Raw genomic sequence first — 949345 nt, forward strand, 5'->3', positions numbered from 1 at the left:
CTACAGCTCTGGTTGAAACCCTGACTTAAAATGCTTGCCAAAACAACACAGAACTGCCAGGTGTTACAACAGTCCATTGCTATCAAGGACTACATGCTGCAAGTCTCCCCAGGCTTTAACTCTTCGAGATCCTTGTTAATTCCTTGTCTAAGATCCTGTCTTCCTTACAGAAGCAGCTGTGTCACAAACCCAGTTGTACTGCAGTGGTGACCCAGCATAATGAAAATACCACACTTACTTTTTTTTTGCACTAAAGAACATCATACCATCCTGGTAGATCCTCATCCAAGCAGAAATAGACTGCAGGCCTGGTACCACTGAGCCTCAGATGGAACCAGGATGGGTCACAGTCAGGTAATGGGATTCTGCCCATTCTGTTTTCGCTCACCTGAACTAGCTCCATGGCACAGATCCTCCCACCTGCGCCAGGGAGCAAGGTATCTCCTTCTCTTGCTCCCTTCCTTTGAGGTCAGCTCTGAACAGTGCCAGGCACACTCAGAAGGCACAAGCTTTGGGTTTTCTGCCACGACAAAGACTCTAGCTCTGAACCACTTGCCAAGCCTTTCTGAGCTCTATCACCAGGATGTTTTGGTGATATACGTTCACCTCACCCACCTCCAAATCATCAATGCCCTCGTCAGAATTCTCACGCTGCCCTGTATTTCATACCAAACACCCCAACTACCAAAACTTGCTTGTCCTCAGCTCTCCCCATGCACAGCAGCCCAGCACAGCCCAAGTGGCTCTGCACAGCCCTATTTGTAGGAATGGAGCTGTCAGCCTGCCCACGGAGCGGCCCTTCAGCACAGCCAACCAGGCTGACAGCAGGACTGCTGATTTCTCAACAGCTGCAAACACCAGGGGTCAGGCTGTTCCGAAGCCCAGCACCACCCATCTGATCACATCTGAAAGAGCCTTGAGAGCAAAGCTGCGTCAGAGGGGGGCACAGCTGCCAAAAATGCTGTTTGACTTCCTAGGATTATTTGCTTGTCATTGGATTTTTTTTTCTCATTCAAGCTTTTTTCTTTACACAAATAGCAAATATGGATATCAGAGAGAATGAATAGCCTGCCTTCCAGCTAGGAATGAGGGACTACTGGAATTATGGTTGTAATGATGAGACAGTCTGAACACAAGGGAATTTGATAGAGAAGAGATTTATCTTGGAACCAGGCCCTGGGCAGCCTAACCCAGCTGATGTCAGCTTTGCACAAAGGCTTGGGATCAGACCCAGGATGGCAGAACTCTTTCTGTGACCATCCAGCAACACAGCAACAGCCATGAGCTGCCGGTTACCATCGATGAAACGTTCCCTTTCCCATTTTTCCCCACCAGTATTTTGACAGGTGTTTGCAGGAACTGCAGTTTGAAACTCTCTAACTCCCATCGTGCAAGGAGAGAGCTTTGTGAAGGCACGCTATTTTGCTTAACCAGAGTACAGTGCCACTTAAAGAGGAGGCGATCTCCGGGAGGGGTACTGCAAGAGAGAGAAGATAATTTAGCTGCAGGGCTAAATGGGATTGGCCGAAGCTGCTGTGCTAATGGCACACTGTGCTTGGCTGAGATGCCAGGGAGAAGGTGGTGCTGTGCAGGTTGCCCCGCTGCTATTTCAGCAGCAATCCCTTGTATCCATCCAGACTGCTGCACTGACATCAGAACCACCTGCTATGCCTAAGTGGCCCAGGAAATTGCCTCCTTTCCTATCCCAAACTGTGATGCTCTAAGTTCAAGTGCTCTGAAAGATGATGAGAGAGGGCACAATGGGAGGCTTTGGTCCAGCAATCTCAGAGATGCTTGTCACAAGGAATTACGTGGGCTCTGCAAACAGATGAAGAAAACCAGAAAGAGCAAACGCTGGTCTGCACAACCTTGACACTGCAATCAGTGCTGTCGTTCACCAGCAGGAGCAAGCAAACAGCCCCAGCATTGCACTGCAGAGCAAACATTGCAGCTTTATCTGAATGACAGGCAGCAATTTGTGGTAAAGGGTAAGCCTTTCTGCTCACTCAGGCCTCACATACGGAGGTCTTGCTAAATTCCCTGATCTCAGTGGGATTATGCATGATTATAAGGTTAAGTACGTGCGTGCCTGTAGGATCACCACCTTCATTTAATGTTGTGTGACCCAGCAGACCCATATTTAATCCCTAACATGTTCAAGTGACAGATCTCACTTGGTACTGTCATCCACACAGAGATGAGGGACGTGCACATTCAGGCTGGGATTCAGTCAGGGATTTTCCAGCCACTGGAGCAGTGAGGTTTTATGGCAGCTTCATGGCAGCATAAACAAGTCAGGCAGTTTGTGTGATACCAGCACCTCCTCACAGAGCTGCCCCGTGCTGGAATGGGAACCTTCCCTTCTACATGACCAACATTTTATGCTGTAATCATTGAAGCTGTTCAGAGGCCGATCAGATCTGGGAGAACACCGCCGACTTCATCCCAGACACTTCGCAAAAGTGATGTATGGGCAAACCCAACTTTAAATTTGCTCTTCCTCCTCTGCATCGCCAGGTTTCAGACAAGCCCCACATACACCTCCGCACACAGGCTGAGTGCTGCCGGCATCAGACAGGAGAGGGTCACTGGGAGCAGTTTCCAAGTCGTGGGTACTGAATCTTCATATCTAGTTGCTTTGTTAGCAAACAGGACCGTACTCATTTTGAATGGATCACACAGACAGCACAGCAAGCTGTGTTGGGGAATGTTTTAAAGGGAATGTTTTAAATAAGTTTAATGGAGTTTAATATTCATTCACCAACAGTACAAAATGAGAGTTCAGCTATACAAGGGCCAGAAGCAGGTCAAACATAAACGTGGGGTGATGTTGCTCAGGAACTGTTATGCTGAACATCAAACCTGAGTAAGTGGGACACAACCAATAACTCATCTCAGGAGAGAAAAGGTTAATGTTTTCCCAGCTAGCCCAGACCCTGCAAAAATACACATAAACATCTCATTTAATCCTATTTCTTTAAAAGCTGCGTTTGCAAAAGTGCCTCCAGACAGATCCCAGTGCATGTCCATCCTGCTTTTTTTAATTCAATCATTTTCTACTTAAAATGTAGCAGCCCACGTGCCAGATCGGTATGATGTGCAGGAAAAGATGCATTTTCTTTACTGATTTAATTATAAGGAATTGATGAACCAGCTCTTCCCTCCATCCTCTTCCTGGACAGCTGAAGTGCCAGCTGCCGTGCTGCCAGCGCACCTGCATCCAATTTTGCCCCCTGGTGGAACCCCAGAATTTTTGCATCCCAGCAGAGACGCCAGGAAAGCCCGGCAAGTGCAGGGAGCACACCTCTCAACAGCTCAATTGCTATGCCCTGGGGGTGAACCCGGTGTCGGTGCAAACATCCTCGAGTGCCTACAAGGTGACCCTGCTGGGCTCAAGGCTGCTCCTCGTGGCTGAAGGACCCTGGAGAGAAGGGAAAATAAAGGGAACACTGACAGCAGAGTCACGGACTCAGCGACCTTTATAAAGAGTTACCTCCTAAAAATGGGTAGCTGTGACAAATAAGCAGGAAAAAAACAGAAGAGGGGAAGACAGGGGATAACTGCCCTGTAGTGGTGCGTGTGCTGAACCATGCCCACTCAGAGCCTTGGGACCTCTGCTTCCGAGGCAGACCTGGACTTCCTCCTGCTGCTCAGGCTGCCCAGCACTGACTCCTCGCTGAAGGCCCCTTCGAAGGTCGACAGAATGGACTGGCGAAACTTCTCCTTGAAATCCGGCCCCACAAAGACATACAGGATGGGGTTTATGCAGCTGTTGAAGAAAGCCAGGCTGGAAACCAAGGGGATTCCTATGTAAAGGGCCATTTTCATCTCATGACTGGAAGGGTTTTGAGATATTTCTAGCAAAGAGAAGACATGATAGGGGAAATAACAGAGGAAAAATGAGACTGTGACAGCAATGATAATTCTGTACGGCTTTGCAGAGCTGGCGAGCTGCCTTCTTTTCAGCTTGACAGCAACAATGCTGTAACAGATGAGAATCACCGTGAAGGGGATGAGGAACCCACATAAGAACCGTGTTATGATCATCGCTTTGTGCCGCATCCTCCACAGCCTCCGTGCCTCCTCGGCCGTGTAGTCGTCGGACAGCGCGAAGTTGTTATAGCAGCTGGTGATGTTACGGGAGCTGACCGCGGTGTCACGAAAAATGAGGTACGGGGAGCTGAGCAGCACAGCCATGCCCCACGTCCCCAGTGCGACCCTGGCTGCCAGCTCCGGGCTCCTGCGGTTGTGAGACCACACGGGGAAGGCCACGGCCACGCAGCGGTCCACGCTGATGACCATCAGGAGGAAGACGCTGGCGAACATGTTGAGGAAGGCGATGGTGCTGTTGAGCTTGCACAGCAGCTTCCCGAAGGGCCAATGGAAGTCCAGAGCCGTGTAGGCGATGCTGAGGGGCAGGAAAAAGGTGAAGATGAAGTCAGCGATGGCCAGGTTGAGGAACCACACTGAGTTTACCGTCTTCTTCATCTTGAAGCCTGCAATCCAGATGACGAGGCCGTTCCCCGTCACCCCCAGCACGCAGGCAATGCTGTACACCACCATGGAGAGGATGTGCAGGCTCTTCTGGAGGCCAAAGTAGTGGTCGTGGGCTGTGGCATTCCCAGAGGGCATGGATGGGGAGCTGTCAGGGAAGGGTGATGGGGAAGAAGAGACGCTCTCCATTGCCAGCAAACTGTGGTCCTGAAACTGTAACAGCACACACTGCTACTATCTGCAGCTCTCGTGGCTCTGAGGAGAATCCTTGATTGCAACTGTACACAAAATGGATATACAAATAGGAAATATCCACTTAGAATGACTTAATAATGACCATACTTCCCTGTAGAATATCTGAGGTTTCCGAATGGCAGATAAACACTTGCGAAGTGAAGGAATTTAAGCCATTTGAGCAAGATCCCAATGAACTGACACAGAATGGGGCAGATTGACTGAACATCTTGGGGTGATCTGACCCCGTCATGAAGGAATGATGCCAGCAGGAAGGGGAGATATTTGAGCAGAGGATCGTCCACTACAATGACAACCCAGTGCTGCGAGCAATAAGGCAGGGACCCACCAAGACTAAAACAATTACTCATCTCTTGGGAAGTCCCTGGGTGCCCACACCCACACTGCCAGCCCACTGCCACTGAGAGGCAGAAAATAAATGATATCAAAGATCTTTCTGCTTGCACATCTTTCCACACCAGAAGACCCACATCCATCCTGAACCTCCCCAGGCGCAACTTAATGCCCACACCTCTCATCCTATCACCGCTACCTGGGAGAAAAACACCTAAGGACATGCACACTGCAGGCAGAGAGGTATCCAAGGCGAGTTTTGGTGCAACAGCCACCCCCGTACCCACACACCCACCTGTGCCCAGCACCCCTCGTGGTCAGGATCCGGCCGCCCGCACCGCAGCGCTGCTCTGCCTGCAGCCCCAGCCTCACTGCGCCGAGATGCTGCTCCCCACTGCTGTGACTCACAGTGCGCACTCTGCTTTTCCATCACTTGGGATCACAAGGAATTTACTGGGACCGCTTATTCCTCAACTCTGTTCCTCAATTTACAGCACTCTGATTTAACCCCTGAAGCTGTCTTGGGTCAGGTTGGCCAAACCCAAGTGCTCACTTGTGTTTGAAGCACAGACACAGCCCTGCTCCTGCCTGCACGCCTCATCCTTCTGGTGTGAACCATTCCTCCAGGGCACCAGGACACCCCACGGTGCGCCGGGGCCGCCTCGGAGGAGGGAACAGCGCAGGCTCTGCTCGGCCAGGCCGTGCTCCCAGCCCGCACCGCGGCCGAGTACCACGCACGGCGGTGCCGCAGGGCCCTGCGCATCGCCCCGGCCAGCAGCCCCGCCACGAGGGCGGCTGGAAACCCCCCGCGGGATCGCGATGCGGGGCAGCGGGAGCACCTCTAGTGCTGGCACGGACCGCGGCTGGCGGGGAGCCGCGGGGCTGGGAAGGGGGCGGCTCCCGCGTGCGCAGGGCCCGGCGCAGCCCCGGCCCGGCCAAGGTCAACCCGCGCGCCGGCAGCGATGCCGGCCCCGCCCGAGCGCGGGCCATAGGGAGCGGGGACGAGGCGGAGCGCGCCGCGGATTGGACGAGGAGTTTTCGGACAGTTGATCGCTCGGGCGCTCATTGGTCGGGAGCTGGAGGGGTGTGACCCGGCGGCCTATGCTAGGAGCGCGGGCTGCCGCGGGGCGGCTGAGCGGGCCGGGATCGGGTTGGATCAGGATCGGTGCGGTGCAGTGTGGGGCCGGGCCGGGCTGCGGGGATCGGGCGGGCAGGGACCGTGCGAGGCGGGAGCGGGGTGGGCGGTGGTGCTGCAGGAGGGATGTCAGGGCGGGTACCGGAGCCGGGATACGGGATGTGATGGAGCCACGTGGGATGGGGCAGGCGAAAAGCCACGGCCATGCCCGCGTCCCACCAGGAGGGTGACAGCGGGGCTCTCCCTGGTGAGGTCGGTGCAGCTTTGTCCTCCCTGCAGTCCTCTGCCAGCAGCGTGCATTCGCACAGCACCCTGCACAATGCCCCTTCATTTCGGCCCGCTTTGAGCCTCCGAGCCCAGCGGGGGCCGTGCTGCTGAACAGAGCGGTTTGCTTAACAACCAGCTCACGGCCCCTCTGTGGCCTTGCGGGGTTAATGGATAAAAGACACTTTGTGCGCAGCCAGGACTGGAGCTGGGCTGCCATGCATGCCCTGGAGTTTGTGCACTGCTTCGTAACGCTCACTGCTGGAGGGCTGCTGCTGCCTTAGGATTAAAGCAAGTTCAGGTCTAAAGCCTGAGCAAAATGAAATGGTACCGCTGGAGTTTATCACGTTTGCTCATGGTCTCCCCACGTCCCCGAGTGCCAGGACAAGGTAGGGGTAGTGGGAAGCCCCACACGTCGGTTGTGCAATATCTATGTGGGGGGAGGACAGAAGGGTACTGGAAATGGTCACATAATAAACACCCTCCCTTGCCTTTTGCAGGTGCCATCAGAGGCAGTAGACAGATGGCGAACTTGGCACCGGGTGCTGGGAGCCTGCCCAGCGCAGAGCTCTGGGCCTCCCACAACAAGATGCTGCTGGAGCCACTCGACAGCAATGACCCTGAGGTGAGAGCCATTGGGACACCAACATCCTTGAGCCAGGGGCACAGTGCAAGGCCAAACTGCTGGGACCAGGCCAGCCCCTGTGCCTTGCTACCCACAGAGAGGGCATCCTGCAGGTGCATGTACATACTTACGGCTGTAATCTCTCAGCCGTTGCTCAAAACTCTCTACCTGGAGCTCAGATGCCTGCACCAGGCCCAGCACTCTACAGCCACCCAGCAGTGTGGTTATTACCCTTGGCTCCAGCCCAAGCAAGAGCTGAATGGCTTTGTGGTAGATAGAAACCCAGAATGTGGTGGGACACGTGATCAGCTGTACCAAGAAGGGTCCTCATCTCCCTTCTTCAGTGGCTTTCAGGCTGCTCTCCATTGTTCTGACCCCTCTGAGGGTGCATCCCATGCCAGGCACCACCCACACCTCCATGCAGAGCTGGCACAGGTGAAGCTTTCTCTCCTTCCCCAAGGTGTACAACATCATCAAGAAGGAGAAGCAGCGGCAGAGGCTGGGGCTGGAGCTGATTGCATCAGAGAACTTTGCAAGCTGCGCAGTCTTGGAGGCACTGGGATCCTGCTTGAACAATAAATACTCTGAGGGCTATCCTGGACAGAGGTATGGGGCAGGGAGAGCCTGAGCCACCCAAACCATTGTGGGGAGGGAACAGGGACCATCTGCACTGCCCTGTTCACCTCAAGACCTCATCTCTGGGAAGGAAGCCACATCCTGGTGCTGGGAGCCAAGCTCCTGCAGGGCAGGATCTGACCCTCTCAGCTTCTGCCCTTGGCCATGCACTAGGTAACTGTAGCAGGGTTGTGTCTGCTGTTTGCAAACACAGCAGCATCCTGCTCTCACAGTTGGCACTGCCCTGGGCACACATTTCTGAGTGAATGGATTAGTTTTAACCTTGAGGTTTGTCCTCAGCAGACACCGACCACAGCACAACTTTCTCTATCCTTTACTGGCAGGTACTACGGTGGGACTGAGTTTGTAGATGAGCTGGAAAGGCTGTGCCAGAAGCGAGCCCTGCAGGCATTCCGGCTCGACCCCCAGAAGTGGGGTGTCAACGTCCAGCCCTACTCAGGTAACAGTGTCCCCAGGGGAGCCAGCACAGGCTGTGGTGGCCTCTGTGCGTCCCAGCGCCTACGAACCGCCTTGTGTGCTCCTGTCACAGGGTCACCTGCTAACTTTGCGGTGTACACGGCCCTGGTGGAGCCCCACGGCAGAATCATGGGGCTGGATCTGCCTGATGGGGGCCATCTAACCCACGGGTTCATGACGGACAAAAAGAAGATCTCCGCCACATCTGTCTTCTTTGAATCCATGCCCTACAAGGTATGGAAAGCTGCTCCAGTAAGAGCCAGGTCGTGGCCTTCATAAGTGGAAACACTTCTTGACAGCAGCTGATCTTCACCCCCGCCGAGGTGGCTGAACCCTCCTCTTCCTCTCCCAGGTGAATCCCAAGACTGGTTACATTGACTATGACCGACTGGAGGAGAACGCCCGCCTGTTCCACCCCAAGCTGATTATAGCAGGTAAGGAGCAACCCTTACACACCAACTGGGGGGCGTCCTGAAGCCAGCGGGCAATTGGTCAGATGCTGCAGAATTATAGAATAGAATCACTGAACAACCCAAGCTGGAGGGGACCCACAAGAATCACAGAATCATTAAGGTTGGAAAAGTCCTCTATCATCAAGTCCTACCTTCAACCCATCCCCACCAAACCATGGCCCTCAGTGCCAAATCTCCACTGTTCTTGAACACCTCCAGGGACAGTGACCCCGCCACCCCCGGCGCAGCAGTTCCAGTGCCTGACCACTCTTTCAGGGAAAGAATTGTTCCTAATACCCGACCTGAACCTCCCCTGGCGCAGCTTGAGGCCGTTCCCTCTTGTCCTATTGCAGGTGTCAGTTGCTACTCACGCAACTTGGACTATGCCCGCATGCGTCAGATTGCTGATGCCAACAGCGCCTATCTCATGGCCGACATGGCCCACATCAGCGGGCTGGTGGCTGCTGGCGTTGTGCCCTCACCATTTGAGCACTGCGACGTCGTCTCCACCACCACCCACAAGACCTTGCGGGGCTGCAGGGCCGGCATGATCTTCTATCGCAAAGGTGCCTGACCTGAGCTGGGAGAAACACTCCACCCGGGCCAGGGGAACTGCAGGTTAAAGCTCCTTCCTGCTCCATCTGGGAAAGAGGAAGGACAGAAAGATCTGGGGCATTCCGAAGGCTTAAATTTGAAGACGAACAAGCACAATTTCCTTCCTGAGCTGCCTTATTGTGTGACCCTGCTCTCCCCTCCCACAGGCACCCGCAGCACAGACCCCAAGACAGGAAAGGAAACACTCTACAACCTGGAGAGCCTCATCAACCAAGCTGTCTTCCCCGGGCTGCAGGGAGGGCCACACAACCATGCCATCGCCGGTACGCATCCGCGCTGGGATGGGATGGTGAGGAGGGGACTGAGATATCCTGGTGAGCTCCAGTATCAGTACAGAGAGCTCCAGCTGAGAGGTATAGCAGCAAAGAGCAGCCAGCCTGATGCAGCTGAGAGAGAAAGCAGGCTGTTTCTATCCTGTGTGGTTAGGGGAAGGAAATATCCACGAGCTTTCTTGGCTTCCAGGATGACTTTTGTCGGTGCCCAAAAGCTCACTGCTATTCCTCATCCCCAGGGATCGCTGTGGCTCTGCGGCAGGCCATGACTCCCGAGTTCAAGGCTTACCAGCAGCAGGTGGTGGCCAACTGCAAGACGCTGGCAGCAGCACTGATGGAGCTGGGCTACGACATTGTCACAGGTAAGGAGCAGCCGAGGCTGCCTGGGATGGGGCCAGCTCTGTGTCCCAGCTCTGAGCCAACAACTGGGGCATGGTGGGCAGGGCTTTGCTGGAATAGTTCCTCAGAACTTCTGAAAAACTATTTCTTAACAACTGTGCCCTCAAACCTTTTCTGTTTTTCTGAAGACTCAAGCATTCACCTCAGCTCCTCTCTCTGCAGGGGGCTCTGACAACCACCTCATTCTCCTGGACCTGCGCAGCAGAGGCACTGACGGTGGCCGGGCCGAGCGGGTGCTGGAACTGTGCTCCATCGCCTGCAACAAGAACACGTGCCCTGGTAGGCATCCCACGAGCTCCACCACATCCTGCCCCACGTGCTTGGGTGTCTCTCACGCCCTGTGCTCCCCAGGGCCGTGCAGAGCTTCTCACAGAACTCTCAGCCACGGGGGGCCGGGCCAGGTCCCCATGCACAGCAGTCCTGGAACACGGCTCGTCACACACCTCTCGTTCTGGTGCAGGTGACATCAGCGCCCTTCGTCCCAGCGGTCTGCGTTTTGGGACACCAGCCCTCACCTCCCGTGGCTTTCGGCAGGACGATTTCCGCACGGTGGCTCGGTACATCCACAAAGGTGAGGGTCCCATTTCCTCAGGCAGGTGGTGGTGGCACAGGGCAGCAAGTCCCTGGCAGCCCAGCTCCTCCTCTGCCTCGTGTCCTGGGGAGTAGCACCGGCCCTACCAGCCACGGCAGGTCTGAGAAGTGATACCTGCCCGCTGCTGGGGCTGAGCCACACATCTCCCACCCCCGCAGGCATTGAGCTGACACTGCGTGTGCAGAATGACATGAGCCCCAAGGCCACACTGAAGGAATTCAAGGAGAAACTGGAGGAGGAGAAATACCGGGGAGAGCTAAAGGCACTGAAGGAAGAGGTGGAGGCATTCGCAGCAACCTTCCCGCTCCCAGGACTGCCAGTCCTGTAATGGGAGGCACTCTGCCCACTCTCAGAGCCAAGGGAGTACCAGGGACCATGGACGTGGCACACTCACACCCCCGGCATAATCCCATCACCCTGGTGCCTTCCCCCTGCACCGCCCTGCTGGCACTGGCCCCATGCAGCAGCTCCTCATCTGGCTCTTCCTCACCTCTCCCATTTCCAACACTGGAGCCCCTCCGAGCACTGACCCTTTTGCCACTAGATGTTACAAAAGGGACTGAGCAGAGGAAACCCCTGGCCTCGAGGCAAGGCTTGGGATTGATCTGCTGTGGGAGCAGTAGATGAGATTACACAGACCTCCTGTCTGCCTTCACAGCCAGGAGGGACAGCCGGGAGCCAGCACTCAGGGTAAGACAAGCCTAAGTTGCCTTCCAACACACACACGCACCAGCTCTCCTTCTGGGGCTCCATGTAATTCGCCAGGGCCTCATCCCAGACCCAGAGAACAGCCCTGCTGGGGCCACAGCACGAGCCAGCACCTCCAGGGGTTTCTCAGATCTCTGAGGACATAGCTTAGGTAGAACCATTTTTTAATAAGCACGGTAAAATTAAGAATTTAACCACAATGTATGACAAGAATTATAAGCTTTAAAAAATACAACCAATTTTTGTATTTCAAAAATATCTGAACCCAAATAAATAATTTTTTTTAAAGTACATTTCTCAGACTAGTCATTTGGTGTTAACATCTGTTAAATTCTTGTGCAGTAACACTTACAGCACGACACTGAGACATGCTTCTTGGATTTCTCCTGTCACACTCGCTCTAACTACTGACACAAGCATTCGGTACACACAGGCACACACACAGAACTCAACATGCAGTAATAGGATACAGTGCTTTAAAATAAGATGAGAATTCACCACAGCGTCCTCGCAGCCCCCAGAGGCAGCTCCTACCCCAGCCCCATCCCCACGTGTGCTCGCCCTGCACCAGGGTGAGCAGCAGGGCTGGGTACCCTGTGTCTACGCCTTCCAGTTATGTCTCACGACCAGTGAGCCACAGCTCTGCAGCCTCCCCAGCTCTGGCAGTGCGAGGCTCCCTCACATAGCAAGGTACAGTCCTGCTCAGCCTAACAATGTGCTTCTGGGGCACAGCACAGAGCTGGCACTCTCCTTCAGCCCACACAGCTCGCTGAATTGCCAGTCACACTGAAGTGCTGAAGGAAAACCACAGGGTGGGCCTGGGGCAGGGAGACATCAGCTCGCGCTCCTCAAGCGCTCCTCCCAGCCCTTACAAAACGGTTAATATTGCTAGAGTATAGGCAGTGCTTCCCTATCAAGGCAAGACAGCTTCGGAGCTGCTTAGAAGTGATTGCTACTGGATGAAAGGAAATCCAAGCACTATCCTCTGAGAAGTGAAACCTGCGTAGGGTTGGTATTGCCTACTCCTATGGCTGACCATCCTCGAGGTGGGATCCCAAAGGGGCCGGCAGCGCAGCTCAGAGCACGAGCAAGCAGACGTCTCCCAGCGCAGGGAACAAGAGGAGCACCAACACTGAGGCCTGCCCTCCCAGCCAGGCAGCCACGGGAGGCCTTTCCCCCGATGAATTCTCCAACAGGCCTTAAAAGCCTTCACCTCACATCAGCTGGCAGAGAGGACGGAGCTGCAGGCAGCATGCAGGAGCGCGGGGCGAGCAGCAGCTCTTGCAGGAGCAGATCGGGCCGTGCACAACACTGCTGGCGTTGGCATGGAGGGCTGCAGGAGGGCCGGGACCGCGGCACGGTACGAACCAGCTAACACACACCAGCATTCCTCACAGGAGCTGTCAGAAAGACCTGAACTCGTTGCAAGTCTGATAATATGGGAAACCAGTGAGGTAACACAGTGAAGATGAGGAAAAGGTCTTAAAGTGCCGATATAGGGATCTTTACTGTGCAGTCAGATCAGACAGATAAATGACTGAGCAAAGAGGAATTCAGCTCCTGAACCACCAGCTGCACCAACTGTCCTCGACTGCAACCTAAGCCAGGTGCTGCCTGGCACCCCTCACTGCCCTGCACAGGAAGCAGTGCTCGGGGCTGCCCGGCTGTAGTCCTTAGGACAAGTGCTCCCAGGCACGTTTCCATACAGCTCCCACACAATGGCCCGAGTGCAGATAACACAGGTCACAGTCCCAGTGGAGCCCCCTGGGCATCCTCCAAAATTCAGCACGGCGTTTTGGTGGAGAGATAAAGCAGGTCAGACGGGTGGAAGGTGCAAGTATTGCTCAGCACAGCCTTGAATATCAGTACTTCAGGTTTGGTAGAGGAGAGGTGATGTATCTGACAGCTGAACATTCCTGATAAAGACCATTGTGACTAGGAAATCAGCCAGCACTGATCATCGATCCTGCCCTGCTGCTCTGAGCTGTCAGCCTGCAGGAAGAGACACGTGAGTCAGCAGGCAAGGAGTTCTTCCCTCCTCAGACCCACACACTGCAGGTAGTTTTCCAGCACAGAAATGAGCCGCTGTGACCAAAGCTTTTCCAGAGCTGTGAGTCAGGCAGAGTGCAGGGAGCTTCAGACTGCCTGGTGCCTTCCTCGTCCCAGGGAATCTCACCTGGAGGCCGTCCAGATGCACAAAGATCCACAAGGAGACGCCTCGAGTCACTTCAGGAAGTACGTTTTCTATGGACATGGAAATCTTTCAGCAGCAGACCCAGTTACACATGCGACAACAGTGTACAGGAGGACACAGAATCAGAGAAGGAAAAGGTCTTTGAACGTGCTGTGAGGGTGTGCAGCCCCACGTGCAGGCACAATGCTCCCCTTCAGCAAACACAAAGCCACACTGCTTCCCCACTGCACTCCAAAGAGACCATCACAAGCACCCCCTGCCCTTGAAACCCCTCTGGACAGTATCACGAGCTCAAGTGTCCCAGCTGCCTCACTGTAAGCCACAAGTGATGCAACTACTTGAAACAGACTCTTTGCTTCGTTGCTTAATACCTCCTGAACTACTCCAAGAGCCCCCTGCAGGCAGGGGAGCAGGAGGTTGGTTGTGAAGATGCTGGTGGTTGGATGACAGCATCCCAAAGGAAGCTCCCTGTCTTTGGGGACGGGATTCTGAGCAGCACAGTTATCACAGCATGCTTCAAGAGGGTCTAGGCTCATGCTGACAAACCCCAGTATCCATCCACACAGAAACTTCTCCAGGCATGGAAGGATCACATTCCATTTCAGCATTGTCTTACATGATCATGGTAAAAAAACAAGCAAATAAAAATTAAAAAACAAACAAAACTTCAGCTAATCTTGTACAATCTTAGTTGTTCTCATCCCATAATTAGAAAAGTGCTAAAAAGAAATAAAACCAGGCTACCTTTCCTAGTGAGACTTCTTTCTCTTGCTCAGAAGTACCACGGGGGCTTCTGCTGCCACTCAGCATGGGACAGAGCAGGCTGCAGCCAACAAGATGCACCTCCTGCCAGACTCCAGAGGGAAGCACTGTGTCTGGCACAAAGCTCCCAGCACCAAAGGGAATGATCTTCCAGAGGTATCACTGTGCTGGTTGCACTGCCCTTCTGGCACTGACAGCAGCGTGGAAGCTTCCAAAGGAAAGTGCTTGTGCCTGGGCTCAGAGATCTGCAGCTCTGCCCTGTCCTGAACCACCCAGAGCACAGTGTGAGAGGTAGTCGAGACACAGCAAAGGCTTGGTAATAAAATAAATTAAACTGGCACAGCCAGAAGCAGCATGCAGTGACACTGACCTGGCTTTGCCACAAAGCACAAAAGTCAATTCCCCAACAACAACAAAAATAGAAACTATACAGATAAAACGTGGAATCCACTCCATTCCTCCTAGCCCTCTCCTGAGCACTAGTACCCCACTGGCCGGGCAGCCTGCTGCAGAGCCTTGCTGTCTCACAGCACAGCTTCAGATGAGTTGCACTGTTCATCTCCCATCACGAAAAGCACCTTAGAGCCCATTCACTTCAGACTCCATCTCTCCTTAGCAGGTCACACTCAGCTTTATAAGCTTTTAGGATTCCTGGTCTCCCTCCCACCGTTCTCAGAGGTCACACAGCAAACAGGACGTGACAAATTAACAAGGCACAGCACTCTACATTCACAGCAGCAGAGCCTCGGTGCTAGCCTACTTAGGGAGTTCACCTCCATTCCACATTTTAACTGAGCTCAGAAACTGGCAAACGCTTTCTGGAGGGAAGTCCACGTGCCTCTGCTGCCATCCCACAGACCCAGGGACAAGCAATTCTGGGAAACTCAGAAAGCATGGAAAAGAACACCACCAGCTGCTGCTTCACACAGGTAAATGCACACTGCTATCCTGCCATCCCACGTGTACGCTGCTACACCCCATGCTCCCATGAGACACTACTGAGTTAAAAACTCCATGTGGCCTTCATATTTCCCTGCTGGTCTCTGCCCCAGCTCCATGGAAAGGAGCAACAAACACTCGGGGCTCCGGCAGAAGTGCAGAGTCGTGCATGTTTTGGGAGCTGCACAACACTGAGCACTGCTCTGCAGCACAGCCCATCTTCCCCTCCACGCCATAATCCCCCCTGGGATGCTACCATGGTGTATTTTAAAAGTTAATACGTCCCTTCTAACATTTAAAAACAGAGTGCCCAGTGTTTTATGTGATGGAACACCTACATTCTCAGCAACAGGGAACCACACTGTAATTCAGACCCTCACACAGATTTCTACGAAGCAGAAATGCTTGCAAATACAATGGCTTCTTTGCCCCTTCCTGATGTATGACAGCTACTGCGGACAGCATCAATGCCAAGCACGGATGATCTTTATCAGAATCCAAGTGTGCAGGCAGACAGCCTACGTGCTGCTAGATTTTGTACAAAAAGCTGGGGACATAGTCAAATCTGAGCAGAGGATTCGCCCCCTGACCGGGTTCCTGAATGTACTGCAGCTTCAGCAGCTCAGCTAAATACTGTACAATTTTGACGTCTTCGTTGGCAAGGCCCAGATGAAGCTTCAGAAAGTTCATCCTGCGGTTCGCAACGGATTCCTCCGGTTCCCTTTCGTTGATGGGAAGGTGCAAATGGTGGCAGAAGGTGAAGAGGAAGGCTTTTGAACACAGCTGGGTGAGGACGCCCTGGACGTGCATGTAGTAGGTGCTGCCCCGCTTGATCTGCGTGCGGTGGTCCGCCAGCCGGGCCACCACCGTGCCCCTGTAGAGCGGGCAGCGCAGCGTCTTACTGTCCGCGTCCAGGATGCTGACGTAGCGGCCGTACCGGCTCAGGGCGTGCAGCACGCCCGCTCCAGCTGGTGACACAGTCCTGAAAAAGCAAGAGAGGTTTAGCTGGAGGAAGCTACGAAGCGGCCAGTCCGTGCTGCTGTATCGCAGCCCATTTGCCTCCAGCTTTTGATGCACTGAGGGTAAATAAAGGCTGGCACAGAAGAGGACGGCCAAACTGCCTCTCCAGTGGGACAGACCCCGAGGGAACTGCCACCTCCCGGGTACCCACATACACTGATCTATGCTGTGTGTGTGCTGCCTCACCAACACAGCCCTGTGGGCAGCTTCCTCCCTCACAGACACAGAAAGGAGGACAGGGAGGGAGGGAAGCAACATTTCTGGTAACAGAAACAGATCTTGTAGCAGCTGCTAACTTCCTTCTGGACGTGACAATAAGGGAACAGAAATCCCCTTGCCACGAGCTCCACCTTCCTCTTGTCTGCTAGCGTTGGGAAGGAGCTGCCCCGAGGAGCTCAAAGGGGAACAAAACCTTCCTTCAAAGAGGGAGCCATCCTTCGACCAGAACATTCCCTGGCTGAGCCTAGGCATTCTTCACCCAGATGCAAATCTGCAGCAAGCTCACAATGTGCAATTATTCACCAAGCCTAAATTAATGCTATTTAAATGCAAATTACAAGCCTACGCAAAACGCCACCTTCTGCTCTGCAGTTCTGCCTGGTTCAAATTGCTCTGGTGAGAAGTAGCTCCCAGCCCCAAACCAGAAGCACCAACTGCTGGTGCAAGAGCTGTCCCTGTGCCAGGCAGCGTGCAGCTTTGTGAGAGCAGCACCCCTACAGCTGCGCTGCCATAATTAACGCAGCCTCCAAGTTCCCTTCCATGGCCCTCGTACAAATGGTTTGCTGAGAGCGTCCATGTTAAACTCAACGACTAATTAACATTCCACAGAGAAGAGCCTAAATGACTGACACACGTCACAAGCAGTTTTGTTCTGTTTTTTTATGCAGTGACTTTTCATCATAGAAACTTCATGTAACCACAAGCATTAATCAACCAGCAAACACTCAGGGCTTGTTAAGACCTCACCGACAGCAGAGAAGTTTCGAAGGAGCTTCTGGTGGACCTGGCAGCCTGCCCCACCTGCACCAAAATCAGGGTGAGCTCGCAGCTCAGGACAATTCAGTCATCCACAACCACCAGAGACGCAATACTCAGCTGCTTGGGAAGCAGATTTCTGCATTTCAGCTTTCAGGATGCTCAGACACACTCCCTCGAGCCATTCCAGCCTTGTTCTGAGCAATGGGCACTACTCTAATTCATGCTTTCCACCTAAGTGACAGCAAAGAGCATTCCCTGTGTCATACCTGCACCCAAAGTGCTGCAACACATCCTGGTAACACAGACAGAATCCTTTTCGTAACAACAATAAAGGCCAAAAGCTTAAGAGCATTATTGTTCTCCAGCTGGAACTACAAAGCCACGTTTTAGGACTGGGTGCTGGGGAGGGATGTCTGCCTGAGTGATGTCCTTTGCCTGGAATAGGTCTCCTCTGCACCTGAGCTGCAGTTCCAACTCTGCGGCCTGACGAGCTCTTCGGGCATTGTTTTTTCCTGCACTAAAGCATGTTCTAAACACTCTCTTTACCCGTTCCCCTTGCAAGAGGATTCAGCACAACTGCAGGCTCTGCACCTCTGTCCTTCACCAGAAATGCAGGCATCACAGGGCACTCACCAACACCAGCAGCAACACTCCTGCCAACACAAACCGAAGTGCTTGCATACCCAAGCACTCACTTCAGAAACAATTAAAGCTAGAAACGTTGAGAATTTTGGAAGGAGGCAATAGAAGGGACAGCAAAGCACAGGGGCCCTTCAAGAGGGCTTCATTATCAAACCAGGCAGGAAATCATTGGGACTTGTGTCTGCTCCCTTGTTTTGCGAGACTAAGATCTAAAACATCAGGAAACCTCCTAGCTAAAAAGCAGTAAGTGCCCAGCAGACGTTTTAGATTAACTCTTAAGCGAGGATGAATGTAAAGAAGCAGGCAAATACATCACCCTCCTACAAATACATCCCAGAAGCAGAAATCTGTGGCAGCTGTGTAGGCGATTACATAAAGAGAACGCCTCTGCACATCAAATCCCCTCCAAAATTCACACTCAGTTTTTATCATATAGCTGGACCCCAAGAAGCAGAGAACCCCCTGCCCCACACACACACACAGTTTACCTCTGGAGTCCGATCAGCTTCCACTTCTGGAAATCCACCACGTGCAGAGGGGAAGTGACCCAGTGCTTCACAGGTTTGGCATAAACACCACAGTTCGGCACAAAGATGGAGAGCGCGGTCACGAGCTTCTTGACTATTGCTTCATCTTCCCCCAGCACCACCAGGGTCCTTCCACTGAGCAGGGAGTATATCGCGGGGTGTGCGAAGGGATACTGCCTGATGAAGCGCAGCGCGTTCTGCCCGGCCTTCTTCTTGTGCCGCTCGTTCGTGAGGCACACGGGGTGAGGAGACGGCGTTCGGTCGGAGCAGGTGGAGGCAGCGCTGCTGATGTAGCTCGTGGAGTCTGAGCACTCGTCCAGGCTGGTCCTGCTCACCTCCCTGCCTGCTGTGGGGTAGCGTGAGTCGAGCTCGTGGGGAAGGAGCCCCCCCGAAGCGCCGTCACAGGGCAGCTGTGTAGCCTGCCGGTATGGCTGAGGGGGAATCCTGACCACACCGTCCTCATCGCACTGCTTCTGGCCCAGGCCGGGAAGAGGCTCGAGGAAGCTGGGGCTCTCCTTCCCAATACAGCAGGCAGAATCAATCTGTGCCAAGTTTTCCTGGTTTGAGACGTCCTCCTGCTCGTCAGCGTTGTCTGGGTTTAACCTGGGGGTGAAGCGAAGGCCTCCCTCTTCATCATCCACATAAGGTTCCTCATTAATTGCACTTGGGTAGCTCGCTTTGAAATCCTCTGGGATAAGAGATTCGGAGGGGCAGGTACTGAGGACCTCAATGCTGTCCTCGCTGACGGTCCTCCGGCTGCCCACCTTGCTCCTGCCCACCTGGGGGCTCGGGCTGATGGGCAAGCTGGCCTGGCTCTCCGATTTCATCAGCCCAGACGCAGACTTCTCCGTTCCAAGAACTTCAATGCTCTCACCACTACTGATACTCCCTTTAAGATCTGCATCGAGATAGTCCAGGTTCTCCTGGTGTTCAAAAGTTATGGATTCTGTCACTGAGGGTTCTTGAGGGTCGCCCATGTCCTGCTCCATCTTGATCGGGACGCACTCCACACTAGACTTGTAGGATCCCAGGCTGATAACCACTTTAGGAGCAGGGGACTCTTCTGAACACTTTCTGTCAGCAGCATCTTGACTGAGTCCCTGGCAGCCTCTGTACTGGTTTCCAGGTGCTTTTTCTTCTAGAAAAGATACATCTTCAAACAGAAAGTTAGTTACGCTTTGTTGCTTCAGAAGTGCCCTACTGATCTGGTTTGTCAGGAGGTAGCACACATCACCTCTGAAAGTCCTCTCAATGTGATGCAACTGATCCAGGGTTTGGGTGAAAAAATAAACATCGCAGAGTTCCTCCAGCGTTTTCAGCTTCTTGTCAAAGCATTTGGCAGGCTTTGCTTTGATGAGTTTGGGAGTGTAGGAGGGCAGGCGGGAGTAGAGGTGCATTTCACCTGGCTCAGCAGGGTCTGAGGTAGCCAGGTCCTGCTCGCTGCTCACGCCAGCCTGATCCAGGGTACCTTCAGGCTCGTAGGTGTGGAAGTCAGACTCCTTCAGCTTCCTATAGGGGTATGACCTAATTTGCTTTAGCAGGTCTTGATGTTCAATAATAGACTTTTCCACGCTGGCCAGCTCGTTGGCCTTTTCAATAGCTTGGGTTGTGTAATACCCCTTGTCGTTGGCTTTCTTCTGTATCTCAGTTTCGTTGTGCAGCACAGTCCTGGTGTAGTCGAGATCCTTCAGCTTCTTCTCAAGCTCACTAGCAAACGCCTTCCTGTTCCCTGTCTTCAGGCATTCAGAGGCTTTGGAGAACTCGGCAGAGAGTTCCTGAAACTGCTGCATGATTTTGTGTTCGTCAGCAGAAATGTAGGCCATGCAGAAGGGCCTCACAAAGCCCCTGGCTTCCAGGTCGTACAGCGTCAGGTGGTGCACGTAGGCAAAGGCCCCTTCCTTCGAGTCTCCAAGCACCACTTTGGAGTCCTCCACAAAGTTCAGCTTGGGGTAGGCGCAGCCGGGAGGGTGTCCCACGAAAGAAGCCTGGTAATCCACCGACATGATCCGCAGGGAGAAGTAATTGAGATCGAAGCTGCCTGGCACCTTGGCGTCATCGGGGATGGTCAGCAGGGGCTGTGGCCCCACCTGCTCCGAGAACTCGGAGATGAGGATGAAGTCCCGGCTGAACTTAGAGCTGGAGACCTTGGCCCACGGGTTGGCCCCGTGCCCGGCGAAGGGGAACAGAGGAACGGAGTACTCCTCAGGCAGCGGCGGCTCCCGGTACAGCTCGTCCCCCAGCTCCTCCTCCCGGGTGAAGGCCACCACGTCGGGGGCGCTGATCATTATTCCCGCAGGGGGGGCCCCGACATGGAGCTCCGAGGCCGCCCCGGCCCCTCCCCCCCCCCGACCCCGTCTCGGCCGGGCAGCCCCGGCCCCGCTCCCCTCACGGGCGCCGCGGCACCGCCGCCATCTTGGGCTCACATGACGCCGCGACCTCTAACCCCGCCGCGCGGAAGCGGAGCCGCCGCCTCCGCCGCCGCCTCCGCGGCCTCTCCCCCTCGCTCGGGCGCTGCCGTGGTTCCCAGAGTTAATCAGCGTTGCGTTTTGCTTGAAGCCATTCTGGTCCTGGAAGAGAGGGAGGAGAACGAGAGGGAGCACTGACGCGGGAACAGCAGCGTGCTGGGGAAGGCGGCGCCGCGGGGCATCACGGGAGCTGTAGTTCTTCGCGCTGCCGCGCTTTACGGCACGTCGTAGCGGAGAGGGAAAGCGCGCCGCCTTTTGCGTCAGAAATAGCGCGGGAGCGGCGGCTGTGGGGATTCTGGAGGGCGGGTTAGCCCGCGCTGCGCAGCTCTGAGCAGGTTGGATGGCACTGGGGTGGGATGGCGAGGTCCGCTGGGCCGTACTCATTGAGAGGGTTAAAAACTGCCGGGTAGGATGTGGGGGCTGTGAGGTGGGGAGGGGAGAACGCGACTGGAGCGCTGCGCTAAGCTTTGGGCCCACAGCGCAGGTTGGGGGGGGAGGTCTGCTGGAGCGGGTCCGGAGGGTGCGCGCAGGGTTGGAGTGCCTCTGAGCGGAGACAGGCTGAAAGCTGCGGGTGGTGAGCCTGGGGAGACCTCGGTGCGGCCTTTCAGCACCTGCAGGAAAGCTGGGAGGAACACTTCTGTCAGAGAATGTGGAGTTAGGGGAAAGGGAAATGGTTTAAACTGAAAGAGGGATGCGCTCAGAGCAGCGGGTGCCCCATCCCTGGAGGTGCCCGAGGCCATGGGTGGGTCCTGATCTGGGTGGACAGCCAACCCAGCTGGTTGGGACTGGACGATCTCTAAGGTACCTTCCAACCTAACCATTCTGTGGCTGTTTAGATTCTGTGGCATTCAGGCATTGCTCGCAGTCCTAAAGCAGGCTGTCTTCTGAACAGGGACCATCCCTGGAGGGAGGACACAGCACTATGCATTCGTGCTGTGGGAGCTGTCACAATTACCTGTGATGAACTTTCAAGCCAGGCTTCTTGCTAGCTGTGGGGTCAGGATGCTGCCTCAGCCCTGGCGCAGCTTCTCACGAGCTGCAGATGGTCCAACACCACAGAGGATCCGGAAGGTCCTGTGTGTGGCTGAGAAGAATGATGCTGCCCGAGGAATTGCAGATCTGCTCTCCAACAGCAGAATGCGGCGGGTAGGAATACACTTCTCCTCGCTCCCTCATGTGCCTACAGATCTACCTTAGCTGGATGGAGATGGTCAGGTCCCCAGAGCCTATGTTCAGTTGTCAAGCAGTTCAGTCCCAGTCTGCTATATGTCTTGTGCAGAGCTTAATACACAGTTTCTGTCCCTTTCTGACCGCATGAGGGTACAAGAACAGCTTTCATATGTGAAATGGACAAACACCATTTGCCCAGATATAGCTGGGAGTGCTGGACCCATTTTCTTTTTGCCTCAAGTCCTGCTGGGATTCAGTTCCCCAGCTGTGCTGTCTTGCCGGACCACCTTCATCAAGCACTGAGCTCAGCAGTGGGGGTTCCCTTTGTTGTTCCTAGCTTTGCAGTACATGTAAAAGCCTTTAGTTGCTGAAACCATCTGTTGGCGTGTGTTTCCCAGTCAGAAAGCACCGCCTCTGCAGCGTCAGCAAGTATCAGGGGTGCACTGAAGTTCACATAATAAAGCAGAGATGGTCTGTGGTTTGGAGAGGAAGAGTTCAAAGATCTCTTCTCTGCTGCTGCTTTGCTTTGTGACCTTTCACCTTTTGAATAATTCCTTGGTATTTCCAAGCTAAAGGAACTAGACAGTGTTTCTACACTGGAATTACATTTGAATGTACAGTATTACCAAGAACCTGAGTACTGACACTCTCAATCATGTAAGATATTGTCCTGCTTTTGTAGAAAACTATGCAAATGTCCCATGTAGGAAGTTCCATAAATCTCAGCTGAAAGGGTCCCAGAACTGGTGCACCAATTGTTGTTTGGAGCAGGACAGCTGTTTATCAGGAGTGGGGACCATAACTGGTAGCCCTGATAAACAGACCTGTCTGTCCTCACCACGCATAGTGTGGCAGTCCTGTTGCCCCTTCAGGTGTATTTTAAAATACTATTTAATTGGAAAACAGCATCTCATTGTTTCTAAAAATAGTACAGGTAATTTCTGTTCAACTGTCCTTTGCCTTTCTGTTTTAGCTAGTAGCCAGTTTTCACTTGCCCTGTATTTCTGTGCCCTGCCATTAACAGTCCATATAAAGTGAGACAGAACGTGTTTCGCTTCTGGTAGGAGACAGAAACTTTGCAACTTTCTTTTTCCTTCCAGAGAGAAGGCTTTTCCAAGTTCAACAAGATCTACGAGTATGACTACCAGATATTTGGCCAGGTAGAGTTTTCTTTCATTCCACTGACAGATCAGAGAAGTGTAGAATACTAATTATTAAAAAACAAATAAAAATTTGTTAGAAGTTATGAAATGCATATCCAGTTTTGTCCAAAGACAAGTTAAAAACGGGACTTTCTCTTCCTGGCTTTTCTTTCAACTTTGGTCTGAGTTCCCACTTGTCAAAAACGTTTCTTAGAATCGAAAGCTTCTTACAAAAAATCAGGATAAAGATGTAGGTTTAGCTGCCTATAGGGAAAGGAGTCTGTTAAAATAAGCAGGAGGGAGGTATCACTAGTTGTCTGAATTGAGAACTGTGTCAAGATTTTAGGGCTCCAGGCAGCCTATGGCAAAAAATGGACACTAATTACCTTCCCCTCTCTCTCGCAGAAGGTTACTATGGTGATGACATCCGTGTCAGGACACTTGCTGGCTCATGATTTCAAGCTGCCATTCCGCAAATGGTGTGTACTGCATCCTCACAAGTCTGAAGCTTGTCTTCTGCTTCTGATCCCAAGCTGAGCAGGGCTGCCATAGTCATACGTGCCACACTTTCGGAGGGATCATCTCCTGGAAGTGTAGGTGGTGTTGCCCCTCAGGCTGTGCCTTACCAGCTGGGAGAGCCAGCACTCAGCTCCAGTAGCAGACATCCGCAGGGAGGGGCAGTGGCACAGTGTGCTTCACAGTGTGCTTTGAGCAGCTGCACTGAGCAGCATGATAAATAGCAAATTATTTACAGGATAGCTAATATTATCTCAAATCACTGTATTCATAGTGCTAAAAACAAACAAGAAAACCCAGCAAGTTTCAATACTGGTTAAATTGGCCAATCCAAGGGAATAAATTGATTTTAAAACTCGAGTTTTTGTGTTCTTTGTTTAACTAAGCATTATCCTGGTAAGTGAGGTGTTTTGTTTCTTTGTGTATGAAACATGAGAAGCTGCTCATTTAGGGCTGCCTTCCAGATTTTGTTTTCTGTTTGCATTTCAGTTCTGTTGTTTTTGAGTAAACACAGCTCAGTGTTTCACACAAATCTTAAGTTAAAGCTATATGTAGTATTACTAATTCCAGTACTGAACAGCAGCAGTTATTGCCTGACACTGGTTTTGTTTGTTATGCATGCTGTTTGTCCTCTGTTTACCAGGCACAGCTGTAACCCTCTAGCTCTTTTTGATGCTGAAATCGAGAAATATTGTCCTGAGAATTATGTGGATATTAAGGTATGTTGTTTTAAAGAGTTTTCTTGAAAGATAGAGTTCAGAGGTTAATTCTACAAATATTATTTCAGACAGAGGGAGGATTTTACCTTTGTCCTTACTTAAGTTTCTAGAGTTTAGAAAATTCCTCCTGGACTTTCTAGCAGTACTATCTTGTTCTTCTGTCAAGTTGAAGTCTCCTGCTAGTGTAAAATTAGAATGTTAAAGGAACAGCTGCATTGTTAAAAGCAGAAATGCCATTTCCAACAAGCTGCAATGGGTAATTGCATCTCAGTTTTACAAAAAACGCCATTTTCAAAAAGCAGACTGTAGTACAACCCAATCCAAGCAGTGCTTTTTAACAAAGAGTAAATAAATGATTCATTCCTTTTGAAAGCTGCCTGATCTCCTGAGAGTTACCATTGCAAAATGTTATTGCAACAATCCATCTCTATGGATACATGTTGCATTTCATGTTCAGTTAGTGAGTCATTCTAAAATTGAATGTCAAACCAAGCAGCCTGAGTAGGTCTCGTTCAGTGTATTTTTTCTCTCCTCTCAGAGAACCCTTGAACGAGAAGTCCAGCAGTGCCAAGCTCTGGTCATCTGGACTGACTGTGATCGAGAAGGAGAGAACATCGGTTTTGAGATCATTCATGTTTGCAAAGCTGGTGTGTAGACATCTGTTGCATCAATCTGCTTTCCATTAAAATGATGACTTAGCAGGTATCACTGCTCAGATGTAGTAACAGATGTCACTCTTGCTCAGTTGTCATTCTTAATCATCTCCAGGTCAGATCCATTAACTGTAGTTCTGATAGATGCATGGCTCTGTTACACCAGAAATATGTGAATAGATTGGAAAGGTGTGGAATCAGTTGACAGCACACAGTTCTAAAGTCAGCAGGAGTGTGTTAGTTCATGCTTTCCATTGCTGTTTGAGTCACTTTGCTTTTTTTTTTCCCCTGATAGTAAAGCCAACCCTCCAGGTATTCCGAGCACGTTTTTCTGAGATTACACTTCATGCTGTCAGAAGGGCCTGTGAGAATCTCACCCAACCAGATCAAAAAACTAGCGACGCTGTTGAAGTCAGGCAGGAGCTGGACCTCAGGATAGGTAAGTAAACATACTTTGGAGATGAGAGCTGGCTGCTAGGCTTGAGCTGCTGCATATACCCTTGAAAGCAAGTGAGCAAGAGCGTGGTAAGTAGGCAGGGGACAGACAGCTCACATTCTGTCATCAACATATAGCTTATTTTCTGTAAATTCTTGAACTCTTAGATTACTTTAAAAACTAGATAACTAGCTTTAAGACTTTCATTTCTCAGCCAAACTCACATTGCTAAAACTCAGCAAGAGCTCCTTAAAAATCATCTGGTACCGTGTCTCCAATACAGTGCCCCCTGTAGTGTTCCAAATCTGATTTTTAGATCAGAATCAACTAAAGCACATCTCCTGTTTCACTGTAAACAACATATTCTTTGAAACAAACAATAGGTTAATAGCTCTGAAAGGCTTCTGTGAATTTTAATATCAAAAGAGTAAAATTAGTACTCAGGGTATAAAAAAAACCCTCTGCAGTTTTGTGATTACCTTTCATTGCTGAAGTATTCAATTCTAGCATCCATTTTGTTTTCTCAGGTGCTGCTTTCACCAGATTCCAGACCCTGAGGCTCCAGAAGATCTTCCCTGATGTTTTGGCAGATCAGCTGATCAGCTATGGCAGTTGCCAGTTCCCAACTCTGGGGTTCGTAGTTGAGCGCTTTAAAGCCATCCAGGCCTTTGTCCCTGAAACCTTCTATAAAATCAAAGGTATGCAGGAGGAGAGCACAATCAATTTTAAAGGGTTTAATGTATTTGGAGGGGAAAAACTTCAGGGCAACTAACAAACAATGCTGCAGACCTGATTTCCTTTGCTGTTATCATTAAGCAGAACTGGAAATGTTTCCTAGTAGTGTGGTCCCATTGCCTTTGCTGGTTTTCAACTATATTATGACTCTATAACTCTGATCTTCTTTTTAACACAGTGACACACGATCATGAAGATGGCAATGTGGTCTTCAACTGGAAGAGGAACCGACTCTTTAATCACACAGCATGCCTGGTCCTTTACCACATGTGTATGGAGGTAGGAAAACTTGTAAATAGACATGTGATGGAGTATTGGCCAAACATTTCCTGCATCCTTCTTGTTGAAGATGTTTAAAGAACAGTCTGTGTGAACTCTACAAGGAGATTTCTGCATTTTGCTTACTCTGCGTTTAGGATCCCGTTGCCACTGTTGTTGAGGTTGGAAGCAAGCCAAAGAGCAAATGGAGGCCCCTGCCCCTGGACACCGTGGTATGTTTGAACTATGCTGAAAAGACTGAAAGAAGCTTTAAACAGATATTTTACTCAGAATAAAGCAGAAATAATTTTTTTTTCTGGCTCCTCACAACGTAGGAACTTGAAAAGTTGGCTTCCCGCAAACTGAAAATAAATGCAAAGGAAACCATGAGAATAGCAGAAAAACTCTATACTCAAGGGTAAGAAAGTAAGAATTGTCGTGGTAAACTTAGTTATTTCAAAACTATATGACTGTGAGTCCAAAATGGGAATCATCCTTGATCCTTTCTTGAAGTGCTCTTCTGTCTTTCTTAAGGTTTATTAGCTACCCCCGAACAGAGACCAACATTTTCCCCAAGGAGCTGAACCTCTCTGCCTTAGTACAACACCAAACACAGGACCCCAGCTGGGGAGCATTTGCACAGAGGATCTTGGATCAGGGTGGGCCGACCCCTCGGAGCGGAACCAAATCAGATCAGGCTCACCCTCCCATTCATCCCACAAAATACACTGCTAACCTACAGGTGAGTTTAGTATTGCTTGATAAAATAAAGATAGGAATCTTAATAATATAATTGTTAGCACAGTATCTTCACCTGAGATCACTCATATTTCTTAACATCTTGCTAATACTAGATTAACTCTCCTACTGTTTGATAACAGGGCAATGAACAGAGGCTCTACGAATTCATTGTGCGCCATTTTTTGGCTTGCTGCTCTCAAGATGCCAAGGGACAGGAAACAACTGTGGAGATTGACATCGCTAGCGAGCGATTTGTTGCTCAAGGACTTATGATCCTGGCCCGAAATTATCTGGAAGTTTATCCTTATGAGAAGTGGAGTGACAAGGTAACATGCTTGAACTACATAGATGGGACAGGCTGAAATGCCTGGAGTTTGAGAGTGTAGATGGATTGTACTAATGGGAAAGCTTCCCTGCCACTTTCAGGCCCAACTACTGAATGTTCTTTGACAATTCTTAGCCCACTGGCTGTTTTACTTAGCGCTATCTCTGCTGAAGACCTGTGCCACTTTATTCAGCTTTGGATAGATTCTTCCAGTCCTTCCCCTTCTGACCCTACAGGGGGGATACTTACCAAGAGGAGCTGCAATTGCTGTTCGTAGTGTCTCTGTCAGGTCTTTACTGACTAATCCTGAACATCCCAAGACCAGATCCCCTCCAGAACAGAGTGCTGCTATAATTACTTCACCAACTTGCTGTTAGCATGACATTTGTCTTCAGTGGATGGTTCAGAAGGCAGTTTCAAAGAGATTCTCCTTCCCTTCAGGTTATCCCACTGTATCAGAAAGGGTCTCGCTTTCAGCCCACTACAGTGGAGATGGTGGATGGGGAAACCAGCCCTCCATTGCTCCTCACAGAAGCGGATCTCATTGCACTCATGGAGAAACATGGCATTGGTCAGTATTGGTAGCGTGGCCTTTCATTCTTGAGAGAGCTTCATTCATAAGCATCTCCTCAAATTCTGTAGTACTAGTTCTTTCCTGCCCCCAGAGTAGGGGATTCTCTAAATATCACTTCAGATAAGAGGTCACTTAAATATACAAAACAGAGAGTAGAAACCTGTGGGCAGTGTCCAGAGAGCCTAATAAGATTGTAGTGTCTCTCCAGTACCCAAGGGGATGTGAAGTTCAGGGTCCAGGACATACCTGCATGCACTTTCTTGGCCACAGCACCAATGGGATCCAAGGCCAGTGCTACTCCTGGCTATAATTGTGTCTCCTTATCCCTTTAGCATCTTACGCTGCAATAGGCACAAGGGGAATCTCTTCTTGGCACCTGATTTGACTCGGAACATATCTGCTTGCAGGGACTGATGCCACTCACGCTGAGCACATTGAGACAATTAAGACACGGATGTATGTGGGCCTTACAGCAGATCAGAGGTTCCTCCCAGGCCACCTGGGTATGGGGCTGGTTGAAGGTAAGGGCAGCACTTGATAGGAAGAGAGTAGGTTCCTTACTTGCTTGTTCCTTTCATTTACCATGTGGTATGCTCCTCCAGGCTATGATTCCATGGGCTATGAGATGTCCAAGCCTGACCTTCGAGCTGAGCTGGAGGCTGATCTGAAGCTGATCTGCGAGGGGAAGAAAGACAAATCCATAGTGTTGCAACAGCAAGTCCAAAAGTATAAACAAGTCTTCATTGAGGCTGTGGCCAGAGCCAACAAGTGAGTCTTGTCTTTGCCTTCTTCTGCTTGCTTGGCCATTCTTGGACATGCTAGTTTGTCACCTGGCCTGGGATCCTGTCACATCGCCTTCCTGGAGCTCTGCTCAGTACGTGCAGGTGTTCACGTGGGAAGGGCTGACTTGCAGTATGGCTTGACATCATGAGTCGGTGCCAGTTAACTCATAATTGTGGTTTAAACTCTTTGAATTCAATTCAGAGGTGTCTGCAGGACATGAGCAAGTGCTGTGGTCACTTTCATGTTGCTCCCACATCTAGCCTGTTCCAGAGGCATGGTGTGGAATTGACATGCTTATGGAGAAGCTGAGAGGGGCCGTGCAGAGGGCAGCAGACATCAATTCCCTGCTTGATTGCTTTTTGCAGACAAGACAGATGGCACGCTCTGCTTGTTTCTTTATAGGCTGGACCAGGCCCTGGCTCAGTATTTCGGAGAAGCCACAGAAATTGCAGAACAAGAGGAAGTCTACCCAGCAATGCCTGTTTCCATTCGAAAGTGTCCACAGTGCAACAATGACATGGTCCTAAAGACCAAAAAGAATGGCGGGTTGGTGATCTTCCTTGTCTTAGAACACAACTTTCTGTATCTTGTTAAGTCTTGTTCTTTTACCTCCTCCCTGCAGCACTGCATGAAAATTTGGGCTGCAGCTAACAGACCGCACCAGCTGTTAAAGCTGTGTGGACTCTGAACCTCTTTTTCAAGTACTCTTAAAAAAAGCTTTGCTGTGATAACTTCTGACAGCTGAGAAGAGAGCAGAACAGGTGACTGACTGTTTTGGTTTTGCCTCTTCCTCATTTGGTGCCTTCTTCCCTCGGCAGGTTCTATCTCAGCTGCATGGGATATCCAGCTTGTAAGACTGCAGTCTGGTTTCCTGATTTTGTGCTGGATGTGGCCAAGGATGAGAGCATCTGTGCTGTGTGTGAACCACATCCAGTTCACAGGTAGGTCATACCACTTATCCCTTAGGGAAATGCAACCCCTTAAACATATGTTAGCCATCAGGGCCAGAGACTTCCAGGGACTAGGCTGGGCAACAGTTTTCTGCTCCAATCTTGAAAAGCTGGAGCAGGACTCTCATGGCTTGGGGATGGAAAGAAGGTGGAGGGAAGGAAGGTAAACACAACTGGTAGACTTATATTCTTCCTTTCCTTTTAGGCTGAAGTTTAAGTTAAAGAGAGGCAGCGTTCCACCCATGATGCCCCTGGAGTTTGTTGGCTGCATTGGAGGCTGCGATCAGATGCTGAAAGAGCTCTTGGACCTGAAGTACTCAAACAGATCATCCCAACCTGGACAGTCAGCCAGCCAGCAAGCCAACCAGTTGAGAGAGAACAACTCCTTTAACAGAGCAAGCAGTGGAAACAGGCATGTGGGGGGGGCCACAAACATGGCATCAGGACATCTGCTTTCCTTGAGTTCAACAAGAACACCCAGGACTCCTTCAGCTGCTCCAGATGATGGGAATAATGCAGTGGTGTGCAACTGTGGGAACGAAGCCATGCTGTTAACTGTGCGCAAAGAAGGGCCCAATCAAGGCAGACAGTTTTACAAATGCAGTGCCAATAGCTGCAACTTTTTCCTCTGGTCTGACCAACAGTCAGAGGACAAAAGCAATGCAGCTCCATGGGGCTCTGCACCACCCCAGGCCTTTGGGGCAAGGGGCCCTGCAAATTCTCAAAGACCAGGAGGAAAGAGAGGCCCAGAACACTTTGGAAGCAGCGACAACACCAGTTCAGGAGGCAGCACAGTCTGCAGGTGTGAGCAGCCAGCTGTCACACGCACGGTCCAAAAAGATGGTCCTAACAAAGGGCGGCAGTTCCACACGTGCTCAAAACCCAGGGAGCAGCAGTGCGGCTTCTTCCAGTGGGCTGATGAAAACGTGGCTCCAGGTAAGCCTGGGCTTGGGGTAAAATGCAAGGGTTGGAGGCTGTTCTTAGAGCTAAACTGAGTAGACACTCCTCATACATGCATAATGCTGTCACAGCACAACTCTTAGATTTGACAGACTTCAGGTTTGTCTTTAGAAAGCGTCAGAAGCAACAACTGAATCTGGCTTACATTTCTGCAGGATACATTCTTGTAACACAGATCCAGTGAGCCCTAAGTAGCGACAGAATGCTTTGCTTCTACACACACTAAACTTGTGCTTCCATGAGTTGCTAGACAAAACCCAGCATGCTTTCCAACAGTCTGCTTGAGACAGAATTTGTACTCCCAAATTCTAGTGTTCTATTTTGAGAGAGCTGTTACTGACCTGAACAGTGCTGAAGCATCAACACCTCTTTGGAGATCTTAAACCCCATTCTGTAAGGACAAGGAAGCTGTGGTGCTCCCTTGTATCCTAGTTTAGAAATGCAGTGAAGGGCCAGGCCCTGCTGAAGCTTTGATCACAGCTGAGAAACTAGTGTGGCTGTAGCAAAAAGGTGCTGAAAGCAAACACCCATAAAAAAATATCAGATGCAAAAGAAAAGGGCACTGACACAAAAAAGAAGGACCGTAAGCAAAACACAGATGCAAAGATGTAGTCTGAGAGAGCCCTTTAGCACCAACTTCCTTCATAAACATTTAGCCCTAAAGGGGCAGAACCATTTTCAGACCTACTTTAAGAAGTTCTCTGCCATGTTTTGTTGCTTCTGCTTTTGGCTGTAGCCTGGAGCACACAACCAGAAAGATCAGTTTTCCCTGTTGTGTTCATACATTTCTGTAATGCTGCAAGAGAGATGGATAACATTTAAATGTTCAAACAAATCTGAAACAAATGTAGTTTCAGAAATAACTTGATTGGCTGTGATAGCAGAGTCCTTGATCTGCCATTTTGAACCCATCATCTGTCCTCACCTCTGTATATTTTCAAAGGCATTTAAATCCAAGGTATTTCCTTCTAGGAGCTTCTGGGGATTTCTCTTTTAACCACTTTGGAAGCAGTGGACGCTCAAGGGAGTTGGGAAGTAAAGCTAAGAGACCAAACAATCTCTCCCAAGGAGCATCTGCCAAGAAACCACGGACCTGTAGCATTTGCCACCAGCCTGGCCACACCAAGAAGACTTGCCCTCTAGATCACTGAGCCTGGGTGGACATCTCTAACTGAAAGGTCCAAGGTTCCAAGCTGCTTCAGGAGCAGCTACTGCTGAAAGGAACTGGAACCCAGAAAGGAATCTGTGTGAGTGCTTTCAGGAAGGGCTGGTTGCAGGCTGCTCCTGCCAAAGGGTACCTTCCTCACTCACATATTGTGAGCATGGGCAGCGAGGGTTCAACCAGCTTTGAAAGCTGGCTCCACTACTGCCGTCAGCCTTTCAGAAGGTTTTCAACTGCTCTTCTGCTGAGCAAATCAGAATACTCTGAACATTTCAAGGAAGCAGTTGGAAACTCTGGATCTGCAGTGAAAACCAATGGATTTAGTCCACCTGCAGCTCCCACTGCAGTAGCAATTGTACACAGCATTTCTGTGTGAGGAAGAGCTGGACTGTAGGCACTGGGACAGACCCTAGGGCTGCTCATCTCTTTTGTCTCTCTGGTTTTCCACAGTGTGGAATTTTAAGTTGCCCTTCTAGGTGGAAGTTAACACAGCAACATTCCCCTTTCTTTTTTGTCACTTACCTTGGTTGTCCTTGTCTGTGGTGGAGCCTGGTGCAGAGAAGATGGAGCTTGCCTTGGAAGGGAAGCTGAGCTGCAGTGCTCGGGAAAAGCCTTCATTTCAGACCGTTCCTGAATTTGAAACAGCATTCTTCCCCAGACTTGAGACGTGCCTGTGTGATGCTGCTAGTTAATGGAAGTTATTTTTGTTCAAGTAATAAGCTTCGTATTAAAAGGTTATTTAATTTTTAAATTTGATGCAGTGACATCTTAACTGTCTGATTATTTCTTCCTACTTAAAATAGTTGAGCTATCACTAAAACCATCCACACAAATCCTCTTCCCATTCAGTCGTTGGAACAATACAGAAGCTTTCCCACAGCTCTGCTTTGAGCCGTGGGGGTGCGGGTAAAACAGTTTTATCTCTCCAACTGCATTTGGTGTAGTGCTGTTGTCCAAGGAAAGACAATCGGCTGAACCTGAAGGGAGTTTCTTGTTTCCTGTGCCTAGTTCAGACTGAGCTCCCTGAGAAAAAGCCAACATACCTCCTCCCTCTCAGGGCTTTCTCTACATCAAAGCAAGTAGCTCCACAAAACTCCACTGTCCTCTTCTGGCAGAGGACAGTGCTCAGCTGCTCCCCCAGGGCCTCCAGCATTGCTCAGGATGCTGCTTCTAAGAAGCAGAAAGCCATTCCCATGGGTCAGTACTAAGGTGATGCATGAAGCAAACCGGAGTGGGCAGGAGGCTGAAGCACTGCCTAGTGGATAGCTCAAAGCAGGGCAGAGAACAGGAGCACAGGTTCATGTTCAGCTCTGCACAAGAAAGAAGAGCTTTCAAGTCTACAGAAGTCCATTGCTGTCAGGCCTAGACCTACAGAGTACAGTCAGGAGAACCTATGTTGCATTTGTCTGTACCTGTCACTACTCCCACTGTTAACAGCTGTAACCTAAAAATACAGAAGTACTGTTTAAAATAACAGGATTGGAAGGCTTCGTAATGCAATCAGTGAGCAGGCTAAGGCACAGCTAGAGCTGGGCAGCAGCTTCCAAACAGCAGCAGTAAGCAGTGCATAGCACACAGGTTTAGCATTGCTGATGGCGTGTGCCCTTAGCAGCTTTACTGCTCTCACCCTGGTTAGCATTCAGGCAGCTGAGCAGTTAGGGCTGCTGGTTAAAGAGCAAGAGCTCAGCATCCAGACAGCACTGGATGCTTCTGCAAGCAGCAGGAGCACAGGGTGCTTTACGTGGTGGTCTGGAAGAGAAAAACTGTGCACCATGGGGCCCAAGTGCTGCCAAGCTCTGTACAGGGTACACCCCAGGAACTCTGCCACAGCAGGAGCACAGCTTCAGCCCTCACCACAGGACAGACACGAAACATCTGAGAACGAGAGAACCAGTGCACACAGCAAGGATTTATTCTCATCACTAACACCTGGGAAGTTGCTCAAAGGAACAAACCAAGTAGTCTTCAGACTGGGAGGAAAGGCACAGTGCTTTTTTTTCCCTCCCACGAACAAGATAGCTGCAAAGAAAACTAAACCACAACAGATGCTCACACTGAAGTCCACAGGATTTCACCATCCCTACCAGTGTGCAAAAACAACATAACTCTTCCCATTAAATACAAGAACATATTCCTTCATGCTTGGATTACAGTCAGAAACAAAACCTACCAGCTACTCAAAGGAAAAAGAAAAAAAAACAACAAAAAATACTCAAACAAAACAAACCATGAAAAGCACAAACCACCACTTGAGTTCTTGCAAGCACTCTGCTCTGTGCATCAATCCTGTCCTTTCCTGCCCCACACCACAAGGCTTCAGGGCAACAGGACATTACGACAGCAGCAATACATACATGAGAAGGTCACTTGACAGGCTGGGAGGGGACACCATGGCCTGTTAGATGGCACTGGCATCCACTGGCTGCCAGCCCATGCTGCAGCACAGCAGCTCTGAGAATGGGCCACGGAGACCCCTCCTTGGGGCAGAGCTGATGCTGGCAGAACAGCCAGGCAGGGCTGAGCTTGGGCTGCTATTTGGCACCTGAAAGGATTTCCAAAGAGTAACCCTGCTATGGCATTACCTTACAGTACCCAGGCAGCCACACAGCCATTGCTCAGGTTTTATTTCAGGTTGGCAACATCCCAGTGCAGCCCTGGCAAGGAACAAAGTTCCAACCTCACCCTATGGCACTGTGTGATTGAGCTCGGTGCTCACAGGAGGACCCACACAGCACCCAGGATGCCACAAGCCACGAGGTCTGTAACAGCATCAAGGCTGCCCCAAGGGACAGGGGAAGCTCCAAACCACTCAGGTCTCTGCTTGGAGCACAGAGGGAGCCTGGAGGTTGGGATGGCAGGCTGGGATGGAGCAGCTTGCTGGGATCCTGCAGCCAAACTTTTTACCAGCAGATGGGATTTAGCTTTAGGGGCTGCATTCAGTGGGGGTAAGGCAGAGCCTCACAGCAGATGGCTTCTTACACCATCCCCCATTTCTCTCAGGCACGTTTTATTCAGAAAGGAAATACTTCTGTTCATAAAGTGCAAGAACTTGGCCTCTTACCGACTAGTCAACTAGAAGCATTGCAACCCGGACAGCTGAGGAACGCCCCAGGACCAGGAGCTCCCACTGCACCAGTCACTTCTGTGTCAGCAGGAGTCCTGGCTCAGACACGGCCCTATAGAGCAAGAAGCCCATCTCCTCTATTTCCTCTTCCAACAGCTCACAGAAAAGGTTGACTTTGGGGTTGAAGTAGCAAGGCAGGACCCCATTCTCCAGGTAGCCCACCAGCTCCTCGAGCACTTGCTGGAACCTGGTGGCAAGGCTTTCCTCTGCCCAGTCCAACTCAGTGGTACTCAGGTGAAGGATGACGTGTGCCAAGGGGCTGCCACTCAGCTTGTGCAGGGCAGGATGGCTCCTGCAGACACCATTCAGGATGCAGAGGCAGTGCTGCCGAGCCCCAGCATCACCAGCATCCAGCTCCTTCACCTTCAAGACCTCCGCCCTGCCAAAGCTCTCAAGCCAGAGGTTTTCCACCAGTCCTTCAGGAGGAGCAGCCAGAAGAACCTTGCCCTCCATTTCCACCACTGGGAAGATGGCAATGCTCAGCTCAACCTGATGGTGTTTGACATCCAGCCTCAGCTCCCGGGAGGCCACGAGCGGGTGGATGACTGTCCCCAGCAGGCTGCCAATGGCTGGCCAGTTGATGGAGGCCACCAGCATCTTGTGGAGGGTCTCGTTGAGCACATTGGAGGAGAGGTACTGGCCCACAAGAAACTTGTCCCAGGGGCTGTGCCCACGAGGGAAATACTCCAGGTCAGTCCTTTTGATCAGCCAGTACTGGGGGTTTCTCACGACGGTGTCCTCTCCTGGGATGAGGCTCCAGAGGGTGGCGTCGAGGACTACTGGCAGCATGAAGTGGATGTGGTCAGCAGCAAGAGCCCCGAGGCCATCGAGCAGGGGACCACTGAGGAAGAGGCCGCCAAAGGGCAACTCTGGGCACTTGCTCCGCATGAAGCTCTGAAGCTCAGCGCAGATGCTGCAGGCCAGCTGCTGGGCGACTGCCACTTGCTCCTCAGGCATGGGGAGGTGGGTGCTGGAGTGTGAGAGCAGCTTCTCCTGCAGCGTGAGGCAGCGGGGAGGGCTGGAGTCGACCTGAGGAGGCTCCGGGGTCACGGGGCAGGCCCTGAGTTCTGCAAAAAGGGGATGGGGCAAAGGCAAGGAAGAAGTCATGGCTTTGGGCACATCAGCCATAGAGAAAGCATGTGCTGAAGTCCCAGCTCTCAGCCTTTGGCCACAAGAGGCACAGAGTGCTCTGACAGCACTTTTCAGACAACACAGGGCTCAATCCAAACCCAAAACCCAACAGCACCTGGTGTTACACCCCAGCTAGAGGTGGGAAAGCCTGGCTAAGCAGCAGCAGCCAGACGAAGCACAAATTACCAGGGTCCCTCACAAATCTCAGCCCCACTGCTCACCCCTGCCCTGCCACCCCCCAACCTCTGAGCCCTCAATCAACCCCGCTCAGTGCAGCGCTGGCCCAGCACCAGGATGGGCTGCTTTCCTACTCAGAAAACTCTGCCTTTGCAGCCAGCCGGGCAAGCCAGCCCTTGCCTGCAGCAGTTCACAGGCATGTCTTCCTCCCCGGACAGAGCTGCCCCAAAATCCAAGCACCCTTCAGCAGGAAACAAAGGCAGGGCAGCCACAGTCAGCTGGCTGAGACAGCTGGGAGTTATCAGAGGCGCTGACACTGAGGCAATGCCGAAAAAGGGGCCGCAGCTTGGGAGCTTCCCGAGGGGGCAGACACAATCAGGTCAGCTTTCCAGCCATTGAGCTAAAAATAAAGCCCAGCTCCCAGGCACAGGCACGGCCAGCCGAGGCGAGCTTCACCCACATGTGCTCACCAGAAGCATCACCTGGTGCCGGCGGTGCAGCCGGAGAGAGCAGGGGCTCACTGAGGTCTTCCCTTCTCTGCTTCTTAGGAGGTTTTTGGCTTGCCTTGATCAAGGCCAAGTCCTTCCAGCTCTCCTCCAGGGTCTTCTGCTCAGCTTTGGGATCACCTTCCTCACGAGGGCTCGTGGCTCGATCTATCAGCTGGTGGGACAGACGTGGAAAGGATGTATGAGTGGTCCACAAAACCCACATCCCACCCACAGGGCACGGAGTGGGGGCTCCCCCATCCCGACCGCGCTGAGTGTGGGGGGCTGCAGTCCCCAAACAGCCTCACTCTACACTATTCTAGACACAGCTGCTCACGCAGACACAGGGACACATGACAGATATGAGGGTGGAAAGCCCCACAATCAGCAGCCCCGCTGCCAGAAGAGCAAAGAGATCTCCCCCCCGCCCCCAGTCTCACCCTTTTGACGGCCAGCGTGGCGATGGCGAGCACGGCCGCGCCGCTGACGCCCAGCACCAGCCTGGCGTTGGCCAGCAGCAGGTCCAGGACGCTGCCCAGCCCGCTGTCGTCCCTCCTCTTGCCACGCTGCTGCGCGAACTCAGCCATGGTCACCTGCGGGAGGGAAGAGGCACGGTGCGGTGCGAGCCGGCACCGCAAGGACACCCGGAGCGCGGCGCAGGGGCCGGCACGACGCGAGCTCCTGGGGCAGCCGGCCCCCGCTGACCTTCAGGCCCAAGGCTCCCGCTGCCGCCGGGCCGGACCGAGGGTCACGTCGATAAGGATCCAGCCCCCTCGCCCCGCGTTACACCAACGCTCCCCGCCGACACGCGGGGCGGCACCGGCACCGGCACGGAAAGAGGGGACCGCACCGGTACTCGGAAGGGGCCGGCAGACACACACTCCCCTTCAGCGAGCTGCCAAGGGCAGCAAAGCTAGGACAGCGAACACCACAGGGGAACGGGGACTACCGAAGGCTACCTCCTCCTCCTCCTCCCCAAACCCTACCGGTACCCCCCAACCCCGGCCCGTCCCCTCCCCTCCCCTCCCCTCCCCTCCCCTCCCCTCCCCCACCCGCTTACCCGCTGCCCCCAGCGGGGCGGACAAGCTGCGCGTGCCGGCGCGCCCGCGATTCGCGGCTCAGCCAATCAGAATGCGGCATTCCTCGGCCCCGCCTCCAAAGAGCGTCAGCGCGGGGCGGCGCCGCGCCCCGCCGGGTTTCCCGCAGCCATGGCGGCCACCGGGGTACTGCCCTTCGTCCGAGGAGTCGACCTCAGCGGTAACGACTTCAAGGTGCGGGGGGAGCGCCGGGGGCGGTACCCGGCTTAGGGGCGGGCGGAGTGGGGAGAGAGCCGGGGGGCAGTGCCACGGCGCTGGGTGGGGAGCGCAGGCCTGGCCGCGCCCTGCCAGGCCCGGAGATCCCCGGTAGGGCCGGGCAGTCCCAGCCCTGGTCGTGGTCCTGACCCCAGGGGGGGCTGGCAGTTCCTGCTATGGGAGAGACTTCGGGACATCCACACCTAGCGCCCTGGAAATCTGGGAGGTGGCAGCTCCCCAGTCTGTGTCCTATAGGACCAGGTGATGTCAACCCTAAATCCCAGTCCTGTAGGGTTGGGTGATCTCAGTCCTTGGGTCCCAGTCCCATAGAGTTGGCATGTCAGTCCTGAGGTCCTAGTCCCATAGGGCTGGGTGATCTCAGTATGCAGATCCCATTTCCAAAAAAAAACCTGGGTGACCTCAGTCCCCAGATCCCCATCCCATAGGACTGGATGATCCCGTCCTTAAATCCCATTCTCATGGGGCTGGGTGATCCCAGTCCCCAGTGCCACAGTGCTGGGTGATCTGTCCCTCAGATGCCTCACAGCACCAGCCCTATCTCTCCATTGTTGCCCCACAGCTCGTGCAGTTCTCTCACCCTCATGCCTTTGCAGGGTGGCTACTTCCCAGAGCATGTGAAGGCGATGACCAGCCTGCGCTGGCTGAAGCTGAACCACACAGGGCTCTGCTACCTGCCCGAGGAGCTCGCTGCCCTGCAGAAGCTGGTGAGCAGGAGGGGATGGGGCACTTGGGGGGGGCTGCGGAGTCAGGAACCTGCTGTCTGCCCACCTCATGTGCCAGTGTCTAATAATAGGACTGAGCGAGGAAGTGTGGTTGAAATTGGATGCAGGAGCTGTTAGGAAAGGGGCTGAGTCAGGGGTGGGCTGGGTTTCACCTTGTTTTCTTACCAAACCAGATCAGGAACCACGCTTTCTTCCTCTGCCTGTTAATAGAAGAGAAGGGTGAAAGTTTATGGGGAGAATTAAGGGGGTTGAGCTCTTCTAGCAAAGGCAGAAAAAAAAAAAAAAAAAAAAAGCAGTAGCCAGCAGCTGGCTGGCATTGCTCCCTGGCAGCTTGAGTTCAGTGCCTAGCCCTTGGTGGAGCCCGTGGTTGAGCTTTGCTCTGGTGGTGCCCTCAGCACATTATGGACATGCTGGGACACCCCAGCCAGTTTGGGACCCCAGCAGCCCTATGCAGGTCAGGGCTGAGCTCTGCTCCCCTCACTGCTCACTGGAGCTTTTGTCCTGCTTCCCTGCAGGAGCACCTGTCTGTCAGCCACAACAGCCTTACCACGCTCCATGGCGAGCTCTCCGGCCTGCCCTGCCTCCGGGTGAGTGTCTCATTGTGCATCCCATGCAGTGGGGACACTGTCCCTGAGCAATTCTTGGCCACACAAGGGTGGCCCCTGGTCCTCCCGAGGGGCTCAGCAGGTGCTGGAGCCAGGTGGTGGCTGCAGTCATTCCTCTCTGTCCACTTTGAAGGCAATCGTGGCACGTGCAAACAGCCTGAAGAACTCGGGAGTCCCTGATGACATCTTCCAGCTGGAGGACCTCTCAGTGCTGGTAAGTGCTGAGTCTCTGTGCTGCCTTTCCCCACAGCAAGAGCTTCAGCCTGGGCTCCTGGTCCTGCTTCTTTGTGCCCTTCAAGAACACATGTGGGACTGAAGAGCATCTGGAGCGTGGTCTCAAAGGCCCCCTGTGGTCCTTGGGGGATGCCTAGTATCTGTGGGATGGGGGACCCACCCAAGGACCAAGGATGATGCCTGCTTTCATCCTCCAGGACCTGAGCCACAATCAGCTGACCGAGTGTCCCCGGGAGCTGGAGAATGCCAAGAACATGCTGGTGCTCAACCTCGGCCACAACAGGTGGGGCTCCTGGCAAGCACAGCTCCCCCCTGGCCGTGACCACCTCCACCACTCACCTCCACTCCCCATTTCACTCTGGGTCCCCCGCTCTGGGTTGGATGCAGTGCACACCCAGGGCCACCCTGAAGGTCCCCATGTCCCTGCAGCATCGAGACCATCCCCAACCAGCTTTTCATCAACCTCACGGACCTGCTCTACCTCGACCTGAGCAGCAACAAGCTGGACAGCCTCCCACCACAGATGAGACGCCTGGTGCACCTCCAGACCCTCATCCTCAATGACAACCCTCTGCTGCACGCACAGCTCCGGTACGGCTCTGTTTTGAGGTCAGTTCCCAAGATGCTGAGGCCGTGCTGGGCCGTACGCTGATGCCCTCTGTGACCCACAGGCAGCTCCCAGCAATGACAGCTCTGCAGACCCTGCACCTCCGCAACACACAGCGCATGCAGAGCAACCTGCCCACCAGCCTGGAGAGCCTGGTCAACCTGGCAGGTAGGGCTGCATCAGGGCACTGCGCCGGGGCTGTCCTGGTGTGTGTCCTGGTGGCCTCAGCCCCTTTTGTCCCCCAGATGTGGACCTGTCCTGCAACGACCTCAGCCGTGTTCCTGAGTGTCTCTACACGCTGGGCAGCCTGCGGCGCCTCAACCTCAGCAGCAACCAGATCACCGAGCTGTCCCTCTGCATCGACCAGTGGACACAGCTGGAGACCCTCAACCTGTCCCGCAACCAGCTCACCTCCCTGCCTGTGCGTGCCGTCCCTGTCCCTCCGTTGTGTCCCCACCCCTCCATCGTGTCCCGGCTGCGGCTCCAGCCCTCGCCCCACCGCCTCCCCCTTCCTTCCCCAGTCGGCCATCTGCAAGCTGACCAAGCTGAAGAAGATGTACCTCAACTCCAACAAGCTCGACTTCGACGGGATCCCTTCGGGCATCGGCAAGCTTGCCAACCTGGAGGAGTTCATGGCAGCTGACAACAACCTGGAGCTCATCCCTGAGAGCTTGTGCAGGTAGCGGGCAGCCCCCAGCCAGGCTTGTGCTGTCGCCAAGAGCAGACATGTGGAGCTGGGAGGTGACAGGGATGGATGGTCCTGTGGCATCCCTGAAGAATACGACCCTGACCCAGCCCTGGCTCAGCATTCCCTGCCCCACAGGTGCTCCAAGCTACGGAAGTTAGTGCTGAACAAGAACCGCCTGGTGACGCTGCCAGAGGCCATCCACTTCCTGACAGATGTGGAGGTGAGAGCACAGCACCCTGCGTGCCCCGGGGGTCTGAGGGATGGGGGGAGGGCAGGGCACTGCCTGCAGCCTGGGCACGAGGTCCCCCATCACCTCCCCAGAGCTTGCAGAGTGCTGAGCTCTCCCACCCCACCCCACCCCACACCTTCAGTATCTCTGTGCTTCAGAGAACCGAGGTCTCCCATCCCTTTGGCAGGTCCTGGATGTGCGTGAGAACCCCAACCTGGTGATGCCCCCAAAGCCGGCAGAGCGGACGTCAGAGTGGTACAACATCGACTTCTCCCTGCAGAACCAGCTCCGCCTGGCTGGAGCCTCACCAGCCACCGTGGCAGCTGCTGCAGCAGGCAAGTAGACAAGGAGGCACAGCCCCATGCCGTGCCTGAGGGGTCCCGCTGCCTCTCACCCCATCCCAATGTCCCCAGGGGGTGGCACCAAGGACCCGCTGGCCCGCAAGATGCGGCTGCGGCGGCGTAAGGACTCAGCCCAGGATGACCAAGCCAAGCAGGTGCTGAAGGGGATGTCAGATGTGGCCCAGGAGAAGAACAAGAAGATAGAGGTAGGTGTGCATCCAGCCCTGTCCCACCACAGGGGGTCCCACGTGGGTGACCCATCCCTGTCCCCACAGGAGAGCGGGGAAGCGAAGGTCCCAGACCTGAAGGCGCGCCGCTGGGACCAGGGCCTGGAGAAGCCACAGTTGGACTACTCAGAGTTCTTCAGCGAGGACGTGGGGCAGCTGCCCGGCCTCAGCATCTGGCAGATCGAGAACTTCGTGCCCACGCTGGTGGATGATGCTTTCCATGGGAAGTTCTACGAGGCCGACTGCTACATCGTGCTTAAGGTGCACAGGGGGGAGCAGAGACCCTTTATCCCCAGGAATTCTGGCAGCCCTTTTCACATCCTGTTCCTCGCAGACCTTCCTGGATGAGAATGGCTCTCTCAGCTGGGAGATCTATTACTGGATTGGGCAGGAGGCCACTCTGGACAAGAAGGCGTGCTCCGCCATCCACGCCGTCAACCTGCGCAACTACCTGGGGGCCGAGTGCCGCTGCATCCGCGAGGAGATGGGGGATGAGAGCGATGAGTTCCTCCAGGTGAGGCTGTCCCAGTGCCCCCCTCCACCTCCCAGCCTTCTGTTCCCCACCCTCATCCCGTTTTCTTTGCCCCCAGGTTTTTGATAATGACATCTCCTACATCGAGGGCGGCACGGCCAGTGGGTTCTTCACGGTTGAGGACACGCAGTACGTCACCAGGTAGGGCTGGGGGCAGGTGGCTGGGAGGGGGAACACATGGGGCAGGTGGTGCCCCATCTTCAGCCACGACCATCTCTCCCCCCCCAGGCTGTACCGTGTCTACGGGAAGAAGAACGTCAAGCTGGAGCCAGTGGCACTGAAAGGGACATCTCTAGACCCCCGGTGAGCAGGGGAAGAGTGAGGGGACACATGGGCCCCTAAAAGGGGAGAGGGAGGCAGGTCTAAGCCAAGACAGTGTGGCTACAGCTGTAGGGTGAAAATGAGCCACCCTTCTGCCAGACCAGGGGTTCAAACCCCACGTAGCGGCCTCACCTGCTCCACGAAGACCTCAGTGTGGGGAGGACAGTGTTCATACTGCTCCTTTCCTCACCTGCTCTGTCTGTGTCCTCCAGCTTTGTCTTCCTCCTGGACCACGGCCTGGAGCTCTTTGTGTGGCGGGGCAGCCGGGCCACGCTGAGCAGCACCACCAAGGCCAGGTAGGGGCTGGGGACTGTGCTGGGGACCCCAGGGTAGCAGGGAGCCCACCTCACCCAGTGCTCCCACAGGCTTTTTGCTGAGAAGATCAACAAGAATGAGCGCAAGGGCAAAGCAGAGATCACACTGCTCACTGAGGGCCAGGAGAGCCCCGAGTTCTGGGAGGTGCTGGGGGGTCAGCCTGAGGAGATCCAGCCCTGCGTCCCCGATGACTTCCAGCCCCACAAGCCCAAACTGTACAAGGTGAGGAGCTGCCGCCCCCTGTGGGGTCATCAGTATGCCACAGCCACCCTCACCCTGTGTCCCTGTCCCCTCTGCAGGTTGGCTTGGGGCTGGGTTACCTGGAGCTGCCCCAGATCAACTACAAGCTGTCGGTAGAGCACAAGAAGAGGCTGAAGGCCGATCTGATGCCCGAGATGCGCCTGGTAGGACATGGGATGGGGCAGGGAGGCTCTCCCAGTCTGACCCGTGAGATGGGTTCTGCTCTCCCCCTGCCTCCAGCCATGCTCTGGGGCAGGCTCAGCCAGTGGTACCTTGGGTGCAGGATGCTCTGCTCATCCCAGCTGGCTTTGGGGAGTTTTCCAGCCTGGAAAAAGCTCAGGAGGTGCCTGACTCTCTTCCCTTGGTGCCCTAGCTGCAGAGCCTGCTGGACACCAAGAATGTGTACATCCTGGACTGCTGGTCCGACGTCTTCATCTGGATCGGGAGGAAGTCGTCACGGCTGGTGCGGGCAGCAGCACTGAAGCTGAGCCAGGAGCTGTGCGGGATGCTGCACCGCCCCAAGCACGCCATGGTCACACGCAACCTGGAGGGCACCGAGTGCCAGGTGGGGACACACACAGTGCTGAGGGACAGGGATGGCTCCTGCTCCCCCTCCTTACCCCACATCCTCTGTGTTTAGGTGTTCAAATCCAAGTTCAAGAACTGGGATGACGTCCTGCACGTGGACTACACTCGCAATGCTGAGACCGTGCTGCAGGAGGGCGGCCTGGCCGGCAAGGTGCGCAAGGACGCCGAGAAGAAGGACCAGATGAAGGCCGACCTCACCGCGCTCTTCCTGCCCCGGCAGCCCCCCATGCCCCTGAGCGAGGTAGGGCTGGGGACGTCCCCCATGGCAGCAGTGGGCCCGGGGCGCCACGGGCTGACCAAGTGCGTGGGGATCCACAGGCAGAGCAGCTGATGGAGGAGTGGAACGAGGACCTGGATGGGATGGAGGGCTTCGTGCTGGAGGGTAAGAAATTTGCACGGCTGCCCGAGGAGGAGTTCGGACACTTCCACACGCACGACTGCTACGTCTTCCTCTGCAGGTGAGCCCAGCTCATCCCTCCTGGGGCTGCTGAGCCCCTCCATCCCCTATCACCCTGCCCTGATCCCCCCATCAACTCTGTCCCTGCACTCAGATATTGGGTGCCAGTGGAGTATGAGGAGGAGGAAGAGAAGAAAAAGAAGAGTGAAGGCAAAGAGGAAGAGGAGACTGAGGAAGAAGAGGAGGAGAAACAACCTGAAGAAGACTTCCAGTGCATTGTGTACTTCTGGCAGGGCCGTGAGGCCTCCAACATGGGCTGGCTCACCTTCACCTTCAGCCTGCAGAAGAAGTTCGAGAGTCTCTTCCCCGGCAAGCTGGAGGTGAGTCCCTGTGCTGGGATCCCCCATACTGCCCATGGGGAACTGCTCCATAACCCAGCCCAGGAAGCCCCAGCTCCAAGGGCTCCCATGTCCACTCCTGAGGGAGGAATATGGGGTCCTCCTGCTTGGCCTTGCTTCTCCCCTGTCCCCTCTCTCCTGCTGGGCTAAGGGCAGGGGGTGGCAGCAGAGATGAAGCCAGCGGCCACCTGTGCACCTGGAACTTGGGATTGTGTTGGGGTCCCCATGCCCCTGCTGACACCCACCTTGCACAGGTGGTGCGCATGACCCAGCAGCAGGAGAACCCCAAGTTCCTGTCACACTTCAAGAGGAGGTTCGTTATCCACCGGGGCAAGAGGAAGGAGAAGGCCAGCCCGCCCCAGCCCAGCCTCTACCACATCCGCACCAACGGCGGAGCCCTCTGCACCAGGTCAGCCCCCCCTGTCCTGTTAGTTCTGCCCAGGAACACTGGGGGACCACAGCTCCTGCTGAGTGTGCTTTGTGGGATTCTCTTCCAGGTGCATCCAGATCAACACAGATGCTGGGCTGCTCAACTCTGAGTTCTGCTTCATCCTCAAGGTACCACTCAAGGCTGAGCATCCTCCCCCAGCAGCAAGGGGGCTCAGCTACTCATCCCCAGCCCCAATGTTCTGCTCTCCACAGGTCCCCTTTGAGAGCACAGACAACCAGGGCATTGTCTACACGTGGGTGGGTCGAGCTGCTGACCCTGACGAGGCCAAGCTGGCCGAGGACATCATGAACAACATGTTTGATGACTCCTACAGCAAGCAGGTGATGGGGTCGGGGCTGGGAGAGCTCAGCACTACCTTACCTGAGAGCAGTGATGGATGGAAGAACTCAGCCTTGACCCTGCCCTTGTCCTTGCAGGTGATCAACGAGGGAGAGGAGCCTGAAAACTTCTTCTGGGTGGGCATCGGGAGCCAGAAGCCTTATGATGAAGATGCTGAATACATGAAGCACTCCCGGCTCTTCAGGTGGGTTCTGGCCCAGGACATGGTGGTCCCATTCCTCATCCCACAGTGACACATCAGCCTTTACCAGGGGGTTGAGCCTTCGGGTTCCCCACGATGGGCACAGCCCTTCTCCCCGCTGTCTGTCCATCCCTGTGCACCCTGTGTCTCAAATTCTCCATCACTGAGTGCTGATGACCTCGTGCCGCTCCCCTCCGGCTCTCCTGTAGGTGCTCCAACGAGAAAGGCTATTTTGCTGTGTCAGAGAAGTGTTCTGATTTCTGCCAGGACGACCTGGCTGACGACGACATCATGCTGCTGGACAACGGGCAGGAGGTGAGTGGGGGGTGGGGCTGCGTGGTGCCCACCCGGATCCACGGCTGAGCCCATCTGCACATCCTTCCGCAGGTCTACATGTGGGTGGGCACCCAGACCAGCCAGGTGGAGATCAAGCTGAGCCTCAAAGCGTGTCAGGTAAGGCCCTGCGTGCTGAATTTGGGGCACTTTCATCGCCCCTCTCTGCCATCCCTGGTGGGCTCTGATCATGTCCCACGCCCCAGGTCTACATCCAGCACATGCGCTCCAAGGATCCCACGCGGCCCCGCAAGCTGCGCTTGGTGCGGAAAGGCAACGAGCCCTGGCCCTTCACCCGCTGCTTCCACGCCTGGAGTGCGTTCCGCAAGCCCCCAGCGTAAGGGCCTGGGGAAGGGGAAAGCTCCACACTGAACCCCCCCCCCCCCAGCATCCTGCACCACGCATGCCTGTGCCCAACTGCTGGATCCGCTTCTCTCTGAGCTGGGGCCAGTGGGGGGCACACGGGGGTGTCCTTATCCTCCCATCTCCTGGCCCTCCCTCCTCTACTGTGGCACATGGGGCAGCTCAGGGTTCTGCCTTCATCCTGTTTGTGGACACTGCTGCCCCAGAGCTGCGCTGATCTCCCTGCAGCTGGGGAGGGAGGATGCTTTGCTAAAGAGCACTGTATGGGGGGGGGGAGCGAGGGGCTCTCACCCATTTTTGTAGTCCTGGAGAGATGGGACCGCCCCCCTCAACAAGGCTGGCCCATCACTATCATATCAATAAAGGCTGCATTGTCACCACACAACCTCATCAGGCTCTGACTGTGCCCATCTGGCTCCTGTATGGGGGCACAGCAGCACTCCCCACCCTGGGCCCATCCTCAGTGCCTCCAGCCCCAGGCAGCCGAGGTCCCCCAACACCCACGTGCTGGCAGTTGATATTAAATGCTTTATTTTCAATATTAAAAACCAGTATTTTTAATAACTAAACAATGCTAAGTTCATCTTACCAAAAAAAAAAAAAAGGGGGGGGGGGAGGGGGGGGAATTTCTACCAGGGACACTACAGCCCCAGCCAGGACAGGGCCTGGGGCAGCGCTGCCTCTCCCGGCCCCCCCCCCCCCCGGCCCAGACCAGACACGTACCGCAAAAGAGAGTTGAGGGGAGGGGGCCAAAAGGGCCCTGGGGATCCCCAGAATGAGACAGGCGGGCACCAAGGCTGAGCCCTGCAGGGACAGAGCTGCTTCGCCACAGCCCCTGCAGGGATGGGGAGCCCAGCAGGGATTTGGCACAGTGACAGCCCCAGGGAATGGTGGGGGGGGGGGGGGGGGGTTTGCACAGGGCTGAGAGTCGGCATCATCACCACCCCCAGGCATGATCCCATCCCAACCCCACCCGTGGCAGGAATTAAGTGTCAGAGAGGAGCAGCAGGCGGGGAGCCCAGCCTGGAGAATAGCCCTTGGAGAAGCCACTATGAGAAAAAGGCCACCTGTGACCCCCCCTCTCCCCCCTCCATGAGCCCTGCAGCGCCCAACCAGGGAGCAGCAGAGACAGGAGAGTCCCAGGAAGGGGACAGTCCCCATGTGGCAGCCCGGACCCTCGTGGCATGCAGAGGAGGGGCTGTAAACTGCAGGGAGCCGGGCATGTAAACAGAGACATGGGTCTGGGGGGAGAGGGGCTGCTGTGCTGGGGGCTCCCAGACCCCCCCTTTGTTCTGTGCCTCCTCCAGGGACCACGACCAGGAGGCATGTTGGGGGGGGAGGGGGACAAAAGCCATCACGACCCCCCCTCCCACCAGCAGCATCCCCTGGGCTGGGGGCTCTGGAGCAGGGGACAGCTACACCGGACTGTGTAAAGGAAATAAAACAAGAAAATCTTCCCCGGGAAGAGTTTGTGCAACGTGGGGCCCCCCCCGCCAGCTCAGTGCCGGCCTGGGGGGGTCTGGGGCCGGCAGCCAGACATGGAGGTGTGGGGGGAGCGTGGCGGAGCCGGGGCGCGGATGTTAAGAGAGGAGATGAGTCTACATTACGCTGGGAGGGGCGGGGGGGTCCAGTCGAGCCACGCATCCCGGGAATCCGAACGCTGAGATGGGCCGGGGGGGGGCGGGCATCGGCGGTGCCTACGGGAGACACGGTCCTTGAGCTCGGGGACAAGGGGATGTGGGACACCGGGTGCAGGGCCGAAAATGGGATGAAAAGGAGCTCCCACCCCCGAGGACACCGTCCCCCACACACCTCACTTGATGAGGATGCCCGCAGGTCGCACCTCGTCCTCGCTGGCGTTCCTCATGTTCCTCTCCACCTCCTCCGAGGACCTGGGGCAGATGAACCAGATGCAGTTGGGGCTCTGCTGAGCCCCCCCCCCCACCCCAGAGCTGCTCCTCCAACGTACGCCAGGAAATCCTTCACTTCCTCCACCGTGATGTCCCCGGTGGTGTCCAGCGGGTTCTCCATGCTGCTGTTGGGTGAGTCAATGGAGCCGGGCGAGAACGTGGCCTGGCGCTCCTCGGGGGACCCTGGGAGGGGATGGAGATCCCACAGCCTTCACCCCCACGAACCTCATAGAATCACAGCGTGGTTGGGTGGAAGGGACCCCACCAACCCCTGCCGTGGGCCCAGCTCCAGAGTGCGTCCCCACCCCCAGCCCTGCTGCGTCCCCTTCCCACTCACGGTCGCTGTCAGTGGGGGAATGGTTGGCCTCGGGGCTGTGTGGGATGTGCGTGCCGTTGGCTTGCTGCACCTTCGGCGTTACCGTCGAGTTGCTGGAAGGAAACATGGGGAGAGCTGAGTGCTGGTGGCACCATGCAGGGAGGGACGTCACCGAGAGCTTCCAAGGGGGGGTGAGGAGCCCCCGGCCCGACCCACCTGAGGCACGAGGTGTCCTGCAGCCGGGACACCTCCAGGCAGCACAGCGGCTCCGTCACGTTCCGGGCGCTCAGCGAGAAGCGCTCAAACTCAGACGGTGAAATCAAGTAGAAACCTGTGGGGTGTGGGGGGACAGAGAGCATCAGGGACCCCCCCCCAGGGGCTGCAGAGGTGGGGGACACTGAGGTGGCACGGAGCTGAGCCCTCACCCTGCCCGTGCTTGGTGAAGACGCAGGAGGCGATGCCGCTGATGTCCTCTTTGCGGATGCAGCTGTAGTGCACCTGCGGCCGCAGGGCGGGCACGGTGAAGATGTGGATGTCGCCCAGGTTGGTGAGGCAGGCCAGGCAGTTCTCCACGCGCTCCTCGGCGCCGGTGCTGGCCAGGCTGACCAGGGCCACCTTCCTCACCCGGCAGCCCTCGTGCGCCGTCAGCTTGAATTTGGTCTTGGCACTGACTTTGGGCAGCGTGAAGACCTGGGGAGGGCGAGAGGAGTCAGAGCAGCCCCAAAGAGCATGCAGCAAAGGGGTCCCGAGAACCACCCCGTCCCCTCAGGTCACCCCAGCCTGCTTCTGCCAGAGCAGATGGGGACACTCGGAGCAGACATGCTGGGAACGTCCGGCCCCATCCTCGGTGCTTACGCTCACCTTGAACTGCTCCTCCGAGGAGATGAGCATGGAGTGGCTGCCCTGCATGTCGGGAGCCTTGGCCAGGTCCCGTGACACCTCGTAGGGCTCTGGCAGTGGGTTCCCCCGCCCGTCCAGCACGGCGATGGCCACCACGGGCGCGCGGTGCATCAGCTGGATCTCCTTCCCCAGCACCGCCTCCACCGCCCGCTCCGAAAACTTCTCCTGCGACGGCACCTCCAGGGCGTAGGCAAACACGGAGCCCGAGTTGGTCCCTGCCCACATCGTGGGGCCGTGGTGGGCGGCTGCGGGGTGAGACGGGCAGCAAAAGCATGAGAAAGCCCCACCCCATGGCACAGCACCGGAGCCGGGGCTGCCCGCGGGCTCTCACCATCTCGGAGGAAGGTGTCGGCGAAGTAGAGGCACCGCACCACCCCGGAGAGCGAATCGTCGGCCGAGCGGGGCTCGATGCGCCGCTGCACCGGCGTCATCTCCACCTCGGGGGGGCCCACCTGCTCGGCCAGCTGCGCGTTGGCCTCCTGCACCTTGCAAACGGGGGAGGGGAGGGGGTCAGGAGCTGCTCGCACCGCACAGGGAGGGGACTGGAGCCCTGCACTGTGCCCACCTTGCTGGAGGGGCTGCCGGCGTTCAGCCTCTTCTTGCCCGACACTCTGCTCTTGCGGATGCGGCGGAAGGACTGCCGCAGGGACTTCTTGAGGGACTTGACGCGGGACAGGGGCCCCTCCATGGCCAGCGAGTCGTTGGGGTGCAGCGTACACCTGCGGCACCACCGCTCAGCACCCAGACCTCAGCACGGGGTCCCCTGACCCCGACCATCACCGCCTTACCTGGCCAGCACCGGGTTGCGCCGGTGGTAATCAAAGAGGCCGAAGCCGTGGCTGGTGCCAAAAGCCACCAGGTTCCACTCAGAGTGCAGCGTGACGGCGGTGACGGCGGCGGGGGGCACGCACTGCACCAGGACGCTGGGCTGGAAGCCGGGGGCGAAGGCGATGGGGCCGTTCCGGGGTGCCAGGCGGTCGTGGCCCTTCCAGGTGAAGCCCTCACGGTCCTGCAGCAGATCCACCGCAGCCACGCTGACGGCGTGCTCCGACTTGTCGTCGTTCAGCTCCATCACCAGCACCTGGAGGGAGGGGACAAGGGGACGCTGGGGGACATGGAGGGTCCCTGTGCCCTGGCTGCAGGGTGAACCCACGGGTGGGAGCCCTCTGGGAGGGGGGGCTGAAGGGATTGGGGCACCCTGTGTCACTCTTGTCCCCAGGTGCTACCTGCCCGGCCGTGCCGGCCACCACCATCTTGGCTGTGTATTTGCACAGAGCAATCTTCTGGATGCCCAGACGGGGGTCATCGCTGTAGGGATCAAAGCAGCCCACCTGCAGAAGAGGGGACAGGAGTGTCACACACCCACGGGACAGCCAGCAGCACTGAGCACCACGCCCAGGGCAGCTCCATCCCCACGCATCCCCAGCGCCCCAGGGTCCCCCCTCCTAGGCCAGGGCAGACCCATGGGTCAGGGTGTGAAGAACAAATGTCCCTTGTGTCACTGAGGCAGCAGCTGCGCCCTGAGCGAGGGGACACGTCCCCATGGTGCAGCTGGGATGGCTCCCACAAGCACATCCCCCTCAGGAGGCAGGGGGGGTGCTGGGGGCTGTGGCATGGTGTGTGTGCCCTCCCAGGCTCTGGGGATGTCACCTTGCGGAACGGCGGCCACTCCTCCTCTCCCGCCTGGTTGAGGCTGTCGTTGTGCTCACAGTCAGTCTGGAAGATGTTGGCTGTGCCCAGCTTGTAGAGCGGCTTCAGGGACACCCCCGAGGCATCCCAGAACCGCACCGTGCCGTCCTCGTGCCTGGGGAGGGGGTGGAAGGACGGGGTGGGGATGATGCCATTAGCATCTGCTGGGCTAACAAGAGCTGCCTGTGCGCTGGTGGCCGCCGTGCCAGGAGGGGCTGAGCATGGGGACAGCGCACTGCTGACATGCTGCTGCCCAGACACCGAGCTGCACAGCGGGGACTGTCAGCCCAGCAGCATCCCCACGGCTTCAGCTCCCAGTGCAAGAAAAGGTCCACTCTACCACCCCCATCCCACTCCTCCCACCAACACCCCATCCCACCATGGGAGAGGCTGAGGATGTCCCCTTCCCTCCTGGTACTGAGGGTCCCCCCTACATCACAGCTGCCCTGAGGCACTCACCCGGTGAGGAGCAGACCCCTCTGTGCAGGCTCCTGGGCCAGGTTCTTCCCTCCATTGATGGGCCAAGCCTGGAGGAGCGTTACCAAGCATCACACCTCTGTGTGCCCCCACATTCCACATCCACCACCCCAGCACTCACTGCAGAGGAGAGGCGTGGGCTCTGCTGCTCCCCAGCGCTGACAATCCTCTCCCAGAGCTTGAGGGGCACGTTGGAGATGTGGTAGGAGCAGGTGATGGCAGAGGAGTGGAGCGGGGCCAAGTATGGGGCAGGGATGGTGGGCCAGCCCGGCGTCTGCAGGTCGATCACCACCAGCTCCTCCTCCACCAGCACCACCAGGGCACGGGGGTTCTCGAAGCCTTGTTGGGGGTGGGGAAAAAAAAAGAGGGATGAAGGTAATGGAAACCTCAACCTGAGGACTGTGGGGTTGGTGCTGCAGGACGTACCTCCCTCTGGCACCTCGGGGTCCTGCACCGTGAAGAAGTCGATGACGCGGGAGGTGAAGTCCAGCGTGGCCAGGCTCTGTCCCTGCAGCACGCTGACGCAGTGCCGGTCACCATAGCTGGCCCGCGGCATGCCACCACTGAAGATGATGAAGGGGTTGCTGCAGGGGGAAGCAGATGGATCACGGCTCCATGGGGCACTGTCCCCACCCCAAACTCCCTCCAGCACCACGTGTCCCCATCGCCTTCACCTACCCCGACTCACACGTCCGCCACAGGATTTTGCTGATGGCTTTGCAGGGAAACGGACCTGAAACGAAGGTCACACCACTCAAACTCTAACGTGACCCCAAAGCCCGGAGCCCCCAGCTGCCTCTCAGGAGGGGTTTGGGGGCAGGTGCCCACGCACCGTAGGGGACGACGCCCATGACGGGCTGCTGGGTGTGCTGCCCGCTGCTGCCCACTGCCCACACCATGTAGCCACCGTCGCTGTGCGAGCTGACGATGCTCTTCCCGCTGTGCTCCCAGGCCAGGCTCTCCAGCTGCTGCAAGAAGGGGACAGCGGGGGGCTTGGGACCGAGGGAAGGGGCAGGATGAACCCCTCTCTACTGTAAAGGAGCCAGCCCGGCCTGGGTACCTGGTTCCCGAGGAAGAGATGCTGCACGGTGCGCGTGCTCTGGTCCCACAGGGCCACCAGCCCCCGGCTGTAGCCGATCAGCAGCCTCCCAGCATCCTGAGGGTGCTCCTGGATGGACTCCACCGGCCCCAGCGCCTTCCCGCAGCGGTAATCATCGGGCACGCTGCCGGGGCGGGGAAGAACAGAGGGGTCAGGGAGGAGGGGAAGGTCAGGAACTGAGGTTATGGGGGCACGGGGCTGGTGCTCACCTTTGTAGGATCTCATCCTGGAAGAGAGTTTTGTCCTCCAGCAGCACGAGGGCAGGCAGTGCGAGGAAGTACACTGCTCCGCCCTCGGTGCCCAGGCAGGCCACGGCACCCGGGGACATGGGCAGGATCACTGTCACTCGTGTGATGCTGGGGGAGCAGCTGTGGGGGAGTAGGACTGAGTCAGCTGCACAAACCCAACGCCAGGAGGGAGGGGAGCAGCAGGGACACCCCAAAGAGCCCCCTGTCCTGCTCCAGCATCACCCCAATGGGAATGGGGATGGTCACCACTATCAGCCTCAGTTGTGACAGGCAATTACTGAGCCATTAATTACACCCTGAGATCAGGGCTGCATGGAGAACAGAGACCTTCACCAGAGGGGACACACAAATCAAGGGTTCCCCTGAGACACCGCAGGGCCATGTGGCTTTCACTGTGGCCAGACCTGGGGCGGGAGAGGGGGAGAGGGGGAAGATTCGGCCAAGGTTCTCCCATCCCCCCCCAGATCTCCAATCAAGGTCACCTCGGCCGCAGCCACCCGCTCCCCCACACCATTCCCAGTGTGGGGCTGGTGCCCTTATCACTGCCCAGGTGTGCAGAGCCCGGGAGCTCCCTGCCCCAGCGCTCCCACGCCACAGAGCTGCTCCACTCCATCCCCGCTCCACGTTTCCCCCCCTTCCCTCTTTAAGCAAAACAATCAACACAAACCCTGCAGCCAAACCAGGCATCACCCGGCACAGAACCGGGTGTGAACTCTGGCAGACTTCACCCACCACCATCCCAATGTGCCCGGCAAGGAAACGGGCATCACTGCCCACAGTGGGGTCACCCCACAGGGACCAAAGCCGGCAGGGGGTCCCCCAAGCCCCAGCACAGCACAGAGCAGGGGGAGAGGTGTAATGCCTACCCTGGGCGTGCAGGCAGCCCGAAGCTGCGTGTCTCTTCCAGGTGGGAGCAGCCCTCCTTCTGGTAGATCTCCCAGAGGTGCAGCGAGTTGTCATCCAGCAGGGACAGCAGCCAGCCCTGGGCAGGGGGGGGAGAGTGGGAACAGTGGGTGAGCTTCGGGGGCCACCACCAGGGCTCGGTGGGACCCCACAGATCCCCCCCACCTACCTGCCCGGCCAGGAAGTGCAGCTGGGTGACGGTGGCTGTCTCCTTGTGCAAACCCGTCAGCTCCACGCCAGGAGCACCGTACCTGGAGGGGCTGTTAAGGAAAAGCAAAAAAACCCCAAAACCCCCAAAAACAGCACGGCCCTCCCCCGAGCTCCTCTAGGATGCCACCCAACCTGCTGAGCCCAGGTTAACCTCCCATCACAGCCAAGCCCCCCTCCCCCAGCTCCCACCCCACGTCCCTGACACCCCACACACGTCCCCTGATCCCTTGCCGAGGGTCACCAAGCAACGGCCCTCCGGCTCGCGTTGCTGGGAGCAACCCGCTCTGCTGCCAGCCGTGCTCATCCCGCTGCTCCCCCCGCACACTTCCTGCCCCCAGCCCACCCCAGCCCCGCACACAGGGCCCCGAGCCGGAGGGTTTGCAGCTGGGGCCGAGGAAATGAGGTCGGACGGTGCTGAGCCGGAGGCCCCAGCTCTCAGCTCTGGGGTGGGACGCGCCCTGAACTCCCCCCAGCCCAGAGCACGGATGGATCCGAGAGGTTCCCTGTCCCATCTGGCCGCCCCACGGCGCTCTCAGCTCTGGGCCGGGGAGCCCACCCGCGGGGACGGCCCCAATTAACCACGCTCGCTCAGGCACGGACAATGTCCGCAGCGCTGGGAGCTCCCGCGGCCGCCAGCTTTCCCACGGGCTCCACGAGCACGGCGATGCGGCACAACCGCGGCACCGAGCGCTTCGCCGCGCCGTCACCGCACGCCCGGCGCTTCCGACCGCCGCCGCGGGTCAGGATGCGGTTGGCGCGAGGCCAGGAGGGCACACGAGGGCCGGGCCGGATCCTGGCCTCCGCCACCCCCTTCTTTCTCAGCAGGGTGGGGTTTGGTATGCGTCGGCACGGCCGCACTCACCCGACTGGTCCCGGCTCCTCCATCGGCAACGCCGCTCGGCAGGAAGCGCGGCAGGACCGGCGACGATGCTCAGCGCCCATAACCCCCGCGGCACCCCAAACTGCGAGGAGCCTCCCAGCCCCAGCTCACCGACCCCACAGCCCACCCGGCCGGCTGCCTCCGCGATCCCAACCTTCAGCATCGCCTCTCGCACCCCAGAGCTGCACACAGGGTCGGGATGGACGCGTCCCCGCAGTTTCCGCACGCTGCCCTGAGCACGGGGAACCGGCCCGGCGGCCCCGGCAGGTGGGAGCTGTCTGGCAGCGCCGGCGTGGCCAGGCTGGAGCCGCCGCGGCGCTGGGGACGTCCCGGAGGAGCCAGACAGCCGGGTTGGGGCCGCGGGGATCAAGGAGCGGGGCAAAAGCACAGCCCCGGGGCGGCCGCAGACCCACGGGGATGAGGCATGGGGATGGCAGCCAGCCCTGTGGCACAACACCAAAAGGCTCCAAACGCAACCCAGTGCCCGTCCCCAAAACCTGCTGCAGGCACAGAAGCACTGGGGACACGCAGCTGCGTAGTAGTGTGGGGGGACCGAGCGCTGGGATCCCCCGGAGGCTGAGGGGACACAGATCGCTGGGGTCAGAGATGGACCCCGAGCATCCTACCCACACCCAGCATGGCACGGCCGGGATGGCACCAGGACAGGACCAGCACTAAAGCGCCATCTCGCAGCCAGGAAGGCAGCAAGCTGACAGAGGCGAGGAAGGAGAAACAACCCTCCGAAAAGAATAATAATAATAAAATTAGAAAAGAAAAACAGAATCCCACATGGGACGCAGCCCCCCAGCACCCCCCCACCCCCCTCCCCCGCACACATTCCTGCAGCGCGGGGCCCCCGATGCGGCCGTATCCAGCCCTGGCCGCCCGCCAGCGGCACGGCGGCGTCTCCCCGCTCACAACAAAGCACGGCCACAGCATCCCGGGATGGGGCACATCCATCCCGCCCCGCTCCGGGCTTTTGGTTGGGTTCATTTTCCTCCCCCCTAATCACCTCTCCGGGGGCATCGTTCAGGACAAGGCGGCCGTTCTGCTCCAGCCTCCCCCTCCATGCTTCCCTCCCTCCCCCCCCAGCACAGCTGCAGCCCAGCTGGACGGATGGACGGACACCGCCAGGACGTGGCTGGGGGCCGCCTTCCCCCCCCCCCCCCGCATACACACACCTCCCCTCAGTGTTTTTGTTTTTTGGAGAGGGGGGGGTTAGGAAAGGATACAGCTTGACAGCTCCCGCCTTGGTGCCGATGGCCATCACACGCAGCTGGGGATCGTAGGCCAGAGCGCTGGGCTGGCTAGGGAAGCCGTGCTCCACCGTCTGCAGGGACAGAGGGGTCAGAGCTCAGCCCCACAAACCCTAACCCCCCCACCCCCACCCCCCGCTCAGCAGGGAGGCACCGAGGCACCGCAGCCTCGGCCCTGCGACGCACTGAGGATGCCATGGCAGTACCCAGGAAGGATCCACAGCCCCAAAGTGACCTAACCAGCCCAAATAACACCAAAGGACCAGCATGGCCCTAACCTCAGACAGATGAACCTCTCCCAACCAAAGGCACGGGGGATGCCCCCATCCACAGCAGCACCCCGAGGAGCACGCGGGGGTTCCTGGCAGTGCTGTGCAGAACCAGGAGAGCGGGACCAGCCAGGGAGCAGCGGCGGCCGCGCTGAGCCCCCGCGGGCACCTTCCCAAGGAAGTCCGTGACAGCAGCGTGCCCAGGCATGCTGCTCCGGGAGGGGCTGGGCACAGTTTGGGGACGGGGGGGAGCAGTCTGAGGACAAATTTGGGTGCTGGTCCCCATTACCCCCACAGCAACCCAAAGGCTGCACGGGATGCACGCCAGGATCCAGGATGCTGAAGGCCACCGGGGGGGGGGTTGGGGGGTTGGGTTGGGGTGGGCATTGTGGGGACACTTTGAGCACAGTGTTGGGATGGGGACCCATGGGACCACCTGAGCAGAACTGCAAGAAGACCCTCACTGAAGGACAGCCACCCCACCCTCTGCTGCATGGTGCTCCAGCGGCAGCGGTGCTACCAGGGACGATGGCACTGAGGGCTGATGGAGGATCCAAGGATGGTGGCACGGGGGATGCACACGGGACGGTGGCACTGGGGATGGTGGCTGAGGACCTGCACCCCCGCTCACAGCCCCCACTCCTCCCACCAGCAGCGGGGCCGCATCCGGCAGCAGGCTGCTCCGGGAGGCCAAGGAGCACTCTGGGCCAAATTACAGCAAATCTGAGGCAGATTTGGAGCTCGCAAGGAAGGAAAAAAAAACAAAACCCAAGACCTTAATGGGAGGCAGGTGGGCAGGCAGCGTCCCGGGGCGCTCGTGGCTTCCGCCACGCAGCCACCCTGCTTCCCCCCCCCGGGATAACCTCCCCCCCAGGACACGGCCCGGTGGTGAGACCCCAACAGTGGGGTGGGCTGAGGTGGGGGGCCGGGACCCTATTGTGGATTTGAGGCACCCCAAATCCGTGGGGAGCAATGTGGGATGGTGCTGTGTCCCAGGGAGGAGGGCACGGTGTTTTCCTGCCCTCGGAGTTGGGGACATCCCAGCACTGTGGGCGGGAAGGATGGAGGGGCCCCTGCAGCGGGGAGAGGGCACAGAGCCCACCCCGGGGGGGACGGGGGAGGGAAGAAATGACAGCAAGACGGTGGCACAGGGCTGCCCCAGGTAGGGGGTGGTCTCAGAGCCACTGGGCACGTTACGGGGATGCAAAGCAGCCCCAGACCCGGGGGTGTCACTATGCTGCAGGAGGCGGCCATAGAACCCCCCCAGTCCCGCAATACCACGGAAAGCGAAGGGGGGGGGAGAATCACAGTCGGGGACGTTATAGGTGCGAGGGGGGCCCAAATCCTCAGTACTCCCCGCGCTGGCAGCTACCGCCCCGGGTCCGGGGTGCTGCCGCCCGGAGGGGGGGGGGGGGTTGGTGTCTCGATTTGGAGAGGGAGGCACCGATGTGTGACCCCCCCCCGAAACACACACACACACACACACACACGTCCCTCGGCGCCCCAAAGCCCCGGGGTCGCTCCGCTCCCGCCCTCTGGGGGTCCCGCATCCCACACAGCTCCGGGGGAATGTCGGGGGGGGGGGGGGGAGTTGCTCCGGTACCACCTCCTCCTCCCCCCCGCCACCGCCCGGCGGTCCCGCCCCCGCCCGGCCCGCACCTTGCTGAAGGCGAAGAGGTCGTGGCGGAGCCGCTCTCGGTGCGGCTCGGCGCCCTGCCGCCGGAACCGAAACTTCATCATGGTGGGGCCGGCGGGGCTCGGCTCGGTACCGGGAGGCGGCGGGCGGGGCCGGTGATCCGGGACAGACGCTCCCGCTGCCGGCGGTGCCGCTCCCGGTCGCGGTGCCGCTCCGGTGCCGGTCCCGGTGCGGGCGCCCCGCCCCCCCCGCTCCGAGCGCCGAGCTCCGCGCGCCGAGCCCGGGGCAGGCACCGCCGCGGCGGGGCGGGTTGTGGCCCTGAAGGACAGCGCGTCCAGCCAGTCAGAGCGCGTCCGCACGCACGGCGCTTGCGGCGCCCCTCCCGCCAGCGCTGCGCATGCGCCGGCGCGGGGAGTGCTGGGAGTTGTAGTCTGTTGTGGTCCGTCGTCCCGCAGCGCTCTATGGCAGCGGATACGCCGCTCTTTTTTTGTACCCCCCCCTCATTCTTTCGGGTCTTTTTCCTCTCCCCGGGGTTGCCCGGTGCCGGGGCTCACCGCGAGGAGCGACACGGGGGAGGCCTCGCCCGCGGGGACGCAGGGCCCGGTCCGGGCTGAGTCAGGCGGGCACTCCCCGCTGAGTAACAGCGGCCGCCCGCACACACCGCGCTGTGACTTCGAGGCCTCGCTTTCCCCCTGCAGGTTTTTCTCTGCTCTCCGCAGCAGCCGATCCCGGCACCCCCACCTGCGGGCTGGGCTGGTGGGAGGGGATCGCCAACACCAGGACCTACCCCGACCTGTCCCCACCGTGACACCAGACCACGGGGAGCCAGAGCAGAAAACCGGGCAGAGAGCACCCACTGCGGCCCCATCCCGGTTCCTAGGGCAGCACGCGTGTCCTCCCAGAGCTCCCCTTACTTCAAAGCACTCCCCTCGCCCACAGTGACCCCAGCAGGCAGGCACAGCGATGCTTTCTGCTTTTATTCAATTAATGCAGCAATCTATACAAGAAAAATAATAATAATAATAATGAAACCATGAAATTACAAACCCTGACGGTGAAGAACCAAATTCTTCCTAAGAATCAACCAGAATTAAAAGTATCCCCCTGCGTCAGACTGTACATAAAATAATCTCTGCCCCATTTACAGCGTTTCACACAGTACTTCTCGTATCTCAAACTTCAGAACTGTACAACTTTGTTACAAACCACGCTTTTTCCTAGGAAAAGCTTACAGAAAAAAATATTGCCACTTTCTTATTTTTTATTTTTTTATTTGTAACCAAAAAAATTAGAATCTTATAAAACAAAATGAAAGTCAGCCAGAACTTGTTAAGTGTGGGCAGGGGGGGGCAGGAAGGAGCAGAGAGATGCTTCTTGGCTCAGCATTTCTCCTCCTTGCCAGGAAAAGGAAGGCCATTGGCAGACAAAAGACCATTTGCCACTGGATTGGGGGCCAGACCCCATGGCCATACTTCAAGTCCCCCTCCACGCCATTCCCAGCCATGGGTTTGGGTTGGGACAACTCTGGAGCCAGCACGAGCAGCTGGCGGTGTCCCAGCCCTGAGACCTGGGCTAGATGTGGAAAATGGGGCTTCCCCTCTGCCTGCACGCTGCAGAGGTGGAAATCACAGCTGGCAGCCTCTGCCGTGCTGGGAGCCCCTCCCTGGGCCAGCTGCTCACCTCTCACCACTGGCAAACAGCCCTGGGTTCTCTTCCAGAGGATGAGTGGAGCCTACACAACCAATACGAGAGCTTTAGTTGAATCTGTGTCTCCTCCCCACGCAGGTTACGGGCAAAAAAAACCCAAATCCCTCCCCTTGCAGAAAAGCAGGGACAACTCCCATCTACCTCCCCCTTCCTTAGGAAAGATAGTTCTCATGGTCTGGGCTGTGGGTCTGAGTGCTTGTAGGGTCATCACACTGTACATAGCCTTATGCCCAGGGACAGGTGAGCTTGTTACACAGAGGGCACGCTGCAGGTGGATGGAGAGGAGTTGGGACTGCATTGCTCAACTATATGAAGACAAAGAAGCCGACCCAGCCAGGCCTGCACGTGAGCCCATCTCCACACCAGACTCACGCCCTTGGTCTGATTGAAGCCTTCACACAGCCACAACAGAGAACAGGTACGGGCATCAGCAGTGTTTTGAGCCACAGTTTTACCAAACAGGTCACAGTAAGGGATCTAGACATCTGGATCCATGTGAAAAATGTGTCGTCTCATTTCGAATCGAGGTTTTACCCTGGCGTTGTTCAGTGCAAAAGAGTTAAAAAACCATGTATCTACACATATACATCCGTGTGTATATAAAACGTCTGTACAAGTGGGGGAGATGGCCTGCCTGCATGCTGGGGGCTCTCACCCAAGAGATCCTGTGGGTCAGATCGCTTGCATCCCACTCTTGCCAAGGTGTCAAGCAAGCCCCAAGCAGTCAGCTTGAAAACTAAAAGCAAAACGGAGCAGAGGGCAGCAGGAGAGTGGCTCCAGTGATGGCTGCCAGCTCAGACCCACAGCACAGACCTGGGATGGGGAAAAGGAGGGCAGAGCTCCCGGAGGTGGCATGCAGGACCCAATGGGACAAGAAGGATGCCTGCACATGTACAGACTGCACGAGGACTGGGATGAGGTGACGGTACCAGGCCAGGATGTAAGACCTCGGGGTGCTTTGTTCAGCCTTTAGTGGAAATCATCTTGTCTCACGGGGGTCACAGTGCTCCTGCTGCTTCAAGAAGCAGCCCCAGGAAGGCAGGTTGCCTTCACTGAGTTGAGACACCAGAGTACAGTATCCATATTGCAGAGGTAGGCATAAAATTGGGAGAGGGGGAGAGCAGGCTGTGCAGAGACCTCCAGCAAGGGAGCACAGGTGGCTCTGCCCTACCATTGCCAGAAGCAAAGCAGCACAGCCTAATGCCTTTGGAGGGAACGGGGCATGTCCAGAGCTAATCCAGAATTAGGAACAGCCACCCCAGGCATCCCACTAGCAGGTTTCTAGCTTGCCAGAGATGTTTGCAGATGCCAGCCACAAGGAGAAGAGATCGCTGCTCCCTGCATGCTCTTTTGCTGTTAGGGAATGCCAAGCTTTCCAAAACAGGGGGTTTGTAGCCAAGAGATGGCCTCGATTTTCTGCAGCAAGCTAGAAGCAGGAGGAATGCTACTTCAAACGCTGACTGTGGACTGATAATGGCCTTTCAGAAGTCCCAAAAGCATGAACTTCCAGATCTCTGGGCAGACAAGACAGGTAGGTGCCTTTGAAGGCTGGCCATGAGGCTGTTCTCAAAGCTCCACACTGAGCCAACGAGAGCTCTCACCAGGAAAGTGATCAGATCAAGAGAACCTAAGACAGGCAGCAGGAGCCTCACCTACAAAACCTCCTGCAGCTCAGCGCCATGCTGAAGGTGACAGTAATTTCCTTTGCACTAGTGTGACTGCTAGATCCAGCCTCAGCAGTAAGCCCAAGGACAGGTGAGCAGTGGGAGCTGCAGAAGTCAGCAGGGAAGGAAAAGGATGAATCCCAGATGTCAGCAAACATGCTTGATCACTAAGGAACAGCGCCCATTTTGTGACTGGTAGCTCCTCAAGACAGCAGCAAACGGGTTTCAAAATATATTACATCTTTTTTTATTGCCAAGCGTGCAGATCGTGAAGAGTGGGGGACACAACTCTAAGAAAAACTACAATCTGAGGAAAGAAAAAGCAGTAAAAATTTAAAAATAAGACTACTCCTTACAACTGCCAACACTTGGGTTCAAAGAATCAACTGGAGAAAGCTTCTTAAAAGTAGGGTTCTAAATATGGTGCTGGGCCCCATACCTGGAAAACACAGATTTCAGGCAGGGCAAACACAAACCAGTGGGAAAAGACAAGGAGGAAGACAGACTTCTAATGTAACTGCCACAGGGTGAAATGTCTGACTCCTCTCAGCACCTCCTGGGGCAGAGTCCCCACCCCAGAACGTGCACAGAAACAACAGCGCATCGGACAACTGCTGCAGTGGTAGCTGACCAACACCCTGTGGGCCAAGACAGAGCCTTCCCATACCCAGCAGCATCCCAGATCTTCTCAGGAGGTCCCCAAGGCAAGCAGCCCCACCAGCACAGCCTCCCTCCTACTTCTCTTTGCTGTCTCAAGCTCTGGAAAGCAGCACGTACTCAATGCAGCCACTTGCTCTGCAGCTCCTGGGCTCCAGTACAGGTCACTGCTGGACCAGTAGCAGCCAGCCATGGCTCCATCCTCAGCTAAAACACATCACTGGTCATAACAGCACTGTGACACCAGAGCGTAGAGGGCAGCATAAGGATGCAAGGCTGTGAGCCCAAGCTGGCTTGGGAAAAGGGACCAGAAAGGAAATCTACGGCATTTAAAACTGCTACTAAAGTGCAACACAAATGTCCTAAACCCTTTGTAATCAATGCAGCAAAAGGAGTCTGCAAAGCTTCAAACTTCCAGTTACTGCAGGGCACACCCTTAAAACACAACCCAACAACAACTACGTAGAAGCAGACCAAGGAGCCCTTTGGTGAAGCAAGGAATACGAGGCCACCACAGAGAATTTCAGCTCCCAGGGTCTAACAACATCATATTTAGAACATTTGGAAAAGAAGAAAGTTAAAGCAAAACAAAACAAACAAAAAAAAGAAACCAACAAAACAAAAGACAATTCTCGAACCTTGCGCAATGAACAGTTAAACTTTTTGGTGTTTTCAAAGAAATCCCAACAGACAGCCTGGCACAACTTTATCTGCTTCCTATGGTAGAGATGCCCATTTGACCCATGACTCAGGACACCATGTGCACTGGACACGTTCCATCCTTAAATGTGTCTCAGCATTCCTCCATTCATAAAAACAAATCACTAGATCCTTCCTGTTTACTCTTCAGCCTGAAAGGAAAAACCAAAACTGAAGCTAGATGGAAAATAGCCAGAGGGAGGAAAAAGTTTTCACAGACTAGAGGCCAATCTCATCAGCTCCACAAGCCTGGAAAGTGCATTCCTCAGTGTCGCCTCATTTTTACTTTCCTGGCTGGGCTGCCATCCTCCTCCTCCTCATCACAGTCCTCTGTGTACTCGTAAGACCTTCGCCAATAGTTCTCAGAGCTGAAGTTGCTCCGTCTCCTATGTTTTGGTAAGAGGACTGAGCGCCTGTTCTCCTCTTTATCCATTTCTAGAATCCGTGGCCTATGGAGAAAGAGAGAAAGAGGGAGTGAGAACGCATCCACAGCAGGATGTAAGTGCTCCTCGTGTGGATACCATCTGGATTTTTGCATACTTTGAGCACTGTGAGTGACTTTTTCCACACTGCTCTCCCAGTACGAAGAGCCCTGGGCTCTCAACAGAGCAGACGCACTTTGCCAAGTCGCACATCCCATGAAAAAGCTGAGAACTCTGCTTTCACAAGTGCGAGTCCTTAGCCTTCACGTGCTGAACTTTGGTCTTTATCTCCACCAGGGACACTTCCAAATAGCTTGATCAGCCCTCCTGAAGTGCAGCTTGTGCTATCAACAAACATTTCTTGGGCAGAGGGGTCTGCCTCCTACACCCGAGCTCAAAAAGGAGCTCAACTCTGTGCTAAGCTGCTGGGAAACTTACGGTGTAGGATCAAACCACAACTCTGAGCTCCTCTGTCCTCTTGCTAGTTCTCTCGAACGTGATCACAGTGCAATTAATATTCGTGTAAAGCTGCCTCTGTTCTCACCCGCAGTCAGCTCAGTTCACAGCCTGACCATGCTGGCAGGACTCAAGGCTGCACAGATCACTCAAATTTATCCCAGGTGCCAACTACAGAGTTCCTCTGACAGATGTGCTACCTGTGCTATTTACCTGCACTACGTTGAGTCTTTTAGGCCTCTCAGAGCCTTTAGATACCATCCACTGCACAGGCTGAGCTGAGCTCACATCCCAGAAAGGTGCAGCTCTGCCTTCACATCAGCTCTCACGGACCTGCAGACTTTGCCCTGCGTGACCGCTCCTCTAATCACACCGCATGCTCAGAGGTTTTATTTGCAGCCTCACTTCTCTTCGTGATCTATGTGCCCAGTCATCCTGAGTTCTGATGAATGAATGCTGCTCATAAACAAACCATCCCCACCCTTCTCCTTCACCAGGACAGGTTGAAACATGGGCTGGGACTTCACAACAGCCAAGCTACATGACCAACGCAGCTCTTTGGTTTCACATGATGTGCAGAGAATGCTACCTCAATCCTCGGGGAGCTTTGGAATTAGAGAACACCAAAAATCTGCATGATAGCTGGTAGACTGGCTATCATTCACACACAGCAAGGTGGTGTACCTTGCCACAAGTTCAAGCTGTCTGGAGCTTCAGCAAGGAGCTCTCTTGTAGGTCAGGCTTACGCATCCACAGTTTGCTTACACACACGCACACACAAACACATACACACAGCTCAGGAAGCCAGGCAGCCCTGTGGAGCTTCCCAAGGAGACCTTCTCCCTTCCCAGTCCACAAAACCTCAAAGTCTGCTTTCATAATATACTTCAACACACCTGCACAGGTTGCTTGGCAATAGAGGTCAAAAATAATTAGCTGCAGGGAAACTATTGTTCCGAACGACTGCATTATCAAGAGCCAGCCAAATCTATTGCTTCTTCATTATGCCACTCACAGGATAAACAATGTAAGCTGCTTACAGCCAGAGCTTAGTCTCCACAAGCCTAGGAGGAATGTTTAGAGAACCTCACTGATAACACAGATCCATACACCACAGAACACACCTGGGAGGTGCTTCCCAGCTCCTGGCAAAGAGGTACAAACCAGAATGCCATAAGCATGCTGCACAACCTCTCCTGCCAGAGACCAGGAACCTCAGGTGTTCAGTGACCCAGAGATAACACCCAAAACCTCACCCCTAGCAAACACCAACCTACCTGTGAGCAGCATCGGGATCTGCTTTGCGATGGGACCGCTTTGGTTTCAGGATCTGGTCCCTGTTGCTTCCTGACAGGCGGTCAGAGGTGTAACCTGGTGGTAGCACAGAGCTACTCAAAGATTTTGTTTCCAATCGAGGGGCATCTAGTCTTGTTCTGCAAACAGTAAAAACAAAATAGAAAAGATGAGAATTTGCAAGGTATTTCTACTGGCAGGCTGCAATAGGGGTTTGTCCCAGATGCACTGAAGTAGAACCCTCAATCCCAGACACACAGTTCTGAAAGAGGGTCAGGACTGTTATATTCAACAGCAGAACAAGCTGCAGCTTCTTCCTACTTGAAGCTTCAGCTTTTAACCTTCACAGCCTTCTAAAGACAGAGGAAAGCTCAGGGGTCAGCACCAGCACGAGGTGAATGCGGGATGACAGGAAAGGTGCTGGGCTCACTGCCACCACAGGGACAGGATATTGAGTGGAGGTGTTCAAGCACCTCCAACATCCTGTGAAATCACAGTGACTCTTCAATAACTTGCAACTCCAGTTAAGCCACCTGGGAGATGCACTGTGAAATCCATCATCACCTACACTGGTAATAACTGCTTCACACTGGAAACTCCTTACTGTCTGTGAGATCTCATGGGGTCAGGCATTTCTCAGCTTGACTAAGAGGTTTAAGGCAGGAGTCAAATGCGAGTTGGGAGATTTTGTAACCAGCAGCCACACCACAGCCCCTCCAGCAGCACAGCAGGGCCCCGTTCACAGCAGAAAAGAAACACTGGAAAGCAGAGCTGCCACTGCTGCTGGCCTGGGCATGGCTGCAGCCAGCAGCTCCTATGCACATATGGAGGCAATGGCCGTGCAGCACAAACGTACAGCTTGACACAGCAGTGCCTTAGTGTGGTGCTATCACCACCTCCCAGCACAGCACAGCTACCAGGCTCAATTTGAGAAAACTGCTGAGGTCTATTTCAAAACACAAACTGAAGCCTAAGAAGGAGCAAAACACAGTAAAAGGCGGTGCCAGTGCCCCATAGTGCCAATTTCAAGAGGATCCAAGCCACTTCCTGGAAAAAGAAAAGAAAAAAAGGGCATCTGATGTTGTTCCTGCAGCCTGCCTGCCTCCACAAGATCAGGACCGAATACCAGAGGGCTCTGGGTGAAAGAAAAGGAAGAATCACTGCTTGTCCCTCAGTTCTTAACTCAGTTTTTGAAGCAAGATAACTCCAACCTGAACTCCTGTTATGAAGCAAGTTCAACTGCCAAGCTTCCTCTGTGACTCCAGGGAGAGACTCTCCAGTTAATGAGGGCAATGCCAGGATGGCAAAAACGAGGGTGGGTATACCAGAAATGAGGAACACTTCCACAGGCAGCTGGCCAGGCTGCAAAGCCATCGGCCTGAGCTGTTCTCAGCTCCAGGACTGGATCCAGTGCAGCTGGAACAGTAAAGGCATTGCTGGTCCAGTCCTAGATGAGTTAGGTTGTTTAATTACCTCTTAAATACAATGACTACGTGATTGCAATTTAAAAAAAAAATCACAGTAAATACACTGCAAGGGCAAGAGGATCTCAGACACACTCTGTCTCCACAGAGCAACACAGACATGTGCTGCAGGAGTAGATACAAGCAGGAACTATGCTAAAAATGAAAGTAAATTACTTACCAAAGTTCAAGTTAAATAAAATAACCCCCCAGTGTAACGACCTATGAAGAACTGCTCAAATGTGGCTGTGTAAGACGTCAAAAATGACTTTCAAGACCCACCTGAGTAGGTCTCATTTCCACCTCCACCTCCCACATGAGCATCTCTTGAAATCCAGCACACCATTCCTTCCCCCCGTGCTCCAAGCTTCTGAACTTGGCCGGCTCCTGCAGCCCTGTGCTCCACATGCAGGAAGCGCTGTAAATACCGTCACGCAGCAGCTCTGAAGTGCTGCTGACCTACTTGGTAACCACGCTGCTCTCAAGCATCCCGACAAACCCAGCCACTTCTCCAGCTCAGTTTTTGCTGGCAGCATCAGGAGAGCAGTCTCCAGAAGCACATGCCCAGAGAGGAGGCGACACATCCAGATTCCAGCGTCTGGGGCCCAGCAGCTGCTGCCAGCTTATTCACAGCTCCTGCAGGCAGCAAAGCTTACGCTGCTGTGACACAACCACAGGGTGCCTGATTCTTCTGGAAAGCTCCGGGCTCATTCTCACCACGAAAGATGAGGAAGATGAGTTTTTATGAGGTCACAGGCTGCTCTCCAGCCTCGCGTGCACGCAGGCTGCTGGCGGAAGCGGCTGTTTTCCTGGTTGCATAACTTGCTATTTCAGACTGCACCAGTCGCATGATCCTGGATTGGGAATGGCAGCAGGAGATGCTCCAGGGATGCAAGCACAGACAAAGGTCACTGCAGCCCTGCGGTGCACGGAGAGGTCCACCTCTCTCAACGAGAAATCCAGCTGTGGTTGCATTCAGCCTGTCAGTCCAGCCAGACCATGGCTGGCTGCATACAGCTGGGCAGAGACACTCCTGCTCTGATGCTAAGCAGTTCAGGCTCTTCTGGGGAAGACAGAAGGGCATGCTGCTGCAGAAGGACAGCTGAGCCAAAGCAGCCTGCATGGCTCTGCTGGGAACTAACGAGCCTTGTCTGTTCAGCAGCACTGCCCGGGTCAGCCAGGCAGCAGGACACCTTGGCTAGCTAGATGCTTGCCCAGTTGCACTTTGAGGGCAGCCAAGCTAGACTGAAATAACACCATTAGCTTATAGAAGCTGATGAAGGCAAGAATTTGAGATGTTTTAAACAGGTCCATGATACACATGCACTACTTTGCCAGCTTCAGTTTACCTAGCCAGAGCTGTTTTTTCCATGGAGCTGCTCCACAGCCTGAGACAGGCAGAGCACCTAAATTCAGGCCTTTCCTGTTATGGGATCTGGAGATGCCTTTCACTGCGCCTCATGAGCACTCACTGCCTCACTGGCTGCAGAAACCAACCACTTGAACATTAACAGCCTTTTTGCTGTTAGTGCCCACAGTGTGGCGATAACCAGCCATCAGAGGGTTTGGTTCCAGTCCATCTTTCATCCTACTCTGTCACCCGCCACATCTCATCCTGCCTCCCTAGGCCTGTTCTGACTTCACTGTGCTAATGCTTCAGGGCTGCTGTTTTCACTGCTCTTGTTTCATAGGTCTCTATCCAGATGCCCAACACCAATCTGCTGGCTTTGTGTCTTATCTTCACAGCATCACCAGATTCATTTTGGGACCAGCTAGGCTGCCCAGAAGTTCCACAACTCCAAATCTAGACTGCTTTCCTGCTAGCCTCATGCCAGCCTGGGCCACAACTGCAGCCTCGCCACCATACCCATGGTCTTCTCTGGGTTTACATCAGATCAAATGATGAAATATCATCAGCTGACCAAGACAGTGCATCATCTAAAACAGGGAGTGTGACATGCCACTCACAAAGCTTCGCTTCCCAACAACACCCTCAAAGGATGAGCTCTGTAAACTGACTTCTAATTTCACCACATTTGTTCCCTTTCAAAGCCAGCATCTTCCTCCCCCTCCACAGGAAATAAAGGCATGCTACCAAGAAAACAGTCTGCTTTACAGAAGATTCTTCATCATAACCATCAACTTCAAAGGACTGTCCAGGTAACTCATGCACGTGGGTATCATATGATTAGACACCAAAGCAAGAGTCTGAAACTCCAGATGCTTGAAGTAGAAGGCCAATGAAAGCCAAGTGCTTAGACACCAACAGCACTGGCAAACCCAGCTACGACAACAAATTACTGCTGTGCACAGTCAAGAAGTGATTAACTCTGCAGTAACAAATTCCATCTACTTTCACTGACCAAGTGATGGGTATGGCAAGACACAAACGAGCACCAGAGTGAGGATGAGCAAACATTTAAGGTCAATTCAGCAAGCTAACAAGCAAGGCATCTTTTTAAAGTACAGTAAAAAAAAAAATCACACCACTGCATTCAAGGTTGCCTTACTGTCCAGAAGGTTTCAACACTTACTTTCGAAGAATGATGACAGCTCTTCTCTCTTTGATATCCTGTGGTCGAATACAGTGTGTAATTTCGTCGGCTGCATATCCACTGACAACAAAAACAAAGAGCCGTGGTGAGAAAGATGACAGGCAGGACGAGAAAGCGGCTGCCCGCCTCAGCAGCGCGCGCTGGCCAGCTATTTCCCAACTTCCCCCACAAATTCCTCCTCCAAACACCACACCACTCCCCAGGCACACAGGAGCTAGATGTACAGAATGAGCATGGTAACAGTCAGGCCTCTTTTTTTTTTTTTTTTTAATTATTTAATTTTTTTTTAAGCATACGCCAGAGGAAACCTCCACCTGCCACAACGCCACGAAATAAGTCGTGTTGAAAATGAGTTTATGGAGCGTAAATTCAGCCAACTCATTTACAAAAGCTTCGTCAAGAGATGAGTGTGCAACAGAACAAAAAAATATCACCGCAGTGCTTGCAAGCACCTCGCACACATCCTGAGGAAAAGCCATCCCTCATCTCCAAGATGCACGGTGTGCCTGGACACGTGAGTGTAACCAGAGGCACTGAGAAGCAGCTGCTGCTGCTGGAGCATCTTTGAGGGGGCTTGGACACTCACCCACCTCGTCATCATTACAGGTGCTAACGAGGGGTGGGCTGCCCTCTGCCTGCTGCTGCGCACAGCAGCCTGGAGTCCAGCATGGGAAAGGAGAAACGCCTCCTGAAATGGCTGACAAGGACAGGAAGGCCTCGGGGTGAAGGAGGGCTGAATGCCGGCACCACGTGCCCTGGGGGAACCCAACACAGGAACTGCTGTGTCTCTGAGAAATCCCACTGGAGCCACCGCTGCGATTCCCCCAGGGGAATGCCGTGCTCCCACCTCACATGAAGGTTGGAAGCCGTTTCATGTGGGTTTGCACAGCCTGAGCTCTGCGTTCAGCACTTCCTCTTGTGGCCCCTTTCCAGTGAGAGGATGCTGCTGCTCCCCACTGCCAGGCTTCACCCCCCCACGCCCCCCCCCCCCACACACACACACACGGAGCTCCACTCAGGGACAGGAGCAGGTGCCCTTTATCTGGTCAGGCAGCTCACCGACTCATCTAGAAATGCTCACCTCTTGCTCAAAGAGAGATTTACTGCTTTGGGAAAAGAGCTCAGACCTGAGACAGATCCGCCAGAAGAGGGGCTGCTGGCTATCCCCTGCCCTCCCCAACAGGGCACTGCAGTGCAACACAGCATTATGCAGAGGGGCTTCTAATGATGCTCTATTATATTCCAGGAACCTCTGCGTCAAGCTCCAGTGAATCCATTAATATCACCCACGTTAATATTCAGCTCAGCGCATCCTCAGCAAACACCAGGAGGAAGTCTGCTTCGAGACCCATCACACGACGTCAGCTCAGCTTCCCACAGCTCTCCCCATACAGGAACTGGCTCTCAGCTCGCTTCCAGAGCAGAGTTAAGCAGGCCTTGTGGTCCCAAAGCAGCAGCCCTAGTGCTCCAGGCCCTAAGGCGCCTGTCAGTCTGCCCCGATGCCATGCTGGCAGGGGGAGCTCAGCCTGCACCTTGCCAAGAGAGGTTTGCACAAGCACTGAGCAGAGAAACAGAATGAGGTTATTTGGTTGGGTCACAGTTGCCCTGCCACAGGTGCCAGCAGAACCTTCTCAGTCACTCGTGGCCTCACCACATCCCAATGATGGCCAAGAGCACGAGGTGAAGGGACACACGCTGAAACAAAACCCCAGAAGGATATCAAGGGTGTGCCTGGGGATTTCTGCTCGTGCCTGGGGAACAAAACCAAAACACAGGGGAAGGAGTGATCCAGGAAAGAACATCCTAAATTGCTGCCCACAAGAACACTCATGAGAACACCTGAGCATGATGCATGCAGCCCAGAGCACCTTTCAGATGAACAAGGGGAGGTGCAGAGAACACCCCCAGGCCCAACTAACACCCTAACCCCAACTAACCTCTTGGATCTCACGTATCCAGCTCCTCCCTTCATCTCTTTTTCAGTCCAGAAGAGTTAATGTGAAGCCACAACATTACTGATTCATACAGATATAGAAGCAGAGGGTTTCTTTGCATAAACATCAGCAGAAAGCAAGCCCTGAAGCTCTGCACAGTCCCTAGACAGAAATAGTCCCAGGGGCTGGATATAGCCAGGCTGGAACGGTCACTGAGCTCAGGCTTCACCTGTGGTCTGGGAAAGCTGCTTCCACAAAGGACCAATACAGCACCAACCAGCACACACAAGGCTGGAACACATCTCTTTGCCTCATCACCACCAGCACAGGCAGGGCTTGCTCTGAGCAAAGCTGAGGCACCAGGGGCCTTCACTGAGGGCTCAGACTTTTCTGGAAAGATGTCTAATCCAGGCAGTTGTGCAGAGGTTCCTCCGGCTGGGAAGAAAGCAGGTTCATCCCCCAGAGGCCCCGAGCAGTGCTGCCATCAGCCATGCCTCTAGACAACGAGAAACAAACATCATGGCGCTCCCAGCGCTGCGACGAGCAGCAGGGAGCACATCCCCTCTCTGCAAAGAGCATTGCCACCTTCAGAAGGAAGCCTGTCTGCACACAAGCCCAGAGCTCTGGAAACATTACCATCAGCATTTTACTCCTCCAGCTAACTGCAGCTTCACACTTCCAACCACGGCGTGCAGAAATCCAAGAGAAGCCCTCTGGGCACTGAGACGTGCTGTGTGCTGCAGGGCACGGCCTGGCAGGAGCTGCCCACCCCAGTGCCCCCACACCCCCACCCAGCTCCCTCCCTTTCCTCCAAAAGCACACATTTCCCAGCCGGATGTGCAAAGCCTTGCACCTCCTCTGCACTGCTTCTATTGATTGATGCTTATTGAATTCTTTATTCTTTTGTTTTGCTTTTTGTTGTTGTTTGTTTTTAACAGGAAAAGAAGAAGGAAAAAAAACCTCATAAATGTGGTCCAGCATGCAACCACCTTCAGCTAGCTGATGGCAGAGGCACACTGCAGCCTGCTTGGGGCTGTGAGAGCCCTGCAGCAATGCACCACGCACTGCTGCCACTTCCTCCCGGCCCATGCGTGGCAGTGGGACAAACCCTGCACCCACTGCAGGGAGAGCCCACAGAGGGGGTCCTCTCCTGGACCACAGGAGAAAAATCAGCACCCTGAGGAAAAAAAGACCTCGGTGGCAGAGCAGAGAGCTGGGCAGCGGTGGCTCAGCCTTTGTCCTCAGGTAAGGAGCACAGCCACGAGAATCTCCGCTCCACCTCCAAAACTCTTTGTAGGGAGCACTTTTAATCCCTAACACGCTGTGAGGGAATACATTACAGCCTGAAGGAGGTTCGGTATTTGCAAACACCACAGCGTTGTTAGACAAATGCTTTGGTTTACTGTAAAGTTCAACTAGCAACGTGCTGCACACGCAGCACCACGGGGCACCTTACAGGCCGGGCAAAGCCTTACTGGGACAAACCTGAACCTACACCCAGGGAGAGACAAAGCGCATCGGGTGAGGACTTGGAAACCACTTTGCAAAACTGGGACGATCCAGGACATCCACACGGTAGCAAACGATCAGAGCAGCCCCTGACCCAGCAGTGCTGGAAGCAAACATCACAAGCACGCCGTTTCTATCGGCGCTGTTTCCCTATCTCCAGGGCAACTGCCTCCAGCGACTGTTTACTGGGAGGAGAAAAAGACAAGTTTGGAGAGTTGGCTTAAACGTGGCTGCGAGCTGGCTCCACAAGTATGCCCCCGAGGTCCTCCAGCCAGGCTGCACATTTCCCCTCTGCTCCCAGACCTCAGGTCCGAGCAGAGGAGGTTTGGCTGGTCCACCAACTCCTATCTGGCTGGGACAGTACCATCACAGAAGAATCACTTTAGCAGAGTATCTTTTAAGTGAGTGCTAAGTATCTGCTAACTGCTGCACTGAAATCGAAACAACCTCTATTTTAAAGTCTATTATTTGCTGGAAAGCAAAACATCTTACTGCTGGATGAAGCTAACAAAGCCAGCACCAAGCTGCACAGACACCCACTTTCCTCTTCGGGCATTAAAAATACCTTTGCTCGCTCAGTACGACCGCTTCAGCCACTCAAATGAACGGACTGCAGCACCCAGAGCACGAACCCTGCATGTGACACGCACAGGGCCTGGCAGGGAACTCACTCCCATTCCGGGAACCCCGAGCTTCTCTCTCTTCCCAGCAGTTCTGGAGGAGGAATGGAGTAAAGGACGAGAAAACGCCTATTGCCCTGTCCTGGAGCAAACGCTGCTCTTCCAATCCTTCTTCACTCCGAGGGCCACCGGAGGTTTCCCGATGGAAACAGGGGAAGGCAGCGCAGCGGTGCACAGGAAAACGAGGGCAGAAATTCCTCCTCGCGTCTCACACGGACACCAGAGCAGGGGCCATGGAGCACACAGTGCTCTTGCAGTAAAAGGACACTGTCCCATGGCTCCCTCCCAGCGCTGCTTGGCAGAATCGCTGACCTCTGCCCTTCTCCTGCACACTCCCTGCCCCAGCCACATGTACCAACGCGATCGTGCTCAGCCTCGGGAGAGCCCTTCGTGCTGGCGTGTCCTCCCGCTGGCTCACTAATCTGCACGAGTTACCTAACGCAGGGGGTACGGCGAGGATTAGTTAATGTTTGTGCTGCTTTTCCCAGATAAAAGCCATGTGAGCTCTGGGCATTTATTATTGATGCACCGGTCAACAGCGCAACGCCGTACAGACGTGGGGGGGAAAATTCCTTCCCGAACCCTGCGGTGATCGCTTTACAAGCCAAAGTGCAGGATTGGGTTACCACCAGGGAGCCCTGAAAAACCGGCCTGGGTGTTCACCAGCCCACCCCCCTCCCCCAAAAAGGTATCGCTGGTCGCTCCGAGCACTGTTGGCACAGTTTGGGCCATCACACTGCTGGCAGAGAGCACCCTGACCTTCAGGACAGGAGGGACTCGTGCTCAGCAAGGCAGGAAGCCCCAGCGCCAGCTTCCAGCTGCCCTCCATAGCACCAAGGGGCTTCTGGCTTCTGTGGGGCCGCACGTGGCAGCCCATGCTGATGTCCTCCTGCTGCCCGGGGCTCTGCACACCCACGGCCGGACAGCAGGGATTAGGAAGCAGGCGTTCCCCAGAGCCAATCCCAGCTGTACTACTGGCTTGCTGCATGACCTTGGGCAGGTCATTTCACCTCCACTGCGCTTCCCCTGCTTGCAGGAACACCAGTAAAGTCATTTCTTATGCCCGCAAGCTGCACGCGTTGCTGCCGTGCTGCGCTTACACTGTACCTCCAAGGGACAGTCCCACAGGGGTCTGTGCTTGGGTCTTCCCCATTACCATCCTACAGGTGAGGGTCTCTCTGTCCCAGTCCATGGACTGGGATGAAGCCATTCGCACCACCTCTCTACACTTAAGGTCGCATCAGGAAGGCACCAGCCAAGCTAAGAATAGAAGCAGGAGCTCTGCCTCAGCCAGCTCGCGGGCATGGGATCCATTTTGTATCTCGATGCGGATTTCCACTGTTTACGGGAAGAGCAGGGAAGCCCAACCCCACAAGTGACCACGCTCAGACCTGAACCCCTGCAAAAAAAGGGAACAGCCCCTATCTCTCCCACATCATCACTGTCCACCGGGCAGCCAGACCCCCGAGCTGCCATCCGAGTGCGTGCCTGCCTTGCAAGGAGCATTACACAACCACGTCTCAGCACACAGCTACACCGAGGCCTCGGCAGCGCAGTGAGTTTACCTGAGCACCGTGACGCTTCCTCTCTTCACCGGCAGGAACAACACGGGCTCCGACACCCGGATGGGTTTGAACTGGAACTTACACCCGAAGCAGAGCGCCGAATCGCTGAAGAACGACACGGAGACGATGGGCCGCTCGAAGATATGGATGGGGTCCACGTGGGAGACAATGCAGCCCCCGGGCTGATAGTCGTTGATCACGGCACTGTTCACAAAGCCCTCGGGGATCACCCGGTGCTCCACCAGCTTCCTAATCACCAGGTCGTGCACCCACTCGGGGATGGCATCCACCTCCCCACGTGGGTACAGGCGCTCCTGCCCGGGGCCTCTCCTCTGCAGCTGAGACCCATAGGTGTAACCCTCCCCAAAAAAATACTTGTTCCGCAGCGGGGCTCGATCCACCGTGTGCTCTTTGTAGAGCCCTTTCTCAGCCCTGGACACCACGTCGTCAATGCGAGCCTCGATCTTGGCGCACTCCTCGGAGCTGAAGAGGCGAAGCTGACGAATACCACTTTTCACTTTCCGGGCTTCTTCCTCCTCCTTCTGCTCCTCGTAATCGCTGGGCTCCGAGCCGGAGTCCTCGTGGTACCGTCGCTTACGCTCATAGGGGGGCTCGGGGGGCTCCCGCGGCCCCTTGGAGCCGTCCCGGTAAGGCATCATGGACTTGAGCTTCTCCCGCAGGTCCGTGTAACCGCTGCCGGCCATAGTGTGCCCGCTGTCCCCAACCCTTCAGCGCTCTCCGGACCGCCCGCCGCTCCGGGCCGCGGGGCTGCTGCTCATGGCCCTGCTGGGGGAGCACCGGGGTGGGGGGGGGGGGAACGACACAGACAACGTGAGGGGAAGCACCGGTACAGCGGCCGCCCCCACCCCCCCCCACTCCGGCGCCATCCCCATCCCCACGCCGGGCCCCGCCCGCAGCTCACCGCTCCCTCCCCCACCCGCCGCCCCGCTCCCGGTGTGTGGCCGTCCCGTCCCGTCCCGCCCCTCCCCTCGGCCATGCCTCTCCCGGGGCCCAACTCACGGCTCGCCCAGGGGAGCGGTGGCGGCGAAGCAACGGACGAAACGGTGGGAGGGGGGGGGAGGGAGAATTCAAAAAAGCCTCGAGCCAGAGCGGGGCGGGCGGACAAAGGTACGGCTCCCGGGCTGCTCACGCGGCGGCCCGGCCTGGCACATGCCCAGCAGCGGCGGCCCCGGCTCCGCGCCGTGCCCTGCCCGCTGCCGCCGCCACCGCGCCGGTACCCATGGCGGGAGGGGGAGAGCGCGGGGCCGGACCCCGGCTCCGGAGCAGGGAAGGAAACGGCGGAGGGCCCCGGAGCTCCGGCGCAGCCCTTCCCGCGGCGCGAACGGCGCTACGTCACCAGCAGGCGGCCCGACATCCCGAGCCGCCGCCGCGGGGCCGCCCACCGCGCCGGCACAGCTGCCCGCCCCGCCCCGCCCCGCCCCCACAACGCGCAAGCGCGCCCCGCCCCCTCGAGGTGAAGCCCCGCCCCCAAGCCCGCTCTCGCCTCACGTCGCAACGGACGGCGGCGGCGCCGCGCCTCGTGACTCGGCGCTGATTGGCCGCCGGAAGTCAGAACCGGCGGTTGATTGGCGGGGTCCTCGCGACCGCCCCGGATGGGCGTTGTGGTGTCCGGCGTGATGCCTGCGGGGCGCGCGGCTCGGGGACGCTACCGCCCCCTCGCGGACGGGGGGACCCGGGGGCTCTGCGCAGGGGAAACTGAGGCGGAGCTGTGGGGGTTCCGGGGTTGGGGTTCCCGGCTGGGTCACGGCACGCAGCGCACATACAGCCAGGCCCCGCGTCGCGGGCTTGTATAAAATGCTGTGCGGGGTTACAGCGAGAAAGGGGGGAGAGGGGGGTGGGAGGGTCACGTTGGGGACGGGGCCGCGGGCTCAGAGCAGCGTGATCTCGCTGGGCGGCAGCGTCAGCCTCTTCTCCCTCGCCCCCAGCAGCCTCTCCATGTGCGCGGCCACCACGCGGCACAGCTCCAGGCCCTGGCGGAAGGGGACGGGGACACGCCGTGGCGACGGGGACGCGGCAGCGGGGGCCCGCTCGGGGCCGTCCCGTTCCCCCGCCGCCCCCTACCTGCTCCAGCTGCAGCTGGGTGACGCCCTGCGCCTGCAGCTCCCCGGTGCTGATCTCCACGTACGGAGAGCTGGAGCCGGGCGCCGGGCGCTGCGTCCGCGTCGCCTGCAGCTCCTTCAGCGAGAACTTGGCCACGGGCTCCTGGGGGTGGGGATGGGGGGGCTGGGAGGGCGGTCCCGGGGTCCCCACCGCGTCCCCAGGTGTCCCCAGCGCAGCGGAGGGAAGGACCTCCTGCCCCCGCTCTGCGCTCTTTAGGGATTGCAGCCGTGCCAGCCCGGAGCGTGGGGTCCCCCTCATCACACAGCCCACACCTACGTGGGTCTCCTTGCTGAGGAAGTTGAGGCCGTTCTGGTTGACGGCCAGGATGCAGGGTGAGACGATGGCGTGGTTGCTGCAGCTCTGGATGTAGAAGAAGGACGAGCCGAACATGGGACAGGCGCTCAGCAGCCCTGAGGGGGGACAGGGTGGATGGAGGATGAGGTCTCCTGGATCACCCATGGAGAAACTTCCTGACCCCATCCTTGTCCCTGTGCCATAGCCCTCACCCAGGAACTGCGACCGAGCCTGGTGGGCGCTGAGTGCCTGCGCTTGCTGCATGTGCTGGGTCACCATGTGCAGCCAGGATGGGGCAGACAGCAGGCGGAAGAGCTGTGGGGGGACGTAGTCCTGCACCTCTCGCCTGCAGGGACACGACGGTCAGGGATTGTGTTGCCCAATGGGCCCCCAGTCTCTGCAGGACATGGGTCCCGTACATGGTGGGGAGGTGGTGGCCGTCCTTGGCTCGGTGCTGGAGAGCAGCCAGCTTGGCCACTTGCTGGAAGTGCTGCTCTCCTGGCCTGGCGGGCGGCAGGACGGTGAACAGCCCCTTGAGGTAGTCAGGGAGCACCTGGAAGGAGAGAGCACGGTGATACGGCTTGGAGCCAGCACTGGGGATGGAGAGTTGTTGGGAGGGGACGACGGTTGGGAGTGAACACCCTGACCTGGTTGTAGTGCACGGTGACGTAGAGCTCATTATCAAATTTGAGGGGCTGCCCCCACACCACCCGGCGGCACCAGAAGGTGTAGCCAGCATCCAGGCGCTCGCTCTCGGTGGCCACGTCCAAGATGTACTCCCGACGTGTCAGCGGACGCACGCTCTGCCCTGTGCAGCCCCGGCAGCCTCAGCACGGTGGTGGTCCCAACTTGATGCCCAGCTGGAGGCACAGCTGAGCCCACCGGCCCCTCACCTCTGTTGGTGACCACGAAGAGGATGTATTCATCAAAAGCCTCCGGGCGCTGCAGCCCCATCTCACAGCACAGCTCCTCTATCACATCCAGAGCCACCTGGGCACAGAGATGTGGGGCTGGGGTGGTGCCACGTCCCCTGCCACGTTCACGGCCACCACCAGCTCTTGTGCTGGGGTTCACCCTGCGCAGCTCCCCAGGGAAATTATCTCCAGAGACCCCTTTGTCTCAATGTCCCTCAGCTCAGTAATGGTGCAGCTGGGGTGTGCTTGGCCACCTCAATCCCCTGACTCACTGAGCATGTCTTGATCTTGAGGTGCCGCTCGATGCCGCCGGGCAGGATGAAGAGCTGGCGCTTGGCGCTGCGCCCAGCCTGCATGGGGAACACATCAGGCATGGGCTGTGTTTCTCACACCCCAAGAGGACACCCCAAGCCCCCAGGGTGCCTCTGCTATGGTGAGCCATGTTCTGCCCCCCTGGAAGCCTTGGGCATCCCCAAAAGGACTTCCACAATGGGGGGGCTCCCAAGCATGTGGGAGATAGCCCAAACTTTGGGAGGGGATCCCAAGCTGGCATCAGCCCTGCCCTGCGCCCCATAGCCTCACCACCATGGCTTTCAGCTCCATGCTGCTGGGAAAGAGGCTGCGGCCACCAAACTGCAGGGTTTTCTGCAGGTTTTGCTCGCAGGCTTTGGACATGCCTGAGGGAGACAGGGATTGGTGTGAGGATGGCTGCCCTGGGAGCTCTGTGGCACAGGATGGAGCCAGACAGGATAGGGCTTAGCTGGGACTTCACCCTTTCCTGGCTCTCCTAAAGATCCCTGAGGTGTGTTCAGCCCTACCCTGGAAAGGCAGCTCTGGGTGCATGCTGGCATTCCTCAGGAAGGCCAGGAGGAAGGGCCTGAGCACCTCGGAGCACTTGTAGTAGGCGGTGAGGATGTAGAGCAGCCTCCAGCCCTTCTGGCAGCTGTCCCTGGGGGTAGGAGGCTGGGCTGAGCTGAAGGGTGCTCCCAGTAGCACCCACAGCCCCAGGGACCAGCACAGCGCAGTGAGGGATGCAAGGGGACACAGCTGTCCCCAGCACCAGCCTCTAGCATGGAGACAGGGACTCACGGCTTGGAGCTGGTGTTGTCAGTGATCTGATTGATGATCTGGCAGTACACCTCATCTCGTAGCACCTCGTGCTCAGCGCACAGCTGGGGGAGAGGCACTGCTCTGTGCATAGCTGGGGACATCTGCATGGCCACTGCCACCACTCATTGCTCTGCTGCGGGGTTTACCTTGAGGATGGTGCAGACGATGTCCAGCTCTGTTTGCCCTCGCAGAGGGTGGTCACCCATGAACTTCATCACAGCTGAGGGGGACAAAGCCACAGGGTGGTAGAGCTCACCTCATTCCTTCTCCAGGGATGCACTGCCCTCTGTATAGAGACCCTCCCAAATCGCAGCACGTGGGGCAGGGTGGTTGGAGGAGGCACCCCATCTGGCCACCCATGGAGCAGAGGGACAGGGTGGGGGGCTGTGCCCACCTTGGAAAGACTCAGTCGCCAGCTTGCTGACACTGCTGTCTGTGAACTCAATGAGCGACTCCTGGATAGGGATCTGGAGGGGAGAGAGTGAATGTTGGAGGAGCTCATGAGCACATCAGGACCTCAAGGGGACCCACAGATGATGCCACAGTGAGGGACACCTCCAGGCACAGGGTGGCACACCACAACAAACCCCAGCTTTGCATGGCATTGCCATCCACAGTGTGCCCCACTTCCCCACACCTTGGTGAACCTCAGCATCTCCTTCCCGCTGGGCCCATCCTTCTTGCCTTTGCTCCCACAGGACTCCCTAGGAGATAGGGATGAGGGAGCAGGTGGGCACAGTCGTCCCCATGGTGTCCCCATCCCTCCATCGGACACTCACATGGTCCCACGCTGAGCTGCACGGAAATACTGCCTGGCAAAGGCCAGCATGGGGCAGGTCCCTGTGCCATCCCCAAGCAGCTCGCTGCTGTCACCCCCTGGACTCCCTGGGAAGGCAGTGCTGGTCGGAGACCCCTGCAGAAAGGAGCAGTGGGCACAGGGCATGGGTGGCATTGTGCACAGAGCAATAGCTCCAGGGCAACACTTACCTCGGTTTTGCGATCCAGTTCCCGAGCCACAGCAGTGGAAGCCACGGCCATGGCCACGGCCCCTGAGGCTGCCACCCTGCCCTGCCTGTCCCCAGGCTCCTCCTTTCTCCCCGCTGGCAAGTGCACGAAGTCAGGGGCTGCGATGGGCTGGACGTACTCAGCTGGGAAGAGCCCTGACCTGCCGTGGATGGCCCCGAACTTCCACCCTGCACCGGGCAGATGGGTGGGGATGGCCCCAGGTATCACCCCTGTGGCACCCAAAAGCCCTCGCCTTGGGGTCTGGCTGTGGCTTTCAGCTGGAAGCAGCTGCAGCTTGGCATTGCGTGAGGCAAGGGCACAGGGCACACCACTGGATGCAGCAACGTGGAGCTGCACCCAGTGCTGCAGCCACCCAGGATGGGAACCACGGGGGAGCATCCTCTGCTTTGGGTTGGTGTCATAAAGAGCCAAAGCCAGCTTGCTGGGGGGCAATAGAAGTGGGATACAGCCCCAGGGTGGGACAAAGCTCAGGTCAGATGGGTACACCCTGGGGACACACACTGGGACACCACAGAGCCACCCACCAAAATCCTGGGTGCCAGTCTTCAGCTCCTCCAGGTACATCACCTTCTTGCGAACCACGCAGCCGTAGTAGTGATCTGTGGGGACACAGCCATGGATATCACAGGGATGGCCACCCCCAGGCCACCAACATGTCCCCAGAGCTATGCCCCGGCTCATGAAGGGCAAGGGGAGAGGGGGGGAGGTGGCTCACCTCTCTTGGGGTGCTCCAGTGGCTGCAGGTGGATGATGTCCCCTTTGTGGAAGCTGAGCTGAGCCCCATCCTCAGGGCTGTAGTTCCTCACGGCCACCACGTACTGGGAGTCCTGGGGGAGGGGGGGGCTGGCACAGCCCATGCACTCATGCACGTGCACTCATGGAAATGTGTGCACGCCCATGGATATGCATGCACACATGTGGAAAAGCATCCATCCCCATGCACAGGGCCCTCAAGCACTTGTAGAAACACCCCAGGGTGCCAAATCCACCAAACCCCACAAGTCCCAGGCAGGATCCCATGAGCAGGCCGTCCCCTGCTGCCCTTCCCATCCCCAAGATGTGTCCCCCACCTTCCTGAGCTCCGTGATGAAGTGATCCACCATGGCCTTCACCTGAGGAGCTTTTGGGGAGAAGAGGATGAGCTTCTCACTGCTCAGGTTGAACTCCAACATGTTCCTGGACGGGGTGGCCACGAACAGCACATCGGCATAGCTGGGGCAGGGAGAGGGCAGGGTGAAGCACCCACAGCACCCACCCTGAGGGACACATAGGGCAGCCCCTACCTGTACACCCGCAGCACACGCAGCTGCTCCCCAGGCATGTTGGTGCCCTTCACCAACCGCAGCAGTTTGATGCCGGCGTGGGACACAGCCAGGATCTGCACACCCGTCCCCACGCTGCCCTGCACGTCACCACACGTCAGCTGGGCACGGGGACCGTCCCCCGCCGTGTCCCAGCCCACGATGTGCCCTCACCGTGGCAGGGAAGAGGCGTGAGAAATAAACCTCACAGCTGTCCCGGGCGGCCGTCACGATCTCCTTCTTGACACTCTCGGTGGCCACGGGGCTGAAGGAGTCCAGCTTGTTTTCCGCTGCGGGGAAAACAAAGAGGTTCTGGGTGGGGGTTTTGGTGTGAGATGAGGTTGCTCATCCCGCTTCCCAGCCTGAATGGGACAGTGAGACACGTTGCTCTAAAAGCAGCAAGCCTGGCTGAGCCCTAGCACAACTTGTGACTCTATGGAGCACCGGATCACGGCCAGCTCATCTACAGGCAAAACTGATTCAAAGTTAAGGAGAATCGGCTGTGGCTCAGAGGTATCCCAGAGATGGGGACAGTTGTCAGAGCGGGAGGATGGGATCTTCTCCCTCCCTCCTTCCCTCCCTACCAGGAATAGCAGTATTTGGGGTGCAAACGAGCATTACCAAAGAGGGATTTCATGCGGAGCCGCTCCTCGGGGCTGATGCGGATGCAGGTGTCCGAGAGCGTGTCGGTGAAGATCTGGGGCGAGGAGCACAGGGAGCGATGTGTGCCTGATGCCCCCTGCTCTCCCTGCCCTCAGCCAGGCTGTGGGAGGCTCTGTGCAGCTGGAGCTGGGGATGCAGGGCTGGTTCAACTCCTCACCTGCCGGAAGATGAGGTCCAGCAGCAGCGGGTTGTTGAAGCTGTCCTTGGGGTAGAAAACCTGCCAGGAGGGATACCAGCACAGCTCAGCTGGGGGAAATCCCCTTTATCCACGCAGAGACTTGACACCGACCTTGTTCCAGCACAGAGAGGACAGGTACTGTCCCACTGGAGCACGGAGCAGGTGATGCTGCTCACACCACGTCCCCTGCCTTCTCCCCATGCCTCATGGAGCAGGCTGTCCCCAGCCCTGTCCCCAGTCCCGTCCCTGTCCCCAGCCCTGCACCTCCTTGCGGATGTATATTTTCCAGGGCACATTGTGGTATGTGTAGAAGTCCTCACTGCAGCTGCGGTGAAGCTGTGTCTGCACCTGCTGAGCCTCGGATGGGAGCTCCCTTGACACAAAGACTGCAAAGGGATGGAAAGCTCTGCATGTCCCGGGGGAGGGGGACAGCCAACAGCCCCTCTCTGCCAGGGGAAACTGAGGCACAGGAACCACTGTGGGTCAGGGAGGGCACAGCCTTTATTTGATGAGGAAGCTGCAGAGCTGGACCTGCATCCAAACACGCTTCCATGGGGAAAAGATGAGTTGCCCCAATGCCCTGGGACCCCAGTGTGGCTCTGCCCTGCGATACCTGGAGGCCGGGATGCTGCTGGTCGCCCCATCGGTGCTCTCAGCTGGTACCTGCCACTGGGGACTGGTTTCACTGCAGCCACTGCCTCTGTGGGCCCCTATGAGGCAGCGAGCAGGCTGAGGTTGGGGCTGGTGGCTCCTCCAGCCCAGCCCAGGGGGCACAAGGGTGGTCACATCCCTACCACATTCCGCGCTGCTGAGAGCTGCTCCTTCAGGATCTGCAAGGCTTCCTCGTGGGGATCCAGCTTCTTCCCAAAGAGCTTGCTGCAGAGACAGCAGCCTGATGTCACACATACACCAGCATCACCCGCATCCCAGCATCACACACCCTCCAGTATGAGGGCAATGGGGCCAGAGGACATGGTTGTCATCCCCATGGCTCAGTGCAGGGCCCGGGGGTACCTGTGGGGCTGGGGGCCACGCGAGGTGGGCTGGCATTGCCGGATGATGTTACGGATGTTGTGTGTGGGCCGTGGGATGTGCTCCGAGTTGAGCCGGGAGTGCTGCACTGGCTCGCCGTTCCACTGCCAGCCTGCAGGTGCTGTGAGTACAAACCACGGCTCATGGGGACTGTACGGGCACCCAGCCCTCTTGATATCGAGGGCCAGGCACCCCTTACCTGCTTTCTGCGAGTAGGGCCGGGGCTGGGGAGCCCGTGTGGGTGCCCCCTCCACTGCTCTGCCCTGGAAAGGAAATTGCACCGTGAGGATCTATCCCCTGCCCCTATGCTCCCCAGTGCCCCCATGGCTGGAGAGCAGCCTGGACAGGAGTGGGTTCAGCCCCTTCCAGCCCTGCCTCACTGACCAGGGGTCCTGGTGGGCTGGGGTCTGCGCAGCGCTGTGGGGGTGAGGCTGGCTCCACACCTGTGAAGGAGAAGTGGAGAGCTCAGCCAGCCCAGCACTGAGGACTGTGTGGTGCCAGGGTGTCCCCAAGCCGAGGGACCAGGGATCAGGTGGGGAAAATGAGGCACAGAGCCAGCGAGGGACCCAGGAGCTCACCCCTCAGCTGCTGTGTGTCAGTGGGCATGGCAGGTTGTGGCTGCTTGGCACCACCACTGCTGTCCCCCCCTCCTACGCTGCCACCTCCCTTCATCCTCTGCACGATGGCAGCCGGCTTCTCCAGCTCCTGATAACCAGGTGTCCATGGGAAACTGAGGCACAGCCCCACAACGGAGGCTGTGCTACGCTCCGAGTCCCTTGCTCTGCTGACCCTGGGGCAGGGGGACACCACTCACCCCATTGCCATAGGAGAGCACCGGGTCAAAGAGGCTGTCCAGGTACCGATCCAAACCCTTCTGGGTTCTGTGCTCCCCAAAGTCAGTGTCTGGTGGGCAGAGGGCAGGATGAGCCCAGAAGCCCTGCAGTGAGCACAGCCCCACGGGCAGCTGGGGGCTGCCCTACCGTGTGGTGGGTACCCCTCTGCCTCCACCAGCGATGGCAGTGTGGGTGCTCTGACAGCCGGAGGAGGTGGCACTTCATCCAAATCCATGGGATACACCCTGCAGAGAGGGGGAATTGGTCCCAACCCGTGCCCCTAGGGCACCCATCCAGCCCTGTGCCGACTGCAGGGCCGCGTCCCAACCCGGGTACCTACGCCCGGCTGGCATGGTCCCGGCTCCCCGCCCCATCCCAGGCGATGAGGAAGCAGGACTTCTGCTTGGGGAAACCCTGCAGCAGCTCCAGGTCGGAGACAAGGTCCAGGACGTAATCATGGCCGGCCAGCTCAGCCCATTGGGTACCCACCTTCATGGCCACAGACCACCCACGCCAGCCCTCTGCCAGCCCCCTGCTGACAGTGGGATGCTGGGGATAGGCTGACCTGGTTCTGGGGGACACCGTGCCCAAGAGCTGGGCAGTGTGGCTCCCACCCTAGACTGGGGGTCATCCCAGATGGCTTAGGGTGAGCTGCAGGGAGCCAAGCCAGTGGTACCTGTGCTTCAAGACATCTCCTGCCAGGTCCTCGCCAGTACTCCAGGAGTGCACGGGGCAGGAGAATTGGTCCCCTGGGGAGGGAAAGGGGGTGAGTGGGTCCTGAGGTCCTCTCTTGCACTGGGACCCCCCTCCCCCCAGGAGCCCAGCTCTGTGCCACCCCGCACCATTGAAGCAGAAGAGCTGCAATGCCATGCTGGCTTGCTGCCGGTTCGCTGTCCACTCCAGCAGTGAGGGTGGGTAAGCACGGGCACCCAGCTGTGCCCGTGCCATGGCGTGCATCAGCTTGCGTTGGCACACCGGCTTGTAGCCAGCAAAGGCATAGTCAGAGACAAACCTATGGGGAAAGGAAGGCTACTGAGGGATGACCCCATGGCAGTCCCAGACACAGGCTGTAAGGGACCACAGAGGGACCTCAGAGCCCCCCCCCCAGATGGGAGCAGCATCTCTGGGGACATATGTCAGCTTGACCCTGAGAAACCACGGTGGGGACCTCTGATGGGAGCAGCATCCTCAGATACTTGTGCCAGGCTGATCCTAAGTGACCACATGGGGACCTCAGAGCATTCCGGATTATCCCCAGTAAGGACCTGAACCCCACCCCACCCCACCCCCATCCCCAGCTCACTTCAGCAAGTACTTGTCGAAGGCGGCAGATGGGGGGAAGGCGCTGAGGCAGGCGGCCAGCAGCAGCCAGCCCCGCTCCTCGTTGTTGACGTTGGTGTTGCGCCAGACCTGGTTGGCAGCTTGTGCCAGCAGCTCGTCCCGCAGCCCCGGCACCGACAGCCCCTTCTGCACTATGTAGTTGCCAAAAAGGGTCTCCTGCTTGCCACCCAGCCCCGGGTCACCCATGAAGCGCAGGATCTGTAAGGGTAGAGTGGGGCGAGGGCTGCCTGGCTCCTTCCTCCCAGCCCAGCTCCTCTTCCTCACTCTGCGCTCTCCCACCTACCAGCTTGAAGAGGCCGAGTGCCTCGTGGCACAGCTCCTCATCCAGCCGGGTGAGCGGGGCCACCAGTGGGGCTGTCAGCATCCCGAAAGCCGGCTCCTGCGGTGACACCCACACCCGTGGCTGCCTGCCCCCCTGGGGGACCCTGCCCCTGCCACCCGGGGACGCAGTGGGATGCTCTGAGTGTTGAGGATGGATGCTTTGGGACTGAGAAAGGGTTGGGGTGTGGGACGGGGTCAGCACCGCGTGGAGGCTGAGAGAAGGATGAGCTGCTCCTGGGGATCCCGGGGACTAGGAAACACACAGTGTAAACAGAGGAAGAGGAGGAAGAGGAAAGACACAAAGTGCCTGGGCCAAGGAGCAAAGCGACCTGGGTCTCCCGGCCCCGCGTCGGGTGTCCAGGAGGGCTCGGCGGGTCTCTCTCCGAAAACCTCAGCGGGGTCCCCCTGGCCCCTGGAGACAACAGAACCCACAGGGAGGGCGGGCGGACGGAGGGCACCTCCGGCTCCCCGCAGCACCGCAGCCGCCCCGCAGTCGGCCCCACTTGCACCCCATGACACCTCCTCGGGGACCCCAAACCTAACCGCTGCACCACGTCCAGGGCAATGAGAACCCCCGCGAGCCCCGTGCCTGCTGGGGCAGGCGGCCGGTGCCACCCTTACCTGGAAGTGGCCCCGCACGTACTTGGCCATGGAGTAATCGTTGATGTCGAGCGGCAGGGTGAGCTGGGAGTCGGGCTGCAATGCCGGCGGCGGCACCAGGACCACACAGCCGGCGTTCACCTCACGGGCAGCTACAGCACACAGCCGGCAGCTCCGGCACCGCACCCCGGGGTGGGGATGAGGGCGGTGAGGGCTGGGGGCCGTGCCTGACCCACTCACCCGCCGCGGCCTCCAGCAGCCCCATCAGCTCGGCGGGGATCTCCAGGTGTGTCACGTCCACCACCTCCCTCCTCGTCAGCTCCTGCCACGAGCACAGGGATGGGGCCACATTGCTGTTCTGCTCCTTTTCACCCCCGATACCACAGAGTGCTGAGGCACGGTGATGGGTGAGGGCATGAGAGCATCACTCTGTTACCTTCTTCATCCTCTCTTTCTCCTCCTCTGCCCGCCGGCGTGCATCTTCCTTCCTCTGCAAGCAGGGATGCTGCACTGAGCCCCCAGCACCACAGAGACCGAGACGCATGAGACCACCCCACGGTGCCCTTGCCCTGGTGTCCCCTGCCCACGCCACCAAAGAGGTGGTTGTGCTGGGAATGTGAAGGGCTCCAGGATCTGGTGGTGCTCCCGTTGCCCACCTCACCTTGAGGTACCGCCGGCGGTTCACATAGATGTGCACCAGCGACCTGAACTTGATGAGCGTGTGCCTCATGCGGCGGTACCGCTGCCTGCAGGAGGGCACTCCATCATCCCATGTCCCCTGCTGTCCCCCCTCCCCAGTGTCCCCCAGCCCCACCTGGCCAGGTAGCCGCGTGCCCGGCTCTGCAGCAGGACGATTTTGCGGCGCAGGGAGCGGAAACGCTTCTTGATGAAGAAGGTGCGGGCGTAGCGCTGCAGCGTGAGCGCAGCCAGGTGGTGGGCACGGGCACGCTTGCTCTCCAGTGCCTGGTACAGCTGCTCCTTCAGGAAGAGCTGGGGGGAGCACGCCGTGAGCCCCCATCACCTGTACCCGAGCACCTCAAACTCTCCAGCAGCTGGAGATGGTACCTTGGTGACGCCGACGTAGTACATGCTGGGGCTGACAGGGCAGAGGTTCCTCAGCATCTCCACACAGTTGGCCCCATTGGGGACCACGTTGGACCACATGTCAACCAGGCAGCGGTACCTGGGAGAGCCCACAGCACTGTCACCACCACTGCCACCACGTGGGACTTTTGCCACCATGTTGGTAGGGACCCTCCCCATCGCCTGGGATAGCAACTTCTCCTGGTGCTTTGAACCCAAGTGGGCAGCTCTCAGCTCCCTACTGTGGAGTCCCCAGAGCTGGCAGTGCTTCACCCACAGTCACCGCCCTGCACACCCCCAACACCTGTCAATGAAGACAAGGAAAGGGATCCGGATGGGGAAGCCCTCCTTGCGGATGCGGATGGTCTCCAGGATTCCTGAGTAGCGCAGCTGGCTGCTGACCACGTCAGCCTCAAAGAGCCCCGGCTCCTGGGGGGACAAGGAGTGAAGCCTTGATGGCCACGTGGGCAGATCCCCACCAGGGAGGGGCAGGGAGACACAGGGACCCACATGATACCATGCACCCACCACGCTCACCTTCTTGTTGTTGGGTTTGAGGCAGCGCACAAAGAAGGGGTTGCACCTATGTTGGAGAGACAGCATCAAGGGACAGGGGACAAAGCCAGCCTGGACACCAGGGGCTTGGGTCCAGCTGTCCCCCTTCCTCCAGCAGTGCCATGAGGGTCCTGCTTGCCCCAACCTCTCCATCTTCTCCACCAAGTCCAGGAGAGACTGCTGGAACCGTGCGGCCACGGTGGGAGCCTTGTAACGCCGCGTCCTAGTGCTGCTCCTCCTGACCAGGCTCCTCTGCCGGGCCAGCACCTGGGCATGGCCGAAGAACAGGTTGGCAACCACCTTGGAGGGACAGGAAGGGTTATGGAGCAGGAAGATGGCCCTGGTGGCCACCAAGAGCAGTCTGTGTGACATGAAGGCTGGGAAGCCCTACGGGAAAAGGGCATGGGGTGGCACATCTGCTGCTGGTCCCCTTGAGTGGGGAATATAACAAGCAGTATGTATCCATACCTTGGTCTTGCTGCTGATGAACAGGTCCAGCACATCCTGACGGACCTGGTCGTAGTTTTTATCTAAAAACTTGTGAACCTGGCAAAGAGCAAAACCTCACAGTGAGGAGCTCAGCAGGGAGGTGAGGAGCTCCAGGCTGGGACTCTGCAGATGGGGGACTGCTCACAGCCCCCAGTCAGAGCCAGTGGTTGGCCTTGGTGTTCTTTTCCAACCTTTCTGATTCCATGATCAGCCCCACGACCCTCCATGCCAGCTCTATAACTCATCACACACCTGGTAGGTCACCTTCCCTGCATAGTGCTTGATGGTGAACTCAGGCAGTGGCATCTTCGGCTTGGTGTACAGCGGGTTGGTCCCGTGGTGGTAGTGACACTTCTGCAGAAACGTGTGGTCCGTGGCCTGGGGGCAGGCAGCAAGGTGAGGCACAGCTCAGGGAGTTTGGTGACATCATGATGAGGACCCCCATCCAGGTGACAGTGGGTCTCCCAGATGGTCCAGGACAGCTCAGAGGCTGAGCAGCCCTGGTGACACCCAGGCACGGTGACAACCCTTGGTGCCTCAGCTCTGGGCAGCCTCACCTGTGGGAAGCAGCTCTGATCGTCCAGGATGCGGAGGATGCCATAGGGTTTTTGGGAGATGAGGTCGATGCAGGGTTGGTTGTCACTGAAGGGGATTTCCTTCCACTCAATCTGCTCCCGCAGGTACTCCTCCTGCCGTGGCAGCAGCCCACTGAGCCCTGCACCCAGAGCTGGGCACTTGGACACCCCGAAGTCACCAGCTCCACGGTGGCATGGCCAGAGATGGGCAGAGCGTGGCTCCACTTGCACACCCACCTGCTCCTCTTGGAAGATGATCTTGTTGAAGAAGAACTGCAGGTACTCATTGGCGTAGTTGATGCACAGCTGCTCAAAGCTGTTGAAGTTGAGGTCCTGCAAAAAAGAATCACAGGGCGTGAAACTACTCAGAGCTGTTCACAGCAAAAGCAGGGAAATGGAGCACATCTTGAGGTCTGTGCCCACCTCAAAGCCATAGATGTCCAGGATGGCAATGGAGAGGGCGTCCTGCCGCGGGTACACCAGCTTGTTGATGCGGTCGGTGAGCCAGCCAAAGAGCAGGGCGTAGAGGGTCTTGGCAATGGCATCCCTGCAAGGGGTGGGTGAGGAGAGCTCTGACCGAGGCACCGTGCACCTGCAGCACCCAGTACAGCCTGACCAATGCACATCACACGTGGGGCTGCATGTGTGGCCACCAGTTCCAAATCTGCACTGGGGGATTTTCCATGTCCCCTACCAGGATGTTCCCATCCTCTCAGTCCCAGACCCCCTCCCTTTACCTAGCATCCACAGCACTTTCAACAGTCAGGGGGGTAAAAATCTTCTCCCTCAGTGTTTCCTGGTTGGGGACGCACAAAGCATTGGTGTGACCAAGGATTTAGCCACAGTGGTCCCTGACCCATCCCTTGGACTGGAGCGGTGTCCCGCCATGCACTCACCGTCACCTTGAAGGTGATGGCTTTCTGCAGGCCCTCAGGGGAGATCTGCAACAGCTCAGCCACTGTCCGGATCTCTGTGGCACTCACCACCGTTGCAATCTCCTGGCAGTCCGTCTGCAGGATACAGTTTGATGGAACAGGACATTCCCATTGAATGCACCCCAGTCAGGTCAAAAGAGCTCAGCACTGGGTTGGCTCAGATACCTCATATTTCTCAAAGTAGACGTTGCCCAGGTGGAGGACGGAGGAGAGGATGCGGAAGATGCTGTTCTGCTCGTCCACGCTGAAGCCCAGCACCTCCATGGTGTTGAGCAGCCGGCGGAAATCCTCCGCATCGTCCTTGCCGGGGATCTCACAGTTCCCACCCTGCCACAGCCCCCACACATCATCAGCACCCCCAAACTTCAAGGAGCATGGCACGGGGGGACCCCATGATCTCCCTGGAAAGGGTTTGGAGGAGGCAGGGGCTCGCCACCTGGTTCAGGTAGTAGTAGGTCTCGGCTCCCTGCAGGCAGTAGCGCTGCCGCTGCTGGGCAGGCAGCCCCACCAGCATCTCATAGAAGATGTGATAATTGCGCTCGCTTTTGGCCTGTGGGACAGAGGGACGAGCTGTAGGGCAAGGAGAGGTGTGGGGAGAGTTGAAGGGACCCCCCCCAGTACCCACCTGGAAGACCACGCGGGACTTCTCCAGCAGATACTGCGAGGTGATGGCACCGCAGATCAGACCACTGCAGGGATAAGAGTGGGTGCCCAGCTGGGAACCTGGGGGTCTGTGGGATGGCTCCGTACCCCCCTCCATTCTCCTGCTATATGCAGGGGTCATTCCTATCCCCAGGTTCCTCCCAAGTATGCTCCCAAGCATGGCAGGAGCTGCGCACTCCAGGGTGACGTTGGGCAAACCCATGGGCATCCCTATGGGAACGGTGGTGCTGATCAGGAGGGACCATGGGAACCCAAATGCAGTTGGGGTGCACACCCTGGGAGCAGCATCACTGCACCACGGGCAGGGGAGAGCAAGTGCCATGCACCTTTCTGTCTTTGCCTTTCCCCTTTCTGTATTTCAACCCCAAAAGCAGTGCCGTACACACATCCCACCCCAGCTGTGACCAATGGGGGTGGCCCAAGAGTGGGGCAGGGGGCGGGGATGAGGAGGACATGGGGTGAGGGTGGACATGTGAGAACAATCGGTGTTACTTACTCCTCCAGAAAGATTTCCACAAACTTCCCAAACCTGCTGGAGTTGTCATTCCTCACAGTTTTGGCGTTGCCGAAGGATTCCAGCAAGGGGGTCGCCTCCAGGATCTGCCCACAGCCAATGGGGAGAGCCCAGGTGAAGCATCCCAACCCCTCCCAACTGCTCCACCACTGTTGTATTCCCAAACTGGAAGCGTGCAACATCACCAGCCTGCACACGCGTGCACACAGCTCCCACCCGCACTGTCCCCATGCAGGTGGGGCCATGCAGCAGAGATGCCCCCACGTTGCTCAGCCCCATTGAGCCCCACGGGTACCTCTATCTGCCGTGATCCAGGTGGGAGCATGGGGACAAGGAGAGAGCAGTGAAGCCGATGGAGGGCGGCAGGGATGGGGGTGAGGACAGGGTGAGCAGCAGCTCCTACCTGCTGTGCAGTGCTGCGTTTCTGGCTGACAGCTGCCAGGTAGCGCAGGATCAGCTTGGTGGCCTCCGTCTTCCCCGAGCCGCTCTCCCCACTGAAAGGCAGAGCCCACCCCACCCTTAACCCGTGCCCAGAGATAGCCGTGGGGCCGTGCTGGTGCACCCTGAGCAATCAGGGCAGTGCTAATTAAGGGCAGCACGTGGGGACGGCCACCCCTCACCTGATGACGATACACTGGTTGTGTTTGGCATCCATCATTTTGGAGTAGGCGACGTTCGCAATCGCAAAGAGGTGCCTGGAGGCGGGGGGAGGCACATACACATCCCTGCCTCACCCCAACGTGGGGACCTCGGGCTCCGGGGACCTGGGGCTGGGTACTCACGGCGGGTTCTCGCCCAGCGCCCTGCCCTCGTACTGCAGCACCTGCTCCATCCCGTAGATGTTGTACAGGCGGTAGGGATTCACCGACACCAGGATGCTGCCGATGTAGGTCTGTGGGAGAGCAGTGAGAGGCTGCAGGTGCTGGGGGAGCCGTGTATTCCCCCCCCCGGGGACACCCCCAGTGATATACTTACATAGATGAGCTGGCGCTCAAAGCGCGTGCGGATGTTGCTCAGCACCGCGGCTTCCTGCAGATCCCTGGTGCAGGAGGAGACAGTGTGAGAGAGTGTGGGGGGCACAGGACCCACAGCCCCACGGGGATGGAGCCGTCCCTGCGATGGGGCCGTGGCACTCACTCCAGCTGGGTCATGTCCTCCAGCCCGTCCTCCTCCTGCGGCTCCTGGTAGCGCACTATGGGCAGGCTGCACAGCGACTGCATCTGCATGGGGCGACAGCACAGACACCATCATGGCATCGATATATTCCTGCTACATCCCACCTGGGTCACTGCCACTGCCCCAGATTGCCATCTGTGACCCCAGTACCAGTAAGCACAGGGACCTCGAGCAAGCACCCATGGCCCTAAAATGGGTTCCTGTAACAAAAGCATCACATGTCTGCAGAGAACGTGGCTGGAAGTTGGGAGCAGCCCCAGTGAGGCAGCAGCACCTGGGACTATCCCACTGCTGTTCTTGGAGATGCCGGGCAGGAACAGGCAGAGATGGCTGCACACGGGCTGCCCAAGGACGTGGTGGGGTCACCGGCCCCGGAGGTTTGGACGTGTGGCAGTAAGGGATGTGGGTTGGTGGGGATGGATTGAGGTTGGACATGAGTACTTTTCCAAACCTAATGACTCCGTGGCAGTACCAAGCACCACGGCCTGCACGCAGCCCCCGCTGGCTCCCCTCCAGCAGTGGGCAGGAGGAAAGCAGACACCCTCCGGGGTCGTGCTGCTGCCCGCTAACGAAACCTCTCCCTCCCCATCCTGCAGATCGGGTCTCAGCATTTCCATACGTGGGCTGCAGCCAGCCAGAGTCAGGTGTCTGCAGCACGGGGGTGCGGGGGGGCGAGGCGGGGGAAGGGGCATGCAACAACCATCCCCCATCCAGCCCAGCCCCCATGCAGGACCCCACCACCGCTGCTCACCCCCTACCCTGCCAACACAGCCGCCTTACACCCCTCATCTCTCACACCGTGCTCTTCCCCTCCCAACGTGCATAGCAGTGCTGGTGGTCGGGGCCGGACGCGATGCCCACTCGCCCACCATCTCCATCCCATGGCGATCTCCGTGCCAAACCTCCCCGCGCTCGCAGCATCGCCGGCATTACCTTGCTGCGCCAGGGCTGCTTGCTGCCCAGGTACCCTTCCGCCCAGGGGTGCCTGTCCCTCCAGCCGCTCGCTGAGCGCTGGCCCAGGTACCGGCCGATGTCGGCTCCCCGCTGGCTCGCCCGCTGCCGCCCGCGATCGGCGGGGTGCCGGGGGTAGCCCTGCTCGGCCGTCCAGGCGTCGGGCATCTCCCGCACCCGCACGACGTGCTGCTTGGACCAGTGCTGCTTGTACATGCGGGACGTCCTCCGGAAGGAGCCCAACCTCTGGATCTGCGGCGTCACCACCGCGTAGCGCCCGGCGCCGTCCTCCCCGGGCACGGCCTCGCTCTCCGTGGGCTCGGGGGCACGGAGGCTGCGGCGGAGGATGGGGGGCGAACCGGGAGGGCGGCCGCGGGGTGGGGGGCTGCGGCGGCGGGCGCTGGGGGAGGAAGAGAGAAGGGGGCTCCCCACGTTGGGGCTCGGAGAGCTGGGGGTGCCCGCATCTCTCCGGGACGCGCGTCTCGGTGGGGAGGGTGAGCGGGATAGGGGGCGGCGGGCGGGCAGAGGGGACGAAGGAGCTTTGGAGGGGGCCATGCTCCCCACAAGCAGCGACGCTAGGGACTGCCCCACGTGGCGGATCCGTCCCGGGGATGGGCTGCGGCCCCCAGATTCGGCAGGAGACGGCCTCGGCGGTGGCGAGCGCGGGGCCATGCCGGCGAGGGGCTGCCCGATGCGCTGGATGAAGGATTTGGGGGGCCCGGACGCCGGGTTGGGCGGTGGGGGCGTGCCCTGCCAGGACGGCAGCTCCGAGCCGGGGGCTTCATCCCACGAGGGGCTGAGTCGGCGGCTGCCGGGACGCGAGGGCGGTGCGAGGAAGGAGCTCCTCATCAGCGGCTTCACGGCCTTGGTGGGGGGCTCGGGCTGCCGCGGCCAGGCCAGGGGGAGCCGTCCAGGGGGACTCGCCCCGGGAGAGATGCTCCGCCGCGACGGCCTCGGGGTCAGGGGCCTCCCCGACACCCCCAAATGCCGCGACGCCGGGGCCGGCGGTGCTGCGTTTGGGGGTGCCCGCGGCACGGCAGGGGGCTCACGGCGGAAGCTGGCCCCGAACGACACGGAGCGCCGGGGCCGCTCGCCTCGCACGCCGCCGGGCTGATGCCGGGCTGCTGGCGGCGACAAGGAGCTCACGGGGTTTACAAAGGGATTGCGGAGCGAGGATGGCCGCGAAGCTCCCGGTTCACGGGGAGGGGAATCCCGGCTGCCCCCCACCCGCAATGAGCCAGCACTCTCTGTCCCGTACCCAAAGCGCCTGTAGGAGGGCTGGAGGGCACCGCGCTCCCGCGGATTCCTCATGCCCCGCAGAGCGCGGCCGAGGGGCTGGAGCTGCGAGAGGGAGCGCTGCAGGAACTGCCCCAAAGGGCTCCCGCACACCCGCGCTGCGGACACACGGCCCCCCCGCTGTGCTTTGGGGCCGGTGGCCGGCGGCTCGTACTCATCGTAGTCATCCTCATCGCGGTGTGGTGATGGAGGCAGGGAGATGTCCAGGCGGTCCCTGCCGAACAGCTTGACCTGGGGCCTTGGGAAGAGCCTGAATTTCCTGTTGAGGGAGAGCTTGGAGGACAACGTGTCCCGCATGCCTTTCAGTGACGAGGTGCTGAGGATGGAGAAGGGATAATCCCTGTCCTCCTCCTGCCAATCTTCTGGTTCCTCGGCCTCGGCAATCTCATCCAGCCCCAGAGTATAGGGGTTGCAGGAAGACTGGGTACGCGGTGCCCACCCACCCTCGCTGTACTGAATGTGGTGCTCAGGGTACTCATCTCCCATGTACCCCCCGGCTGCGAGGCCAGGGGGCTCCCCAAAGTCCTCGTAGGGGTCCCCTCTGTAGCCAAAGGGTCCCGAGCCCTCCTCGCCATACTCTGGGTCACTGCTGTAAGGGTCATAGAGATGGAGTGGGGACCCATAGTCCTCATCTTCAGGCTCCGAGTAGCCATAGGGATGCTCCAATGGCTCAGTCTCATCCCAAAACCCTCCATCAAATCCATACTCATCCTCTGCCTCATAACCGGGGTAATCAACGTAGCGAGTCGGCACCGTATCCTCAAAACCATACCCCGGCGGGTAAACTGCACTGGGTGAGTGGATGTAATCTTCCTCTTCCTCCTCATAGCCATACTGTGGGCCATAGGATCCTTCCTCCTCCTCACCATAGCCACGCCGGCGTCCATAGGTGCCACCGTCCTCCTTGGCGTAGCCAAACTGGCGGCCATAGGGTCCATCCTCCCCCTTGGTGTAACCAACATGGCGGCCATAGGCCCCACCCGGCGCCTCCTTGGTGTATCCACGACGGATCCCATAGGGCCCTTCCTGCTCCTCCACGCCGTAGCCATGCCGGCGCCCATAGGCCGCATCCCGCTCCTCCTGTGCCGAACCGTAGCGCGGGGCCGACGTCCCCATGGGCCTTCCATGCTGCGACCGCCGCCGTGAGGACGGGCGCCGCGCCATGCTGCCACGCCGCTCCGCACCGGGAGCTGCAGGCCCGCTGCCGGCCGGCAGCCGCCTCATGTTGGCTCGGTGCCTGAGGATCTCGTCTTCCGCGGGGAACGGCAGCTTCTTGGCTCCGATACGGGACAGCCAGGCCGTGTCGGCCGCCCGGCTGCCCCCCGTCAGCCGCCCTCGCCGTGACAGCAGCTTCCTGGCCAGCCAGCCCGTGGCGGCCGCCGCTTTGCTCAGCACCTGTGCCCGAGGCTTAAATTTCCTTTCCGGTCTCCGGCGGAAGAGCGATGCGCCGTCCTCGGCCGCTGCCCGGTGCAGCAGCAGGAAGGCCGGCTTGGGCGGCGGGGCGGCTGCAGCCTCCTCCTTCTTCCTCTTCTTCCCCACGTGCTTGAAGCGCACCATGAGGTTGGAAGTGGACTTGAGGACCGCTTTGTTCTTTTTCTTCTTCTTCTTCTTGGTGCTCTGCTTCTGCAGCCCCCAGAAGAAGCGGGAGGTGTTCTTGAACTGCCCCTTCTTGGGCCGCTTCAGCCCCAGCTTCTTGAAGCCCAGGAAGAGCTTGGAGGTGCTGCGCAGGCTGCGCTTCGCCCGCGCCTTCGGTGCGGCCGCCACCGCCTCCTCCTCCTCCTCGGCAGGCTGGGCCTTGGCCTCCGTGCCCTTGGTTCCTTTCTTCTTCTTGGCGTTGTCGGCCGCCGCTTTGGAGGCGCCTTTGAGGTTCTTCTTGGCCGACGTCGCATCGCTCTCTCCCTCCTCTTCCTCTGGTTCCAGCTGCACCTTTTTCCCCCGGCCTGGCTTTTTGGCCACCACGGCCTTCAGCACCCCTTTCTTCTCCTTCCCCTTCCCTTTCTTGGGCTCCTCCACCACAGCCTCCTCCTCCTCCACCTCCTCCTTCTCCTTCTCCTCCTCCACCACTTCGGGCTCCTTGCTCTCCTCCTTCAGCAGCTCGGTGTCTGACGTCTCCTCCGCCTCGCTGACCACCTCCTTCTTGCCCTTCTTGCCATCCTTCCCTTTCCCTTTGCCCCCCGCCTCCTTTTTGGCCTCCCCCTTCTTGCCGACCATCTCGCCGGTGACAGCCGCTCATGCTCCGGTTCTCACGCCCGCTCCGGCCCCGACGATGCCCCACACAGATGTCACAAGGCGACCCTTATCCCGGGGGTGGTTATTTACCTGTGCCTGGTTTCGGTGGGCCACGTGCCCGTGCGTGGCTCCCCGGGCTGCCCGCGGGGGCTCGCGGCCGGGCATGGCGCGGGGCCGGCGGGAGCTGCCTCCTGCCTCCCACCCAGCCCCACGAGTCCGGCCCGAGGTGCTCGCCGCGGGGCTGCCGGCTGTAACCCAACCTCGGGGCTCGCGGCAGAATGAATAATGCAAGGGACGAGCTGCTCCTGCACGGAGACTTTTCCGAAGGAGCCAAGGAGAGGCAAGAAACACCTCTGCAGGTGGTGTGGGAAGGGTTGCTCCTACAGCGGGCATCGTCCCTGCTGCCCCTGGATTGCAGCGGGATGCTGCAAGGGCTGAAACACAGCACTGCCAGCTCCGTGCCCCAGGAACAACGCCCCAAGCCCCCAAAGCCACCCCCCAACCCAGAGCCACTCATCCTTCAGCAGGTGAACACAAACACCGCCGCTTGCATTCATATCAGCACAAAGCACCATCGCTAACCTAAAATCAGGCTCTGCCACCTCTGCATTGCAACAGGGAGTCATGGAGGAGGACCCCAACCCCAAATCATACCCCATAACTCCACTGGAAGTGAGGGGGGAGGAAGGGAGCCTATGGGGTGCTGCACAGGGTCACCCCGATGTTGCGTGCACCCCGTGCATCCCGCAGCAGTGCCCACATACACACGTGCACAGCCGTGGGGTGACCGCATCAAATGTTAATGGCAGCCCTGGATTCGTGCTGCTGACAGGTTCATGAAACTTTCAGCAGCAGCGGTGTGAATTTGCTGCACAGTGCACGCCGCGCAGGTGAGGTGGCACCGCTCCAGGCCCTCCTCCCCACGCCTGCCCACGCCATGGCTGTGCCACGCATTTAACAGTCCTGCTGGCAGCACGAGTGCCCATCCTGCACCCTACACCATCCACCTGCCTGCATGGCTGCTGCCAGCCCCGCTGTGCCATCCCCACAGCCCTGAGTGCTGAGAATACCTGGAGTGGCAATGGGGTCCAGAGCATCCCCTGACCACATCACCCTTGAAGGCCCCCAGAGCTCTCCCCAGGGACCCTCCAAGCTCTGAGGCACTGCAGGTCTCTCCTTGGCGCTCTCTGAGCCGACTGCTCATTTTCAGCCCTAAAACCAAACCCGGGAGCAGGGGGACCAGCAGCTCCCTGGCAACGTGCACTGCATCCAGACTGGCCAGGAAACCTGCCTGGAGCAAGGCGTGACCTGGAGGAGAGGTTGGAGCAGATGCTGCAGGGGACAGAGAGCAGCTGGGTGCGACACGAACTGAGATTTGTGCTAAAGCAGCTGGCATACACCCCAAAATGCTGGCTCACAGCCCCAGCCACACCACGGCCCCACGGTGTCACCTTGGCCACGGAGCTGATCCCAGCGGGCTCGGCTGCCGGGCAGTGATCCTGGGGCACCACATCCCCAGGATAAACGAAACACAGGGAAGGAGTGGTAGGAAACGTGGGGCAGACCCTTGTGGGGAAGAATGGGGTATTCAGGGCTGGAGGGCAATAGAAACGCTGTGACCACAGGAAGGTGAGGTTCAAAGCCGGGAGTAGAAGTGACACAACGCTGCGCACCACGACCTGGAGCACAGCATCACACAAAGGTCCCTCCCCAGCACCTTGGCCATCACAGTCCCCACAAGATGTGCCACCCACCTGGGGTACCAGTGGCACTCACCTGGGTAGCCCGGCTTGCCTGCATGCCCCAGGCCCAGCGCTGCCTGCACCGCACTCGTGGCCCCGCTCTCCCCCGGGGGCCGTCACCCACAGACACATATTTGCTGCACGGCAGCTGCCGGCTGCTGCTACCCAATGCATATTTGATGACTGCTATTATTCTCATCTCTGCCCATGAGCGGAGGGATGGGAGCTAAGCTTCCCTGTGCAGGGCTGGGGGGAAGCGGGGATGGAGCAGGCGGAGGGGCAGCCAGCCATGGCCCTTGTCCCTTTACCCCACGGTGACACAGCCACACAGCTCCACAGTCCCATCCCCTTGAGGACGGATGTGTCACGAGCCCCAGGTGTCAGCAGAAGGCCCTGGCCCACTCCTCCTCACAGATCAAATCACATTTAGGAAGAGAAATCACAGGGACGTGAGGCCACACACCCGTGAGCTCTCCCGCAGTGGGGACCCAGCAGCCCTGCAGGCACCCCAAGGAGGGAGCATCCTGCACAGAACACCTCTGATCTCCACTGCCTCCACCCGGAGCCACATGCCTGGGCTCCATCCCCTCCCTGCTAACACGTCCCTGCCATAATGCGGTGGGTATTTATTATGCTGATTCCTCAGAAAGCAAAAGGCTTAACTGCAAATTACAATCAATAGCCCCAATCCCCAAGGGGAGGGTTCATCATTTAGCAGGCGCAACCAGAGGAATTCTAAACTATTTGCCAGCCATAAATCCTCCTCTCCACAGCCTCCCCAGCCAGCTTGGCACAATGTGCAATGTCTGCTTGGGGGTGACCCTTGTCAGCATTAGAAACAATTAAGCTGTCACTGCAGATCGTGGCTCTTATATACAGTCCCGAGCAGCGCTTTAAGGTGTCAGTGTGATGGGGTGAAGGAAGCTGGTGGAGGAGAGCCTGCTGCAGTAACCATCTCTCATTGAATTAAATGAATGTATTTGGAGTCAGTCTCTTTTTATTACCTCGCAAACGATTCCTGACTAAATTAAATTATAAAAGGAGTGTTCAGCCAATCAAACCTGCTTGATTGCCTGGAACAAGCATTTTAAACAGAGCACGCCTCGGGCCTTTGCTGTTTCCACGATGAGATGGAGGGTGGCTGATGGACTGTGTCAAAGCTGCTCCACCCCACTTCACACCTGGAGCACTGCTCAGCAGCCCCACACTGCAGGCAAGGGGCAGGGCAGGCCGGGTGCAGCCTGGAGGAGCAGGGCACAGCAGAGCTGGGAGAGCAGAGATGGCAGCAGCTGCAATGCAGAGCAGCAGACCCAACCCAGCCAGGCTGCTGCCTCTTGGTGTCAGCCAGGAGAGCCTCCTCTTGGGCATCAGGACCCTGTCCCTGCACCTGCCTTTCTCCAAACGCACTCAGCAAGGTGTCCCTCAGCACATCTCCCTCTGAGCAAGTGCATAAAGCTCAGAAGGCTCTGGTACAACACAAATGCTGCAGTGATTTCCCACCCACCCCTTGAGGGAGATCTTCAGGCAAACCTGCTGCTGCTGCACTGAACTGCAATGCTTGCAGCTTTTAGCATCAGCACAGAACAATTACAGAAGCTGTCTGAAAGAATGAGCACTGCAATTACAATGCACGCATTTTCAAACACAGCTATGAACCTGCTTGCAAAAACAGCTACTCTTGCTTCAGAGAAGAAATTAGCTTCTTCTGGTTTCACTACTTCCACTCCATCCGCTTTCCCAATTTAATCACCTACCATTCATTCTAAACAGGGTGGAATGCACCATTTCCTAAGTGAGCAGCAAGGCTAATTAGAGGTTTTAACGATCGTCTGCTGGGCCAGTCAGCTTTAAAAGTGAACACAATGAGGTGGGCACTAACTGGGCAGGTAACACTGTGCATTCCAGACTCACAGGAGCATCCACCACTGCCCCAGTTACAGTCAGTACCCACAGCCCAGCCGTGTGCTGGGGGTTGGCACCTCCATGGTTTGGAGTTAAAGAGCCAGAAAGTCAGGGACAAAACGAAACCAAAAGAAGTCTTTGTGTGGGAGGCTCTTTGCCTGTGCAACCTTCACAGGAAATCTAAAGGGCGAGTTAATGTGCTGGAACAGCATCCCCCCCCCCCCGACTCACACAGCAGTGCTTGCTGTCTGCAGCCAGCTCAGGCATGATGCTGTTAATTTGGAGCTCATCCTCCGCTAGCTGCCACCACGGTTGGGATTTGCTCTGCACTCCAGCTGAGAACAAAGCCAGGAACAGGGAAGGGAACTTACAGAGTTCAAAGTCACCTTCTCAGCTTGGGTACTGCGAATAGTATCGTGTTTATCTCCCACGCCACCTCGCAGAGGTCCTCTCCATCCTCAGAGCCCTCTCACTGCTGCCTGACGATCTATTCCACCTCACCACCTCCTGCAGCAGCAACCATCATTCTTCAGGGAGCCAAAGGTAAAAAGAGAGTTAGAGAACACACCAAACTGCCAAACCACGGCAGGCAGACATCCACGGCTCACATGAAATAGCAATCTTTATTTTCTCAAATAAAATATTCCTTCCATTTCTGCTCGATCAGTTTGTGAGGGGTGGGGAGGAACACAGAAGAGGGAAGGAGCCCTGTTCAGACAAGTTTGCTATCAGACCTGTCCTCACAGTCAACAATCCACATCAGACCTAACTCTTTTCCAATGAAAGAAAATAAAAGCTATCGGCAACTCTTGATCCCAGAAGGAAAGAGCTGCTCTCTATCAGGCACTCTGAATCGTTTAGCATCAATATTTAATGAAAAAGCATGATTAGAAAAATCCCAGATTTCTGAGGAAAAATATCCACACAAGAAACACTGGTAAACAGGGCTGGGGTAAAACCCATGGCATGGGATGGTGCCGAGCTCAGGGAGCTGTTATGGGAATTTAGAGGCAGGATTGAGAAAGAAGCACAGCCCCAGCAATGCTCCTGGGGACCAACAGGCAGGAAACGAGTGGAGGAAACTCCCAAAATCACTCTATGGACCATGATAATGCCATAAGTGAACCCTCACTGCAGCCTATGGCTCTCTCTGGTCGTAACCTGCTGCAGTTTGGCCAGGTTAACCATTACTTAACAAGGTTTCAGTTCTCACCTCTCAGTATCAGTTGGGCAAGGATGTCCTACAAACCCCTCTGCAGAGCTACCAGGAAGCACAGAGTGCCACGTTTTAATGTAATTGAGGGACCATCATATATTCACCAGGGCTTGTCTCAGACTGAAGTCTCCATCTATGAAAGCTGTAGAGACAACACATCCAGTGAGCAGAGGAGGAAGAACTTTGTTATCTGTTTCAGATCAACACTTAAATTAAGTGAATAGATAAGCAGCAAAGCACCAGCAATGTTCTCCCAGCTCTGGTTCCTCTGTTCAAAAGCACAGGGCCACATCTGTTCAAACAAACCCATGAACTTTCCACTGGCTGAGCAAGCCTCTGGTAGGTTAACACACAGACACGTGTGCAGATCTTATTGGGGCAGGATGTTGCTGGCTGCACGAACTGTGTCCTAGAAGAACTGGCTCCCTTTTTATTTTATTTTCTTTTTTTGTATTTAAGAACCATTACCTCGCCTGAAATGCTACAAGATGGAAACCCATCTTCCCCACCTGCATGTACAGTAGCCTCATTTTAAGCCTCTCTCCAAGAGAAGGAGCTTCACAGAAGCCTTCTCACTTTCTTGGCTGTGGAACGCATCTCCTCTTTTTTTTTGTTTAGTTTTGCTTTTATGTGGTCAGATCCAATTCTAGTGATTAAAGACAAGGCCAGGCACCAGCAAAGAGCAGCAAAGAGAGCTACTTCTTTACGATCTGAATGACATCTTCATGCTCCATCATATGGGTTAAGCCCACTCTTTGAGGGCTGTATTTTGTGCTTGTCCCCTTTAAAGAAAAACAGAGAGAAGGGTTAGAAGATGACCAGCCAGAGACATACAAGGACAAGGATTTCATCTGCTGTTAAACACTTACCCATACCAAGGCATATTTGAACTGGCTGGCTAATGATCTGTGAATCCGGTGGCACTGCAAGACAGACAGACAGAGAGGCAGCTCAGTGACCCTCTGTAAACAACGTGCTCATTACTCAGGATTTAGAAGCAACTCGCGTCTATGTCAGAAATGACAACAGTGGCTTTAGAAGCCAGTTAGCAGCACTTGAAATGCAGAATAGATGCACAGACTCTATAGTCCACCAGAAGTTCTGCTTCGCTGCTTCCATGTGGTTTTTCACTGCTCTGAATCAAGTAATTAAAATAAATAAATAAATCTTCTATAACAGCAAGGAAAGAAACCAGAGGCAGAATCAGTGAGGGTAACAAAAGGAGAAGCCCAACTGAGCACTGACACATCCCAAAAAGCACAAATAAATCATAGCAGGCTCCAAGCTGCCTTCTACAGATAACCCATTATAAATAACAGAGAAAGTACCACATGCTCCACAGAAGCTCCCTTCCGTAGAATAATGGCATCTGTGAAGTCCGGTCTCTCTATGGAAAAGCAAACAAGGGAAAAGAAAATAATCACTGGTTTTGCACTGAGTGTGTCCTAATAACATGCTGACACTGTGCCACACTGCTTCGTGCTTCCTATGCCCCAGCTCCTTGCCTTGTTACTTGCCAGCAGCCTCCCAGACACAAGAGGCATCCAAGTAGCTGAAAGCACTGAACCTCCTCTGTCCACACTCCAGTACCCATGAGTACAGTTACCATGTCACAGGCAATAGCTTTCTCACAACTCCTCTTCTCCAGCCCAGAACTTGCAAACTTTATTTCTTTATGATAGCATCATGCAAAGCCTTATAAAAATCCAGCTCTTCCAGTGCAGAGAGAACAGGTGGGTCAGATGTAATAGAAAGCACTTCCCAAGAGTGCTTTCTATCCAGCTCCAAGCTGGCTAGGGAGCAGGACATGAGATCTCTGAGAGCCAGGCATCCAAGGCCAGCTGGCAGCCTGTGTTTGGTGAGCAGCAGCCCTTTGTGCCTTCCAGACCTCCTGCTCAGCTAATGGCCACTTACGTCCTCGTTTCTTGGTGTAGATGCAGGTAAGTGCCAGGTATTCCCAGAGCTTCTCCAGCAAGTAGTCCAGGTTCAATTTCATGCCACAGCTGTAAAACACCAGGAAAATCTCCATGTTTATTGCTGTTGTAATTTAGAGATCCAGAAGAACAAGGTGAAACATCTAATTACAGTGCTTGGGTACAAGGGGAGAAGTCTGTAACGATGTCATTACAGGAAAAGCACAAGATGAAATTAACAGGGCTTTCAGAAGGGAAAGTAGCTTTGAAGCAGCAAAGCCCCGATCAGATATATCAGCACTTCCAAGGGAATGAGCCAGTGACTTATTCTGCCCTGCAGATGGTGTGAGGAAGCCAAGCAGCCTGCCTCTCCTGGGGAAGGAAGCCTGGAAAAGCTGTACAATGGCTCTCTGCTTCTCTCTCCAGCAGCTGCAGACAGCCCTCAGAAAAGGCTCCTTCTTGGGAGAAGCTGGAGAAAGAGGTGTGAGATGAACCACCAACCCATTCAGGTCAAGCAATGCACAGGTTCCTACCTGATTACAACACTGTGGGGTCTCCGAGCAAGACGGTCCACTTCCTCCATAGATATCTGGTCAATCTTGTTATAAACCTAAGTCAAATGAGAAACAATCCACACTTTTTAGGATGCCTGTTCAGCAGCACTGCAAGGAAAACAGGGATGTACATGTAGGTGTAACACAGCAGTGACAGCATCTGATACAGAAACATGGATCCCCATCAACCAGAGGGCAGCCAAGGCTTTTAATAAAATGATGTGCTGAAATTCAGGAACCTAAAGATAATTTTAGACCTCAACCTTTTAGCTCTCAATTTGGGATGACTAGCAACGTGTTCTCTAGCATCAGGAGTTTAACTCCAGGCCCAGTCATTATCAAACAGAGCTGTTAAATGACCTCCAGTCCAAGGAAACATTTACAAGAACTCAAATGGAGAGCTGGCAGCAGAAAAGGCTCCACACCACAGCTCACGCTGCTGCACGGCAGCCAACCACTAGAGGGCACAGGGAGAGCACACAGCACAGCTGAGCAGGTATAAATAGCAAGAAAACACCCACCTCCTCATCCCAAAATCGTTACTGCTTTAAGAATAAGGAAGACCCAGAGCTTCCTTCTGAAAAGACATGTTTGGTGCTGCAGAAAGCAGGTTGTTTTTGAGATACTCACGTAAAGGCATGGCATGTAGACCCTGTTGCCTACAATCACATCAATGAACTCATCAGGGGAGCAATCCTCTCTGAAAAGGACCTCAGCGTTGAAGATTTCTGAGGGGAACACTGTCAAGGTCCAAATCCAGCATGCCTAAACACAGCTGTGAGCCAATGGGCTGAGCCTGCCTGGTGCAGCTTGGAAGAAGGGAACAAAGATGGAAAAAAAACAACCCAGCCCTCTTCTTACCCCACCAAGCACAGCAAGGCCGTCCCCCAGCAGGCATCACTTGGCTCGAGAGCTGCTGACTTGAGATTCAAGTCCCTCTCATTTTAGGAAAAGGATACTATACTCATGGAGGATGAGCTGTACCAACTTCTCAGAGCACTGAGTTAGCGTGACAGTTGAGTTGAAGGATATACCTCCACCCTTCTTCGGCTGCAAGACAATAAATCAGCTTAAGAACAGCCTGTAAAATCCACTGCCTGCTTCAGTCTGTCCAACACAAAGGGCAGCACACGGTGGACTTGGCTTTCATTAAGCAGCCTGACACAAGCTGTGGTTGTAACAGCCCAGGAAACCTCACCTTGAAGTAGATATTTGGTTTGCTTTTATTCAGACGGATTCCTACAGATTCCAGTTCTTTCTCCAGCAGGGCCCTGCAGGGACACTGCATGTTAGTACCTGTGAGATTTGAGCTCAGTCAGGTGACAATCACACTCTTCCTTTTTGACTGTCATATTCAAACAGCCTTGTCATGAACTTTCACTGCAGTGTAACACCCACAGCTAATACAGGACAGAGTCTGTGGCAGCAATATAGCTCAGCATCCCCATCTCTGCACAGTCATCCTGGAGGAATGATCTTACAACTGAGAAGCCCAAGCTGAGCTCTGCAGAAAGTTCTGTATAAGCCTCTTTAAATTGCTCTTAAAGGGACTGCATTTCATCATTTTTTCCCTTGTAATGCTCAGAACGTACTGGGACTTAATTAAGTTTGCCAGTCTGATCCATGGAGCTTGGTCTCTGTATGATAAACTAAAAACACTGATGGAAATACCTACCTGGCTTCTGTATACGATGTGGCATTCAGTTCCAGAGGGAGTAACTCCAGATGGGGCTGTTAATTCTATGGAACTTGTGATTTTTAAACAGGCTCCTGGCCTCTCCTTTGAATTCATTATGCATTTTCTCAATGCTCATCCAATGCTCGTAATGATTGTGGTGTCAGTCTCCCTGAATGTACTCTTCATCATTTTACTCAGTATCTGTATTTGTAATATGTTGAGAAAGCCTTCCCCAGAGCCAGAGAATACTGAGTGGCAGGGAGTTTGGAGGGACTTAGGAGAGACTTTAGAGAAATGGGCATCACTGGTGTCATGGAACTTTTCTCCTGAACACCTGCAAGATCCTGAGAACTTAAGCAGGCATTTGAGACAGGGATGTTGTGGCTCAGATGGATCTGAGGAGGCCCAAATTATTTGGGGTCTGGCTTATGCTTACCAGGCCTTATTCAGTACTATTCCAGAGAGGCATAGTTTTTGAAATAGAGCGAGAGTCTCTGAGCCAAAAGGGACAGTCTCCATATCCACAAAGAGAGTCTTTTAGCTGACAATCAGACTCTCCAGTCCAATCTAGACGCCCTCCAGTCTCAACAAGATGCTCTCCAATCCAACATGGATGCTCTCCAGTCTCAGCGAGATGCCCTCCAATCTGAGCAAGACTCTCAAAACTGAGCAAGATGCCTATCAATTTACATTACTCCATCTCCAAAATGAACTACTCCACGTTCAGGCTCAACAAGTCAGGCTCCAAGGTGAACTAAATTTCGTCATAGCTGAGTGAGACAGACTTCGAACCGAGCTAGTGAGAATGATCATTAAAACCAACCAATCTGATCAACCACAGGTGACACCAGAATCGATGTCAGTTGCCTCTGTAAGAGGATGGGAAATGAAAAGAGTCTTGACTCCCTTAGAAGAGAAGAAAGAAGAGGAGCTGAAAGTGGAAGAAGCAGACTCTGAAAGAGAAGAGGAGAAAGTAGAGGAATCAGACACTGTAAGAGGAGAGGAGAGACGAGTGGTTCAAAACTCTAGTTTCCAGTAGTTGGGCTGAGACCCCCAGCAAGAGCACTAGGAGGGCAATGAGTCCTGGTAGAGTAGAAGATGAAAGAGAGATCGTTACCAATGTTACTCAACCTCTGAAAATGAATGAAATTTGAAGTTTGAGAAAAGACTTTACACGCCACACAAATGAACCTACTGTCACCTGGTTACTGCACTGCTGGGACAGTGGGGCCAGCAGTGTGTGGCTAGATGGAAACGAAGCTCACCAGTTGGGTAGCATTGCCAGGGACTCTGCCATTGACAGAGGCATTAGTACATGCCACAACAGACCCTTCACTCTCTGGAAGCAGATGCTGATAGCCGTGAAAGAAAAATATCCCTTCAGAGATGATCTGTTGCCTGAGAAAAAGAAATGGTCTGATATGGAAAAGGGCATAAATTATTTGAGAGAATATGCTGTGATGGAAACGTTACATGACCCTGCATTCATTCATGATGAACCAAACCAAGAGCATGACCCTGAGAGAATCAAGTGTACACCAATTACGTGGCGTATATTCACGAGGACTGCACCAGACAGGGATGGCAGTACATTAGCAGCAATGTATGGCAGAAGACAAAGAAGACCCCTTATAAATGACCTGATTAACAAACTTCAAGACATTGAGTCACATTTAACCCCTCTACAAGCTTATGTTTCAGCCTCTGTAAAGGTAACTGAAAGAATGGACAGACTAGAGAGCAATCAAGAAGATATAATGGACGAACTGACTACGGTGCCAAATTCTGATGAAACGGATGGATCTGATGGGAACCAGGATTCCCAAAAGTGCAACATCTCAGCTATCAAAAGAGGATGTTCTCCTGCTCGAGGCAGCGACAACAGTAAGACTATGTCACGTATTGCCTTGTGACATTACCTACACGACCAGGGGGAAGATATGAAGAAGTGGCATAAAAAACTCACTCCTGCACTTCAGGCACAGGTAAAAGAGATACAAAATAGATCAACCACCAGGGTGAACTTCTCCAAGAAGGTGACTGCTCCAGTGACTGCTGAACACGGCAGTAGCCGTAAAAATAACAGAGGTAACAAATAGAGGGGGGCCCTGCTCCCAGCCAGGGGGGGGGAAGGGATAATAGAGTGTATTGGACTGTGTGGATTTGATGGCCTGCCACATCAGAACCACAGAAATACAAGGCATTGGTGGACACTGGTGCACAGAGCACTCTAATGCCCTCGAGTCACCAAGGGACAGAATTAATCTATATTTCTGGGGTGACTGGGGGTTCCCAAGAGTTGATCACGTTGGAGGCTGAAATATGCCTCACTGGTAAAGACTGGCAAAAACATCCTATTGTGACTGGCCCAGGGGCTCCATGTATACTTGGTATTGATTACCTCAAAAGGGGATATTTTAAGGATCCCAAAGGGTACTGATGGGCCTTTGGAATAGCTGCTGTGAACGCAGACAACATTAAGCAGCTGTCTGCTTTTCCTGGCCTGTCAGAAGATCCGTCTGTTGTGGGGCTGCTACAAGTGGAGGAGCAACAGGTACTGACTGCTATAAAAACAGTGCACAGACAGCAGTACCACACCAACAGGGATTCCTTGCTCCCCATTCATAACTTGATCTGTCAGCTAGAGAGCCAGGGAGTGATCAGCAAAACTCACTCACCTTTTAACAGCCCCATATGGCCAGTGAGTAAAGCCAGTGGAGAATGGAGGCGGATGGTAGATGACTGTGGCCTGAATGAAGTCACACCCCCACTGAGTGCTGCTGTGCCGGACATGCTACAACTCCAGTACGAACTGGAGTCAAAAGCAGCCAAGTTGCTCAGGGTCTACCTGGTGATGCAGAAGAATGGGGATGTTCAATGTGTACCACAAGGGAATCTGATGTTGGGAGTGCGCCCTCAGTAATTCTGTGGATGTTGCATGTGTGTGTGTCACACGTGTCACCCAGCCCCACGCACCCAGAAACACTCACCGCTGCACTTCACCCTTTGTGGCATCCAGCATCATAATGACAACATCTGCTGTCCTGGCCACAGCTATCACCTGCCGACCTCTGCCCTTCCCTGAGGAGAGAGGAGATGGTTGTGTATCAAGAAGAGAAATCAGCTTTGAGTTCTGTGTCATGGCTTACACAGCCAGCACATGTAAAGCTATCTGCACACAGCCGTACATGTTGAAGTGCCACTGCTGCCAGCTGGACAGACATCCCACACCCGTACAGTGGGAGTGGTTCCAGGTGGCAGAGACAGCTTACACAGGGCAGCGATGTGGGCATTTCCTGGGCAAAAGAGAGAGACCTTACTAACCACACCACGCTCCTGTGAGTCCATTAGGAGGTTTTTGTAAATTTTGTTAAGACATCAGTTGGTCACGTCAAAATGAAGTAGAAGGACAACAGCCCAGAATAAAAAGTCATGGGAGGACTTGCAGGAATGCAGGAAATCAGTCAAAAGTCACTGTTCAGTTGTAATTCCCCCCTGCCCCTCCAGCATCTTTCTTTAGATCTCCTCTGCACCAGAAAGCAGATGAGCAAGATAACACTCATGCAAGAAGGTGAGAAGTGACTGACTTGCTTTGGCTCCCACCTCCAGCAAAGCATCTTTCTGCCTCATATAGAATCTTACATGAGCCAGGGATAAGAATCGTGCCTCATATAAGATCAAGAATGCCATTTGGAAAGCCAGCATGGGAACTAGCAGCCTGGGAAAGCTGCTGTTTGATCTGGCCAAGTATGATACTGAGGGCAAGTCCCTCCTTTACATCAACATAGAGATCAGCCAACCTTGCGCCGCTCCTTCGATGATCCCAGGAAGATCCAACAGCTGAATATTGGCTCCTTTGTACTGAAAAAGAAACAGATGGAAAGTTGAAAGCCTTGAAGCTTTGTTCATTGGGTCTGCAGAGGCATTAGCTTTCAAGCTGTTGCTGCAGGAAGTCCTCAGTAAAAGCTTCAGCTGGTGACTGGAGCTTGAGGCTGCACTTGGTTGCGTTACAGTGCTCATGTTTTAACACCAATACATTTGCTTTCATTATTTAAATCTGCTTTCAATTCTGACCCAAGTTTTCTCATTACTCTTGGATACTTTTCAGTTTGGTGCCCTTTACCATTTGCCTTACTGATAAACACTCAGACCACCACTAATAAAATTCCTCAAGGACAGGAGTAGTCGTATTTTCTTTCCAAATTGATCACAGTACAGATTGCCTCTTTTAAAGCTTCATTAAAAACAAATCTGTCAAGGTTTCCAGCCATCTGGTCAATGGTGCCAAGAGCAGTTATAAAAAATTCAGTTGAGAATTCCCATATTGCTCTGGTCAGTCAAACTGTGGCATATGAAACCTCAATCAAGCAGTCAATCTTGAAGAGTTATGCAGCCTAGAGAAGTGCTATATCAGCACCACAGGTTGCAGACTTGATAATACAAGCACTCAAGACTTCGTGAAGTTTAAAGCAGAGGTCAGCAGAGATCTCTGGATACTGCTGCTTCTCAGTGGTAATACAAGTGTAACTGCAGTGAACAGACTCCTTTGCATGTCTGGGCTTCTTTTACCACTATCTTCTGTGAAAGGGAGGAAAAATCCTACTTACTTCTATGACTCCTGGGATACACGTCAGGGTTGTGAACTCATAAGATGCAGCTTCACTGGCTGTTGAGGTCATTAAACTCAAAAACGTGGACTGAAAAAGCAAGAGATTACCACCATGAGAGATTCTCAAATGAAAGCACTGGTACATATTCAGCAAAACATGCAATACCATAAAGTGTTCATCAGCTTTTAAAAGTCAGGTTGCAGACATCCTGGACCCAGGGACCGAAGCAGTAATGGGTCTGCCAGCACTTTTCCAGCATGCAAATAAAACCTATACCCTCACCTATGTTCGCAGCAGCCCTGTGGTTGCACTAGTTAACTTTTTGTTATCCAGTGGCAAGTTGAAATACAAAGAAACAACAGATTCCTGCTTTACAGCCCCTGCCAGTCACAAACCCAGAAACACCACACACTGCAGGGTTAACTCAGATACTCACTGACCTTACCCACAGAAGGAAAACCAATCAGTGCCACTCGGGCATCTCCAGATTTCATCACATCGAAGCCTTCTCCTTTAGCAGCTGAGGATTTGGAAGGTTCTAACAGCTGAGCTCTGTACTTCGCAAGCTTTGCCTTCAGCAGGCCGAGATGGTACTCAGTAGCTGAAATAACAAATGCAGCAACTGGTGAACAGACAGTCCCAAGTAAGCTCAGATTTCAGTCTGTAGCTTAGCACACCCTAGCTGCACTCCATGTGTTCTGTAGTTTTTGAGATCGGCCGCCGAGAACAAAATCTTACAGTAACCTGCGTGCAAGTAAGACTTCAAGGAAATAATTTTCAGGTTGGATATTAGGAAAAGTCCCCTCTTGGAAAGAGCTGTCGGACATTGGCACTGCTGTCCAGGGGGTGGTGGGGTCACCGTCCCTGGATATGCTCCAGAGCCACAGAGACGTGGCACTGAGGGACGTGGTCAGTGTGGATGGGCTGGGGTTGGGATTGGGAGGAGGCAGAGCCTGTGGGGAACCCCTGCCACAAAAATACAAGATGCTCTTCCTCCGCTTTTGCCAATTTTAAAAAATATGCTCAGCTTAGAGCTCGAATACACGAAGAAAACACGTACTGACTTACTCTTAGCAAGGCACTTGAACTTACACCTGACACGGAGAAGAAGGCAGCTCGCTCAGTAGAAGCTTGGAACAAGGGGCAGGAAGGCAGCCCGGAGATCGCAGGATCTATCACCTCTCCTTGCCAGCATTCAGCACAGCCCCCTGCCCGCAGAAGCAGCAAAGCGCAGTGCCACTGCCCTGGCGCACCCCGGCCCTGCCTTGAATCCAGGCATCTCAGCTCCAATCCGGGGCAACCCGGGTGCAGCAGGCCCCGGCTCCCACTGCGGGAACGCGCAGGGCCGCGGACGGGGCACGGAGAGACCCCGGGGGCCCACGAAACGCGCCCAGCGCCCGCACAGCCCCAGCGCCCTTCCACAGCCACCACCCCCCGCCTCCCCCCACCCCTCGCCCCACAGAGCCCACCGCGGCCCCGGCACCTTTGTTCTTCTGGGTGCGGGCGATCTCCTTCTCGATCTCGGAGATCTTCTCCAGGATGCCCATGGCGCGGCCCGACCGCACAGCGCGGCTCCTCACGCCGCCCGCCGGAAGTGCCGCCGGTCCGTCCGTCCGCCTTAATGCTCCGGGCTGCACTCACTTCCGCCGCCTGGCAGGGGGGCGCTGTGCACCCCGCACACCGCTCCGGCCGCGCCCGCCGCCCCGCGCCCTGCGTTCCGCCCGCCTCCGTGATCCCACCCAGCCCCCTCCCAGCTCGCATCCCAAAACTGCTGGGGGGAAGGTTATGTGGCGCAGGGCCGGGGATTGAGCTTCCCCCCCCCCCACTGCAATCCTATGTCCCCTATTAAAGGGGACTGGATTCTTGAACCCTTGGATTCGCAGTTGTTATGCAGCAATTTGGATTCCTGGATGTGTCTTTAGGCAGGGAGGTGAAGCACAGCTGCCCCGAGCTGAGAAGCGCTGTAGTTGACAAACACACACGGATACAGGCCCCTTAAATACATTTCGTTTTTAATTTGGACGTTGATAACTCCGCAAAATACTTCTCCCAGTCCCTTTTCCATAGTACATCCATAAATATACTAATTCTTCAGCCGACATTGTTAAAAAAACAGAAGCCACACCTTTTTCAGAAGCCTCGGATCCCCCATTACTCCCTCTCCCAGCACCTCACCCGTTAGTCACCTTTCACCACAATGTGACATACTGAACAACTCTTTAGCTTATCAAACAACTCAGTGAAAAATCAAAATCAAGGCCTTAGAGAAATCCTGAACACAGGCAGCTCCTTCACATCTCCCCACTGTCCCCTGTCCCTAACACATCTTACTGAGGCCATCTGTGATTTCAACTGAAGCGTTCTGAGTCTGCTGCCACGAGACAGGCAGAGGTGCAGGGAACACTCCTCCCTCCCCATATCAGGTCTCACAGGAAAACTTCAGGGGAAATTCTAGGTTAGATACATTACAGAGTGACCCCAGGAACCTCTCTAATCCAGCTTCTATGGACAGCCACAGAAGCAATTCAACTGAACAGCATTAGAAACCCAAGAGTAACACTGCACTGACAGCACAGAGTGATTAGTGCACTGCCAGTGCTGCACACAGCTCCTGAAAGCAGCTTGCAGGGTAGAGTCTGCACCTGTGCTGCCACCAGCTCACCCCTCCACCTCTCACAGCTGAGCAGCACCGTTGGTTTTAGCCTCAAAAACCAGGACTTCCCCCAGTGCCATGCACGCAGAAATGCCTTTCCTCACCTCCCTGCAGGCCAAGCTTCTCCCAGAGGAGCAGAATAAAAGCAGAATCTGTTTCTAAGCTGCTCTACACACACACCCCCTCCTCCAGCTCCTCCGCAGACTTTGTGCAACACTACAGATCCACCTGCAACAACCAACACAACAGCACACACTTGCTCCACCCTCCCACCTCCGTCTGCAGGTGGGGCTGCTAGTTCTGTGGCCCAGGACCCACCTGCAGAACAGTACTTCAGCACCACATCACCTCCCGACAGCCCCACCGCCTCTCAACGTGCACGATCCCAGCTCTGTGCATACAGAACAAGCTCACTGAGAGCCAAACCCACTCCTGTTAAGGCTTACACTGACAACTCAGCTGCTGCGCAGTACCCGACATGCTGCCAAAAGGAAACTGAAAACAAAGCCCAAGCAACCAGCACAAGGAATGCAGGGGGCTTTGCTTTCCTCCCCTAGGCGAGAAATCCATCCTCAGCACCACTCCTGTCAGCACACAGTGCAGGTCTGCTTCAGGGGGCTGCTTTCAAACAACCTGAAAAACACCAGCCAGACTTGCACAGAACCCTGCAGGTGTGACTGACACATTAAACATATAACTGAGGCCAACTTTTAAAATGTCTTGGAAAAAAAACCCACACACGCATACACACACACTTTGGCACACAAGCCTTAAGTTATATCACTTGAAACATTTCAAAGTCAGAGAGATATTGAGTTTTTTTTGTTGGTTTTTTTTTTTTGCCTTGCATAAAGGTATCAAGCAGTGGTGTTGGTGTAGCATGAGGGTTGAGTACAAATGCTGAACAGTTCAAGCTGTTTCTGTGATGCTGCTCAACACTTGCACTCCAATTACTGCCCCAAAGCAGAAGCTAGCAGAATACATACACGTATATAAAAACTAACATAGACATTCCCAGTTTTCAATGTGAAAACGGTAAAATGTAACTGAGTAATTGTGCATTTGCCATAGGGTCCTTGGGAAAAGGAACCATAAAAATATTCTCTTTTTTTAATAAAAGTTTTCTTTTTTTTTTTCCTTTAAACCCTTAATTTAATTAAAGAGCAAATTATACACCTATAAGCAGAGTTCAGATCCACTTTACTGACAGCCCGGAAGTCCATACATCAAACTAATTCCCAGTGGCGTATCCAGACACTGGAACAGCTCTCAGCTCCAAAGGGCCGGTGTTCCTGAAAGATCTGCAGCTCTGGCTAACCTCATTAGCCAGCAGGAAGCAAAGACTCACTCAATCCTCATCCATCTCAGCCAACACTCCCTTGACAGACCACAGCTGAGCAGCTGCCTGCCAAGCAGAGCCTCACACACGCGGCCGTGCCTGCCTCTGGGAGCATCAGAGCTGGCAATCTGGGTAACAAACCTGAGTCCTGGCGATTGCAACCCATACCAGGCTGGAACAAGGAGAATACAAGCACCAAGCTTACGTTTTCTTATTACTCAGAGAACAGACCGATTCCAGCTACTGAGAAACAGCTTCCAGAGGAGAGCCAGGAGGAATTTCAGTGATAGAGAAACTAGCTGTGCAATAAGAAAGTGCATTTAAAGGTATCTCAAAACCAGATTAAAGATCAAATCGCCACTCGACAGGAGGGAGAATTAAGCTCCAGCAGCCATGCTCCTTGGGCTGGTGGGTTAACATTCAGGCTCTCTCTCACGAGTCCGAGGGGCAGGAGAGAAGCGTGCATTCCCGTGCTCCGACAGGGACACAGTTCTCCTGGCAGGCCATGCTCTCCTGCCCCGTTTGCTTCTGTGCAGCATCAGATCTGGACAGCTGTCATCGGAATTCATAGATAGGAGCACTGTGCTCAGGAACATGAGTTAAATTCAATGACTGATACCTGGGAGAGAGGAAAAAGATGGGTGAGAAGATTACACAGAGCAACAGAACCCGCCCCCACCTTGAACTAAAAGCTCTCATTCAGCTCTGCAGCCAGGTGGGTTCTCCCTTTCCTTTTGGGACAGACTCAGAGGCATTCATGCATCCACTTAACAGTGCTGCTAAAACCCTGGGAGGACTCAGCTTTGTTCCTCATTCCCACTCCCATGTCTTGGAGCTACCTGCAGCCAGACTGAGATCGAGGTGGGCTGACTGGGGGCTTTGGACACCTTTTGAAGTTTGACAACTTTCATGTTCAAACAGTGTTTGCTACAACTGAAAATTAGACTCAAATCTTTCAAAGCTTAGCTTGAGGGGATTCATTTGAAAGCCTCCCAGGCGCCTTCCTTCCCTCTGAGAGCTTCCAGACACCCTACAGATTCACTTGCTGTGCGTGACAAATATTTTTCTTATTTATCCAAAGCTAGGGAAAGGGGCTCTCACAGCTACTTGTCAGATAGCAATAACAAAAAAAAAACCCAAACAAAAACAAGAACAACCAAAACCACAACCAATTAACTTTGACTGCTCCCCACATCTTGCAGCAACACCCCAAGCACTGAGGACTACAAAGCACTGACCTAACAAGACACCTGCCTGAAGGGAGCAGCAGGAGAGCTGTTACACTTGAGAAGGCACCAAAGCTCCCTCTCCTAGGTCCCTCAGATATCTTCTGAAGGGCCAAGGCATGGAGAAGCTGAACTACTTCAGGCTTTTTCAGGCAACCCCATCAAAGGTTTGCAGGCTGGAGCCCAGGCTTCTGGATGGACGCTAATAGTGAGGCACAGCTGGGGTCTGCCTCCCAGCACACCTCAGACACATCAGATCACTGCTTCACAGCATGCTGCCATACAGTGTTTCTCTGCATCGTGCTGCCAGCTCAATTACCATCAGCTGTGCAAAAGACAGCACTTTACACCACGCAGATGGCTGCTCTGGCCAAACACATATGCCCTCCTTCCTCATCAGGGTCCAGCCATCAGGTCAAATCCCCTTCCCACCAAAATAAGTGCTGACTGGGTGCTCCCAAGGCTGTAGATGGGCAGAAGAAGAGTCCCTGCTTTGTCTGAGGAGGCACCCTGCAGTCCCCAAGAGGAGGAAAGCTTCCTTACCATTCTGAACTCCTATGGTAGTAATAGCCTTCTATAGATGCTGCTGACTTCTGGAAGCAGATGTAATAGAAACCAGCAAAGGAAGCACCACTGATGTCTTTGATAGTGTGGTCTGGCACTAGGAACTGCTCCTGCACATAAAACATAGGCTGTATTTAAAAATGTTGGTCAAATACTCCCCTCCCCCACCCAAATTGGCCCTCCCAAGCTGAGCACCAGCATCCATTAACACCAAGCACTCCTGGTTGAGCATTCTCTGCATTCCTACAGCCCAGACCAGGACTTGTGTGTTCTTTCACCACCTAGCACTGTGAGCACCTTACAGGGAAGCAAGAACTGAGAACAGAACCAGTTTTAAAGAGCACACAAAATCAATTTCAGTTCAACACATGCCGCTTCCAGAGGTCAACCTGAGGACCTCTTCCCTTCACAGCTGCACAAAATTCATGTCAAGAGAGGACTCAACCCAGCTGTAGAACCAAGCATGCAGACTGGCCAGCAAACTGCATGAAACCCAGGCCCAGCACAAGGGCTGTAGACACTGATTCTCTCACCCTCTGGAGAATCACCAAGCAAGATTTTCCTGTTGTGTTTTCAGGCATGATTGCAGCCCTTAAGGATGCAACTAATTGACTAGACAGGAGTCACACTGGAATTTGCAAGTATGGCAGGTTAATGAGGTTGGATAGGGCAAGATCTTTCATTAACCCACCAGCAGTAGTTGAAAATGCTTTCAAGTCTCTGTCAGTCACTTGTAAGAAGCTCATCAGAAAAGAAAGCACGCAGTTTACCTTCCATCTCATGAAGACATAGTCCCCGTTTTTCAGATCCTCATAATCAAAGTCATCGGAGTTAAATGTTTTTGCATACTGGTAGAAAGCTTGGAATTTCCCCTAGAACAAAAGGAAAACAAAGTAAACACAAAAACCAGGACACTCGCTTCAGGAAAAGTGCTTACTAGTGCCACCATCCCACTGAAGGGACTGCTCTTCCCTCAGAGCAGTGCTGAGTGCATGCCCCAGGACAACAAGGACTGCAGCCATTCACAACCACATCCAGCCTGGTTGCAGGGGGTGTATATATATATTGACAAAAAAATAATAAACATCAGTCTGGCAAGCAGCAGCAAAGTAATCAGCCAGCTGCTGTGGCCCTGATCCAGGGCACACCCTGTCCTGGTGAGAAGGCTGAGGTTGCTGGTGCCACAAGACACAGGTGCCTGCACCACAGGGGCACCTTGCCCCTTCTCCACTTTGTTTTGTGCTAAGCCTTGAAAACAAAGAGTGTGTTCTCCCAGGAGTGCAAGAGATGGGAATTGCTCCTACTTCCCTTCCAAGCCCAGGGCCAACAACCGAAAAGCAAGACATCCCCTTCCTTCTGAGAGATCTCAGCTCTGCTGAAGAGACCTCCAGATGCAAAGACTCGGGTGGAGGAAGGAGAAGGACACCTTGAAGGAGAGCTCCTTGCATGGGGGCTCTCAGTACCACCTCTACACCAGCTGCTCAGCCAGGAATGCATTAGACCTGCATCTGGCCCCCGATGTATTTACCCAGTGTTTACGATCCACATCTTCATCAGCATCCCACTTGCGTGTTAAGAAAGGGTGCTTTTTACTGATTATTTCCCCTTCAAAGAAAGTAGTGAGGGTTGGGTACTCCTAGGAGAGAAGAGAGAGATCTGTCACCCAGTGACCAGAACTCAGCAAAAGGCAGCAACTCACAGCGAGGGCTCCAGGCTACTTGAGGATCTTGCAGAAGCACAGTAAGAAGTGTCACACTCAGGAAACACCTCTCACTGACTGTCCAGCACAAGAGCAGACCACATTGGAAGCATATGGACAGAAGCATAAAGATCTGACTTGTTTGGGTCATCTTATATTTTCTTCCAGCACACTAGAGGTGTGCCCAAAGCTGACTGCGGGGTCAGGCTGGGTTCTGCTCAGATCCTAAGGGATGTCAGATAAGCTTCCTCCCTTCAGGTCCCCCATCAAGGCTCATCCTATTTGCTCTATATGCCAAGAACAGCAGACTGAAGCCATTAACCTACTTAGTGGTCAATTTTTCTGTATGCTCAATACCTCCACTTCCTACTTCTAGTGGTAGCTTCTCCTACCTCACCAGAAAAAAAGAAAAGCCTTTGAACAGCATCTTCCCATGCTGTTTTGCAATTAGCACTCACCTCTGTAAGGCCTTTTATCTTCAAGTATCCGCAGAGATAGGAGTTTTCCATGTCCACATGCTAGAAAAAAGTGCAAAGTCCTACTATTAGCATGCACAAGAAGGCACTCAATTGATCTAAAGCCATTTCTAACCCCAAGATCGTCCAAGGCTTGGTTCTGTTTCAGCTGGTACCAACAATCCAGCTCACAGCCACCCCTTCCCCAAGGCAGGGGTGGCTCAGGAGGAGGATTTAAAGGCACTCAGCTCTCTTCTTATGGCCCAACTGCTTCCATCTCTTCCCACTCTCAGCCTCATACCCAGACCTGGCACACAAAGCTTGCTCAGAAGGCAGGTGATGCCTTATGCATTTTCAAATAAGCAAATCTAATGCTTTTGTGTCACTCTTCTTCTGAGTTCCTGGGCTGCACTCTTGCCTTTTCTGCTATGCAGAAACGAGACAGGGGGATGCTTCTGCTCTGAGCTCCTTTCAAGCAAGGGGATTTTCCAAGCCTTCCTCTGACATCTCCAGATTGGTTTTCAAAGCAAGAAGCAAATTATTTAGGGAAGTGCAAACATCAGCTGTGAGAAGATGGCTCTTCCCCACCTGTGATCAAAGAAAAGCCACATTTCTCTGTGCTCAGCACAGGGAGAGCAGACAGCCACCTCTTCTCAGCTGACATGCACAGAACAGCATTTTTAGCACAAAGCTAGAGCCAGCCTCTGTGAGAAAGCAGCATGCAGTGAACTCAGCAACCATAGGATGTCTCCATCAGAGCAAACTGTAGCAGGTATACTTGTGCTGCTGACAAGTAGAGGACTGGATGAGAAAACAGAGGGTACAGTTCAAACACTGCCCAAACTGCTGACCGTGGGGCTCTGACTTCCCTCCCCAATGCTGAGCCACGCATCAGGCTGCACTACTGCTGTACACACAGCCTGGGTCCCCCAGACCCATGCCACTAAAGCAAGAACAAGGCTGTGATTCACTACAGGAAAGCATGCATCAAATGCCTGGCTTCCCTAAGCACTAATGACTCCACACCCCCAAAGCAAGTGTGACAGAAGCTCTGACTGAAAAAAAAAAAAAGCATGCAGGGTGACAATGACTCCAGAGAGGGTTTGGAAAGCCCCATTCTCCTGAACTGTCTGGCTGCGTTCCCACTACAGCAGAACTGCTGCACCCCTCCCCTGGCTCCCCACACAGACACCAGCACCACAGGATGAGGAACCCAAACCCCAGCTCCAGTCAGGCACAGGGACTTGCTGAGTTCCAGCCAGGCCTGAAATACAGGCTGCCCTGCTGCTGGGGACTTCCTGGGCACCTCCCAGCGCAGGGCAGGCTCCCACCCTTCCTCCTGGCAGCCCAGAGGCACACAGGCACCCCCAGGCCTGAGAGGAAGGAGGACCTCACGTTAGGTATCTCACCAGCCACAAGGAGAAAATGTGGTAAAAGCGTGAGAGGAAAAGGGGAGGGACCCCAGGTTAGGGATCCTACCAGCCCTAAGGGGGGAAAAAGGAGATGAAGGCATGAGGGGAAAAGAGTACAGAGGAGCACAGGGCCTTGTGGGGCAATGAGAGTCAAGGGAGGGTGGGGGCCCCTAGGAGCCCTGGACCTGCAGAAAGGAGCTCCCAGAGATCTGAGGAATGGGGGAAAGAGGGCTCTGAGAAAAACGGAGAGTGCTGAGGGGCCGTGGAGATCCAAGGAAAGGGGCTCTAAAACAGGGGAAGCTGAAGGAGCCGGGAAAGGGGTTCCCAAGGAGCGAAAGGTACTGAGGAAACGCGGGGAGCGCCCCGCCCGGTGCAGAGAGGGGAAGGCCCGAGGCCGAGCAAGGGGGAACGCGGCCCGAGGAAGGCAGGACGCGGGCCGGGCCCCCTCACCTGCATGACGACCTCCACCTCGTAGGCGTTGCCCTTGCTGCGCTGCTGCCCGCGGAACTTGGCGCCGCTGTACAGCAGCGAGGTGGCCACGCCGGGCTGCGCCGTGTTGATGGGAGGCGGCGGCACCAAGCTGCTGGCGGCCGCCCCAGAGGGAACCGAGGAGGCCGTACCCGTAGCTCCGCCCGCGCGGCACCGTTCGCTGCGCACCGGCATCTCGGGAGGGTCCCCGGGAGCCAGCGTGGCCGGGGCTGAGCGGCCGCCGCCGCCCGCGCTCCGCTCCGCTCCCCTCACGCCCAGGCCGCCGCCGCCTGGCTCGGGGCCTCCTGGCAACGCCTCCGCGCTCTCCCATTGGCCCTCACGGCGCAGCGGGAGGAGGGGAAAAGCGCTGATTGGAGGAGAGCGCTTCCTCCCGGTACGCTTTGCCGCGAGGGCCAATGGGAAATGGAGTTTCTTCCTCCCCGCGCCTCCACGCGACGGGAAGGCCGAGGGGGCAAAACGCGTTCTCCGCGCGGATTGGTCGGTGCGGGAGCAGCATGGCGGCGCCTGGGGCGACGCGCTGAGCGTCGGGCGCCCGCTCCGCTTCCCCTCCTCGTCCCGGTTCGTCCCGGTTCTCCTCGCAGCGATGTGGCGCCGGCGCCGCCTCGTGCAGGCCCTGAGCCGCCTCCCGGCTCTCGCAGCCCGGGGCCACCCGCTGGGGCCGGGTGGGGGTCGCGCTTACGCCCCGCCCGCAGGTGAGGTGGGCCCACCACATCTCCCCCCCCCCGGTGGGCTCCGGATCCCCGTCCGAGAGGAGGAGGATTCGGTGCGGGGGTCCTCAGGGCGTTTTCGTGGGAGACTCCGCTCAAGGTCGCCTGGGGGTCGGGAAAGGTGTTGGGTTCCGGCCTTCAAAATAGGCTGAAGGAAATGGGGAGAGGTAAAACGTGCTCCGAATAAAGTCAGGATTGCCTGACGGCGCGTTCGGGCGCGCTGTGATTTGTGGCTCCGTGCTGTGGTCTCGGGCTGGGCCATGGGGCGTCAGTCTTTGCTGTTGCTTTTCCATTTGGGGGCTTGAAAGTTTTCTTTCAGGGCAGTGAACCTCCCCTCCCCCCCCTCGCAGGCGTGGTTCAGGCACGTGCTGGGCTCTACGGATGTTGCTGGAAACATGTGGATGGAAGGGTGGTAACCAGGGTTTCATTGAAGCATCTGAGGCCATTGGGATTCCTCTCAGGTTCCTGAATCCCCTCAGAGCTGTGCCCCAGCAGTGTGGTGTTTCCTGAGGCCTTAAAACTTGCAGGGGGCTGAGTCTGAGTGGATCCCCTTCCTTCTTCCTGCTGGGCCCATGTTGGCAGGGAGCAGCGCACAGTGATAGACAGCCAGGAGGTAGATTAAAAGGGCTCAGCATTTATGGTTGTAATTGTCAGGGGAATCACACAAGCTCTTCCTGCATTGAGTGAGATGAGTCTTTGCAGCACCACTTCCTGCGTAAGCGAAGCTCTCAGGATTTTGCTGGCACTGTGAGCAGTGCCGATGTAAAAATAGGCTTCTGATAAAGCAAAACAGTGGATCCCTGCACTCAGCGTGCTGGGGAGTGTGTGTGCCCCTGAGCTGCTGGGTGGGATATGTGGGCTGGGTGAACTGAGGGCAGTGGCTCCTCCCTGGTGACTCAGCTGCCATGTGCAGTGTGTCTCTCTGCCACATGGCCCAGCTGCTGCTGTGCACAGTTCCTGGCTCCTCCAGGCTGTCTGCAAGAAACCTGCTCTGTGGATGGTCAGGGTAGCCGTGGCATCACTGCGGGTGTCACATTTCCCAGCTTGAATAAAGCTCTCTGTAATGGAGAAGGGCTAGGGAGTGAATGAATGAGCAGGATTTTGTGGCAGTTCTGTGGGCCTCCGCAGCTCTGAGCACTCCCTGTGTTCTGGCCTCTGATGGGGAGTAGGGGAGGGGATCAGACCTCCTGTCGCAGCCCTTTCAACTGCTCTGTTTTCAATCCCCAGAGAGGAAGAGGTTTTACCAGAACGTGAGCATCTCACAAGGAGAAGGTGAGTGCAGCTGCTGGGACAATTGAGGGCTGGTGCCACGCAGGGGGTTATCACCACAAGGCAGTGGCATGCCTGCAGCCTCTGTTGTGCAGGTGGGCCGTTTCTCACCAGCATGTTTTGTCCTCTACTCATCTATAGCAAAACTATGTGGTGGGAAAGTTTCCAGAATCATTTCAGGAAGAGGAGTGTCAAAATGTTGATGATGGTGGGAAGCTTGCTGATCCTGTGCTCCCTTCAGCTCCAGCTCTGAGCATGCTCCCTCTGTGGGGTTGTCTGTTGTTCCTTAGTGCGTGCTCCTCTTTAATTCCCCAGGATTTCTACTCTGATTCCCCAGGAGGCTTTGAAATCAACTTGGACCACCGGAAGCTGAAAACACCCCAGGCTAAGCTCTTCACTGTCCCCAGTGAGGCCTTGGCAATTGCAGTGGCCACAGAATGGGACTCTCAGAAAGACACCATCAAGTTCTACACTATGCACCTGGTGAGCACAGCAGGTCAAAGTGCTGAAGCACAAAAATGGTCTCCAAAAGCAGAACACAAAGAGAGCAGGCTGTCCTAATGCCAGTGTCACTGGGGAGTGAGAGAAGGGGCCGGAGAGCACTTCTGGGGTTAGTGAGGGGTATGAAGAAGTTGGATACACTCTATTATATGAGCCATGTTCTGGCTCTACATTTCCCTCTAAGTGAGCTCCTTGGTTCTCTCATTCTGCCCCGAATTCTTCTGCTTCTGCTTGGTCTAGTACAGTGGAAGCTGCTGCTTCCTCAAGCTTTGGATTACAGTAATTTCAGTTGCCTTTATCCTGCAGACCACACTGTGCAACACAGCTCTGGACAATCCTACTCAGCGAAATAAAGTGCAGCTGATCCGTGCAGCTGTGAAGTTCCTGGAGACAGACACTCTCTGGTAAGAGACTGTGGTATGCACTGGCACAGAGGCAGGGTTGTCTTGTTGCAGAGTGGTTTTTGGAAGACTGGTTGAGAGAACTGAGGGAAAAATGTGTGCTCTAACCAAGTCATTGGAGGACTCTGGTCTGTTCTGGCTTTGGCCCAAGGGTTTCAATTAGTTTAGGCCAGTCCTGTGTCTGCAAACCTAGTGGAACTCCATGCATTTAAAGGGTAGGAAGCTCAGATTACCTGTACTAGAAGCAGGAATGCCCTTTGCTCCTCAAAGCTCCTGTGGTTTGCAGGATCCAGCCTGCCCAAGTTAGTATCACAGTCCCAGCCTCTGAGGTGTCCACTGGCAGCTGATCTGTTCCTGAAGGGAGAGGGAAACAGGACTCAGCTTGTTCTTTGTTTGTGGCTTTGGTTGTGTTGGGCTGGGCAGGGTGGTGGCTGGCAAGTGCTGAGCTGAGCCATTGGGCATGCAAGGCAGCAGAAGGGGCCCCGTGACATTTGTCCCCTGCTCATCACTTCATCTTGCTGCATTCTGGGGCTGGTTTCAGGTTATCTGCAGAATTTTGTTGGACAGATTGTAGCTCTGTTATATAATTGGATAGAATTGTCCTTTCTTGAACAACAAAAGCTCTAATTTAGGGAAGGGGGGGAGGGGGAATTGTTCTCAGTCAGCTGGTAGGGTGGGCAGGAGGCCTATGTTTGCCATACTGTGGTCTGTGGAAGGCACAGATTTCCTTCCCAGAGGTGCAGTAGTCTGGCTGGGAGCAGTCTGACAGCTTATGAGTAAACACCCACATGGCTTTGTTGTGTAATGTCCCAGCTATCGTGTGGAGGAGCCAGCTGCCTTGGCAGAGCTGCAGAAGAAAGAATGGGATCCCATTGTCACCTGGGCTGAGAAAAGGTAAGAGGTTAAAGCTATTTCTAAACGCCCATAGCTCTAGCACTCATGACTCAGAGCTTCAAGATCCATAAGCTTTTTTAAGGGGCCATGTGATCGTGTCAGGTACAACGTGGCAATTGGATCCTCTACCAGCATCATGGGACCAAACATCCCGGCCAGCACCAGGGACACCTTCGTCAGCCACTTGGCCTCCTACAACATGTGGGCTCTGCAAGGTGAGGGGCTGGGCTGTGGGAGCCCTCTGCGTGGGCTGCACAAGGGCAGGAGAGCTCCTCTCAGTGGGAGAGGGGAGAGACTGTAATGTAATTCTGACATTACAGTCTCTCCCCTCCTGCTGATGTGCCCTGGTGATCAGAGCATTGAGGTCACTGTGGTGATGGTGGTCAGGAGAGCACTATTGTGCTGTTAATTGAACATCTGGCTATTAGGAGCCCAGATGGGAGCAGGGAGGCATCACTGTGATCTGCCTGAGGGAGGACCACAGCCCAGCTGTCTTTTTAGAGCTGCTATAACGCTGTGGAAAACAACCACGAATATTGTTTGTTTTGGATTTTTCCCTTCCAGGTATAGAATATGTAATCACCCAGCTGAAATCTCTGATTCTGTCCATGGGTCTGATTGACAGGCACATTACAGTAGAGAAAGCTGTGCTTCTGTCTCGGCTGGAGGAAGAATACCAGGTAAATTATGTTACAGAGCAACCCCATAATTCAAATAGCAATAATCTCAGCATGACAAGTGCACCCCCTCACCACAAATAACCAGCAGGGGAAGTGCCTGCTATTACAGGAGAGGTTCCACTCCACCAGTCTGGAGCACGCTGCCGTAGAACAACATGATAGATGCAACAGCCCAGGGTGCTCTTGGGGCTGCCAGTTTCGTTTTGCATAACCCAAGTGGCTGCCTTTCTCCCCTTCTAATCTGAAGTGCAAAGCTATGGATGGCTTCTCTTGCTGTGGATTTTCCAGCCTGGAGGCCTTGCTAGACACCAAACTATTATTAAATTGTTTCCTGTGAGAGCACAAACTAGAATCTGGCCTGGTGTGAAGCTCTCCCTGACCCAAAATGGCTGAAGTTGATTAGAGTACTTTCATCCTCCCTTTAAGGGGTTTTGCATGAGAGCACAGTACAGAGGAAACATATCCTTCCACCATATTCATCCAGAGATCTCCCTACCCTAGTAGTGCTCAGTCAGCACGGCTCCTGGAGTGCTGCCTGTGTTTCACAGACAAGAGAAAGGAGGTTGAGTTGCCTAGCAGCTGTGTGTGTAATCCAGTTCTGAACTGATTTGTGTTCCTCCTGTCCCTCAGATTCAGCGGTGGGGCAATGTGGAGTGGGCCCACGACTATGACCTGTGTGAACTGCGCGCTCGTGCGGCAGCTGGGACTCTCTTTGTTCATCTCTGTTCAGAGAGCTCGACTGTAAAACACAAGCTGTTGCAGGACTAAGGCTGTGGGACTGGGTGGAGGAGGAAGATGCCCAGCTGTGAATTGCTGCCGTGACCCAGAGAGGGTGACCACCATCCTGCCACCACAGCTTGTCTGGGATCAGCCCTGTGCTGAGGAACTGCGGCTTTGTGGGCAGCTCCTTGCTGCAGTGCAGCGCCAGCAGTTTTGAGCCCATGAGGAGGAAAGGTCAAGGTGAGCTCCCTCTGCACATTCAAGGCAGCAGCGCTGTCCATTACCAGCGTCTGTAATTCATCAGAGGAGCTCCCTTGAAAGAAACGGCTTCCTGGGCAGGGCACGGCACAGACACACCTAGCATATGCCACATGTCTTCATAGCTGCCAGCTCCTGACACACACTTGTTATGGAAATCTGAAAACAGACTCGGCTGCATCTGTTCTTCATCCCTCAGCGTGCCTGCGTGTAACACCAGGGTCTCTCTGTTTGATTAAAGGCACGCCTCTGCAAGATACTGAAAGCTAATGCTGCTGAGTATTTCTTTGTTTTAATTATCAAACCGTGGTGTAGATTCTGAGCTGCTGGGCTTGAGGCAGGTGTGGGAATGGCTGTAGGCAGAAAAAGTCATGGAGCAGGGCTGAACAGACAGTAGCTATCAGATAGATTAGCTCCCTCTGTGTTTCTGTGTGAGTCTCTCTGCTAGGTGCCCTGTCCTAGAAGCCAAGAAGCAGCAGGGAGCCAATGGTGCAGCGCTGGAGCAAGCAGGGAGCGGGAAACATGGGCTGCAGCCATTTCCAAAAGTACGGGGCACTCAGAGCTAAATCTGTACGTCAGGCAGCTCCAGCTGAAGGGCTTTCGGGAGACCTGGTCTCTCCCCAGAGCTCATATGCAGCCACCCTTTCATTTAACCTTCCCACCTTTCTCCTTGCTGCCTGCCTCTAGCAGTACCGCCCTGGCCAGCATCATTCCTCAGAAGCTGCCCACAAGTGAGTGCAGCAGCTGCTGTCACCGAGCAAGGAGGGGAATTAATGACTCCTCGCTTGGCTGTTGCGAGCAGCAGTGTGTGAGTTCCTGTGGAACCATTGATTTCCCTTTCTGCTAGCTGGGGGCTGCTCTGCTCACGCTGCAGAAAGCTGCTTTTGCAAGAAGCAGTGACGAGACAAGGCTGCTAGGCACGCAGAGCCCCAGCCACAGCCTTGTGCTTGCTGAGCTGGAAACCTGCTGTTATTCTGGGAGTGGTTTGATGGAGAGCGCTCCTCTCCCCGGCTGCTGCCGTGTGCCTGTGGCTCACAGGTTCCTGCCACTGTGCTTGCAGGTACTAAAGCTTTCAGGCGTGATGTGCCATGATGATTTGGTTCAATTAGCTCACAGCTGAGCCATAACCCCTTGTGACCAGGTCTGAGCTCGGAACAGGCTTCATGCCAATGTGATGGAAGAGACAAAGCTTCGTATGCTTTTCCAGAAACAATGAGTACATTTTATTTGCTGACCGTGGCAGGATGGAAGAAGTGTACCTTTGGCCTGAAATGTTCCAGACAGCACAGCCACAGAGGGGCAGCATCCTTGCTGGGTGCTCTGCTGCTGTGTGCATCCAGCTAAGGCAACTGCCCGGCCCATGGCAGACCTAGTCCGGGGGCTCTGGAATCTGTGTTATTCAGCTGCTTCTGGAGATCATCGATGTACTGGAAAATCTCTTTGATACGGCTGCGGTTTCTGTCAATCTCATTTTGGAGAGCCTGAACAGATTGAACTGCAGGCTTGTCGGGGTGCCTGCAGAGGTCTCCAGCAAAGGCTGGGGGGTGACTTTCCTAGCACATCACTGCCACCTGGGGCAGACCCATCTGTGACCCATCCCCATATGAGATGAAGGTCCCTTACCTTCTCTTTCACAGAGGCCTCCCAGTGGTTGGTGTTGAGGAGGATGTCACTTTCTCGCTCACTGATCTTCAGCAGGTGGATGTTATGGGATTTGTTGACCATGTTGACAATGGTGTTTTTGTCCACGAGAAACTAGGAGGTGACATGACTGGATCAGGGGAGGGGCAGGCACACAGCAAAAGCCGCAGCGCTGAGAACTAACAGCACAGTAACTGCAAGGCTTGGGGGAGGAAAAAAAGAACTCTGTTTCAGACTGACAAAGCCCTAGTCAGCGGGATGGCTCCAGTGCTTTTCCCTCTGTGTGGATGTGTCTGGGCGTTGCTATACTGCAGCATTACTTCCATTACAGACTGGGAAACAGATGCAGCACCTTGGGCCTCACCTGCTGGAGCAGGGAGCACCTCACAGTACATGGCTGGCCCCTGCAGCAGCTGCTGGTGGAGCAAGGCTGCATATGCTGCAGCTCGCCTGTCCCAGCAGGTGCAGGAAGTGGAAAATCACATTTGAAAGGGTCTCTCGCACTGGTAGCACTGGCTGTAAATCTTCATCTTGGAGAGCCCCAGCTTCTAATCGAAGCAATGACTTCCCCCATGGCTCTGAATAGAGGGCGGCTGTGCTAACCATAATGAGTCTCCTCCTGCAGCCAAGTGCAGCTATATTGAACAAATGAAGATTGCTTCTCCGTGGAAATGGATGGCAGCGAGGCAAAATGGGTGCACAGCAACGGTGCGTAACTGCAGCCATCTGCACAGCCCATAAAGCAGGGAGCTCCCCTGGGGGGCTGAGAGGTCTGGTCTGTGTCTGTCAGTTCTTGATTACTCAGAGTAATGGAGAGCTGGGATAATCTGGACAGAGCGAAAACACAGCGAATGCAAAACTCAAGTCAATTAACCACTAAGTGAAGGAATAACAGAAGCAAAAAGGTCAGCAGCGTTGCTGGCTGGAGCACTGCAACAATCTCTGTGCTTTCTGAAAGGCTCCTGGGATCCTTCAGTATCAGAGCAGGACTGGGGCTGCAGTGGAAAGCTGCTGCATTTGGAATGTCGTGTCCTTCCTCCAGAACAGCTAATGGGCAGGAGAGCTCCCAGGAGGGCTCCTGAGATCACTGATGCAAACAGCCCCAGCACAAAGAAATCAGAGCAGTGTTTAGGTTTGCCTGTGGGGAGCAGGCAGAATTGGAACAAAACCAGCTGCAAGTGCAGGAGAGAAGCTGCCTGAGTGCCTGCTGGGTTGGGGCTTGAAAATCAGCCAGAGAAGTGAGTTGTGCTGGAGGCAGGAGAGAGATTTGCTCAGCACCTCTCCTGGGCTGCCGCCACCAGTTCTTGCAGAGCACAGGGAAACCTGCAGTGCAGTCATCTCCCACTCAGCAGAGATGCCCAGCAGTGGTGCAGTTCAGCCACGCTCTGGTTAGACACAGCTCCAGCAGCCTGAGCCTCCTGGAAATCCTGTCTGCTGAGCAGAGGCTGCGCCCTGCTCTTCCTGTCTCTCTCACAAAGCAGATTAATTTTCTGGTGTCCTCACCTCACGAACATCATCTGGCAATTCCTCATCAAGCTCATTTTTGAGTGCTTTCTCCATAATGTTGATGGATATCTCTAGCAGCTTCTCATGGTGACTGTTTTCCAGGTTCCGGCACTGTGTCATCGTACAGAAGATGGTTAAGGAAAAGGCTGAGCACACCATTCACTTCTAGAGATAGAACTGGACCTCCCGTAACAGGAGGCTGAGGTCCAGAAAGAGCAACTTGCTAATAAGAGGGCTGCCAGCTCTGGTGCAGGCATGCAGAAAAGCATTCTGGTGTCCCATGTCCTCAGGAAACAGCCAGGGTATCAGGAATTGCACTTTCTGCTCTTAATCACAGCTCACATCAGGTCTCATCCTCACTGCCATGTATTACACAGAACTAAGAGTGCACCTTGGTTTGCAGAGGAAGCTGAGGGAGGCCTCACAGGATGTAAACTGAGCTCTGAATATGCCAATTATTTGCACCAACCCACAGATTTATATATGTAATCTGCCACTGGAGTGCTTTGCTGTTCTTATCTCACATTGTTCCAGAAGACATCAGTAACACAAAAATGAAGGCCATTTAGAGAAGCAAGAATGCATGTGGAAAACACTCTAGCTGGATCTGCCAGGAGTTGTGTCATGCATGCTCAAGAAAATAATCAAAAGATTCCTAGGGGGGAGAATACTATGACAGTCCTAGAGACTTCCCATACGTGAGAACTCAGCCAGAGCCCTTTGTGCTTTCTGTACTTTCCACAGAAAGACTTTGAGCACCTTAAATGGCCATTCCTGCAAAGCTGGGAAAACACCTTTTCTGTTGACAAAAAATCCCCCAATTCTATTCCAATTGCTCAGTTAGAGATTTAGGATTGAAGTACATGCACCTCACTCAGAGATCCACGCCAACAAGCTCTAAAAAGGATATATGCCTTTAACGTTTTCAATGAATGTTGATGCTATGACAGCAATGTTTCTTTCAAATTCCTTTATCAGTTCCTTAATGGAATGAAAAAGAGGAAATGTTACAATGAACGCTTTCATGAACATAAAAGGAATCCAGGAAGAACCTAAAATTGATTATAATTTGGACCCGCTGCTGTTAGCACAGTTAGAAAATGAACTACCTAAAGCATGTAAATGGTTTGAAAGCGCTGAGTTTATTTTCTCATTCAGGGACAGAAAATCAGAATCAGCTTACTGGGGAGAAGATGGCTGAGTGACACTTACCTGGTCTCTGGAGCCATTTCTTTGTACTCTCACTGAATGCACAGAGCGTGCCGTACTCCTGCACGCTGCCATGCTGCATTCCCCTTGTGTGTGTGAAAAGCCTCTTTGTGAGAAGTGTAAGCAATGCCTGGGCTTACTGCAGTTTTTGTTTTAGTCCTCAGAAATGAAAATTGCTGCTTCCTAGCGCCTCTCTCAAAAAAATGGCTGATGGAGAATCTGTTAAGTGTTGCACTTAGTGTCTTGATCTAACAGTTCAAACACAACCACCCAAATCCCACAACTGCAGAAGGGCATGCACAAAGGAATGTCTCTGATCTTTCCGTGAGTAACTGCAGATATATTAGGACCAATTCAGAAAACATTAAAAGGCTCAATCCTGATGCAGTGGGGAATCCATTTTGAGCTCCTGCTTTCTGTCATGCACATTCACAGCAGTAAACTGCTGCATCTGCTTGGATAAGGGCTGCAGACCCTGCCTGCTAGTTTATAACAGATTAGGTTTTGGTTTTGGTTTTAAATGAGGACGCACATTAGGAGCCCTGCCCTAGTTTTCAAGGAAAAGTGGGGAGAAAAAAGGCAGCTATTATGCAAGCAAATGCATTAAGCTGAGCAGGAACATGTGTAATCTTATTCATGGTGAGGATCAGCTTCAAAGAGTTACACTTCCAGAATGCCAAATGCATATCCCATACCATGCAGAGAGTTCTGCACACAGACCTATATAATGACTGAGCGACCTCAAGTCCTTTTCTTTAAAGCTTTGGAAATCAGCTTGGATAGGTGAGAAGAAAATACTGTGCTCTGCTCTGAAAAACAGAAATCTGTTGCAGTGTATCAATGTCTAGGGCCTGATCTCACCCATTTCAGCCCTGAGCAGAGGAAGAATGAGATGGAGATAGAACAGGAGCCTGACTGGGAGAACTGCATGCCCTTCTTCCTGCAATGGGCTATGATGCAGAGGCATGCAGCAACAGCAAAATGAATGCCCCTGCATCCTGGAAGGGAGGCTTTGCAGGTATGAGCCTGAACCTTACCTCCAGCTGGTCCACCATCTGCATTTCCAAGGTCATGAGTGCTTCTGACAGCTGAAGGATGTCCTTGTTGTACTCAGCTCGCATAGACTCAGCAGTGTCATGACTGCTGGCATGATGGATCTCATCCAGCCTCTAAACACAAGGATACATAAATTACTTATAGTTGGTGTTCAGCACTCCATTGCAATTTAATTAACTTGTTACATATGTGAGAAAAGTTCCTGCTGCTGACGAGCTGAAAAGAAACGTGCTGATTCAGTGAGTCTCTGGATTTACATACTGGGAAGTAACAGTGCTGAGGTATGCTGCTATGTAAACGATCCCGTGCAATGTAGTGATACTGGTGAGAAATCTTCTTATCTCCTAGTGCCTGATGACTCTGACCTTTCTACACTTCCTATACTTCCAACTTTGGCTCCCCTTCTGACACATTTCAAGTAAATACACATATATTGGATTCTTGACATTGCTGGCCATGAAGTAGAGATTAACAATTACTCTTAGACCGAAAGGCACATCTAAATCCTGATTCCCTTCCTATCAAGGGGAATCTTGACTGACTTCCACTGGGGCAGGACTCAGTATTCTGAATATGGAATACCTACCATTGACAGATTCCCTCTTAGAGCAAGGATTTATCGCCCTTCAGAATTAAATACTGACGTCAGTTTTGTATCAGACAAGATTTATTATTTCTCAGATCAAAAAGAAATCCTCTTGTGCTCAGCAATGTATTATTTTGAAGTCTGTTCAAAGCAAGTTAACAATCAAGTGTTAATAGGAGGAAAGAAATACACATTTTAATATATCTAATCCAATTCTCTTGAGAGGAAATGTAATGGGCTAAAATAGTGAATTCTGGCCAAAATAACTGTGAAGACTTGTCTGAAAACAGACTACATCGCCCACATTTTGCAGTGGTAAAAGTGGAGAAGGAAGAGCAAGGTATAAGCCAGGAGGCCTTCAAAACCTCCCCAGCCATTCAAGCCACAGCTCTGGAATCAATAACTTCCAAGTTCAAGTCCTTTAATGTTTCTTTCCTTCTCAAGCAACTTCAGAGAACAGTGCTATTTTGCAGGTGTCCAAGCTTGCAGGAAAGGAATTACAGCTAGGAAAACAGACCCTAAGAATGGTTACAGCTTTCAGCCTGCTGGGACCCCTATGATTGTTTAACTTCTCCATCAGCATTAAGTGTTGAACTTCCCAAACAACTTTAAAATGGCTGCTAAAGGATGCTGACTATCCCAATGGTTATGTGCAAGCTGCCACACAAACCACTGTGTCCTGTTCAATCCATTGCAGGTCAATCCATTGCTGAGGCTGTAGCCTACGAGATGAACTGTCAAAGCCATGTATTTTTTACAGAGGTTATACTGAGAATCAAGTAGCTGAGTATAAATATCAGCCTTTATCTGATGCTTTCTGGTGAACCTGCAAGCTCACATCCCAGCTGGAGTTGCCAGAGCTTATTTGCCAGCATGAGTCAGCAAGGTTCAAGGACCTGGGGATGGGGTGACTCAGCATGCTGCCAGCCTGTGACATGGCACCTCCATCAAAGAGACCTGGATTTCAAAGAGCAAACACTCGTGACTCCGTGCAGTGTCAGTTGTCAGGGACTTGCTCTGCTCAGCTGACAGGTTTACCAGGCTTTACCCCCCCTGACTTTTTTTTTCTGTGGAAACAAAATAATGATCCGTCTATTATACACAGTCAGACAGGGATCCAGCTAGAAGCAGTGCCCTTAGCAGCCACAATGGATGACTGTAGTTGAGTAGAATGAAAAAAAAGATGGTTTCTGCTTTAAAAAAAAAAAAGACTAGAAATACATTACAATAGCTTTACCTGATTTTTCTGTTAAAGTTCTTTGAGCTGTTGTTGACAACATGAACTGAATCAGAAAATGACTTGAAAATGAACTGAATAACCTGCAATCTCCTTTTCATTCTTTCTTTCTTTCTTTCTTTCTTTCTTTTTTCCCTGCAGAACCTTGAAGAACTTTACCTTCATGGACAATGAGACAACACTGTGGCATATTAATTTTCTCCTACACTAAATTTCCATGTCAAGTATAGATAAAAGCTGTCAGTGCTAGTTGGCTGTGCTTTGACAAAAGGGCTGAAACTTCAAACCCCAAATCCTTTTCCTATATAGAGCACTAGAATATCATGTTAGTTAATATTCACTGACATCATTTCTTGGTACAGATTAACACAGCAGGGAAACAAAGAAAGATCAGAAACTGAGTGCTGGAACAGGTTACCCAGAGAGGCTGTGGAGTGGCCATTCCTGGAGACACTTACAAGCCATGTGGATGTGGCCCTGGGCAGCCTGCTGCACACAGCCCTGTTCTAACAGAGGAAACCAGGTGTCCCCCAGAGCTCCAGTCCAACCCCAGCTATTCTGTGACTCTGCAATTAGGGATCGTCTCACAGATTCAGTGTAAATCTAAGCTCACTATCCTGATTTTAGTGGAAAGTTAGTGGAATTTTTAGTTCAAAGTGAAATTGAAAGCTGCCGTATGATGTATCAAACTCACAGAAGCATAAAGAAAATTACCGTTTTGTTCTGATTTTCAAAGTCCAGGATTATTTTCCTGCCTTCTTCTTGGTTGGCTGTCAGCACTTCTTGAAGGCCTTCATAGAAATCAGAGACTTCAGCTTCTCGTTTTTCATACTCTTTCAGACCGTAGTTAAACAGCTTCTCACAAACAGAGACAAAATCTCTCCTGTATGTGACACCAGAGTCAAGGTATTTTGTTTGTTCAGTGGAGCAACGCGTTATGTTCCTTCTAGCTCTGCAAATTCAAGCAGGAGTTACAAGCTGCTGTTATGTAAAACTCAGTGGTTCTCGTTGGCAGCAGGCTGCCAAGCACTTTGTCTGAGCAGGACAGGGTCACCCGTTCACATTCTATGCATAGGATTTTGCTGCCTTTAGGTTACAGAGAAAGATGTGTCAGCTTGAGGGGGAAAGGCCTTGAGGACAAAAAGGAAATACGTACGCTTCTCTGACTCTGTTCTGACAAAGCAGCAGAATGAAGCATACAACCCTATCTGTCTTCACAAGTGTGAATACAGTGTCTGTGTAGTTAATAATACAGCTCTGGAGCCTACAGCCAGAGCACAGAATAAACTACTGGCTTGGTAGCATCACAAAAATAACGCCAATTTTTCTTCTGCTATTATCTTGACAATGGAATTGTTTCTAGAGTCTATCGTAGTTAAGCTGTGATGCATTTTTCCCCAACAGTGTAATGCAATTTTAAGGAAGGTCAAGTTACTGGCCTTGACAATGCTCTATTAATCTGAATGAGAAAAGAAAAAAATAAAAGTGTCTGCTTTCTGATGCCCCGTGTAGGAGCAATGATCAGAAAAAAGTGCTGGCCTGAAAACTTCACATTGCCAGCTCTGGCAGGTTGTGAGATATGTGACTCATATCGTTCTGATTAGTCTGTTCCTATCTCCTACCACTTCAATTTCAACATGATTTTAGCAACTGCGCTCTTACAGTGTAACTGACAGAGATTTATCTTATGGCTCATTTTAAACCTTAAGTGGATTCCAGACTTAAAGGCGGTACAAAGCCTTGATTCTTGAAGGGTCAGGAAAGGAAGCTGCTGAAATTATGTTTGATTCAGGCGATGGAAAGGGAATATGGTAATTACAACAGTGAGAATTTGAAATGCTGGAATCTCACGACCTGTTGGTGATAGAAGCAAGTGGTTATACAAATAGGTTGTTTCAAGCTGCTCTGGCCAGCTTGCCCATAATACAAACCATTTGTTTGTAGCCCTCATATTTCATGAGATACCAGGCCTTAAAGCTGTCAGTGGTCTCATGGTCTTGCAGTGTTTTTCTGGCACTGCTCCCAATTTGAACACAGAAAGCCTCAGATCTCAGATCAATGTAAGCTTTCAGACCTGGACAAAAGCAACGGATGAAGAGTCCCTGTGGATGCGCCTCCTTCTTAACTCAAGTCATTAGGTTTTAGCTGTAGGTTTTTTAAACCCAGGAAGGATATGCCTGCAGCAGGTCATCCACTCCGGGGAGGTAAGCCAGTTTGGCAGCTTCTGTATCCTCTGCATACAAACTGTCAAACAGGAATGATCCATTCAGGTACTCAACAAAGGCGGTCTTTGAAGAGAAGCAGAGTGATTTAAGTAAAATGAAGAGTGCCAACCTGCTGCCAGTCCATAGGATGCCTCTCTCCTAGAAGCTCTTTACCAGCAGAGGAACACTGGTGTGCTGTGCAAGTAATGATCTGCACAGACACAATTACACCAACACAATAGGTATACCAGCCAGCTCATGAAAGCACCCTGCAACTGGAGTGAAAACCATCCTGGTTCACATGTGGATTTACTGCTAGAACTCTCTAGCCTAAGGACAGAAAACACCGTTTAATCTTACATAAAGCATTTTCACATACAACCATATGTTACAAGGCTATTCAGCCTCCCAGATAAAGAGTGAGTGGACTTGGGGGAGGGTCAGAGGAAAGAGCTGCAGGTGTTCTTCCTGTCACTTAACCTCCTCCTGCCCTTCAGCCAGTCTGGTCTTCCAGCAGGTGGGAGAACAGTGCCATATAATGGCTGAAATCACAATCCTGTCTGGCCTGGTTTTCAGGCTGCTCACAGAACTATAGCAATCTCAAAGCCCTGAAGAGTTTAACCATAAAACTAATAAAAAGCATCAACTTCGTGTGAAGGAGAAAAGAAGTCACTGCACCATGAAAATGCTAAAAGTCCCCTCAGACGTGTAATTTTCTTAATCCCACATTAGGCTGATAAGATCCTTGGGCATGATTTACTATTTAGCTTCCAAGGGTCTATATCTGCAGCCTGATTGTTCAGCCAAAAGAAATATGTTCCCCCACATCATATGTATTCCACAGCAGTTCCTGTTTTCATTCAAAATAAGAGATTCAAAGATCAGAGACTAATCCTAGCCTTAGTGTTAGCACAGTCAGTGTTAACCTCTCATTAGAGCTTCAAGCAGCTGAAGGAGAAGTCAATATCTGCAGCACTTCTTCCTCCCCAGACAGCTTACAACCAGACAAAGAACAAGCACCTTGTGGTACTCCAGCTCCTTCTGCTGTGCCCGCTCCTCCTCCAGCTGAGCCAGGGCCTGGGCCTCCTCATGTTCCAGCAGGTCAGTGAGGTAGCTGTAATTTGAAATGGCAACTTCTCGCTGAGAAAAGCAAAGAGACATTATTAGATTACCCAGCAGCACCCAACAAATGTAGGTGTAAGCATTCCACCTTTCCAGAAGGTGCACCTGAATGATATCTGCATCTCTGTTTCTTTGTGGTCTTTTGATCAAACTACTTCTGAAGTTTCTAATCCATTCCTCTATTTTTGTTTACATATTACTCTGCCTCTTAGTGTATCTGAGATGACTCAGTCTCAAGCAGCATTTAATCTCCCAGTTTCTTCATCTTTAGAGTTGTTTTTCTGTGTGTTTGTTTTAGCAGGAGACCCTGTTTTGAATTCCTGAATATGAGCTCTGAATGGATCGGAGTTTAACAATTTCTGGGGAGAAGATGGTTCTTCTGAGGCAATGGCAATGTGAAGCAGGGGCAAGAACCTAATTAGCCTGCAACTGAAGCTTGACAAATTTAAGTATGCAATTCAATGATATACTGCCTGTATGAGCAGGGACCAGACTCAGTGACCTGGAAAGCCCTTCCAGTCCTATGGTAAGAGTAATGTATACTCCAAGAGCAGCTCCTGTCCTGTCCCAAGCAAGTTTAAAATGAAACATATTCTTTGATTATTAAGAAAAAATGAGCCTTGAGATCAGAAAACAGTCCCATGGGATACCAGTGCTGATGTATGGTCTTCCTTTCAAAAATCAGGAAAGAGAAGTGCGTTTGGATGGCACTTGCTTGCCTGGTAAATGTGTCAGTCTGCTACTGAAACAAATAGCTCAGTGAGCAGCAGGACCACCAAGCCTGCTTTCCTCTGGATTCATGTCTCAAGACTGATCTCCTCTGAGATTCTCTCTCTGCAATTCTCTGATCTCTAAGTAGTCTTGCACTCACACTGCAGCATCTCGGTGGCAATATTAAGCAGGCTTCTCTCCCACACACAGCTGCTGACTTTCACAAAACCTGTGAAGGCATAATACCTTTGACATCTCTACCTCTGCCAGATTTGAGAATTTGGCATACAGGTTCACAGCTGTTAGGTGGAGATGGAACAAACGCTGTGTGTTTCCATAGGTCTAATTTCTGCAGGGAATCAGCCCACCATGCTACAATATTGTGAGTATATCAACAAAGCCAGTGCTCTGTAAGGAACTCATGCTCAATTTCATGAGAAGGAGATGCAGAAACACTTACAGTGGTGTCACTCACAAGCTTGAAGTCCAAATATACCAAGCCTGGAAGGTGAGCAACAACAAACAGCATATACTGCTCTTCATTGCAGAAAGGGTTCCCACTGAGATTCAGTGTGTTTAAGTTCTTAAACCTCCTGAGATAAACCACCTGTGCAGAGTGGAAAGAGATACTGTGCTTACCAGTGCTGTGAAAACAGTTGGTTTTGAAATTCATTGCTCATATCACAGTTTTGCTGTGGTACATATCGTACTCAGCTGCCAAACATAGGCAAAGTTAAATTATAAGTTTCTAATGCTTTGGAGAAAGAAAATATCTAAATTCATGTCATGACTATGTAAATGATGGGAGTGGAGAGGTGCCCTTTATCTGGGTGGTGGACAAATCAGGGTGTTGGGCTGGTAAACTACCCTCAAAAAGAACCCCAAATATATCCTAGTCCCCGCTCCCTCTTTTCCTCGTGGGTAGCTATTTATTCCACTCATGGGAACTAATATGAATTTTGCCACAGATGACAGCAGTAACAAAACTAAGCCCTCGTGAGTGAATGACCCAAAAGAGAAATAGCTGAAGCAAGCACGTAGCAGCTGGATAGCTTACCTAAACCATAATTTAGGCTTCAGAGGAAATTAAATCCTGGGGAAACATTTCTCCAATAAGGTGGGGTAAACGTGGTCAATGTCAGATCTAGAATATTTGATCTTTTGATTGGGAGCAATTCCAAAGCCACAGAACACTCACATTTTCCAGAGCAGTCAGGTTATTCTTTCCAATGGAGAAAATCTGTAGCTCTTTCAAAGTGTCCATGTGCTCGATTTTAGATATTCTATTGTTGAAGAGGGTTAGGTCCTGCAGTTTGACAAGGGTATCCAGGCCCTCAATTACTTCAATGTTGTTGAAGGACAAATCTAGGGAAGAGTTTAGAAATTGGAAGTTTTATAAGCAAAAGTTAAATTATTTCTAGCAGAACGCCTCTAAATCAAGACTTTAGCCTAAGTCTTGATTTAGAAGTTTATATTCAATATTTTCCTTAGGGGTGTTCAGTGTCCCACAGGAAAGGCTCAGCATGAAATCACCGTTTGCTGGGTCAGGAAACAATGTACACATCTCCTCCTTACAGCTATAACAAGTATAGGAGAGGTAGGGCTGAAGACATTCCCTGCAGAGTCCACATGCACAATCTCAAAATGAGCTCTACCTTAAAGGGAAACACAAACTACAAGAGGTGCCCAGTGAAAAGAGCATTTCTTATCAACTTTGATGTTCTCTGTCTTGTTCCTTGCAGACTCTTGCCTGCTGCTCTAGAGTCTGCCGTCATGGTGACTCCCCCAGGACCAGCACGTATGTCAGCTCCACTCTCACCACCACCCTGTTGTCAGTGAAGATATGCAAAAGCATATACTCACTGTTGCTATGTCACTCGTTAATATTTCTTCATCCCATCCTGCCAAAACATCTAGGCTAACACCTACGGCTATCACGAGCAAGGGCTGTGTTTACCCTCAGTCTGGAGCCGAGTGCTTCAGGATTCCAAAGGCAGCTGATGTGGTTACCAGTTGAGGGCGTCACCCCGCCCCTGGGCAGCTAACACGAGCACGCAGCTGCTGCTGAACACTAGAACCTCAGGGCAAACTGCAGCGCCTGAGTGTGCTTGAAAACACTGCTCACGCAGTGGTGATCTGCTGTGATTCACAAGTGCGTTAGTCATCTGTGCGGCGGAACAGAGCAGACAACAGAGCGGAAGATCTCATTTAGACACTTTGAGATGTGCTTATGAACCACAGCCTCGCATGCTATTTTCAGCAGCAGACGAGGATATATTTACGCTGCCACCCAATAAGGTGGCTGCAGCTACTAGAGGATGCTGTAAGCTATGAATCTGGAGCAGCAGCCACTGATATGCCCAGCATCAGAGCCAGCACCACTGCCTGGTGCTGCTATCAGTATCCTGAGTTTTTATTGAAAGTAGTCCCACGTCCTGGCACAAAAGGAAGATGAGAAGCCCTTAAGCGTGTAGGGGTAAACATACCATTGTCTTTCAGGGGTTCTGGGTTCTAAAATACTTGCATTAGTTTTATGAACAGAATAAAGGTTTCTAAATCACAGAGTTTTATCAGTATTTCTGAAAGTCACCCCTAAATATGAATAAAAAACCTGGAAACAGCCTTGAAATCTCAGCTTCCTGTTCCTGCCACACCAAATTTATTAAAGCCAGGTTTTTAAACATTTGAAGGATTGCTTTGCAGTACTGAAATTCATGCCTTTTGACATTTGACAGTCAAATGAGGAAACACACAGACAGCTGACAGGCCTCCCTGAGAAAGCTTCTATCAGTTGTGTTTGAGAAGGAATATGACATCCTGGCTCTACTGCAGATTGCTTTGCACCTGAGAAGGCATCCAGCCCCATGCGCCTTATCTTACCGAGCCACACAAGGTGAACCAAACTCTCCAGAGCTTCTATCTTCTCAATGATGTTGTTGTCCAGTTGCAGCTTAGTAAGATTCTCAAATTGCCACAGATTATCAATCTGCAGGATATCTAAGAGCACAGGGAAATGAATAAATAAATAAATATGCCTTTCTTCCGAGTCGGAGTTCAGTTTAGCAGAAGGAAAAATATCTAGTCTTTCTTCCAAAATCATTTTTTGGAAATTACACTAAGTGTGATGACTGCCCTAGAGAGTGGAGTGGTTCGCTGACTGAAAGCAGTGTCAGTAAAACAGCCCAGCTAACCTCAGCATCCCATCCCAGCACACTGCTCATCAGTGAAGCCAACAAGTCACTGATGGGGTGCTGGCTGCAGCCAAGAGTGGCTTTATGAATCCACTGCTAAGAGGGCTTGACCTTCATTTTCCCTTCCACTCTGTAAATGAGGTTTGGGATGAAACTCTTGCTTTTCCCTGCATTTGCAGGCTACTAGTGGTCAGTTATTGCTTTTGAAAGTTACTTTCCTGCTCTCAGGATTCTCATCACAGAAGAACAAGTTGAGCTCTACTGTTACTGCAAAGGTTGCAGTTTAGAACTGATCAATATGGCTGCATTTAGCTTCCTCCAAAAATGGAATCACAAGGGCAGGCTGTTAGGTATTACAGCAAAACATTAGGACCAAGGTGACGGAAGACACAGAACACTCTTACACCCAATTCTTTTTTATACTCTAATTGCTTCCCAGAAGATTGTATTCAGTGCTATTGCTGTTTAGTGAGTGCAGTGTAATGCAATGAGCTGCGTGTAATATTGATGCAGTTCTTTGTTTTGTATTTGCAAACAAATACATACAGGATCAGGTAATTGCAAGTGTATCCTAAGGAAATCATCCACGGGATCAACAATGAATTATCTGATTTTGTCCAAAATATTCAAATATTGAACCAAAAGTTCTTCCTTCACATTTTTTTGAACGTGAACTTATAATTAGTTTGGCAGGAAGAGACAAGCTGTGATGATGGACCAGAGGTAGCTACCAAACTGGACTGTAATCACCACATTCTAACAACAGCTCTTGGATAATCAGCACTGATGACCATGCCTGCCCAGAATTTGATTTGTCCATGTACGGAGGGGCCCAATAGGCCTGTGGCCTGTAGGTGTCACCACAATATAAATGTTAAATAAGAATAGCGCTGACAATAATGGCACAAAGCTAAGCAGCTTTAAAGCTATCCATCAGCAATACCACCCAGACTGCTCAGCTGAAACTTCTGCTTACAGGAATGACTAAAAGCAGATGATCATTATTGTTTAATTGCTAGGTAGCCAATTAATGCTTATTTCATTTACCCTCCAATAAATATATATGTTCTGTTACTCACTTCTAAAACTAAGCTGTAGCTCCATCACATCTTCAAAGTTAATACCTTCTGCTTTGGCAAGCTTCCTTATGTCCTCTGGCCATTGCTCTTCAACTGCTTTCTGAAGCATTTCATCGTCAATAACATTTGGCTCAAAGCTGTTGTCTGACTGACTCATTTTTAGAGGATATCAGCCTTAATGGGCAGAAAAGAAAAAGCAATAATAATAAAACTACTGTCTGGCTACTATTTCCAGCATTCATTGAATTGGCACGACAGTACCAGGGGATAAAGAACACAGTTGAGTATTAACATCAAACACCTCATAGCTGATATTGAAAACGTACTCCACTTCCATAGAATCACAGAATGGCTTAGGTTGGAAGGGATCTTGAAGATTACTGAGTTACAGCCCCCTGCCATGTGCTGGGCTGCGAAGCCATTGCTGTGAGTCTAAGCAAAGCCTGCACACCATGTCTGAGAGTTTCCCATGGAGAATGACAGCGTGGCCAGGCCTACAAGCAGCCATGGTGACCCCTAAACTGCTGAGACCCTCCTCGTGAGGGGGCCTGCTCCTTTAGGAGGTAAACATACTGTTATAAGAAGGTTTGATTTACACGGCAGGAGTTTTACATTTACAGCATGCAGAAATTACCAACAGCGCTTCATAAATTTTAAGTATCATTTTTTCATGAAAGTAAAGGTAAGTCTGAGGAACAAGGAACACTTATAAACAGTAACAGCAAAGAAGGCCCTCAATGCAGGCCCACAGTGGAGGCCGCCTAAATCAGCCCATACTTTTACCTAGGGCCATGACTAATTCCCAACTTTCTGTCTTGGCTTTGTCATTAACAAAACCTCAGTGCTGCCCCGGAGCCCGGCCCGCGGTCCCGTTACCGGCCCACCGCCCACCTGCGCCTCAGCCCCCGGCCTATGCAGTTGCTAAGGAAGCCCGAGGGCGTTGCTAGGGGATGTCACGTGATGAGCTCGACCACCAATAGGCTGAGGTGGGGTGGGAAGGCTGGCTGCTAATCAGAACCCGAGAAAATCGTGTCAGCCAATCAGCGCCCAAACCGTGCATTGGGGGCGGGGAAGGTGCGTGTGATCGACGGTATGCTTGCCCAATAATATTGCAGAACTTTTAGACCGTTGCCCAATGAAGCGTGCCACTAACGGTATCTCTACTGTCCATCAATTGGAGGGCGTGGCAAAGGGTGGGACAATCGAGGGGGCGGGGCCGCCGCTTGACAGTGATGGGCACGCTCCTGGACCTATAGCATCACGGAACCTACGAGCGCAGCCCAATGAGATGCAAGGGGGCGGGCCATGGCCGGCAAAGCGAGCGGCGGTTGGTGCGGGCGGCTGCCAGTCAGGGAGGAGGTGGGGAGGAGGGGGAGGGAGAGTCGCCGGGCCGCTGTTTGTTGTCATCCCAAGATGGAGTTTCTGCTGGGGAACCCGTTCAGCACCCCGGTGGGGCAGAGCCTCGGTAAGGCAGCGGGGGGACTTCCTAGGGCCTTGAGGGCCGGCGAGGTCTGCGGAGGGGTGGAGGCCTTCAGGGAGCGGGGTCATTCGGGCTTTGTGGCTGCACGGAGAGGCGCGGAGGGGACGGTGGCGGCCTGCGAGGGGCCTGTGGAGGCCGGGAGGGGCACGGGGTGGGGTCTGAGGGATGGCTGGAAGGTCTGTGTGGTGGGGGGGACACCTCCGGAGGCTGTGGAGGGGTCTGGAGGTGGGGGGATGCGTTGGCTCGGGTGTGGGCCGCAGTGTTTCATGGAGGCATTGGATCGTGAAGGGCCGTGGGCCCGCAGAGGGCCGTGGAGACTTCGGGTGGGCTGTGAGGAAGGCGTGCTTCAGGGTGAGTGATGGCAAAGGGCACGTTGCCTGTACTGCCCCAGCGCCCTGTGTCCCAGCTGCTTCCCCCAGCTGCCTTCGTCCTCGGGCTGGAGCCACCCGGGCCCCGTGCCCGTGTTTGGGGAGCAGTGCAGGTTCGAGATGTGCACACTTGCCTTTCAGCCTGGACTGTGGTTGGGCTCGGTGCTGGATGGGTTGTTGTGAACGTACCCTCCCTGCAGGGCCAGCCAAGTGCTTGCTGGGTTGCTGTGCCTGCGCCGTGCCATGCATTGCCCTTCTCTCCTTTGTGTGTATTCATGTTCAGCTGTGGCAGGTCTGGCTCTGGTCTGGGTTGCCAGGGCCACAGGGGGAGGCCTGAGTTCTGTTACTGCAGGGCTGTGTCACTTGTCTCTGGCTGTCACGGCTTTCCACTTGCTTCTTACAGACCCTGAAGGAGTACGAGGTCTCCCACGTTATGGTGGGAAGGAAGAGCAGACTGGCTTGGTTTCCTGCAGCATGGGGACTGTGGTATATGGTCCCAGGAACCAAGGCAATGCTCAGCTGCTTGCAATTGCATTGGCTTCCCTCTCTGGTGAAACCATGCTCCCAGTTTCCCGTTTGTTTTGTAAACAATAGTAATCCTGATGCCTTACTTAGTGGTTATATGCAGTAGAATATGTATAGGCTATAGCTATTCAACTTTATCTTATGAAATAGCAGAGGACTAGTGTCTTGGGGAATTCAAGTAGAAATGTTCTGCTGAGTAGATGCTTGTGGCCTCAAAACCCAGAAGTTCCTTTCTAGCAGCTCCACACCCACATGTGCAGACAGTCCATGGCAGAGTTCAAGGCCCTTGAGTGACTGAGTCTCACATGTTTTAAAGGTGGCTGGACTCTTGTTTTGTCAGACCATATGGACCATATATCTTGCTGTTTTTCTTTAGCCACCCGAGGTGTTTGTTTATTTTGCTTAGGCAGAGAAGTGCTGAGAGTTTGAGGATTAAAATGAGAACAGGGAAAGTTAACCATGATTTTTAAAGTGAATTTGCGTTGTTGTTCTTGGCCATCCAATGACATCTGCCAGGACAGCTGGCTGCTTTGCTGCTTGGACAAGCATTCTGCATCAAGCATTGTTAACTGAAGGTGGTAATTTCTGATCTATCTATTGTCAGATTCTTTTGGCATCAAGAAGTGGTTTAAAGGGGCTTCCTTAGGACTTAATTATTTTTGAGAGGTTTTAATGGTGCAATATACTTTTGTAGCTTCCTTCCTTTCTAACTATGGAGTACCATGGTTTGCAGAGTTCTTATGTCCCCTTACTCTCTTTGAATGAGCAGTCACTGCCAACATAAAGGCTTTTGACAGTGCTCAGAGGGATCCTGCGCTGGAGGATCAGGTTAGGTCTGCATGGGAAGCTCGCAGTACAGCTTCCATAATGCAAAATCCAGTTATAGTTTAACATTTTTTTTCATCCTTGGGGGGAAGACAGAGCTGCAGATTTTGTTTTGGAAAAGTTTTTTTTTCTGCTTCTTGTATCACTGCCCATTTTCTGAGACAACAGCAAGACAAAAGCACGCCTTGTTCTTGGATGCTGCTATTTACCCAGAGTTTCCACAGTTGTTGTTGTTTTTTTTTTTCAATGAGCTCATAGAATATAATTCTAGCTTATGTTTCTCTTCATTCTTTAAAAGACAGTAATTAATTTAGTATTGCTGTTTAAACATATCGTGTTAAATGCAGTTATGCACTCACTATAAGGAAGAAGCACAGAAGGTGTGTCCATTAGTGCCCCGGGAAGGTGTATCCTCTGCCAAGAAGTAGCAGAAGATCTTGTGAAGGTTTAGTTAGGGCTAGAAAGCACCTTTGTGTAAATGCCAGGTCTGGAAGAGCAAGGATGTCAGAGAAGGTTTGGGGAGAGCTGAGAGAGGTAATACGTGGGATTTTCTCTTTTCCTCCTCCTCTTTATCTGGATAATGTCTGAAGCCAGGCAGGCTTTTTATGTTAACTCTTTTGCTTAATGTGAGAAGGTAATGCTAGGATGAGCTCAGAGGATTTGTAATGGAGATGGATTGAGTCTCTTACATCTGAAGTGCCAGTGTAGATGGGAGCCAGGTTCCGCATCTCTGCGAGCTACCTGGTTTCTGCTGGCTGATAAAACTGCCTGTGTGAAACTCAACCATGACTACCAAGTACAAACCTTTCTTAATTTTTCTCTCTTTGTTTGACCTGTGGAGACCAAGTGGTCTTTTGCCTCCAGCAAGGTCCCTACCAAGATGTTTTGGGAAGGCTGTTAGTAGAAGCAGGCCCCTGATTGCAGTATTCATGATCTTAAGCACCATTCTGCTCTTGCCATATTGCTTTTACCTGTTGGTTGAAACGAAGGGAGGCAATGGCAGTATTTATGCATAAGCTAAAAATCTCATCAGGGATTATTTAGCACAGTCAGTTACTTCTCAAAGGCTTTGTGAGTAGATGGAGAACTTTTTTATGTCCCATCAGATATAGAATTCTCCAGGGTCACCTTGTAGCATTGCTTTAGTGGGAGGTCAGTGCTTTCTGATGGAGCTCCCCATGAAGGTCCCTGCCAGTGAGGAGGAAGAGTGAAGAAAGATGTATAGTTAAATCGTGAAGACAAAATGTGTGATATCTGGAGAGAAGCTGCCTTGCATAGAAAGCCACAAATCACAGTAGTGGGAATTTACCTTGAGATACAACGTTGCACCATAAATTGCATTTTTATCTTCCTTTTTTGATGCAGCCATCTTTAAAGTGTCACCACTCTATTCAAGGTTATCAGAGCAAATATCATTGCTGTAGGTTAGTGAAAACTTCTTAGATGATTTAAACTGAATGAATTACAAGAGTATGCAGTGCTGGTAACTTTCTTTTTTCCCCAATGCTGCTTGTTTGGTATATGCCACATGGCTTATATGTAAGGAAAGGGTAAAGCCTGTTACATTCAGCACATGTTGTAGGTCTGGAGACCTTGGAGACACTTCAGGGGAGTGTTTAGGAGCTTACTCCTCACCTCCCAGCTCCATTGAGTGCATGGGGCCAAGTCCAGCAGCGCTGTGTGCAATGTGCCATGGGTGGATGGACAGACAGATGTGCTGTGTTTGGGGCATGGCTCCTGTGTGACAGGTACGTGGGCTGCTGAAGCTGCCTTCTGGTCGTCTCTCTGCCTCCTGGAACAGACCTGAGTTGCATGGGCACCTGCAAGTTAATCTTTAACAAAGTGTTAGAAATTAACACGTCCTTTGGGGTGAGGGTGTTGTTGATCATGAAATGCTGGCTTACACTCGATTCCTGTTGGGGAAGTGGGGTTTCAGTGAGTGACACTTGTCCAGGTACTTGCCTAGGAGCCTTTTTTTAGGGCAGGCACAGTGCAGTGCCCACAGGATTTCAGCGAAGGACACATAGGCACTTTATTGAAGCAACAGTGAAGCAGTTCAGTTGATTTTTATCAAAGCATTTGCAGTTTCCATTCAAAGTTGTTAGATTGATAATAAATACAGTACTGTCTATTACCAGAACTGCTGCTTTGTTCCCCTCCTTTTTTTTTTAATAAGAAAGGTGTACAGACATTTTTTATTTTCCTTTCTTCATAAAAAAACACTTAAGACACATGAAACCTGAGGAGAGATCTTAAGATCTGTATGAATCTTAGAATAGCAAAGTGATTCCTAACTAAATGAGCTGATAACTGGATGCAGAAATAGATTTATTGCAGGGATCAGCCCATTGTAATGCTGCAGGAATAATTACTCCATGCTTTGTGGCCCACGTACTCCATTTGCCTTAGTTTCTTTCAGAGTAAACTTAGTTTTGCTGTGTCGAACGTAAAAGTTATCTTTTAGGTGAGTGTTTTTGTAAGACCAGGGTGCAGCATTCAGGGAGCACATGGTGATCTCAGGCTCTGGGGCTGGTCACGTTCTGTGTTTGAGGGATGCTGCTGGACACTGAATCATCTCTCTGTTCGTGGATTGCATTATTGCATCCAAAAGGTGATTGCTGGCTTTGCCCACAATGGTGAGGGCACAAGATGTGCTGTCCTAAGGGTTTAAGTCCATTTGCACCAAGTGCTGTGGCTGGTGGTTAACTGCCCAGCCCCTGCTGTCTGTAGGAATTGTGCCTGTCATGCAGAAGAGAGCCTGATAAAATGCTTTTAGTTTTATAAGATTATTTGGATCTGCTTTCACTTCATGATAATGGATTATGTTGTAAGGAAAATCTCCATGAAATACGAAAATGGATATCTTTGCTTTTAAAGGACCAAATAAATACTGAGTCATGAGTCTGGAAACTTGGAGAAACTACACATATGTGTGAAGCTGGATAATTAGTATAATACCATTTAATACTGAGTTCCTAAGGCTGGATTTATTTTATAGCCACAAAAGCAGATTGTAGTTCATGAAGGTATTATAGCATGTATTTTTTGAGTAATGCAGTTTTATCTCCTCCAGCACAGGATGCTTAAATGTCTATTCCATATGCTTCCAATAGAAGTCTGTACGTGAGGGGTTGCAGCATGAGGACAGCTTGCTCCCAGTTTGATTGTGCCCTGTGCACGTACTCGGCACATTTTTGAGCCGTGTATTTGCACCACACGTAACTAAAGACACATGGTCAGAAAAGCCCCACTGACCAGATTTCATCCATTCAGTTTTCTCTAGAAGCAGTGTATTGTAAGTTCTCCTTAGCTGACTGAAGAACACCTTTAAATGAGCCCACCACTCTGGGTTTTGGTTTTCACATCCTCTGATGTGCTGTATCCTCAGTGCTTGTGGCCAGCAGAGGAGCAGTGGCAGATTTGGCAGAAGTGGCTGTGCTGTGACCTTGCACAGGGACAGCCTGGGGGCTGCAGGGCCTGGCAGCCTCTGTCCTTGTCTGGTGTTGGACATTTGTTTCTGGATAAAGCACATCATGCTTTACATTTTGGTCTCAAAATGTGTGCAGCACGTGAGTGATAAAAAGCATATGCATTTGGAGAGAAGTCTGCTAAGAGCCCCACAGTGTTACAGAGTGAACCCGGTGATCCAAGAAATGCAGTTTTTCCCCACATCTGTGGGATGGCTCTGCAGGGTCAGCCCACTGCTATTTGCTCCTTCGCAGCCCCCTGGGGAAATGCCAGCTTTCTGCCTGGAAGAAACTTGTTGCTGAGGTTAAAAAGCCCATCTTGGAGGCCTTGCCTTCTGTGTTTGCTTAGTCATTCTGTGGGCAGTGCTGCCCAGTTGTTTTGCTCGCTCATTCTGGTTACTGTCAGTTGGAAAGGGCCCTTTTGGAGCTGCTGACTCCTGCGTACCTTAGTCTGGGCTCTGAAGGCTCTACCCCACGGAGCAGGCACTTTGCTTGGGGTGAATACGGTTTTATGGAGCTCAAAGAGCCCGATCTTCCAGTTTGGAAGTACTCTTTCCATTGCTCAAGAAGGGGACTTGCAAATACATTCAGTTAATGTGTTGAAAGCACTATCCTTAAATGTAAATGTGGCCTTTCTGTATTTGCCAGGGTGGTAATGGTGCGTCCGGCAACGTAGTAACATCATTACTCATCATAGTAACTCATCTCAAAACCAAGGATTAGGGTGGGAAAACCAGCCCCTGTGTGTGACCCTGTGAGCCTTGGTCTGCCTCTTGGCACAGCTCTGTGTAGGATATTTACCATGTGTCTGCATCTTTCCATTCAGAGCCCCCCTGGCAGCTCTGTGCTTGCGGCTCTGTTTCAGGGAGCATCAGGGAGGATGATGAGCTGATTGGGGCAACCTGTGCTCCCTGGGAGCTCCCAGCTGCTCCTTGGCAGCCTTCTGACTTACGTTTGGGAAGGAATTCAGGTCAAAGATGCCATGTGCAAGGGAGAGGCATGTATTGGTGTTACAAATGGTGCTGGAAGCCTGAGAAGTTTGCAGAGCACCAAGTTCTCCATCTTGAGGCAAGAAAGGTTTTGTTGCAGTAAGGAGTGCTGAGGATTTTGTTAACTTGGACATGTTGTATCCTCTGTATTTTCATGGAATACTTCAGCAAGACATGCTTTGTGTTTGATTCAGGTACCAAAGAATTCACACCTCTTGTGCAGCTGAGTAAATGCAGAAAAAATCTTTAAAAAAAAATCTGGTATTTCCTGACTCTTTCAGAAACTTCAGTTATGCCTTAGTTACAGCTTTCTGCATTTCTTTCCCTTTTGGAAGGAGGAGGACGTTTCCTCCTTGCCTATATGCACAAAGAGCTACCTTGAGCAGATCAAATGAACTGCTAGCTGCAGCAGCCTTGCCAGCAGAATTGGAAAGTCTTTATTCTGTAGCATGCCTATGGGCCAGCAGCAGTTACAGCTCCACACCACTTTGTCTTCTCAGACTTCCAAATACGTCTGTTTGTTTTAACAGAGCCCTTTTACTTAAATTGTGATGGCCAAATACTTACCAAGATATGGAATTTATTTCAGACGTGTGTAAGGCTTTAATTAGTAATCCTGCCCAAAATGTCAAGTGCTAGTCTCAGGAAACACAGTGTTAAGGAACTTAACCAGTTAATGGGTTCCTAATTGAAGATTAGGAGTGGAAAAACAACAAGCAGACTTTACTGGAATATATCCTTTAGAGTGAGCCTTGAAATTGGTCTCTGCATTGTGACTAATTACTGCGTGAATGCTGGCTGATATTTTCCTGATTGCTATAGGGTACAGCTATGAATCGTAATAAAGGGATTGTAGGATAGGAGTTGAGCAAGAACCAGCATATATTTGGTTCTGGGGTACCCTTATCTCGTGTTTAAGACGATGTTATAAATAAGTGATCTTTGAGCTGCCCTTTCTCTACTGATTTTCTCTTCTTCTAATTAGGAGGATATTTTAGTGAAAGGAGTGATCTCAGACCTTTGTGAAATTCTCCACTAGTACAAATAATGGGAAATCTGAAATCACTTATTAGACAAGAAGTTGTTATGGCAACTGTAAGATGGTTGGCTAATCAGCGAGTGAGATCAGTTTTTATTTACAAGCATAATGAGCAATTAAGTTTGAGCAGCTGTCAGACTTGGAAAGTGATTAAAGTTCAACAAACAACTCAAATGGGTCAGCATTGAGTTCTGGTGGTTTTCTGACACTGCAGCTAGATCATGTGTGGGCTTTAGCTGCTGTAATTAAAACTGCCTTTACAACCCGTCTGTGCTAGTCCCTTGCCATAGCCCATGCATGGTGCAGCACCCCCTGGCCAGGCAGGTTCTTTAAAAGGTGCCAGTGGTCTTGCTGCAGCTGGAGAGGTATTTCACACATTGCACTTACTAAAGCATGGCATGTGTGCTGGCATGCAGAGGCATCTCCAGACCTGGTGGTCACCAAGGAGAACCACGTTGTCACCCTTCTGCAGAGCACTCTTTCATAAAAGGCATCCCTGTATGGATGCTGATCAGTGGGGATCAAGCTGCTGTTTGGAGAACCCAAAAGAAGCTGAGGAGGTCTTGCTTGGTGCCAAAGCAGCAGGGACTGGCCAGGAGAGCACAGCTGGCAAGGCTCGCTGTCCCCAGTTGCTGGGTCCCATGGGCATCCCAAGCAGGAGCAGCAGTGCTCGTGAGCTTCCCTGTAGGTGAGGCATTGCCTTTTCTTCCAGCATTGCTGATGAGTGAGCTGTAAGCAGAGCTGGGTCCCTGCAGGTTGCAGGAGATCGTGGCTGTTTGCACTGCAGTGTGACCTTCTGCCCGTAGCCTGTGCTTGTCAGAACACACTGGGTCAGCCTGTTTCGTTTGCTGGGATTTACTTCACTGCTGCATATGATAAATAGGGCATATATACAGACTCTGTGATCTAGTCAGAATTGTAACTGTCCAAAGACCAATATGTTTATTTACCAAAAAGTATGCTGTGATCCTCTGATACATTTACACTGGCTTTAATTTTACACCCCACTATCATTTAATAGCAGCAGTTACAATGCGATGCACTTGATCTGACCACCTGGAATTTACATTTTCTATTAATCAGTCTTTTTCAGGGTTACCTACAGCAGTGACACATAAGAAACAGGGCTGTAGGAATGGACCAAGAAACACACATTTCTCTCCTTGTACAGGACAGAACTGCTTGCGTGCGTTTTGTTGCCTGGTTTGCTCCCAGACTTGCTGAGCGGATCGCTTGGGAGTGTTTAGCTCTCAGCTTTTGCAGGAAGAGGGAGCTTGGCTCGTTGGAAGGGGCAGCTGGCACTGGGGCACTTCCAGTGAGAGCGGCCTTGGCAGAAGCTCCCCCTGCTACCCAGCAGAAAGCAGCCAGCTCCCCCCTCTTCCCGCAGCGAGAACGTTTAGTGGATTCCAGGCACTGAGCTTCAACCCATGGAGTTCTGGGAGAATTTCAGTGGGGTAGGAGCTCGCTGCCTCTTGTGCTGCCCTGCTGTCATCTTGCAGAGCAGTGTGAAGGAGGGCTGCAGAACTGAAAAACAAATGGAAGCGTTTCACACAAGGAAACGTGAGCTGTCAGCCCTCGAAAGCCACGGGTTTCTGGCTGCTGCTTGTGTGCCACATGTGGCATTGATGTCAGGGTGCACAGGACACAGCTCTCGCTTTTGTAGCCAGAGATGCAGAGGAGCACTGGGTGTGGGAATGCATGTGAGATGGCCCCGTGCTACACGTGTTTGGTGCTGTTTGTAACACGTTTTAATTATCTCATGTGAATGTTTGCTTAAAAAGCTGCCTAGTGTGCTGCTGCTAAGGGGTAAACTTGTAACTGCTGTAGAATTGAAAGATTTTTCCTTCTTTATCCCCTCACTAAATGTAATTAGCGTTTTCAGTTCATTTTAAGTATGCGAGAATATGAGCAATTGACTTAGGAGTAACCTGTAAAAAAAAAAGAAAAAGAATACTAAGGTGGGAGCCTGGTGGATTATCTTTGTTGTATAGTTTGTTTGCAGCAAGCAACGTGTTACACGTGAGTGGGTGGGTGGGAGAGTGAAATATATGGGGATGGATCTTTAGAGTTTGCAGCTGCCGTGGATTAAAAATTCTTGGAACATTTCATCCATGAAAGGCAATTAGTTTTGTTTTATGAATATGAAAAGCACGTAGCTTGTAAGTACTGGAGTGAAGTCCCAAGTGAGTTATTAGAACTTGCTTTACTCGTGTAGTACAAAATTAGCCATCAAGAGCTGATAGATTTCAAACAGAGCTCACTGACACACTGATCATCCAGAACTTTGCACAGACTTCTCCCGATCTCACCTGTAATTGCTGGATGCCACTGAATGGTTGTGCTGCTGGGACGTGGCAGTGTGCTGCACTCCCTGGCTTCTGGGCTCAGCCTTCCCCTCGCCGTGCGGTGTTGTACTGCTCAGAGGTGTTTGTCTGCTTCACATGTGGGATTCCATTCTTCTGCACCGTTTGGTGGTAACGTTTCCAAAAGCTGTTTGCAAACTTTGTGAGGAGCTGTAATGCTGCTGTTCCCTGTGATTCTCACAAGCAGCAAATCTGCAGCAGAGCCTTGGGGTGTGCTCGCTAGCAGCGAGGCTGAGAATCACTGCTTCCAGCTGCCCCTTCTCTCAGATGTGCAAGTTTAGGCTGATAAAGTGAATGGGGGCTGTGACTTGGTTTGTTATTTTTTTCCTTTTCAGCAGTTATTTTTTTGTTGTTTGGACAAATTCTTGTATTCACAAATTAGGTATTTTAGAGTTTTTATATGATTTTTTTGTTGCATATATGGATCATCTGCAGTGTGTTGTCTTTCTTGGTGAGAAAAACTCATCAGCTTGTAAGGAATATTTGGAAAGGGACTACTTTCTCAGCACTGTTGGGTAATTTCCCACTTTTCTTCTCGCTTTCAGTGGGGGAGATCCAAAGACTCAGCTATTAATTTTGTACTTTTGGTGTTTGTTCAGAGTGGCACTGTTTTAATAGCTGAGATTCTCAATTAAAGAACTCTCAGAATAGCCTCTGTCAATGATCCAGAATCCTTGGGTACATGAAAACAACAGAAAAATCCTTCATTTAAAATGCAAGTTCAGTCTGTGGATGTGGCTGCATGTCAGTGAGATTGGGATCACAGCACAGTCTGCCAGTGCACTCAGTTGAAGCAGTGCTGTGCTGGTTAAGTTCTCTCAAATGGAGCCATGCTGTAGCAGCCATCTTCTAATTCAGAAGGGCAGATCTGAGGGAGAACATTTAAATCACCTGAAAGGCCTTAAATTATGCTCTTGTACCTCTCATCTAGAGAAGGGCAGCAGTAACGAGACGCCGGGAAGTGCTGCCTGATGGATTGCAATGGCTCAGAGCAGTGTCACTGGGGGACATCCATCAGGAGGTGGGGTGTGCCTGAAAGGAGTGTGGATTTGTTGCTCCCCAGCAGTAAATCACGCACTCAACATCTCCATTCAAACCCACTAAAATCCATTAATGCAGAGCATATTCTTTCAGACTGTTTTGGCATTTCTGATGGAAGGCTTTACCACATCGATTGCTGATGCGAGCCCGTCCTTCCGTGCTGGTTGTGGAGCAGCACTGTGCTCCCAATGCCCTGAGTTTGCAGTCACTCAGGGTATGTCACCATGGTCCCAGCTGGGAGAGGTGAGAAAGCACATCACTGTAGGCTGAGTGTCAGGGAGAAGTATCCCTGAGTGGTGGCCTTGGCTCCTTGAGCTGGAAGCTGCCAGCTGCCCTAGCTCTGGAGGACAAGTATTTATGGTGCATGGGCAGCAAGTTGGCTTTAATGGGCGTGTGTTCATGGGAGGAAGTTCTCGTTGTATTTCTTAAGCCAAGAACGAGGAAGTTGGAAGGATTTCACTTTGTTTTAAAGAAGCAGTAGTCTTTCAGCCATCTGTTTGGAAAGGGAACTACTTATACACGCATCATGCAGTGAAGTGTGCTGTCAGCAGCAACGATTTCTGCTGATGGGGGAACTTCACATAGAAGATTCCTTACAGAAGTCTTTATTGTGTAGAAACATGCTGTTCTGCTCAGGATCCAGTCTCAAATGCCTTTAGGGACTATGACTAAACACTCATCCATGCCTGAGATGAACAACATCTGACTGCAGAAACTGCCTGGGCTAGGCTGCCCGTCTGTGTCCAATACAATTGTTGTAGCTCTGTAAGGTCAGTCTGGTTTTACAAACTACATTTGCATCAAGACCTATGAGATGTGGTAAACTCAGGCTGATGTGCTCTCCTGCCTATCAGGTAATATTTCAAGGATTTCTGTTTTGCTTTTCTTCTCAATCAGGTGATGCTCTGATCCAAGTATAAGGGAAAAATCTCTGTTATACAGCAGTTAATATTTATTTAATAGGATTAATCCATTCACCTTGCTTTGCTTCTGAAATTGCTGCACAGCTGTGCTCAATTAATCAGCTGTAGAGTCCTGTTCCTAAGAGGCTGAATTTCTGGAGGATGTTGAGCAATGTATTCTCTGCAGTGCATCTAAATCACAGGATGTTGTAACGTGGCCATGAATGCCACGGCCCTTAAAAAAGCCCCAGTAATTGCACGTTACATATTCATGTTTGCAGGTATGTGTAATCTGGGTTGAAGAAATTTGGCATGTGGGCAACAGCTTCAAAAAGGAGAAAATCTGAAAGTTAATTGGAGAAATGACAGTTCCCAGTCTCCTGTGCTTTCAGATAGCATTTGAGCTCAGAACTCGTTACGGTTGCACATACGTGTGTCCTCACATTCTCATGTTATTTTAACATAGGCTCTGCAGTCATTACAGGCTATGATTATTCATTTATTCAGCCCCAGAAACTGTGGCAAAGCAATGAGTGGAGGATAGGTGACTTCATCCCAAAGAGTTTCGATGTAAGCATAGCTACAATCAATTGAAAAATCACAACAGTCAAAGCGGATGACCAGTGCTGCAGCAGTACAACCCAAATCACGTTTTCCTGTAATGCTTTGCAGCTCCTATTGAGCCTGTTTGTTCTAGCTGACTGCTTTTTTCTTTGGAAGTGTGAAGCTCAGCATTTTCAGAGCAGTGTGAAATAAGGAATGTAAAAAAAGGACTTGGAGCAGCGAGGTGGCTAATTGAAAAACGTTGTTGGAGCTGAGCTTTCTTACAAAGGAACTGGCAGTTTTTGAGGAGCAAAGCACTTAACAGTTGAGTTTTGATCTAGAATCTCTACTGACTCACATTTATTTTTTAATAGCACTGTTTTGATTAAAAGGAAAAAAAAAACCCAAGACTACCCTCCTGTTGATTGCCATTGTGTCCAAGTGTCTGTGACTCATTTTAAAAGCAAAAGCAGAGAAAGGAAGAATAGACTGGTAGATCCAGGTATGTCATTCTGTTGTGTCACTGTCTTTCAAGTGGGATGTCTTGAACACAGCAGCAGCCACGTGAATGCCCAGGAAGCTGCAGTCCTGTCTTCATGTACCTTGGACAGCTGATGTGTGTCTGTGGTCCTCCCCGTGGGCTCCCTGCTGGTGCCATGTAGGCCATGGGGGAGCTGGTGAATGTGAGAGTGACAAGAGCAGTTATTTGATTCTTTAATGATTCTTTAAGGCTACAAGCTACAGCTCAGAGTAGAGATGTTCTCATCTCATCCAGTAGCTTCCCTTGTGAGCAATGGAGTATTTTGCATCACTTGCAAAACTGGATTTTTTTCTTTGTTTTTTGTCTTGGAGGACCTTTGCCCGTTCTGTGAAAGTGTTCTGCTTTGACCTGAGCTGACAGCCCTTGCTTTTGTGAGAGCTCTGCTGAGCTGCAGACCAGCAGGGTGGCAGTAGGAACCTGTGATACTGTGACCACTTCTGTTTGCTGCCATGTGTTATGCAAAGTGAAATGTGACACATCTGACAGCTTGATTTTCTAATTTCAGTCTTGGAGCACCACTGGTAGGCAGGTGGACTATTAAGAGATAAGTCAAACATTTCAGATCTGCAATCTTCTGAAATTCTGAGACCAAGCAAAAAGGATGCTTCGTGCCACTCGGTGCTGGAAGCCAGCTCTTAGCTGATGGAGGGGAGGAATTTGAAATCAGAACTTCCTTGCTTTCGGGTCTGTGTAATGCGGTGCATTAATGTGCACGTTTCCTGTGTTAACAGGAGCTGCTTTTTCTTGCGTAATTCTTCCCAAATGTTTGAATTGAAAGTCTCTGAAGTAACATCTGGAAAAGTCCCAAGAGAGAAAGCTCCGATTCCTCTGAGCACAAAGATCTGTTCATTCAAGGGACTGTGGTATTCAGACAGAAGCCACCGCGGTTCTCCTGTTTTCACGTAATGTGATTTGCAGCTAGTGCAATGCTGAAGTTTGGCCTTTTCTTCCAAGAACATTATGCAGCGTGGCAATCACTTGCTTTTTGCTGATATGCTTTTTGGAGAGTTTTTACCTGGTTGTGCCAGTGCTTTAATCTGGGAGGTATGCCACTGGTTCCATGCCTGAGCACAAGCCCTTTTCCTCCTCTCATTGAACATTTTTTTACCCTGGAATTCCTTTGGTCATATCTCAGAATCCCTTGCGCCATTGATGCCCCTTTAGTGGGGTTGAGCGTGGGGAGCTGGTGATTCTGGAGCAGTACATGCAGGCTTTGCATGGCATTCCTTCCCAATTCTGCACCAATATCCAAAATGCCATTAATTTTGTCAGTTGTATCTATTTGCTGATTGAGGAAGAGCCTCGGGAAGATGCATGGCTTCTGAAATGTCCAATAAATGCTGCACTGGGTATTGGGTATTTATAATTTACTGTATTGTGGCTCTGCTGGGAGGGATTCTCTAAGGAAGAGTTCTGGGAATTCAGCTTCGTGCAAAGCTGCTTGTATAGCTGCTTTCATTAGACGTGTTTCGTTCTTGCAGTGTACATAAAGCTTTGTTGCTAAAGAACGTGATCTGCCTTCACCTTCACCCAGTCCTTGCTGCTTAGCAGAACATTTTATCTAACATTAAAAGCCCTCTAATATTCAGAGATTTAAAAAAAAAAGCCGCTGCATCTGCTCTGCTGGAGGTGGTCACCCAAGCTGCAAAGGATTTATGAGCACAGTGATGCAGAATGAGAGGTTATGCCTTAAGCAGACCATATTCCTGAATCTGGGCAGTTGATTTGTTTTTTTAATGTAAAAATATATTAAAGAATTTGTGTTCTCTCGACAGCATTTGACAGCAGGCAGTGGCTTAGCAATATTCATAGTCTATGGTTGTGCTATAATCACGTCTTAAAAATGATTGTGGAAAACGCTGATCCTGCACCAAGTAGTGCTTGCAGCCCATTCATTCATTGGTCCTGTAAAACCCGTTTAGCTAAGGTTTATTTTGACAAAATGTGTTTGTGGCATTACTCCATGGCTAAAAATTGCGATGTTGCAGAGACGATAAAGTGAAGTGATGCTGCAGTGCTGGGTGCATAGGAACGCTGGGCTGTGCTCCTCAGTAACCTCATTCCTAATTCTCCCCGGAGTTATGGGAGGGAGAGCAAAATCCCCTTTCTCCAGAAGCATTTGGTTACTGCCTTTTATTTTATTTTATTTTACTTCTGTACTGTAGTGTAAAATATGGGGGCGTCTGTGTGGGTTTAAGACATACACTTGTCTTTTGGAAATGAGCTCTTTTCCCCTTGGTAATGTTTAATTCGAATGGGAGTTGGGAGCTAATTTTAGTCTCTTCTTCAGTACTTGGTGCTGATGTTGTTCATCCTTTGTAGCGTGCCTGACCCAGATTTGCTTCTCGCAGCCCCACAGCGGAGCTGCCTGGCTGCAGGGAAGCCACACGAGTTGGCACACTGGTTCTTTGAGCACTGTTACGTAGAGATGGAGAGCCCCTGCAGAACCAAAACACAGCAGGCTGAGGGCTGAACACTCTCCTTTTCCATCGTGTCATGGAATCACAGAACAAGGGACCTCTAAAGGGTGTCATGTCCCGCTCCCTGCACTGAGCAGGGACGATCACAGTTCCGTCAGAGCTCAGAGCCCCAGCCTGACATTGGATATCTGCAGGTACAGGGCACTGCCACTTCGCTGGGCACCCTGTGCTGGTGCTTCACCACCCTTAGTGTAAAGAATGTCTTCCTTATATCCAGCCTACCCCAGGTCTTTTTTGGCAGGGCTATGCTCTGTCCTTTCCAGCTTGTATTGATAGCAGTTGCTATGACCCAGATGCAGACCTTGCCCTTGAACTTATTGGACCTCATGAGGTTCTCCTGGGCCTGCTGCTCAGCCTGTCTGGGTCTCTCTGGATGGCATCTCATCCTTTGAGTGTGTTGACTGCCCCACGCAGCTCATTGCCATCCACAGACTTGCCGAGAGCACACTCAACCCCACTGTCAGTGTCACTGATGTTGGCGCCTTTTCCCTTCTGGAGATAGATGGCTTCTCACTCTCTGTGTGCATTTTGCACCCTGTTTGGTCTCAGCCCTCTGTCACTGCCTCTGTGGTGGAGCTGCTTTGGTCACTGTGCTGGTGTAGACAAGTCTCTGAAACCTGAATTACCCAGACACATTGTCTTTTTCCAGATAATGGCCCATAATTATGGCCTGCGGGCGTCTCTATCTGCAGTCACTGCGATAAAAATGTTAATGGGAAAGTGCTGTTGGTAAACAGAAAAGGAGAAGTGTGAAGTCCTTGGAGCCCGGCGTTCTAAAACAAAATCTGCCTTGTTCTGGGGAACAGATTGGGATGAGATGTAAAGACAGAAGGATGGCTGGAGAAGATGGTACCTGTGGTTTTGTTTCTGAATTAAAATATTCAGAAGAATTTTTTCTTGATTTATTTTTTATTAGGGAAAGAAAAAGCTTTTCTTTGCTGTATTTGGATGCCCAGCATCTGTAGGGAAAAAAAAATAGACTAGTTGAGGAGGTCCTGTTTGCCATGAAGGTCCCCTTTTTGGATCTCTTTGGCCACAGGTTTCACATTGAACTTTGCAACCTTTCTGGGTGTGGGTAGAGCAACACAGACAGGGTTTGAATGCTGCAAGTGAGAAGTGTGAAAATTTCATGGGGTGTTCTAGGCACTGCTAGACAGAACTATATTGATTTAGAAGGAAATCCCAGGGAGGAAACAGTTCTTGTCAAGTGGTTATTTGAAGTTGTGGTTATGCTGCACTTGCAGTCATCCATGAATTAAACTGCCAGCAGCTGGCATCTGTCATGGGGCCATAGGTTGTTCTTTCTGTAGAACTTCCAGCAAGATGGTCTTGTTAATCTGGGGGAGGTTTTCCTACCTCATACAGTGCAGTATCTGAGCGTTTAAGTTGGAATTAGTTGTTCTCCTACATTCTCAGGAATTCAGGAGTCTGTGGGACAGCTTATTTATGTGGGCTGAAGGTGGTGTGTGTAGGGGATAATTGATTGAGCCTGGAAACCTCTGTGCTCATCCCTAAAATGGGAGAGGAGGTTGGATGCTGCTTAGAGTCAGTGTGGGAAGGTGGGACTTGTTTATTTCTATATTTCTTTTACTGGACAGTTTCAGTTCTGAGTCACTGAAGATGGATTGAAGTACTTAAGTAGAATAATATGGGAAAAAATATATATATTCTATTTTCTTTACAGAAAAGGCCACAGATGGCTCTCTACAGAGTGAAGACTGGACACTTAACATGGAGATCTGTGACATTATCAACGAGACAGAAGAAGGGTATGTTCTGTTTCTACAATCTCTGAAAAGCTAATGAGCAAAGATAAATTCAGTTGCATTCAGTGTGTGAGGAGGTGCAGTGAGTCTGGGGGCAGGTGCTTATAGCTCAAATGCAGTTTACATGCAAGTTGCTTGGTTTTTCCTCTTCTTTCTCCACATTTCAGAGAAGCCCTGTGTAAGATCCAGCATATTCTATGTTATGTGTCTACCTGGGAAGGCTGGCATGAAAAAATCTCTTCTTGGAGAGCGTAGCAAGTTTGTGCTTTGGGGATTCTTGGTTTCAGCAGATGCATCTCAGTACTTCAGAGTAATTAATTTCAGTTGTTTGAATAGAGAAGCTTCTCTGATGCATTTCCTTCAGCATCAGACAAGCTGTGTTTCTTGCAATTTGCAGGGGAGCCCATGGCTGGTGTTACACCCTGGGCCTTTTTCTGAGAGCTTGACAGTCTTTCTTGTTTGATCAACATCTTGCTATTCTGGAGACCTCAGGCGTTGCTCTGACCTCAACATCTGTGGTATCTTGTCTTTTCACATAATTATATGTGACCCTAGTTTAGTTGTAGTCAAGTTATCTAAAGATAATACAGATGCTTATGTCTATCTAGGAATGATAAAGGATTCTTGTGTCTCAGTATGGCATGTGAAAAGCATGTGAGCTGTCTTTTTACAGTGTTATGTTTCTCTTTCAGTCCAAAGGATGCCATTCGAGCACTGAAGAAGAGGTTGAATGGAAACAAAAATTACAGAGAGGTCATGTTGGCTCTGACGGTGAGTGGAGGCAGCCTGGAATGCCTCAAAAGGGCAGATCCCTTTTCTTTTGTCATTCTGTTTTTCCTGGCATTTTCTTGAATGTACACGTTTACCAGAACCCTCATTGCTTTGCCCTCTCTCCAGTTGTCTCTTCATTTCCTTGAGGAGGGGTACTGGAAGCTTTACTTAGCATTTTTCTGACTCAGTTGATTTCTACCTTTGCCTGGGCAATTATCCATCCTAAGTTAAGTACTGACAGAGGAAAGTCAAAGCTCAAAAGAGTCCCTACCCTTTGGGACTTTACTACTCTCATCCTGCTATGTCAGGCTGTTTCTCCACTCCCAACTGTGGGCATATTTGCAAGTGTCAATGATGCACTTGCCATGTTTTCAACTTCCTAAGTAGCTAGTGTACAGTTTCCCTTGTGAATGAATCACTGTAGGAGGCTCATATTAATTTATGCTGATCTAATTTCACTCAATAACGAGAAAATTATGTTCTGTGCATCTGCTAAGGTGTGAGATAATTTGCTAGTGACCTTTCCTACTGGGGAAAGCTGGGGTTTCCTGGATAATGCAGCACTCAAGAAGTGTGGTGCTGGGCAGGCTGTGCGCTGCAGCAGTCTGAGGAATGAGCAGCAATAACAAGATTGAGTTATACTGCTGTGGGTGGGTGATCTGTATGATTCTTTCACAGAGCTCTTGTTGCATCTTCCTGATGAAGCGTGACTGTACTTTCTGTCTTCGTGCCATTTCCTATGCAAGATTGTCATTTTGACAGATTACCAAGGACCAAACCATGAGATTATCCATTGCACAGGAAAGAGCAAAATTCATCAGGAGTGAGTCCGTGTCATCAGAGCTGATGAAAGTGGCTGAAGTAGGAGAGTAATTATAGACTCCTCAGATAGAGAGTTGCAGCAGTTATTAGGCATGGCTGTAAGGAGAAGTGACGTGTTGGATTTATCTCAATGCTAATCATGTTCTTCAGAGAAAAATCAACAGCTGTTCTTCTGTGGCAGTTGAATGGCAAGTGGAAGGTGCCTCTAGCTAGGTTGCAGGGGGAAAATGTGTCAAAGTATAGCCTGCCAGAGCATTCACAGGGGAGTGTTTTGAATGAGTGAAGATCATTCACCTGAATTCCCAACCCAAAAACATGACTTGTAGCTTAGAGCAACCGAGTCCAGCTGTGTCCCAGCTACATAGAAAATGCTGGAGTGGCACAGCATGGTAATATCTCACAGTGACAGGATGTCCTCTGCCTTACCTGCTCTGGATGTGATGCTCTGTATTTAAGCTGTTCAGCTGTACAAGTTGAAAAGTTCTGCTTTAGAGAGGAAGAAACTTAATATAGGGAAAAGTAAATAGCAGAAGTGCCCAATATGTTAATGATAGGCAAGGTACTTCAGAATGTGTGTGCAGGAAGGAAGCTTTTTGACAATACTGGAGGAAAAACAAGAACTGAGAATATAAGAATATAAAATCTCAGAATCTCTTCTACCATCTCTCTCTCTTCCATTTTGTTTAATAAATAAATCAGAAATCAACTGTATGCATGATCAAGCTTTGCTCCCACAATCAATGGGGGCTTTTTCTGTGCATGTAGGTGTTGGAGACCTGTGTGAAGAACTGTGGCCATCGCTTTCATGTCTTAGTGGCAAACCGTGACTTCATCGATGGTGTTCTGGTGAAAATCATCTCTCCCAAGAACAATCCCCCCACCATAGTACAGGATAAAGTACTCGCACTGATTCAGGTACACAGTTTGTCTCTGCTTCCATATGTTGCTGCCTGAAATAAGAACTGTCTGCTGCAGTGCTGCGCATCGCTAAACATGCTGTCATCATTAAAAAACGTGGCAAGTTTTTTATATGTAAAAACAAACAATATATCCAGATTGGCAGGGAAGAGCAGACATGCACATGCAGAGGGATTGTATCCAGGGAGAAATGTCTGGATTCTTGTTGGAGAGATAACACTCTGCTCTGAAACAAGAGGGCTTAAAGATAAGTGGGTTGCTTTGCAATTTAACAGTCAAATTTAGAAGCTGCAGACCTGCTTCTGTGATGGGCTTGTCATTAGAAGCCAGGAAATTTTAGAGCTTTAGCTGCCATTTGAAGAACACTTAACCTTCCTGTGTCTGTTTCCCTGAACAGAGCTATTTCCCTCCTTTACAAAGTAGTCTGCATTCCTTTTGAAAATGGCTATGGAAAAGTTAAGGAAGATAGAGAAGATAAATGGTTTTGGTGTCCCTTCTCTGGTTGTTCTGCAGTGAAAAAGCACTCTGAGTTCAGATATTGTCCTGTCTGCCACTTTTCCTTCTGTGCAGCTTAACAATAAACAGCCGTGTTAATTCCACAAACCATTAGCAACACATGAGGAAACACTGGTGCCTGCCTGGAGGAAATTTTGCAATTATAGGCAGCTTTATCACTAAGCTCCTGCAGGCTACTGCAGATACCAGAGACGAAGAGACACTGCACGTATGAAATGGTATAAACCTGCTGCAGTGTTTCTTGTGGGATGGTATTTACAAACGCGTGGCGTAATTTTCCAAATATACTTCTGATTTCTGTGGCAAAGCATGCAGTTGAATTCCTACTGGTGTATTTGTTGTTTGGATACACAGACAGGACATTGTTAGAGCATGACACTGTAAATAAGTGATTTCCAAAAAGGAAATAGGCTGGGTGGGGAGACAAGGTGGGCATTTCACTGGGGCACATAGGGTCCCTCTGTTTCTGGTCTCTGATCTGAGCCCTGGATGTCTGCTTGGGTGGGAGAGTTGGTACATGTGGTAGGGGGGCAGTAATGTTACACTGACCCATAAAGAGAAATTGTGCCTGTGTTTCCCTGCTACAATGTCTTAAGGGATATTGGTTACTCTGAGTCCTGGATGTATGTGACTTTTAATATAGAAAGCCTAGGATTTATGGATGTTTCCTGTTGGTGGGTTCTGTTAGTTCGCTGTAGCTGGGGCTGGTAGGGTACTCTGTGTTCCAGATTGCCTGATGAGTTCAGGGAAATAAATGCTTTCCTTTCATCTGCCCAATGGAGGTCACACCCAGAGCGTCCTGCGTGTCATGGCCACTTTGCACTGCTCAGACTTTGCTCTTTTGAGCTCCCTGCAGTGCTGGGGTGCTGATCTCAGCTCTGCTCTGCTAATGTTACCTTTATCCCTTTCTGTAGGCTTTTTATGATTTGATATCAGGGAATTAAGAAAAGAAATGAGAAGATTAATTCCAGACTTGGAAGCATAAAAATTAAGCTGTACAAACAGCACACGTCTTCAGCCATATAGCTGTTGTACTCCTGGCCTTCCCACAGCACTAGCAGATAAAGCTGCCATGCAATCCCTTATCTAGAGACTTGACTGTTCTGAGACATTGGGCATCTTGTGTCTCACTTTCTCAACCTGTTTCTCAGTGTACATGAATTAGCATGTATTACCAACTGCTTATCCTTTCTTATCCTGATAAAAGGCCTTGGAACTATTCTTCACACTGAGCACCAAAGGTGAAGCTTAGGAAGACTTCTAATGGTATGGCAAATTGTTTTGAGGGGACGTGTTAAAAAGTGTCATTCTGGAAAAATTGCCTTGTGATGGTCACTGATTTGGGGCCAGATTTGCAATAGTATTTTATTCACCTGTTTGAGCATGGTGTGGTGCCAAGTGGGACTTGCACAGCAGCATCCTGAAACACCTCCTTTGATTGTGTGGCCCAAAGTCTTTGCAAATCTGAATTCAATCTCACCTCTGTCATACGCTTCTTTGGACAATGGACAAGTCTCCTGAGCAATCTGTGTCTCAGGTCTCCTTATCTGTAACTCAGAGCTAATGCTCCTTCTGCCTAGCTGAATGGTAAGCTGTCTAGGGCAGGGATTGTCTAACAGCATGTGCAGACAGCACTTGGGACAACAGTGCCCAGTCCTTCATGTGACCTCTACGAGATGTGCTGCTGCAGATAATGGTCCCAGTGCAGGCAGCTGAAGAGTACAAATGAAAGTGTCTAATTTCTCTAGGGAAGAGCTGCAGAAGAGAGAATGCATAAGAAAGACAGGGTGCAGATAAGTGAGTTTGCTGTCACTATTGCTCCCAAAAAGTCCATAGGAAGCCAGTGGAATAGGGATGCATTAGTCCATGCTCCCAGGCAAACAAGTACTGAGAAACGCTGGGGACTTTTGCTTCTAAGTTACTTCTGAGTGATTATTTAATAGAGCATTCCTTGCTGAACATTTTTCACTCCTACTTGCTCATAGAGTGGAAATGGGAAGCACCATTATGTAGAAACATCATTCAGATGACTTCTTATGTAAATTGAAAATGCAAAGGCAGTGCAAGGGTAGAGTTACTTGTGCAGTAAATGTCTCTGTGATAATCAGGGATGGTTTCGAAGGTCACTTCCAAGGAAGCAGAATGGCTTGTTGCAATTGGAGCTGGTTTCTGTGGCTCAGATAGGACTGCTTGGACTTGCATAGCAGCAGAGCAGAAGATGCAGTTGATTTACTCTAACCAGGAAGCAAACACAGAATTGCTAGCTTGCAAGTGATAATGAATTGTCTCCTGAGTGTATCGTTGGAGATGTATTCCTATTCTGTTCAATTCTAAGAAAGAGCAAGTTAAATATTAATATTATTTCTCATCTTCTTTTTCCACCTTTGATTTCTCTCCTCTCCAATACAAAAAGTGGTTAAAAACAGCTTTTAAAATAAAAATAAGCGAGGCACTAGTGTAAAAGTGATGACTAAATGAATTAAGGTCAGAGCCCACGCACGTCTCGCAGCAGTTCTGGAGCCGGCACGCTGCACTCCGCATCGCATAGATGGAGGCTCGGGGGAATGCTTCATTTCTAAATGAGTCATGATATTGCAATTTTTCCTTCCCCTGAATTGTTAATACGTGGCAAATTTCCAGCGAAAGTGAAAGCAGGGAAAAGTCTTTCAAGGTACTGTTTTCCTAAAGCTTCACGAGGGCAGGAGGCTGGTGAGGAGAAACTCTTCATACTCCCAGTGAAGGAAAAGCTCAAATGTGAATTGAAGCCTTTTTAGACAGCAGAGAATTCAAGCAGGAGAGATATTAGGAGTATTCTGGCTGTGGGAAATTCTCCCTTTAAACTTGTTCTTTCTGACACACTGGGCTGTCTCAGTGCTGGATATGCTCTGTAAGAATACAGGCTTCGTTAGTTCTGCTGCTCGCAGGTCTGCATGTTTCACGATACATGAACCTCAGAAACAACCCTTTATATTTAAGTTTTGTCTAAAAAAAGCTGAAGAAAGCTTGGCAGCTGTGTTTTTTCTTCCTCCATAAAATGAGGATGTTTCACAATGTTAATTACCTCAGATTATTGTGTAACTTCACGAATTCTGCTTAGACTTTTGTGTGTTTTTTATTTTCTGGTCAGTCGTTGGCCTCAGAGCATGAAGAAATGATCAGCCTGCAATCAGAGCTAAGGTTGGAAGGAGACTGGAAGGAGCTTTCATTTGAGTGTACAGACTGATGATGGCAGGGGCCATACAGGCTACTATGCGCTGGGCTGCTATGTTGTACTCATACAAAATGTGTATATGACTGACTTAATAACATTTGCAGGATCTTTTAGACCAGATGTAATGACTACAGCTTCCCTTTGAGGCTGAAATGTACAAAAGCTTTCCTGGTTAGTATCTGAGGTCGTGGTAGAGAAGGAACTTTGGGGATGTCGATGGATAATCCCTCCTGTTTTTCAGGCCTGGGCTGATGCCTTTCGAAGCAGCCCTGATTTAACTGGAGTAGTGCACATTTATGAAGAACTCAAGAGGAAAGGCATAGAGTTTCCCATGGCAGATCTTGATGCTTTATCTCCAATACATACACCACAGAGGGTAAGCTGCCACGTTGCAATTCTGGGAGCATTTTCCACAGTTGGGTGACTATTCTTCTTTATCCTCCTGTTTCTTTGAACTTGGCTTATTTTCTCACTCCTGGAATGACCTTAGAGAAGGGGCATGTAGCAGGAGCACAATGCAGCTGCACTGTGACAGGCTGGTAAGCTAGTGGAATCTCCTCCCTTGAGTCAAGCATCAATCTGAGAGGAGTTTGGAGGTTTGTACACTTGTACCATAAAACCACCGTGTAAATGCTGCTAATTCTCAGAGAGAGATAACTATATGAGGTTGCTTCATTTTCTCAACATTATACTTGTTTCTCTTGGTAATAAGCCTGAACCAAAGCCTGCCATCTTCTAAAGGCATACAAATTCTGAATCTCCCTCTGATCCCATGGTAACATGAAGTCTTTATACCTTTGAAAACTTCTCTGTCTGTGAACTTGACAAAAACTACTGCTAGGAAGGAACTTAATGATCACAGGTGTTCTGATTATTCACTGTGAGAAGTTAATGAGTCTTTGAAGTGGTAAATGCAAATGATCAGAACTGAAGGATTACAATCCTTGTGTCAAGATCAATTAAATCCAGTACCTATTTATCACATCATCTCTTGTAAGCCTGCAGTTTAGTTCCTAGTTTAAAATTTATAATTATTTATCTTTGGCTCTTATTTTTATGTGCCTTTTCACTTCTGGGATAAATTGACTTACGTGCATGTGGCCTGGGTCAGAAAACACGGGTGTGCATTTTGGTTGCAGCTGTATGTTTATGGGCTGGCCTGCCAGTCTGTTCTCATAACTGCACTGACCTTTTCCACAAGGTACAATTATGTTCTATATTTGAGCATATCTGGCCTGAGGTTGCTGACAAAGCAAGTGCTGTCACAGTTTGGTTTTTGAACTACTGTCTTTCTGATGTGGCAGAGTGTTCCTGAAGTTGATCCTGCAGCAAATATGCACAATTCACAGTCTCAGCAAAGGATGAGCACCAGTTCTTATTCTTCACCTTCTCCAACGGCGTATTCTGCTCCTCAGGCTCCAGCTCTGAATGTGACCGGCCCCATCACTGCCAATTCTGAACAGGTATTGGGATGATTATTCTTTCAAGTGAGACTCAGCAGATCAAATTAGAAACCAATTTGTAGAGGAACTTTCATTTTCACTCTTCTCACACTGATCGTCTCCTAGGTCTGGTTCTACTTAGTAATCTTTCCTCCTATTGTACTGCAAAATCTAGGGTTTAGATTTGTATGTGTGGCCTCCTAGTGACAGCAGTTATGAAACCTCACAGTCTGATGCACCAGTCCACTCAGCAGTGGTGCTCTAGGTAAGCAGTTTTTCCACTAGCCACACTCCTTTAGAGGCACAGAACACCTTGCAGATGTAGTAAGTCTTTCTAACAAGGACTTAAGCCTGCATCCCTCAGGATACCCTAATATAATATCTTCCTTTCTCTGTGCTAAAAAAACATAGCTGCCAAAGATCCTGTTCAAAAATTGTGTATCCTTCATTGCTTTTGAGCAAAACACACAAGGCACACTGCAACAAAGATCTGTTTAGCCACCATTTTCAATTTCTTCTATACAAACTTCAGTTTCTTCTATACAAACGTAGCACATCTGTCTTTATTGTGATAGTGACTGTTCTTACAAAGTTTGTTTCTTCTTCTGTTGTTTTCTCTAAATTTTTCTCCTGGGTGAAACTTCACCTTTCTCCCCCACTAGAATATGCTGAGCCTAAGTTATCAAGTCAGAGAGAACCAGAAATACTGCTAAGTCAGTTAAACCCACGAGGTTCTGCAGTACTTTGCTGTCTTTCTGTCCTAACGTAGATCGCCCGGCTGCGCAGTGAACTGGATATTGTTCGTGGGAATACCAAAGTGATGTCTGAAATGCTGACAGAAATGGTACCTGGACAAGAGGATTCTTCAGACCTTGAGTTACTCCAGGTACTGTTTTTCCAGCTAATATGATGCTGATCTTTTCTATGCTTGAGGTTGGTTGTGGGTTGGCTTGTTATTGTTGTTTTTGAGTGGGATGGTTTTTGTTGCTCTCTTCAATGCTGTGGCTTGCTTGGTTTACATAATTAATGTGGGCTGTACTTGATCCTGGTTAGTCTAATCACTTAATGCTTTTCATTTGATAAAGCTTCTCGTGATGAAGGTTTTCTGACTTCTGCTGAAACCCATTCCACTGCTTTCTTTCTACTTCTTTCAAGTCTTCTACAGTCAAGTGTGCAGTAGTAAAACATTCCTGGTACTGCAGGAAAAAAAGGCATTCCAGCTGGGCTAAGAATTGCCAAGGGTCTGTGGGTTCTCTGTCAATTGAAGTAAATGAACTTCTTTCCAGCAGATGTGCTGTAGATTCTCCTGAAGGCAGTGGCTGAGGTGAAGTTTAATGCTGTCCACAGGGCCTGACTGGGTAATCAGAAGAGTTTTACTTCTTCTTTACTTCTACTTGGGAAATCTCAATCCAGAGCTGTGTTTGTTATTTCAAATGAAAAAAGAAAATAAAAAAAATCATGGTTCAAGCATCATAGCTGGTTCTCCAGGCCTTTGGTAGTGAGGTGCCCTTGGCTGAGGAAGTTAATACAGATTAAATGCAACACAGGTGAGGAATACTGTGAGCTAGCATCCAGCCACTGCCTGTACCGTGGTATTTGCCTTTTCATAGTTTCAGAAATAGGTTGCTGTTCTGATCCTCCAGCAGGGAGGATGGGCTCCCACAATAGTATGTTTGGAGGAAGGCAGGGGATTGCTTTCTGAGATACATCAGAGTTTGAAATCAATCCAAGATCTGGTCTCTCCTATGCAGCTGTACTGTGTGTTTGTCTCAGAGCCATCGTGGCAGCTGATGAGAGGCTTTGCAATAAAGAGCCTTTCGTTTACTGCCCATTTGGGTTGGACAGCTCAAAGCACAAGAAGCTTCCAGGAAGCCATGAAAGACCAAAACAGCGTTGCTTACATTCAGAAACAACTACCAACATCTTGACAGTATAACCTTACAGCATAGCTTTAAGGTTAAAGAACTTGATCATAAAATGGAATGACAGCAGTGATTCTTTATTCCAACTGGTTCCCTTCAACTACTGCATCCTAAATCTGAATCACAGAGCTGGTGAGAACCCGTTTTTGATGACAAAGGATGGATGGTCTTTTGAAAGCTGTGAGCCAGGTGCTGCGTGCAAGAACTCCTTGCTTTGAGGTTTATATAGCCATCATCCTTAAATAATTCCTGACATTTTCTCCAACAGTCAAATGTAAACAGCTTGCTAGAGAGCCAGCTCTGAGCAGAATAGATAGGTACTGTCAGCCCTCTCAGAAAAGCAGCAAACAAACCTCTGAAATGTCACAATCTGCTTCTAAAGTGATGGGATCAAAACTGACATTGGAGAACACATTCCTCAAGCTGTTAAGGCAGCTGGATTGCACTAGGTGAAATTTATCCAGAGCTTAGGATGTCAGACCATGCAAGGAAAACAAACACATTTTTGCTTTCATCCCAAAGGTTGTGTACCAACAAGTCATCCTTGTTTAGTGCTGAAGTTTTGCTCTGAAATGGAGCTGGAGGGGGGACAGATGATGGAGGGACATGCTTTAGTTGAAATATCAGAGCTCATTGAAGTAAAACTGTGGGTCCAATCAGTGGCACCATGCCATATGTCACATTTTTTCCTGTAGTTCCTCCTTAGCATACCAGCTTTGACCTTTGGTCTTGAGGTCTTTCAGACCAACAGAGGTGAAAAAATGTATAAATAACTTAAAAAAACAAAAAAACCGCTTGGTGATTGGTGAACAAAGAGATGTCCTGGAAGTGTGAGAATTCCCTTAGACAAACTCAATCCCCTTGCTCTAGATTATTTTTTTCTTAGTGTCCACTGCAGTCTCGTCTCTGGACTGACTCCCCTGATGGGAGCATTTCTGTGTATAGTTCAGTACTGATGGGGGGCAGATGCTCATCTTTTTGTTGTGTATGTTCACCCTCATCCTCTCCACACATGGCAACTGTGTCCCTAGCCCTTGTCTTCCTGCTGCATAGCCCTGATCAACTTTCCCCACTTGTTCCACCACATGCATCTTCTAGTTTTTGTGAGTGATATTGTCAAAAAGAGCAGGTATGGGGTTTTCAGTGAAATCTCTTCTGGAAAGCTCTTGCATTAGCATATTTTGTTCTTAAAGCAGATAACTAAAATACAGATGTTTATTTTCTGAAGTGCTCAGAGTTAAAGAAGAATCAGGATGTTGAATTGTAAATAGGCTCTCAAAGTTCTATGCCATCGTCTCTTGAAGGGCGTGTTTGATTAGATGTGCTTTTGGGTGACATTTAATCATGCAAAGATAGACTTGTCTTAGTGTTTCTCAGCTGTGGGATATGTTTGGCTGTGAACAGAACTCAACAAGACCTGTTTATTGCTGGCTACTTATCAGAATGTGTATGCACAATGCTTTCCTCACAGGAGTTGAACCGAACCTGTAGAGCCATGCAGCAGAGAATCGTGGAGCTTATCTCACGAGTATCCAACGAAGAAGTCACAGAGGAACTGCTGCATGTGAATGATGATTTAAATAATGTCTTCCTCAGATATGAAAGGTGAGACACCTATTCCATCTCGTTCTGGGTTTTCACTTGCAGATCAGTTGATGGAGTTGGCTATCCGGACCAGTGGGCAAGCATAATAAAATTCAGAGAACCTAAGCACGGGAAGCACTTACAAAGTCTTTCTGCTGTCTTTTATGATAACTTTCTTTTTTCAGTTGTTTCTTCTGATACTGTGTTATTTCTTTCTTTGTTTTTCGTCCTCACAATTGAATTTTTTGCAAAAAATATCTACAAAATGCAGGGCAGTGCAACACTCTTTGAACTAGCAGAGACTTGAATCTGTAAGTTCCTACCATGTGTTGCTGTATGAATGTAGGAACCAGGGAATGAGAACAGCACAGCCCCAGCTGCCAGTTCCAATTCCTGACATAGGCTCTGCAGAAATGCCTGTGCTGCTGCCTGGCTTGCGGAGGCTCCCGACAGCTCTGTCTTCTGATCTCTGAGCTTCCTGCTTCCAGTTCTGGTGCGAGGGGAGCTGCCTTCGTGCATGAAGCCTTCATGCATGGAAGAGTTTTGTTTTTAAATAATGCTTAACATCTTGAAAAGGCCTGGCTTGTGCAGAACGGAGGTTTTGAAGAGTCAGCGTGCAGGCCTCATCCCCAGGGGTGGGACGTGGGTCACAGGACTTTCAGCATGTCAGACAAAGGCACTGTCAGCCACATCTGCTGCTGGAGTGACACGTGATACAACAGTCTTGGGAAAGTTTAATCTTCCCCTTAATGACAGGCCTGGGGAGCGAGACACTAAAGAGCACCCTTTGTTCCTTGTTCCTAGCATAGGGCTTTGTTTCTCAAGCCTTTAAAAATAAATTAGACTCTAGATCTGTGAATCTGTGCTGTCACAGCAGAGGCTGGGAAGAAGACTCAGTGGCCTCAATTTTATCTTTGATTTAGCCCTTCAGAGGAGATCAGGGCAAACTTTGAAACAAATGCTGACTTTTTGTGTGAAGTGGTATGTGTTTCATGTGTGAGCATGATCCTACAAGGGGCAGAGAGTAACAATCACTAAGGCTCAATTTGGTCACACAGAATAATTTTTTTTCCTACATTATTCCATCTGCAGCTTTGCTGATTGTAGCTGACGTATTTGTAACTATTATATGCTGCAAGGTGAGCTGAGCAGTGCTGGCAAGCTATTTATGGTAGAATAGCTGCAGTGGTCTGAGTGCTTCAATAAATTCCAATTCTCTGTTGTTCCAAAAGCTCCACATTCATCACGTTGATTTCTCTTATGGGTCTGAAGCTCTTTCAGTGATTCAAGCAGGAGCTCTGGCCGTCACTGTGGAGCTTTGGATGTATAAGAATGTGTGTGGTACATCAGCCTGCTGGTGAGAAATGGGAGGTGGGAGGTGTCCTAGGTTTCCAGCTCAGGGAGATGGATTTCCAGTAACACCAGACACCCACAGTTTCCTAAAATTGAAATCTGGGCCTGAATTTGTTTTTCTTGCCTTTTCGATCTACATTTTCCCCTGTTACTTTATGAAAACATTTTAGTTTGCTTTCAATTCTCCATTGTATTTGGCTGAGAGAAAACCCACGGGATTTTGATTTATTTTTCACTGAATAGAGAGGTGACCTGTTACTAGTTTTGAATGGGGGAAAATTCAGAAAAAATGATGATAAGGAAGGCTGTGAGAGGAGGTAGTTCCCTCTGCTTTTTGAGTTCATGCATGCTGAGTTTGCATTTGGGGTCCCAGGTATACAGCTGGGTGGGGAGGGAGCAGAGAAGGAACCAGGTTTTGGCTGGCTGGACTTCTTCCCCTAAGCAATGTGAGGGTTTTTATCTAACCTCATTCCTGTTTGTTCTTGGATAGCACCAACATATTTGAACATAGATTCTGATGATCTTTGAGCTGACCCAGAATTCGTAAAGGAATGACTTTGTTAAGCGTTGTTTTTTAGGTGCTTGCTGTCTGGGCTGGGCTGTGCTAGTGTGTATATTGCTTCTAATTTACATGTAGTGCAGCAAGAGGGAGCTGTTAAGTGGGAGTAAGAGTCACTGCGGTGCTCAGCTTATTTAGCTGGGAGCATCAATCTTACTGCAGTTGCTTCTGTCCCTTGGCTAACAGAGTAGTCTATCAAGAAGCACTTAATGGAAAAAAAAAAAAAAGACAAAATCCTATCCTGTTTTTCAGGCGTGTGTGCAGCGAGATCAGATTAGGCAACTTAATATCCACATTGCCAACAATGCAACTTCTGTAGCTCTCTCCTCCCTTTGTCCTAGCTTGGAGTTAAATCTTTTAAGGATCTCTCTTGAACCAATGAAATCTACATTCAGTATCCAGCATGTGATTGTTACAAACTTGTGTTTTTCATTGTTTATTGATGGCTTTAATTGTCCCTTTGGATTTATTATTATTTTTTTTAAAACAGATTTGAACGATACCGATCAGGACGCTCCACGCAAAATGCCAGCAACGGAGTGAGTACCTGACTCCATGTATTATGCTAATAGCTACACCATACCGACCATACTGGATCAGATAACAAGTCAGACCAGCCTTGTGTCCTGCCTGTGGTTACAGGGAAAAGAGTATAAAAATGTGGCAGACTTCTAGCTTGGGAAGTCAGTGTTCCATAACATCTTTGTGTTTACAGTCCTTGATGGATTTGCTTTCATCTATTGACTTTTGTGATTACTTTTGTGTCTGTGCAGACTTCTGACATTCACAGTGGTCTGGTGCAAAAAGATGTGGAAGTCACAGATAAATGAGATAAATCTTAAGAGATGTAGGTGACATCCAGGACAGTTCTGTGCTGCCTTGAGTGGTCAGACTGAGGCTTTTTTTTTACTGGCTGACCCTTTCTTTTCTACATTGATCTCTTTACTATCCAAGAGAGTAGTCCATTTGGCAGTACAGAAGAAAGGTCTTTATAGGGAGCAGACAGTTTTTTGGTGTTTAGTGTTGTCCTGCAGGGGGGAAAAAAAAAATCTGTCACTTGTAACTTGCTTTGTCCCAACAGGTTCTGAATGAGGTGACAGAAGATAACTTAATAGATTTGGGTCCTGGATCTCCAGCTGTAGTGAGTCCAATGGTCGGAAACTCAGCACCACCATCATCACTTTCTTCACAACTTGCAGGGCTTGGTGAGTACTCGGCTTAATAAAGCTGATGAACATGAGGCTGTAATTTGTGGGCTTGTTCAAACCTGACTAGTTTGTGGGTCTTGAACAGTATGCAGGAACAGCTAGGCAGATCTCAAGTGTAGGAGCAAGTCTGAGCTATTGCTGAGGTCCCCTGACTGACCTGAACATTTGATAGAAGCTCTTCCTGCAGTGGACTGTTGGGATTTGCAAGGAGACATCTTCCTTTTTCACTCTGCACCCTTTGACTCACCTCTACTTACTGTATAACCATTGAAAGTTTTGGTTATGAGGCTTCCATATTTAGGAAGGCTTTCCCATTCCCCTGCCCTATAGCTGTCTGTAATTAGGAATCAGCCTGGCACAAAAAGGAGGGATTTATTAATGAGGGAAATGAAGACAGATCCAAGTTTTCAGTCCTGATTAAACTTGCACTATTATTCTTGCTAAGGTATAGTACTCTCTGGGGTGAATACAGTGAATATTCTGTACTGTTCTTCTGCAAATAGTATTTGAATTATTAGAATGAATGGTTTTAAGAAACTGATGAATAGTTTACATTAAACCAAACCAAAAATTGCTTGATGTGGTTGCTGAAGGTTCTCTGGCTCTTTCAGCACTGTGCTGATATCAGATCACTTCATCTGAAGCTGTTGGTCTCACAGTCAGTAGGTGAGAGACAACACTGTGAAGAAGAACAGTATATCCACGTCCAAAATTTTGAACTGTGCCACTGAATAATAAATAGCTCAGTGTGAGATTGCCAGCAGGTGTGCACCTATTGCCAGATGCTGGATTCTTGATGAAGAATAGCTGCAGTGTGATGCTTCTAGGAGGAATAAAATGATCTCTGTGTTTGTCCTTTCAGAAATGCATGATGCTCCTTCTGGGCAGCATTGTGCTCAGTGCTACAACTGTTAGCTAGATGATGTTAATAGCTGTGGTGTTAATAACTTTCTCTCTAGCCTGCATAGTCATTGCAGTGTTGCTTGCACGTGGCTTACTATTCCATTGGTCCACTTCTTTTTCAGACTTGGGTACAAACAGCGTCAGTGGCACACTCAGCTCCCTACAGCACTGTAACCCACACGATGATTTCGACATGTTTGCACAGACAAGAGGCAGTTCCTTGGCTGAGCAGCGAAAGAAGTATGTTGGAGTTTATCTTTAGTGTTGTTGGATTCATGGCCTTACTGTTCTCTACGGCATGAATGTGAAACTTCTTTGCTTCATTCCTGTTGAAAATAGTCGTTTTTATATGTTTTTGTGCTTTGAAGCTTATCTTCCTGGCCTTAATTATTAGCAACTGGGGAATTCTTGCTGTTGGCCAGAGAAGACTGGCTGTGTAATGTTACTTTGACTATCTTAGTTAATGAGTTCACTGGAAACTCGGAAATGAACTTGCTTTTATTTTTGCTCCCAAAAAGTCTCGTCACCCTGTCCAACAGGCCAGTGCTTAAGGTAGAAGAGTGTAATGGTCCTTTGTATGAAGGTCATGGATATACTTTGGTTGCTGTAATCAAGGTCTTGAAAACAGGATTAATGTCAGTTAAACTCTCCCTTTGGCCAAACAATGAGACTCTCTTAGGATGCCAAGGCAGTGTAGCTTGACTGACTGCCATGCTATCTCTGATTTGTTTATATTTGTAGGGCTTGCATCTCTAGGGCTGCAAATCTAGCAATTTTGTGGGTATTTAACAGGCCCAATTATTTTAATTTAAAATAAATCTGTGCACTTATTAAGAAATCCTTTGATCCCTGTCAAGTGAGATTTGTTAAAAGCCACTCAGGAAATTTACTTTCATATATTATTTCTCACTGCCTTCTGGTTTCACATTCAAGAGAACATAGTGGCTACCAGCAATCAGAGCAACGCTTTGTCTCAAACTGAGACATGTTGTTAAATAGGTTTGCTGCGGCCTTAGCAGACTTTTCCAGAGCTGATAAGTTTTCAATAATTTCATCTGGCAGGCTTATTAGGATCTTCCATTTGCAGCCATCAGTGCAGCTGTTTGTACTGCTTCAGCTGTAGTGTCAGTGCTGAGATGTGCTCTGCTGTAGAGGCATACGTTACCAGTAGAGATTTCAGACTGAGAGCCCTAATGTGCAGTCAGAAAGGAGATGCATTGCAGAGGAATCTAATGGAGTTCCCTCTGTCTCTTGTGCTAAATGAAGCGTGAAACTAGCTTCCCACACTGCACCTCTATCTCCTTCTGCGAGCTAATAGAACAAGGAGTGCACATCAGTCCGTGATTTCACTGGGAAGAATTGCTCTGTCTTCCTTGGACTGCATTCTGTGTAAGTGGAGCAGCAGTGAGGCAGTGAAGATGTGAGTGTGACATGCCACCATGCCTAAGTGAGAGCATCTGGATGCTGTGCTCAGAGCCCAGGAGAAGCCAGCACTCCTGCACAGCCACAGCTCCTCCCAGGGGCTGGTGCTGTGCTCAGAGAAATGATGCAATTGCCTCTGTCACCTGACTAGTACGTGTCCCTTTTACACAACGTCGTAAGGAGCTTTTTCAAAATCCAGTCTCTGCAAATAGATGGTGATGAGCCAAGTCAGCACCCTTCTTGTGCTTCGCTTTAGTTCTGAGGTGTGTTTCACCTGCCTCTGAATCTCTCTCTGCCTGTTCCCCTCTGTGCATCGAGGACAGGCTTCCAAACATCACATAGAAAGCTTTGTAAATTGTAGTCTGTAATCAGGCCTCTTTTCATAGTCCCCTGTTACCTCTTGGATGTGCTTATGGTGCCTCATAACCTATTTGCCTCCCTTTCATGACATCAGTCTTGCTCTTTTTTTTTTTTTTTCTTCAACAAGCTGTCTGAGAAACTGCTAGCTGGCTTTATACAGAGCATGTCCCTCTTTTTAGGGCACACGCAGTACACTTAAGTCTTGTTAGGAGAAAGAATGTATTTTTGGATTTCAAGGGAAGTTAATCAGAGTAGCATGTGCATTCTCCATGGATGACTGCTGGACTTCCTTCTAGTTCTGTGGTTTGTTCCTTTGTTGCAGTGTGACATATGAGGACCCACAGGCTGTCAAAGGACTGGCGTCTGCTCTGGATGTTCGAAAACAGAACACAGGAGGGGTAGGTCATTGTCTCTGTGCTTTGGTATCTGAAGCTGTGTGTGGAATCCAAGCTGTGGACAGCTCCGCTGATTGAGTCTTCTCATTCTGTATTCTAGTGACATGCTAGTACTGGCTATTTTGAAATTGGTATCTAGGAGCAAGTACTTACTCAGTAATGATTGCTAAAGAGCTGCTACTTAGCACACCAGCCTAAAAGCCTTCAAAATGAGAGTGGAGAAATTGTCCTGTGTGCGTGCAGCTTGCCTGAGGGGTTCGGTTCTTTGACTGGAGTTGTTGCTGAAAAGAATAAGCAGGGAACATCCTGTCGATGCTGGTGTGCCTCTGTTTGCTTTGGTTTTGCTTATGAAAGCTGGTGGAGTCTTAATCTGCTAGACTTTGCTCAAAGTGCATGGATACAAGCAAGCTACAGGAAGAGAAATTATGCATGCTTCTGATGCTGTGCATGCCTTATCACAGCTGCCCTTGCATGCTGTCTGTTCTGCCCCTGGGCAGGAGGGACACACATGCTGCCACCTCTCACACCACTTGATCCTTAAAACTTGTTTGAGAGGATGAGCTTGATCAGCTTTGTGTGTGTGCCTCTGTGAAGGCAGAAGTGGAAGGAGCTTTCAGATCATCCCTCACCTCTTTCCATCACCTCTACTTCTTAAAATTGTCCTGTACACAGATGACAAAGCAAGTGCTGAGTCTTTCCCTGTCCAACTTCAGTCTGTGCTGACCACTAGGGAGCACGGGAGAGCCAGTGTAGCGTGGAGGAGAGGCAGGGCAGCCTGGGCAATTTCTCCCTCCATGGAGAACTGCCTCCCCAAGCCTTGGCTGAACCCTCCCTGCTTCTTTCCTAAGTTGCAATGCGAGTGCTCTGGGCAGCTGGCATGCCTGGCAGCTTCTGCTCTGAGCCAGAGAGAATTTGTGTTCTGTGCCAGCTGGGGTCAGATCACAGCTGCCTGCCTTGGCCATAGTGCAGTGGTTGCAGGGCTTTCAGCATTGGTTTCTTAAGGAGCACCCCCACCCCACAAACCTGTCTGCTTGTTGCTGTCCCCATCCTCCTTCCAAATGGGTAGCGCATAACACATGCCCCAGAAATTCTTGTCAGAGATGTTGAGGGAAGGAGGGGAAGCGTGGGGACACAGGGGCAGAACTATACTGGGGGGAGAGAGGAATTCCTGACATCAGTGCTGCAGTCCAAGCCCCCTGTGTCACTGTACTGTGTTACTGGAAGGATCTGGGAAACAGTCTGAGATTCTGTCCTTTGCTCCTGGCCAACCAAAAGCAAGGGGCCTGAGCTAGCTGCTGGCAAGGGGCTGCATGCCTTGGTGGCCACGGAGTTGCATCCATGTTTATTAACATTTTTGTTCTCAGGCAGTTGTGCTCGAGGCACCGGTGTGACGTGTCATTCACAGCTGCTCTGCCTGATGTGTTATCAGTTCAAATGGCCGTATCTAAGCTAATCTGATGGGTCAAAGTTTTTTGGGGAGAATCGCTTTATGAGTTGTGGAACTTTGGGCTCTGAGATGGTATAGGGACTTTCAGCAGCTTTCAAAGGTCCTGGTGACTGTATCGTGTCATCAGAATAACTTGTTCTCAAATGAACTCTTTCTTTAATCAGTAAACACTGCTTTTTGTCAAGTGTTGTGAGGCTTATGGGTGTCACTTCTTAAAGGAAATGAAAATTAAACTCTCCTAAAGTTACCAGCCCCAGCATGCGTAAGGAAAAACTGGCAGCACATGGTAAATGAAAGCCGTGCATTAATGTGGGTAGGGAGCTAATTTAAGAAGAGCTCTAGGGAGGAGCCTGAGCTTTGCAACACATCCTTCACACATGTTGTCTTCCAGCACAGTTGTCCAGGGGTAAATTTCAGCACATCCAACGTTTCTTATGTAGTCATTCTCAGAAAGACCTGTGGAGAGACGGCCGGTCACGTGGCGTGAGCTGTCTTCTAATATGATTTAGCAGCTGGAAATCAGACAAGCTAAAAATACCCTGTTTTCTTAATATTACTTTTCCATGTTGGGAATTGATTTTTGTTGCTACAGTGTTGTTGCGTGATCACAGCTGGGAGGAGAGGTGTCCAAGAAGCAATTCTCACTGTTGCACAGATAGAGGATAAAGTTGGAGTGATTTTTTTTTTTTTTTGGTGCAGATACTGAGACATAAGGGATTGCAGCTGATGCTCTGCTATGTGGTGTAGTGCGGGCAGGAGGGGTATCCCATGTAGGATGGGTATCTCCACACGAAATCCAAGCAGTGTGCTGAGCCAGCACTCTCTAGGTGAGCCAGAGCCACTGGTGGTCCTTTAACCTCGGAGGTGGGCAATGGGAAAAGCTGCTGCAATGCTCCTCCAGGCTGCCACCACTTTCCTCCTGCCTAATGCCTGCAGTAGAGCTGTCGTGCTGGTAGAGTTTGAGGCAGAGTCTGAGATCAAGGCGGTAAGTAAGATTTGCTCTGACTTACAGCATTATAAACAAGGGGAGCTCCACAGCGTGTTTCCAGTAAAGCCTGATTGATTTTGTTAGGTGGCATAGCCTATGCTTTGTCTTCATCTAAGAAGATGACAAACATCAGCCTCACTTCTAGTCAGTTTTTTGGTTGTTTTTTTTTTTTTTTTTTTAAATAACAGCATGAAGGAAGTGCTAAAATTCAGTGAATTGTCTGTAGGAAGCACAGGGATCGGGGTGAGCTCTGCCCCTCCATGGACACAGATGCAGAGGGGGTGTGTGTGTGTCTGTGTATGCTAAGCTTTCAACTTGCTGCTGTTTATACTACTTTGTCACGGGTGTTGCTGTGGTTTCTCTCTTTATGGACCTTTCTGCTCTCAACACAGAGGAGAGGTAAAGGTGGGAACTCAGACATGGAGCCCATAGACAAGTGGCTAATTACACAAGGAATGGTGAGGACTTCACCAGCAAAGTGACTCCTACTGCCCACCCTAATCCCTTCACCTAGAATAACCATCCTCCATTCACCTCTCACCCTGCCCTACTGAACCACTTGAAATCAGACAGTACAAGGAGTTTGTTTCCCACCTTTGTCATTACCTGGGGCAAAGGGAAAAATTTACACCAGTTTCTGTTTCATGCAGGATAAAGGCCTGTAATCAGCTGAATCATTTGTAGGACCCCACAGCACCTTCAGAGGGGACCTGGGGGTCAGATTGGTTCCTTATACTGTCTCGATTTATTTATGCAGTATCCACTTTTCAAGGGATAAACACAAGTCTCATGCATCTTGTTTGTAAAGAGAGCACTTTCTAGGTGCCTTTGAAACAGACTCTTCTGGAAGTGTTTAACTTCACAGTTTGGTATAAAAATGTAATTTATAGATTGTATTTAATTGAACTTAGTAACATGGGGGTTCTTACGTATGGGAAGAGGAGACTGGGAGAACTACCCAGAATGACATCTTCCATCTCAGGGGAATTACACAGGCAGCAGGATGCAGGCTTCAAAAGGTGCAGTAGTGTTCCTGAATTTTAAGAGTTTAAATCCTATGTCTAGTGGTGCCAATGTTCTAATAACTTCTGGAATCTCAGGATATGTGCACATTTTGACCTTGTTTGAAGCTGTTCTTCCTCAGTGAGCTTGCAGAGAGAGGTCTGAAAGCATGCTTTAAGTTCAGGAGTCAGAGGTAGGTAAAAAATAAAAATAAAAAAAATGCCTCTGCTATGCCTTAAAACTAAGTTCTAAGGCTAGTTTTATATTTTTGGACTATATCATCTGTCATTTTAAGTGATTGAGAATAGTAGCAGTAATGTGACCTAACTGTAGAAAGTCCTAACAGTCCTATTGAGACAGTGCTGGCTGCAGCTGGGTTCAGAAATGCACAGTGCAGAGCACTGTGGGGTTGGTACATGCTCACTGAGCATGGGGCTGAGTGCAGGATACCCATGGAACAAGGATGCCTCGCTCCAGGGAGGGCCTCCAATGGCCCAGACTTGAGCTATCAGTGCTTAAAAAGGGAAACACCCTAGAGAACTAAAGGTGCAGAACAGTCAGAACATGCAGTATCATAGTGAACCAACTCTGAGCAGGTTCACTGTACCCCTGGTTAGGTGTCCATCCATCACAAATAATCTCATGGTTGAGATAGGTCCTCTTCTTTGCCGTTCCACTGTTTACAGAAGCAGGGAAGCATGAAATCAGCAGCCGTGCTGCTCACACCCCTCATGCCACTGCTTTATTGAAAAAACAAACAATATTTGTTATTGGCTTGTGGTTATTCGGTCTGGAAAAAGGATACTGCACTCTTCATGGAGGCATATGGAGCTGGGGAGGGGGAGGGACTGGCTGTGCAGCCGGTTGCTGCTGGGACAAGCCTGTCACCTTGTTTGTTTGCTAAATGTGAGAGAGAAATACCTAAAAGAAACCTACACTAATCATTAACTCCTCTCTTACCTGGCTGTAGTCTTTAGCAGTATGTATTAATACAACTTTGTAGCACTTGCAAAACAGGTGCAATAGCTGGCATCCCTGGCTTCAACCTGACGTGCAGATTCCTCAGTAACTTGTATTTTAGAGATGAGGGAGAAAAGAGGTGTGAGCTGACACTGCCATTAACTGTGCCCATACAGCACTGAGACCGCAAAAAGGACATTGTTCTCTGAGCTCCTTGGAGCGACTTACCCGAGGGGTCATTATATCCTTTTGTTGTGACCTCTCCTTTCCACGCTAGGATACATTTAAGCTTAGGGTTGAGCTCTTCCCACTCCAACTCTGCACATCCCAGCTCAGCTGCACAGAGGGAGGCTCAGTGAGGGCTCCATGTGTACCTCCTGGTGAATTTGGGAGCACTGTTTCTGTTTCAGGTTAATCTGTAGCTCAGTTCTGCTAGCAAGATGTTGGCAGGTCCATGGAGATGCAAACTATGCTTGTTCCCTCAAGCTCTGCCCACAGAGCTAGCCTAGTTCTGTCTTCAGAAAATGTTCTTTTTTCAAACATGCCTTAGTGCTGTCGCTAAGCTTTCCAGTATGGGATCTGCTTGCACTGTGAGGTCTGAGTTTGGCAGGTTGAGCCACGCTTTGGGGGGTCTGCAGCAGCAGCTCTTACCACAGCCTTTAGCAAAAGGCCACCTCATGTTAGTGCAGGTAATTCCAGTTCCCTTTCTCATGAGTTCAGCTGCTATTGAGATTTGCATGAATACATTTGGTTGTTAGAATAATCTGCCCGCCTGCTCCCGTGCCAAGTGGGTATTGGTTGCAAAAGCAAGGAGCGGGTGTTGCTTAAACCACAGTGTCAGGACAGATATTGAGGCAGCAATGAAGGGGGAATGGAAGCAACCCAGAGCTCTCAGCAGCAGGTATGGACAGCCCTCAGCCTCGCAGCCTGACCACCAGCAGCATGCCTGGCCAGACAGGAGCTGTAAAGATATGTGAGTAAACATTAAACAAAATCTTTGCTGAGATGTTAATTAGAAACATAGTGGGATGCTGCTCTGTCTACTTTCAGTGGAGAGATAGGATCTAAGATGTAGTAATGAGTTGGGTAACACAAGATTACTGATGCAAGTCATCTTGGGGGCTAGATTGCTTGAAGATCTCATTCCTTCTGTATGGTTGGACACCTCTCCTTTCTGAAGGCACGACCTCTTGTCCTGAAGAGAACCTGGGCTCCTTTACCTCTCAGGTCATTACATTTCATGGCCAATGCTGACCCCCAGGTGAAAGAAGGCTCTTGCTGCCTGGACATGCCAATCAGAGCCCGCCTGGAGCATTGTTGTACGGGCACAACAGGCTGTGCTGGGAACATACTGCACCTGAGCTCTTGCCTTCCCCATCTATGCAATGTGTAAACATAGTTACAAGTAATCAAGTAGCTAATTAAATCCTTACACGTAAAGTCAAGCGTGTTCTAATATGGAGGCCAGGCAGCTATTTCAAGATCACAACAGCTTGAAATAGATCACTGGGCTGTCGGGCTAAGCTGGAGCAGATTGCTAACGCCTGTCCTAGCGCTCTATCTGTAGGAATAACAGAACTGATACTGCTGCTAACCAAGGGGATGAACAGCAGCCAACCAGGTGTTGGTGTCAGCTTTGTTCAACATCTGGAAAGAAGTGGAATTAACTAAGCTGCTACGAGACAATCATCTAGAAACAATTAGCATGAATCTTGTTAAATACTTTAAGAGCATTAATGAGCTCACCTGGAGACCTGAATTGTCATTTCATCCCTGCTTCTTTTCCAGGGGGGTTATTTTTTAATAGAAATAAAATGTGATAATAATAACCTTAAACTGTCTTTTTAAGGGTAGAATACTGGATTTTATGACTTCTGAGGAAGCACTGGCGATGCTTTGGCTTTGGCTGATGGTGAGAACACCACCACAGTCTAACTTAAATAAGGACAAACTTGAATTCCAGATTCCCATGGGTTCTGAAGGATTGATAGCTCCTTTTTGTTGTCCTCATCCTCCTTCACCTATTCCCTGTCAGGCCTGTGGACATGATCCCATTTGTAGGAATTTTCCAAAGACTAAGTAAAAAAAAAAAATTAAAAATTGAACCATGAGCCCATCTTTTATTTACAGCTAGTGACTTAAAGTACCCAAAAATGTGTTGTGACTTAATTTCCATTTACAGCAAGTGTAAACTTTGAAAAAAGAAATCACAGTATCATTATAAAAACACAGCTCTTACAGCCAACACTGATGATGTGGGGAGCTGTCTGGCCAAGGCTGAGAGCTCCACTGGGCCATGTATGTTTGTGTAATCCACATACGAACAAGACTGTCCCATTCTGGAGCCATTTCCATGCTGTCCGTGGCTGCCACTGCTGTTTGTTTCCATAAAGTGTTGTCTTTTTAGAAGTGTGAGCTAGCTAATTTATTTTCACGTTGTTTCTGTTGTGTTTTGGGGGATTACTTTTAACAAAAGACCACTCCATGTTCAGCAATTTAGGACTTTGGGAAGGGGGAGATGGCAAGTACACAACTGGCAGGAAGTCATGTTCTGCATGGGCAGTCTCAAATGAAACGTGAATGGTATAATGTCTAGTTGAAGCATTTTAAAACTTTCAGTTACTCTTGAAAGTTCCACCCTTGTTTTATTCTTGGACAAATTGAGCCTGATACATTTAACCCATGTTTGATGGGGAAAATGGGGCTCAATCTGAGCATGGCAGGAGCAGTAGGTACAACTCCTGGGTTTTTCTCTACGTGGACTGAAAACCCTGGAAGATCTGGGAAGCTTTATGAAGGGTCGGAGCTGAACAGCAAACATCTGACATGCTGAAATGCTTATCTTACAGCTCTCTGTGCTTCTTGTGTGTGAGCTGTGAGAAATGCTTCTCTTCTGAGGTTCTTATTTGTTACGTAAAAAATAGGGCTGCCTGGAAGTAGATTTCCTATCCTTCCCTTTTTTTCCCCCACCAGACTTATAGAACACAGCAGCACAGACTCTGGCTCCTAGACTGAGCTGTTTCTGGAAGTCTCCTGCAGCCCTGGGGGTCCTGTGACCCTTGGGAGCACATCATTTGCTCAGTCACCCCTTGTATTTTCAGGAGTGCCACTATTTGAATTCCTGTTCCCAACACAGGGACCCCAGCACTGCCCTTTAGAGAACCACACTTGTCTATTTTTCTATAAATAAAATAAAACCTACTCATTTCCTCCTCGCCTTCCTACACATTTTGTAGTGTCATCCTTACAGAAACTTGGGCACCTTTCGGAGCTGCCAACAGCTCCCAGAGCTGCACCTTGTGCAGCATTGCCTGCTGTGTGCACTGTTAGGTAATGCAAGGGAGAGACGGCGGTGAAACTTCCGCTGCAGTTTTTAGGTTGCTGTAGGCTGAATAGATTCATTGCTTCGTGTCTCCGAAGCCAGGTTTTTCCAAAGCTGTTAAATTAACGAGTCAGTGTGGCAAGATGTAGCTTGTCCCTGAGAACGCACATGGTGGAGGATGTCTGGAGGGCTCTGCTCTTATTAATGGCCGCTGCGCCGTGCCAGCATCGGGTGTGCGTGATTCAGCTCTGTTGTAAATTAAGAAGGGGCTGTTACCCTAAATCGTCCCCTTTCCCAGCTGAATCACGGAATCATTAAGGTTGGAAAAGCCCCCCTAAGATCACCACATCCAACCTGACCCCACTGTGCCTGCTGACCGTGTCCCCAAGTGTCACGTCTCCACAGTTTTGGAGCACCTCCAGGGATGGTGACCCCACCACCTCCCTGGGCAGCAGTGCCAGTGCCTGACTGCTCTTTCAAGAAGAAATATTTCTTAATTTCCAACCTTAGAAGGCAAAGTTTTTGCGAAGCACTGTTAAATGGTGCTAAGGAAGCTGCATCTCCCCGTGACCTCACCTGCAAAGCTTCTGCTAGCTCTTCTCCCAGCAGAGCTTCTAGGCAGAGCTCAACCACAGAGCTCTAGGGAAGCTCACAGCCCTGCCAGCCCCATGCCCTGCCACCTGCATGCCCGACATTGCTTTCCAAGTGCTTTGCAGGTTGTCCTTACTAGCTCTATTGTGGTGCTTTCCTGTTTACCTCTTGCTCAGCCTGATGTTGTGTTTAAGCAGAGCAGTTCGTCAGGAAATGGTTTTCCTAACGCACAGTGATTTCCCCTGGCTGAGCCAGCCACTGCCATGGGCTCTGTGCAGTAGCCACCCTGCAGCACATCATCATCGTTTTGTTGAGCTGTCCATGCAGTTCTGCAAGGAGCAGTGAGGCAGGAGCTGAGAGGAGCCGTGCTCTGTGCTCCTGCAGAGCTGCTGCCTCTTCCTCCTCCTGGCCCTCATTTTGGGCACACCATGCTTTGCATAAACATGGTCCTTCTGCCTCTGTTCCGAGTGAGCTGCCCTGGGCTCCAGAGGAACTGTACCAGGTTTGTTTGAGTTTGAACCCTGGGTGCAGTGGGAGGAGGACCAGGAGTGGAACTTCTTGTTTGTCTCGGGCTGCCTCCACCTTCCGAGAAAATTAAATTGTTTTTGTCCAAGCATTGCCAGAAAGCTTTGAGCCTTCTTTTTGCTAACCCTTCATTGTGGCTAATACCCATTAAAAAAAAAAAAAGGAGAAAAAAGTATAAGTTTAACATTTCAAAACCTAACTGATATCCAGTATTCTACCCTGAAAAGCTTTTCACGATCAAGATTAGAATCATCAGCCCATCCTGATGGTTTTAATACGTGGTCGGGACGTGGGCCCATCACGCGCTGCCATCCAGTCACGTCATTCCCCATAATCTTTCTCCTGTTATTTTTTTTTAAGCCTTGCTGTTCATAATTTCCTTTCCGAGTGTTTCTTTATTTGAAATGTCATTTATATTTTGTCACTTTTTTTTTTCCAGCCCATCTTACATCTTTGTTTTTTGTTTTGTTTTCAATCTTATTTCTGGCGTTTTCCATCACTCTGTGGCCGTGGTTGTGGATGTGGTTGGGTTTGCCTGCCTTGCTGCTCTCTCGCTGCACTCCCTAGATCCCTGTTGCACAGTCCTCTGTCATGGATGACATTGAGGAGTGGCTCAGTACCGACGTGGTGAGACTCTTTATATTTTCATTTTTCACATGGGCAATAGCACTTGTACGGATAATTCTCGATGTGTTGCTGAGTTATTGGCATTTCTCATTATGAGAAGGCAGTAAAACTTCCAAATCACATTGCTTCTTTCCTTTTGAGGGGAATACATAAGCAAGTGGAGGTGACGCTGTGTTTGGTAATTCAGAACATTCTTCTGAGTTGCTTTGCTTTCACCTGTCCATACTCACATCGCACGATGGCGTGATTCCAGAAGTCATCTCTGGAGGAAAGCATGTAGACATAGAATCATAGTGTGGTTGGGTTGGAACGGGCCTCACAGATCATCTAGTTCCAACCCCCAAAGACGTGCTGAGATTTACCTGGGCTCTCCACCTACCCTAAAGCACGCAGTTAAGGTTGCATTGGCTTTGGCAGGATCCAGGCACGTGTTTACTTCCAGGCATGCTCCTAAGAGCAGCTGTGTCAGCAGCCAGATTCCTTCCAAATCAATGTGTCTTTGTTCACATCTGCAAGCAGGAAGTCTTGATATGATTCATAATAACAATAACAATAAAACGTATAACAACATCTCTTCAATGTTAATAACTTTCAGTTCTCTAGAGAGACAATAAGCTGGTAATTATTAAGCAAACAAACAAGACAGAACTAAAAGTAGCTCTTTTCTTGGCCTGGAGTTTGTTTTGCTGCACCAGTACCCATTTGGGCCAGGCAGTGGTGCAGCCAGAACACACTAATTCACATTTCTTTTTTGATGTCAGCACCTGCCTCTGATTATCAAAGAGCATTTTGGGGATGGGAGTGGGCTGCAGTTCAGACTGTTATTTTAAATGGGCTGTGAGCAAACCAAAGTGTTTCTTTGTGCTCACCATACGTGTCAGGATCAGCTCCTTCCATTGCTCCTTCCACCTACAGACGATCCCCAGGCAGCTCCCTGCTCCCACAGCCTTTGGTTTGCCTGCAAAGAAATGTGGAATACTTAACATGTCCACTCTGCTTGAACTCTTTCCCAGTTACATCAGTTTATCAGGAGAGAGAATTTTATGGAGAGACATTGAGGGAGCTCTGGGCATTGGCTGTACCTTGGATAGCGAGATGGATTCCCCTCCTCTTCGTTGTTGTTGTTATTGTTGAATATTCATCTCAGTTCTCTGCGTCCAAGTTGAGGGAGCTGCAGATTAGATTGGCTCGTGTTTATTATTTCCTTATTCCTTTTGGGATACATTGGAACAAACAGTACATGTGCACGTGGAGCAGGGGCTGCTGTGTGTCCCTTTGGAAACCTCTGTACTGTAGAAACCTAGCAGGTGCTGGTTGACATTTCATTGTCAGGCATCAGACACTGCTATGAGGTCACTTCTCCTGGTGGAAAGGCCCATACAGGAGCAAACACTTCTCTGTTTCAAAGCAGGTGCAACTTGAGGCATCTGAGCAGTGGTTTAGTCCATTTATGGTATCCTAATAGATTGATGAGGATGTCACCTACTTGGACTCGATTCCTCATTAAAGGACTGTTGGAAATTCACAGCTGGTAGAAATATGTGGACCCCATGGCATTCCAACCTTTGTGTCCCGTGGGCAGATGCAAACTGCCCAGCAGCATCCTTCCTCCAGCCCCCCCAGCCAGGTCTGCACACAGCACGGACACCAGGAAACCTGCTGTGTTTTCGTATGGGATCTGCAATGCACTCCAGCTCCAAACTACTTTGTCAGTTGAAAGTGTGCTTTGTTTGAAGGCACCGTGCAGAGCACAGTCCTTTCACAGGACTGCGTGACAGTGTTGGTCTGACTCACACAGCTCAGGTTTTGCTGGCCAAAGTGGAAGCAGCCCTGGGCTGCCGTTGGTGTCCAGCAGGGAAAGTTTGGCTATCACTTGCTACCAGCAATCTTCTGAAGCATCTCTGGTGCTTCCTCCTGCCCTGCAGGACATCAGTCAGCACCAGCCTGATGTGGGAGCTGTGCAGTTCCCCCAGGTCACCCTGCTCAGATAGTCAGCATGTGGAAGTGAGCTATGTCCAGCTGCATTACATGTGTGGGGGGTGGGAAGAGAGGTGATGCACTGTCGGTGTGCTCACACACCTTTCTGTTCCAATTGCAGAAAGGAGATGAACTGGAAGAAGGAGTGACCAGTGAAGGTAAGCAGAGATGCCTGTGGCTGTGAGCTGTTCCCTGGTTAGCGTGCAGCCTGAATACTCTGCTTTGATCCCCACTTCTGCACTCAAATTGGCAGAAGGAGAGTGTTTCACTGCAGAAAGTTGGTGCTTATTGCATGAGGAGCCCCCCCAGCTGTAAGTGCTTCCCTGCTGTCTTGTTGAGTGCTGTGTTTGTGCCAGGAGGAACGCATACCCGAGCTGCTCAGCCCTTTGGAATGAGGTTTCCCCGCTCCTGTTGTGGTGTGCATTTCAGTTCCCTCCACTGCCAGGGCTGCTGTGCCTCCATGGCTGTCCATACCCATTCCTGTGAACACAGGCACTGGAACTTCAGACCCTGCCCACCTCTGTCCCTGGGGCTAGAAGCACGGCCCTCATTCTTACTTCTCTCTCTTCCTTTTGCCTTGCAGAATTCGACAAGTTTTTAGAAGAGCGAGCCAAAGCGGCGGAGATGGTCCCCAACCTGCCGTCCCCTCCCCTGGAAGCCCCCACCCCTCCGACAAACCCTTCCAACAGGAAAAAGCAGGAGCGCTCGGAGGATGCCCTCTTTGCACTGTGAAGCCCACAGTCCCACCCTGTGCTCTGCAGGAGAACGTTGCTGTACGGCCACCTCGTCCTCCCACAGCACTTGGCTAACAACAACCCTTTCCTCCCCCCAGAGTTTCATAGATTGCTTCTCCTTCTCCCCTCTCTCTCGGCCTCCAACAATCCATCCCCACAAGCCGACTCTTTCTATTTCAGTCCAACACTCTTCCTGCCAGACCGCGATTTTCCAGCGCTCGCTTAATCCCCTCCTTCCTATCCCAGCTGCACAAAACCAACTCTTGATGCTGAAAACCCTTTTCGAATGCATGACTGCATCACACTGTGTTGAAACAAAAGCCCAGAGGGGAGAGAGCAGCCTTGCCCTTCAGTTGGCGTAGGGATCATCCTCTTCTGTAGGCAGGTCCTGCCAAGTCGACTGCTCTGTCGATCAGCGTGTAATTGACTGAGCTGGAATGTGCAGGGGGAGCGTGTCTTTATTTTTAGATAAAATGTTAATGTATTGGCTTTCATGTCGGATTCAACAGCAAGGAACAACCGTTCCCCTTTCAACATGTGCTTCACAAGCTAAAATCCTTTACTCTCCCACTCACACATCTCCCGGTACCATATGGCGGTCGCTTTTCCCCACTTTGTGCAGCGCTTCATATTCTTAATCTCACAGGGTATTTTTTTCCTTGTGTTTTATCTGGGCTTGCTGTAATCTGAAGGCAGTCTGTTGGCCGTGTCCAGTAGCTCTGACAGTTGTCAGCAGTGAGAAACGCTGAGCCAAGTGGACGCTGTGACGTGAGCGCGTGAAGCGTTTTGCTCTTTGGGAGAGCTTTCTCACAGGAGGGTTTTTACTAGCATGTTTGCCTTTTAAAATAGTGAGGTTGTTTTTTCCTTACCTAAGATTCCTTCTTCAGTGACTGTAGAGCTCTGCGTTTGTCTCAGCTGTTGTAAATAGATCTGTGCAGATGGATGGGACTTGGTGAGGGACCTGGCTGCAAACCAAGGTTCCTGGGTTCCCTGATGTAGCTGCTGGTGCTAGCTGTGATGGGAAGGGCAGCAAACCTGCCAGAGGTGTCTGTGAGCATGCCCAGAGTTACCGTGGAGGGGCTGGCTATGCTTGTGCTGGAGGTGAAACCCCTCATTTCTTTCTGGCCCTGACAGTGCTGAGTGACAGTGACCGTGCTGGTAGTGATCCCAAGCGTTTCTGGAGCATCCTTCAAAACCTCTGCCCCTTTCTCTGTTCCAGCTCCTCAGGGACTGCAGTTCCCCCCTGTCTGCATCCTCCTGCATCCCCAGCATGTTCCCTGGGAGGAGCCCAGCAGCACAGGGTGGTGGGATCACTGTGAAAGAGGAATGTGGCAGAGAGCAGCTCGTGGCCTGGCAGGGTGGCAGCTTATCAGATGGACACCCCTCTCCTGAGGGCTTGCTGTGCCCAACCCGCTCCTTCTGACCTGGACACTGGTGTGTGTCAGGCTGCTGTGTGTGGAGCTCTGTCAGGCACTGTTCTAGACAGAGAGGTCGTGCTATAAACAGCTGATGAGAAAGCGACAGAAGCTGTTATGTGGGCATGGTAATTTCAGCTCCTAAGGTGCTCTGCAGAGCACACCACGCTTTGGCAGCTGGTGAGCGCACTGCTGGTGCTCCTTGGGAGCTGTCACATCCATCTGCACAGGGAAATGCTGTTTGGTGCAGGATTTCCAGGCCAGCCCAGGTCAGCTCTCTCTGTTTTGTCCTCTCCGTAGCTATAACACAATGCCAGGACGGAGCAGCGTGCCGTGACACGGGCTGAGCTCAGTGCTCAGGTGCTGCTTGCCAGGCACGTTGCTGCCAGCTCCTGCAGCACGTCAGCTGCAGCCATGGCTCCCAGAAACCCGAGGCACCTTCTGTGGTGATGCTGCTTTGATTTCAGGCAGCGTCTGCTGATGGCCCGAGCGGTCTCGCCAGCACAGAATGCATTGTTGGTATTCCCATCGACACCAAAAGCTCCGTGGCTGCTCGAAGCGTGGATTTTCTCTTCTAAATCCTTGAAACGCGTTGACCCTGTAAATGGCTGCATCAGGTGATTGTAAGCACGTTAATCCAGCTTCCCTGCCAAGCCCCAGGAGATAATCACATTGCTGCAGCACGGGGACGTGGTGGTGTGATGCTGAGCTGCAAGGACAGCACCGGGGCCGTCACTGCAGCCCTGCAGCGTCCCAGCTTCACCCCACAGAGGGGAGCTGCCCACCCTGCTGCTCCTGCTGAGCCCATGCTGGGCCCTCCCCTCTTAGGGAGAATCTTTCTGGAAGAGCTGGCAGAGCTGTTGGTGATGGATAGAAGTGAGAAGGTTGAGGCTGAGGGAGCGTGTGCTGGCACAACTCAAAGCATTCCGTGCCACCAACCGAGCACCGCAAGGTGTGCTCTGCTCCCGTGAGTTCTTTGCTGGGAAGTTGGGGTCCCACCCCGGGGCAGTGCCTTCCTCGGGGGGGGCTGAGCTGGAGGGGCTTTTGGAGGACCCCAGGGGGGCTGTGCTGGGGGGAGGTGTGCAGGAAGCACAGACAGAACAGGTTCCCCAGTGTCCTGTATCAGGATCTCTCATCTTCTCCCTCCTCTTGAGGTCTGCTGAAAACCCGAGTGGTGGAAACGGATTGGGAAAGGGGTGTTCATGTTGGAGGGCGACCTCAGCATTTCTTCTTCCTTTGCTTTCACTGCCAGTGCCCCCTCCTCCTCGGGCAGGGCCGGAGCTGCAGGCAGAGCTGCTTCCATGGGCACACGGGGCCGCAGTGTGATGCTCAGTGACACTACGTTGTGACCGGGGTCCTTCTGAGTTCTAACCTAACCCCGTTCCAGGTTGAGCTATTTATTTTGTCCGTGTTTTTTTCTTCTTCACAGCGTGTTTTTAACCTCTTCATGTGCTGAGATGTAAGAAATGGTTTCTATTTAAGTGCATCCTTTTGGGTTATTTTAATCGTCACTTGTAGATTGCAGCTGCATCTTTGGCAGGTGTGGTAGATAGCAATGTGCTGTACGGACATTTAGGGTGGAGCTCAGAGGAGAGCTGCTCGTAGAAACAGCACGGGGTCTCGTGAAGGGAGCAGCCCCCGGGCTGAGGGTCCTCAGCAGGACCGTGCGAGCTCCTCGTTCTGCACATGTTCCTGTGAGCTGTCATTAACCCTACAAATGTAACCTGTGTAATAGCTTCTCTGTATATTACAGCCGTAGGCTTTCCAGATAAAAGTGGATAATATTTATTTACTGAAGATACTGGATATTTTTTGTTTGTTTGTTTGTTTGGGGATGGGGTAGGGACGTAACTGTACGGAGATGGACGGTGTAAGCGGTGACAAAACCATCAAAAGCAAAAGAAACCCAACACTAAAACGCCGCGGTATTCACGCCGGGATCGTGCAGCTGCATTAATCTGCCGTGGTTTAACCCGTTCCCGAAACCATCCCCACTTCGGTTCCTGCATGTGATACTCCAATAAACACTGCTGCCGTGGAGCGGAGGCTGCGCTGCGTCGCGTTGTGTGGTGCTGTCCGCGCTGGGGGAGCTCCGGGTCCGGCGCGGGGGACCGGAGGAGGAGGAGGAGGAGGAGGAGGAGGCTGCGGGGTCACAGCGGGGATGCGGGGTGCAGCTTTGGGGCTGCCCCACCCGCGGGGCGATGCCCGCAGCCCGCCCGCTTTTTCCTCCCGTCCGTCTCCTCCCGGCGGCGGTTCCCTCCCACCGGCGGCGCGCTGAGCACCACGTGGATCCCCGCAGGACCGCCGTGATGTCACGCAGCCCCGCGCCGTGATGCGCGATCACCCCACTCCGCCCGCAGCGCTCATTGGCTGCGCGGCGCTGGTTCTACGGGCGGGGTCAGCACGGGGGATCCCACCCCGCGTGGCCCCGACCGCCCGAACCCGTCGCCCCGTGGGGGCTGCGCGGTCCTTTCGGTGGAAGCACCGCGCGTGGGTCCCCGTGGGGAGCGGCCTTTTCCGTTTTTGGGAAAACCGAGCCGTGCTGGTGCCGTTCCCCCCACCCCCCCCCCGCGTGGCGTGGGCTGGGTTATTGCCCTCGTCCCCATGCAGCGGTCCGTGCCCCCGCCCCACACCCGGGGTCCCGCAGCCCTCCGCAGCACTGCGGGAAAAGAGAGCGGAGCCCGACTTCTCCCAGCGGTCCTATATTCCGGGGTGGTCCACGGCACGTTGTGGGCCTCGGCGGGTTGGGTTATGGGGTGTCTTCCAGCTGCCCTGTGCCGCAGTGCTGCCCCGTGGAGGGGTTCCCTACCACGCACGGGGTGCACTGCAGCACCGCTGCCGCTGTGGGGTCCGGGGGGAGCGGCTGAGGGCACCCCCATCTCCAGCTGACCCACGGGCAGCCTCGACGGGGCGGCCAAACTTTCAGGGCTGTTTTCCCACTTGATTCCCGGTGTTGAGACAAAAGTTGAGTGAGGACAAAACCCAGAAGGACCCCGTCCAGGATGGGCCCATGGAGCAGCACCCTCAAACTTCATCACCCCAAAACTGCAGCATCCTTAACACAGCGCCCTAAAACTGCAGCACCCTAAAACCTCATTACCCATGACGCGCAGCTCCCTAACTCAGCACCTCAGCCCCGCGGGTGCTCCCCGCAGCTCCGCACCGCGGGGCCGCCGCACTCCGGAGGGGCACAGCTCCCCGCACCCCGCAGCGCTGCGTTCTCCCGCTCCCGTCCGTGCGCGCTCCCGCAGCGGGTCCCGGTGTTACCGGGGGGGGGCGGGGACCCCGGAGGGGGGGCGGGACGAGGGGCGGCCGCTCTCAGGGCCCCCCCCGCCCGGCAGCAGGTTGGGGCACGGTGCGGCCGCGCATCCCCGTCCGTCCGCCGGATCATGCAGCGATCGGCCCCGGTCGGGCGGCCCCCCCGGTCCTAAAGGCTCCGCTCCCCGTGAGAGCCGCCGCGATGAGCGCTCTCAGCTTCGACGATGCCACCCTGGACGGGTTGGCCCTGGAGCTCCGCGCGGCGAGCGACATCGACACGGCGCTGCTCAGCGACATCGACGGTGCGGACGGGACCGGGACCGGGTGGGGAGGGGGAACGGGGCCGGGGCAGCGGGGTCGGTGCGTGCTCGGGGAAATCGTGCGTGCCCGTGGGGGTGCCGGCTCGTTGCGATACCGGCGGTCGGCGCGGTGTAGCGGGGCCGGGTGCGGTTACCGGGCGTCCCGCGCGCGGTCGGGGCAGTGTCCCGGGGCAGCGCGGCACGGTCGGACGGAGCGTATTCGGTGCAGAACCGGTCCGGGGTGGAGGGGGGGTGAGGGGGGGGTCGGGGGGCGCGCTCGGTGTACGTTCGGTAAAACCGCGGCTCGGTGGTGAGAGCTCAGTGCTTGGCTTGGTGCTGGGGGGCGATGCGCTTTTTTTGGGGGGATTGCATGCGTGGGGCGGGGGACGCACGCCCGGTGCCGCCGGGTTCGGTCCCGGGACGGCCCCCTCCCCCCGCTCCCAGCCTTGTGTCGCCGCCAGCCCCGCCCCGCCGTGACGTCACCGCCGGGGTTACTCTCGGTCGTTCCTCCTGGCTTCCCCCGCGCCGCTGGGGTGGGGGTGGGGCGGCACCGGGCGCGGGGCTCTGCGGGGCATCCCCGGCTCCGGAGCCCGCGGTACCCGCCCGCCCCATAGATCCCGGCCACCGTGGGGCTCTCAGGGCCACTCGACGCCATGGCTGCTTCTTGGGGGGCTCTGCGGGATGGGGACGGAGCCAATTGGACACAGCCGTGACTCCAATAGGGACCCGCTCTGCGGTACCAATGGGACCCTCTCGCCTTTGCCAATGGGACCCCATCATGACACGAAAGTGGACTCTTTTTCCGATACCAATGGGACCCAGTTATGCCTCCAAGGCAGACCCGGCCCCCATTGCCAATAGGACCCAATCACGCCACCACTGAGGACCCGATTCCCAGTGCCGATGGGACCCAATCATACCACCGAGGGTGACCCACTCCCTGGTGCCAATGTGACCCACTTCCCGACGCCGTTAGGACCCAATCATGCCACCAACAGAACCCTCTCTGCAGCTCCCAGCCCATCCCAGCACCAGGCGTGAAGCCAGCCTGCACCAGGCAGCACGTGGTGCCGTTCTGCCCGGGCTCGGTGCGCTTCGGGGCCCTGAGGCAGCCCAGCACAGACCGGCAGAGCCGGTGGAGCACGCAGCGGGGCGGGGATGGGGCTGGCAGAGCCCCCGAGCTCCCCGCACAACTCGTGGGTGCTTTGTGGGGTCGGTGCCGGGAGCCCCTTCTCCCTTGGCAGCTGGGGCTGGAGCTGAACCGAACGGCCCCGTGGGGTGAACTTCAACCCGCTGGCACACTAGAGGGGAAGCGGTGCATCCTGCTGTACCCGCTGCACGGGAGGACTTTGTCTGCAGGGTGTTGTGCCCCAGAGCCGTGCTGGCGTCCCCTCTGCCCTCCTTGGCCACAAACCAGGGATGAGCTGTTGCCCTGGGTCACCAGTGGGCAGGGACCATGGTGACCCCTGCACCTTGACCATACACCGTAGGAAGCAGAGGGAGAGGCACATGGGATGTGGGTGCCCCACTGGGGGTGTTTCCCTGACACCACGTACTCCACATGGAGAGGGGCTGGGTGTGCTGCTGCTATTTACTGGGAGGGCTTTTGCTGACAGGCACTTATATATACCCTTCCACACTGAGCACGATCCCAGGGGCTCTGCATGTCCCCATCCCCGTGCCTTTGTGCCCCATGTGTGGGTGTAAGGGGCTCGAGGGGCACTGTGCCCCTCCAGCATGTGCCTCCCTAGCATGGGGGTAGGGAGGTGGGAAACCAAAGGGGTTTTGCACCACATCCATCTATGCCCCATAGTGCCCTGTGGGTTTGCCATCGTCCCTGGATGCCCCCTGGTCCCCATGCCCCCATTGGTCTCATGATCATGTCCCACCAACACCACAGGGAAGGTTCCCACTGTTGTGCTCTGCCCCTGGCGTCCCCCGGAGCAATGGGATGGGGACAAAATCCCAGGGCTGGTGGTGTGCCAGGGATACAAACCCACACCCTGAGGCTGAGGGTGTCCCGAGCCGGGCCCCCCATCCGTTGGCATCTGTGGGCCATCATTACACGCGGCGAAGGAGTTAATGCCACCCAGCCTGGAGTAACCCACGGCTGGGTGCCCGCGAGTGACCCGCTGCGCTCACCTTGGGGCTGCCCGGGGGCGGCCGGAGGTGCTCGGGCAGCGATTGGCGGAGTCACATCACCCCATGGCCGGCCCCGCTCCAGGCCTGGCGCGGGCGGCAGCGGGGAGGGAGCGCAGGGAGGAGGAGAGAAAAATGGTTTGAAAATATCCCCGGTGCCTTCGGCGCACGGCTGAGCCGCCGCCCCCGGGGGATCTCACTGTGCCCACCCCACTGCGGGCACGGGGTGAGTGATGGAAGGTACCCCCTGCTCCTCCTCGTGCTCTCCTCGGTGTGTGGGGCACCCCGGGTTGCTTTGGGGTGTGCACTGAGGGTCTGGGGGCACCCCTGGGTGGCTTTGATGGTGGCATCTCCAGTACTTCGGTGTGTTCAGCTGAGGATGGGACCCCACTGGGGGTCTATGGGGGCTTCTCAGGACACTGTGAGGTGCTGGGCTGTCAGTGGGGATGTCCCCAGTGCCCCGGTGTGCAGGGCAGCTCCCCAGGCTCGGTGCTGCTTAACCCTTTGTGTCCTGCTGCCCTCCTGGGGGTGACACGGCACTGGGGCTTGAGGGGGCTTGGATGTGCCACCTCCCTGTCCCAGTGTGGGACTGGGGACCCTCGTGGCTTCAAGACTCACCTGTGAGGTCTGGGGCTGCTACTGACCAGTTCTGGGGGGGGGGCTGTTTATTTTTCAGACATGCTGCAGCTGATCAACACACCAGACAATGACTTCTCGGGGCTGTTCGATGCGCCGTTCACTGCCCCTGACAGCACCGCATCCCCGGGGCTCCCCCCGACCCCCACCTCTTACCTGGGACCCAGCAAGCCACCTCCCACTGGCAACGTGTTCCCGCCCCCCCCTGTGCTATCAACCTTCACCCCACAGTCCCCCTCCTCGCTCCTGCCAGCCCCTGTCCCCCCAGCAGCACCGGGGGTGAAGGAGGAGCCGGCGGCCGTGCCCAGCAGCCAGCCCCAGCCCGGTGTGATGCTGGCCCCCAGCTTCGTCCCCGCGTCCCCTGGGCAGTTCAGCCCCCAGCCCGTGGTGGGCTTCCAGAACCAGCACAGCTTCCCCGGTGAGGATTTGGGGTGAATTGGGGCTGCTCAAGTTGTGGGTTGGAGGGTTAGTCTGGAGGTCCCGTAACGCTGCCCTCTGCTCCATACTCAGCTGTGCAGCCTGGGGGGGCTGCTCAGAGCCCCCTGCCCACCCCGCAGCCGACCCAGCCCGTGGCACTGCCTGGCTCTGTGCAGAGTGTGGCACCACAGCAGCTCCTGACACCCGGCCCTGCTGCCACCACCCAGCCCGTGTCACCCCAGATCCAGCCGGTGCCGGTAAGCCCAGGAACCAGGGGCTGGTTATAGGGGCCATTTGGTTGCACTGCAGCCCTACAAACACCCCGTTGGCCCTCCAGGTTCTGCTGCAGCCCCACTTCATCAAGGCAGACTCTCTGCTGCTGACAGCCGTCAAGACGGATGCGGGCAGTGCCAAGACCTCCACCATCACCTCCTTGGCCACCAGCAGCACTGCAGCCCCACTGCAGGTGCCGGTAGGTGACCGAGCCACACTCGGCCTGGTGACCCCCCAACCAAATGGGCTCTATGCCGTGACCTCAGGTTGGGGTGGGGACGTTTGGTGACCCCTTCCCATGCCACCTCCATCCCGCAGGCGCTGGTGAGCGGGGGGACCATCCTGGCCACAGTGCCACTGGTGGTGGATGCTGAGAAGCTGCCCATCAACCGGCTGGCGCCCAGCGGGAAGGCAGCGCTGCTGCAGAGCAAAGGGGAGAAGCGGACGGCGCACAACGCCATCGAGAAACGCTACCGCTCATCCATCAACGACAAGATCGTGGAGCTGAAGGACCTGGTGGTGGGCACCGAGGCCAAGGTGGGGGCTGTGCTGGGGGTGGGGAGGGCAGGGAAGGGGCTGTGCGTGGGGCTGAGCCGTCCTTTGCCCCTCTCAGCTCAACAAATCGGCGATCCTGAGGAAGGCCATCGAGTACATCCGCTTCCTGCAGCAGAGCAACCAGAAGCTGAAGCAGGAGAACCTCAGCCTGAAGATGGCCGTGCAGAAGAGCAGTGAGTGCCATGCTGAAGCAGTAAGGGCAGCTTTTGGGGTGGTCTCCTCCTCTCTAAACCCTGCCCCGCTCCGCACAGAGTCTCTCAAGGACCTGGTGGCCTCCTGTGATGCTGGCCCCAAGGCAGAGGTGCCCATGGAGGTGGCAAAGGCGGAGGTGATGGAGATGCTGACCCCACCGCCCTCGGACGTGGGCTCACCATCCCGCGGCAGCCCGCTCTCGCTCAGTGGGGGCAGCAGCAACAGCAGCAGTGACTCTGAGCCCGACAGCCCCCTCTGCAACCACGGCAAGGTATGGGGGTGTTCTGGGGGTCCAATAGCCAAGCATGAGAGAAGGAAACCCCTTAGGTTGTTTCTCACCCAATTCAGGACTGGAGGGAGGGATGCGGGACATTGGAGATGCAGTGTCCTTGCTACCAACCCTTGCAGCCCATGGCTTGCACCCCATGCCTGTGCCTCATCACCGTATCCCATGCTCATATCTTGTTCATACTTGTAACCCAGTGCCCTTATCCAACCCCATTCCCTGTCCATGTGTGTGTGTTCCATATATGTCCTGTAGCCCATGCCCTGTATACTCCGCGTCCTGTCTGTGCTCTGTCCCCTACCCATGTCCTCAGTGCCATGCTCATACTTGCACTATCACTCACGCCCATGCCCTGTATCCCATGTCCACATTCATACCCACGCCCACAACCATGACCTGAATACCATGCATTGTCCATGCTCTGTGCCCTATAGCCATGTGTATACCCTACATTTTGTCCATGTCCTGGAACCCATACCCGTACTCTGTACTCCATGCCCAGTATCTCATGCTTCTACCCCATCACCGTGCTCCATGTCCCTGTTAATACCTGTACTCACTCACGTGACCCCACGTCCGTGCCCTGTGCCCATTGTTCACCCCACAGGTGAAGCAGGAGCAGCCACCACCCTCACCTGGCAGCCAGGGCATGCTGGACCGCTCCCGAATGGCCCTCTGCGCCTTCGTCTTCCTCTGCCTCTCCTTTAACCCCCTGGCCTCCTTGCTCCGTGGCTCCAGTGCCCCGGCACCGTCCGGGAGCCTGGGTACTGCTGGTCCTGGAAGAAGCATCATGGCTGAGTCCGGCACTGCGGGTAAGCACTGGCACGGGGTGGGGTCTTTGGGGTGGAGGTTATCGGGGCGGTGCTGACCCCCTTCCCTGCACGCAGAGGAGCCGTGGGGGTGGTCGCAGTGGCTGTGGCCCACGCTGGTGTTCTGGGGGCTGAACGTGGCGCTGGTGCTGGGAGCGGTGGTGCGGCTCTTCGTTTACGGGGAGCCCGTCACCCCTCCGCACTCCGAATCCTCTGTCCTGTTCTGGCGGCACCGCCGGCAGGCGGACCTCGACCTGGACCGGGTAAGCACTGCCCGCAGCCCACGCTGGGCCCCGGCCTTTTCCCAGACCCCCACCCCTTCCCCTTAGGCTAGCTTTGCCCACCTGACCCTACCCCACTTGGCTCTGATCCCAAAACGGTTGTAGCCCCACCCATCTGACCACGCCCCCACATCACAGGCCACGCCCCCGCACTTAAGCCACGCCCCATCCCCCCGACCTCATTCACATCCCCAAACGCCTCTACACCCAGCCCCGCCCCTCCGATTGACCACGCCCCCTATACATCGCACCGCCCTCTCATTGGTCACGAGTATCCTGGCCACGCCCCCTCCCGCTGACTACACCCGCGCTTGACCACGCCCATATTCCCGCCCCTTTTCCCACGGCTCCTCCCATTGATGACTCTGTGGTCCCAGGGGGACTTCGCGCAGGGGGCTCAGCACCTTCGCACGGCTCTGGGGGCCCTGGGCCGCCCTCTGCCCGCCTCCCACGGGGACCTGGCCTGCAGCCTGCTCTGGAGCCTGCTCCGCCACCTGCTCCAGCGCCTGTGGGTGGGCCGCTGGCTGGCTGCCCGCGCTGGGGGGCTGCGCCCAGACCCCCTGCCCCGCGCCCACGTCCGACAGAGCGCCCGCAATGCCGCCATGGCCTACCACCGCCTGCACCAGCTGCACCTCGCCGGTAGGTCCCGCACCCCGCAGCGTCCGTGGGGGTGGGTGAGGGGCTCCGCTGATGCCTGCGTTGCTCTGCGTCGCCGCAGGGAAGCAGACCGGGGGACACCTGCTGGCCATCAACCTGGCGCTCAGTGCTGTCAACTTGGCTGAGTGCGCCGGTGACGCTGTCTCGGTGGCTGCGCTGGCTGAGATCTACGTGGCGGCCGCGCTGCGCATCAAGGCCAGCCTGCACCGCTGCTTCCACTTCCTGGCTGTGAGTCCGTACCCCACTTCATGTCCCCTCTGTCCCTTTCCCCGTGTCCTCTTCGCAGGACCTGGTGCCCCATCCCCCGTGCCCACCTTGGGGCTCAGTATCATGGCCTCTTGCCCCTCCCTTGGTGACATATTCCTCCCCCCCACAAAGGTCCAACATCCTGCCCCCTCAGCCTCCATGGCGTCAGTGTCCCCTAACCCAAACCCAACACTGTCTGTCCCCTTCTTAGCATCAATCCCCATTTCCACACCAGGATTTGAGGGCCCATCATCTCACCCTTCCATGAGCACAGTGTCCCCATCCCTGTAGCCCAATGCTGCATGTCCCTCCGACCTCCCCAGGCCCTGCTGACCCCCCCCCCTCTCTCCCTGCAGCGTCCCTTCCTCTGCAGTGCCCGCCGTGTGGCTCTGTCCCATGGTGGGGCCGTGCCCCCCGCCATGCAGTGGCTCTGCCACCCTCTGGGCCACCGCTTCTTTGTGGACGGGGACTGGGCCATCAAGGGCGTCCCGAGGGAGACCATCTACAGCTCTGCCGGTGATCCAGGTACCCCCCAGAGCCCCAGCACCCCATTTTGTGGCTGGTGGTGGGGTGGGGGCTGACAGCCACTCTTTGCTGCAGTGGACCCGTTGGCGCAGGTGACCCAACTTTTCCGTGAGCACCTCCTGGAGAAAGCACTGTACTGCGTGGCCATGCCTGAACCCGGCCGTCCTGCTGCCCAGGGAGAGGGGTGAGTGTGGGCTGGGTACCGGGGAGTGCCCCTTCCCTCTGCTCACAGCGGGACCAGCCCCATTCACGTCCCTTCTGCCAAAAGGCGCTTTTCAGATGCGTTGGAGTACCTTCAGCTGCTCAATGGCTGCTCCCATGCCAGCAGCATGTCTGGCCCTGCACCCTCCATCAGCTCCGGCCTGGCGGCAGTGACAGGTGAGACCAACGTCCCACACCACGAGTGTTTCCCCCACGGAACCTGCTGTAGGGATCCATCCCGTTGGCTTGGACGACCTTCAGCAGTCTCTTCCAAACAACCCCTATGGTTCTGTGTTCCCACCCCACAGGCACTGACCCCGTGTCCAAGTGGTGGGCGTCCCTCATCGGCACCGTCATTCACTGGCTGAAGGGTGACGAGGAGGGGGCCGAGCGGCTCTACCCGCTGGTGGAAGCCATGCCCCGGGCACTGCAGAGCTCTGAGTGAGTGCTGGGGCAGTGGGGCCGGGTGGGTGACAGCTCCTCGCATCGGTTCCTTTTTGGAGCTACTTGGCACAACGTGTGTTGATGGGCACCCACTGTCCCCGTGCAGGAAGCTCCTTCCCCGCGCCGCACTGCACTCCTTCAAGGCGGTCCGGGCCATGCTGAGCAAGCAGGACGGCAGCCAGGCCAGCCTGAGCCACTGCGAGAAGGCCAGCAGCTGCCTGCGGGAGAGCCTGGAGCTCTGCAGCCCCCCCAAGTGCACCATCGACAAGGTGAGGCCGGGGAGGGGGCAACAACCCAGCCCAGGGGGAGCGCCCGGCCCTCGCAGGAGGCGTCCCCGGCCCTCGCGGGGGTGCATTGTAGTTGCATTGCATGTGTCAGACTGGGAGTGCAATGCCCCTGCCATGCAGCCCGGCGGGGGTCCCGCGCAGCGCCCGCCTGCCCGCGAGGGCCCTGGGGGTGCGCTCCGTCCTTCCGTCCACCCTCTGCTCACCCACTGCCCCCTGCCTTGCCCCCCCCCCCCCCCAGGCGGTGCAGCTCCTGCTGTGTGACCTGCTCCTGGTCACCCGCACCAACCTGTGGCAGCAGCAGATGAACGCCAGCCAGCAGCTGCGTGGCACCTACCAGGCGTCCGCCCTGGAGCTCCGCGGCTTCCAGCAGGACCTCAGCAGCCTGCGGCGCCTGGCACAGACCCTTCGGCCCGCCATGCGCAGGGTGAGCCCCCCCTCCAACCTCCTGGCTCTGTCCCATGCACTGTGTACCCCATCCCACCCCATCCCATCTCATCCCATCTCTCCTTTTTCAGGTGTTCCTGCACGAAGCCACTGCCCGGCTGATGGCCCGCGCCAGCCCCACACGCACCCACCAGCTGCTGGACCGCAGCCTGCGGAGGAGAGGGGTGCAGGGCAGCAAGGCAGGTGGGTGAGGGGGGGCAGGGACACCCCACCAGCCGCACCCCCATAGGGCTGGGGGGGTGGGAATGCTCAGCACCCATCCCCTCTCTCTGACCCCGCAGCTGATGAGCCGGAGAGCCACCCCACGCCGCGGGAGCATGCCGAAGCACTGCTGCTGGCCTGCTGCTACCTGCCCCCCAGCTTCCTCTCGGCCCCCGGGCAGCGTGTGGGGATGTTGGCTGAGGCTGCCCGCACACTGGAGAAGCTGGGGGACAGGAGGACGCTGCACGACTGCCAGCAGATGATCATCAAGCTGGGCAGCGGCACCACCGTCACCTCGGGCTAGCGGGGGGATGGGCACGTGCCACCTGTCCCCGTCCCCCCCCTGCCCCCGTGCCATACGGGTGGTGGGGACACGTGTGCCTCGGTGTTTCCCCCTCTATGGGATGGTGGCAGGGTGCAGTTTTTAAGGTGGCGGGTGGGAGCGGCAGGGTGATGTCCCGTGTCACCATCCCCCGTGGGTGTTGGGGGGTATATCCCAGCGTGGGGCACCCTGGTGGCTGTGTCCCTGTGCCCAGCGCGGTTGGGTGACGGGACGTGGGGACCTCTAGTGACACTGTCACAGTATTGCATGGCATTGGGGTGCCTCCTCCCAGCGCCCGCCACCCCCCTGCAAAACCCCAGCGCGAGGCTGGGGCCGTCCTCACCCCTGTCTGCCCCTCCCCGTGGGTCCCACTGCACGAGGGGAAGGGGGGGGTGGGGGTGGGGAGGGAGACACACCTCAGCACTGTCTCAATTGGGGGAGGGTAGGAGAGTTTGCCCCGCGGTGGCAGCTAAGATGGCACCATACGGTGCCTGTGGTAGGAAAGAGGGGCCCCCCTGCCCTCCCCCAGCACTGCTCGTTCACCCCAGTAGGAGCTGTGCCCCTCCCTGCAGCCCCAGCCCCAAACGCTCTGGGGGAGAAGGGGTCGGGGGGTGCAGGACTGGTGGGTGCCCCATCCCCTCGCTGTGCCCCTACTTTGTACATAGCTCCTTGCTGTGCCCCACCTCACCCTTCCCCCATCCCCCCCCCTTGCCTTTTTAAACGGTATTTTCATAGTTGCAGAGTTTTGTACAGTGAATTAAAGCTGATTATTTATACTGTGGTGTGCTGGACTGGGGGCACAGGGCCTGACACGTGGAATGGGGGGGGCACAGCCTTGGATCTGCAAGACCCCAAGGGGATCTGCACAGGATGGAGGTGGGGGAGGGGACAAGAGTGGCAGGGATGGGGGCGTGGGCTGCTAGAAGGACCCCAGATGCGCCCTCCATTCACAAGACCTCCCCGTACCCCAACCCCGCAGCTCTGCCCCCCACCCCAAGCTCACGATGGGACCTTCGGTCCAGGTGGCATTTGGGGACAAAGGGACCCTTGGCTGCCTGCCCGCGGGAGGAACACAGGGCACGAGCAGGGCGCAGCGTACTTCCAAAACAATCGTTGTATCTTTATTGACGCTCTGAATGCAATGACCTGTTTTTTACTCTTAAGGAAAATAAACATCTTTTAGAAACAGCTTGTTACACACAATCTTCAGTGTGAAGCAATATACTAATAAGAACACTAGTCTTAACATTTACAGTCTTCATATATATTATATATATGTATATGTATACATATATATACACTATATAATGAGGCAATATATAATACACACGGTTTACCATTTTACAGTCATATGTACAAGATGTCACTAAAAATAGCCAGATTTCAGGCAGCTCTGCCAGGGACAACGGGATTATTATTTCTTATTAATTACTTTTATTATTCTCTTCCTCTCCTGTTCCGTGTGACTTTTCTCTCCCGTGTCCAGAGCGAGCTGCTGAAACAACAGACATTTCTTGGCCAGCAAACCTGGAGGGTGTGATGGTGGGGCACAGGGCTGGGGGTGCAGGGGGGTGGGGTTTGCAGGATGCTTCGCCTCCATTTGTAGGCTGGGTTTTGGGGTTAATGCACCCTGGGCAGCCCCATTGAAGCAGCTGGGAAGAGAGGCAAAGCCGAAGCCAAGCGAACCTGGCCATGCAAGAGAGAAGCAACTCCTGCATCCCTCTGTCCCGGTCTGTCTGTCCCTGTGGGGCTGAACTGCTGTACCCCCCAACACACACCGGTGCTGCCCATCAGGAGGTGCTTCTGGGCTGCTTGCAGCTGCCTGCACCAGGTTGAGATCCTGGATTTGCACCCAGAGCCATGGGGTTTAAAGCACGAGCACAGGGAGCAAAGCCCATCCCCAGCAAGCAGAAGAGCTGAGGAAGTCCCAGAGAGGCAGAGCAGAAGGAGCGGGGGCTTTCAGGGACCTTGAGTCCCCCATGGAGCAGGGGGAGGCAGGTGGCACGGGACGGGGCTGGGGGGAGGAATCAGGGCTGGGGGAGCCTGGTGAGTGCCCACCAGCCCCACTGGGGAATGGCCACTGACACAGCAGCGTCATCCCCGTCACGGGGACACTGTGCATGGCAGGGATGGAAGAACAAAACAGACAAAGCGAAGTGGTGTTTCAAACAGCAGGCCGTTGGTATCGTTGGTTTGGGGTTTTTTTCTTCTTCTTTTTTTTTTTTCTGTTTTTTTTTTCCTTTTTTCTTCTGTTGGGTTTTTTTTTTGTATTTTTTTTTGTATTTTTTTTTTCCTTTTTCTTTTCTCCGTCGCGCACATATATACAGACAGACACCATGAGGTTTGCTGAAGGCAACATCTCAGATCAGATCAGTGTGAGATAACGGAGACCCGGAACCCACGTGGGGATCCGGCGGCCCCAGAGTAAGACAACATCGCAGGGACCCCCTCGTACACGGCCCCCCCCGCCCCCTCCCCACCGCCCCACACCCCCCGCCCCATCCCACCCCTGTGCAGCTCACATAGTCCTGGAGCAGAGTCTCTGTGTTCGCCGTGCGGGTGTCAGCACCGCTGGTGACCCCGTCACGCCGCTCTGGGGGCTCCACGCCCCCGGCCCCGTTCTGCCACCCCAGGGGCTCTGCCCATCCGGAGGGGCTCTGGGGAGAGAGGCAGCGGGGCGGTCAGCAGCGCTGTGCCCATCCCGGGGGCCACACTCCTCTGGTGACCCCCGACGGCTCCGAGATGGGGATGGTGGCACTGCCACCCCCCTGTGGGTCCCTCGCTGGTGGCGGGGGCCACGCACCTCCCGTGCTGCTACACCGGCTGCCTCTGTGGGGACAAAGGTGAGGTGTTAGCAGGGGGCAGGATATATGGCAGGTGAGGGGGGGGGGGAATCCCCCTCTGTCCCCAGCTGATGGGGATGTCCCCGTTTGGATTGAGGGTGTGCTTTCAGCACGGCTTAGATCAACACTCTCCCTGCTCTGTGTTAAGGGGACACAACCCCACAGTCTGTTAAGGGGAGGCACGAGTGCAGCCCCCACTTGTCACAACCTGAAGGGTCACATGGGTGTCCCGGTGTCCCCCAGGAAGTGACAATTCCATGACAACCACTGGGGTTCAACAGTGACAGTGGCTGTGCTGGGGAGTGGGATGTCCTGATGGGCATGGTGACATGGTCTGAAAGCAGATCCCCCTCCCTCAGAGGCTGGAGACATTTTGGAGCACACAAGGGCTTACCTTATGTTTGGGACATCTCAGAGAGAAGCTCTCTTCAGTTAATAAGCAACCTGTGGGGAAAGGAGAAGGCATGTGAGGGGCAGTCCCTGCCACCAGCTGTCTCTGGGCTGCGAGGACACACCATCCTCCCTGCCACCACCCAGAGGAACCACACCACTTGCAGGAAGTTTGGCTGAAATTGGCCAGATCTGGGACACAAACCACATCACCATTTGTGGGGAGCCCCCAGCCCTGCTAGCTGGGTCAGAGGGAGCAGGGGGGGGCCCTGCATCCCAGTCCCCACACCTGAGCTCACCTGTGTCAACGGCACACGCGTAGTGGTAGGTGTGGGAACACCCCTTCTGGCAGCAGCCCACAGTGGCTCCCACTTGCTGGCAGCTCGAGCACTTCTTTTACCACAGCCGGGAATCCAGAGCAGGGTGGGAGAGAGGCAGAGAGATAGAAAGATCCCATCAGAGACTGGTGCAAAGCCAAGAAGCCCCTATGGCCACGTGGGAGGTATGGAGGTTGAAGGGACATGGCTGGGGCCATAGCAGGGAGGGCCACAGCCTTCAGCTAGCACTGCATTTGTGCCTGATGGTCATGGAACAGATGCAGGCAGCTCCAAACGTGGTCAGGGAGGGCTTGCTGCAGGCCCTGCCCAGCCTCCGTCGGTCATAGTGGTCTCCCAGTACCCTCCTCCCTATTTTGCCCTCCTGATGTCCTCACGCTCCTCTGGCTCTGCACAAGGAGCGGGGCAGGGCTGTCCCCTCCCCAGTCCGCAGTCCCCAGCTGCCCATCATCCCATTTCCACCTCCCATCTTGCATCTGTCCCTCTCTGAGCTGCTGCATGGCTGAACAGCACACGAACGCTCCTAAGGCCGAAGGGGGAGATTTCAGGAGCTCTCAGAGAGGCGGCAGTGTGCATCCCATGGGAAGCCAGCCGGGTTTGCACATATGAACACCAGCCCCAGCCTCCCACAGTGACTCCTAATGCCCGGATGTTGTGGACCAACCCTATTCACTTTAACCCCTTATCACCCAGCCACGTCAGCTGGGCAGGAACACTGCTAGCCCTCAACTTGCTACGGGGCTGTGGTGCCAGAGGGGTCGGAGATGGAAAGAGTGATTGCAGAAATGGCTCCAGGCAAATGAGGACGGTGAATGCCGTGGGAGGGGCCGCTCCTGGCTTTGCCTCTGCCTCTGCTATTAGCCAGGGGTGCACCGAGCTCTGCCAAGCTGCCGAGCAGCAGGCCCTGGGGCTTCCTCCCAATGGCAACCCATCCAAGCCCTCGTGGGGAGTGAGAGCACCTGCAGCACCACGCCAGCAGGGCTGAGCCCCACATCACAGCCCACCAGTGACACCATCCACTGCCACCTCGAGCTCAGCCCCGCAGCCGCCCCATCCATCCCCACACATCCCCTCCGCTCCAGGAGGGTCCACCCCATGTGGGGCAGACGGCCGAGCTCTTACCAGGTCGGCGGCCGCCTTGACGGCCTCCTGCAGCCCGTAGAGCTTCCCTGCCACCAGGAACACCCCAGCGGTCCATACGGCACAGGCCTCGTGCAGCCAGTGCTCCTGCGTGTCGCCCGCGGGCTCGGGCTGCGGCGGGGACTCGGCCTTGGTACATTCGTGCCGCCGGGGCTTTTCGGCCGCCTCCTCGCCCTCTGTCCTCTCGTCACAGCAGTAGCAGCTCTGCAGCCTGCGAAACATGCCCCTGGGGCTGGAGCGCAGCACGCTCTGCTTGCCCACCTCGGCAGCCCCCTCCGGCCTGCCCGCCCTGCTGCTGCCCGCCCAGCCGCTCTCTGCCGGCCCTCGGGGCCTCTCCGCCGTGCCGCCCTCCTCGCCCTCCGCCCGCACTTTCTCCTTCAGCCGTGACTTCTTCTTGGGCAGGCAGTCCTCGGGGTAGTAGGGCCCGCACAGGTCGCCCAGGTCCTTGTAGTTGGCGGGGCTGCGGCACAGGCAGCACACCAAGCAGGCCGCGCTCAGCGCCTTGGACACCACGGGCCCCAGGTGCATGGCGGAGGAGGCCGGCAGGGCCGCCCGCGGCCTGGGTGCGGTGCCGGACGGTCCACGCTGCAGCCGGGCCTCGTCACCGGGCGAGTTGATGACAGTGCAGGCGGTGGTGAAGTCTCCGCGCCGCTCCACGTGGACGTAGGGAGCGAAGGGGGGGGCCCGGCTGTCAGCCCGCAGCCGCTTGCAGGAGATGTACTTGAGGCGGATCTCGGGCTCAGCGGGGTCCGGCAGCGGGGCTTGCTGTGCCGGCCGCCGCCGCTTGCCCCGGCTCTTGCAGCGCACCGGCACCGCCTTGGCCTTGCCGTGTGCCAGGCGCTTGCGCTGCCGCTTGGAGTAGCCGTTGTAGTTGGCGTGGTTGGCCCGCGGCTTCGCCCCCCGCACCGGCCCTCCCGCCGCCGGCCCCTCGCCGCCCGCCGCCTCCTTCTCCTCGCTCTTTGGTCTCTTGCCCTCATCCCCTCCGCCCGGCCCGGCGGTGCGCTCACGGGGCGGCAGCGGCGGTGCGGGGCCCAGGGGTGCCTTGGCCATGCCCAGTGCCGCCGCTTTGCCCTTGCGGTTCCTCTTCTTGGGCAGCAGCATCACGTTCTTGGCCGCCACGGCCGAGCCGGGCTGTGCCACCGCAGCCTGCACGCAGCCCTCGCTCTGCACACCATCGGCTGAGAGCTTCTTCCCACCGCCCGGTTTCCCCTTCGGCGCTCGGCCGTGGGGGTTCCTGCAGAGCTGCTCGGCCGACGTTGTGCCGGGCACCTTCTGTGCCGCCGATTTGGGCAACCGCGCGTCGCCCACGGCCGGGGCAGCACCGCCATGCTTCACCGCCCGCTCACGCTCCGTCCCCGCCGCGCTCAGTGAGGTGCCGTAGGTGGCCGCCACCGTGGCTGCTGCCGCCGTTTTGCAGGTGAACTTCTTCAGGTTGGGCGAGGTGATCTTCTGCACGATGGCCTCCAGCTTGAGGCCGCGGCCCTTGCGGGGAGGCAGCACTTTGGTCTTGGTGGCCTCCTGGAAGGCCGCCCGAGAGGTGATCTTGATGCAGACGTCGGGGGCCTCCTTCACTAGGGGGGGTTTGGGGACAGCTTCGCCAGGGCTCTTGGGGGGCAGCTTTGCTTTCACCTTCTTGGCCACGGGCATCTTCTTGAAGAGGCTGTGGGGACCCTCCGGCTTCTCCTCCTTCACGCCGCCGCTGTTGCTGCGCAGGACGAGGTTCCTCTTCTTGGCGGGGATGGGGGAGATGAAGGTGGACTTCCTCTTCAGTGAGTGCAGGGGCCGCTCCGACATCTTGCCGCCCACCCCTGGCCCCGCTTTGGGCAGCTTCATCCTGGTGCCCACCTTGCCCTCCTTGTGGGGGCTGCCCGGGGGGGTCAACTTGAAGGCGGGCGGGAGGTGGTTGTTGGAGATGAGCTTCTTGGGTGCTTTGCAGTTCTTCAGTCGGACATCGGCCGCCCGCTTGCCCCGTCGCCTCTTGGTGTAGAAAACCTCTTGCGTCTTCGTCCGGGAGCGCAGGATCATCGAGCGCTGGTCCCTCTCCCCGGTGTCTGCCACATCCCCATCTGTCGGCCCCGGCCCCACAACCTCTTCCGCCGGCACCAGGCCGGGCACCGTGATGGCAGCGTCCCCGCCAGCGCCCTGGATGACCTTAGGGGCTGGCCGGCCGCTGCGCTTCCTGGCTTTGAAAGCCACCCGCTGCTTCACACCACACGCCGGCTTCTTGCCCAGCTTCTCCTGGTGCATCGGCGCCTTCAGCCCCTCCAGCGGGGCCGGGGCACGGGGCTCGGCGAGGGCGGTGAAGGAGCGGGTGCACATGCGTGCTGGCAAGCCCTCCGCTGCGAACCTGGGTGTCTGGCTGTGCACATTCTTGCTCAGCATCTCCCCCTGTCCGTCCGGCCCCACGCACAGCGCTGGCAGCTCACTGAAGGGGCTGGGCACTGCGTTGCCAGCACTGTCCCGCTCCGGCAGCCGGCAGTGGATCCTCTTGTTGCGGAGGTTCTTGCCCCGTGAGACAGCCTCTGTCTTCACCAACGTGTTTTCAGGTGCTGGTTGCTTCTTCATCCCTAGTGACAAAACAGGTTCAGAGTCCACTGCTTCCGGGTGGGACTTCTCTACTCCACCGCTCTCCTCCTCGGGCTGGATGTGGGGCAGGGAGGATTTGAACCAGCTCTTCACCTTGGTCTCCGTGCCCACCGCTGGGCCCAGCAGGATGATGGACTGCCCAGAGAGGCGTGCCGAGGGCACAGAGCTCTCCTTCTCCACCGTGCTGACAGTCTCCTCGGCAGACATGGGCACCTCGCTGGCAGACAGCACGGCAGGTATCTCTGGGGGCTTGGGAGGCGAGGCAGCATAGGGCATCGATTTCTGCTCTGTGCCCGCCAGCTCGCAGAGCGAGGAGTACTCCTCCGCCTCCAGGTCCGACTCCTTCAGCTCTGGAGATGAGATCATGGGGATCTCACCGAAGTCCCCAGCCGAGCAGCAGTGCCGCGTGTCCTGCAGCCACCTCTCGCTGTCCACCTTCGTGGCCTCATCGTAGGTCAGCGTCTCCTCCTCTTCCTCCTCCATCGCCTGCTGGTCAAAGTCCCGTGCTGGCTCACTCTTGGCTGGCTGCTCACCATCGCACAGATCCAAGCTGCAAGCATTTTTTTTCTCCTTGCAGGGCCCCCCCAGTTTGCTGGGAAAGAGGCCTTTGGGGAGGTCGGAGGCTTGCAGGCCCGAGCCCAGCTCCTTCCACCTGAGGCACGCCTCGCCCAAGTTCTCCTCCGGCCACTCAAAGTGCTCCATAGCGTTTTCAGAGCCCACCGAGTTGGCTGTGGTGTTCGAATAGCAGCTGAAGCCAGAGGCTTCTGCACTGGAAGTAGCGGCCGGGATGCTGGGCTTAGAGTTGAAAGCCAATGGGTCCTCATCCTTAAGAGTGTCCTTGGTCTCAGCAGCTGCAAACTCCACCTGGGGACCCTCGTACACCTCCTCCCCAAAGTCCTTCCCCGCACCACCCCCCGAAGCCTTGTCCAGCTTGAGGGGCTCAGTGAGGGTGCTGGAGTCACCCTGACTGGGCCACGCGCCCTTCACCATGGAGTCCAGGCACGGCCGGTGGTTCTCCAGCTGGAAGGGGGACTTCGTGGCCTCCTTGCTCAACATGGGCGAGTTGGCCCAGGCTTTGTCCTCCTTCTCACTGATGGCATCCTGCAGGACGATGATCTCGGAGGCCAGCTCCTCCTGGGACAGCGCACTGAGCAGCAGCCGGGGACAGTCCCGCTCGTTGGTCACGAACTTGGTGAAGCTCTCCAGGGGCAGGCTGGCGTGGATGCTCTGGAAGGAGTCATCTGACTTGGTGGACATGTCATCCGGGGAGGTGACAGAGCAGGTGGACACCGACTCGGGCTTCGCCTTGGAGTTGCTGTTGACGCGGGCAGGGCTGCGGTTCTGGTTGCAGTACAGGAAGCTCCGCTCCAGCTGGTCCTCCGAGCCGCTCAGGTAGTCGGCGTCCTGCGTCTCGGCGTGGACGGACTGCGGGGTGCTGAGCGGGTCCGACAGCGGGGTCCCCACCTGCTCTGCAGAGTACGTGCTGCTCTCCGGGCTGCAGTGCTGCCCCTTGAGCTGCTCAGGGGTCCTCGCTGGGGTCTTGATGCCCTTTTTCTGGGGCACAGCCGATTTGGAAAGCAGCAGCTGCTGGACGGTGTTGGAGATGTTCTCCACCTGGGAGGTGAGCGCTGTCAGGCTCTGCAGGCTCAGGTCTGACAGAAGGTTTTCAGGCAGCTTCTCCTTCGGCAAATTTTTGCAATTCCCGGATGGAGCATCCGGGCTCGTCCCGTCAGTGGGAGAGGGGTTGAGCAGCGGCATGAAATGGCTGTGGTCAGCGATGCCGGCTGGGAAGGCACCGGCACTGAGCGGCTGCTGGCTGTACTGGAAGTTCTCCAGGTTGGGCATCAGCGGGGACGGCGTGGAGCTGTAGGACGGGGAGCGACCGACGGAGCGTGCCGGCGAGTGGCTGGCACTGGGGCTGAAGGTTTGGTAGTACTGCTCCGGCGTGCGGACGGGCGGTGCCTCACCCTGGCAGTAGGTCTGCCCCGCCTGGTTGTAATGCTGATACTTGGCCAAGTTTTGGTAGTGGAGGCTCTCCGGGGCGTGATGCCTCCCCTGCAAGGGTTGAGGTTGGGGCTGGGGAGGCTGCGGGGGCTGCGGGGGCTGCGGGGGTGGGGGGGGTTGCGGGGGAGGCTGCGGGGGCTGCTCGTAGCCGATGCGGTTGGGCTGGTAGCCGTGCAGGTTGGGCACGCGGGGGCCGGGGGCCAGGCTGGCAGCGCTGCCCAGCGGCCGCTCCAATGGTGGCTGCCCCGAAGGCGCCGTGCAGCTCTTGTAGGAGTGCGCCGGCTGGCTGCCCCCCGGCACCGAGGAGTAGGTGGAGGAGGCGGGGAAGGACTGCGAGTGCTGCCCGAAATGGGGGCTCTGCGAGAAGGGCATGGGCGAGGAGACGTCGTTGGGCAGCTTCTGCCGCTGCAGCTTAGGGTAGGGCAGCGCGGGCGGCTGCTGCGGCTGCTGCTGAGGGAAGTGAGTCCGGAAGGGCAGCGGGGCCGCCGCCGGCTCGTGGTACGGCCGCCCGCCTGCTGCCGGCGACGTCTTCTTCATCAGGCTGTCCTCATACTTGGGCAGCGCCGGCGGCTGCCCGCCCCACGCCTGCAGGCTCTCGTCCCCCGAATAGCGTGCCGGGTAGGGGCTGTTCTCCTGCACAGCGTAATTGGAAAAGGCCGGCCTGCCTTGCAGCTGCTGCCCTGCTAATTGCTTGTTTCCCCGGTGGTATTTCTCCACGGCGCTGTTCTCGTAGCCCGCGTATGGCAGTTGCTGCTGACTGTAGTACTCCTTCGCCACCAGCCTCTGCCGCTCGCAGTTCGGCCCTGCCTGACTTTGATGCCTGTAATTCTCCAGGCGTGATGTATCTTGTGAAGTCGGCTGGTAGCTCTGCTGGTTGCCATGGAAACCACACCTTTCTCGAAAGGACTGCATGGCGCGGGCTTGTTATCTGCGAAGAGAGAGAGGCGAGAATTCAAATGAAGCAGCGCCGCTGCGGAGGGCCGGGGAGCACGGCCGCGTGCAGAGGGGACTGAGCTGCGGGCACCGCGGGCATCGCCTCCGCCGCCAGGGCATCGCCTTGCTGGAACTGCCTCACCTCAAGGCACCCTGACAGCGGCACCTGGCGCTGCATTGCATCGCCTGGCCTCACCTTGCATGGCCCTGCATTGCATTGCATTGCATCACCCTGCATGGCATCGCCTGGCACTGCATCGCTGTACATCACGTTGCATCGTCACCTCGCATTGCAATGGCTCATACTGCTCTGCGCCACACCACCTCGCACTGCATCCCTTTACCTTGCCTTGCATCACTTTGCATTGCATCGCCCTGCATCACATCACCTCGCATTGAATTGCTTTCCACTGTCACCTTGCATCGCATCACTCTGCATCGCATCACCTTGCCTTGCATCGCCCCGCACCGCCCCCCATCTCAGCAGCTGGCCCTGCATCACATCGCATCGCCCTTCATCGCATCACATCGCATCGTCCTGTGGGCTGGGGATGCCCTGGGGTCCTGCTGCCTCCTGTCGCCCTGCAGCGTGCCCCCTCCCCACCTGCCGCAGCTTTGTAGGGTGGACAGCTCCCCCTAACCTGGCCTGCAGGGTGCCGCCACCCCAAAGCTCTGCAGGGCCAACTCATGTTCTCTGTGCTCCACGCACCCGCTGCCCATGGCTCCGCAGATCCCTTAAGGTGTAACCCATCCTGCTGGGGCTGCCGGCATCCTGCGTGCCCCCGCCGACACCCCGCTCGTTGCCACTCCTTGTAATTATTACAATAATTACTGGAGGCAGCAGCCTGCAGGGACAGGAATATGGGGCTCTGCTGCAAAAAAAACCTCATTTCAACTTCCTGGGTCTGCCCGTCTGTGCCTGCAGCCGCCTCCCGCAGCCCCCCGGTCCCCAGCCAATAACCCCAGCTCCGGTGCGATGCCATCTGGAAGCTGTCTGCTCCCGCCAGCAGCCGCCGATTAGCTGAGCGCTCGGCGCAGCCGTCATTAAACGGCCCCATTTCCTCTCCCCGCCCGTGCGAGGTGTGGGGAAGCACCTGGGTCGCCCCGCTTTGAGCTCACAGCGGGGCCCCGTGTGCTCAAGAAGGGATCAGTGTTTGGGGGGATGCATCCTGCCCGACCCCAGCGGGTTGGAGGTGTGGGGTCCCCCCAGGACACAGCTCCTGCAGTGACCCTGCTGCAGCCCACGCTGTTCCCTCTGCAAAGAGCTTAATGCATCACACCCAGCACCTTCCTGGTGCTGAGCTCAGCACCTGCAATGCTGCACCACCCCAGCACCCCAATCCCTCCCCCATATCTCTTCCCCGAGCCCCTTCTCGCTCTCTTTCCACCTCACTGCTCCATATTGCAGCTGCATCTCACGGCCCACACGGGCAGTGCACGTGGTTAGGGCATATATCTCAGGGAACAGACAGCTCCATTAGGATCTGGTAAGCCTGCTGCTAGAGCCCCTAATGGCAAAGGGGCGCGGGAGACTGCCCTGTCCTGCTCTGAGGCTGGGGGGGGGGGGGGGGGAGATAGGGTCTGAGAGAACAAAGGAAGAAAATCAAAGCCAGGCTCTGGGGCAGCCCCGAGCGGCGGTGAGAGAATGAAAGGCAGAAAAGAGCCCCTAATGCTGCACGTGGAAGCGGGTTTGAAAAATGGGATTGGTCAGAGAAAATGCCGGGCTGGTGCTTCCAGGGGAGCCTTCCCCCTCCCTGCTCTTTCATTATTAATTATTATTACTTTTCCAACCAGCTGGGGCAATGCCAGGCTGAGCAAAGCACCCGACGTGAGGGGACGTGTGCAGGGTGAGGACGTGTGGGGGACACGCGTGTGGCATGTATCCATGTGCAGGGTATGCATGCGCACAGGACAGGCAGACAGGCAGGTCTGGCATTCATGCAAAGGCAGGGGTGCAGTGCTGGGCACGATGCATGGAAGCTCCTGGGGCAGCACGGTGTCACAGCTGTGCATGTGTTGGTTCTCCATCCTCTGGGAGCTCCCAGTGAGGTGTGCTGTCTGCAGCCGTGTGCTGCTGGGGGGCCACACTGTGCCAGCAGCACCAGCCCTGTCCGAGGAGCTTGAGGCCACCTCTGCCCTGGGCTGTGCTGCAGCTTTGCAGGAGCAGGGACTGAGCAGATGTTGCTGCCTGATGTAGGCTGTTTCCGAGCAAGCGCTTTAATGGCATCAAATCAAGCTGTTGACAGCAGCAAGGTTAAGTCCCTTTGTAGGAGAGGGAGGAGGAAGTGGCTGCGTCCCCAGGGCTGTGCAGTGCTTCTTGCCACAGCCCCAAGGAAGGTGCCAACCCCCTCCAACACTGCAGAGGGATCCAGACAGGGTTGGGGGGCTGTGATCAGCAGTCCTATAAAGCCACTGTGGCTGCAGATGGGGCTTGTGACACAGTGCCCTAGGGATGACCTCAGCAAGGGCTCTGTCCATCGGAGGAGATGGGGATGGAGGGGACATTACGGTGCCCAGAGCCAGCATCATCCTGTCCCTGCCACGCACAGAGCCACTCTCACATCTGACTATCACCACCCTGAAGCATTTCATCCCCTCTGTCTCCAGAGACAGCTCGTATGGCCCCAGAGCTCCCAGCACAGCCCCGGGGTCACCCTCTGGGGTCACGCAGGACACAGAGCACCCCGCAGTGCTGGTGCAGGACCTGTGGCCGTGCAGTGGTGCACGCAGCTGATGCAGCGCACGGGGCTGACGCTGCAGTGCATGGTGCTGATGCAGTGCGTGCTGCTGATGCTGCAGTGCAAGGAGCTGACACGGTGCACAACACCAGGGCACGACACCATGCTCCCAGGCTGGCACAGACCTTCTGTGCAGACACCCGCCTCACCACGGCTCGCCGCTTGCCTCCTGCTCATGCAAAGCTCTGCGTGGCTGCGTTCGCCTTCATTCTCACCCCCACTTCCCTCCCGCCTTCCCACCCCTCTCCCTGATGGCTGGCAGGCAAAAGGCACACAGCATCACAAGGACCAGATCTGGAGCCCTACAACACAACGCAGGAGATGGGGGAGCACCCTGGACAAGTCCCGTCCCCACAGGGCTGTGCCTGGGGGCTGTTTCCCTGCCCGCCCCCCCCACCCCGAGCCCCTCTGGTTCTCAGGCTCTGGCTTTTCCGATGCGACATCAACAAGGACTTGGAGACTAAAAATAGCAGTGCATGCTCTCAGGGTAATGCTGTGCAATAGAAGCAGCGCTGCCTCCACAGACACCCCACACACACCCTGCTCCCAAATCCCACCCCCCCCCATGCACCACAGCCCCACAGCCTGGGGTGGGGGGGAGGGGTCAGCCCCAGAGCACCGCTGGGGGGTGGTCCCAGTGGATGCTTTCTTGGGGGAGAAAGCGCCTATCAAGGAGTGTCAGCCCCGGATTTGCTTAATTGTGAGCTGGTGGAGTTTAAAGGAACACTTTCTGGCAGGCTGCCACACCGCAAACTGCTTGGTATAATTTTATTATTAAGGGAGGAGAGAAAAAAGGGGAGAGAGGGAGGGGGAAGGAAGGCAGCGGTGGAGCTCCACACAGCGCTGGGAAACGGCCCCGGGGACACGGAGGTACTGCACCCCGCTTCAGTGCACCCCTTAACACCCCTCTTTTCCAACACACCCCTTAATGCAGCCCATTACATACCCTCTATCCAATGGACTCCCCTTCAGTGCACCCCCTCTCCAGTGCATCCCACGTATGCACCCTCTCCCGTGCCCCCCTCCACCGAACCCTCTCCCCACTGCCCCCCTTCATGCCCCTCTTCTCCTCCGCACCCTTTCAACGCACCCTCCATACAGTGCATCCTTTTCCCAACGCTCCCCACCGAAGCACCCCTCCTCTACAGCACCCCACTGACCCCTCTCCCCCAATACCCCCTTCTAATGCCCCCCATCTCCCACACAAGCCCAACGAGGGGGCACTCACAGGGCAGCCTCCATCCCCCCCCGCTCCCCGTGCCCCCCCGGCGCGCAGCCGAGCGCAGCAGCTGTTCCCTGCACACTTCACTTGCCCGCAGATGATGATAAATGGCGCTGGGGCTGCGCCGCCCATCGCGCGGGGGTGGGCGGGTGCGGGCAGCCAGGGGGAGGGATGGGGTGCGCCGAAACCCCCCCCCCCCTCTTCCTCCCCCCCCCAGGACCAGCTGCTCCTCCCATCCGGCTGCTGGGGAATTCCCTGAGCAGGTCCCTCCCTGAACCCCCCCTCCAAGATGGAATTCCCATTGCAATGGGGTGCAGCCTTTCCCATCTGGGGGCACGCAGCCCGTGAACCCCCCCCATCCCTCCCCTCCCCACACCCCCGCCCGTTTTGTTTTGTTTTTTTTTTTTTTTCCCAGCTTTGCTCTGCTCCTCCCCGGTGAGGAATTTTGCTCGGGAAAAACATCGCCTGCGAACCTCACTCATGACTCAACGTTTCTGCTCCACCGCTGCTGCCAGGGGAAGCCCGCGGCCCCCCAGCCTCCCCCCAGCCTGGAAATCCGGCTCAGCCCCCCCGCTTCCTCCAGCCCCTCTTTTTTTCCTCTTGTATTTATTTTTCTTTTTCCCCCGTTGCTTTTTGCTTATCCCAGGGAAAAAGGGCTCTTTGCAGCAAGTCGCCGCGTCTCTCCTTGCCTCTGCACGCTGCCAGCTGGCAAGAAAGGCCTTCACGAAAAGAAAGGGATTAAAAACCAAAATACAAGCAGCCCCGAGACTTGCTGCAAAGCAGACGCTCCACCTGAGCTTCCCTGGGCAATGCCTCCTGCAAAGCAAACACAGCTCTGGAGACAAAATTCGTGGCAGGGCCGAGCGCGCAGGCAGGGCGGCCGCGTGCTTATCGCTTCCCCCACCGACAGGATTGACATCAACCTTGAGGCGCTCACGGGAGAGAGGAAAACAAGTCGATGGCTGCGCAGGAAATATGGCTGAGGTTAAAGAAGGACCCAGCCTGCCCCGAGCTGCAGACAAAAGCAAGGACGGCCAACAGGAGCCGTGCCGGGGGCGTGGGGGGGGGGGGACAGGACACAGACAGATCCTCCCCAGCACCGCAGTGCCCTTCAGCCAACCCTGTGCCAGTCCTTCAGCCTCAAACTTGCAACCCCGACCCTTCAGCCCCAACCAAGTGACCCACATGGAAGGATCCCCGTGTTTGGTTTGCTTCTGTTTTCCTTTTTTATCCATTTCCTATTGGAGGGGTTGGGATCTCTCTTCCTCCCTTCCTTCCTCCCTGCCCGCTATCACGTTGATTCCAGTGATTCATTCATCTCAGCACTTATAGCACTGCTGATATAAAACAACACGCAGCACATCCTTGCCCCCGCACTGAATGGGTTCACTGCTGCCACAGTGCTCCCCCTCTGCCACACCATTGCACACAGGCTCCTTTCACTGACCCCCCTGCCCAAATTTTGGGGAGGGGAGCTCAGCCACGTTCAGCCCTTTGCAAGCCACGAGGTGCTACAACCCAAGAGGAACAACCGCCTCGCCGTGCTGGGGACAGGGAGCCCTGGGTGCATCCTCCACTGCTCCATGCCTCAGTTTCCCCTTGCTGTTGGCACACTACCCCATGCACAGGTGCCATGGAGACAGCCCTACCATAAGAACAATCCATCCCATCCCTGTGGGTGCACAGGAGGATTCACACCCTTGTTCAGAAGTGCACAGTTGCACCCACCCCAACTCCACAAGAGTGTGGACACCCAGCACGCACCGACTGCTCGCTGTTCTGCCGTCCATCTCTGGCCACAAATGGTTCTACCTCTGAGCACCCCCACGTCCCCTCTGTGTCCTTTCTGCCACTGCTTGGCCCCGCTGAGTCTCCTGCCCTAGTATTATGAGGCAACGGGGTTGGTGTATGCAGGGCTCAGCTGCAGCACAGCCCTCACACCGCAGGGTGCTCCCAGTCCCATCCCAATGCCCTCCTGGCACCATCCCAATCCCACCCTGGTCCCATTTAGGATCTAACCTGATCCCACTCTGATCCCACCCCCGCCCTGTCCTTCTCCCATCCCAATCCCATCCTGATCCCATACAGCTCCCAGCCCGACTGCATTCTGCTCCCATCCCAATGCCATCGCAGTCCCATCCCCATCCTACCCCTGCCTCATCCTGGTCCCACTCCCATTGCCACATGCCCATGCCATGTCCACCCACCAGGGCCACCTCCTGCAAGCAGCCAACTCTATAAGGAAGCGCAGCACTCCGAAACTCCCCTGAGTGACAGTGAGCAGCACCCAGCACCGTTCTTCCCGATTTTAGGGATGGGGCAGAAGATGTTTCCATCAGGGGCCCTCCCCAGGCTGCTCACGGTGCAGCCCCACTGCCTCCACGCCTCTTACGGGGAGAAAAATAGAGAAAAGAGAGGGGAAAAGAAATAAATAATAAAAAAAAAAATTGACATTTGATGTCGTATGATAAATTATCTCGGCATTATACGTTTCCCGTCTCCAAATCCCGAAGACAAACACGCGGGCAGGTTCGCCAGGAAAGCAGCTTTCCAAAGGCCGTCCTCCATTCCCCCATTATTGCCTGTGTCAATCATCGCCGCCGCGATCCTAACCTCTCGCACCCTGCAAAATCTGCCTGTTCCTTTTGTTCCTGCTGAAAACAGGGGGGGAGGAAAGGGGGAAGGGAGAGGAATTTGGGGCAGGGAACTTCCAAAAGGGATGATTAAGGAGTTAATCTGCCTGAAATAGATAAGGAGCTTAGAGCTGCTGGTATTTTACTGTCCAAGTTTGGATTCAGTGTGTCTTAAACACTGGCTGGAATGTACTTAGATATGACCAAAGTACATGTCCCCCCGAGGAATTACGAGGTTGCCAATTAGATTTGCTTCCCAGATTCACTCAAACCTTCACAAGCTTCTTCAGAGCAGGGAAATTGCTGCCTGTCCCCGGGGAGCAGGGGGAGGCGCGGAGACGCGCTGCCCTCCTTATGAATGAATAAATCACGGCGGCGCGGAGGCAGCCGGGGGGTTCATGGCAGCGTGGTGCTGCCGGAGGAGGAGAGCCACGGTGGGCACAGGGCACGGCATGGAGGGGCTGCCCCCGGTGGGCGTGGGGTTGGGGGCTGTGGTGGTGGTGCTGGGGGCAGGAGCACGGAGCAGGTGGGACAAAGAGCGGGGAAGGAGCAGTGGTTCTGGGCCTGGTGCTGTGCCATGCCATGGCGACCTGTGCCACACTGTGCCATGCCACTCTGCTGTGCCATGCCGTGCCATGCCACGCTGCTCCATGCTGTGTTATTCCACGCCATGCTGTGCTGCACTGTGCCACGCCACGTCCATGGTCCCACAGTGGACCATGCCCTGTTGGGCCATGACATGTCATTCCATGCTGTGTCACGCCACATCATGCCATGTCGTGATGTACCGTGCCATGTCACACCACACCGTGCCATGCCATGCCATGCCATACACACACATGCACCAGGACAGCCCTGCTGATCACCCCTGCGAGCAGTCCCACAGCACAGCCCAGACAGGGAAGCACCACCGAAAGAGCAAAGCCACCAACAGCAACAAGGCAAAGCAGCAACAAAAAGCACCCAGCTCCCAGCATGAAAACACCCCTCTGCCCACATGTTAACAACAGCACGGTGTGATCTGCAGCACACTGCAACTCTCTGAGCGAAAGCATCACAGTTTGGGGGCAATGCAGCCCCACTGCAGGGGGAGGGACACCCCCAGAGCTGCTGGAGCAAAGTTGCAGGAACATCAGCTCAGGATGAAGAGTCCTGGTAACAGTTGCTATGTGAAACATTCAGAGGTGGAATTTACTGTCACAGTTAATAATAGATGAAGGTTTTAGAATTTTTGATGCTTTACATTTTAAGCTGTTTGATTTATAATGTTTCAGAAAAGGAGGGGATAAAGCCGGGGGGGGGGGGGGGGAGGAGGGAGGGAGGCACGAGGTGAATGGCAGTGTGTGATAAACACACAGGGATGGCTGGAGCTGGGACACGGAAGCACGGAAAAATGGGGCCTGACTGGGACTGATCCCCTCAGCCTCCAGAGTGCATTGCCTTCCTTGTTGTTTTTTTGTTTTCCTTAAATGGATGCATCTCTTCTCATTACTGACTCGCTGGCGCTGCGCTCCCTCGTGCAGGTGTACCTCAAGTGGTCTCCTTAAATAGCAGCACACTGTGCCATTGGGGCGTGCTGACTGGGAACACAGTGCCAAACAAACAGAGGGTCTCGTTCCCACTCTGCACCACTGCTGTGATTGCACGGGGGCACAGTGATGGCCCAGACCCTGCGCATCGGTTTGGGTTGGATGGAGGGATGTTGGGTGGAGGGATGCTGGAGGGGATCTGCTAAATGAGGATGTCCTCAGTGGGCTGATGCTCTCTGTTCTGGAAAGGAGAAGCAAGCCAGGCTCTGTGCATGGATGCAGCATCCCTTGGTGCCATGTGGTGATGCAGCATCAGGATGCTGCAACCCACTGCTCTCCAGCTCCTTGCTCCAACTTCTCCCAAGTCCTGCAGCATCCCAGCCCAGGCTTGAGAAATGAACGCTTTAGTTGGGATTCAATCCCCAGAAGGGAACAGCAAGAGGCAGCAGGCGAGCACCCAGCACTGGGCAGAGAGCTCAGCACAGGCCTGATCCAACTGGGAATGAGCCACGTTTTCCCCCAAACAAGATTTGAAGCAACACAGAAGAGTCCGAGGAGAGCACAGAGTGGGCAGCACATGGGTGCCCTCATCCCAATGTCCATGGGATGTCCCATACCCCAAAAAGCTCTGTGGTTGCCACTCACTCCCTGCATGGACAGGGGTGCTGGCAGGGATGTGTCCCTCGCCGTTCCCTCTGCCCCCACGTCATCCCTGCAGGGTTTGGCATTCCCACGGGTCCCGGGGCTGAGCGGCCCCGTGATGTCTCAATTAGGGATTGTGCACCGCCCGATTTACATATGCACAGCCCATAAGGAGCGGAGCGTCATTTCTTTATAGGGCTCCTTTGACACACGCACACGGGGTAGCTCGCCTTAATGAGGGGGATATTCCACAAAGATCCGTTACTAATGGGCTTGAGGGCGGTGAGCAGACGCCTGCACGGCCGCAGCCAGAGCCCAGCTGGGGTCCCAGTGAGCGCCGGGAGGCTCAGCCCCCCCTCTGCCCCCACTGCGGATGGGTTTTGGGGCATTCCAATGGTTCCTTGGCACTGCAGCACCGTGTCACCTCCAGCCCCCAGCACCGCTCCAGCACCCCCCGGTGCATGCCCGCTCCAAGCACCAAAATACCCACACCCCTGACAACTAGCCGAGGGCAGGCATTGCCAGGACCATATTCCTTCAATCCACAAAACGGCCTTAAAACCCACACCCCCACCAGAGAGCTCCGCGGGGCGGCCGTGCCATCCCTGCCTGCAGAGCCCCGATACATTCAGTGCATAGATGCGCCCCCCCCCCCCCCAACCCCAGACCCCCGTTAGCAGGAGGTGCTCCGTGAGCCCCCCCCCCCCGCCCCCCCATCAAGGACTGCACCGCGTTGGCAGGACGGAGCGGCGCGGAGCATCCCAAGGCACTGTCACAAGGCATTAAGCGGCGGGGCTAAAAATAAGCGGCGGCAAAAAAGAAAGAAAGAAAGAAAGAAAGAAACAAGGAAACGGCGAGGCCCTGCCCACCCCCGGCTGGGGGCTTGGCCGCGTTGGATCCCCTCCCTCCGCCCCCGTATCACCCCGCACACCCCCCTGCTGGGATGTGGAGGTGGTGAGGATGAGGACGCCGTTGGTGCCTGAGGTTGGAGCGGAGCCACGTGCCAGGATGCTGGTTGGGTTTGGGTGCTGGGATGCAATGGGCAGTGCACATCTCACTGCCGTCCCTCGTCCCTGCGGCTCCATGGGGGTGTGAGCACACGGCGTTGGCCTCGCTCAGCCCCACAGCCTGGGGAGTGGGCACTGGGCCCCGTGGGCTGCCTGTCTGCAGCGTGCCCCAACCGTACCCCGTGGGGATGTGGGGAACGGTGTCCCCACGCTCCCGGTGTGCCGTGGACTCCGTGTCCGCAGCCAGAGCCGCGCGCCTGCCCCAGTGCCTGGGCTCCGGCTGGAATGAATGCATGCACATACCTCTGCCTCAGCATGTGTGTTTGCTCTTCTCTTCCGCGGCTGTGATTGATTAAAGGATCAGGGACATCTGAGAATGGAGGCAGCAGCGGCAGCAGCAGCAGCAGCTCCCTTTGGACTTGGAGAGCTTCCTTGCCTGCTGCTTGCTGCTGCCGTTGCCTGTCAGGCAGCTTTTAATCAAGGTTTGCTTATATCTGCAAAGGCCTTTCCCAGAGGGATGAAGGGAGGAAAAGAGGGGGGGAGAGTATATTAACATGCCAGCCACCCTCCCTCTGCCTCTCCTTTGTTTATGGAGAGGGTCAGCGATTGGAAACGTCTGACGGGGACGGGGACGGCGCTTTGGGGGTGCTGGGGGGGCAGGCAGTGTGCTCGGGGATGGGGACAGTGCATGGAGGGAGCAGAACCCAGCAGCTTGGTGGCCCTGAGCGAGTGGCAGGTCCCCGTTGGGGGACACAGGGACCATCCCAGGTGTTTCCAAATGAGGTCTCAGCTCAGCATAGCGCGTTAGCTGAGATCAGCACGGCGCGGGAAACCTAGGCACAGCCATCTGTCCTCACTCTGCAGAGGGACACAGTCACTGTCACCCCCCTGACCCCCAGCAGCCACATCCAGGAGCCCTGGGGTGGCCACGTCCCCATGTCCCACATTCCTTCTGTCCGCAGCAGCAATCCTGGGGCTCCAATGGCACTGAACTCAAAGGGACCTCCCACAAGCACAACAAGGAAAAGGTTTGGCCATGATGCTGAGGTATTGGCACTACCCAACCCCAGCAGCACCCAGGGGTCACCTGCTCCAAGCACACACCGCAGCCTCAAGGTGCACAGCACCCAGCCTGGCGACCTGGTGACCCCCAGCCCCGACCCCTCCGTGGGCACCGTCTGTCCCCACTGCCATTCAAGTGCATCGCACGGGCTCCCTGTGTTACCTTATGGCTCAGCTAATGACCTGCTGCAAGTACGACTTGAAAAACCGCACTCCTCGCCAGCCATTAAACTGGTTAGGACCAGCAGGTCATGCTTTATTGCTTTAATAACTGAGTTTATGAAAGGTCGTCTCATAACTGATAACATGCATAATTTTTGTAACTTAATTAATGCTGCTAATATACTGGAGTCTCCATCAGCTGCTGTTGCAACTGATGTGCAGTTTGCATCCCGAGCGGGTGAGTGCAACCCGGAGCTCACAGTGCATGGAGGTGTGGGGATGCTCTGCAGCACATCCTCACCCCAACCCTGCAGTGCTGCATCTCCGAGCATGGCCTGCAGTGATGCCCCGGCTGCAAGGGGACTGCTGTGAGCACGCAGGAGTGGGGACCCCGGCCCCAAACCTGTCCTGCCCAATGCCTGCAGCAAAGCCATTTCACCCACCTGCCCACGTGCTCCGCTGCAGCACCACCTGGGAGAGTTCTGCCCTAGGAAGGATCAAAGCCTCTGCACCTTCAGCAGTCCCCATCCACACTGAGATGGGAACTGGGAGACGATTTTTGCCTTGAGGAGGAATTTGGGGCTGAGCCACGGCAGTTCCCCCACTGACCCCACTTTTCCCAGTGATGCTGCTGGCGTGGGGCAGCCCCCGAGTGCCACACACCAAACACAGCCCCACCGAGCTGCCCCAGTGCTGCATTTTTAAGGCCAACTTCTTCAACGAGAACGCATTTTTCTCATTAGGGAGTGGAAAAACATAAAGGCAAACAGCTTCTCCCCAGCGCCCGGACGTGCACACACCTGGAGAGCCACAAACAGAGGCACATCCAGGGAGCAGAGCCCTGCAAAAATGCTCCTAAAAGGGAGTGCGGGTGCACACAGCCAGCGGCACATACAGCAGCTGCAGCACACACAGGAGCTGCAAATCCCAGCCCCGCACAATGCACCGTGCCGCCCCGGCTGCCTGCTTAGTTTTGCAAATTCTGGCTGCAAAAAGCCAACATGTCTGCTGCTGCTGCTGCTGCTGCTGCACGGCACAGATTGCTCGGCGCTGCTTATCGCCTGCCAGCACAGCACTGCTGCACCGGGGCAATGCAGGTAGATAGATGATTTCCCAGCGAGTTTTCCGAGGCAGTGGGTGGAATCTGCTTGCGTGTGATTAGACAGCTTGGCTTTTTTGTTTTCCTTTAGAGAGAAAGGATGGGGGGGGGGGGGGAATTAACAAAAAAAAAAAGAAAGAAAAAAAAAAAGGAAAGAGGCATGAAATACACGGCTTCCCATCCCCTCTGCTGCCCTGCAACACAGCCCTGCGTGCATCGCCGCGATGGTCCCTCCGGGACGCGCAGCTTTGCCCACACTCTGAGCAATGATCCCGCGGAATGAGGCTGTGATCTGTCATCAATCACTGCGGGTGCTTTGGCCCTCCCCTGCACGCTGGGAGAGCGCGCTCCCGGCTCCCAAAATCAAAGGGTGCAGTGCGGGAAGGGTGCTGGAGCCCTGCATGGGGATGCGCCGCTGGGAGCACCGTGGTGGGAAAAGGGAAGACCTCAGCAGCACTGGGATCACGCAGAGAGGTGGCATCAGGACGAGCCCCCCACTGTGGCTCTGCCCTCCCAGGGAAGGGAGTGGCTGTGCTGAAAGCTCGTGCTGCCCCTGGGGAGCTCAGCACCCTGTGCCCATCCTGCTCGGCCCCGTCTGCAAATACCAATTACGGTTTGGGAGAATGTATATCTGAGATGTGCAAATACAAAAGGCAGGAAATAAAAGTCATCTCTTACCGAAGAGGAGAGGTAACCATGACTACCTGGGACCTCATTTAAAACTGTGCCGGCCGCAGGCTAAAAGGCACTGCTTCCCATTGTTACACGCGTTTACGGAGCGCTTTGAAACCCCTGAGCCCCCCCAAAACCAGCTGGAAAGTATGGCTGGCAATGAGAAATGGGGCGGGGGATGGGGTGGGGGGGTGATGGGGAAGCTATTTATTTCTGTTTGCAGGTTGGTTCCGCATCCCCTCCGCTACGTGAGAGCTGCAACTTCAAATGAGCATCGTGGACGGAGCAGTGGTGCCGGTGGCATCGTGGCTCTGGCACCACGTGTCCCCATGGCACGGCCACAGCCAGCGGCCAACACTCACAGTGTGAGTGTGGCTACCATGTGCCGAGGGCTTGGTGGCCAGCGGTGCCAGCCCCGCCGCGGCGTCTGCTTCCCTGCTGGGCCAACTGGGGCATTTTCTGCTTTTTTTCTCTCCGAGCAGGGGAACAACAAATGGTGAGGAGTGAGTGATGGATCGCCCGTCTGCGTGCACAAACGCCCTTTGATCGGGGACGTGAATGGGGCATTGAGGCGCGGGGCCGCTCCCAGCCTGGGAAGGACGCGGCATCCCAAAGTGCAGCGGCTGTGCCACGTGGCCCCTCCGCTGCCCCCGGCTCTGAGGCTTTGGGGACCCACTGGGGACATCCCTGCAGGGCCATGGCGCGGCGATCCATCGGGTGAAGGATGGTCCCAGCTCCAACTTTGGCATGTGAGCAGTGGGACGCACGGATTTCCTAACCCATGCTGGATGGTGCCATACAGCACTGCAGTAACAGCCTGAGGGCTCAGCATGGGGCGTGCCCCTGTGCTTGGCTATGGGGAACCCATTGGGACGGCCTTACCCCACTGCCCCTGCACCCTGCAAACCCCTGTCCCATGCAAGCATCACGTTAATGCTTTTCTGGGGTAGGGAATGGTGCTGCTGGGTCTGGGGCCGGGGCAATGGGGGTGATGTCTGGCATGAATGTGAGCTCAGGGTACCACGCATGCCAGGTAAGCAGACACAACCCATGGCCCCACACCTCGGGCCACAGGGCCGGGCTGCAGGAGGGTGCCCAAGGCAGGAATTATGGTCTGTACAAAAGACAATGACAGTGAATCTTGTTACTGGCTTTTCAACAAACGTAATTCCTTTTTATTAGAAAATTAAAGGGTATGAAAAGCTTTCCAAGGCTGAAGAGCTGAAATGTGCTTTCATAAAATATGTGGCATCTGATAAAACGGATTTGCTGTCTGCCTGCCCCGCTGCCTCCCCTCCTGCTGCTGCCAAAGCACTGACCCCGCTCCGGCCTCACATCCCTGCTGGCAGCATGGAGCCCATGGGGACCACGACACAGCCCCCCACCTCCTGTCTGCGTGAGTGCCAGTTTCTCATTTTTAAGCTGAGCAGGGCTCTGAAGGGCAGTTTATCCCCTCCTGGGATGCAGGTTATGGGTGGTGACATTAACCATCCCTCTTAACTCCCCAACCATCACCTGTCCAGACCATGCACCAGTTATGGGAAGGTTACAAGAGGTGATGACGGGCAGTCAGGTCGCTAAGACAACCCAAGGAATGTCATTTCTTCCCTTCTATGTTTCTCTCTCCAGGTCTTCCATTGTCCCCGTGACCCAAACCAACCCACCGGGTTCAGGGGCACGTGGGGTGCAATGGCACAGCCCCCATCCCTGCATCTCACGTGGGCAAAGCACATCTCCACCGAGGGCTTTTGGCTGCGGTGCCGAAACAGAACATGGGGACAGCACCATGACACTGTGGCCACTGTCACCATGTCCTGGCAGAGACGTTTGGAGGCAACACAGCAGAGCCACTAATCCCAGCTCCGTCCCCAGGTGACTCTGTAGAGACACCAGGACGACCCAGGGACGGGGACATGCTGCCTCCAGCCCAGGCATGACACCACGGCACGCCGTGTCCCGGCGTGCCCCCTCCAAGCGTCACCACGCCGTGGCCGTCGTCCCCTCCTCGCGTGGTGCCCGCGTGCCGGCGATTACCGCAGGAAGAGCTGTAACGCTACAGCGAGCCTCGGTGCTCAGCCCTGCTACAAATCAGGGTCAGGCAGCAGTGCTGTTCGACAGAGCCCGCCACGACGTGCTCCTGCTCCTAATGCCTTCCCCGGCGCGGCGGGGACGCGGAGCAGAGCAAGACGGGGCCGAGCGCGGCCCCCGGGGGTGTTTTCTCTTCTGTTTGCTCCGGTTTTACCTTTCTACAGCTGCGAATGCGGTTACAACACGTTTGCTGAGCCTATTTTTAGAGCTGCACGGCGTTTTTTCTCCAGCGTGAGACAGGAAATGCTGACGGGGCCGATGGCTGCGGGGCCACTCGCTCCTCCCCGGATGGTGCCTTCGAGCAGCACCCCACAGCCCCGTAGCACCCAACATGGGGAGAAGCCCCCAGCCCCCCCAGCTCTTCGCTCTCCCCATATAACCAGAAGGGTGCTGCAAGCTAGCTCCGTGCCTCAGTTTCCCCAATCCGACCCTTACGGTAGAGAGACCACGACCCACAGCACGGACACCGTGCACAGGGCTGTGTGCTGCTTTCCCCACACATTCCCCCACTGCCACTCTCCCACAGACCCACACATCCAAAGGAACAACCGAGCACCGTCCGCTGTGCCGCGTGCCACCGCCCGTGCCTGGCTCCGAGCGCGGTGTCGGCAGCCAGCGAGCGCGGCCGCGCGGGTACCCGCTGTTTGAATGTCAACACCTCATTTATACATCTTGATTGGCTCTCATCAGCCATGCTGTGTTACACCTGATTGCTCCGAGCCGGCGCGGGGTGCCAGACTGCAGCGCGTAATTTCGTTTAATTGGTCCTCCATCCCAAGCAAAATAGAGGAAGAAAGAAACAATAAAGCAACCTCCTCTCCTAAGAACCATTAAAACCGATGCATTTTTCGGGTTGTTTTCCCCTGGCAGGTTGGAGGGCTGTGGAAGTCCCCCCAGCGGTGCCGGTCCCCGTGCGCCCTCATTGCGCCCGCTCTCCCACGCATGTCACACTCGCTTGTGCTCCTTCTCCTGCACGTTCTAGCAAACCACTGAGGCTGAAATTTCAATTAAGAAAGAGAAATAATTACCCGCCGCTCCACATTTCCTCTAAAATGGTAGCCAATGCCAGCCAGCCGAGTCATCGCCTCCCGCCGCGGCTTGGCGCGCGCCGGCGGGCTGCCGGCCCAGTGACATTTTCAGGATAACGCCGGTGGCTGAAGCCTGGCCCCGGTCCATGGCTCTGCTTGGGATCCCCCCACCGGGGCTGCAAAGGGTGCAAACCCTGCTTGGAGGACGCCACGGCATCCTACAGGCATCCCTCCTTGTCGGCCGACCCATGATAGTTGGGGAAGCTCCAGGCTCAAGGACCCCATTGTAAGTCCCCATGGTCTATTCCAGCCAGCTCACCCAGAGCTGAGAATGCAGAGCCCACAGATCCGTGCCCAGAAGGGCTCTCCATCGGCGGTGACGCATGCACACGAGGGTCCACACCCAGGACAGTTCTCCACCACGCAAGGAGGGCTCACCACACCGGGTGAGGAAAGCAGAAGCACAGTGCTCCCCGGTGTCAGCACCTTGCAGGGCCGCAGTTCCCTTTTCACGTGCAGTGCCCCTCCTGCTCCATCCTCCGTGCAAGAAAACAGTGGCAAAACGATGCCGGGGGGAGATGGGTGCTCCCTGCCCCCAGACAGATACAAATGTGCCCCTGCCCAGCAACTCCATGGTAATCTGCTTGTGCTATCATGTGCTTCAGGAGCTCTACCTTGAGTGAATAGTAATTATGCTCTGACAGCCCCAGCTGCCCGAGGAGCTCAGCGTGTGCTGCAGGGATTAATGCTGCTGCTGAACAAGGTGGGGTGGGGGGGCTCAGTGTGCCCCAAACCCAACCCACTCACAGAATCCTGCTGCTTTACCCTCTGCCGCCAATGGGGATGGCACCTCATCCTCTCTGGATCTGCACACTCTCCTTCCCCTAAACCCACAGGACCTGGAGAGCAGGGGTACAAAAGCTGGCAGCCCCGTGACCCCCCCCCCAGTGCAGTGATCACAAGAGCAGGAAAGCAGCAACCTCAGGCTGCAGATTAGTCATGAGCTGCACAGAGAGGCAGCAGTGTCCAGGCCCCCACACCCCCCCCAGGGTCAGCATCTCACTGGGGACCACCCAGGCAGCCCCACATCTGCTCCCAACCCCACCCCACAGTACCAGGGGGGCACAGAGCATGGGAAGGGCTCTGCCCAAATTGCAGCGCACTCCCATGGACCCCATTCCCTGCTTTTCATGGATGAGACTCGAGCAGACTGGCTGCCCCTGCTCTGCCCCCACGTCCCTCCCGATGGACACACTCCCAGCACCGCTTCCAGGCCCTCACCCCTCCTGCAATGATGATTTACGCCCTCTGACCGAGCTCCCCCTTTTAAATCAGGCTGATCGATAGCACGATCAGACAATCCTTTTAAGAAACTACCTCATCCGATCCTTGCAGCCAACAATCCCTGCTCTGTGCTGCTCTCAGACATGTCGCACCGGGGCAGCGGGAGCAAGAAAAGCCATGGAGCCAAAGTTGGGTTTCCCTGGTCAATGCAAACCCTCCCGATGTGCACGGTCAGAGATACAGAAATGCCAACTGCTGGATTCCAAAAGCCTTCACACCACAGACCCTCACCGCACTCCCACAGGACCCCTATGAGCTATGGGGATCTGATCTGGTCAGGAAGAAGCAGTGAATTGATCCCACGGAGCTCCAGAAGGGCTCTACCAACTCCAGCTGCATTTCCATCGAACTGCAAAGCACCGGGGTTAACCAGCAGAGAGGGAAACATCAGAGAACGCTTTATGTCTTCAAAGTAAATCAGCTCCTGGAACAGACACGTTTGGTGGCCGAGTGTCCCCTTCTCCTTTGTGTGCACACAGCTTGTGGCATTTATTATGCTGCTGGAGAACGATGTTGTGCCCTCACCTCAGGGCTGTCCCTCACCCCCATGTCCCCATCCCCATGAGGTGCCCAAACGCCATCTCCGTGTCCCTGTCCCCACCCTGGAGGTGACGCTGGAGGCAGGATGGGGGCTCAGCACCCCGCAGCACCTTTGGGACTGGTGGCAGTCATGATGAAGGACATGATCTGATAGGACAGAGAATGCAGCCCGGTGAGAGGAGGTGTTAACGCACACTGCTCTACAGCTCCTACAGCAGTGGGCATGGTGAAGGACACGCTCTAACAGGACTAATGGGGTCGAGCTTACAGCATGATGCTGAAGGACGGCACACAGGGACGACGAGCCAGGGCTGGCCCATCGAGTACCCAACCGTGAATGTTTTTAATGATTCTTCCCTCCTGTGTTTCATTTCCGTGCACACTCACCACCTGGAAGCACAGCTCTGATGGGACCCACGCAGGAGCACTCCTGGCACACAGGACTAAGCTGCTCCTCGGCATGACCACCATCACCACGGGGGAATGGGACACTCCACCCCCATGCCAGCATCCCCCGTGGGAAATGTGGTAGAATCGTTTGAGTTGGAAGGGACCTTTAACTTGAGAACAGGTTGACAGATCTGTGCGTACTGATGGTGTGTTGGCACCAAGGATACAACCAGTGCGGATTTTCACTCCTCTCCAGCACTCGGGTATGGCACAGCCATGGCACACCCATGGGTTTCCATCAAAGCAGGAATCCAGCAGAGCACACACAAGACCCTGAGCCAAACAGATCACCAATGGATCTCCACCAACATCACGGAGTTGTGGCTGACCCATGAGCCATCACCTGCCCATCTCTGAGCACTCCAAACACGGCCACATGACAGCACAGGATTGGGATGCATCCTCCAGGAGACCTCCGGGTACCACGCAGGCCATCCCCATTTTATCTCCTTCATCTGGGATATAATGGGGGTGAGATGGGCTTGGGAGGAAGCAGGAATAGCCTCCTGCCATTCCCAGGCTTTGATAGGCATGTGGGATGCGAGCAGGAATAACTCAATCAAGGCAGTGCAATTTTTAATTAATTTGTGGAGCCCTTCGCCAGCTGATCGCCTTGGAGACAAAAGAGAGGACTCTCCTTTAAGACTGGTGTGTGCCTGGTACTCTGAGCCTCCCCTTTTCACCAGTGCATCTCTGGTCTTGAAAGCTGCACAAAAGGAAGAATTCCTTGATCTTTTGCCTTGTCTATTGCTAAGACGCACGAGGGGGAGCTGAGCTGGATTTTTTTGTTTGTTTGTTTTTTAAGTATTTTTTTTCTTTTTGGGGGGGGGGGGGGCGTGGGGGGAGGAGAACACAAGAAACCTCCTCCCTGAACAAATGCACACAGAGAGAGAACGGGAAAAAGGGGAACATAGAAAAACCAAACAACCTCAAGCCAAAGAGCACAGAGCTCCGCCAACACCTCCTGCCCAGCCCGCTCCATCCCCAAGGGGAGGGAGTTGAAAGGTTCACGCTACATCAAGCGGTGAGTAATGCAGCAGGAGGCTCCTGCGATGCTCAGGGCCGGCCCCTCACCCCCCTCACTGCCCCCAACCCACAGTGGGGGGGCCCTGCAGACCCCCCCACCCTGCCCCCCATCCCCGCTGCCCCTCCAAGTGCAAGTGTGACGCAGGAAGTTCGCAGCGGTGATTGACGCTGCAGTTATCGCTGGTCGGCTGCAGGAGGTTGGCTCTTGGCCTCCAGCCACCAGCAGCTCCTCCAGCCTTGGGAATTGCATGGTGTTGGGATGGAGCAGATGTGAATGCTCTGACAGTGCAGTCTGCCTGCCCCCAAAGGTACCCAGGGCCTTATTGTTTTGTTTTGGGATGGTGAGGGGTGTGCAGGCCAGGTAAGGTTGCTCAGCAGGGGTCGGCAGCTGTGAGCACCAAGTTCCTGGTAAAGTCATAGAATCACAGAATCGCTGGGGTTGGAAAAGACATTTACAAGTCCAACCAGTCCAACTATCAACCCAGCAGCACCATGTCACCAAACCATGTCCCTAAAGAGAATCATTGCGGTTGGAAAAGACCTCCAAGACCACCATGAAGTCCAACCATCAACTCAACACCACACCACCAAACCACGTTCCTTAAAGTCATCGCAGGCAGTGGGAGCTCTGGGACCAGGGCAGAACCAGAGGGTCTCTGTCTAAGGCACCAACACAGGAGTTCCAGGTCCTGCCCTGAACATCTTAGAACCCATGTTTCCCTGTCCCTGCTGTAGGCAACCATCAAATGGGGACAGTGACCCGGGTCTGCAAAGCCTGGTGGCATCTTGTGACCACTGTGAAGCGCTGTGCATACTGTCCTGAGGTCCAAAATCAAAGGACTGTGCCCAACAGTGCCAACACCTGGTGATGGGAGGAGTGATGGGGATGGAGAGCCCACAGTTCCCAAAGCAGCACTGCCAACACAGCCATCACTGGGGTCAGGAGCCCGGGTCACTGCTCAGCCTCCAGTGTGTCTCACCTCTCCATAGTGACAAAGGCCACCCAGTGGGACCCAGGAGTGATGAGACCCCCCCACCTGTCCTATCCTGAATTGCTGAGTGATGGAGAAAGGGGCACCTTGGATGTACAGAGGGTCTGCATGCCTTTGGCACCAGATATCCCCTCCAGACGCCATCCTGGCTATGCAGTATGACTCCCCCTGCAAAAAGCAGGCACACACCCTGCACCTCCCCCCAGTATGGCAGCACCCATCCCGCAGCCTGGGAGTCCCCACTATGGCCTCATCCCACCAGGACCCATCCTGCAGCCTGGAGGTCCCACACGGATGGAGCCCTGCGGGCTGCAGCACGCCGGGGCTGGGATGGGAGGGGGGCAGCCCACCCGTGGGAGCCCAGCATTGGGACCCGGGGGTGTCCTCACCCCGACGGAGGGGCACCATGGCACCCAGCCCCAAACCGTGCAAACGGCGCGCGGCGTGAATAACAAAAGCAGCGATCAGTGACTGCTCTCCCAAGGGGCCGTAAGTTCTTCAATTAGAGCTCTCATTATAGGAACGAGAAACTCCACTCCGTCTTCTGTACGGAGAACACTTTTTTTTTTTCTCCCCCTCATCCCCCTCCCCCCTCCTCTTTTATAGAAAAAAGGGAGGGAGGGAGAGGAAGGCTGCATCTCTAATGCAACAGACAGGTCTGCTGAGATTCACTTTGGCTCTTATTTTGACTTTCATCTCAAAGAGCTGCCCTGGGAATCCATTAAGTCCAATTTAAATCGGCTCTCCGCCCTCACGGCTTCTCCCCGCCTTCCTCCCCCCCCCGGGCTCCCTTCTCCCCCTCAGTGCAAACAAACACAAAGCGAGGGCCAAGGGCAGCCCCCCACAGACCCCCCACTCCACTTCCACACTGATAAACCCAAACCCAGAGAAGCCCTGGCTGATCCCTGATGCCAGTGTGGCGCTACAGGGGTGCTCCCCTTCCCCACGCGCGGTGGCATTTCCATTTTATCTCTTTATTTTGAGGTCCACTTGGGGGTTCTGTCATTTTTTTTTTTTTTTTGGCTCCACGAAAGCCAGCGTGGGGTGGACAGAAACACTGTGGCTTCTGCTTATGGCACCGCTCTCCACAGCGAGCGAGGACAGACCCGATGCTTCCATCCATCCATCCATGCATCCATGCATCCATCCACGCCGCCGTTCCAGCCCCGCTTCTGTCGGATAAGCAGTTTTCCAGCCCTCTCCCCCCGCCCCCTGCAACGCACACGCTCTGCATTGCATCCTATTCAGATGTTTTCAATCATTGCCATTTCGGTATTTAAAACAAAAGCGCGCACAATCCCCCCCCCCCCCCCCGCCCCCAAACCCATCCATCGCCGCCACGCTCCGCTCAGAGCCCTCTCTCCGGGTTTGTTTGTTTATGGATGTCAGCGATGGTCTGGGGATCCATATGGGGGAGAGGGAGCGGGGGGGGGGGGGGGGGGTGCGCGGTGGTCCCGCTGTGGGCTTTGGGAGCGGTGCCAGATGTGCGCATCACCGAGAGCCCACGGATGGGGTTCCCACCACCCAAAAAAAAAAAGCGAAGAAAGGGACGGACGGAGCGGCGCTCCCACGTGCAGACGGCGGCGGGGGCAGCGAAACGCCGCACCGCAACTTTTGCAAGTGGCCGAGTGCAACCAGCCCTCCCCACGGAGCCGCCCCGCAGCCCCCTCGGCCTCACGGTAACTTCCCCTAAAGTAGCTGCGGGACGAGCCGGGCACATCTTCCCCGCTCTGAGATGCAGCACCCCGAGCCCGAGCCGCAGCTTTGTTCTGACCCCCATCCATCTGCCCGGCCGGCCGGCGCAGGTCCGTGGCATTTCGCTTTGGACCGGCTGCAAATTTCTTTACGACTTCCAGCAAAAGCTGAGCACCCCCTCCGCTCTCGGGGGCAAGCGGGACACATGCCCCCGTGCACACACACACACACACACACACACACGTGTGTGTGCAGTACACACATCCACGCACGCACACATGTGTGCACATGCACACGTATGCACACGGGCACATGAATTCGGACCCCCCCTGCAAACTCCGCCGCGCACACACACACGAGTTGCACCAGAATAAAAACAAACCCGGAAAAATCCTCCCCCCTCACCCCCCCGGTTCTGCTACAGCTCCGATAAAAAGACAGCAAAAAGCACAAAGATGTGCAACAATACCTGCGATGCTCCGTGCTCTCTCCTCTCTCTCCCGCTGTCTCTCTCCTCCTCTTCCAGAACACAGTAGCCAGATTAGATCCTTAGGAAAAAAAATGTGAGAAATAGCACAATTCTCCTCTTTTTTTTTTTTTTTTTTTTGCTTCCCTTCTCAGCAGCCCTTCCGAGCTCCTTCACTAACCATTATTCATAGACCACTAGGGGATATAAGGTAATTAGAAACGGCCCTATAGCATCCAGCCTGAAAATGTAATGCCAGCGGTAGGAGTGGTGGAGGGCTCTGGCTGCGGGCGGCTCCAGCAGACAGCAAAGTGCGCGGTGGAGCGATAGGGACGAGGTGAGGAGTGGGGCGGAGGAGAGGGCGAGCGGCGTCCCCGCAGCGCAGCGGGGCGGCTCAGGGCAACGTGTGTTTGGGTTTGGGGTTGGCTCTTTTTTAGGGGGTGGTTTGGTGGTGCTTCGTTGGGTTTGGGTTTTTTTTTTTTTTAATCAATTTTCGGGGAATCTTTTTTTCGGGGCAGGGTCGCCGTGCGCTGGGTCTGTGCGTGTGCGTGTGTGTGTGTGTGTGTGTGCGTGTGTGTTTGTGCCAGGAATAGCAATCAGCAGCGGCAGCACACAGAGCGCAAAAATGCCATCATGCAGGGTCAACAGAAAGCTGCAGACATTTTTTTTCTTCTTCTTCTTTTTTTTTTTTGTAGGCTTAATCCTCCAGAGCGGGGGAGAGCAAAAAGGAGGAGGTTGCCACCTCCTTCCTCATTTCGATTTCTTTTTTTTTTTTCTTATTTTTTATTTATTTAATTTTTAGTATTTTTTTTTCCCCTCTCCCAACCTCACAGCGTCACGTTAAAGCCCGCCAACCCCGCAGCACCGCGACCGGGGGGGGGGGGGGCTCAGCAGGAAGGGGAGGGGAGGGGGGGAGGCAGTGCATAGAAGGAGATGGGGGGGAGGGAGGAGGGGGGGTGGAGGCAAATGAACAAATCACACCTGCACTCCCTGCGCTGCGCAGCCAGCTGCAGCCGGGCGGCAGCAAAAACCCCAACGCCGCACATCTGTGGGATTGGGGTGCGTGGAGATGTGGGGATGGTGGGGGTCGTCTCCGGGCACGATTGCTTTTTGGGGTGTTTCTAGGATAGGGGGAGGGAAAGGGTGAAGGTAGCAAAAAGCAAACCCTGCCTATACAATGCTTTGTAGAAAAGGGGAAAATGAAGCGCGGCACAGCCATGCTCATTGGGGGAAAGGAGGGCAGGGGTGCACCCTGGGTGCATCAGCCAGCCCTTTGCCTTGCAAGCACATAGCGAGCCATGTGATGTGCTTCCAAGGTGCTGCCTCCCCGTTCAACCCCGTGCTCTTGAAGGACGGCTAGCCAGGCCCTCTCTTTTCCCTGCTAATTACTCGTGATACCAGGGATCATGCTGAGAAATAGACCCAAAGCCTCCTAAGGGGATCCACTGCCCGACAGAGCGCACCGCCTGCTCTCATCCCCCCGCTCCCAGCCTGGCTGATGGAGGGCTCATTCCCTCCAGCTCGAGGCCCCTGTTTGGAACAGCAGTTCAAGCGGGGGGCACAGTGCTCATCTCCCAGAGCACTGACCCCAGACCCTTTCACAGCACAGTGCACCTCAGCCACTGGGCACTGTGGGTCCCAGCTGCATCCCAGCGCGGCCAGCCCAGTAAAGCCCACTGAAGCCAAGTGGGGTAGACCCAACAGACCCCCAGCTGCTCCTCTGGGACGGGGACCAGACTAAAGAATTTACAGGTTTGCACTACAATCACCTTAATCCCACGACACGGGATGGAGCTGGACGATCTCTGAGGTCCCCTCCAACCCAACCACGCCACGATTCTATGACAACCCCGTGATGTGGTGCAGTCAAGCCATTTCCCAGCTGTGATTTCAGGGCAATCCCAGCCTCGCCCTTCTGAAACCCTGATGGAAGGTGGAAGCCCCAGGGCCCCCCCTGAGCCCCACATGCAAATCAAATCACGGCTGAGCGCTTCGTGCTCTGCACGCGGTGATTCTGCCGGCAGCTCTGCGACTGCAATTTACGGTTTCCCAAAGGCTGATTTCATGATTTCTCAGCACTTCTGAGGTGACGGTGCCAGCGTGGTGTGACACACTGCATCTGCCCAACCCCGTCACCACCGGGAGCCGCATCCAACCACTGCCTATCAGAGCAATTAATACTTCTTGTTAAATCCTCCGAGCTCCTCCAGGATGCTGCTGTGCGGTTGTGCGGAAGGGAAAGTTTCTTGTTGCAAAATCAGGCACAAATCCTGCATGGTGAGCACCCTGATGCCCCTGGCATCCTCCAGGGAGCAAATCTCAGCCCCAGCACGAGCAGCACACAGGGCAGGGCTCGCCTTGCCAATAGAAGTGAGAGGCTTCCCTGGAAGCAACCCCCCCCCCCCGCCGGGGGCTAAAAAATAATGACTCATTGCAATGTCACTTCTAGAGCTGCTAAAACAAAGGCACTCCAGCTCTGGCAGTGTCTCGCCACCGCGACCTACAAAGATAAGACTTCCTCCTGCTGCTCCCGCTGGGAGACATGAGCCCCAGCCGCAGCCCTGCCGCGCTCCGATGGCCCTGCACCTCCCAGATGCAGTGGGTGCTCTCCAAAAGGATGTTCTGAGCGGATCCGATGGATTCCCATCTCCTAACTTGGCCCTTCGGGCTATTTCTAACGAGCTTGATGGTGTTTTGAAGAAACCCTTCATCTCATAGCTCTGGGGATGACTGCGCCTGAGATGATGCTCCAGCTTCATTGCATCACAGACACCGTATGCAGAGTGCAACGTGCTGTGCTTCTCACACCAGCTCAGCCCTTTCCATTGCAATCAGGCTCCTGGAGCCTTAGAAACACATTTTCCTACTGCATGCACTGCCATGACGTTCATCAGGGTAGAGCAGCACGGCCAGAAGTGTGGAGCCACCAGTGCCCCCTTGACACCCCATCCCTTTTCTGCTTGCATCCCCGTTCCTGATTCCCCCACAATAGTTGTAAACTAAGAGAGGGGAGATGTAGGTTGGATGTGAGGGGAAAATGGTTTGCTCAGAGGGTGGTGAGGTGCTGGCACTGCTGCCCAGAGCAGTGGGTGGAGGTGCCCAAGGTCATGGATGGGCCCTGGGCAGCTTGAACTAGAGAGGGTAACGAGCCCACACCACGGCTGAGGCTGTGGGGCTGTGAGGTCCCTTTCAACCCAACCATTCTGTGATTTTGTCATCTTTAAGGACCCTTCCAACCCAACCATTCTATCACTCTATGGTTCTGTGACTGTTAAGGTCTTTTCCAACCCAATCTAACCCAACCCAGCCCATTCTATCATTTTATGGTTCTACAGTCATTAAGGTCCCTTCCTACCCAACCATTCTATGATGATGTGATTCTGCCCAGCACCAGCTCTGTCCAGCACAGGCTTGTCCCTGCCATCGAGAGGGCAATTTGGAGCCTGATGCCCACTCATCAGGTGTTTAATGAGTTTCTGCACACTAAGTCCCCTCCAACGCCGCTGTGCTCCCTTGACGTGCTGAAACCCCTTGTCTCAAATGCTTTCCGTGGTGGGAGAGCAGCGATTATTTCTCTCAAAAGGTCTCTTATAATGGAAACCATCTCTCCATCCCTGCTCAGTCTCCTCCCGCCGTGACCCAGGCTCCGTGGAGAGGAGCTCTGCTCCGAGGCAGCGCCGTGTTTCCATGGAAAGAGTGAATAGCCGACTCTTCCCAGCGGTTTATTAGAATTCCTTTTACTTCGATGGAGAGTTTTAGAGGAAAGTAAAAAGGCTTTAATGTGGGGCTAATGGAGCCCCTGGGAAGTGCAGGAAGGAAATCTCCCCTGGAGAAGAGGAGGCGTGAGGAGAGGGAGGGCAACTTTCAAGACAAATTCCTGGACAGGTTGAAATTTTTTGCAGAAGCCATCTCAGGCAGCAAGAAATGGAAATGAATGTTTGTTTTATTTTTAACAGATGTTACAAAAGACCTGCCAGTAATTCAGTGAGCGATGCAGATCCTAGATCCCACTCGCTTTTCCCCAGCATGTCTTCCATTCCTTCCTCTCCTGCTTGAGAAGAGCTCTTATCTGCATTTAGCATGTTATATTTTAAATATATATATATATATTAAGCAACAAAATAACAATCTTAAGCCACTTCCCTGCCTGTCTCCCTAAGGCTTTGGTTTCAGTTTAAATCCTTGGTTGTAGCAACTATTAATTGTTTTTAACAAATTTTTCTGTCTCCTCCCATTGCCCGAGCCCATCACCTCTTTGCCTTCCCCCAGGCCCATTTTCTCCTCACCAATCCCCTGCTCCAAGGTATCGACAACTCCTGACTCTGCAAACTGGTCGGAGTACAGTGCCCACTGCTATCTGCCTGGGGATATCCAGAGTGAAGACTTCTCCAGTGGAAAAATCTGGGTTTTGGTTGTGGTGAAGGGGTGTGGTGGGCTCTGGGGCTCCGTGCGTGCCACACATGTGCCCACACATTTGGATTCCTATGGAGAAATACTGAAGGATTTGGCCATCAATGGCTAACTCTGAAGTTGATCTCAACCCAAATGTGACACCAGGGCAGTGGTTGGGGAAATGGGTGAAATACGACATTGCCCATGGACAACAGAGCTGGGAACTGGCATCACAGAATCATAGGATTGTTTGAGTTGGAAGGGACCTTTAAAGGTCATCCAGTCCAACTTCCCTGCAATGAACAGGGACATCTGCAGCTCGATTTGGCACCAGCTGTGGGCAGAGGAGCTGGAGGCACAGCGAGCAACGCCATGCTGCGATTGTGTGCCTCAGATCTCACGGTGCCAAATCTCCTTCAGATCAGCCAGTTCGCCAGCTCCGGGTTTAACCTTTGACAACAAAGCACAGTTTAACCTTTGACGACAAAACACAAGCTGCAACGTGCTCATTTTAATGCCTAACCACAGAAAAACACTCCTATCCTCTTCCCCACACCCAGCTTTCCAAAGAGCACAGTCCTGCAGAATGCTGCTCTCAGGGGCACGTGGGCACGGAGTCTGTTGGTGAACATCCCCCAAGCAAGGTGGGATCCAAGGTGATTTTCTGCCTTATCCCCATGCACGCACACCCTAAGCCTCGAGCACTAAGCTGCATCAAAGCCTTGTTTGTAGGATTCTGAGCGGGGAAGGAGATGAGGTCTGGAGAGCAGCGTCCCCGAGCCCTTCACAAACCCTAAGCCCAAATTTCCAGGCAGAAAATGGCACCGGTATGCAGCTCCAGGTGACGGAGGAAAGCTGGCCACTTTCACTGAGCGTCCTCCTCTCTCCGTTACGATCCTGCACCTGGTTAGCAACCGTCGGAAAGAGGTTAATCACAGCCCTTAAATCAGGAACCTTGTTGCGTTATGCTCGGGATGCACATCTGTGCTCTCCATGGCTCCTCCCCGGCGGCGCTCAGGAGAAGGTGTTACGTCAAAAAACACCCCGTAAATGAACCCAATTCACCCCTGAAGGAGCAACGTGCAACCCGGGGTATGGGATCCTGCCAACTCCTGCCCACGGCTGTGGGTTAATGGGTCCTGGTGGCTGGCACAGTCGGAATGTCAATGAAAACGGGTTGGGTTTCTCTGGCTGGGCAGCTGCGTGATGGAGAGCAGAGGCACTGGCATCCATGGGGAACCATGTGCACCGGCACTTGGAGCGGGGAAAGGCTGCGAGCGGCACGCACCCAGCTTTGCTGATGGCTTTCAGGCATTGCAAACTCGGCTCGGCCCTGCTATTTCTAGACACATCCCTGGGGATCACGCTGCTCTCTCTGTTTTGGGAAAAACGAGCGCTCCCGAGGAGAGCCCGGCTGGAGCTCAGCAGCACTCACCTGCGTGCACTCACACGTGCCCAGCCCGGAAAATGGAGAGGAATTGATCCTAGAGGAGAAATCTCTTTTGTTCCAGCTCCATCCCTGTATGTAACTGGATATCCCCAGGTCTCAGCTCTTTCCATGCCCTCTCCAGGTGCCAGCTTGTCACATTCCCCTGCTGCTGGCAGGGAGGGGATGCATGAGGGCCGACTGCTCATGGCGATGTATTGCTCACGGAATCAAGAGGGGCAGGCTGCAAACGCACAGCATGAGACCAGGTTTCAGGCTGCCCCTTTCTAATGAGCTTCCTCCCATCAACTTGGGTACAGGTGGCACTTGGGGACATGGTTTTGGTGGGCATGGTGGGGACGGGTTGACAGTTGGATTTGATCATAATGCTCTCTTCCAATCTTCACGATTCTGCCTCTGCCCTGTGCTGCCCGTGTGCTCCCAACCTCCCCAGGTGTCTTCACACCAGTGATCAGCATCAATGCCGATTCGCCAAGTTGCTGCAGATTAATCTGTTCTGTGCTTATCCTAGCACCTCTTCCTCAGCAGCTCTCAGAAGCATTAATTCATGGCCCCAGACAGGAGCTCAGTGCTTTTATCTCCATTCTGTACAGGGAGAAAGCAAGGCTGGAGGTTCTACTCAATCTGCCCGACCATGCGGACACCTTGCAGAAGAGCTCAGGTGAAATCTCCAACCTATTCTAAGCCCTCCTGCCGGATCAGCCCCATTCATAGAATCAGAGGATCTTAAAGATCATCTAGCTCCAATCCCCTGCTGGTTGGTCCCCATTGGATCAGGCTGCCCAGGATCCCATTCAGTCTGGCCTTGAGTACCTCCAGAGATAGGGCATCCACAATCCCTCTGTGCAATCCGTTTCATCACCTCACCACCCTCTGAGCAAAAAATGTCTTCCTAACATCTCATCTAAATCTCCCCTCCTTTAGTTTAAAGCCATCCCCCTCTCTCCTATCACTATCAGTCTGTGTAAGTCAGCTCCCTTCTTGCTTGTAAGCTCCCTCCACATACTAGAAGACTGCAATGATGTATCCCTGGAGCCTCCAAGGTAAACAGGCCCAGCATCCCCTCTGCTACTCCCTGGAGCCACACTTCACCCCAAAGCCACCTCCACCTCTGAGAGGGATCCCAGTGGTACTGGGACATCACGGGCCGTGCAGTGTGATGTGCTGCACACCTTCCACCACACCCACACTCCCCGTGCCTCATACATGTGAGCCAGGAGACAATGGGGCATTGGCAGGAGCAACCCTGGGCTCAGAACCAAAATCACCTTTTCCCTTTGCATGGCTGTGTGTAACCCTGCACTCCCCTGGTCCTCCAGCACGGATGACCGCCTGCTCTCAGTGCATCTGAATAGATTTCCACCATGCAAATGGAAAGGCCCCAGTGGGTTTGAATAGGAGCCCTTGAGGTATTATCTCAGCACTGCCTCAAGGCAACCACCTGAATCCTTCCATGATGCCATGGCCTGCTGCAGGAGCCTGAAATGTCCCTAGTGGATGGGGACTATGGGCAGATGGTGCACCCAGCCCTCCAAAACCATGGCACAGTAATGCCGAGATGCCCAGGCAGGAAACTGAGCAGAAGTTTTCACATTAATCATATCAAGCTCTATTCTTTTTCATCTATTTCAAGGCAAGTCAAAAAGAGGTTCACACTCTCCCCTGGCAAACCACAGAGGATGACGTGAGCCTGTCTCTTGCATTGCAAGTAGAGTGTGTCAAGCAATTAGCAAGTAATCAGGAATTCAGATGCGGCGGGCAGGATGCGATCCCTCCAAGAGCTAGCAGGAGCAGAACCCAGCCTGGAGTTCCCAGCGGGTGCAGAAGGCAGCGGAGGGAGCAGGAGCTGCTGGGGAGTGTCCTCATGCAGGCACCACAGACCCCAGCACAGCCCTTCCCCACGCATTTCCAGGTTGCTGTCCCCATGTCTCTGCAGCCCTGGCCACGCTCAGCATCCTCCCATAGCCGGGAGCAGCACTGCAGCAACAAGAAGCAGAGCAAGCCCTTTGCGCTGGGGACCCACAGCCCCACCAGCACCCAGCACAACGTGGGGCAGCGGGTGGTGGGGGACGGCCCCACGCTCCCCTCACCAAGGTGCTGCAGACAATGCCCTCCGCCAGCCCTCCTCCCGCCGCCCCTGTAGCCGGAGAACCCTCCATCTGTCTCCAGATGGGGTGTTTCTACCACTCCAGTCAAGCCGATTCAGAGCGGAACAATGCTGCTTTGTTAACAAAACAATTTTTGTGTGTCAAGCCCTCCTCTTTGCGGTTTCCCCCCACTCCACCCCCACCCCCGGTCCCCAGTGGGTCAGCTTTGTGTGGCGTCCTACATTTTGTTGTTTCTTTCCCGTTTTAAAGGCTCCGTATTTTAGTACAAAAGGTGCCCGCGGAGCGGCTTTTATCTGTGAGGCGAGATGTGACACATACGCGGATCACCGTTGCGACAGGAGGTTGTGATGCGGCGGTTAAGGGTGGTGTCAGGACCTTCAGAGTGATGAAGCATTATTTCCAGTGATTTTTGCCTCCAGGATAAAAACGAGAGCTGCTCCTATCAGCAAGCGGGAATCACCCTGGGGCTGGCGGAGGGAGGACGCAACGCAGCGTGAGCCACACGCAGCCCTGCCTGGACCTGTGGGCTCAGCCCCATTTCTCTCTGCACAATGCAAACCCGACACCGTTGGGATGGCCCACGGAAGGTGCTGAGCCGTGCTGAGTTCTTGGGTTGGGATTCACCCCCGTGCCCGTCAGCAGCGAGAATAACTCTTTTCTCAGTACATCTGCACTGCAAAGGTCTCCACGAGAACCAGCTTTGCTTTCCTTCCTTTTTCCCTTTTCTGAAATCCCTTTTTTTTTGGCCCCTAAGCAACAACATGCACACAAACCACTCTGCACGCAGCAACCAACCAACCAACCAACCAAGCCACGGCTCCAAAGCAAACAGCCCCGTGCTCCTTGCAGCCCAGCGATGCGTAACACAAGCGGGGCTCTTTCCTCCAGCTCCATCCCCTCCTCCTTCCTGTCCTCAGGTAACTGCATCCTCATGGAAACACCAACCTCGCTCTGCGTCACCCTGCTGCCTGCAGCCAGCACCCTGCTGCGTTTGGGAGCAGAGCCATGGGCACAAGCTGTGCCACGGCCCTTCCTTCCAGCTCTGGTTGTGGCTGTCTCCATCTCGCCATGCCCAGCCTGCAGCAGGGGTATGAAACGTGATGGGGGCAATTACCATCAGGGATGCAAAATCCTGTCCATTCCAGGGCTTGGACAGAGTATTGCTTGGGTATGCCCAATGGGGACGACCACAGCTCAAGAAGCACGCTGCTGCCATTGGGAACTTCTTGAGTGCTGGGTGGCACCACGGCCTCCCCCTCCCAGCACCTCCAACTGCGACCCAGCCCCAGAGCTGTCCCTTCACAAGGACTCTGAAGGAACCATGGTGCGGAATTCAGTCTCAGTGCTTTTTATATGTAAAACGCTGATTTTAGCAGCTAATGTCAATTCCCAGAAGAAAAGGATGGTTAGCAGAGGCTGGGATATGTATGAGTACTTCTTCAGCACACACTGGGAGGGAGCAAATCTGTGGGTCCTGCTGGAAAGCTCTCGCTTGGCTGCTGCAAAGTTGCTGCACGGCTTTGGCTTTGGCGTCCCTTCTCTCAGTCCCTCTTCACACACGTGTCACCACAACGTACCCAGGAGGACTGCCAGTGCCTCCATCCTTCCCCAGACACTCCACTGATTTTCTGTCAAACCAATGCAGGGCTGTACCCGCGGGTGAAGCGGTGAAGAAGACGCACACCATTCCCATGCCCGGCATTTCAGGGAGGTTTTTCATTGAGAATGCATTGTTTCCCTCCTAGCAAAGCCAGGGAAGGATTTACAGCCAGATTGCTCTGCTTTCTCTTTCCTGGGACAGAAAATCAGCTTTGAGCCATTGCTATCAGCAAAACATGCGTTCCTGAGCAGCATCCAGGGTGAAAATATTCCCTCTGCAGATCTCCTTTTATGTCCACAACACACTGCCCCGGTGGAGGGCTCTCTTGCTAAGAAAAGCCGTGATAACTCCCAGCCCCATCTCCAAGATCAGGTACGGGAAGCAGCATCCCTCAGTCTAGCTGAGACATCCTGAACTCTTCCACCTCTGGCTTCAGCTGAGTCAAACCAAAGAACAGGTGGAGAACAACCTGCTGAGCATCTTGCCCACCCTTCCTGTCCTCCAGCCTGGAGGTGGAAGGGACATGGGGAGAGAAGGGAAAGCAGGAGGTGAGAGCAGACTCAGCACTCCCCACCTGAGGAGCAATGCCATCCCACACGTGGGCACAGCATGCACGGCACTACAGTTAGGCACCGAGCAGTGGGAGACACCTGGAGAGCAGCTCGTGGCTGCAGAACACAGGCAGTGCCCTAAGTCACGCTGCTCTGCTGGCTGTAAGCTGCTCAGGTGTCTTAACACTGGGATTTGCTATCGCTCGGTGCCTGACTCTGTGACCTTCACCATGTATTTTTTAGTGTTGCTCTCGTGAGCACGTGAGCATATCTCCTTCCACCGCAGCCTCATCCTTTCACCATCCTTCTGGAGTAAACAACACCTGGATGCATTGGTTTCCCTCGCTGCGGTGCCTCTGTCCCCAGGCACAGTGGGTCCCCCTGTTGTAAAATCACCATAGCAAGAAGGGATGGATGGGGAAAGGAGGGTCCTCTGAACGGGAATGTGGCTCCTCTGTGGGAGCACGGGCTCCCATGTGCCCACAGCACTCACGACTGCTGGGCCTGGGGCTGCTGCGAGGCACTGCCAGAACGTGCTGCGAGAGGGAGAAGAAGAAACAGGAACCACCTTAAGGGAGGGGAGCCACAAGCAGAACAGTTCAAAATGACTACATACTTTCCCAATATCACCGTTCCACGTAAGCACTGCTGTCATTGCCCTTGGGACGTTGCACAACTGCGAGAAGGAGGGGCTGGGAAGGGCAGCACCCAGAGATCCTCCTTGCTGCTACCCCAAGGGGCAGCCCAGCATGGCACGGGGATGGCACAGGGACACCAGCAGCACTTCTGGCCCCACTGCTGGAGGTAGCCCTGAAGGCAACGCTGCTCCTCGCGGGAGCCGGAGCGCTTCCCAGGGACTCCCTCCAGGGAGCAAAAGCAAAAAGCAAGGAACAGAGCCCACGGTGCAAAGAGAGAGAAAAAAAAGAGAGAGAGATATAAGGGCTCCATTCAAGTGCTCTCGCTCTCGGGAAGTCTCACGCAGAGCAGCTGGTCTTTAAGACATGACATGCAAGCACCGAGCGGTTACATTTCTGGGTGCTTTTCTTCATGACACGCAGACAGGGACAGCCACTCGACCCCCGCGAGCAGGAGAAGGGCTGACTCATGCTGCCAGCCACGCTCCCGAGCAGGGCACGGTGCTCCGGAGAGCAGCACGGAGCAGGGCACTGAACCCAGGCGCACACATCCACACGCAAACAACAGCACATCTGCAGCGTGCTGGGTGCTTGGGTAGAGCACGCACGGCTTCTGCTTCCAAAAGCAGCCCCGCTGCTGCTGGAGACGGGAGGAAACCTCAGTGAGATGCAGTCCCGAGGTTTAACACAAGCGTGGGCCACCAGCCGCTCAATAGGATGCTATGCTGATTTGCTGCTATCGGGTCTCCTGCCAGGTTCATCGCTGTGCCGGCTGGGTCCCGTCCAGCAATGCATTAAGTGATGTGACTATTTCTGTTCTCATCACATGTTTGCTTCTCATCCTCTCTAGGGTTTGTGAGGGAGGGAGGGAAACGCGCGTTCGTTATGGAGCATCTTATTTTTGGTGAGGTTTTTCCTTTCTCTCTGTACGTGTGCTGTGGGGCTGGCAGAGGAGAAGGGGGATTTTATTTTCCTAATATCCAGTACTCGGGTATTTCTGTGAGAGGAGGCAAAGTCAAAGAAATGCTAATCAAATATCCAGGAGTGCACAGTGCTGACATCTGCACCTCGCTACTATATGGCCTTTCATTAGCATTACCTAAATGTACGACCATACAAAGAGCAGATTTCCTTAGCAACAGGGCTGCCTTCATATTTCCTCCCCACTACCCCCTGCCCTTAGAAGAAAAATGACTTCAGCTCTTTTGCAGAGCGGTGCTCACAGCCACTCTGCGCTGCAGCAGCGCTCCGCGGCGCCGCCAGGCTTTGCTATATGCTGCATCTGGGATACTCCACTCTCTACGCTGGGACCCGTGAGCCATAAAGCAACCTCTTGACTTAGCTCTTCTGCACAGCCACCATAAAACTTCCCTCCTTCCCTAACCGAGCATATGCAAAAGAGCATCCTCTGGATGACTTACGGCTCTGCATGCACGGTGGTGCCGGCACCGGCAGCTGCCCCAAATCTGCTCCCTGCCGCCCCATGCCCAGATCGTGCTTCTATCCATCCCTGCCCTGGGCAGGGAGCTGCCAGCCCCCCCCTCTCCCCGGATCTGGGCCAGCAAGACTGAGCACTCCATCCTCCGCGTGCTCCCCCGGTGCCACCGCCTGGTGAGCTGGTCTATTTTAGGAGATCGTCTGGGAGCCTGGCACACGCAGCGTGCTGCCGGGAACTCCCTGCTTCTGTTTCTGAAAGCTGGAGGCTGGGATCCTGCTGGGGCTCACCCCTGTGATTCCCAAAGGCTGACCCTCCTCTGACCACGAAGGGCTACACCACAGCTTTTCGCTGCTCCCCAGCCTCCCTGTGCCACCGTTCCCTGCCTTTCCCACACGGATACTCGCTCCCTTTTCCTTTATGACGGGGTTTTGATTGCACGATCACAGAACTATAATGAGACAAATATTTATTTTGCAGATATGGGTTAATCAGACCGAAGGTATAGAAATATTTCATGCACTAATCAGAGTACCTTCAGCAATCAGTATAGTAAATAACTCAGGTAAATTAACATAGGAGAGTTCCCTTATCAGGTTTTAGTCTAAGATAGATGTGCATTAAGGACTAATTTGCCCTCCCCGTTCCAATCTGGGCTGGAGCCCAAGACGGGGTTCAGCCCAAGGTCCCTCCCATACGCTTCCATGGGCTCTGCTCCTCGTGGGATCAGGGATGAATATTCAGCAGTGCAATCTCTGCTGCGCCTTTGTTTTCTGTGCTCTGCACCTTTAAATTTCCGAGGGCTCTGCTGTTTGCGGCTCAGACAGCCTTTTTGCATTCAGTTCGTCGCAGGCTGACACAGAAGACACGATGAAGCAGGTTGTGTCTCCTGCTCCGAGCCCTTCACGCCGCTCTGGCAGCATCAGGGGCCATATTAAGAGCCGACAGTAATTAGCGAATCCTCCTGGCGCAGAGGGGCAACGCGGAGGGGCTCGGGGCTCCGCACGTGGGGTGCAGAGGGGCTGAGAGTGGGATGAGCCAAGTGACAACAAGGCACTGCTGCAAATTAGCGGTCCCAGGAGATGCCTTATGTGTAAGGGTAAGAGACGCCTGAGCCCCCGCATGTCCCCTGCTCAGGAATCAGTGCCCCAAAGCACAGCTCCACGCTTTGCCTCCCAGCAGCTCCTACAACTGCATTTCCCTGGGTTTGCTCAGAGAAATAAAAATAAAAAATAAGCGTCTGTAGAAGACCTGGAGCTTCTGCCCTTGCCTCTGTCGTGTTTTGGGATCCCTGGGAACAAAAAAGCACCGGAGGAATGGCAGGCATTATAGTAACGATGGTGACAAATTTAATTAGAGCAGGAAGCTCTGGAGCGGATTTCAAATGGCAACACGGCATTTTGTGTGAAAGCATCGCTCCCCCCGCCCCCACCCCGCGGGATGTGTCCCCCCCCCCATCTCCCCACATGCCATCCCCTGCTCCCCCCAAGGACCGACGCATTCCCGCGGTCTGGAAAACGCAACCATAGAGCAATCCAATAATACAGCAGCCAGATGTGCAACAGTATATCCAACGTGTCATTCAAAGGAGCCCTTCAGCAGCGCCGAGACATGCTATCCCGCAATCTTAACTAATACATCCTGGGGCCCTGGAGGAGTTGATGGATGTATACAATTCCTTTTCCTACAGCTGTGGTCTCTTTTAGAGGGGGCATCCAGACTCAACAATAGCCCCGCTGTTGCTTTCAAGACAGAACTGCTTCAGATGGAGCGGGCTCGATCCCGACCCCGCTGCAATGGGGTCGGTGGGGTTTGGGGGGGCTGGAGGCAGGATCCGTCATCCGCAGCTTCACCTCGTCCTACAGCCTCCAAGAAAGCCTTGGTAACTGGTTGGAATAGAACCACCTTGGGGAAAAGGCAAGCGGAGAGGAGCAGGTAATAAGATTTCTAACTGGTGCTGGTAGAAAGGAGGAAGTAATATAACAGTTTAATTAATCTATGCCTATTAGCGTTATTAAAGAAAACAGGGAGCTATTGGAGATGTACCTCGGAGAATATCATCAAACGGGGACCTTCTGCAGGGAATTTTATGTCTCTGTGCCCAATTTATAACCAGCACGGAGGTGTGGTGTTAGTGACAGCCAGCGCTGAAATGTCACAGTGCTTAGAAGTCATTAGCTGGGGACACAGGGAGAGAGAAAGAGAGGATGGAGGAGGGGACGAGGGAGAAATGGGGAAGGAAGGAAAAGGAATTAATTTAATTAAAAATATCTTTAGAGCCTGTCTCTTGATTTGTGTGGTTTTGGGGCTTGGCAGAGCTGCTGAGAACGGTGTGGAAGGAAAATCAAGGTTGCTGGGGCTTTTTGAAGCTGATAAAAAAAAATAAGCACACTTTTCATGTTCAGGAAGATAAATCCCCATTTTCTCAGTCTCAAGACAATCCAGTTATTTACTGACAGTTTTACTGTGAAATAAAAAGGGCTTTAAGCTTCTTTCTACTTGATGTCTCCATAGCCTGAATATTATTAGATCCCAGCCTGGTGCAGCTGGAGTTTTGGTTAATAAATTTAACGTCATTAGACAGAAAATCCTTCTACTGAATGTTGCAATTCTCTTTTTTTTTTTTTGCTGTTGCAGTCAGACTGTATGTAGGTGGTAAGAATCAAAAGAAAGGAAGTGCGCCTGGCAAACAGGGGAGTGCTAAAAAAAGGCTTTGCTGGGGCTGGGGCTGGGGCTGGGCACCAGGCTGTTGTACCCACGGATGACATGAGCCCTCCCAGCCCCAGCCAATGCCATGGCGGAGGTGCTGGGTTTCTGATATCTCTCTGCAAAATATCACGATGCCTGGATGGGCACAGGGGAGGGGATGGTCGCATGGCGGCCACGTCCAACATGGCGGCCACATCCAACATGGCAGCCACATCCATCACAGTGGCCATGCCCAACATGGCGGCCACATCCAACATGGCGGCAAGGCCTCTTGGGTTGGCGCTGCACCACGACAGGGCCCTCTTGTGTGGTGGCTCAGGGCCACCTCAGTGAGGTCACGATGGGCTGTGCAGAGGGAAAGTGCATCAGGGCCATGGCAAGGCTAAGGGTGACATAAAACATGACCTGGTGGGACAAGATTGGGAATGGAGATGAGGGGTGGACAAGGGAGAGGCATACAGCGAGGCCCTCATCTTCCCCTGTGGGAAGGCAGGCCACCAAGAGCAGGGTTCAGCCCTGCAGGAGGATGCCCTGGTTTGGCCTTCACCCCCCACCAGCAATCCTGAACTGCAGTGGGGTTCAGGGGGATGCTCCATTTTATGGAGAAAGCAACGTGGTTGGAGGAGATTGGGCTGGAGAGAGCTTTGTTATGGGGTGAAAGCCACCCAGCATGGCAGGTTAGATCTCTGATCCTGAAACCCCGCAGGTGTCAGGGACACTGGGGCTTTGGGAGCAGGAGAGGGGACGTGAAGGACATGGATTCGCCTCCCGCCCATGGCCCTGCAGCTGTGGGTTCTCTGCATACAGAAAGAGCCTCTGAATCCAAGATAAGCGCTGCCACAAAATAAACAGTCCGTTGGAAGGGGAGAAGCAAAAGAGGGGTCTGGGGGAGATAGCGAGGGACAGGGCGAGCCGGGGACGGCTGCAGAGCTGGGGGCTGCCAGGAGGGGAAGGAAGTGGTTGTTGTGGGAGTAACGTCAGGAAGAGCCTCCTGAGGGGCCCCGGCGGGCAGGGAGAGATCAGAGACTGCACGGGATGGGGATGGGGAACCGAGGAAGCAGTGGGGCAAGAGAGGCTGAGAAGAAGGGCCCTGCATGGGGGTGGGGAGGGGGACATGCCCTGGGGCCACTGAGAGCAGCAGCACCCCAAAGTGCTGCCAGACTCCGGGGACGTGGTTAGTGGGTATGGCGGGGATGGGCTAACGGTTGGACCTGCTGATCTCAGTGGCCTTTCCCAGCTTTAACGATCCTTTGATTCCTCCGCCCAAACTGATTCCTAAAAGAGAGGTGTTCTTTTTGTTGTTGTTTTTTTTTTTTTTAAGATTTATTTATTGTTTTTAAATCCCCCTCTGGTGCGCAACAGCCAAACAAATAACCGCAAGAAGAGAAGACAGGTAATGAGCAGCAGATGGCTGGCGATGACAGCTATCTCCGTACCTGTGCACCCCTACCTAGCAGCCTTCACTCCCGGAGGTGCTGCCGGACCCGCCGCCCGCGCCGGGCCAACAACTGCACGGATACGGGAGCACAGACAGCAGCGCCAGGAGCTGCTGGAGGGAAATCCAGTTCCGAGCCAAGGCAATGCATGCAGAGTCATTAATCTAGGTCTGGTGCCAATAGGGATGGCTTTGCATTAGCGCCGGGCCCCTTTGTAGTTCAGACAATCGGTCGCATTCAAACAGCGCGAGATAACGCTGCGGAAAGCTGAGACCATCGCAGCTCATTCCTCCTGTAAGGGGTGGGGAGAGAGGATTTGCGGGCAAAATAGCATTGCATTAATGGGACTGCTCAGTATTCTGCACAGACGCTGGCGGATAATGTCTTTGCAAACTAACTGCAATAAATTAATTAAATTAATCTACTATGCCGTGCTTGTCCCCACCCAACATCAAATTCAAGGATGATCAGGGCTTGCCTTATCCTCCATAGCCTACGAAAGAATCTGATCTCACTTGCTCTAGAGTTTCCGAGGCACTGAATTGCAAAGTACCACCTGCCTCACTAAACTAATCACCAGCCTGGTGGTTTAGATCACATCAGTTTTACATGTAATTAAGACTGTCCAGGAGGGCATGCAGCTGCTTACATGGTCGTTCCCTCTTATACAGCAACGTGCCTCCTGCTCAGATAGGTGCAATTAAACAAGCCTGTTCACAGTCATTAAGCATTAATGCACCTCATTAGCATAAGAACTGGAAGAAGCTTTGATGCAGGGAACCCCGCAGGAGAAGGAGATAGAGAGAGATGTACATGCAGACAGGAAGGGAAGGGCTGGGCCACCACCTCCTCGTAGCCCCACCAACCCTTCCAGCTCCATTCCCCAAAGCCAGGAGCCATAAGCCATGCCGTGCCCTCCTCCCCATGAATGGGGCTGGGTTCCCCTCCTCTCCTCCTCTCCCCCTTGTTCTGAACTACGCTGGTGGGGGAAGGAAAAAAGAAAAACCAAAACAAAACCAACAGAACACAACACAAAACTGTTGGGATATTAACCTAGCGAATCCATTAATAAGCTGAACTCTCCGTTGGCTTTGACACAGCGCACTAAAGCTTTAAAGAGACAGGGCCCCAGACGCTGGAGATAGGGGCAGAGACAACAGAGCTAACAAAGAGCCACTGTTGCCACGGCCGTGGCCATCGCGGGTAGGTCCAGCTGTCTTTGGTGTTCTGTTTTCCAGACACAAAGAGCAGACTGAACCGTTTTGGTCTGAATGCCTTTCATTCGATGGTAGAGAAAATGAGAGGGAAGAAAGAACCTAAGCAAAGTGTCCAGGAGGGAAAAAAGAGCGTGGTGCGCTGCAGGTCTTCACAGGGAAAAGCTGCAGCTCCCCAGGGCACAAAATGGGGCTCAGCCAACGGGCATGGCACGGAGCACAGCCCAGCAGCCAGGAACTGTGGGTAAGCAGGATGCGCGCTCCCTGGAGCCAGGCTGCCTTTCCTTCACGTTTCGCACAGCACCGCACAGGGCTCTCGGCATTATCAGCCCTCAGATAAGGAACAGCTTGTCTAACTCGGTTGTAATCTCCAGGGAACAACCTGTGTTTGCACAGCACCTGGCACCACCGGGCTCGGAGCTAGCCCGGACCACTGTGTGCTGCTATGCACTGTCGCTGCGCTGAGAAATGGGTTCGTACAGGGAAACACAATGGATCAGATGGAAACAGCGCATCTCCCAGGCTTCAAGGAACCCACATCCACACCCCAAACCCACACCGTGCCCCGTCGCTCCATCCACGGATGGAGCAAACTCTGAGAAAGCTTTCTGCTGCCGCTGCAGGCTCAAGATGCCGAAGTCATGCCCTTGCATCCCTGCCAGAAGCCAGACCTGCAGCATCCTTGCCTGGAAAATCCAGGTGAAAATTTCCTGTCTGGATCCCTCTGCTCTAAAGCGCAGTGATGGAAATGGAAGCTGAGGTTGTTTGCATGCAGCCCACCCAGCGCCGAGCCCTGGGGCACGTCCCTGCAGCATGCTCTGTCCCTCTGCCTGGTCCAGTTTGCAAGAGATAAAAGCGTCCACGACCGCAGCTCTCATCTGGGAAGCAGAACAAACAACCCCAGCAGATCTCACCACTGGGAAATGGTTTCTAAGGGTCTCCAGAGATACCCTCTTTCCTACGCTTGTTCCATTAGTGCTGTGCATGCTCCATTGTCCCAGTCTCTCCCTCCTTAGTGGTTACATCCTACAAATACAAACAGATTTTGAATCCCCCGTAGCCACTTGGCCCATGTTGATAATAATTTTCCCTCCTTGAGCACCTTTTATCTAGAGATCTGAAAGCATCTCGCCGGCATTAATAGGCATTAGCTCCTCCACCACCACGCAACATTGGGTTAGTGCTGTGGAGGGGAATGTGGGTGCTGGTTCAGCCCTGCCAATGGCACATCCCCTTGTGCCCTATTCAACAGCATGGGGATGGCAGCTCAGTCCGGGACGGACTGGGACCTGAGCAATTTGCCAACGGTGTCAGAGAGAGGAAGAGATCCCAGGTTTGTGGGATCTGTTTTCCCATCTACAGAGAGGAGTCAATGGAGAGTCCCCCACAGACTGTGGTGGGATGCTCATGCTTTCTCCATCTTTTTTTTCCCCCTTTTTTTCTTTTTTGAGGTGAAGAGGCCTTCACCATGCGCTCGACAAACCAAGGAGCCAGGTTTTTACCCAGCAACAGGCTGGGAGAATGACTGATGGAGACCATGACCCCAGTGAACCACAGCCCTGCTCCTCTGGTGCCTTCCCATTTGCCTTTTGTGATTACAATTAGTAGTGGGGGCCGGCAGGTGGGAAAAAAAACATAAGGCAAAGCCCCCCCACCCCCCACCCCGCTCCCAGCCCCTCATTGTCTGCACGAGGCTGCTGAGCTCTGCACACTGCAGCCCTCTGCCCATTGTACTGCTGAGAACACGCGAACAGACGCTCTCGGGCGATGGGTTTTATTGAACGCAACTTCAATGGCGAACGGAGAGAGAGAGAGAGGATGGGGGTGGGGGGTTGGCTGGGGAAAAAAAATAAAAGCCTTGAAAATCCATGCCAAAAAAAAATATATATATAAAAAAAAAAAGAGGTGGGGAGGGTGTTTTGTTTTTTTTTTTTAATGCAATCAATGGCTCCTTCCTATAACTCTGCCTGTTGTGAGAAAATTTCTTTCCAGTAGCAGCCAGCAGCAGTCCCAGGGCTGTGACATTGCTGTAACGCTTGGAGCTCAGCTCTCTATCTCTGGCAGCAGCCCCGTCTTTTTGTCATTATTGGCTGTGATTGCAGGGGGTGCACGCCAGCAATCTGAGCACTGAGATATTGCTGCCTTCCCCTCCCTCTCTCCCTCCGGACAAGCTGCCCTCGGAGAGGAGCTGGGGGTGACATGGGGAGCTGAATTCTCTCGGCCTCCCCGGAGAGAGCTCCAATCCAAACCCACACGGATAGGTAGAGGTCCCCAAGGCCCTTTCGGAAAGCTCATTAGGAAAGTAGTGACAGATGCATTAGCTATTAAAAAAAGGCGGGGGGGGTGGGGGGGTGGGGAGGGGAGAGAAGCTATCATAGAACTTTAACAAAAAAAAAAAAGCCAACAGCACAGCCACCGACAGTTTCACTGCTGTCAGATCCTTTCTTTCCAGTGGGCACGACGCAAAGCATGAGAGGTTTGGGGAAATATCTGACGGCGGCACGTTGCCCCCAGCCCTGGGCTGTCAGCTCTGCCCACGGCCCCTCCACCTCCCGTCCTCCCCAGCACCTCCTGAGAGGGTTTGGGAAGGGGGTCTAAAAAACGGGTGCCAGCTGCTGCCAGCGTCAACTGCAAGCTGCAGCCCCGGGGGACGGCTCCTGGCATGAGATGTTCCCTCCTGATCTGAGCAGGGGCTGCTGAGCTGCTGATAGAGCCCTGCATGCCGGGACCTGCTGTCCCTGCGAGCTCCTGCTTGCTGGAAGGACGGGTACAGGTGACATTGTGCAGCTGCTCGGGGCATGCAGTCCCAGCCCTGGCTCTGCAACGCCGCAGCACCAGGGTGCAACCCACAGCCATGGGAGAACAGGCACGACGCACAAGGGATTGCTTCCCTGAGTCGGGAGCAGCACATCTGGCAGCAGCTGGCAGCGGTGGAGCATCACATGGGAACGCGGGTGGGAAATGAGGGCACTGGGTGCTCCAGGCAGGCGGGCTGCAGAGGGCAGTGAGTGCATGGGGTGGGCTTGGGGTCCCCTGTGCCATGGCCAGGGCTCTGAGCCCTGTGTGAGGAGCAGAGCCCAGGTAGCAGCAGCAGAACAGATGTTGCACCTGCTTCCGAACAAGCTGGAATTCACATCTGAACCTCCACAGTGAAGCTCTTTGCATGCACAGCAATGGGCAGAGGAGGCAAAAGCCATCGCTTGCACAACCCCACTGCCAGCATCAGTGCTGCCTCCATGCAGAGCAAATCCCACGGCCCTGGGGAAGCTCACAGCAGCCCCGAGAGAGACCTCTGCACCTCTCAAGCAGGGGCACAGCTACTGCCAAAACACTGAGGAAGAGCCCGTGCCACCCAACCTCCCCTGCTGCTGCCTTCAGCCCACAGTCAGAAGGCACTGCAGGGCCGTGCCACTGTCCCCCTCGGTAGGGTTTTAAATGGCTCTCAGATCCCTTCAAACAAATCCAAATGCAACGATCCTATTGTGTGCATAAATCTTTGCACCGGGCCTGCACGCCTCCACACTATTGATAAAGAGAAACGAGTCTTAAATATTTAATGAGCGAATAAACCCGTTAAGAGGATATGATTAACTGCGCGCCACAGCTCTGCATTTAAGGGGTCCCTGCTGTACCTTTAGAGGGGTTTTATTCTGCAGGGCAATCGGTGGCAGTAGTTGGAGGGAGCAAGCAGCTGGGTGCTGCCCTGCTCTGCAGGTACCAGTACAGCACGGGGTCCTGCTGGGATGGGGGATAGGTGTGGCATGCCCATAGGATGCTCCTGGGCACCCTGAATGCTGTGGATGGAAGGTTCTATAAACCAAACGCTGTAAATGCCCCCTAGCAGGGCGACCTTTTGTGTTGTCAAATTATTTTCATCATTATTTTTACCTGAGCTGTGAGAATAATACAAAAGAGATCACCGTGAATCACCACTCAACTTCTTAAGAGCATTCTGTTTAGCAGGTGGCACGCCACGATTCTGTTTATGTTCTCCAAGACCACAAGTTACCGTGTGGAATTCTAGCCAGGAAGAGGAAAACAGGAGGAGGCAGAGCACTGCTTTGAAGTAGTGACTGAAGATATTGGGAGAATGTGAATTTCAAATTCTTCATCACGACAATTCCCTCCCCAAACCTGGAATCTAAAAGCGATGCCTGCCCAATTGGGAAGCCCCAACCCTGCACGTGACACGAGATCCCTATTAAAAGGGCTCTAATTCTTGAGCCTGAGTATTCACAAAAGAGCAAAGCCCTCAAATTATTTGCAGAAACTATCTGGAGGACGATTTTGAATAATGAATACAATGGGGGAAATCGCGGTCACTCTGAATGCTTAATGCAACTACAAAAAAAAATTGTGGCCAGTTTGTGAGTGGAAAAGGGGTGAAAAGAGCAGAATAAGGCATTTCTCACTGCCCTTCCACCATCATCACATACGAGCAATGCCCTTCTGAATGCTGCAGGGATCGCTATCACCATAGGTGCACAGACGGGGCCATGCCTGGTGCTGCAGCCAGCAGCCAGGGATGGTGCAGGACCACATGCCCATTACCAGGAGGAATGCTGCTGCTCTGCGATGGAAGCCAGCACCTGCAGGGATGGAGCAGGGAGCTGGAATCCCACCGGGCTGCAACCCACCTTCACCATCCCTTCCTGAGCATGGAGAGGTGATGGCTGCTTCACCCTGAGCCAAACTTCAGCCCTTTGTGAGACCCACAGCAGCAGCACTGAACTCAAGACACCAAACCCTCCCCAGGCTCATTTTTTAGGGTACAGATGGGATTTGATGACATAAAACCCAGCAGGCTCTGCCTGCAGTGCCTGCAAACACTGCTCACGTGGGAGCTGTGGGCCTCTTCCTGCCCCAAATCAGCACGCAGCACAGCACGGCAGTGCTCTGCTAGAGACAGAGCCCTGCACAGCCCGGTCAGCTGATGTTAGTGGGGTAATGAGAGGTTATGGCCGGATCACGAGGCACGCTGACATGGCATCTTCCCGTCCTGCAGAGGAAAGTCAAGCACAGAAGTTGCAGGAGTCCCGTCGGCTTCTGAGTTTTCTTCTTGCTCCAGCTGGGCGTGCGGAGAGGCGGCTCCTCTCGCTTCGCTTTGAAACGAAAGTGGAAGGGAGAAGCAGAAAACGCTCCATTTTGGGAGCAAGATATGAAGTTCTTGAATGTTTTGGCTCAGATATTCCCCAAAGCTTCTGTTGCAGCACTCCGAGCACAGCGAGGCCGGATCTCTCAAACTCAATTCTGGATGCTCCCATCAATCCCAGCCTGGATGGAGGCACCAGGAGAGCAGCTCATGAACTGAGCATTGTTATCTGTCATTAACTCACCTGGAAGCTCCAGCTTCTTCCATGCTATTCTCCTGCAGAGCAAAGCAGCTCCTTAAAAAACAGGAAACAGCCAGCTGTCCACCAGCAGCTATCCTGAGGACTCCAATAGCAACCTGCAACGAAGGCCATCATGGTGGCTTCAAGGTTTTCTTCTTGGGCTGTTTGTTTCATTTATAGTAGATTCCCTATGGGGCACCACTAAGAGCTCCACAGAGATGGTCCTGCTCCCTGCTGCTGCTCCAGGTGCTGGCTGCTGCACTATGGGTGCCTGCTCCATGTGTCCATGGAGAGCAGAGTCCCATCAGAAAGCCGCACCCAGGAGGGAAGCACTGCTGCTGGGGGCAGGAGTTTGGAGGATGGAGGAATTTGAGGAAGATGGAGAACAGCTGGAATCCCACGGGCTCTGATGGTTGTCTGATGGCAATGGTGCTGGCCGTAATTGCTTCTTGGGATGATTTGTCAGGATAATGACTGATGGTGCCCAGTGCGCTTCTGTCCCCTGGTTCTCCTCCAGCACTCTCCTGCTCACTTTGCGCATAGGGAAACTGAGGCACAGAGTTGATGCTGGAGATCCACGAGGCTCCAACAGCAATGCAGCCTCAGCAACCAGTGCCCCAAGCAGCCCACACCCCCAGTGAGACCTTTCCTGCTCCCCCTCCATCACCAGTTCAGCCACCGCAAGCACCCACCGCCGCTCCCTCTCTCAAGCCCCATTTCTGTCTTCATGCCCTACAACCAGCCCTGCCAATCCCCCAGAGCCCCACCACGGCTGCTGACACGGGGAGGACAATGACATTTGCTGCGGGAGCCTGACATTGAACCCAGCCAGTCAGAACGGCGGCTGCGGTGCTGGCAAGGGTAGCAGCTCTGCTCCAACACCGTCAGCGAAGGGACAGGAGAGGGAGGGGAGAGGAAAAAAAGCTGGAGCAGCAGCCAGACAGCTGCCTCTTCCTCCTCCTCCTTTTGTGCAGAAATGTGTTTTTGTTTGTCAGTCAAACAGATTGTTTTCTCCTTCTTTGCTGGCCAATTGTTTCTGCTCCTGCAAGATAAGGGATTGAAAAGGGCTATATTTTTATGGCACTGAATCCAGGCCCTCCGAATTGGAGGGGAGACATCAAGTGGGAGGAGATTCCTGTTCAAACCAGCGCTCCTCTCCCCCCTTCCACTCTCCAATCCTATTTCCACCCCCATTTTCCCTTTCTCTCCTTCCTCCTCCCGCCTGGAGCTGCCTCTCAGCCCTTCACTATTTAATCTCCATGTCTCTGGTGGGCTTGGGAGGTTGACGCAGCTCCGTCCTCTTTGCACCATCTGCTGAAGAAAGCCCTTCTGTCCCCCAGAGCTCTGTCCAGCCTCATCTGAGAAAGGGAGAGCAGAGCTGCTGAGTGTCCAGAGGAGCAAAAACCAGAAGAAGGTTTTCTTATCTACACAGGTTTTGCCCCAAAAGCACCTTGGAGCATTTCCCCAGGCCATATCCTTGGAGCAGGGCCCCAAGCCATGGACCTGGAGCAGGTCCCTGGTCCGTCAGGCTGGAGGTGATGGGGATGCTACATCCCAAAGCTGGACCAGTTATGGGAGTGCTGTCCCAAGCACAACCTCCTTCTCTCGTGACTGATACCAAGGACTGGAGCATGGTTTTGCCGCCCGTCCTGATGGGGTGGGAGCCTGGGAGGGGGCAGCGCAGCTCATACCCAGTTCCTAAGCCTCTCAGAGCTCAGGCTTGAGGACTGAGATCCACTCAATTAATTTTGCTTTGGCAAAAAGTCCATTTTTATTGCTATTTCATGCCTTCAGTATAGATTTTCCCTGCTCGTCTCAAAGGGATAATAAAACCCGACTCGTTCTTTTTATAAAAGTCTCACACTCCCTCTCTCACCAGGCTCTGTGTTCCCCAGCTAGAGATGTAAATTTAAAGGGGAAATGCTGTCATTTAAAACAAAACAAAACCAAAAAAAGCAACTCGGAAAGCCGATCTTTGAGCATATTCCAGCTCTCAAAAAAGAGGCCGTGCAGCCAAAGCCAAACCCGGCGTGAGTCCCACACGATGCTGCATCCCAGCAGCTGCACCAGGGGACCATCCCAAATCGAGCAGCGCTGAACCCATGGGCCTGGAGCACATTTCCAGGTGCACATCATCCCATCCCTCCACCTGCACCCAGGAGGGCTGCATCCAAGAGCATCCCTGTGACCAGTGGTTAAAGGGAACTCTACCTGCCGCAGGGACAGGGCACCAGTGAGTGGCAGCCACTGCTCAGGGACACGGTGGTATCCCCAGCTCCAGTTGTCCCCACAGAACTGCCAGCACCATGGGGATGGCTCAGACATTCTCTCCTGCCCCATCTGAGTGTCTGACGTGGTGATGTGCACCGACTTGCACGTCATATTGACTCTCGTTGCCTTGGCGAATCCAAAAGCGAATCTAACCCGGAGCAAGAGGAGCCCTCCACGTGCCAACATCACATCTTCTTCCCTTCCTTCTCCCTCCACAGTGCTGCCCTGTGCCCACGGCAAGAGGAAAGCCGCAGCTCACCCTACTCCAGCCAACACAGGGGCACAGGGCAACCCACGCTTGGACGGGAAGGAGGGGAAAAAGGAGAGGAAAGGAGAAGGAAAGGAAGCCCCCCCAGGCACAGCACGCCCTGCCCTTGGCTTAGAGCAATGAAACCAAAGCTGCGCTGCTTCCTCCGAGGGCACAGCACACAGCGTCCTTCCCCGACCTGCTACCAAAAATAATTCTGCAGCCCCACAAGGGCCGTTCTGACAGCTCCCACATTGCAGAGGTGCTCAGCTGGAGTCACCCATTCTCCCGCAGAGCCCTCACCAGACCCGGCCCCGCAGGCTGGCAGACCCACGGCGAGCTGTGACAGCCTCTGCAGCTCAGGCAGAGGCGAGAGATGAAGAAGACTGGCTGAAATCCCACAGCACAGGAGAGAGGAACGCCCCGCGGGGGCTGCTCCTGGCACCCCACGTCCCCCCTCACCTTGGCACGGAGCGAGGCCAGGAACCAGGTCACCAGTGCTGGTTTCCAGGCAGCAAAGGTTGGGAAGAGCAGAGGATCATTTAGCAGAGCGACAGCGAAGGTTCAGAGCAGAGCCTTCAAATTACACGCTACAGAGCACTTTTCCTGCCTAAAAGGTCTCTGAAATGACGGCGGCGGCTCTGAAACGAAGCACTCTGTATGCAATCGTTCCCTGGGGCTTGCACAGGAGACAGGGCTGCGGGAGGAGAGGTGGCTGTGCCGGTGTACGCGGCTCCCAGCACGGCCGGGCGCTTCCCTAAATCTCCCCGGTGGTTTCTACCGGTTGTGCTATTTTATTTATTTCTTTTTTTGGTCTTTTTCTTTTTTTTTCCCTTTCATTTCTCACTTCCTGTCTGGAACTTCACGTAGCTCCCAGCCACAGAGCGGGGCCGTGGGTGACCCCGGCACCGCACTCCCCGTGCCAGCAGAGAGCCCCAGGGAACGCTGCACTCTCCATCTCCCTTAGCTCCTTCCCATCCTTCCCCCGCTGTCTCCCAGCAGCTCCAGGTCCATTTTCATCTGGGAGTGACAGACACCAGCAGACATGCTCTCAGCATGCACCTGAGCACGCAGCCCTGGGGCACTGCACGCAGCCAGCCTGCGCCTATGCCACCCATGTCCCCTCCTGAGGGTGACAGCTCTGTGTCCACAAGGCCACTGTGGCACTGCCTGGCCGCCCAGAGCACACACGCTGTGACACCAACAAAGGCAGCTGTACAATGTTATGGGGCAGGAATACTCTGCAGAGAACCCAGCAAAGGGACCATTCCTTGACCCTCCAGGAAACCACTCCCGGCCCTCCAGGAGGCTCTGGTGATGCCAAAGAGCCCTCTGAAGGCGTTGGCATCACCGCTGCCTTCGCTTCGTGTGGTGCCCTGGGAGCTCCACACAGCAGAATCTGCCCCATTCATTTGGGGAGGGCAAAAGCATCGCTTCGGGGAGGTCACCAGAGGACAGCACAGCAAGGGGAGCACGGGGAGGAACCTGCAGCCACCAGAGATGCTGCAAAGCCAAATGCGCTCACGTCTAAGGGACAGCACCATCACACCCCGCAAAAGGTGGGGGGAAAGGAAGGCACACCCCAGCAGCTCCCCGCTCTGACGTCAGTGCAAACCTCCAACAGGTCCACCACGTCAGCCACACCATCACAGCCGGACAGACAGCCCCCAGGATGCCCAGACCCCGACAGGGGCACCACCAGGTCCCCAAATTGGAGAGCACAGAGGGGAGGAGCTGAATGTTTCCAGGGGAGTAATAGGAAAAGGGGGGGCAGGCAGATAACGGCAGCTGGAAAACAGCTCTGGCATAAAAGCCTGGAGGGGGTCATGGGGGTCCCAGCCCACCTTGCACCAGGGGGATTCAAATGCACAAAGCTGCACCCTCCTGGTTGGAGGTGCTGCCAGGGGGCAGCGAGGGGCTGCTCTCCTGTCACTGAGCTCCAGCCAAGCTCGTGCTCAGGGTGGGGGGTCCAGGGTGGGATCGATGTGGTTATGAATAGGAGCACTGCGAGCAGAATGCAACGGGAGCACAGCCTGAATGCAGGGCAGGAGCACGGAGACGGGGATGGAAGGGGAAAGGAAAAGGAGGAGGGAAAGGGAAAGGAAGAGAACGAGGAGGGAAGAGAAAGAAAAGGGAATGGAAGGGAAATGGTAGGAAAGGAAACGGGCAAGGAAAGGAGAGGGGAAGGAAAAGGGAAGGGACCGGCGCTGCCCCCGCGACTCGGGGGGGGGGGGGGGGGGCACGGCCACAGCAGATACCGCCGCCGCCGCCGCCGGCGCGGAGCAAACACAACGCCGCGGCCGCCGCTCAACGCCCGCTCCGCTCCGCTCCGCTCCCCCGCCGCTGTCAGACCTCTCCGCTCCGCTCCTCCCCGGGCCGCGGCTCCCCGGGCCCGCCCCGGTGCTGCTCCCGGAGCGCAGCGGCCTGCCCGGACACCCTCCCTCCCCCCCCCCGGCCCCTATATCCCCTCCCACCCGCGGTGCCGCAGCTCTTACCGGGCGGGCCGTGCCCCGCTGCGTCTCAGCGGCGGCGCTGGGCGGGGGCGGCCCCGGCGGCCATCCCCGGGCGGCCGCTGTCCGCCGCGCCGTGCTCAGCGCCTCGGCGGTGTCAGCGGGCGGGAGCCCCGCGCGGCGCCGGGAGGGAGGGGAGGAAAGTCGGGGGCATGACCGAGCGCCGTCGGAAGTGCACGCGCGCCCGCCGCCCTGCCCGGGACCGCGGCGACACCTGGCGGCGGGGAGAGCTCCGCGCGGCGGGCGGCACTGCGCCGGGCGGGACGGGCACCGCGCGACGCGACGCGGGCACCGGGCATCGCCGTCCGAGCCCCGGGCGCTGGGTACCGCCGAGCGCCGGAGCCTGGCGTCGCCGTCGGTGGTGAGCGCCGGGAGCGATGCGCGCGGTGCCGCGGGGTGTAGCCGGGTACCGCCGGCCCACGGCGGGCACGTGGTAGCGGGCGCCGGGGAGCCGGTGTGCGGCACGATGGGCGCGGGTAGTGGGAAGACGTGTGGGGTCGGGCAGAGGGCACCGCGGTAAGGCCGGGAGCTGTTTGTGGGGAGCAGCGTTTGGCTCCGGGCACGCGGAGCCCGGGGGACGCGCGGGGTCTGCGGGAGAGACACGATGGCACCGCGCCCGCTCGGCCGGCGGAGCACGCACCGGGGAGGAGCCGGGGTCAGGGAGAGCAGGAAACGTATGAAGCGAGGAAAATTGGCTGCAGGCAGCGCCTCTGCCGAGTGCTTACTTGGTATTTTCCTCTCCGTCAGGTGTCTGTTAGAAGCCCTTGCCTCTTAGCAGCTGCAGCTCGTTAACTCTTTGTGTCCTCGTGCCCGCGCTGTGCCAAGCTGGGGGGCCCCCAGGACCCCTCTGTTTGCGACCCCGTTGCTGGCAGCTGGCTTCAGCCGCGGCAGCCCACGCAGGTATTGCGACGGGTGGTTTGTGGGCTCTCTCAGCTCAGCTGCTAATTTATTATCCCTTTTTCCTGTGAAAAATAAAAGCCTCTCTTATTCCCAAACACGAGAGCCAGAGCGAAACTATGAGGAAGTGCCCTGTTTGCAGAACGCGCTGTGAAACGCACAAAGGAAACGAAGGGAAAGCAGCATTTTGCACGTTTTTCAGCCGCATTTCAGCCGGGACTTGGAAGCGCAGAGGGGAAATCTTTCCCAGCAGGATGTACAATGGGGGGGGTGCGTCCCTCTGGAGCGGGGCCACCTGTGTGCTGGGACAGTGACGTCCCTAGGGTGTGGGGTCCCTGTGGGGCTGGCACAGTCAGGTTGGGATGGAGGCCTCTTAACACCGACAGCATTTCTTTCAAAAACAAAACCAAAACAACCAGAGAAAGCCCTGCAGAGCACGCCTGGCATTACAAATCCCACGGAACTCCCCCCCAGTAAATGGGCTTCCCCGGGGGAGCGTGCTCCCATCCCGTCGCAGTGCTCCCACGCAGCTCCCAGCTCTGAGGGCGTTTTTCAGAACCCAGGGACGAGGGGAGGATGTGCTGCTCTCCTCCTGGCCTCGGCGCTCTGCCCTTTCTCAGGAACCGGCCAGATTGTTCCCATTAGGAGAAGCTGAGGCTCCAAGTGTTTAACTGTGGCCAGGAGAAGATTTGCTGATCGTTCTCCGGAACAATGTTAAGCGAGGTGCTTGGCGTGGAGCGATCCTTTTATGGTCAAATTAAGGAGAAACGCTTTGTGGATTTGCATCTGAAGTTGATTGATATGTGGCATTAATGCACACGCAGATAATTTTGTATCGCTGAGCCAGGAAGAATTTTTATTCGGGGTCAAAGATAAGGGCGTTGCGTTGGGATGAAATACATGGGGTTTGGTCTGTGTCACGGGCAGCGTGTTGCTCTGCGCTGGGCAAGGTGATGGCAGACACACGCTGGACATTCCTCTCCTTGCTTTAAGTGCTTTGGGTCCGTGCCTGATGCTGTGAGCAATCCCCTCGCCATCACTTAACGCCAGGACACAGTTCCAACTTTTCCCTTGTACTGCTCAACCTCTGCAGGTTGCTGAACGCAGTGTGGATTTTGAGGAGCGCAGGATGGGGGCTGGCGTGTGCCAGCATCTGTGCCAGGCATCTGTTCCCTCAGCACTGAGGGTGCGGGCTGAGCGGGGTCTCGGTGGTGCTAGTTTGGTGGCTGCCAGGTTGTGGGGATGAGAAGCTGGGGGCTGATTTCCTAAATGCATGTGAGCATGCGGGGTTGAGAGCTGCTGGTGGCCCTTGTGTTTCCCAGCTGCTTTGGTGGAGGTGGGCAGCAGAAGGTGAGGCCATTCCTGGGGCCAAAGGAGCCCTAATGAGAGGGACCTGTGCCGGCGTTCAGCAGTCAGTCACATCCTCAAGTGCAGATAACTCAGCATAAACCATTTGCATGCGCTGAGCTGTGACCCGCTGTGCAATGCTCTGATGTCAGGTCCTGTGGGCTGGGGGCATGGCTGTGACCCTCCTCCTCAGCAATGGGAGGAAGAAAAGAAGGGGAAGGAAGGAGGCAGCAACACCGAGGAGCAAAACACGCTGCATTCCATCCCTGCTGCGTGGCCGAGCAGCTGCCTGCAGGGCTGCAAGGGAAGCCCGGAGGGTGGAAGGGGGCAGGGGCGTGGGGACAGGCGGAGGCCCCATTGGGTTCCGGAGGCTGTGACTCGTTCTGGGGATGAAAGCGGCCCCGGGGCCCCTCCCAGTGCTGCGAGCTGGCTGAAGGCATCGTGCTCGGAGCCTTGCCACTTCCTTCTTGCACCGAAAATGGTATGGAGATTGAAAAGAAGAGAAAAAAAGAAAAAAAAAAAAGCAAAGCCGACAACACAAAACACAGCCCCCCCTGCACACACACACACACACACCCCCACCTCATCTCCACCACCCAACGCCAACCAAGAAAGGCAAGATCTTGCCTAAGCCCGGAAGATGTCACCATAGAAACAGAAATCAGAGCCACTCCAAGGATGCTGCCGCCTGGGAAGGCGATAAAATGTTTTCTATCGATTGCTGTCGGGAAAGTCACTGCTGATAAGGCAGCCGGGGAGAAATGGAGCGGGGCCGCGGGGCCGTGGGAGCTCTCCAAATGAGCTTCCCGATGTTCCCTGGGCTCCCAGTGTGCAGCATTTGGGGCACATGGGTTTCCGGAGGGGTGAGCAGGAGGGCCGGGCAGTGTGATGCCCCAGCCCCACGTCCATCGCAGGATTTAGCCCCTGGTCCTCATTTGTGCAGGGGGACCCCGTGAGCACCCCCAGCATCACCCGCACAGCTCAGAGCATCTTCACGGCCGCAGAGCAGGATCGTCTCTGTGTCTCTTCCCAGGGTGTAGCTCAGCGCCAGGGCTGCCTTGCGTGCCCTTTGAAGAGATGGAAAATCCTATTATCTGCTCATTCTTCTCGCAGCGTGAAATCTCAGAGCATTCAGCAGCAGCTGAGTGTGGTCTGCCGCCCGCAGCCTCCGCTCCCACCCACACAGGGAGGGCTCCAGGTCGTTGCAGATGCATCCCCACTGCATCCCGACCCCTGTGTCCCCACTGCATCCCAACCCCTGTGTCCCCACTGCATCCCAACCCGTGCCATGAGGAGGCAGATCTCCATAAGCTGCCTTTTGCAATGGGTTTCGTTGAGCCTTCAGCAGTGGGGTGCAAAGGATGGGGGTGCAGGAAAGCAGAGTGAGGGCTGAGCCTCCCCTTATAGCCCTTAAGGAGCTGCGGCTGCACAAAACCTCACATCATTAGGGTCGGGAAGGTGGGAACCCAGCTCGCATCCTCCAGCCCCGCGGCAGCTTTCCTGCCAGTAATTGGCAGCAATAAAAGAGGCAGTTAATCCTGGGCAGCGTGGGATGCAGGCACACGGATGCCTGCGGTAAAAGGCACCCTGGCAAGGAGGAGCTGGGGAAGAATCTGCTCCCGGGCACAATTTGCAGCCCTGGAGAGCTGGTTGGGTGCCACGGGGAGCATTTGCTGGGGATTTGGTTAATGATGCAGGCACAGCCCTACAACTTGGCCCTTGCTCAGCCCTGGCTGGCGCGAGCTGGGACTGTTTGGCTTGAGATTAGCCCAGCTGCTTTCCACTGGCTGTGGGTTTCTGCTGTGCAATAGGAACAAAGGAGCCCTTAGATGGGGGATTTCACCTTGGAGTTGATTGGTTTTTTTTTTGGAGGGGGGGAAGGAAGGGTTAAGTGTTGATACCCGGTTATTTTAGGATGGTTATGCTGAACAGTCTGCAAGAGGATTTTTGTGCACATGGGAAGATGGAGTTTAATCGATATTGACAAGAGCTGTTCACCAAAGCACGCTCTGTCACTAATGAAAGCCAGAGCTGGTGGCTCCCCAGGGAAGGACGGCACTGGGAAACGGGGGAAGGAGCACTGGGAAAGTCAGGGCTCCTTCCCTCACACTGCTATGATGAAATCAGGCTGTGTTTGGCTCTCATTGTCCCAGTCTGGAAAGCCTTTGCCTTGTAGGTGTGGGATGCACAGGGCTGGAAATCATGGCTGTGATGCACAGACCCCACATCTGCCCGGGGACATGGCACATGGGGGAGAAACCCAACCTGGGGGCCAGGGGCTGCTCCTGGAGCAGGGGGAGCTGAGTGAGATGCAGTTGGAAAGAAAGAAGGTTTGATCCCCTGCCAAAGCCCACACCATCCATCCAAGTTCACACCGGCAGATAATGAGCTTTAATGAGCAGGGCCACACTAATTAGTAAGCGAGCCCAGAGCTGTCTGTGGCAGAGGTGAAGGAGGAGCAGCAACAGCACAGAGTGAGGTGGTGGTTTGGGGCCGGAGGCTCTGCCTAACTGCATGGGGCTGTGAGCAGGCTGTGCAAGCAGGGTTTGCAGGTGGGATCACAAGCAGGGCTTCCAAGACCACCTGCCCAGCTTTGTGAGCATCACCAGTGTAAGAAGGGTAGGAAAAAGCAGCATGGAAATAGTCCTGCCTCCTGCTCCCAAGCTCTTTAGGAAGACCAAAATGTGACATGAGGAGTTTGGAGGCTTTTGCACAGTGAGAGGATGTCAGTCTGTGCCCGTGGCCCGTGAGCTGGAGCAGGGCAGGGTTGCAGATGTATGGCACTGACAAGGCAGCCCTAATCGGAGATCATTGTAAATTCTCCTCTCAAATGGAGTGGAAAAATGCTATTAAGCTAATATAGCATCATGGGGGAAGGACAGACCACCACCACAGTCTCTGGGGAATCACAGCCATAACAAGGGGAAGGAGCAGGAGGTGAGGGATGGGAGGGCAGAGTGGTGCTGGCTGCTCCCTGCCTCAGTTTCCCCAAAGGGCTGCAGGATGGGGAGCTCTGCCCCAGCAGCTGGCAGCCCCCTGGGCAACGGGCTGGCTGGAATGGGACAGGGTTCGCTGTTGGGTGAAGGTTGGTGTCGGTGTTCCCTGTGAACCTCATGAGCAGCAATTAGTGGGTCTGTTATTAATGGTGATGCTCAGGGCAGGCTGGGTGCTGCCTGGGAACATCACAGCCCCCATGGGGTAATGCAACTCCCCAGGTTCAAGCACTGTGCCTGCAGCACAGGGTGCAGCAGCAGCCGTGCTCCCTTCCCAACACTAAGTGGCAGCCTCTGCCCGGCTTTGGGGCAGCCCCTGGCAGCACCCAGGGCAGAGATGCAGTGTGCTCTGGGGCTGCAGCACAGCATGGGGCCCAGAAATGCAATCTGGCTGTAAGTGCATGGGTGCAGAGCACATCGGGGAGGTGCTGGACGTTATCATCACTGGCATGGCCATGGGTGCCAGGATGAGCCCTGCTTGGGGTCACATCTGGGCAATACTGCTGCTCGGACAGCAATAAGCAATGCACAGGACTGGCAGCTCTCAGTACTGTGCTGAACTGGGGCTCACCATGCACTGGGCAGTGCCTTGGGATGGAAGCATCCTGCTTGCAGCAGGGAAGCAACACCTGCTGCAGGTATTTTTATGACCTGGTGTTCCAGCGTGGTGATTTTGCAGTGCCATAAAGAAGCACAGGGATGCAGATGAGTGCTGGGAGCTGCATCCTGACCATAGTGTGTGCAACGCTGATGGAGGTGCAGTTGGGTTGTGCTGACACGTGGAGAAAATGCTGCTGTTGAATATCTGCAGTACAGGATGGGAGAAAAAAACAATTCCACGGCCAACACGGGGACTTGGTGGAAGCCACCAGCTCAGCAACATAACCCAGGGGCAGCCCCTGCTCCCTCCCAGCATCACTCTTGATGCAACACCAGACTTACCTGTGCCTGCCAGGACAGCCATGTGCAGGGCTCTCTCAGCTCGTAGCACAGCACACATCATCTTCACGGTCACCCAGAGGAGGAAAAGTCACCTGCAGGGCTGCAGGCAGCTTTCCCCAGGCTTGGGCAAGCAGCACCCAAGGACACAGTGGCTCCCACGGGCCCAGCCTTGCTGCTTGTTTGCAGATGTGAGAACTGATATTGGATAGCACACAGCCAACCCTCCCAAATCCTGAAGAAACAGCCTCCAGCAGTGCTGGGAAGCTGGAAGGCAGTGAAGTTCTAAACCCATTCCTCCCCCTCACCCAGCCCCATATGGCTTTGTCTTCCCTCATGCCCTAGCCAGGGCTGCTGGGTTATCCCCATGGCCACCAGACAAAATGTGGCCACGTGGTACTGCTCAGAGGCCAGGACACCGTGATGCCCAGGGATGCTCACAGGAAGGACCAAGCGTCTCTGTGGTGTAACGCAGCACAAGGCAGATGATTCCGGCAGGGCTGATTTACGCAGGAGGACGCTCCGAAGCACCTCCATGATTTAGCTCTCCCATTAGGGCCCTGCCACTTCTGCAGAATAGGAGCAGCACGTCGGTTTGTCTCCTCCTTGTGCAGAAGGAAGCGCAGCACTGAGCGGTGACAGCTGGCTGCAGCCCCCAGCCCCACTCCTGTGTGGCTGTGTCAGGATCAGAGCTCCAGGAACACAGGAACGTAAAACCTCTGCTGTGTTTTACAGCAGGAGCCAGGACCATCTGCTGCCCCAGGCACCTACTGGGTTTTTTTCTTCTTTTTTTTTTTTTTTGTTCAAACCATGAAAGCTGATTGCAAGAAGTGACAGAACTGCTGGAGATGTGTCTTTCGTGGACACACTTTGCACGGAGGTGAAAGCTGTAAGGCAGAGGGAGTGGGATGTGTCTCTTTAAGAACACCCTGGAGAAGAAGAAAATCCAAACCCCACCTCACAGAAGGGAAAGCAATGCCAAAAGCCAAAATGTCACCCAGAGAAAGGAAAAAATCTCCTGTTGGTGCTCCCTCATCCTCATCTCCCTGGGTCCTTCCTCCAGCCTCCATGCACCAAGGGCACGCTGCCCTGTGCTGCTCCACAGCCCATCTCTGGCTGAACGAGCAGAGCAGAGCCATGCAAACAACACAACCCACCCCTCCACCGGGCTAACAAATGGCTAAACAACTGCACAGGCACTTTGCAGCATCATTTTTCCAACAGATTTAGCAGCAGACTGGCTTTTACGGTGCAGCTCTCCCTTCCGTTGCTTTATCCATCCTCCATAATGCACCACCCCCTCAAGAAAAGAGAAAAGCTGTTAAAACCAGCCCATTTCAGAGAAACAGCACTTAACAGCACCCCCCAGCACAAAATGGCTCCTGGAGGGCTGCTGCAGCCCTTCATGCTCTGATTTAAAGGCCAAGCAATTAGCAGCGCAAGCTGGGTATGCTCTCGCAGCAGCAGTGCGCAGGTGGGAGGCTGGCTGCTATTTCAGGGCACTGCTATTTCAAGAGTGGGGCTGAGCAGCCCCATTTCTGCTCCCCATGGCTGGGGGGGGAAGTCTGCAGGGCTTAGTGATGTGTGGGTGCAGGTGGTACCACCACCAGCAACAGCAGCAGCTCCTGGGCTGTGTGCTGTGTGGTTGAAGGAGCACCTGAGTGCAGGATGGCTGTGCCTGACACAGAGAGCACCAACCCAGCTAGCAGGATAGTGTTAAGCTTCCCATGGGCAATGCCTGTCTCTCATGTGGTTCAGCAGGGTTTGCTCATCTCAGTGGTAGTCTCAACACTGAGGGCTTCTCAGTGTGGTTTTTGGGGAGTATTTCTGCTGCATCACCCCAGCAAAGAGCTGGGTCCCACTGAGCACAGTCTCTCCCATCACACTCTGGCAGGCCAGGGCTGAATTATTTTCCTGCGGCACCAGTGCCACAGCATCACACCTTACACACCTTCCCTTGCTCACGGGCTCAGGCTTCCTGTCCTTACCCATGGGGCTGCCCCCTGCCACTGCTCACCTTGCAGCTGAACAAGAGCTGTTTGGGTGCAGCTGATGGGGAAGATGAGGTTTTAACCTAAGACTGACCACAGGGAAAAAGGCTTTTATGTCTGAGTGCTAACTGAGATCGATTACAGCCATGGGGAAATGACTCTCAGTTCCCCACTGCTCATTACTCCAGGTGCATTTTGTTTGAAATCAGTGCTTGAGGTGGGGGCACACATTTGACACTGGGCTTTCCTGGTGTTGTACCCCAGCATGTGCTCCCATTTCCTGAGGATTTTCACCCATTCCCCCCACCTTAATGACTCCATTTGGAAAGAGAGGACCATGACAAGCCTCTCTGCTAATGCACGGTAGTTTGCTTCTGCCCTCTGCATCTCACAGCTTCGGGTTCCCCTTTATCCTTGCTCTCCCATCCCTTTTGCCAGCAGGGATGAGGAATTCCATCCTACAGCACTGCCAGAGCATTGTCTCCCATTCCTCACCTTACCTTTTCCTTCCCTTCCTCCTGCAGGAAAACAGGACTGTTGGCAGCAGTGTGCACATGGAGCTGAGCTGCCATGCAATCACACAGTGCCACAGCCTCAGTCACATCTCACACCCCAGAGATGGAGGTGCTGTTGGGGATTTGGGGTGAAAATAACAGCCTGCTGAGGGCTGGGGCTGCATGCTTCAGCGTAGGGCTGCAGGCACGGTGATGCTGCTTCTCCCTCACCATCTCTGGGATTAGCTTAATAGCACGGGGAAATAACAGGATGAAAAATCTGCTCCCCTCCAAGCACTAAAAGCCAAGTTTCAAGGTTAATTGTCTGCCCTGTAGGAACAGCTTTAGCGCGCTGTGAGGGGCTTAATTAGTGTCATTTTAGCCAAGCAGAGAGAGCACGCCCTAAACCCGTACTGTGTGCCCCCAAGCCCATTTTGTTCTCACCGCGCTGCTCGGAGAGGTGATAGATTGCAGGCTGCTCCCTGCACTGGCACCCAGTGGGTTGGATTTGGGGCCGATCAGGAAACCTCACCCAGGCAGCTGCAGCCTCGTGCCCTGTACCCATGGGTGCTGTACCCCTGGGGTCCGTGCCTGGTGTTTTCTGAGCCATTGTGCTGCGGAGTTATGGAGAGGAGGGAGAGCATCCCGATGTGAGTGCATGGGGAACATTCAGTACGGTGGTGCTGGGAATGTTGGTGTGGGTTTGCAGCAGGTGCAGGTGTGCAGCGGGTGCATGCAGCTGCCTTGCTTCCCATCCCTGTTGCAACAACCCCACTGGTCAAACACCCCAGAAACAGGTTGTGTTGCTGCTCCCCTTGACCTTTGCTGTTTTTTTCTGACAGCTGGGCACCGGCAGCTGCTTTCAGCCCAGATTTGGAAGGCAGGGCAGTGCCAGCAGTTGGGCACTGTCAGATGGCCCTAAGCTGTGATCCTGGGCTTCCCTATGGCAGCACCCCTGGCAGGCAGGCAGCAGGGCCACAATGCCCCAAGCACAGCTTCCCGGCGCCCAGCATCATTCCTCACTGGCTCCATCCCATAGAGACGGCCGTGACCCGCTGTGCAGTCCCAGCCAGGAGGCTGCCCTGGATGCCTGCCTGTCTGCACTGGGGGAGACCTTGGGAAAGAGCAGCTCAATGGGGCTTAAAGTATTCCCTGTGCTGAGGAATTCCCCACAACCTCCACTAAGCCCATCCACCATCACAGCCCCATCGTTCAGTGCCACCGTGCCATGTCTGCCTGGCGTGGGTTGTGCCAGCTCTGTCCCACTGCAGGAAGGCTCCAGCTCTCCTCCTTCACCCTCTGCCCTTTGCACTTCAATGTCTCACTCATATCCAAGTGGAACCCCATGGGGAATAGCGGTTCCTCACCAACATCAACAAACCACAGCAGCAAACGTCTGCCCCGATGGCCAGAGCTGCCTCAAACCAAGGCATCTGCCCTCTTTACAGGGATCTGCCACAAAATTATTTCTAAAAGAAGTGCAGAGGATGGGTGCTGCAGCCCTGCATCCTCCAAAGGGGACTTTGGGATTGGGGTGCTGCCCAGCAGTGTCTGGTTCTCTGGGTATAGGAAGGAGGAGGAGCGTGCAGTGCAGGGAACAGGGACAGCCCAAGGTGCCTCTTGGCTTTAGCAACAAGGAGATTAAACACCTTAAACCTTAAACAAGGTTTTGTTTCAGGCCCTGTTTTCTACAAAACAGATCGCTCTGTGCTTGGTTATTCTTCTCCTTGCCAAGAAGACTGGAAGAGAATCACAAAGTTGGCTCCCACAGTTTCTTTGTGCTGGAACCACCCGAGCTGGCACCTTGCAGCATTCCCAGCCCAGTATGCACACGTGTGGTGGTGACAGGGGGGGTACATGGGGCAGGATTTGGGCAGAGGGGAGCACAGTGCTGGTGCTCAGTGCTCTCCCTGTGCCCCTGCTGCTGGCACTCCGGGCTTCAAGCTCGTGGCAGTGAGGTGATGTATTTTTAATTCATTTAAGGGAATTAAGCTCTTCTGTGTCTGTCTGCTGACAGTTTTTCCACTTTCATTAATTTCTGAGCTGCTCACCTGGTTTTCCTGGGGCTTGGCAGGGCCTTGGCCTTGCAGAGATACCCATTCCCTGCAGACTGAACAATGCAGGCAGTTGGGGAATGGCAGGAGACCCCTACAGCCTTGTTCCCATGAGCAGGGACAGTCTTGGTCACTGCCACGTTGTCTGATAGGGATCAGCTAATTTGGGGATGTCGGAGGGAGCAGTGCTGCGTACCGATCTGTGACCATGGGGGGTTGATGTGCTCCAGCTGAGCAAAGCTTCTGGACTGAGGTTGGAGGGAAGTGGAGTAAAAAGACCCTGGATGCACTAGGGAGAAGGGAGGAATGCTTTGCTGGGCTTCTGCCCCTGGGGCAGCACAAGGCAGAAGTAGGCAGCAGTGCTGCAGAGGTATCTCCCTCTGCAAGGACTAATCCCTTTCCAAGTGTGCCCTTGCTCCTGATGGCCTCTGCAGGCCCTCTGCAATTCGAGTTGTGTAATTGCTGCTAACCACTCTGTCCAGAGGGCTGCTCGCTCCTAATTGCATTTTCTGCGTCTGGCCACCATGAATCCTGCCAGCATTTCCTGAACGTGTGTGGATCGGGGATGGCACCGCGCGAGCTGCAGCCCCCAAAGCACCTTAAAATCAGACACAGCGTGGGATAAACCAGGGCTGGTCTGCAAAAGAGGGGTGAGATTGATGGGATGTAAGACCATGCCAATCCCTGCAGGCTGAGCCATGGGTGCAGGGTTTCAGCTCCAACCTTCCCAGCTCAGCCCCAGAGGGATGCTTCAGGGAGCACACCCATGGACAGAGCTCTCATCCTTTGCTTGGGTGGGGATGGGGCAGGGACCTGGCTGGGGTCCGGCTGTCCTGTGCCCCCAGGCTTCTTCCTGCCCCCCTTCTGAGTTGTTTCTGCAGCGCAGCCTGTAAACAACCGTGAAACGGAGGGGAAAGAAGAGAAGATAAAAATACCAGCAGCCGTAGTGGGTTTGAAGTAAATAACAGCACCACATCAAAGAGGAGGGGGAGCGACGCTCCAAGGAGGTATTTATAGGCAGCTTTGTAGTTCCTGGGGACAAACCTGTGTGCCCCCATGGAAGTCTCAGCCCTTATCCCTTGTGTCCCAGAACTGCACAGTGCTCTTCCCCGGGGGCCTGAGGTGCTCTGAGTCCCACCACATGGCTCTGAGAGATTATTTGGTGAACGTGCTGTCCCCAGCAGGCTCCGAGCTCTCCATGGCACGGAGTGGTGCTGGCTGCTGCTGTGGGGGCCGTCATGCACGGCACGAAGACCCACCACTGATGCTGTCCCCCTGCTGAGCCCTAGAGGAGAATTTTTCCTCTCCACAGCCCCCCTGGGTGCCACATCTGAGAGCAGGGCTGAATGCCCAGGACGAGGAACAGGAGGTGATGCAGGATGTGGTGACTCAGCCCCTCCATCCCTTCTGCTGCGGTGAGCATTTGGTGGCTGCTCTGCTAATGGAGACACCCTAATAAAGCACTGTGTGGGTCTGGAGCAATGCAATGCACTTATAGGATAGCAACACACAGCAAAAAGGTGCTGGAGTGTGTGGAGTAGCATTGTAGCCACGGGGAAAGCTGCCCTACATGGGATGGACCTACAGGGCAACGGGGTGCCTGTGGGGTGGGGTGGGCTTGTGGCAGGGTGAGGTGGTACCAGAGACCTTTGCAGCTGCCTCTTGCTTTGGGAAGCCAACTTCTCTTCAAGCGTTCGCTCCCATGGAAAGGATTTCTGGAGGGATTCAAATGGTTTGGGGGATTTAGGGATTTAGGGCTTTAGGGGAGAGTGGAGCAGCAATAAACCCCACAGCCGGCTCAGTAGGATCAGTGCATTGAGAACAAGAGAGAGCTCAGGGGACTTCCACCCTCCTGGAGCCCTGAAATATCCTCCTCACTCCTGCTGCTGCTCCCTGGGCTGTGGCAGCACGGGCTCTGCATGCTGGTGCTGCTGCTCTCTAATCAGACACGGGATTTGCAATTAAGCGACATGGAGTGCCTTGGGGACACAGCCTGCTGTTTGAGCCGAGCTCAGACGAGTTCAGGGAGGGAGAGACCTGATTTCCCACTTAGCAGACAGGTCACGATCGGTGGATTCATTGATCCCAGAAAGCAAAGCCTCCGCTTCATTAGAGACATGCCAGTGATGAACGCAGCCTCGGGGAGCGGGGAAACTGCTGTGAATTGTTCCCCAAATGCCAGCTCTGACCGCCGTGCAGGGGTAGCTGCTCCATCCTGCTTCACACATCACGCACTTGGTTCTGAGGGGCACAGAAATACTCTGAGCCCGGAGGGGTGCTAATTCCCCTTTACCTGCAGGAAGGACAAATCCTGCTCTGCCCTCTGCTGCCTTTCCAATTTGCTCTGCCCGGCTCAGCTATCCCCGCAGGGAGGTCTCCTCGCTGGCTCCTGCCAAAAGTTCCTGGCAATAACTTCACAGTGCCCTTCAGTGCAGCTGCTCAAGACAGCAGATGGGGCCGTGGGTTGTAGCTGTGCCAGACCGGTTGCTCTGCAAACCTGGTTCGTGATAAGCTGTGCTTATGCAAGCAGCTCCATCTACACCCGATGCTCACAATTCCTCATGTAAGAACCCACCGAGGTACTGGGAGCACAGCAGGAATCAGCTCCAGAGGTGAGTGCTGCCCAGGAGCTGGACCAGGGCCCGTGCTGTCCCCTCTCTGTGTCATAACACGCACCCATGGGGCACCGTGCGTGAGTCAGCATGATAAAAACACCCACAGGTGAAAAGACAGTAACTGAGAGAGGACTGTGAACCCTCAACATGGAGATTTTGCAGGTTTTCCTCCATTCTCTGCACGAGGAGAGCCACACAGGGGATGCTGTTTTTAAGATTCCTGCTCCAGAGAATCATGTGATGCTGCTGGCTCGGGGCAGGGATGTGTCATCCTGCTCCTACAGGCTTTGGGACTTCTTGCTGCTAATTCCTTCTTTCAAGAAAGCATCTCCCGTGGGCAATCAACACTCCATGGCATCGCTGTGCTCCCTCCAGCACGACTGCCCAGCGGTGGCTGTGCTGGCTCCTGCCAGGGAGAAGATGCCTGGCAGGCAGCCCCAACGCCAGCACGAGCATCCTCAGCTTTCAGCATCAACAAGCCCCCGTACTGCGACACATCCCCTTCGCAGCAGCTCTGCTCCCGGGGCCGTTGTTCAACAACTGCTCTAGGGGCAGATCTTGAGCTCCCAAGCACTCGGCTCTGGTTTCTGGCTCAGAGCAGCAGGAAGCACGGCACGCTCAGCCCAGCTCAGCTTTCAGCCTGAGAGCAGCTCAGGCTTCTGGAGGAGCTGGGGCTCTCTTTACATCCCTGGGCATTCAGATGAAAGCATGCAAGGAGGAGAAGGTGCAGCCACCTCTGCAGACTCACAGGGATCAGGATCCATGTGAGTCCCCAGCACTAACTGGGGTGTAAGTGGGAGCAGAGCCTGACTCGCATACCGTATGTTCCCAATCCACCACGTTCAATCAAGCCTAATAAAATTAATAGGGGAGCATTGAAAATCTCGTGATTAATTCTTTATGATCTGTAATAGGGGAGCTGTGTGCCAATTACTCGAGTAAATCATTCATCAGAATATAAATAGAGCTAACCTCCAGCACAAACACTAGAGGATTTCCACTAGGATTGCAGGTCTGGATTGCAGCATTGCACGGCTGGTGACAGCACGTTATCAGATGGAGAACAGAAGAGTATCTGCAATTTCAGTGCTGTCTGAACAGCCCAAGGTTTCAGCTCTGTGCTCCAGTGTAATTTGCTCCTGTTTGCAATGTAGCCCTGTTTGTTAATGGTGTTTTGGTGCTGTCTTTGATCTGTGTAGCTTGCTAGTCCAAACCAATGCAAGGGGTCCAGCTTTATTTCATGAAAGGTTTGAAACTGTGGGCCGTGGCAGTGCCCTTGGGGAAGGGACCCAAAGTATTGGTGAAAAAGGCCCCAGACCCACGTGCCGAAGTTAACCTGTGCTCTTGGATGGAGTTTTCCAGCCACATTTGCAGTGTTCCACTTCCAACAGAACCCCCATGCTCCCCTTCTTCCCTGACAGCACTCCGTGCTCTGCACTGCTGGGAGTCCCTGGTGTCCCCTTGCATTCAGGGACATTAAACTGTTCCTGAGCAAACTGCAACTTGCTGAGCCATGGCATCGTGCTAAATCTGACAGCCAGCATCCTTCGTTGAACTGCTGCATGTGTGCCTGGCTGACCCACGTGCAGCACATGCTCCATCAGCACAGCTCCTCATCCCTCTTACCAATAATGACTTTGTTTAAGTGTTTTCTGCCCTCACAGGCATTTTGTGATTGCATATTCATTGGTGACCCTTCAGGATCATGATGGGATTTAAAAGGCCGCTGGGAGCGTTCAAGCTGAGAAGGGACTTGGGAACACTGAGGGTAATGCTCTCTTCCTTAGCCCAGTGCTTGGAAATAGAGTGTTGAATAAAAGGTGAGCCATGGGGAGAAGGAGAGGGATGGGGACACAAAGAGAGACCCAGCCCTGCAGAAAACCCTCTTTGTCTCCTTCCCAGCTGCCAGGATGTTTCCCAGAAGGAGAACAGAGGTGTATGGAGGGACCCCACCATTGTAAACCCCCCAGCCCAATGTCCCCTCAACAGGAGAATTGTAAGTGGGAGTGACACGGGGGCTTCAGGAATGTTCCCCATGCCGCCCAGCTTGTGAGAGCACACAGTGAGCCAGGAGCTGGTGGGAGCAGTCCCCCTCTGCTGAAATGCATGCCTTTGCAATGTGGCCCCCAATGCAGGGGTGACAGGATGGATATGTTTGTGACATCCCAGCTCTGCTGGCCTTTATCCTCTCAGCCCACCATGATATCCTTGTCCTCTCCCCACTAGCCATGCTGACAGCACAGGATCATGCTCCCCTTGCAGCTCAGCGGATCATTTGGAGACAATATCTCCCTGCTAATTCCCTCCCACGGGGGGCATTTCCTCCTCTCTGAACACTGCCATCATTGCTCTTCCCATTGCATCCCCTTCGCCCTCCCCTCTGCCCCAAGGACCCAGCTGGTGGGACTTGCAAAACAAACATCCTCCCATCTGCTCCTGCTTTCCAGCCTGGGAGATGGCAGAGGCGATAATTACACACTCAGCACAGTAAAATTATCCAGCACAAGGGAGAAGAGGCCGGAAGCAGCTGGAGATAATCCGTTTGGGGAACGCTGCTCCCACCCACAGTGCTTTCATCTCACCCCAAACCAGCCAGCTTCGCAAATTCTACTATGAATGTGTTCAGAGAGCCCAGACAGGATGGGGTCCAGCCTTGTGAAAGCACCCATAGTGCAGAGCTGCTCCTGCAGGTGGGGATATGGGGATGCACGGGTGCAGTGGAGCAGCAGATTCGATGAAACCTGGCTTTCCACTGAGCCGAGAGTCCTCACTGGGTTTCAGAGTACCTTTCAAGTGCAACCTTGAAGGATGCTGTTTTGCTGGTGACATATGCACGTGAGCTGTCACACCTCTTCAGTGCCTGTGGGGGATGTAAGCACAGACATCCCCCCATCCCTTTCCTCATCACTGCTTCTGAGACATCTCTGGGAGGGATGCCTGCAGCTCACTCACAACATTTCCTTCGTATCAAACTCCTTTTTGAAAATGAAGGTCTTTAAAATTAAAAGGTCTGTCTAGAGGTCCTGTGGAGGCATGGAAGATACTATCGGATTGCCCACGCACTCAGGTCCAGAACTGCAGCCCACCACGTGCAATTGGAAACACCCAGAAGAGGAGTGCAGAATAATGGTTTCATAGAAACACGGAGTCACAGAAAAGACTTAAGTTGGAAGGGACCTTAAGGATCACTGAGCTCCAACCCCCCCTGCTATGGGATGGCTGTCCCCCACCAGATCAGTCCCCATCTAACCTGGCCTTGGACACTCTCAGGCAACGGGACAGCCACAACTTCTCTTGGGAACCTGTTCCAGTGACACACTGCCCCTGAGTAAAAATGTATTTCCTAACACCTAATGTAAATTTCCCCTCTTTTAGGTTAAAGCCATTCCTCCTTGTCCTATCACTATCAGACTGTGTAAGAAGTTGATCCCCCTTGTGCTCTTAAGTTCCCTTTAAGTAATGGAGGGGTGCAGTGAGGTCTCCCCAGAGGTTCTCTTCCCCAGGCTGAACACCCCCAGCTCGCAGCCTGCCCCCACTGCAGAGGTGCTCCACTCTCTGACATCCCATATCCCTGTGCTGGAGGCCCCAGTTCCAGGTGTGGCCTCACAAGGGCAGAGCAGAGGGGGACGATCCCTCCTGCCCCGTGCCACCCCTCAGCTGATGTAGCCCAGGATTCTGTTGGCTTCCCAGGCTGCAAGCACAGTGCTGGCTCACATCCCCACTTCTCATCCTCCAGGACCCCCAAATCCTTCCCTACAGAAAATGAAGTGCCGGGGACCTCTCGCCCCCCCAGTCCCACTCTGCAGTGCCACTGATGCCCCGCTGGGGTTCATCTGCACCGGCGCGGCCGGCCCCTTCAAACCCACACTAAGCAGAACCCCCTACGCCCCCCCCAAGCCCTGGGGGCTGCAGGCGGCCCCCGTCCCCCCCCCACCACCTCGGTTGCTTCACTGTCCAGTGGTTCAAAGTCCAACCACCGTCAGCACAGGCCACCCTGCCCGCTGCTGCGGCCACGCACACTCTCGCAGCCCTCAGCGGAACGCGGCGGGGCCCGCACGGATCCAGGTGGGACAATGCCCCGCAGCAGAGCCGCCCTCGGGCCCGGCCTCTCCCAGCTCCGAGCGCGTCGTCCTCTGGGCCGCGTAGTCCCCGCAAAGCGAACGGAGGACTACACTTCCCATCAGCGCTCGCTGGCAGCCGGCCGCGGGAAGGCCGCGGGGTGCCCCGGCCCCGTGCCATGGCGGGGAGGCCCAGGCCGGGAGGAGAGCGGGGGCCGGCGGGAGGCCGGCGGGGAGCGGGGCCGCGGTGGTGGCCGCGGTGGGATTGCTGCTGCGGGCTGGGCGGCCTGGAGTACAGCGAGGTACCGACAGCGGGGCGGGGAAAGGAGAGGGGGGGGGGATGCTGCGGGGTCTGCTCCTGCTCTGCCACGCACCCCGCTGTGCGGTTCTGGGGGGGATTTTCCCGCAGTGTTGGGGTGCTTTGTGTCCGTGCCCTCTCCCGATGTGATGGAGTTTTGGTGCGCTCTGCCAGCGGCACGGAGCGGTTGGCTGCCGTCGTGCTCGGCAGGACTGGGATCGCAGCAGGTGGCGGGAAGGTCACCGCGGCCAGGTCACCGCGGCCAGGTGCTCCGCGTCGTCCCCGTCGCGCTCCCGTTGCACCACGCCAGCTTGTGTGCGGTGCCCAGCGTGCTATGAATGTGAGGCCGAGGGTTGCAGGGCTGCCAAGCCACCTGGGCAGCGAGTCACTGCCCTGTGCTGCCTCTGAACTTGTTTGTTTGGGAGACAGCAGTGAAGCCTCGGGCTGTGTCTGCAGGTGGAGCAGATGCACAGGGATGCTCTGCGTCAGTGCACACAGTGCTTGGGATGCTTCCCATAGCCCTCCCCGGCACTGATTTCTGCTCAGGCTGTGATTGCATGTTCCAGCTACATGGCAACAGCTGTGTTTGCCCCGGACCCAGCACCACCTCAACCAGACCTGGGTGCCCACACAGATCTCATCCACCCTGGTTTTGGGGCTGTGCATCATCCAAGCAAGCAGGATTTGCCACCAGGAGACTCTCAGAGCTCACGGATGTGGTTATTTATCATCTGTCAGGGAGGAAGGGGCAAAGTTGAATGTTCTGTGCTCGTTATGTTGTCGTCTCAGTAACTTGCAGAGACAGCTCATCCTAATGGGTTTGTTCCTTTTTTATCCCTACGAGCACACGCTAGGCACAGGCCAATCTGCTTCTTGCTAGCAGCAGCAAATTTGGTTGTTGAGAAGGGGAAAAAAAGGTGAGTGCAATGTTAATGATGTTGCCAGACAGGAGTTAGTAGGTCAAGAAGCTTTTGTTCAGCCCATGCTGCTGGCAGCGTGCACAGCACTGTACAAAACAAGAGGAAAGAAGTTGTCCTGGTCCTGTGGGTTTGCAATTGAAGTGGGACTGGACAGTTTGGTCCTGGCACCAGTGGTGCACAGGTTATACCTTGGCAGAACTTGATTTAAAGGGATAAGGTCTGGTGGCAAAGGGTTGTTCAGGTGCAACAAGTGAGGCTGGAGAAGGTAGGAATGGGAGCAGAGGGTCAGGACCAGGTCCTGAGGGCTCTCCCCTTTCTTCCTCACTGGCACGGAGGTGCCCCACAGAGCTGGGGTGGTCAGTGGTGGCCTATGGGCAGCAAGCAGACCTCTGTGAGGATTCCCCTGTCTGCCCATACTGATGCAACCTTTGCTCTTACTCTTCATACTGTGGGCGGTCTTCTCGCTGTGAGGGGATGCCAGGTTAAACAGCCCCTCTCCACAGATCCCACCACAGCTCCAGTTCCTTTGAAGAGCTCAGGAGGAGCCAGCAGGAGTTTCTCTCTTGCGCAGGCAAAGCAAAGCCGATGCCTTTTCCAGCCCTTCCTGTCCCCTGGCAATGAAGGACTTGCAAACACAGCTGTGTTTGGGAAGCAAAAACCTTCCACGTCTCAATGTTGTCTTGATTTTGATTCAAGTGAGGGAAGGGCTTGGGCTGGGCTAGTTTGTCATTTGTTTTCATGGTTTTTAGAGAAGGAAAAAAAAAAAAAAAGATGCTGGCTGTTTTTCCTTGAAATACCACTGCAGGAAGAGGGGACAGGGATGGAGAGGGAGCATGGCTTACTGCACATAAAAGTCCTGACAGTGTCTAGCAGCTGTCCTGGGAAAAATGTTTCTTTCTTAAGAAGAAAGAAGGGAGAAAAACAGCAAGCTTTAAGGTTTCCTTTTGCTGCTGTTAAGTAAGACAGGAAAGTTCTTTTGCAACTGCTAACAATGCCAGAACATCCCTGCTCAGTACTGTGGGCTTGCATCAGACTTGCCTTATGGAAGGCAAGCTGGAAGCTGATTGCAGTTCAGTGCTCAGAGTTTCCATGCAGAGCAGCACTCCAGACACAGTCCTCTGTCCCCAGGGTCACTGGGGCACTGAAATGGTGCTTCTTTTCCTGCAGATCAGAAACAGTCTTGGCTTTCCTAGCTGACCTGGAGTTCTGGTGCACATCCTCACATCAGCACGGTCTTTGCAATGCCCATGTCCTTCACCAAACTCCATGAGAGCCCATGGGAGGAGTTGGTCTGAAGGCTCATCAGCTCTTGTAGAGCATTTGGTTTGGGATGAATACCTCATCTTCGGGAACAGCACTCAGTGCTTCTGTAGGAACTCTCAGCCCCAGTAACTGCCTGTTTCCCCCCAGGTGGATGTGGCAGCCATGGCACAGCTCTTCGGCTACGTGGACGTGACTGATTCTGGCTTCGTCGCAGCCGTCTTCTCTATCGCCTTCAACCCATTCTTCTGGAACGTGGTAAGAGCTGCCTGCATGTTTTCTTTGGTCAGCTGACATGGGAATACCCTTTGGGCTGTGCTGAACAACCCCTCACGCCCACCAAGCACCCTAAGAGTGCTCTGCAAGAGCCCTGCAGTCCTCCCCTGGTACAGGTGTTTATTGTTCTGGGAAGTGCTGTAGAGAAGGGACTGCTTCTGGAGAAGTCTGGTGGGGAGAGCTGTGTTTGGTTCACAGGCACTAGAAAAAAGTGAGCAGGGAGTTTCACTGCAGAGAGAGCCCTGGCACTGCAGTTCCTGGGGATGGCAGTGGCTATTACATACGTTGCAGGGGTCAGGAGAAAGGGAGCCAAAGCAGGATGCAGAAGGAATTAGGAGCTAAGCTCAGATGAGAGAGAAGAGCAATCAAATCCATCCTTCAGCTGACTACTGCACCTTGCACCCTGGCATCCAGGCACAGCTTCCTATGCATGGTGAGACATCAGTGGCACAAGTGCTGCTTATACCAAGGCATAACTCCTGCAGGGGGATGCACTAGGCACGCTGTCTGCTGCTTCCCATCAAGAGATGTTGACAGGAGGTTGTATGGAGGCAAGAAACATAAGCAATCAGATAAAAATTATCCTGAAGAAATTTCCCATGCATCATTCAGTTAAGTCTGGTAAAGAGCTGCAGAGGTGGCAGTGAGGCAGCCTCAAGCATGGGTAGGGGTATTTGTGATGGTGCTCACTGTCTGCAAGCACTGTGTTGCCACTGGGTATGGTAGTGCTTTGGGAACTGAGAGTGGAAGAGGTTTTGCTGCCCTTTACCACTGTGCTTTGCAACCTCCCTGCAAGAGCAAACAGGATTCATCTCTGGCCCCGCTGTGTGAGTGCTGCAGAGCCAACGTGCCAGGCGAGGAGCCTGGGCTGGTGAAAGCACAAGGTCCTGCAGCATCCTCAGCAACACAGCTGAGGTTTGGGGACGAAACCTTCTCCCTGCAAGCACTCATGGAAACGGGATGTCATTGCAGCCAAGATTCCTGAAGTCGCTGCCAAACCTCCCCGCAGCGATTCTCACCCCGGGGAAGTCTCCTTATAAAGGCCTTGTTTTTCCAGAGGGGGAGGACTCAGCTCTCTCTGAGCGTGGGGGCTCTTGAGATTGTCTCACGCTGGGCTTTGGAAAAGCGAGGCTCTCCTAGCTGTGATTCACTGTGGAAACCTCTGTTGGAGCTCTTTGTTGCAGCCTCCCTAATTTTTCATGCAATTCGTTATTAAAAAGTCTTACAGTGTCTGAAATGGGAACATTATTTCTACTGTGCAGTCATCATTTAGCATGAAGAATCAATGAACAAGAAGATTCAGGATGTGGTCTCTGGGGGAAGAGATCAGCTCCAGCAAGAAACTGCATAAAAGGGAAAGAAAAAAAATACTTTATTGGTGTCTGCTGCTACGCCTGTGACTCGCTGGTTGCCTGCAGCTTGGGAAATAGCGTTGCTTTTTGGATCAAGACTTCAACTGCTCTTAAAGTACAGGGAAAGCTGATGTAACAGCAGGAAGTTCATTGCTCTGGGTTGTTGCTGTCCCCTTGCAGCATCTGAAAAGCAATGCCGCTGGCGGCAGGTGGCACTGCAAGCAAGTCGTGCAGAGCTCCACCTGGGAGCAGAAGGCATCTGCATGGGTTTGCAGTGAGCAAGCTGATCTGCTGCGTTGATGAGGAGCTCTGGGGAGGTGAGCGTGGCACAAGGTGCTCCTGAGCTGCCAAGGGCCCCGTGCCTCTTGCAGCCCATGTGCCTCTATCCATATGCTTGCACTGCCCAGTCCCCAGGGTTTCCCTCTGATGTATTCTGGCAGTCACAGCTTGAAGGCTATTGCAGAGGTGCTGTGAAATCTTCAGCCCTGAACAAGCCCCCTCTGTTGGTGCATTTCAGCAGCAGTGGCTCCAGGCATGCCTAGATTTTCCCTAACCTGCTTCCTTCAGCTGCTCCAAGTGTGATCAGTGTTCCCTGCCTGCACCAAGCCAGCAGCTCTTCTTTCCTTCTCCATGCCCCCACACAGGCTCGCTTTGTCTTCTGCTCTATGAGTTTCTTCTCAGCAGCTGAGATCATCTCTGCATCTGAATTACTACGTCTGAGCTTGCAAGAGCCTCAGTGCAAAGATGGTTACAGTGCAGTGCCAGGAATCCTCTGCTCTCTGCACTTAATAAGTACACTGGGACCTCGATCAAAACATCTCCTGTGCGTGAAATCCCTGATTTGGACAGAAACTGGGTGGGGATGCATTGATTTCGTTCAGCATCTTAATTCCCCGTTTCTGCTGAACTCCAGCCAGGTCTGCCTCTTGCAAAGTTTGGCGCCGGGTTTGTCCTCCCTGCGTTGAGCCTCTGAATAAATATGTGCTGGGGAAACCCCTGCTCAGTGGGGGCTCAGGCAGTACACATGGTGAGGCCGCGGGGGGAGCGAGCTCTGGCTGCCCCACTCTCAGCAGTTGGGGGGTAAGCAGCTGGCGTGTTTCTTCTGGACAAACACTGCAGTTGTTTGGAGAGATGAAGGCTGGCTTTCAGTGAGAAGTCACTTAAACTGCCCAAGGATGTTCAAAGCATCCAAGAGACCTGAGCCACGGTGGGGCGGTTGGGGGGCACCTGATGAGGAGGAGGTGTGTCACTGGAACCGTGCCGTAAACCTTTAATGAGTTCAAGGAGGCAGAACCTTCAATAAATCCCATCTGTGTTTGGAAAGCTGCAGGATGATGGGAGAAATTTCCCTTCCGTTGGTAACTAAGGAGGATATTAAATAACAGCTCCTCAGAGACAAACATTTCAGAGCCAGGAAAGGCAGATAACCTGCATATTGGAAACTTTAGAGCCTTGGCATATGGGGAGTTTCTAGAAAGCTGGAAGGTTTCTGACAGTCTCAGTAGCAAAAAAGGAAGTGGCATAGCAGCAAGACAGGTAGTGTGACGTCTATCACCACGCAAGCAGGTTGAAGTGGGGAGCACAGCCATCCACCAGCAATCCTTTTCTTGATTCGAGCCTCTTAAAAATTTATGGCTGGCGTCATGGCCTGATTTAGAGATGGCACATCTTTAGCTGCTGTGCGAGAGCGAGCTCTTCCCATCACCTCCTGTGACCCTCTCAAAATACCCATGCATCCTGTAGGAATCTGCAGGGCGAAAGCTTGGGTATCGAGGCTGGGAGTGGGATTAGTGTAATTTAGTGTGATTTATCAAGAAAATAGACCCCATCAGGCAAATGTGATTTTATTCTTCAAGGTTGCAGTTTTTCCTGTGTAGGGTAACAGGATCTCTGTTCTAGACTTCTGTCAAGTGTTTAAACTGCATGAGGTTTTGATTAAAGAAGTGGTTGCACAGGGACCTGAGCTGACAACGCCTGGCTCCTGATGGATGCGTATCTCTTGGTTCATTTATTTTTAATTTCCCTTCCTTTTCTCCTTCTTTGGAGACCAGAGAAACCTGCCAAGTGGATAAGAAGTGCCTGAGTGGGATGGAGGGGGAGTTTGCAGGCGCTGGCAGCACAATTTCATCTCCTTCTGACCACCTCTTGCTAAATTTGGAGGAAGGTGCCTGCCCAAACCTCCCTCCGCTGCTGGGAGCTGTCAGGATTGAGACCTCCAGGAGCCAAACCCAGAAACCTTCTGGGGGCAGGAGAAAAATGCCTTATGCTTTGCGATTTCAGCAGCTTTGGCTGCTCGTCTCACAGAAGGGGAAGATTGAGAGGTGGCTTGATTGTGGTGTGTTAGTACCTGGCTGGGGAAAGGAAATTGCAGGGTAAGAAATAGCTGTCAGCCAGCAGCGAGGCGAGGGCTGGGGCGGGCTGCTGGCAGGGGGGGGCCAGCACAGCTTTGTGCATTCAGCACAGGGCGGGTAGCTGCAGCCTGAAGGATTGGGTAGATGAGCCAGCTGGAGTGGGTGATTTAATGGTCTCTTCTGGCCTTAAAATTCTGCAAATCTGCAAGAGTTTCACGATCTCCCTGAAAGGCCTTTTCCTGAGTGTAGCTGTGGGTAAGAGCAGGAAGGCAGCCCTCGACCATCTTCTGGAAAGTGTTTTGAGATCCCCTTGTAGCAGCCGTGGCACAGTGACAATGATTATCTGCTTATAACAGATGCTAGATCAATAGCGGAGCTTCAAGCTACACTGCAAGGCAATTGAGTGCAGAAAGCAATTCTTTATGGGGTAAAGCTGGCCTTGCAACAAGGCTCAGATTCATTCTTACAACTCCGGTCTTAAAATGTCACCACCAGCTCTGATGCCTTTCATCCTTTGTGCTGGGAGAGAATGCACATTATTCATAATTGGACTCTCTACCAGGCAGGAATAGCTGTTTTCATTTCCTACAATGCCTGAGAAACAGTGAGGATTTGCTTTTTTTTTTTTTTTTCCTTCCCCAAACAGCACTTAGTGGCAGTTTTATTCTGAGTGACTCTGTAACGCTTCCCACTCAGGCGGTGGTGGCTTCGGAGCGATGCTGTAATCATGTTGTGAGCATGAGGCATCGATTCCCCTGGCCACCTCGTAACAGACGCCCCAGGACTGTTGTGAGTCCACCATCCCCAGGCCAGATCTGTAGCACTGCACCTGTTTGGCTGCTAAATTTAGTGTTTCCAGTGTGTCAGCACCGCTGAGAGACACATAACAGGTTCCAAAACCAGGTCACATCCTCCGGCCTGCTGGCTGCAGTGACACAATTAGGAGCACTGTCACTCTGAGGGAGAGACACATCCTGCAGCCCAGCACCGCTGCTGTCTTCCTTGCAGCCTGCCAGACAGGTGCTTTAACCCTACAGGCTACTGGCAGCCAGGATGGAGGAACTCAGAACATGTACAAAAAATGAAGAAATACTTCGAAGCTAAGAGTCTCCGCTCATTGTGCATCAGAGGATTCTGTATAGGCACTGTATGTTCCTCTCTGTCCCGCCCCCATCCCTATCCAGCGTACTGCAGCAAAGCACTCCTGCAGATGAGATGCTGCTCAGCATTGTTAATCTGTGAAACTACAAGTCTGCGTCCACCTCCATCCAACGGGACAAAGCAAAGAATGCAGCAAGGGACAAAGTAGAACGTGGTAATATCTGCCCACACAGGGAGATGTGGAAGGCCTCTGGGGCAGCTCAGGGCTTCAGCAGCATTTCTGCTCAGCCCCAAGGCATGGGGATGGTGGCTGCGGGGTCCTGAGTGGGAATCCCAGCACCTGCCCTGTGATGCTGTGTGTGCTGGGTCTATGCAAGGGCTTCAAGGCAGATTCCTGCCGCAGTCACAGATTGAGCTGAGTGTTTTCCAGCTGTTTAGCAGAAACCTGCCCAGTTCCCAGAAAGGCAGGATCTCCCAAAATACGTTGCTCTGACGAAGAAAGGCAGAGACACGCGGTCTGCTGGGGCATGGGGGTCAGGCTGGATTTAGGCTGCTGGCACTCAGGGATAGCACTGTGGTTAAAGCGTGCCCTTGTTATTTCTGGTTTTCTTGCCCCTTGATGAGCTCAGAGGGGACACATCCCCAGTTGCTCACATGGCTTTAGGAAATGAGCAGTATAGCTCATAGTAAATCGGTGACGCAAAGCCCTCGTTTTGTTTTCCACCCATATTTTATTCCTCATGGCATGGGTAGCTGGAATTGGTTCTTGGCAGAAGAATTCCCCATCCCTGCTCTCGTGAGTGAAACCAGGCAGCTCAGCAGCCTGATCACAGCAGCATGAGCTGGGCACTGGTTATGGGCACTGGTAAATATCAGGAGCCTTGTTTCAGTTTAACAAATACCAGCAACTCCCAGTGCTGCCTGCCTGGGCTCCCTTACTTCCCTCTTTCTAAGGGATCCCCACAAAGCTTTAAACTCGCTATACCCTAACCTGGAAACAGTCAATTTTTGGAAGCTGGTACTTGTGCATGATGTTGCTGGAGGACACTGTGGCTGTGGAGCCTTCCAGCAGTGGTTTGGGCTAGTGCACAGCAGAGGAATGGGAGCAGCACTGTGCCAGCCAGGCTGTCCAGAGCAAGGAGCTTAATTTTGGAGGGTAGCCTTGGAATGGCCCTACGCAGCAAGGTGCTAGGTGATTTTCCTTTTGCCTTTCATGCCATCCTCTGTGCTTACTCTAGTGCAAGGAACCAGGAGCAACTCCCTTTAAAAATTAAGAGCTAGGTTACCAGGAAAGCTGGCAGCCCAGGGCATGCACAGCAGTGTGCATCTTCATTAAACTCACCTCATCTCCCAGCAAATTCTGGGTCAAGAGGGACTGACAGGAGCCCTTGATTTTCCCATGCGACTCTGTAATCACGAACCTCTTCAGTGCATTGCCTGACTGTCCAAATTTGATAATGTCTTGCTTCTTTCCTCCCTTGCAAACCCTTTTTCATTCCCTCTCTTCACTCCTCCAGACTGAGGATAATGCAGCCGTGGGCTCATTCTGCAGGTCAGGACGTGCAGGCAGCACCCTTATCTGTCTGAAGGGCTTTCACTCGCAGGCTGCGTGGGCACGTTCATTTTTGGTGTCATCCTTTTTGTGCTTTTCGGAAGAAAAGTCTGAAGTGGGTGAAATGAAGATGGGTTTTAGCAATTCTCTCTGCACTCAGCTGTTGAAGGAAAGTCTGGCCATCAGGGCTCGTGGAACACCTTCCTCACCTTTGTGCAGTGGGAGGTTTGCTCATTATCTGATTTGTGCTTTGCTTATAAAGGAAATGTAATTGTAGCAGCTCCTTGCCATAAAAGTACAAAGACATTTTCAGGGAAGGAAAAGTTGCATGCAGCTTCTGTGATCCCCTGCAGTACTCTGTCTACTTTTCTCTCCTCCAGCATCAGCTCTGTCCTGCCTGATGTTATCTGTGACCGCCTCTGGCTCGAGCCTCTCCCTTGCTATAGAAATGCCCTTTTAGAAAGACCAAGTTGAGCTTCCTCCTCACCTTCCTGGGTGAAAAGGGGGACCCAAAATCACCTCACATTGCTGTGATGTTTCTATTCCTGCCTCTTCCTCCAGAGCTCTGTTTTCTGCGGTAAGTCCAGCAGTAGATGCTCAAGCTGTAAAATCCCACTGAGGATTTTGCACTGGGAAAAAAAAAAAAAGAAACCTTCAGTTAATGTGTGGTTTGGAGTGAGAGGCTGATATATTTCCAGATCTCTTGTGTTCCAGATTGATCTCGGAGTTCAGATAGCCCTGAGGTGAAGAGCCAAAGTTTTCTACAAGGATTCAAGTGAAATAATAAAAATCTATGTGCTCGCAGTGGTGAGAAGGAAGCTGCAATGTGTGCCAAGCATCAGACATGAAGAAATTGTCTCCTCCACCTCCCATTGCCATGGTGAGCACAGCTGCATATACATGCGTAACAGCACTGGAGTGATCCCAAATCAGATCATCTTGGGGCACGCTTGGCTGTTCATACTAAAACGGAATGACCTCAGATGAGATACAGTATTTTTAACTATGAAGCATTCCTACTAAGTGCCCTTTCCTGTTTATTTTTACCAGGACATTGTTTTAATGACTGTAGAGTTACTCATTTGATTCCCAAGGCTGGAGTGCAGAAATGAATTAGTTTCATTTCAAGACTTAGTCGTGCAGTCATTTTCCAGAGATTGATGTACTCGGAAGCCAAAGTGAATGCATTGCCCAATTGAGGAACATTTCTTTCCTGCCTCAGCCGTCAGCAGAGACAGGCATGAGTGTGGGTTCCTGGTATAGATGCAGCTGGCTTCTAGCATGGTGCAGATGCACTCAGCCTTCCCATCCGTGGCTGTGCATGGCTGTTGGTCCATCCTGTGCTTTGCTACAAATGCATGGAGCGAATGCAACAAGGTTTGGGCGTTGTGCACGGCTTGCACGCACATCTCAGCACTGGGCTTGAGGCTTCGAAACAGAGAAGGAGATCCCTTGGAGTGCAGAGTTGGGGATCACTGACTGTTCACTTAGCTTTGGGGTTATGTTTTGTGCACTGAGCAAAAGCCTAGAGGCATGTGTTTGCATGTGGTGCCTCCCTTAAGCACCCACAGCAACCGCCAGCGAGCGCGAGGGGTTTGGTTATTGTATTTAACCCCTCAGGTTGTTATTAGAAGTGTTCTTTCATTCACACATTGGTCTAATAAGCAGCTCCACGTGCCCAGTGTGACTTGCATCAGTCTGTCTCCTTTGGAGCCCAGACAAAGGTGGAAACACTGTCTACAAAACTGAGATGAGCCCATTCATTGCTACGTCTTCTTCCCAAAGCAGTGAAAAGAGGCTTTCCTGGGATGAGACCCTGCTTGTTGTGCTGGGCTGTGCGAACATCTCATCCCCAAGGACAGGGGAACAGAGCTCGGCTGCCTGCATTACATAAAGATCACATTGTCCCTCTCTATTGTTGGCCACTGGGACGACAGCAGCATCACAAACATACGTGTCCTCGGCGCCGTGGGAAATGTTCCCAGGGGAGGCTTAACACAGAACATAGAACACGATACGCTGAGCACCACAAGGACGGGGCTGGCGGCCGGGAGCTGCACCATGGAGCAGCGAGTACCCATCTTCCAGTGAACTCTCACTCCTTTGTGAAGGGGTATTGGGTTTCCATTGCATTTTGTGCTCCACCAGGTGTATTTATTCTCCCCCCGCCCTCCCATCGCAGCCTCTGGGAGAGCGATGAGTGAGAACACGCTGTCCAGAAGGATGGGTGTGTTGGGAGTCCTTATTAGCAGACTTATTCCAGAGCATTAAGCCCTAATTTCATAAAAGAGCAACAAGAGAGTGGTTACAGCTGTGGGAGAAGCAGACCAGCTTAGTGTGTTGTTGCAAATAGGACAAGAAGTCCTGCTCCCAGACTGCTGGTCCTGCCCATTATGGCATTACGACCAATAATTGTAATGACTCCCTACTTTTTAAGACAAGAATTGCAAAGTAGTTCCCAAGCAGTCAGCCATGTCTCCTTGTGCTGTCACTTGTTCCTTCACTTGTTTTGTTTCTGTGCTTGGGCAGGGCTTTACAATGTTCCCCATCATCTTCCATGTCACCTTTTGGCAACCCTGCTGCACAATGTGCCTCTGCAACGCCCGTCATTGTTTCTCCCTGAATTAATTGTTGTATGTAATTGCGACCTGCTGCAGGACGCTGCCTTGCTCTATTAGGAAGAGTGATGCTAATGAAGAACATTGGGTACCACGTTACAGGAGAGCAAGGCTCAGCTCACTGGGACGTGTACTCGGCGTTCTGTTTTTACCAGCCGGGCAGGAATGGTGTTTCTGTCTCTCGTCAGTCACTGGCTAATGACTGTAATTTTTACTTGCTGAGAAACTCTGGGTATAATGGTCTTTATTAACAGATACGGGAGATGCTACCAGACCTGCATTACAGGGAAAGAGGAAGAAAACAGCCTCTGCGTGGAGGCAATTTCATTATTTATTTGTAGCGATAGAAGTGATCCTGAATTAGTGTCAGATTCAACAGTGTGGCTAATGAGCAGGTTGAGCTGGAATACAAGCAAACCTATTAACAACAGCAAACTGCAAAGATGATGCCTGGGCCTGCAAACCCCCACAGCAAACAGAATCTCGGTCAGCACGTGGGGCAGTGTTTGTGTGCTGATGTGTTTGCATCTTGTTTCTGCTTGTGAATCACATCCAGCCTTTCTGCCATCCCCTTCTCCTTTGCCACTTCCCATTACTCTTGTATGCTGGATGAGCTGGAGCCTCTGATTTAATCTTTAAGACAACAGAGTCTAAGTATCTCCGCTCCTGTGGGCCATGACTGCTCAAAGAATTGCTTGTCTTGAAGTACTGCAGCATCCAGCTCTGTTTTTCAGCCCTGCCTGGCACATCTGGATGTGGCTCTGGGCAGCCTGGTCTAGTGTTTGTCGACCCTGCCCATGGCAGGAGGGTTACAACTAGGTGATCTTCAAGGTCCCTTTCAACCCAGGCCATTCTGTCTGCAGCCTGGGGACATGGTTGGGCATGTGGTGACAGAGCAGGGTGCTGCACTGCGATACAGGTCATGTGGGAGAGCAAAAAGCCATTGCATTAGCTGACATCTCCAGGGCAGCTTTATGGCAGGCTCTTTGCAACTAATCAGAGGCTTCAAGAAATGTCAGAGCCGTTAGCTGACCTCAATCTCCTTTTACCTGGAACCAGGGAAGGCTTGTCTCAGTTCCCTAAGAGGATATTTCTTACACAGGATGCATTTGCTGAAGACTCTCTACTTTTATTCCATCTGGAATAACTGGGTTTAATCCATCTGGCATTATTTGCAGTGGTTACAGCAGTTTAAATGCAGGTTTGCAGCAATGATTGGAAGGCTTCAGAAGGCAGAGCGGATGCTTTGCAACAGAGATAGAAAGCTTCATGCCTCCATCTAAAACCAAACCCAAGGCACTGAAAACTGCAGCGACTTCAGAAAGACTTGACCTCAGCACCGTGGATCAGCTGTGATCCAGGGCCTGATTTGGAAACAGCACAGCAGAGTGGAGGTGCGAAAATAGAAGGGAAGTCTTAAAAAAGAGAGGCATTGGCTGCCTTGTAACGTGGCATTTGTACCAAGTGCTTGCTGACAGTGTGGCACAGCACAGAGCTTCTCTTTACATTTCGATGCCAGATCAAACATCGTCAGTGCTATTGTTGGAGTGCTTTGTTTAAAAATGGGTCTTCTGGGCAGATGGCCGGGTTCAGAGCAGCGTCTGTGTGTGCAGCACTTCAGGCACCTTCCCCTGCTTTGCTTATTTAGTGCTGCAGGAGTATGAGCAGCAGGAAAAAAAAGCAACCAAGCAAGTACAGGACGTGAGATGGGCAGAACAGTCTTGATCACTGAGACACTGACGTGCACTTTCGCTTCCAGTCAGCTTGGGAAGGTGCCTGCTTGACAGAGTGCCTGAGCAAAGTCGGACCTGTTTTTCTCAGGGAAAACGCTCCAAAAAATGTATGAAAATATGAGATGTGCTGTTTTCTGGCTCAGGTTGAGCGTGAGCCAAGACATCTGAGCACGGAAGATGCAAAAAATAAAATGTGCTAAATCCCATCAGGGAAAATGCTTCCTCATCCTGCGTGCATCTGGCACCTGAGCTTCTCCTCCGAGGTGGGTCCCTGTGGGCTCCAGCCCCAGGTACTGGTGCAGGTGCAGCCTTCTCCTGTCCCTGCCCTCGGGAGCTTTATTTTGTTAGGATGCATTTTTGGTGTTGGGCCATCCACCCATCCCGGGCTCAGAATGGAAGGGCCTCCCACAGCCCACGCTGCGCTCTGGGAAAGTCATTATTTCACAACTGCTTTTTCCATGGGCTGTGTTTGCCAGCAGAGCCTGTCGGGGCCATGCAGTGAGATCCCTGCATGGGCTGGGGGACATGCTGGTAAGGGCTCCCGGTGCCCACCGCCAGCATTAATTAACACGGCTGATCCTGGGTTATGCAAAATCACCTGCCTTCAGCTTCCAGCTCCTCAGACATAAATCATGAGCTCCTTGCCTTGAGGAGAAGCTGTACAGATCTTGTGTTGGAAATTGCTAGCAAGTACAGCCCATATTCCATATCGGTTTTGTTTTTATTGAAGAGGAGAGGATATGGCTCATGGAACATTTGCGGACCCAGGCTGCCTTGGTGTTCGTTAAGTAGGGGCTTGTTTTTATTCCAGCCAGCTAATGAGATGGTACTTTGACAAATCACATAAACACTATTAGACAAATGAAATCTATTATCTAACTGTTTATCATGAGTGGATTCAAGGTAAAGACTCGTGCGGAGGTAATCTCAAGGGATGGCTTTGAGGTAAAGCGTACCCAGTCCTTATGAAACCCTTATCTGTTTACCTGCCGACTCATTTTCTTTCCCCAGCTCAAGGCCGTTAGCTGAGGTGACCTGTGCCATTTCAGTCCAATTACTTTCACTGGAGAAGGATGTGGGCTTTATTTCTAGGCTAAACTCATCCATGCTTGAGACGAGCTGGGTTTCTATAGCACTCCTCTTTCCAGCTCTAAATAAACAGTCACTCTTCTCTGCTCCCTGTGTGTCAGAGTCCTCAGACTGGATCCTGTTGACCCCTCATCTGCAGTGTGCTGGCTTCTTTGGGGAAGAGCTGCTACAAGAAGCACTTCAGCACTGATTTCTTCCTCTTAACTCCTTCGTTTTGGCGACAGCTTTGTCACAGTGACACAGATGAGTGCCTCAGCTCTGCTATGCCTACGCTGCCCAAGAGGAGCTGTCCTCAAAGCCACCAATGACCCCATGCCACAGAGGCTGGGTGGGCTTTGGAGGGAAGCCTGACCTGCTTTTAGCTTCTCAGTATTTATCTGCTTTAGCCCCTGAATGTTCTCCTCTTTTTTTGCAACCTTTCCTGCTTTCCACGTGCATTTTTGTCCTCCATGAAGCTGTCACCTGTGCTCCAGCCGTGCCGCTCCAGCTGGCTGTTCCCATGCTGCAGCATCTTCACGCACTCAATCCACATACCACATAGCCTTTCCTAAACCCTACTGTTGTTTCTTTTGGCAATAACAAGCCACAAGTCCCCACACCCAAAGCCCTTGAAAGGCAATGGAAAAGTCTTCTTGGGTCGAACCAACATCTTCCTTTTGAAGCTTTGGCAGGCACGGACCAGCTAAGCCTTTCCTCTTGGCTGCGCCTTGCTGACTGCTGTTATTACCATTGTACAGATGGAGAAAGTGAGAAAGCTGACTGCTGCAGACTCCCAGGGTGGCCCTGGGACTCATGTCAGGGCTCTGGGCACTCAAAACCCTCAGGGTCTACCATGAGCCCACACCTTGCTCCAACTCCATGTATGTGGCACAAGCTGACCCGCTGTCTCCATTGTCTGTTGCTCATTACTCCAGGACTGCAGCACCCTCACTCTGGGAGTCAAGGGAAAACTTCTGACCACATTGGCTTAATTCTTCACCAAACACCCAGGGGCTGGCACAGCACTTCTGCCATTGCTCTCTGCCCAAGCTGCAGCATCCTTTGGGAAGGAGGTGTTGCAAACCCCACTCTACTGCCGTGGGTCTGCACTGGCTCTGGAGGTCCTTTGACACTGATGTTGTGCCTATGTCTCATCTCCTCTTGGTGCATTACCAAAAAAAAAAGGCATTTACAAACCAAGTATTTGGCTTGCATCGCCCTGTAGCTTCCATGAAACTGTTAACACAGTGCCTGTCTCTTCTAATATCTCTGCCATGTTTTAATTGCATGGACTGGAAGCTGCTGCTCCAGCACTAAGTGGGGGAACTTTGCAGGGCTTTAATCATTTGCTAAAAAGCTTTCGGGCTCCATTACCATCTCTCAGCATTCTGTAATTGAGTGCCTGGGAGTAAAGAAGCCTTCAGAGCAGCAGCACAGATCCTGGATCAGACAGTTTGAAGCTGCAGTGGATTCCCTCAGTGCAGGAGGAAGCAGCTAAATGACACTGAGCCCTTTGGGGCCATGGCAGGAGCCAGTGGGGCAGAAAGGGATCTCACAGCTGCTCTCAAGGTTCTCCTCCTGCTTCTGCAGAGCATCCATTTGAGGACAGCTCAGCAAGTGGATGCAGGCAGTGCAGGGTGGTACGTGGCATTGAGTGTGCTGAGCGATGCTGGTGGTGGAGCACAGCTGAGAACTGGTGGCTCATAGCATACAAGAGGTGGACGAAGGATGCGTGGAGGACCAGCCTGCTGATGGCTATGGGAAGGAGGACATCCACTGTTCATCGGTGATGCAGGGACAGCAATCCTTCGTATCACTGCCATGGCTGCACAGGGAACGTGACTGAGGGGAGGTGACTGCTAATTGCCGCAGCGAGTCAAGGGCTGTTTAAGCAGCTAATTAATTCCTCCTAATCAGCCCTTGATCTGTTGAAAACTGCATGGCATTATCTCTTCTGCTGCAACACCTTGATAATTCCTGTCTTGAATGGCCTTCACGGAGAACATATTTAAATAAACTCAATAGAGATTTCAGACAGATAGCAACTATAATTACCAGCTTGTACAAATTAAACCATGGTTTGTTCTGTTCTTTTTCTCCTGCCTTCGCTGCCCAGAGCTCCTGCTAATCATGTTCTTGCTGCTGGTGGCACGCGGGTCCCCGGGGCGTTGCTGCGCGTGCCTTCAGAAAGCCTGAGCTGTGCCCAGCCCTGGGGCGGGCAGATGGGGCTGCACGTGGGCATCCAGCATCTCCACCGTGCTCCTCCTGGGCTGGAATGGTAGGCCTTTGGGAAGGGATACAGCAGCCTGGTGGTGGAAATACCACATGTGGGAGGTGGCATGGTGTTCCCCAGCATCAGCCCTGCCCAGTTTCCCCCCTCCTAATTCTGCTGAGGTTTTAATGTGAGGTTTTCTCCCCTTGGAGCTGCAGGAGCACTCAGATATGTGCCTTGAGGAGCCCAGGTTGGAGCTTGCAGCTTGACCAAGCAGTGCTGCCCTTCCAGCACTCGGCAATAAACCATCTGCACCAAGCGTGTGGTTTGTTAGGAAGGATAAGGTCAGGCCACACTCATTTTCTCTGTGGTCGCTTGGGACAGCCATCGATGCTGCCTACTCTGGCATTTGGCAAAGGTCAGCCAGCCCCAGTGCTGCCAGGCGTGCAGTGCGTGCATTTACATTGAGCCTGCTCACTTATTCCTGCCCTGCCCCATTGCACCCTCCCTGCTCCATGTAACTCCTGTGAGTGCCTTAGACAGAGTTTGGGTGCTCAGGCGTATCTGTTTTCTCCCATTTTTCAGACAAATGCAGTAACTGCAGGCAAGGTCATTTTCTGGCACCCAGTCTGTGTCAGAGAACAGAGAACGTCGTACTGGTTTAATGAGGGAAAATTGATTTTTCATAGCAGGGGAACAGTTCTGTTCCCATGGTCTCTAAAGGTGAAATAGGAGTACTGTCACATTTCCTGCCCACTCCTCACTCTGTGAGCTGACTGGAGCACGTCTCCCACTGTAGGAGATGCTCACGTGGGGCCGCCGACACTCATGGCTGGGATTTCCCCTGCCTCAACAGCAGCACATGGCCCAGCACCCAGGGAGGATGTGCCTGGGGCCGCCCAGGGGAGCTCAGCCTGAAGGGGAATGTTAAAACATTTGCTCAGATCCCTCTTATATGAAGGTTTTTGAGTTTGAGCTGGATTGTCCAGGCATCCAGGGCTCACTGTGCATGCATTTCATCTTGGGAGTGGGATGCACAGATGCTCCAGGGAACTGATTATTCTTCCTCTTGGCTTTTCATGAAACATTTGAGTCCTGGATTCCTCAGTGGATTGTTTCCTAGACCCTACATAATGGAGAATACTGTGAGACAAGGTACAAGGGCAGCATCTCCTGTTCATTGTCATAGAATCAGAGAATGGCTTAGGCTGGAAGGGACCTTAAAGATCATCTAAAAGGACCACTGAGATCATCTTGTCCAACCATGGACCCATCACCGTCATACCCCTAAACCATGTCCCTGAGTGCTACATCTATCACAGAATAATAGAAGCATAGAAGCATTGCATCATAGTCATCTTTTAGCCCAGAATAGTTCACTCTTTCTGTGCCAACAGCTTGGTCAGGGCAGAAGCAGAAGCAGGCAGATGCCTCAGTTTCCCTTTGTGGAAGAGAGCTGCTAATCCTTTCCAGGCACTCCACATGCCTAAATTCACCAGAGCCCACATATTCTGGTGCTATGGCGATGGGGCAGTGTGAGGACATGACCAGCTGATTAGCATTGAGTTGCAGTGCTGAGCCATTGGAGTATCTGGTTTCGTTCCCTACCTCTGGGGCAAGCCAGATATAGAAAGGGAGTCATGCAAAACAGAGTAAAGTCTCTATTTCAAAGCTGGCGTTGAGCAAATTAAAATGTAGCATGTTCAAAAGCTCACTTCCTTGGATGGCAGACAAAAAAAATCAATTTCCTTGAAACAAATACTAAATATTAATGAGAGGATATGGTCTGCCATGCACACAAAGCTGTAAAGAGCATTTCCCGTCGATCAGCTGCAGAGGCGAGCTCCTGAGCTGAAACTGTTTTTCGAGCAGATATTTGTGGCCGGTCTCAAGGCGGCTCTGGAAGGTTTACCCACTCAAAAAAAGAACAGAAAACTCAGAACATTTCCTTCTTCGTATCGGGGCAGGCACTGGGGATGTGTGCCCGTGCTTTCATTTTTGTTTACACATTTGCCCAGGCGGTTGGGGAGATGGCTGGGTTGGCGTGCACAGCGATCAGCACGGTGTTATGTGGGCAGGGAATGATGCCCGGGGAGGATGAAAATGCCAAAAGCAGAGCGTGGGACCCAGCAGCACGGCCGGCTCTGCAGCCATGTCTGCTCGCTGAATTATTTCTGTAATGAGCATTGGGGAAACGTGAAACTATTTCTTACAGCCATCAGCAAGCTTCCTAAAGTGAAAGCACAGGCCTTTGAAGAAAGTCTTGAATAATCTTCTCTTGCTTTGACCCTTGGGGAAGGCAGGAAACTTGGTATTACTCTGTACCCAAACAAGGAGGCTGGAAAACTGAAAACACCCGTACAGCTGGCACGTGGGGCTGCCCATCCTGATGCCAACATCACTTGGGTTGCCCAGGGATGGCTCTGGGAGCGTGGACAGCCAGGCTCAGCCAAGGGAACAGGCATGGCACCCAGAATAGCTGCCTCCATGGAGGATGCCAACATCATCTTGTATCCGTCACGCAGTAAATAAAAACACGTCGGCTCATGATTCTGTAAAACCATAACGCCAGCTGCGGAACCGGGGTTGAACGCGAGCTAATATTAGCCAGCAAATGACTAAAATTAGAAAAGCAGAATCGAGCCAGAACTAATTAGCTGCTCAAGGAACAGAACCAGAACCGGAACAAATTAATTGTTAGGAAGCTGAAATACCAGCACGGGGCCCCTCAGGAAGCACAGGCTCTTGCTCAGTACTGACTCGTGCGTGGGGTGCATGGGGAGGAGTCCCAGCTCTGCCCGAGGGCTGCGTCAACCCACGAGGAGGTGATGGGTTGGTGCACCAGGAGCAGCACCAACGCAGCTGGGACAGCTCCCGAAGGGCTCAGAAACACTGTCCATCCACTGTGCGTTGTAAAGGAGCACTGTGGAGAGAGGAATTAACGAGGCCATCAGTGCTGCCTGCTCCCAGCTCTGCTCCTGCCACTAGCTGAGATGCTCTGCAGCCCTCCCAGCACCAGCCAGGAGCTGCAGCCATGCGAGTGCTGCTGGGGTAATTTCCAGGGAATTAGGGAGCTCACATAGATAACGGGCACGTGGACACATTTCTCGTCCGTGACTCAGTCACCTGTATGGTTACTTCTTCTCCTTTCTGAAGGTAGTAACTCACCCCATATTTCTTTTTCCCATCTCGCAGCATTCAAACAGCAGCTCCCATTTTAGCAGCAGCATGACGCACGGTGTTTTAAATTCAATTTAGAATACAAACTATTTATACCAGCCAGAAAAAGGCAGTGAAGCAGCTCTCTCTGTCATGAGTGGATTTGTAATTTCGGAGCAATCATTGCATAACTAATTGAATCAGCTCTCAGCATGTGAAATCAGTGCCCTGCTTATCGGAGGTTTTCATCTTGCTCCCCTCCTGAAGCCAGCAGTCCCCCTCTACTTTGTGCTTCTGCATCAGCCTGGGAAGAATGCAGCACCTGCAAAGCTGCCCTTCTCTGCTCTCCTCTTAAATGGAGCCAATAGATTACCAAATGCACTCAGAATAGCTGTATTGTGGGTGCCCCCCAGAGCTGCCCAGGCTCCGTGCGAGGGGCTGAAGTGTGTCTGGAGCTAATGAAGAGCCAGCCATGTCTGGGAAGCAAATTGATGTTCATCCGTTGCCCCGACTCCCACCTCTCACTTCATTGTCTGGGTGTGCTTGGATTGGCTTGAATTCAGGCTCTGATCTAAACCATAGAATTGCAGGATTATAGGATGGCTTAGGTTGGAAGAGTGGAAGGACAGCCACAGTACAGGACCTGCAAGTGAAACCTAGAAGAGGCAGTAGATATATTTACAGCATTTTGAGGGATACAGAAAGTTAGTTATGTAAAGACTGTGGTCTGCTTGGGAATGAAGATTCTGGTTGTGGTGACTCGGGTGCAAGGGACACCTCGTTTTGAGTGGGGGTCATCAGCTTCTGCTTCTCTTTAAAACCTGGAGCTCTTCTGAAAGTGGGTTGGGAGGAATTATCCTTTCCAGGTGTGTGTCCCACAGCTGGGTGTAGATCACAGAGCCTGGAAAACCAGACCAGGGTGTCTTCCACCTGCTCTGGGATCTGTTTTCCTTCTTCCTTCCAGGAGAGCAGTGCCAGGTGCCTCTTGGTTACTGTGGTTCTGGGACAGCCTTGGCAGTGCTCTCAGCTACGTTAGGTGCCTGTTACACAAGCCAGGCATCCCCTAAATTTGATGTGAAGGGGACTGTCTGTGAGCTCAGTGCTGCTGGCTTGCATCGTGTTGGCTTGGTTAAAGCTGAACTTTCCTTGCAGGCTCTGTTTAAGCCACATCAAATCAGCGATCCCTGATTGCTTCTCACACAAAGCTATGGAGACAGTGCTCTCTGAGCAGCAGTGGGGCCGTGCACCTCCAACCACCCCTTCTGTTCTCTGTTGTCTCTCCAGGTAGCAAGATGGGAGCACAAAACACGGGCTCTCAGCCGAGGCTTCGGCTCTCCACACACCGCCTGCTACTGCCTGGGCACAGTTATCCTGCTGCTCAACTGCGTGCGCAGCCACTGGTAAGGAGCCCACTCTACTGCTGTATATAAATGCAAGGAAATGCATCTGCAGGGCACAGTGATGAGGGACATCTGCTCTGCAGTGGTCTATCCAGCCTGTCGTTCAGCCTTATGTGCTGTTGGTTGATGCCTTCAGCCAGGTTTATGCCAAGATTTGGAGTTCTGCTGGCAAGCAGAGGGATGAGATGGGGTGACTGTGTTCAAGAGAGCAAACCATCAGCATCAACAGCCATCAGGTGCCACGGGTTTTCTTGTCCCCCTCTCTCTTGGGGTGGCTTCCCCCGCCCTATGTGCAGTCCAGGTGGCAGGAAGGCTGTTGGCACAGCGTGGATCATATGTAACAGCAAAATCTTTTCATTTTCTCATGGAAACTATAAACAAAATTAAACCTGTTTTTAAGAAGCCACAGTTTCCTGTGCAGAAGAGCAGGATTATCTGTGCACTTAGCAAGCAGTCTCTTTAAACTCTTATCTGCGATCTGTTTAAATACTACCTGTGCTAGCTAATAGTGGTGTATGACTGATGCACTGTGCACCATGGGAATACGTCTTTTGACGTTCTAAGTGCAGCAAAGAGGTTTACTGCAGAAGATTTCCTCAGTGCAAGCAATTTATCTGGGATCTGATAGGCTTTATCTTCGATGCTGTTAGAAGAGACAGACTCTACTAAATTTCCAGATTCAATTATGCCAGGGTCAGAGCTAATGGGTTGTTTAGTACTTCAAGTAATTTCCCAGGCACAGAGATCTCAGGTTGGAATTTGCACATGTATTTAAGAGCTTTGCCTTCCTGGAAGTGACACCAAGACCTGCCCTTGCCCGCCTGCATTTGTCACAGCTACTGCCTATTGCAGAAGCCACAAGAAAGCCTGCAATGAATGTGGCCATAATTGAATTCAGAGATTGCAGAGGGCATGTGTGTGCTCTGCTCATGTCTCGGTGACATTGTATGCTTGGATTTTGTTGGAGTAAGTCTCAGCAATCTCTTGCACAGATGACATAGCTGCTTGTTGTCTGGGAAGCAATGCAAAGCTTTGTGCTCAGCCTTTAATTAAAAAACAGGTGAAGGAGGGGCAGCCTTGGCTCCCAGTGGTCCTGCTGAGCTCTGGGGTCACTGTGAGGCACTGACAGCGCATGGCTTGGAGAGACAAAGAGGCTGACCTGTCCCAACACTGTACCTCACGCTATTTAAACAAGGCAAGTCCTTGCCAGTGGAAGCGATGGGATGATTTCAGGACATTGGAGCATTGGAGCTGCAGCTGCTGAAGATGCCCTGAAGTACACCTGGGAAGCTCACTGCCTCCATGCCCAGCTCAGCCAGCCCACTACGCTGAATCCCCCGTGCTCCAACACAGCCTCTGAAACTCCTCTCTGAATGCTTTGAGGGTGTTTTTGGTGGGTAGGGGCTGCAGATTGGCATCCCAGCTGGAAGCCCCATTGTAGGGCCCCATGGCTGCTTTGCCCCATGCTCCATGCAGGGTTCCCCTCCTCAGTCCTGTCCCCACTTTGGCACCATGGCAGTCTCCAGTTTCCCTCCAAATGGATACCTCGGTTGTAAGAATAGGGCTATCCTATGCTCATTAAGCAAGTAGGTGTTTCCCAGTTCTGAACTTCATTATCAGCCTTGGCGTGTTTCTGAGAAATAATCCAGAACGACCTGTGACCAGCGAGGACAAGCTTAGTCAACGGCACAGGACAAGCTTCTTTAATTGCCTTGGTGTGATGATGACTTTCACTACAATCATGTTCTTTCTGCAAGAAGCAAGGGATTTCCATCAGCAAGGCCGTTATCAGCGAAAACACCTCCTGAACTTTTGAACCGTTTATCTGCACTGTTCATTACCCCAACGGTTTATGACTGTTGGCTGTTTGACATAGGTTGTGACAACCTTTATGGTCCTCCAAATTTCCATTCAGTGTCACTCTCTCCTGCACTAGCCACCTTGTTGACACCACACTGACTCTGCAGAAAGCCACTGGTGCTGCCTTGGAGCTGTCCCGTGCTCCCCTCTGAATGGTTTTGCAAGCTCCCTGACACAGAGCAAACACACGTAGGTGGTTTTGTACACTCGCTTCCCATTTTCAGGGTCTTGGGGCATTTGTCTGAGCTATAAGGCAACACTCACTCTCGTGCAGGAGATGTTGCAGATGCAGAGCAGAGGTCTCAGGGAGAGTTGGCATCACCCGGTGTTGTGATGCCTTTGGTCCAAGCAAGCTCCGTGGGGGCTGAGCATGGGCAGTGCCTTTGGCACCGTGCTCTGTGTGCTCGAGAGAAAGAACCCACCCTGGGATGGATCTTTGCCCAGGAAGGGGCTGTATGCAGTTCCCAGTAGTGCTCCTCAGCTTTACACTCAGCACTGCGTACTTCCTGACATATGTGTCAAAATAGAGGTGGTGTAAATGGCATCGACAGAGTGTTTTGTGCAGAAACGACCACGCTCTGATGAGAATTGAGCCTAAAGCAGCCAAAGTCCCTTCTGACATTGTCCAGGAAAAGCCCCAGGTGGCCCAAAGCACCCCCAGGTGCCACTGCCAGGCAGGGGGAGAAGCTGCTGCTCAACAGTGTGACCTAAATAACAGGCAGTAGCGCTGGCAGAAAAGCAAAGTCATTACTGGCAAAAGAAGCTGTGAAGATGATGACCAGGCTGACAATTGCTGGTGCTACCAGCAGGATGATTTCAGCGTTTGTTTCTTTAATGAACAAGGTCTTTTGTTGCACTGTGCATGCGGCACTGTTTGCTGCTGGGCTCCTCTGGATGGTCTCACCCCCATTGCCTGCTATTGCCACAAGGAACAAAGCCTCCAGCATGGGGACGTCCCGCACCTCTGCTGCTTCCCGCTGCCTCCAGCCCCTGGCCCAGTTCTGTCCCAATTGCACTTGCCCAGTTTCCAGCCTGATTTTTGGGATCATTAAAGGGATCATCACGACAGCGACCCAGTTTGCTTGATGAGGTCTGTGCCCTCCTTTATGGGAAAGGGATTACAAAATGTGGTCACTGTGGGCCACGTTTTGAGGAAGGCCTGGAGCTGCTCTCTCCATACAGCACTTCCAGGCTTGCTTCATGCTCCATGTGGCTTTTCAGGATGTATTTTGGCTGCATGGTAAGCTCTCTGGTGTTGCAGTCACCTTTTAACTAAACAAATGCCCGTTCCTACAAACTTGACTGGTGCCTCCAGTACCCACAGCACATTTCTTTCACCCTGGTGCCCAACACACCATGGGTTAAAGCCACTTCCACCTGCGTGATGTGTACGTCCCCGCTCCGCAGGGCCATTTTGTGGGTGTTTTTCCAGTTCATGTGCTTTATTCCCATGAAGCAGCACCGCCTGCGTAGCAACGGATGAGTGTCTGAGCACGCGCCTCTCTGTTTTGGGAAGGGAGGGCCAAACAGTGCCCGTTGCCTTGGCTCCCTGGTGCAAAGCCAGTCAATGTGCGTGGCTGTGGTGGCCACGGGCTGTTTGCAGCCCTCGGGAGTTGGCCAAATCTGCCACTTTGGTGGATTTGGGTTTTACAGCTGTGCCACTTTTACACTGGAAAGCTGGCAGGTACCCATTGGAGGTGATGGAAGAAGCATCATTTCCCCTATTTCCCCTCTTCAAAATTGGGGGGCACTTTCCAGAGGCCCCCCAGTCACGGGCGCCTTTGAACCAGCAGCCAGGGATGTGATTAAAGTAGGTCACAACCCATCCATCTCTGCCCTGTAAGAGGGGAGCTCCTCACCATGGCAATCGCTCCGCTCGGCACACAAAGCATTTCCAGGTACTGGGACAAAGCGTGGCTCTAATTGGGGTCCTCTTGGGCGCCGAGCTGGGACGGTGTAGCCAGAAATAAATGCCGTGGTGAACGTGAGTCGGAGGCACGTGGCAAAGGGAACGGCTGCATGACATGGAAAGAGACAGCCACTGCCTCGTCCTCCTGTGCCAGGAGGGTGAGCCTCAGAGCTGCCGTGCTCCCCTGCCACCGAGGAGCAGTCACAGATGCCAGAATAATTGCCGTCTCTGACAGCTCCATGCTGCTTGTCATGGCCCGGCATCATAAATGCTTAAAAGGTTTATTTACCAATCCTGAAAACTCCAGCGTGCATCATGTTTAATGCAAATAGAGTGTGTGTTTAGGAAGATATAAAGCATCACTCGAGGGAAAGGCAGTCCATTATCTGCATGCAAACACCTCCCTCTCTAGCTGTAAGCTGAACAGCAGGGGACTAAGTGGGACATGCTGATGAGGGCAGCTAGTGCAGCCATACCAACCAAGAAAAGGGGGAATGAGATCATCTGGAGCAGGGGCAATGGCTGTGCCAAAGCAAACCCCCATCACACGTTGTTTGCGAAGCTGATTTGTGGTCATCTCATTCATGCTCATGGAGCCACCTTTGTTCTTGTACTCCAAAGCCAAGCTGTGTCATGAGCAGAGGATAGGGAGGGCTTAAAGATGCGCAGTGGCATGACTCCTGCTCATGCTGAGCCAAAAGCAGCCTCTGAGCAATCACTTTCCACACAAAGCCAGGCTGTGCCAGCAGCAGGGATGCAGGTTTGGGCTTCGTCATGGGGTCACTTGGGTCACTTAGTAATAAATACCAGGGATGTCATGAAAAGGGATGTGAGGCTGCTGCTGCTTTACGCAGGATGGCACGTTTCCATTAGCACTGTTCTTAAGCTGTACCAAACTGAAGCTGGTGAGCAGAGGAAGCTGTTCTGGGCTCTTCAGCAACTATCCCAGGCTCCTTCCTGCTCTCTCCCAAGCACATGATATTTGTTCTGTGTTTTACTGCTTTGCTCCAGTACAAAGGGAAGATGAAGCACCTTACTGTGGGGCCTAAAAGCTTCCAGAGGGCTCCAAGGAAAACAAAAAATATAATCCAAGTCTCTAAAGCATAAGGATGAAAAATCATCCCTGGCTTTGCTCGTTGTGTGTGCCTTCCATCTGCCTTCTGAGCCTTCACAAGGTGTGTTTGCAGCCACATCTCTGGCAGGGCTCTCAGCTTCAATTGAGGCAGCAAAGAAAACTGAGGGATTTGCAAGACTCAGGGAGCTGGGCGTGAGAAAAAAACACATCCCAAATGCTGCAGATAATGTCTGAGCAGTTGGCAGCCCTGCCTGCAGGGTGGAGGAGCAGCCAGGGAAGCTGCTGGGCTCTTTCCACGTGAAGACCCAGGAGCACGAGGAGGAAAAGCTGTGCCCGGCAGGCAGCGATGGCCAGAGGCAGCAGCACTGTTATTCCACTTGAATTTCAGCCTCCAGGGTGCTCATTTAACAAAAAGCTCCAAGTTTCCTACCTCGTGTGTCAGACACATGTGGAGAAACCCTGCATACAGCTCCGTGGGTCTGTTTTCTCGTCTCACTGTTATTAGTGAGCATTTCTTAATCACGGCGTTATCCTGTTTGTGGGCATGCAGTGGTACTGGAGCTATGCGAGGGGCCAAGCCCCACTCCTGGGCTAAGTTCAGGTGGCCCAAGACAGGGATCACAATGATTCCACTCACAAAGGAGTATTGGGAGGGTCAGACCTGAAATGCCTTGATGAGAAGCAATGCTCACTCTCCAAAATCTGTGCATCTCGTATTTTCCTTTCGCTGTTCGAATCCTCCCCCTGCCTGTCAGCCTGCAGCCATGAATCACTCCTGGGCACGCAGCTAACGCAGGAAGGCTGCAAAATATTTCGGTGGAGGAGAGGAATGGGGGTGGGAGCATGAGATAACCCAGCAGGCTGCTCCCAGCCCTCCTGGTCCTGTGCCAAGCTTCTGCAGCCTCCAGCATTTACATGCAAGGGCATCTTTTGATATTGTGGTTCAGTGGGGTTGATATTTCCAGGAGTCGTCAAGGGTTGCAAATAAAAATAACTTCCCCAGGTCAAGTCCCAGCTGCTCACCAGACTTTGTGGCTTCTGCCATTGGGAGCTGGAGTATGTTCGGATGGAAAAAGAGACCCTGAGAAGTGTTCCCCCAGCAGCATCCTCTCCAGCACTCTGCATCTCCCAGAGGGGTGATGTTAGCTATGAGTTGCTGTTATAACAGCCCTTGTTGTCTCTCCGACAGCTTCACAGAAGCCATGAAGAGCCAGCCGAAGCTGGAGGGCTTGGACAGCCACTGGGCCTATTACTCAGGCTTGGCCATCATGGCTGTAGGGACCTTGTTTGTCATCTCCAGCTTCTTAGCACTGGGATTCACCGGGACCTTCCTAGGTAAGCACTAAAAATTCAACAGCTGAACCAGAAAGGTCATTTAATCCTGCCAGGATTGGACTCGATCATCCGTGTGGGTCCCTTCCACATCGGGCTGTTCTCTGATTTTATGGTTTTGGTAGGGCAGAACTCCCTGTGAATTCCTTATTCCTTGCCTTCGTGATGCTGTTAGGTTTGGTCTTGCTTTTGTGATACCAAAGCATGACACAGCAGTGCCATTGCTTTGCACAGAGATGATCGTGCAGTGACTTTCTACAGCAAGTCTAATCACCTTCAGCATCAGGCCTGAAAGTCAGAAACCAGCTAATTATCTCGGAGATCAAACGTCCTACACAGAAGGCAGCCCAAGGGCAGACCTTGTGAGCAGGTCAGCATCGCCACTGCATGGTGGGAAGAGGAGGAAGAAGAGGAGGATAAGAAGTGAGAGCCATCGTGCTGAGCCCACAGCCGTCCGGCACGCGCTCAGGCACAGTCTCATTTGCTCTTCCCCTCTGCAATAAACATGACATTCTTTGACAGGTTCTTTTATCTGACGCTTCATGGCAAAAGGCATTTTCCACTGCTTTCACATTTAGGGTGTAATTCTATTAGCATTGTTGACTTTAGAAACATGCCAGTATGTGTGGAATTCATAAAAATAAAATAGAGACAGGAACAATAAATAGCGGAGGAAAGGGGCAGCTCCCGCTGGCTGGAATAATCACAGCCCTAGCTTTGACACTGCATTTAGGCTGTGCTTTTTGCAAGTGCTTTACAAACCAAATTCAATTAGCTCCTGCCGTGTCTCCAGGAAGAAGAGAGGGAGGGAATAAGCCTTCCTGCTTTCAAGTCGAGTTGCAAAGAAATGTGTTGAGTTGGCCAAGATCCTGCTGCCAGAAACAGATCCCGGTGCTCCTGGACGTGTGCTCTCAGCATCCATGCTCCTGGCCCCGTGTTGCATCCCTGCCCCCCAGCCGTGGGGAGGAACACACCCACAGCACAGGAGTGATGCTGTGCCCACGGAGACAAGTCCGGGAGGCCGGGCACAGCAGCACCCATCAGCTCGAGCTGGTTGAGCGCTCCTGAAGCACAGCCAGCTCTGGGCTTGCTTACGCAAAGCCTGATTCACTGCCCACGAGGACCCACTGGGCCTGAACCTCTGGGGGAAAGCAAACGGGTGAGTCAGGCTCAGCGTAAGCAGGGGCACAGCCCCGTGACCTGGGCAGGGAGGAGTTGGGTGCTGGTGGCCTGGAGTGGCACTTGTCTCATCCCTGCGGGTCTCAGGGGGCTCACGTGGTGCTGTCTGGCTTGGGACTGTGCTCTTGTCACCCTATTGCCTGCACCACCAGGTGCTGGCACTTCTTGCTGTGCATGGCCAAGGGCTGTGCTTCTTCAGCAAGAAGGGGATAATGACATCATCCTCCTTCTTCTCAGTCGATGGAGCTCAAGAGAAGTTTTGAGAGAGCATGAAATTCCCCAGCATTTAATAGACCTACTGGGACAGCATCAGACCTTTCCCTTTTAGTTTTCTTAAAAGCAGTGAGTGCTGAAGCAGGCAGGACAAGCAGACTGCATCAGGGCTGCCCATGAGATCCCAGCGGTGTCAGTCCTGTTCTCTGCTGTGGCTGGATGCAGCCCCTTGCCCTGGCAGCCCCTTCCTCTCCCCTTCTCCCAGCCGTGCACTGGCTGAAATTTATTTTGGAGCCGTTTGCCCTGGTTTCTGACACAGGCAGTAATGAGTGCTTGACTTCCCAAAGGTGGAGGGCTGTGCTGCCTGCCCCAACCCATCCATCTGCACCCAGGCACAGCTTCTTCCAGCACTGACCAAGATTTCAAGCAAATCAAACCTGACTGGACTTTGTCAGTGGGTCACAGTGGGCTCAGCAGCTCCGGGTCGGGCTCAGGGGGCTGTGAAAAGCACCTGCTATACGTCAGTGTAGAAGGTCTGCAGATCCTCTCTGCTGCTTGCATTCGCTTTGTGCAAACCTCCTCGATGCCAGCGCCCTTTGGGGAGCAAAGTGTTCCACCCGAAGGTGAGGGCGGGCAGGGGATAATGAACGTTTTGACACAGAAGAAAGCACAGCAATGGGCTGTGGCTTCGGGGGGGCTTTCTAGCAGAACAATCTCTGAGCCGCATTGCCAAGCGACTGTGAGAACATATCGTGTGAATACCAGGCAATTATCTCACTTAGTGGCCTGCAGTTAAAGTCCAAAAGCATTGTATAATTGGGCAGGCGCTATTTATCCTTGGAAATAAATGTTTTTGCACCACGTGAGGTCAAAGAAATTACACCACGATCCAGGTAATAATAATAACCTTGAATGCTTTGTGGTCCCATAATGCCTTTTATCTGAATTTCCAAGCACTTTCGCACCATCCATTAATCCTCACCCCCACTGCACGACAAGAAAGACTGGTATTGTGATCAGTGCACAATGGCACTGGGAGGGATGGAGGAGATTTGCCCAAGGGCAGGAACGGGCTGGGAACACAACCCATGGCCATGGGCTGCTCGCTGGGTTGTGCTGTGTCTTGTGCCGAGGACACGGAGCAAAATCCTTGCTGGCCTTCGTGGTCTCATTGTAAGCCCAAGAGAAGCCAAAGCTCAGCATCCCAGCCCTATTGCTCCTCCAAAATGCGAGCTGCACGCTGCACACATCTCACTTGTCATGGAAGGATCGCTCTGAGGTTGATAGGAAGCTGGTTGGAAGCTGACAGTTCTGAAAGCTTTCCTCGTTACAGATGAAAATCACCTATTATCATCACCGTGCCAATAATTGAGCACTTTGTAGGCAGAGGTGCTATTTTCTGAAATTCTGAGAAATTCTCTGAACTATGAGATAAGAGTGGCACTGAATGGGGGCATTTGGTGGTGGCAGTCTCAGCTGTGCCACCTCAAAACACCATTAGTGTGCACTGGGCTTATTTCCCCAGGAAATGTGTTTGATCCTGTGCACTTGCTTCCTTGTCAAGTGGTTTCAGAGGGGAGATTTTCGTATGAAAAAGCAGAACCAACCAGTTGGGACCTCGTGTCTGCCTCACCGCAGTGCACAAACGCACAGCCCTTCCTGGTGGGCAGAGTCATTCCTGGAAAAGCTAATGGAGATGGAGTAAACACTCAGCCTGTTTGCTGATGATTTCTCAGCCTGAAACTCAGCAGACAAACCCTTTGTTTGCCATTGCTCTGCCCACGGCAGAGATGCCCCATGGCGTTGCATGCAGGTCCCCCCCACCTTGTGAAGCCTAATGAGAAACCCTTTGTTCACCCTACAGGGGATTACTTTGGCATCCTGATGGAGGCAAAAGTGACCTGCTTCCCCTTCAGCATCCTGGATAACCCCATGTACTGGGGCAGCACGGCCGTCTACCTGGGCTGGTCCCTCATGTGAGTATGTGCTCCTGCTGCTGTACTTGGTGGGGGGGATAAGATGATGGCTTGAATCAGCAGCCACAGAAATGTTTGGTGAGGGCAGAGACACGACTGGGGAATAAAACAGCAGGGGAAGTGCAGCACGCCTTGGCTTCTTGCTTCCCAACTATTTTTGCACACGCAAAACCTTTCTCTGTCATAAAAAGACGTGGGGCATTAATTGTCGGAAAATAAATAATGGCCAAGTGCTGGGGAGAGGAAACATCAGCAAATGCTCTGCAGCCAAATGGGGTCCTTGGCAAGCTCTGCACGTGGAAAAATCAACAGCCAGGGCCAAATTCATGCCGGGTGTCACTCAGCGGGGGCTGCACACTGATACCAGGGATTGGTGTGACCCTATAATTACCTCTGGAAAAAACAAAACAAGCCAGCACTCCTCCCCCCCTCTGCATGGAGACAGCACTTCCGAAACACTCCTCATGTGATACAACACAGTTAATAGCCTGCTTAGGAGGAAATGAATAGGCTGTAATTTAGCAGTAAATGAGCAATATACTCTATTCCGTGTAATAAGTTTTATGTGGTTTTCATTTAATATCACGTTCTATTTATTTGCCTGGGAGTGAAAACCATGGCAGGGTTGTGTCGGGAGCCGGGAGAGTACTGCTGGACTTTATCACTGGGTGTTTTGCACAGGCACTGCCACGTAGGACACCCCCCTTAAATATATGGGAAAACAAAGCACTTGGCCACTTCTCACTTTCCCAGCCGCATGCGCAGCACTGCAGTGCTTTCTGGCCCCTGTTAATGAGTAAAGGTGGTGACTCTGAGCCTTGTGTTCCTTCTGCACTTTGACATCCCCCCTGCAAACGTCAGGGCTCGCTGCACAGCACCCTTTGCCTTCCTCACAGCCCCACGACAGCTGAATTGGGTCCAGGCCCTGGGAAATGGTGCCCAAGAGCTGGCACCAGGGGCTGGGGAGGGGGGACAGGGGGACAGAACTGCACGTGCCACCCCACAAGGAGGCATTTAGACAGAGAGCTTGTCAGGAGGTCTGTATTATTTTACAATTGAGCCATTTCCTGGAACCCCTGCCGAACCAGATGAGCCCTCTCGAGCTGTTTATGTTGCAGAAATTCCTTCCTCACCCCCACGAATGAGCAGTCACGCTGGGTGCACGTCGCTTTGGTCTTCAGCCACGGTCCTGGGCAAAAGAATCTTAAAGTGGCTCGAGACAACGGCATGATTGCCTCTTTTTCTCATTAAAGGGCTGCCACCATAAAGGGCAGCGAGGCGTGAGCAACAATTGCTGTTGACAAATTGCTGGAGCTGTGCAAAGTGGCACCAGGACACAGCCTGGCCCTGGGGAGCTCCACGCAGCCCTGTGTGCTGTGCTGGTGTCTGTCTCTCTTCCCTGGGATCCCTGTGTGAGTTTCTGAGTTGTAACAGGGATTCTAGGGCTCTTCTGAGCTCCCATTGGGGCCATAGGGCTTTGAGATGTGGGTCAGGGCCAGAATTCTGGCAGTGGCAGGGATGTGCAGCTGAGCTGTTGGCACAGGAGGAGCACAACTTCTGGCTGGTTTTGGACAGGCCTGAAATTTAAAGCATATTTCTCCTCCCTCAGTGATGTATTAAACCCCACACTGTGGCATCAGAGCCCAAGGATTTGATTCATTTACATCTGTAAGTGTACATAGGGTGTAACGTAAGCAGGTCTGGCAGCACCCCAGACAGCTTGTGATTAGGTCTCTGGCATTAAGAGCATCACTTGAGGCCCGAGCTGCTATTTTCTCCCTTCCAGGACATTGCACATAGCCCAGATTCAACTAATGGCAGCTTCTTGGACAAAATAAATGCATCTGCTAAGTACACAGCAGGCAGCACTTTGACACCTTCTGTGCAGAGCAGGTGATGGGCACAGGGCACTCAGGGCTCCTCACTGTGCCTGTGGGATGCACGGGGACAGGGTTCCTCTTCCACTTGTCATGAAAGTGGGAGCTCAAGGATAAACGGAATATGGGCAGCAAGCATACAACAGGAGCAAATACCCCATGTTCAACACCCAGGAAGAGCAGTGCTGGAAGGGAAGGACGTGAGCACACAAACACTCGGGAGCTTTTGCAAAACATCCGCAGCAATGTGAAGATGAAGCAAGGGTTGGGGACAGACAAACTCCCTCAAAAAAGCCCCTGGCTGCTGCCAGGACCACAAAACCTACCCGGCTGACTCATCTCTGACCATGCTACAAAATGAGCTGCTACCCAAGAAGTAGGTCGAGCTTGTAAGAGGAGTGAAACACCAAGATGCCTCTCATTGCTCCAGTCCAGCAGCCTCGTTTCTCCCGAAAGACAAATGGAGCATTGGTTGTCTAGAGACAGCCTTGTGTATCTGTGGCAGGGGAAGTGTTTTAACTCATGGCAACAGGCTGTGTAAATCAGAGCAGGCACTGCAGCCAAATGATGCAATTAGAGGTCTTGCTGTCAACAAACAATCATGCAAATTTGTTCTCTCTGATACAAATCAAGGAGGAGACATGACTAAGCATGTAATAGCAGGGGGTTGGGAACGAATAAGTTGTCCCGTGTTTCCTAATGAGAAGAAAAAAAAAACATTTGAAATTGAAACAGTGGAAAAGTGAAGATTTGTGTGCATCTCTCCAGGAACTGATGCAGCCAGGTGCTACCTGATGGCTGCTTTGCGTGGTATGGGGCTCAGGTCGCTTGGTCTCTCTTCTGAAGGCACTTTTTCCCAGCAGGGCAGGTCCCCTTGCACGAGGGCTGCATGATGTTTATCCTCACCAGGGACCAGCTAAGTACATTTTTCTGCTGACAGCCAACTCCGTCCCCCTCAGAGAGCTGAGCTCCAACCAGCAATTAAAGACAAGCAGCAGTGTCCTAATTAAGGGCTACACGTGCAGCCAGAAGCTTGAGGCATAGGATGCAGAAAGGAGGTTTGGGGGTGTAATGCTGAGCAGTGAACTGGACACAGCCACGCTCCTGGCTGGGGAGATGAAGCTGGGACTCTGTGGGGAATTTGCACACCACAGAGTTCTCTTGGTGCATGGTTTGAAGACTGCTGGGATCCCGGGGCCTTCACCAGCTGTTCTTTGCCATCTCTTCCAAAACTTCCCATCCTTTCCCATCCCTTCTATTCCATACCCACCTTCCATCCCTTGAAATCCCTTCCATCCCTTGAAATCCTTTCTATCCTTTCCCATCCCTTCTCATCGCTTCCATCCCTTCCATCCCTTCCATCCCAGTCTGTGATGGCTCAGCACAGTACCTACAGAGCCATACTGTGCTCTGTCTGCCAGGTGCCTCCTGCACCCTGGGTGGCCATATTTCTGTGCACATCAGGCATTTCCCTTATAGCTCTCTGGCTCAGAGCCACGGCCCTACGTAAGCAGCTGCTCAGCTATTAAGCAGCCTTATAATCTCAGGACTTAGCATCAAAGCAGAAACTCTGTGAACAGAGACATGAGGGGACCAGACTTGAAAGAAGCTGCTGAAGAAGGCTGGGGAAGAGTCTCTGCCAAGTAACATCTGTCTAAGACAGTTAACATTAAGCACAAAAAAAAAAAAGGCCACCTTTTGTTCACTTCTGTTTAATGAGCAAGAGAGTGCTCTCATGAAGCCTAACGTCTCATTTCACTTTCTAAAGCAGGTCTTGCATAAGCCCACGTACTCACCTGATCTTTTCCTTCTCTTTCAAAACAGGCATGCAAGCCCAGCTGGCCTTTTGCTGACAGCTGTAGTGGCAATTTCCTACACAATTGCAGTGCTGTATGAGGGGTGAGTAGCTCTGCAAAACTGGAGGGCTTCTAATTATTTCTTCCAGCTTTAACTCCCGAGGTTTCGGGGAACTGCAGAAGCAGAGATGTTTTTTCCGATTCATTCAGTGGGGAATAAGGAAAACAGAGGATTGTTTTCCAATTGTTTTCACAATGGGCAGATTCCTTTCTGAAGCTATGTGCTGAGTTCTAGGAACGTTTGTGGCTTTGTTTATTTTTATCAGAATGAGGATTTTTTTCTCTTTTGGATGCCTGATTCCATCCGTATGACAGCAATGAGGATGGCAGTAAGAGGGCTCATTGTGGCACCAGATGAGATGCAAGGAGAACATTTTGCATTTTGCAGTTTCTCAGAGGGGCTTCTCTGATATTTCAGTTCCAACTGCCCGGCAGCTCTGGGTGAAGCAGCCCAGAATCGTCCCCAGAAGTGCTGGGAAAGGTCTTTAGTGGGAGGTGGGAGCAGAGTTGCCCCAGAGCATGAGGAACTTGTGATTTCATCTTCTCCCCCACTTCTTTTGCCCTTCCCCTGTCCCTCTGCCTCCCCCCTCCCCACATTCCCACCCTCCCATCCACAGGCCTTTCACAGAGGAAATCTACCAGCAGAAACAGAGGGGACCAAAGAGCAATTAGCGACAGGTACGTTTCCAAAATGGCCACGCCACGTGCTCCTGAGAGCAGCCAGGTGCTGCACGAGGTCCTTACCAGACTCTGCTCTTTGCCTCTCACAGTGCAGTGCCTCGGAAACCTCAGTGCAGTGTGCCCTTCTGCTCCCTGTGCTGTCCGATTTGCCCATTTTCCTACTGAGATGTTTCCTAGTAATTAGCCCAGCAACCCCTAATGAGCTGACTGAGCACCCTGCAGTCTTGGAAGCCATCAGATGAGCGGTGTGAGCACGGCACAGGAGCTGGAGAGCCCCGTTCAGCCCCCCAAATCTCCTCCCACATTGACCTCTGAAGATCTGCAGGGACAAAGCAATCCAGCCCCAGCCTGGGGGGCAGAACAGCGATGGGGGCACCGGGGGCCTTTTGGAAGCAAGGTCTCAGTGTTGGGTTCCTTGTGCTTTTCGGACAGCACGTCGGAGCTCGTTGCTTGCTCTGCAGGCTGGCACGTGGAAGTGAGGGCACAGAACCCTGATCCTTCGTAGCAAACAGACACTGCCAAAGAGGCATGCCTTGGTCAGAGTGGTGCCCATGGGGCTCTCACAGGGAGAGGAAGAAGGGCAACCGTTGCAAATCCAACCCCAAACCCCTGTGGAGCAGAGAACTCCTCGTCCATCCCTGTGCTTTCCCACCACTGCAGAGCTCTGTAGCATCTTTTTGCTATTTGCAAAGGCTCCCAGACAGGGGACAGCAGGGCACATAGATGTGAATGTCCTACTTAAACCACTGCCCGAGGGGACAGAGGCATGGCAGCTGTCCCACAGCAAAGCCCCAGCATGGAGAAACCAGGCTGGGAGTGGAGAAGACCAAGGGGAAGGTTCATTCCCCATCAGCAGAGCGAGCAATCCCCTGGTGCCACTGCCCCACTGCCCCATGGCTCTCTGTGCCCCAGGGACAAACCCCATGCAGCCCCTCCAACCCCATGCAGTCCCCCTTTGCCCGTGGCCACACGAGGCTCCCACCCACCGTCCCACCACACAGTGCCTTGCCCCCACCAGCCGGCATGAAACGCAGCCTGGGCTCATCCCTGCTGCTGGATCCGGCCCCAGAAGGAAGGTTGCAGGGCTGACACCACAGCCCCACGCTCAGTGTTTACAGATTCCCAGAGTGATTCAAGAAATAAGCTGTAAATGACCAAAAAAACACCAAAAACTCAAGGGAAGGGAACAGCGATGCTCCCGCAGGGACGTGGGCTGAGTCTGGTCCCGTGGTGACACCGTGCTTTGTCCCAGCATTGCAGTGTCCCCTCTGGAGAAGGTCCTCTCCTCTCCCAGCACCACGGCCCCGTTCCCTCCTGCTCGTGCCCGGCTGCAGCTCACCCTTCCGGCATTGCTCAACGGGAATTAAAAGTGTCGGTTTCTTTCTCTTTTTTTTTCTTTCTTTTCCTGTTTCCTCCAGCAGGGCTCAGGGACGTTGTGTTTCTGTTTCGGAGCCGTTGCACAAGGATTGTTTTTTTTTATTGGTATCTTGACGACCTTCCTCCTAAAGACTTGGGCATAGTATTTTATTTTTAGATAAGTTTCCACATCCCCTCCATGATGAATGTTTATAGACAGAGGCTACAGCAGCCCAGTGCCATAGCAACCAGCAAGGAGAGGATCCGTTGCACTGTGCGGACATTCGTGTCAGAATCGCCAGCCCAGGCTCCGAGTCACTCATGCAAATAAACTGAGATTTGTTGAGAGGTGAAATGGTTATTGACCAGAGAGCCGTGTGCTCCTCAGGAAGGATTGCTCCAAAGAGAACTCTGAGGGCCGTGTTGGTGCCTCCTCGCTCCCAGTGCAGGGACCGCCTGGGATAACCCCCCCAGGATGGTGCCTACCACCATAAACCCACTGATGGGGCCACGCTCCCTTGCAAACTCCCAGCATCCCAAAAGCTCGGGGGTTTGGTGCTGCAGTGGGTGCTTCACACCCAGCCCTTCCCTCTCTCCGCCCTCTCTGCATCGCTCATCTCTGGGGCTGTGCTGAACTTCGCACCTCGGGCGCCGTGCGGGGCGTGCTGTGCTGTTCGGCCTTGGCACAGAGGTTTGTTTGCAGCCTTGGGGAAAGCAGCACGAGGCCGTGTGCAGATGCTGCAGATAACTCCCCGAGCCCGGTGCATTCCTCCAGAGCAAACACCAGGAAACGGGGAGCTGGATAAATGACAACTGCAGGGGGGCAGGGGCAGCCGGGGCAGTGCGGCCACTGTGTGCTGTGCCCCCGGTCACCCTGCGAGGCACAGACCTCAGCAGTGCCCTCGGTCACATGGCAGCAGGGTTCAGCCCCACATTCCCATTCTGTGCCAACCTCGCACGCGCGTGATACCGTGTGCACGTGGTACTGAACGCATCAAACTTCATGGGATGCTTTTTTAGGGGAAACTACCCACAGTTGCCACGGCATTGGGATGCATAGTGCCACTGGGATCCTCTCTGCGGGGTCACACTGAGCTGCATCCTGATCACCGTTCCTTGGAGGCACCAGGGTCAGACGAGCAGCCCCGCACCCCGCAGTGACCACCCATCGCCCCCGTGCTGTGTTTGCTTGCCTCCAGCACTGCACTTCCCTCACCTCGGGGAGAAAAGGCTATCAGCCCTTTACATGGAGCACAAACACGATGGGGCAGTAACAGAAAACAAACACGAGTCGCAATCGAGCGAGCGCTTCTCGCATCAGCGGAGCTGGCAGTGCCTGCAGCCCCACGCCGTTCCCGTGAGGTCCTGGCTGGGGTTTGCTGAGTCGGCAGTTCTGCGGTGTGGGCAGCAAGAGGGGGACGTGGCCCTGGGGCTCTGCAGGTGCTGTGGATCGGTGTGGCCGTGCAGCAGGAGGGGGCACGGGTTGGGCTGGCAGCAGTGGGTGAGATGGAGTTCGGTGCGGAAGGAGGAGCGCGGTCTGAGCACAGCACTGCCTGGTGGGATGTGGGCTCTCAGAAGCGGGTCGAACACTGACTGCTTCATCGGAGCCCCACAGGAGGGGATGTGATGGACTCATCCTCATAGGGGCTGCCCACACCCTCCCCAGCCCCGCTGCAGCCCCACAGCCTGGAGAGCCCATCTCGGATCTCTGCCTCTCGGGCTCTGCTTTCATCCTTTTATTTTTGTCCCATTGCCCTGGCAGCCACTGCCATTTCCATGGGAACCCTCCTGAAATCTGTAGCAACACATCTGCTGGGGTCACCGAGCCTCTCTCTCCCCCATGCCCTATATTCCAGGCCTGGAGCCGCCCAGGTCGGGTTACAGGTGACATTTCTCCCTAATCCCAGGGCAGCTGATGCTCCTCAGAGGTGAGCAGGTGCTGCTGGAGTTGGGTACAGCTCCAGATGCTTCCACTGTCCATGGGCTGTGAAGCTGAGCCCTGCTCAGCACCTCCACACACACGGCACGGCTGCGAGCTGGGTCCCGTCCCAGTCACAATAATGGTCAGCCCAGCAAAAAAAAGTGATGGAAGAAAGGGAGAGGATGCAGAACACCAGGAGAGCAGAGCACAGAGCTGTCCTGAGCACATGTAATGCCACAGCGGGAGCCAGGCTGGTTGGGCTGGGTGATCTTTGGGGTCTTTTCCAACCTTGGTGGTGATCCTATGATTCTGTGCACCCGGGAGTTGGACATTTGAGGCATCTCCAGCTTTCCAGCTCCCTGCTGATCAAACCCCAAGGGTGACAGGGAAACAGGAGACATCAAAAGTGTTGCAAAAAAAAAAAGGGGGGGGGGAGTCGGGTGTGGGAGGGGGAAGAAAGAAGGAAATAAAAGCAGCCCCCCCGTGCCCAGAGACACAGCAGCCCTGCATCTCATCTGGAAAAAAATATACATTGTGAATTACGTGCTTCTTTTGAAAAGCTTTAAAGGGGAGTTCATAAAATGAGACAAGCTAATAATATAGGGAATGAAGAGCAACCCTGGGTCCTGCGTCTTGATTTGATCAGACTTTTTTCTCCGCGGGACACGCGGGAGCTCCAGCAGAGCCCTCCTTCCCCGCCATGCCCTGTGCTCCTCCCTGCTGCCTCCATCCCTGGGAGCAGCACTTGGGGCCCGGGGGGAAATAGCAGGAATTTGAGAGCCGGGAGTGCGGGGCTGGGGGTGTGCACACACACGGAGCTCCCAGTGCTGAGCGGTGGGCAGGTGCTTGGTAGGACCCTTGGCATCTGCTCCTCTCCACGGCCCACGATGGGTCCGGGGGCTGTGTGCTCTGGGACACGTTCCCTTCTCCTCTTTTAACCCCTTGGTCCCATGGGAAGCAGCTCAGCCCTGGGGTGCAGACCCCTCCCGGCTCCAGCAGCGAGCTGAGCCGTGTGCTGATGTTTCCCGAGCATCCCTCCAGGTCTCCTCCTCCGGGCTCGGCTGTGCCATGCACGCTCGGAACTTTCTGGTACATTTTGCATCGTACATTTCCGCAGGCGCCGGTCCTGCTGGTGGCACAGCGTGTCCGGAGGGGACCCCGGGGACACCGAGAGCTGCGCGCTCTGTCCCTCGGTGCCGCTTTCGCGGAATTCCTCTGCGAGGCCGTCGGGTTTCGGGTAAAAACACGGACGGGTGAAAAGAAACAGCAAAAGCAGCGGGGAACGGCCGGCGCTGAGGATGTTGGGTTGCAAGGGGAGCGAAGCACAGAGCTTGCATCCTGCAAAGCCCTCAAAGGCAGCGCCCATCGGGGTGGGTCGGACCGCAGCCGGGGTGGGGGGGTGGGAGACGAGACGCTGCCGTAGCTGCTGCCCCTGCTCCAGTCTCAGGCAATCTGCGGCCGGCTCAGAAATAGGCGGTGGTTTCTTAAGAGCCGTATCCATGGGAAGGCGCTGCCTCGCGGCGCGGTGCGGCCGCGCTCATCCATCAAAGGATGCGGGCGAGCGTGCTCTGCGTGCACCAGCGGAGTGCCGAGGTGCTCCTGAGGGACTGAGGCTTAATGCCTCGTAAAGCTCCCCCGCTCGGGCTCTGCGTGACTCCGCGAGAGCCTCGAGTACAGCGATGGGGCTGAAGGACGGCGGCTGCGGGCTCTGCCGGCCCCGGTCCTGCTCCTCGGAGCCGGGGGTCACAGCCCCCATCGCACCCATCGCACCCCCGCACTGATCCCACGCCGCCGCTGTCACCAAAGAAAGGAAATGGATTTTCCATTTGCTGAAGCCTGCTAACCCGAGAGGAGGCTTCGAGCAGGCTATTTTTACCCGTTCCTGGCACTATTAATAGGGGTACGGTTACCAATAAGATCTAATCAAGGTATTTGATGTGTCTGTCCCCCAGAGGTAGGCACTTCTTATTCCTCCTGCTGCTTTCCGTCAGCTGCTACAATTAAATGATCTTTTCGTTATTTGGGGCTGATACATCTGTGCTCCACGACCAGCCCTCGGAGCTGCTCGCTGTCTCGAGCTCAGATCAATACACGCTCGGTCCCATCCTGTGGTCTCTGCCAGAGCCGCGGCTCCTCCATAAAGCTTTGGAGAGTGTTTAAATAAACCTCCAAGTACTAGAACACCCCCAGAAAGAGACGGTCGGCTCAGCAGCATCCGTTTCCTCAGCAGTGCTGCTGAAATGCCCCGTGCTCCGCAAATTCCAGCTTCCACCCGACCCTGAGTCCCAAGCAGCTCTGCAGGCGGGGCTCCTGCTCGTCGGGATCACGTTTAAGCACGAACTTGTGCAAAGCCGCTGCGTTTGTTTGTTTGTATGTTTCTTTGTACACCCTCAAAGAGGTGCTTTTCATCCCAAGTTTCTCAATCGCACCTATCTCCGGTGAAAGCCAACCGCCGGCAGGAGCATCCCTGCATCCCCGCGAGCATCATCCTTTCCTGCCCCGGGGGCTGCGGGTCCGGGGTGCGGCCGTGTCCCCCCCGAGGGGGTTCTGGGCGGTGGGGGGCGGCTCTGCCCGAGCCGTGGTGGGGCCCTCGGCCGCGCTCTAGCGGGGGCGGGAGGGGCTGCAGGCGACGGAGTGTGGGTTGGGGCTGAGATGGGGTCGGGATGGGGAGAGGGACGGGATGAAGATGGGAATAGAGTCGGGATAAGGTCGGGATGGGCTGAGACTGGTTGAGGATAGAGTCGAGCCGAGGCTGGGCTCGGAATAGGGCTGGGGAAGGAGCTGAGGACGGGCTTGCATCAGCTTGGGGCAGCAGGGGCTGAGGTCGGGCCGGGATTTCAGCAAAAACCAGCGGCACAAAGTCCCCCTCTCCGAGCTGCAGCACCCGACGGGACCCCGACTCTCTCTGTGCCCGTAACTCCCCAGAGAGCGCTATTTCTGCAGCTTTTCCCACGCACGGGACCGTAAGTGCGAAACGGAGCCGGGCTGCGGCTCCCCGACCCTCCGCTCCCCGTCCCGGACCCTCCGCTCCCCGCTTGGGGCGTGCGGAGCTCCGGGACCCGCAGCCGCACCGCCCTCGGGCCGGAACCGCGCTGTGTGCGGGGCGGAGCGGGGCGGCTCTGACTCAGCCCCGGGCCGTGACGCGCCGAGGGGCGGGCGCTGCCACCTCCATATAACGCGGAGACCGCGGGCGTGCAGAGCTCAGAGCGGCCTTCCAGCCTGGGAGCGAGAAGGGCTGAGCTGCCAGGCACACACCACGCCTTCCTCATCCTCTCGGAGCAAGCTGCACTTCGGCCGGCTTCAATGAAACTGGCAGCGATGATCAAGAAGATGTGTCCCAGCGAGGCTGAGCTGAGCATCCCCGCCAAGAACTGCTACCGCATGGTCATCCTGGGCTCCTCCAAGGTGGGCAAGACGGCCATCGTCTCGCGCTTCCTCACCGGACGCTTCGAGGAGCAGTACACTCCCACCATCGAGGACTTCCACCGCAAGTTCTACAGCATCCGTGGCGAGGTGTACCAGCTCGACATCCTGGACACGTCGGGCAACCACCCCTTCCCCGCCATGCGGCGCCTGTCCATCCTCACAGGTACGTGGCTGGGGAGCAATGGGAGGTTCTTCTGGTGGACTTTGGGTTTTCTTGGTCACTTTTGAGATGGTTTTCTGCGCATCTCTTGAGTGGGATTTTGTGAGCGCGTTGGGTGAGAGACTTTGTTGCCCGGTCCTCCCCTCCCTGCTGTGTCTATGGGTCAATGTGTGTGTCCCCATCCCCGCAGCCATCTCACGTCCCTGCTTTGTCCCCAGGCGATGTGTTCATCCTCGTGTTCAGCCTGGACAACCGGGACTCCTTCGAGGAGGTGCAGCGCCTGAAGCAGCAGATCCTGGAGACCAAGTCGTGCCTGAAGAACAAAACCAAGGAGAACATCGAGGTGCCCCTGGTCATCTGTGGCAACAAGGGCGACCGGGACTTTTACCGGGAGGTTCAGCCCCGAGAGATCGAGCAGTTGGTGGGCGCAGACCCCAAGAAATGCGCCTACTTCGAGATCTCAGCCAAGAAGAACAGCAGCCTGGACCAGATGTTCCAGGCACTCTTCGCCATGGCCAAGCTGCCCAGCGAGATGAGCCCCGACCTGCACCGCAAGGTCTCGGTCCAGTACTGCGACATCCTGCACAAGAAGGCTCTGAAAGGCAAAAAGCTGCTGAAGGAGGGCGGCCGGGGCAGCACGGAGGAGGCGTACGGTGTCGTGGCTCCCTTCGCCCGCCGGCCCAGCGTCCACAGCGACCTCATGTACATCCGTGAGAAAGCCATCGGCGGAGGGCACGGCAAGGAGAAGGACCGCTGTGTGATCAGCTAGGAGCACCAGCTCCGGCGAAGGAGGGAAGAAGGGAGGAAGGAAGGAAGGGAAGGGGGAAGGACGCTCGTTTCCAATGGGACTCTGGGCAGGCAGGAGGGCAGGCACGCACCCAGCTGGGCGCAGACTTGCCTCTTTCCCCAGCCTCCATCCTCCCATCAGCTTCCCCACTCCCACCCCCCAGCCCCGGGGCACATGTTGGGAGAGGGGGAGGATTTGGAGGCAGGAGGGGAACAGGGAGATGAGAATGGCAAAGTGCAGATGCTGAGTTGGGAGGATGAGCCGTCCCAGACTGCCCAGCCCTGGGCCAGGGCATTGCTCTCAGGAGGGCAGAGACCTGTGAGAATCCACCTGGGGCTTATGGGTTTCTTTTTGTTTCGTTCTGTTCCTTTTTACTTGAGAAGCTGTGCACGGACTCTGACTCTGTGTCGTGTGTTTGTCTGTGTTCACAAAACACGTGCAGCAGACACTCCTAAGGTGTTGCAAAGACTCCGCAGAGTCAAAGCCCCAATGGACCAAAAACTGACTCTTGTTTACATTTGTCTTGTCTGATCTGCAAGATTTGGGGGGCGGGGGGAGTGGGAAGGGTTTTTTAAATGAGAAAACAATAGGCACTTTACGTAGGTATCGGTTGTCATCGACATGAACAAAGATCTTCACGTGTTTCTACCGTGGGTGAAACTTGATGTTTTATTTTTTCTACAAAATAATAAAACCTTTTTTTTTTTCCAATGACACTTTGTGCCTTTTGCCTCCGTTTCTTCCCCAGTCCCCACAGCAAAACCAAACCCTGTCGACCCCAGGCCCTGACCCCAGCTGCCAGGCTGGATCAACCCTCAGCCCCGTGCCTTTATTACCCCGCTTTCTCTGACTGCCAGTGCAAAGGTTCCCATCTCAGAAAGTGGAGGGCAGTGAGGGGCTGTGCACGCTGTTACTCACGCAGCTCTCCTGGCCGCAGTGCTTTCCCCACTCCGCTGGGCATCGGCATCTCATTCGCCACACAAACTGAGTGAAATGACATCATTTAATTACAAAGAGCTCCTTGTGCTTCATGCCTTTCCCCGATTAAATAAACACTCCTTAATGATGTCAACAGAGAGTGATTCATTTGCGCCCCGTCTGGGATATTGTTTTTATTTTGCAATGTGAGTAAAGGAAATACTTCGCTCGAAAGGTCACCTTTGCATTTGATGTTTTTTTGATCTCTGGGTAATAGCAAGTGCCAGTAACCACTGCTGGAAGTGAAAGGAAAAAGTGAAAGCTCTGCAAAGGACAGCTCAGGTGGAGCAGCCTGCTGTTTCTGATCACACTCAGCAGCCCCATCCCGCCCTCAGAGTCACACAGCAGATCGACACTTAATATGTATTAACAGGGGAAAATTCTCCTGAAGCCGTAGGGTGTGGGTGAGTGAGGCTGCAAACAAAACCACTTCAGTTTGGCCTGAAACTTGGAATCGAGTGAACTCGGTGCTGTGCTAAGTGCCAGACATTTCCTTGGAAACACTTTGCGGCTTCCAGCTCTTCACATGGCCTGGTTCCCCGGGAACAGCAGCTGGCCAGAAGGAGGAACCTACATCCAGGCACGAAACGTAGGAATTTATTGAGCTGGGACCAGGAATGGCTGGCAGGAAAGCCATTTCAGTAATAAAAAAGTGTACATTGTGCTTTGTTTATCTTGGTGCTCTGCTTTGCTCGGAGTTTACACACGGGCAGCTTCCCAAGAAATCACCGTCAGTGGGGACAGAGTGATCTCTGAGCCACAGCTGAGCTGCCACTACCCAGCTCCCAGAGTTACTTGCCTCTTGGCTTTGGGAAGCCAAATCCTACCCAAACAGACCCTGTTCTCATGGTTTGGATGCCACCTGCTCTCAACCGATGCATTTCACTCCGTTTTTCACCTCCCCCTCTCCTGCCCTGCACTCAGAGAACCGTGAGATCTGAGGGTTTGACACGTACCTGTTAGTGGGTGAGATGCTCGCCAGGCTGTCACCCGACACCCAGCAGCTCCCAGCAGGAGAACACAGGACAAGGAGTTCTGGGACCCATCTGAGAGCAATCAACATTCGAGAGCTTTCCACGAGCATCTGGCAAACGTTCAACATGAGCTCAGTGTTTGTGTTTGTGGGAAGCCCCTGGGGCATTAAAGACACAGAACTGATCCATCCTGTGGAGCTTGGCTTGGCTCACTTAGGGAATAACTAAAGCTGCTGTCATTTTGGTTTGATCCTGCTCTTCCTTTTTCTGTTTGAGGAGCAGGATGCCCGGTTGTATTGCTTACCAAGCTGCTGTGGGAGCCCTGCCCATCCAAAGCCTGCTGAAATCTGCTCTGCTTTGCTCTCCCACATCACCACAAAGTGATGTTAAGAGAGAGGAGCAGGGCCTGGGCCATGCACCCCCCCAGCTCAGCCCACGTGCACCCAGTAAATACACAAGGGGCAGTTTTGAGTTTCTAAATCTTTATTTGACTCACCTCGAACACAACTCCCAGTCGGTTAAAAGCAGAGAAAAAAACACAAAAGCAAAAGAAAGCAATTATTCCTCTTCTGACACACTGGCTGCAAAGTAGCCCAGAGACCCTTCCCAGCAAACAGGCTTTCCAGGCCAAACAGCCCGAGCTTCCCCTGCATGCTTCCTTTCAATGTTTGTCAATTCAGAAGTGAAAAAGAAATAAATGCAGAAAATGTCTCCATTTTTTCCTGTTGAACTTAAGCAGCAGGTATTTCAACCTTTTCTTCTAAGAAAACAGAATGTGTTCTGCTTGTTTGAATGAAAAAAGAAACAACCCCACCAACCAACCCCAAGGGAACAGAGCTGCATATGTAAACACCTGGAGTCCTACAGCAGATCAGAGCAAAGGCACTGCTGCAACCATCGTGTGTGAGCAACACACAAAGGGTTCTGGATCAGTGTCACGGGCCTGTGATCCACACAGCCACAGCTTCACAGTGATGTGACAGAACAAACTAAGTAAACCTCTGCCAGTTTTTTCTCTCCTCTCCAGCCAGGGGAGGAGGTATCCCAGTCCCAGCCAGCAGAGCTGCTCCCTTCCTACTCCTTAGGGATTTCAAACATGCAAAGGCTCTTGTACTTCTGCAGCAGTTCGTTCTTGGTCCGGACCTGCTCCCGCAGGTTCTGCAGCTGCTGCTGCTGCTGCTCTGGGCTCACGCCGATGCCAGGCATGGCACTGATCAGCTTCCTCATCTCCTGGAACTTGTTCTTGAGCTCGTTCAGCACCTGGTGAACATCCTGGCTATCCTTGTCCATGCTGCAGAGGGGAGAAAACAGAGTCACGATTCGCACCTCCTGTTGGACAGGCTCCTTCAGCCCGCTGGGGCACTGCCATTCCCAGTGTAATCAGGGCTTACGCTGGAATTCGCTGGGAAACTTTTGCTCCTGGTATCCAACTCACACCCAATTCACCTATCACAACAAAATAACCCGAGACAGATGCGCAGATTGGGCAGACTCTGGGACAAACTGGTTTCCTGGTCATTTTCAGCACGTAATCCAGATACCTTAGGTGCAATCCTACAGGTTAAGACCTGGTCTGCAGCTTTAAAATGCTACCACAAACTCTCACTCCGTTTAAGTTCCCACACGAGGAAGGTAAGATTATGCACACGTTGTGTGCAGGCACCTGGGAAAAAAGATCTCAGTCCCTCCTGTGACCTGTTGCCAAAGTAATACAAAAAAATCAATGCAGTCAAACAGCTTGACAGCAGAAAATAGAAACCGTTCCCCAAAGTATCAGAGAGCATCCAACAGCTGAGAAAATGGTACTTCAGAGTTTTGGAAGGGCTCTCTGGGGATGTCTACCTAATAAAAGAGAAGCGACAGCTTATTTTTTAAGAGCAGCACAACTGCTTCTGCAGCTAGCTCTGTGCTCTTCAAGGATCAGTGTTGTCTGAGGCAGTGTTTGCCCTCAAACCCTCATTAGTATCTCCTCAGCACTGTGAGCAACAGCGAGAAGTTTTACCATTGCAGGCAGAGGTGAGTCTGCTTCCAAGGCAGTGCCAGTAACGAGAGCAGGACGCTAACGGGCTGTGAGATCTGGGAGCATGTTCAACAGCTGGACCCAGAGATAAAACTTGTTGTGACCAGGGCAGAGAGGTGCTTGATTAGAACTTTGGGGAATCGTGACACGACTGAGAGCAAAACTTTTAACCAGATGGTCCCGTTCAATTCAACAGCCTGCTGGAACAAAATATTCATTACTCCCTTCTAAATAAAACTGCAGCTGGTACTATAATGCATCCCCATTATGCAGGCATTTACGGTCAAGTTGACAGTGGAAAAATACAGGCACACACACGTTGCACATCTGGGAAGGATGGGTTGGCACTGCCTTTAATCCACACTCGGTGCATGGTGGCTTCTGAAGGCCAACCAGCTCCCTCCACGTCCAGAGAATGGATGGCTGCCTGTTTGGGTGGGTGATTTGGAGGAGTAATTATTTCAGGTTTGTTGCTGTTCTTGTATTTCTGATGGGAGGTTTTCCTGCCGGATCAAGCAACTCCTTCTCCGAGGGCATGGACAGGCAGGGGTGAGAGGAGGAGTGGGAAGAGATTCAGCCACCTGCAATTACACAGGATGAAACGCAATGTCCAGCCACAGCCTGTGTCGGTGGACAGTGCTTGGGATCTCCCTTAAAGGACTGAGTTCTTCAGACCCCTCCCGAGCTGGCCACCAGCTCTCCTTTACTGATGCAGCTCCTGGCTACACCAGCACAACCCACCATCAGAGCCATGCACTGGGACCTCGCAGGTGATTATACGAGGGTGAAAGTAACAGCAAGCCCTGCTTGGGAGAGCTATCTCAGGACTGGAACAACAGGAAAGAGCACGTGTCCTTGAATGTAAGCACATTTACGTGATACATCACTGCTCCCCAGCACAGTCACCTTGGAGATGTGAAGTGTCTTCGGGGCTGAGTCAGTGTCAGAACAGCAGGGCCGGGCTCTGAGCCTAGCTGCAGCATTAAAGGATAATACATTTGTCATCTGTCAGGGACACAAGGCAACGCATCCCAGCACTCAGCTCTGCTGTCTGAGCCCTCTGCAGCACTGCTGTCCAGGAAATGCTGTGTGCCAGCCTGGGGGAGGGAGCGGGGTAGCAGGAGGCTCAGTGGGACGGGGCACAGGACATCCTGGGGACTGTCACTGTGGGTCACCACGACTTGCTTGGTGACACGGCAGAGGTCGAGAGGTGTCAAGGTATGGCTCTGGCTCACTTTCCCTCAGCTGCCATAGAAGTGTGCAGGGAAAGGGAAGTCAGGCCCACAACAAGGAATGGGGATTTGTGTTTCCCGTGCCCCCTGCCTCACTGTGCAGCGTGCCCAGGTCAGGGGGCTGCTCACAGCAGGGCTGTGCCCCTGCCGGGCACTCAAACATCTCCACGGCGTTACCCTGGCTCAGACACGCTCTGGCTGTGAGGACCCAGGTACTTTTAACCCTCCAGCACTGGTTATGAACCGGAAAGAGCGTGACTCAACCTGCAGAAGCCTTCCTCCTTCTCCCAGCGCCCGCTCCCGTCCTTTCTGAGGCCGTTATCAGCCAAACGGAGCAGCAGTACGGGGCGATAACCCCGCAAAGCGCAGCTCCCCGGGGAGCCCAACCCCTCGGGGCCGCGCGGCCGCTGCCACCCCTCCCATAGAGCCCAGCGGGGAGAAACACGGCTCGGGGCATCAGTGCGGGGCGGCCGGGGCCGGGAGGAGGAGGGGCGGCCCAGCGCCGTGCGGCGTTACCATTTGATGATGTCGTGGACGAGCGGCAGGAAGGAGAAGTCCTCCTGCGCCGGTGCCGGCGGTGCGGGCGGCGGCTTCTGCTCCACGGGCGGCTCGGGCGGCGGCGGCGGATCCTCGACGGCACGGCCGGACGGGACCCCCGACGCCATGGCGGCCCCGGCGCCGAGCAGTGACGGAGACAGGCGGAGCTCGGCCGCTCTGCCCCGCCCCGGAGGCGGCCCGGGCTGAGCCTGAGCCCGGGACGTGGAGCGTGGGGTTGGGGCGTCGAGGCAGGGCGGACGGGTGGGCTGGGGGCCGTGCCGGTGCTGTGCTCTGTGCTCACAAAGCAGTGCCCCTGGGGGCGGCTCGCTGCCCCTCTGTGCCACCCGTGGCATCCTGCGCTGCTTATCGTGGCTGAATCGTGAGGGCAGCTTCTCTGTGGAGAATGCAATGTGATGAATTTGCATGCGCTGTACCTTTAAATATGTATTCGTTTCTCTCTTCGGTGTGCGTGTTTGGTGGAGAGATCCCCCATGCACCCAGCCCTGTAATAAAGGGAATACCTGCTGGACATATTTCATTGGTGTGTCCACTCTGTGGGATTTCTCGGCATCACGGTGATCCTCGTGCTGCAGAGATGCCCACAGGGCTGGAGGACTGCTGCGGGAGTTGGGGTGCTCAGCCTCGAGAGGAGAAGGCTTCCTGGGCTCGAAAAGGAGAAATCTAGAGGAACACAGACAGAAACCCAGTGCCAGGGCTGAGACCGCTGTGAAGCTGCAAGGATGGGGAGAGATGGGGTTCTTGGGTGCCTGCCTATGACTGAAAGAGGTGATGGAGAGAACACCCTGCCTGGAAGCTGGGAGGTGGGCAGTGCTGTCCCTGTGCACCAGCAGGGCTCAGAGTGTGCTTCAGCAAACTGCGGCTGCTGAGTTTAAACTGCTCTGTCAATAAACACGATTGTGGTGCTAATAATGCCAGGCACAATCATGAGATACCCTTCCTGGATTGGCTTAGAGAGAATAGATAATTTCATTTTTTCATTTGAAATAAGCTCCCAAGCTCATCAGTTAGTTATAGGCCAGGGATGATGGGAAAAGTAATTTTCTTTTTTAAAACGATTTCTTTCGAAAAGCAAACTATTTATGTATCCAATGAGAACGCTGGTGACTGTACGCATGTGTTATTGACTGCTCACTCTAAGTATAGCAGATGCAATTGTTCACATTGTTCCTACTGTCAGGAATAGATCCCAGCTTGGTCACCAGTTCTGGAATGTGCTGGGGAGCCCAGGAGCTGCTGAGCAGATCCCTGCAGGAAGGCTGGTGGGATTTATGGTCCTTGACTGAACCAAGCAGGAGGTACAGGATGCTAATTCCTTCGTGTGGGGCTGAGTGGAGAGGTTCATTTCTGCACATTGTTTTATGGGCTGTTTCTAAAGCGAGACTTGATTCAGGCTCCTTGGGGGTCATTTTATTCTGTACTATGCTGTTTTAACTCTCCCCTTGGCTTTATCAAGGAGCGTGGCTAATTGCTAGGCTGCTGGATGCCTGTCTCTGATGGGTGAGTCAGGCAGTCATTAGAGTAGGTGACAACATGCAGATACCATTCAGCCAGAACTACAGCACTGTCAATCAGTATTTCTTTGTACCACTCAGTTCCCATTTTGGTTCATGTGTTCCCACAACAATGGGAACGTACAGCTTTATCTGAGTGCACCTTCCCTTTCTCATGGCTCCTCCATCACTGAAGACACTGGTGAACTGATGGGATGACACTGCACAGTTACTGACTGAATGTCTGCCTGTCACCTGTACCACGACTGGTGTGTTCATAGCCCCAGTGAAGACTGCAGGGAGCTTAAAGACCCAGATGGCAGGTCTGGGAGAGAAGAAGAGGTGTTCTTTGGGCAAGCAGATGACTGCTGACCTGAGCCAAGGAGCACTGCCTTGATCTTCAGCTTCCCTTACAGAGCTCCAAGCTGTGAGGTCTTTATCCATGCGAGATGGTGACCTGGCTTACAACCTCGTGATGCAGTTCCTAATGTAGACAGCATACTCAACATGATCTTTGCATTCCACAGGGTCTCCATATGAGATGAAAGGGCAGGGTCTGTCTGTCTTGCTGTTCTCTCATGGAGCTGGCATTGGTCTGCCGACCTTCCTAACATTCAGTTTTTACCCACTTTCATGCCCTCAGTTGAAGGGTTTGGGTGAGCAACCTTTGAAAACTCAGCTAAAATATAAACAAAGGTGCTTAGTGTTGAAGGAAAAGAATAATTTTTCTCCTCGATTCGGTAATAACCCAAAGTGCAAATGATTGTCCTATTTTTCATTGATGTATTATGGCTTTTTGTGTAGTTCACTTGCTGGTCATCCTGTTCCTGAAATGTTCGGATGTCTCCAGACCATCTGATCTTTCACATCCTAAAGCCATCACACACACTTCCTGCTCTCCCTAACATTTGGTTAGGCCGTTATCCTAAAAAAACAGCTGATCAAATAAGGTGTATCCAATACCTTTTTGTTTTTACTGTTCTTTACAATACCAATCTCATTCTTTCTTTTTTTTTTCCTGTCTTTATATGCAAATCATATCTCACATCTGTTTCTAAAGATAATTTCTGGGGGGTTACCAGCAGTTATCTAATTGAGCACCATGAGACACTGCATGTCACTGACGTTTCCTTACAATGACCTGACATTTTTGTATGGATGGTTTGGCACGTCACCAGGTTCTGCTTCACTCTGCCAGACTATCTGGAGCTGCCTGTGCCATTGCCACCAGCTCTGTTATCATTTTTTATTGCCTGGCTATCATCAGGTTGAATTTTATCTCTTTGTCCTGCCCCGATACCTCATTGTCAGTCTGAATTTTCTATCTTAGGCTTGCTGAGCTGCTGTGCTGGGATAAGTCTGTATTGCTGTATGAGAGGTGTTGTTGGGGTTGTGGCTGCCTGGCATGGGGCGATAGGAACACGAAATAAAATAGGAACACAGCTCCTGCTGGCCTCTGGGCAGGCAGCCTGTGGCTGTGGTCAGCAGCACAGGAACATTGGCCCATTTTCCTCGGTGGTGGCTGTGAGCCTGCAACTGCTGAGATTCCTGGCTAGCATCCCCCTAAATGTGACCAGATGGAAATTTGGCCTCAGGATCCAACCCATCTTGAATTCTGGCCTCGCTGAGGGCCCATTTCAGGGCTCTGGTGTCCCCAGTTCTCTGTGGGGTGCAGATAGCAATAGGGGAGCTGTAAGCTGAGCATCAGCCAAACACATCCAAAGAACTGTGGTGCTTCCCGGAGCTCACCCTGCTTTGTCAGGCTGACCAGCTCCCTGGGACCTGGGAGAAAAGCCATCAGATGATACATCAGGAGATACCGTCCTTGAGGAGAGTGGTCACCCCCCCAGGGAGCCCAGCCTGCGGGGACCAGAGGTGGCACAGACGTGTTGGCAGAGCTCGTGGTGGCTCTGGGCTGGATGTCAGAGCTGCGGGGCATTGGCCTGGCCGTGAAGGCCACTACCTCATTACACTGAGCCTCGTGGGGGGGGAAGGGGGATGATTCAAGGGCACGGGGAGTGTCCAGCGATCTCATGATGTTCGCTGATGCCACCCCATGCTGAGCAAACGCGGGGGCCTGACTGGGCCACAGTCCACCTCGGGGGAGGTTTCCAGGTCAATGTGTGGACAAGGGGAGCACAGAGAGTCAGCTGTGCAGAAACACAGATCCAGGAAACATGCATCTGAATCGGCCACGGCACCCAGCCTGGCCCTTCCCCTGGCACAGGCAGCTCTGAGGCTCATTGCCCCCCCAGCCAGTGCAAAGGGGTGAAATTCACCCACAGAGCTCACAGTGTTTAGTCTAGGGAATGAAACCCACTCCCAGAGAGGGCAGTGTCACTGTTACCCCGGTCAAAATCAGTTCCAGGTCACTTCTGGCAGCGTGTTTGACTCTGCGGTGTCCTTGCCACTATTTGCTAATCATGAGTGAGCCACCAAACACGTGCCACAGAGCATGTGAGGCAGAGGCATTGAGCTCCTGATGTGAGATCAGAGCCTCAAAGCAGTGCTACACGAGCCTGCAGCAGAGCCCAGCACTGCTCCGGGGCCAGGATTTCTGGCCTGATTGCCCTGCTTCATGCCTTGTGCTTTGGGAAGGTGCTGGGGTGGGACAGCACGAATGTGCGCATCCCTGTGTGCAACACTGTGTGCATCCCTGTGCACTTCCCTGTGTATACACCTGCAGGCCCCGGAGCAGTGCTGGGCATGGTGCAGTTGCACTTCTTGCTCTGTTCAGGGGACAGACGTGTCCAGATCCACGCGGCAGGGACTGGCTGACAGGGCTGCATTGTGAACTTCATTGAAGCCCCTGCTCCCTTTCTTGGTTAGAAGAGCCATGACGTGAAGGTGTTTGAGCAGATCCAGATGCTGCTCTTCGGTTACTTCGAGCAGGGGCCAGCATGGCCATGGTGAGAGCAACGTTCTGGGGAAGTTTCCTCCCCCTGCTGCCCAGGACTGGCAGCCTCAGCCCCACTGCTGGCCCCGAGGAGTATCACTCAGCTCTGTTTGCCATGGTTTAATGTTTAGCGACTAATAAACAATGCGTATCAGGCTTTGCTGACTGGATAGCTGAATTTTCCTGGGAAGTTCACTGCTTTTACAGGACAAGCAAGCCCAGGATATGGTGCCACACTTGGTGTGCATTAAGTTTTCAATGGAAAATGGTCAGCATTCCTCCAGCTGCCATTCCCCTGCCCCAGCCACCCCCTGGGCATCAGCCAGGCCCCAGTGTCTGGCCACATCTGTGCTTGCCCTAAAGCTTTCTCTCCATCCCATCTGCACTCTGATTTATTTGGGGTGGGGTTGTTTACCTGCTTGAGATTGGTTTAGATTTTTGCTCCCAATAGCTGTCAGAAAGCAATGCTTATTTCATTCCAACAGCACTGAAAGAAGGTTTTTAAACACTGTCAAGGGGGACAACTTTCCTTCTTCTGACTTGAGAAATTTGAGAAATTGACCTTTTTGTGGCATTTCTCAGCCAGGAGCCCAATTTCTACCCACAAAGGAATGTGCCCTATGTGCATTATGAGGACTGACGCCTGCTGGGCACCCAGGGCTCCATCCAGCCCAGTTCTACCCTGTGCACAGGGCTGAGCCCAGCCCTTCTCCCCCTTTTATGCTGATTGGCAAGGAGGGAAGCAGGAGCATCACCCAGGGCAGCTCAGACTCAAACTCCATGTTCTGTTTCAACATTAATCAGAATGCAAACAAATACCATTAGGGAGTGACATTCAGCTTTCAGACAGACAGTTCCCTGTATTTTGTTCCTGTTTAGCACAGGAATTTCATGCAGAACTGCTGTTCCTGGCATCGCAGGAGGCTCTCCTGGTGCTGCCACTTTGTTTGGGGCAGCTCCGAGCAGGGCTGGATGCAGATCCCTCTTGCACAAGGATTGCACCTGGGAGTTGCCATCCGTCAGCCCATTCCAGCATCTCTCAGCAACTGCACAGATAATTGCAGTCACTGCAATAAGTCTAATTGTTTCTGCTGGATAATGAGCATTTTGCATCGTCATCTCCAGCTGCAGAGAGTATCATCCAAGATGGTGGTTCAAGGGTGGAAATTGGCTGCTCTGGGCTGGGGAAAGATAAATCTTCCTGGCTTCAGCCATCCGGAAAGAGGAGTCAGACAGCATCTATGGATGGCAGCTCTGCCAGCACGGTCTGGGACAAGGCTGGACACTGCTTCCTGCAGGCAGCCTGGACACAAGGCTGTGCAAATGTGAGGTTTCCAATGTGCTGATATAGCACAGCCAGATCCCTGTGGATGTCCCCAGAATGCCCTACTCTCACCTGCACTCAGCACTGTCCCTGCAGGATGCAGAGGGGACATGTGGGCACATGCATGGACGTGCACACATGCAGTCATGCACACAAACACATGTGTGGATGCACATGGAACCGCTCAAAGCCCAGAAATATATGTGCTCCTGTGCTGCTCCAGCACTGCTGAGGGTGAGAAGCTGTGGCATAAAGGCAAAGGCTTTCCTGCCACGTTGTGTCCCTATTGCCACGCACAGCCTCCTGGCAATGTGTTTGCAAAGGATGCTGCTAAAAATGCCTTGGGAAAGAGTGACTCAGGGCAGGAGATAAGACTCTTAAAGTCTGGTTAGGCAAGGAGAGAGAGGAAAAAATGTGTCAGGCCAAGAAAGGGGAGAGATAAGCAGGGCATCGGGTTGGGAGCACCAAGCCACTCGCCTCCCTGGCGCCACGGGGCTGCAAGGTGGCCGGATCTGGCTGTGATACTCTGGGCTGGAGCCAGCCACGTGGCAGAGCTTGCTGCCCACAGGGCTGGGAGGGCTGGAGATGGTGGCACAAATCTTAGAGCTGCAGAGTGCAGAGAGCATCCCTGACTGTCCCATGGATGGGAAGGATGGAGATGGGGGGAGGGGGGGTAGGAGGGGACAGGAGGATGGAATGGGCTCCCACAGCCCCGCACAGCCTGCACCCTGTTCACCAGCAGGGCTGCCATTCTGGGTAATGGGATTTTGTATGTGCCAGGGCCATGCCTGAGAGGAGAAGATGCTCATTTCGCACTATCGACCAGCTCTGTCAGTGGCCGTATTTAATGCCTCAGGGAATTGAAACACGCTGCCTCTCTGTCAGCTCACTCCTGCTCCGAGCTTTCAGGGAAGGGGTACATCTGGTGCCAAAGCTGCTGCCTGGAGATGGGTTCTGGGGGCAGGAGAAAAGCAACTGCATCTCAGATCTGCTAGGGCTGATTTGTGCACATCGCCTCCTATTTGCAGCTCTTGATGCTCTTTCAAAACGAAAAGTGTGATTTAGCTGGAGGATGGGAAACACAGGGAACCAGGGCTGGGCTAAGCCCCCTCCCCTGCAAAGCCAGCTGCTGGCATCTGTCACTGCCCCCATCCTTCGTTCCCTGTGCCACGTTCTCCCTGGCACCAGCAATGCTCCCCACGTTCATTCCACCGCTGCACTCATGCACACACCAAGGGCTGATCCCACATACAGACACGCTTCTCCCACACCAGATCCGCATTTGCAGCCACTGTATATACAGTAGAATCCACCCACGGGGTGTCCAGGCTGTTCTCAGCTGGAAGGACAGAACATCCTTGTGATCTGAAAGGTCAAAACGAATGTCAGTGCGCTGTCGGCTTGAGTCAGCAGGAATGCCAAAGCTGCCGTGGGGACACGGGGTGCTTGCAGGGACGATCGGGGGCCGTCAGGGACGGCGGTCCATGGCAGAACCATCCCGCTCATGTCATGAACTATTTAGCCACTCAGCCCTGCTCCATTTCTGGCTGTTTCAGGCTGAACCCAGCAGCAAAGATAGAGAGGGCACAGGGAGATCGAGCGGGTGTCAGAGATTGATTTCCGAGTGACAGAAGTGCTCACGTCCCTTCAGCTCCCATCCCTGTGCCAAACGATTTTCTCTGCCAATAATCCCTGCAGAGCAGGTGGCAGAACATGGGGACAAGGGGACATTTTGGAGCCGATTGCTGATGGCAGCTCCTGCCATACAGGTCCAATGTGTTTGTCCCTGCCTGCTCCAGCAGGAGGATGTATCAGCCCCACACCAGCAGCACCAGCCTAACTGTGGCCCCAACTAATAGCACTGAATCTCCTGTGGTGGCCACACAGCTCCAGACAGCACCAGGAGGTGATTCTGCCATGGTTAGAGCTAGCTGAGAGGAGCTGCAGGGCTGGGAGGTGCGCTAGGAATCCCCACAGGGCAGCAGGGCTGACCCTGGGAGCTGGTGGCATGCAGAGGATATGTGATGCAGTCACTACAACTCAGAACACCACTCTGCAAAGGGCACTCGTTGCCCTCCTGCCTCAAAGCCATGCAGAGCCAGGCATCACCTCTGCTGCTGGTGCTGGGACTCAGTGCTCTCCTGAAGCACTATCACACAGCATCTGCTCCCAGAAATGTCACCCCGCATTTGTCACCGAGCGCAGGCACACCGGGATGCTGCCATTTCCCACCAGGTCCTGGAAGCTGGCTGCATTCTGGGGGTAAACAAAACACTCCCACATATGTCCTGTCCCTGCAGCACACCTGGGCAGTGCACATACGCAGGTAGCAGCGGCAGCAACACGTCGGTCCCCCCTTGCACCAAGCAGCAGAGCTGGCAGTACTGTGGAGCCTGGCAGGGCCCTGGTGGCCCCGACCTCTCCGGCTCTGAGAACAGGACGGGAACAAGCTGCACTGTTGTTTTCAGCTCAGCAGCAAGAATGAGACCTTCGGGCTGTTCCCGGGACATTGCGGCGTCCCGGCTGCTGCTGAGCGAGGCTGTGCTGCTGTCTCTGTTCCGTCCTTCGTCAGGCTCAGGGCTCCAGATGGGCTCTTCCCTCTCTTTCCCACCACTGGGCAGCCTTTGGAGAAGCACCAGCGGCTCTGGACAGAGAGTTCAGTGAGTTCAGCAGCTCTGCTGCTGGGTGGGAAGTGTGCCTGCTGCCCTCAGTGCCATGAGCACTGAACTGGGACGCAAGCATGCGAGGAATGCACTCCCACCTCATCTCACCCCAAACCTGGCTAGTGCCCATCGAGCAGCCCCTGATCAGCAGGGAGAGGAGAGCACAGAATAGCTGTGATTTCTGCTTGTGGCACTGGGGGAAAATGCAGTTGAACCCCACATCCAAACATCAGCTTGTCCCTTCCTGAGGGCCTTAAAGTCACAGGTCTTAGGGACAATGTGGGCCTGGACCATCAGAATTTGGATAATGTACCTGGTGAGCCTGGCACAGAGCTGGCACAGCTTGCTGCTGGGTACATGGGCTATGAGGCAGGCAGCAGGCAGGGACGAGGGCACTTCTTCCTCTTTTACTAGAGGAAAAAGCAAATCCCCATAGCCAGTGGGGACTGGTCACCTTGCTGTCACCCTCTGCCTTCCCCCACTGTGCCCCAGTTAGCTTGCTGCTTATCAGCCTCCCACACCCATGGGCAAGAAAATAGCCGTCCTCTTTCGTTCGCTTCCCGTATGAGCGATTGTGGAGCGGGCACTGCTCAGAACTCATCTGAGCTGTGCCAGGGCCATGTGCTCAGAAGCCATCGGCCATACCGAGCTCTGACCCCCACTTCCCGGCACCGGGCACAGCCCTGATAACAACCTGGGGCTGCACACTGTGCTCACATGAGCTGAGTTCCCCCTGGCGTGCCAAGAGGTATGCAGGGGCTGCTTAATGTGGTGGAGTGACAAATTCCTCCTGCCCTGTTGCAGGCTTTCTGCAGGCGTCTTGGCAGGGAAACACAGCTTTTCAAAGGAAATCCAGATAGCCAGGTGATCCCGGTAGCAGGGGCTGTAGGAGCTGGGAAAATAAAACCTGTTCTCGACCAGCTGAGCCACAGTGGTGAAGCTGACGTCCCAGATGTCCCCACATCCTTCTGCTGGGAAAGCTCTGTTGGGGTGGGTGGGGACAGGTGCACTGCGGGCTGCTGTGGGGTTTTGGGAGGGGGGGTTGTGGGGCAGGTCCATTCCCTTTATTCTGTGACCATTCCTTTCACACAGCTTGGTGCCTCCCCTAGGTGCCACGAGCCCGGCTCTTGTTTGTGTCTCTGGGTCACATCCTCACCAGCCTCAAAACAAGGTCTCAGTTTTCGCTGCCTGCCAGCTGACCCCTGGCCCTCCCCAGAGATGGGTCCCTGAAGGCTGGCGAGGATTTACTGCTGCTGTAATTTATGCTGGAGGACAGAGCCAGAGCTGCAGCAGCCCAACAGCAGGGCTGTCCTGACGTGCCCTGCCCAGCAAGTGGGGCAGAGCTCTGCAGACAGACAGACATCCCCTGAGGACAGACAGATGTCCTCTGCACAGTGGTAGCATTCATGGGGTGGGCTACGAGGTGCAAATGTTGTCACCCTTCCTCCTTCAGGAAAAGAACAGGCCCAGTGTCTTAAAGAACAAGTATTTGTCACTAGTTTGGTGAGCAGGAGGGAGACTACCCCTCTTCTCCAAGCTGGGGAGGTCACAGTGGGATCTGGCACCGGGTCAGTGGGCAACACAGAGGCAGTGCAGTACTGGGCTTAAAAACACCTGAGCGCTTTAGGAAGCAGAAAGCTGTAAACTGAGCTGCCCTTAGAAATGCCTGGAAGCAATGCAGGAGGGAAATGGGGGTCCAAAAGCTGCCCACATCCCATTGCATCGTCCTGGTTCTCGGCCACCGCTTGCTTCCTCCCTGGCTCCTGCTTATCGGCAGTGGGCTTGGGGCTCAGGCCAAGCAGCCACCCCCGCAGCCGGCTGATGAGCAGCTCCATGTCTTCAGCAGGGTGTTGAAATCCAGCCCTGGTGCCCCTGAGCTGCTCCTCCTCCCCGCTCTCCTGGGTGAGAGGTCTGCCTTGCTTGGCTCTGTTTACCACGCCGTGGATTTTCCCCTCCAGCCGTTTCTGTGTTCTCACTGCAAAGCGATGCAGAACCACCTTGGCCAAACAAGTGAAAGCTCAGCACCAGTTCCAACCAGCAAGGAGCTGGGAGCTCCCACGGCAGGAGGGGGCGCGTGGGGACACCCTGTAAGGGCACTGCTGGGGACCAGGCATCCGGGATGGGGCTGTCCCCCCCCAAACCTAGGGGGAGGCATCCCCCCGCCTCCAGCGTCACCAGCATCCCCCTGGGACAGAGCTGGCCCGCAGCACAATGAGTCTTCAGTGATGAAACCTCTGTGGTGGGACACACGAGCAGCCTGCACCGAGGTCACGCTCTTCTCAATTGGATTTCACCATCCTGCAAGTTACTGCAGGAGGACAGGGGTGGTTCTGCTGTGAATTATCCCTGCTGCAGGGCTGGTGCCTGTCCCCAGAGCTGGCAGGGGAACCCCCATCTCCTTCTGCCCCAGATTTGGGCAAGGTACATCAAGCCTTGCAGCATGTATGGGGGGCTGGGTGAGCCCATCGCCCTGCCCTCACCCTGTGACAATACTCTCTGAGCCCAGTGCTCATTTTCACCCCGATTACACCCGCAGGTAGAAGTCAAAAGGCTATTTCTATGCACTCCAGAACTGCTGATGGAGAGGAAACTTTCCTGCTGAGCAAAACGCTGCGGCGTGAGCCCAGCCCGGCGTTAAGATATCAGAGCTCAGCGCCAAGGCGAAACTTCATGGGAAATCAGGCTGCCCTGGGCTGCATGCTTACGGCAACGCTTGGTTTGTTATGTTCCCAGCTCGAGATACCGGTCGGACAAAAAATGCTCTGTAAGGATGGAATTAAAAAGGATGATGCAAAGCCCACGGGGTGCCTGGCAGAGGAAACGTGAGCGGCCGGCAGCCGGGGGGTGCAGTGTGTTTGGAGAACACGGGGTTCCTGCCGTTAGCCCGCGCATGTGACTCCGTCTACAACCACCAGTTACACACTAGATTTAATCTCGGGTCAGAAGCCACGGATAATTTGAACCATGCAGAAACTTCATCGCACACTTGCTGGGTCATTTTTTTTTGCTACTTTTTGTTTGGCCCAAACAACCTCAGTGAAACTGATGGGCCATGGCTCGTGGTGCCCGTGGGGCAGGGCTGCCGGCGTGCCCCCGCTGCCTTCTATGTTGTGCATTTGTTTAGAGGGGGAAAACGGAGGATGCAAAGCAAAGCCTCCAGTCTGGAGCTCAGCATTAGTCCTCAGCCCCACTGTTCTGCTGGTTTGTTCAGTAGCACAGTGCAGGTGCTGCTTTCCTGCAGCACATTCAGCCCCAGCTCAGCACATCACCTGCTTTAGCTGCTGGTTTTCTCTCTCGAGCGGATCCTTTCCACCCTGAGCAATGAGCTGGCACTGGAAGCCCTCCTGGTAGCAAGGAGATATCAGTGGGAACACTGGCAGCAGTGCTGCCTGGTTGGGCTAACTGAGCAGAGGGATCCAACAGCCCATGGGTAGGCATGGCAATGGCAGCTCCTGCCCTCCCAGGGCACCAACAGCCCCAGCCCTGACCCATGAGCACTTGTTCTTCTTTCCCAGAACTGATACATCTGCATGGAAAAGGGGAAAACCCCTCTGGGATAAGGAAGAGAAAGCACTGCCACAGGAACAAATAGTAATAATACTGTCAATAGCACTTAGCACATTTCCAGATCTTCACAAACATTAATTTGTGCTGGTACACAGTTCGGTGCACGGTTCCCGTTTCACCCATTAGGAAGAGAAGTGGCCATTTTAATTTAACTTAATTCCTCTTTAATTTAACACCGGGGCACTTACAAGTGAAACCTGGCACCCGTTTCAGAGCTCCTGCACAGAAAAGCCATGCTCCAAAGGGTGGCACATGGAACTGTATTCCAGCAGCACCAACAGCACCTTTCCAAGTCATCCCCCATCCCAGCACACAACCTGGGGCCCAAACAGTCCCCCAGCTTCACCAAGGCCCTCCAAGCTCTCCCTGCAGCAGCAGCAGCAGCTTGCCATGCCTTTGCTTTCCTTCCCTTTGCTTTTTGTGCCTTCCCAGACCTGTCTCCACACCAGGTTGCCTCATTAAGTGTCTGAGTTTAATTTCACTCCACCAAGAGCTGGGCCTAAGCAATTACATAATAATGAGCTATTCATCCAGAGGGAGGGCACGGATCTAGGTTAATTGGGCTGACAATTGAACTCAAGCCTTTCCGGTTTTGCCCAGTTTTACCGATTTTTTGTTGTTGTTGTTTCTCTTCTTCTGCACAGACTCTGCAAAGCTCTCAGCCTCGTTAATTAATAAGGTAACTTCCCCCCGGAGGGCTGTTTTGTTCTCCCCTCCCTCCTGCCAACGCTTGGGTAGAAGAAGAAGCAAGAATTAGCTGGCTGGTAATGAAGCAGCCAGCACTGGGCAGGATGGAGCTGGTTTGCTCTGACTGCTGTGCAGGATGCGTGGAGCTGCCACTGCCCTCCTGGGTTCTGGAGAAACAATGCTGCATGTGGGATGCAGGTGCTGTGCCAACACAGGTTGGATGTGGTGGGTGGATGCAGCACAGAGCTGTGTGGTGCAGGAAGCAGCTGAGCTGGGGGGAGCTGGCTCATAGTGGGGGCTGTGAGGATGGGGGCAGAGATGAGGAAGGATTCGTGGCTCCTTGGGAACAGACAACCCTAAATGCTTGGGTGCTTCTGGAGCCCTTTGAGCCACCAGGAACACGGGGTTGACGAGCAGGAGTGCTGCCCAGCAGCCTGTGACAGCAGTGACACTCAGGTGGTCCCCAGCGTTGCCCTACCAAGCTGGGGTGCTGTGGGGAGGGATGGAGGGAGTGGACCAAGCCATCCTGCCACGCACCGGGTGCCAGCACTGTGGGAGCAGGTCCTGCTGCTGCCCTGGCAGACACTTGCTTTCTCTGTTTTACTTCGCAGCATCACACGCGTGAGGTTCACCAGCTCCATCCTGGCTGGTACCCATGCCTGTGCCAGATGGAAACACATCCGTTTCCCCATCATTTTCCTGCAATGGGGATTCATGGAGCTGGATGGGGTGAAAACCTTCTCCTGGCCGCGTTCCTGCTCCAGGACCCTGAGCCCCAGGGAAGAGCCACTTGTGGGATGCTGAGGCAGGGTATGGCAGAGCGGCCTCGTGCCGAGAGAACAGCCGTGAGCCCCGGCCCTGGGGAGGGACAGAGGGGTAGAGGCCCTACACAGCGTGTTCCTTCAGAGTGTTTGTCAGCACAGGCACAAACAAACATTTCGTGGGGCCTTTGGCAGGAGGACAGGGTTAACGTGCACGGAGCCCCGAAGGACGCGGGGAAGGGCTGCAGCCATGGCTGTGGGCTCCCATCCTCCACGCACTGCCGGGGCACGGGGAGCGTTACACCTCCGGGGACTGCGTTACTCAAGTCCCTGTGTACAAACAGGAGCAAAACCCATCAATCCTGGCAGGAGGGAGCACGTGTCCTGGGGCTGAGAAGGGAGAGAACACTCCCTGGTGTCCCCCACCCTCACCACCCACTGTCCTGCCCCCCCAAAATGGGCTCTACTTTGGGATTAGTGGGAAGGATAAATGAAATAAGGAATGTCTGTAGGATCAAAAATCAGACACTGGGATCACAGGGAGAACCAGGGGGAAGCAGGGCCGAGTTAAGCTGAAGGCATGGAGCAGGAGGAAAGAAGAGGATGACAAGGGACCCTCTAGGCTGCCAGGGGCCCACAGCCCACATATTTTCCAGCAATACTTTCCATGTAGACCCCATAGACCCGCAGCTCTTCAGATCCATGTGTTTTTCATTATTTTGCCCTCTCTTTTCCATTCCATTGAGGGGCAGCGGGGGGGAGGGGGGGATGCAGGGACAGGATGCAGGGGTGGCATACAGGGCTGGGATGCAGGGATGAGATGAGCAGGATGCTGTGCAAAGGAACCAGATCTCACTCTGAGGCTGGGCTGGCAGCAGCACAGCTGCTCCCACACATGATCGCACAGTCCCCTCTAGTGGATATTTCTCCTGCATCCCCACTGCTGTCCTGCCCACGGCGTACAGGGCAGCACAGCACTGCAGGCCCTGGCTCTGAGCACCAGGCACAACCCACTCAGCTCTGAGCACCAGACCAAAGCCCCCTGCAGCTGCTGCCCAGGGCTGAGCCATCCCCTGCTCGCTCGCTCCCTGCCTGCGTACTCAGGTGACTCAGCCCCCTGCTCCTTCCCTGGCGTTGGCCCCCACCACCTGCAGGCCTTACATCAGGGCTGGCCCCTGCACGCACCGCACAGCAGCCGCACCCCAGGAGCCCGCTGACCCCACAGAGAGAGGCTGGGGCTGTGGCACAGAGAGGTTTATTGTGCGTCTCCTTCGCGGTGCAGCAGTGGGAACATGCATCTCTTCGTAGCCACTTTCATGCTCAGCAGAGAGGAAAAGCCCCAAATCTAAGCTCTTTGGTTAACTCTGTGAGTGCCAGGGACATGCACAAGGGAACGCACGTCCCAGCCCCAGTGTGAATGCCCCGTTCTTCCCCAAGTATCGGGGGGAGCAGGTCTGACCCGTGCTGCCCACAGGACTCAGAAATGCACATCTCGGCCATGAGCTATACCACATTTTTCCTTGCCATTGCATCTAGGCAGGGTCCAAGCTGTGGCAGGATTGGACCCACCAGTGAACCACAAATGTAACCTCTGAATGGTTGCAACCATCTAACATAGTGGTCTGAACTGGAAGAGAAAAATCAAACTGTCTTTAAAGCTGCACAAGACAGTGAAAACACAGGGAAAAAAAAAACCAAAAACAATTCTCAGCACCAATGCTTGCTTCCTCCATGCCCAGAGGGGAGCCCAGGATGAGCCACCATGCACTGCCTGGAGCATCATCCCAGCACCTGGATGCAAACATCCATCCCGATGCCAAAGGCAGAACCACAGGTGGGAAACTGCAAAACCTGAACTCTGTTTTCGGGAGCCAGATGCCAACAAAATTTGATGTTCCTCAGCAGCCTCTGTTTTATAGATGTGTGCTTGGAAATAAAAGCTCTGCGCAACCCAGCTGAGCACTGAAAGGGACACACTGTGACGGAGAACTGCACCATGGCCCTGAACACACTAAGTGCAATAGGACAGCAACCCATGTGGGGTTTCTGTGCATCCAGGTGGAGCCTCACACAGGAGAAGCTCCAGCTGTTTTCATTTGGTGTGAACCCCCGTGGGCTCTCCAGCATCATACATCCCACCAAGGGGATGCTGGCTTCAGAAAGCCATGTCCCTGGGGTCTGCCCAAGGGCTGGAACTGGGCAACCACAGTAACATGCCTGCTTGTTTCAGCTTGAGGATGGGCTGGCTGAGCACTCCAGCGAGCTCAGGCAGCTCGTGGTATCAATGGGGAAGAAATCAACTCGCATCCCATGCGATGTCATACATGATGCTTAGCAGAGCTGCTAAGGTTGCTGCTGTCTGGGGGTTGGGGCAGGCTCAGGGAGCTGGGAGGTGCCACATCCCAAGCAGGCAGCAGCATGATGGCCTCACCCTGCTCCCTGCGCAGCCCCACGGTGCTCTGCTCCGTTCTCTGTGATTCTGTACCTCCTCCACCACCCCATGTTTTATGTTTTCCCATGTAGCTCTGCATCAGCAGCGTGAGGATCTCAGAGGCTGCTCCTTTCTTCCCACATCAGCACCTTCTGAGTCCTTCTGAGCTGCTGCAGCTCCTCAACAATGGGGTGGATGTGGATCCTTCACAGCAGCAGGAGGACAAATCCATTGTGGTATGACTCCACCGCGAAGGGAAAGAGGGATGGCCTGTGCCATGCCAGAGGGGAAGATGACACTGGGGGTCCAACATGGCACAGAGAGCAGCCTGGCTGGGGTCTGCTCCAAGGTTCCCTTCCTTTCCCACCCCACAGGTGTCTGACTGTCTGTCTGTCTACCTGCCCATGGTGTTGGCCTCCAGGAGGACTCCGTGAGGAGATGAGCGGGCAGCTGGGATGGAGGCCAGGATGGAGGATGGGGTTTAGGCCGTGTGGCCCAGTGGCAGCCGTTTGCTGTCCAGAATGGCTCTCCAGTCATCAGACCAGGACTGCAGCCGGCGCCTGGGTGGCTCCAGCTGCAGATGCTTGTTGTGGCAGGCAGTGAAGAGCACGTGCTCCCAGCTGGGGTTCACCTCAGCACCTGCAAAGCAAAGAGAGGTTGGATCACTGAGTTCTCCCTCTGCAAGGCACACCTCCCAAGTTCCAGCCTGCAGAAACAATCCTCCTGACGAGAACATCATCAGCAGAGCAGGGACCAGCACCCATCACCTCTCAGTCCCACAGCCCCGCAGTGCCCTTACCAGTTATATCAGGCCTGTCATCGATGAGCAGGTCAGCAGAAACCACTGTCTTATCCCGCGTCAGAACGATCTGCTCCAGAAACTCGGGGCCGAAGTGCTTCTCCACCCAGGCATACTACAAGGCAAAGGGAGAGATGAGCATGGATGGCCCTGGCACCTCCCCAGGTGGTTCTGCAGTGGGAAGGATGCTGCTGGAGTGCAAGCTCTTTTACGTGTAGGCAGCTCCCGGCACCATATGAAATGTTAAGGCCAAGTGTGTGCAATTGGCAGAGCACAGCCAGCACTACAAAGGTGCTTGGGAATAACTCTGATGGAGCAAGGAATGCCGTGGCTGCTCTGGAGCTGGGAGTGATGAATTTCAGCCCCACTCACCTTCTCGTAAGGACAATAGCGGTACTTCTTGATAGGGCTTGTGCAGATGAACACGTCAGTGCTGCCAAGAGAGAAAGAGGGATGGTGTCACTGGGTGCCCAGAGCCTGCTCCCCTGAGCAGCCCCTGCATGCCCAACCTGGCATCAAAGCTGTCCCCACATGCACAGATAAGGGGATGCATGCAGCTGATTTGCAGCAAGCCAAAGCCCTCTCCTTCCTCCCATAGCCAGCACTCCCAACACTGACACCGCGCTGAATGCTCCTTCCAGGAGGCAGATCAGCCTGCAAAGCCACTGCTGCTCCCCCACCAACCCCAAACACCATGGAAAGGTTCCTACTCACTCTGCCAAATTTGACATTTGCTTCACAGCTTCCACAGCGCCAGGGAGCGGGTCCAGCTCAATGAAGAAGTTCTTCGACTCCCAGATGCTGATGGCTTTCTCCTGTGAGAGGTAAGAGAGAGCTGTTATTGCTCAGGGCTTCTTGGTGCTCCTCTCTGCATGAGCACGTTTTCCATGGATGGAAGCAGTGAGACAGATGATAGTCATAGAATGGTTTGAGTTGAAAAGGACACTTAAAGGGCACCTAGCCCAAATCCCATCCAATGAACAGGGACATCTACAGCTAGATGAGTAGGGTTGGCATCCGCCCTGTACAATTTAGGTTGGAGGCTTAGTTTTGCCTGTGCAGCCCAACATGTGGGGAGAAAGCTGCTTCAAAGCACAGAACATTCAGCACCAAACTGAACCTCAGGTCTGTGCCTAGAGGAGCAGTGCCATGTGGATCCAGCTGAAGCGGGCTGGTACCTGTGCTGCAGTGTGATGCAGTTCAACTCAAGATGCTCTCTGCCCTATTTATCTCAATTAGATCACTTAAAATAGCAGCCAGGCTGTTTTCACAGGAGGAAATATATGCCAGGATGAATGCATGTAGTCTTCCTCAGAGATGCTCAGGCAAATGAATAACACCAGGCAAGGGTTTGAAACACGTAACATCCAGGTTTGCAGCCATGTTGCACTAGCCTGATGCAAAGGCAGAGCAGAGCAAAGAGAGACCACAAGGAATGAAACCTTGGGACAAAGCTCTGAGTAACAGCATCCAGAGCTCCCTCAAACAGGGAGCAGCCTGACAGCTGCCAAGAAAAGCAATTATTCTGCACAGACGTGGGGTCCTTGTGGATGAGAGTCTGGGAGCATTGCAGCATGGGTGCAGGCACAGGAAGCAGCCATGTGCTGGTGTTGCAATGCAGCTGAGCAGCTGTTGAGAAGATGTGATGGGAGCTCTGCTCTGAAGGATTGGCCTTGATCCTGAGCACCTCTGCTGCTTTATTTGGGGAAATACAGAGAAAAGGAATTTAAAATCCCAATGAAAAGAACAGCCCCCCAGGCATCTCGCCAATGGTCCTGCAGACATTCAGGCTCCAGTTGTTCTGCTCCATATCAGTGGGCAACGTTTTAGTTCTAAGGGACTGAATGTAGCTGCACAAGAGACATCTGGGAGACATGACCTGATGCAGTAAAGCACTTCAAACTGCACTGAAGTGTTTTCTTACAGTGACTTCCGTAGCTCCCACTTATGTCAAAAAGCATTTTGCAATCAAGCTCAATGGGGGAAGAACTGAGCCCATCTTGATGAAAAAACCCATTCAGTTCCTACAGCCAGAGTAGCTCCCTGCAGCACAGCGGTGCAGAAGGAGAAGTTCCCCAGGCTGGAGATCCCACCCTGTGCCAAGCAGCACGGCCCCTTTTGAGAATTTCAACTTCAATTTTCTGCTTCTTCCCTCTCCCCATGAGCAATTCCATCCAGAACTCCCCACCCTTCCGGGCTCTGTGTGCTGCTGTTCTCCATTTGTTTGGGCTCTTTTCCTCCTGTTCTTCAGCCTCCCCTGATGGTGCTCACTGATGAAGAGGGACTGGAACACTCCATGCTCCTGCAGCCACAGAGTAGCTCCTGCTCTCCTTACCCCTGATCTGGGAGCAGTGTGGAAGCAGGGCTGCCCCAGGGCTGTTCTGTAGGAGATCTGCTATTTCAGCCCAAGGTTTGGGGGTGATGTGACCGTGGCATGCACGAGATGAGCTCATTTAATTTAACACATCCAAAGAAGTTAAAATTTAGAAACCTAAAAATGTATTATCATGCACTACCTCTGTCCAACTTTTAGCATCCACCTCAGTGCATGGATGATACCTCATTTCCCTCCCCATCACCTCAACTACAGAACACATATCACCCCCCTCAGCTCTTCAAGCTCCTTAGGATTTTGCCAATGGGAGAGCCTGAACCCCATGTACACTCCCTTGCAGGCATCATACCACTGGAGGCAAGTGCGCCTTGCATGCATCTCCATTCACACATGCAGGGAAAGGAGACATGCATTAAAAGTGCTGGATTTCGGGGATGCAAGGCACTGCTGCATGCAGACATATCCCTAAGTTTGGGTGTTACCCATCACCCTCCCTGCACCCACAAGCAAACCGCAGCCCTGCACAGAGCACAGGGGGATGCACAGACTCACACTCAGCTCAGCTTCCAGGCGCCCGTATTGCTCCGACACCCAGAAGCCCCTCCGGTCCTCCAGGGCAATGTAGGGTTTGTCGGGATACCTGGCCCTGAACTTCTTGAGGAATCCTCCCTCGAAGTCGGCCAGCACCCCGTCCATGTCCACCAGCACACGCAGCGCCCTGCGGGACCCTGCTGTGGGGCCAGACCCCCTGCCCAGCCCTGCCAAGGGGCTGCAGTGCCAGGGCCGCAGGTGTAAGATGCTGCTCAGCAAAATCATGGCAGAGGGGCTTGGGCGGTCCTTTTTTTTTTTGTTGCTTTTTTTGGGGGGGGGGGTAGGGGGTTATTTCAAGTACGCACCCTGCAAGCAGACAGCTCTTGCAAGCAAGTCCCTTTGCAGCTGCAAGAGGGAGAAGCACGGGGAGATGCAATGGGGTGCAAAGGGGGTGCAAAGGGGAAGCAAAAGGGGTGCACAAGGGATGCGGGGATGAAAAGGAGGCGCCGAGGGGATGCGGGAGGGAAGCAACGGGGCGCAGAGGCTCTTCCTCACACCAGCTCCTCCCCACCCCATCCCTCCCTAGCAGCAAGCACCGAGCGGAGGGCTGCGGGCCGGGGCCGCCCGGGAGCCGCGGGCCGGGGGCACTGCGGAGCGCTAGCCCCGACCCGGCAGTGCAAAAACCCAGTTCCTCTTCCCGGTGTCTGAGCGAGCACGGAACGGCGGCACCGCCTTAAAGCGGCATAAGCACCCTGTAAGGCTCGGCTCGGCTGTGCCTCCGAGCCGCTTTAAGCAGGCTGCAGCCGCGCTCCCTCCCCTTCCCCGCGGTGCTCGGGGGCTGCGGGGCTCCGGCTGCGGTCCCCGAGGTCGGCAGGGCTGGCATCAGTGCTGACCCCCGGCTGCCTCCCCTTTTGCCACCGCGTTTTGGGGTGCGGATGTAACACATGCAGCGGTTTCTGCAGCAAAGCCGTAATATGCAATCCATCCCTTTGTGCCAGTTCACGGGAAGGGTTACACTTTGCCCAGAATCTCACTGAACGTGACAGCTCTGTGTGATGCGAAGGTTTAAAAGAAGAGAACCGCACACGGAAGGACTCTTCAAACAGTGCTGCGAAGCATCCGACTGTGCAAAGGAGGGACTCAAAGCGTCAGAATGAGGTGCTGACTGCAAACAGCACGCACGAAGGGCTGCGTATCCTGACACAGGATCGGAGGTCATCGTCACCAAAAGCGCTTGGGGGATTTAAGCCTCTAAAAGGAGCAGGGAGACATCAAGAGTGTGACTAACAGGATTAGGGAACTGCTGAGCTGGGGATAAAAAGATTCTGTCCGACAGCAATGATTCAACTTAGCAGATCCCAAATATTTTGTCTTTCATTTACTGCATACTTTCTAGTGGGGTACATCCTCCTTGCGGCGTAGAAAGGGCTAATGGGGTGTAGGGAGCTAACAGTTGGTGAAGGTCAGCAAGCAAACAGAGGAAATCCTGATAACACGGGAGTGTGTAACTGTAAACATGAAACCGGAGAGGGAAAACATAAAGTTTCAAGTCTGCCTCCACTGCAAGCACGTGTTCCTTATCACAAGGAATGGGGTTTCACTGCTTGCTTCTCTGAGCAGTGAGACAACGGATCTGTCCTCCCATGACAAACAGTAAGCGTTGCCCTGGCTCCCAGAGCAGCTCAGCACTGTGCGCTCCGGCGCCTTTAGGGACGAGGAACACACACACGTGCTCACACAAACAAATGAACATCGCTGCTCCCCGGCACCACAGGAATGAATTCTGCTCGTCACACTGAGCAGTGCTGTATGTACCCGCCAACAGATAACGGCCTGCGCTGAGGCGCCTCACCGCAGCGCTGCTCCGCGGGTTTCTTCACGGCCCGTTCCAACCGAAGCCGCTCTGTGAGAGGCATCGCATCCGCTGTGCCCGCACAGGTCAGGGCCGCGGTGTTAACGCACACCGCGCAGTCGGAGCGTGACGGCGGGACCCGGTGTCACGCGGTGACACGGGAGGGGCGCTGACGCCATCACGACGTCACGGCGCGGCCGGCGGCGCTGCTGAGTCACGACTTCCCGCGCAAAGATGGCCTCCTCCGCCCGGAGCGGGCGCGGGGGCGGCGCTTCCGGCCGGGCGGCGGTTACCCCGGCAACCGCGGCGGGCGGGGGGAGAGGCATCTGCTCTCGCGAGATATCGGAAGTGACGCACGGTGGCGGGCGTCGCGCGACTCCCGCAGCGGCCGCTGATTGGCTGGTGGCGGCGGCGCCCGTGGCAGAGCCTTCTTCCCGCTTCCCTCCGCCGCTCCCGGCCCGCGCCGCCCCTTCCCTCCCTCCCCCCCTCAGCCGCCTGCCCCGCCCCTCCCGTAGCGCGCGCGGCCGCGCCGCCAGCCGCCAAGATGGCGTCGGCGCTGGAGCAGTTCGTTAACAGCGTCCGGCAGCTCTCGGCCCAAGGTGACCGCCGGCTGCGAACCGCGGGCGGGGCTGAGCGCGGAGCGGCGGCCGGTGCGGCCCGCCGGGCTCTGCGCTTCTATGGGGAGCGGGCTGGGCCTTGGGGCCGGGATCTGTCGTGGCTTTAGCTCGGGGGGCGGTTGGGCCCTGTGGTGTGGAGCTCTGTCTGTCCGAGCGTGCCGGCAGCGCTCCGTGTGGCTCCGGTGAGGCCTTCGTTCGCCGTCGGGGGATGCCGGGAGGGTTTCGTGCCCGCGGGGAGCGGCTGGGACGGAATGTGAGCCTTGGGAGGGAGAGGGGACTTGGAAATGGGGAGGGGGGGTTACGTGGAGGTGGTGCAGCACGGCCTGACACTGAGTTGGGGGAGAGGTTAATGGATTTGAGAAGTGCTGGCTCCTGTGGGTGGAAGCTCTGCCTCCCCGGGTTGGGGCTCTGAGGGTCTGTCACTGGTGCTGGGATGTCTGACGTTCCTAGGGAGATAAGGGTAGGGGCCTGGGGCTGCCTCAGAGTTGTTACACAATGCTCAAAAAGCGTTTTAATATATCTGTAAATGTCTCAGTTTTGATGCCAAACTTCTCACTTCTCCACGTGTGGGCATGGTGTTTAATACTTGATGAACTTTCTATGGGGATGCTCCCACGTTTGTTGTTTCAGCAACAAAATGCTGGAACGAGATGCCCAGAGAGTGGTGGAGTCTCCTCCTTCTCTGGAGATATTTAGACTGTTCTGGCCACCTTCCTGTGCAACCTGTTGTAGGGAACCTGCTGTGGGAGGGGTTGAATTGAATCCCCTACAGCTCTGTGGATGCTTACACCCTGTAAGCAATCAGAAGTTCACGTGTTCCTTTACGACCCTTGTGGAAGCTCTCTCACTGGGGATGAGACAGTTAGGTGCTGTCTGTAAAGAGTAAGGGAAGAGTAAGTTCAGGCATCACAGACTGCAGGGGAAGAAGCATGTGTGGCCCCTGTCTGTCAGTGATAACTGCACAGGAGGTGACATAAATAGTCAGGTAGTGAGGCCTTGTGTGGGTCTTCCACTTGCATGCTGTTAATGTTTAGTATGTTATCAGTTTATTTATTGTAGCTTTGGTTCTTGGTTGTTTGTTTTTATGGGGGGAGGATGCTAGATGATGGCTATAGAATGTCTACCAGGGAGGGCACCAGAACTAACGTTTTGCAGTGCTTGAATACCATTACTAAATATAATTTTACAGCCTCTGTTTCTTTCCAGGCTTGTCTTGGGAGTTTTAAATTTGGTTGGAGGGAGATGTTATGGGGGTGGGTGTCTGGGGTTCCTGGTCTGTGGTCCCATGGATGGACCTTTTACTTCACTGTTAACATTTCAGTGGTAAGGCTCCCCAGGTTTCATCTTTCTTTTGTTTTCCAAGGAAAAGGTCAAGAAATTTGAGAATGGTGTTAATCTCTATGAATGGGGGCACTATTCTTCAGTTCATGAAGACTTCTGTAATGGTGGAAGGACCTCTGCTTTTTTTTTTCCTCTAACCAGTGAGAATTGAACACCGAAACAATCTTCTGCTTCAGAAGGATGTAGTTTTAATTCCAGGGGTTTTGAAGGAGATAATAAAGTTTTGCAATCGGTTTGCATAATTAAGAGGGAGGTCCATATTATTTGTTAGAGCTTACTATACCTTCCTAATTCAAAATAGTCACCTGTGTTTGTAGCTCACAATGAATAGAACAATACTGTGGTAATAATTGTGGAGTAAAGTTAAGAACAGATTTTAAAAATCCTGTTATTGGATTTTTTGTTATTTTTTGTTATTTTGATGTTATTGGAGGTATTTAGTTGCAGTGTTTTTAAAATCAACAGTGACCAGACCAGAAAAGGGAGTAAGGCCCATGAGTAGTGCTAAGGAGCAAGCCTAGATATTGAGATGTTTTTGTTATTTTGGAAAGGGGAGGGCACTGTTCTTGGTATGTATATTTTTCATTTTTAATAACCAGAAGGCACAAGTGTAGATAAATTCCATTCACATTAGAGAAAATTTGGCTTCACAGTAAACTTGGAGTCTTGGAGACTTGGCTCAAGTGGAGCTTGGTGTTGCTGTGAGGTCCTGAAGCACTCTCTAGTGAGGCAAATTGATGCTGCTGTCTTCTGTGGGTTTCCTTTGCTGTCTTAAAGGTCAGAAGCTTATCTGTCACCTTAGGGAAAGCATACTGTAGCTGGATTATTTTTTGGGAGCTGGTGCTTAATGTACTGGAGAACAGTAGATTGTCTGGGTGATGCTACCTTTTCCTGATGTTTTCATATAAGGAATCAAGTTGTAATGAAGCGTGGGAGTGCATGTGTGTTTTCTAACTGCAGTCTGACAAGGATGCTTTTTATTTCAGGGCAAATGACCCAGCTTTGTGAACTGATCAATAAAAGTGGAGAACTGCTAGCAAAAAACCTCTCCCATCTGGATACAGTCCTTGGTGCCCTGGATGTGCAGGAACACTCGTTAGGAGTTCTTGCTGTCTTGTAAGTGTGGCTTTCTTTTAATTAAGTATTTTATTATCAAAGCCTCAAGCTACATGCTGAATTGCCAATCAGATGTTTTTCTTTCAGATGTAAATATTTTTAGTCTATTGTAGAATAGTGCTTAGTTTCCTTCGGTGATGTACTTGTTTATTACAAGAAAGTTAAGGCAAATTTGTGCTTTCAATGTAAAAAATCTGGAGCCTGTAAAATGCCAAATGGTGACGTGGGGCTTTGTTTACCTTAAGGCTGTATCTGTTTCTCATGTTGATGTCTGTATGAGTGTATTTACCTACCAGTTCAGCAAAAAAAGTATGGAACTCCTAATTGTCAGGATGTAAATGAGCCAAACTGTAAGCATGAAGCAATGTGCAGAGCACTTAAATAGTGTCACAACTCATAGGAGAAACAGGGTGCCTGTAGGGTGCTGAGGAACCAGCGGAGATGAAGAGAAACTGGAAGCGAAGTAGCTCTTAGTAAGACATACAAGTCTAATCATTTAATAGTTGAGAAGTCTGTGATGCGTTCAAGCAGGTGTCTGAAAAAGTTATATGGTTCAGTATAAAAGTTTGTTAGCTCTTTATTGTAATTGTAGCTGGTAAAGATGTCTTTGTTGGCTGTAGTTAGTTCCAAACTAGTTTCCTACCAGATTCATAGTGGAACTACACATTGAAAGCATACTTTCACTGCTGTGCAGCTCTGTAAGAAATTGTGTGCCATCTGTCATAGTCACTTTGGCACTTCTTGCAAGCAACTATGTTCATCTGCAGAAACTGATGAAGATAATGCTTTTTTTTCCTTTAATTAATCTCTAAATGTTGTGTTAAACTATTTTTTCTGTCTTGTTTTAGGTTTGTGAAGTTTTCTATGCCCAGCATCCCTGACTTTGAGACGTTATTCTCACAGGTGCAGCTCTTCATCAGTACTTGTAATGGGGAGCACATTAGATATGCAACAGACACTTGTAAGTTAAGCTTAATTTGGCATTTTGTAGAAAAAAAATATGTATTTTGGTATGGTTTGGTATTGTTTTTTTTGTTTTGTTTTTTACTAAATTCTGTTGTTTGCTTGTTTTCTGTCTTTAGTTGCTGGCCTGTGCCACCAGTTAACAAATGCCCTTGTGGAGAGAAAACAGGTGAGTGAGTATCATCTTGTACAAATAATGTACCTACAAAGCCAGGCTCTTATGGGGGACATTACTTGTTTCATAAAGATTTGCTGCTAACTTCATGCAAAGTATTCTTGTGTAGCTCCTTATGTATATTAAGTCTGCTGAGCAGTAATGAACTTAAAAGATTTTTAAAACCTCTTTAAGGATAATCTAAGTTAAATTTTTGGGGGGGAGGTTAACTAAAAACATGCTCTCACACACAAACCACGAAATCAGGTGCACCAGGAAAGTTATTCAGTTTGTTTGTGTGTGAGTAGGAGAGAACTGCAAAAATCAATAGCACCAATGAGTCAGTGATATATTTCAGTGTTATTCTCACCAGTCTGCATTGTGTTCTTAATGAAATGCCTTGAAGTGTATGGAACATTTGTTTTTAGGGCTAGGATACTGATAATGCCCTGGAAAAGAAAGTTAAATCTAGCTTGATGTAAAAGAGATCAAATCTGGACTAAGTGAAGTAAAGCAGGAGCATTGCTTTTATTTGCTAGGAATTTAAATGGAATCATGGAGTCAAGAAAATGTTTACTTGGTATAAATTACTATTTTCCTGATGAACTTGTCTTTGTGGAGCAGAATTGGTGACTTTGTGTAGTTTATCAAGAGAAGTTATATACCTTAGGCTAATTTTATTTTCTGAGTGACTGCAGTATCCTACAAAAAGGGAACCACAAGTTAATTATTACTTAATGGAACCTGTCAATTAGTGTTATTTTTCATTTGTAAGTGTCAACATAAGATCCAATGTGCTGCCATCTATGAGAAATTATCTGAAAGAGATGTAATTTCTGACAGCCCCTGCGAGGAATTAGCATTCTCAGACAAGCCATAGACAAGATGCAGATGAACACAAACCAGCTGACCTCAATACACGCAGATCTCTGCCAGGTAAGGGCAACTTAGGGCTTTATTCTGAGAGTGAAAGCTTGCAGAATACCTACAGCTGTTTGAGAAATGCATATTCACGTACTGCAGTGTAAGGAAAGCTTTTAATTGTGGGTTTGGGTTTTGTGATTGTTTTTTTTCTTCTTTTCCAGTAGTCGGTGATACGATATACTGGAATAAAACTCCTTTCTATTTGTATTATATGTTAGGCACATGTCCCCAGATCTTTGGTTTTGTTCATGACTTCTGAAAGTCCTTCTCTCTGGGCTGGAAGTCATGCACAGCTTCTCTTAGGCAGTGTAAGTGTACAGGCCAAATACTGTTTGCTCAAGTTTGACAAAAAGCATGCTTGTCTCCATGTCTTTGGCCTGGATTTGCACTTCTGTCTCATTCTTGGCTCCTGGGACTTAGAGTTGGATGAGAATGTTCAGTGCAATATTAGTGCTGCCAGCACAGTAGTTTGGAAGCCTGGAGTTCCAGGCTGCTTTGTCAGTTAGTCTAATTTCTTTAGGATTCAGATAATTTATAACAGTTCACAGTTGATTTTTTTTCCAAGTACCACAATACAACGTATGATCTGTGTTGTGCTGCTACTGTGACATGTACTGTTTCTTAACTCTAAGTGGAGTGAGGTGTATTAATTACTATTAAATGAACTGTATATCAACATCTTCCTCGTGGATATCTGAAAAGGCTAATTTATAAAAACTTGATTTGTTTTCTTGTAGCTCTGTTTGTTAGCAAAATGCTTTAAACCTGCCCTCCCATATCTAGATGTGGACATGATGGATATTTGTAAAGAGAATGGGGCATATGATGCAAAGCACTTTTTATGTTATTACTACTATGGTGGGATGATATACACTGGGCTAAAGAACTTTGAAAGAGCACTCTACTTCTATGAACAGGTAACTTTAATTAAAAATGATAATCGTGAACTGGAAAAGCAGAAGTGGCATGTATAATACCACTGAGATAACAGTTCATATTTGAGTTGTCATGGAGTATAGAACAGAAAGCTGTGTACGTAGGATAAAGTACAAGCAGTCTAATTATTTTTGTTCTCAACCTTTAGGATACAATTCTATTAATAGATCTGTGCTCCTTTTCATCATTTGCATTGGTTTTGCTTTGTGTGTGCATTATAACTGCTTAAAAACTGATTGGGGTTAGCTTTCATTTATCAGCTGTATTATAAGGAGTAGAGACTAAATGATACTCTTTGGTGTGGAGAGTGAAGTAAGAAACTGAATTTAGAAGTGTTATCTTCTAAGGAAGTCATAGCCAAGCAACTAATGCACCATAAAGCTATGCAACTCAAAGGTTGATGTTAAATTTATCTCGCTATAAATATTTTTCAAGTGCTGCTTATTATTGCTCACACAGAAACAGTCTGGTGCCCAGAACTGTGTGTTTTCAAAGAGCATGGTGGCTTTGCTTCTGACCTTTATTTTTTGGTGGAAGTTGCACTTCATGCCTGTTATAGTAATAACTGCTTTACTTTATTGTATGAAGGAAGAGATAATGACAAAATTCAGAAACCTCAGTAAGGAAAAGTGTTGTTGAATGTGCAAGATGGTGCAGCATTTTTCTGTAAGCAGGGTTGAGCTCTTGAGTAGCAGTATCCGAGTGAACTAAAATCCCTTCTTGTTCTGCAAGCCTCATTCATCATGGTTAAATAAGAGGTTGCACGATATAAATTATGTCTCTATAAAGTTTTTAAGGATCTGTGTAAATTCAGCTTTCACAGGAAACATCCAATCATTCCTTGTAACAAGTGGCCACTGGTGATTTACAGTACAACATTAGCTATGTACCAAAGAAAGAAATTTTGTTTTGATCTTAACAGGCTTTTTTTTAAGGTAGGCATTACTGTAATACCTGACATGTTCAGAGTAGTTCATGTAGAACTTACTTTTTCTTTAGGATGTTTTTAGATAATTACTTTTGACAGAAGTTAAGCTGTAATGCTCAAATGTGAATTTAATGTTATTGCATCCTTTACAGTTTTAAACTGAAACTTTGTTAATGTAGTAGCTGCTGGATTTTACCGATGTGAAGATTAAACTTGTTTCATTTCTTTTTCTCTTGCTTAGGCAATAACTACTCCAGCCATGGCAGTTAGTCATATTATGTTGGAATCATATAAAAAGTATATTCTAGTTTCTTTGATACTACTTGGCAAAGTTCAACAGCTACCAAAATATACTTCCCAGATAGTTGGTAGGTTCATTAAGGTAAGTCTTAGAGAACAGCTAAATCATAGAACAATGCATGTGGATAATAAAAGCATATTGGCAAGAATTTTTCTCCCCTCACTGGATGGTACTGTTTGATGTTGCGTTCTTGTTGTTTTTGTAGTCGACAGTGGCAAAAAGTTATCTGGCAATTTTTTACATCTATTACAAATGGTATTGTTCATATTGGAAATAAAGGGCTTTAAACTTTTTTGTTTAAAAGTAAACAAGTATTTTTGAGTTGAATAGGAGTTAGTGATTACCAATATTCCTCTCACTAATACTGCACATCCCTTGATAGCCTTTTACTTTAGAACTCGAACATGTTGACAGGTTTCACTTGGCTTTCAATATGCAAGTGAACAAGTCTTCCCCATCTGTCCATGCTGTGATTCACTGGGATCAGGGCTGACAGTGTCTTAGAGATTAGAAAAAACATTATGAATAAACTGAATGCTATGGTACTGAACTTAGACTCAACTTTTTTCATCTGGTAGTCAACCAAAGGCTCTTTTCCTGCTTTTTTTTAATTTTATAACTTATTAGGCCTATTAGGTCTTACATTACTTTAATAGATCCTTGTCCAGTCAATCTCTGTTGTTTCCCCGAAGACCTGCATGGGCACTGCCTATATTTTGAGAGGCATTTGAGCTACTTAAATTACCTTTTGTCTGAGTGACTTCTTATGTTGAAGTAGTGACACAGCTTTGTGAGGCTGGTTGAGCACTGTGTTCTTTAAGAAAAGTTCTCCTTTTTCCAATTGCAGCCCCTTAGCAATGCTTACCATGAATTAGCACAAGTTTATTCCACCAATAAACCCTCGGAGCTTCGAAATCTGGTGAACAAACACAGTGAAACATTCACAAGGGATAACAATATGGGGCTGGTTAAGCAATGCTTGTCATCTCTCTACAAAAAGAATATTCAGAGGCTAACCAAGGTAAGATGTGCAGTTTCTTTTGTTTTACTGAGAAATTGAGTGATTTAATTTTCTACACAGAGAGCATCTGAAACTTATTCGCCTAAGAGCAAAATGATAATGTAATTGTGTCACAGTGAATGAAATGGATTCATGTGTGTGAAATACCATTGTGAGACTTTAAAGTCCTTTATGTAGAAAATCATTTCAGTTAACTACTTGAGCATTAGTGAAAAGGTGGTTCAGTAAGCCTCTGTCAGAGGGGCTTGCATACTGCCATGGATGGTGTCCAGGTATATATCTGCTTACCTGCTTTCTTTTTGCACAGAAGCTTCCAAACCTTAAATCGGTGTATTGCCACAGACACTAGGTCAATGGTTTTGCTACTGTGAATGAGAGAGCTTTTAGCCCATGGTCATTTAATACATAATAAAAAAAAGTCATGAGCACTACTACCCCATAATCTCCATCTGTGTTCAAAAATAGGAAACCTGAATTTCATAGGTCACTTGATTAGATGAGAATAAGTAAATAGTATGGATTTTGGAAGTGTCAGGTAAAAGAAAATGCAGAAGCAATGTAGTGATCTGCTCCTTCAGCTGAAGAGATGATTAATCCTTAAAAATGATCAGGGGAAAACTTTTTCTTAAGCTCAAACAATGCTTGCTGCAGTTGAAGTAACTTTGGAAGTAGTGCAGTATATGGGATTCTTGACAGAAATTCAAGGGGTGGACAGTTGCCTTTTTTAGGTTTAAATGTGGTATAAGAGACTGGACACGATCACAACTCTTAAGGGACAGAAAGAGATTGCAGAAAGGAAGTAATGACTCTGTTAGTTTGGCCTTGGAGTAAGAACTGACTGCTATCATGGTGCTTTTGTGCATAACAGCTATGCATTCTACTTTTTTCATCCCATCCAACTTCAAAAACAAGACTGTTAGGCCATGAAGGATTGGCAGGAAAAGTTCTAGTGTGTAATTTCAATGGCTTGATGTTTTCTGAATTTCAGACATTTTTAACATTGTCGTTACAAGACATGGCAAGTCGAGTGCAGTTGTCGGGGCCCCAAGAAGCAGAAAAATATGTCCTCCACATGGTAAGATTTGCAGCTTGACTAAACTGAATTTAAATATTGATCCAGTGTGGGGTTGTCTGCTTGGCAGTGTGTGTTCTGGTTGGCTGTGTTGGTTACGTTTCACATTGAATGGCATTCCACATGGAGTCGTAGATACCTGAAATTCTCTTCTTGGTGATACTTTATTTTAGACTCTCTCTTATTTCAGATAGAAGATGGTGAAATCTTTGCAAGTATTAATCAGAAGGATGGTATGGTCTGTTTCCATGATAATCCTGAGAAGTATAACAATCCAGCTATGCTTCATAACATTGATCAGGAGGTAAATCAAGATTTTTAATGCTTCTGGAATTCCTACCTCATAACCTTAGTCTGTAGTCAGATAACTGCTGGGAGAAGTCAGTGTAGGTAACTTCCATGTAGAGATGGAGGACTATTTCATAGTACCAGAATTTAAAAGCTTTAGATTGATAATAATTAGGTATGACATTCCTGCTTTATCTTCTGTATAGCTTGAGAATGAATGCTTAATGTTGATTGTAGTATCATATTGATGATGTGAAGTTCTTTAAATTGGCTGGATTAGAAGGACTGTTCAAGGATCACTCTGGCTGGTGATAATATGCCTGTAGTTTGAGGTCTTGACCCTGATGGGGCTGTCAATCAGTGGCCTTCAAAAGGATTCTTGGGCATATGGAGTGGTATAACACTTCCATTTGGGAGATGAAGGTGAAGAACACTTTGACATGGAATTGTGGTGGTGAATGTTACTAGTTCTCCATAGCACAGCTGTGAAGTATCTCAAAGGTCTTTTACAAGCTGGACAAAGCAATCAGCTTAGTATGGTTTTTTGTTGTTTAAGATGCTGAAATGTATAGAGCTTGATGAACGACTGAAAGCCATGGATCAAGAGATCACTGTGAACCCTCAGTTTGTGCAGAAGGTAATTGATTTAATGTTTTGTCAGAATATGTAAGAAATTGAGTGCAATGAGAGAATGTGGTACTGACTGTTGGTGTTTAAAGTGTTAATAATTATATATCAGTGTAATGTGCAAGAATGCCACGCTTCATATTAAATAGGAAGTGCATGTTATTTCATATCCACTTAATTTCCATACCTGTTAACTTCAAAGTAGAGTCTGTCTCAAAGGTAATTCTTCAGACCTGTTTTTGAAGAAATAACTCTTTATCTTTCAGAGTATGGGCTCTCAAGAAGATGACTCAGGGACCAAACCATCCAGTTATTCCTGAAATTAATTTGCTCACTACTCCGCTTTCAAGTAAAAGCTTACGAGAATCACGCCTGGAATAGGGCATGGAGGAGTTCATGAAGAGAGCAGAGAGAACTGAGCTTTGCTTTTCACCTGGACATTGAGAAAATAAAAGAACACCCTCTCAGTACTGTATAATTTCAGAAATATTCTCCACAAAGAAAAAGGAAATCTCAAATGAAACTTAAAAGTCTGTTGTGGATTTATTTATCTTCAGATTAACATCGTTAATGCATTAAATAATCTACCTTTTGTTTTAAAGGTTTTGAATGTTGCTGTGTTTCTGTAGCAGTCCTTTTTCCTCCTCTGCAGGAAAAAAAAAAGTGTTATTCAGGGAAGAATGCAAATTAGCATTGGTTCACTTACAAGATAATTACTGGTTCAGTTTGTATTGAAATCTGGCTCAAAGTGCAGATATATGTGTATGGTGAGGGGGAGAGGGGTGGAGCTTAAGTGAAATTCTCTACATCATAATTTGCATATTCTTAGTGTAGTTGGCTGCTGTCTCAAATGATGAAATAAGAACCATGTTCTCTAAAGGTATTAACGAGTCTTGGTTAGGTGACTTTGAAAAGCAGAAGTTGCTTTAGCGAAACCATACATGAGAGCTGTTTTATGATTTTTCAACTTCTGGTACAAAATACAAAATCCTAATAATGTTTGCTCTTGGATCAAATTTACTAGGCCTAAAGAAGGATAATTGGAAGACTTGGGTGTTCTGGAGGATGCTGGATACGAAGTTGTTCACTCTGAAAGAAGTTTAAATTTTTGTTCCTATACAATCAGCATGAAGGTATTCAACACGCTGCTGTTTTTCTGTGGTGAAAGTCAGAAGTGAAGGCCGTGCTGTAGATCCTTTCTTTGTTTCTAAATGATTCTTAATGATGAAATTCTGTACGACTCAGAAAACAATTTTAATTGGAATTAACTTGCTGGAATGGCATCTAGTTATTATTTTAAACAAATTTTTTTTGTTGGATTCTTTAAGGGTTTCACTTCTTACATCAGTGGATTTTTTATTTTTCTGTAGCTCTCATGTATCTGAAGATTCTGAATGTTCAGACATCTTTGAAACGCTTCACATCAGTGCAGATCTCCTATCAGGCATACATAAGCCTGTCATCAAGGCAGGATGTGTGAAGCCCAGCATCTACTGCTTCCTGCTTAAACATCTGAATAGGAGCTGCTTGCTACTGCTAACCTGCCAGCTTTTGTCAGGTGCCAAAGTGGGAGCTAAGTGTTTGTGGCTCTTGCTGTGTTAAACTTGTCTGTATTGAGGTCACCCATGGTTGAAAATAACCTATTTGTGCTTCCAGTGCAGATACAGAACTGTTGGTTTTCATTTAAAACTGGTCTCTTAGTTCTAGCAGAGCCTCTGTGGCAGTGGTACGCTTTCTAGGAAAAGGCATCTGTGCCCAGGGGTGTTCTCCAGGTGGCAAATTAAGTTTCTAAAAGAGTCAGATAGCAATTTAGTAGTGAACACAGCAAAAGTCCATAGTGTTAGTTGTCCACCATTGAGAATTTGTGCTTCCTATCGGTGACTTCCATATTTAAAGGCAAATTTTACACCTAAACTTGCCTTACTAGTCCTGCAATTAAATATTTATGATTTTAATGTATTTTTGTGGGGTTTTTTTTCCCCTACTTAATCCTGCAGTGATTTCAATGCTGAGAATGCTTATGCAACCTTTCTGCTCTGATACTGTGGAAGTGCTAAACACCTGATTAGCTGTGCTGTGGGCTCCAGCACAAAGCTGGGTGGTGGAAATATTTACAATTATGTGCAGTAGAGTACTGCAAGTGACTAACCCCAAATGGCCACACAAGCAGAAATGGTGATGGCTTGCCTTTCATTGCCAAAGGCTTGCCTGCCAAGGGAAGATTGTATCCAGGATGCTTTCCTGAAGCCTGAGAAGAACCAGAAACGTTCTCTCTGCAGTAACTGAGCTGTTTTTATTTTCTTTTGTTTGTTTTTAATCATTGGTACCTATTAGTAAGCATGGACGTTCTGCTGAGAGCTGGCAAATGGCTTTATACCTGTGGAATTACAAGCAAATTAATAGATGCACCTGGCAAACAGCAGCTGTGTGTCCTGTTTCTTTTCCTAACATACATAAAGTCTAACATAACGTAAATCTATACTGCACATCAAAAGGGATGGTAGACAGATCTACGTAGTATTTTCAACTGATGTTACACTATTTTTCTTACTCTGTTTTTTAAGGAGACATGTTCTCAGTTGCTGTTGGAAAATTTGAGGTCTGGTCCCACCCGTAGGATGTATTCACCAAAAGTGCTTTGGGGAAGGGCTGTTAAGTAATGGTTTAAGTGCATAAGGTCTAGCATCTGCATGTCTTGAGATACTGTTGAAATTAAGCCAGATTTCTAATGAAGTAGCTCCTTCAAGTCTTGGAACTAATTGCATGGGCTGTGGTGAGCAGAAATGCTTTGAGAACACTTGAGCTTTCTGGTTTTAATTTGTTTTTATTACAAGGAAGGACTCTTGATCAAATACAAGAACACTATGTGCTATGCTTCTCTGAACTTAAGGCTCACAGAAGGCCTGTGGTTAGTTCTTCCCATTGTGCATGGCCAGAAGATGTGCTCACAACAATCTTGAGTGTGTGCTTTGATATCTAACTCAGTTTCATGCATCATAATTAGCAAAGAGAGAAAATGTAGCTCTGAAGGTAGCACTAGACTTGCAACTACAGCTCTTAGCCACAGGAGGGGGGTCTAGTTCAGTCATGCTTAGCTGATGACAAAATGATGTGGGGTTTTTTTTTGCTTCTTTTTAAAGGAAAAAGGCTGGGATCTGTGTACGAGCACCCCTTCTATTTCTGTGCCATGTGGGAGCCCTAGTTACTGACCTTTGCTAACACCTGTAGTGCTGCCATCGCACCACATGCTTCTGCATAACTCCAGTTGTCTCCTTCTAGGCACTTCCCACCTCTACTTGACAGTACAACTGCAACCCCTTGTGTGTGTTGTCATAGGTGATCTGTGTAACTTACAGGAAATGTTTTCTGCATGGCCACACCAGCTGAGGAGGTTAGTCCCCAGAAGTTGTTTAAATGTACTATTGGAAAATAAAGATAACAAACAAGTCATTCTTATTTTGTCGTAAATGGTTGGCCTGAAAAAAATGAGACAGGAGGTCTTTTGTATTTGGATTTTTCTCTAGGTTTTCTGGGGGGGTCTTTTCTTGTTGGTTCTCAGGACGTGATTGTGGCTGCTAGGTGTCTGTGTCCAGCACTGCCTGTGCTCAGGAGTTGCTCTGGTGGCCTCTCAGAGCTCTCCATGAGCAGAACAGCAGTGGTTTCATGTTGTGCCCAGTCTGCTTGGAAAGTGTTGCTCTGGGCCTTGGGCCAGCACCAGCTTTGGGATTAGATGGGCTTTGGCTCAGATGTCTGCTACGCGTGGGGGCTTTTTATATTCACACCAGTGAGTATGGTTTTCTTCAGCAGAAGGTCAAGTCTTCAGTCCACAGGTGGCGGCTGCTGCCCAGAGGTGTGCTGTATTGTGTGAGTAGCAATGGTGGCTGCTTGTTCTCAGGATTTAATTGCTCTCTGCCATTACTCAAGGGCCTTTAAGACTTGAATCTTCAACTCTGTAGAGATTAACAACCCCAACGTAAAGAGGTTGGCAGAGAAATCCAGTTTATTTTGAGGCTGGAAAGCACAGTGGGTTCCGAGTTGAGGGTCTGCTTTGTCATCTTCCAGACCTTGAACCCCTGGGGCACTGCTGGAGTTGCTGAACAGAGGACCAACGTTGTAGCAAAGTGTTGCTTTCACTTCAGGTGAGGTGCCTGCCCCTTTCCTTGCACCTGGAGCTACCTAGCTGCCGATGAAGGCAGGGGGACGTTACACCTCCACTCACCCAAGCCAGGACCGACACCGCAAGAGGCGCACTGCGCCTGCGCACGGCCGCTCCTTCCTGACCGCCCTCCCTGCGGCCGGAGGTCACGTGATCGCACCGCGGCCCGCCCCATTTGGCGAGGCGGGTTGGGGGGGGTGCAGCCCCGCTGTGCCCGCGGCGGAGCGCAGGCGGCGGTCCGGGCCCTGCCCGCAGCTACAGCGTTATAACGTCTGCTCTGTTCTGCCCGACGGCACTGCGGGGCACGGCGAGGGAAGGAAGGAAGGTCTCCGGGGGTTTCTCGTCTCCCTCCCCCCCACGCTCCGAGCAGTGGCTGTGCCCAGCCCCGTGACAGGGCGGCTGTGGGCCGCGGTTACTGCCGCTCTCGCGAGGGGGGGAGGAGGAGGGCACCGAGATCCCTCAGCGGGCGGCCCCTGCGCTTCGGCCACAGCTGCTTCCTCGCCCCGGTCTCTCTCTCCTCGTCCCGCCTCTCGCCGCTCCTTGGTGGTGGGTGAGCAGCGGGGAGCTGCCCGCCCTCCTTCTCTCCCTTTCTCCACTTTCCCCCGCGGCCCGGTGGGATGGTACGGGCCGGTGGGGCAGCGTGTGTCAGCTGCCCGCAGCCACGGGACGGGCCGGGGCGGGGGAGCCCGGAGCCGCGGTGAGCGGAGGGGGCCCGGAGGTGGGGGGGTAGGCTGGGCCGGAGGTAACGGGGGCGCGGAGCGGGGCCGTGTGGCAGCGGGAGGGATGGGCGTGGGCAAGCAGCGCCTGGCCGGGCCTGTAGGCCTGCACGTTACGGCGAGGAGGAATGTCTTGTAGCTGTAAGAGGGGAGGGTTCACTCAGAGGGCGGTGAGGCGCTGGCACTGCTCCCAGAGCGGTGGGTGCCCCATCCCTGGAGGTGCCCGAGGCCGTGGGTGGGCCCTGGGCAGCCTGAGCTGGGGGGCAGCCAGCCTATGGCTGAGGTGGGGCTGGATGACGTTTGAGGTCCCTTCCAACCCAAGCTCCTCCATCAGTTTGACCAAGCCACGCTTGTGTGGAGATCTTTAAGGTTGGCTGAGCACGGAAGTGTTGGTCCTGCCCAGTCCCATCCCATCATAGTTAGAGATGTCCGGGCACCAGGTGATTGGTTTGCTCTGGGCCTGATTGTAAAGGCCTGAGGTATAATAATACACACTCTGGGGTGGAACTGTACTAGACACTATGGCTGAGCAGCTCTTGGAGGTGCACAGATCAACATTTGCTCCCAGTGGGTCCAGGGGGTGTTCTAATGCCCATTCCTTGTTGCCAGTTTATATTGATGTTAGCATGTTTTTTTACTCATCTGCAGGAGACCCTGACGGATGTGCTGAGCTCTCGCTATGAATGCTATTGTTGCCCTCTGCCATTTCTGTGAGCTCCATGGTCCCCGCACCCTCTTTTGCACTGAGGTTCTACATTCACCACTTCCTCAAGGTGCAGGCAGTGGGGATATCTCTGGGCAGAATGAGCAAGCAGAAGAAGAGGAAGGTGGCATTCAGATGAGCAGCAGGATCCGTTCACACAGCCCAGCTGAAGGTGCCAGTGCTGACTCCAGCAGCCCAGGGCCAAAGAAATCAGACATGTGTGAGGCAAGTGTGAATACCTCCATGCAGACCATTGGTGGTTCTTAGCTTGACGAGAGGGCTCTCGGATTCCCTGGCTCAAATTGCTTTGTTTAGGAGGAAGAAAAAACACGCATGAACTAATCCTGTGCTTTCATGTAACTGACAGTACTAAAGAAGTCCTTCTAAACTGCAGTGGCCCATGACAGAAATTGAGGGGACTGTTATTAAGCAAACAAACTTTGGCAAGATTCTTTGTTGAGGTCTTTTTAAGCCGTGTGTGTGTGATTTTCATGTGTTTGAGGAATGCTTTTCTCAGCCTTCAAGTGTTTCTGCTTCATTAGACCAGGTTCTAACATTGACTAACAGCAATTTTTAGCAGCAGTGCCAAACAGGGAACAGAAACACCTCAAAGCTATTAAAGTGCTAGAGAAAATGTACATTCTCAGTCATTCCTTTGCATGGCTTCTAGTAGCACTTGATCTGAACTGCTTGTTATTTACTTTCCTTTAGGTGACGACCAGTTATTTTGTTGGGCCACTTGGTTTCATAGGTGCTGTTAACTGTATTTACAGCTTGCCCAGCCATCATCACCCAACTCACAATCAAATTTAAGAGTGGAAAACTAGCATAAAATGTATATTGCAGAGTGCAGTTTGAGGAGTTGAGTTCAAGTGCTGATCCTGACTCAGAGTGCTTGCATTCTGAATACTTGAGTTTGTATTTGTGTGTGTAAATAATGCTACCCTCCATTTTGAAGGGAAAATGCAGAGATGGCTGAAAACCTTGGACATCTGCGTGCTCATTTATGCTTGGATTTGCTTTTCTGTCTTCAGGGTTGCCGCTCTCTTGCAGGAGGACATCCTGGGTTTGTCAGCCACGACAAAGAGACTTCAATCAAGTATGTCAGTCACCAGCACCCAAATCATCCCCAGCTGTTCAGCATTGTGCGCCAGGCCTGTGTTCGCAGTCTGAGTTGTGAGGTAACTGCCATGGAGTTCGGGAAGAAAGCCTGTTTGGGGCCTTGCACATTGCTTCAAAACCATGCTGCTTTGCTGATCTTAGCTGCAACGTGCAGTCTGCAAGAAGGAGGGAAAGGAAAGGATGATGTGGAAGTGTGTCTGTCCTAGGATTGGTGGGAATGTTTAAGGATGAGTTGTGATAACCTTGGATGCAAAAATTCACTTGATTTCACTCCTGTGCATTTATTGTTGTTTGCTTGTTTGTGTGTTTTTAAGATAAACTGATAAATGTTTGTGTAAAAATGTTGGGCATCTGTTGCTTTTTACTGAGAAATGATTGGTCTTTGTAGACCACTGCTATTCAGCATCCTCAGAAGGGAGAACCTTGCAGGATAGTGTTTGTGTGCCAGGATCCGCATTTCATTTGTGATTTCTCCACAATATTATAGCTGAATTGAGCAAAATTTGTAAAATAAAGTTAAATTGAAGGCTATGTCATGTTTGTAGAGGTCTGTTTGACAACAGGTTTTGGATAGCAGTCTTAAAAAAGGCTTGTTTTATTCATCAGATGGCTGTTAAACAGCAGCAAGTAGGCTTTAGTCAAACAGATCATTACTCTTCCAGCTGAGCTGCTTTGGTCCATATGTCCCTCCTATTCAGGTCTGCCCAGGACGTGAAGGACCTATCTTTTTTGGAGATGAACAGCATGGTTTTGTGTTCAGCCACACCTTCTTTATCAAGGACAGCCTGGCCCGAGGTTTCCAGCGCTGGTACAGCATCATCACTATCATGATGGACCGGATTTACCTCATCAACTCATGGCCTTTCTTGTTGGGAAAAATCAGAGGCATCATTGATGAGCTTCAGGGCAAAGCACTTAAGGTGGGTCAGTGAGTGAGTCCTTTTCTTTCAGTGTTAGCACAGCATTATGTAGTTCTTTTGCATCTTAATTCAGAAGCTGTTCTGGCTCAGTGCAAGTTTGGTCTTCAAGGCCGATGTTTTTCAGACTCCAAACTGCCACAGGATGGCTCTGTTAGAATTAAAGTACCCAAAGTTATGAAGGTCAGTGTTCTGGGAGCAGATGTGTTACTTAATGGTAATGTTAATCTGATCGAGGTGTTTTTTCCTTCTCTCGTTACTTACAGTTCTGAATGACTGTGTAATGCACCCCGTTCACTACCGGCCGTTCCTCGGTGCTTTTAGTTTTGTGTCAGCATTTTCTCAGGCTGTTACACTGTCCTCCTCCTGTGCTGCAGGTGTTTGAAGCAGAGCAGTACGGGTGCCCTCAGCGTGCCCAGCGCATGAACACGGCGTTCACTCCCTTCCTGCACCAGCGCAACGGCAACGCGGCCCGCTCCTTGACCTCACTGACCAACGATGAGAACCTCTGGGCATGTCTGCACACTTCCTTTGCTTGGTAATGCCACTGTGTTTCTAGCTTCCCCAACGCCTTCACAAAGAAAATAATTGCCATTTTTTGAACGGGTGGAAACGTTTGGGTTGTTGACATAGAAAGCTGGGCTTTGCTGAGTCTCTGAATTAGAAGAAGCTAAGCACAGAGAGCCTCATGAGGGCACTGAGACAAAAACAGTTCTTGCTGCTGTGAATTAAATCTCCTGATGTGACTGCTGATGGAAAAATTAAAGTACGAGGAAAAGCAAGAGAAGACACTCCTACCCCCAGTGGGTTTGTTCATCAGAATTCCCTGGAAAGATGCCACGGAGAGGGCTGCAGTGCTGGCATGTGACTTGGATGGGGGTGTAACGTGTTGCACAAGGTTATTGCAAAATGATACACCTTCCAGTGGCTGAGTGCCTGCAGCTGTGGGATGCACTGGTATTTAGGACTAAGGAATGCAAAGACGTGTCGATAAGAAATGGTTAATGATTGAATATTTGGTTACACCAGATTTCCTTCGAAGTCAGGGTTAATTAATGCTGCTGCCACTTGTTTTTCAATCTCCAGGCTTTTGAAAGCTTGTGGCAGCCGTCTTACAGAGAAACTTCTAGAGGGAGCTCCAACTGAAGACACCCTTGTACAGATGGAAAAACTTGCAGGTGAGGTTAAAGTTTCCAGAGCTGGAAGACCCTCTGAGAGTGCCATGGCTGGTAAAACACCAGAATCTTTTGCCAGCATAGTAAGTGCAGCCTTAATGGACTTCACCTTAATGGTAGCCCCACAGTAGTCAGTGTGCTCTCCCATATGACAGTGACTGCCAGGAACATGAAATCAAGGCCTTTGGCACTGTAGGCTCTCTGCATGCACTTATGTTGTTTATTGTTTGTGTAGGAGCACTGTGTCATGGTCATTATTGTTTTCTGGTTGGACTGCCCTTCCCTCTCTATGGCCAGAAGGATTTGCAGTCAAAACATGGAGCTTTCTTCTTGCACTCTTTCTCTGCAAAATTTCTAAGATAAACAAATCATAAACTCTTCTTCTATGTAATTATTTTATTACTTCGTTTAGGCTGGAATCTTCAAATAAAAGCTGTGGCAGTGACCCTTAAAGCAAGAACAGAGAATGCACAGCTGGTTGATGAATGTGATATTTTGTCCTTGTGACCCTTCAATGGTCATTTTATATCTGAGGTGCAGAATTTAGTCATACTTCAAGACTGTGACACTGGTGTTTTCAGTTAGTGTATTCCAAGCTCTTTTCTGTTTGCATGCAACCAGAAACAGTTATCTGTAGTTTGTGTAGGCACTTCTGAGGCAATCCCCATTCCTAGATAGTAGCAGTTTTAATGAGAACTCAGGTTGGTTTTTTTTTGTCTGTTTGTTTGCTAGACCTCAAAGAAGAGTCAGAAGGCTGGGAGGGGTCTGAGGAAGAAGAGAAGCCTTCTTCCCAGCCAGATATTGCAGAAGGGCAGGAGCTATCTAAATGTTCTCCTGAAACGTCTCTGATGCCAGATTGCAACAGATGGAACGTAGCTCACAGACGATTGTCTGTCTTCCGCTCTCTCAGGCATATGAGACAGGTAAGAGAGAAGCACATTTACTTTGATTCTAAATTCACAGGCTAATAACTTCTCATTCTTCCCATACTGTGTTTTGAAAGGGGTACGGTGTTTTTTTCCAGCAGTTTGCATTTGTTCCCTGTTCCAGGCAGTGCCTACATAGCTAGTAACAGTGCTGACTGCATTTCTGAGACTCTGCTTGTCTCTGAGGTCGTGCTCTGCTTGTGCTGAGCCTCTTCCCATCATCTGTCATGTGGATGGGATCATGTGATTTCTCTCAAGTTCTGCACTTCTGTCCTTCCCAAAAGCAGTGTCATTGAATGCAAAGGTTATGCAGCATGTTCAAAGCTAAGTATTGTTTGCTTACAACAGAAGTGTTGTGGGGAAAAAAGGAAAAAGAGCAAGAGAAGAAATGGTTCAGTCTGTGTGAACTTAGCTTTTCACCAGTGCTTCCAGTTACCCTGAGAGAGAAGGTTCTGTGCACAACACCCACAGTTTCTTTTACACCAGCTTGTTTTCCTGGATGCTCCTGACAAATAGCTCCTGTGTTTCTGATCTCACACTGCTTTATGTCTTTATCTCCTTCTTGTTCTCCTTTCTCCTAATTTGGAATGCTTGAAGCTATTAAACTACATTCTTTAGCCACCTTTGGAAGCTTATCTAAGAGTATTATTACATCTTTCATGTCTGAATCACTGTTGTGACCATAACCCAGATCAGAGAAATGTGTGAAAGTTCCCACCTAATAGAAGTCATTCATCTCCCTTCCCAACAGACCTGCATCCCTCTTGCCAACCTGCTGTAACTCAGCCAAGAAGCAGGCTGATTTGTGTAACTGTGCCAGAGAACTGAAGGATTTGGAAGAATGTAGAAACTGAACTCTTACTGTTCTTAATACTGAATCGGATCATTGGTTAGGCATGTTGGCAGTTTGTTCTTCACTGCTGCTTATTCCTGAAACTGTAAGAGAGGGTGAAAAACCATTTTGCAGAGTCTGACACCTTTAGTGCCTGTCAGAGGAGCACTTAATCTCGGTGCTGGGTTTTGAACTCTTGTCAGTACACACAACTTGCTAAATGTTCATGATCGTTCCTGGTGTTCACTTCTAGACAGTTTCCTATGTGGCATGTTCTTTAGCAGAGCAGATTGGACACCTCCCTGACTTTATTAACAAATGCAGTGTGGTTTCATTTCAGGTTCTTGGAGCATCAGCATTCCGCATGCTGGCTTGGCACGTTCTGATGGGGAACCAGGTCATCTGGAAAGCTCGAGACATGGATCTTGTCCAGTCTGCTTTTGATGTGCTTCGGGTAGAGATTTTTTCCCTTGTTTCCTGACTGCTTGTTTTTATATACGTTGGAGTGGTCCAGCTTCCATAATAACCTGCCTCTAATATGTAATCCTGTGGAAAATGTGTTCTGAATTACATAATTTTGTGGGGAGAAAAAAGTCCAACCTTTGAATTGCTTGGTTGTCCAGAGATAGCAACTGCATAGTCTTTCTTTCAAACTGAGGGAGGTATTTCTGATCGCCCCCTCCCTTCTCATCAGCAGAATCTACATCAGCAGTCTTCCAAGTCTTGGCTGATGTTGAAAGTTGGGGAAGAAACTGTGCTTTGCTGTTTTAAATGCAACGGTTCTCTCAACAAGTTTCCTCCTTTCTTTAGACGATGCTGCCTGTTGGGTGTGTGCGGATCATCCCCTACAGTGACCAGTATGAAGAGGCGTATCGGTGTAACTTCTTGGGGCTTAGCCCACACGTCCAAATCCCACCCCACATCTTGTCATCTGGTGAGAACTTGCTGAAGAACCCTCTCCTTTCCCTGTCATCTTCTCTCAAAGAACAAGATTGTACTTTTTAGTAAAGAATTATCAAGTAGTCTAAAAATGCTGTATGGACTACAATACAGTCTTTACCACTTCTCTTGTTTTCCTCATATTCCTCCAGCCTGATGAGCTGTTGAAAGCGAGTCACCTATTGTAACAACTAATAGCACCATAGCTGACAGTCCTGGTTCCTGCTGGACCAAGTGTTGTGTGCTGACAGTTCTGTTTCTTTGGGTACAGACTGTGTAGCTGTGCTTTAGAATGTGGGCTGTTATAGATGATGATGTTCTGGGCTTCTGTTGCTCTAGAGTTTGCAGTCCTTGTGGAAGTTCGTGCTGCTACCCGGTCCACTCTCTACCCAACTCTGCTTGAAGATGAGCAGTCCCTGAACAAGTACGAGTTTGTTGTCACCAGTGGCAGCCCTGTTGCAGCAGATCGAGGTGGGTGCTTTGGAGACTGAAGAAATTTCTATCACTGAGATGAAAACAAGAATCCTGATCTTTGACCGTTTTTTGTGCTGTTCATATGCTGGCCCTTCAGGAAGTCTGAGTAGAAAGCCAGATCTCTGTACAACAGGGGCTGAGAATTTACAGCTGTTTAGGTTAGGTCTGTCTTAGTCCGTTTACCAGATGGGTGTTTTGCTTATTAATTCTCAGAAATGGGAAACAAATTCTGTGACATGGATTTGGTAGCAATTACAGGAAAATTCTTTTGAAGACTGTGATAAATACATTCTATCCTGAAGTACTTTGTCAGTTTATTTTGAGTTAGTCCAGTTTAACCTGCTAAACATCTAAGAACTGTGACAGTACTCATCATCTCCCATACTCCACTTGATAGACTGGTGTGATTGCTACAGAAGTGGCAGGGGACTGCCTGCTTTGTTTAGGGACTATGAACCTGCTTTGTTCAGGGTCTATGAACACTTGCATGTAGATGTGATTCTTGCCCGATCCATCCATCTCATCTTTCCTGGGAAGTCCAAATTTCGATGCGTTGACCTCACTGTCTATCTCAAAAGACATGACAGGTGGTTAACTCTGTCCACTGCATGTTCAGGTACAGCGTAAAGCAAAGATTCACTCCCTCTGTAGAATTCTTCCTGTGCTGCAGCAGCTGCTGTAGATGCAATGTGTATAATTATAGTTTTCTATTTTCCATCTAACCAATGGCATGCCCAGGAGCTTCTGGACACAAATTGTCCAGGAAAGACTATAGTAGCACAGCATCAGCTTACCAGGCTATAGAGAGCTGAGAAAGTAACCTCCTAGGGAATACTATACATTGACCAGGAAAGGAAAGGTTTGCTTTTTTTTTTTTGAGGTGTATATTTATCTCTCTATATGTATGTGTATCATAAACAGCATGAAGAGTTTTCCTAAAAACTCGTTTTCATAAAAACCATTTCCCTTTCTGATCTTCCAGTTGGTCCCACGATATTGAACAAGATTGAAGCTGCTCTGACCAACCAGAACCTTTCTGTAGATGTTGTGGATCAGTGCCTTGTTTGCCTGAAAGAGGAGTGGATGAAGTGAGTATGGCTCCTGCTGCAATCACAAAAACAGCTTTGGCATGAATCCTGGAATGGTTACACCCAAGTACAGGGCAAACATGTAGTCAGATAACTTCTACTTCAGTCTTGAGAGCAGTCAGCTTTACTACTGGGAAATTAGTGTCAGAATTCTGCTTTGATCCTCTCTTCTTTGGCTTTCAACAGTTCTTAACCTTTACACTTCAGTTCCTGCATCTGGAGGATACCTACGTGACAATACTTGTCGGCCTTATACGCATTGTGAGGATTAAGAATGCAAACTTTTAAGCCTGTCAGCATAGCCTGTATTCCAGTGCAGATAACGTGCCAAACAGATGTCATGGCTGTGCCTGCAGGCAGCACGTTTCAAAGATGCAAGTAGTTAGAAAGGAAGACCAAACAGTCATGTGAAATAATTCACAGAATGTTGTGATTTTGGAGAAATTACCTGAAGGGCACATGGGCACTGGATGTGCCTCCCAGGCAGATTCCCATTTGTCAGAGCTAATTATTTTACTTTTATCAAGAATGAAAAAGAGGAGGATCACATGTATTACTACTGAAAATGACTAATTCCCCTTAATCTCCCTTTTTCTTGTGCTCCCCTTTCTTTCTTTATTTAAAGCTTGAGAACAGTCTCCCTGGAGCACTGTTGGAGACATTCATTAGCTTGTAGTTGCAGTAGGTGCCGAGAGCAGTTACAGCTAGTGCTCCTTCCCTGTTTAATGCATACAGGTCAACTGTAATAGTGACAGGAGTTTCTCTTTTCTGCAGCAAAGTGAAGGTCCTCTTTAAATTCACCAAAGTGGACAGCAGACCCAAGGAAGATACCCAAAAACTGTTGAGCATTCTGGGAGCTGCAGAGGAGGACAACGTCAAGCTTCTGAAGTTCTGGATGACGGGCCTGAGCAAGACATACAAGTCCCACCTGATGTCAACAGTTCGCAGCCCAACATCCTCAGAGTCTCGGAACTAAAGGGTGCCCAACCTCACTTGCTGCCTTCAGATAATTGCAGGGAACCCCACGTTACCACTGCTGAGCCTGCAGCATGTGCATTAGGAGGATAGTGAAACCTCATCGCTATTCTCGTGGTCCTCAAACTAACTTGAAGAGTCACTTGAGTCTTTTCTAATTGCTGTGAGACTGGACTAATAAGTGCTAATAAACACTGCTGCTGTCTGTCCTGAAACTCAACTCTAAATCTAGACCTGCACGCTCAAGACTTAAAATACAGCAACACTCAAAGAAACAGCGTGAAGTAATTGAAATCCCATGCTGTCATGCTAAAGCATTATGGTGCTTAATCAGTTTTAGGTTTCATTGGCAAGACTCAGATACCTGTGACAGCATCCAGAACTCCTGGGAACGGATGTAGCTAACCTCTCTGAATCTCACATAAATCTTCCCAAACGTCTGAGAGACCAAGAACCAAAAATAAGTGATGTCACAGGGTGATGGATCACGTGTAAATTATTTAAAACCACTCAGATTTATGAAGAGACTTTTTTTTTCTGCTGTAGCAAAAGTCAGGAGTATCCTGTTGGAGCCGCAGCGCTCCTCTGTTATTTATTTATATCTTGACTTGAGACAGTTTCAGCATTTGCTTTGGAAATCCTGTCTGGGAGGGAGAAATGGAATACAAGAAGTCTCCAAATGCAGTCTGCTTGCCCCTCCAGAGGGTACAATACCTTGTTTTGCCTGTGTGGCAAAACTTCCAAATAATGAAGATTACCTCTCCAGGGTAAGGTCTCTGGTGTTCTTTATCTTCAGAAATAGTTTTCTAGCTACCTAATTAAGTTAAGCAGATCCAGCCTGTAGGTGCTCCCCTCTTATCTAACTCTATAGTAGCCATTTTGAATGCTTAATAGTTCACGACAACGTTGGTGCGGTTTTTATATGACCTAAACAGACATTCCTTAGCTGCACTGTAAGGAATCACTGTTCCTGTTGTGAAGTCATGGTGTTTTTTGTCCTGGATTGTTCTTGGGAACACTTGACATTTTATGAGCTCCAGGCAGGCTTTACCCAGGTGATCTACTGCACTCATTCAGATAAGAACGGAGCTCAGAGGGGTGTCCCAGCTTGTTACCAGCTCTGTTCTGTATAAAACATGCAGGTTGCTTTTGTCTGGAACATCTGTAAAACGGAGACAGACATTAAATCTCATTAAGAGCTATTTTTGTAAAATGGACAAAGCCTCATTTGGTCTTGATTTTTGTGTGTGTGTGTGTTGGGGGAAGCAGCAGCTGATTCACAGGTTCCTGCATCTTAGCCTAGATCTAACGTGCAGCATTTAACCAGCCTCCTAACTTGGTGTGTATTAGTTTGTTATATGGAAGGAGCAAGAGCTACTGCTATGTTAATTGAAAACACTTGGCTGGACATAACAACAGGATATTCAAACAGCAAAGAAAAAAAAGCACTACTCTGTTAATCAAAAATTAACCACTTATTTAATGTCAGGGTTCTCAGAAAGGCGTTCTCCCACCATCAGTAAGGAAACAGGGGAGAGGAGGTACTGCCCACAGGAAACTGGGTAATAAATGTGATAAAATCGACTGATAGTGAAATAAAAACGGCAGCAGTGAGTAGAAAAGCAAGGACTAGTGAGTCAGGATCTCGAGTACTAGGTGGGTGCTTGTTCTTGTGGCTACTTTATGTGTGACCTAGTGCTTTTCCTGCTTCAGTCCAGAGCTGCATAAAGCAGGCAGGACGTTTGGCCTTTACATGCTCCTGCCTGCTTTGTGAAGCATAGTCCTTCCATAACCCTCAGTTCCTGCCTGCGTTTCTGAGCGGAGCTGTGGATTCTGTAACAGAAGGGTGACCCCAAGGTCGGGCGGGCGCTGAGCTGGGGGTACCGGGATGCGGGCAGTGCTCCCTGCTCCCCCAGCCGAGCCGGGCCCCGCAGCCTCTGTGCACAACGCGTGCGTGGAAACGTCCGCAGCTGCCGGAGCCTGTGAAACCGCAACAGAAGCGCTGCGTCCCCGAGCTCTGACAGCTGCACGCAGTCTGACCGTGCTCCAGGTAAGCTCCCGCAGCGGTCAGCAACAGCCGCCCCCCAACCGCAATTAATTAACACCGCTCCCCAGCGCGCAGCGGCTCGGGTCGGAGGAGCCCCGGGGGCGGGGAGGGGCGCGGAGGCCGCGCGGTGTGCGCATGCGCAGTGCAGTGCCGCGGCCATGCGTGCGGGCCTGGCGCTGGGCCTGGGCCTGGCCCTGCTGCTGTTGGTCGCTGCGCGGCGGCGGCGGCGGCGGCGGCGCGCGGTGCGCGCGGTGCTGTTCTTCCCGTCACGGCCGTGCTGCACCGAGGAGCTGCTGGCTGAGGCGGAGGGCTGCGACGGCCGCCCCTCGCCCTGCCCGTGCCCGCTGCCTCGAGCCGACTGCTCCTTCAGCCGCCTGCTGCGGCTCCTGCTGTCCGCCCGCCGCTCCCTCGAGCTGTGCCTCTTCTCGTTCTCCAGCCCCGAGCTGGGCCGGGCCGTCTCCGCCCTGCACCGCCGCGGTGTCCGCGTCCGCGTGGTGACGGACGCGCAGTACATGGCGGTGAGGGGCTCGCAGATCGGCCTGCTGAGGATGCTCGGTGAGCCGCGGCCGGGCGCTGCTTTGGTGCTGCTTCCTTGGGGTCTGGGGCAGGCCTGGCTGCGGCCCCGTCCCGTTGGGGCACCTCAGCTGGTGTCTCCTGGCTGCTGCCCAGTCCTTTGGCCCATTCCCTGCCACACTGCCTGGAGCCAGGTGCAGCTGGTGGCACTCGTGTGATGGCACCTCCCTCACTGGGCGGCTGTTGTCCACGTCCCGCAATTGCCGAGGGAGGGGAAGGTGTTTTCCCGGCCCGTCACCTCCTTGTTGTGTCGTTGTAGGGATCCAGGTGCGTCACGACCAGGAGAAGGGCTTCATGCACCACAAGTTCGCCATCGTGGACAAGAAGCTGCTCATCACGGGCTCCCTCAACTGGACCGTGGAGGCGATCTGTAACAACCGGGAGAACGTAGTGATCATGGAGGACGCGGAGTACGTGCAGCCTTTCCTGGATGAGTTTGAAAGGATTTGGGAAGAGTACAACCCTGACAACTACACGTTCTTCTCCCAAAGAAAAATGAATGATTAAGCAGCTGGAAGGGTATGGAACAGATGGCGTTTGGGGGGGTTATTGCCATCAGTAGCCATCCCTGTATTACCCATCTGGTTGTCATTTAGTTAAGCTCCTCCTGAGCTGAAGTCCTCTCCATGCTGAGTTGCCACAGGTGCTAAGTGAGCAGGAATGTCCCAGCTGAGGGGTTCTGTGAGGACAGCAGCAGTAGGATGCTGTGGGCTGGCTCACTGCTGTGCCCTGCAGTGGGTGAGGTGATGTTTGCTCTGTGTTCAGGACCTGTGCGGGCAGCTGGGTGTTTTCCAGCTCGTGGTGCTGCAAAAGTTGCGAGGGCTGCAGCAAAGCTGGGGGATGTGCAGGTGGAGCGAGCACTGTAGTTGTCCTTTTGTTGGCATGAATTACTGAGTTTGTGAAAGGAAATCGGGAAAGTAGGAAGTTTTGGTTTGCATATGGGTTTCCTCTGATTTGAAGTTAATAGAGTTCCAGTGTAAATGTGTGAGCAGTGCCAGCTCATCTCCCAGCAAACCAGTGCAGGCAGTCCCTGGAAGGGCTGAGGGAAGCTGCTCTGCAGGAGCAGATGACCTCATCTGAGGAACAGCTACAGCTGCAGTGTATCTTGCACATTTGCCTGCAACTTCATTTTTAGTGCAACCATTTGCTGATCTGCTTAGAGCTTAAACTGCTCTACCAATGCTGCACCTTGCAGTGTTAATGTGCCCTTCTCTCCAAGGAGCTCCACAGCACCTGGAGTTTTTTTCCCTCATGGGTTGTTTGGTTCCAAGATCCAAATCACTACAAGTTCCTGGAGATCCACAGGGTGTTGTTTAGGACGTGGGGTAACGTGGTCAGACTGTGGGTTTGTTCTGTTGCAGAGTTGGTGTGGGTCTGGGAGAAAAAACCCCACTCTGCCATCATCTGTGATGTAGCAGCTGGGGAAGGAGCTGAGACAGTTTATTCTGTAGTAAATCCAGTTCAGCAGGTTTAGATGTGTGCTCCTTTAAATATTTAATTGTTACAGTTATACCTGCTGCATTTTCTTTGTGTAGTTATAAAAGTAAGCAGCTCACCCTGCTCGGGCTCTGCCTTCTGCTTCTTTCTTGGTGCTGTGATGTTGTTGAAGCAAGCAGCTCACTGCACAGCGTGCCAAGGGTGGTGCAAAAATAGTTTATTAGGATATCGTTTACGTAAAGTTAGGTAATTATATTTACAAAATAAAAATGATCAGCTACATCCATGGGAGCCTAGCATGACACACACGGTTGAATAAGGAATAAATACAGTGACAAAAAAAGTGATGTTTCTATTACAGAGAAGAGTTACCAGGAACAGTGATTCTTTGAAAAGCAGTGAGTAAAACTGGAGTGGAAGAGAGGAGGAGGGAAGCAGAGAGGAACTGGTGCACACTGAGAAGCAGGAGCCCCTGGCAGAGGGAATGGAATGGAGTGTGCTGCATCAATTACTGGATGGATCTGATGCAAGAGGGGCCCTTGGGGCTGCATCCAGCCAGGGCTGCAGCACAGCCGTGCTCCCTGGCCTCCTGTGCTGGGCTGCAGCCACAGCTGTGCCAGCAGCAGTGTCCCCAGCCACTCAGGTGCTGTGTGCATGCTGTGGTGCTGCTGCTGCCAAATGCAGGTTAGTGTGGAGGGCTGGCTGCTGCATCTGGGCTCGTGTCCTGTGCTCAGCTCCTGCTCACAGCCCCTCCTCATTGCCAGTAGGAGCACAGCGCGTGGTGTGTGCGTGTTGTCATGCAGGAGTCCCTTTGGCTGTGCTTCCCTTGGTGGCTAAAGCTGTGCACCACAGTGCTGACTGCTGCAAGTGCTGCTGCCACCCAAAGGCTTGCAGCATTCCCTTCTCTCTCCCCAAAACTTTATCCCTTCAAATAAGTGATTCTTTAAGATCTGGAGCCATCCACATCACCAGGTCCCAGGAGCGGGTCAAGGACTATGCACTCCAATCTACTGCCTACCTGCAGTCACCTTTAGCATTTTGCAACATGCTTTGCTCTCTCTAGTTTAGAACAAAGAGTTAGTGTTCTCGTCACATCCTGTGCACTGTCAGTGTGTGAAGAAAGCAGGAAGGATGAGAAAATAATTGTCTGTAATTGCACTAATTACTCTCCAGGTCATGGCCAGCTGGCTGCATTCAGCTGCTACTGACACGAGTGGCTCATCAGGCTCCTGCCAGCACCTCCCACACCCGTGCCTTCTTTTGGTTGTCTCCAAGTGCAGCTGCAGGGTGAGCCTCCCCTCCCTGCCCTGCCCTCACTCACTGCTTTTCTGTGCCTGTGCATTCCTGCAAAGAGCACCAACGCAATGCTGCAGCACACCACAGCACTGCCATCCACTGCAAGGATGGAGAAGAAGTTCACGGGCACAGAAAAGCTACAGTTCTCAAACCAACCTTGCTCAGGTGTCACTGAAACGAAAGGGCATGTCAGCAGCAGAGGTGGGAGAAGCTGTTTGGAGCAGCACAAAGCAGTGGGGTCTGAAAACAAAACCACAGTGCTGTCACAGGACGGAGCCCTCTGCTATTTCTGAGTCACAAATATTTACATTGCCTGCTTGGAATACTATACAGCTTTTAAATTAGTTTTGTTCAAAAGAGAATAACAAAGTATTGTTGCTTGTAAGAGAGTGGGAAAGAGGAAAGGCAACGCAAGCAGCGCTGCGTGGGCAGCACGGGACTGCAGCAGGATGGGGGCTGTGATGGTGCTGACGTGGAGGACGGGATGCAAACGATGAATGTAATTCCTTGCAGCCGCTGTCTGCAGCTGTGTCACTTCAGTGGCAGGAAGAGGGATGAAGCCCAGAGCAGGACAGAAGGATGGGGATAACTGCTGGCTTCGGGGACAGCCGAGGCCTTGCCTGCTCCTGCTGTGCAGCACTCCTGTTTTGTTCCTATTTAAGAGAGGCTTGAGCCCCAGCAGAAGGAGCTACTTGCAGGAAGGTGCAGCACAGACCACCACCCCCTTGCTTTATGCTCTTAGAACTCAGCTAAGATGGCACGTGGGGGTTTCCATCAGCCCTCTGAAGGGCTGCAGAAGCTGTGCATTACGTCAGGCTTCGCCAACAGCACCAGCCCCAGCAAATCCCAGTTCCACCTCTGCTGCAGCACCCTTCAGCCCTTTGTCACCTGTTTTCACAACCCACACGAACGTGTTGACGTGTGCTGAGCCATAAGCTGCGACCAGTCCCAGTGCTGGGTCACATCTGCTGCACCACATCTGCTCTCCTCTTCCCAAAGCCGTTCTCATGTCGAAGGATGGAATCAGTCTTTGGAGCAAAGAAAGCAAATATCCTCCTCAGCCCAACACCAGGCAGGACATGCAGAGCTGGGTATGGCGGTGTGCAGCAGGCAGCATTCCTCCCTGGGGAGTACAGTGGCATCAGTCAGCACCCACCGTGCACCCATGTGCAGGTGTAGTGGGAGAGCAAAGTGTGTCTCTTCTGGTGCTTGTGTTAAAATAATCAAGTCAGCAAAGAAAAGCAAGGCTTTCTCAGGGAACGTAGGAATGGTTGGAGTCCACTTGGCAAGAGGGAGAACAGCATGTTCTGCTCAGGTGGATGGGAAGGACAAAGTCCCACTGTGCTTCTTGAGAGGAGAAAGGCTTCCTCGTGCAGCCTTGGTGAAGATGAGTGGTGACAGTGACAAGGCCGTGTGCCAAACTCGCTCCACGTCCCAGGAGATGGCAGGGCATGAAAGCATCCCACGAGCAGAGCACAGCCCGTGCAAACCAGTGCCACCAGAGCACCCTGCAGTCACAAAGATGCTGGCAGAGGCCCCACGCACACACCTGATCACCAAGTCCCTCCACCAGGCGTGGGCCTCCAAGGCTCCTCCAGTGCTTGGATGATGGAGAACACTCCGCTGAGCTCAGGCTGGGCTGAAGCTGCACAGCAGAACATCTGGGAGGGCACACACCTGGAGAGGGAAGAGCCTTCACATCCGAGCAGCTGAGGATCCCTGCTGCCATCTCCAGGACTCCCACTCAGCCGTGCGTGAAGGTGCAGCGCAGGACAGCGTTTCTGTGTGTCTGGTGGCACTGCTGGAGCTGTCAGTGAGAGCTTCACCCCACTCAGAGCCGGGGGCAGGGCCAGGGTGCTGCAGGTGCACAAAGCACAGGGAGATGCTCCTGCAGCCAGCACTGAGCTCTGCACTCACGTTCAGTATGCGTCCACGTCTCGGCACCGAGCTGTCCGCTCCGCGTACCAAAGCTGCTGTGACTGAAGGGCTGAAGCACAGACTGGTTTTGAGACTTTTATTTCAGGAAAAGATTAACGAATTAAAAGAGGAGCTGCCCTGCTGACAGGAAGAGTCGAGTTCAAGAAGCTGATAAAAAAGGAGCATTATATGCATCGAGCACTGTGCATTTTCAGTCAATATCGGCTCTACTTTCTACTCTACTTTCCTTGGACTAGGAAAAGGGAGTTTCACATGCGCACAGACCCTAGGATACAGGGGACTCAATGAGAGGAAGGGAGTAACAGCAAAAAAACAGAGTGCTGGGCTGGATCTAGGAGAGGCAAGAAGTGACCTCACGGCTCGGCCCCAGGAACGCTTCCCTCCCTCCCGCCGCACACTGGGTACCCATAGCAGCCCTTACCCAACACCGATGCCCACCAGCATCAGCGTGGCTCCTCTGGGCCCCCGGCAGCATCCCAAAGGCTTTCCCCCCTTGTAGGTGCAAGAGATGCAACGGCAAACAAAGCTCCCGGCGTGCTCTGAGCACTGGGGGCTCGTGACAGCAGTAAGAGGGATGGCCCCCGCCCCCCAGCCCTGCACGCATACCAAGGCGCTGGCACGAAGGAGCTAGCTTATTCACAGGCTGCTGAGCCTTAATACTGACACTTAGTGTTAATGGTTTACAGTAAAGGAAGGGTCCTCCTACAAAGCGCCCAAGAGGGAAACAAAACAACAACAACAACCCCCAAAACCCACAGCCCGATCCCTTCCTCTCCCTCTCAGAGTCTCGGAAGCGTCTCACAAGCAGGGACAAAGGGGGTGGAGAGGGGGCTGGGGCCAAACGCCAGCGAGGACGGTGGTGAGCGGCGTGGGACGAACGGTGCTGGTGCTGTGCTGCCTCAAGCCGGGAGGTGCGCGTGGTGAAGCGGAGCGGGGAGAGCTAGTCGTTCTTCAAGTCCCTGGATTCAAAAAGCTTCAGGCGTTCTTGCACGGTCAGGCCTTCCTTCAGGCTCTGGGAGGGAGAAAAGAAATAGATAGAGGTGGGATGGGGCAGGTGGCAGCGAGCACAGGGATGGGGGATGGAGGGGGGGGGGAGGGGGTAGAAGGGGGGAGGCCATCCCGGAGAGATTAGTGGGGCATGCTGGAGGAGACACGCAGCTGTGGGGGGTGGTTACGTTGCCTGGAGAGAGCTGAGAGCACAGGTTAACCGAAGCGGATGAGAGAGGTGAACGCTGCTGAAAATGGGGTTAGGTCCAGGCAGGATGCGATCCCACAGCCTGCAGGGCCCAGGACTCACTGCCATATGTACCTGCAGGGCTGCGGCACGGGGCAGGCTCTGCTCCACATGTGCACTCCGCTCCAGCAGCACCAACTGCGTTTTGTCACCAGCGACAATTCCTCCTCCCAGCCCTAACCTTGCTGCAGGGTGACGCAGGGCTCGCTTTGCCTGGGTGCAGCTGTGATGCAGATTCAGCATCCAGCTGCAGTGCAGCTATCCAGCCAAACCCTGCCTCGCCAGCCTTCAGCAACAGAACTCATGCGATCTGCTGTTGCCCGTGCTTGGGAACGCAGAAGAGCTACGTGAGGGCTGCAGCCCTAGGAGCAAATCAACCTGGCCCTGCTAGGACAGCTTTATTTTAACCTGAAACCACCCCAGGGAGCCACACAGGAGTGCAGACAGCCCTCCCTCCTCCCTTTCCCTGGTGATACAGTGCAGGAATTGCAGCAGCCTTACCACTCACCTTGCAGCCAACCCACTCTGCAGCGTGTGGCAGCTCCAGCAGGCACGGACCTGCATGCAAACCCTTCTGCTAACAGGCAACCACTATGCTCCCTCTTTCTTTATTTCCTCGACCCCACTGCCTGATCACCACGGAGTCCGCACTTTCGGGCCACGTTTTGCTCAGTGTGGGTTTATCAAGGCAGGACACGGTGCTCTGAAGCTGTGCTCATTCCCACAGTTGCTGCTTTTTAAACGTTCCTCCCTCAGGCTCACAAATACAGAACAGCATCAGGGAGCAGCATGGAAATGAAGCACTGTAATGCTCCACATTCACACGGTGCATTCTTTCTTTCCAACCGACAGCAGAGCCTCTTGGGACCCAGGTCTGAGCACGCCCTTCCTGCAGAAAGTCAGCTCTGGGCTGTTTAAATGAGCAGCAACCCATGCATTCCAGTTTGCACATTCAATTTCTAATTATATGGAACCAGACACCAGAAGCCATTAGGCTGTTCTCCCTCACGGTACAAATTCCAGCAAATTCAGCCCTCAGGGATATCATGATCCATCTGAGCTGCTGATGAGGGGAGAGTAATGCAAGGTGAAGGCTGCAATGGGGGATCTTCCACCAGAGCCCCTGCGGCTCTCCAGCTATCTCCCATCACTGTTCCCTAACCTCAGTCTTCACTTTGGGCCAGGAAAATTAACTACTGCTCCAGTTCCTCAGTGTCTGTGCCCTTAGGGTTGCACTCATTTCCCACCCGTTCCCTCCTTTTGCTGGATGGCCCTGGAATCTAATGGGATGTGTGGTGCCAAGTGGTGGTAAGCAGAGGGCAGACATTGGGAAGCAGGAGGAAATCACTGGGCAAGGAAACATCCAAACAACCTACAGCAGCAGCTACAGCCAGACAAAACAGGGGCAGCCTGGAACTCCCCTCTCCAGCTGAGCCCAGGGGCACTACTGCACACTACCAGACCTCGGTGGGAAATGCATCTATAGGCAGCACTGATCCACTCCTCCACCTGGCTAACAGCAAAAAGGTTCTCGTACAGGACCCCAGTGTGGCTGAAGTTTAGTCTGTGGCATGCACAGTCACTCAAGCATGCACACTCAGCATCCCACACTCCCAACACAGCCAACAGGAAAATGTGCCTCACTGCATCCAAATCCTCCCTGTGCAGATCGCTGCGTTGGGGAGGGCAGGAGAAGGAAGGTGAGAAAGCCATATTCCCCAGGTAAGAGCAGAGACTGCTCCTCCCCTCCTCCCGTGCTATCATTAACCACAGATGAACCACTGGGTCGTTAAGAGAAGGGCCCTGGTTTGCCGTGGAGGTGTGAGCAGTGCATGCAACGAGGGCCACTCCAGCTGCGCCGCTCGGTGGGTGCCGGTGTGATTACCTACGTGGCAGGGAACCTGGACTCGGGTTCATTTCAGTTATCCCATGAGACCTGCTCAATAACGGACTGTTGGAGGAGAAAGCAAAATAAAGAAAAACAAAACAGAACAAAAACAAGAAGCTCATAAATCCTAAAGGCATTGGTGTCCGCGCAGCCCAGCCCACCCTGCCCCCCCCACGCAGCGATGCAAGCAGGCGGCGTGCCCCCGGCACAGCCCTCCTTCCCCAGGGGGTCCTGCCAACAGCACATGGGGACACCACAAGATAAGTGCTCTGAGCTGAAGTGGTGACAGGGAACCAACCCTCAGACCTGGGACAGCGAGCTCAGCCTTGCTGAGCTGCATGCTGGCTGTTTCCTGAGCTAGAAGCCCCTGCTTGCTGGCTTCTTGCTCTGCCCCAAGTCCCAACCACTTCCAGCACCAGCATCAGACCCCCACTGCCTGGGGGTGAGACGAAGAGATGTGCCCATGCCAAACATCCTGCTGACCGACCCACGCGTGAGGATGCTTTGTGAGGGCTCTGTGTGCCCTTCCTGCCTCTGTGGTCCCACAGCACCAGGCAGCGTGCAGCTCGGTGCCGTGCTGGCAGCCAGCAGGCCAAGTGGGAGCACATGGCAGAATTACAGCATCTGGGACCAACAGCAATACAGAATGGCCAGAGAAACACAGGGCCATCTGTGCTGCGTTAACACACGAGGAGAGCGTGTGCTTAACATGCCCAGCATCCAGACACTGCTGTTCCATATAAAGATCCACAATCTCACAGCACTGAACGCTGCAAAACCTGGAATGCCACGTGTGTTTCTACCCTTTGATATCACCTAAACTTCCACTGACAATGGGGACCAAATTCTGAGAGTCTGCCTGTGAGAGACCAAAGAACAGATGAACTTCGTCTTTCCCTCGGGCAAGAAGCAGCCCCACCTTTACATCTCAGGAGGGCACTGTGGGGCAGAGGGCCCTGCAGACCACATCCCATCTGCCAGCTCGGTGCTTTCCAGCTGCCATCCAGGTTAGCACTTGTGACTGGGAAATTCTCCATTCTGTTCCCCTTCCCATTTCTTCCCATCTTAAATCCCCACCAGACAGTTAACGCTGCCACCTGCCTCGCGGGGAAGAGCTGTGAGCTCACCTTTGACCTGATATTCCTTAGTTGCCGGCTAACACTGGATCTGTCTTTCTTCAAGAAATCAGGGTTGCTTTTTGATTTCATAATATCTGGGGAGAAGCAAAATGACAGCATTAGTGCAGTGCCCACTACAAGGAGCGGGGGCTTCTCTGCGTCCCAACAAGCCAGGCCTGGGCAGGGGGCTCTCAGCACAAGGCTCTCCTGGGGGGAGGTGGCAGAAGGGCTTTGAGATCCACCAGCTTCCCCTCCTGGGGCCAGAAGGAGGAACAGCCATGGGGGGCAGCACGAGCCTCCACTCCTTGCTGCCCCCTGTGAGGTTTCCACAAGGAGCAGAGGTGGGATGCAACGTGAAATGGCAAAAAAAAAAGCACCACGCAAAGCCCTATGCTCAGAGCACACACTGCACAAGGCCTCGTACACCGGGATGCACGCGCTAAACCAGGAACCCAAAGATGGCTCAGAGCGGCTGGAAGAGCACTGACCATATCCCGATACAGTGGTGTTCACAGGGGATTTCTCTCCCTGAGCTTCTGTGGCTGCTTTCAGCTGCTCTTTCAACCTGCTGATATCACAGTCTGCCTTGGCCTTCACAATGCTCAGCTCTGTGTAGATGTCTTTGTACTTGTCGCTGGCGTATTTCTTATCCTGGCAAAGGAACAAAAACAACCCGAGAGCGTGAAACAGACAGCTGGAGCTGAGGGAACGCGCCGAGGAGCACCCTGCTCACCAGCAGCTGGAGGAGGAGCAGCACCCTGCTCACCCAGCAATGCACTCTATCCCCTGCTCTGCACTTTGGAGCCCTGGGCAGTGACGTCAGCCACACACTCGCAGAGCTGCACTGGGCAGAAATGCAGGACTCGAGATGCACAGAAAGCTCAGAGTCCAGCGAGGAACAGATCCAGTGCTGGGAGGTCTCTAACGCTGAATATTTTTGCCATTTCAGATCTCTGATACGACAGGCATAGGGAAAAAACACTCAGGGAAATGTTTTCCCACAAGAAGGGAGAAGGGGCAAGTCCTGGGCTGACAGAGTTGTGGGAGGCTTTGCTGACAACACCAACATGGGCATTGAGTTTAGTTAAGGGCAAAAATGAAATGCTGTTTCAAATCTGGGGGGAAGCGAGCTGGAATCTCAGCACACACATGGGAGGCAAGCACAGCTCTTAGGGTTTGCAGAAGCAGCTCTGCAGCTGACATTACCCTCAGTGCCGTCTGCAGCTCATCTTTGAGAGAGCTGATCTCCTGCTTCAGGTACTGGATTTCTGACTCTTTGACCCGCAGCAGGACCTGCAGGACAGAAGCAGAGTGATCGCACCCCACAGCACCAAGACCCTGACAGGTAACAAAACCAGAGTGCCCGGTGCGAAATGGGGAAAGCTGGGACCCCATGCCCCCCTGTAACCCAACACACAGTGCTCACCTCCAGCTCGTAGGCATCTTTGCCCTGGGTGAGAGGCGACCCAGCAGCCTCTCCTCCACCCTCCCCTGTCAGCAAGGTCCGCAACCGCGTGATCTCCGCAGCCAGGCGGTTATTCAGCTCCTGGAAGTGGGGAGAGATGTGGTGGGATGAGCCAGGGCTCAGCAGAAGGATGGTGACATCTCCCTGCCCCTGCTCAGCACCTTCTCTGCTGCCTTACAGAGCCATACATGGGCTTTTATCACCCACCTCACATCCTCACCCCAGCTGGACACGAGCACGCCAGCCTGGGGTAGCAAAGACGTGATGCTTTTCTTTTTCTAGACCCACAGAATCATTAACCTCCACAACCACTGTATGCCCAACCAAAGCGTGCCCCTCCCCACCCTCACCCTCCCGCTGTGCCTGCCCTCACCTGGTTGTGGGCGTTGAGCTCCTGGTTCTCCCGCTGGCACTGGCGGAGGGCCTGCCTCTCAGCCTCCAGCGCCTGCGCCAGGTGGGCGTTCTCCAAGCACTTCTGGGAATACTGCTCCGACAGCACCTCCAGCTCCCGCTGCACCGACTGCAGCTCCTCCCTGGCAAAGAGACATCAGCCATTGGCACGCACATTCCTGCCCTTCCTCCGGCGCGTGGACGGGGAGATGTGTGTGCTCCCTTTGGGAAAAACCTCGCGTGCAGAGCGAGCTGACCCTTCCCCTCTCCTGGCACACTGGTGCTCGGCCACCAACCCAGAGCTCTTCTCCCACGAGGTTAAACAAGATTCCAAAACCAGGGCTGAGATCCATCAAGCCTGCACTCAGCAATGGGTTGACCTGCACACCCACACACGTCTAGCCGAGATGCATCAAAGCTGCTTGGCCATTCTGTTTGGCTTCGATGCTTTAGCCCTGCCTGGTCAGATGTGGCCCAGCTGTCCTCAGGTGACAGCAGTGAGAAAAGCAGCCCTGCCTCTGCACATCTGCAGCCTCTGGTGACCAGAACACTGCACTGAGCCCCTGAAACCCCCGAATCAAAGGCAACCTATGGCTGCAGCTGGGTTGTGACTGAGGGAAGAAGTCCCTGCGATGTCTGATTTGACTCGAAACCATCGCCAAAAACCACAGAGGAGCCCGGAGTCTCCCAGACACCGAAGCCCACCACAAAACGCAGCGACAGGCGATGGCAGCAGCCTTACAGGTACTGCCTGCGGAGGGCCTCGATGTCGGCGTTAACGCTGCTGATCTGAGAGCGCTGCGACTTCTCCAGCTCCCGCTCCAGCTCCTCCCGGTGCGCGTTCTTCATGGCTTCAATGGCTGCAGGGATGGCACAGGGTTAGCACGTGGCACCGTGATGCTCAAAGAGCAGAGCTGCTGAGGGCTTCTTTGGTTTGTTTTCTAGAGGAACAAAATAACGGAGCGAGCCCAGCGAGCTACCCCACTGCTCTGCAGCCCTTGCAGTGAGAGGCGTATAAAGCCTGGAAAAGGACCAGGAGATGGACCTCCATCCAAAGCACAGTCTCTTCCCTCTGATCTCCATCCAGCTCTCATCCCACCTCCAGTGCTGCTCCTGGAGCAAACACCCTCCCCCTTCAGCACGCAGCTCTCCCTGTACCTGAAATGGTGGCAGCTGTTTCCTCTGCCAGCAGGCGGTCCTTCTCCTCCCGCAGCTTCTCCAGCTCCCGCTGGTGCTGCCGCTGCAGGTCCTCAATCTTCTTCTGGTGTGTCTCCTCCATGGCTGCAAAGCCCCTCTCACATGTTGCCTGCAAGAGGGACCAGGGATGGGGTTGAGCTGGGAGCTGCGTGCCAGCGGGTGGTGGGCACCTGGCTGCCATCCTGGGGGTCTTCTCCCTCCCCATCCACGCAGCAGCCAGCCGGGGATGGAGATCACAAGGCTGGGGTTTGTCCTCAACCCCTGACAGAGGAAGGGAAGGGCAAGGGTAGGTTTGGGGTCAGATGTGATCAGGGAACACAGACGTGTTAAAACAGCAAAAATGACTGCTGTGCCCCCTCTGCTCTCCTTTGCAATCTGTGCTTCCAGGTGTGGCCACCTCTGGGTGGAAAGCAGACAGCTCGTGACAGCAGTGGGACCTTAATTCACAACTGAGCATCATTTCAAATGTTGCACGGGAAATGATTTCCTAATTCAATGACTAGGACTGAGTTTAGGCCAGGAAACAGGAAGTTGCACTCAGGGGATTTGGGAATCGCCAGTGGTGAAAGCTCAAATCCCATCTGGATTTCCTACACAGATCCTGCTCCTGGCCTCATGGGAGGCAAATCCAACCCCCCAGGGCACTGTGATGGCAGTAGGGCAGCAGAACCCCATGCTGCTGACCCCAAAAGCTCCCCAGGGCAGGCGTCAGAGCCCCGGGGGGTACACAGCCCTATGCGGGCTCCTCTTTCATTTCTGAAGACAGCAGGACAGCCCCCTGGGGAGCCAGAGGGACTCCATGGGAGATTTAAGGGGGACAAATTCACTTCCCAAGTGACAAAAGCGTTAACACCTACTGACCTACACTAATGCACACTCTTAAGCACCACCACTTTGTTATATAACTCTACATAACCTGTGTCACTCTCCTCTCCAGTTTTCAGCCCAGTGCCTTTCCCCTCCTCTTTATGCATTTTTCCCTCAGCACTGTTTTCTGAAACTCACAGCTCAGTGTCAGAACCTGTCTGGACTTGGTTTTCAGGATTCTTCATTACACCTTTAACACTGGAGGAAGAGGTTGGGTGCTCCTCCACAGAGCAGGAGATCCCATATGTAACGTACTGTAAATGCACTGCTCTAAGTCCAGGACATCAGAACACGTACGAAGCAGTACCAGTGTTACTGACACCACATCCTCCACCTGCTTCAGGAGGACCATCCCCACAAGGCTGGCTTCACAGCCCACCCTGACTGCTGCAGCAATCCAAATGAAGGCACTCAGGGCTTTCTGCACCTAAATCTGGGGTTCCAGTAACTGTGCACTGTTTGTCACGTTATGAATTGCTGGCATACACCATACTCCCTGTGCAGGAGATTGCAAGAGAATTTGGCATCCTTCTGCGGGAAGGTACAGCAGGAGAGCATAAGTTTCCACCTCACCTCACATTTCTGAGGGCAGCAGAGACAGACTGGAGATTTGATCAGACTGGGAAGGACAGCGTTCAGGAATGCTTCTAAAGGGAAGACACAAACAAAACGCGTGCCTCGAGCACAAAGAGAAACACTACGGTGCTGGAACTGAAGGAGAGCTGGAGTGCACGGGGCGATTTTGAAACCCTCCTTCCACCTACACGTCCAGCAGCCCTGATGCTGAGCCTCTGTCCTGTAACTTACCATCTCCTCCTCAGCAATGCATTTAGAATACCCCAGCACGGAGGAAAAGAAGCACGGATAGAACACCATGCTCTACAGAGGGCTTCTGTTTCACATTCTGGGGCTTGCTCAGGTGTGATGCCCTTAGGCCAGGCAAACCCTGGTACTGAACGCACCCTCCCAAGTACGCTCAGTGGGAGACACCGTAAAGCACAAAACGTGGTAAAACCTTTAGGTTCTCAAAGTCCTTCTGGTACTTTTCCCTCAGCGTGGATGCGCTGCCCTCCAGGTGCTTGCTCTCCAGCTCATCCCTCATCACGTTCATCTGGGCCTCCAGCTCCTGGATGCGCTCCCTCAGGCCGTGCATGGAGTCCAGGTCCCCGCTGGGTCCCTGCCCGGTGCCACCCGGCTCCCCGGCCCCCCAGCCATCCCCACCGCCCGGTCCCGATGCGGGGACCGCGTCCGGGTGCTGCTGCTGGTACTCATCGAGGGCGTGCTGCAGGTGCTGCAGGTTCTGGCTGTAGTGCTCCTGCAGCGCCTGCAGCTCCTCGCCGTGGATGGCCTGCAGCTCCTTGATCTTGGCCTGGAACTTGTCCTCCAGCATCTGCATCTGCTCCACGTGGTAGCGCTCCATGTCCTGCTTGTCGCGGGCGATGGCATCCAGCTGGTTGAGGCCCTCCGTCCTCTCGGCCTTCAGAGCATCCTCCGTCCTGTTCAGCTGTTCGATGACGCTCCGAATCTCCTCCTCGTACCGGCCCTGCAACTCGCTCAAGGTTTTGTTGTGTTTGTGCTCCTCTTCCTCCAAGAGCCTGCGCTGACCGTCGAGCTGGGACACCTTGGCTTTGAGGTCAGCGTTCTCCCGCTCCAGCACGGCGATCACCTCGCCGTACTCACCCTGCTGCTTCCTCAGCAGCTCTTCGTACTCATCCCGGAGCAGGGAGACCGTCTTCACGCGCTCCTGGCACAGCGCGTCCATGCTCTGCAAGGACTCCTTGTACGACTTCAGCTCTCTCTCGTACTCCAGGCGGACTCTGCAGGCGGCGTAACAAACCTGAGCCTGAACTATTGCATCCTGGACTAACAAAGAGGAGTACCGCTCCAGGCCTCCCATGCACGAGTGATACGAAAGACTCTGAGCCATCTTGAAGAGCTTCTGGCAATCTCTCATGGCCTCCTCAGGAGGCAGAGACAGTAAGGCAACGGAGATTTCCTTAAGAACATTGGATTTGTCCTTTAGCTGTTGGGCAAGATCTTCCTGAATGGAAACAAGAGCTTCACCACCACCGCAGCCCAGTGGGCCACGAGCCTCCTCCATCTTGGCCACTTCGTGGCACGGCCCCATTTGGAGGCAGCTCCCATCCCAGGAGACCTGGGCTCTTTCTGAAGCAACTTTCTGAATTTCAAGTGCTTCAGAGACCTGATGCACAACTCTGTCAAAATCAGGAGTCCTGTATGCTTTGAGGATTTCCTCCAACATGCACTTGTGCTGCTGGAGAGCTGTTTTGGTGTTATGGAGGTCTTCTTCGATCGTTTTTAACCTCTGGTGAAACGATTCCCTCATTTTCTGTGCCACAAACCCAAGTTCTGCCTTGATCAACGTAGCGTCTGCTACAGCACTGAAAAAACATGGAGAAAAGCCCAAACCTGCTGGTTCTGATTTGCTCTCTGCTTCTCCTTCCCTGGTGCTCAAGTGCACTCTCAGCTCCTCCACCTGGCTCCAGAACTCCCCTTCCAGCAGCAGCTTCTTAGATAGGACACCGGCCAAGTCAGCTGCTGTGTGAGAAGCACTTGCTGGCTCTATCAGAGCCACCTCTGCTGCTCCCTGGATCTCCCTGAGAAGCTGTGATATCTCAGAGCCTGCATTTTTCAGAGACTCTGATATCTGGCTGATCAGAGAGGCCTCAAAGGCCACTCTCTCAGACAGCCACCTCAGCTGGCCCGTGTCAAACGTCCCCGCTGGCTGCTCCTCGGAGACGGGCCCCCCTTCACCCAGCACCCCCCCCTCTGACGCAGGGGACCCTGCGATAAGGCCCTGGCTCTGCTGACACTCAGGCAGGACCAGAGCCCCTCTCAAGGCCTGGACTGCACTCGATAGGGTTGTTTCCATGCTGGATAGCGTAACAAGGAACAAATCACCCTCTTTCTCCTTGTCTGACTCAGGCAGAGATCTGAGCTGCTCCCTGCACTTCTCTAAGTAAGCCAGCGCTTCGTCGTTTTTCATCTGGAAACCTCCCAGCTCGCTAACGTGGCTTTCTATGAGCTTGAGCTTCTCCTGCCTCTCGCTCTCCAGCTGCGAGACAAGAGCACTGACTTGGGACAAGCTGCTCTGGAGCTGCTCCCGCAGCTGAGACTCCGTGCTGGCCCACTGGTGGTGCAGGGCGATGAGCGTCTCCTGGTTATGGCCGTGCTGGCTCTCGAGCTTCATGGTTACGTCTTTCAGTTTTTCCTCTGTAATATACAGCTTGGTTTCCAGAGAGTGGATGATGGACAGGTAGGTCTCGGAGTCGCTTGCTGCTGCTGACGGGTAGCCAGGAGCTGGCTCTGAGGACATGCTTTCTTCAGACAACGACCTGTCCTGGCTGGTGTCGGAAGAGGTACTGCTCGTCCAGTTTTTCTCTGATCCATCCGGGTGGATATATTTTTGGCACTGGATGCTCGAGAAACGGATTCTCTGCCTCTTGGCCCCCATGGTTCCTACGTCAGGCTTTGCTAAGGCTTTCTGAGCCAACTCCTGGTCCTGGAGCTCCGCAGCTTTGGAAGGAGAGCCAAATTCCTCTGCTTGCCTCTGGCTGCTCTCAAGAACCTCCTCCTCCTGCTCCTTGAGAGCATAGGTCAGAGCTGGGAGGGCATCGTGAGTCGGCAGAGGCTGCCCCAGCTGAGATGGGTGACTTTCATCAACCTCGAGATGGGGGCCAATGTCTTCTGCCTCCTCAGCACACAGCTCTGTGCCTACGCTAGTGAATTTCCTTAAAGCCTCCTCCTTGGCCTTCAGCTTTACTTTAGTCTCCTCTAAACTGCTATCCAAAGCAACCACTTTAACCAAAGCCTCGCTGAGATCTTGATCTTTCTTCTCCACAATTCTTAAGTGCATTTCCTTAACATGTCTCAGCTCCTCTTCTTTTTCTTTCAGCACTTTCTGCACACCCTGGAACTGATCCGACACCTCCTCGAACGATTGCTCCAGATTGTGGTAGTTGGTCTCTTCCATTTTCAGCTTGGCTTGCAGCTTTGCAACCTCGTTATCCGACTCGGCAACTTGATTCATGAGCTCGTGGAACCGACATCTGATCTGATCTCTTTCCCTCTCGAGCTCCTTGATGTGCTCGCCCAGTTTCTGGATGCTGGCCTCCTTCAGCAGCAGCTGCTCCTCCAGCTGGTGGACAAGCTCGCTGCCCTCGAACTTAGCGCTCAGCTTTTCCTTCTGCAGAATTTCCATTTGCTGCTCGCTGTTTTGCAGCTGATTCTCGTACTCGTTGGCCCTATCCTCCACCTCCTTCAGACTCCGTATTAAAACCTGCTTTTCCCTCTCACAGCTCTCCAGCAACGCCTCGTAATTCTTCTGCAGCTTCTCCTCCATGACGATGCGTGCCTGCTCGCTGGCGTTCAGCTGCCTGCTCAGCTCTGCGATCCTGTCCTGCAGCCGCTGCACCTCTTTCTGGTGGTCCCTCTGCAGAGCCTGCTGCATTTCCAGGTCCCGCAGCTCCTGGGTCTTCTCGAGGAGCAGAGCCTCGGCGTTCTTCAGCTTCTGCTCACTGGCCTTCAGCTGGGAGCTGAGCGCAGCCTCACCGTGCTGCCACTCTTCCAGCTGCTCCTTGGCCTTCTCCTTCTCGCTCCTCAGGTCGCTCCTCAGCTTGGCCAGGGTCTGCTCCTTGATGGAGAGCTCGGCCGCCGCGTTGCTGAGCCTCGCCTGCAGGCTCTGAATCTCGGCTTCGTGCTGCCGGATGATGTCCTTAGCCTCGGCGTAGCTGCGCTTCAGTGACTGGATCTGCTGATTGATCAGCTCTTGACGCTGGCATTGGGCTTCCAGCTCGCTTTGGAGGTCTTGGTTGACTTTGTGCAGCCTCTGCCAGGCACCTGATGGCGAGGCGGCCACCTCGGTCTTAAAAAAATCGATTAAATACTAGATTAGTAACACTCTTGGCTCTCCCTTCTGAGTGTCACACCTCTGGCCAGGCAGGCCACGGAAAAGCTCCTCGCAGCCATTTGGCTGCTACCCACAAACTCCAATTGGGATGATTTGTTCTTGGCACAATTTTATTTTGTCTAAGTTTTTTTTTTTTTTTCCTTTTTTTTTTCTCTAAATGAGCAACAACTGCTTTCCAGTAACAGAAAACATGGACCGTAACATCAAAACAGCTGTACAGTCACAGGCTTAAAGGAGAACAACCAAAAATCAAACGGAACCAAAAACAGAAAACAAGAATAAAAAGAGCAATGAAAAAGGAACACCAGCAGTAAAACAGAGACAGACAGACAAGAGAAAAAACTGGACGGGTGAGAAGGAGGGGAAGGGGACAGGCTGAGAAGGAAGGAACTGCTTTTAGTGTGTTGGTTCGTTTTGCCGTGAAACAAAAAGTGCACAGTTGAGGTACCACAGTCCTACCGAACAAAAGCAACGACAGAAAGTGAGGTGGCAGCAAATGACATCACTTCCCAGCAGAACGCAGCAGACAGGACAGCCGGCGTGGCGATGTCATTTCGGGGACTGCTAGACAGGACTGATTGGCTGCTCAGTGCATTAGAGAGATGCTGTTATGCTAGAGCTTAAGGCTAGGAAGGATCTAAGTTCTCTACCTGTAAAAACAAAACAAAAGAACAAAAAAGGACAAAATAAAAAGCCCAACAAGTGAAGGGGGGGGGAAATGGGGGGGGAGGGGGGGGGAAGGTATGATGAGAATGTAAAACAAAAGAAACCAACCTTTGTGAGATTCAAACCAGAGCGATGTAGCATGCAAAGAGAAAACTCACAGAGAGTCATGCAATAGGCGACAGAAATTATGTATCTTTAAAACAAAATACACAGACAGGAAGAGGCAAGAGAAGCACAGCGTTAAGCCTAGCAATTTGGCCTGCCCTGCTGTACTCTGGTTGCTGGTAAGGAAAGCCCACAGATGTGACACTCAGTTATGTTAAGTTAAATTTCATGCTTTACACCAAAAAAAAAAAAATCCATGCAAGAACATCCGCCCGGGGACGGGTTAGTAAGTGCCCCCTCCCACCCACTGGGACCGCAGCTGAGGAAACCACGGGGCAGTCTGAGCCCCTGCCATGCCCCCCAGTAGGATGCCGTGTCCCGAGGGTGCTGTGAGCGACAGAAGGGTTGTTACAGGAGGGCAGAGAGGCTGCAGTGCACAGCACATGCATCGGGGTGCTCATCTCGGCAGCTGCCTTACAGAACAGTGTCCTTCGTGTCTGCCTGGGGCTGCCACAGGGCTCGGGAGGGACGGGCTGGCAGCGAGCGGGGTCAGCACGGGAACCTCTTGGAAATTAGGGGGTGATGGAGGTATGGGGGAGTGACAAGTTCAGAGCGTGGATCCAAAAAAGGCTGTGATGCTTGCCCGCGGTTTGGAGCTGAAGAAAAGCTCAAACGACAACCTGCTTCCATCTCTTCACCCCAGTAGGGTTTAGTGGGGATACTCCCTTCTGCAGCAGGGCCTTAACCCCTCTGCTCCCACAGAATGCAAGAAAATGAGGGATGAGGAAAAGAGATCCTCAGACCCTTCCAAAAACCCTGCCCAGCTTCTGTGGGGACACTTCTTAGTGCAACAAAGGTTTGCACAGCCCCTCTGCAGACTTTCCCTCCTGTGCTCCCCTGTACCAAATTGCTAGGGCCAGCCTCAGCATGACAGCAGATGGATGCAGCACCCAGCTTTGTCCCTGCAGGAGATCCTCCCTGCACCTCTGACAAACCTCACTTCTCACCCATCCCACCTAACAGCCTTACAGACGCCGAATCTGCGGTGCAGAACAGGATGGGGCTGTCTCCCTAGCCCTGACTTATTTGCTAGCTCTGTGTCATTTTCTTCTCCTTCCTGTCCCCAGAGACTTTCTTCCAACATTGCCAAATGAAAACAGCACTCCTCCCTGCAGGTACTGTAGCTTGAGGGCTCCCAAACAAATGCATTAATAATAACTCCTCCATGGAGATCAACAGTCAGGAAGGCAAGACATCTGGGCTGGCTCCTCTGACTATGCAGTTTCCTCAGGGGAAATTTCTCCTTTGAGAAACTAACACAGATTTCAGGTTTGCTGCCACAGAAGCACAGTGTGCAGCCACACAAGCATCCAGAGTCACTCTGGCCCAACGGGGGCAAGCAGATCAAAACCCCAACCAGCAGAGCCAGGAGTGCCCTGCAAGCTTCATGCCTTCTCTGGAGTGCAAATGCTTTCAGAGAAGGAGGTGGCAAAAGCCCACAGTTTGGAGGTGGGGAGGAAAGGCTTCCCAAGAGATTCTCTAATCTCTTTTGACAAAAATTCCAAAACCCTTCCAGGCCTTCCTGAGGAAAGGCACCTTGCAAGAGAAGAAACCATCCAAGTGCTCCAAGACAGCAGCCAGGCTGTCCCAGGGCGAATCACGCTCAGGAATGCCTCTGCATCTGCTGGGTTTGCCAAGGAACAATCACACTAATAGCCCAGGCCAGGAGAAACACAGGGCCACGAGATGCTCAGAAAGCCTGATGCCTGTCTTAGTGCATGACACCTGGGACTCAGAAAGGGGGATTGGAACTGTTGCAAAGGCAAATGCAGTACAGGCTGAACTCAGAGATAGGATCTCAGCCTATCTACAGTGGCTGTGTTTTGTTTTCTTCTGGGGAAGACAACTGGCAGAGTTATCTCCTGCCTGCTGCAACCCGAACCAGAGGTTTCAGTAAGCAGGCAAACCTTTTTAAATGACAGAATTAGCAACTTTTCCAAGAAGGTCAGATCTCTTGGAGCCTGCTCAGTGCTGCACATCACTGCAAAGCAGGGTGTGCCCGGACCGAAGCGCACTGGGAGGACGGCTTTCCAAATCCTCCCAGCTCTCCTACCTGCAACACGTAGCCCTCACGGGCGCTCTGCTCCCGGCCCAGTGCCACTTTCAGCTGGTCCTGCAGGTGCCGGTTCTGCTCCAGGAGCTCCAGGGCCTCCTTCTGTTTCTGTTCCAGCTGGAGGGACACGAACAGAGACAGCGTCCAGCGAGCGGGCAGGAGCTCAGCCATCAGCACAGGGCTTCCCGCAGCACTGCTCTGTGGCTGGGATTTCATTTTAACAAAGTCCCTCCCCCTGAAAGAACTGCGTTGTGCTCGAGTTTAATTCGTAAAGCTCAACGCTGCAAAGGAGGAATGGCACCAGCTCGTGCCAGGCATGGCCCAGGCAAATCCCACCCCAGTTCAGACTGGCGATGCTCCTGGTTACTCCGTGCCCATACTGCTTTCATTCCGGTTAATACACCTCAATCCCAACTAACAATGATCTTTGTTATCCTACATATGGACCTCTTCCAAGTGAGCTGAGCCTTCTGTTCCTTTCCTAAAATCTTGAGATCGTTTGATGTAGGCTCACAAGAAGGGAACCTTTGTGGCACGCGCTGCAATTCCAGCCCGTTTATGGTTTTGTAGGTATAACTGCAGACACAAATCTCCACGGCTGCAGAGGCACGCAGAATTAAGAGTTTAAATTCAGAGCCTAGTTAATATGCCTCAGTTGTGCTCATCTCACAAACAGCAGAAGCATCCCTGTTGGGTGCGGGCTGGAGGAGGCAACGGGGTGCTACCTGAGAGAGCAGCACTGCGAACAGAGAACGGACACAGACCTACGCCCCAAGGGACCCTGCAGCATACGCCTGCTCACTGTTATCCCAAAGCAGGAACGAATGCAGCTTTTTAAGCCTGGCTCAGGCTTCCTGCTTTACCTCCTTCTCCAGCAGTGTGGTCAGGTGCTGCTTTGCCAGCCCCTCATCCCGGTCCTCGGCATGGGCGAGGTGCAGGGGCGCGATGGGGATCTGCTTCTCCTCCCGCAGCGGGGTGGTCTCCACCTGGTGCCACCGCTGCTCGATCTCCACGTGGACGTTCTGCGGTTTGATGTCCGTGGGGACGGGCAGGATGCGATCCACCTCCATCCTCAGCGTCTCCTCCGCTCCTGCTCCATCCACGGCATCGACCATCTCGAAGCGTTTGCGCCGCTCCTCGCGCCGCCGGGCCCGCTCCCGCTCCAGCTCACCCGGGTCGGTGTCGGCGGTGCCCGTGTCCCTGGGGAAGGTGGCAGTGCCACTCCTGGAGGACTCGGTGGCATTGGCACGCTCCTGAGCCAGGGCTTGCTGGATGGGGCGGAACTCAGCCCAGTCGAAGGTCTTGGATCGCCCTTCTCGCCGGCGCTCCCGTGCACGGCTCCGCTTCTGCTCCGGGTCCAGTTCAGTTTGTTCCGTGTCTGGCTTCTCGCTGGGCTTTGGGCTGGGCTCAAAGGATGAGCTCATTTTGCTCTTCTCCTCCGGGAGGGAGCTGAGGGGTCAGAGAGAGAGAGCAAAAGAAAGCATCACTGGGTGCTCGAGGAGGTCAGGCACTCCCAAGCATGCCTCCAAGAGCTGGGTGGAGAGGGGCTGCCAAAGCCCAAGCCAAAGCCAGGTGCGTGCCCCCTGCCCCTCCACCTCCCGGCACCTCTCAGGCGCAGGAGCCCTTCCCTGGGTCACACCAGTGTGCAAAGCCACAGTGCAAGTGGCCCTGGGGAACGGCCAATCCCAAACACTCCTCCTTAGCAGCCACCCTGGGCTCGAAGTGGCCCCAAATCATCTCCATGGGCTGGGGAGAGGCTTCGAGCGCTCCTCCAGAGTCTGCCCACACTAATCAGTGTGGCCACATCCTGGGCTAGCAAGGACGATGCCACCAGTCCCAGCAAAGTCAGCCTGGTTTCAATGCTGTGGAGAAGCACAGAGCTGCCCCAAATGTCTTTGGTAATTGGGGTCTGGTTTTCCTTGAGCTCAGCAAAGTCGGGCTATGAACGGGGTTAAAAACTTCTCCGTGCCACTATGTGCACTGAAGGCACTGATCTGCCACACATGCCACAGCTGGTGCAGCAAGGAGAGCAAGAGTTACACAACACGCCACGGCCGTCCCCCAAAACGCTGCTTCTCAAGCAAGGAATGGTTTTCAGTGCTGAGTTAAAGGGTTGAGTGGGGAGACATACTCGTCAAGCAGGGAAAGAGAAAAGGGGAGGGCAATACCGCTTCCAACCTATGGGCAGCCCATGATGCAGTTCTAGCTCATTAGGGGCAGACATGCCAGCCTTGGAGCATGCAGATCAAAATTAAAATAAAGAGGATGGCTGTGTGTTAACCTTGCAAAGGAATCCCGTCCCGAGAGGACAGCAGGCGTCTGCCAACCCCTTTGCTACCAGGATCCCCCTCGCAGGATGCCTCCTGCAGCACAGCCCTCCATTCCCACATCCTGCACAACCATGGAGATGAAGCACAGCCTGGCTGAGTTTTCCAGAAGGACACAGGGAGCAGAGCCAGAGGGCAGCTGTCCGGGCCCTCTGCTGCAGGCAGATCAACACACTCCACGAGCACCACTAGTCCCAAAGACAGCAGCACAGAGGGCTTCTCCAGCACATGGAGCAAACCCAGCTCCCCAAAACAAAGACTGGAGCAGAACTGTGTGGATCCAGGGCTAGTATCTTCTGATACACCTCCATCCACGACCAAACAACATTCTCTGTAGAGTTGGGTTTCAAGAAATTCTGGTAGCAACAGGCTGAGACCAGCTTGGAGGTAACTCCTTCCTCAACAAACCCAGAAGGCACCACGATGGAGCCCTGCTCCACACCCACGAGAAGATGCTGCACAACTCCAGAACACACCCCCAGCCAGGCACTCAATGCAGAGTCACTCAGCAACTACAGCTGCATTTTAAAATAAGTAAAACAGAGAGGAGATGGCACCTTAAGATGAAGAAAGATGGACTAGAAAGAAAGGGAGTCCTGGGGCCTCTCAGATGTTGTTGAGCAAAAGAAATGACATTGCTCTGAACACTGTGGGAGAAGCCAGGAATTGGACTCAATGATCCTTATGGGTTTCTTCCAAATAATAATGGGATATTCAAGGACTCTATGAACCTCGATGCCCAGAGGTGCCACTGCTGCCAGCCCGTTCCTCCTGCACAGATCCCAAAGGGCACAGCACCATAAGACCCAACAGACAGCCCCAAAATTTGGCACTTCATCTCCCAGCAGCACTTCAGAGCTGCTGATGCTGCTCATGCATTTCACACCTCCTTCCTTCCAGATAAATTAATTCTGGCAAGGGGAGATTTATAGGTCAAGCAACAGAGAAGATGGTTTCTAACAGGGATGGCTGCAAGTGGAGTGCAAGCTCCAAGGTGAGCGAATGAGGAGCACGAGGAATCACGAGCACAGGGAGTGGGAGCTCAACCAGGGGCTGCAGCAGCCTCCTTGCTCCTTGTGCATGCTTTACATGTGCGGGGCCATCACTGTGTAATTAGCACCTCTGCAGATGGCAGGGCAGGGAGCAGGGCAGTGCCTGCCCAGATATAAACAGTAATTAAGACTTGACTAACAAGGAAGCGTGCACTGGGCTCAGTGGGGACACAGAGGAGGGCGACGGGAGCCGGCAGCCCCATCCCAAGCTGCTCACATGGTGAGGATGCCAACACTGCATCAAAGACACACAACAGGCTGTGCTACGCCGCGCTCACCCCGCAGCCCAAGGGCTCCCCAAAGGGCCCTGGTGCATGCAGAGCTCAGCACTGTGCCTTGAGCCCACGTGCACCGCGCTTGGAAGCAGCCCAGGGAAAAACAAGAGCACCTATAAAGCCCTCATCGTCAGCTCCAGGCTCAAAGTTGCTGTGTGTTTACGCAGCATAACAAGTTACTGCATGACTGGCACCCGGACCTCCTCCGTGGGGTAAAGCTGACCCAAACCATGCCACGTGGGCTCAGAGAAGCAGACAGTGAGCACAGGAGCACCGGGATGCAGTAACCTGCTAGGCTATGCATAGATATGGCTCTTTAAAGGCCGAGAGGTCCCCTCAAATCTCCTTGGTCTTCATCTTCACGTCTAGTCACAACGGAAGGTACCAGTGTGGGGGACTCAAGTGTCAAGACCAGGCTGCTTCTTCCCTTCTTTCTGGCTTTTATCGAAAAGAAAAATAAAGGGGGAAACAAACAAACAAAAAAAGAAAAGAAAAATAAATGAAAACCGCAGAACTCCCCATCCGAGGTGCAGAAAAGGAGGAGCATGCAGTGAATCACAAGATATACAAACCACAACATGTTAATACAGGAGAGAACACAGTTTTCCAACCTGGGCTTCAGCACGGATAGTTTCAAAGAGAAGTTTTTCCTGGGATTGCATGGAAATCAAACACACAGAGGAATGAAGAGCGAGGCGGCTTCCCCGACATCCCGTGAACCCACTGGAGCTTGGGAATGGATGGACGGGTGCCAAGCAGGGTGGGCAGAGGGGCTGAAGCATCCGCAGCCAGAGGTGCCGGTGAGGAGGGCCATGCCACCAAGGCAGACTCCAAACCTGGCAAACCCTACTGGCTGCAGCCACAGTAAGGACGGGAGACAGTGAACGCTGTGGCTGTGATCAGGAAGCCCATAGGAGCGTGGCTGGTGCGGCTGGTTAGCTGTGAGGGGCTCAAATGTCCCTCCCCGCAGCCTCAAGCGCTCATGGTCGGTTCTCAGGGAACCAAGGGGCCCCTTCCTCTGGCACTGGTGGCAGGAGGAGTCAGGGATATTGCTAAAGAGCAAGGGAAGGAGCTGCTGCTAGCTGGAAGATTGAAAGGGAAGGGAGGCAGTTGGTTGGATGGAGTTTAAAGTCTGTCAGAGCCAAAGAGCTTCTCCTCCAGCCCTGTGACCCGCAGCGGGGCCGGGCAGCTCGTGCTGAACAGTAGCCAGAGGAAAGGGGGAACCCAGCACAGCTGAATCCAAGTGGTTTCACAATACCTGGTGGGAATCCAGAGGAGCCTTGATATAGGAACAGTATTTCATATTCCTACGCACAAATTAAAGCCACATTTTCAACCCTCTTTGTAAACCACATCGAGCAACTCAGCATTACCAGCATCCCCACAAAGCGTATCCAAATCAAGCCCAGAGAGAGGGATGTATGGAAGAGCCAGAGCTTCCAGGGGCAGACAGGCTCAGAAGGAGGAAAGCACAGGGACAAGGAAGAGCTACTCCTGCACAGCAAAGCACTGCAGGGGCTGTGACCCCCTTACCTCGTTACGTCGGGTGCGGTGGTGGGGCGGACGTGCTTCATGATGGTCTGAATCCAGTTGCGGCGGATGCCAGACGTCATAGCAGAGAGGGTGAATTCGCCTTCCTTCGTCTGAGGAGAGCAGGGACTGGCTCAGAGCTGTGGGCTGCACCCACCACACACCCCACAGCCACCCCGAGCACCCGGCCCCAAGCACCCCTTCCCCACACCGTCCTTACATGGATCTGGAAGCCATAGTTCCGCTGAACAGGGTACTCAGTGACATCATAGCACGTTGATAGATCAATTTCTCCATCCAGATCTGCTGCCTGGAGAGAGAAGAGAGAGGTAAAAGACGCTGTGACTTATTGCAAATGGAAAGCACTGTGGCTCCGTGCAGGGTAGAGCTTGTTGAGATGTGTTGCAGGGAGACAATGAGCAGGGTTGTGGGAAGCACAGAGCCCCAGGAGCGATGGGTTTCACCCCACAGGATGACACCTACCTCCTCTGCCACCGAATCCCGGTAGTATCTCAGGCTTTGGTCAGTCAGCACAAACCAGTGCTTCTTCCACTAGGAAATAACCAGCACAGGGGAGTTACCAACAGCCTCTCCCCTAACAGCTCCACCAAGCAGCCGTCCCATGGGGTCAGGGAGAGAGGAACGAACAGCAACGTGAAGGATACTGCACTGCTTAAACCCCACAAGAGATGGTGAAACACCATAATTAAAACAAAGCAATATGATATTGTTTTATCCACGACACCTAAAAATTGAGCTGCAGCCCATTCCTGGCACTTTTCTATAGATGTGCACCTTCTGCACACTCCTACTGCCACCTGTGCCCCACGACAGACCACAGCTGGGCTGCAGGAACCCACATGCATGGAGCCTGCCTGGCACAAGGCACCCAGGAGCAGGTGGAAGCTGCCCTGCACTCACCTGTCCGTCCTCGTACTGCTTCGTCAGCCAGCCCTTCTTGAAGTTCAGCAGGTCAGGCTGCAAGGAAGGACACAAGTGGTCAGAGTGGCCATATCCAGCCTGGGAAGAGGCAACAGGGTGATAAAACCCAGCACAGCAACCAAGGGAAAGAGCAGCAGTGAAGCTGGATCACTGTGCTGTGTGGGGGCTAAACGCCTGCTCCAAGGAGGCACAGGGATCCACTGTATGACTTATGTAGGTTGCCTCCTTCCTAGCAGCTGTGATTTCCTACTGTTGCACCAGAATTACAAAGGAAGAAGAAGCAAGGAGTTAGCTAGCAAGACTGCATGCATTTTCATCCCTCTTACCTACTAGGAGGGAAAAAAGACCTGCTATTCCATGCATGGACTCAGCACTAGGCTGAGTTCCCTCCAGTATGTGCCCCTCCATGTGCAGTGGGAAATGGAGGAGGGGAGGAGAGCAGCATGCCTGCAGGATACAGCTACAGTTTTGAAGGCTGTATGGGCAAACCTGTGTTGTGCAGCATTTCAGCCCTCATTCACCACCACCTGCCCACTTCTTCTCTACCCTAGAGCCAGTGGGATCATGCTCAGAGGCCTGGGACCTGCTCAAACCCTTCCCTGTACACCAGCAGACCTGCACAGCGGGTGCACAGCCTAGCAATGGATCAACTCTCCCTCAGCTTTTATCCTGACCTGGACTGAGGCAGCAAACCCAGTGGGCAGGGGAAAGTCTGGCAATCACAGCAGCAGATGTGCTAATTTCTCTTATATGGCTGATTTTACAGCAGGAGTGGCATGATAAGGGTGTACTTAATGTTCCCCACCAACTGCAAGGCTTCCTTGCACACTACATGATGTGGACTGACACTTGATACACACTTCTTGTACCTCTTCATTACCAAGAATTTTAAAATCATTCTTGTCACAGCACAAGTCTATGTGAAAAGCCCCACAGCTGCTGCATTTTTTGAGAAGTCCTTTTGCATACAAGCTGTCCATCCATGAAAAATGTAAATATCACATATTTAGAGAGGCCAAGTAATCTTTCTGGGAGATTAGTGTATTTATTTTGTTCCTACAGAGGGTGGAGAGAGAGAGAGGAGGGTGTTTCATGCTTGCTTTGCACTGTTTGCCTCCAGGTCTGGGGAGCACTTGGAACATGCAAATGGAAGACCTCGTTCCAGTAACACCAACCTGCAACTGCACAAACATCACGGAAGTACTGCTGGAAAACTGGGCCACGCATTAGCTCTCCTTACCAAACCAAATAGGAACTTGGCTTGCTACCCATCACTTGAATATGCATCAGTCATGAAGCACTGCCTGCATTTTAATTTCTGCAGCAGTAGAAGGGAAGAGGCAAAAAGCACAGCTCCAACTCTCAGCATTAGCCACACCTGATTCAAGTTCAAACCCAACCGTCTGCTCCAACACCGACCACAGCGGGTGCCCTGTGTGCTGGATAAGGGGAGAGCTGACGAGGAGACTTCCACTGGAGATGCATGGGAAAGGCTCAGGCATCCACCCACGTGGCAGAGGACACAGCCCCTGTGGCTCACCGTCATGGAGGACTCTGTGGACCTTCTGTCCAGGGACTTGGCCCGGCGGTGCGGGGACAGCGGAGATGCAGACACGTCCAGGATGGAGCCCATGGCCGCTCCTTCGCACGTGAAGTCCTGTGCAGAGAGCACAGCCTGGGTCAGCACAGAACTAGGGCAGCAAGTCCTGCTCCCTGGCTCATGGCACAAAAACCCACATATTTTGGGGGCAGGTCGGGCTCAGAACAAGCGTCACCTCACTGGCAAGATCTTTTTTCAAGCCCCTCAGGGATTAAGCTGCTCCCAATACATCTAAGCACAATCAGGACTCAAGACTGCCTGTTTCAATTGTTACTTCACGCCACGAGGATGTGTCCTGCTGTGCCAGATCTGATATTTCCCTCTTTCTATTCCAGAGGACAGATAACCTGATTTTGTGCCCTGACCTGCAGCGAGCAGCAAACCTACACGGGCAGAGCCAGCAGTGCTGCACTCCACACGATCCCACTGTGCTCAACCCAAACCCAAACCCCACCATGAGGCGTGGTGGTGCTGTGGTTGTATGGAAACCACTGACCCGTTTCCGTGGGAAAACCCTCTTCTCACTCCTGCCCTGCCGCGTCTCGCTGGAAGGGGCAGCTCCCGCCGGCACGCTTGTCTCCATGTGCTCCGCGTTCTCGATGTCTAATGCCTCAAATTTCTCAATTACCTGGGATCGCCTGGAAAACAGAGAAAGGGGAAGGCAGAGCCACTTTAACCACGGGCACAGAGCTGCACGGAGCTCACAGTCCCGATGCATGAGGGCTGCCTGAGGTCACTGCACAACTGCTCGACGCAGCACTCACTCCTCATGCTGCAGCTATTAACACCCCAAGACCACAGAGCACAGAAATCACACCACACTGGGGTGCTGGGCAGCTCCAGGTCACACCACGGGTATCCTGCAAAACCTCAGCCCACGCAGGTAATGCACCAAACTGGAGCATATGCAGCTGCATCAGCTCCAGATCTGGACAGCCCCTGCAGAACCTGTGCCCTCTGCTGAAACCGGCCTGCAAGGCTGCTGGAGGGAGCAGGAGCACACCTGGCCCCCACCTGCAGCTCAGCATCCCCACATTGCAGCACCCAGCTCTCCCAGGAAGGAGAGCTACAATGGAGCAGCACACACCCTAAAGGGGGATGCTCTCAATTGGCAAAAAACAGGCTTCTGCAGCTGGAACTGTAAGTGCCATTTCAGCAGGAAGAGCTGTTTGCTGACCCACAGGAGTGGAAATAAGAGAATTTTCGAAGGACCTGCTGGTCTCAAACTGGCCTGCCCAAGGGTTTGAGTGAGAAGCAGCCTCTGGGCTTTGAGCACAACCTGGGAAGGTGAGGCAGTAACCCACCCCCAGGACACACAGCAGCTGAGCCCCAGATTGAGAGGTTTCAATTCCCATTTGAACCTCCCATAAACGAGAACCCAGAAACAGCATTTGGACACCTAAAAATCAGGAACCTTCAACATGCATGAATATCACAAGGGCAACCACACGAGGGAAAACAGGTCATCCAAAAACATTTTCATTTTAACACTTTTTTTTCACAAAAAGGAACAGCAGGTTAGAACATAAAATAAGTAAATAATGAGATGTTCAGCTTTAATCTGTCATTGCACCAAATCCCATCAGTGAGGCACATTCTGAGCACAGCTCAGCCCGGTGGGCACTGCTGCTCAGAGCCAGGCTGCCAGGAATGAATTGGGCTGGGGGAGTTTTGCTTTTTAAATTCACATCTCTGGTGTTTCTGGGGGACATCTGTTCAGCCTCCCAGTTCGTGGAGTGGGAGCAGTTTCAGCTCTCGTGCAGAGCTCTCCATCTCCCCAGGATGTCGTGCTCAGGTGAGACGTGTGTCACACCACCCATCTCACAGAGCACAAATCCACATCCTCTGCTCATCACCACACAGAGAACTGCTCTGGAGATGACTTTTTTAAATCCAGCAATCCCCTTTTCACCCCGGCCCAAACCTCTGAGACTCAGTTTAGAAGGGAGGAAGAGGTTCATGAATTAATACTGTCTGTGTCCTAACAGATGAAGGTCTGAAGAAAAACAAATCAAGAGAAAAAAAAACCCATAAAAATAAAATCAAAAGCAGGTTGATTTCTCATGAAAGGGGCTGCACCACCAGGTTGTTCTACGGCTTGAGATTGAGATGAGATGGTAGCGAAGCAGGCGAAGTAAAGGCGGACACGTCACACAGCAACACAGCAGGAGAAGGTGGAGAGCAACAAGACCTGGAAGAAAACAAGGCTGGAAAATGAATGAACAGAAGAGGAAATTATACATCTGCATCTACATACAAAACAAAATCAAAACCATTCCAGCAATTCATCATCGAAAAAGGAGGAGGGGAAAATAATAATAATAATAATAAATCACTGCAACCCAATCACAGCCCTGAGGGTTAATATCATTCGGATTACAGGAAAGAATGGAGTTTCCCATCAGATCAGATCAGTGTTTCAGAGAGGTTACTGGGAAGCAGCTCCAAGCTGACAGTGCTGTGCTGCAGGCAGGGAGGGATGGAGAGGTTGGAAAGCTGCGCTGCTGCTCGGTGCTGAGCTACCAAACTCATCCTACAGAGCTCTGCTCCCATGCAGGCTCTGCCAGGCACTGAACCTGAGCTGCAAGGCTCAGCTGTTAGCTGCAGGGGTGTGTGCAGGAGGAAGGAGAGCTCTCGAGGCCAACAAGCTGTCACTGAAGTGGCATTCTCTGATTGGAAGGATGGGTTTATTTGTAGTGGGTTCATTCGTTATTTAGCAGCAAGAGGGACAGTGAGCCTCAGGAAAAGGATGAGGAATTTCCCCCAAAGGTACACAAAAATAAAGAGGATAGTTTTAAAAGGAAAGGAAAGCTCTATTTTGGAGAGCAGGTAGTCCTCTCTTTGCTGCAGCAGCATCCAGAGCAAAGCCTTACATCCCAAGAAGCTCCAAAGAAGGAATCTGAGAAAGAAAAGTAGCTCTGCTGCTTATTGCGGTTAGAAACGTTTCCCAGCCCTAGCTGGGCTCTGGCACTGCAGGCTCCTGCCAGCACGAGCAGGGCATGGGGTCAATCAGAAAAGCTGCAGCACAGAAACGTGCAAGAAAAGCCAAGGGAGTGAGCTCCAGGCACCTGCACCCCAAGGACACTCATCCAACAGCAATGCCCCTCCCAAAACCTCCTGAAGTCCCTGAGACACACTGAGATTTATCCCTGCTCTGCTGAGACACAGGCACCAGCCTCCAAAAACATGGGATTCAGCCTGCAGCTGTCACAGCCCTCTCTGCTGTGCAAAACAGGCTTCAAGATTCAGCTGTGGGGTTTCCAAATCGCTGCCTGGAAACAGTCCCATCCTGCCCAGGGCTGGGATAAAGGAGCAGGGACACAGCTCAATGGGTACAGGCTGCGCAGCCATGGCCCCATCCTGTGCATGCCAGCAGAGGGAACTCGCACTCCACAGGCCCCCACGTGCCAAAATCCTGCAGCTATCTCCTGCTCAGGGCTGCCTCCTGATGCATGCTTCAAAAGCAACCGCAAGCTCAGACGTCTGCGTGGGGCGTGGAGCCAAGTGCTGGGAGTAAATGGACAACGTGGAATACTTCCAGCACAGTCATGGGTATCAGGCACGTCATATCTCTTACTATAGGGAGACAGGGCAAGAGCCTGAAAAACAGCTCTATCTGGAGCTCAAACCACAGGTGTGTCACTCAGGATGGAGCACCGGGTACTAACGCTGTTCTTTTCCATCTGCAGCTCTGACACTGCCATGCTGAATTAGAGTGGGTTAAAAGGAAATGGGAGGAAGGGACAAAAGCAACCTGAGAATCAGAGTGAGCTCATCTGGCTGCACTGAGAGTCCAAAGGCTAAAGCTGAGCAGTGCCCAGTGGTGCCCATGTGGTTCGTGTGTGGGCAAAGGACTCCAGGAAAACACTCACAGATGTGTCAGTGGGTTATTGAGGAGTGTCAGTGGGTTACTGAGGAGGAGGACTAGGAATGGTGTTAAACCTGGCAGGAGAAGCTGCAGCATGCAAGTGAGTTACTGCATTTGCTCAACCTCAAAAAGCACAGCCCAGATTTGGAGGAGGGGGGGGAGGGGAAATAGTAATAATGATAGGAATCTGTGCACTCAGTGAACTCATATTTATAAAGCAGCCAAGCCAAAGGTGAGCAGGGCAGATGGGAGCTCTCTGGTGTGACGCTGAACTGCCTCTCTGTGCCCTGCTGAGCCTACCTGGTGCCAATCCCCCACTGCCCCCAGTCCCTCAGAGCTGCATCCATTACCCCCAGACTCCACATCCTGTGCTCCATGGGCCTGAGATCCCCACTCCTCTCTCTGTGCAGCTCTGAGAAATTGGAGTCATTCTGCCCATTTCAGTGCAGCAATAGATTCATGCTAAAAACCCCAGCAGCCCAGCTGAGCTGCTAGAAACACTTTCCCCAGGAAAAGGCACCTGCCAGCAGGGAGTGAGCAGGGCTGACACTAAAAAAAGCACTCCCTGGCAGCAGTGTGTTCTTGCAGTCCCCACTACCTGCATGCAAACCTCTGCTTTCTCCATCCTGCTGGCCTGCCAGGTCCCAAAACAGCACAGTGCCCATGGGGCTGGAGCGAGCAACCCCACAAGGACACAGTGCCACCCACACCTGGACAACACACTCCAAGTCCAGCTTATCAGCCCCATCCCCAGCTGGGGTGACCAGGGGATCTGCCTGGCATTCTTCCCCTCTGAACTCCCAAGGCAGGGAGAAATCCAACCCCATGCTCTGCTCTGCCCCAACCCCTGCATGCTGCCAGCGCTGGGATGGGTTCAGGAGAGGCAGGATCCTGCTGCCAACCCACAGCACGAGCACAGAGCTCCCACACCTGCTCCCAGCTCTCGGATGCCAGGCTGGAAAACAATCCTTTAGGGGGTGTGAAGAAACAAACCAGCAGCACTGCTGAAATCACGCTAGAGAGAACATGCCCAGAGGAAAATCAAGGCGAGAAAAATCCGACTGGCAGATAGCCCTCTCGCCCAGGGCCTGTCTCCCAGTTCGCTCTGCTGCCCTCGCTGCACTAACACATCCTCCATCCTTCACCTCACCCAATGACTGCTGAGCGTGTCTGCAGATGCCCTCCTCACCTCCTCCACACTAAGCTGGTTTGCAGCCCCGCACCCGACTCTCCCAGATTAATGCCGTGACATTTTGAAACCTCTCTCAGCTCATTAAGCAGTTGCATAACGCACCCAGCTCTAACACCATTTAGAGAGCTAACCTAATTAATGGTGCCAGCTGCCCATGTGTGCCGTGCCAGGGAGGCGATGGGGAGGGTGGGCTTGCTTGCAAATGTGGCATCCAAATGTCACCAGGCTAGAGGACATCCACTGCTAAGGCCACCACACTGCCTGGATGGTGTGGATGGGCAACGTGATTGCCCCAAAATCCACAAGTGCTGCAATGCAAAGGGGCCAAACTAAAAGAGGGGAGATTTAGGTCAGATGTTAGGAGGGAAGGTCTTTTTACTCAGAGAGTGGTGAGGTGCTGGCACTGCTGCCCAGAGCAGTGGGTGCCCCAACCCTGGAGGTGTCCGAGGCCGTGGGTGGGCCCTGGGCAGCCTGAGCTGGGGGTCAGCCAGCCCACAGAATGGGCTTCAAGGTCCCTTCCAACCCAACCCTTTCACGACTCTGATTCACAACACAGCCTGACGATCCCTCCAGCTGGGGCTGCACTGAGGAGGGCAAGCCCAAACCTCACTGATGCTGCGAGCATGCAAGAGGGCGGCAAGCCACTCATCCCTTACCTTCTCTCACTGCCAAAGAGCCGGGCCACTTCTTCTCTCCCAGGGCTACGTGCCCGGGTTCTCCGCTCTAGCCGCTTCCTCTCCACCTGGAAGGCCTCACGATTACTGATCCTAACGGCCTTGGGAACGTCGGCCAGGGTGGTGTACTGCCGGCTGGCTTTAAAAGAAAGGGGACGCCCCGATTTTTCAGCTCCCCTTCCTATATCTCTGCTGCTCGAGTCCTTGTGCATGGGGCAACTGCTCTTCGAGTCCAAGGAGTTCAGAGAAAAGCTGTGAATCACTCGGTCGCCTGATCGGGTACCTGGGGAAGGAAAGGGCTGGGCATGCTCCTGTGAGGGCGATTTGGGATAACTGTACCTGTTGTTTGGGGTGCTGGGGCTGGGCGGGCTCGCTGGTGACGGCAGCTGCTGCTCTTCCAGCTTTGAGTCTTGCTTGGTCTTCTCCAAGGAGAAGTAGCCACTCTCAACACGAGTCTTCCGCCCACAGTCTATCCGGTCCCCATTCATGGAGCTCTCGTCTAAGGGACAAGAAAACCACATTTGGTTTCAAGTCTGAGTTTTGCTTTTAGCAAAAAAAATGCCACAATTCCAAGCAGGAACAGCACAGGCAATGAGAGCAGGGACAGCCTGAGTCCCTGAGTCACAGGCTGTCTCATCCTGACCCCAACCTTTCCAACCTGTGCAGAAGGAGAGATGCTTGCAGGAAGCTGGCAATCCCGGAGGCACAGGATTACAGGATCCCAGTGCAGCTATGGGGTGGCACAGACAGCATCCCCAGGTGGGGACAGCATAAACATTCACACTTTCTCCCACTAGACAGCACAGTAAAGGTGTGAATTCTAGCACTTTCCACTTCTGCTTTTTGTTTCAAAGAAACAGAGTAGGCTTTATATAAGCAGGGAAACTTCTCCTTTGGGAGGGGGGAAAGCTTCGTGTGAATGCCTCCACCCATTCCCATCTCCTCCCCTCCAAGCAGCAACCACAGCTCCAAGGAAACACGACAGAAGCATCACTCTTTGCACTGGGGAGCAGGAAAAAAGCAGCTCCATTGCTCCTGCTCCCATAGTGCAGATAAAGGAAACTTATCCTCAGCCCAGGGCAGGAAAAATCCTCAGCCCCTATTGTTTCAGGCAGAACAATACTGCGGCCCCAGGCGCCTTCCATGGACTAATCAGGGAGACCAAATATAAACAGGGCCCTGCTGCAGGGGCCAGATGAGGAAGCAGCTCTCAGGGCTTAGCAGCTCCCACACCCCATGGGCTGCCCCAGGGCACCACAGAGGTGCTATAAAGGCATTTTTCTCCTTGGATGAAGACAGGCGGCCCGCAGAAGCCCTTTGTCAGTATTTTAACACGTAACCTTAGTCTTACTGAACAAATTTGCATTGACAGGGCACGATTCCCCCATCTCAGATGGGCAGAATCATACAGCTGGTTGGCAGGGATCTCCAGGTCCATCTGGTGCAACCTCTGCTCAAGAAGGGACACCAGGGTAGGGTGCCTAGGGCCACACCCCAGTGGCATCACCTTACCTTCCTTGCTGTCCAACACAGGATCCTTCAGGGAGCTGGCAGCCCCCTGCACTGGGCTCTGTGCGGGGCTGATGCTGCTGCCCACATCTGCTGACTCTTTGCCCCTCATTTCCTCCTGCCATAATGTGGACTTGGTGGCAGGGACCTTCTCAGCACTGGGGATGTTGCTACTGGTCACAGCCATCTTTGCAGGGCCAGGTTCCTAGAGGGAACAGGAGATGGTTGAGAAAGAGGGGCTGTGTGCCTTGGGGAAGCCCTGCCCTTTCCCTCCATGTTTCCAGCTGTAATGCTATAATGCAATGGAAAGCACAGCAATAATAGTGGGGTGCCAAAGTCCTAGGCTGCAGCAAGGGAGGATAAGTCCAAATGCTGCAGCTGTGAACATAGAAACAATGGGGAGGAAAAAACAAACAAAAAGCTGCTTACTCTTGGAAGACCTCAGGTGGGCAGGGACCTCCAAACAGATACCCTTACCTCCACTGCCAACTCTTACATGAGGTCTGGGAAGGGGTGGATCCTGGCTCCAGCCTGCCTGGTCACTCAGGTACATTGCATGCACCTGAGCTCCTCTAGGTTGGCCCTGCCTTCCCACCAGGTGCTCAAGCACTGCTTCAGGCTGTGACTTAGCATTTTGGGGGGTGCAGTGCACCCTCAGTAACTGAAGCAAACAAGGCCCAGCATCCCCCATGTGCCTCTGTCTGCAGGCTTCACAGACACAGAGCAGTGTCAGGTCCATTTGCCAGCAATGAATTTGCTCAGTGTCATAATGTAGGGTCAGGAAAAAAGAAAAACAAAAAAACCAACCCAGAAATCAAGCAAAAGGACATTGGATGTAGGGTAAAATGAATTCCCTGCCACTAGCAGCTGCATTCTTAATTTGTCACAACCAGTTTGTTATGGGCCACTGATACAAAGTAGAAAAACCATCCAGCACCACATCCCTGCCGGGTGCTTCCGCTGTGCAGCAGGATGCTGCTTTAAGAAAGAAGAATGCAGAGCTGCCTTGAGGTTACTTTAAAACAATACCCATCCTGATAAACGCATGGCTTAGCTCCAAGGGGCCCTGCAGGTCACATGGAGATGACACTTTGGTGGCTCCCCATAGCAGCCCGGGTTAGGTGCACAGCAGCTTTCCCAGCTCATGCGGGGTCTGGCTCTGTTTGCCAGCAGATGTTTTGCTCTTGTCGTATCAGCAAATGACCTCAGTTTGGAAAAAAAAATAAAAATCCCCTTGGAAATTTCATCCTAAAGGAATGCAGTGTCGGAGGTAAATGATCCGGAGGGCAGCAGCTCGCTGGAGGTGCTGCTGCTCATGGGGGTCAGAGCAGACACTGCTGTGCTCCTTCCAGCCTCAGCCACGTTCTGTTCACTGATCCAAAAGCCCAAAGCTGATCGTCAGCTTCAGACATGTATCTTTATATACTCCTTACCCACGCCCCCGTATAATTATTTGTAGATATGTATTTAATCAGACACAGAAACGAGGGCCAAAAGGCAGTCTATAAACAAGCAGTGCAATTAACTCTTTGTCTTTCAGAACGAATGGCTCAAAAAAGGAGCGTGCCCCAAAGGCATTAACACCAATCTCTGGTTGTAGGGATGCCACAGCGTGCCATCCTTACACACGTCTGGTGCAAGGGCAGCACCTCCAACCCCAGATTTCAGCCCCAGATCATGTCTCAGCTTCCCAGGAGAGCAGACAGGGCAGCACACTCCTCCTCCTGCACGGCAAACAGTGAAAGAGAAACCTGACCTATTTCTCCTAAGACCTCAAGTTGATTGCAAAGTAAAGGTGAAAACAACTCCAGCATTGCATCTAGCAACCCCTGCCCGAACTGCAGCTGCTGGAGCAATATTCCTAGCTTCACTTGTGTTGCTCCCACCCCAACGTTCTGCAGGGTGAGGGTGCAAAACAATGGGGCCAGCTGAAAATGAGCCTCGTGCCCCAGGAGCACAGCCAAGCCCTGACATAACAGGGAGAAGGAAAACTGCATGGGAGCAAGAACTAGCAGAAATACCCTCAGTATCCTTTTTTTTTATACTGTTTGTTAAATCACAAAGGTGTCCATCACTCCCTTAGCAGCTCTCAGACATGATCCGCCACCGGATTAGCACGCAGCCGTCTTTAGAAAGAGATCAGCCTTTCTCCACCAGCACACGGAGAGAGAGCTGAACAGCAGCCAACTTCAGGGGAAGCCATTTCACAGAGGGGGATTTGGTGCTGGTTTTCTCCCTGGCATTGATTTGCTGCCTGTGTCGGCATGATTTGGGGGATGAAGCAAAGGTGCTTTCGTGTTTTCCTTCTGGCTCTGTGGGTTGCCCATGAGCATCCACAACAGCAAAGCACCCATCCAGCAACAGGTCCCACACGGAGGTTGGATTCATAAAGTGAATTTGAGCTTTTTTTTCCAGTAGCACCACTGCTGTCACAGGGCTGGGAGCAATGGGATGCTCTGAGGGAGAGGGTGTTAAGAGAGCAGCAAGCTGGCTGAGGTCTGGGGGATGGCAACCCATGAGGTTGTGAGATGCCGTGCCTCAACCCCATGTGGGAAAAGTGACACCAGGCTCCATGCTCACCCCGTCCCCAAACACATGGGGAGTCGGGCTGCATGCATGGGGAGTTGCTGTCCTCCCCACAGCCGCTTCCCTTATTTGGTGCTCAGGAGCTCAGATCCTGTATGGTTTCCAAGAAGTTGCCATGGCAATGAAATGCAACCCAGAATGATGTTTTTCTGGCTCCTCGCCCCTTTCTCCTCCTCTCTCTGTCCTCTTTCCTGAACCCAGCCTGGGTTTAGTGCTGGGCTGGGCTACATTCCCTGCTGCACCGGCTCACTGGGTTGCCCCAAAAGCAGCAGGATTGAGGCCAGTCAACTCATAACATGCCACATGCTCCCCTGCAGGATCATTGGAGCCAGCGTGATGACCCCACCCCCTGGCAGGGGGTGCCTCAGTCTTCCAGCACAGTACAGAAAAAGCATCACTTCATCTCATTATTTTTGTTCCTACTGATTAAGGTAACTTTATCTGGTGGAGTGGTGGAAACTTGATTCAAACAGACACCACACACAGCTTTCCATGGAGACATTCCTGCGCTGGAGGCCAGAAAACTGGGGTTCAAGGGAGCTCCAAGGCAATCCTCCCTCCCTGACAACCACAATCCCACAGAGGAGCCCAGCACTCAGTCCCTGAAGAGGTCAGATGGCCGCAGGGCTGCAGTAGTTCTCAGCCCCAGCAAAGGACAAGCACAGCCTTGGGGTCACGTTCCCAATCAGTGGGATTCTCCCCCACTCGGGCCACGTGGGAGCTTGGCAGGAACGAGTGAGTCATGGCCAGCCCCGGTTTTTACCATTTATAGTCAAAGCCAGCACGAAGCCATCGCTGGGTCCCTGGAGAGTGCAGCTCCAGCCCCCGGAGCTCCCAGCCCGGCCCTGGCCTTTACTATTTTTCTTTCATTCCCATTATCTCCGGGGTCATCTCCACCAGGGTAACCAGAGCCTGATGGAATTTCATCCTACTTCTGCAGAAAAGGCCCGTGAGTGGCCAGCACCTCTTCCCGGCCCCCTGGGACCACAAGGCTTTGGGACAGCATGTGTGGGGCTGGTGCCAGGAGACTGAGTGTGCCCTGCCAGTTTGGGGAGGGATCTGCACTGGGCTCCAAGAGGGAGACAAGGGACCGGGATGCTGTGTCCCCCTGGGGTTACCTGAGGAGTTGGGGGCTCTACCTTCCTCTTCTTCTTTTGGTTCTGCTTGTTTGTCCTCGGGTAGACTATCAGCATTTCCAGCCACCTGTGGGGAAAGAAGAGCAGCAGGTGAGGGGCTGTGATCCCATCACCAGGCAGACACAGTCCCATGTGTTTTGGGCCAGGCTGCCCACAAGCCAGCCCTCTGCTTCCTCCAGAAACAGAGCCAGGGAGCAGCACCCCCTGCCCCAAACCCCTGCACCCAAAGGGGCTGTCAGTGTTACCCTGAGCTGGAGCTCAGCATGCAGAGGAACCCAGCCCCACTGAGCTGGGATGAGGTACCACCATACCCAGAAACCATCCCAGACTTGGGAGAAAAACAACTCGCAGAGCAGAGCAGAAGGGGAGGAAGGACAGGGTACAGCTTCCAGGCTGCCTTGGCTCAACACCACTCACTGCAAGAGAGAGGTCATGGCCGGGGGTGGCACAGGGCAGGGGATTCAAGGATCCTGAGAGCTCCGGAGCTACCAGAGGGCCTTCTCCCTCCAGAGCTGCTAATGCCAGCACACTGCACACAAAGCACTTTTGTCTGAGAAAGAGCAGCGTGAACTCGGCACTGTGAAGCTCATCCTGCACATGAGCCCCTCACTCAGGGCACCCTCCCATGCCTTCCCACAGCCGCTCCTGCATCTCAGGGAGCTCAGAGAGGAGGATCTGCAGTGCTGGAAAATGCTTGTGCTTCAGATTTCTGTGCTTTGCCCTCCTGTTCCCCCCACTTCACACGCTGCTGCTGTAAAGCGCTTTGAGATGACCACATCAAGTGGGTTTTGGTTAAGCAATAAATGCCAGAAGCATGCAACAAACGTAAAACAAATTCTCCCCGAGCTGGGGAAATCTTCCTGTCGTGCTGCAACTGCAAATGAAACCCACTTGGCTTGGGCCCAGAGCGGGACTGCTTGGGGATGATTAATGCTTGCAGTCAGGAGCAAATGCGCTGCTTCAAAATCTAACGCCGGGCCAATGAGCAATAAATCAGCCCCACCTTGCTCTGCAATGCTGCTCCCTCACGCTGCTGGCAGGATGGAAACAAAGGCTGAGCTATGAATAGGAGCGTGGGGAGAAGGAGAACGCAGCAGGGCACAAGGGACCATGTTCTGGGGTATAATCATTGCACTTACCCTGCCAGTCTCCCTCTGGTGTCACCCACACTCACTGGTCTCAGTGGAGCAGGGAACTTTTGTCCCACAGCAACACTCAGCTGAGAGAAAGCCCACGTTCTTGCCAAAAAGTGCCTATTTCAACCACTGCTTACTAAAATGGGGGAGTCACAAGTAAGGAAAGTGCTTGTAAATAGTAACTGTTCCAATGGGATGCACCAGTCCTGTTGGTACCAGGCTGGGAAGCGCAGAGGAGGTACCATGCCTCCGGATGGATTGGGAAGAAGACGTCATGGGATGCTCCTAGGTCAGTGTCCAGCACTTGGAGTTGGGAAACCTACCACCCCATATGCTCATTTTAAGTAGCCTAAAGTGACCTAGGAATGGTGGTCTCCAGAAGAAATGAGGGAGCTCTCTGCTCTGAAGCTCCCAGCAGTGGCTGAGCTTCCTCAGTCACTGTCTGTCCAAGGTGTACCTGGTGGATGTTGGAATCCTCGTGGCACAGCAGAAAGGAAGGACTTAAACAATCCACTCAAGCCACTGCTCATGCTCACCCTATGAATCTGGCGGCCCAGGGCTTCTAGCACTCCCGCCCTGCTGCAGATGGAAGGGATCTGCCAGGCCAAGGAGCAAGAAGGGGAAAGAAAAGCCAGCCTTGCCCAAAAGGAGGAGAAGAGAGGAGCTGAGCGCCAGGCAGCAATGACAGCAGCCCTGGGTCTGCCTGCACTCACCCACTGATGATCTCCTTGTTCTCAGCCCGGATGAAGTGCTCTTTCTCTGGTGTTAGGATGCATAAGGAGAATTTCTGCCCTGTGCGGCTCTCCCCGTCCACCACGTCTGTGCACTGGTTCATGTTGATGGTGCCCTGCGGGAGGGTCGTTGGCTGCAAGGGGAAGGAGAAAGGAGACGTGAGGAGATAGAAGCAGATGGGCGCAGAGCCTTAAACCTCTCCTAGGGGACACCAGGATCCCACGCACCCAATGCTTTGTCCACAAGCAGAGCTCTCTGCCCATTGAAGTTAGGGAAACATGGAGGTGGGTAGCATTTCCCCTGGACAGTCACTGGAATGCTCTGCAGGGTCATGGTGTGGAGGGGACCTCACATATCTGATAGGTTCGGAAAGCACGGTGTCACCTCCTGCTCCCCCTGCCCCAAGGGGATGCAGTTAAGCAAGATGAGTGGTGGCCTCCCCAGCCCGAGGGGACACAGAGAGACTTAGATCAGTGTCATCGCTGACAAGAGCTGACAGGTCCATCTGGAGCAGCACCAGCTCATCCGACTTACAGCAGCAATACCACATTCTTGCTGTCCCCGTCCCCAGCCTTCTGTGCCCTGCCAGCCACACATGGTGACAAAGGGGTCTTCCTCATCGTGGCAGCTTTTTGCAAGCCAGCATGAGCCCCAGATGAGTTGGTCAGAGGGACCTCTCTGCGTTGCACACAGCACCAAAGGAGAAGCCCATGTAGCCCACAACCACCTCTGTGCCCCAGCAAAACCTCCTCTCACCCTCCAGATGGCCAGGCCAACAGGGAGATGGGTTTTTGGCAGATGCTGTTAAGATTTTTACCATGGAAACAGGCTCCCCCCCCAGCAAACCACCTCCAAGAGCAGCGTGCAAAGAAGAGGTGACTGGGAGAGCTGTGACAACCCCATCCCACAACACAGGGAATTCAGTCCGTCCCACTGAGACCCCACCCCAGTTTATCCATTTGCAGATATGGGAAATATCCCAGTTTCACCAGGAGAAAGGCCTTCCCCATGGCTGTGCCCTCAAATGGGTCGAGGAGGGAGTGTGAGCACCCCACACAGGGAGCTGTGCTGCTGGTGCCACCGTGATGGCATGCCAATGGGACCAGCATTACATCAGGGACACCAAAACCTCTTCTTTTAGGTTGTTAAAACCAACATCAGCATCCACAAATGCTGCAGGGGGAAGGGGAGGAAAAGCTGAGCACAGCCCAGAACGTCCCCAGCTCAGCCCCCCCTGCTCACTGCCACGGGAAGTCAACTCCTAAGAGGATTTTTTGTCTTAGACAACAAAAATAAAACCCTGCTTTCCGGTAGCTATAAAAACCCTACGGAAAAACTTTCTCCCAGCTCCAAGTGAAGCCTTAGAAACGTTTCTGCCTCCCCTGCCTTCAGCTGTGCCAAGTCCTTCAGGACCATGAACTCTGCACGGCCGCATGGGTCCAACCCCTTCCCCACCCACAACCTTTGTGCACAGGGAACACGGCCAGAACAGGGAGAAAAGGGGCTGGAGATGGCTCTAGGAAAAAGCCCTGCACTTCATAGCTCTGGGCAGGAGATGCAACCTGACAGACAAGCAGCCTGGCTCACTTGGGATTTAAATCCCTTCACATCTATTTATTTCCTTCTTTCCTGCCAATGCAGGCACTTTGAAAACAAGCAAGATGCAAATGCTGCAAGGTGGAAGCACGCACCGAAGCAAATGGCACCAAGAGCATGGTCGGGACACAGCCCCCTGGGCAAAGACAGGGCTCTGCTGCAGCACCTGGCGAGCACCCGAAACCCACACGGTGCTCCCCAGGGCAGGGCTGCACAGCTCTGCTAACTGCAAAGAAATACCCCCCCACCCACGATGCTAGAGCAAAGCCTATGGCACATGTTCCTTGACCCCAAGGGGAAAGGAAGCCCTAAATTCTGTGCTCTGGGGAGCAAACCCAAGGGGCTTTGCACTCTGCTCATGTATCCACTGGAACCAGCGATGCTTGGAGCCAGACCATGCCCAGCCCCAGCACCCCGACATGGCAAATGTGTGTACCAAACACTCCCTACCTCCTTCCCATGGTGTGTGAGCAATGAACATGGAGGGGAACAGAACAGAAAGAAGAGAAAGTGGGAGCAGAAGCTTCTTATGAGCCCTGCAGAAGAGATCCCAGCCTTGGGGCACAGTGCCCATGCCCACACCATGCTCCTGAGCCGTTACACAATGTCAACTTGGTGAAATCTGGAACATAACCTTTAAAGAAAGGCGATGGGGCAGGGGGAGGAGGAAACCAAACAAAAGGGACATTTTACTTTCTGCCAAGAACCAGGAGGGAAAAAAAAAAAAAAAAGAAGAAAAAGAAAAAAAAAACCCTCATTTGTCTATCTTGCATGGCGGGCTCGTTGCCTTGGCACCAGGGTCCGGCTGCCCCAGAGGGAAGATGGGGGCTGACTGCTCCCCCACGGTCCTGCTCCTCTGTGATGGCCCCAGTGAGGCATAGGAAGGGCTCTGTTGTGGGTTTGCCCTGCTCAGGCTCCCAGCACTGCCTCGGATTAGCAGCGAAGAGCAACCAGGCTGCCTCCATAAATGCTTCCTGACAAATGATAATTCTCTGTGCTAAAATATTCATGAGGGTGGCTGCCGAGCAGCGCACTGCTCATCCACAGTGTGCTCTTAAGTGCTTTGCAAAGGGAGCTCCTAAAATCATTGCATGTCCCTGGTGCTCAGCCCCATGCTCAGGGTGGGACATGGTGTGGGCTGAAGCAAGACACAAAGCACTGTAGGCTTCCTGCCACTAGGCACAGAGCTATCACTGTGGCCATGGTGCAAGCAGAGTTCTGCTGCAGGAGGATTTTATTACACTTATAGATCATCCAGCAGGCAGAGAATCTTGGATTTACACCAAGGCAGACGAAAATGACCCCTCCAAGCTCTGCACAGGATGGACGGGAGCAGCCAGCTGTCAAAAGAGAGCAAAGGTTGTGCTCTCTCCCTCCTGCACCTCTGTGCCTGGGAGCACTCCCCATCCTCTGCAGCTCCCAGCCATGCACCACTCCAGCAGGTGGGCAGGTATCTGCTTTCAGCCACCTAAGCACACCTGCAGCCTGCCCACATGGGCACATATCGCTCAGGGAGGCTGCTGAGAAACCTCCAGCATGCTCTGAAGTCACCCCAAAGGAGATGCTCAAGGCTCAGAGGACGAGTGTGAAAGCCCTGTGCACGTTGAGTCCCTGCACACCAGGCCCCTGTACAACACTCCCAAGCCTTCACCAGGAGATAAAACCATTTCAGCTCTTCTTTCACCAGGCGGAAAGAATTTTCTTCCTCTCCCCCCGGAGCAGTTTGGGGAGGGGGCACAGCGCAGGGATCGGGCAGGAGAGTTCAGCCAGGGGCCACTTCTCTGTAGAACCGGTGTTTACGTCCCCCGACAGCGAGTCTAAACACGGAGCGAGGCCACGAGCCGGCTGCGAGCACCCTCGGGCTCCTCTCCCACCCAGTGCCATGCACCGACCCTGCAGGCACCCAGACAGAGTGCTGGGGGCCACACATCCCCATCCCCAGTGGGCGCCCGCCTGGGGAGCGAGTGCTGGAGCGGAGTGGGAGGCTGGAGCTGCCTTGTCTTGGCCTTATAAGGCGATTCTTGCGCTGTGCATGCAGCTCCCAGCTGCTCCCCACCCCAAAGCGGGGTCTGGAGCTGGCAGCCAGCTCCTCGCCTGCCTCCTTCCTGTTAACCTCTTTCCTGCTGAAGAGCCTCCGAAGGGTCGTGCATGGCTGGGATGGCCGCATCCTGTCCCTGCATGCGAGGACACAAGCGTCGGCACGGGGAGGGATGGTCGGTGAACGCCCCTAGCCCACCTGGGATGGTCACCAGGTGGGTACCCATGCATGTCCCTATCTCCAGCCCTGCTGCAGGGGAAGGACAGAAGATGCAGAGAACATCAGCACGTGCTGAAGATAAAACTACGGTCCCAGGTGGGACAAAAAACTATGGGGTAAAACTATGGTCCTAGCATGTCAAATGCAAAATGTCCTCCCCTCCCTTAGGAGAAGGAGAGGGGGGTGGGGGGGCGGGCAGGATACCGATCTGACCCCATCTGTGCGCAGCTGCCAGTATGGCATCTCCCAGCTGCACAGGCACCCTGTCAGAAGGGAAGGAACTATCTGTGGTATTCAATGGGTTGTCACGGCAATCAGCCCAGCAGCAAAAACCCAGCGAGACCGCTCTGCAGGACCCGACTAAGTGGCAGGGGACCAGGAGTTTGGAAGAGAGGAACACAGCTGTTTTGGGGGGTGGGAGGGAAAGGTGGGTTCCATTTGCTCACTTCCACACTGGCCACATCAGCTCCACCACGAAGGGGCAGTGGGCCACTAGGATGGAGCTGCAGGCTGACACGAGAGGGATGCAGGGCCATAAGGGAGCTGCAGGCCGCTTCCAGGAGGGACAGGAGCCTTTGCAAACATTGAGAAGTAGAAAAACTGGGAAGGGATCGTTTCTTTGGCTCAGGATCCCTAAGGAAGGTACAAAAAGGTGCAAAAGACACTTCACTGAGAATGGCTTCACCCCCTGGGAAAGAGCTTAAGAAATGAACCCAGGAGAAGCTTGCTTGGTTTTGGAGCCAGCCTTCTTGACAAGAAAGTCACTGCAGCTGGTGAAGGCTCCTATCTCATTTACAGCAACAAGTACTGCTGGAATGATTCCCAATGTCTTCTTCTAGGGGCACTCCCACCATGGTCTAGAGGCTCCTGAGATGCCACCAGGCAGCACTGGGATGTGCTGCAGGCACAGGCCACAGGGGGGAAAGAACTAGAGGAAGCTCAGACAGGAGATATGGGTTCAGATGTTTGGCCATGCATGGATCCAGTCCCCAGGGCCACATCTCTCCTTGGGACATGGCCACAGGGCTCTGCAGGTGTCTCACGGCAAGGACAGACCTGCAGAAACCTGGCACCAGCCCTACAGACCATCCCACTGCATGTGGCACCAGGACAGGAATGCTGAGCAACTCGGGAAGATCAAGGCTAGGAACCTGGGAGAGAAGTGGCTGCAAAGCAAGGAGCTTTTTGTCTTCTCTGAACCACCAAGGATGGACATGGGTAAGAGCTGCCCAAGGAAAGCAGCAAGGTCAACCCAAGTCCCTAGATGTCCCCAAAGTGAATCCAGTTTCTTTCCAGCCTAGAGGGGGTGAGGGGACAAGTCTCCTGGTTGGCAATTGGCCCACAGCCTCTCCCACAGACACACTGAGCAGAGCAATCAGAGCAAACGGAAGGCAACAGATGGAGCCCAGGTCCTTGCAGTGCCACCCAGACTCTCAGCACCATCACAGCCACACGAAGCCACCTCAGGTCCTTACTGCAAGCTCTGGTCACTTCAAGGCCTTCTATTGCACTGGCTCAGTAATGGCAATAAAGCACACACCAGAACGAAGCAAAAAACGGCGAGTGCTTTCCACAGCAGAAGAGTAAATAAAACAAAAACTTCAGCCCAGTATGTCCAAGGCAGGGCTGTGAGTTTGGGGCTCTTCTGGTGAGCTGTCCTACAGCAGCAACTTCTCTTGGCTGTCAGTAACAGCTCACCAGTGTCCCAGTGTTCTCCCACACCTCACCAGCCACACACGGCACCACTTCCCCTGAAACCTCATCTTCACCAAGGACCACCAGTCTTGCATGAGCATCACCAACTGCAAACAAGGCTAAAACAGCCCCCAGAGATCAACGGCCCCGGATCCACTGCTGAGGCAGCTCCCACAGGCACCGATGCTCCACTGGAAGTTGTCAAATCCTGCCAAATTAGCCTGGAAACCTCATTACTCCCAAGTGCTCTTCTTATGAGCTCTGCAGAACTTCCTGCTGGGCTGGGAATACCACAGGGCTGGGCTCCCAGGGCTCGGGGGTCTCCAGCTGGAGCTGGAGAGTGGGCCAAAGAGCAGAGAAGTGATCCAGTGCTGGTGCAGGGTAAGGGCATGAGCCCAGAGAGGTTTCTCCAATCTCCCTTCCCCACGGCATTATCTCCCTTGCACATGGCATTAACAGGCACGAAAGCAAAACGTCCCCTTCCTGCACACATCTGCTCAGTCCATAATTCTCACCATCCCTCCCCTAATGGGAAAGCAGCCAGAAAAACAAACCAAACCCCTAATTATATCCCAGTAGCTCCCCAGCACCTTTATTGATGGAGTTGCAACAGGGCTGATGAAATGAGGAAGAAAGGGCTGAGATGCTCCAAAATCCCACCCTTTCTCCCCAGCTGCAGCATCACAAAAGGAGGAAATCCTGCACAAGTGGAGGGTGCCTGGGATACAGCCAAAATCCATCTGTGTGCCCGTGTGCCAGGGACTCCACCATCAATGTGGCAAAGGGAACACATGAAGCATCAGCACTTAGGGACCTGGGGGGGGGGGACAGAAGCGACAACAAGTTGCAGTCTATGGCCTCCAGGCAACACACAGCCATGAAATACCCACAGGTGCCCAGCAGAGAGGTGGCAGAGTGCAAGGCATGGGGCTGTAAGTGCAGGCAAAGAACCCGGATCCTGCTGCAAGGTGAGGGGTGACACTGAGGCTGTGCACGTGTTTACCTGCAGTAACTGTACCTGGCAGCTGCTCTGCTGTTCTGCCTGTCTGCAGCCAGACCAGCAATTGCAGGGAAGAGACCCTTCTGCAGCTCTGAAGGGACAGAGCATAACCAAAAGGTCTTGCAGAATATTTAATAGCCAGATACACTCACCCGACTCCCAGGTCTAGCATGTTCAATTAGTGTTTTGTTTGGTTTTTCCTGCCTTACCTATGTTGCAGCCTACAATAACTCAGGTAGCAAGGAGAGTAATACACCCTGCCTGGGAATCCTCAGTTTTCCTCAGAAATGCCTCCAACAGCACTGAGCAGTGGAGGAAGACCTCAGCAAAACCCCTGTGTTGGGTAATGCTGAGCACAGCTGCTTCCAAAACCTCACGGAGACCTCAGCTCGTCTCCACACAAGTTTTAACCTGACCACGTCCCTTTTGCAGACTCTGATGAATAATGCATGGCTAGGGTAAACCAGAAATCTCATATTCACTAATCGTTACCATAACAGAAGAAGCAAGGGCTGCAAATAAGTGATTTATTAACCCCAAACAGTGCTGCAGTTTGAACAGAGCGCATACCTCGACTCCAAAACCACGGAAGGAAAGTTTGCTCCGCAACTACTGCCCATCACTCCTCCCCACCCCCAGGAGCGAGGCTGGGGCCGCCTTCCTCCTCCTCTTCCTCCTCCTTTTCCTCCTTGGGGGCCACCACAAGGATGAGTGGTGGTGGGAAGCCCACAACCCCACGCTCGCCCGCGGCTCTGGCCGCTTTCTCAGGCATTCCAGAATTTGGCTGGAGCCTCTTTTCGCAGCGCTCCCCCCTCCACCCCTATCCCGAACCCACAGCTGGACGTCGGCCTAATTGAGTATTTATTTATTCCTGCCTTTTCCCAGCTCTCTGCACACACTGGCGTGGGGCAGGGGGACGCTGACGCTGGCTCCTAAAGCAACCCCCCCCCCCCCCACACACACACACACACACATACAAAAAATACGGAGGCAGGGGGTGGGCCCCCCATCCCAAAATTCCCCGGAGGATGAGAGGAAGCCAGGAAGGGGGTGGGAGCACCGGGATGGGGGAAGGCAGGAAAGGGGGATGCCGGGGGCACTGCCCACCCCCTCTGCTTTGTGCGCGCGCGCTCGGGGAAATTAAAAATAGCTGTGTCCAAAGAGTGGCTGCGAGCCCCACAAAGAGCGTGTTGAGCAGAGGCAGCTGCAAGCTATTTGCTGCCCCTGGTAATCAGCAGCTCGGCTTGCACAGCCCCCCCGGCCCCTGCCTCCCCTGCCAGAAGCTGCCGCCGCCTCTCTCCAACCCACATATGTCATGTCAACAGGCACTGAGTGCAGGATCTCTTCGGAAAAGAAATACTACTAACAATAACGGAGCTTGCTTTGGTTTTCAGGGCAGCTTTGCCTTGTTGGAGTCACACCACCTCGGAGCCGTGCTCTGCTGCAGGTCAGGGTGCCCCGCAGAGGTGGACACTCACTGGGGACAGGGACGTGCTGGCCACCAGGTGCCACTTCTCCAAGGGACTCCTTTAACACAATGGGAAAGCAGGTGCTCGAACGCCCAGCCACCCAAAGCACAGCCTGGGGCTTCCTGGTGGTCCTTGGGGACCTCAGCTTCAGCTGGCGGCCCTGATGGGGCTGGAGGAATTATGGTAGCCCTGCAGTGCTGCCAGCAGGCCCAGGGCTGTGTCATAGCCAATGCATTCCACAGCACCAAACAGCAGTGGGACAAAAGATGTGCTGCCACCGCTTCCTCAGGTTATGTTTTCCCCCAGTAAGCTGGGATGGCTGCTTCGTTAAAAAACAGGCCAACGGGGCTTTAAATAATAGCTCTGCTTGGGAAGGTGCTGAAACACACCTTCCCAAAGGCTTCCTAGTTTGTCTCCCTGTTGCCACTCAACCAAAAAAAGCATCTGGAGCAATTGTCAGGAGTAAACCCCAGCACTCCCATCTGCTGGCTGTCCCCAGCACGGTGGGAACAGACAAAAGCCAGGTCGGAGGGCAGCGGGCACGTGAGGGTGGGGACACGTGGGGGTAATTGTGTGCTCAGCAATTAGCTGTGTCATTTCACCATCAGCTCTGACATCTTCCCTGCTAAATGCCACCAGAGGCAGGTTTGATTTCTGCACTGACATTTTGCAGCACATCACGACTTGTCTTCCACCCAGCTCCTGCAGTCAGGCTGGAGGCCACGGTGTGAAGCCCTAATTACCACCAGAAGTCACAAAGAAGAAAGCCCAACTATGATAAGTGCCCGTATCACTCCGTCTCCCATAAACTACGCAGAGGGGATTTAAAATCGAGCCCATTTCCCTTGCTGCATGTTTTTTCTAAACGAACTGGTTTGCTAGCTCTCAAGGGACAGAGCAGCAGCACAAAAAGTAAAAAGGACAGAGCCATTTGAAGCTGGGCTTGTTTCTCATCCTCAGAGCCATTCCAGCTCTGCAGCTAGCTCTGCAGAAGACAATAAGTGCTGCATTGTTTCCAGGAAGGAAGCACCTGGGCCAGGTCATCAAAGCTGCAAGCTAATTAGGAGGTCACTGGCTGCATCCTGCTCTCCCAGCTCTGCTAACTCTCCAAACCTCCCACCCTTCAGTTTGGCCCTGGCTTCAGCAGTGTCCTGGGCAATGAGTTCCCAGGGCTCCTCGTAGCTCGCAGGTTTCCCCAAAAAGCAATGCTGAGCATGAAACATGACATTCACCAAAGACCTCTGAGCTCTGCTGGGATCAACACCCATCCCTACACCTCCTGCAGAGCCATCTCAAGAATCGTACAGATCAGGTTGGAAGAGACCTTAAAGATCATGCAGTCCCAACTGTGGGCTGGGTGCCCATACCAGCCAGGCTGCCCAGAGCCCCATCCATGGCCATAGGCACCTCCAGGGATGGGTACTTTGGGCAGCAGTGCCATGTGCTTTGATGAGGCTGCTCTTCATCCCCTCCCTACGGACCTCAACATCACTTTGATACCTCCCTTTCCCAGCAATCCCAGAGGAGAACAGATCGCTCCTCCTCGATCTTCCCAGCACTTGCCCATTTCTAATCCTCTTTCACATAAGCACTCAACATCCCATGCAAATCCTCCCTACACATCACCTTCCCCTCCCCCCCCCCCAACAAACGCATTATTTCCCTTTCTCTTCCCACCACCACGTCCCATCTCGCAGCTGCTCCGCTCCGCTCCCTTTTTGTCTTGGCTTGTTGAAATCCGAAACGCGCTTTGATTCCAGCCAAAAGCTCTTTATGCTGAACAGAAACTGAAAGTCTCCAAGATCTGGCGAGCAGAGGCAGCAGCAAAACCGTGTCTGCAAGGGGGGGGGGGGGGGGGAAGCCGTGTGCGAGGGGAGCACAGCTCACCCAACCCCGTGCTCCTCAGCAGAGGGGGCAGGGAGAGCCTGGAACCGCTTCAATGGCAAAAAACGTGCGGAAAAAAGTAAGGACGGAGGGGCCAGGATGTTGAAGGTTCGTTTTTAATCCCTGCCAATGAATTTCCATTCCGTGCCAAAGACTGAAGTAAAGCGCTTTGATCTGACGAGGAGGAAAAAACACACGCGGGCTCCCGGCTTCTCAGAACAATATCGGCGACAAAGGACCAAAGGACGGAGCGACGACGAAAACGAACAGTGGTTCAGATCTGCTGAGGGTGACATTTTTAAATCCGTCCCTTTCTTCTGAAGAAAGAAAAGCTGGCGTGCGTGCGTGCGTGTGTGTGTGTGTGTGTGTGTGTGTGTGTGTGTATGCGTGTGTGTGGAGGGGTCGATTAGGAAATAATTCTGACACACATCTTTGTATCACCACGTTTGCACATCCCTCCCGTTCGGGTCCCTCTCTGCTGTCAGGCTGTGTTCTTCCACCACCCACATCCCATCCAGGCTGCTGGGGGCACGGAGCTCCAGCTGTGACCCTGTCCCCTCCCAGGCTGGGGATGGGAGCAGGGAACCATGCCCACTGGCTCTCCAGCCCACCCAGGAGATGCTCTCACCTTGGCATTACCCACAGCATCACCCACAGCCTCAGGCAGGGGTAGGACTGAGGCCACTGCCCACCCTGTGCTGCCTTTGCACCACGCCATTCCCATGCAGCAGGGCTCTATTTATAGACCTATAGCTAATTATAGGCAGAGGTCATCACAACAGGAGGAGGCAAATCCTCTGCTACTGGACCACGCTCACTACTGGATGCTGTCCACTCTCTGTCTCCCTGGGATAAAAGTGCTGGGATGGGCTGCTGGGACAGAACCATGGCATGGGTCCCTGCTCCTCCCCTCAAGTACCAGCAGAGCCCCAGGCCACGGCAGGGCTTTAATTCTTGGGAGCTTCTTGGTCCTTTAACTTCAAACTATGGGGAAACAGCTCACGAAGGGGCAACTGGGGAATGCAGCTCATGGGATCACAGTGCAAGCAACCAAGAGGCTGTTCAGTATGGGAATACAACCCTGAGCAAACCTGAGCACCCAGCCTCTGCCTATGGGAGTGAGGAATGTGTGCAGGTTGGAGCAGGCTCAGCTTCCCCAGGGCTCAGCAGAGCTGGGAGCAGCCTGCTGGCATGCTGCTGCATGCCAGGGCCAGGGGGAAGGAGATAGGCACAGCACAGGGACTCCTTCCCCCCGTGGGGTCCTGGTGAGCCTCGTGTGTACTGATGTTGGAGCACAGAGAGTGGGGTACTCAGGGTTGGCTGCTTTTTGTGGGTGCACTGCAACCGTTCCGGTCAGCTGTAAAATCAGCATGTAGCAGCCTGTGGCTGCAGACTGGATAAAGAAGAGAAAAAAGAAAAAAAAAAAATTAAGAAAAAACAGGCAGCCCCAGCCTGGCCAGCAGCTCAGCAGGGGATTGCAGTGCCAAAGCAGACTCCTTCTGAGAGCTCTCTGCTTCCAAACCAGTGCCTTCCCACCATCCCACTGATGGATTCTGGCAGTATTTGGGGCTCCTGATGCATGGAGGAGGTTCTGGGAGCTTGGCCCATCCCAGTGCTTGTGGCATCTGCCCTGTGAGCATCCCTGGACCATCCCCAGCGCTCCCCCCACCCCCAGCAGTGAGCTCTGGATCCTGCATGCTGCCAGCCCAGCCTTCTGACCCACTCCCATTTGCAGGGCAGCAGCTCATTAGCTGCTGACCCCAACTCAGAACCAGATGTGCCCTTTGCTGATGGTTGGGGAGAGGAAGAGGAGGCCAGCACTGCCAATGGGGAGCTCAGCTCCTAGTACCTGCTCCCCCCACCCCCATCCCACACCTTCCTCCCCTCCTCATTTTTAATAAAACAGAAATTGCCAAACCCACACAATTAATGTCTAACAGGTTCAGGCCAAAGCAATTCAATCCATCGCCTGGGAGGTCCCTGCCCAGCTGCCACCCAGCTCCCAGCACACTGCTGTGTGTCCCCCCCCCCAAATGGGACCTCTGGGAGCACAGTGAAGAGAATCATTCCTGCAATGAGATCCCTCCCCATGCAAAACAGCAGCAGCCCTCTGAGAAAAGCCCTGGTACCACTGTGGAGCCACAGGCACAGGTGAGCATCTCGAGGACAAACCAGTGTCCCTCCCAGATTCCAGTCCAAGGTGGGGGGCAGGAATGGAGCTGAGTCCTTGCATCACACATGGGATCTCTGACCCACACACGGCCAGTCCCCATTACTCAGCCAACCCTGCCTGCTGTTGTGGGATTACAGAATCATCAAGGTTGGAAAAGACCTTTAAGATCAGGTTCAACCATTGATCCATCCCCACCATGACTGCAAACCATGTCCCACAGTGCCACATCTCCATGGCTCTGGTACACCTCAAGGGATGATGACTCCACTACCACCACGGGCAGCAGTTCCAATGGCTGCGTGCTCTTTCAAAGACAATTTTCCTAACATCCAACCTGATCCTCTCTTGGGATGGTGGGAGAGGGTCCCAAACCCATCAGAGCCACAACGCTGTCTGACTACACACTGGGAACCACCACAGGGGAACCTGCAGCACACACCAGAGCAAAGCGAACACAGGGAAGTGCCTGAGGAAGCTGATGAGGAAGCAGGAGGTGACACTGCTGTCACACTCTGGGTCTCATCCTAAGGGAATCAGAACCTCCCTGCACAGCTCCAGAGCTGGCAGTGCAGTGCAGTCCTGGCACAGGACGTGGGCACACTGCAGGCAGGGGATGCTCCAGTGCTACAGGCATTAGCAGAGCCAGCATGGGGACATGATCTGCAGAAAGGTCAGGGGGGTATTTTTACACCATGTGTCAGACCCCGGCTCCCCAGGGGAGCATCTCCATCTCCTCCATCTATGGCCATGGTGAAGATGCTCCCTGCCCTCCTCCCGCAGTGCTCCGTGCAAGGAACCTGCAGGGAGAGGTAATGCTCCTCTCACATGTTCTTTTTTCTGTTTTTTCCCCGCTTTTTCACTTCCCATCCAGCTCAAGGGTGCTGCAAGATGCTACCCCAGCCCTCAGCACGCTCTCCAGTGACAGTCTCCTGCAGCATGGAGACACAGAGGCATGGTGAGGGGCTGGGGCACTGCCCAGAGGCTGCAGTGCCATCCCTTCCTGAGGTGCAATACAGCAAAGAAACCCACAAACATCACATTTCCCAACACTCTCCTCGAGGCATTTCTCCACACTGCGCTCTGTTTGTAGGCCACCCAACACCAGCCCAGCACAGGTTGCTGCGACACTACAAACGCATCAAAAGCCTCCGCAGCTCTGAATGGAGGCATTTAAATTATTTACGGGACCTGGAGCAACCCCAAGAAAAAATACAAACAAACAACAGAAGGCACTGCACTGGAGAAACGCCCTGCACTCCTACACCCACCCCACGTGCACGCACGCCCTGCAACCCAGTGCACCCGGCTCCACGAGCCTCTCACCCAGGTGCATCCCAGCACACGGGACTGGGCTGTGCTGTGCCATGCTGTGCCAAACCCTAGGCAACCTGCTGCATGCTCGATTCTGGCAGCCACAGGTGGGCACAGTAGGGCTGACCCCCCCCCCCTGGCTCAGCAGCCCCCCCTTGGCAGCTCGCAGAGGATGGGAGAGCTGCTTTCCTTCCTCCCTCCCTCTTTCTGCTCCTGGAGCAGTGCGGGCGGACGCAGCTCCCGGGAAGGATGAGCAGCACGAAGGCGTTCTGTGTTCTGCCTGACCTACTTTACACCAGCACCACACACAGCCTCCTCCCCAGGCACAGCCACGGCCATCCTCCACCACCAAACCCTCCCTGGCAGCACGGAGCAGGGTGGGATGGAGCAGGGAGGGACCTGGTGATGGGCTGCTTCACACGATAACCCCCTCAACATCCCCCACCAGTGCCAGATCTGTCACCAACACATTCCCACTGCTGGTTTATACCAATGCTGAGCTTCCCCTGGTGCCCTCCAACACGTGGGCTTGGCCGTACAGCTCCATGGGACAGCAGCCTGGTGCCACACTGCGAGCAGCATCACCACTGCAGGTCCCTACCAGCAGCAACGCCGTGGCCTCACAGCACTCACCATCTCGTCGAGGGCGTAGCGCAGCAACCCGTGCTCGTAGAGGATGAAGAACCGGCGCTGCCATTTCTGCAAGAGAAGACAGCACATGGAGTTATGTCCCACTAAGACGGGGCCACATGCTCCCAGCCTAAGCCTCATGGTGGTTTATCCCAGCACTGGGTGCTGGTGGCAAGGTACGATGCAGGATATCCCCCAGCAGAGCTCCAGCACAATGCAGAACCCCCCCAGCCAGGCAATGCACACCAGAACGGAGCCCTGATCTGGCTGGGAAGGGCCTTTCTGTGCGTGACAGGCTGTTTGCAGCCCAGAGCAAAAACTGGTTGAGCAGGCTGAAATTTAAAAAAAATAAAAATAATCAAGTCACAGATTCATAGCCCCAGTGCAGCAATTCTTATCTCGTTTTTCACAGCCCTTCGGGCAAAGTCCAAGGTGCTCAGGGACAGCAAAACCACTGAGGTGTCAGTGAACCACAGTCCCAAGTCCCCACAAGCTGTGACTCCCAGTAATGCCCACATACCATGGGCTGAACCCAGAATCCAGCGTGGGGGAAGAGATTTTTATTGCTGGCAGCAATGGTAACCTCCAGCTGAGGGACAGAGGGGCTACAGAACAGGGATGCAGGGGATGCTCCAACCCTGCTCACATGGTCACAGTGCTGCAAGGCTTGAGCTCTAGCAGCAACCCCATTTGGGCAGCAGAGCATCAAGGCACCAAAACACAACAGCAGCCAGCAATAACATCACACTGCATGAATGGAGCAGGTTCTGCAGCAAACTGCACACCCAGCAGAAAGAGCCCTGCAGCAGGAAACCTCCCTGGCTTCCACACAGGGATGGGTGCAGAGTCACTGCAGGGCCACCCCATCCCATCCCACCCCCCAGCACCCACGGAGCATCCCTTACCCGAGAGCGATGGACAGGATTGTCAAAGTCTGTTCCTTCAGGGGCCAGCAGCAGCCAGCCACCGTAAATGGGTTTGGCCTGAAAGGAAAGAGCAGAGAGGGATCAGCTGGAGCTGCCACATCGGGGAGTAGGGGGCAAAGAGCTCCATATTCCCACCACCTCTTGAAATACTCAGGTTCAGCTTTTTGCTTTCATTCTTCTCCTTTTTGTTATGATTTTTTTCCCTTTAAAACAGTTTCCAATGCATCACCTCCCCGAGATTCCCCTGCCAGCTGCTGTGGTTTTGTAATGCTAAAGAAAAAAACTAAAAAGAAAAAAAAATAAATAATAAGAGAGTTTCCCCTCTGGAAAAATCCCTGCAAACAATAGAAGAAACTGCCTATGCACCAAAAACAAACGTGTGGAGCACCGAGCAAGCAATCTGGGAACAAACTGAAGCAGTCTTTGCTCTTGGTAAAGTGGGAAGAAATAACAAAATCCCTTTAAGCCCACTGCCTCTTTTGGGGTGGCATCACCTGGAGCATCACCTGCACCAAAAGGCCCCAATGGCACTGCCACCCCACGGCAGCCCCTGCCCACGCTGCCCCACAGCACAGCCCCACCCAGCAGTGCTGTGACACCACCCAGCCCTGTGCCCACGCGGGGACTGTGGAGCAGGGAGAGAAGCAAAATTGCAAAATACTGAGTAACTCGGGACAGCTCTGTGCTTGTAGAAATGGGGCACAGGGGCACCGAACTCCCCCCCAAAATCACACACATTGAGTCTGTTGTGGAGGTGCTGCCATGGCCTGGAAGGAGGAACAGGACCGAGGAGGCAGCACACAGTATCCTCAGCACCACCGCCCCAGGACTGAGCCCTCTGCCCCCACATCCCCCCCTGAGACCCTCAGAGCCACCCCACAAGCAACTTTCACTGTACCAGACCCCATCCACAGAGATGAAATAACCCCAAACCACCACCACTGGGGTCAGAATCCCTCCCGATCTCACCCAGCCCCACTGTCTCATTTTGCCATAAATCCCTCTCCAGCACCTGACATACACAACCTTCACACAGCACCATCAGAGGGCCGAACTCATTTGGGCAGAAACGTCCAATTTCAGATACCAAAACCATAGCAGCTGCAAGGTACGAGTTAGCACCCAGCACGTGGGCAGCCCAGCTCTGTCCCCCCGCAGAGAAGCGCTTTTTAAAGCCAAACCCAAACAAACTGCTGCCAAAAGCAGCACCCGGAGAGGCACAAATAGAAGGATGTGAGCACACACTGTGCCCAGAATAAATCCACTGCACCTGCATCGGGTTAAAATAAGGTCCACGGGCACGGCTCAGAGCAAGACTTCTCTATCTCAGTGGATCCAGAGAGCAATGCCAGAGCGATCCCGGTGCTCCTGGGGTGGGCAGAAGATCAGAGCCAGTTCCTCCAGTGATGAAGCCAATGGGCCCACGGGTGCTGATAAAGGCACCTCGCCGTGAAGAGAGGTGTGGGGATGGTGCTGTGCCGGGTGGGAGCCCCACAGCCCCGTGGGACCTGCAGAGCTGACTCAGGCAGCAACGCCCCAGCGTCACCGCACCGCTTCCGGTCGCACCTCTGAGGCACGCCCAGGTACCCATCCCACCTCCAACCTAGCCTGGCCCTGCTTAGCTTCGCAGCCTGGTGGGGCGCCCTGGAGGGGGGCTGCATTATGCCCATCACCTGCTCTTGGGTGCCTGCACACTGTGCCGAGTGTCCCGGTGTAACGTGGGCACAGCTCTGGGACTGGGACCACACAGAACGCTCACACACCCCCAGCAGTGCCAGGTCACCCCTTCTGACAGGCAGCACAGGGCCCTGGAGAGGGGCTGCACACACGTGGCACGGTTTGGAGGCACGCTGGGGAGGGGTCAGCAGTTGGACCTGGTGTTCTCTTCTCCATTAATGACTCTGTGATTCTGTGACAGCACGTGGAGCCAGGTGATGGGGCTGGACACGGGCTGGCACCACGGGGATGCTGCTGCCCCAGGAAGAGCTGTGGGATCAGCCCCAGCCCACAAAGGTGCACACATCTCCCCCAGAACCAAACAGCAGCAACAGCCATCCCAGAGGCAGTGCAACCCCGCGAGCTGGGCACTGCAGCAGCTCTCCCCAGCACTGAGCAGCAGCAGCTCCGAGTGCCGGAGCAGGGCTTTATCACTTCCTCAGGTGCCACAGCCGATAAGGAGCGGTGCCGTGCAGATCAACAGCAGCGTGGAAACATGCAAAGGGGCCAGGGCTGCCCGGTGCAGGAGCACAGTGCTCTGCCCCACTAAACTCCTGCCAGGCAGCTTTGACATTTGCACAGGCTGAGGGTTGGAGCTCACGCAGCCAGCAGTGGGGCACCCAGAGCTGCTGCTTTCCACCCGGCTGTTCGGTGTCCAGAACAGAAGGAAAGCGATAACGCCCAAAGGAGGGCCGTGGAAATATGTGAACTCGCTGCTGGGGACGGCAGTGTCACGGGGCTGGAGGCGGTGGGAAAAAGTGTGAGAGTGCCATGTTCCCATGCTGGGTGGTCCTCGGGGTGCCCATGCCAAAAATAAGGGAAATAAGACATGGAGCTGGGAGGGCGTCCTCGGGTTCCTGCTCTGTGCCAGTCCCATGCCCCCGGGAGAGAACTAAAGCAACGGTGCTACGCTCTGCCCTCCTCCCACCCAGGCCAAGTGTGATGCCGAGGTCAATTCCCGTCGTGGGGCTTTGTTTTCCCCACGAACCGCAGGAGCTGAGGGGGTCTGGGTGCCACCACACCCTGCCAGGAACGTGGGAAACCCCAAAACAGAGGATGGCCGGGAACAGGGCAGCACCACACTGAGACCAGGGCTCCGGCTCACACAGGGGGGAGCACAGCAGCCCCCCACCCCGTGTTTTCCCATGACACCCACAGGGCCGCCCCACATCGCACCGAACCTGCACAAACAACTCGTGAATGGAGCGGGATTTGGGACTTAGTGCCCCGCGGCCCTTTGAAGCCCGATTACCCAGAGCTGCAGCTCATCTGGGGCCAGGGGCTGCCCCTGGGGCACAAACCCCAATCCACCAATGCCACCAAAGGGCTGTCACGCCGGGTGCCCGGAGCCCACAGCACACCAGTGCTCGTGGCAGAGCACAGACCCCAGAGCCCGGCTGGAAGCAGTGGGGCCGCGGCTGCGTGCGAGCATCGCACGCTCTGAGCCTCCATCTTATCGGGGAAGCAGCGGGATCGTTGCGGCCGGGCTGCGGGGGAGAAGCTGAGTGAGATCGCAACGCTTTCCCCAGCAGAGCCCCCACCCCCAACGCCGTGCACACATCTGATCCCCGGGGTGACCCCGATCTCTGGCACCACCCGCACTCTTGAGACCCCGTGGGACAAAGCAAGCAGGCTGGGGGCCTTTCTCCCCCATCCCCTGCACCCTCTGCTGTGGGGGGGGGGGAGCGTGCAGCGCTGTGATCCCCTCCAGCAAGCAATATAATGGCAGCAAAACCACACGCGGGGCAGCGGGAGGGGACAACGAGGCCCTGGGGGGGGGGGGCTCACCCCATTCACCCCTGAGGAAGCTCCTTTGTCTGGGCACGGCCGCCCGCCCCTTCCCGCACACAGCACGGCGTTTTTTCCAGTTACATTTTTTCCATATTAGCCCTCAGATTTCATTATGTGGTCGTCCCGTCCCCCCCCCCCCCCCCCCCCCCACTCCGCCCCCAGCGAGCACAGCAATATGTCTGATCTCATTGCCATAATAGGATCGGGAGCAGAGATGGCAGCCCCCACCCCAGCACAGGACAGTGTCAGATGGGGGGAGCATGGAGCTGCATCTCCCTTTCCCCCCACCCCAAGTGCTCCCCATGGAGCTGGGTGCTGCCCTACGGGGGGGGGGGGGTGCAAAGACTGCGAGGAGGAAGAGGAGGGGAAGAAGGAGGAAGGCCCATTTCTCCCCCCACAACCCCAAAACCTGCAATCAGCTTCTGCTCTCCCCATTGGAAATCTGGGGTGCTATAGGGCAGAGGGTCCCCACAGGTCCCCACCAGATCTCCGGACACACTATAGGAGCAGGGATCAGCCACGGCAGTGCCTGACTGCCCCCATGGGATCCATGGGCCCCAGCATAACCACAGGGTCAGCAGGCGCCTGTGGGACCCATAATGGCCTGTGTTGTTACTGGGACTGTGCTATTCATGGGACCCCCGGAGGGTCCCTCTGCTAACTATGGGGCCAGTACAAAGCCACGGGATCTTATGTTATCCATACGACCCTGAGCTACCTATGGGGCCAGCAAGCATCCATGGGATGTTATGCTATCGGTAGGATCCTGGGCTATCTATGGGGCCACCAGGTATTCATGTGAACCTATGCTATCTATAGGATCTACTGGGCCAGGAAGCTCCTACAGGACTCCATGCTATCCATAGGAGCACGAGCTACATGCAGGAGGCCAACAGGCACCCAGGGAACCCTACACAATCCATAGGACCCTGAGCTACCTATGGGGCCACCAAGCACCTGAGGAACGCTATGCTATCCATAGGATTCTGAACTATCCAGGGGGAGCGTATGGTATCCATCAGATACCTATAGGGCTACCAGTGCTATGGGGACCTCATAGGGTCCTGAGCTACCCATGGGGACACCGAGTACCTACAGGACCCTAAGAACCGTATGGAGAGCGACCCATAGGACCACCAGGCACCTACGTCATCCACAGCACCCTGAGCTACCTACAGGACCCCCAAGCACCCACAGAACCCTACAACATCCCCAGGTCCCACAAACACCCCACGACCCCTCGGGGGTCAGCAAGGTCCGGGGAAGGGGGGAGGGGGGGGGGGGTCCGCTCCCACCTGGTTGAGGTCCTCGTCGTTGAGCAGGTGGGACTCGCGGGGCTTGAAGCAGTTCTGGCACTTGCTCTTGTTGAAGATGTTGGCCTGGAACTTCCTGCACGGGTTGTCCTTGGCGGCCATGGCGCGGCCCCGCGCCGCTCCGCCACCGCTCAGCGCCCAACGGAGCGCCCGCACCGCCCCACGGCCACCGCCGCGCCCATGGCGGACCGAGCGGGAGGGAGAGCGGCGGGGAGGAGAAGGCGGACCCGGATTCAGACGACGAAGGAGGAGGAGGAGGGAGAGAAAGAAAGAGAGAAAGAAAGAAGCCGAAACAAATAAACGAACCGCGAGGAAAAAAACGAAAAAAGAAAAAAAAAAAGGAACGAACGAGCAATAAAAGAAAGAAAGGGGAAAGGAATAAAAAAGAAAAGAAAAAGAAATAAAAATCTCGGGAAGGGGGAAACGGCGCTCAGCGGACGCGCGTGGCCGAGCGGCGCGGGGAAGGAGCGCGCGGGGTGGGGGGGGCGGGGGGGGCGGGGCCGACGCTGCGCTGCCCCCAAAGTTTCCACCTCCGGAGCCAGCGGGAGAAGGGGCGGGGCCGTAGCGATGATGGACGGCGCCTCTCACCAATGGCGGAGGAGACGCGACGGTAACAAAGGGCCGTTGCAGCCAATGAGCCGCGAGGAGAGGGGAGGGAGCGGCGCGCCGCCGGTGGGGGAGGGGCGGTGCTGACAGCTGGGGGCGGGGTTGGGCCTTAATGGGGGGGGGGGGGGGGATGTGGGGCCCTGCGATGTGCGCGGAGCTGCAGCCGCCCCCCCATCCCCCCACCCCACCCCGCCCGGCGTGGCCCAAACAAACAGTGTGCGTGGCTCAGACGTTGCGCGTGCCCCCCCGCCTTGGATTGCCCCCCACCCCTTTGCAATGGGACCACCTTCATGCACTGACTCCACCTCCGCCCCATAAGGATGCCTGTGCCGTGCACCGACCCCTCCCACCCTGCATAACCCCCCCTCACCCCCCAAAACAGCCATGCTGCGTGCACCATTGACAACCTCCACACCCCCCCTGCACCATTCCCGCGGTGCATGGACCCCTCCCATGCACAGCCCGGGACCCCCCCATGGCTGCACATCTCTGCACAGCGCGACGCCCGAGCTTTGCATCCCGACCCCCCCGGGCAGAGGGGTGCGGGGCCATACCCGAAGGGTACCAGTGCCAAAATTCCGTCCCATTCACCCTTAGCACGGGTGGGACACCCCAGTGCGTGTGTGTGTAATGAGGGGGGCGGGAGGGGCTCTGCAATATGTGGCAGTGGGGACAAAGCAGGGGACAAGGGTGCAGCCACCGCCCTGGGGCCCCCGGGAACTGCTCTGTTTGCCCCAGTGGTGATAAGGGGACGGGGAGGGAACGAAGTGGGGACACAGAGGGTCGGTCCCAGCCCGGCGCTGCCCCACTGTTTGATGTGGGACCCGGCCTCGGCCGCCGCGCCGGCTCCGCACCGTCATCCTCCAATAAATACAGAGCGGCGCGATGGCTCGCTGCTTTATTAAGTTTTGGGTTCATCAAAGGCTGCTTTAATCATCGTTCTCCCTCCCGCCGCTGCCACTAGCTCGCAGTGCTCCTGGGGGATGCCATGCAAGGAGGGATGCTCTCTGGGTCTGCATCCTCAGTGCCATCACTGTAGGTCCTCACTGACCACAGTGACCCCTCGGAGCACAGACGGTGCTCCCAAAAGCTCTTCTGCCCCCAAGCGCTCCTTTCATCCCACAGTGGCCCGGGGGACGTGGCACATCCTACACCTGGTGTGCCCCAAATGGAGTGGGGATGAGTGGAGGAGATGCTCCCCGGGGTGGGTAGGGCGCTGTGGGGGGGGGGCTGCTGTGTCCCCAGATGTCACACAGGGGACACTGAGTCCCTGTGGGACTGCATGGGCTGTGGTTCCCCAGACAGCATAGGGTGTGGGGCTGGTTGGCGTCCCCAGCAGTGCTGGCCCGACCCGTGGTGGCTCCGGGCTGTGTGACTTGGCGCCAGGGCCAGCAGCTTGTGGGGACGCAGCGGGTGCTGCTGGTGCTGACTGGTGCTGCTGGTGCTGGGCTGGCTGCAGCTCTCCAAAAATCCCGCAGAACGGGATGGGCCTCTCGGTGAACCTGTCAGGCTGCATTCAGCCTCGGCCGTGCACGGCGAGTGGGGCTGCGCACAAATCATCACTCGTGACTTCCCCTACGTGCCCCCATCATCGCTCTGGCCATGGCACAGAGTGCTCCCACGCGTGCCATGTCCCCACCGTCCCCACCTCAGGACACCCGGCGGGCGCATGGCAGCCCGGAGCTGGTCCGGAGCAGTTTTCCCAAAGTAGAGCAATTAAAGTAATATAGGAAAATGGAAAGTATTCGTCAGGAGCTGCAGTGGCAGGAGGGGAAGGCGCTGCGTGAGTCAGCGAGCCCAAGCGGAGCCCCGGCAGCAGGTAAACAAGGAGCTGTTAGTCAGCCGGTCCTGCTTTGGGATGGGCAGCACAAAGCCCTCCTGCTCCAGAAGGGCCCTCGGTGGCACCGGGATGCCCAGCACAGAGGAGAGCTGCATCACTGCGTGGAGGTGCCAGCAGGAGCATCCACCATGAGGGCATCAGTGGGATGGGGACATGGGACACGTGGCCCCAGGAGCACCCAGAAGAGCTCCGTGCATGACCCGGGGCACCCCTGTCTGCCCACACCTCCAAGCCGGCCGTCATTACATGGAGCCAGACGGACGGATGATGCCCAGGGCAGGGGGGAGGGCTCAGCGTGCAAAGCCCTGCATCTAACACTGGGAAACTGCTGCTTGGAAACGTATGTGGGTGAAAACAGCCTCACGGGTGGAACAAAGTCCCCAGGTGCCTCAGAGCCTGCACCCTGCCTTCCCACTGCGAAAGCCAAAGGAGACCCACGTTAACCTCGGGGAGAAACACAGTGCTCAGCTGCTGCTGCTGCCGCAGCCAAGAGCAGGGCTGGAAGGGTCCCGCACAGCCCCTGCTTTGCAGGATGCACCCATGCACGCACGGTTTAAACCAAGTCCCACCAAGCAAAGATTTCCACTCATCCAGTGAGCGCGAGTTCATACCCTCCTCCTAAAATTGGACCAGTGGTTATCGATGCTCCCAGCCGGGCCATGCGGGACCATATCCCACAGCTGCTTCCTGCCTTCAGTGGGGAAAATACAGCTCTTCTGTTCCCCCCAGATTTTGGCTGGGTTCCCGGGCAGAGCAGATCCCCACCACATCCCCTCCTCGCTCAGCCCACGGCCCTCCCGTCCCCATCGACACCAGGGACGCTCCACGCAGAGGGGGCACCCCCCCCAACCTCGGCCACTCCCCCTCCCCCCCGGGGCCGCTCCGGTGACTCCACGTCGTGCAGCTTTCCCAAAGGAAAGCATCACCTGGCCGTCAATGGGCTGTGCTGCAGACAGTCGTAATGCAGCACGCAATTAGTGCTGCCCGCCAGCCCAGAGCCGTGCCAAACCCGGAGCCGCCTCACTTGACAGGCGCTGCCATCCATGAAACCGAGCTAACGACCTTAATTATATTTTTAGCTTCTAATTTTGGGCTGACACTGTCCCCAATTACCCAGCCCTGGGACCGCCATCAGCTCTACCTGCTCTGTAATTCCAGGGTCGGTCCTTTTATCCCCTTTACCCACTCGGCTCCCGCTGGCCTCCCTCCAGCCCCGTGGAATTTCCCCAGGGTTTTTCAGCATTAAAAATTAACTGCATTAACTCGGCATCCTGCAAGCCTGCTCCTGCAAGAAGCACTGCTCCTCCTGCAACACCCTCAGCCCGGTGCTGGGAACGGCCCTTCCTTGGGGCCGTCGGGATGGGGCCCTCTGCGTGCTGGGATGGGGCGACGGTGGGGATTTGCTCGTGAAAATGCTGCACTCATCATGGTGCTTTGGTCCTGGCACACATCACAGCGCTTCTGTGGCAGCTCCGGGACCGGGCACCCTTCCCCAGCAGGAGCCAGATTTGGGGAGCCAGCCCAATTTTCGGTAACCCTTTGGTTTTGGCGAGGCTCCTTCGCCCTGGGACGGTGCCACGCCGTGGGCACCCAGCACAGCTGCCGCGCGGTCGGACCTCCACGGCACGGGGACACGGGTGGGCTCCGAGCATCCTTAGGGCGATGCCCCCACGCAGGATGAGGCCGCGGTGCAACGCCCACTGCACGTGGGCAGCAGAGCCCTCCACTTCGGTTGGGGCCGCGGAACCGAGCGAAGCGCGGCTGCCACCTCCAGGTACGGAGCGGTGTGTGCAGGGAACCAGCGTGCAAGAAACGAGACCTCCATCTGGGCTCTGCTCAGTTTCGAAAACAAACGTCTCCCCTTCGCCTTCCCCCCCCCGACCACAGCCCTTTTTTTGGATCTCACAGGGTGCACGTGTGCAAGCAAATGCCTTGAGCAAGGTCCAGCCGAGTGCAGGGAACGCAGTGAGTCCTGAGCAAAACAACCCAGGAAAGCTGCTCTGGGCAGCGGTGTTTGGCAGTGCCTGAGAGCCATGTGCCAACCTCAGAGGCCTCCGGAGGGACAGCGATGCTCAGAGGTGCCCGATCAGGGGGCGAGGTCCCAGTCACGGCACGAGCGGAGGGATTTAAAGCTGAGCTCACAGGGCCTTCCTCTCTGCTCAGTGAGGAGGGACAAACCACCCCCAAGTGCTTCTCACTTCCCTCTTGAGGGCACACAGAGTGGAAACTGCAAGTGTCCCACTGCTGCTTGCAGAGGCAGGTTTCTCCTGCAGAGCCCCGAGAGCTGCAGAGATGTGGCTGCAGCTCCAGGTCCAGCTCTACCACGCTCACAATGCTGACATCGTATTTTCCTCTGCTGCCAGCCCTGCAGGTGGGCAACACGTGGGCTCCTGGAGCACCGAGCTCGTGGGCTGAGGCTGCAGCACAGACAACCACCAGCAATGTGCAGCGAAGGGCACGTTTTCCTCCCCAGAATCCTATAGCAGCGTTTCAGCCACACAGCCTCCCTCTCCCAGCTGTGCCTCTGCCCTCCTGGCTCTGCTTCCCTCCTACAGCTCTCACCCTGACCGTAACCCTTCACATCAGCCCCACGTGCAGAGCTGTGACACGTGTGCAGCTTCCCTGCTGCAGCACCGCTGTGGGCTGCTCTGCCCTCCGAGCAGATTCACCTCTGATTTCCCAGGGCTGGAAACGCAGCCCATCGACAGAGATTTTGCTTTGGAGTCAGAGCTGTAGATGCATGGGAGCTCCTGCAGCACGGAGTTCCCCAGGGATGCTCGTCCCGGCAGGGGATGCTCCCAGCAGAGCTGTTCCCTGCACTCTGAGTGATGAGGTCCATCCCACCAGCACCACCCCCAGCAGCTCGCGGCCCCTGCTGGCACGGGGCAGGAGTTTGTGAGCTGAATGGAAAACCCTTGCTGCTGCCCCGCTGGTGCTTATAGAAAGCAGCAGGTATCGCTCCTTCCCCTCCAGCTGCTTCTGCAGAACCGTCCCCCGGGCTGAGCTGTCACCGCCGCGTGCCGCAGTGCTGAGGGAGACGGGGGGAAACTGACAGAAATCAAAAGAAAAAGGGGAAAAGAGCGACCCCGTGGGGGTACCCCCGGGGAGGGGGCATCGCTGCTCCCCACCGGCGCCCTGCACTGTGCCGCCCCTCCGGCTCTCAGCAGAAGAACCGCGGAACCGCAGAGCATCCCGAGTTGGGAGGGACCCGCACGGACCCACACGGCTGCCCCAATGCCCCCTGAGCTCCAGCAGTGTGGGGCTGAGCCCACCGCCCTCTGGCACAGAGCCTCCCCCTACCCACACCCGGCCCTCCCCTGACGCAGCTCTGCGCTGCTCCCTCGGGTGAAGAGCTCCCACGGCGGCGGGCGATGCCGGGGCTGCAGAGCTGTACACCCTATGAGACCTCTCCCCGCTGCAGGGACGGAGCAGGACATCCCCGTCCTGTGCCTGGTGACAGTCCCTCCCTCACGTCCCCGAGCCCCCAGCAGCCCCAGGAGCCAATGCACCGCGCCGTGCGCGTGGCCAATTTGCATCGAAGGGATAAGGGGAAGCCCCAGGAAACGCATGGCCCAGGCATTAATCAAATGTACCTCTAATTATAAACCTGCAGAGCAGCGCACGGGGCCAGGAGCGATGGCAGCAGCCGGGGGACAGTAGGTGCTGTGGGAGAGCTGAAGGTGAGTTACCCCGACATGGGGCTGCCGGGCTGGGGGCTGTTTGCAGGGCTTAGCAGGGGAGCAGAGCATGCCATGGGGCAGCAGGGATGGCCGGTGCTGTGGGGCTGGGGCTGTCACACGAGGCTTTGGATGGAGGTTGGGTATTATGGCCCCGTGGCGGGCGCAGGGGGACGCACGGCCCGGCTTTGCAGGACGGCACTCAGCTCACTCCATCCGTGGGAACCCTCCTGGCCGAGGTACTGCACAGATTTCAGCTCAGTGTCCGTGAGCCTCCATCATTTCAGCTCCCCACATCCAGGGCAGCCGACCCACAGGAAACAGCTGCGGCTCCGCGAACAGCTGCTAAGAGCAAAACCCTCCCCAGCGAGATCGTCCCATGCGTTCTCACTTGTCCCGGGCTTTTCCTCTGCTCAGGGCTCCCAGCAATTCCCACCCATCAGCATTGCACCCCTTTCCTGTCCTCAGCCCCACGCACGGCCACGGAGAGGGGAACGGCAGAAGAGCTCCCACTTTCAGGGCCCCCGTGTGCTGCTGAGAGCTGTCCCGGGGGACACTGCTCTCTGTGCTGCTTAGGAAAATGCGACACATCAGAACCGGGTTTCGGTATGATGCTGCCACACCGAAGTGAGATGGCAGAAATTACTGCAGCCCCGGGCTCACAGAGGAATTCAGAACGTTCTAGATTCACTCAGGCCGACCCAGCAGTCGGTCCCGGTGGTCACTGCCCCTATCTCCCCGCACAGGTCCCAGTGTGGGGTGCGCTGACCCCGCACCCGGATCCCTCACCTCTCCCAGCCATGGATGGGACGTGCGTGGGAAGAGCCGCCGTGAGCAACTGCACCATGCAGCAGTACTGGGACAGCCTCCTCTGCCAGTGCGTGCCCTGCAGCCTCATGTGCGGGCGCTCGGCCGTGCGGAGGTGCACGGTGCTGTGCGGTGAGTGGGGCACCAGGACGCAGCCCCAGAGCACCGGGGAACGCGGCCGTGGGATCTGGGAACAGCTCGGAGCGGTGCAGCGTTGAGCTGTCCGTGTCGTTGTGTGCAGAGAGGAACCCCATGGGGTTCAGTGAGGGCCAGCACAGCACGCTGGTGGTCCAGAAAGTCAATGGGATCCTGGGGTGCATTGCACAGTGAGGCCAGGAGGTGAGGGAGGTGCTCCTCCGCTCCGCTCTGCCCTGGGGAGGCCACATCTGGAGCCCAATGCTGAGCTCCCCAACCCCAGGCAGACAGGGAACTGCTGGAGAGAGCCCCGCGGAGGGCTGCAGAGCTGGGGGGGCTGGAGCACCTCCTGATGGGGAAAGCTGAGAGCCCCGGGGCTGTGTACCTGGGGAAGGCTGAGAGGGATCTGATCAGTGCAGACTGACATCCAGAGGGCAGGAGTTGGGGGAGATAGGGCCCTTCCAGTCCCAATTCTGTGACATCCCTGCACTACTCCTTCCTGCGGACTGATGGAGCCTTCCTGGGGCTGCACTAACACCAATCACCCACGGCTGTCACCTGTGGAAGGGATGCGCCAGTAATGGCTCAAGGAGGAGGTGTGCAGGGCTGCACTGTGAGCTCCGTGTGGCAGGGGATAGGGAGGGGGAGCAGAGCACAACACACCCCTGTGCACAGCCCCATTCCCCCCCCCCCCCAGGGGCCATGGACGTGCTCAGTGAGCTCTGCTCCTCCTCTTCCTGCAGAGTCTGCTGTCTGCAACAGGAGGGCCGGCTTCTACTACGATGAGCTGGTGAAAAAATGCATCAGCTGCAGCATGGTGTGCGGGCAGCACCCCAAGCAATGCGATGCAGCATGTGGAGGTAAGCTGGGGGGAGGAGGGGTGGAAGAGGTGCGAGGTTATGGGATGGAAGCTCAGGAAGAGGCAGCAAGCACAGCTCTTTGGTCTTGGCATGGGGTGTGGTCTTTGAATCATAGGATGACTTGGCTTGGGTTGGAAAGGTGGTGCTTAAAGAGAACAGTTGGGTTGGAAGGGACCTCGCAGCCCCCCAGCCCCACTCCTGCCAGCTCAGGCTGCCCAGGGCCCATCCACAGCCTCAGGGAACCTCCAGGGATGGAGCACTCTGCTCTGTGTCCCACCATGCTCTCTGCTGCCCCGCAGGGTCCCTGCTCACCAGCCACCCCCCTCCAGCTGCCCTGGTCTCAGCATCACCTCCTGCAGCCGCCCTGGAGCAGAAGGTGTGCGTGGAGCAGGAGCCGTGGCTGGTGGTGTACCTGCTGCTGGGGCTCTGCCTCTGTGCCCTCGTCTGCTCCCTGGTGCTGGGCTGGACACACCTGCGGAGGAAGGGGGAGGTGGGCTCCTGCCAGGCCAGCACTGGGACCTGCCACTGCCGGGAGGACCCGGCCAAGGGTGAGTGCTGGGGGCACTGGGAGGGGATGGGCAGCCAGGGAGGGGCTGGCACCTGAAAGCAGAGCCACCCTGTGCACAGGGCTGGGAGGGAACATGCCCAGCAATGGGCTGCACAGCCTGGGAAGGAGCAGGACTTTGAGGATGCCGTGGTGTTCAACCTTCATGTCTGAGAGCAGCTGAGAGATGAAAACCGTATGGTTTTCAATACCCTGAGCTCAACCTTGCTTGGAAGAGCTCAGATAAGAGAGAAGAGCCCTTTGCCAGCCCACGGAGTGCCCAGCAGCCCACATGCCTTGCACAGCACCGCACCACTGCGCAGTGCAAAAGAAGCACTTAATGAAAAGACAGCTCACCCCGAACGCTGCTTTGGCCCCAGACCCACAGCCTTCCTGCCCAAGGCTCTTTCCCATTGACCCCTCCTCTCCCGGGGCAGCAGGCACACACTGGGCGATGCATTTCAAGCACAGCAGCAGTGCATGCAGTTACACCCTGTGCTGCAGCCTCCTGGCAGCGCAGCCCTGCACAGCATTTCCTGGCTCTCTCTGCAGATCACCTGGTGGAAGTGGGCAGCGTCGGCGAGGGATCCACCACCAACAAAGTCTCAGAGCCAGTGGAAACCTGTGGCTTCTGCTTCCCCGGCCACGGCTCCGCTGTGCAGGAGACCAAACCGTGCCACAGCCCCTCCTGCCACGCAGGGGAACGAGCTGCTGCCTCTCACACCGGGATATGCAGCACGGGGGTGATCCCCAACCCCAACGACGGCCACTTCAAAATCATATGTTCCCCTGCACAAGAGAAGATGCCCACGGCGTGACCGTGGGGAGCACGGGGTTGGGAAGGAGGGCTGCTCCCTGTGCCGCTGCACCACAGCTGCTTCTCTGACTCCAGTGCCCACGTCCACCAGGACGGGCGGACAAAGCACAGCCTCTGCACGAGGGCTGCAGACTGTTCTCTTCCACTCACCCAAATTCCCAGTTCGCAGTGACTCCATCCTCCAGCTCTGACCTCTGCAGGCACCTCAACGAGTCCTGGTGGTCGGGGCTGAGATCCCACGGGTGCTGCTCATCCCGGCTCCTCCATCGGCACCGCTTCGCTTCTGCCAAGGGAACTGACGCCGTGATGAGCACCCCATGCCTGGCTGGAGTTGCAGAGTCTGCTGAACGTCACTGCCACGCTCTCAGGAGCATCTTCCACATCTTTAACAGAGCTTTCCTCACGGACAGAGTTGTGCTGGGCACCAGCATCACTGCTGGAATGTAGCTCTGATGTGAAAAGCCATCCTGGGCTGAGCTGTTTCCGAAGTGCTCTGAGTTGTGGTGTGCTGCTGGGGGGGCTGCCTGACAGAGCTGGCAATGCTGGTGCTGGAAAGCTGCTCTGGGAAAGCGTGGCTTCCATGTGTAACTTGAAGTTCTCACTAAAGGAGAGCGCAGGGCTTTTGCTTGGTGAGGAATCACTCCCAAGAGATGATGGCCTCGAGTTTCTCAGACCACAGCTTGAGCCTTGAAAGAATGCCCGTGGCTGCCAGCAGATGCACAAATTGGTGACAGGAAAATAAAGAGCTGGAGAAACCATGAGCAAAACACCTAACAGTGCCCTTCCCCTCCCCACCACGTGCTTCTTTCATGCTAAGGCAGCATGGCACAGCTGGAGCTGTGATGCCCCCACGGCCACGGAGCACACAGGCTGCCAGAAACCCATTGGGACTGGAAGGAGTAAAGTGAGGCTGAAGGCACAGGGACAGCCCCCATCTTTGCCTCGTGCCTGGTAAGCAGGGAAAAGCTTTGAGTCCACCTCCAGGAACCAACGTGGCACTTCACAGTCTTCTTTTTGAGCACGGGCTGAGATTCATGTGGTGCTGCATGGTCCTCCCACCCTGCTGGACGTGGTGCTTCCACAGCCCCACATCCACCTCAGCCTCCCAGCAACCCCTGTACCCTCTGCTCTTAACTATCAATTCTTCCTTGGTCACCCTAACTCCTCCCCCCCCTCCTCAGTCCTTCAGCCTTTTTCTGTTCCAGCTAATGCCTGCCTTGGCCCCCACCCCCTCTGACCTTGCACAGCACTTCTGCCTGTGTTAGCACTCAGCCTCAGCTCCTGCTATGCCCTCCATCCGTCCCCACGTCCTTTTCACTGACCCAAAGCTCCTCAGCCCCCACTGGACACTGCTCAGACTCTGCACCACCTCAACTTCCCTTCTTTCAGCTCGTGCCTGGCCCCCTGCCCTGCCCCCCACGGATGAGGGCAGCAGCCCCTGAGCCATCTGTGCCCCAGGAATTGGGGCACACACACACCCAGGGCCAGATCCGTCCTTCCAGCCCTGATAAGCAGGAGGGGAACATTCCTCGCCATCAGACGTGGCCTCCCCACCTGGGAATATAAATACAGTTATCAGAAAAGGTAACAGTGAGCAAACAACTTGGTCAAACCAGCAGTAAGAATATATGCAGGCTCCTAGATAAGGCAGCTAGATGCTGGAGAACTGGGAGAAATCAGTGGATTACCATTAAATTCACAGGCACTGGCAGCATCCCTCTATGAGCAGGGCACTGTAAGTGGGGCCAGCAGTTAAACCCTGGCATGAATTGGGAATGACAGGCACTGACTTGGAGCCAGAGCATCCCACGGGGGGGTCAGGATCAACCAGCTCACGTCACTTGCTCCAGCTCTCATTAGGTACCACCAGCAAGGAAAGCTGTACCTGTAGCAGCTGAGCAGCAAGAACATATCCCACTGCCAGCCAGGTCACTGCCAGCTTTGTGCTGCACGGAGCCAGGTCCAGCACTGCTGCGTGAGCAGAGAGACACGTCAGCGTTAGCCCACATCACAGCACCCATCTTCTGCTTTCACTCATTTCTTCCACTGCTTGGCTGTAACACAGCGAGCTTTCTATGCTGATACAAAACCACACCGCAGCACAGAGCGCTCAGCCCTGAGCTGGGTTAGCAGTGCTGGGGGGGCACTGCGGGATCAGCCCGGCACCGCCGTGCCACGCAGCCTGCGTCTCCCTAGAGGTGACATTCAGAGCTCTGCAAAGAGAAAGCTCCCTGTCCTGTGGGGAGTAAGCCCTGAGCATGAGCTGCGTGGCTGCTCCAGGGCACGTGAGGCAGGGGCTGAATTTGGGAGAGCCATAAGGAGGGGCTGCGCTGCTCGTACAGCAGCGGATGTTGTTCCATTTTTATCCGGGAGGAAAATGCTGTCTGCTTCTCCAGCAACCTGTGCTGATTGAAGGGTACAACCCAGGCGAGGCCTTGGGGAGAGGGAGCAGCATTTAATACAGAAACCAAAACAGAGCCCTGAAACCTCCGTCGCTCCCCATCTCCCACTGAAAGCCACCTGTGCTGGCACGGAGCTCTCAACAGCTGAGAGGGGCGGGGTGAAAAAGCAAACCAAAACACGAGGCTGGTTCGGATAGCTGGCCTCGTCCCTGCGTAGTCTGCTTCTAAAGGGTGGCTGAAGGGTGCCCGTGAGCGGCACAGCGGAGGCAGCAGCACTGAGGCCCCGCAGCGCCGCGCGGTGGCACTGCTCCTCCAGCAGCAGCGATGCGCCGCAGCCACGGCAGTGACGAGCGGCCGCTCCTCGGCTCCCCCTGCGAGCTTGCTGCGTTATTAAAAGGCATCGGCGCGGACACAGGGAGTGCTCTGCGGCTCGCACCACTCGTCTGCATTTCTCCAGCCATTCTTCATCCGTGACGAGCACGCCCGGGTTACGTCCTGCGCCGAACATCACTGTGAGCACGGTGATGATGGGGAGAGATGGGTTATGAAACAGCACAACCATCGCTGCCTGACCCCTCAGTACAGCTCCTTCCAGGCTCCGTAAGGCGGACAGAGCAATGCCATTTATTTTTCTGCTCTTTTAAGCTCTGTGCTCTGAATGGTTTCTCTCTCATGGGCTGCAATTCAATCCGCAGCCCGGCCTGCTGGGAGCAAGGCAGAGCACACTGCTGCCATCCAGACGAGCTGCTCCAAACGGGGGAGAAAAGGGAACAAAACTGCATTTGTGACAAAGCAAAAGCAAGCTGGTGCACCAGCTGCTGTGAGCTAAGGGCACAGACAGGAAGGCTGCAACGAGAAGAGCAGGCGAGGAGTTAATACACGTGGGAGGATACAAGGAACCAATACCAGCCTAGCACATACCAGCAAAACGTGTTGTTTACTTAAAAACCCAGTGCACTGCAGAAGTGCTCAATAGCAGCAGATCCATCGCTCGCTGCTGCCCCCAGCAGCAGCCATTTCCAACAGATGGTACATTTGTCAATACCGAGGTTCTTTCAAGTATCACACAGATAAACGCCTTTGGAAAGCAACAGGGAGGGGAAAAAAGAAACAACCAAAACCAAAAAAGCATCAACCAAACCCAGCAATAACAGAACAAGCAATTCCGAGCAAGTCAAACACCCACCAAGTGTTGAAAAAAAGAACCAAGAGCACTTACAGTACAAACATGCCAACTCGGTCACTTTTACTGATGGTTGCATTTATGGATTTCATTCTCGTGGAAAAAAAAAAAAAAAAGGGAATAAAAGGAAAAAAATTAAGAAAATAGCTATTTATAGAAAACAAAACAAAAAAAAAGGGCTCAAACAGAAATGAATCTGCGCCGATGCTTTGGATGAGCAGTCTGATGGCATTGGACATTACCTGTATGAGCAGGCATGCCTGGAAACCTGACTGTACTGCAGCTTCAGTTCCACAATTCAGGATTTCTTTTGTCGGTGGAAAAAAAAGAGCCTAATAGTTTCATACTGTATTTATTTAATAACTAAAATTCACAAATAAAAAGATACTTGCAAAGTCCTTTAGTTGTGTCATTCCCTCCTCCTCCACTCCACTGCTTTCAGATCCATATGCATAAAAAATGGGCTTGGATTTTTAATTTTAACTGTTATATGATTGGTCGTCGGAGCTGAAGCACCAATGGAGAAGATGCTTTATGGAGATGAGAGTACACCCCCTCGCCTTCCCACACACGTTTTGGAGGAACATAGGAGATGTACCAGTGCCCGGACTCCTCTGCTCCCATTTCCCCCACCCAGAGCATTCCTTTCATGTGATATTTCCTCTGATAAGTGACTGACTGCAGCCTCCTTTCCCCCTTTCTGTCCTTGCGGGACCGCGTTGGACATTGTTCATTTCTCACTCCGCCAGGCTTGGAGCCAGTGTCAAGTAGGTCCTGTTACAGCTCAGTGCTAGTTGTTTTGTAATGGGTCTTTTTATTTCAGGTAGGTTTGTGTGTCGATTCAGAAGGCTTGCTTATTTTCTTCCTTGTTTGTAGCTGACGAGCTGCTGGGTAAGGCTATTCATACTCCAGGAACTGTTTGTGATAGAACAGCAAATATCTGCAAGAGAGCAGAGGTATAGTTTGAGCTCTGTGCTGGGCACTGTAGCACATCCCCACTTCCATTGATGCGATTGTAAAAAAAATGAGAGCTATTAATGCTGTTATTCTTTGCAATGTGAAGCAATTGCAGGGATATGGCAGCTCCACGCAGCAACCGTGGAGGAGGAGGAGGAGGAGGAGGGAAGCAGCAGCAGTGATTTTACCAGTGACTCAGGAAAGGGAACATCTGCCTGCCAGGCAAAGCCTCGTGCTGTGCACCTGCTTAGAACCTGGAAGCTCTGGAGGATGGGACAGTGGTGATGCCCAGACAGATGCTCATCCACGTAACATGGCACAAAATATTACTGCAGTGCTTTAAGATGCAACTGCTGCTTCAGCCTCCCATAACCAGAGCACCAGACATCAGAATGCCACAAACTGTCTGCCATTTACTCTGGCAAACTGAAAGAACTCACGTGTCCCAACCACACAGGACTTATCTGTGTCTCAATCTGTGCTCAAACCTGGTGTTTCAGCAGCATGGAATTCTTCCTGTCCTTAATTACTCTGTGTGTGCCACCAGGTAACAGAACCAGCCCTCAGGCAGGTGTGCTGGTGGGAAGCACGCCCAGCTCAGGGCTGTCTTTGCACACCAGACACTGACAGGCTCACCACACAGCTCAGCTGAAGTACTTCAAGGCCATTTGTGGACTCTCCCATTAGCACTGCTCTGCATCCAGTGCTTCCCTTGCACAGTGTGGGTGTACTCAGGGCCAGCCCTAATCTGAACCAGGGAAAGCTGATCAGATCAAACCAGTTCTCAATGAGCCAGAAGTGTTGGTGCTGCAGATTCTCTTGTCACTACCTCTGGCAGTTCCTTCTAGTCATACCCCAGCCCAGGAACAAAGCTAGCCCCTCATCATTCAGTAAATACAAACCGTTTTCTCCTGCTGACCTCAAAGCATAAGTCAGCACTAAATGATTTGACCAAAGCAAAATTCAGATATCACAGGAGACATTTCCTTTTTTTCTTTTTCTTTACTCCCAAATTGAAGTTCAGAAAAAGGAAAAAATAGGGAAATCTGCCTAAAAAATTGCAAACTGAACATCTGTGCCTGCAGGAATTAACATAAATGTCATGAATAATTAAAACAAAACCCAAACAGGCTTATCTTTCCTACAGCAAGCCCACGGTTGGAAATGCCAAAATGAAATAAAGTTAACCTTATTCTTGAAATATATCCCAAACCCCAGTGGCTCCCTCAGATCATCAAATCACAGAATATCCCGACTTGGAAGGATTAAGTCCAATTCCATTGGGCTCTCTGACAGTTTCATGTCCTTCTTACACTGTGGCACCACAAACTGCACACAGTTCACTTACCCTTCACTGTCTAGTACATCCTTAATGCTAGCCTTGGTGATAATGGCATCATCACACTTGAACCACTGGTCCTTGTGCTGCCGGATGAAGCTGGTATAGTGCCCGCTCTCCAAGGTTCCCTGGTGATTAACTACTGCAAACAAGGAATACCTGGTACAGAGAAGAGTTAATCAATACATGGACCAGAAGGGCAAAAACAGCCGACATTTTAAATGCATTTAAGGCAAAAGCTTATGTTCATAAATACATACAGAAATAGAAAAGGACCAGATCCACCAATAAAGCACCAGCTTTTAGTGTTGACTGGGCAGAGGCTATCCCTGCCCTGGGAAAGGGCATGTTTTTCTTCCTGCTCCTACTACTGCAGCATTCCCTTCACCTATACTAGCTACCAATGATTTTTCTTCCAAAAAACATCAAAGTTGATGCATTCCCACAGAGGGCTGCTATCTAATCAAACCTTCTGCTTTCCTCTACTGAACTAGCTAACCCAAGTGAACCAGAAGAAACACTTGAGGGGTAGGAGAGGAGGTAATCATAAGTTCAGCCAATCTTAAGATAATTTCAGAGGTAAGAATTGCTGTACTGATTAATTGTCATTAATTTGCAAAGTCTATACCTATTCTGAAGTACTGGATATATTCAGCCTCTACTTCCACCTTTCCAATGTTGCTCTGGATTTGTTTGTTAGCCTGAAAACCAGCAGACACCTCTGTCTGAAAGAAAGCTACTGACACACTGATCAGGCTGCCTTTTAACTTCTTTGTTCTAAGATTTTGCTCCCTGCCATGAATATACTTGTGGCCCTTTCTGGATTGTTCTCCACTCTTCTTTCTATCCTCCAACCTACATACAAACACAGCTTCACAATGGTAAAATAATCTCCCTGTAATCTCCCTTGATATTGTCCTACTTATCTTCAAAATCTACAGAGCTCTTTCTGACAGCAGCTCCTACTCCAGCTGAGTGCCTACAGAGCTGCAGATGTCTACGAGTCATCCTCTTCCGAGCTGAATCCTTCATCTTGTTAGAACAGACAATGCCTTTCAGCCCTACAGGGAGGATTCTAGGATTGCCACAGCAGTTTGCTGGCATGCAGCATGCTAAGCAACTCAAACACCTCTGCTGTTACCTAATCACCTTATCTTCTTCATTAACAACTTCTTCAACCTATGCTGAACGTGCAGTTCTCAACTGTGATCAATCTTGCTTTCATTCAGATCCTCGCTAACAGCATTAAGCACCATGAATCTGGTGAGTCAATCCCTTAGCACACGTGATTGGTATCTGCTTCCGTGACACTGTGATAAGACCTGGTTAGCTGCTGTATTTGTTTTTTAAATTTACTACACGATTCCAGCTTCTTAATGAAACTTTTAGTGCCAAATGAAATGTGAGGAATTCGCTGAAGAACTTAAATACACAACATAGCACGTGGCTGCAGCAACCGAACCTGTAACCTTGTTTAAAAAAAGTCTGTTTTAGTGCCTCTTTTTCCACATAGCTATGTGAATTGGTTTCAATTACTCTCCTCTAAACTCTAGAGCAAGTCCTGTATCAGCCACCTCGTTACTCTGACTAGAATCCATGCCTGATTGCTGGAGTCATCTCATCAGAGCTTACTTTCAACCCCCTGGGATTCCTTTTTGTTACTGCGACAGAAATACACATATTTAAAGGCAATGCTCACCCCTTCGGGTATCAGAACCACAAACTTCTAATTTTGTCCATGGATCAATTGCTGGAGTTACCACAGTCAGATCATTAAATGACCTGCCACAAACCCACAGAAGGGGAATGCAATCAGGACAGACCAAGCTTTATTTTGCAGCGCTTCAGACTTACTGTGCTGTGAAAGGCAGTAACGCACTCTGCTGCAGGATACACAGCAGGCTGTATATCTCCTTCTAGAAGCCAACTACACCCTTCACAGTAGGAGTCATGGAATGTACCACTTACTTATTATCATTGTTTAGACTATCCGTCGGCTGCTGGTACTGCCCGTTCATTCTGCTCTCTTTACTGCAACACACACACACACAGAAATCAGTCACTTAAAGCAGTGGCTTCCCAAAGCGAGGAAATAGTTTTACATGACACAGCCTGTTTGCTCAATCCAGATCCTAATTCGAAAGCACAGTGCTGCTTAGCAGCAGAGAAGAGCTGCTGATTAGGATGCTAAAGATGCTTTATTTGTTCTAGCAGCAGTGCTACATAGGAAGCACCATTTCTCCTGCCAGTCAAGACTTTGGTGCTGCAAATACAGATCTGTCTATGTCGAATGACCTACCCAAAAAGCTTTAAAAAAGGTTAAGAAACAATTTGTATTTAAAACCTGCTAAAATATCTAATTACATCAATCCCTTATCCTCTGATGGGTCAATCCTCCTGGCTCCGACTTGTAAATTCATTTTGTGTTTTGACAGCAGCAATAGGATTACGCTGTTGATTTCATAGGCGATGAAATTCAGATTACTGAGCTATGTCTCCTGATTATCCCCCTCTATATTCCATTATGCTTGACAACTTTCAGCAGCAGAGCCTGTTCCTTCCATAGAGAATTCACCACAGAGGAACAGAAAGGTCTCAAAGTCTCCAGAATATACTGGAACAAACCACGTATTCTTAATATAACAGTATTTAACAGAGCTTCAGGGCTCTCCTTTTTCTCCTCAAAGAAGAATCTATTTTTCTTCAGGGAAAAAGTTTGAAATTACTACAAACATTTCAGTATCAAATAGATATTGTGTTCAGAGATGTCATGTTTTGGGGCTTTCTGCATTGCTTCGGATACAAATTAAATCTGAATATCTTCTTGTATATTTAAAGGGGATATCTGATAAATACTTGTTAGCTGAGCTGATACAGTTTTGTTCAGTATAAACAAGATGTCTCTCCCAAACTAGGGAGGCCTTCCTGTTTGTTTAAATACCAATTAGAAATATCTGTTTCAAACTGAACTACGTGCTTTTCTTGAAGCCCTCTTTAAACAGAAGTTGAAGGTACAAACCAAACAAACAAACAAATCAGGTTTGCCTGTGCACAGAACAGAGAGGAAAGACTTTTATAACCTCAGAAATATTGAGCTGGGCACTGGGCTATGCTGAGTCTGCAGGGCACTAGCTGTGACAGGAGGTGACTACGAGGTGGGCTGTGAGGTCATAGGGACCAGAGTTCAGAACATAAAAGTCTGAAGCAACAATGAATCTGAATCCACAAATTTAATACCCATCCAAAAACATAATGCTTGTTAATTAAAAAAATAAAGGTCAAATTTCAAGTCCTTTCTGACACACAAAACTCAATACTATACAGAAAATTCGTTTAGGAAAGATAAACACTTCAAGAAGAAGCTTATAACAGAAGTGCCATGTACATACTGCTCTGTAACCTCGATTCAAGTCCTGTTTCACAGTGCACGTGCGTGGAACTGGTCATGTTCCACTGAGCTCTTCAGGGGATTTACAGCTTGATACATACCTGGAAGCCATGAATGGTGTCATGTCCAGCTCCAGTGGAAATGAGACATACGTAGTGATCTTTCGCCTCAGTTTGGCTGAGTGTTCAAACCGCTGGGGACAAAGTGGAAAATGTTTTTTCTTTTGAGATAGACAAAGCTCCTCTCATTTATAAACGTCCTAAGCTTAGGTAACACAAAAGGGTATCAGCAATCAGCAGCTAGGGACACCACCAGCTTTTTTTAGACCAACTAGCTGGACTAGGATCCCTAGGTAAATGTTGAAACAAGTTCTACTAGGAAATTAAGTCACAATTTGTGGAAGGAAAATAAAACAATATTTATTAGACTGTCTACCTTAGTGTCTACCCACACAAATTTATTCCCAACTGATTTTAAAAATACATTAAGCAGACAGCAAACGCAGTCTTTAAGCAGAGCAGCATTCAGTTCTACTATGCACTATCTGAATGCATTGCAGCTGCTGCCTACACCAGCACCCAAAACTGGTGACAGTAAAAGCTTGCTATCAGACTCGCACATTCAATCCACCCATCCAATCATCTCAAATGACACAAGTCAAGACTGCACAGGAATATCAATTCAAATTAAGGCAAAAATGGAACATGGTCATAAAAGAGCCTCATCCCTCAGCCAACAGCAGCCTGCAGAATCACCCGCCCTTTCCTCATCTTGTCGATTGAACATTAAATAGAAACGGGAACAAATAACAGAAAGACATGAATGAGTTTCTATTTAAAGGCAGCTTCCCTCTCCATTTCTCAGAAATTCTGCTCTATTTACACTTCTAGTTAATTATTTTCCAATTGTGGTGCCATAACAATTCCCTAGCAACAGATCCCGACGTGAAAAGCAATGACTTCCAGAATTCTTATCTTCTGCGTTTCTCTTTTGCTTTAAAACATGTAATGAAATTTGCATTTTGAATGGAAAGGACAACACAATCACTTTGGAAAAATCAATTATTTTCAAAAACACCTTCAGTCACCCTGCATAATACTGAGGGGTTTAGCATACAGATACTGCCTTGTCCAAAGGGCAGAATCACCTACACATCTTGCCAACTACTCTGCATTAAAGGAAAAAGAAAACAAAGGGGAAAAAAATAAAGAAAAAAGGGAAAAAAACCCAAAACTCTTTCTCAAAAACAAACAGCAACAACAAAAAACAACAAAATAAAAAGCCAAGCAGCCAGCTGAAAACTCTTAAAACCTCAAGCCAGCAGGAGCCTCCTTCAGGAGCAGAAAAACAAAGGAAGACTGACTACTCATTCCACTCCAGGTACTGATTTGGCTTACTGCATTGTGTACTGCCTTGGTTATCGTGGAAGATGTAACTGAGGAAATGCTGGCATTTATGAGGGTGACCACCTGAAGGTATGGTTGTCCCAGGCAGTCTGGAAAAACCATTAAGTTACAGAAGTGTGAACTCTTCCCACCTGCACTACCCTTTCTCTACTGGAAAGCAGAATCAAGTTCTCATGAATGCAGACCTTCCTGTGGCATCCCATGCTTTCATTAACAAGCTTCTGTATGAGCCAGATTTTGAAAATTAGATTCTAAATTGCTGCTACGCTGGACGTGGAGTTGCTGTGTCATTCAGCAGTTCCAAACTACCATCATTTCTTGAATACTATTTGTGGGTTGCACAGTGCGACAGTGACACTGTAGTTACACAGAATATTAGATTTTCCAGCATGAATGTACTGAACCAGCTTAGACACTGCTGGAAAATAAACCTGAAAGAACATCTGCCTGCTACAGCAAAACCCATGATGTACTCTGCCATGACAAGTACAAAATGAAGGCCTATTTCTAAAACTGTTGAAGCAACTCACATGTTTCACCAAAGTTCAACGGCTAAAAATAATCTAAAAATGTATTAGTCAAAAGAAGCATATGGAGAAAAAGTTGTAAAGTGAAGCAGTAAAGCCTTCACTAGTACAAAACACAGAGGCTGAATGTTTCCAGCTGCCACAGCCATGGGTAAAATACTGCTTTCCTTTATGCAGCTTACTTGGTCACTTCATCACCAGATAGGCAGTTGCAAGAGCCGAGGACAGTGACCATCAGTTGCTGCCTAGCAATGATGGGACTCTGCCACTCTGTCCAAGGAGACACTCAAGACCTGAGGCCTGTATCTGAAAAGCTCACACAGATCAAAGATGCAATTACGTGATGGCTCTCCCATAAAGGCCCACGGCATTGCTTTTCAAGGGCCCTTTCCCTTCTGATACAGAATGACAGTCATCCCCTTGTGATAGATGCCTACTCTGCACCACAGTCATGCTCTTTTTATTTAAGACATAAATCATACAGGACTTAACTATCTGAGGGCACCAACTATGACATATTTCCCATCTGACATAATTTGGATTGGAAATGCTGAAGAGTAATCTTGAGTGAATAAGTTGGGAAGATAAAAGAATCCTTCCTCACTGCAACCTCTGCATGCTTTCCCTTCAGCACAGAGCTTTCTCTGAGGGATCCTTTGAGTAGAAGCATAAAAATATTACCACGCAGAATGGATAAGCATTACTGGAGACTGGTTTTTAGGCTGGTTCAGGTGTTGTTTTAGCCTTCCACTTCATTTCTAGATTATTGCTAGGTTCCCAGAGATGTACTGCAAAGCTACATTATAGGTAATATAATGGTATCTTAATAGAACATCTTGCTAGACATGCAACTTGTTCTTCCTATTAATTGATATAATAAAAGAAGAGCCACTGAAAGATAAATTCCTGGACGCACCTTCCATCTCACCCTCTGTAAGAGAAATATACATCCTTGCTCTGTCTGCCCCTGTGAACTTACTTTGAGATGAAAACAGGCCACAATGGGTAATTTCTTCATAGTGAGTTGTTTGGTAGATTCCTGGTAGCTATGGCAACCACTACATTTGATTTTGGCACTGCTTCCTAGATGTTCTGGCCTTGTAAACCTGAAAAATATATTAAAAAGCAAAAGGATGCACGATACGATCAGACTTTTTCACACATGCTGAAATCATTTTTCACTGTTAGTTGTGTCTCCCCAGTACCTCAACAGAAGTCTGTCATGGCTTTTAAGTGACGTTTTGGGAAAAGAATTTAAGGAAACCACACACCATCACTACCGGAGGTTAAGTGCTAAGGTTCAGATACCCAGAAAGGACTTTCCTCATTGCTCTAATTGGGCAGATTGCACTCAAGTGTATCAGTAACTAAGGAAGGAGATAGATGTTCATTTGCCTCCTTCCAAAGGACAGTTAATTTTCAGATGGACAGCAAAGATCTTCTGTTTTCAAAACCAAAAAACAACGAGGTGGAAATTCTGAAGCAAGAAGACAGATTTCTGTGCTCAGCTGCATACTATTCTGGGGGACACTGTGTGCTTGTAGCCCTCCAGGGCTGAAGTCAAAGCTCAGATGACACGGAGACACACGCTACCATTTTCAACCATGTAAAGCCACACAGCCTGCAGCAGGCAGTGTAAGATTTATCTTTTCACACCACATGGCAACTGGATTTGTTAGGCCCTCCATTGCTCTTTTACTCCTTTCTCGCTCTGCCTCATGCAAAACCTGAAATACACATAACATGTTGTTTGGGGATTACGCCATGACAAAACGTCACTTACTCCCATGGTTCACTGCCACCTGTGGAGAAGAGAATGAAGCCAAATGAGTTTCAACCTCTCCAAAATTGTATTTGTCTCAGTTCATACCTTCGCAAGCAGTCTGTGAGAGTGGTGGTGCCTGATACATGGCTTTCCCCATTTACGACACTGCCATCACTCCCCGGACTCAGAGGCCAGAACGGGGTGGAGGAGCCTGGCAAATCCAAACTGATGTCCCAAAATGGGTCTATCGTTGTGGAAACGCCACTATGAAAAAGAAAGCGGTTTAATACATACTTAAAGGAAGTAAAATAAATGGGTTCCCTCACTTGGGAATGCATACCAACCAGATATTTATTCTTAACAACTATGAGATCTACATTGCCCCTAGAGGGCACTCAAAGATGACAAAAAAAATTATACATATGTACATAGTTGCTCCAGAGTGTTTTCCCACAATTCATTACTTTTCCATGTTTTAGGAAATGTATTTTGATGCAAAAGATGCCTATCTGTGAACCAGCTGAGTTACTCAGAATAGTGATTCCGGTCATACTACCAGCTAACATCAGCAGTGCCAGTTACAGGCAGCTCTATTAGTTCAGAAGGCTGCTGCCCTGCTCAAGACATGGAAAGTGGTGCTGAAAAGCACTTAACAAAGAGGACCACATACTTCTGCCATACAGTACGGTACTGTATTAGGCTTTGCAGTTCAAATGACAATCTCTTGTAGCATGTGGAATTTGAGAGGCTGAAGAGTAACTGCATCATGAAGTGTACATTCTCCAACAAGTTTCTGTAGAAGACAGCTGAGGACAAGCCAACAGCTAGACCATGGAGAAAGCTGCTCAAAATTTCACTCTGCACCGATTCAAACCCCTAGCTTGAAGCATTTCCTGATTGCATTCATTATGCTTTGTTGCTGTGACTCTTTGACTAGGAGATCTCACCAAGACTACAATATTCTGCCTCTTTCCCTTCCAAGTTCATTTACACAAAAACTTGTGCATTTTTAAAAGAAAATGTCTTCTGTTAAAACTTCTTCAGCGTTAATATTAAGCCATAACACACCAAGCCTCTTACTACAGGGATTCTGTGGCCCTACCAGGCAAAGAAGCTAAGTTCATACTGCTTCCTTACATCAAGTTTTTGGCAAATCTCTCCAGGAAACTGACAACAAAAACAGATTCAACCAAGCACAGCACAACTGTCCATCTATAGGACACTGCGGATAATTATAAGGAATAGAAGCCAAAAAAAGGTTTATAAATAAAAAATTCTGACTTCTGAACTGCAGTAACACCAAATATCTTGAAAGAGAAGTCAGCTTGCTCCAGTACACAGTAGAACAACAAATACAATTTTTTTTTGCTCTTGTAAGACATTCACTTGCTGCTGCCTGTGATCACCTAACATCAGCCCCTCTGAAACCTCTCCTGATGACACCTGGGGCTCCTACCTGAAGGAAAATACAGTTGCATATCAGAATTTTCTTCAAATGCAGTGACAGTTGCACACTTCTGGAACCAAACTGATGTGGGAAGTGTTTCTCACAAACTTGGAAATCATCCACCTTTTATGAAATAGTAAGAAACGTATATTCCTAAGTCTGTGAAGCTTTCTTTTTCTGGTATGCCTTAATATACGACAGTAAATTTATTGCATTTTGCTGATGTTGCATTTAAACAGTTCTCATCTTGTAAGAATTCTGCTGTTATTTTACTGATGCTCAAAAAAAGAAAAGACTCAGTACACTGCTGCACCAGAGAGCACGCAGCTTCAAACCAGAGCACACAATTGGAATAAAAACACTTACTGGCAGACTTGACAGGTAACATCAGACTGCAGTCCGCCTGTGAAGATTTGGTCTATGATGCAGTTACAGTGGTTGGGGTTGTTGGCCTTCTTCCCATTATCATCACCTGGAGGAATGCAAACACAGACTGAGAAGTCAAAAACCCTCCCAGGGAATAGTGGCTTGTCTTGGACTGTGTCCCCAGCTGCTCTTTATAATGAAAGTTAAACATACTGTAAGTTCAATAGACAATATGGAACTCTGAAAACATTCTGCAAATAAGAATGTGAGACAAGAAGAGAACTATGAAAAATATAAAAGAGAATCAGAAGGTGACCAAATGCAGTTCATTCCTGTAGAGGTGAAGCTGTAACAGTCAGCAAATCCCTTTTCATGCCACAGCTCTGTTTTACTTTGCAGATATTTGCTTTGTGCTATCTGGTGTGAAGATCAGCTCCTAAGACGAAGGAACTGCCAAAATGGTTAATGAAAACGACTCTCTCAAGTTCACTAAGAGGACCACCGTGCAACATTTGCAGCTACCCAAATGGCCAGAGCTTTACCACAAAGCATTAATTTCTGCTTAGGCAGAGTTCTGCTGTTTTCCTAAATGAACACAGAGGAGAAACATCAGCAAATGCTACTTTCTAATTCTACCACCCTCAACTTCTGAGCGCCGTGCAGGGGAGGAGTGCTGCTGCAACCATCAGCCTGCTGCCTGCATCCTGGGCTTTCAACATCAACATTTAGCTGCCTCTCAAGCTTTCAGAAAACAAGAGTAGTCCTTTTAAGAACTGGAATGATTCTTCAAAGACACAGCAACCCCCTCAGTCCCCAAGGGATACGATGGGCACACACCAATCTTCCAAACACCATGGACTGTCACTGCAGGTCTAAGCAGCGCAGCCATTCATGCTTATGAAGAGTGCTGAGATAACACTGATTCAGCATTCTTAGATTAACCAGAGGATGAAGAAAACAGCCAATAACTTCTTGGCAAAGTTCTCAGTTTTGAAGCACGTTCCTTCTACTCTCCATAGGTAAAAATTAAGAGTGGCACTTTCTCCTTTGATTTCTGAAACTTGCTTACATCCATAGGTAGGTTAGTTGCAGTCAGATCTGCTTTGCAAACAGAAATTATTTTATAACAGCGATTAATTATTTTGTGAAGTATATTTTCAGATGCCCTCCAATATCCTGTAACAGAAACTGCTAAGACAACAGAGTTTTGCCAGCTTCCCTCGGATATTTAACTTACTACCAAGTATTTCCATTTCAGAAATCCAATACTACACTGCTGACTCCACAGATCACAGCTATTACTCAAAAGTAATTCATTTTTAGATGAGCGTGTCCAAAACCACCTCAACAAACCACGTAAGGTTTTTTTTGCTGGAGTCTTCTTGCAGCAGACTTAAGAAGGGAGAACCTTTTTTCTGTATGACACTTGAAAAGTTTGCAGAAAGACTTCACCGACTAAGGTCCCACCTGATCCCAAGAATGGAAATAACCACACGGGTGACACCTACCAACAGCAGCTGGCCACCTGAGTCAAGCAGATCCTAAATGCCTCAGCCAAGCTCTCAGCCATCTGCTTTACAACTCTGTTTGAGTTGCCAAGAATCACATATTGTTTCCTTAAAATGGCTCTTGAACAAAACACTCCACAATTACATTCGAGATGTGCGAGCTTCCAGGTGGAGGTGACCTGGACTCAGACACTTTTTGATCCAAATTTCTGCTGAATCTTACTGACCTCAGGATCCTCAGAAGGGCTGAATTATGCTAAGGTAGGGGACAGACTGCACACGCAGACCATACAAGACATTCCTCACCTTTACAAGAAGATGACATATAAGCTTTGAAGACTACATGTGGATTTAAAAAATATATAATCTTACGCTATCTTTGCTTTTCATGTCCCACTAAAAAAATAACAAAATGACCATTACATTCCTGTAATCTCACCATTCAAGATCGATTCCCTCCCTCTGCTGTGAGAGAGAAGAAGCAGAGAATGAGCATCCAGAGAACACCAGCAGACCGCAGGTAAGGTCCCTGCTGGGCACCTGTAATAGGCAGCCATCGCCACCTCCAGGAGAGCAAGAGCTCCCTTTTCAATTACACAAGGCAATTAGCATCTGACAAGAGGGTCTCAAAAGAATATCGCAGCAAAACAGAAGGGCATTACCCACTCAACATTGTTTCCCATGACATTTGGCTGGAGGAGGGGGGGGAAGTCAGATTACCACCTACTTGCACTAGTCAATATGGAGCAGATGCTGAGAGGAGGGATATTATGCAGCTGAGAACTGAAAGCTGCCAGGCTGTTGTTCTCATGTTAAGGTTATCTTCAACATTTCTACCTTACAAAGTTGGTTTTACCTTTCAAAATTTGATTTTTAAAGCTGATCATAATTCTTACTAGGAAAATCAGCAGCTTGCTGTAAAAGATTGGTGAGAATAAGTCTAAAACTGAACTCAAAAATACATCAATATACATAGTAATGTAGTTAAGAGAAGGAAAGAAAAATTAGTTTAAAAGCTTGGATTCAAATTAAGTGAAATTTAAAAAAAACCAAGTTGTTACCATGCCAGTGCAATAACCAAGCACATTAACTTGTGCTCAAACATGTACATGTCTGATATACTACTGAAGTTAAATCATAATTAATAATGGTAAAAAACATAAACATTACTTTTTAACTTGAGTGCGGTTTTGAAATAAAAATAAATTAGTTTCGCTACTGGCTTCCGTATTTTGCAGGAGAAAAAGGAATTAAAAACCAGTAACATTTTAAATGGGGACATTTATCAAAACAAGACAGAAGTGTTGACTGTTCTGCTTTGCTTTGGTCCCCACTGCTCTGAACGCATCCTGGTTGCTCTCCATCATGAAGCGCTGTACACATTAATTTATACGGACTGCAGCAGATGACACGTTTCACAGACATATGCTTTACCAGTTCCTAAGAATATCCTGCAGAACTCACAGTGCAGGCTGCTGCTTTGCTCCCAAATCTCAGCACAGCATTCTTTTTCTGTCATGATCCTCAGCACCAGACTTCAGATTTGCTTTGTAGCAGAGCTTGTTAAAGATGAACGCAAACTGCTTCATGAGAAGCAGATAAATGAGGCACGATCGACTTTAAACCATCACTTTCTGTTCTTGGGGACTGGGTAGCACTGGGTGAATAAAGCTCATGATCAAAATGCAGCATTACTTCAAAATTTTTAATCTTGCTTTTCAAATCTTAGCGCAGAAAGGCACATACCTACTGCTCTTTGATGGTGCTGTAATTAAGAAAAACACAGCCAGTTATTTCTCTGGGCTGGATATTAAATTTTGAATTGCAAAGTTGTTCCATAAAAAATAATAAAAAAAAAAGGATTAAAAAACCCACAACAATTCTGGAGTAAGTTTCTCCAAATTTGAGCAACACAAAGTACTTGGCTGAATGGAACTGTGCCATCACAGGAGTCTGTGGGATTATAAACGTGAGTTTCTTCCACAGCACTGAAGGCTGGCTTGCCTGCCATACCAACTAACAGCTGACCTTATGCTATATGGAGGGCAGATACACCCCTCATGTGACACTGCTCTATCAAATGAGGAAGCCTGGAGCTCCTGGAGGATCCTGCACTAACAGCAGGTGATCCACTGCGTGCTGTTTGCTGAACAGCCTAAGAACGCATGCAGGAAGCAACAGATCAATGCCCGATCACTTCAGCATCTTCTATATTCCAGCACACTCAGATACTGAAAATCAAAGCTGTTGTGAATGTGAAAGATCAAAGTCAGTATGTGCCAAAGTCCAGGTGAATGGTTAGGCGTCAATACAAAGAAGGTGGCAAAGTTTTTCATAGCAACACTATGGCAAAGAGATTAATACACAACTGCAGAGTGAGCTCTGAATCTCACTGAAACTTTTGTGAGGGGCAGGATCACAAATGCCACCATACAATGGCACTGCAGAACTCTCAGTGCTATAAAACCAGAGAGATGGAACTGCAAAAGGTGTGGGCACAACCTGACCAGCACCTTTCAGTAGCAGTGCTGAAAGAATAATTCAGATTGAAAAAATCTCTTTATTTTAACTTGGAGGAGGCTTTTAAAAACAAACCATGTGCACAGTTAGGTTAATGGTAGAGAAAGGAGGAATTAACAACTTAGCCCTTTTTTCCTTACTGAAATACTACTTTTCAGTTAACTCATTTTTTCAGCTGTTGAAACCAAAATGTATGAAGCATAAGCTCTACAGACTCCATTCCTTTTCCTTCAGAAATGTCTGGTGTCACTGCAGCAGCACAGAGCAGCCCTGTTAGTGATCAGAAAATGCCCAGCACAGATGCCACAGCTCAGCACAACTGTGCTAGCACAGGAGAGCTATCACCCCTGAGATGTGGTTGATGAGTTTCACAATTCCACTAAAATTAATTAAAACAAAATATTTACTCAATCGCCACTAAAGAAAAAAAAAAGAATAAAAAGGAAGATTCCTACCAGTTTTAAAGGGTGCACAAACCTTTGCATACAAGTTAGACAGAGATAACGAAATTTGCTCTCTTGCCCTCACATTCTTCTTGAAATGGAAGGGGTGGCCAAGAAAAAGGCAGACAAGGACTCCAGTAAATCCACAGATAAATACAACTTTTCTTGTGACTATTTGGCCCAGCCCATACATGAATTTTAGGGCAGATCATTTTGTGCTTTGTAGGATGCAGCATTACAAAAGTTATCTTTTAATGCACAATGAAACTGTATTTTCCAAATTTAGGTAATGACAAATCAACAATGAGAATTCACAGCATTCTCTGACTTGCATTAGAGCATTTCCTAGAAAGCAAAGTAAAATGAATGGAGAAGTGATGACTGGCATCAGCCAAAGAAACATCACAGGGTATTTATCCTTCTTAACATAAGGAGCACTTTCATTTACTTATGTACCTAAATCCATGGTGATCATGGATGATATCCAGAAGATGGGGCTTCTGAACATAAATTTCCCACGACAATATTCTTGTTTGCTGTGTTCTAATTGCAGAATTTGATTACTACGAAGCAGAAACTTGGAAAGTTTTTTAGTTCTCTAAAACAAATCTTTAATATTGGGAGGGAGAGTGTTACTTGCTTACTGTAGCTTTAAGATGTATTCTTACTAATATGTTTTCATATGTGTATTTTACATGTGTCTGCCTGCATGCCTAAGTATTCAAGTGGGCAAGCAGTCACACTATGCAGCTAATAACCAGCTCATTCTGAATGTGCCTTATCATGACCATACTTGAAATATCAGTTTACATGAACTGGTTTGGTTCCCACACAACTGCTCAACCACTTCTTTTAAATGGCTTTGATGTGGCATAGATTATTTACCACAGTTTAATACAAGTCTCTTGCCAGCTCTTCAGAAGCAGAAGTTCTAAAACCTGTGTGCACAGACGCCAAGGATCTCACGACAACACCTTCCCACTGGTAGTGCTGTAACAATGCACTTATGATGAAAACAGCTCAAACTTGAGGGTTTTATTTAAATAACCAAACTTCAGTCCTTGTATTGAATGCCAGTGGTACCCACAAGCAGCGGAAGCTCAGCACTGAAGATTCAAAAACCCAGTCTGAGCTCACTTAAAGTGCTATGGAACTGTGTGCTGTCAACAAATCTGCCATCTCCAACCACCTGTAGGACGATCCATGCACATGCCCTTCCCAACCAGACTGTCCTACAGCTCATCTTCATAACTTCAGTTTCATTTGGACTGGAGAGGCCAAACAGAACCAAGAGTAATGACACAGCTGAGAAAGCTCTGTTTTGTTGGTATTTCCAGAGATTCTTCATTTAGAACCAAAGCGTGTAGGAAAAAAAGAACTCTTTTCGGGTTATTTCTCAGTTCAGGGACACCTAAGGTTGCAAGTGTCCAGGGATATTGATGGTATCAAGTTTTTTCTTTTCAATTCTAAGAAAATACTACTCCTTCACAAACTGTTTTTGAAGCATGCAACAAATATAAGCATCATTTTGTATCAGAGAAGTTGAAAAAGCTTCAAAATGTGTTAGGCCAATGGTTCAGAAACGTTACAGCAACAAGAAAACACTTCTGTTTGCAGCTGAGTATTCTTTGCTGTTAATACACAGTGAGAGAGAGGTGAGTATTTGGACAGACTCTATTCCTTACAGCACTTCAACACTAGTTAAGCTGACTGAATTCCAGATATTAATGATTTCACAAGGTCTGCTCTATGGACAGCTTTCCTTGGAAGTATTCTGGAGAAGACTCTTTCGGAGGACACCTGTTATGAAGCTGGACAAGCACATCTGCTAGCACGTAAAGCCCTCCCAAAGATAAAAGCAAGTCTTCAAAAGGTTTCAAGGAAGCAGTAGCAGCCTTCTTTCTGATAGTCCTCTGACAAGCCACAAAATTTACTTCTAAGTGATTTTTCTAAGAGCACTAGAGGAAATTTGAGTGCTTTAATGCTTATTTTTAGTGACAAAGGAATTTTTTTTTTGTTAGCATCAATCCTACTATCTTCCCTCAAAAGCATAGTAAAAATGTCTGTGCAAGTAAATGAATCAAACTAGATCAAACATCAACAGACCAAAGGATTCTCAGCTTAAATTTTATCCAATTAACAAATATAAAATACATAATTCCATGCAGTATTACCAATCCTTTGATTTACATCTTCGTTCACTCCTACAAGCAGGTCACTGAGTATTTTTTACTGTATTGTGCAATTATGTATTCTGTATATGTACTAATAAACACAGTATCAAAAACTCTTTCTTATTCACATTTCTGTAAGCAATAGGGCAGCATAATACAGCAGAATAACATTTAAGCAAAACAGCCTCAGCCTCCCCTATGTTCTTTTAATGACACACTGAGTTCCAACTACCTCAAGTATACACAGAATTGAAATGGCCAACTAAGAAGACTGTCTCTCAGCCAGTAAGAGAAGAACACGATGGTGATTCAAACCAACACAAAGACTCGTCAGCTTCTAATTAGGATAGTTTGACAGTGGGAAGAATCCTTTCCTTTAAGTCTCTCAAATGCTTTAAAAGGAACTTGCTAAGTCTGCTTTACTGGAAGATACGCTTTGCTCTACCTCCTTTTGATGCAACATTCCTTGTTGACTGAAGACTTGGCACGAGCCTTACCTTTGCAGTGTCTGTGTAGCACATCTAATGCAGCAATGAGGAACTCGTGTGCATCTTGTTGCTCGTACCCTGCTAAATGCCGTGCATGAGTCCATACCAGGTGCAATAACCTATATGGAATGTGAGGAGATCGGTGCCCAGAGTAAAACTGCTCAAAGCAAAGAAAAGGACATGACTGTTAACAAGTTACACAGCCTTAATGCATTTAATTATTAAAATCTTTATGAGTGCAATTAGTCAAATAACTTTAAATCATTTAACTTTGATGGTCTTAATAATGAACAAGACAGCTTTTAATCACAGACTACTGAAGACAATCTCAGAATTGGGAAGTATCTTTTGTTAATGCTAATCCATAGCTAAATGAAAGGGGGACAAAACACTCAAACAACCTGATACCTTTTACTGAAAGGGAAATTTGTGGGTTTGTTGGGTTTCGGTTCTTTCTGAAAAACCTGCCAGGTTCCAGGTCAACAAACAGATAAATAAAACATAAAAAACCTAAACCAGTAATGGTCTCTGCTTCCCTGGGCTGAAGTTGAGCTCCTTCCTCACCCCTCTCCACTTCACACAAGCGCTACTGCTGCAACTTCTTTCATTTCATCTGAGTCCACCATCACCTTTTCCTCACTTCCAATGCCAACTCTGGCATCCCCAGCCCGAGGCTAAAGCTAGCAGCCCTCCCTGAGCACGATGACTTCTGTTTGTTCAAGGACTCCTGCACCATTTTACTGGTTCCAAAAGCAAGGCAGAGAGCCACTGATGCCTCTGCAGAGCATCAGGAAAAGCCCAGACAAGCTTGTTCAGCTGGGCTTCAGGCTCCATCTGGATTTGGAAACACTGGTCTGCAGCTTGATGAGGACAGAATAGCTGCAAAGGCAAATTTCCCCATGGCAATGTACCAACATGTATTGATCCAACTGGTATTTCACTGAGGAATGTTAACAAAGGAAGTACTCAAGGGTAATATTTTTGACAACTGGAAATTTGTAAGGCCTTTTGCTTTTCCTAACCTTTATAAAGCTATTTGCCAGTGAAGGGTGCCTGCAATACCACAGTTATGTTTTGCCATGATTATACTGAACTTAAGAGACATTTATTTTTAGTTCCTCTTCCCAAAGAAAGAATACAGCAAGCAACAAATGCACACAACAAAAATAAGGTTAAAAAACCCAGCAGTCTATCATTTCTCGCTCTTACTGGAAATGCAGGCTTCCCTTCCCAGACTCAAGTTTTCCCTTGCCCAGCCTGAGTATTTCCCATAGGTGAAAGCACTGGCCTTGTGCTACAAACACAGATGGTCTTCTGAGGGCAAAAGGTACTGGAACTTGCTCATCCAGTCACAGTGCCATGTTATAGTGTATTTCCTTAAAAAAGATCTTTTTTTAATTATTGTGAGATCCACTTTTTCCAAACAAGAAGATGTACCCCTGCAGCCAAACACCACCAAGTGTTTCTATAAATAAAAAGATCAATAGTCAACCAGGATGCCAACAAGAACGACACCGAGGGACCGGAGCGGCGGTGTGCTGATCGAAATCTGCTGACACAGCTGCTGCTCAACATAACTCGGGGAACTGCAGCAATAAAACTTCTCTGTTCTGTCACTCCTTACAATTAGTCCCAGAGCACGCCGGTCATTTTCACCAACAGCACTCTCCGTAATTACTCCACTGCAGACACTAGACCTGCCAGCAGATTTTACATTCTCTAGTGCTTCATTAGGATTAGAAGAACCTAACAGGAAGCTTTATTGCGTTACTGGTTATTAACACACAGAAACTAGAAACACAACTAGGAAAAACTCTGATAACCATACACATATGCAGAAGGAGTAGGGAAAGCCTCCCTATTCTGTATGCCAAAAATGAAACAGAAGAATCTGAGCGTGGTCAACAGCAGTGTTTTAACTGGAATGTATAAAACACCCATCCCAACTCTGCTGTTTCCTCGCTGCTGGAAAGACCCACCTATCAGCACTGATCCAATACATGAAAAAGTTAAAAAAAAAAGTAGAAGGAAAAAAGTCAATTTAAAGCCTTATTTATTCATTATTACACAACTTTTCATTAACTGTGCAAATATAAATAGTTGTCTTCCTAAGTCACTTCTAAAAGACTTCAGTGGCACAATTCTTCCAAGCAGAAAATATTTTTCTGTTTGAAAATGTTTTCAATCCAGCAGTATTAACTGCTTATTTCAAAAAGAATTACTTCAAGCAACTTGCAAACGATTGGTGACACACTATTTAACTGCTGTTCTGGGTTAGAACATGATCCAGTGTCCCCAGTCTCACACACAATTCGAGTAACCCTGTTTTTCTGTCCCACTTAAATACCTGACTTGGAGGATTCTAGGCTTTGTATTTTGCATTACTGCTACCAAAAATATATTCACACTGGTCAGGGTAGGGAAAAAAAAAAATAAAGCTTCTGTACTCATTTCTCCTCCTGCCAAAAACACACCTGAGGATGTTCCCCAATTCTGTGAACAAACAGACGTATCAGATGTATCCTGCATTGATACCAACTTAATACTTCCATGGCTTCGTAATCAAGAATTTACAGGCATAAATCCCGTCCCAGGCTCCAGTCCAATTTGAAAAGTTATAACCTCCTCTGAGAAATTGGTTCTCTAAGGATTTTAAATATACATAATATTTACAATGGATAAAGGGAGTGGGACTTTCAGAACAGAAGAACACCCACAGAGGTTTCCCAGCAAAACGTAGTGCTTCAAGGAACCAGACAAGCAGCTGCGCCTTCAGGCTCTGTGTATTTTCTGTACTTATTTCAGAGATGAGATTTTACTAAACAGGCCCAAAATGTGCATGTTCCCTTACAACATGCAAGGTCTCTGCCTGCAGTAAGGGTCCTAACTACCTTTTCTACTTTGTACTTGTGTTGTAACTTACTTTATATACAAGCTGCTTCAATCCTGTACAACCTTAAGATATCAAAACCAAACACCATCTCATTCTTTCTCCTTTTTGTCCTCACTTCTCAACTTCACAGAGTTGTGCTGGGTACTCTGATAGGCTGGTGGGGATCACAAATGATGGGAACAAAGAAGGCTTTGTTCTTTAGGTTTCGGAGTGGACATGCTGCATTCTGCTGTACTCCCAGGTGTTCTTGCTATCCCGGTCACAGAGTACAAATCCACTCACCCTAACACACTGAGCAGTTTACTCTGCACATGGACTTACCTAAACCATGGGACGTGGACCATCCTGGAATGAATTTTCATTGGCAAAGCAACTAAAACATTAATACCAATTTGTAAAGAGTAGTACACAAACCCTCTCGGCATAAAGGGTTCATGAACGTACTCTGTATGTTCTATTTTCCCTCCACCTAGTTATTCTTAACCCCTTGACATGGGCTGAGAAAAAAAAAAAAAACAAAAACAAAAACAAACCCTGGGATTATGGCTTTGCATATTTGGCAGAAAAGCACAAGGAAAGTCTGGAGAACTATCTGACACTCACCAGCAAACTACTTCAACGTGGAAAAATGTTATAGCTTCCTACTTATCACAGAGAAATCACTGATACTGACATAATCTATATAACTAAATAATCTCTTTTGTTAAAAAAAAAAATAATAAGAGGGGAGAGCAAAATTTGCTTATTTACATATACTAAGTTTCACTTAACATTCAAATGGTCTCCTTCTCCACCAGAATTCTTACTTGCACTGCATACTCCGGATCCCCTGGCATTCCATTTGCCTAAGGTCACACCTTCAGAAAAAGAAAGGGTGGAGGGGAGATGAAATTAACCCTTGCCCCGATCGTCTGTCACGGGGTAAGGCACCCAGGGATAACTGCATCCGTTAATCCTGGTGGGAAAGCTTCATAAAAACAAGATAGAACCTGAACTAAACTTTCCCTGGTAATTCAATTACAAAGGAATTCTTAAGAACCACAGCAGTGAGACCTCCACCAGTTGGCGGTCCTTCATTGAGACTTCATCTCTGCAGAGATTAGTTACAACGAATGCCATCTATTTGGGATGTGAAAGATAACAACCAGACCTGTTTTAATTCTGCACGAGCAGAAATTCAATTGACTGGGAAACAGAAATTTACAGTGAGTACTCAGAGAGCGATAAACACAATGTGGTATTATTACTGCTTCCAAGTGAAAATCAACAAAGTTGGATGTGACACAACAGTTTTGTTTACAGAGTACTTTGAGGAGTTACCTTTTGTTCCCCCCCCACACCACTTAGCTGAAACAGGGGTACAGAATACTCCACTGCTATTCCCACAGTTCAAATTCAGAGGTGGTTCTTTGCTCATCCATATGCATCACACAGAACATCAATTATTAGAACTAATGCAAGTGTAGGCATGAATTTTGATTGGGGAAAATGAAAGCTGAGATTCCCAAAGTTGTGTGTGAAATTAAGCTTGATTACAGTTAAATTTAATGAGAACACTGCACTTAAGCCCCATTACAGTAACTGCCCGTCCTTTCTTACGTGCTTGTACATGGCCTAGCAAAAGGCATCTTAGGCCATCAGCAGGGCTGCACATACAGGGGAGGAAATACAGACCAGTGCTGATCTTTCCTCCAGTCACTCCATCTGTAATGCAATACTCATTTCCTCCTTTCCCAGGGGATTTTTTTTTTTTTTTAATGCATGCGCACAAACAAAATGTGGGAAAATTAATCAGAATTAAGACTTAGAACAACAATCTGATGGAAGATCGTAATAGTTTTTTACCCTGTTTTTAATAAGCAAATACACTTCTGTATTATCAATCTACAGGAACTATTCCTATACTTTTTTTTGGTGCAGTGATATTTCCCAAATTAACTGCACATGTGGTCTGAATAATGTCACTGCTACCTATTACTATGTCTGCCTTTTGTTTTGTTTTTTACCTTCTCTCCAGGCCAGCTTTGGAATTATCGAAAAATCAATCCAGAAATAAGAAGTATAACATGCAGCTAATGACTGATAAGCAGCATGAAAAGTTATTACATGATGTGAGTGCTGAGCACGACTAGAAAGCAGCTTTATATAGGAAAGGCTTAGGGAGACTTTACTTTCCACATACGTTGAACTCACCTGTACTGAGCTGCTGTGCACAGACATCTCCAGCTACTTTAAATGCTTTGTAACAGCACTTACTATGGCCCTGTGTTTTGTTCTGCTTACCAATAAAGCACTGAGGGAAAGGCACAGGATTGGAGTGTGTACGTGCACATTTTTAAAGACATCTTTTGAAACTAATTTCTAGCCATATAACCCTTAAGTAATTAAAATAATAAAGCCTTCCTACTGCCAGCTAAAGACAAGAACGTGCTTATCACACACAGCACAGATCAGACCTAGGGAAAGGCATGTTGCAAAGCTAGCCACCAGAGTGAGAAAGCCAAAGGAACCACTGCTTGTACATGGAAGGTACAAACTGTATCAACACATTCACCTTCCTACATCCTCCCAGCCATCACTGTGTTTCCACATAAGAGATGACAGCAGAGAAGTTTTTCTGTTAGGAAGCCCAGAATCAATGTCAGTAAGGTATTTATACAAGTCTACACGATCCAGTTCCTCAAACCACAAGGCCATGTATTGCTTTATTCTTATTCCCATTATAGCCTGAAGAGCCTGTGCCATATTTTCCAGTTACGACCTGCATATTTAATTAACATACACATTCAGCTTGAAGACAAACAACAACAGGTCAGTCTCAGCGAAGCAGGCAGCACTGTATTACATCCAATACCAGCACTGCCTAAACAACGATGACTTAAGCACAAGTCTTCAAAGGCCAAAGAGTTCTGCTTTCAGCAGTCAGGTATTTTTGACAGTGGGATCTCAGTCACTACTGCTCTGATTTGTGACCTCAAGGGGACGCAGAATTTGCATTCCTTTTACATTTGCAAATAGAACATAATCCCTTTTGGGATACGAAACAGCCAACATCTGCAGAAAGGTGATGCTATTGCAGCAAACAGCACTCACCTCCTGAAAAAGCGTAGACATTTCACAGACCAGACATGAGCTGGGACTTTGCATTTCACATTTGTGCCTGTCGGAGAGGAAGAAATCTCGCAGCAGTGGAGTGTGGGTAAGTGCCTGGACAATACAGTTCATAAAACATGTGTTCCCAAGATTGATTAGCCCTCGTAGACCTATAAAGACAGAAGGGGGAGGGGATGCGTAAGTATTAGTGTATTTAAGAAACAGTACATTTAAATTATTTGCATTTTCATGCCATTTTGACAGCAGTCAACAGATTTACTACACATGCATCGCTCCAAGAGCACAACTTTATGTTTAGGTAGGCTATTGGTCTCGATGCACTTAAGTCACAAGCTGCCACAAGCTTTCTCAACTAAACTATGATTTGTTTTTTTGGGCTTTATTCTTTTTGATTTAAATTCTTAGAGGAATGTAAAACTCAAAGAACAGCAACACCAACAGTGTTATTTTTGCAGAGGCTGTTTTTCCAAACATCGCCAAAACACACTCTGTCCTCCAGCCCGTACCCAAAGGCAATGACAACTGATAAACTGCTACAGCATGATACATTAAATCAGTCAGTTCTCAGATCATTTAAGAGGCTTTCCCCTCATGCAGGTCACAAAGTCAAAATAAAGTTTTTGTACTATTGAAATGCAACAAACATCTTCCTAATACAGGCAGCAAAAAAAACCCAGCCTCAATATAAGCAAAACAAAAAGCCAGGCTGTGACACCCAGCACAGACTTAGTGCTTCCTCCTTTTTGTTCAAAACCTGAGATCTGAACAAAACACCCTTGAAAAGCAACTCTGAACAGCGCTAGTTTCACTCACTCGTCTCAACTACATCAAACATTCATCTACAGCATACATTACAAAAGTCAATTTGGCATAAGAGGATTCATCACACCTTAAGTCAAACGTTCAGTAATGCCCAGAGACGATTTCTTGTGCTTGGAAACCAAGGTGCTTAAAGGAATGCTCTTTTGTTGCACAACAGAAGAGAGGTTAGGAGTGGGGAAAGCTTTCAGTCATTTGCAAAGTCTAAGCGAGAAGAAAAACATGCTCAAGTCCCTGAGTACTCTTCCAAGATGTTAACATACTGCCACCATACAGGAGTGCTAAACAAGATCACCAGGTGGACAAGAATGCTTATTTTCAATCATAAGTTAGCACTGAAACAAGAAAAAAAATGCATGGACATACACACACAATTTTGCTATCAATTTAAAACAAACGTGGTCCTCTCTTGTGATATAAACAGAATTCCTATATAAACCATGAATGAAAAAAAACTGCTTGAGAGAGAACAAAGAATTCCCTCATCATCCTACAGGGAAAAAAAGTATCAGCTGGCAGTGCTGTGCTAATTAAAAGTGGTGCAGTTCCCTTGCAGTACAGCAGACAGTGCTCAAAGGGCTCTTCAGCATCTTTCAGCAGGAGGAGGTGTGGTCCAGTTGCTATGTTACTGGAGAGAAACGACCCTACATCAGCTGGAGCTGCACAGAGCTGCAGGCAAAGGATACAGAGCCCTCTGAAATCTCCTTTTCCATATCTAATGAAACACTGCCCTCTTTCCAACAGCTTCCTGGTGCTTCTGTTTATTCACAAGGCAGGACAAAGTTCCTCATGTACATTGTAGTAACTGCTATTGGCCAGAAAGCTCATTGCAATCATTTGCTTTATTTTCATGCTGGGAGGCAACAAATGCGTACACAACGTTAATGAAGTGTTAAATAGTTAATTTGGTGTAGCAGCCTGAAATATGGTGTGATGCTGCAACTCTGCACATTGTACTACGTCAGTCCCCAATCTGCAAGTCTCTACAAACAATATCAAGCAGAAAGATGTTGATGCTGTGCAAGTGGAAAAATGCTCTGTCAGTATCTCCTGCCTACCTCTCCCCTTTATTATGTTTAAAACTTTCTGTTTTCATTTAAACCAAGCTGCACCAACAGATGCTTGTGAGGCTGTTGAGATACACTGGGGTACTTTGAGCAGAAAACTCTCTCACTATTTCTCCCTGGAAGACTTGATCCCCCCAGTTAGCAGCAGCATTTGAAGTCAGCCTGTGCAGCATAGAAGTGGGAAACCAGCAGGTCCATCTGCAGACTCACCCTATTTATTTTTTTCCTTGATATCTAGTAGAAAAATCACAAGTAAAAGCAAACACATAAAGGCAGCTTTTTGGAATCATTTATTAAACATCATTTATTACATGCCTGTGGCTGGACCTTGTTTCCCTGTGACCACAAGAAGAATCAGTCTTCCTCAAAGCTTCCACCAGACGACTAGTTACAGCTCCACAGGCTCTCCTGCTTGGTCTTCAGAGTCAGTCTTCCACAGGTTAAAAAAAAAGTAAAAATAAAACTGGAATGCTTCTTGTGCTCTGGCATCACTTGAATGAGCCAACACAAAATAACCTGAAAAACAGACAAGGCTGAAATGTGAATACCCCAAAACCCTTATAAAAATAAGGAAATAGTGAATGTAGTAAAAAATGAGAACTTACTTGACAGGAAAGGGAAAAAGATAAAGGAGCATACATGACTCTTATCCTTGAGGGAGCAATGACTGCAGCTGCTATACTGTCTCTAAGACTGACATCTGAAATGGAATGGGCACAATGCACTGAACTACAGCTAAGCTACTGCATAACTAATGGGAGCATCCTAAAAACATCAAATCTTGATGCACACACACTGAAGAGCTGACTGAACTCAGATTAACAAATTACCCTGCATGGGACTCTTATGGAAAAGGAATTTCATTGGAGGGAAGCAGCTAAACACTAAGTACACATAGTATTCTGGTCAATGCAATATTCAAAGTAAATGAGTTGTGTCTGCCACACCCTCTCCATTAATAAAGTCTGGCAATGTTTAACTGGAAAAGACAGCATTGAAACATATGGGTCATAAATTAAGAGAAAAATAAAGCGTCAAAATCTTAGAGCAGCCTACTTTTGCCAGTGTGAACATCAGTAGTCTCCACCCATATCTAATCACTTGACAGTACTTGTCTAAAGGGTGGGCCAATGCCAAGGATTCCCAGCAGCTCTAACTATAGTTACAAGGCTGTGGTATATTGCAGATTTCTGCCATATTTTTTAGTAGTAACTTTACCTCTGATTTTAGTTAACTGTTTTTGGAACAAGCAAGAGCAACCAGTGAGATACCTCAACAATAAACGTAGGTGCATGCTCTTGCAGTAATCCTATTTTGCCAAAAAGTACTACTTTCTTCTTAACTTTAGTGATAAAAACGTATGTTTTGGAAATAAATGCTTATATCATGACAAATTTATCCCGCTTAGTATTAACAAAAGAAAATACTTGGTCATAATCACCAGAGATTGTACATGACCACTATTTCCCTTCTGTCACATGCTGAACAGGTGGGGCATAAAAACAAAGCAGCAGGAATCCTACTGCAATGCCCTGAGCAGAGATAATCTCATGTAGGAATTTCCTTTCACACTCGCTCTCAAAGCTGGGTTCTGAGCAGCAGGCTTACCTCTGTCACCTTCAGTTCTTCCATCTTCTTCCAGTAATGGTTTTTGTTTTTCAAATGCTCAAAGCAAATGATCTGCAACGCTGGGCAAGCATGATGTTGTGATGCAGGAGTATCTAGAACAGCAGTTCTGTAAGTCCACCCATGCAGGTGAGATGAAAACATCAACACAAGATAAGGAAATTCCACTTCATAGGGGGCACAGGGGGGAGGTGGAAACGAGAGGACCACACATGGACACAAAAGACTGAAAACCAATCAGGTGCTTAACTGGCCCCTCCGAAGAGGTTCGTTTCAAAAGCTAGGATTGATGCTGGAATAGGAAGCAGAACAGATAAACCAGACTGAACAAATATAACCACAGAAATCTGCCATTTATTTGAGTGAAGATTCTGGAAGCAAAAACGTAGGTCAGTGTATAATGCAATTGTGACACAAATCAGGAAACTGTTCAGAACAACCAGCTCAAGATCTTTTGTACATTAAGCACAGGTCAGCACCACCTTAGAGTAATTTTCTGGCCCCAGCCCTCCCAGATCCCCATCTGGTGTCAGTGGCTCCCTCAAGCTCCATCAAATCGTATCAGAAGTCAGTGCAAGCTTAAGAAGTGCTCACTAAAATATTCAGAGGAAGGAAGTTCAACATAACCCTTGGAAATACAGTGCAGCACAGCAATAAACATTTTTAAAGTTTGTTTTTCCATCTTATGTTCATACAGCAAGAACTTATTTATAGTGCATCTTTCTGAAAACGTATCTCAAGGGAGAGCTGCCCTACTTCTTAGTACCTAAAGAGGGGAAAAAAAACCCCATACCTTCCAGCTTCAGGTACAAACCAGAACACACATTTCCAGAACGCAGCTGTTACAAACACGGGTCCCAAACAGCCAACACACCACCATTCTGTTTGCATGCCAGAAACAGCATAGCTTCTGCTAATGGGGTTAGTGACAGCAATTATTCTCAAAAGATAATCCCTTTTGAAAGAAAAAAAAAGTTCTACTAATTTCAGAGAGCAGCAGTATGCAAATAAATGAAACTACGAGAGCCTACACAGTAAGAACCGTGATGTTCTGTGCCATTGGTGGTCATCTGAGTAACCAAAAACCCATGATGTTTCAGTGAATTTACTCTGCAGTACTTCAGCTGAAGCATCCTTTCTCAGATCCTGCATGGAGCCCACAGAAGAGTCAAATTAGAACAGTTTTGTTCAAGGATGTTACAAACTCACTGATGACACTCACTATTCACCTTAGTGGAAAACAGCTTAATAATAGAACCAGACACTGTGAGCACTATGAAGAATAACTACTGCTAATAAGGAAAAAAATTGACCAGAGGACTTATTGTATCTGCTGCGTTATGAACGGTGCCATAAATCTCAAGTTTATCCACACCTACAGAGGCAGAAAGACAATCACATCAGATTGGAGAAAAGAAGAGATCACTTAGGAAAAATAGCATTCACATTCTAAATGAGAACCCATCTTTAATCTTGCAATTTCTGGCAGAAGATTTTGGATCACTGTATATTTTTTCATTACTTTTGAAATAACATATTTGTAAACAAAAAAAGTTCACTTATGTGTACAGAGATGAACTGTCCTTGAGTTGGTTTCCAACAGAAAATCCTGCAGTCCATCTACAAGAGATGGTACACCAGAGGAGAGAATGCTACACCATGAAGGGCACACGTACAGCAAAGTCATGAACTAAGTTGAACTAAGTTCAACGGAGTACTCCTCCTTGCACGTATCATCAGCACTAGAAGACAGGACTATTTAGATGGACGCATCACTCAACCTGCAAAGCTCTCTGTTCTGGTATGTCAGTGCTGTACAGCAGGTGGAATTCAGCCTCATTACTTGCCTGTTCATCTTATTACCACCACTACTCAGAGAGAAAGAAAGGTTGGTCAATTAGTTATCAGGGATTAACCAGATATGACTTCTACTAGAGCTGAGTAACAAACAACTCAAAAAACAAAACAAAACCCAGCCAATGAAAACAGACAACAAAAAACCCACCAGGAAATGCATCCTATGCACCAAAGCTGTAACCCTCACAAGATGTTCTGCAGTTTAGCAATGGGAATTTTGCCCAGTTGTTTGCTTTTGTCACGGTTGGTTTTGTTTGTTTGGTCCTGGCCAAGAGTTGTTTTGCTTTAGGAAGAGAGGCACTTCCTGACCTTTCAGCCTGCCAAACAGTTCAAACACAATAGCAAAACACAAAACACACATGAGCAACATGTCACTTTGTATTTGCCAGTTTCACTGTAAGAAAGATTTCCCTTTAAGCATTAGGACATAGGAGCACTGAAACGCATGCTCAAGCACTTCATTCAGGTTCACATGACAACCCGAAGTCTTTTGGCAGTAACTTCTGGCACATTTCTGTGGAGCTGTCCAGTTGCACAGTGACCTCAACCCCCATGCAGACCTTCCTGATTCATCCCTTCTTATGCTGTGCGAGGAATGCCATTCAAAACTTAACTGTTTCCACATTTTTTCCCTCTCAGAATGTCCAAAAAACGTTAACAGTTACCAATAAGTCACAGCCTACATTAAGCTGTCCAGACACAACCACAGCAATGGTTGTGGTATCTGTCCCATGCTTAGCAGTAGAGCTGAATTTCTTTGGCAGTGTGGATCCTGCCCCTCCTGACTGCACTGATCGCATTCGGCGTTTTTATTTAACAGCTTCAAAGTAAAATCACATAAAATGGACTTACAGAAATGATACACTGCATCAAAGTAGTATAAATGTAATTGGAAGACAGAGCAACTCTGTGTATTGGAGAATCTATGTAAAATTAAGTTCAATTAAAAAAGTATGGTGCAGTAAACAAATTCACAAACAAAAACTAAGAAGCAACAGTTATTACAGCAACCCTACCTAAGTGACACAACATTGCACTGTAGAGAAGAGGCAAATGGTACACTGTGAAACTCAACAAGCTCCTGATGAAGCCTGAAAGCCTTACTCTGCCCTGCTGACAGTAAGGCCTCCACTGATGACGTCCAGAACTGAGCATCCATTTTAAAGAGATCTATTCAACCCAGGCAAGGAGAAGGCACGAAAAGGAGTGAAAATCTGCATGAAATTAACACACGAGACTAGAGAAATAACTGAAGAACCCACTGGTGGAGTTAGTTAATTAAAAAGATAGTACTGATGGAGGAACAGACAAGCTGACAATTTTCAAAAACGTGAAAGGCAACTGCAAAGAGGACTGTAATTAACTCTTGTGGCCTACCCAAGCTATAATAATAATAATAAAAAAAAGACTGTGCACACAAGAAGTGAAATTTAATTAGATATTAAAAATAATTGTCTCACAGTTAGAAAACATTGCAACAGGGGAGCTCGGGACTCCCTACAGTTGGAGCTGCTCCAGAAGTAGCTCTCTCAGCTGTCAGAACTGGCCTCATACACATGACCCAGACTCACAGAAGGCATGAAGAGACTCCTCCACCTTTTCATTTGACCATGTGCATATCCAGATTAATATTACAGCGTGACACAAAACAGAAGAATCACCTCTGACAAAGCAGGGAAGGTGAGGGCATTTTCACCTGACAGCTCATCCAATCTATCAGCTCAGTGATGCCAAAGGGGATGCTCCCACCACACCGAGCTGGCACCTGTTTGGCTCCACGGTGAAATGATTTAACGTGCCAGTCTGGCAAGAAAAAGTAGTCTCACCTTGAGAGGGTTTGCATCACCTGCAGACAGTGACAAGCTTTTGACCCTTTAAGCAGGTTCACACAGCTCAGCAGAGGACAGAGCAAAAAGCCATGGTAATAGTCATGACAGGCTGCAGGAAATGTCAGTTCCAGAGGCAGCCAGCCCTCCTGCCCCCAGAACACCTCCACTGCAACACACCTCCAGTGCAGGAAATTGTCTGAAGCCATAGACTGAGCAGCAAAACAGCCACAGCCCTAATGCACATCTCGCTATTCCCACCATATGGCTCTGGAAAGCAACATTAACTGCCCTGCTGCCAGGAAAGGACAGAGAACCACTGCTGCTGGAAGCAGGGCTGCTAACTATTCCCAATGCCATTTTTAGACTACACAGATATTTTGCATATGAGCTTTTGCATTTGTGGCTCAGCGCATCTTTCATTCATTTTACTAATGCAAGAAAAAAAGTCAGAGGATAATACAGAAATCAGGCAGAATCAGGATCTGGTACTTCAAATCATTTCCTTCGTGTCATACTCGCTCATGTGAATCAAGGAAAAAGTTTGCATTTATGAGCAGCACTATAAATCAGTTCTGTAGGAGCTCAGCAGCAGCCATGAATCATTCTGTACTTCCAATTAAAAGCAGTGGCGTAATATCTGAACAAATCTGCAGTCAAGGCTCAGCATTTGTAGATATGGATTTATAGCTTATTTGAACACAGAATTTTTAGCAATGATATGGGAATAAACAGCAACAATGATGAGATTCAGTACAGTGGCTACCAAGGAGGCTTTACCAGAGAATCTGTCTCAAAGAGACAGGTTGGTCTTTCCACACTCACACAGACAGATCAAGCAACTTACTTATGATCAAACAAATGAAAAAACACAGCGTTTCAGACTATTATTGCACAGAAGATGAAACAAACTCCAAACCAGACACTGATTTCAGTGATGCCCAGAACAGAAGGTACTCATTAGTATAAAGATATGTGCATCTTGGAACCAACGCACCATTTTGGATGATGCCAAAAAATGAACTATTCCACAACCCAGACGAGTTCCCATTCTTTGCCATCTGATTTCACAGGCCTGTAAATACTCTGTGACTTCAGTGGTGGCTTCAGCATTCCAGCAACAATGACACGAAGCTGCACAGTTGCTCCTGGTAAAGCAATGGCTGGCTTGTATTTTAAGCATGAAGAATAATCTGAACTTAAAGCCAGGCAAAGGTCTTTTAATAAACTAGTTTAATCCTACCCTACATGAAAGCTTTATTCTTTGTAAGAAAAATTATACTTTTATGCCTGTCATTTATTGACTTCAATGTTTTTACTAACCATCTGCATCACAAAACTATTTTTATCTCAGGTGTTAAGAAAAACCAATGCATCACACGCTTAAAAAAATTAAAAAGCTATACAGCATAGACTCACTTGTGGCAATCACCTCCAACAAGCTGACTCTCTCAGTCAAAATGAGAGAAACATTAAGTTCTGCAGCAGAACTTGCACTAAACTTCCCTGAATTTCTTCAGTGGGTCTTGATTTGCCAAGACAGCCCTTTGTCCATTGTGCTTTGACTTGATCCAATCTCTGTCAGTACCTTGGAGGGGACTGAAACACACTGAGGAATGCATACATACAATCCAGATCCCAAGTTGTCACAATATGCAACAGAAGACAAATGCCTTTCGAACATAGCACCAGAAATTATCACACAGTGCTCTAACAATTAGCAGTGTCTTTGATTACCTGAGCTGTACGACACCTAAAGATCAGTCAGCTGGAGGACAACATGAAATACGATGCACACTCCAAGCACATACTGTCACATCAAGAGCTGGAGTGACCATTTCTGAGTCTGCAGGAGACGTCACACACAGGTACAAGCAGCATATCACATACTTTGATTAAGCAATGAAACCAGACCCCGTGCAACTGCAGTGCTCTTTGCACACTCAGATGTACAAAGCTGAATGGCTTTGAATAAAGACATGGAGGACCCCTAAAGCAACCATGAGAGTCAGAAAGGAGCTTGCCCTGTCTCAAACACCATACAGCACAAAGCTTAAGACACAAATGTCCTACAAATCAGAGCAGAAGAATGATTATCTGCTAACTGCAGCAAGCTCAGGGAGAACAAACATTCAACATCTAAAAAAAAAGAAAAGAAAAACAGCAGTGAGTGAAGAACTGTGTCAGAACTACTGAACAACTGACTCAGAGCTTAATGGCAACCAGCCTTTAGAGGCCAGTTAAACTATAAACATATCTTTTGAAAGGTCTATATGGCAATGTGATGGCAAGAAAAAAGCTCATCAAGAAAATTAAATACATCAAAATGTAGCATAGAATAAAATATTTGCTTTGCCCTCCCTTCAGAGCAGTGTAACTTAAAGCTCAGTGAGATCTTGCATGAGCTGCACAGAAACATAAGACTTGCAGTGAGAATGCTGTGCAGATGGCATCCTTAAAGAACAAGAGGTACTCCCACCAAACTGACAAAATCAAATTCACACCCGCAGCCGTCCTTTCCCCCCAATATCACACCATATGCTGCCTACAAGTTCTTACCCTTCCTCAAAACAGATTTCACAGATTAATAACTGAAGGAGTAAGGTAACTGCCAATGAAGTTTAATACACCCAGATATATTAATATGCACAAATTGTTGTTGATGAACTGGCACAGAGCTATTCCAGCAATCCATGACACACGAACCATGCCACATGCTGTTTATGCACAGCACTAGTTTTGGTATATGCTGCATCTAAAACCCAGCTTTGGGAGCAGATAGGAAAGAACAGAAAGGAAGGTTATAGTAAATATAATCCAACAGTGATACATAAAACAACAAATCTGAGTTGGAGACGCTGGCCTCAGTGAAAACAGCTTGCTCTCTAATGACACAGAGTTAAGCAAGGTAAATACAGCAGCAAACCAGAAGCTTTTTGTTTCTCCCATCAGTTTTTAACAGGAACAAAAGTATCTCCTCATGCTAAGGGTATTTCTCTGCCCATGACAACACACACACAGTAGCCAGTATAGCTATGTTGGTTAATTCTGAACTTCCTCATTCAGCTCTTGATTTAGAGATTACAGCACTACCTTTGCACTGACTGCAGCACTGCAGAGCAAGCATATACCTTCCATTTCAAGGAAGGCTTTGTTTTTACAAGGATTACTGCTCGATACTGGCTGCATTCAAGGAAACAGGAGGCATACCTGCTGACCTCTGGACTGCTGGAGGACAGGGGAGGCAGATGCAGAAAGCCAAGCATATTTAACATCTGTTTTTCTGTAAATAATTCATTATTTTGATTATTTCTTTTCAACAGATAAATACTAGAAAGATATGCCCTGGTAACTTATTTATAACACCCACCCTCACCTTTAAGTAAAGATATGTTGTTCAGAGTGCTATAAGCTACAATTGGGGTCTTCTTGGTAAGAAACCTCCATTCCCATTAATAAAGGTTTAAGGACATAATGACAAGCGACTAGTATTCACTGCATTCTTCATGTTAAAGGTCTACAGTGTTTTGACACTGTGCTGAAGTTACATAACGACAGTGAAAAAAAGCACAGCACAGAAGAAAGTTCACTGCTGTACCACCAAAGAGAGGTAACAGACAAATAAGTGAGTCAGCAAATATTTTACACTAAAATGGAACCAGCATAAAGGAGGGGGAGTTTCTGTGTTCCTACCCACCTGCATCCAGAAATGAAGAAGCTGCATCTGAAGAGGTGCAAAAATGATTTTAGAAAGCCAGACTGCAATATTGCCTGTGAAATAAGAGTGATGTGTACGGATCTGTTACAACTACGGGTTTGAAACATCCAGAGGAAGAAAATCAGGTTTGAGTTATAAGTTTGGAACGTGATCCAAGTCCTGGATCAAGAACTGTCTTCCAAGGAATTTCGTACTGTGAACACAGAACGTAGATTTCTTTGTCTCAAATCCCCAGGAGCCACCTACAGTTACAAAATCTGTGTGAGTAACAAGTACGGGAGTTCTCCAAGAAGGAGCAACAGGAAAATTCAACCCAAATTCCAATCTTCACAGTTTTAGCTTGGTACTGCTGTCTTCACGGGCTGAACTGGAAGCAAATATTCAGCAATTTCAATTCCAACTTTTCAAACATTACTTCACCTGCAACATTCTGTATTACTGCAACTACACACATATGCCCGTACTTCCATGTCTCACTGATTTTATTCCCCTACTAACAAAATACACAACAGGCTTTACAAGGGAAAAAGTCAAAACATTTACATTTTCAAGAATTCTTTAAAACACGTATTAAAAACCACTATTCCTCAGCCAACAAATACACAAGGGTTCTACTCAGCCTGCTGTTCTGCTGTCAGCTAAACCACTCCCACATAAAGACAAACTAAAACCTTGAAGAACCCTGAGACGAAGGTTTTCCTCCAGCACACACTTAGCACATCCCTGCTAAAGCTGGTTTCAGTGCCAACCTATCACCAGGCGCACACATCAAGGTAGCTTCTCAGAACTGTATTTGACACTCTGTTAATCTTTACTGGAAAGAAAACACATAGGATTCATTTCTGTACACAAACATCCCAAAAACCAAAGTATCTTACTTCTAAGAGCTGGTAGGAATGCTCCTCATCTACATTAGTGAAGTCTGATAGCTTCTTCAGCAACCCAGACGCTGCTGCAACAAGGGTTGATTGAAAAAATGGTGGTAGGCCCAACAATGGTCCAAACCAGTCACGTTTCCTTGAATTCCTCACTCCCATTGCCATTACTGCTGCCTGGTTTTCCCCAGGAAAAAAAGATTATGTGTCAACTGCTTTGTGCTTCCCCTTGCTGCAGCATCCTTCACTTGTAAGCAGGATGACAGCCTTGGGACAAAAAGTTCTCTGTAAAAGGAATCAGTATCCACCCTTCTCTAATATTTACAAGCTGAAAAACATGCCCTACAAGTTTTAGCTACTCTCCAGTCTTCAGGAAACAAAAAAAACCAATAGGATAAATTTTATGTTTACCTCCAAAGTTGTCCTTTTTTTTTTTTTTTAGTCCTGAGAAGGACTGCAGACAAAAGCTGAAAACAAAGAGCCATAAACCTTGAAGCAATCCGTATACACTACAGCATGAATGGTATGCCAACATAGACACCAACTTCAGCTTTGTAATGCTGATTTAAAAGGAATATGAATAATGGCTTAATAATTAGTTTGGAAAAAAAAAATCAACAACTAAATGAGCAATAGTAGAATCCTCTGCAGGGTACCACTAGTACTAACTTCTAAAAGGAGCTGCTCTGCCTTCTTCATATTGACTAATAACAAGCCAGCAAAGTTGGTTCTCTGTTTAAAACATACTTCCAGGCTTACTCTAAATGCCAGTCCAACAGCATTTTGTCTTCATTGGTTTTCCTGGAAGGTGAGTGAAAGGACAGCTCGGATGCTGCGTGGCTGCTGCCTACATGGGCTGAAGCATCTCTGCTTTGGGCCAGCAGCTCTGAAAGCCTCAACACAGGAGAACTCTGCTCTTGCCAAAGCATGGCCAACAAAAAGCACAATGCTGTCTGCTAGGATAATGAACTGCACAGCCTGAGTGAATGCCCAGGAGAGGCTGGGATCACATGGCTGGAATTAAGGGATCGAATACACAAGGGTGAAATGAAAGGAAAGGGCGGTCCCCTGATGAAAGAAAGCTGTTTTCCCCAGCTGTAACATCTTCACCCCCAGTGGTATCAGAGAGAGAGATACAGCTAGTTCTTTTGCTTAAAGAAAAGCATCAACATGGAGGGAAGGAGGAGAGAAAAGACCAAAGTCTTTAGCAACACTCTCATGAGAAATGGTTCTTAGGATTTGGTTCTCTCAACATTCACTAAAAAGCATGCCCCACAAAAACAGTGACACGACAACACAACATGAACAAGAAATGCATTCGCTGAAATATACCACATACATCCATTCTGAAAGAGGGCCTAACATTTACCACATCGTGAGAACATACAAGGTAAGAAAAAAAAACCAAAATAAAGCCATGTTTGTTCCTCAGGGAAGCTAGTCTGGGACCAAATGAGCATTCTCAGAGCACTCTTCATTAGTAATCGCTTCCAACATGAAGGTGAGACGATGTTTTGTGTAAGTAAAGTTTCTGCAAGTAAAATCTGCTCACTCCAAGTAGGCAAACACCGCATGGACTTCAGTGACAGCACGGCATCCCTAAACTTACTCCAAAGCAATTAAGTCATGGATAGCTCAGTCTATGACTGCAGCAGAGACAAGCCACACAAAGTCATGCTACAGATGCACAATGACTTGCCACCTGGCATTAGCTTTGGGAATTAGGTGACATGCAATCAAATGACTATCAATACATGAAAGGCTATTTCTTTTTCGAGGGAGAGAAAGATTTATACTTAATCTTGCTGAACAGGCAAACTTTGAAAGCCCCACAAGACATCCTGAACGCAAATCTCTACAACCCACTGCATAAATCACAACTTACACTTCAGAGTCCTTGAGAGATTCACCATTGCCTCTAATTTTTCCTAAAATCCCACTCAAGGTGCATTTTTCATGGCCCTGATTTCAAACATAAACCCAGTACTGCTTACAAAGCAATAATTTACTTTTAAGTTCGTCAAAAAACTGTTACTGCTTACAGAACTCAGAAGGATGACAAAGTGCTTCTAGAGAACCAGAAGTATTTTCCAAGCCTCCCTGCTGGGCCTCCCTTGCCATCCTGATGCAGGGGCTCTGCTGCAGTATTTATTCCCATCGTGCTGCTGTCACATCCCACTGCTCCATGCTGCACAGCTGCAGGAAACCACCTGCTCCTACAATGTGGTTGTTGGTTTTTGCAATCTCCCCCATGTCTCCCATTCATTCTGAAAAGGATTTGCTCACTCTTCTGTAAAGGCTATATCCTCTGCCTTCCTGCAGCACTGCAAATGGCAATCCCAGGTGGCTTCTGCTAATTACCCATGAGCCTTGGGAGTCTAATTCATCCCATTGTTAATGTACCAATTTCTAGCCACGTAGTCACTTCATATGCTAATGAGAGACCAGCTGATCCCAAGTTCATACTGTACTCAGGAGATCTCATCTTCTGGGGGTACTAATGACAACTGAGGAAGACTGGCTTTTGAAAGTTGTGCCTGATACTGTACTACTTTCACTTCAAGGCTGACTCCATAATAAAGAACTTGCTTGTGAACTCAAGCTGGATCATCATCCTCAATTACTGGGAACAGATTCTTCACAGGAGACAGAAAAATCAGATCTTACTTTCATGCTATTAGAAACTAACGTAACAGTTGTTTAGTCTAAGTTTTATATGATTCTCCATATAAAAATTTTGGTGTTTATAGGACATCTGAAACAACAACTTCAATCCAAAATCAAGAGGAGTATTTTTGTGCAGATAAGTCTCGGCCACAATGCATTACTGCTGCTGAAAACAACACACAGTGCCTTTACAAAATTTCTCCTTTCCACTCTCCCTCTGCACTCCTCACAATACTCCATCACTTCACCCAAAAATGGCTGTGCCAGCACCAGGGACGAAGGCAGCATGGGTCACCAGAAGGTGTAAGAATGGTAGCAGAATCCGCTCAAGACAAAGAGCACATCCTAAGTTATAGTAAGAGCAGATCATACACTCTTCTTGAATATCTTTCAATAAGGAAGTTGTGCATTTCAAGTCTGATAGGACACGATGCGTGCACGGTTAATATCCACCCCATATAAGGATTCTACATCATGGCTTTTAGGATGTTCAGTGTTTCCTCTTGGATAAGAATAAATTCCAACAAGTCACTTTTAAAACACTAAGATGCAACACAGGGGCAGTTCTCTGTCTAGAATCCAAAATGAAGCAATCAGCACAGCTCCTGTGGCCTGCACAGCAGTGCCTGACATGAGTTTTCACCTGAAGAGCAATTTACTCAATTGTAAAACAGTGATTTCAGCAAAGTTGACCAACGTATCTTCTTGCTAGGTGGGAAAATATCTACAAGAGGGAAATGCATGATGTTTTTAAAAAGAACCCAGCAGGATTTATAACACCTTTTCTTCCCTTCTCCAAGAAGTTTCACACTCTCACATACATGGAAACATTCCAATCAAAATCATAAGCCAGAAGTTTTGTACATTATTTCCTCTAAATGAACTACCAGTTCAATCCTCCATTATAACACACACATTTCATCACCAAGTATTCTTCAGGCAGATTTTATTGTGCCAGAGAAAGACAAATCCTGCAGCTGTACAGAGTTCAAGCAGCTCAGAATAGCAGCACACACAACCAAGCTCACTGAGGTGCACTGTGAGATTTCTAGAAATCTAGTATTAAAAAAATGACTTTGTGTACAAGGAAAGTTATGCCACTGAGCAGTACATTCACCTAAATAAATGTCATGTAAACACAGAAAAACTGCAACAGAATGTATTATATCTCTCGAGTACGTTCTAGACACGATTAACATCAATTTTGATATACGTTATTATTAGAGCTAGAAATCCCATGCAAGATCTTCATAACAAGCACATTCTTCCTTTTATGTCATGTTTTGTCAGGGTTTCAGAGTCCCACCTCCAGTTGTTACAGTAATACACTTGCCTTCTACAGACACTGAAATCACTATCGGCAAAAAAATATTTCAGAGGGTTATCAATGAGCCACTGAAACATGCTGCCACCTGACTGCCCTCAGTGCATCTCTGGATATTATGACAGAAAAATAAAGTAAACACCCCTGGTCTTCCTTTAATATAATCTCATAGAAAGCCCTTTACATGTAAAAGGTAGCTGGTTATGCTTTAACTTTTTTGTAAACAGACGTGCAACGCTCACAGATGGCTACTAACATGATCTTCATTTTCAGAATCAATAATTGGACATGATGCCTATTCTCTGAATCACTTACCTACCTCAGAAGATTATCTGGATTCACTAGTATCTGCTATGGAACTGATAAAACTTGATGTCAAAAGAATTGAGTATTAGAAAAAGAAAAATGAGCATGTCCAGATAATTGCAGCATTTCAGCCTGCATACAGGCTCTTCACTGATCTGAAACTGCAAACAGACAAGTCAGCATGAGGAAAGCTAAGGGAAAGTATTCTGAAGCAGACATATATTTAGCACCAGGTTAGATGGAAAGAAAAGGCTCAAGGACAATGGCAGGTCTTTTCTTCCTTCAGCTAAACCTCCAATGTATTTTTGTGAAAGAAAGCTAGTCCTTTGCTTTTAACCGTAGCCCAAAACTGCATTATGTCTCCTGGGTGCTTTGATTTTTTTCTCTTTCTAAATCTCAGCACATAGACAGCTCCAGGGCTCAGTAGGAGAAATTATTAAAAGCATGCCTGCAGAAGTAAAGAGATCAGTCATTTTCCTTATCCCTATCCCCTGTGTTTTATGAGCACTCCCCCACCCAGTGTTGTATGAGATTTCACGCAACCAGACACGTCCTTTTTAAACAGACTGAAAAATTTAAAGTCCTTTACAAGCAAGCATAGCATTCTTTCAAACTGCAAAGAGAAACAACACAAATGTGCTTCAATTCCTCAGAAAGGTCACACTCACCTTCAGAATTCTATCAAGCAAACTTTTTTCTTTTTGTCCTGAGCAGTTCTATCATTTAAGTAGTTTTCAGCCATCTTTACAAAATACACTGCAGCTTCCCAGAACACAAAATGCTACTGTGAATGTGATACAAGCAATCTCTGCCTTGTTATTTTTTTCTCCAAGCTGTTTAATAAAACACCTGGACTTTGGAAGCTTCAAATATACTTCCTGATCCACTACTGCAAATGCACACATCTTCACTTTAAAATTAACAAGCTATCTACAATTTCAACTTACAAACTGTACTCAGTCTTTTTTTTTATTGTTTTTAAATGAACATTAGTGCACTTTAGATTATAACTTTCAGCATTAGAAATACAGCATTGGAAAGCTGTACTGATTACATTCAGTGTATTTTGACTACAGCAGATATGTTGAAATGCCATCAATTCTGATTAGAACATAGTTAAAAAATTAGGAAAAAAACTTTTTGCCATTTTCTACGTGCACTTTCATCTTTAAAATGGTATCATGCACTGAACAGGACAGGAAAATGTCCAATAACCCGTGACTTGTCAAGAAATTGATTCTCTACTTGCCCAATTAAATAACAGAAAAAAACCCGGAAAATACTATTCATTTTCATCACTCTTATGCAAATACTCTCCAGACATAACATTGGCATATTTCAGTGTTCTTTGCTCCAAACTACTGAACTCTAAACATTAAGTACTGACATGCATTTGAAAACTGCCATTTGACACACGCTGAAGAACAAATTACATCATTTCAGAGTCAACAGAAAATCAGAGATCCCATTTAGAGTTTAAAACACAAAGCAGAAAGATGTCACTCCGCTTACTCAGTCAGCCAAAAGCACATTTACCAAGATGCTCCTATAATTAAGGATACATCTGAACTAGAGGATTTCATTTTCATACATCTACATGGGATCTGATGAAGTCTGGCTTGAGATAATATCATTAATCTCTGTTAAAAGTCTTTAACTGCATACTGTCAAAAATTTATTGCTTTGCTGCTGTTGCAGATGAACTACCACCAGGAGCAGAAGTGACAGAGCAGACGCTCTTTTACATGTGAAAAAGGTGATATAAAATAATCAGATAACTTAAGTTCTGGGTAAAAGCGTTCATGGAAAAATGACAACATTTTGAAAGTTCAAGTGGCTGAGTACCAGTTTCAGAAGGGATTTCTAGAACTTACCTATGGTGCAGTTTGTGGTTATTTTTCTCCGCTTGGGGTTGTGTCGTAGCAATTCTAACTCTCGTTTGGTTGGCTCCCACGTTGAATACTTCTCTCCAATGCCTGAGCACATGAAAAGAAATTTTCAGGAAGTTGTTTAGTAAAAGTATTAAAAACCATGTTCAAGTTAAAACTTTCAACATACTGTCCATTAAGTTAGAGTCAATCTGTGTACAAGAGTCTGGTTGCTTAATTAAAAAACAAGTTTGGAAGGAGTGCAACCAACCCTTCAAAGCCCAGATAAGTTTGCCAATATTAGACAACTATCCTTTGAGTTTAAAAAAATAAATAAATAAAGTAACACTTCAGCACAACAGCAAAACCACTGTTACTCAAAAAAAAAAAAATCCATTACTTTTTGTGCTCAGAGGATGACAGCACCACCAATGATTTTATAAGAAGATAATGGCTAGCCATGAAATCTCATCAGCAAACTCTGACGTGTTATTAAATATATCACAGCTGAGCCAACTTAATGGACAGATACAATCATAATCTTTACAGTATTGGTGAGCAGCAGAAATTAGTAGTTCAGGTATACTGAACAGTATATTCTCCTAGTACCTGTCTTATGATGTACTATGACTAAGCTCTTAGGCAGCACTGGATATCAGCAAGTTCTAGTACTCAATATTCACTTTGTGACATAGGTAATACCTAAAATTCTGGTTTGCATTAGGTTTAAAACCAACAAACCAACAACCAATCAACCCAAACTTTCCAAATGCTCAACTACCCCTTTTTTTATGAACTGCAGCTGTTATCTGTCAGAATTCCCTTTAAAAATTAAGGCTGTATTTCCAATACGGTGCTCAAAAGAAGCTGCAGTAGAAATGAGTCAGTGAAGCATTGCAGAAAGTGTATTAGAAGTAAGCAGAGTTGTGTTCAGTGAAAATCTGATATGAGAAAAACACAACAGGAAAGACTCATGTGCTGACCAGTTAAGTACTGTTGCAGCGCCTTGTGCAGCACTGAGAAATTGCTATGCAATGTCAGTTATAGTGAGTCACAAAAGCATCTGTGCATTAAAAATAAAGAATAATAAGATGACAAGCAATCTATTCTAAAACTGAGGATTAAAGTCAATTAAGAGTTATTTTTCATGGAATGCATGGAGCAGAAGCACTGCTGCGCTACAGAAAATAAATTATAAATCATACATATGAAAAGTAGAAAATATAGCTAGAGGCTTACACATTCTGCATAATATACATTAAATTTTAATAGCTCTTTGATCTTCGTTTTCAGCAATAGCTATGCTTGTCAGAACCTACCCACCCAAAACTGTTCAATTCATAGTTACTACTGACCCTCCAGGTTCTAGCAATAAAAAGTCTCATTTTTGGATTCCTGAGGACAAGAAAATTTGTATTTACATGGATGCACCCCTTTACTTTATTTGATTCAACAATACGTTATGCAAGAAGCATAGGAAAAAATACCAGAATTATACAGTCCCTTTCCTTTATCCAAGGTTCAGCATCAAGCTACACACCCAGGAAAACAGAAAAGGAACTAATTACTGCGTAACAGATAGACGAGATCAAACAGTCACAGTGCTCTGAATACACTACGTAGTACAAATAGGCAAACACTGAATGAAGCAACTCCAGAGATGCACATATGGGCAGTTCACGTATGTCAGAACGCTGGCTTCCACTAAGTTTTGTATTGGATGCCTTCAGCAACCTGATCATATTTGCAATATTCCCCTAGGAATTTATATAAATTGGTCTGTATAAAATCTCAAAATCATCTCCAACACCTTGTTAGCACCAGCCATGGCACCAGCCAACTATAATTTGATTCCTGTGTTCAGTTTCCCCATAGCTTAATTATGCCCCAAACTGGTGTCGCCTGATAGCAAGATGACATCTCATAAACGAGATCTCATAAAATAATTGAAGCAAACACACAAACAGAACTTTCAGATATGCTGAAATCCTGGGTGTTGTTTTTTTTGGTTTTTGCTTTTTTCTTAAGAGGAAAAAAACCAACACCTGGAAACACACGTGCGCTTCACTGAAAGCATGCAACAGTCCCACACATCAGTCAGACTGCTCAAAGATATTTCCATATATTTCTATATAATTATATGGTTTAAATGCTTATACAGGATGGCAACCAAAGCATTTCATGAGAGCTACTCTTCAAGTAAAGTTAAACACGGCGAGCTGCACTGCTGGGCAGAATTCTGGACAAATAGAACACTATTCAGTTAAAATTAATGAGATCAACACAGAAACCATGTACAGTTAATGCCACAAGAAACACAGCACAGAACAGACAGAACACTTTCTTACAGAAGCCTTCCAATAGAAAGAGCACAAGTCAGAAACTTAACAATAAAAAGAAGATTTGTTCTGCTTCTGCTGAACAGAGTCTATAATGTTTGAAAATTCTGGGGGGGGAAAAGCAAAACCAGATCCACTTACTAAGGATGGGTCAGTGTTTAAAAGTTAGAAAAAACAGCAGTAATAAAGTTTTAGTAAGGTCCACAAACATGCCAAAAACTCCAATACAAATTACCCTCAAGATTTGCAAAACATGCACAGGTTACTATTCAAACTAAAGGAAAGTAGCGTTACTGGAGTTAAGTTCTTCATTTTAAAAACAGTGCTATAAAATGACCAGAGATTCAAGTTAGCGTGTGAAATCTCCAACTGAAAATTAATATTATTAGGCCAATTAATATTATTAGGCCAAATACTGTTTCTCATTTTTCAGAGAATTTATCACACATGGATGAGTGAAGATGATGACAAGATCCAATTTATAAAACCCACAATTTTGCAAGTAATATTAACAGAGATTGTTTAGTTTCCTATCCTTCAGCAAATCCCACTTCATCCCCACCCAAAAAGCCAGATGCTGAATGGAATGAAGGGCTCCATGTATTCTCACCTCCCTCATTAATAAAGAATATTGAGTAAGAAGAAAAAAAAAAGTAGAGTTGCAACTTGTTCAAGGTTACATGATATAACCCTGAACTACAGGCATGCTTGTGAAATCATCAAGCTAAGAGTTAACATTACAAAGAGTATGAAATGAATTCCATGATATTTGGGGTTTTTCTTAAAGTTTCTTCTCCAGGCATCATGTTGTTATGTGAACATCCAGTAAAGTTTACATTCGCACCCTCCAAGCACCATGGGTAGAAACTTGGAAATGTACAACATCAGTATTGCACTAATCTTGTCATTCTGTTTAGAGGAAGGAAGGTTTCTTCTCACTTCATACTTGATCATTTTTCAGATACAAGGAAATGGATTGAATTAATGGAGAAAGATGGACGTAATTTTCTGCTACTTCTTGTGTAGCTATTCCTTTTGCAATCCTCAGATAAATTTGCTGAGAAACAGATGCACAATGCAAAGCCACAATACACAAGTTCCTAAGCCACAGTTTTAAAGACAGACACATACTCCAGCAATCTAAAACAAATTGCAGCCCTCTTCTTCCTTCTGTCTCTTCACTGGTCGTTACAGATCTGTTCTCTGAGCGCAGAAGATGCGATGTACATACTGGTATAAACATGCATCCAAATATAGGCGTGTATGTATGTATACATACACACACTCTTCACCACAACCCTGCAAAGCCAGGAGGACACAGCAAGCCACCATGCAGCCAGCTGTTACCTCAGAACACAGGCAGGAGTGCACTGGAGGAGAAAACAGCTCTATCTTGGTCCAAAATGAACCAACGTTCATCACAGTTAAGAAAACATTCTCTGAATGTACACATTCAGAAGTAAGGAACGGGGCGGCCTCCGTCTTCAGAGGCATTGTATGCAAGAGCTATCCTGTTGCGGCCAGCGAGCTTGTGACCCAAGACAACAGATCTTAAGAAAAGTTTGAAGGAGCTTTCAGAAGAGGCACAATGCCTAAACACAAGGTCTAAAACCACATCTCTGCTGTGTTTTGCTTCAGAAGAAACACCTTGTGTGATGGCATTTTATTCTGTATCTTCTTGAGAGCTTGCTGGCAACATCACTGTCCTTCCTCCCTCTGCCTGCACTCCTTCAAAATGCAGAATCAACAGAAAGCAGAATGCCATCTGTAGTAGGAACCAAGGAAAGGCACCTGTACTTTTGATAGGCCATCAGAAAAGCTCTTGTTAATATGATGTTAGTTGCTATTTTTAAAATTGGAAACGAGATTAAGAATGGTTTGAAGTCATATCAGCCCTTACTAAGGCTGTCACATTGAAACAGGATGCCGTGGATTCACTAAGAGACATTTCTAGACAATTGTTGCCTGTCTTTAAAGGTAGACTTTTCCACTTTAAGAAAACATACCCCTAGAGGCCACTGGAAATGGAAGATGACAAGCTACTACAACTGATGCTTTAGATCTACTCAGTTTGAGACAAACGCTACTTCCTTCTGCTTCCAAAAAAAGGAAGAAAACACTTGGTTTGGAGTAGTTCTGTCAAGGGAAGGGCACATGAAATTAAGTCTGCTGTAACTATTCACCCACTGGAACATATCCAAACAAGAGGAAAACAATTTGCATGATAAAATTGGCACAACTGTGATTCATGTCTAAAATGGCAGGATAATCAGCAAAGGGACGCTTGTTAGTGAAGTGCGTCGCCAGCCCACGCCTCTTACCTGTCATTGTACACTGGTAGTGAGAAACCACTGTTGGGGTGAAGGCTAAAAAAGAAAAAATTAGGGAAAGCAAACTGAATAATAAAACAAATGTGTGTACATATATTTGTGTGTAAATATTTCTACATAGATACTGTGCGTGTACTGTGAAAGCACAGGTGAGCAAGTAAGCTGGCACTGTGAGGGGAACAGACCTCTTGCCTCTAACACCTACAGCAGCCTAAAGGAGCAGATGGTTACATTTTCTACCTACTACAGACCTGACTGGTATTATGCAAGTTTTGCAGGATTAATGTTAGGTTTATAGATATATATATATTTTTTTTGCAATTAAAAATAATTTTACTACTAGTAGGTGTGGCGCACACGTTTAAAAACTAACAGCAACTCCTGGAAAGTACTATCTAAATCTCTTTCTCCCATGACCAGCTATTTCTAAAGCTCTTTGTTCCCCTTACTTTGCTTTGCCATTGACAAATGGGAGGGACAGGTATGATAAAAAACAGAAACAAGAAATTCAGGCAGGAAAACCAAACCTTGTAATTTCCAAGCTTTTCGTTGTTCTTCTTTGGCAATTTGTTCCATGTCTTTGTCGTATATGTAATCTTGACACATAAAGCAGTATATACCCCCATACAAAAGGTCTATGGCTGCAAAACAGAAGGGAAGTTGGGAGAAGAGAAAGAAGACGTGAGTTCATAAACTAACACGTTTTACAAGCAGGCTTTCATCAGGCACTCTGTCTTCCACATAATCCACAAGAAAGTATCTGTACCTTGGAATCTGTGTGGAAAAAGAAAAAAGAAATGGGAAACATTTCCAATTACTCTATGAGTTAATTAAATGGCTTCTGGCACAGCAACACAAAGCATAGGCTGTCTCAAAGTTGTTTGTAATTCACAATACACTCTTCAAACCTAAGTAACCAAAAGGCATCATCACATGCTGCTACACACTAGTACTGTGTTATAATCTTAAGATTTGGTTTATCAGTTTGAACCATCTTTTCCTAGCATAATTTCTACTCAAAGCCTCTCAGATTGTGGGAAAGCACCTATTTAAAACCCAAATGAAAACTCCAACAGGAGACAGCACTGAAAATAGAAAGGTAGTTGTCCCTGAGCATCTGCCTTGTCTAAAGTGCTCCATTTTAAAATGGACATTTGAACACTGAGCAATGTTACAAGTATTTTCCTTTCACAACCCTAAACAAAAGAAAGCCAATAAACAAAATAAAGCAGCTAACAAGGAAATGACCTTTTGCTTGAAGATAGACCAAGGGAGGAGTAAAGTGTGAATTAATCATCCCAAACTGCTGATTTCTCAGTACACTGAAACAGAAAAAAAAGCCACAATCAAAGTAAAATAACAACAACCATCACAACCTACATGTAGCAGACAGATGAAAACCACATTCCCTTCAGAGTGCATGCTCCATTTATTTTATTTCTACACTCTTTTTATTTCTGGATAAATAATATTATGAAAATAATCTCACTACAGACTTGCTTTAAACAAAGGAAACCACTGCCACATTAGGTGGCCTGCGAGAAACAGCCCTGAAGTACTCTGAAGTCATAAATAAGCAAAACCACATGCCCTGCAGCAGGAATTCCACAGCCAGGGCCACCAGGCTAACAGAGGTCTATCTCCATCCTGCTGCTCCCGGCCAGCACTCATCATGCTGTGCCCTACTGGAGCCATACGTGTGCCATGTCCTGCTGTAGGCTGTGCCTGCTGGTAGCAGCAGACCCCAGCAACTTCAGCAGAGGTGAATTAGAAGTTGCAGAGGCATCAGCAGTGGGCTCTGCTTAGTGCTCCAACTTTTCACTTCAGCAGTAAAATTAAGCTTGATAAGGTTTCTTTCTAGCTACTTCTCACTCACTGTTCACTCTGAAGAGTCAGAATGTCACTGTGTCTGTCATCTTGCTTATCCATTTCTTTATTTTAGCCTTCTGCTTTATTTGGACCACTGTTTGTGGAAGAAGCTAAGGACTGGTTGCGTAATGTCAAACACCACAGTCTCCACCCAGCTATCTGGAGGATCGAATGAACTTTAACAGAATATCACAAAAGTGAAGGACCTCAGTTGTGCTGGAGAGTGATAACAGAACAAAATCACAATTAAGCTGCCCAGTATTACAGAGTCATAACATTAAATCCATTATCTAACGTACTACCAGTCAAGCACAGCTATCATGAAGCAAAGTATTGTTCTCAATACAAAAATCAAATATTGTCCTCTGTATTTTTGAAAGACAACCTTGCCCAATGAAATTAAAAAAATAAAAAGGCTGCAATATTAGATTCTAGCATAATATTAGATAAATAGGGCACTCTGTGAGCACTGATACATTCAATCTGCCATCAGAATGGGCAGTCATACCTCATGCTTTCTTATTTTTCCAAACTTTGTAGATTTATGCATGTTGAGAGCTGAACGTCAGGATGAAACTCAACAAGAGATCACCTTACATAAGCCACTTATTCAGAGCTGAGTGAATTTCTGGTGTAAATCAGAAAGTTTAACACAAACACTGGCTGAGTAAAAGCTGTAATTGTCTGCTGCCTGATTAAGGACCCTTGAGAAAAATGTCCTCTCTTCAGCATACTTATGTGAACAATACAGCTGTATATATGCCAACACTTTTTATGTCATTAAAAGGATTGCGATAGGTTTCGGACAAATTACCTCAAGCACCAATAAAGAGGAGGTTATACAGGCCTGACTGCAACGCAGAGGAACGGCAGGAATTTCTAATGAAAGACAAAAAACAGCTGCTCATTTTCAGGACCCTTAGAAACTTTACCAGGAGATCTTTTTTTCTAAGTTTTTTTTTCCCTCAAATCAGCATAACCTAATTCTCCAAACCAGATTTTTTGACTAGAAATCTAGTTTAAAAAAAAAAATCCCAATACTTAAGTATGCAAATAGACATAAATTTTCTTATTTGCATTAATATTTGGGATCACAATATTAACATGAACAGGCCTCAAATTCTTGAGAGGTTTGGGAACTACTGACCTAGAAACAGCACCTCGATGTTTCCGATTAAATCGCTGCCAGCTCTGCCGTGGTGCCCCATATTCCTCACCATGAATGTCCCTTTCACCGGGCTGCTCCACGGTGGCTGCCTCTCCAACCTCCCAGCTATCTGCTTTCCTACCACCACCACCACTTCTACCTCTCTCTGAACACCAGAAACAACTCAGGAGTTTCAGGATACTTTTAGACCATTTTATTTTCTCCCAAAACCCAAAAAGTTCTTCTCACTGTATTTTAATTCCACTTCGGATTAAGACTCATACACAACTGCTGAGAGACTGTAAAAGTAAGGTATGTATCCAATAGATATGTTTTCTTTTCTTTCATAGGAAAGAACCAGAAGAAGCTTAAAAGAATCACCATGTCATGCTGCTAAACTGTATTATTCTGCACTCCTGATTCAGGAATTTGAAACACCTTCGCGTAGGTCATTGGTAAAGTAACTGAAAAGACCTTTTGCAAAATACCATTTTTCTTTGCTTTCATACCTTCTATACTGACAACATGCTGCCATTTAATTTTAGAGTCATTTCTGTCATATCTCTTCTTATATAAAACTCTAAACAGCTGCAAAAATAAAAAAAAGTCAAAAATTGCAGTTTAAAAATGAAGGAATCAATCTGAAGAAGAATCAGAGAACACAGGAATGAGAGAAACTTTATCAACTGGTGCAAGTGGCAAGAAGTTCCAGAAGGCACCAACTCAGAGGTGAAAGCTGCAATTTAGACAACAAAAGGTCTTCAGCCTCTCCATCTGGGAACCATGTAAAGTGCTTGAAGCTCGAGTGCTTTGCCAGACATACCCACCGATGTCCTTCTGAGCAATGGTGACACCAGAGATAGCGGGAACAAGAGAACAACAGGTAAACAAGCAGGTAACACTGGGTGCACATGCACAACCTACCCGACTGAGAAATGTCTATGCTCAGTTTTTGAAAGACCCAACGCTGTGTGGCTGAACACGGCATGTTTCACTATAACGTACCTTCCATGAGATGACCTATTTGTGATCCACACTCTGCTATCATTCTTGGAATAACAGTTTCAAGGAAGGACAACAAATCACACAGCAACACAGAACTCTGCTCAGGGAATTACTAAATTCACACCTTTATTTTAGTGTATTACCTAGACTAAAATTAATTCTGCTAGGAGTTTCTGTGACTTAGTTGTGGCATGTTATCAAGCTCAAATCAACACATGCATATTCTCTACAAGAAACTGCATATTGCATTAAATTCCTAACCCAACGGAAGTATTAACTGCAGTGATGGCACTAACAAAGCCTGTGCAATGCAGAATATTAAAAAAACTCAACACATACAGCAGGATCTTACCTCACCTACCTTCACTATGCCCACAATTCAAGGAGTACATTTAAACAAGTACAGTATTATTAGCAAGGAGAGCACAGGTATTGCTAGAGAGTCAGGATGTGCCTAATTTATATTGCTCAGGGAAGCAGAGATAACAAGGGTTGTATTTTTAAGAACACTTTGGAGTATGATCCTGAAGGCTCCTGAAACATAAAGCAGTTAGCTGCAAAAGTGTTGCTTCCAGTGCTCAGACACAGCTGCTACAGCTGAAATCTATGATATTTCTTAGAGCTGTGATTAAGCGTGCAACTCCTGCTAGTCTCCATGGAGACTGATGTTGGCTCAGCAAAAAGTCACCAAGTGTTTTAAAATAATTCCTGTTCATTTTGAAATTTCTAAGCACTTAACCCGTTTTTGCCTATTAGATGTTATTTTCCCCAATGAAAACTGCAGCAGTGAAAGCAACAAAAAGTACGAGCAGAACTATGCATTTTTACAGCTCATTTCACATGCAGCTGGAAGTTAAACACCAAAACATACATTAAAAAAATAAAAAAGGAAACTCTGGAGCTAGAAATCAAGCAGGCAGCTGTATTATCTTCACATTACAGGCATTTGTGCACTACATACTTCACAGTTAACCACAAACTAATAGTCCCTTGGAATGGGATCACACTGTACTCTGTTTTGGCTTGTACCATCAGCTTTTGACATAAAGGCTGTGCATCTTTTGCTAAGTATCTTCTCTGACGTATTCTTAATTATGTAGCACTAAAATAACTACAACAGCCTTCAAGCAAGAGCGCATCCTTCTCAAAGCACTCCACTGTCCAGGTTCTGTTTTTCCATTCAAGGCAACAGGAGACACTTTGCTATAGCAGATCTCAGCAGATTCTACCTTGCACAAAAGTCAGCATAGAAGAATTTTGACTTCCCAAATACATAGCTAAAATAGCAGCACACTACACATACAATTAATGGTTCTTTCAAAAGAGTTTTCCTTAAATATAGTAGGCTTAAAAATACTACAGTGTTTACACAGTAGCTACAGATAAACAGGCAAATACTTTATAATGGCCTCAATTTAGAACTGTATATATTTTTTTATCCCTATGTGTGGCCGTATGCTTAAAGGGCAGTATTTTTTTTTCTCTCATATGCATATTCTACCTAAGGATTTTTGAATTTTCCTGGAGTAAAACCTATAAGAATCTTACTAGACAAATCTGTACTTCTGCTCTGGTAAAGATTCCCAAACCACCTAACCTCAATAACGGAGATCAAAAGCTCTTTGAGATTATATCTCATAAAAAGTGATAAGAAGCATCAAATAGGTTTTTTTCATTGGGTTTGGGGTGTTCTTTCTTTCCTGGAGCATAAGCACATTGACCTATTGCTTTTTCTAGCATTTCTAAACCAAGTTACCTCCCACTTCCAACCCTCACTCTTTCTATTATGGCGAGCAACACCACAATCACTGCAAAGAAGAAAATCCAAAGAACAGCTAATGCTGAATGGGACCTGTGAGGTTACCTTGTCCTGTTCCATCAGGGCCATCCAGAGCAGACCGCCCAGACCCATGTCCAGATGGCATCTGAGTATCTCCAGGGAGATAGGCAGTACTGTTTTCCACTATTAAATCTTAAGCTATAGTGCTACAAAGCCTATATTTTTCTTTTTGCACACACGAGGGAAGAAAATTTGCTGGTTTAAGTCATCTTTTTCATAAATAGGAAGTTTATCTCTCTGTTTCTTAAGCCTGGAATTCCACAGCACTACTGGCCTTCTGTAGCACCTCTATCTTCATGGAAAACTAAGACAGCTTGTTCCATGAGTGATTAGGGCTAAGTGAAATGAGAATGTGGCCACAACAGTAGATGGACATTCATTCCATGACGTAATACCTTTTTTGTCTGTATCACTCTACCAAGAATGTACTTTCACTTGAAAAGAAATGTTGATCAAGCAAACTTTGATTCAACTGTAGTCCTGATAAAAGCAAACATATATCCACCTCAAGATAACAAGAATTTCAATAAAACTGTCACCATTCTGCATTACAAAAGAAATATTAATAGGAAAAAATCTTAAGGATTCTGCTATGATGTACTACTGATTCTGAGCACTTCTGAACAGCCCTATGCAACCAGAACATCTTTTTATGTACCATTTTTGTAATATTATGAACTTGCAGCACACATGAAATGCACATTTTTTTTCCTGATCTTATTTCCCCTATATCCCAATAAACATTTCATTAAAAGTGTTCTACATAGTGTGCCCTACTCCCCTCATCTTTCATGAAGATCTTAGTCTACTACACTTAAGGACAAGCAGTTGAATGAAATTTCTTCAAATGAAACAGTATTCGGGGCAGCGAGTTTCCAAAGGGTGAGTAAATGACAATGAGAAGCCTTTATGACAAGATGTGAAAGCCTACCAAAGGTTCAACCCTCCCCTTATACATATAGCTTACTGCACATGGTGAAAATGAGCTTCATCTCTAGACAGCAGCAGCAGTTTTTAACCTTAAATTATAAATTTACTTTCTAATACCAGTAGACTTTGAAGGGCGTGCAACTACGCACCAAGTATGTCAACGTACCAAGTAAGCAAACACATGCCTGTGTGATTTGTTTATCACCTTTACAGCCATAACTGCTAGGTGTTAAATCTCCAAGCAACTCCAAATAAAATTTAAAATAGAAGTTGCATCTTTCTGGCAACTCTGAAATACCACTAAGATCAAGAATAGTATTTCAACTTTTCCTTCCAAAGTGGGATGAGTGGGGGGGGGGGGGGTGGAGGAAAAACAGCTTACCTAAATTGTGTCGCTTTGTCTTTGCGTGCTCGTGAATATGTTTCTTCGTGAAACAGCCAAAGAAGACACAGTAGAGGCAAGAGTGGAGTCTGTTCAGGTGGGCACCACACATATGACAAATGCACGACTTTGCCTGAAATAGACAGACAGACAACATGAACAACAGGAAAGTGTATCCAAGTGCATCTAAACGGGTACAGATCCAGCTGCTGGCTTTGTCTTTACTCAGTATCTTTTGAACAGTGAAGGAGAGGAAAACAGTTCTGTGACAAAAACACCAAGTAAGGAATTAACAGAGAAAACTCTTAAGCTGATCCAATATATTTCTAAATTCTGACAGAGAGCAGGTCGCCTCTAAGAGCAGACAGCTGAACCAGTTACAGCTCTCAGAGCTTAATGGACACTCCAAGCAGAGGTAACAGGCACTGCTTCCCCAGGATACAATCCTGCCACTCCCTCGCTCCACCTCTGCATTTCTGGCACCAGACAACCCCAGCATCAGCACAGAGACCTGCACAGCTGTGTGCTCAAGCCGGGAAGCAGATGTGCTGGTCCAGATCTACTACCCCTCCTGGGCACCCTGCAGCACTGGCTCCCTGAGTCTGACTGCTCCCAAGGGAACCAGAATAGGAACTACAGGGATGGCAGTTTGTGTGATGTTCCTTTGAAGTAAGTGCATAAACCTGACAGGAGAGCTTTTCCTAAGATGACAATACATTCTAAAAAGTAGGGTCTAAAGAAAACAATGAAGAAGATCGCACAGATTTTCTGGCTCTCATCATATTCAAAGCTATCCTTAAGCCAAAAAACACCAAAAGCTTTTTCTTGGCATTCAATTCAGGTGCTGCAACAGATCCTCTACAAAATTACTCTATCCAGAGACTTAGGAGAATTTGGGGGATGAGCCTTCTGTTCAGCAGCACCAAAAATAATTCAAGTCCAAACCATCCCACTAGAAGGCGCAGACAGGAGAAGTCCCTCACAGCAAATCCTCCTGCACTCAGACAACTGCATTCGAGTATATTAAGAGTAACTGATCTTCTTTAACAACTCAGAACTATAAATATCTCTGCTCAATACAGAATTGCATGAAAAAAATAAAATCAGAACGTACTGAACATTAAACTACAATTTATCAACCCAGGCAACATACTTAATCCAAGACAAACCCCAACGTTCTTCAGCAGTATTTGCACAGTCTGCCACAACTTAAAATTAGTGCTGAATAAATGATGCACAACACTGTTTTGTAGACTGGCTTCTTCCAGAATATTCATGGCTTTTAAAAGTAAACAAAAACAAACTCTGCTGCAATATGCTGTGCTGGGAGCTCCATCTCAAACTTCTACCAATTAAGATTTAAGTTCTGAATTCGACACGCTCTGCGCCCAAAGTTCTCCTCCTCAGCAGTTGGATGAAAATAGATCCGTTGATTAAAAACTCCACACACCTACAGGAGGAAATATTTTAAAGGAGGACCAAAAAAAAAAAAAAAGAAAAGAAAATATCACCAGCAGAAGCACAAATTCCATCTTTAGAAAACATGCAGCAGAGCTGTCAAACTGTTGCCTAACGTTTGTTCTGTGGCTGCAAAAGCTAAATAGGAGCAGCCTATCTGTTAAGATTGCTGCTATGACAACAACTCGAGCCGACTCGCTGCTTCACTTAGCCTGCTAAAAATAAGAATTTTAGCATTACATGCGTTGTAAACAGATGACTTAAGTGTGTAAAAATTGATTGTTTCAGGCAAAAAAGGCAGCAACTCTCGGGACATCAATTTTCATTCAAATGAAAATTAATTTTTACACACATGCGTTAAACTTTAAGTGGTTAATTAAAAGTTCAATGGCTTGTTTAAAGGAACCTATTTCACCCGTGTCCTCTACTTGCTCAGAACAGCTCAAGACTCTTTTTCCAAAATTGTAAGAAAACGTTAAGGCAACAAGGAAAGAAATCAATACCAAAAACCTTAGCAGATATTTTTAATAAGATTAGCTGTCTCCTTTTCATCCCTGTGTGCTTTTAAACAATTTGCTAAGTTAAAGACAAAGCTTCCGCTCCCCCTTTCCCCCAAATAATCAAATTACTGTGTTTCATAATACTCCCACCCCACTCACATCTCTTGAGGCCACAGTCTGACTAAGATGAAACAGAATACTGCAAATGAGTAATCACAATCAGCCGGATCCATAAAGTCACAGGTTTGCCTTAAAACAAAGCCTCAACTTCTTCAGAAAGCAAACCAGGCCTCGCTCATGGCCTGATGCTACAAGGACCAACCAGTGATACAGGAAAGACCCAGCCACAGATGGCTTGTGGGGCAGCTCAGAACCCCTCCCTAAAGGGCAACCAGCTCATGATAATGCTCACAGATCTGCAAGAAGTGATTTAAAAAAGCAGCCGGCATTAGTAGGTCAGATAACTAGACTGCTGACACTTCAAGCCTCTCCAAATTGCCAGAGCAGCTTAATATTAGTTTACTCTCCTACCATCCAAATAGTGGTGGAAAAAAGCAGACACCCTCAAACTGCTTCACCCTGGAAGCTCTGTGTTTGACAGCCTCAGCCCTCAAGCTTGTTCTCTGGGTCAGTGCAGGCTTCACCTCCAGTGAGGTCACACTGGGCATAAGGTGTACAGAAACCTACAAAGCTGTTGGAACTTCATATAGTATCAGCTCCTCAAACCCACAAACAGCATTTTGAATAGCAACACACTATTTCTGCAAAGCAAACTGTGCAGAAAAAAATTGGACATACGTAAACCTTGGCTATTGCATATCACTCCTCTGTATTTCCAGCTACTCTAGAAGTAGCTTTAGAAGCTCAGCTTTTATTGCAAATGAAAGGAAAAGATTTATAAATATGACAAGACAGCATGAGGCTTGGGAGGTTAAAAGATCTTAAGGAAGGTGTAGCACACCATACGTGCTCATAAGCAAAGCAGAAAAACATACTTTTCAGCTAATGTAGGAGCAGTTAACACATTGCTGATACACCAAGCCATGGATCCCTACAAGTGCTATTATCATATCCAAGTGCTCATGCTGAAGCACAACTACTGGGAAAGTAAAAACTTCCTCAGGGAAACCTATTTCATTTCCCTACCTTTGGGGGAAATGAAGTCAGTGCTTGTGCAAAACAGGATGTTTACAACATGTGGGAAGAGAAAGCCAATATTAACAAACTGTGATCGAATTTGCCTTACGACACTGATACCAGCTCTTAGTCCCAGTTTACTTCAAGACTCAGTCTCCTCAGGCAGGCATGTCACTGACCCATGGTCCATCAATTAATATGGTACCTGGGATATTTCAAACATTTAAATGTTCAGAGCTCTTAGATTCCAGGAAACAGAAATGAGGGATTGATTCTGCACTTCTCTGTGGTATGGCATATAGATCACTCCTCCACACAGTGATAGGATGATTCAGAGTTACCCTGAGTAAGCACACATTTCTGACACTTTGGCATTCAATAAACTAAGAAAATATATATCAGCTTCAGTATTGTTCTCTCACTTCCTGCAGCTAAGTCTTAATCTGATATCGTCTGATTGGAAATGACATTTTAATATTCCATCAGTACATACGCTGTTTCCAATCTCACTAAGGTCTTAACAAAACGTTTACTAGCAGCAGCAAAGCAGCAAGTTATATTTTGTGGGTTTAACAAGTGTTCAGGAAGTCACCTCACCAAGGCCAAATATGGGTGTTTGTTTTTTTGTTATTCCAAACAATTATTTAGATCTCTTAGAGGAGCAGAAAAAGACAGTTAACTATTTCATCTCTGTTCAATAGCCACCATCGAATACAAGGTGCTGCTGAGCACTGCTGCATTCGCTGGCATCTGGCAGAGCAGACAGAAGATGCCTTCCCATCCCACGAACAGGAAGACTGGCTCCAACCACCTCCACACAAGTTTCAACACGGACACAGCAATTGAGAATTCAAAATGAAAAAGCTGAAATGTTTAAGCAACAGCACAGCTCTCAAGTATAAACAAAAATATTCCATATACCGTGATGACTGTGTGAGCAGTTTGCTATCCTCGGGTAGGTTAAATGCAAGGCTAGTTCTGACACAACACTCTTCTGCCTATAGGTGGGAAAAACTGAAAGAGAGAAACCATGTGCTGCTGAACCTACCACAAAGGATGCCAAAGAGCCATTAGCAAACCTTCTTCTCTCTTTCTTCCAAACTGATGAAACTTTTTCATTACACATTAAGATGCTGCATCCCAGCAAAGGCACAAGCTACCTCCCTGCTGGTAAGGCAAACTATTTGAGCATTAAACTTCACTGCTTCCTTTGACCTTGGGACCATTTATTTATCCTATTTTCACCCCGATACTGAAAATAGTTTGCAAAATACTGCTGCCAGAGGAAAAAAATGACAAAAAAAGAAACCCATTAAGTATTTTCTGCACTCTTTACTTCCTGTTCTTTTTATTTGTTTGTTTGTTGCTGTTGTTTTCTTTAATTCTGATGGTATTTTTTAAGCATTTTCATCATTTTGGGTTTTTCTTCCCCTTATCTTCATGGAAGAAACATTAGCAACCACACAAGGGAAAGAATACGAAGCATTGGAGGTCAATAGCAGAGGACTTTGAATGATCAGCTTAATTAGTTATGTTTTTTTTTTTTTCTCTTTTAGTCTAAAGGATTTAGAAGAATGCTAATCCTGTTCCTTTTTTAGTTGCATTTTTTGGACTTGACAAATCATCATTTCCTCATCTGGCAACGACAAGGCTGTGCTAAGTGTTCTGCAGTGCTCTGATGCCAGGCTGATGAATCCTCTGGGGGGAATGGAACTCCATCCTAACGAACAGGCAGCGACAGCCACCTTCCTCAGGAGTGATGCTGGGCCACAACTGCATGGTTAGCCCACCAGGAAGCAAACAGATGCAGCAGATCAACATTCCAACTGGACCAGGATCCCCAGACAGAAATCACAATGGTAGAAGTGCAGGGAGGGAAGATAGAAATCTGAAGAAGCTCATTAGCTGCTTCCAGTTCCTGAAGCTTGTTTCTTTCCAAATGTAAAATGAACCACAATATGACTGTGAGAGCCTGGCAGTATTTTGTCTAGGACCTTCAGATCCTCCTGCCCAAAGGGTGGGGGTGACGACAAGAGGTAGGATGCTTTTAAGAGTTAGCTGAGCATGAGAAAAGTAAAAAAAAAAAAATTCATGGTGCAAAGCAGGAACATTAATCCAAGGACAAAACATGGGAACACGAAGGTAAATCCTTAAAGTTGACAAGCTATAGGCAACAAGGGGGCTGCTTCACAGCCAACAGAAAAGAGACCATCTGTAGAATTATCTTCTAAGCAAATCCACTAATGCAATAACATTCAGAGCAGTTCTGAAATGTCTTCTGAAATAACATTATCTATTGCACTGAAAGATTACAAGTCTGGATTAAGTAACTGAAGAAACTTTCATGAATCTGATACCACCCCAGTGTCCAATGACTTATGAACCAACAGCCAAACCATCAACTTTTCTTCTCCATAAAACAGGAATGAGTAAGACAGAACAGCTCCAGAACACAAACACTTGTTACTTTCGTAACTATATTACATAAGGGGATCAAATTGGCAAGGGCTCATTCCCCATCACAATCAAGAAAAATACAGGAAGGTTTTCCCTAAGCAGCAGCTGAAAAGAGGTCCAACGTAAAACGTGAATTTCAAGAAGGAAACATTAAATAATTCTGAGTGTATAAATCATAGAATGGTTTAGGTTGGAGATAACCTTAAAGATCATATAGTTCAAATCCCCTGCCAAGGGCTGGTTGCCCCCCCTCCCAGGATCAGGCTGCCCAGGATCCCATCCAACCTGGTCTTAAATGCCACCAGAAATGGGGCATCCACAATCTCTCTGAGCAGTCCATTCTAGCACCTCACTGCCCACTGAGTAAAAAACTGCTTCCTAACATCTAACTTAAATCTCCCCTCACAAAAATTTCAGAAATATTTTCTTTTTATGAGAAGAACCTCCTTTTCCTCCCTTCAACCACAAATATGCATTTGGGATTAACATAAGCAAGGACTGGCCTGAAACAGCCACAACAGCCTACCTGAAAGCATGCTGCTAGCCTAGAACCAGGCAGAACCAAGCTCTGTCTAGTTCACATCTACTACATTTCATCTGCTTGTTAACACCACGTTGTTATACAGCCATACGTTGGGACTGCCCTATCCTAAAGTGACCTTTCCCTGTTTCAGAGTGAGCTACTTCTTGAAGTCAGTCATTTTTTTTTCCCCAAGGATGCAGAACAAGAATAATGTCTTGCTTTTATGTGGCCTTTCATTCAATTAGATCAAAAGCTCAAATGAGACTTGGAAGGCAGGATGGAAAAACATCAGTGAATTCATCTTATTTGTCCCCACGAAGCAGTTTCCTATTAGCATCCAAGCAAGTCATTCCTGGGAAGTTTGTTTCCACAAAAGATTTCATTTATTTTCTCAGTAAGATCTTGGATTCATGCACAGAGATGCCAACTTCTTGACACAAGAGAGCATTCCCTTAGTCTTTAAGGATCATTTTAGATGGCTCAATCTAAATCGACAAAGTAAAATTTGTCTATCCAGCTGTTCAGTCTTCTGTACTGCCTTCCTGACACAGAACAATGTTGCTTCAAAAAAAACCACCAAACAGGAGTGGCACTATAGGTATGGTAACAGCACAAGAGATCCCTGCATTGTGGAGCCATACCCTCCCTCACTCCCCACAGGACACTTCCCAACACAGGCTGTATCAGGAGTCCCACCCTTCTTATCAAAAGGGACTGTTTCATTGCTCTGTTTCATATCACACAAGTTTGCACCTCATAAGTATTGTTCCAACTTAAGGCAGGTGACTGCACAGGGGAGCTGGTGAGGAACACCTGCATCTCAAGTGCTACAAACAGTTTTAACAGTAAAAAAAGGAAATAAAGAGATCCAAGAGCCCAAAGGAGGGCAACAAAGATGGGGAAGGCTCTTGGGGTCAAGAAGTGGAGGAGTGGCTGAGGTCCCCAGGTTGCTCAGCCCACCACCCCTCATGACGGTCTGCAATGACGACAGCCTTAAATGGGGATGGTGCAGCAACCAAAGTCTGCATAAGCTCTAAAAACAATGCCATGATTAAAGGCTTTTCCCAGGAGAGCTGTGTGAGTCAGTCAAAAACTAGGGTACTTCCATTCACCCTCGCACACAATTCCTAATTCCTTCCTTCAAAGATCTCGCTAGTCATCAGGTACCCTGCACACACAGGATTTTTCCTCTGCTCTTCATACTCTGGATCATATCCTAAGCCAAGAGCTCAGTTCTGAGTCAGATTTTGTTCCTGTGGTGTTTTGTGTTTAAAAAAATAAAAATAAAAAGGTAATTTCTGATTTGCTTCACACAGAATTTGAAGGCAGGCGTAATGCTGAGATTCAGCCTGGGGAGGGAATAAGAAGAAAAAGCTAAGCAGTTGTGCAATTTAAAAGCACAGCACATTGGAAAAACAGGGAGATACCCTAAAAAAAAAAAAAGTCATCCTGGCTTTCCTATAGGAAGTCACAGTAATAACAAATGATATTTCAACAAGACAAAAGCAATTCTGCTCCTCAATTCAAATGACTGCTGAAATTGCTCATTTGCTTCTCCTCTGGTAGGTGCTCACCCCAAGCAGCAGCATTTACAAGTCTAAATGATTCCTCCAGTGTTCCACAAAAGATGCATTTAATAGCCCGCTGCGTTCTTAAACAATTTAAATAATGGATCTTGTTCAAATTAAATTGCATGTTCTTCTACAGTAAGATTTTTTTTTTGAAAGTGGAAAGCATATCTGCCTTGTGAAAACACATAAGCTGCTTGAGGCTCCAACACATGCCTCTTTCCACAGAATATGAATGATGTGCGGATATGCGCAGCGCTGATTTTTATCTATTTCCTGCAATGCACCACTGCAGCAGCAAATTTCACATGAGAAGGGGCTTGCCAATACTGCAGTAGTGTATTCTAAGATGTAGTACAAAATCTATTACTTTACCTCACCATTCCCCTGCGTCAGCAAATCGGGGAAACGCTCTTAAGCGTCCTATCAGGTGAAGTATTGATCTCATCTGTGAGCACGTGACTCGGGGAGTCAGGCAAGGAGCAAACTGAACACAGACCTGCCCAGCATCATGCAGAGTTATTCAGCTGCCCGCACTGCACAGAGGTTTTGCCCTGTGTAACAAGAAATCCCATCCTTCCTATGAAAGCAGGTGTGCTCTTGGGAAGTTAGCTGTACTGCTTTGATGGAAATACTCTAGAAAGCATTCTTTCAGAAAAAAAAAAAAAACTTCAGGATACACAGATCAGAGTCCTACAGCCTCATTTAGGAAAGCACAGATATTTCAGCTGTATTTCTTTTAACTGCCCTAAGATGGTCTTAAGAAATGTGAACTTTGTTAGTTCACAAAGCCAAAGCAGTCTGGGAAAGATGGCTGGGAAATGCTACATTCTCTGTGGCATGACTTATTTATGAGATGAAACACACTCAGCAAAAGAGGAGGTAAGTAGAAAATGAGCAGCAGTGACTGAGTGCATCTATTAGCAACTATTTGTTTTATAAAAGAGAAAAAAAAACCCACTGCCCTGAATAGGGCAGAAGCATTGCTGAGCCCAAGCAGAAAGGCAGCAGTACGGTAGGGAAAATTCCTGCCTTCAGAAGCTCCCTATGAGTGTCACACCACTGTCAAGACTTTAAGAGTTATTATGCATGACATTTTTATATCTGCTGTAGCTAAACAAGCCTACTGGTAGCACAGAAATTAACCCAATTGCTTAGGACTTGTCTGACAATTGTGGGTTTCGATTATGCATGTAACAAACAAGTCATACGAGCCAAAGTCAGTTCGTGCCATAAGAATAAAACTCCCTTTTTGTCTAACAGGAGTTGAAGACAAGTTCTAGTCCCCTAACAACAGCCACAAGAAAAACTGTGACAAGACAATAAAATAAATCTTCCCTTTCAGTTGTATGAAAGCTACACAGAACATTTGCTGCTTCTACTTCCAAAGACAAGTTCTACCCAAGGCATCACAGAACTTTTTCAAAATGCACATTCCCCCTCAAAACCCAAAACATGAGCTGACACAGAAAAGACCGTTGACCCACATGGACTGAACAGTCTTATCACAGGAAAGTCAACCCTCTGCACAGCAAATATTTAGTACAGAATAAGATGGAATATTCACAGGGGATCAAACATCAGCTCTTTCCCCACTTGAACGATGCATTACATGGACCCATAGTGACCAAACTGTAAATTTAGCTTTTCTGCTTCCACTGATATTGAAGCCTCAGCATCTGAAGAAATATTCATGTTTATGCAGCTACATATGTAGAGGAGCACTGTAAGCCAACCAGCACATTAGCAGCTGGAACATTCAGAGAATGAAAGCAAATTCAGTATGCTTGCACAGAACACGCTTTGATAATCCAGTAAGCTGAAGCTCTACTTCCTCATACCTCAGTACAAAACAAATTAATAATTCATTTTACAAGAGCAAAACACGAGGCCTTTAATTCACTGGAAAATTTTCAGGTACATTCACAAATCTGAAATTATGGAGATGAGACAGAGGTGGTCAGAGACCTGCAGCTCAACCTACAGAGGGAAGATTCAGGCAGATGGATGTTCTGAACCCTGCAGACACTTTGGTAACAGCTTTCCGAAGCGATGAGAACACGAGAGAAATTTTAGAAGAGAAAAGCAGTTTTCATTTCTCAAACTAAAAAGTCACAAAGATGAATGAAAGCATCTTCAGAAAAAAAAAATATGCAGGAAACAGGCATTCTTCTGACAATCCTGCACTCATTAAGGAGTCCACAAATTGCTGCAGTCTCAAAGACGAAGCACTAATTATGTGTGTAGGAAGGTGGGCGATGGCTCTCAGAGAAGAGCTTCTGTCTTTTACACCAGGATGTACAGCCAGTTATTTTGTTTTAACATTCCATCTGCATCATGAAATGTTAACTTGTTTTGCAAAGTAACTTCATTTCACCTGAAGCCCAAAGGAACAAAGTGGGGGGAAGGAGGGAAAGCAGTCAGATTGGTACTACCTCTCAAGATCAGGGCTGGTTTTGAATGGACAGAAATGGGGAATCTCCGAAATGGACTCTAGAAGGAAAGAAAAACCCCACAGGTAAAACCCAAACCACAACCTTCAGTCCTGCCCCCTACAAGAAATGAGGAACACCCCAAAAAACAATAGAGTTGAGTTTATTGAGTTTAAAGGAAAAAAAAAAAATAAAGCGCCACAGCAAATACTTGCCTTTCTGCAGGGACATGGAAGTACTGAGATCTCTGCTCCCTGCCCTGCAGCACACTGTGTTATCTCAAAGCCAAAATGCCATTAAGACGGGAAAGAGCATTCTGTCATATGTGAAACACCCTTAACCTTACACAGTTGTGTGTTTGAACCAAACATTCAATATGAAATCTTCATGTTTTGTGGTTAAGGTGGTCCTGTGGGGAACCAGGAGTCGGACTTCAGTGATCCGCGGGGTTCATTCCAGCTCAGAACTGCAAACACATATGCTGGCAGCAGATTCAGAGCAACAAGGGCAGCATTTCTCCATAGTTTCAGAGAAGTTGGGACAGCAGTCTCCCTGACATACTCCTATTTTCTTCCCAGCAATATGCACCTGCTCAACAATATATTTTTTTTTCTTCCTAACAGCAGCATTAAGTAAAAATCCATACATTCTCTTCTCACAGATGCCTGTAAAAGCCATTAACGGATTACATTTCACATATTAGCATCACAGCTTCATTCAGAAGACCCAGACAAATTTCTGCACTAGGACTAAACTAAGTGTAGAGAAATGTATCCCTGACAGAAATTCTAAGTCTATTCTGCAAAGTACTGAAATGAGTGCTAAGAGAAGGGATGTGTTCTTTTTTTTAATTACATGTGAAAGCATGCCTTATATATATATATATATATATATATATAAAAGTGTAATTACAAATACAGCTATTTATATCTTTTTGAGTGCTCACTGTCAGTCATTCTGACTTCAGGAAACTTATTTCGATACTGATTGGGCTCAGTTTAATAAACATGAGGCAAACCTGCATGGGAATTGAGCTGACATCCAGGCCCCAAATCTGTCCACTGGCATTTGTGTTAAGGTAAAAAAAAAAAAAAAGTCCAGAGCCTCAGCGCAATGCAATTCTTTGACGAGCAATGCTGAGAACCATCAAATAGACGCAAGCCTTCATCTTGACCTAGCTTAGACCACTGCCCACAATGAAACGTGAACAGGGAAGTTTGTGTGCAGGTCAGGTGCTACTCACCCTAGCAGCAAAGGAACAGCTTCACTGCACTGCAGCCTTAAACAACACAAATTCACTGGAAGAAAAGAAGCCTGTCCTTACTGCTGTGCGAATGAATATCCAGGCAAGGAAACGGAGAGCTGTTTTGTTGACATGCTGGTCTTCAGTTTGGTTTGGTTTTGGTGGATACCACCTACCTCAAGCTTTCTAAGGCAGTGTAAGGAGCAATGAAAGGAAAGAACACTGAAGCATCATATGGAAGGATAGGCATAAGAAAAAACAATTCAAGTTCCACATATACACAAAGAGCTACCTTAACTTTTGAAGACTTGAGAACAAACTGATCTATGACTACTTTAATACAGAGCTTTTATTTCATTCTTATAGTATTTATCCTGTTCTTTCATTATTTGGACCAAGGGGTCCTTGAAGACCTTGTAGTGTCTTGGACTAATGATCCACAGAGGTCTCTTGCAATCCCTATGATTCTGTGCCCCATAGTTGAATTTCAGAGGGCTCAGGTGCAAGACTGTGGCAATCCTAGAAATGAACTCACAGGTAGCCTCCAGTAAGCACCACCTCCCATAGCAAAACATCCAGAGATTTGACAAGAACAGATGCCCTGCCACCACAGCCAGATGCTGCTCTCTTCTCCCCTGTATGATGGAAGTGCTCAAACCTTAGCTCAACACAAACATCCCTTCCACAAAGACCGCTCACTGCGGTGCAGAACCGTTTCATGCCACTGCTCTAACTTCCAGATCTGCCTTTTCAGTAGGCTGCCTGATTACATAAAGCTGAGCACTGAAAGTCGGCTGAGTTGATGATAGTGTTTGGTTTCATTTATGGACTTTGAGCATGGGTTGTCAATTAATGCAAAAAGTGTTAGTTTAATTTAAAGTGTGGATGTAAAAATTAGTTAAGACAAAACAAACAGACTGCAGCAGCCAGCTGGGCTCAATGGCCAGGAAAGCTCATTAGGCAAAGCACATGGTTTTCCAGCTAGAACACACCTCTGCATTCCAAAAAGGAATTCCAGCAGGACACCAAGCTTTTGCAGCATGGGGATAAGAAAAGCAAGCAGAAAACTCTGAGGCCACTAACTACAGTGGAGGCCTATTGCATACTGGCAACAGATCCCTCTTCCTATTTTCCTTGCTCTATAGAGAAGAAACCAAAACAGAACCAATGAGGTTCCCCCCTTGCTATTTTATCAGCTATATATTAAAGAGAAGACCGACACTAAAAAAAAAACCTTTTGCCTACCCCTACTGCTCTAAAGGAAGATATGTTGGAAGGGATGCAGAAGGAAGGATGAAAATGAAGCGAAGATAACATTACTTTCAGGACTAAAATCATCCCCTCCTTTGATACCAAGTATGTGAGCTTACTAAGAGCCATAAGCATCATACAACCTGTCTGTATGAACATCAGTTTCTTTCTGAATTGTTCCATAAAATCCTAACGCGACTTGATGCCTCTATTAAAATATATAGGATGGAGAAGGAATACATTCTGCCTAAGTGCTACCCAATCCCAGTGAGGGAAAAAAAACAATCCATCCTCATACCAGCAAATACAGCATATGCCAAACCTCCTTTTAAGTACCATCAGGAAAAAAAAAGCAGACAAAAACAGAAAAAGGAACACACACACCAACAACCTCCTCCCCCCATACACTCTTTCACAGGGCAAAGATTAAGCACCTGGGGAGTGCTGAGAACCACTCTGGGCCACCAGCTTCAAACTGCTCTTCACGATCTTTCGAAAGGAGCACAGCTTTCACAAAAGTAGATGAAAACCGAGGCTAGGAAGTTTTAAAATATCCTGGAAGTACTGCAAGTTCTTGAAACAGCAGTTCCATAGAGCAGGATCCATCAGCACTGAAAGCTTTGGCCCCAGTGCCACTCCTTCACTCCACGATGCACCTTTCTGGCAATACTTGAGCTCATGGAACACACATTACTTCACATTTGTGCAACAGAATGCTCTTGAAATTAAAATATGAGAACACAAGTTACAAGACAGCAAAGGAGAAAAAGCTTACACAAGTATTCAAACAATACTCTCACCTTCCAGGTGTTCTATTAGCCATAATGCTTGTGCACTGTAGGCAAGAAAAAGAAGTGTGCTACGTAATGTGTAGCAACTTCACCAAAAATAAGTGGAAAATGCTAAGATTTCTATTAGAAATTTAGTTTTGCTCACTGACAAAGAGCTACAAGAACAGTACTTTGATGTAGAAGACAATTTGCTTGTCAAACTTAATGAATTATCCCGTTATTCTTTGATTAATCACATAAATTAAGAACACAGAGAAAAGGTTCTCTAAGAGAAGGGAGACTTCTCGTGAAGTTTGAAGGCACATTCAAGTGTTTTTCATCAGCACTGTGAATCTGTGCACTGGCATTTCTCTGTAATGAATTAATTCCTGGGATGAAAGGGCTACTTCAGATAGTGCTGTGATGGCAGTGGGGACTGAAGGAGGGAGCTGGGGGACACTGCTGCCTTCATGCAGTTCTACAAGATGCAGGTTGTCCCCTAAACTTCAACTACTTAGGGAAAACAGAGACAATAAAATCCCCAAATAATATCCATTATAACATACGTAAGCAAGCAGGAATAGCTATATGCATACAGCTTTTCAAGTTCTGTAAGACAATCCATTAGATTCTATGTTTCAAGAAAAAAAATAAATCAACATAACTTGCAAAATAGGAGTAACTGCAAGTAAGTTCAGAAACATTTCAGCCCACTTCTTTCACATCTCCACTAGCAGCTCTCAAAAAACCTTGACTGGAGAGAAGAACTGCCCCCTGCATTGATCTTATCAAGTGACAATACAGTGTTATATGCATCACATGTTTATCTATATACGTATACATACACATGTATGAATGTAATCATTCTGTTAGAAGAGACATACCAATCCCAACTTCTTGTACTTTATATACTCTTTCTATTGACTAAATACAGAGCTCCAGGAAGTCCTTGCAAAGTTTACGCATTTTATGTCTACATGTGAACACAGGTATAGTTTGTACAAAAGGAAAATGTATGGCATTGCAGAGGCCCTGCTCCACTTATGTCTACTTATATTAATGCTATAGACATTCAGCAGTTATCATTACTCATTTGGACAGAAGCATATCAGATTTTCCAAAAGCAGGCAGACCTTTTAAAAATAAATGCACACAAAAAAATGCAAGATGTTCATTAGCTACAGAGAGCCTTCCGGAGCATGCACACCCAATAAATCACGAGCAGTTGGCGCTTCTGAAATAAGGCTGCCTGCAGACCATGCTTAAAGAAGGGAATGAAGATAGTCTACTGGTGCAGCACAGCTGATTGACAATAAAAGTACTCATGCAGATGAGATGGATGCATTCAGAGGACAGTCAGAGCTACAGCTACTGCACATCTGACAAGCATAAAAACCCAGACCTCAGATTCCAGCTGACATCAGCAAACACTGGGCTCACAGCATGTCCATTAGCACTAATAATTAAGAGAAGTAGCATTTCATTTACCAAAAGAACATCTGTACAGAAGAGCTACAGACTGCTTTCAGGAAAAAAAAAAAACTACTCAAATGTAATTTACAGTTTATCTTATCAGAAAAGTTCAAGGGTACTTGGGTGTGCATGCACTGTAACATAAAGCAGAACAGAAGAGACAAGTTGTATGAACAGTCATTGTCTGATTTGAATAATCTGTTTGGAAAGCAAAACTCAGGTATCTGAGGACTCTAACAAAGAGGAGGTAAAGCAAAGAGAAGTAAGAAGAGAAAATACAAATCAATTTCAGTTATCTAGACTATTAGATGAACAGAAAATAGGTTGAAATAACCCAAGTCTATTTAGAGATAACCGATCATACTGCAGTTCTTCAGAGAAGGGATTATTACCAGAAAGGATCTGCAAGCATTACCAGCCGGTCAGCTGCAACACCTTGAAATACAGATTTGCTATGTTTGATGAATGTTCAGAACGCAGCCCATCCTCACCGACCACTGCACCACACTTTCAACATAAAACAAGGTTTTGGACAACAACAAATCCTCCATTACCTCAGCCACAAATCAACCACAAAATTGTGTCCTTCCATATTTTGCAAACCAGTCAAACTTTGCCTACACAATAATGAAGATTTTCCAAACAAAGTTGATGGAAACACTTGGAGAAGCGGCCTGACAAGACCGTGCCCTCCTTTGTCTTCCTGAGGCACACTGCTGGAAGAGACAGAAAAGCAGCACCCTACCAAGTGCAGCAATGTGTGAGAAGCAACCACGAATCTGATCTCTGTGAAACAGGACTCAGGGAACGGGCAGCGCAGAGGGGCACGCATTTACAAACACACTACCAGCTCTATTCACCTTGCATGGAGGCAGTTTCATCTTTCCATCTTTACAGCAAAAGAAGATCCTCCCTCTCTCTTCACAGGCAGCTAGATTCTGCTTCTACCAAGGAAAGAGAAAGTCAGAAACAGCAGCTATTTCAATGGACGGCAGTTTGGTGTTCAGAAGGACTTAGAAAGCTCTTCTGCTGGCAAAACACTCTCTTGAAAGGGAAAAGAAATTCAGAGTAACCATTAATATTGCACATAAGTTCCTCTTTAAACCAAAGAAGAGGAGACAGAACACCAACAGCCACATACATCCAAAGAAACGAACACAGAGAAAGGGGAGAATAGTTCTGTATGTGGCCTCAGCACACTGCCCTGACAACACAGACAACTGTGAATGCTTGTCAACCAATCTTTAAGGACTATGTTTCTTAATTTAAATAGCAGAGAAGATTCTGTATTATGCAGGATACACACTTCATAAGTATCTTGTATTACCACTCTTGACTCTTCTTTCCCAAGGTTAAGCAAATTGCCACTGACTCTATTATCACGTTACTGTTGGACTCATTTTTTATATACACATACACCACTGTTTGACCATACATACATACAGCCAAACAAAAACGTACAGTCGCACAGAAAGGAAATTAACCAAAAGCAAAGATCTGTGACAGTGATATTTTAATTTAGTCTTGGAAAAAAAAAAAAAAGGATGGAAAAAGGAAAGAAAAATTGGGAGCATTTCCATCAGCTGAAATGCATGATGATCTGTACCCAGGAGCAGCACCACCAAGAGGGAAAAACGCATGTTCTTAAGGCTTCTAAACACCAAAACATTTTCTCATCACACAGTTCTGGTCTCTGGTGATAAGAGATAAAAGTTCTCTAGCACTCCTCCATGAGACTCCAGTACTGAAATGAGAAATAGTTTCTAAAGCCATTTACAGTAATTATCTGCATTTTTAGTATAACAGCATAGATGAAGCCGCTGTACGGGTAACAGCCACACAGTGTCAGGAACACCAACACAATGCTGGATGCTGCCTGATGGAAGAGAAATGGGCAGAGAGGGTTAACGAAGCACGGCCTCAAACCAACAGCCACACTCAGCAAACACAGCGGCTGCTAGCAGCATTAATAAAATTAATGCTTTGTTTCTTCATCAGACATGAACTACAACTACAGTTTTATCACCCCGTATTTTGTTCAAATATACCCTGGTGTACCTTGCCACAAATCTACACTTCAAAATCAATGGAGTAATTAGAAAAAACATAGAAAATTAGTACACTGAGCAGTATTTCTCATTTCTCATAAGTGATGAACAGACATTAGACACCACGAGCACTGCTTCTGAGGGAAGTAAAAGCATACTCATTTGGTTTTCCAATTAAAAAAAAAAAGTTATTTCCAACTGGCTTCCCATGAGTAAACACACTGTTTAGAGGAAATAAAAAGCCAAGGCAGGTTGGTGGCAGCAGCAGATCCGACCTGCTGCCACAGCTACACAGTGGCACCTTCCTGCTTTTCACACTGATAAAATCTGCTTCTAAATAGATTTGTATTTGAATTCCAACACTGGTATATGCCAACACAGGAAGGTACCAGTTACATTTAAGACACAAATGCACGTGCTTTGCACAGAATTTAAGTATTTAAAACAACACCGACAAGGAAAAAAAAATGAAGATCCATCCATGAGGAGGATCTGTGCTCACACAAACAGGAGAAGTCTGCACAATAATTGCTCCTGACATAATTACATCCTTTGGGGAAACGAAACTTGGCCAAGAGTGCCTGCTCCAAGGACTCCCACTGAGAGTCCTGGGCAAGAAGAACTTCAGCCACACGCAAGGGGCAGACAGAGCTGGCCGTACTGTTAGGAGCACTTCAGGCAGAACCAAGACAAAAATCACAGTTCCTCTGGGAGAGATAAAGGCACAGGCACACCTGAACAGCACTCTGGCTCGTTCCACACTGCTTGGATAACCAGTCACTGGAGCTGCTTCATCTATCAGGGCTTTCTGAATTTCCGTATTAGGACACTTCTTCCTCAAACTATCTCCCCACACAAAACAGAAGTTTTGTTTCCAACTCTTCTACTTTCCCACACTTTCTATTATGGGTTATGGGCGCTTCCTTTACCAGCTGTTTTCATTTCACTCACCTTGCACACAGAAACTGGGGAAAAAATATGGATTTTCTTGCTGTGTTATACTTTACATACATTACTTCCTAAGACTGATCTGCTGAGATGCCTGAACAAGCTAAAAGATCAACAGCATGGGTTCTGCATGCCCTGCCTCCCCTCCTGAATTTCAGTTCTCCTCAAGATGGTCTGCTGGCATCCACAGCTTCCCCTTCACACACAACTAATTTGATGCAATTTCTGAAAGTTACCACATTGCATTCCAACAGGGAAACGTCATCTAAAGGTAGGACTTCACAAGCCCTGCCCCAAAGCTGCAAATGACCGAGGTCTGAGATCAGTTCAAGCACACAGATCAGCCTAACGCTTCTCTCCCAGCTGAGCAAGTGAACTGAGGAGGGGGAACAGCTAAGAAGGCAATCCTTGAACATGAGGATCTGAAATTGCATTCTCATCATGAGAATGAAAGAACTAGGGTATAAATACCATTCTTTTCTCTCCTTGTTCTTTCCCACACTATAGGAACATTAGCAGTTTTCAAGAACTCTTAATTATTGCTCCCATCAATCCAACAAATGTTCAGTGGCAGATGAGGTGTATGTTTTACTGTGCTCTTCTGTTGATCTAGTTTGTCCTTGTTTCCCAAAGGAAGAGGTACTCACCAACACTATCTGCTGGTTAGGGCATTAGCTAGTATACTAATGGCTCATTAAAAACTCCAGACCCCTACCCAAAATTAACAGAATAGCAAAAGTTTATGCATACTCAGCACTGGTAAAAAGAAAATAAAGCTGCATTTGCTATTAAAAATAACCACAGTGCAATCTGTCTCACAGTAAGAACACTGAACTCATCTTACAGTTGGATCCTTCCTGCACTCACAGAAATGGAAACAGTAATTAATTTATCATACATAATGCACGTGGCAATGCAGGTTCCACCTGAATCTATCATTCACTCAGACATGCCAGTGGGGCCCAGAAATAATGCAGAGAATTCAACCCCTCTCTCATTAGAGAGCTCCAAAGAGATATGCAGGATAAAGCTGGCTATGTTCTTAAAGCCCTTGCATATTGAAAAATGTCACCCAATAAACACACACAAACTACTGCAGGGGGATGGGGATCACAAGGGAAAACATGGGAGTGAAAGAGAAAAGGTGAATTCTTACACCTTCTACCTGAGCAAAACCTGAATTGTATTGGCACTTGAAAGAACAGTTAAGAACTTGATATACGAACAGGGGATTTTCAAGGGAACTATTACAATTGCAAATCAGTAATCTCACAAAGACGAGAGCAAAAGCATTAAATGAGATCCCATATAGATTTCTAGTCTGATCTCTTGCTCTGTTTCTATGGTTATAAACACGCACAGTGTTCTGTGGACAAATACACTGTCTTTATGCTTTACAGCAGGATTAGAAAAAGAATGCAGAGCACTGCTTCAGGCCTTCTCAAGAGTATCTCAAGTTGCTTGAGAGCTATCCCTGCCAAGTAAAGAGGTGGTTCACCCAGTTCTGGTTTTCAAGATAGCATTTCTTACAATCTGGCAGTGCAAATAATTAAGACAAAGAACGTAAAACAGGGGAGGTAGCACAACACGTATAATGTGTGTGATGCTGGGGCCAGCTTTCCTGACCTCATTTCTGCCTGATCTTGACCTAGAGGAGCACATTCAGAATAATTTAACTTCCGCAGCAACTTCTCTAAAAAGTAAGAGGCAGTGGACTTACCAGTGATGCAACACTTCACTGCTGCACATAATTACAATGATGCTGGAAATATGCTGGGAAAAGCATCAGTGAGTTTACTTTGTACTGAACAAAGGCAAGCCTCACTTCCCTGGTAATCAACCAACACTGCCTACAGGACGTTGTGGGCATTCCCCCCTCAGAAGCTCCACACTAACTTACTTGCATTTGTCAGCAACACTAGGGCAAATACAAAGTTGCTCTAGGTGACCTTAGCTCTTTGGTCCAGGATCTATCCATTTCCCTCTCCGGAGTCCCACAACATCCCAAAGACAGAACAGCCCCTGGTAGGGGTGCTGCTAGAATACCTGTAAGGGACAGATATGAGCAAGTAACAATGGTGACCTCTACTCTGTGACCTGTGTTACAGCAGCATCTTCCAATTAGCTCAAATGACAACAAAGCCTGTGTAAATTACAGCCATGAATACTAGGTGCAAGACACGTACCCTTGGGCATTTACAGAGAAGCGCAGAAACTTTCAAAGGGAGGTCACACTACAAGAACTTAACCTAGCTGAAGTAGCAGTAGCTGTAACCAGAATCTTCCAACAGGTCAGCACCTAGATAGGCCAGTCACAAGCAAGAAGTAGCTCTCAAAACGTCTTTGAGAAAACAGTAAAGATACGGGTGGCAGAAAAGTTATACAATGCCTCAGAATCAAACCAATCTACTCACTAGAACATTTTTAAAGAAAATATAAAGCTTCCACAATGCTTAAATATTGCACACCACACAACTAAAACAGCACTAAGGGCACCGTTCAATTCCCTTCTCAATTCCACTCACCCTACCTTCAACCTTAAAAACCTTCTGCCCTTTTCAGCCTGAACACAAAATACAGCTTCCCTCAAAGCACAACCAGAAGCATTTGCCACAACCAGAAGCTCACCCACCTCTTCACTCACGTGCCACAGGAATTCGTTTCACTGGAGAACAGTTTTCTTCCCCAAAGTCAGAACAGCCATAAACAGAGGGGGGGAAGGGAGGCTGACTGCATGAGTTCTACAGCACCTGGCTATGCAATAAGACTCCTGAAATAATTTTTTCTGCTGTAGCATATAGCCAACATATCTGGCAAGAAGCAACTTTAAGCATGTGTTGCTGTGACAGCACTGAATTATCACCCCAGTCTGCAGCAAGATTAACACTTACAACCTTGGCACAAAGAGCAGCGTGCTCAGATAGCGCCAGGAGCAGCACTCTGGGATGGGACCTGAAAGGGTGGGCTCACAGCAAGGAGTTAATAGCTCAGAAATGCAGACATTTGGCTAAACTGTAAATGAACAGATAATTTCAAGGCAGAAGGGCAGTGGACAGCCAAAGAAGGACACCAAGTAAAATTCCAGGTATGGAAGGGAAAAGACACTGCCTAAAATGAGGATACGTTCTAACAAATGGTTACAGAGGAGAAGTAACACTTGAGAGAACAGCCCAACAGACTTCTGGCTAATACAGAAACATCTGAGCATCCAGACAAACCAACCTGACGCGGCATTCGCTGCTCCAAAAACTAGAGGCAATCTGTGGAGAAGCAACCAGTGCAACGTGGAGCGTTACTCACACCGACATACAGTGTTTGTCAAACCCATGTCCTGCAGCACTGAGGGCCATCACCTGCAAGTTATGTGCACAACAGAGCCAGCTCTGGCCTCGCAGGAGGCTCACAGCTCACATTACACCAAAACCAGTGGCACTATGGGCTGCTGCCTGCCAGACTCACCGCCTTCTAACTCCTTTTTTCCAGCTAACTGACCACAAAGAAAAGAAACCTGAAAACAGAGCTTCTCACTGGAAGTTTAATATAAAAAAAAAATACAAGAAAAGCCATAAAGCTGAGGAAATCATGGTGCCACCTCCTTCCCGCTCGAAGCTTCATCAGATTGAGACCTTCTTTTGCTTTGCAAAATTGGCAGAGCAGTAAAGCACAACTTCTGCTCTGTGATCTCATTTGAAAGATGTTTTTTTTCCTATGAAGAGATTCCACCAAGCATCAGCTACACCTGCAGTGCAGTTTTAGAGCCAGAAGAAATGTAAAATATTAACTCTGATAGAATCGATTTCAGATTTAAGTGTTCTAATTCCAAGATCTTAACTTGAAAGAAACACTGAAGCCCCGGAAGCTAAGTGGTATGACTTGCAGCATGTGAATAGGTGAGGCACCAAGGAAAACCAGGACAAAAGGATTCAACCTGTTAAAAGAAAGAATAAAGATACTTGAATTCACAAACAGTGAGTATGAGCTGGATAAAGAAGTATCCTTACAGTGACAGGAACAGCCTGACGGCCATCACATATACCTCGAGTAGATACAACAAACCTCTGAACTCTCAAATGTGAGAATATTCCAGTGAATTACAACATGCACTGACAATTTTGTAAGCAAATGATCATAATTCATTCCCTATCTTACCAGGATGTTTAAATTCCCTGAGATTTGAAGCATCACTATGCAAGAAGGTGGCAAACAACATCCAGCAAAGAGGAGTAATCACTGAGCTGAAGCAGATTGTTAACTGAAGTCAGCTTGGGATAATCTGCTTTGGAAAGGAATCAGGGAAGCACACCTAGAGCTTTGAAGCCTGGCTTTCAATGACAAAATCAGCACTATTGGATAGAAAGACCAAAGCTCATCCAAGGGTGCAGCTCTGTGTACAGTGCCCACAGGTTCCAGTCCTCTGGGGCAAAGCTCTTATCCCTTCAGCTCCACCAGATTGCTCCAAAACACAACTTGACAAAGCACCACCTAATTCACCTGAACCACACTCACTGCTGCCATCTACAATCAATCACTCAAAGGAACAAAACCAATCAAAACCCACCAATTCCAGCAAGAACTCATTGAACTCTGCCTTTAACAGCAGGAGATGCTATATAAGAAGACACGAGGCAGCGCTTTTTGTGGCCCATCCACTTGTAGCTCCTCCAGCAGTGTCACTGGAATGGGGCAGGTGGAGGGCAGGGCCCTCCTTGCTGGGTCTGTGGTATCATCCTCACCCTTCTGAAAGATGATGCGTTGTGTTGCTTTGGTTTGTTTTTAATTCTCAAGGACTGCACATTGTTCTGAGGAGATGAAAGCCTTCTTACATAGTACTGTATTGAGTTTATTGGCTTATTTAGATCAGATACTTGAAGAAATCTGAGAAAAATGAGCCTATAAACCGTTATTTTTTTCACCCAAGCTGCAGGTCAGAATCTTGTATTATATCAGCTATCTGTGCAGTTAAGTGCCACCAGAGTAAAATCCAGGCTTGTCAGCTATCTTGGGCTGCTGGATTAGAAGTGTCATCTGCATTAATGAGGCAATGAGACTAATGCCTCCTGGGGCAAGAAAACTATGAAGCATCAGGTAGTTTCGACCTCTAAGCTCCACCAGAAAACATCTATTCAAGCAGCCACCAGTTAACTGGATTCTTCAAGATGCTTCCCCCAGTTACTACTCTTACCTGCACTAGACTGAAATCAAATGCATTGTTTTCTCACCAAGAACATCTGCAGGTGAGGCTGTTCTGCTGCTGCTGGAGGATTATGCTGTCCTGGATGGTGTTCCCAAGTATGAACAGAGCTGCAGGGCTTAGGTGGGCTACAGATCACAGCTGGTTTGGTTTTTGTTGTTTTTTGTTTTTTAACAGAATAACTTCCTGGAAGAACTAGAAAGTCACCTCAAAAAAATGAAGATAGAAACTTCTGAAATCTTCCATTTTGAGCATGTTTAAAGCAGTTCCTCTCAAGCAGTAACATGAAGGGTATCTTTAAAATAAAGAAGAAAATGTGTCAGTGTTAACAAACTTCCTTTTCTGGGTACACAGCTGTATTTTTCAGTAGTGGGGGAAAAAAACAGGCTGTATTGTAGTAGCTCAACATTAAGCTACTGATCTGACTGGCTGTGCAAGCTACAGAACACAGCACTCAGATACAGGAAGGTAGCATAAAACTAGGGAAAGTAAGAGGTGCTAACACACTCAGAACACGTCAAAAGCCAAATCTCATCACGTGCATCCCAAAAGCAGATCCCAGGGCTCTCCCAGCCTTAAAGGGACAAAAGCAGCACCAGCCCTGACCCAACCCTGGTGGGGCTGTGGGTGCCCACACCTTTCCCTGACCCCAGGACGCATCAGGCTCTGCGGTGCCCCTGCTGCCTCCATCTGCCACAGCAGTCCCCCAGGGCTGCAGCCAGCTGGCACTGTTTGGAACGGCCTTCAGGCTGCTCTACACTGCACAAGGGAGTAGGCCAGAGGAAAGCCAGTACCATAAATAGCTAATTTACAATCCCATTATCCCATCCTCCGCAACCGTACGCTGCACGAGCGAGCCACATGCTCTGTGACCAGATACTTTAAACAAAAATAATAATCATCATTATTCAAGAAAGTTAAAACATCTCAACAGGGTTTGATTATAAAAGATAGAAATCTGAACTTAGAGGCAGGCCTGTTACAGAGGAAAACAAGTGCTCATAATTCGATTACTCAGAAAAACACTATTCATTTCATTAAATTAAACGTAACGTGAAAAGCGGATTTTCTGTAATAGCTGATCACAAATTACAGGCATTCTACACTCTCTGCTTCATTTATTTTTCACAAGGAAATTGGAGTAGGAGCAAATTATTTGCATACAGGAGAAAGTTCTCATGACTACACAACACCAGAGCAGTTTCACCTCTCCGGCTCAGCACATGTTAGCACACTCATGAATGCAACCACAGCACAGAACCACAGAAGGTTGGGCTGGAAGGGATCCCACAGCCCCCCAAGCCCACCCTGCCATGAGTTGGTCACCCCCTCCAGCTCAGGCTGCCCAGGGCCCATCCATGGCCTCAGGCACCTCCAGGGATGAATGTACATCACCAATCCAGGAAGTCTGGCTTTCTGCCCTCCTGCTACCAGCTGTGCAGCCACCCATCCAAACCCACACTGACACACAGCACAGAGCCAAGTCAGGTGAAATATTGAGAAAAACGTGGCTTTTTTTCCTCCCATTGTTATCTGCTGTCCTTTCTGGTTCATGGCACACTTACAGCAATACAGTGCAGAGAACAGCAGGACAGCAATAACACACAGAGAAGTGCTGGTGATTTCTTACACCGCTAAGGAAAGGCATACCCACAGCCAAGGCACTGGAATTTCCCAGCTGCCAGTTTTCAGTAACACACAGGAACTCCAAACTTCCCATCTCCTGCTCCTCCAGTGAGTCACAGAATCACAGAACATCCCGAGTTGGAAGGGACCCTCAAGGATCATCCAGTCCAACTCCTGGCTCCACACAACACCAACCAAAATCCAAACCCTGTGTCCGAGAGCATTGAGTCAAGTACTGCCCCACTACTGCACATCTCCACCATATCTGAATGGCACTTTTTCCACCCTAACCATTTCCCAATTCCAGCACACACTTGTATCTCACTAATACCCACAGGTATCACTCATTTTTACACATTAACTCAAGCATTTCAAGTCAGTCAGATTGGCTTTTTCCCCCCACCCTTTGCCATCATTTTTCTGTGTTCTTTCCACCACTGCTCAAAATCATTTGTTTGCAAAACAGCTTCAACCCACAGGTACAATGTGCTTACAGAACTGAAGTGCTTGCTTTGCAATGAATTGCTGTATTACAGTCATTCTCCAGGCTACTGCTGAACTGGAGTTTCCAGCTGAATGCTTCTTCTACAGCCAGACTTCAGCAGAACACGGCCCTTCAAGGAAGACAAAACTCCACCTCCTGCTGCCCAAAATCTTTCAGAAAGGGCCAGAAAAAACAGCACTCCAGTTATGACATGTTCCTGGAAGTTCAGATTTATCACAATCTCTTCCTCTTACATTTCCTTGTTGCTAAATACTTAACCACATGGACGGACAAAAATATTACTTATCACCATAAAGCAAGCTCACTAAAGCTCCACGTGAATTACCCATTTTTAAACGTGGCACTATTTCACAAATACACACTGCTACTCCATGTAATTATGACCTCTGGAACCACTCCACTGCACTTAGTGATTCAGGCCCCTTCAATGAGCACACAAGTGATGGAAAGCAACTCCTCTGCACGTGCAAGTCTGAATCAATTCTGACAACTGAAAGCAGAAAGCTGGAAAGAGACGCAGAAAAAAAAGTGAACCTAATGTGGACATCATTAACATTAAACATCAAGAAGTCAAAAGTCACAGAATTACTAAGTGACAACAAAAGCCATTACAGGTAGTAACATAAAAATCTGCTGGACAAAGTTTAAGATCAATTTCCTCATGGAACAGTCTTATAGAGACAGAAGAAAGCCCTGTTCCTCTTTCCATGCAGAACTCATGGAACTACTTTCACTCCTTTGTTCACTCTGCTCACCACATCACTGTTAAGATCATCCCACCACTATGAGCACAAACTGCAGCCAGGAATTACCAGAGAATTAATACTTAAACATACCCAATAATTAACTGGGTGGGGAGGAATACCTACCAAGCAAGCATGACAAATCTGAAACGCACAGAAAGCGATGGCAATGTGAGGATTTCACCCTGCTCACTAGCAGCCAAGCAGGGTAGCAATAAAGTTTAAGAACAAAATTGGGCACTACTATGAGGATAACCCAGGACAGCAAGGCAAAGAAAAACATACAGCCTTAAGACAAATGCTGCATTTGTCACCAGAGGGCACAGGGTCACAAAAGCTCACCTAACACCACCGAGGTACTGGAATGAGTCAGCGATCTCAGCTGTCTTCACTTACAGCGTTGTCATACATCTGGTGCGAGATAAATCTTAGTTTTATTTGTCAAGTTTATCCTAAAGAATGCCCTTCAAAATCTGACTTGCATGTGGGAACACGTTTGAATGCACAGGAGGGGAAGAATGTTTTTTTGGTTTTGTTTTGGTAGAAATTACTGTGATGCCAGTGAGTAAATGCAAAGACAAAGGTTACGGATGCTGTTTTCTCTCCCTGTGCCAACACACACTACACTAAGACAATTCACGTCCACACTTCACGGAGAACAAAAGCAAAACGTACACAAGCGTTGACATTAAATTCAGAAAGATAAATCTAAGTGCTCTTCTGTAGGGATTCGGCCTCAGATGCACACACTGCTGAGAGAAACTGCAGCGCAGTCACTACGGATGGAACAGTGTCACATCGGTTTGTGATACTCCATCAACCACATCACCCAGCTGTATCCAACACTACGGGGCCTTTCGTGTGGTTCCACATAAGGAACCATCATCATTACTGATTTTGTAATTTTTAAGAGTTGCACATAGTCCTTTCTAAATGGGGAATTCACATGCACATGAACAAGAACAATTGGTTTAACACACGGGGCAAGGGCTGTGCCACAGAACTCCAGGCTAAGAGAATAACAAAGACAATGAGATCTTTCTAACCATCTGTTAAGCAAAACCCAGATTAATCATCTCTAAAACTTAATTCTACATAAACACATCTTGCTGAATAAAGTGGGTAACCAACCATCAGCACAGAGCAGCATGGCAGAGGAGCATGGCTGGGCACGGGGCAGCACCCTGCTCCCGTCAGACTCATCATCAAGGCAGTGCCACACTGAACCAGCTGCTTCTCACCACTGCTTATACTGCGAGGACACTGAAGAGATTTGACATGCTTATTGCTCTCAGCGTTTGTTACAGGACATCACAATTTGCCTTGGCCCCAATATTTAAGCTAAAAAAGAAACTGCATTTGCTAAATGTGTCGCAAACAACTTTTGTTACCACGTCCATCCTTTGTGCAGTGTCACCTTGCCCAATACCCAATTCCTTCATTTGCTGACAGATTTAGCACACTGTGGACCTTCACAGGAGTGTTTCCCAGGGATGGGCTGGCATCACCAGCATGCTGTGCACAAGGCAGACAAGAAGAGTCATGTTAATTTCAAGCTCCATTAAGCACAGGAAAGGAAGAAGGAAAAAAAAACCCAACAAAACTCTTGACCAACTTGGAACAGCAGCAGAGATGCATGAAGAAAATGGGAATTTTCAAGTAGTGTTACATATAACTGACGAGCTTGGAGAAAACATTGACTAATGCTCTGCATAACTAGATGGCTGCAAAGACTGAGTATTTGCTTTATTTCAGACACAAAAGATTGGGAGGAGACACACTGTTTGCTAATCAGTTACCTACTGATAAAGGGAATCTCGGGTTACTTTTGAGTCAACTGGTGTCTGGTAACAGCTCACTTCACTGATTATCAAATAGGTCTTGAAACAGATAAAAGTGAGTATTTTTCTAAAACAGAAGATACCAACACCGCAGAGGCTGTCCTAGCCCTGAGCCAAACCAGGCATCACTCTGAAGCTGCTACACAAGCTGCACTAATGTGGTACCACCATTTGGAGATGTGTTTTGAACCAAACAGAACAGAGGTTAACTTTGCAGCGACTCACTCCTACAGCATTGATTGTACTACCAGCTAACGCAGCAAAGTTCTTCTCTGGAATTAAGCAGGCTGTACATAAAGGACTGCCAAATCAATATGCAAAAGAATACAGCAACCAAGACACAGCTTTCAACCAGTCAGAATACATCTATCAGTTCCCAGAACTGCTTCTGCTACAGGAAGGTTCCCAACTCAGCCCTCTCTGGTAACATATGGCTCTCCCTACACTCCAGGGCTGCTTGCTGACAACACAGGCCAGGCTCACACAGTAAACCCTCATGTCATCAGAGCCTTTCCCTCACTTAGCTCCACTGCCTATCGGTTAACAAGAGACTGGAGATGGCTGCTCAAGGCACTTCTTGCTGTCGCCATGTCCAGAGAAGCTCTAACAAAGACAACTCTCCAGCAACAACATATTTCCAGCAAGTCTTGCAAGATAAATACAGGTCACCTTCAGAGTACCCTCCCTACTGCACTGCTACAACTGATAAATAAGGAAAAAACACATACATCTCTCTCACCTTCAATGCTGTCATGCATCAGAAGTACTTGGAGAACCAAGAACGAACTATGAACACACAGGAAGAAAGAAATTAAGTAGTCATCAATCAAAGGAAATTTAATGAATGGGTGACAAGAGCCCTACACCTACCCACCTATCAGGAAATGGGAGCAAGAAAACTCAGCCCTAAGTCAACCACAGAAAAACAAGAAAAATGATGGGTGTTGGATTTAATATGAGAAACACAAGTATTTCAACTGAGCTCATCTTTCTCTTGTTTAAAACAGATGAACCACCATAGGGGTTATACCAACACTTATTAGAGCATTTTGTACAAAGCAGGATCCCCACAGCACGTCCCAAAGGAAACCAAACTTCTGTTTGCTTGAAGATTCAAGAAGTAGCAAGTCAGGAGAAGCCACAAGCAGCAACTTGCACTGTCCATCTGCAGCATTCACCCACTGACTTGCTCCTCCGGTTACAGAAAATCCTCAAATGAAAGAAAGAGGGTAGAAGGTTTAGAGATGATCTCCAGCTCTGGTTTCACATTAGTGCTACAGATTAAGGCCTGGAACAAAAATGAGGATATCAGCTAGCCTTTGTTTAGGGTTTAAAGCTTCGATGGCTTAAAATAAAGCTCAACAGATAGCTCAACAACTCGAGCAAACCAATTCTGCTCTGCTTGCCTTCGCACCATTAACTGTCATTTGGTTTTAGAGCTTTGAAGATTTCAGGTTGCTTGAAGCAAATAAGATCAATGACTTCTGACAAAATTCAAGAGGTGCCACAACTACCCCCAGTCCGGCTATCAATGAACTTTTACTCCTGATATGACTACAGAAGGAGATAAAGGCTACTTCATTATGGAGAAACCTGCTTTTCCTTTGCTCTTTTGTCTCTCCATCCATATTAAAAAGAAACAAGGAACTGCTATTCGTAAGTCGGCTTCAGTGATAGGGGTCTCCATCACTTCTGTATTAAAACTATGTGTATAATCGAGAGCAAAAGGGACAAGCAAGTACTCTCTACGTCCTGAGGTTCCGAACCCACAGCTCAAAAACTTCTATTCACGACCTTAGAGTTCACAGCACAAAACTAATCCTTATCCTTTGGCCAACAAGTCAACTGTTTCTTTAAAAAAAAAAAAAACAGATGGTGTAGGACACACAAAAGGGATGAGCACCAGTAAGAGCAAGGACCTGTGTTACAGTCCTCTCCAGTGCCAAATACATGAATGCAGTGAAACACTGCCAGTCTGGCTTTGCTAACAGATGCCCATGTGTGCAAACTTAAATGCCTGGGTGTCTCCCATACCAAAGACTGAGTCTGGACATCAAGAGGAAAGAGAGCAGATTTAAGGACCTCCTCAGAGGTTAAGAGCTAAAGAAGGTTGCCCATTTATGAGACCTCCTGAACGATGAATACTGCAGTTGATTTTGACACCCTTCATGGGACTTTAGGGAGAAGGCAGTCCCCATGACACATGGCAAGAACATCCTTCCTGAGTGAACCAGAGGACACATGGGCAGCCAAAGCAAAGTAGGCAGCTGAAAAGGAGCTTCCTGAATCCTGGACTCCTCTTCTAAATTCTCCACAGGATTTGTAATCATATGTGTCAATGTGTTCAGTGCATTATGCGAAAAGCATTAAAGAAAAATTAATAAGGAAGTTTTAGCTTAAGAAACCAAAATACTGAGTTCGAGAAGGTTGCAGAGCTTGGTATGATTCCTTGCCCATCTGTTAGCATATCACCTAAACAACACTTCCCTGTTCCTGGACACGTACACGGGGCAAGGCTGCAAGGGGGAAGCAAGCACACCTCACCAGGCACTCAGTGGGGAGTCCCAGCACCAGCTCACTCTCCAAACAAAAGGACATTTTAGCAAGACCTTAATGCATCAGTGTAGACTGAACCACGATACTTGCAGCTGAAAACATGACACAGCATTTATTTGTTAGATTTCTTTTTTCCCCTTGAACGTTAATAAATAAACCAAGCTAATTTCAATTTCCAGTACCTGTGAATTAGCTCTCAATGAATATTAGAAGTAAGGGAGGACACAAAGTCAGAAGTGTGTACATGTGAATGAGGAAGAGATCTATGGACAGGTCATCACCTATATACAAAAATGCTTCAGATCTGAGAGCATCAATAGCCTGGAGTGTGCACGCAAACAGGATAATGGAAAAATGACAGAAGTTCTAAAACAAGAGGAAAGAACCTAGAACACAGCCACAATCAATGAGAGCAGAGCAGACAACCCCTGACAGCCCATTATTCTTTGATCTGCTGTCAGAAGCACAGAACAAACATCCTGACATTTCAGACAGGACCTTGTGCCTATCACAACTGCACTCATGACCACCAGATCAGTCACATCACTGAGCACCTTTTCAGAGCAGCAATAGCAAGAACCACTCAGGACCAGACAGAGAGCTTTCCTCCAAGGGATGTGATCCAGCAGAACAGGACTGAACTGTAAATGCAGCAGTCCTTCAAGTGCTGAAGCCATTACTCACTGACTCCAAGACGATGCATCTACGTGTCCAAATGCTCCCTGATAGAGAACTGAAATTGTTCAGCACTGCAAAACTGATTTTTCTCATCTGTAATTGTAAAGGAACAAACAAAGCTTTTGAAGTGTGACTCTACAGACAAAAAGGGAAAAGCTGATCCAAAAAGTAGATCCAAGCAGTACGTCTTCCTGGCATCTTCCTGTGCAACCTGGTCTAGGGAGCCTGCTTTGGTAGGGGGTTGGACTAGATTATCTCTAGAGGTCCCTTCCAACCCCTACAATTCCTTGACTTGCTTCCATAATTCCTGCATGGGAAGTAGTGGTGTCAAATTGACAAAAGTAACACTGTGAGAGGTCCTTAAGCACAAGGGATTTTCTGCATCAAAATACTCAAGGTGAAGTCCATGACCTACAGAAGGTGATGGCAAAGCTTGTGTTCATGTATTCATTCAGTGAATTATATCACAAATGAAATAAATCAAGTCACAGGTCAAAGTCCCAAAGCCAAGATGATCAACCCCAATTTTCTGCCACTTTATGTAAGTGCCGAAAGCTACTTCTAGCTCCTGATCACCATTAAAACAATTTCAACACCCATTCTTCAGACTTCTCCCTCTAGCCCTTCTCCTGTTCCACTCCCCAAAGAACACAATGCTCAGTTTTTGTCTTCCCTTAGGTTTTACCAGCAGCAGCACACATGCACTACAGCAAATCTCTGCCTACAACAGCACGTAGCATGACTGCTGCACTCCCAGCCACAGCCAGGAGGCAGGCAGCAAGCTACAGCTCAGCCCCTGCATGTAGGCTGAACGAGGCACCACTCAGAGCTGAAATCCCAGCACAGACACCACTGGAACCAAACACACTCCTGAACCCTTCACCAGAATTTCAGCATTAACAAAGGTGTACTCGTAATTACCTCCTCCTTCTGATTGAGAATTCAAATATAGGTACAGGAAATAGCTTTCCAACTACAAACAGTGCTTTACAGTTATTTTATTAAAAACTCCGGATGTAAAGAAGGCTGAACTGAGGGCCAGAGCTCGTAAAAGGTTATTCTCAGGAAAGGTATGTATTAAAAACAAATAGCAAGCAGCATTAAAATGGTCTTCCAAAGCATAATGCAGTAAGCAGTGTAAGTAAAACAGGAGGAACGGACACTTTCTGCCCCCTGCAGTTCCCACTGCTATCTGGATTTTTAAGACAGCCTTAGGAGGGAAGGAACATTAGCAGCCTAGAGACCCAACAATTTAACATCTGGCTACCTAGCACCTACAGCCAAAACATTTGGGTTTGCTTGTTTGTTGTTTTTTTGTTTGTTTTTAGGTTCATCTGAAAAACAGTTAAATTAATCGATGCTTCCATTAATGATCAACACCATATTCTGAATGTTTGCTGTGCCAAATGAAGGATCTGACCATCCCTGGTTTTGCAACAGAAAACGAGCACTGCCTTTTGCCAAACCTTTATTTGACCTCATTGCTTTGATGAGAGCTAAGAATGAGAATGGTCACCAACAAATTGGTACCCTCACCACGACAGGGCTGTTCCTAACACATACTGCATGTATGTGTATACAGAGATACACAATCTTACATGAAATACAGTGGATGACTTTCTAGTATCACACTACATGCCTGAAAACAGAAAACGCTGCTATGAAGTTTGACAAGTAAAATATGTACAGGATACATGTGGACAGTAAAGAAAAATTCTGCAGGAGAAGGTTTCATGTCCGTGTATAGGAGGTAAGCACCAGAACTGTTCATGTACTTCTATCTTTATGGATATAGGAATTTACCCCCCAACCCAGGTACTCAAAACGCTTCCCAGTAGTGATGACTTACTCCCACACATCTCAGGTTGGCTGAACTCAGAATCCAACTACTTCCAGACTGGAAATCTGCTTAAAAACAAAATGCATTTTTAGCATGTATCTGGGAAATGGATGCTTCTGGTGAGATGATTTTGCAACAGTCCTGTTCTGCCTTACAAGCCTGCCTACCTGAAGAGGTAAAGGTGCAAGCACAGATTGATTACAGTGAGAAATTTATTGTTGCCTGTTCTTAAAGCAATAATAAGTGCATCACTAGTGATAGATTTCAGAAGAAACCAAACAAACAGCACACCAAGGTTGAAAGGATGCTCTGTATTAAAAATGATGAAAGCTGAAGTGCTCATTGTGCTGATAAATTTTGGTTTCCATCTTCCCATGTAACCTGACTGAGGTTTGTCCGAGACACCTTCTTACCTCACTCTTTCTTTCCTTCTGCAGCACATTTAAGCCCTATTTAAGCCCTAAGTAACCCATATCATAAACTCATCTGTACGCTGACACACACTGAAGGTTAAATAAAACCAAATTCTGATGAACACACTTCATAATACCGGTTTGCAATGGGTTACATACGCCCCGGGAACACAAAGCACACACAGAGGGCCGCTCAGCCCCGCAGCACTCTCAGCAGCACCGCTCCTCGCGAGGAGCGGCCCAACACACAGCTCAGGGGCTCTGACTGCTGCCCACAGCCGTGCCAGCCCCCCAAGTTGAGCTGCCCGGAGCTGCCGCGGTCCCCTCCTCGGCCATTAACATCACCACCGCTAGAAATCTGCAAAGTCACTTGGAAGTACGAACTAGTTGCAGGCAGGGAGCGCAGCGGGCGGCTCGCCGGGATCTCAGCAGCGTGTGCACGCGGCCGGGGCCGTTTCCGCACACAGGTGGGACGGTCACGTCTCCCCGCGCTGCGCAGTGCGTGGCCCGGGCGCTCACACCCCCGAGCTCCGCTCCCTATCCCCCCCCCTACCCCAACACACACACACACCCCGCGCCCTACGTCCTCAGTTCCTCCTCTCCCCTTACCCCAACCGACCAGGACTCCCATTTTCCAACCGGATGACCACCGATTTTCAAAGGGGAGAAAAAAAATACATACAAATAACAGATACACCCCCCCTCAACTCCCCCGCCTCTCCCAGCCATTGTGCCTCCTTCCCCCACCCCTCCCTGCGGCACAAAGCCCCGCCGCGGGCCGGGCCGTGCCCATCGCCCCGGGGCTCCCCTCCCCCCTCCCTCCCCGCAGCCTCCGCTGTGTTCCGGGAAAAGGACTCCGCACCTCCGGGGGGCGGCGGCGGCGCTGCGGAACGGCCCCGGGGAGGGGGAAGGCGGATCGATCCGCGGGGCAGGTGGCGGCGCGCAGCCCGTTCCGCGCCGCGGGGGCACCCATCGCCGCCTCCCACCCCCACGACCGCAGGGCCCAAGAAGAGGAAAGGAAAGGAGTGCGGGCCGGGAAGGGAGGAGGGGGGGGGGGGAGGGAGGTGGATGGGGCCGCCCCCGGTACCTTGCGCTTCCTGGTCTCGGCCGAACCGCTCCACACGAAGCACTGGTAAATGGCCCTCAGGTTCTGCTTCCAGTTTTCCACCTTGAAGCCGGTCACATGGCAGCACCCGGCCGCCGGCGGACTCATGTCAGACCCCCCCACATCAATCCTCCCGCCGACGGGCCGGGCCGGCGGGCAGCGAGCCGGCCCCTTCCCCCCCTTCGGCGGCGGCGGCCGCGCGGGCACGGGCACGAGCGCGGGCACGGGGCGGCCGCGCGCCCCCCCCAGCCACCCCACCCTCCCCGCCGCCGCCGCCCTCAGGGGCTGCGGCCCCTCCTCGCACCGCCTCCCGCCGCCTCCGTTCCCGCGGGCTGCTGGGGGGGCGGCAGGCACATAGAGCCCCCGGCTCCGAACAAAGCGCGGCGGTGGAGGCGGCGGGCGACGCGCTCCCCTCCCTCTCTCGCTGCCTCGCACACAAAGATGGGGCTCTCTCGGAGGAGAAGGAGGCGGCGGCTGACAACGGCCGCTGCCGCCCCCGGAGTGGCCGCCGCTCCCTTCTACCTCATAGAAGCGGAAGGGAACAGAAGGGCGGGGGGAGGGGGGGGGCCTGGAAGCGGCAGCGGCGGCCCCGGTGCGAGCGGAGCGTGTGTGTGGGGAAGGGGCGAAGTCTCCGCCCGCCGCCGCTCCCTCTCCCCAGCCGGCCGCCCGCTCGGCTCCTGTCTCTTTAAACCTCGCCCCCCCCCGCCTCCTTCGCCGTCTCCTTCCTCCTCCTCTTCTCTTCCCGCACTTCCCCCCCCCCCCTCCGCCCGCCGTGTGCGACGGTCCGAGCCGCTAACTCAACCTAGCCCGCCAGGCCCGGAGTGGGACAGACCAACGGGGAAGGGGCGGTAGGCGCACCCCCCCCACTCTGCCCCGCCACCCTCGAGGAGGGAGCCGGAGAGGGAGGGAAGAAGCGCTACGATTGGCTGGCTCGCCTGTCGCTCCGCCGCTGAAGTGCCCGGCTCTGGCGTCTCGTTGGTTTATTTCCTTCTCTCTCCCCACCTCCCCCCCCCCCCTTTTCCTCCATAGCATTTCCCCCTGCCGGAAAGGGGCAGGAATTGTTCTGTGGATTGACAGTGCATTAAACCAATGGAGAGAAAGGGCGGAGCCTCCTCCGAAAAGTTCCGCACAACGATTGGCCGATTTGCCCGTCACTCTCGCTCTAAGATGTGAGCTGATTAGCGGCGGTGGGCCGCGGGGCGGTCCCTCCCAGCGACAGCCCGGGCTACGGGGGCAGCGGTGCTGTCACATCCGCTGATTCCGGCTGCTTCGCTCTTACCTCAGTGATTTCCTGAGGGGAGAGGGGCGGCGGCGGCCGCCAAAAAGTGCCCCGTAACCTGAACGGGCGGTGGTGCAACGGTTCCTACCCATAGCTGGAGAGGCACTCCGAGAAGCAGCAGCACTGCTGTGTTTGGGAACTGAAACCTCACGGGCAGATGCTCGCTAATCCTACCCGCAGCGTGCTTCGCTAGCAGCGAGGAAGGTGAGGAAGGAGTATGAGCACGCTGCTTGTCGGGAGAACAAGGCGTTGTGTCAAAAGAAATAGGCACAGACACCCACCCCGTGCCTTGCGAGAGCCACCTAAACATCCCTCTGCACAGAGGGGTGTTAATCTGGCAGCAAGATGTACCCAAATGAATGGGATCGGTAATTAATGTCCTAACAGCATGTAGTATTCGTTCTAATGAATCAGAGTATCTCCCAATTAAACAAAGCCCCCAATATTACTACAGTCTAAATCCAACAAGAAGGTTATTCTTATTCTGCAGCAACTTGCTATCACTAATCTTGGGCTTTTCTCCGTGGCTATCACATCAAAACAGGAGATAAGAGTTTCTGACTGTGAAATTTAAGTCCATCTCTCTGAAGGAATGGGATATCAGAAAGACAATGCATGTGTTCAGTGCCTTGCAGATACCAAAATGTTCACTGGGATTTCTTTGCAGCTCTTTCTTGCAAAGTCATCATGTTTACTCGATGTAAGGTGCGGTGGTGTCTGTCTTACTCAGAAATAGCATGAATCGTGCCTTTATAAAGCACAGTCCTTTCAATTTAAGAAAGGAGAACACCTGCAATTTGTTCTCCTCTCAAATAAATATTTCCTTTGGAAAATACTGTTTTTTCTCTCTGGCTGATTCAGGAACAATGACAACATTCAAGCATTCCTGCTTCCTGAAGTTGCATGGCCCACCCCCTGAACTGCTGCTGGGGATCTGGAGAGCATTCTCGGAGATAACACTCACAAGCATGAAACCCATCCTCAACCACAGCTGCTGTCACCTGAGGTCCTCTGTCACATCCCAAAGACACAAATGTTGAAATTTTAAGATTGACTCTTAGGGACATTTCCATGGATACAGACGGTGCCTTTCAAACATTAAGGTCCCTCAAGGTTTTTCTGGCATCTTGTTCTCCAAAATCGGAGCAAGCTTTTAAAGCCAGGAACCTGATTTCTGGTTCACTTTGTCAGTGAATCAGTTTGGAACCAGAGTAAAAATCCATGCTAAAGTTATGCAGAAAAGAATGGCTCTTGCTATTTTTTGAGACCAATTCCTTACCTAAGGAGCCTGAACCAAGCTCCAGAAGGTGTCAGTGTCATCAAGCACTTTGCTTTCCATCTGGTGAAGACACCAGAATCTTTCCCGTGAAGAATAGAAATTTCATACTCAACAAATACTTCCTGATTGTGGCAGCCCATACAGTAAAGGTGGCACAGCAACAAAGCAAAAATAGGAACAGAAAATAGTTACAACATTTTGTCGCGTAGTAATTTGCTAAATCAGGGCCTGCTTGCTACACACACACATGAGAGTTCATAAGTTTGCTGTAGTTTAATTTACTCTTGGGCACAGCTTGGGAATGTTTCTAGAATAAAACCTTTTGGTGCAGCAGATAGCTTGGGAAAGGATTTGCCTCTGGGGGCAGAAAACCGTCTCAAACCCTCCTGCGTCTCCTGGAGGAATTTTTAATTTTAAAAGCACTGATGATTATGCTAACTAGTGCTTACCCCCAAATGACAATGGAATATAAATGTTGACAGTAGCTAAAACATACTGCAAATGTGCAGCAAACTCTTCCTCCAGAGAGTCATCTGCGTTACATGATAGCTCAGCTGGGAAGACGCAGAGTTCCTCCACGTGGGGAAGAAAAGCAACTGTACCCTCAATCCCTGTCATCCCAAGGTGGCACTGGCAGACTTGGCTGGAGAGCCATTAATCAATCACCGACCTCGCAACAAAACAAATCTCTATGGTCCCAGCTACACCACCTTCTCTAAAACAAAGATTTTGTTTTCAGCCCAATCCACTGGTAAGAGCATCTGCCAGATTAGAGGCTTCCACCTGCCTCCATCCTAGCAGAGGGGACAGAGCAGCTGCTTCAATCCACAGCATTCAGTGACAGAGTCAGTCCAGCTGCACAGGTCTGGCCAGAAGGATGCTTGTCCCTCCACGGAGCACAAAGATAGGTGGAATTCAATGAGCTGAGCTGACTTGATTTTTTTTAATGGACTCCTGAAGTTTTCCCTTGGAGTCAAGGCCCCCTGTATTGCTAATTTAAACCTAGTGACAATGCACTTGCTTCTCTTCGTGATCTTTTGCAGATCTCTCCAAAGAAGTGCATGGAATCCAAGGATTCATAGCCCCTAGGTAAAGAACAGTCCTAGAAAAACAGAATGCCTGCACTTATTTTTTTCTGAGGATCATTTGTTAGATTTCCCTTCAGCACCATCATGGGATGAAATCTTGGCCCTAGCTGAACTCAGCAGGAATTTTGCCACTGACTTAAACAGAGCTAAAATGTCACCCCTGCTGTTTGTCAAGTCAGCTATAAGAAGACAGTCCTTTAACATCTGGCTTCAACCGAACACACAGAAAAGTTCACTTCCTTGCTCTGTGAAATTGCCATCTCATTGAAAAATAAGGTGTTTGTTCCTGGCAAGCTGCTTGTAACAAGGAAGGGTCCACCCAGAGCTACTGTCAGAACCATGTCCCCATTCTTTACCGTACAGCTATTGGCAATGAATGGATTCTGTCATTTTCTAGGAGAAAAATGGGAAGTAAAAGTAGAACCCATTAACTTTTAGAAGTCATCTGCTGTATAAACTTTGTTTTCCAGGCCACTGGGAGGTCTGTTGCTATGTTGGACAGCAGCCTTTAGATCTAAACCCCTCTCAGCTGCGGTGATCAAAGGTAAGGCTGAAGGACAGCTGAGCTCAGAGGAACAACTGATGTGAGCTACTAAAAACCCCGAGACAAGGTGGTGTTTTATTGCAAAATATTCAGGCCAGGTCAGCCACAAATGGGGTACCTCTATTTTGTGGTGGTAAAAATAAAGCTGTAGCATTATTTGATCAGAAGATACTTTCAAAGTCTATTCAAATGGAGGGAATTGCCAGATGATGTCTGGTAGAAAGGAGACGTGCGGAGTACTGCGGAGCTACTCTGCTGCACACCTGTGTGAAACCAGCTTCCTTCCATCTTGCTCCTCCCCTGGGAAACAAAACCAAAATCAGTCTCCACTATCTGATGAGCCTTAATTCTCAGCACTTAAATAATTAGCTTCTCAAATGTACGAAAACAACTCTCATTTTCTGGATTAATGAAGGAAGCTGGGTTCCACTGAGCAAAGCTATTATGGAGCTGCTAATGCATGGTTTCATTGCCTGCCACTAAACACAGAGCAGTGTGGGCTCCTGGGAGAGCAAGAACACAGGGAGAGCCGAGCTGCAGGGTTAAAGTGGAGGGCAGCAGGGGAAGCACTGGCAATACAGGCTGCTGTGGTTTTATGGCAGCAGGAGGGCTGGCCTTGTCTGTGTGCCTGCCACGTTTTATCTAGGTTTCTGAAGATACATAGAGCCCAAAAGAAGTCCAAGCACAGGGAGACAACAGTGGGTGGATAGACTGCTTTCAACACAGACCAATCAAAGCCCCTGAAGCAGGGCAGCAGAGACAGAGCACGCTAGGCCGAAACCTTTGGAAGCCATTGTGAACTTCTGCTGAGGTTCAGCAGCTCCAGCAGCAGAGAATGGCAAAGAGCTTTAGTGCAGCCCTTCACAGCTGGGAGGTACAGGAATACTGGCATGCTCTTGTCCTCCTAAATGCTCTTTTGACTTGGGAGTTCATTGGAAACTGACTGCAAAGAGTCGGTCTTCTTCATGTTGCACCTTGGCAGGTTCAGACATATAAACTCCTCAGAACAAAATCTTGTTTATTTTATACCTCTGCACAGGAGTGGTGATTTACTTTTTCATATCTGGATGGAGAAAACATCAGAAAGAGCTGCTTTGTTCTGGCAGATGTAAACCCAGGCCCTATTATATGAACAACTCAACACTATTAGGACTGTTCCTTTCCCCTTCTGCTTAACTCTTTTGCTGCCCTGCTTCAGACTTAAAAGCCTGTTTCAGACAGAACCACAAGCCCACGCTGAACTTCTCTGTGGTACAGGGAAGGCGGAACAGAATAGAGACTGCATAGGAAATCAGAGCTTTTGAGATGTAACTACAGCCATTCAACAAATGCAAAGTCATGCAACTTGTCAGACACCAGGAGCTGGAAAAGCCTGGAGCGTTGATTTCTTTACATTCTTTGGCATCAAAAATCCCTTCAGGATGCATCGTTCTCCCCTACCCATTATTGCACACCAATTAGTGAATCAAAGTATCTGCAGTTCCAGCTGTGGATTTGGGACTAAATGCCTTCTTACAGTGAAGTTCTTCTAACTGCAGTAGTGTCAGTAAGCCCTCACACTTCTCACATCTGTCACACTTTTCCAAACAACATGAAACTGCACCACGCTTTTGACCATCCACAAGAAAAGCCTGAAATTGCAGTGGAAGCGCTGGGTTAAAGAAGGAAAATCTGGTGGAGATTTACACGTGGGAAGTTAGTGAGGAGATCAATGAAGCCATGATGGTTCATGCAGCAAGGTTTGAGCCAAATAGCCTGATGTTCAGAGCGAGGCACCGGGGGCATGGGGCACCTGCAGAACTCAGCACCTTCCCCAGAAAGGAGCAGCTGCCTGCAGATGACTGTTTGAACTTAAGCATCTCTGAAGACGTAGAGATGCTGCTGCTGATATGAGGGCTTGTTGGACCACTGACTTCTGAGGAGTTACAACCCATGTAATTTAGCCAAAGCGATCAGGAAATAATTATGTACAGTGGAGAATTAAAAGATGGTAATTAAACTGTATAAATAAATAACTGGAGTGACTAAAAACATCTACCCAAAGCCTCCTTTTGGAACAGTATTTAATGTAAATGAATCACTTAGTGGACAATACAACAATCATCTGTTCTGCTTCTATTCATTATCAAAAACAATACGGGAGGATTGGCAGGGAGCAGCCATGTGCCAGAGGGAGCCCTTGAGGAAATACCACAGAATCTGGACTGACTTTTGTCTCTTCTTCTATTGTTTCCTGACAATGCTTTGCTAATGAATGTCCAACCGCGTCATTTTGGTTGCCACCCCCTTCCCCCCCCCCCCCTTATTTATTTATTTTCCCAAACCAACTCAGTAGTAATACTGGCTTGTCTGAATGAGCTGAAATGAGTGTTAGGTAGAGTTCCATGGTTAGGTAGGAGCTCCACCAAGGCCTGAGAGCTGAGGATGCGTGGCCTCAGGCAACCTGGGAAATCCCACAGTAAGCAGTCCAACAAAATCCTTTGATTTGGGCAAAAAAACCGTGAACTTTGAAAGGAAGTATCATGTGTCTTTGAAATTCCAAATGCTTACTGAACTCACTGTTTGAGCTGTGTGCTCAATAAATGCATCTTTTGTCACTCGGTTGGAAATGATGCTAACTTCACTCTAGGAAATAAGCTGCTTTTCAGTAGGGGATACCTGAGCTGATTGCACCCAACGTTATCTTGGGAGTTATCTGCCAGAAACTGTAAGCTAAAGGGAATCCTCATGTGGGATCTGGGGAGGCAGACTTCCCCGCAGTGATGATGGCTCAACTCCTCGCAGACTCGCACAAGGTAACTGACATGGTCTGGGACAAGGAAAAAAGGCAACAACAGAGAGTGGGGCAGATAAGCAGGCTTTGCTGCTGAGAAAATGGCATGCAGAATGGCACCCTGATCTGATTTCCCAAGGTTGTCTCTGGGGTCATGATGTACAGGCTTTGTTTTATTTTGTCTTAAATGAAATGTTAGGCTCTGCAGCACGTTTTCTGCAGACAGTGTTAATTTTTGCCAAACCCAGTGACGACAGAATATGTGGGCTTCTAGTTAACACTATCTGAAATTTGAGATAAAAGTGCACGCTTCATAAAATCCTGTTACTAGCTCAGTCTTCCAAGGAAAACAGAGATGGCACCAAATTCCCTTAAGGAATTAGGGCTTCCTCTTGCAAAATCTCCACCAAGCTAGCTGCATCACTCAGTAAGTGGGGAGCTTTCCTCACAGCACATATTCAGAAGCCCACTGAATGGGGACTCAAGAGGACTGCTGCTGGCCCACCCTGCAACCATATGTGGTACTGCTGTTTCCAGCTTCCACCTGCCCTTCGGCTGGAGGTCAGTAGGGCTGAAGCAGAGGCTGCAAGATGAGTGGGAGATGAGTCTTCTCTGTGGCCACCACAGTTTGGTGCTCAGGATATTAACGCACCCAACTAGCTGGCAGGCAAGATGGCAGTGGCAGTGTGCAGCCCAGCCTGCTGCTGCCAGCACTGGGCACAGACCTGGCACAGATCAGCTCCTGGGGGACACCAGCAGCATGGCACTCAGCTCAAGGCACACAGCTCTGCACCTACAAGGCAGAGCTGCCACGTGCAGCGTGGAAACGCATGGCTGCTATAGACTGCAGCAGGAATCCCAAATATCACCCATTTGACTAAACATTTCTACCCCTGGACAGGGGTTGGGAATAACTACTCAGCTTCTGACAACAGTAGTTCACTTCACAAGACCCCCGCCACCACTCGTACTAATCGATGCCTTTTAGAGAAATCTCCATCAAAATAAACAATCTCCAGGGTCTTTTTGGAAGGAAACAGCCTGCTTATATTAACAAATATATTACAGGTAACCTCCTAATACTGGGATATGCTGAGAAGGAACCAGACTAATTGACTTATTTTGTTCAATAAACTACTCCTGAAATACACGTATTTATAATTATATAGGTATATAAAAACAAAAAACAGTGCAATTCTGTTCCTCCTTGCTCACGTACAGTTTTTTTCTGTTGTTAGTCCCTCGAGTGCTTGCTTAAGTCAGGTCTCGCTGTAATTACACACCTCACAGCGGTGCGGGGAGACTTAATTAAGAGAGTCACTGTAGGTGCGCTGTCAGACACGACCTAGTCCTGTCGGGAAGGCTGCAGAGTGGGAATGTTCCATCACACAACTGAAGTTTGCCGCGGGTTTCACCATCCTCCCGCAGAAAGCAGCGCGGACACAGCCAGCAGCCTGAACGCAAAGCCCCTCGACTCCACCACCAGGGTGCCTGTGGTTTTCACAATCTGTGCTCACCAGGAGACGCTGTGCCACACCGCAGGATTTCATATTCCCTCCCCCCCCAGCTTCAAAAAGTGTGACTCACCAGTTTCAAACGGTGACATTTCATTCCCAACCTATTCTGGGAGCAGCTGGCTTTGTAACACATGGGGATGTGGGGAGAGGGGAGGAGGGAGGAAGAGCCGGGCTGAACGAAGTGAAAACTGCTCCTTCTCTCCCCCACGCAGGTATGTTGCTGCTCCTTTGCAGAACCACACAATTTGGGACGTGCTGGCCAATTCCACTAGAGGAAAACAAGACAACAAGCACATTGCAGAGAAAAAGATCTATCTGTGCAAGCAGTGATGCAACTCCCTGTCAGCCAGGAGCGACTGCTCTCCACATCCCACAGACGTGAGGAAATGCACTGTCCCCACTTCCCACGAGCCTGAGCCCTGCAGTTCTGGATCGCTCCTTCACGCAGTGTGTGTGATGCAGACCCAGGCTTCAGTCATCAGCAATATCTTCCTAATGATGACCAAATGTACGTGCAGCGGGAAGATGACAACGGGGGAATGACAAAGGGATCGCTGTCAGCTCCCGGTCCCGAGAGGAGTTCTGTGTCACACTGCAGATTTGCATAGGGGACGTCACCGCCAGCAGCACAACACGCAGCACGCGAGCGGGTTTGTTGGCACACACACGGCACTGCTGTCATCGGAGCAGTGCCAGGGGCAGGAGCTCCATCTCTGCTGGCCTCACACCCGCACGCAGCGCAGCAGTGCCCCGGCCCCATTCAGTAACAGCTGTAAAATTGCACGGGGAGGGAGCTGTGCGTGATGCAACCCAACGGGAGCGGGGTGCGGGTCTGCAGCGCTGCTGCAGGAGGGGGGCACGGGGCGGGGGGCTCCGAGGGGACAGCACACGGCGTGACGGCACGCAGTACTACGCAGGAAGAGTTTGATTACAGTTCAGTTCACCTCCTCCGCTGCTGGGCGTGTGGCTCCCAGCAGCGGCGTGGGACCTGGGAGGGGCAGACTCACTGCCATTCTTTACCTGGGGAAGCCTCCAAGTGCTCACTGAGGGAAGAGGAGCTTGCGTGGTGCTGGCATGCAGCAGCGATGACCTTGGCTGGGTAACTATTTGCTGAATACAAAATGGATACAGAAACTGCAGTTCTTAATTAAAAAAACAACAACAACAACAACAAAACACAAAACCAACCAATTTTCTCCTAAGGTAGGGAAAGGCTGTGGTTTGTTAAATAAATGCATCTGTCAGAGCTGGATTTTTTTTCCCAGCTTCCCTAAATGCCCTTCACAAGCAGAGAGGGGGAGGGGACCTGCTCTTTGAAGCCTTTTCCTTATGGGAATAGAAAACACGGAAAGAATTCAATTCTCTGCCACAGCCCGAGCACCGATCCACGCTTCAAGAACCCAAGCCCGGACACAACTGGCTGGTGGGAGCTGGGCGCAGCACTGCCATTGAGCCTTGCCCACCATCCAGCTTCGTTAAGTGTCCCCCACAGCGTTACTGCACAGAAAGACGAGAGGGAGGAATGGAGACGGAGGAAGAAAAATAAGGAAAATCTTTGCAGAGCCGTGGTTATTCGTATCTTTGATCAAAGGCACCATCTAGTGAGAAAAGGGAACACTGCAACTGACATTGCTCTGCCTCAGCGACAAATGGAATTGGACTTTCGCCTGCTGAAAACACAAGTAGCACCATGCACTCTGCTGTGCCCGAGTGAACAACAGCGCATTCAGAGTTACTGCACTCTGTGTCATTATTTCTCCAGCAGAAATGCGTTCTCTTTCTCCCACCTCGCACCAGAGAACCTCAGCCCCCCTAAGGGCATGTGGCACTACAGGAAGAGAACGATTTCCACGTTGCAATTCGGGAACTAAAGCAAAGCAAAGGTGGGTGAGCAGCCCAAGGTCGTGCAGGAAGCCAGAGGCAGATCCGGGAATAGAGAGCAGCAGCCCTGGATGCAGAGCAGTGCCCGAACAATAGCACAGCACTCGCCCTCTGCTGCCTTTAACTCTTTCGTACCTCACCAATAGCACAGGAGGGGCCAAGCAGGCACTCCTCTGCATGTGTGTTTGCTGCTTTGCAGGACCGGCCCTCAGACCTCACTGCTTTCACTACACCGCACCAGACAGGGAGATAAGGCAGCAGGGATTGTCGGGGTTGGGTATCCTGAGACCAGCAAGGCTGATACTTCTATCCAGCAACCACAATTAGAAACTCTTTATGGGAACGGTACCTCAGCGATGCCATATCTCCTCTTCAGCGTGTGACAAAACATCATTGTCTCCCTCAAAGGCATTCAGTTCAGACAAAATGGTTGTGGTGTGTTTGATGATTCTCAGCTGCAAGAGAGGAAGATCTCGGTGCTCCTTCTTCCCCGGTGTTTGGGTGAGCTGCAGAAGTCAGGGGTTTGCAGCACAACCATCAGATTTATCTGTAGGCTCAGTAAGTCTACACTTTTTTCATAGCGAGTTTGTGCAGTGTCTGGAAAAGGCAATAATTATGAATAACTGGAACCAAACCACACAGAAAAGAACTTTAAAGAAAAAAAAAAAGAGATTTGGGTGGAGCAAAAACCTGTAGTGCTGGGAACTGAACTGCAGCAGAACTCTGACAGAGGGAGCGAGGGGCTATGGCCCAGGGCCCCACAGACAGCTCTCAGATAGGAGTTCAGAGCCCAGGTTGCAAAGGTGCCAAATCAGAAGTCTAACCAGGGCAGAAAGCAACGGGGCAGAAAACAACCACCTTCTTGGGTCCACTGCCTATAAGGAACACAGACATCCTAGGCTGGTTTTGGTCACCCCTACAAACCCCAACTATGCAAACAGGGAGGAAAAGAGGAGAGACTGCATTCTTACTTCAGAGGCTGTGACAAGAAAATCTTTAATCACACCACAGCTCTTTGAACATTTACATTTTCCAACCAAAGGCGCTGTGAAATTGGGAGCTCTCAGTTCATGGATGCTTCCCCCAGAGAAGGCTTTCTTACCCGATAGGGATTTCTGCACGGGTCTTTGCTGTTAGGGTAAGCAACTTAAGCTCTTCTCAAAAGAGAAGCTACATCCTTTGCTCCTTGAAAAATAGGTGACAAATAAGAGCCTGGAAGAACTAGAGCACAAAATTGTTGCCCTAGAGAATAGGGTTAAAAGGCTGAAGATCTGCACTCAGTGATGCTTGCAGCAAAGCAGATGTGACCAAACACAAGCGCAAACAGTTCCCAGAGTTTGGAGATATCTTCCCCCAAAAAAGAACTCCCATTCTTCAGGAGGGCAACAGTAGAACAGCAGGATGTTTGCTAAGGCAGTGTTAAAATGCTAAGAGGAATCCAGCCCTTTGCAGTTCTAGGCTGACGCAGTGAGAAAGAGGAGACAATGAGTGCTAATAAAAACAACAGGCGTCCTTTTAAAAGACTGCACCAACATTTACCAGACTGGCGGCAAGGTCTCCAGAACAAAAGCCCCAGACTCAGGACAAACTCCTCTCTAATGTTTCCAAGAACAAAGAACTGTTGACACAAGTTACTCACCTCACCAATGTGCCATCTGTGAATCAGCAGGTTTAAATCAAAGGTGAGCAAGTCACTAATTACATGGATCAGGTTCATCTAATAAAACAGATCCCAATCAAAGCAACAAAAATCAAGACTTATTCCAATGAATTTTCTTCTCTAATTGCAAATCTAGTCTGACTAACCCCTTGCTACATGACTCTCCACTCAAACACTGCAGGGCAGCTGTAAGTGTAACGTTTGCTAGCACCTGCCTGTCTGGTGACACTGACTATTACCTGTTAAAATAAATGAGCTGGCAGATACCAGGTAAGTTAGCACAGGAGCTGGATGTACCTCTCAGGCAATTACTGTCCTGTGGGAAAGACAACACAGCAGGCCACAGTTCGTCCTGCTCCACTCTGGTGAGAAAGATTATTTGAAATGTTGTTTTTTTTTTTCCAGCTCTGATTTTCAGGACCCTGAACAGACTGCAGCTTCCAGTCAGGCTGCCATGGTGTAAATTAACTGCTTCTTGGTTTTGTTTTTCAGTTTAATTTGTATAAATAAAATTATTGACTTGTTCCTTTCATTTCACATTGGCCCTGGACCCAGAAAAGTGTGTACCACTGTCAGACCTCTCAGAATGCGAATTTAGGAAGATCTCAAATTCCTCTCTCCTTCTTCCAGAACTATTGATCCACTACTGATGACAAACGTGCTGATGTGAACTCAGGCTCCGGTGTATTTTCCTTATTACAGAGGAAAAGAACACTGTTATTGTATGTGAACTGTCCTTCAATTAGCTATCATAAAACCCTACAGTTTATTTCAGGGAAAGACATCTGGGATTAACTGCCTTTGTCTCTGGATAGCTCCTCTGTCAATTTGACTTCTGCTCATGCACCTCCACAGTGAGTGGGCAAAAAGCACCGGGATGGAGGCACGTGCCTGTTCTGTGGTGCTGAAGGTCCTTACAGCTCTCAGGACTTTGGGATCACAGGGATTTGGTTCCCAAAGGCCTGGGCAGAGTTGTTCTGTACCCTGTACTGAGTGAGGAGACATAAAGCCATCAGGTCCCACTTCGGCACAAGAACTGCCACGCAGAGCTGCAGCCCATGAGCATCCCCACCGAGAGCCCACACAAGAACTACAGTTATCACTGCTCTAATAGGACGCTGCAGTCATGCCTCCTGCTCTCCTCCTGCAGGAATTCAGCACCCATTGTTCTGCTGTCACACACCACACGCACTTTTTGGCCATGCTGCTCTGTTTCTCCATTTTATCTTTCACACAGAGGGGTTTAAAGAACAGAATGTAGATCCGTAGATCCACAGCACGTGACAGCAGAGGGAGCTCACCAGGAGGCCAAACCGCCCAGAGCAGGACGGTCCCCTAAGGCCCAGCTCAACGTTCAGAACAGCCCCATCTCTCCGCCTTGAACGTAGCACAATCTCACTGCAGCTCTTTGTGAAGCCAGGCGGCGCTCCCCTCCCCATTTCCACCCATTTCCCCAACTCTAACTTTCCCTGGCCCACGGGCGAGCAGTTCTGGCACATCCCAACGTCGGGGACAAGGCCGGAGCGGGGCCGGGGCCGGAGGCGGAACGCTGCGTCGGGAGCAGCGCTGCACCACCGGACCGCACTCACGGGGGGACCCGGTGGGAGAGCACTTCCCCCCCCCAAAACCACATCCGGGTCGCACCGCAGAGAGGCGATCCGCCATTGGGTGCTCTGCCGGAAATCCCGCCTCTCCTCCGCACTTGCGGCGGTGGCCATGGTGACGGGGCCGGTCAGGTAGGCCCTGTCGCTTCCCCTGGGGCTGCGGAGCGGGCGGGGCGCGGGAGCCCGAGGGCGGGAGCGGGGAGAACAGGGGACGCGTCCCAGGATTTCGGGGTGGCCTCAGCTGCTGGAAGGTTTGTACGAAGGTGGTCTGTCGAGTCCCGTGTGGCTCCTGGAAATGCGTTTTTTCCCCGCTCTCAGTAACGCGGAGCAGCGTGGCTCTGTAGGTAACGATTTTACATTTTCACGGCGACGTTAAATTACCGTAGAAGCAGAGCACTGTCTCGGGTGATACCCGTGAAACCACAGCACATCGAGACCGTGCTGTAAAAACTGAACCCAAAATATTCTGCCAGCACTGCCGCATCACAGCTGCCATCGTTTCTTGTGAGCACTCCCATTGGGTTCCTGCGTTCTTTCCCCTAATCCTCCGTCTCCCGCGTGAAGGAGCTCAGGCAGAGCAGTTCAATGCAGCTTCTGGATTCCTCCGTACTGTTTATATTGGTTTCCAATGACTTCACGTATTCTTGACACGATTTTCTGTTCACAAGAGTGAAAACTCATTCTGTGTTTCATTAACTCAGCTGCTTGAATTTAGTCACTGTTTTTTCTCGTTAGACTTTGAGGTTTTTCAAACTTATTTTACCATTTACGGAGATATTTTGCACCAGAGAAATTGTCAGCACGTTCCTGGTTTGCTTATATTAAATCACTGATTCCTTTCTTTATTTCCCCTGTCCCAAACTTCTATAAATTTGATTTTAGTTTCCTCCCAGAGCACTTGGGTCACTGAAATCATGTAAGTGATACAAGGAATTCTCACTTCCCTTGGCATAAAAAGGATGCAGTAAATTTGGTGTGTGGGACAGAGTGCTCATTGCTCCTATAAATATCAGGTTCTGAGGCACTGTGTGATGCACAACTCCTCGGTCACTTCAGTTGGGCTCAAAGTTCTCAGGAAAGATGGAATTCTTTTATCCTGTAATTAGTGTGACAGCCATTGTAGAACGTGCACCATAAAATCAGAGCATGCCCTGAGACCGATTCAGAGAAACATTGCAACTTACAAGTTGCTTTTTCTCTTTTTGTAGAGCACGCAGGGTATATTCTGTGGATGCTCTGGTGTCAGTACTGGAGATTATTTAATACAAGAAATAATCCGATGACCATCAGAAGTTTTATCCTTTTGAATTTGGCTGTGTCTCGTTGGTGTGGGGGTTAAGTTACCCCCACATTTCAAAGGTCACAGAGCATATTCCTGAGGCTTGCTTTTAGAGGCTGTGCCTGCATTGCACAGAGCACACTTGCTTGGACTGCTGCCATTTCGTAATTGAAGTCAGATCTGTGCTGTGAAAAGAGCAGAGGGAGCCACCACCTCTCGGAGCCACTGGCAACTGAGTCCCCTTCTAAGGTAGGATATTGTGCTTTCTTCACACTAAAGCAGGTCGCTCAGAGCTCAGAGCTGCTGTGATTCTGGACAAGTTCTTCCTTAGGAGAAACCTTTTTTTTCTTCCTCCTTACCCTGAGCTCCCTTTAAATGACACCTTTTGATTTCTGAAAATAGCCTCCCAGTTGCTGCCATTTGTCACTTAATGGACAATGTGATTCTAGGTGGCCGAAACTAAAGGAGAATAGATCTCATTTAGGGAAACTATCAGCGCTTTGATTTTGCTTTTTTAGCACTTGGTCTCACCTTTGCTGCCTGTAGTGCACTCTTGACCTTACTGACCTCCTTGTTCCCTCTGAAATCCTTCTCCTGGCTTTTATGGGATAACATTCAGTTCTTGTTTTAAGGGGAACGTTTTTCCTAACAGATGTATGTGATTTATTTTACATGAACCTTTTCCAAAAGCTTCCAGTTGCCTCTATTTGGTTTTCCATTATCAGTGGTATTTTTTCTGCTCTTTGATAACCTGTAAATTCCAATCCTGTGTCTCAGGATGAAGAGCTGAGAATTTAAGTTTATTTGAACCAATAATGAGCAGCAGCTTCTGTCCTCAGATAATCTGATATCGTTCTTAGTGGGTAATGTTTATAAATAACAGATTCTTGCTTTTTTCAATGCAAATAGCCACATTTTGAGCAAAGAAAAAACTTACTGCATTTGGTCTGAAGTGTGGAAGGAATGTTTTCTTCTTTACAGAACAGTTCTGCCAGGTTTCCTTTCTTTTCTCTTTTTAGCTTGGCTGAGCTGGGTTTTCTTTGTTCTGGGGCTCTCTTATGGAGCTGTTTGAGTACCTTCCTTGAAAGACACCTATAACTGTATGGCAAAAAGAAGAGAAAGAAAAGCAATAAAAGACTTGCAGAGATTTTCAAACAAAGAGGGTTAAGGGCAGACCTTCTCTGTTCAGAAAGTAGATGAATAAACAACAATATGACTCAGGAAGAAGTTAAGCAGGCATAACTGGTTCACTCTGATAAGTGATGGATGCTATGCGACCAAAACGCAGTTAGCTTTTAGCTGGTGGGCTTGGGGGCTTTGTTCCACCAGCCCTTGTGACAGAGTTGGGTGTAAGTTCAGCCTGTATTTTTCCAAATCAAAGCTGGGAGCCTCTCCCATCTCCTGCTGTGGTTTATTTCGGACCACTGGTGTCAGAGAAGCTCCTGGTTAGCTTCTCATCCACTCTATGCTGCCATCTGCATTTTACCAAAATCTGAAGCAAAGTTTCTCAGGGCCAGATTTCTGTCAGTTTCAACTTGGGCTCACAGAGGAACTGCCACCCTTCCTGTCAGCTCCCACTGTGGAACCTTTAATTATAGGTCCTAAAAGGGAGCTGAATATTTTTGACTCCAGAATGCCCTGTAAGGCACACTGGGCAATGCAGCACCTGCTGTTCCTGCCCACCTCTTGCCTTCTGAATCTCAGGAGACCCTTCTGAGTGAAGAAGGACAACATAGAGAGGCAGCTGCTTTAAATGCTTCAAGCAGCACTCCCTGCTTATCCGGCCTAAAGAAGGACAGTGGCCTTGAGTCTATACAAGGCCACTGCCTAAACAGTAATTCTTTCCCAAGAATTATTTTACAAGGGATGCACACTCTTCTCATTTTAAATCCATCTTCTCCTGTAAATCAATACAAAATAGACACAGTGCATGCACATTCAACACAAAGAGGTGAAGAATAAGGTGCTACAGCTGGGTGGTGTGCTTGTGCACTGCCTTTCAGCACAGTGCATTTAATCTCCCTTTTTGGTTTCTGATTTCCCACTTTGGGCACGCTCCTTGTGCCCCAGGGGAGCCTGTGGCCTGGATCTCTGCACTGTGTGCAGTGTATTACACAACGAAGTGCTTTGTAGAGGTACATGAGTTAGCTCAGGAATGGGAAGTTCCATAGGAGCAAGGGGAAAGCAGTGTTTGATGGTTTCCATTTTTGACCTTGTCATGCCTATTTAGAGTCAGCTTAGCTATCTCTGTCTTATTTTATGGGGTTCTAGCTGTTCCTCTGGAAATAGCTGACAGTTCATTAGTGGTTCAGCAAGGAAGCCTGCTCAGCAGCCAGCTAATTGAGGGACTCCATGCAGGGCCCTGATGGAAATCTGGGAGAGTGCATGTTCCACATCAGCTCACTTCCACAAGCAGAGCCTCCGTCATCCTTTTAGCTCCACGCAGGCTCAGCCCTACGTAATGACAGTGAATTGTGGCTTAGAATTATTAGATAACTACTGTTTTTTTCTTTTCATGCTGCCATTTGTCTTTGAAGTATTGAATGAACTGTGTGCCCAGCTTCTGCCAATATCTTCCTGGGGAAGACCTGCCTTGAGGTGTTCCAATTAGCTGCAGAACAGGAAACATCTAATTTTCATCTAGTTTTGGCCGTGGGTGTGACCCAAAAGATGCATGGACTCCAGAAGGGAGTTCTAACTGCCTTGGCTTTACTGTGAAAAGGAGCATAAAAGCTTGGGGGGGTTTACACAGTGGGAAACGTTGCGACCTTTCTCAGAGCAGAAGTATGACTTTGTTCCTCGGCCACACAGTAAGCTGTAACATAAACTCCTCCCCTGGAGGCAGTGTCTTAGCAAAGAGATTAGGGCTGTGCATTGGCATCAGAATCCAATTCCAGGGTGAGCTCAGTCCTGCAGGTACCTTCAGCTTAGGTTTCATTCACAGGTTTAGTTTCAGAATATTGGAACACAGATGAATGCTGTTAACAAAGTGCCCAATTAACGTTGTCATTCCAAAGCACAAAAGTGGGCTTGAGCTTCCTGGATTGGTGCAGGAGGTGGGAGCACAGACTTTCAAATAAGGTGCTCAGAGAGCAAACTTATTCTGAGTCTCCTGAACGTAGATTGAGTGCTGTCCATCTGGGCTAATAAACAGTAACTGGTCTCTAGCACGTAGGCACTGTGGTACTGGCTGTTCTAGAGGAATCCGTGAGGTTTTAGAACAGTCAGAAGCATGCAGGGATACAGCCCAGCCCTGAAGAGCTTTAAATCTAAAGACACATTGTACAAGGAATGAATTCAGAGCAAAACAGAAAAGCCTGTGGGAACAGCATCTCTGAATCCAGGTTTGTTGCTTGGCAAGATCCAACTTAGAGGACCCAACACCAAATGTCCTGCTGAGGTGTTCATATTAGCATTTTAATGCTTTAATTGGGTACTGATGTGATGTTTGGACTTGCTTTATGTGTTTGTTCCCCTCTTTTTTATGTTTTAACAAAAGGAATATTTTAAAAAGGTTTTGTTACTTCTATACATTTCCTACATTACATATTTTACGTGCAGCCCAAAACAATTCCTCTTCCCTCAGTATGGCCCAGGCAAACAAAAGCTTGGACACCCACGCTCCAGGTGAAGGGTTGAGGAAATCAGTTGCAGATGCCTCAGTGTGGGATTTGGTTTCCTACAGGGGTAGGAAAAGGCACTGCCCTCGTTTTCAAGCCTCAGCTAACTTTCTTATTAGTAAAACAGTCTGTTTCCTTCACCTAGGAAGGCTGTTCAGAAAGGAAGACTCATGGATCTCACGTCCACTGTCATCATCCCTCTGCTTTTTGGCAGCCTGGGGCTCTTCTCCCTTTTCCGGCTGCTGCAGTGGATGCGGATGCGAGCTTACCTGCGAGGAGCAGTGGTGGTGGTCACAGGAGCCACCTCTGGCCTGGGAAAAGGTACTGGGAGAAGGAAGGGCAGCACAGGGAGGGCTGAGGGAGGGCTCCTGCTGGAACAAAGCAGGCTCCTTTAGTTTGAACTCTGGGAGAAAGAGCTGATCCAGCTATAGCAGTTACAAACACCCACTGCAAATTCTGGTGCAGAAATCATCTCAGCATTTGTTGAGAAAAATTCTGACCACCCTGTATAAGACAGAGCTGATAAGGAGGAAACAAACTTTGCTTTTCTGTGCTGTCCAGGGAACTTCTTTGTAAAAAATAAAAAATAAAAATAAAAGCCAAGAAGTCAGATTGTTTCTCTAACAGTTCCTGAGAATTAGCATTCTGCATTTGCATCTGTTGCTGTATGTTGGGATGCTCAGCCATCTTTTTCCCTCATCTCCAGGTTAATGTACCTTTTCTCTTCTGGTATAAATCCATTTATTTAAGTTAAAAACCCTTTAGAGCATTAAAACAACCTTTTTTCCAAATAAAAAGCCTCATTTTTTTTCTCAAATAAACACATTTTTTGTGTGAGAGGATACATTTCTAATTCTCTTTTAACTTAAATAGAATAATTGCTTTAAAAGCTTCTTGAAGTGCTCTCTGCTATCAAGGCCTTTCATTAGGATGAATACACTTCTAGAACAAGCAGAGCTTGAATTGATGCTGTATTTACTTGTGGGTTTGTCCTTAGGGACAGAGGTGTTCAGTAAAGGAATGGCCAGGAGATGAAATTGATTTCCCTGCCTGTCAGAACCAAAAAGCTCAGAGTGGAGAAAAGAATTTTTATTTCTCATCAAGAGGAGATGGTATCTGAAGGCAGGATCTCAGGGGAGACCTTCCGGGCAAATCAAGTGTTGCTGGGTGTTCTTTTCCACCCTTTTCCTTCTCAGGAACAAACCACAGCCCCAGACCTTTGCTAGCTAAAGGGTTTTAGCCTACCTGTGTGCATCTGCAGTTTGTCTCTGGCTTTCAGCCATCCACTTTTCTCGTTTTCTTGCTTCCTCCAAAGAATGTGCAAAGGCTTTCCATGCAGCTGGCTCCAGGCTGGTGCTCTGTGGCAGAGACAGTGAGAAACTCAAAGACCTGGCACAGGAACTTTCTGCCATGACCGATCACCGAAAGAACGTAAGTGCAGGAGGAGGAGAGGCTCACTGTGCCACAGCTGGCATCAGCATTCGTGCTAGTACAGAAGTTAGAGCTGCTCGTGGGTGGTTCTGTTCAGCAATAGGAAAAAAGCAACTTTGTGGTTAGGGATAGATACCGCTGTAGGAGTGCTTTGAGCTGACACATCCAAGTTTCCAAAAACCCAAGAAAAATGAGGCAGCTGAAAGGCCCTTGCCTTGTAATGGAAGTGAACAAATGGGATGAGCCCAGAGTTCCTCACACACACCTGCATCCATGCACTATAATGTCACTTCTGCAGATGTGGTATGCCTTGGCTTTTGCTGCTGATGCCTAGCTCTGCTGGCTGTGGATAAGAACAATGCTGCTGGCTTCTAAAGAAAGACAGAAGAGTTATATTTCCTTAAGTAACACAACAGCAAACTGTAGTACTTGAGGAAGATCTCACTTGTCCTTTTCCTATGATCTAGTGTAGGAACAGGCCACACGAGCAGAGAAAGACCAGGGTACAAAGTGCTTCTGTTATGTATTCCTGTGAAGTAACAACCACACTCTGATAGAATGGGGTTTGATGGCCTTCTCTGTCAGTCATGAATGCACATGAGCACATTTAGCACTCCTTGAGCTGTCCCTCTGCTGACTTTTGTTTATTCAGATACACAAACCTCACACTGTGGTGTTTGACCTCATGGACACTAAAACCATCCTAAATGCTGCTGAAGAGATTCTGAAGTACCTGGGTCACGTGGACATACTGATCAACAACGCAGGCATCAGTTACCGAGGCACAATCATTGACACAGGTCTGGACGTGGACAAGAAAGTGATGGAAACAAATTATTTTGGTCCCATAGCCCTCACCAAAGGTACCTGTGATTCGCATTATAGGGGCACAATGGCTGATGCCTTAAGAAAGCCAACCCAACTAAGAACAGCTTAACTGCTGCTTGACACTGTATCTGGTGCAATACAGAGGGGAGGAGAGTTTTGTTTTATGTGCACATGTGATGTTGGTGCTTGGGTATGACTGTATAGGAGGTACAGGATTAGAGATGATACCTTGTTTAAAACACCTCCTGACTCGAGTCTGGAAGGAACTTTCGAAGAGAGACATAGCAAGTCTGTGTGCTTTGATGAAACCCTGGGGGAATGGAGTTTGGGTTCAGGGTGAGGCTGTAAGCTTTCCTTGTTCGTACAGAAGGTTCAGCCCGGAGGCTGTCAGCTGCTGGAACTGTAAAGATGCACTGGTGGCAGAAAAAGGGCAAGTTCCCTTGACCATAGCAACTGTAAGGCCTTTGTGCAACCTCACTGACACGAGTCACCTGATATGTGAATGTCCCAGGCCAACTACAGCTTCAGTTACAAGCATCCTAAGCTCTGTCCCTCGCCCAGCCCCTACCCTGACCGAGGATCTTGTCATTCATTCACGTAGACTTCTCTGCAGGAATCCATTCTCAGCAGCAGTAGTGGTAAGACTGTTCTTCTTTTTTGTCTCTTGCCAGCACTTCTCCCCTCCATGATCAAGAGGAGACAAGGCCATATTGTGGCCATCAGCAGTGTTCAAGGCAAAATAAGCATTCCTTTCAGATCAGCATGTAAGTACCTCCACAGAAGAGAGGAAGACATGTTTGGGGCACTGGACTGAATGAAAGATTCATTTAGCTCTCCACACAGCTGGCTGCAGGGAAGGCAGGGCCATGAATCAGTATGGTGATCACACTAAGAAAGCTTTGGCAGCTGTTGAGAAAGGCACACACAAACACAAAACCCCATTTTGAAGATGTTTGGAGATGGGGAAGGATTCTCCTTATTGTGTTCCCCCAGCCCCAGCCAGCCTTATCCAGTGCTCCCAAGAGAGCCTTCGTGTCTCCTTTACCATGAGTGGGAGGCAGCTTGGGTACACTGTATTGTGGCTTTGGCATGGCTGAGATACGAAGTTCAGGATCCCAGCCAGTTTCCAACTTGAGTGTTTACATTTTCCTACCTGAATTGCCTCTTAACCCCACTAGCTGTTGCTGCCATTCACTAAAAGCAACTAAAAGCTGACAAACAGCTGCTGAGTTCTTGCTGAGAAGTGGCTGCATTCTGATGCAAAGCCCACTCAGGGATAAACTGTTCCTCAGCTCTGCTTGTAGCACACAGCCTCCTTCCTGTTTTTCAGATGCTGCCTCTAAACATGCAACCCAGGCCTTCTTTGACTGCCTGCGAGCAGAGGTCGAGCAGTATGACATTGATGTGACAGTTATAAGCCCTGGCTACATTCAGACAAACCTTTCTCTCAATGCTGTAACAGCAGATGGATCTCGCTACGGAGGTGAGATTTTTTTTGTCCTATCCCTAACACATCTCTGCCTCACTGAGTTACTCCAAAACATGCTTGCAACGTAAGGCCTCAGCTGGAAACAGAAGTTAGCCCTGAAGTACCAAACAACATCTTTGCATCTAGCCTTCCTAAGCAGCTAACCGTGGGGTTACTGAGTCTTTAAGGTGTTTTATAGGGCGGGTCAATCTGAGTGTTCTCTTTGAAGGACTCTGCTATTTTTCCTGAAGCTTGACATTGCAGTACATCTGGAATTGACACTCAGAATAAGAACGTATTGAGGCATTCAGCTCTGAGCCTCAATTCTGAGTCTCAAGGCTCCTGTGCTGCAGGTAGTGGAAGGAGCACACGCTCCTTTCTAGCCCTGCCACGAGTTATACCTGCCCATGGTCCCACACCTAAGTGTAAAAACAAGAACTAGAGCAGCAACCACGTACAGTTAGAGCAGGTTTAAGTGTGGCTTACCTGCCAGCATTGATGCTTACTTGGCTTTGCTTTGGCAGTTATGGACAAGAACACCGCCGAAGGCCGAACGGCTGCAGAGGTCGCTCAGGTGGTTCTCTATGCAGTGGGGCAGAAGAAGAAGGAGGTCCTGGTAGCTGGCCTAAAGCCATCCCTGGCTGTGTACCTACGCAACCTCTTTCCCAGGCTTTTCTTCAACTTAATGGCAACTAGAGCAAAAAAGGAGAGAAAAACAAAGGACTCCTAGAGCTCAGCTCGTTTGAGCAGTAACTGCAGGGAGACAGTTCCACCCTGCGGATGGCTGGGACATCAGTGGAAGTGCTGCTGTGGGAAAAACCTTCCTCTAAGTGCTGCAACTTACCATTGCATGGAGAGTGAGCGGCAGTTTCCCCCACGACAGGGCAGGCCCAAGTGCCAGAAGACAGCACCTAAACCTCTCTGAAGAAGGGTGCTTGGAGCAAAGCGTGGGAGCTAAGGCTGCAGGGGAGGGTAACTGTAGGTACGTACACACTTCACAGCAGGAGAAGCCCATGTGCTGAAAGACACCGCTTTACCTCACCTCACCCCAGGCACGCTCAGCTTTACTGGCCTGCTGCAAATACAACCCACTTGGTTTGCCTTCGTGCACCCCATGGCCTCTGTGAAATACAGTCCCCAGCTGGGAGCTGTCGTGATCAGTGTCTCCTTCCCACTCCTTCCAATCTCATCCAACACACATTGCTTGAAGCGGAAAACTTCAGAGCCTCTGCTTGGTGTGCCAGACCATCTGATACGTTAAGCTAAAGCGAAGTCCAGTGCCATTTTTAAAAAGTAACTGATGTAGAACGCAAGTTTGACTTGGAAATGATGGTGTCAGTTTGAATGGTGCCTCGCTGAGGTGCAGGGCTGTGATGCTGTGCTACCTGACAACACACTGCTAACCCCAGCAGGGTTAACCCAGGGGTGGCACCAGCAGATAAAAGGCAGCAGGGCAAGGTATGCCTTGGGTGTGAATACCACAGCTGATAGCACAGCTGGCCCACCTGCCTGCCTGGAGCACAGAGAAAGTGTGATTCTTTGGATGCCAGGCATGCTGTCTTCCTGGCAAGCAGAGGAGGATCTGCGTGTAGGATGGGTAACGGAGGAGACAGACCCTTAGTTCTCACCTGCCTTAAAGCAGTCCCAGTTGGCAGTTGGGGTCACACATGCAGGGAGGGAGGAGAGCTGCTTGCTCAGGTACCACGGGTTTCAAGGAGTCCTTCAGCCTGAGGGAACACCACGCTCCATTCTTCACCCCTCTGCATTTTCACACTGCATGAAACTCGTTCCTCCTCCCAGAGAAGACGTATCCTGTGTTGTGTGAGCCCCGCAACGCTGGGAAAAATAAGTGGCTGCACTGAGATAGCTCAGAAAAGACAGAAATGTATTTATAGAAATAGAAAGAAAGCTCAAAGTCCAGAGCCCTGCTGCCACCTCCATGCACTTTGCAGCACTCCCCCTGTGTACTGCCCCGTATGTCCTGCCTGTGAGTGTGTGTCTGATGACAAATAAATTACATTGCTGTGAACTGCATCCCGTGTTCTGTTTCAGCTCCTCGCTTCGAGGGTAGCTTTGGAGGAAGGGAAAGCATTAAGGAACAGTTTCTGTGAGGTGTTACTGTGTCAGCAGTAGTGTCAGAGCAACATACTTCATCCCAGGCCTCCTTTCTATCACCTGCTGGATTACAGCAGGCAGTGTAAATCCACAGAGGATTATGAAGTGGAAGGATGCAGGAGTGCAGGGCCTGCACAACCTTCTCTGTCATAAACTATTTTTTGCCCAGTAGGTTTATAACCATGTCTGAATCCCATCTCGGATGATCACTGGAACACGTTTAGTGACCATAACAGCTCTGCTCAGTTCCTATGTCCACCACTGTGGTTACAGCAGAGGCTGTCAATCTTACATAAAGGCTCCAGCTGAACTTACAAGCAGAAGCTCTCTGATGGAAGCACTAAAGGATGGAATCTTTTTCCCCTGTTGCATTACAAAACCGAGGCATTACCTCCTTTCCCTCTGTGCAAGGAGAGCTTCTCTAATTGTTACTCATGCTTTTCCTTTCATGTTCCACACGTTTGGGTCTTTCCCTTCACAGTGGCACACAGCACTCCTGCCAGCCCTGCCCAGCTGCTCCTCTGGTGTTTCACATCACAGCAGCTCAGGAAGGACGAAGGAACCGCTCTGCATTGCTGTGTTATCTCCCAGAGCTCTGAGGGATGTAACGCATCGGTCCTAAAAGAAACAACGTGCACAGGAGTTACTGTGCTTACTGCACACACAACCACAGCTCCCAGTCAGAGTACCGAGGGTGTGCAGGTTCCCCTTTGAGAGCAAACCCCCCCTGCAGTGAGAGGAGCACAGTGCTCTCCGATTCAGAGCACCTCCATGGTGGTCAGGATGGGCAGCAAAGCATGCAGGGCAGAAATAGAGCCAAGAACCCCATCCCACAGCTCCACCTCAGAATGGGATGGAAGGTGTGTTCTGAAAACAGACCTACCTGTCGGGATGGCTGGGTTTTCACTTTTCCTCCTGCAGTGAGAGACCACAGTGAACCTGCTCACGTTTAACTGCAGAGCATTTGATGCAAGCCGTGCTCTGAAGGAGCCTCCCAAAGGTTCGTCCTTCTGTCAGAGTGATCCAGGCAAGGGGAAGCCTGACACCACAAACAGTGCCAGGACCACAAGGGTTTGGGTGAAGAAAAGGAGCTAATAGCCCTAACAGTTCTTCTGCAAGCACAGGAATATCTTGTGTGGCTAGGTCAAGGATACTGCAGGGCCTTCTGCAGCAATAAAGTACATACTAGCTGCAGCAGATCCATCACTAGTGTAAAATCATCCAAAAGACAAGAGAGGATTTTAGGAACGAGAACGCCAGAGCCTGAAGAGCAGCCTGCCCAGCAGTCTCAGGCTAACCACAGAAAGATGAAGTAATTGCATTTCTTCCTCTCCTCTCTGCCAAGGCAACTGTACACTGTTGCTATAAATAGAGACACTCTGGATCCCAGCTTCTTTTAACCTTGGAGGGGAGGCAACTCACCACTGTACCAGCAAAACTGGCCAAGGTTTTAAACCTAGGAAACTCCTGATGCCACAGCAATTCCCTCTAACCTACGTGCCTGCCCAGGTACAGCTGCCCATGTGCACTGTGGAAATAACTGCTCAGAACTCCCAGCAAATGCACAACTGGGATGCACACCCTGTTGTTACAGAAGCTGCATCAGCAGAAAAAACACAGGCTGGAGCCTTTGCCAGAAAAGCCTGCTGCAGTCCAGCAGTGAGGGGGACATCACTGCCTGCTGCCATTTGAGAAGTTAGAGGGAACCGAACTTGGTCTCTGACCTCACGAGTCTCCCTTCCAAGGTCAGTGCTTCAGATGTGGTGGTCAGACTGCAAATACTACTTAACTAAGCAGCACACCTGTGTGCAGGCAGGTTTCATGGCAGGTCTTCACTGCTGTATTCAGATCTGAACCCTTGAAGCTGTGCTAAGCTTAACATAAGCCACACCTATTTTCCATCTGGTAGGAGGAGAGCAGACAGAAAGCAAGCTCCTGTCCTTCAAAAGCAACTGGTGGATCTTGCAAAACAGTAAATACTTCCACTTCTTCGAGCTAAAATGCAGCAGATAAGACAGTGGCAAGATACGGTCACATAGCAGCCTTGAAGCAGCAGGCAGCTCCAGAAGTTCCAAGCCAGACCAGCAGAACTGTGTGGTCAGGACACTGCTCTCCAAGTGGCAGTGAAAATGACAAAGGAATGACAAGCTGGGCTCCCACCTGGGCAGTCCTCAGCTGTGTTTGGTGCAGCACACTTCAGACGTATCCACATTAGGAAGAACTTGTACAGTAATGTGGTGTAATCTGCTCTGAGCTGGAAAGCACGTTGAGATCACCACTGTGCAAAGAAATAACAGCTGGAGGAGGGCAGGGCAGCAGAAGATTCGGACATCTCTAGGCCCCAGCATCCATGATCATGCAACTACCAATAAAGATGGAAATACTGGCCTAATTAGTGCACCTTCTTCCAAGAAACACAACTAGTCAAGCAAGAAGAAAACCACCACACTCCACCAGTTCCTTCAACAGACAACTGTGAGGCAACCTGGATGCTGCTGCCACGCACAGCAGTGAGAGGTGTGTGAGGTCTGAGCGTGGGCACGAGATCACCACCACCACGGGAGGACCTACAAAAGGGAGCCATCTTAACAGTAATGAGAGAGCAAAATCATTTGAAATTCTCATCCTTTAATGGTCAATGATAACGTCTGGCTGGTTCTGTGTAATACAATTAAACAATATACTTAAATGTTTCAAAAAAAAAAAAAAAAAAAAAGCAGCTCTCACCCTCCCCTCCCTCTTTATCTTTCTTTCATCGACACTCTGCTGCTGGACTGGACTCCCCATGGCTAACATACAGCTCTCAAGTCACCACACATCCAAATCTTAAGTGTAACGAAGAACTGAAAAACCTTGGTGCACCGGTGATGTGTTATTTTAAAAATAACAGCTCTATTAAACCAACTCCTTGCCAGTCTCCACTGCTTCTCAAAGAGGAAAAACAAAATGTTACTGTGGGAGTCTTAATACACTTGTCTCTGCAGGTTTCTCTCTTCCCCGCCGAAGTCATACAGCGTAGAGTTCATAGATCTTCTTTACACAGTACACCAGGGCAGCGAGTGCTATCGTGTTATGCAGTCTCTTTCTGTGCAGGTCGTCCTTCCTCACCAGCACCACCGGAGTGGAGGAGGTGAGCGTATGCAAGGGCAGGCGGGAAAGTTTATAGGCATCGTACTCCACTTGGTACTTGCAACACGGATCGAACTGCCAAGAGATACCATAGAGGGTGCAGCAAGCCATGCTCAGCACACCAGCAGGCAGGGAGATGTAGTGAGAATAATCTACTGGAAGTGCCAGAGGGGTGAAGAGGCAGGTGGTGCCTGCTAACACGGCCGTCTTGTGCAGGCAGTTCCCAACGGTGATCCAGCGGGCCGTCTCGTCCCCGATGCGGGTGGGCTCTATCACTATGTATTTGTACTGTGCTTCCAGGGCCTGCTCCAGCTCGTACTCAAACTGGTCCTGAGCATTCTCTCCATTGTAGATCTCATGCACGATGTAACAGTCTGTGGAGGACAGGGTGACCCTGTCAACAGGAAGAAGAGAATTAAAACTGCAGCGCTTACAGACAGACTTCTCACCCACCTGGCTGCAGGAGCAGCCTGAAGTCAGGGCAGCCCCTCAAGGTCCCTCAGGCACTGCAGCTTTTTCAGATCAGGATTAGTTTTACATCAGCTAATTATGCTTTTTACATAGGAAGTCATCCCAAACTGAGGCAATTAACCTTTCCTTTCATCTTCCTAACTGGGAGAAACTGAGAACTCTTTGGGAAAGCGGGAGCTTGACAGCAGTCCTCCATCAGCTCCTCACACCAATGCCTCTGCAGTTTCCCTGGACGTGCTGGAAATGCTGCACCTCAGTGACCATGCTGCATTAACCAATGAAATCAAGAGGAACAACCCATTCACCAGGAGGGCACGTTATGCTGGGAGATCTGGAGGAGAAACATTTTCACGTGAAGGTGACTTTCTCTCCAGAATATTCACCTTGCCACAAGGGCAGCTTGCTCTTCAGCCCTTCACAGTAAGGCCAACCTACAGAGAGGAGGAGGGCTGAGAAATGCTGCTGGAAGCGAAGGTGCAGGAGGCAGCACAGCACAGCACAGCACTCTGGTTGCTACAGAACGTTCCCTCTGATCAAACACGGAGCAGCAAACAGTTCTTTCTCATTTTGAAACCACGGAAGGTTTCAGCAGCAAAGAAAAAGATGCTTGCTCTGCCCTGGAACAGCACACACATCACCTGAGCTACGTTAGTGTAATGGACAACTGAGAAACGAGACTACAACTGTTCACCTGCACTGAGAAAGGGTAAAAACCCACCCACTGGAACACGGGAGAATCCTCCCCTCTGAGAAGCAAGAACTACTTGACACACTTGTGCTAACCAGCACCAAACTGAGCACGTGGCCTCTCAAGGACAGAGAGAGCCAGCAGATTCCTTCAGCAGGACAGCAAACTGCACACGGTTTGACCTCATCACAGCAGACAAAACAGCCCCATCCCAACAGCGCTCACATCCTCCTCAAGCTGGGAGGCAAGAGAGCTGAAATGGAGCATTAAACACCTCTGGCTCCATTAGCACAATGGTGTGTGCTGTGCACTGGAGAATAATGGAGAGAAAACACACGTCTGCAAGCTGCTGTGGTACCACACATCGTCCTGAACAGCTCTGCTCACGCTGCAGAGGTACCGTGCAGTGACTGCCTGTAATCAAGTACACGTTAAATTACAAGCCATTGCCAGAAGTGGCCGCTGTTGTGAATGGTGGCAAACATGGCAAACAGCAGGAGATCAGATGCATCAGCTTCTCTCAGAGCAGAATAGTAAGTGCTTTTCAGAGCCTGGCTGGTGTTAACAAAAATCACACGGAAAACTCCACTTGTGAGCTTGTCACTGAATTCTGTGCAGTGCATTACATGGGTAGAAAGGGAAATAAAACTCCATCTGAATGCTGAGCATGGCAGGGACCTCTGCAAGGCCACCATCCTGCCAGGCAGAGCTTGGATTTTGAAGGTAACCTTCCTAGAGAAGCTACGTTCTGTAGATGATAACTCCTCTGGCACAGGATGCACTGAACTCTTGTGAGCTGGCAAGTATTTAAAGACAATAATTAAAGGGCAGCATCTACTGAAAATATCAAGGGAATACTACACAGCTAAGAATCAGCTAACATTAAGGAGTTTCTCTATGTACTGCAGAATTAGTTAAGCAGGTGCTGCACTAATATATGTTAAGAACACAGCTGGAGCACTTTCAGCTTCCTGTGACATCGAGGGACACACAGCATGTCTCTACGAAACAGGCAGAATCCAATTTCAGTTTGTGTACGTAGCACTCAGAGGCTCAGGGAGAGCAGCAGCCCTGTCACCCTGCAGCCCCTGTGAAGTCTGAGGTGAGCGAGGTCATCTCTGCTCTGCCTGTAGAGAAGTCTATGGCACACAGGTTTCCAGCTCTGGGAATGACACTACAGAAGATTTCTGCAGCCTCTCAGCATCATCAGAACAGCACTAACCCACCAGCCATACTTCTCAGATCTCACCTGTTCAGAGCTTAAAAGATCCTCTGTTGAAAAAGTGTAGGGAACTAAACTGCACAAAGGCTCCATCACCTCTGACAGTCTGCCCCCCTCACTGTGCTTCTTCTCCATAACAGACCCCTAACGTGGGGCCAAAATTTCTATTGTGGTGCAGAGTCCCAACAGACAAGATGGACAACTCCAAAAATAAAGGGCAAAGAATGTGAAATCAGTCAGCAATGCAAGAACAGGGTCTCCACCTGTGTATATTACTATATATAGTAGAAATAATGCATTACGTTACATTAAGAACTGGCTGCCCCTGGAGGAAGGAAAGCTGAAGTCCCAGGGCAGCTGAGATGCAGGGGCTGAGTGCAGGCTCCAAGAGTTTTCAGGGCTTGCTGGCATGCAGAGCAGAACCAGGGACCTCAAGCCAGATCTCCCCTGACACAGCCTTTCAATTGTACGTGGCAGTTGCACATGAACAAACCCCACCAAAGCAATTGGATTTGCTGAAACACTGGAGCTGCACGGTCTGCCTTTCGGTGCCTGCCATGCTGCCCCCTTCCCCACCCCCAAAGCAATGACAAAAATGCAGAGCTATGCAATCCACTCCAGACTGGCATCCCTGCTGTGAAGCACTGCTCACTTTATGTAGCTCCTTCTTACTTAAAAACTTCATCGACGCCCAGAGTGAGAGAGGATCTGGTCCCAGAAGTCCCAAGCACTCAGAAGCCCAGCAGGCTATTGACCAGACAGACCAGAACCTAAAAGCAGTTGATAATTTTATTCAATCAAACTGTTTGATTGAACCGTCCCTCATCTCCAAAAAATAAAGAGGGCAAAGTTAAAAAGCTGTACACAAGAAGAGTTCTGGATCTTACACCCAAATAGTTGCAGCTCAAAATGCCTGACTTCTGCTGCCAACTGCATGCACGTGTGGGAAAATGCACCGATACTCCCAGCAAAGCAAGATGAAGCTCAGATAAAACAGTCAATACTAGAACTTGGTCAGCAATGTTAGAAACAAGGGATCTGCTGTGAATGGGTCCTGCCCCTCCGACCAGCAGGTGGGACAGTGTCTGTCTCAGCTGCAGGACAAGCTTCAGATTCCATGGGATTACCTTCCTAACATGGGAACAGCAGAGAGCACGAGGAGTGGGGTACAGCAGGGGCACAGCCCTGCACACCTCCCCCCAGCAGCAGCCCTCTACAGCTGCCTCCTGCCAAGTGCAGCCTGGAGAACAGCAGTCCCAATGAGGTAGCTTTCACAAAGAAATAAATTCCCATTAACGAGGAAGCACATTGCTGCTCAGTGAGAAAAGACCTTCAGTTTTCCCAGGTGCCAACCAGCAAAAAAAAAAAAACAAACCCAAAACCCAAACAACAAAAGCCCAAACGAGCAGAGCTAAGAGCAAGGAGTATGACAGCATCCTGGAAGGAAGCCCAGCATCCTCCTCCCACAGTCCACTCGCAGGGCAGAAGCACTGACCCTCCACCTAATGGCACTCCCCCATCTGCCAGATGTTCTGGTTTGGGTTTCAGGGTCTCCAACCACTTTAATTCCACAAAGCACACATAGAAGCAATCTCCACCTGCACAAGGTGCAGCTGTCCCTCTGTGCAGAGGTTTTTGTTTTTAAAAGGATGTTCCTGACAACAGCATTGCTCACAGCTCCAAACGTGCATTCAGATCAACTACAGATGGAGACAAACCTGTCTGATTAGTACTTAAATAAATAAATAAGCAGGGAGAGGCTTGCAGCAGCATGATAACACTTGTCACAAGTAGCACACACACAAAACCTAGCCCAGCAGAGCAGTGGAGGGCTTTGCTGCTAGCTGTGTGCTAACTGCAGGACAAAGCACACATTCAAAGCACACCTGTCTGGGGGCCATTATTAGATCTCATGCAAGCCTAAGTAAAAAAGTTGAGGCAAAACAAAATCACACTCGAGTACACTGAACTTCCCTCACTCACCTAAGCCCTTCTCAGAATTTCAGGTGAAAAATGAACTGTGGTCTGGCTTTGAGGAGGAGCATTCCCACTGAGACTTGTATGTGACAACAGACTATTTTTCTGCTCGAGACAGCTCCAGAACATGGGATGCACAAAGTACTAACAAATCCAAGCTTAAACACCTCAACAGTTGTTTCTCTACCAAAGCTCTGAGACTGGCAGATTGTGCAGGCCATTAACCACTGCTGTCAGGCAAATTTGGCTGATGACGACTGCTCTGAAGTGGAGGAAGAGCAGGAAAAGCAGGCAAGACCTCCAGTCAAAGGCTGTGCCTTAAATACAAACAGGAGGGAACAGGAGAACATAAGGGTGATCTTCAAGCAGCCTTGGCAAGGGAAGACAACGCTTAGGGAAGCATCACCAGACCATAACAAAAGAAAATCTAACCACTAGAGCAAAAAGAGACGTCATTTTTAAGCCACCTAATGATTAGCTAGGCTAATGGAAACAGGTCAATCATTGCTGTAAGCAAACAGAGTACCAGAAATCTGAGCAGCGCAGGTAGTGAAAGGAGAGCTCCTTGAGGGTGCAGAGGGGCCAGCACACGTAGCAGTGATGACACGAGAGCCATTCTTCCTGCAGTTGGTTAGAGCATCTCCGAGGAGAACAAACTGCACTCTGTCTTGCGTGCGGGCGCTCACCACGCCACGCTTCACACAAAAACCCCAAGTACAATTCAGTGCCTGTTCTACACAAGAAGTTGTTTTGGTGCATGGATTAACAATCCTCTTTAGATAGTCTCTATTAAGGAGTCTATCCAGAATGAAGGAAAACAAATATTTAGTTGGTTCTCTTTAGGTTTTTCCCCACTGCTCCCGCACAGCCAGGCGCAGCTCATGGCCAACATGCTCTGAAATGCACATACTTACATTCAGTCCTATTGAGGAAAGCACCCTCTGACCAACTACAGATTTCTTTGTATCAATGAACTCATTGAGGATGGGATACAAATTTCCACAGACAGTCACCGGGCTTTTAAAAACGAATTTATTTACTTTTAAGTGAAAGTCGGTCAGTCCTCCTCGTGGCAGACAGTGTTTTATTCTTCTGACACCACCTCCCAACACACTGCTGTCTTTTAAGACTAGCTGGCTGACAACTCCAAAAACACCTTGAAGCAGCTCATTTATGAGGAAAGCTGGATTAGCATACTCAGTTGAAAGGAATGCATCCTGGGACAAGAATCCTGTAAGAAAACCATATTTGTCTTTATAAAAAGCCTATGTCATCATGTGATGTCATCGGGTCTGTCAGTGCCACCATCTCCAGCAGCCAAACAAGACCAGTAGGTGTGATGGAGAATTAACCCCTGATCCAGAGAGGCTCTGGCTCAGTCACAACTCCAGCTCTGCAATCACAAGGAAGGCGTGCTGCCTCGCTGACATCACCCAGCACCTATTACAAGTATCTTCTTGCTGGTCTGTATGGGATGACACCTAACAGAACCACTGCCTTTTGATAAGGATTGTGCAACGCTGCTCAGTGGTGTAACGTTGACACAGATCACCTGTTGCCCCACTGTGTGTCACTTCTGTGCTCTCGTGCTCTTAACCACATACTTCTCATCGTAAAAGGCAAAGTAAGGTATGCTGAAAGGTTCACGAAGCAAGCATCTCATGTCTATGAATAAGGATTTTTGATCACAAGATCAAGAGTAATCATAGCTTAAAAACCACCACAAACTACAGCAAAGTACAGCTGACAGATGAAAGTCACGGGGGGACGCCTCACTTTTAAGCCCGCATCAATTTTCTGCCTGGCAGAATCATTTTCACTGAATTTAAGTGCTCTCCCCCATGTTTTTTTCTCTCCAGCTCTCCTGGCAGGACAGGCCTGCGACGTTGAGATCCCACCTCCTGTGTTCAGCACTGGGGCAGGAGCCAGCACGGGGTGCACACAGCTCCAGCACCACACCGCTGTGCCCGGCGGTATTCCGACTTGTTTATGTGAGCCGTGCTGAGGTAGTAATTCCATCAGCCCTTCCAATTCAACCACGTTCAAACTCCCCGAGCAGAGGCAGCATTTCTGTGCTCCACCTTGATGCCGTGACTTTAAGGGCCGCTCTCCTTGGTTAGGGAGCTTCAGCACCGGCAAATGCAACCCTCATGGATTACAGCGAGGGAACAAAGCGAAGCAAAAGCCACACATGAAACTATAATGATAAAAATAAAATGGATAGCAGTGCCTAAGCAAGGCAGGGGGACAAAAGCAAACGGGGGGCAGTTGTGCGGTCGGAGGATCCTCACCATGAGCACGCAGCCCGTGACGAGCACGCAGCCCGTGACATCAGTCACCCCAGGGCAGAACAGGGTGAGAAAGCACGGCCAGGCGCTGCGAGCAGCCAACCCACAGCGAGGACGGATCTTAAAGCAGCTCGGCGACATCTCCCCGCGCTCCGTTTCTCCTCTTCACAGCCGGAATTCCCGAAGTGCCCCGGCCCCCAAACGGAGCACACCCCGAGCGCGGGTTCCCCGTAGCAGGAGGTCACCCTGGCGGCCTCTCCGCGCCCTTCCCCTTTACAAACAGCCGTGAAGGACGGACCCCCATCCCGCACACCCCAGGGCCGGCTCTCCCCCCCTCCCAGCCCCCACCGCCTCAGGGGGAGAACCAGAGCCGCCGCCCCCCCCCCAACCCTGAGGGCCGCGGTCCCGCAGCGGGAGCGCCCGGACCCGCGCTCCCCTCAGGACCGCGCGGATCCCTGAGGGCCGCAGCCCGCCTTCTCCCGCTCCCCGCCCGCCCGAGGATCCCCCATCCGCGGGCTCACCTCTCCCGGCCTCCGCCGCCGCCGCCGCTGTTGGTGCTGCCGGGTCCAGCGCGCCTCCTTCCCCACGCCGCCATCTTGGACACACTGGGTTCGCAAATGTCTCCGCCGCAGGGCCCGCCGCGCCGCCCCACGGGAAATGGAGTGCGCGCGGCCGCCGGAACCGCTCGGCGAGAGCGGGCGCGCCCACGCGCGGACTACAATTCCCACAATGCCGCGCGCCGCCGCGCGAAGCGCTATGGGGCGCGTAGTCCCGTGTGCGGCCGCGGCGGTCGGGGTGGGGGGTTTCTCGGCTGCCCCAGCGCCCGCCCTGTGCCGTTCCCCATTCGTTTCCCGCATCCTGCTCTTGCTGCTTTCTCCCCAGGAGCCACCAAAGGAGGGAACGCATCAGAGGGGCCGTGTGTGTGTGCGGTGACGGGCAGCGCGCTAAAGAAGAGCGGCGGCGTCTCTGCGAATCCCTTTCCTAGAAAATGCCTCATTTTGACGGCGTTATTTCCAAGTGAGGTAATGTAACTAAATAGAACAAGCCCATCGCTGCCTGCATCCTCCCAGACGCTGCGGGGCTGTGCTTCCAGACCGCAGGGCCATGTTGCACGCGGCTCTCTCAGCCATCATTTGGGGTTCGGCTCTTACACTGGAGGTAAATAGCACATTTGCATGAGCAGGAGGTGCTTGGGAAACGTTCCCAGTGCAGCGGAGCGTGCGATGTTGCTGGGGCAGGTCAGAGCATCAGACCTCCTGGAATGTGGTATGTAAACAGAGCGTGTTACTAGCAACAGCCCAGCTCTGTGCTATAACCCAACCACCCGCTGTCCCTCAGGAAGAGCTAACACCAAGCTCCCTCTGGTTCAAATTGCGACCTGGGGCCACGTGTCACTTGTCATATTGGGTCAAATCGTGACTGAAAAAAAGCAGTGCCCCTTCCGCCCACTATTTCAGCAGCTTTGGGATCTTTTGGCTCTAGCAATTCCAGCTTTATTCTCCGTGGCTTGCACCCATCTGTAGGAAGCAATGCAAACACGCTGGCAGGGAGCCCGAGGGGCAGTGCTGGGGCTGTGCTTCCTGGCTGAGGAGTGCAGGGCCCAGCAGGGAAGCAGTTCATGTTCCTCTGAATCACCTGCCCTGCTCCACACAAGCAGTGACTCCGCTAACCAGCTATAGAAATGTTTTCATGCCTGTGTTTTCAAACATCTTAAACAGATGAATGCAAGCATTCAGTGCCAGCTCAGGAGAGACTGCATTTGCAGCATTTGCCCAATCTGCTGCCTCCTGCCTTTTTTTTCTCTTCCCCCCCCCCCACCCAAGACACAAATATGGATGGTAGTTAACAGCTAGGAGATTTTGGAGTTAGAAGTGTGAGAGGTTTTTTGGGTGGGGGGGATGTGAAATACTGTTTTACAGAAAACGAACAACCAGCAGCAAGGCAGCAAAAATCATCCTGGATGTGGACTGGAAAGAAGAGCTGTCAGAAAAGACCTGTGAAGCAGGCTGTGCCTGAGTGACCCAACCCACGTGACAGAGCCAGGGATGCCCAAGGTCCCCAGTCACCTCCAGCCCAGCAAGTGTTGAGCAGCAACCACTGCAGCTCAGCTAAGCCACACTTTTTATTGTAATCCATGCAATATGTTTGTGTTCTATAGTACAACAGAGGAAAGGATAAAGATAAATGTTAGACATAAACAAAAGCAAAAAGGTCATTTGTAACAGGTCCTGAGAAGGAAAGGCACATCGTAACCACTGAATTCAACAGAATGGAAACCTTGGATAGAGGAAGACAGTGCTGGAAAGTGGAGAAGGGAGGGAGTGTTTCAAGTTGGGTGATATGGAAGCAGGTTTGACAGCAATGTGTATTTCCCCACCCACCGAAGTCTGCAGTACAAATGGGTTTGGGGACCTCACTGTTCAACCAAACCACTTCCACACTCCCATTGCCAGAGAGAGTCCAGGATCCCAGCTCCTCCAGGCTCAGTCAGCACCAACGGGCAGCCCAGGGCTCAGGAAGATCCTTCCTGCAGGGGTGAGCTGGGAGCACTTCATAGGAGAATAAGGGACGGCAGCATTGCTGGTGACCTGTGGGTATTGCTATTTGCTGACATCAAATGCTGTGGGGCTGGGGCAGGAGAACAGGTACAGCAGTAACAGTTGGCACAGAACCTGGCACATCACTGTCAGGTCAGACACCAGAGGAATTGTAGCACCTCAGAGGGAAGCAGCAGCAAAAACAAGTGCTGTGCCTGATTTAAGGCGATTGCCACTTAGGATCCAGCACCAGGAAGCATGGGATTCTTGCTGGAGCAGCACAAAGGGCTCCAGGGCCAGGCTGGGACACTGGGGCCTGCTGGCACATACTCCAGCTACAGAAATTTCTGAGAACTGCCACAGTGGGAACCAGAACCAAACCAGTGCAAGTGCAGTGCTGCATTCAATGCTGTTGCTCGTAGGAGGCAACTAGGCACAGATCTCTTTGAGCATGCAGTCCTGCTGCAGCACAGATACAATAGCATCTTATCTTGGCTTGCAGGAGATGGCTCAGCTTCACTGCAGGGTGGTTCTGTCATCACTTGGCCATAACAGAGCCAGCATTGCTCCTGGAACCAGATGTTAAAGAGTGTTTGCAAGTTAAGGATTGAGCATTTAGCAGCCCAGATGTCTTCTTTTGCTCATTATCTGTGACCCTCTCCCAGTCTCTCAAAGCCATCCCAAAGGCTGCAGCTGGGCTGAAATAGGCAGCAATAGGGCAGAGACATGGGGTAGGGCTGAGCCCAGCACCTTTCCTGAGTGGCACAAGCTGGCAATGGGGCAGCAGCCGGGCACAGGTCTCTGCTGAGGTGCACGGTGCAGGCAAGAAGGGGTCCCACAGCACTGGGGCAGCAACAGAGCTGAAGAGGATTTTAACAGACCTCTTGCCATTGCCTCCAGGGACTCTGCACTGGCTCTGGGAAAGGGCCGAGCCATTGCCTGGCCCAGGATTCATTCAGTCTGTGGCATAGACTGTAAACTTTAGTCCCTGCTGAGAGATAAACTAGGTTTGGATCTGGCCTCCAGGTGAAAGGCTCCTTATCTCCTGCTGCCTGGCTGCTGGCTGATCCTCTATGCCAGCACCCAGGCTCGCAGCTGTGAGGGGGTGGCAAGCAGGAAGACAGTGCCCCATGGCACAGCTGCTTCCCAGAGGCCATAGGGAGCCGTGAACAGCAGCCGTACCAGGGCAGGCAGATCAAGAGTTGAGCCCTGGAGAGGGGACCAGGTCCCAGCAGTCTTACCCCTGTTGCTCTCAGGATGCAGTGATGGATTGGACTTCAGGGTGTGGGGCACAGGCTTGGTGCAGGGCTGGAGCTGAGGGAGATGGGAGGCGCCTCCTCTTCAGCTGCAGGAAACCACCCCTGGTGGGTGCTTTTCTCCTGGGTCTGCTGCAGCAGGGAGCAGAATGACAGCCATCAACCATGAGGGGCAATGTCCAGAAAGCTGGGCAGGAGCTGGCACCTTCAGAGAGCAGCATCCACAACACAACTGCTTTGCTTGCTCTTCGTGCATGGGCTCTGCATGCTCTGCTGCAATGGACAAAGCCCACTCCTCACACAGCTATTCTCCAGATGCAGATAACCCAGCATTTCTGCAGCCAGTCCTGGTGGCACCACCACAGCCTCCGTGGTCTCACTGGTACCCCACAGAGCTGGGGCTCCTCCAGCACCTCCTTCTGGTCCTCGAGGTTTAATCCACAGCATCTCCCCCAGATTCAGGAGGAAATGGGGCTGAAAGCCACAACTTCCCCTAACCAACATCACCTGGCAAGTTCACAACTGTTGCCAAGCAAAGGAGAGAGAATGAGGTGCAGATGTATCCCCTGTTTTTGTTGTGGAGTTTGGTGGGAAAATCATCCTCTTCCAGCTTCTGGCTTGGGACAGAGAGCACCAGGGGAGCACGTGTGCCCAGAGCCAGCCTGGCCTGCGGCCACAGCCACGCTCAGACATGGGCAGGGAAGAGGAGGTCGTGCCCACGATCGTGCACCACATTGACACACAAAAAAAAACAATGGGAATTGTGAGTGTGGGAGTGGGGTTTCCTGAGACCGCAGAGAAGTGAAGGCCGCGTTGAACAGGAGCACTGGTGTCAGAGCAGTCCCATCTTAAGGCTGCAAGTGTTCCAGGTACTGCGGCAGTGGGTTCTCCTTGACGTATTTCTGAATGTACCAGCACGTCAGGTGAGCTTTCAGGTCCTCCTCCACCACAAAGTCCAGGGCTGCCTGTGAGAGAGAACAGATGGGTTACAAACAGCCACGCTGCCCCTGAAACCTCATGGATCACAGATCCATGTGCCAGAGCACTGGGGGAGCACAGCTTCAGCCTCCACAGTGCCATGGGGTCCCCAGTTCAAGCAGAGGAAGGCTGGGACCCTGACATACATTGCAAAAGGGATCCATCTGCATTACATAAACGTTATCTTTGTCAGTGGTTTGCCACGGGGACAGGGAGCAGCTGTAACCCCAAAGCATTGCCCCACAGCCACCACACTGTGCTGACAGCCCCACAGTGGGCCCTAAGACAGAGAGAGGGCACGAGCGGGCCTTGAAGCTTTGGGGTGTGGGAGCACGGCTCCTGGGGGGAGATGTTGGAACAGGGAAGCAGGGTGGGAGCAAGAGCTGCAGGCAGGGGAGGAGGAATGAGCTGAGGACATGCTGGAACTCACCCAGCCCCTCTCGTGGCCAGAAATAGGAACATCTGACCACAGGTTTCCATCCAGCCCTCCAGCTCCCAGGGTGAAGGCTTAACGCCTTCCTTAACGAGTGCTGAGCCACCCCAAAACGCTCTCCTTTTCCTCCAGGACCTCACTTCACCTCCTCGTGCCTCTCCCTGCCATCGGATAGGGGCAGCAGCTGTACCTTAGCGAGGTGCTTGGCTATCCCTCTTCCCCGATAGGCATCCGGCACCTCGGTGTGCTGCAGGTCCACGATGCGCTTCCCCACGTACTCATAGAGCAGCACCGCTCGGTCGTGGCAACCTGAGGATGGGAGAGAGCACTGAGGCTGAGGCTGCCAAAGCTGACCAGGGAGCACCAGATCCTCTCCCTCTACAGCATCGGGTGGAAAACGGGACAAAGCTTCCAGGCCTGGTGTTGCATTTGGGACCTTGTAAGGACTGAGGGGAAGACAGTGGAAGAGATGAGTATCCCGTTGGGAAGTGCACACAGGTGTGCAGGGGTGTGTGCACAAGTTTCCTGTTGCAACACCCTGATACTCTCACACTGGTTCAGATAGAGGAAGAAAGAAGTTTCAGCACACATGTGAATCACAGAAGAGCTAATAATACCCCTCTGTCTCCATCTGTAGAGACCAAACTCAGCTTCAACTCATTTCTGGAGGATTTCTATATTTAAGAGTTTCCAAAACACGAGCTTCCAATCAATGAGACAAACAACTAAAATAACAGAAACTTTTCCTTTCCCTGCAGTGCTTACTGGAGAATGAAGCACCCTACCTTCACCTGCACTTACTGCGAGCCTCAACTGAGCTCCATCCATTTGCTTTTGCTGCATTTCAGCTGTAAACAACACCCCGTGCCCTCTCTGTCGTGGGATGGGGGCTTGGGGAACCGCTGGGATGGGGCTGAGGAGCAGCACCTCCTCCCCACCGCCCAACCCAGATGCAATCCTATGCATCATTCCACAGCTGCAAACTGGCAGGGGAAAAAAAAGGACCGTGCAAAGCCATTCCCTGGGAGGGAACTCTCAGATCAAGGTGGCAAAGCAGCAATCCTGAGGAGTCATCCCCAGGCAGACATGCAGCCCTGCAGTGTGCAAGGCATGTTCCTATGGTGAGAAAGCACTGCACGCAGTGCTGAGTGGAGATGGCGCAGCTGTCCCTGACAGCCCCACTCTGGAGCAGCATGCAGGGGGGGGCTGGGGGGGGAGGGAGGGGGCAGCTCAGCTGCAGTTTCCTGCTTAGGAACTCTGGTGACTGTGGCAATAAAAAAGCATGGTGCCATCTCGGTGTGCAGCCCTTTTTGTCCCAGCACTGTGGCACAACCTGCTCTGTTTTTCCCATCGAAATTCTCAGTGATGCTTTCCAGCAAACAGGCTACGTTGGCTGTCTGTGCTGTTACCTACAGCCAAACTGAGGATAAATCATAGAACCACAGAATCACTAAGGTCAGAAAGGACCTCCAAGATCATCTAGTCCAACCCACCTCCAATACTGCCCAGCAACCACAGTGCCACATCCACGTGGTTCTCAAACACCTCCAGGGACAGTGAAGCCCCCTCCCCCCCGCCTCTCCCCGGGCAGCAGTGCCACTGCCTGATCCTCTTTCTGAGGATAAATGCTTCCTACCACCCAACCTGAACCTCCCTGCCACAACTTGATGCCACTCCCTCTCATCCTATCCCAGCTGGGTGCCCCCCAGCTCAGGCTGCCCAGGGCCCACCCATGGCCTCGGGGACCTCCAGGGTTGGGCACTCACTGCTCTGGGAGTAAAGCCAGCACCTCACCGCCCTCTGAGTGAAGGATTTCCTTTCCCCAGTGTCCCCTTTTGTCCCACCCATGTTCCCGCAGTACCGGGTGCCCTCGGTTGATCCCAGTGCCGGCAGCGAGCAGTCAGGGGGAGCGTTTTCTCCACATACAGTACCACGGGTGGAGATTCGGTGGGGACCCGTGGGGGCGGCACTGAGAAAACCCCCTGGAGGGGCAGAAGAAGGGGGCTGAGGGCAGCGAGGGGCGGAACCGTGCGAGCGGGGAGGGCTCTGCTCGCTGCTCTCCACCCCTCTCCCCCCCGTTACCGTTCAGCCGCACGGTGAACTGCCGCCGCTTCCGATCGTGCTCCACCTGGATGGGGCAGCCCTGCTCCAGGAGGCCGAGCGGCGCCGAGTGCGCCATTACCGGGCCGAGCCGGACCGCGGGGCTGTGCCGTGCGGGAGCGCGGAGCCGCGGAGTACCGGGAAGGGACGGCGGGCGGGGCCGGGCCGGGCCGGGCCGTGGCGGCGGCACCGGGAGCTGCCACCGGCGCGCGGCCGCAGGAAGCCAGCTGTGCGCCACGTGCCCGCGCCTCAGCCAATGGCAGCGCCGCCGTTTTGTTTTGATACATTCTCCCGGCTCTTAAAGGGGCCGCGCCACACGGCGCCATGACGGGCCCCGGCGCCCCCGCGTGGGCGATGCGGTCACGGACAGCGCTGGGCCTCTCTGGTGCACCACGCTCGGGGCCGCTTGCTTCCACGGAGGCGTTAAGGAGCGGTTTGAAGGCGGTGGAGCATGAAGCGCTTGCTGGAAACCTCCGCAGTCTCAGCTGTGTGCCATTGCTTGTCCCAAACCCCAGTGCTGCTTCCCAATTTGGGATGGCACAAAGCTGGGAAGGCCCGTCCCACTCCCACCTCCGTGGCACGGGCAGTGCGTCACCACCCGCAGCCCGAACGTGGGCTTTGGGAATGCTCCCAGGCTGTGCTGAAAGGCGGTGAATCTGCCACGTCTCTCATTAAGGTAATTACTCCCACTATTAACGACCATGATTTATTTCCCATTTGAACCTTTCTAGCTTCAGTTTCCAGCTGCTGGATGTTAACGCTGTCACTGGGTCCAGCCCAGGCACAGGTGCAGCCCCAGACCCATATTTCCTGTCCTTATTTCGGACACATTTCCAGCCCTCACACCAATAAAAAATGCTCTGCACAGCCCGGATCGGAACTGCATGTGACTGTACAAGGGCTGCGCTTGGTTCCACCCCCTCCTTCGTAGCTGCGTGGCTCACGTTGGGAATTTCTGCCAGAAAAAATTGCTCCTCAGAGATCGGATCGCAGGGACGCTGCCCGGACACATCAGGGCTGGCTCACGGGAGACCCTGGGAATGGGATCCCATGGGAATGAAATGTCATCCCTACACCTGCGTAGGGTGACGTGGCTGCAGCGGCCCCCCCCTTACATCAACCCTGCTGACAGCACGTGCCCGGGCAGGTGAGCCTGATGCATGCACAGGCAGATATTTGGAGGATTTTCCAAAGAGGCTGTGGGGGCTCCCGGCTGGTCCTGGACCTCTGGTGCTGGAGCCTGGTGGGTGCAGAGTTGGTCAATATCCTGAAACGGGATGCAGGATGTTATGAACTACAGCTTCTCCTTCAAGGCAGGGAGTGCTGTTTGCACCCGCCGAGGCTTCCCATCTCCTGCACACGCAGGGAGCTGCGGGAGCACAAGGGAGTCCTGTTTTCCTTGGCATACAGATGATGCATACCCGCGGGTAAGGCCCTAAGCAATGGGTTTTCTACGCAGAAAGGAAAGATATGAGAGGGACCCGGGTTGCAGGGGTGCTGCTGACCCGCTGGGCTCACCCCACCCGCAGGACAACTCCCTTTTTTGCCCGCCCTACTCACTTAATCGTCGTCACCTTGTCCGACAACCAAAAAATTCCCCTCTCAGAGGCGGGCAAGGCGGTAGCCCCACCCTCTCTCCCATTCTACCCAATCACCGCGGAGTTTTCCCCGTGAGGGGGCGTGTCCACGCCTTCCAGGCCACGCCCCCTCGCGGTTCTTCCCCCGCCGCCGTCGCGCTGGGTCGGATTGCGTTGTGTATCGTGCCGTGCCCCAGCGCCGTGGGGCCGCCGTCAGTCATGTCCGTGCCCAGAGGTAAGAGCGGGGCCGTGCGTGGGGAACGGGGAGGACTGGTGGGGCGTGCGGGGGCTGCAGGTCGGGCTTCTGTGTGGTTCTTCGCGGGTTCTGTGCTCCGCACCTGCAGCCCACGCCGTGTCCCGAGCGCGAGTGGGCAGAGCGCGGGGCCGTGTGCGCGGCGGAACGGCGTGGGCTCGGTGCCACGGGGCTGGCGGCGGCAGAGTGCGGTGCTCAGCGTGGAGCATCCCCGTCCCGTGCGTGACACCTACGAGGGAGAGCGCGGGTGGGTTCCCATCCCCGTCTGTTGAGCGTGGCCGCGTGCGGCGTTCCGGGAGCGCGGCGGTGTGTCGGTGACACTCCGGTGGTGGCCGCTCGCTGCCCCCAGGTGAGCCCTAAGGGGGGAGGGGGGTGGCACACGCGGGGCGGGGGGCGTGCCCGCTTATCACCGGAATGAAATGCTGGGGGTTTTCCTCGCTGGGGAGCGATGCCCTGGAAACTCGCCGTCAGACGCCATGTGAGCAGTGAACGCACCTCGGCGTGACTGCTTTTTTTTTTTCCCACCCCCCTCCCCCCCCCCAAAAAAAACCGATCCGTGTCTTAAACGGAGGGAATGTGGACCTGAGTTTCCTGTTTGCTGTGTAAGCGGGGGGGAGGGGGGGGTGAATCAGCAGCGATTTGCGGCGCTGCGAGCGGAGCTGCTGACTCACGGCTGCGGGGCAGTGCCCGCTGCGGGGCCGCTCAAAAGGCGCTCGGGAGCGCGCCCGGCCCCGCACCTCGCCGGGAACGCGCGTGGATGGAGGGCCGAGGTGAGCGCTGCGGGATGCGCTCCGCGCCGCGCTTGGGCCGTTTGTTTCCGAGAGCCGCTCCGCCCGTGGGATTATCGCTGGGTTTCGCTTCTGCCTTTGCTATTCCTCGCCCTGTGGACGGTTTGTTGGCCGCTTTCTGGGGGTGCTGGCGGGACGGGTGTGGGTGTCGCGGCCCGGAACGTGCCCCGCTGCCCTTTAGGGGAGTTTGTTGCTTTTGGGGTCCCTGCTCGGGTTGAAGGGGTGATGAATGGTGTCCGCGGCTCTCGGGTCGGATCCTTCCGCCCCAGACCTCGCTGCCGTCATTCGGGTGTAGTCACGGGGCCGTCTGCTGCCTCCGGAGTGTTTGGGGCTGCGCGTGGCCGCCCGTGACACGCGTGATAGGAATGGTGCCGGGCGGGAGCAAGCCTCGCGCTAAACATAGCTGCTGAGATAAACACCTTGTGGGGATTACGCAGGGCTCGGTGCCAGGATTTCGGCTTTCTTCCTCTTCCCACTGCCCGGATCTGGTCCCTCGCGGGGAGCGGTGTGTGGGAAAGCGATGTGAGATAACGTGGGACACTGAGCAGCGGGGCTGGGGTTTGCTCCGGTGTGCACAGGCTCTCCCAGGTCAGCAGCGTGGCCTCGAGAGGTGTTTTAGGAGCTCTGTGACTCTGTGGGGTTTGGACCCCGTAGCATCGCTGTCACTGCGCTGATAGGGGCAGGCTGCTTGCTGGGGGAGCAATGGGACAGAACCTATTGTCTGGGGGTGATTTTAATCCACCAACCAAAAGCTTGGGGTTTTACCAGTGTGACTCAGGGCTGCTTGTGGGTATGCTTGGGGCTTGGTACGGTCGGAGTCTGAGCCAGAGGTTCTGGAGTGGCAGAAAGGGGTTTTTTTATGGTGGAAACTGGAAGTTCCCATTCTTTTTCCTCTTCTTTATCTGCATTCCCAAGGAGTGCCCGGTGAAGGTACAGCTGCAGCTCCTTCACCCTCAAAGAATATGCCAACAGCTGAGCACAGCTGCAGGTACCACCCCAGCACCTTCCCTGGCCCTTCTTGGCCATGGGTACTGGCATCTAATCCTCTGTCTGCAGTGGGAATGGGGTTTGTGGCCCAAGGGGGTGCAGGCAGACCCCCTCTCACCTTTCAGCTGTGACAACGGGGCTGTATTTCTCTCTGGGGTGGATTGCGGTGTCTCCACTGCAGCCCTATTGCAGGAGGGGATGGGTAGATGGGTGCCCTTGCTGGTTGAGGGGAATGCTGTGATGTCGGGGCACAGTGGTAAGCATTGTTTTGGCTGCAGGCAGCTGGAGGTCGGAGTGCTGCTTCCAGGAATTGCTGCAGCAGCTTCTGGATGAGCGGGGCCAGGCTGTCCAACAGAACACCTGAGCTTGGTTCTAAGGGCTGGGATTGGGTTTCTCCAGAATGGGATGTGCAACCTTGGGTGTGCGTGGTGATGGCCCCACATCCCCAGTCCCTCTGCTCTGTGGCTTTGTGAAATGTTTGGATATCTGTATTTCATAGAGGTTTATATATGAAGGATACACTTCCTTTAAAACTTCTCTTTAGTAAAAGAGGAGGAGACACAGACTTACCAGAAACTGTTTGCAGAGCATCCACCCTTCCTGCTCCCTGTACCACTACCAAAAAAGAAAAGAAATCTCCCTTAGGGAAGGAGGAAGCTGCAGGCTGGCTCCTGTCTGAGGCTGCTGACCTGGGCTGTGGTTTGGTGCTGGTGTCACCTCCTGTGTCCCATCCCACAGTGTGATGGCTGTGCTGTGTGTTGCTGTGACCCTGGGTGCAGGATGCTCTCTGCCTCAGTGTGGCTGATATTAGGCAACCTAAAGCTTGTCATTATCGCTTCTTGCACATCTTGGGGGTTCAAATTTCCAGGAAAGAATACAAACCATCTGCAGCTGGTTTGGGTCCTGCTGCTGTCCCTGCAGCAGTGCAGCGAGCGGAGCTGTGCTCATACTGTGCCCCTTGGCTGGGCTCTCTCTTTTCCCTGTTTTTTTTTCCCATCAGAGCTCACTGTTGTAGGCAGATCCGTGTTTGCAGGAGGGCTGAGGCCTGCTGTGTGTGGATGGGTGAGCACAACCTGTGCCCACAGCCATGCCTGCTGCCTGCAGGCAGCAGGGCTCCTGTGCAGCCACCAAAAGTGACGTGGCTCCTCCTGCACGAGCCGGATGTGTTCCCCGCAGAGCCTTTTTAAGAAAGTCACTTCTGGAGTTAGAAATCCCCCACTGCTGCGCAGTGCTTGGTTTCCCTCTTGAGATGCTGCCAAGTTGCACTTCAGCCAAAGAGGAGAGGTGCTGGTGCTGGGGTGAGACAGCAGCCCCGTGCACCCATTCCACTTCTGCTTGTGAAACCCACGCTGCTGCGGGGTGTGCTGAGTGCACTCATGCTTGTTTCAGAGGCTTCAGAGGTTTCCTTGGTCTCTGCAGCTAAACCCGATCACCCCGTGCCATTGTCACCTTGGCTGCCTTGTGCCACCTTCACATCCATGGATTGCTGTCCCCAATGGTTTGCTGCTCGCAGGACCGGAGTGCAGGTGCACAGAGACCAGCTCCGTCCTCTGCTCCTTCTGGCAGCGCTCATTTTCCTGAGGGCTGGCAGCAGCAGCACGCTGCCAAAAAAGGAGGCAGCTGAGCACGCTTCGTATTGCAGCTCTGCAGCCTCTCCAACCCATCCTGTCCATGTTCAGGGTCAACCCTTAATGACTTTTGGCTTTGAGCATCCTCAGCTCACTGGGGGGCAGCTGGCACTGTGGCTGTGCCCCACGGAGGCACTCCCCTGCCCCACAGCAGCTTGCTGCAGGGCTGGCTAGCTGTGCTGCTGCCTGGTGTGGTGATGGTGACTGAAGGAGGTGCTGCTGGAAAATCACGGGTGCACTTCCACAGCAATTGCTGATGTGTGCCTTGAGTGCTCCCCTCCAGCTGCTCTCCTGTCCGTGCCACTTTCCTGCAGGAGCTCACCCTTGATTTTGGGTCCCCACAGCAGCATTTCTCGTTGGGTGACCGTGGGTTTCCCCGGGGGCTTTTCAGCCGTTCCCTGTGTCGTGTCGCGTAGCTTTGACGTTGCACTGTCTCCTCCCAGCTCTACACTGCATCCTGCTCCTTCTCCCCAGAGTGCTGCTTTCAGGCTCAACCTGAGAGATTAAAAATAATAATATTGTCCTTTTATTATTATTATTATTTCTGTTTTAAAATGGAAACAGTTGTTGGAAGCACTGAGTGCAACCCAGGCACTGAGTAAGCCCCCGGGGCTGAGCTGGATGCTCAGCACCAGCATCAGCCCCTGTGTGGGGTGCAGCCTTCCTGGGTGCTGTGCTGGGATGTGCAGGCACTGCTGCTTCCCACTAGAGCTTTGGTGCAGTGAAAAATCAAATCCACTGGAGCAGGAGCTGTGCCCTTCCTGCTGGTAGGAAAAAAAGGGGCATTTTTTGGGGTGGTGCTCAGCTCTGTGGTGAGAGAGGTGGGAGGGAAGGTTGCTGTGAGTTCTGCATGCCTTCTGAGCTTGTGTTTTGCAGTGTTTGCTGATGGGAATTTGATCATCCCGAGCAGCTGGGGCTGATGTGGATGGAACATGGGTGACCGTCCCTGGGATGGAGGTGCTGTGGGGGGCAGGGACAGAGCAGGGCACAGTGGTGCAGTGCTGTAAGCAGTGGGTACACCCCACGTTGCTCCTTTCCTTTGTCCCAGCTGTATGTGTGGATGTAACTGGGGGAGAAATGGGGTTAAAAGCAGCAGGTGAGACCATTGGGTCTGCGAGGCAGGAATACTTGTGCTGCTGCAGATGGGGTTCAGGTGCTGTGGGATTTCCTGCCCTAGTGGTGATGCTGGCAGTGACAGATGGTGCTTCCAGCACCACTCCTGCAGGGTGCTGCTCCCAGGAGATGCCCTGCAGCTGCTTTGCACTGGGGTTTTGCATGGCTTCTACTGCACAGCTGCATTGCTCTTAGTGCATGTGCAGTGCATCCTGTCATGCCACAGTGCAAATCCAGCTGGGGGATGCTTCTGAGCTTCTAGGGTCAGACTGGGCTGTGCTGCTGGGTTTCCCTGAGTAGGGTGGTTGGGGTCTGTGTGTTTTGGGATTTAGTGTGGGTCATTGAACTCCAGGCACTGCTGCTAGCCCAGAGCATCCACCAGGTGTCCCTGGCCCCATCCACCCTTGGGGGTGCTGTGTGAGCAGGGAAAGGGTGGGAGAGGGCCTGGGAGTAGGCTGCTGTTGAGCTCATTGCTGTTGTTAAGGGTGTGCTCTTCCCCTCATTGAAACCCAGCAGGGAGTGGTGGGTGAGGTTTTGAGCTTTGATTTCCCAGAGCCTGGCAGTGGGGTGGTGGCCGTGGGCACTGACACCCAGTGGGGTCAGCTCTGAGGAAATGGCATTGCCCAGCCATTGCTTTGGGGCTGCATGAGTTCCCAGAGCGTCTCCATGCTGTGCTGGGGGCATCATTGTGCAGCAGTCGTGGTGCTGGGGGCGGACATGGCAGCGTTGTCCCCCTTGGGGTCAGGCAGTGCCACCCAAGAGCAGCTCCGCATCAGCATCCTCTGTGTGCTAATGATCTCTGCTTGAAACCGTATCCCGGGAGCAGGGCAGCTCCCAGAAAATACCTCCCACGGTCCTCCTGGGATGCGTGTGAGCACTATTTAAACTCAGAGCTGCTCATGACGTTGGTATGTGCCTTCACCTCGACCTCTGACTCTTTTTTTTTTTTTGTGCCCGCGCTGAGCAGCGCTGCTTTTTTGGGGGGGGTAAAAGGGGAGAGCAGTGATGCTGTGCTGCCCTCCATGCACATCCATGCAGAGAAGTGGGCGATTCCTCCACCCCTCCTGCACTATCTCCAAGCGATCTCCACACGGCCGTTTATATTTCGCCAGCAGAGACGCCCTCCCAGTTGTCACCCGGGAATAGCTGCCGGTATTGTCATGGAACAATATTTCCTCTATTTGTTGTGGTAATAGTTGTTAGTGGTGCAGCAATTAGCACAGCACCTGCAGCACCCAGTAACCCGGTGTTACTGCTGCAGGCACCGAGCGCGGGTGCAAGCCTTTGCATCCCCCGTGCCCCCCTCTGCGTGCAGTCGGGCTGTGGGATTGCCTCGGGCAATGCCTTTGGGCACCGGGCTGGGGGGTGGTCTATGGGGACTGGAGGTGGAGAGGAGGTCCCTGCGAGAAGGGTGGGATGGAATGGGATGTGCAGTGCCAACGCTGCGCTTCAATGTCTCCCGGAGCTTCTGACCCCCCCCCCCCCCTTCTCCCCGGTTTCCTGTTGACGTCACCGCTATTTCACCGCTGTGCAGTTTGTACAACTGTTGGAGCTTTCGAGTGTAATCGGAGCGGAGCTGCTGCCCTTGGCTCGCAGGGTCCCCGTGCTGCAGGCTGCATCCAGCCGTGCTGCAAGCTGCGTGTGCTGAGCCCGCTCCTCTCCCCACCTCCTCAAACCCCCCTCCCCCCCCCCCCAGCGCTCCCCGCTGCAGGGTGTGTGCCGTTTCTGTTCTTCCTTTCTGGGAAACCATGGACAAGAGGCAAGGTACGTGTTGCAACTTCCAAACAGCGTGCTGGGGGGCTGGTCCTGGTGCTCAGAGGGGACGGTGCCACTCCTTGGGGTCAACCCGTGCAGATTTCCATCTTTCTGCTTGCTCTGGGCTGGGGGGGGTTGCTCTGCATTTGCAGCCGAGCGTATCTATTTTTGCAGCCAGACATCTATTTTTAAAGCCCTGCAAAACCTGCTTTTTTTTGCACGGGTCTGAAACGCTGCATCTTCATTGCACGGGGTCAGCAGTGCTCAAGGAAACTCTTCCCAGGCAGTGCTTGCTCCCAGCCTTGCACGCCTGTTGCAGCAGAGCCAGCACCTTGCTCCCTGCAGGCAGCTCGCTGCTGCCCGGATCCTTATTCCCTTACCACTCTTCATTTGGGGGGAGGTTGCATAATACTTATTACTTTTTTTTTTTCCCTTCTGGCTCTTCCTCTGCGGCACTGGGACCCACCCTTGAGCCCTCCGTGGGTCGAGAGGGGGTTGGATGTACTCCAACCCCTTTCCCAGCATCGGCACAGTCCTGCAGCAGGGCTGGACCTGGAGCCCAGAGCTGGGAAGGTTTGATTTCAAAGGTCGGCTCAGGCAAACAGCCGTATTGACAGTGCTGCGGGTTGTCCTGCTTGCTTCTCTCCACCCACACGGAGTGCGAAGGAGAAACCTGCTGGGGAGAGCTGTGGGGGATCCAGGCTGGAGTCGTGGTAGCTGGGATATGAGGGTTTCGGTGATGAATGAATGCGGTTCCATGAAATGTCAGCTCCTAGCTGGTGGAGATTGCAGTGCAAGGGGAAAAAATATATATATGTGCCAGTTTCTTTTTTTCTTTAGGAGGAAATGGGGACTTTCTTAGCATAGAGGATGTACTTACGTGCTTGTGGCATCACGTGGTGACAAGTGTGGCCACGCTGGGGACTTCGGTCAGCTTGTGTCTCCAGTGTAGTTCTGGGAGGGGCAGGGATGTGTCCCCAGGCTGCCCTGTGCACGTGTTGTCACTTTCAAGCTGTGGAAGCGGCCTCAAGTTGCTGCGAGCAGTGGGAAACACAGGTTCTGTGCTGCACCTTCTGTCCTTCAGAAGCCCTGCAGAATGAGAGCATCTCCTTGCTTACAGGCTATGGGGATCATTCTCCTCATCCCAGCCATGGGAGGGAGGTGCTGGGAGCCTGGCAGCTGGTGGGGAGCGGGGGCATTGGGATTGAATTACAAGGCTGTGCTGTGCCCATCCCACTGCACAGCGTTCCTCTGGCAGCAGGCGTGCCAGGCTGGGCAGTGGGATGGGGCTGCTGTGATGAGTACAGGCAGAGCTGCAAGATGCAGCCCTTCTTTGGCTCCCAGAAGTTTGGGAGCAGCATCCCAGAAGGAGAGTGGTGTATTTTCTTTTTGTTGGTGTGGGTTTTCTCGCCCATGGAATTGGTGCTTTGGCAGCTCTAGGAAGTGCTTTTTGGGGCTGGGCACAACCAGGGGGAGGAGAATGCTGCTGGCCCTGCAGAGTGGTGCTGCAAAGCTCAGGGCAGTGTTTTGGGGCTGCTGGGGCACAGAGCTCTCCTTGCAGCTGAGTGTGGGCTCTGCTTCACAGGGCATGACCAATGCACAGAGATGTTGTGATCCTCCTGTGTGGTGCAGGGACATCACACAGGGGATCTCCTTGTCCTGCACAGAGCCATTCATCTATGCTTGCAAATGCTGGGTGTGTAAAGGTGTGTGCATGGATCCCAGCCCCAAGCTCCCCGTGACCCTGATCCATGGGGCAGATGCTGCAGCCTCTGGCACAGTGTGGACCCTGCTCCCTCTGCGTGAGTCACCGCTGTGCTCCGACCCAGCACTGTCAGGGAGCTGCACAGAGGGAGCATTGTGCTCCTGCTGGGGGTTACTATGGCAATTGGGGAGAGGGAGAGCAAACAGATGCTGCAAAATAGCAGCCAGGATGGGGGGGCATTTCGGGGCTTGGTACGAAAGGCCAGGCTGTGCCACGTGAAATGGGAGGCAGATTCAGGGTGTTCAGTTAGTGCTGCCCAGGGCATGAGCCAGCAGGAGGTGGGGGTGTGTGCTGAGCCCAACCTGGGGTTGGTTTGGGTGCATCCAGCAGTTCCACGTGCACACAATAATGCGTGCACACTGCTGTCTGCATCTTGGGATGGGATTGCATGCCCTGTGGAGCTCCCCCTCCCACTGGCTGCAGGAGTGTGCTACATCCCCATGTCCCAGCTCTGTGCCCTGCCCTGTCTGCAGGAAGGGAAGGCACTGCTGAACCAGAGGGCAACATCTTGCATTTGGCTGTGCTTCGTGTTTGCTCAGCCAGGTATTTTGCAGTGCTCTCAGTGCAGGGCTATGTATAGCTCCCTGTCTCATCCCAGCTGGGTATGGGATTGGGAACAACCACACAGAGCAGGTGCTGAGACACACAAGGGATTTGCAGGGCTCTGGGGCTGGTGCTGCAAACCACAGCAGCCCTGTATCCCTGTGGGGCACTCGAGCAGTAGAGCAGGACTCTGGCTCCTTCCTGTTCAGTGTAAGGTCTCAGCCTGTGCATGCTGATCCTGGTGTGGCTGGCAGCTCCTGCTCTGTGGTTCCCCTTGGTGGCACATGGGAGTGTTCCCCTTTAGGATCAGAGTTGCTGCTTGCTGTATGTGAGGTCTGGTGGCTGTTGTCCTGATGGCACAGAGCAGGGCTGGCTGCTTCTCCAGCATACACAAAGGTTCTGTCCCTTTCTTGCCCAGCTGGGATCATACTGAGAAATGATCAGTGGTTTCCAATCAGTGGTTTTCTGCTGGGAGCAGAGTGGGGTGCTGTCATGGCCCTGGGCATGGCCAGTGGTGTGAGGACATCTGGTGGCTGTGCAGCCCTGGACAAGGCTGGGTGCCAGCTGCCCTGTGGCATGCTCCTCAGCTCCTGTCTGGGACCATAAGGGATGTACGATTTGTATTGGGTACTTTGGAGTGTGAACTCTGACCCGGTGTTTCCCTGCTCTCTTTCAGATTCCAAGGGATCCCTGGAGCCACACAAACCAGGTGGGTGCCCTACAGACAGAGCAGCTTCATCCCCAAAAGAGGAACCCTTACTGGCCACGGGGGTTGAGGAGTGCTTGGGGGTGGCTGGGAGCAGGGCAGGGTGTGAGAGCTGCAGAGGTGTGCTGCAGCTGAGGGGTGCTGAAAGGAAGGAAAGCTTAAAAAATGCCCATCACTCATGTGTGCGTCTTCTCTTGCAGTGAAAGGCAAGAAGAAGCTGAGAATAACATGTCCTCCCATCAAGCAGCCTCCTGTCAACACCACGTGAGTGCCTGCTCCTGCAGCCAGTTCTGAGAGCTGCAGCGAGCTGTCTCAGGCCATGTGGCCATAGAAGTGTTACATCAGCTGGTTGGGGTTTTTCAACTGGGGATCTGGCTTATCAGTGATGAGTATGAGTACATACATACATGCTGTGTGCCCCAGGAGCTGCCTTCTGGGCCAGGACCTGCAGCAGGAGCAGGGGTGGGGGTCCTGCCCTCAGCTGGTGGCATCCTTCACTCTGTGCCTTGGCCCACTTGAGTTGCTCATGTTGTTGCAAGGAAGACATGGAAGCTTTGTTGTTCCCTGCTGCTCTGCTTGGGGCTGGTGCCTGGCTGCATCTCAGGCACTGGGATTTCTCTGTGCCCTGTTTGCTGCTGCTTGGTATGTTGTTATTCTGTGGGGAGGTGGGGGGGGGGAGGACAGGACCAGGATGACAGCGCTTGGTTTGAGAAAAAGCAGAAAGCTGAAATTCCTTCTCTGCAGTGCATCTCCACTGCTGAGCTCTGCTCGCTCCAGAGAGCCACGATGCTGTGAGGGAGCAGTGAATCCCTCACTGGGGGCACATCCCTGAATCCCCAGGCTGGGCAGATGGACTGGAGCTCCTTGCTAACAGCTTGCAGCCTGGTGTGCAGACTGAGTCCTGCATGCTGTCTCTTTCTCGTTCTCCAGTGTCTGAGTGTGCCCTGGTGCAGATGTCGGCTGCAGTTTGCAGGGTGCTTTCATGTCCAGAGCACTCCTGTTCAGACTGGTGCCAGGTCCCCACCATTCATTTTCTCTGCACTTTCCAAGGTGTAATGCAAATATTTGCACAGTACCAATGCTTTTGCTGCAAGCCTGAGTACTTCCTTGAAGCTGCTGCGGTGTTCTGGTAGCAATGAGGATGCTGAGCAGGTTGCACAGTTCCCAACCTGACAGTGTCAGAGGAGTTGAACATAGGAGCAGGGCAGAAAGGGTGAAAGTAGAATGTGTGCCTGAAATCCCATACTGCCAATAGCAGAGAATGGGAAGCCAATTGGGGGGGGGGAAGCTATAAAGGAAGACTTTTGCCTACATGGTGTTGTGCAAAGTGTGACGCTGCTGGCTGCTCTGCATGCCAGGCTGCCTGGAACAGGCTGTCAAGTGTACACAAATGACTCAGTGCAGAGGAATTACCTGTTGTTCCCTAGGCGTGTTTGGGGCGACGTGGCCATGCTGTTACAACACCTGCCTGTCAAAACACGACAGCTGCGTTGCTCCCCGCGTGGGGAGGGTTTTGTAGCTTTGATGCAGCCTCACCTCGCTGCTCCCTGGGCTCCTGCTGCCTCTGTGGGTGGTGTTGGCTCGATGAAAGCCTTTGGGAGCGTTTGGAGGGGGCTGGTGTGCACCCATAACAATGCACTGTGGGAAGCAGTGGCCGAAAGCACCTGGGGGCACATGAAACCTGGCACTGGAGAAGGGGGTTTTGAGGCTGTGCTTCATTCTGACTCCCTTTCTCCTTGCAGGCCACCAAGGAACCTGGACTCCAGAACCTTCATCACCATCGGAGACAAAGTACGTGTTGATGTTCTTGCTTCCAATTGTTTGCCTCCTGTATGGCAGTAATACAGATCACACTGCTGTGACAACTTGTCAGATCAGATCTTTGTGATCCCAAGCAGCCTTTAAGCCCCATTGTGTCCTCCTGGTGCAGCCTCATGGGACACATCTTAGGAAGGGTGTGAGGTGTCCTTGAGCAGGACTTTTCCCCTGTTGGCTGTGGGGGTATTGAGAGCATCAGGGAGATGGGCACATGTGGGGTGAGGCTTCGCCCTTAGTGGGATCTGCTCCCTTGGCAGCTCCCTCACTTGCACCCAGCCTGGCTGCTCTGTGCTGTCCCAGCCCACGTCCCTTTTGTCCTCATTGCTGCTGGCATCCCACCAGAAGCTGGGCTCAGAGCTCTTCTCCAAATCCTTCCCAAGCAGCCTGATGAAAAACACTGCTAGAAATAGCTGCCACCTCCTTTTTATTTCATTCTCTTGTTACAGGCTCTCCTGGGGCTGCAAGCTACCTAAAAATATGGTGCGTTGGGTCAGTCCCATCCTTGGTGCAAGGTGTGAGGTTTTGAGGGGAGAGAAGCAGCCTGGGCTGGGTGCAGGAGCTGCCCCACTGCTGGGGTTGTGTTCTGGCTGTTGTATTAGTTGCTCAGGGAGAGGCTGTGCCCAGCAGCCTGGGCACAGTGCATGCAGTGGGAGAACTGCTGCCTGGGGGCAGCTTTGCAGGCTGTACCCTCCCTGCAGTGTGTTGTTCTGAGGGGTCATGCATCTGTGCTTTGTCTGCTCTGAGCTCTGCAGCTCAGGTTTGCTCTGGGTGCTGAAGAACAGCGCAACATGGGATGGAGGAGTGGTGGGGGGAGAGGCAGCTTTGGGTTGTGAGATGAAGGGTGACCATCTGATCCATGCGGAGCAGAGGGGAAGGGGTGCTGTGTGGGGTTTTGTTCTGTTGGTCATCTCTGCGTCTGGGCAGGGCTGTGCTGGTTCCTGGAGTGTGCTGGGAACTGCCAGCATCTGGGGAAGCCTGCGGGTAAATGCCAGGAACAAAAACACAATGCCCTGGAACAATCAGAGAACACGTGTCCTGAAAAGCACCGCTAGGTCCTTCCTGGAGGCCCCTGCAGGAGCTGTGAGCCTGCACTGTGCCTCTGCCCAGGGCAATGAGGTGGGGGCTGTGTGAGCATAGCCCCACTTGGATCCTCTGTCCCACCTGAGTCAAGCTGCTGCTTCCCCGTGCCACACAGCATAGCTTCCTGCTGAGCTCAGCCCCAGACCTCCCTCAGCTGCCCATCACCCCTATCTGGCCTGAATTAGTGGGGCTGGTGGCTAGTGTGGCCACCAGCCTGGTAGCCCTGGCTCCCAGCACACTGCTGCCCTTCTCTTCCGGGTGCAGCTCTGCTTCCAATGCTGTGCAGTGCTTTTCTCACCCTTTGCTGCTGCTGGGTCAGTTTGGCATCCCGGTGTTATTTTTGTTCCCTGAGACCGGAGGGAAGCTGCAGGCTGGATGAAGTCCTGCCCGGTTGAAAGGAGGTCTGTAACTTATTAAAAGCGATGAATGCAGCCTCCAAAAATAGCCCATGTCTCACTCCAGCAGTATAAGCCCTGCCCAGCAGAGCAGACAATTACAGGGCAACATGTGTTGGGGGAAACTTGTCTGTGGGATGTGCAGAAACTCACTGCCAGAGAGGCACTGAGCCTTGGGGCCCTTCCAGCAACACTGTGCCCTCTGGCAAATCCCAATCTCTAGCTTAAAAGGGGTATTCAGTGAGCCCCAAGCAGCCAAAAATACATCCCTCTTCTCTAAGCATGGTGGGCTGCTGGGATCCTGTAGGTTAGGGTGTGCTCTGCATGGGTGAAGTGCAAGCAGTGAACATTGTTTTTGCAACTGACGTGCTGCTGCCTGGTTTTGGTTTGATTTTTATTACGTTTTTTCCTTACAGAACTTCGAGGTGGAAGCTGATGACCTGGTGACTATTTCGGAGCTGGGCCGCGGGGCCTATGGCGTGGTGGAGAAAGTGAGGCACGCGCAGAGCGGCACCATCATGGCTGTGAAGGTGAGGATGGCTTCTTCCTGGTGGGGCAGGGGGGCTGTGGGGACAGAATGGGGACAGAGATGGAGGCTTTTTGGGTTTGGCAGCCACCTGTGTCCCCTTGCAGCCCAGTGTTTCACTTAGGTGGTATTGTCTGTTATGGTGCTGTTTGTAAGAGGGCATCTGGGAATCTCCGAGGGGTGTGCTGGCTGCACAACTCCACCTACATCAAAACAGATTTTTTTTTCTTAATATTTCTCAGAGGATCCGTGCCACTGTGAACACTCAGGAGCAGAAGAGACTGCTGATGGACTTGGATATCTCCATGAGAACAGTTGACTGCTTCTACACCGTCACCTTCTACGGAGCCCTATTCCGAGAGGTGGGGGGCTGCTGCTACACAGCTCCTCGTGTCTGTGCGAGTCCTCTGAAGGCACAAAACTGTCACAAACCACCTCTGTTTCCCACAGCCGAAGTGGGCTGATTGAGGTGGTGCAAAGCCCAGCTGTTTCAGCAGGTCCCTTTGCATGGGTTAGCAGGTGCCAGAGCACATTGACTGTGGGCTGGGCTGGATTTCAAGGGCCACCCGTGGAAGTGGCTGTTGGGAGTGCTGTTGGTGGTACCCCAGCATCAGTGCCCATTGCTATAAGGTGCATGCTGATGTGTGGTCAGCAGTGGCTGTACCTCAGGGGCATTGGGTTCCCCTGGGTGGAAGCACAGAGTCCCTCTGTCTGTCCCCACTGTGTCCTTTGGTCCTTGGGGGGGGATGGTTGTAGAATTCCCTATAGCTGCTTTCTCTCTGCCTGCAGGGTGATGTTTGGATCTGCATGGAGCTCATGGACACTTCCCTGGATAAATTCTACAAGAAAGTACTGGAGAAGAAGAAAACCATCCCAGAAGACATTTTGGGGAAAATGGCTGTGTCTGTGAGTGCCTCCTGTGTTTTGTGCACCCCCCTCAAGCTTTGCACACTCCTCATGCTCTGTGGTTTGCACTCCTATTGGGTTTACTGAGTGCTGAGCTATGTGTGGCTGATGGTGCTCTCTTGCTCTGTTTGTCTGCAGATTGTACGAGCTCTGGAGCATCTGCACAGTAAACTGTCCGTAATCCATAGAGGTGGGTGCTGAGTGGGATTCACATAGTGTGCTGCAATACCAGCCTTGCAGTACCTAATGGGAAGGCTCCTTCCAAGGAGATGTGTGATGTGTGCCTCTGGGATGCCTACAGTTGGGGTCTGGTGGACACACCTGGATGCCCCAGGCCTGTTCCAGAGGTGTATCCTTCACACATCTTCTTACTCGATGTTCTCCTCCTCTTTTCCACATGAGGGGTTGGATATATTGACTGAATTTCTTGCAGACTATATATCTGTAGGCATCTCTGTCTCCCTCTGAGTACTGAGATGTATTGCAGGCAGCATTTGAGGACAAAATCCCATAGCCTTCCTGGTGGGGTAGTTCTGGTAAGGGGAGAGCTGAAGAAGACCTTGCAAATCACTGATGGGCGTTGTAACAGCCAGGTCCTGCTCTTCATCTTAACACAATTCGTCATGTACTTGCACACCGGGTCACAGTGGTCTTGAGATGAGCTGTCCTGAGAGCTTGGTTGAATTTTCAAGGCTGTGTTGGCTACATAAATTGCCTCTGAGGAGCTGGATGTTGGCTCCTCAGTATTTTATTTCAACTGCAAAAGGGTCGGGGGGGGGGGCGTTGTTCCTGTTTCCCTCCCCAAACTTCTCTCAGGTCATTGGGGAGTTCCCTGTGCTGTCCCAGGCCCCATGATATCTCTACAAAGGCCCCATCTGTTCTCTCATGTACACTCTTGTAGATGTGAAACCTTCCAATGTGCTCATCAACAAGGAGGGACATGTGAAAATGTGTGACTTCGGGATCAGTGGCTACTTGGTGGACTCAGTGGCGAAGACAATGGACGCTGGCTGCAAACCATATATGGCTGTAAGTGTGCTTGTGTGCAACCCATCCAGCCTCACCTTGAGGAGACTGCTTCTTAGAAACCACTCTTCATTTACCTCTGTCCTGAGGTTGAAACCATTACAGTATGCTCTGGGTTTCCTGCCTCAGCAAAGCCCTCCAGGGTTGAGTTTACCCCTCCCTGTAAGCCCTGCAGTTTAATAGACTCATAGAATCATTTAAGCTGGAAAAGACCACTAAGATCATCTAATCCAACCATCCTCTTGGATTGGAAGGCTAGGAAGGCTGCTCCTGGCTAGAAAATACCGAGGCTTTCTTTGGAAGGATCGTTCCATTTCATCTGCCATCCATGGCACTGGTGTGGGGGAATCCTGCTCCTGGGGCAGGCACCCTGCTGCAGGGATGATACAAGGGAGGAGGGAGTGCTTGTGGAGGTGATGTGGAATGGGACGTGGCTCTCCCTGGTGCTTGCAGATGTAACCTCAAACCCTGCCTTTGTGGGGATGTGAGCCAGGGGAATCTGTCCGACCTGGGTTTTGGAGCCAGAGATTGGTCGCGTGTGGTTTGCACTGTGAAAATGAGACAGAGCTGTAATATCTTCCGTTTTGCTGTTGCAGCCAGAAAGAATAAATCCTGAGCTGAACCAGAAGGGCTACAACGTGAAGTCGGATGTCTGGAGTCTGGGGATCACAATGGTAATGCAGAGGGCGGGTGCCAGCACTGTGATGCTGGGTGTAGGCTGGGGTCTGCTCTGGGGGCTCCAGCCTTGGGGTGGTATGTATGGTTAGCAGCAGCCCTGCCTGTGGGGCAGCTCGCAGCAGCCAACAGGAAAGGGAAATGCTTTCAGTTCCAAAATTGCAGCTGCTCAGGATGGTTCCTCTGCCTCCTGCAAGAAATGGATCTTTTAGAAAGCAGCTGAAATCTTCTGGCACAGGAGGACAAAGGAAATCCCAGTGCTGGCTCAAAGGGAGTGCTGCCTGGGAACAGTTCTGCTTTCCAGGAGACTGCATCTCTTGCTTAGGCTATTTCAGTGAAGTTTTCCTGCACCTTTTTAGCTGTGACCTTTGTTTTGGGCACTGTGTCCTTGCATTTGTGTGTGCTGTACAGATCTCTAACACTCCCTCTTGGTATCCCCATGCTGTGCAGAGCAGAGCTGGGCTGCCTGTAAAAGTGATCAGCTCCGACTCTCCTCTGAGGTGCAGGAAGCTGTGGGGTGGGAGATTGTGGCAATGACGAAATCTCTGAACTCTTCCAACACTGGATGGGAGAGGGGACTGTGCTGAAAGCCTGCCAGCCTGCAGCTGGATGGAGCCCCAACCTCATTCCCTCTAATATCTTCCTCCTGGGCTGGCTTCCTGATTTTTTATTTTATTTTATTATTATTTATTTCTGGAGGGGTTTGATTGAAAACTAGCCCTCTTTAGGGCTGTTGAGCTGCAGGGCTGATCCTAGCTTTATTCATTTCTCACATCCTATCCCTTGGCTTGGGGCGCCCAAGAGCTCCAGTGGGCTTTTTCCAGCTGGAGTAGATGGTGAAGCAGGGATAGCTGCAGTGGTTTGGCAAAGATCTTCTTAAGAGAAAACAAGCTTTAGAATATAACTTGTGTTTGTGGATCTCTTTGTGCCTAGCTCAGCCTTGCAGCCCAGAGGGTGGATTATGGTGAGATGAGCACTCCAGAAATCAGTGCAGAAATAGCATCTGTGCTGCTTTTATTATCTTTTTTAAATAACCCCATTTTACATACATTTTTCTGCTTCCTGTAAATGCATTAATTTGCTGAGCAGGCCTCAAAAGGAAGTACCGTTTGCCTCTAGGTCTGTGTATTTAAAAAGGGAGGGGAAAAAAAAAAGGCAGTATGACCCAAATTGAAAATGGTTTGTTAGGTGGGAAGTTTTTCATCTTGAATTTGAACCTGTGCAGCCTCTGCTGTGGGGCAGCCTTGGTGTCTCACAGTGTCCCTGTCCCCAGATCGAGCTGGCCATCCTCCGTTTCCCCTACGAGTCCTGGGGCACCCCGTTCCAGCAGCTCAAGCAGGTGGTGGAGGAGCCCTCGCCCCAGCTGCCTGCAGAGCGATTCTCCAAGGAGTTTGTGGACTTCACAGCACAGTGGTGAGTGCAGCAGAGGCTGAGTTGCTTTGGGGTGTGAGCAAGGTGTAGGGCTGGGGTTGGCTTTGGAGCCTGTTCCTCTCTTCCTCGCCATACTGAGCTGGCGTATCTGCTGCAGAGGGAATGGGTTTTGTTGCCTGAAGGGGTTTTGCTCTCGGCCTGACTCATCGAGGCTGCTTGGAAGGCACAGAGGTTTCTCTTCCCGTTTTACCATCAGTGCTGCTCAAGTGTTGGTGGTTTCTGGCAAAGTGGCAGTGAAACAGTGCTCTGGCAGCAAGTGGGTGCCTCTGGGTGAACCTGGTTTGTGGTTTTGTGGGTTCTGTGTGCAAGAGCTGCTCCCCTTGGGTGCCCCCTGCTCCTGGCCTGCTTGGAAGTGCCACCAAGCCCTGGGAGACGTGGTGGGGGAGGCTGCCTCCTCTCCTTCCCAGCAGGGCTGCCTCCTACTGGGCTTGGCAAAACCCCAAATGTGCCCTTGTGGTTCCTTTCCTGGGTGCTTCAGGGCCATGTGGTTCAGCTCAGAGGGAGAGGAGTGGGTGCTGCCCACCCAAGGTGAGGTGTGGTTGGGGGAAGGGGAGGTCCCTTCTGGTAGACCCCACATAAGAAAAATAGTAAGAAAAGATCCTACAGCCTTTTCTTTTTTTCTTTTTTTCATTCAGTTTAAGGAAGAACCCCGCTGAGCGAATGAGCTATCTAGAACTTATGGTAAGTGTGGGGCTATCTCTGCTGGCCTTCATCTGACATATGAAATGCATTGGGATAAAGGGTCCTGGACAAATAATATAGCAGGACATGGGTGTGATTTCCAGGCACGCAGTGGGATGGGTGTGGTGTGTCTCAGGTACAATGATGTATTGAGTTTTGTGGGTGTTAAGGGGGGAGGGGGGGATCAGGCAGGATGGATAACAGGAAAATGTTCTGCACCAGAGGGCACTGCTCCTGCAATGGGCTGCCCAGGGCAGCAGGCCTGGCCCTGCCAGAGCTCAGTGCTGGGACGCTGCTCTCAGTCACTGGGTTAGGATGGTGCTGCGTGGAACAAAGAGTTGGGTTTGATGGGGTCCCTTCCAACTTGGGATATTCAGCGATCAAGGCCAGGCTTTCTAGATGTTTTCTCTTATTGTCCCACCTGCTCTTGGAGGGTTTAGGTCAGCCACCCCAAATGGTGTTAGTGCAGCTGGGGTTAAACCCAGAAACACCAAACCTGAAAGCATTCAGATTTGAGCTGAAGAATGACATCCATGGGAGCCTGCAAGGGATGCTGGTGTCCACTTGGCCCAACATGGTGACACCCCTGGGGCTGTTCCCTGCTGGGCCATGACTGATGCCTTGCTTCTTGTTGCCAGGAGCACCCCTTCTTCACCCTACATGACACCAAAGAGACTGACATGGCCTCCTTCGTGACAGAGATCCTTGGTGATGACTCTTAACTGGAGCCCCACTGCTCCGTGCAGTCCCCACAGAGGAGCAGATGTGGACTCGAGTTCGTGGTGGTTTGCACAAATGGTGTTTCTCAGCCCCTGGACAGCTCTGGGCACAGTCCCATCACAGTTTCTTTTCTCTTTGCCTGAAATCTTCGAGGAAGAGCCTTGGAAGCCAACACCTTCACCCCCCCAACCGCTGCAGGCATGGGGAGGGGACGGTGCCCACAGTGTCCAACCTTGGCATGGTGTGTGGGGAACTTCTGCCTTTCTTCCCCTTTGCCTGGGGCTGGCAAAGAGAAAATGCTGCTGTGCTTCCCCCTCCTCATCTGCCCCAGGCCCCTTCCCCAGCATTTCACCTGGCTCTCTGCCTCACGTTCCTGAGCAGCGTTTCAGGAGGCTGCAGGGCCCCATGGGTACATTGATATCCCCACATGAAGCCATCCTGATGACCTCTGGGTGCCTCTGCAACACAGCACCAGGCCTGGCACCCCCTTCACTGCGTGATCCACCGCCCCTCTGAAGAGGAATAAAAGCAATTTCCCCCCAGCACACCCCACCATGAGCAGCAGCCCCTTCCTCTCTTGCTTCCTCCATGCTTCTCCTCCTCCTCCTCGCTCACCCCGGGGCTGCGTAGCACTGGAGAGCATGGTGCTCATGGACATCCACCACCACTCCTCCTCCAGGGGGATGCTGCGCCACCTCTCCATCCTTTTCTCCTTTTGGGGCTCACGTAAGACCTCACACTGTGACCCACCCCCCCCATCACTGCCTCCATCCGTGCCCCCTGTGTCAGCCCCACCCCCCATGGCCCAGCACAGGGGCTGCTGCCAGTTGTACATTTTCTGTCTATATATAACGGACTTCGTAACATGTTTCGGGTTTTACTCGCTATAAATTAAAGCCCTTCTGTGTGGGTGGGAGGAGGGAGGAGTGCTTCCTTCTCTGCTAAGCAACCTGCTGTGAGCCCTGATGTGTTCCCAGAGCAGCCCGTGCTCCGTCCGCCGTGTGGGGCCGTGGGTGAACGCACTGCTGTGGGGTTTTTTTATTTTAATAGATAAGAGTTTTCAGAGGGATTTTTTTCCTTTTCTAATATATGTATTTGTGTGTGTGTGCTATATATATTATATATTTTTAAATCAGCGATGATTGTGTGAATGTGTACGTGTCCAGCAGTTCTGCTGCAGTGCCCAGTAATTTTCTGACTGGGTTTGGGGTGGTGGCTGAGGATCCTCGAAGACAAACTGCCCTAAGATTATTACTTTTTTTTTTTTTAAAGAAATGCATCTATTTTTTAATTGAATCTTTTAAAAGAAAAGCAACAACCCCAACCCCTTTTCCTGCTCTTCCTGCCCTGCAGGTGTGGATATGAGGGTGTGCTGTCATCCCCCTGCTGAAGCACAATGTCCCACTGACCCCACAGCCCTGCACCCTTTGGGATGGAGCCAGGCTGGGCTGTGCCTAGGGATGTGGTTCAGCTCCCAGGGGTAGGGCTTGGGGCAGCACACAGTGACTTTCCCTTGAGTCTCACCCTGTCCCCTTGGTGCATGAGCCCATAGGAAACAGCACAGATGGACACATCATAGTGTGGGCAAACCCCATTCAGCTTCAGGCTGACCCTTAGCCCCCACCCCACCTCCTCATGCACAGTAATGTGACTGATCCACCCCTCGATCCCACTCCCCAGAACACCCAGTGCTCTCTAAACCCACACATCACCAGCCAGGTAGGACAGCTTTGCAGCTGAGATGTGCACTTGTAGGTTTTTCCAAAGTTGGTTGCTTTGGATTCCTTTTGATTCAATCGTGAGCTTTTGTTTTTCCTCTTTCTCCTTGCTTTTCTCCTCCTGGAGAAAGTCCAGACTTAGTTTTGGGGAAGGGTAGCACCTGCCCTTTCGTGTACTGTGTGATAGCATGGTGAGGGGGTTTGGGACCCATGGTTGGAGCTTTGCTGCTGGGCTGGGTCCTGCTGCTTGTGCCCTCCTGCCATGCACGGGGATGGCAGACCTGGTGCCCACCAGCTTGGCCTTAGGGTGGGAGAGAACATTGGGAAAAATGTCCTACCTGAAAGAGTGGTGATGTGTTGGAACTGCTGCCTGGGGAGGTGGTGGAGTCAGAACCTCAGAGATGTACCGAGACATGGTTTGGTGTCATAGTGGGGGTGGGTTGGGGTTGGCTTGTGGATCTGAGAGGTCTTCTCCAACCTGAGTGACTCTGATGCACCCCAGAGCCCCTCCAGCCATGTACTGAGTACAGTCTGTACCCATGAATCCCCCCCTTGTTTTCAATAAAACTCACCCCAAAGCACCCGTGTCCCCTCTTCATTTGTTGGAGCATCCTCGTGTCGTGTTCTCTCTCCTGGGCAGGGTGGGTGACAGCCAGGACCCCCTATGGGATGGTGACTCGGATGCTTTATATCGCTTGCATTTTTGGGGTACCTCAAGCTGCGGGCTGCAAGACCCCCCCGGGAGCATCACCCCGAACCGGGATGAGAGGGGGGGGTGCAGTGGGTCGAGCGCTCTCCCCGACTATCGGGGCGCTGCGTCCCCCCATGTGGGGCAGGAGCTGTGGGGCTGTGCCGCCAGCACAGGCATGGGGTCACCGTCCCAGGGCCGCCGCGAGGGGGAGGCAGCGGGCAGCGCTGTGGGGCCGTGGCTCCTTCACCCCCCAGCTGTGGGACGGGGAGAACAGGGGGGGCTCCACCCCACCCCACCCCCCAATCCCATCCCATCCCATTTTTTCCCTGTGAGCCCTCCCGTGGCAGGAGCAGGGGGACACGAGTAGGGATGCGCTGGGAGTGGGGATGCATGGGGGGGGGTGAGAAGCCCCCAGGAGTTGGTCCGGCATGAGGAGTGGGGTCGGGTTGAGGGGGTGGCTGAGCGCTGAGCTTGAGGGCTCCTCGTTTCAATTAGCAGCTTAATGGCTGCATTGAGACCCATTAAACATGTATCAGTGCCTCCGAGGAGAGAACTTGAGCAGAAGCAGAAAATTCATCACATTGAGTTCCCCTATTAGGAGAAGAGGTTTTTTTTTTCCTTTTTCTTTTTTTTCCGTTTCCCAGCCCCCTTCCCCCCCCCCCGTTTGTCTCAAATATGAGCACAAAGAGGTTATTTCTGCCTGCTTGCTTCCCTGTGGGCACACGGTGGGGTGCAAGCAGGCAGTGCCCAAAGCAGGACAGGCCCTCGTAGCAGAGACAGTGCAGCTCATCACACCTCAGCCAGCCCAGGACAGGGGACATGGCACCACCTGGCCCTGCTCTATGCTAAGCTGGCTGTGCCAGGCACCCAGTCCCCCCATCAGCCCACAGTGGTCATACTGGGAGCTGGAGCTGGCGACGCTTCTGGAGAGCTGATTGCAGGGAGCTCTCTATGTTATTTATTTTGCTTGTTTTTTCTTTCCTTTTTATTTTTCCTGAAGGTGGCTGGGGCTGTATCTAGGGCAGGGTTGGGTTTTTTTGGTTCAGGCAGCACGTGGGCTCCTTCAAGATCGATAGCGTAAATCAGCGAGCTCGCACAGGGCACTGGGTCAAGCAAGATGCATTCCATCCTCCCCTAATAGCTGTCTCAGCCCAGAAACTTCCAATGCTCCCGCTCTGGTAGCACCTAAGTGCTAATGAGCTGAAACTGCAGAATACCAATGAGACCTCAGCAATATGGATTACTCTCCTCACCCCAGCCAGGCAGCTGAGAAGCCCTGAAACCATCTCAGCTCGCCCCTGGGGTGCCTGGTGCAGCCCGTAGGGGAGGAATGGCCCAGGATGCATCTCCCAGTGGCACCCTGTGTGCAGAAGGTGGGTGCTTTGTTTTGGGGTGAGCGGAGCTCCAGTTTAACCATAGACATCCAGGTATTCTCCCTGGTAATTGGCCATATATACACCCCCCCAATAGTTGGCCTTATATATATCCGAGTTTACAAGTTTTGCACTATTTTCACCACTGTCTTGGGTGAAACACCTCCAAGCCCCTTCTCTCCATCTGGTTTGCAAGCCCAGCCCACGCACGGGCAATGGGCCCAAAGCCTGGAGCTGTGGCTCTTTCTGGAGCTGCATTCTGCTGCCCACCCATGGGACTTGCAGCGGGGCCAATGGCAAATCCCCATTTTGGGGTGCTGGGAAACCTCTGTGCACAGGACCCCAAATCAAAGCATAAGAAGTTGGGTAGAAGCTCCTACCCCGCCCAGCCTGTGCAGCCCTCCTCTTGGCTCCACATTTTTGCTGCTTTGGCAGAGGTGGGGGAAATATGGGGGCTGCAGGAGGAGCACAGTGCAAAGCCTGAAAATATCGAGGATTGAAGCAAGCACATCAGGGAGGTGCTGGGGTCCCCACAGAGCTCACCTCCCACACAGGACCCTCCAGCTTTGTTCAGGGCTGCCCAGCCCCACACAGTGCCCCGGGCCCATTGCAAATGCATTAACCTTTCTGCATGCACCATGTGGTGCTGGCACTGGCTGCTGCCTTCCAGGCATGTGGGCAGAGGGCTGCGAAGGAGCCCAGGTGGCTTTTGTACTTGATTTGCATCTTGGAGCTGCTCTGGGGTGGAGGAGGTGGGAACCTTGATGAAACCAAAGCAGTTACCTCGATAGCAGCTTTGCTTTGCTCAGTGTGACTCCCGGCTCGGGGATGATGATATCACCTCCAGAGCTCCTTTCTTCTTATGCAGAATGAGATTTTGTACATGACTGCTTGAGATAAAAGCTGCAGCCTGGGTTTGAGGTGTGCAATGCTCAGAGGAGTGATGTAGTAGGTCTGGAATTCCCTGGGTTGCACTGGCCCCCAGCAAAACCCCCACACAGCATCCCAGCCCACAACAGGTCCTGCATGGCCCCAGAGCTGAGGAATGAGCCGGAGCTGTGCAATGGCAAATGTGCCAGGAAAAAGGAAAATGGCTTTAAAACAGTGGCACCAGAATCTTCTCCCTGGCTTTATTTGGCTCCTGGAGCCCACTAGCTTTTTATGTGTGCATCTGAGGTCTGGGGAGCCTGGAGGAAGCAGGAGATGATGTTGTGCTGGTGGCTTCTAAGGGTCAGATGTAGCACTTTTCTCCCACAGACCCCATTTACTGGTGATGAAGAACCATCAGCCCTGGGGACGCGGCTGCATCTCACACATGCGAGGATGCAACCCCAGTTCTGGATGTCAGGACGGGGTTTGAATCCCACTCCTTTGGCTGTAGCATCCAATGAAAGCGGGCTCTTGTCCTTTGGAAACACATTTTGTGGGGTAGTAGTCCATGCAGCTGAGTTCCTGACACCAGTGGCCACACTTCGTGGCAGGGACTGGGTTCAGCCACGCTCCTCTCACACCTTTCTATTGAAGCAGAGCAGAAGTGTGGGTTAGAGGCACATTACTGCCGACCGAGCTCGGAGTAGTGCTTCTGCTGAGGAACAGCATGCTGCAAGCCCTGCTGTGAGCAGAAACACGCACTTCCAAACAAAACACAACGAAGATAACTCACCAAGCAGCGCTTCCTCCTTGCAGCATTCACAAGCCCCGCTTCCAGCCAACCCGGCATTGGCATTTCACACTCATTATTGATCGTTTCTGCTTCTCTGGGGGATTTTGTTGGACCAGCATTAACCCCTACTGCAATGAGTGCTCCTATTCTGGGCATAGCACCCACCCCAGCCCCACTGCTGCTCTGGGCAATGGAACCAAAGCTTCAGCAAAACCCCGCACCCGTCACATTGGGCACCCAGCTGCACTTTGCCATAGGTCAGAACCAAATCAATAGGGATCTGGGTTTTGATGTATCATTAACCTGGTGGGAGCTCACACTCACTCTGCCTTTGGGTTTCGCTGGGGGTCTGTGGCAGCTCAGTCTGTGGGGTGCACAGGGGCTGCCCCATCCCCTCAGCACTGAGCATCCCAGTGGGGTCTGAGCTCACCCTCCCCAGCCACATCAGGATGCATCCCTTCCCATCACCCTGCCTCGCCCTGAGCTTCTTTAATTAAAGCTTTCAGAATGATTTTCCCCTTTATTCCCCCAAATCTTCTCCTTAATTAAAATCCCAATCTGGGCCAGTGAGAAGCAGCTGTTGCCTCTTTGCTGCATGCTCGTGTGTGTGTGTGTTGCTGCTTACCCAAATGCTGGCAGTGTGGGGATGGGATGGGGACAGCGCGGGGAGGAACTCTGCTGTCACCTGTCCAGCTCAGCTCCCAGGTAGATCCCCCAAAAGAAGGACAGGGGACCCCACGGACCCCTTAGTGAAGCAATGTTGGCTGAGGACCACCCTCGCTGTTACCTTTATCGGAAGATGTGTCTTTTTTAATGAAACTCGTGGGGAAAAAAATAAAATAGTGCTGACAACTGATGTATTATTTCACCTCTGATTTACCGGCGCATGCATTTTTCATTCATAGAAGTGTCTGATATGCAGATTTATTCAAAGCAAAACAGGTACAGCACTTGATGGATCAGTTCTTGCAGTGTGCTGGTGGGAAAGGGCATGGCACCATTCCCTAGGCAAGCCCCAGATGTTGGCTCCAAGGTGGGCTAACAGTCTGAACACCTTTCTTCCCAAATGCCTGCTGCCCAGTCCTGGGGCACACCATGGTGGCCATGCTGGGTTGGCTTCTTCCCTCCCTCTGATGGACACTGGCTCCTCGGTCCCCATCACTGTCCCTCAGACCTCAAGGCGTGGTGCTCCCTGCAGGGCTGTGGGTTTGGCCCCAGATGTGCTGAAGCCCCTCTCCCTCCCAGGGCAGCACGCTGTGCTCTTCTTTGTGCTGGAGGAGCCGAACTCTCAGATCCAGGTGGAGTTTCAGCTCCGTGCACTGATGAAACTGAATCCAACAAAAATGTCTGAGGTCTTTTTCCATCTCATTTGGAGTGGAAGAAGGGAAACTTCTCTCTTCTGGGTACTATACAACCAGCATAAATTATTTAGGGCAAAACATCTCTTCAACAAATATACACATATATATATTTATGTGTGGAGATTAAATCTGATTTTTTTAAATGTAATAACAAAAGCAATATCTCTCTCATGATTCCTCATATTTCACATGGTGAAGAAGTCCCAGGCATCCAATTCTGTATTGACCAGCAAATAGGTCCTTGTATAGATTTAGTTCACCTAACCTCATTTAATTTTGGATTCACTGATTCAATGCAAAGATCTAGATGAAAAGCAAGTGGGCTGTTTCCAGTACTGGTGATGCTATTTTTAAATAAATCTAGTGCATGCTAAAATAAATATGCAAAGCATTTTATAAGTCCGTCGATGGATGGGGAAGAAGAGACTGGATGCACTAAAATATTTAACAAACTTCTTCTCAAAACGTGTGTGCTATTTGGTAAACACTGCTGCTATTCCCTGTGACCCAGCAGTTGCCAGCTGCCCGGCATCAGCAGCCAGAGTGGTCACATCCGTGCTGCATTGAAATGCAAAGCTCATTAACCACGTCTGGGAATTTTTGTTTGCTTCTTTCTTTCTTTTTTTTTTTTTTTTTTTGTTTTGCTTTCACGTTCATTACCAGAGCAGGAGATGAAATACCCATCTACGATTCCCTTTCATCTCCAGGCATGTGTTTTTTCTCCACCGTTGCTTGGATGACAAAGTTTCTCCTTCAGATTTTTATTTGATTTCAGAAGATGAGAAAGAATTAAAAGCATCCCATGGCAGGCTGGGCTCGCGTTACCCCACCTGGGATCCTCCATGAGGTGGGGTGTGATCTGCTGGCAGTGCCTGGCCCCATCCATCTCCATCACCTGTGGGTGACTGTGCCATGGAGCCTACCCCACTGTCCCTCTGAGCCATCCTCCTCCAAACCCTCACCTTTCAGTCCAGTCAAAGCTAATTGAGTTGTGGCTTTGATCACATCTGATGGTGTCAGAGGTCTTGTCAATAATCACGTCTCCGTGGATGACAAGAGGTAGGGCTGGGGGAGGTGGGAGTGAGTTGGCCTTGTGTCCTCACTTTGGTGCCTCTTGGTATACACCTTAGAATCACAGATCCATTAAGGCTGGAAAAGACCCCCGAGATCCTCAAGTTCAGCCCCAACCCATTCCCACCATGACAACAAACCATGTCCCTCAGTGCCACATCTCTTCAGGTTGATTATTAGGAAAGTGACAGAGTCGCTATCCGTGGAGGCGTTACGGAACCATGGAGATGTGGCACTGAGGAACATGGTCAGTGGTGGGGTGGACTGGGGTTGGGCTTGGTGATGTGGGAGGGCTTTTCTGACCTTAATGACTCTATAGTTGAATGATTCTATGATCAGGTGATATCCGACCCACAGAAATTAGAGTGATTCTTCTTTCCTTTGATGAAACCAACACTCAGATCTCTTGTTTACACTGACTCGTCAATGACTGATGCGAAGGGTTAGGGAGGAACATTCAGCATAACCAACCCTACCCAAAGCCTCAGAAAAGAATTTTAGCTACGTCCCCAACTCCTGAGCAGCCAAGTTGTCACAGGGAATAAAAAAAGGGGAAGTTCTCTCTTGAATTCATCTGACTTCTTTTTTTCTTTTTTTTTCTCTTAATCTCATTTTGTATTTAAGGCTCTGGACTGAGGCTCAGTGTTGCTATTTTCACAGGCTTTCAGCTGCTTGCCTTTTATTGCTGATTGTTTCCTTTTCCCTTTCATACCTTTTCACAGCTTACTCCTTGAGAAGTGTCAAAATATTCAAATCATTGGAAACACAACCGAGGAGCCCTGAGCCCTGTTTCCGTGCGGCTGCAGTTGGGGGATTCCAGGTTTCAGCAGATTTCTACCACGGTGGAGGCAATCAGAGCTGGTCTTTGCTTTCCAGTTTCTGACACTAATTGAGGGTGCCACCTCCTCTCTGTGGGCATGCAATTGTGCTTTAATATAACTAATCTCCTGGAATGCACTTGCTCATGTTAATTACACCAATACCTGTCAACAGCAATTCTACCACTGTGGTCTTCTACTTTTTTTTTTGCTTAGCATTTTCTTCCCAAGCATCTTGTAGCACCTGGTTGTTCTACCATCACCATCTCCTGTGACCTGGAGCTGCCCAGCTCAGCTGGCACAATGCAATGTGCCCATTGGTCTTGTGTTGTACCTTGGGTGTCTTTCAATCCAGAGAGGGCTCTAATGCACGCTGATGGCCCCAACTCTGCAACGCTGTGATCTTTCCTTGTTCATTAAGGTGGAAATGGGATCAGTGGCTCCTTCAGACTGGAGTGGGTTGATGTTGGCTTGGCCACGTGCAGGTGAGCATTGGCTTGAGGGATGTGCTCGTGAGATTGGAGAGGAAATGAGAGGAGAGAACCCCTGCATGGACACTGCCAAAGAAGACATTGCAGAAGCCGGCAGTAAGCCAAGAGACCTGAGAGTGGTGGCCAGAAAGGCGGGACAATGCTGCCAAGGCTCCACACAGCCCAGAGCCGGGACTGAAGGAAACCTGGGGACTCTGGAAAGGAAAGAGTGAGGTTGAGAAACTGGAGTGAGAGGTGACTACTGAAGATAGAAGGCTTCAAGTGCCATTTGTGCCGGAGGTGTCACAGGGAAGGCATGCAGAAATCTGGCCTGAGACAACAGCTCCTTCTGCTCAAGACTTTCCCTCGAAGCTGGCACACGCTGTCCTAAGGGCTTCTTGGCGAGAGGCAGAGGGGCACTGCTGCCAGTCCACTGGTGTGGTTCAGATCACTAATGAGCTAATTAGTTGCTATGGAAATGTGATGTGGGAGAACTTTGGGGAGGAAAAATTATAGGTAATTTTTATTTGTTTGGGCCTAGTTCCTATAGCAACAGGAGAACTTGTCACTGACTACCAGTTGGTTTCCATGGAGTTGGCTGCTAGTTCTGGGTTATTAATGCCTCTGAGCATGAGGCAGTGCAACTCACCTTGAGGGACTTGTGGGTTGTTCTCCTCTGATGGGTAGGAAGCTTGCACTGGGCAACCTCCTGGCCATGCCTTAGCCATGAAGTCAGCTTGCTCCCAGAGCCTGAGTAGGAGTATACATCACAGCAGGTACAGTGCTGGAAAGATCCAGTAGATTCCCCCTTCTCTAGGCTTCAAGACATCCTGAAATGAATAATCCATCACTTCATAGCTTGTTCCAATTGCAGTACCACCTGATTTTTAATTGGATTTTCTCTGGGTTCCGTTTCCAGATGCTTGGCAGCGATATGCCTTTCTCTGCTAAATTAAAAAGTCTGTTAGCACCTGGCAGTTTTGCTGCAAAGGGACTTTCTGTAATATAGTCACTTCTCATCTCCCACCGCTGGCTGTCCCAGGTGAAGCTGTTTGTTTTCCTGCAGCTGCACCACACTGCAGTGCTCACTTCTGTTCACTGCTGGATGAGAGGGACATAAGGCCTCTCCAAACCATGCAGACACTCAGCATTGGAGCCAGACCAAATGCTGAAGACTGTGGGCTGAGGATAGAGATTGGTTTGATTCCGGGTTACAATTTCCCTCCCATCAGCCAACTCCTTGCCTTTCTGCAGGTGAGAATTATCTGGTGGCAACTAAAATCTCCCTCTTGCTCTCCACTTCTCAACCCAAACTCTACTCTGAGTCCATTAGCCACCTCTGGCCAACTAATTCCCAAATAACTGCTGGAGGTGTTGGTGTAGCTGTACCAACCACAGCTCTCCAAGAGGGATCTCACTCCAGCTTTGAAGGCAAGTGAGGTGATCAGTGTGTGGACAGACCTCTAATGACATTTGGCTGAGGGTACCATGTGGTCAGGAGGGAGGCACAAAGTGAACCAGATTGCAAATGCCAGCTCCTCCTAAGCAACCTTTTTCCCCTCCGATCTCTTGGCAAGCCGTGCTGCTGGCCTCACCATGTTCACGCTGTGCTCCCAGCTGCTCCTTCAGCATTGGACAGAGTAAACCCCAAATGCTTCAGCGTGGAGGAGGCTGGAGGATGAGATGGGAAGAAGGCCTTTGAGATGGAGTCTGGCTGGCAAATGTGAAGAAGCCAAGTCTTCAAGAAGGAAATATCCATGAGATATGAGATATGAGATTAAAGAATGCAACGAGCTGTTGGATGGAGCTGGAGGGGCACATCCAACACACCAGGAACCCAGCTCTAAGGCAGGGGAAAGATCCAGCTTGGGAATCAAGGATGAGGAGCCAGGAAATGAGAGCCTAGTACATGGTCTGCTGGCAATGCATCCTATGGCCAGGGTCTTCCTGCCTCACTCCATGTTTTGGCTGCAGATAACAGTGATGTTCTCTGTCACCTCCAACCCAGCTGATACTCATGATTCATGGGCTTCCCATCCACGCTATGAGGTCCTGTGGGGACTTTCATCCCAATTCCACAGCCCTTAGGATTCACCAGACAGTACCACGTGTGTGCAAATGAGAGGACTTTGCTCCAGGGCTGCACAATCTGGCCAGTGTCCCACAGAGACAGGCAGCAGATGGTGCTCCATCCCTGGCTCACCTGGTCCTCCTCCTTTCCTTCCTCCACTCGTGGCTGGCAAGAAATGCTTCCTGGCTCGATCTGAACTGCAGCTCTCCCAGCCATGGTTTCGCTTCTCCCACAGTGTCAGAGCTCCTTGCAAAACCAGCACTTCCCCACTTAATATCCCAGGTGTATGCAGGAAGGTACAGCTAATGGGGGCTGCCACCTCATGCTGCACTGACCTGCCCACATGAGCCCCCCCTTCTGTGTCCCAAGCCCTTTGGGTTGGGTGAAGGCCCCCAAAAGCACCATTGCTGAGATGTAGAGGGAGTAGATGTACTTGGGGTCACTGCTGGGGCTCAGGAGTCCAAAGATTCCAGTAGGTGGAGGAGGAACCTGGACTCAACACTGTTATCTTCTGCCTGCTCTTCTTGCCAGCCCTTTCCTTGAGCTGAACATCCATGTGTTTATGGCATGTATGGTAGGAAGAAAATCCTGAAGGACAATCACTTGGGCTGCCCAAAACTCTTATTGTGGGAGAAAATTTGGAGGAAACATCATTACAATAATGGGGTGGCCCATGTTACTCTCAGCGATCCTAAACATCCTTCTGCAGGCGTCCTGCACACCCCTTGGGGATGCGATGGCTCTTGCCGTGTTCATGGGACCTCCTCCACCCCATGGCCATGCCATGAGGGATGTGGTAGTGTCACCCAGTGTGATATAAAGGTGCCCTTGGCCACCAGAAGTGTGACAGAGCCCCACGGCCTGCACTGGCCGCTCCACCCAGCTCGCAGTGCAGGTGGTAGCAGGAGGAAGCATGCTCTGGTTTCATGACACACATGTGGATGCTTTCCATCTGAGTAACCTTCTGCTGTCCGAGAAAGGAGCCTCCTGCTTCAGGCTCTCCAGGGAGGCAGGTTGTGGAGGGTGTCAACATCCCAAAGCACAGTGTCTCCATCTTGCACCCAGCTGTGAGAGCTGGCCATGGGCACAGAGGAGCTCTGTGGTGGGGCAGGCCTGGGTGGCTTCTCCTTGTCACCCAGCAGATCTGCCATCACTGGGACAGGCAGGTTTGGGTTGTTCTCTCTAGAGAAGGAGAGCCTCCCTCCACTCCCTCCCCACTGACAGCTTTGCCTTACTCAGAACATGTCTGTCCAGGTGCTCAGTGGAAGGTGGTGCCATGGAGCCACTAACCAGCAGTTGAGCAAGCTTGAATGCAGGTTCTCCCACTTTGCCAACCCTTTCTCTGCTCTTCATCTCACCCCTGAGAGAGCACTGAGCTGCTAACCCTGCTCCTCAGCCTCACCCACGGGAGGTGAGGACGAGTGGTGGTTGGAGAACAGTGAGGTGAGATCTTCTCCAGCGGTGCTTTGGGAGTGGGAGCAAGAGGAGAGCTCCAGGGTCTGTCTCCAGAGGGTGGAGAAAGGAGGAGCTGGGTGAGCATGTGTTGGTGTGAGTGAGTTTGAGCGGGGTGGGTGAGCCTGTGGCCATGCTTGATCGGCCTTGGTGGTGGAAGAAGGTCCTTTGTCTGCCAAAAAGGGGTGTATGGGCATTCCAAAGAGTGACCCCCAGCAGCCCATGTCCTGCCAAGGGGACAGGAACACATTATGAGATTACAGGGGACAACAGACAATCTGCTGTGGGACCTGGGAGGGCTGGGAGGAGTTTTATCAAGCTGTTTTCCTCCAGGGCTGGGCTCCACATCTGCCTCCAGCAGGGAAGGAAAAATGGCCTGGGGGTTATCTTGGTGTCTGTAGGGACGTGGGGAGGTTTCCTGGCTCTAACCCTGAGTGGGGATTTTATTTCTTGGCTGAGCAACAAGGTACCTGCCTTGGGGCAAGCATTGCTATGGAGAGTTTCCCCCACTCTGCTCCCTCCCCAGCTCACATACAACTCAGCTGTGCCCATCTCTGATGCTGTTCACAGCACATATAGGGCTATTTCTGATGGGACTGCCCTGACTTTCAGTGGCCAGCAGAGATTTTTGCTCTGTGTATGGGCAAATTGCCTTGCATCTCCTCAAACCTGCAGGGCAGGTTGTCTCAGGGCTGACAGCTCTCTGTGGATCCCAACCTCTGTGTCAATGTCAATGAGAGGCTCACATTGGGGAGCTCAGACTGAGGGGTGCTGCTATGGGGATCTGACTCTGGGAGGGATCCATGGGGCCATGTCCCGTCTCCAGGACACCCTGCTTGGTGTCCCTTCTCTGTCCTGTTTAAACTTTCATGACCAAATCAGCTTCTGCAGCAGAGCAAACATCCTCCTGTAAATAATCCATGCAGATGGGGCTTTATTTGAACAAGCTGAGGTGTGCTGTGCAGCAGGGTGCTGGGCTGGGGGCACCTTGCTTGTTCCACAGCCAAGGGACACCTGGCACATCCCAACCCGGGGCCGGGAGGTCCATGGGCTTTGGTTCTGATGTGGCAAAATGGCTCTGGTGACAGTGGGACCTCAATGGAGGTGGGGAAGAAGGGAGGCTCCCGTTCCTCTCCAGGAGTTTCTCTCCTCCACAGCCAGAGCAGCCGTGTTTGAAAAAGGAAAATGCTAAAACGTGGCAAAGGTCTCACCTGGAAAATGTCAAAGCAAACAGGCACCTGTGCTTCCCAAGAAACACATGTCTTTTAGAAGCACAGAAGTGCTCCAACAACCTTGAATATTTTTGCCCTCCCTCTGCTTACGTGCTTGCTGTGTGCTGCATTGACAAAGAGTTCCCCTTTCCCCAGAACCTCATTTCTCAGCCACATTGCTGTTAGCTGACATTTTCCAGCGCTCTGACCTCACGGCATCCTGAGCCCATTCCCCTCTCTCCAGCCCAACCGAGCTCTCCAGGACAGCATCTCCCCCCCACCACGTGTGCTCCGTGGGTGATGGATGTCACGGGCAGCTCCGTGTTTATAAACCACAGCAGAGCAGTGCTGTGCTTATCAGCTGTAAACCTCAGAGCCTTTTCCATCCACCTGGCAGTCAGCCCTGAACCTGAGCTGCCCTCGGCCCTGGCCTGGGTTCTGCTGTGCTGCCGGCAGCCGAGCCCGGCGTTATTTTTAATAGAGCATTTCTAGACTACAGCGAGTGGCAGGAGAGTGATTTGTGACGTGTCAGGTTTCCTGCCCTTTCTCATGTAGCCCCCGCTTACAGAAATATGCTCCCGCTGGGATTGCTCCGGTTACATCTTTGTTGGCCAGTGCAAATTCCTCTTCATTATTTGTACTGGGGATGCGCCTGGAGGGCTCGGGAAGGCTTCTGCCTCCTGGTACCACTGTGGGAAGGCTGCTTTCACCCCAGGAGATGACAGGAGGTGCTTTGAGCATGCAGGAAGGCATGAAGCTGTTTTTAGTAGTGGAAGGCATGAGGCTGTGGGCACCAGAACCCCCACAACCCCCAGTGTGACGCAGTGGGACTGGGGCAGATCTGCAGCACTAGGACCCAACAGCATCAAATCTCTGGTGTGCTTTGCAGCCATCACCAAATTAAGCTTTTAACAGGGAATCAAGGATGCCCCTGCTTCCCAGCCAGGAAACCAGGAGCGCAGGTTGTGGTGGAGCTGTTCAGCCCCATGGCAGAGCTGAGCCCAGCTGCAGCGTGGCTGCAAATCCTCCTCTTAATCTCTGCTTTATTGAAGAGCACCGGGGGATTGTTAGTGGCTGTGTTTAGATTACTCATTCATTTTCCTCTCCTTACTCCCTCTCCACCTTGGTGGAGTGGATTTCCTTTATTAGCTCTATACTAGTGCTGCTGGAAGTCTCTTTCCTTTGCAGGCCAACAGCTTAAACACCAAGTAAAGCATGCTCTGCTCATGCAACTGCATTTCCTAGCGGCTAAGGTGCCAGCTCATCCCACTGAGAGCACTTCTAGCACTTTTGCTCATGTTTTAAGGGTTACAGACCTCACTGATAGCTGAGTAATTCGGGGACCTTCATTAGGACTTCAGCCCCATCTGGGCTGGGCATGCAGATCACAGTCTGCAGCCTGGGGTTGGGGGGAGGCTGGAGCTGGAGCTGGATGCAGCCTAGTGCTTTCAGCAGAGAGAGAAAATTGCCTGGCAGAGGAACTGGTGAGAAGCAAAGTGCTTGTTGTTTGGGCAGGAAATGACCATTTCTCCCTGATATCCCACAAAGACACAGTGGCAGCCATCCCCTTGGTCAGGGCTATGGAGCCTGTACTGCCCATCATTGCCCAAGGAGCTCACAGAAATACTGGGGAACACAACGTGTGGCCGTTGCCATCCCCAAGAGGACCATGCTGTGGTGCTAGCAGTGAGGCAGTGTCCATCCTCCCTCGCTGGCTGGCACCAAGCATGGCCATACAGCAGCATTTTGGGTGGTTGAGATATTTATGCAGTGGCAGGGCTTGAATTTGGGTCTGATCCTGGCCTGGCAAAGCTCTGCTAATGCAACTTGTCTGGATGAGAGCCAGCTGAGCTGGGAGTGGAATTTCACCTTTATCCAGAGAGATGCTCAGAGCCTTGGATACGTGCATGCAGCAGCTCTCTTCTGCTCAGAAATTGCTTTGGCTCCCCATGCCAATGGCTTGGGAACTGCTTGCCCAGCAGAAGCCACAGGGTGCTGTTGACCCATGGGCCAAGAACTCATCCCAAGTGCCCAAGCTGTGCAGTTTACGTCAGCCCCTTCCTTCTCACTGCAGACAGAGGAGGTTAGGAGAAGTGTTTGCAGGATGGAGGGGGTCTGAAGAGGCTGTTCTCCTGGTCTGGGATGATGAATGACCCAGAAATGCCCTAAAATATGATCACTAATCAAGGTGTCCCACAGCCTGTGGGGTGTGACACCGCAAGGGTGGGGGGGAGCAGGTCAAGGGGAGCCTCCCTGGTGGTCATACCATCCCTGTAGGAAATCAAGACCCCAAAACAGCTTTCATTCCCGCTTAAGCAGAAGGAGAAAATAATAAAAGCACAGCATTCCATCAAATATAATTAACAGGGCAAAAAGCAAAAGAAGATTTTTCAAAGTTTGGGTCCTCAGAAGAGATGTTTTATTCATGGCCCAGCAGGGAAGTGCTTGCAGTGCCATTAATTATGGGAGCTGCTGGGTGCTGTGCCTGCTCCCACCAGCTCAGCTCGCCTTTGTCATCCTGACACCAGGAACGGGGCTGGGTGTGTGGGGTGGGGGCTGTGCACCCCCCTAAGGCTCAGTTCTCCCCCAGGAGTAGTACAATTCTGAGTGTTTGCTGTGCTGGGAAAGGACCTTGGCAGTTTTGCAGAGAGGAAATAAAATAGCTGGTATTAAGCAAACAAGATCAGGTGCAGGAACAGCACCGGGGGGGAGAGGGACATGGGAGTGGTCCCGAAGGGAGCAGGACTGGGCCCAATGGGGCCAAGCAGAGGGAACAGTCTGGACACCACATTTATAATAACATCATGGGAAAACAAACAAACAAGCAAACGAACTCATCCAGTACTCTTTTTTTTTTCTTCTTTTTTTTTTTTTCTTTTTTCTTTTTGTAAGATTAAAATGCTGAAACAAGGCTGGGAAGAAGTGGGACGAGCACCTGGGCAAGAAGCAGAGGTGACCGATGGCATCGTTAGCTCAGCTGCAGGGGCACGAGTGTGCTCCCAGGCACCGCACAGAGTAGAACAGCTTTTGTGTGTCTGCAGTGCCTGAAAAGGCAGGTGACAAAGGAGGAGATGCTTTGAAAGGGCAAGAGTATCCTCCACGGAGCGAATGCTGGATTAATGAGGGAAATGCCTGCTGGCTGCCCAGCAAGGAGAGACGGTCCCCAACAGCATCACCCCACTGTGCTCAGTGGTGGCCTGGGCACCTGGTGCCCACGGGGAGCTGGATGCGACCCCAGGGATCTGCTCTGCTGGGCACCAAGCGCTGCATTAACGCTTCGTTTTTAATCAAGGTAATGCTCCCTTGTGCCCGAGCCCAGGCGGTGTCGTGGGGGAGGATTAATCGCTGAGCCATCGTGCTCCAAACCCTGACCACAGCTCTGCTCAGACAGCCCCGCCGTCTGCCCGCCCTGACGCAAACTGTGCCGTGCTTTTGCTGGAGATGCAGCAACCGAAGGGAATTCAAATGGCTGCGTGGAAAATCACGACTTTTCTGCAGGAGTTCAGTGCTCGTGCGTTGTTTTAGAGGTTTCGGGCTGCCCAAGGTGTGCTGCAGCTCCCTCCTGCTTCAGCACAGCTTCAGTGAACCAGAGTTGGAGGGATCATTGAGTCCAACCCCTCGCTCAGCCCCAGGCAGGAGGTGGCACGAGGTTGGGGGCTTTACCAAACCCCGATTGCTGCTGCTCCTCTCTATGGAGCCCATTCTGCTGCTGCATCTGAGAAGGAGCTAGGAGCAAAAATGTGTCTAAATGGGTTTTAGCCCATCCTGCACTCAGCCTCACGTCCCTTACGCTGCAAAGAAACCCAAAGCCTGCAGCATCAGGGAAGCAGCATCAGCTACCCAGCGGGATGCAATTAGCTTAATTGCTGAGAGCACTTGGGGGAGATGGTGAGCTCTGCCCAGTTGAGGCTAATGAGAACAGAGACACTCTGCTGCCCAGCGTGTGGGATGGGCGGGTTATAAATAGGGGAAAGAAACAAGGGGAGGATAGATGTTAGAGGAGGGCTGCAATAGGTAATATCAGCAGTGGGGTGGGTCGTGCCAGTGCTCAGCCCCTCGGGTGCTGCTCCTGTGCGGGGTCCTGGTGTGGTGCTGTGGGGGAGGCAGCGTGGGGCAGTCTGTCACCGTGCTGGGCTGGCTCCCAGGCAGCATCGGCTCCATCTGCTCCTGCAGAATAGCCCTCCTGTTCAGCCTCCCAGTCCAGCAAAGGTAACTCGTAACCCAGTGCCAGGTGCTCTATAGGAAGCCGCTCTTTATGAGGAGAAAATCCCCTCTGTTCTGGTTTTGAGAGATAGTTAATATTGAATGAGCATCCATTGTGGTGAGGGATGGATGCTTGTGCAAAGCAGCTCTGGGAATGTAACATCTGTGGTGCAGAAAGGGTTTATCTATGGGGATGCACTGTGCAGGGTTAATTAGTAGCACTGCTCCCTGAGCCCGCTGCCTTGCTCCTAACCTGTCAGCCTTGAAACTTTAATGCCTCCACACTGGTGCTTCAATTATTAACCAGCATGGTAATGGAGATGCTGGGCTGGGAGAGGCTCAGGCACTGTGCATGGCTCCGAGCATCCTGGGGCTGCTCAGTGAAGCTCAGCTGTCGCTTTGGCCCCCAGCCTGCTTTAGTTACAGCCTGGGTACTTCAGGGAATTTCCCCCTGCAGGGACCGAGGAGAGCCCTGCTATCTTGTGCTCTCTGCCTGGGCTGTGTTTTTCTTGTGAAATTTGCCAGAGGGGGTCGATGTCCTCAAGCGGCTGATGGTGATGTCTGTGAACCCTCTGAATTTACATTGGTAACTGGGTTGTCTGCGATCTGGGGAACATCTGTGGCTTTCACCAGGGTTCTCCCCCTGTGGAACAAACCGTGTCCGATGGAGGCAGTGGGGGATGAATTTGCTGGGCAGAGAGTGAATGTGCTCAGTAGAGGGATGGGGCTTATTTGCTGTGGCTGTGCTTGGGAAGAGCCTCTAGCTATAAAATTCATTTGCCAAAAAATGTAAAACCCCTCTGCTAACAGACTAATTAATTAATTACAGCTCATTAAAAGCATTACATGCCTATCAGTACCTCTGGATGATGGCTGGGAGGGGAAAACTGATCCTGGGAGGATGCAAGCAGGGACACAGTGGGCTGCTGAGCCCCATGGTGCACACTGGGGTGCTTTGGGGCTGATGTTCAGGAAGAGGATCACGCTTAGGCAGCCCCTCTTGGAAACCCCTAAATGATGGCTCTGCTTCCTGAGAAGCATATGCAGAAGTTGCTGCAGTCTTCCCAGAATGGAATGGCATTTCCCAGCCAACTGGGGTGTCACACTGTGCTCCACCCTGTCCGGCTTTGCCCAGGTCCTTTTTTGGGGTTGAGTCACAAAATCTGTTGTAAGCAGGGATGGATGAGGGAGAAATGGATTGATTCCATGCAGGGCAGATAGCAGGGCCCTGGTGTCTGTCACTCTGGGAGCAAGGATCCCCCTGCTCCACTTCTCCCCTTGAAATCTTAGTAGCTCTTCATTTATTCTTCATTCTCATTGTTGACACTCATCTCTTTAATCCCTTTCATTTATTATTTTTGTTTCCAATTTTTTTTTCTTTTAAAAATGTTCCTTCAGCAAGGTGAGGTGAGCCAGGGACCTCAGGGATTAAATATAGCAGAGAGATGTGCTGATCAAAGCACTCTAGTCCTGGGGGTGCATCTCTTGGTCCCCTTCCCACATTCTCATGGCACCCAATGGCAGATGGGGAGTGCTGGGTCCTGCCCCTGTCTGGATAATTGCTCCAGACCTTAAGCCCTGGCTGGAACAAGCACCAAGTTTTCCTTAATTTCTGCTCCCTGATGCTCAAGATCTGGGCGTTCCTGTCACACAGCAGCAACACACCTCATGAATAAAGATTAAGTTGATTAAAAAGGAAAACCCAGAGCAAAGCAGAATAAAAGTGATTTGCAGAGATTAGATGCTCTGGCACATCAGGAGATCCCTGAAGGGCTGAGCTAACGTGTTCAAGCATTTAAGCTCTTCTCCCTGTTTTGAAACTAATGGCTCTGGGTTGGGATGATGAACTCTGACGTGATAGCCATCTCATGGGACAGCAATGAGCCTTTGTGTCCTGAGCAATCAGCCTGGCCCAGGATGCAAGTGTGCTCTGCCATCTCCATGGGTTGGGTTTTGTGGCTGCACATACAGCTCTGTCAGTGGGATGTTCCCCATAGCAGCAGCCAGATGGAGCAGAGGAATCCCTTCTAGATTAGGGGTATGAGCATTGCATAGCCTCTTCCATCCTTCTGAACCCTAGACTTCCCCCTCTATCAGGTGTCCAAAGAGCAGATTTTCAGCCTGAGAAGGAAGAAGAACTTAGAGTTTTCTTCCTGTCTGTAAATGTGAAGCTGAGAGTGGAAGCATTTCCAAAAGATGCTCCAGCAAATGGAGCCCTGTCCTGTCCCAGTCTGGTGCAACCCAAGGGATTTGTGAAAAACCTCAGGGGTTGCTAGTGTTGTAAATACAAGGAAGTGAAAGAGGAAAGACAAACAAATACATGTTTCTGTCCCCAGGCTACCTCTTTTATGGGAGGGTCCCAGGGCTGTTGGCTTACTGTGGTGTCCCTGAGGTGAGTTCCCCAGACTACACTGGGGAAGGGCTATGGTGCATCATGTAATGAAGTGGCAGGGGAAGGAATGTGCATGTGTAATCCAGAAAATCCTCTGGCTGGGGCTTACAGGGGTAGCTATATGGGCAGAATTCAGCCCGCTGCATTTTCAGTGATGCAACCGCTGTCTTCATCCAAATATATTTGCTCTCTGGTCTGCAGAAGCATCTCTACTCTGGGCCAGGACCTTGTCTCATTAAGCCCTGTTTGAACAAGTGAAGACCATCCCTGTACCCAGGAGATTATAAAGTAATTGCCCTTTTAATTCCAGCCTGACAACGCTGTGCTCTATGCTGCAGTTTTTCCTCTGGTTTTGCTCCCCTCTAGAGATGCTGTCACGGAGCCAGCCCTGAGACCATGCATGTCTACGTGGACCTCTGCATGCCCCAAAATATGGGGCGAGCATGACCCATCTGGGGTGGATCTGCCCGGAGCAGAGCATCCTCGTGCTGTCAGGAGGGGGCAGCTCAGGAGCAGCGGATGCTGGAGGTGGGAGGGCAGCGAACGGAGCTCATTTTAAGATTTCCATGACAGATTTCCGAATTGGATTACGCGATGTGGCTGCCGCTGATGGCTGGGTCTGGATCCGATGACTGAGGGCCCCTCTTTCCTCCTGCCTGTCCCTGTGTGACCCCTGAGGCCTCAACTGCTGCTGTAGCGCTTTCTATGTGAGCCAGATTCCATCACGGGTAATTACACCGTGTGTCTTTGAACTCCCCAGGGAGCGGCGATGTGCTTTGCCCATTCTCTCCCCACCAGAGCTGCAGCCCCGGCAAGCAAACAAGTGCTCTGCTCCGAGTTCCTGGAAGCTGACGGGAGCTCTGAAGGATGCCTCAGGAGCATACACGTGGCTGCATGCACCAGACTGTGCTCAGATGCTGGATGTTATGTCAGGAAAGTGGGAAAAGCTGTGAATCCACAACTGCAGCTGGTGGAGCAGCTCCTCCCTGCAGTCACAGCCATCCATCCCCCAGCAGTTGTATCCAGCGCTGTGTTTTGGCAGGAATTACCAGCCCATCCATCCAGACAGCTATTTCTTTTCCCCCTGCAGCTTCAGAAGGGAATAAGTATGAGCAATACAAATATTGAAATGTTGCTTGCGGGGGATCAGTGACTTGGCAATGGAAGTGTTTGACCCACACCCCTTAGAGTACTGGCAAGGTCAGACAGAGCCGTATTTCTCACCAAACTTCTGCCCAAAGGAATTTTGGTGCTGTGGTGATTTCTTGTTGAGCATGCCACCTGTTTCCTACTGAATATGAAGAGATTGGGGCCATGGGGCTGTGTGAGGGCTGTACCCCATCTGTCACTGTAGGGGTGCTGGGATGCTCAGGTAGACAATCTGCTCTACAGCCCTGAATATTTCTGAATATTTACAGGTCTCTTCCTGCAAACACGGCAGGGAACAAGCAACTTCTTTTGTTCTGAGCAGAGCTCATACGTGCTGAGAATCCTCATCTGAACAAACGAGCCACTTTTTCTTCTTCCAACAAACATCACTGATATATTTTTTTTCCCCTCCCTCTCTCTTTTTTCATGTGTTGCTCACTCTGTTCTACAAACAATGTTCTTTTCTGCTCGGACAGAAAACTCTATCTGTCTTCAGAGCATGATGTGATAGCAGAACGCAGCGATGTCCGCTTGGCAATGAGATTAAGTGGAAGTCATTCATAAAGGTCTTCTCATCCCAAAGCAAAGGAGAGGTGAAACAAAACAAACAAACAGAATAAAAAAAACCTCACAGCACTGTTTCGTTTGGATGGCCAGGCACACAGCTGGGCTTACAGGGACAGCTCATAGGCACCCCAGATCTGCTTGCACAAACCTTCCATGGTTTCCTGCAGCAGTGAGCGGATATTGATGTGGGAGGAACCAACCTGATTCTGTATCTGTGTGATATGGGGCTGTGCAAAATCATGGAATGGTTTGGGCTGGAAGAGAACTTAAGGATGATTGGGTTTCAGCCTCCTGGATCCACCCAGCTGGGCTGACAGGAGGCTGCTGCTCCCCAAAGCCTTCCCCTGACCTCCGAGTGCTGTCTCAGAGGCGGAGCCCCAGACCATCCTCATCCCCATTTCAGTGCTCAAACTGAAGCCCACCATGGGTCTGACCCAAGTGGGATCACAGCTCCTGGTGAAACCCAACGTTGATGTTCCTGGGTCAGAAGTGGGAAACATTTGGCATTTTCCAGGACTCAGACAATGGTTTATCCAATGGGAATGATGTCCAACTTTGGCAGAGGAGCTGCTGGCTGAGGAACAATTGCTAACTGCTATGGGCTTGCCTTAGAGTGGTTCATCATTGTTCTGTTTGCAATTTTGCTGCTTGAGTCCTGCTGGGCTGCCCTTGTCTCCCAACGCTTTCTCAGGTGGGCTTTGATAGCTCATTTTTATCAAGTATCTTTGGCATTGCAGTCCACAGCAAGCATCTCTTGCAAAGATATAAATGTCTTCAGAGCTACCAGCAGGGAGCAGGGAATTGCTGAGTTTGAGTAAATTTTTCGTGAGAGACAAAACAAATTCTCTAGGTTCTTGTCAGGGTAATGCTCGACTTCAGAATAGCCAACGCACGCAATGATCTGTCTTGAAAGAAAAAGCACACTTTTTCATTCAACATATTTTCCTGCTCCCTGGTTCTCTTTAGAAAATGAACTTCTGGCTAAACCTATTCAATCTCACAAAGCATTTCAGCTCTGGCAGGAGTGCATATTCTGGAGGAACGTAGTTCCATCAGAGTTTCTTCAGCCAACTCTAATCCCAAACACCTTGCTGTGACTAAACCTCATTTCTATGTTAAGTACTTTGGCTTGTCTGTAAGGACCAGGTAAAAACTCAATCAGTCAAGTAGCCTCCCTGCAGCTGTCTTGTTAAGCACTGGGTTTTTAAAATGCAGTTTCCTCTTTTTCTTTAATGGAGCAGTGGTGGAAGATCCCCAGGGAGAGGCACAGTTTGCTCCCTGACAAACAAACCCACAGTTCTCCTTCATCATGGGGGGGGGGAGATGGATGCGCTGTAGGAAACAGCCACTTCTGCTCACCCAGGGCACTGCCTGGGGCTCAGGCTCCAGGAAGCGTTCTGCTGCTTTGTCTTTTATTCTCCAGCATTCAGAATGGAAGAAAAGAGAGGGGAAGGTCCCGTTGTGTGCTTGACCACTGCTTGGCTCTGTAGGCTCTACCTCCAGATCCCACCCAGCTATCAAGTCCTGGAGGACAAATAAGTAGGGGATGGAAGGCACTTGTCATTATGACCCTCTTTCATCTTTTTTTTCGCCACTGGGGAGGTGTGGCTCTTCTCCACACCCTCAGTTATCTCCTTCAGCAGACCAGTGGAGATGGGTCACCAGGAGGTCCTGTGGCCGTGCAGTGGGTCCATGCAGGGAAAGCAGCTTTGCCGCCCAACCCTTTGTGCGTCCCCATGCAGGAGGACATCACGGGGCTGAACTGGATCCGACCCCATCCAGAGGTGGTTATATAAAATGCTTACTGTGTGTCCCAAGACCGCGTTGGGTGGAAGCCAACGTGCTGATTAGGTGACGTCTGCTCAGGACAGGGTGGATTTTGTCCTCGCAGCAGCTGGTAGTCCATGGGGTGCTGTCCTGAGGCCGTTTATGTAAGGAAGCAGCTGCAGTGAGCCCTTTGGGAAAGATTTTGGGTTGGTTTTGTTGGTTACTTTTTGGCTGCCAGCTCCCTGGGGTGCCCAGTCCTTGCTCTGCAATGAGCATCCGTTGGTCACCTCAGCTCTTTGCTCCTCCCTGTCCTAAAATAATCTGTGCTGTGGGTGAGCAAAAGGGAGCTGAGTGATGGTGGTACAGAGCACTGAGAGGATGGAGGGCTTCAATTTTTGGGGCATCCCATGGCACAGAGATGTGCTTATCCCCACTGGTTCAGGGCATGAGCTTTTGCATGAGGTCTGGGAGATCACAGCTGCTGCCCCAAATCCTCCCCCCTATCCACAGCAGGTCACAGTAGCTGCAGATAAGCCTCTTGCTTCGTCCTGTATTTGCTGGGCAGTATTGCAGCGTGACATGGTCCCTGTCCAGATCTCAGAGTGGTGGCATGCCGAGGAGGGATGCTTTCCCCCAGATTGGCTCTTTTCCTGCTATACAGCTGCAAGTGAGGAGCAGGCTCCCACCTCTCTGGAGTCTCCTCAAGCACTTGTCCCATAGATGTGGCCTGGGCCTCTTTACAGGGACCCTGAAACAAGTTCTGGTGGGTCAAAGTAAGCTGAACACACAGAAGGGCTTGTGTTGGAGTGCTGTGATCAACTGGGGTCTCCTGGGGGGGTGTAGTGTGATCCCATGGCAGGTTTAGGGATGCAGAGGGTGGCAGCAGACTCCAGTGCCTGGTTTGCAGAGCCTGAGCCCACAGCACAGGGACAGCCTACCCTGGGGATGCCAGTGCTGCCTTTGGTGCTGGCACTGAAGCGGGGGATGAATCCAGCTGGAAAGTGGACGGACCAACGTTTCATTAGCAAAATCTGCAGAGTTTGGCTGGCTGTGAGCAGCACCTCGTTTTGTCAGCTGGCAGAAGGATCGATGTCTTTCTGCTGTGCTCAACATTGTGGGGTAGGAACGGTTTATCTGCTGCATGGCTCTTCATGGGACAGGGCATTAATGACAGCCCCTGGGTGCTCTGCACATGGAGGTTAGGTGTGAGCATCCATCCATGATGTCCACAGCTGCTCTCTCTGGCTGGCACCCCCAGTAAGCCCCCACCCTTATTACATAAGTCTTCTGCAGCAGGTCAGCTCCCTTGCTGGGTGCCCACACATGCTCAGAGCATGTTAACAGCATGGGCAATGGTTGCGTTTAATTGGGGTGGGGAGGGAGCAGGGCTGGCACCCCGCGTGGGTGTCCTGCAGCCCCTCAGTGCACTGGCACAATGTCACTTGAAGGTACCAGCCTGGATCTGGGATGGATCCAGCAGACTGAGGTCCTCTCCAGCATGTGCTGGGTACCCCAGGATCCCAGCCCTGCCCTGTGACCCCGTGCTATCAGCAGGACGAGTGACTTAGCATGTTTCACAGCTCCACTCCCCCCTTCACCTCCTCCTCCAGGAGCCCTGACACTAATGCAGTGCAAGCACGGGATTTATGGGCGGCAGCCCTCCAACCGGCCCATCCGTCTTGATTAAATTAGCCCTAATGGCTCTGTGCTGACTCGCTGCTCATCTCCTTGCGCAGCCGTGGTGCCAGCAATCCGGTGTTGTGGGAAGGGGCTTCCAGGGAGGAGGGGACTACAGGCACTCCGCTGGGGGACGCTGCATCCCTTCACCTTTCAAATCTTTCTTCAATGGCTGTGAAGCTGGCCTGGCTGTATCCCAGCCCCACGGTGCAGGGTACTTGTCCCCTTCCAAGCTGACCCCAAGGACTGCAGACCCCAAAGGTGCATGCGGTTCCCGTTGTCCCTACATTCAAAGCATGTCCTGATGGCTTTCTTCCTGGAGAAACATCCTGCCCCAGATGATGCTGCAGCACCATTCCAGGATGTGGGCAACCCACAGCCTACCCCAAGGGTGATGCCTTGCCCACCACCCTGAAGCCAATTTCAAGGCCAGATGAATTGTATTTATTGCTGAAGGTGTGGAGAACAGTAGGGTGGGAATGCTGTTTACTGAGCAACACTGGGGTCTGGGTGCACTACTGCAAGAGCATCACTTCCCATCCTGGCATTTTCAAAGTGTTGGTTCAAATCCAGTGTTTGTAGGGTTGGTGTAAGCAGTAGGGTGAGGTTAGGGTGAGGCAGGGTGGAAAAGGGAAAAGAGGCAGTGTGGCAAAGTCTGGTCTCATGTCTGAACCTGGGGGTGTTGGAGAGAGGGAGAGACAGGAATGGGAAACGTGGATGTCCATTGGGCATGTCCATGGAGCAACAGGACCTGGGCAGTGGGGTGGGGGGGCATAATGCCCAAGAGATGAGGAGGAGGTATTGGTGATCCCAAAATGTAGGGTGAGATGAAGAATGGGAAGTGGCTTGGGTCTTGTGGGCAACCAAGCACAAAGGCAAATACAGCAAATATTCCAGCTGGGGGCTGCCGTGCATCTCCCACTGGCCGGGGGCCAGCCTGGGCTGGAGCCCACCCTTTGCCCTCCCCGGGGGAAAAAGCTCAAGCAGGATTTCACTTTGACTCTTTCCACAGAGGCCTCACTATTAGAAGGACAGGGTGACCTGGAGACACCCACAGCCTCCCATACGGCCTCAAGTAATCGCTCACTGCCATGAAATAAACTTGGATTCTGACCAACCCCTAAAAAAAATTATATATATATATATATATAAAATAAAAAAAATACCCACCCGCCATAAAAAGAAGCATCCTCCCAGCCCTGCCCCTACAGCATCTGAAAGCCGAGCGAGGGCTGCGGGGCGGCCATCCCCACGATCAATTTTTTGTGGAAGGTGCCCAGAAAGGGCGGTGATGGAGCACGGGGCCGTGAGCCCCGAGTGGGGGGGGGGGGGGGAGCTGAGCCGGGAGCATCGCTGTGCTGGGGCTGTGCGTGGGGAAAGCGAACGGAAGCGTGGAGGTGAGGGAGAGGAAGAAGAAGGGCCGAAGGACTCGGGCGAAGCAGCCATTAGGAAAGTGCTGATGCAGAGGTTCACTTGTGTCTACGGGCAGAGTTGGAGGAGTTGCTGTTCGCGGACAAAGGCAGTAGGAGGGAGTGGAGCTTTGTAGAAGCCAGAGCCTGTCTCGCTGGGTGTCTGCGTTTCATTCCCTGTCAAGCTGCTGGGGAAAAGCAGGGGAGCGCCGAGCTGCAGCGCTGCTCAGGATCAGATAGCGAGGAAACCAATAGCAGAGGGGGAAAAAAAAAAATAATTAAAATAAAAAAATCAACAAACCACCAAGCCAGTGAGCCACCCACCCCGCACGCTGGGGCTGAGGCAGGCACGTCCCTGCCAACTCCACAGCAGAGAAGTCGTCCCTCCCCGGGCAGGAGCGGAGTTGAGCCCGAAGGATATTTGATGACACTTTGGCAGCGATGGGCCCCCCAGCATCTTCCAGAGCCCATTTGAGGGTGAAGGCTCTGAGAGCGCAGAGGGAGTTTGAAGCTAAATGCACCTGAGTCTGGATCTGTTGGCTGCTGGGATTTATCTCTTTCATTTTTTCTCTCCGGGGGGAAACCAAACCAACAAAAAAAGGTGATATATTTTTTCAAACTCCCTCTTTTTTTTTTTTTTTTTTCCTTTTTCTTTTTTCTTTTTTCTTTCCTCCTCCTTTTGGAAGAAGATCTTTTTTATTATTTTTATTTTTATTTTATTTTATTTTTGGATGGTCGCAATGGAAGGGTTGGGTCTGTGCCTGAGAAGCAGCCGCCGAATGCCAGCGCTGGGAGAACGCGGCGCGGACGCGGGGTCCCCGGCCAGCTAACTCCGCAGGACCCGCACCCCGGGGCCGGGGGGGCTGGATGCAGTGAAAGGTAAGTGCTGGCCGCCAGCTGCTGCGCTCCCGGAGCTCCGATCCCGACTCGGAGATGAAAACAGCAGTCTCATAGTGAGTCAATCACTTCCACCTCTCTCAGCCCTCACGGAGGAACAATAACGCGGGGAAGTTTTGCGGCAGCAGCATCACCGGTCAAGTTCCCACCTTCGCCCCCAGTCCTACGTGTGGCCATGCCCGGGTTGGTTTGGGGGAAAGGAAGAGGTGCCCGTGTCAATGCTGCGGCCCCCCCCCACCCCCACCCAGTGCCACAGGGTGAGGATTTCTGCTGCCTTTTGGGGAGTGCTGGTGCCACGCTCACCCTCCTCCCCCTCGCCCCCCCAGGGGCAGCTCACCTTCTCAGCCCAAACTTTTGCACAGCGGCTTTTTGGGAGACGTCCGTGTGGGGCTGTGCCCTGTGCGTGTCCATGCCCGTGTGTGATCCTCGTTCCTGGGGAGCTGGGGGGGCTCGAAGCAAACTGCAAAGCGCAGGGAGAAAGCGAAGCCCGGCGCCGGCAGCAGCAGGATTGCATCACTGTAACTGTATCGGCACCGAGCGAGCCAGGCTGGGAAAATCGTCCAGAAAATGAGCTGTGCTGAAGTGCCTCAGTGAGCAGCACCTGCACGCCTTTCTGGGTGCATGAGGCTGTTTGTATTTTTAGAAGTCTCTCTTAATTATAGAGCAAGGATTGGGAGGGAGAAAATGGTGTGTATTTAGCAGCATTCATCCCCGGGCAGTTTTGCAGAGCACACAGTCACCAAACGGGGGTTCTTCTCCCCCCGCCCCTGCGGTTCAGAACCACCTGTTTTGCGGTGGTGTCGGCGAATGAGGGTTTGATTTTTGCATTCTCGTTCTTAGAAAGCACAGCTAGGACTTGGTTTGCGTGCGCCGTTCACCTCTGCTGTTGGGAAAGCTGTGACACAATCCCGGAGCAGCGAGTGTGGGGTGGCTTTACCTGCGGGGTTGATCCATCCCTGGGTATTGTGCCCATGGTGAGAGCTTTGCAGTGGGCAGAAGGATGGGAAGTGCCTCCTGACCCCAAATCGGAACATGGGGACCTTATCGGGGTGGCTTCAATGGGGACAGGGACCCCGTGTGCCCCACGGGCACTGAAGGATGGGGTTGAGGCACAGCTCGCTGCAAAATCAGCACCAGCTCCTCCGAGCTCCTTCCCCTCGTCCCCTGCTCTGCGCTGCAAAACTTTCCACGTCCTTTTGTTCTGAACAGCAGGTGAGGTTCCCTTTGTGCAGGCACAAAGCGACAAAGCTGCCAGAAAATAATGAAAACAAGCCTGGGGAAAAACAATATATATATATATATATATATATACACACACACACACACACACACATATGAAAGAAGAATCCCTGCCTGCTTCTTTCAGGCCTGGAATAAGGCTGAGCACTCCCCTGTGCTCCCAATAAGCAGCTGCTGCTCTCCAGCGGATGCCTTAAGGGCCACTTTCCAACTCACCCCTCTGGTCTGTGACTGCTGGCGTTGTTTCTGCTGTACTTTCCCCAAAATGAGTCTTTCCCTATGAATGGAAAGTGGATTTTTGGGAGCCCTGAGGTGACCCCACCGGGGCTGGGTGCTGGTGGCACAATGCGGGTGCTCTGGGTGATGCTCGGGGCACAGCTGCAGCTTGGGGACAGCACGGAGATCCCTGTCCTTCTGCAGGGGAACTTAGGAGAGATTATGTAGGGAATGGCACTGTGAGCTTCAAGACAGCATTTTCTCCTCAGTGGGAGTCAGGATTGAGTGCCTCACCCAACCTCATTGAGGAGGAAATAGGATGGGTGAGTGGCTCTGTGTCTCTGGAAGGCCCAGGAAGGCTGTGTCACTGTATGTGTGGGGGGGACGAGTCTGTCCCCCTCCACACTGGGCTGGGGCACGTGGCACACAGCTGCCTTATGTAAGACCCATCCTGCTCCAGCACTGATGTTTCTGTGGGGCCTTGGGCACCTCCCTGAGCTCCGAGCCCATTTTGGGGTCCTGATGGGTGTGGGCACCATTACATCACCATGAAGGTAGCATAAACCCCCCCAGCACTGGCCAGAGGGACTGGGGGGAGACAGGTGCAGCATGCTTGGGGCTTTGCTGTGTCTTCTGCTGAGTTTCTGCTGCAGTTCTGCTGGAGTTTGCAGCCCCAGGAGGTGACATGGGGACTTCACCCCACTTCTGGGCTCTTCAACCCCTCTCAGCTCACAGCCATCTGCGATTGTGATCTCCACATTTGTGATGTGAGTGAGGAGAGAGGGTAAAACAGCCCAGTTTCACCTATTCACTATGTTACTAACCCACTGTGAAGGAGTGTTCCCCAAGCACGGGAACAGCATCTGGAGAAGGACTCCGTTCTCCATCCCACATCATGACCCTATCCATCCACCCACCCCATGGGTGAAATGCATCCCAGCATAGAGGGAGCTGTCAGCTCCACTGCAGATTCAAGCTTGGGTGGGGGCAAGGAGAAAGGTGGGACTGGGGGCTGCAGGGTGCTGGGGTGGCCCCACAGCTCTGGCCGTGTGCCTGTCACCCCATGGGGACATGCCCTGCTGTTAACTGCTCCACTTCCCAGCTCACTCCCTCGCTCCCAGCTTGCAGGAGTGCCAGTGGGCGATGGATTTTTTTGCAGAGCTCTTTCAGATTCCCCCGTTGGACTTTTGAAGCATCTGGTATCACTATCTCAGCGTCATTATGAATTAATTAACATTAATTCCTCGTTCTGGTAGCTCCTATTGCCAGGAGCCTTAGCCTGAGATATTATTTTTCCCTCCCCCTAAATGGAAGCGGACAGATCCAGACTGCTCCTGGTGGAAAGTAAGGAGGAGGACACATGGCTGGGGGACATGGGGTCCCTTGTCACTGTCCCCATCTTGCATGACAAGTGCTGCTGGGGCTGTCCCACAGGGAAAGAATTCCCCAGTTAGCTCTACAAAACCCCAGTCCTGACTCCCCATATTGTGCTGGAGGCCCCAGGGATGTGGACCCCAGGGATGATAATGCCAAGGATAGTGCCCATAGGGATGCTGACCCTAGGGATGTCCCCTGGGATGCAGGCTGCAGGTGTGCTGTGCCCACAGATGCTGAGCCAGGGATGCTGCACTCAGAGTTGCTGGGATGCAGATGTAGCTGTAACAGGTGGAAGCAGGCTGGGAGTGAGGCCGGGCTCCTGTGTCCTGGCTGATGTTCATCCTGCACCCTGTCTCGCCTCAAGAGAGATGCAACTCAGGAGCCTTAGCCCACCAGCTCTGTCCCCTGCTGTCATTCGTGTGTTCATGGCCAAGAGATGCAGAGGGGCTCAGTGGGATATGTGCACATTGCCCACCACCCCCTTCCCACTCCTTACCCTGCAGTGACACAACCCTTGTGCACACCTATCCCCAAACTGTTGTTCACTGCCACCACTGTCTGCCCCATGGCAGGGCCACAGCCACCCCAGGCCCACCCCAAGCCCCTCTGCACCCTTTGCAGCGCAGACAAAGTTGGCAGTGGTCTCCACAAGCCCTGGCTCTGAGGTGGGCTGATGATTGCACCCCCGGGTGGGCTGGGGGACAAACCCCGTTGTCCTACATCCCCGGAGCAGCTCAGGCTTACGTAACGGCCGTGCTGCAGTCTGCTCTGCTCAGCTGCCAGTGCCACCGGCAGAGCTGCAGCACAGCCCGCGTCCCTGGATCGGTGCTTTTGGGGGAGGGAGGGGGATGATCCGGGCCCTAAGGGTGGGCAGCAGCTCTAGGGAACGGGTGGCAGGACTGGGTGGGTGGGCAGCTTCATCTTGTGACCTAGGAAGGTGAAATCCCCCCAGGTGGCAGCACCCTGAGAAAGAAGGGGACAGGGAGGGGGTGAGAGGAGAGACCCTGTCCCAGTGTGAGGTGCTGGGTGTGGGGTCAGAAAGGGTGGGCAGGGGTCTGCTGGTACCCGTGCTCACTTCTGTACCTTCATCAGAGAGCAAATCCCCATTATGTAGGTGGGGAAACTGAGGCAGTCTGTGAGCAGTGTGATGACACTTCCCATAGTAAGGAGGAGCAGGTACCAGAGTCCTCCTGGATGGGGACATAGGACATTGCCAGCCCCCAGCATACCCTGGAGATGCCCTGCTGCAGGCTGAGTTCTGCTTGGGTCAGGGAGCTGCTGGCAATATTGTGCAGCATCTTTGCAGCAAGATGCAGCCCTGGGGCTTGCTGCATGTGCCATGACCTGGGGACATGGGGACAGGAAGATGGTGGAGACAGCAGGTTGGCCACAGCTCATTTCCTGCCCTCAGTTTCTGGGAGTTGCCTTGGGGCCAGGAGCCATGGGTGCCACCTTTGGGAACAGCTGACAGGGAGGACGGGAGGTTGATCTAGGCTGGAAAGATGAGAATGACACCAGTGCAAAAACCATGATGTCACCCACCAGTGTCCCCTCGGGGGTCACCTGTGACACCCCATAGTTACTGAGTCCATGTAGTGACTGTCCCCTGCCCCTTCTGCTGTGTCTCAGTGTCTGGGCAGGATGGTCCTCAGGCATCATCTGGAGCTGCCACTCACTGTCCCTCTTGGCTGTGTGGCACAGGGACCCCACGCCTCGAAGCAGCAGGAACAAGGGCTCCTGTGATCAAATCCCTTCTGCCTGGACTGGGAAAAGCATTGCTTTGTCCTCACTGCAAAGGCCTTTGGTTCCCTTTTAGGACGTGCCTGGAAATGAGCCACTAAAATAAATGCCAGGAAAAATAAGTCTTGGGTAGCAGCTACCCCCTTCGTGTCAGTTTTGGTCTTCACAAAAGTGGCTCTCTCATCTTGGGGAGCACTTTTGGGACCTCCTGGTGCTCTGTGTGCTGGGCTGAGAATGCCCTCCAACTCATCACACTCAGGGCCAGCTAATCTCCATCTGACAGCACGTCATCCTTCCCTCCACGCGGAGTGCTGCGATGACAACGTATTTAAAGGGGCTGATGAATTAAGTGCATCTTACAAATGCATCAGATATTAAAATTCCCATGTAATTACAGTGCAATGGATTATGTGTGGTGCTGAAGGGGAAGCAATTCAGTGCAGCAATAGAATTACAGTTACAGAGGAGAGGCAGTGTAATTGGGTGCAGCTCCGCTCCCATGGTGGAGCAGGGCTGGCTGGGAGCTGCTGGGGAAGCGATGCTGGTACTGGCACTGAGAGCTTGTCTGACTGGCCCTAAAGGGTTAAAGGAGGCAAGGGACTGATCTCTGCAGAGGGACAGGAGGGGACTTTGCCTCCCTGGGCTGGCATGAACCAGATGGGGCTGGATGCTGGGGCTGTGTCCACTGCTTGCCCCCATCCCACTGCTCTCACTGCTCTGCGTGCACACACATATGGTCCTGAGCAACACAGCAGCCAGCAGCCAGTGCCTGAGCAGTCTGAAGAAGAGAGAAACTGATTTTTCCCTTCCCCTTCCCTTCTCTTTGCCTTGACACCCCTTTGCCAATCCTTCTTGGGTACTTTCCTCTCCAGGGGCCACCTCTGTGTCACAGAGACCCAAAAATACAGAGGAATGAGCACGTGAGCAGCTGACTTCCAAACAGTGAAATGTGTGCAGTGACATTACAGGTGGCATTACAGGTGACAGTTCCCTCCTAGTTTGGGGCATGCATGGATTCCAGGAGGACAGGGACTTCAGATGCCACAGCCCTGCAGTGCACTCCCTGTCATCCCAAAATCTCCTGTCCTCAGAGGGTTCCAACCTTTAGAGGGTCAGATACAGTGAGCATGATCCCCTTGCCACTACTGGAGCTGGAACAAAGCCTTTTGTGCAGCAAGCAGTTATTTTTTTGCTGTTAATTATATGGAGCAATGCCACCACCAGACAAATAAGCACTGCTGTCCCAGGCTGTAATGAGGGTGCGGAGCAAGCGGGGCACAGCAGCACACAAACAGGAGGGCTCAGGGATGTGTTGGGGGGTTACATGCTCCCTGCATCCACCTCGAGGCACCCACACATCGACACCCTTGGCAAGCACCCACTAAAACCCTGTGAGCATCCCACAACCTGTGAGCATCCTCCTCCTCCTCCCCAGAAGCACCATGCCCCCCTGTTCGCCGCGGGGCTCCTGCCCGCGCTCTGTCTCTAATTAGTGAAAGCTGGCAATGTGCACCGTTCTCCTAGTCATTAATTATTATTAATTATTTGTTATGCAAATAAAGTTGAAGAGCCTAGTGCTGGAGGCGGCACAAATGAAAACAGCCCCGGCTCCACTTTATGTAACCGCTGCCGGGTGGGCACTGCACGGCCCATGGGGACACATCAGTGGTGTCGGCTGTGATGGGTGCGATGGGGAAATCAGAGCTTTGTGGGGGTCCTGGGGGAGGACGGAGGTGGAGCTCACAGGTGTGGAGGGGGAAAAGTGTTGGCCGAAGTGGGGTGTTGCAGGCAGAGGGGGCTCCTGCTGAGGAGCTGCGAAGGGAACCGAGAAAAATGGGAAATTAAAGAGAGGAAAGAATTAATAAGGATCTCAGCTCGACCACAATGGATTTGTGTCAAGAGAGCCGATACCACACGCTCTCTAATGCCCGTCCTCAGAGGCCCTCGGGAAGAAGTGGGGTTTGGGCGCTGCTCAGGAGAAATTTTGGTGAATGTGAGCACATTTCAGAGCTGTGCTTGCTCTCCGCCCCAGCTGCCAGCAGCTCCGTGCCCAGCTCCAGCCCTGGCCGGGCTCCTATGCATCAGCAATGCTGTGAGCAGCGTCCTGGCAGAACACAGATTTGGGGGGAGAAATTTTGCACAGCCTTTAGCTTTTTACTGGGTACTGCTTTGGGGACAGGGCCATGACTGAAATGCTGGGCAGCTCTGTTCTGCGTAGTTAAGAGATGACTGTGCAGTGTCCCCCAGTGTGCTGAACACAACCTACATGCTCATAAAAACCCTATAATGTAAGCTGTCTTGTGCCATGTGTGAAGCACACATGCGGGTTACCTTTACATCCCTTCCCATTCCCTGGTGTCATTTGATTGTCAGGAATCACTCCATAAGCTTCAGTCGTGTTCTTCCTCCATCCCGGGGTGCTCATCCTGTTTCCTTAGGGGTATTTCAAGGCAGGGAAGGCAGAGGCTTTGCCCAAGCCATACTCAGAGCTGTGACCAACGTGAGGACTTGCAGAGATTCCCTGCCTGCCTTCTGGGTGCTGGTGCATGCTTGCAGCACAGCCGTACGTGGAGCTGAAGGATGCTCCTGGCCTCGAGCGGGGCTGGGGATCAGACATGGCAGCAGAGCACAGCAGGAAGGAAGCACTCCACGAGGACGCAGCCAGCACCGCGTGCACGTCCTTACATATGTGCTATTTTCAGCATGTCGGGGAGCAGGCCAAGTTCTCCAACAGATTGAGATGGGAGCTGAAATCCTCCTCTCCTCCTCCCCCTGCCCAGCACCTGCTGCCCGCAGGCATGGCGAGTCCATGCCGGGCACCTCAGCCACTAACTCGTTATTCACGTCAGGAATGCTCCCAGCACTGCTGCTGCCAAACCCCACGTTGCAATGAGGCTGAGGACAGGGCATCCTTCCCCACTTCTCCATTTGGGCAGCAGTATGAGCATCCCCCAGACACTCCAACAGGGCCACACATCATCTCTTGTCTTTACCTTTGCACACTTCTGCATGCTACCATCTGCCCACTCCTCACTTTTTCCCTAGCAGAAAAAATCCCTCCTTCCACCCCATCCTATTTCCCCCAATCTTTCCTTCCCCTGACCCATCTCTCCCTGTACTGCCGTGACCCTTCCCCAGCACAGTTGTTTTCATGGCCGTGCCCTCGCCCTGCTTGAAATGCAGGAAGAAACCCATGTGCAACATGCTGCCATGGCACCCTGTAATCATTCTGTCAGCCAAAAAGCACTTTTGTCAAAGCCCCACAGGCAAACCACGAGGGGACAGGCTGGGGAGAGGCACCTGACACCATGGTGCCTGTGCTTTTCTTGCCTCCTTTTTAGTCCTGGATTTTGCTTTATGAGTGGGGTGAGCACTGGGTTTTCCTCTCCTTCCCACTTCTGGATCCTTTGGTGGAAGGAAAGGGATGAGGAAAATGTGGCAGAATAGGGACAGATGGAGAAGGTGCATCACCACTAGCTGGGTTCACTCGACAAAGTGCAATTGCTCAATAGAAGAAGAGAGCAGAGACACTGGGAATTTCCTGTGGGGCCCAACAGAGTGCCAGGCTCGGCCACCTGGTATGGCCTCAGTGTGTCCCTGTCCCCTTCTGGATGCTGTGGGGGAAGAAGTGTCCCCTCTTTTCCCTGTATGTGACTGCTCTCAGGGCTTTCTCCAGTGGGAGGTTCACGAGATCCTTCTGCTCTGTCCCCAAAGCTCACAAAGAGGGGACATGGGGGTGAGTTGTTTTTGAAGGGCTGCTCCATAGCCTTTCCACTAATGAAGGGAAGCCCAGGGCAGGCTGCTGTGGAAAGTCATCCTGCTGGCATCTTCCTTCTGTTTCAGCAATGGTTTGGGGTGCAGATAGGCAGTTCAGTGTCCGGGCATTGTGTCTGTTCTCCATGCTTGGGTTGGCAGCTCCGGCAGGGAATCGATCATCCATAAGGTGAAGCAGTCACGGATTAACAAAGCTGTGGTTGTTAACTCAGTACTTGCATTTCACAGCCTTTTTCTCTCTTCCTTTATCATCTTTTTGGGTTTGCACTCTGGGCGCACTCCCGGGCAGGATTTGTGAAGGACGTGAGCACTGCTGTTCTCATAAAGCAGCGCTCGGACACAGAAAGATACCCAAAAGCTCACTTGTGAATCTCACTTGCCTAATTAGGATACCAGGAAAGACTCATCCATCCTTCCACATCCAGCTTGTCCTCAGCTGCCCACGTGAAATTCGGGCCATCAAACACCACAGCCACCATCGCAGCACGGTGCTCCCGGCCGGAGACAGGTCCTTAAATCATCCCTGAGCACCAGGGAAATTGCAGACAGCTCGAGAGCAGAAAATGAAAAGGCAAAACATTGTTCCTGGAGTTTTCTCCCTGGATTATTTGCTCAGCTTTAATAATAAGTTACACACAAGCAGAACTGGAGCGGCTCAGCTGACTTTGCTGGGGGAAAGCAGCCAAGGGGATGTTGCAGAGCAGTACCTGGCGCCTGGCTCTGCTGGAAGCCTTTGGGGTCGGGGACAGAAGAGCTGGGACAGGAGGAAGAAATAACCCCTCTGCAGTGCAGTTGGGTCGCTTGAGTGTCTGCAACAGAGCGGATGAGGGGGCTGGCATTGGAGCTTTCCATTCATTTTTCTGGAGGTGGAGGGGAAAGCAACTATGGGGCTGGTCCCGCTCTGCTGGTCCCATCTCTCCGGGCAGCAGCTCTGGTCCGTGCTCCCTTTGCTATTCCAGGCTGTTCTGGCTAAATGCAGCTTGGTCAGGATGAATCACGCCAGCGCTGCCGGTGGTGACCCTCTGGCCACCATGCTTGCTGAGCCTCTGCAATTCCCCGTTTATCAGTAAAAAATGAGAAGTTGCTTTTTCTGCCTTTTCTTTTTTTCCCTCCAGGATCACAGATTGCAAATAATGACAGCCTGAAGCACAGGCTATTTCACAGCCCGCTGGCATTTTGGGATGGGATCGCTGCGTGTTCGGGGACAATGACACCATGAACCATCCGTAATGGCACGGTCCATTAATTTAAGACTCCCCTTTCTCTTTGTTACCTCCTTAACGAAGCAGAGCCAAGGCTTTGCCATGCTGGGCCGGATCCTGCTCACTGCTGCCATAATGGATCCCAATGTCTATGGTGCACAATGTGGGGCAGCATGGAGCATGAGAGCTATAGCTGGACCCATCTCCTGGATGCACTGATTTCTATGTGCTGCTTTCCCTCCCAGTTTCATGTCATGGGCACTGCTCCCTGCCATCCTCTCCCCCACCCTCCCCATGAGCCCACTGCCTGTGTTTTGGGAACCAAAGAGCTCCTTCCCAGCGCAGGAACCATCAGCACTCTGCCCAGGGGGAAAGCACAGGTGGAAAACTTCCTGGAGGAACAATTTGCTGTGGAAGCAATGCTGAGCTGGGCTGACATGGCACCTTCCAGGGCAGCAATTGGGAGCACACTGCGGCAACCTACCCCACTCACTTGTAGCTTGGTGCTGCAGCAAAACACAAAATGATGGGCAAGAGGTTAAACCACTGATCCTTTATCCTCTGCACGGGAATGGGACTTGATTTGGGAATTTCTGGTAGTAGCCAAGCATTGTTTTCCACCTGCTTCTCCCTTGGGAACCCTGAGGAGTGTGCTGGTCTCTGACCCTGCACAAAACCAGGGAGGTATCTGTGCACTGGGAGCACTGCATCTGTCCAACTGCAGGACCAAGCAACCTTTCCCCTATATTGCAAGCATGGTTTTTTGTTACTGTTGTTGTTGAGGGTTTTTTTTTTTCGTTTTAAAATAAAGTAAAAGCAACAACCAAAGTCAGTAGGTGCGCTGCCATCTGTGCCTGCAGCATGGCACAGTGGGGGGGAGCAGACAGCCCTCAGAGCAACGAGGTGGATGGCTCAGATGGGTGCTATGAGCCTTCCTCCTCCTCCTCAGGGAGGAATGTCCTGCGTCTCCTGGGGTCTCTCTCTTTGGAAGCTTTGATCTTTTTTCCAATGGCAGCTCTCCAGCCCCAGCAGCAGTGCGGCTTGGATATTTTCCTCCCTTCTGATCTTGGTGTGAAGGAGGGTTGGGAATCTGTCCTGCAGTCCTGCCTGGAGCAGATGGACAGACAAACGGATGGGGACAGTGAGTTGCCAGTTCATTTTCCTCCATGGGGTTTCAGAAAGTGATGGGCTGATGGATTTTGTGCCTCAGGGGGGCAATTTCCCTGGCAGCATCCAAGTTGTATCACCTCTTCACTTGGCTCTGTGACGACAGTGTTGATTTGAATTCTTCCAACTTAAGGCTGATTTAAATGATGGTGAAGTTGGGGGGGTGGCACGTGGGAGTAGAGCACTGAGCGCTATTCTTTTTTGGTTGTCATATGCCTCCATAAAGACTTCTGCCTTGGGGATTTGCATAGATCCGCGGTCCAGATTGTGCTGCAAAGCCCACCAGTGGTCGGCAGAGCTATGGCAACGGCTCCTGAGTCGTGAAAAAAGTTGACAGGTGTTTGTGAGTCTCGTGCTGTGGCCATTTCTCTCACCTGGAGGGGCAATGAGAGCTTGCTCCCCACTGATGACCCATAGCACTCTCCATTCTGTAGCGCAGGGGGGAAGCCCAGTGACCGAAAGCACTTTCTTCCACTGTGCCTTCATGAACTATCAGTGTTTGGGTGATGACCTCATGGAGAGGAGGCTGCAGAGCTGCCCTCCTACCAGCAAAACCGTGGGAGGCAGAAGGGGGTGAGCTTGCAAATGTCCCAGCCACGAGCAAAGCTTAATTTGGCGGTTGTAATCGCTGAGGACACGCACATCTGTAGGGAAGCAGGCTCCCTTCCTCGCAGCGCTCCCAGAAGGGCTTGTTTGTTTAATTTTATCTCGTGGAGAAAATTATAAAAGGAAAAAAAAAAAAAAGGAATTCACTCACAACCAACCACTCCATGGTTTTGCTCAGCTGCAGCACCAAGTGCTCCAGCAGAGCCTGGAGAGCGGTGGGGGGCGAAGCCCTCACCCAACGCAGGTATTTGTGTTGGGGAATTGGGCACTCGGTGTGACAGCAGAGCAGGATGTCCCCAGTACTGGATGTCCCTGCTCCTGCTGGCACATGCTGCCCTCCTGCATGGTACTGCATTAGAAGTGCTGACCATGGCCATCCCCAAAGCTGCAGGAGTATGGATATCATGCTCACCACTCTGTTCAGAAGGCACTGTGATGTCCTGTGCCCCCTCCCAGGGGGCAGAGCCCTATGCCCAGACCACTGCATCCATAAAAAGGGGACAACTTCACCCTGTGGTAGTTTGGGGGAGGACAGGGTCCCACCGAGGGGCCCAGCCCAGCAGCCCAGCCTGATGGGTACCAGCAATGAGCTTTGTGGTGGAGCAGGAGTAAGTCCTGTCACACCTGGGGGTGAAAAACTGAGGATTTTGTGAAGGTTGGTGCTTTGCAGGGCAAAACCTTGCCATAGGTATGGCTGGGCAGTGCTGGTGTGGCTGGGTGATGTGGGAACTCTTGCACTCTGGTTTCAACTCATTTTCTTTGCTGTCATTAGCTGTCATTAGCTTGAATTTCCAAGGGAGCCTGTGCTCAGCATCAGATGATGACATCCTTTAATTTAGCAAATGCAAAAATGGGACCTTTTCCAACCAGAACAATTAGAAAAGTCCTGTTCCACTCCCATCCATGGCACGGGATGCTGGCCAGGCATCACCCCACTCCCCTTCTGTAGTGCAGACCGCCCACTATCATCCCACCAGGGTGTCCCCCATTCTCACCATTCCCACTCACTCTTCCAAGCAGCAAATCACACCACGAAGGGCTGGATGTTGGGTGGGATCTCATATGGGGGCAAAGGGGCTGTGCCCCCCTCTGCTGCCTCCCAGTACCACTGCGATCCTGTCCCAGCACGGATGCCCCTTTGCCCTGCCAAGGCCCTTCTCTACTGCTGGGTTTGCGTACAACGGTGCGTGTTCCCCCTAAGCTGCTTAATGAGGGTTAAGAGGCTAACGGGCTTATTACCAGCAATTATTTCCATAGCCCTGCAGGTGTCCCTGAAAACAGCAAGGCCCTGTGGCTGGGAGCATCCCGCTGGCATCGCCGCCAGCCTGTCACGGTGCTGAGCTTTTTTATCCTTTTTTTGTTCCCTACCAAAATCCAGGCTGTATCTTCGGTTGGAGGGCAGGAGGAGGTTGGGGGTGTGTGTGTGCAGTCCCTATAGAAGGCTCCCCCACCCCAGTCCCTTTTGGTGTGCTATGAGAGCAGCTCTGCAGCATCCCTGTGCCGGCGGTCTCCTGGAGACGGCCGCGGTGGGTTGCCACAGCGACGGAGCTGCGCTTAGCATCCTCCCGACTGCGCTGCTGGGCCCAAGTTGGGCAAGGGACGAATACCCCAAGGAAGGCTGGGTACCTTGCCAGCAGTGGGATGGGGAAACTGAGGCATGTCCGACCGGTGGAGGTGAAGGAAGAGGTTTTGGAAGATGTCATTGGCTGCAAAGAGGCAAAAAATAGCGGGGATGGGGTCGGTATGGATACGTGGAGTTGGTGGGGGGGAGGATCAGTGTTCAGTGGGGGCAGTGCTGGGGCAGCATTTCGGCATAAAGGTCACCCTGCTCCCAGCCAAAGTCCAGACATCTCACCCCGCTGCCCCCAACTGACTGCCATGTCACGAATGTCCCACTGGGGCTGGGGACCAGCAAGGTCACGGTGGTGGCACAGGTTCATATGCCCTCCCTCCCCCGCCTTGGGGATGTGCTGCGGTGAAAGAGAAGAGTTTAAAGCCCTTCGGAGTAGTGGTCCTGGTACCCCCTCCAGCACTGCCACAGAGGTCTCCCCACCCCAGGGAGCCTATAATTATAAATGACAGCAGTGGAGGGCAAGAGGAGGTTATGTAACTTTGGCGTTTGGAAAATTCTTTCTGCTCCCTTATCGGTTTTATAAATACCTCCAGCTCGGCCCCGCCAGGCTGGGGGAAGGCGGTGGCATGGGCTGGTCCCTGCGCTGTGCCCATCCAGCCACTGTGCCCCAGTTCCTATGGACAGGCACATCTCTGCTGCCATGCAAGCAGAGGGCTCCTTGCTGCTGGTGTGAGCACTGGGGGATCAATGCTTTTCAGCCCCAGGAGCATAGGAAGGTGGATTTTCTTCTATGCCTGGGAAAAGCATGAAGGTGTTCTTTGTGTAATGGCCATCACTGAGGTGTGGATTCTAAGAACCATTCTCCCACTGCCACCCTCGACACCTCCCAGCTCTTCATCCTTCAGGCTGCTCCTTCACATCCCCACCCTCAGGCTGTGCATGTGTTGGCAGAACACGTCCTCCTCCCCCAGGTCCCCTGACACAGCCCACCCTAGGGGTGCTCAGCCCCAAGCATCACCGCTGCCCCCACGGAGGTCGGGAGCCCTCTGCTCATGGGCATTTTACATTTACGCCGATGCAAAGTTACCTCCCCGCGGGGTGATGGAGGGCAGTCGGGGCCACATCAATACGCCGTTGTGTAACTGTGCGTGGCTGCTCGCTGGGGTCACGTCACCACATCCCCCCCGCTGCGATGCCACCGGCCTGGCTGCTGCCCCAGCTGCAGGACACCCACTGCGTGACATCTCCAAGAGATGTCGGTGGGTGCAGCCGGGATCCTTGGGGTTAGGTAGGCTGTTCTGACGTGTCGCTGCGTTTGCCCCTAAAACCTTCCTGTTTGATTTCACTTGCTGGGGGAGCGATGCCCTGCACCTTGCAGAGCTGTGTGTGCACGCACAGCAGTGCACGGTCTCACCAACATCAGTTTGTTTATTGTAGGGTCTCCCAACAACACATGTGGATGTGGTTTTCGTAGGGTTGTCTGAACAGTACTCTGGCTTTCTGTTTCTTGCTTATGTGATCGTGCAGTGTGAGTAACATCTGAATAGTGACCTGGGCTTGCGTGCTCCCAGCATGGCAGATGCTGACATTGGGCAGAGCTTTGACGTCTTACTGCCCGGGGCCACCGGGCTGGTACCCATGGGCAGGGAATGAGGGGGATTAATGCAGCTGCTGATCCCTAATGGCTCAGGAGCCGGGGAGCAGTGAGCCTCCCCAGTGTTATGCAACTCTTGCACTAAATCTTCCTCGCATCTGATAAAGATGCTCTGTTGTGCCCCAAATACTGTGCCTTGCCTGGGTATTGAGGTTTGGGGTCCTTCCTGCAGTTTGGGGATGCCCAGCAGTGGGAAGGGCAGAAAGGTGGCACTGCTCAGCGTTGTGTCCTGCCCAAGTCACCAGGAAGGAGAGCTCCACTGGTGGGAACGGCACCGTAAGGGGAACCTTCTGAGGATGTGAAGGAAACTGAGCGAGGGGAAAGATGGGAACAGCCATGCTGTGCCTCTTTCATCTTGAAGATATCAGGCAACATCGTGTGTGTTTATCAGCCCCAGTGGAAGAGGAGGGTGATTTTCCTTCCTCCCCTGAGAAAGGCTTGGAGATGTTTTTGGGGGCATGGCAATCATTAAATCACAGTCCTGCCTTGGGCCACCGCTCACCTTGCCCCAGTCTGGGGTCCGATTCCTCAGGCTTAAATCTGTTGCATCCTTCATACTGCTCCTTCCCCTCCTGAAAACCTCTTCAATCCCTTTCAAGCTGCTCCTCTCCCTCTCCCCTGAGACTCGCTGCATCCTGGGCACGTTCCCACCGAAATATCTCAGGCTTTCTATCACCGAAGACTCCCACATTGCTCCACTCCCTCTCGCTAGCAATCGCCCCGAAGGTGAGCGTCCCCTTTGCTGCCGCCGGCTCCCCACGGCCGCGGCCGAGGTGCCAGATCCTGGACATATAGGGAAGAGGAGCAGCTGTAATCTGAGCTTGCAGCAATTAGCTGGGAGCGCGGCGAAGTCCCCGCCGGCCGCCGCGTTGGGCTCAGCATCTGCGTCGTGCTCGGCTGCTCGTGCTGTCACCGTGGGGTAAGTAGGGCCCGGAGAGTGGCCTGTCCTTCCCCGTGTCCCCATCTTCTTGGGCTCAAGGAGTGTGGTTTGTGCTCTGCTGGCAATGTGATACTGAGGGGTGTTGGAAATGTGGTCACTCCTAGGGTGGAAATTGCAGTTTTGTCCCAGCTGGGATAGGAGCTGGGGTGACGGAGATGGGCTCTGCTTTCAACCAGGGGGTGAGGAATTGCTGGTGCTTATAGCTGGAGCAGGAATGCTTGGGTGGAGGATACTTATGGGAGAGTGGCCGTGTCTGGTTTGTGGCAGTTCATAGCAAAGACTTGCTCATGTCTCCTTTCCATTTGCACAAGTGACTTGACCATCCCTGACCTGCTCTTGGAGCACGGAAAGGTGCAGGTTTCCCACTGGGAATCCGATGCCAAGCAGCTCAAAGTTGTTCTCCCTGCATGGCAGCAGCTCTACCACTGTGGCTGGCAGACCCATTGCGCCCGGTGGGACAGTCATGGCACCTTCCCTTGGCCCCTTCCAGTGGTACTTTCCCCATGGCACCTTCCTCAGCACTCTGTGTTCAGGATGAACATTTCCTGGGCACAGATTCTGTCCATGCAGATTTCTCTCAAGCTGGAGATAGATTCTGAATTGATTTGAGTTGGGTGAGATCATGGGAAAACCCATCTTGGGTTTTCTCTTTATGGGATTTGAAAGAGACTTTGATGTGAGCCTGAGCCAGACCCTATGGCACAGGCAGTACTGCACGGTGTGGTGGCTCTTAAGATAGTTCATGCCCAGAACAGCCTGGATGGGTGGCACCAGCAGTTCCTGCATGACCACTTGATGCGGCAGAGCCCATCAGCACTGCATCCCATCTTCTTCTGCCAGTGATAGAAATCTGCTTGAAGGAGTTTTCCCTTCTGGTCCCATTGCTTCCTATCTTCCCATGGTGCTTTTTAGCAGCCAGGCAATCCTCCCAGGCCAGGACAGGAGGGTCAGTGCTGTCCCTCCAAACCTCTCGGCGTGGGCTGGATGAGAACATATCATCCTCCGATGGGAACCCACGTCACCATCAGGTCCCTGGGCAATTACACAGCCATGGCACGGGACAGGCAGAACTGGGGCTGGATGATTTTGGCCACGCCGTCATGTGTCCCTGGTCCCACTGGCTCACACAGTGCCCTGGCGAGGAGCCGGGCACGTATCTCAATTTGGGGACAGTGGCACGTGCTGGGCACACGGGATGGGCGGCGGGCACGTGGCAAAGGGGAGTGGATGGGGCGGGTGTGGAGACACCCCAAGGTCATCTATCCAAAAACACATTCTGGCTTATGGTGTCCAGGGAGGATTTTTTTTTTTTTGGAGGATGGAGGCCACTGTGGTTCTGAACCAGGCACCTTCATCACTGCTGTCCTAGCTCAAGGGGCTCGGGGGGCAGCCCCATTGTGGCTGAGCACATGCTGCGGGATCAGACCCCTGCAGGAGACATTGTGAAGGATGCAGGGTGCAGAGCAGGGCTGGGGGCTTGGTGGGCATGAGCTGGCTGGGAAACATCCCCTCCCCCTGGCTAAATCCCTTCCCTGGCGCAGGACAGTAGGTTACGGGACTTGAGCAGAGGTTGGATTTAAGGAGATTACAACTTCTCCCCCAGGATAATCTAGAAATTCAATTAAAACTCTCTGTCTCTCTCCTGGGCTGCAGCAGGGCCACGGGGCACCCTGCACCCCACAGCCATGGCTGGGGAGCGATGGGGAGACCCCCCTGGGCTCGTGCCAGGTAAGGGCTGACCCCTCACCCCATGGCTTTCCCGGGGGGGGATTTACCAGGGAGGGAATTAATCCCAGGATGAAGTAAGGGGTGCAGGGGAGGAGGGCTGTGGGACCCCAAGGATTTGGGTGGGGGTGCAGCCATCCGTATGCATCTCATGGGGTTTCAGGTGTCCTTCAATTCTTGTCGATCCTGCCAAAGCCTTCAGCAACCTCCCCCACCCCCCCCAGCTTGCCCTCATCCTCACCCCTTGCTGTGCCCCTTGCTATCCAGCACTGCGGATGTGAGCAGAGACAAACAGCTGAAATATTCCGAGCGATGGGATTTCAGACCCAGCAGGGTGGCTGCAAACTGGGGTTGACCACGGGTGCTGTGGCATTTCCTGACCCCCCCCCCCCCCCCTTCATGCTACAGCAAGGCACTCCCAGGGCCCCTCCTTATGGGTATAGGTACCACAGGGTGCCCTGGTCCCACCATGTCCTCGTGCCTCAGTTTCCCTCCTGCGTGCACCATTTGGTCTTGCTGACAGCGACGTGTCAGCTGCTTGCTGGCACTAGTGAAGATGGTGAGAGAGGTGTTATTTCCCCACCTTGTCCCTGCTGAAACCGGGCAGATATTTCTCATTAGGAATGCGCCGTTGTAGGAGATCTGCCCGTCCTCCCTGTCAGCACAGGGGGCCATTTATCTTCAGGACTTTGTCAGGGCCTGGCCCGCCTCGCGTCAGCCCTGAATTAATTGGAAGTGCGCAGAGATGGGATGGCGGCGGGGCGAATGATTCAGGCGGAATCATCCTCTCCCCCAGACTGAGACTGGACTCTGCAGGGGAACCCCACGACCCCTCAATTTTACAGATTCCCGGGGCTGGGTTTCCCCATCGGGACGCCTGCTCCACGCTGACATTACCGCCCCGCTGCTGGGACATGAAGGGCATCGCTGTGGGAGATAAGGACGTTATCTCCTGCCGCAGGGCAGGCAGCAGCGCCCGGAGTGACCTCCTTGTGCCGTCCCATCTGCTCGCGGACTGTCACCTCTGCTGTGCCAGGGGGACCCGCGCGCCCCGGCTGCTCCTCGGGGTAAGGAGTGATGCTAAATCCCAGCGGCTCACTCAGTTCCCTGTAGCCAACTCCTCCCGGCGCGCTCGCTGTTCGTTGCTGTAACGTTTTGGCCCCTTGTAAGAAAAATAAATAAAATTAGCAGTGCTCTTGGCGGGTTGCTCGAGACGCTCGGGCTCTGCGGGGAGCGGCTCTGCGGTGGCAGCCGGGTGGCTGCAGGAGTCGTTGTCTCTGATGTCAGCTAACGAGCTGGCGTCGGCCGTCGCAGTACAGAGCCCGCGGGTAGCTGGGGGCTGCCCCCTCCTGCTATTGGGGTACAGGAATCCCGTTGGGGTTCCTCTGCGTTAACGCTCCGCATTGTGTGTTGGGGACGGAGCTCGCGGGTTCTGTTAAGTTGTGAGTTTCTTCTCAGGCTGGGATGCTCCGGCAGTCTCGATGCGGTCACAGCAGCAGCGTGGGTCTTCAGTGTTCAAATTGAAAGCAAATTCGGTTTTCAGCGAATGCTGTGTTTCAAAACAAAACTGTGCTAAATAAAAGTGCGAGCTGTGAGCGAGCTCGTGCTCCCGAGCGCAGCCCCGCTGCGCTGCTCTGTGCGGCTGCAGTTACCCCGCAGCTCCGCTGCTGGCCCCGGGGCTGGAGCTGCTCCCGGCCGTGGGTTTGTGCCCTCCCCAACTCCCCTCCCCCCCCTTCCCCCCGCGATGCTTTGATCCCATGTCTTGGTGGGGGGCTATGGGGATTGGCAGTTCCACAAGAGCTCATCTGGTCTGGAAAAAGTTGGATGTCGCGACATTGCTTGCAGCACAGGGTGTCCCATAAATACGGTTGAGGAGAAACGCTGTGGGATGTGGGGTATGGGAGGGGGGGAGAGGGAAGGAAGGGAGGAGAGGGTGAGAGAGAGAGAAAGAAGAGGAAGGAAGTAGTTAAGAATGAAAGAGAGAAGGAATGAAAAGAAACAAAAGAAAGGGAAGGAAGGAGGGAAGGAAGGGATGAAGGAAATGAAAGAAAGAAAGAAAGAAAGAAAGAAAGAAAGAAAGAAAGAAAGAAAGAAAGAAAGAAAGAAAGAAAGAAAGAAAGAAAGAAAGAAAGAAAGAAAGAAAGAAAGAAAGAAAGAAAGAAAGAAAGAAAGAAAGAAAGAAAGAAAGAAAGAAAGAAAGAAAGAAAGAAAGAAAGAAAGAAAGAAAGAAAGAAAGAAAGAAAGAAAGAAAGAAGATGAAGTAAAAAAAAGAAAAAAAAAGAAAAAATGAGAAAAAAATAGAGAAGTAGGGAAGGAGGGAAAGAAGAAAGATAGGAAGGAAAGGAGAGGACAGGAAGAAAGCGGGGAAAGGAAGGATCAGGAGAGGAAGCAAGAAGGGGGGACGGGCAGTGGGGGGGCAGTGGCAGTGACAGCCCCATGCCTGTAGAGCATCACCGGGCTGAAGCAGTGCCTCCCCACCACCCAGGCATGTCTTCCCCCCCAGCACCACTAATCCAGACCCAGCTAATCCTCTCACAGGTCACCGGGAGCTCATTGCATTTTGTCCACTGCTCAAATGCGTCTAGAATTAATTAAAAAAAAAAACAAAAAACAAAAAACAAAAACAAACAAACAAAAAAAAAAAACAACAGAAAAACAAGAACAACAAAAAAAAGCAACAGTAAATTCACCCCGTGGCAAAAGCACGTGGCTTGTTGCTCAGGGTGTTCATATGGGGCTGTGGGGCAAGCTGGGGGGTGATGGAGGGCAGGCAGCCTGGTGTGTGTCCAAATGCTTAGTTGCATAAAAAAGGAGGAGAGAAAGCCTATGTGGATGTAGGCAGTGTGGTCAGGAGGAGGATGTGGGCTGGGGACCAGGCTGACTGAGCCACCTGCTCAGTCCTTTTAGCTTACAGTGTCCACAGAGTGGTAAATATTAACTGTCAAAAGGAATTGTTAATAATAACCATCAGTATTAACTCTTAATTTCTATTTTCCTCTTTCCATGGCTGAGCATCCCCAGCAGTGCTGAGTTTTACTTCCAGAGCCATTGCTCTGTTTGCTCAATGAGGTGTGTGTGAATGGGGTGTTTGAAAAATCAGCTTTGGGTTTAAAAATGCTCATCTGGACAGCAGCAGGTGGATAAAAAGGACTTGGTGTACAAGATGCAGGCACGCATCAATCCATTACCAGATCCTAGGAAGTATGGGCGGTTTGTTAATTTTCCTGCTGGGCTTCTTCAGTGATCCTCAAGTTTCAGGATGGATTTAGGGAGAATTTATGTAAATGGAAAGCCAGCAGATCGCTGCTATCCGGGCTGATGCAGCCCGAGGCAGGCAGTGCCTGGCAATGCTCCCTGGTGCTGGCAGTGATGCTGGGCTGGCCGCCCAGCCCAGCCTGCGTGTAATGGAAAGGGTGTGCTTGTCCCTGCCTGTCCCCAGGGCTCTTGCTGATTGCAGGGATCGAGCGCATCGATCAGGCCAGCGGGTACAAAACAGAGCACACAGCCGTGAGCCAGGCACCTCTGGACTGTGGGAGTGGGGGTCTCAGAAGGGCACTGCTGGCAGCAAGGTGTCATCTCTCTTGACACATCCCACTGCATTAAATAATAGGGTTAAAGATGGCAGGGGTAGTTTGGGAGCTACCTCTTTGGGGTGTTTGGGATGCAGCTTCTCTGTAATTGCTTTTGTAGCATGATGTGCCCCCCTGTTGCCATCCCAAGAGGTGCTAAGGGATAGCAGGATATGGCTGGCTCCCCACACCATGGGACAAGTGCGAGTCCCTGACCCTGCCACTAGGCCATTCAGATGGGATCAAACCATCTCCTTGTTCCCCAGCAGCACTTCTTATTTCCTAAGACTCAGCCATCAAACCCTATCTGTGACCATAGATGGCTCCATGTCCCAGTGGACAGATTGGGAAAATTTTTCCCCAGGACATCTGCGCAGAGCGAGTGCCTTCCTGGGGCGATCTCCAACCAGCTGCACATTGGCTGTGTCCTCTCCCACCCCTGGGCCAGGGAATGGAGGTTATATCCACATCTCTCTGTGTTTTCCCTCGACCCTAGAAGAGCTGGTGCTCAGGAGGTCGGGTGTCTGCTGCTGTGATGTGCTGGGCAGCGGTCCATCTGGCATGGGCGATGTGAACTGATGGAGCCGCTTTCAAGCATACCTTTATTAATATCTCTGAGGAAGGAGAGCAGCTTGGCCTCTCTGCTCTGGCCTCTCCAGCAACCTGACCCTGCTCTGACAGCAGAACTCACGAGGAATGCGAAGGGAAATGGTATTAAGAGAATCCAGTGCAGTCCAAGCTTTCTCATCTGCTGGTGTTGTTGATGTTTCCAGAAATGCTATGTCTCCCAGCAAGTTTAGCAGTGCAAAAGGACAAAATTTAAGACGTCTTCCTTCTTAACATGTGGTTTTGGGGAACAGCCTTACCATAGAAGTGAGGGAAAGGCAATGAGGGAGGTCTTCACCCAGCATGCAGGACACCACCTGATGGATCCCATTTTTGCCGTGCGAGCTAATGGCCCTGTCTTTGTTTTCTCGTTGCAGAGCCTCTCACGGGACACTCGTGGTGACGTGGCTGCCAAGACGTGGAAGCGTGGGACTTCTCTTCCACCACACCAGAATCTGGGGGGTGGGCAGGGGTGGGCCAGGGGGACCCTGGGAGTCACAAGACCCTTCCACTTCACTGTGGACTTGGCTCAGGGATGACCGCAGGCAGGGTCAACCCTTACAGCATCGTGTCCTCCGAGGAAGACGGACTGAGGTTGACCACCATGCCAGGGATTAACGGCTTTGGCAATGGGAAAATCCACACCAGGAGGAAATGCAGGAACAGGTTTGTAAAGAAGAACGGTCAGTGCAATGTGGAGTTCACCAACATGGATGACAAGCCACAGAGGTACATTGCAGACATGTTCACCACGTGCGTTGACATCCGTTGGAGGTATATGCTTTTGCTCTTCTCCCTGGCATTTCTGGTATCCTGGTTATTGTTTGGGCTGATTTTCTGGCTAATTGCACTCATTCATGGAGATCTAGAAAACCCAGGTGGAGATGATACCTTCAAGCCTTGCGTTCTGCAGGTCAATGGCTTTGTGGCTGCTTTTCTGTTCTCCATCGAGACCCAAACGACTATCGGTTATGGCTTCCGCTGTGTGACAGAGGAGTGCCCGCTCGCAGTCTTCATGGTGGTGGTTCAGTCCATCGTGGGGTGTATAATTGACTCTTTCATGATTGGTGCAATAATGGCAAAGATGGCCAGGCCCAAAAAAAGGGCCCAGACGTTACTTTTCAGCCATAACGCAGTAGTGGCAATGAGAGATGGCAAACTCTGCCTGATGTGGAGAGTTGGGAACCTCCGGAAAAGCCACATAGTAGAAGCCCATGTACGAGCTCAATTAATTAAGCCCAGAATCACAGAAGAAGGGGAGTACATCCCACTCGACCAAATAGACATCGACGTGGGGTTTGATAAAGGCTTGGACCGTATCTTCTTAGTGTCCCCCATTACCATTCTCCACGAGATCAATGAGGACAGCCCGCTGTTTGGGATCAGCCGCCAGGACTTGGAGACTGATGATTTTGAGATTGTGGTCATCCTCGAAGGCATGGTAGAAGCCACTGCAATGACAACACAAGCTCGGAGCTCCTACCTGGCCAGCGAGATCCTGTGGGGTCACCGCTTTGAGCCCGTCTTGTTTGAGGAGAAAAATCAATACAAAGTAGACTATTCCCACTTCCACAAAACTTACGAGGTCCCATCCACGCCCCGCTGCAGCGCCAAGGACTTGGTGGAGAACAAATTCCTGCTACCCAGCACCAACTCCTTCTGCTACGAGAACGAGCTGGCCTTCATGAGCCGTGATGAGGATGAGGAGGATGATGACAGTAGGGGTTTGGACGACCTGAGCCCAGACAACAGACATGAGTTTGACCGGCTTCAGGCAACGATAGCATTGGATCAGAGGTCATACCGGAGGGAGTCAGAAATATGACTCTTGGTCTTCTTACTGACTTTTCCGAGGGTATTTTTTTTCCTCCTCTAATCTCTTCCCCTACAACCCGCTCAAATTATGCAGAACAATGCAAGTGCCATAGGAATGCTTGAGAAATTAGTCTTGTTCCTAGTTTTCAGTTTCATCGCAATAACCACTGAGCGGTCTGCAGGAGGGGACGGGGCAGGCACAGCACTCCCCATACCCTGGGGGATGGGGGGATCCCGGGGCACGCGTGTCCCGTACTGGCTGCAGGGCTGGGCTCTCCCCATGGGGAAAGTGCGAGCGTCTTCTTGGAGCCGAGATCCAAATAGAGGAAATATCAGGAAACAAACCTTTATCTTTCTTTTTTCTTTTTTTTTTAACTGAGCTGCAACAGAACAAAATTTACTCCTTCCGTCAGGCAGTATGATTCAGTTGCACAAGAATGACACTTGAAATACCATGCAACATTAGTGTACTTTTTAATTTGGGGAAAGGAAGGGGGAGGGAAGCGAGAGGGTTTTTAATTTTTTTCAGCATAACCTTTGGGAGACTGTTTACCAAAATAATAATAACAATAATACTAATATTAGTAATAATAATAATATTAAATCTGAAAGAAATGATTTGGTATTTTTTAAAACTGAGCAAAGGAATGAATAAGCCACTGGGCTCTCTTGAGTGGTGTCTTGCTGGGTAGATGCAGGAGCTCAAAGCCAAGGCAGCATCTGATTTTGGGGTGGATTTTTTTTCCACTGGCACTGCTTCATAGGCAGAAAACAGATGTAAGTGGCTGCAGGTCCGTGGCAGTGAAAGCGAGTAGTGTAATTACCAGCAAAGTAGCTAATAAGGAAAAGCCAGACTGCTGTAGAGAGAACCCTTGTAAACACAATAATTAGCCACATTCTGGAAATATTGATCTTCAGGGTGGAAATTGGGCCTGGGGCGTCAGCTGCTGAAGTGCTGCGTCTCCAGCGGGGAATTCATAACTTCCACCAAGAACTAGGATGAAAAAATGAAAAGCACAAGAGGCAGATTGGAAAGCTCTCAAATTCAGGTATTTTCCCATTCCAATGTGGTATTTTCTCCTTCAAAAAACCTTTTGAAATGTGGAAATCAAGGTGAAATGTGTCTTACTGGGTTGCATCTCACGTAGCCCGGAAGCAGGATGTGGGCAATGTCCATGCCGCCTCTGCTGGGCTGGGATTTATGAATTCCCCATTCACTGGAGAGTCCTGTTTGGAGGCGGATTCTTATCCAAAACCAACAGATGCCAGTTGGGAAACCCACCGTGTCCTGCACATCACTCCGTCCCCATGTCCCAGCCTTGAGGTGGATCGTGCCTTAGAGATGCAAACTCACGCGCGCTCATCCCACGCCCATCCCACCCCATTCCCATTGCTCTGTCTCACCACCTGCTGCCCTTTGGGCTGGTCTTGTTTGCACGCTGGTTTGCCTTTTACTATCATAGAATCATAGGATCATTAAGGTTGGAAAAGACCACTAAGATTGCCAAGTCCAACCATCAACCCATCCACCACCATGCCACCAAAACAGGTCCCTACTATGCCAAGAGGCAAACTGTGCCGTGCATGGGAAGCCTTCTCTCCCTTCGCAAGGAGGGAAGTTGAGAAGATGTAGCTTACTGCTGAGTATGGCTCCCTGTGCTGGAGAAAGGGCTAGGGGCCTGCACCCAGCTTCAGCTATAAGGGCTCGGGAGAGGGGTCTGCACCAGTACTTCAGCTCCGTGGGCTACTTCCCTCTCTCCATCCCACAACAGGCAGGCCATGTCCATGCATTACAGCCCAGTCTAAATGCCAGCAGCACAGGCAGGATTTGTCCTCAGCCCTCAGCCCCATCTCATTTTTGCAGAGACTGTCCCAAATAGGGCTGTACCCAAAACTGGGGACATGCTGGGACATGCCATTGGGCACCGTCCACAACTTTTGTCTTTCCAATGAAGTGACACATTGCCATCCCATCACTGATCCCTTTGCACCAACGGGGATGGTTTTGCCCCCCGTGTTTTGCCCCACAGCATCCAGGGGGGTGGGCAGGGCAACGGGGAGGGGGCAGAGAGATTTTGTGTGCGCACTACTTATTTATTTTTTTAAAGAAATGCTTTTAAGTGGTTTTAGGTTCTTTTGAATAAATAATAACTCTATTAAAAGGTGCACATCTTGCTGCTGTAGGATTCTCAGAGGGTTAATTTCTTTATAAATATATATATCTTACGGTAAATATTTGTACAAAAAAGAAAAAGAAAAAAAAATAAGAGAAATAGAGATGTCTTTAAGTAAATTATTGCTTTTAAAGGAACTTATATGATTGTACAGTGTTACCTGGGAGAGTAGAATAATATATACAGAAGTATTTTTAAACTACTGCATAGGGAGGTGGGGGGGGGTGAGCCCTAAGAGGCCAATTTGTGGCTCTCCTTGACTCGTGTTGATATGTCCCCTCCCCAAACCCCACTGTGAGGCCCTAGCTCTGGCAAGTCAATGTATCGGTATGGTACAGTCCTTGTTCCAGACATGGGTGCACTGGTACATGGTGTCAGATGTTATTTTTGCCTATTGTGAGTGCTCAGAGCTCCTGGTTACTTCACGACCACCAAGGAGTGCAGTGGAGGCTGCCCAGGCTGGTGGTTTTATTACATGTGTTGTGAAAAAGAACTGGGAAAGAATGGCAACAAAAAGCCCCAACGTGGTGGTTGCTCCGAGGAGTGGCTGAAATGCATTGGGATGCGCTCAGGGTCTGGGTTCTGTTGTGAAGACCCCAGCAGGGCTGCTCAGAGCTGAGATGGAGGGCCCCTGAGCCAACCCTGGTTGAGACCATAGGATATGGCTGGCATTACACCGATCCTTGGAGGATGGAGGGGGGCAAGAAAGGCACAGCCCCACTCACCCACCTGGCAGCATCCCACACTACATGCCCATAGCCCCCAGCAGCCCTGGGTCGATGTGAGTGCTGGGTCCTCATAACCCAATGGAGTGCTCTTCTCTGTCGTTAGGGCAGGGACAATCAGTGAGTGCTTCACCTCCCGCGATGCGGTGCCTCCTCAACCTTCAATCCTTTTGTAGGAAGTGAATCCAGAGCCACCTTTTCTATCTTTAATAAGGCGGAACAGACACTTTTTATTTTTAAACCCTCCTGCTCTTTTCCTCTCTTTGTGTGCTGACAACCAAAAGAACCCATCAACCCCACTCCATTGCCCCATTTCTGTGCTTGAGTGCGTGGCCGGATCCTGCTCTGCCACCCCCCCAATTCAGGGATGCTGCCACAGGGGATGGGCGCAGGGCTGGGTCTGGACATCCTCCAGCTGTGCACATCTGTCCCGCTGCCCCTGTTCCCAGGGTGGGTACCACCTCAGAAAAGTCCCATTTTCACTCCTCCACCCCCAAAACACGCACCTCAGGGCTCCCTCAGGCTCTGCCCCATGTAATGTGGGGACCGAGGTTGGCCCCCAGTTTGGCAACTGGGAGTACTGGTTTCCCAGGGGTAAAAGGCAGCAGCAGTTCGCTGGGGCCACAGTGACGTGCAGCGGTAGCGAAGTGATGGATGCAATGAAAGTCTCTGTACCTTCTCCACCTCCAGTGTTTCTCTGTCTCATTGCACATATATTTGAGATATATGTGACAATGTATATATATATTTGTAAAATGTATTTCAAATGACAAAAAAAGAAAAACAACAAACAAAAAAATGAAAAACAACTGGCCAATTTTATGTTATTTTAAATATATTATATATATTATATATAAGAGTCTCCAAAAGATATAAATAGAATAGAGAAAATAATATAAATATGTAATAAATGTATTTTGATCTATTTAAAATATCTTGCGTTGTGCTGTATATTTCAAAGACCATAGAGAAATGTCTGGCTGTAGAGTACTGGAAATGGGATTTATAGGCTGTCTGTTGTCATATCCTAAAGTATACAGACCTTATATGTGCAGCAAACATTGAGCACTCCTCGGGGCCAGTGGGACTGCACTGCTCCAGGAGCTGGTTTGGATAAAAATGTGTGGTTTGTAGGAGTTTTTCAGCAAACATACCTCTTGCTGCACATATGTAGGGGAAAGAAACCAAGGTTGAGCCACAGTCTTTGCCCAAAGGCTGGAAGTGCACTGGACTGTGGGGTGCACTTGGACAGGAAGGTTGCTGAGGTTGGCTGAGTTGGTGTGATTTGGGGGAATGGGGAAACTGATCTGTGATGTTAAAGCAGCACAGCAAGCCCTAAAAATGAGCTGTTCCGTTCATCCAGTGCTGGATGCTGCCCGTGCAACCCAAAGACGGCTGCTGAGACAGCACAGGGAGCGGATGGCAGCAGCTCAGCCATGTGGGGAGCCCGGAGATGGGAAGGCATGACCAGGCAGAAGGAGCACAGCCATCCCAGGCTGTCCCACAAATCTTTTCCAAACAACCTTGTCTGCCCTTGGGCTGCATGAGGATCTGCTTCCTAAGGGCACCACCTCCTCTGGAGACACCAAGTGACAGCTTAAATGTCTTTAATGGGATATCCTGGCCATGGGAAGGCAGAGTGAACATGCAGGATGCTGTGCACTGGGAGTTCATGGCAGGTGGGCAGGATGGGCCACCTTGGGTAATATAAAGAAATTGTTAATCCTGATTTCTCCATCCGGTCATGCCACGAGGGATAGACAACCAGTGGCAACCAGCTCCCAGCCACTGCTGCTTGGCTGGACAGCTCCATCCCTTCCCTCATGGAGAGATTTTTGCTCAAAACATAGCAAAATCGCTGCCAGCTGCTCACTGCAATCAGCACAGGTAGAGCTGGTGCTGGGCATGAGGTGGGAGCGCCGTGCGTTTAATTTATCAGGAGGGAGACTGAGAGGTGACTTGATTACAGCATTTGTCATGGGGAGAAAACACGAGTCCAAGGAGGTAACTTAATCTACCGGAGAAAGGCATAATAACAGCCTCTTCCTGGAAGCTGAAGCCAGACAAATCTGTCTTAGAAACAAGGAGCGATCTTTTAATAATGATTAGCTATTAGAACAAGCCACCAATCTCTGTCTCTTAATGCCTTTAAATCTGCACCAGATGCTTTTCTGGAATCTTTTGTTTTGTGGAGGAGCAAAGCAAGAGAGGTTGGGGGCTGCAGATTGGCTGCAAAGTGCCCTGGGGAAGGCATGGGGAAGCCCTGCAGGGCCCTGCCAGGGATGAGCACCTTGCTCCAATGTTGCTCTTGTGCAACACTGACTTGTCCCACAGCCGACAAATCCATCGCTTTGCTTGTGGAAGCATTTAATGATTCAGGAGCCAGCAGCTCCCCAGAGGACGGTTTGCGCTGCCTTGGTAATTCCTCCCTCGGTGGCTGCTGGCAGCAGAAATCCACAGGGAGCTGAGCTGAGGCTGGCACCACAGGGAATTATCCCAGGATGTTCGGTCCTTCCTTTGTTTCTGTTCTGGCAATCCTCATTGTCAGGGCAGGAGCAGGCAGGGATGCTGGCCGTCCCGCAGGGATCCCCAATGGGATGAGAAGGGATGCTGTGCAGCCAGCAGAAAGGTTGGGGCCGTTTCTTAGATGGCAACCTCCACTTTTCATACTCAAGATGTCTTTAATTGCTAAAAACCCTCTCTTCTCTCACCATTGTCCTGCCCTCCTGCCTCTTCCCTTTGGGTTCCAGGCACTTGGGCAGCTCTCTATGCCATCTCTGGGTTTGCACTGGGATGAGACTGATGAAGGTCAGTGTGCTGCTTGCTGGGCGGGGCTGGGGGAACAGGGGCAGCTCCATGGCTCCTTCTCCCAGGCAGAGATCTGTTGGATGGGCTCTGATGTCTGGCAGCAGCATTACTGCAGCCACCCAGCCCCTTTGGGTCAGGCCAACTCCAGGCACAAACTCTCTGAACCATATCCCTTGCATTCCCTATCGCATTCTTCCCAGCAGTGCTAAGGCACCACGTTTTGGAGGACTTTGCCTCACTTACCCCCCTGCTAACACACCTCCTGCACGCAGCCTGGATGCATCATCTCTCCTGGTTGCCTTACAGAGTTCAGCCCCCCAAACCCCTCTGCATTTGCCCCATCACCCACCCAAGCTGCCCCTTCACCAGTGCAGGCAGCTGGGAGCAGCTCAGGTACCACAGGGCGATACCCAGGGATGCTCACTTGTAGCCATAGCAACGGAGCAGCATCTCTGCTCTCCTGCCAACAATTTGCTTTTTCATCCTGCATTAAGGTGGACCCTCTCCGACTCCTTCCCCCGGCATCGAGAGCTCTCTCAGTAAGGGGTTTGCTCTCTTGCACCACATTTCTCTCCATCCCACGCAGTTTTATCCCTCTGTTTAACAGGGGGGGAGCTGCCCCCACCCTTCTGTGGGGAGAACAGAAGCACAGCGCCCGGAGTTTCTCCTTAACACACATTTATGAGTGTCAGTGGGACAAAATTAAGCGTTTCCTCATACTTGTTGTTCAAAGGTCACTGTCAAGGTTAAAATCTTAAATACTATTTTATTTCTTATTTGCAAAGGTCCTCTTTTAGCAGTAGCATACTGGCTTCTTAAAACAGTTTGAATTTTTCAGTGCTGAATGTAATTACCACCCGTTAAGTACTTTGCTCACCTTTCACATTTCTCCCCGCTCGGGGAAGGCAAACACATGAGTCAGCGTCCCTTTTTCTGTCGGTTTTAGGCAGTTTTCTCTGTGACAAGCTGTCGTGAATCAGCACAACGCTGCCAAGTTCAGGTCGCAAACGACTCAGCTCCTGGAGGGACTGAAGGAGAGACCCCCAGCTTCGGGGAAGGAACCCTGCATGAGCACATTTGGAGGCAAATCAGGCATGGTGGTGCTGCTTTAAGGGAAGACACATGGAAAGGCTGCAGAAGGAATGGGAAGGGAAGAGAAGCTATGTCCGGAGCCCCTTCCCCAGGCATTTGATGCTTTCCTCTTCTTCTGGCTGCCACATTTATTTTGGCAATACCTCGTTGGTGTGTAATGAAGCCCTCCCTTCCTTTGCTGCCTGATGACCCCGTGCAACTTGCTTGGGGCTGTCCCCTTCCAGAGCAGCACCCCTGCATACCGGGCTGCACCACGCGTGCAGGGACATTGGGAACAGCGTCAGAGTGCCAGCAGTGGGGTGGCCCCACCGCCCCGCTCCCTGGGGGCTGCCCCCTGCCTGGTGGGCTCGTTGTCCGTTTGGGTTCGTGGCTGACTCAGCCCCAGATGGTTGATGCGAGTGCTTATATAACGGCGTGTTTTGGTGGGGGACGCGGTGAGCGGCGAGGAGGTGGGCGCGGGGGCGAGGGAGGGAACAGTGCTAAAGATAAGCCTGGCAGTGCTGGCACTGCTTTGCCAGGGGGAAAGGCTCTGGGGATCAGCATCCCTCTGTCACCACCCGAAATCTGCTCCCAGGTACCCACTGCCACCACCGCTTGCCCCTGCGCAAGGTTGCCTCCCTAAAGCCACCCTCAGAGATCACAGATATCACCCCTCTTCCTTCAGACATCCTTCTATCCTGTTTTTTCCTTACCTGGGAGCACAGGGAAGTGGCTTTGGCTGCAGGGCTGCACCAAACAGCATAGAGCATCCTTCATCCATCCTCACTGCACCCTTCAGCCCCACCGCTCCCCCTCCCACTCCCTAGGCTGTACTGCCGACCAGCACTGCACCAGAAAAATGATGGTTATTTCTCTTAAAGGGATGTTTTGGGCGACCTCTGACCTCTGTAGAAGTCTTCCTCTTTTGACCAGTTTACAAATTCAGTGTAAATGAAGAGATGACCCTTTGGTTTTTTTTTTGTTTGTTTGTTTGTTTGGTTGGTTGGTTTGGTTTGGTTTTTTTTCGAGGGGAGGGGGGGAAGTTTGGTTTTAGTGCTCTGGAGATTTGCTAAATAAAAACGATTCTAAAAGGAAGGGTGTCCCAGGTGATGGCTTTTCTCGTGCAGGTGTCTGGGGGGCTCAGGCTGTGTGATCAACCCTTGCAGCCCGTGCTCCATGTTGCACCCATCCCCCAGCACTAGGGCTGACCATCACCTAGGGAGTGGTTTTGATTTGGATGGAACTGTCCTATCCCAACCACGATGGGGACGGCCCTGGGTTTGATCCCCAGGACATCTCCCCAGGATCCTCCCACTGTGGAAAGGTCCCCTGGAGCAGCCCCACACCAGACATTGCCCATTGATCTCTCCATCCCTCAGCACCACAATGCTGTGTGGGGGCGACGGCGAGAACAGGCGCTGAGTGTCAGCAGGAGGCAGTGCTCAGATGGTGGGGGGAAGTCCGTGGCTCCTGATAATTAGGAGAAAGACTAAATAAATCTCATTACCAAGACAATATAAAGGGGGCGAAGCTCAGGCCTGGGCTCCTGCCAGTGATGCATTTGCAGCACGCTCCATCCCATGTTGAATAGAAAGAGAGAGAACTTGTCCCCTGGCTAGGTCATGGTGACCAGGCTATGATGGCCATGGTGACAGTGTGTGGTGGCTCTGCTGGTCATGGTGGGGCACTGAGGCTGTGCACTGGGTACCCGGGTTCCCCTTCCCAGGCCAGCTCCAGCATTGCTCCCCAGGGCAGGTATCCACACCACAGCCCCCAGCACAGATACAGGTTCACACAGAGCAGGAATCTGGGGATTATGCTGCCAGAGTCTGACCAGCCAAAAATTGTTAAAAATCAGAATATCCTTTGCTGAAATCCAGCTTAAGAGTCAAACCAATCATCCAAACCATCTGCCTCAGCACTGAAGATAATACTACTTTTATTGTTTCCGTAAGCTGCTAAGCAGCTTTTCAGCAAGAAAAACCCACTCTGCTGGGACATTGGCTGCAGTGGGACAGCCCCACAGCCTGAGCAGGGCACGGTGCAGTGACACTGGGATGTGGTGCATAGAGGGCATCCTGGAGTGGTGGTGGGCCATGGGGAACTGCTTGTGCTTGGCTGCTGTCACCTTCACAGAAAATGTACTGCAGCACTAGCTCCCCTCCAAGACGTCCCCACATGTCTCCAGAGGCTCTGGCAGCCGAGGGTGATGTGTGCCAGCCCTGTAACTGGAGCTGCCCCCACTGCTGCCCACCTGACCTTCTCCCTGAGGTATTCTTAGCCCAGGCACAGCCACCAGCTTTCTATCTGCGAGCTGTCCCCAGCCTTGAGTTAGGGTCAGGGAGGAAAGGGGACCTGTGTGTGTGATCCTCCGGCTTCCCAGTGGATGGGCCATGCTGGAGGCTTCCATTGCTCTGCTCCTGGGCAATGTCCATGCCCTGCAGGGAACAACAAGTCCTGCCTCTTCCATGGATGCAGCTGCTGCACAGATTTCCCTCTCCCAGATCCTCTCCCTTTTCCCCAGGCCTCCTCTCCCACAGTCTCTCAGGCTGAGGGCTCTATTTCTATCGTTAACACAAGCATCATTTATTGTACCCTTAACTGGCATCCTTCTTGGTGTAGAATTAATGCCCTCTTGGCCCCTGGATTTCAAAACAGGGCACGTACGGTGATGGAATGGTCCGAGTCACGTTGTCGCCCCCTGCCTGGGTGAAGCAGGACACGTGCTTGAGTTGAAGACATGTCAGGGGTGACAACTCATTGCTGCCCATGAGTCTGCTGTGAGCCGGGTGAGCTCTGCTCTCTGTCCCCTCAAGGACCCTCCTGGCTCCTTAGCTGCTCTGTGTGGTCCCCAGTTCTAACCTTCCCCACTGCCCAGAGCTCGCCCCAGGGACCTGGCTTGCAGCCAACATTGACTCCTAATTAGAGAGAGCTGCAATTAGCGTCAGAGCTACGGAGAAGCCCCAGCCTGTCAGTCTTGGCTGCCTCGTGGCATTACCCCACGAGGTCTCTGACACTTTCCCTAATAAGCCCAGAAAAGCACAGTGCTTTGAGGGGTGCACACCACACTCCTGTGCATCACCTCCCTGTGCAGTGTAGGCAGCTCCATTAAATGGCAGCAGGATTTCATCCAGAAGAGCAGCAGAGCCGTTTTCTATATGGAAGTGCTGAATGGTGGTATCTGCAATTTCCCATGTGTGTGTGTTTGCATACTTTCTGTGCACAGAGATGTGACACTTGTGTTGACAGAGCAGAGGACGATGCTTTGCGCCCGCGTCCCTTCTGCTGTGCTTCCAGTCCTTCAGAAGAACAGAGGGCCTTTGATCTCAGCTTCACAGACATCCAAGCAGCTGAAAGGCACTGCTAGGGTCAGTCCCTTGGCACTGTGTTAGGCTCAACGCAAGCATAGCCAGAGGGGTCCATAGATTTCCATATGCCACAAGCCATAACGCAGCCCCCGGAGCCACAGCATCAACGTAAATCATCTGCTGTGTGCACGACAGCGTGCCATGCAACCACACAGAGCAGCAGGGAGGGCAGAATGTGCACTGTGTCCCTGCTAGACATGGGAACTCACTGCTTCTGGGCCAGCATCGCTTCCTGCTCCCACCTTCAACCCCCAGCCCCTACTGCAGTGTGCTTGGCTCCCTCTGGCCCCTGCCACGCCGCAGGGCTCAGGTCCACCCCGGCCTTGTGCATGGCCCCGGGGTCCTCACACCTCATTGCAGCTCTGCTTCCCTGGGAGCTTCCTCTGCATGATCCCTGGGCTTTGATTAACTGCAGGCTCATCTCTCTCTGCAACCCCCTGGGAAATGAATGCCTCCGGTGATGCACATCATTTCCAGCCACCGGAGGAAGCAGGGGGTGAACCTGCTGGTGGTGGCCACACTCATTGCTGAGGCTGTGGATGAGGCTGGGAAGGGTTCCTCAAGCAAGGTGCCCCCATGTCACTAAGGATGCTGAATCCAGTGTGATGTACCTGAATCCTGCTGGCTGCTGTGCACAGGGAACATACCATGAAGCCACAGCACTGAGAGGGAACAGAGGCAAAATCACCCTATGTGAGCATCCCTCAGGCTGAGCAGGAGCGTGCACCCAACTCCTGTCCCAAGCCCAGGTGTCCTGGAGCTTTTGAAAGTCTGGGAAAGAAGTTTGAGTTTCCCCAAAATGTGCAGGGACTCTAAACATTTATTGTTGTCTGAGCTTGCTGAGATTTGGCCGCTGTGATTAAAGAGCTTGCTCAGGGTTATCTCAACCAGGAGTCTGATGGCTCCTTACGGACAGCATGGCAAACTGGGAGCAAACTGGGCTCAAACATCCCAGTATGAAAACCACATGGGAAAGAGGCAGCCTCTATGATGGAGACTGGTCACCGTCAAACCCTTTGTGCATCACGTCGGTCACATCCCTTAACACTCATGATTCTATTTCACCAAAAACTGATTGCCAGGTCCTAATCAACCTAATCAGGTCCTAACATCAAGGCAACACCATAGGTTTTAACCCCCAGACACGCACCAGTGCAGGAGAAACCCATATCCCATGGGCATGAGCTGAGCCAGGAGGAGCAGACCATGGTGCCCGGCCGCCAGGCAGCCTGCTCACTGCTCCATGGAAGCACACACACACGGCACTGGGATGGGCAGTGCCAAGCACTCCTCGGGCACCATCACCTGATCTCCGCATCCCTCTCCAAGCCTGGACAAAAATAAATCCGGGAGCGCTGCTGAGGAGCCACATTGGCAAGATTCGGGCTGAGCTGTCCCAGTGGTAGTGCTGGCTCCCAGCGAGCGATGGAGCAGAAATGCAGATATCCTCCTCGCCGGTCTCCTGCTGCAGAAAGAGCATGGCTCAGTCTCCGGCCGGAGGTGCTCATACCCCACAGCCCTCATCCAAGCAGAAAACGACATGTTTTTTCCCCCCGTGTGCATTCTCTTGTTGATGGAAGGTTCCTTCCTTGTGGGTGAGGCTGAAGTTTCCACATGGGTTGTTTTTTTTATCTGCGAGTTTTTGTTTAAGTAGAAGGGAGAAAATGCTCTCACTTGCAATTTGGAAACAAAAGGCCCAAACCCCAGCCTCTGGTTCTGGCCAAGCACGTTGCCCTTCCCTGCTGTGCAGCATCCTCTTGCTGTGTAAAACTGGCATCTCCTTGCAGCTACTACATTGTTCCCAAGCACGCAAACAAATGCTCATGGAAGGTCATGCTGAGGCCGGCCGACCTTATTGCAGTTGTGACTTACTTATGGTGACACTTGGTGCCAAGGATACAAAGCAATGCGGTGGCGGTGGCTTCGGCAGGGACACCACAGAGTCCCATTGAAAATAAGGAGGACTGATAATTTGGGATCTTTGTATTCATCAGCTGAGACTTTCCTGCAGCAGGGAGATGCTGCATGCTGGGCTGATACTCTTCCTTCTCCACCTGCAGCCCTCCAGGCACGGAGCCTGGCTGAGCCCAGCCCGTTCCCACCCTCTCTGTGAAGGTTTAGCCACCGGAGCCTCCTGCCAGCAGAACTTGGGATGTTGGCTTCAGCAGTACCTCTGGTGCTCCAGGAGGCCAAGTGGCTTCCAGAGAAGATGGAGGCATCAAAGTCCCACACAAACACTCTCCTTCCAAACAGCCCAGCGTGCTCACTGCATGGTATGGCGATAAAGCAGGAGATAAAGATCTGAGTAGAAAACAAAGAGAGGAGGCTGCAGGAACACAGCCATGGAGAAGGCAGGAGCCCAGCTCCTTGGCATCCCTTCCCTACTGCTGCCCTTGCTCTTGAGCCTGCCTCCATCTTTGCATGGCTCAGCTCTGCAAAACACCCATCTCCTGGTGCTCACTGCACCCCATCCTGGTCACATGGATGAGGTCTTGAACTCTTGAACATCCATCAGAATCTCCTGCTTCCCATCACAGCACGCTGGGAAACCAGGAGGCAGCAGGGGAAGCAGCTCCCCTCATCCCACCGTGGTCATGGGACAAAAATCCTGCCTGACCCCACAGAGTTGGCTTTGGTCCCTCTCTTCCTGGCCTGAATCCTCTTACACCAACCCCCCTTCCTCCCCCCAGGCCATACCTGGTTCTTCTGAAGGCGTCATGACTTCACTGCCTATTTATATCCAGCCCACTGCTAAGGAAGAGCAGAGTTGACACACTGGCTTTTGTAGAGAGAAAAAAAAAAAAAAGTATTAAAAAAAAGCCCCCAAAATAAAAAAATAAAAAATAAAAAAAGCATTTTTCTTATTGTGTGGGAAAAGATCCACGGGTTGGGTTTTCTTTTTCTTCCCCCTTCACTTGGAGATCTCCCAAAGCAAACAAGTGCGGTTAACTGGAAAATAGGATGATTCACCAGTCCCCTGGGCAGATGGTACCCGGGTCCTCTATTCTCCAGCTCCTGGCAAGGGAAAATGCCCCCTATAAAACTTAAAATAGATGATCCTGTATTCATCATGGGATCTGTTTTGCAAAGCCAGCATGTCTTGAGTGACCTTCTTCACGCACCCACACTGTGTGGTGCTCAGCTCCAGTTTGGGGCATGCAGGGACCGACTGGGGACACAGGAGGAGTCCACAGGCAGCACCCTTCCTGGAGGTGCCCAAAACCCAGCAGTGCTCAGGGTCACATCCCAAATAAAGAGATGGAATAGCCTTGAGCTGCTCGGGGAGCTGCAGCAAAGCTGCTGCTGTGTGCCGAGGCATCTCCTCCTCTGAGCATCTGCTGCACAGTGCCCTTGCCATGGGGTGGTTGGAGGATGCTGACTCATGGAAACGTGGGTCAGGAGGTCCCCGTGGGTGAGCAAGCAGTGGGACCAGAGCAATGAAGCAACGTTTGTCTTCCCTGCAGCCTCCAGTGTGTGCCAATGGGAGACCATTTGCTTGGCGGTGTGATTCAGGTCCCATCTGGACAGTGCAGGGATCAGCTGCCCTTCCCCAAGACAGGAGCTGCTCCCTACTCCTTCCTCTCATGGACAATGGGACTGATTGGATTTATCCATCCTTATCATGTTCCTGTTAGATATGTCCACACACTGAACCCTCACTTCCAGTCAGCATCATCTCAGGGGCATCCTATGCCAGTGAGAGGCTTTGGGGGGATGTTGGGGCCCATCCCCTGTGCCTGAGCCCTTTCAAGGCAGGAGCTGTGGTGGTGGTGGTGGTGGGTTATGGTGCTGGGAAACAGAAAGGCTGAGGAGAGCTGCATTCAGGCTCTGCCTTTCCCCGCCTGGGCATTGGGACAGCACAGGAGCCCACAGCACAGCCGAGAGGCCAAATTCCCAGCACTTGAAAAATTTCTCCTTGGAAGCTTTTTGGCTGCTCGAGGCCCAGGCTATTTCTGGCCATGCTCAGCAGGAGTGTTTTTCTCTTCCTTGGTAGCAAGACAGGGATGAGGAGCACAGAGCTCAGCTCTGCCTCCTGGGGACAGCCCTGCTGCCCTGGCAGTGCCACCTCAGCTCTCCTGGCCACAGTCCTCCTTCTAAGAGGATCCTTAATACAGAAGGAAGAAGGATTTTTAAGTAAGCCAGAGATTATAAGTCTCAAAACAAGTGGCGGAGGATAGTAGTGCCACCCCATCCACACTGCCACAGCTGCTTGGGGCATTTTTATCAGCACTTCTCTCTGCCTGTTGCCTTGATGTTTTATTCCATTGCACTCACTTTCCTCAGTCCCTGGGTGGGCAGCAGCCTGCTGCTTGGCACCCACTGATCCTCTTCTGCCCAGTGACAGCACTGGGTTACAGCTGGGTATGCCTGGAGAGGGACTGATTGGGGGGAATCCTGTCTGTGATGCCAAATATCTGGATTAAATCATGCTGGTTTTGTAAAAGAACAAAAAAAATAGAAAATGAAAAAGAAGAAAAGAAAGAAGAAAAAGAGAAGGGAAAAAAAAAACAACCAGCTCCAAGGTGTACTGGCTTGGCAGAGATGTGGGCAGCCTGAGGGCAGGGGAAGTTCAGCTCTGTGGGGTGGGGGGTGAGGAATGCTGCTCCTCTGACCCTTCTGCTTCCATTGAGGGGATGAGAAATGCTGGCTCCACAGCCAGCTCTGACTGTGCACAGATATTCTGCAGAGGCAGAGGTGGCCCAGGAGGGTTAACCCTCTGCCCCCAGTCCACCCACTAGAGTGGTCCCTGACACCTGGAGCAGGGTGGGTGGCCTGTGGTCCCCTGGAAAGGGATGGGATGTCCACTGTGAGCTGCTGCATGGGGAGCTGGCTGAGCTGCAAGCACCCAGGGCTGAGATTTGGGATTGTCAGGATCCATGCTCGCCACAGACTTGCCATGGCCTGGCTGCAGATCAGAGTACAGATCCCAAACTGCCCTGAAATTCACTCTAAAGTCAGCTCACAGACTCCTCACTCATTTCCAACCCTCAGCTGAACCACAGCAAACCTGGTGGGCACCAATTAATGGCTTTGAAGAACAAATGGAGGGCCCCTTTGGCAAAACTCCCAACTCAGACACTGCTTGAGAGCACTGCTGCTGTGACCTCCTTGGAGACAAGGACCATCTTATGTACCTGTTGTAGCCCTTTACCTTTAACACAAGCCCTGAGCCTGGGAAATATGGGCATACAGGATCACCCCACCTGACAGCATCCCCCCACTCATGTCCTCACTCCACCAAACTCCCACCTCTCCCCTACATGGAAATTTGCTATTTTTCCCCTGATAACAAGCCCAGGGTCTAACTGGAGCTGCCCTGCAGCGCTTCAGCCTCCCAGCATCAATCCATCTCCCGGGTTCAGTGTCACAAGTGCATCATGGAAAACAGTATTGATCCAGCAAGGTGGTGACTTAATTTGAGGGCTCTAATGAGGCAGTGATTTAACCTTATTATGCAAAGGTAAGGGGCCCTGTGTCAGGGGCAGCCTGGTGCAGCTGCTGCCCAGCCCCTCGTGCAGGAAAGTGCCTTCAAGGGCACAGCAGTCCTAGGGAAGGGCTGGGGCTGTTGTGTCAGCACCACGTTGTAGCCATGGCTGGAGCATACACTGTCTTCATCACATTCAGGGGTGGAGCAGAGAGAAGCTCAGATCCAGCATCATTGCTCTTTAGTGCTTCCTTCCAGCTCCTGGCTTCTTCATCCCCACATGCTTCTAGGAAGCCACTTAGTGTTGAGTTAATGCACGGTCTAAAAACAGCACGTCCTGGCTTCACGAGAGGGCAAAAACCCCAGGGGACAATGCCCATTAGGCAGACTGAAAGTCTCCACTGACTCCTCAGCATCCCTCATCCAACCCTTTAACTCGATTTCCCCACTAATGCACCATGCTAACAGGATCACCCCCAGCCCAGATGGATTTGCCTCCCTTCCTTCAGGTCACACAGTTTCGATCCATGGACATCCCCTTTGGGCTCTCAGGGCTCCTGGGATGCAGCAGGGCAGAATGGAGCCTCCCTAGAAGCAGAGCCCCAGAAGGGTCCCAAAGCAGCAGGGAGGGATATGAGAGCAGCTGGAAGCTCCTTGCTTGTGAGCAGCCAGAGAGCTGTCCTGTGGGCTGGGGACACATCCTCAGTGGCCTCAGGCTGCTCACACTTACAATGCTTACACCAGTGGCTCAGTTTTACAGACCATCAGGATGATGAATTTCATTCTGAGCCCTCTGCTGCTGCTGACATTTATTTTCCATCCATACTAGCCATGAGATCACAGTGTCCCTGAGTCCCTCTACACCACACTGAGCCCAGAGCTCTGATCAGGCCCCACCACCACCCTGTGCCCCTCCAGAAGCATGTCCTCTCCTCAGCTGGAAGCAGGTGCAGCCTTCTGATAACCTTTCTGTCCACAAAGGAAGTGAGGCACAAGAATAACCCTGGGCAGCAGCCCTGCTCCCACCACTCTGAACTGAGACCTGCAGATGTTTCTCTGCTCTCTCCCTGGGAAAGCCACGAACAGAAAACAGATGCACACATCTCCCCAACACAATGATTCCATGGATCTCTCAGCAAGCAGAAAGGATTCCCTTCTCACTGCTGACAGAGGCAGGACACAGGCAGTAGGTGCAACTGTCCTAGACACCAGAGCTGTCCTGGCCACGGTGGGTTATTGTTTTTGCCAATTGAGGTGGGTGCTGGTATTTGTGGGACATCACAGAATTAAGCAGTACTATGAGATCTTGGTGTAACCAACCTCAGTACCTGTGCAGGTACTGCCTCACAGGACTGGAAACAACATTTCTTCCAATCCCTATGATTGTACACTTGTACAGGAATGTATTTCTGGCTCTCCTGCACCAGGAGATGTGGTGAATGGTTCCCCAGAGGAGAAGTGCAGGCTGTGCAGCCACATGTGAAGAAAAAGCACATGGAACAAAAACTGGAAACTTGGAAAGAATCACAGAGTAAAGGGGAGGAAAGAAAAACTCTTTGCCTTCAGCCACACAGGAAGGCATCACCTACATTGGACCCAGCTGTCCTACAATACCTGAGCAACTTTTCCCACGTATATCTCATAGAACTGCTGGGTTGGAAGTGACCTCCAAAGTTATCTGCTTCCAACCATGGGGTGGGTACCCTGAGCCTGGCCTCGGGCACCCTGCCACCCGCTGCCAGGATGAGGTCAGCAGCCCTTCTCTCCAAGCAGGGATTTGTAGCCACCGTGCCCACTGCTGGGTAACCCCAAGCCCATCCCACCCATCGCTGCACACTGAAGCAGTCAGAGATTCAGACACGTCCCCCCCACGCCATCCCCTCACTACCTCCCCATGCAGCCTCGAGCGTCACTGCGTGCGGAGGAGAAGGGTGGGCTGGCACCGAACAGCTCCGCGTGGGCAGCTCTGCACGCCGCAGGAGGGGTGAAGCTAACGGGGATGAAACCCCACGATCTCTCCCACGGTGACTGGATGCTTCGTTAGCTGCGGAGGAACGCCAAACGGAAAGCATGGGGGAAGCAGGGAGTGGGGAGAAAAAGAGGTTGGTGAGCTGCTGTCCCCTGCCCTTTCCCACTCTTTGACATGCATATTGCTTTCCCTTTCCAAGGAGCAGTGAAAAACCTCAACATCTTGCCAGGGATGGAGGGAGCTGGCTAAGCCAGCCCAGAACTGTGCAAATTGTGCACCGCACTCTCCAGCCCAAGTCCCCAGCAACCCCCTGTTCTCAACTTAGTCAGTGCTGGGATTTCTTTGCAGCAACAGGGATTGCAAATAGGTTGCTGGGAGAGACGGATGCCAAGGGAGAAAGGTTAAAGAGACATTGCACTCCGAGGGGAAAATAAAGGATCCAATTCAACGTCGCAGAATCTAAAACAGCCTCATTGGATCCTGAGCGAAGTGCACGCAAGCAGTTCTGCAAGGAGAAACTAAAACCTTGAGAGGAGCAAGAGAAAGGATGAATGAAGAAAAAACAGGAAGGCTGCGCAGGTTTCAGTCCCTGACATTCACCTGCCCCTCTCTTACTGCCCAAGCACTTTTCTTCACAATGTATCTTTGGGAAAGGTTGGAATTGGGGGTGGGAGGTTTACAACTATTGGTTCTCTCAATGGATCTCAATAAATAAAAAGAATGGGAGCAACTAGAAATTCCCAAGGTGAGAAAAAAATCCATCATTAATTAGTGGGTCCCCGGGGGGGGGGCTGGAACGGAGATATCAAGCTGAATTCAATTACAGAGCTGGTCAGAATCAGGCAGGACATGTGGCTCCTTTCACTGTGTCAATTAACGAGGTGGCTGGGAACGATGGATTCGCTGCCCCGTGAGTCCAAGCGTGCCTCCATCCGGCACTGCCTGATGGCCCCGCAGCTCCTGCTGTGAACAGATGGGCCATGGGCAGTGCAGGGCTGCCAGAAGGCATCCGTACAGCCCGGGCACTCACTGACACTGAGCCTTGTGCCCTCTGCTGAGATCGCTGTGCTCGGCAGGAAGGTGGCATCGTTAGCAGTAATTAATTTGCAGCCCCCCCCCCTCCCCCCATCATTCCCTTTTGGGTTGCTCAAGCAGAACTGAGTGCAGTGCCTTGCTGCATCCCTGGGCTTGGGGCACGGCCTGCAGCTCTCTCCTGAGGTTTGGGTAAATCATTGCTGGAGCACTTGTTCATCATCTGCCTTAGAGAACTGGGAATTAGCTGGCCACAGTCTCCCATGCCCTGTGAAAGGATGCTGGGGACTCGAGGTGCAGCATCGCATCCCGTGGATGTTCCTGGGGGTTGGAAGCAAGCCCCATTTATACCAGCTGCCCTACAGAAAGTTGGAGGGGACAAGAGCAAATAGCAGGTGCCAAAGAACAGCACAAACTTTTCCTTCCTGCCTCCCACCCTGGGTTTGAGCATTCCCACTTTACATCCTTCCATCATTTCCCTTGCAAGACCATCACACAGCCTTGCAGAGCTGTTCTGGCCTTGCTGTTACTTCCTCCTGCACCTTGATCCTGTCCCTGCAGCCCATTTTTAACACCGACACTGAGAGAACATAATAAACCAGCAGCAATCTGCAGCTCGAGCAATGCAAAAGCAGAGCACGGGGGTATGCTCAGGAACAGGCAGAGAGGAGTCATTACACGATGCTTTCTAATGCAAAGCAGTGGACATGTGTCAGAGCAAACAAGCAGGAGAAACCAGGGAGAAAAGCTGCAAGAAAACTTCAGGCTCAGACGGGCAGGGCTCAGAGCACAGCCCCACAGCACTGATGCTGAGCACAGGGCAGAGGTGTGTGCCTGGCTGCAGCCCCTGCTGGGCAGGTGGCAGGGACATGGCCTTTGCTGTGGGGCCAGAACACATCAAAGGAACCTCCACAGTGCTGCCACATCCTCCTCCTCCCTGGGAGAACCCTCCAGCCCTCCCAGCTCAAACACCTGCTCTGATCAAAGGAGCAGCACTGTGTTCCTACCTGCACCATTTTACACTTGAAAAGGATCTCTTTCTTCAGATATCCCTTCAAGCACTGGAAACGCCCTTTTTTCCAGTACTTCTTACTACTTTATTTCTCCTTTAGAAAACATTTATTCTATCAAACAGCCTCTGCTACAACACATGCAGATGTTTTCTTCTTTATTTTTCACCCTCTTGATCCTTCACACCTGACCTGTCCCCGGGACACTGTTCTTCCCCCAACAGAAGCAAGAAAACCAAAGCCACAGGGGTCAGGTTCCCCTCTGTCAGCACAGGATTCCCAGCAGTGAGGATAGGTCTGACTCTAAGCAATGCATGTCTTAGCCCAAAGCAGGAGCACCTCAAAGTCAGCTGAAAAAGAGGTACTGTAAGGGCTCACATATATACCCGTGTATATCCACAGAGCTGGAGCCTCCTTCCTTGTTTGTGCTGATGTGGCATGGCCAGCACCTGGGGAAGTCTCAGGAGATGGGCTTATTAATGTCAAGTTAATGGATGGCTGCTCATCAGTGGAAGGGTCTGAGCAGAGTGGTGTGTTGCTGGAAGAAGTTCTCTGAGGCTTTAGGAGGGAGGAAGGAGCCAAGAATAAAGGTTCTGTGTAATGTCAGGCAAGGCCTGGAGTGGGAGGAATTCCTATTTCTCATGTTCTTGGCTTATTTACAAAGATTCCCAAAGCTCCTGCAATGAATGGATGGGCAACGCTTCATTCCCTGTCCTGGAGCATGGGCCCAGCAGTAACCCAGCAGTGCGTGGGGACAGGAGCTTATCTGCCTTGGCTCCAAGCATGGCCCCCAGCCCACCTTCCAGACAGAGCCCATCAGGCAAGCCTGAAGCTCTGGGGACCACAACTCGAGCTCTGTGATATCTCCATCGCTGTTGGATTGGAAATGAGAGGTCTGGCTGTAATGCAGGGCTCTAGGAAATACCAGGGAGTGGAAATACTCTGCTCTTTCTACCTGGAAGCTTTTGAGTTTCACGAATCATTTTTCCACTCCATGCTTCAAGGCACTTCCAGCATCCCTCCCCTTCTTTCTGTGCCTTCCTTTAAAGCTCAGAGGGTATCGAAGTGGTCTGGAGCTGGAAGAACAGAGCCCCATCTGAGATGCTATGAAATTCTCATCTCTCAATAGGCTCAGAGAGGTTCCGGAGCTGAGCAGCACCACGTGCCAGAGCTGTCAGTGGGAATAAAGGAGGGGAGAAAGGCACGGGCACGTGCTGTACCCGCTGGCTCTGACTAAACCCTCAGGCTTTGTTTGCTTGGTCTCTCCAGCCCTCATAAAAGTCAAATGAGCTTTGTGCCAGAGCTGGAGGGAACAGAGAGAGCTGGGATGAACGAGACAGAGTGGGCCATCATCTCCTGCCTGTATCCATCTATGGGCCCAGGGGAGCCCTTGCAGTTCTCTTACAGGAATTGGCTTGGGGCTGCTGCAATTTTGCCCCTCTATGGCCATAAAAAGGCAGCCAGAATGGATTGGTTCTGGAGAGAGGTGAAGCTGAGCAGGGTCCGACAGCCTCACTGTTCCCTTCAGCCCTTGTACCCCAACTCTCTCCAGGATGCCAGGCACAATCCAAGGGTGCCGAGATGAGGAGTGATGGAACAGGCAGCACAAACCCTCAGAACTATTCCTCCACTCTGCGAACTGCAGCAGAAGCAGCAGGAACAGAGATTTCTCCCATCAGAAGGAAAGTGAAGAGAGGGATGTGCTTAGCAGGGAGGTGTAAAGGAAAACCCCGTGTTACAAAATCCTGTTTTACAAGGCCCAGCTTGTCCTGCTTGCCCCAGGATTGCCACGCACACACAGTGCCTGGTGGGTACCAACTGAGTGGTCGCTGCCCCGTTGAGTGCTTGGATGCTGGGAGACAGCTCCCAGGTAACACGTGGGGCCTTTTATTTGAAAACGGCTCCTTTTATTATTATCTTTCCTCCCACTGCAAAAGGCAAAGAGAAAAGACAGGGAGAGGGAGCGTTGTTTGACAAGCTGAAAACTTTTCTGGGGGAAAAAATTATGAATAAGTGGGGGGGGGGAGGAAAGAGGATTAAAAGTACAAGTCACTGTATGAGGAAGGAAAAACAAAGTCAAAAGGCTGAGGGCTGAGTCAGTGTGGGGCAGGGTTTGTGAGGGATACTCTTGTCTTTTGGAAATCAGTGATCCAAAGGGCCCTGTGTGTAAAGTTATTGACTGGCTGCATTATACTCACTTATCCCCCATTAGGCAGAAGGCTTTGGTTGGATCTCAAACAGCCTGGAATGAGAGTAACTCTACCCTGCCCTTATAAAAAGGTTTCCGTCTCCAGGGCATACAAAGTGCTCCATCAGCCCCTGGGCTGGGGGCAGTGGGACAGGTGATAGGGGGGGAGGGGGGTGGAGGGCAAACCTTCTAATGCACAAATCCATAGGGTCTCTGTTACGTGAGCAGAGCAAGAAGAGCTTTTCCTTCCAAGGACAGAATATACTTAGCCTATCCCAGAACGAGTAGGAATTCCCTTCCCACTAAACTTATACTAGTTTGTCTTCAAATAAATCTCTCTCCCCCCCAGCCGAGTCCTGGCTATGTCTCAGAGAGATGCGCAAGAACCAAAGGCTCTCGGGGTCAGAAGGGCTGAGTGTGTCTGGGTCTCAGCAGAGCTCCAGGAAATTCTCTCTGGTAGAGCAGACTTGCAAAGTTTTTGTTCCTTTCTGCCCCCACTTTGGTTTCCCACCCCCTCAGCTGTACTGATGCAACTGCTTGTGGATCTGTGGGGAAATCAGACCACATAAATGATCTTATTTAATATACATATGTGTATCTTTTTTTAATACTTTCACTTGAATCACTTCAGCAGAACGGGTTCCTTGCAGCCCTTAGTCCCAGAGCAGCACCAAGTGTGGAGATGAGATGGGAAGAAGCTCCCAGGGGAGAGAAGGAAAGTAGAGAGGGCATCACCACCACCTCCTGCTGCCCCAAGGCTCTGCTATGGGGCCACCCATGCTGCATTACCCCAGTGACCTCACAGGCCAAGCCAGCTCCATCCAGATGTCCCTGCAGCTGGTGTAAGGGATCCACACACTCCCTTGCTGTAGAGTTGCTTTGCTTTGTGTCCCAGGCCTCTCTGTCTTGTGCCAATTGACTTCCAGCACAGCAAAAACAGATCCACTAAAACTACTGCTTCTCATGGAGCTAAAGATTGGGATTGTTGTAAAGCACAAGGTTATTGCAGCTCCCTCCAGGGGAAACTGAGTCAGTAGAAAGCACAGGACTTCTAACTCAGCCCAGACCTGGAGCTGAGCTGACTGTGTTTGTTGTGTTGGAAATAGCTGTGTCCCAACTCCAACTGCTCAAACAGGGATCTGCCAAACTTGTCTGCATATTTCTCATGCCCTGTAAACAGTGCATCTGAGAGGCACCTTCTTTATGGGCCTGACACAGGGTATGACTTAACCAGCTGCGACAGGAGTGATCCTATTTATAGAAGGAACTCATCCTCTCTTTCAATGAAATGTTTGGGAAAAAAATGAAATAGAAATGACCCCTGAGTTCCTACATCCAGTAATGGAAATTACAGCTGCTGACCTGGCCAGGATGGGCAGCATTTAGCTGCTTCCTCAGTGTCACCCACCACATCGCAGATCAGCTTCCCCCATTGGAACCTCCTTCTCTGCTTGGCACTCCTGGAGCATTTCAAGTCTGGATCCCCTGCCCCAGGAAGTTCAACCCAAGCTTTAGAATCATAGAATCCTTTAGGTTGGAAAAGATCTCTCAGATCACCAAGTCAACCCTGACCCATCCCATGGTGACAACAAACCATGTCCCTCAGAGCCACATCTCCAGGCTTCTTGAACACTTCCAGGGCTGGTGACCCCACCACCTCCCTGGGCAGCCTGTGCCAATAAACACTCTGTCAGAGAGCTGCAGATAAGTCTTTTCTTTGTTTCCCCAGTGGGTTCTTCTACCATCTCAAGGACTGCCCACCTGTTGGGCCACCATTTAGCCATCACCCTTTCGAAGACCTGTAGTCAACCCCTGCCAGAAGCCACCCAAGGTGCACTGCTCTGTGTTGAGCCGTGCTGGCAGGCAGCACGCATGCCAGGCGTCTCCAGCTCCAGGTGGCTACGATGAGTCAGAGCCGGTCGCCTTTTTCCCTGCGGTGTAATTGTACCATGCCCTGACAGCATCAGCTGGCTTTTATCACCGCACCCCATCACAGCTGTCAGTCCTGAAGACAATGGAAGGTGTGTGGAGGGGGAGGAATTGAGCATCTCCGTGCTCTGCTGGCTTCCCAGGATGATGCCAAAGTGGCGAGTGAAGAGTTTTGACGAGCAGCCTGCTGCCGCAGGAGGATTAGCAAGGACGTCAGTGAGTGTGGCAGCACTGAAATTAAAAAGCAAGAGTTGTTGAGCTTCTCTGCTCCTGTTTTACAGGGAAGGGCTCCGCTGAGGGTGATGAAAGCTCTGCAGGGCCGGCAGGTGCTGGAAGCCTGCTCTGTGTGCGTGGGGAACACCGGAGCTGCTCCAGGAGGACTGTAGAGAGGCAGCACTGCTGTGGTTTGGGTCCCTTCTGTGCAAAGTCACCCATTGAGGGTAGGAGAAGCTGTTCTTCAGCTCACACGTTGCTGTGGCAGTGACAAAGAGAAGGAAGGAAAAGTGATGCTCAATGCACAGCCCAGAGACATTTAGAGAACAGAACATGCGAGTGAATGAGAAGACCAAACGTTGCCAGCTGCGCTCTCTCAGGGGGTGGCTGTGCCTCCCTCCGGCATATCACGGCTTCCCCATCCCCCAGGCTCATTGGGGCCAGCACCCACGGGCATCCTTCTGCAGGCACCCACGGGATGCTCTGCTCCTCCTCTCCCATACCTCCCCAGCACGATGCTAATGGAAATGCCAGCAGCATCCAGTGGGCAGTGCCTGGGGTCTCTTTGCATTCAGTTCTACTTTATGTCACTGCTTTGTTTGTTCGTTTATCCACTGCTTCTCAGCAGGCTTGCACCTGTTGTCTCCATCTTGCACTGACTACCAAAGCTCCCCAGTGCAGGGATCAGCATTTTATTGTTTGTGCAGCACATAGTGCAAGGACTTGGATGCATTCTAGGTACTGTATCCATCCCCCTTAAGCCAGAAGTAGGGAACAGACACTGTGGATTATTTTCCAGATGACAAACGCTGGGTTCAAGGCACCATGATCTGACAAAGGGCTCGTGAAATCTGTGGGCACTCTCAGAGCAGGGTCTGCTCCTCCTGAATCTCAAAACAGTGCCTGAAGCAAGAGCCCAGCCCTCCCTCCATCACACAATTGTGACAGTCTGTTTCCTTAAAGTGCACAGTGTTGAAGCATTATGCAAAATAAATTGGCTCGGTCTGTGCAGGACCGGGTACAATGGGTTTCTAAATTAAATCCTTCTAAATGGAAATGGTAAGACAGGTGTGAAAGGAGATACCTAGAGGCTGGAAAGCTTCATCAGAAATGAACATTGCTGAACAGGCCAGATAGAGTCATTTTGGCAAGAATAGTATTGTGTGGCTGCAAAACTGCAAGAAAATGGCTATTGCCTTGATGCTCCCCAGCAAGCTGCTGTGTCCGTGTTACAGATGTACTCTTGCACTGTGCGACGATGTTCCTGAGGCTGCAGTGACTGAAGAAGGTCCTGTATGGTCACAGCATAGGACTTTCCATCCAGCCCTGCCAGGTGATGGCATTTCATTTCCACAGTGTTCCTCTGGAAGTGACACATGGAGGAAAGAACGTGTCCAGCATCAGGGCAAAAGCCATGCAATCAGCAGAAAGGGAGGAAGTTTAAAAATTAATCAGGTTTAAAGTGCTGTCCAATTTTTCCTCCTCTCTCCCTGTGCAGACACGCAGCTATCACCAGAGATTAAAACTGATTGACTGACCAGGTCAGGGTAGAGAACATGGGATAATAAGGCAGTTTCCCAGTAATTGGCATAGACTGAGAAAAATCCTCATGCCAAGCATTCTGTGAAATGAAAAGGCACAGTGCATTCATCATCTGCTGGGGCCAGAGGAGCTGAGCAGGACCTGAGCACAAACTCGGCACGGTGCAGACAGGACACAGCTTCCCCTCCCCTTGGTGAGACCGTGCAAACCAAACCTGCCAAGCTTTCAAGGCATGGCTCAGGCTCTCCTAGAAAACAATTCACAGATCTCTCCCTCTACCCCTCCTCCTCTGCAGCTAGTTCCTGTTCCCTTGCTATGAAAAGTTTGGTTGTCTTCTCCTTTTTCTGGCTGAATCTTTCCACAGCAGTTAGCTGCCATGGTGATAGAAGTTAGAGAAATTAGTAAGAAGAAGAGTCATAATTAACAATTGACTGACAGTCCCATCTGACCCGAGACAGTAGCTGAAAGCTGCCTCCCACTTCAATCTGCTTGCCACAAAACAGCCAGGAACACACAGATTTGCTAGCCAAGGTGGTTTGGCTACTTGGCTGTATTCCCACAGTGGCTGTCCTCAGCTGATTTGGTGCTCAGAGCATCAACGAGGATGTGTCACCATTGCCCTCTTCTGGATCCACAATCCCATCTGCTCCAAAGTTTGGGAGGTGCCACTGTTGGGCAATGACAATGCAGGGGGATGACTCCAAGGGGACAGCTCTGCAGGTCACGGCTGGTGCCTCACGGAGGTGTCTGGCAGGACTTCATCCTTAGGTCTCATTTCACCTTCCAGCATGATGGCCACGCTGCAGTGTAGATTTGCAGCAGCTAGTGGACTCAAATGGACAGAGGAGGCAGAACTTTGCCACTTAGCCACCAAACGTATTGCTAACTCAAGATCTTAGTGAACGTGTACCACTGCTAGCTGAGATGGTGGTTCCAAACCCCCAGGAAACACAGGCATTTCAGGTGCTAATGAAGGAAGATGTGTGCTTAAGCTGAGGGACTCCTGGCCACAGAACACTGTAGAAGCCAAAAATGTATATAAACTTAGGCGAGTCTGGGAAACTTTGTGGAAGAGAAGTCCACTGAAAGTTACTAATTACATTGAACTTCTAACCATTTATATAAGCTATGCTTCCAAATGAAATGAATATTTATGGGAGAAGATTCTTCCTGGTCCTTCCTGAGCACTTGCCACTGGGCTACATCTGACAGGATACTCAATCAGATGGCCCTTTGCTGACCCCATATAAGTACACTCCTGTTTTTATGAATATGGAAAAGCACACAGATCTAATCAGGGGTCAGGTCCTGAGTTGCTGCTTCCAGGTTTTTTTCAGCTTGAGGCAGACAGAGACTCGGTAATTGCTCAGCAGCACACTTGGGGCCTGGCCCACCATCAGACTCTTGAGATCTGGTGTTTTTGTAATGCACAAAATAATGCAGAAACTGTCCTGCTTTGTATGGGGAAGAAAATTAGCTGGACCCAATGAAGCATGCTGCTTGTGGACTGAGCAAGGCAAACGTTCACATTCTGCTGGGAAGTGTTTCTCCCCTTGTCTGGAGTACTTGCAGTACCACAACACAGAGCATCACAACTAATTGATACCGTTATGTTGGATGCTGTCAACACCCAAACACTGAAAGTAGGCAAAAATCAGGGCACAGAGCTATCAGCAGCTTGACACATAGCAGACTTTAGAGTCAAGAGCATGGGGTCTGTGGGGATATGGTAGGAGGACACGTACATACCCTAGCTAAGGATATAGGGGATATAGTGGGAGCAGTTCAGTGGGTTGCTGGCTGGACCTGATGATCTTAGACGTCTTTTCCAACCTTAATGATTCTCTGTTTCTATGAAAAGTGGCACAGACTTCTTAGTTCAAGGGATGGCTCAGAAGGTTGTAAGTGTCATTGACACTGATCCAGCAGAAGGGGCTACTCAGAAAAGTAAGAATGGAAAGCAAGGTTTTCAGTTCCAAAGTGGTCAGCCCCAGCTGAAGCCCTAAGTCTGAACAGTGGATTAGAAGGAGCCAAGCTTACAGCTGGGATATCACAATGATGTCTCCAGTGTGACCCTGCCAAATGAAGAAGCTGTACAGCAGAGCTCTGGAGAGGAACCTGCAGGACAGAGATTTCTGATACATAAGTAAGAGGACACCACATGGGCAGCACACAGCACATATAAAAGATCCTCCTTATGGTCTGCAGGACAGAGCCTGGCAGATAGATCCAGCCTGAGCCTGGATTCCTAACTCCTGTTGAAGCTTTAGTACATGCACATTTACACAGGACAAAAGACATGCCTGCTCATGGTTTACTGCTTTCCAGTGATTGCAGAAGTCATTGCCTGCCCCAGCAAAATTGTATTCTCCATTCATGTTCGGGGAGCTCTTGGATAGCAGAAACTGTGCGAGTGCAGAGCGTTACCTTGTCAGCATCCTGCAAGAGCACAGCAGCACCGTTTAACCTTCCCTCGAATCCGGTGGCAGGTCGCAGCGATTGGTGGGTCTCTCGAGTGTGTGACTGTGAGTCACCGAGTATAGCTGATCTTCATCTTCATCTATTGTTGTAAATGACTTGGAGCTGCCTACAGACAATCCTTCAGAATGCAGAACAATGGAGAGCCTGCACATCTGAAGAAAGCCTCCTCTGCATGGCAACTTATTGCCATCGTAACCAGCATAAACAAGAGCAATTAAGACAATTTCAGAGCATCACCTCCTCCCTCTGGGGTCTTAATGAGAGCACGCTCAGAAGGGGGCTGGAGCAGAAGCAGGCAAATGCTGGGAGTTAGTCTGTGTGGGAAAGGAAGGATAGGAGAGCTTTCGATTCATAGGACTGCTTCCTCTCCACCCCATTGCATTGTGCCAAGGGCAAGGAGGGAGAGATTAAAGCAGCTCTGTGGTAGACAGAAAAGGCTTAGGGAAGTAGAAGTATTCTGCTGTCTGACCCTCACATTGGATGTTAAGACCCTGCATGGGGAGATGGACATTTTTTCTGACACACCCAGGTAACAATAAGGAGTCAGAATGTAACATGGGGTATGTAAGTAGAACAGAGCTCAGAGCCATCGTTCTTGGTGGAAAACAGGCTTACATGGACTGATGGACTTTTAGAAGCAGGATGTTAAGGAAGAAACTCTTCTAAAGACGATGGTTATCCCAGAAAATAAATACAAGCCTCAATACTGTGCCGTTGGAGTAATGTATGGGTCGCTTGCTGATGCTCTGTAAAGCTTTGCTGTATGCTGGAGGTACACCAGCATTTCAATGACTGCAAAGCAGTTAGTGGGTGGCTGTGCAGTGAGGAGAGGAGGAAACTAACTGGGAAGCTCTCCTATGAGAAAACTGACAGCAGATGAGAGCTTGTGTATTAGAGGAACTAATAAATACTCTGGGAAAGGAGATGGCTCCAATCAGCTTGGTGATAACACCTCTTGTTTTGGCAATCTGGCCCCTCGCAATGGAGAACAAATGGATGAAGCTATAAAGCAGAGCTTCCATTAAGGTTTTTATATTATCTAATACTGCAGGAGCTTTATTATTTTCAATTGACTCTTTTCACAGAAGTCAGAAGCTAGGCTCCTACATTCTAACAGTACATAAATAGCCCTGATGGAAGCATAACAGGAGCTCAGTTAGGATGTATCCAGTACAGCAAATGATAAATCACAGGCTCAAATAATTAATGGCCAGACAGGATCACCCATTCAGTCTGATAACCTGTACGTAAAACAGCTGCAGGATTTCATCCAGTTACTCCTGCAACAAGCTCACAAGTTCCTGATTAATGTGTGGGGAATAACAGCCACCCATGCCCCAGGTGGACCACTAAACTTACCCCAGAGCCAGAATGGTTCTTTCCGTTCTTCGCAGGGACAATCTTTTCCTTCCATCTCGAAATTTGCTATCACAGATTTAACTGTCTGCTTAAAAAGAAAGAAAAAAAGAAAGAAAGGAAAAAAAGAGAAAAGAACATTAACTTGAAGAGAGAAGAGAGGAGCTAAATCTGAGACCTCTTATCTTTCTGATGCCTAAGTGCTGGATAATTGGAATTGCTGTCTGAACCGTGAACCTCTTGCTAATCTCGTGCTGTCTTTTTCTTTCTGCTTTGCTAGCACATCAGAGCCCTGGTCCTAGGGTCTCAGAAGATACCTGAAATCTTCTGACCTTCAATTGAGAGAGATTCTGCAGAACATTCCTACAAGCCAGCAGGAAGTAAGCACTTTGCAAATGGAGAAACCCACTCTCTCCATGGTCAGGAGCAGTCCATCAGCACAGCCTCGCTCGACCAGGCAGCATGGACTGAATTTCCCTGAGCTAAGACATGTGACAGCCATAGCTCAAACCCTCTCAGCCAAAGGACTTCTCATCAACAGGTGAGTCTTTAGGATGAGCATGTGAAATAGTCACACCACTATGAATAGCATTTCAGGAAACTGGAGCTATCTGATGTGGTCCTCCTTGTCTTATGCTGGTTCTGGGTGTGCCAGGACAGATGCATGTTCAGAGATGGTGACCGCCTGCAAAAAGTTAACATGAGTGAACTAAGAGAAATAACTTTTAGAGGCTGCTGGTGTTCAAGGCAAGGCAGTATTTCCCCATGGATATCTTATTTAGGTACTGCCTGGAGGGGAACTAGTGAGCACTCAGCAATTCTGAACATCAGGTTACATATTTAGGAACCTCGTTACAAATGCCTTCTAAAAAAAATAGCAAAAAGGCCATTTGGCAGAAAAACGTTGAGATGTGAACAGAGGAATCTGTTCCCTACCACTGACTCACCAAGGGACACGGAGCAAGTCCCCTTATTTCTCAGTGACTCAAACGCTCCTTCGTAAAATAAGGCCATCAGAAAAGTGGGTGCAGCATTTCTGTAGAGCCCTGTTGGTACCTGGTTTGTGCCTGCTGGGCTGAGCTGTGCAGGAGTCCTCAGTTCAGCAAAAGGGCTATAGAGTGGCATCAGTGTTAATTAACCAGTGCCTCATAATGTTCTGATATCTGGAAGGGCAGAGCAGCGTTATTACTGTTAGGATGATGACCATTGTTTTTCTTATTAAGAGGAAATTAGAAATAGGAAGTGGTTATAATCATCATTTTGGACACCATTCCAGTGGCATTACTCTCAACGGGGTGTCAGGATTAGAATGTAATAGCCAAGCAAATGTCATCCTGCAATTCCTTTAGTGAGCCAACAAATCCCCGCTACCTCCCTCATTTCCCAACACGGATCAGCTCCCTCTTTCTGAGGTCCATCATAACATGAACAAAGGCAGCCAAGTGGCATTGCTAGCATCCAAATGATGGAAGGGGATTTGGACAACCCTGTCTTCTCTAAAGATGAAGACAATATGCTTGCATTGTTCCAGAGGAGAAGAATTTCCTAGATGAAGATTTAACCCTTTCCCCATCTCCTGCTTTAAGGTCAAGTGCTGTGGCTCATTCCACACCCACCATTTTTTTCTGATCCAGACAAGGAGAGATGCTGCCTTTGATATCCACTTGCTTTTTTCTGCACCAAAAACCAACGGAGCGCACTTTGTTTGGGAACGGCTTGCACCAGGATTCATAAAAAGCCACCGTTGACGTGACAGACCTTGTTATTGAGTTGGAGCCAAATCTTGAGGTCCTTGCCTGAAGGATCAGGAGGATTGGAACCCAGGACTGTTATTAGCCTTGACATCATCAGCTCCTGACATGGGATAGTTTCCCAGTGAACTTGCTTGAGATTGTTTAGAAATGTCAAGTGGCCGAGCCACGAGGACACAAGAACGAGGTGTCAGATTCGCCCAATTGCACAGGAGAATTTCAGTCCTCCCCTCTGCTCTCGCTGGCGATGGCAGTGCTGCTGACAACGTATGTCAGGGTTACACGGCGCTATCAGCCCTCCTCCAGCACAGCCATCGTTGTCAGCACAGTGTGTGTGTGGGCTCCCTGCTAAGCAGGAGCAGCAGGGTCTCTGTGTAACCTCAGGGGCCGTGATAATGCTTTTTCAGCACTGATCGTATCGTGGTGGATGGGGCAAACCTGTTGAAGTAGAGGTCGGACAATGTGTCAGCTATCTGGCCTAGAGGGGTAGCAATCCCCACGTGCTTTCTCTTTCTTCACAGAGGCAAGACTTTTGTGTTTGAACTCCAGAACAGTGAGGATGGTGTGTTGAAACCTCTGGCCAAACTCTTTCTCCACACTGGAACCAGCTTCTGTGTTCTCCCTCATGCTTGCAGAGCACCTCAGCTCACCAGGATTTAACTCAACCTCCTTAGCATCCTTCTCCTTTCTCCTCTGTCTTCAGTGTTCCCTGGGAACACCTACAGCCTGAAATACACAGCGATCTGACTCCTGTGCTCGTGAATTCAAACCACTGTTCTGACACCAGTCAAGGTCTAACAGAGAACCATTTATGCCTCCAAAAACCTTACACCATGGATATGCCATCATTCAGCAACACACTGTTTCATGCAGATAAACAAATACAAATGATAAGGGATCAGAACGCTTTCCTTACTGATCCTATATCCACCCATCTATCTTTCCATCTCTCCTCAACTTCCATAATTCTCAAGAGCGCCGCTCATTACTGCGCTACAGGAACTCATCCAAAATGCTTTAAGATCCCCAAACCAATCATGGACAGTTCACCCCTCTTTCCATTAGGGAAGACAAAAGTTTGAAATTCAAGGGGAGGGCTGCGATCTCCCCAGCTGATTGGCTGCACAATGCCTTCTCACCCACACGTCCTGCTTGGTAACATTTCCAAATATTTTTGTGCAAGCTGAAAACAATTGTGTTGGAGGGGAAGAGAGGGCCTGCTAATACCCTATCGGTTTCACATTCTTAGGAGAGTTCCCAGCCCACCGATCTGCCGCCCTATATCAGGCAATCAACCTTCAGCTGGAAACTTTACCCTGGCTCTACCTATTGTCCAACGTTTTCCTTCCTGCCAGATGATTGGAACTGCACCAGCTGTTAATTTTACACCTGCTGTTTGTTAATATCCCTGGGTGACCTTTCCGAGCTAGCGGAGGGGATTTCTTGGTGGAGAGATGCACATACATGCATGTGGCAGCAGACAGAAAGGGAACAGGAAGGGGCCTCCTGATGAATGATGAGGGATTAAAATAGCTCTCTCTGGGGCCAAAGTAGGATATTGGACAGCAAGAATGATGAAGTGGATGTTTAAAACAGATCGAGGTGTTGAGCTCAGCACGGAGGGCAAAATAGCGTTATCGGATCCCTTCCTCTTTCCAGCTCTCTCCTTGTGCCCAGAGTGCTGAGCAATGCAACCCCTGAACTCCTTACAAAAGAGGAATGTCTCCTCGAGATGCTGAAGTTAACGTCTGTCTGTAAAGTCAGAAGGGTTTTCAATTCAAGAATTGGAAAGGCATGTCTGCCCCATGGCCCTGTTCGTCTCCTCCTCACCTTGGTGTAACTGATCTTAATGCTATCTCTGGAAGTGATTAATCACCCCAAAGAGGGATGTGTCAGTGCATCATAAGCTGGAAAAACCATTGGCTTGGCAGGCCTACGAATTCTAGCTGCCCTGAGGAAGTCGCAGGTGCTCAGATATCACCACAATTGGCTTTAATATTCTGATTAGGTTCAACTGATCTAACTTCCATTAGAACTGCACTCTGGTTATTAAAAGTGATTTATTGGGCCAAACGTGGATCAGTGTAGAAAACGACCATGCGCCATAGCCATGGCATCTCGAGGTTTCCAACAGCAACAGCCTCAGGTCTAGCTGGTACAGAGCTGCAGGGAGTGAAGTTAAACAAGTAGGAGCAAGAGATGCCACATTTCTCTCCAAGGGAACACCGAGTATGGAATAAATGTCTGAACACAGTGCTGGATGTCTGCTGAGTGGTAGAAGATGTTCAGGGACAGGCAGAGCAGAAAGCCTCACAGAGGAGAAATCTTGGCAAGATCATGATATGCCTCTCAGAAGAAAGGGTGCTTCTGGCTAATTGTTCTGCTATGGAGTTCTTGTGACTCCTGGTCCTGTGACTTTCAGGCCACCACTTTCTAAGTGCTCTTGGCCAGAAATGCAGAGGCAGCTGCAACCAGCATGATGCACCGCAGGCAGTGTTGGAAGGGATCTGTGTCAAGTTTCTCTAGACTGGATTTGGAAACTAGCTATCTGAAAAATGCATAGATAGATGGATGGATGGATGGATGGATGGATGGATGGATGGATGGATGGATGGATAGATAGATAGATAGATAGATAGATAGATAGATAGATAGATAATCTCCCATCTAGACAGATAATCTCCCAAAACTATAATTTAGTGAATGAAACACAGCTTTGAAGATCAAGGATGGCAGATGAGCTTCTCTCTGCAGCCTCACAAACATCCCTCTGCATCCCTGGATCCAATTCTGTCCTTGGCCAACTCAGTTTAGAAAAGGCTTTGTTTTTCTTGGGCTGTTTTTGTTTACAGCCGTTTGGTTTAGGCAGAGTTCAGCAGCAGCTGAATGCAGCCCAGGCTCTCCCAAGTGTAAGTTCTCCAGTGAAACATCTGGTTACAAGGCAAGGTCAAGCGGGCCTGGAATGGAAGAGGGCCACAGAATCCGCCGAGATGCAGCCAGCTGGGAAAAGAACAGGCTTTTCTTGGTAAGCTTGAGGATTAGGCTGGGAAAAGTAGAAGAAAAAGAAAGAAAAGAACAGACACTGCAAAAGAGCCAGGGATCATGAGGTTGGCTCTTGTGCTGGTTGGAAGTCAAGACCACCTACTACTTGAATTGCTGAGTCTGATTTAGCGAGTATTAAGTTGCTTCCAAATAGGCAGAAGGTCTCTCTTCAAGTCTCTCATTTGTACATATTTAATAGTGTATGTATATTAATTTATCTCTTTCCCACTGTCCTGGAATTGCTTTGGATATGTACTTCAAGCAGAAGATCTTCCTCCCATTCTGTTCTCTCTGTTATTTACCTCTCATGACTGTGCTAGAGCTGGAAGGATAAAGAAGGACCTGACCTGCAGCACACTGTACATCTTGATCCCCTTTTCTTTTGATCGTAAGTTCTTTAGGACAAGGACCACCCAGCTGCTCTGTGTTTGCACAGCACCTAACACTACTGGTGCCCAAGTCAAGGTCTGGTTGCAATAACAACACAAATAAGCATTGTTCATGAAAGCACAAAAGCTACTGAGAAGAAAAGAACCCATTCAGGAAGCATAGAGATTGAATCCTTCCCCGCAGCCCCAGGGAGTGCTAATCTAAAATTTAGGATTTCCTTGTTTTTAAAGTCTCTCATTCCTCTGAACAAGAATCAGGAAAACTTCCACGTGAACCCAAAGGACTACCAAGCACACAGAACACCTAACAAAAGAGAGAGCTTATGGAACTCTGACCAGCTCATGGACTCTAAGAAATAGTGGGAAAGGATGAAACTCACATTTTAGTTTTTCTACTGCATAAAGTGACCAGCTGTAGTAACAATAATCCCTATACATGATTTTCAGAGGGAAACAGGGGTAGAATAATTGTCTGAGCACGGAACCAAGTACTATTTCTGAGCAATGCTTCCCTTCAGCACCTTCAATAAATCTCTCAGCATTTTTGTGCTTGAGCATCCTTCTCCACAAGGATAAGGACAATAGCAGACATTCACCTACTTCACTGGGTAATGAATGATTCAGATGGCTCTCATCGACCTCTTCAAGTCCTATACACAGTATCCGATGTGCCATGCAGCAGTTCACATCAGCCAGAAAGCTATTGTCTCTTAATGGGATGGAGTTTCAAGGGTGATAGACAGGGCAAAGCCTGTGGAAGGATCTGGACTTGGAAACTGAGGCCTCCATGCACAAGAAAGAAAGGACTTCAAATGTGAACTTGAAAGCCAACCAAAATATCAAAAGATCATTGTGCTTCTTGTGCACATAATCTGATGCCTAATTTGCATGCACCACTTGTGCGTCCTAATCCCAGCTTTCCAGAGGATGCTGTCCCAACTCTGATCCTATCAGCAGATGAACTGCATCTGCCCAAATGAAAGGCACAGCTTCACTCCGCTCAGATTTTTCCCATCAAACCACAGCTGTTGGATGCAGTTTTATGCTGGCCCCTGACTTGTAAAGCCTTTGCTCTAAATGCACAGATTTTCCTTTACAAGCTTGTTACCACTTCAGTCACTCTTCGGTCTGCCTGGACACGAGCAAGCTGTGAGCTGAAGTCACTGTGCTCCAGAAAATGCAGTCAGTGCTTTTGAGCACATAGAACTGCTGGCATTTTCCTGGCTCAGATCTCACATAACTGTGAAAAAAACCGTGCAGAATTGCCAGGCATTAAGTCAGTATGGCACATCTGGCCTGGGTCTTCACCCAGACGTGCTTGTTTGGGACATTTCTCACTTGAATACAAGACTCCAACTTTGAAAACATCAGTGTAACCCTACTAAAACTCAACTGCGTGACTTTGCAGCTTTCTACACCCCTCATCTTATCAGTAGGATCCAATGAGAAGTTGCTCTGCCCCTCTGCTATCTGCAATAGTATTGGTGGAGTAAAATGAAACCCGGTCCTGTGCTTTTCCCAAATAGTCTGAGGGTAACACAAGAAGTGTATTCCGTGCCCTAAACAACAATAATGAGGGCATAGAGAAATCCCCTAAATAATGATGATGAGAGCATAAAGAATCACACTCTACTGCCATTCCTCAGCCAAGAAAAGGGGTACATGTGGGTACCCCTCCATTGCCTTCCCCTACCAATGGTTTCAGAGTGTTGACCAAAAAACACCCACTGCAGCTGGGCAGCTGCCCAATAAGTTGGACGCAAGCTGAGCTACCCTTCTACAGGCCAGGCCCTCAATTGCAAAATCTTCAGCAAGGAAAACAGTCCCTGTGAGCTTGTTCCCTCTCTGGGTATTCACAGCAGGGATAAACGAGGCCTCATCTATAATCACCTAAAAACATCACATGATTCATGCTCTCTCAGTACAACAGCTGAGCACGCTGCAGGATACACAGCAACATACATTGGTGATGCACCATTACCCACTTTCCCATTGCAAGCTCTGTTGAAATGTTGCCATCAAATTATTTCAACTGATCAAAGTAGGAAAAAAAAACAGAATATTAAAGCCCCAGATAACAAATTAATAAGAATAAAAGCATGTAGGTGAGAATTAAGAAGGCATTAACATTCTGATGGCATCTGCTGCCTAAATTAAACGACAGGGAAAAAAAAAAGGAAAAAAAAACGAGTTCAGCTGACTCTCAGGATCAGGACAAATAGTTCTCAAATGGAAATTACAGTTTTGAAAATGATGCGCCAAAAAAGGATCCAATTTAGGACATTTCTGATTTGTGAAGTTCTTTCTCCAGGTGGAGATCTCCAGCTCGGCTGGAGGGCTGGCAACGTGGTTGGGAAGATGCTGGAGTTCCTGCATCCTGCAGCAGGCCCAGGCTGACCCGCTGCCTTGTCACCCCTCCAGTCCCCCTGGGGATATGTTCCCTCTTGCAATTGGACCGTGAGGATGCGATGTGTAGACACCAACATGGAAAAAGAAGAGGAACGAGACCTGGATTTTCAAAGCTCAGTGCTAAATTACGTGGCTAATCGCATCCGTAATTTACATCAACAGTTACTGTGACAACTAATTGAGAACGTCGTAAGTAGCCAGTTGAGCATGTAATGATCTGAGTTATATGCACCATCGTGTCTCCTTGGCACACAGAATTAGGTGTGCATGCACATTTTGCATGCCCCAAGGACTCGTGCCTCAGCACAGAGCCCTGATTTCCCAGCACAAACATGATCCCAGCAGCCCAGCATGGCTCAGACAGTTTATGCCATGCAAAGTGCTGGCACAAGCTCTGTGGCCCAGGTTGGAATGGATCCTCAGACAGCTAATTAATTTTTACTGCTCCTTTGTGAACTGTAAATTACCCTTCCTTTCCTAGATTTCTGTCCCATTTTTCCCTGCCTTTCTCTAGTGAAGCACTAAAAAGGGAAAAGTGCCAATAATGGGCTGTCGTTGTGATAAAAGCAGCCACGACTCACTCACGCTTTGAACAGTGCTCTGCTTATGACCAGAATATAAAAGCAATTGGGTTTAAAGAAACCATCCACAGATAATGACTTTTCCTGGAGATGGGAGAATAGGAGGAATATTTAAAGCAAAAGAGTGGGGGGGAGAGGGGTCATTGTTTGTTTCTGCAGGACAAACACAGCCAAGTTCCCCTCCCATACAGGGTTAAAACCAAGATAAATAATCTTCACTTAGAGACCAAATTCATCAGTATTGCCTGCGCAAGAGCAAAGGGAAACTGCTTACAAGGCTGAACGCTAACAGCCTCGCCTTCTAACAGACTGGAAAGAAAAGGATCTGTGAGAAAGAGTGACCTTCAGGCCACACACACACCGCAGTCCTCAGAGAGAAGCCCCCCAAGCAAATGGGGCTGGAGCTTTTCACTGCTGCTGAGGCCCCGCTCAGTGCCCAGAGAGTCACAGAACGGTTGGGTTGGAAGGGATCTCACAGCCCCCAGCCCCACGCCTGCCATGGGCTGCCTGCACCCCGCAGCTCAGGATGCCCAGGGCCCATCCATGGCCTCGGGCACCTCTAGGGATGGGGTACCCACTGCTCTGGGAGCAGTGCCAGCGCCTCACTGCCCTCTGAGTAAAATATTTCCTTCTGACATCTGACCTGAATGTCCTTTCTTTTAGTTTAAAGCCATCCCCATTGTCCTGTTGCTATCAGCCCATGTAGAGCTGTTGGCTTTCTCATTGGATATGGATTGCAACAACCAACTAGCACCTTCAAGACAGGGTTGCAGCAAATTTTCTTTGATGATGCCACTGGTATCCAAACGTGTCACCCTTGGCCGCAACACCCACCAGGGGTACAGATCCCAACACACCTGAGATGAGCTTTGCATAGGCTCTGATGAAACTCAGCATGGTGAGAATCTCTTCGCCCTTGTGTCAGGACACTGGTATTTGCATTAAATCTGTGGGTAAAAGAAAAGTATTACAGGAATTTTCTTGTGGTTGCATCTACCAGAAGCCCCTTGAAAGGCCACAACTGCAAGAACATATGGAAGATCTCCTTGTCCATGCTGTGGGGATGCTGCAGGAATGAGAACACAGCATTTCTGGGGTGCCTTATGGGGCCTTCAGCATATTAGATCCCTGTATTGCAAAACACCACATTCCTCAGCTCTGACAGAGCCTCTTTTATCTCAGCTGCAGATTCCTGAGTCAAAATCGCTGCCAGATGACTGTGCACAGTGAGTTAATGGCCACAAACCTGAGTGTCTCTTGCCTCGAGTCATTTATCCATAGCATCAATGACGTTATCCTGTTCAGCCCATATTTACTACAGCTTCAAACTGATTCAGAGAAACCTGGAGTACAGGATTAATCATTACTCTTGGGATGTTGAAAATGGATACCAGAACGGACTTCCAAATTAGGTATCTAAAAGTCCTGCATCTCCCAGGAGAGCCCCATTACATCTCTCTCTTCGTTCTAATGGAATCTATAGCATGTGAGCACGGCTTGCCTCCCACAGGCCCTCCCTTGTAATTAGCCCCCAGCTCAGATTGCTGCGCTCTGCAATGGCTGGAGAACCACTTTCTTCAGGCCACAGAGATGTTCTTGCAAAATGCTCTTGCAAAATGCAAGTCAACCACAGCCAGTGGGTCTGGGCCATGGTGGAGGGATACAGAAATGGCTGCTTCTTTTTTTCTTTTTTTTTTTTTTTTGCCTCAGAAATAGAACCCACTAAAAATAGCAGTTCCTCAGGAACAAGACTGCCTGAAAATAGCTGTTTCTCAGGAGCAGGGCTGGCTGCTTCTGAAAGAAGCAGCTATTAATGTATAATTGTCCCTGAGGCTGGTTTCTGAGAAAATGCTGTACATACAGAGGGCTGTAATGAGATATGTTCGCAGGCAGGAAACATAGGCACCCGCTCTTGTCACAGGTCCTGTACACTCCTGTAGCTCGCACAAGTGCACGTGGCTCAGTGAGCTCAGGCACAGTTTGATCCAGCATGGCACTGGGAGGTGTTTTCTCCATGCTGGTTAAAGCAGTGCTGTGGGATGCTCTCATGATCTAGCCTAGTAAATGACAAAACCTCCATCAGCTCTAAACGAAATGACAGCGGCTCCTCACCAGGACGGACTTAGAAAGCTTTGCAGACCAGAGCCAGCTTTGAAACTGCACTGTTCTCCTTCCACGCCAGAGTTTTGTTGAGCTGTGGATTGTGCAACGTACTTCTAATTCCCTGCTCTGCTCAGTGCTTACGGTTTTCCCATGCAGTTGCTACAGGGCCATAAATCTTCTGGAGAACAGTCCTACATTTCCACCACTCTAATGTTGCCTTATAATAAGGAAAGAGAACCTGCTTTTGGGGCTGGTTGTTGGATTGGTTATTCCCTAAAATGTCCCACTCCTCCCTCTCAACTCACCATGGGTTCAGCGGTGCACTTCTTGTGGCTCCATTTCCCTTCCTGGCACTGACAGCCAACCCCTGCACAGAGGACATCTCTTTTTCTCCTTCTCTTATGGAAAACTCCAGATGAGCAAAAGAAGCAGAGGTTACAAAAGGTCCAGAGCAAGTGAACTCTACAAAGCAGCAGCTTTAAGGGAAGTACAGGGGGCTCTGGCTGATTGCTCTTGTCATTTCTCTCCTACAATACCAGTGCCAGAAACCATAGTCTCTTGTGTTGAAAGCATACTTGAATCCCAAAGGCTGGGTGGGAGAGGGCTGCGTCATCACTGGATGGAAATCTATAGACTGCTTCTTCCAGGCTATGTTTTAACGTTCCTTCAAGTAGTCTCTCTCCTCAGTTCACTAAAGATCTGATGCTCTAACATCCTCTAACAGCAGAAGCTGCCCTCTGGAGGAGGTGTAAGGCCTCCGAGGAGCCTAAGGCAGTTCTTTCAGCTCGAGAAATTGCTCTCTTTGTCCTGACCAAATTCCAGCAAAAGTAATGGCACTCTGTCTGCAATTACAGCAGGCTGCGATTTTCATTATGGAAACTACCTTTAGTGCTGTGAACTGATCTTCCCCTTCCCTGTTGCTGAGTGGCATTGTTGGTGTTGTTATATAATCTAAGCTGCAAACATAAAATGAAACATCTATCATATACATGCATACATACACACACAGTCCTTAGCTCTTTGCATCGTTAAAATTTCCAAAACTGCCTTGGGACCCTCAAAGCAAACAGCCCATGAAAGATGGAGTGCTTGGCATCATTTCTGCTTGATAGCAGCAGAGTGAGGATATTTTGCAGCTCAGATCGGTTTGATTAAGCAAGCATTTTGTTGCAGCTCATGCAGGGCTCATTAAAAAATACTCTACATTTGTATAACATTTATCATCCAAGAATCTCATCATGTTTTACACAATGTAATTAATTAAACTTTATGGCTCCCTTCGGAGAGGGATGAGGAAAATGGAGAGTTGCCTTAATCCATCATTGAAATGCAGCAGACCCTGTGTTAGAGGAAAGCAGCTGTTCCACCAACAGCATGCAGCAGCTTTAGGACAAGAAAAGATCTCTAGGCAAGTCACCCAGGGAGTGTACTACGCACTTTATGTTTGCCTGCATTGTGTGTTTCCACTTCAGGTTAAATCCCAGCTCTTGCAGGAAAGAGGGGAATTTCAACACCACCACTCTCAGAACTCCGGGTTTATTTCTGCAATGAGGCACGCCTTGTCTCTGTAATGCACCTACTGAAGCTCCAGCTCTGCTGAAAACCGGGGGCACCACAGCCCTGCCCAGAGCCGAGGAAGGCAGGAGATACGAAGCCAGGCACCACAAATTGCATCTCGCGGTGCTGGTATGCTGCACAAGCCGGTGCTTAAAGGGAGGGGGAACAAAGTCCCCTTAATCCCTCGCTTACTTTCCTCTCCCCTCCCCACCAGTAAATCCACACCTGTTAAAGGTCACCCTGACATGAAATATATTGCAGCTCTCTGCTCCAGCTCAGCTCCCCGTCCCAGCCTCGCCATCCCGTGGTGTGCACTGTGGAGCAGCAGAGGGACAGTGCTGCCCGTGTGACCTGGATGAATGTCAGAGCCGCGGATGAAATCCCACCCGACTCCTAGCTGATCTTTGCAGAGGAATTCCTTCTTCACCATGGCTCTAAGCTGCTTTCTCACCACGTATATAGGATGACATGGCCGCTATCAGACAGATTTATGCCTCCTCCACCACCCTGCAAAAAGCTGGAGTCGGATCGGTGCAAGCTGTGAAGGGGGTGTAAGGAGTTGTTTGGTTGGGAGTGAAGTATGACAACAAAGCGCAGAGATACACGTGGGGAGAGAATGATGCAAAGAAACACATGTACGTCCACACTGCATCACAGAGCAGCACGGAGAAGAGAATGGTTTGAAGCATAGGTATCATACTGACTCACCAACTAATCCAACACAGCTGCAAATCCAGTAACGGTGACAACATCGTTTTCATTGGAGAATTACTGGAGAAAAATGCATGGTCTAGCTCTGCAGATGTGCAAGTATCAAACTGAAAAGTTTGGGCTACATATGCAGTGACAGTCTGCTGGTGGGGGCTGAGCTGTGGCTCTTCTGTAACCCAACCAACCTCATGACTTCTTCAGGTCTTCTAGGAGATGCTTAGCTCACCCAGTGGTAAAAAAGTGAGATGTAAACGATCACTGTCCTTCTTGATTCCTGAGTACTTGCTTAAATCTGACATCCTCTTGCTATCTCACTGTCACTAAGGGACCACAGCCATCAGGAACCCCAGATACGAGCACACCCAGGTGTGGTCAGTGGAAGACACACTGGGCTGAACTGGATGCTGGCTGTATTCTGAGATCTGCAGAAAGCAACATCAGTGGGTATCTCAGTGGGGCTGTGGGAGTGACGACATCCCAGATACATGAGTGCTTTTGGTATGGATTAAGACTCATGTCAGCAGCTAGCAGAGATGTCAATAAAACATCAGAAAAAAAAAAGTCAATAACCATTGACTGCTTCAGCTGGGAAAGCCAGTCAGACAATTTCCACACGAGGCTGTGCAAGTGCTCTGGATTTTCATTACTGAGGCAGCAAGGGAAGAAAGAATGGAAAGGCACAAGGATTGTGCTACAGCAACTGAGAGTGGATGCAAAGACTGTAACAAGGTGATTTTTAAACCCCTGTCACATTATTTAATTGGTCTCCAAACTCTCTGCAGATAATAGGAACCCCATTTTCACAACCCTCCTGCTGGGCCACTCACACATATTCGAAAACAGGCACGATGGTAAGTTGGGATTCATCACACTGACCTTCCCCATGCTCAGGAATGCAGGCACAGATGGAAGATGTATTCAGCCCTGCCCTTTGGGATTCATACCACCATCGTGTTCCCAGTGGGTACATGCCTTTCCTCTTTTCAGCATGAAGGAACTGATTTTTGCTGGTCCCTGGGTTTATTTTCATGTTTGTCTATGGGAAGCAGGCAGCCTCAGATACAGCTGTCGCTGCCGCAGATTTATCTTAGTGAAAATTCCTGCTTTGGTTTTGCAAGTGTTTTAATTAACGTAAATTATTTTATTACACTTTACTACTGATAGCATATAATTATCTCCCCACAGGTATATATTTAGAGAACCAGCAGGCTGATCTAGGACCTACAAAATAAAGTGCTTTTGCAACTGTCACCATGTACAAGCAAAGGCCAGCAAGATGGGACCACAGGAGGTGGGCAGTCCTAAACACACGGCTTAAATTTCCCCATTTGGAGAAGGTAATCATAACATTCAATCACACATTTCATCAGAGAAGTATGCCTCAATAATTAAGTGCTGTGAAGGAGAAAAGAGTGATGTACATGCTAAACTATTAATTATTGGTAAGCAATCTTTGTAAAGTGTTTTGAGGTTGACTACGGAAAATGCCTCTGCAATAACACGGAGCAAGCAATCCTCTTACAATCATATGGTCATTCTCTCAACTGCTCCTGCTGGGTCAGTCCATAGGTATCACTATCAGTGCGAGGGAATTCATTTTCCTGAGGAAGCCTGGCCATGGAGGAGTTCTCAAACTCATCTCTCTCCCCATTCCCCCCAGCAGCCAGCTTTCACTGCAAGCCCTTCTTGAGATGAACCAGGTTGAGACCTATACAGCGCAGCAGCACTGCTCCCCCCACCACATCAAACTGCTCTTGCAGCTTGAAAACAACAGTTCGGATCAAGCTGCCTTTTCCCCAGGTTACCAATTGATAAAACATGCTGCTCTCCACTGAGCTGGCACTGCTTGTATTCCATGATTTCTTTTCCTCCTTGATGGCTGCAGCCACTCAGCCTGTGATAGTGGGAAGACATCAGCTCAAAATAACTGTTTGGGAGCCAAGAAGCATCCGATGCCAAAATGTGTGTCAGAACTTTATCTGTCCTCTTGTGTAGGTTTGATCCCTTATTAAAAGCACGGGGCGCTTTGTCATCAGTTTGAGTGGGCGCAGGATCAGGGAGGTAAATCCTCGTCTCTTGACCTTCCTGAAGGCCACTCTGTGCTACTTTGTGTGGCTACAGAGGCTGTGTCTGCGTCTGCCTACAGCACTGCTGACCACCTGGACCTGGTGAGGCCCTGAGTTTTCAAAGGGTGGCACACAGGCTGAAAATATGACACAGCCCCTGAGATCTTCGAGTCTGAGGGAGGTCGTGTTCTGCTTTTTTGCTCCTCCTTTTAATGAAGAGTGTTACTTAACTTTTCAATCCACAACTAAATCTTCAGAGTGAAAGCTGCAGTATTATGTGCTACGGTTGCTACAGGAGAAAGGAAACCTCTTTCGTATTTACTGACGTCCTTTGCAAAATACTCTGGGTTTTTTGTTGTTGTTGCTGTTGTTGGTTTTTTGAATGATGTACTCCCTATTATTTCCATGCCATTACTTATAAACTTCACAGCACTTTCTGCAGGGAACTTGAGCAAGACAAAAACCTCAGGGCAACAATCCATTAGGCTTTTATTTTTATAGGCTGGGTTAAATCTTCTTGAAACTGGTAGATTTAACTGCATTCCTTTATTTAGGGTCGCTGAAGGAGACATTAAGTCTGTGTTTGTACCCACAGTGCAAGATGGCTCGTGCACCTGAAGGCTCAGAGGGGACAGTCTTGGGCAGGATATTAAAAGGAAAGAGATTTTGTGTGGATGGACAATATGAATCAGGTGGAGAAGACAGAAAGAGAGCATGTTGAAACAGGCAGGGAACGGAAGCTTCAAGCAGCCTGAACAATCACTGATAGAAATCCTGGACTGAACACAAGAAACAGAGGGGTTTGGGGTCACGGTGCTGCCGGGAACAGGTGTGGAGCTGGAAGCAAGGAAGCTGGCCCTCAGCTGTGTGATTTCTTCCGTGTTCAGGAAAGGAGGGCTGAGAGCATTCTTGTAAGCACACAGAAATACAACAGAAATACCCTTCTTCATCACTCCTCCTCCTCCAATCTGAATCAACCAGTGAGACCTTGAATGTTAGCCAGCAGCACAGGTCAAAGGGAGGAAACGTGCTGCAGAGCCTCCCACACATCTGCACTATTTAACTCTTCCTGCTTGGTTTGGGACTCGGATGGCACAGAGACAACAGCTCATCTCCCTCAAACTACCAGAGCAGCCAGTTCAGGCTGAGGTTCAGGACACTGCTGTCCCTAATTGCTTTGGAGATGGGTCCTTTTTATGGCCTTCCATTCTTATAAAAAAAAATCAAACTTCCCCAGGCTTTGCTGTAAGCAGTTTGAACAACGATGTGCGCTCCACAGGGAACTCTTCAAAATGAGGCAGCTGCCATTGGCTTTCTCCTGCAGGTGAATTTATCTGCCTTGCATGAGTAATCCTATTTAAAACTGCAGGTTGCCTTGCAAGAACGAGGGAAGCAAGTCTAAAGCACGTTTTTATGCAAGTGCTGCAAAAGGGCCACGTAGCAGTTCATGAGGGGACACTTCTGCAATGAAACTGCAGTTGCTGGTAACTGCAATAATAGAATGAAGGATAATTTAATAAAGGGATTTTTAACTCATTTAACAGTGACTACATTCAGAACACTTTCTTCAAGCGGTCGGGCACACTGTGCTTTCCCAATTCTACTTTCGGTTAATAAGAAAAAGAAAAAAGCAGGCAGTAGCCTCCTCCTTCTGCTTTCATTGTTCTGTTAACAGGGGAACACTGTTCAATGTAAGCACATTGATTTTGGTAAGATGAAGGGCTAAGATGCAAGCTGGACATCCCGACCACACTCAGAGTAACGTGAATCAGAGTGCCATCTCAAAACGACAGCAGCCAGCTCCTTTGATACCAGGTAACACAAGCCTAAGACCAAATGCAAGAACCCTGCAATGACTGCGGGAAATCCTACGGGACAGGGCTCTGCAACGTTAGCAAAGTAAAATGAATCGCTCGGTGATTTGCACGGGAGCTGTGCATCCTGAACTCGGCCTCCACCATCTCTGCTCTGTTGAAGCGCAGTGCGGTGCAGCTTTAGCACCCTGCAGGTCTCGCGTGCTGCCCGCATGCCCTCTCCCCGCCGGATCCCTTCTCCGCTCACGTCCAGCGCAGCAAAGGAACCGCTGCGATGGGAAACCTCTAGAGGTCGGGCGAGCTCCGAGCCTCGCTGCACGGCTCGCTGCCTGCCAGTGACACCTGCCGGGCCCCGCGGCGTCACGGAGCCGCTCGCCATGGGGAGCGGGGACGGAGCTCGGAGATGGACGTGGAGCTGCTGCAGCGGGGCACGGGGCGGAGCACGGGGATGGCAGAGGGTGCGGCATCTCTGCGGGGGGGGGACAGGCTGGGAGCTGGGGGTGGGCAGCGTGGGGACAGAACCGGTCCTGTGCCTAAAGGGAGTGGATGAAAAAGAGAGCGACTTTTTACACGGTCTGATGGCGATGGGGACGGTTTTAAACTAAGGTCAGATGGTTCGCTCAGAGGGCGGTGACCCCATCCCTGGAGGAGCCTGAGGCCATGGACGGGCCGTGGGCAGCCAGGTGAGGGTTGGGGGGGGGGTTGCTGTGAGATCCCATCCTCCCCAACCGCGCCGCGACTCCGTTACGATCAAACTCAGCCCGCGCCCCCCAGCCCCGCCCCGCCACACCCAACATGGCGGCGCCCTTTCCCCACCCGCCGCCCCTCCTCCCGTCAGCCCCTGCGCCGCGCCCCCTTCCCGCCTCGCCCCGCGCCGGCGCACAGCACGCCAACATGGCGCAGCCGCCGGGTGAGTGCTGCGGGGCGCCAAGGTGACCGCGGCTCCTCGCCGCGCTCTGACCGCGCTCTGTCTCTCTGTCCCGCAGTTCCCCTCAAGGAAATGAAGCTGATGGACGTCAAGCTGGGCCAGCTGCCCGCCTGGTTCGCCATGAGGGACTTCACCCCCGGCGGCATCGTGGGCGCCTTCCGCAGGGGTGAGCGGGGGTGGGGGAGGGGAGTCCTGCGGGGTTATGTATCCGAGGCGTGAAAAGAACAAATGCAGGTGTTTCTGCGCTGTGTGTACGTTAATACTGAAGAAGTGGGTAATTCTGAAGTAGGCGAGCCTGCTAAAGCCGCAGGAACGTTTAGAGAGTGATCATTTCTGCTTTTTCTTTTTTTTTTTTCGGCTTAGCACTGTGCTAAAGGAATGCATTGCTTTCTCTCGTTGATTCTGAGACCCCGGGATGTTTCATCAGAAACGCTTTCCTGAAGCCTTAGTGCAGCCAGCACATTTCTTTCAGAGAAACACAAGCCTCACTCGGCTGCTGTGAAAGCAACCTCTCTTCTCTGCAGGTTATGACAGGTATTACAATAAATACATCAATGTGAAGAAAGGGGGCCTTGGTGGGATCAGTATGGCACTTGCTGGGTACGTTGTCATCAGCTACATCTGGAGCTACAGCCACGTGAGTAAGTAAAAACAGCATTGCTGAATAGTGCAGCTTGGGGCAATGAAAACAGTAAACCTGTAAAACTGCTTTTAGAAATTAAGCCAAACTGTCACCACTTCAGTCTGATGCTGTCTGGGCAACCAAATTGAATGCTTCTAATAAATGATCAGATAACCCAGGCATCCTTGGTGATGAAGGAAGTGTAGATCTCACTGCCACTCTGGCCTGATGGTGCTTAGAAACTGCACACCTACAGTTTGTGTGCTTAGTGTGTGAAATTGTGTGAAATCTGTGGATTATATTTTTTCTTGCAACTTCTTGTTGTTTTAATTCGATACAGAGCATGACCGTCACAGGAAGTATCACTGAGGCACAGAGTTCAGAAAGTGAAGGAGCAGCTTGTGGCCACTGGGACATTTATCCTGACAGAAGGCAACTGAACTGTTGTTCATTTAAAAAAAATAAACAACAAACCTCTACTATTATGACCAATAATAAAGTGCATACACTTTACACTTACTGAACTGAGGCTGCCATGGATGGTTTGTTAATTTTACTACATGGATGAGTTTTGTCTTCTCAACTTTTCACCTCACAAGGATGAGTTCAGGAGATGTTTCTGCTACCTGGGCTGCATTATGAACTGGGGAAGGTATGACAACTGATCGGTATTTAACTCTTTGATAAGAAGCAACCCAGTGCTTCTTACTTCTAGCTGTTGAAGGTTGGGGAACTAGCAGAAAGGATATAATGTTTTGAAGAAGAATGTCTGAGCCTTTAGAGGCTTGGTGTGGCTGTGTACTTCCCATTCTTCCTGTGGTTGTCACCTGGGACCCACAGGCATTTGGGCACTTTTCCACCATCTCAGACTGGCTCAGGTTTGTTACCTGTTAATCTGTTTCTATCAAAACTAGAGCTAGGTTCATTACTAAGAGAGGATGGAAGGTTACTCGGAGTGGGTATAAGCCTAAAAGAACTGTAATATAATGAAAGTCCATTGAAAAGGGAAAGCTGCTTGTCACTTTAAATGCAGTGGTACATGCACAAATGTAGTGTAAAGGAGCAGCTGTGGATTTGGCCCCAGCTGATAAGCTTCCATGCTTTCCACTAAGCAAATGCATCTTAGGAAGTTTGTCACTGCACCTGGGTGTTGCAGGTACAGTCTGTAGTGTGCATTTCATAATAGGAGCAAGAATGAAAGCCACTGGCTAAGGAATACCAACAAATCTCTTCAGCTTTATCAATAACATGAAGGCTTTTCAGTTGCAGAAAACATCCTTCCAGGGAGGGAAGACTTTAAATCTCCCTGAACTAGATGGGAATGGTAACTAGATACAAGGGTTTGTTCCCTTTCCATGCACCTAGTTACGTGCAGGTATCATCTTAGTTTGGTTAGTATCAGCATGAAGGGACACAATGTATTATGGAATTTCTTAACACTTTGTTGTACCATCATCACTTTGTCTTGACACTTCTATTCCGACTCACTCTGAATACCCACAATGAAACAGTGGCTGCCATTCAAACCAACATAGGCTCTGGACACATTCCCCATGTTAACCTCATTAAGATAAATAAATCACAGACAGCTTCTCCCATCCGTACATTGCAATAAGAACAACGTATAAAGGCAGTCAGCAAATGAGAGGGGTTATAATCAATAAGGCTCACATTGTAGGTGCAAGTTGTTGGTTTTCTTTTTAATTCACATTTTATCATTGGCCCTTTTGAAATAGTCCTCTCACAAAAGGAGTGGGGTTTGGCTTGCAGATGTATGTTCTCAGGAGAATGTTCTACCACTTTTAAAAGCAGCGTTCCATAAAAATACACAGCTCCACTTCTTGGTCTTCTCTAGGCTATGGAAATACCTGTTTGGTGTGAGCTGAGTGACAAGAGCTGAGAAAAGGCTCTTTTGTTCCTACATTTCAAACTGTGTTCATTTCCCTATGTGCTTTTTGCAAATGGAAGATGAGCACAGATGTGAATTTCCTAAAATCATTGCTCCTCACTATTTGGCCAAGTACAGAAATGCCAATTTATTCTTCCCAAATCAGTTCTCACCCAGAAGATTAATTAATAACCTTCAGTGTAGCAAGAAACAGAAACTGGACAAGAGTTTTACAGCCTGGTGCGTGTGAGGCATTAAATCAATCACCAGGACAAGCTTACTGACTACAAGTCTGGATCTAGGAACACAACTTTACTTTTTAAGAGCAGGACAGCAGAATTCCTCACTGAAGGGAAAGCATTTCAGGTATTCATTTTCCCAGTCAGTCTTTCTGCTTCCAAAGGGAGTGCTGAAACACTGCAGGTTCCCTGAAGAGAAGTGGCAGAAGGAAAACACTTTAAAAAACACACTGGGGTAAGCTGCATTTACATAGAACGCTGCACCATTTGAGGGGGTTGCATATCTTGTTTGCTTTTAGATCTACCTTTCAGCAGGGCTCAATGAAAGTAAACGGAGGCCAAAATCTATTTTAAAAAGGTTAAAACATAAAAAAAGTTGTGGACAATTACAAAAATGTTGCTTAGCAGCAGCCAGCCTCTGACCAGTTCTTTCAGTAATGGCATTAAAAAAAACCAACCTGACTAATAGTTCAAGAAATAGTGCAAGGCAGAAACCTTTTCTCAGTGTTAATAGCTCCCTTGCACTCTTCCTTCTGCTCTTTCACTGTCCACTGAGAAAGGCCAGATGTCCTTTGGTGCATCTGTTGGCATAGTGACCTTTTTCACCACACTAAAAAAGAAAAAGAAAGAGAGAGAGAAGCTTTTAGGGTTACAGACTTTTTTCTCTAGCTGCCTTTAACAATGCACCCAGTAACTGCTCAATTCCATAGCTTTTCCATGTGTGAAAGATGCAGAGTTCAGTCAGTGAAGTGAAACTTGGTGTCAAAAGAGCCATGACTTATGGGTTATTTCCACTCCTTGGAGCAAAAGCTGCTTCTGGGCTGGGCTCAACCCAGGGGAGCTCAGGTGCATGCAATGTACCTGAGCAACTGGAAGAGGTGGAGCCAGGACCCACCCTTTCCCAGACCTTATTTAAGAGTTGGCAGTAGAGGTAAGGGTACTTTGCTAGAAATCCCTGCCTACTTGAAGCCTTCCAAAGGTAAGCAGATTTTCTTTCCTTGTTTCTGTGTCCACAGCAGCTGCATTCAGGCTTGTTCTCATTTGCTGCAGCCTAGGATTGTGGCACTTTGCTATTGCTGCTGTACTTTCCATTATGTTATAGCATTACAATATTACATTCCCCATGTGTAGTTTATTTGCTTCCTTAAATCCTTGCTGTGCAGTGCTTATTTACTGGAGAGGAAGCATCCTTAGGGATGAGACTTCTGAAAGCTGTAGCTGCAGAAGATGGGACTGGACACAGCTTCTTAATATCTCTGTCCAATCACAGTAACTGCTGCCCAAGCAAGCAACCAGCAGCATGAGATAGTCCAGGTGATGTGTGCTCTTACTATTTGAGTGTAGTACCCCTGTTTTCCCTCATCTTTCCCTTCTGAATTACCTTGTAACAGGTGACCTGCTCCAGGGGCCGGGGTCCTCTGTTCCCAGTGTTGTTATTTTGAGACTGCATGACTCCAATGACTTGGGGTGTCCTCTGTTAGTTAGGAGAAGAGTTCTGACTCATTAAGTACATCAAGGATAATGATCTTTATGGCTATTTTCTTAACAAGAGAAAAGAACACCCCACATATTGAACGATCTGTTTTCTTCCAAATCTGTGTGGGTGATCTGCCAGCTGGAGCACCAGAGAGAAGAAACCAAAAGCCAAAGATATAAAACACAGCAATCCTGCTTTTCTCTGAAAAGCAGGTTTAGAGAATTGGTTTGGGCTGTTAAAGTATCATTGCCATCACTGAGATGTCATGCAGACTACAAAAGCTGGCAGACTGTTGCATAACCACACGTGACATGCTTCTCTGTTACACAGGAGTGTTCTGTGACTAGATCTTTGTGTTACATTGCAGCAGTCATAAGACTTCTGTTACTGTAACAGCTCTTATAAAGCACTATGGAAAATGTTTTGAGAGTGGATATGTATAGGATGCAGGGGAGTTGTGTACCTTTTGCTGTGTTTGTGCTGGCTGAGGCAGTGGTGGTTGCTCTGTGGTTCCCATAGGTAGTTCAAATCGAGGGCTGGTTTAAGCAGAAACAAAGAAAAATCAAGATTCTCAAATCATATGCCAACACTTTTGCATCAGTTCAGTTAAAAAAAACCAATACCTCCAAACAACAAAACAAACACTAATTAAGTTAGGTTTATGGAAAACAGACCTCCCTTCCACAACTCTCATTTCAATGCTTGGTATTAATGCATACTAAAACAATATGTCAGTAAACAAAAGGCTTCTGTAATATAAGCCCATGCAATACCACTATGGCATCTGAGCACCACTTCAGTGCCCTACTGGTAATGTGCTGAGGAAGACATGCACCACATCCTTCAAGTGAAAACAGTACAACAAAGTGTTGGCCATCTTTCTACAGCCACTGGGAAGCTCTAGAGCACCCCTAATTTGATATACATCAGGTTACAGTGGAAACATCATTAAAGAACAAGCTTGGAAACAAACTCACTGCATGAATTTACAGGTAGGCCCTTCTGGACAGAATCCTACTAGGTAATTCACACAAATGACTCTCCGAGTGTGCCGATGTCTGCAGAGTGGACCTGCAAAACAAAGCTCAATGGTTCATGTACCATATATATGCACTCCAGCGTTCAGTAGCAGCAGGTACACAAAGCAGAGCATGCAAAGAAAGAATAGCAACTCCCTACCCTTCATTTATAGCCACAGAAGCAGCAACTATGCAACATACATACCATGTTTACAGAAGCCTCTGTCATACCAGGGACAGTCTTTGATCTTAGATTCCGGGTCAATGTGCAAGAATGGACATTCTTTGTTACTGCATTCCCCTGTACCAAAGGCAAACACATTTCTTAGTCCATGGTGTAGGTTAAAGATCCAGTCACTCCTAAAACATTACCTGGCTCGTGTAGTTCCCACAAAGCTGTTACCAGCATTCATAAGTTCAGGCAGCACAGTCTTATTGCCTGACTTAACCTAGAGGATGAATGCCAACCGCTCACCCCTAGTGAGAGAAGTCCTGCCAGACTGGATTACTTATGTGTGCTTTTAAAAACAATGCGGAACTGATTTTGAAAGAGCAGTCATGATAACAAAAAACAAACTTTTAGTGCACCAAAAGTGTGGAGAAACTACAAATTGCGCACTAACCTCAATCCAAGGAAACCTACAAGACTGTAAGTTTCTGACAGCAAGTTGCCTCATTATGTCCAGATCTCCAGAGCTGGAAAGCAAGTGCATAAAAGTTTTGCACCCCCATGCCCTCTGCTGCTCGTCAACTCCCCAAAACAAGAGTCATGCAAAGACCACCTGCTTAGCCTATTCAACTCAGACTAAAAAAAGAGAACATAAAGTACAAAACCCAGTAACAATGTGAACTTCCTCCCTCTTCCCCAAGGTGATAAGCTTGTGAGAGAGAAGACATCTACAACACGTGGCAGATTTAGGGGAATAAAAAGATAAAGGAGATAAGTGGACCTGAAAAAACTACAACTGAACAGCATCAGCAGATACAGAAGATCTGAAGTATTCTGAAAACAGAATAAGAGAAATGTACCAGGATCTTCTTCACCAGACTCCCACACTTGCAAGAAACAGTAAGTAGGAGCTACAACGCTTCTTACCAAATTTGGAGTAGAAGTAACACTCAGGCATCTTGGTCATGTCATACTCGTGCAGAAACTCACATTGGTCGCCCTTTTTGCATAGTCCTCGTAGCCAGTGTTTGCAAACAACAGTCTTTTCCCCACTGATGTGCCTGAATGGGCACATACCTCCTACACAAGGATTGGACAAGGAAAATGAAAAAGAGGAACGGTTAAAATCTGCAGCACAAGCAGAGACACAGCTTATATATAAGAATTTATATATATATATTCTTATATATAAGAATTCTCTTTAGAAACCCCTCTTGCTCGCATATACAAGAGGGGTTTCTAAAGAATTCAGTTTTTCTTATGACTTCAGTTTTTTACAGCAATGACAAACAGGGACACCCAGACATGTCCTTTTCTACCCTCTAACGAGCTGAGCACTGTAGTCCCCAGCTCTTAATCCCATCAACCACAGCTTATGGATACTGTAACAGCCACATCCACGACAAATGCCACACAATTTGTGGAGTTAACCCAATAACCTTCATTTTTATCCTCTCTCAGCCTTCATCTTAACAAATGCCATGAGTACCAGTGCTGGCAAATATCCTCTCTGCTATACGAGTACTGGAAATACAACTTGCCTTTCCCACATGCTGCCTTTAAAAAAAATTCACAGACAGCTGCACCTGATTCTGTGGAGACAAGAAAGAAACAGAACAAACGTTAACAAACTTTCATAGGAGCTTTCGAAGTATTTTCTTCCTGGAGAAAAGAAAAACAGCATTTTTGTTTGAAAAAGTTACGTTCCTGCATGAATTGTCTGGCCATCACAGGTATTTGTATTCTCCTCAGTAAATACACAGCAGGGGATTTCACAGAAGCTCAAACGTTTAGACCTTCAGTCTTAGGTTCTGCTGGCTGGGCAGTTGCTATTAAACTAACCTATGCTTAGAGCCATGGCAACTCTAGCCTGAAACAGTCAGTACTGAGTTATCCCTCACTGACCAACAGGAATCACGGCATTCAAAGGAGTGACGTCAGGTCAGCAGCACTGACATTGAACATCAGCAAACTTCTGAGTCTCCCAGAACTACCTGAATCAGTTGACAGGTTAGAAAAGGTCTCTACTATGACTTAGTCCAACCAGCCCACCCTGACCATGGTCACATCTCTGTGATTCTCGAACGCCTCCATGGATGGTGACTGCAGCACCTCCTGGGCAGCCTGTTCCAATGCATTACCACTCTTTTGGAGATGAAACGCTTTCTAATACCAAGCCTGAACCCGTCCCAACACAACTTGAAGCCATCACTTCTCATCCTATCACTGCTTCCTGGGAGCAGAGGCCGACCTCCACCTCCTTTCAGGAGTTGTAGACTATGAGTGGTGAGGTTTCCCCTGAGTCCTCCTCATCTCCAGCCCAAACCAGGAGGCCGCAGGAAAGTGTTCTGACACCAAACTGAGAATACACCTAAAGTTTCCCTGCCACCAAAACACCTCATCTATATCAAAAGGGAAATAAAACAACAGCGTGGCAGTGCAGTGTTTATTCACACGAACGCCTCAACTTCCACTTCTACCCTAGCTTAGCACAAACTAAGACTACAGACACAAAGCACCCGGCCCGGGGCAGAACCTCGTGGGGCAACGGGGGCTGAAGGGACACGGGGACCACCCCCACCACCCCGGGACAGGGACAGAAGGCGGCCCCGCACCCCGGGGAGGAAAGGCCGCGCCCGGCGCCCACACGCACTGTCCATGCCGGGAAAGGGCAGCGGTTGCGCCCCCAGCTGCTGCTCCACCGCCAGCTCCAGGTCGAACTTGATGTGGTCCACGCTGGCGATGAGCTCCTGCATGGTGGCAGCCGGGGGGCGACGGCACCGGGAGGGAAGGGGGGGAATGGTGGGGGCCGGCTGTGGCCAGGCCCGGCCCGGCCTGGCCCGGCCCAGCCTGCTTCGCTTCGGCAGTGCCTCAAGAGTGAAGGCGGCCGCGCGCGCCCCGCGCCGCGCCGCCCGCCCGTCCCGGAGGATGCCGGGAGACCACCTCCGGCTCCGGCCGCCCGGCAGGCAGCGCGCCGGCGGGGCTCTCCGCCAATCAGGTGGCGGCGTGGCGCTCGGAACACACCCCTTCCGGTCGTGCAGGCGCGGTGGCGCTACGGTGGCCGCGACGGGCTCCCGTTATGAGGCCCGCGCGGCTCCTCCTCTTCTTCCCTCCCCTCGCTTGGCGGTGCTCCCGGGCCGCTGCTCGGCCGCCTCTCGGTCCGTTACGGTCCCCGAGCTTGAGCCTCCCGTTGCGACGGGGCCTGAGCTCGTCGCGGTCGCCCCCTGAGGTGCTCGGTGCAGATGGGAAGGAAGGTGAAGCGGGCGGTGAGGAGGAGGAGGATGAAGATGAAGGTGTGGAGTTTGGGACGCTGTCTACAAAGTTCTCTTCTAGAAAATATTACCACAAAACCACGTCAGCGTTTCGGAACTTAAAGCTTGAAGAAGATGGGGAGGAGGAAGAAGAAAGGAGGCTCTGGCGCGGCCGCAGGAACACTCCGTACTGGTACTTCTTGAGGTGCAAGGCCCTCATCAAGGAGGACAAGGTTTGCTTTTTGCTTGTTCGGGTTTTAATAATGCTTGCTCCTTGTGAATTAGCATGCTTTTGTGTTAGGATTAGATCAGCTCACCTGGGAGGGGCTTGTGGAGATCGTTGATTCCCTCTGCCTGACCATCTCAGGGCTAGGATAAGGTTAAAGTTGTAACTGGAAGATGTGCTCTGATGCTTTGTGTAGTAGTTAGGTTGTGGTGCTGGGCAGATGCTTCACTCTTCCTACTCCTGCTTTCCTTTTACTGTTGATCCTCTGTGCTCAGCTCTGTTGAGACCGCACCTTAAGTATTGCATTCAGTTTTGGACCAATCACTGCAAAAAACACATGGAGGTCCTGGAGCATGCCCAGAGAAGGGAAATGAAGCTGTGAGGGGTGTGAAGCACAAGTCTTCAGGGAACTGGGATTGTTCAGTCTGCAGAATGGGGGACTCCAAGGAGACCTCATCACTTTCTGCTTCCTGGAAGGAGGTTGTGGTGGGGTGGGGGGCTGGCCTCTGCTCCCAGGTAACAGTGATAGGATGAGATGTGATGACCTCAAGTTGTGCCAGGAGAGGTTTGGGCCGGATGTTAGGAAATATATCTTCTTGGAAAGAGTGGTATTGCATTGGAACAGAGTGCCCAGGGAGATGGTGGAGTCAGCGTCCCTGGAGGTATTTGAGAACCATGGAGATGTGGCACTGAGAGACTGACAGTTAGGACTTGATCTTAGAGGTCTTTTCCAACTCCAGTGATTCTGTTGTCCTACATGATTCATTGTCATCTTTGGGGGAAAAAAAAGGAGAATGAGAATTTATGAAGAATTCTGTGCTCAATAGAATTTCTGACTGCAGCTGAGACTGTTCATATCCTTTGTAACTGATTCTCTTGTTGCCTTATAACGCATTTTCCTTTTTTCTGTAGCTAGCAGAGGCTCTGGAGCTGTTTGAGGTGCAGATGCTGAAGGAAGAGCGAGTAAAGCCAGAAGAAAGCAATTACGCAGTTCTAATTGGTGGCTGTGGCAGGGTTGGCTACGTGAAAAAGGCATTCAGACTCTACAATGATGTAGGTTTATATTCTCTCTTCTCTCAAATCTTCACTAGGTCCTCTCAGCTAAATCTGTTTCTAGCATTTGCTCTCCAAATTGCTTTTGAGCTAGTGTTTACCTTTTCATGGCCTGAAGCCCTTAAAACCAAGTTATGAAATTCTGGTACTCTTTTCTGTGTCTTCTTTTCTCTTAGATGAAAAAGCGAGGCTTAACTCCTACTGATCCCACGTACACAGCACTGTTCAATGCCTGTGCTGAATCGCCATGGAAAGACTCAGGCCTGCAGAGTGCTCTCAAACTACGGCAGCAGCTGAAGAGCAAAAACCAGGAGTTGAACCTGTTCACTTACCATGCACTGCTGAAAGTCTGTGCCCTGTGCTCAGATCTCAGGATGTGTTTCGATGTACTGAAGGTAAGTATGTGTCTTTTCTTGTATTGAGTGTGTTCTGCTCCAGTTAAAGCTCTTGGAAGTTGCAATGTTGCACTATCACATTGGAGTTATTTCATTTTTGCAGTGATAATTACTGACCACATGTTTATATTTTATTGACCTTTGGTCTCATACACTTAAATGACCTTGTTACTTAGCAAGTAATAAAATGAGACAGCTACAGGCATTGACAGCTGCGACAGACTGTACCTGGGAAGTCTAATGCTCTCTCTCCTGTTTTAGGAAATGATACACAAGGGCCACATTCCTACAGCTGAGACCTTCAGCTTCCTTCTAATGAGCTGCATAAAGGACAGTGAAAGTGGCTTCCGATACGCCTTACAGGTTTGTCTTTATGTACTAAATGTCAAGGAAAAATGTACAGAAGGCAGTAGTTTCACAGAGCTGATGAAATGAGGAGCTCAGCTCCTCCTGGGGCAAATTCTACAAATCAAGCATCCTTCAGGGTGTTGTATAAACTGTTGAGGAACCCTAGATGACCTCACAGAGCTGTACCAGCTTGGTGTGGCTGTTCACTGCCCACTAGCATCTCACCTCATCATGTTGTATGGTCATGTTCCTTTTCTGCAGGTAGATGCTGTAAATATGCTTACAGTCTGCTAAAAATACTCCTGTTATTTGCTATTGCATGTTTGATGTTCCTCTTTTCCTCTTCAGATTTGGAGACAAATGACCAAATTGGGAATAAAGGCCAGTAGCCACAGTTACAATTTGATGCTGCGTGCTGCAAGAGACTGTGGAATAGGTGATCCAGCTGTGGCTTCTAAAGTATTGCTCAGACCTATTGATGAGAACTCATCTCAACTAAGGCTTGCACCTGGCAGGCAGAAGGTGAAAAGTCAGAGGAAGAAGGGAGAAGAGTCTGCTCCAACTGTCCAGTTGGATGTCGAAGCCATGGAAAAGCAAATATTTCAGGAAAGTTCAGTACAGCCTGAAGAACTGATTATGCAACAAAACAAAGATGTGAATCAGGCTGAAATTAAACCAGTACCAACTGGTCTTGACAGCCCTAATGTAAGTCACAGCAGGACTGGAGTACTGATGAGGAGAGGCCAAGATGAGATGCAGCAGAAACAAGCATGCCTAAGCCAGAAGCTGCAGTTCTGCAACCTGCCCAACTTGCTGGATTCACAGATACCTGATGCAGCCGTGGTTTCCTTGGGGGTGGTATCCACACCATCTGACAGACTGTCTTTGATGGGAGATGTGGAGGGCTTCTTGAACAGAATGAGAAAGGACGATGCAGAACCTGACATTAAAACGTTTACTTTACTGGCGGAGCTGGTGGAACCCCAGAGCCCATCAGAATCCTCTTTGCTGGGACTCCTTGATGAGCATAAAGTGCAAGTAGATGTGACGTTCTTTAACACTTTAATAAGGAAGAAAAGTAAATGTGGAGATCTAGAAGGAGCAAAGGTGAGGAACTCAGAACCCTGCTGCTGCCTTCTTGCCCCAGGCCTCCAGTGATGTCTGTGTTTCACTGTGAGACCTGTTTGTCTGTGCACAAGAGGAGAAACTGGGAGTCTTACACTGTTTCTTCACTAACCAGTGCTATGGTGGAACTTCTTGGAAATTGATGTCAACGCTTGTATCTTACAGAGCCTGCTGCCAGCTCTTGCAAAGAGGAGAATATCACCTAACCTCCAGACGTTTTGCAGCTTGGCGATTGCTTGCCACCAACAGAAAGATGGACTGCAGCTACTCTCGGATTTGAAGGTAATAGAAATAAATAAATAACAGTTCCCCTGCTTAGAGTTCAAACTGCAGGAAGAGGCAAGCCAATGAAAGCTTTAATTCTTCCAAAATGACCTGCTGAGGTTTCTGTGGTGAGGTCTCATTCCCTAAAAATGCAACTGTAGAGCAGCTGCTGGCAGCTTGGGTGCTCTGTCCTGTAGCTGTGCTGGGATAGGAGCGAGGTCAGGGGAAGAGGTGGCTGGCACCTTAGGGTGCTGCTGTTGGATCAGTCTGGAAGTCCTGTGCTAATTGGCAGCTAACCACCCTTGTTGTTTCCAGAGGTCTGGAGTAACTCCTAACAAGTTCATCTACAGCGCTCTTATTTCTGCTGCTGTGAAGCAGCTGGATTACAGCTACCTCACAGAGATCCTGCGAGACATGAGGAACAACCAAGTACCTCCCAACGAAGTCATCATACGCCAGCTGGAATTTGCAGCACAGTACCCTCCAAAGTTTGACCGGGTGAGTAGCCACATCAGGTCACAGGGTGAAGAACGCCAGCATGGGAGGGGAATGTAAGTGGCTGCCCTAGGCTTTTTCCTGTGGTATTGTCCTATGGTTTCTCAATAATAGCTATTTTTTTTAATAGCAGCTTGTAGCTACTGCACACTGCTATTACATGAACTCTGTTCTCACAGAATTTTGTTGGATTTTTATTTGCAGTATAAGTCAAAGAACCCATACTTGGAGAAGATTGATGGTTTTCGTGGCTACTACTACCGATGGTTAAAAGTAATGGCAGGAGAGGAGACCCCACACCCCTGGGAAAAATACAGAACAGCTAAGCGTCCCACAGATGAAACTAAGGAAGAGGCTGTGCAGGGGCAGGTAGGGCAGAATGCTCCAGCTGACCACTAAGTACAGCATGCTGCACATGCTGGAAGAACTTGGACTTTGCTCCCTTAAACTCCTGTGCTGTAGTTCCAGGAACTTGAGTTCTTGTATGCACTAAATAAAATATTTGTCCTATTCTAAGGAGAAGCAAATATTTTGTCAGTGGAGTTCCTTAAACTGCAGAGAATTACATAGTATACAGTTTGTTAAACTACAGCCTAACAAGTCTTGTGACAAGGGAGAAACAAATAAAAATTTAACAGGGGTTTAGTTCAGAGCTACTTTTGTCTTTCCTCCACTCTTCTGTCTATTTGAACATTGCTGGCATTCCTGACTAGATCTATGCACTAATTTGAGGTTTAAAAACCTTAGTAGAGAATTCCAGTGAAGTTTACTCTTACTGCTCATCAAGAGATCTTGCTGGAGAATGCTATTTCCTTTCCCTGCAGCCTTTTAAATTCCCTTACTTGAGGAGAAAATTGATAGGATTTTGTTGAACAACTCACATATAGAATGCCTCATGGGAGATAAAGTCGCCTTAAAAACCAAACACCTTCGCAACAAGGGCACAGTATTGCCAAAAGATTGGTCCACTCTCTCAGGAAGGCAGTCTTTATTTTAAAATAAGCAGATACACAAAAAGCTACTCCAAAACTACATCCTTTGTATGTATGATCCAGGTGAATTTGCCATTTTAATTGCAATACAGCTACCTTCTGTGTGATTGGATATTTCTGTAATTGCACTCATAGTCCATTGTGTAGGATGATATCACTCAGAGTTCAAAGGTAGTCTGATGTCTGTTTCACCCAGAGCAGCCTCTGCATCCACAGTGAGTGCATTCAATGATTCTCCCCTGGAAAAGAAATGTGACAGGGATATTTCAGGCAAGCTAGTGGGAGCAGGCAGGCCAGCAGGCAGAAACCTCCACGTGGAGGCTGCCTTTTGAAAGAAGCCCTTCCATGCAGGCCCTACAGTCTAATCTTTTTGTAGTTTCCAATATGTTAACTGTAAACAACTGCATGCCAAAGCTGACAGTTACTTGAAAAGCAATTAGATGTCAACTATTAGTAAAAGGAAGAAAGAGTCAGAGCTGAAGATGCTACCAGAAAGAAAAACACTGCTGTCCCTGACCTGTGTGAGGCTAGAGTGGCTACTGCAAGTGTCCAGACAGGAGGGCAGGAACGAGCTGAAAATTCTTACCACTTCCAGCTTGCTTTTGGGCACTCTACAGATGCAGTTGGTTCCAAAGTTGGTGTCCCGTGTCTGGATGCACCGCAGGCAGCAAAGGTTCTCGTAACCCTGTTTCTTCCACTTTGCAATCAGGTTTTTGTCAGCATACCCTTCCTTGATGCAGTATTCATAAAGCTCTGTAGAAGAGCAGACACCACAAATAGCTCCCATGAGATGTTAAGATGACTCAGTAGGAGTTTCTGGCTGTACTGACCATCTATTAGAGCTGTACAGATGCCAGCCTTCCCTCCACCCCTCTCTAACCAGAAACTCAACCCTTCCCTTCAGCCCCCCAGTTCATGTGCATCTACAGGCACACATCTCACTGTGTCCCATTTTCCCTTATCCAATGCAAACCAATTTGTGTTTCTCACCTCTGCTGATAGCTTTTCTTTTATAGAAGAGATCAAAGATGTAACGTGTTTTCTGATGGTGAATTCTGAAGATAGGCCAAAGAGATTCCACTTTCCTCTTCCCTTCATGAGGCTCAGTCTCCGCTGGAAGGGAATACAAACATCACATTCCAGCTCATTCTCCTAGGCTGCCAATTTACTCCCTCAGTCACTTTAGAATAAACTGTTCTAAGAACATTCCTAACTTAGATGTCATCCCACTCTTAACTCTGTAAACGAGAAGAATGTGATGTGGTTCTTTTAGGAAGTGAAAACAGAAGGATGCCAAGGATGATGTGACCTGCCCTGGGATGGAAGGTGACTTTGTGCCCCAGCTCGTCAGACCAGCACAGACAGGATGTACCAGTCCCTCCACCGGTGCCAATGAGTTTCAGTCACCTTGGCCATGGAGTGCCCCAAAACACCTGTACCCAAAACTTAAAAGTTATCAGTACTGTCCCAGCCTGAACCTGCAGCATTGCTGCAGGCACAGATATAACAAATGACACTTCATATTCATGGATGTCTCAAAGCTCATTTGAGGTGTCCATCCCTGACAGCACCCAGCTCTGCTGTGTACCTTCCCTCATCTTCTGATCCAGCTCATCCAGCGTGGGCTCGATCAGCTCCCAGCCGTCTGGGGGCGGCTTCCTGCTTCGCTTCACTTTTGGCATCGCCTTGGAAACGAAAGAGCTTTACAGAGAGGTATGTGGATGCCTCTAAGTCCTGGAAAGCACAGTGGAAAAGGAAATGAAAACAGCTGATAGTGACATCTCCTAAGATTTCCGTGCTCCTTCACCCTTTTCTGCTTAGATGTAAAAATGAGAGTTACCGAGTTACCCAACCTCACCCAACGCAAACCTCAGGACAGCGGGATCCCCTGAAGCGAGCGCTGAACCGCCCCTCTCCGCAATGCCCCACCGCAGATCCCCCAACTTCCGCCAGCCCCAACCACCGCTGGGACGCGGCCGCCAGCCTCCGCCGGGTCCTCCCGAAAGGTCCGGAGCGGCTCGGGCCGCGCTGCCAGCGGAGCGGGGCAGAGAGGAGAGGAAGAGGAGGAGAGGAAGGCCCAGCCCCCACTCACCGGCCGAGGAACGCCGCTCCGCGTCGCGCCGCCTCTGACGTCACGCGGGGGCCTCTCGGCAGCGCGTCCTGCCCGCTTTCCAGAGGTGTCCACGGCACTGCCTGAGAAAAAAAAAACAGCCCTGCGGCCTTCGCCGCCTCCCCCTCCTCCTCAGCAGAGTCAGAGCGGAGAACGCGGTAGCAGCGGGAGGAGTACGTCCTCGCTCTCCGCTGTGGAGGAGCGGAGCAGCGGCGGCGGCGGCAGCCCCGGGGCAACCCCGCAGTGGGGCCTCGCGGGCGGCGCGCGCCGGCGGACGGTAGGGGGGGCGGGGCGGCTTCCGCTTCCGGGTCGGGGCTGGGGCCGGGGGGCCGCGCTGCAGCTGCTGCGACCGCCATCGCCGCGATGCCGAAAGGAGGTGGGGGTCGGGCGGGAAGCGGCGCTCGGTACCTGGCGGGGGGTCTGAGCGTCCCTCCTGGCTTCAGGATGGGGACCCCGGCCCTCGTTATCTCACGGGGGGAGAAGGCCGCCCCTCGTTACCTCCGCATGGGGCCAGGTCCCGTCCTTCGTTACCTCGCGGGGCTCAGAGCCGCTTCTCGGTACCTCTCGAGGGGCCTCGGCCCTCGGTACATCGGCTCCGGATGATCGGGGGAGGGATACAGGCGTCGCCCCCCACCCCAGCTCGGCCCCTTGGGAGGCTATCTCTCCTCGCCCACCCCCGCCCCGGCCTTACTGGGGGTCCCGCTCCCCCGCCCTGTTTTCAGGTCTTTGTCGAGGAGGGATTGGTGCGGTGCCCCCCCCACCCCCCAGATCTGCGCTGTAGCCACGTGGAGGCAGCTCCTGCTGCCGCCTGGACGAGCTGGGGGGGCTCTGTCCGAAGCCCCGGGGGTGTGCAGCCCGCCCGTCTCGGTGCTCTCACGGCGGAGGGGGGCACGGGGTGGGCTCGGGATCAAAGGCTCCGCGGAGCGGGTACCGACATGCTTTGTGATTAAGGAGATGTAATGAGGGAACGACACCGTCAGGTCTGAGCCGGATCCACCCAGAACCTTCTCCAAATGCACCATCTGCATAATTGGCTCCTGTGTGAGCGTTTATGAAATCCCGGGCACATACATGAATGTAAACCAGGCCCCATCATCTTCTCTGTAGTTTTCGCCAATTTACTTCATTAGCATTTCCTGAGCTTTAGTTTCATGAAAACTGCTTTTCTATGTATATTTCCTTCAAGCTCTTCATTTTGTATTCATTTGCACAATCTTAGGAGATAGATCTGAAGCTTTCCTGTGTTGTTTTTTTTTTTTTAAGGTGAATAGCTGTGGTGGATTTTAACCCTGGTTCCTGTATGTGAATGCCATGTAACTGAGCTCCTTTTGCTCTGTGCTTCACTGAGAACTTTTAAATGGTTCTTTCCAACCTTACCCTTCTTGGGAAAAGAGGGATCTTTGCTTCTTCCCACCCAAGAAAGTTAGGAGGAGTTATTGAGATTTTGTTACTGTTGGCAGAGAAGTGGATTTCTGCAGTCATTTTAATATAAAAGAGGGATTTTAGGTGGCTAATACTACATTTTTACAGGATTACCTCTGATTGTTCATTTTTGAAAGTAAGAATCTAATTCCTTCACTATTTTTCCATTATCTTCCATTAAAATTCCTTCACTATGCTGTTTGAAACTGAAGTCATTTATTAGAAAGCACGTGCTTGAGACATCAGGCGTTCTTACTGCAGTCAAAATCTACAGATTATTGCATTCAAACAATGCTTTGCAAGAGAGAATGAGAACCATCAGCCCTGTTTTACAGATGGGATACACTGGCAGACACAGGGCCTGTGCTCAGCTTGCCTGGAGTGGGCTCTGTTTCTTCAGCTTATTTCATTTTAAGTTTTTGTTTTTAAGGTAACTTCCCTGGAGCTGCATAGGTATTTACAGTAATAGCACTGCTGCGTTCCTCAATTCTGAGCCCAGTGTAAAGTCTGTGCAAGAAGTGTCTAAGCAAGAAGTGTGCCTGGCATGTGTTAACCTTGTAGCACAGCACTGCTAAGGCTTATTTAGATTTTCGTGGTGCTGTGTTGTGTGCCAAGTACCTTAGTGTTGTTCCTTTTAGAGTGATGTCATTTGCCAGGCAGTGATGTCGTGTCTCCTGGCCTGCAGCTCCCCTGGCAGCTCTCGTTCCCAGCTTGTCAGTAGTGCCACGTGGGGTGGTTGGGAGCAGGCAAGCTGAAAGCACAAGTGTTGGGCTGCAGCAGAGCTACAGTTACACTTAGGGTTTGACCAGCCACGAGCTTCCAAAACTGAATATAAAGAATTCTGTTTTCTACTTTTCCTAATTCAATGCAAGAAAAACCTCTCAGGCTTTGGAGAGAGCTTATTCCACAGCTCAGCTTTTGCCAAGCTCAGTGTATGAGGCTTTGCTGAGCTGGGAGAGCTGGTCAGAAAATGCTGAATTTCTAAAGTCTGCCAGGGCAGCCTTCCTCGATGCACCCTGTCCTTCCAGGTCCACCAAACACAGCCAGGTGTGACCATGATGGATCCCTCCAATGTGTCCTGTTCCCCTCTCTGCACTTCTGTGGGGTTTCCTTGTCCCTTGCAGGTGACGTGGGCAGGGAGAAGGAGCACGTGGCTTTCCTGCTGTTTGGCAGATGAGGGTGCCTGCAGTCACAGAGCTCCCTCACACGAGCTGTTTGCTTTCTGCCAGTCCTGTGCACCAGTTGTGCTTTGAGCTCTCCAGCTGGCTTTTGCCAGCAGGTATTTGAGCTGTAACATACATGGAGCAGCTGCTTGCAGGAAGCAGTAATGGGTCTGAGAGCAGAGCTTAGCTGGGCAGTCTGACCAGCTAAGCTGGCTCTCCTCTCTTCCTGATTTCTAGAACTTGTTTTCATTTTTCCTTATAAAGCAGTAAAACATGGAGGCTGCTTTTAGTAGTTCCTCAGTTCTCATTATCATTCCCAAAGTTTTTGTCCAATTGGCTTCCTGTTTTCTCCTGGCACAGCCTCAGTGCAGGGGAGGGGCTGAGGAGGTGAGCTTGTCCTCGGGGTAGCTGGCTGTAACAGCTGCTGCCTCAGGAGCACGCCGTGATTCCTGCTGTGTAGGAAATGCAGAGAGCAGTGCTGGGGCTGAGAACTGCTTGCCAGCAGTCTCTTTGAGCAGCCCTTCCTGGCTTGCTCTCTGCAGGGCAAACCTGCACATAGTTCAGGTGGTGTATAGATGTGGGTGTAGGTAACCTCAGCTCCTGTACCTCCAAATCCAAGCCAAGTAGAAAGAAGGAATCTCCAAAATCTAGAGTGTGTGCTGAAGGAGGAGTCAAGCTGCCTGAAAGCTTATCACTAAACTGTTCATTTTTTTCTTATTGTTTCTGTTTGTACAGGTAGGAAAGGAGGCCACAAGGGCCGAGCGAGGCAGTACACAAGTCCTGAAGAGATTGATGCACAGCTCCAAGCAGAGAAACAAAAGGCAAGGGTATGTATTTGCTTTGATTATGTACTTACTGTTGCAAGTCCTGCCTTGTACAGCATGCTTCATTTGCAGTTCATAAGTGTCAGCTTAATCGTTCTGTCAGTGATCACAGCTTGGATTCTGAATGCTTGGGGCTAGGGAGACTGCAAAGAGTGGTCCAGCCCAGTGAGGCCAGGTTGATCATCCAGTCAGTGCTATGAGGGATGCAGGATAAGGAAGACTATCACACAGCAGCTCTAGGCATCTTTTCCCTCAGTAATTCATCATTCTGCTCTCCAGTTTAAGCTTACTTTTTTTATTCCTGTTCTGAAGTTTGGCTATGGAGAAGAGGCTTGCATCTTGACTTTTCGTCTACTGAAATTACTGTATTTGCTCTCTTTCTCTTCTGATCCTACCTAAGTTCCTCTGATTTCTTTCTGTATACATGGTTTTCTCCCATGGCTGTGACTTGTAGGAAGATGTAATAACATTTTCTGGCTCAAGTTCTTTTTTGTACACTTCTGTGCCCCAGCACAGGATCATAGTCCTCCCTCCCCTGCAGCTACTGGACTGGTGTTAGAAAAGGCATGACTACTACTTGCAGAACTTGCTCTCTTGTGCTGCCAAATTATTTCAGCTACAATGACACACTTACTGCTGTTTTTCTGTGACTTTCTGAACATGCTGCCTAAGCCCAAATACACTATTCCAGCTGAAACCTCACAGCACTGACAACAGCAGGATAATTATACCCCGTGTAGGAAATACTGATGACTAAATCCCAGAAAAAGATTACTCTTTCAAGCAGTTTTGAGCCATATCCTTGGCTCCTTTTGGATGTTTTGACCAGCTGTAACTCAAGATGATTGTGTGGTTTGCTGCCAACCAAAGTATAGCTCCTCTTGGTTTGTTTTCTGATTGCACCTTGGTGGCATGCCGTCTCTCCAGTTACAGAAGTCACTTATCATTCTGATCCTGTTTTCCAGAGTGATTCCAGCTCCTGCCTATACAGTGTCATTCACAGCTGTAAGTTCACTAACTTCTCTGTTTCCAAGTTATTAATAAAAATACCAACAGGAAACAGAACAGAATGAGCTCTCTGCAGATCCCCCATGAGGTGTTTGTCTTGTTGCAAATAAAACAACCCTCAGAGTAGTGCTTATGAGAAGGATCTCTTGCTTGTTTTCTTTGTGATCATCCATACCACGTAGTGGTGGTTACATCTAGCCCAGTTTCAGTAGGGGAAGCTTATAAAAACTTTACAGAATTACTCCTCTTTCTTCCTGTAGTTCATCTGCTCTGAAATTGCTCTGTTGAGGGATATTTGGTAATGGTAAAGTACCCACCACCCATGTTGGTTCTTCTAATCTGAACTTCTAATGATTTACAAATTAATTCCTAGACTCTGCTTAGCAAAAGCTGTGCTGAAGAGGCTGCCTTCGTTGGATAATACTCTCTTGGTTGGTGGCTGGCAATTTGCTTTTTGGATTTTTTTTTATCTAGAGCATCTGTAAGCTACATCCCTGCAGATCCCGGTCCCTGAGATGCCCAGGCCGAAATTATCCTGCAGATTCTTCATCTGGGGAGAGCAAATTTCCTGTTCTGTCTTTTACAGTAACTTCCCCAGCCTGCTGTGTGGGAAGAACAGCAGAGTTGTTCAGAGGTCTGCTAGGGCAGGTGATACTGTGCTGAGACTGTTCTTGTTCTGCAAGAGCAAGGCACCCTGTTTGTCATAAGGGCCGTGCCTGGAGCACCAGTGCTCTCAAAGCTGTGTGCCACCCCTCCAAAATTAAGGTTTAACAGTCACAGTAGGATTTGAGTTTTTATTGACATGTTTGATCTCATTTCCTGTGGCTTTGTAGGAAGAAGAGGAGCAAGAGGAAGGAGGTGAAGGAGCAACAGGGGACCCAAAAAAGGACAAGAAGTCTTTAGATTCAGATGAGAGTGATGAAGATGATGAAGATTATCAGGTATTACAATTCTCAGGACACTTAATGCATTTATACTACCTGGATTCATGGGGTGGGAGATGGATGCATGTTCTTGAATTGGAGTTCTGTTTGAGAGCTATCTGTAGTAAATCTTTTATGGAAGAAGCATTTTTAGAAGCCAAAACTTGACTGCATTTTGTTCTCAAAGTGATTTGTGTATTTTGTAAGTAAAATGCAATGCGAGAAGAGTTCAAAAGAGACCGAAGAGATCTGATAGTATAAATCTTGATTGTTGTTTGGTGCTGGAAACGCTCTGAGTGCTCCTTCTGGGCCGTGTTGCAGTGTGCCTGATGAGTTCCAACACAATTTGGGGTATTACAGACCTTGTTAACCTTCCTCTGTTTCTTGAATCTTAGCAAAAGCGCAAAGGAGTGGAAGGGTTGATAGACATAGAGAATCCCAATCGTGTGATTCAGACAACCAAAAAAGTAACTCAGCTGGACCTGGATGGACCCAAGGAGCTCTCACGACGAGAGCGGTGAGTTTGTCCTGCTGCCTTGGGAAGAGCTGCTGTGTTCCTGAGCTTTCATCATTGCTGCTGGCAGGAGCTTAATGCAGAGGAGTGTGTCTCTGCTGTGTGTGCACTGGTGCTGCTGTGCAGCCCTCTCTAAAGCTGGCACTGAGCAGCAGCAGCAGCCAGGCAGGATTCACTGCGATACAAGCTGCCTTTCCTTACAGACTGCTCTGTGTTTCCTCTGTCTGTCACTGTGTCCATCTGAGATAGGCAGCTCAGCCAGTTGTGCTGAGTGAGGTTTGCTGCTGTGAAGCACATGAAGTTTTGTGCCGAAGGTCTGATGTAACTAAATCCATTAACCTGAGCTCACACTTGGGTCTGCTCTCATCTTGCTGCAGAAGGTGCCCCAGTGACAGGCACCAGTTTCCCAGGTTCCTTGAGGCCACAGGGCAATTTGTGTCTGAGCTAATAAATAAGGTGAGAAGCCAAAGTGTAGTCTTCTAGCTTAACTTAGCAGTAGAGGGTTTCAGAGTGGAAGATTTAAGGTTGCTTGCTTGAAATAGGTTGATTATTACAGTGCTCTGCAGTCTGGGGGTAATTCCTTTGACCTCATTGTGTATGAGTGCTCTTATTTAGCTGAAGGTATAAATCCTTCTACTTCTTTCCATCTCTCATCAAACCCCACAGCAGATATAACTTGTGCTTGAAAAGTGGTGACAGGGTCCCACAGCCTTGGTAGGCAGTGCCATCTCTGCACTCACCTTCCCTCCCAGTCAGAAAGCCTCCCATAGAGTACATCTGTACCTGCATGTTCTGACTGCTGGTGTGTTTCACTCAAACAGAGAGGAAATAGAGAAACAAAAGGCAAAAGAAAGATACATGAAGATGCACCTAGCTGGTAAAACAGAGCAGGCGAAGGCAGATCTCGCCCGACTAGCCATCATTCGGAAGCAAAGGGAAGAAGCTGCCAGGAAGAAAGAAGAGGAAAGAAAAGGTTAGAGAGTAATTAATCGTGTCCTCTTCTCTTTTGCAATGGTTGCTCTGCCTTGAGGTGTGATTTCTCGTATTGCATGCTGTAATCCCTCACCTCCTGCATGGTGTTGCTGAGTGTCATTGCAACTCTGTTCAGCAAAGCTGGGCTCAGCTGTCTCGTTCCTATAAAGCTGTAGGATGTCTGAAATGGGAGAAGGCAGGGAGAGGTGGGAACTGCTCATCTGCGAGCTCGGCCTCCCAGGCAATGCTTGCTCACATTTGGGGATTTGTTGAGTTCCTCTTGTTGAGTGTGATTTATCTGCATTGCATGCTGGGGATACCAACAACGAAGGGAGTTTGCAGCAGTCTTCCCCTGCCTGGATTTCCTCTTTGGCTCTGATAGATGTGAGACAGAACTCGAATGAGTGTGTTCTCAGTGGCTTCCACAGGGAGATTTGTGCATCGGTATGGGGGTAATCTGCAGAAGCCTGAAGAGAGGCACAAAACATAAGGAGGGTGGGGAGGGCTGCTCCTGTCTGGAGGGACTGCAGCAGAGATTAGTGGGAGGGTGTGAGCTGGTGCTCAGTTCAGTGCAGGTAGCTGCACGATCTCGGTGTGCGGGGCTGAAACGATGACACCTCTGTTCTTCTCCTCCTGCAGCAAAAGATGAAGCAGCTATGGCAGGTAAAAGACTGCAGTCACTATCCCTTAACAAGTAAGCACAGGACATGCAAGAGGAGGAACTGCCAGGGAACCGTGCCTGGTGCCTGCCAGGAACTCTGTCGTGTTGCATACCACAGATGCCACGTAGGGTGTACTGCGGCATCGAAGTCACCTTCACCTCCAGGAGACACTGACAATGTGTTTTGTCTTCATCCTGGCACAATTTCCATTTGGGGTTAGGGGCAGCTGCTATCCTCGGTGCAAAACTGTTTGAAAACCTGAATGTTTTTGCTGTTTTTAGGTTTAAGAACTCATAGATGGGGGTGGGGGTGGGGGAAGGGCGGGGTGGGAGGGAGCTGTGTGGGACAGGAGATGCTTCAAATATTAGATTGCAAGAAAATAGATTGTGGGGTCATTGTGGGGTGGGACATGCAGGGTGGGGAGCTTGGACTTGCTCATGAAAACCCAAAGGATAATGTATGTGTGGGATCCTTCTGGGCAGAGGCCCCTGTGCTTTTACTGCAGGATGTTGCAGTGTAATTGGGAGCCCGACTCCGTGGACATCAGGAGTGTGCTGTTCCTTCCTGCTTTCATCCCTCCCATCTCGCAGCCATTCTCCCCTTTTTCCCTCCTCTTCATTTTTTTTTTTCCTTCATCTGATTAGGGATAGTGCCAGTTTTTATCCACGTTATCCTTTGTTTAAAGGAAAAGATATCATTAATCGTATCGGACCCAGATGGAAAAACAAAACCAACAGAAACCAAAACCACCTTGATGAAGTTAAAAAAGGAAAGGAAAAGAAACAGCAAAACTTGTATATTTGGCTGATTAAAATGTAAATTATCAGAACTGCTCTGTCCTTGTGTAAGTGGACGGGAGTGTTCAGGCTGCTGCTAGGACAGCAAGCAGCATTCTGCTGCTGCAGTGCTTTGTGTGTGTGCCACCTCACTGCTGCCCTGTGCTGTTTGGCTCAGGGTTCAGGAGCCCTCTTAGCAGCTGCAGCCCAAAGGCAAAAAAGCTTTTCCTGCTCTTCTCTGATTTATGTCTTGCTTGGCAGAGAGGAGAAAACAGTTACCTTCAGGCTGCTGTTCAGCACAGTCTGTGTGGCAGAAGGCCCTCCCTGCCCGTGCCGTGGCGTGGGGCTGCAGGAGCAGGGGATGCTTCAATCTGGTGCTCTGTGGTGGGGCACCAGCCAAGTCCTGGCCTCATCAGGAGCTGAGGTGGAGTCAGAGGATGAGCATGGAAGTTTGGGGTGGGCTTTGGGGCGAAGGGAGACAGTTGGGACCACACAGGGGAGGGGAGGGAGAAGGGGCTGGTTCAGGGGCGGTGGGGTGGGTGGCAGAAATCTCTTCCCAGTAGCACACAGCTCCATAATGGGAGAATGGACCAGAGCTCAGAATCACAGAGTGACTCCGATGTCACCCCAGTGCTGCCAGCAGGGATTCCCTCCTGGGGCTGTGGTCAGTGTCAGGGCTGCTCCTCTTGGGGGAGTGCTCCCAGGTGCTGTGTTCACCTGAGCACATGCGATCGAACCCTGCGCTGTGTTGTACTCACACGGAGCCACATTAAAATGCTTTAAACAACAAAGAAAGAAAACCGTTGGATTTACACAGGAAAATCTCTGCTTTATTATTGAATTCTTAAAGCGATGTATGACCAGCATCGGTTAGCATGGTAACAAAAATAGTAAGAAAAAACTGCCTTTATCTGTGTGCTGGAGCAGCCGCCGGGGCTGGCTGGGGGCTGGGAGCTGGGACATGGGGCAGAGGGAGTGGAGCAGAGGAACTGTGGGGCAGGGGCAGCTGCAGCTGGGACCTCCTGGCTGTGTCCTTCATTTGATTCTGAGATCCTTCAGCGCCGACTCCAGGCTCTGGAACAGGAGGAGAGGTCGTTCACCGACTGCTTTTATTTTGTTTACCTTTTTTACTTCCCAAGGTGAGCGTAGCAGTGCAAAGCCCAGACCTGGGGGACCCCAGGGCAGGATGAGCATTGCTGGAGGCACTGATTACAATTAGAGCTGTGGCTAATGAGGGACTGCTGCAGTTCGGGAGCTCGGGAGGACCTCACCTTGACGTCCCAGATGCTCATGCCGCCGTCCATCCCCGTGGTGCAGAACTGTGAGCAGTTGGCTTTGCCCCCTGCCAGCACGGAGATCTGGCTGTGGAGCACAGAGGTGGGAGGTCAGACTGAAGCCCCGGGCCCCCCTTTCCCCCCCTTCCATACCCCGCATTAGCACCTGATGCTGTTCTTGTGCACCGTATCCAGCGCAGCGTTGGCCACATCAGAGCTTGCCTTCTTATCCAGGTTCTGGAAGCGCTCGCGGGCAGTGAGGCCGCGCTGGGAGCTCTGCTTGGGGACATCCAGCTTCCCCCCAAAGCTCAGCGTGCCCGGACCCTCCTCGTAGGTGAACAGCATCGGGTAGCAGTCGTGGCCCTGGGGGGGAAGTGGCAGTCACACTCAGAATCACACAGCGTGGTGCCCACCCTCAGCCCAGCCCAACTCACCGCGGCCACCAGGCTGCTCTCAGTGATGAAGGTGACAGCCAGGAGGGGGAGGGTCTCAGTGCAGAGGGAGACAACGCTGAAAAGGAGGGACAAAGTGTGAGCAGTGAGCTGAGGCCCTGCCGAGACTGAAAGCAGCTCATGGGAGTGGGGCTGTGGTGCTGCAAGGAGAGGATGTGCCTCCTCCTCCTGCACCCAGCTCTGCTCAGTCCTTCCCTCCTACCCCAGCTCCACCCCTGCATCATTTTGGGGACCGTCCAGGCCATACGAAAGCAGCTGCCCTCCCAAACCTGGACAGCCACAAATCACTGCGTAGCTCACCCCATCCCCAAACTTCCCCAGGTCCCCCCCACATCCCCCCTGCAGCCCCAGCCCCACTTACGCCATCTTCTTGTTGGCATCAGCGAGGCAGAGGGTGCTGTCGTGGCTCACCCAGGCCACACGGTTGCCACTGGCTGAGAAGCAGATGCTGTGCACCCACCCACAGCTGCTGCTTGACTCAAACATCAGCTCCCCAAAGGGCATCTTGGAGCCCCATGGCGTGGGGCTGGGCCGCTCCTCCACCTCTTTGATGTAGGCTGAGAAGATCCTGGGAAGGAGGAGACCACCATGGAGCAAGCTCCACCCCAGCTCGCCCCACACAGCCCTGTGTTATCCCTGGGGGTCCCCTCTTTTCCCCTCACCGGCACTTGAAGTCACAGGAGCCGGCGGCCAGCAGCACGTTGTTGGGGTGCCAGTCCAGGCTGAGCACTGTGGAGCGGATGGGCTTCTTGATGTGCTTGCACACCCACCTGCAGAGAGAGCAGCACTGGTACCCCAAAGATCCCAGGTGCATTTCATGGCTCCCAAAGCACTGCATAGGGGTGGTGGGGCCCCCAGGAACTGCCCTTGGCTACCAGCCTGTGTCAGCAGCCAGGCCATGCAGACAGTGCCATGTCCCCAGTTGCTGGGTCCTGCAGCACCTCCCTCCACCTCCCCATCAGGCTCTGCCTCTTCCTTCACCTCCTCTCTGACTCCCTGATCTAACCTCCACCTCCAGTCCAGCCCATCATCCATCCATCCATCACCCATCCATCCCTCTCCCCCACCTCCATCCGCCCATCCCCCCACACATACACCCTTTCCCCCTCCGTCCATCCCCACCCTGTGGCCCCGAGGCCGCTCACCAGTCGTTCTCCTGCTCGAAGTAGCAGATGGAGATGAGCCGGGATCCGCTGCCCACGGCGAACTTGTTCTCCTTGGGGGACCACTTGACGCAGCGGGCGGCCCGGTTGATCCGCAGGATGACCAGGGTGGGTTTCCAGACGTTGCCCTTCAGGGTCCAGACGTAGGCGTTGCGGTCGGTCCCGCACGTCACCAGCCGGTTGCTCTCAGGGGCCCAGTCGATGCCTGGAAGGCAGAGAGAGGGGCAGTGATGTGGAGGGAGCCACGTGGGTGGGGACAGAGCACAAGGGCCATCTGAAGGTGGAGGTGTGGCTGCTCTCTGCCCCCTCCCCCCCGTTTTTCTCTGCTATACTCCCCCATCCTTATTCATCCCAACCCTTCTACAACCTTCTTATCCCATCCCTTTCACCACTCCCCATCCCATTCCATCCCTCCCACCCTTTCCCATCCCATCCCTGGATGCCTCCTGACACACTGAACCAGGACCAGGAGCACTGGACACAGCTCTGTCCTCCACTACCCCCATCCCAGTGTCACCGAGTGGGGTTGGGACCGACGTCGGGGCACAGCCACCTCCATCCCCACCCACCCCCCGGTGCTCACCTGTCACCTGCCCGTTGTGCTCCTTCAGCTCGTGCACCTTGCTCCACTTGGCCCCGTCCTTGCGGTAGATGTGCACCTCATGGTTGTTGGGGCAGAGCGCGATCTCTGCGGGGTGAGAACAGCTCTGACGGCCCCACACTTGTAGGGTCAGCCCAGGCTCGATGCACACATCACCCAGCCAGCCCTTCCCAAACCCTGGGCCCCGAGGGCACTGGGTGCTGCTGCAAACTGTGCTGGGGGAAAATCCCAAACCCCACAGCACAGCATTCTCTGTGCCCCGGTCCTGGGGCTCTGCGGGGATGGGATGGGTTGGGATGGCTGTGGGTTTCTGGCACCAGCCAGCCCCATCACAGAAAGCACTTTTTGTTCTCTCCCACATCCCCCACTCGTGGCCGGGAAATGCCACTGGCCATGAATCACCGGCTCTGCTCCACTCCCTCCCTGCGTGGGCTTTGTACCAGCAGTGGGACCGAGGGGGTGCGGGCAAGGACACATCCTGCACTGACCCCAAAACCCACCTGCGGGGTAGCACCCACTGCCCCAAACCCAGCCCCATAGCAGGACCCACCCCGTGCATCATCACTACAGTGTGGACCTGCGTTCCCGGCAGGGATGGGATGCCCACCCCCCAGCACAGTGCTGTCAGCGCTTTGGGTTGTCTGTACGGCACTTACGGGTCCGGTCCTTGTTCCAGGCGTGGCAGCTGATGGGCTCCAGCAGGAAGCTGTGGTAGGCCATGGCGTGCGGGCTGGGAGCGGGATGAAAACGCAGCTGGGACACGTGGCCACGGGAACAGACCCCGTGGGGGACCCCTTTCCCACCTCCACAAACCCCTTGCTCAGAGCCTGCCCCAGTGAGGCCGACGGGCGTCCCGAGGAACTCAGTTTTGGGGTGAGATGATGGAGGGGACGGCGCTGCTCAGGACCGGGCACCCCACGCTGATGGGTGCCACGTCCCCACAGCACTATCCGCGCCCACCCCGATCCCCCCAGCCCCGGCACGGGGAGGGGCAGGAGGACGCCGTGAGCGCCCCAATAACGCCCCGACGCAGGAAGCTTTCTCGGGACGGCTTCCAGGGACTTCCGACCCACGTCGGCACCTCGGCCGCGGGTGGGCGCCCCAGGACCCCACCGCCACCCATCGCACCCCAAAAGGAGCATCCCCTCCCTCCGTCTGTCCCCACAAACCCCGCGGGGCCGCAGGCGCTCAGGGCACTCTCTTTCCAGGCTCTCATTTAGGAAGAGCCAAAGCCCCGCGGCGGAGCCGCCTCCATCCCATCCATGAGTAATCCCTTCCCCCGCCGCTGCCAGCGGGACGGGGCGGCACCGCGGGGCTGGGAAGGGAGCGGGAGCCCGGCGCGGCCCCACAGCTGTGGGGCAGCGGGACGGCGTGCATGGAGAGCCACGGGCAGCACGGGCTGGTGGGGGGGGGTGGGGGGCAAGCAGCCCGCGGCCGGGAGCGGGGCTGGGGGGGCTTTGAGGTCCCATCCAAACCCAGCGCGATGTCCGCAGAGATCTGGAGCGGAACAATGCGCCGCAGCCGCCGGAGGGGTGAGCGGCATCGATCCCCGCTCTGATGAATGCGGTCCTTCGGATGCGCCGTGGGGTCGGGTTGGGTGCTCACCCCCCCCCCGCGGGGAAGGGCTCCTCCGCAGCCGTCAGAGCGGGAGCGGAAGCGCTCGGTTCAAACAACAGAAAAAAAAAAATTAAAAAAAATAAACTTTTTTTTTTTTTTTTTTTTTTGGCAGCGTTGGGAGCGGTCACCGTTCCCGGAACACTGCGCTGCTGCCCCGGGCAGCCCCCCCAGCACACACACACCGACCCTGTGCAGAGGGTCTCGATGGAGGGAGAGGGGCGTATGGGGGAAGCCGTTGGGAGCGGGCCCTGAGCTCAGAGCCGCGGGGAAACGTCCTCGGAGGGGATAACCCGACCCGGGACATCCCCGTCGCCCCAAAGCCCCGTCCGCCGCTGAGCCCCGAGGCCGAAGCACGGAGCCCGGCGTGCCCTCCTCCTCCGGCCCGGTGCCGCGGGCTGTCACCGGCCTGCCGCAGGGGACGCGCATCCCCGCTGCGTGCCCTTAGCAAAGCACCGCCACCCCTAAGAGCTTGGGGCGGCCCTGACCTCTTCCCCGCACGGGGCAGTGCCCCGAGGGCAGAGCCCGCAGCCCCGGGACCGTGACAGTACCGCCCGGCTACGGAAATAAGCGCGAGCGGTGAGCCCACCTCCATCCCAAACCCCACCCGACGGTTACCTGGCAGGGCAGCGCAGGGCAGCGCAGTTCGTGGACTCTGGGCAGTCGACACGAACAGGCACAGCCGTGCAGAGCGCGGGGCGAGCTGCTGGCCGCCCCGCCGAGGCAGCTCCACTTCCCTTTTCCTCTCCGAGAAACGCAACCACTTCCTTAACGTGGGCGTTGGGGGAGCGCACGGCAGCTCGGCGCTGCCCCCGCGTGCTGCCGGCACCGGACCCCCCCGGCACCGGGATGAGGGCGAACCGGGCCCACCCGTGGGGCAGCACCGCCTCCGTGGCCGTGGGACCCCGCTGTGCCCGGAGCCGAGCGGCGATGCTGCCGGTTCTGCTCGCCCCGCGCGTCCCTCCTCGTGCTTCTCGGCCATCCGGTGCGGGTCCCTTCCCCTGCAGCTGATGGCAGCGCCGACTTTCCTTCGTTTCCTCGAGGGAAAAGTTGGTCCCCCACCCACTGCTGCCCTCGGGGAGCCTGGGGGGTCTGTGGGTCCAGGACCCTGCACTCCATGGCAGCTGATAAAGCCAGCAGGCTGCAGGCTGAGCGAGCACCCGTTGTTCTGCACTTCTTAGGGAGAGGAAATTGCGCAGCCACGCTTGACTGGCAGGGGAAAAAGGTGGAAGGCGAAAGAAAAGCAGAAGGAAGTGGGCAGCGGTGCTGTGCCTGCAGCGAACACCGCAGCTGTGCACGGAGCAGCTGTGCCCTTGCTCTCAGTCCCTCGGGGCTGAGCAATGAGCCGGGCACCTCGAGCAGCTCCTGCTCCGCAGGAAGCGGTAACGTTTGCTCACTGGGTTGCTGTGTGGGTTTTTGGTTTTTTTTTAAACACGCTTCTGCATTTTCGACAGAAGTGACAAGGTCTTAGACCTTATAAAGCAATGCCCTGAGCCAGAAAATCCACCTCCTGAGCACAGCCTGAGCTGAGCCCAACGGCAGCGGGCACAGCAACCCGGCAGCAGAGCCATGAATGAAGCACGCCGAAGGCTCGGCACTGCACCTCGGACGACTGCCACCTGGAGACAAAGGGGCAGAGCACCCGTGCCAACACAGCACGCAGCCCTGTGCGGTGCCACGGCCTTACAAAGCGATTTGCTTTCTGTTCGTCGGCCCTCAGATCCGGCTCGGCCCCGTGCTGGGACAAGTGTCTGTGCAGAAGGCAACCACAGATCACTGTGCTCACCTCTCACTGCCACCTGAACCGACCACAGACACACGGGGGTCCGTCTGCTGCCATGCTGGGCACACAGAAACGTTCCTCCTCTGAAATCACCGCCTCAGAGGAACAGTGCTGGGGCTCAGCCCTCGCACCCAGGCCTGCCAGCCCCAAGGAGCACAGCTAAGAGGAGCTCCTCCTGTTCTAAGGCCACAGATCACAGCTCAGGATTCCTCTGCCCTGAACCCGTTCCTACAGCACCACCTCTTAATTGCTGCTAATGAGCATCCAAACGCAAAGGGTCTGTTTTCCTTTTTTTTTTATTATTATTATTATTTCTAGCAGACAATTTACATAAAATTCCCCTTTTTAAGTTAGTGATTCATAACTTCCTGCAATAAACTACTTAAGGAGCAGCTTTGGTAAAGAATGGAATGAAACAACCAACCAAAAAAATAAAAAATAAAAAAAACAAAAGAACAATCACAGCTGATTTTGAAACCAACACAATTCACCAAATTTAGATTCAAAAGAAAATCTGCCAAGCCGTTCTTTCTCAGTGTTTCCAAATTTTCCACCTCTCTCCTCCCTCCTCAGGTTTGTGCAGACGTGGGAGCTGCGTTCTGTCAAGCAGTTTGTCCTGCTAGATGATGCTGGAAATCCATCTTTACATGATTCGTAGACCTTGAATGGAGGACTCTAAGGTCTTGAAAGAGAGAAAATCTTAGTCACAATGTGCTGAGTATCCAGTGTTAAAGAACTCCTTGTAAAGGCTGATGTTAAGAAAAGCGGTACACAATACTTGAAATGATTCTTATTCAAGAGCCAGAAAGCACTGTAATCATTCACCTCAAACTCACATGCATACACAGAGCAGCAGTTCACCTCCTCCCTGCTGCACCAGCATTAAAACAGCTCATACATTACCTCGGTTTCTTCTTTGGCCCCTGTCCCCACCAAAGCACTCAGGCATGATATAATGTAAATGATTATTGTCCTAAAAGCTGGTGTAAAGCTTGGGGAGGTCAGCGGAGACCTCTGTGGGCCACTCCTCAGCAAAGCAAGTACCTGAATTAAATCTTCTGGGGCTTTTCATGACAGTGCTTCCTGTGTTTTTAATGCTCTGAGGTAACCATGTTACCCGGGTAAGTTAATTAAGAGATGGCAGGAGCACGTTCTCCAGAAAGACAGTGAACAGAGTCCAAAGGGATGGGAGCAAGGACAGACACTGTGCCTCGTCATGTCAGTGACTTTCCATAGCATGACTGGCAAAGTACAGGTTGGAGACACGAAGAACTAGTGGGATTACTGCAGGTACAGTAAGCAATTACATTAAAAAATTATGTCTGGATCAGTACCATCTGCTAGGCAAAGAATATTTGCATTTAAGCTGAATCCTGGCTCTGTCTTGCTCATGGAGTCCACTAATGGCCCCAATATTGCAGTCTGGATTTCCTACTTCCTGCCAGCAAATCTCAAATAAGGGCTGTGCCCCAAAAACTGGAACAGCCAGCAGTGCAACCAGCTGACATGAGCACAGCAGTAAAAGCATACCTTGAAGTCCCAGATGGTCATTGCTCCATCAATGCCAGTGGTGCAGAACTTCCGACAGTCCCGTTTGTCTATCTCATAAATAGACACCTGGCTGCAAACAGAGCGAGAGCTGTAAGGCAGACACCCATTCCAGAGAGCCAAAAAGCTGGGAACTTTGGGCTGAATTCAACTCCTACTCTTCCATAAGCATAGCAGAGCTTATGCTAGATTTTTGGCACGGTGCTTCAGGAAAATTAGCCAAGAAATAGGATGCTGAAAGCTCTTATCACTCAGTGGCTGAAGACTAAACATTCTCCTCGGATAAAAACTATTTGTTTCAGAAATGTTATCATCTTCAAGGCACACACATTTTTTCACATTTACGAGTATGTTACTCAATTAGCTTGGATCAATCCTTTTTGATGAATAAATGGATACAGAAATAAGAAGCTGATACACCAATTCCTGTTCCGGGTGAATTCTCCTAACTGTATTTTGCAGTACTACCAACCCCTTGTGAATTCTTTACATATTTGATAAGATAAAGTGTGTTCAAGTTACAGAACACACTAAACACGAGCTAACTGCAATAGCATGCAGTGTTAATTACTGTTAATTAACTTCAGCAGCTTCCACAACTCCCAGAAATACACAGCTGTCAGTGGAAGGCAGCAGTGGGTATGGGATACCAGCTACGCCCGCCTGGCGTGGCAAATCTGAGTGCTCACAGGTTTGTGGCACGTCCTGTGAAAGCAGAGGGGTGAGGAGCATTGCTCAGCCTCCCTGGGACAGCCAGGACACTCACGTTATACTGTTTTGGTGCAGAGTCTCCAGGGTAGTGTTACGATCTTCGGTGGTGGCTCTCTTATCCATATTCCGGAAGCGTTCCATGGCAGAGATGTTGCGCTGAATGCTCTGTTTGGGAATGTCTAGTTTCGAAACGAAGCTCAGCAAGCCACGGTCATCACAGTTAAAAAGCATGGGGCAGCAGTCGTGGCCCTGCAACCACACACCGTGAGAGCATGTGAAGAACCAGAGTTGCTCTTGCTCTGCTGCTAACTGCAGAAGCGTAAAGCCTGACACCACGGAGGACCTTGCTTATCACTAAGTGCACAACGCATGGCGTCCTCCTCACTGTCCAGAACAGTGCAACACTCCAAGGAGAAAAAAGAGACACTTACAGCTGCCACCACGCTGTTCTCAGAGACAAATGACACGCTCAGGAGTGGAAGGAATTCTGTTTTCAGCTGCGAAACCCTGAACAGAAGAATATGTGTTAGAGGATTTCAGTGAAACCTCTCATCTTTGGTTCCAACAGAAAAAAAGAGACAATTTCCAGATGAGGATCACTGGAATACAGTTCAGTGGAGCTCGGCTGTCCCGAGGTGACACCAGAAGGCTGAAATCCATCATAAAGAGTTTTAACCTAACAGAAGTGTTCTGGAAGGCCTATAAAAAGGGCCAAATGCTGAAATTGTCTACTATTGTGTGCACACAGTTTAAAAAAATAACTTCTCCCCCCCCCTCCCACCCCCGAAAAGGTAAAAACTCAAGAAGCTATTGTTTTGATCTACAGTATAAAAGCACTTTGTGGTTTAGTCCTTGACATCATCTCCTTGGGAGGAAAAAGTCTGTGTGTTACATTAGGATCATTTTTGTGATTTTTATCATAAATGAGAAAGGAATTCTAGAACAGCTTATACTTGGTGATGTCCTTAGCCAGGTGCTCACACAGCCAAGGCCATGGGAGTGACAGCTCACAGCTAAGCACAGCAACACCTGAATCACCCACCAGATACCTGTGCTATCAGAATGCACACGGGGCCACTTCCCTCTTAGTTAGAAAACCATGGAGACTGAGAAGTTATTATGATCAAGGAGGAATTATTAATTAAATACTTTGATGGATTGGAAGCAAGTGATTGTATCCTCACTGAAGATGTCTTAAAAGAAACTTGAATTATACATAACATAGAATTTTAAGAATCTACCTTGTTTCTGCAGGTCTCAAAGAGACTCCTGTAACATACAGTGAACTGGAAACAGCAGTCCCAGCTTTCCTCTTGTTGCTTCAAGCACAACATGCCACACACTGCTTCCTTCTAATGCCAAACATGGAATAGTTAACAGAAGGAGCATACTTACATCATGTTTTTTGAAGCATCAGCAACGGACACAGTGCTGTCGTGACTGACCCAGGCTAGGCGGTTACCACTGGCAGAAAAGCTGACACTGTGCACCCATCCACCACTGCCAGCCCCCCCAAATTCTGACATCAGCTGCCCAAAAGGCATTTTGGAGCCCCATGGTGTACTGGCAGGCTTTTCATCTACTTCCTTGATGTAAGCAGAAAACACCCTGCAAATAAAAGATTTCTGCATGAACAAAGACGTCAAAAAAACCTTCTGGGAGCTGAACAAACATCTCATGTTGGAAACAACTAGATGCTTTCTAATTCCACCAAAATAAAATCCTACAGTATCTTTCAACAGTAATGCACACAGGCTGGCAAGTTTCAGAGAGAAAACAACAGCACCAAGGGCGTAATGCAGGTGCTTTCTCACAAATGCTGATTTCCTTTTTAAATCTCTCTGCCTGCCTCCAGAAGATGGCACAAAACCACACAGCGTCCTTACATTTTTCGCTGTGCTGATTCCCCTTTCATCCTTCTGCAGTGCTGTTAACTCTCAGAGCTGATTCTCCAGTTGGAGAAAAACCAGGAGCTACCACACATAATTAGCTTCTTAGACAGACTACTAGAAAATCACCTGCTTTTTAAGAAGGTTCACTTCATAGCATGATTTCAAAGAAAGAAAATGGATGTTCAACTGCCAGCACAGGGGCTCTGAACCACCTCAGTCTAGCTCCTTATGGAAGGAATGCCTTTAAAGCACAAAATACCACAGTGTTTTTATAGTTTTTTTTCCCAGCACTACTGATTTTCTAGATATGTTTAAATAGAAAGCCCTCCCCCTTTCATCAGATTCCTTCTGCATGATTCAGATGTGCCACAGTACGGTGTTCCCGACTGTTACCATGGAAGTTACTAGGACATCACAAACATAGGATTAGAGTCCATTGAACAGGAGAAGCAAGTGAGAGATGCCATGCTACAACCAGAGAGATATTTCAGTGGAAAGGAAAAGCAACGATCAAACACTCATGGCTGCAGCCAAACTAAATGAAATTCTTTTACAGTGAACTGAAGGAAAAGTTGTTTCCTCTACTACCACCACCCTAGTTTTTACTTTTAATCGTATAAGTGTGTGGAAAATGGACTTCAAAAGGTGTCTATGTTCAGTTTATTCAAATAAAGCTGTTCATTTGGAATGAGAAGGGTTTAACTGTAGCTATATTAGGTACAGATTTTCAGAGAATTAAGTAAGAATTTATGCTCAGCTCTATCAGTTTAAATATAATTTAACAATAATCCTTCAAGAAACTTATTACAGAGCCACCAGAAAGGATGGTTCTCTTAATGTATGGAAATAGGACAAGATGTTTAAAGCAGCAGCCCTTGACACAAGGCAGAAAAATCATTCCTAAGTAGTAAGAGACCTTGAATGTAACTGTTGGCAAAAAAAAAAAAAAAACTCTTTTCACTTATTGAAGTCTGCCTCTCAGAACCACCTCAGCTTGAAGGCCCTAGCCTTCAAAGAACATTGGGAAAAGACTTTCATTCCCATAGCAACATTGTTCTAGCAAGAATATACAATTATCACTCATGCCATGCTGTTCACTCTATATATAATACACAAGTACGTATTTCTAAAGACAAATGTAAGAGGAGTTCATCTAGGGCCAGCCTCTAATAGACTGCTGAATACCCATCAACTTGGACTCTTTTCTGCCCTGCATTCTTTTTCCAAACTGCCCGTCACTTTGCTGCTTGTTAGCTGGCAGTGGCTCAGGCAGATCCATCTCCTAATCTCCAGAACCACCTACCAGAATAGATGCATACTTCAGCCCAGATATGTTCTTATCTTTAACATGTAACCATGTGTTCCAGGAGTGGAATTCTGGAGATCTTTAGTCATCACCAAGCAAAGACCATACTCTTCCTGAGCAAAGTTTGGAGACAAAATTGCTAAAGTCCCAACTACAAGACGTATACCGATCAGCTGATGTAACATCAGAGTCCCGAGATGCTTTATGGCCACATGAAAAACCTTCCACATGTGCACAGCAGCTGCTTCTAGAAGATGAATGAGTACTTTACACCACACTATTTTGGGAAAGGAAGTGAACACTTACAGTTTATCTAATTAAAACTGGAGATAAGGCAGCAAAGGGAGACAACTCTCCTCCTCTTGCCCAGCTGCCATTTAACAAGTCTGCTTACATAAAAAGGATTGACTTCAGAGGCATGTGTTTCATTCTGAAACAAGGAATGCAACAGTGAGCCTCACCTTCCTCTCCCACTCCTTCTTAGTTATTTTTAGTATACATTTTGAAGTTTTAAAATTGCCCTATTACAGAAAGAAATTAAGAAAATAAGCTTTCATTATTATGCAAGGAACGAGTGATTAAGTAGAATATGAACTGAAGTCAATCACTGTGTACAGCTCCCCATGCAAGCTTCAGTGCAGTGACTCCAATGAGTCAGCACAAAGCAACTTGCAGAATCTATCCCTCGTGGTGTAGCTTCACAACCCCATCCATCTCAAATGTCAGTCTGCTCATACCCTCTTCCTACTGCTTTGCGAAAATGGTGCTCTGTTGCACTGAGTTTCAGGTGCATCAGCTCCCTGACTTAGCTTCCCACACTCCAGAATGTCAAGGCTAGCACAGGCAAAGTGAACAAGCAACTCAGAGAAGAGAGAGGTGAGACACGTCCTCTGCAAGGCGCAGCACTAGGATATTGCTTTTTAAACCCTAATGAGCAATGGTACGTTTTTAGCAGACAGCATCCCTAAGTCTAATTTCAGACTAAAAGCTCAGTACTCATTACATGTATTATAGCAGCACTTCCATGCTCTGCTAGTAAAGAAACTCACCAGTTCATTAAACTCAGTTGTATTCCCCAAGAGATAAATGTTAGCAGCCCTAAGTGTGCATGCAGCTGCACCAACGTCAAAGTCTCCTAAGCTGGCTATTTTATTTTGGTAACAAGATCCTTATGTGATGAGCTGTCTTTAATTCTGACAGCAAATGCATGATCAGCACGCTTGTGCTGCTCACTTGAACCAGTGATCCAAACTCATTTAGGGAGGCTTTATTTTCTCTCACCTGCACTTGAAGTCACAGGATCCAGCAGCCAGCAAAACATTGTTGGGGTGCCAGTCCAGGCTGAGGACAGTAGAACGAATGGGCTTTTTAATGTGTTTGCTCACCCACCTAAATTAAAAAGATGAGATTTTTATGTAAATATTTTAGCCAACTCCTCACAACCCAAGAGATATGCCTTAAAACATCACCTCTTGTCAATGACTGAACACAAGCTTTGCTAGAAAATTCATGTTATGCCCAAGCCTTGCATGTTTTATGCACTGCCTATGAACTTTATGTGGTTATCTTAATTAAAGTTTTATATAATGCAAACAAGCTCACATGAAATATACAACCCTTCCTTTGAATCTAATTCATCTTCTAATTTATTTTATAATACATCAGACTGAATTCCTTCACACAAATTTCACACAGTAATTGTTTGCTCCCTTCCATCTGTGAACAGGAGCTCAGTTTTGACCACAGTGTAGAGCTGAGAAGCATTATTTTGTTACATCACTGAGTATACCTCCTCTCCTGATTCTTCCCATGAGTTACAGTCATCTCGTCTGCTTGCCAACTTTCCTAGTCTTTTTAGTAGTACAACAGCTATAAAATCCAGCTCTTTATGAGACTTCCCAAAGATAATAAAACAACAGTGGTAGAAATAGTTGTGATATTCCTGTCTGAAATCTATGAACTGTGATGAGAATAAATGACAGCGTACAGAACAGGTGAATGAACATCTGCTATTAGGCCACCCTGGAGATATCTGGCAGATTTGCATTTATTATTGACAAGAAATGATCCAATCCAGAAGACTCAAGACCAAGTTCTTCATTCTGTCAAGAAGGAGGGTGGGGCAGGAGGAAACAAGTGGTAAAGAAATTAATGCTCTGCAGAAATTCTTGCGCTTTGAGAAGAGCAACTTAAGATTATGGCAGCAAATGAGGATACATGTACATCAACACATATAACCTGAAAACAGGCTAAGCCAAAGGCACTTAGTGCTGCACTACAACGAAGAAGTAAAAGAAAGAACTTTTTCCCTAAGATGTAGAAGTCCATGAAAGAACTTTGAAGCCTATTCCCCTTTACTGCCAGAAGATTTTAGAATTTGTGAAACAGTGCTTGAGCACCTGGTGGGAAGGTAGGGCCAGCCCAGGGAGCTCAGGTGGTCAGAAGGGGTGGAGCAAGAATCCACCCCTTCCCAGACCTCATTTAAGGGTTGGCAGTGGAGGCAAGTGCATCTTTGCTGGAGATCTCTGCATACCTGAGGCCTTCCAAAGGTAAGCAAATTTTCTTCCTTTGTTTCTGTATCCACAGCTGTTGTATTTGGGCTTGTCTTCATTTGCTGGGTTTTCCATTGCATTATAGCATCACAAATAGTAACTTAGTTGCTACCACTAAACTCCAGCTTTAGCTTCCCCAGGCAGCCCTTAAAGGTAGAAATCAAAACCAAAGAGCTCACCAGTCATTTTCAGATTCAAAGTAGCAAACAGATATAAGTCGAGCTCCACTTCCTACAGCAAATTTATTCTCCAAGGGAGACCATTTCACAAAGGTGGCTGCACGGTTAATTCTCAGGATCACCAGTGTTGGTTTCCACACACCATCTTTCTGACTCCAGACGTAGGCGTTGCGGTCTGCACCGCAGGTTACGATGCGGTCGCTTTTGGGAGCCCAGTCAATACCTGCAAGTCAGACTTCATGTTAGTGATACTTCCCCTGTTTGCTTTACAGTAATTGAAAGCAGACAGTCTCACAGCCTACTCCCCCAGAGACAGTTATGAGTCTTATGTCAGTATTCCCTTTCCTCCCTTATTCTCCAGATGCTGTTTTAAACTGTTATGGGTATCCGTTCCTCCATCCAGCTTCCACCCTAATTGCAGGTCCCAAATTTTGGGTTTCCAAACAGAGAATGTGCTCAGTAAGCATCTAGCTCTGACAGCTCACCAACAGATGGAGCTCTGCTGACTGGCTAAAATCCAGCCACCAGCATGCTTCAAACCACTGACTTCTGCACAAGGCTCATTATAAACAGCTGAAACCCAGAAGTTCTAAAGCCATGTATGAACATCTAACATCTGCCTGGCGCCAGACTGCACTATGATCTACAGGTTTAGATAACAAGGTGTTGAGGGTTTTTTCAGTTAGTAGTACTGACCTTTATGTACTACTACAATCCTTACACTTATTCCATGTTTGTTTAAGCTGTGCCATGAGAAAGTCTAGCAAGCAAAAATAGGATTAAGAAAATCAAAGAATACAACAAATCAAAACAATTAAACTTGCCATTGATTCTTTTCCTTTCCTATACAAAGGATGGTGTCCTCAACTAGAAACTCTCCTGGCAATGTTATCTTCCACCTTTTCTTTAGAATCCTTCTTTGAGATTGCAGGGTGCAATCCTTAACTCTCCTGTCACAAAACTGTGCTTCAACTATTTTCCATAACTGCACTCTGTAGTAAAAACATCCCTTAAGCACACAAACTGAAAAAAGGACTAGGGAAAATATTTGTATTAACTTGTACCACATTGCTCATATATGATCCACTTCAAGATAGGGTTATACTTAAGCAGTTCAATTTTGAAGTTGTTGATCTGAAACCAGAGTTACACAAGTCAACCTCCTGCCCCTTTTGGAAGGGAGATCACTATGCCCTTGTTTCCCTCTCTCTGTCATTCCCACATTTTCCTTGCACAAGCACCAGTATTCTGACTCTGAACTTGCCTTAGATCTTTAGCTTAGCAGAAAACTAACCTCACAACTAACCAGCGTAAGCCATTTACAAACATTTGGCTTCTCACTAACAACAGGTAAAATGTAGAGAAAAGTCTCTGTGGAAATGGCACATCATTTGTAAGTTTGACCCAAATGACTCCTCACAGAACACCAAGTACAGTTCTGCTCTGAATGCAGAAAACAGGTAAAATGAACATAGTTCCTGCAAGATGCTGTTAGGCAGACAGCTCTGCCATTGGTGAGTTGAGGACAGCATGTCATTTTAAAACTAACACCTCATGACTTGTTGTGGAAGCTCTTACGTTTTTGTTGTGGGTCTGCAATAAGATGTGCTCACTGGTTGTGTGCTGGAAGTTCAAGCCTGGTCACTTAAAATGCAATTGTACCTCAAAACTGTCCTTTCCTTGTAAAGCCATGTTACCAGCCACCAAGAAATGTTAAAATGACTGTCAGGAGTACAACTGTCTTCCAGATGTGGCTGAAGCTGGATGTTTTGCTGTCTTGCTTTTCACTTTGCAGTCAAGTCAGTTCTTAAAGCTTTCCTCATGCATCTAGCTTTAAAGAACCTCTATTTCTGATCACTGAAGATGCTACACGCTTTTCTGCATTGGTACTGAGGAAGGGAAGGACTGTTTCTATCAGCATCTGTGACAACTTAAAGCACTTACCAACCCATAGCCAGAATACTGTAGCAAAGAAGGAGAAATGTACCAATACAGACTTAGTGAAATGAGTATTTATTGCTGTCAGAAAACAGGAACCAACCAGCAGTTGTAAAATCGATGTAGTTTTAAGCCAGCACATGAAAGGGAGCAGCAAGTATCATCAGGAGGTTTTGTGACACAACCAGATTACTTCAGGAGCTTGAGAGTTTACTTTCATCATGTTATTAGGGATTAAAAAAAAGGAACAGTTAAGTCTGCTACTTTACCAAAATGTCTAGAAATAGAAGAGAGCTTTTCTTCCTAATGTTCACTCTGTGCAGTCCAAGAAAATACTACAAAGTTCTCCATAAAGTGGGAATACCAACATATAAAGAGATCTATTTACTCCGTACTTGCAGATCTTCTGATCAGATGCTTGGCTGGGGAAAGAAGGGGGCAGAAAAACTGCTGTCTGGCAGAGCAAGTTTTTCTCTTACCTGTAATGTGTCCATTGTGTTCCTTTAGCTCATGAGCTTTTACCCACTGGCTCCCATTCTTCTTGTAGATATGGACTTCGTGGTTATTAGGGCTAATGGCGATTTCTTGAAGAAGAAACAATCCATTAGTACAGAAAGGTTTTCAATATCCTTTTACTTACCACTCTAAAACTTGAACTCTTAACTTTCAGAGCGTTACAGATTTTTGTAAAACAAGGGCTAACATCCCTACTTGATAATATCAAATAATGATGGCCATAACATGATCGTGAGTACACTGAACAGTAAGACAGCATATTTTGAATATACCAATCCAGCTGTAGTAGACTATATATAAAATGAAAGGGCTGGGTTTGGGGCAGGGGACTAAAAAGTTCAAGAGGGTATGAGCCAGGTCACATTCTGATGAGGTACAGACCAAGAGGCAAAGCTTCCTGAAACCCCAGTAAGGCTGGATTTGCTCATGTGTCAATAACGGATCTCAAAAAAGCCAACAGCAGATTTAGAGGACTGCAGCATGCTTTCTGGATTAGAAGTGTAGCACTATGTATTTGATCACATCTGCCTTAAACATGGTCCAGAACATTCCAAGATCAATCAATTGTCAGCACAGAAAAAAGAGCAATTAATTGAAAAAAATAAATTAAAGCACGTTACTTACGAGTACGGTCTCTGTTCCATGCATGGCAGGTGATTGGCTCCAATAAGAACTGATGTAGAGACATTCCGAGTTAAAGATATTCCTACATCGTAGAAGTTGGGGGGGAAAAAAACCAAAACAATGAAAGGTGTAAAAATAACAAAACACTTCCAAGTTAAATAATTATTAACACAAAAATCAGTCTTCAATGTCTACAAAGGCTGTTTAATAATTTAAGCATGGAATTAGAATACTTTAAGAAATTCAGTGACATCTCAGTGAATTGATTAGAAACTCTGGTACATATCAAGTCTGATGTACTATAATGAAAGCTTTTCCTTCATCTATCAGGAGGTTAAAATGATGTGCTCAGATATGTAACTGTAATCCATTGATGTATTATTTGATAAAACCATTTATATGTATCCTAGGGAAAAATTACTAAGGTCAGTAATTAACTAATTACTAATTCCTTCAAATTAATCTTAATGTTTAACTGCTTTATGGCTTTCATCCCCATGAGATTCAAACAGTGAAAGAACAAACTGATTTCTTCAGGTCTGTGAATATTCTGTTTTCTACGAAGCCAGATACCTAGCTACTCCTTTAACTTGAAAGTGACAGTGCTGCACATCTGCCAATGGAGGTGATTACAGAGCTGTTTCAAATATCAGATCATACTTCTGTGTCCTCTGTTAATCAAGGGCAGCATAAACAGATGGAAGGCAGCACTGTAACAACTCAAGGTCACCCGTAATAGCTGAGATGTGCATAGCTCAACACAGAACCTGGATTTATTTTCTTCCTCCTTTCACACACCCCATAAATTTCTGCATCAATTTATCCTCTCATGGCACAACGGCTGTCTGCCCCTACACAAATATCTAAAAAGCACAACCTCTGTGATGTCACTCCAAGACATCCACACCCATTGCAGCCTGAAATTACAACATAGCCAAGTATGGCCATGTTAGCAGAGGGTGGAGACTTCAGGACAAGGTAGGAATTTGGAAGCAAACAGGAAATGAATGGCAGTCCCACAGAAACTCGGGAGTGAATGAGAGATGAGTAACTCCTTACAGAGCTGAGCAGTTGCTGGCATTCCACTAGTTTAAGAAATATGCACCAAGTCCTGAGAAGAGATGATGTAGCACTTCACCAATGCAAATGATTAGACAGACTTTTTCCTTTATAATAACTCTGCTTTTTTTTTAAAGAAACATGATTTGCAGTCATATTAAATGTACGTGAAATATAAATTCTGGCTAAATTAGTCCAGTTCATAATTATAACTGTCATAACCTTCTTAGTTCTTCTAATAATCTGATGCTAATGATCAGACAAAGCTATTATGTATATGCAGTGCTAAGAAAAAGAATGACTTAGTTTTATTAATGTGAGAACACTGCCATAATCCAAGCTACCTTTGACCTTGGACAGCCATGGTTTGAGATTCTATGTGTTAACATAAGCAAAACATGACTGCAAATTGCTTTTTCCATGGTCTGGCTTTAGTACATGCCAACGATTCAGTAGCAGTTCATTTCCATATACAGGAAAAGCTGAAGAGCTCTTCTACCAACAAGAACGCTCAGCCTTTTCTACTCTTTCTGAATGTAACATAACTATGCAATCTCCACTGACCAAAGAACGCAGCTATTTCAAAGCACTTTCTAACATAGTCCTCACACTTTCTCCACAGATCAATGCTGAGTACAAATGCTGCAGTTACATCCTTGCAGCTCCTGGTTCAGAGATTTTCTCATCAACTCATGGCTGTGTACACCTGGATAAGTGACACGATGCATTCTTGTCCACTGAGGTTTCCCAAGCACCACAACCTGCAGCAAGCGACTGCTTTGGGTCTGGTAATACACTCATTCAGAAATGACAGTGATGACAGTCTCAAAAAGCACATATTTCTGTTGCCTGATCAGATTGTTGCTGTAATATTTCCTTTGGGGAGGTAAATCTTAGTAAGATCTTACAAGCAGTATTTATTCCTTACCAGCACAGAGACTGACTGGCTCCATGACTTGATCCAACCCACACATTGTAATCCCCTCAGTGTTCTCCTGTCGGCCAACCTCAGAATTTCACATAGGAAGGACTGCTGTGATAACTGCTCTTACCTTAGCACTTATTTTCCTTTTGTCTTCCTTTTAAATGCAAACTAACTGTTTGAGTTTATATATATATTTATATAAAGGGATGGGTGAGAAAATGAACTCCTGCATGCTCGCACAGCCCGAGCTTTCCGAGCACGCTGACAGAAAGCTCATCCCCGGGCAGCACGGGACTCAGCTGCTGTCACAAGGCCGTCCCTGTGCGAGCAGAGAGCCGGCAGACGCACCCGGATCGGAGCCCGCACGTGAGGAAGAGAGCTGTTCATCTTCGCCCACGTCCCGCTCGAACAGCTGGAGCAGCAGCGCGTACAACCGAGCACTGCCTCCCACCGCTGTCATTCCCCTCCGGGCCCTCAGCGCAGCTCTCCCGTGGGGGCGGCCCCTCACCAGCAGCAGCACGAACCCGGGCGCGGCCGGCCCACACAGGTGCACCGCCGCGGAGGCCGCGGTGCTGCGGGGAAGGCCGGAGCCGCCCTACCGAGCCGGCCCACCCGCTTCCCCGCCCCGCCGGGCGCTGCCCCGAGCTCCCGCAGAGCGGAGGGCCGGGCACGGGCTCCCAGCCGCGGAAAGGCCGCGGCGGAGGGCTGAGGTGCCGTCATCCCCTCAGCACCTGGGCCTGCGGGCGCCCCTCGGCCCTGTTGTGTGGGGGCGGACAGCCGCTCCTCGGGGCTGGGACTCACCTGAGGCGGCGGGGGCGGAGCGGGGCTCGCGGACTCTGGGCAGTCAACGCGACTCCGCTCCGGGCGGCGGCGGCGGAGGCCGAGGGGAGGGGTGGGGGGGGCGGCCCGGCACTGACAAGGGAGCCAGGAAACGCGCACTGCGCCTGCGCACCGCCCGCCGGCCACCCCCCGCGGGTCGCGCATGCGCCGCGGGGGCGGGGGAAGACGGGGCGCGCCGGGAAGACGCTCTGCGCCTGCGCGGAGGGAGGGTGGGCGGAATGAGGGGTGCCCGCGCTTCACACAAAAGCGGCCGTTGGGCGGGAGGGGCGCGCGCTGTGAGGGCGTTTGTAACCGTGGGATGGGGAGCGGCGGGGCCTGGTGTGCCTCGGGGGCACGAGGTGGGGCAGCAGCGGCGTGCTGCGTGCTGGAGGGCCCTTCTGAGCTGCACTGAGGGCTGCGAGCTTTTCCTCGCGCTGCCCGATGGTCTGAGAAAAAATAAGCAACTGCAGGGGAGCGAGGAGGCGAGCTGCAGCCAGCGTGGCTTTGCCGTGAGCAAACTGAGCCCGTCTCGTTTCCGTTTCTGGCAGCGTAACCGCTCACAGATGAAGATAAGGCGATGTGTGTCACGTATCTTGATTTTAATTCAGCCTCTGATGTTGACTTGCAGGATTTTCTAATAATAATCTGATGCTGCTTTAACAGGGTCGCAAAACTAGTTGAGGAAAAATGCACTTGGTATCAGCACTTGTCTGGGGAGACTGCCTTGGGCCCATTACTCATCCTCCACGAAACAGGCACTGTAATTGCTGCATCTGAAGATGAGGTCAAGTTTGAGCTTGCAATAACGCGCTGTCAGAGAACTAGAATGCAAAAAGGGGGACTCTATGGAGAGAAAAAAGGAGCAGGTGTAGTACTGTGTACTTCTGAACTGCGGAGTTCATTGTATTGACCTTAGGAAAAGCAGCTGTCTGTGCTGCAGGGAAGGATGGAGGGGCTGTGAGCTGAACGAGTGTCAGCATATTGATGCTGGAGAAGTGAATGCTGTGCAGATCTGTCTTATTGGCAGTTTTCTTACTCGTACAGGCATCTTGCTATGCTGAGCTGTGCTAAAACAGCATGTCCAGTACTGGGCTCTGCATGACAGAAATTTGTATTGTTTGGAAGAAAAAAAGTAGAAATAATGATTGGAGTCTTTGAACGTATGACTTTTATAGAGCCAGAGAGAACAGTAAGCCATAGACGTGGTAAGCCTTCAAATAGATAAAAGGCTGCTGCCACGAGGAAAGGGACAGATTGTTCCCTTGTGTCCACTGAGGGTAGAGCGAGGAGCCATACTAAAATAACAGCAGGGCAGATCTAGGTTACAGTGAAAAAAATCTGTGACTTCAGAACTAGTTAAGCACTGTGTTGGACTGACTAGGCAAGACGTGGACTCTTCTTAGAGGCTCTAAGAGTAGATCAGACAAATATTTCACATAATGAGTGAAGCACAGTGTAAGACCTTGCATTCAGGAAGGAGATTTCGTATAATGGACTCCTAACCTGTTGTTACCATGGTTCTGTAGCCCTGAGATAACATGATCTCTGCAGCCCTTATTGGCTTAATGGTAAAACTAGTTCAGCTGCACAGATTAAAGATGCTCAACTAGGCCAAGTAAAATTACGTAACGGGAATGAAATTGCGTTTAAGCATGGCTTTGTGTTTTCAAAATGATTTTCACCAGATGGGGTGGAAGTATCTAAATGAGGAACTCTGCAGAGCTTTTAAGCATTAAAGCCTAAGGCCTCATCTTTAGCATAGCTTTCCAGAGTGCCTTCCACCTTTGTTCCTGTGGTATTGCTGATGCAATTAAACTGTGGTAATCCAGAAAGGATGCCAATGTTTTTGAGATTAAGGCCTCGCAAGCCAAACTGAATTTAATAAATGCAGTTTAGGTCAATATGACCTTAAGATATATCTGGGGGAAAAAAAAAAAGAGCTGGGACATCATTTTCATACTTTTTTTTTTTTCTTTTAACAGCAACTGCATACAGTTGGAAACAGCTAGTGGAAAAAGTGGGTTGCTCTATACACAAACAGGTATTTGCAGATGATAGTGCTTAGTTTGAGGGGCCTTCTAGGTGTGCATTGTTCTCCCCACTGTGTGAAAACTTAGCTATTTCTAACACTGAGCATTGTATCATATCTGATGCTTGAAAGGGGGACACAGGAAAGGTCATTTTTTCCTAATTGTGTTCTCTGCATTTCTAGAACTGCCATTTAGATCGCAGTTTATCAAGGTCAGTTTTCATCAGAAATGCTCTTGGTTTATGAAGAGTGTTTGCCTCAAGATCAGATGAAGTCGCTGATTGAAATAACTGTAAATTGGGGAATTTTAAGCATGAAAAGTCAAGGTATCCAATTGTCCCGTTTTTGTTCTTGGTTGTTTTTTCACATCTTAATGCAATATCATGTGTGACAACTGTTGGCATTCACTAGGAGCCAGCTCTACTATTTCCAGAGTGTATCTTCCACAACCAGCAATGTCTCATGTCCTGCAGCCTGTGCTCTGCGCCTCAGGAGCTGTGCCCATCTCTCAGGTTGTCACTTTGCTCCTTCTATGCTGCTCCACTCCATCATCCTGTTGCAGCACCCCATGGCATCTAGCATCTTAGGTTTGAGCAGCATCCTGGTACAATATTTTTATTCTGTGCATTATCCTTTATTAATACTTTGCATCAGAACTGGTAACAAGAGGGATAATTTGCAAGAGATAGCCCAGATCCCACCTTCTGTCTCAAAGTCCCAAATCTCAGTGCAGGTACTCTCAAGTAGTGATGGTGTCTTCTATCATTCAAGGTATACTTGAGAACTATATTTTCAGTTTCTCAGATCTCATACAGATAATTCTTCCACCTGCAGGTTGATGCAAGCTTTCTGTCCTCTAGTTTCTTTCCTGTGTAGCCTAGAAAAAAAAATTGTCTTAGAGTACATCTGATGTGATCCTTCAACAGAATAACAATTGTGTTATTCTGTTGTATTCAGAATACAGTTGTGTGATGAAGCAGTGGGCTGGAACAGGGAATAGATACAGCTGTTTCAATTTAATTCTCAGTGTTTTCAGTTCTGCAGCTTCTCCAGCCATTCGAGTTGCACACAAGTAGTTGGTTTTGTTGTCATCTTTTATGGAAGATCAGCTCCTTTAGAGGCTTCTTGTGGAGGCTGAAAGTTCTGCAGAAGAATGTGGTCTTTCTATTTGGGGGATAGCTCTATATCCAGTTACTAAATCTGGAAAGGAGCAGCAGGGTTAGTAATCACAAAAGGGATTTGAAGTGTTGATTTGGAATTGTGAGGATCAGAAAAAGAAATAGGAAGATGGTATCAACCCCAAGAGTCTAGAGATGCTCATGCTCTTAAGTTTTGTTGCAATACAAAAATAAGGGGTAAGTCCTTCCACAGCTGATAGTACACCTTGCACGTTCTTCTTCATGGGTGTAGATCAGCTGCTGATACCAGTAGCTTGTTACTGCTCTATTCAAACATCAGGAAGGTTATGATTGATATGGTCTGCTCAGGGTGCAGACTGCTGAAGTTCTCTTGTGCTCCAGTGGGCTGGGATTGTCCTACATGCATCTTTTCTGCCTAATCTGGTTTTCCTTAAGTTAATGCTTTTTTTTTTTTTTTTGTACATGTTAATTGTTAAATGAAAGCATTAAATTTTGGATGTTTTTGTTGAATGTGAAAGCTCACGTGCAGGAAAGAGTTTTATAGTTGCACGTATCTATTAGAAAGCTCATTCCAACCAAGCATGTTTTTTTCTTAGTCTGAAGTTTCATGGTAGTGCTTTTATTTATTAATTTTTTTTTTTATCCTTCCAAGGCTAACTACTCAGCCTATTGAGCCTTGATTCACAGGTCTTCTAATACAATTTATTAGTTCTTTAATCTTTTCCAGGAGCACATTGTGCTCCTGCTCCTGATGCAGCTCTTTTGCCATGCAGGAAGCCTCTGAGGAAGGTATGAAACAGATTGACTAGTGCAGCTATTTAAACAGGGTGTTGAAGGCTAGGATGTGTAGGCCTGTATGCTACCTTCTGAGAAAATTTGCCTTATCTTTAATTTTTCTTTACTGCAGGCTGCCTTTCTAAAGGTTGGATCCACACTGGACTTGATGGAAGTAATCCCAGCTGACGTGGGCAGCGCGAGGTCAGACCATGGTATGCTTGCTTAGTACCACTGGAATACTCAAAAGTGTTATCCCTATCTATTAAGTCAACAACTTTGTTCTAATAACATTTCAGGCTTTGATGTCCACCCTTCAGTGGAATGAAGGTGGCTCAGGGCGTGCAGTGGATAGAAGGTGAAGATATTGTCTGAACATGAGGTGGCCTTAAACAGAAAGGCAGGATGCTCGTCCTTACCCTGGGAGAAAATGCTCTGCATTAAATCTGCTTCTAGCTTTGATATTTCTGAAGTGTCAGTTGTCAGCACAGTGCCAATGGAGCAATCTGCTCAGTACTGGCAACTTTTCTCCCCTCTGTGCCAATTATGAATGCCATTGACTATCTAGAGAGGGGAACTAGCCTCCTCTTGTGTTGGAGGCCTGATAAGTGTGATGGGTGGAGTTGTGCAGTAGGTGGAAGAAGGGATAAAGAGAGGAAATGGAGGAATTCCTCAGGGTGCCATCTGTGATGTAGATTACCAAAGAGATGTAGAGAAAATAGATTTCTTCTTCTTTGGATTAATTTTGCCAGAACGCAATCAGTGAACTAACAAGCATGCTGCTTTTCAGGATCATAGTAAGCAATGCAAGTGCTAACATTATTAACAGTGTTCTTTCAGTAAATACTGGAGAGCAGTGCTGGAAGCCTTAGGGTATATATTCCATTTACCAATATAAAGGGCAGAAAGGTGGAGAGGTAACTTGGATCAGCCACAGCCTTCTTTGCTTTCTCATCAGCTTTTCAGTGCACAGGGATGATCACCTAATGCTTGTTAGTAGTGTGGTAAAAATCAGATTTTGGTTTCATCTAATAGCAGGCAGATTCTTTCTAGAAAATAGAGAAGTCCTGGAGTCCCAAAATGTTAACTGCTCAGCTCTGGGGCTTCCATTTCTCTCATTAAGTGATTTCTGCATTAGTTTTCAGTAGCTTATTTTTCCTCTGTAAAACTGTGCACTGCTAAGTCGAGTGGAATTCACCCCCACTGTATCTGTGTTAAGGAATGTTAGGACCTCTCTATTTACCTTAATGCTAAAGGAAAGCTAAAATGATGCTGCAGCTCTGAGGCAGAAATAGACCCTGCTGTTTACAGAGTCCTTGAGTCTGAGTCTTTTTTACTGGATGTCTGTGTACATGGATTTGAGTATATGTACCAATGTTATTTATTTCCAAGTTAAGCTGCAGTAGCAGCAGCTGGCTTTAGACCTGACTGAAAATGTGTTTGATTGCAATCTCAACAAACAAGTACGGACTCTGCTCCAGAATTTACAATGTGTGTGTCTTTTTATCTCATGGAAAATATGAGTTCCACGGCTTGTTTAGTGCTTACTGCTCACTGATGTGAATCACTGGAGCACTGCTGTTGCTGTAAAAAAAATAATAATAAAAAATAAGCCCCACTCTAAGGAAGAAGAACGACAAGGGCTTTAATAGAAAGGCTGCACTCTAGCAACACACTGCTTTTCAGCAAAAGAACATCAAGTAAATGTGCTGTTGTGTTCCAGAATGCTGCACAACTTCTGTGCTCTGTAGATTTTGTATTAAAAAGCTTAAAACTCCAAATTTTGGAGGTTGCAGTTCACCTGCTAAAAACGTATCCTTTAATCACCAGTCAGCTGCAGATAAATGTATGGTTTTGGGCTTCTAACCTATTTGAATAACGGCTGCATTTATGACTCAGTTCTTGTAACTGACATCCCATAATTGCAGCTGCGAAATGCTTCTCATGGTGTCAGTCCATTCCAGAACTCATATTCTTTTCCTCACAAATATTTGTGTGTGTGGTCTATCCTTCACGGGAAAGAGCTGTGGTCTGTGGTGAATGTTAAAATAGCTTCTTAAATCTATGCACGGAATGAAATGGCAGGTATGGTATTTCATGCTGCAGTCTGTAATGCAAAGATGCTTAAAATTTCACTGAAGTAGATTTTGCTGTGGGCTGCATTCCATGGAGAAGTCCCAGCACCATGGAAACAACTAACAAAACTATAGCTTCGATGGAGGCAGAATTTTATACGGCCCTCTTTAAGGTAGGTTTCTCAGAAGTGCTCAGCACTGTCTTAGCTCTTCCACCAAATCTGCTAAAAGCCTTTTCATAGGCCTTGCTAGGAGCAAAACTGAGCCAAGATACCGCAGACTTTGTTTGAAAAAAACCAATAAAATCTTGCCATCAATCAGTATAATTGCTCTCCAGGTTCCACCAAATTTCCTTACAGAGCAGTGTTGTGTTTATCCATTAGAAGTGTAATCCTGCACGTCTTACTCAGGGTTCAGGTTGAATGTTAAACCACTTGCATGTAAACTCTGTCAAAATATCTGTTGCATAAACAGCCTTCTCTGCCCACTTCCCTCCAGGGCAGACTGTGCTCCTTCCAGCTCTGTCTGTAGTGGGCTGAGTTGTTCCTGCAACTTTTCTTGTGCTGGTAAGCATCTTCATCCACGTGAATCCAAAGGTCCTGAAAGCAGATGAAAGAGAAAATAATGAACAGAGAGGAAGCTGAAAGAGAGGAGGTCTCTCTGCAAAGCTTTTCTTTAAGGTGTTACCAGATTTATTAAAGTGCTTTATCCTGGTATCATGTATGGCAGTCTGACATCACTGTAGCCACATTCTCTGTGAGAGAGACTCCTGACTGAGACAGATGTAACAGAGGACTGCTTAGGCTGGTGTGTGTATATGCACACAGGTGAGTAGAGGGGGAGAGTCTCTCTGTTTCTCTTTCAGTTACTGAAATGGTATTTTTGGCAGCAGCTGTGTAAGTGTTCCAGCACTCTAGCTTTGTCACCCTTTTTCTGGGTTTTCCTTTTGAAAGAAGTGCCAAAGGAAGCTCTGTACTTTCACTCTTGGTTAGCTCCTAGTCAGCTTTGTGGCTCTACTTTGCAAACAGCACTTGTTTGTTCTGATTACGTGCATGTGATTCTGTTGGATTCTGATCTGAGAAGGGCTAATAGTAATGCTTATCTTGTATAAGGTTGGCTGGAACTGCTGCAGATTGGAATTGGTGTGAGTGGGAGAACTGGGACTTCTGAATCTAAATTCTCAATGTGTTCAAAATCTGTTTAAACAAGAGTGCATGTTGTATTACTTTGTTGCTTAAGGTGTTAGATAGAAATGTCATACTTTTCCATTCAGGGTCCTGCTTGCACCCTCTCCAGTTTACCTTGACATGCTGTTGCAGCTGGTTCAGCATCTTGACAAGCTCGTTGTTGTAACTGTTGGCACAAATCCCCTCGAATTTCCATTTTGTTTGGGTCTGTTTCCATCTTCTTGAGTTTGAGACTTTCAGCATGCCCCATTGATTCCGTTTCCAGACTCACCTGCAGATACTCAATTGCACGCTGCTGCTTTCCCTGCGCAGTGTGGTGAAGCATATGGCACAGCATTCTGTCATGTTGAATCTAATCCAGCCTTTCTATCAAATTATTGCCCACCAAATAATAAGAACAGTCTATTTCTAAGCCTGTTTAAAACAGAGGTACTAAGATTTTGCATCAAACTATGAATCCCTTCTTTTATAACATAGGAGTGCTTTCAAGAAGTCATCTTAAAAATCTGTCTCGAATCAGGGTCGTCTCTGCTAAACCAGTCCCTGGATGTGCAACCAGACTCCACTTAACTTCCAGAAATGGGCACTCCGTGACTTCTAGACTGTCTTGTCCCAGGAGTAATTCCCCCTACAACTAGAACACTTTCCTAGTGACTAACTTAAACCTTGTTGCAGCTTGAGCATAAACTTCATGTCATATTGCAGTACCTGATTATTTCCAATTCTCCCTTCTTTATCATTTCCATCTTTAGTCTGAAACAATTCAAGATAAATGCAAATCAGTTTTTCTTCTTTCTGTAAGGAAAGGTGCAGGTGAAGACCAAATAAAAGTGCTCTGTGGGATTATGTGTACAGCGTCTATCCGGTGGAATGTGGCAGGCATCAGCCTGCATGCAGCTTTCACATCTGTAGCACTGGTACTTCTAGAGAAGCCTGCTTCCTCCAGTGCCACCTGCAGTTCATCCTTATCAGTCCTCCATCTTCTCATCTTCTGCAGCTCATGAATGCTGTGCCCTCCCTTCCTCTGCTGATTGATTAGATCCTTAATTTCCTCTAGGGAGGAAAACAGATATTTCGCATGATAGGTTTATTTCAGGGTTATGAACTTTACTAAGTACACCAGACAGATTCTGTGAACAGAAATGACATGAAATGGTTCCAGTCACTTCACGTTAGCTGTCCTTTTTCTCATTGCTAAATATGACTCTGGATTTCTGAATGAGCCCTGCTAGCTCTGTGTGGTCATAGAGGCAGAAGAATGAAGCCCATTAAATCATGAGACATTTTTCCAGTTTTTAGCTTGGTCTTCCCCTCTCCCATTTTCAGATGGCTGCTCATACAAAATGAAAATAGGATTCCTCATTGTCTCTATGCAACAGAATGAGGCACTTTGCCAGGTGATGTAGGCAGAGTAATGGGCTGGGGGAGATGACCCAGAAAGCACTGGGGCTCTGCCAGGGACTCCATCACCATTTTCTCTTGGCTGCAAGAGCAGCAGATTCTAAATCTACATCTTCTAAATATTGGCAGTGTCATCTTTCAGCCTCCTGGAGGAGATCAATTTTTACAATTTACGGAGTATTTTTATTTATAAAAAAAAAAAAAGAAAAACAAAACCGAGGCAGCTTGTCTCCACACACAGCAAGTAAGGGAGACGCTGGGAGTCTAAGTGACTTCCTTGGAACGGAGTGCTGCAGATGCCTCATTCAGTCATGTACATTGCTTCTGGGAAATGCTCACTTCCACCCGTAGCTCTTCGTGTTTTCTTGTTGCCATTCTGCCAGCATCTTCTCAAAGGCTCTCTCCTTCCTCCAGTGCAGCACAAGCAGCATTGGCCTGGAAAGATGAAGCCAAGCATTCAGTGGATACAAGTTTTCTTTACACTTCACTTCTCTGTGTATCCTGCCAGCCAGTCACAGCTAAATTGGCACTCACTGGAATGACTGGCAGAGTTTCTCTTGGTTGCTCTGAATGGGTGATTAAAATGTTTACAAGGCTTTCTTTCCTCACCATTAGGAATTTAACAAGATCCCCCAGTTCCCATCAGTGTGATAGTCTTCCTTGCTCCTGCAGTTATAATGATGCTGCTGTGGAGCAAATGTTTTCCACTTCAGATATTCCTCGTGCACATGTGATGTTAGTAATTGCCTGGGTTGATTAGTGTGACTTTCTGCTTCAAAGAAGATTCAATTACAAGCAAGATGTTACTCAAGACTATTCTAGACTGTGTTTAATGGCTTGTCATGAAGGGTAAGAATGAAGGAACATCTTTTCTTTCCTGGTAGCTTTTAATCACAAATATTCGATGTATTTTTATGATCAGAATGTGCAGTCAGATACCATGGTGACAAGCATGCCACAAACTGAAGAGTAAAGAGCTGCTTCATTAAAGACAGCAATGGTGAAACAACCCATTGGTACTGAAGCACTGAAAGCCATCTCAGAAAAGGGACTGAAAACCATTACTGGGATGTGGCTGTCTTCCCCTCTCCAGGTACAAACAACATTCTAGACTGCAGCTGAGTTCCTCATTGCTGGGTTGTTACCTGGTATTAGACTCTTCCACTTTCAGTTTAGGTATCTCTGGGACAGTGCTAATGTCCAAGAGCAAAGTAGCTTCACTCTCTGTGGATATGTATGGGACTAAGGCAGAGATAGAATAGCTTATTTTGTCTCAACTTGTTTCAGGCACACAATTAAAGCCCTCCAGATGCCTTTACTTCTGTTATGTGAAAGCACCTCTGTTAGCTCTGTTGCAAAGACTGACTTCTTGCCTGCAATACTGGATCTCAAGGAGCAGATTCCAGGGGGTTCAATCTGATTTGGGTGCACTCTTTATTCTCAGGAAATGCTGGTGGCTTTTGTAGGGCTGCTGGAAGAGTGAAGTTCCTGTTGGAGTAAGGAAAGGCTGTCTAACTTCAAGCCTTTATCAGAAAGGTTTGCTGTTGGTTTTCTGTTGCCAGCATACAAGGGTTAGGTCTCAGTAGTCCTTATTTATTATTGCAAATGCTCTTCTTGGCAGGAGTACTCTCCTTCATCTTACAAAAATGGTTCCTAACAGATCACATCTATAAGCTGTGACTCAGCAGCCGAGCTAAATAACGAGCTACCATAAGTCCTGCCCCGTTCTCTCTGAAAGCTGTGTGCTCACCTTGTTTCTTCCAGGGCTCTTACTCTTTTACTCCCAGACTGTGATTTCAGTACTGCATGCAGAGACCAGACACTGAACTTCAATTTTGCTCTCTTCTTCCTCTTCCAACTGCTCTTTCATCAGCTCCAAATAATTCCTGGTATTAGCCAGGCTTGCCATGGCAGCAGTGCAGGACTCAGACAGATGACTGGCAATGGCTGCACTGTCCTCCTGTTGGAAGTACGAATGCACTGACCTCACTCCCCCAAGCTGCAGTGCTCCTCTTAAGCAACTTAGTTCTGGACTAGCTAGAAACATTTCAAAGTATCTCCCTGGTCAGGAGCCAAGTGTCTTTTCTTCTTACCTGTTTTGTTGCTTTTTGTGTTGTTTTTTCATTGTTGTGTTGTTTTTTTTTTTTATTTTTATTTTACTGCAGTGAATTAAATTGAGCTGATATAACTGAAAGCAGAACTTGGCTTGTCATCATCACTGTTTTCTCTGAAAGTGTTTCAAAAGAATTACAACAGTAAACCCATTTTGTGATTGCTCTGAACACAGAGAATTCTTGCCAGGCTTTTGATATGCAGGTGCAGTACTAGAATTATTCTTTGGAGATAAGAAAAATTTCCAGGACAGATATGTCAGACAGAGACATGAAATGCTGATATCTTTTAAGCCAAACATATGTGACCTGTGCAAATAAACTGCAGTGCAATCCACTGAGCAGACAGTGGATCAAGAATCAAGAGGTGTGTGTTCTGTTGATGGGTGAAGCCCAGAGAGCTGCCAGCCCTCAACAACCTGCCCTATTAGGAACTGACTGCTTCTGGGGTTTCTATGGAAGTACTGCTCTCAGTTCATAGTGCTGAGTTTGCGTAGGCTAAAACTGGAGTTCAAGATTGTCTTAACTCTTTCATGGGGCATTTTGTTTTTAATTAGTTGCTCAATGTCTTTAGGTCTTTTCAGAAGTAAAATCACTCCCCTGAGAAGCTTTTCTTCCTTAGAATGACACTTTTATCTGTGCTCTTACAGCATTCCTAGCTTCCATTTCTTCTTCCAGTCCTTCAGTGTAAGGGCCTGGAGGGTGCACCACAAGCACAGCAGTGTCTGTGACCAAGAGATGCAAGATAAACATGTGTGGATACAAACGAGTCTTTATTTCTTCATTCCCTTCCCTGTGTGCTTGCCAGGTCTACAGGATTAATTTTTCCTGGGAAAGGTCTACAGCTGGGAATACTTAGCCAAGGAAACAGGAAAGGTGTGGCTGGATGTCTCAGTAGACAACTGGTATTATCTGCAGCATCAGTGGTGTGCTCTGTTGTGTTGGGACTGGAGATATAATGATGCTGATTTGGTTACTTGAGGGCAGTAGGTGCTTGTTCATAGAAACAGCTGCAGGTTTGTGGGTCGCGTTGCTGTAGAAATGCTGAGGTTTTGGTTGAGTATTTGGGCATTGAAATATGCCAGCTGAAAAATATTTGAGTTCAGAATGGCAGCACTTTGCTTTCTGTGAGCTGTGTTCCTGTTTTTGGTTTTATTTACCACCTTTCCTTCTGTGGTGAGTGGAAGAGTATCTTTCAGGAGCTGCTATAGGGGGAAAAAAGAGTCAAGTTCTACCTAGGGAAAGATAAATGCTATATCTCAAATGGTTCTATTGCTTATGGGTTTGAAGAGTGATAGCCTCCAGAATCCATTTTAACAGAGTGTGTTTAAAAGGTCTGTGTTGCTAACAGGTTAATCTTTGTCCAGAGTGAAGCAGAATCTAGTGTCCTGTCTCTGGCCCTTATGTCCATTTGCCCTTTGTCAAATCTCTTTGTTGTTCTCATCATCAACTTGTCTGCAAGCAGAGGTGCAAGCACCCCAAGGAGTTGCATGGTCTGTGTTCTGAAGCAGGAACATCAGCACTTAATTTTTTTCCATCTGTATTTAAGACTTCCAATGGCTTTGCTCTGAAGCACAGGTAACCTGTACTCACTGAAAGCTTTGTGTTAAGATTTATGTTAGCAAATTGTGCCAGTATTTATTCATGGTTTTACGTGTTGTATGAGGTAGCTAGGTAGATCAGAGGTTTGAATAATATAGAGCTGTAAATATGTATTCTGCAAAGCTAATTTCCAAGGGGAGGTTTGTTGGAAGTGTTGGCAGACCCATCACAAAAGTAATCGATGCTGACACTAAAATAAATGCAATTTGTGATAATATTCTGCATTTCTGAAGCAATTTTTATCTGAGGCTCATAAGGCCTTACATAAACATAGGATCAATTAATCCTCATAACTTCCCAGTGATTGCAAACACTTTATATGTGGGTGACTGTGGGAGATGAATTACAAAGATCAGGCAATGACTCAGTGAAAAAATTAGGAAAAGAGTCGTGTGTTTCTGATTTGGCTTAACTGAGGTGTGACCGTGGATTTTCCTTTGTGACTTTCTAGTTCAGCAGCTTTACAGGAGTAACTAATGCTGTCAGAGCTGTGATGCAGCACAACTGCACTCAGTAGGATTCTGTACCCTGGAGAACGCCCTTAAAGTTGGCACTTCTGTACAGTGTCTTCCGAGATCGTTCCACCTCATGGAGGTTATCAACTGCCATTTCGAGGTCATCTCTGCCTCGTGGAAAGCCTTCTCTGCCTTGCTGTGGCTCTTTTCTCATTTCTAGTTGCCCTCCAGCTAACTGAAAACGTGGAATCAATGTGAGGGAGTATCTCTGAATCATGCACATTGGCAGTGGGTGCCAGAAGGGCCCGAGATGACAAGAGCAGACTGCATGGGACCATTGAAGAAACAGTCCATAGGAGGTACACCTCGTGTGTGCTAGGTCTGCTGCTGTTCTTGGCAGTGTGGTTTACCAACCCTTCCTTCCGTTGCAGTTTTCTATGCGGGGACATGCCAAGGCTGGTGCAGAGAGGCGAATAAGAAACCAGCACTGTCCTGGTTTTGAACTGAAAACGAAACGAAAAATGCATTCATCTGAAGTGCTTCCTGAAAGCACCATGAGCCTTGAGTGTGCGTTTTCAATGGGCCTTGAGGGACTTGGTCCAACACTGACTGTTTCAGAAGAATCTAGCTCACTCTCAGCAATTCACATAGCTGTTTGGGCAGTGGTACAAATTGGCAGCACTTCACTGTGCTGCCATAAGTTAATACCTAGAAAAACACAGCCGCCTTCCTGTTTGTGGAGCAAACTGTAGTCTCGCAGTATCTAAGCAAGCAGACAATGATTTTTTTCTTTCTCCCAGACTGGGAGAATGGGAGAGAGCAAAGAAAAATGAAGTAGTTATTTCTGCCTGATGAACATCCTCCAAAGCCCTCTTTTCCTTTTGGAGTTGAGTGACTGAGTCATTCTGAGCAGAGAGATCTGAAGTCAGAGTTTGAACTCTGTGGTCTGACGCCTGCAGACAGGAAAGCAGACATCACACAAGTTGTGTGGATCACACGAGCAGTTGGCAGCATCAGGACAAAATGTCAATGGAAACTTCTATTTAGGAAGAATTTGAGATTCAGTTAATAAATGCTGAAATGTATGCGACATCTGTGAGTTTAACATCCTGTGGATGTTAACACTGACTTCAGAAAAAGCAGCAGACAGCCACATGGCTGCTGCAGTACAGGTTTAAAACTTCTCTAGTTACATTAAATAAAAACCTGCTTAGGAGCAGAAGAGGGAGAAAGTATTCCTCAAAGATAGATGGAAAGGAGTTATATGGCTGCAGAGGAGGAGGCATTTTGTAAGCAGATTTATCAGCATTGCCATGTAAAAGTGGGTAGAATAAAAAATGCAGAGGTGTTGCTGTCTTTATGTAGAGGAATCCCTAGTGAAATTAATGCTGCTGCCAGGGTAAAAAAAAAATGTGAAGTGTAGAATTAAATCCATCTCAGGTTCTATGATATATTGGAAAACAATATCAAAAACAGGAGAAATGAGCTGAGTGGATCTGAGCATCCCAAAGGATGCTCTGACAGGAGGAGCTGTAATGGTTGTCAGGGTTCATTTCCTCAGAGCATGAGTAAGAGAGATCTTCTGTTGTGCCTCATATCTGCTTTTCCTTCTCAGTTTTAAGCAGAGGTGGTCTCCAGCCCTTCCAAGCAGAACTTCAGAGTGCTGAGCTCATCCTTCAGCACCACTTGGTGCTGCTCAGGACAGCACTTCCATCACTGGGATCTGGCTTGGTAGGACAGTCCGTCTTTGCTCTTTTCATTGGGCCCAGGCACACCTCAGCACCCAGCAAGTTCTCTCATTCCTCTCATCCTACGTACCTGCTACACCTTCTGCCTCTGAGAGCAGCAAGCCTCCATTTGTGAGAAGTGCCTGCTGCTTTTGTGGAATTCATTAAAAGATCTTTAATAAAACTGTGGTTTTGATTGATCTGAATCTCCAGACCACAACCTCCCTGTGTGAAGCACAAAAATGTGAGCTTTGTTTAGATACATGTACACACAGCTCCTTAAGTAAGAGTCCACAATAAAAAAAATGACACCTGATTTGCTATAGTCCCAGTTGGGCATTGGTGGTTGACCAGAAAGAGAACTCATGAGAGGCATGATAAAGCTCTGCTGCTTTATCCTTGGAGCCTCCATTCTCCTGCATGCTAAGAGCTGTATTTAAGGTAATCAGGCTGTATGTGAATCTTATGCATCATCCCCATATGCTCTTTTCTCATTCCAAATGAGACTCTTATGAAACTGCTGCTCTGCCTAGCTGAATGCTAAGCCTTTAACCATTCCCTGTTGCTAACTGTCAGCATGCATCTGGATGGTGAGGCCATCCTCCAGGGTGAGGATAACTGTCATCTCCTCTGCTCTTTGACGTGTTCTTTGTGCCCTGAGTCTGTGCCATGATGTTACTCAGCTCCTTTTCCTTCAATTACAGTTCCTTCTTCTAGACCACATTCGGCAAAGATTTCACCTGGAAGTAAGGAGTTCAGTGAGGTTCCTAAAGCAAGCTTTTCCTGCTGCAGTGATCCACAGGTGCTCCTTTTATTACCAGTGTTCTTTTGCATACCAATGAGTGGTGTTGTGGCATTTCCTGAAACATCTCTTTAGAACAGAGGATTTCATGTCTATGGTGTGAGTCAAACAAGAACTGGAAGAGGTTATTTTGGTGCACTGTAGCAGATCTGTGCGCCAGCACAGAAACTGGGACTGTCTCCCAGATTCTGAACTGATATTGATGCAGCATTGTTCTTACAGCATTCTAGATCCAGAGGGTTCTGGTCCCATTTGAGCCAGCACGAGAGTCCTTCTAAGGGTATGGGAGTTCATTTGGTTTGCTCTGGAGCTGGAAAGATGTGTCTCCAGGTAAAAAGGCCGATTCTCTTTAACTTCTGTGTGGAAAATTGTCTTTAACATAAATTTATTTCACTTAAACTTCAGTACTTTGGTCCACGCTTCCTTTTCTCCCTCAGCAGAAGCCCATCTGTATTGCTTCTCCTGGGATTAAGTGAAGAGAGTCAGAGCTGGAACTGCTCCTTCGTACTGACATTGTAGTCCCGCTCAATACGAGTGAACCCATGGCTCTGTTTCAGCTTTTAAAAGTTAATGAATAGCCAAGGGTTATGTTCCCATGCTCAGAACCTCACCGTCTCTCTCTGTGCTGTTTTTAGAAGTGGGAACTCCAGGACTTGAATTTCTAAGATGCTCTTTTTCTTCTCCACGAGGCTCAGATTTCAGGTCTTTCTCCAATTACTAGTTTTATTTGTTTACGTATTTTGCATTGATTGGGAATGAAATCGTTCAGCCCTCCTGCCCTGTTAATGATTAATGATTAAGTCACAATCTGCTGGTGCCTTTACTCACGTGAACGTGGCCATTCTTTTTCTCCCCGTGCTTATCTACCCTACCCAGAAATCCCATGGTGCCCAATGTCTGTAATCACCAGTTTAATTCTGCAGAACCAGACAACCTGAGATCCCATCCTCACCTCTCTGATCAATTTCCATCTACTTGGAAATGCAGCTGCAGAAACTTCTGGACATTGCTGTAACTTGCCAGAACACACGTGCCTTACAAACAGCTCTGCTTCCAGACGGTGTGTTGCGGGAGATGCATGTCCATCCCAGTCACATGCACAGCAGCATGCTGGAGTCAGTGTGTGGTCTGAATGAAAGGCAGTGGGCTCCAATTCCCCTCCATTCTTCGCCCACGTGGCAGTCCCTGCAGTCTGTGGACGTGGGGAAAGGGATGACAGCTGAAGAAGTCAAGATTTTCATGTGCTGCAAGAAGCAGCTACTGCTGATAAAGAGGAAACTGATTGAAAGGGCACTTTTCTGCCTTCCTTCTTTCTACTCCATCCCATGGTCACAGAAGCCCAAGGCAGACTGGGGCCAAAATCCTGGGACTGATGCATGTGTGGTGGTAGCTCCATGGGGTTTGCTGCATTGGGGTTTGGGGGCAGGACCAGTGCTTGCCACCAAATTGGAGAGATGTTCCCAGCTCTAGGAGTGGGTGCTCAGAGGTACTGGAGCTGTGCAGCACTGTTCTGCTGCAGGAACAGAGATCTGGGAAGTCCCAGTTTCATTTCATGGTCCCTGCTGGTAAATGGATGACATGAGCAGTTGGTCTGTAATGCTGCCGAGTTTCACAGAATAGGTTCTGTTTTATTCCACAGGAGTGCCTCTTTCCAGCATCTTCTCCAGTGCTCATCAGGACACCACAGGAATGACACGTAGTGCAGCCGTGACCTTTTCCTGAGGTTCATTCCAGCAGGACTGGAAACGTCCTTGGTGATGAAACCCAACTGGTCGGTATGCTCTCTTGAGGCAGGAAGCACTCTGGTTTTGGTGAGGAGGGCCAAAAAGCAACCTCGTGACTGCTGCCTTTCAGAATAGGATCAGGGGTTGTGTCTGTCCCACTTTAACCTCGATACCTACGTTAAAAGTTAGGGATGGAATATTCTGAAGGAGTGATGAATATTGTGTGGTTGTAGAACAAAGGCAGTGCACGTTTCAGGTCCTCGCCAGGAGCAGGATGCTTCCTCTGCTGGCTGTGGCAATAGATGTTCTCATTATGTTGTGACAAAAGCATATGTGCAAATTAATGATAGACACTGCTGATGTTAGACAGCTGCAGCAGTCTCTCCCCATTTTCCTTCCTAGTCTTAAATTGGGTAAGTGTTCCATTAGCAGGAGTTTTGCCTGACTAAGGAATAGGAAAGAGCAAGTGAGATTTATTGCATAGCTCAAGGTGTGCTTCATTTGCATTATATTAACCGTGCTGTCTGATTAAAAGCCAGGGTTGGGAACCACGTGTATGAGAGAGCATCAAATGCAGGAGGAAGCAGGTTGCTGTAGAAACTCTAACTCTGCAGCTCTGTGTGCACCAAAGGCGTGCTGAGTCATAACTGCTGGTGATTTGCTTGGCTCTGCCTGGTAGGAGTGAGCGGTGTCGGTTCTGTTCTGTGCTCCTTCTGCCCCAGGCCCATGGGGCCAAGCAGCAGCCCTGATGGCTTTTACTGCTCACTGAGCCCGGAGAGGTGATGCTGGGGTTCCACTTCTGGCATCTCCAGTGAGAACAAGGGGTACAAAGACGAAGGAGCTGCAGCTAGCAGCAGTGCAGAGCACTGTTTTGGGTCTCACAGGCACCCAGGGGTGCTTACAATGATTCTAGAGGCAGTAATTGGCAAAGGTTCAGTCAGAGCACAGCAGCTTTCTCTCTGTACTGCTGAGCTCGGGCAGCAGCACTGCCAGCCCTGGGGGGCTATGGGAAACAGGGCAGGCAGAGCTGCTGCTGGGTGCGGGACACTGGGGGCAGCAGGAATACGAAGAACAGATGGTTGCCTCCCCAGGACAAGGCAGAGGCGGTCACAGAGAGGGCTCCCATCTCTTGCTGCCAGCAGCTAGAATGAGTACCACTGCACAGAAGATGTGAGGGAGGCTCTTGAGGAGTCACACCACAGCCGTGTGCTGCGGCCTCCAACGTAAATCTGCCTCACCAGACATGAATAGCAGCTCCATCCTGCCCAGATGCACTGCTAAGCCAACGAGAGCCGTGCATCGTTCTGCCTGGATTCTGGGCTCCTCCGCTCGTTCCTTTGTTTTACTGCACTAAGGAAATTCTCAGAGCAGAATTGAACACCATCGTTGGAAAATGGAGCAGGAGAGAAGAGCAGCTGCGTGCACAGCAGTGCGTTGGCACACACAAGTTTCCTCGCTGGGAAGCTGGTGCTGCTCTCAGCACTTGGGATGGGCTGAGATGGAGTTGCACAAAGTAGGAATGAGCTCTGACCCCATCTCTTTGATAGCTTTCTCATCCTATTGCTCTGCCCAAACCTGCTTGGAAGCAAAGGCAGGAAATAGCTGCTGTGTAAAAAAGGGTAGAGCAAAGGGCCACGATCCGTGCTCTGATGGTGCTCTGTCTGTGCATCGGAGTGCTATGAATTGCTGGTGGAGATTGATGATATGCTTAAATACTGCTGCTGCTGCTAGGCATCAGCATGGCTGCTTGACAGCACAGCAGAGGCAAGGCTGTCACCAGGAAGGATTCCAGGCCACGGGGAGCTGCAGGGCTGCGGCTCCTCCAGCAACGTGTCAGCAGCCAAAGCAACAACACATTTAATCCTTTGGCTGCTGTGCCCCTCGGGGAGCTTTCCTGCGGCTTTGTGTTACAGGAAGCAAGCTGTGGCTTGAGTTTGGGGGGTTTTGTTCCTTTTCAGGCTATCTGGAAGGATTATATCTTAAACAAAGGCAGTGGTAACATGCTGAAGAGTCACGGATCTGCCTTAGAAGTTCCCAGCACCACTGACACCTGAGATGAAGGAGGATCAAGCCCTGAGCTGGCAGCCCAACCAGCTGTGATGCCAGCTCTGCCTCTCAAGAGCACATCTGTTCATCTTGTGTTATTTAAGGTCACTTTATTCCTTGGAAGCAGGGCCTCTGTAGCCCTGGTGAGGTGGCTTTGTGCTGGGTTGCCATCAGCAGTGAGACCTCAGCTCTCTTCCTGACGTCCTCCTCCACCTGCTCCTCTCAGCTTCAGCTGACACCTCACAGCACCGAGGTGCCCATAGATGAGGCACCTGAGATGTGGTGCAAACCAGTGCTCTGAGTTCTGCTAGCAGAGGGTTGTGCGCTCCCACAGCAGTCGTCCCAAGGGTCCCCATGGCAGCACAGGCACAACAGGACCCAGAAGGGAGCACAGCCAGCTGGGAGCAGCGCCTGCAGGCAGCACGATGCTCACCAGCCACAAGCCAGGACTGCCTGTGCTGGTGTCAGGGCTGCTCTGTGCCACAGGCCGGCGTGCAAGGAGCAGATCCCGGGAGCTGCACGCTGCTGACAGCTGCTGAAAGGGCACTGTGAGTTCAGCAGCTGGAGAGCGTTTGATCTTTCCGTAGCTCGAGTCCTGCTCACAATAACTGTCTCAGGAGTCAGCAGATATTCCCCATAAGCCCTTTTTGGTAACAGATACTCTTCAAAATGAAATTAAAAAGGAAAATGTGCGTCAAACTCAGGCAAAGGGTCAGGTCCTCATCTTCCAAAAACTCCACCTGGAGATACAGCAGTCTGAGGGGCGAGCAGGCTCCAACCTTCATCGCTGCTGCTGCTTTCTCTAAAGCGCTGCAGCCGCTCTGCCCGAAGCCCCACGCAGCCCAGGCAGGTGGTGGTTACCCCAACACCGCACTCGTGTGCTGTGCAGAGCATATTTACATCCAGCCTTCAGCTTACAGAGAGCAGAACCCATCTCTGGTCATCCAGGCTCTGGCTGAGGGTGGGAGCCCCTCGGGGCTTCTGTTCCTGAGCGGGTTTGCAGTATATCCCTTTAGAAAAAAAAAGTCCTTTTTGGGTTGAGTTGCTCAGGATGCCTGGGAAATTTTGACACAGCAGAAGCAATTGGGGTTGAGCACTCGGACCTTCTCTGTGTGTATTGCAAAAGTTGTCCTGGATGTCTTCCCTGCCTGGGGGAGATGTAGGCGATGGGTGTGAGGCAGCTCACCGTTGCCATCTGAGAATGATCCGTGTTATTGTAGTGACAGTGCTGCCAGATCAAGCAGGACCTCACTGAGCACTGACTGGGATGTGGGAAGACAGCTTGCTTCTCCCTGAGCTGCCTGCAGAGAAGCTGCTGGTCATACTCCTCACATAATAAGCATCAAACCCCCTGCTGCACAGAACCTATCCCAACCCCAGGACAGCTCCTGTGAGCAGGTTTCTTATTCTAGAAGGAGAGGACGGAGGAGGGCAGCATGCATCAGAGGGAGTGAGACTTCAAGTGCTGCATCAGTAAGGTCAGGGTTCTTCTTGGGGATAATCTGGTAGAAGATTGTAGAATCAACAGAGCCACCGAATCACACAGGTTGGAAAAACCATCTCAGATCCCCGAGTCCAACCCCAGAACACATCCTCCCCCCCGTGACACCAGACCACATCCCTCAGTGCCACATCCCCATGGCTCTGGAATGCCTCCAGGGCTGGTGACCCCACCAGGTGCCTCCCCAGGCAGCCTGTGCCCATCCAGAGGGGAGAGCCTCTTCCATCTGCTTGCTGGGGAATGGCATGACTTCTCTAGCTCTGCAGGGAGAAACGCATCCAGGTGTAAGCTGCAGCCAGAGGCCTCGTGGTGGAGGGAAGCAGGCTGGAAGCAGCCCGCCTGCCACCAGCAGTCTGCAGCTTGCCTTGGCCCTCCATCCAGAGAGACAAAGCCACCGTATGGCTGCTCGGTGGGATGCAAATCTGGGATGAGTTGAAAGTAGGAGGGATACAGGCAATCCCACATTAAAGAATAACCGGTCCACATGTTTCCTCTCTGCTCCTTCTGCAGGATGAAGGGTCAGGAAACACGAGGGGGTCTTTTTGCTTCAGGAGCTGGGACCTGTGGTTCTCCATTTGGCTTTGGGTGCACGTGTGCAAACAAAGAGCTGCTCTGCTCCCTGGGCAGCTATTCTTAGGATCTTGACTGTAAGACAATCACAGCGTTGTGCTGATGGATGTGAGTGATGGCTGCAGGATAATTGTAGAAGCGTGCAGCTTTTGGGGGAGGCAGTCTTTGCTCCCGAAGTGCCTTAGAGACCACTGCAGAAAGAAGCAGCACATTTGTCCTGCTTTAAAGCAGTGACTTCACAGTGGAAGAGAAGAGAAGAGAAGAGAAGAGAAGAGAAGAGAAGAGAAGAGAAGAGAAGAGAAGAGAAGAGAAGAGAAGAGAAGAGAAGAGAAGAGAAGAGAAGAGAAGAGAAGAGAAGAGAAGAGAAGATGACTGTTGCTCTTAGGCTTGGAAGCTGCAATGTCTGTGCTGTCAGAGCTGTGGCCAGCTCTCCCTCCCTCCCTATCGATGCTTGTAGCTCTTTTGTTACTCGGACCACCTGCTTTTCACCATGCTTTACTCAGATGAAGCATGTCTTGCTCTGTTTTGTTTTTGCAGGTGGCAGGAAACACTGCACTGGGAAATCCCACCTGGCCGAGTGTCCCTGGGCGGCTGCACTGTTCTCTGAGAATCACTGTGCTCTCTGCAACTGCTGCCAGTAATCCTCCCACCACTATTCATTGCAGCTTCCCGACCACCTGCAAGCCGCCATCGCTCTGTGTGAGGGCAGGTTTGGGTGGGTGAGTGCCAGCAAGGCCGGGCTGCAGTCAGAAGAGCTCTGCACTGCTCAGGCACAATGTTTGCGGTGGTGATCCCGTCCTTGGGTTTGCAGCTGTCTGTGTGCAGCAGTGCTGTGCCTTTAGGAGCCAGGAGGGTCCTGGTGTGATGCTACCTGTTGTGGTCCGCTGCTCTGCGATGAATTTCACCCCCAAGCAGGAAGGGAAAACTCTGTGTGTTTCCATTTCTGCTCAGGCAGAGATAAGGAGATACCACAGCTCTGCAGTCATTTCCCCTTCCATAACCACATCTACACAGTTAAACCTGCAGACTGCTAGGTTTGGATGCCCAGATCTGCAGTGTACACTTGGTACTGTCCCCTCCCTCACACATGGACCGGCGTGGTCCCAGACCAACAAGAAGCTAAACCAAATCCGTGTGAATGAAGACATCTCAGAATTGCAGCACACAGCTCCATGGGAGCAGCTCCTGGACCTGGAAGGGGTGAGGTCCCCATCCCCGGAGGTGTTGCAGAGCCATGGAGATGTGGCACTGAGCAGTGTGGTTCGCTGTCATGGTGGGGTTGGGCTGGGGGATTTCCTCCAACCTCAGTCTTCAGCTGCATCCTTCTTGCTGAGGTGGGCTGCAGTTGAGTGAGTCTGGGTGGGTTCAGCTGCTCAGTGGGTTGAGCTTTGGACCAAAGACCACCGGTTCTGTACAGCTCTCAGCACTCCCCACTGCGTTTGCCTCCCTGCAGAAGTGCCCCAGAAGAGGAGGGTCTGGGTATGTCTGTGTCTGGAGGATCATCTGCTGGAACACCCGTTACATTGGGGGGCAGTGGCTCTGAGATTCCACCTCCCCTCCTTTCCCTTCTTCCCATAGAGCCACAAACTTCAGCCCCAGGAAATGGGGCGAAGAAGCACCACGCAGACACCCTGCCCATCTGGAGCAGCATGCAGAATTTGGGTACCTGTGTCTCTCCACTGCTCCGTCGTTCCCCATCGCCAGATTCACTGTCAGTATTTCTGTCTCAGTTCCTGCAGTTACAGATTCAGGGACCGAAGGAATAATGGCTACTGGGACCCCATTAGGAAAAAAAAGTGCAGTAAGATTTTTGACCGTAAGAGGTTTAAGAACTTCCACAGCTGAATGAATCAGTGTCCCCGAACTGACAGAGGATAATGGATTTAATAAATAGCGATGATTAAGTCTGATGTTATTTTTAAATAATTTCAAAAACTGTTACTCTAATCCCTCCATGGTTGGCAGGAAGGACGCTGCTCAGCACTTAAATTGGTTCCCTCTCCTTCAGCCCGCTGTGCAGTTACAGCTCCTGGGACCGTGGTGGTTTGCTGAGGCATCTGCTTATCCTGAACATCCACAGCTGCATTTGCTGAGTGCTCTTTGCCTTGGGAAGCACCCTCTGAAAGGAGCACTGCTGTGGCCATGGAAGTGTCGGGTGTGAACGCCGTGTCTGCACACCCAAAGCAAACATTGAGCTGAGATGTCCCGTGGTGCAGCTGGTGGCCGTGGCACAATTAGACTTCATCGAACAGAGCCAAATTCCCATATATCGGGGAGCAAATTGAGCCAGCTTTAAGACACGCTGCCCTCCTCCAGGTGCCAACCCATCACCCTGCAGGGACCCAGCACTTGGACCAAGGACCACAGTGTGATGTCACTCATCATCAGTGACATCCCTCCTTGTCCATAGCACTATCAACCAAACTGATGGAAAATGGTCTCCTCTCCTCTCCTCCTCTTTTCTCTTCCCTTCCCTTCTCCTTTCCCTTCTCCCCCTTTCCCCTTCATCTTCCCCTTCCTCCCCCTTCCCTTCCCTCCATGAGCCCAGCTGCAGCACTCAGCTCTGTCGTAGCTCAGCAGCAAGGCAGAGATAACAGTAAATCCCTTCTCCCACCTTCTTGCTGCATGTCCCCATCAGACAGTGTGTAACAAACAGCGGCTGTCACTCATTATGTGCTCATTTCGTGCTGAGCACAATGCAGCTCTGATCGCAGCTCAGATGTGGGGCTGCGATGAATCCCCTGCGCTGACGGTGGGATGCAGGGACGGCCACGTGGGGGATATCCAGGCTGTGTCCTACACGTGGCCCCGGGCATTGCATGCATGGGTTCAGGGGCAGCAGGGAGGTGTGGGTGCATTCACACAGCGCTGGCTGCAGGGATGCCGACGCTGACTTCTTCCCGACCCCGGGGCTAAGCTTATTAAAGAGACAGGACAATAACACGGGAAAAATCAATGCTTTTGTTTCGGAGCTTAAAAGCAGTGTTTGCAGAGCTGCTAATGGTCACCATCCCATTGCCGTGCGGTGCCATACTGGGAGCAACTGGGAGGAGGTGTGCTGGCTGCGAGGGAGCAACAAAGCACTGCTCCAGAGCCACGCCTTCCCTACCTGTCAGCACGCGGATTTTCAGCCTGAGCACACACGGCTGAGCTCAGGGGACACTGTCGTGTTGATTTAGGGTTTTATCTCCCTTCCTCTCCATTAGCTCTGATGCCCTCTTGTTATGCCACAAAGTGAACCGTTCTTTCCTCCAGCGGTTGTCCCCGTTCCCACTCGGCAAATATTGATCTGCCCGTGTCCTCGGCGTGGGGTGAGCTCAGTGTGGCCGTGCCACCTCATGTGCCATCAGCCATGGGGTGAAAGATGGAGGGGAAGGGATGGCAAGTGGTTGCCAGGTATTTTTCTCCCCCATCTCTCTCCCTACAGTGGCAATGCACGGGGCTGCGGGCTGCAAACACAAACCAGCTCTGGGCTGAGACAGCGGGGATTGGTAACGGAATGACTTCAGTCCCATCTGAAATCTGAAGGACTTGAGAAGAGCACAGCACCCTGCTGGGTTCTCCATGCTGCCACAGCCCAGACAATTAGAGGGGGTATCCCCAGAAAGTCCACCATAATATTGCCAAATTTGAGATGGAGGAGATGGAAGATATAGAGGTGATGATGGGGGTGATGATAGGAGAGCAGCTCAGAGAAGAGGGAACTGCTGCTGCTCCAGGTGCACCCAGACTGCTGTGGCAGAAGCAGCTGGGGCTAATGAGGAGGCATGGGGAGAGCCAATGGTTGGGGCCAGCCTGGGTGTGTGGATCCACTGGGGCAATAAAAAGGCAGCTGAGGATACTGGGAGCAAGAGAAGGAGGGTTGGAGGTGGGTGGGTGGGTTTGTCTTTGGAGAAGGTGGTAGGGGAGAGTTGTGCTGTGTGTTTTAATGTGTGCTGTTGGTGGTACCTGGCTGCTGTGGAAGCGTGCTGCTGGGTGAAGCCCTGCTCTCGTCTGTGTGCATGCTTTGAGTATGCCTGCAATTTTTATTTTTTTGTATGAGATGTTTAGAAGCAGTGTTGCCTGTTCTGCTTTATACTTTTCACCTAGGGGTGAACTGAGTGTGTTTGAAGGGGGTTTGTTTCAGCTTGGTCATGCTGTGCTGGTGCATCACTGTGGGCATCTCTGGGCTGTGGGGTGGGGTGTGGCTGCCCCCTTTCAGAGGGAGCCCTGAGCTGATGCTTCCAGGAGCCCTTGCTGGGCTTGGGCTGTCTAAACCTGTGGCTCCCAGAGCTGGAGGAAAGTGTTCCTATCCTCTCAAGGAGAGGTGTGCCCTGTTCCCTTGTGGGGTTGCAGCTGTAACTTTCCCAGCCTGCTGTCAAATGGCAGTGTGTGTCTGTGCTTAGTTTGGAGGCTGAGCTGTGGTGTGTGTGGATCCATCCGAGCTCTCTGAGGGCAGAGGACTTGGCATCCCCCTTGCTGGGGGCAGCAGATGTGTGGGGCTGCTGTGGGATCCCAGGTCCTCAGGGGGTGGAGGTGGTGTGGCTGTGACCTGACTCTGCCTTGTGCTGCCCCAAAGCACGTGGAGGCTTTTAGCTGGCAGCAATCCTTGACCTGACAAGATGCCGGTCGTGCATGAGCATGGTGAGAGGATGAAGAGGTTCAAGAACAAGGGCAAGGACACAGCTGTAAGTACAGACACCACTGTCAGTGGCATCCCCTTCCAGTACAGTGGGGCCAGCTGGGGCCTATGTGAGGGCTTCTGAACGTCACTTACCCTCAGATCCCTTAGTACAGCCTGTCAGGGATGCTTTGTCTTTAGAGACATGGTGTGGAGCTGCTGGGCTGTGAGCTGCAGGCTTTGGGTGGTCGACTCTGGGCTGTCACTGCTGCCAGCATCCTTGGGGGGGAATGACACAGATGCTGAGTTTTATCCCTCTCCTGTGACCCTCCTGGCTGTGGCAACAAGCTGGCTCTGCTCCCGGTAGCAGTCCTGGGGTGGTGGGGTCAGATTTGGGATAGGGATGAGCTGTGGAGGGAGCTGGGTGCTGCTGGTGTTCACAGTGATGTTGTGCCCCCAGGCCCTGCGCAGGCAGCGGGTGGAGGTGAACATTGAGCTGCGGAAGGCCAAGAAGGATGAGCAGATCCTGAAGCGCAGGAGCATTTCCATCGTCTCTCTGGAGAAAAGCCCCTCACCAGAAGACAAAAATGTGGTGAGTGCTGGGTGTCTGCACATGGCTGGTGCGGAGGGTCCCATCTGCTCTGGGACTTGGGCCACCACCACATCTAGCTCCAGTGACCCGCATTAAACAGCCAGAGCTGGACACTGGGACAAGGGAGGGCTTTAGGCACTGCCCAGCCCTCTTCTGTGCTATCTCACATGGAAATGTGTGATGCAGCTTCCCTTGATGGCAGATAGAACTGGATGCAGCTCCAGGCACCAGAGCAGGGTAATTACCGTGCTTATGGCTCCATTATGATGCCTGGGACTCCCCTGCATTTGATTACAAGGATCAGCTGCCTGGAAGGCATTTGTGGATTCTCTTCCTCTGCCTCATCTTGAAACTGCATTGCATAAAGAGCAGACACCACCTTAGATATGGAGTGGTGACTGCTTTGGGTCTAGACAGCTGATTGAATGAGAGATTACACCGGAGGGAGTCCTGGCTTGGAGTCCTGACTTGCTGCCTGTCTCTGAATCATCCCAACACAGATTGCTCCACTGTCCCTGGAGGAAATAGTGGAAGCTGTGAATGGGAGCAATACAGCGCTCCAGCTGCAGGCGACGCAGGCAGCCAGGTATGCTGCCTGGTGGGGGGGATGGGGCTGCTGTGGGGTCCTGCAGGTAGGAGGCTTTCCATGTTCCTGCTTGGGGAGCTCTGAAACTGCACTGGGGGCTGGGGTCCTGTAGAGTGCCATGCTGGGCTCTGGGCAAAGCTGACTGAGGGGCTGGTAATGCCTTCTGGGGCTGTGCTGGCTGCTGCCAGCTGAGGTGGGGTGGGGGAAAGAACCCAGTGCTGGAGGCTGGGTGAGGGGGGCTGCTGTGCAATAAGACGTGGCTGAACAAGGCTGTCACTGTCTACAGTCCAGCTGGCAGTGGGGACCTATCCCCAGGGTCCGGGAGAGGCTGTGTTGCTGCTGGGGTTTTCTTGGATAGGTCCCTGTATTGCAGCACTGCGACTTGGTTTGCTCCTGCTGAGCCTGCCCATGCCTGGGGTGCCCTGGCAGCACACTGAGCTTGCACCACAGTGAGATCTGGTGGCAGCACAGCTCTAAGCCATGAATTCCCTCCTCTGCCACCACGGGTGGTGTGGCTGGGATTCAGATCTAGCTGAAGGTGCTCCCTCTCCCAGCTGTTCTTGGCTAGGTCATGGCCCTGATGGTGCCCTATGTAGGTAGAGCCCTATGGCTACAGACTGTGCTGTGCCCTCTTGCAGGAGGATGCTGTCCAGGCAGAAGGACCCCCCTCTCAATCACATCATCGAGCTGGGGATCATCCCCAGGCTGGTTGAGTTCCTGGCCCGCGCTGACAGCGCTGCTCTGCAGTTTGAAGCGGCCTGGGCACTGACCAACATCGCCTCCGGCACCTCGGAGCACACCAGGGCGGTGGTGGAGGGAGGGGCCATCCCCGCCTTCATCTCCCTCCTGTCCTCCCCCCACATGCACATCAGTGAGCAGGCCGTGTGGGCACTGGGCAACATCGCAGGTGCGTGGGGTCCCCAGGCAGGGCTGGGTTAGGAGGCAGTTGCTGCCCCAGTGGTGTTCCTGGAGATGGGCCCGTTTCCCCACAGTCTCTGTCCTGTGATTCTCACAGCCCTTCTGACCCCGGGTTGGTCCTGTGGAGCAATTTTGGCTGAAGCCAAATGCAAGAGTGTATCTTGCTGGGCTGGTCTAACCCACTGGTGTCATTAGCAGTGAGGCCTCTGGATGCTGTTCTCTCTTATACATATCATAAATAACCTTCTTTATCTGTGCAGGTGATGGTCCTCTGTACAGAGATGCTCTTATCAATTGCAATGTGATTCCTCCCTTGCTGGCTCTGGTGTCACCTATAACTCCAGTAAATAACTTTCTTGTTCTTAACTTCACACTCTTGATCACTTGGGTCATGGGTGACTGGTGATCTGACTCAGGTAACCAGCTGGATGGGACCCTTGTCTTAACTGCTTTTAATGAATCCACCTCTGAACGAGACCTGGAGATGCTGGGTGGATGCATTCCAGGTCCATGCAGTGACTTAGACAAAGCTCTCCTGTTCAGCTTTGACCATCTCAAGCTAGGAGTAAGCTGCAGTTGGTGCACAGCAGACATGCATATGCACGTAGAGGGCAGAACTTGTCCTTCCTGCTTTCTCCTGCTGTGCCCTGCCCTCCTGCAGCAGTGCCTGCCCCACTGCTTTCATGGGGACAAGGGCCTTTTTGGAGAGGTGTGAGGTGTTCTGAAGCTCTGAGAGCTCCAGCAGTGGGATGGATGCCTCCAGGGGTCCCACCTTGGGTGTGGTGGTGCTCTCTGTAGGCAGAAATTGGGCCTTTCAGGGTAGGGCTGAGAGAACACCCTCTGGGCCTTCTGTGAGTTCATATTGCCTGAGAAGTCTCTTACAGACTTTGCCACTCCTGACACGCCTTGTCTCTTCTCAGGGAACACTGAAATGTCACAGAACATGACAATCCCATCTCCTACTTGCCTTGGTGGTTGTGATACTCTGCTGCTCTCCTTACTGGGATGAGGGAACTCAAACTCCTCTCTGTGATCATGGGCTGTTAATATTAAGTAACACTCCCTGGATTTGTCCAAAGAATGCTCTGTAATTTGTCCTGGGGACCCAGCAATAAGCTGCTTGGTGCCTTTGTTAGTCACTGTTGCTTGTCATGCCACCAGATCTGGAGTTATTGGAACTTAATATTGGAGTAGGAGGAGGGGAGGTCTGCTCTTTCATCTCCCTGCTTCAAACAAGCCTCAACCCTTATTAAAGAGGCTGCTCCTGGCTGCTTGATAACATCTGCTGCTGTGGGGCCAGGAGCAGTGCTGGTTGCACCAGAGGGCTCTGCAAGGATCTCACAGCTCCCTTGTGTTCCAGGTTGGGTTCCTGAGGAACATCACATGGACTCTGTCGAACCTCTGCAGGAATAAGAACCCGTACCCACCCCTGGAGGCAGTGAGGCAGCTGCTGCCTGTCATCATCTGCCTGCTGGAGCATGAGGACAACGAGATCATCTCTGACTCCTGCTGGGCTGTGTCCTACCTGACTGATGGCTCCAACGACCGCATCCAGATAGTGGTGGATACGGGGATTCTGCCACGGCTGGTGGAGCTCATGGGCAGCCCTGAGCTGATCATCATGGTAGGGAGCAACTGACAGTCCCTGATCTCTGGTCCCATAATGCAGGGACATCTGGGGAGAGGGAAGGCACAGCTCCTTGCAGTCTGTGGACTGCTGCTTCCTCACTCTGCAGTTCTTGTAGCTGATCAACCCAGCACTTCTTGCTGTGGCTGGGAAGGGCCTGTAAAGCTGCTTAGAGCAGAACAGGAGGCTGGTGGGTAGGTCTGTAACCACAGCAGTAATTGCGTATGGACTTCATTTGAAGGATCAGGCACTAAGTGAGAGCTCTTGCTGGTCTTTCTAGTGTGTATCCCTTGAGATAAGATTTCTCGTCTCCATCTACTCTAATCTGTCTAGACTCCAGCTCTGCGTGCCATTGGGAATGTGGTTACAGGGACTGATGAGCAGACCCAGGCAGCTATCGATGCTGGTGTCCTGGCTGTCCTGCCCCTTCTCCTGCGACACACCAAGCCAGCTATACAGAAGGAAGCAGCGTGGGCACTCAGCAACATTGCAGCTGGGCCCTGCCAGCAGATCCAGCAGCTCATCACCTGCGGGCTGTTGCCACCTCTGGTGGAGCTGCTCGATAAGGTAAGGGGATGTGTGCGGCTCTGTAGGCACAGGAGCAGTGCTCAGCTTCAGCCCATGCTGCTTTGTTGTGAGGTGCTGTGCCCAACAGCCACCTGGGCAGTCTCCTGTGAAGATGATAGGATCTGAAGAGCAACTTGAGTGCTTGTGCTTAATATATCTGCATGAAAGAGCAGTTTGGAGCTGATCTTGGCAGCTCTGCCATGTGTCCATGCAGTGCTAGGAAAGTGTACCAGTCCAAATTGTGTGCAGAGAGTGGCTCTCCTCACCTAGCACCTCTTCCTGCTCTGGAGGATGCTATAGCCTGAGAATGGCTTCTGTGCTCCTTTTCCAGGGGGACTTCAAGGCCCAGAAGGAGGCAGTGTGGGCAGTGGCCAACCTGACAACTGGTGGTACTGTAGAGCAGGTGGTGGAGCTTGTCCAGTCTGGGGTCCTCAAGCCTCTGCTCAACCTTCTTTTGGCCAAAGACAGCAAGACTATCCTGGTCATCCTGGATTCCATTTCAAATCTCTTCCTGGTAAGAACTTGTCATGTGTCCCTTCTCCAAAGGAGCGATGTGAGAGGGGTGCTTGTGTGGTGCAGATAGAACAGCTCCTCCCCAGCAGTTAGACTTGTTGGGCATGAAGCCTAAATCACTCCCACTTGTTTTTTGGGTCCTTCTGGGTTGCCTGAAGGGCTTGATGTGAAGCTCCCAAGCCTTTCTCCTCCTGGAAAGGAGAAGATACCGTGTGCTGATCACCAAGCTGTACAGAGGTGAAGATCTCAGAGGAACTGGATAGTCCTAGAGACTTCCCAGGGTCCAGGAGCTGGTTTGGTCGGAAGCAAAGTCACAACAGACTGATCTGACAGGGATACTTCCACATGTACTGTCATCCTGGACATCTCTGCTGAACTCAATATGGACTTGTGTTCCTACCACCAGTCACTTCTCCCTTAGGATTGGGTTCTGACCGTGGGGACCACTCTGGCCCCATTGCTGATGTGGGTTATACTTGCCTCCTCTGTCTGCAGGCAGCTGAGAAGCTGGGAGAGACAGAGAGGCTGTGTCTGCTGGTGGAGGAACTCGATGGTCTGGAGAAAATTGAAGCCTTGCAAACCCACAGCAACAACATGGTCTACCGAGCTGCTCTGAATATCATAGAGAAGTACTTTTCTGGTGAGGTATGGGAGCTCTTGCTGCTGCTTGTTTGAAAATAAGCTGCTGTGTGCTGAAGTGTATCCTTTAAAGATGCTGAGATAAGTCCTTAGAGCTCTGCATGAATAGGATAGTTCCTATAGCTCGCTCCCTTTACCTTCTAGAGCTCTGTAGAACCCCAGTATGTCTGCTGACTGCTGTGCAACAGAGATGCCTTGATAGCATCTTGCTGCTGGAATTTCCAGTGGCATCAGCTGGCATCACTATCATTGCAGATATGCACTCCAGATGTGGGGAGGCTTCCTCCTTCCAAGCTGGCTTGTCCCTAGGAAGGGCGGCCTCCTACTCACTGATAACTGTGCTCAGCTTCCTTCAGGGTTGCTTGACTCTTCTCATGTGAAGCTTGTGGAAGAAGTATAGGATCTCAGCTAGCAGTCACAAGGGAATCCCATAACTATTACAGGTCCATATTTGGATCCAGCCTTGTTTTCACAGAGTGGGAAGCACTGGAGGAGAGGTTTATAGTGGTCTGGTGGATCTCAGAGCAAGGTCTGAGCTTGGCCTGAAGTGCTTAAATGTGTAAAGACACAGAATCATTAATTGATGGTTATCAAATTTCTCCTAGGAGACAACTGCTCTACAACCTGGGTCTGATGAGGAAGGGCTATACAACTTCTCAGTGGAGAAGCAAGACTTCAACTTCTGAGGACAGAGCATTGCACAGCTCTGACTTAGTGGGTGGAGGCTGGGTGTCCTGACCAAGAGGAGCAAAGGTGTATAGTCCTTTTACACTTGAAGCTTATCAATAAATTGCACTTGTGGATTTGTACTTCTTGCCTCTATTTCTTTCACACTCATACTGTGGTGAAGAGTATAGTTCTCAGGGCCTTAAGCATATGGATAAATGTTTTGGAGTTTCTGGCTGTGTTTTCTATGTGGGGCATTGCCTGCCTGCAGGAGCACAAAGTACTTAAGTTCTTGTGAACTGTCTGGATCAAACTCTGCTTGGCTTTTGTGTTTATGCTGTGGCTTCTGGGCTTCCCCACAGGACAGAGGGCATTGCCTCTTCCTTTCTAAGCAGCCTGGAGGCTGTACTCTGTGCAAGGTGGGCATCCCTGAGCTTGCTGTGCATAGCTTATTGAAGAGCTGGAGCTCCTAAACTGCAATGTGATGCTAGGATTTATGTCCTGGATCTGACATTATGTAGTGAAAACCAGAATAGCACAAAACCTGATTGTACTCTGGAGGTGAGTGCCTGTATGGATCCTTCCTTTGTGCAAACCCACGGCATAAAGGGCTCTGCTGCCAGCACCTCCTTGCAGTGTGCTGCTGATGCAGCATCTGGAAATGATTGGATTTCACTGGGTAAAAGGAACCTGAGGTAGATGCTTCCTTGGTGTAAATGGAGATGTGGACCGGAGCTGGGCTGCTGCTGCTGCCCTGCTCTTCCTGTGCTTGGGCACAGGGCTGCTGTGTGCTGATGCTCTGCTGACTAACAGCAAGCTAAAAAGGGGAAGGTCAGCTTCAGGGCTCTTCTCCTGCTCACCTGTATGAGGCCGCTGTAGCTGAGTTGCTTGCTTTCACCTTTGCAGTCCTAGGTTGAAAGAGAAGTGCCCCTGGATGTGACAGTGGGTGGATGCTGCTCTGCTTTCCAAATCCAGAGCGCTCTACCTTTCATTGAGACAAATTAAAACAAAAATCAAGTTTTGCTGAGTGAAGCGTCCTCTGTGCTGTCCAAAGAGGAGCTCAGGGCTGACTGCTTTGCTGGAGCTGTAGGGAAGACACTGTGGGCTCTGTCTGCACTATGTGAAGATCTGATTAGGGAGGAGGAGGTTGCAGATGGGAAGCAGGTTCCCTTGGTGGCTCATAAAGCGATCAGTGAGCTGTTTCACCCTGTACCCAACAGAGGAGATTCTTTCCTCTACTTCCTTAGGGAACCATAGGGGAAACGGTCTAATTCTGGAGATATCCACACCAGTGAAAGCAAACGCACCTTAACGTGTCACATTTCTGAATCCGTGGGTGGGGGAAGTGTCCAGGACAGCCACATTCACATCTGTTGTCCGAAGTCACCCATGCGAGAGGAGCGCCGTGATGTCCCTGAGCGTCCTCCCGCGCGCGAGGGGGCGCTGCACTCCTCCCTCAGAGCGCGGCCCTCCTCACGCGACCTCCCCAAGATGGCGGCGCCTCTCCTCCCGCGCGCTGACGTCACGGCCCGAGACGCGGGGCGGGGCCGAGGCGCTGTCCGGGCCGGGCCGGGTCGGGCTGAGGCGGGCGGGCGGCGGCGGGTCCGGCCGCGGGCGGAGCGCGGAGAGCGGCCGGGGGTTAGAGCAGGCCCGCATGGGGTTGCGCGGGGCCGCGGGTTGATCTCGCCGCGGGGCGCGATGTCGAACCCCGGGACGCGTCGGAACGGCTCCAGCATCAAGATCCGCCTCACAGGTAATAACGGGGCGGGAGGGGCCCTGGCGCGGCCCGGGGCGCTCCGTTCGCGCGGAGGGGCGGGGGGGGGGAGGGGCCGCTGCGGGCCGGGGGCGGCCGTCGCCGTACGGAGAGGCCGAGCCGAGCCGGGGCTGCGGGGCCCAGTTGTTACCCCGTTCCTCCTCCGCGCCTCCCCCGCTCCCAGCTCGGGGTGCTGTTGTGTTTCGGAGTTATTTCTGTTTATTTTCTTTGATTATTGTTATCGTCGTTGTTATTTTCTCTCCTCGTGGCGCTCCGTTCGCAGCCGCCCCCTGCTCGGCCCGCCGTGCCCCCGCTTCCCCCTTCCTCCCCTCCTTCCCCTGCGATGGGCTCCGTGCGCTTTGTGAGGGAGAGCAGCCCCGCCGGGCTCTACGCCCGTCCCGTTGCTTCGGGTGGTTTTGCTCTGGGTCGCTTGTTTTGCTTTTTGCTTTGTTTCCCTTTTTGTTCCCCTCCTTGTCTGCTTCCCCTCCCAAACCCAACTTCTGAAGTCCTTTCCCTGAGCTAAAGCTGCCGAGGAACCGCTGCTCTCCGTGTCCCCTCGCGGGGTCCGTGCGTGCACACGTGGATAAGCCAATTTATGTGGCACCCTCAGAGGTCTGGATTAGATCTTCTGAAAGCTGCTCTGGCTGATGCTGAGCTGCTCTCCTAACGGGAAGTGGCACAGGTTTTGCTTCTTAAGGCTGCAGGATGAATTATTAATAAATAAGGCCCAGTCTGACCTTTCTAAGGCAACAGGTGGACGCTTGGAGATCTCGGTGCTGCAGTTTGTTCAGACCCAGGCGCCGGCATTGATCTTTACAGAGCTGCAGCTGTGGGAGTGTGAGATATTGCCAAATAATGAGAAAAATGGCACGAGGTAAACTTCAGCTCCAGGTTTACTTGCTTCTGGCGTGCACCGCGATCAATCAGGAGCAACTCTTCAAAAAATCCTGGGTTGCTTTTAATCTTTTTTTTTTTTTTTTGATGCGTGCTTTAGAAGGCTGCAGTTGGCAAGGGAAATGTAAATCTGAAAATCCTTTCGGCCACAAGAAGGCTGGAAATATTCTTAGGGTGCCGAGATGATGTCTGATCTGAAATGAGTTTAGTGGTGCCGCATGCTAAATGTCAAATCAGTCGCTAATGTGGCTCATTTTTGTGCGAGGCAGTCAATGAAAACGTTGGGAGTGCATCTCACGCTGTGGTCGCAGCCCTTCGGAGCGGGCAGGTGTCATTTAAATAACAGATAGAAGCTGCGGGGCTTCGTTTTGAAGGGTGAATGCTGCAGCGAAGTGTTCTTTGCTTTGTGACATGCACTGTTCTCCTCGCCTAGCTGAGAGCATTGTTTGGAAGGGACTGGAGTTTCAGTTTATTGAGCATTTCCTCGCTCATCTTTCCTTTTTTTTTTTTTTTATAATTAATTATATTGGAGAGCGCTGCTTGCTCAAACACATTTTTGGTTTTTACAAGCGTGCAACCTGGGTGGTATGACAAAAATTGCTGTATTTAATCAAACATAAATTGCTCTGGGAGAGGTTTCCCTTTGGAGCTGTTAGGAAGCGCTGTATCCGCGGCGTCGCTGCAGTCTGGTGGGCTGACTTACCTGCTCCAAATCGCTGCAGCTGGCGTGGCCCCCACTTCCTCATCTGTTCTGCTCCTGGGAGGTTTGAGCAGAGTTAAATCCAGACAGAGGACGTCTTCTGCTATGGTTTACTACCTGTATTGTGTTTGCTGTGATTAGAAGCCATTTGTGTTTTGCACTGCTGAAAATAGCTGTGTACGTAGCACTTAGTGAGCGTTGTGTTAGGATGCAAACAGTAGTTGAATCTTTCTGCTTTTTTAGAAGAGATCTTTTTTTTCTTGTTTATTGGCATGATATTTGTACAAGCAATGTGTTGGAAATATTTTAGTGTGAATATATTAGAAACAATCTTCTAGCTCACACAGAGTGGTATCGGTCCTATCCTGATGCAAATTACAAAGGAGTAAAATGGCAAATAACACATCCTATTCAGAAATGAAAAAAAAAACAGCAACTGCAAGTAAGTTGGATATCAGATTGAAGTGACTGTGTCCTGTGGATCTCAAACACGCTCAGCTCTCCTTATATCTCAGTTTCTCCAAAAGCACGTGCAGAGCCCCATTCATTTCCACTAGAGCTTTCACCACTGCTGGTGATATAGGAGCCAAGGATGTTTATGGCCTGGTCTCACTGCTTGGTGCAGTTCTAGGTGAAGGTAGAACTTGTCATGAAGTCTGTGGTCTCTTTGTATCGATGCTGTCAATGGGGTGGTACAGTCGTGGCAGATGTCTCAAAAAAGAGATGGGAGTAATGAAACTGTATTGTGAGTGCCTGAGGAGTCTGCTCGGGATCTTCTGGGTCAGGGAGGAATGCGGTCCAAAGTCAAAGGGGCCTTTGTGGAGCACGTCCCTTTTTTAGCCGATGTCCTCCTCTAAAACCTTTGTTTGCTGCTGCAGTCACTGCTCCCTGGGGGAAGTTCCAAAGGGTTTATCAACTCCAAAGCTTACACGCTTCTTACTCATACTGTTATATCACCCAGAAGTACTCGTGAAAACTGCAGTCTCATTGTGCTGGATCTTAGAAATACTTCTGTTCCAGTTAGCTTGGGAAGACTGTGAAGAAGTGGACGAAGCACGCAGCTTCTCTACCAGAAAAGCTCCAGGTTGTGTTCTGATTCCATCAATATGGCTTTTTCATCAGTATTGCAGCAGAGGTGTTAAAAGCTGTCTGGCTTCTGGTGCTAGAGAGGAGTTGAGAAAAGATGGGGAAGGAAAAGGCATTGATTCAGATGTTACAGATCACTTCGGAGACGGAGCAGGAGGGGAGAGGACCTCATGTAGAAATTCAGAGCCCATGGAGATGTGTAGACGGCCGTGTCGAGGGCTGATGGCAAAACCAATTTCTTTAGCAGAAGAGCAGCAGTTGGTATAACAGGAGGGAACAGTCATCCCTTAGCATTAAAGAAGCTGTTCCTCCTTGGCAGACCCAGTCTAGGAGGTTGCTGGGCCGCTGTTGTATCTGTAAAGGTTTTGGTGGGGGAGGTGAGAGGAAGGAGAGCTTGATGTCAGAAATGTCAAGGAGGAATGAGGAAGTGCTGGTTTATGTGAGGTGAGGGCATTCACAGGCAATGTTTGACTTCTGTAGGATAAGTTGTGTTTAGGTGGGGGCAAAGAAAGGCAAAGAGTTGGTGCAGTTAAGTATCCGAAACACCACTTTCATTTCCCTGTGCTTAGAACAGTTTAGGGAAGTCCCACTCCAAAGTGCTCACAAGTGGCTGGCTTGGGCTCCTTCTGCAGATACTCATTGGTAATTCAAGGAAAGCATTAAAGAAGACAGTGACTTCAGGTACAGATAAAATACTGCGTTTCTTTAAAAGCAATACACTTAAGCTTGTTATGAAGGCATACGTTAGAAAGTGTCACAAACGTTTCCCTTTCGTGACTAATGGAGTATCGATCCATCCAGCAAAGTTAGCCCACCGATCAATAGCAATGCTAATATTGGAGACCTCGGCAGCTTTATGTCCCGTGTTCAGAAACAATGACTGTCAGTGCAGGGATCTCTGTATCAAAAGTAGTAAATACCTTGTGGGCTGGTGGTAGTTTTGTGCTTTTACGATAGGAGGAATCCTGGCCGCAGACTGATAGTGTGAGAAGAGGCTGGGCTGTGCAGCCAGCCATTTCAGCCTGCCCTCACATCTGTTGCTGATCGGTGGCTTGTTGAGAGGAGTGGCAAGGAGGGCATGGAGCTAGGGGAACTTAAAAATAAGAAAGATCTTGCTTTCATGAGGAGCAGCCTTTGCAGTCGGCAGCTGGCATCCTTGGGCTGCTGGAGTGGGAACCAAGAGCTGCCGGTCCTTTGTCACTCCCGGTCCGTCCGAGCCGTGCCAGCACCATTGTCCTGATGGAAGTAAACTACGTCTCCAAAAGGAGTTTGCTTGAACATTCCCTCGGGCAGGGAAAGTAGAAACAATAACTACTTTATTCCTAACTTGTAACTCTCTTTTCTCAAACTGGGTGCCTTCGTATAAAGGAATGTAATTTGGAATGTCGTCGTGGAGCTGCTTAATGATTTCCTTTTTAATTCCGTACAGTGTTCTCATCCACTTCCCTACATGGCTTTACAGTGTCGTAAGATTTTGTAGCACTGCTCTTTCTGTGTTGTGATATGATCTCCCAGCTAGGAAGTCAGCTTCATACTGGGGTGTTGTCTGCCCGTCCCTGACCTACCGACTGCAGCAGGGCAGCAGCCACCAGTGTAGGTAAACAGGAGCACTGCGGCTGGTTCCTGCTGCTGGCCTTGGCACTGTGTGTGTTGGAGGTTTGTCTGGACTGCCGCCCAACTTGGAGCAAGTCCGGTTGACATGTTTAAAGTTGGATTAATCTGGTTAGATTACTTGCTGCTATTTATGGTTCCAGACTTAAATACTCACTGGGCTGCCTTGTTCGTTTGGTTGAAATAGCGTGATGGGGAAGATCGGTGTGAAAAGATAAGGTTAAATCAGTACAGTGTGTTTGTGAAGCTTAGGTGTGTACTCTTCCCAGCAGCTCCTTTAAGGTTTGAGTGCAGAGAATATTAGAAGACATTTTATAAAACGGGGCTGTTCTGTCTGCCAATGTTTTCTGTGCGTGAGGACTTTTTCTAGATGTTTTTTTCCCATAGTTATTCCTCCCAAACTGATAAAAATGTTACTGCAGAATCCAGTCCTTTTCACAGTATTGCTGAAAGCTTCTATCTGTATTGGTACTTGAATAATTTGCATTTGGGGTCCGAACACTGATGCTGATTTATGCTCTCAAAATGAAACTAAGTTGTATTGCTGCGACACTGAAGATGGTTTGTTCCCTCCTATGCCGTGAGTTGGCTTGGGTGGGTGGACGTGTCGGTGAGATGTGAGGTCTCAGGACACTTGCTGACAGCCTCTGTGTCATTCTCCTGCTGTGACCTGTTCAGGCGTTAGGTCGAGCGCAGCCCTCCGTGCTCTGGCCAACAGCAGGATGTTAATGGCGTGGACAGCACTACAGCTTAGTGACTCCCAGCAGTTTTACCTCGATACCATCTCCCCTAGACATGCAGCTAGTTAATGCAAGCACTCATGTTACTGCTGGGAGTGGGGAAGTTGTGCTGCTCTCAGATAATGATGTTTCAGGTGCTTACAGATGAGTTCCTTCAGGCTCTGCTGCAATAACTTAAGATGTTATCTCCTTGCTCGTCTGCTGACCCTCCTCTGCCAGAAATTTGTCACTCACCACAGGGAACTGGTGGAGGAAAACCTGCACTCATAATTCATCTGCATATGTGCAACTTCAGCTTCTGAAATCCAGTCTTTATCAGGAAGTTAAACGGAGGGGCTGGACTTTGAAGAGCTGGGGTGTGAGTGTGCGTTGCCTTCTGCTGAGAGGTGTTGAGCTTGGAAGAGAAAAGCAGTAGAGAGCGAGCGAGCAGTGATTTCCTGAGCCCTGCAGCAGGCTTTGCTAGAGGTTTATTGCTCTATATCCATCTGTAAAAGGTTGATCTAAATATTTATGTGACAGCAGGAGAGACCTGTTGGTTGGCTATGAGCTGGTGGGTGGGTGACAGGTTAAGATGTTACAGTGCTCCTAAACTTTGTTGCACCTCTCTTGGAAAGGAAATCCTGCCGTTTTTGAAAGGGGATCTCTGGGCACGTTCCTCTTCCATTTCCATCTGTCATCTTTATGGAAGTTGTGTACTGCAGTGAGAGGACAGAAAGTAAATGTTGAAAGCTTTTCTTTCAGATATTCTCTTAAGAACTGGCGACTGCATTGGGAATATTTGGGGATCCTGGAGCTGGGTGATAAATCTGACGATGCTCTAGTGGAATTGGCAGAATAAGCTGGCATGCTGTTTCAGAAAGGATCTCTCCACAGGGCTGTAATAGCTTGATGCCTTCCTCTTCAGTAAGTCATTTTTGTCAAGTTAAAGGCCAAAATTCAAACTGGCTTGTTGTCAAGGACACTAAGCACAGCAGGCAAAAATCCCCAAGGCTACTCAGTTCACCGCGCGGAGAGAGCGAGCGGCAGAGCACCGTTTGCTCCTCCCCTCCTCTATGAAAAATCCTTTTTTTATTTCAGGATATGAACACTATTATGCATCCTAACAGAATGTAACAGCGAGCATTTAAATGGGCAGTTTGTTCATCTGTCCAGGGCTGAAACAATCGTGGATTGTTGGGGAGCTGCGATGCGGTGACCGCGCCGCTCGCCCCGCCAGCTGTGTGCACGTCCTGCAGCTGCACCTTGCCTCCACGCACCTGGCACCTGGAGGCTCCTGATCCCAAACCATGCCCTTAGGGCTGTAGGGAATGCTGGGAAATCCCGGGGAATTCGGTGTGTGTTACAGCTTTCTGTTTTACGCTTTGTTTCACGGTGAGCACTTAAGTATACGGTGCTCCTCATTCAAAAAGGAAGGGTGATGTTAAACCACACGATTCCCTTCTAGTGTTAGTGATCGCTGGAGCACTCCAGGAGTGCTCTGTGTCCCTGAATTTCCTTGCTAGCGTTCAGCTTTAGCCGTGATGGTTACTTCCTTTCAAATAGTAGATGTTTCTTTCCCAGGAGGTCATGCAGAAGCCCCACATGACGATGATTTAGTGTCTTTCTTTCAGATATACCCTGGTGTTTTCTGATCTTACAGTCATCTTCACTTCTGTATTAACTACTAGTAGATAAAAATACCTTTTAAGAAGTTGCAGATTTTTTTCCTTGAAGTTGACGAGGTCCGCATTAGTGCGTTTTAATATTTGGAATAAAATAGCATTCTTTAACAAGTGACTTAGAAGGAATGGCAGGTTAGTGGATATGTCACTGTGGAGCAAGGCTTCTTGGAACTCTTAGCATGAACGGCAGGGAACCATCAGAACTGGGAGCAGGTCAGTGTAAGCTGTCAGCCTTTGAAAGAATAACTCAGACAGTATCTTGAAATATTTACTTTGGTATTATTATAGCAGTAGAAAGTACAAGCAATATCTCTTACAACTTTCTTTAAAGTGACCAAGAGAGGAACGTGTCAAGCTAAGTACTGCAATGGGCACGTTATGATATCATGTGTGTTAATTCCCTGTTAACCAGCAGACCAGAGGGAACACAAATGGCTTGGTGGCCAAAACAAAACCAAATTATTTCTTTCATATATGATGAGTTTTTCTGCTGTAGGAACTGGCGATTTAACCTATTCCTAAAATATTTTGACTGAAGAAGAAAATATTTCTGTTGGGTTCCCTCCGTTTTACCGATGAGCACTGAGATACGCTGTGGTTAAGCTGCAGGAGGAGCCGTGGAGCTGCAGGTGCTGGCAGGGAGCAGAGCTGTCTGAAGCATCGTGGGCCCACTGTGCACAAGAGTGCGACTGCAAACCTTCATGGCTTTGTTCAGCTGGGTGGTTGTGTGATGCAACCAAGGTAAATTTGTTTCTAAAAGGTGCCCACAATTCATTACGTACTGTAATATTCACCTTTCCAACATTTTTAGGGAGCAGAATGTTAACAGACTTTTTTTCCCAGTCCCTATAAATTAGCTGCAGCTGCCGCAGGCCGATAAATACCTGGCTGCAGCACAGGTATGCAGCTGCTGGCAGCCAGCCCTGCCTGCTGCACAGGTAGTGCAGTGCATTGCAGCAGTGCTGCTGCCACCAGGCTGCCTTAGCAGTGCATTTTCCTGGGCTGGGGCAAGACTCAGGTGAACAAAAGAAGCCCATGGACATGGGTGTTTTTCACGTGTTACATTCTTCAATTAAAATTAAATACCTTCTAGGAATTAGAAAAGTCCTTTTGGTAACAGAATAAATCCTGCTTCTGTGTAACCCAACAGCTTGGCTACCTCTTGGTCACAAGTGAGTTTTGTTGTTGTTCAATCACAGCAGTAATTGGAGTTGTCTACAAATAATGTTTAGATAAACTTTAGTAGGAATTAGCGAAGCGCCCATCAAATGGGGTTTATAAAAAGTTGCTTGGGAAAATGTGCCGTAAGTAGTCTGCAATTCAAGGCATTTCCTTCGCAGGATGCTTATCAAGTCTGCGTGTGCTACTTCCAAACTGAACCAGGGCATAGATGAGAACTATTTTTGACAGAAGAGGGGGAGCAAAGGAAATAAAGCCAAGCTGAAAAATAGTAGCAGTTTCCCTTTTTTTTTTTATCATCGCCTCAGGATGTAAATCATACACACGTGCCTAGAGAAAGCAGACTTCGAGACACCAGAAGGAATCAGATTAATCTGTGATGCTCGAGATGGTGCTGGTAGCATAAACGTGACTGCAATAGTCATTGTAGGGCCGGTGGGTAAATATGTTGGCAGCGTTGGGATGAAGTGGTTTCTCTCACATAGTCACTCAAGCAAGAAAAACCAAAATGCCCCGCTTGTTCCTGGGGTGCTTCTGTGCTGCAGAGCAGCTGCCAGTTGTTCAGACAGCCGTGCTTCCAGATGCCTCTGTGGAGCTGTAGAGCTTTTCTTTCTTCTTTTATTTAATGATAGCAGCGAAGAATTGTAGCATAGATGAAAATAGATGAAAAGGACACAGCAAAAATTTCTGTGGGGATTTCTTCTAGATGAGAAGGCTGATACTTGTCTGTTTCCTGAGCTGTTGGTGGTTCCTCAGTTCAGCAGTGAAACCTGGCACGCCAAGCTGTCCGTGCATCTCAGAGCCGGGGCTCTGCTGTCTCCTCCATCAGACTGATGAATGAAATTAGGAGACAAGCTTAAGCTTCTTTCCAGACTGGAAGGAGTTATAATGAGGCTGCAAAGGGCATCGCACCTGTCATTCTCCTCTAAATAATTTTCGGGTCTTCATTCTGAAGATCTGGAGGGAGTCACCAGGAGTGGGAGAGCAGCTTTGGGGTGGGACAGGAAGGACACGTGTGTGTCAAGTCTGTCACTTACCTACACTGAGTTGATCTTCATTCATTTATCTTGTAATTGAGCAACCAGTGTGAGCGTTGTCTCTTTCTATTTTGTTTGTTTCTTAGAGCATGATATTCTCTGAGAGAAGCATCCAGATGTCATTATCAATCACTTGTAATAACCCCTTGCATACTTTTGTTTTGACTTAGGGTTTTGGTTTTGCTTTTTAACCCGGTTGAAACTGTGTTAATTCCTTGCACAGAGATCCATATGCATCCTGTGAACATCAGACAATGCATCAACCTCCTACTGGCGTTTTTTAATTAAAAGAACAGTGCTATCACTTCAAATTAATGCCACGTAGCTTATTTTAGCAAGGAAGAGGAATATTGTTTATAGGTTTTTCTTATGAAAATTGTTTATTAAATTTTGCTGTCCTTTGTTTCTCTCTAGCAGTTTGTCATTCAGCGCCCAGACAGTATCAGATTCCTGGTGTGCGAGTTGTGTTAGTGATATGAATGGAAATAAAGGTTTGCATTTAATATCTTGACTCCTTGATAAATAGGAATCACCTCCTTAATAAAAATGTGTAAATGTTGTTGCACAGTTTCCACCAGCAAAGCATCAGTTTGTCTCCATCTGCATTCCCTGTGTTGAGTCCCTAGCGAAGAAATAGGTATTTCTAGGAGCTTCTGTGTCACGAACTGTGAAGAGATGGCTTTTGTAATCCTGTTCAGTGAAATTGCTGGGCCCTGTTATACTAAATTACTGTGAGAGCAAGTAATGCATCTAGTGAGAGCGTTCCTCACAGAGCATTTCATTTTATCTAGAGTATTAGCACCGCTAACCATCCATGCGAAATGTAATGTATTGAATCTATTTAATCAATTCAAAATGGAGAGCAGACTTGGTAGGCTTGGACAGAACTGACTGCCTCTACGTGTTGTTTTTCTAAGCATTACATTTTAGACTTCGGTTGTGTTTATGTAGCTGTTGGAGGAGAACATTTTGTTCAGGAGAACTTCTTGTTTTCTCGGTGTGTGATCTGGCAACTGAGTGTTGTCACTGGAGGGGAATCGTGTCGGGGTATGAAAGGCGCGCGCAGAGGACATGGCATCTTTTCATCCGTGCTCCATCTTACTTATATAAGACCTTTGATCAAGGTATCTCAGCAGCAGTGGTTTATCATTTATTGATGTAATGGACACTGATGTTTTGTACGAGCCCTGCTGCAGACAAAGTGATGAAAGTATAGCCCTGTGAAAATTGTAAACATCCTGCTCAGAGTCATGCAGTGAAACGCTTCCATCGTGATTGCAGCCCGTGGATTCAGGTTGGGATCAGCGAGGGAGTTTCCTTTATTGAATAGTTTAAAAGGTATTCTTTAAAAATTGGCAGAGTGTCTCCACGTACGTTGCTGTTAAGCCACTGTCGAGAAACTGAATTTGCAAGGCTTTTCTTTTTAATGTCAAGACATCTTTGCTAGAACGCTATGTGCATGCTCTGTGCTATCTGTTTTCATTCTAAACTCTATTTTTATTTTGCTCTCTGAAGCTAGTCTGTAACTAAAACATTCCTAGCATCTTTTGGCAGGAGATTTAGTCAAGGACATTTGTCATCGTGCTTTCAAGGCGCTGGTTCCGGCCTTTCTCGATGCTGCTCCAAAGCAAATTTCCTTCAGCACTGGGTACAGTGACAGTGAGGAGCGTTCCTGCGTGTGTGCGCTCCGAAGGCTTACTGCTCTCCTCTTGTTGTCATGTGCTACCATGGCTTAATCTGAAAACAAATGTGAAATATTCAACGTGGCTAGATGGTACAGGATAAGGCGTGGATTTGTTCTGTGTCCGTGATGTTAGTTATGCTTGAGCTCCTAGCTCACTGCTCAGTCATTAGCAGAATAATATGGATAAATGTCGAATGGCCACAAAGGGATCAGGCTGTCTCTATGTGTTCAGAGGGAAGAGCCTTCCCTTCCCACCTCCAGCTAAAGCAAAGGATATTTGCTGTTGTGGATTGCTTTTTCTTACTTGCCCCACCTCGGCCATGGATTTACCCCAGCCAGGCTGTTTGTTTTGCTGTTCATCCCCGATGACTGTCAGTGGTGCTGGGCTGAATAAATAGAGACTATTGATCAAATTTGAAGTCATTAACTTGGCAGTTTAAATAGATTCTGTCCTATATAATTAGAACAAGGGAGTAACACATAGGCTGATACGCCTTTATTCTGAATAAAAGCCTTATTTTCATGAAATCTTGTTTGGTGCTATTCAGCTCGCACAGTTTTGTGCCTCCATGGCTCACACAAGAGTTACACATTCTCTTTAAAATACCTGAAGTGAAGAAGCTCACTTTGCTTGTGCAACAGAGAGATGACATTGATGCAACGTGGATCTGCTGAACTTTGATACCGATTGGAAATGCCGTTTGGCAGGAGGGCTCGCTAACGTGCTGCGTGAAGTTATTGGTTAACCACATCCAGCTCAACCATTTCTTGGGACAAAAAGAGGTTCTGGGGGTGGGGTACCACCAGCACCAGCTCTGGCTGAGAGCATTGCTTGCAGCTCGGAAGCAGCAGAATGTGATTGTCCATCTTGCTGCCGCTCAGCTGAGCGGAGCACCCGCCTGCTAGCTCGGGATGTTTCTACTCAAACACAATGGGTGATTAATTATTTTTGAAGGAAGACGTTTCTTTCTAATGGCTGCTGTTTCGTGATGTGTCTGTCAGCCTTCTAAATCAGTTTAACATTTTCAGTGCTGTTCAGCGTGGCAGTAAGACGCAGAGCTTTTTGCTGGACGTGTGCCGGGCTGTGGAGATCTGCTAGGGATGACTCGTGGTGTGAGCATGGAAATCAAGCACGTGCACTGTGTGCCTGCAGACAGCCCGGTGCTCCGTGTCACACTGCTGCCAGTCTCTGGAGAGCCTGCAACCCCAGCAGTCGGGTACGTGCTTACTGACCCACATTTCCTCGGGCAGAGTGCTGTCACGTGCCTGCTGGTACTGGGAAGCTTGTCTCCTTGCCTGGAAATCAGATGAGAACTGCTGGAGTTTGGTTCGTCCATCCAAAATGCTTGTAGGGAATTACCACTGGGTGACTAATAGGTGGTTTGGTCTCTTTGAGTGTGCATGTGTGCTTCTTGTGGACAGGGCTGACAGCAACACAAAGAAGTCTCTTATACATTGTTCTCGTCTCCTATTATAATTTCTGGATACGACTCATTGTTAAATCAGATCTTTGTTTTTTCTGCATAGAAAAGCTTTTATACTAATTCCTAGGCAAGTGCATTACAATCCAAGGTTTCCTGCGACGTACAGATGTGTCATACAGAACAAAACAGTGATTCTATATTAAGGTTAATACAGCAAAAGTAGGTGAATGAAGGAAAATTTGGCTTCAGTAAGCTATTTATATCCCTGTAATTACAGTCTTTTTATGGAACAAGCCTGACTTCTGTCCCATCCTCTTCCTTTCCCCCTCTTCCACAGTTTCCTTGTTGCTGTCCCCCCTCCCTCCTCACACAGCTGCTGCTGCTGTCACCTCCTGCTGTCTGTCCCCATGCGGCCCTGGCAGCCCATGCCACTGCTCAGCTGAGTGCTGGTGCCCTCTGTGAGCTGGGGCAGGCACAGCCGTGGCTCTGGGACTCACTGTGTTTTTGTGTTTGTGAACAAGAAGGGTTAAAGCTGAGCTCTCTAAACAAACGACAAAATGCAGGAAAAAAGTAAAGGGCGTTTTGTGGCATCTTGGATGGATGTTGAAAGGGATTATAACAGACTGAATAATTTAGAAAACAAACTAAGATTTTAGAGTTCACTTTTTCCAGGAGCTAATACCACTAAAACAGCCAATGTACCTTCTTCAAAATTGGAAGCAGTGCCAAGAATTTAACTTGAGCAAAGAAAAGAGTTTCTTTCCTTTTCCTGCATTTAAACTTTGCACCTTTGTTGTCACTTGTGTTTAAGTTACTGGAATTATTTTTCCTTTCTTGTAACTAAGCACTTAAATAATCAGCTTAAATTACTTGGAAATCTCACCTGGACATTTGATAACTTTTTTCTAGGTTTTTGTGCGTGCCTCTTTAATCTTCTGAGGCTTGATGGTTGTGATTTGAATGTGAGCTGTGAATGAAGCAAAGAGAGGGGCTGGGAGGGCATTGCATGGGGCTCATGGGATGCCTGCTTCGTTCATGGCATGCAGTGTCAGTTGTGTGTAATGAATAAAAGTGCTCACTTCATTTTTTTCTAGTATGGATTTCCTACAGCAAAGTATCCAAGAGGTGTTTTGAACTAATCTGGTGCGTTTTTTGCAGTAATAGCTTTTCTCAACAGAGCACTTTAAAATAAATGCAGTCTTCCCACTTCAGTGCTCTATGTTGTTTGGTTTGTATTGACAGCATCTGAAACTGGTGAAAGAATTGAGGTTAGAACTGCTGGCTGTACGTGTTAAAGAGCTGGTAATGAGGTTATCATCAAAGAGAGGAGTCAGAATGCTTGAATTCTGTCTGTCTTGGGCAAATCCTGCAGTTTTTTTCCCACAAGATAAGAGGATGGTTTATGACCCAGCACCAAGGTCCGAGTTATGATCAAAACATCATTTATCACAGGCCGTTAGGCTGTGCCACTTCTTTTGAGCACCAGCTCAGTCTTGATGATCCGCGTGCGTGCTATCCTCGGGTTGATAACTACAGCCCGGGGAGCCACGGGAAGGAAGAAGTTCTTCTGAATGAGTTCCAGTTGGTTCAATTTTCGGCTGTCCCTTTGCTAAGTAGCCCAGAACAAAATGAACTCATTGCTCACAGCCTTTGCACGCTGTTAACTCTTCACTGGGTATTGACTTTCAGCGTCCTGGTTTTAAATCCGAGCTCACTCTTGGGTCAGTTCAGAAAGGGCTCCTCCATCTCATCTGGTTGTTATCATGCTTACCACAAATCTAACAGCAGATCTGCTGTTGGAAGGCGAAGCTGCAAGGGCACGAAGCGGTCCCTTTGGCGGTGGGGCCTGTAGCTTTGAAAAGCTTTACGTAACGCTTGAGACTCTTTATCTTTCTTTCCAAACATGCCAAAAAGCACTCAGCATACCTCTGTTAAAATGTGAGCACAGAAAGAAACTATATGCGTTAGAAGTTAGGGGAAGCTGGTAAGTCGTTTGTTACCTGAGGTGTGCGGGTTTGAAGCCGCGATGCAGCGCCGATGCCTCTCTTGGTATAAATATAAAGAGTGCTTTGCATTTCCTTACAAAAACAAAAACAAAAAACACGGATATTGACTGTTTCTATTGAGAAGGCATCCGCTATCCCTCAGAGTTCGTTCTGGTAACAGTTACTGAAGGTGCGGAGGGAGCGGCGCTCGGTACGGACTGCTCTTGGCAGAAGATTTCTATCAACTGCTCATTGCAAGAGTTATTGGAGGCACACAAAATGAGCCTGAGTTTTAGAAAAGCAGTGTACACCCGCTGCATAGTTTTTTCCTGAGGTTTGTTCTTTCGGTGCAGCAGTATTATGTGGGTTAAGCTTATTTTTCTGCCAAAATTCTATACTGCTAATTCTTCACTCTGATGTTTCAGGAAGAGTGAAGCAAAGTGGATTCCTGAATAGTTTAGCCGTGGTGGTCATGTTTGAGACCTAAAAGCACTACAAATAGCTAGCAAAATTTGTTTATTTTCAATACCTTTAAAGATTCTTCTGTTGCTGTTCATTTTGCTGGTAATTAATTTCAACATTGGCAGTGTCCTGGCTCCCTGCAGCAGCTCTCGTGCCCGCGGCCTTCCCCTGGTTCCCCATGCAGCTTTACTTGGATGCAGACACGAGCAGTCGTGCTTTGAGGAGAGCCCAGCTCACAGGTTTCCATCTGAATTAACTGAAGTTGTTCTCCTGACGCATCTGAACGTTCGTGACTAATAGTTTACGTAGTTTACAACTTACACATGACTTAACACCATTCATTTTTGAAATAACAGTGTTATAGCTTGTGAGCAATCTGCTTAGTGTTTGATGAGAGCCAGACGTGAATTTTTGTACTGTTTATTAAAATAAACCTAATTGGAAAATTTGGTTCCTATTGAGTTGGTTTTGTACCTTATTTAATTGCTCTAAGATATCAAAAACGCTCAATATTGGCTCTGTCTGCGAAAACAAATCTAGGTTTTAAAATTGAGATTAAGTGTGCGTGAAATTGTATTCATTTTTCCTCCCGTGGAACAGTGCTTTGTGTTCAAATTGTTCTGCTGAAGTACTGATGGTACCTGTGTATGAGGGACTATAAATACCAACCACACTTTGGAAACAGAAAATGTGTTTTAGGTTGAAAGTGTAGTGTTCCTATTGGAATGGCTCTTGGCTGGAGACTTTCAGCACAGTGCTTCCTGCTTTCACTGGTTCTGCAGTGGAAAGGCAGGCTTTTCTCTTCCTCCTGCACAACAAGAAGATAGTTTGAAGCGGGACAATGTGTATGGGCAGAGAGCTGGAGGTGATGCTGGCCTGGAAAATACAGTCATCGTTGTTCCCTGTAGCCTGGGGTGTAACAGCTGACCCAGGGTTTGGTGCGTATCATTATTCCAGAAATGTTTTGCTCCGTGGACAGAACCCCAAGGCTGGGTCTGCTTTAATTGGTATAGTTGTCAGGTCCCTCGGCTAATTTTAGACACATGGTAAACATCCTCAAATGTGTTACTTCTAGTTTTGGTCTTCTGTTTTATGCTTTCCCCCCCTTAATAAAGGAGCAGAGAGCAGTTGTGCTGCTTTTCCTATCACACTTAGGAAATGAATGTCTTGTAAAAACTCCAAGTCCATTAATTGGATGGTGTTTTGTGGGAGGAAAAAAGCTGCTAATGTAAATGTACTCGTAACTGGAGTCTCACAAGCTGCTTATAAAAAATATAGTTGTGCTAATGGTATGGGTAGCCCCACAGAGAATATCTGGGAAGAGGGGGATCTAAATTTCTGTGTTTTATAGTGTACAGAATGCTTATTGGAAAAGACTTTCATGTACTGAATTAGTAAGCAGGTGATTGACTGCATGGGAGAGTCCTTGCGAGCTTCTGTTTGATAATGAAAATCTAGTGTTCAACACTTCATACATTTGACTTAGGAAAATGGAGATCAGAGAAATTAAATTAAACACACCTAATGAAATGATGACTTGGCAGTAGCCTGTGCTGCACAGGGCTCTCGTTCTCAACCAGTTAAAAGGCAATTTCTGCCCGGGCAGTAATGAAAACCAGCATAGTTTTGGACTCATTTCTAGAGACTTTGGTTGTTGGTTTTTCTCCTGTCTTTGATGCGTAATTCACTGTTGTTCACCCGGTGCTTTCCAGAGGAACAATTCTGTATTTGCAGAGACTTGGCCAGCCTTTGTAGAGCAGACCTGTTGTTTACTGAGGGATGGGATCAGGGCTGCTTTGAGCTTGGTCCCAGCTCCACCTATTGTGAGCAGCATTGGTTGAGCGTTCAGTCCTCTTTAGGTACTTGCACAGCTTTGAAAAAGGTGCTTTGAAAACTCCAAGTGTTAAAAGTGCAGAGTATTTTGGCCATCTTGGTGAAATTCAGTTTGGAATCTGAGTTATGAGTGCATGTGGGTGGAGGAACGTGTTTTTCATGCTTTAGGAATTTTTTTCCAGATGCTTTTTCAGCACTTGAGTAACTATAAAAGCAAAGTATTAAGACTTCAACACAGTTTTTATTTAAATGTAATTTAAGAAAATGGAGCCACATAGCTTTGTGGCAAGCTTTCAACTTCAGAACAGTGATCTTGCACAATGCATGTTGGTGTCTGTTTCAAAATGTGAGCACAAGTATGTGCAAGCCGTGCAGATAAGCCTGTCCTGATAAATACTCTTTGCTCAAAAACATAAATTATTCAAGTGTGTGGCTGGAGACACGAGATGTGGAAGGGAAGAAATGCAGAACTGCGCTGTTCCCAGTAACTACAACTTGCACAACCGAGTGTGGGGTAAACGTGAAATGCTGTTTTATAGTTCCAGTAGGAATTTTGTAATTTAAATTGTTTTATTTAGCTGTGTCAGCTAAGAGATTGAATTCACCCTGAGATCAGAATATTATTTTATGTTATTTTAACGAGAATTTTTTGTTCTTCCCAGGTGCTTCTGTTTCTTGCAGGTGTATGCAGAAGCTGACAACATAGCTGAAGCCTGAGCATGTGGACTGTTTTCAGGGAGCTGGGAGACCATTTGTGGACACTTTAGCAAAGCAAAAAACTTGACTTAGTTTGAGAAGTCTTGGTGGTAGAGGACTGAGTTTTAAAAGCCATAGAGTAGTTATATATATACAACTTAACGTTCTGTTAATGTTTTCTCTGGTTAAACAGCAACCTACTGGCTGTTTTTTGAGAACAGGTCTTCCAGCTGCTCTGAAACAGGATAGCAGACAGAAGCTTCCTTCGCTCTTACTTCCAGTTCTCAAAGTACATGGTTGTACTTTGAATGTGGTGCTAGATTGTCCTCCAGGAGAAGGTCCAAGGCCATGAAGGAAGCCCGAGCTGCAAGGGCACATCTTGATGTCGGAATTACTGTCTTGTTCTTGCCCCAGTGTCTCTGGTTGTTTTTCCTCCAACTGAGATATCACCATAGGGGCAAGAAAAGTAGTTAGCTGAAGGTGCCAAACTCACTTTGAGAGGTTTGCCTTCAACTGTAGCAACTAAAAGGGCCTGGAACTAGTTTGAGTAAGAGGTGGCAATTAAGTGTAGCTGGAATTTGCCCCATTGTACAAGAGCTTAAGAAATCCCTTGGGTGGCCTCTGCTTTAGGTCTGGAGCTGGGCTGAGGACAGCTGTAACAAATGCCACAATAGTTGGGGTTACTTGGGTTTTACATCTGAGTAGAACATAGGAGATTGCATTGAGTATGAGAAAGTTCTTGGCCCACACTAGAGGAAGGCATAGCAATCTTGTAAGAAAACTGATGCAATAATAGGATTTAATGAAAAATGTAATCTGGGAGTTAGCTTTTGTACCAGGCATTTGTTATGGGTGAACAAAGGGGAAAAAAGAGTTAGCATATAGATAATTGGATATGCTTATTTCTACTTGTCTAATTTGTGTGCCTTTCTCTGATTCAGCGTGGGCTTTAATTCAGCTTCCTATTGATCTCTTCTTTTTATTTAATCCCCGTAAAGTTCTCCAGCTAATTCCATAACTCTTAGTGTTTCTCCAAGGTTTGTATCTCAGTTCATTCTAAGACTTGCTTTACTGGTCGTGCTGCATGCAGTCTCAGTTACTGGGAATTTAATGGGGTTTGTTCTTCCAATAGTCCTGCGCTGTTTTTTTCTTTAATGACTTATTTTCTGGGGGCTTAATCAGACCTATATACATGCAAGCTGTGAAAAGCTATGTCTGGTCAGTGCCCAGGAGGATTTTTTTTCATTTTGAGTAATTCTTAGGAATATTGGAGATGAAACTGTTCAGTTTTGTCAGCTTGCTGTTGTTTGCACCATGAGGACTCCTCTCTCATGTATGACATCTTTATGCTTAGGTAGGATGGAATTCTGATTCTTGGCAAAGTGGATACTTTAATGACATGTTAATGGACTAATAAAAATGGCTTTTTCTGGGTGTGTGGTTTTTTGAAGAGCTCTTCAAAGTTGTCCAGTGTTTGCAACTGGCTGCGTGAAGCCAAGTTCCAGCCCACGAGGAAGGCATGCCTTGAAAAGAGGCTTTGATTCTCACTGCAGCCTACACAAAAGGGCCACAAAAAGGCTTCATGCATCGAATCCAGCAACTCTTTGAGAACTGAGGTTTCCTAATGAAGCATTGCTTTAATCTTGTAGTTTAGTTTGGTTTCAGCTTCAGTACAGGCAGTCTTCAAATGTTGGGGTGTGATGTCAGCCCCCAAGTCTGAGGGTCTTGGGCTTTGGGTCTGGTTTGTGGCAGACTGCAGGTCTGCCTGGCACCGTGGCACTGACAGCACTCATGTAGGTCACCCGAGGTACACATTGATGTGTAAAATAAGTTCTGTACAGATAATGGGTTTCTTTGGTGGATGTGAGACTTCAGTTTGGTTTCTTTTCTGTGTTAAGCACCGCTGTGATTCACTTACTGTAAAGTTGAAGCAGTCCGTGGATTTATGTGTTGCAGTCTGAAGCAGACAGAGGAAGACGAGAAGTATTCTTAAAGCAAACAAGAAAAGGACTAGAATAGAAACCTTGGCCTTTGTGGTGACAGTTTAAGCTTCAGTTTGTGAATAAAATGGTATCTTTCAGTTCAGTGATGTGGTTTGCTGCAAAGGAGCCACATTTTGACACACTCACTGCCTTTAGCCGTCTTTCCTTTTCCATTAAACTTGCTCTTGTACTCTATCAAACATAAATGATTGTCAACTTAAAAAAAAAAACAACAAGGCACTTAAAAACCTTCACGGGTTGCCTAGTAGTAGGAATAAAACCAGGCGTTTATCTGCAGCGAATCCTCCTTTAAGGTTATGTGCACAGAAGAGGGGTGATAAGGGAGGGAGGAGAGCACTTTCCACACAAATTGTGTGGCTGCATTCTGACAGGAAGTGATTTCCCATCACAGATCCTGCAAAGGTTTTAACTGTGGGCCGCGGTGCTTTGGGCTGTTAGAGCAGCATGAGGTAAATTGCTGATGCTTACGCTTTTTCTTTTTTGTGTGAACATGTTTGTTTGTTTGTGGAAGATTTTCTGCATTTGAAGCCCATTATTTTTCTGTGCAGTTCTCCGCAGACCTTCTCGGGATGGAAGGGTCCAACAGCTCGCGGTGCTTTTGATGCTTTTGCTACATATCTCCATGATTAAAGATGGTCTGCTCAGAAGTAAATACTAAATAAAGTCCTTTCTATGTCATTAGCCTGCTGGCCTAGTGTTTACCTTCTGTCAGAAAGTAAAATGAATATATCCTGGAATCTAGCAGCGTGTTTGCACAAGCACAAATGATTAACCTGGAATATCAAAGGGAAGGCCAGAGATGGCTGAGAGGTTGGTTTGCCAGCATCCCTCGGCACGACCTTCCTCCTTTCCCAAGGAGGACACAGATGTGCTGCTGGTTGCCCTTGTCTCCCAGATTAACTTGAGTGCTCAGGTGAGTGCTGCTGCTGGCTCAGCTCATAGCCACATGTGAAAATCCTCCATTTCAGCAAGGAGGTGCTTACCTTTAACTCAGAGCATGGAGCAAAGTGTGAGTAAATGCAGTGCTTAGTGCAGGTGCTCCTTTGCATTGGTACAGACTGGTGTCTGCTGAATCTTTGCGTGTCGCAGAACTCATCTACCAGGTTTTGCAGAGCTGAAAACAATTACAGCAGCTTAGCACTATGCTGAGGGAAGGGGTATGATATATGTGAGTAAATGCATTGTTGATGCAGAGACAGCAGCGTGCAAGATGGCCCTGCAGACAGGCAGCTATCCTTTGAGCAGGTTTGCAGGTTGCTCTGTTTACCTGGGGATGTTTAATGGTTCCTTGCCCAGGCTCTCCTTCCCAGGAAGGCCGGTCACGCTCCAGAGGCCGCTCGCTGGTGAAGCAGCAACTTTCTGATGCAATGTTCAGCCTGGCTTAGTGCAGGCAGTGCTTCCCTTCCTACACCTGCTGCAGCTCCTACAGATGATTCACTTCTGCTTTGGGAGCGGGTGGGCAGCCGGGGGCTGGCTGGAACCGCTCGCCTCCCCCGGGCTGCGCTGAATCCGCAGGGTGAATCCTGACTTTGTCTGAGCCTCGTCCTTTCTTCACCTTCTGCCAAATATGCTTTCACGTTAATACTTCACCCAGCTGGCTAATTTGGCCTTTGAAATTATCTCAGTAATGTCAGGTGCTTAAAAAAACATTCCCATCTCTGTATAAATATTATAATTGGGATGTAAAGACGTTGCTTCAGTGTTGCTTGGGATCTGCAGTATAAAAAGAAGTTCTTGAGTGCTGCATAGCAATCTGGAGCACAGCATAAACAAACAGTGTGTCAAGCTGGAACAAGTCGGTTGGCTTTCAGAAGGCTGAATGCAAATGACCGAGACAGGAGAATTAGTGCCTTTTGTAACTTTGCAATAAATATGAGCAGATTTCTCCTGCAGATGAGCTGTAAGCTTTGTTTGAAAGAAAGGAAAAGCACTTTGCAAAGGCTGGATGCTGGGTTTTGTGCAAGGCCTCAGCAGAGCAGCTGGTTTGCAGACCAGCATCCATCCCTTTTCCTGCACCTCATCTGTGGGCAGCCACCTGCCGTGCTGGGGTAACGTTAATCTTTTGAGCTTCCATAGGTAAATCCAACTGAGTTTGGTGCTTTCAGACTGAGGTGGCAGCAGCCAGACCTCGGAGCAGTCTCACTGAGGTCCTGCTGGAGGCTGAACATTGAAGAAGCAAATTGGGAGCAGCTTTATGGATCCCGGGGGGGCCGTGTGCCCACTGCTGCTGTGATTTCATGTCCAAGCATCCCACTGCTGACTTTTGTCACTTGTTTCTTTACTGGAACTCAGTAATTTATAGCTTTGAAGTGATGGGGTACTTGAAAATATTTTTGCCTTAGTGAGTTTCATATGCAAATAGTGGAGCAAAGCCAAAGGTCTCTTTCGGGCAGCCTGCTCCTAGGAGCTGCTCTACAAAAGTTTTTCTGCTACTCGCTGTTGTGCCAGTGTTCTTACTAGAAAGAACAATGGTTTTCTGCAACCCAAAATTGAAGGTTTCATAGGCTGCAACCAGAAAATTGGCAGCCTTGCTCCTCTGCTGTACACTGAAAGCCTGTGGCAGAGAGAAAAGAATTAACTGAAAAATATAACTCTTTGGTAACAGCTTTAGAAGCTCTGGCTGCCAGTGAGCTCTGGAAAGCACACCTGAAGTGTAGAATAAATGTGATAATTATACAGTCAGACAATATGCAGATTGTTACAGATGGCATACTTATCCAACTTGATAACATATTCTTAGAATTGGGGCTGGAAAGTGGTATGAGTTATTTGATTTAAAAAAGGAGAAGCTCCACCGCTCAGAGGAGCTTTAACATTCGTTTTGGCGAGTGCTAGAACATTACAGTTCTGATGTTACCTGTGCTCGGTGCCTGCTCTTCTGCTTTTTCCTCTAAAGCACCCACATCGGGAAGAGGAAATTAAGCTTTGCCCTGTCGTGCTTCCACAGAACAGCAGCACACTGATTGTGTCATCCTGTTCTACTTGAAACTGAATTGCCGTGGTCCTGCAGACTTCTCCTTTTTGGTCAGTGGTTAAAACGCTCAGGAGGAGCTTTCCCTGAATATGCAGTTTACCAATCTCAGAAGCACATAATTTTTAATCCATTCTAAAAATAGTTTTGTCTATTTTTAGAATGGCTGCTTTAATTACTAGTAAAACCAAAGGATTGGTGTATATCTATTTTTTCTGTGAACGTCTGTGTTAAACTGGGATGGCTCTGCTCTGCTGGCGTGACGTGTGAGGTGAGGCAGTTTTCATTCTGCTAGATACTTTAGCTGATGGGTTGTCGCTGTGGAATTCCAGCAGAAGAGCAAAATAAATGTGTATTTATACACATCTTCACTGTGCCCAGTGGAGAGCTAGCGTGTTTAAATGCTCCCAGGGTGACTGGAAGTGCAGGGCCAGACAGATGAGGAGTGTCTGTGCCGGAGGAAATGACCATCTGGGGTTTTTTCTGAGTATTCGTTCTCATGCTGAAGGATAGAACATGGTGGAGAAGCCTCAAAGGCTGTTTCTTAAAAATACCTAATTTTTGCTTGAACCGCTCTGTTATTGAATGGGATAGGAGAGCAGGAAATGATGTCTCAATTGTGGCCCTTCCAAAGGAAAAAATCTTGGTGCTTTCTTTTTCCCCAGTATGACTACTTGCTCCTGACTGAGACCACGTGATGTTCATCACAGAGCCCTTCTGTATCGGTGAGGTGTTGAGGCTGTTAGAGCAAGGCCTCCAAGGGTTGGCTTTACTAATGTCCCCAAGGGCAGGCGGCTGCACAGTGTCCAATGGGATCTGGTGCAGAGGTCACCTCCGGGAGCCCCAGAAACATTCTTGGTCCAAAACCTCCTTAGTCCTCATTGTAACATGGGTGAAACAGCAGCAGCAAAATCTTGCTTAAGCACATAAGCATGGAGTATAGAAAACAAGGAGGCTTTGACACAAAGAGACGTTCAGCAAATCTGTACTTTGCAACAGCAGAACAAACCAGCCAAGTGCATGTTCCAATCACTGGTAAAGAAAATGATGCTCGTATTTAATATTTGGGTTTATCTTAAGATAGATAGTCAGGTAGTATTGTAAGGGGTATGATTGCTGTAAGGCTTTATTTGTTTTTAAGATTTCTTTATCTGGTATTTTGTTTTGCAGTATTATGTGCCAAGAATCTTGCAAAGAAAGATTTCTTCAGTAAGTATGCCTTAATTGTATAACTATCTGCTCTTAATTGATCAGTTGAACTATAGCTTGTGCGTTACTGTCCTGGCTCATTTTAGTATGCAATTTGTTCTGTGGTTCCACGCTTGCAGTGGCATTGCATTACTACACAAACACACATTGCTCTGAATGGTGTTTGGGTGATGCAGGCTGTGGTGTTGGAAAGACCAGGGGCTCTCAAATTCTTGTTGAAAGTCTGGCTGATGAGACTGCAGACAGGCTGCTACTCACAGTTCTTTCTGTGGGTTACCAATAGCATCCATCTGTAATGGAAGTACTTGCAGAACACGCCAAGGGTGCAAGTCAAGTATCCCAGAGCTGCAGTCTCGATGTTAAGGATTGAATAAAAATGCTTACTTACCAGTATGCATGGACCATGCAAGCACTGTTAAATTAAGCATGTTTAACCTGTTTCCTAAATTATTTTACTATTTATGGCAGATAGAAATGTGTAGAGCAGAAGTACCTTGTTCTTTAATTAGGAGCTCCTTTCTCTATTTTTGGTTTTGGGATAATGGCACCTTTCCTTTCTTGAGGGGAGAAAACATGCAGAAATTCACAATATCATTGTCTGGGAAGAAACAAAACAAAAAGTATTAAGTTTAACAGCCCCTTTTCCCTTCCACAGGACTTCCTGACCCATTTGCAAAAATAGTTGTTGATGGGTCAGGTCAGTGCCACTCAACTGACACTGTGAAGAACACGTTGGACCCCAAATGGAACCAGCATTATGATCTGTGAGTTGTTCAGTAGCTCATAAGTAAATGTGTGTGTGTGTATACATTCCATAAATCTATCTGATAAACCTGCTAATAAAGGATTGCTTCTGTTGCTTCTAGGTGTTTGAATTTGGAAACACCTGTGTGTTAGGTACAGAGCACCACTGCTTGGGGTGAGCTCTGCTGCAGCAGTGCAGTTCAGCTTTTACAACGGATTTTCCGTGTAGTGATTCCTTTTCTGCAAAATCTTAGAAGTAGGAATTTTTTAAAAAGTTTTCTACATCAATTAGTTTGATGCTTAGGTTTTAATGAGGCTGTCGGTGGTTAATTTGTGCTGCAGCAATATCAATTTAATGTGCTGTGTAAAATTGTAGTGCAGTTATTCATTAATAACACCATTTGGGGCTTAAGCACTTCTGTATTTATGTAAAAGGAGTGTGATCAATGCACTGCAATGTATCAGAATTTGTGCTGCAGAAATGCTGTGGAGTAAAGTGAATTTTTTTTTCCAATGTGTTTTGGTTTTTTTTTAGATATGTTGGGAAGACAGATTCCATAACCATCAGCGTATGGAACCATAAAAAAATCCACAAGAAACAGGGAGCTGGCTTCCTGGGGTGTGTCCGACTCCTCTCCAATGCCATCAGCAGGCTAAAAGATACAGGATGTAAGAGCAGCTCCTGCCTGGCACAGTCAAGAACTTCAGTGCCTTGTATCTGAGTAGTGAGTAGTGTGCTGTCCCAGCCCCTCGGTGTTTTGTTGATGTTTCCTGTTCTTGTTTGCAGACCAGCGTTTGGATCTATGCAAACTAAATCCCACAGATACTGATGCTGTGCGAGGCCAAATAGTGGGTAAGAATACTCTTGGTTAAACATTTGTCTTCTTAGATAAATACGCTATAAGGGCAAATGATGTATTAAAAAGAAACCCATAGGCATTGCTTCTGTGCCTTTTCTGTGTTGTTTCTTCAGGTTTTAATGGGATTAGGTTACATAACGTGAATTGTTTTGTTGTACTCCTACAAACGAGTTTATTTGCTCTTATTTAATAATGGCAAGCAATATTAAAAAGAGGGAGTGCATTTGGAAGGGTTCCTCACACAGCTCTGGAAGGGTGAATGTTACTGTAAAACTAATCGCTTTTGGACCAAGATGACAGGCTAGAAGAATGTTACTTGGATAAGAGGGACCTAAGGAAGGTAAAAGAAATGTTGCAAATTGCTGTTTTAATACCATCCTTGATTTTTTACTATTTCAACATTTTCTCTGTTCTGGCAGTGCTGGTTTTACAGCAGACAACCTCTGTCACCACTTTGCTCTGCCTCCCCTTGCCCTGCCCCAAACCCAAACCTTTTCAGTCTGCGTATATCAATATGTTTAGCAAAATCCAAATTCTCACCGTAATGATGACATCTAGTGGTGAGCAGTTTCTTCCCGGCTAACCTTCCCAAATCCTCATGAAATGCACAGGTAGGACCTGACATTTGTTATGTACAGAAATAGACCCAGCTTCAGTTTTGATGGTGATGGTGACGCCCCTGGTATCTTTTCACCCTTCTGAAAAAAATCAGTTATGTGTTATGGTTATGGAAGGAGTTGGGGTAAGTGGTGCCCTCTCGTACATACTGTATGGTTTTAGTGTTCCTCAGTATTTTATCCTGAGTGGGTTGCCTGGTTTTGGTTATTGTTTAGGGAACAATTGTTATTAACTTGTGTTTGTTTTTTATTTCAGTCAGTTTACAGACACGGGACAGAATAGGCACCGGAGGTTCTGTAGTAGACTGTAGAGGGCTTTTGGAGAATGAAGGGTAAGGATTCCTTTCTTTACACTCACTTAGAAAAACAAGTTTATATGTGGAAAGAATATAATGACTATTCTCTTCTCTGGGAACACATAACAGGCAGTAAAGCTGTAGCTGAATGCTTGCTTGAAGAAAATAAGCTGAACTGACTAAGACTTGATATTGTTTGTTACCAGTACTCCTGGCACTTCTTGTTTGGCTAAGAAATTTGGTGTATAAACAGCAAAGAAAGTGGCACATCTTGGGTTGAAAGTTACTTGAGGTAGTAGGGAGAGAGAGAAAAACAGTTATTTCTGCATTCACTTCTGTGATGGAAACTCTTGAAGTTTCCCCATTTTCAGAACGGTTTATGAAGATTCTGGACCGGGGAGGCCACTGAGCTGCTTTATGGAAGAACCAGCACCCTACACAGACACTACGGGGGCTGCAGGTGGAGGCAATTGTCGCTTTGTAGAGTCTCCCAGTCAAGATCAGAGGCTTCAGGCACAGAGACTTCGGACTACTGAAGTCAGAGGTCATGTACAGACACCTCAGAACAGACCACATGGTCACCAGTCTCCTGACCTACCTGAAGGCTATGGTAAGCATTTTCCAGAACCATTGAATTGAAGTTTTCAAAAGACTTCAGAGAAAAAAATCTCCCATTTTGCCATATAGATGTGGTTTACCTGTTAGGACATGCAGTATCCATGAGCACCTAATGGTCTGCATTTTGGGAAAGGAGCTATGCAGTGCAGCTGCAGGTTTGAGATTGTCTAATTAGCAGTTGTCTACTCCAGGATACACTGAGGGGTTGATGGTAAATTAAACATGAGTTTGTGGTATGTTACTGTTACAGAGAATTCACTGCTAATCTTGGCATTGTATCTAGGGAGAACGAATGTAAAGAGCTCTTTAAACTAGAGCAGTAATGCTATTTTTTCCTTCCCCTTGGCATATCGTGTAGGTTTGAGCCCACATTTGAGAAAAGATCAGGAAAATATAAAAGCAAAGAAGCCAGTAGTACAGAAGATTAGGAAGGATAAGATTAAGGAGAATTTAAAGCTTGGAAAAGAGCACGCCAAATCTAGGAGGAAAGAAATCCAGTTTGGGGGCTTGAGATGTCTCAAGATCTAAAAATAAAAATACAAACTGAAACATGCTGGATTTTTGAATTTGGAAAGGATTGTTGGGCTGTGTAGTCAATGAAACTTGTGAGGACTGTGTTTAAGGGCAAAGCAGTCCATGCTGAGAGAGATCAGGTGGGATGGCTCAAGTTCTTTCTCCTAGCTCTGACACAAAGACAATGTACACTATTGGCTTCAAACAAACTGTTTATTCAGGTTGTTTTTTTTTAGATTTGTACCTTACAGTAATCTTCCATCCATTTTGACAGAACAAAGAACAACGGTACAGGGCCAGGTTTACTTTTTGCACACACAGACTGGAGTTAGCACATGGCATGACCCTAGGATACCAAGGTATGTATTTATAGTTACAGTCTCAGGGCCATGGGGTGGGATTCTGTGTGTATGCAGATGTAAGATGAACCTTCAGGAGCAAAAGTCTGTGAATTCTTTAAGAATAAAATCTATAAAGTGGATTATCTAAATTTAAAGGAGAGATATGAGCAGAGGGATGATTTTGGATCTCTCCAGTTAGCTTTTTGCCAAACATTAGAGGTGCCTTTTTAAATGAGAGAATTATCTACCAGTGAGTTGTGTAAAATGAGTGGAGAAAAGCATGTAGTCCTTTAGGAATTCCAAAAATGTCAGTGTGACTTCATTGTTGGTTTGGGGTTTTTTTTGTAAAATTGAATTTCTAAATCAAGGATTTTTTTGTGCAAAAAACAATTTGGACCACAAATAAAATAAAAAGATAACTACTTCCTTAAAACCATTGCTTCCTGAGTATTGAATTTGTAATTTCTGCTACAGTAGTGCCCATTCTTGTACAACTGAAACAGAGATTATTTGTCTTTAAACTTGAAGTGGTGGTGGGGTTTTTATGCTTCAGACCAATGATTTGCAGCTAGGAAATTGGAATCCTCCACATGATTAATTTAGTAAAGCCTCTTTAAAACTTAACCTGCAGTTAATCCAGGTCTTTGTGACTAAGGTCTGTCTGTCTTCCTTGAGGAGCTCTGAATCTGGGCTGTTTCTCTGGGCTTCCTGCATGCCCAATTCTGTAGAGTTTGCAGCTCTTCAGCTGCTGTGTTCATTATATATTAGACCAATGTGATACAGGATATTAGAAAAGTAATATGCAGTAGGGTAGGCAAGAGTGTTGATATAACCAGAGTATATGGGAGGATATGAAAAAAATGAGGTTTAGAGAGAGATAAAATAGCTGATGTTAGATTAGCTGGTGTTGCTGGAAGAAGAAATGACAGTGCTCATTCTTTATGTCACTCACATCAGGCTTGGACGCCCAAAGCCTTGTTTCTTCTTCCAGTGATCCTGGATTACTTTACTGCTTATTTTGCTAGAAGTTTTAGCCAGGTTTTTGGGACCAACAATGTAAGTGACCCAACAGTGTCTCATAATTCACAGGTCATTTGTCTTACTTTAGGTAAAGTTGGCTGTTCTTTACCACCGAGTTACAGTGCAAAAACATAACCTTGGCATTTAGCACAGATGTAGGTTAAAACTTGATGTCATCAGATCTCTAAAGCACTTTCAGATGCACAGCTGATTGAAACAAATGGTTACAACTATAATCTCCTTTTAAGGAGCCTAACAAAGGCTTGTCTGTCTCCCTGTGTACCCCATGCTGGCTTGTACCATCCCTTGACAGTAATGAAGCCTTTGATGTACAAAGTGTTCTACCTTTTCTAAAGTCTCTCATCCCCCTATTCTGATGTTGGGTTGTTAGATTTCGGTAAGGAAATATATAGAGTGATGTCTTCAACCCTGCATGATAGATAAATCCATGTCAACTGTCTGGAGAATACCTCACTTAGCAGCTTTTCTGTCAAAACAATAGTTCTTCAGATTCCCCTCCTTCCTTTTCTTGCCACTGTTGGTATTTTTACTGTATGAGGTAGCTTTTAAGCATTTTAAATGCTCAAGGTGTAAATACATCCTGTGTGTTGAATTTAAATGCTATTGTGCTCCTGAAAGTGAGTGATTGCCTTTAGCAGCGCTTACAAAGAATGACAACAGGAATGAAGGGGTGAACTTGTCAGCGAAGCCTTACTGTGCACGATTTCTCATACTTAAGTTCCTAACTTTGCTTAATTAGCCTCTTTAATTAAGAGGCAATTTTTACTTGTTAAGGGATCTTAGTGTTGGCTGTCTTGGCTTCTTAACCTCTTTTTATTTGGAGGCAGTGGTTGGTTTAGAGGCCTTGAATTTTTAGGTTTTCTGCCCATAGCTTGCATTAGTGTTAATGGGATTTTTTTTTCCTGTGAATTTTTTTGCTTCAAAGAAGGTCTCTCTCCTTTAGCAGCTCTGCCTAAATGATGATGTTGCATCTTTAAGTTACATTTAAAGACTTGCAAGGACAGATTACAAAATTGCACTGCTTAGATTGAGGATTCTAAAAAAGCAACATTAAAATAGCTACGTGTGCTCCTTTCCCAAGACTTTCCTAGCCTAGAATCACTGAGAACCAAATGCAGTCCCCCTCCCGATCCTCTTAATGTAGTTGGCTCCACCTTATTTTTGGGACTGCTTTAACTTTGTTTACTTTTCTCTTTAGAGACCTTAACAGTGTGAATTGTGATGAACTAGGACCTCTGCCTCCAGGTTGGGAAGTTAGAAGTACAGTTTCAGGAAGAATATATTTTGTAGATCATAACAACAGAACCACCCAATTCACAGATCCACGACTACATCACATCATGAAGTAAGAAACTTGCATTGATAAATAATCATCTCAAGTTTGGATTCTTAAACCATTTGTTTTTGTACAATTTTAGCCACAGTCTGGGAGTCATGAGGAGCTGGAAAAAAACAACAACAACTGTGTAATGGTATTAGGCAACAGATGCAAGGCAGTGGTTTTCTGTGTGGGTCTAATCAGGGTCTGAATGTTTAGTTGTCAGCCCTAGTTTTGTATAACCTTCAAACAAAGACTCCACAAAACTGTTTTTATTATGCCCCAGGGAGGGCTTGCATATCTCTGCACAATGCTGATCTTTTAAGTTGGTTTGACAAAACTGCACCAAGTTGTGTTGGAGAAGATATGCAGCTCTATAAGTGCTGGGTTGTGGGCTCAGGGATCTGCCAGGCAGTTCCACACTGCTCTGCTCGTGTCTCTCTGGCTTAGCAGTTCTAGTTCTGTGCTAGCTCTTGCTAGACCTGAGCTGGCTTTGTGCTCCCTTGAGCTCCAGACAACGGGACTATAAAGCCAGCTGGAGTGTGGTTGCCTGGTGCTGTGCACAGCCAGCTCAGGTTTAGCAGGATTTAATAAATTCAAGCTCTGCATCATGCAAAAGCAGCTGCAGTGTTACAGAACTGACCCTGGAAGATGCCTGATTGCATGTGTCGTGCCTGAGTTCAGAATTTTTCTTGGATCTGATTTGTCTGTGCTTGATGCCTACTGCAGAATCTCTTGATTAAAAAATAAAATGGATCCTCAACCCAAATAAAGTCATGACTGATGAGGATAGTTAATCGTTTGAAGCTTCATCTATCTGGGACAAGTACATATTTCTCTTCCAATGATTGTAGGGTAGTTCTTTTCTACTGTGTCATCATAACTTCGGGTGGGACTGGAAAAAAAAATCACTGCAATCGTCAGATGGTTCCATTTATAAAGCTGTTGTTTCATTAGAGATCTCTTTTTATGGAAGTTGTCTCCATATGGGAGAAATACCAGTAAGTTTTTATTTATTCTTCAGTCAGCATTCGGTGATGTTGCTGCACAGTAACAGAGTGCCTTTTATTAATCAGATTTTTCCAGTATTGTTTCTACATCTTCCTTATTGTAATGCTTCCAAAATAAATATTTTTCTTTTCTATCAAAGCCATCAATGCCAGCTAAAAGAGCCCAGCCAGCAGCCACTGCCAGCTCCAAATGAGGGGTCCCTGGAAGAGGGCGAGGAGCTGCCTGCACAGAGATACGAAAGAGATTTGGTACAAAAGTTGAAAGTTCTTAGACATGAGCTCTCCCTTCAGCAACCACAGGCAGGTCACTGCCGAATTGAAGTATCCAGAGAGGAAATATTTGAGGTATTTGATGGACTTTTTACTACTAGTATCAATTTTTGTCACTCAATACAATAAAAGATCAGTTTTATTTAGCTCAGGTCTGTTTAATGAGAGAAGTGGCAGATCCGGTGGTATCATATGAGTTATCAGAACTCTGATTAAATTGAAGAAAAACCTTTCACCTTACATGAGGAAAACTAGATTACGTAACGTTACATGGACTTTTCTGACAAATTTAAGCATTCTTTTTCATTTAGAAATAACAGCAGTTGAAAACTTAAAAGGAATTGCATCTGCTTGTTATTATCACTTGTGTATGTAGGCATGTAAAAGGTAACTCTAATTGGGAATTCTACTCTCCTTAGATTGGATTACTTTTTAAGTACCTTTGTCTAGCAAAAGGGAATTAAGCATTTTGTGGACTTTCTACCAACAAATATTAGCATTGTCATTGGAATGTGCTTTAGATTAGCCCTTTAACAGAATGTTTTCTGTAGCTGAGTAAAAAATCTATGTATTATACTAATGCTTCTTAGTAGAGCTAATTATAGAAAAGAAATAAAATGTCTAATCTGTTTAAATATATATACATATATATATTTATACACACGTACAGGAATCCTACCGTCAGATAATGAAGATGAGGCCAAAGGATTTGAAAAAGAGGCTTATGGTAAAATTTCGAGGCGAGGAAGGCCTGGATTATGGAGGAGTAGCAAGGTGAGATTTTAGCTTTGTCTGACACTTTTTAGCTGTAAAATTGTGTGTGTGTGTGTGTTTCAGTGAGTCTTGTTCAGACTTGATTTGCTTAAGTATGTCTCTGACAGTGCTTAGGGGATGGGTAAGGAATGAGATGGCATTGATGGCATTGTCTCATGACTTACTAGCTATGCTAATTCATGTTAATTTCTTCACTAGTTATAAACTAAAAGCAAGCTGCCTGTAAGGTGGAAAAGGTACTTCATAGGTTCCTAAGTGCCCCTCTTCAGTCTGCAAATGGAAAGCAGTAAAAGATGTAATTTGAAATAAGAAACCGATAATTATGTTGATGATTCACAATAACTGTGTTGTCTAAAACTTAAGTGGAAGTTGCATTCTTCTAAAATAACACTTTTTTTGGCAGAGAATGGTTGTATTTACTGTGCCATGAAATGTTGAATCCATACTATGGACTATTCCAGTACTCTACAGATAATATTTACATGCTGCAGATCAATCCAGACTCCTCTATCAATCCTGTAAGTATTGTCTTCTGAGTATGTGTACTTTAAGACGGTCCCTCACAGTTTATTGTTACAGCTGATTTTTTCCTGACAAGAACATAACAGACAGTGAAGTGGGGTAGAAATGTGTTAATGAGTCTATAGTACAGAGGTGCAGGGTTTGCACAGAAATGAAAAAAAACGTGAGAGGGGAGTCCTCCTTTGATAAGTAACTGAATTCTTTGGGGTGTCATTTGAGACTCATTGGTACTGGCTGGAATGCATGTTGATTCTGAGGTAGGTAAAAGTACTCTTCGTTTTAAATGCAGGTAATTGTGCAAACACAGCATTCTGTGCAGTGTCTGCTCCATGGCTGTAGGGGCTTGTAAGCCTTGCTTGCCCTTTCTTAGTAAGCTGCTGTGTCGTTTGGATGGTTTCTTCCCCATTACTGGTATTGATGTAAACCCTAAAAGGAGCAGCAATTATGTTTGCAAGGTCTAAAGTACTCGTATACAATTTATTAGGTAAAGTGCAGATGCTTGTTTGATGTGTTTAATCATTAAATGCTTCTCTTTTTGGCTATGTTATGAGGAAAAATTGTGTTTCCTTTTGCCCAGAGGATTGCAGATGGTTTACACTTATGTAGCCACGAGATGTCAGTGTTAGAGCATCTTTCTGCTGCCTGATTCTCTCCTCCCTCCCTGCAGGACCATTTGTCTTATTTCCATTTTGTTGGTCGGATAATGGGTTTGGCTGTGTTCCATGGACACTATATCAATGGGGGGTTCACAGTTCCCTTCTATAAACAGCTCCTGGGGAAACCCATTCAGCTCTCTGATCTGGAATCTGTTGACCCAGAACTACACAAAAGTTTAGTCTGGATTCTGTAAGTATGGTGTTTATCAGTTGTCTTGCTGTGGAGAAAATAGTGCTTTACAGAAAATAGAAAGATGTTGTAATGGGGGAGATGGGTACAACATTCCTGAGTCACAATTTCTATGTCAAAAAGCTCAGTATATTTGAGAAAAAAATTCTCGTGTAAACTGTGTTAGCCCTCCTTGTTGTAAATTAGGTTCTAAATTAAGTTTGCATGAGTATGGTAGAATACTACAGTATCAAAATCCTCAGTGTTCTGTCCTGAGTTTGGAATTACAACCTTCATTCATAAGTAAATGTGGATTTGATTAAGTTTTGATTAAAACAAAAAAAAAGGAAACTAATTTTAATTAAAAATGAAATAAACTGTAGTTATTTGAACTTCGTACACGTACAGTTTAGGACAAAATCCATCACCATTAGGTGTAGCTTTGGGAGTCTTTAGCACTGCTTTGCATTGTCTCTTTTTCATAAAGACTGTTTTAAATTTATGTTACTGAAAATAATTGTGACTTCTTCTGTGCTACGCTCAATACATGACAGCAAATTGGTTTATTGTTGTGTATGTGTGTGTGGAGGGTTTGATTATTTATTCATTATCCTGAGTACTACTACAATTGTAGTAGTGAGAATGACACCTCTGATGGGGCTCCTCAGCAGGCATTACAGAAATTAGTGATTGTGGCAGCATTCCTCTGGTGGTGTGAAGTGCAGATGGATTGTTAATAGGTTTATCCTGAAGAGTGTGCATTCAAATAACAAGCTGCCAGCATCACCACTGCGAGTGATCGAAAGTACAGAGTTTACCTTCCATCTTTCATTTATTAGAGAGAACGACATCACCCCGGTCCTGGACCATACTTTTTGTGTGGAACACAACGCTTTTGGGCGGATTTTACAGCACGAACTCAAACCAAACGGCAGGAACATCCCCGTGACAGAAGAGAACAAGAAGGAGTATGTGAGGTATTGCTGAACAGACACAGATCCTGCAGATGTAGTGGGAAGGAAGGCAGTGAACACATTGCTTTTTTTTATATGGTGAAACCAATGAAATGGGTGTTTCAGAGGGAGATACCTGAGTCATTAATTACGTATTTTCAAGCAGCGTACCATTATAAAGCCTGGGAAGGTGAAGTTGTGAATTGTACTTTGTGTTTTCTGTTAATGGCATAATAATGAGCTGTTGATAGCAGAAGGAATTAATAATCACTTCTTTCATACAACAAAATGTGTCTTTTAAAACTAGTTCCTCTATAAAATGAACTTTGCCTAGCCTTGCTCTAAAAAGCCCAGCCTTATCCAGCTTGTCACCCTGACTTTTTGTTCCTTCCCTCAGGTTGTATGTGAACTGGCGATTTATGAGAGGCATAGAAGCACAGTTCTTGGCTCTGCAGAAAGGTTTTAACGAACTTATTCCCCAACATCTCCTCAAGCCTTTTGACCAGAAGGAACTCGAGGTATACATTTTATCTGCTTGGTATATTAGTATGTAATTTTATACGTTCCACACTCCAGCACTGGTTTGAAAATAAATAAGAACACAATTTACTGCAGTTTATATACCAGAAGGCGATGCATAACCAAGGCTGTATGTTTAACCAAACACTTTTTGGCTTATTCTAGACATTCTTTGGGCTAGTGTTAGTCAGAGGACTGCTCGAACAGGGAAGACAAATACAAAGTGTTGTGTAACCAAGGACTAATGCTCAAAGCAGGTGGTCTGGGCAGAGAGACAGAGTACTGCAAGTCTGAGGAGCTGCTGGCAAGACCTAACCTGTTATTTGCCCCAGAACTTGTTTTCTTCAGTAACTGTTTTAATACGTCTGTTTCTATAGACACATAGGTCATGGTTTACAGCAGCTGAAGCGAGAGAGCACAAAGAAAGTAAATTAATTAGTCTTTGCATGTAATCCCGAGGTATAGAACTCTACACCATTTTTCTTCCTATTTTTGGTTTATTATTTTAAAGAAGGCAGCATGTGGAACGTGGACTATTTGGGGTACTGGAAGAAATTGTTTAATGGTAGTAGTTTGTGCATACCAACCGTTCACGTGATGTTATTGTGTTCCATGTGCTAGCTGTTTAAAAGGGCAGATTGTAAATCCAGTTAATATTCCAATACTGTCCAAATGAGGATAGTCACAGCTGCCCTAATACTGTAAATTAGTCCAAGTGGGTACTGTCTTGGTGGCACAGAAAGACAGCTGCTAAATGTTAGCTCTTGGAATGAGATTCTCAATATGGAATATTATGGGAAATTTAGAATATGACACACATTTTGTTTTGAGTGATGATGTCTTCTGTATGCCATTTATTTGTCGTTGCCAGGGTAGCTGGCTAGATTCATGTCCAGTAATGACTTCCTCTTTCAATATTTTGCAACCTGGTTTCATCTGGAAAAGAGATTGAAGTAATCCGTCCAGCCTTTGTCAGAGAGTCTCACAAACAGCATCAAACAACAGCTGCAAAGTTTTTGTAGTTAGGGTCAGTTATGGACAACGGACCAATTATGAAGTAACCATAAACTGAGCACTTTTCTTGTAGTGGGTTATTAGCAACCCTAGGACAAAGCCAGATCAGGAAAATGTTTTCTGTGTCAACTCAGTAGATGGCATGCCTTCATCCACATCTGTGCTGTATCCTCATAAAGATGTACTGTACTTTTCAGGTAGGCTAGATTTAAAAAGCAGGTCTTGAATGGGCATCTGATTTCTTCTGAAAATTCCAGTTCTGGTAAGTGTAATCCTCGGCCTCAGTTTCACTGCAGATTAACTGGGGAGATTTACTTCCTGTCCTAAACTGTTTTGGAGCGTTACTGTGTACCAAAAAGGGCGGCTCGAGTGCATAAAGAATGCTGGGCTTTGTGAAACAGCTTGATGTATGTTTTCATAGCTGCAAACCTGAAATGACATAGGATGTTAAAGCATTTTCTAATCCATTAACAGCTAATCATAGGAGGCCTGGATAAGATAGACCTGAATGACTGGAAGTCAAACACACGTCTAAAGCACTGCATGGCAGATAGCAATATTGTGAAGTGGTTCTGGCAAGCGGTGGAGGCATTTGATGAAGAAAGAAGGGCAAGGCTTTTGCAGTTCGTGACGGGTTCGACGCGTGTCCCACTTCAAGGTTTCAAGGCTTTACAAGGTGACTGATGTGGAGGCTGAGTTAACGTGTGGTGGAAGAAAGACTGTGTGGAATTTACTAGGCCCTCCTAGAATGTCAGTGTGTTTCTGGATAACTCGATCACTTCACAAGCTTTTCATCCCAAGAGCAGTTCTGCGTTTATCAGTGGCTGTTGGTGACCACCTTGGTTGTTGCTGACAAGTCATGCAAGCTGGACAATCCGTCCTCATGTAGCACTTAGGCTGGTGTCAGTACTAACTTACCAGTCTCTTACAGTTCTGTGGGCTGATGTTGTTAGTATCATTGCTTGCAACGGGGTACATGATTATAGAGGAGACTGAACAATTCTTTTATATGAAAAGCGTATTCTCAATGATGTTTGGCAACAAAGATTTAGACTTTAAAGCAACTTCCTGATAGTTGCAATTTTTTTTTGTTAGAAAAGGTAGCAGTGCCTTAGACTGCTGTGATTCTTCTGATAACATTCCATCTGTTGGCTGTCAGTACACTGATCTTCAAAATTCAAATACGTAGTTCTGTTTTGCAAGAAAAGCCTTCTCACACTTGGTCCTTTTCATTTTTGAAGTATAACTATGCAAAGTTTATCTGCTTTCCAAGATACTGACTCCAAGTCTGTTGTCGTTAAGAGACCCATCATTTCTGTTATCACTTCACCAGCCACAGGTCTGACCCTCAGACTTAGTCTATAGCATACTTGTACCTGCATCTGGAACTGTAATTTTCTCTTGCCTTTTTATAAATAGCAAAATATGTGTGCACGAATGCTATTTTGTTGAAGTGCATTAACTAGAATGTCTGTTTGCAAGGTTCTACAGGCGCTGCAGGACCCAGACTGTTTACCATCCATTTAATAGATGCAAACACAGACAACCTTCCAAAAGCCCACACTTGGTAAGGCGAAACATTCTGCTTGCCAGTGCTTGTTTTCCCTTTGTCCTAAAGTAGCCGTCTCAGTCCTGGCTATGGATTAACCTGTGTGATGTGCTTAGATGAATCCAAGTATGTTCTGCTAGCTTGGAAATATCTGTACTCTGCAGCCAACAAAGTAATTGACTTAAGTTCTTCTTGCTTAATTTATGCCTTCTATATTATCTGTGCCCCAAGATTGATAAGTCTGAATAGAGAGATGTTAATTTCCATGTATTCAACAGAAGTATTCACTGATAAATTACTCATAGCAATGAATCTTCAGGACAAGAAAGAATAGTTTTTATATGTAAAATGTAAGAAAGGAGTGCTATTTGATATTGAACTGAGTTCTCATATGGAAGCCTCGCTATCAGGAAAGGAGATCATTTCAGTAGAAGCTCGGATTATCTACAGGCAGAACAAGGAGCAGGCCTGCCTGGTGTCTTGCTTTCTTTGCAAGTGTCCTGCATCTGCCACCTGCATCTCCTCTCCCAGAGCCAGCCCAGCTGAGACATTCCTGCTGCAGAACTACAGTTATTTCTTTGGTGTTGTCTCCTTTGGCCGCTGAAGGGGCTGAGGCTTTGACGCTGAATTTACAAGTCCTATCTACATGTAGCTAATTTAGGGTTTGTATGTTAGGTTTGGTTTTGTTTCATTTTTAATTTCAGTAAACATGTTAGATTCATCATCTGCAATGTGCTATTGTTTTATCTCTAGCTTTAACCGGATTGACATTCCGCCTTACGAGTCATATGAGAAGCTTTACGAGAAGCTGTTGACAGCTGTGGAAGAGACATGTGGGTTTGCTGTGGAGTGAAAAAGCAACCAAAGGAAACTGATGCTAGCTCATGGACCACCAAATCAAAAGCTAGAAGAAGCTTGCTGTGAACTTCCTGCTAAGCTGTCTGAAGCACCGGAACTCTAGTCAACTTGGAGATGGGTTGTCGCCCTTCCACTGTTGGTGGATGATGGTGGGGGCAGGGGCTTTTGTTGGTGGTTTCCAACTCTTTCTCCCCTTTGTTACAATAAGCCCTTCCCTCTTCTTCCATCCCCCATAAAATGAAATGCAGCCAAGTTCAGCATTTGGCTTTGGATACACAGGATATTCTGCTAGATTGTAACACATATTGTGGTAGGGTCAATGACCTATGGGTTGTGGTTTTTTTTTAATAGGAGAATCACAGTGTAATTAAGAATGAGCTTGATTTGCTGAGGACATGCAGATGGTTAGGTGTGCCTGGTTATTTTGTCTAAAATCAAGCATGAGCCCTCTAGAGTCCAGTGGGTACAGTACGTCTGACTGGCACTAGAATTTGCATTGCACATTCTAGAAACCTGATGAAAAAGTGAACTTCTAGCAGAAAATACCTCCATATGAGCATTTAACTGAAAGGCAAAGAAATACAAGTTCTGCCTTAGCAGGAAGCTCCCAGTGGAAGCTGTGGCTTACCTTGAGAAAAGTGAAAGAAATGGGGACAGCTTAAATGGTATTGTATGATTTCTTTTTGGTTGTCCTGGCTGAAACCTAATTGTTTTGCACACGAAAACAGTTATTTCCTCCTGCAGAATTACTTTCCATAGTTTGCTCAGATATAATTACCTTGCAGAGAAGCTTTGTAAGGAGGAGACAGAGGACAAAATTTTTTTCAATTCCAAAGCTGTGATTTCTGTGCCACTGTTTTACCTGAGATGTTTTTGTGACTCAAAATGGAAATCAGCAAAAGCTAAGTCAACAGAGCAAACTTCTGTTCTGAAGTTTTTGGCCGTGTGAAAGGTTTATTTGGAGGTTGTGGTAAAAGGGTAACTATACAGTGAATACATTTTAAATGCTACAGAAAGCTACTGAAGGGATTTATGACTTCAGCTCTGTAAGGATAAAAATTTCTCCAGAGAGCCATGTAAGGCTATTTTCTCAAATACCTGCTACTAATATGAAAAGGTTCTCTAACATGTTGCTAAAATAACTTCCCGGGGGAAACAAAAGCAAATCAAATATCTGAATCACTAACATTTTTTCCAGTTTGCACACCAAAATGAGGCAGTATTTTAACAAATAACACAGCTTCAGAAAGACCCAGTTATCTATCAGATGTGTCTAAACTTAAGTAAAGCAGGCTTGCCTGTATAGGATTTTTTTTCTTTGGCAAGCCTGATTTTTCAAGAAATTCATTACTGAAACATTTAACAGATGTTTTTGTTTATGGAATAGTGCATTGAAATTCCGCTGTGGGTAAGAGGTTGTTCTTAGAAGGTGTCTACTGGAATACTTCTATTTTGTCTTTTTTAAATTGAATTTGATAATAGCTTTAAACTGATAGGACAGAAAGTAGACACTTGTCAAAATTCTGGCATCGTTCTCGGTTTTGTTTGTTTGTTTCCATTGACCATAACTCTTGTGATCTGTAGTTGGGAGTGAGGATTGCATTGGAGGTGTAAATTGTACCATAGTGTGAGATTTGCACAGGGTGGCTCAAGATGCTCACCCAGCAAGACTGTACAGGAGAGGCATATTTACACCCGTGTTCTGGAGGAATCTTGTTGCAACTGGGGACTGGTTTCTGCATGGTTGGGACACTGGTGAAATTTTGTGTGTTTTGCAGAAGAGAGAGGAAATAGAGCTGTCTGTAGATGAACGCCCGTGCAGTCTTGGGCTGAGCAGCGGAATCCCCGTGGCCCTGGCTTTTCAAAATGGCTGTGAAGTCGTACCTGTTCATAGAGTGTGTTTAATCCTTTCAGTACGTTTGAATGTGCAATAAACCAGTCAGATAGGAAAAACGCGGAATGGATCATTGCCCAAAAGCTTTGCATGTAGTCTCATGTGGATTTTTCACTAAAAGAGTTGAGAAAACAGATGCTAAAGCCCACCACCGACAGAAATCCTGTCACGCAAGCTCTAAAACTGGCTTGGTAAAAACCAAGTGAGGTGAAGGTAGAGGCCCTTGATTTGGAAATCTGTAGGTCAAGTAGCTTTATGTCAATGACACAGTTGACATACGATAGTTCCTAATGTCTTTCCTAGGTCAGTGTTTTATTGAATGCACAAAATAAGAATAGGCGAGGATTGTTGTTTGCTGTATCTAAAAGCCCTTGTCAAGGTACCTCCTCCTTGCTGACAATAATGAGAATAGGGCACCGTCTTTTTAATTACTTTAGTTCTCTTTTAAACAGCTCCACCACCTCTCCCATTGTGTTGTCTTTGCAATTTTGTGCCACTTCAGTGATGATAAAGACCTTTTTTTGTATTGTTCTGTACATGCATTAGAGGCAGGCCTTAAAGCTGGATGGATCGATGGTGGATGGATGGAGGAAATGAAGAAGTGAGACAGTATGGGTTTTAAGTGATGATTTCTTCTTCCAGTGGCTGGTTTCAAGGCCAGGGAAGGATGAAAGGCCAACAGGAGTTTGTGTGGCTCAAGCCATTGACTCTATGTGGTCTCAGGGGCTGTTCTTATAAGCTCAGCTGTCTGAATTTGTGAGTGTGTTCATTCCCACTTGGTCTGCCAGCACTTGAACTGGTTGTTACTCCTCAAACTTGCCCAAAGAATAACATAAAGTCTGGTGTTCGTTCAGTCATTCCACGTTCCACCTTGTACACACGTGTGTCTTGGATCAGACCTGAAGGAAATACAAGGTACAATGTGTCTTTCATTCCTGTCCTAAAGGCAAACCTAAAAGCTGGTCCGTTGGCACAGACCTTCAGTGCTTGCCCTGATACTGCTCATCAGCCTATACTATATGCTCAGGGATGTAGGAAACCACCACTTTGCTCGTGTTTTAAATCGGGAAGAAATGAGACTGTTTTATGAATGCTGGCATTAACTTGGGCATTATGTTAGACAAGACCCTGCTTCAAAAAAGGCTGCTTGAAGCTCCAGGTGGTGAAATCAACGTTTGCTCAGAAGTATGTACTTTGTTCAAGTTGAGGTGGTTGTGAAATCCAATAGACTTTGTAAATTAGTGATCTGGCCACCAGGGCCCTCTGTAGCTCAGGTTCGGGGCCACGTGGTGCAGCAAGTTCCCAGAAACACAGTATGGATCTGTTTTTAATTTGTTAATTTTTGTTCCTCGACCACTTTATAATGTATTTTTTTTAATTTATTATTTTGTAATGTCATGTTTAAGTATTGCTGCTATCCTTGTTATTCTTCCCACTGTTTTTATTGCAGATTTATTTTGTGAAAGTTGTACACTAATGTTTCATTTTATGTCTAAATCAAAGTATTTAAAGAAATACTAGTTCTATTTAATGTGGTTATGGAACCAGCTGGAATAAACAGTGATTGTATAGTAGGCTGGACCCAGGAGGTCATGTTCATTTTTGTTACATATGCAATAAACTCACAACTTTAAACTCTTGCTATCCACCGCTTCGTTAATGTATTTATGGAAGCCACAGGAAAACTGATACTCTCATAAGGAAATGTGGGAGAGCACTGTGCTCAGCTCAGCTGGAGATGGGGGTGGAGGACAGAGTCACAAGGAGGCAACAACAAAAAAACCCATTGTGGCCACTGAGATAAACCTGTAGCATTACAAAATACTCAGTGGGGTTATAAAATGACCCTGTTTGTTTTACAGACGCAGTGTGGCGTGGTGAAGCTTTGCTGCTGCCTGGTGACTACCAAGCGTCGGCGTCTGACAGAGCTGCCTCACCTTGTGCTCAGTGCAGGTACCTGCAGTGGGAAGCTGGGGTGGGCAAGCTGTGAAAACACTGCTGATTTCACAGGCTTACATAGACAGCTCAACTAAAGCTCCTCCTTTCTAGAGAGCGTTCATTTCATTCCTTCTCTGGCTGTTTACCAGCCTTCATCCATTTCTCTTCTTTTATGTCCCATTACTTTTCCAAAATCTCAGTTTTCAGGGGAAATAAAAAAGACCTCTTGGTGACAGCTGGGGAAAGATTGATGAATGCTGATGAATCTTTGCTTTCCTGTACTTCTGTGAGTGGAGAAGCAGTGGTGTGAGTCCGCATGCAGACAGTGCTGTGATTATGGAGCGTGCATGCAGCTCAGCCTTCCCTCCCAGAGATGTTTCCTTCATCTGTGTGGATTCTGTTTGACTTTATTTTTAAGTTATATATTCTTCGAGCCACTTCACAGCATGGCCAAACACACCAGCAGGTTTCTCCGGAGTAACCTAGTGGTTGTGGAGGGGCTGCTGTAGGACTCTTGCACTACGTGAGCTTTTGAGAAACTGATTAACAAATCACAGTTTCTCTTAAGAGATGTTACAGAAAAGTAAATCACTCTTTTGCAGAAGCTTGGCAGGTCGATTAAATTCCTCAGGTTAAATTTTCCAGTCTCTGCCTCCTTCTGCAGGGTGTACAAAAACAGTCTGTGAGGAGTGCTGGTCTAGGAGTGGCAATTTGTGTTCTGATTTATGATGATGCTCCTGTGTCCTTGGCACTCAGCCTGCCTGGGGCAAGACAGCCCTGCTGCACACTAGGGTGTACTTGACGAAAGCACAGCAGAATGTATTTTAATTTATGAATGCTTTCTGCTGACAAACCCCTTTCTGTTTTCTTTGGTGGCTTGCAGTTTGATACCTTGCTATAAACCCTCCCATCATTTTCTTCTTGCAGGCATTTCTTTCACATGTGGTTTAAAGTAATGCTAAAGCCCTACAGCTTTGCCAGCCAACACTTACAGACAAAATCCCTTTAGGTGCGGTGGGGCAGGAAGGGATAATGCCTCTCTTCCTGATTTGGCTGACTTGAAATAACATCAAGCCTAAATGTATAACCCTCGTCTGCAATCTTGCAGTTAGTGGCTGGGTGAATAATGCAAACAATGCCCACGTGTCCTGTGGATCCCCTTCCAGTCTCAGCTGGAGCGTTATTTCATGGTTTGGATCCCCATACAGAGAGGAGGAACCCTTTAACCTAAGACCCGTGCTCTACTTGCCCCAGAACAAAAGAAAATGTGTCTGGAGCCCTTAGTGCTGGCTGTGAGATGACAGGAAGAGGGGCTTAGGCATCAACAGGTTAAGAATGACTTCTTTTTTTCCTTCTGCCACAACCTGGCTTTTATGGACCGCAGGAGAGGAGCGTTTAAAGGGAGGGTAAGTGCAGCTTTGCAGACAGCTGCTGCAGAGCCCTGCCAAGTCTGTGGGGCTCTGTCCCAGATTCTGCAGCAGCTGGCAAACGGGCCGGGGGTTGGGCTGTGCCTGGAAACCGTATGGCTGAGCTGGGCGGTTCTGGTGGAGGGAGGGGATGGAGGGAGACGTTCCTGGAGGAGCCAGGAGACCCTGGCATCACTCTTGGTATTTGGTCGGGTTCTAGAACGAAACCTGGATGTGGTGGTAAGGAGAGAATAAGAAAGCAACGAGGACTTAACCTGGTCTCTTCTACAGAGCTAACCTTGATCCAAGAAAGCTACAGACACTGAATCATTCTGGGCAAGTATTTGGTCTGGGAGACTTTGGAGCGGAACTTTAATTGGATGCTGATTAAATGAGTCCAGAAAGAGGGGGCTGACCTGGGGACACTGCTCAGAGTCCCCCATGCCTAGGGCTCCTCACGCCTTTGCTCTGTTGGATATCAAGGGGGAGATTCACCCCCTCCACCCCCACGAGGAACCGTTGGGGAGCAGAGATGCCATCCCCTTGTGCAGGGAACCTGGGCTCATCTGAAGGTCTGCCTGAACCAACCAGGGGCAGTGCTTCCAGAGCTCCTGACATGGGAGGGGGCCCAGGGCTCTGGTTTCCCCTAACAAATCTAGTGCTAGATTACTTTCCAGTAGAGCTCCTGGTAGAAACGTAACGACAAGAAGCACGTTCATCAAAAGGCTCAGAGCAAGTTCAGTGATGGGAGCCGCCCCGCTCCTATCCTTTTATTGCCATAACCAGCACCTTACCAGTCTCACCCGGGTAGCAACGACACGCCACAGCCCTCAGCAAAAACGGAGGAAAAAGCATCTGTGCCACCTGCCCGGCGGCACCCGCCTCTCACAGACCGCAGTCGTCCTCTCCGGAGCCCCCCAGAGGAGGGCTGGGGACCGGCGGCTGTGCGGAGCAGCCCCGCTGGGCGGCCCGCTGCTGTCTCTGCAGGTACTCACTGTAGTTCTTGGAGAGCAGCGTGTAGAGGAAGGGGTTGACGCAGCTGTTGCTGTAGGCCAAGCAGGTCACCAGGAAGTTGATGGGGACGGTGGTGGAGCCGCCCCGCTCCCCACGCTCGTGCCAGTAGAGACTGAAGAGCTGCCACAGCCAGAAGGGCACGAAGCAAGCCCAGTAGGCGAGCACGATGCTGAAGATCATGTACAGCACCTTCTGCTTGGGACAGCGGCTGGCGTGTCTGGCATGGGCTACCAGAGCCCTCTGGGACTTCCAGTAGGTCCTGGCCAGCTTGGCGTACACGCAGCAGATGGTGACACCCGGGGCAAGGATGCAGGTGTTGAAGAGGATGGTGAGGTACACCTTATAGGGCCCCATCCGCCACTTGGGGTGGCACATACGCTTGGTCACCCCGTGGCGGTGGCTGGTGCGCAGGTCGATGAGGATCATGCTGGGCAGGGCGAGGAGGAAGGCTGCCAGCCACGCCAGGAAAGTGAGCGCCCGCCGACGGTCCCTTGAGCGCCGCAGCGTGGCCAGAGGGCGGGCGACGGCCAGGTAGCGCTCGGTGCTCATGATGGTCAGGATGAAGATGCTGGCGTGCATGGTGAGGAGGTCGAGGCTGAAGAGAATCCTGCAGCCCAGGTCTCCGAAGTACCAATCCCGCACAAAGTAGGTGCACACCACGAAGGGGATGGTGGACAGGTAGAGGAGGTCGGCCAGGGCCAAGTTGATGATGTAAATGTACATGGAGCCGCTGCACCTCATGGAGACAGTGGTGACCACCAGCGTGTAGATGTTCCCCGCCGCGCCCACCACGCACATGGTGCCCAGGATGCAGCCCAGGAAGGAGGTGGCCAGGAGGTCGCCGGCACTATCGGACGTGGCGTTGAGTTGGGTGCTGCCATTCTTGAGGTGGCACAGCCCTGGGGTGCACGTGCCCGGCTCCATCCTCACTGCTCCTCTCGCAGCTGGGACGGGACCTCACCAGCAGCCACCCCCGAGGTCACCGCCCTGGAGGGAATCCCAGACTGCAGAGCCACGGCTCCTCGTTGTGTTGTCCCAGTTGCAGCACCCGCAGCGGTGGTAGCACTCAGTGTGTGGCTCTCTCCTGCACAGCCTGGAAAAGCCATCCTCCATGCACCCGCCTTCCTGCGGCCGAGGGAGGGACGAGGCAAGGGCGGAGGTGGGATTTGTCCCTCTGCCCTCCAGCGGGATGGAGCACGGCGGCTGCTCCCACTGCCACCCACTGGGATGCTGGCACTGCTCCTCACTGGGAGGGGGGGGGGGGGGGGGGAAAGCACCGATTTCTCCATGTCAGAAACTTTTCCTTGGGGTTTTCTCCCTCTCGGAGGATGGGAAGGAGAAAAGAGAAAACAGAGCATCACCTCGATCCCTCCCAGAGTTGATGGCGATGGGAGACTTGCCCTGGCACCCACCCCTTCGGGTCCTCCCTTCCATGCAGCACCAGCATTAAGGCAGAGAGCAAAAAAATAAAAAACTGCTTTGAGCAGAATCAAAACGGGCGGTGCTGCCAGGAAAATGCAACAGCCTTCTCCGGAGTCACATTAGAAACCTCCAGGTCTGTGTTGCCAGCTGTGCACCCATGCTGGTCAAGTCTGTGCCAGGGCTGCGCAGAGCAAAAGGGCTCTCTACGGGGCCACACTCCTTGCAAGAAGGCATCGGGTATCGAAGGGAAATCAACATTGCAGGAACACTTGCAGTGTCCTCCTGCCCTTGGAGCTGCTCCATCCCCCGGGCACAAAAAGCACAGCGATGGGATAAGTGAGAAATGTGCAGAACTGGGTGTTATAAGGAGTGTGTTGGGGGCTAGGGGGAGTCTGAAGAGGGGCAGCGTGGGAGTGCTGAAGGCTGCAGAGTGCTCTGGAATGCTGTGGCAGTGCTGGGAAGGGGAGGGAGGTCCAGGAGCAGAGGAGAAAATTCGTGGGAGCAGTCTAGATAAGGGGAAAACATTCTAAAAAGGCTCTGGATTGGGGGAAACTGATCCTAGAAAGGTTCTGGATTGAAGGGGAAAATCATAGATAGGGCCTAAAGAAGGGGGAGGAATAGATCCTACAAATGTTTGGGGGGGGGGGCCTAAAAAAGGTCTAGATTAAGGGGGGGACGTCTTGAAAAGGCTCTGACCCATGGTGGGGGGAATCCTAGAAAGGGTCTAAATCTGGGAAAGGGGAGGAAGTCCTTGAAAGGTTCCAATTGGGATGGGGTGATGGGTGAGAAGATGTCCTGCAAAGGCTCAGGAAGGGGGGAAGAATGGGAATCCCAGAGAAGACTCCAAGGAAGGCGGTGAGTGCGTGGGGCGGGGGGGGGTGGGACTGCAGCCTCACTTGGCAGGGCACCCCCACGAGGAACACGGGACCCCCGTAGGGGACGTTGTGCCCCCCTATGTCAGGACGTCTCCGAGCATTTCACGGCGTGCTCCCCCTCCAGGGCTCATGGGATCCCATATAGACCACCCCCCACCCCACAGCGCGGCCGCCCCATAGGAGACTCCGCGAGCCGGCGCTCCATTGGGCACCACGTGCCCTCCGCTAGCCCCGCCCATTTTCAGTTTACCCCGCCCTCTCCATTAGCCCCGCCCCTCCCGCCACCACGCAGCGCCCGGAAGGGGGCGGGGCGCTGCCTCCTGGAGGACCGCCCCCCGCGCACTCTATGGTACGTTCGCCGCGACGGGACCTCCAGGGCCGCCCTTCTGTCCCTCTCCTCTCGTCCCCCTCCCCAGTTCCCGCCGCTCTTCTCTATGGTGCGGGGCGGGGCGGTCACGTGCTGCGCGCAGGCCGGAAGGAGCGAGGCAGCGGCGGCTAAATGGAGCGGGGCCGGCGGGCGGCCCGGTGAGTACCGCCCGCGGGCCGCCCCGGGAGGCGGCGGGGAGGGCTCGGGGCCGCCTCGGCATCGGCTCCTCGCAGCTTCCGCCGGGCCGGGGCCGTGCTCGGGTGCCCGCGGGGCTGCGGCCCTGTCCCGGGCCCCGCTGCTGCGTGACCCCTCCGCTGAGCGGTCCGCGGCCCTCGGCCCCCGCTCCGGCTGCGCTCCTGCGGGGGTTCGGCGCCTCTGCTGCCCCTCCGTGTGCTCGTGGGGACGGCCGTGAGAGGGGAAGCCGAAGCTCCGCGTCCTCGGGGGCCGTGTCAGCGACGCCTCTCCGCACCCGTGTGCTGTGGGTCCCTGTGCCGGGTGTGAAGTCCCCAAAGGCGCGGTGCTGCTGGGATGGGGAGGTTGGGGGTCCCGGAGGAAGGCACGCGTGGGCCCAGCGCATCGCCCCACGGGTGTGTGGCTGAGCCCCGGGTGCTCCTGCTCTGCCGCTGGCAGCACGCTCAGGAGCTCATGCCCAGCGGCGTGCTTCTCACCTCGTGTTTCCGTTACGACCAGAAGTGTCGTCTGTGTGTCCTCTGCCGGCTTACCTGGGGCCTTGCTGCGGTGCTCGGACCAGAAACAGAACACACGTGGAGAAGTTGAGCCGTCCGTGTGTCCCTTCAGCTCCTTCTGCTCGCTGGGCAGCACTCAGCCCCTCCGTGGAGCACTGGGGTGCAGTTGCTGGTTTGGGACTTCTGGTGCTTCACAGTGAGAAAGCTGACATGGTGCTGCTGGGCCCCTGTCTTTTGGTTACTGCTGCAGTCTCTTCTTGCATTTGCTTTGAAGCGTGTTGAGTGCTGTGCTGCAGTCCTGGTTTAATCACATATCTCATCATAAAGAGTGATAGCTGCTTGTCTGCGTCTGCTGGAGCAACTGCAGGAGGCTCCCAGAAGCAATGGAGCATGAGGTGGGCGTCTGGGTGGGGGGGCTGGGTTACACAGTGTGCTCCTCCTGCTGCTGGGGAGCACGGGGTGAGCTGTGCCCTGCCTTCTGGGAGGAGAGGGGCTGTGTGGGACCTGTACACATGAGTCTGGAGTGGATCTTGGTATGTTCCTGCACAGCACTGTGCTGTAACAGTACACGGTGTGAACCATACAGTGGGACCCGTGTGCTTTAGGTAGTGTGGCTAATAAACAGAGCTTGTGCCTGATTCCCGGGGCTGGAGGAAGGCTCCCCTGCTTCCTGCAGCTCTGCAGCAGCACTCAGTGCTGCATTTTGATAACGGGCTCTCCTCTGCCTCCTCTTTACTTTTCCTTCCTCAAGCGCTTTCCTTTCGGCCTGGTTGCAGGCGTCCTTGGGTGGCTGCTCCCAGCACGGTGGCTGGGGTGGGCTCTGCTGACAACAAGGTGCGTTATGGTTTACAACAAGGTGCTGGCAGCCTGACCCTGCTTCAGAAGCTGCCCCAGGACTCCAGATCCCATGGCAGGCCCCAGCTTTGTCTGCTGGGAATGCAGCAGGCGTTGCTGCCGGCAGTGTGCAACCAGCACTGCCTCTGACAGCTCTGCTCATAGCAGTGTGCCTTGTGCTTCGAAACTGGACACAAGCTGCTGAAAAGTCCCGTGGCAAAAACAGGTGGAGAGCAACACCAGCACAGCTGGGGAGAGGCAGGAAGTGTGACTCGAGGGCTAATTAGCAATGCCTGGGCAGCACAGGCCCCAGTGAGAGGGAGGCAGAGCCCTCTGGGTGTTGCCAGCGCCTGCTGGAAGAGACTCTCATTCAATCACTTGTTTGCGGTGGACGCCTTTGGGTTTGGTTTTTGGGAGTCACGGTTTGCTGGAGCGGTGTGGGCACATGGGCACAGCTGTGGTGTCAGTGCTTACTGGAGCCACATTCTTTTTGTGAAAGTCAGAGCTACACCACTAATTCTCTGTGTCAGGAGTTTGCTTTTTCATGTGGATTCAGTCTGGAGATATTTTAAGTCTGTGTTTCAGCATATTTGAATTCAAACGTGGGCCCCTGTTTGTAAAAGAGGGGCTCTGATACCCACAGATGTCTGTTTGTGCACTGGAGCTCTGTGCACAGCATGCCATGGTGGATGGGTGGACTTGGTTTGAACTACCCCATGTGGTTTCAACTGCTCTGAGAAGGCTCTCCTCGCTGGGGTGGGTGCATGGCCAGCAGCAAGAAGCATGCAGCTGGTTTGGGATGCCAGCAGCAGCCCAGGGGATACGTTCATCGCTGTTCTGCTGTGGCAGTTCCTGCACTGGTGTGTGAAGAGCATTGTAAGCAGGTTGCTGGGGTGGAGACCCTGGGTCCAGGAAGGGCAGGCAGGGAGAGGAGCAGCACTTAGTGCCCTGGGTGCTGGAGTGGGCTCTGCTCTCTGAAGCACTGGGATGGAGGTAGCTGCCGTGCCATCACACTCTTGCTGCCGTTGTGTCCCTTGTACAGAACCTCAAGCTTAGTTCGGAAGCAGCTCAGGAGTGACACTGTTTCCTCAGGGTCAGTGCCGAAGAGCTTATGATGGTTTAAAATTTGTAATTATCCTCAGGAAAGCTGAATTGCTGAGGAGTAGGAAAAGCTGCTGCTGTTGAGTGATGCTGCTCTCAGAGGGGAGCAGGGTGGGTGGTGCTGTGGGCAGCTGCAGTTGGGTGCTCGGTGGTGGTCTCCTGGATCTGTGTGACCACAGGCCTGGGTGATTAACACACGGTGCTTTGTTCTTTGGTTTTTTTGCTGTCCAGTTGATCACTTGTTCCGTGAATTATAACGGATTCATAGCAGAGTAATTGTGGGTGTGGAACTTTCCTCGGTCTGGCAGTGGTCTGATGTCACTGTGGTTGAGCTGTGAGCCTGGAGGGGTTCCCCTTGTGCGAAAGCTGCTGGCTGCTCACGGTGCTCTGGGCCCTCCAGGAGGCTTTCCAGTGCTTGTCAAGCTGCAGCAGTGTGTGGGGTGGAGGTCAGGGTGCCAGGAGGTGATGTGCTGTGCCCTGGGAACGTGGCTGTTGTCAGCAGTGAACCCCTGCTATGGGGAATCACAGCTCCTGGCTGCCCCCTGTGCAGCTGCTTGGAAGAGGATGCTGTTGGAGTAAATGGTGTGAGCTGTGAAGTTGCTCCTTTTGGAGGCCCCCTGTCCTGGGATGTTTGACACCTGCAGGAGGATGGTTGGAGGAGAACTTCCAAGTTGATACGTGGGAGGTGCTGAGCAGATTGGCACGGAAACCTCCAGGCATGGTTTTGCCAGACCCCAGCTTCCCAAGTGCAGCTTTGGCCTTTGTTCCAGGGCGCTCTGCAGGGTGGCAGCGTCACATCAGCAGCCTGTGGTGGTCTTGAAGCCCTCTGGCTCTTCCCACAGCTCAAGATTGCCTCAGTGCCTTGCAGCCTCGTGGTCTGGGCTACTCAGTCCCTTGTTAGTCATCAAGCAGCTGAACTGCTTTATTTCTCTGCTTGCAGTACAAATCTGAGCTGGGAACCTGAAGGCATGCATCCCACCTTGCTGAATGCAAGAGTTGCACTCCACTTACTTTGTTCTCTTATAGCTTTTAAAGGTGACATTCGGGTTTTCTTTTCTAAAGAAAAAAGGAAAGCACTGCTGAGGATCTGGGAAGGAAACGCTGTGTCTTTTCTCCTGGAGAGCTCTGCGAGGTGTAAGTAGCAGAGAAGTGCTCTCACATATATCCCAGGGCATGGAGGTGGCTCTTTTCTGTATGGCCTCTGGGCTGATGGGGAGGAGGAGGCAGTGCCATCGCCACCAGCTGGGGCACACACGGGTGTGTGTCACATCTGCACGCTCTGTTTCTTTCAATAGCAGTGCTGCTCAGAGGGAAGGGCCTTTGCTCAGCGTGCCTGGGAGTTTGAGGCTTAAAGAAAGAATTACAGTTTGCTCTGGAAGTAGCAAAGATGCAATTCGTGTGGTTCTGTGTGCTCTGTCCCCCCTCCTTAGATCACAAGATCAGAACAGCGCGCTTCTTTAAAGCAATGTCTTGGGAGGTGGATGGGCTGTGGTGCAGCCTGGGAGGTTCTGTGCTGCCATCACAAGGTGTTGGAGGTGCCGGGCACGCAGCTCAGGAAATAAATGTTTGAAAGTCGTCTTACCCGCCCAAGGAGAGCTCATAGGGAAAGCTACTGCCATTGTAGGTGGGTACAGTAAGGCCAGGCAGGTTGCGGTCTTCTTGTGCTTCGTGTTAGCAGATGGCAGTGGAGCACGTCCCAGGGCTGTGGCTGAGCACACCCGAATGGCACAACCACGAGTGAGGCTGATGGGATACGTGGTGCCATAACTGGGGAAGCAGCAGTGATGTGACCTAGACTGGCAGCTCTGGCTGTGTTCCTTTGCAAGGTGTGCGCAGTGGTTTCCTTGCACCCAGCAAACAGAGCCTGCTGGCGTTTCTTGCTGGCCTTGTTTCAGATGGGATGAAGCTGCTTGGCCCAATAAGCACTGCTAAGCTCTCCCCGCTTCTGCTGGATGGCTGTTACAAGGAGCTGCCCCCAGCAGACTGAACCCTTTGAAACGTTTCACTGAAAGCTTAGCAGTAGGTCAGGGGGAGTTTATTTTGTTTTATTTGTTTGGGTTTTTTTTTCCTCAAGGGCTGAGTTTTAGCTTTTCAGTTTGCTGCCTGTCACAAGCCATGCATTATTTAAGCAGCTTCTCTTTGTTTTAGCAGCTTGAGATGAGCCAGAAACTCACCTTGCTTGCAGGCGACCAGCAGCCACGGTGCTGCCTGCAGGCACAAGGCAGGAGTTGGTGCTCTTCTGTCAGCACAGGTGAGCAGCACTGGTGTTGCTGTGTGGCAGAGAGGCTAAGGCACACCGTGACTGGATGCTGCTGACGTCTCTTTCAAGTTGTGCTTTTCTTTCCCCCCCCCCCCCCTCCATTTGGTCGTGGTTTTAATTCCAACTTCCCCTGCAGTGCTTCCTGCAAGTCCTGCTGCCTTCGGCTGGAGCCAGGGAAGAGCGCTTCGTGTCTGCTCCCATCTCGGGTATGTGGGAGTTCAAAACTTGAGATGCTCTAAGCAGGAAGAAAAATAGACTGCACTGTGTTAGGGAGGGGAAGTCCCCCTTGACTGTCACTTTAAATCCCAGCAGCATCTGAAGATGCTTTTTACAGCACAGACAGAAGGTGGAGGGAGCTGCTCGGGTTCTGCTCCAGTTCCTGCAAGCCGGAAACTTCTGCCTGTGCTGGGAGTTGGAATAGATGCACTGCAATGCTGCTTGCTATTTTTAGGCTAGGCTGAAAATAGGAAACGTGGGGATTTTGAGTGGGATTGGAGACTCATGTGTAAGCAGTCAGCCTGCACTTGTGACCTGCTTTTACCTCCTAGTAGCAGATCTGTGTGGTTGGAGTGGTGGCTTTGGAGAGGGCACGTGTGTGTGCACAGGTTGCTCGGGAGGTGTGTATGGCTTCAGCTGTCAGGTCTTCCTTTTAAAATGGTTCTTCTATCCTGCCCTTGTTTTGTGAAGCTAATAGTTGTGCTGGGGCTCTGTTATAGGTGGCCTTATTCTTTACAAACAAGCATAAAAGTCACAGAGGTGGTGTGGGATAGCTTCTTTCCATGTCCCTTGCTTGCCTTCGTTGTATTGTTTATGTAGGGCAGCCCCCTGCGGTGGCTTTGATCTTGTTACCTCACTTTCTTTGCGATCTGGTGCCATGAAGTGAGAAACCTGTGGTTGTGCCAGTGAGTGCTATTCTGTGAGTCTTTGGGTGATGTGCAGGGGGCAGACAGTCTGTGATCCCACGCGTCTTTACAGAGCATTTCCTGCACCTCTTCCTTGATGCTCAAGGAGCAAGTTGCTCTCTGGACAATCCAGAGCTGCCTTTGGAGGTCAGTGTCCAAATAGGAAGGGTGGGGGGCTAGCTCAGCACCTCCCAGCCTCTCTGGTATGGGGGCGAGAATCAGGGAGGAAAAAAAGAGTAAAGCGTATGGGCTGAGATAATTTAATGGAACAGAGAAGGAAAGAAAAATAATGATGGGATGTACAGAACAAGTGGTGCACAGTGTGCTTGCTCCCCACCTGCTGAGCGATGCCTGGCCAGTTCCCAGGCTGTGCTCCTTGCTTCAGTGTAAGCACGGTGTGGAGGAGCCAGAACACGGTGCCATCAGCTCTGTGCTCAGCCTCAGCCCACAGCGCAGCACTGTTACCAGTACCCAGCTCTGCTGGTGCACTGCACGCCCCTGCAGGGGGAGAGTGTCATCCACCGAGCTCTGCGTGGAGCAGATCCAAGCAGACACCTGTCTAGCCTCTGTCTGTGCTCTTAGATGCTGCAGAGCTGATGTGTGGCTTTTCCCTCTCCATCCAGTCTCGATCAATCCTTTGCTGTGTGATGGCTGGAGCGGTGGCTTCCCCTTGCACAGTGCGTGGCTCCCAAGGCCGTGGGGCTGAGCTGAGTGCTGTGTGGGGCAGCATGCAGGAGTGCTGGGCTCGGATGCACCCAGCTGGCTCCAGGCCTGTGGCTGCTATTCCTGGTGCTGCCTTTCACCTGCTCGCTGACCTTGGCCGTGCTGCTCCTTTCAGTGCTTCTGTTTCTTTATCTTGTAAGTGGTGAGAACAACATTGATCTTGTTTTTCTAAAGCACTTTGAGGGCTTAGGATGGGAAAGTGGCGAGGCAAGGCAAGGTGATAGCTATTCACGAGTACCAGGCAAATGCAACTGGAATAATGTGGATGTGACCTTTAAAAAGGAGAGTGCTTTCAGCAGGCGTGCTTACCCATAGATGAAGGAGGAGAGCAGCACTTCTGTGCTGCTCTGACCACCAAAGTGGCACTCAGAGCAAGGCTTGTTTCTCCTTGCACAAAAGGCAGAAGCTGAGGAACCTTGTGGAAACAACCCCAGGGTCTTGGTTCTCGAGGAGAAGTGTGTTCCTGTTTTTTTCAGGATGGGGGTGACTAGTTCCTGGGGGGAGCACGTATGTTCAAGTTGATGGCGTGTGTCTGAACGGATTCTGTCATGCTGTGCCAGCTGCAAATCCTGCTCCCTGCAGAGGAGGTTGAGTAGAATGGCTGAGGAAGGATTTACGCTGCTCTTGTGTACCAGCAAAAGAGTTTTAGAGCAGACCCACCATTTCCTTCCAATGTATTCAGCAGTAAATATTTAATAATACGCATTCCTTGATGCTCTAACAATGAGACGAATGCTTCTCAATACAAAGACCTTTCTTGTTCCAGTGACCAAATACTGTTCCAAGTTCAGTCTGTGTTTAGCTGTTGTATGACAGCTGGAGCTGGGAGCTGTGGGCTGTCAGAGCACAAAATGGGAACGTGCTGTTCAGGTTGCAGAGATCCCTCCCATCCCCTAATCCCATCCTGCAGCCCCCAGCTCTGTGTGGTGCCTGGCTGCCAGCAGGTGGGTGGCAGAGCTCAGTCCCAAAAGCTCTGTCCTAGGAAGGAGCTTGATCCCTTGTGTCTGTCTGGTTTGAGAGCAGGTGATGTGCTCTGGAGTCTCTAGCAAGCTGTAGTAGAGGAGGGGATGTGTCACAGAGCAGGCAAGGCTGTTCTTCAGAACAGCAGGTGATGGCAGAGCAGCATTTTCTGTAAGTGCTGCTTGTCCCTGGGCCTGATCACATGCTGCTCTTGCTCTGCAGCCCCAGCTCTGCCTGCACACGGGGCCCTGGCTGTTCCCTGCAGTGGGTGCTGGCTGTGAAGGCTCAGAGCCCGGGGCACACAGCTCTGCTCTGCAGCTTCCGCTCCTGTTACCAGCAAGTGGTGGCAGAAACACCGCTCTGAGTTTCTGACTTCTTGGAAACAGAAAACAGTTCTGATCACAGCTGCACAGGGCCTGAGTGCTGGCTGGGCAGCAGAGCATCACCTCCTGCAGCTGCGCTACTCTGAGCACCTTCGTGCCCTCCTCCTCCGTGGGCCTGGCTGTGCTGAAAGCCAGAACTGAAACCAAAACATGCTTTACCCTGTTTTTGTCTTCCAGTTCCTCACTCTAGCCTGAGTGCCATGCCTGGGCCTTGATGCTTCTGGGAACAGCTACTGAAAATGGCAGAGAGAGGTGGAAATGAAGAAGCAGTTCACTTAAGCAGCTTCCATAGTCACCGAGGGAAAGGTGAGCATTGATTTGTGCACGTTTTCCAAAGTCACATTTGTACAGCCCTGCTTACAAGCAGTAGGAATAATAGATAGTAAGCATGCAGGAGTGATGTTACTAGAAAACCGCTTGTGCTCTGCCTCATCGTGCCACACACTGCTGTTCTGTTTGATTTTCTATAGATAGCTGCTAAGCCTCTCATTTTATGCTGATGTGCAAAATGTTTGGCTCTTGCCTCTGTGTTGTTGTACTGCCTTAAGGCAGAGTGCTAGCTCGTTGCCTGTGCAGAGGAGTTCCAGCAGATCTGGGGGGCTCATGGGGCTCTACCCATTAACAACCTGAAAGAACAGGGCTGAGCTTTCAGATCCCAGCAGGCTGTGTGCAATGCTGCCCAGTCCTTTGAGTGCACTTCAGAGTGGCACTTTCTCAAAATGTCTGAAAGGTGAGGTGGCTGTGTGTTGATTTGCTGCAGAGTTACAAAAGTGTAAACCAAAACGCTGTGTCAAGTCATGGGAAAAGTTTGGGTGTGTGCTGCTCTCAGGGTACAGAAACCCTCTGCCTGGTGCTTCCCTCCCTGTTTCCAGCAGCTTTGCTCAGTAGCATCTTTATTATGCTTTTGACAAACCTTGAAGACTGCCATCTAATAGCAGGGTATCGTCTGCACTCTCAGTCAGGGGCCCTATCTCTTGCTCTCGTAAGGTGCTCCTGCAAAGTCACTCAGAAGATGCCAAATTGTGCACGGAGCCTTATCTGCCCTCTGGAATGTACTGCACATTAATAAAAGAAAGTGTGTTATGCCTGAGATACTGAAAGTTCGGGGTGTCTCTCTAAAAATTACTCTACATGAATTACTGGGTGGTACAGTTTTTGCAGCATCTTGACTCCTGCTTACACTTAGGATGGGGGAATCTCTGCATACAAGCATTTCAGGCATATGCCATCATGGTCTCTTGACCTATAGTTCATGCAAGGCTTTGTTCTGAGGATCATAGTGGCTGTGACCTTAAAGTGTTTCTTCCCTGTTGCTGCAATGCAAATGTGAGGATTGCTTTTCCAGATGTTTTGATAATTTGCAAGCAGCTAACGTGACTTACCTTGCTGCAGACCGAATAAACCGCAGGGATGAAGGTCTTATCATGATATCAGATTCCTCGGATGAAGAATTACCTTTGCAGGAAACACCAGCAGAGCAGCAGCACGAGGATGATGATGATGAAGATGTGGTCATCTTGGCAGAGGTAGTTTTTAATTTTTGTATGTGTTGCTGCTTTATTCAAAGCCTTTATAACCAACTCAGGTAGAGATAGCCAGTGTATTCCTGTGGGAGCCCTGCGTGGTTCACATGGTTTCATTAGGGTGTCTGAAACGAGCGTTGACCTGAGAGCATTTCACTGGGTTTGAGTCTTTAGTCATATTTTGGGCACAGGAGACGAGAACTAGATCGTTAACTGCATAGTATTTGAAGTTATACTTAACTTTTTGGAAGCTAGAGTCTTCAAAACCTGCCTTGCTTAACCTCTGCTGTGCAGTTCAGAATACATCCCACTTTTCTGTTAAAGTAACCAGAGGCATTGAGGAAATGGGTTGCAAAGACACTTGTCTGTTTCTTTCTTGCACACAGTGGCAGAGAATCTTCAGCTCCTACTTGCATTCAGCAATCTTAGCTCGCCAGAGGCAGGAGCAAGGCCAGAGATGAACATTTTGAGCTTTAGTTCCTGCTGCCTGTACAAATGATTTGCTGAGGTGCAAATACACCACCAATTAGCTTCTGCTTCTCAGACTGTCTGGGAACGGAGTGGGAATTGGGGTGAGCTCTGGGAATTATTCCAGTGTTGAAAGTCCTGTGCAACCCCAGTTCTGCTGAATGTTCTCTTATAACTAGTGCTCTCTTAGCACCCAGGGACACACTGTAGAGTTCAGTGAAACAAAGATATCTGGGTGGCAGTTTTATGCTTTATTATGCTCATTGTTAAGCTGGCTTTTCATCTGTTTCCCATCAGAAATCTGGTGAGATGCAAAAGGTCTTTTGGAGCCAGGATTGTGATGAGTAGGAAAGAACTTACTCTCCTCTGTCTTCTTTTCAGACCTCCAAGTATCAGCAGCTCATGCGTCCCAACGTCATCAGACCTGCTGCTCAGTGGCAGAGTGCAAACACTGTGGGAGAAGGAGGATCTAAAAATGCTGTAGGGCCTTTGGGGAGCGTGTGCATGCAGGATGAGGTCTCAGCTCTGCTGTGCCTGAAAGACCACGTGGTGCAAAGCAGTGCTGCACCAAGCAAGGAGGAGAGTGTGAACTTTGCCTTGCAGCAGCGTGGACCACCTGAGCTGAATGGCCCCAGGTCTGAACTTCCAAGTGACCCTGAGCCTGGCCCGAGTTTGTTTCCAGCAATAAAAACGAGTCCACAGCTTGTTAACAGGGAGATCATTAGTTTGGGGAAAGCAGACTTTCCACCACAACGAGAGGAAAAGGAGGAAACCCAGAGCTGGCGAGGGGAGGACTTAAAGCCAGAACTCTTGCAGAACGTTGAAGGAACAGCTGCAGCCAGCACAGAGCAGGAGATCCAAGGCAGCAACCCACCAGCTGTGCCCTCCTTGCAGCCACTGGAGGAGGATCCATGCACTGTGCTGAGTGGCTGTGCCCCGCAGCAGGGGCAGCCTGTAGCAGGCTCTGGATCTCTGAGGGCATATGGAGAGGAGGCTCCGGGGCCAGCCTTCCCCAGGCCTGAGCCACAGCAGGATGGCATTCCGGGTCCTGCTTCACCACAGCCAGGGCACCCACCAGAAGAGACAAGGGGTCAGCAGGCAACAGACAACGAGCGGCCAGGCCCGGCCTTCCCAGCACAGGGCTCACATGAACTTGGTTCCAGCAGTGTGCCAGAACAAGGGGCTGCCGGGCAGGAGGACCAGGACTTCACTGCCCTGCTCATCAGAGAGACAGTAAGTAAGGCCAGGCACTCACAGCCACTCACCACTACCCGTACTGTCATGACAAAGAGCTGTTAGCTCTCCTGTGGAGCAAGGAGAGCCTGCAGCTTGTAGTATCCAGGCTGTATGGATATAAACAGTCTCTTGGATCCCATTTTTATTCCCTGTTTTGGGAACATGCTCCCAACATCTGTCTTTGGTGTTGTTGCAAGGTTGTGCTACACAGCTTCTCCAATACCTGTATAACCCTTAGCTTTTCCTACTGTAGGAAGCAAGGTTTCCAGATGTGAGGAAGGAATATATTGAAGAGCTAATCAGCATCAAGGACTGCTATGACTTAAACGTGTAAGTATGGATCAAAGAGCCAGAGAATACCATAAAACAGGTTGGCTGCAGTCACACTTCCATTTCCTTCCTGCTAATAATGCTGTTGAGTGTATCCAGGCTGGGAGTCAGCACTATGCTGGTGGTGCCAAAGAGCATGGATTTCTTTTTTTAAATGTTTAATAGAGCTTTTCTTAAAGCTTATATGACTTTGATATCGTGCTGTAGCTTCTCTGCTTTTTAAGATAATTTGCAGATTCTGTTAACTAGTTACTTGGTGATTTAAAGCTATTAAATACCATCTCCTCCTGTTACCTGACTTGTTAGAGATGAGTGTCAGGAATAGGGGGTGGCTCATGTAACTCAGACATGAGTTGGTGAGTTTTGAATTGTAGAAATTAATTTCCTACTTCGTTTCCTGCATCTCCCTGCCTTTTTCCAGATAAAAACTGATACTGGTCTGGACTTCTTTGATGATGCTATGGTGTTGTTTTTTATCCCCTTGAATAGCAGTGGTACTGTTTGAGTTCCTCTTAAACCACCCTTTGTAGATAAAGGTATTTGAGGACTTGTAGGATCCATTCTAGGTGACAGATATTGGTTAAACTGAGCAAAAGTTTGAGCCAAGGAGGGAAGTAAAAGCAATAGGAAATCACCCTGAGGACTGCTGCTTGGCTGACTGTACCAGCAACTTGAGGTTCCTTGTTAAGAATCATATCTAGAGGTATCTCTGAGAGTCATGCTAGAATCAAAAGACTGAAACAAGTCCTTTACTGTGTTGCATCATCTCCCCACCCCAGTGAGTAAAGCTTGTGCAGCTGAAGAGTGAAAGATTAGGAGTTGGGGGTGGGGGGAGTAAGTGACGTCTGACGTTGGGTGGCCCCTCTCTTTGTAGCTGTCACTGAAGCACATTGGATGTAGTTATTACATGACACAAAAATGAAGAATAGGTGTTGGTTGCTGTAGGATTCACTCTATCTTGTATGCATCTGATGCCTCTACTGTTATCTAGTGTGATAATTAAGCAATATTAAAGTATGTAAGGCTTACTGGATAAAACTGAGTGGCAAGGAACTAAGCCCAGTGGATGGGAATCAACCATGGATTTCTTATCCCTTTGCTTGTGTTGTGAAATCGTGCCTTTGGAGAGACTCTGCTTGGTTAGGAATTCATCAGGTTGCAACTCTTCCCCTCTTCTGGAAGTGCTTTCCTTGCAGCAGTGACATGTTGAGCATGAGAGAAGCTCTCAGGTGCCCGTGCTGTGCACCCACACCCGGGATGGCTGCGTTGGAAATGCAGGAGGCACGTGGCTCTCATCCCTGGGGCCATCAGGCCATTGGAATGAGGTGTGTGGCTGCAGGACCCTCTCGGGGATTGTGTGCAAAACCCGTTATTGTATCCTGCAGGGAATTAGTGAAGCCTGATGGAATTAAATCCCTGCATCGGCTTCTGTAAGTCTTAATGTGTTCCTTCCCTTTTTGCTCCCGGAATCTCTTCTCTCCTATTGTGTGCCACAGAAGCTGGGAGATGAAAAGGTGCTTACAGGCTTCCCCGCAGGCTGCCTACAGTGTCTGCTCAGTGGCCCGTGGCAGACTTGCTGGATGATAAAGATTTCTTCCCCGTGTTTTTATTCCTTTAACCAAACTATCTTTTGAATTGTCACTGCGTCTTTTGTATCAGAACAAATGGGTCACGGCACTGGGCAGCCTCGCTGGCAGGAGCTCTTTGATCTCCACGGAGTGTCAAGATGAATCAGGCTCGAGGTATATACTAACTAGAGGTGGCTGGGTTTGGCCAGGGATGGGGCTTTTAGCTGGCTCTGTGTCCTGGGGTGCACGTATTACAGAACAGTGCCACGAGTGCGTTTGCCTTGTGTGCTGGGACCCACTTACTGTCAGCTGCTGATGGCTAACACCTTTGAGAATCCTGAGCACCAAAGGGCAGCGTGCAGGAGAGCTCAAATGCACCAGCTGAGGGCCTAGTGTTTGAGCTCCTTGGGGTTTGTGTAACTGGATTAGAACAAAAAGCAGGCAGATGGAAGCTATAAAATGCTCTGTGCTGGGATATTTTGTTGTTTTCCAATGCGATACTGTTGAAGCTTTCAGCTGATGTGGAAGATGTGAGAGCTGCTCCTAGCAGGGTAGCAAATAACTCAACTTCTGTGTGCAGAAGCGTTCAGCTTGGCCAGAAGCTCCTCAGTACCTGATCAAACAAAAAGAACTGCCTCTGCTTTGAATGTGAATGCAAGGCTGAAGTAATCGTGCCTTGACAGTAGGTTAATACTGCATGCTGGCTCAGATTTCCTTACTGAGGACTGATTTCTGCCATCAGGAATGGGAATTAGCAGCAGTCATGTCTTTGCTGCAGCCTAGCACCTTCTTATTCAAAAAGTTTTGTGAATGTTAATTGCTCCTTGTTGCTCTTTTCAGAAGGATGTTATTCTGCAGCAGGGGAAGCTGAGGATCAGTGTGTTTCTCAGCCCAGCCAGCAGGGGATGGGGACTGAGAACAAGCAGGGGATGGGGGCTGAGAAAAGCAGAGGCCCTTTGACAGGGCAGCGTGCTGCAGGCTGTCTGCAGCAGGGTGCATCTCAGCAGTGGGGTATTCTTGCTTGCTGGAGGGTTTCTGGAGCTGAAATGCTCAGTTCAGCTAAAAAATGCCTGACAGAGTTGCAATTGTTTGCAGTAGGACCTCAGGCATGCAGCAGTTTGTCTGGGATGTCATTCACCAACTATTTTTGGTGATCATGTTCTAAGTGCTGCTCCCACCAGACCAGTTTGTGGTGTAACTTGGACAGAGCCGTGGTGATTTCAAGCTTTGTGACAATGAGACCTGTGTTCACAGGTATCTGATGTAAACAATTTTAAACATGTTTCTGCCTCTGCCCTTGTGGGAAAGTAGTTAAAGACCGGAGGCTTTAATTAAAATTTGATTCAGTAATCTTCTGACCAGGAGGGCCTCATCCTGTTGCAGTTGTTATAGGGATTTGTATGCTTGTTTTCCCATAGATAGATCTGAGTGGCATGGTAGATGTCACCTGTCTGGGTTAATGCTGCTGTGCTGCGATTATTCCTTCTTCTGCAGTCCCCACAATGTCAGTTTCCTCGTAGCAGAGCACTATTACTTCCTGACTCGTGGTGGTGCAGGATGTAGTCCCGTAGCCCGAGGAGGTGTCACTCATTTGTGTCTGTGGGAGGGAGGTGAGCCTGGTGGTTCCCCTGCGTGGAGCTTTCTGTTGGCAAGTAGCTCACCTGTGTAAGCTTCTTGTAGGCACATGGAATTGCTGAAAGACATCTATTTGCTTTCCTTTCTGCAGTCATACAGATGGTAATTCCTTGCTTAATTGTCAGTCCTTTATTTTCAATCTGTTCCAGCCCGAGACCTCTCTTGGTTCTTGGGGGCAGGCTGTGGCTTGCCTGCCCAGCCTTGTCCCTACAGGGTGCTAACAGTGGTATGTGTGAGGAATGAGCCTGAGCTCCCCAAACATGAACTAACTATATTTTTCTTTCCAGACTTTGTAACTTCCTTCTGGAAAATCCAGATTACCCAAAGAAGGAAGGCAGAATGGTTTTAAATCCCAGCAGCAGCCTGCTTGCCAGCCAAGATGAGACAAAGGCAAGTGAGAATACCCTCATCTACAACACGCCTCCAGCCTGTCCAACCTGAAGTGATCTTGTGATGTGTGGTTCTGTGTGTACTTGCACAGCTTCTGGTTGAGCCATGCTTTGACAGGAGGCCTCTAGGTGCAATTAAGGTGTTGTTAAATAGCAATACGTAGTTGCTTGCGAGATGGCTTCATCTGGTCTGTTGTGCTGTTACTCAGCTGCACCTTGTCTGCTGTTTGCCTTCAGCAGGCTCCTGGGGCTTGCCTGCCTGTCAGCCACCTGCTGGCTGAAGTACTCAATGTGACATCCAGCGTAAGAATTCTTGGTCATTCTGTCACACAAGCTACCTTGGCCTGAGGTTTGCTTTGTGTGACCTTGAGGCATTGCTTTTCAGCCTCTGAAACACAAGTCTCCTGACTTGATGCACGCGGTGGCTTTAAGCTACTCGTCTCAGGCCCTGCCAGGGGTGCAGCGTGCACCTTCACACTGTGCTGTCCTCCCAGCTGCTGCTTAGATGTGTGCTCAGAACAGGCTGCTGCCATTTGGGGGGGGTCCTGCAGAAGGCCCTTATCACTGCCAGAGTGGTTTGAAATGTTCATGTATGTACGTGTAGCAGATCTTCTATTATCCTCCCTCATCTTTTGCATTTCCTTCTTAGGTGCCTAAAGTGGACTACTTCGACTTCTCCAAGCTCGCCCCGCTCGATCAGCGGTGCTTTATTCAGGCAGCTGACCTTCTCATGGCAGACTTCAAGATGCTGAGCAGCCAAGACATTAAGTGGGCACTACATGAACTCAAGGGACACTATGCAATCACACGAAAGGTTCTCCGGTTCAAGTCTGTTTTCTTTGCCAGGGTTTCTGCACTGTCTGCAGGAAGCAATGTGATGTCTTTAGCCTGACTACCACCTGCTTCTCTGGATGTGGGGTTTCTCTGTGGGTTTTTGTTTTAATAATCCTTCTTTCCTTTCAAGAAGTCTGTGTTCAGAAGACTTGCTAAGTTCATCAGCCCAGGTAGAATGTTGCAGGAAGCTTTTACTTTTCTGTAACAGAATAATTGATGAAACAGTAGCTAGTTTATGGTAAGTGATGCATTAAACTCAGAGGTACTCCTGTACTTGGCGGAAGTGGAGTGTAATTGCCAATAAAACCAAGACATTTAGCCAAGTCTTAAAACATTTAACTCAGCTGCTGTTATTAGCTTGTAAGTGATGGCGTGTAATTGGGGAGAAGGCCAAATCTCACTGCCCTGTTTCTTACAATTATGATTTATGAAATGAATCATAGGTTCTTCATAAAAGTTTTCACAGTAATGGAACAGCAAAGAAATTTGTTCTTGAGTATCAGCAGGCTAGATGTGAATGTAGTTTCAAGCTTGTGACTGGGTGTGCTCTGATATGCTTCTCTTGCTTGAGCTTCTCTCTACTCTTCCAGTACTTGACAAAAGCAAAAACCACTGTTCCTGTTCATTTGATTGAACACTGAGTACTTGAATTGAACAAAACCATGTTCTAGCTGTAGACCTTCAGAAAAGGAGTTCAATTTAAAGAAAAAAAGATCAGCTCTGCATCAGTGTGGACAGCAGCCGTATTAGCGTTAGTAGCTGAGGCAGTGCAAGGTACCATTCAGCTCTACATTGTTTTTATGGAATGATTGCTTTATGAGTACATACAGCAACAAGGTGGGCAAAGAAAAAAGAGGTCTGTGTGCCTCTGTGGGGTGTGTGGCTTTCCTGTTTTAGATCAGTCCTGTGCACCTGTCTGTGCATTGCTTTGATTTGGGCTATGTGCTTCTGCTTTCTTCCAGAGAACAGAAGGGACTTACGTCTGCATGTTGTTTTGTTTTTGTTTTGTTTTCAGGCCTTTTCAGATGCCATCAAAAAATGGCAGGAGCTGTCTCCAGAAACCAGTGGGAAACGAAAACGGAGAAAAGAAATGAATCAGTATTCATATATTGATTTCAAGTTTGAGCAAGGTAAATAACAAGCAGTGTATATTGTGCTCTCTGCATGATAATTGTAAGCAGAACTGGCTTACACTGGAAGGGACTGTCCTTGAAAAGGGATATGTTTCCAAAACAGCAATGTCTCTGTCGCTGTCTGATATCTTTTTCGGAGACACTCTCCATTAATACATCTGCTTGGTACTGTGGCAACTGAGGTTTTGAAGTTGTGCAGCTGGAGGTGCGTAGAGGAGGAAGGATTTGAGCTTTGTTCTTGCTGCTCTGTCCTGCTTCACAGTGTCTGTAACTTTACTTTAGGGGATGTGAAGATTGAGAAGCGGATGTTCTTCCTGGAGAACAAGAGGCGGCACTGGAAGTCCTACGACAAACTCTCACTTCTCCCACCAGTGCTACTGGAGCAGGAATTCTATGAGCAAAAAGTTAAGGAGATGGCAGAGGTGAGTGGTGGGAGCTGCTTCGGTTTGATGGTGCAAACAACTTCAGCTACTGCAGAGCTCTTGGCCCTGAAAGTGGAAACCTGCCTCTTATTGAAGCTCAAACGCTGAACAAAACTTTGAGTAACTCACTATGTTAACCTCTCTGCTGCCAGGCCCAAGGCAGTCTGCTCATCCCTGCCTTGCAGAGCTTGGCAGTCTGGGCTCTCCAGAACATCTTGTACCTTGCTGAGGTCTGTGTCTTTCAAAGCAGAACCCTGCAGTGCCTGCTGCTTTGTTGTCTTCTCTTCCACAGAGAGTTCACCCTTCTGCACATTGCTTTCTGAAGTAGCTTCTTAAAGATCAGCTTCTCCTAAGCAGATGGTTAGTGCCTCCTGTTAAAAACAGTGGTAATGTTCCTTGGGGCTTTCACTGGAGAGGCCCTTTGACTTGAGCTCTGCCCATAGGAACATGAAGGAGCAGCCCCTCATAATGTAGAATTTGGTTCTTTGTTCTTGCTGCCTTTGCCTTCTCCCCATCTGTTTTAGCTGGATCATAAATAGCTTAATGGACTGGAGGGATGGGCTGGGTGATGTTGTGAGCAGACAGTGTGCCTTTTGTGGTGGGTTGTAAATCTTGGGATAATGTAAGAGCGTAGAGGCAGGAAAACTGCCCTATCCATTCTGTAAATAAAGACACACGTCTCTTTTACAGCATGCAGACTTCCTCCTTGCTCTGCAGATGAACGAGGAGCAGTATCAGAAGGTCAGTACATATAATGTGATCCCTTGAGTTCAGCTTATGCATAGGTGCTGTTTTCCACTTACCACTTCAGAATTTCCTGGCTTCTGGAAGGGAGCTTTCCTGACCAGCTGCATTTGCACTGTGCTGCTTTTGCTGAGCTGGCAAAACCTGCATAGTATGTGTTGGCTGGCTTTTGGACAAGGCAGACGAGCTGAGTCCAGCAAGACAATATTGATGTACATAATGATCTGCAGTAATTCAGACAGTAATTCAGTCAGCTCCCGCTTGTATCTTTGCTGGCCAGAACAAACACTGCAATAGTACCCAGCTTGCTCTTGCTACTGCTGTTATGGCTGTTTGAGGCTTCGAAGCAGATTTGCTGTTCTTGGAGCTCTGCCAGTGGAAAGGCCTTTCTCCTTTGCAGAAAGGGCTCTTTAAAAACCTGAAAATCGGGATCCTCCGTTTCAATGGAGAAAAGTTAAAAAGATAGGTTCAGCTGCTATGGGTTGCCTTTCTTTTCTCAATTCCTGCTTCTTTCCAAACTCTGGGGAAGATATTGGACATTTGAAGAAGAGAGCATACATTCCATACATTCATAACTGCAGTGAGGAGAACAAGGCAGGGTTTCTGCAGGCAGCTGGGTAACTGTTCCTTTAGAGGACAACAGATCTGTAGCTTGCTTTTCCCCATGTGAGTGTTGTGTACTCTCTGCTGTTTCTCTGCCATTGCTGCTTCCCAACCCAAGATGCTTCTATGCCTGTGAGCTAAGAATTACTAAAGCACCACGTGTTCTCTGGCTTTTTGGAGTCTGCCAAACCGGACGTGTAGGTATTAAGTTACTTAAAACTGGGTTTCTGGTTTTGCTTAGCAGATCCTGACCACTGAGCAGGATATCTGATGGAATGGTGTATAACTATGGCTCCTTTTTATAATAAATGTTGTCGTTGTTTACAGCTTGCAGTCATGTGTACCCGCATCATGGGGTGTTTATTTGCAGCATTGTGTTGGTGTGCTGCTATAGCTGTTGATTTCTATGTGTTGCTGTTGCTAATACCTCTGTTTTGTTGCAGGATGGTCAGATGATAGAGTGCCGCTGTTGTTATGGGGAGTTTGCATTTGAAGAGCTAACTCAGTGTGCAGATGGTCACTTGTTCTGCAAGGAGTGCCTAATTAAATATGCTCAGGAGGCAGTCTTTGGCTCTGGGAAGGTAAGAATTTTGCAGCTGGACAAGGGAAAAATGGGTAAATTGCTGTTGGGTGATCACATTGCTGTTTGCATAGTTTTGTAGTTTAAACCAGATGTAGCCACGCTTCCTGGGAAGTATCTGATCAGAACTGTCTTGCAATGCCAATCCACTGAGTCAGGCTCACTAACAGCAAGTTTCCAGTGGGATTTTGGTTGTAAGATTTTAGTTTGTTGACCTCCGTCTTGCATGCTTCTTGCTGAGCAAATTGAAATGGATCATTAGGAAAACTTTCTGCAGCATTCATAGTAACAAGAACTTGTACTCATCTGGTTCTGATTCACTACTTAATAAACAAGTGGAATCTGCACAGGGTGGTGCCCTCTCTGACATGGCCAGTCCCCTTCCCAGCTTAAAAATATTTGTCCTTCATCGCTTCCATGTGATCCCAACCTAATTTTGGGGTTGTTTCCTCAAAGTTACTACTAACCACAGTGCCATTTACAAACACTGCTATTCCTGGCATACAGTTACCAGAGTTGGCCCAAGTGGTAAGGGAGCTGCTAGCAGTGTCCTGATGCCTAGCTGAGCTGTACGTGAATTATTAGTACCTGCTCTGAGGTGTGCATGCTCACTTCAGTTGGATATAGTAATCAGGCTGTAGGGTACTTTGGTACTTTGGGGTCTATGTTATATGTGAACGTAGCTGTATTTCCCATGACAGTATTGCCAAGAATGTAATATGTTGTTCACAAGCAGAGTGGAGATCTCCCAGTGGAGACTGTGCAGAAATAATGGACTGCTTTGAAGTTGTGGTGGATTTGGTGCTTGTGGACTGTGATCCAACCCATCAACAAGCATCTTCATGTCCAGTACATGTTTTGGTTCTGATCTGCTTTGAACCAGCCATGTTCTCACTGTAGTAAGCTTGCTTTCTGGCAGTCTCTTGCTGATTTAAGCTCCGTTATCTCTAAGCACGGCTCTCTCTGGTTTACTTAGGATGTTCCAAGCACTAACTAGTTTGTCACTAGCATCATGCTGAGACTGAGCTCTCTTCCACCCACAGTCAGAGCTCAGCTGCATGGAAGGCAGTTGCACGTGTTCGTTCCCCACCAGTGAGCTGGAGAAGGTGCTTCCAGAAACCATCCTGTGTAAATACTACGAGCGGAAAGCTGAGGAGGAGGTGGCTGCTGCCTGTGCAGATGAGCTTGTCAGGTCAGTGCTCAGAGCAAGGTGCACACTGCTCTAACCATTGTACAGAATTGTTCCCCAAAGCCCTAAGTGTGTGTCAGCTGCACTGCTATTTCAGGCTTCTGCTGCCAGGGCTGTTTTTACTCAGGTTGGCCTGCCTTTGACTAGGAGCAGATTAAAACTCAATAGAGCTGTCTCCTTATAAGACTCGCTTGTGAGCTCTTTGCTGATCCTCTATATTATATGATCTAAAGTAGCTCTGAGTGCATGATATTCTGATTGCAAACAGGGACGTGATCGAAGAAATATGAGGGAAAGGACAGCAGTCAGCAGTCCTTGTGGCAGGCATTGCTTGGCAGCACTGTTAAGCACAGCACAGCTTTTTGGCTAAATCCACTGTTGGCACTGTGCATTAATAGCTTCTTACTTTGGGCTGCAGGTGTCCGTTCTGTAACTTCCCAGCTCTACTGGACAGTGATGTGAAGAGGTTCAGCTGCCCTAATCCCCGCTGCAGAAAGGTAATCAGGTGACGTTTGCCATTCTGGGTCTCTGATATCCAGGCTCCAGATATGGCAGGGGTCAGTATCTGCTGGATCCTGCTGATGTTCTGTGAAAATGCATGTCTGGGCAGATGTATTCAGGGTACTGTTGATACAGACAACAGAATCCCTTTCATGTGGCAGGATTGAAAGATGTTGGCTATAAAAGCTTCTACAAAGCCTTAGGATGCTGTCCTGCATTGAGAGAAATGTTTTAAGTGAGCAGGGAGACAGGTGTTTAAAAGGCATAAAAGCACATTGTAATCCTATGTCTAATGAGACTTCTGGTGAATGAGCTGAAACAAGCCTTGGCACCTTACCTTTTTCTTTTTTGCTGTTGCTCAAATATGGGTTTGGTTGGAAGGAACACAGACTTCTCTGAATGGGTCCATTCGAAGGGCAGGAAATCATTGTGCTCTTCTCGAAGCTTGCTAATAGCCATAACAGAAGAATCATTGGGTCCAGTGGGGGTACAGAGAGGGGCAAACATGCTGCTGTGCTTCTGTACCATCTGTTCTGGGAAGAAACAGAGGTGTAGAAAACCGTAGCTTGGTTTCCTCAACGTGTGCAGAGCCCAGCTCACATTTGGTGCTGGTGAGCAGTGGCTGATGTGCTGTTGGTGTTTATCACAAGGCTGCGTGTGTGACATGAGCCACTACCCTTAATTCTCATGCAGTGTTGGGAGAGCTGCCTGCTCCACAGCACAGAGTTTGTGAGTGCTTTGGACTTGCTGTAGCTGCTGTAGCATTGGGCTCCCATGAACAGCACAGCGTGCTGGGGAAGCGAGAGGAAGTCAGATTACATTGTCTGCAGAGGCTGAAGTTGCCAGCGGTGATCTTCGCTTTCTGCTGGGGAGGAAAGCTGCTTAATGGTACACGAATCCATTGCAGGTCTCTGCTGTGCAGGCTGGTTTTGCTGGCGCCCACCTTTGGTGCTTGGGAAGCAGTGCTGAGCTGTGCAGGTCGCTAGGTGGCACTGTCGGTTCGCGTTCAACTTCTTTTTTGTTGGTTTCAAATCTGTTCTTGCAAAAACCAAGCTGTTTTCAAACGTGTGTGTGTCAGCACTGCAGGGCGAAATCCAGGCTCGAGAAGCACAAATGTTCCAATGTGCAAAAAAAAAAAAACCTGAAGCTTTTTTTTCCTAAAATGTGTAGTGTGGCACAGTAACTGTGATAAGAGGTCAGTGCTGAAATCCTTTCCTTCTGGTTTGCTGCTTCATTTCCTTCCTATGCTGGGAAGGATGCTGCTTGTCCATTCCCCTCCCCCTGCCCTTGGCTTGCAGCATTCCAGTGGGCTGGATTTCTGGTTTCCTGGACAGCTTGTGTTGATTCATTAGCTGAAAATCTGCTGAGTAGCTTAGAGCTCTTCTTAGAAGTCTGAACGACTTTAGGATTTGAACGTGAGGATGAGGAATTGGGACAGCAGGATGTGGTGTTGTCTCATGGCAGCAACTTGGGTGATTCTTCTCATTCCCTGCTATCTTGTCTCCTTCCAGAATGTGGAATTTAAGCTAATGCTCTTGCTCGCAGGAAACCATTGCCTTTAGGGAGGAAAGGGCTAGATTATCCCTTTCCTCTATGGGACCTCTGCAGAGTTGGAGAGGATGCCTTGGCTTTACTAGCAGTGCCTCTGGCAGACTCTGGGGTGGTGATGACTGATCCTGGAAGTAGTCCTCTGGCTGGAAGGACTGCATTTGCACAGCTGAACCTAAAGCGAGGGGAGATACAGAAAGCAAAAGGTCAGAAGGTGCCTCTGAAAACCTCAAGGCTCTTACAGGGTGGGGACGGGGGGACCAGATGGTGGTCCTGTTGCATTTCTGTGCTCCATCACCTGGATCCTTTGTCTTGCTCAGAGAGTTTGTGTTCATGCTCTGGCTTTCCTTTAAATCTTTTAGAGAGGCTGATCCGTATCTGGGCCAGATATGGATGCACTGTAAAAGAAGTGATGGAAACCAGCTGGAAGCCCTCCTCTGGCTGAACCCATGTTGGGCTCAGCAGAGGAAGAGCTGTAGGCATACCCAGGTTATCCCCTACACAGCTGACCCACATCTCCTGTACTTCAGCATCCTGGCACCCTGCAGGGACCAGGGCATGGCTGTAAGAACCTGAGCTGTGGGCAGGGCTGCTGGTTGCTGTCTGTGGCTGAGAAGAGTGCCTGGGGAGCATGCAGATGAGCCCACACCATCTGTCGGGGCTGTTGAGGCTCCAGCTGTGCCACGGGAAGTTTGGCTCTTTCTGAGGTGGCCAGGGCTTGAATCTTAATATCATTAGCTGCAGGCTGGAGGAGAAGCTTAATTAGTCAAGGAGAACTGTTGCCCCAGCTACCCCACAAATACATTCTACTGTGTGTTTGCAGTCTGAGCTGGGGTGGGAGGGAGGCAGCTGTCACTCGGCAGTCGAGGGTCTGTTGGAGCATTGAGGTTTTGCTCAGCACCCTGCTGTTCCCACAAGAGCAGGTTCCCAGCAGCAGCAGGCTTGCTGGCCAGCTCGGTCTGCCTCCATCTTACCCTGAATTTCTCATTGCTAAGGATGAGTGTTTCTCCTCTCTGCATTCCGACATAGCAAAGCTGGCAGTGGGTAAAACCAGGGAAGACACAAGTTGCTTGCTGGCTTCTGAAGCACTGGGAAATGAACGTGCACTTCTACACACGGAAAAAGTTCTGTTTCCCACCAGAAAAGGAAACCCTTTATTTCTGCTCTGCCTCCCTCCTCCCAAGGTCCTGTATTGTTCAGGAAGACAAAGCTTTTGTTCCCAGCTGCTGCTGCCATCCCAGCACAGCACTGCGGGGAAGGGCTCTCCCCTCTTTGCAGTCTCAGCACAAAGCACTGCAGGGCTTTCAGCCTGCCCAGGGATGGGGAGGTGAGAGCTGCTGTTGCCATGGAAATCGTGTGTGCATGAAGCAGTGCTGGTCCTCTGGGTGCTGGAGAGCTCAAAACCCGAAGCTGAAACCTACAGCTGCATCACAAGGGTTTGCCTTTCTGGTGCTTTTCCTTAAAACTCCTTTGCATGCCTTGGGATTTTTGTTGATTTGACCCGAGTTGTCTGCTGGTGAATGCAGAGAGGCAATTACACCTGGCTGCAGTGTTGAATCACATTGCCCTCAGATGGGCAATGCCTCTCTTGTTGTTCTCAGGACTCCACGGTGCTTTCCTGTTAATGAGACTGTGCTCAGGGAATGAGTTTTCCTGCTGGGTGTCCCAGCTGCTGTGCTGCAGAAATGGGTGTCATTGTGCCTGTGGGACAGACCCCCCTCCATCACCTCTGTCTCTGGCTTGGGCTCTCTGAGCACAGCAGTCTGAGTGCAGTTTTAATTTGCAGAATGGAGGGGTGATGTTTTAAAGATTTCTTTTCAAGCTGCTGGTATTTTTGAGGATTGTTGGCAAGGGGCTGGCTAGGAGCAGATGCACCCAGCTGCTCTTCACCTTCATTTTCTGCTGGAAGTGAGACAGGTTTAAGCTTGTATGGAGCTCTGCCTAGCAAGCTGTGTCTGAACATGGCTTTTTTTAGCAGGGTGCTAAGGCTGCATCCATAGCCCTCACTAATAAGTCACGTTGTATGGTTCGCAGTATCTTAAATGAGAGCATTTCTCACTGAAATAAGAAATCACGGCATACCAGATCTAAGGTTACAGAAGCAGTTAATGGGGTGTGCTATAGGCTCTGTGATCTCTCTACCTGTTGCAATAATGGGGCATGCAGCTGTGCCTCATCCAGAGGCACAAAACGAGGCAACCCCAGCCACCAGCATCCAGCTACAGGTGTGTTATGGGAATCTGAGCTTGTCCCAAATGCCTCAGAGTAGGATTTGCATATGGAGAATTACTTGGTTCTCCTTGCTTTGCAACATGTTTTTCCAGCTGTTGGAGTCTGCTGTCTCGTTCAGCTTCCTGACAGCGCTGCAAACGTTTCAGGGGCCCTGTGGTCCTGTCTCGCTCTCTGTTCTGATTGCTGCTCTCTGTATGCTGTTCCTTGAAGCCTGGTTGTTTGGGTTGCTGATGGTTTATCCGTGCAGTCTTAGTGGAGAGCAGAGCTGAGGATGACATTTGCTTATGGGCAAACCTGCATCATTTCTCCCTGGTGGCAGTGACCTTAGGGCCCATCTCCCATGTTTAAGTTCCCTTCCTCCTGTGTCTGTGCGGATGTGTTTTGGCAGAATTTGTGGGCATGGGGAAGAAATGGAAGTGTGGTGCTGCTGCTTCTCTTACTGGTGGGGCTTGGGAATGGAGCCCTCACACCTGCATATGCCTTTGCCTGCCTGGAAGCCCATGCCCAGCTTGTGTGGTCCAGCAGAAGGCTCCAGGACTCTTTTCAGGACTGTGCCCTCTTCCCCCTCAGCTCTGCGTGCCTGTAAGCCCGTGGCCGTGCAGCCCCCAGCGTGCTCCTGCAGCTCAGTGCCTTTGCTGCGCCCTTTCTCAACGAGCGCCGCGCATGGGAACGCGCTCTGCTCTCTCACTGCCAAAACCACAACAAATGGCAACTTTCCGTCTGTCATCTCGGCTCGGAGGCACTCGTGGCTGGGCAGGAGATTCATTTTTCTTCCATAAAAGGACATTGAAAGCCATCAGCAGGAGCCCTGAGCTGCTGTCAGCAGCAGTGCTGCGGCGGGGAGCGCCTGTCATCTCCGTATCTCTTCCCCAAGGGATGGGCAGAGGGAGAGACTGAGGCAGAAGGTGATTGCGGGTTGAGGTGATCGCAGGCAGCAGGTAACGCCCTGCCAGACCTCGCTGCCAAGTCCTAAAGGAAGGCGGATAACTGGAGGGTGCTCCTGAGGCAGCAAAGCCTTACAAGTACAGTTCCACGCAGGAAGAGCGTGCACGTGTCCAACCACGTGGTTCGTCCCGTTGGGGTGTGGAGGGTCAAAGTTGCATGGGGAGTGCTGAGAGTGAGGAGATTGCCTCACCCCAAGCCTTGTGCTGGGCCGTGCCCTTCCCTTGTAGGGGGCTGCAGGGGAAGCTGTGTGCTGAGGGCTCTTGCTGCTCCCCAGCATTGTGGTGCATGCTTGCTGCGCTGGCAACTGTTCTCTGCCCTAAAGGGAGCCCTTAGGGGGAAAAAAAAACATTGCCCTAGTTGTTTCCTGAACCCAGGACAGTCCTTGCCTTGTCCATATCCCTGCCACCCTCCTTTGGGATGCGTCAGAGTGGGCTGTGCGTGCTGTGCCAGCAGCTCACGTGGAAGGTTTCACCGTGGGAGCTCAGGTGCTGCTGCTTTTACAAGGTCAGGGTCTGTTTATGCAGCAGGATCTGAAAATGCTTCATGTGATAAATGGGTCTGACAGAGGAGAGGGCGAAGCCCCACTTGGAAGTGGACATGAGGAAAGAGGTCAGTGTAAATGGGGTATCTGTTTCTTAAAGGAGACAAAGAAAAGAGCTGCTGAAAGCAAGAACTCAAAGTGGTCTCTTTTAAAAATAGGCTCTGTAAGTCAGTGCAATTTCAAGCAGCAAAGCTCACTCCTGTGCTTCATTTCTGCCTTATATAGCAATATCCATTCAGGGAAAAAGCAATTCTGCTGCTGTTTCCTGACCGGTGAGTACCTCACCCAGGTCCATAAGAGGCAGTGCTTTTCTCCTTCACAGCTTTGTCCCTTCTCCAAGGAAAGAGCCAGAGGTAACAGGCTGAATGTGACTTTGTGTGTAGGCTGGGAACTTCAGCCTGGGCTGTATAATGACACCTGGCAGCATCTCACCCCCCTCCCACAGCTCTGCTCTCCCCTGTTCAGGTGAGAACGTGACCAATACCAAGCTGCCCTGTGGCTGACTGCCTGGGGGCTGCCCCCACCTGCAGGCAGTGCTGGGGGCAGAACGGGGGCCCAGGAACCTGCTGCCAGAGCTGTGAGCTTGGCCTTTTGCTCCTGGGTCCCTTTGAAAGGGAGGAGTGTTGTTCCCTGCATGAAGTGGAACAACAAGAAGAGAGGGAGTAGTGTAAGAGGATCGCTAACGGGGAGAAACCCTAAACCTCTGTGCGGAGCAGAGCGCTCGGGTTGCTGGGTTGGTTTGATTTTTAAGCAGTGAAGTAACCCGGCCTTGTGTGTCACAGCAGGTAGCAGTGGTGCTGAGCTGCCCTGGGACTGCGGGGTCAGGTCAGGACCCGAGTTGGAAGGGACCCACGAGGCTCATCAAGTCCAACTCCTGGGGTGGTGCCCTTCGCAGTGCCACCTACAAAAGCAGGGGGGAGTTTGGGGATGGAGCCCTGCCCTGTGCTACCTGTGTTTGCAGAGCGTCGGAGCAGGGTCAGTGTTTTGCTGCTGTGGTGGAAATGGAGGTTGGAGGGGATGGAAGAAGGCTGTTCTCAAAGCCAATTTAAAAACATTGTTCTGACCTTACTCGAAGCTGCATCTTCCTTCTCTCTTTCCTCCCCCTCACATTCTTCTCATAGTAATCACTGATCTCTAACCTCAGCTTCATCTGCTGCTGCTAACCACTAAAAAAAAAGAATACATACCAATCCAACAAAAACAAGACTGTCTGCATACACCTTGTCCTGTACCATAGTGCTTCCAGGGCAAGAGATATCTTTGGAGGGCCATGAGTCAGCAGCAGAGGCTTTGCATAGCTCCGTGGCAGGGTGGCTGAATGATTGTCTCTTCCTCGGGGCCAGAGCACCCATAACCTGAGCTATGCAGCACGAGGAGATGTTTTGCTTCTCCTTTCTGTTTGCACATAAACAGGTTTCAGCAGATGACACAGTCATCAGACTTCCTGGGCTAGAGCAGGGCTGCTGCAGCTGATGTCCATTTTGGAGGCTGTCAGTTGAGTTTGTTTCCTAATTTGGTCACAGCATGCTCGGGGCTGGCCTGCTTTCCTCTTTTTTCAAACACTGGTCCCTTTTATATCATTGTCGTGGAGGGGAAGCTGGCTGTGTCGGAGGACCTCCAGCCCTTCTCACTTCCTCCCTGCAGAGGAAGTGATACTTGAATGGGCTCTTTGACAAAGCTGTGTGGCTCTGAAACTGATCTTTTCAGTCTTTTCCTTCTTTGCCCCTCTCTCATGAGCTCATCCCAGTGAGCCTGCTGGCACTCCATCCTCCTGGGCAGTCCTTTGTGCTGGAGGACTGGGAATTAATTCTCTGAACTGAAAGAGCTGTACTGATGTTAAATAATGACTGGTACATGGATGTATGGGAATATAGGCTGGGAGAGCAATGCAAGTCCCAGCCTCCAGCTAATGGGAGCAGCACCTGTGTTGCTTTGTTTCAGACATACTAATGAGAGGTCTGGCACTTAGGAAAGTGGAAATGCCAATTGCTGGGGGAGAAATGGCGTGGCTGGTCAGTTCTGCTGAATGAATGACCTTTAAGCTAGCTGATGTGTTGTGCAAATCCTCAATAAAACTCCAGACTGCACAGCCCTTCAGAAGAGGCCTGTTGTGCTGTGCTGAGCAGAATGAGCCCCAGACGAGCTGTGGGATGCATGCAGTGGGCAGTGCAGCCTCTGTTCCCGCTTCCACTCCTCAGCAGGAGCAGCAGAGGAATCAATACCAGACCTAGAGGCTCCTGCTTTCTTGTGTTTCTATGCTGTATGTAGGTAGGGAGCAGCTTCCAGCTGAGCCTGTCAAAAGACAGCTTCATTTGGTGCCTTACAGGGATGTTGCTGTTGAGGGAGTTGTCCCTGTGTTGGGAGAGACTCCCTGGCCTTGGAAACAGGAAGGGATGCTGGTTTGTCTACCACTACCCAGCACCTACGTTAGGTCCAGAGCATATAACATTAAAAAGCTTCAGCAGAGCCACGGGGTGAAGGTGCACCATGAGCAGCATCATTACGGGCCTGAAAAGTTTGGCAGCAGGTGGGCAGGTGTGGGTTGGTCCCTGCACATCACCTTCCAGAGAGACAAAACGTCAGCGTGTGTCATCTGTGGGCTGCCTGGTGCCTCTGGCCTCAGAGGGGTGAGTAACAGGGAAATGCAAACACCAAATGGTGAGGCAGCAAACTGACAGGGGAAAGGGGAGGCAAAACACAGGTTTTCTTCTCTTTTGGTAAAAACCTCCTCTGTGTGTCATTTGGTATTTGCATGTTATCTCCTAATTATGTGTGACTGACTCACCACTCCTTTCAGGTGGAAAGGGTGGCTATGTTTGGAGGTACGCAGCTGATAGCCACAGAAGGCTGTCACTCCTTTTCCTCCTCCCTCCTTTCTGCTGCCCCTCAGAATGCATTCTTATTGCTTTTAACCTTCAAGCCTCTCCTGCTCTCTCCCTTACTACTCCTGCATTATTAATGGAGCTGCAGCAATCCAGCCAGAACACTGACGTTTCTAATTACTACTTGTAGCAGAGGAATGAGGAAGAAGATAGAAACTGGGCTGGGAAATACCATCATCGTAAAACAATGGTATCAGGAAAGCAGAGCTCTGTGTGTGTGTGTGTGTGTGTGTGTGTGCAGGTTTGCACTGGAAATGGCCTCCCTTGGCTGCAGCACCACGTGTCTTTCTCACTCCGTGCACTTGGGGTGACTGTCTTGCACACAGCGAGGGGTTAATGGACCTGAGATTTCTTGGAGCTCTGTTTTGTTCTGCCTGGGAGTGCTTCAAGCACCGCTGCATCCATTTGCTCTTTGTTGGTGGGTCTGTAGTACGGAGCCCCTTCTGTTGGTGTCAAAGGCTGAGGGGGCATAAATGATGTTTTATTTTCACATTCAGCGAGAGCCTGTCACGCTCAGTGCATTCAAATTGTCCTTGGTAGTACCAAGGGCATCCTACAGCCACGAGCAGCTCTCCATGCTCCATATAAGAGAATATGGCTGCTATGAAATCAGAACGAGGACATTATTTTGGATGTGCAGCAATTAACCTGCAAATTGCAGGCCCCTGTAAGCATAAGGAATTGCCTGTCCACCCTGCTGCTGCTTAATGGAGCTGTGCTTTTTCACTTTGTTGGGCAGAGCATCAGCTCAGGGCTGTGGCATCCCTCGGAGGCATTGCTGCTAATGCTGGCGTGTCGTGGGGCACGTGTATGTGATGTGATGGTTTTGAAGAAAGTAATCTCTTTAAACGCGTGGTTTTGTTGCTCTCATCTCTGAAACAGTTAAAGCAGCTGAAATACATAGGTCAGCACTAAAATGCACATATGTGTAACGTGTGCTGGCAGAAGGCAGTTCCCCTTCCCCAAAAGATGCTTCAAGGAAGGAGGAGAGGTAACAAGACAAACAGTTGGGGCCTGATGTGTTCTAGACCTGTTACTGTTCTCTCTGCTTGCACGTGGGAGGAATCCAGAAGCTCACCCAGTGATGGGGGTGAAGGTGTGTGGCTCAGCAAGGTGGCAAGCTCCTTCCAGAGTGAACTTGGAGACCAGGGAAGGGACTTTACATTGCTTCCTTCTCTGTGTTGCTGGTGCCAGCGTGGCAACCTGCTGGGGATGGAAGTTGTAGTCTGGAAGAGGGGAAATTTAGGTCAGGTCTTAGGAAGAAATCCTTCACGCAGAGTTAGGCATTGGCACTGCTCCCTGAGCAGTGGGTGCCCATCCCTGGAGGTGTCCAAGGCCACACGTGGGCCCTGGGCAGCCTGAGCTGGGGTGGGCAGCCAGCTCATGGTTGGAACTGGGCCATCTTCAAGTTCCTTCCAACCTGAAGCACCTCCCTGATGGGTCTGACCAACTTTATTTTTCTCACTGATGAGCATAGGTGTAGGGTTTCTGAATCCTGGTTTGTATTTCTGGTGGTGGGGCCGTGCTCCGTTCAGCGCCATAATTCCTACCACGTTTTTAATAAAACCATTGTGGAGATGGAGGGGTCCAAAGTTTGTGACCCCCAGTGTTCCTCTTTAAAGGTAAGTACCGACTTGCCATTAAAATTGAGCAGTGTCAGGAAGGCAAATGCTTCCTCTATCCAAAATTTCATACTCAAGTATTTAATTAAAAGGTGATGGGGTTAATGAAGCTTTGAGTGCATAAGGCCTCATTCCTTGAATTTAATTTCCTTTAATTGCTCCTGAGACTGAAATTCCCAGCTATGGCAGTCCCCTAACAGGTGAATTAAGGAACTGGAAAGGAGTGATTTGAATCATCTCACTCAGTGCCAGCTTCTTCTACTCACTTTTCTCATCTTTGGTTGAAAAGGGATTAGATGGAAATGCTTTTAGTCAGTGTTTGAACTTTGTGATGGAATTGGCTGATCTGAGAGCTGTTGCCACCTTGAAGGGTTTCTGCGAATTGTGTCACTCGTCCCTGGTGTGTTACAGAAGGCTGAGTGCACGCAAGCGTTTTCTCTTCCCACTCTCATACCCACCACCACTAGTGGGGTGGAGTTGGGGTATTTTATGCACACCTAATGCTGGAACAGTGAAAATAACAAATATGGCAGAGTTCTGCTGCACCTTTTGGAGGTGTAAGCTGCCAGAGGTTGGCTCCTAGGAAAAATGTCTTCACAGGAAGGGTGTTCAGACACTGGCACTGCTGCCTGGGGAGTGGTGGGGTCACCGTCCCTGGTGGTGTTCCAGAGCTGTAGAGATGTGGCACTGAGGGATGTGGTTTAGTGCCATGGTGGTGATGGGTTGGTGGTTGGACCTGTTGGAAAAGACCACAGAGATCATCCTTAGTGATGCTGTGATTCTATAAGAGTCTTTGGGGAAATGAGGTGGGTGAGAACTTGCTGTGACCAGCTGGTACCTGGCAGTGCCAAGCATGAAGAGGTATTTAAGAGCTGTTGGGCTTCCCCAGTAAAAATCCTGGGATGACAGAGTGGTACCTTAAAAATCATCCAGCACCAACCCCTGCCATGCCTGGGGGCCCCCCACCAGATCAGGCTGCCCAGGGCCCATCCAGCCTGGCCTTGGGCACCTCCAGCCATGGCCAGTAACTGCAGGCTGGGTCTTCAAGCAGAGGTGGTGCTTAATGGTGTCCGTGCCCTACTGATGTGAGCAGAGCAGCTGCTGGTCCCGAGCTGGAGGAGCATTAATGGAATGCACCAGGCTGATGTAAAACATCATTGCGTGTTTTGGGGCTGAGGTCACTGGGACTGAAAGCTGATGGGAGTTTAATGCTGAGTCCGCCTCTCAAAGCAGTGGGGTCAAGCAGAGAGCTGCAGCTAATGGCAATGTGAGTACACTTGTCATAAATCAGTGCTGAAATACGAGGCAGGGGGAGCTGCATCCTGCAGCCACCCATTAGCTGCTCAGCTGCCTCCCAGCACGCCTCTAGCCTTTACTTTAAAAGGGGCAAATAGAGGGTGAGAGGCTTAGGAAGGGTTTTCCTCTTAGTGCCAGGAGAGCACTGCCACTGCCTTCCCCACAGCTCTGTGTGCCCATCAGTTGGGATGTGGCAGGAGGGCAGCTGAGGTATAAATGGGGAAATGGCATCAGCCAGGTTTTGGCTGCTGGGTTGCTGGACCTCCTAGGACACGCAGGGAAGCGGTGAGGGTCCAGAAGCAAAGCACACTTGGCACTGTTGTGAGGTCATACAGCTTTTAGAAACAAATCTTCTTGGCTTTTTTTTTTTTAAAAAGAGCAGCGTTTTTCTAGACAACGAGAAGTGAGTTTGCCTTCCAGCCCAACTGACTGACTTCCCATAACACTGAACGCCTTAACCTACTCTTTGCCAAGATAATGCTTTATTGCTCTATTTATTTTTTTCAAAAGGGGCTCCTTTGACTTCCTTTGGCTGTTGGAAGTGTGCGTGCCTTTAAGCTACATCTTAAAGCATTGTTGAAACTGGGGTCTGTCTCCAGGGCTGCTGCTGAAAACACAGCGCCGTGGGCTGTTAGTGATGGAGGTGCCATTCAGACACAGAGGTGAGCATCTCTCCCCAAGGCCTCTTCTGTCCTGAAAGCCTCCCCGCGATGCCCAGCCCCACACAAACAGCAGAGCCTGCTGCAGCTGGAGGCTGTTCCCTTTCTGGGCCCTCCTCAAAGGGCAGAGGTTAAAGCAAAGCAGATGCTCTTGGGCACGTCTCTGCTCTTTGCTGAGAATGCTGCTGGAGGCCGTCCTTGGCTCCCAGCGTGTGCAACGAGGATGCTTCCACTTATGTGCAAGCAGATGTCAGAGTGGGGAGAAAGACACAAACAGCCTGAAAGAGCTGATCCCCCAGAGAGGGTGTTAGGATGGAGGTATCACAGTAACACTAAAGTTTGTGTGTGTAATTATCCCTCTGAGTGCAATCCCAGTGCCTTGTCAGGGCACGCTCTCCCCAAACAAGGGAACGGATTGCAGCGGTCGGAGTGGGATGGAGTTCAGGTGCTGCATCCCGTGCCCCTTTGTTTGCCGGTGGCTGGCTCCTGCTGCTATATTTAGGTTCCCTTGGCCTCCTGGAATGAGCACATTGAACCTTTCTAGATATGGAGATAGGCACGACAGCAGCTTGCCAACTCCTGCAGCTTTGTGGTTGTTTTCAGCCCTGGCTGTGGCCGTTCCCGTGTTTGGGGCTGAGCAGAGGGCGGTGAGATGAGGTTATGTGAATGAGACTTGTTTTTGTGCTGTGCTGCTCGAGACCTGGGCTGCTTTTCAAGGAAAGCTCCTGGAGTGTTTTGTAGGGCCGTGACTTTGGGCCCTCTGTGGTGTGGTTCAGATGTTTGGAGCAAAGAGTGCCACAGCCATCCTGTTTGGATGCTCTGGGAGATAACTTTTGTCTTTCTGTGAGATCCCCATCTTGAATAACTCTGACCTATGTAATTAAACAAAGCTTAATTTTTTTCTTCCTCCTGGAACTTGGTTCTGGTTGCAGCTGTCATACGAGCTACAGATCTGGAGATCTGTGTCAGAAAACCATGACTTCAGACCGCTGGGATTTTTGTGGGTGGGTGAAAGTGATAACAGATTAATGAGTTTTGCTGAGCATGTCCATCTGCCAGACTAAACCCTGCTCTATGCAGGAGACTGAACGCAGCTGCCTGAGCCCTCCTCTGCAAGCAAATCACTGCTCACAGAGGTAGAACTGACCCTGAGCTCAGAAACAGGCACTGCTCTCAAGATGTCCTTTTAACAAGCAGTGTCTCAGCCATGATTACACTTTCCTTGTCCTGGTCCAATCACTGGTTGTGTAGGGAAATGCAGGTGATGCCCTGAGGGCTGGGTTAGGAGCTCAGGTGCTCCCAGGTGTGTGAGTCAGGTTCTTCATCTGCACTTGGGACTCTTGGTGACACTCACAGTCACTTTCCTTATGCATTACCTCTGTGAGTAGATAAAAACACGTCATGTACAGTCAGCTCTCTCACTCCCAGTGTGTGCAGCTCGTAAGGGAGGAACATGACTGGGAAGCAGTAGCTGTGCGTGGCCGTGTGTGAAAGCACACGTGTGTTCTCCAATGGCAGCTGGCTCAGATCTGTCACAGTGAGGGCAGCTGGAGCATCCTGCTGGGAGCAGGGCCTGGTGAGTGCTGGGATGGACCGAGCTGCAGAATGCTGTGCGTTAGTTGGGGCTCTTAGCTCTGCCACTCCCTCCTGTGAGCACTGAAAGTTAAATGATGTGGCTGTTGAGTATGAGACATTGTCCTTCACCTGCGTCCTGTTATATGCAGGGAGTTGCCATGGCTGGACACAGATCAGAGGCTGTTACTGTGATACTGAGTGTTGTTCCTCACTTTGTTTTGTTTTAGCACTGGGTATCTGCAGGTGCCTGGAGACTTATCAGCGTGTCCGTACCGTGCTCTGCCCTGCACCGTTCCTCCTATTTTCTCACTGTCTTAGGCTGGGTGCTCAGTGTCTCTGCCATGAAGCCCAAAGGCCCTGGGAGCTGCAGGCCGTGTGGGGAAGGCTGGCTTCACTGATGTGGGTGTGCAAAACTGAAAGCTCTGGTTGGACTGTACTTGTACACAGCGAGTTGTGCAGTGGTGCAGCTGTACCAGAACAGACCCGGGTCCTCTCACTTGTCTCCCACGTGCACTCATTACGAACACTTGTTGGGAAGATGCAGAATTCCCAGGATCTGTTTGCTTTCCTCCAGGCTGCTTTCTGTTCAGAGCACCTGCCTGCTTATGCCTGGAGCACTGTGGGCACCACGCACTGGTTTCAGCAGGTCACTTCACAGGTGCTGTCGGTAATATCTGGGCTGGGCAGTCCCTCTGAAGCACAGCACGTTGCCATGGAGAAGTGGAAGAAAGCAGCTTAATTAGCAGGAAAGCTGCTGGAGTCTTTAGGCTTGCATGCTGGGGTGCATGGAGTCAGAGGAAGCAGAGCTTTCTTTGTATAGTGGTGTTAATTGCACCATTTTGTTCTGATTCTTAGTTCAGAGTGACAGGAAGCTAGAAGATGCTTAAACTTTAAGAAGTATTCTCTGGGATGTTGAAATCCCGCCTGCCAGTAAGCTGTTGAGGCCAACCTTTCCTAGAGGAATGTTGTGAGTTGCTGGTGGGTGTGAGTGGATGAGCACCTATGCAGCAGGTAGCAGTAAGGCAGCACTGGGAGTCAGCCTGGTGTCTTTGGATCGAACTGGATACCTTGGTTGAGGAGGAGGAAGGGAAAAAAACTTACAAATGGAATTTTTGATACAGGTAGAAGACAGTGTCATGTGGTGCCCTGGTTTGATTTAGCATCACCTACACATGCTGGTGCGTGTGGCAACGTTCCACCTCCTGCTTCACGTTTTAAGAATCTTTTCTTCCCTCCCAGTAATTTTTCCAGGTGGATTAGTGCAGGTCACCAGGGCATCCACATCAGCAGGACATGGTGAAATGTTACTGCCATCCCCTGACACGCTCCAGCACCACACTCCACTGCTTATCAACCAGCACTTCAGTGATCCTAATAGCTGTGTCACAGCATGATTAACAGAAAATCACGGCAGATATTTATGGTTCCTTTCAAGGTACTTTGTTCATCCAGAAATGTGGAGCCTGCAGACCTGGCTCACGTGGGCCCAGAGGGATCCTGCCAGGCTGCTTGCTTTTGGTATTGAGCCAGCATTCAACAGCAGCTTGGTCATGAGCAAAGCAATCATAGAACTGCTGAGATTGGAAAAGCCCTCCCAGATCCTCAAGTCTAACCCCACCATATCCCATTATTTTCAGTGCCACATCCACACAGTTCTCAAACACCTCCAGGGATGGTGACCCCACTGCTCCCTGGACAGCAGTGCCACTGCATCATCACTCTCAGAAGAAACATTTCCTAATAGCCAACCTCAACTTCCCCTGATGCAACGTAAGGCTGTTCTCTCATCCAGTCACTGTTACCTGGAAAACAAATAGAATGCAAAGTGAAGGAGAAGTAGCTGAAGCTGAAAGGCTGTAGAGGAATGCATGAGGTGTCTTTTTCAGCATTAAATGCCGGGGGAGGCAGCGTGAGCTGGCAGGTTTTAGTTGTGAAGACGGGTTCCTTTATTTCTGTGGGGCTTTGTGGGTTTCTGGACCTCGGGGGGTGATGCAGGCAGTCCATCGAGATGAGGTTTCCTTTCCCCAGGGCAGCACAGCTCGTCTCAAGGCTGGGCTGCCAGGAGGCAGCGTTCCTTGTAGCTCTGTGTCTTGGAGTGTTTTGTTCTGAACCGGCTGCTGAGCTGTGACAGCAGAGGGTGCAAGCGAGCCTCCAAGCGATGCTGTCAAGAAAAACCAGCAGCAAATAATCACAGCCTTTGCAAGAGGTAAATTAAAACCATCTCCTGCCTGGAAACATGCACAGCTCAGCATCTTCCCTCCATAAATATTTCCTTGCTGTTGAATCGTTGTAACCCTTTCAGTGCCGTGCTCTCCTCACCAGCAGCAAGCCAATTCCTATCCGTGTGCTCCTTGAGCACTTGCAGGGCTCAGCCTCTGCCCACTGCTGACTGCTCTGTGGCTCTGCTGAGAAGGGATTTGTGCAGAGCCAGCCCGAGGTGGTTAGCACTGGAGCAGTCGGTGCTGGAATTGTCTTAGTGCTGCTCATGCGTTGCTTTTTTTTATACCTCACTGTCTTCTGTCATTGCTCTTAGAACAAAGGTTGCCTTCAGGAGCAGGGAGGCAGCTGGGAGTGTGCTGTGTCTCTTCTCTGAAAGCAAAAATTCAGCCTCAAGCTAGGTTATATTCTTTCCCAGCCTATCCTGCCAGCAATGCACCCTGTCTACAAAGAGATGCTGTGGGTGTGTGCATGGGGTTCTGCTCTGGGCAGTTGAGAGCAAGCTGCCATTAGAGGGCTCCAGAGCCCTGCTCTTGCATCTGCTCTTCCTCAAGCAAATAGCAATCTTTCTCTTTTTCTTAAGCTGTCTTTCCAAAAAAAAAAAAAAAACCAAAACAACCCCCCACCACCAACCCTACACCTGCTGTAATCTTTGTCACATTGCTCAGACTTGTTGCAAACCAGTCTCTTTATTTCTACAGGTATCCCTGAAAAAAAGGACAAAAATGCCTTGTGCGAGTTAAGCTCTCTTCTTTGCATGAAAGGGGAAACTTGATATAGTTGCAAGGGTGGAAATGAGGGAATTTGGCTGTACCCATGTTGCAGGAGCTGTCAGTGTGGCCACAGGCAGGTGGTGCCAGGAAGGGTGGGAGGCAGTATCCATCCAGACCCAGATGTGCGTTTTGCCACAGCATCAACCACAAGGGATGGCTCTCTGGGTGCTAGCCTCGGGGTTTTCAAAGGAGATGTGAAATGGCTGCAGAGGAATCGGGGCAGGTTCCGTGTGCAGGAGATGGAACTTAGGAGAAGGATGTGGGGCTGAGGGGATCAGTTCTGGAAACGTTTTTCTCTTTGAGGCATTGAGGGAACATTAGGGATGTCGTGTAGGAGCTGTGCGTGGTTTGAGTAAGCATCCAGCAAGTTTTCCATGCAAATCTCTGGACGTGTAGTAATGAGTTCCAGTAATAATTCTCTGCTGACTTGCAACTTGAGAGATATTGTGAGAATGTGCACATTCTGATAGCACGTTTACCAGCACGGCTCCAGCTGCCAGGCTGGTACACCAGCACGGTGCAGATGGCTTGCTATTTATACTGCTGTTGTGCCTGGAGCAGATTCCTCCATGTTGCCACTGTCTGCAGGAAACTGCAGGGCTGTGTCGCATGGAAAGGACAGGCAATGCCAACAGACCTCCTGGGGCTCTTTAGGAATCTCCTTGATCCTGTGTAGGTGGAGTGGATTCTTGTTAAGAGTCATGGCATATCCTGAGTTGGAAGGGACCCACAAGGATCATTAAGTCCAACTCCAGCTGTATTTTTAAGCATGGCTGCTGTAAGGCATGTTTCCACTTAGGTCTGACACCTGGCTGTAAGCTTGTCCCTTTCTAACACATACCCCAAGGAACACATTAGTGTTGGCTTTTTGTAGCTGTCGTTCTCCCAGAATTGCTCACGAGGAGAGACTAAACTTATCCAGCTGCCTGTAATCAAGTCGTGGGCTGATTGCAGTGGTGAGGCAGCCTGTTGTGTCTTGTTAAGCACAAATAGAAATTCCGAGGAAGGATGGGATAATTAGAAGCAATCCAGTGATTTCTGTGACTGTATAAAAATAAGAGGGCTTTTTAAGGGCTTATTTTTAGCCTCCTCATGTGACAAAAGTTTTGTGGAGTTTTGGGGCAGGAGACGATGAGATGGGGTATGGCACCCACTTTGGGAGGCTGTGCTGGGCAAGGGGCTGCCCCTCCATCATGCACATGGGAACCATGGCAGGGAAGAAGCTCTGAGATGCTGAGAATGAAGCTGTGCTGTTTTCTCTTTCTCTCAGAATGCCTTTCTCACATAAAGCTTCAGCTGTGTTGTTCTCGCAGCGATGGCAGCCTCCCCCACAAAGTGTTGGATGTCTTGGAGTCCTCTCACTGCTTTTTCTCCCTGAATGCCATCGTGCAGACATTAGCTCAGCTAATAGGACTTGTGAGCCCAAGCTTCAGTTTGTCTTCTGGATGCAGGATCAGTTTTGTGGCTTTCACCCAACTCCTGCTGCATTGTTTTAGATGATTCTGAAAGTGAAACCAGTGCTGAGCACAAAATGGAATTGTGCAGTCAGCTTTTGGATATGTCTGAAATGCAGTGCATGGCCTGAGCACGTAGCCTTCATTTTGTGTAGGCAGGTTCACGTGTGCTTGTCTTGCGTGGTGTAAAGGTAAGAAAATGCTGTTTTGCCTTTTCATTTTAAAAAGACTTTCTAAATCAAATCCCTACAGCCTGCTCTTATTTGCAGAACAAGCATGCCTGCTTTAAGCTCAGGAATTCAGACCAATATCAGATGTAAGAGACGTGGGCTTGCTAAGCAAACACAAACATGCCCTAACTAAAAGGGCAAACGCATTCCTGATTTGGATGAAATTCTCAGCTTGTTCAACATTGTTTTCCGGGAGATGCATAATTAGGGCTGCATGGAAGGGATGCGTTTGGTCCCCTCCTGACATTGTGCATCCCAGATGTCCTTGCTACCTGTTCGCTGCTGTCCCCTTTTTGTTTTGCTCATCTTTTGTCTCCCTTAAGGCCAGCCAGCTGTGCTTCTCTGGTCTTTATCCATGTGCATCCCTGTGGGCAGTGGGGAAAACCCTCCAATCCTTGCAGTGACGGTGGTGGCCTGCGGTGTTTCTGTTGTTTTAAGGAAGTGGCTGAAGTTCCTCCTCGCTGACTCTCCTCTGTAGATATGTGACAGAATGGGTCTTTTCCTTTTATGGCCAGTAGTGCTGGTTTTCCCTCCCAGTCCAATCCTGGGTCAGAGGTGGAAGCAGGCAGCCAGGCAGGGGAAGGGGTTGGCTTTGCCCACTCCCTCCGGGTGGAGATGGGATTTGCAACATAGCAAATTCTAGGCTTAAATAAACCCAGTTACGACATCTACCCAGAGGTGCTGGGTTTGTTTGCTTGAGGAATGCCTTAAGCTTTGGTCTTGTTGCTTAAGACAGCAATTAGGAATCCTAGCTACCCTTCATTTCATGGGGTAAAGTTTATCTGCCCAGCCACAGTGGCCTGATTGAGCCTAGGTAACTCTGAGTGAATCTAGATATGAATACAATACCCTCTTTGTGGCAGTTACCCGCAGTGTTTTGCACCAAATGAGGTGTCTTGGCTTTCTAAGGGCGTCTGAATAGTTGTATTCGTGGTCTCTAAGGAGCTATTTTATCCTGAATTTAATGTGGTCTTTGTGCAGGCTATGGGCATTGGCTTCACTCCTTAGCTAAGGAGAGGTAACGTCCCTCTGGGTGGTAATTGCAGATGGTGATGTGAGCCAAAAGACAACTTTTTCAGCCAATGATGTCTTTTACCAATCATCTGTGGCCATGAATGGCTTGATAAATTTGAACCTTAGAAGCACTTTTCTAATAATGTGAATCTCCTGTTTCTTGCTACAAAGTGCTTTGTATCCCATTTCACGACTCAGATGCAAATGGTTCGTTTGGCAGTCGTTTCAACTGCTCCATTTTGAAGTGGTGCAGCTCTTATTTCTTCCCCGTGAAACACGTTGGCTGCTGCTGTAGTTTCAGTTCTTATTCAGTCCTTGAACTCTGAAACTGGGAGACAAAAGGCTACCTGGCTGGGAGAGCCAGTTCCCAGGGCTGTTGGTGAGCTCCCTTGCTTCCAGTGGCTTCAGACCTGAGCAGGATGGAACCTGGTAAGTGAACCTGTCCCCATTCCCCCAGCAGGCAGTGGGAGGGCTGTTCTCACCTGGCCAAACAGGTTGTGTCATCCCTGCACGTACCTCTGAACAAACAAGTTGGGCATCCAAGGCAGCAGCGGCGGATGCGGGCTCACCCATCTCAGCGCATCACAGGTCCTGTGGTGAATGGCAGGTAACAGCTCCCAGAAAGGTGTCTCAGGGCTGGGCACCTTCCCAGATGGCTGCAGGAAGGGTTGTGCACATGGATAACCTCGTCCTCATGGTTGCCAACTGGTCTGTAGGAGCTAAATGGTCCCCCCTGTGATGGTGAAGCAGCTTGGAAATGGTTTTCAGTAGCAAATGCACATTCTTCAGCTCTGCTTTAACAATAGTGTGTTTGTGAGTGCATTTTTTTTTCCTTAACTATACAATAGAGATCCAAGAAAAAAGAGGATAGAATCTGTAAACTGCTCCAGGGCTGGGGGAGAAGATGGTCAAAACCAGTCATGTTTCTGAATACTTATATTGCCAAGTGCATTGATTTGATCTCAGTGTCCCACACTGCGGTTGTGTCGGTGCTGGGTTACCCTCTGAGGGCACAGTAAAGCAGAGCTTTGGTGAAGCAAGGGAGAGGAGGGAAGCTGATGTTTCTGATCAGTGTTTCTAAGCGTAGCAGAAGGGGAAGTGCTTTACTTGGGATTTCACAACACAAAGCATTGCAGCTCTCTCTTCCCGTCACACTTCTGTTCAGCTGAGCCTTCCTCGAAGCGACACTGAGCTCTGTACATGTGTCAGGGTTGCAGGGTTCAGTGTTTGTCTCGTTTTCCCAACTCTTCTCTGGTCTCAGGTGGCTGCAGGGAAGCGTGCTGCCTTGCTGCATTACCAGCTTTTGTTTCGGGGCTAACTCAGCTTAGCATTACTTTATGCAGGCCCAAGATGTTCCCCCTCTTATTCCAACCCCCCCGGATTTTTCTCCCACAGTTAAAAAAATGTGCATCAAAAGAGATGATAGGATTTAAATATCCTTGGCAGCAGCTCCCATCCAGTGCCCTGCTCCTGCATCTCACACAGCTCTGGAGCAGCACACGGCTGTCACAGGGCTTGGGAAGCCCTCCTGAAGTTTCAGTTCTGGGGCTTCCTTGCCACCCCAGCACCAAAGGGGAACAAACCCATGCCCAGCTGTTGGTGTGGACTCGTGGGTGCTTTAGGTGCAAAAGCAAATGAAAGTGACATCTGAGGGCTCTGAAAGAGGAACTGGTCAGCTGCTTGCACATCCATTTCCCTCATTAGTCCTTAATGCTTTGCTGGGCTTTGTTGTGGTGCACGCTCATTTGCTTGATGTCTGTTTCTCATTTAACAGGCATTTGAATGGTGCTGTGGGAGGCAGCCTGGTGTGTGTCCATGCTGGGGTATGGCCTCTCCTCACTCTGTTCTGCCCCGTGCTTTGGGTTTTACAGCTTCAGCTTTTGCTTTTGCCCCCAGTGTATCCCAGCATGGCACGGTGTCACGGTGGAGAATTTGGAAGGTGGAGGTGAGCAGGTCAGAGGGCTGCTCTGCTTCACTGCTGTGAGTGCTATAGCTGCTGTAGGGCTGTCTGTTACGCTCTGTGTCTCATGCAGCCCAAACTCAGGAGCTGTGTGTCCTCCTCTTTTAGTGCCTGCACACAGCCTGCATGGAGAGGAATGGGTAAGAGAGAGCTCTGTGCCATGTGGACATGAAAGCAAGAAAAGTTGCCTGAACTTCTGAGATGTCAGGGAGCATTTTGCTTTCATTTTCCTGTAGTTCTTTATCCTTGCGGGTTCTGTGTTTGAAACAAAACTTCTTTTTATTATGGCTAGCTTAAAGCTAGGAGCGCCGTACTGGTGGGGCTTTCCTTCCTTCAAGGTTAATTTCCCTGGCAAAACAAGCTGGCCTTTGCAGTTCCTGAGGTTTCATTTTGCCAACTTACCAGCATAGCATTCCTGCTCGCAGAGTTCTCATCTCCCATCCCTTGTGTTACAATGGCCTGCAGCATTCATCTATGCTGTACCCTTAAAAAGAAGCTCTAAATTGGAAAGGAGCTGTGCTATTGCTGCTGAACTACTGTCAGAATTGCTGTATTGCAGAGGCTTCTCGGAAGTGACCACATAAACACAACTGTGGATGGAGGAGAGGACATCTGGAAGTGGGTTCCTAGTGTGATCCTTTTGTACATAATGCTGCCCTCTCCCCCAGCTTTCAAGGGAGATGGGCAGCAGGGCTGGGAGAGGCTGTCTGCAGCCCTGGGTAGGGATTTGCATGGGGTGAGGTAGGGGATTGTTTTGCCATGTGGTGGTGTAAGAGGGAAGTTTCAAAATTAACTTCAGTGATGGTTCCTCCTTGCAGCCTTACAATGCTTCGTTAGCAGATATCTCTGCGAATAAGATAAGGTGCTGCCATCGTAACACCTTAACCATGGTGCTATCTTTGGGTGCAGCCCCTGGAGTTATCCTTTACAGCCAGCTGCTTGTCTGCCAAGCTGAGTGCATCACTGTCCCATTGTTCCACCAATCCCACACAGCTACTCTCGCTGTTATTATTCAGCCCTGCTTAGATTTCATGATTAAGGGCCCGAGCCATTGGAAGCAGCATCCCGTTTTCTGCAAGGCTGTGTATAGGATTAAGCTGATAACCTCTTAGATCTCCTCTGCCAAATGGAGAGAGGCAATCTGCAGTGGGGACGATGCAGGAGGGTCAGCACTGAGAGCTTTGAACCCATCCACTAGTATTTCATTATTAACTGTGGCCAGGAAGGTGCATGGCCCTTATCTGCAGTCAGTCCTGCAGCTCTACAGTGTGTGGTTAACGGCTGCACACAGGGCTCCAATAGCATGTACTGAGTTTCTCTAGCTCCCTGCCCTGTGCCTTCAGGTATGCTGATTTAAACACATGAGGTCTGTGTTCAACCCACCCTCACGACGTGACTGAGGGCTGAGTTCCTCTACCTGCACTGCCTCAATTATAATTAATGTTACTGACAAGATGAAATTAAAGCACGATCCTGTAAACAGAAGGGCTGTTCCTCCTAACCTGAGTGTGTTCTGGCAGGCTAGCAGCAAGCAGGCTCTCGTGTAGCAGTTACCCCTGTGGCCAGCACTGTGTGATACTGATGCAGAACAGCACGTCCTGTGTGAAGCTGCAGATATTTCTGTTCTGTGTGCCTAACTACCACAACTAAACTGCCACTAATCTGCCCTTAAAGCTGAGTTGGGCTCTGGGGGGAGGAAAAACTTGCTTGGGTTTTTGATAGATGTTTTGGTAAATGTAGGATGGGAGGAGATGGCCTCGAGTTGCTCCTGCTGAGGTTCAGTTGGGTATTAGGGGCACATTTCTTCTCTGGGTGAGTGTTCAGGCACTGGCACTGCTGCCCAGTGAGTGGTGAGGCCACTGGAGCTGTTCTGGTGGTTTGGTTATGGTGGGATGGGTTGGGGTTGGCCCAACCTTCATGATTCTAAATCACGGATAACACAGACATGAGTGTGCCACCACCTGGGGCAGGAGTTGCCAAACACTGACTTGGATGGCACAGAGCTCAGCACCTGCCTGCCTCCTGTAGGCATCCTCACCCTCCCCATGCACTGCTGGAAGCAGAAGGACACCGCGTGTCTGCAGTGCTCTGAGGGTGGGCAGTTTAACAAGAATATTGGCTGGAGCTGTTGCTTCTGGTAGCATTGTTCAATATGTGTCTGTAAGAGCTTTATGCAACACAGCTGATGTGTGTCAGGTATCAGTGTGGATTTTCCCTATCCAGCTTTTGCCTCCCCATCACCCGCAGTACTCTGCTTGTATCTCCCCTCTGGCACATCCATAGAGACTAGTGGACTGGTCCAGAGCTTGCATCTCTGCTTTATTACTCCTACTGTAATAAACCAGGGCTGTGCAAGGCAGGGAGGCACTGGTGTGCTCGGGCTTCTCCCAGCAGCAGCATCCATCTCCCAGCGCTGCGGTGTGAGCAGCAGCCGCTGAGCGGCAGCACTGCCCGAGTAACTGCTCCAGGAGGAGGAGGAGGAGGAGGAGGAAACCACCCCGCGTTGATTTCCCCCCACTGCTTCATCACTGCCCGTCCTGCCACGCCACGCCACGCAGCTTTTGTGTGTTTGGGAGCAGTGTCAGTTCTTGGAGCAGTGCCTGCAGAGCTGCAGTCCCTTCTCCAATTTGTACACCCATGGAGCTGGCTCTCTCCTGAATGGATCATCTCGGGCCGGGTTGTATCCTCTCCATCCCAGCTTATGTAGGAAATCCCAGGAGGAGCCCTGTGGGAGCTTGCTCACAAGAGCTTATTGGTGCTGGCTGTGCTCTCGTTTAGTCACTTCTGTGCCTGTTTTTAGATGAGGGCAGTGCAGTGTGCTCTCAGTGGGCAGGAAGGCTGTGTGCTCCTCGGTGCTTTCCCATTAACTCGTCTGCTTGGGAGCTGCCGCCCTTTAATTAAACCAGCACAGTGTGGAGTTGCTATTCTGAGCCTGTTGCCTTCACATCTGGTTCGGGGTAAAACTTGGCTGGTTTGAGGTTAGCCTGCACTATTGTGTCTCTAAGAGCAGGAAGGAGGAGGGAATCGATCTGGGTCTCAGCGAGCATCGAAGGGCTGCGATGTGCTTCGCCTCCCCTTGGCTCGCAGCAGGGAGCACGGCCACCAGTGTCCCCATGTGTCCATCAGTGGGGGCTGGTGGGGACCCGCGGGGCAGCAGCAGGAGGATTTAATTAACAGCACATGGAGAGTTAAGGAAGCACTGGGCTGTGCTCAGAGCCACTGCTGCGAGCTGGAGGGCGGCGATGACAGCCCCGTGTGCTGCCTGTTGGTTCCGCTGAGCCCTTTGCCTGTTTTATTTCTTGGCCGCCCCTCTTTGCATTTTGCTCAGTCAGTAAATGGCTTCGTGTGCACTCATCCAGAAGCAGCAGGCACGCGGGAATGCCGTGGGCTGTGCAAACAGCCCCTGCTCTGTTTGCATCCTCTGTTTCCACCCGTGCAGCTCGCCCAGGTTGGCAGCAGCCTGGGGCTGGGGGGATGCTGAGGACTCGGGGCTTTCTTCCCCCATACGTGGGCTGGAGCTCATGGGGTTATTTTTAGTCGAGGGTGGAGACATAAAGAAAATAAGTCTGGGCTGTGTTTTAAAACTGCAGCATCTGCTGTGCGAGGAGCAGTGGAAGTGCTGAGGGAGGCCCGTTCCCATAACACGTTTCCTTCCACCTTCGTTAGGTGCAGGGGCAATTAAGAGGGGCTTTCAAAGGTTGTGATGGCTGAAGCTCGAGCTGCCCCAAGCCAGGCTGCCCCTGAGCACAGAAAGCTGCTGACCCTGAGAACAAAGGATCCTCCTGAACCCAAACGTGTTTGTGTTAATCCCGCTGCTTCCTGGCGGCCAAAGAGAGGAAACAGAGCTCTGCCTCTAACAGCTGCACGGCGAGGAGATTACCGAGTGATGGTACCTCTCCATCACATCCTCCCCTCTCCTGTCCCAGCCCAGTGCCCTGTGGGCTGTCCCAGGCTGCCTGCCAGGCTGGGGCAGATGCAGCAGGCAGGAGATGCTTCATCTCCTACATCTGTGCACAGTTCCCAGTGCCAAACCTGAGGCGTGGGCTGTATAACTGTACCTGCCTGCTGGAGTGGGCTGGGAACTGCAGGAGAAATGCAATGGATTCACGAGGAATTGAACTGAAACGCAGCTAAAACCCAAATAAAGCGTGCTTTCCCTGCTCACAGGGCACTGAAGGAGAAGCTGGATGGCCTCTTGGGTTTGGGGGGTGGATGTGGAAGCTGTGGGGGGTGGGAAGGATGCGTTCCCCCTTTGTGTGGGTTGAGAGCTGCCTTGCCGTGCAGTAGCCTGTCTTGGTGCCAAGGTTATACAATAGAGATAATCTAGGGCGGCTGCGGAGAATCAGCCATCCTACTGTGTGTTTAGGTTCATTAATATGGAAATGGCAGAGTGCGTTTCCTTATCAAGCAAAAAGCTGTTTCTAAAATGAAAGAGCCCTCTGTGGCAGTTCTGTCGAGATCAGAATTGTTATTGCAGGAGAGGTGCAAAACCTCCCTTCGGCCGAGCAGGTTTGATTCAAGGAAGCATGCAAATGCACGAGATCCTTCTTCTGTTCTCAGGTGATGGCTGTGACCGTGGCTGCAGTGTTGGAGCAGCTCCCTGTGCCTGCACCGTGGGCTTTTGTGCAGGGGGCACCCAACTGGAGCTCCTGTCCCCACAGACAATGGGCCATTGTGCTGGGTGAGCAGGGAGGGGAGTTGTGTGGAGCTCTGGCAGCAGCTCGTGCATCGTCACATCTGTCCTATCTCAAGCTGGGAGGAGGTGGCTGGGGCAGGGGGTGTACCTGGTAGGGGGTGTACCCAGCTGGGGCCAGGAGTCAAAGCTGTGGGGCTCTTTTCTTTGGGGTGCTCAGCCACAGCTCCCCACAGGCAGGGCCCTATGTGTGTCCCACACATAACCAGCACTCATGAAACTCACCTTGCCCAAATGGAGGAGTGCTGCGGGGTTTGGGAGGCTGCATGCTGTGTCTGTTCCCTTCCTCCTCAGCTGTCAAGGAATCTGTTTTCCTGGCTGTAGGAGACAACTGTGTGGCAAACAGCAGCAGCTGCTGCTCAAAGGAAGGCGTTGTTTTTAAATAACCATGGCACTGGGAGAGAGGATGGTGGTCATGACAAGAGGCAAAGGGGAGGGCTTGGTACCAGAGCCTGAGCAGCACCATTTGCTGTGGACAGGCATCTTAATTCGGCAGCGAAAGAGGCTCCTGGAGTTAAGTAGTTGGGAACTGCAGGCTCCTGGCTGGAGAGCCTGCCAACCCTTCTGGCAAAAAGCTGTTAAATCTTTGTTGCTGGCATGTGAAAGTGGCTCTGCGTAGCAGGGCTCCAGCGGCTGGTTTTAACCCTTAGTGTGCACAGCCTTCCAGCACTTTTGATCTTGAGATGGCCTGAATGGTGAATGAAAGGGGAGGGAGGCTCCTGGCCACGCTGCGTGGAGGGCTGTGATGCTTTGGGATGCTCAGCTCTCCCCTTCCTTACAGCCCCGTGCCCTGCAATGTATCCTGCTAAGTTGCACGAGGGGCCCTTAATTCCTGAGATGAAAGCACAAGCTGTGAGGCATCTCACAGCGAGCACAAACATAAACAAGTCAACACATGGCACCCTCCTAGGGACGACTTCCTTGGAAGCTTTGGTCTCCATCCTGTTTGTCTGATGGGCAATCAAAAGCGTGCTGCTGCTTACGTGTGTCTGTGAGCTAGGGAGAACTCGATCAGACAACAGCTAATTGTGGCATGCAGTCTCTGAATGTCCAATTTGTTAGATGAAGTGAAGGTAATCTGCTCTCAAGGATGTCATGGTGCTCCAGTTGTATGACCACAGCAGGGCAGGGCTGCTGGGACCATGTGGCCAAGGGGGAGAGGATGCTTTGCAGCCACGTGGTGTTCCTGCCAGGGGAGAAGGTTGGATTTAAAGCCTGAGTCCTAGCCATCCTGAAGATGAAACAGTTGGATCACGAAACGTGTGCTCCTTCCAAGTTTGATTTGGATGCTTTTTAATCTTCCTCAAATTAAAGGAAAAATCTCTTGTTTGACCCAAAACAAAATTATGTTTTCTTTGGACGGCCAACGAGAAAAATCAACTGTGTCCCAGTGTTAGTCCAAGCTCCCTTGGCAGCAGTGCCTCCTCAGCTCCTGCTCCGTGCAGCTCTACCAGGCAGGCTGAGCCTTGGAGCTGGAGACTTTGTAAGAACAAGAGAGTTCAGTTGCTTTAAATTTAGTTCAGCTGTTCTGGTTAAATTCATAAATATTTGTACGTATGCCACCTCTGCTCTATGGACGTGAGTCCACATCCTGCTTTTAAGCTGTTTACTCATGTAAGCTGTTCTAACTTTATTTAGTGAGGTTTTACAAAGCTGAATATAGACTCTCGTGCCTGGGGGGTGAAGGAGAGTTCCTGATGCAGCCACAAAACACCAGCAAGCTTTGCAGCATGTGCTGAACTAGAAGTCCCTTGTGTGAAGGGGAAAGGTTTGGGTCAGGAGGCACGCAAGCCTGCTGACCTTTAGCATCGTGTTTTTGTTTTGGCAGCGTGCTGCTGGAGGTTAGCAGTTGACCTGGTGGCTGTTCCGTGACTTTTAGGTGGGCTAGTATTGACAGACATACTTTATGTTGTTGTAGATAGCTCTGGTTGTGTTTTGTTCCTGGGTTCTCATGCCTTGGAGACCCCACTGCTCCTGTTACTGGTGGACTCGTTTGGGTCTTTAGTGGAGAACAAACCCTCCAGGGCATCATACATATACACAGCCCCATCCTCAACTGAGAATCTGCAAAGTATTGGGGAAAGAGATGGGAATTGTTCCAATCCCCGATGCTCTTAATAGCATGCTGGGTCAACTCATCCTTTAATGCTTGTTATCTTCCTCAGGAAACGTGTCGGAAGTGCCAGGGGCTGTGGAAGGAGCATATGAACCTCACATGTGAGCAGCTGGCTGAGAAGGACGACATCAAGTATAGGACATCCATGTAAGTAAGCCCCACAAACTGGCACAAACTAGGAGTGGATAAAACCGTAGCAGCGACACAACAGGCACAGAACTGGTGTGGAGAAAGGGATAAGCAACTTAGCTGTTCCTGGAAACGTTTGAAGCCCTGAGGCCTTGCTGGGTGTCAATGCCTCCCATTGTGTCCTGGAGACCTCAAGCTCCAGGGGGCAGGCAGCCCCTAGGATGGGATTTCTTTCTGTGAAAGGTAATTGGCAGTGGATCCAGGTGGTAACCTGAGAACGTGGGAGACTTGTCTGCAGCCTGGCCTGTTGCTCTGGCTGGCTCTGTGTCTCACAGGCCGGCACCTGCAGAGCCTCTCAAGAGGTGAGAAAGCCTGCTGTGTCTTGCTTCCATTCACCTTGGGGAGAATGAAGGTATTGTGCAGAGGCAGAGATGTTCATCGACTCAGAGTAGCTCAGTACTGTTTGAAAATCTCGACTGGTGATAACATGCTGAAGCGTGGCTTACTCACCTACTGCTTTCTGACTTTGTGGAAGGGGCCGTGCTCATCCCTGTTTCAAACTAGTTACAAACTAGAATCGCTTTCTGAAATGCTCCAGTGTTTCCCTGACGTCTTTAGAAGCCTCGTTTCTCTCCTTGCTGCAGTACACCACAAAATCCTCTGGCTGCAGGAAACAAGTGAGAGCTGAGTCGTGGGGCTGCATGTTTGGCACAGTCCAGTGGGAGCTGCCTGCATTGCCCAATCCTTTCCTCTCTGATTCAGCCTGTCTGGTATGAGTAGAGGTTGGAAAGCTCCACCACTGGAAGCTGAATGACTGTTGCTTGCTCATCCCGCAGCCCATGCTTTAGTGCAAAATGTTGTTACAGATTTTCTCTTGCCACTCCTTTCCCCATAGGAAAGAGGGGTGAGAAGGACGAGAAACAAGTTGTCGTGTCCCTAATGTGGAAAAAAAAAATCAGTTTCAAAACCTTTGGCAGATTGTTGCAGCAGATAGGTGAGTTGCACTGCACGAGACAATGAAAGCTTCCTTTTGAAGCCCTGCGTCAGGAAAGGGAAGCACAGCTGGAGCTCAGGCCAAGCTTCCTGCCTCGCTCAGAGTTTCCAAAAAAAGTCTGCATCAGCAGCATCCTGTTGAGCAGGGGAGGGAAGAGCAGCTGCCTCTCAGAGCAGTCGGTCTCGAGTTGATTTTTTTTCCTTCCTGTCTGTTCTTAGCCTGTTTCCAAAAGCCCGGGGATGCGCCGTGCTGGATATAGCTGCTGGGGAGCTTGGTGTAGCTGCAAGGCAGCTGAAATTCCCACTTCTGGCTGCTTGCTTTTCCACTTTGCCATTCACTGCTCCTCTGGTTTTGCAGAGGGAGCAGTTTGAGGGGCCGTGCTGTTGCCTGCTTTGTTGCAGGGATCCTCCAAACACATGTTGGCTTTGCAGATCCCCTGGGGCAGCTGGGTGGAGACGCTGGCTCATGGCTGTGTGCTTGCAGGGTCAGCACAGCCAAGGGGGCCGTGCCTCCCTCCATCCAAACGCAGTCCCTTCCCTCTGCTGTCATCGAATTTCACATCTCGGTTGCGAATTGAATTGTAACGTGATCCCCAGCGGTCAGAAAATTGGCCCTCAGGCTGACAACGTGTATTCCTAAGTCCTTTAATTAAGTGACCGGTGCTTTCCTCCGGTTCTGTGCCAAAGCAGCACTGCCCTGAGCCCAGGGCGTGTCAGTGCCGACCCTGCACTGCCTTCACACCCCTCCCTGCCCTCCTGCACCTAGAGCAGTAACCTCTGGAGGACTTATGCAGAGAATCTTCCTGGGAAAACCGAGCGGGGAAAGCTGCGGTTATTTTTCAGCGACTGATTGAAATTTAACGGAAACCAAAGAAATCTGCAGCGCAGCAGCCAGGATTGGAGACAGTCTCCGTGGTCGTGGCATCTCTGTAGCTGCAGCAACAGCCGGGCACAAAGCTAGCTAGCAGATGGCCAGAGCAGTTTGCTTTTCCCGAGCTTTATCTCCTTGACTGTATTTCTTTGCAGCTGAGTCAGGAATCCGTGCGCCCTTTGCTCTCCTGACTTACGGTGTGAATTCCTCCCGATCCGGAGCCCGGCACCGCTGTGCTTTGGCTCTCATGGAAACCAGAATTCGGGGCTGTAGCACGCAGGCTGCCATTGACTTTCTTTCACTTAATTTGTTCTCGAGTTGTCGTGGGCTGGCTCCAAGTGGAGCTGAGCCCAGACCTCCTTGGAACAGCGGCGGACTGTGGAGATGGTGTAGGAGGAAAGAAGCGGGAGCGGGGCTGCTGGGATGGTGTGGCAGGAATGGTACTGCACCCCTTCTCTGATCCTCCTCCCTCTCCTCTTTTGTGTCGCAGAGAAGAGAAAATGACAGCTGCCCGAATCAGAAAATGCCACAAGTGTGGGACCGGCCTGATCAAATCGGAGGGCTGCAACCGCATGTCGTGCCGCTGCGGCGCGCAGATGTGCTACCTGTGCCGGGCTGCCATCAACGGCTACGACCACTTCTGCCAGCACCCCCGCTCGCCCGGTGCTCCCTGCCAGGACTGTGCCAAGTGCTCCCTATGGACGGATCCCACAGTAAGTGAGGGAGGACGCTGGGGAACGTCCCTGCCCTGATGGCGGTTCAGTGCCGGTGTGTTGGGATCCATGCTTCCCAACGGGGAAACGAACGTATGCAGACAGCGCGACGTGTTTCCTCTCCCAAGGCAGCTAAAAAACGTGCTGCAAGCCCGCATCAGCACGCAGTCCCATAGCACAGCTCGTTCCTGGCTTTGCACCCGGGTTGCTGTTCGGCGTGGCTCTGCACCTGCTGTCTTTGTGGTGCCTGATAGCTGTGCTTATCTGCTCGGCTCACTCTGCGAACCCTTCGCGGAGGCCTGCGAGCCACGGGGCAGGAGCTGCACTTGTGTCCGTTCTCACAGCTGTTGTCAACAGCTGCAAAGGAAGAGCTGAAATACTGCTGTGCTGTGAGGGAAGCTGTAGTAAGTAACTTGAAACTTAGCTCTGTAATACAGCCTGTAGCTGTGGCACGGGGTAATTTCATGCGGGAGCTCTATGAGTAGGGGTTGTCTGTACCAGAAGTCCAAAGGCACAAGCTGAATTTTGTGATTTCAGCAGAGTAGCAGAGCAGTGTGAATGTGGATCTGCCTTCCCAGAGCTTCTCTGAGCTTCAGTTGTCCCAGTGCTTCTTTGACTCGGGATGCTGCAGCTTGCCAGCCTGCTCCCAGCATCTCTTGTTGCTGGCAATGTGCACAATCCTGCACTGGCACGGAGCAAAGAGCAAAGCCACTGCATCTCTCCCTTCTACCAGAGTATGCTTCCTAGTCCTCTGCTTGCCTGCCTGTATTCTGTGCTGTCTGTCAGCACAGCTGCTTCACTAAGTGGAGCACCTTCTCCAGGTACCCCCACGTTGGACACGTGGCTGTGCCATCCCGCAGCCCCGTGCCCCCCTCCATGTTTCCCACTGGGATACAACTTGGTGCTGAGCCCTTTGTTCCCATCAGGATGCTGATTGTGCTCGGTAATGGTGTTTGTTCCGAGCCAGAGAAAACATGGGGCCTCTCAAAAAGCTCATACTGTACTTTAAAATAAATAAATAAGCAGGCAGCACAAAGAAGGCACTGTCATCACCAGACCCTTTCCAGCTCTCTAATTAACCAATGTTGTGGCAAAGAGATTTCCCCCCGTCAGCAAAGAGCTGGCACTGCCTGCTTTGTTTTTGGTGCTCTGGGGAGTTGAAGCAGGGTGACTGTCCTCGCTGCAGTGCAGGGGGGAATAACGTGGAACTCGGCTGCTGGCTTCTCTGGGTGAAATGATTGCTCCTCTTTGTGAGTGACACTGTTAAGAGGCAGTGGAGTGGTCCCTCCTGGTGATCGTGTTCCTGTGAGCAGGAGGTGGTGCAGGACATGTGTGTGTGGATGTGGATGTGAGGATGTGAACCTGCAAAATGCCACTGCAGGGTCCTGTCCTCTGTCAGGGGTGATGCGGTCCCCACCCAGCCCTGTTGGCTGGCACGTGGCATCTTCCTGGGCCTTCCTCACTTCCGTTTCCTCCTTCTGTTCAATTTCTTTCATTCTGTTGAGGTCAGTAGATGGTTAGTGCTGCATGCATGGGAAGAGAGCATCTGCTGTGTCTGCAGCCGTGTCCCACGTGTGCCCAAGGGCAGAGAAGACAGGGCTGCCTCTGGTGGGCTTTGCAGCCCAATGGCCAGGAGCACCTCCCTGGGGCAGACTGCTGCAGAATGGGGAGGGCACATGTGTGCCACCACAGTGTGGCTTTTAGGGGCTGAAGGGCCATTGCTCTGCAGGGTGGTGCTCACAGGACCACTGTTCTTATTTCACAGCTGCAGAATCACAGAATTGTAGGGGCTGGAAGGGACCTCAAGAGATCATCTATTCCAACCCTCCTGCCAAAGCAGCTCCCTAGCCCAGGTTGCACAGGTAGGCATCCAGACAGGTCTTGAATGTCTCCGGAGAAGGAGACTCCACCACCTCTCTGGGCAGCCTGTGCCAGTGCTCTGTCACCTCACTGTGAAAAGAGTGCAGTTTTCATAGAATTGTAGAACTGCCTGGGTTGAAAAGGTCATTGAAGATTGTCTCATTTCAGCCCTGCTGCCGTGGGCAGAGTAGCCAACCACTCGACCAGGCTGCCCAGAGCCTCATCCAGGCCTTGAATGCCTGCAGGGATGGGGCATCCACAACCTCTCTGTTGGACCTGAGTAGTTCCACACTTTGGTGAGGAATCTGCCCCAGGTCTAATTCCTCATTATTTAAGGCAAAATGTTGGATTTCTTTAAGATAGGGAAGCTTTGTTCTTTACAGGGAGTTGAACGTTTTCTGAGTCTAAAATGATCCTTGAGAAAGGATAAATCAACCTATTCATGGCTCGGGTTCAGAATGAAAGGCTCAGGGAGAGGCAGCATCTGTGCGTCTTTGTCTGCAGTGATCTGGGGACAATGAAGCAGACCCTTCTGAACTGCTCCTAAGGAGAGGCTGCTGCCTGTGCTGTAATCCACCTCAATCACAAGCATGCTGGCTCAGAGATGAGCTGCAGCCAGCACTCAGCATCACGAGCAGCATTGTGCTGCAGCCAAAGCAGCTCTGCAGGACCCCAGCACGTGCTGCCCTGGCTCAGCTGCACCCCGAGGCTGCACAGAGGCTGTGTGCTATGGGATGAAGCATGGGATGGAGGGGTGAGAACTGATTGTGCAGCAAACAGCTGATCTGGTGCTCGGGGGCTGAGCGACACCTCTGAGTGTCCACAGCAAACCCGAGGCTGAGGGCATGCTGCTAATCCCGTGATGCAGTTTGACTGATGCGTTGTGACTGCTCCGGGTAAGCTGGGTTCTGCTCTCCTGTGTGTTGCCCTTAGTTCAGTACCCATTTCTGAACTCTTGGTAATACTGCCTTGCTGCTTTTTTGCTTTTAAATTCGATTGTGCACTTCTCAGGAGCCCTTAAAGCACTCCTAAACACCCGTCAGTGGAGTGGGAAGTAGCAGAGTTGATGGCTGTGGGGTGTGTGAGGTTATCCCTCCTTACAGAACTGTAACCAGGAGCTGTTGAGCAAAGACTGCAAGAATTCAGTTGCATCAAGAAGGAAATGCATGCAATGCACCCCTGGCACTGACTTCAGTGTTTGAAGGGAACTCTGCTGGGGTGGGGAAACATCCCCCAAACTTCGTTTCTTTCCAGCACGCTCCATAGTGCCTTAATCAGAAGCATATGGTGAATTCATGGCATCCCCAGAAAGCCATCAAGGAGCACCAATAGCAACGGCTGTTGCTGAAAGGACTGCATTTCTCTGCCCCCCCCTCCCTGCAGCACTGCTCCTGTCCCCGCTCTGCACTGCAGGAGCAGCCCCCAGCAGCTGATCTGGGAATGATTTGAAACAAAACCCCGCAGTCCTGTGGCCTGAAAATCACTGCGAGTTGATTGGGAACGGCTGTGGCCACACGTAGTTGGAAAAGGAAAGCAGTGGAAAAGCAGAAATGGGGGGGGGGGTGTGAAGCAATGGTGGCAAACACACCCCCAGCCCTTTGCTGACAGCCGGGCAGTGCGTGGCCTGTTGTGTCAGCTCCATGCAGGTGCTGCACACGACCTCTCCTGTTTGTGGATATGGGGTGTGCAGCTTCCAGCCCTCACCTTTCCCCTCCTCCCACCCCACAGCGTTGCTCTGCATGTTGTCCCTCAGAGCTGAGGGACCCCTCCTTGCTCTGTGCCATGCCCCAGCCCCCCCCCCCCCCCCCCCAGCACTTGGGGCTCTGCTTTTTCCCCATTCCTTTTTGCTGCAGGCGAGGCAGCTGATGGGGGGATGACTGTTAACTCGGTGGGATCAATGCCTCCTTGCACACAGCCTGAGAGCAGGCGATGGAAATCACAATCCAGCCCTTATTAAGGGCTGGGAGCCCGCTCAGCAAACAGACACAGGAGGCTTTTGATGCGGTGCCGGTGCCTCCACACCATGTGACACCAGCACCAAACCAGCCCTGATTTTTGGTGCGGATGCTTTGCCCCCAAATGAATCCCTGCAGTGGCAGCGGGGTGAGAAAACAGCCTTGGATTCTCACAGATCTAGAGGTGCTTTGCTACACCACTGTTGTACTTGGTACGTGTTCCCATCCCTGAGGCTTGTTCCTTGCTCCTGACAGTGCAGCGTGCAGCAGCCAGCTCTCATGCCATCAGTGTTCCTTCCCAGTAGCCCCCAGTTTCCTTACTGCACGCACCAGGTCCAGCTGGGATGTGGGTGTTCCCAAAACCCCACAGCCATCGAACCCAATCAATCCGTAGTGCCAAACCCCTGCTTTGAAGTGGGAAGGTGCACATGGTGCTGTGTATTTTTGCTCCCCTGATATGAATGGGTTCCAGCCTGCGAGGTGTGCCCCCTCCCCCAGGCAGGCTCTGCACTTAGGGTGATGTGTTGTCTGTTGTCCCTGCAGACAGGCCTCGCTTTGCAGCTCTGGCAGATGGGGGTTTGCTGCTCTGCGCCTTTGCTGTGCTCTGGGAGCTGCAGTGATTGGAGCACCATCCCAGGGCTGTGTGCATCCCAGGGCAGATGGCTCTGTGGGGCTGGATGTAGTGCAGGGGTCAGCTGCAGGGTAAGCCAGAGTCAAGTGGCCCCCCCTGAGGGGGGATCCCAGGCAGCTGTGCTGCTACTGTGTCCCATTCCCCAGATTTCTGCAGGATCCATGGGGCCAGGAGCCATGGGATGGGATGGGACGGGATGGGATGGGACGGGATGGGATGGGACGGGATGGGATGGGATGGGATGGGATGGATCCATCCCTGGTAGCACTCTGGTTGCAGCAGGATGGCAGTGTCTGGGAAACACTGTTTTAGAAAGCTAACTCCAGACTCAAACACAAACATGAAGTAGAAGGAAACCTGCATGTTTCTAGACTTATAGGTGAGGTTTTTACCTTTGTGTGAGGGAAGGGGGTAGGGAAATCGTGTTCTATTGAGCTCATTATCTTCTTGCCATGTATCTTAAAAAAACAAACCAACCCACAGGTGCATGTTTCCAGTAGGCAGCAGTGGGGTGGGAGAGGCAGCTGTCTGATTTCCAATGGCATTGAAAAACAGTATTCTGGAGACAAAAGTGAGCAGATCCTGAAGCTTCAGGGCCACCTCTGTGCTGCCCAGACAGCGAGGAGCTCTGCTGCCCAGGTCAGCTGCTTCCCAGCTGCAATCTGATGCTCGTGGGGTGATCAGAAGCTCTGTGCAGCCCCACAAGAGCCATTCTTCAGTGCTTTTTATGGAGACAGATAGGCTGTAATTAACAGGCCGTGGAAGCAACCCGCTCGGATAAAATACCATGTGCAGGAAAGCCTTCATTTTAACCATTGACTCAAAGAGCAATCAAAGGGAGGGAGGTGCTGAGCTCCATGGCTTTGTGCAGATGAAGATAACTCCTGTCTCCTGGGGAAACCTTATCAGTGGTGGAAGTGGGGCATGTATGGCAGCTGGGCAGCTCTCCCCGGCCCTTGGCTGGGAGCTGTTGCCCTGCTGGCTGCTGTGTGCTGCAGTGCAGTGAAGAAGCTCACGTGTCACAGCCTTTCCTGATGGTGGAGCACACGTCGGAGTGGTTCACTGCTCTGTGCTGATCCTGGTGTGGCTTTGTGTGCAGGGAGCTGCCTGCACCCTATGGGCTCTGCCACCCGTGGCTGTCCTTCCCAGCCAGCTCAGGACTTGCACGCTCCTCTTCCAGTGCTCTGTCCTCCGTGCTCCCTTGATTTAACCAAGGAGGTGCCAGCAGCAGCACTCTGGGTCCCTGCAGCCACCTGGTGCTTAATGGTGACACGGGTGTGACTGCTGCGATGTCGGGTTGAGAAAAAGGAGGAAGATGAGGGGCAGAGGGATGCCTTCCGTGTCCCATTGAGCAGCGGGTCTGAGTATTCCAACTATGACATCTAGATGGATATTACAGCCACGTACAGTGATTTATGTCCTCCTCACAGTTACAGATAAGATCTAAATGACCTCATTACGGCACCATTTAGCTACTAGAGCCAGGATTTAAGTTGTGTTAATTCCAGATGCTGGGCCAAAAACTCAAGAAGTGCTCGCACAGTGTAAATATTTAATAGACTATTGCCATTGAGAAGATTAACAGCTCTCCAGCAGCTCTTGGGATGGGCGGGGCTGGGTTGCAGCTCTCTGCTTTCCATCAAGTCGATGAATTTTGGTGCTGGTCTCCCTGGAAAGCTGATCTGAGGCTCTTAGGCATGCTCCACAGTGCCAGCTTGGCTCTGTGCACGTTGCTCACGCAGCAGTCCCCTGTCGCAGCCTTGGTTAACCATGGGGCATCCCAGATGGAGGCAATGCAGCTGAATTGGTCTCTTTTCCCATACGAACACATGCCAAAAGGAAAAGCAGCTCTGAGAGAAAAGAAAGCGGCTGCAGCTGGAATTATTCTGATGCTTTACGCTCTGATTCCTAGGAAGATGATGAGAAGATAATTCAGGAGATTCAGAAGGAGGCTGAAGAGGAGCAGAGGAAGAAAAATGGAGGTAAGCTGCTGTGCCTTGGGATCAGACCGAGGAGGAGAGCAGAGCATAGGGCTCCCAGTCTGGGTTTGCTGCCTTCTTCCCACGCTGCATGCGTGCCATTGCTCCGTTCCTGCTGGGAACCTGTCTAGCTTTGAAGTGGTGTTGCTTGCAGGTGTTGGGAGAGACCATGGGGAGAAAGGGGAGCAGAGGTATGCAAGGGGCAGCCCCACGCCTCTGCACGTGGAGTATGTTTGTGCTGTGCTGCTGATGGAAGGAGCCAGCCTTCCAACCTCGTGCCTATGCTCCACGTGGGGAGTGGGAACAAGGAGGTCCTGGGGGGAGAAGGGGCGAGCGTGCTTAAGGAACGTGCTGGGGGTGCTGGGCCCAAGCTCAGTGAGTTTTGCTCATGGGGTGACTGGTTCCTCCCCTTCCCCCCTCTGCAGAGAACAGCTTCAAGCGCATCGGCCCTCCAGTGGAAAAGCCCATGGAGAAAATGCAGAGGATTGAAGTCATCCCCAGACCTGTTCCTCAGAACCTCCACCAGCCCCGGATGCCTCCTTACCCCTTCGTGCACCCTCCCTTCCCACTGCCCCCCGTCCGTCCCATGTACAATAACATCCCCCTCAACATCGGCCCCATCCCCGCCCCCTACGTGCCCCCGTTGCCTAACATGAGGGTGAACTATGATTTTCCCCAGATCAACGTTCAGCTGGAGCACAACTTGCCTATGCACTTCGGCCCTCAGCCCCGGCACCGGTTCTGACCTGGTTTGGGAGTCACTGCAGGACAAAGCCCCCCCCGAACGTCACCCCGTCCTGCTGCAGCCCCCGCCGTAGCAGCCACAAAGGGGGAACTGCTGTGACTCTCACACACCTGCACTACCCCCATATCTGTAGCTTCTCCGGACCTTTACAATCAAACATTTCGACCTGTGCTGCGACAGGGCTTGGTGCTGCATTTCCAAGGTTTCTTCCTATGTTGGGAGTCCTTTTATTTTTTGTTTTTTATTTTGTTTGGCAAAGACTCTTCAGACAGCTGCTGGGAGGGAAAATGAGACTTGTGGAGCACAGGGGATGCAAAAGATCCTTGGGAGTCTTCCAAAACTCCAACCTTCCTGCTGGCCAGAGCAGCTGCAACAGCCCGAGTCCTGCGGGAGGGGAGGAGGGACTTGGCACCTGAATGAGACCTTCAGGAACAAGGTAATGGGACTCGGCTGCCCTAAGCCCGAGGTTGGGGTTCCGTGTTCTCCAGCATCCCTGTAACCTGCTAACACCTCCCAGCAGAAATAAATTGTTCCAAACCAAGTTAACATAGTGTATTTAGCATTTCTCGCTCTGCAAGGAGTGAGGGGGTGCAGCAGCCATCTCATTGCTCAGCTCTTGTTTGGCAGCCCAGAGCCACACGTCCCATCTCAGGGCTCTAAGAGGCAGAAAACTCAGCCACCCCAATCCTCAGGAACTTCTGAGGGCTCAGGTGTTCTTCCCCAGCAGGCAGCTGCCTCCCAGCTCCCAGCACGTGGCCTTCCTCAAACTGTTCTCATGCAGGCATCCCAAATCCCTGCCTGCTTCTGGCAGTGCTCAGGGATAGGTGACAGGCAGCTGCACCTGATGTGTGCTGTAAATGATGGTAACCAGCAGCACGTTCTGCACACGGGGGCTGTGCTTTGTGTCTGGGACAAACAAAGTGCTTGGAGGAGCAAACCCAGCAGGATCTGCGGGCTGGCTCTCACCCATCCCCTGTGCAGTGCTTCCCAGGTCGTCTGGGCTGTGCTGCATCCTGCTCTTCCTGCTGAGAAGCAGCCTGCTGCACTTCCCTGCCTGCTTTCCCCCACGTCCAGGTGTCCCCAGGCTGTTTGTTTTTCAGGTAGCACTTCCTTGCCTTTCAGAGCTGAATCTCTGCTCTCAGACATTTCCTGTGGGTTGAATTTATCCTACCAAGAGTTCCCATCTCTCAGTGCCATGGTCTCTAGCGTTAATAACCGAGTGGCATTCACTCGCTGCTATCACTTATTATATATTTTTTTTAATTTTTATTTTTAATTCTTCCTTAATTTATTCCCAGAGGCAGCCCTGCACCCACTGTGCTCGAGTCCCCGACGTCTGCCCACCTCTCCTATGGATGGAGATGGGTGGATGGAGAGGTGACTGCTGCTCAGTGCCCGTGCCCTGGGGATGGAGGTGGCACTCGGTGCTGTGCTGCAGCTCACGTCTGCCTGCATCTGCTCTGCAGTTGGTGCAGCACTGCAGCGGCTGTGCCCGGCTCCTGCGTGCCCTCAGCACAGGCAGTGGTGTGATAGTGAGAGCTGGGCTCCCGTTCCCTCTCCTGATGCGTTTCCAGAGATGCAGGGCTGTATTGGGATCTCAGCCCGGGCAGAGAGAAGTGTGCAGATGGAGAAAAAGGGACAGAAGTGTCAGGGCGAGATGGCCCCGTGGTGCCCCCACGGCCAGGGGTCTGTCCTCACGGCTTTGGGGGTCAGTGCCATCACCTCCCCGGGGCTCGGAGCAATGTCACACTGCAGGGAGAGCCCTGGAGGGGTAGAGGGGGGTGCAGGGAGCAGGGATGGGGCTGCTCCCCTGTAGAAGCGCAGCGTTGGGTGCAGGGGCTGCTCCTTCCCTCCGGCCTGACTGCTGCCCAGCAGCGGTTCCCGGCAGTGTTTGTGCCCCTTGCTGCTCTGGGTTGTTGTGTTACAAAAGCAAAGCCCTGCACAGCCCTGTGCCCTGCACTCTGCTGGAGGAGGAGCCGTGCCTGGCTGCATCCACCAGCTCCTCATTACGGTTAATTGCGGTGTCCCGTTTTACTTGCCTTAAAGGTGGGGAGAGAAATGTAGTATTTGCACATAGCAAAGCGTCCTACGGAGAGACAGAAACCCTGTAAAGATGTGCATGTTCTGCAACTTTGTATAACGATAGCTGAAAACAGATAGGTTTGGTTTATCAAAATAAATAAATATTTTTCTTTACCTTCGGTAGCAAACCGTTCTGCTATGCCGTGTGTACAGAGCTCCCTGTATTATATTGTAATTTGAATTAAGTTTGGGTTTTTTTTTTGTTGTTTTCTTTTTTGTAAATAAATCCGTGCTCTCTGGCTCCCAGCTCCAGGCTGTGCTTGTGGGATGAGGGCAGGGTGCATCCTTCCCCCCCTAACCTTAACATCCTCCAAATGCTGTCGGGAGAAATGGAATAGAAAATGGTTTCCAGTGGCTCCTGTAAATGGAAAGCAGGAGGTGTGAGCGCGGCCCAGTGGGCGCAGGGGCTGCAGGAGAGCAGAGGCACTGACGTTTCCTGCACAGCTCTCATCTTTGCTTTGTTTATAGCAGTGGAATCACATCCTTCCTCTGCTCAGCCCTGCTTGGCAGCGCGGGGTCCCACACCACTATGGGATGCACTGCAGTGCTTTGCTTGCTTTCCCCCCCCCTCTTTTTTTTAATCTCTCCCTCACCCAGGAGGAGCAGCTCTGACGCACACCAGCTCTTGAGCATCCTGGTGCTGCTGGGTGCCATCCCCCCCCAATCCCAGAGCCCTGTGCTGCGCTGCCTGGCCCCAAACCCACAGCTCCAGCTGGCAGGCTGTGCCCGTGGGGCAAGGACCTCCCCCCCCCCCCAACCCCCACCGACCACAGATCATCACTCATATCCAAATGCAGGTCTTGTTTTTTTTATTATTCATCTTTCTCCATTTGAAGCTATTTTTGTTGCTGTTGTTTAAGTTATACAAATGGCACTTACAAAAAAAAAAATCATAATAATTAGGAAAAAAAAATACTAAAACCAACACCCCAAAACGAACAACCCCCCCCCCCCCCCCAAACTTGTATTTCAGAGTGAGATGTTTTCAGAGGGTCCCGAGGAGAGGAGATGGGAGGACCTAAATGTCAGGTGGAAAAGCCAGAGCGGGGCTGGGGGGGGACACACGAAGGAGACACAGTGGGAGTGAAGGCAGCAAAGTGTGTGCCACGGTGTGGGGCTCTGTGAGGACACTTGTTCCTTGGGAGGCAGCGGTGTCCCCACGCTGGGGATGGGAGCGTAGCACCAAAGCCCGGCCCAGGGAGCGCGGGGCTGTAAGGCTGCAGAGCCCCGGGGCTGTGGCACCGCCAGCGCCCTCAGGTTGGGGATGGGGAGGGGGGAAAGGGCTGCGGTGTCCGCAGGGAGCAGAGCCCAAAGGAGAAAGAGCCCAAAGGAGAAAGAGCCCAAAGGAGAAAGAGCCCAAAGGAGAAAGAGCCCAACGAAGAGCTGGGCATCAGCAGCACCGTTGTGCAGTGCTGCAGGACAGCACGGACAGCTGAGAACGCAGCGCCGCCGAGAGCGCTGCTATCTATAAATACAGACTAACAAAAATACTGTTTTGGTCATTATTCTTTTCTTTTTTTTTTTTTTCTTTCTTTCTGCTTCCAGTCAGGAGGTGGCACTCAGCCCGGGAGGAGCCCGCGGGAGCTCCCCCAGCCCAGCGATGGGCGCTCAGTGATTGGCATCACCGTTCCAGTATTCAGTGAGGAAAACAAATCGAACAACAACAACAAAAGAAAAAAAAAAAAAGAAGACAAAAAAATAATAATAATAAGTACTGAGCAAATCTCACTGTGCAAAGTTTGCTAAGGAACTCGTCTGTTCTGTAAACCGACGTCTGCAGGTTTGCCTCCAGCTGGTGCCCGTGCCCAGCAACGGGGGCTGCGTGCCCCCACCCTGTCCTCCTGACCCCTCTGTGGGGCACAGACCTGCTGCTGGGGACAGGAACGGGGGCACAGCCCCACAGGGACCTCGGTGGCACAGAGTGAGGGATGGCAGAGGAGAGCACAGAGGTGACCTTACTCCTTTTTTTCTTCTGATGGGGGAAGGGAAGAGAGAAGGACCGAGGTGACGCTCGGGGGGGGGCAGGGTGGGCACGGCAGCCCCTGAGATGAGATGGGGGGGAGAAATACCCCTTTGGAATTACAGGCTGCACCACACTGCTGATCCAGTTCCTCATGAGATGAAGGGAGACCACCTCCGACACCGCGCACTGGGCTCTATGGGGAGGGCAAGCCAGGCTGGAAATCCTTGTACAGAGAGGAGAAATTAAACCACCAAAAAAAAGACCAAAAACCACCAAAAAAAAAACAAAACAATCAAACAAAAGGGACAGGGGAAAGAGAGGTTGGCAATGGGAGGTACGCTAAAGTGCATTAATATTCCCAGAGGGTGGAGGCATCGATGGCGTCGGCGGATGCCTTGAGGACCCCGGCGTGGTCACCCTTCAGGTATTTGCCATTGATTTTGATGGCCACTTTGTTATAGTCGCAGAACTCAAAAAAGAAGTCCACGGGCGTATCGCTGCTGCTGGTGACGGACGACTCGCTGCCCACCATCCAGTACTTCCCAGTGGCATCTGTGGGCAGAGGGCACCCGTGAGCCACCGTGAGCCCCTAAAGTCCCCCCCAAATGCCCTAAAATCCCCCCGAGCAGCGACAGTGGCCCCGAGCCGTGGGCTCACCCTTGATGTTGTAGGCTCCATCGTTGAACTCCAACTGGAAGACGTCGTAGGAGGAGCGGTTGGAGTCCAGGGTGCCCGTCACCTTCCGGCAGCCGATGAAGCCGTGCTCGCCGCGCAGCACGATGATGGGTCTGTTGATCAGCTTCATCACAAAGTGCTCCGTCTCACCTACAACCAGGGGACAGCGGCCATGAGTCCGGGGAGTGGCACCATGGGGACGAGGAGCGGCGTTCCCACTTGTCAGCCACCTGTCCCCGGGGTGCCTCAGAGCGCCGGGTCCCGTACCTGCTGTCTCCATGGAGGCTGCCAGCTGCCCGTTCTTCTTTGCTGTCACGTACTTGCCGTTGGCGGCCCGCAGGGTGATGCGTTTGTCGCACCACTCGATGTCAAAGTAGCAGCTGGCGTTCCTGCGGGCAGAGCGCGGCTCAGCGGGGACACGGGGACACCCAGGGGGTGGGGACAGCCCAAGCGGGGTGTCCTGGTTGGCTGGGAGTTTGGTGGGACCCCAGGGCCTCCCAGCAACGAGAGGTGACGGCCTTCAGTTGCACATGGGGAGGTTTATGTTGGGTATAAGGAAGTGTTTCTTCTCAGAAAGAGCAGTCGGGCACTGGCACTGCTGCACGGAGGTGGTGGGGTCACCGTCCCTGGAGGTGTTCCAGAGCTGTGCAGATGTGGCACTGAGGGTCGTGGTTTGGGGCCGTGGTGGGGGTGGATTGGGGTCGGAGCCCTTCTCCAACCTTAATGATTCTGATTTTTGGCAGCACCAGCCCACCCCGGGGTCCTGGGAATTCCCATTTTGGGGTGAGCACCCAGGTTCCTTCCAGCTGCCCAAATCCCTGCACTCACTCACAGGGGAAGGCAAAGGGGTCCCAAAGCAGTGGGGGGGGGGGGCACGAGGTGGGGACTCACTTTGTGGAGGCGGTGGACTGGATGCCCCCGTTGGAGGTGAGGGTCCAGTACTTGCCCGTGTAGGTGCGGAAGGCGCATTTCTTGGTGTCCTTGTTGATCTCCAGCTGGTAGGTCTCCTGGTCACCCTCCTCGTCCTGGTTTGCTGACAGGTCCATCCCTGCGGCCACACACACACACACACACACACACACACACACACACACACACACACACACACACACAGGGGTTGGTCTCCCTCTGGCATTTGGGTCCAATCCCAACCTCCCATTCCCATTCGGATGCTTGAGCTCAGGGCCAGCCCCCAGCTCAGGGCTCCACTGCACATCCAATGGAGACAAAGTCGGCCGTCTCACATGCAAACGAGACACAGTAGGTTTTCTGTAGGAGGCGGCAGCAGTGACTCAATCCCTTAACACCGTGCCACCCCACGAGCCCTACTTCAGGGCTGTGTTGAAGGAGCACCCTTCCACCAAACCCTGGGGCAGGAGATGGGACAGCCACTCTGTACATCAGCCTCCTTCCTTCTAAAGGGTTTGAAGGCTTTGTGGGCTGCTCTCCCAGCACTGCCCGCTCAGCTCCGCCTGCTGCAGCCCAACACGGGGCACTGCCATCCCTCCGTGCCGTGCCGTGCCATGTGCTGCAGGACCAGCCCCATGCCTTGCTGACACTGCATGCAGGAGCTGCCTGCTGGAAGGGAACGTTTGCTTTCCACGCTGCACTCTCGTTGGGAAAGCAGTGCCAAACCCGCTGCCTTTGTTCAGCACCACGAGCAAAACCTCACCCAGCACCACGCCCCCCCCCAGCACCACGGCCCCCCCCAGCACGTTGCAGCCCGCAGCAGGATGCTGGGACAGCACCGTCCTCATGCACAAACCCCCCTGCTCCCCCCACGCTGTGTGTTCTGTTGGCTCCTGGGCCTGCAGGCGTGGTGCACAGCCTGGAGCTGCTTTGCACTGCAGATCTGCAAGGGAGGAGCAGGAGCTGCCCCCGAGCTCCCACCTGGGCCGGGTTTGGTGGAGGGGGTTGGGGGGGGGAAAGGGTTTTTGCTTTATCCTTTGCCAGGCAGGGAAGCTGCCGCAGGGCCCGCAGAGGGGGGAGGAAAGGAGGGGGTCTCCCACCACCCCCAGCCCAAACGTGGGGTTGGGTTACTGCACGTCAGTGGAAAGGAATGCAATTAAGGGCTGCAGGGAGGGAGGCTTCAAAGGGCTGTGAGGGAGCAGGAGGGTTGGGGTCGGGGCTGCAGGGGGTGGTGGCAGCCCGGCTGCATCCTTCTGTTCCACCCCCCCCCCCCAGCCACGTGTCCCCACTTGCTGCCCCCCAGCAGAACTGCCCTGCTCCCCGCTGCAGGCATCCTTTAATTACTGCTGTTGGTAAATGTGGAGTCTGGAGCCAGCGTGACGCTCCCTGACCTTGACGAAGCTGCTAATTACAGCTGGAGGCAAAGAGGGGGGCAGGCCCCAAAAAATTCCCCATGTGGGCACCCAACAGCGGGGGAGGAACCTGAGGGATGGCTGCGGGGCCCCTACACTTATGTCCATGAATGGGGCCAGGCTGGAGACAAGGGCAAAGCATGTTCTGCTGAGCCCCCAGCAAAGGCAGCTGGGAAGGACCTGGATGGTTCCAGCATCTCGGGACTGATGCCCAAGCCCTCACCCAACTGCCTTCCTGGCATCTCTCAGAGCAACCCAAATCCCAGTGCTGCCCCACGGGAAGAGCAGCACGGCCTGGCACCCCATGCTGCAAGGAAGGGCAGCAGGCACAGGGCTCTCCCTCCTGGGTAAATCTACATTTGCTCAGAGGATGCCCCACAGCATGCCCTGGGATGCTGGTGGGAGCCAGCGGGATGGGTCAGGTATCCCCACTGAGCCCTGGACATCCCCTCCCCATCCTTCCAGCAGAAATACACTGCACCAGGAAACAAATCCCAACCAATGTTCATCCACGAGCAACCCTGCAAGGGGCGATGGGAACACCGCCAGGGAAAGGCCCCATCCCCTCCCTGACCCTGTGCACACCTCCGGGGTGGGGGAGCTGTGGGGGAGGGGGGCTGGGCAGGAGGATGGCAGCGCTCTGCCCTCGGGGACCCTCGGTCCCACAAAGGGCTCTTTGTTGCCGCAGCCACCAGCAGCCATTCAGCAGGGAAGGAAGCTGCACGCTGCTCCGCTCCTTTTATGAATGCAGTAGGGCCGGTGGGGGCTCAGCACCTCTCTGAGCACAGCCAGGGGTTCCGTATCAATCCGGGTGCAGGGAGAAACCCCCAGTAGCCCCCGGCCCCAGTCAGGACCCTGAAGGGATGGATGCAGCCCCATAGCCGGGCACGCTGAGCCCCACTCCAGCACGATCCCCTCCCTGCCGTATTTTCTCTCAGAAAAGGCCCTCGCACTGCAGGACCCCCCCCCCCCCTTCAACCCGTTGCTGGGGAGATCTGCAACCCCCCCACCCCCTTTCCCCTCCCCCCATCGCTCAACACAAAGCCATGGGGCCGGGCTGCTTCCCTTCCCACCCCCCCCCCGCATCCCAGCGCGGGGCCCCCAGCCCGCACCTCTCCCCACATCTGGTTTTCCCATCTCCAGTGACAAAGGGCTGCAGCGGCCCTTCCCCCTGCGCTGCGGCAGCGCCTGCCTGCCTCCATCATCTTCCCCGTCCTCCATCCACGCAGCCCAACCTCCCACCGCCGCCATCCTCAGCCTCCTCCATCCATCCTCCTCAGCCTCTCACCATCCTCCTTTCCTCCCACCCTCCTCTTCCTCCCGCCGCCGCCATCCTCGTCCTGCCTCCATCCCCCCTCCTTCCTCCTCCAGCTCAGCCTCCCATCACCGCCATCCTCCTCCTCCTCCCCTCGCCGTCCTTCACCTCCTTCCTCTCCACCCTTCCCCCCCTCAACCTCCCGCCATTTCCATCCCCCACCCCCCATCCCCCCCCCGATGCCGGGAGCGATCTCCCGGCAGCCGAACCCCCTTTATTTCAGGGGCTGCTCTGCGCGCAGCATTCGCTCTCCCGCAGCAAAGCGCCGAGCTCCGCGCGTGCAGATAAGGGTTAAGCTGCAACCCTGAAATATTACATCATTAAAACAACAACAAAACACAAACATAGAAGAAAATTCCCGCTGGGTTCCGGCGCAGGCTGTGCTACAGCAGTGTGCAGGGGTTGCTCCTTCCCCCCTCTTTATCCCTCCCCCCCCCCCCCGGGAGCTGTGCTGCCACGCGGCCATGGGGCACCGGGCATATGGCGGTGGCCTCGAGGGGACGGAGGGGACAGCGGTGGCACAGAGCCTTTGTGCGGGGGCTCTTCCGCAGCCTGGAGGGGGGGGGGGGGTGGTGGGCACTGCACCCCGCATTTATGGGGGAGCGCAGCCCGCCCCGCTGTATGGGACGCGCGGCCCAACGATGCTCAGGGATGGGGGGGGAGTTGGGAGAGGCTTTGTTGGTGAACAATGAGCGGCTCAGCCCCAGGCGCGGCGATGGGAGACCCCACGGAGACCTCCCCCACATCTCCGATAGGGCCCTCCCCGTGCCCCTCGCTGGGTCCGAGGTGCTCCGCGGTAAGGATGGGGGGGGGCTGGGGGGTGGCCTCAGGGAGCCATACTGGAAGCGAACGGGGGAAAGGGGGAGACGGGGGCTTCGGAGGGGGCTCGAGGGGGCAGAGACCCGAAGGGGATGTCGGTGAAGGGATGCGGGGACCCTGCGGGAGGGGCGCGGGGAGGACGATGCCCGCGGAGCAGCGATGCCCGAAGGATGCGGGCGGTGCCGCGTCCCCGAAGCACCCACGCGCGTCCCCCTCCCGTCCCACTCCCCCCGCAGCCCTTACCTTGCCGAGTGGACACATTCCGGTCGTTCCCGGCGCGCAGCACGACCTGCGGGCAGCTCTGCTCCAGCGCGAACAGCTCATCCTTCCCCACCTTACTGCTCTTCCCCGCCTTCAGCGTCCCGCTGGGCCCCGACGGCGCCAGGTAGCGGCCCTCCCCGTCGCGGAACGCCACTTTCCCGCAGCGGAACTCCAACGTGAAGGCGGTGCCGGGCTCGGCGGAGGGCACCAAGCGGCCGTCGGCCCTCAGCAGGCGGTGGTCGCAGCTCTGCAGGCTGTAGCGCTGCTCCACGAAGAGCAGCGTGATGAGCGCGTCCACGCCCCACGGCACGTCGCGGTCCACGGCCAGCTCGTCGCGGCGCGGTCCAAGGTGCGCGTAGCGCTTGCGGGCCAGGCTGTAGAGGTTGGCTTGGGGATGCATGGCCAGGTGCACGCTCCACTTCTCGGCGGGGGACACGGACGGGGCGAAGCACGAGAGGCGGTCCTCGGTGCCGCCGAAGAAGCGGCGGTGCGGTTCGGACTGCAGCGACCACCGCCCGTCGCCGTGGGCCACCACCAAGAAGCGGCAGTCGGGGCCCGGCTCCTCGCTGTCGCAGCTCACGCGGCCGTCCTTGTCGGCTGCCAGGTAGCGGCCCAGGTGGCTCTTGAGCAGCACCGCGCTGGAGTCCTCCCCGTCCTGCTCCAGCGTCCAGATCTGCTTCTTCTTCATGCTGGCGGCCGACGCGTTCACCTTGAAGCCGAACGCCTCCGCCGTCAGGTACTTGTTGCCGCAGTTGATCAGCCCGAACTGGATCTGCACCGGCTCCGCCGTTCCGTTCGCCGTCATCGTGGCACCTCCGCTCCGCTCCGCGCTGCCGCCGTCGTGCCCGCCCCCTCCGTCGCCTTTATAGCCCCGCGCGGCGCCGCCCCCCGCGACCCCTCCCCGCCCCGAGCGGCCCCGGCGCCGCCTGAGCCCCCCCCGCGGTCCCCCACTGCGATACCCATCGCTGCAATGACCCCTCATTGCGATACCCCCCCCCCATACCCGTGGATACCCCCCGTGCGATACCCAACAGCCCCGCGTTGCCGTGCCCCTCCATCGCAATGCTCCGCATCACCTCTGCTGCAGAACCCCCCGACCGTAACGGCCCTTTGCTGCATTGCCCCCCCTTTCGTTGCAATAGATGCCCTCCTCCCCTTTGCAAGAGCCCGCTCAGATTGCAGGATGACCCCACAGCTGTGGGGCGGCAGTGCCCACCCTGCATTGCCAGGACTCCTCAGCACTGCAGCACTTCCCCGTGCATTTCCAGGTTGCCCCCTCCTGCAGTGCAGGACCCTTGCTGCAATGCAAGACCCTTTCTGCATTGCAAGACTCATTTCCACACCGCAAAAACCTCCCAGCATTGCAAGAACTCTTTGGCATTGCACGACCCCCCTGCATTTCAAGACCCTCCTGCCCCCCTCCTGCAATGCAAGACCCCCTCTGCATTGCAAGGACCCCCTGGCACTGCGAGAGCTGTCCTTGCAAAGCAAGGCTCTCCTTGAATTGTGGGACCAACCCTCAATGCATCACAACCTCCTGCCTCCACTCTGTTGCACCGACCCCTGCACTGCAATACTCCCTGTTGAACTTCCAGCCCCCCTCCCTTTACAGGACTCATGCTGCTCCCCCTTACACCTCTCTGCACCCCCCACAGGGCCGAAGCAGAGGAAGCATGAACCCCAACCACCCCAGAGCCAACCCAACGCCCCGTGCCAGGCACCACTGAGACTGAAGCATCGGGGAGCAGGGGGTCCCAAATCGACCCCCCATGGGCAGGGGGTGGCTGGGAGCCAGGAGTGGGAAGCCAGCAGGCCCCAAATCCCCAGCGTCCATGCTGAAGCAAAGCATTGGGGTATAGCAGGGAGAGCAGGGCAGCACCGGGATGGAAAACCAAAGGGTGGATCAGGGAGCTGAGCTGCCTGAAGGGGGACAGGGAATGGGCTGCAGGGGGTCACACCCCCAGCCGCCTCCCCACCTCCACAGCCCGCACTGGTTCTGCACTGGGAGCACTGGTTCTGCCCCAGGAGCACTGCTTCAGGCTGCCCCCCCCTCGGCTGCACCCATGGGTGTGTGGGCTGGCCTGGATGGGTTTGCTTGGCTTCGCCCTGCGTTGCTCCTGCAAGTCCGGCTCGCTCCCAGCCCTGAGGGTGATTGGAAGCAAACCCCACTGCTGGGTTCTGGGAGCACTTCTGCTTCTCTCTCAGGGAGCAGTGGGGCAATAGGACCCGGCCACGGGGCCGTGCAGCTGTGGGGTGTCCTCCCAGCTGCAGTGGGCAGATGGTGAGGGTGGGAAAGAAATGGCTTTTCTGCTCGCCAAAAGAGAAAAAAGCAATTATGCACAGGGAAAAAAAAATGAGTTTTCTCCCCAGCAGCAGAGAGGGTGGCAGTGCCTGGCCAAGCATGCAGCGAGATGTCCCCACATGTCACCACAGTGCTCCCAGCACTGGGGATGCAGCACCACATGGAGCAACGGCTGCTTCACCGCTCCCAGTCCCAAAACCTGACCCAGCACTGGGCAGCAGGGGTGAGGAGCGTGGCTGGGTGAACGAGGTGCCCCACGCCAGTGTCCCACTGAGGTACAGGGATATCCCCGGAGCCCCCCCGGGGCAGATGTAGCACAGAGGCTGTGCCCACACTACTGGGAGGGATCAGGGATGGGGACATCCAGGAGCCCCATCCTGCTGCCATCTGCCCCCAGCAGAGGCTCTCCCGACAGTTGGCAGGCGCTCGGCCTCATTAAACTTGTATTAGGGAGAACCAAAACAAAACCAACCCAAAAAAGCAGCAGCAATAGGAAAACAAAGGGTGGCCCCAGGGTGGGGGAGTTCCCGGAGCAGGGGGTGGGATCGTGCTGTGGGGCTGCAGCCCCTTTGGGTTCGCTCAGCCCCGTGAGATGTTAAGGGGCAGTGGGGGCTCGTGCTGTGCCTCCTTCTCAGCTGTGATGCAACCGGGGCTCTGCTCACACTTTATTAACCGGCTCTATCCCATTATCTTAATGTAATTGCATCCAGTAAAGGCGATGCTGGGAGCTCTGGGGCCAATGCAGTTTGGTGAGCAGAGGCACACCTCAAACAACCGAGGGAAGGAATATGGGGCAGTGCTGTGTGGCTGCATCCCCTGCTTCTGAAAACCCCAGACACAATGGGGCTGTGCATCCTCTGGGATGGGGGTTGGGTCCCCCCGGTCCCATGGGAGAACACATTCTGTCAGGTACACAAAGGCAGGGAAGAGCTCCATTTCTGCTGCCAGGTGGCCAGGGAAGGGTTTCACACGGCTCCCCATCACCCTGTGCATGACTCTCAATGCACTGCAGCAGCTAGGAGTCAGCACAGAAGAATTTGCAGTGTGTGCTCAGTACCTTCCCACGCAGCACCCCGAAGCAGGCAGCCCTGAGGGCAGGTGGCTCAGCTCCTCCTGGCCACAGCACCCAGCCCCCATAGATGGGAGTTGCTTGGTGGCAGAGCTGCCATGCCCCAGATTCATTCCTCTGGGACTTGTGGGGTGGCTGAAAGCACAGCCAGGACTGGGAACCCCATCCCAGGCATCAGCTCCCATCCCAGGACACCAGTCCCCAGCACAGCCCTGTCACTGTGTGCAGAGAGGTGGTCCCATCCTCATGGCATGCAGCATCCCAAACGGGGGCTGGGAGGAATGGAGGAGCCTCAGAGCTGCTGGAAATGAGTCAGGGCTGCAGGAGGATGTCAGCGCTTCCTGCACGGCTGGAGGAAGCTGCTGGGTTTGGAGGATGAAGAGGAGGAGGAGGAGGAGAAGGATGGGAATGGTGCCTGCATCTCGCTGGCAGACGCAGCTTTGGGGCTGGGGCATGTGCTGTAGGTTGCTGCTGAAGTGGTGTGCACAGAAACCCTCCTTTATTTTAAGGAGTGTGCACCCTGGGGATGTGTGGGTTTGTGTGTAAACCTCTCCTGCAGCAGAGCTGCAGCACGGGGAGAAACCAAGCAAGGCTGAGCCCCAGCACGACCAAGGCAACTCCATCCCTGGGACCCTATCCCCAGGACCCCATCATCTATTTAAAGTCTCAGCCCTGTGCTGCACCAGGACTCAGCTGGGAGCTGCCTAAAAAGGGCTGGGAGGAGCTGGGAGCACTTTGCAGCCTAGAGTTGGGCAGGGGTAGATGTAGATGTGGATTGGGCTCCTTGCTGGGGTGAGTGCAGTGCGGCTGGGGTCCGCCCCGCTGCTGTCCATCCCTAGGCACAGAGGGGTGGGATTTGAGCTCAGGTTTGGGGCTGGAGGCCACCAGCTGTGACTTCCTGAGGCAGGAGATCCCCTTCCAGATGGATAACCGCATCGTGGTGGTGACAAGGATCCATTAGGCAGGATTAGGAGCGGGGCCGAGGGGATTAGAGCTGTGCCTCCCCCCATCATCCCCCTCTGTTATGGGATGAGCCGGGTGATACGGTCCTGGGGAGCTGTGGGGCTGAGAAATGGGGAAGCTGGTGGCGATGGGGGGGTGGGAAGTGCACCTCCGTCTGCTCCCTGCTTTGTCCCTGAGCCAGCAGCCGTGGGGACACATCAGCAATGGGACACGAGCACAGGGAGGGGGGGTTCCCAGGCTCCGGCTGCAGGGAGGCCTTAGGGAAAGCAGGAATGCAGAGCAGGGGGGCCGCAATGAAACCCAAAACCGCTTCACCGGGGCCCTGGGTCTCCGCATCCGGCCCTATGCTGGCTGCAGCTGGAGGCCCCGGGACGGCCCCATCGCTGCTGCTGCAGCCCCATTGCTGCCGTGCTGCTCGATGACCCCAGGCTGTACCCTGTGCCCGTGGGTGCTGGGGGGTGCGTGGTGCATCCTGGCTTGCAGCTGCTCTGTCCTTAATGGGTGTGCTCTGCTGGGAGTTAAGGGGAGAGTGCAGCCCCTCTGCAGTGGGGTCGGTGCTCCAGGGTGCAGTGCACACACAGCAGGAGCCGGGAACGTGCGTGTGCCCGACGTCCCCTATGCAGTGCACGTGTGTGCAAGCCCAGAGTGCACACATTCCTCGTGCGACATGCATGGTTGGTTTGCATACCAACCCCTGGTGCAGCATGCACCTGAGTGTGCAAGGTGTTGTGCACCTTGGAGGGTGCAGTCCGTGGCGCAGCACGCTGTTACTCCTTCAAACCCATGCACTTCAGAGCACGTCAGTGTGTGCCATCCCTAGTGCAGCGCGGTGCACGCTTGGAGCGCGCAATTCCTTGCGCAGTGTGCACCTCCGAGTGTGCAAGCCCTCGGGAAGCGTGCACGATGGGGGTGCAACCCCCCCCTCCCCCCGCACAGCTGCACCCGGGCGCGTGAGATGCGCGTGAGATGCGCGTGTGCTGCGCCCTTTGCTGCGTGCGCGCGCTCCTGCGCAGCGCAGTGTGCATCCCAACAGTGCCACCCAGCAGCGCAGCCGCGCTCTGCAGCACTCCGCGCGGACGCTCAGCTCCTGGAAACGCTGCGCGGGGCGGACAACATGGAGCCGAACAAAGCAGCGCGGGGAGGCAGCGCGGGAGGGGGGTTTTGATGCTCACTCGGGTGTTTGCAGAGCTGGGTGGGTCACTGTCCGCGAGCAGATCCCTTGTGGTGGTCACCCCATAGGGGCACTGGTTGTGCTGGCGGTGTTGTCCCGAGGACCTCCAGGACTATGGGACTTGGCACTGTGGGGATGTTTGAGCACATGGGATGATGCTTGGGATGCTGCACGCCCCGTGGCCCCACACGTGCCTTCAAGGCTGCTTCCTTTGAAAAAATCCCACCGCCTTTTATCGCTCCGGGGCCAGGCAGGCTGTGTACAAAACAGCACTCAGATCTCCGAGCTGCTGCGAGCACAGCTGGCTGTTCCCCTGACCCTGCACGCTGATGAATGGGGATTTAGAGCAGCCCCCTTATTTCCAGAGGGCTCTGAAACCATCCCATGGACGACGCCCTTCACCCCCAGCCCCAGGTGCACTGAGGCATTCCCGGGTGCGCTCACACTTCCGACCCTCCCCACCATATTTTGGGGCAGAAGTGGCATTTCAGAGCCTCGACGACACAGCCTCACCGCCGTGATGCATTTACCCTCCTTTCCTTCGAATGTATTTTTGGTTCTACTGCCAACGGTGACATCTGAGCACCCAAAGCAGCGCTGTGCCCCGTGCCCAGCTGTGTGCTTTTCCCAGGGGCCGTGCTCCCCGCTGACCCTTGGCTCCCCGACACGGGTGACACGGGGTGCTCGGTGTGGTTCTGGGGCAGCACCGCTCCTCCCCGTCCCGTCCCGTCCCGTCCCCCCCCCCGCGTGTGCAGGAAATGGCAGTGACGGAGCCGGCGGGCTGGGGATGACTAAGTTTGGCAGTGCTACCTGCCGCCTGTTTTTCCTTTTATGGAGGATTCGTGCGGACGGATGGAGCCGTTCTGCACAACCCAGAAGGGATCCACCCTGACCCTGGGGACGGCCACCGCCAGCTTGGGGACAGAGGGGACGGCGGTGGCAGGACGCGGCTGGGCAATGGGGGGGTGGTGGGACGGAGGTGTGCCCCCCCTTTCCCCATCCGGACGGTGCACCCGCGTGTTTTCACTTTCTGTTTTAAGGAGCTGGACGCGGCCCCAAGCGGAGGCTTGGCCCCTCGGTGCCACCCCCGCTCCCCCACGTGGCTGCTCTGGAAGGAGAGACCCCACATCCGTGTCTCACCCCATCGCTCGGCCCCTAGGGACGTGGGGAGGATGGGGGGGTGACAGCTCAGGCTGCGCTCCCCGTGCCTCAGTTTCCCCACGGCAGCGCTTTGCAGGCGGTTGAGCACCCGGAGCTGCTGTGCATGGGGAAGCCGGGGGGGGCTCGTCCTGCCCACGGCCACATCCGAGCTGGGGGGCTTTTGGGGGGGGGGGCTCCAATGGGAGCATCTCCACTGGGCGCCCATGGGCATATCCCTTCTGGGGAGACACACCACTGTAAGAGGGCAGCACCGCAGAGTGGGGACGGGTGTTGGTGAAGCAATGTGCCGTGTGAGCAGACGGCAGGGGACCCGGAAAGTCCCTGGTTGGTGAGAAAGGCGAAGAGAAAGGAAAAACAAGAGCTTTGCTCCCTGCAGCCCGGATGGCTCGCGGGAATGGGGAGAGTGGTGGGGGCGGGCAGTGCTCCCGCAGCACCCAGCCCGCACCAGGGGGCCGGCAGCACTCCCCTTGCTCGGTCCTGCATTCTTGGCATTATTCTCCTTTTTTTCTCCTCCTCCTCCTCCTCCACCCCGGGACGCGCTCTCAAACCTCTCCATTTATGGCCAGGAGGTTAGGTCAAGTGGGAGGCTGAGGGGACGCACGGGTCCCTGGGGAGAGGGGTGGGGGACAGGGCCACCCCGGGGGGGGGTGACGGCTGTGACACTTTGGGCACTGCCCCCCCGTGATGCTGTGTGGTGATGGGTACCCTGAGCCGCTGGGAGGGGTTGAGCAGAAATCAGCCCTCGGGGCAGGAAGGACTCTTCCCATTCATACCAATGAATTTTGGTTTATGGGGAGGGCTCCGTGTCCCCGTCCAGCGAGGTGTCACAGGGACCGTCTGGGATGACTCCGGATGATGACATGCCCTGATTCATTGGAATCATTAATATTAAATACATTAAAAAAAAAAAAAAAAAGCAACGGGTGACTCAGCGGCGGCCCCTGCCATTCAGCAGCGCTGCAGCCGCTCGGGGTGAGGCTCTCGCGATGGTTTTCCCTCCGTCTGCAATAACACCGCCGGGTGATGCTGTTGGGAATGCGCTGGGCTGGAAGCAGTGCCCCAGGAATGCTGGCAGCAGACTGGGGGGGGCACACCAACCCCCATCCCCGTGGGGTGGGGGAAGGGCATCAGCAGGTTGTCCAAAAGCACGATGAGGATGAGCACGGGGCATCTTTGGGGGCCTAACCCCAAGGTAAGATGCCCTGAGTCCATCCCTAAAGGAGGACCCCGCAGTCCGTCCCCGTGCCCTGCAGACACCGGCTGGTCCCCCCCAGCTGACTCAGCCCAACGGGATTCCCACAGTTTCCGTCAGGTTCTGCCCGGAGTAAATTGGGGAAGAGATTTCACAAGCGCCGGTAATTAATGCTAATTACAGAGCAGCGACATGAGAATCATTTCTTCCCCCGGTGTCCTTCCAAAAATGGCTCTCCGCAGGTGTGGCACTGCCTGTGCTTGTCATTAGGCACTGCTCCCCTCGGGTGCCCAGGGCTGTGGGAACGGTGCGATGGGGGACGGGTCCCCAAAGTCCCTGAGATTTCCCAATGAGCCTCAGAGTGACTGGCTGGAGAAATCCTCCGCCACTGCCAGAGGGTGCTGTGCATGTCCAGCACTTGGGTTTTACATCACCGAGGCTTTGCTGAGATTTAAGTTTTGATGTGTCCACACGCCTCCTGCTGCCTTGGCGCCTTTCTCTCTGCCGTGGGAAGACAGCTCACGCTGCTCCAAGCCATTGGGAGCTGAAGAGGAAAGAAGGGCAGTGCCAAAACCGGCGCCCATTCCCCCAGAGGGTTCCTTTAATGAGGAACCAGTCTGCTGGTGGAGATCCGTGCTGGAGAAGGACCGATGGGGACACCGGTACCCCCAGAGCTGGGCCAGCATCAGCAGCACCTGGAGATAAGTCAGCAGGAAGTGGTGTTTCCTATGTTTGCAGAGAGCTGAGCTCTGGGTTTGGCTCTGTAGCAGTACCCCCGGGCAGAGGACCGTGTGCTTCAGGACCCCATTAAGTCCACAGTCACACCCACCTTTCTCCAGCTCATGCCCAGATCCCCTGTTTGGCACACCAAGGGGAGCACAGGTGGGCTGATGTCCTTTTGGGGTCAGCAGGAGTCCACGAACCCAGCGCTCCTTCTGCATCTTCATGGGATGGAGTGCACCCGGGGGAGTCCTGGTCCAAAGGGAGTGACAATCAGCACATGGCACGGATGGCTTCTGTTTAACTTTCTCCTGAGATCTTATCTGCTGCCAGCAGGAACGCACAGAGCGGGCCAAAGCACACTGCAAAATACAGTCCGGGGGCAGAAGTGGAAATCTGGGGGGCAATGGAATGAAAGGAGACTGAAATGCAGCAGGGATCAATGATCTCCTTCAGTCCCGAATTCAGTGGGGCCCAGGGAGAGGGCCGGGTGCTGGCCCCAGTGGGTGTACACTGATGGGCTTTGGTTTCCAGCACGGCTGTGGAGAAATCCGGGGAGTGTCAGCTCTTTCTCTTCCACTTCTGCTTTTAGATGGAGGAAATTCCCCCAGGGCCGTGCAGGGGCTGTGCCAGCGCAGGGCTCAGCTTGACCCCATAACATTGCTGCAGGAGAGCAAACCCCAGAGATGTGTGGAGCAGCTGAGTACGGTCTGGATGTGCCAGTGCAATTGCTCAGAGCTGGGGAACGGCCTTGGGGGGTGAAGCTGAGAAAACCGACAAAGTAACTCGACATGCCAGTGAGTTATGTCAAGCAGGTACTGCCTTTACTACAGAGCTGGGTGCGTGGGGATCGCTCCAAACATGCACACTGAACAGAGAGACTACACACTTAAAGGCATAAGACATAAATATGCCATGTTCCGAAGACATGGACAGGAATTTCAAAAGCGATTGACATCTCCACTGGTCGTGGGATTAAAGCTAAGAGTAAATTTCCAACTGTTAAGGGGATTTGCAGCAGCAAATCTGCCTCTGTATCTTCACGGGACTCCCCCATTGAGTTGCAAACAACAACTGCACTTATCTTCTCTGGACCCTCCATTGTGTTGCAAACAACCACCCTACCCCCCATACTGAGTTGCAGCAGCTCTCTTCAGCAGTATGTGCATTTCTATGGTCCCCGTGTTTCTTCCTAATGTTACCTGTTTGCTGGAGCTATGAGGCCTAGCTTTAACAAATCCATAGATTCAATCTAATTCTGCTGCAGGTGGGGAGATGCTCAGTGTAACATCAGCCAACGTGGGTGGGTGCACGCAGGGCCTGGTGCGTGGAGCACTGCAAGGGAATGCCTCTGCCCTTGCTGGAGGAGGCACTGGTGCATGGGAGAGGTTTGGGGGAGGGGAGTAGAGAGCGATGATGATGAAAGGAGGAGTGGGAGAGGGGACAGCAGTGCAATGCAGTGAGTGAGGAGGACACCGTTTGCTTCCAGGGAGAGAGGTGTGTACTACATCCATCCGTGGGAAGGTGAGGTGGGGGCTGTGGTGTTGGGGTGGACCTGGCACAGCCTCTGGGCTCTGCGCTGGGCTCTCACCTCCAGCACATCCTCAGCAGAGCCAACATGGCCAGGGCTGAATCGAAAAAGAGGAAGGGGCCGGGATGGTCCTGCCCACATCATGGAGATGTGACCTTTTCCTCTTCCCTTTGGAGACAGGGAAGGGGGGGGAGCAGCACTCCCAAAACCCCCCCAACATTTAGACTGAGGGGAAAAAGTGGGCCCAAAGTCCAGAAATCAGAGCTAAACACAGGCAGGGGGTTGGGGCTGGAGGCAGCCTGGCCATGTCCAAGCCTCCTCCACATGCTTTCGCTCAGCCCAAGGACAGTGGGGAGAGGAGAACAAAACAGGAGCACGGGGGGGCTGTGATGCCCATGGCATCCTTGCATTGCTCCATGGCTCAGGATGGAGATGCTGCCATGCAGTGCCAGGTTCCCCTTGGAAAGTGATGGTCCTGGCTTGGTGGCATCACAGTGGCACCGTGGGGAGACCCCTCCCAGCAGCACACACTGGGGTTGGCACTGCTGCACGCCAGATGCTGCGCTCTGATCCAACCCCATAATCAAGGGAACATGAATTGCCCCATCATTGCCCCCCCACCCCCATCCTGCCGGGGCCTCACATCCCACACTGCTCTCTGGTGACATTCCCCAGCCCGAACCCACAGCCCCATGGCTATCGTGGGGCATTTCCCATTGCTGCCCCATTATCAGCACTGCACACCTCCCGCAGTGCCCATGCCTCGTGGCTGCCCTTCTTTGACGTATTATCTTCTAATTAATACCTGGCCTTGTCAAAGTGGAGCGCAAACGTTAATTAATTCCCCAGCAGGTAGGTAATTAACAGTGTGACTCCCATTTTGCTGCAAGTGGGGCTGCTACACGGAGACGTGGCACCACTGAGCCCACGGGGTCCTGGGAACCAGGTGACCACGGAGGTCCCCTTGCATTACAGTGTCACCACCTCAGAGGGGACAAAGGTGTCCCTGCAGTGTCCCTGCAGCTCAGGTCTGTCACCAGGGCCACCCCCAATTCAGAGGGGACACGGTGCAACCCCAATGCGACCCGCCCTTGCAGCACCCCAGTGACAAAGACCCCACATTGAGCAGGATCCCGTTCCCCTAATACCCACAGCTTTTCTCGCAGGACCCTTTAATTAATGCAATTAATCAGCACGCACTCATGCCGTGCTCAGGAGCTGCAAAGCCCCGCGCAGCGCTGCTCACTGACAGCATCCAACTGCAGCCACGCACCGCCCCGGCCATCCCCGCAGCACGCGCTGCAAACAGGAAAGAAACAAAATATTGCCCAAATGTAGGCAAAGGCCTGCTGCCGTCCTGACCCCGCCGGGCCGGGCCCTGCCTGACTCAGCTCCTTACTCAGCACTCGCTTCCTCCCTCCGGTGCCACCGCTGCAGCGCACACCCTAACGAAGCGTGGGCCTTCACGGGCTGCGCAGCGCACGCAGCAGTCCAAGGGCCGGCCCGGAGCTTTGCAGCCGTGCTGACATTAGCACTGAACTTGGCCCTGGGTTGTGCTGCAGGCCGGGCGGGGTGGGTGCAGACAACGCAGTGCGTGCTGCACCTGGTGCCCCCTTCCCCGCCCTTGCAGCTAGCAGGCTGCACCCCAGCACCGTGCTCCTCGTGTTTCTGCAGCTTGGTGCATGCAGGCTCCTTGATGGTGTTGCAGCACTGCGCATGCATGTTCCTCGGTGCTGCTGCGGGCTAGTGCATGCATGTGTTATTGGTGCTCTGTGCACGCACACTCACTGTCATTCGGCTCAGTGCATGCGTTCCTGCTGGAGTGATCGCTGCTCGATGCACGCACGCTGCTGGTAGTGCTGCTCGGTGCACGCACATCGGTGCTGTTGCAGTTCAGTGCACGCACGCACATCGCCCGTTGCTACCGCTGGCGCTCCCCGGGAGGTGACTTCAAGGGGACCGCAGGACCACTTCGGGGGTGGGGGGAGGGCTGCACATGCGGACCCCCTCCCCAACAAAGCGCTATGGAATCAAAAGGGGTACGGAGAGGGGGCGCGTCCCTCCCCCGCCCCACACCCTCAAGTCGAGCTCAGCCCCACGCTTTGCTTCACTCTCCCCATCTCCCCCTTTCCCACCCCCAATTTTGTATTTATTTATTTTTTAATTATTTTATGCAGCGATGGGGGCGGGGGAGTGGGGGGGGGGGAGCGCGCCAGGCGGAGCGGGGCGGGGCGAGGGGCGGGGCGGGGCGAGGCGGAGTGGTGCGGCGGCGGCCAATCAGAGCGGCGCGCTCCGAAAGTTTCCTTTTATGGCGAGGCGGCGGCGGCGGCGGCCCTATAAAAAGCGGAGCGCGCGGCGGGCGGGAGTCGCTGCGCGCTGCCTTCGCCCCGTGCCCCGCTCCGCCGCCGCCTCGCGTCGCCCGCCCCGGCTCTGACTGACCGCGCTACTCCCACAGGTGAGCGGGCGGCCCTTCTCCGCCGGGTCGGCGTTAACGATCGCTCGTTTCTTTCCTCCGCTGGTGTGGAAACCGAGAGGGGCCTCGGGGAGGGACCGTTGTCCGGGGGGGGTGGGGTGGAAGGTGCGTGCGCACGGTGCGGCCGTTGTCCGTTGCGCGAGGGGAGCGCGGCCGCGGGCGGTGCCCCTTCGCTGCGGGGAATGCGGGGGAGGAACAAAGGCTGCGTGGGGGAGGGGTGGGCAGGGGGCGCGTCGCATTGTTACCGAACGCAGCCCGGTCCCCAGCTGCCCGCGGTCGCTGCTCGCCGCCGGGGCGTGGCGCGGGGCTCTCTCAGTGCCGGGGGGGAGAGGGGGGCGGCCGTCGAGGCGCGGCTCGGCGCTGCCATTGCCTTTTATGGTAATGGTGCGAGAGGGCGCGGGGACTTCCTTTGTCCCAAATGTGTGCGGCGCCGAAATGTGGGAGGGGCCGCACCCCCTCTAGCGGGCGCGGGGCGAAGCGGTGCAGGAAGGAAATGGGGGGCGGGGGGGGGGGGCTCAGCGCGGCGCTGCCGTTGCCTTCTCGCTCTCTCTACGGAGCTCGGGGAGCGGGGCGGGGTGGGGCTCGTGCCGTGTGACGTGCTTTAACGCTCCGTGTCGTTCCGCAGCCAGCCATGGATGATGATATTGCTGCGCTCGTTGTTGACAACGGCTCCGGTATGTGCAAGGCCGGTTTCGCCGGGGACGATGCTCCCCGTGCTGTGTTCCCATCCATCGTGGGTCGTCCCAGACATCAGGTACGGCAGTGGCTGGGGTGCTGCATCCAGACAATGGAGAGGAGCGTTCAGTGGGCGCGGTTCTGAAGGCATTAAGCCTCAAGAAGCCCTTTTTATATACGCTTGTGTATGACACGAGAGGCTTCTACCCTGCAATAGTAACAGCCTTTTGCAAAGCATCCTGTGTTGGAGCAGTTGGCTCGGTCCATTTCCTTATAGAGTAGGGACGGTAGAAGGTTATTAAAGATGTGGCTTCTGGAATAAAAAATCATTATTCATCCGTTGCAGTTTGTCCTTCAGTTAGACTTAGTGCTTTTTCTTTGTTGTGCAGGGTGTGATGGTTGGTATGGGCCAGAAAGACAGCTATGTTGGTGATGAAGCCCAGAGCAAAAGAGGCATCCTGACCCTGAAGTACCCCATTGAACACGGCATTGTCACCAACTGGGACGATATGGAGAAGATCTGGCACCACACTTTCTACAATGAGCTGAGAGTAGCCCCTGAGGAGCACCCTGTGCTGCTCACAGAGGCTCCCCTGAACCCCAAAGCCAACAGAGAGAAGATGACACAGGTGAGTGAAACTCAGTAGCTTGGAGCTACAGCAGGTACTGCTGCAGGCCAGCTTTCCTCTTCTGTGTTATCCTCTGTCCACCTTCACCACTGTCTCCCTTTTTGCCATCTTACAGGGTTTTCCTTTCCTGACCTGAGTCTCCTCTTTGCTGGACCTTGACAGGTTTTGTTTGCTCTAAGCTGACTTTCTCTGGGACTGAACTAGCAACTTGTCTAACTGCTGTTTCTGACTAGACACTAATCCATTTACCAGCCTTGAGTGACTGTTCTGTAGTTCTTTGGCCTTTGTTTCATTCCTTGCTGTGTCATGTGGATGGGCCTGTGGTAGCAGTGTCCTTGCTCAGGCTCTGACCTGGCAGGTATGGGTGGAGACCAAGTGAGATAACTGCTGCTCCCTCCTTCTGGGGGAGCGGAGAGGCCTCTTATCTTGGGACAGATGTAAAACCACTTGCATGGACTGATGTAGGCATGCAGTGAGAAGCCTGGTATATTCTGTGTAACTCACTGAACTCACTGCTTCCTTATCTCTCCAGATCATGTTCGAGACCTTCAACACCCCAGCCATGTATGTAGCCATCCAGGCTGTGCTGTCCCTGTATGCCTCTGGTCGTACCACTGGTATTGTGATGGACTCTGGTGATGGTGTTACCCACACTGTGCCCATCTACGAAGGCTACGCCCTCCCCCATGCCATCCTCCGTCTGGATCTGGCTGGCCGTGACCTGACGGACTACCTCATGAAGATCCTGACAGAGAGAGGCTACAGTTTCACCACCACAGCTGAGAGAGAGATTGTGCGTGACATCAAGGAGAAGCTGTGCTATGTCGCACTGGATTTCGAGCAGGAGATGGCCACAGCTGCCTCTAGCTCTTCCCTGGAGAAGAGCTATGAACTCCCTGATGGTCAGGTCATCACCATTGGCAATGAGAGGTTCAGGTGCCCTGAGGCCCTCTTCCAGCCATCTTTCTTGGGTAAGTCCAACTCCTTTACGAGTTCCGTGCCCCTTCTGTCTAGAGTGACTTACAGTGCCATAGTACTGCTGACCCATAGCAGCTGTGTCCCATCCCACTGTGTAGTCCTGTTTTTCCTCTCGAGGGTCAGTCAGGCAGGAAGCTGAGCCCATCAGCCATGGCTCTGATTCTCTTGTAGCAGCAGGTCCTCTGGCTTCTTGTCCCTGAGTCCTTTACTGACTTGACACTGCTTTTTGCTCACAGGTATGGAGTCCTGTGGTATCCATGAAACTACCTTCAACTCAATCATGAAGTGTGACGTGGATATCCGTAAGGACCTGTATGCCAACACAGTGCTGTCTGGTGGTACCACAATGTACCCTGGCATTGCTGACAGGATGCAGAAGGAGATCACAGCTCTGGCACCTAGCACAATGAAAATCAAGGTAGGCTGGAGCCCTGGGCTCTTCCTAGCACACTTCTTACTGAGTGGGTGGAGGAGGCTGAGCTGAACTACAGGAGATGGGAGCTACTTTGTCTTGGTGGTGGAGCCCTGCTGTGGGCAGGGTGGCAGCTGCTCGGCCGTGTGGGTAATGAGATTAAGTGCTGGCTGCAGTGGGGGAGGGGGCGGTGTGTGAGGCTGGGCCCTAAGCCTGCTCAGAATGTCGGGGCTGAGGCCAGGTGAAGGATCTGGGTGGCGGTGTGGCACGGGGCTGTGTGTCGGTGTTACCATCACGCTGCATCTGACCAACCCTTCTCTCCTGCAGATCATTGCCCCACCTGAGCGCAAGTACTCTGTCTGGATTGGAGGCTCTATCCTGGCCTCTCTGTCCACCTTCCAGCAGATGTGGATCAGCAAGCAGGAGTACGATGAATCCGGACCCTCCATTGTCCACCGCAAATGCTTCTAAACCAGACTGTTACAACACCCACACCCTCGTGATGAAACGAAACCCATAAATGCGCGTAAAACAAGACGAGATTGGCATGGCTTTATTTGTTTTTTCTTTTGGCGCTTGACTCAGGATTAAAAAACTGGAATGGTGAAGGTGTCAGCAGCAGTCTTAAAATGAAACATGTTGGAGCGAACGCCCCCAAAGTTCTACAATGCATCTGAGGACTTTGATTGTACATTTGTTTCTTTTTTTAATAGTCATTCCAAATATTGTTATAATGCATTGTTACAGGAAGTTAACTCGCCTCTGTGAAGGCAGCAGCCCAGCTGGGAGGAGCCGGTACCAATTACTGGTGGTAGATGAGGATTGCTTGTCTGTAAATTATGTAACCCAACAAGTGTCTTTTTGTATCTTCCGCCTTAAAAACAAAACACACTTGATCCTTTTTGATTTGTCAAGCAAGCGGGCTGTGTTCCCCAGTGATAGATGTGAATGAAGGCTTTATGGTCCCCCGCAGTCTAGGAGCAAAGTGCCAGTATGTGGGGGAGGGAGGGGCTACCTGTACACTGACTTAAGACCAGTTCAAATAAAAGTGCACACAATAGAGGCTTGGCAGGTGTTGGGTTTTTATTTCCATGGGGTTGGTGCCTGTTCCCATCCAGCCTCGCCAGCCTTTGTGGATCAGCCATCTCCCCGGGGTGCATGCTGGGGTGTGAGCTGGGTAACCCATGCTACTTGCAAGCCCGGTTCTCTCCTACCTGGAAGGAGCTTGGCTCCAAGGCTGTCTGTCCTGAGCTGCCACCAGGGTGGTGGCACTGTGCAGAGCTGCTGGGTGAGGGTGGGAGGAGATGAGCTCTGGGGGGCTGCAGCTGTGCTGCCCCCTGCCAGCAATGTGGTGCCAGCAGGGAGCAGCTGGCTTCTGACGTGGGCCAGTTCCTGGTGCTCCCACCGAGTGTCTCAGCTTGCAGCCTCCTCCAGTTTCAGCTATCATCTCCAGCCGGGAAACCTGCCCTTGCCTTTGCTCCGTCCCTGGCTGTGGCAAGCTGCCTGCTGGGCGGAGCAGCTCCTCAGGTGGAGGCGAGAGAAAGTCTTCAGTGAAGCAGATGAAATGGAGTTCAGAGAGCAGAGCCACAGGGCTGTGACACATCACTGCGGGGTGGGGCTGGGAAAGGGTGCGGACAGGAGGCTCCCACCTGCACGGTGACAACTGCGGGGTCAGGGCCTGGGGAGAGCAGAGCCAGGTGATGCTTTGCATAGCCAGCCTCAGCAGACGAGGACCTCGCAGCCTTGCTGGTGGGTATGCTGGCTTCCCCAGGCTCCTCCGACCTACCTGGCTTTGAAGAGCTAATGGCTGTGACTGTGTCATGCTCACAGCAGATGAAAGGTGGGGAACAAGCTCCATGGGTTCTTTTAATCCTCTGCCTGGTCTCATTGTGCCCCAGCGTCACGCTGTGCTCAGGGTGGACCTGCTGGTTTCTTCCTTTTGTCTCCTCAGCTTCCCTCCTGGCTGCACTAGTGCAGCAGGAGCCTGGCGGGGCTGTGGGTGCAGACGCTGGGCCAGGCAGATTAGTTACTGGAAGCACTGGTTTGCAAGGAGCAAGGCCTAACAGGTTGGGGAGGGGCCCGAACTGGGTTTATAACCCAGGGTCTCAGAGAAGCAGAGGGAGGAGGTGGCAGCAGCCGCTGGGGAAGGGAACTGGTTGGAGTGGGGGAGGGAAAGGGCCAGGAGGAGAGAGGAGATGGTGGCAGGGAAATGGGGCACCAGCCTGCACGTCTCCTGCCTTTGGTCCTTCCTGAAACAGCCACTGATTGCTGTAGAAAAATGTGCTGAGACACGAGGAACTGCAGAGAGGATGGAGGCAGCAAGGCAAGGAGCTGCAAAGCGCCTGGGGTGGAGGGCAGAGGTGCAGGGAGAGGGAGAGTAATGAATCGTGGGCAAGGGAGCTGAGCTGATTTTGCATGCTTCGAAGAGCAGAAAGCAAGGCTTTCAGTTAACACTTCATGGCTTTCTCTTTTTTCCTTTCTTCCTATCTCTCTTGCTGTTCCAGACTTTCAATCTCCCAGTAAAATGAAGCTGAGCATTCTGCAGCCCTTCCCACCCCTTCCCCGGCATGAGGCCGTGGCGTGCACAGCTACTCCACAGGCTGCTCCAGCACAGCTTTATGTCTCCTTTGGGCCATTACATGCTGGAGAAAAGAATGTGGTGCTGGGCAGGGAAGCCTGCAAGCATTACTCACTGCTCCCAACTCCAGCAGGCGGGGGGGGGAGCCAGGTGGTTTCCTCTCAGCAACGACAGGCACCGGAGATGGGGGATTTGTTTTTTTTTAACCATAGCTTCTCCATCTTTGTGTTTTGGCTGTGATGTACTGGGAGTTCTCTGGCTGCAGGGACAGCTGGGATCATCCACAGACTGTTGCAAGCCACCCAGCCCTTTCTCACCTCCCTTTAACTGCCCAGGGCAACTGGCTCAGCTGAATGGAGCTGAGCAAACATCTTTTATTCCTTTTCTTCCCAACTTTCTCTCCTGCTGGAGACAGTCGCTGGCACTTCACCTGCAGTTAGCTGGTGACCTGGAAAGTCACCTCACTGAGCTGCTTACTGAATCAAGCCACCGCCAGGAATTAGTGATGTCCTTGGCAAAGGAGATGGTTGCAGCTCTCAGGATTTAGCCCTGAAGGGCCTCCTTGTGTGACTGCCTCGAGCTTTGTCAGGAAGCGCTGACCAAAAATGGCCCCTAGCTAGGGGAGGTCCCGTCCTCTTGTTAGAGGATGCTGGTAGCATGCAAATGTCCCGAGAAGTCCCAGGATGTTCAAACACAGCTGGCTTCCTCACGGAGGTCCCCTCTGAGGGCACGGAGTGATGGTTTCAGAAAACGGGCTTTTTGTGGTGATGGTTTGTGGATGAGACAGTGGCAGGAGGAGGAGGAGTCCTGCTCTTTGAAGTTGGTCTTTGCAGAGGGAATGCTGACCTCAAGCCTGCCCTGGCTTGTATTATACCCATCTGTAATCTCCTTTAGCAGGCCTTACTGTATTAAATCGTATCAAGCACCGAAAACCACTTACAGCAGTGGAGATAGCAGTTTGCCCAAGCCTACAAAGCGCTCTGACCACTAAGCTTTCGTTATGCTGACAAAAAAGATGAGATGTTCAACCTTTACCAGCGTTAAGAACAGCCACAGGAGAGAAATGACTCAAGAGTTTCCCAGGGAAAAAAAAAAAATCAGCAAGTCTGTCCGGCCACGAGCTGTTAAGAGATGTTGTACAGAACACAATATCTTGATACTAGCACCAGATTTGTTTGTTTGCCCTCCTGGACCGGGACAGCATGGTATGCGCCTGCCTTCTTTGGGCTAGGAAAACTGTGTGAGTCATACCATGATCAAAGTCTGCCTGGAGACAAACCAGCTCTGAACTGATGCCATTTTCACAGGAGGTTCCCAAGTGCCAGCGGTGGGAAGAGTGTTCCTGAACTAAAGAGGAGTAGGGAAAGTTTCTGCACTCACCCACTGACAGCTTCCCAGCGACCATATCGAGAGAAACACCAGCGTTCAGGGTAGCTGCTTGTTTCCTTCCTCCTTTACAACCCATCTGATGTTCTGCCTTGTATTCATCCTTGTGTCTTATCTACACCACCACATTGCTCATTTGGTGGAGGGTCATCAGACTGAGCTCAGCTCCTCTGCGAGCATGGTTCCTCCTGGGGAGATTCTTTAACATGCCTCAGCTCCCTGTTTTGTTTGGGGTTGGCAACTGCTGCCTGGTGCACAGGCAGCTCAGGACTGCAGGAAACCTTGGCTAGTCCTCACTCTGGTGGACCTGGTGCTGGGCAGGGCTTTGACTCTGCCTGTGGGCTCTGTTCATGATCTTATTTACATCTGCACTGGAAATGCGAGTCTTCTCCACCCCAGCCTCATCTTTCCCCACTATCTTGTATTCCATTTAGGTGCCAAACAAGTCAGTCCCAACTGAAGGGCCTCCGGACTGAATTTGGCATTATCTCCTGTTTCACTGGAACGTGACAGAAGAGTGAGTACCGATGCTCCTACTGACGCTGTCCCGCACCAAAGGGCTCAGAAGGATGCTCTGCCCCGCGCTGACATCCTGCTCGTGAGCCTGGAAGCACAGGGGCTGTGGGCGTCTTCTGCATGGCCCCCAGCATATCCGTTGCAACAAAGGGAAGATTCAGCTCATTAAAGCTCTGCTTAATTGCGTAAACGCCCAGCGATTCTCGGTTCTGAAGAGAGAACTACCGCCCACAACATGGCGGCGCCGCCGCTCTCAAGATGGCGTCGCACAGCGCCCCGCCGGCCACGCTCAAGATGGCGGCGGCGCCGGAAGTGCGGCGAGGCGCGGAAGCCGGGTCATGGCAGCGCCGGAAGAGCCGTGCGGCGGTGCGGAGCGGGGCCGGGAAGCGGCTGGCTTGAGCCGGGCCCGGCGGGACCCCGCGGCCGCCGCCATGTCGTGCTGCGCGGAGGTGAGCCGTGGGGCAGGCGGTACCCCTCGGGGTGGAGCCGGCCTCGGGCCGCGGCCAGCGGTTGGGATGGCGACCCGGCCCCGCGGCTGCTGGGTGTGCCGGCAGGGTGGGCCCGGGGGGGCACCGCCTCATGGGGAGCGCGGCCGCCCCGAGGAGCCCTTGGTTCCCGTGGGATCGCTGTGGGTCGCGTGATGCCGGACTGCAGAGCGATGCTTTTAGCGTGTGGACGGTTACGTAAGTGGTAAGGTTGGTGGGATGGGCGCTTCTTAGAGGAAAAAAAGGGGAGAGAGATCTGCCCGCTGCGCTGAGGGCTGCCACGAACGGTCACAAAGCGAGAGGCAGAAGGGGGATGGATGTAAACGTTATTCTTCGTGGTGTGAAGCAGCCTGAAGTGGAGAGCGAGTGAAACTGCCATGGCGTTGTGTGAAGCTTTGCGGTACCTCCCTGCCCTCTCTTGAAGGAGAGGTGCTGGTTTCCCCAGGAGGGTGGTTCACATTCTGCTTGTGCTTTGTTTCACCTCACAAGTCTCTCTGAGCCTCAGAGTGTCTGTTTTCTCATAAGATTGGCTCGAGTGTCTGAGCTGCTTGCTTTTCTTTCTTTGTCCTTTTTTCCTCCTTTTTCTCCCTCTGTTTCTTTTAGGATCTCGTGAGCGGGGAGAATGAGGAGGAAAGTAATGGTATCAACTTGATGGAGTTCTCGGATGAGATCCTTCTGCACATCCTAAGCTACGTCCCTTGCACAGATCTGGTCCTGAATGTAAGGAAGACCTGCAGGAAGCTCGCAACACTTTGCCTTGACAAGAGTCTGACCCATACTGTTTTACTCCAGAAAGACTATAAGGTGGGGAGAGTAGCTTCTTCTATTAGCTATGAAGAGAAATCTGACCTGTGAAAAAATGTCAAGAAGCAGAACTTTTCATTGTGTCTGCATACATGTCCTGCTTTTGAACTCTGAATTCGAATAAACAATAAACTGTTTTATAAAAGCATTTGTTTTCCAGAATGCTCTGTTAGGACAGCTCTGCACTCCCTTAGTTTTCACTGATGGTATTTTATGCAGCTCCTCTGGGGTTCTGGAAGCTAAAATGAAAGTCAGTGCAACTTTCTGTTTATAGCTGCCCTTTATGGTTGTGTAAAGCTGTCATTTTCCTCAGATACAGTTCTGTGTTGCACAAATAAACTCCATCAGACACACAGTCAGTTAATTCAGAAAATGTATACTTTCTGTAACAAAAAAATAGCTTAGGGGTTGAAGCATAATGTTTTATGAAGACTATATCACAAAGCTGTAGGCAGAGAGACTCTCTTATTGTTTCTGAAAGAAGAAAGTGGATGAAGGAGAATGAAAGTATTCTTTTAATTTGAGCTTCTGTAGACTAGTTCAGCAGGTTTCAGCTGTTTCTGCTGAAATAGTTTAGCTGTTGGAAAATGGAGGTTGTTCAGCAGCAGTGGGATGGAGGACAGATTTGGCCTCACAGTCGGTAATGCAGAACTGCAGAGTCTAGAAGCTAAAGGAATTCTAAGATTAGAGTCCAAAGCATGTCTGACAGAGCTGTGCTTTATTAAGGCATGTGGTAGTAGTGATCCAAGGCCTTGGGTAAGCTATGCAATGTGAGAGCTAACCAGTGCTGACCCATCTCCAGATGAGTCACTACACGCTGCTGCCTTATGTCTCATTGAATCTGGTTTTGTTTGAGCACAGGTAAACAAAGACAAAGTGAAGCAACTGATGAGGGATATCGGAAAAGAGATTTACCAGCTGAACATGGCTGGGTGCTATTGGCTGCCCAGCTCCACTACTGATCATGTGACACGATGCAAGAACCTGGTAAAACTGAACTTGTCTGGGTGCCGGCTCACCTCTCTCCGTCTCTCAAAGATGCTGTCCACCCTTCAGCACCTGCGCTCCCTGGCGATAGATGTAAACCCGGGTTTTGATGCCAGCCAGCTAAGCAGTGAGTGCAAAGCCACCCTTAGCCGTGTGTCAGAATTGAAGCAAACCCTTTACACTCCGTCATATGGTGTTGTTCCGTGCTGCACTAGCCTTGAGAAACTGCTGCTTTATTTTGAGATCCTTGATCGCTCACGAGAAGGTTTCATGCTGTCTGGGCAGCTGATGGTAGGTGAGAGCAACGTGCCCCACTACCAAAACCTTCGTGTCTTCTATGCCAGGCTGGCTCCTGGCTATGTTAATCAGGAGGTGGTGAGGCTGTACTTGGCTGTGCTAAGCGATCGGACGCCTGAGAACCTTCATGCCTTCCTTATTTCTGCCCCTGGTAGTTTTGCTGAGACGGGAGCCACTAAAAACCTTCTGGACTCGATGGCTCGAAATGTACGCCTGGATGCTTTACAATTGCCCAAAGCCTGGCTTAATGGTTCTGGACTCCTGCAACACTTGAAGTTCAACAACCCCTTCTACTTCAGCTTTAGCCGATGCACCTTATCTGGTGGTCACCTGATCCAGAGAGTTATTAATGGTGGGAAGGACCTTAAAAGCTTGACCAGTCTGAATCTCAGTGGCTGCGTTCACTGTCTGGCTCCAGAGTCTCTGTTTCGAAGAGCAGAAGACGACATTGACAGCAGCATTCTGGAAAGCCTGGTAGTGTCTTGCTGCAACCTCAGGCACCTCAACCTCTCCGCAGCTCACCACCACAGCTCCGAAAGCATAGGGAATCATTTGTGCCAGCTCCTGTCCAGGCTAAAGCACCTACTCTCGCTAGCACTACCAGTTTGTTCCATCACAGATGTTGCTGCAAACATGGAAAAGCCTTCCACGCAGCCTAGTGCAGTGCCCCAAACGTGTGGGAAGAAAATCCGTGTGGGGGTACAGACCTATCCGAGAAACTTAACAGAGCAGGCGTGTCAGAAGGTGGAGTCTTCAGTATTCTGGACGCTGATGAGAAGCCTCCGGTTTTTGGAAACCTTAGAAATAATTGGGTCCAGTTTTTCCTCTGCCATGCCCCGCAATGAGCCAGCAATTCGGAACTCGTTGCCTCCTTGTGTCCGAGCACAGAGCGTGGGGGATTCGGAGGTGGCTGCCATTAGCCAGCTGACTTATTTGCAGAGCCTCACCTTAGCACAGCTGCCAAATATTGTGACTGGTTCTGGGCTTGTTAGCATTGGATTGCAGTGCCAGCATTTGCGAACTCTTTCTTTGGCCAACCTGGGCATGATGGGGAAAATGGTCTATATGTCTGCTCTCATGGACATGCTGAAGCACTGCAAGTGTTTGAGAGATCTCAGGTGAGGGGCTGCCATCCAACAGCTCCATTGTTTGTGGAGCTCCGGAGTTGGAGTGCTTGTTTTGTTGTGGCTGGGTGTAAAAACTGCAAGTGGTCCTCTTCTGGTCTCCCTCTGCTCAAACAGCAGGTCACAGGTAGCTGCAATGGCTTGGCAGTTATTTTTCTTCTGGAGTTGTGGAGAGCAGGAAGGCATCTTGCCCTGTTGTCAAGGGCTCAGGATATGCCTTTTAACCAGTATTTTAAGAGCTTAAAGTCTCTATGCTGCAACTGTCTTCCTTTCTGATAAGGAAGAGTGGACCCAGCATATCCGGGAGGTGTCAGGCTCTCAGGACTAGGTTAAATGCTGTGTTCTTTGACTCTGTGTACGTGTACATTTTTTGAACATCCAGGAAGGAAAGGACTCCTACGATGCGTAGATAACACAGAGCTTGGTTTCCCACTGGGATATTTTTCTACCTTTGGCTTATATTTAAGATCTTGCCCCCTTATTTTGTGCATTAATCTTTCCTTTCTTGGTAATGTGTTGAAAGCATTCCAAATGTAGAATTTGTTGTGTTGATATTTGCTTCTCAGAACACTGGCCCAACCTTGCAGGATGCATAAAGGAGCTTTGCTGTTGCCAAAATGTACTTAGGAACCCATCTCAAAGTGGTGGTTTCCTTGCACCAGTAAACACCAATCTCTGTAAATCACAGAACCATTTAGGTTGGGAAAGACTTCTAAGGTCACAAAGTCCAACCCCAGTGTTACTACTCTAGGAAAAATGCTTTTCTGTTTTCCCTTCCCCCTCCCCAGAGCACTTTCTGTTGGTGGAGCTGCTAGTCCTTAGCGTTGGGTCAGTGGTCATTCTTTATTCCTGGAACAGGTCCAAAATACAGAGGAGCAGTAAAAGGAAGGTCATCCTCACGTGGTGTATACCTACGATTGCAAAGACAGTTGCAGCATAACTAAATCTGTTCTTTATCAACCGAGGCTGATGTTGGTGTGCATGTCCTGAGCCATTGCAGTAGTGAAGGGAGCTGGAGCAGCTAGAACACCTCCAGGCTTTTTGTTTCCCACTGCTTCCCATTTGCAAGAGGCAAGGAGTGTGCTGCTCTCATCCAGGGGCAGCAGCTGGTGGAGATCCGATTGCTTAATGGCGTGGGTCACGTGAATGGATCTCTAACCTTGAAGGACTAAATCCCCTTGGCAGCACCAAGGTCTGGGGGGAGAGGGGGTGGGGGTTTGGCGTGCAGTGGAGGATGAGCAAGGCTGAGTCCTCGCAGCAGCCAGGCGTGTTGGTGTCAGCTGTCACTGCACCTCGTGTGAAGTCTGAGGTTTGATATAGGTTTAAAAGGTTTTTGATGCGTAGCACTCACACCTGATCGTGTAGTTTCCTTTTCATTTAGCTAAATCTCTGGCGCTCCTGCCGTTTTCGCTCTGCCCATTTTCCGGGCAGGCAAACTGGTTTCGGGGGATGTTCTGGAGCAACGTTGCCATCTAGCGAGCAGAAGCAGTACTCCAAGTGTGGCTGGGATAACTAAGAAACCTGAGAGGTTGCAGGGCTTTCCTGCTTTGTCCTAAGCTGACAGTAGGCTAATTGCACCGCTGAAAAATGGCAGAAGCTTTCTATTTCCTTAATGTTCATTTTGAGCTGTGAGGATCTTCAGGCGGTCTGGGACTGAGATTTGAAAACAGAATCTGTCAGCTAATGAGATTAAGTTGCTGAGATACCCCTCCCATACTACAACAGCCTATGCAGAGATTACCCGGAGGTCAGGCTGGGGCTGGCAGCTTGTTGTCACCTCCTGGATTAACCTTCTGGAGCTCTTGGCCTTGCTGACCCAATGACTGGGTGTCCCATGTGCTCTGAGGTGCTGTAGTAAATCTGCAGAAAGCAGGCATGCTCCGACTGATGGCACCAGCCCCAGACAGCTCTCGTGTCATGGTTTCTGCAGGGGAGTCATCCAGATAGGATGCTGGTTAACATATGGAGCTCTTGTTGGTCAAGCGTGGCTTCACCGTGTCTTTTTGTCACATTGCTCAGGGCTGGGAGGTGAGGCTGTGGATTGCTGGGGTTGAAAATCCCATCTCTTTTCCCTGAACGAAGTGTTTAAGATGGAGGTTGGATCGATGAGGGAGAGAGGAGCCTTGTTTCTTTCCCGTGCTGTGGCTGGGGAGGGCTGTTGGCTCAGGGGCACGAGGTCACCATGTGTGCGCTGTGGGTTTTTCACGCCTGCCTTCTCCCGAGGCAATAAACTAAAGCTGACTGGTTTGACCCACGCTTGGTGCACTGGAGCAGTGTGTCCCTAAATCCACATCATCTGCTTGGTTATGTCTGGTAGCAAAAGCTGGGCAGTGTTTGCCCAGCTCAGAAGTCCATCTTATTCAATGTGTTGTGGAAAACCTGCTAACCCAGGGCTTCTCCCTGCAATTCTGCAGCGTGGGGCCTTTCTGTTTGTGTCCCTGTCCTTCAGATTGTGTAATTTGGGCATAACAAGCAAGAGGCCTGAGCTTGCAAAGTCAAATTTGTAATGGCCTTCTGCTGGCGCAAGCAGATGCACGTGTGATAACCTTCTGAGTGAAAATGTGGGAAGGTTGTTGAAATGGTTGCTCTGCTTGCCAAACCCCCATAAGTGTGCTCTCTTCTCCCTTGTCTGAAAGTGCCCTGAGCCTGAACTGCCCACTGACTTGCTTTTGTTTCTCTCTGCAGGCTGGAGCAGCCGTACTTGAGTGCAGGCACCCAGTTCTTCCAGGCACTGAGTCACTGCTCCTCTCTCCAGCGGCTCTGCATCGTCTCCCGGAGTGGGACTCTGCAGTCTGATGCAGTGATGTCATTCATGGCCAGCTGCCTCGAGGTCGTCATGTGCCACATGTTTATGGGAGAATCTCTTACTGTTTGCAAGAACCTCCAGCAGTCTATTGTCCGGAGGTGAGTGCGGAAGGGGGTTGGCATGGGATTTCTGGAGTGGTTGAGGATTTATCTCCTCTTCCTTCCTCGCCAAGGTTTATATGGCTTGGAGCACTTGTTCCAAGAAGCTAAAAGGTACTGTGTAACTGCTTGGCACGTGAAATGGCCTCTTAGTTTAATAAGAGCCGATCTGTGAAATATTGGAAGGTATGATATGAATTTTTGATTCCGTTCCTGCTCATGTTCTGTGTGGTTGTGCAGGGGCTGAGCTGGAGCTCTGGAAGTACGGCTCCATCATAAATCAGCCGTCACTTTTTGTGTCAACAAAACATCTGCCGACATTTTGAGTACGGAGAGGTTTGACCTTGAAGCTTTCCTCCTTTCCCACAAGTGACTAAGATAATTCTTCGTCCTCTAATCACTTGTAAATGTCACTTACTGATAATCCCCTGGCAGCGCAATTCAAAGCCTTTCCAGGGTTTGTTGTGAAGGGTTTTTCTTCGCGGGGAGTGCGGGGGGGGGGAGGGGAGGATGGGTACAAACTGCCTTTGCACGTTTGACAGTTCTTAAATGCATTTTGCTTGGCCCCTCGCAGGGATCTGAGGCTCACGTGGTGGGAAACGTCGGTGGGTGAGCCGTGAACTGCATTTGAAAAGAGAGCTTTTAATTACGCCTGGCATTTTGAAACCTTCTCATAGAGGCAGTCATCTTACAAAATATTTCCCATGCAGCAGACTTTGCATTATTTTTTTTTTCTATAAGGCATTTTCTCTGCCTTCGAACTGTTTTCTTTGTCACCTACCGTGGCTTTGCCCTGCTAAGCTCTAACAAATTTACTGCATCCCAATGGGTGCTCCTCCCCCCCCCCCCTCAGCCTTTTTCTGGCTTCAAATGGACTTATTACACTTGGCTTGCTTCTGAGGATCAAATCCAAAGAGCCTATGACTATATTAGCCACCTCTCAAACCGCACACAGGACTGCTTGTTGCAGCCTCTGGAAGGCTCTGTGCTCCTTTGGGATGGTGGCAGTTGTAAATTCCTGGTGCTGTGACAGATGTTTAAGCACAGGGTTTTTTTATCTGTTGAGTCAATCCTTGGTTGATTTTCTTGGGAGTGCTTTGAGGATCCTTAGAAAGAAGGATCCAGTTTTTTGTTTTTTTGTTCTGCCTTCCTCCCTGAGATGCCACTGCAGCGTTAGCCAAAATTCCAGTGTCTGCTCACTGAGCCGTGCTGTGCTGTTCTGCAGTGTTTTCCTTCTCTTTCTCGTGCATGGACTCTTACTATGTTCTGTACCTTTTGGGAGCTCTCCAGAGAGCAGCAGATGCCCCATGAAAATGATGAAAACCATTTTTATTTTTAGCAACAGTTCTGGCTGTCATACTACTCTTCTTCTTTTCTATTTTATTAATAGAGGCTTTTGTATGAAAACAATTTTTGAAGCATTTTTTCCAAGCAGAGCATCTGCTCCCAGTGCAAGTTCTGCACCTGAAGCCATAATCCTCGATGGCATTGTAATTGGTGGCTCTGGAAACGATTTTTGATGTCACATAAGATTATGAGTTCGGGAGCAGGATAAGCAGTGGGAGCAGATATGCTCCTAAGCAACAGAGATCCTGTTCTCATGCAACTGTCTGAAGTAATAACGTGGAAGGGACAAAATACAGGGAAGGATGTGTAAGCACAGCCTGGAGTTTTCTGTGAGCCATCAGTGAGCCTTGAACCACGTGCCTCTCCCAAGGATCCTGTCCCTGTGCAATTCCCCTTCAGATGAGGGTCAGGAATTGGCTTTCTCTTGACTGCGTTTTGTCTGCTGCTCCAAGGGCAGTTCAGTCCTTGCATGATCTAGTTCAGAGCCACAGAAAAGGCTGTGCTTCACGCAGCAGGGCTTCCTGTCAGTGTGCTGCTCACATGCCTTTAATCCAAACTTGAATTTGGAAGAGCAAGTCTGACGTTAGGTATCATGTGCTAGAATGAAAGAAGGTGATTTATCCTTTTACATTCTTTGGAGTGTGTGCAGGAAAGGCATGAAGGATGGGTGGGAAGGAGAAAGTGAGAGCTGAGAAGGCTATGAGCCTGTCTTTGTTTGCTCCCTTTCCTTGGAGCTGTATTTCTCAGGTCTCACAATGGATTAGAGCTATTGTAGAGCTGCGGAGAGGATCTCTGTTAGGCTACAGCCCAGTGATCCCAGTTTGTCAGTGGGGTTGGTGGGGCTGAAGTGCCTTCTGTTTTACCAGCACCTCTAATGAGAAGAAACGTAAGCAAGGAGCTTGCCTAGGGCTGAGCACGCACCAGCAGTTTGCAGGGGTAGATTTGGGAGGGCAGGCTGTGCTGTCCTGTTTGAGATGTGGGTCTGCAGAAGGGTTCAGCTCGTGGAAGAGGAACAGTGTGGGGAGAGCAGCCTGGTTCAGACTGCTGGGCTGTGCTGGGGGACAGTGCCTGTACAGGGTGAAGTGATGGGAGCTCGGGTGTTAAACATCCTGCTTCGTACCCATGGTTCAGAGCCTGCAAAGATCCTCAAGCCTTCCCCATTGCCTCCAAAAACGATAGCACTCTGAATTGCTGCTGTAATGGCCTGCAAAGGAAGCTGTTCTCACGTCTTTCAGTCCTGTGGCAGCTCCAACCCAGGCCCTGTGATCTCCAGCTTCCTTGCGGCAGTTTTCTGGTGGAAGATTGCTGCCAGATGAGTGTATGTATTTCTCTGTAAAAAGCTTCTGATTCGGTTCTGCCTCTTTTTCAATGGAGCATGGTAAGCAGAAGAGAATTCATCCAGAGACCTCGTCAGCAAACGAGGCTTGCAAGGGCAAGGTCTCCTCTGAGCTTTGGAGAAGTCTGCTTCCCTCTGGGCAGATAAATCATGGCAGTGTTTTTTGTTTTTTTTTTTTATTCTTCTTTCCTCTGTGTAGGGGAGGGGTGATCTCCTTTATGGTTCAGGGACATCCTCTGTGCACGTGAGAAGGGCCCAGTGGTTACAGGGGCTGCAGCTTGAGCGATCCGTATCCACTTCCCTGATCTTCCTCAGGCTTCACATGTGACACTGCTCTGGGCTCACAGTTTCTTTGTAAAATGACATTATTTCTCCCCTATCACATGGTGCTCAGCTGCTGCCACGCTTCACGGAGCAGCAGAGCCAACAAGCAGTGCTTTCCTTTTAGCATTTGCACCCCAACTTAGCTGAAGTGCTCAGCTCCCAGCGTTTGTTGTCTCCTAAAAACCACTGCAGTGGCAATTCCGAAAGCACTGAAAACCCCAATTCCAGGACCCACAGTTCTGCGTTCGGATGCAGTCCCACATCTGCTGCTGTGCAGAGGGGCCTTCGTGATGCAAGAGGCTCTTGTCTTCCTTTTGGGATTCGTTCTCATTCACTCCAAGAGTTCACTTCCAGCGTGCACGGAATCCATCCGAGAGCACGGGACCCTCTTCAAGCAGCGCTTCCCGAGAGGTTTTCACGCTGTTATTTTGGGAAGTAGTCAGCAGATGGAGCTGTGACCTATGGAAGGCGTCCCACTGCTCGCCGGTGTGCAGCGTGTGAACGAGTTGTATTTACATGTGTCTTTACCCCCAAAAAATCTTGCAGGGAGAGGAATCTGGGTGAGTTAGCACTGCTGTGCCCCGTGGTGTGCGTGGTGGGCATGTACAGGTGCAAAGAGAGGGTGCTCTCCTGGTCAAGCACACCAGCAGCAAACACTTGGAAGAGGGGGTGGGAAGTGGGAAATGCTTTGGCAAACATCCCCTTGGCCTCAAGGACAGATTTCATTTTCCAGTGTGTTCCTTTTAGATTTTTTTCCTCTCCTGGTTTTAGCTTAAGGGTTTAGATAGCTTCTATCATTATAGTGACTTCAAGGACTTTGACAGCAGACAATGGCGCCTGTGAGAAGTCCTTGAAAAAACACCTTGAAAAAGATCAAGAAAGCAACAGAAAAAAAGAAATAGCACAAAAACAACCTGAAAGCAAAACAAAAAGTCTCTGAGTGGCAACGTGAGGGATTCTTCATGTGTCGGGGGGAAGTGTCAAGGCGTAGAGGTGAGCTGTGATCGATAGCAATGCAATCTCAGGTAAGCCATGGCACAGAGCATGGTCAGGATTGGTGTGGCTGCGTGGGGAGGTGGGTGGTGGTTCTGTTCTCAGCTGCTTGTGTCTCCCAGAAGCAGAGGAAGCTCCCGGGGGCTGCAGCTGTTGGGATGGGTGGGTGAGAGGATGCGTCCTGGTGCAGCATTCCTGAGGGCTGCAGGAGTGGGAGTGGTGGGTGGCACTCCTTTGTCCAGCTTGGTGCCTCAGTTTCCCTGCCTGCAGTGCATGGCTCTGCCATCTGACTGTAAGGTTGTTCTGTGGGGCTCTGATGTCCAACAGCTGCTGGAAGGGCAGGGAGTTCAACCAGTTCAGGACAATCTGCCTGTTCTGAGAGTCCAAGACATGGAGGAAAAGGAGCACTAACTTAGCCTTGCTGCTTGTGCCAGGTGTGAGCAGCAATGGGTTTGCTGTGACTCCCACAACAAGGCTCCTGCCACTTCCTGGAGGTGGCTATTTCATTCTGAATTACATCTTGCTATTCAAGCATTTGTGCATTTACTAAATTTCACCCTGCTTATTACTGTTCAAATATGAACTCTTGGTGAGACCTTCTCATTTCATAGCCTGCTGGTTCCAGGGTCCCTCTGTGGCTGTGGCAGCTACAGTGCTTGCTGATGGGGTGCAGCCTTTGTGGGATTCAGCGCAGAAATAGGGCTTCCAGGTGAGGGTTTGGGGACGAATCTGAGATTCGGACAGAGCAAAGTGAGCTCATCCCTCTCTTGGCACAGGACTGAACTATTTCAAATGGATTTTTGCTCACCTCAGATCTATGCATCCCCCCCCCTCACTTGTTGCCATTGTCCTAAAAGTCCCTGATGGGTTTCTTCCTGGCCCACAGATTCATTCCTCCTGCTTGGCTTCTCACTGTGGGCTCAGCCTCAGAATAGTGCTGCTGTGGGGGCAGGGTGCTGTTATGCAGGAAGCAAGTGCCCCATCACCTGTGGGTTCAGAGGAGCCCTCCAGCATTGTGCTGCAGTTATCCGCGCTGCACGAAGCCGGTGTGACCACCTGGGGCTTACTGGATATTTTCAAGCTGTTTTGCTTCCCTCCATCACCTTCTCATCCATCTGACCTTGAAAAAGTCCCTTTTAGTGCAGAGCTGTTTTCCTGGCTCCCGCAGCCAGCACGGTAGCTGCCAATCCCACTCCGCTAGCCTAAGCATGTTGTGGGCTCCGTCCCTGCATCTGATTGCAGAAGACTTAATGCATCTCTCGGCTGGTGTAGTGAATCATTAGCATCCTGCTCCAGCTTTCATTGTCTGTTTCATTTCCTGCTCTTAGAAACCCCTGAATCATTCTGTCACGGACTGAATAACAAACTGCATCCTTGTCAGCTCGTGTTACCCAAGAATTCGTTGGAGGGCTTGGCGAAGGCTGACTGCTTGGGGTGTGGCCCTGACACCTCTGCTGCTGCCAGGGATGTTGTTTCAGGGTGGGTTCAAATACTTTGCAAGCCAGCAGAGCCTGTGGGACCATCCCCAATTTGGTATATTTATGTACCTTCTTCTGGGGGTACTGACATACCCCCTTCTTAAATGCATTCCTGTGGCTAACCCAAATGACTGGTTCCAGCTCCAAGCTGGTGTGCTTTGTAAGGAATTCAGCCCTGAAACCCTCCTAGGAGGGAAGATGGGTTTGTGCACAACGTACGTTTCAAGCAGTGTCCTCTCTCTCTTGGCTGAGAAATAATATTGGAATAGTACAGCAGCCCTTTCTCTTCACGAGGGTGTAAAAGGCTGAACGGAAGCATTAACTGCAGCTTTAAAGCATTTCCATGGTAAAATAAATCTAATTGAGCCGTTATTGCAGTTGCTTTTTAATTTGTGGAAGAGATTAGGAAATAACTTTCAGCTTGCTCTGGCAGAGCACTCCCTGAGGACGTGTCCTGGGCGCTCTGGCAGCACTCCTTGGGCTCTCGTTCCCTCCCTCTGTAATTGTCCGGTCACATCTGAGCAGCGTGGAGTTCAGCTGGCAGAATAACACAGAAACCTCAGTCTGGAGGCTGCAGCTCACAGGAGAGGTAGCGGAGTGTCATTCATCTCTTACAGAGAAAACCCCCAGTGCAGATGGATGGGATTTCACCCTTGGGTGCATCTGATGCGTACTGCTGTTCAGCCACGGCTTGATGTGGTGGCAGAGGGTGCTGCAATGGAGACAGTGGGTGATGGCAGTGCTGGATGTGACTGCCTTGCAGAGTGCCATCTGTGTCCCTTCCCAGGTTGGAGGCTGAAGTGATGGGACTTATGGAGAAGGGAGACACTGTGAAGGAAATCTCATTGCGTGGAGGTGAAAGCAACCTGTAGAATCTTAGAATCATTAAAGTTGAGAAGTGCTCTGAGATCACTAAGTCCAACCATCAACCCGTCCTGCCACGCTACCAAACCCTGCCCCTTGGTGCCACATCTCTGTAGTTCTGAGACATCTCCAGGGATGGTGACAGCACCACTCCATTGGCAGCAGTTTCAGTGCCTGAACGCTCTTCCAGAGAAAAAAATTTTCCTAATATCCAACCTGAACCTCTCCTGGTGCAACCCGAGGCCGTTGCATAACTGCTTTTCTAGGGAACTTCAGAAGTCTGTTTCTAAGATGGAAAGATGAAGCCTGCTCGATGCCAGCCATGCCAAGGAATTGGAAGTGAGAATGGCATTAGGGTCTGGGTCTGCTTTAGAGTCTCTGTGTGTAGGTTTTGGACCCCTTGAGGGCCTCTGGGGGCTGTATGGGGGCAGAGGTCCTCCTGGAAGGTGCCTGTGTGGCTGAAAGCAGCTCTGGAGCAGCTCCGTTTCACGGTCCTGGCAGTCAGTCCCTATCAAACAAGCAGAGCTCTTGCAGTTCCCTGAGGTCTGGGCACAACCAGCGGAACAAACCTGAGGTGCACACCCGGCCTTCCTGAAAAGATGAGGAAAGTGTGTGTATGTACGTTGGATCGTGTCACTTGTCAGCTGCCCCAGCGTGTCCTGGCACTTCCTCTGTTCCACCGAGCTGTGCTCCGGGGATGGGAGTTTCCAGGCTGGCTCAGGTACGTTGGCTGAAGCTTACAAGGCAGATGCCACATCTGAACTTTCAGACGTGAGCAAGTCTTCCAGTAAAAACAAGCTGACGCTGTGCCTGGCAGAGGATTAACAGGGTTCTTGTGTGTGTGGGTGAGAGCTGTGCACAGCGAGGTGCAAGGAAGGCTGCTCCTCTCTGCAAACAGCACACCAGCCTGAGTGCAAGGCCTGAGCGAAACAGGGCAGGGTTTGTGGCTGCAGCAGGGGCTGAGTTGCTGCTGGGAGTCACACCAGCTGGAGTCCAGACCTGCTCTGTCTCCACCTCAAGCGTCTCCTGATCTTCTTTCATTCCTTTCCTGGTGCTTCCTTTCCCGTAAGCTTATCTGTGTTTGTGGAGTTGAAAACCTGGCCTTGATCCGCTCCTGATAGGCCGTGTTTCCTTGTTTTATCTGCTGTGTGCTGCTTGTGTTGCCAGCACTCAGCGATACCACCTCCGTGCCCCCTGCAGCCTGCCAGCCTCTGGGGGGTGGGATGTGCTGCAACATCTCCACTTGGCACAGTGCTTTTCTCAGGTGTCCCTGCAAACCTCGAGGGGGAAAGCGTTCAGTACCAAACGCTGCCTTGTCCTTTCCATGTAAGGTGGGTCTGAGCAGCCCCAGCACAGCAGGGCTGTGGCTGTACGGCTGTGCAGAGCAGGCACGGCTCGTGCCCCAGGCTCACCCGCAGCTTGGGGCTGCCCCGTGGCTGGATGGGCAGCTGGGGCTCTGCAGGCTGGGCTTCTTCCATGTCTCAAAGCACAAATCAGGGAGACCTGATGAAAGCACTTACCTTGCTTTAGAATGTTTCCCTTTCTTTTTGACTTTGTCCCTGACCTACATATTGGATCCCGCCACGCTGGTTGGAAGCGATGGAGACCATAGCATTAAGCTATTTACCAAGCTGTTGGCTTGAAAATAACCTTACTGTCCACACCTGCTCTGGAGTAATTTTGGAGTCAAACAACAAAGCGCCGTTAACCCTTGCAGCCCGTGCAAGGTCTGACCGAAGAACAAGGTTATACTCCTGCTGACGCAGGGAGGAATTGCTGATAGCACTTTGCTGGCCATTTTTCAGCTCCGTGGTTGTTCCCAGGCAGCTGCTGCAGCCAGCCCTGCTGAGGGTCTGCATCCGAGCTGCTGCTGGGTGGTGGCCGGGCCGGTGTTGAGGCTGCTGGACCACAGGCTGTTCTGGAAAATGCATGCATGAGTATTTCCTTTGTTAGCCCGGTGCTTGTTTCTGATTAAAGGATTTGTTTTGAAGGGGCTGCTAGTCAGTTGCCTAGAAAACTTGCTTTCATTTAATTAATTGTGATGAATTTAGTCTGGAGGTTTTGTAGGAGAGAGCAGGCAAGCGTATCCTTGGCTTCTTTCCCTTGGAAAAAAAAGGGGTTTCATGTCTGGAATTGCATGCAGCCCTTTTGTCTCCCCAGGTCGACATCCCTCTCTGTCCTTGGAGTTTTCATTTTACAAGCTGTGTGCTTGCAGAGGTAGATCCAGTTTGAAGTCCATCCAGGTGCAGAATGAGGAAAGAACCATCAAGAAGATTACAGGAGCTATTCTGCAACTGATTAACTCAATCTCTTCCCCTTCTTGTTATCTCCTCCCCGTGCCTAAGGCCTTTGGAACTGCTGCTTTAAGAGCTTCTCACTTAATCTAGCCCACCTGGACAGGTGTATGAAGAAAGGAATTGCCTTCCGGGGATGAACTAAAGGAGCAAAGGAGCATAGGTTGCAAAGGGAGTCTGCTTTTGGGAACTGCTAATCCCAGTTTAACATTATGACAGCTGCTCGTTAAAATCAGGGTGTTTTTTAACAGGCAGTTAAAGGAGAGGCTTTGCACGCACATTTAGCTGAGAATAATAGAGAGCCATGTGCATTTGATTTTTTTTTCTTAAATCACACAAATTGTACATGGAAAGAATTCTTCGGCGTCAACTTGCTGGGGTATGGAATTTACAAGGTTTGCAGTAACATACAGTTTCCTGTTGGGGGGGTGGGAGGGGGAGAAAATTACAAAGCTTTCTTTTTTCTTTTTGTAAGATCAAGTTCAAACCTTTTATATAAACCCTCTCCTGAAGGTGTTCTGGCTGCGTTGGGGTTTCTCAGTTGTCTTGGTGGCAGATTGTCACGTAAGCTTGTGTGGGTTCTTGTTTTCATAGCTCCGTGGCAGGGCTGTTTGAAATGGCATTTTTGTCCCCAGTGAGATGGCAGCGTGCACGCCTCCTGTATGCCAAGGGACGAGCAGAGGTTTGTGGAGTTCATGGCCACGAGGGCTGTGCTCCTGTGAAGACAGCTGCTTCTCCCTGCAGTAAACTTGGTCTGTGAACAGTTTTCTCTTCAGGGCTGTGGCGTTGGATGAGAAGTGTGAAGAGCTGAGGCTGAGGAGGGACTGTCAAAGAGTCACTCGCTGGACCTGGTGCAGGTGTTCTGCAGGTGGTACTGGCTGCCTCCCAGTCCCATGGGTGCTGCTGCCTGCTTTCTGGGGGCAGTGCTCTGGCTCCTGCTGAGCCTCCAGCTCTGCCCAGGGAGCAGTGTCCTTCCCTGCAGCCCTTAGGCGTGAGGCATGAAGGGCACTCTGTGATGCAGAAAGATAGAAATTGCCCCGGGCAGTTTTGTTGCTGGAAATCCTCACTCCTGCAGCAACTTGGGTTCAGGCAAATTGATTTAACCCACCAGGACCAAGCAGCTGAACTTGGTGTGGGAGTTTGTGATACGTCCTTGGCAGCCATACTGCAAATCATCTGTGAAAGGAGCATCCTTTCTCTCTCCCAGGCAATACCATCTCTTGTTGCCTTTCCTTCAGCTGGCTCTAATGCTAACGCTAGTTACCTGGGATTTCACATTCTCCAGCAGCAAATCTCCTTCCGTTCCTCTCTGTTGGAGAGGAATCTGACTGTATCAGTGCTAAGGATGACTGGGAATTTTCCAGGCACATCTGCATGAGAGAAGCTTGTTTAGCAGTGATCCCTTCTCCAGACCCAGCACAACTTGGTTCAGCCTCAGGGGACTGATGCTGCCAGTTCCACTCTGCCTGCTTAGAGTGACGACGAGCTGGCCCCTGTCACACAGCTCAGAGGGAGCATCTCACTGGCACAGTGCTAATAGGCAAAGTGTTTTAATCTTAAGTGTGTCACCTTAAGCTACGGACCAACGTCCTTTGCCCCCTGGCTTTAAAAAGCTGAACTCATCTTATTTGCCTACACTGAGCAAATTCTCTTCCCCCCTGTGCTCCTACTAGGCTGCTGTCACGGAGAGTACTTGCTGATGGGGACTTGGGCTCTTTTCATATAGTATAAATGGCTTTAATGCTCGCTGCTCTCAAGGTCTGGGACTTGAAGTGTGTGCTGGGAAGCAGAGCCAGCTGAGCAGTGCTGGCAAGAGGAGCTGTGAGGACAGGAGGAGACTGCAGATTTCTCTAAGAGGGCACAAAAACAGCGAGGCTGTGAATTCAGAGTCTGGAGCCCAGAATTACAGAGAGGGATGCTTGCATGTGTGAGGGCAAACTCACGTGGTGCCAAGGCAGATTTTCTGTGACTTGGATGAAAAAGGAGGCTGCAGTGCGTGTGTGAGCGCACTTAATGCTTATCTGCAGATCTGAGCTTTCTAAACTTGCCTGTGCTCTAATTGCAGAGGATAGGTTCTGCATGCAGAACAACTGTGCCTGAAGTGATGATCCCAGGCTCAGCCCTCAGGGATTGCCCAGTGCTGCTCTGCCCTGATTTTTTAATGGTGCTGCAACTCGCTGCTGATTCGCAGGTGATTTGAGCTGTTATCTCTGAGCACCTTGCTCAGCTTGGGCAGTGCTGCCGCAATCTCTGCTCCTCTTTGGATATCTTTATGCTGTGATTTCTTGTTAATGTTTTTTTCCTCCTTCCTGGTGTCAGCTCAGCAGATCTGCTGAAGTGGGGTGTGCTGAAAAGCCTGGCCTGTGCTCCCCACATGGGCATGGGGAGGAGGGACAGTGGGAGCCCTGACTTGCAGCTGCTTGTGTTGAACAGCCCTTCCTGTCTGCACTGCTGCAAGATCTATATCCATCCAATCCCCGTGCTGTTCACATGGAGAATTAGTGCTTCTCCTCTGCTAATAACCTGTGTCTGATTTAGTTTCCAGGCGGACCGCCCGGCGTTAAATGTCGTCATTTTCCCTCTGCTTCATGAGGACTTGACAGAGGTCATCAGAGATGTCCCCATGAGGCACTTGGATGAGATCACCTTGTTTAAAAGCAGAGTGGCTGAGGAACCCCCAAACCTGTGGTGGTGACAGCACAGAGGGGACAGGCGGTGTGGATGTGTAGGATCGCTTCTGGCTGGCCTGGATTCCCCACCTCCGGCTCCCGGCCGCCTCCCTGGGTGCTGTACAATCACTTTCCATAGATGCAATTGCAAAATGAAAAGCTGTCCCTCTGTGGTGGGGAAACATCTCCTGGATGATGCTTGCATCTGAGAAGCCTGTCCCAAAGGCTTCTGAAACGCGATGAGTGTTTCCTTGTGGTTAACAATGAATTGCTTTGTTACTTTACTGAAGTTGAAGGTAAGAGAACCTGACTTAATGACTCTTCTTCCCCCGTGTCGCCTGGTGTATTTCCCAAGGGCCCCTGTGTACTTTGGCAGCGTGCTTTGTGATATTGGTGGAAGTCATTCTTTGCTTTGGTCTATTTTTTGGCAAGGTAGGAAGCCTCAGACAGCTGAGAGGCACAACAGTGCGTCGCTCCGTTGAAATGCATCGCATCTTCTCTGTGTCACAGGTACACGGTGACAGCCATCTGTGCAATCACAGATATTTAATGGTCTTTAGGTTCAGGAGTACCACAAAGACAATTTTTTTTATTTTATTAGCACCTTGACCGTGTGTGTTCTTGCTGATGCTGTTTCCTGGGTTGGCTGGTGGAAGAAGTTCTCAGCTGTTTTGGAAATCCTTGTTCTGGGGTAGGTGGAACCTACAGCGACTGAGTTCAGGCTCAGATCTGATCTAAGTGCAGTCTGTCTTGCTGTTTCGATGGGGATGTAGTGTTCTGGTTCTGTCCTTAGGTCCCGTGCCCTGAGTTCATGCTCATCTTAGAGGCGTAGTGAAGCATCTTCACGGGGTGACTTTGGCCAGCTTCTCTGCTCCAAAGAACTTCCTGAGACGTCAGTAGTGGTCTGGATCTCTTTCATATTGCCTTATTTACTGAGCACTTTGAAAGCATCAGACAGCTGCACCAAAAGCCGTGTTGTGAATTCCTGGAGTGCTGGTGCTGAGTAGCAGTCGGATTTCCCTTTTTCTGGAGCATTTCAGGGCAGAACAGTGGGTCTGTCTTCTGCAGAGCAGCCGTCAGCTGGAGCTGTTCAACTCTCCACCTGCTGGCTCCTAAATGTGCTCTCATGTTGAGCAGTGCTTTAGTGGAGAGGCCCAGTGCTGTCCAAAGATGATGTCCCCATCTCCTTGTCAGCATTCTCCATGCAGGATGACATCTCCCACACGTTATCCTATGATCAGAGCAAGCCTGGTTTCGTGGGATAGATCAGAGAGCAGAATGCATCTCACAGCTTTGGAGGATTTCTCCTTCTTTACTTTCCCACTGGTCAGGTCTGCAGCTGGCTGGAGATTCTTGCTGGTGTAAAGCCTGACCTGGACTGGAGAAGAAAGGTTGAGGGAACTGGGCTTGTTTAACTTGGAGAGGAGAAGGCTCCAGGGAGAGACCTTCCAGTACTTGAAGAGAGCACATCTACAGGAAGGGGAACAACTGTTTACCATGTTTATCATGAGAGTGATAGGACAAAGGGGAATGGTTTAAAACTAAGACAGGGGAGATTTAGGTTAGATGTTAGGAGGAAGATTTTCACTCAGAGCACTGGAACAGGTTGCTCAGAGAGGTTGTGGATGCCCCATCCCTGGAGCCATTCAAGGCCAGGCTGGATGAGGCTCTGGACAGCCTGGTCTAGTGGTTGGTGACCCTGCCTGTAGCCGGGGGGTTGAAACGAGGTGATCTTTGATTCAGTGATTCTGCTCTATGAGCATACTCTGGTGTTAGTGAGTGGGTCAGTGTCTGTGCATTGCTCAAACCAACCCTTGCACGTTTGCTGTCTGCCTGAGCTTCTCTCCCTTCCCTGCTCAGGTGTTTGACCAGCAGCAGCTGTGCCGAGGCCTCTGGAAGCAACCACATCCTCCTCAGAGCAGAGCCCAGAGCTGCTCCTGGAGTGCTGCAGACTGCTGCAGGCCAGGCACAGTGCTAGCACCCCTCTGCTGGCATCCTGTCTCTGTTTGCTCTCCCTGCGAGGTCGTTCCTTCTACCTTGTGTCATATTACTTGCCTGTTCAAATCCCTCTCTCCCTCTCCAGCAACTTTTTCCTCTCCTCCTCCCAGCGCTACCAGAGTTAACCCTTCGGTCCTGAGGATCAGAGCAGCCCCACGAGGCATGTGGTGCTGAGACCTTCCTCTAGGCAAAGCAGTGCCCACCTGCCTTGTCTCACCGGGTGGGACAGCCACTCAGGCATGGTTTGTAACACCGTTATTCTGTTCCTGGAGTACGATGCTCAGACATCAGCATTCGTGCAAGCAGGTCAGAGGTCCTGAGGCAAATGCTAGCAGTTGTGATTGGGGCTATGGAAGGTGACCCACAGGTAGTAAAGACAACACTACAAATAAAGATAAAGAGCAGAAAACACCTTCTGCCCACCCCGATCCCCAGCCGTGGTCCGGTGCTCCCTCTCTCTGCCACGAATCCTCTCATGGTGAGTGAGTTTCCGCTGCTTCTGCACTCAGGCAGGTTCACCAGATGTTAATAATGTGCTTATTTTCTCTAAGTGCTATTTTGGCATCGGTGTTAATTACAATTTATATTCTGCAACATTTACACTGGGAAAAGAACCCACCCTAATAGTCCCCAATTGGCAGAGCCGGGCTATTAAGCAGTGCACCATATGTTCTGAGCAGAGCAGTGTATGGGACTCAGAGCCCACTCAGAGCTGAGACTCCAGTGTGCAGCATTGGAGAGAGCGGAGGCATTGGCGTTCTGTTGCTGGCTTTTATTTAACTCAGAATCCCTCCCCTTCCCTTTGGTCTCTGTTGCCATCTCTCCAGAATCTCCCCCTGCTCCCTGCAGGCACCTGATGAGGTGATGTCACAGAATCACAGATCTGCTTCCCTCCTGCCATGTGCAGGGCTGTGAAGCCCCCCTCGCTGGGGGGCCAGGGCCGCTCGGGGCTGCTGCTGCAGGCTGCTGGGTGGCAGAGGGCCCTGCTTGCATTGATCTCTGCAGCAGGATCTGTCCCCTCACCTCGTGGCTCTCTGGGACTCAGGGCAGGGAGCACTGCGGGGCGAAGCACCTTCCATGCAGCTCTCCTGCTCCGTGGGGATGCGCAGGCAGCTAGGTGCTCTGACAGGAGAACCATTTCCATAGAAACCAGTTGGGATGTTGTACGGAGAATAGTGATGAACAGGGAAGGGACACTGCCTTGGGCCCTGTTCATTTTTGGGGGCGGTGAGGAGCAGGGTGGGCATGCGGCCCCCAGGCTCACAGACACTCTCCCTGCCATCACTTCCCTGGGGGGGTGGGGGGGGGGGAGGGGGGTGTTTCCCCTCTCCCTCCCACCTCCACTCCTCAGCTTTCATCACGCTTTCCAAATGGCTCAACCTGGTTAGGAATAATCATCATCATAAAAAAGGATGGATGGGGTCTGACTACGAACACTGTTGCTGTTAGCAGCAGGATGTCGGCCATAAAACACGAAGCAAGGGAGGCATTGACCTTTCCGCTGTTTGAAATGAATGGAGACATCAATATCCATTGTTTCGTGGCACTGACCTCTGACGCTCTCCATTCCCCCCCCCCTCTTTACTGATTTATTTGTGTCGTTTCCCCCCCGCTCTGGAGGAGAAGGGTCGCTTGGTTCCGCCGACTGATGGCGATCTCACCCGGCATAGGGAAAGCACTGCCATGGGAGGGGTCCCTGGGTGGCTGTGTGCTGAGCCCCTCTCCAGCACTGCGTTCCCCCCTCCCCTGTGTGCAGCCCGAGCTCTGGAGGCAGTCAGATCAGTGCACCTTTCATTACGGTGGGGGTTTTCATTTTGCTTTTTTTAAGCCGTGAGGTGTGACGTCCTCGTATATTCACGCCGTCGGAGCCCGGCTGCCCGGTGCCTCGTGTTACTGATTGTTTTAAAGGAGCCCCTTCTTTTGTGAGCGAACGTGAAATCAGGCGTTGCTAATTAGCCGTGTGACAATTAAGTAATGTAGCACAGAACCATTAGGACGCGGGATTCGGTTTTGAAGTCGGTCCTTTGAAGCGGAGGCTGCAGCTCCGTGCCCAAGGCTGCTGCCCGACCTGTTTCTCTTTTCAAAACTTCCTTTGAAAATAAAATGTCAGCGTAAGAGTCCCTACCGCTGTCGCTCCGAGCAGTGGGGGGACGTTGTTCCTCGTTGGCGTTCGTGGAAAGGGGAATTCAGAGAGATGGGAAACAGGAGCTCGGTCTGCAGAGCTGGAGGGGAGCAGGCGATGCCCTGGGAGGGAAGGAGCTGACCCACGGTTTGGGGAGGGGGACAGGGAGAGGGGAGGGGTGGTCCCCCCGCCGCAGTGCTGGCTGTGGCACTGGCAGGCTCTCCATCCACGCGCTCGTCTGATGCTTGCGTTCGCACCCGGCCCCGTGTCCTCGTAGTGAGTCCAGTTCTCCATGTGCGACTTTCCTGTATGCTGTGGCATGTAAAACTTCAAATAAAGAGTGAATCTGTTCTGAACCGCATCTCTCGTTGCCTCCTGCTTCGTGTTCCCCTTGAAAAGCGGAGCCGGGAGCCGCTCCCCGTAGGGGATGTGCTCTGGTTGTGTTTTAATTGCAGGTCGTGAGCTCACGTGCTGGAGGAGAAGCTTTTCCTCCCATCAGGGCGTGCTTGGGCCCCGTTGCTGTGGGATGAAGCAGCCCCCCCGGCTTGCAGGTGGGTCAGAGGTGCACTCGCAGCCCTGGAGGTGTTCCAGGAGCACAGAGATGTGGCACTCGGGGTCGTGGTGGGGATGGGTTGGGGTTGGGGACCCTGGAGGCTGTGTCTCATGGGCTCCTTTGCTCTGTGTGCTCTGCAGGGTGCAGAGCAGGGGCCGTCCCTCATGCTCATGTTTTACGTGATGGATTTTATTGCTCCAATAACCATAATCTGACTGTGGTTTTGAGGAAGGAGAGAAGAGATAAGGAGGGAGGAGGCTGAGGAAGGAATGTGCTTTTGGGCTCTGCTGGCTTATCATCAAGGCTCACTGCATTGTTTGGGCATTAATAATCCCAGAGGGAGGGCTGGGGTTGGAGCAGCTCGTCCTGGAGCTGTGCTGTGCCCCAGCAGTGCATCTGCCCAACCCAACCATGCTGTCATTCTACAAATAGATGGGGAGCTTTGGGAGGGACCAGAAGGAAAGAAGTGTTGCTGTTGGGTCAGGGATGAGCTGTGGCTGTTTGGTCTCCGTGGGACACGTGGTAGCTCTGGTGATGCCGTGGGGAGGTCCTGCAGTGCCACCCATTCAGGCTGGGACCTGTGCTCCCAGTGGCACCGAGGTCGTCCCCACCATCCCATTCCCATTTGGTCGTGCTCCCGTTTGCTGCTGGTGTGCCACCAAAGGGCTGCGTGGAGCTGGAGGGCCATAATGCACTGAGAACGGGGAGAAGAGGACGAGCTCCATCCCTCCCACAGAGTGCAGGTGGATGGAGGAGGGACTTCTGAGCAACTCTCCCATGAGCAGCATTATTGAGCCCTGTCACTGCCCTCTCCTCTCCGTCCCCTCCATAAACAGGAATTAAAAGTACAGCTCATAAAACCCTTCTGCTTTCTCCAGGAGGAGGGAGGAAAAGAGAGAGAGAGAAAAAAAAAAGCCTTGAAAATGCTAAAGGACATAAAGGGCGTTCATGAAAGGGCTGGATGGTGGTTATTGCAGCAGGGGGAAAAACAACATTATTTCACTGTGCAGATAAAAGGAAGGGGAAAAGCAGCATATTTATAGCTAGGGAGCCTGGATTCCTTGTTAAGCTGCTATTATCAAATTAATGTCAAAATGCATCAAACAGGCATGAGTGTTCTGGGCCCCTTATGCAAAGTGCTTGCAAATTGGTTACAAATACATTTGTTTACAGGGTACGAGGCAGGAGCAGCTAATTAGTCATTGTAGCGGGGTTGTTTTGTCTTTGTTTTGTCTTTGTTTTTTTTTTCCTTTTATAAATTATTTTTTGGCAGTGGCACAGCCAGGCTCTTCTCAAGTACCAACGCAGCCCCTTTAGAAGCGCATCACTTCCCATCCCTCCCAACCCGGGAGGGGTTTCCAGCCCTCCCCATCCGAGGGCTGCACAGGGCCGAGCTCTGCTGTGCTCAGTGCTGAGCCGTGGGATGACCGCGGCTGCCCCCGGGTGGGCGGATGGAGCTGCTCTGATTCACGCCACGCGTGACATCCTCGGGGTCGGGGCTGAGGGCTGCAGCCGTCCCCGTTGTCACCTGGAGGGTGGGGGGCTTCTCCCGGGCTGCAGTGATGGGGTTTGTCCCTGACGGGGGGTGGGGGTGGGGGGAGGTCCACCAAAGGCACCGCCATCAGCACGCGGTGGTTGGGGTGAAGGGGGTGCAGCCCGGGGCCGTTGTCATTCCCCTCGCGTATCAGGATGGATTTCTGCGAGTGCCATAAACCATCACGTGGGCAGAGCCTGGGTGAGCTCTAATTGCTTCTATTTGCATAATGAGGCTCAGCACAGCATCCTGCTGCTACTGGAAAAGGGCAGAAATCAGAATCGGCTCCAGATAAAACAGCCTGCCCCATCCCTGCCCGCTCCTCATCGCAGCCTTTCCCCCTCACGGATTTTTCCAGCTCTCTGACCCCCTCCCCCCGCCCCCCAGGAGCACCGTGCCGCCCCCTGCCCTCTCTTTGGGGGCTGTGACCGCCGCCGTCCCCGCTCCATCGCCCGTCCGTCCCCTGCAGGCAGTGGTACGGGTCCCAGCTGGGTTTTGTCGCCGTGCCCGGGCAGTAAAACTCGCAGCAGTGGTGGCACTTCGGGGCGCGTTGCGTCCCGGGACAAAGGGACGTCCCGCCGTGCGGGTCCGTGCCATGAGGGCTCCACGGGACATCCCGAGCGACAGCCCAGCAGATGTCACCACAGCCCGCGCGATGGGGACGGGAGAGGGGACGCGACCCGACTGGGGGACGAGCACTGCGCTGCTCGGGACCTGCGCCCAAAGGCTGCAGGAAGGGGCTCCTGCACGGCCGTGTCACCGACCCGTGTCCCCGGGCCCTCAAGGGACCAGGAGCATCCTTACCCCGTTCGCCCCGGCGGACCTGGGCGTCCCTCGGGCGCTGGGAGCGCTGCTGGGACCTTCCTTGCGTCCCTTGCCCCGGCAGCACGCCGAAGGGTCCCTCACCCATCCATCCATCCATCCATCCCTCCTCCTCCTCCCGCCCCGATTCCGCCGAGCACTCCGTTGCCCTTCGGGGTAGAAGCGCTGACTCCAAATGTTTCCCTAACGAGAACCTTCTGCAAACAGAGCCGCTTTATTTTCCTTCGGAAAGCAAACCAAAGGGCCGCGGGGGGACGGGAAAAGCCCCGCAGCCGGCGCTGGGAATGGGGCGGGGGCTGCAGCTCCTCCTGCAGAGCGCGATGTGCCCGACGGGGCGGGTTTGGGCACTCTGCTTTCCGAGCCCGACCTCAATGTAAAGATTAATTTAAAGCCCTTCTCACCTTCCCCCCCCCCCCCCCCCCCCCCCCCCCCCCGTCCTTCTCCCACTGAGGAACCATCCCTAGCCCTAACCCTAACCCGGGTCCCAGTGCCACTGCCCCTCCGTCCCCGCAGTGCCCGGACCTCCCTGCTCTGCTCTGCGACCCACAGTGCCCATCGTGCAGTTTCCACTTTTGCTCGAGTTTAACATCTCCTTTCTGTATGTACCTCGGGATCGGGTTTTTTTTCTTTTCTTTTCTTTTTCTCCCTCCCCCCCTCTTTCTATTCTATTCGGGGGTGGGGAAGGAAACCTATTTTGGAGGCAATGAGCGTTTCTGTCGCTCCGAAGGGGATGGGGGAGGGGACGTCTCGGGGTCCTCAGCCCTGGGGTGCACCGTGGAGGGATTTCGGTGCCCGAATGATGTCCTCCAGCACCGTCCCTATGAGGATGCTGAGCATGCCGGGGCCGTGCTGTAGTGTTTTCTGCCTGATCCCAAAGGACGCAGTGAATGCAGCCCCCATTCACTGGGGGTGGGGGGGGGCAATGGGGTCAGCGTGTCCTGCGGAGCCCCCGCAGTATTCCCATAGAGGAGAGGGCGATATCCCACCCCCACGGCTCCCGGTTTGTCCCTGGTGCCATGCCACACTTCTTAGCCTTCCCTCGTTTCTTCGGGATCTCGGGCAGCTTCCAAATTCCTGCGCAGCCAAATCCTGCCCGCGGCCAGCAGCGGGGACGTGCTGCTCCTGTACCCGCAGCACAGCCAGCATCGCCGCTGTTCCGCGGGTGGGGACGGAGCCCCACTCCTCCCCATCCCGACGCAGCCACATCAGAGCAGGGGATCCTGGCGGATCCTTTGCCAGCGCCTGGGCTCGATCCCAAAACCCGAGGCGATGGGGTGAGTGCTCCTGGCACCCAGGACCCCTCTGCTTTGGGGTCCCGCCCCGAATTCCCCACACTTTGCCCTCCCGCCGTCTCCATAATCCCACTGTGTTCCCGAGTGTGGAATTGCGTTGGTTCATCTGCTCCCGTGCAGGATTTATTGTCCCCAGAACTTCCCGTGCTTGCTTCCAACACGCACTATTTCTTCGCGTGAACGATGATTCAAAACTGTTTGTTTCTTTCCAGGGCCTTTTTATTTTATTTTATTATTATTTTTTAAGCAATTACGATTCTTTGTTATTTTTTGACTCCTCAGAGCCCTCCCAGTGCTCTGGGGAGCACGTCGGGGGGAGGTGGAGGTGGGGAGGAGGTGCTCTGGGACCACGGCGATGGCACAAATTGGGCGTCCATGAGAAACGCCCCCAGGAATCGGACTGGGAAGGGTGGGAAGTCCTGCCCTGACGCTGCGGACCGAGCACTTTGGCACTAACACACCCGGGGTGCCGACCTTCCCGCAGCGCTTTCCTCACCTTGAAGGTTTTTACATTTTTTTCCACCCCACGTTGGCTGTGCAAACCGCGCTGGGACGTGGCCCCGAGGTGCTCCCAGGGCTGAATCCCTTTTTTTTTTTGGGGGGGGGGAGGGGACGATGATTTTCCAGCAGCTCTCACACGGCGGTGGGGGCACCCGCGGGGTTCCTTCTCCCGCTCCCCGCGCCGGCGTCAGCACGCCCGCCACGCATCCCCTGGGGACACAACAGCCAACCGGATCCGCCGGGAGATGCTGGCGAAAACATCGCCCCCCCCTCCCCCCTCCAAATGATGAATGGTGCCGAGCTGTGCTTTACACTCTATATTTAAACAGCATTGTCTTCGTTTAATTTATTCTCTTTTTCTTGGGAACGGGTGTGGGGGAGCAGCGCTCGCTTTTCCCTCCCGCGACTTTTGGCGCTCCCGCCGAGCGCTGACCCCTCCGAGGCGCTCTGGAAAGCAGATTTCTTTTTGGTTTCGTTTGGAAGCCGGGATGGAAAATGATTTCCAACCCATTCCCCCCCTCCCAAATTAGAAACAGGGCTTTGTTTTGGTGGGGGTGGGGTGGGGGAGGGGCGGCGTGTGTCATCCCGCAGCAATGAGGAGCGCGCGCTGCAAGGGAGTGCGGCGCTGTGATTTATTCCGGAGTGCGGCGCTGTGATTTATTCCGCGGCTCTGCCCCATAGCGCTGCCCCACAGCGCTGCCCCATAGCGCCGCCCCGAGGGTTTGCACGTTGAGGGTTTGGGTTCGAGTTGTCGATAAGCGCTGGGGGGGTGGGGGGCACGAGCAGCCGGTGGTTTCTCGCCGAGTTTTGGTTTTTTTTTCAGTGCGTCCTCATAACGATTTTGCTGTGGGTTACTTTGTTCCTCACAGAAAAACATCGGGTCCCGTGGGAGCTGGGTTGGACTCTTGCAAAAAGGAGCCAGTCCCACCCGGGAAGAGCTTGTCCCCATCCCTGCAGTTCGAGGTTCTATCCACAAGCCACCACGGCGGAGGCCACGGAGGAGAAACCTTCTCCCTCTGTGTTTTTCCCCTGTGGGTCATCACACCTCACACACCCATAGGACAGGGGGGTGGCCACGGGCTGGCTGCGGCCCCCAGCTCATGCAGCCCAGCACCCACACGGCCTGGGGCCCCTCCAGTGATCCCCATGTCCTGATAATGCTGGAGCCACATGTGCTGAGTTTGATGTTCAGAGAACAGAGCAGCGTTACACCTTGGTCCCCCCATGCTGGCTCTTCCACTCTTCCACCTCTCCCCTTTCATCCCTTATTTTTTATTTTCCCCAGGCCCCACTTTCCCCCCACATCGAGGCAAACGCTTCGCCTAATTAGCAAAACATATCAAAGGAAAATGATTAATGTCCCGGGAGGAGATCTAACTGCCTTTGTGCCCGTGTAGCCTGACTTCTGCTCTTAAAGGTTTTATTAAAAGATAAGGCAGCTTGTGACGGGCAAGCAAAGCAAAGCACGCCCTGCCCGGTGCTGTGGGGTGGGAGGAGGGGGAGATGCAGATCGGGGTCACGGGGGCTCGTGTTTCTGTGCCTCTGCGTGTGACTGTCACCACGGTGTCGGGCCTTGGCAGGGGGAGAGGCGTCAGCTCTGGCTGAGTGCCTCCTTTCTTCCTGCAGGGCAGGTAACTCAATCCTGCTGGCCGGGCTTGGAGCGTTGCTGTGATTTGAGGGTGATGCTGTGAGGGGGAGGGGGGAGGGGAGGTTTGGGGAAGGGGTGCTTGTGGTGGGTACCCCAAAGTGTGGTCAGATCCAGCAGCAAGGCAGTGAGGGGACAGCCGGGTGCCCATCCCATCACCCTAAATTTACCCTGAAACCTTTGCAAGGGGCTCTTGCAAAACTCTGTGACAGCTGTAGGGTCTGGGAACCCCGCAGAGCAGAGGTGGAGCACTGCTGCACCCCCGGGATGCACTGAGCTACCAGCAGAGCTCGAGGAGCTCCAACCCCAGCATTCTTCGTGTCATGATGACCGTTTTAAATCTCTAAAGCTCCCAAACCAGCATCAGGAGGCATCCATGTGTCGGTAGGCGAGCAGGAACCGTGGCGAGGGATGCTCCGTGCTCGGAGGGCTTCTCCTCCTCCAGCACCGGCCCCGGCTCTGCTCCGGATAAACAAGGGCCGTGTGTTGGCTGCAGGCGGCCTCGCAGCGCTGCACACTGCTGGGTGGGACCTCAGCACAGAAATATTTTCAAGATAAACAGAGGAAAATGAGTCCTGGAGGAGGACGGAGCTGCTGGCAGCGCTCCTCGCCGAGATATTTCGGGGCAGGAACTCGGCGCTCCGTGGGATGGGCTGGAAAGGCAGCTTTTGTCAATTTTGTCTTCTCCAATGGGAACTTCGAGGGCTTTGAAGCTGGAAATAAACACTAAGGGCAATCGGCAGCAAAAGGCATCGGGGGAGAGTGGCAAAGTGGGGGGTGCCAGGGGGCAGGATGAGTGCCATGGGGAGGTGACACAGAGCAGGACGAGTGCCACAGGGACCCACCACACTCCCCCTGCAGTATCCCTGCATCCCAGTGGCCGAATGTCACTGATGCTTGAGGTGGAGCATCACCCAGCACCAACCAGGACTGCCTGGTGGCAATGCCAAGCCCTGGCAGTGGTGCCCTGGGGGGAGCAGTCCTCTCTCGTGGGTGCCATGCTCGGGGCACTGGGACAGCAGTGTCTCCCTCTCCCTTCCCTCCCCACCCCCAGCAAATTTAATTAAAAGTCATCAGATTCCTTTGAAAGAAAATGTCATCCGTCGACACAATTACTCTTTAACTAACCAAAGCTGTTACAGTTCCTATATATATTGGAATCAGGCTGTCGTTATTAGTTCTAAGTAAGTAATTTATTCCCATTATTGTGTTCAAATTACAGGATATTACCCCCTGGGGAAATAATCCTATTATTTGAAATGTAAAAAAGAATTCACATGGACAACAATAGGTTCCTCAATGAACCTCAGAGCAGTCCTGATCAGAGCGCAGCATTGCTTGGCCTGGGTAGAAAAGAAAGCCCCACAAAGTTGTGTTTAAAAAATGTTTCTCCCCTCTTGTTTTCCTCCTCCCACCCCAAGAGAAGGAAACGGGGCTCCTCATCTCCACCCAGAGCTGCGGGGATCTGGGGGGCAGTGGTGGGGGTTGGGAACGTGGGTCCATGTGCTGAGCAGCCCAACGTGACACCCAGACCTCACGGGCTGCTGAGAGGAAAAAGGGAGAGGGGAAAACGCAGGGAAAGAAAAAGGGGAGGAAGAGGGAGGGGAGGGAGGAAAATCAGATCCACTTGTAACCTGATTACAGCAGCCAGCTATGTGTGCGAAATCACAATGCAGCTCTATAATTAAATCTCTCCCCGCCCCCCCCCCCCCATGCGCTCTTTCCTCCAACAGGAGCGGTACAAAAGCTGCTGTTAGGACATGGCATTCCAGCTCCCACGAGAGGGGACGGTTTTGTCTATCACTGCTGGGATCGTCTCGAAGGAAATCATCATGAGGAGCTGGGCACTGCTGGCTGGAAGGGTGCGGGGGCTCTGCTGGCAGAGCTGTGAGTGCTGTGGGGTTGTGTGGAGGGGAACGGCCCCGGGAGAGCCATGGGGTGACCAGGGGGTGTTGGGTACCAGGACCCTCCTGCAGCCCCTGGCACCTGTGGGGGTTGGGGTGAGATGGTTTCTGCCCCTTTTGCTCCACGGTGCTGTTTTAGCATCGCTGTGGTACAGTGTGGGGTGCTGCGGTGCTCTGGTGGGTGCCCATAGGGGTTTCTTGTCCTGTGGCTTCTGGACCCAGCAATCCTACACCTGGAGCAACAATGGGGACAGCTAGCAGCCCCCATTGCCACCACCCGGCCCACTGAGGACACTGGAAGCTCTGTCCCCACCTGTGTGACACCTGTGCTGGGTGGCAGCTGTGGGTTCAGCCCCAGTGGCCCATTTCCCCATGGGCAGCTCCGTGCTCATTGCTTTGGGATGTTTTTGGGGACAGGTTTTGCTTCCCGTCCCCCTTTTACTAGCACGTCCATGGGGTTGGAAGGGGCATTTGAGAGTGCACCGTGGGGAGGAGGATGGGTTCACCGTGCTGTCAGATGGGGATGGTGAAATTTGGGGTGCACATGGCAGTGCCCTCCACGCGGTGACATGGGGAAGGGACAGCCCGGGGCACAGCCCGTGCCCACCCCTCTCCTTTTGGGGACATCACCCTGAGTGTGGCACAAAGCCACGTGCGTGGCACCGTCCCCAAAAGCCAGACCGTGTCTGTCCCCATCCCCTGCAGCTCTGTGCTCCCCGGGAAACGTGAAATGGGAGCGGGCTCGGGCTCGCCGTGCTGACGCGGATCAGCGCTCCCGCACACACCCAGGGACCGCGCAGGGCTGCGGGTCCGGGCTATTTCCCACACGTTTCTCCGCTCAACCACCACGTCCCACCGCTCCCCAGGCTGCGGCCGCCCTTCTCCTCGCCCCACACCCCAGCGCGGTCAGGGTTGGCCCGAAAGAGCGGGCACAAATCACAGCCCCGGGACTCGCGTCCCGCTCAGAGCATCCCCGCCGCAGCGCCGGGTGTTTTTCTCATCATTTCGCACTTAAAAAAAAAAAAAAAAAGCTTTTTATTGGGTAAAAAGGGAAAATAAAAAGAGAATCAAAGCAGAACCCCAGGACCCCGCAATGGGGCTGAGCAGCCAGCGGGGACCGATGGAGAACATCACCCCGCACTGCTGGGAATCCCGCACCCGTCTGCCCCCCAAACTGTGCTGTGAAGGACCCCCCCCCGCCTCCTCCTCCTCCTCCTCCTCCTCCTCCTCCTCCTCCGGGGCTGTGCCACAGATCCCCTTTCGCCTTCCACCCCCCCCCACCCCCCGCTTTGTGGTTTTCTATGGGGGAAAGGGCCCCCACCGGCGCGGAGATGAGGAAATGGGGCACAGCAGTGCCAGCCCCGTCCGTCTGATTTATGGCCGCGTTGCTAAATGCGGGCGCTGACTGCACGCGTTAAATATAGCTCCAACCAGCCTGAAAACGTGCGGCCAGCACGGCACAGCGCAACGCCTGCCCCCCCCGGGCCTCCTCTATACGTGTGCATATAGGGAGGGGTGCAGAGCATGGGCTGGCAGCCCCTCCTCAAAGTGGGGCAGGGTGATGGGGGGGTGTTGTGTGCCCATCCCACCCCAAATCCTACCTGCGTGCCCGGGGGGGGAGGGGGGAAGGGATCTGCAGGGCTGTGCTGCCTCCCACCCGCTCCCCTCTGCTTCCGCGGGGGGATTAAAGGGGAAAAAGGGGGAAAAACTATAGGGGAGAGGGTAATAAACGGGGGGGGGGGGAATGGGAAGGTGAAAAAAATGGGGGAAATGAAAAGGAAAAAAATCCTCAGGAAGAAAGAAATGAGAGCGGCGAAAACGGGGAGTGGAAAAAATGGGAAAAAAAGGGGAAAATGGCAATAAAATGTGTATTTTCGAGGAAATTAAGCGGAGTAAAACGGAAAAGGCGGAAGGGGGGGGAGGGGGGGACCCTCCGGGTGATGGCAGCGATGGAATGAACCGCGCGGCGGTGCGGGGGGGCAATGAGGGCCGGTGCGGGGCGGCCGCACAAAATGGCGGAGGAGGAGGAGGAGGAGGAGGAGAGGGAAGGGAAGGAGGAAGGGCTGGTTTTATTTTCCACTTTTTTTATTTTCCACCATTTAAAAAGAGAAAAAAAAAAAAAAAAAACAACACAGCCGTCACCCCCCCCCCTCCCCCCCCTTTAATGTGTGCTTTTAATCACAAAACAAAACAAAACAAACACATCGCAGTCTGGCCGCCCTTCCCCCCCCCCCCAGCTCAGCAGCGCTTTCGGGCTCAAAAAACACCACTTTAATGACCCCCCCCCCAACGAACGGTGTCCGCTTTCCCCCTCATTTTAATGTTTAGAACCGGGGGGGGGGGGGGGGGGAGGAGCCGCCCCCCTCAAAGGGCGCTTTGTGCACATGGGGCCGTGGGAGAGGGCCCGCCGGCGGTTCCCTCCCCGCCGCCCCCCAAGGGGGGGGGGGGGGGGTGCGAGTGCTGACGGCGCGTGGGGGGGGGGCGGGGGGCCTGGAAACGGCGGGGACGGAGAGCCGAAGGCGGCTCGTGGGGGGCCTGAAAACCGCCGCCTGTTTACCCACGGCTGAGCGGCGGGCGGGACGGCCAATGGGGAGGCGGCAAGCGGCCGTGAGCCCGCCCCCACGGAGAACAATGCGCGTTTCACGGCCCCGCCGCCGCGGTTTTTTTTTTTCTTTTTTTTTTTTTTTCCCTCCCCCCCCCTCCCTTTTCCCTCCCTCTGCCCGCGCTCTCCCGCGTTATCCCTTTATTTTCCCCTCCCCCCCAACCCCCCCCCCTCCTCCTCCCGCCGCCGCCACGCGCGCGCGCGGGACCGCTCTCCGTCAGCGCCGCCGCGGAGGGGGGGAACGCTCCCGATGCCGCCCGGCGGGGCCGTCCCGGCGCTCCATGGCGCGGCCGCCGCGCCGCCGCCCCGCTCTCCCCGTCCGTGCCCGTGCTCCTGAGCCCCGCCCCGCCGCGCCGCCGCCATGGGGGCCTGAGCGCCAGGTAGGAGCGCAGCCCGCGCCGCGCCCCGCTCCGCTCCCCGCTCCGCTCCCCGGGTCCCGCTTGCGGCGCTCCGCTCCCGTGGGCGCCCATCTCCCGCGGCCGCGCTGTGGGTCCCCGTCCTTTTTTCTTTCCTTTTCTCCCCGCTCCTCGGTGTTTGTTTCCTTACGTTTCCTTTTTCTCTCTCATTTTCCGCCGTTCCGTTGTTTTTATTTTCCCTTCCCCCCTTTTCTTAACGTTTCTCCCCCGTACTTTCGTTTTTTTCTTATTACATTCTTTCTTTAAAATACAATTACCTCCTTTTTTCCACCCCCTTTCGCTCATTTCTCCCCCTTTCCCTCATTTTCCTTTCCTCTTTCATTTTTCTGCTTTAATTTCCTTGTCCTCCTCTTTCCGTGTTTTTAATCTTTTTTCCTGTTTTCCCCACTTCTGTCTCCCGATTTTTTCTTCGTTCTCCTCTTTCCCTTTACGCCGCTTTTCTCCCCTCCCTCTTTTTTCCCCTTTTTCCCTTCTCCTTTATTTCCCTATTTTCCTTCCCTTTTTTCACCTTTTTATCCCCTTTTCATCTCGCTCTATTTTTCCTCTCTTCATTTTCCCCCCCGATTTTCTCCCCACCCCCTCTTTCTTTTCCTCAGTTTCCTTCTGCTTTTTCTCCCGGTTTTCTCCCCCCCCTTTTTTTTCCCCGGTTTTCTCCCCCCCCCCCCCCCCCTTATTTTTCCCCCCGGTTTTCTCCCCCCCGATTTTCTCGCCCCCCTTTTTTCTACGATTTCCCCCCCGATTTTTGTTCCCCTTTTATATCCCCCCCCGATTTTTGTTCCCCTTTTATATCCCCCCCGATTTTTCCATCCCCCCTTTTTCTATTTCCCTCTTTTTTTCCCCCGATTTTCCTCCCCCCCGGTTTTCCCTTTTTTTTCTTTTTGCATTTTTTCCCCTTCCATTTTTTCCTTCCCTCCCTTTTCTCCCGGATTTTTCTCACCTCTTTTTTTTCTCCCCTTTTTTTTCCAATTTCTCCTTTCCTCCCTTCCTCCTCCGATTTCTCTCGCCCCTTTTTTTCTCTCGCCCCGATTTTTCTCCCCCCTATTTTTCTCTCCCCTCTTTTCTTCCCCCCGATTTTTCTCCCCCCGATTTTCTTTGCCCCTTTTTTTTATTCCCCCCCGATTTTCCTTGCCCCTTTTTATTCCCCCCGATTTTCCTTGCCCCTTTTTATTCCCCCCGATTTTCCTTGCCCCTTTTTATTCCCCCCGATTTTCCTTGCCCCTTTTTATTCCCCCCCCGATTTTCCCCTGCCCCTTTTTTATTCCCCCCGATTTTCCTTGCCCCTTTTTTATTCCCCCGATTTTCCTTGCCCCTTTTTTATTCCCCCCGATTTTCCTTGCCCCTTTTTTATTCCCCCCGATTTTCCTTGCCCCTTTTTTATTCCCCCCGATTTTCCTTGCCCCTTTTTTATTCCCCCCGATTTTCCTTGCCCCTTTTTTATTCCCCCCGATTTTCCTTGCCCCTTTTTTATTCCCCCCGATTTTCCTTGCCCCTTTTTTATTCCCCCCGATTTTCCTTGCCCCTTTTTTATTCCCCCCGATTTTCCTTGCCCCTTTTTTATTCCCCCCGATTTTCCTTGCCCCTTTTTTATTCCCCCCGATTTTCCTTGCCCCTTTTTTATTCCCCCCGATTTTCCTTGCCCCTTTTTTATTCCCCCCGATTTTCCCCTGCCCCTTTTTTATTCCCCCCGATTTTCCCCTGCCCCTTTTTTATTCCCCCCGATTTTCCTTGCCCCTTTTTTATTCCCCCCGATTTTCCTTGCCCCTTTTTTATTCCCCCCGATTTTCCTTGCCCCTTTTTATTCCCCCCCCCCGATTTTCCTTGCCCCTTTTTATTCCCCCCCCCCGATTTTCCTTGCCCCTTTTTTATTTCCCCCCCCCGATTTTCCTTGCCCCTTTTTTATTTCCCCCCCCGATTTTCCTTGCCCCTTTTTTATTTCCCCCCCCCGATTTTCCTTGCCCCTTTTTTATTTCCCCCCCGATTTTCCCCTGCCCCTTTTTTATTTCCCCCCCGATTTTCCTCTGCCCTTTTTTTATTTCCCCCCCATTTTCCCCGTCCCTTTTTTATTCCCCCCGATTTTCCCCGTCCCTTTTTTATTCCCCCCCGATTTTCCCCGTCCTTTTTATTCCCCCCCGATTTTCCCCGTCCCTTTTTTATTCCCCCCCGATTTTCCCCGTCCCTTTTTTATTCCCCCCCGACTTTCCTCTGCCCTTTTTTTATTTCCCCCCCATTTTCCCCGTCCCTTTTTTATTCCCCCCCGATTTTCCCCGTCCCCTTTTATTGTTCCCCCCCCCGATTTTTCCCGTCCCTTTTTTATTCCCCCCCGATTTTTCCCGTCCCTTTTTTATTCCCCCCCGATTTTTCCCGTCCCCTTTTATTGTTCCCCCCCCCGATTTTTCCCGTCCCTTTTTATTGTTCCCCCCCCCGATTTTTCCCGTCCCCTTTTATTGTTCCCCCCCCCGATTTTTCCCGTCCCTTTTTTTCCCGATTTTTCCCTTCCCTCTTTGTTTTCCGACGATTTTTTCTTCCTTCCCCCCTTTCTTCCCTCGAGTTTTTCTTTGCACCCGTTTTTTTGCTTTTTTCCGCCTTTTTTCTCCCTTTTTTCCATTTTTTTCCCCGATTTTTCTTCTCTTTTCCTCCCGATTTCCACTGTTTTCCCCTCTTTTTTCTCCCCCGGTTTTTTTCCTTCCCCTCTTTTTTCTCCCCCGGTTTTTTTCCTTCCCCTCTTTTTTTCTCCCCCGGTTTTTTTCCTTCTCCTCTTTTTTCCCCCCCGGTTTTTTTCCTTCTCCTCTTTTTTCCCCCCCGGTTTTTTTCCTTCTCCTCTTTTTTCCCCCCCGGTTTTTTTCCTTCTCCTCTTTTTTCCCCCCGGTTTTTTTCCTTCCCCTCTTTTTTCTCCCCCGGTTTTTTTCCTTCCCCTCTTTTTTCTCCCCCGGTTTTTTTCCTTCCCCTCTTTTTTCTCCCCCGGTTTTTTTCCTTCCCCTCTTTTTTCTCCCCGGTTTTTTTCCTTCCCCTCTTTTTTCTCCCCCGGTTTTTTTCCTTCCCCTCTTTTTTCTCCCCCGGTTTTTTTCCTTCCCCTCTTTTTTCTCCCCGGTTTTTTTCCTTCCCCTCTTTTTTCTCCCCCGGTTTTTTTCCTTCCCCTCTTTTTTCTCACCCGATTTTTTTTCTCCCCCGTTTTTTCTTCCTTCCCCCCTTTTCTTCTCCCCCGTTTTTTCTTGCCCCCTATTTTTTCGTTTTTTT

The 949345-nt window shown here is 51.2% G+C and overlaps 45 protein-coding genes across 73 annotated transcripts; 23 read left to right on the forward strand and 22 right to left on the reverse strand.

Annotated features, from left to right (window-relative positions):
* Positions 1–3350: 3350 nt before the first annotated feature.
* On the reverse strand, positions 3351–4883 carry LOC136046291 (chemerin-like receptor 1). Its single transcript, XM_065732802.1, has one exon. The coding sequence runs from the start codon at positions 4681–4683 to the stop codon at positions 3598–3600; it is 1086 nt and encodes a 361-aa protein (XP_065588874.1). The 5' UTR covers positions 4684–4883; the 3' UTR covers positions 3351–3597.
* Positions 4884–6341: 1458 nt separating this feature from the next.
* On the forward strand, positions 6342–11260 carry SHMT1 (serine hydroxymethyltransferase 1). The gene is made up of 12 exons (XM_065732796.1): positions 6342–6870; positions 6982–7106; positions 7567–7712; positions 8066–8181; positions 8272–8432; positions 8551–8632; positions 9004–9216; positions 9412–9528; positions 9777–9899; positions 10099–10215; positions 10397–10507; positions 10687–11260. Exons 1-12 carry the CDS (start codon positions 6801–6803, stop codon positions 10854–10856), a joined length of 1551 nt encoding a protein of 516 aa, XP_065588868.1. The 5' UTR covers positions 6342–6800; the 3' UTR covers positions 10857–11260.
* Positions 11261–15515: 4255 nt separating this feature from the next.
* On the reverse strand, positions 15516–20630 carry SMCR8 (SMCR8-C9orf72 complex subunit). Its single transcript, XM_065732788.1, has 2 exons — positions 18260–20630; positions 15516–16113 (listed from the first exon to the last, which is right to left on the reverse strand). The coding sequence occupies exons 1-2, from the start codon at positions 20581–20583 to the stop codon at positions 15660–15662; spliced, it is 2778 nt and encodes a 925-aa protein (XP_065588860.1). The 5' UTR covers positions 20584–20630; the 3' UTR covers positions 15516–15659.
* Positions 20631–21058: 428 nt separating this feature from the next.
* On the forward strand, positions 21059–32643 carry TOP3A (DNA topoisomerase III alpha). Of its 2 annotated transcripts, XM_065732783.1 has the most exons (20): positions 21059–21098; positions 21656–21909; positions 23034–23093; positions 23481–23554; positions 24235–24310; positions 24849–24957; positions 25259–25402; positions 25927–26097; positions 26313–26413; positions 26551–26625; positions 26728–26810; positions 26927–27134; positions 27274–27459; positions 27900–28029; positions 28440–28553; positions 28635–28800; positions 29218–29361; positions 29634–29756; positions 29971–30701; positions 31698–32643. In XM_065732783.1, exons 2-20 carry the CDS (start codon positions 21724–21726, stop codon positions 31874–31876), a joined length of 3060 nt encoding a protein of 1019 aa, XP_065588855.1. In that variant the 5' UTR covers positions 21059–21098; positions 21656–21723; the 3' UTR covers positions 31877–32643. The 2 variants fall into 2 exon arrangements, with proteins under 2 accessions (XP_065588855.1, XP_065588854.1); XM_065732782.1 differs by lacking the exon at positions 21059–21098 and having other exon boundaries at positions 21643–21909.
* Positions 32644–34877: 2234 nt separating this feature from the next.
* On the reverse strand, positions 34878–37391 carry MIEF2 (mitochondrial elongation factor 2). 2 transcript variants are annotated; one of them, XM_065732799.1, is made up of 3 exons: positions 37245–37391; positions 36802–36979; positions 34878–36078 (listed from the first exon to the last, which is right to left on the reverse strand). In XM_065732799.1, the coding sequence occupies exons 1-3, from the start codon at positions 37389–37391 to the stop codon at positions 35024–35026; spliced, it is 1380 nt and encodes a 459-aa protein (XP_065588871.1). In that variant the 3' UTR covers positions 34878–35023. The 2 variants fall into 2 exon arrangements, with proteins under 2 accessions (XP_065588871.1, XP_065588870.1); XM_065732798.1 differs by having other exon boundaries at positions 36790–36979.
* A 619-nt stretch (positions 37392–38010) lies between these two features.
* On the forward strand, positions 38011–46221 carry FLII (FLII actin remodeling protein). Its single transcript, XM_065732807.1, has 31 exons — positions 38011–38075; positions 38711–38821; positions 39355–39426; positions 39578–39658; positions 39876–39961; positions 40108–40269; positions 40350–40453; positions 40531–40706; positions 40807–40964; positions 41109–41193; positions 41390–41541; positions 41578–41579; positions 41616–41749; positions 41819–42031; positions 42105–42284; positions 42361–42443; positions 42531–42605; positions 42836–42919; positions 42989–43160; positions 43238–43342; positions 43552–43743; positions 43819–44007; positions 44085–44224; positions 44318–44543; positions 44816–44970; positions 45059–45119; positions 45204–45332; positions 45429–45535; positions 45742–45847; positions 45920–45985; positions 46072–46221. The coding sequence occupies exons 1-31, from the start codon at positions 38013–38015 to the stop codon at positions 46204–46206; spliced, it is 3804 nt and encodes a 1267-aa protein (XP_065588879.1). The 5' UTR covers positions 38011–38012; the 3' UTR covers positions 46207–46221.
* Positions 46222–48041: 1820 nt separating this feature from the next.
* On the reverse strand, positions 48042–58188 carry LLGL1 (LLGL scribble cell polarity complex component 1). Its single transcript, XM_065732787.1, has 22 exons — positions 58045–58188; positions 56093–56190; positions 53940–54021; positions 53734–53849; positions 52829–52987; positions 52581–52743; positions 52353–52488; positions 52199–52253; positions 51947–52104; positions 51642–51859; positions 51503–51570; positions 51005–51158; positions 50581–50685; positions 50143–50435; positions 49920–50073; positions 49686–49839; positions 49316–49599; positions 48880–49144; positions 48671–48785; positions 48476–48567; positions 48198–48321; positions 48042–48120 (listed from the first exon to the last, which is right to left on the reverse strand). Exons 1-22 carry the CDS (start codon positions 58123–58125, stop codon positions 48042–48044), a joined length of 3153 nt encoding a protein of 1050 aa, XP_065588859.1. The 5' UTR covers positions 58126–58188.
* A 1487-nt stretch (positions 58189–59675) lies between these two features.
* Positions 59676–75408, reverse strand: ALKBH5 (alkB homolog 5, RNA demethylase). The gene is made up of 4 exons (XM_065732801.1): positions 74626–75408; positions 68917–68997; positions 64904–65059; positions 59676–63197 (listed from the first exon to the last, which is right to left on the reverse strand). The coding sequence occupies exons 1-4, from the start codon at positions 75327–75329 to the stop codon at positions 63014–63016; spliced, it is 1125 nt and encodes a 374-aa protein (XP_065588873.1). The 5' UTR covers positions 75330–75408; the 3' UTR covers positions 59676–63013.
* Positions 75409–76514: 1106 nt separating this feature from the next.
* MYO15A (myosin XVA) lies at positions 76515–96991 on the reverse strand. Its single transcript, XM_065732786.1, is given in 63 exon segments — positions 76515–76616; positions 76708–76848; positions 77023–77156; positions 77253–77386; positions 77460–77593; positions 77688–77848; positions 77934–78030; positions 78227–78304; positions 78537–78631; positions 78773–78903; positions 79044–79126; positions 79211–79284; positions 79459–79531; positions 79702–79768; positions 79844–79977; positions 80052–80257; positions 80615–80689; positions 80806–80917; positions 81161–81302; positions 81374–81492; positions 81566–81681; positions 82013–82088; positions 82212–82271; positions 82497–82618; positions 82846–82961; positions 83037–83108; positions 83247–83385; positions 83464–83527; positions 83649–83707; positions 83843–83969; positions 84079–84167; positions 84245–84342; positions 84438–84629; positions 84774–84846; positions 84940–85109; positions 85401–85636; positions 85722–85817; positions 86381–86511; positions 86600–86681; positions 86796–86849; positions 87021–87105; positions 87174–87349; positions 87425–87542; positions 87747–87871; positions 87980–88025; positions 88143–88297; positions 88466–88543; positions 88739–88864; positions 89044–89175; positions 89299–89394; positions 89485–89608; positions 89799–89857; positions 89958–90071; positions 90162–90323; positions 90433–90546; positions 90622–90685; positions 91156–91259; positions 91577–91667; positions 91794–91868; positions 91956–92065; positions 92149–92212; positions 92311–92393; positions 93283–96991. Coding segments are annotated over 63 exon segments (10290 nt in total). The 5' UTR covers positions 96808–96991.
* A 4082-nt stretch (positions 96992–101073) lies between these two features.
* DRG2 (developmentally regulated GTP binding protein 2) lies at positions 101074–112008 on the reverse strand. Its single transcript, XM_065732784.1, has 13 exons — positions 111924–112008; positions 110881–111041; positions 110438–110527; positions 109631–109691; positions 108821–108911; positions 105351–105423; positions 105112–105202; positions 104783–104880; positions 104132–104208; positions 103600–103688; positions 103014–103072; positions 102555–102608; positions 101074–102467 (listed from the first exon to the last, which is right to left on the reverse strand). Exons 1-13 carry the CDS (start codon positions 111985–111987, stop codon positions 102381–102383), a joined length of 1095 nt encoding a protein of 364 aa, XP_065588856.1. The 5' UTR covers positions 111988–112008; the 3' UTR covers positions 101074–102380.
* A 2611-nt stretch (positions 112009–114619) lies between these two features.
* Positions 114620–120587, reverse strand: GID4 (GID complex subunit 4 homolog). The gene is given in 7 exon segments (XM_065732785.1): positions 114620–115051; positions 116202–116332; positions 116993–117094; positions 117751–117858; positions 118380–118439; positions 120239–120544; positions 120546–120587. Coding segments are annotated over 7 exon segments (813 nt in total). The 3' UTR covers positions 114620–114987.
* Positions 120588–120739: 152 nt separating this feature from the next.
* ATPAF2 (ATP synthase mitochondrial F1 complex assembly factor 2) lies at positions 120740–125989 on the forward strand. Its single transcript, XM_065732803.1, has 8 exons — positions 120740–120969; positions 122212–122256; positions 122591–122736; positions 123061–123158; positions 123969–124049; positions 124152–124264; positions 124614–124729; positions 125360–125989. Exons 1-8 carry the CDS (start codon positions 120861–120863, stop codon positions 125495–125497), a joined length of 846 nt encoding a protein of 281 aa, XP_065588875.1. The 5' UTR covers positions 120740–120860; the 3' UTR covers positions 125498–125989.
* A 945-nt stretch (positions 125990–126934) lies between these two features.
* On the reverse strand, positions 126935–141406 carry DRC3 (dynein regulatory complex subunit 3). The gene is made up of 12 exons (XM_065733055.1): positions 141250–141406; positions 139860–139976; positions 138178–138344; positions 137440–137586; positions 136167–136286; positions 135118–135230; positions 133657–133831; positions 131101–131232; positions 129765–129835; positions 128852–128975; positions 127331–127462; positions 126935–127188 (listed from the first exon to the last, which is right to left on the reverse strand). Exons 1-12 carry the CDS (start codon positions 141404–141406, stop codon positions 127048–127050), a joined length of 1596 nt encoding a protein of 531 aa, XP_065589127.1. The 3' UTR covers positions 126935–127047.
* A 1218-nt stretch (positions 141407–142624) lies between these two features.
* TOM1L2 (target of myb1 like 2 membrane trafficking protein) lies at positions 142625–189626 on the forward strand. Of its 5 annotated transcripts, none has more exons than XM_065732790.1 (16): positions 142625–142714; positions 159497–159581; positions 160271–160349; positions 161937–162086; positions 166058–166192; positions 167121–167279; positions 168028–168144; positions 170652–170785; positions 173167–173215; positions 173758–173881; positions 174910–175027; positions 176892–176967; positions 179792–179857; positions 186367–186426; positions 188525–188561; positions 188987–189626. In XM_065732790.1, exons 1-16 carry the CDS (start codon positions 142663–142665, stop codon positions 189133–189135), a joined length of 1590 nt encoding a protein of 529 aa, XP_065588862.1. In that variant the 5' UTR covers positions 142625–142662; the 3' UTR covers positions 189136–189626. The 5 variants fall into 5 exon arrangements, with proteins under 5 accessions (XP_065588862.1, XP_065588865.1, XP_065588866.1 ...); XM_065732792.1 differs by lacking the exon at positions 142625–142714 and adding an exon at positions 158579–158661; XM_065732793.1 differs by lacking the exon at positions 179792–179857.
* Positions 189627–193898: 4272 nt separating this feature from the next.
* SREBF1 (sterol regulatory element binding transcription factor 1) lies at positions 193899–203800 on the forward strand. The gene is made up of 19 exons (XM_065732809.1): positions 193899–194112; positions 196925–197302; positions 197395–197558; positions 197639–197773; positions 197893–198111; positions 198188–198302; positions 198381–198592; positions 199215–199419; positions 199495–199679; positions 200075–200336; positions 200416–200582; positions 200957–201125; positions 201201–201309; positions 201394–201503; positions 201635–201767; positions 201877–202039; positions 202296–202481; positions 202573–202684; positions 202783–203800. The coding sequence occupies exons 1-19, from the start codon at positions 194013–194015 to the stop codon at positions 203004–203006; spliced, it is 3348 nt and encodes a 1115-aa protein (XP_065588881.1). The 5' UTR covers positions 193899–194012; the 3' UTR covers positions 203007–203800.
* A 1734-nt stretch (positions 203801–205534) lies between these two features.
* On the reverse strand, positions 205535–263606 carry RAI1 (retinoic acid induced 1). Of its 2 annotated transcripts, XM_065732811.1 has the most exons (6): positions 263524–263606; positions 235654–235732; positions 207715–213250; positions 206557–206650; positions 206262–206311; positions 205535–205853 (listed from the first exon to the last, which is right to left on the reverse strand). In XM_065732811.1, the coding sequence occupies exons 3-6, from the start codon at positions 213232–213234 to the stop codon at positions 205839–205841; spliced, it is 5679 nt and encodes a 1892-aa protein (XP_065588883.1). In that variant the 5' UTR covers positions 213235–213250; positions 235654–235732; positions 263524–263606; the 3' UTR covers positions 205535–205838. The 2 variants fall into 2 exon arrangements, with proteins under 2 accessions (XP_065588883.1, XP_065588882.1); XM_065732810.1 differs by lacking the exon at positions 263524–263606 and having other exon boundaries at positions 235654–236397.
* A 17464-nt stretch (positions 263607–281070) lies between these two features.
* PEMT (phosphatidylethanolamine N-methyltransferase) lies at positions 281071–317895 on the forward strand. The gene is made up of 8 exons (XM_065732813.1): positions 281071–281228; positions 283555–283662; positions 302111–302226; positions 308260–308405; positions 311659–311770; positions 315472–315546; positions 316121–316181; positions 316279–317895. The coding sequence occupies exons 1-7, from the start codon at positions 281106–281108 to the stop codon at positions 316173–316175; spliced, it is 735 nt and encodes a 244-aa protein (XP_065588885.1). The 5' UTR covers positions 281071–281105; the 3' UTR covers positions 316176–316181; positions 316279–317895.
* Positions 317896–322739: 4844 nt separating this feature from the next.
* On the forward strand, positions 322740–324889 carry RASD1 (ras related dexamethasone induced 1). 2 transcript variants are annotated; one of them, XM_065732814.1, is made up of 2 exons: positions 322740–323050; positions 323266–324889. In XM_065732814.1, exons 1-2 carry the CDS (start codon positions 322765–322767, stop codon positions 323814–323816), a joined length of 837 nt encoding a protein of 278 aa, XP_065588886.1. In that variant the 5' UTR covers positions 322740–322764; the 3' UTR covers positions 323817–324889. The 2 variants fall into 2 exon arrangements, with proteins under 2 accessions (XP_065588886.1, XP_065588887.1); XM_065732815.1 differs by having other exon boundaries at positions 323340–324889.
* Positions 324890–326376: 1487 nt separating this feature from the next.
* MED9 (mediator complex subunit 9) lies at positions 326377–329745 on the reverse strand. The gene is made up of 2 exons (XM_065733056.1): positions 329555–329745; positions 326377–327077 (listed from the first exon to the last, which is right to left on the reverse strand). Exons 1-2 carry the CDS (start codon positions 329701–329703, stop codon positions 326861–326863), a joined length of 366 nt encoding a protein of 121 aa, XP_065589128.1. The 5' UTR covers positions 329704–329745; the 3' UTR covers positions 326377–326860.
* Positions 329746–344882: 15137 nt separating this feature from the next.
* Positions 344883–349391, reverse strand: NT5M (5',3'-nucleotidase, mitochondrial). Of its 2 annotated transcripts, XR_010621973.1 has the most exons (6): positions 349102–349391; positions 346929–347029; positions 346587–346647; positions 346215–346329; positions 345814–346054; positions 344883–345685 (listed from the first exon to the last, which is right to left on the reverse strand). XR_010621973.1 is itself a non-coding variant. In XM_065732856.1 (5 exons), the coding sequence occupies exons 1-5, from the start codon at positions 349363–349365 to the stop codon at positions 345897–345899; spliced, it is 699 nt and encodes a 232-aa protein (XP_065588928.1). In that variant the 5' UTR covers positions 349366–349391; the 3' UTR covers positions 344883–345896. The 2 variants fall into 2 exon arrangements, 1 of the variants encoding a protein (XP_065588928.1); XM_065732856.1 differs by having other exon boundaries at positions 344883–346054.
* Positions 349392–351452: 2061 nt separating this feature from the next.
* On the forward strand, positions 351453–362511 carry COPS3 (COP9 signalosome subunit 3). 2 transcript variants are annotated; one of them, XM_065732847.1, is made up of 12 exons: positions 351453–351531; positions 353877–354006; positions 354855–354967; positions 355089–355138; positions 355967–356059; positions 356785–356964; positions 358153–358293; positions 359060–359233; positions 360222–360308; positions 360496–360609; positions 361150–361230; positions 361487–362511. In XM_065732847.1, the coding sequence occupies exons 1-12, from the start codon at positions 351477–351479 to the stop codon at positions 361538–361540; spliced, it is 1272 nt and encodes a 423-aa protein (XP_065588919.1). In that variant the 5' UTR covers positions 351453–351476; the 3' UTR covers positions 361541–362511. The 2 variants fall into 2 exon arrangements, with proteins under 2 accessions (XP_065588919.1, XP_065588920.1); XM_065732848.1 differs by lacking the exons at positions 351453–351531; positions 353877–354006 and having other exon boundaries at positions 354855–354909; positions 361487–362188.
* Positions 362512–365984: 3473 nt separating this feature from the next.
* On the forward strand, positions 365985–376460 carry FLCN (folliculin). Its single transcript, XM_065732816.1, has 12 exons — positions 365985–366073; positions 366741–367020; positions 367830–367976; positions 368616–368837; positions 369212–369372; positions 369921–370012; positions 370742–370932; positions 372108–372221; positions 372578–372701; positions 373046–373177; positions 374163–374268; positions 375043–376460. Exons 2-12 carry the CDS (start codon positions 366772–366774, stop codon positions 375242–375244), a joined length of 1740 nt encoding a protein of 579 aa, XP_065588888.1. The 5' UTR covers positions 365985–366073; positions 366741–366771; the 3' UTR covers positions 375245–376460.
* A 988-nt stretch (positions 376461–377448) lies between these two features.
* Positions 377449–378665, forward strand: PLD6 (phospholipase D family member 6). Its single transcript, XM_065732817.1, has 2 exons — positions 377449–377845; positions 378123–378665. The coding sequence occupies exons 1-2, from the start codon at positions 377449–377451 to the stop codon at positions 378368–378370; spliced, it is 645 nt and encodes a 214-aa protein (XP_065588889.1). The 3' UTR covers positions 378371–378665.
* Positions 378666–382980: 4315 nt separating this feature from the next.
* On the reverse strand, positions 382981–439022 carry MPRIP (myosin phosphatase Rho interacting protein). 7 transcript variants are annotated; one of them, XM_065732835.1, is made up of 26 exons: positions 438810–439022; positions 433987–434064; positions 433085–433150; positions 419048–419199; positions 417181–417265; positions 413480–413681; positions 412307–412466; positions 411950–412186; positions 406730–406871; positions 406174–406290; positions 404613–404669; positions 404175–404243; positions 403912–404001; positions 403695–403804; positions 399371–399956; positions 398508–398624; positions 391709–395578; positions 389788–389935; positions 389372–389489; positions 388613–388772; positions 388201–388320; positions 387981–388067; positions 387263–387425; positions 386784–386869; positions 385658–385719; positions 383459–383546 (listed from the first exon to the last, which is right to left on the reverse strand). In XM_065732835.1, exons 1-25 carry the CDS (start codon positions 438927–438929, stop codon positions 385687–385689), a joined length of 7173 nt encoding a protein of 2390 aa, XP_065588907.1. In that variant the 5' UTR covers positions 438930–439022; the 3' UTR covers positions 383459–383546; positions 385658–385686. The 7 variants fall into 7 exon arrangements, with proteins under 7 accessions (XP_065588912.1, XP_065588907.1, XP_065588908.1 ...); XM_065732836.1 differs by lacking the exon at positions 411950–412186; XM_065732833.1 differs by having other exon boundaries at positions 411950–412466.
* Positions 439023–445750: 6728 nt separating this feature from the next.
* On the forward strand, positions 445751–605374 carry TNFRSF13B (TNF receptor superfamily member 13B). The gene is made up of 5 exons (XM_065732860.1): positions 445751–445889; positions 446636–446752; positions 447052–447300; positions 447849–448325; positions 605362–605374. Exons 1-4 carry the CDS (start codon positions 445751–445753, stop codon positions 448112–448114), a joined length of 771 nt encoding a protein of 256 aa, XP_065588932.1. The 3' UTR covers positions 448115–448325; positions 605362–605374.
* Positions 451731–540362, reverse strand: USP22 (ubiquitin specific peptidase 22). 2 transcript variants are annotated; one of them, XM_065732844.1, is made up of 14 exons: positions 540117–540362; positions 505829–505961; positions 499183–499296; positions 498647–498691; positions 493993–494094; positions 476013–476182; positions 470036–470183; positions 462894–462999; positions 461186–461344; positions 460295–460421; positions 457484–457575; positions 455963–456025; positions 454004–454153; positions 451731–452638 (listed from the first exon to the last, which is right to left on the reverse strand). In XM_065732844.1, exons 1-14 carry the CDS (start codon positions 540240–540242, stop codon positions 452596–452598), a joined length of 1578 nt encoding a protein of 525 aa, XP_065588916.1. In that variant the 5' UTR covers positions 540243–540362; the 3' UTR covers positions 451731–452595. The 2 variants fall into 2 exon arrangements, with proteins under 2 accessions (XP_065588916.1, XP_065588917.1); XM_065732845.1 differs by lacking the exon at positions 498647–498691.
* On the forward strand, positions 554959–563599 carry DHRS7B (dehydrogenase/reductase 7B). Its single transcript, XM_065732818.1, has 7 exons — positions 554959–555287; positions 558804–558979; positions 559974–560089; positions 560742–560952; positions 561589–561681; positions 562248–562400; positions 562910–563599. Exons 2-7 carry the CDS (start codon positions 558829–558831, stop codon positions 563113–563115), a joined length of 930 nt encoding a protein of 309 aa, XP_065588890.1. The 5' UTR covers positions 554959–555287; positions 558804–558828; the 3' UTR covers positions 563116–563599.
* TMEM11 (transmembrane protein 11) lies at positions 567113–944308 on the reverse strand. Of its 2 annotated transcripts, none has more exons than XM_065732857.1 (2): positions 574797–574909; positions 567113–568023 (listed from the first exon to the last, which is right to left on the reverse strand). In XM_065732857.1, the coding sequence occupies exons 1-2, from the start codon at positions 574868–574870 to the stop codon at positions 567507–567509; spliced, it is 591 nt and encodes a 196-aa protein (XP_065588929.1). In that variant the 5' UTR covers positions 574871–574909; the 3' UTR covers positions 567113–567506. The 2 variants fall into 2 exon arrangements, 1 of the variants encoding a protein (XP_065588929.1); XR_010621974.1 differs by lacking the exon at positions 574797–574909 and adding an exon at positions 944284–944308 and having other exon boundaries at positions 567944–568023.
* NATD1 (N-acetyltransferase domain containing 1) lies at positions 576380–581701 on the reverse strand. Its single transcript, XM_065732819.1, has 3 exons — positions 581562–581701; positions 579670–579788; positions 576380–579033 (listed from the first exon to the last, which is right to left on the reverse strand). The coding sequence occupies exons 1-3, from the start codon at positions 581656–581658 to the stop codon at positions 578917–578919; spliced, it is 333 nt and encodes a 110-aa protein (XP_065588891.1). The 5' UTR covers positions 581659–581701; the 3' UTR covers positions 576380–578916.
* On the forward strand, positions 583318–602428 carry MAP2K3 (mitogen-activated protein kinase kinase 3). Of its 5 annotated transcripts, none has more exons than XM_065732851.1 (13): positions 583318–583391; positions 592665–592697; positions 592895–592958; positions 594437–594485; positions 596404–596517; positions 596756–596875; positions 597303–597419; positions 597558–597609; positions 598321–598448; positions 599042–599119; positions 600394–600533; positions 601187–601232; positions 601871–602428. In XM_065732851.1, exons 1-13 carry the CDS (start codon positions 583376–583378, stop codon positions 601952–601954), a joined length of 1041 nt encoding a protein of 346 aa, XP_065588923.1. In that variant the 5' UTR covers positions 583318–583375; the 3' UTR covers positions 601955–602428. The 5 variants fall into 5 exon arrangements, with proteins under 5 accessions (XP_065588923.1, XP_065588922.1, XP_065588925.1 ...); XM_065732850.1 differs by lacking the exon at positions 583318–583391 and adding an exon at positions 583823–583887; XM_065732853.1 differs by lacking the exon at positions 583318–583391 and adding an exon at positions 584095–584179.
* On the forward strand, positions 629227–655382 carry KCNJ12 (potassium inwardly rectifying channel subfamily J member 12). 2 transcript variants are annotated; one of them, XM_065732820.1, is made up of 3 exons: positions 629227–629616; positions 629763–629894; positions 651678–655382. In XM_065732820.1, exon 3 carries the CDS (start codon positions 651836–651838, stop codon positions 653123–653125), a length of 1290 nt encoding a protein of 429 aa, XP_065588892.1. In that variant the 5' UTR covers positions 629227–629616; positions 629763–629894; positions 651678–651835; the 3' UTR covers positions 653126–655382. The 2 variants fall into 2 exon arrangements, with proteins under 2 accessions (XP_065588892.1, XP_065588893.1); XM_065732821.1 differs by lacking the exon at positions 629227–629616 and having other exon boundaries at positions 629737–629894.
* Positions 699625–700903, forward strand: ATP5MF (ATP synthase membrane subunit f). The gene is made up of 4 exons (XM_065732859.1): positions 699625–699739; positions 699816–699923; positions 700282–700398; positions 700720–700903. The coding sequence occupies exons 1-4, from the start codon at positions 699625–699627 to the stop codon at positions 700746–700748; spliced, it is 369 nt and encodes a 122-aa protein (XP_065588931.1). The 3' UTR covers positions 700749–700903.
* Positions 702835–708081, reverse strand: CPSF4 (cleavage and polyadenylation specific factor 4). Its single transcript, XM_065732855.1, has 8 exons — positions 707825–708081; positions 706713–706763; positions 706099–706251; positions 705208–705303; positions 704961–705054; positions 704447–704519; positions 703888–703980; positions 702835–703116 (listed from the first exon to the last, which is right to left on the reverse strand). Exons 1-8 carry the CDS (start codon positions 707925–707927, stop codon positions 703048–703050), a joined length of 732 nt encoding a protein of 243 aa, XP_065588927.1. The 5' UTR covers positions 707928–708081; the 3' UTR covers positions 702835–703047.
* On the forward strand, positions 708251–863588 carry PTCD1 (pentatricopeptide repeat domain 1). The gene is made up of 9 exons (XM_065732843.1): positions 708251–708655; positions 709561–709701; positions 709878–710096; positions 710358–710459; positions 710793–711551; positions 711735–711851; positions 712149–712331; positions 712533–712789; positions 863572–863588. Exons 1-8 carry the CDS (start codon positions 708251–708253, stop codon positions 712725–712727), a joined length of 2121 nt encoding a protein of 706 aa, XP_065588915.1. The 3' UTR covers positions 712728–712789; positions 863572–863588.
* On the reverse strand, positions 713444–715057 carry BUD31 (BUD31 homolog). The gene is made up of 4 exons (XM_065733057.1): positions 714909–715057; positions 714311–714433; positions 713907–714073; positions 713444–713559 (listed from the first exon to the last, which is right to left on the reverse strand). Exons 1-4 carry the CDS (start codon positions 715000–715002, stop codon positions 713509–713511), a joined length of 435 nt encoding a protein of 144 aa, XP_065589129.1. The 5' UTR covers positions 715003–715057; the 3' UTR covers positions 713444–713508.
* PDAP1 (PDGFA associated protein 1) lies at positions 715740–723162 on the forward strand. Its single transcript, XM_065732822.1, has 6 exons — positions 715740–715806; positions 718751–718842; positions 720681–720788; positions 721166–721287; positions 722106–722257; positions 722896–723162. The coding sequence occupies exons 1-6, from the start codon at positions 715794–715796 to the stop codon at positions 722952–722954; spliced, it is 546 nt and encodes a 181-aa protein (XP_065588894.1). The 5' UTR covers positions 715740–715793; the 3' UTR covers positions 722955–723162.
* Positions 724503–727938, reverse strand: ARPC1B (actin related protein 2/3 complex subunit 1B). The gene is made up of 9 exons (XM_065732823.1): positions 727841–727938; positions 727167–727271; positions 726566–726788; positions 726083–726190; positions 725782–725988; positions 725403–725478; positions 725135–725331; positions 724966–725056; positions 724503–724768 (listed from the first exon to the last, which is right to left on the reverse strand). Exons 1-9 carry the CDS (start codon positions 727902–727904, stop codon positions 724730–724732), a joined length of 1110 nt encoding a protein of 369 aa, XP_065588895.1. The 5' UTR covers positions 727905–727938; the 3' UTR covers positions 724503–724729.
* Positions 730864–744738, reverse strand: ARPC1A (actin related protein 2/3 complex subunit 1A). The gene is made up of 10 exons (XM_065732854.1): positions 744633–744738; positions 741848–741929; positions 741187–741291; positions 738770–738992; positions 737320–737427; positions 734236–734448; positions 733272–733347; positions 732896–733089; positions 732112–732202; positions 730864–731263 (listed from the first exon to the last, which is right to left on the reverse strand). Exons 2-10 carry the CDS (start codon positions 741909–741911, stop codon positions 731225–731227), a joined length of 1113 nt encoding a protein of 370 aa, XP_065588926.1. The 5' UTR covers positions 741912–741929; positions 744633–744738; the 3' UTR covers positions 730864–731224.
* On the forward strand, positions 770208–776630 carry KPNA7 (karyopherin subunit alpha 7). Its single transcript, XM_065733059.1, has 10 exons — positions 770208–770460; positions 770854–770985; positions 771486–771571; positions 772210–772478; positions 772750–772832; positions 773850–774113; positions 774450–774683; positions 775015–775197; positions 775692–775841; positions 776441–776630. The coding sequence occupies exons 1-10, from the start codon at positions 770395–770397 to the stop codon at positions 776519–776521; spliced, it is 1548 nt and encodes a 515-aa protein (XP_065589131.1). The 5' UTR covers positions 770208–770394; the 3' UTR covers positions 776522–776630.
* SMURF1 (SMAD specific E3 ubiquitin protein ligase 1) lies at positions 778107–819600 on the forward strand. 5 transcript variants are annotated; one of them, XM_065732826.1, is made up of 18 exons: positions 778107–778254; positions 801391–801429; positions 802085–802193; positions 802709–802842; positions 802961–803026; positions 803907–803982; positions 804303–804556; positions 805352–805436; positions 807658–807804; positions 808928–809132; positions 809728–809831; positions 810235–810349; positions 811021–811199; positions 812018–812155; positions 812529–812649; positions 814139–814340; positions 815147–815231; positions 815967–819600. In XM_065732826.1, exons 1-18 carry the CDS (start codon positions 778200–778202, stop codon positions 816064–816066), a joined length of 2214 nt encoding a protein of 737 aa, XP_065588898.1. In that variant the 5' UTR covers positions 778107–778199; the 3' UTR covers positions 816067–819600. The 5 variants fall into 5 exon arrangements, with proteins under 5 accessions (XP_065588898.1, XP_065588899.1, XP_065588900.1 ...); XM_065732827.1 differs by having other exon boundaries at positions 815156–815231; XM_065732828.1 differs by having other exon boundaries at positions 804318–804556.
* Positions 818776–823247, reverse strand: LOC136046309 (urotensin-2 receptor-like). The gene is made up of 2 exons (XM_065732830.1): positions 822305–823247; positions 818776–818864 (listed from the first exon to the last, which is right to left on the reverse strand). The coding sequence occupies exons 1-2, from the start codon at positions 823245–823247 to the stop codon at positions 818776–818778; spliced, it is 1032 nt and encodes a 343-aa protein (XP_065588902.1).
* On the forward strand, positions 824945–884913 carry RNF216 (ring finger protein 216). 2 transcript variants are annotated; one of them, XM_065732842.1, is made up of 17 exons: positions 824945–824969; positions 833014–833142; positions 834229–834362; positions 835209–836060; positions 836317–836393; positions 839884–839986; positions 840635–840799; positions 841835–841949; positions 842235–842374; positions 843065–843115; positions 844165–844302; positions 845345–845493; positions 845909–845987; positions 873798–873895; positions 876232–876454; positions 882813–882882; positions 883305–884913. In XM_065732842.1, the coding sequence occupies exons 2-17, from the start codon at positions 833076–833078 to the stop codon at positions 883622–883624; spliced, it is 2781 nt and encodes a 926-aa protein (XP_065588914.1). In that variant the 5' UTR covers positions 824945–824969; positions 833014–833075; the 3' UTR covers positions 883625–884913. The 2 variants fall into 2 exon arrangements, with proteins under 2 accessions (XP_065588914.1, XP_065588913.1); XM_065732841.1 differs by lacking the exon at positions 824945–824969 and adding an exon at positions 825066–825145.
* Positions 887952–893904, reverse strand: FSCN1 (fascin actin-bundling protein 1). The gene is made up of 5 exons (XM_065733060.1): positions 893043–893904; positions 889236–889392; positions 888612–888733; positions 888327–888494; positions 887952–888221 (listed from the first exon to the last, which is right to left on the reverse strand). The coding sequence occupies exons 1-5, from the start codon at positions 893863–893865 to the stop codon at positions 888019–888021; spliced, it is 1473 nt and encodes a 490-aa protein (XP_065589132.1). The 5' UTR covers positions 893866–893904; the 3' UTR covers positions 887952–888018.
* Positions 905547–909398, forward strand: ACTB (actin beta). The gene is made up of 6 exons (XM_065732831.1): positions 905547–905624; positions 906268–906396; positions 906707–906946; positions 907479–907917; positions 908161–908342; positions 908664–909398. Exons 2-6 carry the CDS (start codon positions 906274–906276, stop codon positions 908805–908807), a joined length of 1128 nt encoding a protein of 375 aa, XP_065588903.1. The 5' UTR covers positions 905547–905624; positions 906268–906273; the 3' UTR covers positions 908808–909398.
* On the forward strand, positions 913186–931316 carry FBXL18 (F-box and leucine rich repeat protein 18). The gene is made up of 5 exons (XM_065732832.1): positions 913186–913265; positions 913905–914105; positions 914967–916507; positions 919199–919417; positions 930592–931316. Exons 1-5 carry the CDS (start codon positions 913248–913250, stop codon positions 930746–930748), a joined length of 2136 nt encoding a protein of 711 aa, XP_065588904.1. The 5' UTR covers positions 913186–913247; the 3' UTR covers positions 930749–931316.
* Positions 944309–949345: the final 5037 nt, after the last annotated feature.

The sequence above is a fragment of the Cyrtonyx montezumae genome, unplaced genomic scaffold (assembly GCF_038088225.1).
Source record: "Cyrtonyx montezumae isolate F1298 unplaced genomic scaffold, pur_monq_1.0 scaffold_16, whole genome shotgun sequence".
NCBI lineage: Eukaryota > Metazoa > Chordata > Aves > Galliformes > Odontophoridae > Cyrtonyx > Cyrtonyx montezumae.

Coding starts and splice junctions, on each gene's coding strand:
- MIEF2 (XM_065732798.1), bottom strand. CDS start 37,391: ATGGCTGAGTTCGCGCAGCAGCGTGGCAAGAGGAGGGACGACAGCGGG. Junction 36,980..37,244: donor CCACGCTGGCCGTCAAAAGG/GTGAGACTGGGG, acceptor CTGTCCCACCAG/CTGATAGATCGAGCCACGAG. Junction 36,079..36,789: donor GGCACCAGGTGATGCTTCTG/GTGAGCACATGT, acceptor CCCTTTTTGCAG/AACTCAGGGCCTGCCCCGTG.
- BUD31 (XM_065733057.1), bottom strand. CDS start 715,002: ATGCCAAAAGTGAAGCGAAGCAGGAAGCCGCCCCCAGACGGCTGGGAG. Junction 714,434..714,908: donor GGATCAGAAGATGAGGGAAG/GTACACAGCAGA, acceptor ATTCCCTTCCAG/CGGAGACTGAGCCTCATGAA. Junction 714,074..714,310: donor AAGAAAAGCTATCAGCAGAG/GTGAGAAACACA, acceptor GCTCTTCTACAG/AGCTTTATGAATACTGCATC.
- FLCN (XM_065732816.1), top strand. CDS start 366,772: ATGAATGCTATTGTTGCCCTCTGCCATTTCTGTGAGCTCCATGGTCCC. Junction 367,977..368,615: donor TTCGCAGTCTGAGTTGTGAG/GTAACTGCCATG, acceptor CCTCCTATTCAG/GTCTGCCCAGGACGTGAAGG. Junction 370,013..370,741: donor ACAGATGGAAAAACTTGCAG/GTGAGGTTAAAG, acceptor TTTGTTTGCTAG/ACCTCAAAGAAGAGTCAGAA.
- USP22 (XM_065732844.1), bottom strand. CDS start 540,242: ATGAGTCCGCCGGCGGCCGGGTGCTGCCATGTGACCGGCTTCAAGGTG. Junction 505,962..540,116: donor CCGAGACCAGGAAGCGCAAG/GTACCGGGGGCG, acceptor TGTCTATTTCAG/GCAAAGTCGTGCATTTGTCA. Junction 470,184..476,012: donor TGTCTACGCTTTTTCAGGAG/GTGAGTGCTGTT, acceptor TGCTTTGAGCAG/TTTTACTCTGGGCACCGATC.
- FSCN1 (XM_065733060.1), bottom strand. CDS start 893,865: ATGACGGCGAACGGAACGGCGGAGCCGGTGCAGATCCAGTTCGGGCTG. Junction 888,734..889,235: donor CAGTCCACCGCCTCCACAAA/GTGAGTCCCCAC, acceptor CTCTGCCCGCAG/GAACGCCAGCTGCTACTTTG. Junction 888,495..888,611: donor AGCCTCCATGGAGACAGCAG/GTACGGGACCCG, acceptor CCCTGGTTGTAG/GTGAGACGGAGCACTTTGTG.
- ALKBH5 (XM_065732801.1), bottom strand. CDS start 75,329: ATGGCCGGCAGCGGTTACACGGACCTGCGGGAGAAGCTCAAGTCCATG. Junction 65,060..68,916: donor GCTGTCATCATTCTTCGAAA/GTAAGTGTTGAA, acceptor TACTGTTTGCAG/AACAAGACTAGATGCCCCTC. Junction 63,198..64,903: donor GATCCCGATGCTGCTCACAG/GTAGGTTGGTGT, acceptor CTTTCTCCATAG/GCCACGGATTCTAGAAATGG.
- FLII (XM_065732807.1), top strand. CDS start 38,013: ATGGCGGCCACCGGGGTACTGCCCTTCGTCCGAGGAGTCGACCTCAGC. Junction 39,659..39,875: donor TGGAGGACCTCTCAGTGCTG/GTAAGTGCTGAG, acceptor TTCATCCTCCAG/GACCTGAGCCACAATCAGCT. Junction 43,161..43,237: donor ACAAGCCCAAACTGTACAAG/GTGAGGAGCTGC, acceptor TCCCCTCTGCAG/GTTGGCTTGGGGCTGGGTTA.
- TOP3A (XM_065732783.1), top strand. CDS start 21,724: ATGAACTTTCAAGCCAGGCTTCTTGCTAGCTGTGGGGTCAGGATGCTG. Junction 28,554..28,634: donor GGGTATGGGGCTGGTTGAAG/GTAAGGGCAGCA, acceptor ATGCTCCTCCAG/GCTATGATTCCATGGGCTAT. Junction 29,362..29,633: donor AAGACCAAAAAGAATGGCGG/GTTGGTGATCTT, acceptor TTCCCTCGGCAG/GTTCTATCTCAGCTGCATGG.
- SMCR8 (XM_065732788.1), bottom strand. CDS start 20,583: ATGATCAGCGCCCCCGACGTGGTGGCCTTCACCCGGGAGGAGGAGCTG. Junction 16,114..18,259: donor AAGCTGATCGGACTCCAGAG/GTAAACTGTGTG, acceptor TTGCTTTTTCAG/GACTGTGTCACCAGCTGGAG.
- COPS3 (XM_065732847.1), top strand. CDS start 351,477: ATGGCGTCGGCGCTGGAGCAGTTCGTTAACAGCGTCCGGCAGCTCTCG. Junction 354,968..355,088: donor TAGATATGCAACAGACACTT/GTAAGTTAAGCT, acceptor TTCTGTCTTTAG/TTGCTGGCCTGTGCCACCAG. Junction 359,234..360,221: donor ATATTCAGAGGCTAACCAAG/GTAAGATGTGCA, acceptor TCTGAATTTCAG/ACATTTTTAACATTGTCGTT.
- SMURF1 (XM_065732825.1), top strand. CDS start 801,330: ATGATTGCTGTAAGGCTTTATTTGTTTTTAAGATTTCTTTATCTGGTA. Junction 803,983..804,302: donor GGGCTTTTGGAGAATGAAGG/GTAAGGATTCCT, acceptor AAACTCTTGAAG/TTTCCCCATTTTCAGAACGG. Junction 814,341..815,146: donor AGGTTTCAAGGCTTTACAAG/GTGACTGATGTG, acceptor TCTGTTTGCAAG/GTTCTACAGGCGCTGCAGGA.
- DRC3 (XM_065733055.1), bottom strand. CDS start 141,406: ATGAGTCAGTCAGACAACAGCTTTGAGCCAAATGTTATTGACGATGAA. Junction 136,287..137,439: donor AGCTTGTGAGTGACACCACT/GTAAGTGTTTCT, acceptor TGCTTTTCTCAG/CGAGAAGTTGCCATTTCAAA. Junction 127,463..128,851: donor TGCCAGATGATGTTCGTGAG/GTGAGGACACCA, acceptor GTCACCTCCTAG/TTTCTCGTGGACAAAAACAC.
- KPNA7 (XM_065733059.1), top strand. CDS start 770,395: ATGCCGGTCGTGCATGAGCATGGTGAGAGGATGAAGAGGTTCAAGAAC. Junction 771,572..772,209: donor CAGGCGACGCAGGCAGCCAG/GTATGCTGCCTG, acceptor GCCCTCTTGCAG/GAGGATGCTGTCCAGGCAGA. Junction 775,198..775,691: donor CCATTTCAAATCTCTTCCTG/GTAAGAACTTGT, acceptor CTCTGTCTGCAG/GCAGCTGAGAAGCTGGGAGA.
- LOC136046309 (XM_065732830.1), bottom strand. CDS start 823,247: ATGGAGCCGGGCACGTGCACCCCAGGGCTGTGCCACCTCAAGAATGGC. Junction 818,865..822,304: donor GCTGCTCTCCAAGAACTACA/GTGAGTACCTGC, acceptor TATTTCCTTCAG/GTCTGATCCAAGACACACGT.
- MPRIP (XM_065732833.1), bottom strand. CDS start 438,929: ATGGCCGCCAAGGACAACCCGTGCAGGAAGTTCCAGGCCAACATCTTC. Junction 433,151..433,986: donor ATCCTGTCCATCGCTCTCGG/GTAAGGGATGCT, acceptor CTTCTCTTGCAG/AAATGGCAGCGCCGGTTCTT. Junction 413,682..417,180: donor TAGAGCCCCCAACTCCTCAG/GTAACCCCAGGG, acceptor TGTTCCCTCTAG/GAACCTGGCCCTGCAAAGAT.
- MED9 (XM_065733056.1), bottom strand. CDS start 329,703: ATGGCGTCGGGGGTCCCGTCCGGCCGTGCCGTCGAGGATCCGCCGCCG. Junction 327,078..329,554: donor GTCCACGACATCATCAAATG/GTAACGCCGCAC, acceptor TCCCCTCTGCAG/CATGGACAAGGATAGCCAGG.
- PDAP1 (XM_065732822.1), top strand. Junction 720,789..721,165: donor AAGATGATGAAGATTATCAG/GTATTACAATTC, acceptor CTTGAATCTTAG/CAAAAGCGCAAAGGAGTGGA. Junction 721,288..722,105: donor GAGCTCTCACGACGAGAGCG/GTGAGTTTGTCC, acceptor TCACTCAAACAG/AGAGGAAATAGAGAAACAAA.
- NT5M (XM_065732856.1), bottom strand. CDS start 349,365: ATGATTTTGCTGAGCAGCATCTTACACCTGCGGCCCTGGCACTGCAGC. Junction 346,648..346,928: donor CAAATGTCAAATTTGGCAGA/GTGAGTAGGAAC, acceptor CTCTCTTGGCAG/CACTGACGTGTTCATCTGCA. Junction 346,055..346,214: donor TGACAGGCCTGATATAACTG/GTAAGGGCACTG, acceptor TTTGCTTTGCAG/GTGCTGAGGTGAACCCCAGC.
- NATD1 (XM_065732819.1), bottom strand. CDS start 581,658: ATGGCGCACTCGGCGCCGCTCGGCCTCCTGGAGCAGGGCTGCCCCATC. Junction 579,789..581,561: donor GTTCACCGTGCGGCTGAACG/GTAACGGGGGGG, acceptor TCCCATCCTCAG/GTTGCCACGACCGAGCGGTG. Junction 579,034..579,669: donor TAGCCAAGCACCTCGCTAAG/GTACAGCTGCTG, acceptor TCTCTCTCACAG/GCAGCCCTGGACTTTGTGGT.
- PTCD1 (XM_065732843.1), top strand. CDS start 708,251: ATGAGGCCCGCGCGGCTCCTCCTCTTCTTCCCTCCCCTCGCTTGGCGG. Junction 710,097..710,357: donor TGTGTTTCGATGTACTGAAG/GTAAGTATGTGT, acceptor CTCCTGTTTTAG/GAAATGATACACAAGGGCCA. Junction 711,552..711,734: donor GAGATCTAGAAGGAGCAAAG/GTGAGGAACTCA, acceptor TGTATCTTACAG/AGCCTGCTGCCAGCTCTTGC.
- CPSF4 (XM_065732855.1), bottom strand. CDS start 707,927: ATGCAGGAGCTCATCGCCAGCGTGGACCACATCAAGTTCGACCTGGAG. Junction 705,304..706,098: donor TTACTTCTACTCCAAATTTG/GTAAGAAGCGTT, acceptor CCTTTGGTACAG/GGGAATGCAGTAACAAAGAA. Junction 703,117..703,887: donor AGCAGGTCACCTGTTACAAG/GTAATTCAGAAG, acceptor TTTCTTTTTTAG/TGTGGTGAAAAAGGTCACTA.
- ACTB (XM_065732831.1), top strand. CDS start 906,274: ATGGATGATGATATTGCTGCGCTCGTTGTTGACAACGGCTCCGGTATG. Junction 906,947..907,478: donor ACAGAGAGAAGATGACACAG/GTGAGTGAAACT, acceptor TTATCTCTCCAG/ATCATGTTCGAGACCTTCAA. Junction 908,343..908,663: donor CTAGCACAATGAAAATCAAG/GTAGGCTGGAGC, acceptor TCTCTCCTGCAG/ATCATTGCCCCACCTGAGCG.
- RASD1 (XM_065732814.1), top strand. CDS start 322,765: ATGAAACTGGCAGCGATGATCAAGAAGATGTGTCCCAGCGAGGCTGAG. Junction 323,051..323,265: donor GCGCCTGTCCATCCTCACAG/GTACGTGGCTGG, acceptor CTTTGTCCCCAG/GCGATGTGTTCATCCTCGTG.
- RNF216 (XM_065732842.1), top strand. CDS start 833,076: ATGGCAGAGAGAGGTGGAAATGAAGAAGCAGTTCACTTAAGCAGCTTC. Junction 844,303..845,344: donor CAGTCTTTGGCTCTGGGAAG/GTAAGAATTTTG, acceptor TTCCACCCACAG/TCAGAGCTCAGCTGCATGGA. Junction 882,883..883,304: donor GCAGAGGAAGAAAAATGGAG/GTAAGCTGCTGT, acceptor CCCCCTCTGCAG/AGAACAGCTTCAAGCGCATC.
- DRG2 (XM_065732784.1), bottom strand. CDS start 111,987: ATGGGCATCCTGGAGAAGATCTCCGAGATCGAGAAGGAGATCGCCCGC. Junction 109,692..110,437: donor GTATCCCAGGAGTCATAGAA/GTAAGTAGGATT, acceptor TTTCTTTTTCAG/TACAAAGGAGCCAATATTCA. Junction 104,209..104,782: donor TCTACATGCCATGCCTTTAC/GTGAGTATCTCA, acceptor CATTTGACTTAG/GTTTATAACAAGATTGACCA.
- PLD6 (XM_065732817.1), top strand. CDS start 377,449: ATGCGTGCGGGCCTGGCGCTGGGCCTGGGCCTGGCCCTGCTGCTGTTG. Junction 377,846..378,122: donor CGGCCTGCTGAGGATGCTCG/GTGAGCCGCGGC, acceptor GTGTCGTTGTAG/GGATCCAGGTGCGTCACGAC.
- RAI1 (XM_065732811.1), bottom strand. CDS start 213,234: ATGCAGTCCTTTCGAGAAAGGTGTGGTTTCCATGGCAACCAGCAGAGC. Junction 206,651..207,714: donor TCAAGGCGGCCGCCGACCTG/GTAAGAGCTCGG, acceptor CTGTGGTAAAAG/AAGTGCTCGAGCTGCCAGCA. Junction 206,312..206,556: donor CGCGTGTGCCGTTGACACAG/GTGAGCTCAGGT, acceptor CTTTCCCCACAG/GTTGCTTATTAACTGAAGAG.
- DHRS7B (XM_065732818.1), top strand. CDS start 558,829: ATGGATCTCACGTCCACTGTCATCATCCCTCTGCTTTTTGGCAGCCTG. Junction 558,980..559,973: donor CACCTCTGGCCTGGGAAAAG/GTACTGGGAGAA, acceptor CTTCCTCCAAAG/AATGTGCAAAGGCTTTCCAT. Junction 561,682..562,247: donor CATTCCTTTCAGATCAGCAT/GTAAGTACCTCC, acceptor CCTGTTTTTCAG/ATGCTGCCTCTAAACATGCA.
- ATPAF2 (XM_065732803.1), top strand. CDS start 120,861: ATGTGGCGCCGGCGCCGCCTCGTGCAGGCCCTGAGCCGCCTCCCGGCT. Junction 120,970..122,211: donor CGCTTACGCCCCGCCCGCAG/GTGAGGTGGGCC, acceptor TTCAATCCCCAG/AGAGGAAGAGGTTTTACCAG. Junction 122,737..123,060: donor AGTTCTACACTATGCACCTG/GTGAGCACAGCA, acceptor TTTATCCTGCAG/ACCACACTGTGCAACACAGC.
- MAP2K3 (XM_065732849.1), top strand. CDS start 588,948: ATGCACATCCATGCAGAGAAGTGGGCGATTCCTCCACCCCTCCTGCAC. Junction 592,959..594,436: donor CAGCCTCCTGTCAACACCAC/GTGAGTGCCTGC, acceptor TTCTCCTTGCAG/GCCACCAAGGAACCTGGACT. Junction 601,233..601,870: donor TGAGCTATCTAGAACTTATG/GTAAGTGTGGGG, acceptor TCTTGTTGCCAG/GAGCACCCCTTCTTCACCCT.
- ATP5MF (XM_065732859.1), top strand. CDS start 699,625: ATGGCGGCGCCCTTTCCCCACCCGCCGCCCCTCCTCCCGTCAGCCCCT. Junction 699,740..699,815: donor CAACATGGCGCAGCCGCCGG/GTGAGTGCTGCG, acceptor TCTGTCCCGCAG/TTCCCCTCAAGGAAATGAAG. Junction 700,399..700,719: donor CTGGAGCTACAGCCACGTGA/GTAAGTAAAAAC, acceptor AATTCGATACAG/AGCATGACCGTCACAGGAAG.
- FBXL18 (XM_065732832.1), top strand. Junction 916,508..919,198: donor AAGTGTTTGAGAGATCTCAG/GTGAGGGGCTGC, acceptor TTCTCTCTGCAG/GCTGGAGCAGCCGTACTTGA. Junction 919,418..930,591: donor CAGCAGTCTATTGTCCGGAG/GTGAGTGCGGAA, acceptor TGTCTGATTTAG/TTTCCAGGCGGACCGCCCGG.
- PEMT (XM_065732813.1), top strand. CDS start 281,106: ATGGCGGGGAGGCCCAGGCCGGGAGGAGAGCGGGGGCCGGCGGGAGGC. Junction 311,771..315,471: donor TACCTGGGCTGGTCCCTCAT/GTGAGTATGTGC, acceptor CTTTCAAAACAG/GCATGCAAGCCCAGCTGGCC. Junction 315,547..316,120: donor ATTGCAGTGCTGTATGAGGG/GTGAGTAGCTCT, acceptor TCCCATCCACAG/GCCTTTCACAGAGGAAATCT.
- SREBF1 (XM_065732809.1), top strand. CDS start 194,013: ATGAGCGCTCTCAGCTTCGACGATGCCACCCTGGACGGGTTGGCCCTG. Junction 202,482..202,572: donor TTCGGCCCGCCATGCGCAGG/GTGAGCCCCCCC, acceptor CTCCTTTTTCAG/GTGTTCCTGCACGAAGCCAC. Junction 202,685..202,782: donor GGTGCAGGGCAGCAAGGCAG/GTGGGTGAGGGG, acceptor CTGACCCCGCAG/CTGATGAGCCGGAGAGCCAC.
- TMEM11 (XM_065732857.1), bottom strand. CDS start 574,870: ATGGCGGCGTGGGGAAGGAGGCGCGCTGGACCCGGCAGCACCAACAGC. Junction 568,024..574,796: donor GGCGGCGGAGGCCGGGAGAG/GTGAGCCCGCGG, acceptor TCCTGTTGACAG/GGTCACCCTGTCCTCCACAG.
- TNFRSF13B (XM_065732860.1), top strand. CDS start 445,751: ATGGATGGGACGTGCGTGGGAAGAGCCGCCGTGAGCAACTGCACCATG. Junction 445,890..446,635: donor GAGGTGCACGGTGCTGTGCG/GTGAGTGGGGCA, acceptor CTCTTCCTGCAG/AGTCTGCTGTCTGCAACAGG. Junction 446,753..447,051: donor ATGCGATGCAGCATGTGGAG/GTAAGCTGGGGG, acceptor GCTGCCCCGCAG/GGTCCCTGCTCACCAGCCAC.
- LLGL1 (XM_065732787.1), bottom strand. CDS start 58,125: ATGATGAAGTTTCGGTTCCGGCGGCAGGGCGCCGAGCCGCACCGAGAG. Junction 56,191..58,044: donor ACCTCTTCGCCTTCAGCAAG/GTGCGGGCCGGG, acceptor CTGTCCCTGCAG/ACGGTGGAGCACGGCTTCCC. Junction 52,254..52,352: donor CATGGGCGTCGTCCCCTACG/GTGCGTGGGCAC, acceptor CCTTCGTTTCAG/GTCCGTTTCCCTGCAAAGCC.
- SHMT1 (XM_065732796.1), top strand. CDS start 6,801: ATGAAATGGTACCGCTGGAGTTTATCACGTTTGCTCATGGTCTCCCCA. Junction 7,107..7,566: donor TCGACAGCAATGACCCTGAG/GTGAGAGCCATT, acceptor TCCTTCCCCAAG/GTGTACAACATCATCAAGAA. Junction 10,508..10,686: donor GGCTCGGTACATCCACAAAG/GTGAGGGTCCCA, acceptor CCACCCCCGCAG/GCATTGAGCTGACACTGCGT.
- ARPC1B (XM_065732823.1), bottom strand. CDS start 727,904: ATGGCCTACCACAGCTTCCTGCTGGAGCCCATCAGCTGCCACGCCTGG. Junction 726,191..726,565: donor TTCGAGCAGGAGAACGACTG/GTGAGCGGCCTC, acceptor CTCTCTCTGCAG/GTGGGTGTGCAAGCACATCA. Junction 725,479..725,781: donor GATGCCAACAAGAAGATGGC/GTAAGTGGGGCT, acceptor CCTCCTTTTCAG/CGTTGTCTCCCTCTGCACTG.
- KCNJ12 (XM_065732820.1), top strand. CDS start 651,836: ATGACCGCAGGCAGGGTCAACCCTTACAGCATCGTGTCCTCCGAGGAA.
- ARPC1A (XM_065732854.1), bottom strand. CDS start 741,911: ATGTCTCTACATCAGTTCTTATTGGAGCCAATCACCTGCCATGCATGG. Junction 741,292..741,847: donor ATGGAACAGAGACCGTACTC/GTAAGTAACGTG, acceptor TTCTTCTTCAAG/AAATCGCCATTAGCCCTAAT. Junction 732,203..732,895: donor CTGCACCAAAACAGTATAAC/GTGAGTGTCCTG, acceptor CTCTGTTTGCAG/CCAGGTGTCTATTTATGAGA.
- LOC136046291 (XM_065732802.1), bottom strand. CDS start 4,683: ATGGAGAGCGTCTCTTCTTCCCCATCACCCTTCCCTGACAGCTCCCCA.
- TOM1L2 (XM_065732790.1), top strand. CDS start 142,663: ATGGAGTTTCTGCTGGGGAACCCGTTCAGCACCCCGGTGGGGCAGAGC. Junction 142,715..159,496: donor CCCGGTGGGGCAGAGCCTCG/GTAAGGCAGCGG, acceptor TTTTCTTTACAG/AAAAGGCCACAGATGGCTCT. Junction 179,858..186,366: donor GGCTAATTACACAAGGAATG/GTGAGGACTTCA, acceptor TGCACTCCCTAG/ATCCCTGTTGCACAGTCCTC.